At 45.7% G+C, this 1,153,433-nt stretch overlaps 2 protein-coding genes, 3 long non-coding RNA genes, 1 other non-coding gene and 1 pseudogene across 6 annotated transcripts; 3 read left to right on the forward strand and 4 right to left on the reverse strand.

Annotated features, from left to right (window-relative positions):
• Positions 1-20,946: 20,946 nt before the first annotated feature.
• On the reverse strand, positions 20,947-520,005 carry LOC144755874 (uncharacterized). The gene is made up of 3 exons (XR_013594983.1): positions 519,870-520,005; positions 284,013-284,066; positions 20,947-21,078 (listed from the first exon to the last, which is right to left on the reverse strand). It is a non-coding gene; the product is annotated as an uncharacterized LOC144755874 (long non-coding RNA).
• LOC144755875 (uncharacterized) lies at positions 259,612-260,257 on the reverse strand. The gene is made up of 2 exons (XR_013594984.1): positions 260,123-260,257; positions 259,612-259,780 (listed from the first exon to the last, which is right to left on the reverse strand). It is a non-coding gene; the product is annotated as an uncharacterized LOC144755875 (long non-coding RNA).
• Positions 294,339-330,587, forward strand: COL1A1 (collagen type I alpha 1 chain). The gene is made up of 51 exons (XM_078645239.1): positions 294,339-294,625; positions 297,835-298,032; positions 298,899-298,930; positions 299,179-299,214; positions 299,383-299,466; positions 299,586-299,654; positions 300,410-300,454; positions 300,986-301,039; positions 302,305-302,358; positions 303,145-303,198; positions 303,720-303,773; positions 304,308-304,361; positions 304,463-304,507; positions 304,954-305,007; positions 305,134-305,178; positions 307,030-307,083; positions 308,937-309,035; positions 309,132-309,176; positions 309,272-309,370; positions 311,612-311,665; positions 311,767-311,874; positions 312,105-312,158; positions 312,822-312,920; positions 313,412-313,465; positions 313,562-313,660; positions 314,615-314,668; positions 315,160-315,213; positions 315,309-315,362; positions 315,471-315,524; positions 316,149-316,193; positions 316,304-316,402; positions 317,291-317,398; positions 317,678-317,785; positions 318,517-318,570; positions 318,686-318,739; positions 319,444-319,551; positions 319,652-319,705; positions 320,330-320,383; positions 320,860-321,021; positions 321,473-321,580; positions 322,086-322,193; positions 323,901-323,954; positions 324,067-324,174; positions 324,826-324,879; positions 324,998-325,105; positions 325,835-325,888; positions 326,372-326,479; positions 326,589-326,871; positions 327,319-327,509; positions 327,626-327,868; positions 328,649-330,587. The coding sequence occupies exons 1-51, from the start codon at positions 294,544-294,546 to the stop codon at positions 328,793-328,795; spliced, it is 4,353 nt and encodes a 1,450-aa protein (XP_078501365.1). The 5' UTR covers positions 294,339-294,543; the 3' UTR covers positions 328,796-330,587.
• TRNAR-CCU (transfer RNA arginine (anticodon CCU)) lies at positions 461,076-461,148 on the forward strand. Its single transcript has one exon. It is a non-coding gene; the product is annotated as a tRNA-Arg (tRNA).
• Positions 520,006-535,800: 15,795 nt separating the features above from the next.
• Positions 535,801-746,661, reverse strand: SGCA (sarcoglycan alpha). The gene is made up of 10 exons (XM_078645240.1): positions 746,598-746,661; positions 728,761-728,883; positions 710,108-710,262; positions 703,413-703,485; positions 682,252-682,450; positions 677,294-677,459; positions 661,025-661,230; positions 646,363-646,389; positions 643,865-644,050; positions 535,801-538,260 (listed from the first exon to the last, which is right to left on the reverse strand). The coding sequence occupies exons 1-10, from the start codon at positions 746,632-746,634 to the stop codon at positions 538,257-538,259; spliced, it is 1,176 nt and encodes a 391-aa protein (XP_078501366.1). The 5' UTR covers positions 746,635-746,661; the 3' UTR covers positions 535,801-538,256.
• LOC144756518 (small ribosomal subunit protein eS6 pseudogene) lies at positions 657,267-659,106 on the forward strand (annotated as a pseudogene).
• A 101,452-nt stretch (positions 746,662-848,113) lies between the features above and the next one.
• Positions 848,114-894,577, reverse strand: LOC144755877 (uncharacterized). The gene is made up of 3 exons (XR_013594985.1): positions 894,498-894,577; positions 892,746-892,796; positions 848,114-848,240 (listed from the first exon to the last, which is right to left on the reverse strand). It is a non-coding gene; the product is annotated as an uncharacterized LOC144755877 (long non-coding RNA).
• Positions 894,578-1,153,433: the final 258,856 nt, after the last annotated feature.

The raw sequence follows: 1,153,433 nt of genomic DNA on the forward strand, positions 1-1,153,433 counted from the left end.
GAAGAGAAAGTTGTTGAAAACTTTTGTCATTGACACTAATGCAACCCTTCAGAGATTAAAAGAGAAGTGGTCTAATTTGGACTCAAGAGTGTCTGAGATGGAACAGAGGATCAGTGATGCACAAGATTTGATGCCTCAAGTAGTGGCCATGTCCAAAGAGATTGCTCTCCTCAAGACGCCAACCGAAGACTTAGAAAATTGCAATAGGCGCAATAACCTTCAAATTTACGGTATTCCTGAGGGTGAAGAAGGGCCTGACATATTGGCCTTCTTAAAAACACATTCCCAAGAATGTTGGTCCCAAGGATGTCACTAATCTCAATTGACAACGTGCCCATCGCATCGGCCCCAAGTCTGCAGATTCAGCTTCGTCATCGACTATACATCGTCCTCGAGGGATAATTGTTTTGTTTTTGGAATACACTGAGTTGTTAATGGTCCTTTCAGCAGCAAAGTTGAGGAAGCAAATGCTGTGGTCTGGTCAAAAAATGTTCCTCTCTCAAGACGTGGCCCAAGCCGCTGCTGCTCGTCGCAAAGACTTCCTTTCTTTTCACCCGGCTCTTCGATCCATGAACGCCGAATATGGACTAACTAGTTCACCCCTGTTTTTTCAAAGTTACTTATAAAGAGAGCTGTTATTCTTTTGATCGCCCTCAAGATCTGCGATAATTCATATCTCGCCATGAAGGGAATGATATGGAATTTGGAGGCTCTTGAAGTATATTGTTCTGTTATGTGTCTGTTTTTCCGGAGTTAAAATCTCCATTCAAATGTTCTGAAGATTCTTCTTCCTTATGTTGTTGTAGTTTATGATCTGAAGTTGTTGGTCTTCTTTTGTTTTTTATGGTCTGGTGACCTTTTTTCAGCTGTTATTTCATATTGCGTTTTTTCGTTGTTTTTCTTCGTAGCTGCTCCTCCTCTTGTATTGATTCTTCTCCCAGATGTCTCCCTCCTCCCTGCCCTTTCATCCTGACCCTAAGGTTCACAGATTTCTCTTATGTCTGGTAAGTGTTGAGTAGCCTACTGTTATTTCGTCCATTGTTGTCCGCTAATTGTATTCTATTCCATCTTATGTTTTTGGTCTCCCTTGATTTGTTACTCTATGTTAGATTCCTTTTTTTCTTTTAATTATCCTCTTCAATATTCTTGATGGATCTCGAAGCTGGTATCGGTTCTGCGTCTGTCTTCTCTCACAGCTCCCCGCCTCCACATGTTAATTTCTTCAATATGGATATCTATTCCGTCTCATGTGACTGAAGTCTCTCGGCTTTTAGTCAACTTTTCTTTCTCTATCACTTGTTTCTTGTACTTTCTCTTTTTTTCCTCTTCTCCTTCTTCTCCTTTTTTCCTTTCATTTTCTCTCGCTTACCTTCCATTTTTATTTCTTTATCTTCGCATATCTTTCTCCTAACCCTTTTCTCGTTTCCTCATTTTTCTTCATATTTTTCTCCCCTATCACCTTCTTCTTCTTGTTCATATATTTTCACAATATTGCATCTATCTATATTTCTATGTTTAATTGTTCATTTCTAAGTGCATTCCATGGTTTTGTTCTTAGTTTCCCTTATACTGATTATAAAATTTGGTTGAATCGTTTATTATTATTAATATTATTACTACCTTATTTGACTTGTAGTGACTGATAATGTTCGGATTATCTCATGGAATGTAAAAGGTCTGCATAATTCTGTTAAAAAGCAACAGGTACTTATCCATTTATCTAGACTCCAGTGTAAAATTGGTATGTTACAAGAAACCCATCTTAATGCGAGTGATGTTAATTCCCTTTAAAAAGTAATGGATAGGGCATGTTTATTGTTCTTCCTCTAAAGACAGGAAAAGTGGTGTTGTAATACTCTTTCACAAAACCTTATCCCTCACAATAGAAAAAGAAGAAAAAGATGAGGAGGGTTGTTGGCTCCTTCTTCATACTATTAATAATGGTTCCAGGTTTCCTTACTTAACATGTATGCCCCCACACAGGCATTGACTCACAATTCTGGCAATCCATGTCCCACACTTTACATGCATGCTCGAGCCCTAACCTCATAGTGGGTGGTGATTGTAACCAAGTCATGGATTCCTTCACAGATAGGAAATCCTCCTCTATGTATATCACCAATAAAATGCAAAAAACCTTTGCTAGGACCATTTCTGTAAGGGGTTTGGTAGATGCATGGAGAATATCCAATCCCGATAGTTTAGAATACACATTCTAATCCCCTACTCATAACTCTACTTCTAGAATTCATTACATATTTTTAAGCCCACACCTTATTTCACACCTCACAGATGCAAAGATTGGCCCTATTCTTATTTCTGACCACGCTCCCGTCCTGATTAGTTTAGATCTTCCTTCTTTGTCCCCCAAATCTCGTTGTTGGCATTTTAACAAATATCTTCTTAAAGATCCCACCTTTTCAGCCGCTTTAAAGATTTTGCCTCTGAATTCTTTTTTTTATTCTGCTCCTGATATGCCTTTCCATATTATCTGGGATTCCTTTAAAGCTACAGCTAGAGGATTCATTATAGATTACGTTGCTAGAAAAGGGAAACAGTTTCGCAAAGAATCAGATTCTTTACTTTCTTCTATTAAAAAACAAAACATGCGTATTATTCATCAAAAAAATGCTGACTCCCTTAAGTCTTTGATTCAAGCAAAACTCGACTTTAATAGGAAAGCCACAGAAGAGGCTTCGGGGACATTGTTTTAAAAATAAACTCTATCTAGATTGTATGGTGGTCGTAACCGAGCTGGTAAGCTGCTGGCAAATTATTTGAAGGTGAAATCTCAAAGATCTAGAGTTGTTAAGATTGTTTATGGCCATGAAATTCCTTGTTTCAAAGATGAAGGAAATATTATCTTGTTTTACAGATTTCTATAAGACCCTTTACACTCCCAAATCTTCCCCTTCTGACGGTAATTTGGATTCCTTTTTTGATTCATTACTTCCTCGCTCTTCCCTTCTTCCTTATTGCTCTATGTTAGAAGGGGATATTTCTTTATCTGAGATTAAATCTGCTTTGTCCATGCTACCTAAAGTTAAGGCCCCTGGTCCTGACGGTCTTACTGCTGAGTTTTATTCTTGTTTTTTGTCTGTTCTTCTGCCCCATATTTTATCTCTTTTTTTCAATATTTGGCTCTAAAAAACAAAACATGCGTATCATTCATCAAAAAATGCTGACTCCCTTAAGTCTTTGATTCAAGCAAAACTCGACTTTAATAGGAAAGCCACAGAAGAGGCTTCGGGGACATTGTTTTAAAAATAAACTCTATCTAGATTGTATGGTGTTCGTAACCGGGCTGGTAAGCTGCTGGCAAATTATTGGAAGGTGAAATCTCAAAGATCTAGAGTTGTTAAGATTGTTTATGACCATGAAATTCCTTATTTCAAAGATGAAGGAAATATTAACTTGTTTTACAGATTTCTATAAGACCCTTTACACTCCCGAATCTTCCCCTTCTGACGCTAATTTGGATTCCTTTTTTGATTCATTACTTCCTCGCTCTTCCCTTCTTCCTTATTGCTCTATGTTAGAAGGGGATATTTCTTTATCTGATATTAAATCTGCTTTGTCCATGCTACCTAAAGTTAAGGCCCCTGGTCCTGACGGTCTTACTGCTGAGTTTTATTCTTGTTTTTTGTCTGTTCTTCTGCCCCATATTTTTATCTCTTTTTTTTAATATTTTGCTCTAAACGGAGAAGCTAGAGGTTCTTTTCTTGAAGTTATGATCTGTCTCATTCCCAAAAAAGATAAAGATCCTTCCTGTTGTGCTAATTACCGTCCCATCTCTTTGATTAATCTTGATTGCAAGTTATTTGCTAAGATATTAATCAAGTCCTTCCGGACTTAATTGGTTTTGAACAAACAAGGTTTGTTAAAGGAAGAATAATTTCTGATAATTCCTGAACTTTTCTCAATATAATTAATCTTACCTCTAAGAGTTCTTCCCCTATAGCCGCCATAACCTTGGATGCGGAAAAAGCTTTTGACCGTGTTCATTGGCTATTTATGATGCGCGCTCTCTAATGCCACGGTTTTGGTCCTTCTATTCTTTTCTTAATTAAACTGTTATATTCCTCTCCGACTACCTCAGTTTGCGTTAATGGCTCTCAATCTTCTTATTTCCCTTTACAAAGAGGTACTCGCCAGGGATGCCCTCTCTCCCCATTACTCTTTATCCTTTCTCTTGAGCCCTTTCTTCACTCTTTACGACACTCACCCACTTTTCGAGGTTTTATAGACAAATCTGTCGAAATTAAATGTACTGCTTACGCAGATGATATTATGTTATATGTCTCCCATCCCTCTACTTCTATGCTGCTTTTACCGATCTTCTCTCCTCTTATGCGGCCCTGTCAGGCTTTAAATTGAATTTTTCCAAATCTGAAGTGCTCCCTTTAAATAAATATTGTCTAAGAAGTATGTTTGAGGGTATCGATTTTAAATGGAATACTAACAATATTACCTGCTTAGGGACTAAATACTCTTCTACTTTTGCAAAAATTATTCAGATCAATTTGGATGAGGTTTTATCTAAAGTTAAAAGTATGGCAGATAGATGGTCTCCCCTCTTTTTGTCATGGTGGGGTAGTTTAGACACTATCAAAATTATGTTCCTCCCAGTTATTGATTTTTATTTATCTATGTTACCCGTTAAAATACCTTTGACATTTTTTAAAACCTTTATCAACATTTTGAGTACATTTCTTTGGAATGGTCAGAAAGCTTGTATTTCTTTGGCCCTTCTCTCTGCTCCTAAGGATCGTGGCGGAGTCCACTTTCCTAACTTTTGACAATGTCACTCATCCTTCACCAAATGTTACCATATCTATCTGCTGTGGAAGGACCTCTTACCTCAGTATAGCACAGATTAGAGAAAGCTTTCATTTCTCCTTTACCCTTTTCTCTTTTAGCAGGTTTCACTCATCCTCCTAGATCTTTAACTGTCGAACGATTTCAAAATGTATTTCAACCTTTCATCCTATTAAATGTAAATCTCAAAGTCCTATACGGATATTTTTGGATTCTCCTCTTTGGCATAACAAAAGTAGTAAACTATCCAATCGTACTATTTTTTGGAAGACATGGGACGCAAAGGGATTTTTCGTGTTAAACAATTAATACGGGATTCTCGATGTCTCTCCTTAAAAGAAGTTCAATCCACTTTTGACTTATCTGCGTCCTCTTTATCAAGATATTAATCTCTACGTCTGCTCTTAACAGAACAGCTTTCCCTACGTTTTGGATCTTCTTCTTCCTCTCAAGATCCCCTGTTAGAACCTTTAACCACTTCTCATTTCATTGAAGCTTCCCAAATCTACAAGTATCTACATTTTTCTACCCCTAGCCGTCCTAAAATAAAGTCGAGCTCATATGGGAATCTGATTTACAGCGTACTTTTTCTGTTCATACTTGGAATTCCATCTGGACACGCATACATCACACCTCTTGTAATTCTAATACCACTCAGACCCTTTACTTTTTTACCATAGACTATTTTTAACTCCTTTATCAATCTCCAAATATAGCTCAAATTTTTCCCCGAATTGTTGGGTATGCCCTTCTACTCCTGGTTCTTTCATGCACTCGTTTTTCCTTTTCCCTAATATTGCTCGATTTGTGACTAAGATATGTTAGTCAATTTCCTCTGTTTGTAATATTAATTTCCCTTTTGACATGTTTCCCATATTTTTGGCAAGTAATTCCGCTGTTTGGTTTGGATCACGCAAGATGGGCATATTTTTGGATTTGTTAATAGCTATTACCTTTCAGGTAAAATTACATCTAATTGGAAAGACGCCTCCAAGATTTCCTTCTCCGCCTGGTGGAATCTTCTATGTTATCACCACAGACTGGACCGAGCTTCTTCCACAACCTCTCAGCAACTTATTCGAAAAAAAGAAGCCCTCTGGTTTCCACTTACTACTTACTTATCGGCATTGCGTAATCAAGATACTTCCTTTGTTTATCAACCACCATGAGTATTTTACTCCTTTCTTCTTCTAGTTTATTGTCTTTCATCATATTAATTATACAGTCATTATTCTGATTTTGGAAACCAATGTGTTTATTTAGATTTATAATTTACTATAATGTTGGATGAAGATATTAATATATCTCCAGTTTCTTTTCTCTTTTTCTCTTTCTTTTTTCTTTTCCTTCTTCTCTGTCTTCTCTATCTTTCTTACTTTTTCTGTTTACTTTTTCTTTTCGTTTTTAGTTAGACTTTTCCTTTCTCTGAAAATTAAAAAACCTAAAATCCTACTTGCTCTTTAGGTACATATTTTTCTTATTGCTTTCCCCTTTTGGCTTATCTTTCACTTATGATAGTTTTATTATATTAGTTATTCAGCCAAATGACATATTCAGTTTGCCAATGTAATGCTTCTTGTTTCATATGCATTGACACATATTGTACCCATGCTTTAAAATACTTTAATAAAGCTCTTAAACTTAAAAAAAAACCTGTCTGCGAAAGTTCAAAGTGAAATACATAAATACTTTTCAGGTGTTGTCTGCCTGTCAAAGCTGCCCGTAAAAGCCTTCCTTGGAAGGCAGGAAGGGCACAGGTGCTCACAATAAAACCCCATCTCCCCTGCTACGAGGACACAACTCAGCACAACATCCTATTAAGGAAGTGCTAATTGAGTCCTTTACACACGAAGAATAGGTCGTAAATGGTGGAGTACCTGAAAATTTCACAAGGACTAGATGAAAGGGCATGTCTGCTAATGGAAATTTTTGGAAATCTTCTGTCTTCCACTCTGTCCCTGGATGGTTGGAGAACACGTACAGAACCGCCATCCCTCTCTCTATCCAGTCGTGGTGGAAATGCTGAAAGTAGCCCTACAGTGGCATCACCGTGGCTAAGCACAGACGTAGGTGGGTAGCAAAGGTACCGTGGGCATTAGTGCCAGCAGGAAACATGGACCCAATGACTGCAATTTGATTAGTATGCAATAATCAGAGCTCACACCTTTGGGCCCTGGTGCCACTGCACCTGTGGTACCATTGATAGCTATGGCTCGGCACAGATGTGAGCACTAAGTACTTCCATGCCGTGACACATGGCGTTTAAACGGTGGCATGTCTTTCACAGTCAAGGCTACTTGGGTGCTCGGCAAATAGTCAAATTTATTCACTGCACCTGTCTTCATGTCTCCAAGGTGTGTGAGGGTGATGGAAGTGCTCTCGTACACCTTAGTTTACCAGGTAACAAGATCTGTGTGTGTGTTGTATTTCATGGTACATGCACCATAACGTGGCAGCTAAAAGGAGCCTGCAAAGAAAAACCTCTAACATGAAATTCAGAACATATTTTTATATAAAGAACTATCTCGCTGTACTTAAATATTAGGTCAATTTTATTAATTTTAGTGAACTGAGAGGTATGACAGATTCAAACGTTTCTGACCTGCGGGTCTTGGGTTTGCAAAGTTTTTATTACATATGAGAAATCCCAAATATATCTCGGTTATTTGCCTACACCGATTCCACAGATTTTCCACCTTCCCTACCTCTATTATCTGGCAAAGTTATTCCACACAACTTTCCAATATTTAGTTTTCCTACAAGTTATCTTTAAAATTGTAACGGCTTTGAAACTTGATAGATGGTGGCGATCTTTTTTTTTTAAGTACTGATATCTACCAGAAAACCCCACATTTGGAAAAATTTCACAACCTAGGGGATAGTACGTTGTCACAAGAATTTCCTGACTCTTTAGATGTATCCCTTTCCCGCCTTAAAAAGGGCTCAATTTTATCCCTTTTCGTCGTTTTCCTATTTATTTATCAATACCATTTTGGGATTAACTACACCCTTTGGCTTTTCTCTTATTATTTACCTTACTTCATAGGCAATTTACCTTGTCAAGTAGCAAACAGGCGCAATTCCTGACAATCATACAAGACAATCACCTGAAGTGTGAATGCTTAGTCAGGTATGCATGAATGCTAAGATATTCAGGTGAAATAAGTAGTATATGTAGTCTAAATCGACTGTACACGGAGGCTACGTCTGTCATGTCTGGAGGTTTAGTCTAAGTTGCATGGAAGCTAAATTAGTGGTGCATGAAGGAAAAGTCAATCATATGTGGAGGCCAAGTGTAACGCGTAAGGAGTTTAAGTTAAAGATGCACAGAGGTTAGATCAATCATGTGTGCAGAAAAAGTCAATCATATGTGGAGGCCAAGTGACTAATGAAAGGTGTCTAAATCGAAGATGCAAGGAAGTTAAGTCAGTTATGGATGGAGGCTAAATTAATCATATGAAGGCCAAGTAGATCTTGCATGAAACCCAAGTCAATCACCTTTGGAAGCTAAATCAATCCTGTATGTAGGCTAATTCACACATGAAAGCCCTATGGGCTGATTCAAGCACGTAATAAATTAAAATAACATAACATAGAAACATTTTAATTCGAAGATGCATGGAGGATAGGTCGATCATGTATGGAGGAAATATAAAAAACATTACTGTTAAGTCAGTCACATGTAGCAGCTAAGTTCAGTCATGTGTAGAGGCTATGTTGATCATGCATAGCTGCTATGTGAAACATGCAAGCATTCAAAGTTGAAGATGGAGGAAGGCAAGCCAATCATGCGTGAAGGTTAATTCAGTCATGTATGCAGGCTTTGCCAATGTGTTTTAGCCATGTTGTACGCCTGCATGGTTGCCGTTCAGCATGGCTAAAAGTCAGTGGTATAGAGCTGAATGATGTGGAGTGGAGTGTTCTAGAGTGGAGATCCATGGAGTGTGGTAATGACCCTGACACGATGGAAGTGTTCCCCTCAGGTGTGTGTTTGGTGGTCAAGGTACCCTGTCCTCTAAACTGTCGTGTACATGAGGCCTAAGTCAAACATGCAAGCAGGCTTAGCCAATCATGCATTTTCGGCCTAAACAGCTGATCTTACCACAGTCTACATAAACTTCTACTCTAGGATGGTCTGTTTCCTAACTTACTGCACGTCTTCCTTAAAGGCTCCGTGTGGTTGCCCTTTTGAACTACTTTTTCCTTGGGTAAACATCTATTTTAAAATACTTTCATTTGCTCCCAGGACTCGGGAGAAGACCATTTTGAATTCTTCTAGGGGAGAGAGAAAATCAGAGCACCCACCGCCACAATGCCGCTGGCCGCGCGACGCGAAGGGGAGATAACGCGAGACAGCGTCTTAGTGACACATGCCTCGCGAGCAAAACGTCATCAGCGCGACGGTCAGGGTGCCGCCCCTTTGGAGGTGGCCAATGCAGGGCGAGCATGTAAGGTGGTGGGCGGTCCTGGGGCCTTTATGTAGGCCAGCCTGGTTCTGTCCTTCCTCTTTCCGCCGCGTTTCGTCCGGACTACTCTGCGCTGTTCAGCAGCGGTTTTGACCCTCACTCCCACTTCCAGGCCGTCCCTGCATCGTGGGACGGTGTTCGGTCGTCTCGCGTCGGATGCGTCGTGTAGAGAAAGGTATGTGCTCCCAACGGGCTTCCCCCCCGGCCCCGTCCCTGGGCAGGACCAGGTTGTATGGGGCCCAGTGGCATCGGCCACGGGGGAGGTTAGTGGTGGCGGGTGAAAGGTTTAGGCGGGAGAATACAGCTTTAGGTGGCGTTCTCGATCGCGGGCGGCTTAGCACTTCTGAGTTGCTACCAGGCGGGCGGTGAGGGTTGCTCCTCGTTTAGAGCGTTAATTGCCGGCTTTACCGCCTCCTGATTGAATGCGTGTTAGTGCCTTCTGGGCGCTTCACTGACACCCCTACCCCCCCTCCTAACGCGGGGACTCGGCTCGGGCTAGGAGTGGCGCGGCTTGTGGAGCCGCTGTTGAGTGCCCGTGGCCGGGCAGGCGAGGCCAGTTAGTATATGGCCAGTTAGGATGCCCGCCGGCCATTGGCCAGAGGAATGGCCTAGTGGCAGGGCAGTCGGCGTTGTACCTCGGGTAAAGATTGGGACGGCCATTTTAGGGCAGTCGGCGTTGTACCTCGGGTAAAGATTAGGACGGCCATTTACGATGTCGGACACGGGGGGAGTGGTTTGCTTAGCGGCCGTGGCGGGCTAGGTGGTATCGCAACAGTCTTTGAGCTTCAGCGAAGGCGCTAAAACATCCCGCGATTCTGGGCAAATGCTCGGAAACACTCGGTTAAATAGGTTATTTAAATCATGAACCTCCCAGCACGCATAGCGCTCTTGTCTTCAATAGGGCCTAGGGGAAGGTATTAGACTTCTGTCCCAGCTAGCGTATAGCGGGCCGTGTACTGACTCTCCTCACTGCCTCTAGCTGTCCTCCCGGGACTCAAACTCGAGTCCGGTATGTGGCACAAGCATTGTAAAATTTAATACATAAATGCGTGCTTCTAATGCGATTGGAAAGCACCGGCGGAGTACAGGGCGATCTGGAAGCAGATGGACAGTAAGGGTACCTCTGCGGCAGAAGGAGACAGCAATACCTCTGCCTGGCACAGTAGGGGTGCCCGAGCCAAGAACCTGGAGCCGAGGGGGTTCCAGTAAACAACGTCGGCGCCCCGTTAGTCCTTCGGGCGGTCGGGGGGCCTAAACCGACCGGGGGTGTGCCTCATCGCTCCGCCCCGACAGGGGGGGCGGGAGTAAACGAGATAACTATTAAAGTATTGCACCGTCAAGAGCATCGACTTACCGTGCAAATTGGCTAATTAGGCAGGCGGGCCAGCGAGGGGCTGCCGTCTTGGATCGCCTGTAAGTTGACCCACCTATCTGCTTTGTATGCAAATAAACCTGCACCACCGTTTTCCCACAATTATGTCTCTTGAGTCTTCTTGGTTGTAATGTATTGGGTGCATGTGGAGCGAGCGATGGCGGTGTGGGCACTATGAGGAATTCCGAGAAACCCCAAGAGAGCGCCACCGGCTGTAACCGTACATTGTCCCGGCCAACAATGCGCAGACAGCACCGCACTTCATTCACAGAGACCGGGCAGCATTCTGCCGCGCGCAGGGTCAGGTCTGAGCCCGTCTGCTGGAATGCAGCCAACCTCTTGACAAGGACTCGTACAGTCAGCCTGGAGCTGGCCCGGCCTCGGCAGCACAGAGCACACACGGATCTGCACCAATCACGTGCCTGGAATGGGGGCAGCATGGGACCACAAGAGGTAGCAAGAGAGGGAGGGTCTCAGATAAAAACGAAGAGAGCACTGGGAAATTAAAGATAATGATAAGAGGAAACATTACGAGCAGAATCTGAATATGTAGCTACACTCATTAAACACCATACAAAGTACTGGAAACTACCATGCTGCGTTAATGCAGGATTTAGAACATATTTTAGAATGCTCACTTGTATACTATAAAGTATTGACAAAGGCAGTAGTTCTAGCCTTTTGGATCCATTGGCTCTGCCACTGTTTTTAGAGTTGCTGAGCAGCATCTAAAATACTGTGCAGCTTGGTTAAAGAGGAGAGCAAATTAAAATGTTGTAGGGGCGTGCTTACAAAATGATGCGGACACTTTTTTTTCTTTTTATTCACTGATCTGAGTTGGATCAATAAATTTTTAAAAAGTAGAGCAAAAAAAAAATCTTTTTTAAGTGGGTGCGGGGAAGCTTCACAGAAGGCGCATGTGGTTGGAATCAATACAGAAGGCAGAAACAACATGGAGGGAAGTGGGAGAAGCACACACCGTGGGTAGCAGAGAGAGCAATGTGGCCCACAGAGGAAAGAGAGCACACAGGCAAGAGAGCATTGTGGAACTAGGGAGAGAAACACATGGGCAAGAAAGAAATGTGGAGGAGAAGGACACAAGGATGAACGCAACATGGAAGGGGGTGCGAGAAGCAGCATTCAGGTGAGAGAGAGCAACAGAGAGCATGGGGGAAAATAAGTACACAAGGGAGACAGCTGGAAAAGACATGCTGTCATGGAGTACTTAACCAAAAAGCTAAAACTAGTGCCTGAAAATTAAGCAGGGGAAGGGCACAAGTAATGAGGCTGTGCTCCAGGGGAGGGATAAACACAAAAAGAGGAAAGAAGGATCACACAAACTAACAAATAAAAAGTAAGCAAATGAGAGTGACAATAAACTAAAGCCAACCAATGATAAGGAATAGGTGGGCCCTAAGCCCACTGGAAGCTAACAATGGGTCTCTTTGCAAAACCGACTACTTGCTCTGTTTGGTAGGTAAGACCTAAAAAGCAGTTAGTGATCAAAGACTCAATCGAAGGTTACCTGATGCAATAAATACTTGTTTATACGTTGGGAGCTTCTTCAAGAAAGCAAAACCAAAGGGGATGATGAACGGAGTGTTGAACATTGCAAGCACTCAACCCCAGTCAACTGATCTGGGTTTAATCCATCATCATTCTTTAGCTCACTCCTCCACCCCAGTTCAGACATGGCCATATGCAAATCAGTCTGACCCTGTGCCTCATGGGAACAGTCCAGCCAGAACTGCCAAGCCATGTCTTCCCTGGACCAGAAACAAACATCCTGGGACCGGTTTCTGGCTAATCAGCCGTCATCAGCCAGGCTAGTTTGAATCCAGTGGCAAAGTGAGCAAGGGACCCACGTCTGGGCATACCCTGCCAATTGGTTTTGCTTTGTTGACCTAAGTTGTTAATATACGTAGACCAAAATCACAAGTGTGAATTTAAGAAGAAAATCTTTGTATTTTCAGCACATATAAGCTGATATATTTAAAACTGCTACTTGAGTGATAAATCATGTGGTATTTGGGAGACGTATTACTAACATTACTACCCTGGTGCCAAGGGCATTGCAGATATGGCTGTTATGTATTACCCACATAGAGGTATTCCACATTGACACAGCTGGCAATCCTGCCCGATTCACTGAGGTGCTCATTGCTATGCTGCCCACTAATGTAATCTTGTCTAATGGGGCAACTATTACAATACTAATAAATTAGTAGCGCAGGATGATTTTCACTGATCATAAGTAGCTCTTAATGCTGAAAAGGTTGGAGACTCCTGGTACAGACGGGCAGCGGACGCACTGATGTATTCGTAGGGGCAGCTGATGGGTGGGATATTCAGACTGAGGGATAAAAAATGAAATATTAGCTGAGGGAGTGACCTTGCTGACTCGTGACTCCCAGATAGTCGCACATTCCCACTCCTGCTACAGATAGCCATAGAGGGGTATGGCCCTGCTGCAACAGGATATCCCTCTGTGGTACACCACACATCTCGGTTCCTTACTCACTAACAATTGCACGGGCTGCCAGGCCTGCAGACAGAAAATCGGTGGGAGAGACTGCCCCTATCCAGAAATAGATACACTGGAGACAGAGTAAAAACCAACACACTTAAATAGAACAAAAGAGGCACACATGGCAAGGTTCAAAGGAATTCGACAAGCTCTGTAATATAGTGGTGTTTGGTTAAAGCACGCCCGCACCAGGCCATGGCTCACTTAAATCACAGTGTCGTATTACACATCGGGGCACAAAAACGCAGCGGTTTTGCTCAATATTGTGCCATGGTGGGGGGAGTCAGCGACTTAGCCTAAAACTAGTACCTCAGGGTGTCTGAAAGGTCTGGGGTAGAGTCAGGCACATAGCAGTAATTGGCTTCCCAGGGTCGAGGACAAAGAGCTCCACCACCCAAAAACACTATTAAACGATCAGAAGTCGACTTTCTTTGGACGCCACTATGAGTGTGTCAGGACAGTGTTCAAAAGGATGCCGCTAGGGTCAGTGTCCAGGGAGTGCCAAGGGTCATCAATGAATGAATGAATGATTTAACACAGTATTTTATAGCGCAACAGTATATCAGGTGCAGCACTACAGAGTTGGTGATGACGTGCACGGACTGATTTTGTATACAAATCTGCAGAAATCTGCCTTTACAGCACGCCAGTATTATCCAGCTATATCTCAGAATATTAGTAACGAAAGTATCGTCTGACATGAATATCCAGGTCTGAATATTGTTTTTAAAAAAATGCATCGTTTGGATGTAGATTTTCTATTAATTCCAAAGGGGCAATATTTTTGTTAATAATTGTTCATGACACAATATTTATGTCAGACGATATTTGGGCTGGGGTGTTCTACCACACCAACACTGTTCGAGGATGCACTGGGCTCGTGTGTGAAGGCACACAAAAACTCTCTGGTCCAGTTCGGAAAGTTCAAAATAAACATGCAAACCACTTCATTACAAGCTCAAATTCAGGTTTGGTGTTCACACAACCTGAATTTGCATATGTGTCTCATTTTACCCCACGATAGAGTAATATGACAAATGTGTGAATCCTGTTTCATGGCCAGGGTCAAACCTATGGAAACCTCCTGTCAAGAGCAGGAGTAAATTTATCTCCAGGTTGGATGCAGACTATTCACAAAATTGGTGATTGTACTTAGGAATCCACAAGACTATGTCAGAAGAATGCGTGAAAACCTCAGAATTTTAGCTGTACCCTAGGTTTGCGAATTCGTGAAATTTACAAATCTGTAGCTATGCGACGTAGTAAACCTACAAGTGCAGATTTATTAATTTCTTTGTGAATCAGGCCCAGTGTGTCCCAGCATTACAGCCTGTGCAACAGGTTATGTAACGGAATGTCTCTCAGTATTGTCTGACAGGAGCACAACCATCTCCGTGTCACTGCTGCACAAAATTGCAGCATTCAGTATATGCAACCCGGCCTCAGTTCAAGGTCCTGAACACTTCAGCAGGAGATGTAAAGAGGGATGAGAGCAGCACGAGCCTGCTAACCAGTGGAAAGACTACCATGAGTGGCCATTTGTTACATGAAATGGACATAAACAAGCATTGGCAAAGCCAATAAGTGTCGCATATGTGAGGGCTATCTGACTTTGTCAATGTCTTTTAACCATGTTGTCCAGCAGCATGGCTGCTGTTGAGCATGACTTAAAGGTACTGGTGTGACGTAGAGCAGAGTGTAATGGAGTAGAGTCACATAGAGTGGAGTGGTGTAGAGGAGAGTGGCATAGAGTAGAGTGGCATAGAGTGGAGCGACGTACATTGGAGTAGCGTAGAGCAGAGTGGTGTAGAGTAGAGTGGTGCAAAGTAGAGTGCTGTAGAGTGGCGCAGAGTGGAATGGAATGGTGTAGAGTGAAGTGGCATCAGATGGAGTGGCATGGAGTGGAATAGAGTATGGTGGCTAAGAGTAAAGTGGCATAGAGTAGAGTGGCGAAGAGTAGAGTGGAGTGGTGTAGAGTAGCACAGAGTGGTATGGACTGGAGGGACATAGAATAAAGTGGTATAGAGTGGAGTGGCAAAGAGTGGTATAGAGGAGAGTGGCATACAGGGGTGGAGATGAGTGGTGTGGAGTACAGTGTAGTGGCGTAGAGTGGTGTGGTGTAAAGTAAAGTGGCATAGAGTGGAATGGTGTGGAGTGGCACACAAAAGCATTGTGTGGAATGTAGTGGCATACAGTTGCGTGGAATAGACTATTGTGGCATGGAGTAAAGTTGTGTGGTGGAGGAGAGTGAAATAGAGTGAAGTAGAGTGGAGTAAGGTAGCGTAGAGTGCAGTGGTGTGGAGTGAGATAGTAGAGCAGCATAGAAATGAGTGACGTAGACTAGAATGGCATAGAGTGGGGTGAAGTGAAGTGGAGTAAAGTAGAGTGGCATGGCATAACGTAGAGTGTCGTAGAGTGGTGTATATTGATGTAGAGAGGTGTAGAGTACAGTGGCATAGGGTGGCATGGTGTAGAATACTGTAGAGTGGTATTGTGTGGAAAGAAGTGACATAGGGTCTAGCGAGTGGCGTGGAATGGTGGAGAGTAGAGTGGTGTATAGTGGAGTGGAGTGGTTGATGTGCAGTAGAGTGTCGTAGAGTTGGATGGAGGGAAGTAGAGTGGCATGGAGTAGAGTGGATTGGCATAGAGTAGAGTGGAATGGCGAAGAGTTGAGTACAATAGAGTGGTGAAAAGTGAAGTGGAGTGGCACAGAATTGAGTGGTATTGAGTAGAGTGATGTAGAATGAAGTGGCTGTGGAGTGGCATAGAAGAAAGTGGCTTAGAGTGGAGTAGAATGGAAAGGAGTGGTATATAATAAAGTGGCATAAAGTAAAGCGGCGTGGAGTAAAATGTCATAAAGTGGGTTGGTGTATAGTGGTGTGAAGTAGAGTGGCGTGGAATGGAAAGACGTAGAGTAAAATGGCATTCAATGGCATAAAGTGGAGTGGCATAGAGTAGAGTGGAGTGGTGTAGGATAGAGTGGCATAGAGGAGAGTGGCATAGAGTGGTGTAGAGTAGAGTGGCATAAAGTAGAGTGGCATAGAGTAAAGTGTAATAAAGTGCCATAGAGTTGCAATGTGTCGAGTGTAGTGACTTTGAGTGGCATGGAGTGAAGTGGTGTGGAGTGACATAGAGTATAGTGGAGTGGCATAGAGTAGAGTGGCACAGAGTAGAGTGGTATAGGATGGAGTGTCATAGAGGAGATTGGCATAGAGTAGTGAAGAGTATAGTGGAATGGCTCAATGTAAGGGGAGTGGTGTGAAATACAGTGGAGTGGAGTAGCGTAGAGTGGCGCATAGTAGTACAGTTGTGGGTGTGAGTAACTAAAGCTTCAATAGAGACAGCAGATAGGGTGAAAGCAACAAAAACAAGAAGCTATATTGCTGTGTTAAAGTAGGAAAGCCCATTGCACTTCCAGGCATAATATTGAAAGGCTTATGTAATGAAATAAAAATGTGTCGCAAAACAAGAAAGAACAAAGATGAGGAAGAACACATGCACTTGGTCCATGCTCCAGGGAGTCGCTAACACAAAAAAGGAAGGGAAGCCTACGGGAGCTAAGCAATCGAAATATTGTGAATGAGTAAATGGTATGCTGTGGGTCGGTTGTAAGCCCACTGAATTGTAAACATTACGGTTTGCAGCACAGCACACGTGCTGAGAAGGTAAAACCTAAAAAAGCGACTATCGGTCAAGGAAGCCAAGAAGGCGGTCGTAAGTTAGGAGTACTCGGTGATCTCCTCCATTATCCACCATAATCTTGAAGCCCCAACCACATCGCATCACATACAGCCCATACCCACTGCTCCCCTAAACCAATCCTGGGAACTGACTGCAGCTCCTGTGGGTGTCTTCAAGAAACCACATTGGAGGATAGGGCTGTGGTAGGACCTTCCACGCTCAATGCGGGAAAGCCGCTGTGGGATTCCAGCGCCGCTGAATGGCTGACCCCAAGGCCCTGTGCAAGAGGACTCATCATCAGGAGCCCCACAATGCTGGCCTGCGTTGAAGACCAGAGGTGGTGCCATGGGTTGCGATGAGGTCCACCGGAGAAAACGGGCCCGTCTGCATCCATACTTGTTTCCCTCGGAGTCCCTGAAAATCTGGAGGCAGCTCTGGGAATTGGGTGTGGTCTGCGTGGCCTCCCGGTGTCACCACAGACGGGAGATTCTATAGCAGGAGTGCTGTGTCAGTGGCGCTGTCCGCTGAGCCAATCTTGAAGTGAGCCCCCCAGCACTGGCCTGTGACATAGGCTCAGAGCGGCGTGATGCAGACTGCTCTAGGGCCCCCTGCAGAGCAGAAGCCACCCAAGTATCTCGATTGTTGCCCCATCAGCCTCACTCTTAGGATGCCCAAGTCCCTGATCCTAATCCTCGGCCCTACCGCCTACCGCCCTTACTGCCCCAAACCTGCAATGGGGGGTATGGTTGGCCCGGGGGAGCTTCTAGAACATATGGGCCGGCCACAACTGTCTGGGTCTATACAAGAGGACCCCCACCAAAACCTAAGTTGTGCCCGCTTTGATCAGATTGAAGGTATACAGGCATGGACTACACCGGGCCGCTCACCGAGGGTAGCGGGGGCTGCTAGGGTCTGACTGGCAGGGGCGGAGGAGAGGGTGCACAAAAACACTGGGGGCAAGGAGGCCAGCCGCAAATACATAGAGCAGAAATATAGCCACCAAGAGAGACAACATTTTGAAAGGATCGCAGCCACACCGGTCACCAGCCTCAAGGCACCTAAGGCCACACATAGTTCCTGCCTGTGCAGCCTTCCCACACTTTATGTTACACCCACATTCAGACTGTGGCAGGAACATGCGGCTAGAACGAGGACTAAAAACACAGTCAAACATTTGATTTGATTTAAATTTATAAAGCGCAACACATGCTGAAAGGCGTCTAGGCGCTGCCTGAATTAAAGAGGACTGCAACTAGTGCATGAGAAATTTAAAAAGCAGAGGTAAACAGCCAGGTTTCAAGAAGCTTTCTAAAACCCAAATGGTTGGGAATGTTCCTTAAATGCTCAGGCATTTGGTTCCAGAGGTGAGTGATTGCATGCGAATAGGTTCTACCTCTCCAAGAAGCTTTAGAAATGGTTGGAACCCACATTTTATTAGCTGACGCTGAACGCAAACGTATGTTAGAGATGCACCATCTAAGTATGTCTCTGAGCAGGGAAGGGCCCACTAGAAAGAGTGAATAATGCACTATGAAAAGTGCTTTAAAGGCAATTCTTTTTTTGATGCGCAACCACTGTAAATCGTACCTGGCTTTTCATACGGGGTTCGAATTGTTTAAATATTTTTTAGCACATGGAATTTCTGCATTCTGCAGCCTCTGGAGTCTATTCAAAACATTTTGTTATGCTCCCACACCAAGAGCATTACAGTAGTCTAACTTTAAATGCACCAGGGAGGTGGCCACATTCTTCTGCAAGTCTGACGGTAGAAATGGAAGAATTTTCTTCACCACTTTTAAAGAGTGGAACCAGGAAGTGGCCAGAGATCTGGTTTGGTCCTTACAGGAAAGCTTGGAATCAAAAATAATTCCAAGATTCCTTCCTTTGGCCCCAGGAGTAGGAAGAGGACCAAGCGCTGGTGGCCACCGCGAGCTGTTCCAATAGTACGACTTATCCTTTCCAAAGAGAAGAACCTCCGTTTTTTCAGAATTCAGTTTTAGGCACCGGGAAGACACTTTACTGTTTACGGTTGCTGGGGTGAGGGCTGTGGACAGCGTCACATCCCTTCCCCTACCTCAGTACCAGGTGGAGCAGCAATACTGCCCTTGGGCACACACAAGCCCTTAACCACCTGATACCACCTGTACTGTTTTCCGCTCCACCCTATGGTCCTTTTCCAGACATGAAATAATGGCGCAGAGCGGGTGGAGTATGTCTGCGGTTTTCTCGCCAGAACTAGGGAAAACCAATAATGGAAAGCAGACCCGATATCTCCGGATCTGTGAGAGTATGATTTCTTTTTTATGCCTGTAGGTGTGCTCTACCGATATAAAAATAACTTTATAAACCGGCCCTTAGGAGTTGGGACAAGCGAACGAGGCCATCCCAGGCCTTCAATCTCCCTAGTCAAATAAAATGAGCCCCATTTGTGGTAGGGATAGAAGTGTTCTAGATGTATAACAATACGAAAAAATGCCATAACTACTGTTTATAAATTTACGAGATATCAATAATTGTGGCCAACAGTCTAATTTCCCCAAAGCTCTGACAATGTACATTACTCACTTGAGAACAAGGGTTCCTCGGACATCCTGGTTCTCATGAAATCATGGGATACGCTACTTTATCTCCGCTTTAGCAATCTGGTAACCAGGAAGCGAGACTCCCGAGCTACACAGCGTCATTCTTCTGACACAATGAGCAGCCTACGCTTGGCTCTCTGCTTCACAAATAACTCCAAAACAAGAATACGCATTTATGCAAAAAAGACTCAGCTTGCTTATAAAAACACGCATTGCACTGTCAAACAGTCCCGTTTAAATTCGGTCTTGGGGTCTGCTGCTGTTTTATTAGTAGGAAACGTAAGAATGTGACATACCAACTAGGAGTGTGTAAAGATATAGTCACGTTTTGTGCAGTTGTCGATTAATACCCACTTTCAGGTGGTGCGCAAAGGTTTCCACTTTCTCTTCCTGTGTTTACATTGTTCTTCTTTCGCAGGTTTTAGTTGGTGATGAAACCAGATGTGCCTTTCCTCAAAACCGTATTTTGCCGAAAACCCATAAGTGGTTTCAAGACGAGTGCAGATAGCGCGTAGCCCTGCCTCACAGGTGGCTCAACGCTTGCGAGAGAAAGATACATGCACTAAATGGCACACAGGTACACAAGATCAAGATGAGGGAGTATGTGGTATTAAAGTCACATTTTTCAAACGGAAGCCTAACTCCTGTAAAACTTTGGAACCATGGAAACATTTTTGATAATTTTATGAAACTATACAAAAATTAGGAGTAAAAACCCTCGTAAATTCCAACAATTATTTTTTTTCGGTGAAGGAGAAGGCACATTCCCGGTGGCTGCTCTCCCAGAGGTCGGGTTTCCACAATCGATATTTATTTGAGTTTATAAGGACCGCCAAGACACCACAACATTAATTCCAAGATTATGCAACAAAAAAAGATAACATTGTGACACTGGACTGAAAATTCTAGAAATTATTCGTGTTCTTTTTATGTAAAAGTGGCTTGTTAGCTAACACCATTTCACTGCTGGTGGCCTATTGGTCTTTGATTGAAAACATGTTCTATAGTGGGTTGTCTCATCTAGACCCTGAAAATGTAAGGGGGACACTTATCCTGTAGTCGTCAACTATTTCAGATGGGGGTGCGATGGGTAAAATGCTAAATTGTGTACCGTTTCTGGAAATATTTCTGCTATTCACATCACATTTTATAATTCTATATTTTCCTTTTTTAGTAACAAACTCAAAATCAAAATAATGTATGTGGGGCAAGGCAATTGCAGGGAGTACACGTAGAATGTGTCACTCTCTTCTTGTAAGGCCTCAGCCTCCACCATATTGTGCTGTGTCTAGAACTCAGCTAGTAATCTCTAAAATGTCCCCTAAGACATTTGTTCGGCCCTTTCTGATAGTAGTGCATCCATACTATCCAATACCTTATTTTATGTCTTCACTTTATTGTGTATCAGCCATTTAAAGTAAACACAAGAAACTATAATTCCCATGAGACCTTGGGAATACCACAACAATAAACACCCCAATAGAGTCCAAAGGTAGACTGTCTGTCCACTTTCACCCAATCAGGATACTCCAGCCGGTCCATAGTCTTCACTCACTGGCCATTCCTCCTCTTTCGTCGCACAAGATCAGCCTCCATCAACACTTCATGCATCCTGTTTGCTTGCGTCCCTTCCTGTAATCAAATGACATAGTTTTAGGAGACAATCATGGCTAAGGATTAGCCCTGAAAGGGAAATGGCACAGATAAGTATCCATGAGAAAACAACGTATTTACAATCAAATACAAAGCAGAGTTAACTTAAAACATTATTCACTCCCACGGAAAACCTGGGAGTGAAGCACCTTTTTAATAGAAGATCGTTCCTTGTCCAGCGAGATAAAGGTGTTCATGAACTACCCCAATTCTTTAATGAAGGGATCCCCAAAGAGGCCGCCCTGCGCAACTGGACCCGCTTACGAGTCTGCCAGATCCCCAAGTTTGGGATCTACCTTGATAAGCAAGGATCTGCTCTGCTCGGTAGACAAGGTGCAGTTGGTGTTGCCCAAGAAAACCCCGGCGTGTTGCGCCCATGACACAAGGTATCTGGGGAGATGAGGGATCAGATATAAGCTCCTCCACCATATCCAGGATCTTTATGAGTGGGCCCAGAGTGTCCAGTAGCTTGTCCTGGTAAACCCGCCAGGACCTATCTATCCCCTTTTTGGATCCTTAATGAACTTCTGCAGGAAAGTGGACATATGTGGGTCTATATCGAGTGTTAAGGCCCTCTACCTTCCGAGGATCGGCGGGGGCATTCTGCCCTGGGACAATTGTGGGCGTCCTCCAGCGGTTTCCTGAAGCGGCTCACCACTTATTGGGCAACTTTAGCTGATGGAGCCCAATCCGAAGACCTTGGGTGAAGGATCTCATCCGGATCCAACCTATCTGCACACAGACCCTGGTCAACATGAGCAGCAAGGGTGCAGGCGGGGGCTGGCGGGGGGAAGGAGACGAGGAGAGACGAGGAGAGACAGGGTAGGAAGGGGCCTGCGTCGTCATCAGTGTCCCTGTGATCTCCTTCGGGGGGTCAGAGGGGGGTACTGGAGGAGCAGTACTGGCTAAAAATGCCTGTTTAAGCCCAGCTAAAGCATCCAGGTCCACTCCCACATCGCTGGTACATTTCGCTGACAGAGGCTGTGAGTCAGGGGGGATGCATCTATATTCCTCAAGCGACCCTTGACCCTGTGACCAGGTAGGTCGCTCCCTCTGCCATCGCGCAGACCCCCGGTGTGCTGCTGCCGCCTCTCTCCAAGTTGTCCGCCGCTCACTGCCGCGGACCGGTTTGTACTCCTCTGTTGTACTGTTTTCCTTCTGTTGACCCCCTCGTGCCCCTTGTCCCCCATTGCTGTGTTTTCTTTCCTTCTGTTGACCCCCTCGTGCCCCTTGGCCCGGACTGGCCGTTGCGGGCACCGTTGCGGGCACCGGGCAATCCCCCGGTGCGCCGCAAGGGTGGAGGCCGATTTTGGGTCCTGGGGGCCGTTTTTGTTACATGGCCGTTTTTGCAGCCCTGTAACAAAAACGGCCGAAAACTGGTCCCGGCAAAGAGCTCGTCGCACCCCCAGGGGGTCGGCCGAGCACTTTGCCAGGGCTGGTTTGCGTTCTCAGTCCGGCCCTGTTCGTGCCTCTGGTCTCCGAAATTGCCGTTCTCTTTTCCTTCTATTGACCCCCTGTGCCCGCTTCCCGTCGCTGCGTCCCCTGCGGCCCCGCCCCCTGGTTTCCCATTCGCCGCCCGCTCCCGCATCCTAGCTGCTCCTCCCTCCCACATCCCCTCATATGGAGGCCGCGCGGTGGTGAGGAGAGCGACCCTTGACCCTGTGACCAGGTAGGTCGCTCCCTCTGCCATCGCGCAGACCCCGGTGTGCTGCTGCCGCCTCTCTCCAAGTTGTCCGCCGCTCACCACCCCGGACCGGTTTGTACTCCTCTGCTGTACTCTGTTTTCCTTCTGTTGACCCCCTCGTGCCCCTTGTCCCCCATTGCTGTGTTTTATTTCCTTCTGTTGACCCCCTCGTGCCCCTTGTTCCCCATTGCTGTGTTTTTCTTTCCTTCTGTTGACCACTCGTGCCTCTGGTCTCCCAAATTGCCGTTCTCTTTTCCTTCTATTGACCCCCTGTGCCCGCTTCCCGCCGCTGCGTCCCCTGCGGCCCCGCCCCCCCCGTTCCCACATCCCAGCTGCTCCACCCTCCCACATCCCCTCATATGGAGGCTGCGCAGCGAGGCAAGCCCATCTGCGCCCGTCCGCACCTGGACCGCGCCCAGCGCCAGAACCCCTGGCCCCCGCCGAAGCCAAGCGACCCGACTAAAATACGACACTGCCACACTCCACGCACTCAACACCGGCCGACCGCCTGCCTGCTACCGTGCCTCCCTGAAGCGCACCCACGGTCCCTTCACCTGCCAAGCCTGCAAATGTAGCTGCCTCCGGACCTGCACCCCACCCTCTGGACCAGGCAACAACAACAACCACCTCAAGTGTATTCTGCTTAACACCCGCTACGTCCACAAGCACGCAGTTGAACTCTGGGACCTCCTCGATACAACAGCGCCGGACGTCGCCTTCCTCACGAAAACCTGGATGAACGCCTCCACAGCCCCCGACATCTCCATAGCCATCCCGAACGACTACAAAATCACCCGGAAGGACCGCGTCAACCAAACCGGAGGAGGAATCGCCATCATCTACAGGAACACCATCAGCGTCACAACCAACTCCGAAGACACCCTCACTGCAGCTGAACACCTACATTTCCAGATCCACACCGACCCCAAAACTACCCTCAGACGAACGCTCATCTACAGACCCCCGGGTCCACGCACACAATTCAGTGAAGCCATCACCGACTTCATCAGCCCACACGCCCTCGCCTCGCCAGACTACATCCTCCTAGGGGACCTGAACTTCCACCTGGAGAACAACAACGACAGCAACACCACCACCCTGCTCGACAACCTCGCCAACCTCGGACTCAAGCAACTGGTGAACACCCCCACCCACTACGCCGGCCACATGCTCGACCCCATCTTCTCCACCAGCAGCCATGTCACCTTCAGCCACTCCACCGGACTTCACTGGACTGACCACAGCTGCATCCATTTCACCTTCAAGAAGATGACATCCCACCACCACCCGCAACAGATCCCCCACAGATTCTGGAGCAAAGTAACCACCGACCAGCTAACCACAGCACTGATCCAGAACCCACCCACCGACACTACTGACACCAACGCCGCAGCCCACAACCTCACACAGTGGATCTCCAACTGTGCTGACGCCGTTGCACCACTGAAGAACCCTCCAGGCAAGCCCGGCAACAAGAAAGCCACATGGTTCACCGACGACCTCAAAGACTCAAAGAAATCCTGCCGAACCCTCGAGAAAGCCTGGCGCCACGAACAGACGACAGAAAACCTGACACTATCATCGCACCCCAACTCCGGAACGTCATAAACAACTCCCTCACATCCGCCACCTTCCCAGAGAGCTGGAAGCATGCAGAAATCAACGCCCTACTGAAGAAACCCTGAGCGGACCCCAAAGACCTCAAGAACTTCCACCCCATCTCTCTTCTCCCCTTCCCTGCAAAAGTCATTGAGAAGACTGTCAATAAACAGCTGACTGCATTCCTCGAGGCAAACAGCTCCCTCGACCCATTCCAGTCAGGATTTCGAGCCAACCACAGCACCGAAACAGCCCTCATCGCAGCCACCGACGACATCAGGGCCCTGCTCGACAACAAGGAAACTGCCGCCCTCATCCTCCTTAACCTCTCAGCCACCATCGATACCGTTTGCCATCGCACCCTAATATCCCGCCTGCTCAACATTGGGATCCAAGGAAAGGCCCTTGACTGGATCACCTCGTTCCTCTCTGACAGAACCCAGCGAGTCCGCCTCCCTCCCTTCCGCGGCCATCGAGATCATCTGTGGCCTACCCCAAGGCTCCTTGCTCAGCCCTACCCTCTTCAATATCTACATGAGCCCCCAAGCCACCATCGCACGCAAACACAACCTCAACATCATCTCCTACGCCGACGACACCCAGCTGATACTCTCCCTCACCAAAGACCCGGCCACCGCTAGTATCAGCTTCCAGGAAGGAATGAGAGACGTCGCGGAATGGATGAAGCTCAGCCATCTGAAACTGAACTCAGACAAGACAGAGGTCCTCATCCTAGGACCATCCCTATGCGCCTGGGACGACTCCTGGTGGCCCACAGCGCTGGGCTCCGTACCGACAACCACAGACCACGCACGCAACCTGGGATTCATCCTGGACTTATCCCTCACGATGACCAAGCAAGTCAACGCCATCTCATCCACATGCTTCAACACCCTGCGCGTGCTCCGAAAGATCTTCCTGTGGATCCCCACTGGAACCAGAAAGGCGGTCACCCAGGCCCTCGTCACCAGCCGACTGGACTACGGGAACCCGCCCTCTATGCTGGAACCACGGCCAAACTGCAGAAAAGACTCCAGCGCATACAGAACGCATCCGCACGACTCATCCTCGACATCCCTCGCCACAGCCACATCTCCGCCCCCCTGAGAGACCTGCACTGGCTCCCCGTCAACAAGAGGATCACGTTCAGGCTCCTCACCCACGCACACAAAGCTCTCCACGACATGGGCCCCGAATACCGCAACAACCGCCTCACGTTCTACACGCCAACCCGTCAGCTTCGCTCCGCCAGCCTCGCCCTCGCCACCGTCCCACGGATTTGCAGAGCCACCACCGGAGGAAGATCATTCTCCTACCTGGCTGCCAAGACGTGGAACTCCCTCCTCGCCCACCTACGACTGACCCAGCACCACCTCACCTTCAGGAAACACCTCAAGACCTGGCTCGGTAAAAGCCTTTTCCTATGTAGGAGGCTATTTTACCGATTCGGTAAATAACGAATCGGTATTTACCGATTCGGTATTTACCGAATCATCATTTACCGATTCAGTATTTACCGAATCGGTAAATGACATGTAGGAAGCACTGTAAACAGTGCTTCTGGGCTTTAAGAATTCGTTATTTACCACCAACTATTAGTTGGTGGTAAAGAAGGAATTCCTATGTAAATGCATAAATGTGTTTTTACACCTGTTTGAGTTTGAGTTTAAAAATATTTATAAAGCGCACGTACACCTGGCGGTTTCATGGCGCTATCAGGTACTGAGCCCGGGAGGGCAGGAGGCAAAGGAAGGTGGAGAGAAGCAGTTTATGGGGAAAAGGCTTGAGAAAAGAGAAAAGTTTTTAGGGCTTTGCGGAAGAGTGTGTATTGGGAGCAGGATCTGAGGTGGGCAGGGAGAGAGTTCCAAAAAGCAGGGGCGAGTGTAGAAAATTTCGTGCCACCCCACTTTTTGCGTTTAAAGCGAGGAACTATGAGCAGTTGTTGGGCGGATGAGCGTAGCTCCCAGACAGTGGCGTAGGGTTTGATTTCAGAGGAGATAAAGGCAGGGGCTGCGCAGGCCCGAGCCTGAAAGGTGATGCAGCCCAACTTGAACTGGGCTCATTCTCGGATAGGGAGCCAGTGTAGGGACTTGAGGAGGGGAGTGACGTGATGGGATTTGGCCAAGTTGAAGACCAGGCGGGCCGCCTGGTTTTGGACCAGCTGGAGTCGTATGCATTTGAGGGATCTGTTCCTATGTAACACTGTTTTTGAGCGGTTGTCCGGATCGGTAGCCTGTGGTTGGTTAGTTACAGCAGGCTGCGCTATTTTATCTGGAAGTGAGTTGGCCAGGTTAGAAGTGATGATCGATGGGATGGCTGGCGCTTGAAAGCCACAGGAGGGACATGTGGGGGTAATGTCGGTGTCACTGAAGTCAGTTTTAATCGGGTGGTCGCAGCAGCGCTGGTCAAACCTACATAGATCGGATTTAGAGTATCGTAGGCCAGGAAAACGAGCAGGGTTTCTAGCACTAGGCGCGGGTCCGGCGCGGACGGGCGCAGACGGGCTTGCCTTAGGCGCGCAAACGGCGTGCCCGCTGCGCTCGTCAGCTGCGCGTCCGGCGAATGCACATGTCTTATAGAGGAGATGAGGCGTAGGTGGGGAGGCGTGGCCGACCGTAGTGGGCGTGGCCTTGGGAATCCCCGTCAATGGCATCACAAGACAGTAGTAAGCCGCGGCAGCGATAAATCCGCTACGCGGGAAACAAAGTTAGAGGTGCAGCTAAAGTTTTGGGTGCCCAGGGAGCAAAGGCAAGTTTAAAAACACAGTATTACAGCAATTGTTAAAAATGATTATCGAGCGATCTGTCTCCCGGCTTCCGCCTCCGGAGAGCTATATCTTTGCCGTCGCGCTAGCAGTCAGCGCGTTAAGTAGGCATAGGTGTGGGGGGGCGTGGCCGACCATAGTGGGCGTGGCCTTGGGAATCCCCGTCAATGGCGTCACAAGAAAGAAGTAAGCTGCGGCAGCGATAAATCCGCTACGCGGGAAACAAAGTTAGAGGTGCAGCTACAGTTTTGGGTGCCCAGGGAGCAAAGGCAAGTTTAAGAACACAGTATTACAGCAATTGTTAAAAATGATTATCGAGCGATCTGTCTCCCGGCTTCCGCCTCAGGAGAGCTATATCTATCTATCTTTAGAGTGAGGGCGATAGATAGATAGATAGATAGATAGATAGATAGATAGATAGATAGATTGAGTGAGGGCAATAGATAGACAGAGTGAGGGCGATAGATAGATAGATAGAGTGATGGCGATAGATAGAGTGAGTGCGATAGACTGATAGTGAGGGCGATAGATAGATAGAGTGATGGCGATAGATAGAGTGAGGGCGACAGATAGATAGAGAGCGATAGATAGAGTGAGGGCGATAGATAGATAGAGTAAGGGCGATATATAGATAGATAGAGTGAGGGCGATAGAGTGAGGGCGATAGATAGATAGAGTGAGGGAGATATACAGATAGATAGATAGATAGAGGGTGATAGATAGATAGATAAAGGGCGATATGTATGCCATATGTGCACACCAGCACTAATCAGGGGTGCAACAGGGTGTCAAAGTGACACCCTGCCACCCGTGAATTTTTCAGTATTTACCGATTCGGTAATTGACATTTATTCGTATGTTAAAAAACGACAGGCGCTTTATAAAAGATACTCCATTCCTGTAATGAACTCAACCACTCCACTAGCTGACATTTTATCACTAGCAGGGATAACACAATCCTCAGAATACACCTTAAAGTGGGCTGCGGAAGGATTTCGTAAGATCTCAGACTTTCTGAGGAATGGAAGATGGTTGACTGTGACCGGAATTTCGTATTTGATTGTTAATGATTTTATTCTTCTGGGGTCATATAACATCTTCCATAAATTCCTGGCTGAGCTAGATGTTTCTCAAATTAGCGAACAACATCAGCTAGCCAATGAACTTTTAGAAGATGCATCTGGCAGGAAACCTGGGGCTTGGAGGAGGTGCTTAGCCTCAGTTAGGCCGTAAGACCACACTAAAACACACCTCAATATTTAAGCAATAAACAATGACATTTCAAATGGTAATAAAGTTTTATTACCAAAAAAGCAGAACACAAATTCAATAATAATACAAAATTCAATATTGTCAAAACCCCAAGGTGGGGGAAAGAAGGGGAAGGAAAGAAGGAAATACTAGGGAGGAAGGTGGTAAAGATAATAGACACAGTAAAAATGACCTAATTATTACAAGGTTGCGTGACACAATACAAAAAATAAACAATATAAAGGCCTAGCTATGACCAATTACAACCAATTAAAAAATAGTCCAAAATATATCCGGTATGTCTGATAAATCAGATTAGTAAGGACAATGTCCGGTATATCAAAATAGAACAGTCGACGTTTCGACCCCTATTAGCAGGCTGAATGTAGTCCTTTCACGGGGTCTTCATCAGGACGTCACACAGGGAAGGAGGGGGGGGGGTGTCTTGGGGCGGGCCAACTGTGGGAAAAGACATTACGACTTTAGTACATGGTCAAGACAGGAGATAATCCACGGGTCTAAACCTATTAATTAATTATACACATATATACAAAAATTACCATGGGGTACGGCCAGGGAAGGCTCTGTACTCTGGATTTGCGCCACGCTACGGAGTCGCGGTCAAGCAATCACGGTGGGGAACCACCACTACAGAGGAGAAAGACTACAGTTAAAACTGCACAGTGACATAACATCACAGTACTATAGATTAAGACCAAGAGACTCCATTACCTTTTTAAAGTAATTGGACTGTCCACACGCGGTAAACAAGCTCCCTTGTTCCCGCTAAAATGTTGATACAAGATGGTTAATTGCCTTGGTGCTCTGGCGGTATATTACGCCAGGACAGGCGTGTTTAACACATATATTAAATTATTGCCTCTCAGACGAGCTAGAAAGGGGGATGAATGAAATAACGTTACTAAATATGTAACATTATTGACCGCAAAGATTAGGCAAGTTAAAAAAGGTGGAATGGGTGTTATTAACTTACGAAAGAAATGGTCTGAGACCGACTTATCTTGAAAGCCTCAGAAGTACGAGGTCGTGTGGAGAAACATAAAGGCGGTACACCATATCTTTTGGAGGGCGCAACTTGCTGTGGGAGAATGAGAAGAGCAAGGATCAATATTTATTTTATTTTAAGCCGTCAAGCAGACTGTGCAAAAACGTCCAGGCACTGTTTTAGTGTGGTCTTACGGCACACACTCTTTTCACGGGGACACTCCCCTCTATATGTATCATATTGCACCCAGGTCCCCGTGACTATATGGGTTAAACCCCCTTTTTGTGTAACACAATAGCCTCAGTTAGGGCCCTAGATCTTGGGCAGAAGGCTATCAAAAAATGGATGGATTGTGAAGACCATGACATTTCTGCCAACTTGTCTGTCAACCATTAATAATCTTAATTTTATCACGCTGAGAGGTGCAAATTGGCGAATTGGCGTAGGATGTTTTTTTCAGTAAATGGCAACTTTATCGAACCCCACTCTCTCTTTCAAAAATGTATGCCAATCACTCCCCGCACTGCTTTTGCTGTATTAATCATCCTTCAGCCAATTGGTCGCATATTATGTTACAATGCCCTAGGATTCAGAAGTTCTGGAAGGACATCTTTTGCTATTTGGAAATCGAATGTGGTATTCAATTAGCAGTGAGCGATTTGTTAATTGTTATTGGTTTTGATCCAGACTTCTCCCTTCCTGACTATCTGGTTACATTTTTATACATTGTGATGGCAGTAGCTAGATCACTTTTATTGCAAAGGTGGCGCACCGATTTGATTCCTTCTGTCATGGAATGGGCCCATAAAATGAAAGCAGTTAGAAGAAGTGAACGCTCTTATGCATTACCTGTGGGGGGTCTTAGGAAGTTTGGAAAAATATGGGTTACGTATTTTGACTGAGATAATGAGGGGTCATTAACCTATGTATCTGGCTAAAAATCAACTGTTTGTATGTTTTGTGTGTATTTGTCCCTGAATTCTTAGTGTTTAGTTTATTATAGATGATTTTTTGGAAAAAAATTGTATCCCTAAAGCAGCGTCAGATTGGTAACGGGGGCATTCGGGCAATGCCCGAGGGGCCGGGGTCCGAGTTCCACCTGAAGGCTGCTTTTGAGCAGCCTGGGGGCCGATTTGGGCGGTGTCTCTGTTGTTCGACTATACCGCCAGCAGCCCAGTGGGTGTCTGAGTGGTCTTTCTGGAGGGAGATGGGCACTCATTACCTCCCGTTTAGCAGCAACAGGTAGAGGTGTCACCCCTTTTCTCTCGCTGGGCCTCCCATTAATGTAGGCATACTGAGCGGGGCAGGGGGCCTGAGCAGAAGTGCTCTCACTTGTTTTCAGATGTGTTTCACTAGTGTAAACTGATGCATGCGGGGCATGGCCAACATGGCGGCGTGAACGGACGCACCTTCCCGAAGCTCCCGCCGGCAGCGATAATTAGCCCGGGCCCAAGCCCGTCTTAGCACCAGTGGGGGCCCGGACAATTTGAACAGCCTTCTTGGGAACCAGTGTGGAGTCGCTACGCTGGGGGGGGTAGTGCCGGAGTGCAGCGCGACGCCCGCAGTGACCAGCGCGGCCGGAGCGGAGGCTGCCTGGGCCGCGTCTTGGGCCCGGAGAGGAGCGCCTGGGCGGAGTGTGGCTCGGTATCGACCGGCACCTGAGGCAATTGAGGCAGCGGACGCGGTGCGGGGTCGCCAGGGAGTGCAGCGAGGTGAGGGAAGCGGCAGCCCCCGCCGGTCCGAGTGGAGATCGAGGCGCCCTGCCCGCCCGCCATTATGAGAAGCGGTTGCAGTGACGGGTGAGCCAGAGCGGTGAGCGCCCCCCGTCTGGGGCTGAAGGAGACAGCGGAGCGGAGGAGAGGTGCGCTCTCCTGCGGCGACCAGAGGGAGGAGGAACGGTGGTGGTCTACAGGGGGACGGCTGTTGGCCTGGTTTGCATCGCGGGAACCGGTGTGGAAGCCGCCATTTAGTGTGGGCCTTGAGTGGCCACAGTCTCGCATTGACTTCGTCGCAAGGAGTAGCCGGCCTGGCGGGGATGGTGAGGGGTCTAGCCAGGCCCAGGCAGAGGTGGCAGTGATACACCCCAACAACTGGCTCGGCCCCCGGGCCGCGGCGGACTAGCCTGCAGGTCGGACCCCGGAGCTTGACTCCCGACACCCGGGCAGCACAACGGGCTTCCCCCCTGGTCTCTACGTGGTGGGCCCAGCAGGATGGTGAGAGGAGCCGGGTCGGCCAGGGGGCCCACGAGGAGCAGCGACGGCGCCCTTCTGGTTGTCTGGGGCAACGGGGTCTTCCGCCCAGTGAGCAGCGGTGGCGCCCGGAGGTAGTGTGGAGCAGACGGTGCACCCTCCTGGGGACAGCTAGGAGAGGAGTCTAGGACGCCGGGGAAAGGCCGCGCTGGTTGACTCGGGTGCATCTACGGCGGAGATCGGGTGAGGCCTGCGGGGGGGGGGTCCGCGGTTCAGACGAGCGGTGGACATAGCGCGGCGGGGATTCTTAGACACACGACTGTCCCGGTGCGGAAGGAGAAGACAGTCAAAGATCTCTTCGCGTCGGCCCAGGCGGGGCAGCAGCCAAAGACATGGCGACCAAGGCCTCACAACCAGCGACGGAGCTAGCGGAAGGCAAAGACCTGATCACTAAAGCCTTCCTGGAGTCGCTCTTCACCGCCTTACGTGAAAACATCCAAGCCCTGAAGAAGGAGTTCGCGGATGAGATCAAAGGGGTCCGCAGAGACATGGACGGCATTGGGGAGAGGGTGGCGGACCTAGAAACAAAGAGTGACTCCAGGGACTTGGAGATAGAGGGTCTGCGCCAGGAGGTCGTTCGACTTCATGATCAGCATGTGGACCTGCAGGCCCATATGCAAGACCTGGAGAATCGCTCTCAGCGCCATAATGTCCGCATCCGAGGGGTGACAATGGCCGACGACACCAAGGACCTCCTGGGCTTCACTAACGGCCTCTTCAACCACATCCTGGGACACTCTCCGGAAACTGAGATACGTATAGATCGAGTTCATAGAGTGGGCCCGCCGCGTTCTCCCTCGGCTCCCCCTCCTGATATCCTGGCATGTGTGCAGGACTTCCGCACCAAGGAGGAGATTCTACAGAAAGCTCGCCAAATGCATCCTCTTTCCTATAAAGGTCAGTCCCCCGTCTTGTATCAGGACCTGTCAGCTATCACTCTGCAGAAACGCCGGCTCTTCAAACCAGTCACAACCTTCCTGCAGCATCAAAACATCCCTACAACTGGGGTCATCCCTTCCGCCTGATATTCAAAAAGGACAATAAGCTGTTTCAACTGAGATCCCTGACGGAGGCATGTCGTTTGCTGGGTATTGACCCACCCGAGGAGGCAGAGGACGCGGCTGGTCCACATCGGAACGAGATGATGGGAAGCCCCGATGGCAGCATCAGCACAGACGGCGACAGTTCCGTAAACCTCCAGTGGCAGCAATCTGAGAGGGTCAACGGGCAGCAGTGGAGGCGGTGTCCTCCAGTCCGGAGGTGGCCCACCCCAGCTGAAGGTCGAACTGAGTCTTATCCTGGCTGGGCATTTTTTGTGATGATGGCTCCCGCTGTCGGCGGGGGGTAGGGAGATCACGATTGCAGTGCGGACGAACTACCCTGAGGTGACATTTTACCACTTATCCTGGGATGTTGGACATTGACTATGGGGTTCTGGTTGGGGGGTTGTTTCCATTTTCTCTATGCATGTTTTCAGGGGTAGCATTGCTAGGGTGGGGGTGGGGTTCCAGGTCCGAGTATGGTTAGGGGTGTGTGAGTGTGTAGAGCCCCAGGTGGCTTGCCGTGGACATTGGGGGGGCTGGCATTGGTGGCTCTGTCAGTTGCAGGGGGTGGGGCAGTCCGTGGGTATGGCGGTGAGCGGTGTGGCAGAGAGTGGGGGGTGGATGGTTGATTTTGCCGGCGACTGAATTGCGCCTCCTCACATTGAATGTGAGGGGCCTTAACAATCCCGTAAAGCGCAGGGCGGTCTTGACGCTCCTGGAAAACTCGAAAGCGGATATCTGTCTTCTCCAGGAGACGCATCTGTTGCCCAAAGATTGTCACAGGCTGAAATCCCACCATTTTCCGACATAATTTTTCTCCTCTGCCCCCACGAAGACAGCAGGGGTTGCAATTCTGGTGGCCCAACATTTCAGGGGTAAGGTCCTGCAGAAGGGAGCCGAAATTAAAGGGCGGTTGCTCTCTCACAGATTCTCACTAGGAGAAGACACCTTCACAGTTATCTCAGTTTACGCACCTAATGAGGGGCAGGAGAAGTTTTTTCACCGAGCGCTCAGCGAGGCGGCCACGTCGCCTGATAGACACATTTTAGTTGGGGGGGACTTCAACTTGGTCTTTGATAATCTTCTGGATAGGTCGGGGCAGCGCTCCTCGCAATCAGGCACTCTCTCGGAGGGAGGGCATTGTAGACTGAAAGAGCTAAGGATTGGTGACCTTTGGCGGAGCTTTCATCCAGGTGTCAGGGACTACACATACTATTCTAACGCCCACAAGACTTATGCGCGACTGAACTACCTATTAGTTTCTACTTCACTCAAGGCGCTGGCGTCACAGGTAGAAATAGGGGCAGCGGCGCTCTCAGACCATGCGCCGCTCTCTTAGTGGTGTTTTTCTTCCCACCCCTCACCCACGCTGCGCGCTGTTGGAGATTGCGCCATACACTACTTCATAGGAAGGACATGGTGGACAAAATCAAGGGGGCCATTACAGACTACCTAGCACACAATCAGCCTGCGGACACCTCTCTGGCGACACATTGGGCGGCTCTCAAGGCGGTACTGCGGGTGAGTTTATAGTACTTTCGTCAGCGGAAAATGTAGAACGGGCGCGCAAGAGAGAGGACCTAACGTCCCAAACCCGCGAATTGGAACAGATACATCAGCGGACAGTGGCGCCTCGGGTTTGGAGACAGCTGCGCCTGGCGCGTCAGTAACTGGCGGCTTTAGACCAGGACTGGGCTGAATATGCGGCCCTGAGGGTGCGACACATGTACTACACGGGGGGAGACAGGTGCGGGCGCCTGCTAGGACGAGCGCTCAGAGAATTGCAACCGCCGGCACACGGTGCAGGAGATAATCACGCAAGAGGGGTGTAGAGTGACCGAGGATAGGGACATAGCGAAAGCTTTTAGCGATTTTTACACCTCCTTATATGCCGGAGCCCGGCTTGACCCCGCAGATAGTGAGGCCTTTTTAGAGTCTGTGGCTCTTCCAACCTTGTCGGCAGACCAGTCGGAGTTGCTGGACGGGGCGATCCGTCCTGAAGAAGTGATATCGGCGATCTTGTGCCTCAAATTGGCTAAGGCACCGGGCCCGGACGGTTTTACCGCCATTTTTTACAAAACCTTTTGTCCCCAGATTGCCCCGTTGTTGACCGTGCTTTTTAACGTATTTTCCGACCCCGTAGCCATCCCGAGAGATCTAATGGACGCCACTATATCGGTCATCCGTAAACCAGGGAAAGACCGCGCGCAATGCGGAGCTTACCGGCCTATATCCCTCCTTAACGTGGACCTTAAACTTTACACCAGTATCCTAGCGGCACGTCTGGCACCGCTCATGCAGGGACTGGTCGACCCAGATCAGGCAGGATTTATTCCTGAGCGACAGACTGCCGACAACACTAAAAAGGCGCTACACCTGGTTGAACTGGCCACGAGATTGCCAGGAGAGTACATGATGCTGGCGATTGACGCAGAGAAGGCGTTTGACCGGGTCCACTGGCCATATCTGGAGCAAGTGCTGATAAAAGCGGGATTGGGAGTTAAATTTTGCACGTGGGTTCTGAACTGTTACACCTTCCCCACGGCGACGGTGCGTGTTAACTACTGTTCGTCACCTTGCTTTCCCATCGAGCGTGGGACCCGGCAGAAGGGCCCGCTTTCCAATTTGCTCTTCGCGCTGTATATGGAACCACTGGCGCAGGCTCTGCGGACGGCCCCGAGAGTGCAGGGGATCAAATTCGGGGCGTACGTCTATAAAATCAGCTTATATGCTGACGACGTCCTCCTTTCCTTGGCCTCCCCTGCGGATTCCTTGCCAGCCAGCGTTGAGATCCGAGATGCGTTCACGAGGGCATCGGGCTTTAAAGTTAATATGGCGAAATCGTTGGCTCTTGATCTTTCCCTGGAGGAGCGGACTCGTGCCTCCGTGGAAGAGCACTTTCCCGTCCGCTGGTCAGCTGGGGCGGTCCCGTATCTGGGGATACAGCTGGCGGCAACTTTGCCTGATACGGAGCGTATAAACTATGCCAACCTCCGTCAAACCCTCCGTACAGAACTGGGGCGCTGGCGACATCTCCCACTTTCCTGGCTGGGGCGGGTGGCGGCGGTGAAGATGACCGTTCTTCCCCAGATCCTGTATATCTTCCGGGTCATCCCGCTTCGTCCCCCCGGGCGCTTGATCCGCCAAACACAGTCGGAACTTGCGCAATTTGTCTGGAATGGGATGCGGCCCAGGGTGAAGCTGCGGCTGGCAATGCTCCCCCGGAGAAGGGTGGGTTGTTAGATCGGTATTTCCACGTTTATAACGTGGGAAGGTCGCGATGGGAGAGAGAGCTGGGACGGGACCTGAGCAATTAGGAGTGGGAAGACTTCTGCTATCGCGCCCGACACTCTGCCTATCACATGGGGTTGACGGACACTTTCACTAAGCTGGTGACGTACTGGTATTACACGCCTGAACGGTTGCATGAGATGGATCGCACCAGGGGCGCATCCTGCTGGCGGGGCTGCGGGGAGAGGGGTACGTTGACCCATCTCCTGTGGTACTGTACACATGTTCAGGGTTACTGGAAGACTATCCTCGACGAGATAGATGCACACTTTGATACTGACATTCCGAGATTCCCGGCCTATGTACTTCTAGGGCTCCCCAATGCTATCACCTTTCCTTTGAGGGCACGCAGGGGCCGACTAATTGCAATAGCACTGGGCTCCGCCATTCAGAACATACTGGCTTTGTGGCGCACCTCACATGTCCCTACTTTTCAGGGCTGGCTGTGTCGTCACTGGTCGGTCCTGGGCATGGAGAAACTGTCCTTGGTTAAAGCAGGGGAAGGGCATAAGTATGCGGAGTTGTGGCAGCCCTTCTTGTCCCTGTTGGCCACTGAATTCAGGGAGGTAACATGCCCCCGATACTTGCGGTTGCTTCGCTTATCACACACAGATGCCTAATTTAGAATGGTATGATTGGATGTATGGATGGTATGGGACTCTGGACCTGGAACGGGGGTGGGGGGTGGGTAGGCAAGGGGGCGGTTTCAGATGGGGGGTTGCAGGTAGGGTTGTTTCATGTTTTGGCTCTTTGGGTAGTGGGCCTGGTCCAGCAGTTAAATCGAGTATATCGGGAGCTTTATGGGACGTGTGGGCTTCCTGTATGGCTGTGTCTTGTTGGTTCCGCTACAGACTTTGGCAGCATTGTTTATGCTTTGTACAATGGGAATTTTCTGCTTTGTGAAAGAGCCTATTTTTCAATTTGCGCTTTAAAATTACGCTGAAGCAGTGATTTCAGGGAAGGCATTATGCAAATGTGGGCCGTTTTGTTAGGAGTGCCCGTGCCGATTTTTAATCCCAATCCAACCCTGGCCTAAAGGTCATCGCAATGGACCGCACACCGCTAGCCCCTCCTCCGGATCGCCCCTAGGGACTCTGGTACATGGAGTTCTTGAGTGGTTCACCCCAGTGGGTGCAAGTAGGTACTTGTTGGACTGATGATCTCTAGACCCGATACATGTCCCGGGTTTTTGGATATCGCCCGAGACATGGCTCGGGTTTCGGGATAACATCCCTCATCAGTAGAGAAAATAGTTAGGGGTGGAAGAGAAGGCCGCCAAACAACCGTCAATGGCCTCGATGCCCGAACCGGCACGCAGGTGCGTCGTCCAGGAGCCCGTCGGCTCAAAGCTCAAGGGAGCCAATTTGTAGAAACCATCGCAATGGACCGCACACCGCTAGCCCCTCCTCCGGATCGCCCCTAGGGACTCTGGTACATGGAGTTCTTGAGTGGTTCACCCCAGTGGGTGCAAGTAGGTACTTGTTGGACTGATGATCTCTAGACCCGATACATGTCCCGGGTTTTTGGATATCGCCCGAGACATGGCTCGGGTTTCGGGATAACATCCCTCATCAGTAGAGAAAATAGTTAGGGGTGGAAGAGAAGGCCGCCAAACAACCGTCAATGGCCTCGATGCCCGAACCGGCACGCAGGTGCGTCGTCCAGGAGCCCGTCGGCTCAAAGCTCAAGGGAGCCAATTTGTAGAAACCATCGCAATGGACCGCACACCGCTAGCCCCTCCTCCGGATCGCCCCTAGGGACTCTGGTACATGGAGTTCTTGAGTGGTTCACCCCAGTGGGTGCAAGTAGGTACTTGTTGGACTGATGATCTCTAGACCCGATACATGTCCCGGGTTTTTGGATATCGCCCGAGACATGGCTCGGGTTTCGGGATAACATCCCTCATCAGTAGAGAAAATAGTTAGGGGTGGAAGAGAAGGCCGCCAAACAACCGTCAATGGCCTCGATGCCCGAACCGGCACGCAGGTGCGTCGTCCAGGAGCCCGTCGGCTAAAAGCTCAAGGGAGCCAATTTGTAGAAACCATCGCAATAGACCGCACACCGCCTGGCCTAAAGGTAATTCCTTTTATGGATGTATTGGTTGTAATGGATGTAATGTATTGCAATTTTTGGACTTCAATAAAATCATTTTTTTTAAAAGGCCGCGAAGGAGCGGAAAACAATCCAGCGGCTGGAATCGTGTCAACCCGAGTAGCTGGAACGCCCGAGAGAAATAAACCTGATTAGGTTATGTAACACAAAAAATATGGCATAAAAGCATCAGAAAGAACAAATGTGAGAAGTGCACCGGAATACAGCGCTTAAATCATTGCGCGCTTAAACCGAGCAATTACAGCAGTAACCGTAAATACAACAAATTTCTGCGACATGCGCAATGTGAGGTAAAATGAAAAGCACACTTATCACTGGCTGTGAGCAGTGAAGAAAGAGAAGGAGTGGCCAGTGACAAGGGACTATGGACCGGCTGGAGTCTCCTGATTGGTTGAAAGTGGACAGACAGACCTGTTGGACTCTATTGTGTTTTTTGTTGTGGCATTCCCAAGGCCTCATGGGAATTATAGTTTCTCGGGTTTACTCTAAATGGCTGCTACTCAATAAAGTGAAGAAAGACTAGCCTAATCCTCGCCTCCGGTCCTGACATAGAAATTAAACTAATTGGTAGGATTTGGCCAATAACACAGAATTTTGCATGCCATAATGTTTCTAGCATTGCGTTTCTACCTTGCGTACTGTGGTGTCGGCCTTAATTGTGTCGCACCTGGATTACGGTAACGCAGTATATTTAGGGCTACCTGACAAGCTTCTGGGGACACTTCAGGTGGTAATGAATGTCGCAGCACGACTGATTTTTAAACTCCAGAGAAGAGCACATGCTACACCCTTGTTACAACAACTGCACTGGCACCCAATAAAGCAGAGGGTCAAGTTCAAGGGGTTGTGCATTGCACACAAGGCCCTCCATGGAGCAGCACCTGGTTACATCAAAAATCATCTGAAGAAATTTGTGCCAGGATGATACCTCCGATCGGCTGATGCCAGCCTGCTGGCATGCCCACGCTTTGATAAAATACCCTGGGGGCGTGCCTTTTCGGTTGTGATTCCTCAGCTTTGGAATAAGCACCCAGATAGCCTGTGTAGGGAAACTTCCTTACTTCCATTTAGGAAGAGTCTTAAGACCTTCCTTTTTACTAAGGCACTCGGATAGGCTTATCCGGTGATGTGAAGCTTTGGGAAGCATGTTAAGTTCCAGGTTTAGGGTTTGTTTTGTGCCTAGGGACCTGTTGTGATTTGGCGCTATATAAATATAAATTAACAATAACAACAACAATAGCCAAAAATTGGCCAGTCGCAATGTTACACGCTATGACAACATTTTTATAACAAAGGCTAAAATGTATTGCCAAAATTAAATTTTGTGATGTATAAAAGAGAGCCATAAGCAAGTATTTTCCACTGTCCAAACATTTTCTCAGGAAATCAGAATTTATGAGGATACCAGGGACATTGAATACACTTTTGCAGCATGGCTATTTTAGGCCGATGGCACAGAGAAAAGCTTGTGGAAGGTGACAGTTTAGTGTAACACAATGACCAAGGAAGAATCCAAGGTATACTGCCATACTGACTACTCATTGTGCTACAAAAACCCAAGCTGTTAGAAGCATTTCTAAGCAGCACAAGCTTAACATTGATACGAAGGCTGCTCTGTGCTGTTACATGCACACATCATTAAGCTGCTTGTGAAAGTGTGGGGCACACTTCTAAATTTAAAGTGTGCCCCACTCTTTTACAATTTCCTCAACTCCCTGCTTTGACATAATTCAGGCTTGTTGACTCTGTATTTATTGTTAGATGTAGGAGTGGACAATATATTCTACTCCTCCAGCAGAACTGGCAGGATTTTGGCCACTCTGCGTTACGCTGGTAACATGGAGTTGTGGCCAAATTCCACCACCAGGTGCGTGGCCGAGTTTTTTTCACATACGGCTTGAAAATGGTAAGTTTGTGAGCGAGATTTGGCATCCACCAGCACAATTTCTGGTCTGTAGAAGGGCACCCAGCGAGATTTCTCCAAGGTGAGCAGGTGCGACCGGTCGCAGTCAGAAATCTGCTGCTCGAGTAGAAAATCTACTCAAGCGGTAGCAAAATCAACTCGAGAAGCTGCACCCTCTGGCGAGCGGCGTTGTGCAGTTTCTGCTGATCTTTCAGCACAGAACAAGCTCCTGGCACTAAATCACAGAGCGACATGCCTATTCCACCCATTTGCAGAATTCCACCGAATTTTGCAGAGTATTTTTGTAACTCGGTGAAATTCAGTGGAGTGAAACTCTGCGAGTTCTCCCAGGCCTAGTTAGATGCTGCAATGTTCAGTTGACAGGCATTTCCTTGGTGGGCTGGAGCCCCTGGATGCCGGTTTTTAGGGCAGGAGCCACCCCAGGTGCCTCGGGCACTCTAACCAGCTCAAATTTGCAACAGGCACTGGTATGCTTCAAGAGAGAGAGAAAGAAAGGAAGGGAGGGGTAGGTAGAGATAAAATGATCATAGAGGGAGAAGGGAGAAACGAGAGATGCAGAAAGAGAGAATGAATAGATGGGAATGGAGAGATTGTGCAAGGAGATGAAGTGAGCATGCTTTTTTTGCCAGGGTTGCATGCCAACATTCTCCCCTGACTCGAATGCCCTCCCCATATTGCCATCCCCCTACTCCCACACACCACAACCTCCTTCTGTGGCATGGGGGGTTTGGAAGGCAGCCCCCCTACCGGACAACAGCCTGCATTGTCAAAATTCCTTTTCCCTGCACACCAAACTGTTTGTAGCATGGGATAGGGCTCTGCATGTGGACTTTCACTCTTTAAAACCAGGTCACATTAATGCCTGCATTCCGGATTGAACATCTCCTATTTCGACAGTGCAGGCAATAAATTACTCCCACAATCATTCATTCTGGCCCTGGTGATTCCAGACCCTCTTATAGGCCAACTTGTAATCAGGCCCTAAATCCCACTAAAACTCCTAGACTGCTGTAGTGTCCGACTGGGCACATAATGAAGCATCACCCTCCCTGTGTAAGACCCACGCTACACCCATCCATCACAGACATCAACAGTCAGGTGACCCTGTTAATGAAAGGGCGCGAATGCACATGCTCGTGGCCAGTTGAGTAACCACTTAAACAGTGTATGTGCGGTCATTTATTTTAGCATGTGGGCCATGGCTCCACAACACCACAACCAACAACCTGATATGGAGGCCTTCAGATTTATTTTCACCAAGCGAGGGATCTAAGGTAGGAATAAAACAGAAGATGTGACAGGCTTCCTAGCACTGAAGGTTTGAAGAATGTCCATGTTTTCCCCCCAAGTCAACAAACTAAGTCTGCCCAATCCACAAACTAATCATAAACATTATTTAGTTGCACTTGTGTACAAAAAGAGGAATTCACCAAGGAAGCCTGTTCAAATTAGGGGCCTGATTTAGAACCTGGCCGTATTGGTTACTCCGTCAGAAAATTGACGGATATCCTATCTGCCAAAATACAAATCCCATTATATCTGAAGGAATGTATATTTCAGCAGACTGGTATCCATCACCGTTGCGAAGGAGTAACCTGTCTACCAAGATGTAAATCAGGCCCTTAGTTGGCAGTGAGTGTGCCCAGTTCATATACAAACTGGCAAACTCCCAGAACCTGATGGGAGCAACCCACATCCCGTTAGTGATTTTAGAAGCAATTCAATCTGTGGTGTTGGAACATTGGTGGTGTTGTCTGTGAACACCTGAACCAGCCTTCAGTTGATGGGAGGAAGAAATGATTTCCGTGCCAGGTTAAGAACTGGGTAGGTGCTCTAGGATGGCACATATATAGACACAGCGCATGTCACATTTGACAAGGAGGACGCCAACGACGCCACACAGAGCCAACAATGCAACCTACCATCGCGCAAGGGGATTGCAAAAAATAATTCCAGATCCTTTCTGATGCCTGGGGAATATTCTAGGGTAAGGAAACTGCGGCGAGTAGTCTCTTTCAGATGCCTTTCATTATGTCGTTTTACAATAGGCAGGTAAGAGAGGCTTCATAGGTCACAACGGGCTCCAATTCCAGCCCCTTCTCAGTTGCCCCAGACCCTTCTCAGTTGCCCCAGACCCTTCTACTGCCTTTCAGGGCTCTTTAGGTAGTGAAGAGCTGCAATCTCTGCACCCTCACGAAACTCCGCCCCTCACACATGCTCAAAACTACTCTAGGTTGGTAGATCTGCATAAATAATGTGTCCTAAATACCCTTTACAAAAATATCACCCCTTTTGGGCGCATTTTCTTATTATTAACACCAATGAAGCAATAGTTTTGTAAACAACATTTAGCAAGCAATATTTTTGTTAGACAATATTTTGGTTACAAAATTCTGGTGACTTACCAAGCAGATATGTATTGTTGGCAAAGAGAAATGATCCAACTTTTCAGGAGCTTAGTCTTAAAGCAATATAAACTGACCTTCAGAGCTAAATTCACTTTCTAGGGTTGCTGTTTCCTTCATCATATGACTTACAGCATTGATGGAGTTAATTCACTTCTTCCCCTTCCATAAAGAGAAACGTATGTAAAAATATATTATGGTGATTTGCAATTGTGATAAAGTCCTGTCTAAAACTGTGGACTAGAGAATTACAAGTTTAAGAGTGATGACAGAGATGATTGTGGTTGGTGAAGCAGCGCTCGAGGGCCAAACAAAGATAACATTTTCACTCTTTAGAGTGCTGAAACTAAAATAAGATTAAAATCTCAATTAAGCAGTGGAAAGATACAACATATCCTATCAGAAAAATGTGAGACTGAAATTCTCCTGGGTGGGACAAACATAGGAACAGGGAGGAAATATCAGGATTAGTAGAAGGGGAACAGGGAGACAGAGACACAAGTAGGATCGTAGGTATCAAGGACAATCTATGGCAGCTGAGGTGTTAAATGCATAGGCAGAACTTCCAGGATGCAGACAGACTGAGCCTCAGTGATTAGACAGGTAACAGCCAACCAAGCATATGGTTCGCACTTCTGATGCATTTTAAGTACAGGCAGAGGGAAGAGAAGATAACCTGTAACTTTCTTTAGCTGTTTGGTTCTTGCTGCAGAGAGTTTTCATTCACCGACTGGCATTTTTGCACTTTGCTATTTGCTTCCCTCCTCTTAATTCCCATTGTCCTTACATTTCCATTGTGTTTTCTCTTTCATTCCATCCTGCTTTCCTGTGAGTGTAGTCCAGTTATTAGTGGTGAGGCATGGTGTTTTGCATCCTGCTTCTTTATGAGCCGATTCCAGCCATTAGTGGTGAGATATGATGTGTTTCATCAATGCTTCCCAGGACTGAAGCAGGGTTCCTTGTATGGTACAAGAGCTATAAACTGCCAGATCTGTGGAGTATCAGTCACCATCTTGCAAATACACCATCTACTGCCCTCTCTTTCGCTAGCAAACTAATAGCGTCCAATCCATCACACCTGATGCCCTGGACATTTATTACCAAACATGCCCTTGCTCCACCTGAGGACATTCATGGGAAGTCACCAGCTACAAAGACCTTTAGGGCTCAGTTAGCTCCAGAATTGTATCTCTCTTTCCTAGGCTGAACCCCATTTTCCACTGGAGGAATTTTGAACTGCACAGAGCCGTGGTGCCCTTTCCTGGCTTGTAAGGATTCCACAGTACAGAAGACTGGCAAATTAGCATCTGGATGTATGCCTGGAAAACTACATATTCTGAGAGTCCTGACAGAAATACCATTGAATCAAGAGCAGGAAAGTGAGATAGACAACAAAGCCATCCATCATTAGCAAAAGGCTGACCCAAAAACAACCTTTGTATGTTGGAAACAATAGGTCTGGCCAACAGACAATCAAAGCTTATGTAACCAAGACCTAAAATGGGAACAGGAGGTGGTGAAGGGGCTTTTGGTTTAATAAGGCAACATTGGGTCAGTGAACAGAAGATATAGCTGGTGGTGTGACTCTGAAAAGTATCAAATAAGCAAGGCCAAGCAAATATTTGAATATGGGTGTGAGGACTTTGTAAAGTGCTGTGGTGTGCATGATGAGTCAACCTGGTTGTTGTTTGTAAGAGGATCTAAATGGCAAACTTTACTTTATAAATCTTTTTATGCGAGTAAGAAGAGAACCGAAATCAGCAACATCATATTGTGCAGCATTAAGACACAACTAATTGACATTAGTCTTCACAAGGTTCCTAGGACACCCCCCTCTCACCACCCATGCCGCAGACAAGTTACAGAATAGTAGCAGCATTCATTTGTTCCTGGCATTGAACATCAGTTCCCACAAGTCCAGGGGGAGTGCACAAACTATCCCAATGATCATTCCTTTCCCCCCAAATTATGGTCCATTTACCCAGATAGCCCCTGCTCTCATAGACCGCCCTATTTGCAAGCATACTCCTGCTCAAATCAGGCTTCCACCCACCTACTTCCGCCAGCTGTTCCGCTCCTAAATCGCAACGTTGAGCCATTTCTCTAGATGTAGAAAAAATATATAAGGATGCCTATGTAGTGCTAAGGTAGAACAGTTTGTTGAGTAACAGGATGCTGATAAGGATTTTGCCTGAGTGGTAGTCGTGCAGGTAGGGAATGGAACCTTGCTAGTAGAAGTTATGATTGATATGCTGTTATATAAATGAACATTAACAATGCATTCAGACTATAAGGCAAGTATGGTATCTGGATGGGGTGCATTAAGAGAATTGATGGTGGTAGAAGTATCAGTAAGCAGCACAAAGCCAGCAAGTGGTAGTTGTTTGTCAAAATATTGAGAACAGAAATATTGTCCTATAAAAATATCATAGCCAAAATATTGACAACCAAAGTATTGTGAAGGAAGGTATGTGTAGGTAAGTATAGATTTACTATTCTTTACTTGGAATCCAGCTATCTTGAAGTTATACATTATGTGAAGGCACGTATTTGTGGACTTAAGTATAGTAAACCTATTCTTACCAATATATACTTATCTCTATGATATATTGGAAGTCAACAATTATGTCATTTTGTCAGTCATTCGCTTTAATACAGTAGTAAGTCATTGCCCATTAGGTAATAGCCCGATAGGTTCTAGGAATGCTGGTATTTGGAAATGGGGCAAAATTTCGGGCAAAAGTTTGACCACTTACCTGGCACAGTCTCCTCCTCGTCCTACTGGAGAGTTGTCTAAGGACCTTGAGTTATATAATTGTTGGATCTGGGATGCTATATACAAACTTGCCCCCCTGACTAAGCCTGGCTGGAACACCTTAGGTGATTCAGCACCATGGTTTACAGCATCTGTGGTTTTAAAAAAAAAGCTTATTTGTAAACAGATTGAAAGAAAGCTGAGGTCTCAGTACAGTCCAGAAGACAAATTTATATACAGAGCTGCTCCGAAAAAGTATCATAATTAAAATGAGGCAAATGAAACATTTTTTTACCTTTTAGATTGAATTTGTTAATAATAATCCAAAGATGTTTCTGAAACAAACTTACAATGGATAAAGGTCAGAACACACTGTTGATTCTTTCAGATCTGTCTGCAGTGTTCAACACAATATCTCACTCAGTTCTTCTTCAACAACTCAGAGTATGATCTGTGGACTGGCACTGGTATGGTTTCAGTCGTTTCTTGAGAACAGAAGGCAGGTTATAGCTATTGGTCAGTTCTCTTCAAAAGAAAAAAATACTGAGTTATGGGGTTCCACAGCACTCCACATTAAGCCCAACCCTTTTTAATGTTTCTATATCTCCTTTAATAACTCTTAATGATTCCTTTGGTATCGTGTCCATATTATATGCTGACAATACCCAATTGATCTTGTCATTAGACAAGCGCTCTTTTGGCTGTTAGATCAATTTTAAATCTGTTTCTTAAGTAATGTCTGGTGGATGAAACTCAGTGCCCTCCAATGTAATGCTGACAAGACGGAGATACTCCTGTTTGGTGAGAATAATCAATTATCTCCTCAGTTGGAGTGGCCTGACAATCTTCCTCCTCCTCCTCCACCAGTTAAGGTGGCTCGCAATCTAGGTGTCAATTTTATTTGCTCAAGTTCCTTTCATTCTCAAGTCATATCTGTCTCTGGTACTTGATTTTTCTTGATCAAATCATTAAAGACCTTTTTTGAATACCTCCCTCTGAGAGCAAGGGAAACAGTAATCCTTGCAGTTATTTCTTCAGGGTTGGACTACTGTAAAAGCCTGTATTTAGGACTGACGAAACACTTGATTGGCAAACCTCAAGTAGTTCAAAATGCTGCAGTCAGATCAGTTCTGAAGCTTCCACACAATTGTTCACTCTCTCAGGGACTTAGGAAGCTGCATTGGCTTCTGGTCCATAAATGGATCCTTTTCAAGACTCTGGCTTTGGTTTTTAGAACCTTTCATCGCTTAGGCCCTAAATATGTCTCTGAACACTGTAAACATTACAAGACTTCAAGAACCATGAGATCCACTAACTGGAATCCGCTAGCCATTCCTGCTTTTAGATGCAAGAAAAATGGAGGGAAATCTTTCACGTTGTTAGGCTCTAAAGTTTGGAATCAGCTCACTGTACCGTTTAGATGTATAGAAAGTGAAATGAATTTTAGAAAACATCTTAAAACCTGGCTTTATTCTTTATTGGATGATCTTTGGAGACATCTGACCAATTGATTTTTATGTTCACCTTCTTACTCCTGGGCCCTTAATAATATATATTTCTTTGTAGATGTTGGTCAGTTACTTTTGTTTCTGAGTTAGCACCAGGATTCAGAGTTCTGAGTGGCAGGGCTCTGTATAAATACCTCTTATCGTATAATATCATATCATATCATGATTCTTTTAGGACAAGTTTTGTCCATATTATTCCGCTACCACAGTCTGGTGGCACCAGCCATGAGGCAGCTTCTATTTGGTGTTGGAATTGGCTGGGTCGGATGGAAAAGTCAATTCTGGCTTCATCAGATAGGCTGTACAATTTTTTTTACGTGGAATCCAAGGGATGCGAGAGGTGGACTGAATGGAGAAGAAGTGGGGCTTGGTTTCAGAGATCTGGGGGAACCACTCACTGGCAGACGAGCTTTTGTCCACAATAGGAGGAGAAGCTGAAAAGTGCAGTAGCTGTCATTTTGAGATTCCACAAGGCGTGTAGACGTGTACAGTGGTAGACTACTTTGAATAGAGTGAATAAAACAAGAGTGAGGAAGATGGAGGCAAAATTCATGGAGTGGCCAGAAACACTGAACTGTGTTATGTGAATGAGAGTGTTCTCAGTGAGGTATATTTTGCATAAACCCAAATGAAGGGGAATGCCAAGCTGATTAGTGGAAATGAAGAGAAAGCTTGTAGGACTACAGAGGTGATTAGATGACTGCAGGGGTGGTTGGTGGGAATGTAGAAGTGCTAGCTGGATTATATGAGTTGCTGTTAGGTTGAACAGGTGTTGATGGGGTTGCAGGGTGGCTAGTAGGACTGAATGGGGGTTAGAGTCATTTATAGCTGGTGTGGTTGCAAAGGTGGCTGGTAAATTGCAGAAGTGGCTGGTGGGTTTCTGAGATATGCAGCCATTTTGATTCTCTACAGCCCAGATTTAAATCTGGATGCAGTGCAGAAATAGATATCGTTCTAATTGCTGATGACACATGGAAACTCATATCTACTTGTCCTCCTAGGTCTATCAGCAAGGCTTGATTAATACTCTGCTTATCGGTAGAATGGACATAATCAACAGAGTACTAAGTTGGCTATCTTGCCAAATAGAAAACTAATGCCAACCAATAAAACTGATCATTAATCTCTCAAACCCTTCCATTTATTGCCCAGGGAGCGCCATGGGGCTTAATTATATCACCAAGTCTCGTTTTTAACTACACTTAGAAGCTCTGACCATGGATGTCAAAGACTGCAACATCGTAGATCCTCATTATGCAGGTGATAGGGAATTGCACTTTAAACTCTCACCCAGAAGACATGTCTATGTAGGTCAGGCTGTATAAAACATTCAATCTTGGCTGCCCTTTTACCACTTAAAGTTAAATCCCTGGAAGACCAAATGTCTACTCATCTTGCCCCTCAATTGTTGACTAACATCATATATTTTGAGTGCTCAAAATCTCAAGCTGCCAGATAAGTCCTGAACTTACTTAGTCGCCATAAGGTTATGGCAAAGAGCACTCAAAATAATCGAACCTCCATTCTGATGGAAATTGGCGTTCAGGACAGGGGTTAAAACAATATACATGTCTAAACTTGATCATCAGAATGCCCTTCTCACAGGGATGGCAAGTTGCACCAGGCCGCTGTGGAGGCGGCAAAGCATCCCGCAGCCATTTATGTCTCGGGTGGGAGATGCTTCAAACACATCACCCCAGTTCTCCTTACCACTCTTAGGTGGCTGCCTATTGAAGGTCGGAGTGTGCTGAAAATTATCTGTGTCACACACAGATTTAGGATGATGCATACAAATACCTGCCACACATCAACCACCACTAAGGGATGCTGCTTTTTATAAAAGGAAAGCAAATACCTAGATTGGTATCTAGGTGAACCCAGTGCACTACTACTGTGTCACTAATAAGTGTACGATCATAATTTCAAAAAGAATCAATGGTAAATGTATGTCCTAGTACAATCTGTGAAAAGTAATCAATGAACAGAATTAATGATATCAAACGTTGCAGGAAAATCTTCATGAACTCCAATAGTTGAAAAAATCTGCGTGATTTATTCCAGTGTCAAGCAGATCAACTCCACAGTAAAAGAAATGTTGTAGCTTGAATTCAGCGTACAGAGACAAATATCAAAAGTTCCCAATTCATTTCTGGCTTTAGACAATAGCCCTTCATCAGGGGAATCTGTAACAAGTACATGAGATACACAATTAATGTACAATACTAGTATAATAGTGCATAAGTTTTAGCTGACAATGGCTCAATATCAAGGACTCAAAAAATGATAGATAGAGAGTGCCAGTGCCCCAGTTTTACGACGCAAAAAAATTCTGAAAGTGGAACCAAGAGGTGAACCTTTGAGGTGCTTAATGCTTGAAACTTTTAAAAAATGAAGTGTGAAAATAGAAGTGGAAAGTAAACATAGAGACCTCATCCAGATTGTTGAACACCCTTGTTGTGAATGAGTGAAGATTTAACAAATAGTGAACTCTATGAGGGGGCAATAAATCTACCTGAAAACTGGAGGCAGAACTGTGTATACAAATTGCCACAATCTTGAAGCAGTCTCCAGGGAATGCCACAATACGAAACCAGCTTCCAACTAATAAAACAGTTGAGTAATCGTTGAAAGGTCAGCAAAATATCTCTACTGTGTGAAGTACTAATTAATTAGACAAGCGTGAAAGGTGCTTAAAAAGCTGCTATGTACCTTCAAATATCTTACCACGATTGATCTTAAAAATATCTCAAGTCTGAAGCCTTGAGTCAACTGGGCGCGCGTGCACCTAAAAACAAAGCGCTCGCAATAAAGCACTTTTTGTGCTGCTGTTTGCCGAACGTGCAATACTGCCAAAATAGTTTAACTACTGATATAGAATTGAGGCTTACCGGTGATAACAAACGAGCAAGATGAAAGCGGTACTCCCTCTAAGAAAACGCCGATCGCGGTGTGTGCGCAGTCTACGTATGCGGTATTTAGATAATCAGTCTGGTGGTCATAGAAAGAGGACTGCGCGCAAGTGAAATACTGAAACTACAGCCGCCATGTTGAAAATGACGCTAATAATGTTACCAGAAGATTGCAACATATTCTCATTGCACAGATAGCACGAGAATAGACATATTTTGGTGACGTGAGAATTGATAGTGACAAGTGCTAGGAAGTAGTGATTAACAAGAAAATGAATGAGTGAGTGAAAAAAATGAGTGAGTGAAAAAAGATGAACACAGAGAAATCACTTGAGTCATCTGGCACCCACAACAAGAAATAAATAATGATAAGTTACATAAAAGTGAGGTGGCCTGTTCTAATACACATTACAACTGTCTAGAAGAGGTGAAAAATATATACAGTGATACTTGGTAGCCATCATGTATGATTCACAGGTCAATAAAACTGTCTAGACAAGGTGAAAAATATATACAGTGATACTTAACAGTCATCGTATATGGTTCACAGGTCAAGCAGAGCAATTATATGTCAATATAGCAAGTAAAATGATATTTACAGAAAACAAGACAATTCAAATTTATCATTGAGCCCCGTAGGGGACAACATCTGCATATACCATATCCAATAGGATTCTCGTTGCGAAAGTAACTTAGACATGTCCCTATCTGGTTGTTCCTCCATTTTTTCTAACACCCCAAATCTGAGCTGGTCAATGGAATGGTGTTTATGCTGCCAGTGTTGTGCTAGGGGTGAACTCATGGTCTTAGTTTGAATTCTACTCTTGTGCTCAGTGATCCTTGTAGGAAGGATCCTCCCTGTTTTTCCAATATAAAGCAGATCGCATGGGCATTTAATAAAATAAATTACGTGGTGACTGTTGCAATTCGCATTAAAGTTCAGGGTTATCTTTTTACCCCTACCGGAATGACATACATTATTGCCAAGAATGACATCATTACAATGAGAGCAGTTAATACATCTAGTCATGCCTCTAAACGGAACTTTTTGTGTTTCGGGACGTTTGTTCAACATTTCTTTGAGATTACGTGATCTTCTGTATGCGAATATAGGAGGTTCAGAAAACATGCCCTTGAAATCTGGCTCTGATTGAAGTAAATCCCATCTTTTAAGGATACTAATTTTTTACAAGCGTAGAGTATGTATGTATGTATGTATAACCCACTTATAAAGCGCTACTGTCACCCAACGGGCATCCTGGCGCTGTGATCAAGCAGATCCCCAAACACAGGTAGAGCCTTATCAGCAAAAGGAGAAACTATACTAGTCTAGGGAACAGGTGTGTTTTTAATTCTTTTTTAAAAGACAAAAAGTTTTCTGAGCTCCTGAGCGACAGTGGCAAGTCATTCCACAGTTTGGATGCCGTGAAGCCAAAGGAGAGGCCACCCATTCGCTTTCTCCGAACTTTGGGAACAACAGCCAAATAAGCAGAAGCTGATCGAAGGGCTCTGGTGGGGGTATACCAGGAGAACAACTCCTGTAAAGGTAGAGGCCCCAATCCATGCAAAGCCCGGAAGACCAGGCATAAAGCTTTGAACTCAATCCGCTTAGGGACGGGAAGCCAGTGCAAGTCTCTGAGTGCCATGGAAGACGAGTCAGAACGTCGACGGGAAAGTGCTAACTTGGCCGCGAAGTTCTGCACTCGTTGTAGCTTGCCTATTGCTGTGGAAGGTGCCCCCAGAAGCAGTGCGTTGCAGTAGTCAAGTCTGCTCAAGATGACACTGCGCACTACTTCTGGTCTCGCATGGGCAGGAAGCAGAGGGAGAATTTTCCACAGGGTACGCAGCAAACCCATACAGGTGGAAACTGTTTTATCAATGAAACCATCTAGTTGAAGGTTCGGTTCCATTGTTACACCCAAGTTCCGAACTGATGTGGCTGCAGCTGGCGTGCCTTGAAAGGAGGGGGGCCAAAAGTCCTGAGGTAATGGTCGAGGGGCCCGGTCCACTGAGCAGTGCAGCACCTCCGTCTTGGAGCTATTAAATTGCAGCGAGTTGTTACTCAGCCAGGTAGCCGTGGTGACCACGCAATGGTGAAAGGTTTCCCGAGACACCGCATTCTCCCCCTCAAAGGAGAAGATGAGCTGGGTGTCGTCAGCGTAATTGGTGACTGAGATGCCAAAAGATTTAATTAGCTTGACCAGGGGGTGGAGGTAAAGATTGAAAAGAATGGGGCTGATGGCCGAGCCCTGGGGAACTCCCTGCCCAACCCTTTTGATGGCAGATTTAAAGGGGGGCAAGGCGACCACCTGATGTCTGTTGGTCAGGTATGATACCAACCAGTCCCGAGCCAGGCCCGACACACCAGCCTCCTCCAACCTCCTGGTCAAGATGGCATGGCTGACCGTATCGAACGCTGCTGGCATGTCGAGCAGCACTAAAAAGTCTGCTCGTCTATAGTCTGCACGCGAACGAAGGTCACTCAAAACAGTCACCAAGGCTGTTTCAGTCCCATGTGCTGGTCTGAAACCAAACTGCGCCGCATCCAGACAACCATTGGCTTCCAAAAAACTAGACAGATGTTTCGTGACCAGTTTTTCCAGGATCTTAATTGGAAAAGGAAGTAGTGAAATGGGTCTGTAGTTAGCGGGGCAAGAGGGGTCCAGAGATTCTTTTTTCAGCAATGGGGAAACGACCGCCAGCTTCCAGCTGTCTGGGACCTGCGCAGAGTCAAGAGATTGGCAGCAAACTGCGTGGAGAGGAGGGAACAACTCTTCCCTGAAAACCTTCCAAAGTTTGTGCGGGAGTACATCGAGTGGAGAGCCTGATGAAACACTATCCGCTAAAGCACCAAACTCTGCAAAGGACGGAAGAGGAAAACTATCCAGCCTAGCTTTCCCAGTCTCCAACTCAGATGTAAGTGAGTGGTCGGACTCTGTTGTCATGGGGCCCAAGTTACTCAAGATGGTCGCGATCTTATCTTCAAAGGCCGTAGCCAGTGAGTCGCAAAGTAACTGGGAGGCTGGAATAGCTGTAGTAGCACAGGCTGGTCGTGACATCTCATTGACCATTTTAAACAACGCCTGTGCCTTGTTCGAAGCTGACAATAGAGTCTCCTCCAAAAACCTCGCTTTTGCACACTTGATCTGTGACTTGTAAGCTGTCAACTCCTGTTTATAGAGAACCTTATCTGACTCCAGATAATGTCTCCTCCATCTCCGCTCCACTCTGAGTGAGTAGAGAAAGTTGAGGCAAATACTTCTCTAGACTGAGGGGGAGAAACAATACTTTTTTTCAAAAGGTTATCACGATTAAGGGCCAATGTTCTTCTCTTTGCTTGATCAATGACTTGTGTGGGGTACCCTCTGGATAGAAATGATTGTTTCCCCCATATCACACAAGACTATAGACCTATTTGAGTCACTTGTCAGACAAGATTTAGCCACATACAGAAGATCACGTAATCTCAAAGAAATGTTAAACAAACGTCCCAAAACACAAAAAGTTCAGTTTAGAGGCATCACTAGATGTATGAACTGCTCTCATTGTAATAATGTCATTCTTGGCAATAATGTATGTCATCCTTGTATGGGTAAAAAATATAACCCTGAACTTTAATGTGAATTGCAACAGTCACCACGTAATGTATGTTATTAAATGCTCATGCGATCTGCTTTATATTGGAAAAACAGAGAGGATCCTTCGTACAAGGATCACTGAGCACAAGAGTAGAATTCGAACTAAGACCATGAGTTCATCCCTAGCACGACACTGGCAGCATGAACACCATTCCATTGCACAGCTCAGATTTGGGGTGTTAGAAAAAATGGAGGAACAACCAGATAGGGACATGTCTAAGTTACTTTCGCAACAAGAATCCTATTGGATATGGTATATGCAGGCGTTGTCCCCAACGGGGCTCAATGATAGATTTGAATTGTCTTGTTTTCTGTAAATATCATTTTACTTGCTATATTGACATATAATTGCTCTGCTTGACCTGTGAACCATATATGATGACTGTTAAGTATCACTGTATATATTTTTCAACTTTTCTAGACAGTTGTATTGACTTGTGACTCATACATGATGACTGCCAAGTATCACTGTATATATTTTTCACCTCTAGACAGTTGTGATGTGTATTAGAACAGGCCACCTCACTTGCATGTAACTTATCATTATTTATTTCTTGTTGTGGATGCCAGATGACTCAAGTGATTACTTTGTGTTCATCTTTTTTCACTCACTCATTTTTTTCACTCACTCATTCATTTTCTTGTTAATCACTACTTCCTAGCACTTGTCACTATCAATTCTCACGTCACCAAAATATGTCTATTCTCGTGCTATCTGCGCAATGAGAGTATGTTGCAATCTTCTGGTAACATTATTAGCGTCATTTTCAACATGGGGGCTGTAGTTTCAGTTTTTCACTTGCGCGCAGTCCTCTTTCTATGCCCACCAGCCTGATTATCTAAATACCGCATACGTAGATGGTGCACACACCGCAACGGGAGTTTTCTTAGAAGGAGTACCGCTTTTATCTTGCTCGTTTGTTATCACCGGTAGGTCTCAATTCTGTATCAGTTGTTAAACTATTTCGGCAGTATTGCACGTTCGGCAAACAGCAGCACACAGAGTGCTTTAATGCGAGCGCTCTGTTTTTAGGTGCATGCGCGCCCAGTCGACTCGAGGCTTCATGCTTGACATATTTTCAAGATCAATCGTGGCAAGATATTTGAAGGTACATAGCAGCTTTTTAAGCACCTTTCTTGCTTGTCTAATTAATTAGTACTTCACACAGTAGAGATATTTTGCTAACCTTTCGACGATTACTCAACAGTTTAATTAGTTGGAAGCTGGTTTCATATTGGGGCATTCCCTGGAGACTGCTTCAAGATTGTGGCAATCTGTATACACAGTTCTGCCTCCTCTTTTCAGGTAGATTTAATGCCCCCTCATAGAGTTCACTATTTGTAAAATCTTCACTCATTCACAACAGGGTGTTCAACAATCTGGATGAGATCCCTATGTTTACTTTCCACTTCTATTTTCACGCTTCATTTTTTTAAAGTTTAAAGCATTACGCACCCCAAAGGTTCACATCTTGGTTCCCCTTTCAGAATTTTTTTGCGTCGTAAAACTGGGGCACTGGTACTCTATCATTTTTTGGGTCCCTGTTATTGAGCCATTGTCAGCTAAAACGTATGCACTATTATACTAGTATTGTACATTAATTGTGTAACTCATGCACTTGTTACAGATTTCCCTGATGAAGGGCTATTGTCTAAAGCCCGAAATACATTGGAAACTTTTGATATTTGTCTCTGTACGCTGAATTCAAGCTACAACATTTCTTTTACTTTGGAGTTGATCTGCTTGACACTAGAATAAATCACGCAGATTTTTTCAACTATTGGAGTTCATGAAGATTTTCTTGCAACGTTTGATATAATTGATTCTGTTCATTGATTACTTTTAATGTTAATCAAAAGGAGACTAGCTCACGATTTAATGAAAGGTTTTAATAAAAAAGACTCAAGTATGTTTCGTCACGGGATGGGAACACCTGGTGAGTGTGTTCAGAAAGCCCTCACCCACCAACCTAGTTGGTGGCATGCTTCATCATCGGGCCCACCCAGTGACACCTAGCGTGTCCCGGGTGTGCTTCGACGCCTGATTACAGCGGAGCAGGTATGTTGCTGAGTGTGCAGTGAAGGGTGTTATGGTAGTGAAATTTAAAACGGCTAGGCGGGGGTCCCAGTACCCGAGGGTAAATTAGACTTTAATACCTGGGCCACCGTCAGCGGTTAAAAATAAGGCTGTTGGACGTTAGAGGCGAGTTACGACCTCCATCATCCGGTGGGTCAACATGTTTCAGCCAGTGCCTTATGTATATGCTGGCTTTCTTCAGGACCTAAGTTAAGAAGTGAGTGCAGTTAAACTAGTGGAGTGTAGTTCAGACTTTGTGTCTACACGCCCTAAGGTGTTTATCTATGTGTGAGAGGGGGATTCCCATCTCAAGAACACACTAGTTTTAGCTAATTTGGACCTCAAGGTTGAGAGGTGGCAGGGGCTTGGCCAGTACTGCTGGGCAGAGCCTGCTCTGGACCTGTAGTGCCTCCTTCGCATACCGGTAAGGTTACTTTTCACAGATTGTACTAGTAAATACATTTACCTTTGATTCTTTTTGAAATTATGATCGTACACTTATTAGTGACACAGTAGTAGTGCACTGGGTTCACCTGGATACCAATCTAGGTATTTGCTTTCATTTTGAACCAGTTGGTTTGCGGAACCCCTTGCCTGGTGCACACGTAATTTAGTCAGTATATTTAACACTTTATTGTAATTTTGAGACTGAGAGTTTGAACTAGTTCACTGAGTGCACGCCAGCTGCGTTTACTCACTTGCTCTTTATAAAAGGCCACTTTTTTTTAACCTAGAACAACACCTCAACAAAGAACCATAACCAAGTAGTACTCCGAATATCCCCAAAAATGTGAACCTCAATTGAGAGATAATGAGGAATCCTTCTTTGAGGCATGCAAAACAATAACTGAAATACCCACAGCTTCAACCAGCCTCCAAAGCTGCCTTTGTGCTTAGAAGAAGGGAAAAAAATGGTGTATCCAACCAATCAGGCCTCGTACCATTATGCATATTTGTACGTATTCTAGGTTTGACTTTTTATGTTTGATTCTGTGCCTGTGTTGAATGTTAATTCGCTATTTACATCTGCAATCTTCAATTGTTAATACTTTTCATGTAAGGATAATTCCCGTCCAAGTATAATGATATGTGATGTTTCATCTTCATGTTCAAATAAGATGCATTTTTTTCTTATATAGCTCTGCGATATCCCTCTGTTCTAGTAGGCACTATATGAAAGTACAAATAAATGAATGGCTTGTGAGGATGAAGTAACGTCTGGCGGCAGGTAAAGAGAGATCCTTTAAAAGCAAATCTACCAATGTCGTTTGCGAAGAAAATGAGATCAGGCAGTTAAAAGGTGTGCATAGGTTCATTGTGAGGTGTTACTAGGGTGGGAGACTACCAGTTGTAGCTCTGCCCCAGCCCTCCAAAGTGGTTTAGAGGAACCAGCTTTTTGAGATCTTTCATCTTTCCCTGGAGGCCCCTACATCCAACATGGACTCTCCTGCTTGCACAGTAACAAGTGAAGGGCTGGTGTGCAGTACAGAGGTCTGTAAACCTGCCTCCTGTTTAAAATATTCTTCTCGTGAGGCATTTGATCATTTATCACTCAGCGTTGGAGGAGGCAACCAGCGAGCCTGCAGAGCTCTGTGACTGTCCCAGAAGGGGCATGCCATGTCTGTATTTTATCCGACAAGCAGATTCTTCAGAGGCGGGATGGAAAAAGTCCTGGACGGCGGCCAGATCCTAATGTTATGTGGAGCAGATTGCAGCAGCAGCATTATCCCACCGCCGAGCCAGGCCTGGCTTTCTCTGTCTGCACACACGTGGCACTCCTTCCTTCCCTCGTCTCCTCCTCCACTTCTTTGTTCCATTCCATTATTTCACCCATTCCATCTCTCTCGCTGCTGTCTTGCTTCCAGCCTCCCTTTCTGTCTCTCTCTCGCTCTGGTATTTTCCCTAGCCCCAATTTTTTTTAAACTTGCCTTTTGTTTGCTTCTGTGTATCACAAAACCTGGGAGTTGTTTACTCTTTCTACATTCTCTATCCTTATATTTCTTCAGTCCTTACCTTTCTCCAACTTCTTTTGTTTTCTCATTTGTATCATTTTCTCATTCACGATTTTGTTTGCCGGTCTCTTTCCTCATTTCCCTTACTTTCAGTAGCTCACGCACATCTTCAAATGCTAACTTTCTTTTACTTATTTTTTCATTTCCAACATTTTCTCACTCTTTCGTTTGCTTTGTCTATTTCCTTCGTTCTCTTTCTGGATATTCTAGCCTAGTTCTCTTCTTCGCTCCTTTGTCTTTTTGTCTATTTCCATTTGACTCACTCCAGGCCTTGTTCGTTTACTGTCTTGTCCCATTCACTAAAATTTCCTCTATGTCTTATAGTATGTTTTATCTCACCATCTCTTCCAATTACTCCGTGCACCCCATCACTCCATGGGTGCTTTTTTGGCTCCTCCATCAACGTTGTGCTGTAATTGGTAGTTTGAACTTGGACTGGCCCACACGAGACTAATGGGTGCCTAGAAGGGCGAGTGTGACCCCCCTCCCCACCCCCAACCCCCGGCCTTACAGAGCCGTCGGATTCTCATCAAGGCCACTGTGCACCTCTTGTACATCTCAGACAGTTCTTCGGGTACCATTTGTAGACCTGCCGTGCCCCAGCACCCCAGTCATTCCAGCTCCTTCTGTTAGATCTCCCTCCGCCCCCTCGTCTGCTCCGGGCACCGCCTCGCAGATCCATCCCGGCCCAGCTGGAGCGAATCAGCGAGCGGAGCCTGCCAAGAGCTCGCTCTGATGTGGCGGATCGCTCCCTTCCCCCTCTCCTACAGCAAGGCCGGTCCACATCATGCCTGCTACAGTGTGCTTAATGTGTTTGTGATTAAAAGAACATGCCGGGGCAGGGAGAGCCGGTGCGCGTGGAGCTCACCAGTGGAAGGCAGCGGGCAGGGAGGGCGGCACATCCCAACTCAGGGTTCCGATGGTCTGCTCTATGGACACCCAAATCCCCTCTTAAAGGGATTCTTCTTGCCCCAGTCCCCAGGGTTCCGCACACATATATGGTTTAATTCAAGCTCTCAGGATCTCAGGCTTAGTCTGATCTCTGATTGCCACCCCCCCCCTTCCCCATGGTGCCAAGTAAAATGGCGGCTCCTGTTGAGAAGTAAAATCTGCACTTGCCCTACAGACAGTGCATCCTCAGACGTCTATGCCCCGAGTCTATCAATTGAATCAGGCGCTGTGCTTCTTGGAGCGTATTACCACGGGACTGAGGCTGCTTTGAGACCTCTACCTATGATAACATGTATTCGCAGCCCTGGGCCTCCTATGGGCCCTGTTCTTATGGGGGCCATATCTTATCAGTCCCAGGGCTCAAATGGAACCTGTGACCATTAAACGTGTCTCTCTATTTCTGTGGCTGCATTTGGACATGTACTTATGGCAGGAGGCTTCATGAGTCCCAGAGCTCCTTAGGGACCTGCCTCTATGGAAGCATGTATCCCCAGTCCCTGTGCTTTGAGCCCGGTACATTTTTGAGCATGTTATTCGGTCCCTTTGGAGTATGTATCTATGGAAGCATGTCACCAGCTGGGACATATGCTCAGAGGTGAAGGGCTCTTTTGTGGCATGTGCATATCGAAGCATCTCTCCCCGGCTCCAGCCCTGCTTTGGTCTCTGCACTTACGAGGGCATGTTCTTTCAATCCCAGGACTTCATTTAAGGCATATGCTTCTGAGAACATGTCTCTCTAGACCCAAGGCTCCTTTGGGGCCTCTGCCTAGGCAAACAAGTCTCCAGTTACAAGATCATCATATGTTCAGGGAGCATGTTGCTTCAGGCCTAGGGCTCCTTTGGGGCCTCCGCATACACAACCATGTCTCCAGGTATGGGACTGTCATGGGACATATGCTTAGGAAGCATGTCCTTGCAGGGCTAGGGTTCCTTTGAGGTCTGTGCATATAGAAGCATCGCTCCCAGCCCAAGGCCTGATTTTGTCCCTGTACTTATGAGAGCATGTCTCTTCAGTCTCATGGCTCTTTGAGGCCTGTCACTTGCCTAATCCAGTCACATTTTGAGGCTGCTGAGGGGTTTGATTCTTGAGTTTTTAAGAGTGAACATTAATTTCAGTCCTGAATGTGTGAATGGCAGCACAACCAAGGTTGTTGATGCTTTGTCTCATTTTAAGAAGGAGTAGGCACCAGAAGGAGATGTGTGCATCATCCTGATGTGGGAACAGAACCTGTTTTCCCTGCATCTATGTACCGGCTTCTTTTGCGGCTCTTAGGAGTAGCCAAGAAGAATGAGACAGTAGTGATGCAGTGCAAGGACTGCTGAGTGGAAGAAGACAAGGCTTTCATGGAAGAGGTGTGGCGCTGCGGCCAGGGCGACTGACACCAGACGCTGGGGCTCACGGTTCGATCTCCGGCTCCGGTGGCAGGGGTGTGCCCAGCACCATGTGACTCTGGGCAATAGCTCGCTTAATCTTCCCAAAGGCCCCCAGCGCCGGGATGCCTCCGGGTAGCTGTGTGCTTTACAAATACTTGATTTACATTTACATTGCAGGCTAACACAAAAAGCATTATGAATGCTACACAAACCCTTATTCAAATTCCTGATTCGCTTGCAAACAAGAATTTACACCCAAATTTCCTGTTTCAAGGTAATTTCACACCTGTGGGGTTTTCCTGCACACTTTTCACTAGATACAACCTGGTAGGATTTAGCTAGGACACATGCTTATCTCAATTTTAAGCACCTCAGAATGGAGAGAACACACACTATCCCCATCTAATTCCTTGTTCTGATGTGTGAAATTTGAATTGATGTGGTAATACCATGCTTACTAAATTACTGCACGAAATTCCAAAGGAACCCATGATGAGCACTGTGAGTGGTTGATAGAAGACTTAATGTCCTTCAAGTTCAAACGTCTTCTGATGATTATTTCATTGTTTGACATAATTTCCTGCCACTTAAAACCGCATCAAGCAATTATTGCAACCATAGCCCGTTAAAGTGAAGTCAAAGCCTTATTCTAAACACCAGAAACAATTGTAGCTTTCCAGCAGTATTCACATTTGACACCATTTAACATGCATACATCTACATTATGTATATATACTCATGAGTAAATCTTTAACAAAAGTTCAGTCTGTTCCTCCAAGTCAGGACAAGGATGCACTTCTCTGACCTGGTGAACTACACTATACTTCGAGTTACTTCAGAGGAGCTGTCACCACAGTGGCTCCTCAGAGGAAATTGAAGCTTCGCAGTGCGACACAGAGATTACTTTTTCAATCAAAAATCAAACTCCAAAAGTGTGAGTTTGTTCTTGGAAAACAAAAGATTCAATGTTCTGGTAGGATTTTTCCTGAACATGGGAGCCATTATTCATACCGGTGTGCGCCCACCAAGCTTTCTCCTGCAGTTCCAACTAGGGAAGCAGGACATCTGACAAAAGAACGCAACATATGGGTGAATATCCACAAACTCACAAGTGTGTGGCACTCACCAACATTTAAGGTGCAATCTTTCTCCTGCGGTTCCAACTAGGGAAGTAGGACATCTGACAAAAGAACGCAACATATGGGTGAACATCCACAAACTCACAAGTGTGTGGCACTCACCAACATTTAAGGGTGTTCCCTCCCTGCAATGCTCGCGGCCCATCAGTCAGGGCAAATTTACTCCCACATAATATTACACCATACTGAAGTAATTTTATATATGAATACATCAATGTACAAGTGTCAATTACATTTTGTGAATCCTAAACGTGAATCTACACTTTTAAATCATGCAATTTGGGCCCCTAATTTAATCTTCAGTATGCAAATGACATTGTGTGGGAAGGAGCCTGTTAGAGTTCGGGCTAGGAGGAGCCTGTTAGAGCTCCCGGAACACTTCATGGAGATAGCGGGTGGATGCGCAGGTCTCAGTGATAACTCTGCCACTTGCGCGTCACTCGCAAACTATTACTTGACAAATCTATAATTGAAGCTGCTCTTCGTTTTTAACAAACCTGCACTTCATCTGCATTGTTTAAGACTCTGTTTTGCTAGAACCTCACTGTTGTTAACTGTGCTATTACGCTCATGCCGAGTTGCCGATGGAAACCAATCAGGGATATGCTGAGAGGAACCTGTTAGTACTCCCCGTACACTTAATGGAGGCAGCGGTGCGGACGCATGCAGCGGGCAAACCAGTGGCCAGCCTTAGGCATGTGCAAACTGTGCACCTGCACAGGGCCCCCAAACTCCAGGGGCCACCATGCCAATATATATCCTTAATATAATAATCCTCTGAGGATGGATACATATTTGCGTGGCGGCCCCTGGCAGGGATTTGGCGGCCTTCGGCTCTGTTCCACTTCCAAACACCCTGACCCCCCCCCCCCCACCCCTCTTCACTGGCCTCCGCGCCCGCGTTCCTCCTGGTTACTGATTGGCTGATAGGTGGCCCCTCTTCCGGGGCCCCCTACCTACCATCCCTGCCCAGGGCCACCATGAGCCTAGAGCCGCCCCTGGCCAAAGGTAAGCCCGTCTGCGCCAGTCCACACCTGGACGGCTCCAGGGGCCAGGCTCTGCCCCTCACGACTCCCACGGGTTAGTTTATTCCTCCTCTGAACTTTGCACACTCAGGAATCCCCTACAGCTTTCTGGCATGCATGTGTGGGCCCCAGTTGAGCTGTTGTTTATTTGCAAGACCTGTGGTTTCAGGTTCAGCTCATCTTGGCTTACCATTAGGCCATTTTTCCACACCTTTCAAACCCTAACCTGGTTCACTGAGTACAATCTTTACAGTAATAACTGCCGCTCTCTCGTTAGAAACCACGCTGATATCTTTGATTTTATCCAGGATAACGCACCAGACATTCTGTTTCTTACAGAAACTTGGCACGTCCAATCCCCTGTAGAAGAACCTGCTTTAGCGCTCCCCCCTGGCTATCACCTAAAGAATTGCATCAGAACCAGCGGCAGAGGAGGTGACATTACTATTATTTACAAAGATACGCTCATCTGTAGCATATCTCAATGTACCATCACAGATTGCGAAATCGCTCTCTTCAAAATGTCTTTGAACGGTAATTTTACTTTTTTGGGACTTTTAATTTACCATCCCCCAGGTCCTTCCAAAGCCTTTAGGGAGGCACTGACTAATTTTATTGTACCACTTTCCATCCAACTAGCCAACTGTAACATCCTTGGGGATGTTAATCTTCACCTGGATGCTAGTCACGACAGCAATATTACACATTTTATAGACAACCTTGCTGCCATGCAGTTAACTCAATTAGTCACTGGCACCACACACTGCTGGCTATATCGTAGACCTAGTCTTTTCAATCTCAGCTCTTTATGGTCTACCTATGACCTGGACCAACTATTTTATAATCTCTCTGTCCATTCGCCTACCCCACCAGGCGCATACGTTGGTTCCCGACCTGATCTTCAAATGCCCTTGGCACATGTTCTAAAAATGTGGCCAGTTTATTCAAGCCAGCCTCCCCCAGTTGGCTCCTAACGTAGAGACTGCAAACAACACCTTGCAACTCTGGCTCACCTCCTTCTTAGATGTTTTTATTCCTGTTAGACAGGTCTCTGTTAAGAGAAAACATGCTCCCCTTTGGGTCAACGAGGCACTTAAGCACTATAAGGCTTTAGAATGCTCTTGGAGGAAAGTATACGATCCTTCACTAAAAATTCAATACAGATCAGCCATCAAAACCCATCATAAACCGATTATGAAACCCAGGGCAGAACACTTTGCTAAAAAATCAGCAGCAGCAATAACCCTGCTAAATAATTTTGTTAGCTTACTGAATAGCCTCTCAAAGCCAGTGCTATCAGCAGACCCTATCGAAGCCTCCAGTGCACACTGCAAATAAACTAGTGGATTATTTCACTGTCTAGATAGAGGAAATCTACTTACACTTTCCCCCATTGCTCCAGATGTGACGTCAGATGGTTTGGCAATGCCAGTGGACAACAATCCTGTGGCCCTGCCCAATTTGCTGCCCCTCTTGTGTCTGACTGTCTTTCAAACCCTTTGCAGCCAAGCGAAATCCGGCTCACCCGAAGATCCACATAGACCTTATCTTTTCATTAAGCTACAGGACTACCTTCTTCCTCCCTGCCTAGAACTGGTCAATGTCTCTGTCTACCACCTCTGTGCCCGGCCCATGGGAGCATGCTAAAGTCAACCCCCTCCTGAAGAATCCTTCTCTGGACAGCTCAAACCCTGAACATTATTGCCCCATCTCCTTCCTACCTTTTCTTGACAAGGTAACGGAGTGATATCTCTAAGTTCTTAGAAAACAATCATATTTTGGACGTATTCCAGAAGGGTTTCAGAGCTGCGCACAGCATGGAATCTGCACTTCTTGCAGTTAATGAGCAACATCGTAGTGCCCTCGATGAAGGCAGATCCTCAGCCCTGATCCTGCTTGACTTGAGTGCTGCATTTGATACGGTGTCCCATTAAAATTCTACTTGAGCGCTTGCAGGGCATTGACATAGGAGGCCATTGGCATAGGAGGGACCACACTGTCTTGGTTCACTTCCTTCCTGAGCGCTCCTTCCACATCAATCAATCAATCAATACATCAAGCAATCAATCAGGTGTTTGTTAAGCATGACTGCTTACCCGTAAGGGTCTCAAGGTGCTGGGAGGGGGCGCAGGTTCCAGTCCATCAAGGAGGGGGTCTGCCTTAGAGCCAGGTTTTGAGGTTTCTTGTGAAGATGGGGAGCAATGTTATCTGTCTGAGGTGGAGCAGAAGTTCGTTCCAGGCTCCGGCCGCAGGGAAGGAGAAAGAGCGGCCTTCCAATCTGGTCTTTCTGGTACGGGGGACCACAGCATAGGAGAGCTGGGCTGATCGTATCATCTCTCCTCTGCATTGCACTCAACCTCACGTGCTACACCACGGCGTTCCCCTGGACTCTTCATTAAGTCCTACCTTGTTCAACATATATACTTAATCTTTGGCACAAGTCGTAAAATCCTTGGGGCTTGCGCTGGTATGGTATGCGGATGATATCCAGCTTTTGCTTTCACTCTTGGAAGATCCAACGCAAGACATGATGAACTTTCAAAAAGGAATGCTGGCTATTACAGAGTGGATAAACAACAACAACTATCTACGCCTGAACATGAATAAGACAGAAATTATCCTATTAGGTAAACAAGCCCATTCCTGGGGCGACCACGGCGGCCTCACTCCCTTGGGCTCTCCCCAAACCAAAGTCTTCCATCAAAAACCTAGTAGTCTGGATGGATAACACCTTGGCCTTTGAGGCTCAAACCAAATCGGTAATTGGCACCTGTTTCGGGCTCTTGAGAAGCCTTAAGCCTATTTTGGGCCTTTTCGACCCATGCACCCATCAAACCATCATTCAGGCTATAATCCTGTCCCGGCTGGAATATTGTAACATCTTGTACTTAGGAGCCAACAAATCTGTTACTAGAAGACTCCGGCAGCCGCCAAGCTGGTATTTTCCCTCTCTAAGTTCTGCTCTGCCTCTAGTTTTTCACAGGCTGTATTGGCTCCCTGGGGACAAGTGTATTCACTTTAAGACCCTCTGCATCACCCACAAGATTCTTCACTCCTAGGGGGCCCCAACCTGTGCAAACTCATTTTATCCTACCGGCCCACGCAACCCTTGCGCTCAGCTTACCTTAACTTGGACAATGTTCCTCGAGTCAGAAGAATAAGAGCAGGGGTCGATCTTCCCATTCCCTGGCCCCATGTCTTTGGAGCTCACTTCCTCTCTTCATTTGGAACATCCAAAACCACCGGCTTTACAGGAAATCCCTTAAGATATGGCTTTTCTCCATCTAACCCCTCTATTCCTCTTCTCCTGAGGTGCTGACAGCTGCAGTTTGATTGTCCTCTTGGTCCAGCGCTGGGAAGCTCCATTTTTGGGGCAGCTATGCGCTTTATAAACCTTATAACATAACATTGTAAACAGGCTCCATGTGCCAACTTTCTCCCCTGATGTGTCGCTACTAATACCTTGTTTCTTATATAGTGCTACATACCGCACCTCTGCTGTTTCTAAGTTCTGTAAAGAACATGTGTTATCAAGTTCAATGGCACCTACTAGAGTATTTCACTGAGTTACCACGTAAAGTATTATATCATGTGCAGAGCTTGCTGGTGGGCAGGCTTGCAGCTTCACTTGGAGCTGTCCCATCTCAAGGACTGTCGTACACTGCTCACGCCGTGTAAAACAACCCAGTCACGTGGGCAGGGATAACATTTGATATTGCATTATACCTGCTCATCATAATGGAGGCCAATGTTTTTACAGCTTAGTGAACCCTGACCCTACTCCTTTACTGCGTAGAATGTAGAAATAAACAAGGATTTCCCCTCTGTCGGACATCTGCTGGTAGTTACAAGCACATCTGGCAGGCTGGTGTCGGGCACACTTCTAAAACGGCCTCAGTCATGCGAAACTGAGCACAGGTGTGAGGGGCTTGCTTGTATATAATCACCAGGGCCCCATGTACGAATATCCGCCAGGACAGCTTTCTCTCTGTAAATTAATTATCATCCCTACTTGGGAGTCAGTATCTTCTCAGTTGTTTGTGACCACAATGAAGAGGGGATGCCATTTAACACATCCCTCCCAATTGTGTATCGAAACATATCGCAAAAGGAATTTTGTGAACCCGAAAGGCTTTTCTGACTCTTAAAACTACTTTTTATACACTGCTTCTTAGCAGTTTCAAAGCCTGTGATTTTTAGAATGGCACATTTTGCAGCCGTGAAATGCAATGATTCCTTGAGCTGAAGTTCATCGAAGTTGATCAGACCAGTGAAGATCCATCTGCCACAGAACCCGTGACATGGTTTTATGTTCCCAGTAATGAGGAAACATGAAAAGGGAGGGTAATTTGCCAGTAGACCCAGGAGGACATGCCTCAGAATATGTGGCACTTCTCCATCGCCCTTGTGCGACCAGGGCCGGACTGGCTACCGGGCAGTTGTGTGTGCTGCGGAGCAGGGGGATGATTTCTCCGTGGTGTGGGCTTATTTCGTTGATGGGGACCTGCGTGTGCTTTGAAATAAAAAAAGCAAAACGAATTTCGTTTTGCACACACAAGTCCCCATCAACAAAATCATCCCCCTGCTCGGCAGCACGCTTTGAAATAAAAAAAAGCAAAACGAATTTCGTTTTGCACACATAGGTCCCCATCAACGAAATCATCCCCCTGCTCGGCAGCACACACAACTGCCCGGTATCCAGTCCGGCCCTGTGTGCGACAGAGAACAACCGACTCTCCTCCTGGGTGAATCATCAAAGCTGCCGAGTTTATGCAGGAGACAGGTAGAACCCCCTATTTTCCTAGCCCTTTCTATAAAGTATCTTACCGTTAAAAAAACAAAACAGAGCACGATTCAGGATGGACTGTGGAACAGAAAGGGGTGTCGGTGTCCCCCAAGGTCCTGATGGATGGCCCTGACCCCTTGGCCATTTAGAGAGGACAGAAATATAACAATCTATACTACTGAGACATGACGTCTACAGATTGTTCATAACCCACAGTTGTTTTTCTTTCTTGTGTAAGGGAGGCACAAACAATGAAATATACAGCCAGCCACAACACAGCTTTAATCATCCAATGACCCCCTTTTCATGTAAAAAACAATTACTTAGGGTGTAATACCATTCAGAGCTAAACTCTGAAAAAAAAACAACAAGCAACAGCTTTTGTGGAGAGCCCACCGTGCTATATTCATTGCCGGTGAGAAGCAAACCCCTATGAGGAAACATGTCACTCATTGTGGGCAAGGGGTCTGCGTCTGTGTTATAAAAGAAACAAACACCTTGCACGCAGGTACAGCGCATAACTCAGGTTCTCAGACTCCCTGATGTTCATAATGTCGTTCATGATAGAGGACACAAAGGAATAGTGCTCCTGAGGCATAAGGATATTGCGCTTCCCCAGGTTTACACGATTTTGTAAATCTTGGGCAGCATCAAAATCCATGGGTGTTGCAAGTAAATACCCACCTCAACTCCCATGGAACGCCTCTCGGGCACAGACTAAGTCGACACAGTGATTTGCCACACAAGGTGGCTTCAGAAATTCGATTCAGAGCCCTGGGTCATGCCCTTTACGTGGTGCAAAAGGGACGCAGGAATCTCATAAATAAGCCCCTAAGGATATTGTGTCAGCATAGGTGGTTGCACACGGGGTAGGACTGAGCTAAGCAAACATTTTATGTCGATGTAAACAGTGGAACTTCTGCAAGTTCGCCCTGGGCAAAGTAAGTCCACTCTGCCTAATGGGTGGCCCGTAGATGGGACATCTGGCTTTGGGAAACCTCTGTCCCTGTGGGTATTCCCCATGCAAGCCCCATCATACAGAGGGAAGGGCAGGATTAGAAATGTGGAGGAGGGTAGATTTGGTGCAGTGGTTCAGGGCAGTCAGTAGGGAGATGTCAGGTGGAAAGGTTCCTAAGGTCTACCATAGGCAGTGCTGGGTGGGTGCATGAAAAAGGGCAAGAGGGACTGCCAATGAGCAGCACAAATCCACCCTGTAAACATTAAACTTTGCAAGCTTTCGAGTTGGCAAGTTAAAAAAAATTAAAGGTTCAAGTTGGAAGACTTCACAGACTTCAAATTCGTAGAAACAAGGTTTGCAGGAGAGCACAAACGGAATACCCTTTACTTGTCCAAGAGAAAACAGACATTGTAGTGTATGTATGTGTTTATGCATATGGGACTTCCATAGTGCAATCCTAGACAAAAGGCAGCAGAGAGCTGTACGTGGTCAAAGACAAGCATAAAGGTATCAAGTAAGCGGAGAGGAAGCTGGGTTGTAGACGGTTAATGCATGGTGATGTAGGGTTTTTAAAGAGCCAAGTCTTCAACTCTTTCCGAAATTGGACAGTAATGGGGCAGTCCTGATGGATACAATGATATTGTTCCAGATCTGCAGTGTATAGATGGAAAAGGTCTGATGTCTTGTTATTTCTTTTCTCTCTGAAACATTCCAGGTAGGAGCTGAGACAGATGAACATTTGTTTGGGAAGGTTTTGTGTAGATTCGTCATGTGACACCAAAGTGATTAGCAAACTCAAAAACGCTTTTCCTATGGAAACACAGACCTAATTATATCTACCCGGTGTGGACTGTCACTGGGATATATATATATATGTATATATATATATATATATATATATATATATATATATATATATATATATATATATATATATATATATATTGTATATGTGTGTGTATATATATATATATGTGTATGTGTGTGTATATATATATATATATATATATATATATATATATATATATATATATTCACTGAAAAAACCATAGGTTATAGACCATATATAGTTAGGGAATAGCATTTAAAAAACCTTATTTTACTCACACAAAACCATTGAAATTCCATATATAGTTAGTTGCACTAACTATATATCGCGCACCCGCAATCCACTGCTGATGATGTCACATATTACATCATTCATGACATGGTCAGTGACATCACTGATGACATCACTGATGACATCTCAAATGACATCACTGATGACATCATCCAGTGACTGTGTGTTTCTGTAAAGTTTAAATATGTTTTACATATTGAAGAATGAGTAGATGTAGAAGTGTCTGGATGAAGGATTTAGTAGGTGCGTGACTGACTGTATGAGTGAGTGATTAAATGTGTCTCACTGAGTGCATGGGTTAGTGACTAAACTGTCTTAATTTGTGCATCATTATGTCTGTTGTTCTGTAAACTGCTGCATGTGTTGGTCAGTAGCTATATGAGTAACTATATGGGTTATTGATTGATTGCCCAAGTATTTGTATGGGAGACTGAGTGTGTGTGTGGCTGGCTGGGAGGTGTGTGACTCTGTGCAGATCAATGTGTACTTGTATCAATGATTGTATAAGAGAGTAAGTATGTGTTAGTATATGTTTCAAAATGTAAGGTGCTCTATGTTTAACTGTATAGATTAGAAAATGGAAGTGTGATTGATTATTTACAGGACTGACTAGGTGTGTGAGTAACTCCATGGATGAGTGACAGAGTGTGAGAGTCTGTATAGGTGTATGAGTGCATATGATAGTAATGTAAAGATGAGTGATTGTATGTATGAATGATTGTATGGGTAAATGAGTGAATGTGTGTGTAAACATAGGAATCACTGAGTGCGTATGTAGTAACTAGTATTGGTGTGTCAATGGTTTCAAAAATTATACTCTGTATTTAACACTGGGTGTAACAGAGGTTATATTAAAGTGTGAGGAGATGCATTGTATTGTCACATGAATGATATCATCAGTGATGTGGTCATTGATGTCAAATGAGATGTCATCAGTGATGTCATCAGTGATGTCATTTGAGATGTCATCAGTGATGTCATTTGAGATGTTATCAGTGATGTCATTTGAGATGTCATCAGTGATGTCATCAGTGATGTCATTTGAGATGTCATCAGTGATGTCATCAGTGATGTCACTGACCATGTCATGAATGATGTAATATGTGACATCATCAGCAGTGGATTGCGGGTGCGCGATATATAGTTAGTGCAACTAACTATATATAGAATTTCAATGGTTTTGTGTGAGTAAAATAAGGTTTTTTAAATGCTAATCCCTAACTATATATGGTCTATAACCTATGGTTTTTTCAGTGAATTTTCAAGGTTTTTTAAATGCTAATTCCTAACCATATATGGTCTCTAACCTATGGTTTTTTCAGTGAATTTCAATGGTTTTTTAATAGCAAATATCATAAGCTGTCGAATGTCAAGTACGTGGTAAGTAAAAACATTTTCGTGTTTATGCACACTGATCTGCTTTGAATGCTGCCCCCCCCTCCCCCTCATTTCTATTAGGAGTACTCTCTCTTTGCAGATAGTGAAGGGTAGTTAACGCAGGCCTTTGCCCCCGTTGTAATCCGTCGTGCCTGCTTCTCTCTCCATTTGATTGATTGTTATCCAAGCATTTACTGTTTTAGAATTGGTTCTCTTTGGTTCATTCTCTATTTACAAACAAGCACAGAGTCGCAATACTCTGTTTAGTCTTTGCAGATAGCGAAAAATCGTGTAAAAAAACAAAAGGAATCGAGCAAAATCAGTAGGCCACTAATGGGATCTCTTTTTGACCTCGCTAAAATAGAAACATTAGGAACAACCCCTCATGACAAACACGAAACTATTGAGATGAACTGAACTCCACACCATGATGGCTGCAATACAGCTCGGCTCCGCCACCCACCCCGCCCAAAATAACGATAAACTCTATGCAAATATTACAAATATATACAACACACCAGCAAAGTAACAGGGTAAAACATTTTATTAAACAACTATTTACATAACTATTTTATACTTTTTGTTGCCCGATCCGGCTAGCTCAATCGATCGAGCATGAAACTCATGCACTCTGATGGTTCAAAGTTTTGAGGAGTGCTTGTAACACTGTCTGAAGCCTATTTGCACTTGCTTCAGCTTCACTATTCTCAAAGTAAAGTGGGGGCTGTTTGAGGACGTGACTGCATTTGTGAACAATGTAATGCGGTGCCACCCTGAACCGCTTGACGGAGGCCCCCGAGGGACGGTGTGATGGCGCGGACTCGGAGGGGGCGCTTGGCTCCGGCTCCCTCCCCAAGTCGTGTTCTCCTGGTGTAGCCTGAGATCGCCCCCGACATAGGTGGCCGGCTCCCGGGATCAAGCGGAACTTTTTGCCTTTTGGTAACTCTTCCATTCTTGACCTTGTCCCACAATCCGTTTCACCTAAAGACACGCTGTAGTGGGGCGCCCCTTTACCATTTCAGTTGCCATTCCGCCCGCTTTTGCTACACTGTGCCTCTTCCGCTATTCAGCTGTTTACCGCCCGCTCTTTCGACTACAGCGTCTCGCTCACCATGTAGTTGAGTTGCTCCCGCTCTTGCGGTGCAGCGATAGCCGGCTGCCACAGTACTCTCAAAATGGCGGCCGGCTCTTCAGATTTGGGCGTGGTCCACTAAAATTGCCCTGCGACACCTTGGAACTCGGACGCTTGTCTGCTAGAGATTGGGCTCCATTCTCGAAAGCGTCCCCTCAGCCTTGAAGATTCTACAAAAGTCTTGGGGGCCCCCGACTCCCGCAGGCTTCTGGTGGGGAGCGGCTAGCATTATTGCTCGTGGAATGGCCACGACGGAGCTACGAAATGGTGGTGCTCTCATGCTAACGCCAGCTTCAGTCTGAAACATCCAGAAACACTGTAGACTACCAATTCGATCAGTTCCGGTAGCGCCCCAACGTGACCCGGTAGAGAAGAACTAGCCCTCCCCTCTTTGACTGATGGTTCTTGTTGCCTGTCCCTTCTGTTGTCATTTAATAGAACTATTTAGCCTGCTGAAAGGGGTTGTGTTCCGACCGCTGGTTGGTGGAGACATTTTGACTATATTCTGGACCTGCGTTGTCGCGTAATGCGTCATATGACGCGCCGCGTTAGCGCATCCGGAAGTGATCCGGGGCGCGACGCGCAGCGCGTAACGTAAGCATAACAGGTCATGTGACTTGTTAATAAAACTTTTCATTGGTTCATTTTACTTTTCTTATTCTAATGATGAAAGGCTTGGTCATATGACCTAAAAATTACGCTTTTTATTACTTTCGAACATTATTTTTTCTTAAATATATGTTATAATGTTCCAGGCTAATGTACTTTCCCGGAAAATTTACAACTGTCCTGCAAGTAAAATATATTCCTTTTTCGAGAAAAAGGGCGTTTCTACGTCCCATGACGGAGCCGTTGAGCAAAAGAGGGTCGGCCTGCTGTCTTAGTCGCCGATACGCCTGAATATGAGATTCTTATCGATCACTTTATGTTGCAGGAGTAGAAAACACAACAGCCCTTGACCATTTATCTTTACTGCGTTCCTGCGTATTATACCTTTTACCCTTCATGTAATTGGTCTGCTTTATTTCACTTGCCTTTTACTGATTCTAAAACAGTGACTATTATTAAAAACTTTACCAATGTATATACTACTACCATGTTTTCTTTTAAAAACCTTTATTGTGAAAATGTCATTATACAAATACGGGCCTATAACCACGTGGGCCGGCCACGGAGCAAACTGTAATCGTATATGATGAGTAGACATTTACACTGTAGAGGAACGTAACGGGCGGGCCATTAGGTTGCAAGAACTAAAGTGTCTAACAGTTGCGGAATCGGTGGACGTACATTTTATAATTAAAATACGACAGGGCCAGTTACAATAAAATTATCTAGATATACATTTGCGGGCAAGTACCATGGGTGACGTTAATTCGAACTTTCAATAGTACAGTAATCAATAACACATCAGAACTTAATATCAATAGGGATATCGAAATATTCAATCTATTCTCGTCCCCGCCCGCCATGTGCTTCAAAACTGCATACGTATCTCGTGATATCAAGGTTGTGCAACCAGTACACAACAAGGAGTTACGAGTCCCATTTATTCCGGCGCCATTTTGGGCGAGGACGGGCAGGTCCAGGATATAGTCAAAATGTCTCTACCAACCATCGACTATGATGATGTTCATATGCTGTATTTATTAGAGTAACACTCATCTGTCCACATGAAATTAATTTGCCACAATCTAAACATGTCATTTTAATCTTTCCAAAGTTCTTCTAAATATTTGGGACCGTTTCCCTTGCCTCTGATGCTGTCAGTGCCACTTCTTTGATGAATGTACTGGCAGGTCGGGGGTTCTCCTCCAAATCTCTCTTTTATGCAGCACTATAATTAATCGGTGCCACCTCTCCATATGACGATGCATGGTATAGTTACCATAACTATATATTTTTTCGGTTCCTCTGGAGAGTACATCGTGGCAGATGAAGCGTGTAACGTACCGGGCATTTACCTTTTTTTGCATGTAGAGGAAAGGAAAAAAAATTCGAGCGTCCGAGTTCTAAGGTGTCCCAGGGCCATTTTAGTGGACCAGGCCCAAATCCAAAGAACAGGCCGCCATTTTGAGAGTCCTGTTGCAGCCGCCTGTCGCTGTAGCATCAAGAGCGGCCGAAACTCAGCTGAATGGCAACTGAAACGGTAAAGGGGCGCCCCACTACAGCAGACGAGCCTCCACCTAGGAAGGCCCGTTCACGCCGCCTCCCCCCCCCCTTCGGGCACCCCACGCCGTTATTCGGAGCAGGATTGTAGGATGGCCACACCAGTACGGCAACTTGCTAGACACCACCTCGGTGCCTACCGAATCTCAGCGCCTTGTGGTGTCTTCTATTCAGAAAACATTGTTGTGCTGCCTTCGACCTATTCGCCGCAAGTGCGTACGCAACTCAGCTGCATAGCTTGCTAGACACCACCTCGGTGCTAACCGAATCTCAGCGCCTTGTGGTGTCTTCTATTCCGAAAATATTGTTGCGCTGCCTTTGGCCCCATTCGCACATCGGTCCGCTACTGACGCCATCTCACAGGCCAACGGGGCGCCCCACGCCGACTTTCAGCATTGTAGGATGGCCACACCAGTGCGGCAACTTGCTAGACACCACCTCGGTGCCATCCGGATCTTGGCATCTCAGCGCCTTGTGGTGTCTTCTATTCAGAAAATATTGTTGCGCTGCCTTTGGCCCCATTCGCACATCGGTCCGCTACTGCCGCCATCTCACAGGCCAACGGGGCGCCCCACGCCGACTTTCAGCATTGTAGGATGGCCACACCAGTGCGACAACTTGCTAGACACCACCTCGGTGCCATCCGGATCTTGGCATCTCAGCGCCTTGTGGTATCTTCTATTCAGAAAATATTGTTGCGCTGCCTTTGGCCCCATTCGCACATCGGTCCGCTACTGCCGCCATCTCACAGGCCAACGGGGCGCCCCACGCCGACTTTCAGCATTGTAGGATGGCCACACCAGTGCGACAACTTGCTGGACACCACCTCGGTGCCATCCGGATGTTGGCGCGTTGTGCTGCCTTCGGCCTATTCGCACATCGGTCCGCTACTGACGCCGCCTCACGTGCCAACGGATTTTCTACGCTTTTTATACCCTATGCCGCATAACAGGTCATGTGACTTGTTTATAAAACTTTTCATTGGTTCATTTTACTTTTGGTTTCCTAATGATGGAAGGCTTGATCATATGACCTAAAAATAACACTTTTCATTGGATGAAAACTTTTTTTTTTTCCCAAACGATGAAAGCCCCACCTTGTTTCCGGATGTTTCAGACTGAAGCTGGCGTCAGCATGAAAGCACCACCATCTCGTGGCTCCGTCGTGGTCATTCCGCGAGCAATCATGGCAGCCGCTCCCCACCGGAAGCCTGCAGGAGTCGGGGGCCCCCAAGACTTTTGTAGAATCCTCAAGGCGGAGGGGACGCTTTCGAGAATGGGGTCCAAGACCTAGCAGACAAGCGTCCGATTTCCAAGGTGTCCCAGGGCCATTTCAGTGGACCAGGCCCAAAAAGGAAAGAGCCTGCCGCCATTTTGAGAGTCCTGTGACAGCCGCCTATCGCTGCACCGCAAGAGTGGGCGCAACTCAGCTGAATTGCGGATTTTGACACAGTGGACCAAAAGCGGACGGAATGGCAACTGAAACGGTAAAGGGGCGCCCCACTACAGCAGACGAGGCTCCACCTGGGGAGGCCCGTTCACGCCGCCTCCCCCCCCCCCCCGGGGCGCCCCACGCCGTTATTCGGAGGGCGGCAACTTACTGGACATCACCTTGGTGCCATCCACATTTCAGCGCGTTCTGCTGCCTTGGAACTATTCGCACAACAGACCGCTACTGACGACCCACCCCCCGGGACGCCCCACGCCGGATACTCAAATCAGTGCGGCACCCAGGCAACATCACCTGGGTGCCGTCCAGAAATCTGGACGTTGTGCTGCCTTGGGACTATTCGCACAACCGACCGCTACTGACCATTGTTCCTTCTTTTTCCCTAAAAATGTTTAAATGTTTTTGCTGTTTTTGTTTTGTTGTATATATTTATAAGTTATTAAAGTTTTATAATCCTACTACTTTGTTGGAGTGCTATATATTTTTAATGTGACACATAATTGTAAAAACTTTGATGTACAAAGAGTCATCCCTGGAATCTTCCGCTTCAGGCTCGGTCCCCTCCCCAATCACAATACAGGATGGTTTTCAGATAGTAGGAACGCGTGTGGTGTGACGGATCTCATCGGGTGTGGGCCTTGATCTACTATAACTCCTTTGAAGAGGGGTGATTCTTTACAGCTGGGGCCATAAACTACATCTGCAAGGCTAGCTGATAGCCTGGGACCGGCCTGGACAATCGGACACAGAGGAAGAGGAGTGTCAGAGGGTGCGGTAGTGAATAGGGCGAAAGGGAGGTGTCGGGCGGGCACAGGGTGTGATTCTCAGGGAAGAGCAGCGCAGATGGGGGGAGGTTTATTGCCCATGCATAAGACAGAGAGCGGGGGTGACCAGTGCCTGGGGGAGATGCTTGCGAGGGTGGGGAGCCATGCTAAGGATCGACAGCGTGCAGAGAGTGGGTCTGGTCAAGTCATCTAAAATGGCTGCCGTGCACGACAAAAGTGTGGCATTTGAAAAAAGGCAAGATGGCGCAGACAATGTTTTTCAACACTTCCTGATTTCCTTCGAATCGAACGTTAACAGACGTTGGGGCATATTACCAAAGTTAAGCGATATTTATCCCTAACGATGCTTAGCAACGAATTTTTTACCGCTAAGCATCGTCAGAAATTATCGCAGATAAACCTTGTTATTATCAAGGTTTATCGCAAATGCGATAAAAAACGGCCGCAATGCATTAATATCGCTGAAAAGTCAGCGATATTCATGGATTACCGAGCTAATGCTCTTAGCCATGTTATCCACCTCCCATTGCATAACATGGCTAAGAACTGCTCAGGGCAGGTGTTACTTTTTGGAGATATTCGCGCTTAGCGCGAATATCTCCAAAAGTTGGTAATAGGAGATAGCGATGTTAGCGACTGTTTCCAGTCGCTAACATCTTGGCATGCCCACTTTTCATGTCATTAGTGATAAATATCACTGACATGCAAAGTGGGGCCCAAGATGGTCGCTATCTCCTACTAGCGGTCGCTAACTGGTGTTAGCGACAGCTAGGTAATACGGAGATAATTTTATCTCCGCTTTCTTGGCTTTTAAAGCCAAAAAAGCGGAGATAAACCCCCTTGATAATATGCCCCGTTATCTCTCCCACACTACCGGTCCCCCTGGGCTTAAACGCCGAGATGGTAGGGACTGCATCCCGTGACGATAGGCCGAGACGTCACTCAGCAGAAAAAAAAGTAAAAAAAAAGTCTATAAACATACAATAAGTTAAAAGTCAATCATTCTTCATTCCTTGTAGTACGCTCCCCAGTCCGCTTCCCGTTACGCTAACCGGGCGCACCCCACCAAAAAAACGATTTTTTTTTTTTTTTTTTGCCCCGCGGAGCCCTTTTAAAGCCTCCACATCAAACCTATGGGGTCAGGGAGGATCTACTATGCCCCCTTATGGTCATTTTCCCCTTCGCTTTGGCCTCCTCTTGTCTCTCGATCCTACCGAGAGACAAGATGGCGGCCGCTACGGACTGTTTGGAATGTTTACAGACGCCGGAAAACCAATCAGCTTCGCTTCACAAAGCTCCGTAACGCGAAAAGTACGCGAAGTGGAGCGCTGCCCGGAGCGCTGTTACAGATATATATCTTTTTTTGAACGTTAATTTCTCAAAATCCACTGGAGCACATATATTGAGACCTAGCAAAGGCACATCGGGCTACCAGTCCCTACAATTTTGCCAAGTTTCGTGCAAATCCATTCAGCCGTTCGATTATTATTATTTTTTTTTTTTCTGCCCCGCGGGCCCTTTTTTTTTTTTCAGAACAAAAACCCGCGGGCCCTTTTAAAACCTCCACATCAAACCTAGGGGGTCAGGGAGGATCTACTATGCCCCCTTATAGTCATTTTCCCCTTCGCTTTGGCCTCATCTTGTCTCTCGATCCTACCGAGAGACAAGATGGCGGCCGCTACGGACTGTTTGGAATGTTTACAGACGCCGGAGAACCAATCAGCTTCGCTTCATAAAGCTCCGTAACGCGAAAAGTACGCGAACTGGAGCGCTGCCCGGTCCGCTGTTACAGATATATATCTTTTTTTGAACGTTAATTTCTCAAAATCCTCTGGAGCACATATATTGAGACCTAGCAAAGGCACATCGGGCTACCAGTCCCTACAATTTTGCCAAGTTTCGTGCAAATTCATTCAGCCGTTTGGGCTAAAAGTGAGGCCAACCGCCCTATGGAATACTCAATGTTAAAAACACGTTTTGGGACCCCCCTTTTTTCTCAGCCCCCCCTTGACGAAACTCCCCCAAATTTTCAGGGGCTGCTCAGAAACAAAATGTTCCATTTTCCTGAAAATTTTCACCAAATTCCGTCCACAAACGCCAAAGTTATTAGACATAGAATTTTCAAAAATCCCATAGAGAAAAAATCCTAACTATATATACCTACTGGCGACCGCCAGTAGGTAATATATATATGTGTATGTGTGTGTATATATATATATGTATATATATATATATATATATATATATATATTCACTGAAAAAACCATAGGTTATAGACCATATATAGTTAGGAATTAGCATTTACAAATCCTTATTTTACTCACACAAAACCATTGAAATTCCATATATAGTTAGTTGCACTAACTATATATAGCGCACCCGCAATCCACTGCTGATGATGTCACATATTACATCATTCATGACATGGTCAGTGACATCACTGATGACATCTCAAATGACATCACTGATGACATCACTGACGACATCTCAAATGACATCACTGATAACATCTCAAATGACATCACTGATGACATCACTGATGACATCTCAAATGACATCACTGATGACATCACTGATGACATCATCCAGTGACTGTGTGTTTCTGTAAAGTTAAAATGTGTCTTACATATTGAAGAATGAGTGGAAGTATAAGTGTCTGGACAAAGGATTTAGTAGGTGCATGACTGAATGTATGAGTGAGTGATTAAATGTGTCTCACTGAGTGCATGGGTTAGTGACTAAACTGTCTTAATTTGTGCATCATTATGTCTGTTGTTCTGTAAACTGCTGCATGTGTTGATCAGTAGCTATATGATTAACTATATGGGTTACTGATTGATTGTCCAAGTATTTGTATGGGAGACTGAGTGTGTGTGTGGCTGGCTGGCTGGGAGGTGTGTGACTCTGTGCAGATCAATGTGTACTTGTATCAATGATTCTATAAGAAGGTAAGTATGTGTTAGTATATGTTTGAAAATGTAAGGTGCTCTATGTTTAACTGTATAGACAAGAAAATGGAAGTGTCATTGATTCTTTAACAGGACTGACTACGTGTGTGAGTAACTCCATGGATGAGTGGCAGACTGTGAGTGTCTGTATAAGTGTATGAGTGCATATGATAGTGTTGTAAAGATGAGTGATTGTATGTATGAATGATTGTATGGGTGAATGAGTGAATGTGTGTGTAGACATAGGAATCAGTGAGTGCGTATGTAGTAACTAGTATTGGTGTGTCAATGGTTTCAAAAATTATACTCTGTATTTAACACTGGGTGAAACAGAGGTTATATTAAAATGTGAGGAGATGCATTGTATTGTCACATGAATGATATCATCAGTGATGTGGTCATTGATGTCAAATCAGATGTCATCAGTGATGTCATCAGTGATGTCATTTGAGATGTCATCAGTGATGTCATCAGTGATGTCACTGACCATGTCATGAATGATGTAATATGTGACATCATCAGCAGTGGATTGCGGGTGCGCGATATATAGTTAGTGCAACTAACTATATATGGAATTTCAATGGTTTTGTGTGAGTAAAATAAGGTTCTGTAAATGCTAATTCCTAACTATATATGGTCTATAACCTATGGTTTTTTCAGTGAATTTTCAAGGTTTTGTAAATGCTAATTCCTAACTATATATGGTCTATAACCTATGGTTTTTTCAGTGAATTTCATTGGTTTTTTAACAGCTAATATCTGTAGCTGTAAAATGTATTCTTCTTTAAATCCCAAAATATATTTTATATGTTTATGAAGAATTTTTTTTTTAAATATTTTTTTTTCTTCGTTCCCGCTTCGCGAATCGGGAAGCTTCCCGTTAGCTGACCTTGATGCCGCGAAATAGACCGCGAGCCGGTAAACGTTTCTTTACCGCAACTGCCGCGTTAGAAAACAACATCGTGACGCCTCCCGTCCGCATGACGTTTCACGTTGTCGCGTGATACGTCATATGACGTGCTACGTTAGCAAACTGGTACGCGAAGCGAGTCGCAAAGCGCAGGTTTCTGGAAGCAAACCGGGAGGCCCTGCAAAGCGCTTAACGTAAACACAGCAGGTCATGTGACTTGGTAATAACACTTTTCATTGGTTCATTTCACTTTTGGTTTCCTAATGATGTAAGACTAGGTCATATAATCTAAAATGAACACTTTTCATTGGTTGAGAACTCTTGTTTTTCCCAAATGATGAAAATCCCTCCTTCTTTCCCCACTCTGACTTTCATCATTGTGAGAGAAAGACCCTTTGTGATCACTGAGCAATGGCTTCTTTAGTAGCTTCAGCTGGTGCTTCCCCACCACCTCCACCACATCCAAGGAAGAGTGGACCACCTGCTCAAGTTATAATTCAACAAGAAGAGGAAGAAGAGGAACAGAACGACGAGCACGAAGAGAGGCAGTTTTTGCCTGAGGAGCCCAGGACGTCTCACCGGAAAGAAAACTTCATTTGGCAATTTTTTAAAATTCCCAAAGGTCAGAAAAAAGTAAATGCAAGATACGTAACTTGCCTTATATGTCAAGATAGACTGTCCAGAGGAACCGAGAATACAGTTTCGGAAACTACACAATGCATCGCCATATGACTAGGTGGCATCCTAACAACTACAGTGCTGCACAGTTTCGGAACGACCTAGATAATCTCCCTATTATGGCCAGAAGATCTGTTGTACCGGAAGTAACGGGACCAGAGGGCAGGGAGATGGTGCCAAATATACAAATGAGATTTGGTGAAGTAAAACACATCTGCGTATATTGCGATGGATTCATTTGCTACGGAGAAAGAAGCATCACTCTGATCAACAGAGCTATTGACTATCATATGCAAGTTTGTACGAAACGCCCAAAATAATAAATACTTTTTTTTTGTTTTGTTGCTCCTGTTGAGCCCTTTACAATGAATCGTTTTTATTGCCCCTCCAAGAAAAACCCCAAAAAATATAAAACTGTTCAGAAAAATTCAAAAAAAGTAAAAAAATGTTCCGAAAAATAATAAAAAAAATATAAAACAACAAAAACAATAAAAAAAAAGTTCTTTTCAGAACTACCTCCCCGTTATTAAAAAATTGGTACAATATTTGGAACTGTGCCAACCTCTATTTCTCTTAGTTCGCTTCCCAGTTCGCTCGCCGGTACGCGAACCGGAAGCGAACCAAAAACAGTAAGTATAAGGGAAGGAAACAGACACTTATGTTAAAAGAAAGACAGCTATAGGGGAGTAAACTAGAGATACTATTACCCGTAATCCACTGCTGATGATGTCACATATTACATCATTCATGACATGCTCAGTGACATCATCAGCAGAGGATTGCGGCTTTTTTGGCAACGTGCCTTATCCACGGTTTAATAACGCTGCCTTTTGCTTTATATAAGTTTTCAAATTGTATGAAATATATACCAATAGGTCGTTATGAACCTTTAGGTAGTGCTTTTCTTCATGAGGTCTGGTCGCTTCCATACACATACAGATGTTTCAAAGATGATCAAGAAGTTTATCTGAATGGAGAGGAATGCACTGAGACGCCAGATCATTCACTAATGTGTAGGCACATACAGTTACATGGTTCATGCAACAAACACCGACCAAATATGGCTTGCGTGTTGCAAGGCACGCCAGTTCCTGCTATCATCCCCACGTTCAAGTTGTTGGAAAATGGTAGTTATTTGATGCTCAATAATGAAGATTGTTCTGGGTTAATTAAAAGTATTCCTTTTATCGTAACAGTAAGTGAACGGGTTATTTGCTGCAGAAATGTTCTATTTCCTCCCACACATGAACATAGGGAGTTTTCAATCTCGCCACAAATACCAACCTTGGGAGCAGATTTCAACGGCATGGCAAGAATAAGAGCTCTTTTGTCTCAGAGAGAGGTGGCCTTGAGTTCGGCCCGTGAAACTTTCGTGCTTCACATAGCGAACACCCGTACAGAGGTGCAGACCCTTTTCAATTCAGATTTGCCTTTCCATTTCAGCAAGATGGTTCGGACTATCTTTAAGGCATCCTCCACAGAGGCCCTGGCGCACTTTTTTAAAGTTGTTACCAGTGGTCTCGTGACTTCATTTGAGAAAATCTTCGGAGTCATCCCTGCTTTCTTTCATTCTATTTTTTCCACTCTGCTTCGTGGATTGCCATTTTTACTTGCATTACCAGCGGACGCTCTTGTGCTTTTTACATTTTTAAATATGGATGTCCCTCCTATGCAACCTCCCGCCCTGCAGCTGCTGACACTGTTCCGCAATCGCATGCTAGAATATTATGGCACAATGCCGTTGGCGATATTAAGCACGGCATATGGATTATCTTTTCGAATCTCCTACTTCACCTGTGTCCAGCCTGTATTTCACTGCCTGACCTGTGATTTCGATTGGGCCATTGATTTGTGTCTCTGCGGACCGGTTTCTCCTGACGTCGACTTTAATCAGCTGATGACTCCTATCATTACTCACGAGTTGGTTTGTCCTGGCGAAAGGATTATGGCTGTGGCATTGATGCATGGACTAATTGGTCCCTGGAATTTACTGGCGGCAACACAGTCTTTCTTGGAACAGAGCTTTCTTGAAAACCCACCGAGCTGTCCTCTGATGGTGATAGAGGATCCGGTGCTGGGAGAGCACGTATGTTCTTTTCCGCTTTTAAATTGGATGGCTGAACTCTTTTCGGATGAAGACGGTGACTTCCTATTGGAGGCTGTTGCAGCTTATTTTGCATACACAGTTATGTCATAGACCTTTTTCATGTTTGATATGCTGAGTACTAGCATTTCATTGACAATTCATTGACTTATTTGTCAAGTTTTTATTATTTAGCTTGCCTATTGGCTTAAGACTCGATAAAGTACTTGGCTGTTTTATTTTTCTTTAGCATTAAATTTTCCTAGTTTTTAATATTTTACCTTGCGGACCGTCCACATATAAAGTTGCAATCTGCTCTCATGAGATGGCACTTCTATTATCTTATTCAGTTCGTTTCCGGATCATGGGGAGGTGTCATCTAGGTCCTGGATATCTTTACACCGTGTTAAGTTAGCATGGGCTCATTACCGGTTTAAACGCCATTTTTCCTTTTTTGCAACTTCTGCACACGACACTTAGTTGTTGCTTTAGCTTTCAACCTAATAGTTCATCGTGATTTACATGAGAATAATATGTTATTGCTCTACTATCTGCTTTACTTGTTAAACTATATCTGTACAGCGAGTGCTGAAGTTTCAAGAACAACACGATACAGAATTGTTATGAGGTCTGATCTCCACGACTTCATACTCATAACATAAGTGCAGCTTCTGCCAATTCTGGGCATGAGGCGGGTTTTATATTGCTTTGCCGAACACACATACACAACACTTGATGCGGTTCACATGAAGAGAGAGCTGGTGTATGCTGATGTGATTCCTTCAAATCTAAGACACTAAAGTATGGGCACGCCCTAAACCAACACAAAGAGACCTTCTTAGCAAATAATATAATATGTGTATTAGGGAGGGTGAGATATAAGCAGCCAAGGGCCGTGGAGGGAGTTACGGTGGGCAGGGAGGCGGGGAGGGGGAGGGGCAGGGTGGAGCCTCCCGCCTCCCTGCCCCACCGTAACTCCCTCCACGGCCCGTGGCTGCTTATAAGTGTTGATAACTCTTATTCATTTACAGCATGTTAACATACTGTCACCATTCGCTTTTTATGTACTAGTAACTATGCTGGTAATTTTGCTACTGATAATATGTGTACTTCTATTATCTAAGATACTACGCCTGAGAAGACGGCATTAGTAAATAAACATTTCAAATACACATGTGTTCTTCTTAACTCCATGTTCTGGTTTCTAAGAAATATATAACGACCGACTGTTCATGAGTTCCACGTATCCTGAGGTACTATAAGTTCATATTCTGGATTGTCTAAACATTGAGAGTTTGTTATATCCAATGTGACACTGTACCTAGCTTGCTAAGGGGTTTTTGAGTACTAAGGTGAGTTTTGGGGCACCCTAATTTGCCGAGGTTCCAATCCTCTGTCCACAGTTCTGTGTGAGAACAGAAACCCTGCGACAGGGGCACCCCCGACCCTTCCTGGAGCTTCATCACACTTGCGATACAACTCCAGCAATGCGCCACCTTTACGGCACAGTTACATCACGCATCTGTGCTGTTTTTGCCCCATGATGCGCCGCATTGTAAATGCAGCACACCATAGGTGACGGAACAGCGGCACAGAATGACTAACACATCCCTGGTGATGCGCCAGTCATCATAAATCTATCCCTATGCTTCTTATCTTGTTCGAGATGAACCGCCATATGTATCATCAAAGTTTTTTGCATTTCCTAAATAGCGAACTTTAAGGAATAAATAGCGATTCTTTACCATTCCTAGTTTGCGATGAGCTATTTGCTAATTACAAATTACCCATTCATTTCCTTCATTTCCATAGGGCGGTTGGACTCACTTTTAGCTCGAACGGCTGAATGGATTTCCACGAAACTTGGCAAAATTGTAGGGACTGGTAGCCCGATGTGCCTTTGCTATGTCTCAAGATATATGCTCCAGTGGTTTTTACGAAAATTAACTTTGAAAAATATATATTGGGCTACATTGGCCTATATATATGTTGGAGCCCAAATGTAGCCCAATGTAGCCCAATGAAGCCCAATGAAGCCCAATGTAGCCCAATGTAGCCCAAAGATGGCCGCCAGAGACAAAAAAAACAAATGTAGCCCAAATATCAGCCAGATGTAGCCCAACTATAGCCCAGTGACAGAATGACCAATCAGCTTCGCAAACCTCCGTTACGCGAAGCGGAGCGCTGTTACAGATATATATCTTTTTTTGAACGTTAATTTCTCAAAATCCACTGGAGCACATATATTGAGACCTAGCAAAGGCACATCGGGCTACCAGTCCCTAATATTTTACCAAGTTTCGTGCAAATCCATTCAGCCGTTCGATTATTATTATTATTTATTTTTTTTGCCCCGCGGGGCCCTTTTAAAACCTCCACATCAAACCTAGGGGGTCAGCGAGGATCTACTATTCCCCCTTATGGTCATTTGCCCCTTCGCTTTGGCCTCCTCTTGTCTCTCGATCCTACCGAGAGACAAGATGGCGGCCGCTACGGACTGTTTGGAATGTTGACAGACGCCGGAGAACCAATCAGCTTCGCTTCACAAAGCTCCGTTGCGCGAAAAGTACGCGTCCTGGAGCGCTGCCCGGTCCGCTGTTACAGATATATATCTTTTTTTAAACGTTAATTTCTCAAAATCCACTGTAGCACATATATTGAGACCTACAAAAGGCACATCGGGCTACCAGTCCCTACAATTTTGCCAAGTTTCGTGCAAATCCATTCAGCCGTTCGGGCTAAAAGTGAGGCCAACCGCCCTATGGAAAACTCAATGTTAAAAACACGTTTTGGGACCCCCCTTTTTTCTCGGCCCCCCCTTGACGAACCCCCCCCAAATTTTCAAGGGCTGCTCAGAAACAAAATGTGCCATTTTCCTGAAAATTTCAGCCAATTCCGTCCACAAACTCCAAAGTTATTAGACATAGAATTTTCAAAAATCCCATAGAGAAAAAATCCTAACTATATATACCTACTGGCGACCGCCAGTAGGTAATATATATATATGCATATATATATATATATATATATATATATATATATATATATATATATATATATATATATATATATATATATATTCACTGAAAAAACCATAGGTTATAGACCATATATAGTTAGGGATTAGCATTTAAAAAACCTTATTTTACTCACACAAAACCATTGAAATTCCATATATAGTTAGTTGCACTAACTATATATCGCGCACCCGCAATCCACTGCTGATGATGTCACATATTACATCATTCATGACATGGTCAGTGACATCACTGATGACATCACTGATGACATCTCAAATGACATCACTGATGACATCACTGATGACATCATCCAGTGACTGTGTGTTTCTGTAAAGTTTAAATATGTTTTACATATTGAAGAATGAGTAGATGTAAAAGTGTCTGGATGAAGGATTTAGTAGGTGCGTGACTGACTGTATGAGTGAGTGATTAAATGTGTCTCACTGAGTGCATGGGTTAGTGACTAAACTGTCTTAATTTTGTGCATCATTATGTCTGTTGTTCTGTAAACTGCTGCATGTGTTGGTCAGTAGCTATATGAGTAACTATATGGGTTATTGATTGATTGCCCAAGTATTTGTATGGGAGACTGAGTGTGTGTGTGGCTGGCTGGGAGGTGTGTGACTCTGTGCAGATCAATGTGTACTTGTATCAATGATTGTATAAGAGAGTAAGTATGTGTTAGTATATGTTTCAAAATGTAAGGTGCTCTATGTTTAACTGTATAGATTAGAAAATGGAAGTGTGATTGATTATTTACAGGACTGACTAGGTGTGTGAGTAACTCCATGGATGAGTGACAGAGTGTGAGAGTCTGTATAGGTGTATGATTGCATATGATAGTGTTGTAAAGATGAGTGATTGTATGTATGAATGATTGTATGGGTAAATGAGTGAATGTGTGTGTAAACATAGGAATCACTGAGTGCGTATGTAGTAACTAGTATTGGTGTGTCAATGGTTTCAAAAATTATACTCTGTATTTAACACTGGGTGTAACAGAGGTTATATTAAAGTGTGAGGAGATGCATTGTATTGTCACATGAATGATATCATCAGTGATGTGGTCATTGATGTCAAATGAGATGTCATCAGTGATGTCATCAGTGATGTCATTTGAGATGTCATCAGTGATGTCATTTGAGATGTTATCAGTGATGTCATTTGAGATGTCATCAGTGATGTCATCAGTGATGTCATTTGAGATGTCATCAGTGATGTCATCAGTGATGTCACTGACCATGTCATGAATGATGTAATATGTGACATCATCAGCAGTGGATTGCGGGTGCGCGATATATAGTTAGTGCAACTAACTATATATGGAATTTCAATGGTTTTGTGTGAGTAAAATAAGGTTTTTTAAATGCTAATCCCTAACTATATATGGTCTATAACCTATGGTTTTTTCAGTGAATTTTCAAGGTTTTTTAAATGCTAATTCCTAACTATATATGGTCTCTAACCTATGGTTTTTTCAGTGAATTTCAATGGTTTTTTAATAGCAAATATCATAAGCTGTCGAATGTCAAGTACGTGGTAAGTAAAAACATTTTCGTGTTTATGCACACTGATCTGCTTTGAATGCTGCCCCCCCTCCCCCTCATTTCTATTAGGAGTACTCTCTCTTTGCAGATAGTGAAGGGTAGTTAACGCAGGCCTTTGCCACCGTTGTAATCCGTCGTGCCTGCTTCTCTCTCCATTTGATTGATTGTTATCCAAGCATTTACTGTTTTAGAATTGGTTCTCTTTGGTTCATTCTCTATTTACAAACAAGCACAGAGTCGCAATACTCTGTTTAGTCTTTGCAGATAGCGAAAAATCGTGTAAAAAAACAAAAGGAATCGAGCAAAATCAGTAGGCCACTAATGGGATCTCTTTTTGACCTCGCTAAAATAGAAACATTAGGAACAACCCCTCATGACAAACACGAAACTATTGAGATGAACTGAACTCCACACCATGATGGCTGCAATACAGCTCGGCTCCGCCACCCACCCCGCCCAAAATAACGATAAACTCTATGCAAATATTACAAATATATACAACACACCAGCAAAGTAACAGGGTAAAACATTTTATTAAACAACTATTTACATAACTATTTTATACTTTTTGTTGCCCGATCCGGCTAGCTCAATCGATCGAGCATGAAACTCATGCACTCTGATGGTTCAAAGTTTTGAGGAGTGCTTGTAACACTGTCTGAAGCCTATTTGCACTTGCTTCAGCTTCACTATTCTCAAAGTAAAGTGGGGACTGTTTGAGGACGTGACTGCATTTGTGAACAATGTAATGCGGTGCCACCCTGAACCGCTTGACGGAGGCCCCCGAGGGACGGTGTGATGGCGCGGACTCGGAGGGGGCGCTTGGCTCCGGCTCCCTCCCCAAGTCGTGTTCTCCTGGTGTAGCCTGAGATCGCCCCCGACATAGGTGGCCGGCTCCCGGGATCAAGCGGAACTTTTTGCCTTTTGGTAACTCTTCCATTCTTGACCTTGTCCCACAATCCGTTTCACCTAAAGACACGCTGTAGTGGGGCGCCCCTTTACCATTTCAGTTGCCATTCCGCCAGCTTTTGCTACACTGTGCCTCTTCCGCTATTCAGCTGTTTACCGCCCGCTCTTTCGACTACAGCGTCTCGCTCACCATGTAGTTGAGTTGCTCCCGCTCTTGCGGTGCAGCGATAGCCGGCTGCCACAGTACTCTCAAAATGGCGGCCGGCTCTTCAGATTTGGGCGTGGTCCACTAAAATTGCCCTGCGACACCTTGGAACTCGGACGCTTGTCTGCTAGAGATTGGGCTCCATTCTCGAAAGCGTCCCCTCAGCCTTGAAGATTCTACAAAAGTCTTGGGGGCCCCCGACTCCCGCAGGCTTCTGGTGGGGAGCGGCTAGCATTATTGCTCGTGGAATGGCCACGACGGAGCTACGAAATGGTGGTGCTCTCATGCTAACGCCAGCTTCAGTCTGAAACATCCAGAAACACTGTAGACTACCAATTCGATCAGTTCCGGTAGCGCCCCAACGTGACCCGGTAGAGAAGAACTAGCCCTCCCCTCTTTGACTGATGGTTCTTGTTGCCTGTCCCTTCTGTTGTCATTTAACAGAACTATTTAGCCTGCTGAAAGGGGTTGTGTTCCGACCGCTGGTTGGTGGAGACATTTTGACTATATTCTGGACCTGCGTTGTCGCGTAATGCGTCATATGACGCGCCGCGTTAGCGCATCCGGAAGTGATCCGGGGCGCGACGCGCAGCGCGTAACGTAAGCATAACAGGTCATGTGACTTGTTAATAAAACTTTTCATTGGTTCATTTTACTTTTCTTATTCTAATGATGAAAGGCTTGGTCATATGACCTAAAAATTACGCTTTTTATTACTTTCGAACATTATTTTTTCTTAAATATATGTTATAATGTTCCAGGCTAATGTACTTTCCCGGAAAATTTACAACTGTCCTGCAAGTAAAATATATTCCTTTTTCGAGAAAAAGGGCGTTTCTACGTCCCATGACGGAGCCGTTGAGCAAAAGAGGGTCGGCCTGCTGTCTTAGTCGCCGATACGCCTGAATATGAGATTCTTATCGATCACTTTATGTTGCAGGAGTAGAAAACACAACAGCCCTTGACCATTTATCTTTACTGCGTTCCTGCGTATTATACCTTTTACCCTTCATGTAATTGGTCTGCTTTATTTCACTTGCCTTTTACTGATTCTAAAACAGTGACTATTATTAAAAACTTTACCAATGTATATACTACTACCATGTTTTCTTTTAAAAACCTTTATTGTGAAAATGTCATTATACAAATACGGGCCTATAACCACGTGGGCCGGCCACGGAGCAAACTGTAATCGTATATGATGAGTAGACATTTACACTGTAGAGGAACGTAACGGGCGGGCCATTAGGTTGCAAGAACTAAAGTGTCTAACAGTTGCGGAATCGGTGGACGTACATTTTATAATTAAAATACGACAGGGCCAGTTCCAATAAAATTATCTAGATATACATTTGCGGGCAAGTACCATGGGTGACGTTAATTCGAACTTTCAATAGTACAGTAATCAATAACACATCAGAACTTAATATCAATAGGAATATCGAAATATTCAATCTATTCTCGTCCCCGCCCGCCATGTGCTTCAAAACTGCATACGTATCTCGTGATATCAAGGTTGTGCAACCAGTACACAACAAGGAGTTACGAGTCCCATTTATTCCGGCGCCATTTTGGGCGAGGACGGGCAGGTCCAGGATATAGTCAAAATGTCTCTACCAACCATCGACTATGATGATGTTCATATGCTGTATTTATTAGAGTAACACTCATCTGTCCACATGAAATTAATTTGCCACAATCTAAACATGTCATTTTAATCTTTCCAAAGTTCTTCTAAATATTTGGGACCGTTTCCCTTGCCTCTGATGCTGTCAGTGCCACTTCTTTGATGAATGTACTGGCAGGTCGGGGGTTCTCCTCCAAATCTCTCTTTTATGCAGCACTATAATTAATCGGTGCCACCTCTCCATATGACGATGCATGGTATAGTTACCATAACTATATATTTTTTCGGTTCCTCTGGAGAGTACATCGTGGCAGATGAAGCGTGTAACGTACCGGGCATTTACCTTTTTTTGCATGTAGAGGAAAGGAAAAAAAATTCGAGCGTCCGAGTTCTAAGGTGTCCCAGGGCCATTTTAGTGGACCAGGCCCAAATCCAAAGAACAGGCCGCCATTTTGAGAGTCCTGTTGCAGCCGCCTGTCGCTGTAGCATCAAGAGCGGCCGAAACTCAGCTGAATGGCAACTGAAACGGTAAAGGGGCGCCCCACTACAGCAGACGAGCCTCCACCTAGGAAGGCCCGTTCACGCCGCCTCCCCCCCCCCCTTCGGGCACCCCACGCCGTTATTCGGAGCAGGATTGTAGGATGGCCACACCAGTACGGCAACTTGCTAGACACCACCTCGGTGCCTACCGAATCTCAGCGCCTTGTGGTGTCTTCTATTCAGAAAACATTGTTGTGCTGCCTTCGACCTATTCGCCGCAAGTGCGCACGCAACTCAGCTGCATAGCTTGCTAGACACCACCTCGGTGCTAACCGAATCTCAGCGCCTTGTGGTGTCTTCTATTCCGAAAATATTGTTGCGCTGCCTTTGGCCCCATTCGCACATCGGTCCGCTACTGACGCCATCTCACAGGCCAACGGGGCGCCCCACGCCGACTTTCAGCATTGTAGGATGGCCACACCAGTGCGGCAACTTGCTAGACACCACCTCGGTGCCATCCGGATCTTGGCATCTCAGCGCCTTGTGGTATCTTCTATTCAGAAAATATTGTTGCGCTGCCTTTGGCCCCATTCGCACATCGGTCCGCTACTGCCGCCATCTCACAGGCCAACGGGGCGCCCCACGCCGACTTTCAGCATTGTAGGATGGCCACACCAGTGCGACAACTTGCTGGACACCACCTCGGTGCCATCCGGATCTTGGCGCGTTGTGCTGCCTTCGGCCTATTCGCACATCGGTCCGCTACTGACGCCGCCTCACGTGCCAACGGATTTTCTACGCTTTTTATACCCTATGCCGCATAACAGGTCATGTGACTTGTTTATAAAACTTTTCATTGGTTCATTTTACTTTTGGTTTCCTAATGATGGAAGGCTTGATCATATGACCTAAAAATAACACTTTTCATTGGATGAAAACTTTTTTTTTTCCCAAACGATGAAAGCCCCACCTTGTTTCTGGATGTTTCAGACTGAAGCTGGCGTCAGCATGAAAGCACCACCATCTCGTGGCTCCGTCGTGGTCATTCCGCAAGCAATCATGGCAGCCGCTCCCCACCGGAAGCCTGCAGGAGTCGGGGGCCCCCAAGACTTTTGTAGAATCCTCAAGGCGGAGGGGACGCTTTCGAGAATGGGGTCCAAGACCTAGCAGACAAGCGTCCGATTTCCAAGGTGTCCCAGGGCCATTTCAGTGGACCAGGCCCAAAAAGGAAAGAGCCTGCCGCCATTTTGAGAGTCCTGTGACAGCCGCCTATCGCTGCACCGCAAGAGTGGGCGCAACTCAGCTGAATTGCGGATTTTGACACAGTGGACCAAAAGCGGACGGAATGGCAACTGAAACGGTAAAGGGGCGCCCCACTACAGCAGACGAGGCTCCACCTGGGGAGGCCCGTTCACGCCGCCTCCCCCCCACCCCCCAGGGCGCCCCACGCCGTTATTCGGAGGGCGGCAACTTACTGGACATCACCTTGGTGCCATCCACATTTCAGCGCGTTCTGCTGCCTTGGAACTATTCGCACAACAGACCGCTACTGACGACCCACCCCCCGGGACGCCCCACGCCGGATACCCAAATCAGTGCGGCACCCAGGCAACATCACCTGGGTGCCGTCCAGAAATCTGGACGTTGTGCTGCCTTGGGACTATTCGCACAACCGACCGCTACTGACCATTGTTCCTTCTTTTTCCCTAAAAATGTTTAAATGTTTTTACTGTTTTTGTTTTGTTGTATATATTTATAAGTTATTAAAGTTTTATAATCCTACTACTTTGTTGGAGTGCTATATATTTTTAATGTGACACATAATTGTAAAAACTTTGATGTACAAAGAGTCATCCCTAGAATCTTCCGCTTCAGGCTCGGTCCCCTCCCCAATCACAATACAGGATGGTTTTCAGATAGTAGGAACGCGTGTGGTGTGACGGATCTCATCGGGTGTGGGCCTTGATCTACTATAACTCCTTTGAAGAGGGGTGATTCTTTACAGCTGGGGCCATAAACTACATCTGCAAGGCTAGCTGATAGCCTGGGACCGGCCTGGACAATCGGACACAGAGGAAGAGGAGTGTCAGAGGGTGCGGTAGTGAATAGGGCGAAAGGGAGGTGTCGGGCGGGCACAGGGTGTGATTCTCAGGGAAGAGCAGCGCAGATGGGGGGAGGTTTATTGCCCATGCATAAGACAGAGAGCGGGGGTGACCAGTGCCTGGGGGAGATGCTTGCGAGGGTGGGAGCCATGCTAAGGATCGACAGCGTGCAGAGAGTGGGTCTGGTCAAGTCATCTAAAATGGCTGCCGTGCACGACAAAAGTGTGGCATTTGAAAAAAGGCAAGATGGCGCAGACAATGTTTTTCAACACTTCCTGATTTCCTTCGAATCGAACGTTAACAGACGTTGGGGCATATTACCAAAGTTAAGCGATATTTATCCCTAACGATGCTTAGCAACAAATTTTTTACCACTAAGCATCGTCAGAAATTATCGCAGATAAACCTTGCTATTATCAAGGTTTATCGCAAATGCGATAAAAAACGGCCGCAATGCATTAATATCGCTGAAAAGTCAGCGATATTCATGCATTACCGAGCTAATGCTCTTAGCCATGTTATCCACCTCCCATTGGATAACATGGCTAAGAACTGCTCAGGGCAGGTGTTACTTTTTGGAGATATTCGCGCTTAGCGCGAATATCTCCAAAAGTTGGTAATAGGAGATAGCGATGTTAGCGACTGTTTCCAGTCGCTAACATCTTGGCATGCCCACTTTGCATGTCATTAGTGATAAATATCACTGACATGCAAAGTGGGGCCCAAGATGGTCGCTATCTCCTACTTGCGGTCGCTAACTGGTGTTAGCGACAGCTAGGTAATACGGAGATAATTTTATCTCCGCTTTCTTGGCTTTTAAAGCCAAAAAAGCGGAGATAAACCCCCTTGATAATATGCCCCGTTATCTCTCCCACACTACCGGTCCCCCTGGGCTTAAACGCCGAGATGGTAGGGACTGCATCCCGTGAAGATAGGCCGAGACGTCACTCAGCAGAAAAAAAAGTTAAAAAAAAGTCTATAAACATACAATAAGTTAAAAGTCAATCATTCTTCATTCCTTGTAGTACGCTCCCCAGTCCGCTTCCCGTTACGCTTTTTTTTTTTGCCCCGCGGAGCCCTTTTAAAGCCTCCACATCAAACCTATGGGGTCAGGGAGGATCTACTATGCCCCCTTATGGTCATTTGCCCCTTCGCTTTGGCCTCCTCTTGTCTCTCGATCCTACCGAGAGACAAGATGGCGGCCGCTACGGACTGTTTGGAATGTTTACAGACGCCGGAGAACCAATCAGCTTCGCTTCACAAAGCTCCGTAACGCGAAAAGTACGCGAAGTGGAGCGCTGCCCGGAGCGCTGTTACAGATATATATCTTTTTTTGAACGTTAATTTCTCAAAATCCACTGGAGCACATATATTGAGACCTAGCAAAGGCACATCGGGCTACCAGTCCCTACAATTTTGCCAAGTTTTGTGCAAATCCATTCAGCCGTTCGATTATTATAATTTTTTTTTTTTTTGCCCCGCGGGGCCCTTTTAAAACCTCCACATCATACCTAGGGGGTCAGGGAGGATCTACTATGCCCCCTTATGGTCATTTTCCCCTTCGCTTTGGCCTCCTCTTGTCTCTCGATCCTACCGAGAGACAAGATGGCGGCCGCTACGGACTGTTTGGAATGTTTACAGACGCCGGAGAACCAATCAACTTCGCTTCACAAAGCTCCATAACGCGAAAAGTACGCGAACTGGAGCGCTGCCCGGTCCGCTGTTACAGATATATATCTTTTTTTGAACGTTAATTTCTCAAAATCCACTGGAGCACATATATTGAGACCTAGCAAAGGCACATCGGGCTACCAGTCCCTACAATTTTGCCAAGTTTCGTGCAAATTCATTCAGCCGTTCGGGCTAAAAGTGAGGCCAACCGCCCTATGGAAAACTCAATGTTAAAAACACGTTTTGGGACCCCCCTTTTTTCTCGGCCCCCCCTTGACGAAACCCCCCCAAATTTTCAGGGGCTGCTCAAAAACAAAATGTTCCATTTTCCTGAAAATTACAGCCAATTCCGTCCACAAACGCCAAAGTTATTAGACATAGAATTTTCAAAAATCCCATAGAGAAAAAATCCTAACTATATATACCTACTGGCGACCGCCAGTAGGTAATATATGTATATTCACTGAAAAAAACCATAGGTTTCAGGCATGTTATAGTTAGAATTTAGCATTTAAAAAAGCCTTAGAAATTCACTGAAAAAACCATAGGTTTCAGGGACGTTATAGTTAGTTGGACATTTCACTCGTACAAAACCATAGAAATTCCCCCGTTATAGTTAGTTCAGCTAACTATAACTCGCGCCCCCCCCCAATGCACTGCTGATGACGTCACATATTACATCATCCATGACATGGTCAGTGACATCACTGATTACATCTCAAATGACATCACTGATGACATCATCCAGTGACTGTGTGTTTCTCTAAAGTTTAACTATGTTTTATATATATGCCAAGGTGTATTGAAGAATGAGTGGGTGTATAAGTGTCTGGATGGAGGATTTAGTATGTGCGTGACTGACTGTAAGTGAGTGATTAAATGTGTCTAACTGAATGCACGGATTAGTGACTAAACTGTCTAAATGTGTGTATCAGTATGTATGTTGTGTAAGCTGCTGCATGTGTTGGTCAGTAGCTACATAAGTGTCTATATGATTATTGATTGGTTACCTGAGTATTTGTATGGGAGACAGAGTGTGTGTGTGGGTGGGTAGTGTGTGACTCTGTTCATAAATGGTTGAGTGGTTGATTCACTGGGTATATGAGTTCAAGAGTGCATGTGGAAACAACTGTATGGGCGGGTGAATGTGTATATGGGTGTGTTGGTGAGAAATTGGATGTCTCAGTGGTACATGTCCAAGTAACTACATATGTAAAAGTTAGTGTATGTGAGACTTGGAGTATATAAATGACTATACGTGAGAGTCAGTGACTGTGAGAGTGGTTGTATGGATTAGTGTGTACTTGTATCTAAGCATGGGCGGAAAATCCGTTACGCTCGCGGATTTTTCGGATTTTCGGTAAATCCGCAATCCGCGAACTCTCGCGGATGTGGCGAAAATACGCAAATCCGCGCGAAGCGGATTTTTGCTTATGTTCGCACTGCTCGCGGTCCGCGGCGCGGGCAGCAACAATCTCGCACTCGCGAAAGTACAAAAATTACAATTGGGGAGGGGTGAAGGAAGTGGCCCAGTCTCCAACTTCCTGTTCCTGTCCAGCAAGCTCCTCCCATAGGGGTGGGGTGAAGGAAGTGACCCAGTCTCCAATTTCCTGTTCCTGTCCAGCAAGCTCCTCCCATTGCTTACTCCATTTCCTGGCCACTTTGAATTCGATCTTGACTGGGAAGGATTACTTTTTGTGGATGCTGCTGGAGATTTGGCTTTGAGGCCTTTTGGATTACTTTTTGATTCGACATTTGATTTCACAAGTAAGTTGATAAGTTGATGTTGTTTGTTTGTGGTGATTTTTGTGTGTGTTTTATGTTTTTCGACTTTTTGGGGTGGGTTTGGGGGCTGGCTATGTTGGTGGGAGGCCATTTTGAGGCATGGTCCTACAGGTCCTGGCCATGTGGATGGGGTCAATCGGGCCACCCAGTCTGCTTTGATTGCTTTCATATGCCCAGGGGGCCTAGAACTCACGCGGATTACCTGAAAATCGGATTTTAAAAAAAATGTTTTGCCTGTGTTCGCATTGCGCGAGATTACACATAGCGGGCGGAAACGGAAATACGTCACGCAAACAAAATGGCGGCGCCCATACTCAACCTTGGGGTAACTCGCACGAGTTCGCGGCTTCCACGGTCGATTTCGCACGACGCCGCGCCTCGCGAATAGGGCGAAATTACCGAAAAACGAGTTTTGCAAAAGCAAAACCAACGAGCAGGTGCAAAAGTTCGAGCTCATCATTTGTAACCATTTACCTGTAGTGCTTCCTGAAGGGGCCCTCCAGAATCCGGTTGCCTACTTGCAACTATTGTGTGACCCTGCTCTGACAGTCACAGAATAGTTAAATGTATGCCATTGCATCCTGTTATTGCAACAAAAAGGAAAGGGAGCAGACAAGCAGGTGCCAGCCTTCATTAATGTCAGTTGGGGCAGGGCAGGTGTTGTTGTTTGCAAAACTTAAAGCACTTAGCAGGTGTGCTTGGCTTTGCCACAATAATGTACACTCACTGGTCAATCAGAGGGTGCTGTGATGACACTGAGGGTGGCATGGGTGTGCCAGCCAGAGGGTGGCATGGGTGAACCAGAGTGCCAGTGTTGACAGAGGATGGCAGTGCTTTGCTTTGCCCCAATAATGTACACTGGTGAACCAGAGGGTGCTGTGATGACACAGAGGGTGACATGGGTGAGCCAGAGGATGGCCTGGGTGACCAAAGAGAGTGCCAGTGGTGACAGAGGTTGGCAGTGATGAAGAAAGCCTTGCAAACAGGCTGGGCACGTAGAAACAACAAGTTCGCAAAACTGGCGACCCGACAAGTAAGTTCGCAATTTGCGAAATTGTACAAAACCCTCGCGAACTAGCAGAAACCCGTGCGAACACACACACCCAAAAAAATACGCAAATCCGCGAGAATTCGCGGAATTTGCGGATTTTCGCAATCCGCAAATCCGCAAATCCGCAAATTCACGGATTGCGAATCCGCAAAATCCGCCCATGCTTACTTGTATCAATGATTGTATACGAGAGTAAGTATGTGTTAGTATATGTTCGAATAAGTGAGGTGGTGTGAGTATAACTGTATAGGTGAGGAAATGGGAGTGTGATTGATTCTTTGCATGACTGACTAGGTGTGTGAGTAACTCCATGGATGAGTGGCGGTGTGTGAGTGTCTGTATAGGTATATGAGTGCATTTGATAGTGTTGTATTGATGAGTGACTATATTCAGTGAATTTCAATGGTTTTTTAAATGCTAATTTCTAACTAAGCCTACAAAGTTAGGACATGTGAAGAAAGAGGAAGAAAAGCGCAGCAGGAAGCAAGACAAATGCAGAAAGAGGCAACAGAAGTCCAGAAAGACGTAGAAAAACGTGCAGGAAGAAGCAAGAAATGTGCAGAAAGAACCAGCAGAGGAGCCGAAAGTCCTGCTGTGCCCCCAACTTTTTAGTGACGGGTACTGGTGGTAACTGACTCTGACTAACCAGGACCAGAGTCAGTGATATGCTAAAAGACACTTAGAATACAGTGACAACACCTACATACACTAGCGAACACTATGCGTTGGGATACCCCTGTATTAAGCATGACCTGCTCTGCATTTGCCATGAGTTAGTGCCTGGGTCATTGCATGAGTACATGGGTAGTGATTAGAGTGCTGCAAGGACAGTGCATGGTGATTTTATAAGTGCTTGGGTTTTGGTGGAGTGATTGCATAAGTACACACATGTCACATCAGGCCCGCCCCCTGCCTTCACCACTGTGCAAACGCGCCCCTGGCGGGTTTTAATTTGGGGGATTATTCCCTTTGAATGCTGAGGGTCCCTGAAGCCCAACTAGCCCACCATATACCTCCAGCAAGCGCCACAGAGCTGCGTTGCAGAGAGGTAGTCCGAAGCCACGCCCCTGGACGTACCTGGTGGGCTAGTTGGCCCCCAGGGACCCTCAGAATTCAAGGGAACTAAATTCCTCAACTTAAAATGTGCCACAGGGCGCATTTGCACACTTGTCACATCATGCCACACCCCCTCCCTGCACCATTGTGCAAACGCACACCCTGGTGCGTTATAAATTGGGGGATCAAGTTCCCGTGAGTCCTGAAGGTTCCTTAGGGGCAAACTAGCCCAACAGCTACCTCCAGTAAGCACCACATAGCTGCGTTGCAGAGTGGTGTAAAAAGTGGGCGTGGCTTTGGACCACCTCTCTGCAAGGCAGGTCCCTGGCGCTTACTAGCTTAGTAGGAGACACTAAAATTCTGTTGGGGACAGGGACAACCATGTGGACTTCCCAATGACCCTATACAAATCACATACTTTCGAAGTTAAATATTGAGAAAAGCATGCATGTTGTCACAGTTTGCATGTATGCTTTATTGTTATTTCCATTCATATAGTAATCAGACCAAATGTTAAAAAAACATGTATATGAATCTTGCATCTTCATGCACCAAGCAAACAAAGGTCGCTGACTTAGGGTGGGGGCGTCGTGTTTGCAAGTGCATTATGGTTTGAAAAGTACCTCCTGCTGCATTCCTGGTCTCCAGCAATTTTCAGGCAACAATAAAAATGTGAAGATAACTTCGGTGATTAATGTTCTTTATTGAGAGAGATCGGAGGTTTGTCTAGTGGAAGTTTTGACTCTTTGTAAGGTAGCCACAGTGGGGTAATATGCCTGCTGCAAAGAACGTGTATCACACAGATCACAAAATGCATATCATGTAAACAGGTCAGTGAGTTACTGCTTTTGGTATTTGCAGTATATAAGTTAAAATCCTAACATTGAACGGTGAGCTATTAACCGTCATCAAAGAACTGCATGAAAACTTCAAGGTATAGATTAGAACGTTATGATTTTTCCCCAGTCTTTCCTTATAATGATTGAAAATGGGTTAATTAGGATAGAAATCAATTCTGATTATTAAAGAGAACCCCCCATCCATGGTGTTAAGTTTTACATTCTGAGTTTGTGCTTCTTTAGTGTTGCAAAGCCATCCTGTGCCCTGGGCACTCCCCAACGTTTTGCTGACTGGTACTGGTGGTACCTGACTCTGACTGACCCTGGTCTCTGCCTGAACAGGCACAGGGCCAGTGCTATTCTGAAAGAGACATTTAAAGATACTGTGAAAACACCTACTTACACAAGGGTGCACTATGGGTTAGGGTACCCCTATGATTGGCATGACCTCTCCTATAAGGCCCTAGTACACAATAGGGCAGGGGGATTAGAACTACCTTTAAGTCCCTAGAATATACTAGGGCATGGCAATTTAGAGGCCAGCAGCACTTTCTGCCTTTGCATGTGTGCACTGCTGAAGCCTGATGTCAGTTTAAAAGTAGCCCTGTGTTGTAGGACTGCTTTTAAAATCCAAATTGTGCACAAACTCGACTTTTGGGTTTGGGGAACTTACAAGTTGATCAACTACAATGTATGGGCAAAATTAAGTTAAGTGGAAAAATGTTTTCCACTTAACTATGGCTGTATCATATTTGCCACATAATACATCATCTGTGGATAATCTAACGATTTGACCCAAAACAATTTTGTAGCTCAAACGGATCAAAAATGACTAAAAGAAATGTGACTTATGTTGCTGTGAAGTGTAGGGCCCTTTGAAACGGTTGACAGGTCACCTTTCCCACTACTGCATTTGTATGTTACAGAGACACTAATGAGGCAAAAGCTTTGCAGAGGCTGTTAGTATGTATAAATATGTCAAAATAATAAAGTACCATAAATTGCACCACATTGTGTTGCAGCCTTTTTATTGCTGCATAATTTAGTCAACACTGTGACATAATTTTGGGCTCCATTGCTGCATTACTCCAGTGGCCCGAAAGCAGGCTGCACATGTTAAAAGTGTTTGTGCATAAAGCAGAGACCATGAAGTTTGCAAAATTAGGGGCTGATTATGATGGCAGACGGACTTCAGTCCGTCCGCCATCGAATCAGGGAATGGGACCGCTGGCCTTGAAGGTGGTGGTCCCACGATAGGCACTACAATGCGACCACCACTATGGCGTTCGCAGTGCCTATCTTTTACCTTGCAGCAGGTGCTGCTGGCTGTATCATCAGCCGCAATGTAAAAACTGACATGTTACATATATCACTGCACTACGTGGCAGGCACAATGCGGTGCCTGCCACATGGTGCAGTGATATGGGTGCCATGTCTGGGGGCTGGGGGGAAAGGGGCCTGCATACGGGCCCCCAATGTCCCTTTCCGTCAACTTTACCTTGGGGGGTGAACCGCCATGGATAGGTTGGCGGGTAAGGGGTATCGTAATCCCTACTGTGGTGCCTGGTAGGGATTACCTGGCGGGCTCAAGGAGCCAGTTGGGTGCGTGGCGGTTGGTCTTTCCGACCGTCAGGGAACCACCCGCCATTGTAATATGGCTGGCGGTGATGCAGTCACCGATGGCGGTGGGACCGCCACTGACGGGGTGACGTGGCGGTCACAACTCCATTATAATTACCCCCTAAGTTTGGTGTGCATGCAAATCCTCCATTGCTGATCCCTGGTGAGTTGCACCACTACTGCTGAAAAAGGCCAATGAAGGTACCAATGGGTGTGGTGGACTGGCCTCAAGGATCTTGTGACCTCAGTGACAGTCACTGTCTATCTAGGGTGTGCTTCTTTGTATGTCTGCGTATGTCGCAAGACTGGAGGTGAACTGCAGTATGGATTGTGGTGGACAGGCCTTCAAGGTTAACTCACACTTGCCACCGTTAGGGTCCAGCTGCCAGTGCTAAGACACCAGGGCTTCTAAGGTCTATCGGGACTTCTAAGGTGTAGCATCGGAATGAGCCCTGTCAAGCGTGTGGTCTGGTGGACTGGTCAAGAAGGCTGAAATTGTTGCTCCAATTCCAAATTCAGCAGCTCTGGCCAGAGTGCCACATCCTCTCCTACACTGAGCACCATACTGCCCCACTGAGAGAAACTCGCACTGTCTTCAGCTACAGCTCAATTGTGCTGCAACTAAATTCAAATTATGCACTAGACAACAGTAAAATGCTGCCTGAAAAAAATGAATAATACCCTGGAAAAAGCAAACTCTCATAAGGAATGCAAGAATAAGCAAAGCATGTGAAATGTATTCAGGAACAACAAGGTTACCTTAACAGTTTTAAACTTATTATTCAGAAATTAGTAAGTGATTTTGCCTGAAAAATTCAGGACATAGCTACAGGACCAGGAAGGGACCCGTTTCAATGTCTGTTGCTTATATCTTTTCAAAATGTAAGCAGTTTGTTTAAAAAATAGACCACATCCCCAAACACAGAGACACAGTACACATATAAGCCAAAATAATTAAAACAGTTGAATACAATCATATTAAATGATTCCACTCCACCAATCAACCAGGTATTGCAGTCCCTTTAGGAATGGTGCACTTCCCCACCCTGGAAAAACAATGTTGTTCAAAGAAAAAAGAAAAAAAGAAAGTAGCGCTTTTACTGGCAAACTCTGTAAAGTGGCGCTAATGTGCGTGGGTGTAAATAACAATCTGGCCTGTCTGCTGACCACTCTGTATTGCTTTATTTAGGTATTTAATTATTTTTCTCTCCGTCCCGAGGTTTTTCTTTGGAATTATGAAACCGTCAGTAAATGAGGACATTTCTAGCCAAAGTGTTCCGCCTGTTTTGGGTCCATTTCACAGGGAAACAAATAAAGAAAAGGAGAGTGAAAAGAGAGTACGTAAGAGCTGTCTCTTGAAATCAGAACTTAAGGAGGAGCGAGACAAAGACAGAAAGAGATGGAGGAATAAAGAGAGAGAGAGAGAGAGGGTAGGAGGGCAGCTGCCAGAGGCAGGTCAGGAGAAGTTGACATTGAAGCTGCCCTTGCCGATTTCTTTACCACCAAGATCAAACTGATTCAGGATTCCTTTCCCTTGAAGGCGGTTGAAGGACCCCCTAGTTCTGAGGATGGCTCTGTTTTGGTGGCCCCGGTGGGTCCAGTCCTGGCAGATTTTCCGCCAATTTCAGTTGTATCTTCATTGGCACTTATGGCCAGTCTTAAATCTGGGTCGCCTCTTGACCCTTGTCCGGCCACATTTTTGGCTAAAATGGCTGAAGTGGTGAATCCGCTGGCAAACCCACTCTTGAACCTCTCCTTGAGTCGGGGGGTGGTACCACAGGCCTGGAAACAGGCGAATGTTATTCCCCTCCTCAAGAAACCTGGCCTAGACCCTGAGGTTCTGGCCAACTACAGGCCCATTTCTCGTCTCCCTGCGTTGGTTAAGATCCTGGAGAAGCATGTGCACACCGTGCTCTCCAATTTTCTGGAATCGTACAATCTGCTGCACCCTACTCAATCTGGCTTCCGCCCCAATTTAAGCACCGAGACGGCGCTCTTGGAGGTGTCTGAAGCCATTAAAGAGGTACTGGACTCGGGGGGCAAGGCTATGCTTGTAATGCTAGATTTGTCGGCGGCTTTTGACACCGTCCCCCATGAGGGTCTCCTTGCCAGACTCCATGAGATCGGTCTGAAGGGGACGGTGTTCAGCTGGTTTAAATCATTTTTGGCTGGCCGTCGACAAACGGTCTGGGTCCCACCTAGCTCTGCCGTGATGCCGCCTTTGAGAGTCGGAGTTCCGCAGGGCTCTGTGTTGAGCCCGACTCTTTTTAACATCTTTATGACCCCTTTGGCGGCACTGGCTGAGTCTTTTGGGGCCCAGATCGTTTCCTATGCCGACGATACCCAGCTCCTCTTTATGTGCAGGAAAGGAGAAGATTTTGATGTAGAGAGTATCCGTGAGTGCCTTGGGGCTGTTTTCAAATGGTTCCAGCTAAACAGCCTTAAGTGCAACTCAGATAAATCTGAGGTACTCTTCTTCGGCTGTCCATCCGAGCCAGATTGGCAGGAATGGTGGCCGGTTAACATGTTCCCTCCAGCGGGCTCATCCCAGCTGGCAAAGAACTTGGGGATCAAGATTGACAATGGTCTGGCGTTAAGATCTCAGATCCTTGGTCTCACGGGAACATGTTTTGGCCTCCTCAGGATGCTTCGTAAGTTCCTTCCCCTGCTTTCAGAGGAACATAGGAAGACGACGGTGCAGGCCTTAATAGGCTCAAGACTGGACTATTCCAACGTCCTATATCTCGGCCTGCCGGAATATCTTTTGCAACGGCTGCAGGTGGTCCAGAACTCGGCCGCAAGGGCCATTTTTGGTCTGTATAGGCGAGCCAGAGTTTCTGGTCTTTTGCAGTCACTCCATTGGCTGCCTATCCGTAAGCGGATAGTTTTCAAGGCTTTGACCTTGGCCCATAAGGCTCTTCACGCCTCGGGAGCCAAATATCTCCAGAAGAGGCTTGCCTTTTACCATCCGGCCAGATCTCTGAGGTCTGAATCACTGTTCCTCGCTGTGGTCCCACGAGTAAAAAGGGCTCGTATTGGAGGTAGCTCTTTTAATCTGTTGGCGCCACAGCTTTGGAACACTCTGCCCCTAGCATTACGTAGTACCTCCAATCTGCTGAACTTCAGGAAGGGCCTTAAAACTTGGCTTTTTGCCCTTTAGGCTGCTCTTTCTTCTCTCTGCCGGGTCTGTTTTATTTTACTGTGTTGTGTTTTTCTCTGTTATTGGTTCGTCAATAAAAGCGCCAGGACACTCTATGGAGTAGCCGTGCGGTATAAAAGACCATATTAACATAACATAACATAACAACATAACATTGTCCTTGCCTTCTCTGGGCATGTAGGAAAAGAGACATAGTTTTTCCTTCTCTGCCCTTCCCAGACTGCAGAGCCTTCCTGTAGCATAACAAAGGGCAGAGAGCGGGTGGCCTCTTTGACTCCAGGCAGGTCAAGTGCAGGACCATTAGGTGGTGCTTATGCGCACTAATGGCCCTGTGCTTACGCGCACTAATGGCCCTGTCTAATTGCCCTGTGAATAACAGAAGGGAGAGGTTTAATTCCCCTTGAGTCCTGTGAGGCCCTGGGGGCAACTAGCCCACCAGGTACCTCTGGTAAGCGCCACAGAGGTGCGTTGGAGAGTGGTGTAAAAAGGGCCATAGCCTCTGAACACTTCTCTGCAACGCAGCTCCCTGGCACTTACTGGAGGTATCTGGTGGGTTAGATGGCCTCAAGGGACCCTCAGTATTCAAGGGAAGTTAATTCTATGGCAGGACCGGAGGCTCAGATTATGCTTTTCTTTCTTCGCATTTATTACAAACTTGAAAACACAGCAGCCTTAGAAAAGCTCATAATGCAGAGAAATGCTTCAAAAACAACAATAAAGCATTTTTTGTCATATAACTCCAGGAAAACAATGTCTCTGGGACTACAACTCCCATTGCGATAACATAACAGTCCAAAACGGAGTCCTTCCTCTATGTCCACAATCCATAGATAGGCAGTCCTTTCTCCCTGTTCCTCCTCTTTCTTCGCTGCTTCCGCAGCCAGTTAAGTGTTTTTCTCTTTCCCTCTCTCAGTTGTGGGTTAGGGGATTTGTACAGTATTTGTGAATGTTGATTTTGGGGCAAAAAGGGTCTCTGGTGCTAATACTTTTATTTCAGAGCCCCATTCTGGTCGCGGAAGCGCCGTTTCGCTTCCTTCGCGACTGTTCCCGGTTGTGTGTTGCGGTGCGCAGTCAGCCGCTAGGGGGCGCGGCCGCGTCTCGTTGGTCTCCAGCGCGGGTTTCTCCTCACAGAGGAGCCGCGCTGAGGAGACCAACCGCCGCGGAGCCGAGCCCTCTCCTCTGCCTCATAAAACGCCCGTATACCGGGTCTGTACCATCTTGCCCCATATCTGAACGCCCCGGTGGGGGTCTGTATTGCGGTGTTCTACCGCGTTAACCCCGGATTGGCAGGTTTTGCACTCGTTTTGTTTGGTGTGGCAGTGCGCGGTGAGGCAGTTGACCTGGTCCCCCTGGGGTGGGTCTGCGCACTGGGGGTTGTGAGTGCACCCTAATTTTGCCAGTCCCTGGCAACCAAAACTGTTGCAGTCCTCCGGTCTGCCCTGAATTCTCAGTGACACCCAAGCTATTGGGTAGAGTGTAAAACCCCTAAAGCTTCCTGTGTGCAGCATGGAGGACGACTATTATGGGGGTGATTCTCAGTCCTATCTGCAAGATGAGGACTTCTACCACGCAGTAGACAGCCCCATCTACCGCTGCGTGACAGAGGTGGTAGCCCCTATGGAGGAGCGTCTTTCGGCGCGCATAATTGAGGAATGCGCCAAGTTAGCTCAGGCGCAGTCGGAAATCCCTTATGCCCTCCCAGGTTCATCAGGTGAGGGCCCCCCGGCGCCTAAGAAACCCTGCAAAGGGGGGTTGTCGGAGGGTGCTCAGGGGGTGGACAAGGGTGCCTTTGAGCGTCTGCGTGATGCATTTTTGGCTAAGGCGACCGAGTCCCCACCTGACCAGCCTGCGGCCCCCGCCTCGGTGGTGGCTACTGGGACTGCCCCTTCGTCTCCGAGGGACTCCCAGGATTCGGACGGGGACGAGGAATCGGTGCGTTCCTGGCGACCTTCGGGCTCGGCCGCTGAGTTACCGCGGGACAGCTCAGGTATGCTGGACCCGGATGAAATCATGCATCCGCGGTCCGCGGCCTGGGCCCCGGGTGACAAGGTGGCAAAGTTCGTGGCTAGTCGGTTGCGCAAGCCTCTGGAGCAGGAAGCCAGGGGATGTCTCCGTGGGGAATGTCCTAGGCCCACCTTGGAAGGGAAAGTTGCCATGACACCGGATTTAGATGCAAAGATGGCAACGTTTCTGGCAAAGTTTATGAAGGATCCGCGTAGGGGCATTGACAGATCCTGGCGGTCGTGCCAAGACAAGATGCTGGACGCAGTAGGGCCCATTACTAAGATCCTTGACATGGCGGAGGAGGCTAAAGTTACTGGCTCCGCCATCGACCCCGACGTCTTGTCAAATTGGGCGCAGAGGGTAATTGTTTTCTTGGGCAATGCCAACTGCGCCCTTTCCACCGAACGGCGGAGGTCTTTCCTAATTAAGCTAGATCCTAAGTTAGGAGACTTAGCCTCTTCGGAGGCAGGAGCGGTTGCCCAAGGTGGTCTCTTCGGAGAACCGTTCATTAAAGAGTTAGGGAAGTTCGTGTCTACCTTCACGTCCCTTGACAGAGCTCAGTCCAGTATCAAACGCGTGTTCCAGCAGCGTTTCTCTCAAGGGGCCGGTCGCGGTAGGGGCCGCGGGACCGGCCGTGGCGGGCAGAATGCCGGCAACAGAGGGCAAGGCTCCGGGCGAGGTCAGTACAACACCTCAGCCAACTTCAACTCCTTCTATCCTACAAGAGGGCAGCGTTTCGGAGGTCGAGGCTTCAGAAGGAACTCCAACGCTTCCAACGCACACGGTGAGTGTTATCCCCGCAGAGCGGGTTCAGATTGGCGGCCGACTAGCGGCCTTTTGGAGGGCGTGGGTAGAACTTACGGCGGATGCTTGGGTACTGCAAACTATCCGCGGGTTTCATATCGAATTCTACGATCAACCTTTTCAGGAATGCGCCCCGCGCCCTATAACCTTTTCAGTGGCCGATGCCCAGTTGATAGACGAAGAGGTCGCGGAGCTTCTCCGCAAAAGGGCCGTTCGCCAATCAACTCGGCACCCGTCTGGCTTCCTCAGCAATCTTTTCCTAGTGGACAAGCCAGGCGGAGGTCGTCGTCCGGTGATCAATCTCAAAGAATTCAATGGGTGGTTGGTCTATCACCATTTCAAAATGGAGGGAATTCATCTCCTTCGAGATATCCTCCTTCCACGGGATTGGTTTGTACGGTTGGATCTCAAGGATGCTTATCTTGTGGTTCCAATCTACCCTCCTCATCGTCGCTTCCTCCAGTTCCTTTGGCGGGAACAGGTGTTCGAATTCACGGCTCTTCCGTTCGGTCTATCCTCGGCCCCGTGGTGTTTCACCAAAGTGTTACATCCCGTGGTGGAGTTCTTGCGAGCGCAGGGAATTCGCCTAATCGTCTATCTAGACGACATTTTACTGATGGCACAATGTCCACGCAGTTTGCTTTCTCAGCTGGACCGGACGGTCGACCTGCTCCAAGAGCTCGGTTTCGTCATCAATGGAGACAAGTCGGTCCTCGTACCCTCTCAGAAGGTAGAATTTTTGGGGTTTGTCATAGACTCCGTCGATGCTTCCCTGAGTCTTCCGTCCCGGAAGATGTCCAAGATCAAGCACGTCTTGCGACAGACAATTACGAGGTCTCACACATCGTTGCGTCAAGTTGCCAGAGTGGTGGGCCTGCTATCGTCCTCGATTCAGGCCATCTTTCCGGGCCCTCTACACTACAGGGCTCTCCAGCGCCTCAAAGCTTATCACTTACGCAGGGGCGTGTCCTACGACCAAATGGTTCCTCTATCGGAGGAGGTCAAGGAAGAAATGTTGTGGTGGCTTACCCACATGGAAGCCTGGAATGGTCGGGCAATTTTCGGATCTTCCCCGGACCTCGTCATCGAATCCGATGCCAGCAGAGTCGGTTGGGGAGCGCGCTGTGGGGATTTTTCGACAGGCGGCACTTGGTCCTTGGAGGAACAGAAGTTGCATATCAACTGTCTAGAGCTTCTGGCGGGCTCCTTTGCAGTACGCTGCTGGACCAGGGACTCAGTGAAGTCGTGCGTACTGTTGAAAATGGACAATGTTTCAGCAGTGCGGTATGTGAACCACCTGGGGGGAGCGAGGTCCCGTGCACTGGCGAATTTGGCAAAGCAGTTCTGGGATTACTGTCTAGAACATCACGTATCGGTGACGGCGGAGTACCTGCCGGGTCAGGCCAACCAGGTGGCAGACTGGCACTCCAGGTACCTTCGAGATTCCAGTCTGTGGATGTTGGATGTCCAGGTCTTTCGCTGGCTCAACGGGTTGTGGGGCCCTTTCTCACTGGACCTGTTTGCGTCCCGCTTGGATCATCAACTCCCGAGATTCTTCAGTTGGAGGCCGGATCCGCTGGCAGAGGCCACGGATGCGTTTCTCCAGGACTGGAGCAAGGAGAAGCCCTTTGCGTTTCCACCTTTTTCGATGGTGATGCGGACAGCGGCGCAGGTTCGCCGGCAGGAAGTGGAGCTGGTGTTGGTGACGCCGCTCTGGAGGTACCAAGTCTGGTTTCCAGTTCTTCTGGAACTTTCCTGGGATTCTCCAATCCTACTCCCCCGGTTTCCTCACCTGCTCCTCAACCCGGATCGAGATCCTCATCCTCTCATCGTTCAGGGCTCTCTCCGCCTCATGGCATGGGGGCTTTCAGGAGACGTTGGTCGCTCCCGGGCCTTTCGAGATCAGCTGAAGGTCTGTTATCCAAGGCCTGGGCTGCCAGTACGTCGAAGCGCTACAAATCCGCTTGGTCTAAGTGGGTGCGTTGGTGTCTTCGACGGAGTTTGGATCCCTTGGTCGCAGGGCTCGTACCCGTGCTGAATTATTTGGCGGAATTGGCCGTGGGTGGTTTTGCCTACCGCACGATTAATGCTGTGCGTTCAGCTATATCGGCGGCGCATCACCCAGTTGACGGTGCTCCGATCGGAGTACACCCTTTTGTATGCCGACTTTTGCGGGGCGTCCGATTAGCGTTGCCACCGGAACCCCGGTACTCAGTCCTTTGGGACGTCAATTTGGTTTTGAATCTTTTTCTGTCCTGGCAACCTAACAGGTACCTATCGATCAAGGAACTCTCGGCGAAACTGGCTATGTTGCTATGCTTGGTGTCCTGCCGGAGAGTATCGGATGTGCGTGCTCTGGATGTCTCAGCACGCGTGTTTTCACCAGATGGTGTCACATTCACAATTGGTCGCCGCACAAAGTCGGCTTCTAGAACGATTTCTTATCCGGCTTTCATGGATGTCCCGAAGCTATGTGTTGTTCAGTGTCTGAAAGCTTATGAAGATATGACTTGGGACATTCGCCCTCCGGGCGAGAGACAATTGTTAATTGCCTTGCGTAAACCACACCATGCGGTCTCTTCCCCCACCATAGCCAGGTGGGTGCGTTGGGTCATGCAAGAGGCAGGTATTGATACTAAACGTTTCGGAGCTCACTCTGCCAGAGGGGCCATGGCCTCTAAGGCTTTCTCTGCAGGAGCTCGTTTAGAGGATTTGATGCGGGCCGCGGACTGGTCCTCCGATTCCACCTTTAAGAGGTTTTATTTTAAGCCGGTGGTGGATATTGCAAGTTTGGTGGTAAGTAAGCTTTGAACTAGCACAATCTGAGCCTCCGGTCCTGCCATAGAATCGAAATTTGCCTAGCATTTGTAACGGTAAGTTTCAATTCTATTAAGGACACGGAGGCGAGGATTATCCCACCCGGTATATCGTCAAGCGACACCCCCCCGTATGGCAGTAAGTAACCAGGTTTTGAAGTTTTTCATCATGGTTAAATCTGAGCTTTGCATAGTTGATTCGACTGTGAAATCCTGAATTGTCCGTTACGGCGCTGACGCAGTTCTGTTTCTTCTGTTAGGAAATGATGGTTCCAAGCCAGACCAATGAACTGATGGCGTAACTCGCGCGAAGAAAGAGGAGGAACAGGGAGAAAGGACTGCCTATCTATGGATTGTGGACATAGAGGAAGGACTCCGTTTTGGACTGTTATGTTATCGCAATGGGAGTTGTAGTCCCAGAGACATTGTTTTCCTGGAGTTATATGACAAAAAATGCTTTATTGTTGTTTTTGAAGCATTTCTCTGCATTATGAGCTTTTCTAAGGCTGCTGTGTTTTCAAGTTTGTAATAAATGCGAAGAAAGAAAAGCATAATCCTCGCCTCCGTGTCCTTAATAGAATTGAAACTTACCGTTACAAATGCTAGGCAAATTTCGATTCCCCCACCTACAACGCACAAGGGGTGCATTTGCTGAGTGCTGCAGTTAGGGTGTGTGGCCTCCGCCGTGATGCCGGCTTTTAAAAAAAAAAAATGATTAAGGGGGCTGTGTGGCCCCCCTCCTTTTAAGTTCTTTGGGGACCTGGGGACCCCATCCTCCAGGGCCTGCTTTAAAACAAATAAAAAAATCAGGAAGCCAATTTCAGGCCCGGGAACCCCATCCCCTGGGCATGGCCACATTTAAAAAAAAAATCTTTTAAAAGGAGGGGGGCTGCGTAGCCCCCTCCTTCAGCCTCAAGTGGCCCTGGGGACCCCATCCCCTGGGGCTGTGCCTCATTTAAAAACATTTTTGTTTTTTAATTCATTGATGGAGGGTGGGCGCGTGGCCCCCATCCTAGGCCACTCATGGCCCTGGGGACTCCATCCCCCGGCGCCTGGCCTCTACGTTGGGGACCAAGGGGGAAGCCCCAATCCCCCCACTTTCCCGCCGGCTCCCCGCCTCCTACGGGAGCCGGCATTGCTTTTCCATACGGGGAGCTGATAACATGCAGCTCCCCTTGTGGAAAAACAATGTGGTTTGGATTTTGTAAGCGAGAGCAGAAAACCTGCTCTCACTTTCAAAATCCAAACCACAGTTTGCCATGACAGAGCGGGAGTCGCCATAGCAGACAGCAGTGTCCTGGGGGGGACACTGCAGGAGCCGGCCCTGGAGGGTGGCAGACGCCAGGGCCATGAAGGGCTCCAGGTGGGGGGCTGCGCGGCCCCCCTCCCACCTAGTGCACAGCCCCGGGGAGGTGGTGGTCCACGAAGCGCGGGGGCCCTAACAGATCCCCACATTTGCATATTAGTTCCCCGGGGAGGGTGGCGGTCCCCGGACATGTGGGGGGGCTTGAGCTCCCCCACAGGTTTATTTCATTAAAAAGCCCCGGGGTGGTGGTTCCCAGGGCAGGGGGGGGGCATGTGCCCCCGCAATTAGTTAATAAAAGCCCCAGGGGGTAGCGGTCCCCGGGGCTTGTCGTGCCTTGGAGGCACCCCACACATTTTAAAAATTAGCCCCAGGGGGTGGTGGTCCCCAGGGCTGCGTGCCCCCTGCAACTCATAAATCAGGTCCCGAGGAGGTGGCAATCCTGGGGGCAGTGTGGGGGGATTGGGGCCCGCCCACACATTTTTTCAGTGGCCCCAGGACCTGGCCCACCAGGGGGCTTCAATGAAACAAAGCTTTCGTTTTTTTTATTTTCTCGGATGGATTCGCGACCCCAGCATGAATTCCGCCAATTTCTTTTAAAAAAATGCTTTTTTGGGCCCTGGGGGTCCTTGTGGGACTCCCTGAGCAGGCCTAAGGGGTTAGGGTGTTTCTACCCTGCCCCCTTTTCTTTTTTTTCGCGTTTGTTTCACTGTTTTCTTGTGACTTAGTTCACAAGATGGCTCCTAACACTTCCTGGTTTGGAGTGTTGACAGCCTATTAGAATAAAGCTCAAGGTCGAATTTCTCAGCAACTACTGAATGGATTGACACCATTTTGAAAAAGGCCGCTTTCTGAGGCAAGCAGTACCTTTTTACCCAATTTGGTGTAATTCCGTTCAGCAGTTCAGGATGTAGCCTTGGCTAAAGTTTCCTATGGGGAAATGATTTTTTGACTCTTATTTTTTTTACTTCTCAGCAACTACTGAACGGATTTACACCATTTAAAAAAAGTGGTCGCTTTCTGAATCAAGCGCTTCCTTTTTGCAAAATTTGGTGTAATTCCGTTCAGCAGTTCGGGCTGTATCCTTGGCTAACATTTCCTATGGAAATTAACATGGAGAAAACTCTTTTTGGGACCCCCTTTTTTCTCAGCTCCCGCTTGACGAATCAGCCCCAAACTTTCAGGATAGGAGCTGACCTGGATGAAACATTTTTTGGGAGAATTTTGCGAAGATCCGTCAAACAACGCCAAAGTTATTAGCAAATCAAAAAATGCTTTTCCTATGGAAACTAGGTTCTAACTATAACTACCTGCTGGCGATATATTTTTCCCTTTTCCCCAGTTCCACAATCCACATAGATACGGATACCAGCACAAGGTGAGCCATGCCACTTGATTTTCCCACTCTCTTTAATTACACTGTTACGCATTTTGGCATACTGCCTCGCTCACACAACTTGCGTATGACAAACAATGAATTTAAAAACCCTCGAGCAACACGGTCACATGATCCTTAGTTTCAATGCAACTGAAAACAGACTCGAATTGCGAACATTTATTCTTTTTGTTCTTTCAACTCTACTCAATAAACACATATTGCAACATATATGTTTGTCTGTTTAGTTTACAAAACATGATTATTATGTTTAAATAATTTACATAATAATAAAATATATATTTCAATCTTATTCATTTCAAAAATTTCATTTTACTTTCATGTTACTCAAACAATATTGATTGGAAACTCTCCCTGACCAAATCAAATGATACCCAATCTACCTCTGTGATATATAATATACACACACACACACACACACACACACATATACATATATGAAGACCTAATTTACACTTACACCTTTTAGATATGAGTTGGCGTGTGAAGTCCAAGTGACCACCATATGACAGGATGAACTCCAACTATTTATTTAAGTTGAAGATATATTTGAAAATAGAGTAGTGTAGGGCCCCATCCACATTTTTCCTTTCCACTCCAACTTCCAGCCCACGTTTGAATTTTAACATTCTCTCCTAAGAACCTTAGTACACAGAAGTTCTACATTCTGCACATGAATGGCACACACCGTCTCCTTTACAGACCAAAATATTTACAATACTCATTGCAATGTAATAGTCAAGAATAGACTCAGGAAAAAAATCCTGCTTCACTTTAAACATACTCTTGCAAATAAACAGGTTTCTAACGAACACATCGACTTTTCCAGTTGACGTCCATTTTATCCACAGCACAAGAGTCACCAAATTTCATTTCATTAGCCTTTCTCACATTTGTCTCATTCGACCCAGGCACAGATTTCCCTTGATTATATTTTGCCACCCTGCTAAGATTCCAAATTTTGTGATCATTCATTTTGACAGTGTTCTTGAATAACTTTAACACTTTCATAGGCCAACTGAACTTAGAAACAATTACCTCTTTACGAGGATTCCTGACCTTTACCAGGTCGCCTTCTCTTACATCCATGACCTTTATTGCTTGTCGTTTGACAAAATCCATTTGACTTTTTAATACCTTCTCCATTTCCTTCCCCTTCCAACTTTCATCGAAGAACTCCTTTTCCCACTTACCCAGCCACTTTTCATTTACCCACTTGTGATACATGATACAGTTAGGTAACCTCTTCCAAAATAACTCAAAGGGTCTTACTCCGCTTGTAGAATGAGATGCCAGCCTATACAATCTCACTTTCCTCATCAATTCCTCCATCCAATTCAAACCACACTCCAAAGAATGTTGTATAAACTTATACTAAACTTTATTGAAGCGTTCTATAATGCCAGCGATTCAGGTTGATAAAAAAAAGCTGTATTCCTATGTTTTATGCCTCTATCAACAAATATTCTTCCACAACCTTTGACGTTAGTTGCACCCCATTGATTTGAGGATAGTCATCAGTGATAAGTAATGGGTTTATTGCTGCTCTGTGGTCTGGTCTGTATCCATGAATGGTTGGCATTGGCTGATTCACTTCAAATACCTCAATCATCTGTGTTACACCCGGATCGACTATTCCACTATGGCTTGCGTGAGGACTCCTGCTATCTGCTCTGTGGTGCAGTGAGCGCTGGATTCACGCATGTGGCATGGCAGTGCCCTGGCATACAGAGAATGTGGCATGCTATGCTTCAGGCACTACGAAGGATCAGAACACAATTTGGCAGCCAGGTTACTCAATGCTACACTTCCTGTTATGGTCACTATATGTAAGGAGCAAACACTATTGCCCACCTCTTACAACCACCTATCATTAATCGCACATTAGAAGCATTTATTCAAATTTGAGAGGCAACTAAAAAACAAATCTTTAAGACAGAGTGATTATAAAGACCAATGTAAACAAGACAGAAATGTCCTCTGTTGGAGTGTGTTCTCCGTTATTGTGTGTGGGTTATTTTACACATATTCAAAGAAGTGTGCAGCCAACGCGTTTCTCCAACATATAGCTTCTTCAGGGCATCCAGGTCTATCCAAGCAAGGGTCATCAGTTGCAGCACACCCTATCAATACTCAATCGTTCAGGCATCCGCTACCGCTCTGGCAAAAGGAAACACTGGTGGTCAATTGAGCCAGTCTGTCACCAGCGTTTCACACATGGGCCCTTTCAACACCCTCTTGCGCCGTATTTGTTTTGTATTAGCACCTACTTCCACTGTATCTAGCAAGTGTGCATGCTGTGACCGGTTGTCACCATCAAAAGTAAATCCAAGACGAAAGGCCTTTTGTCTTGGGTGTACTTTTGATGGTTATTACCGGTCACAGCATGCCCTGAAGAAGCCATATGTTGGCGAAACACATAGGCCACACTATTCTTTGCATATGTGTGAAATAATTAATAATAATGGGGTGACCCAGTATCTCACAGAACCTGGAGAATTAACAATATATAGCAACAATCGGTTCTGTGAGGGAATGGACAATTTTATTATGGAAAATGTAATTTATCCTTCCTGAAAAGCCACTAAATGGCACACTATCTATATTAGAAAAATGAAATGGACACAAATATATATCATACATGATATATTAGCATTCATATATCGTGAAGGAACACATAAGTTGTGTTCACTAGATACAGGACTGTTATACAGCATATAAAATTACATATATACAAGCCATACAAAAGGTTCATTACATAAAAGCTAAATCAAACAACAGAATAAGATTGACAGGATACAATAAACAGAAACAAAAGACTCAGTTGAGCATCCGTTAAGTACTGATGGTGTATTCAATGAATTTTTATTGATTGATTAATTAAAATCATGCAATATATACTTATAAAAACAAAAACAGATACATATTAAAACATTTACATTTAAGCATAAAAACGTGTTATTCATTATTTAGATTGGGGATTCCACATTTAAAAAAATTAACAATACATCATATATCTCTGATAAAAATTCTAATTATAAACTCTAATTTCCCTTTTACCAATACCTAAAAAAGTGCAAATCTTATTGTGCGATTTCACTATTATACATGTCCCATTTGTACTCTTTAATACTAGTTATGCGAGTTTCACTGCAGTTTTGTTGACGTCTAATCACCGGAGTCCAATTTCTTTTTTGCTATTAATATATATTTTGCAAAAGCTGAGTTCAAAACTATATCAGTTGATTTAAGACATCTTATAAGTGCATGTCTACAAAACCGAATTCCATGAGTGTTAAAATGCCTCGTAAGTGTCTCTCTTCTTTCTTACTTCAAGTCTGGGCATGTACAAAGTAAATGGATATTGTTTTCATCTCCTTTTTTGCATAATCAACAGGGCATGAGCTCTTTTGGACGCAGCCATGGCATTGCATGAGATGATTCTGGGAGAAGGTCAAATCGTGCTTTAAAAAAATATTTTTTTAGTTTTGTGGACCAGGAGTTTCTATTTTTTTTTATTTTTTTTTTTTATTTCAGTAATTTTTTATTGAAAATTAAGAGCATATTTACATGGTACTGGGTGAAACACATGGGGAAAAGAAAGAGAAGAAGAAAGCACCGGGGGGGGGGGGGGGTTGTCAAGCATTGTCTACATTGGCTTAAATTAGTTTGGCTCTTGACAGTCCATTCTAAAATTGTTACATCTTCTTATCTTCGTTCTTGCACGTTCCATTTTCCCCCTCGTGTCCCCTTGCAACCAGTATGGTTATCTCTCTGCCCCCCTGGTGATGAGAGTAGATATAAGATCCAAAGAAGAAGAAGTCTGAGTAAAGAGAGTTGTAGGCGCTATATGTTGTTGAGTAGGGTGCCTGTGTAATTTGTAGTATTGTCTTGTCTGGGTGGTTAGGGTGGCTTGTGGGAGGACAAATAGTTGTCTAGTGACAGCCATATCTCGCTCTTTTTCCCTGAGTCCCTTTCGTTGTTTGTTGTTATGGCGTCGGCTCCCCTTAGGAAAATGACCCAGTTGAGCCAGGCCTTAAAGGTAGCCTTTGCTGTGTCCTTCCAGTTAATCAAAACCGTTTTGACCGCTGCTGTAAGCAGGAGGTCAATCAGGTCTTGGTCACTTGCGGATGTTGTGGAGGGGTCAGTGTACCCCAGAATTAGGTGGTGGAAGTTCATTGTTAGTGTGGCCCCAGTCACGTCATTGATTAGGGTGATTATGGAGTGCCAGAACTTCTTTATCTTGGCACAGTGGAAGAGGAGGTGTGCTAGGTCTCCCTTCTCCCTGTTACAGTTCCAGCAGGAGTCAGTCTCCCTGATGCCCATGTTGGCTAGTCGTGCTGGGGTCCAGTAGGCCCTGTGTACTAGCCAGAATTTTGTTTGGTCAAGGGTCGTTGTCACCTTCCTCCTTGATGTGGAGGACCATAAGTCTGCCCTTTCCTTCTCGCTTAGCTCTCTCCCTGCTGCTTCTTCCCATTGGCTTAAAATTCTGTTATTCAAATTGGACGTTTTGGGGGACATGGCTCTGTATATGTGCGCTACCTGGTGTCCTGTGATGTTCAGGCTATTAGCATATTGTGTTATTGATGGGGTAAGCGTGTTTATGTTGGCTTTGGCTATTGCTACTCTTATTTTAAGGAAATTATAGAGCTCTATGTTGTCGAAGTTGTATTGTTGTCTAAGTTTGTCGAACGTTGCCTGAATCCCTGCCTCCTGTAGCTGGCTCACCGTTGTTATGCCTTGCCTGTACCAAGTGTTCATATCCAGTGTTTTATTCCTGTACCTAATCCTAGGGTTGTGCCATAGCGACTCTAGTTGAGTTTGTCTGACGCTGTTGTCGTGTCGTCGTCGTGGGCCCCACACCGGACAAAGACTCACAGGACACAGGTGGGTGCAATCACGTATCTTTATTGGCTTTACAGATGCAGCTGGCCATATGCACGTCCGTCCCCTTGGTCGCCCTAGCCCGATATTTTTTTTTATAAATCTTTTTATTAGTTTAAAACAAGAAGAATAAATAGACACATCCGGCGCCATACATTCATACACAATAATGGATTGGATAGTTACTTTGACAGGATAGACTTGGAACAACAGGAGGATCCCTGATGCGCCTGCGTTGATAAGTCCAAAACAGCTATTGCGACAATACAATCAAGAAACAATTTAAGCACAAGCCATCCAATCCCGCCCACAGTATATAAACAGGATAATAGAAGAAGCGAGGCCACCGGACATTAGAATTAAAAAATTATCAGGATATGCCACCAATTATTTTAAAAAGGGAAACACCAAGAAAGACTAAGGAAAGAGAAACTAAGAAAAGGACACACAAAGATAATAATAAACCCATCCCCCGACCCCTGCATATGGCTGTCGCCTAACCCCAACTAGCAGCGTGCCTGTCGCCCCAACTAACTAGGTTCCAAAGATGGAAAAAGAGAAAAACATGGGGGAGGGCATATCCATATAGGCTCCCAGCCCCTTTCCTCCCCTACCAGAGATCGGCACCCCCTATAATGAAAATACAAGTGTATCTGAGACCACAGTAGAAGAAAATTAGGGGGAGCCATAATACACCGCCCAGCCTCACGTAAGTCCAACAGTTGCAGTTGGAACACCCAATTGAGCCAAACCAATCGCCCGGTCAATTGATCTCAGCCTTGACCCCTCCGAACCATCCCGCGAACCCCTCCCAGTGAGACTAACATGCCAACAAGAGAGTCAAAGAGGAAAAGGAATCCAACAGAAATCAGTTCGTTACTTCTCGCAGTCAATGAGTCCACGGGAACTTCAGCCACACAAAAAGGCGCCCTCTTGGATGAGGAGTCCCAATGTAGTTTTTCCCGCAATCGTACAGTCACCTAGGAAGGAAAGGATGAAGACAAAGTGGAAGAACAGTCAACAACAAAAGTCTCCGGGAGGGGAACGTCAATCGATACATCCAAAGTCAGCAATGATGGAAGGTTTAGCGATATGTTCATGTCCTCGGGAATACAGTTCTCCAAAGCACCAAACGAGGGTTTCGACTCTTGTTGCCTCACGGGGTCCTCGCACAGAATCAAAATGGCCGTCGCTTGAATCGCAGCCGGTTGTTGTTCCAGCAGTGGAGCAGGGTCCGGTTCCCCAGACACCATCTCAGACAGGCCTGTATCCATTTTGCGAATCAGGGCATCCATATACGAATGAAATGCCCCGAGCGCTGCCAGTACTGACCTCAGCGATGGCTCATGTTCCGTTCGGTCCGTTATCTCTCGCCCAGTACCAATCATAATCACCTCCCCCGGTGAATTCGATATCTCCGGGGAAACAAACAGGACCAGGAACGGGCAGCGTCGGAGGGTGACTGTTCGTTATATGCGGCAGTGATCTGCCCGTCGACACCGTAGGCAAGTCCCCGAGCCTCCGAACCCTGGCGGGAGCCAAAACCCTGGCCCGGGGGACGGGGATCACAACCCACAGTCGGTATCGTACCAAGTCACTCCTCCCTCAAAGTTGAGTGGGCAAACGATCGCCGACAAATCCGGGCAAAAAAGAAACCTCCACTTCCACGGACCGGACCCTGCTGGAATCACTCGGCCGATGTTGTTGAACTACAACCCGGCTATGCAGATACTCGAGGCCCCAGCTTCCCCACTGGACTAGGCCACAATCTTAGACTCGACGCAACTCAGTCAAACAAGCCGATCAAAAGTTCAGGATTACACCATCAGAGTGCGGAACAGTTCATCTACATGGAGGTAGGGCGTTAAAACAGGATAATGGACAGGATCATCTGGCAGGATACGGAGGTCGGCGGAGCCGGGAGCCTAAGCAGCCATCTTGTTTGCCAGCGTAGCTCCTCCCCACCAAAGAGTTTCTAAATAGGTTTTTGGCTAGGCCATTTTGCACTCGTTCATGATTATCCATGCATGCGATCTTTTGTGAAGGATTCTTTGTCTTTCTGCATCAATAGTTGTTTTATTAACTTTATTAATGTCTTTTTAAAAGATTCTGACGTTATAGGCATATCCCAAATAGCATGTGCTGAGTGCACTTCCAAGGTAGTTTGTACATTCTTCCAAGATTGAGATTTTTGATTTGTTTGTATTTCTTCCCGTAGCAGATGGCACATTTGGTTTGTTGTGTCTGTTTTATCCTTTTCCACATCTTTATGAATTGGCCCTTACTAACAATGGGTTGGTTAGGCAGCCCGAATTCTAGCCTAATTTGGGCAGGCGATGCATTATTTGGAAGCTGGAAAAGTAACTTGAACGTTTTAGTGAGAGCATTGTTTATGGTTGTAGAGTCCTTTCCGCACAGTGCTTTACTACCACATGTTATACTTGGCAATAATGTTGCTTTTATTACTTTTAAAAGTGAGAAATAGCCCGGTCCCTCAAAAAACTTCTGCAAGGATCAAAATGCAGTCACTAAGGTATTACTTCTCATTTGCAGGTCTATCTTGTGTGGTTGAAATAATCCCTTATCGAAAAGAACCAGGTACTTGTATGTTTTTACTTGCTCTAGTTGGCAATTTTGGAGATACCATTTATGCTTGTACTTTGTCAATATCTCATTGTTATCTTCCATTATTTTGTTCTTGGTGTCCTCAATTACCATGCCATTTGCCAAGGAATAATTTGAAATACTGTTTATCAGGCATTGTAACCCTACTTTGTTTGGCTTATTAGAATAACATAATCCGCATATAATAAATGTAATGTGGCTTTCTGCTAATTTGGGAGGGTAAGCATTCACCTCGTCCATGGCTTGTGTTAGGCCTGATAAAAACAAGTTACAAAGGCATGGAGCAAGAATGCACCCTTGTTTTAGGCCCAAGGAGGTTGCAATTTTTCTTGATGAGAATGAGCCATCATCTGCTTGTTAGAATACAGTAATTGAATTGCTTTTAGAAGGGTAGATAGTTTTCCTTGTTTCTTCAACTTTTCCCAGAGAATTTGCTGGTGCACACAATCAAAGGCGGATTTAAAGTCCATGAAGCAAATATTAAATGGTTGTTTCTTTGCTATGCATTTGTTTATTAATATTGAGAGTACTAGTATGTTTGTCTCTGTTCCCAGCCCTCACATAAAACCTGATTGGCTAAGCGGAATTATCTGCTTCTCAGTTGCCCTTTTAGATAGCTCTGCCAGTAGGACTCCTGCAACGAGTTTGGCATCTGTGTTTTGTAAGGTGATTAGTCGATAATTGCCTGGCTGTGCCCAGTTGCCACTTTTGTATATAGGTGATATTAATGAACCCTTCCATGATTCCGGTATTGAGGAAGATTGAACTGCTCTCCTAAATACTCTTGTGAGATATTCTGCCCAAAGAGTGGGGTTATCCTTGTATAAAGCAAATGGAATCCCGTTTGGGCCCAGGGCTCTGTCTTTTTTTAATTTCAAATTATTTTGCATACTTGATCTTCAGTTATATTTAGTTTGTTTTCAGGATTCCTTTTTTATTTTCCTAATTACTTAAGTTAGCGTTCGGTTAAACTTCTGTGTTACTGCTCAAGTGAGTTGTTAAAAATCCTAAACAGACGGCTTCTATTAAAGTAGACGTTACGGTGCTCTTGTTAATTCTGGATAGGCCGTTTATCAATTTCGAGTAATTTCTTGAGCTGTTCATTTTACTTGTGCATAGTGCTTTTGACCAGAGTGTTTGTTTTAGTTGAGTTTGTTCTTCCCAAATTAACCTTCTCAGGTCATAGGTAATATTTTTAAATTTGGAACGAAGGGCTTTAATATCCGACCATTTCTTTACTGTCTCAGTAGACTGCTGTGGTTTCCTTTTTGCTGATGACTTGAATAGGATACTTTAATTCTATGTATTGCTTCATCTTGACTGCTAATTTGTTTTTTATTATAATGTTTTGATGCATAGGTGGAAACTAATTTTGTTATAAAAATGGCCCATTTTTCAAATACAGTGAGAGAATCCCCTTTGAAACTTTCCTCAACCACTTTAAGTGCCAATTTACTGGTGGGTGCCTTGGAGCCTTCTTTCAAGTACAGTCTCCTATAGTTTACTTTTCCAGTCTTTCCAGGAAGAGTTTTGAATTTCTGGTGTCTTGTACATTGGAGCTTTATCGCCAGTATTTGTTGGCTGTGTTCACTTCCATTTGTTTTTGCAATCTGGAAGGAAGATATAATCTGGAATAAGCTCAGGGATACTATTGAGTAGTCGATTCTTGATTTAAGACCGTGTGCATGGTACGTCCAAGCCTGTGGTATGTCTTGTGAGAACCTCCCGTTTAATATTCTCAGGCCCAGGTATTCCAGGTCTTTTAAAAGGTTTTTAACAACTACTCCTCCTGGTGCTTTATTCTCCGGGAGTATGATTGTTGAGTTATTGCCCATAGGTGGTCCTGTTGTAATATTGCATCATCTCTGGTGTATGACCATAGCAGATTCATGTTAAAGTCACATGAAATAATGATTTTGGTATGTAAATCCTTATTCAATTGATCTAATACAATGTTTGTAAAGTTACTAGCCATATTCTTCCTAATTATTGTGTTAGGGTGCATATATACGTTTATAAGTAATAGAAGTTTTGTTTTATTGTTTTCCTTGAAATGTAATTTTACTATTAAGATGGTATTGTCATTTGTGACTACTTGTTCAGGCTCTAATTTTAAGTATATTGCAATGAAAGTTGCTAGGGTCCCACTAGGTTGCCCATATTTGCTTAGTTTAATTGCTTATGGCGGGCGGTCCCGATTACCACGAGGATGGTGGGCGGGCAAAGTCCGCCCGCCATCCTAATGACCCCCTTTGTGTCATTGGGGGGACAAACATAAACCACACGCAAAACATGGGTGGAACGGGCATGAAATTCTCATCTGAAACCAATGGGTTCTGCATTTAACTTGGTGCAGGTGGAGATAGATCAAAACCTCTCCAAAATTATACAAAATGAAGGGTCCTCAATGTGGACCTGGATCCAAGAAATGATCATATGTGACATTGTGCAAATCTCATGATCAAAATTAAACAAACACAAGGGATATTGTGACTAGTACTGTTCATACATTCAATAAGGCAAGTCATGTATCTGGTTAAGTCAAAAATGCCTATTCATTACATGACACCGTGTACATACAATGGAAGATAAATGTTGCCTTTTATCTGCAAGGATCCCAAAGGAGTCCCTAAAATATGAAAAAAAATGTGAAAAAATGGAAGAAATGGTATTTCCTATTTAAAAAGCCTGATGTACCATTGTTGTTAATGGCCATCCCCTGAACCTCACATTATTCCTAGGATGAGAAGGAGTGAATCCAAAATGCTCTACACCCCGTCTGGGATAGACTGTGAAGCTGCGGGCCAGCAAAACAAATTAATAAAGGGACAGCCATTATGAGAGTGTGCACACACAATGCTGCCTCTACGTTGCAAGCATCTGGCTTGTGTCATTACGACATGATGCCGCCCACCAAATTGACAGGTCAGATCACTGTAGTCATGGCGACACTCAACATGCCACTTTCCTTGCTGATGGTTGTAAGAATTACGGGGCCGGCAGAGTAAAAAAATTCGAGGATGGCCGCTGCATGAGCGTGCACGTCAAGGGCTGTAAGTACTCGGTGAGCAGCACTTCCTAAAAAGTATAACATCTCTATGATATTAGGTGATGGATAATGATCGTCAATCACGCATCTGTTGAGCTCTCTAAAGTCAATGCACAACAGCGTTTCACGCTAGCCTTACAAGCCATTACTACAGGAGTGAGCCATTCTGTGGCCTCCACTTCCTGGATAATCCCATTCTCCATCAATTTTTCTAACTCCTGTGTCATGGTCTCTCTCACATGATGGGAACATTTCTTACTTTCACCACCTTGGGTTGCGAGCCTGGTTTAATTCTTCCTCATAACTTGCACTCTTACCCTGAGAAATTTCCTTAACTAGACCCACTGCTTCTTTTCTTCAACCTGACTGAGACCTTCTCTTTAGGATCAAGCGAAAAAGACAAATCCCTTTGATGAATTCAACTTATCAAGGAATCCCCTTTTATGGATACATACATTTTCCCAGGGAGGATTCTATCTCCAAATTCAATTGTATCCCAATAGTTTAATTGGTTCACCTCCATAACCCTTTGGTTTTATTTCAGATTTAAACAGTTCTACTTTATCTCTGTGGTTTTCTTCAAAAAAGGCCCAGGGAACCAAACTTATTTTTGTTCCTGATCAAATAACATTTCTACAGATACCTAGTTGACTTGTACAACCTCCAAATGTCCCTCATTTCTGTTCTCCTTCACTTGCAAAATACCTTATTCACTTTCAACATCCACAGAAACATAATTCACCTCTCTTACATTTTCTTCTCACTTTCAGCTCCACAACAACTTGTGAAGTCTTTTCCCACAAGCTTTATAAGATGCTTTCGACCCTAGACAATCTATAAAATTTGCCATATGGCCAGAGTTGCCACTGAAACATTTACCCTGACTTTTCTTTACCACCTGGACCCTATCATGGTCCCCTCTGTCATAATGAACCTTGTCTTTTCAAATTACATCTACACAAGCTTTAGAATGTTTAAAAGTTTTGCCATAATAAGAACTTCTTGTAACAAAAGATTATCTTTATGTCACATTGTTTGTTTAGCTTTCTCTAAAACACACCCCAATATGAATTGATCCCATAAGCGTTCATCCATTGAAACCCCGAAATTACATGTGGAGGCACATTTTTTAAACTCTGTAATGTATTGTTCAACCGACTCCTGATTTTTGCATTCTTCTACCAAAGTGATACCGTTCTAGAACTGTACTCAATTTAAGAAGATAATGCAAATCTAATATTTTTAAACAAATCTCATACTCATTGAGACCATCTGCCTCATCCGGTGGAAGGTCAGGAAGATGTTCAAATAGGTCTTGGCCTTCTAGACCTAGACAATGCATTAATAAAGACATTTGTCATTCACCACTCAAAGAAATGCTACAAACTCTCACATAATGATTAATAACCTTTTTTCAGACATATGGCATTGAATTGGAGTATCTCCAGGTCACGACAGATAAATGGTGGCGCTGTAACACATTGCTTCTCACCTTAAGTCGAAATTAATTATACTGACCAAGAAACGTATTTACTGACAAAACAACAAAACAACCAAGTCACCTTTGCTGGTATCCAATATAATACCCAAAGCCCTATGTACCAGTGCATCCACCATTATCCGAATAGATACCATATCCTTGAATAGCCTGTACTAGTAATCTTACTGGAAGAAAGAAAACTAAATGTTACAACCCTGTTTGCTCTAACTTTCAATTCTGAATTATCATGTAGGTTTAAGAAAATAAAAACTTTTTCTTCACAATCCAAAATGACCACCGAGGAGGCTAGTCTCTTTATAATAGAAGATTCCATCTCTCAAATTCAAACCGGCCACCAAGATGAAATTATGCCTTCCTGTTACAAAATGGCTCTCCTAAATGAAGAAAATCACCCAATTCAGAATGGCTGCCAAGATGTAATACTTTTATCTTGCTGGAAAATGGCCACCAACGTTGAGGGCTATCCCAATTTAAAATGGCTGCCTTGGATACTATTTACAACAAGGGGTGGTGATGGACAGAGTCTCTGAATTAAGCAGAGTACTCTCACCCAGTCAAGAGATCAGGGCTAGATCCAACACCGTTTTTTAGCTCATTGCACCATCCCAGTTTCAGAACCTGGCTGTATGCAAATTAGTCTGTCCCTGGCCCAGTGCATCATGGGAACAGGGCAGACCAGACTACAAAAGCCAATTCTTACATGTTGTTTCCTTCCCAGTGTAAGAATTGGCTTTTGTAGTTTGGTTTGCCCTGTTCCCATCATGCACTGGGACAGGAACAGACTAATTTGCATACAGCCAGGTTCTGAAACTGGGATGGTGCAATGAGCTAAAAAACGGTGTTGGATCTAGCCCTGATCTTTTGACTGGGTGAGAGTATTCTGCTTAATTCAGAGACTCTGTCCCTCACCACCCCTTGTTGTAAATATTTTTGTCCACCCTAAGCGTGGAAGGGTATACTCAGACATGAGTCCCTTGCTCATTGCACCATCAGGATTCAAGCAAGCCGGGCCGAAGACGGCTGTAATGCCAGAAACCGGTCCCCGGAAGCTTGTTTCCTTCCCAGTGTAAGAATTGGCTTTTGTAGTTTGGTTTGCCCTGTTCCCATCATGCACTGGGACAGGAACAGACTAATTTGCATACAGCCAGGTTCTGAAACTGGGATGGTGCAATGAGCTAAAAAACGGTGTTGGATCTAGCCCTGATCTTTTGACTGGGTGAGAGTATTCTGCTTAATTCAGAGACTCTGTTCCTCACCACCCCTTGTTGTAAATATAGCCTTGGATACTGGCAGTCATGCAAGATAATAATGTGCATTAGACCTTGGAAATACTTCATCACAGAAACTCTAAAACAGTGTCCTCTGGGAGTACTTTATATTAAAAGGCCTCTTCAAGAAATGTTCAACAGGCATACAAACTCATCTCATGCCTTCAGCATACAAACGGAAACATCACTGTTCACACCAGAGTTTGTAACGTATTGGCACAGAAACCTACAGTTTATACATCTGTGATGATGATTTATTAAAACGAAAGTTCATATAAAGTTAAAATTGCATTTTATCAATAGTTACAAACAAGTCATAGGTACCAGCATGGGTGAGTTCGAGGCTAAACATGTCTTCAATGAAGTGGCACCCTATTTTGAGAACGTGAGTCATTTGTGCCGCTTCATTGACGACATTATCTTCATATGGGAGGACCTCGATGATTTTCTTATGTGGTTAAATCTGGGTGATCCTAATTTGAGATTTACATCTCAGTACAGTAAATTATTGTTCTGGACATCTGTATCAAGGAGAATGAAGGAGATCTGTCAGTTGAGCTTTACACTAAGCCCACTGACAAAAACACATTATTACACTATGGGAGTTTTCACTCTCGAGCCCAAAGGGATAATATTTCCTTCGAGGAATTTTTGCGATTACGCAGAAATTGTTCCTCTATGTGTGATTTTAATAGACATTCAGATGTTCTTAAACAAAAACTCAAGGACCGTGGCTACCCAAGAAAATTGATCAATCAATCATACAAGCGAGCCACATATAATGACTGGGAGTACTTGTTGGATCAAAATAGAACCAAGAGTTAGGACTCCAAGACGGACAGGATTGTATTTGTGAGTCAATTCTCTGAGAGCAGCAACCAAATTAAGAATATTTTAAAGAAACTGGAACATTTTAAACGATGGTCAAGAGTTAAAATTAGACAAGCCACTCTCTGCCTTTAGGAAAAATAGGAATATTAGAAACTCCCTGGTAAATACCTATAGAGAACGAAACACGGATGTGCAAGGTACATTGCAGGGTACCAGGGCGATTGGCAACCAAAAATGTGGCACGTGCTCCATTTGTGAGCACTGCTTGGTGACCAAAAGTCTTAACTTTAATGGCCAAGAGATGAAATGTAGCAGCCTAAGTAATTGCCGTAGTAAAAATCTGGTCTTCTTACAGATGTGCCCATGCAGTCTGGGCTACGTAGGGGAAATGAGCCGACAACTTATATTAAGAATGCTAGAACACAAATCGGCGCTCAGAATAAGGAAAGAGAATGCACCACTGCCTGAACATTTCTCCAGGTTGAACCACAGTTGTAATGACTTTAGGTGGTTTATACTGGAGAAGAATTTAGGCAATAGGAGAGGTGGTGATTTGGATAAGAAGAGGAAACTCAGAGAACAATGGTTCATATGTAAATCGAACACTGCCCAGAATGGCTTGAACTCCAGGGTGAACTGGATGTCAATAATATCATGAACTCCTGTTTCTCATGCAGCTCAGGTTCATTAATATCCATGTTAGCAATTTATAATAGGAGAGTAGATAGGAAGATGTGGCCAAGATGTTGGGTTTGTTAGGCTATCTCTCTTTTAGATATATTTGTGTATTTATTGCAATAGGTCATATTTAGATGCAAAGAGACCAAAGGGATCTTTTCGAAAACCAGGTATATAGTGAGACAAGGAGATTAAGCTGTGATGAAGGATAATTTAAAGATTGTCCTTAAGTGAAACTTTTAATAAAGTTCTAAGTGAAACTTTTAATAAAGTTTTCACTTTCAAAACTGGTTGCAAGAGCAGGGAGAGGACGCATGCGTAGATACAGGCCATGCTATCTGGTCGTGTATCGGCACCCGTAGATCACGGAATGACATGCGTAGTGTATGTCAAGAATAAAAGGAGTCCTTTAAAAATGGCATGCTTACCGGAGCTTGGTGATTGATCGGGCAAACTACCAGCTACCAGATGGACGCAGATGAGCGCCGCCGGTTTAAAAAGCGTTAAAGGTGAGTGAAGAGCTGTCAGTGTACACCCGTATATACGAACAGAGGGAGGGGTAGGAGCACGAGTATTGTTTGGTGACCGGGGGTAGGATGTGGGGATGCGGTCAGAGAAAGTAGGAGTTTGTGACAAAATGTTTTGGTCACAGATCGTCAATATCTTCTGTTTTTCCTTTGATCTGCATCTCGATGACTGGAGGATACATTGCTAGCATAACGTATGTATATATAAAAAACAAAAACAGAGGAGGGAGATGCAATACATTAGGCAAACTTTGAAAGTATGTTTTTTCAGGCTACGCTGACAAATAAAGGATAGAATTACAAAGCGAGGTTATTTCCGACCTTTTCACCCTGTAGTTGAAAGTAAATAACGATACAGGAGTGCAGAACACTAAGGACCGGGGGAGAGATGGGGTCAAATAAATAGTGAGTGACACTAAATATCTTGGTGTGAGTTAATAAAATTAGCAGTAATAAGTAGTTCGTAAAAATATTTTAGCCACGGCTTCTATTTCTTTACCCATTTAGATTTTAACCAAAGTAAAGTTGCTCCCGGTAAAGAAGGGAAGCTGGGATAAAGTCGACCGTAATTCTTTGGGACCCAAGCAAGGTGAGGTTTACAGGAATTGTGAAAGCTGTTAGAAGCACTACTACCCTGCGGGGGGTGTTTTTAGTTGGCCTCAGTTTCTGATTTTTTTTATGTTGTTTAAACTAGGTCTCAATCAATTCAATTCAATTCAATAATCTTTATTTCGTTGCAATTGCATCATAAAAGATATACAAAATACAATATATACATGACCACATTATTATCATCAAATATAAAAAAAAAGAATGTACAATCAAGGAAAGTGCTGGTAGATGACCAAAAAATTACCATTACTTTTCACAGCTAAGTCATGGGTTGGGGCTTGGATCACACATCAATAAATATAGTTAAAAAAAAAAAAATTGTTAAAATATTTACAAGGTTTAAAAAAGCATTAAATTGGGTTATAACTGCCAGTAAACAATTCTCACTATATACACTTAAAATGGCAGAGACAGTTTTTGTCTAATGAATTTTACAGCCAAGAGAAATCTACTGATGCCAAACACAATTACTTGACTAGTGTCTGTGGTTAATATTCTACCGGCTTCCTGGTGCGAAGTTAATCCGATATTACGGCACAATGGCACTATCCATTTCCTTCTTGTTTCTGCATAGCTTGAACAGAAAAATAAAATGTGAAAAATGTCTTCTCTTGCATTATTTGTGCATAAGGTGCATTTATCATTGGTAGATTTCCCCCATTTTGTCTCGGTTTCCCGGGTTCTTAAAATACCATACCTATATTTTAGATACAGGGTTTTCGCCAATGGTGGCTGAATCTCATCAAGAAATAGTTCAAACTGGGCCACATTTTTTACCATTAAAAAATTTTCAGTTGTGGGGCCATGTACTCCAACGTATATCAATCAGTTTATTGGATCCTATATCTGGTATTGGATAGACACAACCATAGATGCCCCATCAGAGAGAGCGGACAATAATAAGTAAGTTACTGATCCTAAAGAACTATAGATTTGGATCATAACAACACATTTTTCAAATAATATCTCGGCACGTCGTCAAATAGTTTATTTAGTAAGTAACTGTGCACTTTTATAGTAGTAGTAATGTATATGTGTAATTGATCAGATGAATGTCATAATGTGTGAGTAGCACTTCGGATGTTTGTGGGGTACTGAGTAACCACAAAAAGATCTGATCTAATTTGTCTTAAAGAGTGTGGATTTGTGGAAGAGGGGGTTTGGCTAATTCATCTATACTGTTGAGACCAAGCGGAGTGTTGTATTGGCATCATAAACTGCAGTGGTTTAATAAATGGTGGTGTTAGGAGTAGAGTTTTTATTGCGACAAAATTATCAGTCCATATTTTGTATTTAAAATTATTTTAGTTTTTAATCAATGTTTATGTTTATAGATGCTCTGACACAACGAGAGTACACTACGCTGTTGTCTTGAAAAAGAGGGTTTAACCTGAATAGACTTTCGAAACGTGTCGACGCCAGTTTGCCATAAATCTATCAAAACTTATGTTACCCTAGTTGTTGATAAATTACAGTGCACCAGGGTTCATTTGTATAATCAATTTTGTTAGTTATGGTGACTTATGACAAAGATTACTGTGTGTTTTAACTCTTGTGTTGTGTTTTTAATTTTGTTTCTCATAGTGATTATATTTGTTATCATTGTTTTTTGATACCATGATTTTTCTGTTTTTGTAATTATTGATAAAAAAGCGTTTTTCACTTTATATGAACTTTTATTTTAATAAATCATGATCACATATGTATAAACTGTAGGTTTCTGTGCCAATACGTTACAAACTCTGGTGTGAACAGTGATGTTTCTGTTTGTATGCTGAATGCATGAGATGAGTTTGTATGCCTGTTGAAATATTTCTTGAAGAGGCCTTTTAATATAGAGTACTCCCAGAGGACACCGTTTTAGAGCTTCCGTCTTAACCCCAGTCCTTTGGGTCTCCAAGGGTCCCTCTCTTTTTTTCAAATAACACTTACTCACACACGCTCAGGAGATGAGCTCACTCATGCTGTAAGGCCAAAAGCGAGCAGGCAGCAGTCTAGATTCATGCTCGTGCAGGGCTAAGAGGTCCGGCGAAATGCAAGGAAGCAGATCAACAGTTAGAGAACGGTAGGTTAATAAAAAATATAAAAAATCACCAAAACTAAGAACAGAGTACCTGAGAATCCAACAGAGGTGAGTTTACATAAACTTTAGATTCAGAGTTAAGCATGAGGTGTTGAGGTCCTGAGATCTCTCTATCTAGTGACACAAATGGGTTGTTTGTTCTCTGCTCTTTGCCAATATGAAGTCCAAGTGACCACCAGAAGGCAGGATAAAACCCAACTATTTATTTGTAAGATACAGTAATGCAGGACCCCATCCACACTGATCCTTTCTGTTTGAACCACCAGCCCACATTTGAATCTTAGCATTCTACCCTAAGAACCTTAGTACACAGAGGTCTGCATTCTGCCCATGAATGCCACGGGGTGCCTGTTATTACTTGCTGACTATTTGCTGTGTCTTTACCCCGTACTTTGTTAGAGTCGCTTTCACTCTACTTTGAGAGGGGTTTTGAGTCATTTTTGGGAGTAGGTGTGAAAATGAATCAGTAGGCCATGATACTCCTGTGATGAAATTTATATATTTATCTCTGTGTAATATTAGAGTTGTGACATTATGGTTCTATGATTAATGGCTGTTGGGAATTTACATTTAGAGGGCTACCATTGTTTTAGTGTGACTGCACCGAAGCCCATTTTTGGCCGTGCAGTCGGAGGTCTATTTATTGGGATTAAGACACTGGCTGGTGGCACTATTAGAGACCTATCTAGAGGGAACCCGAATATACAAATTCTTGAATTCAAGCGAAAGACCCGGATTTTTTAAATTAATTTTTATAATAATGATTTTTATTGTGTACCTAATAAGAACTTTGAGGCACTTTCCAAAACTTTACAAAATCTGGAAATCAGTCTACAGCCTGATGATGGGACAGGGATTTTAATTGGGGGCGACTTCAACGCAAAAATACCAAAGAACCATGGGATCAAGGATAGGAACTGCTTAGACCAAGCCGAACGAAGGGGTATTGAACTCGCCAATATACTAACTGAGTTCAACCTTGGTGATGCCATGAAAACTAGTCACAACACTAGCGCTTCCCACGCTCCTACGTTCAGAGGCAGGGACAGCAGTTCCACCATTGATTTTATCTTTATGTCCCCACATTTAATAGATTGTGTAATAAAGTCCACAGTGATGGAGACATCGTTTGGAGATCACAATCCACTTGCAGTAACTCTGCATTTAGCCCCTACTCCGGTTTATACCAACTTAAATTGTGCAACTTAAATCGCAAGCCATCAACCTTCAGTTGATGGCTTGCGATTAAAACGGAGGGGGGTCGACTGTGGGGCAAGCTTGGAAAGCGTAAAAATGAAACACCCGCAGCTAATTAATTCCTGCTTATCCATGGATGGGAACTACCACAGAATAATTGCGTATTTTGGTGAACTGTGTCTAACCATAAAAACTCTTTTGTCAGCACCGTTACCAAAGGAAGGGAAAGAACCAAGGTGGTTTGACTCCGCCTGCTCACTGGCAAATAGGGAACTACGTAGGGCACTAACCACCAAACCTAGGTGAACAACGGTGGTTCAGACAGCCAGGAAATTCTATAAACTTGAAATAGCTAGAAGAAAGTCCGCACTACTGACGGAACAGTGGGAGTCGCTGGTCGCCAGTGCAAATCTGGGGGGCAGCGGGCACTTCTGGTCTGCGGTCAGGAAAACGCGGGAAATGGGGAAACAGTTAACATCAATCAGTTGTAACATAACTAGCAGCGTTTGGGAGGCCCACTTCTCTAAAATCTACACCGCACCACCTAAGGAATTGGTAACTTTCACCCCAGGACAGGCGTGTGGTCTACAGATTGATCTCCATGAGGTGAAAATAGCCATAAAAGAGAGCCTTGGCAACAAGGCACCAGGCCTCGATGGATTGCCCATTGATATTATTAAGCACAACCCGGATCTATGGGCACCAATCCTTCTTAACGTCTTTAACAGCTTGCCAACAGCGCGTATGCCCATTACCTGGGCAACCAGCATTATCGTCCCAATCTTCAAAAAGGATGACAGGTCGGACCCAGTTAACTATCGTCCGATCTCCCTTTTGGATAACACTTTAAAAATTTTGGGGCGAGTCATTTATAACAGGGTGCTAGAATGGACTGAAGACACAGACCTATTGGACCCATGTCAGATGGGATTCAGGAGCAGGGTAGGGACGGTGGAGCAATGTCTGAACCTAAAATTGATAATCGACAAGTACAGCGTTGCTCGATCGTCTCCTATTTACCTTGCATTTATGGATCTTTCATCCGCCTTCGATTTAGTGAATAGATCCAAACTCTGGGCTATCCTCTTGAATTATGGACTAGACGAGCCTCTTGTTAACTTCCTGGCCTACCTCCACATGGATCTTAAAGCACAGGTCAGGATTGGGATGGGTGGAGAAGTCTCTGGAGCTATTAACATCGGCAGGGGGGTGAGACAGGGGTGCGTTTTAGCACCCTTGTTGTTCATCATTTACATTAATGGCCTCGCGAGAAGCCTGAAAGAAGTGACTAGTAATGTACCAATAATCCTTGGGCAACCACTACCAGTGTTATTATATGCAGATGATGCGGTGCTTATGGGCCGTACACCAAATGCCCTCCGCCTACTTGTTCAAAGCTTTGTCCAACATATGGAGGGATTAGATCTGCGCGTAAACTTTAAAAAATCTTTTATCATGCCATGCGGCCCTGGAAACGGAAGCTCAATACCATACATATAGGGACAGATAAACTTGAATCTGTGCCTACATTTCCATACTTAGGTCTGGTTTTCGCTGCGAACGGCTCATGGAGTGGGCATTTGGCCCACGCCATGGGCAAGTTCTCGAAAGCCACCAATTCCATTTTGAGCTTACCGTGCCCAAAGAAAATAGGCGCCACTAGAGCTATTTAAATTTTTTTAGACTACAGTGCCTACCGGTAGCCACATATGGAGCTGAGGTTTGGGGGTTGGGAAGAAACCCAGGTATTCAGCGGAAAGAAAGTAGATTTTGCAAGAAAATACTGGGCGCCCCAATCTCATCTTCTGAATTTATTTGTCATAATGAATTAAACCTCCCCTATGTATGCGATTTTATCAGATCTAGACCAGCTCTATTCTGGGTCAGGATTTGGAGGAATAACTCAGCCACTCTCACACAAAATATTATAAAGGACTGTTTAAAATGTGACCATGGCATGGCGATTCCATGGCTCTCTGGAGTGTCAAAAACATTGAGCGCCGTGGACAGAGGCAGTCTCTTCTCCGACCCTACCAGGATCGAGCCAAAGGATAAAATTGAGGTTAAATTAGCACTGTATGCACTTTATAACTCAGAACGAATGGGAAGAGAATCATCAAAATCAACTGTTGTAAAATACATGGGGAACGAACTATGTAGGCAACCACTCCCGCACTATCTTACTCTACCCATGACCAACTGGGAGAGATCACTCTTGTTTCGCCTAAGAGCGGGTTCGGTGAAATATCTGTTGGCCTTCCCTCCTGGCTATCAGCATAGCACAGAATATAACCCATGTCCGTGTGATGGTGTTAGCACACAAGATGATTTGCACTTCCTATTCTTCTGTAAATTTTATTTAAAATATATCAATTGGTTATTAACCCCATATTTTAGGAAACATAGACCCCTCTCGTTGGGGGAGTCTTATCTATTGTTGGTTTCCCTGGATTCAGATGAACTAATCTTTCGCACTAGCACTTTCTTGAGACTGATAACACGAGTGCGCAAAATGATGGAAAACCCCTGAAATTAGCCTCATTAAAACTGTATTATATTTTTAACCATGTATTTTTGTATAATGTTATGTTATGTAAATGAACGGTTTTTATGTGGTACTTTTATGAATTTTATAAAATTCGAATAAAGGTCTTTTGAACTTGAACTTGATTAATGTTGAGGAAATAGGGGATGTATGGAATGTGAGCAAGCGTTGCGAGGAGGACGAATGAGAGAAAATTGATGTAATTTTGCAAGTGAAAGATGGAAGTGTGTGTATAAGGTGAAACAAAATTCCATGCAAAAACTTGCAAGAGAACTCAATACTAATTATGTGAAGGAAGGTGTATAAAAAAGTTTCAAAATTAAGTATACTGGGGAAAAGCCATGACATAACTCAAAGGGGCCATGGAAGGAACTTATAGAGACAATAAGATATGAACACATAAATGGAATTCAGAAGAAGAGTAACAAAAAGTAGAATACACAAGAGAAGGATAAAGCGCTATTAAAGTAAGCTCCTCAGGAAGGTTTGTACATAGGGTTGAGACCAGGACGGAAAATGAAAGCCATGATATTGAAAGAGAAATTGGCCAGGGAAAACTAGTTGAACATTACCCAGACGCGTTTTCAGGCAATATAGGCATACAAAGGGGTTTCAGTGCAAGGTAATTTTAAATCAGTGAACTAAGCCCTTTGTGCAGGAAGTATTATGGACATGCTGGCATTATGAATAGGGAAAGGACTGGATCACTGGCAGTGTTAAAGAAAAAATCAGTAGCTATAGAAAATATACATGAGAAACATAATGATGACACAAATGCGATGGTGACAGGGGTTTTAAACAATTGAATAGCATATGGTAACAGTAATAAAATGCATATACTGATAAAGATAACACTAAAGGTTGAGGAGTTATTGTAAAGACCATGGTTGAAGGTGGCAGTTTATAAGTTTCCTGTATAAGAACCTGAATATTGACTAAAATATATTGACCTACCAGCATATTGAGCTAAAAATATTAGTACTTTTATATCGACAACTTATAAAAAATATCAAAAGCATTGATTCCATGATAGCATATTACAAAATTACTTAAGTACAAAAATCTAACACAAAAATATATGTTACAATAATACTGAGTTTTAAATTTACATTAAAATTTAAAAATATTAAAAACCAAAATATAGTTAAAAAAATATCAAAAAAATGAATACAAAATATTGACGGTGTTTAATTCATTTTACATTTTAAAATATTGCAATTTGATAAAAAAATATTTTATATAATTAAAATGAATGTATTTTTGAACTTATTACTAAAAAATATGTATTTTAAATAGGGCTCCCGGTTTTATGGTATTTATTTTTTCAACATTTCTGTCTGTATTTACTATTTATTTTTTGCTCATTTTTTCTGTTTTTATCCATTTTTATTTTGTGTTTTCTGTAGAAATTAAGCTGCAATGGGTATTTTTCCACATTTATTTATCTAATAAATGTATACTAACATTTGAATGTCCAAAACATTTTAGCAGTATACAGCGCAATAGCGTTATCTGAAAACACTATAGAGTAGCATAAATAACTGTAGATCTGAACTTAATTAAGCTTAATTAGGAAATCAATTGTCTTTTTTGTATCTCTCCTCCCTCTCAATCTGTACACCTACTCACCTGGCACTCATCAGTGACAGTAGAAAAAAATCATTCAAAGAAGGCCTATTTTCCATATTCTGTATTTAAAAATAAATATAGACAGGAAAATAAATAGTTTTATGTCGGTATTTATCTGTAAAAATCAGCAAAAACGGAAAACTGGGAGCCCTAATTTACAAAACATAGATCAATTAATGAAAATTAAAATGGTTGCAACAAATTTATGTCTAAAAATTTAAATAAAATTAAGTATCTTTAGAAATAAATTATTTTAAAAAGTTAAAAAGTATAAAATAATTCTTTATTAATCCACTAAAATATAAACTAATTTTAAATACATTTTAATTAGTAAAAATTAACAGGCGAAGCATCAAAGGACTATTACACCCAAGGATCCAGAGACTTTTAACCAGGAACATCCACACAACAAAACCTTGAATATTGTTTTGGGACTAGAATAAATCAAACCTTTCTCACAAGGAGGCAATCAGTAATTAAGAATGTGACAGCAGGAAATGCACTCATTACTAAATTTGACACCATTAAAAAAGGGCTTAACATGAATGCAGAAATGTACTTTTGGTTATATGATTCTTGATAGGCTAATAGATTGCCCTTACTATTTGCCATAAATGGAGTTTGATACCATCTGTGACCATCTTTACCTTTCATAGTTTTCTGTCATAAGAATATTTTCTATACATGGCTGAAGCTATTAGTATTCCATTTCGATCTTTATCATTGTAGGTGATATCAGCTGCACTATTATGTCTAGAACTGATCCCTGTCACTGATTTATCTTCCTGCTATTCTTTTACAATTCTTTACCTGGGTACCTCATATTTACATTTCAGAGTCAAAACTCAATATTGTCTTTTATCTGTAACAGTTCTGAAATGTGCGTATCCTTACTATTTCTTATGATGCTTCTAGTACCAATCAATATGTAACCTATGAATCATATAATAAGAATCACCAACATGATTGTTCAACTTCGGGATGGGAACATTAAACACACCTGGTGTCTACATAAGCCTCTGTCACATGGATTAATGAACTACTCACACTCAATAATCAGGAATTTGCAAACCTCACACCTATCAGACTAATCGTCCATACCGTCCACAACCTGCTCAACATATCTCCAGCAAAGATTACATCCCGGATACAGCCTGTTAGCTGGTCCTGTGGCCTTATCAACATACTAATATTGGGACTCTACCAATACTGGCTCGAGCAATGTTTGATAATAAACATTATGACGATCTGTAGCAAAATTATAAGATCCTGATCATGTTGAATTACCTGTAATCAATTTTGAATTTTCTATCTATATACATTGACAAGTGTGAATGAATTGCTCAGATATGCAACTAATTCTCTATCATTTCGTTTTTTTACGCATTCTCACTTTGTATTGAGTGTCTTATTTTTTCTAACACTTTTTATATTGGTGTCCCAGTTTCAATGCAATGCAAATAAACTTTATTTGGGTTAATAAAAAACATAAAAATCCTATAAATGCATCACAAAGAGAACAATTAGTACATTTCCACATAAAAGGAGAGTCAGAATATTGTCTGTGTATAGCCAAATAAACTGTATAAAACTCATACTGGTCTACAAATCCTCATAATGAGCCCGCTATGTTCATCGGGGGTGCCTAAAAAGTCGTAGTGGTTGTGCTATGAAGTTTTGTTAGGAACCAATTTAATAACTAAAGATTATTATAAATGTACTGTACACATAATCCTATAAACAATATTCTTCATGTCACACTATTTGCGATAGGACAATTCTAAATTGCTAATGCTGCACCCTACCATACAAATGGAATTTTATTCCTACTACGGTTAAAAAGGTGCCTTTGATATTTAGGACCAACATGCCCAGCTCTAATAAAACAATCTTCTGTCCACACTAATACTCTAAAAACCATTGTAAGAGCCAAGTACAAAAAGCTGCAATATTTCTTTTTAAAATAATACAATCACCTTTTGCAATGTATCGACCTGTCATGAAATGTATCCTCCCTTGTTAATGCCCCATGTCGAATCAATCACCTAATATCAGCTAAGTAATGAGTGATAAAATGTAAAAAGATATGGTGCTAACAAGTTAAAAGCTCCATAAAAATTAAACTAAGTGTTGTCTCTATGGGTTTATATGTGGGAATATGAGTGAACAGTGACTTTTCTATGACTTTTTTTTAGAGAGTGGATAAGCTTTTAAAAATGTTGGCCCCTCTTCCTCAACAAGAGTAATAGGTATCTGCTCAAGCTATAGTCTATGCTCAGGGATGTATCCGTTTTAAAACCATAATTGCTTCTAAATATATCCTAAAACCCATGCTGCGGCATAGGGGGCAGGTCTATTTCTTTCTTAGGTTTGCATATGCAGGAGAATAATCATCTTTTTTCTCTGCTGACCGAATGCAGCAGCTAAATTCATCAGTGAACCTGTACTTCGATTCAGAAATCCATTTACAGACGATAATCAATAACCCACACAAGGCATTAATATTTATGTTCATTCTTTGCCATGTAATGAGTAGAGCTGCCTTAAAATGTAAAACACGTGACATATTATATGTGACATATTACATGGCCAAGGTGATTGAGAAACACGTGCACTTCTCTATTACCAGCTTCATAGAGAATAACAACGTGCTTCACGATTCTCAATCCGGTTTTTGTGCGAATTACAGCACGGAGACAGCCTTGCTGGAGATAACTGACGCTATTCGCGAGACTCTGGATAGCGGTGGGAAGGCGATCATGGTCATGTTGGACTTGTCGGCGGCGTTCGACACCGTCCCCCATGCCGGTCTCCTTTCGAGATATGGGAGATCGGGTTACAAGGGACGGTGTTTGAATGGTTTAAATCAATTCTTGCCAACCGTCGACAAGTGGTCTGGGCACCTCCGTTCTCCGCCGAAATGCCTACACTGGAGGTAGGGGTCCCGCAAGGGTCCATTCTCAGCCCCTGCCTCTTTAACATCTATATGGCTCCTCTGGCGGAGATAGCGGAGGCTTATGGTGCCCAGATCATATCCTACGCTGACGACACCCAGCTACTTTTCACGTGTAACAGGGGTGAAGATTTCGATGGCGATCAGATCAGGGAATGTTTGGAAGCAGTATTTGAATGGTTTCAGAGACATAGCTTGAAATGCAACTCTGACAAATCGGAGTTGCTTTTCTTTGGAAGTCCACCTAATGTTGAGTGGAAGTCCTGGTGGCCACAGGACATGGCACCACCGGGGGAAACGTCGCTCAAAGCCAAAAATCTGGGCATTTTATGTGATACCGATCTCTCTTTTAGACCTCAGGTCATAGGATTGACGGGAAAGTGCTTTGGTATGTTGAAGATGATGAGGAAATTCCTCCCTTTAATATCTTTCCAACACAAAAAAATCATAGTTCAAGCCCTGATAGGCTTGCGGCTTGACTATGCTAATGCTCTTTACCTAGGCCTTCCCAAATATCTTTTAGCTCGTTTGCAGGTGGTGCAAAACTCGGCCGCTAGAGCTATCTTTGGTCTGTCGCGTAGGGCTCATGCGTCAGAGCTGCTGGAGAAATTGCATTGGCTTCCTATTGCCAAGAGAGTCACCTTTAAGATCTTGACTCTGGCATTCAAGGCACTGCACCATATCGGCCCTAAGTACCTCCGGAAACGGATGGCCTTTTACGTTCCAAAGAGAGCCTTGAGGTCTGCACAACAAGCTAAAGCCACTGTACCCATAATTAAGCGTGCCCGTACGGGAGGCCGCTCTTTTCGTTATCTGGCCCCTTGCTGCTGGAATAGGCTCTCTATTGCCCTGCGATCGACGCCCACCTTGTTTGCCTTCCGTAAACATCTGAAGACGTGGCTTTTCATCCAGTAACATCGATGCCATCTGTGTAGAGCACTGTGTTATGTACTGACTTTTTTTTCTCTTTGCCAAAGCGCCGGGACACTCTTGTGAGTAGCCGTGCACTATAAAAGAGCTTTTTAACACAACATAACATAACAATAGAATAAAACATGTGCCAGGATTTCTTTAACATACAAGTGGAACTAGCTAGTTACAGTCACCAGGGTCACCGTTTTTCTATCTCAATGTATGAGACCTGATTTGTAAGATGTCATAGCGAAACTTTATATAAAGTGCCTTGGCCAGCTGAGGTTGTAAATCATCCAGGAATGCTTCGAAGTGTGAAGTAGGTTTAGTGGCCAAAAATTGTACTAACAATCTCCCCAACCTAGAGCTTAGGTGTAAGTTAGCGCACACATATTCCCAATAAATCATTTTGAATTGCTTTCTGTAAAGTGCTGTCAAAGATTTGAGATCATTCCAAAAGGATCATAGGCCTAGCTTAGCAAGTCAAGATTCAATGCGCCTGAACCATGGGAAGGTGAAGGACTTATCTAACTCCAGTAGTTCCCTCAAAACCTCTCTATAAGGGGCAAGCTCCTGTAATAACCAAATTCTCAACCAATACAGCAGGGGTCTCAAGACTGCCACATGCTCTACTTTCTTAAGGGCCATGACGTGAGACAAAGGAATGAGAGAAGTACTTCTAGGGAGATGTGACAGGGACCGTATAATATTATTCTCACCCAAAGTAAACTTATCGACATTATCTACCTTCCCCCCTCCCCCCCCCCCCCCCATAGTTCTGTTCCATATAAGGCAGCAGCCTGGGCCTTGGACTTGTAAACTTCAATAGCCGGGGAAATATCTCTAGATGTTGTTGCTTGTTGCTTTTTAATTATTGCCATAGCTCTTTTGGATCTGGGGGACCACAAAAGCTTAGAGTCAAGCAATATTCCCAAATACTCAAATTTGGTTACTCGTTGTTATCTTTTCTGCCCCAACCCTATGTTCCCTCTGAAGGTCTGATGAAGTCTGACCATAAAAAGTTCCACTATACAACTACCTGCCTGCCTTATCTTTCTCTCTTCTAATAAATTAACATATATTTGGGAGGGATGGTCAAATTTACCATTGCTACTTCAGTCATCCTTAAAGTAGGGAAAGGGCATTTGTTGAGGGGGGCAGAGTTACCATTCTACCTCCTATTGAGCTAACATTTCAGAAAGGTATATGTTTAGTTGGGTCAAATTTAGTGTTCTAAATCCAGTCCAACAGACACTGTAAATAATGAACAAGTTACTTACCTTCAGTTACACGTTATCTGGAACAGACTATCTAGCTGCATATCCCTTACCTTAGAATAATCCCCAGACTGGATCCTGAAATCTTTGAGCAGTACCCTTGCGTACTGATAGGTGCCATAATTCAGCTCCATATTGGTGTCATCTGCCCCGAAGTGGCGTGCACGGTGCACATTTAGGCGTCACTCCAGGGCACTGAAGTCTGTTTCTTTTCGTGACTTTCCATGTCAGAAGTGCGAAGCGACAAAGAATGCTGACATACTGGTGTGTATTGCTAAGACCCTCAAAAGGGTGGCCCTATTGAATAAGTTGGCAGAGAGTGGAGGATGGGAAGGTCATTAAGGAATCTGCAGCTAGACAGAGTCTCTACCAAATAAGGTGTTACCCCAGGTAAGTAACTTGTTCATCTAATAGAGACTTCTAGACACAGATTCCTTACCTTAGAATAGATACTCAAGCAATACCTCCCTGGACGTGACGCTACAAAATGGAATAAATCCAATGGGCAAAATGCCCGTCACGTTGGACCTTACCATCCAGACAGTAAAGCTTTGTGAACATGTGTGATGACACCTATGTTGCATCCTGATAGAGTTCAAAGACTGGGACTCTACAGTGGTCATAGCCTTGGCTCTGGTAGAATGAGCACTCAAACACTCAGGGGGCTGCTTCTTGGCCAATGCATAGCAGATCTTAATGCAGAGAACTATCCTGCATGAGACGGTCTGTTTTTGCACTGCCCTCCCTTTCTTGGCACTAATATACTCTACAAAGAGTTGACCATCCACCCGGAATTCTTGTGAGCGATCAAGGTAGAATGAAAACACACTTTTTGGATCCAGATGGTGGAGTCTCTCCTCTTCTTTAGAATGGTAAGGCAGAGCAAAGAAGGTAGTCAATATGATGTTTTGGTCTGCGTGAAAGTGTGTCACAACCTTCAGAAGAAAGGAGGCACTGGTCCTCAGAACCAGCTTGTCTGGGTAAAAGGTGGTATAAAAAGTGGAATAAGGACAGTACAAAGAGAATGCCTGTAAGTTAGTTATTATATTTATATAGCATGGCTTATCACCTGTGAGGGTATTCAGGTGCTGTCCATGGACTCGGGAGATTAAGTGATTTGCCCAGAATCACAGGATACTGCGCTGATGCCGAGACTTGAACCCAGATCACCAGCTCCCGAGTCAGAAGCTGTGGCCATGGCACCAAATTTTCTCTGCAGTTCTCTGACCCTCCTGTCCCATGTTAAAGCCACTAGAAAAGCCATCTTGTAAGAAGTAAGTGAAGTGGGCAGTTGTGTAGTGGCTCAAAGGGTGTGCACATGAGAAAGGTGAGGATCAGGTTAAGATTCCACTATGGCATGATGAATAGCTTGGGGGAAACATATGCTGTAGTCCTTTCAAGAACCTAGTCTCAACAGGTGGTGGGAAGGTTGGCCCGGCAACCACAAGAATGCTGAAATGGCGGACATATAACCTTTAACCATGCCCAGAGCAGTGAAAGAAAAAAAGTAAAACTTGGGATAGGGGTGCAGAAAGAGTGTTAATGCTTCTGGATGCACACTGCACCTCAAATTTGTCCCAACGGAAAGCGTATACCATCTTGATGGAGGGATGGCTGCCAGAATTACTTCCGGGGAAAGGTTGAAAGCTGTCAATTGTTGCTACTCATTCTCCACGCATGAAGGAGGGTGCGTAGGTTTGAGTACAGAACCCTCTCCTTTTGCTGCGACAGAAGATCTTCCTGAAGTGGCAGCCGGATCAGAGGACGGAGTCTAATGCTTAGAAGCTCTGGATACCAGACTCCCGTGCCCAATCAGGAGCCACAAGAATGACTGGGGCTCAGTCGTTCCTGATTTTCTTGAGAACTCTGGGAAGAGTGGTATTGGCAGAAAGATGTACAGGAGGCCGGAGTGCCACTTGAGATGAAAAGCGTCTCTGAGGAATAGCCGTCTTCAAAACTCCAGCACGCAGAAATGCTGACATTGCGCATTCTCTGCAGTAGGGGACAGATCTAACCAAGGCTCTCCCCACTGTTGAAAGAGACATTGCACCCTCCTTGGGTGGAGATGCCATATGTGATCCTCTAGGCTTCAATGGCTGTTTGGCAGCCATGGAGTTCAGGGAGTCCTCCAGTTGTTGAACCACCACGGAAATGCCCTGATGTTACAGCCATGTCAAGAGACACAGGGCCTCTGGACAAAGGGTCCACAACCCTACCCTTCCCTGTTTGTTGCAATACCAAATGATGGTTGTGGTGTCTGTGAACACCTGCACCAGCCTTTCCCTGATCGAAGGAAGGAAGTTTTTCAATGCCAATCGGATTGCCCAAAGCTCTAACAGACTGATGTGGGGGTCCAGACTCCACCGGAGACCAGAGTTCTATGATCTCCACCTCTCCCAGGTGGCCAACGCAGTCTAGAAGTGACACATTTGTCACTCAAGTCAGCTCCGGCTAGGGAAGGAAGATAGTTCTGCTGCTGACCATATCATGCTTCATCAGCTGCCACTGCAGATCTTTTGCAGATCCTTCCGAAATCTGGACCGTATTGGTGAAATTACCCTGTTGCAGCACCCACTGGAACTTCAGGTCCCATTGCAGAGCCCACATAAGCAAATTGGCATGTTTCACTAGCAGGATGCAAAAAGCAATGAGGCCCAAAAGCCTCAGAGTAAGTCTTGCTGAAACATCGGTATCATAGCCTGAATATCCTGGAATCGCTGTTCAGGAGGATAGGTTCAAAATTGCACCATACCAGAATAGCTCAGATGAAAGGGAGCATCTGAGAGGGAGTCCGGTGTGACTTCAGCATGTTGATAGGGAACCCCAGTGAATGTAGGAGGTCGGCCATAATCTGGAGGTGGGAGACAACTGCCTGGGGCGAGCTCACCTTCAACAGTCAATCGTCGAGGCAGAGGAAGACTGGTACCCCCAACCTCCGCGGATATGCTGCACCCACTGCCATCACCTTGGTGAACCTCCGGGATGGCACTTGTAATGCCAAAAGGAAGCCCGGCAAACTGAAATTGCTCTTGGCCTATCGTGAACCACAGGTAACGCCTGTGGGTGGGCAGGACAGGAATGTGAAAATATGCATCCTGCAAGTCCAACGCTACCATTCAGTCTCCATGGTTCGGGGCAGGCAGACCTAAGCTAAGGTGATCATCTTAAATGTCTCCGTTTTCGGGAAGAAGTTGACTAAGCGCAGGTCTAGGATAGGATGAATGTCTCTGTCCTTTTTGGGCACCAGAAAGTACATCCTACTTCTGATGCAGGTGCCCTCTTGATGGACCCCTTGGACAAAAAAGCCAACCCTTCCTGACAGAGCAGGTGGAGATGGTCCTCCGTCAGATGGTTGTAAGTGGGCAGCATGGGTGGAGGGGTTTCCAGAATAGGGATGGAGTAGGCCCTACGGACTATTTGCAAAACCCACTTGTCTAATGTTATACACTTCTAGTGTGGCAGGTGATGGTGAATTCTGCCTCCCACCAGGTGCCCATGCTGGTATAAGGGCAAACTAAAGGGGACAGAAGGCTGCTGGGTGAGGGGCGGATTGGCCTCACCTCTGGCTGGTGTTCCCATTTGGTTTGTGGGAACCGCGTTCACGAAAAGTCTGGCAAGCCTAGTGGCCTTGGTGATTGTACAGAAACGGACACAGTTAGTATCGCCTTCCGTAGCCACAGGAGGGGTGAAAGATAGACTGTTGTTGGTGATGGACCATGTGTAGACTGAAGGATTTGGCTGTAGCTCTGCTGTTCTTAAAGCTCTTCAGAGCTGAGTCTGCCTTTTCACCAAAAAAGCAAGAGCCATCAAAGTGCATGTCCATTAGTGAATCTTGGACATCCCCTGAAAAGCCTGTTGTTCTCAGTCAGGTGTAGCATTGCCACTGACGTTGCAATCGCTCTGTCTAGGGAGTCAATCATGTCTAGTCTACATCTGATGGTGAAGTTTGCTGCATCTTGCCCATCAGCAATAGCTTGGGAGAGTATGGTTCGGGCCTCCTTCGAGACCATGGTCAGCAGTTGCACAGCTGAGTCACACACAGTGTGGATGAATCGCCGCAAAAGGCATGTGGTGTTCATCGATTCCTATGCTAGGATGAGAGAAGAGAACATCCTCTTACTAAAGGCATCAAGCCTTTTGATTCGCTGGAGTGGTAGGGAATGCCCCAGGGTTTATCTGGGATTTGGAGGCTTGGACCATGAAACTCTCCTGGGGGATGCTGTTGAGGGAACTTGGGTCCCCAGGAGCGGGGCAATAGAGGCGGGCAACAGTTCTGTGAACAGAAGCCCCTGAGCAGGACTTGGACCAGGCCCCAAGCAGGGCATCTGTAAGGGCTTCATTGAATCGGAGAAAAGGTTCAGAGGGAGTGACTCCCAGCTGAAGCACCTCTGTCAAGACGTTCTCCATGACTGCCACCGAAGGCAACTAAAGGTCCAAGACCTCAGCTGCCCTCTGCACTACCATTGCGAAAGAGGCACCCTCCTTCGTAGCCATGGTAGGAGGGGGAGACTAGGCCAGCGTCTAGTGAGGTGTCCATACCACTGGCATCCGCCAGCTTCTCATACCTGTTGTCCAGATTTCATCTAGGGGATGCTGGCTATTATTTTAAGGTAGGGAATCTGAGACTAGAAGTCTCTATCAGGTTTTTATGTTGTAGGGTGGTAGGAGGTTACTATTCCCACTTCAAACAAAGAAACACCATGGAAGATGTTGGCCTTTGGAGGGGGTCAGATATTTTATGCAAACTCCAAACTAAGCACATTAGGGGAAATGGTGTACTTTGGACTGGGCCAAATTTACTATTCCCACTCAAAATCAAGCAACATTGGTGAAAGTGTTGGACACTGGTGGGGGTCAAACTTACTATTCCAACTCCAACATAAAAATCACTAGGGGAAGTGTTGGACTAAGCTGGGCAGCTTTACTATTCCCGCTCCAAACTAAGCAACATTGATAAAATTGTTGGAATCAAGGGGGTTGGGGTGGGGGTAGATTAAGTATTTCCAATTCAAAACAAGATTGTAGATATGGAGGAATCAGATTTACTATTCACACCCCAAACTCATAAACATTAAAGAAAAAAGTATAAAACTTCATAAATATATAAAAAATAAAAATATCATTGATGTATTACTTATTAAAGTCAATCACATAGCAAAAAAAAATGTATTCACCAATAAAACCTTTTAGAGTGTTATGTATATTATTTAACAATGTAATAATACATGACATATAAAGGTATACCAACACAACAACTTAATTAACAATAATTAATTACAAATGTATTTTCTAAAGAAAAACAAACAGTCTGAAAATTGGTTCTTAAACAAAAAACAAACCTATTTATTTTAATAAATGTTTTTCAGAAATGTTGTAATAAAAAAAACTACATTGAAACCACAATTTAAACAAAACATTTTAAAAGTAAACCCACCAGTAATTGCTATAAAATCCAACAACCTAAATGTAAGCGTATATAAACATTTCTTTTTAAGTAGTAGTTGAAAAATTTAAAAATTACATAAAAAATGTAATTAACTTCAAAAATTAAAATGTTTCCATTTGGTTGGCCTTGGCGGCAGGGGTAGCTAAAATAAATGTTGCCAGTTGTTGGGGGGCGCCGGAGGCCCCACAATGGGACCAGTGGCAACGAGATTTGGATTGGTGCCAGAGGGCGGAGAAACGATCTATAAGGCTAGGGGTTGTGTGAAGAAATGGAGGAAGATCTGGGGTCCCTGGCGGAAGTACCGAGCCCTGGGGGAAGAGGTGGGATAAGAGTAACGCTGGCTTCTGCTTCACGATACTGTTCTGCATGCCCTCGATTGTACAATGATAATAAAAAAGATTTAAAAAAAAAAATCAAAATGTTTCCCACCTAAACCCCTAAAATTACCCAACAGCTTGGAAAACAATTTGCATTAAACTTCGAAAAAAGTTTTAAAATGTATTTGAAAGTATAAAAATAATAAATAATTTGAATAGAAAAGTAAAATTGTACATTTTAAAATACTAGCCACCAACACCACTATAAACCACAGTAGCCTAAAAACAATTACGGTAACAATTAAAAAAATAAATATACATAAAAACACCCAGACGGGGGGGGCGTGGCTTGACCGGCGATGTGAGCGGACGTGTGACAGCGGAGCTCCCGCCGCCGTTGGGCCCATCATAGGCTATTTGCGCGGAATTCAGGAGTCCGGACCCGTCACACACCTCCCTGGTACCCCTGCCCAGCTGAGCAGCGTGTCTGGACACGAGGCCTCCGTGCTCCGCCTGATCGCCGGCAGGAACGAGCAGCCGGCTTGCTGAGTGACGATCCGCCCGGTCCATCCGCCATCTTGCGACCGCGGAGGAGGCGGTCTGCGGCGGAGCCTTGAGGACCCTGGGGCTGTCGGCGACCGCTGGCCAGAGCGACCCCCGCCCTCCCCACACTGAAGCCTTGCGACGCCCTTACCTGTGGCCGCGGTGTGGCGGGGTGACTGGAAGGGGGCCCCTGAGCGGCTTCTGGGTCCAGAGCGCTCCGTTTCCCGCGCTGCAGAGTAGAGCTGAGAGGCGACGGAACCCGGTGTCTGGCCCCAGCGTGAATCGGAGACACTGCTGGCCTCCCCTCCCCAGCGGGCTGCTAAGAGAGAGCGGCCCTGCGGAGCCGCGGCTGTAAGCAGAGGGGGCGGCCGGAGCGGCGAACTGAGGCGGACGGTGCCCCTGGGGCACTTTGGAGAGCGGACGGCGCCAGACTGCGGGGAAACGCCGAGACAGCGCGGCTCCTCAGCGGCTCTTCCTTGGGGGTGAGTGCAGGCCTGGGGACAATAGTGTGTGCAGGCCTGGGACAATAGTGTGTGCCACTCTCTGGTGCTGACCCCCCCTGGAGGACTAATGACCCCCGCTGGAGGCGAGCGGACCTGCTCATATACCTGGCTGGCCGCGCATTGGGAACGGAGGCGCTGAGGCCTAGGGATCCCTGGACTGCCTGTTCTGCTACGTGGGGTGTGTGCTGGGTGCTCGCTGCTGTGGGGTGTGCCGTTGCGAGGCCAGGACCCCCTGAGTGCGCTGTGACTTTGCGCCGGTGCTCCCCGCCGCCCCCTTTGTATTGTGTGCTCTCACCCAGGCAGCCTACATCGGACGAGGGCCCTGACGCGGCCTCGGAGACGCCCTGTGGCACACGCGGAGGATGACGCGCACGAACAGGAACAGCAAGGCGGAACCAGCGCCGACCCCCAAAGGGAACCCGGTGACGGCCATGTGGGGCAAAGTGGGGGCGCCGGCGGCCTGTGGTGGCCCACCTACGGAGATAGCGGATTTACCCCCGGTCACACAAGCGTTCATGGCCGCCTTCATGACCGACCTTAAGACTGAGATCGGATCCCTGAGGTCGGAGGTCCATTCGTGTGTCACGGAGCTTCGGAAAGAAGTCACGGAACTGGGGGATCGTGTGGACAGCCTGGAGAGGACGGCGGACACGCGCACCGAGGACCAGGAACATCTATGGCAGCGCTTATCGGCCCTGGAACAACAGAACATTGAACTCCAAGTCAAGCAGCAGGATTTGGAGAAACGGGGTAGGCGGAACAACCTCCGCATCCGCGGCGTGCCGCTCGGAGAAGAAGGGGAGGACATAATGGACTTTGTGGCGCAACTCCTCCACGAGGTGCGGGGCGACGAGGATATATCGCCTCCCACACTGGACCGGGCTCATCGAGTAGCGGCGCCTGCGGGGAGATCGGGGCTTCTCCCGGACATCATCACGCGGGTGCATTTCTTTGTGGAAAAGGAGGAGATTTGGAAGCGTGCTCGGGACAAGCCGGACCTGCAATACAAGGGCCACAAGATTCAGCTCTTCCAGGATTTGGTGCCCAACACCCTAAAGCGGCGACGCGCTTTCCGCCCCGTGACGGAGAAACTGCGGTCCCTGAACATCCCGTACCAATGGGGCCATCCCTTTGCACTTATCTTTCAATGGGAGGGTAAGCGTAAATCCTTGCGATCCTACGATGAGGCGGCGCGACTCCTCAACATAGCAGGCTCTCCTCCGGGGAGCCCCTCTAGACGCCCCCCGAGCAAGAGGACACCGCTTACCCCGGACTGGACCACGGTGCCGAGGAAACAACGTGCGACGCCTGTTGACGTGCCAACGTCGAGCCAAGCCAGGCAGGAGGTCATCGCCCACATTAGAGCGCTGGAGGAGGCAGAGATCGACCGTGCAGACCGCTCCCCTACGGGACGGTCCTCCGCATCGTGAGATGGACAGCATACATGTGTCACTCTACTTGAGGTACTGTTCTCTTATACCCCTCCGGAGGGCGGGGATGGCTGTGGGGCAGGAGGGAAGCTGCTTGGGCTCCTGATCTCCCTGTGCTGGGCCTAGGAAGGTGGGGGCTCCATACCTTCAAGTGTTCCCGGCCAGTCATGTCCCACCGAGACTGTCTCCTGGGGAGTGACATCCCGATGGACATTCAAACCCGTGGGTGTAGGATGCCCTACTCTGGAGACAGTGTACTTTGGCCCAGTTGGCCACGTCTTTACGGCCTAGGCCGTCAGTCCTTCAGATTGCTGAAAGTTTGGCTTTCTCATTTGACTTTCTTTTTTCTCTTTTTCCTATCTTTCCTTCCTTTCTCTGTCTGCTATGGGGGGCTGGGGTTAGGGGATGGTGCGGGGAGCGGGGTTGGGCCCTCTGGGCGGGGCTCTGAGCTGGTGGGTGCTCTGCTGCGCGAAGCTTTGCGTACTAACCTTAGGGACCCCCACGATGGCGAGTGATATAGCCAGTCCCCTTAAGATTTTGTCACTCAATGTTAAAGGCCTTAATTCACCTAATAAGCGCCAACAGCTTTGGCATTACTTTCTGCAACATGACCCGGACATCATTTTCATGCAGGAGACCCACCTTCTCCAGGCAGATACGAAGCGCATGGCGCACCCTAGATATCCCCTCCAATTCTGGGCTACAGCAGCTACGAAAACGGCTGGGGTAGCAGTTTTGTGTAAAGCTGGCATCAGGCGGGGTTCTGACAAGCTCTTCTGGGGTGGTGACGGTCGCTTCCTCAAGGTTTCGGTCGAGGTGGGCTCCCGCCGTCTTACGTTGTGCAATGTGTATGCGCCCAACCTGGCACAGGATCGCTTCCTTCGGGATCTTCTGCGTGCTCATGTCCTTCGGGGTGGACCCTCGATTATTCTAGGGGGCGACCTTAACCTGGTATGGTGCCCTACGATGGACCGGAGTGCGGGCTCCTTTCATGGGGCGGGGGCGATGTCCTCGGCGCTGCGCAAACAGATAGGCGATTTGGGCCTCTTCGACGCATGGCGCTACTTCTCTCCCGACAAGAGGGACTACTCTTTTTATTCTAGTGCTCACCGCTCTTACTCCCGCATCGATCATTTGTTCGTATCACATGACCTGATTGGTGATGTGGTGGATGTGGAAATGTCGGACATATCCATCTCGGATCATGCGTATGTGGAGTTACACCTCAGAGATCTGCGGAGTGGTCCCCCTAGGGAACGGAAGTGGCATCTACCCCCACACCTCCTCAGAGATACAGCGTCGGTTGACGACATCCGCACGGCCATCACCTCCTACTTTGAGTTCAACGATCTGCCAGAAACGCCGTTCCAGGTGGTGTGGGACGCCTTCAAGGCTACAATTCGGGGACACATCACCTCCCTCGAGATTGCAAGAGCGCGTGAGCGGAGGGCAGTGGAGGAGGGCCTGGTGGCGGATTTGCGGGGGGCAGAGGCGCAGAATCAAGAAGAATCCACTCTGAAGACGCGGAGGCGCCTAGCGAACCTGCGGGGGCAATTGCGCATGCTACGTGCGAACCGGGCGGAGAAATCCCTCTTAGCCCTAAAGCGCATGCATTTTGACGGTGGGGACAAAGTGGGGAAGCTTTTGGCGAGACGACTGAGGGTCAAGGCGGCCAGATTCCACATAGCGAATGTGATGCTCCCGGACGAGTCTCGGGCAACGGCGATGGAAGCTAAAATGAAGGCGTTCCGAGACTATTACGCCTCCTTGTACACGGCGGCTCCGACTGGTGCTACCCCGCCAGAGGAGGTTCTGGAGCACTATGGCGGGACGCGCTTACATCCCGAAGCGGCGGAACGGTTAGAGGAGCCACTTTCGCTTGCCGAGGTGACTGAGGCCATCAAGGATCTGAACTTGGGGAAGACACCGGGCCCTGACGGCTTACCGCTTTCCTTTTACCACCTATTCCGGGAACAGCTAGGTCCTTATCTCCTCAGACTCTTTGCTTCCTTCGATGGTGGCCAGGGTCCCTCTCCGGACATGGGAATGGCGGAAATAGCTCTAGTCCCTAAGCCTGGGAAAGATCCGGCGCTTTGCTCGTCATACCGCCCGATTGCGCTGCTTAACACTGATTTTAAAATTTACACGAAGGTGCTGGCTAAGAGACTTGATCCCCACATGCCGGACCTCGTGGACCCTGACCAGGTGGGCTTCATCCGGGGCCGTCAAGGGGCAGACAATGTGCGGAGACTGGCACATTTGGTAGGGAAGGTGCATCACTGGCACATTCCGGCGTGCCTCCTGTCGTTAGACGCTGAGAAAGCGTTTGATCGCGTGGATTGGGGGTTTCTCCAAGCGGTCCTCTGTAGGATGGGGCTCGGCCCGAGGATGATTGCCAGGATCATGGAGCCTTATGTGGCACCGAGGGCGAGGGTCAGGGTGAATGGGAGGTTGACAGAACCGTTCGCCATTGGCAGAGGGACTAGGCAGGGCTGCCCTCTATCGCCATTGCTGTTCGCCCTGGCGATTGAACCACTGGCGGACCTGATCAGGCGACACCCGGACATTTGCGGCGTTCAGATGGGGGGGCAAACTCATAAAGTGGCGTTATACGCAGACGATCTCATCCTCACTCTAACGGAACCGAGGCGGTCCTTGCCGGCGCTCCATGAGGTGCTCTGCTCCTTCGAAAGCACCTCTGGCTTGAAAATTAATCACGATAAGTCGTGGGTGCTTAACCTCACGATCCCTCGGGCTGATGTTCCTCCCCTGGAGGTGCTGTGCCCCTACCGGTGGACGGACCAACATATCCGGTACCTCGGCCTCTCCCTGACTCCCTCTTTGGAAGGCTGGTCGGCGCTCAATTGGGCAGATTGTCGCAAATCCGTTCTCACTGATCTGCAACGGTGGAAACCTCTTATCCCCTCTTGGCTGGGCAGATTGAACGCGATCAAAATGTCTATATTGCCTAAAATACTCTACCTGTTCCAATGCCTTCCTACACCTATCCCTCTGCCGAAGATTAGAGCCTTGCAAAGGGACTGTACTAAATTCATCTGGGGGGGCAAGAGACCCCGCTTCTCTCAGTCACTCCTTATGGCCCCGAGAGATCGTGGAGGGCTGGGGTGCCCGAATCTGGTAGACTATTATTGGGCCGCTCACTTGCGGTTTGTGATAGAGTGGGGTATTAGGCGGAGCGAGAAGGGGTGGCTGCATCTGGACCGGGCGGTCGCGGGTCGCACGATCTGGAACCTCGCTTGGACCCATAGGGCGGGACGGTCCCCTAGTGCTTATTTGGCGGTTCCCACAAGAACGGTCCTGGACGTGTGGGACAAGGTGGCGGTGCGGAAAGGCTTGACGACTTTCCCCTCCCCGCACACCCCCATAGAGGATAATCCGTGGTTCCCACCGGCTAACCACACTCCCGCCTTTCGCAGGTGGACACGAGAAGACTGCAAAGTCCTTACGGATCTCTTTGACGGAAGCTCCATTAAGTCCTTTGCCCACTGTCGGGAGGAGTTCCAGCTTCCCCCGGAGGCTGAATTGCAGTTTTTACAGTTGCGTCACTGGGCCCTATCGGATGCGATATACCCTGGGGCCACTCGGGCCTTCACCCCGTTCGAGAGGCTGGCCCGCTCTGGTGCAGGCACGAAGGGCCTTATATCAAAAATTTATCAGATTCTGCAGCATCCTCTTACTCCCCCTGCTCACCCGTATCAGTGACACTGGCAGGAGACTCTAGGTGCTGATATTGATCATGCGCAGTGGACCCGCCTCTGGAGGGATGTTCCTAGGGTGTATCGCAGTGTGCCGCAACAAGAAAATGCGTATAAAGTAATGACGCAGTGGTATTATACGCCCCAACGCCTGCACAGGATGTTCCCCTCTGTACCGCCCGGTTGCTGGAGATGCCATCATGTGCCTGGTGACTTCATGCACATCTGGTGGACCTGCCCGGTGATCGCTATCTTTTGGAAGGAGGTGCTGAGCCACATTCGGGGGGGTGCTGAAATTTCCTCTGCCTGATGCTGCTAGCACAATACTGCTGGGACTCAAACCTATTGACTTGCTGGCCCTGACCCGCAGTGACTGGACTTTAGCGATGCAAATGTTGGGTGCCGCCAGACAACTTATCGCTCTGTATTGGAAGAAGGTGGAGGCCCCCCCTCTAGCTGTGTGGTTCGGCAGATTGTGGCAAGTCATCACTATGGAATTGCTCTCGGCTAGGCTACAGTCTCGCACGACCCGCTTTGAAAAGGTTTGGCGACCACTAGTGGCTTATCTTTGCAAGAGCGAATATGCTAGGAATATGCCCCCAGCGCTGCGAGCATTGCAGTTGGTGAAAGATGCGGTGCTCCCCTTTACCCCTCGCAACCTGTGACGCCCTCGCTGCTATGGCTGTCCCCCCTAACTTCCTCTGCCCTTCCTCTGCTCTTCCTCTCTGCTCCCTCTAACCTCTGCTTTACTCTTTGGCCTGCCTTCTACTAGGCCTCTGGTTGACTGTTGGGCCCCTAGGGCCGGTTATTTGTTTCCGTTTGATATGTTTGTACCTGCCCGCCTCGTGGGAAGATATATAAGGCGGGGTATCATTGGGGTGTGCTGGACAGCGCTTTTTGGCCCCCTTCTTGTGCGACTTAATGGGATCTTGATTGATCTTAACGTGCAGATCGGCAAGTGTGTTTGGAGACATCGACCCACACAGAGTTCGCACCATGAGTTCTTTCACGCGGCCGGCCCCATGAGGGTTGTAGGCTTATCGCTGTGTCAATGTGACCCTTTTCTTATGTGTGTCTCAAACTGAGACTTAATAAAAAGATGTTGAAACAAAAAATACCCAGACAAAATAAAAATAATATTGAAATAAAATAAACTAAACATAAAAACAATATGAAATACCACAATATTTAAGAAATAAATATGTACAACTTCAATATTACTGCTACAAAAAGGAAAAGAATGTACTTACCATAAATATTCAAAAGCTCAACATTATAGTACCCACAACTTATGACTTCAATAGCAAATACTAACAGAAGTGGCAGGGCTTTCCCTGACAACCTGTGGCTGTTAAAAACAAATTATGCCTACTTGCATGATACATGTGATCACACTAATCTCTAAAAGTGTATTCGCTTGATAAGGGTTATTTTCTCGAAAAGGGCGCACTGCTAAGAATTGGCGCAATAGAATCAGTTCATTCACTGTGGGTACGAGGTGCAAACAAAGGGCTGAGGGGAAAACCCTATACCCGTCAAGGAAGTGTCAACCTGGGTCGACACCGAGTACAAATTAACTTGAATTCCCCTGCACACTCTAGGACATATATACAGTCAATTGGTGTCGACCAGGCTGGTTTACTTGTTATGAACATTAACCCCTCCCACGCTGGTGACGGAACCGTTCCGTCACGCCCCTCGGGTGGGGTGTGCTGGTGACGGAACGGTTCCGTCATGGCCCGCTCGGCGCGCCTGCGCGGCACTGATTTTGCGCCTGCGCGGCGCATTCTATTGAGCGGGCGGGGCCATGACGGAACCGTTCCGTCACAAGCACAGCTCACCCGAGGGGCGTGACGGAGCGCCGTGCCGCGCCACCCCCCCCCCCCTACCCCTTAGTACTGCGGCGGAATAGCCACCGCAGCGAAAGGGTTAAAGACACCACCTACCAACAAAAAGACTTTAAAGATATCAATTATTATTCCATAACTGATAGGCTTTGTCCTCTCAAAAGTCGATACCAATTGACTGTATATATGTTCTAGAGTGTGCAGGGGTATTCAAGTTAATCTCTAAAAGTGTGTTTGTGGAAGTTTTAGGTACCAGGTGACAGCTTACAGAGTATGTTAGCTCATCATATTCTTTCATAAACAGGCTGGCATTAGTCACAACATAAGTGACAAAAATGCAGAGAAGATAAATGCTTCCATTCTGCTGTTTAGGAAGCTACTTGCACGAAGCAACATTGTCCTGCTGAACGTATAGGTAATGCGGAAGGAAGCTTGTTATAATAAAAGTGCCTACCTTTCGGATATACCTCCGACTGTGACATTGTTCACACAACACAATATAGATGCAAGCAGCTGCACACACAGCTTCCCCCTCTTCTCTCTATAGTGATGCATTGAGGAACAAGGTAGAATAACACCTAAGAATTAGGGATGGGCAGACATAAAGACTGGATGCTAGAGGAGAAGGCTGAAGAGCTGATATCTGACTGCAAAGCTTCTCTGAGGCATGAGGGAGAATACATGGCTTGGCATATAATAGAAACAGATGACGCTAACAATTCTATAAACCATAATTGGGTGGCTAACAATAATAAAGTTATAAAGATAGTTAGGGCTTAGACTAATTACTAAATGTGATTAGGGGGTTTTCTAATATTCTTTTTGATTATATATGACAGTTGCTGAAATAATACTAATAATTCTTATCAGTGTTATACACAAGCTTTATGTGCTGATTGCACATAATCGATAACTAATCATTATAAACATCAATTGCTGTGTGTGTCTACTACTTTCAGGGATCAGGATAAGGGTCTGTGCAACTATAAATAACACCTGCATATGAGAGTATCCCTGAAAGGGTTGTTTGACTCACAAAGCTTTAAATCTAGATGATTCTAACTAGTTGCAGTGAAGGTGAGAGCCACCTGCCTGGTATCCCCTAGTATGAAGGGGTCGTTAAGTAAATACCCCTTAGTGCTAAGGAAAATTCACATTGCTCTGCCCCACATTTAAGTAGGTTCACAAGACTACAGTCGATATTCTGCCAGGGTCGGAATGACCCATAGGGAAATCAAGCAGTGCCCGATGGGCTGGTCTGACAAATCAGTGTATAGGCCGGTTTTATAGCAGTTGTGGGCCTCTTTTTTTACTGTTGATTTACCCGAAATGACCGCATTTTAGTTTCTGCTTCACTAATAGGGCCACTGCTATTTTGGTGCCTGGGCTTATTTTTAGTCCAAGTCTGACCCTGTATTCTGCTATCGATAGTAATGATCCACATCCCTGTGGAAGGGGCAAGTAATGACACACATGATGCCATAAGTGTGCGAGATTATTTCAGCAGCTAGTTGGAGGTTTGTTTTGATGAGAGAAACATTAACAAGGAAGGACTTGTACATTTTCCATGAAGATTAAGATGGCATATTAGTCATTTTAGCATTTTTGGAGGAAGTCTTTCTTCTTTTATGATAAGTTGGCAGAGAACATGATCAGAGCTCAAATATTGACCTCATGAAGTATTTTCAAATTAAGCTCTGTAAAAGAAAATTGATTTAATTTTGCGTTTCTAAGTGCATTACACTCACTGATGCGCTAAATGATTTACGTACTGGTGTGTCCTCCTGGTTGTTGCAGTGCTTCTTTAAACGTAAAACAGCTTTAGAGTCAGCTCAGTGCTGGGCTTTGTCATTGCAAGTAGGTTTGAGGTAATTTCAATACGTTTTGTGTATCTTAGACTGTTACTCTACCATGTTAATAATAGTTGTTTTTGCTTTGCAGAAAGACCTTACCAGAGGTTCTGTGCTCTCAACATCTTTTAGAAGAACACATCCAGTTAGGAAAATTACTCTAGGAAAAGACTTTCATCCCATTGTCTTGTGAACCATCAATTCATGTGTGTCTTACAGCTGTTGCCATGGGAGTTCCCAAAAGGGGTGGGGACAGCATTGTTTTCCTTTCTTTTTGTGTTCGGTTCATTTTCGATATTACAAAAGACACGTTATAGTGGTCACCGAGCTACCCAGGTGGACCGAGAGCGTACGGTTCATCTCTGCGGGCTTGCCCTCCTGCCTGCTGTCTGGATACATAATTCTGATTACTATTGTATCATGTCTGCTCTCCAATGTGTCAATAAAAATTGGTTTAAAAAACATCAATTCATGTGTGTCTAATCGCCAACAAAGGCCATGTTCAGAAGATAAAATCGTCATGTAATAAACAAATGGAAATAGTTTGTGAGACTACTGCAAACAAACAAGATCTTATTAAGAAACGATTTAAAGCTGCAAAACAAAAGAAAATACATTAATAACAGGTTGAAATTTACCAATGTATGAAGTAATGGATTTCCAGAATCAAGCATTTGTTGGGGAAGCCTCCAGACTAGCTGAAAGCAACTATTAAATTAGGTTTAGAAATCCAGCGAGTGAAGAGGTAAACACTTAGCTGGAAATCTTTTGGGGGTGGGAGGGGGAGGAGGATGAAACGTGACAGATCACATTCTGCGACACCTTGATTTAAGCAGCATATGAATTACTGTGATAAAGAAGAAACAACTGAATCAGGCAAAGGATAAACATACTGATCAAGAGCAAATGATGTAACAATTAATTGGGTTTTATTTGATGAAGGCATATATCAATTAATCATTATGGATGGCTTCTCAATAATTAGGTGGTATATTTGGGCTGGGTGGGTTGAAGCAAATGGCGCCAAGACTTAGAAGAAGGCATTAATGTGGAATCACAAACATCCCAACATTTATACTCGCAGGTTTTTAAATGAAGCATTGGTTCCTCAGTGTAATGCAGGTTTACATCTTTGGTTGTCCACTGCTGAAGCTGACCATCATGAGATAAGTTGGAGTGTGTGAGGTGTAAATCCAGTCTTCAGATATGATGCATCTAGCATTGCTGTGCATATGCATGAGGGATTGTGGAGAACATGTAAAGCTGTGCAAACCTACCATTCTAGGAGAGGAAATTATCATAGAGTGCAATGAATGTGCATGGGGGAATCCTGCAGGAGTAGGTTACATGGAGAAAAAAGAAGTGACAGAGATCCAATAACTGGACACACTCTCATACAACCAGGGTATATACCTTGCTGGATAGACTCAGCAACTAAGCAGCAGCAGAACCCTTGAAAGCAGTTAAGCAACTAGACTATATACACCGAGAGGGTTCAATCCAGAAGCAAAAAGCCTACTCCGCTGAGGCACTCTTAAGCAACCAGGGTATGTAAAGATTATATGATTGGAATAGAGCCTGTTGCTGTACCTTTGCTCCTCATGAGTGAGCTAAGAAGTTGAAAACCAATGAAATATGGCAAACCTGAGCACAAAGTTCACAACATTTTAGAGGCACTAAAGTCACCTACTCTCAGTAGATCAGAAAAGGCCACATTTTAAGCATGGCTTCGCACCCTAAATGCTCTTGTGTTATGTTTTTCAGGGCTCCCCAAGGAGCATGCCCTAGTGGGGGAGACAGATAAGCTGCTTGAAAAACTGGTACTCTGCACACGCAAGAAAGAACATTTTGGAGTTTTTCTTCCATGCAAAAAAAATAATAATTTGTGTGGCTCATGTTACTCTCCTGTCCTTTCCTCTACACTCAAGGGCAATAGGTTCTATGAACTCCCAGAGAAGCTTGCGTTAGTTTACGTTATTAGGCATCCTGCCGCTTTTATAAAAATGTGTCTGTGGACACTTTTCACTTTCTTTATTAGTAAGGAATGGAAGTTCAAGGTAAAAGAGAATGTGGCAAAAGACGATCTACCCTGCATTCACTGGTATGACTAGCACAGCAGCATCATGGCACAGATATGGCAGGGGGCATATTTTAAATTTTAGGCCAAATTCTGGAAAGACAGAGCTTTTCTATAAGTTTCCGCAAGATAATGTTCAACCATGTGCCTCATTCTTAGCCCTTTCCACTGCCTCTTCTCTTCCCATCCCAAATTAGATTCGTTCTCACCTCTAGCAAAAGGCATTTTATCCTGACATAGCCAGTACTTTTAAATCTATAATGTTATTTTAAACACGTGTGGGACCTATTAAACATTTGTGGCTTGAACTTGATGGCAATGTGGGAATGGAGCTCTGATAGTGTTTGAAAAGAACTATCTATATTTCCCTTTCTATCCCAGCCTGGCCATCTCCAGACACGAGTTGGATGCTGCTATTGTTCACAGACTAAAAGTCTTGCTCATGGTGAAATATTGAAAGACATAGGGGCATATTCTCAAGGACTTATCGCCCAGTTATCGGCACTTCATCGCAGCCAAAGTGGTGATACATTTATCACCCCATTCACAAGCTAGTGCTAACAGCCCAAATCACCAGTTTACCTGTGATAGCAGCCGCAAAAAACATTGCCATGGATGACCCCGGCAACTAACGCTAATGATATGCAGAGAAGGCGTACCCTTGTAAAAAGCTGTGAAAATATCACTCTGCAACATTCTCAACAAACAGCCAGATCGGAGCAAAGATCCCAAAACAGGCTATAAGGCGCGTTAGCAGGAATTTAACACCTGCTCCTACCTGGTGTAAAGTCGGACGACAACCTGCATCATAAAAGGGAACCCAGCCCAGAGCCACACCAGAAGAACAAGAGATGCCATGGAGCTACTGATCATGCAGCTTGGAGCTCCAAGAGGGCCACAACACCCACCGCCAGAACCCCCAGGCCCTCCAACCCCCCTCCACCCCTCCACCCAAGAATGTGTGATAATTATCGCAAAATTAGCTTAACGCAACTTTACACATCGCAGTCTACCGCAACAAAATAACGTTGTGTTAACATTGTATTCTCAACACGGCGGTACCATGCGATATTCTCTCAATAACGTGTCAAATGACTGCCTTAAAATCAATGCAACGCTGCAAAAATGCGAAACACAAACATAAAAAAAGCTGCGAGAACAAATCTAATTTGGGAGGGGAAGAAGCAGGCGTTTCTCTAGGAGTGGCTGTCTGGTGTATTGGCACAATTGGCTGATATCCCTTGGTTGTTTGGCAGATGTGCTAGACCCTACGCTGGATAGGATGGTTCCACCTCTTCCTCAAGTCCCAACTGCATTTTACGCAAAATGCCTTTCCAGTTAGCTACAACAGTGGTCCTTGGAGAGTATTAGGCGAAGGCACAATGAAGGCCTAAGGGAATATTACGTTTACTCTTCCTCCCACATTCTACATCTACCCTTTGATAGGAGTGTGTGCACTGCTTCCATGGGCTCCCTTTTCATATGCACCCAGGGCAGACAGCTTTAGACCATAACGTTTTGATCGCAGAACTCTGCTGGGGTGCACTGCACTCCCCAATTCCAAAGTGGATACTCCAGGTCATCTTGATGAAGGACCTGGTGCTCTGCACCACCTTACATGACAACATAACTCATTATTTCCATCACAAAAGGAACAAGCCCTGGATTGGGAAGCATTAAATGTTACCATTTGTGGGCAGTGTATCATCAATAGTGTGGGCTCTGGGAGCACTAGAAGTGGGCCTGATCAATAGTAAGGAGTGCTTGTTTGGGTTGGAGTCTCAAGTGAACTGAGAGGAGTAAAACAGGGACCTCTAATGGCTACTCGTAAAACACACGCCGAACTGCTGGAATGGCTGTGGGGTGTTAACTTTGAAGCCCATACAGTGAAAACCCATTAGGAAACAGACAAGCCTGGAGCCCTACTCGCTTGGTTAAGTAATCATGAATAGCCTCATAACCCAATACCATCCATCAGAATAGCCCCACATAGTTATGTACGCACATAGGCAGAAATGTACCACACCATTGCTGAATACAACTTATACACTGCAGAGCAGCCCCTGCCTACGGAGAGGATGCTGGATTACGTAGCTGGGATTCCTTTATCCCGGGTTACACTCAAACACAGTCATGATCTGGGCCTCCCTATCACTGAAACTGAGATAAAAGAAGCAATTAAATCCATGGCCAGAACATTTTTGCCTCTTTTAGCTTAGGGTCTGGCTCAAATATATAAATTGGCACTGGACTATGGCATCCTGCCTGTGTCTATGCGTAAGGCCATGCTTATTTCTATTCTGAATTCGGTTAGGGACATCTCAGACCTCTCCTCGTACAGGCCACTGAGAATTCTAAATGCTTACTATAAGATTCTGAGCAAGGTTTTGGAGGACCTCCAGCTGCCGCTGATCCGGTAGCTTGTGCATGCTGACCAAAATGGCTTGTGACGGAAAGCAGTACATCACTTAAAATACGTACACTTTTCAAGATTATGAAGGGTATCCTGGCCATGAGCACCATGCATGGTCCTCTATCTTGAAACGGCTTTTGACTCCTTAGACTGTCAACATCTGTTTCTGCTGCTGTAGTGCTATGGTCTGGGTAAGCGCTTTATTGCTGTGGTGCGTCTGCTATATATTACCGCATTTTGCACCAACAGGCTACTGCCGGAGGCAATAGGAGTCCACAGGAGTATTAAACAGGGATGCCCACTGTCCCTGCTCCTCTTCACCTTGGCGATGGAGCAGCTGGCTATCAACATGAGATGCAATTGCGCCTGCTGGGGTATACCACTGAGGAACAGAATCCAGTCTGTCTCCTTATACACGGACGACATCTTATGTAAATATCCTCGATATATCAGGAGATTATGGCAGCACAGCTGACATCCTCAATACTTTTGCTAATTTTTCAGGCCTATGAGGCAACTTGCGTAAGTTGACTTGAGCCCCTTGAGGGCTGGTTTGGTAAAAGCCGCAGCAGACATAGGAGGAGGCACACTTAAATGGCAACCCAATACATTCCACTACCTCGGAATGCATATATATCAGAGCGACAAAGGATTACCAAACTGAAATCTGACCAGAGCTGTGGCAGGATTACACAGTCAGAAAAAATTCTGGAAAACAGTTTGCCTTGCTGTTGTGGGTAGGATAACTCTATCTAAGATGGCAGTGATTCCAAACTTACACTACTATTTTGCTAATTTATCTCTGAAACCCCCAGTCACCTTCTTCCAAGAATTAGAATCACTGTTGGGAGATTTAATTTTGAGCAATGGCACTGCAGGGTGGCACTGTCTAAGTTGTATTTGCGTGTTGGGTGTTCCTTACTCTGAGCACTACTATTTGGCCGTGCAACTAAAGTGGGTCATCCGCTGGCATGCTCAGCACCACATAGACTATAACACTTCACTGCAACTTCCTTTTGAACTTGGAGCGCCTCCTTTTGCTTTTTTACCTGGTGGGTATCGTGACCCCACCACCTCTACACCAACTTTAATTGGCCCACTACTACTTAAGCACAACCAGCGCATTACAGCCTTGACCAACCTATATGTCTCAGCTATCCCCCTCCTAGGTTCCCCACTCAATAGTGTACATCTATACCAATGCACATTGCAACACTGGCATCCCTGAATGGCCTACACCACCACTGCTGCTGGTAGACCCAGGTCTTTAAGTAGGATAAAAAACGGGGGGGTCTCAAAAGGGCGTGGTCAATGTAATTAAGGGTGTGGCTTAAAACAGGCCCACTTCAAGCCCTGAGTAGACCCATTTAACACTTGGCCCCGACCTGAGGTATCACTATTCTGCACTTTGCGTCCAGTGGCGAAGAGGACACACTTTAACCGCCTCTGTGCATCCCTCCCAGAGTTGGTAAGCCATCCTGCAGGAGTGACATGTTCTAAAATTACAAGGCATTCCCCCTCTCCTGAACCTCTATTGTCTTCTCTACTTCTTTTTCCAGCCCTTCTGCTTTGGTTTCTATGTTTATTGATTAGTGCATAAGCTGGCTTATTCTGTGAATACAAATGCCAACGTGAAATGTTCCACTTCATATCCACAGACATAGACATGTTTGTACTGTGTAGATCTCAAACTAATTTAATATGTGACCCGCTGTTAATGTAGTTAGTTTCCATGAATGTTTTTGCTTTTTTTTTTTACATGCTCCAATTTTCTATTTACCGACACAGAGATCAGCTATTCATCAAGCGGACAAAGCCTGACTGAGGAACCCTCAAGTGAAGAATATGCAAGATTAGAACATTACCATCATGGAAGTTGATTCACCAAGACACCAGGGCTAGCGGAAGTGACATCATGTGCCCTTTGAACCCTGAAGGACATAACAGTAAGTGACATCATATGGCCCTTTAAGCTGATTACATAACTGGAAGCAAGATCGTGTGACCTTTTAGCAAAACAAAATGACAGCAAGTGCCATCATATAAGTGAATGGTGGAAAATTATTGCCAGAGCATCTCAATGTAGTAGGGATATATTAGAAACCTTTATCACATAAAGAATACCACACATCCTGCTAAAAATGCTGCTTTGGGGGCAGTCAGTACTGCAGGGAAAACAGCTCTTCTTCATTTTTCAAGATTTACATGGAGTGATGAATTTGAATGTTTTCAATTTTTTTAAATCTTTCTTGAAATTGTTTTAAATATTTTATTATTATTATTATTATTTATTATTTGTATCTGGTGCACGAATCATCCCCAGAGGGCTCTCTCGGCGCCAAGGATGCAGACTGCCATATACTAAGTCAGAGTGCTCAAAACAGCCAGGTTTTTAACTTCTTTTTAAAGGCCGTATATGTGGAGCAACTCCGAACCTCTAGTGGTAATGCATTCCAGTGTCTTGGGGCAACATGGGAGAACGCACGTCCCCCCTTCCTGGACTTCTTAATTCTAGGAATTTGGAGAAGCTTATGTCCCCTCGATCGTAGGTGTCGAGTCGGGGTATACCAGAATAATTTCTTCGTTAAGTATTCCGGTCCCCTTCCAAACAAGGCTTTGAAAACTAAGCAGAGGAGCTTAAAGATCGCTCTTTTCCTTATTGGTAACCAATGTAATTCATTCAATAAGGGAAGAGAAGGTGTGCGTGGTGGTTTCTTAAGAGCAAGACGGGCCGCCGTGTTTTGCACGACTTGCAGTTTAGAGAATAGTTCTTCCCTCATTCCTACCAGCAAGGCATTCCCATAATCAAGCCTACTGACCAGAAGTGCCTGTAACAGAACTTTTCTGGAGGAAAGAGGGATCCATGGGAAGATCTTTTTTAGCATGCGAATTAGTCCAAAGCATTTTCCAGCTAGAATTTTCACATGCTCATCCATGGATAATTTGGAATCAATTAGCACACCCAGATTTCTTACCCAATTGTTTGGGTTTGGAGCTTCTCCCAATTCCTCTGGCCACCACTCATTGGTCCATATCTGTTCGGCTTTCCCGAACAGTATAATCTCAGTTTTATTTATGTGACTTCATCCACGCTGCTATCCTTATCATGCACAGCTTAAATCTGTCTCTCGTCCCCTCTTGATCCTTCTCAATTGGGACAATTATCTGCGTGTCGTCGGCGTATGAGATAGTCTGAAACCCGCAGGATTTAATCACGGAAGCCAATGACGACACATAAATATTAAATAATGTGGGCCTTAATACAGAGCCCTGCGGGACTCCCTTGACCACAATTTTTGTCCCAGACACCCGCGTGTCAAGTTGAACACATTGAGATCTCTCTGTGAGGAAACTCTGCATCCAGTCCAAGGCCTTCCCCATGACACCAATCTCCCGCAGTTTTCTCAGTCGGATCCTGTGGGAGATGGTGTCAAAGGCCGCAGATAGATATAGAAGGACCAGCATAGAGGGAGTCCCTCCATCCAGCAACAGCCTAATTGTGTCTGACACTTCCATTAGTGCGGACTCCGTGCTGAACGAAGCACGGAAGCCTGATTGTGAAGGGTCAAGAAGGTTGTGCTGTTCCAGATAATCTGAGAGTTGATGATTAACCGTGGACTCAATGATTTTTGAACACAGAGGAAGGAGAGAAATTGGCCTATAATTTTGCATGTCTCGATGATCAGCCGAGGTTTTTTTTTGCAAAGGCTTAATAAAAGCCTTCTTCCATTTCAAAGGAAAAGAGGCAGAGTATAGGGATAGATAAAAAAATTCCGTAATTGGGTTTACCACTTCTGACCCTAGAGTAGACATAATGTGGGGTGGTGCTACATCAGTTGGCGAGCCAGACTTACTTTGCTTTAGGAGTGATAGCACTTGCTCACTTTTTACAGGAGAGAAGTGCTCCAGTTTAGATGATATAGGGTTGCCTTGAGCAGGTATTTCTGCACATTCAGCAATGGAATTATGGAAAGGTTACAGTTTTATTGCTTAAAATTGTTGATTTTAGCTGAGATCTTAGTCAATACCTTTTGAATTGAATTGAATTTATGACTTTGATAAATACTCTACCTATGCCCTGCGCTCAGGCGAAGAACCTGGGGGTATGGCTGGACACAAAGCTCTCCTTTGAGTACCAAACCAGGCGGGTGGCAGGCGCTTGTTTTGCAGTCCTGAGGGGCCTTCATAAAACCCTGGACATGTTGTCTACCGCAGCCAGGAAGGGTGTACAGTCTTAATATCGAGTCATTTATTTCGACTGGACATAATATTGACTAGAGAATATCGAGATGGCATTAATATCGAGGTAAGTAATATCGAATTTTTTTTTATCGATTGTTATGTATGTAAAAAATATCGACATAAAAAATATCGAGTAAGTAATATCGTCAGTAAAAAATATCGATATGTTTATTAGTTTAAAAATATCGAAAGTTGTGTTATCGACTGTCACAATATCGACTCTCATGATATCGAATTTTAATATGTATATATATAATATGTAATAGTTCAATGTACATTGTTTTAATGTTTTATAATAGCATTTTGTGTTAAAATGTATTACTTTTATTTATTTATTTATATAGAATTAATGTTAAAAATAATTAATAAATTAAAAAAAATTTATATTACTATAATAATTTCTAGGAGCGGGTAGTGGGTTTTTAGGGGAATAGGGTGGGAAGTATTTTAAATATAATTAATTAATTATGTAAATATATTAATTGGTATTAATTAATTATGTAAATATATTAATTGGTATTAATTAATTAAATATGTAAAAATATTAATTGGTATTAATTAATTAAATATGTAAATATATTAATTGGTATTAATTAATTAAATATGCAAATATAATTATTAGTATTAATATGTAATTAATTGTTAAATTACTATTTAATTAAATATATAATATGTAATTGGTAAATATGTTATTTTAATAGCTTATTTGAGAATTATGCTTATTTAAATAATTTTTTTCATGTAGCTGTTTGTGGGATTATAGGGGATTAGGGTGGGAAGTAATTTAATAGTAAGTAATTAAATCTGTTAATTAATTAATTGGTAAGAATAAGTAAATACTTGTTATTTATCTAAAATATGTTAATTATATATAATTTAATTGTTAATTTATTTAAATAAATGGAATTATTGTTGAATATGTAAAATCAAACTTTTTTAGGATATGTAGTGGGTTGTGGGATTATAGGGGAATAGGGTGGGAAGTAATTTAATTGTAAGTAATTAATTATGTTAATTAGTTAATTGTTATGAATATTTAAATATTTGTAAAATAAATTAAATATGTTAATTATATTTTATGTAATTGTAAATTTATTAACATTAATGCTATTATAGTAAATTATGTTACATATCACATTTTTATGTTATGTAGTGGGTTGTGTGTTAATAGGGGTATAGGGTGGGAAGTTAATTAATTATAAGTAATGACATATGTTAATTAATTCATTGGTATTCATAATGAAATAATTGTTAAAGACTTAAAATATGTTAATTATATAGATATAAATAGATATAACTAATATTATAATAATTAAATATAAAATATATATATATGAAATATAATTGTCTAATTACATTTAATTACATATATATAATATATTTATAATTAGATATATAAAGATATATATAACATATATATATATAATTATAGATATTCTCATATATATATTATTTTGTATTTGGGGAAAGAGGTTGGTTTAGTCTTCTGGGTTACTTTTCTGTTTGGTTATTAAGGGGTATATGTTGTGTGCAGAGTCAGTTGTCAGTTTTTTGGTAAAGGTGTATTTGTAGGGGTCAGGGTCAGTTTTCATTTAGTGGGTAAAGGGGTATTTTTAGGGGTCAGGGTCAGTTTTCAGTTAGTGGGTAAAGGGGTATTTGTAGGGTTCAGGGACAGTTTTCAGTATTTGGGTAAAGGGTAATTTTTTTCTTTCAGAGTCAGTTTTCAGTTTGTGGATAAAGGTGTTTTTAGGGGTCAGGGTCAGTTTTCAGTTTTTGGGTAAAGGGGTATTTGTAGGGGTGAGGGTCAGTTTTCAGTTAGTGGGTAAAGGGGTATTTGTAGGGGTCAGGGTCAGTTTTCAGTTAGTGGGTAAAGGGGTATTTTTAGGGGTCAGGGTCAGTTTTCAGTTAGTGGGTAAAGGGGTATTTTTAGGGTTAAGGGTCAGTTTTCAGTATTTGGGTAAAGGGTATTTTTTTGGTTGCAGGGTCAGTTTTCAGTTTGTGGGTAAAGGGGTATGTTTAGAGGTCAGGGTCAGTTTTCAGTTTTTGGGTAAAGGGGTATTTTTAGGGGTTAGGGTCAGTTTTCAGTTAGTGGGTAAAGGGGTATTAGTAGGGGTCAGTGTCAGTTTTCAGTTAGTGGGTAAAGGGGTATTTTTAGGGGTTAGGGTCAGTTTTCAGTTAGTGGGTAAAGGGTTATTTTTAGGGTTAAGGGTCAGTTTTCAGTATTTGGGTAAAGGGTCTTTCTTTGGTTGCAGGGTTAGTTTTCAGTTTGTGGGTAAAGGGGTATTTTTAGAGGTCAGGGTCAGTTTTTAGTTAGTGGGTAAAGGGGTATTTGTAGGGGTCAGGGTCAGTTTTCAGTTAGTGGGTAAAGGGGTATTTTTAGGGGTCAGGGTCAGTTTTCAGTTAGTGGGTAAAGGGCTATTTTTAGGGTTAAGGGTCAGTTTTCAGTATTTGGGTAAAGGGTCTTTCTTTGGTTGCAGGGTTAGTTTTCAGTTTGTGGGTAAAGGGGTATTTTTAGAGGTCAGGGTCAGTTTTTAGTTAGTGGGTAAAGGGGTATTTGTAGGGGTCAGGGTCAGTTTTCAGTTAGTGGGTAAAGGGGTATTTTTAGGGGTCAGGGTCAGTTTTCAGTTAGTGGGTAAAGGGCTATTTTTAGGGTTAAGGGTCAGTTTTCAGTATTTGGGTAAAGGGTATTTTTTTGGTTGCAGGGTTAGTTTTCAGTTTGTGGGAAAAGGGGTATTTTTAGAGGTCAGGGTCAGTTTTCAGTTTTTGGGTAAAGGGGTATTTTTAGGGGTCAGGGTCAGTTTTCAGTTAGTGGGTAAAGGGGTATTTTTAGGGGTCAGGGTCAGTTTTCAGTTAGTGGGTAAAGGGTTATTGTTAGGGGTCAGGGTCAGTTTTCAGTTAGTGGGTAAAGGGGTATTTTGTGGGTTCTGGGTCAGTTTTTAGTTTGTGGGTAAAGGGGTGTTTTTAGGGCTTTGGGTCAGTTTAGGGTTTTAGGTTAGAGGGATACAGGGTAAAAATATGGTCAATTTAAATGTCTATTAAATTAGTTACTTTTTCATATATTTTATATAAAATATTTGAATTAATATACATTAAAACAATTATTGGTATTGTAGGACTTTAAATATTAATACATTTTTAAACATATTTAAATGTATAAGGTATTTTTTAATAGATTATTTAATATGCAAATAATATTTATATACAATAATAAAGAAGGAAACATAGACAGGGTTAAATGCCATAAATGAAAAATTGTTTATTCACATATAAAAATTTATTTGTAAGTAGAGATTCATTTTTTATTTATAATCAAAAATTTTCATTCAATGTTTTTATTAACATAACAAAAATATTAAGTACATGTATATGTTTTTAACACATAAATTATATTAACATAATTTTTTTATCTTTTACATATATTAACATTTAAATAGTTTCTGAAACAAATTGGTAATATGTACTTTTTATTTAATAACAAAATATTTATTCAGATACACATTGAATTTATTGTGATTGCAAATTATGTAAATTTTTTTGTAATTGTAACATTTTTGTTTATTACCAAGTCATGTTATATTTTTGGAAATAATTATTATGAATATTGAACATATTTATAATATTCATTTTTAAATACATAAACACCAAAAACATTTATTATATACATACATAATGTTTTACATAATATTTGCAAATTTAAAAAAAACATTTCTTGTAACAAACTTATATATGCAATTTATTTTTACATTAACATTATTTACTAAATGTATTTATAAATCAAAAATTAATTTTTTAACTATAACATAACAGTTGAATAATTATTTCAAACTTATGAATATTTATGAAATAATTTTATACACTTTAAAAAAATATTTACACTTAATATAATACTCTGTGTATTTTTTAAAGTGTTGGAATATAGAAATTAAATAGCATTTAGCTGTATACAGGGACTACTTTTTAACCGCGTAATGTTACTTAGGCGTATTTGGTGCTTCAACAGATGGCGGTTGGGTGCTGCTTCGCGTTAGAGAGGGTAAGTTTGTTTTAATTGTGTTTTATAAGTTTCTGAACTTATTGCTAGTGTATGTGTGCTGTGTTTATGTTTATGTAGGTAGAGTTAATTAGAGAAGATTGTGTGTTCGGTGTTAGGTAGAGTGTACGATATTTGATTTTTACCGCGTTTTTGTTGTAGGTGTGTGAGGTGAGGTAATATGTTTAAATGTTACTAAGATAATATGTTTGATGTATAAATATGTGTTTTTATATATGTATGGGTGTTTTTATGTGGGTGGGTATGTTATTTATTTTTTCTAGGTTATCGTCGCGTTTCGCTGTTTTGGAGGACTCCCTTCTTTTTTGATCACAGCTGTGTAACGAGTATTATATACTCTTATTTTTGCACACTATTTTTTGGGTTTTTACATTTTCTTGGAGCGTTTATTTTTCGCCATTACGGATTTTTGGGTTTTCTATGGTATCTGGTGTCTACTGAAGTGGAAAGGAGTCGCTATGCATTTGCTTGTATTTTTGCATTTTTTTTGGCCTTTCATGGATTGTATGGGTTTTTGGAATGGTGTCCTATGGATTGCTTGGAATTGGATTACGTTTGAAGCTGCATCAGAAATATAAGTATTTTCTGGATTTTTAATGGGTGGGAAAACTGTTTTTAATTTTGCTTTACTTACGTTGTATGTAACATTTTGTAAATACATTATCTAAATACATTTTATATATGTTAATATTATGTATTTGATAATTTAATTGCAATTTGTTACATATTATAATGAAGAATTTTAGGAAAAATATGTTTAGTTTTACGTGTATAGTTATGTAATGTTTTAAAGAATAGTTTTGGCAATCATTGATATATATTCTAGTCCTTTGCTAGTTGGATAGAGGGTAACTTGACTTTGGAGTGTGTTATACATTTTTTTAGTTTCTTTGGTGAGTTTAGGTCCAATCAAAGTTACTGATTGCTCCATTCGGAGCTCCTGGTAACTTTGTTCTTTTTGTAAGGATTGTATTAATTTGTGAAGGGTAGGCGTTCCTCGGCCTGTAGTTGCTTGGAAGGCATTGTGCCATCCTTCAACTGCATTGTTTGTTTTTGCTTCCTTATTTAGTGTGCTAAGGTAGACATTCCACCAAGCTATTTGGTATTTGGGTTGTCTTCTGTGGCCTGATCTGTGTAGCCTTCCTACCCATGTGTCTTCGAAGTAGTCAAGCATAGGGCTTAGTTTATCTTCGTTTCTTTTATAGTAGGGGCTGTCTATTAATAAGTTATAGTGCTCAGTTACATCTGTTAGTGGAACATAGGCTAGGGCGATGAGTTTTTTGATTTGATAAGCAAATGTGCTATCAGTGGCGTATTGGATACTCAAGGTTGATTTTTGTAGATGTCGCCAGATACATTGATTAAAGTGGTAATAGCAACCTTGTATTGCTGTGTGTGGGTATGTTTTAAGGATGCTGTTTATCATAGCTTTTTCAAAGTCAATGATAATTTTTTGTGGAAAATAGTTGTTAGTATGTTGCTTGACTTCAGTTAGTATTTCTTGATAGGTAGTTTGCTGTTTGTTTGGTAGAAGGGCATAAAGGAATGGAATATTTGCATTTTGGAAATGACCATGGATGGTGTATAATTGATAAAAAGGTTTGGGGCATACAGAAAAAGTACCGTCCATCATCCAAGTTTGGCATTGGGTAAGTTTTGTCATGTTGTTTGCTGTGGCAAACAGTATAATTCTTTTATCTTTAGATTTGTTGTCATAGAGTATAACATTTTCTTTATTGTGAGTTACAGAGAGTTCAGGTGGAATTTGGACTTCTTCTAAAGTTTTTGGTGTGGGAGGAGTAGTGCATGTTGCTCTTTTTTGTCTAGCTACTGTTCTTTTAAGGGATTCTATAGATGGTAATTGGCTAGAAGCATGTTGGGGAAGTACACTTAAATGGTGTTTCAGAATAGCAGTTGTTGGTTGGTCAGTGCTAGTACTAGCTTCTTTAAGGGAATCTAGCATTTGTCTAATCTCTATTTCTGTTACATTGGGTGGGTGATTATGTTCTTTAGTATAAGTAACAGTAGTTTCCTGAGTTATAGCTCTACCATAACATTTGTTGGCATAATATTTCGTACACTTCCAAAACACTTTCAAATCTTTTTGTTTCTCTTGAGTGTAGACATATCCCATGTAACAAAGAAGCATTTTCCCTTTTTGTGAATAAATGAATTTAGCTCCTTCAGTCATGATAGTATTGTAGTGCTAGGAGGTAATTAAAAGAGAATGTAAATATTTTTTAAGGAAAAAAAATGTTCTAATCACATTATACAGTTTCACACATTTGTATTTTACCTGTAAATGTTTTGATGCTTTCAAGTCGTTATTTTCAGCTGTTGATGTTCTTCAAACTGTTATTTTCTGTGTATATCTTTTTGTACCTGTGGAAGTTGAGAAAATGTGTAGATATATTTTATTACTATTTATGATAATTTGTTCGACGTTTTTTGCTAGTTTAGATTTAGTTACCTATCTATTAATTCTCGATTTTACATTTCTAATATATACTTACTTTTTTATATGTAACTTTTGATGTCCAGGTGTTGTGTAGGTCTTCTGTTTTTTTTTTTCATCTGTAGGATGAGTGCTAAAAAAAAAGATATATTTGATGTATTTTGCTTCAAAATATAGGTGTGAGCTTTGAGAGTTACATTTTCGCTGACTAATAATGTAGTAGTACTTACTTTAGATATGTGTAGGTCTCTTTCTGTTGAAGTCCATCAGTTTTCTTCCAGAAATCCAGCAGAGTTTCGTCTTCCTTTACTTAGGAGATGTATACTGCGTTTTTAGTTACTTATTATTTCATTTATATAGTATTAGGTTAATTGTTTCAGAAATAGGATTGGTTGTTTAAATGGATAGTCTGTTTTTATTTGTTGATTTGAATTTTTTTTTCTGTTATGCTAATTGTTTTCCTTATATGGGTGACGCCAATTAACGTTTATTGAATGTGTAAGGATTTATTTTGTATAGGTAATGTTCTAGGTAATGTTATTTTGATATTTGTAAAGTGGAGGAATATATATAATTAGTTGTAAAAAATGTGTAGAAGGTCGAAACATTGTTTATGTATTATAAAATGTATGTTAGTATTTATTGTGTGTTTGTAAATGTTATGAAAATAAATAATATATGTCATCTATTTATATTAACTAAATCTGGTTTTTTATGATCAGTATGACTTAATTATTAAATAATAAAGTCATTTATTTTAGGATCTATTAATGTCGATTTTTTTACAATCGATAAATTTGCTATCTATGTTTGTGTAATCGATATTTTGACTGTTGTTATATAAATATTTAATAATCGGTGTTTTAGAAATCGATAATGTTGTGAGTCGATATTGTTGTAGTCGTTGTTTTTAGTAGTCGATATTGTGTAGTCGATATTTTTGATGTTTGTTGTGTAAGTATAGTAAATCGATAATTTTGTTGTCGATAATTAGTCATCGATATTTTGTCCAGTCGATATTCGGTCTGTCGAGGTTATGTCAGTGATCCGCCAGGAAGACCATGGTTCATGCCCTGGTGACATCGCGCCTGGATTACGGCAATATTCTATACCTGGGTGCAACGATGAAATGTATGTATAGACTCCAGGGTGTACAGAACGCAGCAGATCGTCTGGTTCTCATGCGCCCGAGGAGGGCCTCCTCGAAGGCAGCACTGGCTCTCCTCCATTGACTGCCGATAAGAGAGAGAGTCTTGTTGAAGGCCCTGTGCGTTTGCCACCGTATTATTCAGGGGACGGGTCCTTCCTATCTGTCTGAGTTACTTACTCCTTATCTTCCAAAACGCCAACTGAGATCAGGGGTGGACGGGTTTGGTGTGCGTTCCTGCTACTAAGAGAGCAAGGATGGGTGGGCGCTCCTTCCGCTTTCAGACTGCCCAGCAATGGAACAGACGTCCCTTGAGTCTCCGGGTGGAGGCTCGGGAGGGCATCTTCAGGAAAAATTTGAAACCGCATCTCTTCCCCCCGGGATAGTTAAAACTGGCTAGGTTAAGCTGTGTCAATCTGGGCAGTTGCACCACAGCGCGGGGACACACTGGCCGAGTGTAACCATGCGCTTTATAAATGTGCCTATTATTATTTATTATTTTTTTATTATGAGACTCAGAGATGTCTAGTGGCATGTGATGTAAAAATCCATATAATCTTTGACAGCTCATTACATAAGAAAAATTTGGACATGGCCAGGCTTGCCTCTGGTAACCACTGCTAACTATCATCACGTGCAGCAGAGAAAGAGAACAGGTTCCATTGTTGAAAGCAACACTGAGGTGTTCTTGTTACAACTTTGATTAGGCACCTATAAATCAGACAGAGGTTAATAGTGACTCTCTGTTCAAAACTTTCTTTATTTAGCTTCACTACATATAAGTCTGCTTATTTAACTGGCAAGGACATACCCCTTCAGCATTTCACAGAAATGAAGAGGTATGATCCCACGGCTTATAAAGCTATCAAACGTTCCTTACTACTACTCCAAGGAGCTATGTTTAATTCCTGAAATGATTAGAGTGAGAACGAAATGTGCATTCATTTTTTGAAGTGAAGTGACTGCACGAAGAAACAAGGGCATTTGTTTGAGACCATGGGAGCTGTAACCATGATCTCTGGTATGCAACTCATGAAATAATTTGCTTACATTATTTCACACATTTACCTTTTTCAATCACATTATTGTGGAACCAAAATGCAGCTTTCATGCAATGGATACATAAAACATTAAATCCGTCAGCTTCACAAGTATTGTTTGAGACTCCATGTGATCACTGTCTGAAGCCCAACAATGTGCATGCATGTTCTGATATATGCACATAAAACACACATTTAACATTATGTTCTTTTTATACTTAATGTGTCAGCTCAAGTCATGGGCAGCCCAAAAAGTGCAACCCTCAAAACTGGTGTGTCTCGAGGTAACGTCTGCACATGTCGCTTGCAGTCTGTACAAACACCTTCACTTTGCAGCCCCCACCTTCCCTATCCACCCATGGTCGGTTTAACCTGCAATCCCACTCACCAATTCCAGTGACCATTACAAAGATAGATCAGAAGTTGACCGTTAACATAGCGGCCCCCAGGGGAAGTAGAGTCAGCAGACCAGTCTTCCCCCAGGGTTTTCGCACGACAGGAAGGACAAGATGGGGTGTTAGGGTCAAGGGGTGGGATTAGGAGTGGGGTCTAGGGCTAGGTTTATAGGGGGCAGGGGAGGAGGTTTCTTCCTCTTCCTACCTTCAGCACCAGTGGGAAAGGGTTGGAGAATTCTTTGGACCACCCGCCCACCCTACAATTTTGAACAGTAGGGAGCGGGCGTGGCCATTAAGAGTGTGCCAGTTTAGGACAGGTTGACTTACGGTGCTAGCAGAATTAGGGGGCATGCATATTGGAATGGGAGTTGTTTAAATAAAAAACATTGACAGGCATTTAGACACAGAAAAGCTGGTGGTCCCAATAATAAACACGCCTACCATGAAGAGAGGTACAACCATAGATTTGATACAATGTGGTTTGCACTGAAGGAGGCCACTAATAAGTACCCAAAGCTTTTCTTATCTAAATAGGCCAGGAAGCAGCGTACCTTAAATGAGGTATCGTGTTAAGATTCACACGTTTACCGATTCTTATTTTCATTTCTTCAAGACAAATCAGGGACATAACCATGTCTGCCTGCAACAGCGTGATTCTAAAGAGACAAGTTGAGAATTTACTAATAATAGGGCCCCCTTCAATGACTCTATCTCTAAATCTATAAGTTCAAAGAACTAATATAACTTTATAGATCAAACGTACTTGTCTGTATATAGGTCTAAGGCATTCAATAAAGCCGGAACAAGAATCAATCCAGTGATGTTCCACTTGTACGTTATTTGTCTGAATATAATCTTTGCCTGCAACACAAAATAACACTTATCTTAGGTAAAGGGCTCTTCATGTCAACCCTAAGTAAGCCACCACGGTGTTTTCAATGGTGCATGGCCCATAACGGAAACATCATGATTAAACGCACCTTTAAAAATAATTCACTCGCGTTCCATCGTTAGAATTCCTGCATGAAGATACGGGGAACACGTCTCCCTACGCTGCGGTACAATATCCGCCTGAAGATGGATTACGCTGTACCCGGACCCCTAAGCATACAACAATATATCATATTAGTCCAACAGGAGACAGGGGTATCCCAGGATGACATTAGTAGCGGAAAAAGTTTTATAAACTTACTTTGTCGATATCACGTATTCTTTTGGGGATATCAAGCCGCAAAAGCTGCCAAAATTAGCCAGTGAGTATACAGCAACGTGCCAAAGCCTTTAATTTCCTAGCACGTTCGTTACTAAAATGAATAAATCAGCGGGTCAGTCTAACTATTCGGACATAGAACTATGTTTCATTACCCTTACTCCTCGCTATACTAGCCTCACATACCTTAACCATCCTTAACAAACAGGCAGCCGCATGGTCCATGTATCTCGTTCGTTCGAAGAGGACGCCATGTAGTTTTGCTTCAATTCAATTCAATTCAATTGATTTATATAGCGCGCTACATACCCAGAGGGTCTCAAGGCGCTTGGAGAAGGGTGGGGAGTTACTTGTCGAATATCCAGGTTTTAAGTTGCTTTCTGAATGCTAGGTGGTTCTGAGTGAGGCGAAGGTGAATGGGAAGTGAGTTCCAGGTTTTAGCCGCCAGGTAGGAGAAGGATCTTCCTCCCATGGTGGTTTTGTTGATGCGAGGTACAGCAGCAAGGGCTTGGTTGGAGGAGCGTAGCTGGCGGGAGGGGGTGTAGAAGGAAAGTCGTGTGTTGAGGCATTCGGGTCCGAGTTCGTAAAGTGCTTTGTGTGCGTGGGTTAGGAGGCGGAATGTTATCCTCTTATTGACGGGGAGCCAGTGGAGGTTTTTCAGGTGGCCAGAAATGTGGTCTTTGCGCGGGATGTCTAGTATGAGTCTGGCTGAAGCGTTCTGAATGCGTTGGAGTTTTTTCTGAAGTTTCGCGGTGGTGCCAGCGTATAGGGTGTTTCCGTAGTCCAGGCGGCTTGTAACCAGTGCGTGGGTGACCGTTTTTCTAGTTTCGGTGGGGATCCAGCGAAATGTTTTTTTGAGCATGCGAAGAATGTTGAAGCAAGATGATGAAACGGCGTTGACTTGTCTGGTCATCGAGAGTGAGGAGTCTAGAATGACGCCCAGGTTCCGTGCGTGGTCTGTCGGGATGGGTGCTTTTCCAAGGGACTCTGGCCACCAAGAGTCGTCCCAGGCGGAGGGGGAGGTACCTAAGATAAGGACTTCTGTTTTGTCGGAATTCAGTTTCAGACGGCTGTGCTTCATCCACTCGGCTACTTCTTTCATTCCTTCATGTAGGTTGGTTTTGGCGGTGTTAGGGTCTTTGGTGAGTGAGAGGATCAGTTGAGTGTCATCAGCGTAGGAGATGATGTTGAGGTTGTGTTGGCGTGCGATGGTTGCGAGGGGGTTCATGTATACGTTGAAGAGGGTGGGGCTGAGTGAAGAACCTTGTGGTACGCCGCAAATGACTTCAGTGGCCTCTGACTTGAATGGTGGGAGGCGGACTCTCTGGGTTCTTCCGGCAAGGAACGAGGTGATCCATTCCAGTGCTTTTCCTTGGATTCCGATGTTTCTGAGGCGTTGTAACAGGGTGCTATGACAGACTGTGTCGAAGGCTGCGGAGATGTCGAGGAGAATGAGGGCGACTGTGTCTCCATTGTCCAGTAGAGTTCGAATGTCGTCTGTTGCTGCGATGAGTGCGGTCTCAGTGCTGTGTTTGGCTCGGAAGCCGGACTTTGAGGGGTCGAGGGATTTGTTGGTTTCGAGGAAGGCGGCGAGCTGGTTGTTGACAGCTTTCTCTATGACTTTGGCCGGGAATGGAAGGAGCGAGATGGGGCGGTAGTTTTTGAGTTCGGTGGGGTCAGCTGTGGGTTTTTTCAGAAGGGCGCTGAGTTCGGCGTGTTTCCAGCTTTCCGGGAAGGTGGCGGAGATGAGGGAGCAGTTGATGACGTCTCGGAGGTGTGGTGCTATGATGGAATCTGCTTTGTTGAAGATGTGGTGAGGGCATGGGTCTGTGGGGGATCCTGAGTGGATGGAGTTCATCAGGCGGATGGTGTCCTCAGTGGAGATTGGGTTCCAGTCAGTAAGGATGTTCAAGGGGGGTGAAGGTACGGCGGAATGTTGGGTGGGTTGGTCTTCGGGTTGGTTGTCGAAGCTGTTGTGGATGTCTGCGATTTTGTCGTGGAAGAACGAAGCTAGGGAGTCGCAAAGGGCTTGAGAGGGGGTGATGTCGTTGGAGTTGGCAGTGGGGTTGGTAAACTCTTTGACGATGTTGAATAATTCCTTGCTGTTGTGGGCGTTGTTGTCAAGTCGGTCTTTGAAAGCGGCTTTCTTGGCAGTCCGGATCAGTTGGTGGTGTATGCAGGTGGCGTTTTTGAAGGCGTCCCTGGTGCTGGTGTTAGGGTCTTTTTTCCAGGCCTTCTCAAGGGAGCGACAGAGTTTCTTGGATTTCTTAAGATCATCGTTGAACCAGGGGCGTTTTTTCTGCCTAGTTTGATTTGACGTTTTTTCAGGGGTGCTAGGTTGTCGGCGCTGTTGGTTAGCCATTGAGTGAGGTTAATGGCTGCTTGGTTGGGGTTCGAAGATTGGGCAGGGGGGTTTTGAAGAAGCGATGAGGAGATCTGGTCGATGGTGATTTTGTTCCAGTTTCTTCGCAGAGTAGGTTGAGGATGGTTGTGGGTTGTGGTCTTATTGTAGATAAAGTGAACGCAGCTGTGGTCCGTCCAATGGAGAACTGTGGTGTGACTGAAGGAGATATGTTTGCTGGAGGTGAAGATAGGGTCGAGTGTGTGACCTGCGTAGTGAGTGGGGGTATTAACAAGTTGTTTGAGTCCGAGGTTGGCGAGATTGTCCAGGAGGGTGGTGGTGTTGTTGTCGTTGCTTTTTTCCAGGTGAAAATTGAGGTCTCCCAGTAGAATGTAGTCCTCGGAGGGGAGGGCGTGTGGGGTGATAAAGTCAGTGATGTCTTCACTGAATTGTGCCCGGGGTCCAGGTGGCCTGTAGAGGAGGGTGCCTCTAAGTGTGGTCTTGGGGTCGGTGTGGATTTGGAAGTGAAGGTGTTCGGCGCTAGCGAGGTTGACGTCTGAGCTGGTTGAGATGCGGATGGAATTCTTATGGACGATAGCGATGCCTCCTCCTGTTTGCGTGGTGCGGTCTTTTCGGATGATCTTGTAGCCTTCCGGGATGGCGATGGTGATGTCTGGGGCTGAGGAGGCGTTCATCCATGTTTCTGTTAGGAAGGCGACGTCCGGAGAGATGGTGTCTAGGAGATTCCAAAGGTCGATGGCGTGTCTGTGGACCGATCGTGTGTTGAGCAGGATGCATTTTAGGTGGTTGGTGTTAGATCTCTGTTTGGTGTTAGTGGATGGGGAGTTGGTCTTTGTGCCGTCATACTTGCAGGAGTTGCATGTGAAGGGTCCATGGATGTGTCCAGGGGCGGCTTGGGCGCAGTTGGGTAGTCGACCGGGGTTTAGGGCTAAGAGGGTGGAGGGGTCGTATGTAATGCGGGAGGGGTGGGTGGTACGGGGGCCAGGGGGTCTGGCGCTGGTCGCGGGCTTGGCGCGGACGGGCGTAGACGGGCTTACCTTTGGCGCACCTTCGGCGCGGCCGCTGCGCGTGGACGCTGCACCAGAGTCCATCCATCTCAAATGGGTAGTGGAGGGGGCGGAGCGTGGGCGGGTCAGCTGGGAGGCGGGAGCGAGGTGGAGGAAGGGCCAGGGGTTCCAAACAAAATGGCAGCAACAACAATAAACTCAGGAGCAGTGGAAGCGTGGGCGCTTGATAATATGCAAATCACGTTACCATACACAGCTAAGAGGTGCGCGCTAGCGCTGCTAAATAGCAATATCAAGTCAAGCGCTACGATATGACTAAGGGCTGTGCAGTCAAGCGCTGGGTTATGGGTGAGTAATCTGCAGTTAAGCGCTACGATAGTAAATCCTAAAGCAGAGTCAGGCGCTACAATACCGGTCTGCAGTCAAGCGCTACGTTACTATTGCCAGAAGTGGAGACAGGCGCTGCAATACCAGATCTCAGCAGAGGAGGAGGCAAGGGGAGCGACCACTCGTGTCCAGGGCAGGACGGTCACAGCTGTACCAGAGTAAGAGGACGGTCTACAGCTTCAGTGGGTGGGCGGGTCAGCTGGGAGGCGGGAGCGAGGTGGAGGAAGGGCCAGGGGTTCCAAACAAAATGGCAGCAACAACAATAAACTCAGGAGCAGTGGAAGAATGGGCGCTTGATAATATGCAAATCACGTTACCATACACAGCTAAGAGGTGCGCGCTAGCGCTGCTAAATAGCAATATCAAGTCAAGCGCTACGATATTGCTATGTATTTATACACAACCGTACATGCGCGGAAGATTCAAACACTTGTGTGTCAAGCACTCTATCATGAACAAAGACTAGAGTGCTAAACCGCCTCATAATGGCGGAAAAAATGAAGAGAGACTACCATAGTATTGTTGTAACCAATCTTGCATGGCTCACAACGGCCAATGAAGATCTATCGTTACGATTAGCAACAAACGCTGAATTTAAGAAGTACATTTAAAAAAAATTTTTTATGATAAGCAAACAACTATACAAAATTAATAGCCCATGAAATCACGGGGGCCGAAGACAGACTTAGTTAAAATATTTCTGTCTCCACGTATATGTCACCAGATTCCAAACACTACGCTCACAATAAGCCCAATGCATAAAAATTATCCTCGTTCATGGCAGCCCTGTAAGCATATAGAAGGAGTGAACTAACTCAAAAGCAGTATTCTGGTCCTCTATATAGGCGTCACTACTATAATCACCACTGCTACAGACAGCGCTGCTCATATGCGGCATACAGCAACATTCTTCATTGCCGCATAAAAATATGGTAAATAGTCATAAACCATCAGATAGCTCCAACGATGCGCTCCCATTCCTCCCTGGAGTTGAGTCCTTTCCTAACAGTGTTGAGAACGGAAATATACCATTGTTCCCGACGTTTCCGTACAAGCTGTATATTCCCACCTCCTTTCCCAATTTTGACCTTCTCCAGAACAAACCACCTGAAATCATTCTCTCCATGTTTGTGTTCCAGAAAATGAGGCACCAGAGGGGCAGTAAGTTTCTTCGTTTTAATCGCAGAACGATGCTCCTGAAATCTAGTCTGACCTCTCTGCCCGTCTCCCCCACATAAGCTAAACCGCAGGGGCACATAAGCAACTAAATAATATCTTTACTCCTACAGTTATTGTGGGTTCTACTTTTTAAAGTAACTCCATTGTGCGTGATTTCTGAAGCCACAATGCAGTGCGGGCACATATTACAGGTTCCACATCTCGTATTTCCTACAATTTTAGTATTATCAATCGTTCTCTGATTATCACCAACTTCATCCCTATAAGTGTGGACTAAAAGATCACGTAAGTTCTTGTTCTTTTTGTATGCAAACAAAGGTTTTTCAAGTATGGTGTCCTCATCATGGTTTAAAATGTGCCAATTTCTGTTGATAACATTTTTTATTTGGTTACTCATGTTCGAGAATTTGCTCACAAAAAACACCTTTTTGAGGGGCTCCTTTGTTTCATTGGGCTTATTTATGAGGGCATCTCGGTCATAAAACCTAGCTCTCTTACATGAATGTGACAATAATTTTTTCGGGTACTCCTTATCTCTAAATTTCTTTTTCAAGTCATCAGCATGTCTGTAATAATCATGCACGTCAGAGCAGTTTCTTCTGAGCCGAAGAAACTGGCTAAACGGAATACTCTCCCTCTGAGATTTTGGATAAAAACCTGAGAAGTGAAGGAGAGTATTCTTAGAATTGGTTTGGTGAAGAGTTCACCCTCCAAAAAGCCATTAGTGTTTTTTATTGAGATGTCTAAGAAATCAACCTTATTAGTACTAAAATAAGAGGTGAATTTAAGGTTGGAGTCACCTAGGTTGAGCCACTTTAAAAACTCCTCCAGCAGTTCAATCACCCTTCCCAAATGAGTAAGATGTCATCAATGTAGCGGTACCAGCCCGCTACATTCTCATAGAAGGGGGTGATTTCATTATCAATGTGCTTGGCTTGACCAACATAGAGGCATGCCAGTCTAGGTGCACATGTGGCCCCCATGCTGGTCCCCTTGAGCTGTTTAAAATATTATTTTTTACAAAGAAAGCCATTTGTCCATCTGTGGTATGTTCGTGTAAAGAGACTCAATGTCTAGAGTAACCAGACACTGAGTCTCTTCACAGAATGGACGGCCCTCAATAAGAGAAATAATATGTGCTGAATGTCTAACATATGATTTAAGACCACAAACTATGGGCCTCAAAAAATGATCGACATATTTACTGACCGGCTCCAGCAGGGAATCAATACTGCTCACAATTGGCCTCATTGGTGGAGGCCGTCCATTCTGTGAAGAGACTCAGTGTCTGGTTACTCTAGACATTGAGTCTCTTTACACGAACATAAACAGATGGACACGGTGAATGTCATCTATAACATTCTGGACTCCTATGACCTCTGAGGCGCCAACATGGACTTTATAGTAGATTGTGTAAAACTGATCCTCACAAACAATGTCTTTCTTTTAAAAAAAGAATATTTTAAACAGCTCAAGGGGACCAGCATGGGGGCCACATGTGCCCCTAGTCTGGCATGCCTCTATGTTGGTAAATTCGAAGCCAAGCACATTGATAATGAAATCGCCCCCTTCTATGAGAATGTAGCGGGCTGGTACCGCTACATTGATGACATCTTACTCATTTGGGAAGGGTCGATTGAACTGCTGGAGGAGTTTTTAAAGTGTCTCAACCTAGGTGACCCCAACCTTAAATTCACCTCTTATTTTAGTACTAATAAGGTTGATTTCTTAGACATCTCAATAAAAAACACTAATGGCTTTTTGGAGGTTGAACTCTTCACCAAACCAATGGCTAAGAATGGGAAACATCCTTTACAACGCAACTTTTACCACGCAGTGCCTTTACAACGCAACTTTTACAAGGCAAACCATTACAACGCATTGCGCTGGGGGGCACTCTAGGATAGGGAATAAGTTTAATTTACTATCCAACACCTTCCCTTGTGTCCACGGGGACTGGAGTTGGTATAGTAAATTAAACTATTCACTATCCAGCACCCCCAAGCGCTATGCGTTGTAAAGGTTTGCGTCGTAAACACCGCGTTGTAAAGGCATGCGATGTAAAAACATGCATTGTAATGTCATACATCCGCTAAGAATACTCTCCTTCACTTCTCAAGTTTTCATCCTAAATCTCAGAGGGAGAGTATTCCGTTTAGCCAGTTTCTTCGTCTCAGAAGAAACTGCTCTGACGTGGATGATTATTACAGACATGCTGATGACTTAAATATTTGGTCACCGAGACAATGCAGATGTCGGACGAGAACCCCCGTTTACCGTAAAGCCGCACACAAGCAAAGACAATCTATTTTACTTATCACAGAAAAACGACTACCGGTTATCAGACATATATCAGAATGAGAATCACAAAAACGGGTGTTAGCGGCTTACAAGTAAAAAAAAGAATATCGATATAGACGAGCGAGTCTTCTGCATCTAAAAAAAGACACTGTTAAAGGGAAACAAACATCTTTCAAAATCAGAAGTGCTTTTGCTGAAATTTCCCGAAAAAATATTGCCCGGTGTGCAGACATCTACTAGCTGCAGTGACGTGAAAGGTATTTTTAAAGTAAAAATCAAGTGCTTTCTTGAAGAATAACAATAAAGGGGAATACTAAATAGAAGCACCGTTATATACCACACTTATTTGTGTTGCACATTGTCATGTTTATAATCTGCGAATGACGGTCGCCTGACGAAGGCTACTGGCCGAAACGCGCGTAGTTCTATTCCACCGCATTGCCTCCTTTAAATTATCCAACGACCGAATATGTCGTATAGCACCTTTCTTTCTTTGGTCTTATGTGTTATGTGATTATATGTGATATATGTAGTTGTATGTATTTTGTTAAACTAATTGCTACTAATGTTGAAAAGATATTTAAAAATGACATAAAATATTTATAACAAATGGGAAAAAAAATATAAATAAAATGGTTTCTGAATTTGGATATACATTTTTGTAGTATTTATGAACTGTATTAGGTCGCAAATAATTTGATTGTATGTATCATCAGGGCGGTACAACAATATTGGTTTGCTATATAGTCTCTTTTCCTACTTATGCTGATGACTTGAAAAAGAAATTTTGAGATAGGGGGTACCTGAAAAAATTATTGTCACATTCATGTAAGAGAGCTAGGTTTTATGACCGAGATGCCCTCATAAATAAGCCCAATGAAACAAAGGAGCCCCTCAAAAAGGTGTTTTTTGTGAGCAAATTATCGAACATGAGTAACCAAATAAAAAATGTTATCAACAGAAATTGGCACATTTTAAACCATGATCGGACACCATACTTGAAAAACCTTTGTTTGCATACAAAAAGAACAAGAACTTACGAGATCTTTTAGTCCACACTTATAGGGATGAAGTTGGTGATAATCAGAGAACGATTGATAATACTAAAATTGTTGGAAATACGAGATGTGGAACCTGTAGTATGTGCCCGCAATGCATAGTGGCTTCAGAAATCACGCACAAAGGAGTTACTTTAAAAAGTAGAACCCACAATAACTGTAGGAGTAAAAATATTATTTATTTGCTTATGTGCCCTGCGGTTTAGCTTATGTGGGGGAGACGGGCAGAGAAGCCAGAACTAGATTTCAGGAGCATCGTTCTGCGATTAAAACGAAGAAACTTACTGCCCCTCTGGTGCCTCATTTTCTGGAACACAAACATGGAGAGAATGATTTCAGGTGGTTTGTTCTGGAGAAGGTCAAAATTGGGAAAAGAGGTGGGAATATACAGCTTGTACGGAAACATCGGGAACAATGGTATATTTCCGTTCTCAACACTGTTAGGAAAGGACTCAACTCCAGGGAGGAATGGGAGCGCATCGTTGGAGCTATCTGATGGTTTATGACTATTTACCATATTTTTATGCGGCAATGAAGAATGTTTCTGTATGCCGCATAAGAGCAGCGCTGTCTGTAGCAGTGGTGATTATAGTAGTGACGCCTATATAGAGGACCAGAATACTGCTTTTGAGTTAGTTCACTCCTTGTATATGCTTACAGGGCTGCCATGAACGAGGATAATTTTTATGCATTGGGCTCATTGTGAGCGTAGTGTTTGGAATCTGGTTCAGTGCTTAATTTGTAAAATATGAAGTGCAGGTGCTCAATTTTTTCAGGAGGCCACACCCACTTCCTTCGGCTCCACCCTCTTCTACCAGTGACTCCACCCACTTACTCCAATTGCTCCCCCACATCTCCAACTGGCACTGTTGACTCTCAAGTACCAAAAAACTAGCACATGGTGGCAAAGGTTCATTTAGAGCCTTACAGCACGTGGTTCGGAGCTCTGCATGTGTTCAATGCATGAAGCTGCTGTTCACTGGTCGGAGAGCGATGCACATACCTGAGAGCATTTTGCATGTGGGTGAGAGATAATAATATGTATTTGCGACTGTAGCTCAGAGCTTTGACCAGGAACACGCACAGTGCAGGCGTGTGGTGGTTTCAAGCTCCTGCTTCATAGTGCAGACCTGCTCTTCTTCCTGCAGCTGCCAGCATGACACACACCCCCAGCAGAGCAACAAAATAAACTCATCCGGACCACATGCCTGGCAGCGCTGATGCTGTCGGTCTGGTCAACTCCTCAAGGCGGAACACCTGTCACAGACACAGCAACTCCTAGTCACAGCCTCATCCCACTCCCGGGCGTGCAAAAGTGATACATGATGCAGTTTGCCTGTATGAAGATAGCAATCGTGTTGCTTTTCTATATTGAATTCCCATCCAGCAGGCTTAGAAGGCATTTTGATGGGTCTGCATATGCAAGGCTAGGTGGTGGAGATGGTGTTTGAGAGTGAGTTGGTGAGCTGTGTTTTTGTTGTGGAGTAGTCTTGTAGTGTAACAGACATGGAGTTGTTGTTCATTTTGTTTGTGTCTGTTTAAGGTGGAAGGTGAATGAGTTAGGGGTGGTGGTGCAGCACATGGGTCATGTTGTAAGTTTGTGAATTTGTGTTAGGTGTGGAGGAAGAGAGAAATGTTGGCAGTAAAGAGGATTTAGGATGTGTATTAGTTGTGCAGTTAGGAGGGTGGTAGTGGGTGTTTATTAATAGTTTGTGATGGAAAGTGTTATGCAATAGTGTCCATGTGTGTTATTTTGTTTCTCTGGTGTTGGTGTGTTATGCATTCTTTTTGTGGAGTAGTGAGAGGAGATGATGATGTAGTGGTTTTCAGAGATGGATTTGTATGTGAAGTATTGTTGGTGAGTGGAAGTTGAATGGTAAGGGGGTTGTGATGTGTTTTGGAAAAGAGTGTATGTTACACGTGTTTGTGTTAGATGTGATAGCTGTAAGAGGTCATATATTTTGTGGAGTGGAGTGTTAGGATTATTTTAGTGTGTGATTTTGGTAAAAAGAGGAGTATGATGTTAGTGGATAAAATGATGCAGGGCTCAATATAGGTTTGGTGGTTACAGAAAAGGGTCTGTTAGGAGCAAGTAGAGGGTAGAGCTAGTGCTTTGTATGAACAAGGAGTGTGTGTCTGTATGGATTAAAGTTATGTACAATGTGGCTTTGTGTTGTGCTGGTGATGTGTGGATTTTTTAGTGGTGTAGGACAAAGTGGTGTTTTGTGGGTGAGTGAAGATGTCATTGTGTGGCAGGTGGGGTAGAAGAGTGTATATGCGTTGGGTTGTGGGGTTTTGTAGTTTTTTTTGAGACAATGAAATGTGGTTAGGGTTAGTTTGTAGTACATGAGTTGAGTGCATTTGCTGTGAGTGTGTTAATAATATGTTTGTGGATGGGTTATGGTTGGTGCTGTTGAAGGCCAATTCACAGATTAATGGTGGAATGGAAACCTTTTACTCTGCTGTTGCAAGGAAGCATTGCTTCCTGCAGCAGACCACAGCACACAGGACAAACCTGGAGCAGGAGCACAGCACATCCTGTGAGTCATCCAGGGCCGGACTTGCTACCAGGCATTTTGTTCTAAAAAACAATGAAAAAACCATGGTTTCAAAGTAGCTTTAATTGCGCTTTAAAAATCATTGTTTTTTCACTGTTTATTTAGAAACATTGCAAGTTGGAACCAGCATGTCCCCAGTAACAAACCCCTTAACCCTCACCCTCCCTCCCCCACCACCCTGCCAGTACACCAAAATGTTTGGAAGCCAGTCTGGCCAAGGAGTCATCTCTCATAACACCAGACTCTACAAACCCATTGGGTACGTACATTTTCTCCTGAGACATGGCCTGTTTACTGGAAGAATACTTAGTGCTAGGGGGAGAGGTGCTCACAGCAGTGCAACCTGATTCAACATGGCACTGGTGCACTGCATAATGACAATTTGTCTGCCATGCTTCAAATTGATAGACTGCCCTAACTGCAACCAAATTGCTCTTTTGCAGGAGGATGGAAATGGCAAGATAGCATTTGCCTAGTCACATTTGAACCTCCTGTGCCCTGGCCATAACACACCACTGCAATACAGCACCAACACCTATGGGCTGCTCCACTAGGTGTCACATATTTAGTTAGCATGAGACAGACATGCAGGTCAAATTCTGTGATAAGTACAATGACAAACCTAGGGGTTAATATATATCACTGGAGCAAGCAGGGAAATATACTTGGCTTGGCTGGCATTATCTGATGTCAAGAAATGTTTACCCATGCTAGATCTATATTTCATTAAAATATGATGGTAATGTTACAGGAAACAAACCCTGGACTGATGGAAACCTGTAGTCTTCTGTTACTCCTTGCCCTTCCATGACTCCTCGGCCACCCACATCCTCTCCAAAATCACCAAAAATCCTCACACCCTCTTCAATCAATACCATAGTGGCCGATATGTGAACCTTAATACAGTCCTCATCTTTTTTTTACCTGTAATACTACGTCCTGGACCAACAGTTCCTACAACAAATTCAATGTTACATCTTCTACTAACATTCCTCATGGCTGCAAGCTGCAAATTTCTCTCTCATCACTATTAAATGGAACAATCACTGTCTCCATCTACATCAATAGTAAGATACTGATTCATTCAACAGATGTACACCTTTCATTACTAGACCAACATCGTTGCAAACTTCTTCTGAGTCTTCCCCAACTTATTACTCGACCCCACAAGTTGAACTCAACCCCACTTCAACACCCTCTTCATCCACTAACCTGCCTCAGGGGGTTTGATCCCGACCTCCAACAAGATGCTCACACCCTCCAAGCATACCTCTTAATTTTCTACTCAACCCTCCCAACAATGCATTCTATCGCCTACTTCCTCTTTTTTCCTAACAATATTCTCTAGAGGATCACTGGAGGTGTTGCGATAGCCGTTCTGGATGTGATGCAGGAAGGAGGGAAAAACGTAGTTCCAGGAGCAAGTAGCGAGGGTGAGCACAGGCCAAAACTGCAGCTGAGAACGTGATGTTTGGTGTGAGCCCCTCCTCTTCTAGTCCGATCAACGTGGAGTGGCCTCACGTCTCCTTAGCACCCCTACAAACCTGACCCTAGTGAGAAGTATTCAGGCCTGATTGACTTCGGCCTTGAGGAGAGGAGAAGAGTGGAGCCGCATCAGCAGCTGCTGCAGGCTGCACCGGAATTATGCCATGAAAGGGAGGCTGCAGTGGCTGCCAGGGTGCTCGTGTCATGACACTTTGGCTGGACGGCCAGTCCCCCCCCCACTCCATCAAGCACTCATACCCCAGGGGAGACAGGAATCTTTCTCAAACCACTGTTGTGGTCTCAGAATCACAGCTGCAGAGGCTTCTATGCGGCCAACGCAGTCCAGGTCCCGCTACTTTGAACTTGCGGCTAGCTGGCTGGCAACGATGAATCGGACGGTGGTGGTGGTGAGCCTGAGGCAGTGCGGGTATGCTGGGGTGTGGCAAAGCTGCGAATGCAATGTGAAAAAATCTGCGCACGCTGCTTGCCCTGCACAGCCCCAACCCCCACAGATTTGCTGAGCCTGGCCCTGGCTGAACCGAAACGGAATCCATCCCAGACTAATAGTAGTAGTACTGATACTGATCCATCCAGGAAGCACTGCCGGGCCGGCCTGCAACTACGCAAAATCCACTACTACTGGCAACATCCGATCATAGTAAGGGCCGCAGCCATTCATCATCAAACCAATTAATTAATCGACATAAAAACAACTAATCACGGCGCCTGCCAGGCCCTGCCTGCCTCACCTGCGCAGCTTTATTTGTAAATCATAAATGAATCATGATTAGGCCGCCAGCCTACCCCAGGCCATGCCTTGCCCTCACCTGGTCGGTCCGCCGGCGCCGTTGAAGTTCAACCACCAGTGGATACTCGATGTTGGATGCGGTGCCGATCACGGTGGTGAGGTGCGGCCGTGCGGGTGTGCTGGGGCGTTCCGTGGCAGCATTAAAGCAGCAGATGCGCGCGCATTCAATTGCAAAATCTGTGCAGGCGTCGCTGCCTCTGCCGCGCACAGCCCAGATCCCCACAGAAGAAGACCAGCCAGGCAAACCCTGCCCAACAACTCTGTGTCCCGCCCACTGGGCCGGCAATACTGATCCGCAGCCGCTAGGCCGGCGGATTGAGCAGAACTTAGTCTTGTGAAAGAGTGAGAAGAATCGAAAACGAGTCAGTCACGTCACCGTTCAGTGAGTGAAGTTCTTCAACATGATCATCAGTCATCAACACAACCAGTACCACGACGACTGTAAAGTGACAGCAGCACTTACGGACGTATAGCAGCACACGCTCTCTGTGCCAGTGCTAATTATCAATTACTGATGTGCACTAAATGCGTGACTGTAGACCCGGCCCTGACAATTAAGTGCCGGTGCTAAGCACCGGCAAGCACCAGCACAAATTAAGCACTGAATATACGTGGAGACAGAAATATTTTAACTAAGTCTGTCTTCGGCGCCCATGATTTCATGGGCTATTAATTTTGTATAGTTGTTTGCTTATCATAAAAAATTTTTTTTTGAAATGTACTTCTTAAATTCAGTGTTTGTTGCTAATCGTAACGATAGATCTTCATTGCCCGTTGTGAGCCATGCGAGATTGGTTACAACAATACTATGGTAGTCTCTCTTCATTTTTTCCGCGATTATGAGGCGGTTTAGCACTCTAGTCTTTGTTCATGATAGAGTGCTTGACACACAAGTGTTTGAATCCTCCGCGCATGTGCGGTTGTGTATAAATACATAGCAAAACTACATGGCGTCCTCTTCGAACGAACGAGATACATGGACCATGCGGCTGCCTGTTTGTTAAGGATGTTTAAGGTACGTGAGGCTAGTATAGCGAGGAGTAAGGGTAATGAAACATAGTTCTATGTCCGAATAGTTAGACTGACCTGCTGATTTATTCATTTTAATAACGAACGTGCTAGGAAATTAAAGGCGTTGGCACGTTGCTGTATACTCACTGGCTAATTTTGGCTGCTTTTGCGGCTTGATATCCCCAAAAGAATACGTGATATCGACAAAGTAAGTTTATAAAACTTTTTCTGCTACTAATGTCATCCTGGGATACCCCTGACTCCCGTTGGACTAATATGATATATTGTTGAATGCTTAGGGGTCCGGGTACAGCGTATTCCATCTTCAGGCGGATATTGTACCGTAGCATCGGGAGATGTGTTCCCCGTATCTTCATGCAGGAATTCTAACGATGGAACGCGAGTGAATTATTTTTAAAGGTGCGTTTACTCATGATGTTTCCGTTATGGGCCATGCACCATTGAAAACACCGTGGTGGCTTACTTAGGCTTGACATGATGAGCCCTTTACCTAAGATAAGTGTTATCTTGTGTTTGCAGGCAAAGATTATATTCAGACAAATAACGTACGAGTGGAACATGACTGGATTGATTCTTGTTCCGGCTTTATTGAATGTCTTAGACCTATATACAGACAAGTAGGTTTGATCTATAAAGTTATATTAGTTCTTTGAACTTATAGATTTAGAGATAGAGTCATTGAAGGGGGCTCTATTATTAGTAAATTCTCAACATGTCTCTTTAGAATCACGCTGTTGCACGCAGACATGGTTATGTCCCTGATTTGTCTTGAAGAAATGAGAATTAGAAAGTGCTGAGGCACCAATCGGTAAACGTGTGAATCTTAACACGATACCTCTTTTGAGGTACGCTGCTTCCTGGCCTATTTTGATAAGAAAAGCTTTGGGTACTTATTAGTGGCCTCCTTCAGTGCAAACCATATGGTATCAAATCTATGGTTGTACCTCTCTTCATGGTAGGCGTGTTTATTATTGGGACCACCAGCTTGTCTGTGTCTAAATGCCTGTCAATGTTTTTTATTTAAACAACTCCCATTCCAATATGCATGACATTGGGCTATTTCTTGGGTTATAGTAAAGCTTATTTATCTAGAGGAAGGATATGTTATATGGACACCAATTATGATGATGAGATTGGGCATATTACATTTATGTATATTAATGCCTGTTAAATTGTCTTTATGTGTTTTGAGATCTAATATGTGACCTGTGTTTGCATAACAGGGTATAACATCCAGAGGCTCAATGTGTGTAATAGATGTAATATATGTGTTGTATAGGGATATGTAGTAATATTGAGGCTTTGTTGCAAGTGAATATAAGATGCATTAGTTATGTTGCGCAGATCATGAAAAACATTATGGGGCATATTACAAAGCAATAGCGATAATTATCGCTATTGCTTAGTTAGAGACAAAAATTTACCGCTGAGCTGCGGTGATTTTTATCGCAAATAAACCTTGGTATTACCAAGGTTTATCGCAAATGCGATAAAAATCGGCCGCAATGCATGAATATCGCTGAAAAGTCAGCGATATTCATGCATTACCGAGCTAATGCTCTTAGCCATGTTATCCACCTCCCATTGGATAACATGGCTAAGAACTGCTCAGGGCAGGTGTTAGCTTCTGGAGATATTCGCGCTTAGCGCGAATATCTCCATAAGTTGGTAATAAGAGATAGCGATGTTAGCGACTGTTTCCAGTTGCTAACATCTTGGCACGCCCACTTTGCATGTCATTAGTGATAAATATCACTGACATGCAAAGTGGGGCCCAAGATGGTCGCTATCTCCTACTAGCTGTCGCTAACTGGTGTTAGCGACAGCTAGGTAATAGGGAGATAATTTTATCTCCGCTTTCTTGGCTTTTAAAGCCAAAAAAGCGGAGATAAACCCCCTTGATAATATGCCCCTTTGTTTTTTTAATATTACAGATTTTAAGGGATGGTAATACATTTTCCTGAAGAAGGTGACGATATCTGTGTGGTTCACCGAAACGCCTCGATGCTTAAGGAGAAACACATTATAATTTGAGAGAAAACAGTTCTGACGCAAAGCTGAATTGTGCTCATCATTTTTTTGTGTCTCCTTTTTACCAATAGGAACACAATTTTTCCTTATATTTCTGTCCCGTTACAATGTACTATATATAATTTTTTTAACTAGATGCAATTTTAATGTATTATGACATGTTTTTTTGATATGGACCATATTGGTCTTCTTTAATGTCTGCTGTATCTAATAAATTTGTGATATGTATTCAGTATATTTAGAATTGTTGCATTGCCTTCTTTGATTACTACATATATACCTAGCATACTGTGACTTGTAATTTGATGTGAGTAGTTTTACTCAAATTTATGTACCCAAGGGGACCTCTACTTTTTGACATTTGCAATCTGGTAGTGGTGCCTGATGGGCTGGTCTGACAGATCAGGGCCTGGGACGATTTTCTAGCAGTTTGTGGGCATGGGCAAGGGGGGGCAAGTGCCCCTCCTTGCCCCCTCAGACTTTATAGCGCGTTCTGACACAAAAACAAGATTGAGGCAAAGTGTTTTCAAATAATTATTCTATTATAGTGATGGACTGCCTAGAACAGTTGCTGTTCAGTAAATTAGTAAGCAGAAAGAATAGTGACATTTGAATAAAAGAGTATATTTTAACGTAGGCACCGCTCTGACATAAAATGGTGGACATCAATTGATGATTTTTGATTTAATAAGTTGCATTTATCATGAAAGATAACACAATCAAAAAAAGAATGGAAATGAGGTGTTAGACATAAATCAGTACAGAGGGGGATATCCAGATGGGCTAGGAAGCGTGGATGCTAAGAGGAGAGGGGCTGAGTCCATGTGTAGTTACCACTGTACTCCAGAGCCGGGAGGAGGCGCAACGAGCAGGCATATCTAAGATGTAACCATGAGCAGAAATGATAATACAGCCCTTCTGAGTCTTACTCATTGAGGGTAAGAGTGACTCGTTCTGGGCACTTGCCTGCATTGCCGCAACATTACAGATTTCTCATGCAAATCAGGGATGTATTCTTTAAAAATAATTTTTTAGTCCCTTAACGTTTTCTTTAGCCCAATGGTATAGTTAGCCAAAGAGCAGAAAGTTTACATCCATGTGACTGATAGGCAGGGCCACTGGAATTATGCAATTGTGCAGCGATTTTTGCATAATTGTATATTTGCTGCATTTGTTGCATAATCCAACACTTGCCGCATAATCTGCAGAGTTTAAGAAAAAAATTGATTCTAGCGCAAACGGTTCAAAAGTTAGCAAAAACGCAGCAACACATGTTGCCGGGCAGTTGAAAGTCCTTTGCAAAGGTTGACTGATCAACTTTCTGTAGCTTGATGCTATATTTGGGTGTTTAACTAGTACTAATGAGGTGCAACTAATACCCAAACAGTGTTAACAAATTTAAAAATGACAAAATGAAGTTATACTGTCACAAAATGTGCCACATAATTTGCTTTTTCTTGACGCATAATTCACTCAACCCTGCCGCTTTATGTGACCCTCCCTGCCTCATATTTACAGAAGCCCTGCTGTTAGGGTATCCCTGCTAAGTGCCTCATATTCTACTCACATCGTAGAGTGTGATTGGTGGAGTAAGGCTGGGCCTGCCTTACCCGCGCGCTCTAGACTAAGATGCTGTGGCTGCGCTTGTGTGGTGAATGTGGCCTCAGGGAGTTCAGACCTCTGTGAGGACCGTAGACAGACAAAGTGAGGAAAGCATCTGGCTGCCGATGGCAGAGCCACTTTTCGCAGCTACCTCTCACCACTGGCGGGCCCCAAAACGAGGGCAGTGCCTCATGCACACTTAAGGGTCTCCCAACCTGTGCACTAGAGTCTGAGCCCGCGCTGTCGTCAAAATAAGGCGGTCAGAGAGAGAAAACAGTAAAACTCGGGGAGTCATGCAATGACACAGAAATGAGTATGAAAACATAACACAAACTCAGCGTAGCAGCTGCTCCTGAGTAGACTGGGGAAGATATTTCCGTAGCATCCTGCCAAAAAGATGTCTGCATTCCTCACCTGCACTAAGTTACTATCTGGTAAGGTCAGAAACAAGGGGTTAGTGGGGCAGCGATGACCAAGCATTTCGAACTTCCACTCTGACCTATTGTTAGAATTGCCATGTTATGTTATGTTATGTTACATCCACTTGTAGCGCGCACGGATACTCATGAGTGTCCCGGCGCGAAGCCAAAGGGGTATAGGAAGGAGCTTACAAAGAGATGGGTCTTAAGTTTCCGCTTAAACACACCTGGGTTCTGAATGGACCGCAAAGGAAGGGGGAGGGCATTCCAGGCTGCACTAGCCTTCACCACAAGGGAGCTACCAGCCATCCTCTGAAGCTTAAAGCGAGGAACCCGAGCAAAACGCAGGGACATAGATCGGAGCGCACGCGTCGGAAAGTAGAAGGAAAAGCACCTCTGAAGAGAGAGGGGGCCAAGGCCATGAAGAGCACGGTGGGCCAAAACTAAAGATTTGAACCTGACCCTCCAAGACTGCTTGATCTTGATAAAGGTAACCAAGTTAAGTAACACCAGTACAAGGGGTACATGTAATTTGTGAGGTATATAGTGAAAATGGTTGTAGAAACATCTGTTTCATTTTCATGTATCATCCCTTTCCCTAATTAAAAAATACAGTACAAAAGGTCGAGAATCCATAATTAGGTACTTTGTAACGCGACAAAAAAGGCCATCTATCCATCCTTTTTCAACTTTCGGCTGAATCTCTTTTTCAGTCCATCTGTTCACAGTTGTTCTTAATCACAGTAAAGCATTGTAAATGGCCATAACACATGTTTTTATTTTTGTATACATTTGACACAGGCAGCCAACTAAATAGCCAGTAGGTGATTAGAAGAATGTAAGGTCTAAATGTAGTGGTTGTGAGATTTGCATAATTGAGGACCCCTATTCCGAGATCCTTCTCATACATAGACCTTCTAGGCAGGGGGCACTACAAGTTGTAACTAACACCCAAACCTCAGGACGGGAAGATTTCCAGGATAGCACAGGTACTGGTCCAGTACCCCAAGTAAAGAGCAGCACAATGGACTACTTATTAAAACTACGTTGGTGTCCTGAGGATAGGAAATGTTGAGCCTTGATCCCTGTTAGAAACCTCTGGCAAGCTTGTCGGTTTGTAGCTCTTAATATTCAGCCTGTTCCTTCACCACTTGAAATGCCCTAGTTGGGAAATATGCGCTCCTCAGGGGCTTCCCTGCTTCCACTGGCCCCTCTTCTGCCTTCTGCTTGTCGAATCCAACATTAAGTTAACCTAGAAGGGGAGCAGGTGCTTCAAGTACCTCAGGTCTGTGAGGGAACCAATCAGATGTTCCAGGGTCAGCATCACGCACAACAACCATTTCCCAGTGTAGCTGGAAACTGAGGAACCAGCTGATCACAACATGTAAAATGGCTGTTGTACACTGGAGCGCAGGTGGTTGCCGGGTCGAGGAGGGGCTAGCTTTGCAGGAAGAGGGTGTTGGTGCACACAGTCCATATCATCCTTTTTCTCTGGGAGAAACTTACGAGGACAATAGCTGCATAACGTAAAACACAGATTAAAAAAATATATTTTTTCATTTTGTCTGACAAAACATATTAGTCTACACTAGACAGTGAGGTACATGGGGGCGGTCAGAGTAGCAATCAATAAGGAATTCTACAGCGCTGGAGTGACTGGTGACATAGTAAGTATCAATAGGGCACAATACGAGAGGACCAGCATAATGTCTGTCAATCACTGCCTTAGTTTGCTACTCATCTTTTATTCACTCTCAGGTGTGCATTGATGGGAGATTTATATATTTATAGTTTTCTGGCGTGTGGTGCTTGCATCAGGAATTGCCTTTTGTTAAAGGTGTAAGTTGTACTTCTAGGTTTCGGCGGCAGTCGTCTGTCTCTCTGTCCTTTGTTGTTTTCAAGACACTGATGGTTTCTATGGTGGCTTCTGTCTGTTCGCGATGGGTCAGGTTCTTGGCTCTAGTGAAAGGCGCCCTTCGGCTGCTTTGTAGTGCTAAGAAGTGTACGTTTCTTCCGTTTACACCAGGCTCCTCGCGGAGCGTCTGCCTCTTTCTCTGGTGTTGTTTTTGTCCTCAGCCTGCTCCCTGCCCCTTCTCACCTCTCTGAGAGCCAGTGCCCCCTTTGACCCTCTACCTGCCGCCCACCTTCTCCCTCGCTTCTTCTCCCGGCTCACACCTTGGTGCTTTCACACTTAACGTCACCTCCAGCTCGCATTTTCAGAGAGGGCCCCGGGCTCCCTATCACCGACATGAGGAGGAGGAAGAGAGAGGGGCGACAGAGGAAGACTTGGTGCGGTCGGGGAGACGGATACGGTGGGGGGTGAGAGTGAACGAAGAGGGGGGAGAGAAAGAGAGAGAGAAGCAGTGGGTAAAGAGAGACCGAGAAGTAGGGAGAAAGGAAAATGAAAGAGCAAGTGGATGGGGAGTGGGGGGTCTGGGTGAGGGAGAGCAGCTTCAGAGAAGTGAGACCTGTGTCCTAACTCCGCCAGTGAAGACAGCGGGTCCAAAGGAGAAAGAACCAGGCCAGACAGAGTAGGTCCAGGCAGTGTGCATGGAGGCAGGCTCGGTGGGTCCGGAAGAGGGATGGGGCAGGCAGAACAGCTCCAGAGAAGGGCGAGCAGAACCGGACCAGGGCGAGAAGATCCGGACCAGCTGTGGCACAACAACCCTATGGTGTATGAGATGATATGCGGCCTGCTTCCTGCCCCCCATGGCTCCTCCTGCGCCCCAGTGTTTCTTGTGCCCCACCTGGCACACATCATGTCGGAGGATGGTGATGACGTTAACATTTTGCCCCCCCCCCCCGGAAAAATGTCTGCGGACGCCCATGTTTGAGGGCCTGTTTTATGGCCAAGTGGACCAGTATTTACTGTTGATTTCCCTGATATTACCACAAACATCGTCTGCAGATAGCACAAATGCTTTGTAGTCTTTCATACCTTCCAAAATACCCATACAGCTGTCTTCACAAATTCAAATCTGGTCTGATTTGCAAACGTGGGCCTTTTTATTTAGCTATCTGGTTCGCTAATGGACCACTTTTATTTTGTTTTGTCACAGTCCAACCCTTCCTGCATCTCTGGGTGATAAAGAAAACGTGTCAGACACCACTCCTGCTCATGTGGGTAGGGTCAGTCGCAGCTCCCGCTCATAGAAGGTGGCAGACGTCAGTCACCTATCCAGATGACGGATGGGGAGTGTTGGACGCCGCTTCCCCTCCAAGAGGGCGTCAGACACAGTTCTTGCTCATAAAAGGCGTCAGACAGCTCTTTGCTGACAATGTGCGAGTGTGTGTCAGACACCACTTCTGCTAAGGTGCGTCCCGACACGCACCTGAAGATCACACCTCAGCTTTCCTATAACGTGTGGCCGGCTATTTATTTCATTTGTGTGTTGGAGTTTGACTTCAGGGCATATGCAGAGTGAACATGGACAAAGACTGACAGCCTGAGATGCTTTTTCGGAGGGAATTGTTCTGCCAGTCACTCATAAAACACCCAAAAACCTTTAGTACTACTTCAAGCCCCTCTCGCTGCCTTTCTCATGACCTCTCGCGCGCTCCTGGATAATGGTGGGAGTGGGACATTGCTGCTGCAGCAGCTCCTTTCAGCGCCGCTTTAAAAAGCTTCTGAACTTTCTGGAAAGTATAGGAGTGAGTGCCAGGCCGGCCACAACTGAGGCGCTCGGGCGGCTGGACGGACGGGAATAGGCTGGGTGGGGCCTGTGCGGCTGGTGTGTGCGCCACTCCTGCGCCACCAAAGGCCTAAGAATTCAGCTGCACATCTGCAGCGAGAAGGACATATTATGGAAAGGGAGTGAGCTAAAAAACACATCTAAATCGGCGATTTTTGTGCACCACCCTGTGTTGTTGTCTGCACCCAATTGTTTATTAAAAACCTCAGCAATCTACAAGATTTAGAAGTTTAGAATTCACGCAAGTTCCCAGGAGAACTCCTAGGAAATAGTTTTTATCTCCTACTCGTAAAGGGAGGCTTTCTTCATTACCAGTTGTACCAAACATAGCATTGTGCATGCGAAAATGTGTTTGTATGAGTGCCATTGCGATTTTTAAATCTCAATGGAGAAATATTTTACCCAGGCCATGGATAAACAACTTAAAATTCACCTTCACCAGTTATGGGAGTGTTCTCTAATCAGCCCCTCTTAATACTGCTCTTGCCAGGAATAAACGTCCACCTGTTTCCAGGAATAGGATGTGGACAAGTTTGAAATATCTAAAAACAAATGGTTTTGGGGGTGTTCACAAAACTTTCCATGGCACCCCGTCCTGAAACACCCACTCCCCACCCCGGTAGGAGATTTAAGCCTGATTTTAAGATTGTCTTGTGCTCGCCTGTCCATCAGAGTGGTAAAGGAGATTACGTCTGCCACCCTTATGGACTACTGTCCGCCATTTCTGAAGATCATTGTAGGCCCAGCGGTATTCTCTGTGTGTTCACACGGCCGCCGCACCAGCAGCTCCTATGAAGGCCATTGAAAGTTTCACGAACAGTTGCCATGTTTTAGGTGGCTGCTCAACAAACTCGTTTGCTTATCAAAAATAAACTCCTAAAGTGGTTTGTTGTTGCAAAACAAATAACTGACTCTGACACCTCGCAAGTTTTCTGTTCCCTAGCGGTCCTTGCCAGAAATATAAGTAGGGGGCGCTGTCTAATATTCTTAAGCTGACAACATTTGCTCTGTCAGACTTTTGGAGTAGATTTCTGACAGGTGAGTTGTGGGGGCTTTGCCACAGGAAAAAATAAACGTTTAATGAAAAGCGTACTCTGCTACATTTATGATGGAGTTCCCTGCCCACCAAACTCTAAATCAGTCTCGTAGTCAGGAGCAATATTATGCTACAGTGATGTAATATTTCGTCAGAATTCATCGCTTTAAAAGTGCAATTTCTACGTTTGTGAATTGCTTGGAGTTCTAAATAAAGCCATCTGCATGCGTAAGTTCAACTTACATGTACAAATGGCATTGTGAGTCAGCACCTCTGCTTCTTGTATAGTCCTTGGCTCATATCATGAAAAGCTGTGCTGGCTCAGCACAGCACAGCGCAGAGCACAGCACCTGTTTTCTTGTTTTTGAAGTGCCCAAAGTTCATACATTTATCTCAGAAGTCAGAAACAGAAAGAGGCAAACTATGGTCTCTGTTTCCGACTTATGCTGCTTTTATCTCATATATAAACTTGGAGAAATTCCAAATTATGCGTATGAACTTTAGACACTTCGGGCCTAATTCACAAAGGCCGTCCGCGCTTGTGGTGGAGGCCCTGCAGTTGTGGGGGAAGCTCTGCACTCGGGGCGGATTCTCCACAATGAGAAACATCATAGTATAGATTCGGCCCTGAGTGCGGAGACTCACCCAAGACTGCGTGACCTCCGCCACGAGTGCAGAAGCCCTTTGTGAATCAGGCCCTGCAAGTGCATAAAAAGAGGCACTCAGTTCAGGTTTGAGCCAGCTCTGCTCTTCATGATACTGGCATTGATCACAGTCACACATTGACCCACTCTATAATTCTTCTAAAATGTCTACACACACTTCCTTCAACAACTAAACAATCATGACCCAGAAAGCACCCACACAATTGTTGGATCATAGGCCACAACCTTTGTGCCATCTGAAATCTTCCACTGGCCAACTCCCTTACCAGCAGACAGTGGAGTCTGGGAGACAAATCATATCAACAGTCACACTTTCACCCCTGTGTAAATGGAGACAACTCCATCTAACCCAACATTCACTCCAGGACATGAACACACCAAACCAGTCCTTGGAACAATTCTTAACGTGGAGGAAAAGGCATGCACACTCTGGTTTTGGTCGCAGGTTGTTCTTTCTAGCCTCTAACCCATGAGGACACACCCTCCTGAATCAAATACTGTTATCATGCATTGACTATTGTAACAGGTTGTATTTCAGAGTATCAAAGAAAGCAATCTATGGGCTACAACAATTTCAGATTGTGACAAAAGGTGTTCTATGAGGGATGTCTCCTCACAGCCATTTGGCAGTATTTTTCATGGCATTATACAATATGACAATGTAGATCTGTTTCGCAGAAATGGAATCAGTCTTACTAATGTTGGTAATGCTGTCTTTATTTTCGCAATTTGCAAGTCCTGCTAGACAGTCCATTTAATAATCTACATTCCAATCTCTCAAGAAAACTCCGTGGGGATATTCTCAAGAACGTGTGATAATTATCTCAAAATTAACTTAACGCAACTTTGCACATCGCAGTCTATCACGAGAAAATAGCACAGTGTTAACGTTGTATTCTCAACACGGCGGTACCATGCGATAGTCTCACGATAACTTGTTAAATGACCGCGAAAAAATCAACGCGACGCCCAAAAAGTGTGAAACATGAATGCGGAAAAAGCGGGCGATGTCCCAAATCGCGATACAAAAATCTGGGGGAACATCCTTTGCAACACAACTTTTACAATGCACTACCATTACGATGCAACTTTTACAACGCAAGTTATTACAACGCATTGCGCTGGGGGGGCTCTCTAGGATAGGGAATAGTTTTAATTTACTATCCAACACCTTCCCTACTATCCACGGGGACTGGAGTTGGAATAGTAAATTAACCTATTCACTATCCAGCGCCCTCCAACGCAAGTCGTTGTTAAGACTTGCGTTGTAAAACCTGCGTCGTAATGGCATGCATTGTAAAAGCATGCGTTGAAACGTCATACATCCAAAAATCTGCGATAACCAGTGACAGGCCTGCAATTCCTAAGCGTCATGCGGGAAAATGCACTATAAAAGCAACAAAAAAAGTACCAAAACCAAAATAAACTGATGCACCCCGACCGAGTGCAGAGGACAACTCGAACTCCACAAGCCCCACGGAGGACCAGCCAGGAACCCCGTGGTCGGGGAAGGGCAAAGAGAAGAGGAAGATGGGGTTCAGTCTGCAGTAAAACCGGATCATCATCACAGAGGTGATAGAACACTACCAACAACTGTTCATCACCTCCACTGTGTCACTGGCAACACAAATGGAAATATGGCAGTCCATCGTGAACATTGTGAATGCAGTCGGAGTGTTGAGGAGGTCAGTGGAGGAGATCAAGAGGCGCTGGCATCATGTGAAAAGCCAAACCAAGCAGAAACTCGTTGACAACCGTAAATCAGCAACGGCGACTGGAGGTGAGAGTCCTGTGCCACAGGAGGAGCTGGCTGAGTTGGAGGAAGTGGTGGCCACAGTCATCAGTGTGGAGAGGGTGCAAGGAGTTGGGGGTCCGAACACAGCTCGATATGACCTGACCCAACAGCAATAGGGTGAGTAACGACCAGCACACTGCACATCCACAATGATTGTGGAACGTGTCCCTGATACCCTTGGCACACTGCAGCACACATAGAAACATCAAGTAGGCCCCTGTCTACTATGTGCACAAACGGGCCCTCTCTACTTATCACCAATCTCACAACCTACCCATGCACATGTGCTGAATCCAGGAAAGCAGTGGCTCAGTGAGCCACACTGATAATGCAAGTGACACTGCATGACCAATAGCTTGGCTGCTGTCAAAATACATGACATGGTGCATGACGCGACACTGAGGTGGCCCAGTGTGGATCACATCCTCAAAGGAGCAGGTCACACTCCGACACATCCACGTGCACATACAACCCCTGACATCAACAACACATCTGCAGACAAACAATGCACAAGAGTACAAAAACCGTCCAAGAGCACAAATGACCCAAGTCGCCAACATCTCAGCACCGTAAAAGCACACAAGTCAAAGGCACACCGCCTCAAAGGGATAAGGGGGCGCTAAATCAGAGCTGCAGGGCTGACTCTCCCATAATGCAGCACACGCACATAGCAATCACAGCACATCAACATTGACGACAATGTGGTACAAAGTGCAACATTTTCACTACAGAACAGAGGACACAACTGGTGCCGCTTGTAGATAGAAACTGGCCGATCACATCTGCATTGCAGGAAACTGTGAGATGATAATGAACGAGTACAACCTCACATCCGTCATGTAGTCAAAATGTCCACTGTATCCCATCAAATAGCCAGCTCCTCCAAAAACAGTCACAATGCACATTGTCATGCAGTCTGCATGTAAACATGCACTATTCATCAACATACATGGAACACACTGTTAACCTGCATCTCCCCTTTACATTGCAGAGGGACAATCAACACCTCCTGCAGAGCAGACCAGACATCTCTTCAGTGATGATGAAGAGGACCCCCTGGCCATCAGCTCAGACACCCTCCAATGGCTCCTGGACACCCTCCGTACCCAACTTCCAGGAGTAGGGCCGCCCAGCTGCATCAAGGTGACCCCATCCCCAGCACAGACCACACAGCAGGAAGCACCCACCACCACGGCTGGCTCCCAGCACATCACGGAAAAACACTTGGCCTTCCAACGCCGTGTGTTAGACTGCCAGAGGGGGCTGGCTGAACAGGTGCTGGTGGGTTTCTACCTCATGGCAGCCAAACTAAGAGCCTCATTAGGATGGCGGATGGACTTGCGTCCGTCCGCCACCCCCGAGGTGGAGGGACCGTCCGCAAGGGCAGCGGCGTTCCCTCCATGCCAATTAGGATGTGACCGCCACCCTGGCGGTCACATCCTGTATCTTTAACATTGTGGCGGGTGCACCCGCCGCAATGTTAAAAATGCATGCGTTGCATTTGCATGCACAAAGCGGCAGGCACCGCGCGGTGCCTGCCGCTTTGTGCATGCAAATGCAGGTACCCCCCATGTGCACCCCCACCCCCTTTCACCCTGGGGGCCCGCAAGGGCCCCCCAAAAGCAAAGGTCCACATGCTTTTCCACGGCGGAAAAGCCGCCGCGGAAAAGCATGTTTACACACGCTTCCTAATTTGGCTGGCGGTGTCTTGCAGACACCGCCACCAAATAGCAGGCTACACCTCGCGGATCAGCGGCGGACGGACCTGCCGTCCACCGCTGATCCCACCGCCATCCTAATCTGGCGGGTGGTGTTTACAGGGACCGCGGCGGTGAATCCGCATCCTCCGGGCCAGTGGTGGCTTCCACCGGCCTGGAGGATGCGGATTCACCGCCATCCTAATCGACCCCTAAATACCATACGTGGGTGTCTAAGTCCCATCAGGCACCACTTACAGTCCCTACCGGACACCCACAGTCCGTTCCATTCTCTACAACAATCCTTGGCTGACCTCGCTGGAGCCATTACTCGGATACAAAAACTGTCAGACAGGCTCCAGCGATGACAGCACAAATTTGGCACAGATGCGGAGGACATTGGAGACCATGGAGCGGATGCAAGCTGGAAGGATGGCTGCCACGGCTAAACACCAGCGAGATGTAGCTAGGACCTTCCATGTCCTGCAGATCCTCATCTTGCCATTGCTGCCACAGAGCCTGTCCCAGATGACTGCTGCAGGAACTTCGACACACACATCTCCGCCCCCTGATATGTCAGTGGCACACAGTGATGCAGCAATACCACCTCCGCCCCGGATGTGTCCGTGGCACACAGTGATGCAGCCATAACACCACCACACACACCTGACACACCGGACACAGAAGACATATCTGTGGACTAAGATGTGGATGGTAATGACTCTGTGTGAGAAAGGAGGTTGTAGCATTCATCCCCGCCCGCATTCCTGCTTGCTTCAGCTCTCTGCATCATGCCCTGGAACAACTACTTCCACTATCCCCCGAAACACTCTGCGACATTCACCTGGACCCCGACATGGACTGCCATATCTGCTCTGGTTACCAATGACACAGCAATCAGACTGCAGACTGAACTTTTCCTCCTCCGATTATCTTGTAATTCCCCAAATGACTCTGGTTGGCCCTCCACTGGGCAACCATGTAATGTTGGGTTTGCATGGCCATGTACTGCTCCAGCTCCGACACTCCACAGAATGTGACTAAAACATTCCAAATCACACAGATGTGTCATGTCTATGTTCAATCAAGTATAAAAGTATGGATGAATGTAGGGACATTGATTGCACAAAAACGTACACCCTGGTAAATGACATCAATGCGCATTTTTTACCCTGACCCACAAGGCCAATTAGATGACTGTGAAGGTGTGAACTAGCTGTGGCATCATTGCTTATGAACAACAATCTGGCAACCCCCCCCCAACGTAGCCCCACATCCATGTATTAAATCAGGCTGTGTGTAAAAATTTCAAATTCAGTAGCAGGCGTAAAGTAGTGTCCCCATCACGTGACAACAGAACATCTCTTTGCATACCTACTCACACTCAACTGTGTGGATACAGCCTGTTTTGATGGATCACGTTGATCCACATGGCAAGAATCGGATACCATACTCACATTGCTAAAGACACGTAAGAGCACTGGTCTACCAGCAACTATCCTAACCACAATGTCTAGCTCACAGAGGTGGAGCTGGCAGTAGGCACCCCTAAGTAAAATGCATCAGTCAGTCCATCCCTGTGTACGGACAATGCTCATTGAGGCACACGATTTGTCATTCTAATCAACACTCATCACAGTTGAACACTAGTGAAGTTGCGTAGACTTTATTAGAATGTGCGTGTCAGTATATGCAAGACAAGGGCCACAACATGCAGACCAACGCTTCAGACACTAACAGGCAGCATAGGAACATGAAGAGGTGCAAGAAATAGGGAGGCAAAAATGAACACCAGTCCTTATGGATGGCAACGGTCTCAGCCCACCTTGCCTTGCTGGACGAGTCATGTGATGTTTGTTGTATGCTCATTGCCCCGTGTCAGGGGACCTGACTCACAGCCCGTGGGATCTGCAAAGTGCTGTACCACCGAACTACGCTGACTGTCTGCTCTGCTGACAGTGAGCAGGTGAAAGGGTCCAACTTGGTCACATGTAGTACTAAATTGCCATGTGTGTCCTCTCCCTCCGGCAGTATGTCAGATTTAGGAACTTTGCCAAACGATGCTGTGCAGCGCCCCCATGGGACTGCCCCACCTTGCACAGGTGTGTGTCAACACGCGTAAGGGCACGCACATGCATTCTGAGTCCAGGCGAATGCAGACATGTCCACTGTTGTGGTGGGATATGCAACCATTTCTCCAAGACGCAACAAGGTGTTGGGACCTGTGCTCTGGGTTACAATCAGTTGTAATAAATGCGAGCGCAGCTTCCTGGGAAATCCGTTCCAAGAGTACGTAGTTGTCGACTTCAACGAACACGAGGGCGAGCCAATCCATTAACTGGTCCGGACAGATGTGCTCCGCCCACATCGTTTCACCAATCCACAACACCACCCAATAGGGGAGCGCTTCAATGTGGTCACTGCACACGAGGACTTGTGCAATCTCCCATGCCCAACTGCCAGCACATACGCCAAATATCAAGGCATCCCATGAACGGGTATCACGGTTACACTCCTGGTCATGGGCCAACAGGGTGTGCACACACAAGTCATAATTAGGGCTCCCAGTTTTCCATTTTTACTGATTTTTACAGATAAATACAGACAGAAAACTATTTTTTTCCTGTCTGTATTTATTTTTAAATACAGAAATATATGGAAAATATGTCTTCTTTAGATGTTTTTTTCTACTGTCAATCATGAGTGCTAGGTCAGTAGGTGTACAGATTGAGAGGTAGGGGAGATGAAAAAAAGGCAATACATTTCCTAATTAAGCTTCAATTAAGCTTGATTAAGTGCAGATCTACAGTTATTTATGCTATTCTGCAATGCAAGTGTTTTCAGATGACGCTATTGCACTGTTTACTGCTGAAACCTTTTGGGACATTCAAATGCGAATGTACATTTATCAGTCAAACAAATGTGGAAAATACCCATGGCAGCTTCATTTAATACAGAAAAACAAAATAGAAATGGATAAATACAGACAAAATTAGCAAAAAATAAATATGGATAAATACAGACAGAAATGTAGAAAAAATAAATACCAAAAAACCGGGAGCCCTAGTCATAATCCAGTCCAGCTACCGTTGTGTTGGATAGGCAGACATCCATGGGCCACGCGAATATGCATGATCGACAGTGGAACCAGGGCTGGAAGCAGGTGACGTACGCAAGACGGAAGCCCAGATGGTAACTGATGCGAAACACTGCCAGTGGCAGTGCCCCCAACAAATGTAGCATACGTGCACTGTACAGTTCCACGTAACAGGGGTTGTGCATGTGCCCGAGATGTTCTGCCATTGCGTTGGTGGCTCTCGTAGAACCGTCACCCATCTGACCTGCGGCAGATATGTGGATGATATGCCACAGCTCGGAGCAATGAGATGTATGCGTGTGCAACGTTTGGACGTATGGGTTGTTGTGTACGAAAGTGTCAAGGGCATTCCATGCAACAGTACCTCGAGCAAGGACATCTGTGTGTGGGGTGTGGATACGTTGATCTTTCATTAGCGCTGTGCATAGTGTGGGAGTCGTCATCATCGGCTATGATATCTCTCTCAGGGCGTGCCTGCCGCATGCAAGACCAAGGTCGGAGGTGCAGATGTTCCTCTGCCTAATGTATTGAGACAAAGGAGATTTCATCCCTAATGTTAGCCTGACTACTGCTTGCATTCTAGAAATGTGATGTGGCTTTCGTGCTGCAATTGAGGCTAGGCCTTAGGGTTGTGGTGCACCAATAGCGATACACATACAACAGTTGGCATGTATGAGCCAAGAGCCCGAGCGGCCTTGCACTCCTTGTACAATCTCTCTCTCTCAATCTCTTTCTCTCTCCCTCCCCATCTCTCTCTCTCTCTCTCTTTTTCTCTCTCTCTCTCCCTCTCTCTCTTTTTTTCTCTCTTTTTCTTTCTCTTTCTCCCTCTCTTTCTCTCTCCCCCTCTCTTTCTCTCTCTCTTTCTCTCTCGCCCCCTCACTTTTTCTCTCGTTCTCTCTCGTTCTCTCTCTCTTTCTCTTGCTTTCTCTCTCCCTCTCTTCCTTTCACTCTCTATCTCGCTTTCTTTCTCTCTTTCTCACTCTATCTCTCTCCCTCTCTCTCTTTCTCTCTCCCTCTCTTCTTTTCACTCTCTCTCCCTTTCTTTCTCTCTCTATTTCTCTCTCTTTCTATCTCTCTCTTTCTATCTCCCTCCCTCTCTTCCTTTCACTCTCTCGCTCTCCCTTTCTTTCTCTCTCTCTCTGTTCTTTGATGAGCGCATGACACACATTCTTATCTTGAATTTTGTCTTGCAGGCTGTGACTTACAGATTGCTATGCAATACATGGGGGACCCCCTCTGAAAAGGCAAGTCAAGGTCAGGGAGAAGAGGGGCAGAAATGACAACACAGACAACAGTTTTGAGAAAAGATAAGAAATGAAATAAAATAATATATTTTTGTATTTGTTGGAGTAGTTGTTGAATAATTTAGGTCTGGATGCTCACATAAATTAGCTTAGATTAAGTCGGTTGTAAAAGAAATTTGAGGTCTTGAGGGAGTTTTTTCTCTGTGTTGTGACTTACAGATTGTCCAGAGAAGACTTGCCATGGCTCGTCCAAATAGTTGTTTTGAGTTAATTTTGAATGAAAAATGTTGCTTGGAAATTCAAAGATAAATGAATGATTCTCCCTTTTCTGACCACACATGAATGTTAATTGCTGTAATTGTGCAACATCAGGCAAATTGTTTTGTTCATGATTTCATAAAGTTGATGTACAATATCTTTGTCCGGGCAGGGGGTGCCCGGGGTAGGGCACATGGCAGGGGTGGGGGTCCTGGGGGTGGTGGCAGTGGGTGTTGTGGCCCTTTTGGGTGTCCGAGCTGCATGATCAGTAGCTCCATGGCATCTGTTGTTCTTCTGGTGTGGCTGTGGGCTGGGCTCCCATTTCTGGTGCAGGTTCCCGTCCGACTTAATACCAGGGCAGAGCAGGTGTTAATTCCCTGCTGCTAACGCGCCTTATCGCATGTTTTGTGATCTTATCGCAGATCTGGCTGGTCGTTGAGAATGTTGCGAAGTGGTGTTGTTGTGGCTTTTTGCACGGGAACAACGCCTACTCTGCATCTTATTAGCGTTAGTTGCCAGTGTCACCCGTGGCCAGGTTTTTTGCGGCTGCTATCACAGGAAAACTGGCGATTTCGGCTGTTAGCACCAGCTTGTGAATAGGGCAATAAATCTATCACCACTTTGGCTGCGATAAAGTGCCTCTAACTCTGCGATAAGTCCTTGAGAATATGCCCCCATGTTTTTTATAAGAACTACCAACTGCTTTTAACATGTTTTTTAAACTTTTGTTGTTTAAACAATTTATATATTGATCAGGACCATTTATTTGCAAACATTAAGCACAATTTAAAATATTCTTTAATTTTGTTGTATCTTTTGGTGAGCCAAGAAAGGACATTACCAAAGGGAGTTGTAAAGAAAAGTTCAGAGTACATGTCAGTACATAAGAGAGTAAAACATTTAATCTGTTTATGAACAATAAGCTTCATGTTCATGAATGTTGATACACTATTTTTCTCTGCTTTGTCAACCACACCATATATAACCACAGGGATCACAGCGAAGATTACACAGGTGTCAATAGGTTTTGAGATTATTTTATACCAGCATTTTAGTTGAAGTGTCTGTCTCTGAGGATTGATCTCATATTGTTTTTTATGAAGTGGAGGCACCAAAATAAAAAACTACAGCACTCTAGTATGCATCTGCCAAGTATGCTGTTAAAATGACTTATGAGTTTCAGTTTGGTCACTATGCTGTTTTGTACAACCTGGAGTTGTTTACTTTGTGAGAAATTATGTTATAGTGGAATGTTGCCATATGCCATGTTGTGCCTTGTGTATAATGTCAATGAAATTGTTATGTTCCCTAACCTAGGCCTGAGTAGCAAAGTGACCTTTTACCTACATTTGCCCAACCTTGCTCTGCATAACAGTTCTAGAACTGACCTTTTACCCAGTTATGTTGATTGGTTTCCTTGAAACTAGCCTAATTTATTATGCATGAGGATTCTTAGTAAAAACCCTGCACGTGATGTGCAAACCTACTCTGTACACAAGTCATCGCTTTCTTCAGCCTATGGCAACAGGGCTACTTTGTATAATTACAATTATTGATTTAGGCTCATCTGCAAAATCCTATTAACAACATATCGATTGTGGTAGAACCCATAGGCTACCTTTTTGGTATAAAAGAACTGCACCTTCCCTAGGTAGCTAGAAGAGATGCTACTATGCTGACACAAGACACAAAGGTCTGTGAAGCTACAACATGCAGTAGTCTGATATCCCTTACAGGGTGTCCAACTCGTGACCAAGACGGGGTACTTCATTCTCTCACATCAGGTAATGGGGTTGGCACCATGGTAGAATTCTACCTTCTATTTACTCTATTGGTGCTTGTAATCTCTTACATTTGCTTCTGTCTATTGATTGTTGCAACAAACATGTTTTATACTAGAATGACGCTGGTTCAATAAATTCTTATTGAAATCATCCTCAACGTTTATTCTGTGTATCTGTCTGAGACTAAGTGAGCACGATTGACTGAACAAAAAGTACTGTACTGGTTCCACGGCCTCTGAAGGTCAAAGGTTGTAATTTTTTATGGTTGCCAGAAACTATTCTCTCCTTTGGAAGGTTAGGGGTCTTATAGTGGCACTGTGGGCTGGCTGGCTGTAGGCTGACATATCATGTGGGGGTGTCCGGAATCATTCTAGACACCAATCCCTTAGTTTATGTTGTCCAACAGACGCACAGATCCTATGTATGTTTAAGAACTACACGACTTGGCACCTAACATGGGACTTGGTTCTAATTTAATGGTCAAATCTCAGTAGTTCAGTTGTGCTTTCTTAGAGACCCCTACTCACATTTAACCAGATGACTGTAGTGAGAAGGGAATCTGCCTCAGCTGAGTAGGTAACACCTATGTATTGGCTTTTGGGTTATACAAGCTTGAAGGGTTTAAATTCCCCGCACTATGCAGACTCTTATCTCTTTTCCTTACTACTTCTTTTCACAATGTCTGTGTAGATGCATTGCGAATACAGGGGAAGTCAAGCAAGATGTTGCTCTTAACATTACAGAAAATTGCAGACATGCAGTTACTATGAAATTATTGCATTATGACCTCCCGGCAACGGGTGGTGGTGTTACCTTCATGATAGAGGCACCTGAAGCATTCAGGACAGGGGTATGTATTCTTGGGTCAAATTCCCGCCTGCAGATGCACGCACACTGTTGTTTCATACTTACATTGACGATGACACACTTGAAGAATGCTTTCCATACGTGGACGTAGATGTACCGTTAACATACCAAGAGCATATTATTGGTTTAAAGGCGCCCTCCCCCACACCACAAGAAATGTGAGACTCGGTCCGCTCAGCAGAGAAGGAGGGACCTGGCCGTTCCTAGCTGCTTACACACCACATCCAGAGATTGATACATTGCAAGCAGCAGAATTACGTACACTTTACCGAGATCTAGTAAAACTGTACAGAAACCTTACACAGTTCGTAATGTGAACGCTTACAATTGAACCTGCATAGATTACTCAAGCTGGTCAACTTCAAATCACTACGACAAATATCAGTCTACATATGCTGAATGCGATTATGGGAAGAATGCCCACTAAACATGAGCAAATGCCGTTCTGGATAGCAAAGAAAATAGCACAGCTTAAAACAGTATTTCCCCACAGATTAGGCTGAAAGGGTTGAACCTCTCTACGACCTAATCAGACCTGATTTTTCAGTCCAACATTAGATACAGGAACAAACAGAAATTCTCTGCTCCGTACAAGCTGACATGATAGCTTCCAAACACTTACACACATGTGTAAATACCACTAATTTGATGATCCGTGTAGTCGCGGGTCAATGCGGGTACACTTACATCACTTTCAATAAGGGCAAAATGGTACGCATAGCATACATATCATATTTGCACACACACGCTGAAATGAGTTTTGCATCCACGGAAAAGATACTGACAGCAGTTCAAACTATGGTAGTGATAGAAAGAGCTCTAGCATATTGGAAACTCATAATTGTCACGACTCCAGTACCAACCTTAGAGGCTGGTACCAAAGCAAGCGTTCCAAACGTAAAAGCATTGCATCCAGATATATACAATGGGCTAATTCTCTCACTGCAACAGATGTAGTTTACAGATATGATCTTACACTGAAAACACAGCATTTCTGCATTAAGAACAAGAATATCCTCTTCCGAATGAAATATTGCCTCTTGAACCAGTATGAATACATAATTTATACAGATGGGTCTGCCCAGCCTGCCATAGGAAGTAAACAACAAAACAGAGCAGCAGGTGAGATTGTGCAGGGACGTATGTGGGACGGCAAGTTACGTCCTAACAATACACAGACACAGTCTCTAGGAGAATGCATGGCAAAGCTGGCAGAACTAAAAGCCCTGATACTGGCACTAAAAAATACAGATCAGGAATTCCCCACACTCATTGTGTGCAATTTGTTTTATTGTGTCCGGTCATACAATGAATATCTTCACTATTGGGGCCAGAATATGTTTAGAGTCCTAAGATTGCATAATAAAGCACAAGCTGCTTTGGGAACAGGTGGCAAAGCTGAAAAAAAGCTTGCCACAAGCTCATGTAATTCACACATTGAGTTATCAGCGTATTGGCTTGCACGTTTAAGGGAATTCATTGGCTGATGAAGCCACCAAGGAGACGGTGCGAACTGCTGCCATTGCTACAATCACCACAAGGATAGACGGACAAATAATGATAGCTGTTAATGCTACATGTAACAGCTCAGCCTTGCCAAAAGGTTGCCCACGGAAGTTCTCCTATAAGTTAGATGCTCAAAACATTCTGTATGCTCATATTCCAGGAGTAGGGGGTAGAGTAATACCAAACATGGATCGCAGACTAGGATTAATTCTAGCTGCACACGAGGGCCTGGGTTCGGCACATGCAGGTATTGTTGTGACTGTATCACTACTGAAGCAGCGCTATGGGTGACCAGGTCTTGCTAAACAGACCAAGCGTTTTGTCCTTAAGTGCCACATCTGTCAGCAGATGCAGGGTTCCACTGTTGCACGTCCATCCCAAACACCACTGCTGATATCAGACAGAACCCTTACATGTGTCTATTTGGACAACTACGACCCCTTAGACTCTGATGGTGCTTACAAGTACATCTTGGTGGAAGTGGATTCATGCTCTAGATTCCTGTGGGTTTGGCCTCAGCTCTCGACTGATGGCCGAACGGTTATAAAGGATTTGCGAGTCTTCGTCGGGACATACGCAATTCGCACATTACATTACACCATGGCCCTGCATTTAGCTCACAGGCTTACAAACAAGCAATGGGAAGTTTGGGTGTAGCACTGCAATACTCTTCCCCGTATCATTCCAAGGGAAATTCGATTGTGCAGAGGAAGAACCGGGACTTAAAGCAATCCTTAAGAGCTAGGGTATTAGGCTCGGGTGAGAGATGGGCCAATTACCTATATAGGGTCCAGAGGGCACTTAACAACCTGCCAAGAAAATTCCTAGGGAGGCCTTACTCCATGTGAAGTCCTGTTTGGGATAAGAATGTGGGTACCAGACCTCGACTGTGGCAGCTCACTGGTGAATGAAAAACCATTTAAAATCAATGATCGTTTGGCTGTTTTACAGGAACTCATTGAATTCCAGGTATTAACAAAGCAACGTCCAAGTAAAACGTACTGCCACTGGAGCCCTAAAAGCTGTTCCGGCAAGACCTGCTTCAGTCCCGAAGATGGGGGACCTGGTCAGAGAAAAGATAGTGGAAAAAAAGAATTTGAGCCTGTGCCTCTCCTGGCTGTCAAAGGAACAAGAACAGTACTTTTCCGCCCCATGCCGTCTGCAAGGACAAGAGATTTGTCTCAATTGATCTGATCCAACCACACTATGTAGTCGATTCTCAACAGTAGGCCGCATGGGCTCCTGGGTAGTCACCGATTTCCTCTCGCTACCATACCGGAAGTTCAGATGGAATGATTGATAATTTTTTAAGACTCCACTCCGTGAAGTCAAGGAGTTACCAACAATGCAACTTGTATTAGTTGAAAATGAACAACATCAACCTACAAATGACACAAAGATCTAGATTCGGCCTAATACCGACAGTTTTGTGAATATGTCTAGAACAGAGGCATCTGCCAGCTCAACAAAACCTGCTAAGCTACCAAAGATAGATCGGGCTGCGTCTGACTACTTCATCGATTTTGACAATTTCCTATTGGATCCAAGTGAACCAGAGTTACAGCCACCGCCTGTTCCTCACAAAAAACCAATTTATGATTTCTACATTTGGCTGAAAAATACTTACTTTCTTTTTCCCTGGCTACAGCTCTGGATTGCATTTGGTCTACTGTTCCTAGTCCTTTGGATTAGTATAGTGACTGTCTTTTTCTTGTTCCTGAATGGACATTACCTCCCAGAGCGCTCTGCAAGACAACACGCAAACTTGGTACTGAAACCGCATGCATCATCACACTGTGAACTGAGAGACCTGTCCTTAGTAAACAGTACAGCTGTTCCAGTTCCTGAAAGAATAGTTTGGGACAGAGATGTGTATAGTCCTAATGAACTTATAAATAATTCCTCATTTATTCAAAATTTCTTTTTCGGATATCATCACCTCTAGTACTCTCTCTGATGTTTGGGACATTGAAACTGTGCATACTATGCTGTCTGACCAACTCTATGGTCACTTTTTTTTTGCACAAAGCAAGTATCCCATGTAATGTTTTCACTTACCATCAATGGGAACATTGCCCAACACCACTGAAAGGTAGTTCAACAACATTTGCACAGAAGTTTGCTTATTTTTCAGGGTTTAACACTTCAGACCCAACCTCTTATTACTATAAGCTTGCACCTACACCTGCAAAGAAAAACATGCTCATTAATGCTAAGCTGATAGACAGGATTTTGACTTTTGGAAAGATACAATAGAAACAAAATCTGTCTGGGGACTACAGATTAGCAGGTTCAGGGAACTGAGACCTTACTTAGAGCATGCCTCATACCACATTAAATGATTTTCCTGAACAGGACTGTGCAACAGACGTCCTGTCTTGGGCTAGCCAAGATCAAGTATTTGAACACACCTCAGATTCCCTCACTTACACACTTAGAGGATTGGCAAAACTATACACAACACAGTGAGGATACATCAGATGCCATGCTACACAATGGTTCTTACAATTCATCTGACCCCAATTGGAAGGGATGGTTGGTTTAGCTTATCGACTCAAATAGCTGTCAGTCAAGATTCAGGGGTACCACCGTAGGGTTTAGTATCCATAGGCCTGATCAGCAATATGTACAATCAGAACACTCGGGTAGTGACATCTTTCAGTGTTGGAAAGTTATGCATAGAGTGGCTAAAGACCGTAACAATGTCCCAAGTGAAACAACACTATTCGCTTCTCTTGGATGACATGGATCGTAGAGATTTTTTGTTACGTTCCCAGAAGCCTTGTCAAAAGCGCTTCTTGTATGCTATTCACAACGAGCTATGGAAAATCTCTCAACAGAAGGCTGCTGAGAGTCTACGCAAAATAGATAGGGTTAACCTTGAAATGGGTGTGCTTGACAATGCGATGACCACATTATCATCCAGGATTTATTCACTGGGCAACATTGTGTCTTCTGCAATAGATAATGGAACAGGATTTGTCTATTCTACAACATGGACAATCACAATTGCGGTCCATTATATTGCTAAGCTGGATGCTGCAATAGTTGCGTACGTGCCATGTCCCATGGAGTTACATCAATACGACTTTGTTTTTTGCATACAATCCAACGGAAAGATGGATGGTAATGGCACGAAGAGATGCAAAATATACCATGTTGCACATTAAAAAATTGGACTAATTACCTTCCACCATGGCTGAGTTACCTTCCACAGAATGGGTAATCCATGGCTATATTACACTGCTAGTCATGACTTCCCAAATTCAATACTGTCTCCAGTATCACTGGGTAGGCAGAGATGAAACGCTAGGAGGAGGATATATACTCGTGTACTGGGAATTACCTTACAGATTTAGATGCAGGAATGTGGACACTGAGGTTTTTCTCAGCGGTTCAAACTGTGAAAGTGCTTCAAGTGGGTACTTAGTTTGGAAGGACATTTCACTTCAAGGGGCCTGTAATGCTTCGGTTGCTAACTTGTCCTGTCACTTGAAGGGTTTCCCAGCTGCTGTGAATTATCCGGTGTTCAAACTGCTCTTGAATGGAAGCTATTTAATGCTGAATGATCAAGGCTGTTGTGGGATGGTACCAGGAATTGTATATCTGGTTACATTAAGTTCCAGGGTTACTTGTGGTATGCAAGTATTGTTTCCACGAGCCCACACAGTTAGGGAAGCAACACTATGGCCTTCAGTGAATGTTTCCTATATACGGTTTGATTCTCTGAGCAGACTGAAAGCCATGATTTTTCAGAAAGATGTGGCCCTTACCTCAGCCCGAGACATTTGATCTCCAGGTAGCAAGGTCTTCATCTGAGATACAGGCACTAGTCCATATGAACGACCTGCTTCAGGGTAATGGCTCATTGCATCTCTAACATGTCTGATACGAGGGGGATTGTGCACCTATTTAAATGGATAGGTTGTGGACTATTGAGCACCTTTTAGACAATCTTCTGAGTCATTCCAGCATTCATACACTCCATATTGGGAAGCGCTTTTGGAGGCCTTCCGCTAGTCCTACTTCTTGTAGTGGGTAACCTGGTTTTAATTTTCCTGCTTCGCAATGGATGTCTCGGTTCATCGAGAGATGGAAAAGGCACTTCTGGTGTTGTGAATGCATGGTGCTTCATCTGGGCTCTGGTCGGCTTTGGGATCTAAGCGAGCATTGGTTCCTATCATTCAGACCAGTCTGGTTTAACTGCATCATCCCATGTTCCTCTGCCTGTTTTACGGATACAAATGCTTGTTGGACTTGTGTCTAACCATTCCATCGGCTTTGCCACCGGACATAGACATACTACTGGACCCCTTAAAGGCCCACGTGTATCAAAGTCCTCAGCATATTGCCATGTTGATGGCGACATTCTTAGAGCCTCCACAGGATGCTTCAGCACCTGACAGAACAGACAACTGCTCTACAACAGGCTCACAGGTGTTGAGTGCTTCCTCTGCATCTGCTGTGGGAACAAAAGAAGATCACCCTTGCTGCATTGACCTGATACAGGAGGTGTTACAGGTACCGTCGTCTGCGAATGCGAGCAACAGTAATGTTGCGTCTCCCACACAAGACACATAAATGTGATGGGAACAATTCGGCCTTTTTCCAAAACAAAACCAACTTGGAATGAGAAACATAATTTTGTATTATTTTTCTTCTACTCTTACTGAGCACCGTGGCTTTTGATGTGCTCAGTATATATAACATGTTTTAAAATGTTTTTAGACATTGGTAATATGCTTTTTAGCAGGCATATTTTAGCATTAGTTGACCTTGTTGACCTTCAGGTGAGGAGTGTGTGTTATGTTCCCTAAAATAGGCTTAAGTAGCTAAGGGATCGTTTACATAAATTTGCCCTACCATGCTCTGCATAACGGTTCTAGCACTGACCTTTTACCCAGTTATGTGCTGAATAAATGTTGATTGGTTTCCTTGGAACTATCCTCATTTATAATGCACGAGGATTCTTAGTAAAATCCCCTGTACATGACGTACATAACACGATTAACATACTCTGTACAAAAGTCATCGCTATCTTCATCCTAGGGCGACAGGGCTACTTTGCATGATTAAAATTATTGATTTAGGCTCATCTGCATAATCGTACGAACAACATATCGATAGGGGTAGAACCCCAATGCTACCTTTTTGGTATAAAAGAACTGCACCTTCCTAGGTAGCTAGAGGAGACGCTTCTATGCTGGCACAAGACACGGATGGCCCTGCACGCTGAAGCTTCAACACGCTCTGATATCCCTTGCAGGGTGTCCAAATCGTGCCCAATCGGGGTCCTTCATTCTCTCCCATCAGGTAATGGGGTTGGCTCTTTCCTAGGGGATTCTTGGCTTTACACCCACATACATGCTAGGTACACTTAGGTAGGGTCAGCATCATAGGAGTATGCTTGATTACTGTCATGTTTATATGCCTGCTAATATTCACTGTTTTAGCACCATGGTAGAATTCTACCTTCTATTTACTGTATTATTGCTTGTAAATCTCTTACATTTGCTTCTGTCTATTGATTTTCACAACAAACATGTTTTGTACTAGAATGACACTGGGTAAATAAATGCTTATTGAAACATTTATTCTGTGTATTCCTCTGAGACTAAGCGAGCACGATTGACTTAACACAAAGTACTGTACTGTTCAACGATCCCAAAAGGGTCAAGGGTTGTCATGTTTGATGGTTGCCAGAAACTATTTGCTCCTCGTTAAGGTTAGGGGGCTTATATTGGCACTGTGAGCTAGCTGAGCTATATGCTGACATAGCCTGTGGGAGTGTCCGGAACCAGTCTAGACACCAATCCCCTACTTTATTTTGTCCAATAAACGCACAGATCCTATGTATTTTTAGGAACTACACATCAAAGTGCACCAGGTTTAAAGACATCACCACATTGTTAAAAGATTACCAACCCTACCTACCCTATAGATTTACAGAGTAGGCTACTGCTTTAGCAGCGGTTCTACCACCTAACGATTTATACTACTATTAATACTACTATTTTAAGACCCCAGGTTGAATGCAGCCACTTCTACCAAGGCACAATGAAAGAAAAATTTAAACAAGCACAGCATAGCCAGAAGAATCAATAGAAAGGGGCTCTAGCGCCTCCCACATGTTGGGAGCCAGGAGTACATGTTTTGATTGGGCAGATGTTGTGTGTTTATCCACAAAAAAGTGTTTGCCCTCCATGCAACTGTGAACATTTTGTTTATTTATTCAACTGTCTGAACTTGAACTTTCAGAGGAAAACAAATGACATTGTAATGCCATTAAAGTGTCTTAGATAACAAGCAGCATCTGGATTACAATGCTGGTCGGATAGCATTCTGCGGCCCTGTAGGATGCGGTCGGACCGCTGAAGGTTTTGTTGGAAACGATCGGTATGACCGCGATGCATCCAGGATGTACTCCGACAGTCTTCCTCCGACCGCCGAGTTTGAAGAGCAACATCAGCCATAGGGCTGTACAAGGAGATTCGACTGCCTTCCTGAATGTGATGTGGTTTTCCAACGTCCCGACCATGGCGGTCCAACCTTCTTCCTGGAGTCGTCAGAAATTAAGAAAAAGGTGTGAACACTCAGCCGATTCCCCTTCTGCCTGGTGGACTCCGGCATGGATCACTTCCTCCAGGTCCCCCTTCACCTCAGCAGCTGAATACGGCTGGTCCTGTGTTGTCAGTGTCTAGATAAGTCCTTCATGTGGCATGTATCCTTATTAACTGGACCGTGCATATATCGCCAGACTCCAGCAATGGGGTACATGGTGCACAAGGCATGTCCCCACATGTGCCATGCACGTGTGTACAACTGCACATTTCCTGTGCATTTGTACCCACTTGCAGCCAAGTTTGGGGAGCTGGGCACTGCCGATGATGAAACGTCAATGGTAGCAGCAGTTGCATTGGAATACGGCAGACAGACCGGTCGGAATCGGAGTGCGGCCATGGTGGTTGAACCAGCAACCTGACTGGCATTGTAATCAGGCCCTAGATAATTTGTGGTGTTTTCTCTGGTGGCAGCGCAGATGGGCGGAGGGCAGTCATTAACCTACACACATTTTTAGGTCTGACTTGACAGAGCTGCTTTAATACACAGGTTTGTAATAGCTAGCTTCATTTGGTGACTCTTTAGGCAAATGAACATGAGCTAGGTTCTGGTAACACTGCACCTGCTGCATTAGTGTATGAGTTCTATAGTGCATTAGCTTTACATATAACTAAATAGTGTGGCATACCATGATTTTAATAGACACTTTGAAAGGTTGGAGATTTCCCACAGCGTTTTAATAGAACTAGTGGGATGTTGCGCATTTCCAGCACATACTGGCTGCAAGTTGCGAGCAAAATCAATTCAATATATGCCAGTGGAGAAGAGTGGAGGATTTGGTGGCACAGGAGGAGGGGTTAAAGAGAGAGAGAGAAAGAGAGAGAAAGAGAGAGAGAGAGACTGCATGGCACAGCAACAGCAATGTTGATTCCAAAGTATTGCATTTTGGGGCTTGTAGTATTGATTCAGGTCAACTGGACTCATAAAGGCCGATTCCGATCTCGTCCGGAAAGCATTCAGACCGATTTTGTTCCGGAATGCTTTCCGAACAACTCGGATCAGGGGAGTTCAAACAAGTGATTTTGATGCATCCGGACAGGATTCGGTTGGGCTTCCATTGACTTCAATGGGAGCCTCTGTGACTGCCAAACTGGGCATGCATGGGTAGGGGGGACCCATGGGTACCCCCACGGGCCTGATTCGGAGGGCCCCAGGTGAAGGGGGCCTGATACAGGGCCCCAAAGTCAGATTCCAACAGCCGATTCGTTTCGGAACAACCAATTCGGAAAGGCTGTCTCAATATGACATCATAATCGCTCGGCTGGAAACGCACTCTGTAGATCGCTATTATTCGGCTCCGCACGACTCAGTTACTCCCAATGCCTTTCGGAACCGAGTCGGACAGTTCGAACACTTCCCAGCCATCATAATATTTCGTTGGGAAATGTGACCAAGTCGGTCCGAAAAGCGGGTTCCTAATCGAATTTGGACGAATCGAATACCGTTCCGGGCCTTTCCGGATGACTTTATAATCGACCCCATAGTCTCCCTTTTATGCAGGTGAAATAACCTTTTGAACTGTTACTGGCTGTTGTACTGGTCATTTTCTGCAATTTGATCTGGCTCCTGTGCCACTTGATTTTATTTTCCGTGACATAATTTTTATTTCAAAGGTCATGTGATGTCCTTATCATGCTTATTACTAATGTTTGCACCTTAAAAAAACCTACTATTTTTTGTTTTGAGAACGGAATACTGGCTAATATGTTTACTCTTTCTGAGTTGTTGCGATCTACACAATCCAAAAGTTACAAAAAGCCATACCCAAGACTGGGGTGGAGTGTACAACTAACACTACTTGCAATGGTACTTTGTTGTTCTGTAGATGGCAAAGTAGAATTTCTCCAGTAAAACCCTCTTTTACTTGTCTGTCCTGTGTCCCTTCATCATCAGTACCCATCATGTAATCTGAGACTCAGCTATAAATGAAAGCTAACTTCACAGCTTTCAGAAGAGGTTTCAGAAGAGGTTGTGACTGATAGAATGCTGCCCAGCTATGATATAAAAACAGCACGTGTTAGCAGATATAAATGATTGTACAGAAAAATGCTAAGGTAAAGGGCTGATTAGTTCCTTGCATGCCCTGTTCCCATGGTGTTCAATATCTTAGCAAATGTAACATGTTCCTGAAGTGGTAGTGCAAAATATTTAGCAAAACTGCATGTTGGGAAACAAGTTTTTAAAGAGAAAGCTATTTTACTTTGTTGTACATAAATGATTGCCCAAGCTAATATTTGTTTTCTTATACTTTTGATTTTGGGCAACTTCTGCAAGTTTTAATGCATGCCTTGTATACAGGGACGTTGCTTAGTCAGTGAAATTTAGGGGGGCGGTGAATATGAAATTTCTCAATTAAAAGCAGTGGTCTGTAGACTGGAGGAGTTTGATGACCAATGTTTGGATAGCCTGTTCCCATAAGAATCGAGGTCAGAAGTGATTTGCTTTAGTTGGGTCTTTGTCTAGAGTGGCACAGTGAGTGAAAATCGATGGGCTATAATTCTACCTTGAGCCATTGTCACTGGTTAGACTATTTGCAAGCATTTATCCCATCAACTGTGGTTGTTTGATTGCCAGTAGTATGCTTGGAAACCCGAGATCAACAAACAAAACTGGGATGCCAGTACTGATAACTCATTAATCACGATCTTTCAATGTACTTCCTTACCATGAAACCAGATTCAAGCAAGGGAATTTGCTATTTAATAGCTTTTTATTATCAAATTTCTTTTGAACATTTTCCAAAATCAATACATAGTACAATGGAACTCTTTCCAAATACAAATGAACAATAAAGTTACTAAACATACATTCAATCAGTCATTCAAGAAAACAGGCATATCACAGACGACCACAAGCAATTCATACATTTAAACAAAAAAAGAATTAAGTCAAATGCAATGTAACAACAAAAGAGTGGAAAAAGAAAAGGGGGTGGAAAAAAGCCAAAGCCTACAAGTGTTTTTCAATAGTAATGAGATCCTAATAAAAACAGTACATTCCTATATATCAGACATTTACCTTATAATTCATTATAAATCTCTATTGCCAGGTAATGTACACAAAAATATAGGTTCCAGGCTGAATTGTTTGAAAGACCCGGATACCCAAGTAGACTATGGATGGCTGGGCCTACGCGTTTCGAATCCCTCTTGAAGTTGCATGGGGGATTCTCATCAGGGCCGATGGAAAAAAATCAAGAATGCTGTTATTACGATCGCCTTAAGGTAGACCGAGTGGTTGATCCGGGAGAATCCTATCCTTTATAATGCCTTTGACGGGCATGCAAACTACTGTATTGAAGACGCTATTTTGATGAGCTCTGGGGCTCCGGTGCCAACGGAGCCCGGTGGACGAGTGGGACGATAAATCCAAATATGGAATGGTGAAGAAGCCGCATACATTGAATGGTGATAGCCACGGTTAGATTAATAACGTGACCTCCGCCATATCTTGGTTAAGAATTGGATCACCTCACAGGAAATATGACGTATAAGAAGGGACTTTGACGTGTCCGTGGGAAACTCCAGACGTCAAGGAAATGGAAGCGGGTCCGGCGAATATTTGGCGGTCGTGTTCACAGACGGCGTTCAGCAGTGCTCTGCTGAACGCCGTCTGTGAACACGACCGCCGCATCTTTCAAGATTGGCCAAATATTCGCCGGACCCGCTTCCATTTCCTTGACGTCTGGAGTTTCCCACGGACACGTCAAAGTCCCTTCTTATACGTCATATTTCCTGTGAGGTGATCCAATTCTTAACCAAGATATGGCGGAGGTCACGTTATTAATCTAACCGTGGCTATCACCATTCAATGTATGCGGCTTCTTCACCATTCCATATTTGGATTTATCGTCCCACTCGTCCACCGGGCTCCGTTGGCACCGGAGCCCCAGAGCTCATCAAAATAGCGTCTTCAATACAGTAGTTTGTATGCCCGTCAAAGGCATTATAAAGGATAGGATTCTCCCGGATCAACCACTCGGTCTACCTTAAGGCGATCGTAATAACAGCATTCTTGATTTTTTTCCATCAGCCCTGATGAGAATCCCCCATGCAACTTCAAGAGGGATTCGAAACGCGTAGGCCCAGCCATCCATAGTCTACTTGGGTATCCGGGTCTTTCAAACAATTCAGCCTGGAACCTATATTTTTGTGTACATTACCTGGCAATAGAGATTTATAATGAATTATAAGGAAAATGTCTGATATATAGGAATGTACTGTTTTTATTAGGATCTCATTACTATTGAAAAACACTTGTAGGCTTTGGCTTTTTTCCACCCCCTTTTCTTTTTCCACTCTTTTGTTGTTACATTGCATTTGACTTAATTCTTTTTTTGTTTAAATGTATGAATTGCTTGTGGTCGTCTGTGATATGTCTGTTTTCTTGAATGACTGATTGAATGTATGTTTAGTAACTTTATTGTTCATTTGTATTTGGAAAGAGTTCCATTGTACTATGTATTGATTTTGGAAAATGTTCAAAAGAAATGTGATAATAAAAAGCTATTAAATAGAAAATTCCCTTGCTTGAATCTGGTTTCATGGTAAGGAAGTACATTGAAATGAGTTATCAGTACTGGCATCCCAGTTTTGTTTGTTGATCTTTAGGCTCAGCCTTACTGATTAGAGCCAACCCCCAGTTGTTTGGTATTAGAAACCCGAGATGGCGCAGCTTTCAAAGCCTGCTACTGCTAATGCTTTTGAATTTGAAAAAGTAGTCAATTTGCATCCATTCAAGGAGTATTTCTATGAGTCTAGATTTCATATTTTTTAGGGTGAATCAGTCACTATATACATTTCAGCTTCCACTGCAAACAATAAACAAGTTAAAAGCTCTAGTGAAATTAGAACAATGAGAAAAAATGGACAAAGACATAGCAAATTCAGCTAAGTGTCCCCAGAACAACTGACAAGCCAAGAATGCATTTGGGGGGTGTCAAATCCCATCCCCCCAGACCATATGGCCTTGCCCGTGCCACCTGGGCCTGGTAGTTCTGCCTGGGAAACAGCTTGTAATGAAAGGCCACCAACATCCTGCATTAACCTGCTATGCATTATAGAATCAAGGGGTTGACCCTGATTGGACAGAGCATACAGCACAATTTGTTAGTAACAAAGGCACTGGAAAATCCACACTGTCCCAATCACCTGTCATATGAGCATCACGCAGTCCACCACAATGTATCACACCGGTGAAATGACCCACTGATGTTTGCTTATTGGTTGTATGCTTGGTATTTTGTAACTTGTCCTGTCTGATCGAGAGCACAGGATGTATTTGTTCATGGCAATGAAGAATTATTCTTGTAACTATATTTTCATTAGATATGTATTAAAACACCCATAGCGGTTTACAGAAATAAAAAGCCGCACTGGATCTCTGCAAATTGGACACTTAGTTGCCACACCGGCTCTCCCCGAATGCATGTATAGTAAAATTCTGCCCGGGTTTTTAATTCAGGTTCTACATCAGGTGGAGAATGCCTCGGACCCAGGATTGGTGATTTCAACTGCTTGCGGCCTACTGCCTTCGCCCTGGACCGGTGGACAGGCGACATCTCCTCTACCTCCAGCCTGTTAATTTCAGGTCCTCATCATCTCTCCCCGTTCCAAGGCCTGTGAGTACTTGGCGTCTCCCAGGCTAGTTCCTTGCTGTCCTGCTTGCCCCTGCCTCCTCTTGGTTCATACACAAACGGATGGCTGGGGTTATTGTTTAGTGTTTGGCATCTGCCCCAGACCGTAGGGCGCAGGGTGTGGTCTATTTCACAGATTTATGGAGTGGCTGTTTTGCTCAATATTCTGTCTCTCGTGTTCCTTTATAATTTTTTTCATTGTATTTATAGTTATGTGTCAGACACAGTGCAGGCGGTGCTCCACCTCTAGATGTAACGTGGAGTGGTGTCTAGTTACACGAGGAGAGAGACAATAGATTAATCTGACCTGGTGAGGTCAAGAGGCCCAGGGCATATCGCCTGAGAGTTGAGTATTTTACTACGTACTGAGGGAGGGTTACTCCACATATCTGTACATTCTTCTGGTTATGTTGTTAGCGTAGAATGGAAGATCGGCTAGTGTTTCTGTTACAATACACATTGCCCCTAGGCTGCATTGTGTTCCACGTATGGTTCTTGTACACATCATTGCTAGCTTGTTATAGCACTGAGCAGGTACTGGCTTTGCCAGTGACAAACCCAGGGCACACACAAAGTTTACCTTCATATGTTTGTGATGTTACATTTTTGTCCAAGTTTGCAATCTTCTAACTTTAGATTTTCCACTGTGTATGTGCAAAGTTCTGTGAATCTGAATGTGATGTTTGTGATTTTTTAGAAAAAATATACATGCTTTGACATGCACACTAGAAACTCACAATTTGCCTTATAGGTCCAAAACAGATCGAAAAGATGTTCACCAAACCTATAACAGGTACCAAATTACCAAACAACAACTATGCTATAAAGATAAATTGGTGACCAGCAGTTTCAGAGAATAATTTGGCATGAGAAATCTGATTATATTAGCAAGTGAAAACCCCCATAACTTCCATCGCTAAGACTGACCTGCATCAAATTTGGTAATGTCATGGATACCTTAATATACAATTTGGTTGCCAGGCATCCAGTTTGATCAAAAGATGCCAAAGTTATTGATGATACAAACATTTGATTTGCTGCTAAGTGAGACATTAACCTTTACTACAAAGGTGCAACTGCGCCTCTGTAATCCATCATTGGAGAAGATAGGCTTGTTCTCTTTGACTTAAACAGCAACATTAAACTAGTCAATGATGAATAACCTTAAGCGCCCGCCCACTAACTATCCAGTCAATTTTAATGATCTGGAAGCTAAAGAAAAGAAGAAATGCTGTCAAGGCTTGCTAACAAGATCAAACCATCCAATAATTAGAGAAGCTTTGTCATGAATCATGCATAAAGACATTTCACCTTACTTTGACCCACATCGCCGTAAAAGGTATGACTACATCCATCCTAAAAGGGTAAATATAGGCTCCCTTGGGCCCACTTATATCACCACTTTCTTTATAAAAACAACAGCAGAATCAGATGTCCTTGCCAATAAACAGTCAATCTTACATCCTGTGCCACAGTAAAAGCCTTAAGAGAGAGACTTGAAATGGTAGTACTACGAATATGTGGAATGACAACACCTTCACAGTCATGAGTCCTACTTCAGACTTATAAGTTGTACAGAGGCTGCAATAGCTAACATCCGAGAATACTGTTTGATCATGTTTTACGACGGAAACAATGCAGAGATCATATAGACAATGGCATATTAATGGAGAGCTGGAGAGTGCCGATGGAAATTATGGCCAGCACCCTAGAATGGATCCAATCTTTTCTAAAGAATATCAGCTAAGAAATAGAAATCAGGTCAGTCAATTTATCCAGTCCCAAGAACACATGTGGCATGTAACAGGAACCCCCCTGCACATCCACGGTTTAAGATCTTATATATCCCTAACAGCATAGTAAATAGTACACCATTTTCAGTATGTAGATCATTACCAGATCATTTCCTGATCTAGCTCTACCTCGAAAAACAAATAGTGATGTCAGAAATCCACCACACGTTGTCTCAACCTCTTCTACCTTTGATGAAAACACAATTATCTCTGACTGACTGATGCTAAAACAGAAACTCTGATTGTGATTACTGCTAATGAAAATCTATTTTTATGAGACCTTCATTTTGTGAACCAACATAGCTCCATCATAGCAAACAAAGGCCAATGAGTGTGATCCTGGTCCAGCCTTCTCATTCCAAACACAAACAAAATGTCAACCAGGGACACCAGCTTGTAATGTTCTATGTGTCTCCCCAAACACTCATTGCAAGATTAAAAGACGTGCTAAACCACACAGCCAAGTCGAGCCTCAACCTGAAAGGGCATGATCTCATATACTGAAAGCATTTCACTGACAACCAGTGGAGAGCGGAATGAGAATTTTCCTAGCTTTAGTGCTGGTAAGTTCCAATTCTATTAAGGACTCGGAGGCGAGGATTATGCCTTACTTTCTTCACTTTATTTCTCACAGCAGCAAGAAAAACATGTAAAAACTACTTTTCCCATGAACACTCGGGAAAAAACAGGAAACTGAATCATAAGTCCTTCGTTAGTCTCTACACTCATGCAACATCCATCATGCATTGCAGCTGCTTCCTCTTCCTCTTTCTTCGCGTGAAGCCCATGTTCCGGCAATCTCACGCATCCTGTTTTGGACCATCATTCCCTGCAAGAAACCTCACAATCAGACTCTGACCGTCTTGAATATAACAAGGTACGTAGCATCAAATGCATACAGAACAATAGCATTGCCAACATCATGAATTCCGTAAACAGGTTACTTACATTCCGTACGGGGAGGGTCCACTTCGAGGAAGTCCTTGGGGGGGATAATCCTCGCCTCCGAGTCCTTAATAGAATTGGAACTTACCAGCACTAAAGCTAGGCAAATTCTCATTCTATGGCAGGACCCGAGGCTTCAGATTATGCCAGTTCAAAGCTTATCGACAACTAGCCGAGCCACTTCTGTTACTGGCTTAAAGTAGAACCTCTTGAACGTGGAGTCCGTGAACCAATCCGCGGCCCTCATCAGGTCCTCCAACCGAGCCCCTAGGGCAAAAGCCTTCGAGGCCATAGCTCCCCGTGCTGAGTGAGCACCAAATTTCTTCGTATTAATCCCCGCCTCCTGTATCACCCAACGCACCCATCTGGCGATTGTTGGGGAAGAAACAGCCTTGTACGGTTTCCGTAGGGTAATAAGAAGTTGTCTCTCACCCGGAGGGCGAGTGTCATCAGTCATATCCTCATATGCACGGAGGCACTGCACCACACACAGCTTGGGGGAATCCGGGAAGGCCGGATATGAAATAACCCTCGTAAGGGTCTTAGTTCTCCTGCTCACTGTAAAGGACACCCCTTCCGGGGAAAACACCCGGGTTGTAACATCGAGCGCTCGTACGTCTGAGACTCGCCTGCAGGAAACCAAACATAATAGCATCGCTAATTTAGCAGTAAGCTCTTTGCGAGACAAAAACCTGTTCGGCTGCCAAGAAAGAAAGAAATTCAGAACCCTGTTTACGTCCCACAGGACTGAATACCGCTGTTCGGGCGGCAGCGAGAGGCGAATCCCCCTCAACAGTCTGCAAACTAAAGGGTGCTCCCCGATCGGGGAACCCTGCACCAGGTCGTGCCCCTCCGATATGGCTGAGCGGAAAGTATTGATAGACCTATAGGCTAAACCCTCTTCCACCAAGGAGGCCAGGAAGTTAAGGACATGGACTACATCCGTCCCCACGGGATTGAAACTCCGTCGCACACACCAGCAACGCCACCTATGCCACGCTGAACGGTATCTCCTGGTGGTGCTGTCCGCCCAGGCCTTAGAGAGCAGATCCTCTGCCTTTCCCGAAATGCCTGGGAGAGACCAGCGACGCCGGAGATCCTCCATGCCATCAGTCTCAACGAGCCCTCCTGAACCAACCGGTGGGGATTCCCGTCCGGATTCAGAAGAATGTGAGGAGAGTGGGGGAGTAGGATTGGAAAATCCCAGGAAAGTTCCAGAAGAACCGGAAACCAAACTTGAGACCTCCACCATGGCGTGATCATCACCACCTGCGCTGACTGACGGCGCAGCAACGCTGACACTCGCGTTATCATTGAGAATGGTGGGAACGCATAACCCTGCTCGCCCGACCAGTCTTGGAGGAACGCATCTGTCGCCTCTGCCGACGGGTCCGGGCGCCAACTGAAATACCTCGGTAACTGGTGGTCCAGCCGCGAGGGGAACAGGTCCACCGAAAACGGACCCCAACGGTCCCTCAGCTGGGAAAACACCAGCGGGTCCAGCTTCCATACCCTGGCATCTAGGAGGTGCCGGGAGTGCCAGTCGGCCACCTCGTTCTGACGGCCTGGCAAATACTCCGCCATGACCGAGACCTGATGGTCTAGGCAGAAGTGCCAAAAGTCCCGCGCGAGATCCGCCAACATCTTGGATCTGGTGCCAACCAGATGGTTCATATAGCGGACCGCAGACACGTTGTCCATCCGCAGAAGGACACACGATTGGACCCGATCCTTGGTCCAACACTGGACCGCGAAGGAACCTGCCAGCAACTCCAAACAGTTGATATGTAACGACTGATCGAGGGCAGACCAGGCACCGCCCGTGGAGAAATCTCCGCACCTGGCTCCCCAACCCGAACGACTGGCGTCCGACTATCACTATGTCTGGGGCGGAGCCAAATATCGCACGACTATTCCAGGCCTCCATGTGCGTCAGCCACCATTGCATTTCGTCCCTCACGTCTTCCGACAGCGGAATTAGCTGAGAGTACGTCAGACCTTTCCTGAGATGATACGCTTTCAACCGCTGCATGGCCCGGTAGTGAAGCGGGCCCGGGAAGATGGCCTGAATCGAAGACGACAACAGGCCCACTATCCTCGCTAGATGACGCAAGGGTCTGGCGCAACTCGTGTAGAATTTTCGACATTTTCCGGGCAGGAAGACTCAAGGAGGCTGAAATCGAGTCGATGCTGAACCCGAGAAAGGTTGCGCACTGAGTTGGGACTAGGAGAGATTTCTTCTCGTTGATAACGAACCCTAGACCCTGCAGTAGGTCCACCGCGAACTGCAGCTGGGACGCTAAGCGCCTCGGACACTGATCCATGAAGAGCATATCGTCCAAATACACTATCATTCGGACACCACGCGCCCGCAAGGTCTACACCGCTGGGCGCAGCACCTTTGTGAAACACCATGGCGCTGAGGAGAGCCCGAAGGGCAGCGTGGTGAACTCGTAGACCTGCCCGTCCCACCTGAACTGCAGGAAACGACGGTGCGGAGGGAAAATCGGGACCGCCAGATAGGCGTCTTTTAAGTCGAGCCTGGCCATCCAGTCGGACGGTCGCAGCACATCCCTCAGGAGGTGGATTCCCTCCATTTTGAAATGGCGGTAAACCAGCCACTCGTTGAACTCCTTTAGATTGATAACCAGACGGCGGCCTCCATCGACCTTGTCGACCAAAAAGATGTTGCTGAGGAAGCCGTCCGGATGCTCACACGCGCAGCAAATCGCCCCTTTGTGAAGGAGGGCGGAAACCTCGTCGCGCACCAATTCTGCATCGCGCTGAGAGAACGTAATGGGACGAGGACGCTGGGGCTGCCGCGGACGGCCATGGAACTCCAACTGGAAGCCCTGAACCGTCTGTAGTACCCCGGCGTCCTTGGTAAGGGAAAGCCATGCTGGGCAAAACTGCGCCAGGCGCGCCCCTACTCACAAACTCGCAGAGGGTAGCACACTCACCTCGTCCACCCTGTTGCTGACCTCGGTAGACCCCACGTCCTCGGAACTTCTGACCTCTCGTGGAGTAACAATTATTGAAGCGGGAGCTGTGTTCCTGACCATGCCCGCGTCCAGAGCCTTGTCCTCTGTCGGAGGGGTTGCCTCGACTGAACGAGCGGCCCCTGCCTCGTCCGGCCCCTTCAAAAACCCGAGGGGCAAAAACGTTCTTAATATTGGACAGGGCCCGGTCCAGTGACGTAAACGTAGCCACAAATTTACCGAGCTCCTTAATAAAAGGATCTCCGAACAAACCGCCCTGCGCCACCACGCCAGCCTCCGAAGAGGCGGGGTCACCCAATTTAGGGTCAATTTTAATTAGCAGTGACCTCCTCCTCTCCGTAGAGAGGGCACCGTTGGCATTGCCTAGGAAAATAATGGCGCGTTGCGCCCAATTAGTTAAGACTTCCGGAGAAATTAGGTCCCACGACACCTTGGCCTCCTCTGCCATGTCGAGGATTTTGGTCATTGGGCGTACAGCGTCAAGAAGTTTGTCCTGGCAAGTACGCCAGGACCGATCTATACCCTTCTGGGGATCTTTAACAAACTTAGCGAGGAAAGTGGCAATTTTAGGGTCAATGTCCGGGGTCATTGCCACTTTCCCTTCCAGGGAAGGGCGGGGCACTCCGCCCTAAGGCGGCTACGGGCATCCTTGTCCACCGGTTTTCGGAGACGGTTCGCCACATACAGGGCCACCTTATCCCCCGGGACCCATTCTGAGGACCGTGGGTGACAATATCGTCCGGGTCCAACATGTCCGAAGGGCGCGCGGAGGTGGACGGCTGGGAAGGGAGCCACGACCTAGAAGAGCAGGCCTCTTCCTCCGAGTCCGGAGAATCGTCATCCTGCTGTGGCTCCGGGACATAGTGCGGGGAGTAGGAGGTGGGGCACCCACAGGCGGGGTGGGAGCGGGTAGAGGATCCTCAAGCGCCTTAAAGGCGTTCCTAACCCTATCAAAGGCCACCGGATCAATCCCCTCAGTACAAGGTTTCTTGGGTGGGGGGGGTACCACTGACGGGGAAGGATCCGATGCCGGGGCAGGCGCTGGAATGAGGGCTGCAATTTTTGCGTACTCCTCCTCCAAACGCGCCGCCAGGCGTTGCTCCAGGGGCACTATCGCCTGATCCACCGCCTTGTAGATGGAGTCATCAACCGCCTGGTAGAAGTCATCATCCCAGGAGGTATAATTTAGAGGGTCTTCCTCCGTGTACTGGCCTGACTCCCCCTACATACTGAGGTAAGTTGGGCTCTACAGATAAGGGAGGTACAGCACAGCTACTTGCAAAACCCCTGAGGGCACACTGTGGGACTGGGGCAACCCAGAGGATATGGTGGCACAGAGGCACGAATTTCGGGACTAGCCCAGGGAACGCAACAGCCCTCTATGTACTAGGGCACCACCCGGTCAAGCGTCCCCTTGCGCTACACACCAGCGCTAATTACGACCCTTTCAGGGTGTTCGTCACAGAATACAACCCACTCTGGGCGTCACACAACTAGGGATAACCTAATTTACGACCCCGCAGGGTGTCAGCACCGGGTGGCCAGGGACAGAGCCAAAACTGTGTAAAACGCGGTAAATTCTAGCGCGCCTACAGGCAGAGAGAACACTGCCCCCTAGCGGCGCCTGAGGCACACCGCACTCCGCTGGGCCAACAAATCGCGTTAGGATCGCAAAAAGCGTCCCGCGATGATCAGGGGACCTGTAGGGGTCGAAAAACACCAGCGCTATAACAACAAAGCCAAACGCTACCCACAGAAATCCCCAAAACCCAGGAGAGAGTGAAAAAGGCACTTAACTTGCTGCTGAGCAGCGAAGAAAGAGGAACAGGAAGCAGCTGCAATGCATGATGGATGCTGCCGGAGTGTAGAGGCTAACGAAGGACTTATGATTCAGTTTCCTGTTTTTTCCCGAGTGTTCATGGGAAAAGTAGTTTTTACATGTTTTTCTTGCTGCTGTGAGAAATAAAGTGAAGAAAGTAAGGCATAATCTGAAGTCTCCGGTCCTGCCATAGAATCAAATGCAAGACCCTCTGAACCTTGCACAAGGATCACTGGAGCACGTGCTCTGGCTACCTACAGAAGCGGGGGACATACTCCATGATACAGAGACCTACCTTCAGTCAACTAACACACTTTCTGCTAGTTTAACGTCATGTGAAAAAAGTCTAGAACCTTATCCATCCGTGCACTGGGATCAAGATTCTTAAACGCTAACAAGCCATCATTCAGAGCGTAAGCTATGGATGTATGACATTTTCACGCATGCGTTTACAATGCATGACTTTACAACGACCGCATTGTTACCACACATTCCATTACTATGCAAGTCGTTACAGCGACTTGCATTAGGGAAGCGCTGGAGTTTGGATAGTATATTTTACTATTCCAACTCCAGTCTGTGCAACAGTAAGGAAGGTGTTGGATAATGAGTTCCCTAAAGCAATTCGTTGTAATGACTTGTGTTGTAATGGAACGCGCGGTAACGACGCATTCGTTTTACTGCCTGCGTTGTAATGGCACTGCGTTGTTCTGATAGCGTTGTAAATGCTGTATCCGCTAACCTATAGCCTATATTTTGGTAAACTCCGATAAACAAAGGTGATAAAAATTTAAGACAGAAAATAACGGAATTATGAACCTACCAGAAGGCTCAAATGACTTTCACTTAGGTCAGGAGATTTCAATCCAATAAACAGCCAGCTGCAATTGAGAAAGACTGGGCAAGGACCCTCCTTTCCAAGGACTGCACTGCAGCTGCCTAAAACTGTTACATTGATTGTGCCACAGTATTATACTAAGCACCCTCCGTTCCCTTCTCTTCTCTCTAAACCGATGCCTAAAAGGCCACAGTGAACTGATAATTCTGATCTGGTTTTGACTCATATGTATTATTATGTATTATTATACTGAGCTCTTTTCCACACTCTTATGTTAAGTACACTTTCCAAATTTTTCAAATAATTAGTCCATTACTTCTCGACTGTTCAAGTCCTCCCTGACTCTTACCCTTGCATGCGGAGAAATGGTTTTATTCCTCCAAACTGCCCCAGTTCAGAAATTCATACATTAAATGCAATTAAATTTAAATGGAATCCATATTGTTGCTCAAATTCTTAATTCATGAATTTACTAACCTCTTTTACATGTTAATAATGTCATTACAATTTATTTCAAAACAAAAATGTGTATCATAAATGCATTGTTTATCTCAATATATCTCTTTCCTTGTGATATCTCCAGTGGCGGCTCCTATTACTGCTTAGTGGTGAGGCGGGGGAATAATTACAATCAAAAATTAAACCAACAAATAAAAAATAATTAAAATCCCACTTACCTGCCGCTCCGACAGCCGCCACCTTCATTCTCTCCTCTGATCCTGGTCTCCAACTGTGCTGGCTCCTAGATGCAAAATCCCAACACTTCTCACATGCTGGGAATACTATTCCCAGCATGAAAGAAGCGCTGGGATTAGTCTGAGCGGCTTTGTTTGCCACTCAGACAGTTCATTGGAGCCTGTTTTTTTCCCCAACCTGACTGTGCAGCACAGCCGGGTTGGAGAAACTTAATTGTGCATGTGTGTTTGGCCGGCTTAGGACGGCTGGCCGAACACACTTGCGCACTTACAAGTGCCCATCACACCCCACCCCCTGTCACGGCTCTCCAACAGGTTTGCCTTGCCTGGACGAGCCCCACCCCCTTGAAGATTCCGTCGTCAGCAGTTAGGCAAAAATAAAATGGTAATAAAATGCTTTTATTATCATTTTTTCCACTCTTTTAGCAGGGGGGCTCCTCCCCCAATACGGAGGAGCCGCCCTGGATATCTGTCATCAAATGTCGGACCATATTTTTCTATAACTTAGAATGAAAAGCAAGCAATAGAAATTTTGATTAGGCTCCAGAAGCACGTATTGATACAGTCATTTAAATAATATGCCATTCTTCTATTCCGACAAAATATCAATTAACATCCTCTTTAGCCCTTAATGCATTTCTGTGAAACAATGTACAAAATAACATCTTGACACTCTATTAACTTGAACCTTGTATAAACTGCTAAATAATGTCAACAACTCTGCCTCTGATGTAAACATCGTTTACCCCATTCAAGTTAATAGCAACATGCCATGTAAACTTTAGTACCAGTAAGATTCTCTCATTGAATGCCACAAATATCACATGTTCTAGACTCTTTTTGAAATCTCTATAATTCTCCTGTCTTTCTGTTAATCACCCGGAAGCTAATGGTCAGGAATCAATATTTGTCTGGATGTTTTATATTCTTGTTTATCAGAACAACTACAAAGTTAACTTGCTTGACATGCCAAGCTTTAGTATTATTAATGTGCACGGGAAACATATCAAATGTACATTTTTAGTTTATTTCAGATAATATACATATATGTGTACAGAAATGTGGATAATGTGTACAGAAAGGTGAATAATCTATAAGATAAATTTAGAAAGCTCTCAAAGCACATAGGTCACCAGCATATTACTAGACAGTCCAAGTTACACTCAAAACAATTCCTAAAAGAAATAAGAAAGTGCAGTATGCCTAGATCTCATTCACTGCGCAATTTTTTACTTGTGTGTCACAATGTGTAATTTGGTCATGAGATCAAAGTAACAGACTACATCATGGGGTAAACAGTACAGCCTCTTGAGACACTTTTGCGCCCCGTTGCGTCACTTTTGTGACACAGCAGCGGCAAAAAAAATGCAGCCAATTTACAATGTGAGACATCTAGGGAGATGCATCACGTTGAAGCCCTGCACAACATTATACTTGTGTCAGGTATAATGTATGCAGGGTGGGTGTTCCAAAGCAGGATAGCCTTGTAAAGGTGAGGCAGCGAAATCTACAAGATTTCACTGCGTCACTTCTAGGACGCAACTGCGTCAAAACCTTACGCCTGCTTGCAACAGGGGTAAGGAGCGACGCAGTGTAGTGGGAATAGGCCTTAAAATGCATTGCTGGAGTTGCGCGTGCTTGCAACGTGACACCAGCAATGCGTGACTTTTGGGCCAACAGATGCATCAGAATTTCTGACGCATCTGTTAATCCTTGTGCCATAGTGCGCTGTTTTCTAAATACGGTGCATCCATGATAGCGCAAGGGTATCGCAGGCTAGCAGAGGGAAACTGATGCTTCTCTAAAGATGCGTCAGTTTCTTGTAAATCTGATCCTAAATGACTAAACCTAGCTGTCCATGCTATGAATTTTACTTCGCACTGCCAACAAGTCAGAAATATCTTTCCTCAACCTCACAGCAGTAGCGGCCCGTGCTGGGAGTGCTGCTGAGCACTGACGTGGGGCGGGGGAGGTGCAGGGTGGGGGGTAGTAAACTACGGATTGCGGCCAATTTGAGGTAAGTAAATATATAAATAAATAAAACTAATTTTGTTGCGCCGCCTGCATCTGCCCACCCTGGATTCTTGCGAACACCAAGCCTTTTCCAACTCGCCCTCTTATCCTGGTAATCCTTGCTCACAGTGCTTCAGTTACTGCACTCTATGCTTACCATACATGAGCATTTTTTTGAGTCCTAGTTTCTTATTATTCTCCAGAAACACTTACATGACTTTCTTCTTGAGAATTGCTGTTTGTATTTATGGGTGTGAGTATTAAGAAGATATATTATTTCAAAGAAACGTGTGAGACCCTGGCTATCCAATGGCCATGGGGAGGTTATTATTATGAAACAACAGTGATCCCTAAGTACAAAAAGGTAACACAAAATGTGAACCAATATTTGAAAATCAAGACAAACTTTTTAAATATATAATAATCCATCAATAAATTAAATTCCAAAGCTAAGTGTTGTGAACAAAGTGATGTGAATAGAGTGAGGGAAGTGCTCAAGCAAAGTTATAATATGTGTGGCAAGAAAGTACACTTTTTCTGCCTCAATTGCATTTGCAGAGATACAGCCCATAAGATATACAATAAATAAAAGCAAGCTGGGTCTGTATATATTCATAATATTATTAAGAAGATATGCACATCATTACACAACTGTATATCCATGTTTGTGTTGTCAACCTTTTTTATTTTAATGTATTTTTTTGTTGGCCATCTTTCCTTTTTATGCATTTTTTAAAACTCTTTGGGCTCCTTTTGTCCTGATGATGACCTGATAAATTGTGGTAGGCCGAACCCAGTCAACAATTTTCCGGCTGAAAAAATATATTTATTATGCAATTACACAATAATGGAATTTTGGACTTCATGCACAATATTGGATTATCATTACTTTTCACTGTTACCTTGTTTTTATGTGGTTGCATTTATATGTATCACTTTGCTCCGTCCACATGATTTTCACAAGCACTGTGTGTTCACTCTGTCTATTGAGCACTTTTTCTTCTAACTCAAATTGAATTCTTCTATTAACTGAATATAAAATTAAATATCTGTCTTTGGAATGTTGTTGGCCAAATCTTATTCCTTTTGTTGTTATCTAGTTACGTGTGCAATATATTGTCTTGTAGTATTCTGAAAGTACCATTGAGTTGGGTATCAATAAACATCTGTTATTTAGCACCAAGAGACCCGTGTGGGTGAATGTACACTTTACAAATACACATGTTATGTTATTTTATGAGAGAGGCCAAATTGTTTTTCTTCCATTGATGCCCTTTGGGACATTGTTGCATGATACCCAGGTCCTCTTGGGTGTATGGGTTGACTCCTGTTGCATATACTATACCCCAGCAGTTCCACCTCACAGTGGAAGACATCGCTTATCTCCGGAACGGCCCGCGTAATTGTAATATCTTACATGGATCGGAGATTCTCCAGTCGGAGGTGACATATTCTCAACACCTCCATCTCCTTATCAAGATTTTGATGACACCTCATCTTCTGTGAACCTATTTAGTGTTGCAATTACTCAAGCCTAATTGTATCTGACCTGTTGCTAATCCAATTATTTGGTTAGTTATCATAACGTTGTCGGCAATGTATGCAGACCCAGCTGGCATTCATTCATTGTATATCTTATGGGCTATCTCTGCAAATGTAACTGTGCCTCATATAGGTATTGATTTTAGATTATGAAAAACTGCCACAATCTATATATGTTTTGTTTCATACAGCGCAAACTCGACTCGAAGGTATCAGAGTGCTTTACATGAGCACCAGTGATGTAACAGATGGACCCATTCATTTTGTTAGGCATGGGTAGATTAAGTGACTTGCCCAGAATCACAGGATGTTGAACGTCCCAGCCGAGACTCAAACCCAATTCCCCAGGTTCGAGGTAGACCTTCTAGCCTTTAGGCCACATCCTCCCCCAATATCATTCTATATTTGAGATAAGCTGAACAAAATAATAAAAAAATAGGCTTTGGTTTCATCAGTTTGGTCACAGTAATGACTGTTTTTTAGTTAACAACAAATTCAAAGCCCACTTGTATGTATTGGTTCGTAATGGTAAAATGCCCAATCCAATATTTAAATACTAAACTTTAGCAAATAATCATTCAGTGTTGTCTGAACATATTTCAGTAGTTTTATTTGATGGAACAAAGTACACTTGAAGTGATGGATGAAGAACACGATTTAAATCTACTTTAGGTAGCTCTGCAGTGGCTACAAGGTCATTATGCGCTATGGGCCCTCGATGCATTTTGCTGCATCATACATGAAGTGACCATGAGTGGTGGGAAAAAGGAGAGTGGGATAGTTGACAGATGTAGCAAAAGCGGCACTTCTGACTTGCCTGAATGCATAGGTAAGATTACAAAGAGACACCATGATTGATAAGAAACCCATTCACAGTTCATTCAACATTCTAATGAACACAAAAGAAGTTACTGTATATAAACTGAAAATTAGGCTAACCCAGAGTATCCATGACAGGCGTGCAGCAAAACCATCAAAGGGTAGGGCAAGAGACAGCATCTTGGCGAATTGAGTAGAAAAACAAACTAGTGGTTTACAGTAAACAAAGACGTGTGCCTGGCAGTTGCACTGTGTACAATTTCAACAACTTTTGTATTCCCACAATTAAGGACCAAGTCTTGCCAAGGTTGCTCAAATGCTTTTTAATAGTCTGGATTAGCAGTCTGTACCGACAGACTGTCTGTCTCTCATTTCAGTTTTTCTGGTAACTCTGTAACTATTTTGAGCCAATTTGCATGGCAGCTCCACAGCCAACACCATGCACGATTGCATGTAGAGACACAGAGAGGTAACGAATGCAAACCCAGCAACACTGACAGCACGCGTCTCGACGGAATCCAGCAGGTATGGCAGAAGGCCTTCTGCTCCAATCATACCAAGCAAGCCTGTCTTTGATCCACCTAATGTAACCTGGGAGGCAGCAAGTGATTGGCCAGTACTTAGTTTAGAAAACCTGGTAGGATCTTGGAAGCGTCCATCACGTTAGGCTTGTCATTCAGAGATTCTTGCACGTCTGTCACTGAAGCCAAGCAAGACGCTCTCTTACAGCTCAGGACATGCATGACAAGAAGAAGTGTTTTATTACATCTAGTCCTAAACCAAATATTTGTATTGTTTTGTGGGACCTGATGAATCTCACGACAAGAGTCGATATCTAGGCAAATAATGCAAACCATATCTCTTATAGGTCGAACCACCTGAAATCTATTTATATGGTAATGAATGATATCATTACGTAATTAAAATCAATAAAGATTGGGGGGGGGCTAAATCTGCTGTCCCAGTAGTGCACTGAAATATGATGTTCTCTACATGCAAACCTTGTAAGGCAGATTTAGAGACCGAACCATTTAGAACTGGCACCACAAGAAATCTCAGTAATTGTTTGAGCCCTGGAACTCTAAAATTGATAATGCTGATGTTGAAAATGGTAATTCGAGTTCTCCCTCACCTCCAATGTGTGTGTTTTGTTTGCATCCTTAAGTTGCAATGCAAGCCCTTTATTGCATGTAACTTCCCATGGATCAGGGACAAAATGTAGGAACTGTCAGTGGTCTTTACCCCTTCCACGCTCATGACGAGCTGAGCTCGTCATGAGTTACGCCTGTCGTACGCTCATGACGAGCTGAGCTCGTCATGTAACGCGGTTTTTCGCAAACGTTAGCGCACAGCGGGAAAACCCGCAGCACGCATGGGGTTAAGTGGAGGTAAAAAACATGATGACTGCTTTTTAAAGGCTCTAAGAGCGGGTGTGACTGCATTGAACAGTTCCTCGGTGCAAGTCGTGTGGCCGCTTGCTACAGCCTCTCGTCATAGATGCTGACTGTACGAAACACATCTACTTGCAGGTGCTGGCGGAGTGGACCAGTCTCTGAGGCGCGGGTAGTGACTACATAGAGCGGTCCATCATTACCCGTGGTAACTCCGTGGAAGGGCCCCCCTGAGTCCATGTGGTGACTGTAGGGAATATGCTGGGTCCTGCATCTCACTGCACGTGGTGGCTGAATGACCCGGGATCTAGGTTCAGGTGGACACTGCCTGGTATAGCCCCCAGTACATGTGGCTAATCCATTGGGTATTCTGCTACAATATCAAGATTTTAACGTGATCCTGACAAAAGAATGTAGCCAAGATATCTACTACCAGAATCTCATAAAGGTAAATATAAACAGATATGTTTTCTCCCCAACATTCTGACATGCATCCATGCTTGGAAATGCATTTAAGTGGTAGTGGTAATTATGTGTAACAGTCCCCTGGTGCGGCTGTGACTGACAACAACAGCCTGACAGTGCATGTGATGGATGCTTGGAACATACCTTCAGGGCATGTGGTCAATGTCCAGAATGGGCCCCTAGTACATGTGGCGGGTATATAGAAAATCCTCACGAGGCTTTGCTACAGGCGGCTGCATGTTTCCATCACTCGCTTGAGGTGGGGCTGCAATACACAGCCTCGCAGTCCGGGTGGAAACTGCATGGAGCACGCTCTCAGGACAGTATTCTACCATCGTATCAAGAGGTTAATATGGTCCTGACCAAAAAACTGTACCCAAAAGATCCACTATCACAACATAATGAAGGCAAGAGCGTGTAGGCACTTTATGTATTCTTACATACAGCCATGCTTGAAAATACATGCAAGTGATGGTGGTCAATATATGGAACAGTCTTTCAGTGATGGCTGTGGATCCAAGTAAAAACCTCTCAGGTGGTCATTCATCGAACAGTTTCTGAGGTGCAAGAGGTTACTACATCGAAAACAGATGGTGACGGCAAGGAACAAGCTCTCATTGCTGGTGATGGTGACTGCATATTCAGCCCATCACTGACAGCGGAGAAGGCATAGTACATCTTTACATTGCAACCCACGTAGGACAATTACATTGTAACCCACATAGGACAACTGGAGATTACATTGAACATCTCAGTGCAGTCAGTGACTGCATAAAACAGATTCCAAACTCAGGTGGTAACTGCATAAAACAGCCTCTCTGTGCAGATGTTAAGGCTGCATTAAAGAGCCTCTAAGTGGAGGTGGTAACTTCATAGAGGAACAACCAAGTGCTAGTTGTGAGTACTTGGTACAGGGTATCTGTAGGTGAAGACTGCATGGATAATAATCGTTGTGCAGGTGGTGACTACAGAAGGAAATGGGATGACAGCCTCATCCTGTACATGGTGGTGTCTGCATGATACAGCCTTTCAGGCAAGTAGTGACTATTTGGGTCATCCACTCAGTTCGAGTGGTGACTTTGTGAAATAGCCTCACAATGCAGGTAGTGACTGCATTAAAACGCTTGTGATTACAGGTGGAGACTGCTAATTATAACATCCTCTCTGTGCACTTTGTGCATGGCTCAATGCATGTTAGGCAGTGAGTACCAGCACCCTGTGTTGCACTGCTGCATTTGGAGTCAGTGCATACCAGCAAATTCTGTAGAGCTCTCTGTGCACTTTCAAAGAGCTATTACCGGTCTTCTGTTTAGGGCTGCCTGTCCTATGCGGCAGTGCACAAAAGCACTCTTTGGTAGGGGCTGCATGCACTTCTGCACACTGCTGGGATGCACCAGCAATGCTTCTTTCTTAGTCCATCAAGACAACACTCGCACTATCCTCTCACAGGAGTGAGACAAAATGCTTTGGGACTTTCTATTTCCAGTGGAGATTTATTTTTCAGATCAAGAAGAGAATGAATCCCATATGTTGGCGTCTAAGGCAAAATAAACGGTCCCAGATGTTCTGGGTCTGACTTCGTTCTTCAGTGAAAAGAGACAGCGGTGGAAAGAATGAGGAAAGGAACCAATGTCTTAAATATCTCTTCTGCTTGTTAGCCTCAGGTGGCTGCTGTTGTTCCTTGGTCTCCATATCTCCTGCTAGAGCCCATAAAATTCAGGATCCACAATATGCTATGAGACCTAGCTCTTAGCATACTTTGCAGCTGCTTCCAAGCAGGACAACTGATTACCTACAAACATTGAATTACAATTTAATGGTCTATCATTCTTTATTGGCGTTCCTTGATGCTGCATCGTGATGGGGTAGCCCGAACCCCAATAATTTACCGAGCCCAATATTTCGATCACCTTCAAATTTACCTCTAGTAGCTCAGCTCCAGTAACATGATCTAGCGATAAGAGTAACCACCCTCCGCGACATCAGGCCCAACAAAATTACGTAAGGATGGGTGCAACTTGCGGACTTTCACTCAATTTCAGCAATTTCTCACCAACAATATTTGGCTTATATATGATACAGTCACATTTCAGGGCACGTCAAACCATTCCTGTGCATCACTTTTGGAATAAGCGGTTAAGTATATCGTAAACGGGGCCCATATATTCTTGGGCCTTGATGCTGCTGGTAATTCTTATGCATATATGTCTAACTGATTCTTGCAGTACACCACATCTACTAGTCACTGATCAAATTTTGGGGCCATTCTCCTCCCAATTTTAAGCTACTTTCCTCTTTGCCAATAACAGAGTTATCACCACTAATTTACGGTTCGAGGGTTGTATATTTGTGATGAGACGTAATAGATGTGAGGGGTGCAGCCCACTGGCTCCATTACCATGTTTGATATGGCCTGAGTACCTGTGTCCAAAAACGCTGCGCCACCTCACAACATCAGACCAGATACATTAAATCTGCATTAGGCCTGTTGTAGTGCGCACAGCAAGCAGGCGGCCATAACCGAACAGTTGGAGTGGGGTGTAATATAGCTGCTGGTGGTATTTCAAATGTATTATTTGTAGATTGCAGGTAGCCATTAGTTGGCCAGTGAGCGCGCAACAAAATTCCCAATCTTTCAGTGAGAGCAAAGGGTCCAATATGGTATTCCATTTGTCTATGTGTCCAATCTGGTTGGGAGGTGTCTCCTTTTGCGTAATGTTGTATTGTCTAATTATTAATCTTCAAAGCCCTTTTTTATTGAACTTTTTTTGGTGGGAGGGAATGTTGTGGGTGGAGAGGGTAGGATGGGAAGTTAGGGAAAGGGTGAATGGGCTATTTGGGGTTTTGCATGTGGAGGGAGTGGGTCTGTTTTGGGTGGAGAGGGTGGGAAGGAAGTTGAGACAAGTGTGAAGGGACCATTTGGGTTTTGGGTTTTGTTTGCTTGGGGAGGGGGTGTAGAGAGTGGGTTTTGAATAAATAAAATAGTAATTGGCTTTTCTTTGTCCCTATCAGTCTTTGCATTGCTAGTTAACGTAGCATAGTATTGTAGTTTTGTGGCGAGATGAGAAGCTATCCTCTGAAATTGTCACATATTCTACTGTAAATTTGTAAATTACCTTTTTTTCCTAGACTTACCCTACCTGAAGGCCCTTGCCAACTGTTTATTCTTCAGTAGGTTACTTACTTCTTCCTGCAGTCCAGTAATCATACCTGGCCACTAAAGTGGCGCTGGGAAAAGGAAAACTGGTTCATAGCATTCTGTTTCACGTTATTGCTTGATGAGGTTTTGTTTGTAGCACCCAGCAACCCAATGATACTGCATACTAGTTAGTTTAGTTACTGCCCTTGTTTTACCCTCTGTAACTATTGACCACTAATGGGGTCTGCCAACAACATACACAAAAATCACAAAATTATTTATCTCTCCTTCCCAAGAACAACTTCAGTACTAAGTTATGAACTAGTTCTTCTAATCCTAATAGACTGAACAATGTCTGCTACCTCTGTAAATCTTCCCAAACCTTACTGCAGGGTTTCCCAATGGGCCTTCTTAATGCTGGTAGTGAACTAGCACTACTGGAGAAGAAATCACAAAGCAAAGTCCCACTCCCACCTATTCCTAATGAGGTGAACTCCAACTGTAGGATTATTCAGGAGGAGTAGCCTTCACAGGCAACTTGACTCTTGACTAAACAAAAGCACACAGTTATGGTAATCAAAGACTGAGACCAGACCATTATGACATGTCATATTACAAACAACAACTTGCAGTAGTAACTTCTAAGCAATCTGGGGAGCTAGTAATAATTACATTTATTTTAAAAATTAAAACTAAACTTGCAAAAACCTTGAGTCAGGACTCAGGAGAAGGTTAGGTTATTCCATATTGCATAGATTTTGTAAGCAACACAATACAAGGCCTGATTCACAAAGGTAAAGAAGTTACACTTTTGGTGTTACTTTATCTCGCAGCGTAAGTTTACGACTAGTAACTTTTCCATCAGTAACTTTACAAGTAGTAACTTTGTAAGCAATAAGTGACCCCAATCATTTTGAATGGAATTACTATTTTTACTAGTTAGTTACTACTCTTAAAGTTACTACTCATAAAGTCACTGGTTGTAGTACTGTTACACTGCATGAGTGAACTTACACCAAAAGTATAACTTTTCAATTTGAGAATCAGGCCACCTAGTGCACACTAGTACTACATATCCCGGAACAGACATTGTTCTAAGACTGCACTGTAATGATGATGTCCCTTTCATGCCTGGGTGGGTAAGTAGGACTGATGTTGGCTAGTATTGTTTAGTTAAGAAGATCCTGTAACAGTGAGCTGGTGTTGCATTCACCACATCCACCCTGCCAAGAGTGTGATCCATTTATGGTGTAAATTCTTAACTCACACCTCAATAGGTCATAACCTCGGGAAAGAGGGTTAGGAGGTTGATGAATAGATAGGAATGGAAAAAAAGACCATTGTGTACTTTGCTTAAAAGAATTCACACGCACTCATAGCAGTCTTTGAGGTTTGAAGCAGAATGTTGCCATTTAACATGTCCTTAAGTTCTTAAGCGGGCAAATCAAGCTTATAATTACTAGTTTCTATTTTTGAGCTTCCTTTACTTGCACACAATATTTAATATAAACATTTGCACTAAAAATGAAACAACCCAGAATGCTGGACAGGTGAATAATCTCATTTTAATTCACAGTATTTCAAAACAATCATTTGAGAGTTCAGATTAATTTATAACACTTGGTACATCAAGAGGATGCTCCTACAAAAGTGCAAGGGGAGAAGTGCTCAAGAGTTGAAAAAGTGAGTGAAAAGAGTGACTTTTTTAAAAAGAAACAAGGGAATATAATGACTGATTCACTGTTTCCAGTCAGTGATATCTTGGTCGCCTTCACTGTTTACACATAGTATTTTGTACATTAATGTCATCACAGTTAGGTTTCATCTGTAGCACGCTTTCAAAGTTTATGGCTATAAGCGATCCAAGAAAGTTTATGGGGGTGTCGACGTTTCGACCCGACTTAAATGCCTAGGGGTAAGTGAGTGCCTCAGCCTGCGGGTCTTCTTCAGGACGGGTGGGCAACCTCAGTACCAGTGTAGTGTCAGACTCCTAGATATAAATGATAAGGTATTAGGGTTGTGCATTATTTAAAATCAGTTTTTTTACAAGCTTATGTAGTTAGGCCCTGTCACAAACTTACCCAAGGGGAGATCAGGGTAGTCAGGGTGATCAGCAGTGATTGCAAAACTCTATGTGGAATCCCCAGTGTTCTCAAGTCGTGGGGAACCGTAGTTAAATCTGTTTGGGAAGGCGCTAATATTAGGACCCAATTATCATATTCAGGTAGGTGGGCTCGGTTAACAATAACACAGTGCTAAGCCACTTACCCCAATTCGTACAGTCTGCTGGTAGTCACGATAAATGTGTAGGTATCTCAAGGTATTTCAATGATCAATTTCCATAGAGAAGGGCGGTGGCCTCATCTGTGGTGAGAGAAGCCACCAAACACATTAATAAAGGAGCCAACCTAACCATTGGTTAAATTACTAGATTGTGGCTCCAGAGGGGGGGAGCACTTACCCATAACAGACGGAATTCCTTCGTGTGCCGGAGAGGTCACCACTGGAATGGAAAGGATTGAGCATTAATAGGGTCTAATTATGTGTCGCATACTCGCAATGTTATCGAGTACTATCACAGGGCCTCTCACCTAGGGCAGCAGATGTCTGCTCTTGATCCTGTTCAGTCCGTCTAGTTCCGGGAACAAGCAACCGCCCGAAGGCAGCGAGGATGTTTAAGACGTCTGAACGACGTGACGGAGCGCCGGTAACCGTGCGTGTCATTGCGCCGGTCCCAGCGCGTCTAAGTGCGAGGGAAGAAAGACTGCTCCGGTCTTCCCATTTTTTGCACCTTAGTTGTCCACGGTTGCAGTTGTACAATAGCCGGTATATGTGGACCCATATAGCTAATACACAATACCCATTGTATTCCGTCTGTTATGGGTAAGTGCTCCCCCCCCTCTGGGGCCACAATCTAGTAATTTAACCAAAGGTTAAGTTGGCTCCTCTCACCACAGATGAGGCCACCGCCCTTCCCTATGGAAATTGATCATTGAAATACCTTGAGATACCTACATATTTACGGGGTAAGTGGCTTAGCACTGTGCTATTGTTAACCAAGCCCACCTACCTGAATATGAAACTGATTTTAAATTATGCACAACCCTGATACCCTATCATTAATATCTAGGAGTCTGACACTACACTGGTACTGAGGTTGCCCACCTGTCCTGAAGAAGACCCGCAGGCTGAGGCACTCACTTACCCCATGGCATTTAAGTCGGGTTGAAACGTCGACACCCCCATAAACTTTCTTGGATTGCTTATAGCCATAAACATTGAAAGCGTGCAACAGATGAAACCTAACTGTGATGACATTAATGTACAAAATACTATGTGTAAACAGTGAAGGCGACCAAGATATCACTGACTGGAAACAGTGAATCAGTCATTATATTCCCTTGTTTCTTTTTTAAAAAGTTACTAATCTCTGCTCTTTTCAATCACTTTTTCAGCTCTTGAGCACTTCTCCCCTTGCACGTTTGTAGGAGCATCCTCTTGATGTACCAAGTGTTATAAATTAATCTGAACTCTCAAATGATTGTTTTGAAATACGGTGAATTAAAATGAGATTATTCACCTGTACAGCATTCTGGGTTGTTGCATTTTTAGTGCAAATGTTTATATTAAATACTGTGAGCAAGTAAAGGAAGCTCAAAAATAGAAACTAGTAATTATAAGCTTGATTTGCTTGATTAAGAAATTAAGGTCTATGACCATTGTTTTTGTTACCGAACTGTACCCAGGTCCAGTACCACTTTGGGTCACCCCATTTTTGATAATGGCCATTTAACATGTAGTCTGCTGCATGTCAGCAGAGTGGCGTTGTGGAGTGTTCGAAATGTTAATGAGGCTGATGTCACTGCGCCCGCCTTCAGCCCCACGCTGCGGGAGGCAACAAAAGTTGTGAAAGAACGTGTCCCGCTCATGCCTGGCCAAAGGACACATACGCGAATGTCGAAACCAAGCCTAGGTACTGGGTACGGTGCTCTGCGGGCGCAATGATAAAAGTTCCAGGTGTTTGAGGAAGACGAGGAACCGAGAACAGCACGCGTGGAGTGGAACAGCGGCGAGACCATAGAGCAAGACGACAAGTCTGCTGAGGAGGTCGGAGCGAGGACGTCATCGATATCTCTCGGACTACGGAACCAGGACGCAAAGAGGAGGAAACGGGACTCTTTCCGGTACCGCCGGCATGCCAGCCGCACTCCCGGAGGAGCGTGGCTACCAAAGGTACGCAGGCGCATACAGGGCTGGTTTTTTAAAGTGGGCCCTGCTGAGAAGGAACCTGTAGCCAGGGCAGGGGAGGGATAAAAACGAGGAAATCACTTTTTTGTCTTTGTAGTGTTTTCACCCACGTTAAGCTGACTTTCACCTGGTGGTGGTACGGCATGGCGGCGTACATCCCTCACTCCCCTCCCTCTAAACAAAAGTGTCAAGATCCGAGCACCCTATGTAAAAAGAGTATTTTTGTTGTTTTGCTTTCATGCTCCATGAGTGCCTGCTGCTCGAACGGGGACGAGGTCCATTTCTACAGCCTTCCTCTGAAAGAAAGACAGGATGAAAGCCAGAGCCCTGATATTTTGTTAATGCAGAAAATAACTGTGAACAAAATCCTTTGTTTGCATCGCATAACCTTTCTGGCTCACCTTGCCAAATCACACTGACCAATCCAAGATCTTTTAAATCTTTTAAGTGTTAACACTTCTGTGGGACGCCGTGATAATGCTGCTGTGAGGAGAACGGCTATTTTTGCCCAGCCGTGAGGGGAACGGCCAACATTGGCCCTATTGTCATCAGCCTGCCGTGAGGGGAACGTCCATTATCGCCATCACTGACACCAGTCTGTGGTGAGGGGAACGGCCGGCGCCTAACAACAATTCCCAGCAGTCCCGCAGGCTACGCCTCCTCTGACGCTGTCTTCCTCGCCCGGAGGCGCGATAAGAGCTCCACCGGCCTCCCGCAGCGCGGAACGTGCAGGGGAGTGCCCGGGCCGCACCAGTCAGAGGCCAAAGGAGGCCGGGTTGTGCCACACTACTGAAATTTACTAATCCATGGTTCTGGAGCCTCCTGGTACTGGCCATTCAAGGATAAGGTACTGAAACGCTGTCATACTTGATCATTGACATTGACACTGACATCAGCTGTAGATCAAAGAGTGTTGAAAATGAGCAGGCCGAGTTGTGGAAATGGGCAAAGGGTCGTGGGGACCTTGGACGCATTTTTACTCAGGGCTGACTCCACACTCATTCATGAAATAGAGCTCACTGAGCGCAGACTGTCCCTGGAACCCCAAAACCCTAGCAATCGACTTGCTGCCACTGTCCCTGAGCCACAACTTAATGCTGAATTGAACTCATAGCATACCAGCTCGTTGCATGCAACAGTCTCAGATTTAGAAACTATTATTGCTTCAAATGTTTTTAATGTATCTAAAGCCTCTGATATTGTTGATGTAATTGACAATCCTGTAAAATCTAGTGTGTCAATTGTGCCAAATGTGGTAACGCGGGGTGAGAAAGCTAAATCCACACAGGGAAATAGCTAGGCACCTCCGGCTAAGAAAAGAAAAGGGCAGGCCTCTAATAAACAAAATTACATCTTGCCTAAACCGTTGGGGCCTAAGAGCAAACCAGCTGATAAAGAGTGCAACTCGGGGCCCACCCCAAACCCACCCCAGACATCTAAGGGGGTTCTTCAAGAGGGGGAAAACTTTTGGAAAAAACTGGAGCTATCAATGTCAGTTTTTTTAGAACCAATATTGCAAAAAGGTAATTGGAATTGAAGAGAGATTGCGTAAATTGGAAAAGACAGAGACTAATAGCACCTATCCACCCCTGCCTGTTTATTCCCAAAAGAGAGTTGATGCCATTCCCTCTACTGATGCTTCTAAGAGCACTGCCGTGAGAGGAGCTGTGTACCCCCTGATTCACAATGCCCCTGGGTAACATGCACCTTGCAAAATGGCATTGATATTGCACAATGCATGCATTGGTAGCGCTTGCACTACAAAGTCTAGTCGCACCCAGGGTGGGAGATCCCAGCTCACAAGCATAATAGAAGGCCAGTCCCCTGATCAAAGACGCCTTTGTGGTCCCCATACTAATCTACAGTCACCCCCAGAAGCAACTTCATATACCCTGGTTTATTAAGAACTGGGGTCCCTTTATTAAACAATAAAAATAAACATTGCATTATAAAGTCATATTAGCACCTAGCAATCTAAGCATAGCCTGAAAAGTAAAGGAAAGAGTTAATATATTTGTGCACTATAATAGCAGGACACACTTCACCTTATAATTACGTAGTCCGACTCTGGCTGTCGTCTGGGTCCCTCTCTCATCTGTGCCTCGGCTCATCTCAGACTCTGCTCTGCACCCACGGATACACGTCTGCACCGCTATGCTCCTTCACCTCCGTCACCCCTCCAAAGCACGGGATCCCTTCTCTGATCTTCGTCTCTGTCTCTCAGCTCTGCACCGATAAATCTGCACTGACTTCTCCTCTCCCACGAACCGTCTTCACTTCCAAGCTTCAATCTAATGATACAGGGCCCGATGTAGGTAGGACTTATTTACCGATTCTTAATTATCGAATTTTACCGATTCGGTAATTAAGAATCGGTAAATAGGAAGGGGGGACATGTAGGAGCATCCAGATGTTCCTATTACCGAATCGGTAAAAATCTGTATTTACCGATTCGGTAAATACCGACCGGTAATGCCCATTCATTCCTATGGGCTTTGAAGCCCATAGGAATGAATGGGCATTACCGATTCGGTATTTACCGAATCGGTAAATACCGAATTACACAAGGGTGCAGGGGGTGTCACTTTGACACCCTCTGGCACCCCCAAAAGAGGCTCGGGTGCCATGTGGCAGGCATACCTGCCATAAGGGTAGGTCTGCCTGTCATATGGCATAGGTGTGCATGCACACATGTGCATGCACACCGGAATCGGTATTTTAACATCAAATTGAATTTGATGCTAAAATACCGAATCGGTAAGGCTTGTGGGACTCAGAAGAGTCCCACCTACATATCAAATTTACCTAATCGGTAGAAATACCGATTCGGTATTTTACAGAATCGGTAAATTTACCGATCGGTAAATTTACCGATTCTGTAAAATATGTGGCCCTACATACCATTTCTAAAATACCGGTCGGTAACGGCCGAAAATACCAATTTTCGGCCGTTACCGACCGACCTACATCGGGCCCACAGTTTCCACTATTCTGAGAACCATCCGTTCAACTAACTTCTTCACTCTGACTATTACAATTCTGGTCACAAACTAACTCCAACTGCTCTAACAGACCGATTCATGATGTAGCTTCGGTCTCTCCAAAGGACCGTCTGCCTCCTCTCCAAAAGATCATCTGTCAGTCCAAGAATCGTCTGCGTGCTCTACCTTTCTGCATTTCGATAATATACAGAGCTCTTTGCTCGTGGAAATTTCCAGACAGTAACCTGCCTCCCACCAGACTTTTGTACCAGGCCCCGGGCTCTCGACGCTCCCACAGTGGCCACCTGTTGGTGCGTCTTAAACCCGAGCTCCGTTTACATTCCTCCGATGAGGGCCAGCTCTGACCGGTTCCTCTCCAGCGAACAACAGCTCATAACTAAACCATTACTCTTGACCTACAAGCGCCTCGGGCAGCCGAGGCAGAAAGGAAAATTGAGTCTCTCTCGTTTGGGCCTTGTAGGCCCAAAAAAGATGAAAGAGACGCACAGCTCTGTCAAAGTACATAGGCAAGCCCTACCAATAGGTGATATAAGGTAATCTACCTCCTAATATAAGCCTTCAGGCCCGAAACGATGAAAAGGGCACGGATTTATGTCAAAGTCGATAGGTAAACTCTATGAATAGGCTAGGAATAGGGATCTATCCACTATACTAAGATGGTAGTAGACCACAGTCACCACCACTCAGAAAATAGAACAAATTATCCGGTCACTAGAGTGGGTAAACCTATCAAGAACCTCCCAGGAGATTGTATAGTTTTAAGATAATACTAGACAGAACAGACAACTGGTCTGTAGACACAAGGAGAATATCCAAGAAACTTGGAGTAAGAATGATATTGATATAGATGGATACTGTTCTTTCAATGTCCAGGCAACACCTTAAATTGCAGGGAGAGCAAAGGGAGGACTGGTAACATGGATTTCTGTTAAATAGGGGTCCCTAACGGCAGAGAATATAATTGTCTCCCCCTGGTACCAGCTCATCCTGATTTCAAATTTGATTGATGCTATAATACTTTAGGTGCACTGGTACTATAATATTTTTGACCAAATAACTGTGAGGTCATTAACAACGTCAAAGCGGAAATTCATAAGGTTGCAGGGAAATATCATCCTTTATGTATAATTTGGGCAGGTGGTTTTAATTGTACATTATGTGGCTATAGTTCAACTCATGTTTGCGGGCTCACTGATACTGAGAATCAGCCCTTGCCACATTTTAAATACACCGTGCAGGGTGAAGCATTAAACTATATTATTGTGGTAAATTATTTATGTCTAGCTGATACTTTGGTTAGTACCCTGTCAATACAATATCCAACTTACAAGGGTGGTGGTAAAACTTGTACAACTGATTTTCTGTTAATTTCTAGAAAATTCTCCTGCCTCGTAGTGAGATTTGCGATTGAACCAAACCCAGCTAGTGACCACAACCCCCTCACTATTTCTGTGTATGTAACGGCACAGGAGGGAAAGGGCAATAAGTGTCCACTTAAGTATAATCGCAACCAGGGAGTAAGAGTAAAATAAATCCCTCTCAATTTGAAGAGAATACTGTTAAAACTAATTTGAGTCAAATTATGTCATGTTTTTTTTTTTTCACAACAAACTTTATTGATTGAGTTAAGCAGGATTAGAAAGTGGTTCCCCACAATCAGAAGATCACCACCAAATATCGTGTTACATTGTACATTGTAGTAACCATGACCAATCAAGAATAGGAGCAATACCAAGTAAGAAAGTCCCCGCCCCCACCCCTACCCCAACCAACTCCCAGCACCCAACTACCCTACTACCCACCCCTTATCCCTCCCTAACCCTATGCACGTGTAATAGAAAACCCTCGGTGCGTGGTCGTAGTGTGATAGGCATAACAAAACTCATAGGCCCGCGTGGTACCCATCTCTTACACGTCTTCCTCATGTTCCACAGGGGGATCTAATGGCAAGTCTCTATAATCCGCCCACCTCTTCCAGATCTTGAAGTGTTTGCGGGGGCATCCTCTCGCCTCAAACACTGGCCGTTCCAGCCCCATATAATAGTCCAGTCCAGCCTTCCATGCACATAGGGGGGGGGCTCGGTCACTCTTCCACTCTCGGGCTAGGTCCCGTTTGGCAACTACCAGCCCCAGTAACAATAAGTGGCGCTTATACAAATTCCCACCAACCCCTTCGAGAATGTGGAGCAGCCCTAACCGATGAGTGCGTGGGAGGTCCCATCCCAGAACTTCAGACAGGCAACTCCAGACACCTCTCCAGAAGCCAGTCAGCCGAGGACACGTCCACACCGTATGCAGCAGTGTGCCCACTGCAGCACCGCATCTCAAACATTCCGGCGAACCAATCAGCCCCGCCTTCCACAGCCGCTCTCGAGTATAATAGGCCCTATGGAGATATTTAAATTGAATTAATCTAAGCCGCATTGCTATTGCAGTCCCACGTGGGGATTCCAGGGCCTCCCTCCAGTCATCCTCGTCAAGGGGGCCAACATCAGCCTCCCACTTCGCCTTCAGAGGTAGCAGAGTGGAGGAGCAATGAGTGACCATCGTTTGGTAAATACGGGAGACCTTCTTATCTCCGAGATCACCCATAAACACCTTCGCTTCAACAGAGCTAAATTCAGGGAGCGACTCCAGGTCGGCTATACTGGGCATAAGAGCGTGTCGAAATTGCAAATAGCGATAGAACTGGGTCTGGGGCATGTGGAACTCAGCACTGAGTTCTTGGAACGATTTAAGGGTGACCCCCGACAGTACATGTCCCAGCGTCGAAATCCCAATCGCATCCCAGCCATCAAATCCCGACAGCGTGGACAGTTCGGGGAGTCGTCCATTGTGCCACAGCGGCGTCTCCGCTGTTAGCCTGCCCCACCAGCCCATGCGACGCAACGCCTGCCGCCACACCGCAAAGACAAGTCTCGTGACGCAGGGCAAGGATCGCCGCAGCCGGGCTGAGTAAAGAATCATGTGTAGGGTATTATTCCCCATCAGAGAGCGCTCCAAGGCATACGCTGGGTCATCTCTGTCACCATACCACCATTCGTTAAGTATTAGCAACTGGGAGGCTTGGTAATAGGACAGTAGATCTGGGGTGGCTAAACCTCCACAATATGTGGATAGAAAACATGTCCGTAACGCCACTCTGACCGCTCCTCCAGCCCACAGGAAACGACCCAAGGCCGAGTTGACCTGCCGGAACCACCTGGGAGGGATGGGGTAAGGATGGTTCTGCAGCTGGTATAGTAGACGCAGGAGCGCCACCATTTTGAAAATTGCAGATCTACCGTATATGGTTAGAGGCATCCGGGACCAAGTTTTAATATCTGCCTGAACTTTATCCCATACCGGCACTATGTTGCGGTCCCATGCAATGTGCCGAGACTCGGAGAGGAACACCCCCAGATATTTCAATCCTCCAGTCGCCAACTGTAGTCCCAAGACCCAGGGGTCCTTCACAGCTCCATCCCCCAGAACCCATAGGGTGGACTTGCCTAAGTTTAGATAAAGGCCTGAGACCTCCCCAAAGATTCGCATAATTTCTAAGACTCGGGGCCCCGAGCGACGCAGATCAGTAAGGAAGAAGAGGACATCGTCCGCGTATAAGGCAATTCTGTCCACAAGAGTCTCAGTCCACACGAAGCCTCGCATCTGCGCGTCTATGCGCACCCAAGAGGCCAGCGGCTCCATGGCTAAGGCGAATAAGTATGGGGATAAGGGGCATCCCTGACGGGTCCCCCGTCCGATGGAAAACGGTTCTGATATCGCCCCAGCGACTCGAACTGACGCCGTGATGTCCGTGTACAGCAGTGATATATACGACAGAAACACAGGGCCGAAGTTGAGGCGAGGCAGGAGCGCGAAGAGGTACGTCCAGCTGACCGAATCAAAGGCTTTATGAATGTCAGCTAGTAGCAGGGCCGCCTGTTCCCCGGTGGCCCCCATTGCATCTACCGCCGCCTGTGCACGCCGAATGTTATGCCGCGTCGCCCTATGAGGCATAAAGCCGGCCTGGTCAGAGTGGACCAGATCTGTCATATATGGGAGTAAACGGTTAGCTAGAGCCTTAGCTAGTATTTTAGCCTCTATATTGAGCAACGAGATGGGGCGATATGAGTCGTGTCTGTCAGGGGGTCTACCCGGCTTTTGGAAAACTACAATTTCAGCATGGCGCCAGTCAGGAGGCAATTTGCCCTGCGCCCGTGCCGTTTCCAGTGCACAGCGATAATGGGATCCTAGCTGAAGTTGGTATTTCTTGAAAAATTCACAGGGGTAACCGCTCGGGCCGGGTGCCTTCCCCACATTAAGTTGACCCAGTGCTTCCCCTAGTTCATCAGCCGTCAGGGGAGCATCAAGCGTTCTCTTTGTCTCATCGGAGACCGCTCTAGGTGGCAAGTCTACTATGAATTTAGTCACGTCATCTGCGGAAGGGCATATTGCTCTTCGAAATACTCAGCAAAACTCGCCGCTAGTTCGGACGGATCAGTAATCGCCACTCCATTCTCAGCAGTGAGACCCGGCAGTGTGATCGGTTGGAGACTGCGCTGGCACAACCGATGTAGCATGGTACAAGATTTATCTCCCCATTGGTAGACCCTGCTCCGCGTGGCCAACCACGCCTGTTTAGCCTCGTCCATCAGTATAGAGGCATAGGACTGTTGTGCCTGGAGAAGCAATCGTACCACGACTTCGTCTCCCCCTCCCCGGCCTCGCCGCTCCAAGTCTCCCACAAGTGCCGCCGCTGCAGTGGCCGACTCCCGACGTGCACGACGAGACGCAGCACACCAAGCGATGTCTATCCCCCGTATAGTGGGCTTCATCGCCTCCCAAACCACTGCCGCGCCCATACCATCTGTCAGGTTCTCCCGCCAGTAATGGGCGATCGCCTCTCGCAGGTGTTGGACATAGCTGGGTTGCTGAAGATGCCACGAGGACATCCTCCACCGGAATGGCTGTTGCGTCCTACGGAGTGCAACCTTGATCGAAACTGGGGAATGATCAGATAGCCCCCTCGGCAATATCGCAGCTTCCCTTACTCTGCTCAGGCAGACATCATGCACAAATATATAATCCAGTCTCGAGAAGGAGCCATGCACCGCAGAGACATACGTGTACTCGCGCGCTGCCGGGTGCATATGTCGCCATACATCAACCCATCCCAGTCCCTCAGCCATAGCATGCAACCGGGTAGGGGAGACGGGGAGAGGGCTAGCAAGTGATCCCTGTCGCCTCTGACGATCCACACACACATCCATCACCTCGATCCAATCACCCCCGACCACAGCCAACAACTCCGGGATGTCCTCCCACACCATAAACAACCTCTCGGACAGGGCCCACTGCAGAGGGGGGGGGCATAGACACTCCCCAGGACCACAGGCTCCGCTCCCACCATACCTTTGACAAAAATATAACGACCCTGAGGGTCCGCCCATTGCCTCTCATGTACATAGGCCACTCTGCGATGAATTAAGATGGCCACCCCTCTGGAGCCCCTAGCAAATCCCGCATGGAAGACCTGGTGATAGCCAAACCTTTGTAAACTAAGAACTTTAGACCCCATCATGTGCGTTTCTTGGAGCAAGAGCACATCGGCAGACTCCCTCTTCCCCCAACGCAAAACAGCTCCTCGTTTAATCTTATCCAACATTCCCCTGACATTCCAGGTGATCACCCGTAGAGACGCTCCGGGGAGGCCAGGAGACTCTTCAGCCATGATCAATTGAGAAACACCAAATAGGCCCACTGTGCCACCCCACACCCCGCACCTTTTGCAAAACATCTATAAACAGCACGTGCATTACCCCCCATCCTCCCCAAAAACCCAAAACAACAACAATAGCATCCCCTGCTTGACTCCCTCCCTCAGTCAACTTCCTCACAGCCCCACCCTCCCCATGTCTCAGTTCCCAACACCCACCACCCCCATACCTCAGAAAACGCTGAAGTACCTGTCGCGGCATGGGCAGCCCCAGGCCCAAAACAGAGGGCCTAAGACCAACCATACCAATGGATCCCAACACCCCTTAGAAACAGTAAAGCCCGCCCCTCCCCCAATCGACACCCACTGTGTGGTGGTCGGAGGCCCCTGTCCAGTCGCCCCCGAGCTTCCATCCTCAATACCACTTATAGCTAAGCCATCTCTGAGAACACGCAGTGTATATAGTGTCAATGTTATCAAAAGATGAAACCTGACCGTGGGTCCCCGGACAGTCCTAGTTCACAGCGTTTGCGAAGAAATACTCCCCTCCTTAGGGTCTCAAGAATTGTCTTCAGAGTGGTCAGATGTAACAGCCCCATTATCTTGTGTCGCGCTGGCTGATGCGGATCTCTTCCGTGACCGGGACCTCCGATGTCGTCCGCCTCGGGCCGGCTGGCCTCTCTGCTCCTGCGATGAACCACCAGGGCCACCTGGATTCAGTCCAGGTTGAGCGTGTGGCCTGATCGGCACGGATTCGTCAGTCCATCGGAAGACTTCCTCAGGGGAATCAAAAAAGTGAGTTCGGGATTGATAGACAACCCTCAGGCGGGCCGGGTACAGTAGAGAATACTGGATCTTCAGCCCCCGTAGTTTTGCCTTAGCTTCCACGAAGGACCGGCGCTGCTGCTGTACCAGCTTGGTGTAGTCGGGAAAGATCATGATCTTCCGATTTTCATACGTGATGGAGTCTCTGGTTCTCGCTTCGCGCAGGATAACGTCCCTGTCATGGTAATTCAAAAGCCTGGCGATTACAGGTCTAGGATGTTCACCTTCCGGCGGTCTCTGTGTCAAGGCCCGGTGTGCCCGTTCAATGATAAAGCAGTTGGAAAGGACCCCCGAGGGGAGCCAACTCTCCAGCCATTGGGTTAGGAACAGTTCCATATAGCCAACAAAGCGAAGGTTGTTCCTACGTGCGCGTCCTTCCGCATCCTCCACCCGGGTCGCCAGGTGCTTTTGAGCGTGTTCCATCGCCGCCATCTTGCGTTTCAGGGATCCAACATCGTCTTCGACCACCGAAATCCTCGATTCTGCCTCCGTGATCCGTGCCACAGCATTTCGCAGATCCTGGCGCAACAGAGTCACATCTGCGCCCACTGCCCCAATCTTTGCGTCCAGCATGTCCCTGGACTGGGTGATTGCCACCATGAGCGCCGCATTATCCGGCCCCGCTCCAGCTCCACCACCGGCCGTTCCGGACCCCCCACTGGGCCCCGTGAATTTATCGATGGGTCCCTGCTTGGGCGGACCGCCACCACCCCTGGTCATGGCTGCTGGTACTCGTGGGGCAGCAAACTGGGAAGGGGCTGCGCAACCAGGACAGCACGGCAGGTCCTCTACTTCCAGGCGAAAGTATCCGGGGCCCCACCGCCGCCGGACCCGAATCGATCCTCCGGTGATCTAGGGTCAATGTCGCGGAGCAAGTGCAGTCCAACACCGCTGCACCGGTGACCAGGCGTCTCTCCCAGCCTCACAGCCGACCCCACCAAACAACGGACCCGGAGGGGCCCCAGACAGTCCACAAGCAGCCCCGAGCCAGTCCAGTACACCAATCCGCCCAAGGGCCCAAGGTCTGCCCCAAGGTGCAGCTCCGCAGTGGTACTCACAGTCCGCTTCAGCTGTCCCGGCTCCCCAGGCCCCACCTCCGGTCCGGCCGGCTCCGGGAGCCCGAAAATCGAGGCCCCGGCTGCGCAATGCCCACGCAGGCCTCAGTGTCTTTCAAGGGGCCCGTCGCTCACCCAGCACCTCCACAAGGAGCAGCGAGACAGTCCAGCGCCCAGTCCACTGCAATTCGGGGCCTCCGCCGTCCGGGGTCCGGCCGCCGGCCGAGCGGTCTGCCCGGCTGTCGGGTCACCTCCGCGGCTTGCTCCAAAATCTAGGCCCCGGTCTCAGTGTCGGAGACCAGGCCGCACGTCTCTGCCGGCGGTGCTGCTTCACCAGACGGCTCAGGGAAGCCGTTCGCGGCACCGGAGGGTTCCCAGCGCCGTACTACACACTAGCCCTGAGAAGATATGGCTGGATGGGCTCAGGGGCCAGGATAAGCCGGCGGGAGCTCTACAAGGCTGCGACCGCCATCCTCGCCCGTCAAGCCACGCCCCCCAAATTATGTCATGTTTAACTCACGATTCCCACCCAGACATAGTTATAAGGGATGTTAAATTAATTTGTAAAAATGTTGCCAAAACATGACCAAACTCGTGAAAAGGAGGGACCCTCAAGAAACAAGATGGTTTAACGCTGAGAGTACCGGGGTGCATAAAGATCTTAAGAATGCCTTGCATGCAATCCCCCGTGACCGAACTTTAATCAAGAGAGCAAGGCAAACTTATAAACGAGTAATTAAACAGAGAAAAGATGTAAAGAGAAGATAAGCATGGGAAGATCTTGAAAGAGCTAGTGCTCTCAGGGATTCTAAAAGTTTCTGGGAGGATATCAATCGCCCCCTTTTCACAAACGAGGTAAAAAGCATGGAATCAACAATACTATGGGAAGCCTGGGAACTTCATTTTACAAAAATCTTTAATCCAAACTGCATCTCTCCAGATGAACAAAGAGACGGACTAGTAATTAGCTTAGATACAGCATATCACTTTAGTTCCTCCCTGACTGTTAGTGAGGTTAAAGATGCTCTAACAAAGGGTATTTCTTCGAAAGCACCAGGCCCTGACGGGTTGCCCCTGGATTTATTTAAAAGCAACCACAAACTATGGGCTCCATTGCTGGTTAGTGTTTTTAAAGCTGTAATAGTGGGACATATCCCCTCATCATGGAAAGAGGCTGTAGTGGTGCCTATCTACAAAAAAGGTAATAGAAACGATCCAGCATGCTACAGGCCCATATCCCTAATTGATTCCACGTGTAAAGTCTTGGCGAGGGTAATTCTTGCATGTTTGGAATCTTTGGCTAATGGCTCTGGTCTCCTATCCAACACTCAATATGGCTTCAGCAGGGGCATGGGAACAAACGAACAGTGCCTCAACCTGTCCCTGATCATGGGTAAGTACATGAAGGCGAGGAGGGGTAAATCCACCTTGCCTTCATGGACTTATCCAGCGCATTTGATAGAGTGAACAGGGGGAAGTTATGGAATTCAATGGAAAAAGGGAGCTGTGAGGAGCCTCTTATAACCCTGTTGCGGAGGTTTCACGCCTCTACTACTGTTTCCATCCGTTATGGCCCCGGGGCGAGAAGACTGGGTAAATTCTTTCAACGGAGGGGGTTTGTCAAGGGTGTATCTTGGCCCTTTTTTTATTCCTTTTATATACAAATGGCCTGGAGGCCTTTCTTTTCAAGCAACAATTAGACTTTCCCAGCATAGGAGGTAAATCAGTGCCCCTGTTGTCATACGCAGACAACTCTGTCCTGATGGCCTTGACGGCCAATAGCCTTCAAAAAGCCTTGAATGCCTTTACTGACTTTATGTTGGCATTAGACTTGAAAGTACATTTTAGCAAATCTTTTATTTTGGTGTGTGGTCCTAAACCAACGAAAACAAGGACATTTGTGGTGAAGGATAAGATAATAGACAAGGTGCTCAATTTCACTTATTTAGGGAATGTTTTTAATAACAAATTAAACTGGGGGCAACTTACCGTGGCCAGAGTCCAACACACTAGCAGAACAGTGGAGGGACTGTTACGCTTTGCTTGCAAGCTAGGACATAAGCCAGTAGCGGAGATGATAACCCTATACAAATGATATAGGCTACTGATATACAAGTTTATGAGTAGCCACTTTCGGGGCAGGAGTATGGGGATATCACAAGAGCAACCAGCTACAAACCCTGGAAAATAAAAAAAAATTTAAATTAATAATGATCCCTGTTAGTTCTTCCAATGCTTTGGACTTTTTAAGGGATAGAATAAATATTGCACCATTGATCCTTTGGGGGGAAAGTGTGGACATCATAGGACTTATGATTCTCAAGAAGTGTTCTTAGAGATTGCCTTTTCCTTGAAAAAGCTCTTGCCATTCCCTGGCTCCGATATGTCAAAGAAAATCTTTACAAGATCGGGTTAGGGCACTATTATGATAATCCCGACTGTATTCAAATTAATATGAAATTGACGATAAAAAAATGCCTATTATGCTGAATTATGTATGTCTAGTCGGGATTGTGAAACACACAATTTAATCTGTCTTTTACTAACCAAGTTCATTCATGTTTCCTTATGACCAGATTTAGACTCTGCACGTTGCACTTTCTTGTGGCTTTTCCTAAACCGGTGAGTTGGTGTGAGAGACTAATTCCCTGTCTGTGCAACTATTTAGCCCAACAAAGCACGATGCACGTTGTACTGTTCTGCAATCTCTACAAAGATCCAAGGGCACGTTTTATCAAACCTGTCTTGTGTGATATTAGACCCTGTTCCTATCAGGAGGGTTTTAACTTCTTATGCTCTTTATCTACTGCTGCTATTTGTAGTGCTATGCTTAACTTTACTCGAACTGCCTTATCAATTAGGAAGCGGTATGAATCGTAATATGAAACTACGTTTTTAAATGATTTTATAGTATCATTTATTTAATATTTATGTGTGGAATATAACTATGATGATTACTATGATGAATTAATTTTAGTAATTATGACATGCTTGCAGGGGGAGTTAGAATAATGTTGGAAGTGGATATATGTGTTGAATCCTACATTTTTAAAGTTTGATCATGTATTTTGTGACAGTCTTTTTTTATGATTCTTAAGAATCGAATAAAGTTATTTTGACTGATTGATAGGAATGGGGAGTTAGGAAAAGGTGAGACAAAGACAAACACAATATTCATCAAGTTGATGAGCAGCACATCATTATCACATCTGTTGCAGATAATCAAGGAATGGCACAGTTCAGTTACTAAATGTATTGCATACAGTCTTTCAGCTCCAGAGGCTCAAGTTATCTATTGTTCTGTTAACTAGGTTTGAAAAATGCAAAATAGGATAGACCCACACAGTTCTACAAAGTGTTAATGTTAAGAAAAATAATACTGTATAAATGCCAAAATGGACTGCACATCTGCATTCTTCTTCTCGAAATGTCCTTTTAAGTGCAGGGCTGAACTGCTGCGGAAAGCAGGAATGTTATGAAGATTTTGTTCCATGCAGAAGAAGAGAAGGCCTGTAGAATGCAAAAAAGTAAATGTCCATAATGTAGAGTCAAGCAGAAGGTAAACTTTATGTTAAATGAGGAACAGGAGGGCAGAGCATAGGGTGGTGCAGTCATGTGCGCTTAACTGAGAAGTGAGAACAATGTTTTACCACCAATTTCAGGCATGTTTATCTATTATATCATCTGTGTGTACCAGGCTGATCAATCTAACAGATGTCACATGTCATAACATTTAGCTGATTGCCTCCATCATATGACATATGTGTCCAGTAATAGTCCCCCTCAGACCACACCAAGAGGCGTTTGACATTACAGCCAGCACACTACTCAGCATTTCCCAAATCAACGCACCTCTCTCCCATCCACAGAACTGAGCAGGCCTTTTTCAGTCAAGTTGTTTCCCATTGAAGTAGATAGGCATTGGCTGCCTACTTCATGGTGTTGGTGTAGTCCCATCCGGGCTCCAGGTCCTGACCCAAATGAGGCTGACAGCAATAGACCTGTAGTGTTGATGAACAAGAAGAGCAAAAGAATTTGAGCATTTTATGTAGTTTGTGAACTAAACTGACATAAGTACAGGAAAAGAGCGGACCATGGAAGAAAAATTATAGTGAAGTGTTAAAGAAAGGCAATAATTCATGCAGAATCATACATCGGGGCTCAAACATTACAAATCAAGTTTACAAATTAGTTGAAAACACCTTACCAGCCACCACCCGCATCATCATTCACTCATATATCACTCATTGGTGCAATAGTACCTGTTAAAAGTGTAGTGCAGATTTGTCTATTGCATTTTCTCTTTTCCCATGGAAGTAACAAACAGTGGATGTGTTATATAATTAATGATCTTTAATAGCAGCCCAGTTAGGGACTGAAAAAAGGAGGTTAGTGTTGGGAGGCATTGTCTTAATGCCCCTCAATTTATTTAGGAGGCTTCTTCTTTGCACACTTGTCCAACTCCACTCCATACATGAGACTAAATGGTAGGACTGCATAAGTCAGACACCAAATACATACATTTTCTTTTATATACCTTTTATCTTTGATTTTTTTTGTAAAGCAGTTTGAAAATAATGTATTAAAATTCTGTTCTGGCTTACTTGGTGATTCTCACACTCGGGGTAGGAGGGTCACCCAGAGTTGCTCAAATAACACACTTGATTCTGACCAATTTCCCTCAGCCTCCTCTTGTGCTGTAACAGTGTTTCATGATAGCCAAAATCTCCACAGTGAGAGACCGGTCCTTCTGACTGTGACAATTGATCCCAGCTGCACTGAACACATGCTCAGAAGGTACAATGGCTACCGGACAAGCCAGATACTTTATTACCAGCCTGATGAGCTCTGTCCATTGTCATATCTTCCCGTACCAATAGACCAATGGGATTTGATCCAGAGAGTCTTGGAGCATCCTCTGAATAGTCATTGGTGCTGCCACCTCCTCGAACTCTGTTGCCTTTCTCTCTGCACTTGACTTAAGCCCTGCCGCTTGAAACCAAGCCATTGCAGAGGGTGGATCCATATCATCTTTTGCTGGTGTTGCTGGTAACAAAGGTGGTGGCTGTGGGACAACAGCCCTGCCCTCTCTGGAAGTTGAAAGCTACACAACACAACTTTTTCCTGGGCCTCTAACTTGTAGCAGTTTTTCTTCTCTTGCTTGATCAACAATCCAAGTTTTGTAAAGTGAATCATCCCCATTTGGAAAAAGGAATGAAAGTGGCCAGTATTTGTTTGTTCTGTGGATCGAATATTATGACACATATGTACTCATTGGAGGACACAATCTCTCTTTGTAGCCTTAGATTAACAGCCAAAGGAAGAATTATGCTTTGAGCCAACTCATATGCTGATTTGCTCACACCGGCAAACCTTTGCGACACCTTTTTCAACTGGTCCTGTAGGAGAGTCAACATCGGGATTGGTTGGCTTATCAAACTGTCATCCTTGCTGGCTTCCCGTGTGGACACCTCAGAAGGATGTGCATTTCAGTCAGCCATTTGACTTGCCCCCATTTGTTTTTTTTTCATGGTCATGCTTTTCTTAGTTGCACTGTCTCCCCTTTGAAGGACATAGTCGATGATTAGTCTGTACTGCTCAAACAGACATTGCAACATGTAGTGGGCCAAGTTCCAACGTGTTGGCATCTCCTGTATGAGGGCTTTAAGTGGCACTCTATTAGCACACTAAATGATCCTCAACTGCTTCCGGGCTTTAAAAGAATGGCTGAAATGAGTGCAGATTCTTCAGCAGGTGGCCAGTATGTTGCTATGTCTTCTTTTTTGAGAAAGTCCTGCATAATCAGGTTAATGCAATCTGCCAAACACAGTACCCTGAAATATCCACCATGTGCAATGGCTTTGACTATATTACTGCAATTTTCCATGACAACAAATCCTATTCTGACACCTCTCGGTCGAAGCCATTCAAACACCTTGCTGTTAACCTCTTCAAAGATGTTTGCAGCTGTATGGGATTTCTCCATGACAAACAGTGCTACTGTTGCATTCTGCCAAATTCCCTTAAACCTTTTCTCAGTGCTGAGCCCTGCAGATAGCTGTTGCCTAACCCCCACAAAAGAGATCCAGTGTCTAATGATACACATGTAATCAGTTGCTTGACAACTGGTCCACATGTCTGTTGTCAGGCGGCTAGTGTGAACGGCACTCTGCTGCATAGCTCCGGCAAAATAAGTCTGTCTGGGAACCTTCCATTTTGGGCAGATGGCTGCCACAAATTTTAAAAAATCTCACTTCTTCCATTAAAGAAAAAGGGAGAATGTCCAGCGCTAACAGTTTAGCCTGCTTCTCTATGTACAAACTTGCCATTAGGTCATTGCATTCATACGGCCCCTCCAGCCTAAACATTCCCATAATAGTAGCTTAGATTTTTTTTTGTGGTGCCACTGACACAGGCGACTTCTGTAGAGAACCAGGAGGTGGTAGACTCAATGTGCATCTTGGGAGAGTCCCTGTATGTGGCAGAGGTGTCTGCATTTAAGTTGAATACCATTTAAAGGTTCCTGATGCAGGTGATGCTGACACACTACAGGGGACAGGGCTGCTTTGTGTAATGCCATCATCCTCTTCTTCCTCATGACCACCTTCTTCTTCCATCACTGTGCACTCATCTGCTTCCCATCTCTCATCACCACCACCAAAAACTATATTTTTAAGATGCTCCTCCCACCAGACTCTATGAGGTTTTCTCAGAGGGGACAATACTATATTGTGAACCTGGCTTACCTCGTCACACACTTGTGTGGCAAATGGAGCATATAGCAATGTTATCCTCTTGCTTGCTGATCGCAAAGAAGTCCCAAACTGGAGAGGAGAACATTTTTAGTGTGCCTCTGCCAATGCCTGAAGAACTGTAGGAACTAAGCTGTGCCATTTGCCTCTCTGTAGGGTGTACTTCACTTTCCATAATTTTTAGGCTTTCAAGAACTTTCCTTTTCCCTTGTCTCTCAGGGCAGATTTTGTACTCACCCGCGATCCAATCGATGTCCAGATCATCAGAAAGGGGGCTTGGAGAAGGTGATGGAGTACCCTTTCTTTTTCTTGCTAGAGATTGTGAAGCCAATGATTGAAGAAATCTTGCTCAGCAGGAGGCTTAACCTCCTGTTCTGCTCCTACTTCAGGAAGAACTGTTTATTGCTGGCTGTTGCGCCTCCTGTTATGCACTTTTTCGACAACTCATTTGCTGCTGAGACTATCCTGATCCCTCTCACTGTTCGTCACCGTGACTGGAGTGGCTGCATTGCTAAGAGAAATGGGCTTGGGCTTAGCCTGAGGTTGGGGTGATGCTGCTCATGATGCCTGAGTGCTGCTCCCAGCCTTTTGCTTCCCAGAGACGGGTGCAGCAGGTACACCATGTTTCCTGAAAAAAGTGGAGGCCGGGACACCAGTAGTGGCAATATCCTTCTTCTTTTCCTTCTTATTGGCCATTTTCTTGGCAGGAACACCCTTATTTGGGGTCATCTTCAAGTTCTTTCTTACTCTGGCAGTTGCCACTTAGCTAGTAGCTACACAAGTGGAAGCAGAAGAGGACTCATCTGGTGAACATCACTGACGGCCTTCTGTCTGGCTGTATTGAGTGTAGTGATGTCTCTTGTGCACATAAAAGCAAGCAAACAAGAAAAAAATTCAGTGAAACGTGGCATTTGCAGTTTGAATCTACATACCATATAATTTAGTGAGATCACATCACAAATAATTAACAATAGTGCATCCATCCAAATCATAATAACATAATATCTCATAATCATTTAGATTGAAAAGTTTACTTTATGTGCCTCTTAGGCCTATGAGGCATGTGCGACAAGCAGGGGATGGAGGGGGGAAATGGAATAATCCTTGCAAAAAAGTATTGCTTGTGTGCGCCTATGCCCGCTGTGGGTGCAGGGGAATAATAGAAAAATCCTTAAATATTAATGCTGGTCTGCACCTATGGCCTATGGCAGGTGGTGGGTGCGGGGAAAAATGAAATAATCCTTAAAAAATAAATGTTGTAGATCTGCGCCTATGGCAGGCGACGAGTGCAGGGGTATAATAGAATAATCCTTAAAAATGATGCTTGTCTTTGGTTATGGCCTTTGGCAGGCAGCAGGTGCAGGGGAAGGGAGAACATTGTATAATCCTTAAAAAGATTATTGCTGGGCTTCGCCTATACCCTATGGTAGTTGGTGGTTGCAGAGGGAAAATGGATTGCACCATAAAAAATATTGCTGTGGTCTGCCCCTATGGCAGGCGGGGGTTGCAGGGAACAACCAAATATTTTAAAAAAACATTATTGCTGGTGTCTCCCTAGAGACTATGAGAAATCCTATGGGGGGGCAAATTTGCGCAGGGGGAAACAAAAAAATAGTCATAAACAATGTACAACATACCACTATCATCCTCAAGCACATTAAACTGACATCAGGAAAAAAAATGAACAGAAAAAAAGGCATAGGCCGCTTCTATCAATGTCCCTAGAAAATTGCTTTGAAAAGTTGAAGAAATTGAATTCACAAGCTACACAAAATGACCCCCGGCCACATGGCCACCCAGGGGGAACGCATGGACAACAAAGAACACATTCAGGCCTATTGCAAAAGCAAAACACACTGACTACAGAATGGTTGCCGGCCACCCAGGACAAAGGCATGGACAACAAAGAACACATGGAAGCCTACGACAAAAGCGAAACACAGTGACTACAATATGGCCCCCAGCCACATGGCCACCAAGGGCAAAGACATGGACAACAAAGAACACATGCAGGCCTATGGCAAAAGCAAAGCACACTAACTACACAAAACGAAGTGACTAACCTGCCACATGGCATGGAGAACGAAGACAAAATGGTGGCACATAGCAAACACACATGTACACTGGCCACAGAAAAAAAATGGCCACTTGGCCAGCAAAGAAAGGAGGCATGGTAAACAAAGAAGAGAACACTACCAATAATTCAGCAGTGCCAAAACCAAAGCCATTAAGTGCCGAAACCAAAACCATTAATTCAGCAGTGCCAAAACCAAAACCAAAAAAACTTAAACTGTGCAGAAAAACTTAAAATACAAACAACATTTTACATTTAAACCAAGTCCATCCTTATATGAATATATGTTTAAAAAACATATACCACATAAACAGTTGTTTAATACATACCCAATTCCTTGTAATAATAGCTGGCTGGTCGTGGCCCGTGGCATGAGCAGACTAGGCCCCACAGTAAAGTTAGCTAAATAATAGTGCCAAATTCACAAACAAAATAGACAAAAATGGAGAAAAAGTACTTCAAACATTTTTAAACCAGGCCCGCAGCCCTCCCGAACCTGTGCAAATGTTTTCCCTTAGAACAAAACAAAGAATAAGTTATTGCAAAAGAGGCAGCTGCTGCAAATTCCCACAATCAAATAAAAAAATGAAGAAAAAACAAAAAAGGCATCAAAATAATGGTGCATGCCCTCCATCAAACAACAAACTTATCCAAAGGTTCTTTAAATTTAATCCTTAAAAATCCAATGGTATATGCAGCAGGGTTTTCAGACAAAGAAGAGAGTCGTCATTTTCCCTCAAAACCGAAATGAAAAGTGACCAAGGGATGAACAAAGCACTAGGAGAAGTCTTCTGGACTGGAAGAGGAAGTTAGAGCCTCTGTGGCACTTCCTTCTGTTGAAAAAAAAAAGTAAAATAAACAACTGCATTTCGCTCTAAAAAACTATCTGAACAGTGTGTTTGGGTAGAATACTTATTCGTAAATCCATTTGAGTCGATTTTGCTGCTTCTAGAGTAGAAAATCTACTCGGGAAGCAGCACTCCAAATGTGACCGCCCTATTTACAGAATGGCACTGAAAGGCTTCCTAGTGACTAGAAATCGCACGATGGGACGCCAAATCTCTCTCACCACCCAGCTTGCCAGAGCCTCGCGTTGTTCCCATTGTCATTGCGTTGCTCGAATAGTAACTAAATACAGCCAAGCGGCAAGTGGTGGAATATGGTTGGAACTCCGCATCACAAGCGTAGAGCAGAGTGACCAAATTTCGCCAATGCCGCGAGTGGAATCTAATTTTAGGCCCACCCTACAAAATTAGCAGAGTAAGTCAAATAGTGACTGGGACCATTCAATAACTGAGTTCTACATTGCTAAAAAGTGATAGTGTTTGATTACTAAAATCTCAAATTGAGAAATAAAGAGAACTACAGTAAATGTTATGAAGGCTCAGATACAGAGTCCATAGTCAGAAATTATTCCAAGTACCAATATGCAACAAAAATCACAAGAGTAACAGACAGAGACCCTAGTAATAGCTTGGAAAAATCTCTTTACGCATGGACAAATTTCAGTGAGGAAAACGGAAAGCCTCTGTCTCACCCCTAAAACTAGTTTTTTTATACACAACTTATGCATAAGCAATGAGTAAAACTGCACATTCAGAATGTCATGACTAGCGCTAACATAAATCAGAAGTAAGATTATCATTTAAGGTAGAGAATATCTTCCACTAACTTTCACAACAACAAAAGGCGGAAAATGTAAGACACAATATAAAACATTCTCAAACAAAGACTCATACACTGGTGTGCTAGCAAGCCTGCATCAGAACTTCCAGCAGAAGTGCCCTTCATAATGATACTTTGGGAACACGAAAAGTTTAATTCACAATACATGCTCTCTGAGGAAAATAACCAATCGCGGAACAGTGTACTGTGCTTTGCAAAAACTGTGAGGAGAGAAGACTCATATGGGGATGTTGATCGGGAGGGGAAATAAGCCCGGGCAGAATTGACAAAATACTAGAGCTGCATCTGTCTTCCTTAAATGCTGTATCTAGGAAAATGAGGCATAACTAAACTTCATGAATAATCACCCTTCTAAACATCATAGTTAAATCATTTTCTTTTTTTCTTAAACGTTATTTCCATTTTCTCATAGGTTACAGCACAGCATGGTTATTCACTACGATCCTGAAGTAGTGATACAGAAAAGAAACCACATTTGCAAATCAATTGTGCACAAGTGTACAACAGACCAAAGTCTCAGGGTAGTGTGTACATCATATTTTGTAAAGGCCACATTTAACCTACCTGGAACAGCTAGCTTACTTCCGCAGTCAAGCACAGACCCCCGAGAGATACAACAATAAAACACTGCAAAATGAGAAAGTGGAATGCGTTTCAAATTACCGCACCCCAGTGGGGACTATCCCATTGGGTTGTTGCAAAGCAGGGGTGGCGCTGATTTCTTTTATATAAGATATAAGAGGCTCCCAGATATCTTTTGGTCCGGAGGCAAGTGGTTGAGTCCTGGCATACAGCTCACAGTTAGTATTGCAGTATGTGAGACCATGGAGCCAGTCCTTTACCGTGGGAGAGGATCTACTACCCCATTTGAGCGCTATTTCCCTCTTAGTGAGCAGAAGAGCAATGGCAGTGAATTTACACAGCTTCTTTGGAAGTCCCCCCCTCCCCCCCACGTAACCCAGCAAGGCGATTTCGGGCATAGGAGCAACCTCCAGGAGTATCATTTGTGTTATTGTCCTAAAGATGTATTCCCAAAAGTCTCCAATCGTGGCACAATTCAGGTGGGCAAAATCGGCTTGCGGGCCACCGCACTTAAGACAGTGGTGCAGACGATTCGAGTCAATGGCATGTAAACTAGCTCGGGTCATATAGACCCTCCACAAACATTTAAAGTGTATAAGGTTACATCTGCAATTTAAAGAGTCCTCCTTAGTTTGCTCACAGTAGAAGGACCAGTGCGAATCCTGATTTGGGTGCCCAAGATCCCGCTCCCATGCCCTCCCGTATTTTGGTGTCCCTGCTAGGGATTAATGCCATACAGCTTTATTTAACTTTGAAATTAGGTGTTCTCCCCCGGGACTTGTAATTAGAAGAGTAAGTGGAGGGAAGGACTCAGGCTCCAATGGGTACTCCGAAATCTTAGCTTAGGCACCCTTCATATTCGAGTAAAGACCAAATGATCCATAAATGTGGCCTCACTAAACTGCCCGCCCTCTGTGCTAGAAAAGACATGTCCCCCCGGGAACAAATCCTCGATCTTAGTCATTGAATATGCTGCAAGTGTACGCTGCACCAGTTTTTCCTCTGTAACGGGAAGCCAAGGGTTATTAGCAACAGGGACCTCCCATGAATATAAAGCACCTCCTCTCGTCACTATAGTCAGCTTACGCCAGGCCCTACTAGTGGTGGAAACTGTTTGGATGTCTCTTGGGTCTCTGGGGAATCCCAGCGGATGCACCCTACAGAGTGGAGTGTTATATTCCATATAGGTACCATTATATAGGCCTCGGTAATCTCATTACCCTTCACATATATTATCTGCCTACATTACACTGGTCACGGTTTATAGGGACGGACCTTTTACCTAGATATTACACTGCATTCAGAGCGCTGGTATTCCCTAGTCCGAAAATCTCATATATTATGCATGAGGTTTCTTGGAAGCACAACAGGACTACCATCTACTGTATAAAATATATGTATAAAGTTCATGCCCGACGTCATTCTTAGACCGGCAGAGTAATACAGCAAGCTAGGACCCCTGGGGAGACCTATGGGTATATATACATCACATCCTGCTAAGATAGACAGAGGAGACCAAGGCTTTCCGGCTGACACACTGACCAGAGACGCTGAGGTTCCTGCATGCTGATACATCCCTCGAGGGTGTCCAGCTCAAGACCAGAAAGGAGTCCCATAGTCACTCACTTCAGGTAATGGGGTTGACTAAATCCTAGAGGGATTCTTGGCTTAACACCTACACACAGGCTAAGTACACGTAGGTACATCTAGTTAGGGAGGCATCATAGGCGTATGCATTTTTTTATCATGTGTATTATATACTTGAGTGTATTCATGATTATAGTAAGATGGTCGAACTATACCATCTGTTTACCTTTATAGTACTATTAATCATTTACACCTATACTGTCAAACAGTTGTTGCAGCACATCTATTCTACACCAGAATAACAACTGTTCAATAGATGTTTATTGAAAACGCCCAGCCTGTTTATTCTGTGTATCTCTCTGAGACAGACTAAGTAAGCACGAGTGACTGAGGGAAAGGTAGTATATTGTTTCGCCTGTCCTGAGGGATCAGTGTTGTCATGTTCGATGGTTGCCAGGAACTATTCTCTCCTTGGTAAGAGGAGATTCTAGTGGCACTATGAGCTAGTTCGTACAAAAGGTAAACATACCCGGTGGGGGTGATTAGAGTTTGTCTGACACCAATCCTACAGTGTATGTTGTCTAAACGTGCAGATCCTTTATACTTTTTACAGGAACTACAAGACAGGAGCCGGGAGCACCAGATCAGCTTCAGGCCTAGAGTAGGGAATCCTAACATCCGGAAGATACCAGGAGTGAGTGAAACTACACCGAGCAACTAAATACTAGACCTGAATATTGGGGACCCCAAACCCACCCCTTTCCTATGGTAAGGACAAGGTGTCCCAGCAAACTCTGGGTCGTCCACTCCCCCAGACCAATCTGATGAGATGAGATCTCAACGTGCGAAAAAAAAGTTTTGGGGAGGTCAATGGGAATATTATGAAACAGGAACAAGAACCTTGGGAGGACAGTCTTCTTCACAAGGGCCATACTGCCCGCAAGGGATAGCGGGAGTCTTAGCCAGCACTCAACCTGCTGTTCCAGGTTATGTACCGCAGGGCCAAAGTTTAGCCTGATTATTTGCTTAGTATCTCTGTGGATCTGTACACCCAAATACCTAACCGTCTCCACACACCTGTAAGTGGGAATTCGCACTGCCAGCGAGCAGTGCACTGTGTAAGGGGGAAAATTTCAGATTTTCCCCAATTTATACCCAATTTAGAGAATACTCCAAATCTAACTGTCTCTCTGATGAGCAGTTCCAAATTCTCTTGAGGGTTGCGGACATACAGAATATCATCTGCGTATAGGAAAATTAAAAGTGGTCCCGTTTTGAGCTGGAGACCTCGGTGAAGATGACGTTCCTGGAAATGGCGGACCAGTGGGACCATCGCCAATATGAAAAGCAGCGGGGAGAGTGGGCAGCCCTGCCTGGTGCCACGAGTGAGCGCGAATGAAGGGGACAGTGTGCCATTTAGACGAAGCCTAGCAGTGGGCGGGCCGTACCTTAAAGCAGTGAGATCGATGAATCCTTTAGGGATACCCAGCTTTCTCATCACTGCTAGAAAAAAGGGCCACTCCAAAGAGTCGAAGGCCATTTCAGTATCTAGTAGAACTGCAGCCGCCGGGACTTCAGGAGCGATCCGATGTATGACCGCAAATAATGTACGCAAATTTAACGCTGCCGACCTGTGGGGGACAAAGCCCGATTGAGCCGGGGAGATAATACGGTCCAATAATAAGGCCAATCGCAGCGCGATCATTTTAGCCAAGATTTTATAATCGAGGTTTAAAAGTGATAAGGGCCTTTACGAGCTTCATATAATCTGATCCTTCCCAGCTTTTAGCAGGAGAATTATTACATCCTCACACAAAGTAGGGGGAAGTTCCTTTTGGTCAAGCACCTCGTTATAAACTTCTAATAGATAGGGCAACAGTAAGTCCTTATAGGTTTTGTAGAAGACCCCATTAAATTCATCAAGGCCCGGGGCTGTTGAACCATTTATGGCATTAATGATGCTTCCAATTTCCTCAACGGAAAACGGCTCCACCAGAAACTGCTGCATAAACTTCTTAAGCCACACCATAGCAATCTCTGCAAGATAATTGTTATGATCTGTCTCATCAAGTGACACTCGAGTGGTGTATAAGGTGGCATAGTAAGCTAAAAATTCGGATCTCTGATGTACTGTTTAGGGTCCTCCCAGTAGAGGAGGGTATGTAAGTAATGTATGATAGTCCAGTTGAGGGCCTATGGAGTTGCGTCACTGTACAGCCAGGTCTATCACCCTCCCCATAACACCTTGCGACGGAAAACTTGCCTAAAAAACGGCTTTCACGCTCAGCTGTATATCTGAATTCCATAAGGAGTGTCATGCGGCGGGCGAGCCGCATGGAATTGGGTCACACAACTTGCTATTTATCCAATTCAATTAGTTGCTTCTCAGTGCGCGCGATCGTACCACGCAAGTCTCTGAGCACTCTGGAATGCTTAGAAATACATATGCCAAGCACATATGCTTTAAACGCCTCCCAGGGTGTGGCTCATGAGCTCACCGAGCCTTTGTTCAGTTCAAAGTATTCGACTATAGCCTACCTAAGTTCAGACTGAAACGCTTTGTCCATTAAAGCATGCCCGGGTAATCTCCACATCCTCTCACATCCCTCTGGTCTGGGAATACGTATTTGCAAAACCACTAGGGCGTGATCAGAATAAGTGCTTGGGAGATGTTGGGATGCCTTATACCATGAAGCGAAGTTGGCGGAGACCAGCCAGAAATCTAATCTGGTCCAATTACCATACTGAGCGGCATAGTGGGTATATACGCGACATCTCCCGGATTGCGCTGACACCACACGTCTACAAGACCATATGATTCACACATTGCTAACAATACGTGGCGTGCGCGTGGTTTAGTATCCGGGGATTTGGACGTGCTATCCCACTCAGGATCTTACAGAAGATTAAAATCACCCCCATACATATACAGTCTGCATCTAGTTGTAAAAGCTGTGCGTGGAGACCTTGGAAGAACTCTGGGCAGTCAACATTACAAGCGTTTACACAGATTAACACAATTCGGTAGCCCATCAAGAGTCCCTCCACCGAAATGTAACGCCCCTCCCTGCCTATGTGTGCTTTTGTGAAGTGAAAAGGCACCCTCATATGAATCATTACAGCTGTGCACCGTGCATATGTGATATAGCCTGCAAAGTAGCGGTGTGGACCCCAACCCGAGGCGAAAGTTGTGGTGGGAGCTTTAGGCAAGTGTGTTTCCTGTAAAAAAGGCAATGTCGACACAGTGTCGCTGTAAATAATGCAAGACCAGCCTCCCTTTCTTAGCATTGTTAAGCCACCAAATGTTCCAGGTGATTAATGTAAGATCTGAAAATGGTGTCAACCTACCCCGTTCCGGCATCCCGGTTCTCTAGCAATGACTGGGCTTGTGCATTACAATAGAAACATACCATGCTGTAGTGAATAAACAGTATAAGAACTATTGACAGCCCCAAAAAGCTAGCGTACCCCCCTTCACCCCCCACTCATCCCTGCGCACTCTTACGCAGGGAGTGTCCCAGATGAAAATGCTTGGGCATGCATCATGTAGACACCCTCGTACCACTAGATGGAGCAATACTAGATACATTTCACAAAATTTAAACACACACAAAGTGGTTAACACTTGGGGTGTGGCAACGCTGCGCCAGTTACCCCACCTGTAAAATCATGCAAGAAACATTTAATTCGCTCAATAATAAGAAGTTGCACACAACAATTAGCAGCTGTCCGGCAGTGTAGGTTAAGATGATTACTCGTTGGAGAATAAATCTACGCTGGCCACCGAGCCACTGTTAAGGGGGGATGCTCCGGACAAGTCCTTGTCCTCGTGGCTGCTGCTGTTCCCTTTATAGCCTCTACAAAATTCTTGCACCGCAGTGGGAGTGTCAAATATGCGAGAACGACCCTCAATGTCCACTCGGAGGTGCACTGGATATAACATGCCGTATCTTAGACCCAGGTTTCGCAGTGTAGCCTTCACGCAGGTGTACTTTCTCCTGGCTTCCGGCACCATGATGATGAATTCTGGATATAATGCCAATGCCGAGCCCCGCCAGGTTATGGAGCCCCACTCTCTCACCAACCTCAGCACAGTGTCTCTGTCCCAGAATTTAAAAGACGGGCAATGATGGGCCTAGGTGGACATCCCGGGTTAGGGCGGGAGCCAAGAGAGCGATGGGCTCTTTCTACATGAAAGGTGTGAGTGAAGGCATCCTTGCCAAAAATGTCCGTGAGCAGAGTCTCGACTAATTGATCCATGTGCCCCGTGTTGGAGGACTCCGGGACGCCTAGAAGGCGGACATTGTTGTGCCTACTGCGCGCCTCCATGTCCTTCTTCTTTATGGCAACCCCCTAAAGTAATTTTTTATGCGGTCTAGCCGCTAGGTAGATTGTGCTGCGCAATCTTCCAAATCCGACACCCTGCCCTCCACCGTGTCTAGGCATTTCTCATGCATGTCCAGCTTGGTGCCCATTTCGTCCAAGCGTTTGTCTAGGGTGTGGAAGCAGTCGTCGAGGATCTTAATACCCGCCCTAGTTCGAGGAGCAATGCACTCAATCCTGTTGGGGCATCATTAAGGCTGGTTTCCTCTGTGCCCCCCTCAGCCATGTTGCCACCAGACTCAACAGATTGCTCGGCAGGCCTCCCAAATTGTAGTAGGCGTTATTTGGGGTCTTTCTGCCCCATTCTGTCCCTGCCGGGCATGTTAGTTACCAGCCTGTTCCAGGGCACAACTAGAGATCTCAGCCGCAAATAATTGTGTGACTACCAACCTACTGCGAACCAAATATCATACAGGACCTCGCGGCCAGCCGGTCGGCCAATGTGGTAGGTTAACAGTACCCAGCCTCTTCGAAATGGCCCACTCGGTGCCTCACCAGACCAATCCAGCAGCGGCCTGGTCCTAGAACTATAAGTAGCAGCTCTGCTATGCCTACAGGGCAACAGTGCATGGGATCAGTCTCCCGGTGTCATGAGGCAGATGTTGCACACCTCAGTGCGTCCGCTGGTATCTGATTGGCGTGAATCTGTAACAGGCGCCGCCCGGCAAGCCTGACTCCCCGCGGCCCCCCGAGCCGGCCCAAACAGCCGTATGGTTGGCCCCCAGGCTCACCCGCGGTCCCTCTCACGGCGGGTCCTCCGGGGATAAAATGGTCGGTCTGCGGCTGAGTATGGAGATCATGAGGACAAGTAGATCGAGCTCACCTGCTGGGCAGTGAGATCGTGTGGCCGATTCGACGGCGGGTAAGCTGCTGGAGCCGCGCTCTGCCACTGTGTTCGGCGCGGCCTAGCCTCCAGCCACACACCGCTCTCTACACCAACTCTTACCCCAGCCTCCCGCGGTCTCCGCTGCCGTAGTTAGAGCAGGGCTGGACTGGGAACTAAAACCGGCCCTGGCAATTTGCTCGGACGCGCCCCCCCGGGGGTTGGGGGTGTCGCCGAGCTCTTTGCCAGGGCCGGTTTTTGGCCGATTTTGTTACAGGGACGATTTTGCGGCTATGCTGTAAAAACGGACGCGTAACAAAAACGGCCCCCAGTGGCCCAAAACCGTCCCTCACCCGTGCGGTGCACCGGGGGATTGCCCGATGCCCGCTATGGTCAGTCCGGCCCTGAGTTAGAGCCGGTCAGACGCTACGGCCGGCTCCGATGTACATTGGCACCTTGGGGCAATCAGTAACATCGTCCCACACTGATCACGGCCAGGATGAAAAGCAGGATGAGCGAAGGTGTCGAGATCGCTGGCGGAGCCTCAGCGCTGCACGGCCATCTTGGTCAGCAGCCCGAATGTGTATGAAACGTCTTCACATACAGGTTTATATCTTTCTGGAATGACCACCCAGCAACAGACTTTCAGTGTGCAATCAGTGTTAGGCATATGGAAGATTGAAAATTCATCTAAATAATATTGTTAAAATTACAATCTTGGCAACTCCACAAACCTGTTGAGTTTGTCACCTTTGCACATTTTCACCTGATGATATTTCCCACGGTTTTTTACATATATTTTCCCTATAAAAACGTGAAATTTTCTAAAAATATATATTTTGCATGTTTTTCTGCCTCATGAAGTCTTTTCACCTTTTTTTAAACGTGTTTTACTAAATTCGCAAAGTTTTAGAAAGAAACTTCACGAAGTTGAAACAATACATCTTTGTACATTATATACACACCTCTGTTAAATGGTTTTCTGTTCTTAGAACTTGAACACTACTTGCCTGATCTCCAATTTAGCTTGTTGTTAGGGTTTGCTTAGCACGAAGCGGACCGTATTTAGTCACGGCTGTGCTCTACAATTCTGGATAACATATTAACATAAGAGCAAAAATGAAGCAGTAGAGGAAGTTGGGCATATGGATTGGGTATTAGAAAGAATCAAGAACTACTTCCACTACAGTTGGAGACACAGGTGAAGTAGTGTCCTCTGCAATCAAGAGATTTTATTTCACATGCTTTGTCTAGGATGTTAGGACTGTAGCAAACCAGTTGTGCCACACATGGCACCGACTGTCTTCAGCCAAGCCTTTCAGAAGGACATGGCAGTTCAGGAATATCTTGCTATGCCAAAGGACTTCTTTCTTTTGCAGTCCATTGCATAATTCCCACTTTTGACACCTGTGATCTCTTCATGCATTGGATACAACTAAAGAAATTACTGTTCTTTCAACAACCGAAAATTAACCCCAGGTGCTTTTAGTTAGCCAGTTCCCGTCTAAACTTGCTAAAACTCTTGATAAATTAAAGCAAATGATAACTACTCATACATACATTGAATACATATTTTAATTCATATGTTTGTCATATTAATAGAGACTTCTCTTGAAATTTGGATTCTTCTGATTTTGCGCTTAGTATATTCTCTAATAATAAATATGTGGAAGATCTAGATCCACAGCATTTTTGAAGCAATTTTCTTAGTATGTGAGACTGGCCATATTAGTTGCTATTATGATGAAAGGGAAATGACTTAAAGTAAGTTGGTGGAGCAAACAATGTAATTTCTGTTTTACAATATCGGTTCAGGCTGGTGAAAAGGCACGCTAGCCCAATGCCTGAACCTACAATTGATTATCGGAAATACACTGTGGCAAAGAAAGGCACATTATATATGGCGTTCATGAATCTAACTTCTGAGTTTTATCGGATCAATAGATCTAAATTGTGGAGTGTGTTGGCCGATCTGGGGGGTGGATTATAATATAGTGAATTTTCTGCGTGAACTCCATCAGGACATTGTTGCATCAGTAACATATAATCAAGATGGAAACCTGTCTGGTAATGTAAATCTGTATAGGGGGATTAGACAAGGCTGCATCTTGGTGCCTTTTTTATTTACCCTATAAGTTAATAATTTGGGCCCAATTTTATGTGCAGCATGCAAGGACATCCCATGGGCAGGATCCCACTGTATTCCCACACTTGTATATGTGGGCGATGCAATGGGGTAGTCTTGCAATGGGGTTGACCAAAATCTCTACCCTCAGCCCACAAGTACTCTACGGTCAAACGTGTTGGCTTGTATGTGATTAAAGAGCCAGCTTGCCCTCACTTAAAACAGATAAGAAAACAAGTTACTTACCTGTAACTTTGGTTCCCCAGTATTGGTAACTTTCATAGATTCCCATGCTTTTGTGTCATTCCCCGTCGTCAGAATGGGAGTCTCAGTAACAAAAATACCATAGCAGTAGGTACAAAAGAGAAAGAAAAAAGGCCTAGGCCTCATTTCCTTTTGCAGCATATCACCCTCTTTTTGTAAAAGAGACCAAACTTAGGCATCAGCCAATCAGAAGAGCCTCACCCCATAGAACCCTCCTGAAGGAACCTCAGAGCCTCAGATTTTCTACTGCACGTTGTGCTTAGGGAGTCTCCTTTGAGCTCTGCTTATTTCTTCTCTATTCAAAGGATTTTCTTCAAACTTTCTTCAGGATTTCTCAACAGGATTGTTTTAGGATGGCTGACAAAGATAAGAAGAAGGCCCTTTTCAAGCCCTGCTCCACCTGTGGCAAGAAAAGGTTGTATGTGGAAGATAGGCATAAGGATTGTATCTATTGCCTTTACCCGGATCATAAAGAGGAGGACTCTAAGATTTGCTGCCCTTTCTCTACCAAGACCCTCCGGGATCGTGCTGGTAGACTTTTGACCTGGCTTCAGAAACAGAAGGAGAGGAAACATGGAGTATCCAGGCTCTTCCATTTTACAAATATATGAGTTTTAAGGTTGTATAATGTAGCTGCTAAAAAATAAAATATTGAGAGCTAATATAATTCTTGGGAACAAAATACTTATTACTAACCTTATGCATATACTATAGCATGTTTTAATGAAGTAGCAAATTAAGTTGTGATAACCAGCCTAACAACATCAGGAACAATTCATGAAGAAAAGTGTAAAGCTATGGACAGAGGTCTACAACTCAGCCTGAATGTACTTTTGCAATTGTTTTCCAATCCCCCAAACAGTTGTAAGAATACTCCTGGAAAGCTATGCCTGACACCTGTTATGAGCATTTAAGGCTGCCTATCCTCCCTGTGCAGGACTGTACATAGCCACCTAAATATACAAATCACATTTTTCTCTTTTTTTCTTCCTATAGAAACATGTTTGCCTCAAGACTCAAGAAAAAGGAAAAATCAAAGGAAAAATCAAAGACAAAAACGTTGAGAAAAAACTGGAAAAGGAAAAAGCTAAACGAAAGGAGAGGGAGAAAGAGAAAGATCGAGAAAAGGAGAAAGAGGTCGGTTGCAATAAAGAGACAGGGGGTGAAACAGAGGAAGATGCCAAACTGGAACTATTGGCTAAAAAAAGCTCAGAGGCTACAGACTATAAAAAACTTAAAAGCCACTGCAAAGAACACCGCCCTACCAGCACAATCCCAGCCAAGAATCTCCAACATATTCAGCCCCCTGCCCAGGGATTCTCAGAATGAAGTGCCAATAACTGAAAATAGGTCGACTCAGAATCAGAGGCATACCAAGAACACTAATATGGGGAACGAAAGCTGCAAGGGTTCTCAAAGTATCCCCCCAACTAATATGGGAGAAAGATCTACTATAGGTCAAGGTGAAGGCATCAACAATGCTGATCTCAATATGGCCAGCACAGAGACATTGGCACCCTCTGGAGTGGATATAATATCGTCTAACCAAAGAGAGCAAGACCAACAAATTGACCAAAAAAACCTGAACCCAAAAATGGACCCCTTCTCCGAAATTCAAGTACCTGCAGCCGGGAATGAACGGCACCTCTCTCATCACTCTCTCTCCGACGAAAACTCCGACTCTGATCTATACGAAACAGGGTTGTCTATCTCAAGCGACTCTAGCAAAGCCAGCAACTCAAGAGAATCAAGCGCACAAAGGGGCACAGTATCTCTGGAGATTTCTGGTCCTAATGATTCAGGATCAGACAGTGAAATCAATTTCAGGGAAAAAGTGAAAAAAGTGAAAAAAAGAAGTGGGGGGGAAATAAAAAACAAAAAAACAAAAAAGAACGACATTTTCTGAATGAAGAAACCACAGATCCTGGTAACAACTCGGACTACATTAAAGATAGGCATAAATGTTCACGCAAAAGCCCAAGGACGAAATCAGCGGGAGAAGGATCAGGCCATAATGCCGAAATGCAAGAGAATGAAGACCTGTCTAAAAAAACGAAAGAACCCTCGCTGAGCCAGGTTCTCAACTCAATTAAAATTTTTCATGAGGATGTGAAGAAAGACAGCCAAAGAAATCATACTGCCATCGAAAGGTTACAAGGAGCAGTAAAAAAAGTAGGTAGCATCTGCTCCGAAATGTCCAAGAGAATGGTAAAGGTGGAAACTCGCACCGAAAATCTTGAAACAGACGTTGTTTTGCTGCAGAAAAAGGAAAAAGATCAAGATGAAATAATAAGGGATCTCATGTCCAAAGTGGAAGACCACGAAAATAGATCCAGACGAAATAATCTAAGGTTTCTTGGAATACCAGAAAACTTTGAGGGAGAAGACGCAAGAGGGGCAATGATCAACATTTTAAAAACATCATTTCCTGAACTGGAAGCCTGGGACTGGGAAAAGGAAATACAGCGGGCCCATCGATACCCAATGATGCTAGCAAAACGCCCTAAAAACCAAAATCAGTATCCAAGGGCAATGCTTGTCTACTTTGGCAACTTTCTTCTCCGGGAAACAATTTATGACCTTGCGAGGCCCAATACTCAACGAGAGCATAAGGGGTTCAAATTCTTTGCCAGACCGGATTTCGAACACGCAACAGTAGAGCGAAGATGGAAAATGCGCCAGCTAATTGAACCTTTTCAGAAACTTGGAGCAAAAGTATTTTTTGCAAACCCCGGCACGCCTCAAAGTTATATATAAGAGCTCCACAAGAAGCTTTACCAGTGAAATATTGGCGGAGGACTACCTGCAAGAAATCTCAGGGACAGGATCCAGTAAACAAGTGAAACAAGATGAACTTGATAAACTTGATAAAAGGACTGAAAGTAAAAATAGATAAGTGGAATTAACTATTTTTTAGGGAAATGTGGATAATCAGTAAGTTAGATGACCAGGTTAGGTAAATCTAAAAACTGATACAAAACCAGATTAACTAAGTCATGATCCAAATATAACTAGTTAAGCATATTAATTATTTTAAGAAAATGAGCCCAGATCACGGGGCCCGCTTTCGCGGACGTTACACCCCTGGCCGAAGCAGGACCAGGTAACCTTCAAAGGTGGTGGTGGGTGGGGGGAGGGATAAGGGAAGGGGGAAGGCTGGGCAGGTCAGATACATTTCGGGTAAATTAGTTAGGGAATGGAAAGGAAAAAAGCTACAAACTCAACACAAAAAAGAGAAATATAGATGGGGATGTTAAAAATACTGTCATTAAACATTTGCAGTTTAAATGATATAAAAAAAAAGACAGATGGTGGCAGTGGGTTTACAGTCAATGGGGGCCAACATAGTATGCCTACAAGAAACTCATATTGAAGGGTCACAATCACATATTTTGAGATCTCTTGGGTACAACGTGATTGGTGCAACTACACAAGGGAGCCGGGTTAGAGGAGTAGCTCTTCTAGCTAAAGGGTCAGGGATTAAATTTAACAGAACACAATCTGATAAATTTGGCAGATGGGTTATTACAGAATTTCAGATAGGGCAATCCTTAACGATGACCATCTGCTCAATTTACGGAAATAATAATGATGACCCTTCAGTAATCAATTATTTATCTAATGAGCTTACCAATTGGCCGCTACCAGTCATAATATGTGGTGACCTCAATATAAACCTTCCACATAACTGGTCAACTAAAGACGATTGGCAATATCGGGGCCGAAAACCAAGGATATTTAGAGCTATCAAGCAGTTATGTATCACTCATGGGTTGGTAGATGGGTGGCAGTTTTCGAACCATAATTCTAATGATCCTGGCTATACTTTTTATTCTAACCCTCACCAGACACATGCCCGGCTGGATTATTTTTTTATTTCTAACTCATTAAAATCATCATGTAAACTAGAAAATCTACCTCGTGTTCTCTCGGATCATAACCCCCTGGTATGTACAGTTGATACAGCCTCTTTAACCCAGAAACAACAAGGCTGGACATTTGATAGATCTCTGCTACTTGAGAACGAATATTGCAATCACATGAGAAGCTGGATTCTTGAGTTCCTAGCAATAAATAAAGGAAGCACAACGGTAAACTTTGTATGGGATGCCCTAAAAGCAGGAATTAGGGGAGAAACCATACAATATTCCTCTAGGATTAACAAACGTACTAGAGAATCTCTAAGACTGTTACAGGACGATTTAAAGAGGGTGGAAGAAGATCTTATAAGGGTGACAAGTGGTCCTTCCAATACAGAGGAAATAGATAATATCCAGCAACAGGTTGCAATAGCCAGAGCGTCAATCACAAATGAATACACTATTAAGGCAGTAAAAAAAGCTACAGCCCATCGCGAAATAATGTATGAAGTTAGCGAAACAATGGGGCAGCAGCTAGCTATACAGATGAGACAGCAGACCACACAGAATGTTATACTCGAGATCGATGACCCGACAGAAGGTAGGGTAACTGACTCAGGGAAGATCAGAGAAGCATTCTGGCGCTTTTACAGTGTACTGTATACAGAGGAGGGAGAAATAGACCAAGATATGACTACCGAATATTTAGAAGCAGATACCTGTAAGCAATTAAACGTAGAAGATCAGGAAAGTCTAGAAGAGCCCCCTACTCTTGATGAAATATTAAAAGCAGTAAAGGATCTCTCCTGTGGGAAGGCAGCGGGACTAGATGCAATCCCATTAGACTTTTATATAGCATTTCTAGACCCACTTCAAGAAATAATGTTAGATCTATGCCTACATGTATTTGGAGGAGGACAACCTCCAAATTCATGGTCCAGGGCAAAAATTTTGATATTTCCCAAAAAAAACAAGCCTCCGGACAAGATGGGCTCCTATCGCCCTATTACTCTAATAAATGCTGACTCAAAAATGTATTCCAAACTACTGGCTAATCGCATTTCAATAATTATCCATAAATTCATATCCAATATCCAACATGGCTTTATTCCTGGGAGAGAAACCACAAATCATACACAGCGGGTAATCAGCTTATTCGACAGTACTCAGTTGGCAGGAGACCCTGTGGCGTTAATATTACTCGATGCCGAGAAGGCTTTTGACAGGGTCTCCTGGCAATTCCTCTGGCAGGCCAAGTCCCGGGTGGGATTTAAACAGGTTTTTATACAGGCAATCCAAAAGTTATATAATAATCCACGTGCCATGGTAATGGTTAATGGCTGCCTCTCTAAAGAATTGATAATTACGAGAGGAACTAGGCAGGGATGTCCCTGCTCCCCGTTGTTGTTTGCCATCTATATCGATCCGTTTATTCGAAGACTGGAAGGCAGTAGGAACATAGCCCCAATATCGACACAAGGCTACCTAACAAAAACCCTCGCATACGCCGATGACATTGCAATCGCTACGTCCAATCCAAACTTGGCGATGCCTACTATTGAGTTAAAGGCCAAAATATTCGGAAAAAATCTCAGGGTATGCACTAAACCAGGGAAAAACCCAGATTATTATTAATAATAACTGTGATATGACGGACTCGCGTATAACAGAATCTGCTACCTACTTAGGGGTGACCATCACATCTGACTTAGAAAAACTTGTCGACTTAAATCTGAAACCCGCATTGAATAAAATGCAGAAAGATCTCCACCGTATTAACAATTTACACCTCTCATTGATTGGAAGGGTCAGCGCACTAAAAATGGTCTACTTTCCAAAGCTACTGTATATATTCAGAGCTATTAATCTTGGAATTTCAGACCGTTGGTTTAAGACAATGGAGCGTATCTTTACAAACTTTATCTGGTCATACAAACAACCCCGCCGTTCATACAAACTGCTGACGCTCCCCAAAGAAAGAGGGGGTTTAGCGCTCCCAAATCTTAAAACATACTATTGGGCAACAGTCTTGTTAAATAGCCAGGAACTCTTCCATCTCGATGGGACAGAGGTAGGTGAAGGTAATGAGACCCCATCAATTCACCGGATAATACTGGGGGATAACAGCACAGGCTATCTGTGGAGATATCTATTCGATAGCTATCACAAAAAAGTGAGATTAAAAACGCTTATAGGAGCGTTTAAGGTATGGAAATCTGTGAGGAAGATGGTAGGGTTAGGTCATTTATCATATTATACACCAACTTATAATAATCCTTCCCTACCGGAAATCTTTAGAGATAGCTGTATTAATAGGTGGAATGCGGCTGGGATCACTCATTTGGGATGTTTTTTCTCCTCGGAGGGGCTACACTCCTTTGGAACCATGAGAGATAAGTTTCATCTGGAATGGACTTCTTTAAGTATCTACAGATTAGAGATTTTTTGTCAAGGCATACCATGAGAGAGGATATCATGTCTAAAATAGACATAGCCGACATTTTAAGCCACTCAGAGAAAAAGTTTAAGATCGGGGAGGTATATTCTCTATTACTGGCACATCTTACGGATGATATTCAAAAAATTATCCAGAAGTGGCAAAGTAAAATTTCGATGTCCTCTGAGGAATTTGAACACTCATTTGGGTTATCTCAAACGGTCCTCATGTCTACTAAACTTCAAACCCAATTTTATAAAACATGTTTTTTATGTATTACACCCCGGACAAAATATCTAAATGGGGCAGTGGGAGAGGCACATGTTGTTTTTGTTGCAACCTACAAAATGCGGACTGTATACATATTTTTTCTTCCTGTCCCGTTTTAACTCCACTTAAAACAAATATTACACGTTTTCTGACTCTGATCCTTGGAATAACGATCAATCTATCAGATGAAACTATAGTTCTGGGTGTTACAAACCCTGCTAACCACAAAGCCGGTCGAGAACTGATTTTTATCTCGATGGCCGTAATGAGAATATGTATAGCCTTGGCTTGGTTAGATCCTATAGCCTCATCATATCAACAATGGTTTGCTAGATTGTTAGCTATTTTTAATTTAGAGATGGCGATATACAAAAACAAAGGCAGGAAGAGTCAGATAAAGGGACAAAAAATCTGGTCTCCCTTAATAGAATGGTCTAAAATGCAATGATATATACTGTAGTAACCAGTTTGTTTTGCTTAAACCGCAATTCAACTTTGCAATTTTACGAAATTGAATGTTAATGCATTAACTTAACTCATAGATTTTCCTTTTCAGTATCGTTTTGTATAGCTTTTAATGGCTTTCAAATGGCCAATTTTGTGTTTTTCTGATCTGCTCGACCGGGGAGGGAGGGATGGGCTCGGTGTTATATGTTGTTTTGTCTTCTGTCGTAAAATCAAAGAAAAAAAAAAGAAGTAAAAAAAAAAGAAACATGTTTGCCTAATGAGAAATCCCTTCTAGTCATCCACCACGTCCAGGGGTGGTATGAAGGGAGGCTCTGTTCCCCCTCCTCATTGCAGAGAAATCCTCAGTAGTAAAACCATTTATGTCTGTCCGGAATCATTTTATGAATTCCTGCCAGGTGAAAATCAAGGCATTTTGTTTTGCATAAACATACCTTTACAGCTGGAAATGACTGAGAATGGGGCCCATTATTTCATCTGAAACCTGTCTGGACAAGAAAAATGAAATGTGTTAAATTGTATGTTTTTAGTGAAAATGGGAGGCAGTTCACCTTATGGACAAATTAAACAGACACTGACATTTCATTGTAACAATGTATTCTGCTCTATGGTGAAGAAAAGCTTCTAGGAGCAGTGGTATAAGGTTCGAAAACTTAGTAAAGGTCACCACATTACCGCCTGGGACTATCCAACTTATTTGCACTGCCCTACAGGGTGCAAATTATAACTGGGTGAATATGACATGTATTAGATGCTTTTCTACTATTTGTATCAGAAGGTCAGTATTAGGTAACCCAAATCATTTTGCAGTCTGCCATAAATATTAAGATTATGTTGGACACTTTTAAGACGACCCCTCTTAAAATATTTTGGGTGGGAGAGTTAATACACTCCATTGTCTTATCTTTTAGGATGGACACATGGAATAAGAAACTCAGACAACTTAGATTTCTCAATTTTGAGGAGCCTGAACGTGTTAAAGTTCTTCATATTTTTGCTCAGTAGTGTAATCTGATTTCGCTGTGTCCAAATACAGTTCAATTTTCCAGACAGCACATCTATTCCAGCATATTCTGGGGCTTTATCCTGTCTATACAAACTAATTATATTGCAGTTAAAAAACAGTGTCTACAGTGTAAAGCTTAAAGAAATTAAAAAACACAATTTGGTGTGACATACACCAACAAATTCTATAAAAGGGGGGAGACGATAATCATTTGCAACAAATGAATGCATTCTAATATTAAATGACAAGATTCTCTCATATGGTTAGGTCCTTTGTCATCTCAGCAAACCATTTTTCAATATGCCCAGTAAACATTCCAGACCCATCTTAACTTACTGGAATTTTTAAATAGCAAAATTCTGTACTATTTATGTGGATGAAATACTCTCTTATTTCAATACAATGCAATTGATTTTTTTAATTATTTTTTTTAACATACCGTCAAAAATGTGTCCAAAGGGCCGCAGCCATTTCAGACTTTTTGGATAAACAGTGACTGTTTAAATTACTTCTATTTAAAATCATTACATATAAATTTACCTTATGTGGATAGCCTGAAATTCTGAATTGGATATGGGCATTTTCAACCTACAACGGACATCCTTGATTTAAATCCTGAGATTTTCATGAGATTTTTGGCTGCTTCGCCTTCAAATTTGCCCTATTCATGATAGTATGCATCTAGCCAGGATTCACTGGCCGTGATTATTGTGTAACCTTTATAGGATGGGTTACTTCTGTTACTGTGTAACCATAGTATTGCTTGTCACTGATGTGGCTCATGAATCTGCTGAGTTCCTGCACATTTGCTCTACCCTGACCTCACCCTCAAATCTGTGCTTTTCCTCTTCAAATACATGTATTAATACCCCCTAATCACTGAACTGCCAGCATAGTACCCATTAATAAACAAGGCAAATCCCCATTTCCTTGTTGAATACAGAAATACAAATCCTGACAAGAGTACTGGCTAATTTGCTTTACGCAAAATATAGATAATCTAATACATTTAGACCAGTCATAATTTATGCCATATAGATCAATGTGACACAACAGTAGGTGGTTATCTCGATGTTTGTTGAGGACAAAAGAGCCATAGGAACCAGCAGTGATCTGGTCATCGGATGCCAAAAAGACATCTGTGCACTGGAATGGTCCTCCATATCGGCTATACTGAAAACAAATGGGTGTTGGCCCTAAATTTGTGTTGAGGATCTTCCTCGTGTACACAAAGTAAATTGGCATGGTCAGAACTAATGGCAGCAGTTGATCTCGCCAACTGCCAGCTCATCACTCACCTACCATCCATCAGCATGATCATCGAAAAAGCAGTCTACGCTCAACTCCAAGATCATATTAATGCTAACCAAGTCACCACAACCAGCAATCTGGCTTCAGATACGCTGCAGAACAGAGATCTCTACCTCACACATTATAGAGAAAGCCCTCCTGATCACAGATGAAAATGACGCTGCAATCTGACATTGCTGGACTTCTCAGCCGCATTTGACAGAGTCGACCACCCCACCCTCATGTGAACCATGAAATCTTGAATAACTACCTTTGCCAAAGAAATTGACCATCCTTATTTAATAAAATTGCATAACCTATAATATCACTTGATTAGGCATTTATCGGACATTATTAAATCATGTAATATTGTTCTACTAGCTATGTAAATCGTTGACTTTTGTAAAGCACTTTTAACCTATATTATGGCATCATGGTGCTTTCTTAATCTGGACAGCTTTTGTGTGAACTCGATATTCCATGAGTCAATTGAAGATGTTGTATGTTGTTGTTCAGTTGGGTGAGATTAGCAGAGAGTTTGTTCAATGTTTGTTTTACAAGTGGATATGTGAGTTAACATGAAAGTGAAACTTGTCCGGTCTGGGAAAGACCAGTATCGCTACTTATGAGTGTAACAAAGGGTTTATACATTTTTTGTCTTTGGATTGGTGGTTGATTTTCCTGTGTTCGGCCATGGTAGAGTGCTTTCTATCAAAGCATCACAATCTCAATCTGTTACTTAGTGCAGGATCTTGAGCACATGATGGATTGGTATGTGTCTCAGATTATTCAGTGTTTTTAGAGTGCATGTTGATGTGGTGTCTGACAGTGCTGTTGACATATCGGAAGACTGCCAGCTTTATCACTTGAGGTACTCTGTACTGTGCATGTTGACATAGGGGTCCTATCTAGTGATTGGTGTCTGAGACTGGTCATTTGTGGGTGTGATTTGTAGTATTGGTGTGTGATGTGTTAGTATTGGGCGGACAGTGCTGTTGCATGTCTGGTGTAAGACAAATATGGACTATCGAAAGTGTGCTAAATGTGTTTAGGATTGCTTATAATGCATTGCTTGGGCGGTGGTGTGGTTAATTTTGAAACGGGTGATGTGTGGGATCAGAAATCACCGTATTCTATGAAACCCAATGTATTTTATTGCTTGCGAGCGATAGTCCTGTAGAAGTGAAGCAAAATAAGCAGGCAAGCATCACTCGCTTAGGATCGTCGAGCCCTATTTTGATGAAGCTGATAATACAATGGTTAAAAACAGAACATGGTTCATACACAAGGGGGCATATTTACAAGCCCCTATCACCACCAGAACATCAGTTTTTTGACGTTGTGGTGGTGATACGGGCTTCGCCTTATTTACAAGGCAGCATGGCTTAACGCTGCCTTGTTGCACGCGATTGTGGCGAGTTCGCTGCTATTGACGCTGATTCATTCAGCCATAGGCTTCCTTCACCTGGGTCTTCACCCGTGAATTACCCTCATTGTCAACCCCTTGATTCGTTCAACAATTAAACCGGCACGATTGACCTCCGCTGTTTAATTTTCCCTGCAGCCAGGTACCGTTTCCACAGACGCCGACTAACGCAGAACTACTGCATCTGTTCCGGCCGTCCTGGAACCTACCAGCACCGTTTCTAATGTCAACCCGGTCCTGAAGATGATCCTGACTAAAGAGGATCGAAACGTCGTCGACCGTTCAGCGCAATTGAAGGTGCATTCCATAATGTGGCTCTGCTAATCCATCTGGCAAATCCTTGAAAAACCACATTACAAACCATTGTACTGAGCCACATTGTTTATTTAATACACTGTAAATATACAAGCACCTTGTCACCTTGTGCCGTTCTTGCTGATCACAATTGTCACTTGCGTCGCCACTTCTTGTGTCACTTACACATTTAGAGCACCAAGTCCAATTCGGGTAGTTTTGTTTTAGTACAGTGCTGCAATAACTGTATATAATGTTTCCTTTAATTATATGATGCCTTGAGCACATTTCTAAAACTACTTATTGAGCCTCCTTGTCTCTCTTCACGTAATGCTTGATGCATACATGTTCAATTGCCTTTCCGAATAATACCGGTTGAGATATTGTTTGTTGATTCTCTTGCAAATAAGGCACCCTTTCACACTATACTTAGCGTGAAAGAGGTGGGCAATGGGTTTTGCGGTGGGCGTTCCACCGAAGCATCCATTGATTTTGCCGCTGACCCATATGTACAAGTGCGACATACATATGGGGCAGAACCAAAGTTAGGACCAGTGGAAACCTGGTCTTAACATGGCACAACAAGGAGAAATGCTTTATTTCTCCTCGTTTTTCCTGGTTTTATATGTGTTGCATTGTGCAGCACACATAAAAACAGCAAAATCCCATACATGATTGTTTATGTGCAGGATGATATTCCTTCCTGCACATAACCAATCATTTTAAAAATGACGAGTTGCAATTTCTATATGTGCTGCACAAAGCAGCCCTCATACACGACAGCTCTGTGTTTCAGAAGTAGCGGAGCGTAGCGTTAGGTCAAGAAGGCTAATGCCATGCTCCGCAACTTCCTTGTAAAAAAGCCCCAAAGTTCCATACTTTAGGGTGTAAGTATTTAGCATGAAAAATCTTCTTGAAATTGTGCCAGTTCTCTGACTTTCTGCTAGCAATGATGAAACGGTTCAGAATGTAGTCCTACTGAAAATAGTTCAGACTGGAAGAAGTCTATGTGAGGAACTTCAGTGGGCAGTCTGAGTATAGGCATTACAGTTATTTATTATGAATGATATAGCGCCAGAGAATCAATATAAAAAATAGCTACTAAATGATTCATACATAGAACCACTCTATGTAAATGTATATGCTGTTCTTATTCTGAAACTCTGGCATGTCTCTGGCCTACATGGGCATTTATGTTCTAGACTCATCTGGCATAGGTGTGATGAAAAAGAGTTCTTGTCACAAAACAAATAAAGTCAGTAAACAACAGAAAGAAGAGAAGTTACAAAAGGCTGTGGAGGAGTAAGAAAGCTGGGCTAGTGCAAATGGTGTGTCTTCGATAAAGGTGAAGTTGTGGAATTACGTGCAATGTAATGTTTTTTTTTAAATAAAGTAAGGATGGCATAGATTGAACGTCATATGCAAAGAAAGATTGTACCCCAAATGTTCTCCCTATTCTGTTTTTAAGTTTAACACAAGGTATGGTCGTAAACAGCTTCATCTTTCTTCTGAGATTTCTATCAGGTTGGTATTTGACAATCTTATTTTCAAAGTAATTGCATACAAGTCTGTTGTAACACTAATCATCTAAGGACATTCTATCTTGCACCGGTAGCCAATGCAGACTCCTCCTGACTCTGGCTTACATGGTCTCTACGCCCTACCTCTGACCCCACGTGGACTGCAGCTCTTTGTACCCTCTAGAGATGACGCATCTGATTGGTGTGGAAGACTAAGTAAAGCTGTTGCAATAGTCAGGAGAAGGGTTTACCGCCACCCTCATTACCATAGCCTTGTGTTTGGAAGGATGAAAAGAAGGGAAGAAGGATGGGTCTCATTTTAATGAGTTGGTGGAAGCAGCTTCCCGAGATAGCTCCTATCTGAGGGCTGATAGCCGTCTCAAATAGACAGCCTAGATGGTTCACTTTGGAAGACAGGGGAAGAGCAAGCCCCAGGTGCTTGGGGATAATAACGGCAGACAGGGAGGTCGGTCGTTGGTGCCAAAGAGTAGGAACTCTGGGGCATATTATCAAGAACAGCGTTAAAAATTATAGCCGGTTTAGCGGCAGAAAACTGCCGCTAAACCGGCGATAATGAGCTTGATAATATGCCCTTGTGAATTCCCAGAGAAGCCCATGTTCTGGTGTGAACATGGGCTTCTATGGGAATTCTCCTGGGCATATTATCAAGCCCATTATCGCCGGTCTAGTGGCAGTTTTCTGCCGCAATACTGGCGATAATTTTAACTCTGTTCTTGATAATATGCCCCTCTGTTTTAGTGTCGTATTCAGTTGCAGGAGACTATCCTGCATCCTATCTTTTCCTTCCATGAGGCATTTCTGCAAGTCGGTGACTTACTTTCTATCTTCAGACAATGGAATAAACACCTGTATTTAATAATTAAAGGATTCAATAACTACTTTAGCACGCCATTAGATATTGAATAGTGCCCATATATGCATGTTAAATAAAGCTGGGGACATTGGGGGGTTCTGTGCCACCTCACGGGTGGGGTGGGCTGCTTGCAAGAGGGGAGATGTGTTGGCTGGCAACGAGCATGGAGAAGGAACGTGAACCATTGAGCGAGTGAAGATGACCATCGGCCATGTTGGACAATGTCCTTAATCACTGCTTCAAACACAACAGACAGATCCAGCAGAACTAGCAGGCAGTCTGCACTTCATCAGAGTATCTTAAAGCATCTTCACAGGTTCAAGAAGAGAACTTTCTATTCCATGTCTGGATCTAGACCCAGAGCACAAGGGGACAAACAGTTAAAGGTATACAAATGTTTTTGGAGCGAAGCAACACATTTCTTTGAGAATTTATGAAAGCAATGGCACGTTGGTGATGGGTCTCTCCTTAGACGGGAAAGTAGGGTCCAGCTTAGGTTTGACTGTAGCAGTGCTAGTCATGATGTCACAGACCGCCATACACGCAACATGAAACCATTTTGCTGAGGCAGGAAGTTGGTAAAGGTGATCTATGGGTTAATAGACTTTTACTGCATGGCTGGTTCCTATATAGTGCTGAGAGGTTAGACACGTTCACCATATCCCACCAGATGTAATGCTCTAGAGTTCAATATACGAGCCCCTATTGCATATAACTCCCCACATGTATAATGTTTTCCACATCAAACAATGTCTTAAAATTCACCCATACAAAAGACACATATATTGTCAACAAAACACATTTACAATGTAAGAAGCACCCGTGGCAGAAACCCCCCAGGGTGGGCACTGCCAGTTACCACAACAGACTAGGCACATGCACCGCATTCTACTTTACTGTAAAGTCCCCTGGACAGACATTCGAGGCCCTTTGTCGGAGAGAGTGTGTCTCATAGAACTGATGAGTTTACCAGCCTTTCCATCTATCGGCGCTGTCTTTTCTGCTGGTCTCAACAGTCACAAACAGACAGTGCATTCCTGAAAAGTTCTCAGCGCACAGACTGTAAATGGTGAGGTGGCACTCTCCCCTCCCCTCCCACTTTACATTTCGCATATGAAAAAAATATTGCATTCTTCTCTTTTTCTGTCATGCTTAAAAAAATGAAAGACACATCTCCAGCCTGGAAGACATCCAGCTTTTTCAAGTCAGGGAGGCGGGCCCTGATTGGAGGAGCTCGGTCTTGCAACGTGTCTACAGAGCATGGATACCAATTCTGACACTAAGCCAGAAGGATTTTTTTATTGAATACATACGTATTGTATAATAAAAAAACAGACTTCTGCCTTGGTGGAGCTGCATTGCCATTTAATTACAGTCCACAGAAAAGCTAGATGTTCCTCCCACGTGACTGTTTCCCTGCGCCCTCCCCTCTTCCAACGTGTCCTCCTGCGCCCATGAGACAATGAGCAGAAAAGAAAGAGAGGAAAGCTTCTTAAATGAAGTAAAACTTGTTTACGCCCCCTTCGAGAGGAGCTTGCAAGTTATTCAGGTGTGCCCTTCTGCCAATGCACCCAGGAGGAGCACGGAGATCCTTGGAGGTGCCAACAGCGAACATTCATTCATATACTCATAAAACGTGATTTGTAGCACCTCGGAAAGGAGGTGCACAGAGGCAAGGCTATCCTGTGAGCATCACCATTTTAAAAACGGTGCATGCAACACGTCACTAGAGACACGTGTCATAAACTGCACATTTGTAACCTTTAAAAAAAATGAGCTATAAAAACAACAAGTACGATAGATCATTAAATTTCATCACATCATGCACAGAAGATGCACTCATTTGCAAAGTGTATGTGCTTCGAAATGTTCAACAAAAACATGTCAATTCAATAAATGGCACAGTTGCATTCCATACTGACCTGCATATGCAACAAAAAATAACAGTGCTATAAATGACACTGGGGCACTTTCTAAAAAAGAGTGTGTGCATTGTGTAATAATCTACAGCTTAATGCGAAACAAATGTACGTGTGAATGTAATAAATTACACTTCAACTCGCTTTGCAAATAATTAAATCATTAGAGCAAGCGGGTTCTCAGGTGAACCCTTTGAAAGGAGCACGTACAACAATAAAAGTGCATAAACTGTGGCAAATGACACAGTCAGACTTTTGATGAAAAGTGTGTGGGCAGTTGTCAGGCAGAGGGTGTGATGGTGTCTGGAGGTGAGTGTGTGTGGGTGTTAGGGGCGTGGGGGTTAATAGGACCATACGTAAATGGGAGGGGGCTTCATGTGGGCTAGGGGGGGCACATGTTTCTATGGGCAATGCAACTTCAGGTCTTGATGTTTTCGGTTTCACATGGGAATATTAATATGGACAGGTGCAAATGTGGATCTCCATATGTACAAATGGCCCTGGGGACTGTTTATATGCGTGGGTTGCGCGTGGGGGTTTTGATACGTCCATGCGCGAGAAAGTCACAATGCCAGGTGCACATAGGGGTTCGGTGATAGCCAGGGGCGCCCCAATAGCCAGATGCACGTGAGAATCTTCACATGACCAGGTGCACATGGGGTCTTCGGATGACTAGATGCACGTGGGGTCTAGACATGGCTGAGTGCGCAAGGGGCTTCTGATATGGCGAGAAGCACGTTTCTTCAAATGGCCAGAAGTACATGGGAATCTTCATATGGCAGATGCACAGGGGGGTCTCTAAATGTCCAGACGCACGTGGTCCATGCGCGCAGAGGTGCCATGTCTGCTGCCCCGTTACCAGGCCGCCCTTGTGGTAGCCCCTCCCCCGCTCCCAGGGTAATTACAGCTTCTATAAGCGGCGCGCTGGCACCCGACCTGCGTGTTATGGTTAAGATGTCTGACTTTTTTTCCACATTTCCAACGTGGCTCTTTTACATATAAACAGCTGTGGCCTGGTGCCAATTTTTTTTCTCTTTCTCACCAGAAAGAAAAAAAATGTATACAGCATCCTGATTTTCTTTATCAAGTAATCAAATAAGCAGAAATATACTGTCTTTTTTCACCTGTAAATGAAACAGGTTTTTTCTGCTTTAAACAAATACATTTCACCCAGGGTGTGTTTTAGGAGATGGCAACATTATTTTTCGGCTGATATTGTCTTTATTTCGGTTGTGTGCCTACATTCTCCTGCCTGTGACAGTTAGAAACAGTGACTTTTTGAGGCAACAAGTGTCAATGGTTCTACCTCTATACCTGACTGGGAGTGTGTAGATTCTGTGTGAAAATGGAGGGGAATAACCACAAGAAAAAGACAGACAGACAGACAGACAGACAGACAGACAGACAGACAGACAGACAGATAGATAGATAGATAGATAGATAGATAGATAGATAGATAGATAGATAGATAGATAGATAGATAGATAGATAGATAGATAGATAGATAGATAGATAGATAGATAATTAAGCCTGTAGGCAATGTCAACAGGTAATCTGGAAAACACACTTTTCAAAGAACTTTACAAACAAATGTATTTGTGGGACAGCCGTTCTACAAAGCACAACGTGAACGTGTTCCAATACACCCCAAGCCCTCAGGGTCATTTCTCCAGTAAAGGGACTATATTTTACATACTGTGTATAGTAAATTTGGAAACCGTTTCATACTATGCTAAGAAGAAAAGTTCATAAACTGAGTTTGGCTGGACTGTGGCTGCAGCGGGTTCGCGAACCCTGAGCCGAATCCGATAGCACTAGCTTTGATGCAACGGTCAAATTTCCCCCAAAGTTTAGAGGTTCTGAAGTTTGTATGCAAATAAGGCCTGGCCCCGGACACTCGGCCGCTGGCAGATTTGGGACGCAGAACTTGGTACCTACTGAAAAATTGGTGTGCTTTCTGCCTCCTTTGAATCCATTCAGCCCGATGTATTTCTATGACCTTGTCACACCTGTCTCACCTCCTCGTCCTGCTTGCTGCACCCTTCATCGTGCAAATGTCGAGCAGTTTTTTTTAATCTTGAGAGGGCTGCGGTGTTCTCCCTGTACATTAACCTGCTGTGGGTTATAGACACATTAGGGTGCAGGCTCGAGAAAACTTCTCTGATGAAAAGTCTCGGGGAAGAATTTCTCTAATGCAAAGTTTGCTGCTAAAGTTCTGAGTTGGTAGCCACGGGACACGGCGCATCCCACGTCTGCCCTGCAGCATCAGGGCTGTGGTGCCTGTGCACAGAGTCAGGAGCTGTTCCCCTGCCCTGTGCTGAGCTGGAGAGGGAGGGAGGGAGGGGCGCTCCTGGCCCGCTGCTGCGGGACCTTTTTTCCTCCTCGTCCAACTGGGCTGCCTCTGATTGGCTGAGGGGCTGGTCCAGGTTTCCCTGCACACTCCTCAGCAGGGCCGGGTGGTCCCCACCCTCTCGAGGGTGCTGCTTGGGTATAAAAGGGGAGCCAGCCAGTGCAGAGACAGTAGGAAGTTTCTGCTGGGGGCTTGGATTGAACAATACACAGCAAGACCACCCCCGTATGACCGGACTCTAAGAGAACCCAGGGCCCCAAAGAGTCTACATGTCTCAGATTTAGACATGTTCAGCTTTGTGGATAACCGGTTACTGGTCCTGCTGGCAGCCTGTGTGCTCCTGGTCAGGGCCCAGGATCAAGAGGACAGTAAGTACATCTTCTTTTATTCTTAGCATCTTAAGCCTCGTGGGAGCAGCTAACAGCAACAACTGGATTAGTTTTTACAGCTTTATTTAAGTCTGCAAAGTTATCCAGTATCGATGACAACTGTGCAGTAAACTGTGCAACTGTCCTTGCTTTAATCGGTAAAGTTATCCAACATTGTTTTAAAAAGTGTTTGAGCAGCTAACTTTGCAATAATCATTTGACGCATTTAACAGTGGGACTAACTGCGGGAATAGTCATCTATTTCCTCATGTAAGAAGTGCATGAGCAGTTAACTGAAGCAAGCATCATTTTTTAAAGTTTTCTTAACTGTAAAAATGAACATCGTGTTTTAAATGTTGTATTGGACAGTAAGGCCATTCAAGTGTTTTTTTAGCTATTTCTCATCAGTAAACTAATGCAACAACCCTTTGTATAACTTCTTTTCTGAACGGTAAATCAACATTTGGAAACTGTCTTTGATCAGCCCACCAAAGCAATATAAGTTGTATACTTTCTCTGAGTATCAGACAGTTTATTTAAAAAACGTGCAGTTTGGCTAAAGGATGTCCATACAAAATGAAGGGCATGTCTTCCATATTTTAGTGAGGAATGTACTTTTAATTGCGTCAAAAATATGAAATGTACCAAAGATGAATTATGAAACGAAGAGATAGGATGTTAGTATCTGAAGAAAACACAACCATTGTGTTGGGAGTGATGGAGTTTCATGTTTATCAGAAGCTACTAAGAAGTGACAATGCATGGTTTTCTTTGTGGAGTGTGAAAAGTGAGAGGGTGTTAAAGTTAAGATGTATACTTCATGTACGTTATTGATAAAGGTGTTACAATTAATGTAAAGTGAATTGTTTGTCAAAGGGAGTTAAATATAGTGGAAAAAGTCTGAAAAAGTTGTCACTTGCCGGTTAATTTGTAGATGTTCGCTCTGTTAGTGCGCGCAGGTCAGTACTGAGCTCACGGGACAGGCATTGCAGCATGCCCAGGGAATGTAGAACATGTTCTGCTTTGAAAAAAGAATGAAAAAACAATGAAAAGCAGAAAAAAAGAATGACAGGCTCGAGCTGTCCAGCTGCAGAGAGGGGGAAAGGGTGTGTTCTTTCTCTTAAGTGGCCCTGGGGGGCAGTCCACGAGTTTGATCCGTTTGGGCAAGTTTTTCGCTTCTGTCACTGCCAAGTTCTGAATGAGGGAGGGGTCGGAGGGTGGGCGGTACAGGCAAAAGACGCCCTCCAGGAGTTAGATTGCACGGCATGCTAGAGAAAGTATGTGTAGGAGGGAAAGGGAGGGGGTTCTCCAAGAGTTCTTCTCATAAACAATAGATGACAAGACAGATGTGAATTCTGTGGCAGTATATGATTCTGTGTGGGGTTCTGGGGGGAGGAGGGTGAAATCTGTTAAGACCATCAGGAAAGAATTACAAAAAAAAAGGCCTGTGATGATTCATAGGGAAAATGTTTTAGCAGGCTGTAAGTTAGTACAAAAGTCTAGACATCACTTCACGAGAGAAAAAAAAAAGTTTTGAGGATGCTGGAAAGTTGGTTTTTTCGCTAAGAGCAATTGAAAGGTGCTACCGCCATCTAGTGGCAAAAAGTGTAATCGTGCATTCTGTAGTGCGCCAATAGCGGCTCTTCGCCTATATAGCGCACTGTGAGCTGTGTTTACGTTTAGATTGTCTTTAAAGAGTAAGAAGGCGCTTCGCGCCGACTTTTTAAAAGGTTGTTGAATTTGACATCCAATGTGTGTTATTAGCTAGTGACTGGGTTGTGCTGGCGATTCAGTTTCTAGTTTAGGGTGCGATGAGTAACCCAGAATGCAGTAGCAGTAAAGAAGCATGCGTCATAAGCAGTAACACCAAGTGTATTTTAGACTATGCTTTCTGATATTACCTGGTTATGTTACTTACTACGGCACTATACGTTAAATAAGATGAAAAAATGTCCGTTGTGCATGGGTATTGTTCCTTTTCTTCCAACTTGTTGCTAATAGTCATGTGATATACAGTCATCTGGGATATTTGTGGTCAGCTTTTAAGTGGCTGCACGTGAGAGCCAGAATCTCCTATTTTTGTGCACGTCAAATGCCATGAACATGTTCAGGGCGCTACCAGCTCTGCCAACCTGCTGGTGTGGAGAGGGTTCTTCCAGAGCTGGCTTTAGCACGGGTGGCACCCGGTGTGACACTCTTCCCCCATGACCTCCTCCTCGGATTCCCTCACTACCACCCAGCAAAAGTTCCCCTCATCTCTCCTTCTCCCCTCTCTCACATGCATTTCATTTGTTTTAAAGAGCATGCAAAGGCTGGCTTTACCAACCCACTCAGCTATCCACATAAAATACAAATGTGTTCTTTGCAGCAGGCACATTAACCCTCAGCGCTACTTTCTGGCGAGTCAAAACTGCCACTAGGTAAAACCCCCTCTCTGTATCAGGAACTTTAATCACAGGAGTTACCTTGACAAGATTTGTATTGCTATTTGAAAGCTGGGGGTACAAGGAACTATTGCAGCAGGTGCTTTAAAATCGTAACTTGTTGCTTAACACCCCCCCTCCCTCCTCCCCCGGAGGCCACTGACCCCCCTCCAGGTCAGCGCCTAATGCGGCTCTGGGTATTCCCCTTCCAGCACCCACCAGGGCATCTTCAAAGTCCCAAGTAAACATGCTCCCATCCCATCCCTCATTTTGCCAACAGGACCACCAGCTGCCCCTTCACCAACACACGCCGCCGTCTTCCTTGGAAGAGACTGTGGTTTCTGGGTCTGCCTTGAGCTCGCTTGCCACAGCTGCTTACAGGTCTTGTTCTACTCTCAAGCCCTCCAAGAGTGCTGGTTTAGAGTTCATTCCATTGTCCCAAAGCGATGCTGATGAGAAGCAGATGCGCTTCGAGACTCCGGAAAGGACTCCTGCCAGATTGGCCACGTAGATGGAAAACATGGGCCCCTATTATCTTGGAAGGGAAGCAGCCACGGCTCTGCAAAACATGTCGGCGTAGACGCCCAGGCCCGCCTAGACACACTTACTTCTTCCCTTCCCTGGACATAGTGTCTAGGCCTCAGCGGCCAGCATGCTACTATATGTGACACCAGTTTAAACACGCCTTGCAGAGCCCAGCAGGCACGAGGGTCAGCTAGAGGGCAGTGTACCGTGGCTGAGGCACACCCCAGGTGACTGACCGCTCTCCTTTCATCTTTCGTTTAGTTGAATCTGGCCTCTGTCACCAAGAAGGAACAACATACAGTGATAAGGATGTCTGGAAACCCGAACCTTGCGTCATCTGCGTGTGCGACAACGGCAACATCATGTGCGATGACGTAACCTGCGGAGACTACCCCGTGGACTGCCCCAACGCTGAGATCCCCTTCGGAGAGTGCTGCCCAGTCTGCCCCAATGGCGACGGTAAAGCCCGACTCATGGTTCACAGGTGGTGAAAGGAGTGTGTGGGAGGAGGGGGAGGGTTGGTGCGGGGTCCGTGGGAGCCGCTTACGTCAGCAGGCGGGGAGGGGAGGGTGGGAAGACGTCATTGAGGCACCCTCGCCTCCCAAGAGGCCTCTGTAATCGCTGCCTCGTGCGGAGAAGGCAGGTGCCCGAGACCACCTGTTTTTCTTTAGCACGTGCAGCTATTTCGTCACTGTTTCCCACGGCCCAACAATACCCTGATAAACAATAGGTAGAGTGACGTTTTCACAGAACAATACTTCTGTCTCCAACCCAAAGAATGTCCTATCAGAGTGTATTCAGGGGGGTGTCGCCCACACAGTAGTCACTGGGGCATCTGCAGCCGAGTCAGGAACGAGGGGGAATAAAGTGCCAGCAGACAAACTGAGGCGGTGCGCCCCAGAGTTGACCATCTCCCCAGCTTAGCAACTTGTATTGTTATTGCAGACAAACTACATATCTGTTATTCTTCCTGTGTCCTTGTTTGGGTGCCCACATAAGTTGTCTTTGATTTCAAAGCAGTGTCTGCCGTGAGCCATACCTTGCCGCTCTGCAGAAGTATAAGACTGCTCCGCCATTTAGATTTAATCAACAAAATGGCTGCCACTTCCGCAAGGCACTGCAACTCATAGAGCGTGTAGGTAGAGAAGGCTGGGGAGCCTTGCATTTCACCTCTTAACGCCTCTAAGGTGTCTCAGGTATTAAGGCACAAAGGTCTGTTAAAGTTTGTAGCTACAGAACATGAATATTTCATAAAATAATCAAGATCCTCATTAGCGTAGATCACAATCAATATGTGATGTTTATGTCTTCCTTTCTCTTTATAGGAACTTCTTATTCAGAACAAACCGGAGTTGAGGTAATAAAAAATTCCTCCGCATTGAATTTTAGTGACGTTAAATACAACATGAATGATAATTCTCATTTGTTTAGAATGCTAATGGTCACTCAGGATGACTTATTGCTTTATTATTAATGCCCCACACAACAGCAGACATATATTGTTTATTTGGTACTTGGTATTTGACTTGTATCTATTACTTTTGGCTAAGCGTACTTGAGTCTGAGAAATGGATTTTGATTGGCCTTGTTGTTTATTTCTTGCAGGGACCCAAGGGAGAAGTAGGCCCTAAAGGTGATCGGGTAGGTATCTTGTGCACCCATAATCTCACCTCTTAGTATCACATATTGTCTGTTACACCCACCCACTCTATTTCCAAAATCTTTATTGTCCAGCCCCTCCTTCCAATATCCTCATAACCTCAATATATGAAGGTCAAGCATTTCTCATCTGCTACTTTGTACTTACAGGGACTTCCTGGCTCACCTGGCAGAGATGGCAACCCTGGCCTCCCAGGTCCCCCTGGCCCTCCTGGTCCCCCAGGCCTTGGCGGAGTAAGTTCCATATTCTATAGCTTTGCAAATAGTGGATTCTTTCTTATAAAATGTTTTTTGGTGGCCTTTACAAGGCCGTTTTGAACCCACCTTTTCATGTTCTTCTTCCTTTTCCACAGAACTTCGCTCCTCAAATGTCTTACGGTTATGATGAGAAATCTGCTGGTATCTCTGTGCCTGGCCCAATGGTGAGTGTTTTCTATTTGGTCTTAGTCCAAAGAAAGTGAGAATGTGAAGGGGAATGCAGCACATGCTTTAACTGGGGTAAATGTAGTGAGAACATATGCACGAGTTTGCTTTGAACTTAGCAATGGTACAGAGAATGTGAATGGGCAACAATCATGCCTAAAACATTGCAGGCTGACAATCTGTGTGACAGCATTAGAGAGTCCTTCTAACCCCCGTTAACAAAAGAAGCCATTTTTGAAAATTCCTAGAGAACGATGTTCTTTAGATACATATGGTGTTTCTAGCATCTGACCATATGCAAGAAATATAAAAAAAGTGATACTTTGAAAAATGCAAAAAAGAAAGGTGGCAGCAGGAAATAAGGCAACAGTTGCCTTAGACAGGAAACACAATTTCAAATACAGTTAAACAGGAAACAAGATGGCAGACAACCGACAGGAAACAAAATTGCAGATGTCAAGTTACAGGAAACAAAATGAATGATTGCAATGCATGTAACTGGCAGCTGGGTGGCAGAATACACATGACAGGAAATCAAGCATAACACAGAATTAGAAAGAAAACATTCTTTTGCTGGCTGTAACTGGCATAAATCAGGATGAAAGATAGGACTGGATGAGATATCTGACAGGCTATGTTGGGAAAAAGTAGTCTTTCTTAGCAACAGACATTTGCAAACAAAATGGCTGCTGATTGATGCTCATTTTGCTTGTCTTCACGTATTAATATGTATTCTCTCTCCCTTCTTTTCTAGGGTCCCATGGGTCCTCGTGGTCCTCCTGGCCCTGCTGGTTCACCTGTAAGTAATATCTTCTCTCCAGCCTGTCACCCCTTGGCACTCCAAAATAGTTTCTCTAATATTGGGTTTATGGATGTAGCTGATAAAATCATGGTCACTGGGGAGTGGCTTTTTTTGCTTTCATAGGTCTCCTTTCAGATTGCCACCCCCTTCACTACTACTACTAGATATTCAGATTCTCCCCCAGGCTCCTCTGACTATCCCCCATTGAACTGAACAGCATTATTTATAGACATACGTACCAATTTGAAATAAGATATACTATAATTCCATGAGACTTTCGTTGAAGTAATTTAGTTTTTTATATGTAACATATTATGGGAGTTTATTGATTATTTTCAATACCTTGGCCAAAACACAATCTCAAAATGTAATCTGAATGTCAAATGGACGGAGCCAGAGTGTAGCTATGTGCAAGAGACTTTTGAACCAGGGCAGTATTTTTTAGAATAATGTTGTAAATACAAGAACATCAGATGTTTGCATAAAGTTAATTTCTTCATTAAATTCTTTCTATTTTCATTCCTCCAGGGCCCCCAAGGATTCCAAGGCCCCCCTGGCGAACCCGGCGAGCCTGGCGCATCTGTAAGTATTACATTCTTGGGGTGCTCCTACTCTGAACTGTATGCTGGGTCATATGCTGTGAACTGAGTGACGTGTTGCCGGCTTTAGATGACCGACTCTTGTCCTTCCTCTGCTGAGACCAGGGAAAAATACGCTTGCAGCCGGTGTAGGGGTATATTATGATTGTGTCCAATTCTTTGGACGGGATTTCCTATTTTTCTCCTGTGGGAGAAGGGCTCTAGTGGTGTCGCCCTAATTTACATGTGAGTGTGCCATCTCAAGTTCCCTGAGCAAACCACTGACCACAAAACTCTCACATAACCATGGTAGGCCCTCCTGAGGTCCACGTGGATTGTTAAATGTAGCTGGTGGTGTACTACTCTGTAAGAAAGTCCCTTTTCTCAGGGATTTCTGGTTGCCATTCAAGCACCACCCTCTTCAAAGTAAAAAAAAAAAAAAGTCCTACCGCCACTCTTAACATTGGCCAGTAGATCTCAGCGCAGGTGCAGTGGGCAGCTTTGCATAATAAGAGTTGGCTGCTGCTCCAGCAGTACGTCTGAATGCCGCTAGGGGGGGGCGCAAGCACGTCATGGCCTTTGACGTTTAGCTGCTGTTCCATTTCTTGCCAGCAGGTGCCCTCATAAACGCCACCAATGATATGTGTTACATTACAAATATGGAGACAAAAAATACAAAGAAGCTGTAAAAATAACATTCTTATTTGATTTTTTCTTGTAGTAACGAACACAACTACAGGCTTTAATGGCTTTCAGTATTCACATGTAAATAGATCAGATGTGGCGTAATGGCCAGAGCTGACGTCTTTGGAAATGGAGGTTCAGGTTCAAGTGCAGGCGGCTGCTCAACATTCTGTAACTCTGGGCAAGCCACAAATAATAACCTTATCTTCCTGGTCTTTGAAACAAAAAGAGTATGACCTCGAATTGCGTAATTTGGTGCTCATGTAAACCACTCCGGTGCCCTCAGGCCGAGTTCGTGCAAAAAAACATACTACTAAACGCAACACTATGTTTCCATTCCTACCCTGCCTAAGCTACAATCTATTTATATTACATGCAGTTCCCACTGTGACCCATTGATGTCACTCTTGGCTCAATAATGACCCACACCTTATTCAGTTGTGTCTGTCTTTGCTTGAAGCACTCGTGTAAAGCAATGAGCGAATATGGCCCATGTATGGTTGTACAGTGTAATTGACGTGCACTTGGTTTCATTGTCTAGAAATATATCGATGCCTAACACAGCTGCTTATTTTATTCTTTTAGGGTGCTCTTGGTCCCCGAGGTCCTCCAGGACCACCTGGCAAGAACGGTGATGATGTAAGTAACGTAATGCCTTTGTCTTATATGTCAAGCAATAACACTAGATGTGTCTGCAGCCTCTTCACTCTACTAAAACACGTGATATTATACACCCGACATGTGCGCCCGTGAAAAGCTGCAATAGAGACTGCTATTGGGATCTAGGACATGCAACTTATAGGCTCATGCATTACCCTCCTGCGCGCTGTTACTTGCGCTTTAAATGTATCCACTTGAAGTAATGAGGTGCCTGCTGGTTCCTCTCAGTTCCCTCCTGCAGTGGGGTCTGTGGGATAAAGCAGCCGCGGAACTCCTCACCTAGGCATGAAGTTCGACCTTGAACATCTGTTAAGCGCTATTGTGAGATGGACTTTTGAGATTATTACTTCAGAATCAAATCAGTTTTCAGAAAATTGAGATTTGCATATGCAACCTGCATGGTCTGGGAGCAAGCTGGGTGCTGTTCCACATCGTAAATACATTGGATCACGAGTATGTAGATGCTGGACCTGAGTTTTAACAGACATGCACTGCGAGCCCGGGCAAATCATTATATGTCCACCGATTTGGCATGTGCTCATCTGCTGCGCTGTAAATACATTATTAGCAATTATTCCTTGATGCATGCATGTAAATACTCACAACAATGTACACCCTCCCCTTCATTTTTTGGTTGCATAATTGGCATAGTTTGGCTGTTCCCCACCCACTACAACTTGTCTAAATGTATCGCCATTGTTGACTCTTTCGGGATCCATAACACGTTTATCCTGACTTTGTCTTTCCTCTTTTCTCTTTCTACAGGGTGAATCTGGCAAACCAGGCCGCCCCGGTGAGCGTGGACCTTCAGGCCCCCAGGTAAGATCTACCTTTGGAGTAGAAGTCCCTTGGGCCCAGCTGGCTGCCCCAGGTCAGTGTGGCGCTAGACTTAGGCCCCAGCCCTTTCATACAGCTCATTCACCCAGTACCCTTAAATCTCAGTCGTGTTTGCCATGACACCGACCGATGGCCCAAGTAATGGCATTTGCAAGCAGCTTCCCTCAGAAAAAAAGTAATCCGATTCCAGGAGGAATTACCGCCACTTAACCCCACAGAAACAAGCTGCAATACATACACCGTCATGCAGAGTCTATTCTTTCGATAAACCTATCACAAGGTATATCCTCTATAAGGAGAGCAATACTAGTCTCTGCCACTCTTAACTACCCACCAAGCAGGAACTCTACTTTCCTCTGCCAGGGACAAGCATGCATTTAGTTGTATTTCTTTCACAACAGCAGCCCCCACAGCCCCTTTTCATTGCTAAATAAAGGCCCTCATTTTCCTCCAGATATCAGGTGATAACTCATCCTCAATGTTTTTCTTTTCCGTCCCTACAGGGTGCTCGTGGACTTCCCGGAACAGCTGGCCTTCCTGGCATGAAGGGACACAGAGTAAGTTCTGCATCTTTCTTCATTTTTAGGTAGGGTTTGGTAGTGCAGCTGCCCCCAAGACCTACTGTTACCAATTCTTTCAAATATACATGAATGGGCATAGGCTCCGCCCAGAGGCTTGTCCTCTCCCTCCTCATGCTATTTATTGGCTGGTTAGTGTTCCATTCCGCATTCTAAGCAGCACTTGCATTCCAGTGCACGAGGGACTAGTTTACAACTCGAAAGTGCTCTGAATCATCTCATTAAATTCTTTATATCATAGATACATTGTAAACAGAAAACAATTGTTTTTTGCTTTGTATGTTCAATGAAGCAGGCTTTTCTTTTAATGTTTTAGCCAGGGCTCAAAATGTAAGCCAGACCTATTGTTATGCCAATGCTTGCTTGGTGCTAGGAAACATCACCTCTCAACAGCCCCAGTAATCGCGGGCTGCAATGCACATTGAATCTTTTCAGGGCTGTGTAGGAGCTGGTGGGTTTGCTTCTGTTGCCTGATGTGTGACTGTCCCTTTAATTTCTGTTTCTTCTTCACAGGGTTTCAACGGACTGGATGGTGCCAAGGGAGACAACGGCCCAGCTGGCCCCAAGGTACAACATCAACCTCATTCTCCCCAATCCTCTTCATGACGCACCAAAGAAACTTCCCCATCTTGCCAGCCTTACTGATAAACTGTACCCTTCTTTTCTAGGGCGAGCCTGGCAACCCTGGTGAGAACGGCGCTCCTGGACAAGCGGTGAGTGGCCTTGGCTTAACCTGCATTGATTAGGGAGTGAGACACAACAGTGGCTGCCGAAGGACAGTAGATGCATTCATTGTATGACATGAAAGGAGGCCATTTGAGGCAGATACAGTGCAGGGATATATCACACAGGAAGAAGAGCCGAGGACAAACTGATGGATGTTTTGGGGATTTTAGTTCTGTAAGCATTACAATTTCCACCAATAGGAGGTGGATGGCAGTTCTGTGCCAGCTTCTTCTTGTGACTCTGATTGTTGGTAAGAGTAGCGGTGTGAGTTAGGGGTGGTAGTTGCCACTAAGCGAATCACAGTGTGCATGTATCTAAAGTCCCAGCATCAGTTAGAGGAAAGACAATGCCTCAAATATAAAGGGTTGTGCTCTTATATCTCTCTCTTGAACACTTGTCCAGCTGCTGATGCCTGTGTTCTCTCCTACCATAGGGACCCCGTGGCCTGCCCGGCGAGAGAGGCCGTCCCGGTGCCCCTGGACCTGCTGTGAGTATCCCATCTGTATTACTCGTCTCCAGAATCATGTCTGTCAAGGCACTACATGTCCTGTTTTGAGAATAATGCACCCACTGTAACCCAAGCGTGTTCCTCTTTCCTCCTTCTGCCTTACAGGGTGCTCGCGGAAACGATGGTGCTCCTGGTGCTGCTGGTCCTCCCGTAAGTATCATGCTGGCTGTATTTGATCAGTCTGTACCCCATCAGAGAAAATAGTCTGTCTCTTGGCTTTCTTTGAAGACCTTGATATGTATAAACAGATGAAATATAGATTTCCATCTCTCCTTAATCAAAGCATCCTATCTGCATTATATACTTTCCCACTGTCTCCAGCAATATAGCCTTTCTAACTCATATTCACCTCCCCAGCGTATTGTCCAGTGTAGCTTCCTCTCCACCCGATCCATGATCACAGTCATCTCTCTATCACCCCCTTGTAGTTTCTTCTACATCATATACGTGATCATAGCCCCTCTCCATCATAGCAGGAACACAGACACCTCATAATATCTCCAAAATAGCTCATATCCTTGTCCACTACAGTAGGATTCCAGCCCCCTCATACTATCGCCAAAACAGCTCATATCCTCATTCTGTCACATGAGGATAATACTGCTCTGTCATTTATAACAGAATACAGCCTCACCTCCATTACAAGAGGATCATATCCACCTCCTCTTCACAGCAGGATTGCAGCCCCATCTCCATCACATGAGTATCATAGACCACTCTCATTCACATCAGGACCAGAGCCCCATCTCCATTATATAAGGATCATAGCCCACTCTCGCTCCCATCAGGACCGCAGCCCCATCTCCATGACCTGAGGCCCACAGCTTCCCTCTCGCTCCCATCAGGACCAGAGCTCCATCTCCATTATATAAGGATCATAGCCCACTCTCACTCCCATCGGAACTGCAGCCCAATCTCCATGACCTGAGGCCCATAGCTTCCCTCTCGCTCCCATCAGCACTGCAGCCTTATCTCCATTATATGAGGATCATAGCCCTGTGCGCTCCCATCAGGACCGTACCCCATCTCCATCAGGACCATACTCTCCACACCATCTTATTTCTTCATTTACATTCTACTGAATTATACCACTTCTCCAAAAAAGGTCCCATCCTGATATATCTCCTATAGTAAGCTACAATTCGTTATCTAATCCAACCAGATCATAGCCCCCTCCATAATATCTCCTGCTCCATCATATCTCAAAGAGATTTCCATTCCATCTGTGTGATCACAGCCCGTGGGTCACCAGAATCTTAATCATAGCACTCTCTCCCTTACATTCCCAATCATAGTTCCATTTAAATGACATCCACCAATCTAAGGCCATTCTTCATCATATTCCCCCTCATACTTCTGGATCACATTCCATCATATCCCCAAACACAGCTCCTTCTCCATCCTATCCGTGATCAGAGCCCTTACCCAACATTATCGCAAGCATAGACCCTTTCTCCCTGATATCATTCAGTCATTCACCATCCTTCATCAAATCCCGGATTACAGCTCCTGCTCATAGTTAATGCTTCTGGATCTCATCTCCAGCTCCATCCTATCCCCAATGATCACCCCGTCCTTTCAATGATCATTACTCCGATTCATCAGAACCTCAATCATAACCCCTCCATCATATGCCGGATTTCAGCCCTCCTCCATCATACCCCTAAAGAAAACTCCCTTCTCCATCATATCCCCAAATATAGAGCCCTCCTCTGTATATTCGTGATCATAGCCCCCTCTCACCATAATCTAAAATATGGTCCCTCCAGCATACAGGAGACATTATATGGGGCACCCTTTCTGTAATTGCCCGATCATCACTGCTCTCATCATGAAATCCCTAGCCGTAGTTGCATCGCCTCCAAGGACCTCTGCCATCTCAATCTCCTATCATGGGCACTGCTACCCACAGCACTTCCTGTAAAAAACAAATGTCAGAAGAGTAGGTGTTATTCTTTGAGAGTGTACTTATGACATGTTTGTTTTTCCCTTCTCTTTTAGGGTCCCACTGGCCCAACTGGACCCCCTGGATTCCCCGGAGCTGTTGGCGCTAAGGTGAGTCAGTGTAAAGTTGTGTGTTTGTACTGCTGCCCGAAGATCATGTACTTGTCATTCTGAGCAGTAAGAGTCAAGAGTGCTCTTTTCTCACATGGTGTAATTTTAGTTTGACAGAATCTTCTCACTCTCTCTTCAGCACACAGTTCCATCAAAATATCTCTACCTTGTGCTGCCACACAGATGTGCCAGTCCAACGTTGTTGAAACACGCATCTGCCATAGCTGACCTAGCCATTTTAAGGTGGCACCTCTCATAGCACTGCCAGTGTTCCACATCCCATCACACATCTCTCAGCAGTGAGTGCCACCTCTAATAGCACTGCCAGTGCACCACATCCCATCGCACATCTTCCAGCAGTGAGTGCCACCTCTCATATCACTGCCAGTGCACCACATCCTATCACACATCTCCCAGCAGTGAGTGCCACCTCTCATATCACTGCCAGTACACCAAATCCCATCACACATTTCCTGTTACTGCTCCATCGTTGATGACACCCTACTGAGTTCTGAGGGCTAACCCTCACTCCAACATACACCTCCCATTGTCAATCCAGCAAATCCACCAAATCCCATCACACATTTCCTGTTACTGCTCCATCGTTGATGACACCCTACTGAGTTCTGAGGGCTAACCCTCACTCCAACATACACCTCCCATTGTCAATCCAGCAGTGGGTTACCCAACACTGCCACTGCATCTGTTCTATGTCCAAACACATTGGCATTTTGAACCAGAGGCACTCTAGCACAGCCATATAACTGCACTTTTAGTCCAGTGCTCTGCACTTTACTCTAGGGATCCAGAACCATTTACATGGGCCTCGGCAGCATACTGCTCGACTCCCGCAACCATGCACACAGCTCTGTCGTCATCTGCATAAAGGCATGTTCAAATTGTCATAGTACTAAACATCTCTGCCAGTACACCCCAACCCTCACCTGGTGCATACCCTGGTCCAATAAAGAGCTTTGCGTCCAATGCTGTTATGCTATTCGACTACTACAACATGCAGCTCTGCCAGTGCACCTCAATCCTCACCTGCTGCACCAGTGAACATTCCAGTACTGAGGCCCAAACACAGTCACACATGATTCCTACATTGTAATGCGCACAGGCACTGACAGGGCACCTCCATCCACAGGCACCACGTTGTCTAGCGCTGCTGCACTAGAACAGGACAACGGAACAGCTCTTCAGATGTGCCTCAATCTAGACCAGCATCGCCATCTGCAATCCCAGCAGTCAAACCAACACAAGTCCCGCTCCTGACACTGAACAGGGTGCCCTGGTCCTGTACTGAGACTCCTGCACATCCTGCCCTATCCCGCAGCACTTGCTGTTATCCCACTGACGGATTTCATCTTGCTGTGAGGCTTCAGCACTATGTACTTGCCTCCTGCAGCCTTTGTTAATTCCTTTGCTAGGTAGACCGGGACGGGCTGCAATGAGTTTCATAAAAAGGCAAGTTTCCCCCCCAAATTTTGCCGCAATCAAACGTTGCTGGCTGAGGCCTCCATGCCAGTCACAAATTAAGAGATACATCTGTCATGCACTCAGCATGACACTCCTCAGTCCCGTATGTCCCATGCTCTACAAACCTCATCAACAAGTGGGTGTCTGATCATAGCTGTTGAACATGCTCTGTTGCGTTCCTGCTAGCTTTCCGCCTTACTAATACCACTACATACATACTTATACACATGCATACATGTTCAAGTTCTCTGAGAGAATGCAGAGCCACAAGGCCTAATCCAAGGGAGCTCCTTTGCTGGGCTCGCTCTTACAGATGCATCCGGACGAGGCCTCCACCAGCAAACCACTGAACTCCCTCTTCTTCCTTTATCCAGGGTGATGCTGGTCCTCAAGGTTCTCGCGGTTCTGAAGGCCCCCAGGGAGCTCGTGGTGAGCCCGGTGCACCTGGCCCTGCTGGCGCTGCTGGACCCTCTGTAAGTACAGCCTCCATTTTCTACGAATGGATTACCATCTCAGAGTGAGCTGCAGAACACCACAGCTAAGCCATGCGTGTCTCTTCTCTCTTGCAGGGAAACCCCGGAACTGATGGTCAACCTGGTGGCAAAGGTGCTACTGTGAGTATCCGCTGAGGAATGGTTACTGATAACTGTGGTATCTTCCAATCCATGGATCGAACCCTGGAACTAAGGTTTTATTCTCTCCCTGATAGGGCTCTCCTGGTATTGCTGGCGCTCCTGGTTTCCCTGGTGCTCGCGGCGCTCCTGGACCACAAGGCCCTGCTGGAGCCCCCGGTCCCAAGGGTAACAACGTAAGTAGCTTTTATTTACTGTACCACTCACCTGTACCTGAGTCACCTTGTAATGCATGATAATCCGAGTCTTGATCTCAGTCATTCTGATGTAGTGCTTATATAGCGCACGTATCACCCCCAAAGAGGTCTCAAGGCGCTGTACACATACCGCTGTGGAACCCTTCCTGGCCTTTCCCTGTGAAGTGCCCTCTCCTGGGCACCCACAAGGTGAAGCCAGGCATCCTAGCGCTGTTGGGGCCGTTGTGGAGATTAAGCAAGCTATTGCTCAGAGTTGCAGAGTGGGACCCATGATTAGAATAGGCACCGAGGCGAGAATTTTCAGGTCCGAGGAAATTGAGCCCAAGACCCGCCGAGGCGGGAATTGAACCCTGGTCCGGGCCAGACCTCTGCATCAGGGTCTGCCGCTCTAACCATTGAGCCACACTTCTCCACCCATTGAGCCACACTTCTCTCACTTGATAGACAGAAGCTTTCGACTGAGAGTCTGGGTAATGCAATATATGCAGGTTACTGACAAATATTAATAGTAGGCTAGTTACTGACAATTATTAATAATACGATGTAGGGAACTTAAGAGACTTAAGGCCTGGAGCATTGAGTCTGGGTCTTAGAAGTGTGTGACCACCTTCAGGCCTATCTGTAACTAGTAAAAGCCCCACGTCTGCAGCTAAAAGCCAAGACCAAGTATCTTATCACATTATTTGACATTGCAGTCTATGAAACTTACCAGTAGGGCTGAGCTTACGTGTGTCCTCCTCCAGTCCTGCAACACAGAGCCCGAGTCTCATAAAATGATAGTGGAAAGCCTTGGCCAAGAACCCTATGAGAGTAATTAATGCTGTAGTTTAAGAAACTAACCAAGGGGGTGACAACTTCCAGGTCTGAATCCGAGAGCCTCAATCTCAGTAACAACTGATAGGCCTTAGACCTGTGCAAGAGAGCAGGAAATACAACAACTAGCAATATTTTACGGACGGAATCGGAGAGCCTGGGTATAAGCACATTTTGATCCTCCCAGCACCTCAACACAGATTGTGTCTCAGTAACACCTAAATAAGGTCTCTTCCTATATCTTAGGTTTAATCATTTGCTTTGGTGTCAGAACTATACAGCCTGGCACTCAGTAAAGTTATCAACTCCACTACAAGGATTTTCAGAGCCTTCTATACAATTATATTTTGCTGTTTAGATGCTCTTGTACCCTTTATAACAAAGCCATTTGAGGCAAGTTGTTGCACTCTGACACACTCTTGAGGCTAATCTTGGCGGTGCTATAAGTCAGCTGCCTGCAATGGTTTTAATATAGCACCAATCCTGCTGTAGATTGGTAAAGCCCTGTATCAGTGAACCTAAATGTTGGGGTTTGTGATTGGTCTGGACCTGAATCAGAAAGCTTGGTACTCTGTAACTTAATATAGGAAAATATCTGTGCCTGAGAACAAGATTTCAGTATTTTGATGGTGTTAGGTCTTAACCAGAGAACCTGACACCCAACAAATTGGGATTTGAAAGACTGGTATCAGGGAGTTTCGGTTTCAGAAATCAGCGATTGGCGGCCAGTAACCCGTGATAAGCTAAGGCCTATGCCAGAGAGCTCAAGTTGTAATAATGTGTCATAGTTCCAGAATCCAGTTGGAAATCAAGGACATGCTAATGAGCAGTACCCTCAAACCAGCATCTGCAAGTTTGCATCCCTTTCAGTTTCAGACTTTCTCCCTTTCTGCAAATCTTCAAAGTTAAACTAAAAGATCACGTACTAAGGCTACCGCATCATAGTTTGCTTTCTTCATGCCAATATACCTACTGTGCCAATCATATATTTTGCATTGTTGCACTACCATTTTACTGCATTTGACTTCAAATGCATTAAACTTGTCACTTGCAACACTGCAGACTGTCAAATTACTTCATACACTAACTGCACCCTCACCTCATCTTCTTTTCCACAACTGCTGCATTTTACAAATGTACGTATGCTACAAACCTCACTACTATTAAGCACTATGCCCCTCTGATGAGTGTATCACAGCTACATGTAAACATTGGAAATAAGAAATAAATAAATACATAAAAAGAATCAGGTCCATCTATGAGAATTCCAGAACACACTGCCCAATCTTAAACGTGTACTCTCTTTTCTCAATTTTCACAAATCACCCGAAATGCCAGTCTATGATTGGATGTCTAGAGAATACTAAATAGTATGGATTTTAACTTTTTCTTTCTTTGTGTCTTTAGGGTGAACCTGGTGCTCAAGGTAACAAAGGCGAGCCCGGAGCCAAAGGTGAACCTGTAAGTAAAACCAACCCATTTTCTTGCTCTCTTCTACCATGACGATGCTGCAGTGCTTGGCAGATCCTCACCTGTCCCTCTGACATTTTACCTCTTCCCAGGGCCCTGCTGGTATCCAAGGCCCACCTGGTCCATCTGGTGAAGAAGGCAAGAGAGGTTCCCGTGGTGAGCCTGGCCCCTCAGGCCCACCTGGACCTGCTGGCGAACGTGTAAGTTACCTCTTTAATATGTATTGCATACGCCCCTTAGAATTTATTTCCTTATTGGGCATTCACTGACCATAGGATCTCCTGGGGTTTTGTTAAAAGATTAAAGAGATGGACAGAGCACAAGTGGTTGGTGTTTTAATTAGTCACTTTGGGCAACTCAGTGATTATCTCACATATGCCTATTCGAGGAGGATGACTCAAGTTCCTTTGTATCTTCTCTTCACTCTTAGGGTGGCCCCGGAAGCCGTGGTTTCCCTGGATCTGACGGAGCATCTGGTCCCAAGGTAAGAACCTGCTGAGCTCACTTTCATGAATTTCTTCAGCCACTTTATATCAAAGAGGCAGAGGTGCTGGCCTCACTGCCGAGCAGGGTTATATCCTGCTTTTTGAAGAGTCCAGAGTATTCCTGAGGTGCATGGATCTCCCTGTGCAGCTTCGAACTCTTTAAAGTTGCAATAAAAAAAAAACAGACAACATTCAAGTCTGTTCCTCTGGCAGCATCTTGAACACGGCTCCGTCCCTGCCTGGCGATCACAGCCTTGTAGGGCAGTGAGTTAGCAGTGGTTCAGCTGCTAACTGTGATGCACCTCAGTGTCCAGCTTACTTTGATGTTTTGATAAAACCAAGCAAAACTTGCTCACACCAGACTGGCTGGTTCACACAGCTTGATATGCATGTAAACAGTATCAGGGCAAGCTCTGGGAATAAACTGTAGACATAAACCCAATCCTCACATTGTCACAATGAGACGACCTGAAGGGCAAATGTGCCTGTGGTACAATCTGTCAAAAAGACTAATCTTAGCTTGCTCAGAGGATGCCATCCATGTAACAGGATTTATATTCCATAACGGATGTTTCACCGTAGTGCCATGACGATAAGTTTACATGCTCTTTTGCTGTAGGATAGGCACAAATATTTAATGATTTCCTATTCTCCATTCATAGGGTGCACCTGGTGAGCGTGGTCCCGTTGGCCCTGCTGGTGCAAAAGGATCTCCTGGTGAATCTGGTCGTCCTGGTGAGCCCGGTCTTCCTGGTGCTAAGGTGAGTACTGGGCATGCGCCCTGGAAATGTTATGATTATCTGCAAACTAAAAACTGGTCTCAATGCAACATGTTAGGCGAAGGTGGCAAGAGGTTAAACATGAACAGGTTGAATTAAAGACAGGACCCAGAGGTAAAAAATAAGGGGAGCAGAAACACAAGTTGGGAAGAGCTGGCTTTTTCAGAGTTGTGGATAGGAAAACTTGAAATAGTTACTTCACCATGTTGACTCATTGGTGAAAATTGCTTAGAAATCCATACAACAGCAATGTTCAGTCTTCTGAACCCTGCTTAATTATGCATCGAATGTTTTGCCTCACAAATTGTGAATCACAAATATCTTCTCCTCACATTTTAATTTACCTATTTTTTTCTGACCTGGATTCTCTAATCTTTTACCATTCGCATCTTCAAGCTTAGCTTCTTTTACAGTTCTTGGACGCAAGAGTGTACATAACCACTAAAACCTGACCATTGCTTCTTCCCCCCTAGGGTCTGACTGGTAGCCCTGGCAGCCCCGGCCCTGATGGCAAGACTGGTCCCGCTGTAAGTATCCTTTCAGGTTTGATATACCATGTAAGACTTCACAATCTACTTCCTTTAAAGGCTGTTGTCTAAACTGTTTTGTCTTTAAACTGATAGGGTGCCCCTGGTCAAGATGGTCGCCCCGGCCCCCCTGGTCCTTCTGGAGCAAGAGGTCAATCTGGAGTGATGGGTTTCCCTGGCCCCAAGGGTCAAGCTGTAAGTATAAACATTGAAATATATGTTGACATGGGATTGGAAATGTGATGATCTTTGCTGTAGAATTGATACCTGTAGCTGCACCGTGCATGATGTTAAAACTTCCTTCTACCATTAACTACTGAGAAGAAGAATCTCACTACGTTGAGGCAAGGAGGTGGTCAAAAGCCAATACATTTAAATCATTCTGCTCATATGATGTCACTTCCTCTATCTAGTTCTTCAGCAGTATACATTTCACCTGCCCCATTTAAATACAATCTGTCCTTTCCCCATAAGTTGTGACCTCCTTTTGACAGCGGTTAGTAGTATAAACTATTTTTTATATTGTTCTTCCTTTTGGCCTTAAACAACATTGACAATGTCACACACAAATAAGGGGAACGGTGTTACCTCCAGAGGTAAAACAAGGTTATGATGTAATTTCCTAACCACTACCATACCGTAAAGACTTCCTGGTTCCTAGACCACTGATTGGAAAGCAGTTCCTTTTAATGAGAGGAGACAAAAACACCTGATCCCCTGCCACCAGTTGTGATATCCCTCACTGCTGATGTCATCCACATCACTCACTTCATGTGCCTGTCCCTGCCTGATGAGTTGAACGTTTCAGTTTCAAATGCTAGCTGGGCAATTCTGAAGACCACGTGTCTCATTAGGATTTCATTTCCTCCTAAAGATTATACTGGGGAAAAAAGGATACGTTATAATAATTTGCCCTTAAATATTCATCCTTTACAAAATATCTAACGCTAGGATTTCCTGCTATTTTATTTTTTTCAACTTCGAGGGACCCCATAGACTATTTCAAAATTTCCGCTGCCAGCAAAACTTCATGTGTCCAGAAGCCACATGCAATACATGTTCTCTCAGATTTATAACTACAGCTTTTTTTGTGTCTTAATCTATCCATCGTTAGAGTGTCTTCTGCTGACTCACTGTTTTCTCCCGTAGGGTGAGCCTGGCAAGTCTGGCGAGAGAGGTGTTGCTGGTCCCCCTGGTGCTACTGTAAGTACTGATCACATTTATTTTGCCTCTAGCTTTGTACGCGTTGTAGTTGTTGTTGTGGTTCGAACTCTCAGCACTTCAGAGCGTTTCTCAGCTGTTTGTGGGCGTGCACTACGTTCTCCTCAGTGAGATGTGGCGTGCAGAAGGTGCGTCCTTGCAAAATGAAAATCATGCTTCGCGGAATGGGACATCATAGCAGTACATAGGGTTCTGTAGCAATTCATGGTCATTCAGACAAGGGCGTGGCAATTAGCGGCTGAGTAATTATAGCAATCATGGCCAGGTAGAAAAGGATGGGACAATTAGTGATGGGCAATTCCAATTAGTTCATTGGAATATATATGTAGAAAATGGATAAGCTTCATGTCATGGTCAGCACGTGGAAATAGAACCTCTTAAGCGTTTACATGTTCTACTTCTTACTCTGTCCACCCTAAGGTATCTGAAAATTTGTTGAACCTGTCTCACTCTTTCCACTGCTTCCTCCCTAGGGTGCTCCTGGTAAAGATGGTGAGGCTGGCGCTCAGGGTCCCCCAGGCCCATCTGTAAGTATAAGCCTTCTTCTGACCTTTCTGTGTTTGCTGCTGTCCATTCTTGAGGTGGTGTAGAAAGTACTCAAATCTTCTGTGTCTCTGTTTAGGGCCCTGCTGGTGAGAGAGGTGAACAAGGTCCTGCAGGTTCCCCAGGATTCCAGGTGGGTGATGCAAAATCATAACATCGATTTTCATATCAGTGATACAATATTTTTTTAGTGGTGATGTGAGCTGACATTACATTTTCTTCTTATGTTTTCCTCTTTCAGGGTCTTCCTGGTTCTCCTGGACCTGCTGGTGAAGCTGGCAAACCCGGTGAACAGGTGAGTGCTTGCAGAGCAGATCTGTGGAAGTTACACATAATGTGGAGACTCTAGAAGAGAGAAACAAATGCAGGGTTTAAAGAGAGGCTTCAGATGCCTCCTCCTTGAAGAACTCCAATGGTTATTCGGTAGTTACCATTTCCTCACACAGCCTAGCCAGAATATGTGTACACACCTCGTCCACCCTAACTGCCTTATACAAATTGGACAGTGTTTAGCTCTTCACTGTGGCATTCATTCACAACTTCCTTTCTGGAGGTGGGGTGCCCAGTTTCTGATGAGAGTATATGAGGAATATACATTACTCTGCTGGATGATAAAATAAATGATTGACACATAGACAGAGCATTTCCTTTTCCCAAAAGAGAAACTTTATAGGTATTATTTGCAGGAGTAAGAAGTGGACCGAGTATGTGTTCATAAAGATACAGGAGCTCCATTTCTTGCCGACAAACTTGCCACCCATCCTTCAACAGTCAATTTGTTACTTCAACCGCCTAGTGCCCCCCTCTAAATGCCCCACCACCTTCCTCTTCCCTTCAGGTCAAGTCTTGTAAAAAAGCTTGAGAACCTGATAGATATTCAGTTAATGTTGTCCTAATCCTTCTCTTTCTTCTCTTGCAGGGTGCTCCTGGTGATGCAGGTGGTCCTGGACCTTCAGGCCCAAGAGTGAGTACTCCTCTTTTTCTCCCTCGTAATGACAATGCCTTCCCAACTTTACATCCTGTCACCTGTTGCCCTTGCTCTTTGTAACCTGCATCTTTTATTCTTCTCCCTAGGGCGAAAGAGGTTTCCCTGGTGAACGTGGTGGCCAAGGTCCTGCCGGCGCTCAGGGTCCCCGTGGCTCTCCTGGATCTCCTGGTAACGATGGTGCAAAGGTAAGCAATGCCTTCCTGCTTCACCCCCAAAATGTCGATAAAAGTAGCGAGAAGCAGAAAGCTCTCTGGTGATTAGGGATCAATGTGCCACTAGACGAGCGACAGTAAAGTGCCCAGAAAGTACCATACATTCCAGTATGACAGTGGATGGCAGGTGGCCTTGCATGCATTAGAATAAGACTCCTAACATGGCGAGGGAACACCTGGAGTTTAGAAATAAATGCAAAATAAATAAAAATGCATTTGTATAGAAGTCAGCTTTTGGTTCTTTTAGATTTCAAAGCAAGACCCTGAGACCTCTCTCAGTTGGGAGCCATCTTGAATTAAGTATGTGTGCCTCTTTGCTCTGTTCTAGTGATGTAGGCACACTTAATTAATTTGGCATCTGGGCGTTAGCTAAGCTGCTTTGAGGCCTTGTCTTTCTTGACACACAATTTGTCCTATTAACTGATCCACATCTGCCTAGCTACATTGCATCAATGTTGACATTTGTCTATTTAAACCCGAAAGAGCATTGGTACCGTTGTAACAACTCCATTGTGGTCCTTACAACGAATTTGAATATTATTGAAAAGCCACATGCCTCGTAGCTTCAATATAATACATTATTGCAACTATAGCTGGTGAGTGGTTTCCTCACTGTTACCACTACATGCCTGATAACATGGATGAAGCTTATTTTGAATGTACACAATTAAAAAGTGATATAGATAGACAAATAGACAGGGAGACAGACAGATAAGTGTGAATAATTGATGTTTGGCTAATTGGCCAGCGGGTTTCTGCCATATGGTAGGCAACCATTGACCCTTCAGCAGAATTTAAAGTTTGCTGTTGTCTCCAGGACAATTTTGCTCATTTGTGTTTCCTAACATTAATCTTTTTTAGGGTGAAGCTGGTGCTGCTGGTGCCCCTGGCGGTCAAGGACCTCCCGGCCTTCAGGGTATGCCCGGTGAACGCGGATCTGCTGGCATGCCTGGTGCTAAGGGCGACAGAGTGAGTATCAGAGAGATAATATTTTTACCCCACTAACTAAAAGACTGTGTATCTCATTCCAAAGTGCCTTACCTTTTCTGCCACTTTAAGAAGACAAACAAATATAGCCTTCTAACCTAAAAAACCAACATCTTCAAAACTCTACCACTTCATGTGAACTCCTGCTGCCTCTCTAGCAGCTTTATCCTCCCCCCTCTCTCTTTTATGACTTCCTTTTCTCTTCCCTTCATTTTGTGTTACCCTACGATAATAACAACCCTCTCCCTCTTCTTCCTCCAGGGTGATGCAGGTGTAAAGGGTGCTGATGGCGCTCCTGGCAAAGATGGCGCAAGAGGTTTGACTGGTCCAATTGGTCCTCCTGGCCCATCTGGTGCACCTGGTGATAAGGTGAGTTTGAAAGAAGTTGGCCGGTTCTTGGTTTTACAATAAAAAGTAACTTAGACCAGCATTGAGAAGGAAGTCAAAAGTTACAGCTGATATGCTCATGCTCTTTTCTGTGGGCAGATGGCATCATCTGATGACTGCTGAGGTCCACAGAATGCCAGGCTATGATTCTTAGTGCTGCTCTGTTGGACTTACCGAGATCACACCCACTGCCTCTAAGCACGGAGTCCCCAGTAAATAGCACAGCTTATAGTTGGCTTCAGGCATTGCCACCAGTGTAGGCGTCCATGACTACTGTATGTATTAATTCCAAGTTGAGTGCCCTTGGTCCCTAGAAGGATTCTCATCACCACTTACCAAGCCATTAGTAGTGGAGCAACTTCGCGAGCACAACATAGGACCAGAGTTGAGGTCAAAATCTCGATGCTCCTCTAGTAGCCTCAACCTTGTGCTGGTGCATATTACCCTCCTGGTATCATTTTATTTAGACCAGCCATAACTCAACAGCTGGCTTCCAGTTTGCATATGTACCAAGGCCTTGAAGAAGAGTTAGCTATTTGGGTACTGTGATAGGGAATTGTCGTAACAATGGGTAGTTCCTCTTGGTCATTGTTATCCTGTAATCCATGACAGGTTTCAAAGGGTTCAGGTTTGTCTTCATGTCGGAAATGTGTGCTGCTTTCAGAGCTAATGCCTTTATTTACTAACTTGCTTTCTTTGCCTCCTTTGAACAGGGTGAAGCTGGCCCATCCGGTCCTTCTGGTCCCACTGGTGCTCGTGGCTCTCCTGTAAGTTGTCCTTCTGAAGCTACATTGGAGTAGTCTGCTTTTTGTTGCATATTTCACACTGGAAAGTATCCACTGGCCAAGTTACTGATCTTCTCTTTGTAATTTTTTCCTCAAGGGTGAACGTGGTGAGCCTGGTTCCCCTGGCCCTGCTGGATTTGCTGGTCCCCCTGTGAGTATTGTTCTTCATTGTCTTTGATGGGAAAGGGCTGGTAGTCAGCATATCCACAATGGTTGGCTCTTTTAAGACAGGATCATGCCTGGCCCCTGGGATTGCATTTCCACACTTCGCCAATGGCCTCTAAATAGCACCTTCTGCCCTTTAGAGAGGGTGGTTTTCCTAAAAGGCACCAATGTCAAACCAATGCATACCCAGTTGCTTCTTCTAGTTGTTTGCTGTATTCAGAGGAATTGGTTTGTGATACAGAGCAGAAGGCAATGGAACTACCACTTGAAAGTGAAAGTTACCAGACAAGAACACGTGAAAGGAGTCTCTGGGTCTTGGTTTTAAATACCCTTGCCCAGTGTGTTCAAGGCTGAAGCTCATTGACTTCCGGTTTTTGCAACCATGCATCCATGACTTGATTAGCAAGAAATTGGGATGGATAATCTAGTAAGCTAAGCTTTGACATAGTCAATGTTTTAGCATGGTCTATAGAAACCTTTTCCACATGTGCCGTTCGATTTGGCTGATTAAAAATTAATGGGAGAACATGCATGCTTTTAGATATACTGTAAATGTACACTGTTACCTATCAAAAGATAGTGCTAGCCTAGCAAAGAATTCCATATGCTATTATACCTTTCAACAGTGATAAAACAAAAGTGTGTGAATTCTCTGGCTACATGCAATGATTGCATCTTTTGTCTTCACAGGGTGCTGATGGTCAACCCGGAGCTAAAGGTGAATCTGGTGATGCTGGTCCTAAAGGTGATGCTGGTGCTCCTGGCCCTGCTGGTCCAACTGGTGCCCCCGGCCCTGCTGTGAGTCCTGTCACCTCATCTAGATTGTCTGTTCTTCTTCCTTTGTATCTCTTAATGCAGGTTTCGCCTGACCCCGCCTCTTTTTCTCTAATTCTTATAGGGTAACATTGGTGCTCCCGGTCCTAAAGGTTCTCGCGGTGCTGCTGGTCCCCCTGTGAGTATTTGCAAGATTTAACACTTGGAGTTATAGTTAAACAGGAAGCTAAAGGCCAGCCAGCACAGTAGTGAAACAATGGTTGGGGGGAATCATTTACATGGGCCAAAATGGGTGCTCAATCAGTTCTCATCTCATTCCTCTGAGATCGTTGTAGAATGGCACTCAGGCATCATCTGTTTGAGACAGCTGAACTCACCTGGCGATGTAGCTATTTCATGATGAACAATACTGGCCGCTTCCACACACAGCCACTGACTGTCAGGTGTAGTTCTTCAATCGGAGGTACATTTTTCATTAGTCCAGACTAGAAACACTTCTCTATTTCAATTATCTAATCCTTTAAATAAGCACAGGAGTGAAGTTACAATCACTTGGCTGAGACTACAATCAAATCCTTTTTGGGGAGCTGTTCAAGTCAGGAGCCCTCTCTTTGCCTTCCTGACTCTCTCAACTTACTAAAGAAGCACAGACAGGTCAGATATAGCATGAGGAAATAAATTCATATAGCAGACCTTGCTTGTCTGCTTAAAACCGCTCATTAGACAAGCTGGGGGAACGACAATAAAAAATAATAGTAAATACAACAAATTGATGATTTTCCGCCCTTCCTATTTCCTCTAGGGTGCAACTGGATTCCCTGGTGCTGCTGGACGTTTGGGACCACCTGGCCCATCTGTAAGTAATCCTTCTTTTGAGCCCCCACTTAACATGTTCTCTTTCATCATTGGGCATGTTGGGTACATGTGCTTAGCCTACAGTCTGATCTCTCTGGTCACTAACCAGTTTTGTGTGAAGAATCTTCCACCAGCAGAAAAGAGTTACTGACTACCAGTACACTCTCAGCCCAGTTCCGGGGCCTCTTTTCCTTTGAGTGTAAGAGAAATACATGTTTTTTTGTACAGCTAAAGCATGTTAGCAGCAACATCTTATTCTTAGCCCATCTATCAGTGTATATAACCAGAGGGTGAAGATGCTAGACCCGGGAACCCGAATCAGGGGGTGGTGTGTCATTGCATAAGGTACCCCTTACCAAGATGACGGGCCTGTACACATGTCTAACTTCCTAATGCCAGTAGATGTGAAGTAGTTTCCTTTCATTACTGTACCTGTCAGGACTAACAGATACTTGTCCTTCTTCTCTTCTCTCACAGGGTAATGCTGGACCTCCTGGCCCACCTGGCCCTGCTGGAAAGGAAGGCGCCAAAGGCTCTCGTGGTGAGACTGGTCCTGCTGGTCGCTCTGGTGAGCCTGGCCCTGCTGGACCACCTGGCCCCTCTGGCGAAAAGGGATCTCCTGGCAGTGACGGACCTGCTGTAAGTACTGATATCACTTCCACGAAGCAGCACACAGACCCCTCTGACTCTCTATACTGTATAATAGGGGCCCCATCTTGTTGATCAGTTGGTTAATGTTTTTTCTTCATATCCCAACACTTTGCACTGTCTGTGGGCTATTGGGGGCTCAGACTAAATTGAAGGTCATCAGGGGAGCTGTGCACATTATTAGTAAAATTACCATCTTCAGAGCGTATGCTGATGTCCAGTTATTTTTACATAGATGGTAATCACCCTGTCTCTCCATGATGTTTCATACTTCCCGTGCCCATTCTGTGAAGTATCTGAGATAATATATCTATTGGTTTCTTCTCCTTTGACTACAGTAAATGTTGACATCATTATAAAGGAGGGAATGTTTAAAGTTCTGTATCCGTACTCATGTTGGTTGTGAATGCCACATTTATCTCTGTATCTTGTTACCTTCTAGGGTGCTCCTGGTATCCCCGGACCTCAAGGTATTGCTGGTCAGCGTGGTGTTGTTGGTCTTCCTGGTCAAAGAGGAGAAAGAGGTTTCTCTGGTCTTCCAGGCCCAGTTGTAAGTATCCATTTCTGCCATCATCTGAATTCTAAAGGCCTATTCTACAGCCATCGTGACAGCCACTACCACTTGAGACACCATTTCCATGCTTGCTGCTATGTCCTTGTGTTAGCTTGCATCTTGTCCTGCCAGGGACGTTAGCTCAAATTACAAAATGTATAGCTAATATTAGGAGATGCGCTAGATTGAGGGCACTGCCAGTGCATTTTAAGGAAAGAAAGTTGAGAATGAGAGCAAAGACAGTAGATGTAAAAAATGATGGGCAGAATTAGAAATAAATTAATGTTGCAAATGCACCACCTGCTAGTGAGCCGTTTGTAAATAATACATAGAAGTTTAAGAATAGACAAGAGAATCTGAGAGAAGGTGCAGTGGTCTATAATACAGGGAAGACAAGTTGGTTTGCAATATTTGTATATTGTACTTAAAGCATTGTTATAACTTGAAAAACCATCGGCAATTCACCCCAACTCTAATGGGAAATTAAATCTTCCTTCTACAGGGAGAACCTGGCAAACAAGGCCCATCTGGACCCAATGGCGAACGTGGCCCACCTGGCCCCAGCGGCCCACCTGGCTTGGGTGGACCTCCTGGCGAACCTGGACGAGAGGTGAGTGACACACTTTGAAGATTAGAAATGCATCACCAACCCAGTGAAACTCTTGACTACATAAAAGTATAATAAACACCTGATAACAATGCTTCTACACAGGCTTTAAGTTAGACATTAGCAAGGACTTAAAAAATAGATAAAATCCAATAGAGAATGGGGCCTTCAAACTGGGGGCTGGTCCCCCCCAAGGGGGGGCTCAAGTGATCCAAGCGGCCAGGGTGGTGGGAACCAGGATCTGGCCAAAAGAAGCATTATGCTGATACCAGTGCTTTGTTTTGAGTAAAAAAAAATGAGCAACAGTAAGCCGCTCTGTAATGGGTCATCACTAACACCTTTTGTCATGTATATCCTATCTGAGAGTGTGTGTCAAAAGTGAAAGGACTTTAAATATTCTTCAAAACCCCACCCCCACTTCTAATCATCACACCATGGATAATTTTACATGTTAGTAAGGCCTGCCTGGCGAGAATAGTATGTTTGCCGAGCATGAATTTGGTTGCATTTTAAAAAAAACAGTAACAGAACATAACTGCAATATTTAAATAATTTGAACATTGCCAATTTAATTGAATAATTGTCAAAAAATCTGAGGGGGGCCCGATGATTTTTTATTTTTTTAACGGGGGGCAGCATTACAAAGTTAGAAGGCCACTGCATTGGAGTCATTCTACATCCAACCATTACATTATTCAATGTAAAGAAATGAAGGAAGTGAGAACTTTTCGTAATAAATTTCAGGTGTTTATTAAAGGAAGAATATAATTCTCATCTCTCACTAAGGAACATTTTGAGCAGTAAGCATTTCGTCTTCATTTGATACAGAAATACCATGTCCCAAGAAATAATCACTTCTAGGACTGAAGCCACGCCTTGCCAGGACAATTAGTGTTCCACAAAGGAGCTTTGGGACCTTTTGATAGATGTCACCAGAAATCACAATAGATTAATTCCAGTAAATATTGGTCTTTAGAAATGAATCCAACTCTCACTAGCGTACAGCCTCCGCAGCTAAACAGTACATCTTCCAGTACAGTGCGTATTAGAAGATGTATGGCTCAGGTATGAGTAGACTGAAATCTCTTCTAATATACTGCTGTCTACATAAATCAGAAGATTGTCTTCTAATATACTGCTGTTTCCAGGATGCTATGCACTGCTGCCAAAAGGAATTAACAAACCATCTTCCAAAACACTGGTGTTTCCAGGAATCAATAGGCCGTCTTTCGAAAGATTGCTATCTCTAAGAATCAATAATTCTTCTTCCAATACACTACTGTCTGAAATAATAAATTGGCCATAGCCCAATAGACTGTTCTTTCTAAGAATCTATAAATCATATCTTAAAACTATGCTTGAACCGGTAGATCAACTTACAGTAGGCTACTGTCTCCATGTATCAATAGACAATCTTCCAATACACTTCTACCTTCAGGAATTAACAAACCATGGTTTAATGCACTGCTGTCTAAAGGAATCAACAGATCCTTTTCTAATTATACTGCTTTATTTAGGAATCTATAGTACATCTTCCACTAGCATATGTCAATAAATCCCACCCTGGAAACTACGTACAAACATTTCCCTTTGTGTTTTCCACCCAGGAAATCCCCTAAGAGTGAACAGTTGTGTTTAGAATCTGTACTCTTCTGTGGTACAAACTCTTGGCACATTTAATGCTCATATGCATCTCTCTTCTGTTTTCAGGGATCTCCTGGCTCTGAAGGCGCTCCCGGCCGTGATGGTGCTCCTGGACCCAAGGTGAGATTTACCTTCACCCCTTCCTAAATTATTAAGGCACAGCTCTTTCACCCTATGTCTACTTCCTCGTGAGTGAGAACTACCCTGAAAACCTCTTCATTCTCTCTCACAGGGTGATCGTGGAGAGAATGGTCCTTCTGGTCAACCTGGTGCTCCTGGTGCCCCTGGCGCTCCTGGCCCAGTTGGCCCAGCTGGCAAGAATGGAGATCGTGGTGAGACTGTAAGTACTATTCACTATTATTTTGAAAACTAAGTATTTGTGGAGGGCATGTTAATCTGTTGATGTAGGCATTAGGAACACATCACAGAAAGAGTCCCAATAAGATGAGAACAGGTGAGAGAATGTAGCCATCAGCACAATAAAAGAAACCGATCTCTGTTGAGAAAATATATAGAAGAAAACTTGATCAATCAGTTCACTTCTTAGAGCTACCAGCAGAACGTAATTGTGAAAATAAAGACATAGGCTCTTGGCATGTTTGTTTATAGAAATGTATCTTCACCCCAATAATCTAAAAATTGGCATTAAAAAAATTGTAAAGAGATGGCAAATAAAGGGAAAAAACTGTTAAACAACAAAACAACAATGGAATAAGTATGGGTAGAAAGAGGAGGAGAACAATATTTTTATGTCATTAAAGCCTATTGTTAGCATATTGGTCTGTGTTGAATTATGGAACACTCATATAATCAAAATGGAAAGGGGAGAGGAAGTGGCAGTGTTATGGAAAGAGACAGGCCTGGGTATTAGCTTATTGTGCACCTGAAAAGCAGTAGGCTAATCTAAAGTTAACCATAATATCTTAAAGCATGTTTGAAATACTCCTCACTAATCTTTTTGCTCTCGGTTGTCTCTCCTCTTTTCTTCCAGGGCCCCGCTGGTCCTGCTGGCCCCGCTGGTCCTTCTGGTGCCCGTGGCGCTCCTGTAAGTTGTAGTTGCAATTTCAATTAAATACACTCTGGGTATCTTGAATTGGAAGACCTTGGCTTTCAGATTCCCCTGATGTGAGTCATTGACTGTGCACGTCTTTCTTCCTTTACAGGGTCCTGCAGGCCCCCGTGGTGACAAGGGTGAAGCTGGTGAACAAGGCGAGAGAGGCATGAAGGGTCACCGAGGCTTCAACGGCATGCAGGGTCCTCCCGGTCCTCCCGTAAGTTTAAGAACATGTTTCCTCCGTGCAGGGGGCACACTTGGGGGATCTGGCATGTGGGCGGCGGACTATGAGTCTCTGTGTCTGATGAGATCAGGACTAGGATGTATGTGGGTAAAGAGGTCGTGTTTTGATTGAGTGTAGCTACCTAAGGACAGGTCCTGCTCGCGTTGTTTCCCTGGAAAGGAAATGTACCGAGGCTCTGTTTTTGACAGGTGCAGTCCTTTTATGTAGGCGGGTAACTGCAGAGGCTGGGTAACTTGAGAGGCCTCCACGTCTTGGATGTGAGGCCTGCCTGCGAGTCTCTATAAAATAGTAGAGTAGACTTAGGGTATTACACCTTACAAGAAAAGGGGATGGAGACTGCATGCGCAAGGAATGCCTTGATCCCTCTCTATGAGAAGATGTGGTGTTAGAGAGAATGGCAGCATGAGGTTTTTGTAACTGAATTATTTGTAAACGGGAAAGGCAAGTCTTGGACGACAGCGGGAAGGCAGGAATCAGGCATGTGTTTCACTTGCAGGTGAGCCTCACAGGCTCTGTATGCAAAAGAGAACATGGCCTGGCTGTGTGCGTCTGAAGAGGGCAGGCCTTTGCAAGGGGGTTGTGCATTACCAAGCAAGCTAGATAACACACAGCTTGCTCTATTGCCTAGCATACGTTCACCTCTGAGAACTATAATCTATGACAGTGACCTGATATTTTTTTTGTTTATTTCTTCCATAATAGGGTTCCAGTGGCGAACAAGGTCCCCCTGGTCCTTCTGGCCCAGCTGGCCCAAGAGTAAGTAAAACCCTTACATCAACAAGCTCCACCAGCTCGCCCAGGAAGATGCTGTAAGAATATATTTAATGATGACAAAGTAAATCTGATCAGACACCATGCTGAAGACCTTAGATCCAAATTTGCTATTGTAGAGGAGGGAACAATACATTTGGGAAAGACATATATCTTATGCATTCAACTTAGAAAAACACATTCTTTCCAAAGCAAAGCAAAGGTATTATGAAGCTTTGCATGAAACAGCCTCATCATTGGAAAGCTCTCTTACATACCTAATGCAGGCACTATGTTAGCTGACAGACATTGGAGTCATGCGCTATCAGATATTAATATTTAAACAAAGCTCCCGGTGACAAGTAGCCGTTTTACTTCAATATTTTGATTATAAAGTTTAATGAAGCTCGATTGTTGATTTCATTTCCTCAATGCAACAGCACTCTCTATTGAACTGAGACTAACCTATGGTTTGTTTACCTTCTCCAGGGTCCCCCTGGCTCTTCTGGTTCCACTGGCAAAGATGGTGTAAATGGTCTGCCCGGTCCAATTGGCCCACCAGGCCCACGTGGTCGCAATGGAGATGTTGGTCCTGCTGTAAGTAGGATGCACTTTGCTTTTCCTTTAGTCAGGTGCAAGGGTGTCTTAGCTTCTCTGGGTACAACAGTGAATATTGTTCTCATTGCTACTTCACTTTACAAAACAGGGTCCCCCAGGTCCTCCTGGCCCACCTGGTCCTCCTGGTCCACCAAGCGGCGGATTTGACTTCAGCTTCATGCCTCAACCACCAGAGCAGAAATCCCATAGCGAAGGACGCTATTACAGAGCTGATGATGCCAACGTAGTCCGTGACCGCGACTTGGAGGTTGACACTACCCTGAAGAGTCTGAGCTCACAGATTGAAAACATCCGCAGCCCAGAGGGCACCAAGAAGAACCCTGCCCGCACCTGCCGCGACCTGAAGATGTGCCACTCCGACTGGAAGAGCGGTAAGCTCACAAATGACTTGTGAAGGCTGACATGATATCTAAGGATGAGGACTTTGTTGAGGAAGTTCTGGCATCACCATGACACCATGCTGGCCTTACTGCCTTTGTGGAAGGAGATGACCTAGCTCTCTCAAAGTGTTTGTGATTGTGGCTACTGTAATTGGGAAAGGTTTTTGACAGGATAGCAAATGGAGATGAGAGGCTTTGTCTGCAATGAACTTGGTTATTTTTGTTTAATTCACCTGTGAATCACTAAAGTGAGAGGGTATGGTTTATTGTTATTTTGGGTAAGATTTTTAGTTGACTTACTAAATCTGTCCCTAATGAGTAATTTATCATTAACTGTCTACTTCTGCACAATTCAAACATGAGAACAATTTCCATTTGCTCTATTTGCTTCAACATCTAACTTTTTCTTATTCTTTTCTTGCTGCCTCTCCTTTCCAGGTGACTACTGGATTGATCCTAACCAGGGCTGCAATCTGGATGCTATCAAGGTCCACTGCAACATGGAGACTGGTGAGACCTGTGTCTACCCATCCCAGGCTAGCATCTCACAGAAGAACTGGTACACCAGCAAGAATCCCAGGGAGAAGAAGCATGTATGGTTTGGCGAGACAATGAGCGATGGCTTCCAGGTGGGTAGAGCCTTTGACATGGGGGTGCAGAGCTTCTTCTCGTGATTACACCAGCTCTGCAGTTGGTGACAAATAACTTTCTAATCCATGTCCCTTTCCTTATGTCCATTCTGCAGTTCGAATATGGTGGTGAGGGATCTGACCCAGCTGATGTTAACATCCAACTGACCTTCCTGCGTCTCATGGCCACTGAAGCCTCTCAGAACATCACCTACCACTGCAAGAACAGCGTCGCCTACATGGACCAGGAGACTGGCAACCTGAAAAAGGCTGTTCTCCTTCAAGGCTCCAATGAGATCGAAATCAGAGCTGAGGGCAACAGCCGCTTCACATATGGCGTTACCGAAGACGGTTGCACGGTATGTTCCCTTGCATGCACTGTCAATCTATCTCCACCAGCTCCCAGTGTGACTTTCAAATCTTCTGGTCTGAGAATCCTGTGGCTGATTACTCTTAGCCTTAAAAATACCAAAGTATTAATCCAGTCAATCTGAAGAAGGCTGAATAGTCACGCCATTTTAGGGCTGGGTCTCAAGATAACACCCTTGAGATGCAGAGTCTGTCGGTCAAAGAATATACAGCCCTATTTCTCGAGGTGAACCATAGAGAAGGATCCATGTTAGGTTATACATGCCCTCATGCATTGAACCTTCTATCTATTTCCACTTGCTAGAAACTCCAGGCAATTTGAGAGCAGTAGAAACCGCGCAGAGCTCCCAACTGGTATTAATGGTGGGACAAATTTCACATTAGGATCTAGAACACAGCACATTTTGATGTATTTTCTTGCACCGTTTCTACTGAGTAACCACTTTAACCGGTGTATGTCATATTGGTACAACATGGGGATTGTTATGATCCAAATGTGCCTTTGGTTACTCAATAAAATAGGCCTCCCTAAGATGTATGCTGTACCCGCATGCAGCTGTATACCAGGGGCCTTATTTATGAAGGCCTTGCGCCACCGGTGCATCACTTTTTCCCATGTTAAAAGTGACGCACCGGCGGCGCAAGGCCTTCATAAGTAAGGCCCCAGGAGTGAATGTGCGCAGCCTGCACTTGCCTGTGCACATGTGTATTTATTTCTCTATAACGTAACATCAGACTATAAACACTCTTTTTTATCCTTGTCTCTGCAGCAACACACCGGCGAATGGGGCAAAACCGTCATCGAGTACAAAACAACGAAAACTTCCCGCCTGCCCATCATTGATATTGCACCAATGGACGTTGGCACACCTGACCAAGAATTCGGCATTGACATCGGCCCTGTCTGCTTCTTGTAAATCCCTACAGAAAATAATTTCACATGGACTTGAATTCATTTTTCTATCCGTCATCTCTCAAGCGATTTTTGTTTCTGTAAAGCATTCCACAACCCAAGACAACTAAGATGGAGGGACTCCACTTGCTTGACCTTTCACCCCCGAAGACAGCTTTGGGTGGGAATTCTTTGGACCACTGACCTACACGACTGCCCTCCCACCCTGCGAAAGAAAAGGAACACTTTGAAAAATTGGATCGTTCCATGGCAACACAAAAACGGTGCTAAACTTTGTCATAAGTTGCAAAAAAAACTACAAAAACTGAATCCTGGAGATGGGGGAAAACAAATAAAGAAATCCTTAAATTAAAAGCTACAGGTGAAACCTTTCTGCGCTGGAGTCGCACATTTTTGATACCAGCAGGAGGCGGAAGTTTAATTCCACTGAATCGTTGTAATGTAACTTTTTTTTAATTTTTTTGTTCCGGTGGCAAAATAAATATAAAAAATTAAATGCAAGTTGTCGTAATTGTTGTCCGAGAGTAACACCGCATAAGGAAAGGAAGCAGAGCGAGTACAAGGGGGCTCGTTAAACAAAGGGGTTGAGTTTTGCAGTTCTGGCGGCAAAGGTGGTACTTGACTTTTCGTAAATGTTGGGTGGGCCCCAGCACCTCCGCATGTCTTACTACACAATGTCACCCAGGACCGATCTTTCAACTTTTTACTGGATGCATTCGTTGTCTGCTGTTCTGGATTTTCTCTAGGACTAAGACCACCAGAATGCCCTTGGTGTGAAGGTGCAAAGCTCGTGGGCCTAGGTTCATTGGTGAGCTGTCGTGTTGTGGGCACAATATGACATAAGTGCATTGGGGCACATAATATCTGCTGGTACTATGTCTGGAGTTTGGCAAGAAAGACTTCGACCGGTTCTGGCATTTCCTTGACTGCCACTGCAGAGCACTTTAGTTCTCGACAGCAAAGCTGATCCAAAAGGTGACCCCCAATGTCAGGCGTAAAGGTGCCCCAATAGGGCAGCCGAGAGGAAAGGTGGGCCCCAAGTCTGGCTGTCAAGAAAGGCTTGGGAGAATCTATCTGTAAGGGTTAAACGCGCAGATCTGCATGAAATGAGTCTTTCTAGAAGCTACCTCAGATACAACCCCTATCGCCCTGGCTGCCACCACTCAGACAGCACCAGCTCGCCATTTTCTTTTTTGTTTAACCCCAGGGCACCAGGAGGCCGGTCTTTTTTAATTTGTAATGTTGGACGTGGTCCTCGTAGAGATAGATACAGAAGTGACTTTGTGAAGAACGGTGGGGGGGCTGCAGGGCCTGATGGTGCTATATGTTCACTGGAGGCACACAGAGTCCCTTCTCCCTCCTGCCCCAGGGACATTGTAAATGGTGCTAATTTTAGAGTGTACAATTTTTAAAGCAAACTTTTTGAAAAGAGAATCCAAAGTCGTGTTTTAAAAGTGAAGCAGGTGGATCCTAAAATGCTGTTTTTCTTCTCCGTCCTTGTCTTTCCCTCTCTTTCCCTCCTCCAACCTTGTTTTCAATCTTCCTCGCTCTCCCTCTCCCTGTGACCACATTTCCTGGTCCTTCCTCTCGTTCCCACTTCTCTCGTTTTCATATCTAGCCTTCTTTTCTCTCCCTTCCTCTCCCCATGACTTTCCAACTGCAAGAGGGGAGGATGGGGGTGTATTGAGGGTATATCGTGACCATGGATCTGTACCTATTTTGTATGTATAATAAGTTGAGATGTTTTTAATTATTTTGGCTGCTGAAATAAAGCATGTGAAATGATCCAAAACCAACCTGTGGTGGATAAATGTCTTTTCTTGCCCACAGTCTGACGGGTACGGTGCAGGTGGGGTACGCCAGGGCAGCTTTGCATGCATGGCAGGCATTTGGGGAGTTGGGGTGAGGTCATAAACAAAGTGTATGTGATGTTAACCTGCCCTCAAACTCCTAAAACTTCCCCATGTCTTTTCTTTGGTTGCACAAGGCCTTATTTTGTCACACGATGCCCTCGCAAATTCACCTCCAATCCCTTGTCTGCTTCTCATTTCCTTTGGTCTTTTATTTTACACAAGCTGCAAAGGTTCTCGGACTCTTTTTAATCTTTCATTCGGGCTGCCTTTTCTTCCTTCTTTCCCGCCCTTCATTGAAGGATCTTGGGCATTTTAAGATCAGTTAGGTGATGGATCTGGCAGGGGTGGAGAAAGGAGATTGCACGACTCTTCATAAGATTTGGTCAGCATAGCTACAAAAAAAATAAACCCAAATAACTGAAGGTACAATAGACCTTAATTAGTAGTAAAAGATCAATATACCATACCCAATGCCCGAGTCTTCCTTCCATAGTCATGGGGAAAGGTGATATATACCAGGTGCATTCCTGATCGACAAGATACATGACTATAGGTTTAAAATACCAGTGCAACGCAGCGGCGGAGCTTTCCTGTCCCAGAGGATAGGAGCCTGGGGCACCTTGTGTGACAATCCCCTTACAATTCGAGGGCTACAATTGGAAGTGTGGTCTCTTAAGCCAACCTGGCATATGGTTTACGTACCTGTCTCCTGGTTCAAATACCCGTAGTTTGTGAACACTGCATGTCTTAGCTAATTGTGTCAAATTATCCAACAATACAGATGAAAGGCTCACTGTTCTTGCACCAGACACCTAACACTTTCGGCCAATAAAGTACGCACATTCATCCCAATTCCACTCACCTGAATCATACTGCGCCAAGAAACCTGCCGGTGTACGTGCCCTATAAAAATATCCACGTAACATAACATAACATACAACCTTGGAAGTGAAAGTCTATTTCCAATTGAACAGATCAACTGAATCTTACTTTCATTAAAGTAAATGGTTCTTTATTCCTGTACCAATCCCCTCATAATTCCATCTATTAAAGGGAATGGCTTTATATTCCTGTACCAATCATATGAAAATTCCAAATATTAAAGAAAATGGCTATATATTCTTGTGCCAGTCATACATGTTTGAAAGAGTTTTCTTTCCTGGGTCACTCCAATATATTATCCAGATCGCCAGGTGAGAACACAATGCAGTTCAGTAAACCCCGCCAATCATTTTGTTATTTCTTTTTGGTGATAAAAGTCTTGACAACAATCGTTTGCCAATTCTCTGATTGGCTCAGTCATAAAAGTGTTTGTGGATCCATAACTCTCGGTAAACGTTCCTGAAATACGATCGTTTTCTAGATGGGAAAGGTTCTACACATCACTTGCTGACTGCTGACTCATTAAACCTAGATTAGTACAAATACATACCCGGGCAGTTGCCTTTTCATTGCTACAGACTTGTCCTGAAAGATAAACGGTATGTGCTTATGGTGTTTGATTGTATGCATGCAACTAATGTCTTGGTGTTGAAACACACCACAATCTATTGCCACCTGTGTGAAAATCAAATGTGCCGCCTAAGCACAAGTTAATGGGTGTAGGTAAAAAAGAAAACCCCTATGACAACACCACAGCCAAGAATGGCGACCATGATATGAAATGTGCTCCAAACTTACGTGCAAACTATTAGAAGTATTGGTACGGCTCATCTCTGTGCAATAAATTAGAAACTCTTCTTCAGCTAAGTGCAAACTGGCAAGTTACCGTATACATTAATTGAGGAAATGCCTAATCTACCAGGATACATTTTAGTTCAGTGATGCTTCTGCAAGCTTAACAACCGACTCAATTTTATCAGGACTCAGACTAAATGGGTTTCTAGACAGAGGGCTTCATTGAGTGCCAGTCCAAGTGCATGATTTGAAAAGCCTGACATTTGATATGCTGCTGTAGCACCTTTCCCGTCAACCAGCTGCACAGGACGCAACATCACTGGTTCCCTGACAAAACCATCTTTAAAAGAAGTAGCCTGAAAAGAGGACTTAATTTCCCATCAACCATCATCTCAGGAAGTGACATCCCTGAATTTTCTATCATCCACCTGCACAGGAGGTGACATCACTTCCTACTTTCTTAAATCAAATCCTGAGGGTGTCCCACCACCTCGGTGTCCCCAGCAAAGAGCAGACATAGACAAGGACAACTATATTGCCTGATGTGACCTTTTAAACCAGGAAGGGCTTTGTGATTGGTCTGACCATCACATCATCACCTTCTTCATCAAGGAAACAGTCAAACTGAATACGGCCCAAGCCACAAAACCTAAAGTATGGAAAAGAGATTGGAAAAATCTCAACCCAAACACGTTACCCACCTCTAGCCAAAATCTTCTTCTACCCCCTGCTGGATCTTCCAACGTAATTGATCTCACCAACCACTATCTCAACTCCATGACGTCGATAATTAACGAATTTGCTCCCCTGCAACTAAAGAGAGTATCCACGAAAGACTCTAAACCATGGTTCAACCGTCTCTTTAACGATGACAGACGCTCTCTCAGAACTGCCGAACGCAACTGGAGATCAGTCCCTTCCGCCCAGCTCCTTATGACTCTAAAAAGAAAGAGAAATGCCTAGTATTGAAAGGTCAAGCGCACTAAAGCAGACTTCTTCAGCCAACAACTTGACCAGGCAAGAAATCAACCGAAAAAACGTTTTGAATTAATTAAAACTCAATCTAAGGACCAAGCTCAACGTCCACTAGATCTAACTCACCCACAACCCACATGTGAGGACTTTTCTAACTACTTTAACCTAAAGACTGAGAACTTCAAGAAAGATCTCCTCAATGACCTAATCTCTCACTCTTGCCACTTCCAAAACCTCCCCTCTACCCCTAATTGCATCACAACAAATCCCATCAAAGTTTACCATAAAAAACAATGCAGCATGGTCACACTTTCACACATACTCTGAAGACGATATAGGCAAATTTCTCAATGCCCCGAAGTCTTCTAATCACCTCTCTGACCCTCTACCTGCAAATGCGGTTAAAGATTTACCCCTTTGATCCTACCTCTCTGGACCAAGATCATCAACAATTCACTTCTACAAGGTTGCATCCCTGACTCCCTAAAGGTAGGGCAGGTGTCTCCCATTCTTAAGAAACCCACAGCTGACCCCACGGACCTTAACAACTACCGCCCAATCTCCAATATTCCCACCCTGGCCAAACTTCTGGAAAAATGTGTTCAACATCAACTGACAAAACATATCGATCGCTTCAACCTCCTAAACAAACACCAATCCGGCTTCCGTGCAAACCACAGCATGGAATCAGCCATGACACACATCACTGATGATGCACTTCAAATACTTGATCAAAACGAAGCATGCCTCCTTATCCTACTAGACCTCTCCTCAGCGTTCGATACGGTCAGACACGAGCACCTCATAGATCTGTTAAAACACAGAATGGGTCTCTCAAGACCATTGCTTCTATGGTTCACCTCTTTTCTACAAAACCGGACTCAAAAATTAAAGATCAACAACACCCTGTCCAAACCTGTTCCAGTTACGCTTGAGTCCCACAAGGTTCCTCGCTTTCCCCTACACTCTTCAACTTATTCATGGAACCACTCACCGAGCTTTTACAAAAAGCAATTTCCCATGTATGCCGACGATACCCAACTATACCTCAAGATCAACACCTTGGACGACATTAGTTTGCTTAACAACACTCTTAAGACTAACCAAATATGGCTGGCAGAAAATCACCTCAAACTGAATGCTCTGATAACTGAATTCCTCCTTAGCGCCCCACCCGCCATAATCCCCACAATGCACAATCTGATCAAACACCTTACAGCACTCAATGTCCAACCAACCATTGTGGATTCAGTGAAATCACTGGGTATAACTCTGGACTGTAACCTCAATATGCAGAAGCATATTAGTAATGCAACTAAGGGAGCAAACATTCAACACACTAAGGAAGCTGAAGCCCTTCCTACCTCACAATGACTTCAAGGTGGCGGTTCAGGCTCTAGTTCTACTGCAATTGGACTATGGAAGTGTCTTGCTATGTGGTCTCCCCAAAGCCACTACAGCTCCTCTAAGAGCCTCTACCAACGCGGCAGCGAGACTCATCACTGTCTGAAAAAGAAGGGCCCACATCTCCCCGGACCTAAAATCTTTAAACTGGCTGCCATTTGAAGCCAGAATCCACCTGAAAATAGCTTGCATGACGCACAAGGCCTTACATCATAATGCACCCAGCTATCTCACTCAAAAAGTCACAATATCTGGAGGGATAAGATCAACAAGAGGTGCGGAAAACCTCCTTCTGAAACCACAGAAATGCACATATCCTCATGTGTACATATCTTTACTGTACCATGTCCTATCACTCCGCCACAGTTATGCATCATGTTTGATTTGTCCTTTTTCTATGTTATACTTTCTGATGCTAATTGTATTGCCCTGCTTATCTAGAAGGTTTGATGTATCCTTTTGTATATTAAGCTAGTTGACGCTATTTATTATGGTCCTGCTTATCTCTAATGTTTTGTTATATTTAAACACACTGACTGTAAAGCGCTCTGATACCCGCAAGAGTCTTGTCCTCGCTCTATAAAACTTTCAAAATAAATAAATAAATAAATTCAGACCAATAAGACCATTGGCTCAACACATTGACCCAACTTAGTACAAATCCTACTATCTACCACATATCCTCCAATGACAAAACACACATTGCAACTCATCCTCATTAATGCTCACTCTACAGTACTGCATGCACGAGATATGGCAGACCTCATCACTTACCAAATGCTCGGTTGACTTGACTTGTGCTGCTTGCTCGTACCTTTAACCCGTGCCTGGGCAGAACAGCTTTCTGGGAGGAAGGAGCCTCGGGTATAGGGGGTTGTGCTAAGTACATGCACAAGTCTGCGTGAGTACCAAGAGGCCGCACTGAAGATACTGAAGTGATTGTCCGATCACAACGCTATTAGGTTTACTCTAAAACTCCACAATGGTCATTAAATATTATGTCTGGGATAAAAATAAACAAACATGACCTCACTGCTGTTTTATATGTTTCACAACCCTCTATGGTAAATGAACCAGATCTACATTCAGCAAGTTACTCCAACTGGATCAACCAAGCAGCCATGAAGCTTGCTCCCCTAAAGTTATTAAAAATCACGGAACACAACGCACCCGTTCTTGGTTCTCTCCTAATTTAAGATCCTTAAAACAAAAATGCAGAGGACAGGAAAAGAAGTGGAGGAAAAATTATAATCTTGACGAAAGAAACAAATACAAGCAGTGTATTTTAGAATACAAATGTGAGATCATTTTTGCAAAAACACACCACCACACTAAACAAGCATTAGAAATGCAATAGGTCTCGCAGCATTAGAGTTAGTGCTTTTAGAATTGTTAATGGGTTTTTTTGTAAATCTTTAGCATGAGGTTGAGGGTGAGTGAGGGTGAGGGGTTGAGGGTGAGTGAGGGTGAGGCTGAGGGGTTGAGGGTGAGGCTGAGTGAGGGTGAGTGAGGGGTTGAGGGTGAGGGGTTGAGGGTGAGTGAGGGTGAGGGGTTGAGGGTGGGTGAGGGGTTGAGGGTGAGTGAGGGTGAGGGGTTGAGGGTGAGTGAGGGTGAGGGTGAGTGAGGGTGAGTGAGGGTGAGGGAGGGTGAGTGAGGGTGAGGGTGAGTGAGGGTGAGTGAGGGTGAGGGTGAGTGAGGGTGAGTGAGGGTGGGTGAGTGTGAGTGAGGGTGAGTGGGGGTGAGTGTGGGTGAGTGTGGGTGAGGGGTTGAGGGTGAGGGGTTGAGGGTGAGTGAGGGTGAGGGGTTGAGGGTGAATGAGGGTGAGGGAGGGTGAGGGGTTGAGGGTGAGGGGTTGAGGGTGAGTGGGGTGAGTGAGGGTGAGGGGTTGAGGGTGAGTGAGGGTGAAGGTGAGTGAGGGTGAGGGTGAGTGAGGGTGAGTGAGGGTGAGTGAGGGTGAGTGAGAGTGAGGGTGAGTGAGAGTGAGGGTGAGTGAGGGTGGGTGAGGGTGAGTGAGGGTGAGGCGTTGAGGGTGAGGTGTTGAGGGTGAGTGAGGGTGAGGGCGAGTGAGGTGTTGAGGGTGAGTGAGGGTGAGGGTGAGTTAGGGTGAGGTGTTGAGGGTGAGTGAGGGTGAGGGGGAGTAGTTGAGGCTGAGTGAGGGTGAGTGAGAGTGAGGGTGAGTGAGGGTGAGTGAGGGTGAGTGAGGGTGAGTGAGGGTGAGTGAGGGTGAGTGAGGGGTTGAGGTTGAGGGTGAGGTGTTGAAGGTGAGTGAGGGTGAGGGTGGGTGAGGGTGAGTGAGGTGTTGAGGGTGAGTGAGGGTGAGGGTGAGTGAGGGTGAGTGAGGGTGAGGGGGAGTAGTTGAGGCTGAGTGAGGGTGAGTGAGAGTGAGGGTGAGTGAGGGGTTGAGGGTGAGTGAGTGAGGGTGAGGAGGTGAGGGTGAGTGAGGGTGAGGGGTTGAGGGTGAGTGAGGATGAGTGAGAGTGAGGGTGAGTGAGGGGTTGAGGGTGAGGGGTTGAGGCGAGACCTAAAAACCTGACGATCGTAGGGTTTAGCAAGATTTTGGGGGTGAATGTAAAGAGGCTTGATGTGTGCATAAGTGCCTCTCAGGCAATACTTAGCATGAGCCCCTTCCCCTCCAAGAACACACCCCCACAGAGTTATTTTAAGTTTGCACAGCTGCATTTCATGTCCAGATGAATACTGAGAATGATAATTTTTCATCACTGAATAGAACTGATGTAGCTTATGAAAATAACACACAGTTTAAACAAACTGGAGATATACCAATAAAATACATCTATATTATTATAAATAACACCACTATTGTTTCATGGCGATCATGTCCGTAAAGGAAAGTAATTTGTGTTACAGTATAAGCGTTTAAAGAGTTTGCAATTGTTTCAAGACTATTTCTATACCATAACTGTGCAACGTTTCTCTACACGGACATAACCGCTTTACTCGCCATTAGAAAGTGACACAGACTATAAGGCAATGAAATATCACACAGGAGCACACTGAAAACGTGCAAATGTCACACTTAAGACTGAAAACTTGGCAACTTTGGACAATGCGGGGGTGGGGTGCCGTGCAGACTGAATACCTGTACCAGTCAGATCCTTCAAGACTGACTCTTCGGCTGTTAGCATCAATTTGCAAATCCCCGCCTCAATACCTCAAGTGATTGTAACATTGTTTGGACACGGGAAGTCTTTTTGCAATAAAGCTTATTTGATTCTACAGCCACGATTTCTACTGAAGACGGAGGGAAGAGAGGGGAGGGGGGAGGAGAAATGCGACACGGCGGGAAGGGGAGGGGGCGGAGCTCATTGGAATTGAATTGGTTGAAGTGTGAATTTTTTTAAGTGGGTGAGGGAATGTAACACTGGTTTGGCAGGAGAGACCACTGGGACAGAAGCAACATAGCAGGGCTGGGGGGTGTTGTAAAGCAAACGGGTGACCGAGCAGTGAGGGGTGGAATAAAGCAAACTGACGAGCGAAACATGAAGCAGGCAAGGAATACTACTGGCAAGAAAGCAACCTGGAGGAGGTGAGGCACAGGAGTTCCAGCAGCGCATTACTGAGGCAGATAAGGGTGAAGCACATGTCAGGCAGCGCATTACTGAGGCAGGTGAGGAACGGGAGCAGGCAAAGCCCAGGTCAAGCAGCGCATCACTGAGGCCGGTGAGGGAGAAGCACATGGGTGAGCAACATGTCGCATGGCAGAGGGGGAAGAGAAGTACATGCGGGAGAGCAACACCGAGCATGGTGGAGGGGGACGAGAAGTACATGCGGGAGAGCAACACAGAGCATGACGGAGGGGGAAGAGCAGTACATGAGGGAGACCACTGCAAAACACTTGCCTGCATACTGGCGCTTAAATAAATGCCTGTTTCGACCCTGGCACGGGACGCTGTCTGAAAGAATATTTTAACTAAATCTGACGTAAACACTCACTCATGGAGTTTTCTTACACCGCTAACCTACATAACAGTGAAAGAGCGATAGACGAATCCCTCGGGACGAACCCCAGGAACTTTGGTGCAATGTGGAAGGGTGAGTGACCCCCTTCCTGTTGTCATGAAATAACAAGACGGACGGACGGAGGAGAGGGGAGGGGGGAGGAGAAATGCGACACGGCAGGCAGGCAGGGGAGGAGAGTAGGAGGAGGAGGGGGGAGGAGAGTAGGGGAGGCACGGCCTAGCGGCAGGCAGGCAGGGGAGGAGAGGAGGAGGGGGGAGGAGAGTAGGGGAGGCACGGCCTAGCGGCCGTGCAATCAAGTAGTGAGGGGGCGGAGCTGGGGGAGGCTGTGAGAGAGAGTAGGCAAGGCAGGCGGCTGGGGGCATGTGCACGCGCATTTAAGCTCAATGCGCATGCGCATTGAGCTTAAATTTCTCGTGCACTGCAAGGAATCGCCACGATTCCTTGCAGTGTGGATAAAGAGCGGATAAGTCCCAATACTCTCGCCTTGCTCGATGCGCATGCGCATCGACAGGCGAGACCTAAAAATCACCTCAGGAAAAAAAATCAGCTAAGGAACTTTTCAACACTGTTCAGACTTTCTACTTCCATCAGTACCAAATCTGCACCTCCCAGCCAATGTGACAACCAGCTAAACATATTTTTCTCTAAGGAAGCGGAGGTGTACTACGAACTTGATGCTAACCATATCATCCAAGTCGAGTCCTTAACCAATCTCTCAGTCAGCAATAAGAGTTAGCTTAATGAGTTCTCTTTGTTGAAAGATAACAAAGTGGTCAAAATATTAGAAATCACCCAGTCTGGAGCTCCCTCTGGCCCCAGTCCCCCCTAACTTTTAACGAAATAGCAGATATTGTAGCAGGTCCTCTTAATAATCTCCTGATCTGTATCATTATCAAGGGTCAAGGGTAAAATACATCCATCCATCCTCTGCTAAAGAAACCTTCCCCCGACGGCCATGGGACTAAAAGCTACTGCCCTATTTCCTGCCTACCCATGCCAGCATAAATACTCGAAAGACATCCTAATTCAGCTTTCTGGAGGACAACAAACTTCTAGACAAGGCACAATATGAGTTTAGGAAAAATCGCAATAGAGTCTGCCCTGATAGCTGCCTCAGACGAATCACGATCTACTGTCCACAACGGAGGAAAGGCTGCAGTCATCCTGTTGGACTTATCCACAGCCTTTGACATCATCAGTCACACAGTGCTAATTGACCGCCTAGATGCCATATGCATTGGAGGACTTGAGCTGCTACGTTCCTTTCTCCTAGACAGAGAACAATCCGTGTCCATGGGAAAGTTTACTTCGTTACCCTTTTCACTACCTTGAGGTGTCTCGCACAGGTCATCTTAGAGCCCCACCCCTTTTAATGTTAACATTGCCACCTTGGCCAAACTGATCCACTCTTTTGGATTCTCCACAATCGCATATGTGGATGACATGCAAATTGTGGTGTCAATTTCAACATATATCGATGAAGATGCTGAATGCTTCAACAACTGCCTGACCGAGCTTGCTAGCTGTTTGAGAAAAAAATGTTTCAAACTGGATTCTGAAAAAACGGATGTCCTGTTCGGGAGAGAGACCTCCTTTTCGAACTCCTCCTTGTGGCCCCATTTGAGCTTCCTACCCTAGTCTGTCCAGACAGTTAGGAACCTAGGGTCATCTTTGATGTTAACCTGACCTTCTCTGACCAGCTTGATAAGCTCACATTCTCCTGTTTCTTCCTACTAAAATTGTTAAGAAAAATTGTCCCGTTTATTCCATTCGAACTGCAGAAACTGGTAATCATTGCTCTGATATTATCCAAACTTAATTACTGTAATGCACTTTATATTAGCAAACAACAACGAATTGGAAGCAGGATGAGCAAACGGCGCTGACCTGGTGGTTCATTGTTAGCGAGGAGTCCAGTATGATGCTGAGGTTACGTGCTTGATCCTGGGGGTGGGAGGGGTTCCCAGTGCGGGGGGCCACCAAGAGTCATCCCAGGCTGAGGGGGTGGGTCCCAGGATGAGTGCTCCGGTCTTGTCTGAGTTGAGTTTGAGCCAGCTATCTTTCATCCAGGTGGCCACGGCCGTCATACCGTTGTGGAAGTTGGTTCTGGCGGACGTGGGTTCGTTGGTGAGGGAGAGGATCAGCTGGGTGTCGTTTGCGTAGGAGATGATGTTTAGTCTGTGGTTTCTGACGATGGCCGCAAAAAGTGCCAAGTAGATGTTGAAGAGAGTGGGGCTCAGGGAGGAGCCATTGTGGACTCCGCAGCTAATTTTTGAAGGTTCTGAGAGGAACGGAGGTAGTCTGATTCGCTGTGTTCGGCAGGTAAGGAAGGAGTGGATCCAGTCCAGGGCCTTGTCACAACGTCGTGGAGTCTCGTGATTAGGGTGCAGTGGGAGACGGTTTTGAAGGCGGCTGAGTGGTCCAGTAGGGTGAGGGCTGTGGTTTCGCCATGGTCAAGGAGGGATGGGATGTGTTCGGGTGACAGTGAGCAGTGCAGTCTTGATGCTGTGTTTACTTCAGAAGCCGGATTGAGAGATGCCCAGGACGTGGTTCTCTTTGATGAACTCAGAGAGCTGGACGTTGATGGCTTTCTCAATGACCTTGGCCGGGAAGGGGAGGTGGGAGATGGGTCTGAAGATACTGAGGTCTGTCGGGTCAGAGGATTTCTTCTTCAACAAGGGGTTGGTGTGTTTCCAGTCGTAGGGGAAGGTGTCAATTTTGATGGAGCAGTTGATGGTGCAGCAAAACTCTGGGTCAATGGAGGTGGCTGCTCTATCAAAGATGCAATACAGGCAATGGTCCGATGGGGCTCCGGAGTGGATGCTCTTCATGGTCTTGAGTGTGTCATCTGGGGTAAGCGGAGGCTAGTTGAGCAGGATCCGTTGTGGTGCAGCGTCATTGTGTGCAGTGATGACGGGCGTGCGACAGGGCCTTGGGTGTAGAAGCTGTCATAGATTTGCCTGATCTTGTGGTGGAAGAAGATGCCGAGTTTGTTGCAGAGGTCTTGGGAGGGTGGAACAGCTGTGGTCTCGCTGTTGGGCCATGCAAATTGCTTGACGATGGCGAAGTGTTCTTTGCTGTTGTGTGCATTGACGTTGATTCTGTCTTGGAGGGCCGTTTTCTTTGTGGTTTTGAGGAGGAGGTGGTGTGTGTTAACGGCGGTTTTGAAGGTTGCTTGGGTTCCCAGGGTTTTGTTGTACATCCATCTCTTCTCGAGTTGTCTGCAGGTGCGTCTGGACTCATGGAGGCGGGGTGAACCCGCTGGCTTTCTTGGATTGTTGCTTGCCTGGTGCCTTCTTGAGGTGTGCCAGAGTGTCGGCACAGTTGGAGATCCATTAATTAAGGTTGCGTGCTGAGGTGTTGGCGTCTGTTGATGTCGGCAGTGAGGTAGTGCTGAGGAAGGTGGTGAGGTGTTCTTCGGTGGCCTTGTTGCGGCTACGACTGGGGGGCTGAGTGCGATGGAGGGCATTGGAGTCGTGAAGGTGAAGTGCACGCAGTGGTGGTGGGGCCAGAGGAGGTCGTGGTGTGGATATAGGTGATGTTCCTGCTGGCGGTGAAGACGGGGTCAAGTGTGTGTCCGGCTGCATGGGTCAGGCCTGTGACTAGCAGATTGAGTCCGATGTTGGCGAAGTTCTCCAGAAAGGATGTAGGGTTCTGGTCACTGGGGTTGTCCAAGTGGAATTGGAAGTCGCTGAGTGGGATGTAATTGGTGGATGTGAGAGCCTGGCGTGCAATGTGGTCTACAATAGTGTAAGTGAAGGGTGGGCGCAGTCCGGGAGGTAAGTAGACAAGGATGCCACAGAGGGTGCTGTTAGGGTTGGTGTGGACCTGCAAATGGGGAAATGGAGGTGTTCCATGGTTCTCATAGGGTCGTTCCAGTGAGTGGTCGGACTGAGGGTGTTCTTGGGAATGATGACAATGCCTCTTCCTGGCCGGTTGGTGCGGTCCTTGCGGGTGCTATGGTTGACATCAGGAATGGCAATGGCAATATCCGTACCAGAGCAGGGGCTGATCCAGGTTTCCGTGAAGAAGGCGATGTCGAGAGAGGTGGCTTCAAGGAGGTCCCAGAATTCTGTGACGTGTTTGTGGAGGGAGCGCACATTGAGGAGAATGCAGTGGAGACGGTTGGGTGTACTGTTGTTCAGCGACAGGAGCTGGAGTGTTGGGGTGGGCGAGGGTTTGGCTGCAGTTCTGGCAGTGGAAGGGTCCTTGGGTGTCCTTCGGTGATGCGAGGTGGCAGGCAGCGTGTCGTCCTGTGTTGAAGGCGAGGAGGCTGCTGGCGTCGTATCGGTGAAGGTTAGAGAACCAGGGTCCCTGGTGCTGGGCACGGTCCAGGCATTGATGGGCGCTGACGGGCTTGCCTTTGGTGCCCCAGTGGCGCGACTGCACAGCTGCTGCCATTAAATAGTGTGCAGGGGTACTGAACAGCTGGGAGGCGGGAAACGTGGGAAGGGTCACTGGAGGGGGCGGGCCCTGGGGGATCGCAGCAGCAAGGGTGACAAAGAGTGCAAAAAACAGGAAAAGAGCAAAAAGGCAGGAAAAGGGCAAAAAAGCAGAATACAAGCAGAAGAGAGGCAAAAGATAAACAGAAGGGCAGTCCAGCAGCAGGGCAGATAGACTCTACTACTAGACCTCCAGGGATCGGCGCAAGCGGGAGTCTTTGGGTGGAGTAGGGCCTCGAACTCCTGACCAGAGGGTCAGCAGCAACAACGGAGGCAGCAGCAGCTACCAGGCGGAGCTGTTCAGTGAAGGGAGCCGTCACTAGAAATGTCAGTGAAGTGCACTTTCACTGTCCAGCGGCTGCCACTAAGCAGTGTGTGGAGGGCTGGACAGCTGGGAGACGGGAAACGCGAGAAGGGACACTGGTGGGGGCGGGACCGGGGGGATCGCATCAGCAAGGGCGATGAAGAGTGGAAAACAGGGAAAAAGCAGAAAAAAGGCAGACGCAGATGAAAGTTAAAAGAGGTTGAGAAAAGAAGGAGTGTACGGTGGGGACTGGACAGCTGTGAGGCTATAAACGCGGAGAGCGGTAAGGGTCACTGGAGGGGGGCGGGAAATAGGGAATCGCAGTGGCAAGGGCAGCAAAGAGTGCAAAAAGCAGGAAAAAGGCAAAAAAGCAGAAATTGGCACAAGCAGTAGAAAGGCAAAAGAGGCAGAGAAAATAAGAAAAGAGAAACAGAAGGACAGTCCAGCAGCAGAGCAGTGACGCTCTACCACCAGAGATGAGACGTAGGCAGGAGCCTAAGGGTGGAGGAGGACCTCGAGCTCATGACCAGGGGTCAGCAGCAGCAATGGGGACAGCAGCAGCTACCAGGTGGAGCTGTGCAGTGGAGGGAGCAGTCAACTAGAAAGGTCAGTTTGTTGTCAGATTGTTTTGTTTGCTGCTGCATCACATATTTCTCTATACGGGGCAGAGGGGGGTGTTATTCTTGCCATAGATTCCTGTTTAAAGACTAAAACACATTGCCAATTTTAAAGACGCATATAGTCACTGGAGACTTTACTGCATGGTGTTTCACACAGTTGTGGTGTTCAGGACACGGTGGCTGGACTCTGTTGACTGGACTATTCTGGACTCCGGGGCATACATATACCAGAATGCTCCTCTTGATGCTTGGAGGAGGAGTTAACATGCATATTACATGCTTATAGAGAACGCAACAGAGATCCATGGTGATCAGGACATGATATTGGTGGCTGGATTCTGCTGGGCTCATTGGACTGCATTTACCAGACTGTCCTTCTCCTTCATGAATACATGTTTGTGAGGCAGCAACGTGCACAAGGCTAAATAGTGAGGGGGAGGAACCTCCATGTGTAGGTCCGCAGGGAACTTGTGTAACCATGAAGGATGGACCTCAACTCTTGACTGTGAATATCCCAGTGTGTGACATGCAAAATGCATGCAGGAAGGTAGGGAGGACAGGAAACCGAACCAATGGACATGCTTACCGCCAACCTTTGCCCAAAGCGACTTCTTTTGTGATTGTCCTGAAAGTGCTACCATGCTTAAAGGTGAGACAGTACGAAGGTTGGCATTGGTTGAGTAACATAGTTAGACACTGGATGAGCTCTAGAACTGAAAGGTCTCAGTACCTGCTGGGTGGCATTAGCATGGTGAGATATGGTCCCTGGATCTGGATGCTCCCAAAATATTGCTCGTAGGACTGTGTGTTTGTTGTCTTCCGGTCTGCTTTTCATGCGGAAAGAGCTCTAACAGTATTGGCATCCCCAACGTTACCTGTTAATGGGATAGTTGTGGTCCCATTAGACTTCTTTGATTGTCCAAACACCACAAGGGAGGAGGCACAGGGTGTACGTCCTAATGATGGTTAATGGGCATGGGCAAAGGGCATTTGCAACGTAGCGGACGCTCTCTGGTCTCTTTACCAGCAGTTTGCACACATAACTATTTCACTCTCTAAACGCCTTTCCGGATTAAAACTGACAGGCAATGATAACCAGGGTGACCCAGGAAGCAGTGAATGCGATTGATAAATCCACCCAGAAAGAAAAAGGGAAGGACATTGTGGAAGGGGGTACATTACCACACAATAGTAACAATAACCTTGTTGATAAGTCGGAGAGCATTAAAATACTGTGCTGGATTGTTGCAGGGGGAAACGTGAAACTAGATAACTTATAGTAGGTTCATTGTATAAGAGATTATTCTTTAGTATGCTTGCATGACACTTGGGCAGTTAGCCCTTTTAATCTAGATGTTTATTGTACCTTCTGCTCTCCTGCTATTTGTTCAAATCAAATCATGGCAGAGCCAAGGGGACGTTTAGCAATTTTCATTTCTGGAACCATTCCAGGCAAAGTCTTTAGTGCTTTATATTGTCCATATTATTGAATGATTACGTATGATTTTAAGGGGAAGGATTCCTCTGGTACATATTACAATCTTTTTTGACTTGTTCTAGTGTTAGTGTTGTTTTGGCAGTTCCTCTCCGAACCTACAGAGATCAACTTTGGAGTATCTCAAGGATTCTCCCTCAGCCCCACGCTCTTCAACATCTACATGGCCCCCCTCACCCAGTATAGTATCTTACACTGACGACACCCTGCTCATCCTCTCCCCCACAAAGAACCCCGAATGCAGCAGACTCAACTTCCAAGAAGGAATGAAAGACGTGGCAGCCTGGATGAGTGACAGCTGCCTAAAACTGAACTTGGAGAAGGCAGAGGTCCTCATCCTCGGACCCCCCCCCGGCATGGGACAGCACCTGGTGGCCACCTGCTCACGGAAACCCACCCACCCCAATGGACCACGCCCAGAACCTCTGCATTATTCTAGACTCCTCCCTGTATGTATGTATGTATTGCGACTTATATAGCGCACGTATCACCCGAAGGCATCAAGGCGCTTGCCTTGGGAACCCGTCCTGGCTTTTACCTGTGAGATAACCCCTACTGGGTATCCCCAGGGTGAAAGCCAGGCATCCTGCAGCGGGTGGGCCGCCATATTGGAGATTAAGCAACTATTGCCCAGAGTTGCAGCGTGGGACCCCATGATTAGAATAGGCACCGAGGCGAGAATTATCGAGTCCGTGGACATTTTGGGCTCAGGACCCTGCCGCGTCGGGAATTGAACCCTGGTCCCGGGCCAGACCTCTGCATCAGGGTCTGCCGCTCTAATCAGTGAGCCACACTCCTCCACCTCCCTCATCTTGACCCGCCAGGTCAACGCATCACCTCCACCTGCTTCAACTCCCTCCGCATCCTCCGCAAGACCTTCAAGTGGATCTCCCTGATCAATTAATCAATCGGGGAATTGTAAGCGTGCTTCTACCCGTGAGGGTCTTAAGGCTTTGAGGGGGGGTGTCCGCAAATCTGTTTAGCCAAAGAGCCAGTTCTTGAGGGTCTTCCTGAAGGTGTTCAGGGAGGGGTGCATCTGATGTCTGCCGGTAGCTCGTTCCGGGTCTTGGCTGCAATGTGAGAGAAAGATCTTCCGCCTGCTCTAGCTCTGTGGCTGTGTGGGGTTTCTGCCAGTGCAAGGCTGCAAGATCGGAGGTTTCTTTTGGGTACTGTTATTGAGGTATTTGGGTCCGTTGTTGTGTAGGCATTTGTAGGCGTGAGTGAGGATTTTTAAAGCGACTCTTTTCTCCATGGGGAACCAGTGGAGACTTTGTAGGTGTTGGCTGATGTGTTTTTATTGGGGAATGCAGAGGACGAGTCTGGCGGCGGGGTTCTGTATTGTCTGGAGTTTGCAGAGTAGGGACTTCTTGATGCCGTCGTAAAGTGCGTTTTCATAGTCCAGTCTGCTGGTGATGAGTGCGTGGGTGACTGTCTTACTTGACTCAGGGGGGATACACTTGAAGGTCTTGCGGAGGGTGTTGAAGCAGTTGGAGGTGACGGCGTTGAACTGTCGGTTCATGGTGAGTGATGAGTCGAGTGCAATACCCAGGTTCTTGGCTTGGTCTGAGGAGGTAGGTGGGCTTCTGAGGGCTTCCGTGGGGGTTGGCCACCAGGTATTATCCCATGCAGAAGGGGTGGTACCGAGGACGAGGACTTCTGTCTTCTCAGCGTTGAGCTTCAGGCAGCTGTTCGTCATCCAGACTGCAACATCTTGCATTCCTTTCTTGAAGATGAGTTTGGCCGTGGTGGGGTCCTTCTTGTAAAACATTTTGCTCTACTGACATTTGTCGGGAATGGTCCTAGTAGTACCATAGATTTTATCTTGATATCTGAGAACCTTACCTAGCATATTGATAATTTTCAAATACTCCCATCATGTATGAGTGATCATGATCCATTGACTGAGACATTGAACCAGATTTTTGCAGGCATCAGGATGGCACAGCACAGCCAGGAGATAGAGGTTGGGAGGAAGAATGGCCTTGCCTTAAACTGGGAGGGATTGAAGCTGAAGCTGTTCAGTGACTTGATGAGGAGCCATGGTAATTGCTAGCTATGTGATCTTGATTAAACAGTGGAAGGGGAGTGTCACCTTTAAGGGTGCAAGAAGGAAGGAGCCAATACTGGGGCGACAGTTCAACTGTTTATTCAGCACAAAAGAAAGGACTAAATGGCACAACAACAGTACGGGTCCAGGATCCTTTGCTCTTCTGGTTCTTATTCCCTTGTCGTGAACAGCCGGATTCCAGCGTATGCAAAAGAAAAAGAAACAACGAGGCTTTAGTAGACTGTCCAGTTCCTACTTAAATAGTCGGGACAGGGAGTGAGGGAACAGGCAACCACCACCACCAAAGCTATGTCGATTTTGTAGTGCGACCCGTGATTTGTGCAGAGGGAAGAACACGGTGCCCAGACAGTACCTCGGCGGCCTACCCGGTCCCTCCCCTCTTGAAATGGAAAAGTGCACGCAAACGACCACGCACCTGGAGAAGCCACGCGTCCTCCTTCGCGTGGCTGGGCGGAACACCGAACCGTTGGCCTCCTGGCTTCTCTGCTACCGCTGCACCCTCCGTCAGGTTCTCGTCACCGGCTTCTCTCAGAAGGGGCTCCTCCGCGTTGTCCTCGGCTTCGGGCATGCACGGTCCCTCCTCGTCCCGGTTGGCCTGATGTTCCTGGCGCTGCACGTCTGTCTCCCAAGACGTGTTCCTCCGAAGCACACGAGCGCTGGCGTCTTCCGGGTCCTCCTCCATATGCCGCGAGGTCGGCTCTGATAGGCCCACAAAGTCAGGTGGTCCGGGGACATGAAAGCCTAGGCTATTCTTAAAGGGCCCGTATCCGTCGGTCTGTGGGGAAGACGAAGAGGCAGTTAACTCAGCCTGTGCCGAGCAGGGGACCCCCTGACAGGGAGGCAATTATTACAGCCTGCGGGGCATTATCGAACTATATTAAAAAAGCATTTGTCCGGCAACCCAGTAATTATCACATAAAAAATAAGGGGTGTGTTGTGTTGTTCGTTCTGTGCAGGTGCATGGAATGTCTCAGGGAATTACATCCAAGGGGGCATGGAATGTTTGGGTGATGACATGTTGCGGTTCGATGTTTTAAGGGGGAGATCGTTGGATGCAAGGGAGCCTAGCAGACTTGTTTTCTGTAATGGCAGGTTATTTAAGCAATCAGCTTTACTGGAGTCATGCGTAATATATTTCCGGCATACTTCAAGTTGGCGACGAGCTGAGGAAGGACAAATTCTATTGTCCATATGGAATCAAAGGACGTACGAAAACGCAGCTGAGTTTTATTTAAGGCGGGATTGGTACCCGACCCTTCTGGTGAAAAGAGAAACTGCGATTGCTGAGGGATTCGTGAGGAAACAAGCCGCCATGTGAGTATCGAGCAGAAAGAAATAACACTTTACAGTTCTGGAATATCAGGAAACAGGTAAAGGCTCATATATTTTTTTTCTGGCTTCCCCTTTTATGATTTGCTTTTCATTACACTGTGGGGGAATATTTTGAAAAAGTCATACTCACGAACTGTACAAGAAGGTGTGCAGGTAATTAATTACATACAAGTATGGTTCTGCAGAATTTCTCCATCAGTCCCCTGCATGCTCTCTGGGCAGAAGGAGCGTGTTGTGACGGAGATGTTGGGATCCGACAGTGTGGGCGACTGACAGTAGGGCAGTAGGACCCTGTGGGTCCTCAGGCAGAGTGACCAGGTCACCAGACACCAGATCCGGTGACGGGACAGGAAGGAGGGGGACAATGACCAGGACAGAGACGTGGACGGACGTGGGGACGAGCAACTGCATGATGTAAGAATAAAGAATTGTTAAACTAACCTGCGTCCTGTGTGTGGTGTACACCCCTGCGCACAGCATGGACACGACAACTGGCGACGAGGGAAAGTGACGAACGACGCGTGGGTCACAGTGCGGAAAACAGATGGCTGGAGACACACCAGGAGCCCACCCTGGAAGTGCAGGAGACAAAAAGAAAGAATGCCCATTGAGCAGCGACGTGGGAGCACATCCCGGTGAAGACGAGCGCGGATGCGGTAAGCGCTGAAAAAAAAAAAAGGGGAGTGTGTTGAAGAGGCGGGCGCGAGCCGTCGCGAGAGCATCCAGAGACTCGGCGGCCATATTTGAATGGGGCGATTTGAGAGAATAGCACCGAGAACAGCAGTGGGCCGGCCCCAGCGAAAGGGGTGCAGAGATGCTGACTCTCCACTAGTGGTTGGCTGGGCTGTGGGGGAGATGTCGTGAACACGGCCAAGTGATCTCGTATGTCTGTGAAGAGAAACTATATTTGAAGTGGCGGCCATCTTATGATCAGGCAATGTGATTGTGACCGCGAAACTGCGCGAAAACGGTGGCGGCCATTTTGGATGAGGAAAGAAGGACAAAAAGAATGGAGCGGCCATTTTAAGGCCAAATAACGTCGGAAAGGAAGGAAATGAAAAGAACATAAAGACAAACTAAGGAGACGAAATAAGGACGGAAAGAACAAAGATCTGGAGCTTGCTAGCTGGAGAGGAGAGCCAGAGAAGTGACAGGGCAGCTGCAGGTTACCGCAGTTTGAACTCACCCAGCAAAGGACAGTTGTGGCAAGGGGTGTAGCTGCTACAAGAAGACTTTTATGATAAAGATTTATGAATGGGACATTCAAGAAAAGAGCAGAGGGAAACAGCTGAGCAGACATTTCAAAGACAGGCAAAGGGCAAATAAGAAGAATAGCATAAGACAAGGTGAATTAGGGAGAACGCGAATAATAAAAAAAAGGAATAGAGAAGAAAAGACAGAAAGAAAAAGAAAATAAGAATGGAAAAAGTCTGAAAAGAGAAAGAAAATAAAAGTTTGAGTGAAGAATAAAGGATAAATAAAGCGCAAAAAGGGCGCACAAGTGAAAAAGGGCAACAAGAGAAAGAAAGAAGACAGTGCAATAAGAAAAAGGAAAATAATAAGTGAAAGGAAGAGAAAGGACATAAAGAGAAAGACAAATCGATAAAGAGAAAAGAAGAAAATAAAGAGGAAGAAAGAAGATAAAGAGATAAGAAGAAAATAAAGAGAAAAGAAGAAGAAAGAAGATAAGAAAATATAGAGAAAAGAGAAAGGAAGAGAGAAAAGAGGATAACGAGAAAGGACAAAAGGAAAGCAGAAAAGAAGAAGAAAAGAAGGAAGAATAAAGACGAAAGAAAAGAAAACAAAAGGAAAAGCCAGAGATAAGGCCAAATAGAAATAACAAATAAAAGAGGGGCAAAGATCACCAAAGAAACAGAAAAGAGAAAAGGAGAACATAGAAGAGAAAAAAAAAGACAAAAGGAACGACACAAAGACAAAGGAAATAAAATGGGTAAAAAGGAGCAACGTGACAAGACTTTGGCGCAGGAGAAACAGCAACAGAAGAAAGGAAATTAAGAAAAAGGCACAAACAAGCATATGCAAAGGCAAAAAGAGGCAAAATAAGAAAACAAGGGTTGAACAAGGAGCAATAGAACAAAGAACAGAAGAGAAGGTGACAGCACAACGAACAGGTGCAAATAAAGAAGATACAAGAGAACAAAGCACAGACAAAGAAGAAAATAAAGAAAGAACAAAGGGTGACAAGGACAAATAAGAGAATAGAAAAGTGCCAGGAAGAGCACAGGAAACAGAAGAGTGCCAGAAAGAGCACGGGAAACAACAAAAGAAAAAGATAATAGAAGAAATAACAACAACAAAAAGAGTGCCAGGAAGAGCACGGAGAATAGAAGAGTGCCAGGAAGAGCACGGAGAATAGAAGAGTGCCAGGAAGAGCACAGGAAACAGAAGAGTGCCAGAAAGAGCACGGGAAACAACAAAAGAAAAAGATAATAGAAGAAATAACAAAAAAAAAAAAAAAAAAGAGTGCCAGGAAGAGCACGGAGAATAGAAGAGTGCCGGAAGAGCACGGAGAATAGAAGAGTGCCAGGAAGAGCACAGGAAACAGAAGAGTGCCAGAAAGAGCACGGGAAACAACAAAAGAATACCAGGAAGCGCACACGAAAGAGTGTCAAGAAGAGCACAGAAAAGAAGAAATGACAGACCCCAAGCCAGAAAGACAAAGTGCACAATACAGAAAAATACCACCATTCAACTTGTCGGAGCCACAAGTAGGAATAAGGTGGGAGAATTGGATCAGACATCTGGAGAGATACATGGAAGAGACTGATGTGACAGAGGCAAAGAAACTGGGTCTATTACTAAATTATGCAGGCGATGACATTGGGGACCTCCTAGTGACGCTACCAACAAAGGAAACAACTACTTATAAAAAACTAAAGAAATGTTTAACAATGAAATTTGACCAGCAAAGAAATATTGATCTTGAAAGATACAATTTCGCAACTGCGTCTCAACAAATAGGCGAAACACCAGATGACTTTGCGACCAGACTGAGGAAACTTGTAACGCATTGTGAATTTGACAAATTTGACAACACACAAGCAATAAGATTGCGAATAATAGAAGGATGCCGTGACAGGAGCTTCCGTGCAAAAATACTAAAAGAGCCAACATCACTAGAAAACATCCTGGCCCTAGCAAGAGCGGAGGCTAGAGCGACAGCAGACGCAAAAGAAATGGAGCGAGGAAAGTTCACAGAAGAAACAGCGCCGTGCCTGTTGAGCAACGTCACAACGCAAATGATGGGTCTCATGGCAACTGAAAGACTGGAAGAAGATGATGCCATCACAAGCACCCCACCGAAGGGGCTAACAAACAAAGGAAAACGTGTCACATGGACCGAAGAGCACCACAAAGAATTGAAAGAGATCAGATTTGCTATGACGGCCGAGGACGACCCAGCACATGCTGACCGGGGACAGCGCAGAAAGCCAAATTCAGATGGCAACGAAATAGAACTGGTAGCAAAGGTGACACAACATCAACAAAAAAAAAAATTACCGAAGACAGGTGGTGGCAATGAGAGAATGAAGAAGAGTGAGACTATCACACACAAGAAAGGAAAAAGCGTGGAACAAGAAGACACTGCTGCAAGAGCTCAAACAGCAAACGCAACAACAAAGGCTCAGGAGAAAAAAGGAAGACATGCGACGAAACGGAAAAGAAAGAAAGGAGGCATTGCGATGGTCAAAGAAGGACAAGCGAGGAAATGGAGCAACGAGATCCCCGGAGGCAAATTGAAGATGACAAAAGCAAAAGAACGGATGGCAAAGGCGGCAGTTTGGCCAGTGTCACGTCACAGGGCACCTTTCGCATGTCAGCAAGGCAGACGCAAGAGAAGCGGAAAGGTCAAAGCAAGAACTATAGAAAGGCACACAAAAGGAAGAAGCTCAAGCGGATATCAGAAAACAGCGATCAAGAAGGAAACACATGGAACCAAAGAGACTAATTGAAGAGGTGTAAACGAAGAGGCCTCTGGGCCATCGAACAACATCTCTCTCTCTCTCTCTCTCTCTCTCTCTCTCTCTCTCTCTCTCTCTCTCTCATTCTTTCACCTTCATCAATATAACTGTGAATGAGGACTATGATAAATGTGTCACGAACATTTGTTTGCAACAAGGGGGGAGATGTCGTGACGGAGATGTTGGGATCCGACAGTGTGGGCGACTGACAGTAGGGCAGTAGGACCCTGTGGGTCCTCAGGCAGAGTGACCAGGTCACCGGACACCAGATCCGGTGACGGGACAGGAAGGAGGGGGACAATGACCAGGACAGAGACGTGGACGGACGTGGGGACGAGCAACTGCATGATGTAAGAATAAAGAAGTGTTAAACTAACCTGCGTCCTGTGTGTGGTGTACACCCCTGCGCACAGCATGGACACGACAGAGCGGAACCACCAATAAAGTGGATAGAGTAGAAGGATTACTTTACTAATTACATTCGTGCCATTGATGAGGAAAATGAAATGTCTATAGTGCAAAAAAAGAGAATTCTTTTGCATCTTTGGGACAAGTTGGTCTGAAAATTTACAATCACATGCCAGTTGGTGTGGACATCAACGTGTTTTCTATGGCGTTGAAAGATTTGGACAATTACTTTGCACCTAAAGTGTGCACAGGTTTTATTTGTTACAAGTTCTTTCACTGTAAACAGAAAAAAAATAAGTCCGCATATGAGTTTGTGACAGAATAAAGGTTATTAAAGCAATCAGCTTTACTGGAGTCACGCGTAATATATTTCCAGCATACTTCAAGTTGGCGACGAGCTGGAGAAGGTCAGAAGGACAAATTCTATTGTCCATATGGAATCCAAAAGACATACGAACACGCAGCAGAGTTTTATTTAAGGCGGGACTGGTACCCAACCCTTCTGGTGAAAAGAGAAACTGATTGCTGAGGGGATCGATGTGACGAAACAAGCCGCCGTGTGAGTATCGAGCAGAAAGAGATAACACTTTAGAGTTCTGGAATATCAGGAATCAAGTAAAGGCTCATATATTTTTTTTCTGGCTTCCCCTATTTTGAAAAAGTCATACTCACGAACTGTACAAGAAGGTGTGCAGGAAATTAATTTCAAACAAGCATAGCTCTGTAGAATTTCCCCATCAGTCCTCTGTATGCGTTCTCGGCATGGGGAGCGGAACCACCAATAAAGTGGATAGAATGGAAGGATTACTTTACTAATTACATTTGTGCCATTGATGAGGAAAATGAAATGTCTATAGTGCAAAAAAAGGAAATTCTTTTGCATCTTTGGGGCCAGTTGGTCTGAAAATTTACAATCGCAGGCCAGTTAGTGTGGACATCAACGTGTTTTCTATGGCTTTGAAAGATTTGGACAATTACTTTGCACCTAAAGTGAGCATAGGTATTATTTGTTACAAGTTCTTTCAATGTAAACAGAAAAAAAATAAGTCTGCGGATGAGTTTGTGACAGAATGAAAAAAAATTCGCTTTTGATTGAAAATTTGGTAATTTACATAATGGCTTGATACAAGACCAGTTGGTCATGCATGCCGGCAATTCAGCAATCCAGGAAAGTCTTTGAATAAATGAGGATTCACCGCAGGAGGAAGTGTTGGCGATTGCCCGTAAAGCAGAGATGTCGGGAAGGTGCGCCATGGAGTTAAAGCAGTCAGAATTTGAGAAAGTCATGGAAGATATCTACAAAGGACAGGGTGCCAGAAGTAAGGCACCTATTAAAGAACAGAAGATGAAAGCTCTGAATAAACGCATAGGGAATGACAGAAGATGCTACCGTTGTGGCAGTAGGGGCCATCTGGCTTACAGCTAAAGATGTCCAGAGGTAAAGCAAAAGTGGTGTAGCTGTGGGATTATTGGCCACTTTGCGAAAGTATACAGAAAGAAAAAGTCATAAATCAAATCTGTGAACAAGGGATCCAATAACAATAGTAGTGAGGAGGAAAACGAATATCTAGAAGCGGACAGAATTAAAGAGCGTACAGGGCACATTTGTACTTAAATTGGATGGTGGGCCGAATAGGAACAAACCTATATGTGACATGTTATTAGGAGGAGTTTGTATTCAAATATATGCAGACGTGGGGTCCCCGTTCACAATTGTGAATGAGAATATTTGGGAGAGTGATTTTCGTGGTAAGATTGGACCACAGTTGTCTCCATCTGACATAAATCCAGAGAGTTTCACTGGGGAAAAACATTGACATTTTCGGGGTTAGACAGTTGATTTTTTATTTCAAGGGCAGACACAAGAGGGGTAAACTGTAAGTGGACAAACAAGGACCATCTGTACTGGGATGGGTAGATCAAGGCAGCCTACACATTATTCGTGATCCTAACAGGGCAGAGAAGGTGTTGGTGGTAGATGATGGGAGCAGAATGAGTAAAGTAATGGCAGAGCAATTCCCCAAAGTTTTCAGTAAGAACCTAGGGTTATTTAAAGGGTTTGAGCATGAGATCGTACTCAAAAGCAATGGAAGTTATGTAAGGACCTGGACAAATTGGTTGACTGGGATGTTATTGAACAGATCGAAAGTTCAGATTGGATTTCGCCAGTGGTCGTGGCATGCAAGAGCAATGGAAAAATGTGTTTGTGTGTGGACTTGCGCCACCTAAACAACAGCATCTTCATTGACCAGTTTCCCCTTCTCAAAATCACAGAGATGGTCGCGTCTTTAAAGAAGACTACGTGTTTTTCAACTATAGACTTGTCAGTGCATTACCATCAGATTCGACTTACACTTGAATCAAGAAAGCTTACAATGTTCATCACCCCGTTCAGATGTTACAAGTTTAAACACAAGCCTTTCGGCTTAGCATCCACCGCCGTCGTTTTCCAGTAACTAATGCATAAACTGTTTGGGAAGGAGGGTGGAGTATTCTTCCAGGATGTGATGAGCGATTAAGAAGAGTTTTGGGTGTACTGCAGGATGTGGGTTTGACCAGTAGACATTAATAAGTGTAAATTCACAGAAAGGAGTGTAACTTATTCGGGTCAAGTGATAAGTGAAGAGGGAGTCAGGTCCAAACCCTGGCAAGTAAATGATATGGAGCTCTCCACTCCAACTAGCAAGGAAAAGTTAAGATCATTTCTAGGAATGGCGTAATATTAGGCCAATTCATAGCCAGTTTTGCAGAGAAAGTGTGTAATATTCAGAAACTGCTTAGGAAATTTGGGAAGTTTGAATGGAGTTCATTGTGTGATGAGGAGTTCAGGAGGATCAAAGGTGATTTGGAGATGGTACCTACCATAGGCAGCTTTGACCCCAGGTTGGATTCTTGGATTACCACTGATGCCTGGGAGCTGTACTGTCACAAGGGGATGGCAAAGGCAGGAAACGATTATTTTGTTCGCATCTAGATCCCTGTCACCAGCAGAGGAAAAATATCCCATTATAGAAGAGGCATTTTCGAGCATTTGTAGGGGGAAACCTGTCACCATTTGTAAAACTATTGACTACGGAAGGGAGTGTGTCTACCTCTGCAAGAATTGCTAAATTATCTATGCGCTTGAAGGACTTTGTGTATAATATAGAGTATATGCCAGGCAGAGAGAATGTAATTGCGGACCCTTTGTCAAGGATGCCTTGTCCTTTGGATGAATGTGTAAATGACCCATGGAATGATTACAAGGTTGTGCTAGTACATGACTCGGCGTCCCTGGCTATTAAAAAGGGGCAATGGGAGGCGGAACAGAAAAAAGGACAGTGTTTTGCAAGGAGTTCAGAAATATTTACAGAAGCGTTGGCCATGGAAGAAACTAGCATCTGAAGAGTTAAGGCCTTTTTGGGAAGTAAGGACAGAATTGTCAGTAGATAAGGATTTGGTGGTTAGGGGTGAACGCATTGTTCCTCCCAGTGGGTTACGTGATATGATTATGGAGTTGTGTCACAAAGGACATTTTGGGAAAGTCCGGTCCAAAGCTGTGGTTAAGGAGATGTTCTGGTGGCCAGGTGTGGACAAAGTGGTTGAGAGATTTATAAGATCATGCAAGGTATGTTCCTCAGCAGATAGGTATTTGCGTACATTGAGTTCCCCCATGAGTGAGTGTTTAATTCCAATGCAACCATGGAAATGTGTGGCTATAGACCTATTGAGTCCTGTGGGGGAACTACAAGAATTTGTTATTGTGTTGATGGACCTTTTCGCAAAATGACCAGTGGTGGAAATTGTAGAAAGGGCGGATACCACCTCGGCTTTGATATTTTTTGATAATGTGTTTGTGTCTGAGGGTATTCCAGCGGTATTGTTGAGCGCCAACGGAGTGCAGTTTACATCTAATGCTGCTAAGAGTTACTTTGAGAGGACTGGAGTGAAACACAGAACAACGTTGCTCTATAATCCCACTGGGTATGGCACTGTGCAGAGATTTAACTACGTAGTTACGATAGTCATTCAAGGAGCTGTCAACTACAAAAAGGTTTGGCATGTTGAAGTGAAAAAGGCCATGTTGGTGTATAGGGTCACTTTTCATGATTCCACTGGAGAATGCCTATTTGTCATAATGAGAAGTAGAAGACCCTGGTGTAAATATAATCCTGAATGGTTACGGGAGTGTGAGGTGGAACATTGGTCCTTCAATTCTTTTAGAGGGAAATCGGAAGAAACTCACCTGAGCAATGACAGTGTTCATGCCATTAAAGCAGTGCAAGTGAAAGTGGGTTACCTGGTGCAGGTGAAGAAACTGACAAAAGTTACTAAAGGAGAGAGCAAATTCTTTGAACTGAAGGAAGTGTTAGAGGTTTTGAGGAATGCAGTTCGGCTGAAAAGTGGTAAGGTATGAAATCTTAAGAGGGTGGCTTTAAGGGCGAATTAGAGTGATTTTGAAAGAGAGAGAGTGGCCGAGGAGGAGGAAGTTAATAACAATACTGAGTCGTTGGCGTATATTTTGGAAAACAGCGGGGTTCAAGCCGCAATGAGTTTGAATGGGAATGAGGACAGTTTTACAGGTATGGATGGTGTCCTTAGAGATGTGAGCACCCCAGAAAAGAGAAATAATAACATTGGGGGCCAATTGGAGAAGGACTGAGAATTTTAGGACCAAATGGTCCTTCTGGAAATTCTTTTGCAGGGAAGGCTGCAAGAGAAGAAGAATTTCGCCAGGCTGTTTAAAAGACTATGTTGTGGGGTGGATGAATAAATAATTTCCTTTGTTATATTACTCTGGTGGTGGTATAGAAATACTGTTTTATTCTAGTTTATTTATTTATTTATTCTGTTCTTTCTCTCATCTTCTTTTTTCCTCTCACTTTCCCCTAGTCTTCTTTCCCTGGTTACACTAATTTGTTTTGTATTTTGGGAGGGCAGGCTTGTGTTGTTCTTACCTAATTATTGTTGCGGTAAAGAGGGGGGATGTGTTGTGTTGCTCCTTCTATGCAGGTGCATGGAATGCCTCCGAGCACGACTAGCAGACCTGTTTCCTGTAATTGCAGTTTATTAAAGGATTCAACTTTACTGGAGTCAGGCGTAATACGTTTCCGGCATACTATAGGTTGGTTTGAAAAAGCCAGTAGAAAGGCTCGTACAGTCTCAAAAGGGCTTTAGCGAATTCTCAGAGTAACTTGAAGATGGCTAAGAAACGTAGGAGGAATTATAAAACCACTCAGCAAGGCAGAAAGCTACTATTAAGGAGAAAGCCTAGGGACGCTCTGCAAGAAGTGAACAGCTGGTCAGATAGCTTTGCCTTCTGCAAAATCACCAATGCACCTTATTTCAGTGAGAGCCCCTCCTTGGATGCAGTAATCCCGGCAGAAGAATGGGTCAAACACTTTTATTTGATTTGCACACTGGGGAAGACGAGGAGGGAGGAAAGAGTGCGGAACTCCACAGCAAGGAAGAGGGTCTATTAGTGAGCCCTATTGACTTTAGTTTACGTGAGGTGACCTGTGCCCTTAGTCAGAAAAGGAATGTCTCCCCTTAGACATATTTACTGAAAATATAGAATTTGGGTCCCTACTGGTTACTAAAGTATCAAAAGCTGTCGCGAAGTCTGGCCCTTCACCCACTTTGAGTCAGTCAGTAATTGTGCCTAGTGTTGCTCGTATAGACCCATTTCTTCGCCGGGCCGGATGCAACTCTGTAAGGGTGTGGGAAAGGGAGTCCGGGCTAGGCTGAAAGGATGGGTAGAAAAAAATAATATAATCTGCGATGCGCAGTGTGGCTTTCAGTAGGAACTAAGCACCATTGAACAGTGTTTACATTTACAGCTTCTTGTGAGTAAATACATAGCGGCATATTTACAATAAGTGGTGCATCCCTGCATATTAGCAGGGATGCGCCACTTATTGTGCGCCATACCTCCGCCACAATGGATGCACCGCAGTTCCAGCAAGACTCTAGGGTGCCCTATCCTTCAAATGCTGCGTCAATCCTTACGCCTGCTTCAAGCAGGCGCAGGGTTTTGATGCAGCATGGGCCGCAAAGTGACTGAGTGAAATCTTGTAGATGTCACTCAGCCACTTTTAGGAGACGTTCCTGCGCCGGAACGCCCCCGCCTGCGCAGGAAAGCCTCCTTCTGGCGCATGGCTTTACAACGTGACGCATCTCCCAGATGCGTCACGTTGTAAATACCCCGCACCATGGCGCCTGTGAGAAGTTGGCCTGATGTATGATGTTCACTATTCTAGTGATCACCTTGTATCAGTCCAAACAACCCTTATGGTGGTGGTTGTAAGTCAACCTTATAGACTAGCTATCCTAGGGGTAGCATAGGCCTAAGCAGTCTTAGGCTTAACTCAAGAGGGCATGTGAAGCCAGCTGTTTTACCATATGCAATCCTGTAATATCAAATGAAAGGACACCACACAAGTTATATATTATAAAAATATATGTATTTATTACTAGAATAATCCTCTGTACTCTTTATGAGTCCAGAGGCACTAGCGTTTAAACAAAAGCACAGTTAAACATACACAAGTTGCACAATTTTGGATAGGCCCGGTGGCCACTCAAACCATATACTAAAATAGTGGTATAAGTACCACCTTTCGAACAATGGTTGGGCCTAGGGCCTTGTGAATCGCTGGGGCTACTCTGGACTAACGACAGTTAGGACGGGAGAGGCCCGCGGGACTCAGGTGCAGTAACTAAAGCACACGCATGCACCAATGCAAAGTCAATTGCGCGTAAAAGTTACAAAGTTACTGTTTTGGAAGTCTTCTGACTGGAATAGAATTTAGCCATTTTAAACTAGGACACTAGAGGTGTAAACCACTACAGGAGCACCGGTGTTTGATCGTTACCTCACCCACAGGAAGCGGGTGCATAGGTGCCAAAGTGTGTCGGGTTTCGTCGTGGAGTTCTATGGAGCCTGGAGATGAAGATGCTGCAGGCGGCCAGGAGAGAATAGTCCGGTTGGATCCAAGGGTGGATCAAAGATGTAGAGTACCTGAAAGCAGAGGGGACAGAGTCTGGGTCACTAGCCAGTGACCAGGATGGAACCAGGAAGGAACCAGGCGATGTCGGGCGCAATCAGGTGGTTGTCGAGAAGCTTGTCTCCGCTGCCACGTGGACTCGGTGGCATTGACGATGACCAGGAGTGGAACACGGACTCACCCACGAAGCCTCTCGCTGTCGGCGGTGTCGGTTTCCGGATTGGAGTCAACAGGCCTTGGTAAGGCAACCCACGCAGGATTTGAAGATCGCTTCTTACTCGGACCAGCAAGGTCAGAGCGGTGGCTCCTTTTCAGGGGAGCGAGGGCCAGTCTGGAGCAACCAGAGTAGCAGAGTAGTTTCAAAGATTCGTCGTCATAGAGGCCACTAGCCAACGGGCAAGTGACCGGACAGACTTGTCGAGCAGGAAAATGCAAAAGGGCCCCACGCAGCACTCGGTGAGTGTGGAGGGGTGATCTTCGGTGCACGAGCTGCTCGGGGCTGGGGCTTCTCAAACCCCAATGCACAGCTTCAAGGGTGCCTCGGGAGCTGCACTGTCAGCACTTCGCAGTCTTTTCAAGATGGCCGGTCCCACGTCTCACGTCGCCTCCACGGGTCTCAGCTTTGCTGTGGCTGTGAATCGGGCTGTTGGATGTCTGGGAATCCAGTCCTTGTCGATCTCTGTCGCTCGAGCTCCGTGGGCAGCTGCAACAAAGCAAACCTTTGGGCGCTGGATGGTGCCTGTTTGCACAGGGTGTTCACTCCTTGACCACAAGGGAGATTCTTCAGTCTTCCACGTCGAGTGGGATGTCGAAGGGTCCAGAATTTCGTTTCAACGTTTCAGTCAGGATTATCTAAAGTCTATGGACACAGCTCCTACCTTTATTCCAAATCAAGGGGCTGGATTACCTGCTAGGTCCCTCCTATGGGTGGGACCCAGGAAGGGGGTGGTTACACCCCTTTCCCTTTGTCCAGTTTCACGCCAGAGCTGGGGCTGGAGTGCCCCAGCACCGGTTTGAACTGGGCTATGCATGGGGAGCCTTGTCCGCCCCAGGCAATGTCTAGTTTCACTCGCCCTGCCTGCCTCAATCCACTATCTCCTGTCTGGGGTGGTGTAACACCTCCCTGTGACAGGATACCATTTGTCCAGGCCTCCCCTGCCAGAGTTTCGGTCAGCAGCAGGAGGCCAGACTTCCGTCTGTGGCAGCAGTATCCATTTTGTGATGCTGAGGCTCTGGTTAGTTTTAACTGCATTTAAGTAAACTAACATGTCTTCTCCCTCTAGAAGGGTGGAATGCTACCCCCGTCGCCAGAACTGGCGAGGGGGTAGTATTCCAAAGTGTATGACACCTTACACGACATGTTTTGATAAAGCCAAACCAAAGTTAGCAATAACCGCGAGGATTATAATTCACTTAAGAGTATATGATATGGCAATACCTTGGAACAGCTATAAGGACATGGTTCCGAAAGCTGCAGACAGGCTCAGCACATGCTAGAGCACCATCTCACATAAAACCAAGCACTCTGCCTCCAGGATTGTTAAGGCCTGCCATAGGAGTGACTTATAGGTGTATATGTGTCCAGATATAGGTTTAGACATAGGTATACTATATCTAAGCAAGGGGTGATTACACCACCTTGCCCCAGCTGAGTGATCAGCCAGTTGTGTCAGTTTGGATTGCCAGCCAGGGGTGGCAAAATATATGCTGCAGCCCCTGGTAGGCCTTGGATGCACCTATGTCCTGGGTACCTATAGTACTCTGTACAGGGGCTGATAAGGTGACCCAATACCCAATTAGTTATGCACCTAGGGTACATGGAGTCCATTTTAAAGAGAGAGCAGATAGCCTGGGGCCCTGATTAGCAGGATCCTAGGCCAACTAAGTCGAAAACCAGCTAAACACAAGGCAATAAATCTGGGGTAACCATAGTCAGGTATCCACCCTCCTACATAACCCCCCCCCACCCCAAACGAAAGGAGATAAGGCTATCCTTGACCAGGTAAGCCTATATTGCCTGAGTGGCCATATAAGGAGGAACCTGCACTGGCATGGTTACCCCCTATCTCATTGTCCACTAAGCAATCCCTCACCCTAGGGGTATCAGAGGGTCTCCACCATAGGGAATTACTACCTGCGGTGTGTTTTGGCAAAGTAAAAGGCTGGTGTTGAGATGGAGTACTGAAGTGAGGCTCCACTAATGTAGGGCTCAACTTCCTCCAATCACCATCCACCATGGGTGCCTTTCTTTCCATGACTGAGTTGCACTGTGCTCTCAGGGTCAACCTCTGGCTGCCTACAGCTGGAGGCTGGGTCCCTTTTGTTGGCTTACTGGAGGGACAGGTCAGGTTTGGGGCCTTTGGGTCCCAGGTTTGGCTGTGCCTAACAGTGCCCATCTGGGGGAGGTTCCTAACTAAGTGTAAGGGGGATCCCTCAGGAGTTTTTGAATTTTTCACCTTGCTAGGGCTGCTAGCTTTGGTGCCCCTAATCTGATGATGGGGGTGTTTTATTGGACAGGGGGCCCTTTGGGGTCCACTGACCTCCTTGACCCCTGCAGCCCTGGGCTGACTGAGGAAGGGTAGAGAGGGGCAGGTTACCTGCTCCAGACTGGGTCCCACCTTGGAAGGGTCCACTGACATCAGGGGCTCTGCCAGGCTAGGTCTGACTACCTCTGGGGCAGTTTTTTCACAAGGGGTAAGATCAGTTCCCTGGGGAGGCTGATCCTTTCCTAAAGTCTGTTGGGAGGGAGATTTATCTTCCTCCTCAATGCTCTCTGTTTGTGTGGAGTGATCCATAGTCTCAGGCTTCACAACACATGAATCTGTTTGAGTTTGGGCTGTGACCATCACAGCCCCACCAACCTTTTCAGGAAGGGACTCAGTTTGGGTATGGGCTGTTACCATCACAGCCCTGCTAATCTGTCTAGGGAAGGAGTCTGCTTGAGATGGGGCTGAGACTAGCACAGCCCTACCAACCTCTTCAGGGAGGACATCTTGAGCTGGGGCTGTGGCCATCACAGCCTCACTAACCTTTCCATGGAGATTTACCATTTTAGAATGGGTTTCTTGTTCTACCTCGGCCCAGGCTGAGATTTTTAAATCATTTCCCAGTAGACAATCTACAGGCAAGTTTGTTGACACTGCCACTTTCTTGGGGCCAGTGACACCTCCACAGCTGAGATTTACTACTGCTATGAGATGATTTGTCTGCACTCCATCAATATTGGTCACCTGGTATGTGGCACCAGGTAAAAGTTGCCTTGAGGAGACTAGATGCTCAGTCACCATAGTGATACCAGCCCCTTTGTCTCTATAGGCCTCAACTTTCTGACCATTGATGAGGGGCTCCTGTCTGTACTTGCTCAAAGTGTTTGGACAAACAGTGAAGTTGGCAAACCCCATGCCATTTTCACAGACAAGAGTAGCTGTAGTAGGGACCTGGTTAGGCCAGAGTCCACATGAGTTCCAACAGTAAACCCAGCCAAATTCTTGGGGGTGCTCCCACCACCTGGGGGATTACTACTAATAGTAACAGGAGGAGTTGGAGCCTTACTTGGAGGAATATTTTCCTTATTGTTATTCTTTGGGCAACTGCTATCAGTCTTCCAATGACCAGGCTGTTTACAGGCATGGCAATAAGATTTCTTTTGGTTAGAGGAAGTGTTTTGGGACCCACCCTCACCATTGGAGTTTTGGGGCCCTGTGGGAGACTTGTCTTTTGATTTATCCCCACCTTTCTCTTGAGCCTTGGAATTATCCTTCTTTTGGTACTCCACCCTGAGTCTTAGGCCTAATCCTGGTTCTGACCCATTTGTCTGCCCTCTTACCCAATTCTTGTGGAGAGGTCAGATCTGAGTCCACCAGGTGCTTGTGCAAAAGCTGGTTTTGACAATTACTAAGGATCTGCTCCCTCATAATCAAATTATACAATCCCATATAGTCATGTACTTTGCTGCCAAGTAACCAACCTTCCAGGGCCTTAGTAGAACAATCTACAAAATCAGTCCAGTCCTGAGTCTGAGCTTTTTGGGTATCTCTGAACAACAACCTGTATTGCTCAGTGGTTAAGGCAAACCCATCAATAAGAGCACTCTTCAGGACAGTATAGTTTTTAGCATCCTCATGTCTAACAGTGAGGAGCTTATCTCTCCCTTTCTCAGAAAAGGAGTACCATAAGGTTGCTGCCCACTGATCTTGGGGAACCTGCTGTACCATGCAGGCTCTCCCCAGAGCAGTCATCAATTTGTGGAAGTCATCCCCATCTTTGTAGGGGGGCACAATCTTGCTCAGGTTTCTATGTTCATAGGACCTGTCTTTATCTCTAGGGATATTGCTGCCACCAGTGGAGTCTACTCCACTCAATTTTTGTTCCCTTGCTAAAGCAAGTTTAGCTTGGGCCAGGGCCACCTCTTCTCTCTCTATCTCGAGTTGGACAGCTCTCATCCTGGCCTTATGCTATTTTCTCTGAGGGGAAGTCATTCCCCTTTGAGCAGCCCTTGAGGCACTAGAAAGGTTAGATTCCCTGGAAAGGGATCTCTCTCTTCTATTGCCAGGGAGTAGTGTACTATTAGGTCTGGGGAGGGGGAACACCTCTCCATCCCCATGTATACTTAGGTTAGCCTGGCTAAGCCTCCTGACTTGAACCTGGCTATCTCCCTGATCATCTGAATCTTGTTCAACATCCACCGCCTCATCCTCTACTTCTGGGGTGTTGGCCTCATCATCTATGGGGGTTATTCCATCTCCTGGATTACCTGAGGGGACTGCAGTAGACTTCTCAAAGTCATCCTTCTCTAGGACTTGTATCAGGATTGGAATGGTAGGGTTGTGACCCTTTTTCAGCCCCCTTGTAGTGCACAAGGCACTCAAGTCTCTGAAGCTGAATTTGTCATAGTTGGAAGGTGCCTTGGTAAGGTCACCTGTCACAGGTAGAGCACTGGCTTGGTCACCTGTGCCAGACATGACTTAGTGAGGTGTAAGTGTGTACACTTACCTACACGATGTGTTTTCCTACTGGAACCTTGCTAGGCCCTTTGGTCTACAACTACTAAGTTCAGTAGAACTTAAGTATGTAAGCTTTGTTTATATGTACCTATGGTACTTAATGTGTTCTTTCAAATGATATAAAGATTACAATTGGTAAAACAACAGCAAGCTCAAATCCCAACCGCTGCACACCAATGTGAGAAGTTGGCCTGATGTATGATGTTCACTATTCTAGTAATCACCTTGTATCAGTCTAAACAACCCCTATGGTGGTGGTTGTAAGTCAACCTTATAGACTAGCTATCCTAGGGGTAGCATAGGCCTAAGCAGTCTTAGGCTTAACTCAAGAGGGCATGTGACGCCAGCTGTTTTACCATATGCACTCCTGTAATATCAAATGAAAGGACACCACACAAGTTATATATTATAAAAATATATGTATTTATTACTAGAATAATCCTCTGTACTCTTTATGAGTCCAGAGGCACAAGCGTTTAAACAAAAGCACAGTTAAACATACACAAGTTGCAAAATTTTGGATAGGCCCGGTGGCCACTCAAACCATGTACTAAAATAGTGGTATAAGTACCACCTTTCGAACAATGGTAGGTGCCTAGGGCCTTGTGAATCGCTGGGGCTACTCTGGACTAACGACAGTTAGGACGGGAGAGGCCCGTGGGACTCGGGTGCAGTGACTAAAGCACACGCATGCACCAACGCAAAGTCAATGGCGTGTAAAAGTTACAAAGTTACAATTTTGGAAGTCTTCCGACTGGAATAGAATTTAGCCAGTTTAAACTAGGACACTAGAGGTGTAAACCACTACAGGAGCACCGGTGTTTGATCATTACCTCACCCACAGGAAGCGGGTGCATAGGTGCCAAAGTGTGTCGGGTTTCGTCGTGGAGTTCTATGGAGCCCGGAGATGAAGATGCTGCAGGCGGCCAGGAGAGAAGAGTCCGGTTGGATCCAAGGGTGGATCGAAGATGTAGAGTACCTGAAAGCAGAGGGGACAGAGTCTGGGTCACTAGCCAGTGACCAGGATGGAACCAGGAAGGAACCAGGCGATGTCGGGCGCAATCAGTTGGTTGTTGAGAAGCTTGTCTCCGCTGCCACGTGGACTCGGGGGCATCGACGATGACCAGGAGTGGAACACGGACTCACCCACGAAGGCTCTCGCTGTCGGCTGTGTCGGCTTCCGGATTGGAGTCAACAGGCCTTGGCAAAGGCAACCCACGCAGGATTTGAAGATCGCTTCTTACTCGGACCAGCAAGGTCAGAGCGGTGGCTCCTTTTCAGGGGAGCGAGGGCCAGTCTGGAGCAACCAGACTAGCAGAGTAGTTTCAAAGATTCGTCGTCATAGAGGCCACTAGCCAACTGGCAAGTGACCGGACAGACGCGTTGAGCAGGAAAATGCAAAAGGGCCCCACGCAGTACTCGGTGAGTGTGGAGGGGTGATCTTCGGTGCACGAGCTGCTCGGGGCTGGGGCTTCTCAAACCCCAATGCACAGCTTCAAGGGTGCCTCAGGAGCTGCACTGTCAGCACTTCGCAGTCTTTTCAAGATGGCCGGTCTCACGTCGCCTCCACGGGTCTCAGCTTTGATGTGGATCGGGCTGTTGGATGTCTGGGAATCCAGTTCTTGTCGATCTCTGTCGCTCGAGCTCCGGCGGGAGCTGCAACAAAGCAAACCGTGGGCGCTGGATGGTGCCTGTTTGCACAGGGTGGTCACTCCTTCACCACAAGGGAGATTCTTCAGTCTTCCACGTCGAGTGGGATGTCGAAGGGTCCAGAGTTTCGTTTCAAAGTTTCAGTCAGGATTATCTAAAGTCTATGGACACAGCTCCTACCTTTATTCCAAATCAAGGGGCTGGATTACCTGCTAGGTCCCTCCTATGGGTGGGACCCAGGAAGGGGGTGGTTACACCCTTTCCCTTTGTCCAGTTTCGCGCCAGAGCTGGGGCTGGAGTGCCCCAGCACCGGTTTGAACTGGGCTATGCATGGGGAGCCTTGTGCGCCCCAGGCAGTGTCTAGTTTCACTCTCCCTGCCTGCCTCAATCCACTATCTCCTGTCTGGGGTGGTGTAACACCTCCCTGTGACAGGATACCATTTGTCCAGGCCTCCCCTGTCAGAGTTTCGGTCAGCAGCAGGGGGCCAGACTTCTGTCTGTGGCAGCAGCATCCATTTTGTGATGCTGAGGCTCTGGTTAGTTTTAACTGCATTTAAGTAAACTAACATGTCTTCTCCCTCTAGAAGGGTGGAATGCTACCCCCGTCGCCAGAACTGGTGAGGGGGTAGTATTCCAAAGTGTATGACACCTTACACGACATGTTTTTATAAAGCCAAACCAAAGTTAGCAATAACCGCGAGGATTATAATGCACTTAAGAGTATATGATATGGCAATACCCTGGAACAGCTATAAGGACATGGTTCCGAAAGCTGCAGACAGGCTCAGCTCATGCTAGAGCACAATCTCACATAAAACCAAGCACTCTGCCTCCAGGATTGTTAACGATTCAGAAAAGGGGGTGGTGATGAACAGAGTGTCTGAATTAAGCAGACCACTCTTACCCAGTCCAAAGATCAGGGCTTGATCCATCACCGTTATTTAGCTCACTGCCCCATTCCAGCTCAGAACCTGGCTATATGCAAATTAGTCTGTCCCTGGCCCAGTGCATCATGGGAACAGGGCAGACCAAACTACCAAGCCAATTCTTCACCAGAAAGGAGACAAGCTACCGGGGACCGGTTTCTGGCATTTCAGCCTCGTCGGCCCGGCTTGCTTGAATCCTGATGGAGCAGTGAGCAAGGGACTCATGTCTGAGAATACCCTGCCACACCTATAGTGGCCAAAAACGATTCAGAAAAGGGGGTGGTGATGAACAGAGTGTCTGAATTAAGCAGACCACTCTTACCCAGTCCAAAGATCAGGGCTTGATCCATCACCGTTATTTAGCTCACTGCCCCATCCCAACTCAGAACCTGGCTATATGCAAATGAGTCTGTCCCTGGCCCAGTGCATCATGGGAACAGGGCAGACCAAACTACCAAGCCAATTCTTCACCAGAAAGGAGACAAGCTACCGGGGACCGGTTTCTGGCATTTCAGCCTCGTCGGCCCGGCTTGCTTGAATCCTGATGGAGCAGTGAGCAAGGGACTCATGTCTGAGTATACCCTGCCACACCTATAGTGGCCAAAAACGATTCAGAAAAGGGGGTGGTGATGAACAGAGTGTCTGAATTAAGCAGAGCACTCTTACCCAGTCCAAAGATCAGGGCTTGATCCATCACCGTTATTTAGCTCACTGCCCCATCCCAGCTCAGAACCTGGCTATATGCAAATTAGTCTGTCCCTGGCCCAGTGCATCATGGGAACAGGGCAGACCAAACTACCAAGCCAATTCTTCACCAGAAAGGAGACAAGCTACCGGGGACCGGTTTCTGGCATTTCAGCCTCGTCGGCCCGGCTTGCTTGAATCCTGATGGAGCAGTGAGCAAGGGACTCATGTCTGAGTATACCCTGCCACACCTATAGTGGCCAAAAACGATTCAGAAAAGGGGGTGGTGATGAACAGAGTGTCTGAATTAAGCAGACCACTCTTACCCAGTCCAAAGATCAGGGCTTGATCCATCACCGTTATTTAGCTCACTGCCCCATCCCAGCTCAGAACCTGGCTATATGCAAATTAGTCTGTCCCTGGCCCAGTGCATCATGGGAACAGGGCAGACCAAACTACCAAGCCAATTCTTCACCAGAAAGGAGACAAGCTACCGGGGACCGGTTTCTGGCATTTCAGCCTCGTCGGCCCGGCTTGCTTGAATCCTGATGGAGCAGTGAGCAAGGGACTCATGTCTGAGTATACCCTGCCACACCTATAGTGGCCAAAAACGATTCAGAAAAGGGGGTGGTGATGAACAGAGTGTCTGAATTAAGCAGACCACTCTTACCCAGTCGAAAGATCAGGGCTTGATCCATCACCGTTATTTAGCTCACTGCCCCATCCCAGCTCAGAACCTGGCTATATGCAAATTAGTCTGTCCCTGGCCCAGTGCATCATGGGAACAGGGCAGACCAAACTACCAAGCCAATTCTTCACCAGAAAGGAGACAAGCTACCGGGGACCGGTTTCTGGCATTTCAGCCTCGTCGGCCCGGCTTGCTTGAATCCTGATGGAGCAGTGAGCAAGGGACTCATGTCTGAGTATACCCTGCCACACCTATAGTGGCCATGCACTGGGACAGGAACAGACTAATTTGCATATAGCCAGGTTCTGAACTGGGATGGTGCAGTGAGCTAAAAAACGGTGTTGGATCTAGCCCTGATCTCTTGACTGGGTGAGAGTATTCTGCTTAATTCAGAAACTCTGTCCATCACCACCCCTTGTTGTTAAATATTTTGTCCACCCTAAGCGTGGAAGGGTATACTCAGATGTGAGTCCCTTGCTCATTGCACCGTCAGGATTCAAGCAAGTCGGGCCGACGACGGCTGAAATGCCAGAAACCGGTCCCCGGAAGCTTGTTTCCTTCCCAGTGTAAGAATTGGCTTGGTAGTTTGGTTTGCCCTGTTCCCATCATGCACTGGGACAGGAACAGACTAATTTGCATATAGCCAGGTTCTGAACTGGGATGGTGCAGTGAGCTAAAAAACGGTGTTGGATCTAGCCCTGATCTCTTGACTGGGTGAGAGTATTCTGCTTAATTCAGAAACTCTGTCCATCACCACCCCTTGTTGTTAAATATCCAGGATTGTTAAGGCCTGCCATAGGTGTGACTTATAGGTGTATATGTGTCCAGATATAGGTTTACGTTGAGAGCCTTACAGAGGGTAAGGACGATCCCTGGGCACTCTTGATGCATATGAATCCATTAGTAAGCATTTAACAGTACTTCATATGTAGGATCAACTATGTAATTTATTATTTGATTCAATCCAAAAGGTAATCAAAAAACCGTTTCATGTTTTCATATTTCATCATATGTTGATTACGTTTTGATGTAAACAGATGATACAAGTGCAAATTTCAATTCAATTTATACTCCATGAATAGAACACAATCCCGATGCATTTCGTGCCAGGTTAGCACTTCTTCAGGGCAAATCAGGCATGGAGTGGATCGGTGGCGGTAAGAAAGATAAACTCAGGTCCGAACGAACGGCAACCGGGAAGACGCGGAGACTAGACAGATATAGGTTTAGACATAGGTATACTATATCTAAGCAAGGGGTGATTACACCACCTTGCCCCAGCTGAGTGATCAGCCAGTTGTGTCAGTTTGGATGGCCAGCCAGGGGTGGCAAAAGATATGCTGCAGCCCCTGGTAGGCCTAGGATGCACCTATGCCCTGGGTACTTATAGTACTCTGTACAGGGGCTGATAAGGTGACCCAATACCCAATTAGTTATGCACCTAGGGTACATGGAGTCCATTTTAAAGAGAGAGCAGATAGCCTGGGGCCCTGATTAGCAGTCTCCCAGGACAACTAAGTCGAAAACCAGCTAAACACAAGGCAATAAATCTGGGGTAACCATAGTCAGGTATCCACCCTCCTATAGCGCCTCTTTTGCGCTGCCGCTGCGTCACAAAAGTGACGCAACGGCGGCGTAAAAGAGGCGCAAGGGGCTTGTAAATCTGCCCCATAGTAGTTAAAAAGGGGTCCTTGTATATGGTCTTTATCGATTTGTAATCCACTTTTGACTATGTTAACCCTTTTACTCTTAAGGGACTTTTGACTGACTTGGGTGTTGATAAGCCATGACTCCATTTTCTGCGCCAGTTGTATGCAGATACCATGGCCAGGCTGCGATATGACAGACATGGTGAATATACAGAATTGTTCAATGTTCGAAGAGGAATGAGGCAGGATTGTATTTTAGCACCTTTCTTTTTTACCCTTTATATTAATAATATAGAAGGATTTCTGGTGGGTAGAGCACGTGACATGCCACAAGTGTGGTCTCGCCCATTCCCTACCCTGCTCTATGCGGATGATTTGGTCTTGATGACATGCTCTGGCAATGCCCTACAGGGCTAAATTGACAATCTGGGCTTGAAGGTCAATTATGCTATGATAGCTGGCCCGGGAAAGAATATTTTCTTAATCGTAATAACATTTCAACTACGGATACTTTTTCATAATTAGGCATGCATTTTAGCTCTAACCTTTGTTGGATACCAGAATGTATTATTCTGAAAAAGCTATCACCGTTTTGTTTAGTTTTATCTCTATGGTAGGCACTAAGCCATTTACAGAAATGATTATTATTTATAATAGTAAATGTATGTCTAGAGCATCTTACGGGGCAGGCATTTGGGGATATTCGAATATGGATGTGCTCCAGCAGGCAGAAAACAAGTGTCTGAAAAAGATGCTTGCCATCCCATCTAGCTGTGCTACTTTCATTGCTCGTGGAGAACTAAGCATTCCATTAATCAAGGACAGAATTCACATGGCTCCTCTATTATTGTGGAGAGCTGTTTGGACAAAAGAGGCTGCCTATTCGAGCAGGAAGAAGATACATGACTGTATGTCCTTGGATGATGCCGTGCACATACCATGGCTGAATTTTCTTAGATATCATGCGAGAACACAGGATTGCCCCTAAATACTTTGAAGAAACAGAAGCTATGGGAGGAAAAGTAAAATGGACTTTAAATCCATGATTATTAATATCAGAACAAAAGTGAGGGAGGCTAGACAATTAAATAGGGCAATGGTTGCAACACACGCCAATTTGCTAACATCCCCTGGTGTTTAACCTTATATTAGTATGGGACAGAATGTGAAGCATAGAGTTTTACTGACTAGATTTTGTTTTGAACACAGTACATTATTCATTTGCATTTAACAAGGAAAACTCAATCAACGGGCAAATATCACCTTGCCCCTGTGGTAATTTCTCAGAGCAATGAACTTTACATTTATGTTTTTTGGTCTGTAGATTTTATGTATTACAGATGAAAAAGTATATTATACCGTTGATTAAATTTCTCACAATCCAGGATGGCCTCGATGTATTTACAAGAGCTGAATTTCTGTTTTTAACTGTTTTGCTAAAGCTAATTTTTGAGTGAAGTCAGGAAAATGAGGACGTTTTTTTATAGTGCCCTAGGTTGTTTTTATGTCATTGTAACAGTTATAATTATGAACTGAATACATTTTACTCATATGTATTTATTGTTTTAATAGTGTTGTATAATGATATGAATGATGCAATGATGAGGTATGAAGTGTGATAGGTACAAGACTCCATATTTATGTATGACATGACCATGCTAGAGACAGTTTGGTAGAAATGACTAATAGTACTTCTCCTATAGGTTATGAGAGAGGAGTAGATGGTGTGGATTCATATTTTGTAATGATTTGTTTGTGCTTATTGATGTATGATATATATAATTTAGATTTTGACTTTTACGGCTAAGTTAGCCGAATAAAGTATTAGACTGATTACTCACTTACTTACTTACCAAAAGCTGTTGCATTCTTCAGAAAACTATGTGAACATGCACGCTGCAACTAAACTGTCCAAGTGCAAGTTAAAATCTTCAGCACCCTAGTACTCTATAGACCTCGCTGACAGTAAATGCTCCATCCGCAGACAGGAACAAAAATGGAAGAAAACAGAACTTCAGATGACCTCATGATACTAAGGTCCCTCTGTACAACACACAGACTGGTCATCATATCAGCTAAAGTAAAGTACTATAGCAACACCATGAATGAAACCACCAATAGAAACTGACAATTTTTAAAAACAATCAAGCACTACATCTACCCTCTGCCTGACCCATCTATCCCACAGTCCACAGACAAGTACAATGCAATCAAATTCTTCAGTGGAAAAAAAGAGGATCCGACAGCACACAGAAAACAGCAAGCCTGCTTTCCCTCTTACTCTCACCCATAGTTCTAGAATTTCAAAACTCTGTCTCTGACAGATCTCACCAAGATACTCAACTCCCTCAAGATGAATAGTTATGAAGATGATGTCTTAGCCTCCTCCTTCATCAAAGCTCTCTCCAGGAAAGAACTCTCTAACCCCCTACTCACCACTGTCAACAACTCAAGGCATCTTCTCAGAAGCTTTCAAAACAGGTCATAACCTCCTAAAGAAACCTACAGTTAATCCTGATGACCTCGCCAACTACTTGTAGATCACTCATCTACCATTCATCAGCAAAATCATTGAAAACACTATTGTCAACTCTAAGCTCACATCAGTCTCAACCATCTCCTTCAAGACAATCAATCTGGCTTCAAATCATGCTGCAGCACAGAGCCTTACACTTTGTAGATGATGCCCTCCTGACACAGATAAAAATGTCCCCTGCCTCCTGAAATTGCTGGACCTCAGAGCTGCCTTCAACACAGTCTACCATACAACCTCATCCACATGCTAGAGTCTCAAATGGGATACACAGGCAATGTCTTCCAGTGGTTTTCTTCCTTTCCTTCCAATCTACACCAGTTTGATAACCTGAGCGCCTTTAAGTCCTAATCACTCAATCAGGATTTATCAAGCATGGCTATTCACCCAATAGAGTATCTAGGCGCTTGCAAGCCCTGGACACTTATTCGAACAACCAGGTCTTGAGGGCCATTTGGAATTCCGGAAGTGAGGTGATGGTCCAGAGTTGTGTGGGGAGGCTGTTCCAGGTCTTTGCTGCGATGTGGGAGAAGGAGCACCCTCCACTTCTGCTTCGGTAGATGGAGGGAGTATGGGCAAGTGAAAGGGAGGTGAAGCATAGTCTTCTCGATGATTGGTGGAAGTTCAGACAGTGGTTAATATAGGCAGATCCTTGGTTGTGTAGAGCCTTGTGTGCGTGGGTCAGCAGCTTGAATTGGCTTCTCTTCTGTACGGGGAGCCAGTGGAGTTTCCTGAGGTGCGGTGTGATATGGGTTTGTCGGGGAAGACTGAGGATGAGTCTGGCCGTGATGTTCTGTATAGTCTGGAGTCTATGTAGAAGGTGTGCAGCAATTTCTACGTAGAAGACATTGCCGTAGTCAAGTCGTCTGGTGATGAGGACTTGTGTCATGGTGTGTCTTATGTGTAGGTTGAGCCACTTGAAGATCTTGCGTAACATGTGCAGAGTGAGGAAGCAGGCAGAGGAGATGGCGTTGATCTGTGATTTCATAATGAGCTTGTTGTCAATGATGATTGTGAGGAGGGAATGGGTGGGGGTCCTAGGTCTTATGGTCACCAGGAGTCATTGCATGTGTTGCTGCTGTTGCCAAAGATCAGTACTTCCGTCTTGTCTGTGTTTAGCTGCAGGCATTTGTTCTTCATCCAATCAGAGACATTTGTCAAACATCTGTGTAAGTTGGTTCTGCAGAGTTTGTCAGAATTCTATACTGTCTCATGTCATCTTCAATCTCTACCTGCAGCCCCTGCAACTGTACTCACAGATATCAGCATCAAGATTCACCCATACACCAATGATACACAAGTTCACCTGAAAGCCTCCTCTACTTCAGACATGTAACATTCAAACACTGCCTGCACCACATCTAGATCTTGATGCCTAGTGCCTACCTAAAGCTGAACCCAGCCAACAACAACAAGTAATTATCAGTACAAAGCTGGCTCAATTATATTAATCCTGGCAGATTCCAACTTTTACCAAAGGTGAAGTTACTTGGATTCACTTTAGACACCAACCTCGCCCTTAAGGAGCACATTGCTAAAAAACACAAAAGACAGCCTGGTACCAGCTCACTCTTCTAAAGAAAATACAACTGTTATTCCAGAATGTGACTTCAGAACTACTATTAAAGCCCTCGTAGTGCTGCATGTGGATGATAGTAACGCCCTGTTTCATGGCCTCAGCACAATGGCACAGCTTAAGTGCATTCTACATGCTGCAGCACCCCTCATCCAGAGCTGGAAGAACTATTATCACATCACCCATTGCCAACCAGCACCATCTTCAAAACTAGCAGCATCGTTTGCAAAGCCATTTAAACCAGCATGCGTTTATTTTGCAGATAAGTCCGCCATCTATGGGGGATCTCCTCACACCTGCAGCCAGGCCACCATCAAACTGGGACAAAAAATAATAGGCCTTTTCCATCTAAGCATCCAGGATCTGGAACAATATTCCTGTATCCACAGGTGCTGCAACGCTGCTCTAATTTAGGAACGAGTTGAGGACACACTTCTTTTAAGAACACTACATCACAATGCAGTAGCAATACATTAATCATCTGCCTCTACTATCGCTCGTAGTCTGTGCTCGTCTTCGACCTTGTAGAGCGCTGTGCTGCCTTTTCAGTTGGGTTCACGCTATGCGTAAGACTATCTGTCCACATCTGCTCACAAACCATGCCCCACCTTTGACCTCAGCAACCCACCCCTCAAGCATCCAATATTCACTACATGACAATGTGCACACAAGTGAGCCCTTCAAGAATCGGTTCAAGCACTTCACATTCACAAAAAATGACCTCTTTACATTCGTTCTCAGTCTCAAACCTTTCTTTAAAAACAGGTTTCCAGTAAGACTGACATTTTCCTTATTCCTTAACATGGCCGACTGTGTTTAATTGCCCATTGAACTTCACGCCAGATTTCTAACCATTTTCTAAATATGCGCTCAGCACGGAGGACAAATAGAGTTCAGACAAGCTGATGGCTCCCCCATGCGTGCACACTAGGCGAATACATCATAGATGCATATCTGATCAGTAATGTGTTACAAGGACGCCCATTTAAAGAAACGGGGCAATGAATATCGCTTTGCAGAATTTGGGGTGCGGATTGGGGGTACAACGAGTATTTTCAGATTTTAAAGCATTTATAATATTGAAAGTAATGCTGACTAATGTTACTTTATCTGCCCTTATCTGGTGGCACGCTCTTATATGGGTCCAAGCTTCTCAGATGGCACGCTCTTATCTGGGTCCAAGCTTCTCTGATGGCACGCTCTTATCTGGGTCCAAGCTTCTCTGATGGCTCGCTCTTATCTGGGTTCATACTTCTCTGGTGGCACGCTCTTATCTGGGTCCAAGCTTCTCTGATGGCACGCTCTTATCTGGGTCCAAGCTTCTTTGATGGCACGCTCTTATCTGGGTTCAAACTTCTCTGGTGGCACGCTCTTATCTGGGTACAACCTTCTCTGATGGCAAGCTCTTACAGGGTCGAAGCATCTCTGATGGCATTTCTGCTGCCCATTTGAATTTTGAATAAACAGTATCGTGTTGCTCTCGCGCGCAATACAGCTGCTCCTGCTCCAGACATTTTGGGCTGACCCTAGCAGTGGAGAAGAGCTCAACCTATCAAGTTGAAAGTTATTTGGGGTTTCTTCTATACAAGTTTACCTAGGATGGGGTCATTCCGAATAATATGCCAGTGTTTCAGAATGACCCCATCCTAGGCAAACTTGTACAGAAGAAACCCCAATTAACTTTCAGGAGGGCCTGTTCACTTAGACAAGCATTAGTCAGCAACATGTTACCAGTGAGAATGGGAACTAAGCCGGGTGGCACATGGCTCACTAGAAAGGACGGGTGTATCAAATGTGCTAAATGTAAGGCCTGTACCTTTGGTAAAAACACCACAAGTTTTCCTTTGGGTTTCGGTAAAAACAAGCAAAAAATAAAAGGGCAATTTTCATATAAAACAGAATTTGCTGTCTACGTTCTTCAGTGCCCTTGTGGCCTGAAGTACGTAGGCAGCACGATCCTTCCAGCCCATAAAAGAGTGTTGCAGCACTTGCATGCCATCAAAAATGGTGACAAGACCTACCCAGTTGAACGGCATTTTGACAAATGCCACAACAAAGATGTGGGAGGCCTTACGTATTGCGTGATTGATGCTGTACCTCTGAGCATAAGAGGAGGTGATCAACAAAAGACTTTGCGAAGGCTTGAGTCGAGTTATATTATCAAATTAAATACCAAGACCCCTGCAGGTCTTAACATGGAGGAAGATCTCCTTACACATGTGTAACTGCCTCCCTGACCCTGTATTGTTTAACTAACTGGTTTTAAAGAAAGCACTTTCACAATGAGCACGAAAATGGTGAGAACAACAAGGACTGCAATTTATTAGGCAGAGGCATATATGTGATTTGATATTTAGGGATGTCACTAGACATGAAAGGTTCACTGGGGCATGACCTGAATGTTTTAGTTATACTGAGTTATAACGAGTGTAGAATGCACCAGCTTTAGCGTGAGTTTTTCAGGATATATTTTATGTGTATATGAAATAGTTACGCTCCAAGTATTGCTATGCAATGATCTTTCTTGTCTGTGATTCAGCCCACTGGGGCAGTTAATGTTGTGCGATGACCTGAATGTATCAGTTATAATGAGCTATAACGGATATAATGCATTTACACTAGCGAGAGTTTTATTGAAATGGTGGCGCTTTAATTACTGACATGAAATGATTTATCTTGTTTGTGATTTAGCCCACTGGGGCAGTCGATATTGTGCCACGAATAGGTCAAACCTGAATGAATTTTTCTTTTTGTCTTTAATATGACGTAAGAACTAACTGCCAATTTAAATGTTTAAATACCTGTGAGTGTGATCGCAATTATAGCCAGTTCGCATTGCATTATTTGAGTATGCGTCGCGCGCTGATGCAGCCGAGTCTGATAAATGAGGCTCTGGGTGTAGGAAACTACAAGTCTGTTTTCACCGTCTATGTTTGTAATGTGCATGTGACATGGGAACACTGTCAGTTAAATTGGTCAAAAACTTTATGCAAATGTTAGTGAGCAAGCCTGCTGGGCAGGCGAAATGCGTCTGACATGCTCAACAGCTGACAAAATAAAGTAAATTGAAGCTAAACGACATGGCGTCGACTTTCCTTAGCTGGAAAATTGGTTTATATTTCGGACCGGTTTTCGGAGGTCCGCTACGCCGGCGCGCCCTTTGGTCTGGAGGTAGTGGGGCATCTGAAACAAGTGTGGAGCGTGTGTATATGTATATATATATATATATATATATATTGCTACACGTTCCTACTGACATTACGGGTTTCGGAAAGAATGGCTGGCACACTGGAATCCAAATCAAAGATTTATTGACCCCAAACCCCCCACACCCCAACAGACGCGTTTCGCCTTTGCAGGCTTCGTCAGTGACGTTAGTGCAAAATACATGTCACCATTTTAAACCATTAGCCAGTAGAACATTGTCATGAAAATAGAAAAAGGGCTACAAACATGCTAGTAGATGGAGGCCATCTTGTAATGTGCAAATTGCGTGGAAATACATGGCTAGTAATGGTGACTTGGGATAAAGTGCATAGTGCTTATTAAAAACATGTAACGTAAATCAATTATTTCATAATTATCCAACACAGTAAAGTATCAATTAAGCCAATCAATATATTCTTCCAAAAGTTTTCTTTCATACCCTCCTCATTTGGAGATTACATTCGCAGTGTCTTTTATAGACATTCGACCGGTAATGTACAAAGTTTTTTATGGAAGAATGATTTCTTATTTTGCATGATATTAGTTATTAAGCCCTGGATGGGCGATTATACTAGCTGCACAAACTTTTTTTCGTCAAGACATGCAGATCAACAGAGAACGAAATTATTATTATTATTATTTTTTTTATATATATATATATATACAAGATGATTTTAACTCATATTCATCCCATTATTGAGTATGTCAGTTTCTGTACATAGTTCATAGGTGAACCCAAAGTTCTTCATTATTATTGAGTCCCCACGGGGTCATGGTTTTGAGACTGATGATATGCTTTGACTCAAGGATACGCAGGGACTTGTCTCTGTCTCCACCCCTCTCTAATTTGGGTGCCTGATCGATACAGTAAAAACTAAGTTTCTCCCAGTTATTTTGATGATGTTCAGCAAAATGGCGTGCAACAGGGTATGTTTTATCCCTATTTGTAATTGCCCGCATATGTTCTAGGATTCTTAGTTTAGCAGGTTTTATAGTGCTGCCAATGTACCGCAGCTTGCAGGGGCAAGTGAGACAGTAAACTGTATATTCAGAGTTGCAATTGAGCAGCTGTTTAATTTTTATATTGGGTTTCTCATCTCCTGTGCGATTCGGGTACTCTGACATTTTTCTGCTAAATCTGCATGCCTTACATTTAAGACAGGGAAAGAAGCCCATTGGTCTAGGTAATTTGATGGGTTGGGTAGTTGTTTTGAAATGGCTGTGGACCAGATGATCTGCCAAGGATGGACATCTTTTGTATGTAATCAACGGTCTTTGCGGCAGATTCTTTTTAAGGATCCTATCAGCGGTTAGTATGTTCCAGTGTTTTTTGAAAATGTTCACAATTTCTCCTGATTTGGTATTGAATTCAGTTATCATTCTCACCTCATCAGGTTCCTCTGTTTTTGGTTTAGGTGTTAGGAGATCCCTCCTATTTATACCAGAAGCTTTCACACCGGCCTGTTTCGGAATGTCTCTGTTATACCCCCTTCTCTCAAACCTTTCCTGTGCTTCGTTTGTCGCCTGCATGTAATCTCGTTCTAAAGAACAATTTCTCTTTAGGCGGAGGAACTCGCCATATGGTACATTTTTTACCAAGCTTTTAGGGTGGTATGAGGTGGCATGCAGTACTGCATTCCCCGCCGTGGGTTTTCTGTACAAGCGGGTTTGCAAGATGTTATTGTGCACAAATATTTCCAGATCTAAGTAATTAATGCTTTTGGCATTAATAGTGCTAGTAAATTTCAGGTTAAGATTGTTGGTATTTAAAATGGCAATATACTTTTCCGCAGATAGACGATCACCGTGCCAAATAAGGAACAGGTCGTCTATATATCTGGTCCACATAAGGATTTTTTCAGTCCATTCATTGTTGGCATCTTTCCATGCCTCATGCTTCTCCCACCAGCCCACGAACAAGTTCGCGTAGCTGGGGGAGAAGCATGAACCCATGGAAGTACCCCTCTTTTGATTATACATAGTCCCATCAAATAGAAAATTGTTGTTATATAAGCAAAATCTGATCATAGACAAAATCATGGTACTGTGATTACAGAAATGTTCGGGTTTTTGGTCTAGAAACCACTTAATAGCGGTGAGACCCTCCTCGTGATTGATGCATGTATACAAATTCACTACATCCAATGTTATTAGTAACATTTCCGAGTCCCATGTAATATTGTCCATGATGCTTAGGAAGTCCTGGGTGTCCTTTAGATAGGACGGAAGATCTTTTACGAAGGGCGCTAGATATGAATCAATGAATCTGGAAGTGTTTTCAAGGAGGCTTCCAATGGAGGACACGATTGGGCGTCCTGGAGGTCTTTTCGCATGCTTGTGTACCTTCGGAAGATGGTAAAAGGTTGGTACAATTGGTGCTTCACATTTTAGGAAAAGGTACTCATCCATAGTTAACATGCCTTCCTTTTGCCAGTCATCTAGCATATTGTGAAATGTTACAATGCTTTTGTTGTACTCAGCTTTTCGTATAGGAGTGTAGCATTCCTTATATTTTAATTGTCTGTGTGCCTCTGAGAGGTAATGGTCTCTATCAAAGATAACAACATTTCCTCCTTTATCTGAAGGTTTGATTTCAATTGTTGTGTCTTCTTTGAGTGATCTAATTGCCTCCCACTCTCTCTTTGATATGTTCGATGTTTTTTGATTCATTTTTCTTTTCATTCCAGTTGAAATTTTGTCCAGATCTTCTAGTACCGCTTCGTTAAAAAGATCAATAGCGTCATAGTTTGTAATAGGCAACTTTTTTGATTTGTTTTTCATCATACTCGGGTCTCTTTTTTTTGTGATGATAGTCTGTTCTGCCGGCTCGGCATTTATGGTCATCGCCACTAGTTCTTGTGTGGGTCTTAGGAGTGTATCCGCCAGTTCTTCACATGTGGGTACATCATTATGATTCGTACTTGGAGCTATTGTTCTTGATTCTGTTCTTTCAATTTTTGGAGATTGTAGGAAAATCTTTTTGAACTTTAGTTTCCTGATGTATTTAAACAAATCAATCCGTACTTTTACTGGATCGAAGTCATTGGCTGGGCAGAAGCTTAAGCCTTTCTTAAGTATAGTAATTTCATCATTCGTTAATTTTCTTTTTGAAAGGTTTATGACATTGTTATCTTCTTTGTCCATTATCTTCTGCGGTTCAGTCAACTTCTGGTGACCCTCGGAGATGCCATCGCTTGTTGGGTACCTCCTCTTGCCCCTCTTTCCCCTCCGCGTCCTCCTCTTTGATTTTGTTGGGGTACCGGTGGGTGGTTTCTTTGTTGGGGGCGTAATCGGGTTTCTTTGATGACCTCGAACTCGTCTAAAAAAGGACTCTGGGTTGCCAATGTTGTATCTCTAGTTTCTTCGGTTTGTTCCCCTTCCGAGACTTCAGACTCCTCGGCGTCCACGTTTGTTAACGTTGCATTAGTCTGGGCCAACCGTTTTCTGGTGGCATCAAATTTTCTGGCAAACGTTAAGATTCTTCCTGAGAGGTAGTCCAGCTCATCTCTGAGAAATTTCGATTGCTTTCTTTACCGGATGCTTAATTCATAGTCTTTGATTCTTTTGTTCATGGCGTCTCTGAGTTCTTCGGTTTCTCTGGAGTCTTTTTCTTTAGCTATTTGTTCTTCTATGTCTGTTATTTCTTTTAGACACTTATCCCTGTCACTCCATGCATATTTGATAAGCATGCGCACCATACCTTTTGCCGACTCTGCCGTATATTCTGCCCAATCTTTGAGTAACGCAGGATCTGGGTTCTCATATGAGGGCACTGTATATATGCGTAGTCCCCTCGGTATTCTGCCACACTCGATATATCTTTCTAGTGAGGTGGCCTCCCACCATTTGCGTACCTCCCGTTCTTGTGCTTTTCCTAATTTACGGAATAACATTTTCAAAGTACTGGCGGGGGCATTTTGAGTTGTAGGTTTGCTTGCTTGCGCATTTCTAGTTGTTGAACTTCTAAACATGAAGTTGGCAGCAGACTCTCTTTCTCCCAAGATGCCATCAGTATTCAACATGTTAAGGTTGTGCTGCAATTTACTGTGTTCGTTTAGAGTGGGGTTGTGAGTCAGTCACTGTGGTTTAATGGGGTTTGGAGTCTTTTTCGGTTCCTTCGGAGATGAGGCTAAGCATATATAAGATGAATTCAAAAATCGGCGTTCACTCACCGAGTTCGCCGCCGGTTCGTGGTTCCTGTCAGCAGCCGCTGATGCGTTCCCAGTCTCCGTTTTGGCAGACCCGCCAGTTAGCGCTCTCGTGTGTTGTTTGACGTCTGAGTCACAACACCTTGTTCCGATGTCTTCCAATTATTTTTGCTTACATATATAAACACGCTAGGATGGCGTGCTTCAGCCACTTAGAACGGCGGGCTCACGACGGGGTTCGCTACCCCTCAATCTGCACACACTCCTGGTTTACAATCCTTCGTTCGCGAAAAAACCCAGAGTCGGAGCCCAAATGTAGTACGGTGCTTTCAGGTTTAATCAGCAGAAAAAACACACCCAATGCGTTTCGAGATCAGCCGATCTCTTGCTCACGGGTGGAGCTTACCAGTACCATCATTCATTTAAAGTAACATACTTTGTTTTGAATTACACCACGTGATCATGAACACAAAGAAAATATTCAGCTAATGCAGTGTCCCCTAAATTGTTTGAATAAACATTTCGTTTCAACAATCATATCGTGTCATTATCCAGGAAGGGAAGAACATACAGTGGAAGTCACGTTTCATTTGGCAGCCGTATTTTCAGGGCAACAAGTAACCTCAAGGTTAGTTAAGTGTTCAACAAAGGTTCAACTGTGATGGTGAAAAACAGAGTTATGCAGCACCTAAGGGCAATCACGAACAGGGACCCACAATACCCTGTCGCGAGACATTTTGCCCAATATCATAAATCTAATTGCAACTTATTAACATATTTTGCAATAGAACAGGTGAACCCGAACCCAAGAGGGGGAAACAGAGAGCTACAGCTGAGAAAGAAGGAATCCAAATGGATCCTTGAATTAGAAACGAGACAGCCTAATGGGCATAATGACCATGAAGAGCTAGTAGTACACCTGTATGATTCTTAAATTTGAAAACAGTAATAGTTGTTCAAAGGGAAATACTGTATCAATTGAAAAGTAGTATAAATGTTGACTCATCTGTAATTGCAATAACTGAGGGCTATCATGTGTAAGAGTTTCTCATCTAATGGTAACAAGAAATGCTTGAAACTGTACATATGTTTTTAACTATGATAGGAGCACAATTGTAATTATACGTTTGTTTTATTCTAACAGGTGGAATCAGGGAGCTCAGAGTAGATATCACGTGCACTTCACGAGCAATTGAACCTGTCACCTGGAAGAACTCATAACAAGATAGAATATGAGATCACGTCACCTAGTAATGTTATGATTTATTCACTATAGCTCGCGTTTTTTCACTTAATGTTTTTATCAGCACCCTCCAGATACATTGGACCCTTATAAAGCCACTTGGCGAAAGAATAGGGGTAATGAGACAGAATAGCATATTCAGCCACTGTGGCGAAGGAATGAGAATGATAAAAGATAAAATGTACTGAACTTAGAGAAGGATTAAGATGTTCTTGAAAAAAAGTAAGACATCATGAGAAAAGAAATCATGTGAAATAGACACACTCTAAGATGTCAGCCAAAATGAATTGTGCAGTCCTGTTTCTATAGCCAGCACGAACTGTGCATGTAACTGGTGGAGAACTGAGGTATTGTTGTGTGAACAAGGGAGCAAGGGCTGCCGAAACGCGTAACAGCAATAAAACTACACTGTGTGTAATCCTGGCTTCTGAGAGTGCGTTATAACTGTGGTTATCATTGAAACTTGAATATCTGGCGGGGCTCTGCCAGCACAACACGCCACCAGACTACGGGCGGTTCCCCCTGAAACGAGCCGCGGAGAGTAAGCATATATATATATATATATATATATATATATATATATATATATATATATATATATATATATATATATATATATATATATATATATGTGTGTGTGTGTGTGTGTTGGACGTGGACCTTTTTGCAAGGTTATCCCCAAATGTTTGCTTCTTCCTCCTATTTTTTCCTGACCTGTGTTTGTTGGCTTTAGGACTCTGGCCACTTTACCACTGCTAATCAGTGCTAAAGTGCATATGCTCTCTGTGTAAATTGTGTTTATGGATTAGTGTCCCCCTGATTGGCATATTTGATTTACTGGTAAGCCCCTAGTAAAGTGCACTGAAGTGTTTCAGGGACTGTAATTCAAATGCTACTAGTGGGCCAGCAGCCCTGATGGTGCCACACACATGAGTAGCCCTGAATATGTTATCTCAGACCTCCCACTGCAGTGTCTGTGCGCAGTTTATTAACTGCCATGTCAACTTGGCAAGTGCACCCACTTACCGCGCCCCAAACTCTTCTTTTCTTACATGTAAGGCACCCCTATGGTAGGGCCAAGGTCCCCCCCCCTGGGCAGGGTGCAGTGTATGTGAAAGGTAGGAAATGTATGAATGTGTGTGTTACATGTCCTGATAGTGAAATACTGCCAATTTAGTTTTTTACTATTGAAAGGCTATCTTGCCCCATAACAGCTTACAAGTATAACTTCCCATAGGGACAACATTGAGAAATAAAGTTTAGGCTCCCTAAACTCACAATTTATTAACACATCTTTTAGAAAAGATGTTTTTTAAATTGTGTATTTGAAAATGCTACTTTTTTTTTCAAAGATATGTTTATTGATTTTTAAACACAGATAAAAAATGCGACAATCCTGCACATCGGCCCACGCAGGGGGTAGCATTGAAACCCGCCCACCCGCGGCCAGAACTCCTTTTAACCAGACCCTCAACAGACAGAATAACGCTTCAATAGGTGCAGTCCCTGATATAGACGGGCGTTCCAAACGGCCTGTGAGGTAAGTGGTAGATCAATGAAAGTCAGTGCAGATGCCTCTATATCAGTTCGGCTGCGACCTACGTGCCCCAGGCAGAAACTAACAGCCGCCACCTTACGCTAGGTCAAACAGCGAGCTTCCACTTGCAAGTTCCCTGGTAGGCATTGTCATGGAAGAAGCGATATGAGGGATGCCCGTGAACAACATCAAAACACAACCACCCCACCTCCCCCCCTCCAGCCCTCCCCCCTCCCCAGTGGTGGTAGCTACTTCAGAGAACACAAAGCAAGGTACGTGATGATGGGAGTTCAAAGTTGAAATAGGAGAAGGGATCTAACTCTAGTAGGACACACTGTGGACGGCAGACCCTTGGAGAAAAAAGTGACCAGTGGGCCCCAACGGAATTCAAAGTTCTTAAAATCATCCAGGAAGATGTCAGCCATCCTCTCCAAACTCAATAGCTTCCAAAGGCGCGAATGCCAAAGGGAGATGGCTGGTGCCTCCCTCTGTTTCCATGCCGCAGCGAGGGTGAGCTTGGCCGCCCCGATGCTGAGCCACATAATCTTCTTGTCCGCCCTAGTCTGATGTTCGAGACTAGGATCACGGAGACCCAGTAGGGTAGTGGCCATCGAGGTAGGAATGGGGTATCCCAGCATCTCCTTAATTTGAGCAAGAATTTCCTCCCAGAATGGACAAATGATAGGGCAATCCCACCAGATATGCTGAAAGTCTCCTAGCAGCCCACACCCCCTCCAGCATCTATCGGAAGTGTTAGGGAATATCTGTCGCAGCTTGGCCGGGTGTAGGTACCAATCCATCATGGTTTTCATGTGTGCCTCCCTAAGTTCCACGGAGTGGTTAAACTTGGCTATGTCTGACCATAAGTGTGTCCACTCCGCATTAGAAACATCCCATTGAAGGACCCCCTCCCACATGGACATGTATCGAGGTCTAGGTGAAATCTCAGTGGAAAGTAGGAACCCATATATGAAGGTGATAGCACCCTTCATGGAAGAGGTATTGGTCAGAAAGGCTTCGAACTTCGTGAGGGGACGTGTAGCTGCATCTCTCACTTGAGGAGGCATTGCCCAGTGGAGTAATTGAGTGTGGTGATAGCGTTCATTCTCCTGAACCCTATAGTCCCTCTTACAGTTGTCGAAGGTGAGTGGGTCAAAGTTATGGAATAGGTGCGTTAGTGCCAGACAGCCCCCTTCCCTCCAAGCATCAAAGGGGCCCTCAGACAACGCTGGGTGAAAAGCGGGATTAAAGTGTAGGGGCGTAGAGGGGGAGGGGAATGTAGTCCACCTATCATCCTTGGAGACGGAGTCCCAAACCTTCAAAGTGGTGCAAGTGGGGGTACTGATGTAAGCATTTTTGGGCCTGTCGCTCTTGGGCTTCCATACCAGGTCCCATATTATCCTCCCAGCCACGCTCGATCCATGTGCAGCCAGTGTTTTTCTGACTCTTGTTGCGACCATTCTACTAGCACTCGAAGTTGCACCGCTTTATAGTACATGTGAATGTCAGGTAGCCCCACGCCCCCTTCTTTCTTCGGTTTGCGCAGGATGGCGAAGGAGAAGCGTGCTCGACCCCCCGCCACATAAAGCGTAACATCATGGATTTCATTCGCCGGAGAAATTCCCCGTCGAGGTCAATGGGCAGGGCCTGGAACAAGTGTAATAGTTTGGGAAGAAGGGACATTATAACCGCATGAATCCTCCCCAGCCATGATAGGAACTTTGGCTGCTAGCGGTTCAAGTCGGCCTGAATCTTGGCTAATAACAGGGGGAAGTTGGCAGAGTAGAGTTTCCCCAGCGTGGGAGTCAAGTGGATCCCCAGATATAGAATAGAGGAACTGGCCCATGGAAGGGGTGTCAGCGTCGTGAGACGGAGGACTTCAGATTGGGGGAGTGTGAGGTTAAGTACATAGGACTTATCATAGTTGACCTTGAACCCCGCCACCGCTTCAAAGCGCTCCAGTTCCGCCTGCACATGGGGGAGAGAGTGGGCCGGGTCAGAGAGGGAGAGAAGGACATCGTCCGCGAAAAGAGTGATCTTATGCATCTCCCCAGTAAAGGGTAGGCCGTAGATGTCGGGGTTAGCCCTCACCGCCAGTGCCAAGGGTTCTATGCTTAGGGCAAAGAGTAGAGGCGAAAGAGGACACCCCTGTCTAGTGCCCCGTGAGTGTTCAAAGATGGAGGACGTATGCCCATTTACCGCTACTCTAGACCTGGGGGAGATGTAATTTGCCCGAATCATTGTCAAAAATTTAGAGGAGAAGCCAAAGGCAGCCAATGTCTGAAATAAAAAAAAACAATCCACCCTGTCAAACGCCTTCTCGGCGTCAAGCCCCACCAGGACTGCCGGGATTTGGAACCTATTGGCCTTTTCAATCAGGTGTATCACCCGTCTCGTGTTGTCGTGGGTCTGTCGTCCCTTGATGAACCCTGATTGGTCCGGATGTATGAATGCCGGCATTAGGTCATTGAGCCGTTGGGCAATGATGGAGGAATAGAGTTTCGCATCTAGATTCAGGATGGCAATCGGCCTATAAGAGGCGCACTTACTGGGGTCTTTCCCGGGTTTGGGTATGATAGATATCAAGGCTTCAGCCATAGTACCCGACGTCTCGCCTTCGTCCGCCATGCTGTTAAACAATCGTACTAAGTACGGGCTGAGTTCAGAGGCAAAGGTTTTATCGAAAATGGCCCCATCCACCCCCGGGCCTTATGGGGTTTAAAGACCTTAATGGCCGTCATCACTTCTTATCTAGTGAAGGGAGGAGAGAGCATCTCATTCCACTCCGCTGACACCTGGGGTAATGGTAATGTGAGCAGATATTCTTTTTGCGCGGCGGCATCAAGGAAATCCCCCGATTAGAGAGTTTTATAGAAGGAACCCAAAAGCTCGGCTTTAGACTCGTCTCGGTGTGTCAGCACCCCCTGAGTGTCCTGAATCCCCCCAATGTATTCCCGTTCTCTCTTGTCCCGGAGCTGCCTGGCAAGATGCTTCTACACCTTGTTGCCCTGGGAGTAGGACAGACACCGTAATTTTAGCAGTGTATATTCTGCCCTGTTGTTGTAATGCGCCCGAAGCTTACCTCTAACTGCCGTGAGCTGTCGCAATGCGCGCCTGGAGGGGTTTGCCTTGTGTGCTTTCTCCAAAGTGGAGAGTTCCTCCTCTAATTGCTCCCTTTCCCGACCTCGCTGTCTATTAAGCGCAGCATTCAGGGCCAGGCACTGCCTTCGAATACAAGCTTTAAGGGCGTCCCAGGTGGTAAAGACTGAAGTGTCCCCTGTGTCATTAAGTACAAAAAACTCCTTTATAGCTCCCCTCAAAGTGTTACAGGAGGTTTTGTCCCGGACCAAGGATGCCGGGAAGTACCACCTAGGGCTAGTCTTGCTCTTCACACCTCAATGAAGGCACACTGCGAGCTATGGTCGGACACGGACAATGGGAAAATCTTGGCCTCGCGAAGGTCGCATCGGAGAGACTGATTCAGGAAGAAGTGATCAAGTCGGGAGTAAGAGCGATGAACGTGTGAGAAAAAGGTGTAGTCTCTAGATTGGGGGTACAGGGACCGCCACGCATCAAAAATGCCCATATCCAGGATCTTCTGCTGTGAATCAGGGGAGAACGAGCCCATGTCAGATCTCGCTGAATGCGTACTATCCAGGTGTTTCTGCCAAACCAAATTGAAGTCCCCCATGATACGCAATGGCCCCCCATCAAAATATATGACCTTCCCCAAGAGAGTTTGGCGGAAGTCATTCTGGCCAGTGTTGGGTGCATACAATACGACAAAGGTGCATAGTCTACCCCGCAGGAGGCCCTTCACCATGACTCAGCGCCCCTCTTTATCACTTTGCACTCCCATGTGCTGAAAGTGCAGGGCCGAGGGGAAGATAAGGGCCACTCCCCTCTGCTTCGTGGAGGCGTAAGACCTATAAATAAGTGGGAACTGTTTGTACTTAAGGCGTGAGTCCTCCGATTTAGTCAGGTGGGTCTCTTGAAGGCCCACGACATCCAGCTGGTGGTTAATGATATATTTATAAATCTTTTGGCGCTTCTGGGGAGAATTCAGCCCCTTAACATTCCACGTCCCTAGAGTTAGCGGCATCATCTAGTGTATGCGGACCCCTCAACTAGCTCTGTAACAGCAGTGATCGGACCCCTGCTATCACCACTAACCCTTACCCCCCTTCCCAACCCCCCTCCCCAAACTCCTCCCTCCCCACGACCCCCCTTCCGAAAGCCCCCCAAACAATACAAGAAAAGAGCGCACAAGACAATTTGTGAAACAGGCCTTAAAGGCAGGGGGACATGGCGCCCTCCTTCAGTCAACCAGTTCCTGATACAGGACTCACCACCGGACAGGGACAGAGAAACCCCAGCCATTTACCTCTTGTGGGTGGGCCCCTCTGGCACCAGCTATCAGCCCTCTTAGGGCCTCACAACGTGTCCGTGCCTCCAGTGCCCACTGCAGCCTCCGTTACTAGGGCCACCGAGGCCACCGCAGCCCCTCTTTCTTGCAAACTCGCAGACAGGTCAGGTTTAGCAGCTGGAACAGGCTTACCCACCCTCTGCCATTCATCAGAGCGCCGTTGTCGTCTGCTGGGAGAACCACCGTCGCCAGAGGAGGGAGCGTTCCTTTCCAACCCCAGGATGTCCAAGGCCGCTTCCAAGGAACGAACTTGGATCAGTTTATTCTTCCACCTGAAGACTAGCCTAAATGGGTACCCCCAGGAATAGGTCACGCCTTGCTCCCGCAGGTAGGTAGTCACTGGTTTAAATTCCCTCCGCTTCACCAGAGTAGAGGCTGCTAGGTCCTGAAAGAGCAGAGGACGATGGTCTATTTTCATGTTTATTACTAAATTTTGTATATGATATACATTTTTCTAAAAATGTGTATTGCATTATATTACTGTATGAATTGATTTGCTGATTTTGTCATGTTGCAAGCTGTTGCTAATAATTTTTTCACAGTGTCTAAGTCAATTTTTGTCTTTAAGTGTATGTTACTGTGAATTGTATATATGTGTAAGTTAATATGTGAATTTTATAAGTCTGTGTTTCTTTTTCAGTTCCCAAATAATTGTTTTGATAAACTTTTAAAGAAACAGGGATGGTCTAATAAAAATTCAATTCGGACAGATGAAAGAGTTGACTGCTCATTACTCCATGAGTAGTAGGAGTGTACGGTAGTTCATTGTTTTGTGTTTTGAACTTTTATAAAGTAGGCATTTTCTTGTTTAACCATTCTATGTGCCTCTGCCTGTTTGTATATTGACTGTCTGGTTTTGGAGTGACAGGTGCTGGGGTTGTGCATTCACTGTAGACAGCCACTGGGGAGGGGGTGAGGTGTGTCTAGCCTTTCCTGGATGACTCAGGGCTGAGCTGAATAGACCTTGACTGAATTTAGAGTAGTGGGAGAAGATTTCCTTGCACCTGAATAGGGTCTGTCTCTCTTGCACAATGCTGTTCCCCCCCCTGAGGCCATACTGCACCAGTGAGGACAGAACTGGTTTGTACTGGGCTCATAGACCCTTGCACAAAGAGAACAAAGACATTTTGGGGTATAAATATTAGACCTAAAACTCCAGAACTTTAGGTTACTTCTGGAATCAATAAGAACCATTGCCAAGGAGAAGTGCTGAAGAGCTGTGAGGAGGAGTACTGCCCATTTGCCGTGTGCTGTGTGTGGTTGGCCTGCAATTTCTGATTCTGCCAAGGAAAGGACAAAGGACTGGACTTTGCTATGTATCCTGCTTGTGAAGTTAATCCAAGGGCTTGTGTGTGCTTGCCTCCTGTTAATAAGTCTCAGGGTCACAAAAGACTTTCTGCAAATCTGCTGGTACTACTGGACTCTGTCACCTGGAGGTTCTACCCTTGCCTGAGGTGCCTCCTTCCAGTTACAAGGCCTCAGAGGTGGGTTTTGCAGCAAATCTCTGCAAGAACTGGTGCAAAGCATTGCAAAGCCGTGCAAAGTCTCTCGGTATTAATGGCAGACGATGCAAAGCCTTGCCGAGTCCCGCCGGCCGATGTGAAGTTTTGCTGTGTAGCCCCCAGCATCGACGGCGCAAAGCCTCGCAAAGTGACGCATCACCTGCGGTGTGTCACACATCGAACCTGTACACCAAGTTTTCCCATGCATCACCTGCAGACCAGAATTGTCTTGGATTTCGATGCCTCACTTTCCCTACAGTCCGGATTTGACGCATCACTTCTCCTTTGTGCAGCAGAACTGTCGTCTCTCCTCCCCAAGGTTCTCAGGAACTGATTCATCGCTGTGTTTTCCAACGCCTCCTTCCTCTGCGGCTGTTTAGCCTTGTGAACTTTGATGCATCTACAGCTACTGTGGTGTAAAATCAAGCATCCATAGTTTTCTATGGACCAAGTTGTTTGAATCCCTTTTAAAGTCATATTCTTATTACATGCATGTTGGATGTTTGTTGTTTTGGTCTTGTTGAAGTTTAGATACAGACACTTTATTTTACCTAAACTGGCGTGGTATCCATTTGTGGTGTTATCACTATATTACTGTGTGGTTTGAGTACAAATACTTTACCAATTGCCTTTGGGAAAAGTCTGTCTGCTCATGCCAAACTACCCAGGGGATGAAGTGTGTATCCCCCTTACCTTGACTGGAAGCAAGGGTCCCTAGTTGGACAAAGGTACCCACCTCTGCCAACTAGAGACCCCCATTTCTAACAATATATATACATATATATATATATATATATATATATATATATATATATATATATATATATATATATATATATATATATATATGTGTGTGTATACACACACACACACACACACAAATATATATACACAGGAATTGTAGAAATCCATGGGCAGAGAGCCATTTTCCCAGCTGTTGACAAGGTGTATCATGGGATATGCGTTGAGGGCTGCATGACTGTTCCTCAGAGTACTGGGTCAGCTTGTGTCCCACCAATGGAAACAAAGGGACATATGCCGACATTTCATTAAATTGGTGTACTGGAAACCTCGCTGTGTCCTCATGTTTACTCGTTAAAGGAGCAGATCGTTTTGTATATTGAGCATGTGGCCAGTGACAGGCAGGAGGACCCGTCCAAAAGTGTTCGGAGGCTAACACTGGTGTAGTGGAGTATTATATTTCTAAGGGATTAGAAGCCTCGGGACCGACGCAAGTCAAACTGAATAAAGGTACCGCTGTAAATTACAATCCGTGACTACACTTGTGCTACGTCCCCGGGTATGCTTGGCATTGATATTGTGGCTGGATGTAGGGGACCGGGAGACCACTTCTGCCATATTGAAGGCTGAGGTGATGGAAGTAACAGAAAAAACGCGCCTGGACTGAAAATAAGCCCATACTCACAACGGGAATTGTAGAAATCCATGGACAGAGACATTTTTCCAGCTCTTAACAAAGTGTATCATGGAATATGCAGTCCGCGTTGAGGGCTGCATGACTGTTTCTCAGAAAACTGGGTCAGCTGGTTTCCCACCAATGGGAACGAAGGGACATATTCAAAACAAGCATTTGCAATGCAATAGGTCTCGCATTAGGAAAGTGTGAGCTATTGGTATTGTAAATGACAATTTTTTTAAAAATGTGTTGGCTTTGAAAATATAAAAATTAATAGCATTGTTATTCACAAAGCCAATAGCTTACACTTTCCTAATGCGAGTCCTATTGACTATGGCAATGCTTATTGGTAGCAAGCAAGGACAGTGCTGTTGTGGTGCTGAGTGATGATGTGGTTGGGCTGAGTGATGTGTTGGTGTATTAGAGTGATGTGGTGGTGTCCCAGAGTGATGTGGTGGTGTGCCTGAGTGATGTGGTGGAGTCCCCGAGTGATGTGGTGGTGTCCCCGAGTGATGTGGTGGTGTCCCCGAGTGATGTGGTGGTGTCCCCGAGTGATGTGGTGGTGTTCCCGAATGATGTCGTGGTGTTCCCGAGTGATGTGGTGGTGTCCCTGAGTGATGTGGTGGTGTCCCTAAGTGATGTGGTGGTGCCCCTGAGTGATGTGGTTGTGCCCCTGAGTGGTGCCCCTGAGTGATGTGGTGGTGCCCCTGAGTGATGTGGTGGTGTCCCTGAGTGATGTGGTTGTGCCCCTGAGTGGTGCCCCTGAGTGATGTGGTGGTGCCCCTGAGTGATGTGGTGGTGTTCCTGTGTGATGTGGTGGTGTCCCTGAGTGGTGTGGTGGTGTCCCTGAGTGGTGTGGTGGTGTCCCTGAGTGGTGTGGTGGTGTCCCTGAGTGGTGTGGTGGTGCCCCTGAGTGGTGTCCCTGAGTGATGTGATGGTGCCCCTGAGTGATGTGGTGGTGCCCCTGAGTGGTGTCCCTGAGTGATGTGGCGGTGTCCCCGAGTGCTGTGGTGGTGTCCCTGAGTGATGTGGTGGTGTTCCTGAGTGATGTGGGGGTGTTCCTGAGTGATGTGGGGGTGTCCCTGAGTGATGTGGTAGTGTCCCTGAGTGATATGGTGGTGCCCCTGAGTGATGTGGTGGTGTTCCTGAGTGATGTGGGGGTGTTCCTGAGTGATGTGATGGTGTTCTTGAGTAATGTGGTGGTGTCCCTGAGTGATGTGGTGGTGTTCCTGAGTGATGTTGTGGTGTCCCTGAGTGATGTGGCGGTGTCCCCGAGTGATGTGGTGGTGCCCTGACTGATGTGGTGGTGCCCCTGGGTGATGTGGTGGTGTTCCGGAGTGATGTGGTAGTGTCCCTGAGTGATGTGGTAGTGTCCCTGAGTGATGTGGTGGTGCCCCTGAGTGATGTGGTGGTGCCCCTGAGTCATGTGGTGGTGTCCCCGAGTGATGTGGTGGTGTCCCTGAGTGATGTGATGGTGTCCCTGAGTGATGTGGTGGTGTCCCTGAGTGGTGTGGTGGTGTCCCTGAGTGGTGTGGTGGTGTCTCAGAGTGGTGTGGTGGTGTTGGTGTCCCTGAGTGATGTGGTGGTGTCCCTGAGTGATGTGGTGGTGTCCCTGAGTGATGTGGTGGTGCCCCTGAGTGGTGTCCCTGAGTGATGTGGTGGTGTTCCTGAGTGATATGGTGGTGCCCCTGAGTGGTGTACCCGAGTGATGTGGTGGTGTCCCCGAGTGCTGTGGTGGTGTCCCTGAGTGATGTGGTAGTGTTCCTGAGTGATGTGGTGGTGCCCCTGAGTGATGTGGTGGTGTTCCTGAGTGATGTGGTGGTGTTCCTGAGTAATGTGGTGGTGTCCCTGAGTGATGTGGTGGTGCCCGTGAGAGATGTAATGGTGTCCCAGAGTGATGTGGTGGTGTCCCAGAGTGATGTGGTGGTGTCCCAGAGTGATATGGTGGTGTACCTGAGTGATGTGGTGGTGCCGCTGAGTGATGTGGTGGCGTTCCTGAGTGATGTGGTGGTGTTCCCGAGTGATGTGGTGGTGTCCCTGAGTGATGTGGTGGTGCCCCTGAGTGATGTGGTGGTGCCCCTGAGTGATGTGGTGGTATTGCTGAACGCTTCCTCCTGGTCACGTGACTGCATGCAAGCCGCTTTCTGAGCAAGTTATCATGGCAACTGATGATTTCTATTACTGCAACGTGTTCTGTTTCACATTATGCCCCTGTCACTTGCTTGGAAATTTCCAGCTAAAATATGTATTTATGAGGAGAAAGCTCAAAATCTTCTGCAGGAGGGGAGGGGGACACAGAGCGGGGGAGAACGGGGGGCAGAGATAAGGAAACTTTGAGGAGGGGGCAGAACTAATGGCGACTTTAGGAGGGGGGCGGGGGGTGCACTGTTTCAAAGCCCCTATGGGCATGGGTTTAAGCGGCTCCTGGCGGTATGACCTTCAGAGCTCCAGTATGGCTGCATTTTAGTAATGCACCTCGTTTTCAGTCTTTCCTTTTAAACATCATGGTTTTCCATTTGGTGTTATCCAATTGGTACTGTTCAGCTAAACCAAGACTACGCGTCCCAGCATGCACCACTGTAGTTACGGAACGCCTAAGACTGGAAATTATGGCGTCCTGATACCAGTTGCCCCAATGAACAAATGGCACCAGGGCCCGAGGCAAGTCATCCAAACGTTTTGGTTTGCTGTAACCATATTTTTCACTCGGTTCTTTATTTCAGTGCTCTTTACATTGTCACCGGTGGTCTATGTAGTGATAGGTGAATGTGCTTCGCCTTGATTCTCATTGTTTATTCCCCTCTGTCTCTGGACCGAGCTTTCATGGTATGGGTGGGATGGTGCAGGCCGTTGGGTTGAAAAGGGGAATCGAGAGAGAAAGAAGAGATGGCGAGTCAGAGTGAAGGTGAGAGAAAGAGGTGAAGTAAGGGGGAGAGGGTGAGACAAATGGAAGACAGACTGCAGCAAAAAAGACGGCAAAGAAGAGAGAGGTGCAGCTATGGAGGCCGTGGCATCCAGGGAGGTATATAAGTTTGAGTATTTAATAAAAAGCTAGTGAGGGAAGGGGCGAGTGAAGCAAGGAAGAGAAGAACGTGAGAAGTGGTTAACAAAGGGACAGCGGAAAGAGAGGCAGAGGAAAGAGGAAAAGCAGAAAGCAAGGGGGGATATTTAGGGAAGACAGAAAGAGAGCGTTTGGAGGGGCGAGCAAGACAGAGGAGGAGCAAGTCAGCGATGCGGAGGGGCCTGGGGAGGGGCGGCTGGGGAGGGCCTAGACACGGTGTGGGAGGAGGGGGCTAGAGAAGCGAGACACGGCCAGATCAACGCGAGAGCAGGGAAAGACACTGTATAGGGAGAGAAGGGCATTCCTTTGAAGTCTGATGTGGCGGGCCGGGGAGCGGCAGCCTTTGAAGTATGATGGGGGAGCGGGGGGTGGCAGCTTTGAAGTCTGATGCGAGGCACAGACAAATGGTGGTTTGTGACGTGGCTGGTTTGTGCACGCGCCTGTCTCACATGAACTGTGGCTAATCCGCAGTTTTGGTAGAGTTTTCGGACTGCCTACTAGAATCTCAACAAACAAGCATTGCTAAAGCAATGCTTTAGGTCGAGATCTAAACAACAGTGGAAAGCGACCCCAGGTGTTGGGGCATTTGACAAAGGTTTTTCGCCGAAACGAGTTATGGAAACCCCGCTGTGTCCTCAAGTTTACTCGTTAAAGATTCAGATTGTTTTGTGTATATGCATATATATATATTATATATATATATATATATATATATATATATATATATATATATATATATATATATATATATATATATATATATATATATATATATATATATATATATATATATATATATATCACAGCTCCAAAAATCCCGAAAATACCCAGCCGGGTCACAGGAAGAAAACAAGTTACTTACCTGTAACTTTGGTTCCCCAGTATTGGTAACTTTCATAGATTCCCATGCTTTGTATCATTCCCCGTCGTCAGACTGGGAGTCTCGGTAATAAAAAATATCATAGTAGTAGGTACAAAAGAGAAAGGAAAGGCCTAGGCCTCATTCCCTTTTGTAACATATCAGCCTCTTTTTGTAAAAGAGACCAAACTCTAGGCGTCAGCCAATCAGAAGAGCCTCACCCTTAGAACCTTCCTGAAGGAACCTCAGAGCCTCAGATTTTCGTAGCCGTAGTGTGCTAGACACCATACTTGCTGAAGGCTGAGCTTTCCCCGGGGAGGTGGGTGGGCGCATGGGAATCTATGAAAGTTACCAATACTGGGGAACCAAAGTTACAGGTAAGTAACTTGTTTTCTTACCCCAGTATTGGAACTTTCATAGATTCTCATGCTTTGTATCAGAATAGCAAGCAGTAAACACCATAAACACATTTTGTAAAGCAGTATACCATAACATTAGCCAGAAAAGTACAAAATGTGTCACCCATGGAAGGTGGGATAGAAAGGAAAGCTCACCCATCACTTGAAGAGGTTTCTCAGGACAGCCTGGCCCACAGCCGCGTCATCCTGCTGCAATGACTCTAAGCAATAATGCTTAGTGAACGTGTGCACGCTGCTCCAGGTAGCAGCTCTGCAGATGTCCTTGATATGTACCCCCGCAAAGAGCGCCGTAGAAGAAGCCACTGATCTCGTCGAGTGAGCACGGATCTTGCCCACTAGAGGTTTTCCTGCTAACTTGTGGCAATGCAGAATGGCACTTGAAATCCATCTCGAGATCCCCTGTTTAGACAGAGGGAGACCTTTGTTTGGACCGCCGAAAGCAATGAACAATTGTGAAGATTTTCTAAAGTCTTTGGTTCGGTCCATGTAGAACTTTAGACAGCGTTGCAAATCCAGAGTGTGCAATGTCTTTTCTGCTGGAGTGACTGGGTTCGGAAAAAATGTCTTTAGTATGACCGGCTCATTTAGGTGAAAGTCAGTGGGGACCTTGGGAATGAACCTTGGGTTCATCCTTAAGATGGTAGTGTTCTTTTTGAACTGCAAAAACGGTTCTTGGATAGTTAGGGCTTGCATCTCCCCCACTCGCCTCGCTGATGTGAGGGCCAAGAGTAAAGCTAACTTCCATGATAAGAATTTTAGGTCTGAGCGGTGAATCGGCTCAAAAGGTCCCTTCATTAGTTGAGCCAGGACTAAGTTTAGATGCCATGTTGGAGGAGGAGATCGCACTGGCGGATAGACCCTGAACAGGCCTTTGAGGAATTGTTTGACAATTCTTGCAGACTACAACGAAGGACCAGAATCAGATCTTCTGAATCTCGAAATTGCCGCTAAATGAACCTTGATAGTAGAATGGGACAGATTAGACTTAGCTAGCGAGAGTAGGTAAGGTAGGAGCTGATGAGGTTTTGACGTGAAAGGATCAATCTTTTCTTTTTTGCACCAGATACAGAATCTTTTCCACTTCAGTCTCTATGTTTTGTTTGTGGACGGAGCCCTTGCCTGAGAGAGGATGTCTTTGACCTCATTGGAAAGAGGAACATTCATGTATTCTCGCTGGTCAGGAGCCATGCAGTCAGGTGCAACGATCTTGGGTCTGGATGCCAAACTTGTCCTTCGGACATTGCCAGGAGATCCGGAACATCTTCCAGCCTTATCGGAGGTACTAGCGATAGCAGATGGAGCTCGGTGTACCAGAATTGTCTTGGCCATGCCGGGGCTATAAGGATGAGCTTGCATGGTTCCGTCCTCATTTTCCTGAGGAGACGAGGAAGCAGGGGAATCGGTGGAAATGCATAGAGAAACCTCCCCGTCCAGGCTATCGATAGGGCATTGCCCAATGAGCCTTGGTGATGGAACCTGCTGGCGTAGGCTAGGCACTTTTTGTTGGTTGGCGTTGCAAAAAAGGTCCACCTCTGGTGTGCCCCATTTTTGAAAGAGTAGATCTATTACTTGTTGTTTCAGCTCCCACTCGTGACTGACTGAGGCGAGCCTGCTCAGCCTGTCGGCTCCCTCGTTGAGCACTCCTGGTAAGTGCTCCGCCTTTAGAGACATTCCGTGAAGAATGGTCCATTCCAGAATCTGTTGAGCCTCTCGCGACAAGGGGAGTGACCTCGTCCCTCCTTCCTTGTTCACATAATGCATAGCCGTGGTGTTGTCTGTCCTGACTAGCACCTGTGAACCCTGGAGACGCGGAAGAAAGGCTTGAAGGGCTAGCCTGATCGCTCTCAGCTCCAACAGGTTGATGTGTAGCTTTTGGTCGCTTGGAGACCAATGGCCGCTGACCTGCAGGTCCTGCATCACTGCTCCCCATCCCTCCAATGACGCATCCGTCGTCAGTATGTGAGGTGATGGAACGCTTGCGAAGGATAGACCTTGGCATAAGTTCTGTGGATTCGACCACCAAAGCACCGCCTCCTTCATCTCTCGAGTGACCATGACTTTGTCGTCGAACGATCCGTGCACTTGCTGCCACTGGAGGTCCAGTTGCTCCTGCAGGGGGGCGCATCCGGAGCCTGCAGTGCGGGATCAGGGGTATACAAGATGACATCACCCCCAACAGCGACTTGTAGCTGCGTACAGAAAGACACTTTTTTCTTTGAAGGCTTCCTGCTAATCTTTGCAGTTTCTGTACCCTTTCTCGAGTAGGAAATGCTTTTGAGAGCCGCGAATCCAACATCGCTCCCAGGAACCGCGCTGTCCGTGACGGCAGCAGCGTGGATTTCTCCATGTTCAAGGTGAGACCCAGATTTTGGAACAGAGTGGTGCAAGCCTGCACCGCGTCCTGCGCTAATGCTCTGGTCGGGGCCTTTAGTAACCAATCGTCCAGGTAAGGGAAGACCTGGAAGTGGTTTTTCCACAGAAATGCTGCTACAGGTGCCAGCACCTTCGTAAAAATCCTTGGAGCAGAGCGAAGGCCGAACGGCAAGACTCTGAACTGAAAATGGCTCTTGGCTACTGTGAAGCGTAGGAACCTTCTGTGCGCTGGGTGAATCGGGATATGGAAGTCCGCATCCTCCAGATCGAGTGTGGCCATATAATCCCCCGGGTTGACCATTTTCAAAACGTCCTGTAGGGATACCATCCTGAAGGATAAGGAGATGAGATAGGCATTTAGCTCCCTGAGGTCCAGGATGGGACGCCATTTCTCCTGCGTTTTTCTCACCAGGAAGAACCTGGAATAGAAACCGTGGCCCTGTTGATTGGAGGGGACTGGCTCTATCGCTCCTTTGCGGAGCATTTGTTGTACCTCTAGCCGCAGGAGATGCAGATGTTTTGAAGGGATGGCTGATGGGGGTCTGGGTGGAGGGACTTCCGTAAACTCCAAAGTATGTCCCCGTCTGATGATGTTGAGCACCCAACGGTCCGATGTAATTTGGGACCAGTTCAGAAGGAATTTTGACACCCTGCCTCCAACTGATGATCTCTCGGAGGAGGGAGCAGTAGGCAGAGCCAGAAGGCCGCTATTGGCATTTGGACGAGTCTCGTCCACGGGCCGCTTGCTTGCCTTTGTTGTAAGGCCGTGAATAACCAGAGGACTGGCCCTGCCTTTGTTGGTATGACTGACGATTCGGCTGGTACCCAGAGCTGTTCGAAGAATAGCGCTGTTGTTGGTATGCGCCTCTGTAGGTGCCACCTCTGCCTCTTGTGCCCCTAAAAGGAGTTTTGCAGTACTGGAGTGTTCCCAGCGATCTAGCTGTCTCCGTGTCCTTTTTGATGTCTTGCAGCGTGTCGTCGATCAATTTGCCGAAGAGTGCCTCGCCATCAAAAGGTAGATCAAGGACCTTGTTTTGGATTTCTGGCCGAAACCAAGTCGCTTTTAGCCACCCTTGGCGTCTTAATACTGCCGCTCCTGCCAAAGCTCTAAAGGACGTTGTGGCAATGTCCATGGCACAGTCTATTATCTCCATGGAGACCGCTTCACCTTCTTGCAAGGTTTTCTTGGCTTCCAGCCCGTTTTCTGGTGTAAGCTGATCCAAATAGGGAGCTATATCGCACCATAACTGGCGATCATATCGTCCCAATATTGCCAAAGCATTGGCGGCGCGAACCAGAAGGCTAGCAATGGATGAAAATCTCTTGCCTGTGTTATCCAGCCGCCGTCCATCCTTGTCAGGAGGGGCTGTCAAGGGAGCAGAAGGGTTCCGTGACTTCCTTTGCGCCGCTTGCGAGATAACAGAGTCCGGCTTGGGATGACCTGTCAGGGCAGCCGGTCCATCCTCCGGCGCTTTATACTTTTTGTCAAGGCGCGGTAGCACAGGGACCACCGTCGCTGGGTTTTTCATGGTCTTCAAACCCTCCTTCCATAGATGTTCCACAATCGGAATGGACCTCGTAGTCTTGCGGTGAGTGTCTTTAAAATCGTACAAGAAACAGTCTGTGGTTTCCGCAGGCAATACCAACTTAAATCGGCCGGCTGCACGTTCCATCAGTTGGTGAAAACTGCCAATGTCAGCAGGAGGAGAATCACCTAGGTCCTGGTGGGGCGAAGCTGGATCCGGGATGATGTAGTCATTGTATTCATCCCCTTCCTGATCCGAGTCCTGATTATCACCGGATGACGCATCCGTATCATTATCATGATCCCCATCCGGATCATCCGCTGTTCCAGACGCAGCCTGGGGCACTGGCCGCTGTGGTTGAGGAGGAGTCTGCACTGGGTGTACAGGAGGGACAATTGAAGAGTGGTCCTTTACTGGTGTTGACGGAGTAGACCTCCTCGGCGCTGGTCGCTCGGCCTTGGACTTGTAGTCTTGCAACATCTTGTGCAGGTCATGCAGGAAGGACGTCGGGACTGAAACCATGTCTTGTGATTCACAGTCCATTAAGTGGTCTGTTTGTGGGTAGTCACCTCCACCTTGTTCATATGCCTCCTCTGAGTCCGTCTCTTGACTTTTAATGAGAAGCTGAGATGGGCTATTCGCATAATCAAAGCCATCCTGACCGTCTCCCTCAGAGTACTCCGGGTCTAGCAACATCGTTGGGGGTAATGAGGTCACCCTCCTTGGGGATGTCATTTCAGGCGTGATCCTTGTAAGAGATATTGTTACCCTTCTCTCTGCAGCCAGTATCGTTGGTTGGTCCGTCGACGCCGGTGAAATCCTCGTCGACGAGATAGGAATAGTAGATGTCGTCGTCGACGCCACCGACGACGAGCCCGCCGTCGATGTAGAAATTGTTGTCGTCGTCGAAGCACTCGTCGACGACATGACCGTCGTCGACACCGTCGTCGACGTCGTCGTCGGTACTGCCATCGTCGACGATGATGGTTTCTTCGTCGACGATGTCTTCGCCTTCGTCGACGATGTCGTCGGCATACTTCCCGTCGACGCTGCAGTCGTCGAGCTCTTCTTACACGACGACGAAGCTTTCGTCGTCGACGCTCCCGCCGACGAGCCCGTCGACGGGACCAATTGGAGCTTGGGCTTCATTTTCGTCGTCGACGGAGCCACCGTCGACGAAGTCTTCGTCGTAGAGGACTTGGAACTCCTCTCTGAAGAGTGTGAAGAGGGTCTCTTGAAGGCTGGGTCAGTCTTCTCACCCTTAGGAGGCGAAACCAGTTCTGCCTTGCCCGACCCACTGTGGTGGGGGGAACCTCCTGAACCCCGGCCATCAGATTCCTTGGGGGTCTTCTTTGAAGCCTTAGAGGGGCGCCCAATAGAGGAAGATGGGGAACCTCTACCCCTTTTCACTGACCTGCTAGAGGAAGCACAGGATGCCGATTCCTCCTCATCACTGGAAACTCCATGTTTCCTTTCCTTCTGCCTCTGCAACCATGTAAGAAGCCTTCCAGCACGATCTCTCAAGGTCTTGGTGGAGAGAGTGCGGCAAATCTTACAGTCCTCCGCCTTGTGATCTGGATACAGGCAGTAGATGCAATCCTTGTGTTTGTCTTCCACAAACAGCCTTTTCTTCCCACAGGTGGAACAGGGCTTGAAAAGGGCTTTCTTCTTCTCAACCTCCGACATTTTGAAGAAGAAAGAGTTTCCTGAAGAAACCTGAAGAAAATTCTGAAGAAATATCTGTAGAAATGAGTTTTAAAGAGTAGAAATAGAGCAGAGCTCAATGGAGACTCCCTAGCACAACGTGCGGTAGAAAATCTGAGGCTCTGAGGTTCCTTCAGGAAGGTTCTAAGGGTGAGGCTCTTCTGATTGGCTGACGCCTAGAGTTTGGTCTCTTTTACAAAAAGAGGCTGATATGTTACAAAAGGGAATGAGGCCTAGGCCTTTCCTTTCTCTTTTGTACCTACTACTATGATATTTTTTATTACCGAGACTCCCAGTCCGACGACGGGGAATGATACAAAGCATGGGAATCTATGAAAGTTCCAATACTGGGGTAATAATAAGCACTCTCGAGCACGGCAGTATTCTTTAGCAGGGCGGTTTATTTAACAAACAGCTGGGGGTCGCGTAACTATATATATATCCAAGAAGTACCCTTCCAAAGAAAAGAAAGGCGGAGGCCTCGGTGGGGAACAATCGGAGCACACTTTATTTCAAACCATCACTTCAGGCGGATGCATTTCGGCAATGTGTGCCTTCGTCAGCGCTAAGTGGAAGCAAGGAAAGGGGTAAGTGTCCACACCTGTAGATTGTCCTGCTGCTGGTCGAATGGCTACTCCTCCCATAGTCGGCCCGCCTCTTGTAGAGCGCACTGTAGGTACACAAACTACGAGACCCAGAATGCAGTAGTCCAGCTCTGGGTCTCGAGGCGACGCTGTAATGTAGAATGCCGGTGAGCAGGACGGTGTGCACTGTTCTCTCTTGTCCCCACACGTTGAAAACAAGAGTCTCCTTCCGCCCCCATTACCGCATCAACCTCTTAGTCCAAGTGTCATTTCCGTGGGGGCAGGCAGCAGTGCAGCTAGCCCTATGCGAGGAGCCATGTCCTCGTCACCACTTCTCTCCGACTTGGGCTTCGTGGTGGGCATAGATTGTGTCAATACCTTGACTGGAGCAGAATGCCGGAGCAGATGCCAGAAGCAGACTAGCCTCTTTTGAATGCGGGGGCCTCCCAGTGCGGCATTGGCAAGCGCGATAAATGACCAAGAAGTACCCTTCCAAAGAAAAGAAAGGCGGAGGCCTCGGTGGGGAACAATCGGAGCACACTTTATTTCAAACCATCACTTCAGGCGGATGCATTTCGGCAATGTGTGCCTTCGTCAGTGCTAAGTGGAAGCAAGGAAAGGGGTAAGTGTCCACACCTGTAGATTGTCCTGCTGCTTGTCGAATGGCTACTCCTCCCATAGTCGGCCCCGCCTCTTGTAGAGCGCACTGTAGGTACACAAACTACGAGACCCAGAACGCAGTAGTCCAGCTCTGGGTCTCGAGGCGACGCTGTAATGTAGAATGCCGGTGAGCAGGACGGTGTGCGCTGTTCTTTCTTGTCCCCACACGTTGAAAACAAGAGTCTCCTTCCGACCCCATTACCGCATCAACCTCTTAGTCCAAGTGTCATTTCCGTGGGGGCAGGCAGCAGTGCAGCTAGCCCTATGCGAGGAGCCATGTCCTCGTCACCACTTCTCTCCGACTTGGTCTTCGTGGTGGGCATAGATTGTGTCAATACCTTGACTGGAGCAGAATGCCGGAGCAGATGCCAGAAGCAGTCTAGCCTCTTGTGAATGCGGGGGGCCTCCGAGCGCGCCACTGGCAAGCGCGATAAATGTCCAAGAAGTACCCTTCCAAAGATATATATACACACACACACACAGACACGCTCACAAGCACTTGTATGTCTTAAGGCATATGCATGTATATTTACACAGACTTATATATATATATTTATATTACCTACTGGCGGTCGCCAGTAGGTAGTTACAGTTAGGACCTATTATGCATAGGAGAACTGCAACATTCTATTGCCAATAACTTTGGCGTCGATTGATGAATCTTCTTGAAATTTTCCAAACTCTTGGCCCGCTCCTTCCCTGAAAGTTTGGGGGTGATTGGTGAAGCGGGGGCCGAGAAAAAAGGGGGGGTCCCAAAAGGTGTTTTCCCCATTCAAATTCCCATAGGACCTTTAGCCACGGCTACAGCCTGAACGGCTGAACGGATTTACACCAAGTTTGGCAGAGAGGTAGTCCTCAGTTCCAACTTGTGCCTTTCGTTTATCTGGTGTCAATCTGTTCAGTAGTTTCAGAGAAAATTACGGTTAAAGTAATTTATATATCTATGGGCGCAGTGGATCCGCGGATGGTGTGAGGATTGGCCTCGTAGGATAAGCGCACCGTCCCGATGATGCGTTGAATTCTAATTGGCTGTCAAGCGGTTGTAAACATTCAAAATCAGGAACTGTTGGCAGCCATTTTGTGCCTCGCTAGAAGTGAGGTTGAGGAAGTCAGTGAAATATGTGTGCAAAATGTGAAAAGGGGGCAGGGTAGACACTCCCTGACCCCCTGGGTGTGCTCAGGGGGTCACATAAGGACCTGTAGGGCCAAAAAAGTAAGATAGTATTTTTGTTTTTATAAAAAAGCCACGGGATGCAGGTAGGATCTGCGCATTTCGCCGCCGAAAAAAAAACATATTTTTGAGATATACATCAAGCTTATGTGTTTAGATTAAGTATGGGCGAAATTTGTGAATTCGCGGTCCGCGAATTTGTGCGAAATTGCAAAAAAAAGTCTGCGAGTTCGCGGATTTTCCCGCGAACTCGTGGATTTTTTTGCCATTTGCACAAATATGTGACCACGTGTGCCTGTAACTTTGCCAGCGCGCCAAAAGGCGCCGAGGTCCCTTGAGTGAGGTGGCCATTATAGTGGGGACGGCTGGGAAGACGTTTCATACCGCTAGTGTGTGGTGGATGGGGCAAAACGGGCGGGGCTTCTATGCGAGCATATTGTTTATAAAGGGTCAGAGACCGAGCAGAGCAGCAGATGAGGAGAAAGCCGCCCCCTGGAGCTACACGGGGATGGCGTTCGGGAAACTCATAGATGCAAAAATACGTTTGCCACAAGACCCCAGAACCCTTCACATGTCCAAGATAGCTCTGCTGCGCGTGTTGGTACAAAGCCATTCTGATCCTGCTCAGTGGGTTCCGGCGCATGCAGCTGCTGCTGCTGGACAATGTCCCATCTCATACTAAACTGCCCTGTACAGGCGTATGCTGGCGCTGGGCAGTAGGGTGCAGTGGCATGCGGGTGCTCCACGCCTGGTACATGCGCATACCGGTGCCAGGGGGCACACGTGTTTATTGGTGCTGTGTAGCAAGTTATGACTTTACATTTTGACTGCACCTACACGGATCAGGAGCATCCAGGCACCAGACTTCATGGTGCAAGAGCATAATGGTGCTGTGCGGTACGGGTATATGTACTGGGGGCAGGGGGACACTTAGCACAATGTGTGCTCACACCCAGAGGGCTCCCAGGCAATTGAGCACGAATGATTTTCACACTGAGAGGGCTCCGGGGCAGTTCAGCAGCACAGGGGCTCACACCCACTGGGCCCCGGGGCAGTTCAGTAGCGCGTGGGCTCACAACCCCTGGGCAGCTCAGCAGCGTAGGAGCTCACACCCACAGGGCTCCTGGGCAGTTAAGAAGCGCTACCCTCTGGTTCATCACTGCCACCCTCTGGTTCATCACTGCCACCCTCTGGTTCACTACTGCCACCCTCTGGTTCATCACTGCCACCCTCTAGTTCACCACTGCCACCCTCTGGTTCACCACTGTCACCCTCTAATTCATCACTGTCACCCTCTGGTTCATCACTGCCACCTTCTGGTTCATTACAGCACCCTCTGGTTCACCACTGCCACACTCTGGTTCATCACTGTCATCCTCTGGTTCATCACTGCCACCCTCTGGTTCATCACAGCACCCTCTGGTTCACCACTGGTACCCTCTGGCTCATCACTGCCACCCTCTGGTTCATCACTGTCAACCTCTGGTTCATCACTGCCACCCTCTGGTTCACCACTGCCACCCTCTGGTTCATCACTACCACCCTCTGGTTCACCACCGCCACCCTCTGGTTCATCACTGTCACCCTCTGGTTCATCACTGCCACCCTCTGGTTCACCACTGCCACCCTCTGGTTCATCACAGCGCCCTTTGGTTCACCACTGCCACCCTCTGGTTCATCACTGTCACCCTCTGGTTCATCACTGCCACCCTCTGGTTCATCACAGCACCCTCTGGTTCACCATTGGCGCCCTCTGGTTCATCACTGTCACCCTCTGGTTCATCACTGCCACCCTCTGGTTCATCACTGCCACCCTCTGGTTCATCACAGCACCGTCTGGTTCACCACTGCAACCCTCTGGTTCACCAATGCCACCCTCTGGTTCATCACAGCACCCTCTGGTTCACAACTGCACCTTCTGGTTCATCACTGCCATTCTCTGGTTCATCACTGCCACCCTCTGGTTCACCGCTGCCACCCTAAGGTTCATCACTGTCACCCTCTGGTTCATCACTTCCACCCTCTGGTTCATCACTGCCACCCTCTGGTTCACCACAGCACCCTCTGGTTCACCACTGCCACCCTCTGGTTCATCACTGCCACCTTCTGGTTCATCACTGCCACCCTCTGGTTCACCACTGACACCCTCTGGTTCACCACTGCCACCCTCTGGTTCACCCCTGCCACCATCTGGTTCATCACTGCCACCCTCTGGTTCACCACTGACACCCTCTGGTTCATCACTGCCACCCTCTGGTTCACCACTGCCACCCTCTGGTTCATCACTGTCACCCTCTGGTTCACCACTGCCACCCTCTGGTTCACCATTGCCACCCTCTGGTTCACCACTGCCACCCTCTGGTTCACCCCTGCCACCCTCTGGTTCATCACTGCCACCCTCTGATTCATCACTGCCACCCTCTGGTTCACCACTGACACCCTCTGGTTCACCACTGCCACCCTCTGGTTCACCCCTGCCACCATCTGGTTCATCACTGCCACCCTCTGGTTCATCACTGCCACCCTCTGGTTCACCACTGACACCCTCTGGTTCATCACTGCCACCCTCTGGTTTGCCACTGCCACCCTCTGGATCATCACTGTCACCCTCCGGTTCATCACTGCCACCCTCTGGTTCATCACAGCACCCTCTGGTTCATCACTGCCACCCTCTGGTTCATCACTGCCACCCTCTGGGTCACGACTGCCACCCTCTGGTTGATCACTGCCATCCTCTGGTTCATCACAGAACCCTCTGGTTCACCACTGCCACCCTCTGGTTCTTCACTGCCACCCTCTGGTTCATCACAGCTCCTTCTGGTTCACTACTGCCACCTTCTGGTTCATCACTGCCACCCTCTGGTTCTCCACTGTCACCCTCTGGTTCATCACTGACACCCTCTAGTTCATCACTGCCACCCTCTGGTTTACCACTGCCACCCTCTGGATCATCACTGTCACCCTCTGGTTCATCACTGCCACCCTCTGGTTCACCACTGCCACCCTCTGGTTCATCACTGCCACCCTCTGGTTCATCACAGCACCCTCTGGTTCTTTCCTGCAACCATCTGGTTCATTACTGCCACCCTCTGGTTCACCACTGCCACCCTCTGGTTCACAACTGCCACCCTCTGGTTCACCCCTGCCACCCTCTGGTTCATCACAGCACCCTCTGGTTCTTTCCTGCAACCATCTGGTTCATTACTGCCACCCTCTGGTTCACCACTGCCACCCTGTGGTTCACCACTGCCACCCTCTGGTTCACCCCTGCCACCATCTGGTTCATCACAGCACCCTCTGGTTCACCACTGGCAACCTCTGGTTTACCACTGCCACCCTCTGGTTCATCACTGCCACCCTCTGGTTCACCCCTGCCACCCTCTGGTTCACCCCTGTCACCCTCTGGTTCATCACTGCCACCCTCTGGTTCATCACTGCCATCCTCTGGTTCACCACTGCCACCCTCTGGTTCACCCCTGCCACCATCTGGTTCATCACTGCCACCCTCTGGTTCATCACTGCCACCCTCTGGTTCACCACTGACACCCTCTGGTTCATCACTGCCACCCTCTGGTTCACCACTGCCACCCTCTGGTTCATCACTGTCACCCTCTGGTTCACCACTGCCACCCTCTGGTCCATCACTGCCACCCTCTGGTTCACCATTGTCACCCTCTGGTTCATCACTGTCACCCTCTGGTTCATCACAGCACCTTCTGGTTCACCACTGACACCCTCTGGTTCACCACTGCCACCCTCTGGTTCACCACTGCCACTCTCTGGTTCATCACTGCCACCCTCTGGATCACCACTGCCACCCTCTGGTTCATCACTGTCACCCTCTGGTTCATCACAGCACCCTCTGGTTCATCACTGCCACCCTCTGGTTCATCACTGCCACCCTCTGGTTCACCACTGCCACCCTCTGGTTCATCACTGTCACTCTCTGGTTCATCACTGCCACCCTCTGGTTCATCACTGCCACCCTCTGGTTCATCACAGCACCCTCTGGTTCACCACTGCCACCCTCTGGTTCACCACTGCCACCCTCTGGTTCATCACAGCATCCTCTGGATCACAACTGCACCTTCTGGTTCATCACAGCACCCTCTGGTTCACCACTGTAGATTATGGGGGGAAAGCACACCTGCCCAGCCTCAACCGGGGACTGGTTAATGTGTTACTGAATTTGAGCTTCAAGTCCGGCACCTGCTTCCTTATCTGTAAGTGCTTCCTGTTGTGGTTTAATTTTTGTGACAGCCTGGAGCATTGTGCCATACTTGTAACTATTCTCTGACCCTGCTTCGAGGGTCAGAGCAGGGCCAGAGAATAGTTGCAAGTAGGCAACGAGGCGCCTCAGGAAGCACTTACAGGGTTACAGCAGGTGCCCAAGTTGAAGTTAATTTCTTTGTAACCATTTTGTAAATGGTTACAAAGAAATTAGCTTCAACTTGGGCACCTGCTGTAACCCTGTAAATGCTTCATGTACTTCTGTTTTGAAAATCCGTCCTGAACGCGATTTCGCGGATTTTTCTGCAATTTCACGAGATTCGCGGACCCGCGAAATTGAAGAAAATCCGCAAATTCCGCGAACGGAACGGATTTTACGCCGGTGCTTAGTTTAGATCTTGGGTGGCTGTTAAAAGAGCCCTTGTGTTTATTGAGGAGATTTTAGTACCTACAAGTAAGTACCGATGCAGAGTCTAAGGTTTATGAGAAAGACTCTGTTTCCCTCATCTGTAAAATGAATACCATCTCTTCTATAGATGCCATGCATATTGAAACGCAGATTGTTGTGGTATATGGACCCCATTCGATAGTCTCGGAGAAAAGCAGATACAGATTTATTCACGTTTCCTAGCTTTCTCAATTTTTGGACAAAATTGATTGGACCAGTTCCATTTCTGCCTTTGGCATATGTTAGAATAGACAAAGGCAGTTTGGGGAAAAATTGACATCAGTTCTCCAAGGTGTCCTTCATAAGCATTTCCAGACCTACCCCAGTAAAAGTGCCTAGGTCATTGCCACCACACTGCACAATTATGAGGTCAGAGTGTTGGAGATGTAAAAAGGATTTCTCCAATGGCATCAATTGGTGCCACTTTAACCCTCTCTGTCCAATCCATTTAATGTCTACAGTTGGTAAACCTAGGTCTTTGTGAATTCCTTTCTGTTCTGCGTACCTTTGGTTCCAGAAAATATAGCTGTGTCCCACAATCCACACTCTAAGCATGTTGAAGGGAGGTCTGGATGCACTCAGATGGTCTCTGTAAATGAAGTACCAGTTTGAAAAGTAATGTTTTTCTAAAATGGTGGATAAGATGCAGTTTAGAAAAAAAGAAGAGAAATGATTGGTTGTTTGACAATATTCTATATTGAAAACTAGGGTGAGTGTTTCTGTTTTTTGAAAGGCTGATTCTTATTGGTTCACAAAAATTGATAGAAAGGAACATTACATAAGATAAGCTGGTATATTGAGAAGCCAAGCACACTTGCTGTTTTGATTAGTAACATTGTGTGATGAACTTTTGACCTGTGTGCTCAGTTAATTGTTTCATGAAGTCTTTCTATGGTAACAGGCAGAAGGCAGAATGGGAGTAGGGTTCAAATGTATGTCGTTTGGAAAGAATTGAAATGTCTAACCAATAGAAATCTGTGTTTGGTTTTGTATTAATGTGGTAAGGAATGTGATTTGATGTTCAGGTGTATATGTGTTGAAAATGAGAGGGAAACTCTACCATTCTATGGTTCTGGTGAGAGGTGTTTAAAACAGAGATTTTGAATAAGAAAATCTGCTGTGTGACTGACATACTTTTTATTCTCCAAAACAATTGGAAAGGTGAGTTAATAATTTGTGAGGGAATGTATGTGGTGCATTTTGGGTTTAATCAGAGTAATGTGTTTGTTCTGCTAAAGTGAAGGGAATATTTTGTTTTCTCTAGAATTTTATTGTGAGTATGTGTGCATTTAGAAAGCATTCTGAGATAAGCATTTGTTTATTTTAGGTGTTTGCACCCAGATAACAATGCTGTTCTCTTGTTTTGGTAGAATTAGAAACCAGTTATTTTTTATTTATTTGCAAAAATGAGTGAAGTTTGTACATTAAAATGTAGTACTCATTCTAAACTACGAAATGTGTTTTGGTAAAATAGAAGGGATAGTGTTGTTTGTCTATAATCACACAGGGGTATATTATCAAGAACGGCAATAAAATTATTGTTGCTTTAGTGGCAGGAATCTGCCGCTAAAGCGGCGATAAAGGGATTGATAATATGCTCTTGTGAATTCCTATAGCAGACCAGGTTCTGGTGTTAACCTGGGCTACTATGGGAATTCACAAGGGCATATTATCAAGCCCATTATCACCGCTTTATCAACAGTTTCCTGTCGCTAAAGCGGCGATAATGTTATCGCCGTTCTTGATAATATGCCCCACAGTCTGAGAGAAGCATTTTGGTACTTTGGGGCATATTATCAAGCAGGACGTTAAAAATTGTCGTTTTAGCGGCAGAAAACTGCCGCTAAATTGGCGATAATGGGTTTGATAGTTTGACTTGTGAATTCCAATAGAAACTTATGTTCTAGTGTGAACATGGGCTTCTATTGGAATTCTTGACGGCATATTATCAAGCCCATTATTGCCAATTTTGCGGCAATTTTTTGCTGCTAAAACTGAGATAATTTTAACGCCCTGCTTGATAATATGCCCTTCATGTGTTTTCCGATATGTTATTAGTTAAAAACATATCGTGTTCTCACATTTTGGTAGAATTAGAAAATAGTCATTGGTTATGTGTTTCCAAAATGAGTTTAGTATTTATAGTAAAATGCAGTTCTGAAATATGTATAATGTATGGTTGATGTTTTTGCCAACAGATAAGTACATGTAGTCTTGCACTGACACCTCCACCAGTATGATTTCCTACACTACCCAAACACCACGACACTATTGTAAACCTTAATCTATCTCCAGCATGACCACCTACACTACTTATTCACCACTTTATTACCCTAAACTTTAAATCTACACCAGCAGAACCTCCTACACTAGCCAAACGCCAGTTTATTTCCTAGAACATTCCCCTACCATGACCTCCTATATTATACAAACACCACAGCATTATCTTAAAGCCTGAAACACTATCCCTAGCATGGTCTCTTATGGTACATAAACACCACTGCACTATGCTAGAACACTACCCCAGTATGAGTCCTTATACTCCCTAATCACCATTTCAGTACTCTAAAGCTTAAATCTATCACAACAGGATCCCTTACACTACCCAAACACTACTATAGTATCCTACTACTGTATTTATAATAAATATTTTTATTTGTGTAGAATCACACAGTGAGTCTGTGCATTTAGGAATTACTCTGAGAGAAGCATTTTCATAGTTCATGTGTTTCCTGACATGTAATGTTTTTAAAATGTATAGTGTTATCACATTTTGGTAGATTTAGAAAATAGTCATTGGTTATGTGTTTCCAAAATGAATTTAGTATTACTATTAAAATGCAGTTTCGAAATATTTGGAATGCATGCTTGTTTTTGCAGCGAAATAAGTACATGTAGTCTTGCAGTGACACTTCCACCAGTATGATTTCCTACACTACCCAAACACCACTGTACTACTGTAAACCCTTAAACTACCTTTAGCATGAGTACCTACACTACCTATTCACCACTTTATTACCCTAAATCTTAAATATAGTTCAGCAGAACATTCAACACTACCCAAACACCAGTTTATTTTCTAGAACACTATCACAACACTACCCTCTATACTACAGAAAGACCAGTGCAGTGCTCTAACCTCTAAATCTACCCATAGTATGACCCCCTACACTGTATAAACACCGCTGTACTACCCTGAATAATAAAACACTACGCAGCACGACCCTGGACACTACTCAAATACCATTGCATTACCCTAAACATTAAATCTATCTCACCGCCACCTCCTACACTACCCAATCACGACTGTACTATCGTAGAACACTACTCCAGTATAACCCCGTACACTACCGAAACACTACTGTACTAACTAACACTACTGCAGTACGACTCCATACACTACACAAACACCACTACAGTACCTTAAACTCTAAAACACTATCCCGATCATGACCCCATAAACTACATAAACACCACTGCACTACCCTAGAACAGTACCTCAGCACGATCTTCTACACTAGTCAAACATCATTGCAGTACTCAGCATGACCACCTACAGTATACAAACACCACTGCACTATCTTAAATCCTAAAACACTATCCCTAGCATGACCCTGTACACTATATAAACACCACTGCACTATCCTAGAACACTGTCCCAGCAGGACCGTCTACCGTACACAAAGTCCACTGAACTACCGTAAACCCTAAATCTACCCCCAGTACAACCCCCTACACTACCCAAACACCATTGCACTACCCTAAACATTAAATCAATCTCAGCGTGACCTCCTACACTACCCAATCACGACTGCACTATCCTAGAACACTACTCAAGCAGGACCCCCCTACAGTACACAAAGACCACTGCACTAACCTAAACCCTAAATCTACCACCTATGCTACACAATCACCAGTGCAGTACCGTAAATTTTAAAACATTACCCCAGACCGACCTCCTACACTACCTAAATACCACTGTGCTACCCTAGAACACTACCCTAGCACGAGTCCTTACACTAGACAAACAACACTGCTCTACTCTAAATTCTAAATCTATAGTGTTGCAAAACCATAGTGACTGTTTATGTACCATGTAGTAATCTATTTACTAAAGTAAAAGTGAACCAATTATGAATTAACTCAGTGTCTTTCCTTATAGTATTGTGATCATTTAGAAAATATGTATGTACTCATAGAGTGGGTCAGGTTTTAGTGTTATGGAGTGCTTCAAACTTGTATGCACTATGTATGTAGTGCTCTTACAACAGTTGTGCTTCAGGCCTACTATTTTTTTGTTAGAATTTATATGAAATGTGTTTGTATAGTAATAAAAATGTATAATTTTTTAACGTTTTTAATAAATACTTACATATGTTTATGTTTTACAGATACTGTTTATCATCGTAAAAATAAAGAAAGAAAGACGAATAAAAAGTCAGAAAAAGGATACTTATTTGAAAAAACTCAACCACAATTCTTTGTAGACCAACATAATGTGGCGAATAAGAGAACAATTTCTTCAAAAGACTTTATAAAGCAGTGAAAATGTTCCAAGCACAAGAAAAAGTGCAAAGAATAGGAAAGGAAAAAAAGGCAATGTAAAAACAAAGTAGACAACTTATAGTAAAAGAGGAGAAAATCAATATAAAGAAATCCGCCAAAAATTATTTTACAACAGAGTTGTGAATAACTTACTGAAAGACACAAAAAATAAAGAAAGAGAACACAATTTTATAAAAAGAAGACGCATATTGAATCCATTGTTGAAAAGGCTTTTGAAGTAAAGAGAAAACTCTTCATTTTGGTATTGAATAGAATTGGATCATTAGATAAACCAATACATTTAATGAAGGCCAAAAGTAAGAAGATAAGAGTAATTAACAAAACTAACTTTTTTGATTTTGTTTAGGACAATGGAAACACAGTTCAAGTTCTGAGCCTTTTTTTAATGAAGAGAGTTATTTACAGAGCAATAATTTGTTGCATGCAGTTGACACCAGTGGTCGAGCTTATGAGGTTAGAGATGGTTGTCCAATTGAGAAAGAGCAAATGGTTCCTAGAAATGCAGAAGAAGTGATAGCTGATGAAGTTCTAGGCAGACGTCCTAAAGCCCCAGTGTGCTCTTGGGATTGTAGTAGTATTTGTAGTGAACGACAAGAATCTATTGATAAATTACGCAATTTCTTACAAGCATATTGTAAAAAAAAGTGTTAAACAAAAGATTAAGCTGTTGCAAGGACTAGACCCTTGAGAGTGAGAAAACATACTGGTTTACAAGGTCATTCTCTGGCTTGTCTTTCAAGGAAAGTATGTCAAAGTGTTTTTCACCATTTCAGGATGTTGGCAGTACATCATACTCAAATGCGGAAGCTAGTGAGAAGATTGTATTATGCAAAAAGTCCAGCGCTAAAGTTAAATGAGTTGAACAGTGCCCTTTTGCGAGGGTCAGTATCAGATGTGAAAAAGGTTTCTGATGATATGGAGTTTTGTTACTTTGGGCCTGAAGAAGAGAGTGAAGAAACTCAAACATTAATAGAAGAAAATGGAGAGAATGTTGAACATAGTTGTACCAAAGATTTTGAAAATAAAATTACAAAGTTTAAGGTGATTTCAGGTGAAAGGCCAAATCGTTCTTGTATTTGTTGTTGGCGAACTCACTACAAAAATCAGACTAGTAGTGTTGATCTGTATTTAAAAAGTGAAAAAGAAAATAATGATAAGTGGAAAGAATTTGCAACTTATTTGTTGGTAGAGAATTGTTTTGATTTGGGTTCTGATCAGCGTATTTGTAAATATTGTTATAACAAGTTAGATGAGAATAGAATGCCTGCTAGAGCTGTGCATAATAATTTAGAGTTAATTGCTATTCCTCCACAACTGACAAATCTCAATACCTACGAGTCTATTCTCATTCAGTGTGTGCACCCGTTTCAGGCTATTGTTCCTATGGAGCCTAAAACAGGTAAATTACCTCCTTCAGATTTACAAAGGGGATTAAAAGGAAGAGTGGTGTATTTACCGTTAGATTTAAAGAAAAATGTTGAAACTATTGGTGTAGACAGTGTAGAAAGTGAACCTCTAGTTATTCTTGTTAACCCCCTGGCAGCGGCCAGAATTCTGCGCATGTGCGGCACATTCCGATCGCGGGCGTGGTCATGACGGCTCCCGGCCGTCATCAGCACACGCCCACCATAACTCATTTAAAAAAATAAATATTTTTTATTAACATTTTCATAGTACTCACATTACATCAAGAGGCAATTGGTGGCGTTCCAGTGGGATGAATACACATGAGGGCTCGACATACAAAATAGACCAAGTCAGTATGCCTGGAACGATTAGGAATCTAGTACAATTGGCATTGTCAAGGTGTGAGTCCAAGGAAAATAACAAAGGGGGAAAAGAAAAAACTAGGGGGAACAAACTGCGGTCTTGGTGCGGGTGGGGGGATAGGGAGGGGAGGGAGAAGTAGAAGAAGAAGAGTGGAGACAAGATCTGGGATGCAGGATCTTGGATAATGTATAATGTCAGGACAGCAGCCTTTACAAGCCAGGGAGGGGCGGGGGGGGTGTAGAGAGCGTGTAGGGAGGGAGAAGAAGAAGAAGAAGAGTGGAGACAAGATCTGGGATGCAGGATCTTGGATAATGTATAATGACAGGACAGCAGCCTTTACAAGCCAGGGAGGGGCGGGGGGGGGGTGTAGAGAGCGTGTAGCGGTCAGCGGTTAGAGTGTTCTCCCCGTCAAGGTACAGGGGTGGGAGATCGGGGCGACGTCCCGGACGGTAATCCCCACCAAGGGATCTATTGTGGTGTAGGTGCTGTGTGGATCATGGGAGGTGACTGGGGGGTATCGGGGGTTGGGCGCACATGCGCTTGTTTAAACTGGTGTAATAGCATAGTCCACTCCATGGAGATAGGGTATTTGCGATGGCCCTTGGCTTCCTCCTCTCGTAGGAGTTCCTCCTCCGCAAGCGCCCATTTCTGTACCGCACCAACCCATGCTTCCAGAGGGGGTCCCGGGGTTGCTCGCCAGTGCATGGTGTTGTTTCTTTTAGCTAGAAGCAAGGACAATGCCGCGAAGCGGACCTGTACTTTGTGTGTTTTCGGTCTACGGAATATCCCCAGGGCCACTGCTTCCCAGGAGTCTAAGTCCGTGAGTCCCGTGAGTGTGCTGATAGAGGCGAGTATGGTGAACCAGTACGACTGTAAAGTCGGGCAGTTCCAAAACATGTGTAGGAAGTGTGCGTCGGGTGAATGACATCTAGGACAGAGGAATTGCGTATCGGGGTAGAAACGCTGGAGTCGTGCCGGTGTCTGATATGCTCTGTGTAAGATGTAGAACTGAATGTTCTTGAATCGCGCATTTCTAGATACCTTTTTAGGGAATTCCAGCGCCCTGGACCACTCCCCGTCATGTAGTTGTCGTCCAAATTCGTCCTCCCAGGTGGCTCTCAGAGTGAGCAAGGGCTTGTGCGCAAGTTCGCCGAAGGACTTATACAGCCAGGTAACTAGATGTCGACCTATGCCCATGCACAGAATAGTGTGAATGACTGGGTGTGTCGCGGGCCGAGGTGTAAATCACAATATGGGCGAAAGGCGGTGATAAGTTGTCGGTGGGTTAGAAACTGTCCAGGGGGGAGGTCATAGTCCTCCATGAGCTGTTCGTATGGGCGGAGCTGCCCTTCCGCGAACAGCCCCTCCACCTCTGTGATCTCGGCCGCCGTCCATGCTCGGAGCTTTGCGGGCGTGAAGTAAGTCTCTCTGGTTGGCCGTGGTGAGTAGCATGGGGTCCCTGCCGCGATGCGGTGGATCCTTAGCATACAGCGGCGGGCCACCGATACCTGCAAAGGGTAGTACCGGCGGGGTTTGGTGCCTGGGAGTAATAGCCGTCGGAGTTCAGGAACTGGAATGGGGCCCTGTACAGTGTGGGTCTCTCCAGTGTGCCCACCCGCCGTCCAGTACGATAGCCACTGAAGCTGTGTGGCCAGGAAATACGATTCAAAGGCGGGGGCGCCTGGGCCCCCCTAGGTGGTGGGTAGCTGTAGTTTGGTAAGTGCGATACGGTGTCGGCCTGACCCCCATATGAGCGCACGGAGGAGGGTATCTAACTCACGGAAGAAGCTGCCTGGTGGGATGACTGGTAGAACTATGATCATCTTGGCCAGGGCCACCCTACCGATCGGTGCCATCGGAAGGCGTCTCCAGAAATCCACTGATGACCGAATGCCTGCTAACACCTGTCGGTGGTTGCCTTCGTAGATGTCAGTGGGAGAGTGGTACAGGTGGACTCCGAGATAACGGGGAGCGCCCGTGCTCCAGCGCAGCGTTTGCGGACCGATGTGTATCTCTTGAGGGGTTAGGGAGTGATGAGGGGATAGATTGTGGATTTGTCCCAGTTTACCTGAAGGCCAAACGCCTCTGTAAACTCCGCCAGGGCCATCCAAATGGGTGTCAGATCCGCTGCGATATCTCTAATATATAGAAGGAGGTCGTCCGCGTACATGGAAACGCAGTGGACCGTGTCCGCTATGGGTGTACCCCGGGCAGCTCCCTCACGGGTAGGCGGATCGCCAGGGCGAAGATTAAAGGGGATAAGGGACAACCTTGCCTCATGCCCCTCCCAACCGGTAGCGGGGAGGAAATGTGTCGACCCAGTCGAACCCGGGTTGTGAGGTTCGTGTATAACAGGTTGGTATATCGCAGAAGGGTGGGACCTATCCCCGCTGGACGGAGGACCGCGAGTAAGTATGGCCAGGTTAGGGTGTCAAAGGCCTTTTCAAGATCAAGGATGATACAGGACGCGCGCGGGAGGGTGTCCCCTACCTGATCCTGAACGTGGAATAATCGTCTGATGTTCTGGGACGTGTTCCTGCCGGGAACGAATCCGCATTGGTCCGGATGGATCAAGGGACGTAGTATTTGCTCGTACCGGGTAGCCAGAATACTACCCAGGATCTTGCAATCGGCAGAGAGGAGTGTGATGGGGCGGTAGGAGGACAATTGTTGGGAATCGCGATGCGGTTTAAGGATCGTTACTATGACGGACTCTCGAAGAGATCCCGGCAGTTCTCCCCTCTCAAATGCGTCCTGAAACATAGCGGTTAGCCGGGGGACCAGAAGGGTAGAGAAAGTGCTGTAGTACTCGAGGGGTAGGCCATCGAGACCTGGCGCTTTGTTCCGTGCTAGTGCATGGATCGCGCCCGAGACATCCGCCGCTGATACTTTGGCATCAAGGGTGTCCTCTGTGATGTGTGGATCGGAAGGGGGTCCAAAAAGTGGCTGATCGTTCCCTGTCGAAGGTTCTTTGGGGCGTCATATACCATAGCATAATATTGTTGAAACGCGTTTAAAATGTCTAGCTGGGAGCGCACTAGGACTCCCGCTGGCGTCAGGATCTCCGTAATGGGTTTGGCGTCAGTATCTTGTTTCGCCAACCATGCCAATAGTGTACCTGTTTTGTCCCGTTCTTTATGTACCCGGGTGGCGTATGCCCGAAAGTTAAATTTGCGCAGATCCGCTAGAGCTGTGGAGTACTGTGTTTTGGCTTCCGCCTCCTGAACCGCTGTTGCACCGTCCGCATCCTCCTGTTTCGTGAGTGTTGCTAGCCTGCGTTCAGTGTCGACAAGTGTGCTTTCCAACGTGCGGCGGACCCCTGTAACTTGCTGGATGCATGTCCCTCGGGCCACCACTTTATATGCGTCCCATTCCACGAGTCTGGAGGAGGCGGACCCTGTGTTACGAGCGAAGTAGCCCTGAATACTTTGTGCATGGTCGTGTCGGAATGTCTGGTCGGTGAGGCAGTCCCGTGGGAGACGCCATGTGGGCACCGGCGGGTGTGGTGGTTTCCATTGAATGCGTAATATGTGTGCGTCGTGGTCGGAGACTATCCGGCCCAGGTAGTCAGAGTGTTGGACCTGAGGTATCAGGGAGGAAGTGCATAAAAATCTGTCTAACCTGACTCGTAGATTATGGGGGATGGAATGAAACGAGTATAGCTTTGTGTGAGGGTGATGGGCTCTCCACGCATCCGCCAGCATCCAGTGATTAACCCAGCGGCGGAAGCGCTCTGACCGTGCATGAGCCGGGGAGTGTGGGGGGGGGTGGGTGCGATCTGTCGAGTGCAACATCGAGTTCACAGTTGTAGTCGCCCCTAAGAACCAGGGGAGGGATGCAAATGGAGCCAGCACACCCGAGAGGGAGTCCCAGAACTTATCCTGCTCAGTATTTGGGGCATATATACTGCCTAGCAGGATGGGTTGCCCGTCCAGTAGCCCCTCCAACAGGGCGCACCGTCCCTCTCTGTCCACTACCCTGCGGGTTTCCTGAAAGGGGGTGCCCGGGCGGACCCAAATTAGTGCACCGCGCGCATTCGCCGAGTAAGATGTGGCACAGATAGTGCCGCGCCAGCGAGACCGGAGCTTGTCGATTTCTGGTGCCGCGAGGTGCGTTTCTTGGATGAATGCAAATCACGCCCGTTGGCATTTGATATAAGCGTATGTGGCATATCTCTTGCACGGTGTATGAAGGCCCCGGGCATTCAGGGTGAGAAGGAGGAGTGTGGTTGGTTGGCCCCGTGCCGGGGGCGTGACCTTGATGGTGAAGGGCCTGGACTCTAAGTATGGCTGAGCCGCATTGTGTCTACTGGAGGGTCCCGCCCATTCCCACCCGGGTGTGCTGGCCGTCCTACTGTACATGCTTCCTATGTCTTCTGAGGGGTGTAAGGGATGAAAGAACAGGGTAAACAGAACAACAAACTGAGTGGGAGAGTTATCACAATACCTGGGACGCATCGGCAAGCTCGATACGTCCAAACTTGCGCTCCTAGAACCAGGGAGCGGACAGTCAAATCGTAGGGGTGGCAGGCCGAGCCTGCGAGGCAGTTTCCGATCGGGGCATTTGTAGGAGAAATGGTTGTCAGTTCGGGTTGTGGTGTGTCCAACGTGTTCTGACGTGGATGGCCCCCAGCATGGGGGACCCACCGGTAGAAGTCCTCCAGCGGAGCATGTTGTCGGGTTGCAATCGGTAATACTCCTACTGGGCAGAGTCAGCGATCAATGGCGTGATCGCGGCCATCGTAACGGAGTTAGCTGTGTGACAGGTCAGTGCATTATCCTCTTCACTGCTAGATGAGAAAAGGTGGGGGATCCCCTCGACATCTTCCTCTGATTGGGGAGCCCCGAGGTCTGCCACAGCCTGAAGGGCTTGTCGACGCTCCTGCATGAGCTGTTCCAGGTCTGGGGAGTCTATTTCCTGACGGTTGGCCGGGTCCCTCCAGTTCTGTCGTCTTTGCTGCTGTGTTTGGGGCAGAACTCGCCTCCTGTTGCGGGGTGCCTTTTGACTACGTTTCTGACTGGGCCGCAGCCGGTCCTAGCTTGCAGTGGCGATCCGCCCAGTTGCAGGCCTCCTCCGCCGTGGAGAAGAAGTGCGTGGAACCTGCATGGATTACTTTCAGGCAAGCAGGAAATAACAAGGAGTACTGAATGTCATTCTCCCGTAGGTGCCGTTTCACCTCCAGGAAGTATGCCCTGAATTTTTGCACTGCCTTGGCGTAGTCCGGGAAGATCATGACATGTTGGTTTTCGACCTGCAGGGGGCCTGCGCGTCTGGCCGCCCGCAGTACCACATCGCGGTCTTGAAAATGGAGGAATTTCGCAAGCAGGGGGCGAGGGGCATTGCCAGGTATCTGTTTCCCGGTCGGGACCCTGTGAGCACGTTCCAAGGAGAAGAAGGCTGTGCGGTCTTTGGTTGGAGTGAAGGATTTCACCCAGGCCTCCACATAGTCGATGGGGTGTGCTCCCTCGACCCCCTCTGGCAGTCCTATCACGCGTCAGTTGCAGCGCCGAGAGCGCCCCTCCAAATTGTCCACCCGTTCCTCTCTCGATGTCAAGCGGTCCATGGCCGTCCGAAGCGTTTGTCGCTGGGTCTTCAAAGTGGGTTGCATATCCGCTAAGATCTTCTCCCTCTCGGACCCTATCTGCCAGTTTCCGTTGGTCGTCGCGGATTAGGGTGATGTCCGTGGTGAGAGTGCCCAAGCGTTCCTCCATGGAGGCCCTGGAGAGTTCTATGGCAGCCAGGACCTGGTCTAGCTTGTCGGAAATGGTAGCGTCCGGTTGTGGCGCCGGCGTCTTGATAAGAGCGTTCGTGCGGGGTTGGTTTTCCGGCGCCGTTTCTGGGACCGCCGTCTGTTGCGTGGATCTCGGTTTCCCCATGGCGATGTCCCGGGGTGCGCTGCCCACGTTTGTTTTCTGTGGGCACCGGAGTGGGGTCGGGATGTCACCCCACTGTGCAGGGACTGTGTGACTCGCCGCTTTCTTCTGGTACGGGGCGTAGTGTGCCCTGAGGTCTCCAGCGCCCCAACGGGGGCCGCCTCGACGTGTCGCCAGTCGTGCCTTTCGAGTGGGGCCCCCACTTCGCGCAGCCCGCCCTGTGCTTGTCCTCTCAGCGTGCTCTCGCACCTACCAAGAGGGTGGGGGGATTGCTCCTCAAGGACTGACTAGTTTTAGCCCAGTAGTGTGTATTCGGGGAAGTCTGCCCTCTGTGGTGGTCGGGGATGAGGCCAGGTATAGTTCAAATTAATGGGCTATGGCCGCCATCTTAAAGTCAGGCATTGTCCATGTGACTGCCGGCTTGTCAGCAAGGTGTCTAGGCTGACGAGGGAATCCCCGCAAGGGGGGGCCGCAGGGAAGGTAGCGGCGTGCAGCACTCACCCCCAAAGGTCATCTCTCTGGACCGTCAAGGGTGTCGACTGCTCTGATGTCGTCCCTGTGCGGGTGCCATTTTGTGGTCAGGCAGGCCGCGGTGCGGGAGCTCACACCGAATATCCGATGCCCCCAGGGAAAGATGAGCTGTCGTCGCTCCCCAGAGCTGCCTTGAGTGTTCAGGGAGGGGGGGACGACTTGAGGGCCGCACCCGTCTCCCGAGGTGATCCTCGCCGCCTGGCCGTCCTCGTCGCTTCCGAGGGGGGATACCGGCAGTCTACCGGTACCAGGGGGGGTTGCTTGTCGCAGCAGTCGAAGGCAGAGAGGATTGCCATGTGACCGGATCCGGTCTCGCGCGCCCTCCGGGTATAGGCGCGGTGGGTGTGGGTCCGGGCGGGTTGCTGCTGTTACTCCCGTCCCAGTCCAGAGTGGGCCGCCGCCATCTTGGGTGCAAATCTGTGGAAATGAAGTGGTGCAAGTAGCAGTTCTTGTAGCGCGCGACTCCCCTGTATCATAAGTGCTCCGGGTGCCGCAGGTGTTCCGCTGTCCGGGAGGATGGTTTTGGCCCGGAAAGACGAGGATTAGTGGGCTGTTAGGCCGCCCGACTACGGAGCCTCAGCAGTCTACAGCCGCCATCATGGTTTGCTAAGCCGCACCCCTCCGCCCACCGTAACTCATGACGGCCCGGAGCCGTCATCAGCACCGAACGGGTTAATGGTGTGCCAACTAAGAATAAGAAAATCTGGCAGGAGTTAGTGGATGTTAGGAAAGTGCAAAAGGCAACATTGCATTTGATAAAAAACAATACATACTATAAGAATGTTTATATAGTAAGTAGAAGAAGAAATACTTTTAGAAGAAGATACTGAAACGTCAAGTGGACAAATTGAAAAAGTGGACATGTTAAGATGTGAAGAAATCTATGAACATTATAGTGTGCATCCACTTCATTCAAAAGAAGTGATGGGAAACACAATTGATTTGTTCCAAATGAAAAAGGCAAAAGGAAGTCCCATGAGTGTATGGGAAGAGAGCTTGGAGGCTCAGTGTTTTCCACAGTTGTTCCCAACGGGAAAAGAAGGACGATATGATGAACGTCGTGTGCAGATTCCTGCATCTGAATATCGAACAACAAGATTATATGCAGAAGATCCAAGATTTCGTCAATGTATCCTTTATATATTTAATCTTTTGTTTGAAAGTGACTTGTCTGGACTTTCATATACAGTCAACCATATTCTAAAATCTGGAATACATCTGCAAAATGTATCTGCAAAAGATTTTATGGATAAAGTGCACCAGAGAGATGATCATCTAGAATCTCAGCTCATTAATGAATATTGGTAGCGTCCTCATGGAGAACTAAAATGTATGCTACGGAACTTAGGAACTCCAACATGGTTCCTTACCCTGAGCTGTGCTGAGTACGCTTGGGATGATTTACTAGAAGTTCTTCGAGAGGCAAATTCGAATATAAGAACATTGAATACAAAACACCTGGAGAATTGTGTTCTTTGGATCCTGTTAATGTATGCAGGATTTTTAATCATAGATTTGAGGCTATGATGTCTTTTATCTGCAATAAAAAAAATCCTCCTCTTGGAGAAGTTGTGGATTTCTTTTGGAGAAAGGAGTATCAAGCAAGAGGTGCTCCTCATATACATATGCTGTTATGGATTAAGGAGGCTCCCAAATTTGGAAAGTTTTGAGTTTTATTGAACAATATGCAATATGTGCTGTACCCAAAAGCACAGAAGAAAACAATGTAAGAGCACAAGTCTTACGATTCCAAAGCCACCGATGTAGAAAATACTGTCGACGAAAGTACAAACCTAAGGACAAGTTCTACACCAAATGTCATTTTGGATATCCACGTCCTGTAATATCGAAAGGAAGAGTTAATAGTTTTATGTCATCTTTGCGACATACTATCACAAGAAAGTCTCCAAAAAATATGTACAACTTAAGAAGAAATGAAGAGTCAAAATACATAAATGACTACTACCCAGTCATTTTGTCCATGTGGAATGCTAACATGGATATTCAGTACGTTGCGGACAATTCCATTTTGTTGCTCGATATGTAACATCTTATATTACAAAATCAGAAAAGACAGAATTGAAAGAAATGTGGGAAGAGATTTCTCATGAGAAGACTCTAAGTAAGAAATTATACAGTTTCAGTTTGAAGATGTTATCGCATCGAGAAATTGGAGCATATGAAAGCTCAGATCGGTTATCATCGGCAAGTCTATACTCCAAATCTAGAAGAATCATGTGGGTGAGTCTAGGTCTTGCAGCAATGCGAAATAGGGTACTGCAATCTGTTCAAGAAATTGAGTATTTAGCAGAAAAAGATCCAGGAAGTACAGATATTTTGAAAACAAATATGTTGGACACATATTACCCAAGCAGAAGTCACCATCTTGAGAACATGTGTCTCTATCAGTCTAGCAGTCCCGTTAAGGGAGGCAGGAATAGTAGTTTGGGGAGACTTGTTTGTGGAAGGGTGCTTGCTCCCTTGGGATTATCTAATAAGCAAAGTTGGGCCCAATCTTTCTAGATTTATCTAGATTTAAGTACATGCAGATAGCTAGTTGGGCTCAAGCATTTGCCTCCCAACCTGCTCGGTGGAGCAGTCTTCTCTTAGGGGGGAGCTGTCAACTTGAATCACTCCTGTTAGATAAACCCCCGGCCAAGAAGGAGATCTCCCTATGGTATAACCTAATTCAGGAAGAAATAGACGGTGAATTCCATCTACCCGAGTCACTGTGGGATTCTTCGATGCCTGGCCAAAATGTGCAAAATCCGTGTTCAATGTCCTGCAAAGTTTTGCGGGACATTGTTAAACTGGCCTGGCTCCGCAGGAATCACCTTTTTACCATGCATAGGGCCTACTATTCCCCACAGAGACTATCAAAATTTTCCTCGGGAGGTCCAGTAACATGTGCACGGTGTGGCTTAGAGGCGGCCCCGGATGTACATATGTTTTTGAATGTCCCCACTTGGCTCTATTCTGGGACTCAATAAGTAACAAACTTACGGCCTCAGTGGGCTTTCCTGTAACAGTAGACCTCCCCCTCGTAATTTTTGGAGTTCTGGACTATGCTCGGAGCCCAGCCAAGAACCTTCTGCTCTATTCCATCTTACTGGCACGAAGGGAAATCTGCATTCTCTTAATGATTGGTCTGCTTCAGTCCTGCAAGTCTCGAAACTAGATCTTGCTAGGGCTGGAATCAAGATAAGAGAGCTTTTTGGCATCAACTGGACTGGGCCCATTGACCGAACCGGGTTTTTTTTTCTTCCCCTAGTCCGATGATTACGCAACTATGGCTTAAATCTCCCTGCTATGCCGTCTCTCTTCCGTTGGAATTTCGGCAAGCAATGGTTGTAATTGGTACTGTGGTTTTATTTGCCGCCTAGATTTCTGGGCGTCTGACTTCTGTAGAATAGGGATGTATGACATTACAACGCATGCTTTTACCACGCATGCCTTTACAACACGTTTTTTTCAATGCAAACCTTTACAACGCATAGCGCTTTGGGGTGCTGGATAGTGAATAGTTTAATTTACTATTCCAACTCCAGTCCCCGTGGACACTAGGGAAGGTGTTGGATAGTAAATTAAACTTATTCCCTATCCTAGAGCGCCCCCAGCACAACGGTTGTAATGGTTTGCGTTGTAAAAGTTGCGTCGTAAAGGCACTGCGTGGTAAAAGTTGCGTTGTAAAGGATATTTCCCGTAGAATATGTCATTGCTGTTGGGAGTCGGAACCACTCGCAACTTTTTATCCCTGCCAGTCTTGAAACTGAGGCAGCATGACATCACTTTTTATACTTTTTCACTTTGTTGTCAGCATTTGAAACCATGGTGGTCAATGAGGACCAAAAAAAAAAAGAGAGAACATGTGTCTCTATGAAGTGCTGCAAAACTACACTTTTAAACGGAATACTACAGAGAACATCAATGATGGAAAATATGGAGTCATTGGTTCTGAAGGATGTTTGGTGAAACAAACGAAAGGAAATTTGACTAATCACAGGAAGTTGAGTTGTGACACTGCTGATAAAAGGGAATTTTACTATTTAGCTCTTTTACAACTGTTTAAACCGTGGCGTTCAGAATTGGAATTACTTGGAGATTTCCAGAGCTATGAAGATTCCTGTAATGCTTGTAAAGATTGCATACAATGTAGTACTTTTGCAAACTATGTGAAAATGTTGAACAATGAAATTGATCAAGAAGCTACAATTGCAGCTGAGATTGCTAGAGACAGTTCTCAAGACAGTCAAAAATCTGCTGCGCTGAGTCAAGATCCACTAGGACAACCAATTGTTGAAAACGAAGCAGCAATCGCCATGAATGAAGTGGAAACAGCAATGTATCAAGCTCAAGAAGATGTAACAAACTTAGGAAATTTGGAAGAACAACTAAATGCTGAGAAAAAACAAATATATGAGCAAGTGACACAACAGATTGGCCATGGATTACTTCATGAAAAGAAAGAGTGCTCATGTACGTCATTTCAACCAATCTGAATGTACGTGAGTGGACAAGCTGGAACAGGAAAAAGTTTTTTAATTAAAGTAATTACAAGTTATCTACAAAAAATAACTGAGTCGCATTTGTCTTGTGTTGCCACTGCTCCAACTGGGTTGGCAGCACACAACATTAAACGAATGACTTTACATCGTTTACTAATGCTACCAGTAGATCATGAAAACAAATTGGAGTACCACAAGCTATCAGGAGAAGCTTGCTGTGAAGTTTCAAGAGTCTTGAAGAAAATGAAACTTCTCGTTATTGATGAGGTAAGCATGGTCTCAAACTTAATGCTTGCCTTTGTGCATTTAAGAATGCAGCAAATTCTTAAAACAGAGTATGACGTATTATTTGGAGGAAAACACGTAATAGTTTTTGGAGATCTACTGCAACTGACTCCTGTAAAAGGACAACCAGTTTTTAAAACACTTTCGCATGAAGACACCAGAAAGTCTCTGGGTAGTGTTGGAAATGTGAACATTTGGTCATATTTTGAATACAAAGAACTCATTACAAATATGCGACAGGCAAATGATGTTGATTATGGAACTATTCTCCAAGATATAAGAAGTGGACTACTGACAGAACATGGCAAACAAGCTTTAGAGACTCAATTACTTTCCAATTGGTTTCCAAATGAAAGTATAGTTCCTGAGAAAATATATATGGAAATTGCAGATACGAAATCTGTAATCTGCTTAATGCCAACACTGTGTGAGTGTTCTATATTCAATTAACAACATTTGAAACTGGAAAATGAAGAAATAATAAAAATGGAAGCCATCGATAAAATAGAACATAAAGGAATGACTATTATTTTGACCGAAAAATTGAAGACAAAATTGGATTCATTAGAAAAATCAATATCTATAATTGCTGGTTTAGAAAAAAATATTTATGCATGTAGGAACTGTCAGATAATTTTAAGGCGTAATTTGGATGTAGCAAAAGGTTTAGTTAATGGAGCAATGGGCAAAGTTGTGGATATTTTTAATTATCAAAATAAAGATGGTATTGAATTCTTAAAGATTAAGGTGCCGATTATGATGGCGGACGGACCTGAGTCCGTCCGCCACCATAGAGTAGGGGGGAACGTCCGCATGGGCAGCGGCGTTCCCTCCATGAAGATTAGGATGTGACCGCCAGGGTGGCGGTCACATCCTCTATCTTTAACATTGCGGCGGGTGCAGCTTCAAGCTGCACCCGCCGCAATGTTAAAAATGCATACATTGCATTTGTATGCAGAAAGCGGCAGGCACCGCGCGGTGCCTGCCGATTTCTGCATACAAATGCAGGGGGGTACCATAGGTACCCCCCCATGTGCACCCCCCACGCCCCCTTCACCTAGGGGGCCCGCAACGGGCCCCCACAGTGAAGTTCCACATGCTTTTCCACGGCGGACAACCCGCCGCGGAAAAGCATCTTTTAATGCCCTTCCTAATATGGTGGACGGTGTCTGAGAGACACCGCCACCATATTAGAGCTTTTCCGGCGTGGTTGTAAGCCAACCGCGGCGGAAAAGCTGCGGACGGAAACCAGGACCCACCAGCCATCCTAATGTGGCGGTGGGTCTTAGGTGGGTCCACTGCGGTTTTTCCGCATCCTCTGGGCCGGGGGTGGCTTCCGCCGGCCCGGAGGATGCGGAAAAACCGCAATCATAATCGGCCCCTAAATTTGATCAGATTTAAGAAGTGAAACACATTGGTTGTTGTTCTGTTCGTTTTTTGCTTGTTAAAGATTTATATGTCCGTAGAAAACAGTTTCCATTTTCTCTGGCATATGCAGTGACTATTCATAAATCTCAAGGTTTAAGTGTTGACAATGCTTTTGTGAACATTGGAAATTCTGTGTTTAAAGAAGGTATGGAATATGTTGCTTTGGCCACAGTCAGAACATTATCTGGTTTGTTTTTGATTGATTTTGATGATACCAAGATTATGCAGATGCCAACTGTGTCAAAGAATACAATAGGTTAAGAAGAATATATGCTCCTAATTTAGGTCAATATCCTGTATTTGAAAAACGTGTGGTTGCTCGAAAAAGAAGGTATGAGAATATCTGTACTGAAGGTGTAGAGAAGGGAGAAAAACAAGAAAATGTGATTGCAAGCAAAAAGAAAAAACACTGTTGAAGAGATTGTTGGTTTTCAGTTTCAAAACAGTTCTGGTGTCAACTGCTAAGCTAATGTAGTGGTCAATGTTGGTTTTTTTCTTGAAGGTTCGCAACAGCAAATTATGGAGAATCTGGAAAAAAGATTTTGTTCCTTGTTACATTCTCATTATGAAAAATTGAGAACAGATAAACGTAAATTACAAAGCGTTTCTGATGTTCGTAATCTTTTGGCTGTATGTTCGGGTTCTACACAATTTACACAAAATATCCAACAAGATGGATGTAGAAAAAGGTTTAGTTAGGAGTTTCTAATGTATTTGCTTACAGAATTGGAAAATGAAGGTGTAGACATAGAGAATATTTTTGGCCTTTGTTATAAATGGGAACATCAATGTGAAAATTGTATGTATACATGTAGCACTAATTTAGAAACGGAAAGATTTTTATATTTGACATTACCGTACTGTAAATCAGTGTCTTTCAGTAAATTACTTAAAGCTGCACACCAAAACATGGAGTGTAGGCAATGCAAATCAGAAATGTTATCAACATTATTTATCCAAAGATATGGAAAATATATAATTTTAATGATGCAACGTTGTACAGCTGATGAAAGAAAATTGGACACTTTAATAAAACATTTTGTTGCTACACAACTATCAATATCTGGAAGGACTTTTTTAGCAGTAGCAATAATTTTCCACAATGGTCCTTCAATAACATCAGGACATTACACTGCATATCTCAAAAGTGAGAAAGGCTGGAGTCTTTGTAATGATGCTGAGTTGGTTTTCAAACAACGTTTGCCTTTCGAATTGCCAAATTCCTGTCTAATATTTTTAAAGCCAACATTTTGAGAAGATAATTCAGCCTCTGAGGAATTTATTGTTATCATTTTATAGGATTATCATTGGACAATTTACATAAAAATTACTGCAAAAATACAATTTGGCCTCAAGGAAATGTATTTCTTTGAATTTTGGACTTTTTGTTGCACATTGTCTCGGTGTATAATTTTAAGTGGCATTATCTATAGCGTTTATAAATTTAAGTTTTCACATTTTCTTAGGAGTAATAATTTTATATAAGTTTGAGTTGTATTATCTAGCATTTTACTATAGATGTATTATTGTTTTTTTTAAACAATCTAATTGATTGGGTTTTTTTATTGCCCGGTGTTATGTGATGAGTACAATTGAAATCCCTGTTTCTAGTGAAATTCAATATATTCTGAGAACAGCAAAAAAGGCAAAGAAATTACTTTATAAAATGTTAAAATTATGCTGTGCCGTTAAAAAATGTATTATTATATGGTATAACTATTTTTTCTTTTTTTTTACAGATCTTAATTTTAAAATATCAAATTTACCACCATTTAGATTATAAAAAACAAGTGAATACAATGTATACTGTTTTTTACATGTATTACTGTTGAGGTAAGTTTTAGTAAGTCTTAAAATGCAGAATGAACTGTGTTTCCACACAGTGGAAGTAAAGGAACATGGATGGACTAGATTTCTGTCAGAAAATTACAATGCAAAAAGGTATAAAATAGGGGACAGCTTCAGAAAACATGTCTGTAAGATATATGGTATAGTATAGAATAGACTAATATGGTTCTTTTGCAGGTCTTGATAATTTCAGAATTAAAAGAAATTAAACTGTTTAATTTAAACCACATCAGTCAGTGTTTTTGCAAATTTCATATTAGGTCGCATCCCTTCCCTTCAGTAATATATAAACATGTCCTATCAGTTTCCTAAAACGTAAGTAGTTGTAAATGTATCTTGTTCTCTGTTATCAGTATCGAAATTTACTCCTATAATAACAATTGGTCTAGCCATTAACTCTCTTTCTTATTCATAAGGTGAGGAAAAGGCATTCTGTTAAACCGTCTGTTTGGGGGTGATAGCTTGATGATAAACGTAAATCCATATTCAAGAGGGAACCTAAATTTCACCAAACACGAGATAAGAATTGGGACCCCCTGTCTGAAATTACTACAGACGGGATGCCGTGCAATCGTATAATATTTTCCATTACAAGATGAGTCAATTCCATGGCTGTAGGCAGACCTTTTAAAGGAATGAAATGGGCCATAGATGAAAACTAGTCCACTATAGTCAAGATGGTTGTATATCCTTTCTGAGTTTTGGGAAGCTCCACTATAAAATCTAAAGAGATTGTATGCCATGGATGAGGTGGGATGGGAAGAGGCGTTAATAAACCACTAGGAGCCTGATGTGAGAACTTGTTCTGAATACATACGCTACAAGTTTCTACAAAATGTTGAACATCTTTTAAAATGGATGGCCACCAGAAGGTTCGTTTTATTAATTCGTAGGTTTTTATAATGCTAGGATGAGCCGTTAAAGGAGTGTCATGGTGCAAGTGGATTATGGCCTCTTGAAGTAATTTGGTAGGAACCATAATGAGATCATGTACCAGGATTAGTTTATCTTTTTCCTGAAGGTAAGGAAACTCCCTCTTCCATTCGTCTAACCCCTTCTTTTGCACCTCTTTCTTTATATCAACAATGATGTCACAAACTGATAAACTGGCTTGAAAACATGATGTGGGAATCACAGGGTGAACTTCGGTAAGTTGTTCGACATTGTTTTCGCCTAATCTAGACAAAGCATCAGCTTTGAGATTTTCTTTTCCAGGACGATATGTTATGACAAAATTATAGTCGTTAAAAAACATTGACCATCTTAATTGTCTAGCTGACAGAGCTTTCACAGATCGTAAAGCTTGGAGATTTCTGTGGTCGGTATAAATTGTTACAGGGTGACAAGCTCCTAGCAAATAGTGGCGCCATTCTTCAAAGACCGCTTTTATAGCCAAAAGTTCTTTGACAGCGATTGCATAATTTAGTTCTGCTTGGAAAACTTTCTTGAATAAAAAGCAATTGGGTGCATCTGCCCAGTGTTTATATTTCTTTGAGACAAGATGCCACCTAAGGCAAATTGTGAAGCATCCGCTTCCACAATAAAAGGTTGACTAGGATCGGGATGACTTAAAATTGGAGCAGTTGTAAATCTCCTCTTAAGTTCTTGAAAAGCTTTTTCTTCTGAATCCGACCACACAAACTTTTCACCTTTTCGCAACAATCTTGTGATGGGAGTAATTGTTTGAGAAAAGTCTTGTATAAAGCGACGGTAGAAGTTTGCGAAGCCCAAGACGCTTTGAACATGTTTTACAGAAGTTGGTCTTGGCCAAGAGGTAACTGCGTCGACTTTTTTTGGGTCCATCTCAATTCCCTTGGGACTGATAACATAACCAAGGAAATCCACCCTGGACACATGAAAAAGACTTTTTTCCAGTTTTACGTATAAAGAATTTGAAAGCAATTTTTGAAGAATGGCACGAACTTGTTGTACATGTTCCTTTTCAGAGTTGGAAAAAATAAGGATATCATCAATATATACCACACAGCATACAACAATGAATTCGTGCAACACTTCATTTATAAAAAAGTGGAAAGCAGCAGGTGCATTGCAAAGTCCGAAAGGCATAACTTGGTATTCAAAGAGGCCAAATTTTGTACGAAACGCAGTCTTCCATTCATCGCCTTTTCGGACTCTTACCAGATGGTATGCACCGCGCAAATCCAATTTAGTATAAATGGTTGCCTTCTTAATTTGGTCTAATAGAGTAGGAATAAGTGGCAAAGGATACCTGTTCTTAATGGTTACGTTATTCAAGGCTCTGTAATCGATACACGTGCGCAACTCTCCTCCCTTTTTCGGAATGAAAAAAAGAGAAGATGAAACAGGGGATTTGGAATGTCGGATGAAGCCATTTGCCAGGTATTCGTCAAGATATTCTCTAAGATGTACATTTTCATTTTCACTAAGGGCGTAAATCCTACTACCGGGCAGGGTGGCTCCAGGTACTAAATCTATTCTACAGTCGAAGTCCCTGTGAGGAGAAAGAGTGTTAGCCTTTTTTTTATCAAAAACGTCCAAAAGATCTGAGTAAACGGAAGGGACACCATCTAGGACTAGAACACTGGTAGATTCGGTTGTAAAGTCAAATCCTTGTATTACATCCACTTCTTTCTTTAAAAGGAAACAATGATTTGAACAGTGAGTAGAATTAAAAGTTAATTCTTTAGAGACCCAATCTATGTTCGGGTTGTGTTGAATTAACCAAGGAATCCCCAAGATTAATTTAAATTGAGGGGCATCTATGATGTCAAATCGGATTCTCTCTCTGTGGATTGGTGAACAGTCCATTTCAAGCAGTTCAGTTTGTCTGTCAATTGGACCCGAAGTCAATTCTTTTCCATCTACAGCCCTTACAGTTTCTGGATAACTCTTAAGGACCAAGGTGAAACCTAATTGAGTGAAAAGGTGCGAGTCAATAAAATTTCCTGTTGCTCCTGAGTCTATTATTGCTTCAACTTTCCTTGAATGTGATGTCGGAAGTAAACTTCTTAAAATCACTACAATACAAAAATGTTTAAAACCAACAGGTGGAACAGTGGAGGCCAAACTTGAAATCTTACTCGATAAACTGACCTCTTCCTTCATCGAGTTTTTTAGTTTTCCGACACTTCCTATGTGATGGCTATTTCTGAGTGTTTTGTCTTAGTCTTGTTAGGTCGAGTAGGACATTCCTTTACGAAATGACCTGTCTTACCGCAATACAGGCATTGATTTAGTTTTCGTCTCTTTTCTTTTTCGTCTTTAGATAAGGGACCTCTAATGGAGCCAATTTGCATAGGTTCTACAGGATCTACTTTGGGGTTAATCTCTCGAGAGGAAGAAGAGGTTTTTTCTTTAAAGAAAACTAGTTTGTGGTCAGATCTCCCTTTCTCTCCTCTTCTTTCCAGAAGCCTATGGTTTAACTTAACCACCAAATCAATTTATCACTGATGTCTTCCGGGGGCTCTAGGATCTGGGTTACCATGTCCTTTAAATCATCCCTTAACCCCCTGTAAAAAATTGAGACTCTTTTCTCATAAGGCCAATTAGCTTCAAGAACCAGACGATTAAACAGAGAGATATAATGAAGCAGATCCGAAGATCCTTGTTTCAAACCTAGAAGTTCATTGTCTGCGGACTGTACGAAAACGTGTTTAGCAAAAATCTTTTTTAGCGCTCGCTCAAAATTTCTAAAGTTATATAAAAGAGGGTCATCTTTCTCCACTAACGGAACCGACCAAAGAGCTGCATCACCTCCTAAATAGGATAACATAAAAGCCACCTTAGAAGAATCATCTGGAAAGGCGGTTGCGTGTGCCTTATATTGTATTACTTTGTTCCTCATGTTTCTTCCTTATATTGTATGACTTAATTCACGATCTTATCACATACAGGGCCGCGGGTTATTTAATGTTGCATGTTGCCAGCACATCACTGTTTATTATCATCCTATACTCGGGTGCGCGTTTCATTTCCTTAGAAAGAGGTTGGAGCACTCCCGTCACATGATGGGGGCTAGTTTGTAGTTCCATGACGTGATTGACTATGGTCGCGATCACATGATGTCAGTTCTGCCTATGATAGGTATTGTTTTAGAATGGTGGTTATTCGATTGAATTTCCTGAGACGCGGCGGCGTCCATATGCTCGTAAGTTTGTGAGATATGATATGCTCGTGTATTTGATTCTATCACGTCCATTTTGCAGTCAGGTTGTCACTGTTAGGGTTTAAGTGGTCTCTATTGCGCACGAATATTTCAGTCCGGACGATTAAGTATGCACTGTTGGGTTTATTTTACTTGGTGGCGTGTAACTGTTTGCATTATTTTTCCGTTTCACTTTCATCTTACGTTGATAATCACCCGGCATTTTTAGATTGCACGTCCTGTTGTTTAACGTCGTTAATCACTTGGTACTTTGAGATTGCACGTTCGAGCACGTTGAGTATGATTTACTTTTACATTTATATATTTAATGGAGTGACTAATCCGGTCCTGTCTGTTCTTGTTTCAGACCCCTGACGAAGGGTCAAATTTATATGACCCGAAATGCATTGGGTGAAATGTAATTGACATGTGCATCAACTACTCAGCTACATAAGAATGTAATTATGTATGCAACCGAAATGCTTCACATTATGTCGTGTTAAATTCAACACTGAAAGTATTCTCAAGAAGACAAATAAATACTAAAGAACTTGGATAAGAAACCTGGTGTTTCATAGTTTATTTTGCGCTCAGCCTGGAGGATAGACGATTCTACCCTCAACACTCGCTATTATATTGAAAGGCACGTCCTGACCACGTGCGACGACTAGAGCGCTGCTCACAAAATTTGTATATTCTACATACAACAAAGTTGAAATTTGGAGTGCACCGGGATAACACTTTGTCTCATTGTTATTTGCAGTACAAAAGGGGGTGGTGATGGACGGAGCATCTGAACCAATCAAACACTCACACCCAGTCAAAAGATCTGGATTTAATCCATCACCGTTCTTTAGCCCACTCTGCCACCCCAGTTCAGACATGTCTATATGCAAATCAGTCTGACCCTGTGCCTCATGGGAACAGTCCAGCCCGAACTGCCAAGCCATGCCTTCCCTGGACCGGAAACATGCTTCCGAGGACCGGTTTCTGGCATTACAGCCGTCTTCAGCCTGGCTTGCTTGAATCCAGTGGCAAAGTGAGCAAGGGACTCACGTCTGAGCATACCCTGCCACACTTATGGCGGCCAAAAGCGGTACAGAAGGGGGTGGTGATGGACGGAGCATCTGAACCAATCAAACACTCACACCCAGTCAAAAGATCTGGATTTAATCCATCACCGTTCTTTAGCCCACTCTGCCACCCCAGTTCAGACATGTCTATATGCAAATCAGTCTGACCCTGTGCCTCATGGGAACAGTCCAGCCCGAACTGCCAAGCCATGCCTTCCCTGGACCGGAAACAAGCTTCCGAGGACCGGTTTCTGGCATTACAGCCGTCTTCAGCCTGGCTTGCTTGAATCCAGTGGCAAAGTGAGCAAGGGACTCACGTCTGAGCATACCCTGCCACACTTAAGGCACGTTCGAGCACGTTGAGTATGATTTACTTTTACATTTATATATTTAATGGAGTGACTAATCCGGTCCTGTCTGTTCTTGTTTCAGACCCGTGACGAAGGGTCAAATTTATATGACCCGAAATGCATTGGGTGAAATGTAATTCACATGTGCATCAACTACTCAGCTACATAAGAATGTAATTATGTATGCAACCGAAATGCTTCACATTATGTCGTGTTAAATTCAACACTGAAAGTATTCTCAAGAAGACAAATAAATACTAAAGAACTTGGATAAGAAACCTGGTGTTTCATAGTTTATTTTGCGCTCAGCCTGGAGGATAGACGATTCTACCCTCAACACTCGCTATTATATTGAAAGGCACGTCCTGACCACGTGCGACGACTAGAGCGCTGCTCACAAAATTTGTATATTCTACATACAACAAAGTTGAAATTTGGAGTGCACCGGGATAACACTTTGTCTCATTGTTATTTGCAGTCAACCCAATCCCTGGAGCACCAAACTCCCAAAATGCAGTTGGATGATATTACACTTTCAACCACCAACAAAGCTGAAACTTTAGGTTACACGGCAGAGGCTGCTCAAGAAATCTACGGGCTCATACAGGAGACCAGACGAATCACTCCACAGAAAACGACCACAGCGCAATTACTCAGACAATTTGAATATATGAGCAAAAAGGAAATAAATCAAAGGTTGCACGCAACCACACTCATCCATTATCACAAAAACCAAAGAATTCCCCGGGGACTCAGAATAGCTCTGAAGCCAATGCTTTGTACAAACAGTAAGAAATTCCTTGAAAAATGGTATCAAATATTAAATAAATGTTCCCTGGATTTGATCTTATTGATTGTTGAGGAACTATCAAAGGCTCTTTTGGAGATTGAAGAAGAAATTACAAATTTAAAGAAAAGAATTGAACAAAATTCCTGATCTTGACAAAACATTGGAAGACATTAACGAAAAGCTAGACCGATATGCCAAAGAGGTGAATGAAAGAAAAATACGCAAGTACCGACGAGATACTTTGGATTATAAGCTCGAAGAAGTGTACACTTGGGCAGAAATTTATAATCAGAAGAATGGCAACCACAGCAACAAACCAAAAAACCTGGTACAGCATCTTCGCAAGAAAGTGTCGTTTCGGATTCTGATATCGCACAATTTAGACCTCCGGTCAGCACGATTACTAAACAAATCGTTAAATCATCCACCAGTCAAATTTCTTCACAGCAACCGTCTTTTTTGGACTTAAGTCCGGCGGCAAATGCTCCTCCGACAACAAACAGAGAACAAGAAGGGCAAAAAGAAACAGAAGAGGAGGTAGCCAAAAGGACAAGGAGCCAAATGCAGAAAACAACTTAGTCATTAACATCTCATCTAAACGACTAACTAAGGCACACATTCAACTCCTCAATAAAGGAACTACATTCGTACCCACATACAGATCTAATGCTGGCAAAACAGAAATTGCACTTTTCAAATTTTTCAGAAATCTGAAACTGAGGTATTTCTTTAAGGACATTGACCAAACCCAGAAACTAGAATCATGGGATCAAGACTTCAAACCACCAAGTACATTTTGCGCACCGACGTCGCACAAAACCATTGAAGCATTCGAAAGAACGGTAATGTCAGAAGTGCAGAAAATTTCTTTCACCAAACCTAAAAAAAGCAATTTATCCATCAAGGAATGGAACACGCTACAAAATTTGAGTCAAGACAAAAGTCTGACTTTCCAAAAAGCAGACAAGGGTGGCGCCCTCATAGTGATGGTCACGGATTATTATATCAGGAGTGTCAACAATCATGTGCATAATCAGGACATTTATCTACCATTGTCAGGAGACCCAACACGAGAGTACCAACACATCTTGCAACAAATATTGGATCATGCATTGACGATGAAGTGGATCAGTCAAAAAACACATGCATTTTTTCATTTGAAGTATCCCAGAAGACCGCAACTCTACATGTTGCCCAAGATTCACAAGGACCCCACCAACCCCCCATTCAGACCCATCGTCTCGGCGTGCGGGTCCATCTCGGAACCTATTGGTAAATTTATTGACAAATTTTTGCAACCCCTTGTGTGCAAACCAGTGAAACATACATCAAGGACACTACGGCTTTTTTGAATACGTTACGAACAGTAAAATTTCAACAAGAAGACCCATACTGGTTATGTACCATCGACGTAATTGCGTTGTATACTTCAATTCCGCATAAAGAGGGCATTGAAGCCCTAGAATGGCGTTTATTGAACAGCAATCTTGAAGAGTAGCAAAAAATCCTGATCTTGGAATTAATGCAATTCGCATTATATCATAGTTATTTTGAATGGAAAGGCCAGTTCTTCAATCAAGCGAATGGAACCTCAATGGGTTTAGGGGGGGCTCCCTCATACGCGAATATTTTCATGCAAAAGTTCGAGACAGATTACATCTTAGCCAATCACATATGGATGGAAGGATTGATCATGTTCAAACGTTACATTGATGACATCTTTTTAGTTTGGCGAGGAACAAAAGAACAACTTGAAACGAACATCGAGACACTGAACTCGTACAATGATAGAATCAAGTTCACACATACCATCTCAAATGAATCGATAGCATTTTTGGATGTACAAATATTGTTAGTTAATGATGACATGAGCACCAAAGTTTTCCATAAACCCACGGACAGAAATGCGAGCCTTCTATTCCAAAGTTTTCATCCCGATTCCTTAAAAAAGCACCTTCCTACCTCACAATACATCAGACTCAAAAGGATCACATCAAATGAAAACGATTTACAGGCTTCACTTAAACAACAAACAATGAAGTACGAACAGAGAGGCTATCCTTCAGATATTTTGCAAACTGCTCTGGGCAAGGTTGAAAAAATGAAGAGAGTCACCTTATTGGCATCCAAAGCTAGAGAAACAGAGCAAAAAACTGTCTGTGTCATGAAATATTCCACTGACTCATGCAAAATCAAGCGTATTGTCAACAAACACTGGCATTTGATCCAAACTGAACCTGATCTGAACAACTTATTTAGTGAGAAAATCACTTTCGCCTTCCAGAGATCAAAAAATCTTAAAGAGTTAATCAACACGCCAAAAAAGGAGAAACAGATATGGAAAGGGATGTCAAAATGTTTAAACTGCATCCATTGCAATAACGTGATGACCGGAACAACTTTCATGCATCCCACGAAAGGTTACGCCATCGAATTGCACCATTCTAGTACTTGTGACACCTCCAATTGTATTTATGCCATCAAATGCCCATGTGGCAAAATATATGTTGGACAAACGGAACGTAAAATCAAAGTTCGCATTACGGAACATAAGAGCAACATCAGACTTAAGAACATGAAATCTTCCTTAGCTTGTCATTGGAAAGATGCAGGTCACCAAATTTCACAACTTAAATTCATGGTTCTCGAGACGATCTCGCAACGCCCAGACCTGGATCCGGTTAAACAAAGACTAAGATCTGAATTTCATTGGATCAAAAAACTGAATTCTAACCAGACCTTCGGGCTGAATGATCGGGTTGAACACTCGTGTTTCTTATGATGCAGTAATCCCACAGCATTTGACTTCTGAAAAACTCTGGTCCCCTTGATACTGTATAATTTATCATCTCAATTTTTCCCGTTACAGTCATCCATACGTCTTATTCAATTTTTGCATGTAATGTTTTCTTTTAAATTGTGTGTGCCTTATATTGTATTACTTTGTTCCTCATGTTTCTTCCTTATATTGTATGACTTAATTCACGATCTTATCACATACAGGGCCGCGGGTTATTTAATGTTGCATGTTGCCAGCACATCACTGTTTATTATCATCCTATACTCGGGTGCGCGTTTCATTTCCTTAGAAAGAGGTTGGAGCACTCCCGTCACATGATGGGGGCTAGTTTGTAGTTCCATGACGTGATTGGCTATGGTCGCGATCACATGATGTCAGTTCTGCCTATGATAGGTATTGTTTTAGCATGGTGGTTATTCGATTGAATTTCCTGAGACGCGGCGGCGTCCATATGCTCGTAAGTTTGTGAGATATGATATGCTCGTGTATTTGATTCTATCACGTCCATTTTGCAGTCAGGTTGTCACTGTTAGGGTTTAAGTGGTCTCTATTGCGCACGAATATTTCAGTCCGGACGATTAAGTATGCACTGTTGGGTTTATTTTACTTGGTGGCATGTAACTGTTTGCATTATTTTTCCGTTTCACTTTCATCTTACGTTGATAATCACCCGGCATTTTTAGATTGCACGTCCTGTTGTTTAACGTCGATAATCACTTGGTACTTTGAGATTGCACGTTCGAGCACGTTGAGTATGATTTACTTTTACATTTATATATTTAATGGAGTGACTAATCCGGTCCTGTCTGTTCTTGTTTCAGACCCCTGACGAAGGGTCAATTTTATATGACCCGAAATGCATTGGGTGAAATGTAATTGACATGTGCATCAACTACTCAGCTACATAAGAATGTAATTATGTATGCAACCGAAATGCTTCACATTATGTCGTGTTAAATTCAACACTGGAAGTATTCTCAAGAAGACAAATAAATACTAAAGAACTTGGATAAGAAACCTGGTGTTTCATAGTTTATTTTGCGCTCAGCCAGGAGGATAGACGATTCTACCCTCAACACTCGCTATTAGAAAGAAGAAGCTATAGCAGAAAAAGAACAGAGTAAATCAATATATCAAAAAGCATTGGAATTAAAAAATAAAGAGATGAAGTAAATAAAAGAAAAAGAGGAAAGGAAGCGTCGTTTAGAGGTAATGGCCAGTACGCTATTAGGCGCCCTGTTTATCCCATACATAATAAACCTTAGGATGAGTACATCTTGTTAGATCGACCTCCGCCTCCATATAAGTTTCCCTCTGCCCCTGAGGATGATCTTTCCGATGAAGAGCATTTATCTTCAGACGATAAAGACATAGATAAGCAAGATGGGCGGCAGACTCGCTCCACTTTCACTGTTGACTAAAAAGCCAAGATCCACTGCTCGCAAAGAAGCTCGTGGGGCTACTTTTGTCCAGACCTTGTAGCGATGGTTCAGCAGTGGAAAGATTTAGAGCAGTTATATTTTGTAGAGAAGTTCACATGGGAAGTAATACTTGCTTTTAGAACCCTTTCCAAAAGCCTAGAGCCCATTGATATATATTCCTATTATAAACGATTAAGTGATGGAACTTTCCTTCTTTCAAATATACCTGATCTAATTAGGCGAGTGGTTAAATTATGAGATGATACACTACGTTTAAAAGCGGAGTAAAAATCAGTTGGTAAAGTTAAACTTGCACAAACAGTTCAGACCCCAGCGTAAAAAGAAGTTATGGGGAAAGACAATGACCCTAGTGATACTGTAGTTGCTGTGAGACCGATGCGTGAAGCTGTGCCTTTTATGGTCCTCTGAAGGGTGCGGGAACAAGTGCTGATAAAGATTCAGATGATGCAAAGGGATATTTTGTCTATAATTGGGTCTATACCCCTTGGAGTAGAGCAGATGTTATGGCTCTTAAAGCTGCTTTGCCCGATCCATGGAAAACTCCTGCCGCTTTCTATGAAGAAGTGAAAGGAGCCATTAGCTCCTGCACTATGACTCTGCCAGATATTGATATGTTTTTTGGACTTCTTTTGCCCCCTGATATTTGGAGAACAATTCAGAAAATAGATGATAATCTAGCATATGGTGATACTTGGGTGCAATTAGAAGAAATAGATGCAGCTAGGGAGCCTGCGCAGAAACCACAACAGGTGATAATTGATCTTCCCAAAGCTATTGAGACTAAGTTAAAAACTCTCATACCCCCTAAGAAAATAGATTGGACAACGTTAGAGTCTTGTAAACAGAAAGCGGATGAGTCCGTTTCTGATTTCTTTACATGATTCGAAGACATTCCATGATTTTAGTGGGCATTGACAGATGACACAGTTAAGCATTTGTTCGTCGATAAATTTGTCGTTAACATTTAGCCAGAAATAGCTAGTCGCCCTAAGGCCTGCGAAAGTTTGTGGACTATGTCTTCCCCAGTCTCTATTTTGACTATGGCCCAGTACTATGAGCATCAGGAATTGGAAGCAAAAGGCAAAGAGGATAAAAAGGTTAAGGATTTAAAGACGAAAGTTATGTTGGCTCAAGTATATGTCCACCGTTCAGAGGTATTGGTAGAGGGGGGTGTGCAGTATATACCCCTGGTGTACCCCCTTTCTCTCTAGCAACGTTGTCTTCTGATCAGTGTGCTTATTGTAAAGAGATTGGAAATTGGAGTTCTGAGTGCCCCCTTTTGCGAGGTCAGCAGTATCAATGGGGTAGAGGAAGCATGAGAGGACGCACAGGGAATTCAGGACAAAGGGAAGGAATAGGAAATCGTCCCAGGTTTGAGGCAGTTGAACATGGACACAATTATTCTAATACCTTTGATAGACGAAATCAATATCAAATGTCTGATTATTCGACTGCTGGTCTTGCAGATTCTGATTATGCATAGGAATGCCTAGGATGGGGTAAGGAACCGGTAGATCAGAAAGGTCCTTATCTTCATGCAAACATCTTGGGCTCTACTGATTGGTTTCTGGTTGATACAGGAGCTATTTGTAGTGCTCTGTCTAAAAAATTGGTTCCCCTGTCTGGCGCAATGATAACATCTATAGGATTCGATGGGACACCTACATCTAGCCCACTGTCACAGCCACTTGCATTTAGTCTTGATAAATTCACTGCAGAATGTCCATTCTTGCTTTCCCCTAACACGCCGGATAATATTGTGGGTATCGATATGCTCAAATATTTTTGTGCTACAATACGTTGTTCCCCAGAAAGTGTGAGTGTTACCTTAAATGATAACTATCCAATGGTTGAGAAGTCTTGTCTCATTAAATATATTGCTCTAGCATCTTTACCTAGTACTTTATGAGCTACATCAGATACTGATGTGGGAAAAATGGTTATCCCACCAGTACATATTCAAGCAAAGGAAGGTGCTTCATTGCCTCGACTGCCCCAATATAAAATATCTCGGGAAGGCGAAGAAGTATTGACGCACATTGTTCAGGATTTGATCAAGGTGGGAGTTGTGGAAGAAGTCCCTTATAATACCTGTAATAGCCCTATCCTTCCTATTTTGAAAAAAGACACTGATACTAAAATTCACAGATTCATTATTGATTTACGAGAGGTCAACAAAATTGTGGTGCCCCAATACCCAGTCTCTGACATCATGACACTTCTTACTATGGTTCCTCCTACTGCCACTACAATTAGTGTCATTGATTTGAAAAATACTTTTTTTTCAATACCTATTCATCCTGACAGCCGTTATTTGTTCGGCTTCACTTTGAATGATAGATCATACAGATTCTATAAAGCTCCATAAGGGTATACAGAGAGTCCTAGCATTTATAGCCAGGCATTGAACAGGCAGCTTGATTCTTTTTCTGTACTCTTATTCAATATGTCGACGACATCTTGTTGGCTGCTGATACACCTGAACAGTGTGAAGAAGGAACACTGTCCTTGTTATCATTCCTTGCCTCTCATCATCACAAAGTGTCTCGGAAGAAGTTGCAATTTTGTAGACAGCATGTTACCTATTTAGGTCACCTCCTGTCTAAGGAGGGACGTGCACTCACACCAGATCGCATTCAGACCATTTTAGATACTCCTGTGCCCCGTACTCAAAAGGAAGTACGTGCATTGATTGGCCTTACTTCCTTTTGTAGGCAGTGGATCCCTAGCATTTCGTATATTATTAAATCCATGTTGGCCCTTTTGACTAAAGACACTCCGATGCCTCTGCCATGGACTACTGAATGCCAGAATGCCTTTCGACAGCTACGTCAAGCTCTTTTTTCTGCACCAGTATTAGGAACTCCAGACTACACTAAAACTTTCACACTCAATGTACACGAGAAGGAAGGTTATGCTCTTTCGGTTTTAACACAGACACACTGTGATAAAAAACGTCCTTATGCATATTTCCCAGCTGTCCTTGATCCAGTTGCCCTCGCACTGCCTGGTTGTTTTCAAGCGGTGGTGGCAGCACCTGTGTCTATACGTCAGAGTGAGGGAATAGTCTTGTCACATAGATTGTCTGTGTTACTACCTCATTTAGTCAATGCCTTGCTAAATCAAACGAAAACACAGCATCTGACTAGTGCCCGTTTGACAGGACATGAATTGACACTTTTGGCCCCTCATATCATGTTGAAAAGAAGCTTGAATCTGAATCCTGGTACATTATTGCCACTTCCAGCTACTCAGTCTCAGTCACAAGAGTTACATGACTGTATATTCCTTACTGAAGAACAAACAAAGGGATACACCTCTTTCTAACGTTGATGGGGAATTGTGGGTTGATGGGTCCTGCCTGAAGTTGCCTGATGGTACTACATCTGCTGCTTATGCAATTACAACACTTCAGACAGTAGTTGAGACAGCTCGTATCCCACAGAAGTCTGCTCAAGCAGCCGAGTTGATAGCACTGACAAGAGCATGTGAGCTTAGTACAGATTTGCTTGTTAACATTTAAACTAAGAGCCAAAGCACCTTTGTCGTGGTACATAGCTTTGGCCAGCTTTGGAAAGAAAGAGGCTTTCTCACTTCACATGGGACACAAATAGGGCATGGGGAATTAGTACATAATATCCTTGCTGCCTTGACCTATCCTAAGAAAGTGGCAATTGATAAATGTAGCGCACACAAGAAAGTGACCGATAAAATAGGAGGAGGCAATGCCTGTGCGGATTACACAGTTCGGGAGACCGCAATGCAGCGAAGTACCACATCTATGTATGTAGTTAAATCACAGGCTGAATGTTGGCATGATGCCAGGCAAAAAGTGCTAGACATGCAACAATCTGCCTCTGTCGATGAATTAGACCAAAGAGGGAGTACTGGATGATGAGGACTGTTGGAGGAATTAAGAAATGACGAAATGGAAATTACCTGCAGCCTATTTACACCCTATGATTCACATGGCACATGGGCTGGCACATGTTGGAGCATCCTCAATAGCAAAGCAACTTATGCAAGTTTGGGATCGTCCAGATATTGTCGTTACGGCTAAGAAAATAGTCCAGTCCTGTCTCATCTGTCCCCAGTATAATCCTGGAAAGGGAACACAAACTCCAACAGGAGGGTTTGCAGTACCTACTGCACCTTTTGAGGTTCTGCAAATGGATTATATCCAGCTTGAACGCTGTAATAATCTGAAGTATGTTCTGGTAGTGGTTTGTTCCTTTAGTAAATGGGTGGAGGCATACGCTACGAAAGATAATACAGCTCTTGCTACAGCAAAGGTGCTCCTAAAGGAGTTCTTTCCCCAACTTGGCATTTGTCGAGGTTTGTGGAGTGACGACCGACCCCATTTTATTGGGCAAGTTGTTGAGTATCTCATGAAAGGGTTGGGAATTAAGCAGAAATGTCCTGCTGCTTTTCACCCACAATCAGCAGGACTAGTGGAACGTTACAAGTCTACCCTCAAATTGAAATTGGCTAAGGTACAGGCTCCCACATCTTTGAAATGGCCTGATGCACTGCCTATAGCATTGTTATCCATTAGATCGACACCACATACACGATCTGGCCTCACACCATATGAGGTGGTTTTTGGAAGGCCAATGAATATTTGGGGGATTCCTAAGCCACACCCTATACATGATGTACCCTATGTATTGATGAATGACTATTTGTCTCAGTTGACTGACAGTTTGTCTTCTAGCTATCAACAGGTTTGGGAGACTCTTCCAGACAGGTCACAAGGTGAGGGCCACTGTTGACTTTGTGGTTATAAAGTCCTTCCAGAGAGCCAGCTCCCTAGCACCGAGATGGCGAGGCCCTGAGCAAGTGCTGCTGGCTACCAGGACTGCAGTTCGAGTGACGAACTGGAAAAACTAGGTCCATGCGACACATTGCCATAAGGAGTTTCAAGACCTAGTAAGCCCAGCTGCGTTGGCAGATCACCGCAACATCTTGGTCACCGAGAAGGGACAAGCTGTGTCACCTGAAGGATCTGAGGAAGTCTTCCCGGACCATACAATTCCTGCTACATCCAGATATCAGCTGCGACCCAGGAAGAAAGTCACTTCATCATTGAAAAAGACTGTTTGAGCCACTGTCCTGGGTGAGTAAAGCCTGACTACAAAGGGGGGTAGCCTTTTAGCGACGGCTCGTCTCAACCTCAGTGAAGAAATCAATGTCTGCCTAAGGACCTGAGGGCAACATCTGTTTTGTTGTTTGTCAACGAAATGAATATGCCTAAGGAGAAGAAACTAGCTGCTGAAAGAGTTTGTAGCAAAAGAACAATGATTGTTACTGGACTCACTTTGACTGTTGTTATTGTTGCTGCAATAACATGGACTGTAGAGGATGTAGCCCCTGTCCGAAATCGACTTACTGCTACTACTCCTGTCCCCAATGAACACCATTACTTCACTCTTCCTTATCATGAGCAGAAGCACAGAATGCCCTACCTCAATAACACTTTCATTCAGATGTTGCACCATACACACAATGCTACAAATGTTACCAACTGCTGGGTATGTGGAATGATGCCAACTCATCAGAACAAGCATTTGCAATGCAATAGGTCTCGCAACTGCGAGTTATGGAGGTATTGGCATTGTAAATGACAATGCCTTTAATAAAATTAAAAAGTATTGTTATTTACAATACCAAAAACAACACCTATTGCATTGCACAAGGGGCCATTTTGTATGCAGAAGTACACTGAATCGTCACATAAGTGATTAGTTATCTCAAAGATTATTTGTATATAGAGAGCAGTATGTTTTGTTTTTACTGCAACAGGCCTATAGAATATTATAGGCAGCACTCAAAATACAAGGCAGATGTGCTTTGCCAATGGTAGTTTCCATTTTTTTAACCTGAGTGTCATTGGTGAACACAGTAAAATAGTGCAGTTAATAACATACCAGCGTGACCTTTGTTCTATTGAGAAATGCAGTTCTCTGAATTTACTTCTGTGGCTTGTTTGGGTGCACCACCGGAATGTGCCCAGGGCTAGTGCAGGGCAGGCCTAATGGTTAAAGCACCGAGGGCTGAGAGGTTCTCTGTGTCCGGGGGTGGCGGCAGCGTCAGGGGGTGCTGGGGGTCTGTGGTGAGGCGTGAAGGTCGGAAGCAGACACTGCAGCACTGAACCATGTGTCACAGCTGTGTGCACACATAGATGATATTACTCACTCTGACTTAGAAGCGCCTCAAACAAATACCAAGCCAACCTCTCAAAGCCGTCTTCTGACGAACAATGAAAGGATTCGGGGACACATGCCAACATTTGGGCTCAGATAAGAGAAAGATTGAGAACAAACACAGCGTGCATTGAATTTACAGATTAACTTGCATTGAAGTAGAAGAAATGTTAAGTAGGGGGAAGACAAAGCAATGCTCGGTTCACAGAAATCTGGATCAGTGGCACACACATCAATGCAGGCTGCACCACTTTCAGAGAGGTCGAGCTATCACCACATGGCTACGAGGCCATAAACTAGCGTTTTATGGGCAAGCAATGGGAAATGAGGCAGGGAGCAGGACGCGGTGGGTCACGCGGGGGACATGGGGAGGGGGGGGGGGGTGCTGTCAAAAGCATTGGTTAGTTCAAAACAGCAACTACAGAAAGGGTGGGGGTTGCAACCAGTGCACCTGCAGCTGTCTTTACTATGTGTCCCTGTGTAATGGAAGTGGTGCTCATGCAAAGCACGTCAGGCCCTTTGGGACGCGTTTTTTTTTTGCAGATTAATATAGGTTTTTGGTTTTTTTTGCAGATTAATATAGCGCAAACTCGATCCGAACGTATTGGAGCGCTTTATATGAGCACCAGTTATGTTACACAAGGACACATTTATTAGTTGTTAAGTACGGGGATCTATTGACTCTCTGTGCTCCGGCTGCAGAGTGAGTCCTTGCGCTGTGTGACCTTCGGCGCACAACACCAGCCACTAAAGTCCCCGCCCTCCCTCCTTGTCACCCCCGGTACATATCACCAGGAGCCCGTGATGCAGCCAGACGGGCAGGAACACCAGCCCTGGTTTGAACACTCCATGTTAAGAACGGCCCAGCGGCCCTAGTGCGCCCAACCACCATCTGCCCCATCAGGTAGTAAGAAGTTCTGATATGTCATGAGCTTGACCTGTTCTTGACCGAGACTGCAATTGCCAGAATGCATTGGGGTAGCCAGTGTGACAGTTGGCATGAGGGGGATATAGAAGAGATCAACAACAGATCTTGACACGTGCTAACAGCGTCTTTTCTGGCGGCCTATGATGCCACCATCAGTGGTGTGGTTAGTGGTGTGACGTCCTTAGTGGTGCAGGTAATTTAATGAAGCAGAAAGTGGTGCTGAAATGTCTGTGGGGCGAGGGAGAGGAATCGTGAATGCAATATTTATGCATTTTTATATAGCGCGAAAATTACCCAAAGGTATTAGACTGCTTTAAAAAAAGAACAGGTTTTATTATAAGACATACAGTTTTACAAGATGCAACATGACGGGATAGAGGTTAGTGTCGATTGTTACAAAGGGCCGGACTCACAATTGGTAGTGAATATACATGGTATGGGGGTAGAAGCAAAATAAGAAGGAGTTGGGCAGGGGTGGTGCTGTAGAGCTCACCCAAATATATCTGTCCGAATCAGCAATCAGGGGGCCTTAGTGTTTACTGCATTCACTAACAGTGCTTCAATGCCTCGTCACTGGTATGAAGCGCTATACAAACACAATTATAGTACAGCACACCCCACAGCCAGACTTCCACGCTCACCTGATGAGCCCTTGCACGCAGGGGGGACTGTACCAGAGCCCGCCCTCGGCCTGCTTAGGCTGGATGAACAGGAACCCGCAGGAAGAGCACAGCAGCCCAGAGCTGGGGGGCCAGGTGCAGGGGCCGCAGGGGGGACACTAATGCTACCATCCCAGGCCCTGGTCACACACCTGCTCCTCGCTCCTTCTAATCAGTGGGGACAATCACACCGAAGGAGACAAACGGGCCTACCACCAGGATATCGCTGTTTGACGATGTTCCTGTTCAATGTAAAAGCGTCGATAGGTGACCATCTCAAATGTACTCACTTGTTTGTTTCCAAAAAAGATATAAATACAAAAAATAATCTGTGAAGAAACTGGCAGACGAAAAGAATATGTACAAATATGCGTGTTCCTTTTCAGTGTGAAACTGTTTGTGCCTGGCGGCTGTAGTGAAGTGGTGGTGAGCCCCCACCATGCCTTAAATACAGCGTGAAGCATTTCGTAAGTGGGGAAGTTTAAAACAGGTCACCGCGCCGCGTGCGAACATGCAAGCCTTTGTTTACAGGACAACGAAAGTGCCCAGGGAAAAGCAGTAGAGAGAAAAGAAAGTAAAGTAGGAATGGGAGCAAGGTGGGGGGGAGGAATAAAAAAATAAACCAGGAAGGAAGGAAATAGTAGTGGAGAGGCGAAAGGAGCAGCAGACGGAGAGGGTCTAAGAGCGAGGGAGCTGTGCCTAGCACACTCACATGCAAGATACTCGAGACCTGGGGCGGGCATGAGTTGGTTGCTGGTACTGCAGCCTGTCGTCCCTGCCCCGCCCGCTCAGCACCGACCTTCAGAACCCTTCAGGGGTGCTGCTACTCCCACCACTTCCTACAAGGTAAAGTGAAAGAGCGCCATGCGTGCGTTGTAGGCACGGCGTGAGCGTGCCCATCAGCGTGGACTGCGGCTCGCGCCCAGCGGCTGATGCGGCCCGGGAGGGGCCCGCCAAATCCCAAAGCAAAAAGCAAAGCCAAAGCAGGGGCTGTTTGTGCGTCTGCGCAAGCGCGTCTCAGAAGCGCGCTCACACAGACAAATCTGACACTGAAAAAGCGCGCGTCCGACTCGTGTCCACATTCAAGTAAGCACAAGACGTATACTAAAGTATACAAGAGGGTCTCGATGCTCGACCTAAAAAGGGAGGAACGGCTTTTATTCTCTTGCCGGTTTCAAATAATGGCTCCTGCAGAGCTTGGTTTGCATTGTTGTGGGCTTCTGAAGTTGCTAACATTACTTATGCTGATGCTGGAAGACTAAACGCTCAGTTGACTAAAGTTTGTTACCCTGATGAGGAAGGAGATCCACAGGCTAATGGAACTGTATGGGGCTGGAAATTACTGTCAGCTCTATGTATATTTGTTGCTATTCTTTTCACTTGATGCCTATGTATCCAATGCGGCCCGATGCTTTGTTCCCTTTGGGCTTCTACTTGCACCTTGTATATACCGACTAAACAAACTGCTAAGAATGTAAATGCTTGATTAGCAAGTGATCAAGAAATCAATGAAATGATGTAGATTGACATAGCCATCTTGTTTGTGGCATCCATTTCGTTAGCTATGTCATTTTTCTGTCTTCACTGTTGCTTGCCTTTCTATTCGGCTTGTGTCATCAACTTTAGTTAACTCCTTCTGTACTGAGCCAAAGCAATGTACGTACTGAAAAAAGGCCTGTAGCACCTGGAATGCGCCTAGTGCAAGATGTAACTGTTGACTATTTGTGGCTGCTGTAAGCAGTTCTAGTCCCCCTCCCACTTTGCTGACTACGTAATCTCCCATCTGGCCATGTTTGTCGGTAGTTATTCTTGTGTATGCTTGTACCTTCTATTTGTAACTACATGCTTACTCTGCAACAAACTCTGTATATAAGCACCATGATCTGTGTATTCAATGTACTACCACCTGCAAACCTTGAGGGTGTTGTATTGACGTAGTCCCACTCATGAGTGATTAATAAACCTGTTCTTTGAATTCCAGCTTCAGGGCCAATCTCTATTTTGTTGGTCTATGGACTCGTGGACAATATAAAGGTGAACCCTGCACCGGTGTGCTCATTAAAAGGCACATTTCCACACTGTGTGTTAAGGCATTAGAAGTAAATGTGTTTGTGAATAATAAGAGTTGGTGAAAGGTTGATTCACAATCCAACACTATTAACTAGAAGCATTGAATCTGAAAACGAAAGAGAGTCTTGCCCCATGGAAGGACTGTAAATGAATCAATACCAAGCCATCATCATCTTTCCCTAGATTCAACCAATTTAGAATCAAACCAAAGACTTAACATGACCCTTCTTTAGGAAGGCCCAAGGACTCCATTGAATCAAGAGACCTCTGCTAAAGCAAGACAGACATAACTCTTGTTCCCTTCTGAAAAAAAGCATTGTGCCAGAGCCCCAGAATCTCAAACCTCTAGTAATCTCTCACCATTTCCCCGGCACTATACCCACATCCATACAAACAAAAACATTCCACTTGAACACACACTCAACCAAACACAAGGGTCTTATTCACCTGACCCATACCATCTCTCATTAAACACAGATCACACACTGCTGCTTATACTCAACACACTCTGCACCGTGACAAGCAAGGGAGAGGTGTGGCGCCGCAGCCAGGGCGACTGACGCTGGAATCTGGGGACCACGGTTCGATCCCCGGCTCCGGCGGCAGGTTAGCCCAGCACCATGTGACTCTGGGCAATAGCTTGCTTAATCTTCCCGACGGCCCCCAGCGCCTAGAGACCCTTACGGGTGATTGTGCGCTTTACAAATGTGGACTTTACTTTACTTTACAACACAAGCATCATACCTACGTACAAAATGGACTTTCTCTTTATCACAGAAACCTTGCTCAATACCACTCCCACACAGATCTTTGACATTCTAGTTCCATCTGTGTTCACTCACACAAGACAGGAAGTGTTTTTGCAGCCATCCACAAGTCCACAATACCATATATTCTCTACCAGCTATCCTCAATCCAGTCTTTTGAACTCCTTGTATTCTACTCCCTACTATCTGCAGAAAACACAGTCACATTTCACCTTATCTATAGACCCCCAGAACCCAGCACAGCCTTCAATACTGGCCCTTACTCAACTAATCCAAAACATTTTCCTTCACCCTCGAGGATGCAACTAGTCTCGGCTTACTGAACACAATGAACAATAGGCACATCATTTCACTCCTGACCCAAATCAATGGCAACATGCTTCGCCTCACCTTCTCCATGCACATCCTTACCCATCACGTAATCCTAGCTCTGGACACACCACACATGCCACCCACTCACTCATTTCAGAAAACTACAGAGTGGTTAACCACATCCATCTTTAAGGCAGTAAAGTTCATTCAGAGACTACCTCACTGACAATCTGAAACAAGGTCTGCTTCGTAGGACTGCCTTTTCCACTTTGCCCTCCTGGAAACACACGCAGAGCGCAATAGTAGATCCCCACTCTCCCAAATACCCTTCAGTGCCCACTATATCCACAGAGAAATGGGAGGCAAATCTCCCAGCTGCTATATGTCAGTCAGCAAGTGCAGAAATCAGAAGGACAATGGATGCAGTAATGTTCATCAAATGGGAGTACAGGTAACAGGGTAGTGCTTCTGCAGGGTTAGATTATGAAAATGAAGATCTTTTGGTAGCACAAGGGAAACACAGAAAGGTGTAACTGCCCAGGCAGGTTTGGGAAGATCCAAGCTAAGATTAGGTCATGAGTAGGCTGCCCGTTTGCCCCCTTTTAAATGGTTGGCACAAAAGCTTTAAGTGAATACGGTGATCTATGAAAGCTGTTTTTCACATATATCCCCCTGCTGCTCTCATCTTCCCTGCAACACTGAGTTCTATGCATCCATCAAGCAATCAGCTAGGACCCTACTGAGACTGTCATCTGAATAAAATTTGGGACCTTGGAAAATCCTCCCTCGCATAACAGGTGAAGCTCTAAAATAGTTCAAGGGAAGACAATGGTTTGAGATACCGGTGGATCGACTTCAACCACTGGTGGGAAATATAGCCAGGATGTACCAGTTCATTAACAGACCTGCATATACAATATAGCTAACTGGAAGAACGCACCCAGACAAAGAAAGAAACACAAACTGCATTGCACCTGAGGAGACCTGGAGGTTGAACTGAGCGTACACCTTGTGTAGATAGCTCCAGACAGTAACACAGTTTGTGAGAACCTAAAACTGGTTCACTATGTTAAAACCAAAACATTGCAGACATGCCTACAGTGACTACTGGAGGACTATAGAATGATGTCAAACAACGTTGGGATTCTGCTGCGCTTATTGTTTAGGAAAAAACATGTTGGGAAGCTCTAATACATGAAATTAAGAGCAGTTTATATTTGTTTTGTTTGCAGAACTATCATGAGATAGAAACTAGTAACTTTCAGCAAAAATTTATTAATTGATCAGGTGGCAGAATCTTCTGCTGGAGGAAGAGCGAGCCGTCCTTGAGGATATAGTTGATGACTACAACACTAAGTCCATTCCTCTTTTGAAATCCTGCTTCTAGTTGCCAACACTAAAAACAGGGTTATGCCTTGTAAAAATGTGCAAATGTACTACCCTAAATAAAATGGTTTCTGGGCCTACCAGAGCCGCACAGCTCAGCATCATAAGGGAGGCATTTGTCACTTCAGGGAAATAAGAAACAACATGCATACTTGAATATTTGATTATAAAGTATATTGGCACACACAGTGATATGTGGCTATATAGTATTTATTCACTGAAAGAAACAAAGGTTAAAGGGACATTATAGTACGGTGCAAATGTCTATTAAAATGTACCATTTTAAACTAACAAAACCACTGAAATTACCTACTTATAGTTACCTCAAGTAACTATAACTCGCACCCCCACCCCCACCATGCACAGTGTTGTCATCAATGATGTAATTTCGAATGTTATTTTATCTATGATGACGCAGAACATTTCATGAGTGATATTATATGTGGGATCATAAGCAGTGCATGACATCTCGTTAATCGTAGTTTTTTTTCATGAATTTTTATGGGTTTTTTAATGCAAAGTAACATAATATTAATATACCTAACTATAACGTCACTTTAACCTTTGTTTTTTTCAGTGAATTTCTATGGGGTTTTTTAAACATAAAGGAAGATGTCCATTGCAACTCCGGAAAATGTTTATAATTTGACTTGTGACCTGATCAATTCACAATCGGTGATCAAACAAAAGTACACATTTTTTGATTACATAGAATCACATTACCTGGACATAGTTTTTCTTACTGAGACATGGACAGGTGAGACCTCAACCCAGATCTACCAACTGCAATTTCAACAGGTTATGTCACTTTTAGAGTAGACGGGGTATCTAAACGCAGCGGTGGATTAGCAGTGGTGAATTGCAGACACCTGGAGATTCTATGTGAACCCATCAAACAATTGAACTGCAAAGCATTCACATTAAAATGTAAACTGGCCAATAATAATACCTTTAATGGATTATTGCTTTATAGACCGCCCTGCCCTAGGACCAATTTTCTATCATCCATAAATAATTTCTTGGGATCTTGCATTCAACACTCAAATTACGCCATCTCCGGCGACTTTAACTTTCACTTAGAGGATTCTACTAATAATGAAACTGTCCAACTCATGGATAATATGAGCTGTTGTAATCTAAACCAATTGGTAAATACTGCTACTCATATGGCTGGTCATACCTTAGATGGTATTTTCACAAGTAATCCTCACTTGCAGTTGGAAGCTGTGCAGCCGTTAATTTGGTCAGACCATAAAACTATTAACTTTAGTTTAAATTTCCCAGTTGCTAACCAGTCGGCCAAGAAAAGTACACAGGCCATACAATACCGAGCCGGAATAAGATTAACAAAAATGAATTTATTGATCTTCTATCCGCTACTAAGCCTCTTCTCCCCAATGCCTCCAGGCCTCAAAAAATCATAAGAATGTTACTAGACCTGCAGATCTAGTAACTTAAATAATGTACTCAACCTATTTGTAATGCTCTTGACCTATTAACTAGTTTCAAATGATGTAATCGTAGGCAAATAATTTAATTCATTGAGCCACCATTTTCTTCATTATCATATATGATGGCACCTTAAAACGTGCGAGTTCAGCATATATGCTGTACAAAAACTCTTTTATTTGATTTAATAGCCTAAACTTTCTTTCCATATAATACAAATCTAGCTACATATAGGATACACGTGACCCATGAACCTCTTAGTTCATTAACAGCATTTTCATCAGAGTGGGCAGGAATGTTTCTGAAATCATTTTTAAAAACTACCACTTTTAATAAATACATAACTAAAGCATAAAGTGGTAGCACACTGTCATTTGCAATCAGCAGATTTTACATTGAAATGGCCACAAACCTTCCCACTGACATGCAGCTTTACTGATAAAACGATATAGTGTACAAAGAATAATGTTTGGAAATAGAGTTTCTGCAAATATGTATCAGTTGCACAGCACCAAGTAAAGTGTTCTGGTTTGTTTTGCTCCTATCTAACTCTGTTTGCATCACACTTCTTAATTACCAAAAAAATCACTATTCGAATATCTATTATAATTTGAAATATTCGTAATATTAATTTACAGGCTATTTAAATGTTATGTGTTAGAGAAAAATAACTGAAATCCTCAGACAGCTCACCTCACAAAAAGACCTCTAACTCTAGCAAGAGAGAAAAATAAACCTCATTCTCCAAGCAGCAATTAGTTAAAAGTCAAACTGACCTTTGACCTCTTACCTTGAACAGACAGCAAACATAACAAGATTTAATGGCATCTTTATTGCTCATTCACTTTCTGCATGAACAGAACACCTGTTCCTTTCCAGCCTCAGTGGGACTATTAGGTGCTAAAAATAGCTTGACCTGATACATTATAAGAGTGGGTGAGTAGATTTGTCGAGGTCTGGCTTCTAATATAGATTCAGTTAATTACTGGGACTGGATTAATTCGGCAGTTAGAAAATTGGCTCCTGTTAAAACTACTAAAAATCATCGAAATAAGCCCACAGCTTCATGTTCTTGTCCAAACTTAAAGCCTTCAAACAAAAGTGTAGTAGACAGGAGAAAAAGAGGAGGGAACATTTTAGCCTAGCTGAAAGAGGTAAATATAAACATATCATTCAAGAGTATAAGGACTTGATTATTCTTGAGACTAAGTATTTCTTCACCGAGTAAATTGATTCAGCTACGAAAATTGGCAAAATAACTTTTTAAGACTGCAAAAATCCTCTCTGGTTTTAATTCAACTAAGGCTCTGACGACTAGTCAGTCCTTTTGTGATAAACCAGCCTACTTCTTTCAAATTAAAGTAGAGGCAGTCTATGAGGAATTTTACATTAATCGAATTGCTAATGTGCCTGGTTCTAGCTCTCGAATTTCCCCCTGCTAACTGAAGAGGGAGTGATAGAAAAGGGGGGGCCAATCGGCCCCCACGCACACATGGCTGGGCCCGGCCCCCCCCATTGGCCGATCCTGGTTTGTTCGCGCGTCCAGCCCTTGCCCCGGAAGCAGTTTTGCGCGTCCGGGTCAAGGGGTGGGACCGCGGCATAGGAGGGGTTAAGAGCCTGGGGAGCGCGGGAAGCTGCCTCTTTGTGCCCGCGCTTCCCAGGCTCGCTCCTCGCCCCGCCGTGGGGCCGTTTCATTTTCTTTTCCTTTTTAGGTTTTGCTTGGCAATGCGTACGAAGTACGCATGCGCTAGCAAAATCTAATGATATCTTTATGTGGGGTCGGGTATCCGCCCCCTCCTCCCATTGGCTAGCTCCATAAATGGAGGCTAGCCATTGGGAGAAGGCTCTGTCCGTCAATCTCGGACCAGATTCGGGGGCGTTCCCGAGAATTTTTCCACTTTGGCTACGTCACGCTACGTGAGCCAAAAGCCGGGAACGCCCCCGAATCTGGTCCGCCATTGAAGGCACCCGGAAGAAGTCCAGGTGAGTGCTTGCTTTTTTTTGTTGCTTTTTACCGCTGCCTCGGCTCCCGTTCCCGCCCCCCTACCACTGCCTCGCCCCCCTACCGCTGCCTCGGCTCCCGTTCCCGCCCCCCTACCGCTGCCTCGGCTCCCGTTCCCGCCCCCCTACCGCTGCCTCGGCTCCCGTTCCCGCCCCCCTACCGCTGCCTCGCTCTCTGTGTCTCCCCGGCCCCGTTCCCGCCCCCCTACCGCTGCCTCGGCTCCCGTTCCCGCCCCCGTACCGCTGCCTCGCTCTAAGGGGTGATGAACAGATATTTTACCAGGGCAAAGGGGGGCTGTACACAAACACGAACAGAACCATAGATCTATCTGTGCAGAAGTGAAAGGGTTACTCACACAGGCTCGAGTTGGCGGATTCAGCGTTCCGTGTGGTGGGAAACAGATTATGGGGTGTGAAGGCGCAGTGTTCTGGGGTGTTTCTGAGACTAACCAGGTGAGATAACGCAGGCGTGAGGGAGGGGCTGGCACTGGAGTGGGGGGATGATGGAGTAGCATAGCAATGACTATTCCTTCCAGAAAGGGGAACGTGGTTTTAATTGGGTTCTTTTGCTGCTTCGTCCAACCTGCGCTGCGTGAGCTCAACCTGAAAGCAGTACAAAGGCGCAGCAGCTATTTCTGGCTCTCGTTCTCCCACGAGCGCACCCCCACCTCCCGGCGGATGCTGCCTCCCTCCATCGGAGCGTGGGGCCCAGCGGCATGGGTGACGAAGTGCGTGGTCTGCAGGCCGGGCTACTGGGCCCGACAGGTGGGTGACGATGCGCGTGGACTGCGGGCCGTGGCACTAGGCCCTGCAGGTGGGTGAAGATGCGCGTGGACTGCAGGCCGTTGCACCGGGTCGACTGCAGGCCGTGGTGCTGGGCCCTGCAGGTGGTGCGTGTGAACTTCAGGCCGTGTTGCTGGGCCCTGCAGGTGGTGCGTGTGGACTGCAGGCCGTGGTGCTTTACCCTGCAGGTGATGCGCGTGGGCCCTGCAGGAGGGTGACGACGCGCGTGGACTACAGGCCGTGGTGCTTTGCCATGCAGGTGGGTGATGAAGCACATGGACTGCAGGCTGCAGCACTGCTCCCTGCAGGAGGGTGTCGATGCGCTCGGACTGCAGGCCGTGGTGCTTTACCCTGCAGGAGGGTGACTATGCGCATGGACTGCAGGCTGTTGTGCTGGGCCCTGCAGGTGATGCGCGTGGACTGCAGGCCATTGGGCTGGGCCCTGCAGGTGGGTGATGATGCGCGTTGACTACAGGCCGTGGTGCTGGGCCTTTTTTTATTAAAAGCTTTAATGTGTACTGCCTAGCAGTGGCATCGGGAGCGGGGGGGGGGAGGCCCTCCGGCGGACGGGTGGCAGCACAGCCTGCGAAACTCAGGCACTGACAGTGGAGGCTGGGAAACCGGGTTCGAGTCTCGGCAGGATGCTTAATCTCCCCGTGCCTAACAACATGAGGAGCGGGAGCTCTCCTTCTTTTTGCTGAACAGAGGGAAAAACAGGTATGAAGAGGACGAGAGAGCAAACCCAAGAGGAAGAGGACGAGAGAGTAAAAAACCACAGGCAGAGGACGAGAGAGCAAGCCCAGCAGAACAGAATCAGAGAATAAACAGGTATGAAGAGGGTGAAAGGCAACACAGGCATGGAGAGACAGAGGGCAGAGCAATCAGGAAGATTCGGGGGTGGGGGCGGACATGAAAAGGATGAGACAACAAAACAATCAGGAAAAGAGTGAGAGGGCAAAATAAGCACGTGAAAGATGACAGGGCAAAACAAGCACAAAGAAAAATGACGAGACTAAAGACAAGCATTAAGAGAATGAGAGCGCAAAACAAACAGAAAGAGTGAGGGCAAAACAAACATGAAAAAGATGAGAGCAAAACAGTCAGTAAAAGAGTGAGGGCAAAACAAGAAGAGGATGAGAGGGCACTGTGCAAAAGCAGCATGAAAAGAGCGAAGGGAAAGAACATCGGCAGGGTGAGAGGGCAAAAGAAGCACTCAGTGGGTAAGAGGGCAAAACAAGCCCTCAGCGGCTGAAAAGACAAAACCATCTGGAAAAGGGCACAGCATGAAATAGTGTGCGTGTGTGAATGAATGCCCGCGCACGCGCTGTCTCGCGCACTGTGAGGCTAGCGGCAGGGCTTAAGCAGCAGCAAGTTGAACCCACTATTTCAAAAGAAGGAGTTTGTGCAGGTTTTTTTTTTTTTTAAACGGGTGGTGGACACTGTCCCTAATTTTTAAGGACCAAGGCTTGTTTTTCGTCCTCGGACTTCCTCTAGAGTAGGAGAGACCGGAAGGAGAGGAAGAAAGGAGGAAGAGAAAAAATAGGGAAATTGTGATAAATGAGAAAGCATGGATGGAAAAGAAACTGCGAAGTGAGATGAAGAGACAGGCAGTGTGGCTTGCTGGAAGAAAGGTGTGAGGTGGAATCCAGTTTAGACAGCCTTGGTATTTTTCTAACATGGCATTTGTAAGTGCCAGTGGCGGGCTCTTAAAAAATCTTTAGGCCCCTGCACTTATTTATAAATTCAACCCGAAATAGAGTACATTACTGTGTGCCACTTTTACTGTGTGTACATGTGTTGTGTTTGCATAGCGCAAACATTCCCAAAAGACAGCTGCGCAGTGTACAGGCTCTAAGGAAGAGAGCAGCAGTGAAAGGTGGGTGTGAATGCCCTCATTCTGTTTCGAACAGTAGTCACACAACTACCAAGAGGCCCTGTGTGTTGTGACCCCACACGCTTTCTGTTGGCTAGGTGAGTGTCTTTGACAGGCGTACCTATTGTGTTTTTTTGTTTTTTTTTTTGGTCGAAGCCTACATCTTTTGGACCTTCGGAAAGCGTCCATGAGAATGCATTTCACCCATTGCTTGCCAGTGGCTTTGTACCTCACATTTTCTTGCTTTTATTTGGACTGTTCAGCTTGAGTTTGTCCCTTCCATTGCCCAGTTAAGTCAAGTATTACACCGTCTCCTCCCTCGGGACTCGCTCCTCTCTCCGAACTTTGCCTCGCAATGCAGGAACATCGCTGCCAGCAGCAGCAGTGCCGACCGGTGGGGCCGCATCCCAGGCTGAGCTTTGCGGGGAACCCGAGGAGTGGCAAGGGGTCAGTGGTGCCACCGGCAGGTCCTGGCTCTGCAGTCATGCAGCTCCCAGGATGCAGGACTTCTGCTCATACTCTCATCCCGTCACTCACTCTTCCCTTTCACCACTCTCCTTCTCTCACCAACTCTCTCTCCTCTGCTCATACTCTCATCCCGTCACTCACTCTTCCCTTTCACCACACTCTCCTTCTCTCACCGACTCTCTCTCCTCTGCTCATACTCTCATCCCGTCACTCACTCTTCCCTTTCACCACACTCTCCTTCTCTCACTGCCTCTCTCTTCTGCTCATACTCTCATCCCGTCACTCACTCTTCCCTTTCACCACACTCTCCTTCTCTCACTGCCTCTCTCTCTTCTGCTCATACTCTCATCCGTCACTCACTCTTCCCTTTCACCACACTCTCCTTCTCTCACTGCTTCTCTCTCTTCTGCTCATACTCTCACCCCGTCACTCACTCTTCCCTTTCACCACACTCTCCTTCTCTCACTGCCTCTCTCTCTTCTGCTCATACTCTCATCCCGTCACTCACTCTTCCCTTTCACCACACTCTCCTTCGCTCACTGCCTCTCTTTCTTCTGCTCATTCTCTCATCCCGTCACTCACTCTCCCTTTAACTCTCTCCAATGCACCACTCTCTCTCACCCTAATTTGTTTTTCCTTCTTGGCTCTATCTCTATTCATTATCCCTCCCCAACTCCTCCTGATTCTATAGAGCACTTTTCAAAATTTTTTGTAACCATCGTCCATTTGCGTGAGATTATGCTATTGGCATTGTAAATGACAATGGCATTAATTTATCTGTTTTCAAACCAACACATAAATAAAAAATTTGTCATTGACAATGCCAATCGCTCTAACTTTGTCAAAGGCAAAACCATTGCATTGTAAATGCTTGTTTCTTCTTTGCAGGTACAAGTGGGCGGTTATAAGTGCGGCGTTAGAACATTTGGACGTCCGGGGGATCGTGGATCTCCTTAAAGTACTTTGCCGCTGCATCGATGGACGAGCGTGGAGGTTGCCCCACATTTTGCGGTGACCCGACCCGCGGGATGAGGAGAGCAGCTGGGCCTGGCGTGCGACCAATGCGGTGAAGGGCCTGTCGGCGGAGAAGGCAACTCGCCTCGGAGGAACAGCTGCGTCGGTCAACTGCGGTGCGAGCGGCTGCCTCCACCCACCTCTTCCTTTTATTGATGGTGAGCGTGCGCCTGGTTGGCAGCGTAATTTAGGTCGCATTGTTTGGATATTTCGAGTGTGCTTCATGTTGCCTGGCCGGTTAGCTCAGTTGTTAGAGCAAGGTGCTCCTACCGCCAAGGTCGTGGGTTCGATCCCCGTACGGGCCAGTAACTTTCGAAACAGTCAAAAAAACGATATATGTATTTTAAAATACAATCATAAACGAGATGGTGTTTAAAATAACACCTATTTGGCGTCTTTGTTTTAGAAATATTTAATACTTCTGCCCGGAATCACGTTTGTTAACAACTACTCACAAATGACTGGAGCAGCCAAAATAGCTCAGTTGGGAGAGCGTTGGGCTGAAGTGCTAAGCTTCCTTGGTTCGATCCTGGTTTGCGATGGATGCTTTTAACATCTGCCTACTGTTTAACTAGATATTGTATGTCTGAGTTATTTGCAGTGTTCGGTGCTCTAACAGTGACCTCTGCGGGGATTGAGTGCAGATTAATACGTGTTGCACTTTCTTTCAAAGAATTAATATGCTTTTTATTAGCCTAAATATAATTCACACTTGAATGCATGTCCGCTTAATGATGGCATTTTTCTGGAAGACATTCTGTGAACTCTTTTGATACAGTCCGGCAAGCGAGGGAAAGGCAGTTACAATTAGCATAAAATTCACAGCGGCAGTGCCCACCTTTACCCTGACTTTCGAGTGATGAACATGCAATATACGAGCAGTCACCCCACCAAGCTCATTATTTATAGCGCTGTGAGGGATATGTTACATGTTGTTGCGAGGGAGTGACCATACGGAGCCTAAAGTTTTGTTGTATGATCTCCTGTGCAGGCTGGGGCGTACGAATTGTATGCGACTAGGGAGGCATTACAGCTCTGCTGTTACATTAGGCAGGAAGTGTATCCAGCATGACTATAAACTTTACTTTTGGATGTGGGGGCAATTCACTTAATCTCCCAAAAACGAAGGTGTCTTTATGTAATGTAACTGGTGCTATGAAGGCGCTCTGATTCATGTTCACGCTATACGAACTGGGGATGTGGGTTCGAACCTCGGTATCGGCGCTAAACATCCTGTGAGTCATTAAAAAATCATTTAATCTCCCAAAATGAAGGTCTTTATGTAATGTAACTGGTGCTTTGTAAGGCCCTCTGATTCATGATTCATGTTCACGCTATATAAAACCATAGCTGCCAAGGTTTCAGATTGCTATGTGTGACGTTTTAAACACTGATTTCATGTGTGAGGCAGGTTGTGGCCATGTAAGAATTTTCGAAATATTACAATTGCAAGCCTGTCAGAGATGCTACTTAAGTTGCATAGTTAATCTGGTCAGTGGTGCTCAGAATCTCTCTAGTGATTGAAGCTGATACGAAGGGAGCAGCGACCAGTATGTTCTGCGCGCATAATTTAAGACGGACTGCACTTGGAGGTATTTTAACGCGTGCGAGTCAGCTGTGATCTATGTGAGCGCTTTGGCATGAATGAATCATGTGGTAATATGCTCCGCACACCTGATTTAAGAATACTGGGAAGTCCTTCAGTTCCCACTGTGGTGCTACACTGGCAGGGGAGGGACTCGGCGGTATAGGGACTGACGCTGCCTTGGTGCAGTAATCTAAGCTGCAGGAGCACACATGACCTCCCTTTTACATCATATATAATTAATCAACTCATCTCAAAATTCGAGGGATGGCGCCATGCGTGCCAGTATTTACAATGGGGGCAAATGCGGGGTCAAAGTGCATACAGCAGTCATGGTAAGAATGAGACACGGCTATTAAGGGGCGAGACAAAGCCAAAAGTCCTGACTTCTAGGTGGGATACTGTTAACATATATCTGAGGGTATTGACAAGTGCCAGGCATGGGTCGTGTGGGTCACTATGAGGGTCACGCACGCGCTTATGTTTTGTAACAAAAGAAAACAAGTGTATGTGTGCAGTAATTGATACTTACGTCAATATTAGTGGGAAGGCATTGTCTGGGATGGCTTGGGTTTCTGCGCTAATGGTTGTATTGTCATTACTCTAAGCGGTTGGTTTGATAAAGGCCATTTATAAAAAGCTTCCACTTAAAGCCCTGGTGACACCACGACGACGATTTCAAAAGAGAAGGGTCAGGTGTTTGTTTTCTTTCTTCATCTAATAGATGGGAGGGACCCAGAGCTCAGGATGGCTCTTGTATAGATATTTGAATGATTGCGCACCCCTATGTTGGGTGCGTCACATGGTTATATCATGAACATCCAACTGTCTCTTCTCATCTGAACTTTATGCATTGCGGAATGCAACGAATTTTAGGTGGCAAGAACTTTCAGCCCTCGGCCACTTGGACCAAGAAAGTCAATCCTCCAGTGGTTTAATTATTAAAATGATTTGAGAATCCGAGGTGCTACCCCTGAGCGGGGAGCCCTCTTTTGTCGGCATTGCTTACATTAGGTGTGTAGTGGTACTCCTTTTCCTCGTGATGCTCTGTTGACGGTGCAGAATGCCTTAAACATTGATCATCTAGCCAGATGATGCAGCCTTGAAGGACTAAGGGAAATGGTGTCATATCTGGGGGGAAATTATGTGAGCATAGTGTGAGAAGGTTGCCTGGCGTATGCTGCCCATTATTCTAGTGGGCACATTGCACCAGTCCAACGACCCATATCGATGGTAGGTTAAAGACAACATTATGAGAAAGCTATCCTAGTGGTAGCTGTGGAGAGCAGCCATCAGGCTAAGGCTTGGAGGAAGGTAAAGCAGGTTGTTTTACCAGTCTATAATCTCATGAGCGAGGAAATGAAAGTAGAACCACGCCAGGTGTATATAAATATAGCTATTTGTTCTAAACACATCCCTCAAGTCCCTTTAGGAGCCTAGAGACAAAAATTACAGTCAGTAAACCTAGTTAAAACACAGTACCTTAACACAATATACGTTGAGCCCTAGGGGCGTACCGAACCATATATCAAGAAAATGGTGTAATAACCACGACTGGCATACAGACAAGGCCTAGAGCCTTTAGAACTGCGGGGGGCCAACAGGAAGCACCCAAGGTGGTGACACATGGGGACCCACGCGAAGGAAAAGCTTTTATCTCACAGGTCATCTCATGTTAGTGCTACAATCAATGACCTCAACCGATCTGATAGTTCCAACAAGCGTGGAACTCCCCACGTTAATGACCGATTTCTTGGGGTCCTGATAATCCTACACACCCTGGTCCCAAAAGGTGTCCAAGAGCCTAGTTACGGCATCACATAAGCAATGGGGAGGGCCGGTGTCTATAGCCCTAAGCGCCAGGTGCTGGTAGTTTGCTTGGTATTCACAGTAGGTAATCATGGGGGGGCTATGGCATTCACTGTAGCCTACAGGCTTAGTCTTAGGCAAGGTTATACTAATAGGCAACACACGGTAGCATTGAGTTAACTGCTGGGGTTCATCTCAGCTAAAGCCTAGCATCTGAGGACATTGAAGGCAGACACGTGTGGGGCAGCTACTTTGGCGGACGTTGACATACCGCAACGTGGTCTTATTGCGGTGCGCAATCATTTGCAGACTTATAACGTCCCTGTTGATGGCATGGCAGTTATCTTGGCAGCGAGTCGTGGGTGACCTTCCCTGTAGTGAATGCTAATACTGGTGTGTTCGACCCTTATACTGCTGCTACCGTGCCTCAAGAACATGGTCCAGAAGTAACAATGGATGGGCTATTGCATTCAATGTGGTCTACAGGTCTAAGCTTTCAGGAAGGTCATACTACCAGGCACCCTTAGGGAGCCCTAATGTGAATGTCCGCAAGTTGCATAAGGCCTAGCATATGAGGACGTTGAATGCAGACGCGTGTGGAGCAGCTTTCGTTAGGAAGCCAGAAACATTACCTAAATATACAGTACTATTGCACGGGATTTCACACTGTGTATTGTCCCGAAGTAATAATGGAGGGACTATTGCATTTACTATGGACCACAGGTCTAAGCTTTCATGTAGGGCATACTACCAGGCACCATGAGGTAGCCCTAATGTACATGTCCGCAAGTTGCACAAGACTGATGCTATGCGACACACTGGCGGTTGCAGGTTGGATGGAAATGCATCCGGGGTTGGACCTTAGCTAAGGCTTAGCGTGTGACAACAACATTGTGCGGGCATGTGTACTGTATCTCTCGTCCGGAAGTCAGAAGCACTAATCATCTGTATTTGGTTTTCATTTTATGTCTGATCGGACCCATGGTGGATACGGTGGATACCTGGGAAGGGCTCCACACCACAAATGCAGGAGGTGGCCAGCCAAGAGGATCGTTACACCTGGATCGGGAGTGTCAAAGAAAAGCATCAAGTGTGAGGAGCGGCCATTTCAACGGTTGAAGCGGTGCCGGCTGTTAAAGGTGCTACCCATGTATCATAATTGTAGTGCGTTGTGGTCACGCATTTGGGCTGCCAGGGGCAGGGCAATGCATGTTGGTATGCCGTTGCAGTTTGACCAGGAATACAAATCACAGAGGGGGGGGGGGGGGGTAATATTACCCTCGTTGGGAAATGGATACGGCTAGGGGGACGCCTGGGTTCGCAGGCGCCTTTCTTCATAAATAACACTGCGGGGGGTTAGGAGGCTCCATGGTAAGAAGGGTAGGCTGGCGCAGGGCTGAGCCTAACAAGGACAGTGTGGCATCCCATGATGCGGAAGCCGGAGGCCAGGTAGCGGCACAGACAACGGGTGTTCAGTACCTAGGAGTAGGCCAGCCTCAGCTTTGGACCCTGCAACTTGAACAGGATACTGAGGTAGGTCGGGTGTACACGTCTAGGGCCAGGATACCCCCGGTCACAGCAACTACAGGGATCCCAAAGATGGGGTCTGTCCGCCCAGAGTGGGGAATGAGAGTTACTCGATAGGCACACCCCACCGCACTCAGTCATTACCTGACATGAGGGTAGCAACGATTGGGGTTTTATAGGGCAAGGGGGTCCTGGTGCAAGCAGGCTAGAAAAATATAAAACCCAGACTGCACCATAGGGGGTCTCAGTTGTTTCACAGACTGCAAGAATCACTCGGTAAAGAGGATCGACACTGGATTGGGAAGGTATTTCAAACACCTCATTGCAGTGTATTCCACAGGGGCGCATTAGAGAGTGACGATTTAGATTAACACAGGAAATGGTTAGCAATAGTTGGAGGGGTTGTCCCTACTTGCAGGTTAGGGGTACATTTGACGGAGTCAGGGAATGCTGATGTGTTCATATTTGTGTTCTTTGACATTTTTGATTTATTAAATTGAATGTCTGGCTGGACACTTGCAATATAGTACTGATTCAAGTCTATATTTATCCTATTGACTAACTGTTCTGTTTAAGGATAACAAAATTCCCAAAGCAGAAGCTATTAAAAGGGCATAGGTTTCCCTTTGCCAACTTTACTATCACAGAACATTTGTTTAGTATGTCTCATAAAATAGCAATACTGAATGCCTTGACCTCACCTCGCTTAGACTTCTTCGACTCAGTATATCTAGGGTTGCCAGAAAAAGATTTGAATCGATTCCAGCATCTTCAAAACAGTGCCGTCTGTGTTACTTTTGGCTGAAGAACTTTGAATCTGCTTCCCTGTCAATGCGCCAGCCAATGAAGAACAGGGTTTTGTTTGAATCCCTTCACATTGTTCGCCAAAGTTTCTACCTGTCGAGTCACAAGTTTTGCAATAGAATGTTTCATTGATACAACCCATGTTGTTCACTACGCTTGTTGCAGGTTAATCCATTTGTAATTCTTTAAATCGATTTAAATCTACCCTCAAACATTTAAAACTCAAAAAAGATCTTAAAGCTTAGCTATTTTATGTAGAGATGCAACTTTACTTGCATTGTTCTAGTTGATTCAATGCCCATTAGATTCCCAATGTTATACTAATGTTCTGATTTTGTTAACTTTGCCTCAAAAATTGTAAAGCGCTCTGATATCCTTCGGGATCAAGTTCGCGCTATATAAAACTTTAAAAATAAAATAAAAATAAATAAAATAAATGCCCTATTGATAGGGAACAAACTGGCAGGGGTAGAGGGTTTTAATTAGGAGGTATGACCTTTCAGTGTAGGCGGTTGGGGGGGGGCCAGATAGTCGGTCAACTATGCTGGCCTGTGGCGGTAAGGTCATAATCGGTGAGCAGCAATTTAAGGTCCTTAGGTGGGGGCGGCCCCATTCACGAAAAGGGTCGCCCAGCGGGAGGGGCCACTGGTCTCTCCCAGAACTTCATGGGCAGGATATCCGCTTGCTTGGTTGCGGGGGAGGGGAGTCAACGCTTTCCTCAGGCTGGCAGCCACCCCACACATACACTATGACGCTAAGGCGCGAGTGTAAGGGCCCTCCTGTTATGGTTAAATGGAGTTCACGGAGCACACGAGGGTAAACGGGCCCTCATCGCGCATGCGCATCTCGGACGTGAGAGCGTAGCTGGGTAAAAGGATCTGACACCGGTTAGCGACCTTGCCGTAGGACCAGAAATTATTAAAATGCAAATTCATATCAGGATGTTAGATTCGGTTAGGAACCACGCTGTATTAGACATTTGTTAAGGTTAGCCCACCATACCTGTCTAAACTGGATGTAAATCTAATGTCTGAATTTTGCATTTAATAATTATGTAAACAATGTTATTTTATTAAATTTTTACTTTTGTTTCATATTTTTAATAAATACGGACGGGGGGTCTCGGGCTCGAGACCCCCTGCCTTCCAAAGAATTCTGTTGTTGGTCTGTTAAATGTTTAACTGTAGTCTGCGTGTTAAGGCGGGGGTGGCCGGTAGTCACAGACCATGTAAACTCATACTTGACATCAAGTCACGGGCCCCTTCTGACCACTGTCCCCCTAAACTCATCAACAAAATTGCTGGGACAGTGGCGGGCCCCTTCATCTCCCTGTTGAACTACATTATCCAATCCAGACACATTCCCACTCTCTGGAAAAAGGCCTCGATACTCCCTTTATTTTAATAAGCTAATCTTTATCCTAAATCGGAAAACTTTGTTAGCCAAATCTCACGCTTGCCGATGCCAGCGAAAATTCTCGAAAAGCATCTTAATACAGTTCTTTGTGATTACTTAGAACAAAATGCAATTAGATGGCACCAATATGGTTTTAGGAAAAATCGTAGCACAGAATCAGCTCTGGCGGCAGTCTCTCAGGAGATCAGATCCTTTCTGAACAAGGGAGCGAAAGCTGCGGTGATCCTTTTGGACCTATCTGCAGCCTTCAACACAGTGAGTTATTTGTCCTCTTTGATCGTTTAAAGGAGTTTAGAATTTATGGAAAAGCGTTGGACCTCTCTCACAACTAACAGGGAAGCAGTCTGTCGCCCTAAGAGAGTTTTGTTTTGTTTTAGAGTTTTTTATGGCGCAAACTTAAACCGAAGGTATTGGGTATCACAGCGCTTTACATGAGCATCACTTTTGTTACAATAAAAAGACACCTTCATTTTTGTTAGGCACAGGGAGATTTTCCCAGAATCACAGGATGTTGAGCGGCCATGCCGAGACTTGAACCCAGCTACGCGGTCAACCGCTCTAGCAGTAAGACTACATCCTTTCCCCTAGAGTTCGCGTCTAGACCATTTTCACTACGCTGAAGTGTTTGCATTGAGCCCCACATTGTTTAATGTGTGTGTGGTACCCGTGGCTTGATTGATTTGTTCTTTTGGCTTTTTAACTGTGTCCTACGCTGAAAACACATAATTTATGGGGTCGATTTCCATTGATGCAATGCTTCAATATTTGTATGAGTGAAGTGGTCGGCTGTATGAGACATAATTCCTTTAAACTGAACTCTGAACAAACAAAGGTTCTCCTTTTTAGTAAGGATATTTCCTTTTGGGATTCTGCTTGGTGGCTGCAACACTAGGGTCCCATTCCTCTTCCTGATCTAAACGTTAATAATTTGGGAGTGATTTTGATCTCACCTTCTCTGATCGGATCAATAAGTTTTCTTCCACTTGTTTTTGTCTTTTAAGAATGTTGAGGTCGATTTTTCCTTTCATCTCTTCCGATCTACAGAAAACAGTGGTCATGGCACTGATATTCTTCAGATTGGGTTATTGTAATGCCCGTTATCTGGGCATTCAGCAGCGCTTTTTGAAAAGATTAAAAATCATACAGAATGCTGCTGCTCGTTTTCTTCTCAGAGTATCTAGGTTCAAATCAGTGTCTTACAAGCTAGTGGAGCTCTACTAGCTGCCGAGCAGAAAGTAACTTACTTTTATGGCACTCTGTTTTGCCTATAAATTTCTGCATAATACAGGCCCAGAATACGTGAGGGAGTCCTTCTCCTGGTAGTTGTTAAGGAGAGCCCTTCGTTCCACTGCATTCAAAATGGTGATTATCCCCAAATGCAAAAAAAGTTTCTTGTGAGGGCAGATATTTTGTCTTTTTAGCATGTAAACTCTGGAATAAACCGCCCATCCTCTTAAAAAAAATCAGCCTAACTTGAGATGCTTTGGGAAACACCTGAAAACTTGGCTTTATGCGATACAATCCAGACTTTACTTAAATGAATAGCTCTTGTCTTTTATATCCTTTCTTTGTCGCTACACTTGCATATGCTAGCGCCAAGATACCCTCTAGCATTTGCTGCGCTTGATATGAGGTTAGATACAGAGCCTGGCACAGCCTTGCTCCCAACCCTTGCTGGCAGCCAATCCTTTTAGGCTCCTAAACCCAATCCCCTCTAGCAGCCAATACTACGCTGTTCACGGTACAGCAGGAGTTGGGTGAAGGGCTCTGCACCCAGCCCTACCTGCACACAGCTGTCCATGTGTAGCAATATAAAGGGTGTCATTTCAAGTAAGACAAACATAGTGTTTTTGTTTCAAAAGTCACCAATGACTATATTTAAATGTATATTTAATAAACTCACACATTGTAATAATTAATAAAGGTGATTGCCATACAATATGTTCAATAAAGACTTTATCAATAAACATTAACATGTCTTTGGGACTTTTACTTATAAAAAAATTTCAATGCACAAAGTACAACCATAGAACCAACTGCTAGAGCTCCCGGCACTCCAGCTGAAGAACATATAACTCTAGCTTGGAGTGATTTTAGAAAATATGGTAAACTCTCCTGGGGTCATGGATTTATTGCCACAGGTGTCTCCCAGCAGCCCGTCACAACATTAATAAAAATGTTTGGTGGTGCCTCCGCCTCTTCAAGGGGCACCACCAGCAAGAAAATATGTTGTGTGATAAAGCCCTAGGGCATTATGGGGTCCTCTTTGCTGGGTTTATTGAATTGTAAATGAGAGACTCATGCCGCTCATTGATCATTCATGTTTAGCTTTTTATAACATTGGAGGGGTTGGGGGGTGAGGCCCTCCTTCTCGAGCCTTTGATGGCCTCATCCCGTGGAGCAAATTTTTTTTTTTAGGGGGGACGTGGGCAATCTGCCTCTTCTCTGAGCCTCGAAAGGCCCTGGGGACCTAATCCTCCAGGGTTAACATTCACTAAAAGGGCCATGAGCAATACTTGTCCCGGGTACCCTATCTCCTGGGGCTGACATACATTTAAATGGGATGGGCATATGACCCCTTCCTTGAGCCAATACTGGCCATGGGGACACCATCTCATGGGGCCCACATACAAAGAAAGGAAAGAGGACATGTGGCCCACCTCCCTGAGCAAATTTATACTGGCCCCGGGGATCCCATCCCATGGGGCCTATGGTGGATGTCCTGGACACAACCGGACCCCTACAAGACATAACACATTGGGGGCTGCAGGGGAAGGCCAATGGCCCCCACACCTCCTCCGGCTCCCCTGCAGGAACCCAGCCCGCTTTGCTCCAACCTGGGTTGGGAGGGTCAGGGGGAGGAATTTTTTTTTCCTGCTCCCGCCGGGAAGCAGCACTCTCTGTTTGGGGCAGGGATAAAAGTCTGCTCCCATCCTGCAGTATCTATGGGCCCGAGAGATGAGGTCCCCGGGGGCCTCAGCAAAGCTAGGGGGGGGGGCGCAACCCCCTTCCCCATTCATTAAATATCTGCCAAAGCAATAGGGTCATCGAGCCCTTATATAGGCTCAGGGGAGGAGGGGGCACACGCACCCCTCCCTACAAAAGACATTGCACCGCCACACACACACACACACACACATTCATAAGAATATATGATTATGATTTCACAGGACCGGACACAAATTATAATAAATAAACAGGCTTTGCAACAACCTGTTGTCTTAGCAAACACGACCATATAGGATATTAGACTACGGAGACTCCAGTGCATATTAGACCATTTGGAAAGTCTGTCAGTTTCATGTAGTATGTTTGGATGAAGCTATAGAGGTTCACTTTTTTGGGCTCCTTAATTTTGTTCATGGGATTGGCTGGCCAGTACTCCTGAGAATACGGATCCACAGTTGATAGAAAGGTGGAATTCTGTGGGAGTTGGGTATATTTTGAGGACAATCTGGCTAATAACCGTCTACTATACCATTGACCAGGTCCAAGTTTGGGTTTATTTATGCCCTTGCGTGCTTCTGTCGGCCAACGGCCGTTGCGCGCACTATCTTCGCAGTGCTGCGCACGTCCGTTGGGCGACGCGGCCCGCCCACTCCGCTAAACCGCTGAACCGCTGCACTGCGGCGGAATTGCCTCCGCGGTTATATTTGATCCTATCTGTTATTTTCAAGCTACAACTTCAACTGAAATAGGCCACGCCGACCCATGGAGGTGCGACACATCCACTTACAATAACTGTGTTGAAATAGTGAAACTTACCCCCTTTGAAATGTAGGGCATTTTTCCCCCTCTAAGGTCAACAGTGCCTGTCAAGTCATTCATCTCTCATGACAACACCGCTTGTCCTCCTCTCAGTCATCAACTTGATGTGTTCATGGATGAAGCGTTAGCACATTAGAACAAGATACTCAATAGGGAACCAGCAAGAGTTGACAGAGAGGGCTATAGTTACTATTCAGTGCAGCACATAAGTGGTGGTGGAAGAGCACACCCAAACAGCCAAAAGCAATAGGTGAGAGATGAATACTCCAGTGGGCTGAGCCAAAACATAACTGACAAGTCTCCAGTCAATGTCTGAAAGAGGCTGGTCAAAGAGAGGATGAAAGTGGCATGACCCAAAGCGTATTCTATGTATATTGTTAGCAACAAGGTTGACTGGTAGTTGCGCTGTCAAAACTGAGACCTAAAAGGGAGCAAAGATTTGGAATATTACTTATTCACTGTTCTGTGAGTTTATATGTGGTGCGCCTCTTGCTATTTCATAACCCTGGTATAAACACTTGTGAATCCCCTACCTACCCGGTATGTGAAAGGTTAACATCTTAGATATCATAGCATGCAGATGGGACTTATTCAAAGTACCTTAACATGACGAGCTGGGGTTTCCAAGGTAGAACATGGTGGAGAATGATGATTCATGGGTATAAGAGCAGTGGCAGTGTTGACGGTCCTTGGAATATCGACTGACCCTCCATGGGTATACCTGCCTGTGCGCATGCCATGACCCAGATACCTGGCATGCAGAGGGAGCAGTTTGAAGTATGGAGCATGACCCATACCCCAGGAATCTCCAGCATGTTTATTAGCAAGTGCCTCGCTAATAGTGGGGGTCATCCACTAATAACAGGATAGTAGAAGTGCATGTCGCAGTACTCTAACCCCTTACAGTACTCAGCGTACACCACAAATTAACTACTATGTTCAAGGTCCCAGGATTTAATTTGCTTCTTGATTCAAGTGTGAGCGCCCCATGACGCAGGTCAACAGAGCACTAGCGCAGTACTGGGGAACCAAACACAACCCTAGCAAAAATGTTCAAGCCAGTCCTCCTTCTGCCCTTCCTCACTCTCTCTCTCCGTACCATTCTCTCCTCTCCCTCTTCTCCCGGGGATCTCTTTCATTCCACCTCCCTTTCTTTCTCTCTCTCTTGAAGCTCCCTATGCCTGCTTCAGTTCGTGTCAGGGAGCTGGGGAACGTGAGAGTCACCTGCAACAGACCTGGACTTTTAAAACCAACCTCCAATGGCTCTAGCCAACTAGGGAAATGCCTGATGGAATGAAAGGCCAGTGCGACCCTGGAGACCACAGAAACAGCCTCCGATTGAATAAATATGCAGTAAATCATAAGTGTGTGCACTCTGGTTTCTATTTTAGTACTGCTTGTCCATTAATGATTATGGGGCTGATTTTGCATAGGATTGAGGTGGCGGAGGCACTGCCTCTACTACCCTAGTTGTGGCCATATTTCCAGATTTAGAGAATGCTACCAGGCAGACGGCCTAAAGCGGAAGCTGTATTGGGTGAAAAAGCACTGTGTACACCGGTCCACCATGCTACAGAGGCATGGCCACACTATCAGCACTTTTTTTAAGTCAAGCCTGAGCCAGCACTCATGTGCTGCTCTGTGAGGCTTCATGTAATCACTCAAAACATTTCTGTGTGGGTCCCCCCAACGCATTTGGTTGGCTGTTGCCTGTGTCCATTTGAAATAGGAGGCTACAATTTGCTAAAGGTGGGTGCATGTCCCACCTCTTTTGCAAATGTACACTCCCACGGTGTTTTGCTCTCAGGAGCGACCAGCGGCACGCAGGGTGGCAGCTGCATTGCTCCTGGGCCACGTGCTGATACTTGTTTTAATTTACTACAGGCCCTTCTGTGGGTGCCTGTGCGGCTGCGCGGCATCTATGAGCACGGTGCCAGCTTAACGGCCCCCACGCTTTATGTTTCATGAAGCTCAGCAGGCGCAGTGTTGGTAAAAGAATGCAGGCTGCTGCTGCTGCTACAATGACCATCTAAATATTTCCTTTAATCTAAACATGTCTGCCGTGATGCGATTCTTCTGTTTGCAGGTACGTATGAGCTGTGAAGAAAGCGCCTCAGGCTACAAGCCGTTTCTTAGCTCTTCCGTGTGAGCAGCCACAGAGCACAGCCTATGATCAAGAGGCTCTGCGATCTGCCCGTTACTGCCTGTTGGAGTGCTTCTGCGCCCATCGTGTTCACTTCATTTAATTTAAACATGTCCGTCATGCGGCATTTTTTCTGTTTACAGGTATGAATCAATGTGGGCTGTGGCAGGGAGTAGCCAGACTGACTCCAAACTTGCTGAAGTCATGGCACCCCATACCACAGATTCTTTAACCCCTTGCATGCTGGTGACGAACCCCAGCCGTCACGCTCCACGGTGCTCGTGTGCTGATGATGGCTGGGGTTCGTCACGGCCCCGGCCTGTTCTTTTGTTTACCGGACAGCGGCGGAAACGGGCCAGCAGCAAAGGGGTTAAACAAGCGCCAGTCCGGCTGTGAAGGAAGCTCCTACCGCTCCAAGCCATTTCTTAGCACTTCCATGTAAGCAGGCACAGAGCACAGCTTATGATCAGGGGACACTGCCTCCCCCCTTCACTGCTTTTATTTATAGTGATCTGGTGCCTTTCACCATTATTTAATATCTCGTGCCATGCCGTCCCTTCTCTATCCCGCTTGTCTCTGAAAACGTTTCCTTTTTTTTCTACTCTTCCCCGTCCCCTTTCTTTACCAAATTACTTCCTTCCTTTCTTTCCTCTTCCTCTCACCTTGCCACCCCTTAAACTTCACCCCATATTTCCAACCCTGCCCCTTTTGCTCCTTTTCTCCCTCCCTCACGCCTTCCCCTGGGCACATGGATATAACCAATGTCAGGGATGATCTCCATCCCCTTGAGCTACAGGAAGAGGAGGCTGAGGGCCCGAGCAGCCTCTGTTCCCCCCCTCAGTAGTGTTAGCAACATCACCACCCCCATCTTCAATGTCAAGCGCATCCCTTTCTTTAAGGAGATAATGCCAGGGCATTTGCACTCGTTAACTGCTACAATTAGATGCTTGCTTCCCATTTAGAAGAAACATTTCAAAATATTACTTATAGAAGCATCAAATTCTACAAAACTATTAACACATCCCAAAGGCGAGACTTATTGCCTATGCCAATGCTTGTTTTTCTTTGACATACCCAAAAAAGAAGTATTGGAAATGCCAATGAGTTTGGCTGTAAAGGAATGTTGTATGGCAATGTGCAGCATTTAAAGTAAATATCATAGGAATAGATATGTACTTGTGTGGAAGCAAAGAACTATAGAATGTTATTGGTATATGATAAAAGGTCAGGTGACGATAGCACTGTCAAGTCAAGGCTAAAAATCAGTTTAAAAAAAAAAAACTATTTCTATTTATTTTCAAATAAGTCTTCATGACTTGGCCATAAAGGCAATGAATGGCCACCAAGTGGAAGACAATCATGAGTAACATACATACTTCTGTCAAAAGGGCCATCAAGTGTCACAGTGATGCAGCATTATATGAAAAATAAGGAGCAAATAATCAGATGCCATTAACACAGAGAAACTAAGTGCTGGAAATAGTTACATTGTAATCAACACATGCTACTTGGTCAACAACACGTGACCAAACTTGAACAAGGAAAAATATCCCACAAATCCAGTTATTTTCTCTGTAATAGGGTCGCTTATGCCATGCTACTGAAAGCAGATGTTGAGATGAAGAGTCAACGTTTGCACTCTGGAGAAAGAGGGTCCTGGAAGACGGGGAAGAGGTAAAGGAGTAGGGAAGTTGGTGTGGGGGGAAGGTGAGGGGGTACTTAGTGGGGTCTCTCTGAACTGTCCTGGCCATGGTGTTTGTGAGAGATTACAAAGGGGTCACAGGTTAGGTGTTGACTAGAAGGTTAATCATTTATTAGGGTATGGAGGTTCTGCAGTGACAGAGTGGGCTTCTTGGGACTGATCAGCAATCAATAATAAATAATCGCATATAGGTTGCCAAATGTCCTTCGGTCTAGATGTCGGGCTGTAGCAAGGCATACAGTTCACTGGTGTTGTCACAGTGCATCAACTGGTGAGCCAGTTGGTGGCGTTGGTTGGCTGGCGCTTACCCCTGTGTATTGCAATTTTGCGTTTGGCCTGGGGTAGTGCCATTGCGGTAAACTGTCGAGTGCTTTTGGGAAGGTCTTGTGCATGGCCCTGCAGGGGGGTTAGGTTATCATCATCTAGGTCAATCTCATGCATCAGGAACAAACGGGAGAAAAATCCTTCCGGTAATGTGCTACGTACCAGCAGTTCTACATCATGTGGAGAAAGTATGCCCCTGGGGTGTTTCACTTGAGACTTTCCAAGAAGCGAGACTGGTCATATTTGTGTTGATGGGAAAAGTTTCGTAGGCGTGACACATACATTTTAAAGATGGTTAGGTGAAACCATCTGGGTTTGGGCACAGCAGGCAGCCCATTTCTTATCCGTTATGGACCTACCCAGGTCCCCCTCCCAACTGGACCTGAGCACTCCATCGTGAACTGGGGAAGTGCAATACTAGCATGATATAGTTTTAAAACCAGTGTCCCATAATCATGGTCATTAATCACTAATGTTAAGGGAGGGAACTCGTCCGGTGCTATTGGATAAGTCAGTACAGTAGCGCTCAGTGCATGTACGCAATGTATGATGAAGCGGTCCATGAAGGGAGCCTTGTGAAAAGGCAGATGCATGGAGGGAGTGAACACGTGTCCCTCCGGAAAGAGGTCACCGAAAGTGTGGAGGCTGTATCTCGACAGGGTGCACTTCCATGCTAATGACAAGGTCAGCTCGTCATGGAGTGCCCATTCATTTAAATGGAAATGAAGGTAAATATCCAGAAGTGCCTTAGCATCCAAGTGGTTAAGTTGAAAATCATCCAGTACTGCTGTGCGCAGGTTAGAACAAAACAGTTTGTCTTGCAATGCCAGGGTAGGGAAGCACCATTGTCTCTCCCGATTGCCACCAAATGGAGCGCTCAGAAGGAGCAACACTGGAGAGTGATCAGATAGTGTGTAGAGAGATGTTGTGTAGCGAGCAACCAAGCACTCAAATGGCGGATAGAAGACAATAATCGATGCAGGACCAAGTGCTATGAAGAGCTAAGTAATGGGTAAACCTCAGATTGGAGATGCTTTTCAGGTGGCAGGCATTACGCAATGTGTATGTATCACAAGATCCTTACGTATGTGGAGTGATCTCAGTTTGATGGTCGGTGATGGTGCTGTAGTATCAGCGAGTGGGTCCATTAGTAGGTTAAAGTCTGCACCCACAATAAGGTGGTCGAAATCCATATGGTCAATCTGAGTGGATAGTGACAGAAAAAACTTCAGGGAATCTACATTAGGGGCGTAGATGTAGGCCGGGAACACGGTGACCTTTTACAACCCCAGCGACCAGAACATATCAGCCACCGTCATCTAAGACAGTTTTAATATGACGAAAGGGAAAACATTTATGAATAAGAGTACAAACCCCCCTAGAGTAGGCAATGTGATTGGAAAAGAATCGGTGCGTGTCCCTAGTGGATGCGTATGTGTGTAGTCTCCCATGACAAAGGTGCATTTCCTGAAGAAAAGCAATGAGTGAACCAGGCAGTGTAAGATGTTGCAAAACTTGCTTGCCTTTGCGGCGGTTATTAAGACCCGTGATGTTCCAGGACAGGAGTGTTACAGGGAAATGCTTTGACTCACTCAGGAGGACGCAGATGAGCCACGAGATATGTGGGTTAGGACTGAAGAGTGAGAACGGACAGCGATCAATGTGTACAAAATATTAACGAGGAAAATCACAAGTGGCTAATCCAAATTTCGCAGTAGCCCCCCACCAACCCTCTCCCACACCAGCCATATGAAGGCCGGGTACAATCCCATAGAAATAACCCCAGATATATAAAACAGTAGAACAGTGAACATATTTGTGTTTACCATTGGGGGTGGCAACGCTACGGCAGATACCCATGTAAAAGAGGAGCAGTATGCAGGATGGTGGGTGAGATTTTGTGAGTTTGATTAACAAAGTCTGAAAATGCAAACTGACATGACATCAGTTAAGTCTGAGATTAGATCTACAGACCACCTTGAAGCATTGAAGGCATGCGAAGACACTGCATGGCTGACACCCCATGGGAGAGGTCAGAGCTGACCAGGACCGGCTTTAGGACAGTGTGATTGGTGTGGCCGCACTTGGTGCTGACCTCAATCAATCAATCAATCAAAATATTTATAGAGGGCGCTACTCACCCGTGAGGGTCCCAAGGAGCTAGGAGGGGGGGGGGGATGAAGCAGCTACTGATCGAACAGGCAGGTCTTAAGAAGTCTCCTGAAGGTCAGCAGGTCCTGGGTCTGTCGCAGGTGGATGGGGAGGGTGTTCCATGTCTTGGCCGCGAGTTGGGAGAAAGATATGCCGCCGGTGGTCGTTCGGCGGATGCATGGGATGGTGGCGAGTGCGAGGTCAGCGGAGCGAAGCTGGCGGTTCGGGGTGTAGAAGGTGAGTCGTTCGTTGAGGTATGCTGGTCCGGTGCTGTGGAGTGCTTTGTGGGCATGGTTGAGGAGCTTGAAGGTGATCCTCTTACTGACCGGGAACCAGTGCAGGTCACTCAGGTGGGCGGTGGCTGTGGCGTGCGGAGGCGTTTTGTATGCGTTGGAGTCTTTTATGTAGTTTGGCCGTGGTTCCCGCATAGAGGGTGTTGCCATAGTCCAGCCTGCTGCTGGCAAAGGCTTGGGCGACTGTCCTGGTTTCGGTGGGGATCCATCTGTAGCTCTTGACGAGCATACCGGAGGGTGTTGAAGCAGGAGGAGGAGACAGCGTTAACCTGCTGGGTCATGGAGAGCGTTGAGTCCAGGATGAAACCCAGGTTGCTTGCGTGGTTGGTGGGTGTCGGGGCAGCTCCCAACGTAGCCGGCCACTAGGAGCCGTCCCATGTGGAGGGGGTGGAGCCGAGGATGAGGACCTCCGTCTTGTCAGAGTTCAGTTTCAGACGGCTGGTCTTCATCCACTCTGCAACGGCCTTCATTCCCTCGTGGAGGTTGGATTTGGCGGTGGCCGTGTCCTTGGTGAGGGGGAGGATCAGCTGGGTGTCATTGGCGTACGAGATGATGTTGAGGTGGTGCGATCAGACGATGTTGGCGAGTGGTGCCATGTAGATGTTGAAAAGGGTCGGGCTGAGGGATGATCCTTGGGGTACGCCACAGGTGATCGTGGTGGCTTCAAATCTGAATAGGGGGAGACGGACTCTCTGGGTTCTGCCGGTGAGGAAGGAGGTTTATCCAGTTCAGGGTTTTGTCGTGGAACCCTGCGTCATGGAGGCGTGTGCGTAGGGTGTAGTGGCAGACGGTGTCAAAGGCAGCCAAGAGGTCGAGGAGGATGAGGGACGCGGTTTCGCCCTTGTCCAGCAGGGTCCTGATGTCATCGGTGGCAGCGAGGAGGGCTGTGATTGCTGCGGAATCCGGATTGGGAGGGGTCCAGGATGTTGTTCCACTCCAGGATATGGGATAGTTGTCTGTTGGCGGTCTTGTCAATGACTTTCGCTGAGAACAGGAGCAGGGAGATGGGTCGAAAGTTCTTGAGTTCCTTTGGGTCCGCCTTAGGTTTCTTGAGAAGGGCTTTGATCTTGCTATGTTTCCAGCTCTCCGGAAAGGTGGCTGTCTCGAAGGAGCTGTTGATGATCTTTCAGAGTTGGGGTGCGATGATGGAGCATGCTTTGTTGAAGATTTGGTGTGGGCAGGGGTCGGAAGAAGAGCCGGAGTGGATGGTGTTCATGATTTTGATGGTGTCTTCGTTGTTCACGTGGTTCCAGGAGAGCAGGAAGTCGGTGTGTTTGGTGAGAGTTGAGTCGGGGGTGTCGGCGTCTGTCGTCGGTGTCGAAGCTGCCGTGGATGTCTGCGATCTTGTGGTGGAAGAAGGTGGCCAGGGAGTCGCAAAGTTCTTGCGACGGCTGGATGTCATTCGTGCTGGAGCTGGAGGAGGCGAGTTCTTTCACAATGCTGAAGAGCTCTTTGCTGTTGTGTGCATTGTTCTCGATGTGTTTCTTGAAGGAGGTCCTTTTGGTGGATCAGGTGAGTTGGTGGTGCTTGCGTCTGGTGTTCTTGAGGGCTGTGTGGTGTCTGGTCTTGGTGCCACTGTTTCTCGCTTCTTTGGCAGGTTAGTATGGAAGTCTGGAGGTCGGCGTTGAACCAGATGGCTCTCGTGTCGGTGCGCCTGTTAGAAGGTTTCCTGATCGGGGAGAGGGTGTTGGCGCAGTTGTCGATCCATTGTCTGAAGTTGTGGGCTGCTGCATTGGTATCAGAGGCCTCGGATGGAGGGTCTCAGTGAGTGTGGTGAGGAGCTGGTCTTCGGTGACTTTGTTCCAGCTAAGGTGTGGGATTTGTTGCGGTTGGATGTGTGCGGTGAGTTTCTCGAAGGAGAAGTGGATGCAGTGGTCGTCAGTCCAGTGCAATTCGGTGGTGTGGCTGATGGTGATGTGGTTGCTGGCGGAGAAGATGTGGTCGAGCGTGTGTCCGGCGGAGTGGGTGGGTGTTGAGACGAGCTGTTTGAGTCCGAGGTTGGCTTGGTTATCGATCAGGGTTGTGGAGTTCCTGTCGTTGGCATTCTCGAGGTGGAAGTTCAAGTCTCCGAGGAGGATGTCGTCTGTGGAGATGAGGGCGTGCGTGCTGATGAGGTCTGCGATGGAGTCACTGAACTGTGGTCGGGGTCCCGGGGGTCTGTAGACAAGGGTTCCTCTAAGGGTGGTGTTGTATGTATGTATGTATGTATGTATTGGTGCTCTTATATAGCGCAATGGCTGTCACCCAACGGGTATCCTGGCGCTTGGACTTGAGATGACATATCACAGTGTGCAGACAGTTGCGGAACTAACAAGGGATTTCAACAGTTTCTAGGGAACAAAAAAGTTTTCAAAGCCTTCTTGAAGGAAATGAGGTCATCTATGCGGCGCAAGTCAAGAGGTATCGAGTTCCACAATTTTGCAGCAGTAAATCTGAAGGAGCGGCCTCCTAGGCGAATCCTAAGAATCTTGGGAACTATCACCGTACATGCTGAAGCCGAACGAAGGGGTCTGGTAGGTACATACCAGGCAAACAGCTTCTGCAAAGAGGAGGGGCCTTGACGATGAAGGGCTTTGTGTACCAGACAGAGGGCCTTAAACTCAATCCTCTGAGGGATTGGAGGCCAGTGGAGCTCCCTAAGTGCTTTTGAAGAAGAGGCGAGCCGACTCCGTGAAAGAGCCAGCTTGGCAGCAAGGTTTTGTACTCGTTGCAGTTTTGCCACCAGGGTCTTTGGAGCCCCCAGAAGTAGTGAGTTGCAGTAGTCCCACCTACTTAGTATGATACTTCTCACTACTTCTGGCCTGGACTGTGCCGGGAGCATCGGTAATATTTTCCGCAGCATTCGCAAAAGGCCCATGCAGGTGGCTACTGTTTTGTTTACCGACCCGTCCAACTGCATAGTGGAGTCGAACATCACCCCCAAATTTCTGACTGCTTGTGCCGACGTGTCAGCTTCCTGAAAGGTAGAAGGCCAGAAATTCGACGGCAGAGGCCTAGGGGACAAGTCCAGAGAACAATGCAGCACCTCGGTTTTGGAACCGTTAAATTGCAAAGAATTACGGCTCAACCAAGCCATGCACTGGTGGAAAGTTTCTTGCGACACTGCCTCCTTGCCCTCAAACGCAAAGACCAGTTGAGTGTCGTCCGCATAGTTGGTGACTGCTATGCCATAAGATTTTATCAACTGAATCAGGGGGCGGAGGTAGAGGTTAAATAGGATCGGGCTGATGGCCGATCCCTGAGGCACGCCCTGCCCCACCTTTCTGATGTTAGATTTAAAGGGCGGCAGGGCAACCATTTGATGACGGTTATCGAGATAGGAGACCAGCCAATCCAGCGCTAATCCCGATACCCCTATTTCCTCCAATCTCCTAATCAGGATCGTGTGGCTGACCGTGTCGAACGCGGCCGACATGTCGAGTAGTACTAAGAATGCCGCTCGACCTTGGTCGGCCCGCATCCGAAGGTCATCTAGCACTGTCACCAATGCGGACTCCGTCCCGTGGGCAGGTCTAAAGCCAAACTGGGCCACGTCCAGACATGCGTTGCTCTCAATAAAACTGGAGAGATGTTTAGTCACCAGTTTCTCCAAGATTTTAATTGGGAATGGGAGCAGCGAAATAGGTCTATAGTTTGCTGGACAGGTGGGATCCAGAGAGTCTTTTTTTAAGAGAGGGGATACCACTGCCATCTTCCAGCAATCCGGGACCTGTGCCAACTCGAGGGACTGACAACAGATGGAGAAGAGCGGCGGAAAGAGTTCTTCCCGAAAGAGTTTCCAAATTTTAGGTGGAAGAGGATCTAGCGGTGATCCCGAAGATACGCCCTCTGCCAGAGCACAGAAATCTTCGAAGGACGGAAGAGGGAAGATGTTTAATTGCGCTGAACTGGCATTAATCCCAGGAACAGCCAAAGGGGCGGAGTGGTCCAGAGTGTGGGCCATAGGGTCTTGCGATGAGGCAAGGTTGTTCAGGATCGTTGTGATCTTATCCTCAAAGGCCAAAGACAATGCATCACATAAGGTTTGGGTGGCGGGAATGTCTTTGACAGTACTAGCGGGAGAGGCCAGAGCTTTCACGATTTTAAATAAGGTCTGAGACTTGTTCTCCGCCGCTAGAAGTGATTCCTCTAGGAAGCTAGCCTTGGCCTGCTTAATCTGGGCTTTATAGGTTGCCAGGGCTTGTTTAAAAAGAGCTCTGTCAGACTCAAGGTATTGCCTTCTCCACTTCCGCTCAGCCTGTTTACAGTGGTGCTTGAGCTGGTGGAGTTTGTCTGTAAACCATGGCATTGCCTGTTTAGTTCTGCTTCTGGTTTTTCGGACGGGAACCAGCGAATTCAAAGACATTAGAATTCGTTGGCTAAGAATATCATAGCTGGCCGCCACGTTATCACCCAGCCTGGTGCCTTCTGGAAGCAAGATAGGGCATGGAGAAAGTTTCAGTAGCTTCGACCATTGTCTGCCCTCCTTGGTGGCTCCTGATTTACAATTCTTCATAACTAAATTGGGGGAGGAAAGATGGAAGTGTACAAGTGCGTGGTCCGTCCAGCACTGAGGAAGGATGCTTTGAAAGGCCACTTGGTCAGCATCCGCAAAGATGAGATCAAGAGCATGGCCCTTTACATGTGTCTGCGAGAGTACCAACTGCTGTAGCTGGATGTTGCCGTTGGCCTGGACCAGCTCTTTAAAGGCAGAGTCGGTAGGGCCATCTGGCCATAGATTAAAATCGCCTAACACTATCATCCTCGTATGCGAGTTGGCAAACTCATAGATGACATCAATGAGTTCCGTAACAGCTGATAAGGCCCTGGCTGGAGGCCTGTAGCACAATAGGCCTGAGTGGAGTGTGCCCCCCTGGTCATTAATAGCGAAGCCCATGAGTTCGCAACCTGGAATGGTCTTAGTGTCAAGCAAGGAGAGATCTAAAGTCTCTCTGAAGATCACCCCCACTCCTCCTCCTCTAGACCCAACCCGAGGATTGTGATCGACGTGGATCTGGAGGTGTAGGTGTTCGGCCATGCTGAGGGGGTCTTCGGTGTTGGATGAAATTCTGATGGTGTTCCTGTGGATAATGGCAATTCCTCCTCCTGGTTGGTTGTTTCGTTCCCTGCGGGTGATCTTGTAGCCGTCCGGGATGGCTATGGCTATGTCGGACGCCGAGGAGGCGTTCATCCAGTCTCCGTCCGGAAGGCGACGTCCGGGGAGGATGAATCTAGAAGGTCCCAGAGTTCGACGGCATGCTTTATGACTGAACAGATTTAGAGTAGTATGCATCTGAGACTGTTGTGGCCCGCTTTGGTGGGATGGGCAGGACGTGCCGGCGTGCGCTGGCTGGTGTAGCTGCAGTTTTGGCAGGTGAAGGGTCTGTGTGTGAGCTTCGGGGTGGCCTGCAAGCAGGTGGAGGGTCGGCTGGCATTGAGTGCGTGGAGGGTGTTACAGTCCTAGCGGCGTCAGGTGTCGTGGCGCACGTGAGGGCCAGGGGGTCTGGCGCTGGGCGCGGACGGGTGCAGACGGGCTTGCCTTAGGCACCCCAGTGGCGCAACCGCGCATCGGTCGCCATAAGTAGGGGAGGGAGCGGGAGCAGAGGCCCAGAGGCAGGAGCGAGGCTGAGTAGGGGACGGGCCACAGGGTCAGCAGTGGCGGGAAAACACGGGCAGTAACGAGGGAAAAAAATAAACAGTAGCGAGGGGAAGAAATAAACAGTAGCGAGAGGAAGAACAGAAATAAATTAAATTATAAAGAAGGCAAAACATAGTTCAGCAGGGGCAGCAGAGGGATTGGACAGAGAGCGCGGGAGATGACGGATGGCACACAGGCGACCTGAGGCACTGGGACGGGCTGCTGGCTCGAACCCTGCCCGGCCGAAGATCTCTGTGCTGTGCTGTGCTGGTGCGGTGATCCGTAAGGCAGAGCTGCTAGGGAGGGTGCTGGCCTTGGCCCAGAGGTCAAGGTTTCTCGCTCCCCCGCATCGGACGCCATAAGTATGGGAGGGGGGAGAGAGCAGAGGTCGGGAGGCGGGAGTGGGGCTGAGTAGGGGGCAGGCTGCAGGGAATCAGATAGCTAAAAAAGTGTCCCACATTTGCAAATCGTAAAGACAATGTGTATAGGTGGTTTGCAAGGTGTAGAGATTCCATTCATTTGTGTTTGCTGGGAGCAATGTTTGTAGTAATCTCATAGAAATCAATAGTAAAAACCGGTCCACCAGTTCATAAAACAAGCCTAGAAACAGCCACAAAACAACTCACACAATATCTTTCAGCCCAGCCCTTCTGGCACTGCCACATTGCCCTATAGGCCAGTCCCACCCTGGTTAAAAATTGCTATCTCTGCGGTGGGCACTGCTCATATCCAAAATAATTAAAACACAGAACATGACAGCAGATTGGGAACATTGGCTCACAAAGCCTTCTAATTTCTGTAAATTCTTTTGACACACATACCCACCATGGTCTCCTACTTTACAATGTATAGCTGACATGAGACAATCAATGCAACACGCAAATCTCAGTATCTGAAGCCACTGATTCAGGGAGCAAATGCGCCCAAGTCATTCCTTGTGAAATCTGACTCCCTGGAGAGGAGGGCATATGCCTGTCCTTATGAATATGCAGACAAAAAATGCACGTTTTACACGAATACCGACTGCATGTGAGGCATTTAAATATGTAAATAGGCCTGGTAAGGTGTGTACTTTGGAATGACCAGTCCAGGAGAATGTATTGGAGAATGCTGGAGGCAGATGGATGAGATCTCCTTTACCTGGCATAAACGTCTTGAACTCCACTACTGCTGCTGGCCGAGGCATCCACAAGGGGCCCCTAGAGAGGTCAGCACTCTAGTGTCACCTGGGCACCCAACACCCCCCGCTCCCTTCAGGGGCAGGGACTCCGGTTGGAGTCCCCTCCCCCTCTCCAGCCTGGTTGCGGGCACAAGGGGCGTCACTTCCTGGGCGTCCAGGATCTGGGGAGGGTATATATCCCTCCCCCACCATTTTTGAGACCTCTTTGGATCGCCGCACACGCCATCTGTTGGACGTGTCCATGAGACGTGTGCCGCCGAGATCGCCAGGAGCAGTGTGCGTGGTGAGTTGACCCCTCTCCCATCCCTATTATTGGGCAGGCTGAGGGCCTTACTCTGCCATTGCCCAGGTTGTTGTCCGCCTGAGAGTGAGGTGGGGTTTGGGCTGCCCCCGGCTCGTACAGACCATTAGTTTGGCCTGAGGCAACTCGGACTTGTCGGGCAGCCCAGGGCATGACCCAGCTTCATGCCGGTCCGGGTTGCGCTGTGGTGAACGAAGGCTAGTCTCCTAATTTTGAGGGGTGGGGGATACAGGCACGGGGGCTAGAGTGCAACGGGTGCTGTGCCTCCCCCGCCTTTGGTAGCTTGCCAGCAGGGCTCCCTTTCATTTTGCTCCCACTGTGGTTGGTCCACAAGCAGCGAGTAGTGCTAGATAGCGGCCCGGGGCGATCAGAAAGGCCTGTGCAGCGCATGGGGGGTGCATCCGCATGGGGTCAGCGGCAGCCCTAATGCAGTCTGGGGGAGCCACATGGCAGCAGCATGCAGGCCAATATGTTGGGGTTCCAGGCCGGCAGGACCCCAGTATCGTTAGACGCCTTGCGGGCTTAGGGGGTGCAAGCGAGAGCCGCGTGGTCGCTAGGGGCCCACTACCCCCCTCCTGGGATTATGTTGATTGCGCACGACAGCAGGCCCAGTCGATGCTGGTGGGACTTGGTATGTGCAATGCGGGCTGCTGTGGTGCGAGCCGGGGGCGGCGCGTCATGGCTAGACAGGTACCGATAATTGACGTGGCCGTACTTGTGTAGCGAGGGATGGGGGCCTCAGCACTGCTTGTGACATCCCTCTGGCCCCCTCTAGCATCGATCTGGTTGGGCCTCCAGGGCGATTTAGGCGGCAGTTGGCAGGCCCCACGGCAGCCGCGGGTCGTGGAGGGAGTTACGGTAGGGCAGGGAGGCGGGGAGGGGGAGGGGCGGGGTGGAGGGTGCTAAAAACAGGTATATGGATCATTGCAGGTAAGTACACAATTTAATTAATAAAACGAAATTCGTAGCGCGCACTGCATGGCAAAAAGCAATGCTGTGCGCCCTACGAATTTCGTTTTATTAATTAAATTGTGTACTTACCTGCAATGATCCATATGCCTGTTTATAGCACCGCCCCTTCGCGTACGGTACAGTAGGCTTCCTCATGTTGCCATGAGGTGCACCCCCTGCATGGGGGTGGGATGCTGCGCTGGGATGCCGCGGGCCCGCCTCCTGTCTGGGCCTATGGGGCTCTTGCTGGCCTGCCCTCACCAGTATTTCGTCTTTTCGCGCAGCTGTTTTGCCTCTCACAGGCAGCAGAGCAGCTGGACCTTATGGCTGCGAGGCGCTGATACTGTTACTTGCTGCTAAGCGAGTGGAGGCAGTTGGATGTGACCCTCCCACAATGAAACGCATCAGAGGGTGCGCGCACTTTGATATAGGAAACAGGAGTGCAGGTACTCTGTGTCAGAGGAGGCACATCAGGGATGCACAGTGAAAGACAAGAGTTTTGCTAGAGAATAGTATGCAATCTCATCAAAATAATTATCAAGTCATGGTGAGAACAGCTGGTTGCTACTGGCACAAGGCTGGAAAGTTCTGATACAATATGTTTAGGGCTGGCCGCCGGTCCCTGTGAGACGCTGTGTATGGGTAGAACTCCAGTTGGCGAATCGAATATATAAATACATCCTTGTGTGTAGTTGCCCTTCTGTCAAGCTGCCCCCCATCGGGTTACATGCTCCCTTGGCATTGTCAAACAGAAAACTCTGTAAGGAAGTGGGTGAGATAGCTCAGCTGGTCATTGGCCCTGCTGCAGATGGGTGAGAATAAACAGCAGATCATAGAAGTATGTTCAACCAGTAATGTGCTTGTACTCGGTTTCCCAATGAGATGTCAGGAAATTCACAGGGGCTTTACTGTTCCTTTTGTGAAGCGCTCCAACCCCTTCGGGAAAGTCTGTGCTATATAAAATGCATAAATAAATAAATGAATTAATAAATGCGCCCTGGGTGCGTCGCACGGGACTGGAACAGTGGTGCCGCAGTATTTGCGGTATGGCTTGCAGCAGCCCTCACACATTTTCGTCAGGTCTGCACTTCTTGTTCCCACCACAGTGTTTGGAATCCACAAGCCCCCACTGAGTGAGTGGCTCTTGTCTGGTTGTCTAGAGCAGCCTCTGTAATGGACATCGATTAACAGTGTGAGCCTGAGCCCGCCCCTATCCAACCCACATCTCCAGCTCATGCAACTGGTGCTCTTGGGCAGCGTGGCCTGCCCACCGGCTCTATAGCAGACATACATTTATTTATTTTATTTATTTTGAAAGTTGTATATAGCGCGAACAAGATCTTTGCAGATATCAGAGCGCTTTACAAAAACAGGGGGTATGGAAACAAGGGAGTGATTAACAAACTTTTGAGCAAAGAATAGTTGTAGGTAAAAATTGAATAGCAAAATAGGGTAGGTACATGGGGGAGCATAATAATCGACTAAAACCAATGATACAAATCGACAATCAGAAAAACAATAGTGCAGATAGGTGCAGAGTCTCAAATAGATCCAAAGTACAAGTTCAGGTGAATTTAGTCATGAGGATAGCTTTTACTTCTTTTTTAAAGAATGTAGTGGAGGAGATAAGTCTGGTTTCTGGAGGGAGTGAGTTCCAGATCCTGGGTGCCATTCCTGAAAAAGAGCGTTTATATGTTTTTTCCTTCCAGAATCTACGAGGTTTCAGGAGAAGATTGTAATGTTGTGGGAAGTCCACACGTAGAGTAGTATTTAGTGATGCTTTATTCCAAGTTGTAAAGGGAGACCCCACCAGGAGCACCCAACATGGTGCTCAGCCCAGCCAACTGTAATCTGTCAGGCAGATCACCAACATTCTCAAAGGTGCATCACATGAACATTCCAATTGAGGTAGAGAAGGCTAGCATAGGGAATATCAAGATACTACATTATCCTCTCTCCTTAAACAGAAAACAAAAAGCTAAAAACAGCAACGGAGAACAGAAGGCATGAAGAAAGTGAAAAGAGCAAAAGTTGAAAAAAGAAGAACAGAAAAAAGGAAACACCTTAAAAAGAGAACAAGATAGAAGAATGGAAAAAACCGTATAAACCCATCCACCCTTCGTACGCCATATAGACCATCCTCTTTTCTTACAGAACTAAAAGAAAAAGACTAAAGGAAGTCAATAGAAGAGAAAAGAACAAAAGGAATAGTAGAGGTGAAACCGCACGAAAACACTATTACCACTAAGCAAAATACTATATTGTAATGAAAGAGATAATAGTGTAATAAAAGTTGCAATTAAATACTTAGGATCTTAATACATGTAAATCTGAACATATTTAGCATAAAAAACATAAATGTACATAAATAGTAGGCATAAGCTAATTATGTTAAACTTTTAAAATTTAAATGTGAATAAAAACAAGATAGTGCTATAGGACTATAACCCTAGCATAACTCCTCTGAAGGAGACTAAAATAACGCACACCCAAAAGGGTACAAAACAAATATAGACGAGATGGGACAAAAGCCCACAACCTCAAAATGGGACATGAACCCCACAGCAAAAATATGTCATTAAGTAGATGGGACTAAAACCCACTACAACAAACGGGACTGTAAACCCATTGTAAATACAAATGATCAGCGCAAGTGGGACTAAAACCCATTTCAAGAAAAATGGGCTAAAACCCATATAAGAAAACTTTGCAATGTAAGCAAATGGGACAAAACCCAATGCAAAAATATATGTGGGACTGAAACCCACAGTCAGCGAATGGGACTTTTTACCCAATGCCAACACTTTAATAGTACAGATGGGACTAAAAACCCACTGTAAGTAATTGGGACTCGGACCCATTACAAACATTTATATCACACAGATGGGGCTCAAACCCACTGTGTTGAAATGGGACTAGGAAACCCATCAATAAAACACTGTAAATAAAACAGATGGGACTAAAACCCACTGTAAATATAGCGAACATATTATGCCAACAGGCATACTGGGGTGATGGGACTTGAAACCCTCCCCCAATTCTAAGAAAGATAAATATATTTAACAGGATCATACTATGCCAACAGGCATACTGGGGTGATGGGACTTAAAACCCTCCCCCAACTCTAAGAAAGATAAATATATTTAACAGGAAGTGTGACTTAAATTCACTCCTACGCTACCAACACAGCATAAAGTACACATTAAGAAAAAATATTGCTATGGTGCAACAATACACCGTAAGTATAAATATTACAATAACAATTATTTATCTAGGAATGTTTATAAGTCGGTTGCAGACAAACATTAGTATTTACTAATACTCCGGAGCTCGATTCATGCCCCCGAGACATATCCATTTTGAAAAACTTACAGTTCCTTCGATTTCCTACAGCGTTCTGTCAGCAGTGTTGGAAAAACAGAAACTCGCTACATGCTCGTAGCTAAACTCATGCTGATTCAATAAAGTTTTACTTGTTCTTCACAAATAACGTGGTTGGCAAAACAATGAACACTGAATCTCATAATGTGAGCATACAATAGTGCCGTGGTTGGCAGAACACTACAAAATGGAGGCACGTTTTCTCACGTCCTCCCGAGTGGGTCACGGCGCGACTTTGCACCATAACAACGGAGGATCCGGAGAAGAAGAAGACACGTCATTGGAGCTCTCGAGAAGGATGCAGGTAGGAGCGTGAACAAACACGCGCTGCATTTTTAAATGTTGAAAAATGACAGTTGACTTGACAAACAGTGCAGTTGAAATAACGATGGTTTCAATAGCTCCATTTTGCCGATTTTCACTCAATTGAAGGCAAAATAATGTACATTAAAGCAGAATTCCACAACTAAAATTAAGCTTTGGCATGTCTCGTTGATGAACCGGTGAAAATGTCAAAACGACATCAAACCACCTCCTTAATTCACTTGCACAACATGGGGCCAGTTCTGCAGCGAAAAGACTCCAAAGGGCAAAAACTTTATAAAGAGATCAGTCACTGCTGTATCTATATTAGAACAGACACACTTCATTTTCAAATATCGTAGGAAGGCTTGCCCTCATGTGAAAGTACAGCACGAATTTGGTTTAACAATTACAACTCCAACACAGTAAAAGGTAGTCTCTCCATGTGAATAGAACAAAAATTAGGGTTGCTCAATAAAATCTTTTACTTCAAGTGAAAGTACAGCACAGGATGAGCCAGGAGTAAAAACGATTTTGGCTTGGCACAGTTTCAATACAGTTTAAATTAGGCTCTCCTTGTAAATAGGACAAAAGGTAGAGTTGGCCAATCTTATGTTTAACTTCAGATGAGGGTATATCGTCAGTCTCAAAGTTAAAACAATTTGGCTTATCCAGCGTCAGAGTATAGTGCCAAGTTAAAAGTTGTAAACTCACTGTTACACAGGACGACTGCCAGACTGCTGTGGGCGACCGGTTGTAGGTCACTGGTGGGGTCATGCTGGCAGTTAGGGTAACTTTTCTTGTTGCTTGAGGACCTTCCCTGGTTTCTAGTTCCTTTTCTTGATTTGACACAGCTTGAAGTTCTTCCAGACTTGACAGGTGTAGGTTCTTTGTTTAGATCGTCGCCATGAATGTAATGTTGTGGGAAGTCCACACGTAGAGTAGTATTTAGTGATGCTTTATTCCAAGTTGTAAAGGGAGACCCCACCAGGAGCACCCAACATGGTGCTCAGCCCAGCCAACTGTAATCTGTCAGGCAGATCACCAACATTCTCAAAGGTGCATCACATGAACATTCCAATTGAGGTAGAGAAGGCTAGCATAGGGAATATCAAGATACTACAAAGATTCTTTGTGCTTCTAGTGGTTCTTGAGCCACCAGATATTGTCAGCTTCTGAGTGAGGTAGCCGGGTGAGTTGTGGTGTACAGCTCTGTGCGTCATGCAGGCAATTTTCAGATGTATTCTGACTTCAAAAGGTAGCCAGTTCAAGGATTTTAGGTCAGGGGAAATATGTGAGTGTTTTTTTGATCCAGTGATGAGTCTTGCTGCAGCGTTCAAAGAGGCTCTTAGGGGTGCAGTTGCAGATAGAGGGAGTCCGCAAAGGGCGACGCTACCGTAGTCTAAGCGAGGAATGACTAGGGCTTGTACTGCAGTTTGGAAGTCCTTGGCTGGGAGGAAGGGTTTAAGTTTCCTCAGGGTATTGATTTGGAAATTAGCTCCCTTAGTAGCCTTGCTGATATGCTGCTGCATGTTGAGATTGGTGTCAAGTGTAATGCCTAAGGATTTCGCTGAGTCCACGATGGTAGGTTGGACATTGAGTGCAGTTAGGTGCTTAAGCCAAGTTTGAGTGGTGGAGATTTTCGCGGGAGGTGAGATCAGAAGGAACTCAGTTTTCAGAGCATTGAGTTTGAGGTGGTTATCGGCAAGGCATGATTGGGTGTTTCTGAGAGTTGAGTTTAGAAGTTTGATGTCTTTGGGGGATTGTAATTTGAGATATAGTTGGGTGTCGTCGGCGTACATGTGAAAGTGTACATTAGATGCTTGTAACAAGGTGGTGAGAGGTTCCATGACCAGATTGAACAATGTTTTTTTTTTTTTTAAACCTTTATTGTGCATATATAGCTGACAAATACGGGCCTACAACCCAGCGGGCCGGCCACCACACAATAATAGCACATAGGCCAGGAGAGAAACCCAGCAGGTCTCCGATATTACAGACGCAACAAAGCGAGGCATAAAGCCACAAGGAAACCACAGTGAATAGGAAAAGTGAAGGTTAATTTTATAATATAATAGGGTGAGTAGCAGGAATATTGCAGTTATTAAGGTCCAAAAGTCCGTGGCGGGGCGTCAGCAGGCAGTGAAACAAACACAGCGAGTTTCAAAAAAAAAACAGCTACAGTACAGCAAGGGCAAGACGTGAGTCCCACATCAGCAAACAATACCATCCACTGCCCAACGCCCACCCGTTACTACAAAGACACGCATCAATACATAAAAGGAAGTCAGGATTGCAATACGAAGCCATCCGCTACATCGACCCAGGGAATGGAAGAAGAAAGGGGAGAAAGGGAAAAGAACATCAGGAAAAAGGGGATGAAAAAACAGGGAGAGGAGGACGCTGCCCCACAGCATGTGCCCCATGGCAAGTAAAGCATACGAGAAAGGGGCAGCCCATGGAACCAAAGGAAACAGGAGTAATGGACGCGCAATGAACATCAGTAACAGGGAGGTCACAGGCCCGCGCTGGCAAAAACACCCCATGAGGCCTACATGCAGACGCAGCGTCCAGAAAAAAGAATACACAAGAGCCATAGAACCAAGAACAAAAGGAAAACAAAAATACAGACCCCCCCCACCCACCCCACCCTGCACCCCTGCAGAAGGCTATGGCCTACCCCCCCAGCAGCGTGCCTGTCGCCCTAACCGGAAACCCGAAATATAGAAGAGGCAAAAAGTAAGGAAGAAACCATGTAGGCGAAAAGAGAGGAAGGGGGAGGAAAGAAAAAACTATCGGGAGAGGAGACACAGAAGCAAAACTATCAGCTCCCAACCCTCCCGTCCAAGCACATTCAGAGCCCACTAGAAGACGAGGTCATTTCAAAAGATAAACAGGCACCAGGAATATGAAGAGGAATCAATCATACAGATATAGCCGCTGGGCAGTCATCTGGCCACTCCACAAAGTAATAGTCCGGCGGTGCAAGTAGGTCTCAACCTTGTCCTCGTCTGTCCAGTGCCATAGGCACAGAGTGTACAAAGAACCAGAACATGAGGGGCCAGAGGTAAAAAGCAAGGATTCCAAATGTCGAGCCACTACACAAATTATAACGGCTTCGGACCAGATGAGCAAAAAAGGGCGGCAACAGCAGCAGGCGACTCAAACGCGGCTCCGCAGGCCAAGGGGAAAAAATCGCCCTAGTGAAAAAGTCACAGGATCTCCACTCGGCAGGCCGAAGCAAAAAATCACCGGGAGACCCGGCGAGACAGATCTGGACGGTTCTCGGCTGGGGGCCCTCCAATGCATCCACCACAGGGAGGAACTCCTGACAATACAAGGCAGCAGACATCCGGACGTCCAAACAACCGGTGGCCCTAGGATGTTCAATGTCCAGGAAAGGCACCGCGGCACCCTGAAACGGCAAAGCCATACACGCAGGGGACGGCACAACGAGCCCCGAACAAAGGCTACCAGCCAGCTCAGCGACAGGCACAGCCATGGAAGCACGCCAGGAACACAAGGCGGCGAAGACATCGCCAACTGTAAGCTCACCTTAACGGTATTCAGCAAACGTGCCGTGCGGCGAGCCAATGTCGCCGTCCCCATCGAGGCATAGATGCAGGGTGCGGGCCGCCATCTTTGCAGCCCGGCGCGGCCGCGGCAATCTCCGGCCCCAATCCGGCCGCCAACGGAGCTCGATGGGATCAAGCCTGCGACAAGCAATGGACCCCCCAGGGCAGAAAGGCGGGCCACCAGAATATTGAGGCAGCCGGCGCCACCAACCCACGGGCGCCGCCCGCCGAGACCGGGCGGAGGGTTTCAAGATGGCCGAACAGGAGAACAAAGGGGAGACGAGTCGTCCATGCAGTCAACCCCCGTCCGTGGAAGGCAGCGCTCCACCACCAGGTCCCCAGACAGCCAGACCAGGCCCGGTCAGTCGCCACCGGTCAAACCGCACAGTGGCCGCTCCGGCCGACCCCGCTCCTCCACCAAGGGGTCGGCCCCGGCGATCCGCCCCGCCCGGGCGCCACAGACGAGTCCAGGCCCGCCCGCTGCGGAGGCTGCAAAGCGAACAGGGGCGCAGCTCAGGATCCGCGGCACCTAGGATCATCCGGAGCAGACGGTAAGTGCCAGCAAAACGTCATAAGTCCATATTCCATCAAGTAAGACTTCTCGGGGCAGGATAAGGTGCAGGATAGACAGTTCAGGCAGGAAGGTTGACGGAGCCGAGCTACAACGCGGCCATCACGGTCGCGAGCTTGGCTCCTCCCCCAGATTGAACAATGTTGGGGATAAAGAAGATCCTTGTGGGACGCCTAATGTTACAGGCACTGGTGAGAAATCAAGTTGTTGCTCTTGAATTTCTGAGACCTGTTATGCAGAAAGGAGGTGAACCATTTGAGAACAGTCCCAGATAGACCCATTCTGGTGTTTAACAGCTCGAGTAAGTTCTCGTGTTTGACAGTGTCAAATGCTGAGGAGAGATCAAGAAGGATGAGGAGGCAGGTATCGTTTTGATCTAGGATTTGGAGTGCGTCATCAATTATGTGTGTCATAGCAGTTTCAGTACTGTGCCCTGCTCGGAAGCCTGATTGATGAGGGTTGAGGAGGTCAAACTGATCAATGTGTTTTGTCAATTGGAGCTGTACGCATTTTTCCAACAGTTTTGCAAGGGTGGGAATATTGGTAATAGGACAGTAATTGTTTAGGTCAGTAGGGTCAGCTGTTGGTTTCTTGAGTATAGGTGTAACTTGTCCAATTTTGAGTGAGTCGGGGATGAGTCCTTGTTGAAGTGAACTGTTAATAATTTTGGTCCAGAGTGGGAGGAGTAATGGGATGAAGTCATTACAGCGTTGGCAGGAAGAGAGTGTCCGTGAGGTGATTAGAGGGTTTCAATGTGCTGAGCAGTTTGACAATTGTTTCTTCTGAGTAGGTGTCAAAGGATGACCATGCAGCATTTTTTTGGGTTCAGTGGGTGTTATGCTTTGGGGGTTGGAGTAAAGGCTTACGTCATTGCGTAGAGCGCTCCTTATGTTATCAGTCTTTAGATTAAAGAAAGCAGAGAAGTCTTCACAGGATGGTATATCGCCTATTGTGCTATGTGAATGTTGGGGCTGTTCCTTGGATTGTGTTTTGATTAGTTCAAACAGTTTTCTTGGCCGGTTTTTTGCTTGGTCGAGCTGAAGGCTGAAGAAATCTGATTTTGTGCGCTTGATTTTCCTGAAGTAGTCATTTCTCTTTTTCTTCAGTTTTAAGGTGCAGTGCTGAAGGGGCTGATCTCCAGGTGCGCTCTGCCATTCGCATGGCTCGTCTATCTTCGTTGAGTCTACCATCGTACCAAGGGTTGGAGTTCTTAGTGGAGACTCTTTTCAATTGCAAGGGGGCGGCCTCATTGATTATTGAGGTCAGAGAGTTGAGGTAGTGGTCGGTCAAAGATTGAACGTCAAGAGCGCCGGTAGGGGGAAGGAGGAGATTGCAGCTGTGGGAAGGTAAAGAATTTGGGTTGAGTTTCTTCAGGTCCCTTTTCCAGACCTTGGATTTGGTGGCTTGTACCGGGTTAAGTTTAACTTTTTCATTGATGAAGAATGTGATAATGTGGTGGTCTGACCAGTCACAGGGTTGGATTGACCCAAGCTGGGTAGAGTTCTCTTTGGAGATAATAAGGTCGAAGATAGAGCCTTTATCGTGGGTCGGGCTGTTGCAGATTTGGGTGAGGTCAAGAGCATTGAGGTAGTTTTTGAGACTATTTACCACTGCGTCATTGTGATCATTCCAATGGAGATTGAAGTCACCAAGGAAAATTTGAGTGTTTTGCCGTCCGGAATAGGTTGATATTGTATCCATGAGTTGTTGGGTGAAGATGAGGTTGTCCCCAGGTGGGTGGTAGATGACGTGTAGAGAGCATACAGGTTTGCTCTCGCTGATGACATCGAGGCAGATGTATTCGCAGGAGGTAAGTGGGGGGGAGGTGATCCTAGTAACTGAGAGGTTGCTCCTATAAATACATGCGATTCCACCGCCTGTCTTGCTGGACCTGTCAAGTCTAATGATGAGGTAGTTGGGTGGAACTAGAATATCCATGATAGGTGTAGAAGATTCAGTTAACCAAGTTTCAGTCAGAATGGTTAGATCAAGGTCCAGTGTTTTGATGAGATCAGCGATGTCGGAGGAGTGTCTAGGGGCCGATCTGCAGTTGAGAAGTATGCATTTGAGCCTGGGGGTGTAGAGGGTGGTAGAGGGTTCTAGAGTGAGGGGGACTTTTTTAAGGTTATTTGGGACGGAGCCTCTGTTGTTGTTTTGTGTGGAGTGCCTAAGGGGGTTAGAGTGAATCGTGGGGATGGAAAGGTGTGTGGTGGCTAAGTGGTTTTGGGGAACTGGGTCATATGAGTGGAGGAGGGTGCGTATGTCGTGGTCCGAGAGTGGATTGATGGTGCGTCGGGAGCGGTTGGTGGGATTGCGAGCGGGGATTGAGGTCTAGTGTGGGGAGTTTTGTGTGAGAGGGTGAGTAGGATGGGTGGGGGATTTGTTAGGAGGGGGAATGGTGATGGGTAAGGGGTGTCTGGATTGTGTGAGGAGTAACTCTTTGAGGGTGTGTAGATCTTCTTTGACTTGGAGGAGGGTGGACATAATCATGTCCAGCGTGGGATTGGGAAAGGGGTTGGGGATGGGCACTAAAGGTGAGGAAGAGTCTAGGTTACTGTAGTGGAGGGGGAGGGGAGTGGTGTTATTGCAGGGGTTGTTGATATTAGTGGGTGGGTTGTTGTTCGGAAGGATAGGGAGGTTGGGGGGGAAGGGTGTCGTTGAGTTAGGGTTAGGGAGGAGGTTAGTGGTATAGGTGAGGGTGTTGGTGATAGAAGGGGTAGGAAAGTTGAAGGAGAGTGGTGTGAGAGGATTAGTATGGGGGTTGGTGTTATTGGGCCGGGAATAAGTGGTAGGAGGGGGAGGGACGTTGAGGGATGATTGTAGGCTGGGGGTTGCGGGGGTGCAGGTGAGGAAGTGAGGACTGAGAGTGGGGGGATAGGTTGAGGGATGAGTGAGTGCTAGGGGTGTCCAGGATGCAGGTGGAGTAGTGGGGACTGAGAATAGGGGGGAGAAGTTGATGGATGAATGAGGGCTAGGGGTGGCGGGGGTGCAGGTGAGGTAGTGGGGACTGGGAATGGGGGGGGAGATGGGATGAGAGAAGGACCTGTTGTGGGGAGGGGGAGTGCAGTTAAGGGAGGTGGGGTGTTCTGAGCGTCTAGTTGGAAGTGGGAGGGGAGGGTTATGTTGGGGTGTAGAGGGGGTGGGGGTGGGGAAGATGTAAGAGGAGGAGTGATCTACGCCTGTGATTGAGGGATGTGAGGTGACAGTAGCGGATGGGTGATGGAGTAGAGTACTGGGGGGAGGGGGGAGGTGTGTGTTAGTGGTAAGAGGCGGTGTGGAGTCAAGGTTGTTAGGATCGGAGGCCAGATGGATTTGAGTCTAAGGGTTGGAAATATAGTCTTTGAAAGTGGGGAACAGGTTGTCGAATAGGTCAAGATTCCTGTCTGTGGATTGAATTAAGATAATGCCATTGTTGTAGATGGTGATGGTTGCTCTAGCTGGGAAGAGTTAGGATGGAGTGGTGGACAGTGTTAAGCCATGGGCGGATTTCCTGGTGGCGGAGATAGTGAGTAAGGTGAGGAGCGCTTTTCTCCATTGTGCTCTACGTGTAGTGTAAAAGATGATATCGGTGCTCTTGGCTCCATTGTTTAGTGAGAGGTAGGTGTCTACAAAGGGGGTTTCAGGTTGGGACTTCAGGAAGTTGTGTTTAAAACGTTTGGCGTTTTTTTTAGAGAGCTCGGGGGGGTAATTAATTTTATATGTGTGCTTGCACGTGGGTTCCATGTTGGGAGTAGAGGTGTAGGTAGAGGTTGTGTGGGTAGGTGTAGAAAAGAGCTATGGTAAGTGCGAGTAAGGTGGTTAGTCTAAAAAGTGGGCATGCAGGAGTAGAGGATGTGACTAGTTTAAAATGGCCGCTTCCTTAGGCATGGTAAAGTAAAGAGGATTGACTAGTCCAAGATGGCCGCCAAGTAGGGGAGATAGAGACAAGTCTTGTAGTCCTTTTTTGATATTGTTCTTTGAGACCAGTTTCACTTTCTAATCCATGACAGACCGAGGAAGTCCAGTTTCTAGCTTGCTGAGTGGGGAGAGGGGAGTCCTATGTCTATTTTGAGGATCACAGTGCCAGGCAAAGTTATAAGCTTTGTGAGGGTCTGGTAGAAATGGAGGCTGTTTGTTGTTGCAGATTTATGACCCTAGCCATTTTGGGCAACATGTCTCAGAGGGGTAAATTGTTGAAAAACTGAAATTAAAAGCGGAGCAGAAACAATACCTTGCCATAGTCCTGTGCAACAGATGTGCTGGTGTTCTCGGCAGTTTATTACAATCGTCGTGGGAAACAACGTTGTGTGCAGTGTCTTCTGGGACGATCTGCGAGTCTGCTCACAACGATCTCGGGAGCAGCAGGGGGGCTTTGTGAGCGCCGCGATGAGAAGAAGAGGACGATCAGGAGCGGAAGCATGAGTCGAGGGCAAATCTGTGTCACACGTATCAAGATCATCGGTGTAGGCGGCGTGCAGCCGAGGTCCAAGACATCATTGTCGACGCTGGGAGCAGGGGCTGCCGTGTAACAACCGGTGGGATCAGGGGCTGCCGTGTGATAGTCAGGGGGGGCATGTCGGGTCAAGAGCCCAGCCCGCCTCGATGGCTGCCATCGTGTGTTGCTCAGGGAAGCTCCGTGAGGCAATGCGGAGTGCCGTGCAACAACCCGGGTAACAGGTCGGGAGCCCAACATATGCCGCAAGTAATCCCAGATCGCTCCGTGAACTGCCCAGTCTGCCCCAGGGCTCCAGATCATCCGCTCAGCTCAGGCAATGGCGCGATCAATCCAGGCGTATGCACTGTTATTAGCAGACCGGTGGGGGTGACCTCAAATGAGCCGGACAACTCCGATGGCCAGATCAGCTCCCCAGCATGCACAAGCTCATCGATGTCCCGCAGCATTTAGAAGAGGGTGGGGAGGATTCCAGGCCATGGTCTCCCAGGTCTCAGCAGGCTCCAGCCATCCGTCGCGGTCTCCACTGGTGGGGATGCGGATTCCTCCGTTGATCTCAGCTTCCTGGGTGACCGCGGGACTCTCAGCAGGCTCCAGACATCATTCAGTCAGGTAAGAGTACGATCCAGTTACTTGTGGTTGTACAATTCTCCAAAAGAGTCGGTGCTGACAGGGATAAATCCACAGTGGGGTCCCAACCACTAGGAGCTCTTATCAAGAGCTCCTACCAGGCGGCCATCTTGCGTACATTATACTCCTGGGCAGCTGCTAGAATAGGGAGCATTGTGGGCTGCTTGTGGTCATGCGACACGCTGAAGCCCACACAAATGGGCTCCTGGTCATCTTCTCAGAACACTTTCAGTGTTCTTTGTGTTTTCTGCACAGGTGCTGCAACAGGGAATTCTTGAAAAAAGTGCTCTTTCAAGAGCACCTTTAATATATCTCCCAGCAGGCACGATGGCTGAGGTATCCTTGGAATTCCCAGGTTCATGCCGCGCGGTTACAAGGGAGAATGCAGTTGTCTGCCAGGACTGGGCACCGCCCGCACGCGTGGTCCTGGGGGGCTCGTGCTGCTTCACAGTACTGGAAGTGCCTTAGCGAGGTTGCACTGCCCAATAATATACAATGTATGGAATCGGTGCATGAAAACATCAGATCATTGTTCGATGGTACGGATAAATAGTGGTTTTAGTAGAGCCTCATACCACACTGCCATAATTTCTTCGTGTGGCTCTCACTCAATTAAAGCAACTCTATTCAGTAAACTTGGCAAATTAGAAAAGCACCCCCTCCAACCCCCCACCTCTCCCTGTTCAGAAATCTTGAGTCGACTGAATGATAAGCGTAAGGTTACTTTCCGAGCGCTACTGCTTTTGGATGCAGACGCCTCGACTGTAATTTGACAGCACTTAAGTTTGATCTGAGGGTTTCTAATGCCTGGCAGGTCACCAGCGATTATTACTGTTAGCACGTGGTGGCGCTGTTTGTGCGATTTGGGTTTGATGTGAAGATGTAACACGACGGTTGCTGTTAATCAGTGTACATTGAAATTAACTTATGCCTATCCAGAGCTATTATTAGAACTGTGGGGGCCTTATCGGTCTGAATTGTCGCACTTATATGAGTGCCAGTTGATAGTTGTGCGGGTATCGTTTACTGAGTTACATCAGAAAGGGGGCGCCCTGCATCGGCTGAGGGGTATTAACTTGTGACTTAATTGTCTCACGGGCGCTTGTGACAGTCTGCCACGAGTTGGCACGGTCTGTCTATTTTAGAGATGACCCAAAAGGCATGGTTTCATTCAATTAGCATTAGAATCAATAATGCCTGCTGCCCAAGCCTTTCTTATAGTTTTGAGGGCTTGGATTAGGCGGCAGTATCATACTTGCACAAGTGTCAGGGTTAGTGTAGTATCTTTGTTTTCATTTAGAAGAGAAGAGGATATGTAATATCTTAGTTGAAATGTTTTACATGCTTTTCACCCTCCACTGTAGAACTCTGTAATGTTGATGTCATCTAGAATGTTGGGGCATGCAGGAGACAGTTGGAGAAGGGCTGACAGCCTTGCTGGCTGCTCCTGGTGGGGCTGATTTCATATATACTTCAATGTTGTAATTTATCTTAATAAATCCTCTTGAAACATCTCAACCAGCGTGGACCAAGTTACTACATATTTTATGGCGACGATTTTAACCTAAGAACCTGCACCTGCTACCTCTGAGAAACGCTGTGAGCATCCTGAGTTTCTACTCACAAGCAACTTTTCCAAGTTTTGAAATTTCAACTACTTCAACTCTTCTCTGGCACATCAGCCCCACCAGTGACCGCCCACCGGTCGCCCTCAACACTCAAGTGCCAGTTCGAGTTCCTGTTTCTTCAGTGAGGGTAAGCCTGCCAGTATGCGTCCTGCGTGATCTGTTTGCCTGTTACATACCTACACACCTTATCTGCTGTTTCTAAAGTGGGAATAAAAGACTTTCTTAGTGACGCAGGCAGCGCCTCTTGATTCAGTTTGTGTGTCCTCACAGCATTCCCTATTTTTTTACAAGAAACAAGGAGTTGCACTCCCTTTTTACAGTTCAAGCCTCTACCTGCTATGATTGTTCCTACAACATCTAATTCTTATGCTACACAAACCGGTTCCAATCTTAAATGACTTTCTTAGCGAATATTTTAAAGCCTCAAGGAAGCTTAGATTTTTTTAATGACATTGCCCACCGAAGAAGGGTTAAAGTGACTCATAGTGAGAGATGATTTCAAGTGTTCATTTACGCTTATTACCAATTTTAAAAGAAATAACTCATGGTGAAGTGTAACCTCTCTGTGACTGTTTGAAGAGAGTTTGTGGACGGCACGCTCGAGATTGTCTTCAACTACCCTTCAAACCCTGTTTAAGTATTGAATTACTCTGAGAGGCGTAATGGCTCAGTAGCATAATGGGAAGAAAATTAATCATCAAACACCATAAAAGTGCCAGAGTCCTTTATCAGCGAAATGCCTCAGACACCAGATAGAGGCAAAAGTACTTTTATCAGCGTTAGATTAAAGTACTCTTTTCAACGAAAGGTGAATTTAAAAAGAAAGTGTCATCATACTGTGTTTTTAACCAATTTTAGCTTTCTATTTTTCCACATTTTCGACGAGGTAGAGTTTACTTCAAATGGCAACTGGTTTTTGGAGTGCAAAAGTGTTTAGTACTAACGCCATCACATAGTTTGAATTTAAACAGTCACCTTCTACTCACTGTTCCTTCGCTCGCGCTGAGGAAAATTTTCCTTTCAGTGACGTCTTCTTTGTTTGGTTCGATGATTTAGCTGCATGGTGACGCCCGAAAGCAGCAACGCGCCGAGAGCCATCCGGTTCTCTGTAAAGAGGTGTGACGCCATGTCCTGGTCAGAAGCCGTCTGTCGTCTTGGGAAAATGTGTTCTTCGACATTTTGTTTGCTTTTGCCTTCACCTGCGATGGAAGATGCGGCGCGTGAGTACATCGTGAACTGCTGGGGAACTTCAACTCGGTTATTTACATTTTTGAAACAGTCATGTCCTACAAGCGCATTGTCATTGCCTGCACTACGGTGACAGGCACACCAATGTCATCATAGTAAAAGCGTTTTGTGGTGGATTAAACATGCCTGTCAACCTTGTTCCGGTGACAGGCACACCAATTACATGTTTTAACATAGGAATGGAGGTTAAGAGTTTGTTTACGCTTCATGGTCATATTGAGTTCTTCATGGTATGCTTTATTTAACAGGTACATGAATATTTCAAATTTTTTTTGTGTAATTTCTATAGAATGCTAATTTTCTTTATTAGTAATTTCAAGCTGTGATTAGCATAGGAGTGGGTCAAAAGTCTCATTTTTCCTTAGAAACATATTTTTGTGTGGGAGTTTGGTTGAATCCAATCACCCCAGTGGGTATCAGTCCCATATACCTCATTTTTATGGGTACAAGTCCCATTGTTCAGTAGTGGGTGTCAGTCCCATCTACCTCGTTGTTATGGGTACAAGTCCCATTGTTCAGTAGTGGGTGTCAGTCCCATCTACCTCGTTGTTATGGGTACAAGTCCCATGTTTCAGTAGTGGGTGTCAGTCCCATCTACCTTGTTGTTATGGGTACAAGTCCCATGTTTCAGTAGTAGGTGGCAATCCCACCTACCTTGTTGTTATGGGTACAAGTCCCATATATCAGTAGTGGGTGTCAGTCCCAACTACCCCATGTTATGGGTTTTAGTCTCATGTTTCCGTAGTGAGTGTCAGTCCCATCTTTATAGTCCTCATGTTTTTGTTTTAAGTACGTCCTTACACGAACATGATATGTTTTATTTTGACTGCACACATCAGTTTTTTTTTCTCCTTGTGTTATTACCTCTGCAAAATCATATTGTGACTTATTTTTCTTGCAGTGGTCCGTTTAAGACTGGGTGTTTCTCTAATTCCCAACTTTCAGTACCCAGTACTTTTCATCTTTATTAATTACTCTAATGTTTGAAAATGTATGAAGAAGGAGTTTTACAATGTATTTCTCTTTCTCTGTCACCTTCTTTTCTCCTGACGTGGTTTGCTTTCTCGCATGCTTTCCTGGCCAGTTTGTGTGCAGTGGGTAATTCATTGATGGTTTCTTTCTTTCTTCCTTGTTCTTCACGTTGTTTCTTTCACATAATTATCAGAAGAGAGGATATGTCTTTCTGTTTCTTTCTTTTAACATTTGTTGCTTTCTTTGTCTCTTCTTTTGCTTTGTTCCTTTATTGCACTCTTTTCTCTTCTAGCTAATACACCTGAATGCATTTGATCTTCTCTATTATTTTCATTTGGAAGAGAAGAGGATATGTAGTATCTTTGTTTTCATTTAGAAGAGAAGAGGATATGTAATATCTTAGTTGAAATGTTTTACATGCTTTTCACCCTCCACTGTAGAACTCTGTAATGTTGATGTCATCTAGAATGTTGGGGCATGCAGGAGACAGTTGGAGAAGGGCTGACAGCCTTGCTGGCTGCTCCTGGTGGGGCTGATTTCATATATACTTCAATGTTGTAATTTATCTTAATAAATCCTCTTGAAACATCTCAACCAGCGTGGACCAAGTTACTACAGTTAGTAGTTGTGGTGTTACTATGTTTGGCAGCACGGCAGGAGCAAGGTGTGGTGCAATAGGAAGTGACCGCCTGACGTGAGTCCTGGCATATAGTGGCACAATTGTCAGGTGTTCCGCAGAACTGCCTTGCTGTATGTAGCTCGGGCGTATGCTGATTCTAGTTTCACGCAATACTGGGCGTCTCTATGTATTTGTCACCTTGAACAGTTCTAGGTCAGAAATTGTTTTACTCTGCCTTCAGTTGGCATTGCAGTGCGTCTGCCTAGGTGGTAACCGGACAGGGTGCCCTGGTTGGGGCAAAACAGTATATCCGCTTGGGGTTCATTATTGGTGCATTAAACCAATTGGTACTGCAAGGGTGCCAAAAAGTTGGAGGATCACTTGGGGGCAGTGTCTCTCAAATTTAGCTGAACATGTATGACTAATGTCTTCACTCACTAATAGCGACAATGGGCATTGCTCCATCCTTCTCAGCAAGGTAGACCAAAGTGGGTCGATGGGTCCTTTGACTTGGATGAGTGATCCATTCAATGCTTTTCTTTCATAGAACTATTCTCACCAGTTTTAATTCAGTAGTTTGGATGGTGGATTTGTCTCAAATCCATCAATATTTCATTGACTATCTGGTGACTCGCAGGCCACCAGTCCTTGTTCAAGACCGTCTCATGACGCCAGAGTTAAATCGTGGACCATGTAGGTTTCAATTGTCTCAATATCAGTTCTGTCTGGGCAATCAAACAAATCAGTGTCGCGAGTGACCACACAGTTGGTCATTGTTTCCCTGCCTCCTCACCCACAAGCACTAGTGCATGTCAGGGGGGCCAAGGTTGGGCGCTCCAGAGAGGTTCACCTTCTCTGTAGTTTTGTAGGTTTCGAAGTAGGCATGAACTGTACTTCTCCACTCAGGGGGTTTTAAACCGTAGTGGGTTTTTCTTTTTGCGGCACGACTGTGCCCGGCTGTTCGTTTGTCTGCATTATATCGATGTGGGGTTTTAATTTAGGATGATGCCCTGGTCACCTGTTTGCCCCCCGGGTGTATGTCTGGATTGCGATATCATGGGGTTTACTGGTTTGTGGCCGATTTTCAGGGAAGTGGCACTTTTGGTGAGTTCATGCATGATGCAGAGGTGTGCTGGTGGTTTTTTCATTGGCACTAATGCTTTAGACCTCTACTCCGTCCCACGAGTCCTCGTAGTGCCCTCACTAGTGGACGATATTGATAGAGTTGTATACATGGCATCTAGTTTGGGACGATCGGCGAACCTCACATGGTAAACATCGTTTACCACGATGTTTTCACAACGCAGTACCTTTAGCACGCATACCTTACAACGCAAGTCGTTACCACGACTTGCGCTGGAGGGCGCTAAAGGATTAAAAATAGTTAATTTACTATCCCAACAACTTTCCTAGGGTCCACGGGGACTGGTGTTAGAATAGTAAATTAAACTATTCGAAATCTGCACCCCCAACGCAAGTTGTGGTAACGACTTGCGTTGTAAGGGATGCGTGGTAAAGGGATGCGTTGTGACGGTACGCGTTGTACCGTCATACATCCACCTCACATGCACCTTACAAATCCAGGTTCGGCATCATAGGATTGGAGGAGAAATCCCGGAAGATAGTATTTTGTTGACCACAAAGGCAGAACAGGGTGATATGTCGCCTATGTCATTGAATTGGAAGACACCTGTATAGCAACAGGTGGATAGCCCATTGGGTGCTTGAGGCACACTTGGTAATGGTGCAGGATAATTACTGTTTCACTCTAGGGAACCAGGATCTTATGCCAAGTTCTGGATTTCTTTGCCTTCGGTTACCAGCCCAATGGTGAGAACGTACAATTTTACACTTACTCTGGGCGATTACAATGCAAAGAGAGGGAGTGCGAAGGCAAAGCCTCGGCCCAGATGGACTATGTTTAATTGTAGTTATGGGGGGGGGGGGCTCGCAAGCTCGTCATCTTGCTAGGTCTGGTCGATGCTGCCAAAAGGTACCCTCTGCAAATAAGGGCAGGGTATAAGTCACTTCAGTTAAGACATACTCACCCGTGCTTTAGCCTTCAATCCAAGTAAGGGCAGTTAGCGATAGATAAGTCTCAGTGAGTGGGTAACATACATTGGCTATTCAGCGACCGCATGCCCCGGGGGCATGCGTGCTTCACAAATACACTGAGCTGCAACCAGAAGGGTGCAAGGTGGAAAAAACGATTTGGAGGTTTAAGATATGTGTGGCTCTGGCATCACAGCTAGGTAGAGCCAGTCGCATTTAGAGGTACGCCCAGGGGACAATGGTATGCCCCTTCAGGTTCCCATGACCTATGCGGTGTGTGGATCTCCCACAACAAATGTAAGGCACCATATTACAGACAGGGCGCCCTGTAGCGAATCAGACGGATTCTCTAAGCGGGTATGCCTATGGGGCTTCACCAGAGGGAGTCGAGTGGGTGAAATTCCCATAAGGAATAAGTGGTAGGGGCAAGTGCTGGAGGGCCGCCTTGCTCATTGTCTCATACGCCTAGTTATGGACATTCCTGTGCGCCATGATTTAGCAAGTAAATGGACGGTGCCAAGGTTAAGTATAATCCTTCTCGCACTTTTAGCCCAAGCAGGCAAGAGGGGGTAGGAGCGGTCTTCTAACAAGTGAGCTGCTGTCTCAGACATGGGAGACGCTTGTGCCCAGACACACACGCTGCTAGAAGGGTGGTAGCTACTGTGTTCAGCAAATAGGTGGGGCATTGTGAGCCAGGGTGTCTGAAACCGTCCCGCCCAGAGTTGGCACGGGGCTGATTCATGTGACGCAGTGGAACTTTCCTGCTCGGAGTGAATAGTTCTTGCCACAATTTCACAGGCCAAGAGGGCCTCGTGTTTCATCAGACACTAGCTGATCCAAGCTAACGTCAAGGGCGCACTGCTTAAATCAGACAGATTCTCTAAGCTGGTATGCCTAGGGGGTTCCACCACAGAGGGAACTGGACGGGCTAAAGTCCCATAAGGATTAAGTGATACATGGCAAGGGCAGGAGGGCCCCTTGCCCATTGTCACTCACTTCTAGTTTGAACACTCCTGTGCGTCATGATTTAGCAAGCAAAGGGACTGTTTAAAGGTTAAGTATAATCCTTCTCGCCATAAAAGCCGAAGTAGGCAGGCGGGTGGGGGAGTGATCACCTAGCAAGTGGGCTGCTGTCCCATAGATGAGGCACACAGGTGTTCAGGCACACACAGTGCTAGAAGGACGGCAGCTAGGTGAGATCAGCAAATAGATGGGGCAATGTGAGCCATGGTGTCTGCATTCGTCCCGCCCTGAGTTGGCACGAGGCTGAGACATGTGATGCAGTGGGACTTTCCCGCATGAGGGTGAATAGTTCTTGGTACAACTTCACAGGCCAAAAGGGCCTTTTTGTTTCATCAGACACTAGCTGACCCTGGCTAACGCAAGGGCTATTGGGATATAGATGGGGCCATCAATAACCAGTAGGGATGGTTCTCTTTCATCTAGATTTGCAGGAGGCTCTAGACAGGAGAGGTTGCGGGTAAGACCATAGTTGTTTTGGTGGGGGGCTCTGGCGGCTCCGCCTCCCAGCTGCTCCTCCCTCCCACTGGACCATATAGGGCGTAGTGTGCACGGCGGAGAGCAGTGACCTCTGACCCATCGGGCCGGTCACCCCCTCGCACCGTGCACTCTCCTCGGGAGTGAGCTCAGGCTGCCCCCCCTTGCCGCCAGTGCCGCCGCTGCCAGCAGCTGTGTTCCTGTGCACCGCTGATCGGTACTCTTGCCCCGCCAGCGCCGCGTTTGTAGTACGAGTCCGATTGTCTGTTGTGTAATTTTGCTCCTTGTTTCTTTCCTGTGCCCCGTATAGTTTATTTGTTGTTCTTCTGTATTTTTTGTTCCCCTCCTGTCTCTCCCGGCCCCTGCCGCGCTTCCCGCCACCTCCCCGCTCCCCGCCGCTGCCCCCTGCGGCCCCGCCCCCTTCCCTCTTCAGCCCTTCCCATTCGCCGCCCCGCTCCCGCCTCCCAGCTGCTCCTCCCTCCCACTGGACCATATAGGGCGTAGTGTGCACGGCGGAGAGCAGTGACCTCTGACCCATCGGGCCGGTCACCCCCTCGCACCGTGCACTCTCCTCGGGAGTGAGCTCAGGCTGCCCCCCCTTGCCGCCATTGCCGCCGCTGCCAGCAGCTGTGTTCCTGTGCACCGCTGATCGGTGCTCTTGCCCCGCCAGCGCCGCGTTTGTAGTACGAGTCCGATTGTCTGTTGTGTAATTTTGCTCCTTGTTTCTTTCCTGTGCCCCGTATAGTTTATTTGTTGTTCTTCTGTATTTTTTGTTCCCCTCCTGTCTCTCCCGGCCCCTGCCGCGCTTCCTGCCACCTTCCCGCTCCCCGCCGCTGCCCCGCCCCCTTCCCTCTTCAGCCCTTCCCATTCGCCGCCCCGCTCCCGCCTCCCAGCTGCTCCTCCCTCCCACTGGACCATATAGGGCGTAGTGTGCACGGCGGAGAGCAGTGACCTCTGACCCATCGGGCCGGTCACCCCCTCGCACCGTGCACTCTCCTCGGGAGTGTGCTCAGGCTGCCCCCCCTTGCCGCCAGTGCCGCCGCTGCCAGCAGCTGTGTTCCTGTGCACGGCTGATCGGTGCTCTTGCCCCGCCAGCGCCGCGTTTGTAGTACGAGTCCGATTGTCTGTTGTGTAATTTTGCTCCTTGTTTCTTTCCTGTGCCCCGTATAGTTTATTTGTTGTTCTTCTGTATTTTTTGTTCCCCTCCTGTCTCTCCCGGCCCCTGCCGTGCTTCCCGCCACCTCCCCGCTCCCCGCCGCTGCCCCCTGAGGCCCCGCCCCCATCCCTCTTCAGCCCTTCCCATTCGCCGCCCCGCTCCCGCCTCCCAGCTGCTCCTCCCTCCCACTGGACCATATAGGGCGTAATGTGCACGGCGGAGAGCAGTGACCTCTGACCCATCGGGCCGGTCACCCCCTCGCACCGTGCACTCTCCTCGGGAGTGAGCTCAGGCTGCCCCCCCTTGCCGCCAGTGCCGCCGCTGCCAGCAGCTGTGTTCCTGTGCACCGCTGATCGGTGCTCTTGCCCCGCCAGCGCCGCGTTTGTAGTACGAGTCCGATTGTCTGTTGTGTAATTTTGCTCCTTGTTTCTTTCCTGTGCCCCGTATAGTTTATTTGTTGTTCTTCTGTATTTTTTGTTCCCCTCCTGTCTCTCCCGGCCCCTGCCACGCTTCCCGCCACCTCCCCGCTCCCCGCCGCTGCCCCCTGCGGCCCCGCCCCCTTCCCTCTTCAGCCCTTCCCATTCGCCGCCCCGCTCCCGCCTCCCAGCTGCTCCTCCCTCCCACTGGACCATATAGGGCGTAGTGTGCACGGCGGAGAGCAGTGACCTCTGACCCATCGGGCCGGTCACCCCCTCGCACCGTGCACTCTCCTCGGGAGTGAGCTCAGGCTGCCCCCCTTTGCCGCCAGTGCCGCCTCTGCCAGCAGCTGTGTTCCTGTGCACCGCTGATCGGTGCTCTTGCCCCGCCAGCGCCGCGTTTGTAGTACGAGTCCGATTGTCTGTTGTGTAATTTTGCTCCTTGTTTCTTTCCTGTGCCCCGTATAGTTTATTTGTTGTTCTTCTGTATTTTTTGTTCCCCTCCTGTCTCTCCCGGCCCCTGCCGCGCTTCCCGACAACTCCCCGCTCCCCGCCGCTGCCCCCTGCGGCCCCGCCCCCTTCCCTCTTCAGCCCTTCCCATTCGCCGCCCCGCTCCCGCCTCCCAGCTGCTCCTCCCCCCCACTGGACCATATAGGGCGTAGTGTGCACGGCGGAGAGCAGTGACCTCTGACCCATCGGGCCGGTCACCCCCTCGCACCGTGCACTCTCCTCGGGAGTGAGCTCAGGCTGCCCCCCCTTGCCGCCAGTGCCGCCGCTGCCAGCAGCTGTGTTCCTGTGCACCGCTGATCGGTGCTCTTGCCCCGCCAGCGCCGCGTTTGTAGTACGAGTCCGATTGTCTGTTGTGTAATTTTGCTCCTTGTTTCTTTCCTGTGCCCCGTATAGTTTATTTGTTGTTCTTCTGTATTTTGTGTTCCCCTCCTGTCTCTCCCGGCCCCTGCCGCGCTTCCCGCCACCTCCCCGCTCCCCGCCGCTGCCCCCTGCGGCCCCGCCCCCTTCCCTCTTCAGCCCTTCCCATTCGCCGCCCCGCTCCCGCCTCCCAGCTGCTCCTCCCTCGCTCCGCCCCCCCACTCTCCACTTATGGCAGAGTGGCAAATGCGCAGCGTTGACGGGCAGCGGGCGCGCCCTAAGCGCGCCGAAGGCGCGCCAAAGGTAAGCCCGTCTGCGCCCGTCCGCGCCTGGACCGCGCCCAGTGCCAGGACCCCTGGCCCCCACCGACGGAAGCCGACCCGACGAATCTACGACGCTACCGAACTCAACGCACTCAACACCGGCAGGACCCCGGGTTGCTACCGAGCCACACCGAGACGCACCCACGGACCCTTCTGCTGCCACTCCTGCAAGTTCACCTGCAACCGGACCCAAGCCACACCAGCACCCACCAAGCCGAACACCAACAGCACCCACCTGAAGGGCATCCTGCTCAACACCCGCTCCGTCCACAGACACGCCGTCGAGCTCTGGAACCTGCTCGACACCACAGCCCCAGACGTCGCCTTCCTCACAGAAACCTGGATGAACGCCTCCTCAGCGCCCGACATCGCCATCGCCATTCCGGACGGCTACAAGATCATCCGGAGGGACCGCGTCAACCAGACAGGAGGAGGCATCGCCATCATCCACAGGAACACCATCCGCATCACGACCAACGCCGACGACACCCTCGCACCCGCCGAACACCTGCACTTCCAGATCCACATCAACCCCAAGACAACCCTCAGAGGCACCCTCATCTACAGACCCCCGGGACCACGCACACAATTCAGCGAAGACATCGCCGACTTCATCAGCCCGCACGCCCTCCTCTCCGCTGACTACATCCTCCTCGGGGACCTCAACTTCCACCTGGAGAACAACAACGACCGCAACTCCACCACCCTGCTGGACAACCTCGCCAACCTCGGACTCAAGCAACTGGTGAACACCCCCACCCACTACGCCGGACACACACTCGACCCGATCTTCTCTTCCAGCAAGGACATCGCCTTCAGCCACGCCAAGGGACTACACTGGACGGACCACAGCTGCGTCCACTTCAGCTTCAGAAGGACCACGCTCCACCATCACCAGCAACAGGTTCCCCGCAGAAGCTGGAACAAGATTACAGCCGACCAGCTCGCGACTTCCCTGAGCAAGAAGCCTCCCACCAGCACAACGAACCCCAGCCAAGCGGCCACCAACCTCACGAAATGGATCAGCGACTGCGCAGACGACCTCGCCCCTCTGAAGACCCCACCGAGCAGACCCGGCAGCAAGAAAGCCCCATGGTTTAACGACGAACTCAAGAGCTCCAAGAAGAACTGCAGAGCACTCGAGAAAACCTGGCGCAGAGACCCAACACCGGACAACATGACTGCCCTCAAGCTCGCCACCCGAAAGCACCACCAACTGATCCACGCCACCAAGAAAACCGCATTCAAGGAACGACTGGACAACAACGCACACAACAGCAAGGAACTCTTCAACATCGTGAAAGAGCTCTCCAACCCCAACGCCGGAAACAACGACATCACCCCTTCGCAAGACCTTTGCAACTCCCTCGCCTCCTACTTCCACAACAAGATCGCGGACATCCACAACAGCTTCAGCACTCAACCGACGCACGCAACGACAGAACCACCGCCCCCCACCAACACCCTCCGCGCCTGGACCCCGATCAGCATCGAAGACACCACTCGCACGATGAACTCCATCCACTCCGGATCTCCGACAGACCCCTGCCCTCACCACGTCTTCAACAAGGCCGACACTGTCATCGCACCCGACCTGCGGGACATCATCAACACCTCCTTCGACACCGCCACCTTCCCGGAGAGCTGGAAGCACGCCGAACTCAGCGCTCTACTCAAGAAACCATCAGCCGACCCCACCGACCTCAAGAACTACCGCCCCATCTCGCTGCTCCCGTTTCTGGCTAAAGTCATCGAGAAGACCGTCAACAAGCAACTGGCCGCCTTCCTCGAGACGAACGGTTCCCTCAACCTCTCGCAGTCTGGCTTCCGAGCCAACCACAGCACCGAGACCGCCCTGATCGCAGCTACCGATGACATCCGAGCCCTGCTCCACAACGGAGAAACGGCGGCCCTCATCCTCCTGGACCTCTCCGCGGCCTTCGACACCTTCTGCCACCGTACCCTAGTACAGCGCCTCAGCAACGTCGGAATCCAGGAGAAGGCACTGGAGAGGATCATCTCCTTCCTCGCCGGAAGGACACAGAGAGTCCGCCTCCCCCCGTTCAGATCGGAGGCCACCGAAGTCATCTGCGGCGTTCCTCAAGGCTCCTCGCTCAGACCAACACTCTTCAACGTCTACATGAGCCCCCTCGCAGCCATCGCACGCCAGCACAACCTCAACATCATCTCCTACGCCGACGACACCCAGCTGATCCTCTCCCTCACCAACGACCCCACCACCGCCAGAGCCAACCTGCACGAAGGGATGACAGACGTGGCCAAATGGATGTCGAACAGCCGCCTGAAACTGAACTCGGACAAGACGGAAGTCCTCATCCTAGGATCCTCACCCTCCGCCTGGGACGACTCCTGATGGCCCCCCGCCCTGGGCAGCGCACCCAAACCAACAGACCACGCACGCAACCTGGGCTTCATCCTGGACTCCTCCCTCTCCATGACCAGACAAGTCAACGCCGTCTCCTCGTCGTGCTTCAACATCCTGCGTATGCTACGCAAGATCTTCCGATGGATCCCTTCCGAGACCAGGAAGACGGTCACCCAGGCCCTCGTCACCAGCCGTCTGGACTACGGCAACTCCCTCTACGCCGGAACCACCGCCAAACTCCAGAAGAGACTCCAGCGGATCCAGAACACCTCAGCACGACTCATCCTGGACATCCCCCGCCGCAGCCACATCTCCGGACACCTGAGAGACCTGCACTGGCTCCCGGTCAACAAGAGAATCCCCTTCCGGCTCCTCACCCACGCACACAAAGCCCTACACAACCAAGGCCCAGGATACCTCAACAGCCGCCTCAACTTCTACGCTCCCAAACGCCAGCTTCGATCGACCAGCCACGCCCTCGCCGCCGTCCCCCGCATCCGAAGAGCCACCACAGGAGGAAGGTCCTTCTCCTACCTGGCCGCCAAGACTTGGAACTCCCTTCCGACCCGCCTCCGCCTGACCCAAGACCACCTCGCCTTCAGGAAGCAGCTCAAGACCTGGCTGTTCGAGCAGTAGCGGACCCCCCCCCCCCAGCGCCTTGAGACCCTCCGGGTGAGTAGCGCGCTATATAAATGCTCTGATTGATTGATTGATTGGCGGAGACGGTGGCCGCCTCCAGAGCTGTGGCGGAGTTACAGGGCGATCTGGAAGCAAATGGGTACAGAAGGGTACCTCTGCGCGGCACAATGGTGGGTGCCAGAGCCAAATCCTAGGAGCCTCATGGGAGGTTCCTGGAAAACCGTGTCGTGCCCCGCTAGTCCTTTGGGCGGTTGTGGGCCTGAACAACCGGGGGGTATGCTATGCGACACTCTGCCCTGAAAGGGGCGTGAGTAAGAAGGTACCAATGGTCACGTGATCCGGGAAGAGGATCACTAGTAAGGGCAGCACAGCCAGGGTTCGCCCCAGTGCTGCCTGGCTCATGAGGCGGGCAGGAGGCCCAGCTGGCTGCCTGCCCTTGGATCGCCCGTAAGGTAACCCACCTATTACATAACGGTGTATTTAATAAACCTGCAGCAACTTTACCCAAACAAAAAAAATTGTGTTGTGTGTTTATTTATTGGGAAATGTATATTATGTTGGAGGGGTGGAAAAGGATGCCAATGACGATACTTTGCTGCTGGCCGTGACACCCACAGGGGGCCACTAGAGAGGTCAGCACTCTAGTGTCGCCTGGGCACCCCACACCCCCCGCCCACTTCAGGGGCAGGGACTCTGGTTGGAGTCCCCCCTCCTCTCCAGCCTGGTTGCGAGCACAACACAAGGGGCGTCACTTTCTGGGCACCCAGGATCTGGGGAGGGTATATATCCCTCCCCCACCATTTTGGCGACCTCTTTGGATCGTCGCACACGCTGTCTCCCTCCCTACCGCTTACCCTGCGTGGTGGTGGCAGGAGGGGGGGCAGAGAATATTGTAATGTGTTCCTTTTTTCGTTGCAGGCGGAGTTACAGGGCGATCTGGAAGCAAATGGGTACAGAAGGGTACCTCTGCGCGGCACCATGGTGGGTGCCACAGCCAAATCCTAGGAGCCTCATGGGAGGTTCCTGGAAAACCGTGTCGGCACCCTGCCAGTCCTTTGGGCGGTTGTAGGCCTGAACAACCGGGGGATTTGCTATGCGACGCTCCGCCCTGAAAGGGGCGTTTGTTAGAAGGTACCAACGGTCACGTGATCCGGGAAGAGGATCACTAGTAAGGGCAGCACCGCCGGGGTTCCCCCCAGTGCTGCCTGCCTCATCAGGTGGGTAGGCGACCCAGTTGGTTGCCTGCCCTTGGATCGCCCGTAAGATAACCCACCAATGACCTAACGGTGTATGTAATAAACCTGCAGCAACTTTACCCAAACAAAAAAATTTGTGTTGTGTGATTATTTATTGGGAACTGTATATTATGTTGGAGGGGTGGAAAAGGATGCCTCTGACGATACTATACTGTTCGCCTTATTATGGAGGATTCCCCTTTCGCACCAGCACTCTGACATGCACGAAATGGCTTGTGCGCAGGCTGACAGGCTCAGACAGTACATTCCGAAGATACCTGCGGTTGCACAACTGCTGTCTGTCTTCAGATCACAGCGGTCACTCCTGCTCTTCTTGCAGAGGCCGCCGCACCCTCCAGGCAGTGGGTCAGGCCATTCAAAAGGACCTCTCCAAAGCGGCGGCATGGCTGGGTCCCACGACAGTGGTCTGGTCAGAGATGATCAGCAGGAGGCACTGGAAGGGTGCTGACTCCAACAAAGCGGTAGATAATGTGAGGCGCAAGTTAAATATCGCCATGCACAAATTTTGCTCTGCCAGTGGCCTGGAATCAATCCGGCATGGCCTCATCCACCCAGGCCGCCCAGAACTCTATGGACAAGATGGAGTGCATCTGTCCGACAAGGGAATGGAGGTGTTCTGGGATAACTTGTGGGGTGCAATGGCGCTCGCAGGTTGTCTTTAAAAAAAAAAAAAAAAAGAGAGAGGTGGGTAGCCACGAACCAAGGGCAAATGGGGGGAGCCGCAGAAAGACGTGAGCCTCCCTGCGGCGTGGCGGAAATCCTACAATGGTTGGCTAACCAAACACACCGGTGGGCGGTGTGGAGGAGGAGGGCCACTCACTTTTGAATGCCGCACGGCAGGGTGACGTGGCCGCACAAAGGAGGGGAGGAACAGATGGAGACGGCACTCGCGGCCCAGACCCGGCCGGACGGCAGGGCGCAAATGGTAGCGAGCTGGGGACCTAACTCCAGGCAGATAAGCTCCCCTCCATGACACCCAAAAGGGTGTGGCCAACCAACCACTGGAACACCAATAAACTGACTAAGAACTGGTTGTGCACAAGTGCCATTTACGAACTGAGGAGTGCACAAAAGACAGACACCTGTACCAGATGAAGGTGTCATAATCTGTAATGTGATGTGCATGATTGATGACTAGAGTTCGCAAATGAACATTGCACAACCAGTATGTTATTAATATTGTTATTAATAATGTTATTGATATTAATAAATCTGCGGCCAACAATGACCACCATCAAGAACTGCTATTGTTGGCTGACATTATTTCCTAGTAGCGACAGAAAATGTATGCAGAATGCAGACCGGCAAGTAAGTATGTGTTGGTGTCCCACGGAACAGGCACATGCGAGGGTTATTGCAGAGGCCGCCGCACCCTCCCGTAGGGGGGGGGAGGCTCAAGGGCCGGCGCCATAACCCACGCGGTGCCAACAGTGGGGTGAACTGGTTCTGGGCGCCCCGAAGCGGCCAGGAACCAGCGGAAGCGGGGTGCGCACCAGCCACCCCGACAGGAAGTGACCTCGCGACCCGGGCGCCCCAGAGGGCGACCAATGGTCAAACTTGCTACCTTTGAACCCACCAATCACGGGAGTTCACCTGAGCCCCCCTAGGGGGCTCGGGAGGATTTAAGCACCGCCGCTCCCCAGCAGAAGCACAACGTCTTCAAGGAGCTGGGAGAGCGGCGCGACAACGACATCGGTTGAAGACCACCCACCCACACCTAAGGAACAGCAGAGTCGCAGTGCTGGACATTGGGGGAAGGCGTTTGGCGGAAATCCTACAATGGTTGGCTAACCAAACACACCGGTGGGCGGTGTGGAGGAGGAGGGCCACTCACTTTTGAATGCCGCACGGCAGGGTGACGTGGCCGCACAAAGGAGGGGAGGAACAGATGGAGACGGCACTCGCGGCCCAGACCCGGCCGGACGGCAGGGCGCAAATGGTAGCGAGCTGGGGACCTAACTCCAGGCAGATAAGCTCCCCTCCATGACACCCAAAAGGGTGTGGCCAACCAACCACTGGAACACCAATAAACTGACTAAGAACTGGTTGTGCACAAGTGCCATTTACGAACTGAGGAGTGCACAAAAGACAGACACCTGTACCAGATGAAGGTGTCATAATCTGTAATGTGATGTGCATGATTGATGACTAGAGTTCGCAAATGAAGATTGCACAACCAGTATGTTATTAATATTGTTATTAATAATGTTATTGATATTAATAAATCTGCGGCCAACAATGACCACCATCAAGAACTGCTATTGTTGGCTGACATTATTTCCTAGTAGCGCCAGAAAATGTATGCAGAATGCAGACCGGCAAGTAAGTATGTGTTGGTGTCCCACGGAACAGGCACATGCGAGGGTTATAGGCCTGTCACGGATCCTCCGTGCTCCAGTTTCCCTTCCCTCTCCAAGGGGTTCCTTAACCCTCTCCCACCCCGCAATGTCGCCCGTTCCTTCTCGGTCTCGCCTGTCACTCTCTGTCCTGCTGTCCCGCCTCCCCCTGCGCACATGTTCTCCCTGCCGGGCCCTTGCACTGAGCTGGTGCTGTTCACAAAGCGGGCATTGTACCCTGCAGCCCCACCTCCATCCCAGGCACAAGCAGAGCCTTTAAAACTGTAACCCCAGGAAGTACCGAGTAAACTCCTTCCAGACGGGAGCCTGAAAGGAGCGCGGCGTGTTTCTCACTCCTTCTACGAGGCCGGGGGTGCAGCGGCTTTGCTTAGAGGTCTGAGCCCTGGCAGGGGCAGGCTGCAGCAGCCATTCATTTACAACAGAGCCTGCAAGAACCAGCCTGTCAGCTGCCAGTGTGCAGGGACCAGACTGTATCTGCCCAGAATTCATCAGGCTTGTATCGAATCAAGGAATGGCAGCTCCCCTTCACACGGAGGCCCTCAAGGACCAGGTTGACCGCATTCCAACTCCCCGGACCAGGCACACAGGAGGCTGCAGGGACTAGGCTGAGGCTGCATCGACCCCCTACCTTGACAAGGCCTAGCTTTTATGTTCTCCCTCGGGGAGCATGCAAGGCTCAGATTGTCAGCTCTCGTCTGAAGCAGGGGCCTTTCAGGGCCAGGCTCGGCTTTGTTTGCAAACAGAAGTCTGAAGGGACCAGCATGTCATCTCTCGTCTGAAGCAGGGGCCTTTCAGGGCCAGGCTCGGCTTTGTTTGCAAACAGAAGGCTGAAGGGACCAGCATGTCATCTCTCGTCTGAAGCAGGGGCCTGTAAGGACTGGGCTCAGCTGTCGCTGCGCTAGGACCAGGCTGTAGCAGGTCTTCTTGCCGACAAAGTTCTATATTTACTTGAGGCTGTGTGACCTAGTCTTTCAGACATAACTCGGCAACAACTGGCCTTTAACGGGTCCTTTTTGACGCAGGACCAGGGCTCGCAGTCTTGAGCTGTCCTGTCCCAGGCTGGCATGTATCACTTCACCGTGTTTGCCTTTACACGGGACCCTGCAAGGACCAGCCTGCTTGGATGCAGACACAGGACGAGAATTAACCTGGCTGGATATAGGCAAAGGACGTAGCTGTCACTCAGAGGGCGAGGCTGTAGATCAGCCTACAAGAACTGGACTGCTTCCGCATTCCTCTTCTCCCTTTAAGAAAGACCGTGTAAAGGCTGGGCTGTGTCGGCTTCGTCTTTACCCGACGCCTGGCCGACACGGCGTCCTTTCAGGCAGGACCCTGCAAGGACCCATCAACAGGACCGCAGAGCACCGGTTTATTGGCCTCCTAAATTCAGACAGGAGCCTCAGAGGACCAGTCCACCGGCCCCCATAACGCCAGCCTTTTGCAGCTCCCACTTCAGACAGCCCTCTACAAGGACCGGCCTAGGGCACCCGTAAGGCCCTGCCTGCGGCTGCTCCCGCTTCAGAGAGAACATAGAAGGATCGTTGTTTAGTAGCTCCCACTTTAGAAAGGAACTTTCAAGGGTGCTACCGGGGCCACTCTGCAGGAGCTCCAACCTCAGCCAGTTCGTTGCATCATCTCTCCCTGCCTTCACACCACCAGTTCTCCCTTGCACTCCTGCTTCCAGGAATCTCCCTCTTCTGGCCTGCTTTTTCTTCTATCCTGATCTCGCTAGTCCAGCCTCTCGTCCTTCGTCGTCTATTCCTCCTTCCTTCTTTCTATCTTAGCCTTCCTCTTCCTCCATATCATTTTCCTCCTCTTACCCCTTCTGAGCCTTTGTATCTTCCTAGTGTTCCCTGCCCTCTCTCTCTCTCCTGAGTGCGCTTCTTTCCCAATCACTCTATCCGATTCTTAAGGGGATCAGTTCTGTACCGCAGGCATGCACCATCCATAGTGTCAGCGGTGCAGGGTTGGAACCCGAGTCCCTTTACCCATAGCCGCTGGTGCACGTTCTCCATCTGTATGGAGCCCACCTGTGGCCGCAGTTAACCCCCTCTCTTCCTAGCTCCCGCATGTACTAAACCTCCCCAGCCTCCCTCGGGTGCAAGGTGCCTGGTGAACCTCGGAGTCCTCGGCACTGCTTCCCTCTCTTCATATGCACCTGCATGAAGGCCTACCCGGATCCCTGGTGTGGATTCCATGTGCAGAAGGGCTCTCATTCCTGGATTTCATATACTATGGCTTGAATCCAGCAGCTCTAACTGCGTGGAGGATTTCTGTGTCTAGTAAGTCCCTGGAGCTGAAACACGGGGTCCTGGAGGAGGCTCGTGGCCTGGCCAGTGCTTCTTTATTTTCCTCAAATTGTTTGACCCATTTTGTGCGTTTTTTGTTTCTGGATACAACCCAGGTCTCAGTTACCGCAGGTGGATCCAAAGTTAAAGGACATAAATATAGGAAACTTTGGACACGGAATTTGAGATTCAGTTTGGCTCCTGTGAACTCAATTCATGGGAGTTAGGGTGCAGTACCTTCCCACTGTTGAAGGGGACTGCTGCACTCATGTGCCTGCCTACTCTCACCCCGACCTTCTTACCATGGTCCCGAGAAAACAGGAAACAAGCCCAGCTAAGTTTCAGGGGTGTATGCTTTTATTTCAGACTCAACACTCCCTTTTTTCGGCTTGTCACAAATGACCATGTTTTCACTTCCTCTCTCTTTTCACTCTCCATTCTGACTCTCTAGCCCTTTCTCTATTTCTCTGACTTACTAATTCTGCTTTCCGCCTCTTTTTAATTCCTTTCTTTCCCCACCACACCCTGTATTTCTATTTCTTCATCTCTTTTCGTTTCCTGCTCTTGTTCCACATTTGCTATATTTAGCACGAACTGTGGTCTTAGTTTTAGGCGACCTGCTGTTGAACCAGAGGCTACGATTTCTAATCCCAGGTCCACATTCTGACCAATACATGTGATTCTGTGCACATCACTTAATATCCTTGAGTTGGACATGTATTACCTTCAGACACTGAAAGCACTTACAAAGAAATTGAACACCAACTTTATGTTTTCATTTTAAACAGTTGACATGTCCTTGCCCTCTTGCCTATCCCTTCCTTTGCCCATTTTTCGTCTTCCCATTACAATCACTCACCTTTCACTCCATCCAGAGCCAGGATCCAGTGCTGCAGGTAAGTGCCAGTGTCTAGCTCTGTATTGAACCATTCTGGCGTCCTACACTTTTTTGACCATGTAGAGACGTCCTCTTGTACATTTCTGATTGAAACATGTTCTACTGCAAACAAATAAATAAATACATTGAAAATAATTTAAAAAACATGCAGGTGTCTGTGCAGTGGGGAAGGAGGAGACCGTGTTTGGACTACAAATTTACCCTAATTTCACATAAATATGACCAGTTTTCTTTTGTTGTCATGTGATTGTGTCCTTCTATTTGCTCCCAGAAAGAAACATCAAATCTTCAATTAAAAAGAACATTGACACTATTCACTTCTCAGTGAGATGCTATATAAGTCTTATCATGTCCTCGCTCATTCATTCACCAAGACATTCTTCCAGCCTACGGCACTCAAGTTAACTCAGACTGTGGAGAGCTAAAGCTGGGCCAGTATTTGTCCTTCTGCTCTCGGCACAACCTTCATAAGTGCAGTGCACGGTTGTGCTTGGGTGCAGTGATCCTTAGTGTGCCACTCCTGTGGGCTCGGAGGGTGTAAGAATGAATTACACCAATATGGGCTGTTGAATGCCCTCAGAAGGAAGGTTAGTGTTTGAACAGAGTTGTAGTTCTGTAAAATATGCTGTTGTGATGCAGGACACATACAGTTGTGCCATGCACATTCAGTATGTTCCATCAAAGGAGATGCACAGGCTCTTTTGTCCTTATCCAGAGCAACTTAGGGCCTGATGTCTCACCCCATGTATAATCTACTTCTTTTATGTCCAAGTGATGTCCTGACTTGTAACGGTTAGAAGTCATAAATGAGGACAGCTGGATCATCATCCACTGCCACACCCATTAGCTTATCAGAGGAAACAAAGACACACCCTGTGGAGCGTCACTTTGCAAGTTTAGAGCTAAACAAAGATGTTAAAGTGGTTTTGACTTTCTCAGGTCAACGTAAGGTATCTCACTCATTATGTACTTTATAGAAATGCTAGACATGCCTGTTTACGTGTGTAAGTGCACTAATAATACACTTTTATATAGCACACAATACAAAATGTATTTTTGGCTCTTAATAGTAATTGCAGGGGCGTAGCTTGGGCAGTAAGATTGGGGTGAGTCGGGTAAGCTTCAGATTTCCCAACAATCATGCAGGTTAAAATACATCATACGAAAAGCAAAGCATGAGGGGCCTTAAGGAGCAGTAAAAAGGGAGAGCACAGAGGATTGTGAGGGATACTTATAACTCAATATTTTGTAAATAACCATTAGTACCCACCAGAAGGTTTCAATCACATGTATTTCAGCATACCTTGAGTTGCTTGATGCAGGCACATAGTTCAAAAAGCTGTTTTTAGTGCATTGTACTTACGGTAATATGATTATCTCTGTAGCAAAACAAGTGAGCCTCTGACATATCTTTAAAATATAGAGACTGATCTAAACGTACACAGTACGCTCTGCAGCAGAAACATTAACCCACTGAGCTATCTATGATCATTCAAACCTGCGACCAAAGAGTGCACAAATCTATTGGCAAATGCATTAAATACCCAAGGTAACCTAGCCAGAGTTCACCCTGAACCTTGCTCTGTACACATAGGGCATGATTACAAATGGGCCAGTGTTTTGCGACCTTTGCATAAAACCCTGTTTGTGCAGGGGATAGAATTCCGAGTTGGGTGGTATTTACTGCATCTGGTAAAGGTCTGGTGCATTAAATATCTCACTTTTTGGTAAATTTCGGCTTGTCAAACCTACCAGAATTTATCAGGGGAAAAGTGTACGGTTTTTACTGTACCATCAGGATTTTGGTGTGGAAAGCACAAAAATATGTATGCTGTTCCACAGAAACACGTAATAGGTACTATTTATTGCACTCAATAAATAACGTGCCCTCAGATATCATTATTTTTCCAGTTCAATAAAAAGCCCCTGGATTCTGACAAATTCAAAATCAGGGCACTATATTTTTGCAACAGGTGCCTTAACCCCCTAAGCGAGTTTAAAATATAATCTGTTAGTCACCAAATTATTTAACCAAAATACCTTTACTTTCTCATTTTTCTCTATAGCCAGTTTCTTGGGGGAGCGGGGGCGAGAGTTTCTAGAAATAATGCATAAGATGTCATGGACTACACCCCTTTCTGCCACCAACTCATCACCCCCAATTTATACATTTCAAAGTGCATTTTTTCCATTTCCTGTACTCCCTGGTGCATGCTGCCTTCATGTCAACACTCCTACTGAAGGTGGGAGACAATTGTTTTTAGCAAAAAGTTGCAATTTTGCTTTCTCCTGTTTAAAACTCCCTCCACTCTAATGAAAGTTAACAGGGAAATTAAATTCTGTCGATTTTTCTCTGGATTGTACACCCAGGTAGGACTGGACTGGCCGTAGCAGGCAGCGGGCATTTTCCCAGTGGGCCGCCAGGGTGGGGGCTGGGTTTGGACCCCTGGGGTACTGTTTTTGTTACTGGGGGGCGGTTTTGCAGCATATCGGCCCCTGTAACAATAGCAGCTGCAGTCTTTTCCACAAGCACCAGCCAACCTCAACCCCCTCCCCCACCCCTCCACCGCAGCCTGTCCGACTCAATTGCCAGGGCCGGTTAGCATTCCCCGTCCAGCCCTGCACCCTGGTGTTTCCAAAAAGTTGGCACATCTGATTTGCAAGTGGTGCCACCCAGTGCTTTAAATGGAAATATAGAAGTACAAGTACTCACTCTTACAGTACCTATTTGCCCCTAAGATGTGCTGGTACTCTCCAGTACATGAATTGCAGCAATGTAGGTACTCTCCCTTTCAAACAAAAAGAGTGAAGGTACACAGTACGTGCCCATTTAAAGCACTGATGCCAGCATTTCAATATAAATAGAGCCTCATTCCGTCTTTTCAAGGATGAGTATAGTTATGGTTACCAGGTGCCTCAATGCAGGGGCGGCTCTAGGCTCATGGCGGACCTGGGCAGGGAGCGTAGGAAGGGGGCCCCGGAAGAGGGGGTCCGGGCGGGGCAGAGCGCGGAGGCCAGTGAAGAGGGGGGGGGGTCATGGTGTTTGGAAGTGAAACAGAGCCGGAGGCGGCCAAATCCCTGCCAGGGGCCGCCACGCAAATATGTATACATCCTCAGAGGATTATTATATTAAGGATATATATTGGCGTGGTGGCCTCTGGGGGTTGGTGGCCCTGTGCAGGTGCACAGCTTGTACATGCCTAAGGCCGCCCCTGCTCAATGGCATGAAGAATGTGATGCTCCAGTTCTTGGCTTATCTTTCACAACAAAACAGTATTTTCTGTACTAGTCCAGCTGGATTAACTATAGTGCTACATGCCGTTATTGAAAAAAAACAGAAGCACTTAAATTCACCAGATTACAGTGACTTTAAAAGTCGGATTTCCCTACCTAAAAGGAGCTATGCTGCAGTGTTTGGAAACGCAACTAGACTACGACTCTTAGTCAGGGCTTTAAGTGGGCCGGGTCTCAAGGGGTCTGAGCACCGGCAGTTTTTTAAATGGGTCCTCAAAACGGGTCTCTATCGGGCTCTGTTTTGAGCCCTGGCCAGGCGGTCTGTTTTTTTTCCAGGTTGCAGTGACAGTAGTTTGCTGTCACTGCAGTCTGGAAAAAAGTGCCAGGGCGCACAGAGCTTGATAGGGACCCGTTTCGAGACAGCAGGCACGTCGATGTGCGCTGCTCACAGTGCTCACTTCTCACTAGTGGATAAGTTATGGCATGACGTCATGCCAGGTGAGCGTTGTGGGGGAAGGGAAATCCTTTAAAGAGTAATTTTCTTTCTGGATTTCCCTTCTCTTTCTGAAATGCAAGAGCAGCAACATTGTGGTGGGGTCACCAGGGCTTTAATTGGAATCTTTTTCAATATTATATGTAACAAGCCATAGGTGCAGTTTATTTATCTTATGCAACTAATAACCATTGACAAAGTCAAAAGTCCTTACTTGTTGTAGGTATGATGTTACTTGTATCACATATCTGGATGCAATGACAGAAACAGCAAAATACAAGTGGGGTGGCACACTGTGCTAAACACAGATTTTTAGCATCAGTGTTTTAAAGCCACACCCCTAATTACACTGGCCACGCCCCTTTGAGAGCCCCCCTAGTTTTTTCATCCCACTTAAAGCCCTGCTCTTAGTATTCATTAGTTTGGAGTCATCTGGTAATCTCACAGACTACTGTTTAGGTAACGCCCCGGTAGGCATCGTTAAAAGATAAATTATGAGAGGGTGGTGGTGGTGGTGGGCACACTGAAGTGGGAAGATAAATCATTTTGGAGGCAATGAGAATTTGCATTAACTTAAAAACAGAAAAAAATAGTATCGCGTATGCGCAGTGCAAATCTGACAACTAACCTTCACGCTCGACGTCCATTTTGTATCGTGGTAAACGACCAGCCAATCAGAACGGCGTTGGTTTTCCGCTTCTACGCAGTCTCGATTGAGGCAAACTATTTTCTACCTAGAGGGGGTGCTTGAATTGTGTGTGGGTTGTACGGAGAGATTAAACAGCGTAATATACCTGAAGCGCATCCGGAACCTCTATTTTTGAAAGAAACTCGAGGTGATATTTCCGAATGAAAATGTTTTTAGGACTCGAAGTATAGTATCTCCCGTCCTGGCATCTTACCGTTGCAGGGGCAACAGCAGACCCCTCTCTTTAGACCAGTGACAGTACTGGAATTAGAAGAAAAAAAATACTCCGGGAACCCCTAACTTGAGGGTGACGGGGTGGCAGAGGAAAGCGTTTGGAGTCACGAGGGTCGAAATTTGAAAAGCAGTCAGGCGTGTTGTACATAAAATCTGTTGCCAAGAAATTGGCAGTAAGAACATATGTGACAGTAAATCTATTCTAGTTACTTAATTGGTCTTAAGGTTACTGAGTTTCAGGGGCATTATGGTAAGCTCTTCCGGTTAACAGGTTCCTGGAGAGTTAAGTGAGTCCTAAAGTAGCATAGAGGGTTAATGTGCCTGCTGCTGATTATATCCGGTAACATGTCGCAATACTCTATTATAGCACAGGGATCTATTTACGGACATCAAGGAGCTGCATGCAAACTGTACATCATGGGTTGAAATCCTTATTATTTTATTTCTCAATATGTTGTTATTCTAAGATTGCAAAGGAAGGATCCTTTGGGAAGTTATAAAGTCTTTTCAGTACAGACAACCATAATCACTGCTTTAAGTTTTATATCTTGACTTTGTGTTTTTCCCAACTATTCACTCCTAACATATGTCTACAACTGTGAACGATATGTGACTCTTACACCCAGGGGCGTAGTGAACCGCCCTCCCCCCTCCCACACACACTTTACCAACTGCCACAACTACAGCAGGGGTGAGGTTCTTTATGGGTCTCTTCTATCTGCAATGTGGCAGATAATGGCTTATAATTAACTCTACAAGGAAGAATTTAAAGATGGGCTGATAGAAAAGGCAAAGAAGGATGGACGAGTGGGTGGATTTCATTTATGGGTGAAGGGATGGATGGATGAGTGGGTGAAGGAATAGTTAGATAAAAGGATGGATGGGTAAGTGGGTGAAAGGATGGATGAATGAGTGGGTAAAAGGATGGATAGGTAGGTCGGCAAAATGACGTGTGGGTAAAAGGATGGGTGGGTAGAAGGGTGGGTGGTTGAAAGGATGGCTTGATGGGTGCAAGGATGGATGGGTGAAAGGATTGATGAATGAATGGGTTAAACACAATGTGAATAGATGGGCAAAATTATTGATAAATGAATGGGACAAAAGATGGGTGAATGAGTGGGCGAGAGAATGGGTAGATAGGTGGTTGAAAAGAGGGCAGAGTAAATGGAAATATGAGAAAACAATGGATGAACAGTTGGATGGATGAAAAGATGACAAAGGAAATCAGAGAGAATGGATGGGTGGGTGGGTTGATATGTGTTGAAGAATTGCAGAGACAATGGAAATCTGAGGATAAATGGATGGTTTAAAAAAAAAAAGATTTTTATTGCAGAAACACAGAAAATACCAGCCTACAAGGAGCACTTCAGCTGAACCACATTAGGAAGAGTCGTAATAATTTGTATAGTGTCACACGGCCATTCAGCCCACATCCCGGAGGTCGGGCGGCAAGTGTAAATCGTCCACTGAAGGCATACTTTCAATAGCTAGTGTAGGCTTTCAAAATCTTGTCGAACTTCTGCTTTTTTTCCTTTTTCTGTTAACCCCAACTCCCCCCTCCCTCCCAAACTTTTCATTTCAACTGAAACCAGTGTTACAGTCCTGTAGTGAGCCACGTCTTGCACTTCAGGCTGCATGCATGATAGTTTCTCCGGACACACGTACAGACTAGTGTGAAGCTTCTCTTTCCCCGCTCCCACACCCCCCAGCACAACACCTTAATCTTCAGGTTTTTGTTTTCTCGCTTCGCATTCCGGCCCTCCAATGGTCTCACATAATGCTGTATAATCCTTTCAGTTCCGTTCTAGGGTATACCTGCGGTCTCGCCTCCCTTCTCTCCTCCGGCATACTCCCTCACTGCCCCCCTTCCAATCCATGATACCGTCTCCACTTAACCCAGACTCTGCGGAACTTTTTGGGGCAGCCCCTCGCCCTATATGTCACCCTTTCCGCTGCCATATAAAGGTCTAGCCCCCGTCTCCATTCCTCAACGTCTGGTGTCCCTGTGGCTCCCCAGTACTTTGCTATGTCTCTTTTGGCTACTACGAGTGCTAGCACCAGGAAAATGAGCAATGGGCGTGGCAGGTCCACCTCGTTCGTCATGCCCAGTAGGGCCAGCTTAGGCTCCAGCGATAGTTCCAACCCTAGGACCTCCCCTAGTTCATTGAAAATGTGTGACCAGTAGGTTTGTATGTTTGCGCATGCCCATATGGTGTGGTAGAAGTCCCCTTGTTGTTGACGGCACCGAAGGCACGCCGGGTCACTAATTTTCCCCATTTTCAGGAGTCGTAGCCTATCAAAGTACGTTCTGTGGAGCACATTTAACTGAATGAGGCGTAGCCTTGATTTGATTGCAACTTCCCGGGGATGCATGAGGACGATCTCCCAATCCAGATCTTCCATTACCCCCACATCTGCCTCCCATATGCCCCTAAGTTTTGTCAGGTCACCTAGCATGTTATTAGTCAGAGTTTTGTATGTGAGGGAGACCGCCTGACCCATTATCTGTTCCTGGAGGAGTCTGCCCTCCAGTGGCGCGTATTCCGGCATGTCTGCGAGCGTGATATTTTGGGCCCTCCAAGCATGTCTCAACTGTGCGTATTTGAACATTTGTGATTGGTGCAGCCCAAACTCGGTCTGAAGTGCGCGGAATGCCTTCAGTTCTCCTCTGGCGATCACGTCCCCTATGTTCGATATGCCGATGTCGTCCCACCTTTGGAAGCCTCGCAGCTTTCGGAGTTCTTGTAGCCATTGGCAGTGCCACAACGGCGTCTGTCTGGTGGGTTTCCCTTCCCATCCCATACGTTTCATAGCATTGAGCCATGCTCTCAGTGTGATTACTGTCGCCGGCAGGAGCGAATTCCTCGCTTTCCCACCATATAGATAGTATAGTATGTTTTTGGGTGCCATTTTGTACCTTTCGAGTGTGTATGTCGGGTGGTCCGCCGGAGCATGGATCCAATCGTTGATCGGAGCCAAGTGTTCCGCCCAATAGTAGGCCTCTAGGTTGGGTAGGGAGATTCCCCCACTGTATTGGTGTCGTTGAAGCGTCTGCAGGGCTATCCGCGGTTGCTTTCCTAACCATAGAAAAGTACGGAGATCCGCATGTATCTTTTGTATCGTCGTGGTCGGGAGTGGGTAGTATTCATTTTGAAGCACGTAGAGGAACTTAGGTAAGGTAATCATTTTGTACATTGCTGCCCGGCCCAGAAGGGTGAGCGGCAGCTGTTTCCACCTATTCATGTCCCGCACTGCGTCCCCCATAATCCGTTCTATGTTTTTAGTGAATGAGAGTTTCCTATCTAGGGTAATATATATGCCCAGGTACTGGATGCCTGCGGCGGTGGTGACCAGTCGCTTAGGCAGGTTCCCCCACTCCTCCTTACCCTGTGGATCATATATAACTGACTTATGCCAATTTATGGTGTGGCCTGCTCTCGCTCCGAAACTGTCCAGTTCCCTAAACAACTCCGGCACCGTCACGTCAGGTTTAGTGATGTACAGTAGTACGTCGTCTGCATAGAGTGATATTTTTTCTTGCACGGCGACCGGGGCCTCTCGCGAAAAGCCATGGATATCTGGGTTCCGTCTTATCTTCAGTGCCAGGATTTCTATGAGGATAAATGGATGGTTGGTGGTTGAAAGCATGCTAGTGTAAATCAAAATTCTAGAAAATGGATGGATGGATCAGTTGGTGAAAGGATAGCAGAGTAAATGGAAATCTGAAAGAATGGATAGATGAGTAAGTGAAAGGATGGCAGAGTAAATAGAATTCTGAGAGGATGAATGGATGGGTTGGTGAGAGGTTGGAAGAGTAAATGGAAATCTTAGAGGAAGGATGAATGAATAGATAGGCAAAAGATCAACAGATGGACGAAAGGCTTTATTGCCGGATGGGTAAGTATATGGATGGATTGATGGAATGGTTAAACACTGAATGATGGATGTTAGAATAAAGGGATGACAGAATATAAAGGTGAAATGGTGAATATCAGTGTGTAAATAGTAGGGTTAAAGCATTAATAAATAGATGCTTGGATCGAAGAGACAAGTGTACTTTTCTAGGGAGGTTTGGGCTTTGCTTGCTTAGTGTCATCAGAGCTTTGGTTCAAAGTGGGGGGTATTTTAATGTCCTGGCTACTCCATTGTCTTATGTTACATTTCCTGGACATTGATTTACAATCTTATACAATTTATGGTGCCGATATGTGTAATGTAAACATGGCTGGACTGGCCATAGCGGGCACCTGGCGTTTCCCCAGTGGCCCGCCAGGGTGGGGACTGGTTATGTACCTCTTGCGGTCCGTTGTTGTTACCGGGGCCGGTTTTTCAGCATTGCTGCAACATCCACCCCTTGTAACAAAAGGAGCTGCAGTCTTTTCCATGAGCACAAGGGTGGTGGCGGTGGGCACAGTGAGGTGGGAAGATAAATCATTTTGGAGGCAATGAGAATTTGCATTAACTTCAAAACAGACAAATAGTAGCGCATCCGCGCAGTACATATCTCCCAACTAACCTTCACGTTCAATGTCCATTTTGTATCACGGTAAGCGACCAGCATATCAGAACTGCGTTGGTTTTCTACCGCTACGCAATCATCCCTTCCGTCGAGACAAACTATTTTCTAGCGAAAGGGGGTGTTGAATTGTGTGTGGTTTGTTTGGAGAGATTAAACAATGAAATATACCTGAAACGTGCATTAGGAACCTTTATTTTTGAAAGAAACTCGAGGTGATGTTGTTTCCGAATGAAAATGTTTTTATGACTCGAAGTATAGTATCTCCCGTCCTTGCACATTACCATTCCAGGGGCAACAGCAGACTGCTTTCTTCAGGCCAGTGCTGGAATGAGAAAAAAATAGCCCTCTTGGAACGCCTACATTGAGGGTTAAGGGGTGGCAGGGAAAGGGGTTGTTCCCAAATAAAGTTAGCTTGGGTAATGGTGTCACAAATATCAAGAAGCTTGTTTTCTGTGAAATAAAAAGAGTTATTATTTCAGCTAAATTGCACACATTTCATTGCCCCTCCACACTTCTGGAGAATTGGGAAGACGAAGATTAGTGTTGAGGCATGATATGCAATATAATATTTTTTGCATGACCATCTTTCTGCTTCTGCAGATATGTGGTCTGTTGAGATGGCAGTCCTTCTGATTCCTACGAAAGCTGTCAAAAACCTGGGTGTAAAAACAGACTATAATTTGTACTTGGTACACCAAGTCTCTTCCTTATCATGTCCCTGCTTGTTCTGCTTAAAGAAGTTGAGAAAAATAATGCCTTTTCTGAATTAAAGCAGGAAAAGATGAGCAGTATCGACCATGATAGCATCCAGTTGGACTTTGCCAGTTCTTTGTATCTATTTGTACCTTCTTAATAACTTAAGAGACTCAATCTCGTCCAGAATGCAGCACCAAATCAGGTTATTGGAGTTCCCAGATTCTCCTGTGCCTGCAACAATTCTGACACAATTTCAGTGACTTTCCATTAGAGAACATAACCAGTGTAAGGTTCTGGGCATTGTTCAGACAACATTTTATGGACAAGATCCACATTTCATAATGAACTCGATACAAATGTAATGCTTCACAATCTTTGTACATTCTACCAACACCCCCCCCCAATACCTTAAAAATTCCATAAAAATAGGCTGGGTAGTTGTAGCTTCTTGGAATGTTCGGCCACATTGTGTAATCCCTTACCAGAGAACCTGTGTACTGTAGCTAAAATTGGTACTTTCAGATGTTCCCTAAAACCTAGCTCTTTTACAATGCAGTGTAGTGTCTCTCATCTGTATCTCTTGTTGTTGCTATTTCGATGCCAAAAATCTATTGGGAACGAGCATTTTACAAAACATTTTAACATAACATAATTGAGACTTCACTTTTCAGGTCACATGTTGTGTGTGTTCATCCAGCTGTGCATCTCAAAACGGTTCTGTGGATCTGCCTATAATGTTCTTTAGGGATACTGCTTCTTATGCTGACATTTGGTTAACTCTTCTTTACAAATTACATTTGTATGTTCTCTAGGTATGCTCAGCCACTTCTCTGGGTTTATCAAATGGTAGGTTCTCCAGATTTCTATAATAAGGCCCCATATTTATGCCGCAATCTTGCAGGTTTCAATGGCAGCTTTCCATGTTGATTCAGTTTCTAGTCCATATTTCTCTGGTATGTTTTTCTGTCTCTGAAGCAAATCCCCCTCTGCAGGTTTCTATAGTATGTTCCTGTGTTTAGGCAGCAGATTTTCCAGGTTCCTATGGTAGTTTTTTCATGTTCATACAGCAGGTTCCAAAGAACCTTTGGTAGGTCCTCCATGTCAGTGAAGCAGACTTTTCTGTTTTCTACACTAGGATCCCAAATTTATTGATCAGCGCCCCCTGCACTGTCGGTACGGTGTCCTGACTGATGGGTGCTACATGCTCTTGCTTTGACTCCTGGTACTAAATGAGAAGCTGCATCTATATGTGTCTACCCACACTACCCACTGTGACACATGGTTTGCTGTTCTATTGGATGCCTGAGATTCCGTGTAACCCTTTTCTAAAAGGCTGTTTTATTAGGTGTCTGAGTCTCCCTTCAGCTCTTTTCTGTTAGACTGTTATATTGGTTGTCTGAACCTCATTTTTCATTTTTTTAATTATACTCAATTTGATTGTGGGTTCATAGGGCTTGTTGTTGTTATTCTGGTTGTCTGTGCTCTTCCATAGCCCTTATGTATTCGGCTTGTCCTATTGGATGTCTGAGCCTCCCTGTAGCCCTTTCCTATTTGACTGTTATCGTGGTTGTCTGAAACTCCATGTAACCCTTTTAACCCATTAGGCTGCATTTATTAGTGGTTATACAGAGTTTGTTGTTGTTTTATTGTATGTCAGAGCTTCCCTGTTACCCTATTCTATCAGATTTTCTATAGAGGTTGTCCACGCCTCCCTGTAACATCTATTAGGCTATAATATTGGTGGTCTGAGTCACCCTCTAAGCCTTTTCTATTAGGCTTCATTTAATATCCCAAAGGCAATTTTGTTGTTGTAATATTAGTTGCCTAATCCTCTAAGTAACCCTTTTCTTTTTGGCTCCAGTTAATAGTGGATATACAAGAATTGTTGTTTTGTTATATTGTTTGTCCAAGCCTCTCTGCACCCTTTTATTTTATTTTATGGTCCCCATTTCTAGTTCCTTGAAACACTGAAGACCAAGCCTCTGAAGCCTAAGCCTCCATGACCTCTGTCATGACGAATATGAGATGCCAGAACAATATGCAACACAACAATCTACATAGCAGATATGCTGCACATCTCACTGACCAAACCATATTTGTGCTACAAACCTACCAGTTGTATGTAACTCCACCCCCCACCTAGAGTCCATCATTACTCCCAAAAACACACCTGCTAGGATCCAGCTGCGCAATATGAGAAAACCATAAAAACATCTCCTTCTCGACAGCTGTACTAACGATTATCACACCAATGAAGACAACCACAATTTTCCAACTCTGACAAAGCCTTCTTTCAAAGGCTGAGATCGTTACAGCTTTTTTTGCCTTCTGTAACACCTTCCCTAACCAACTTGATATCTTGAGAGTCTTAAAATCTAACTTCTTACCCTGACCAACCTTGACTGGTAAGTCTACGTGATATGTGATAATTATTTCTCATATACTCTATGTGTAGCTATTTTAGCATTCAGTCTTTATCATCAACACAAATCTATATAGCCACCCCATCTATAATGCCATTCTCATATACCCACTTTTAAAGGCATGTCTGTTAGAAGGCAGTGAATGTTTACAGTAAACATATTAAATTTTTCTCTAGGTTCTTGGGTTCTTTATTCTTTATTTGATTTGAAATGCGCAACACGATCAATTCACACCACGTGTTATGAGAATGGTGAAATACATTTAACACATCAGTCTCAAAGATGGAACAGGATCTTGGATCGAGAAATTAGCGCTCGATAGAGACATGTTGGGATATTGAAATGAGTAATACAAGGTGAGGGTTTCTGTGCCAAGAGAATGGGGGTTGTCTCAGTAGAGTATGCATCTGTATTATAGGTTTCTTTCAATATATTTAGTGCTTTTTTGAAGGTTCACTGGCTGAGAGCCATTGACCATGATGGGAACAAGGTGTTCTTAAGGAGCATTGTACATTTCTCACTCTTTCCCCATGCTTTATTCTTCTGTTTTTGTGAATGTTGGTTAGGTTGGTGTTGAAACCGCAATTGTCTCATTCTAATTAGATCAGATTGTTCTCCAGTATTCTCAAGTAAATTTCCATTTCTCCATAGTAGGCTCAGTCGAGTGCAAGTAGTTTTTCTTCTTTCTTCAGCAGGCTCTATATGTTTATATGTCTCATCCCCAGGCTTATGCCACAGTTTTACATTTTCTATGGCAGATTTCCACTTTTAGACAGCATGTTCTTCATATTTTAAAACCTTTTCTCCCAGCTTTTATGGGTCCATTGTTTATGCTGCGTTTTTTAAGATGTCACGCCTGGTTTCTGCAGACATTTGCCATGTCCATCTTCAGGTTCTCCATGTTTTACATGCGTGTGCTATGCTCCTATCTATGTGAAGCTGGTTCTCTACTTTGGTAGTAAAGTATGGCTCCCAAATTTTCCCAGGCAGAATATTGTGTCTCTGGAGCAGTGTCCCCAGGTTTCTGTGAAAAGGTATGTTGGTATGCCCATTGCCTAGTTTCTATAGCAGGTTCTGCTGGCTTGTGCATACAGGTGCCCTCCCTTTGTTTGTGCCGCAGATCCTCCTGTCATACACACCAGATTATTCATGTACATCATGTTTTCTTCTTTTATATAATTGATTCACCGGGCCTGCATTTCTAAAATAATGATGGGCGGAATGCTTGAATTAATCTTAGGCACTGGTAGTTACTCTGGGTGGAGACTCAGTCTGATGGCACACCTAGTATCGGGGTCCACTTTGAATGTACTGCAGCCCACTGGTCATTATTTATAAAAAAAGATTGCAAAAGGGGTTGGACTGGAACAAAAACGAGGCCCTGGCACCAAATAAATAGTGGCCCTAGTTGCGAATCCGATAGCTTAAAAAGTGTCTCACTTTTGTAAATGAGGCCAGGTTTGAACTTGTAAAGACACACCATCTAGGTATTTTTCAATGTATGGGATACTGCTAGTATTTGTGTTTGCTGTAGGCAGTGCTTGTGGTAATACCAGGGAAATCAACCGTAAAACCTACTGGCCCACCTAGCCATAAAACAAGCCCACAAACTGATAAGAAACTGGCCCATACACTATTCTGTCAGAATAGCCTGTCGAGCATTACCTGCTTGCCCCATAGGCCAATCCACCCCTAATTGCAGGTCTTCTGAGAAGTGATGGTGAGATAACAGACCTGTTGAGAAGTGTTTGAAAGTATTGTACCGACTCTGAAATCCTCCGAAAAGCATTGTATTCAGTCAGAAATCCGAAGACAGCCCTCCTGGTAGAGTAATGCAACTTTTGTAAAGTGAGGCTTTCTTTACTTCAGCTGAGGGAGATCCTGATACCAGGAAAGCTTTGAGCGGTGGTTGCCACATGGTCTCTAGAGGTGTCGTAGGATTGTCTGGGTGTTACAGTCAGGGCTTATGGGTTCTGGAGGGACACAGTAGATTTCTCTGGCCGAGTCTCTCCATTATTCTTGTTTTGACTCACTTTCTGTTGCTGTTGGTTTTGGTTCTGACCTAGCTTGCTTTGCTGCAATACAAATGGTTGGGTTGAATGTTGGTTTTTGTGTTTGCACAAGGGTTGGCTTCTTTACCACCTAGGAATAGTGGTTAATTGTGTGACTTAAAGCAGTGGTGGGTGCTCTGCACCAGCGTGCATGAGTGAAGAGCAGTTCTGCTTATTGCCTCCTATGTAATTGCAGGCTGTGTCACTGTTGGTGTGCTGGATGCACCTGCATGGATGTTAGTCTGTGATCATGGCCTACAAAAGTTGCTGAAGCACTTGGTGGCTTTGATGCTCCGAATGGATGGCATAGGATGCCACAGTGAGGTGAGAGAGGTGCTCTCCAGATGCTTCTCAGTGTGTCTCTGGTTGCAGTTCCCATGTATAATGGGAACAGCCTTATGCTGGGGAGAGGTGAGAGTGGGCCATATCTATGCTGGGCTAAATTGTGAGCACCGTCTTATCCGCAATACGGGCCATATTCTGTTCTAGCTAATATTTCTGGCGCTGGACGTCTGCAACCCCTTACAAGAATGGGCTTCCTGTCATTGTTGTGGAATCTGGAGCAGGTAGCTGTGCCTGCAAGCATGGGGCAGGAGCTGGAACCCTAATCTTTTGCAACCCATGCCTTTTTTCCTGTTGACTCTCTTTTAAGAAAAGGTGCTAAATGGGTGGTTATATAGGGGAGCGAGGGCAGATTCCATGTCCCATACTTGGCAGTATTCTGTGACCAAAAAGAGGTAGGATGTTTCATGTTTTAATACCATGTATCAGCAAAATGATACCATCACTGGAAATGACATCACTCAATGCCTGGTCTGATGATCAGGCGTTACATACCTTAGAATCTGAGTAAGGATAAATGTCCATTTGGCTTATTTGCCAGCATGTATAATGAGATGTAGATGTTATGACACTGCAGGAGTGAAACTTGTCCTCACAGAGGAGGACTTTAGAACTGCTGTTTAAGCTCTTCTACTCTTGCATCCGGATGCTGGAAACTGAATATACACACCAGAGCCTGTAAAATACGATTACATCATCACCATCCTGATGGAACTCCACTGGCTCCCCATGCCGTCCCACACCATCTGCAGGACCAACCTCATCATTTTTTAAGACTTCACAAGCTCCATCCCATCTGTTTAGCTGATAAGCTCACTGTCTCTGGTGGCTCTTGGTACACCCGCAGCCAGGACAAAATCAGACTGGAGATAAAGAAGTATAAAAAGGAAAACAAGAAAGAAGAATGCCTTTTACATCTATGCATCCATGATCTGATACACCATCCCCATATCCTTTAGGATGGCCTAACCCTGCTCCATTTCAGAAAAGAGTTGAGGACAAACCTTTTTAAAGAACACTGCATCATGATGCAGCAACCATCCACAAACTAGCTACCTCTCCAATAACTTGTTGACGTTATCACTACCATTGAATCGGTACACTGTACAAATACCACATACATACATTATATTCATGGGTGATCTCTGTGCACTCTTTCTCATGAAAAATACCTGTGTGCACCAGCAACTGAAGCAGCAGGAAAGGCACGCATTTCAGAACAAAACATGTTTATTAGCGACTTGGTAATTCTCTTTATGCTCCATGGATCTGAACATTTTCTTTTAACAGGTTTAATCCACAAAGAAGTGAGGTAACTCAGTGAAATCGGTAGACTAGTAGCATCCTCCTAAATCAATATTATTTGTACTCATGTTGTCAGTGAGTGCATAATAGCATGGGCGCAACATCGTCCTATACAAATATTATTATGGCTACCAACAAATCATAAACATAAGCATGTGCAGTATCTACTGTACTAAAGTCCACAAATATGTACCTTGACAATACCATATTTTCAAAGTATACAGATGTGAAATTAAGAATAGCAAATCTATATCCATACATATATGTGAGTGTGTATATATATATATATATATATATATATATATATATATATGTGCAGCATAAACTCCTTCCTTGAAAAGAGATAACAGAGACCCAGGGGAAACTTTTGGAAGCTTTATCTGCAGATAATGGCGGATGCATTTCTGGCTGTTGTTGTGCCGTCTTCAGCGCCCGAAGCTTCCACAGGATAATGTCACTCAGCTGTAGGTTCCGCCTCTCTTTAAGACCCGAGGTATCGAGTCTGCACCTCCCCCAATTGCGTTGGTATCAGCACACCTGTGCAGCATCCCGCGTGGTGGGAAAGACTACATGTCCCAGAGTCCCTTGTAGGTGGACTTAGGAAATTGGTGCGGTGGGGGTGGAAAAACCGTGGGTTCCCTTGTGCGTGAGTGCGGGATTGAAGCAGAGTGAGTCCGTGAAACAAAACAAAATGTGATGCTCTGTTTGGCAGCTTACATGTCCACAATAGAGCCTCCTCAGCTCCCCTATGACGCCTCAGCCTCCAATTGCAGAAGTCCATTGAACAGGGGCGACGAGGACAATGCCTGCAGCCCAAAACGAGGTTGGAATAACCTCGCAACTGCCGGTTTTCTTCCTGCGCTCAGGGGCGGGTGAAGGACCAACCAAATCGCTTTGGTACGACGAGAAGCTGAGAACAGCACAAGCCTGTGATGTCCTAACCCAAGGTGAGGCGGGGTACTCTGCGGTGGCGTCTCAGGCTGACGCGTGAATATGTGCAGCATAAACTCCTTCCTTGAAAAGAGATAACAGAGACCCAGGGGAAACTTTTGGAAGCTTTATTTGCAGATAATGGCGGATGCATTTCTGGCTGTTGTTGTGCCGTCTTCAGCGCCCGAAGCTTCCACAGGATAATGTCACTCAGCTGTAGGTTCCGCCTCTCTTTAAGACCCGAGGTATCGAGTCTGCACCTCCCCCAATTGCGTTGGTATCAGCACACCTGTGCAGCATCCCGCGTGGTGGGAAAGACTACATGTCCCAGAGTCCCTTGTAGGTGGACTTAGGAAATTGGTGCGGTGGGGGTGGAAAAACCGTGGGTTCCCTTGTGCGTGAGTGCGGGATTGAAGCAGAGTGAGTCCGTGAAACAAAACAAAATGTGATGCTCTGTTTGGCAGCTTACATGTCCACAATAGAGCCTCCTCAGCTCCCCATATACTATTTACTTATTTAGTTAGGTTGACAATATTTTGGCTAGCAGTATGTGGCTAGAGTATTTTTGTAGGACTATATTTCTATATTTATGTCCAAAATATTGTGGCCTATAACCTGCAGTAAACTCAGAGTGTCACAAGGGGGATCTCTTTTGGACTTTTTCTTCTCTTTTTTGTTGTTTATACTGGCACCAAACCTTACTTTTGATTAGATTATAAGGGGCTGCAGGGGTCTGGACTGGAGACTTTATCTTTAAAGACCTTATGAATATCTGAGGCTGTCTCTATTCTGACGCCTGGTTTAGCTCTGAGTTGTGGTTTAAAACCTGTTGGGATCTGTGGGTTGTTGATAAAGAGAACCCCCCCCCCCACACACACACACACCCTCTGCTGAAAGTATAAGCCTAGTTGGTTTAGAGCCACCTGAAGGTGAAGATAGGGACTCAGGTTCTCAGTATAAGAGCGGGTATAGTGTCTTAGTGGCCATGGGAGGTTAACAGAGAATGTGATTGACAGGTTACCACTGGTCCCCTGCAGCAGATGTATATCAAGTTTTGTCTGTAGAAAGAAGAATACATAGAAGAGATAGTACTCTGTCTACACATGCTGGCACACGTTTTTATTTGACCTCAAAAACACCCCTACATGTTATTTCCATTTATTGCCCTCAAAGACCCCACCTGGAAATATTCTCTCCCACATCCCTTTTTTGAGTGCTGAAGCACCACACTCCCTCCCTCCCTTCTACTCTTGAAGCACCAGAGTCCCTCCCTTCAGCAGCCTCATTAAAAGCCTTCCCTACTCTTCACTCTATGCCCAACCATTTCCCCATTCTTTCAGTAGATGCTCCACTCCGGCAGTGGATGGTGAATTTTGCATGTTCTCCTTCTGGATACTCTGTGAAAGGAGCTTCTCCATTATTTTGATCTAGCCTCACCTGGAAACAAGAGACAGATATTAAAAGTGAGAACACAAATACTACAAACATGGTATCAGTGGAAGTCACATGCTATTGTTGTAGGCCACACATATGTTCTTGGTAGGAACACACCATACAAGAGCCCCTAGGGATCATTCAATGTAACAGAATCGCCCAGGGGAAGCAGGACAACACTGGATCTTTGGAATCCTCATTCTCTAGGTGTGGGTCAATGATTCCATCACTAACAAACACAAGCAAAGTTGGGATGTCATGGAAGTCTTATGTGAGGCTTTTACTCCAAACCCTGTTTGTTGCATTCAGCATTTAGCAGTTCTAAATGTGACGCTGCATTTTCAACCGCCTGGCCAAGAACTGTAGATATTGGGTTAGTCGTGATTAGACAGGCCACTCATTTAATTGATTCTCCAGTAGCAGCCATCAAAAAACAGTCAAGGTCAAACTCCTATGGTGGGATAAAAGTTTACACCAGATACAAAATACCACAAAGCCCCCACTGTCTATAAAATTCAACATGTAGCTGGAGATATTGTTTATAAAAATGTCTTTAATACATCCCTTGATTGACTGAACAATTAAAATGATGCTGTGTTAAGTCCAGAAGTCCTCTTGGTCATACAGTTCAAAAGTTATGATCGCCAAACAAATTATTCACAAAGGCAGGAACTTCGTCCTATTACACGAAGTTGCACAATAGTAAACTATGACCAGACTATTTGCAACGGCCTGGCTTTGCGTCTTTATAGAATTAAGAAACCATATTTTCTAAGCTGGATCTAAGATTGCTACAAGTTACAACTTCTTGAAAGATCTCAATAAATCACTGCTTTCAATACATGTGGGGTTATTCTAATGAAAGAGGTAAAGCACAGCTAGATGGAGTATTCTATGAGGCCACCAGGAATGTCATCTGCCGAATGTCAATGATTTTATTTTCAGCGATGACAGTCTGTTCAAGTTCTCACAGAAGGAGTACAACCAGACCCTCAAAACATGTGCTTCAAGCTGTGCAAGATTACAAGCTCATCTTGAATGTCAAGATTTGTGGCTTCTAAAGGTATGCTTTCTCTGACAAAGATTCAGCTCCTCTTCAGGAAAAACTGCAGCACTGAGGAAAACCCTTACATCAAGAGATGCTAGTAAAGTGTGTTTATTTTGGTGGATGGCCAGGTATTGCAAGTGGTACAATAGAGTGAATCCTATTCTTAGCCTAAGCTACATGGCAAGTGTTGCGTTTGTTAAAGGGCAACAGTTGTCATCAACAAGCAAAGCCAATGTGATGCATGACCCGAATTAGATATTTGCAGTTTGAGGGCATAACAGACACGGCCCTCCTTTCAATTGTCAGGTATTGAGAGACCTTCCATTGCCACATAAACTTCCAACACCACAGGATCACTCCACTGTGCTACGGAGAGTGGAAATGGTTGCAAGATCCACATGAACTTTAAAGAAGACCATCTAACAAGCAAAATTAGATAACATGCCTATTCAACCGGCAATAAATCAAGTCCTACCTACAGCACAACTGGAAGATGCATTGCATTACTTACCCCATTGTAAGAAACATACACATGTTTAGCTAGCTGAAAAGGATATGTCAGAGTGGGTATGGGCAGAGGGTTCAATGAAGAATGAAGGCAAGGGAGAAATAACAAAAGGGGAAGAAGAAGCAGTGGCAAGTAGATATGAAGGCAAATGGGTGCTTGTCTCAAGTTCATATGATGAAGTGAGACTCCGGCCACGAGACTTGTTCAGCTCAATGTAACCACCAGAAAAGGGTTCATGTTGATAATTTAGAATAAAGCAAACACAAGGAGATGATGGATGGAGTGCTGAAACCTTACAGACGCTCACCCCCAGTTACAGATCTGGGTTGAATCCATCAGCGTTCTTTTAGCTCACTTTGCCACCCCAGTTCAGACCCAGCTATATGCAAATCAGTCTTGACCCTGTGCCTCATGGGAACAGTCTAGCCCGATCTGCCAAGCCAGGTCTTCCCTGAACTGGAAACAAGCATCCTGGGACATGGTTCAGGGTAACACCCCTCATCAGCCAGGCTAGCTTGAATCCAGTGGCAAAGAGAGCAAGAGACCCACGTTCGGGCATACCCTGCCAACTTAGGGTGAACAAAGCAAACACAAGGAGATAATGGATGGAGCGCTGAAACTTTTCAGACACTCACCCTCAGTCACAGATCTGGGTAGAGTCCATCTTTGTTCTTTAGCTCACTTCACCACCTCAGTTAAGACCCGTGACTGGGGGCGGTTGTCTGAAAAGTTTCAGCGCTCCGTCCATCATCTCCTTGTGTTTGCAATGATCTAGAATAACCACAAATAATCTAATTGCAAACGATATACACAATTGCAATGCCCCATGGAATTTGAGCAAGAGTACAGTTGCACATTAAGTGAAAAGTCAAAAACTATATATACTGCTGCTCGTGAGAGTCTGCTTCTATACAGTTGCATGCACAGAAAGTCATAATGACTGTTTAGGCAAATGTAGAATGCTGGGAGACAGGACAAACATTGGAGTATCCTAAGGTGCCTTGGCTTCAGATGTACTTTTTTCGTAAGAAAATTAGAGATGGTGTGTTGGGCATCTAAACAAAAGAGCAGCATGGCCCTGCAGTTAGCCAGCAGTTAAGGAGGGTACTAGACATCACTTCCTGTGATTAGGAGGCAACAAGAAGAAGAGTGTGGAGGGTGTATAGATCACAACAGCATGATGGGCGCAGAGTCTCTGTTGATCATGATAAAGCACTCTTTGAGGGCCACAACTAGATGGCATCGAAATAAAGAAAAACGTACGAAAAATGCATTTTTTTTACTAATAGAAAAGGAGCAGTCAAGCAGCACCAAAACTTAGTTTTTCCTGGAGTGCTGAACATCTTTGAACACTCCCTAGGTGAGAGGTCAGCTCTACCATGTACCAAGAAACCTTGAGGTGCTGCAGCACTTTATAAAACCCAATTTGAATATAAAGTTAAAAAAAGGTCCCGAGTTACAGAGGGCATTCTTAATCAAGTTTCAGATAAGATTTATTCGACCTAATTTGTAGTTTCACAGTAGTTAGGGAAGGTATTCACTAGAAGCATTCTGGAGTACCTCACAGAATGGGTAGAGGAGGAGAAAATTCTCCCTATCGAACAAGCGGGTTTCAGGAAAAAAGACTGCACATTGAATAACATACTATGCTGAAACTCATAGTGGAAATGTACATCTTAATTTGAGTGGTTAATGTCTTTGTGGCATTCATAGATTAGTCAACGCCTTTTGATAGGGTAGACCGGCCAACACATTGGAAAAAACAAAAGAAGCTAGATATGAATGGCACTCTCTTCTCACTAATAACAGTCCTTTACTCCTCTACATGGTGCCAGCTGTTATTAGGGGATGATCAAGGACTATTGTTCCTCTAAGGCTTGCTTGCATGCAAATGGGCTATGTGCCTTTTATAAGGCAATAGGCCATAGACATTTTATACAGTTGCTCTCTGTTTTCAACGTGAAAGTCCCCCCAACTCTATTATACACTTTAGAATCTATTAATTTGACAAAATGGGACTGTCTAGAGAAAACGGGAGTACAAAACTTACGTAAAATGTGTCATTTTAATTGGTTTGTTTCGACCCCAGCAATGAGGTTGGAATTTGGTTTCACAAACTTCTATCTGCAAGGATTAGCCAGCATGATTTGGTGGAGCTGTCAGCTTAAAATAGTGAAAGAAATTCCATGCATGAGGGGTTTAATGAATTGTGAAGAATTTGGCTTAGGCTCGAGTAAATATTCTTTTCCCTGAGATTATACCTTGTCACTAAGCTATTTTGATCCTCAGAAAGATGTCTAGACCTCCATCTCTTCCTCACAATTCAAAAATCATTTATAGAGTACTGTTAGCACTATTGGTTATCTAAGAGATCTCGTGTATTGTACATTGAAGAAAAGGTTGGCGGTGTGAACTTTATCTTGCTGCCCCACGATAGCCCAGAAGAACTTGGCCTGGAATTTGGATCATGGTCTTTGTCGTTTTTTGACACTGTTTTGAATGAATTAACTTCTGTTCAATGAGCTAATGGCAAACTGATCCTCTCCTGGGAAAACAGGAAAAGATTGTAACATGTAACTTAGGGATCCAGGATCCTAATCATGTTTTGTTTGTTGTGCATTGTTATTTCAGCACCACCACCTTTTATAGCCAATGTTTTTAAAGAACAATATTAAATCTGTAGAGGGGGCACAAGAGTTTCTCCGTCATCCAAAAAATAAAGTAATTTGTACAAAAGTTAAAAAAAATGTTTTCTGCTTTATGAATCTTCATTAATCTGGATTTAGGATTGCTGTTGTGGTGGGGTGAGAACCATAATGTAGTAATTTTCGAGAAAAACAGGGAAAGATTGTAACGTGTTACTCGTGAATCAGGATCTTCATCATGTATTTTTGTTTGTCCTGCATTGTTACTTCAGCGCGACCACCCATTACAGCCAATGTTTTTAAATAACCATATTAAATTTGTAGAGGCGGCACAGGAGTTTCTCATTAATCTAATAAATTAATTAATTTTTACAATTTTTTTTAATGTTCAAAGGCTTTATGAATTTTAATTAATCTGGATTTCAGATTGCGGTTGTGGTGGAGAGAGAACTTTTTTAGCTGCTCATAAAGGAGTCATTTGCACATATGTTTAATATTTTAGGCCTTTATGTCGTTATCCAATTCGTATTCAAGTCGCTGCTACAGAAATCAGATCATGTGTACAAATATTTTATAATTCTTATGTTTATTCTTCTTTTTCTTGTAGCATGTCATTTTATTGCATGCTGTTTATTGTATTGCCATGATTTTCTGTGGACTTCTTTTGAGCTCCAAATTATAAATAAAGAATTGAATTGAATTGAATTCACAGTAATTGTTGAAAATGCTCAAGAACAGAATAGTACATTTCTTTTTCCCAATAATTTGTGTCTTTGCAGGTGAATTCCTTTTTAACCTTTCAATGGTGTCCATTGCAAAGTTGCCATTTTCTAGAGCTCCCTTTTTCTATGAATCTTCTCATTTCGAAAGTACCAAAGGACCATACTTCCTTTGAAACCACTTGAAAAGTTTCTACATCAAAGGGAGCATCAGATTTTATTTTATGCATCTAACATGTGAGACCTGTGTCTCCTCTCTTGAAGACAATGTTTTTCGCATGCCATCATCAGTCAGCATATGTCTTCATCTTTTGTTTCTGAACCAAGTCTCTCGTATGAGATGCAGTCTCATCGCTTTTTCTCTGATTGGTCCACTGAGGTATCTCAGGAACATCAGTGTCACCAGACTTTCACCGGTGGTCGAGTGAGGTGTTGAATGCTAATCTTCCAATGTAGAGTTTAACATAGTTCTTCTTTAGCGTGCTCATAAATCTTTCAACCAGTCTGTTGGCCTGCAGCAAATGAGAAGTGTACTTTTGATGCTTTATATTCAGATTCTCTAAGAAATATTTGAACTCCGGACTATTAAAAGGCAAGCCATGTCAGAATTTAGTATGGCTGGAACACTCCATGTCATAAATATGCCACACAGTCTCTCTATGACACAGTCTTGAGTGGTGGATGAGAGATCCTCAATTAATGGAAATAGCGAGTATTCATCCACAATCACCATCAGGTGATATCCATTGTTGAGTTGACCAAAAAAGTCAATGGCTATTCTCTCCCAGGCATGCTTCGTGAGTTCTGACATATTTAGGGTGTGTTGAGTAACTTTTGTAGATAGGCAGTTGCATAGAGGGCAGGCCTTTAATTCCTTCTCAACCCGCTTGTCCAGATACTGAAACCAGACTCGGTCAGAGAGCTCATTTTGTGGGAACGGTTACCCTATGTCCATTGTGGGCCACTTCAATGATTTTGCCTGCAGACTCTCCAGAATCAAGAACCTCGACCCTGGCAAAATACTCTCCCTTGAAATATGGACAGTTCATCTTTCACATGTCTATATTTTTTTATATTCACCCTCACAGGTTAGAGGTCGAGGGTGCTGGTTCCATGTGTAATTATATCTTTCATGTTTAGCATGTCACTATTGTGGCTTATGGCAGTAACAATCTAGGCTAATGAAAAGGCGGCTGATTTGTTTGATTTTACGATAAAGTTGAAATGGAGTGCTATGACCTTGAATGGGCACTCTGTAAAAGTAGTCAGCAGGGTTCTGATCCTTTCCTGGATGATGCACAATGTTACAGTTCTACTCTTGTAGCCATATTCCCCAACGTTCAATGCGAGGAGGCCTTTTGGCCATTGGATTGACAAATATTGTTAGTAAAGCTTGATTATTAGTTACCAGCATAAAAGGCTTTCCATACACGAATACATGGAAGTGTTACCACGCCCATACCACAGCTAAACTTTCTTTTTCAGGTTGTGAGTAAGCATATTCTGGTTGGGACAAACGTCTACTTGTATACCCCATTATATGTCTTCGAGCATTCAGGTGTCCGTTGTGCAAGGATAGCACCTAACCCAACTGGGTTAGCATCAACAACCTCTTTATGAAGTTTTAGATTGCAATAAGCCATTTCAGAAGCATTCTCAATGGCATGTTTGATTTTCTTAACACTTTTCTCACATTCACGTGACCACTGAAATGAAATATTATTTATCGTCAACTCTCTCAATGGAGCACTTACAGTGGCAAAGTCTTGTATATGTATCTAGAACAGTAGCAGGCCACGCCAAAATATTAACGCACCATTGAAACATCTTGTGGGGGATCAGCATTTGACAGCGCTTGTACTTTAGCAGAATCAGGTGTCATACCCCATCAGAAAAAATAGGTCCAAATAATTTGTACTTATTCATATGGAACTCACATTTTTCTGCATTCAAAGACAAGCCTGCATCAGCCAGGAAATGAAATACCTGTGTGAGAACCTTATAATACTCTTTTTGGGTAGGTCCCAATACCAATGTGGCATCATTCTAATTGAATGCATTAATGACAGGCTGTATGATACATCGAATGATGTCTTGAAAAAGGTCTGCGGCTAATGACACACCAAAGCATAGCCTTTGGTATCGAAACAGACTAACGTGTAGAAAAGGTTGTAATATACCTGCAGTTTTCTTTAAGTTCCAAATGATTTGCATCTGTGAGTTGTGTCATCATTTCAGCAATGTGTGGACCTGGGTCTCGTTCTCGTTCAATTGCCTTGTTTGGTTAACACATGTAACGCATGTCAACGCATATGTGTACCACTCCTTCACTGTTCTTTTTGGGCACTACCATGATCTGAGAAATCCATGGCGTTGGACCAGTAGAACTCTCCATGATATTATGCTTAAATAACGATTCAAGTTCTTTTTCAACAGCATCTTGTAAATGAAAAGTAATTTGTCTATGTTTCTGAGCAACAGGACGGACATCCTCATTAATATGCAACTTTACTTTCAAAATCTTAAGCTTTCTCAAATCATGATACAACAAAGGGAATTGACTTACTATTTCATGGTGAGCATTCATGTTGTGGTTCACGGAAATCAATCACATATCAGAAGCTGAGTAGACAGGCACTTGACACTTTCCTTTCAAGCACATGTATATGTGCTTGCACCTTCGTTTTCTTGTCCTTCATCATCACTACAAATGAACCTTAACTTTTTTTTTTTTTTTAAATGTCTTTATTCAAATTTCCCCCCCCCCCCTTTTTCTGTTACAACCAGTACATTTTAATCGTTACAAAGAGTTTTTTAAACCGGGTACAGATTTGTGTTTTAGAAAGTTATACGATTACAAATACTCACATTACAAATGAATAGAATATATCATGGATCATTCATTACCATCTTATAGGCTATACATATTTCGCCAATAATACCAAAGAAGCAAAGGAAACATACTTTTAACTCTTTCCACTCTTCCATTGATCAATGGGGAACCATATCCTGTCCCCCAAGGCTCTTGCCTTTCTGCCTTTTCTATCATATATTGCCCTCTCTAGATTATATGCAGATAGTAATCTTGCCATCCAGATCTGAAACGACGGTGCTGATTTCTCTTTCCAAGCTTTTGCGACAATTATCCTGAAAACTGCTGTGACCATAAATAAAAATTCTGGATGTATGATATTTTCTCCTAAACTTATGCCCAATATTATCAATTCGTCGGTTAGTTTAGTTTATATTCCCAGCGACTTTTCCAAAAACTCCTCTATTGCCAATTTTAAGGTGTAAAGTTGCGGACATTGTGCAAACATGTGTGTGATATTAGCACCTGTTGAATTGCATCGTGGGCATGTTATTCCGGTGAGTCCCCCCCATTGGGTATTCTGGCAGGCGTGTGATATAATGAATACACTGTTTTATAGTGTTGGGTTTGAAGTGTGGCTGAGCACAAAATGGTTCGACCAAGGTCTAAGGAGGTTTGTAAATCTTCTGGGCGGGCTCTTACTTGTTCACTCCATTTATTACTGAATTTCTCTCTATCATCTGTTTTGTAGACCTGTAGCTCTGCGTACAACTGCCTAATTGAACACGAAAAGCTGCTTCCCAGATAGTCCATTATCCTGCAGTTTGTCATTCCCCCTATTCCCCCAACTTTTGTGTGAAAATAGCTCCTCACTTGTAAAAATTTAAAGAAGCTATTCCCAACTATTTTATACCTGTGCTGTACGTCTTGGAACATTAAGAATCCTCCTCCTGAGTCCATTAAATCCCCCAATTTCTTGATCCCTTTTTCATCCCACTCTTTCATAGCTGTGTCTTTAAAAATTTCTGGTGGAAGGTCGTTATTTACATAGAGCCTCAAATATCTGTTGTACCTTCCCAATCCCAATTTTTTCTTTATTGCCCTCCAAACTTTATATATTGCACTCAGAGTCTTAAATCTTGTGTGTTTGAAGTATGCATAGTCCACAGTTGTAACTAAGGCGTTCTCTGCCGCCTTTCCCAAAAGTGCTTCATAAACATTCGCTGGACCCCTTCTATCCTCCTGTTGAACACTTCCACCTAATAACTCTTTAGAATATTGTAGAGCTGTTGCCCAATAGTAAAACTTAAAATCAGGTGCCCCCCAACCTCCCCTCTCTCGTGGTAATGTCAAAAAACGGTATGCTCTACGTGTCTTCCCCTGTGCCCAAATTAGTTTATTTACTGTTGATTCTATTCTGTTGAACCATATGCCTTCAATGAATAATGGGATCGCTCTGAATAGGTATAGAAACTTCGGAAAAGTAACCATTTTAATAAAATTAATACGCCCCATAAGAGTCAGGTGTAGGTTATTAACCCTCTCCATATTGCTTTTAACCTTTCCTATCAGGGGTTCCAAGTTTATCTCCACTAGCTTTTCTAAGTCTGCAGTCACCCTAACCCCCAAATATTTTGTGTCTGAAACTACTCTTGCATCTGCAAATGTAGTGTATCTGTTCTGTACTACTTGTGTTTTTCCCCTGTTTATTAGGTACCCAGACACCTCACCAAATTTCCTTGCCTCTTGTTCTATTTCAATCAATGATTCCTCTGGTGTCGGCGTTATAACAGCCACATCATCTGCATAGGCAAATAATTTATACTCTTTCTCATGCAGTGTAACTGGGGTAATCCTCCTATTTTGTGTGAGCCTTCTTAAGTAGGGATCTAGATATATCGCAAATAATAAGGGTGAAGCTGGGCATCCCTGCCTAGTCCCCCTTCTGATCTGTACCGCATTAGAATAGGATCTATTGATACGTATCCTAGCACTAGGGTGTTTGTAGAGTGCCTGTATTGCGGTTATATATCCTCTACCTAAACCAGCCCACTCCATAGCTTTCCATAAGTATGCCCAAGAGACCCTGTCAAAGGCCTTCTCGGCATCCAGAAAAATAGCCGCGACAGGGTCTCCTGCGACCTCTACTGCGTCCAGAATAGTGATCAACTGTCTAGTGTGTTCCGTAGTTCCTTTGCCAGGTATGAAGCCATGTTGTGTAGGGGAGACCACTCTTTCTATTACCTTGCTCAGTCTATTGGCCAATGCTTTGGAGAATATTTTTGCATCAGCGTTGAGCAGTGTGATCGGCCTGTAAGAGCCTGGTTCGGTGGGGGGCTTATCTTTTTTCAGGATCACTATTATATCCGCGCCCGCCCAAGACTGAGGGACTATTCTACCCCCTTGCGCCAAGCAGCAGATTGCCCATATATCCTTAGCTAGCACATCCCAAAAAGTTTTATAAAATTCTACCGGGATCTGATCTTGGCCAGTTGCTTTACCGGATGGTAAGCTGAATATCGCATCTCTTATCTCCTGGACTGTTAGTTGTGTGTCTAACTTGTCCCTTTCTTCCGTATTCAACCCATCCTGTGTACTTTGCATGAGGTATTCCAAACTTTCCGCCTCTATCCTTTCGTTATTTATATCTTGTCCATATAGCGCCTCATAAAACTTTCTGAATACCTCCTGTATCTCCTCCACTTTCTTGACAATTATGCCAGTACAGTCCTTAATTTCTTTAATCTCACCCGCTGCTAGCGTTTGCCTGGTTCTAACTGCGAGCAAGTGTCCAGCCCTCTCATTAAATTCATAACATTTCTCCTTATTTGCTAGGTACTTCCTTGCTGTTTTCTGTGCCAGAGTAACCCCCGTTTCTGATTTCTGCACTTCTATCGTCACTAGGATCTGATCAATGGGGTCTTGCCTGCCTATTGCATCTAATAGCATTTTTTCCAAGCCCATCAGAGTTCTGATATCCTCTTCCACCTTCTCCTTTTCCTTTTTACTTCTTGCTAGAGTGTAGCTTAGTGTCTCTCCCCTCACTCCTGCTTTAAAGCTGTCCCACACCATGTCTGCTGAAGCTGAATACCTATTCATATCCCAAAATTGGGTTATCCACTCTTGCATTCTTATGATGTACTCCTCCTCCTTCAACAGACCTCTCTCAAACGTCCATGTCGAATTTATTCTTTCTGTCTTTTGGGACACTGCTAACCTTAAAACCAGCTGGTTGTGATCTGCCATTATTCTGGGGAGACATTCTATTTTAGCACTGCTAACTAGTGAGCTAGAGATAAAGAAATAGTCCAGTCTGGCTACTGTTTGATGTGGCGCTGAATAAAAAGTGATGCCTGAACCTAGAGGGTTAAATTCCAGCCACATGTCCACCAGTGCATTATGATGAGCAAGGTTTTGTACTGCCTTGTACACCTTCTTTTTCCTCCCTTGATATCCCCCCCCCTACCTATTAAACCGTTCAATCCATTAATATTAAAATCCCCGCAACAGATCACAGGCTCTGGCCACAATGCTAATTCGCTATCAATGAATTCAAATAATTCAGGTTCATCTTCATTTGAACCATACAACGAGGACAGTGTACATCTTCCTGCGGCAGTTTCTATGTCTAGCATTACCCATCTCCCTTCATGATCCTCTTTTTTCTTTTTAATTTTAACAACACCTTTTCTGGCCAGAACTGCTACTCCCTTGTTTCTCCCCTCCTGTCCTGTACTAGCAAGAACCTCAAGGCCCATCTGATCAAACAAAAATTTATCTTCAGCTGCTACATGTGTTTCCTGTAGGCAAGTTATATCAATTCTCCAATATCGCAGCAGCGCAGAAAGCTTCTGTCTTTTCTCCTTATTGTTTAAACCACAGATATTAATCGTCATTATCCTAACTGCCATGATTTTAGTTTTGCTTTTACCAACACTTCCGCTACTATTTTATCTTCATCTGTACATTTTCTTTCTACTTCCTTGCAAACTTTACAAATCTGTACCATTTTACACCTCCACCTTTCACCAGTGTTTTCTTCCCTACCCCCTCCCCCCCCTTTAAGCCCCCCCGCCCCAACTGCGGCCCCACCCCCCCTGTGACAGGCAAATAGGTCACTCCTGACCTATGCGTGTCCACTTAGCGTCGCAGTGTCGCTCCCCCTCTCCTCCCCTCTTATCTAATACTATTCTTATCCATCAGCCTCGGTAGTTGATCCAACATTTCTGCTTTCATAAATTTGGGCACATTCTGCCCCCTTTCTTGCCTATTTCCTTCTGGCTCCCCCTTGTTCTTTTAACTCTGTCAGAAATTCCCCCGCTTTTATCTCAGAGAAAAACATTCTTATGCGTCCCGCTGAAATAACCTTTAACTTTGCTGGGAACATTAGATAGGCCTCTGCTCCTTGTGTCTGAAATGCAGTGATCAACTGTCTGAGCTTCCAACGCCTTTCCACAGTTACGTGACAAAAGTCAGGTCTAGCAAAGAAAGTTATTCCCTCAACCGTCTTTTTAGAATCAGGCCTGGCTTTTTCCATTAGTTCTTGCCTTGCCAGGAAGTTACCAAAAAATACTAGTATGGCCCTTGGAAGAGCCCCTGAGCCCTCTTTATGAGTTTTCCTTACAAAAAGCGGGAATCTATGGGCTCTCTGCACTTCTTGTTCCCAGTTCCATGGCACCTCCGGGAAGGCTCCCTTTAGTAACTTGATGACAAAGCCTCTGGGGTCTTGCCCCTCCCTCCCTTCTTCTATTCCAAGAAGCCTGGCATTATTGCGTCTCTGGCGATTCTCCAAATCCTCCACCTTCCACTGTAAGTCCTCCATGACCTTAGTCTGTTCCTCTCTGGATGTTTGCCAATCCGTTACCTCATCCTCTAATCTGCCAGTTCTCTCTTCAACTCCGATGACTCTCTCCTCCACCTCCTCAAACTTGTTATTTATTTTCCTGATTGACGCTTGGATTTTTTTAGTATCATGCCTGGCCCTCCGGCTTTCAGCTCTAGCCTCCATTTGCATCTGTTTTAGTGTGGCAAACATTATATCTAGTTTCCCTCCATCATTTTGAGGCTCTTGCCCCTCTTCTTTATACAAACTAGAGGTAGCGGAGTAATCCCACGCAAGTTTCTTTTGTGTGCCCTTATATGAGCACAGGGGGGAGCCTGTCTTTCTGGATGTCGTTTTACGCCTTTTTTGCGTGCCTCTCCCCCTGGAGCTATCGCTATCACCAGAGCTCGAACATGAGTCCGAAGAGTCCCTTTCTTCATCACTGCTTGCCAGCGTTGATTCAGATTCTTCAGGGACAGAGAAAAATCTATCTCCCTCAGCACCTTCTGCAAGATCCACCTCTGATATGTTGTTATACAGATTGTCATTTGCGGTGTCCTCCCCCAGCACAGCGTTATCTTTCTTCTGAGCTTGGTTCTGTTCCTTTTGTATTTCCGCCTCCACCTCTATAAGGGCTTCTAACATTTGCCCAGTATTTGACATCCCTACCCCTCCATCAGCCTCTCTCACCTCTTTTGCACTGTCCCAGCCTTTGTCTTGACTTCCCTGCACCAAGTCGCGTTCGACGCTGTCTGCCTGAGCCTCTGTGCGAAGTTCCGCGGGAAGCGTGAGCTCCGTTGGCCCTGGTTGCTTGGCAACACCAACGCTTGCGTCCGCGAGGACGCTCTGGTCTGCTCCGATGGGCGGCCCGATTGCCGTGTTGGACAAGGTTGCCGTAGCGGTTCCTGAAGCCTCTGGAGAGGGGGTTGGAGGGGGTTTGGCGCTGAATACCTCTGATACCGACGGCTGCCGGTAAATGGTATCGGTCTTCTTCTTTACTGCTGCGTCCCGCGCCGCTGGGGTGATATTGACACCTCGTGTATCATGGGCGATCCCTTTCTCTTTCTCGCTGGCTTTCTCCAGCTTACGCATTTGTGCTTTAGTGATGGTGGAGACTGTAGAGGTTGTTCTTTGCTGATGGAAATCGCTTTTGTTTTTGGGATAGTGCCCGTTCTTCCCGCTTCCTTCTGAAACGTTTCTTTGTTTGCTCCACCCAATGCAGGTTGTTGTTACTGCTGCTGCTTATCTTTGCCACGGGTCGACATGTCCGCCATAAATGCTTTAAAGGTCTTGATATAAAATGTCTTCGCTTTCACGAAAATGCTTGCGAGGCCAGCAACTCTGTTGTGAAGTGTTCTCATATAAATATTTCCTGCTTGTTGATTCCAGAGTACGGGTAGCATACTGCTCTCACATCTCCATTGAGGCCTGAGTTCATGCGTAGGTTGGAGAGGGGTCTGAGAGCGACTTACTCCTGCAGCGCTTCAGCGGCCATCTTGCCCTCTCTGAGAGCGACTTACTCCTGCAGCGCCTGAACCTTAGCTTTTTAAGGGTGTTGATGCAGCCCATGTATACACCTTGATTTTCATCAGCATAAGTTGTAGTAAGGGATGTAATTCTTTATATTTCTCCTCAGGCATGACAATTGAGTTCGTTCAGTGTCGATTTGTCATACCTGACCACTCTGAAGGTCCTTGTAGGTGCACGTCGAACATTGCTTCTGGAATGTTCCAGCAGCCATTTTGTCTTCACGCAGTGACGCGCTTGTTTTTCCCTTTGCTTTGCACACTGTTACAAAATGGTTCTCCTTCCCACAGCCCTTAAATATCTGTCCAATAGTGGCAAATATGTTGTTGTGTGGAAACAGAAATCCACATCTCAAACATAACTTCTTTGTACTTGTAGATGTCACCTTTTTTCGCTTTTTGGCAGTTATGATGATGGCGGTTACAAGAAAGCAACAGCGTTGTAGGCCAGTGTGGAACTTAATGAGGTGGGGCGTGGCGGTCTTTCAGCTACTGTTTCTAGCTCATTCTTTCTCAAACCTTGTGACATACTGGCCTTTGGATCATTCTTGATGGTAACTTGAAACGTGATTTGCTTCTTGGTCTCCATCGGAACAACAACCTGCCACTCTTCGTAGAACTGTGGAGTTGTTCTGAGCCCCACTCAGTGGCTTTGGTGGCTCGCTTCTTCAGATATGGATGGCTCCGTAAGCACAACCCCAGGCACTTCTCCTTAAGCTGCTTTGCCCAGTGCTGAGGTATAAAGACTCTCTTTAATTATTTCTGGTAAGCAGACAACCGCTTCTGTGCACTTGCATACACACGGTTGATCTTTGCCTCGCAGCACTTATAATTGCAGCGTTATTATTCGCTTGGCTGTCACTTTGTACTTTTTGACACCAGGTTAATCTCTGCTTGGCAGCATTGGTAATCGCAGCATTATCACACTGTACAAGATATGGCTTGTTGCATAATGGCGTAGTACCTTTATGTATGGCCATACCAACAGGTTCTCTACCCATGACATGTAGATTATATGTGCATGCATTTGCTTTCAACTGCTTCACAGCAGCTGCAACTGCGCTTTGACTCCACATGCATTCAGCGTCTATTATGTACTTTGACGATAGCACACGTGGCTAGCACGAGCAGTTAGCCTAGTCCACAGAAAACTCTCTGAAAGAGTACTGTCAATCTTCGGGTTAATCATCCCCTATCTCGTTTTCCATTTGGAGCGTCTTTCCAGCTGGGGTACCCGTACATGACTACGCGACATACGGAGCGTGGTCTCACACGTTTTTATTTGTCTGTGCGTAACTGTGAACTCAACGTTTGAAAGCAACCTTCAGTGCAATACACTATCTATTATGTCGTAGCTCTACAGAGTTCATCTAGAGCTAAAAGGGCTCAGTCATTGCCAACTTGCAAGACACTGCACACTGCATCTATAGCCACAATAGGGCATACAAAGAGACTTTGGTTTTCACAAGTTTCCTGAAACAAAGTTAATTTGCTCCATGGCTCAGTTTTCAAGGAGTCTGGGACACTGAACACTGAGTGATCTACCTCCATGTTTCAGTCATTTAATCATCCATATTTGGATGAGATCAAAGTTGGCTGAACTTTAGTTCTCTGGCAGTGGTATAGCTGGGAACCAGATTCTGCAGTTATCTGATGCCTTTATCCAAAAGGCCTATTGTATGGCGAAAAGGATCTCGAATTTTACCCTTGACTCCAGCTTTACCATTGACTCCATATGGATGTAGTAGAGTGCTTTTAAGATAACATTAGGAATAATATAGCCTCCTACACAGTAGGAGTAGTTCCTGTTGGTTGGTTTGCAGCAGTGGGAGTATTTTCCTGAGCACCATTGTTTGTTCATGCCTTAGAATACAGTGTTCATTTGCAGTGCACACAGCAGATTTGTGTTGCTTATTACCCCGGTTTTTAGGTCTCGCTCGAGACCTATTGCTGCTAAGATGCCTGTCAAGGGAGGACAGACAGGTGCACGAGCTGCTCAGGGTCCGTGCACGAGCTTACGCAGGTCGGCCGAAGGCACGCACACACAGCATACACACAGACAGACGCACACATGCACGCGCGCACACACACACACACACACACAGACACACACGCCGCCCCCCCCGCCCCATACCTGCCGCCGCCGCTGCATGGAATGACCCACATCTTCTTCTCCTGCCTCGATCTTTGTTGTTTCTCCTGGATCATTTACTGCTTCCTCCTCTATATCTTGCCCTACTTTCTTTGTCTGCGGCGGTCCCAGGGCCGGTCCTAGGCATGGTCTGTATGGGCAGCTGCCCAGGGGGCCCCGCAGAATAGACCGCAGATCAGTGGGCCCGGCCCGACATGAAATGGGGAAAGTGCACTCCCGTAGGCAGGAAGTGGAACTAGTGCACGTCACAGTGCGCGCGCGCACCCCTAGTGGTGGTGGTGCCGTGGCGGTGCATACGATGTGGATGACTTTTTCTCGACTTGGGCTGAATGCAATTAGTAGTAAGACTGTAACTATAATTTGTAGGTATCGGAGGAGGGCAGACGTCTGCGTGTTCAGTGTGCGCAGTTTTAGTCTAATCTTTTAGTCCTCTGTTTATTATTCCTCTTTATGGCAAGCTTCAACTCTGGGTATACGCCCCATACCTTTGAGTGCTTTATCAGTCCTTTGTCGATCTTCATGTATTAGCGGACACGATGTTGCTCACATATTTTGTATTTAAGAGACATTAGCTACCAGTTCTCGGCTGAGAACTACAAGCTGATTCTTACTGTCAATCAGTTGTGATTCAGCACGTACATTATCCGTGTTGCGGGCCCAGGCTTCATAGTCCCCTTTTGATTACTTCTCCTAGTTTCAATCCGCTGTTTATCTCTGTGATTTTTTCACCGCAGCAATATTTAAATTTGGCTATAGATACGCTGCATCTCTCGTGCATTTTCAACTATGGTGGCCATTTGATCTACTGCCTTGTGGCCCCCTATCGCGTTTTTGATATCCAGAGAAGACAAACTATCGCTGTCTTCCAGGTACGTCCTTAGTCCATTTACGCACCCTTTCAGGAATGTATCTTCGCATTTTTTAAATAAAGAATTGTGCTTCTACTTCTCTATCTGGTTTAGAAATTGTTCCGCTTTATATCTAGGGAAGTCAGCGCTGTGGCGTTTGAGCTATCATTTAGCACGCCTGACGAGCCGCTTGCCAGTTCATGCGACATCCGTGCATCGAACACACTACCTCATAGAGTATTTCTGGTATGCTACTATTTTATATATCTCTTCTTCTTTCTTGTAAAAGCACGCAATAATAACATGAGATATATACTTTAATGATATCTATACTGTCTGTACTTTTTCTAGACGGTCTATTATGTCCATAAGATTATCTGCGGCGTTATGAATATCTACAAACCCTGCTAGGCGTTGTATCTCGAAAACCTACAACACTTACCTTGTGACTCTCATTTCACCTGCACACAGGTATGCTATTTTTAGAATTGAGCATTACCGTTCGTACCCTAGTAAATGTATGTTTAGCACACCTGTACCGTTTACTATCTCGGTACACAGTCAAGTCGAGAAAATGGAATTAGTGCATATAGGCAAGATGGCTGACAGAGCCACGGTACAGAGATATTTATGGAACATCTATCATGGACTTGTTTTGTTTTTCTATTCCTCTATTTCTTTCTTTTTAAAATTTTTATATATTGGTAGACAGTTATGTTGTCATAATGGTGGGCTAATTGGACGATATGACCGTGATCTTTCCGTACTCTCCCCTCGTGATCCTGCCTCATCTTATCACCTTTTAGTTCTCCTCCCTCCATCTTCCACTTTTTCCATCGATGTTCACTCATCTCCCCGCACCCTTCTCTCATCTTTAGATCCCTTGCCATCTCCCACTCTCCTTCCCCCTATCTAGTCTTGTGTTTCCTAGAACTCGCAGGTATTCAGAGAGTAGGAGGCTTCTGAGTTTCTAAAAGCACTTTGCACTCCAGGAGGTCTAGCCCACACAAGAACAGTCATCCCCCTTGAAAATCATCCTTCGTGTGCTGAATCGCGACTCTCCAGTTCAGGCGTGTGTGCTCTCTAGGGCCCAAGCATGATTAATTGTTGGCAAACTGGGCTGACCCCTACCTAGGCTAGTGACCTCTCTGTGACAAAGAGCCATGCCTTGTGGACTACCAGATCCTGTACACCTGTGCTTGCATACATTCAGTTCATAGTGGGCACTTCACACACACACACTGCACCCTCACACACACTGTACACACTGCACCCTCACACACACTGCACCCTCACACACACTGCACCCTCACACACACTGCACCCTCACACACACTGCATCCTCGCACACACTGCCCACTCTGCACCCTCACACATTGCCCACACTGCACCCTCACACACACTGCACACACTGCACCCTCACACACACTGCACCCTCACACACTGCACCCTCACACACTGCACCCTCACACACACTGCACCCTCACACACACTGCACTCACACACACTGCACCCTCACACACTGCACCCTCACACACTCTGCAACCTCACACACACTGCACACACTGCACCCTCACACACTCTGCACACACTGCACCCTCACACACTCTGCACACACTGCACCCTCACACACTGCACACACTGCACCCTCACACATTGCACACACTGCACCCACACACACTGCACCCTCACACACACTGCCCACACTGCACCCTCACACACACTGCACCCTCACACACACTGCACACGGCACCCTCACACACACTGCACCCTCACACACACTGCACCCTCACACACACTGCACCCTCACACACACTGCACACACCGCACCCTCACACACACTGCACCCTCACACACACTGCACACACTGCACCCTCCCACACACTGCACACACTGCACCCTTACACACACTGCACACACTGCACCCTCACATACTGCGAACCCTCACACTCTGCGCACCCTCACACTCTGCGCACCCTCACACTCTGCGCACCCTCACACTCTGCGCACCCTCACACTCTGCACACCCTCACACTCTGCACCCTCACATACACATGTTTCCTAGAACTCGCAGGTATTCAGAGGGTAGGAAGCTTCTGAGTTTCTAAAAGCACTTTGAACTTCAAGAGGTCTAGCCCACACAAGAACAGTCATCCCCCTTGAAAATCATCCTCCATGTGCTGAATCGCGACTCTCCAGTTCAGGCGTGTGTGCTCTCTAGGGCCCAGGCATGATTAATTGTTGGCAAACTGGCCTGACCCCTACCTAGGCTAGTGACCTCTCTGTGACAAAGAGCCATGCCTTGTGGACTACCAGATCCTGTACACCTGTGCTTGCATACATTCAGTTCTTAGTGGGCACTTCACACACATACACACTGCACCCTCACACACACTGTACACACTGCACCCTCACACACACTGCACACACTGCACCCTCACACACACTGCACACATTGCACCCTCACACAGACTGCACCCTCTCACACACTGCACCCTCACACACTGCACCCTCACACACACTGCACTCACACACTGCACCCTCACACACTCTGCACCATCACACACTGCACACACTGCACCCTCACACACACACTGCACACACTACACCCTCACACACACTGCACACACTGCACCCACACACACTGCACCCACACACACTGCACCCTCACACACACTGCACCCTCACACACACTGCCCACACTGCACCCTCACACACACTGCACCCTCACACACACTGCACCCTCACACACACTGCACACACCGCATCCTCACACACTCTGCACCCTTACACACACTGCACACACTCCACCCTCACACACACTGCACACACTGCACCCTCACACACACACTGCACCCTCACACACTGTGCACCCTCACACTCTGCTCACCCTCAAACTCTGCGCAACCTCACACTCTGCGCACCCTCACACACTGCGCACCCTCACACACTGCACACCCTCACACTCTGCACACCCTCACACTCTGCACTGGATCATACACTCCAAATACCACTCAGTGCCACATATTTACACTGCACTCAATGCAACATACACTCCAAATACCACTCAGTGCCACATAATTGCACTCCACATAATTACACTGCAATCAATGCAACATGCACTCCAAATACCACTCAGTGACACATAATTACACGCCACATAATTACACTGCACTCAATGCAACATACACTGCAAATACCACTCAGTGCCACATGATTACACTCCACATAATTACACTGCACTCAATGCAACATACACTCCAAATACCACTCGGTGCCACATAATTACACGCCACATAATTACACTGCACTCAATGCAACATACACTCCAAATACCACTCAGTGCCACATAATTTCACGCCACATAATTACACTGCACTCAATGCAACATACACTCCAAATACCACTCAGTGCCACATTACACGCCACATAATTACACTGCACTCAATGCAACATACACTCCAAGTACCACTCAGTGCCACATAATTACACGCCACATAATTACACTGCACTCAATGCAACATACACTCCAAATCCCACTCAGTGCCACATAATTATATGCAAAAAACTTATTTGATGGACAGAATGTAGAACAATGTCATACATTCACCCAGGTACAAGGATCTGGGCCTAAATCCATCGTTTTTGTGCACTCCACACCACCCTGGGTTAGACACTGGCTATATGCAAATCAGCTCTGACCCTGTGCCTCATGGGAACAGTCCAGTCCGAACTACCAAGCCATGTCTTTCCCAGACCGGAATCAAGCATCCAAGGACCGGTTTCTGGCTATCAGCCTTCATTCAGCCTGGATAGCTTGACTCCAGTGATGTGGAGAGCCTGGGACTCACGTCTGAGCATACCCAGCCCACTCGGGGTTAAAATTGCAAAAAACACAGTTGATGGACAGAATGTAGAACATTGTCATACATTCACCTCAGTACAAGGATCTGGGCCTAAATCCATCGTTTTTTTGCACTCCACACCACCCTGGGTTACACACTGGCTATATGCAAATCAGCTCTGACCCTGTGCCTCATGGGAACAGTCCAGTCCGAACTACCAAGCCATGTCTTTCCCAAACCGGAATCAAGCATCCAAGGACCGGTTTCTGGCTATCAGCCTTCATTCAGCCTGGAGAGCTTGACTCCAGTGGTGTGGAGAGCCTGGGACTCACGTCTCAGCATACCTAGCCCACTCAGGGTGAAAATTGCAAAAAACACAGTTGATGGACAGAATGTAGAACAATGTCATACATTCACCCCAGTACAAGGATCTGGGCCTAAATCCATCGTTTTTTTGCACTCCACACCACCCTGGGTTAGACACTGGCTATATGCAAATCAGCTCTGACCCTGTGCCTCATGGGAACAGTCCAGGCCGAACTACCAAGCCATGTCTTTCCCAGACCGGAATCAAGCATCCAAGGACCGGTTTCTGGCTATCAGCCTTCATTCAGCCTGGATAGCTTGACTCCAGTGGTGTGGAGAGCCTGGTACTCACGTCTCAGCATACTCAGCCCACTCGGGGTGAAAATTGCGAAAAACACAGTTGATGGACAGAATGTAGAACAATGTCATACATTCACCCCAGTACATGGATCTGGGCCTAAATCCATCGTTTCTTTGCACTCCACACCACCCTGGGTTAGACACTGGCTATATGCAAATCAGCTCTGACCCTGTGCCTCATGGGAACAGTCCAGTCCGAACTACCAAGCCATGTCTTTCCAAGACCGGAATCAAGCATGCAAGGACCGGTTTCTGGCTACCAGCCTTCATTCAGCCTGGATAGCTTGACTCCAGTGGTGTGGAGAGCCTGGGACTCACGTCTGAGCATACCGGTCTGGGAAAGACATGGCTTGGTAGTTCGGACTGGACTGTTCCCATGAGGCACAGGGTCAGAGCTGATTTGCATATAGCCAGTGTCTAACCCAGGGTGGTGTGGAGTGCAAAAGCACGATGGATTTAGGCCCAGATCCTTGTACTGGGGTGAATGTATGACATTGTTCTACATTCTGTCCATCAACTGTGTTTTTTGCAATTTTCACCCCGAGTGTGCTGGGTATGCTCAGACGTGAGTCCCAGGCTCTCCACACCACTGGAGTCAAGCTATCCAGGCTGATGAAGGCTGATAGCCAAAAACCGGTCCTTGGATGCTTGATTCCGGTCTGGGAAAGACATGGCTTGGTAGTTCGGACTGGACTGTTCCCATGAGGCACAGGGTCAGAGCTGATTTGCATATAGCAATTGTCTAACCCAGGGTGGTGTGGAGTGCAAAAAAACCATGGATTTAGGCCCAGATCCTTGTACTGGGGTGAATGTATGACATTGTTCTACATTCTGTCCATCAACTGTGTTTTTTGCAGTTTTATTTTCACATAATTATATGCTACATAATTACACTGGACTCAATGCAGCATACACTCCAAATACCACTCAGTACCACATAATTACATGCCACAAAATTACACTCTACTGAATACAACATACACTTCTCATATTACCACTCAGTGCCATATAATTACACACCTCATACTTACACTCTACTCAATGCAACATAGATACACTTTATCTATCTGTCTATCTATCTATGGCCCTCACTCTATTTGTCTACCTATCGCACTCACTCTATCTATCGCCATCACTCTATCTATCTATCGATCGCCCTCACTCTATCTATCTATCTATCGCCCTCACTCTATCTATCTATCTATCGCACTCACTCTATCGCATCACCATAGCGTCACTCAGCACCACCACAGCATCACTTAGGGGCACCACAACATCACTATGCGCTACCACAGCATCACTGTACGCAACTGCATCACTCGTCGCCACCACAACATCACTCAGCGCTACCACAGCATCAATCTGTGCAACCACAACTGGTTCAAATATGCTCTCTCAATGAATCAAAGCTTTATTACAAATGTCACAAAAAGATGTAACTATTTCACTTCTGTTCTTGGTTTTTCGTCAAAATAAAATAAAATGAACATAATCTTCACAAAAGTTATTTACAAAAGCTATTGCCATTATAAATTACAGTAACTTTTATTTAAGTATTAATTATTAAAAAAAATAAAAGCCATTTTTATTTGGAATATCAATACATCTAAGTCACATAAATACAACACATATTGCATTACAAATGCTATAGGTGTCATATTTGCGAAAGTTAAAACTATTGGCATTGTAAATGACAAAGCTATTAATTTCGCTATTTTCAAAACCAATACATAAATACAAAATTTGTCATTTACAATACCAATAGATCAAACTTTCCTAATGCGAGACCTATTGCATTGCAAATGCTTGTTGTGTGACATGTCTCAGAGTCAGTTTAAAAGGTGGACTATTCAAAGAGCAGCTTGTGTCAATATGGAATGCATTTATTGTTTCTCTAGTAGCAGGAATAGAATAATCCAGTAATTATTTTTTCTTAAGTAAACTACATTCATACTGTTTGTCCCACAACAAGTCAACACGTTTGCCTCAGCAGTGTTCTAACAAGTAACACATAGGATTTCACGCAACTTGTGAACCTTTTCTCCGATGTCTTATCATGGACATTTCACACTTGCTGTTATTTTCATGATAAGTATCATTTGAAACTGAAAATCAAAAATAAGAAATTTTTAAATATCGGAGAAAGCTCCCAGGGTGTCATTAGTGTTTTGGGAGTTTGTTTCAGAAAACCAAAAACTTTGAAAAGTTCAGTGAACATCCGGCAAAACCAGTGAGAGCTGTCCTCCAAACCTTGTTCCACATTGAAGATCACTGCTGTGATGGGGGTTCGTTTCAGTGTAAAGAGATGACTGCAGGGCCACCAGTCATCTCTAAATTTGATGGACAGTAGTCCATCAAGATGGCAGAAGTAATGTCCTCCGCCACCCAGACAGACAGAATACAACTCTCAAATGCTAAATCAGCCCATAGCCTTGAAAAAGCAGAAATGTACGACTCCACGAAACACGGTTGCTGAAAGATAGCATAAGTGGAACACAGTTGCCAGTGTATCAATTACTTGTTAGGGTAGCCAGCCAGTATTAGTTTAGGCTGCTATATATTGGTAATGTTTCACTATCACAAATACAGTCACAGCAAGATAGGCACATTGCCCTGTGGGGGGCATGGATGGCTGTGACTCAATTGAGGCATCTATCACCCTTCTGCCCAAAGCGTGTTATGTTTAGGTTTCAGGTAGTGCTGAAAAGAGGTCCTTCGAAAATTCATAGTCCTCCCCCAGAAATTCCATAGTGTAGCACTGCACTTAGAATTTCAAGTCCTTTGTTGGTAGACCCACTTCTGCCAGCTGCCGGCAGGAGCTGCTGGTGATATATGGTTCCGCATGGTCCACCAGGAGCAGTTGGATTGACTCTGCCCTGGCATAGACCAGGCAGATATTACCTCGTGCCTTACATTTAATGCGCAAGCATGCACTCTGGCTGAAGAGGCTGGATTGCGCACATCCCTGAGAGAGGAAGGCCATGCTCCACCAATGTCAATCTATGGGCGTAGGAAGGTAGGATCCTTCTAGCATGGTTACCCCCACTTGTTGCCTCGTATCTGTATCTTTTTATTAGTCTGCTGGGATCCTGCTAATCAGGACCCCAGCAACTGTGCTTTCTCCCCTAAATTGACATGGTAAGTACTTTGGTACTGTAACAATTGGCTACTGGTCTACCCTTATAAGTCCGTAGTATATGGTACTAAGTTATCCAGGGCATAGGTGCACAAGGAGCACTGATGCTGGACGTCTCCTGGCCGGGGACTCTCGAGGGGTTGATAACTGAGGGAGAAGCGACCGGTCGGCCCAGAGCAACGCCCACGGAAGGCCGTGAGTCGAATCACGCGGCACAGTGCATCTGGAGCCCTGGGACATCTGTGAAGCGGCCATTGACGGCGTGCCCAAGTGCCCGGATCTCTGAAGGGCGCGGGCCGCCCCCATTGATGAAATCCAGCGCCCAGCACCAGGGTCCTGCCGCAAGGAGAGGCAGCACTTTCCCCCAGACCAGCAACGCAGGGTTAAGCGAGCGGCTGACAGGGGGTAGACTGTGGGGGCCCACGGCGGTGACTAATTGGGACTAAATGTTGCTAGTCGGGTGCCCAATGAGCCGGCCCGTCCCCCCCAAGACTCTCCTAATTGCATATACTGCGTCAGGAAGCCCCACCCACACCAACCCTGCCCGAAGCATGAGGCACTGTTGCACGGTGGCCGAAACGATCCTGGGGCCGGCAAATGTAGGGGCACGGGGGCTCGGGATTGAGATACGCCAACTAGCTCCATGATGATACGCGTGCCAGAGGTGCCGCCACTGACACTGAGGAGGTGCCCACCCGGCTGTATCCCACTGCCCACTGGTGGGTGACAGCCACGGCCCGTGGAGGGAGATCCGGTCGGGCAGTAAGGCGGGGCGGGGGAAGGGCAGGGTGGGGGGTGCTAAAAACCGGAATATGGATAGTTGGAGGTGAGTAAACAATTTAATGAATAAAACGAATTTCGTAGCGCGCCCTGCATCGCAAAATGCGTTTTATTAATTAAATTGTTTACGGGCCGCGGCTGGTGGGTGACAGGCCCAATAACTACCAACAGAAATCCCTGGATGGAAGCACTATAGCCTTGATCCTGCGAGACAGCCCAACAGCTCCTCAACTCGATCTTCCTCACATAGTAGAGGCCTTCGCAGAAGACCTGACGACACCCCGTGCTGCTGCTCCCCGGCACAAGCCGCGGCTGTCGCAGGGCCTGGCCTGAACGGGAGATATGACAAAGTGCCACAGCGGAGAACCTCCTCTCAACGCGCATGGTCCTTGAGCCAAAACAGCGACGCTCTGTAGGGGCCTACCCCCATCCTTTGTCACCTGCCAGACTGCCTATCACCAGCTTCACCTTGCACCCCCTCAGGAACCAGCTGTGCCCCGGGCTATGTTTACCACGAGGGCTAAAAGAGAAAAATCGCTAAAAGACCTGTTTGCCCGCCCGCAGACCACATTCATCATGGCGCACTCCGTGCCCGGATGCTCGACGCCTGTGAGCGCTGGGGGCACGGGAGAGGAGCCCATCACCCGGGCCTTCTTGAAGTCCCTCTTTTCAGCCCTTAGAGAGGACCTGCAGACAGTGAAAAAAGACCCCACCTCCGAAATAAAAGACATTCGCAATGATGTGAATGCATCGGGGAAAGGGTCGCTACTCTGGGGGACAAAGGTGACAACAGAGACATCGAACTGTTTACCCTTCAACAGGAGGTTCTCCGACTCCAGGATCAACATCTGGATCTGCAACTTCACCTGGAGGACCTGGAGAATTGCTCCTGGAGACATAATATTCGTATCCGGGGGGTAAAAGTCACATCATATACTGAGGATCTGTTTGCATTCTCCAGGGGGCTCTTCAATCACATTCTTGGTGCCTCGCCCTATGCCCCCATCAAACTGGACCAAGCCAATAGGGTTGCCCCCCCTCCCCCTGGGGCAGACAACGCTCTACATGCCCGTGTCTGTTTGCATGATTTCAGGACAAAGGAAGAGATCATCAGTAAAGCCAGAGCCATGCACCCAATCTCATTCCAGGGACAGACCCCGATGATATTCCAAGAACTGGCTCTCCTAACTCTCCACCGGAGACGCCAGTTCAGACCTGTCACGGACCACCTCCGGCAGCAGGGTGTCTCCTACTCATGGAGCCACCCCTTAAGGCTCATCTTCAGGCACAACAGAAAGCTGACATAGCTACGCTCTCTCACTGAAGCCTGCCAGTTGCTGGGACTCCCTCTCCCTACAGAGGAGGAGGAACGCTGCATCACAGCCGCTGACCCGGAGGTCTCCACATCCGGCTGGCGACGAGAAGGCAGCCGAAAATTAAACCGACGGCCTGATCAGTCTGAGATGATTAAAGGCCAACAGGTAGTCCTTGAATTCATGTCGGAAACTTCCACACAGCACACAGCGGAGGAAATATGAGGAGGTAGGATGACCTCGCTCTCTATCGCTTCTTCTGGGGTGGGCGGCGGGCTGGATGGGAGCTCAGACACTTGGTCACAACATGGACCCCACACTGACCCTCTACTGGTCATCTAGAGATTACAGACTTTTTCTCTTGACTCTATTTCATCGTTGCAGTTTTGTAGTTGATTTTACGTTTTGGGTTTTTACATATTGGTTCTGGGTTCCCCCATCCATCCATCTGGTCGCTTACAACCTTGCCTTGGTCTCCCCTCGACTTCAATGGCTAACTCAATACACCGCTGGTGGTTTTCTGTGACCCTGGTTACCATGGCCTCTGCCCTCACACCCACGTAAATGCCACCCACCACGCATAAAATTCTCACCCTGAATGTGCGGGGTCTCAATAATCCAGTCACATGCAGGGCAGTCCTTTCCTACCTCAACACCTCCAAAGCTGACATTTGCCTCCTACAGCAAACGCATCTCTTGTCTAAATACTGCCACCGCCTCACGTCCCACATGTTCCCGACCCAAATGTTCTCCTCCAGCCCAACTAAATCAGCCGGGGTAGCTATCCAGGTCTCCTGCGCATTCCGGGGAAAAGTTCTCCAGAAGGAGGCCGAGATCAAGGGGAGGCTGCTCACCTACCTCTTTACGTTGGGTGGCATGACTTTCATTATTGGATCAATATACGCTCCCAATGACGTACAACAGAAATTTATACATGCTGCACTTGCCGAGGCCACAGCTACAGCTGAGCGCCGGATACTACTGGGCGGGTACCTGAATCTTGTCTTCGACAACATAGTGTACAGATCGTGCCAGCACATTGGCCAGACAGGCGCACTCTCTGGGGCAGGGTTAGCTTGACTGCAAGAGCTAGACTTAAAGGATCTATGGCGCTGCTCCCACCCACACAGCCGAGAATACTCCTTTTATTCCAGTGCACACAAGTCATACGCTAGGCTTGACTATTTCATGGGCACCTTACCCATGCATGACCACTGCCAAAATAGGGGTAGCTTCACTGTCGGACCACGCACCAGTAACAGCTACCGTCACTCTCCCTCCCCTTCAATATCTTGCACATCACTGGCGCCTTCGCGATGCTCTCCTACACCGTGCCAATGTGGTAGAGCAGATACAGCGAGCTATCAAAGATTACCTCTCACATAACTCCAACCAGGACACTTCCCTCTCGACTCAATGGGCAGCACCAAAAGCAGTCATAGGGGGAGAAATTATAGCTATCTCCACAGCAGACAACGTAGATCACAGGTGAAAGAGGGATGAGCTCACACAAAAAACAAAAGAACTAGGGCAGATGCACCAGAAACAGGGGCCCCTAGGATATGGAGACAGCTAAAGGCCATGCAACAAATACTTGCTGCGCTAGATCAAGACAGGGCGGAATTTGCAGCCCTCAGGTTGCGCCATTCTTACTACTCCGGGGGCGACAGATGTGCGTGCCAACGTGCCCACAAATTACGGGATGCCAGACTGAAACAAGGAGTTCAGGAACTTCAACGGGGGATGGCGGGAGGGTTACAGAGGATCCCGAGATTGCTGAGACCTTCCGGGATTTCTATGCCGAACTTTATACAGGAATGTCGCTAGACACCACCTACGGCGATGCATACCTTGCAGATGTCGATCTACCCACCCTAACTCAAACACAGGCTGCCCACCTAGAAAGGGACATTAAAATAGAAGAGGTTATAGCGACCATCTCACGTCATAAAATAGGGAAATCACCGGGGCCTGACGGTTACTCAGTTGCTTTTTATAAGACATTTTGTGACCAGTTGGCCCCGCTTCTGACCAAGCTCTTTAACTCTTTTTCCCAACCAGGGGCGATTCCCCGGGACATGCTCGAAGCCTCCTTAGTGGTCATACCGAAACCAGGGCGAGACAAGACCATCTGTGGAGCGTATCGTCCCATATCCCTCCTTAACATAGCCATTAAATTCTACACCGGAATCTTAGAGACTCGTCTGGTGCCTTACATGCCCGGGTTAATTTAAGCCCTACTAAGCGGGTTTTATCCCTCAACGCCAGATGAGTGATAACACCAAACACGCTCTACACTTCATAGAGAAGGCCTCCTGGACACAGGAGGAATATATGTTGCTCGCCATCGATGCCGAAAAAACCTTTGGTAGAGTACACCGGCCATACAAGTAGTAATGGGGGATAAACTGACAACGTGCATTTTTAACTTCTCGATTTCCCAAAGCCACGATTCGCGTGAACGGCCACACATCATCCCAGTTCCCTCTAGGTGCCCCCTCTCACCCCTTCTCTTTGCACTCTATATGGAGCCTCTAGCTCATCGAATTCGACGCAATCCTTCAATAACGGGGATTAAATTCAGGAGAAACACCCACACCATCAACTTAAATGCGAACAATGGCCTGCTTTCCCTCTCAAACCCAGTCTCAGCACTGGGAGCCTGTTTTTTAGAGCTGGCACGCTTTGCACAGGCCACTGGGTTCAAAGTTAACTTAGACAAATCCGTGGCACTAGACCTCTCCTTGTCATCCTTCACCAGGTATGTCTCCAGGAGCAACATCCCGTACAATGGTCTGAAGACTCGATCCCCTTTCTTGGGATCCAACTGGCCCCCTCTATCCCAGCAACAGCCGCCATCAACTATGCCCAACTACGGGCTCGAATACGCTCGTAACTGAGCCAGTGGAAACACTACCCACTCTCCTGGCTGGGCAGAGTGGGGGCCACCAAAATTACCATCTTGCCTCAGATCCTATACATATTCCAAACTCTGCCACTCCGCCCGCCCACTGCCTGAATCCAACAGACCCATTCGGAGCTGGCACAATTTATTTGGCAGGGCCGTAAGCCCCGGTTTGAAACACACTATAGCAGTTCTCCCCCCGAGGAGGGTGGCCTCGGTGTTCCCGATCTCCAGCTTTATTTCCAAGCAACACAAATGCGCTATCTGATCGAATGGAACCGCCTGGAATCAGAAAAAAACTGTCTCTTTCAAGATCGGGCGGTTGCTGCCACGTCCCTCCAGAAGGTCCCCTTCCTTCGAAAGACACACAGACCTCCTAACCTCCACGAGTCATACATCACAAGGGTGTCATTGGAGTCCTGAGATAACACTAGTATTAAACATAATTTAACTACATTTCCCTCCCCGTTCACCCCCATCTTCGACAACCCGGACTTCCAGCCTGGCATGGGCGAGACGGCAGGTGCATCTGGGCCATCTGTTTGACCTAGACAGAGTCATCTAATTTCAACAGGTTACGTCAGAATATGGGATCCCTGAAACCAAGCGACTACAATATCTCCAGATCCGACATTGGGCACTACACCCATACATTAAACCACAAGCTCACCGACCTCTTTCCACATACGAAAAATGGCTCCTTACATGCACGTATGACTAGAAACTAATTTCTGACTTATATAAAATGCACCTAGCCAGAAACACACATACGTTTAGAGGAAGTCGAGCTCGCTGGGAACGAGATCTGGGTAGGTCACTCAGTCACAAAGAATGCGAGGGGGTGTATTATAGAGCCTGCCACTCAGCCTATCACACGGGACTGACCGAGACAATGACAAAAATAGCCACTTACTGGTATTACACCCCTGAACGCCTCCATGTTGTGGACCCACGCCAGAGCGCAGACTGCTGGCAGGGCTGTTGGAAAACCGGCACCCTGGTGCATGTACTCTGGGACTGTGAACACCTACCGCCTTACTGGACTTAAGTTCTCGATGAGGTGGATAAACACCTGGACACACAAATACCAAGGTTTCCTGCCTACGTTTTACTAGGTCTCCCGAATCACCTGACATACCCTCTTAAATCCCGAAGAGGCCGCCTAATAACAATCGCGCTAGGCTCTGCAGTACAGAACATCTTGACTCACTTACACACACCTAAGATCCCTTCATTCACAGGTTGGCGATAGCGATAATGGCAAGTTCTAGGGATGGAGCAAATGACTCTCACACTAACAGGGAAAGGCACTGCATTCACAGACCTCTGGCAACCATTTCTGTCCCTCCTTGCCTCAGAATTGCAGGAAGTAACCTGCCCCAGGTACCTGAGATTACTACGACTCTCAGATCAACAACAGGCAGCGACTTAACTTGACACTCACTTACCGCTCTCGAGATAGTCCCCAGAATCTTCGGCATCAGGATGGACGGGGGATGGGAGTGGGGGTGGGGATTGCGTAATTTTCATTTTTATGTTTTTCTGTATTGTGGATTTACTTGGAATACCCAGCATGTGTATTCTACTCACTTGGGGCCTACCTGCCCATACTGCTCTAAATGTCCTGGGAGACCAGTAATGTCAATGTTTGATAAAATCTCAATAAAAGATTTAAACCATAAGTGTGAGGTTGCCCTTGCATGAGCAGGACACCCCTACAAACCCCGGAATAGATTCTCCAGGCTTTGTAGTTGCGGTCAGCCATTTTTAGAAATATTGTATTGTATTGGGGGATTTGTATAGCGCTCGGCTGCCCCAGCAAAGGGGCGTCCCGGCGCTGCGAGCAGAACTAAAAACGGAAGGGAATATCAGAAGAGAAGAGGACAGTTACTGGAAGAGAAGGGTTTTGATGGCTTTTCTAAAAGCCAGAAGATCCTGCATGCCACGAATAGTTTCCGGGAGGCTGTTCCAGAGCTTGGCAGCGAGCGAGCTGAAGGAACGACCGCCCACTCTGGCTAGATTGATACGGGGTATGACCACCAGATGTTGTCCTGCTGAACGCAGTAGCCTCCCAGGAATATACTTCGTCAGGAGGGGGCACAACATCGGGGGGGAGGCGGTTTTAAGGATTTTGAAGGCAAGACAAAGTGCCTTAAACTGAATCCTTTTTCCCACCGGGAGCCAGTGCAGTTTTTTCCGAGCTCCCGCCGCTGAGGAGTGGCGGGGGAGGCCTACCAACGCTCTGGTGGCAGCATTCTGCACTCTCTGAAGTCTAACAACTTCCGCCTGATTAGCGCCCAATAGGAGGGAGCTGGCATAATCCAGCCTAGAGAGAATGGTAGCTTGGACAATAACCTGGCGGGTGTGACAGTTGAAGAACTTCAGCGTAGGTCTTAGATTGCGCAGGATGCCAAAGCAGGTGGCTGCGACTTTTTTAGTGTGATGAGTAAATTTCAATGCCGAGTCAACCCAGACTCCTAGATTTTTTACACAATCCTTGGGCTTAGGCGGTTGGCCTAAAATGTCCGGCCACCAGTTGCTGCCCCAGGCTGCGGTGTTTTTCCCCAAGAGCAGTATTTCCGTTTTTCCAGCATTGAGCTGGAGGAAATTCGCCGTCATCCAGTTGGTGATGTCGGTAAGGGTCTGCTTGAAGTGATGAGCCTCCAGACCGTTATTGCCATTGAGAGCCACCACCAACTGGGTGTCGTCTGCATAAGATACTAACGTCAGACCACTCTGTTTAGCCACTTCAGCTAGTGGTCGGACGTAAACATTGAACAGGGTGGGGCTCAGTGATGACCCCTGAGGCACCCCCTGTCCAATGTTGTGATCTTTTGAGATGTAAGGGGGGGTGGACACTTTAAAGGATCTATTGGCAAGGAAGTCTTTAAACCATCCCAGGGCCGTACCTATAATTCCAGCTTCCTCCAATCTCATCAGGAGGACCTCGTGTGACACCGTATCGAAGGCAGCACTGAGATCCAACAGGATCAGTGCTGCCGTTCCGCCGGTGTCAAGAATGGTACGGAGGTCCTCTGTAACACTAAGCAAGGCTGTCTCGGTGCTGTGACCCGCTCTAAACCCGTGTTGGGAGTCATCCAGAATGTTATTGGTTAGGAGGAAGTTGGTAAGGATGGTATTAACATGTGCTTCCATGATTTTAGCTGGCCAAGGAAGAAGAGAGATGGGCCGAAAATTTTCAGGAAGGGTAGGATCCAGAGTGGGCTTTTTCAAAATGGGAGATACCCATGCCTGCTTCCATTTAAAAGGGATTTTGGCCATAGAAAGAGACCGGTTAATAATATTTCGTATTGGTTCTGTGATACGCTCATTAGCTGCACAGAAGGTCTCGGGTTTTAGGGGATCGGCCGGGGAGCCAGATTTTATTTTTTTACAAATTTTATCGAAGCTCTCACGCTCTAGTGTGGGAAGGGAGAACAGACAAGGTCTGCTAGGGTCTAACATAACAGAAGGCTGAGGGGAGTGGGGAAAGGTCTCGTAAATGTTCTTTATTTTGTCAGTAAAAAAGTTGGCCATGTTATTACATAGGTCTGAAGAGGTGACAGCAGAGATGGTGGTTTTCTTTGCAGTGAGATCTTTTACAATTTTAAAAACAGTTTTAGAGACATTAGTGCTATTATTTATTTCAGTGGCGTAATAAGCCGCCCTTGTTCTACAGACCTGGCGGTGATAGGTTTTCTGTAGTTGAACATAATCATGCTTAAGGTTGGCATCATAGGTTTTCCTCCATCCTCTTTCCGCCTTTTTGCATTCCTTTTTCAGCGTGGCTAAATCTGAGTTATACCAGGGGCTAGCCCCGTGGACGCGGGCTTTAACCCACTTAGCTGGGACCAGGGAGTCCAAAGCTTGGATTATCCATTGGCAAAACTGATCATATCCTAGGTCAATGTCGTCACTCAGAGGAGGAGGATTAACCCGTAGGAGATTATGAAGCTCCTCCAAACGGAGTTTTCTCCACGGACGCTTCTGGACTTGAGGGGTATATGCCAATGCAGGGGCGGATTTGCAAGGGGCTGTCATGATCACCAAATGGTGGTCAGTCCACACCATAGGGATAGGTGCATCAACGATCCCATTCTCAATGTTGGAGAAGATGGGATCAAGGAGGTGTCCCGCTCTATGGGTGGAGCCACTCACAAGTTGATTGAGCTGGAGGGAGGAGAGATCCGCCAGAAAGTTGGAAATTTTAGGTTCAGTGTCCTGGTCAAAGTGTAGGTTAAGGTCGCCTATGATCGTAAAGTTGGAGGATTTAGTGATGTTAATGCCCAGGTGTTGTAGGAGCGAGTTAATAAAAGGAGTGTCCGTGCCAGGGGGTCTATAGATCAAGAGGCCAGTAGCGCAAAATATAGTGGACATCAGTCATTACGAGATGTCTAACTATATACTAGCTGCACCGAACCCGGCAGTGTTTGGTATCAAACATGTTGGAATCATACCCCAACATCAATTCCACTGTTGGAAGTAGGATCCCATGTACTGGTGGTTTCCTTATGAAAAGCCTTTCAGGGTCTGCAAGCAAGCTAGTGCTGCTGCTGACTACAGGCACAATTCTGACCTCCTGCTGCTGCGCCAAGCTTGAGCAGGGGAAGGTAGAAAAAAAGGTTTCCTGTCACAGAGAGGTGTGACCACCTCCCAAACAGGACTTAATATACTGGGCTGGGGTGGGGGCACTACCCAGTGCCACCTGACTGCTTTGAAGGGTACATTTGGTGCCCTCCTTGCATATCCAGTTAGAACCAGTTCAGGGAGCCCTTGGCTCCTGCTCTTCCGTGAAACTGGACAAAGGACCTGGGAGTATCCTCCCTCTGCCAAGACCTCCTCTGGGAGGGACCCCCAAGTCATCCTAACCCTTTCCTTACGGTATTTAAGGGATCCCCTGTGGGTGGGACCACAGATTAATCATGTGACAAGACTCAACCCTGAAGCCATGTCGCTCATCAATCGTCTGGACACTTGGACTTTGTTGGACTTCGACTAGAACCAAGACTTCACCAAGGAAGACTCCTGGTGTCGCTGTTCTTCAAGTCCTCTTCATCGTCTGTGTCAGTGCTTCATCCAGGTTCTTCAACAGACCCGTGGGCATCAAGGACACCCAAAGAAATCTCCTTGGGAGTTAAGGAGTCACTCCCCTGCATCTACAGGCACTGCAAAGAAGCTGACTGGTGTGCTGCTTCTGTCACCCTGCGGACTTTCCCGAGGCTCAGCAACATAGGTGGTGTTCCTCAACTCAACCGAGGCCTGATCTGTTCTCTCTGCAATTTGGAGGCCAGTATCTCTCATTGGAACCGCTGGGACCAAACCACTGTGCACCCTGTCGACTTGCCATTGCCGAGGCTTTTTGGCTCTGCACTCCAGAGATGTTCGGGCTACAAAAAGCTCTGCCCCTCAGCACCTCACCGTCCACTCTTCAGAACCTCCCTGCATTGGTGAGCATTGTGTCTCTGTGCCTCCTGGTCACCTCTCAGTGGCGTAGACTCTGTCTCCTCTGCTTGCAGGTTCTCCATTTACAGAATCCATTCTTGCATTCCACTGAACTCCTTCACATTCTTCTCCAGAGGCATCTTCTTCGAAGTCTCCAATTGCTGTCTACAGCAGATTCAGACATCACTTCACCACAATGCCCCCAGCTTCCCTGGTGCAGGTAACCTGGTTCCTGGGATATCCATGGGTGGGGTGGCTCTCCAACCTTCTGTCTTCCAAAGGGTTTCTTCAGGGTCTTCTGGGAAGGGTCACTCATTTAAACTGCAACCTCAAAATCTCCATTGACTTCTATTGGGCACACAGTTGTGTTCTCACTCTGCACACAGCCTCTGTGGGGTTCCTGGGTACTTTACTACTTACCTTGGGTGGTTCCTTGTGTCCCCGACTCTTCTGTGTCTTCTGGTCCAAGTCCTATTCTCCTTTGCATCTCGCATTCCACTTTCTTAGTATATGGTTTGGTCTCCCCCTGGAGACCACTGCATTTTGTGCTACTTACCTGTCTGCACATGACGTATTATTGTATATTGTGTTGATATCTCCGTGTATGAGCTAAACCAATGTGATAGTGATATTGTGTTGTAATAAATAGACTTATTTTTGCTAATCACTGTGTGGTTTCTTTTCATCTAACTTACACTATAGATTAAACTGGTAAAATAAGCTACTTAACACTCCCTCAAGATAAGCCTGAAGTCTTCTCTCTACAGCTACAACTAGGAGAGCTTTCTATGGTTACCCAAGACCACTAAAATCGCCATAAGGGTTTGCTGGATTAGTGCAAGCTGCATCACTTAAATAAGTGTGCACCATATACTAATGCAACCTCCTACAATGGGTCTTGGCAGATGGTTCTCCATTGGTCCCAAATAAAAACCGATCATCCAACAACATGAAGAGCCCACCCTGAGTCGTTACTGTGATTCAATGAAAGCTGGTGAAAACCAGTGTTTCTGGGATGTGATCACTATGCACTTTGGCTTCTGTTGATGTGACGAAGTACAGTCTTGGTTCCTCAAGCTCCATTCAATTACATGTGTTTTGTCTCATTACAGTGAGATGGTAGTGTGTGGTAGGCATCTCCATGAGAACGAAGTCATCACAGGTGCTTCAGCTTCTGTGTACGCTGCTCACCACATTGCCCAATATTGCAAATTCTTCAATGGGTTGCAGTGGCCTTGTATGCTCCTCCCAACTCAGATCCTCACATTCCTCCTCTTCTAGCAAGCATCTTCTTTATGCAAGGGCATCACCAGCACCCTTCCTCCGCAGGCAGTAACTTACTTTCCTCAAAGGAGGCGGAACGCAACTCATCCTGATAGGTTGCTGAACTTCCTGTTCCCCAACCTGGCGATCACAACCCTGGCGCAATGAAAAGTTTCTTAGTCAACACATTTTTCGGGCACTGAACGCTGGCAGAGAAATATTGACAGACTAGCCAGTAGTTTCTACCCCATATGTATACACAAAGTTTTGGGACCTAAGGATTCACAAGTAAATGTAAATGTGTTGGACTTGTAAAGCGCACAGCTGCCCGTGAGCGTCCTGGCGCTTGCTTAGGGAACCCGTCCTGGTATTCCCCTGTGAGAAACCCCAGCAGGGTGTCCACAAGGTGAAACCCAGGCATCCCGCCACGAGGGGCCATAGTGGAGATTAAGCAAGCTATTGCCCAGAGTCGCAGAGTGTGACCCCGTGAGTTGAGTAGGCACCAGTGCGAGAATTGTCGAGTCTGTGGAATTTTGAGCCCGAGACCCGCCGAGGCAGGGAATCGAACCCTGGTCCGCGGTCGATCTCAGCTTCCGGGTCTGCCGCCTCTAACCACTGAGCCACGCTTCTCCACTCCTGGGACCAGTGTCAGACTTTGGCATATTCTTCTAGAGTTTCCCAGCCATAGTCTTTGTCTCACACTGTCAGTGAGAAAGTGGATTGGAGTTTGGCTTCTTCTCTCAGGGGAGACTAAAGACACAAAAGAGGTAAAGCAGGAAACTACAGAAGTCTTTTCTACACTTCAAAAGTACCCTAATGTAGCATGCCACACCGCATTATTCAGTGATGTAGACACATGTATTAGGACTGAGAAAACGGTATATGCAACCACATCTGCTGCGTCACAAAAAAAGAAAAATTAATGTGACCTGAACACCATTTAATTCCATGGGACAATCTTTGTAAAGCCTTCTGACCCTCCAAACATCTTAGGATGAGTTCCACTGCTCTTGTAGCTCATGACCAGATGACTGAGGCCAATAGCTCACCCAGAAGGTGGTACTGTGATCACAATCTTCCAATGCAGAAAGCTCCAAAGTGAGAGATTGTCCACATGAGGGAAAACAAAAATAAAGAAGAAGAAGATCAAAAGGCCTCAAGACGGTGCATGTCATTGCCACCTACTTCACTCTAAATAACATAAAAGTCGCTGATGCTTTTAAAGTAGCAGGAGGCCCTGTGATGAAGCACATTGGACAGTGAACAAGAGGGCTACTACATACCAAGGGGCATATTCTCAAGGAACTATTGCCGCATTATCGGCACTTTATCGCAGCCAAAGTTGTGATAAAACTAATGCCTCATTCACAAGCTGGTGATAACAACCCATATTACCAGTTTACCTGCGATAGCAGCCACAAAAAACATCGCCATAGATGATCCTGGCAACTATCGCTAATGAGATGCAGAGTAGGCGTTCCCGTGCAAAAAGCTGGTACAACACCACTCCGCAACATTCTCAACGACCAGACAGATCGGCGATAAGAAACAAAACTTGCGATAAGGCATGTTAGCAGCAGGAAACTAACACCTGCTCCGACCTGGTGTAAAGTCGGACGACAGCCTGCACCAGAAAAGGGAGCCCAGGCCAGAGCCACACCTGAAGAACAACAGATGCCATGGAGCCACTGATCATGCAGCCCGGACACCCAAGAGGGCCACAACACCCACCGCCGCACCCCCAAGACCTCCCCCCCAGACCCCAAATTACCCCCCCACTCCCCTACCAGACAAACACTGAGGCAGCGCAGGCAAAGACAGCAACCCCCTGAAAACGCACCAACCTCACAGACCCAACAGCAGAGAATGACATTGCCCACTAAAGGCCCAAAAGGACAACCATTCTCCGCATCCTGAACATCATTGCCCACAGACTGACAGTACCAACACAGCGGACAACCAAAAACCCTCCGCAGACAAAGTTGCTGGCCGTGCTGCAAATGTTGGCCTCTGGGACCTTACAACCAACAACCGCCAGATTCGGAGGAGTCTCACAGCCAGCCCAAACCAAGTTCCTCACAACGGTCGTAAATGACATCATCAGCTTGGTACCCCAGTACCTATACTTTCCCCACACTGAGCAGGAACAGCTGGAGACCAAGCAAGGCTTCTATGCCATAGCTGGCTTCCTGCACATTTTGGGGGCAATTGATTACACACGTGTCCTACTGGTGCCCCCTGGCAACACTGCACACAATAACTGCAACGTAAAGCACACGTGCAGCCAATAGCGGTCCCCCGGAAAATCTCCTCCATCAACGACAACTACCCAGGCAGTGTGCATGATTCCTACATCTCCAGACAGTCCATCATCCCCCAGTGCTACCAGAATGGCACCTAAGGAAATGCACTGGGGGGGTTGGCAAGTAGCAAATGAACACAACACACACCTCAACTCCACAATCATGCAACACACAACACTGAGAATGCACACATTACAAACTCACATACAACATGCCAAACAACATGCCCACCCACCAGACACGACAGCCAAACTTACTATGGGAACCTGGGCAAGCCATGTACATAAGCCATCAACGGCGTGGCACCTCACCCACACAATAGCTGAATGTGGCGAGAGGTGGGACCCATTCATAACTCCATCGGAGACGGTCGCTCCCCTCCCGCCCTACCGACTGGTATCGTAGGGATTTGCTGAGCGTGCCTTGCATTAATTAGACATAGCTCTTTGTTTCCAAGCAGCGTTTTGGTGCCTGAATTAATTTGACACTACATTAACATAGCGCTTTGTTTCCAAGCAGCGTTTTGGTGCCTGAATTAATTTGACACTACATCAACATAGCGCTTTGTTGCCAAGCAGCGTTTTGGTGCCTGAAGTAATTTGTCATATCAATAATTGCAGTAATTGTTATAGCGCTCTGCTGCCAGCATTGTTTGCCATAGCGCTTTGTGGCTAGTTACTCAGTGCGTCCTGTTTACCTTTTGGCTCGCTGCCATTTTGTTGTTGTGTATCCCAGCCCGTCCCCCCTACCACACTCCCGCCTCCCAGCTGACCCCCCCTCGCCCCTCCCCTTCCACCATCCATTTATGACAGATGCATTTGCGCGCAGCGTTCACGCGCAGCGGACGCGCCCCATGCGCGCAGAAGGTGCGCCAAAGGTAAGCCCGTCCGCGCCCATCCGCGCCTGGACTGCGCCCAGCGCCAAACCCCCTGGTCCACGCAAACCCCACTCCACGCGCATAACGTATGACGCCGCCACCCTTCTAGCCCTTAACCCCGGAAGCACACCGCAATGCTATGAAGCTGCCCCAGGACGTACCCACGGTCCCTTCACCTGCCACTCCTGCAATTTTACCAGCATCAAGACCCATACCACATCCACCAACCCCAAAAACAGTTCCGACTCTAACCACCTGAAGTGCATCCTGCTAAACACCCGCTCGGTCCACAGACACACCTCTGAACTCTGGGACCTACCGGACACTACATCACCGGACATCGCCTTCCTTACTGAAACATGGATGAACGCATCATCAACACCCGACATCGCCATAGCTATCCCGGACAACTACAAGATCATCCGAAAAGACCGCACCGTCCAAACAGGAGGTGGCATCGCCATCGTCCACAAGGACACCATCAAAATCACGTCCAGCTTCGACGATATCCTCACAACCGCTGAACACCTCCACTTCCAGATCCACACCGACCCTAGGACCACACTCAGAGGCACCCTCATCTACAGGCCTCCAGGAACCCGTAAACAATTCAGCGAAGACATCACTGAATTCATCAGTCCACATGCCCTCGCCTCCGAGAACTACATTCTACTAGGAGACCTCAACTTCCACCTGGAAAAGAAAAACGATAGCAACACAAAACACCCTTCTTGACAACCTGGCCAATCTCGGCCTCAAACAACTTGTTGACACCCCCACCCACTATGCCGGACATACGCTCGACCCAATCTTCACCTCCAGCAAACCCATCTCCTTTGATCACACCACAGCTCTCCATTGGACGGACCACAGTTGTGTTCACTTCAGCTACAAAACCACCTTGACCCACAACCCCCCACAACCTATTCCCCGAAGAAAATGGAACAAAATCACCACCGACCAACTCCTCACATCGCTCAACCAAAACTCACCCGCCCTCTCATCGGACCCAAACCAAGCGGCCATAAAATTCAAACAATGGATCACTCACAGCGCTGACGAATTAGCACCCTTGAAAAACCATCACACCAAACAAGACAGCAAAAAAGCCCCCTGGTTCAACGATGAGCTTAAGAAATCCAAGAAGATATGCCGTACTCTCGAGAATACTTGGAGAAAAAACCCAACCACCGACAACATGACAACCTTCAAGGCAGCCACCCGCAAACACCACCAACTGATACGATCCACCAAGAAATCAGCATTCAAGAATCGACTCGACAACAACGCCCATAACAGCAAGGAACTATTCAACATCGTCAAAGAATTCACCAACCCTACCGCAGCCTCAAACGACATCACTCCCTCCCAAGACCTCTGTGATTCGTTATCCTCTTTCTTCTACAACAAAATTGCCGACATACATAACAGCTTCGAAAACAGTTCCAACGAACAATCCTCCCCACGCCCCTCAGAACCTAAACCGCCCTCTAACAACCTCAGCGCCTGGAACCCAATCACCACTGAAGACACCATCCACCTAATGAATTCCATCCACTCTGGCTCGCCAACCGACCCATGTCCCCACCACATCTTCAACAAAGCAGACTCCATCATCGCACCCCATCTCCGTGATGTCATCAACTGCTCCTTCAACTCCGCTACCTTCCCAGAGAGCTAGAAACATGCCGAAGTCAGCGCCCTCCTGAAGAAACCCACAGCAGACCCCTCTGAACTTAAAAACTACCGCCCCATATCCCTCCTCCCATTCCCGGCCAAAGTCATTGAAAATGCCGTCAATAGCCAACTCGCCGCCTTCCTCGAATCCAACAACTCCCTCGATCCCTCACAGTCCGGCTTTCGAGCCAAACACAGCACCGAAACCGCCCTCATCGCAGCAACAGACGACATCCGAACACTACTGGACAACGGAGAAACAGTGGCCCTCATTCTACTCGACCTCTCCGCCGCCTTCGACACTGTCTGTCACAGCACCCTCATACAACGCCTCAGCAACATCGGCATAAAAGGAAAAGCCTTGGACTGGAACATCTCGTTCCTAGCTGGGAGAACTCAGAGAGTCCGACTTCCCCCATTCAAATCAGAGGCCACCGAAGTCATCTGCGGTGTACCACAAGGATCATCACTCAGTCCCACCCTCTTCAACGTTTACATGAGTCCACTCGCTTGCATCGCGCGTCAACACAACCTTAACATCATCTCCTACGCTGACGACACCCAGCTGATCCTTCCCCTCACCAAAGACCCCAACACCGCCAAAACCAATCTTCACGAAGGCATGAAAGAAGTAGCCGTATGGATGAAAAACAGCCGCCTAAAACTTAACTCAGACAAAACGGAAGTGCTCATCCTAGGATCATCCCCCTCTGCCTGGGACGACTCATGGTGGCCTTCGGATCTGGGCTCAGCACCCATACCCACAGACCACGCACGTAACCTTGGCTTCATCCTAGCCTCCTCCCTCTCGATGTCCAAATAAGTCAACGCCGTCTCATCCTCCTGCTTCAACGTACTTCGTATGCTCAAAAAAATCTTCCATTGGATCCCCGCCGAGACAAGAAAGACTGTCACCCACGCACTGGTTACGAGTCGACTAGACTACGGAAACACCCTCTACGCTGGAATTACAGCCAAATTACAGAAAAAACTCCAGCGCATCCAAAACGCATCAGCGAGACTCATTCTGGACATCCCTCGCCAAGATCACATTACCGGCCACCTGAAAGACCTTCACTGGCTTCCCGTCAACAAGAGAATAACATTCCGTCTCCTCACCCACGCACACAAGGCCCTCTACAAACTAGGGCCCGAATGCCTCAACACTCGACTATCCTTCTACATACCCAACCGCCAACTAAGATCCTCCAATCAAGGCCTCGCCGCAGTTCCGCGTATCCAAAGATCCACCATGGGAGGCAGATCCTTCTCCTACTTGGCGGCCAAGACCTGGAACTCACTCCCCACTCACCTCCGCCTTACACAGAACCACATCTCCTTCAGAAAGGAACTCAAAACCTAGCTATTCGATAAATAATGAACCCCCTCCCCAAGCGCCTTGAGACCCTCTGGGTGAGTAGTGCGCTATATAAATTCTTGAACTTGAAATTCTTGAACTTGAACCAGGCATGGGCGAAGGAGGCAAGTGACCCATGAAGGAGAATGTACACAATGCCAAGTGTTGGCGTGGATGTGATGCCCAGACTGCAGTATGCAGACCACACCCATATCCATGTCAATATGCACCACTGGTGTATGGAGTGTAGTGGACAGTGGAAGCAACCATGTCACCCCTGCCAGTGGGGAAGACCACGGAAATGTAGGTTGTTATGTCCCCCCGTAAGCGTGAGTGGAGTGGGCTGGCCTGGTGTACGCCAGGCCAACGTAGGGGTGTTAATAAAAAGCACGTAGCTCTGGGCATGGTCCTCTTCCGGAATGCCCACCGTCTCTGCCAGGGCGGCGCCCCTCAGCCCGCCACATGGCCAACGCCATCTCTGTGAGCTGTGTTGCCTGCGATCCTGTCCGCCTGCAGCACCCCAGGCCGCTGGTTTTCGAACCCGACTTGCCCGCCCCTGGGCGCCCAGGCCTTACTGCTCACCTGCCAACAGCGGCGTGTGTCTAAGAGGGCCAACCACGTGCCGGTGCAAGCTCCAAGCCTGAGGCCTGCGACCCTGGCAGTCTGCCCCGACCATCATGGCCTCCGAGACACAGGTCCACAGTACTCTTTTCTCGTTTACGTACTCTACCGGCATACACAGCGTACTAGTAGGTCGCACATTTGGAACTGAGTCTTGATTACACTATCACAGAGGACCATGTTTATGGTTGATATGAAGTCACTATACTCCCATCAATGTGGTGGCACCAAGTCTGTGCATAGCATCACAACCACACGTTTCAATGGGCCCTTGGTGGAAACGCCTATCGCCTACACTGTGGTCGAGTTGGTCGCACATTGGAACTGAGCATCAATTTTTCAATGGCAGAGTACATATCATTGCACTCAAGGAGAGGTGTAAGTGGAGGAAAAAAGGTTCACTGTTACGGAGGTGATCAAACACTACCAACAACTGCCGGGTGTCACTAACTCTGTGCATCGCGAGCCAACGACATGTGGCTGTGGACCACTGCTGACCGCTGCCTCCGGCCTACACTGCGGTTGAGTAGGTCACACATTTGGGGCTGAGTCTTGATTTAGCAATGGCGGAGTTCATATCAGTGTACCGGCATCATCGCAGACTACATCCCCTCTCAGCCCTGGTGCCACTAAGTCTGTTCCCTGGCATTCATAGACACTCTCTGGTTCAACTTTGGTGGCGTCTGAGTCTATGGACTAAGGGGTTGTCTTCATCCTCATGTAGCTGATACCGAATTGGTGGTGGAAACGAAGCTCTAGCATTCCACTCCTTCATTTGCTGCTTCCGAACGGCTAATGCCCTCTGCATCATGGCCTGGAGGACACCTTCCACTGTCCCCCGCAATCCTCCGCCTATTCCCCTTGGACATCGTCGAGGACCCGCCTAGTCCGTGTAGCCCTACCTCAGTGGGCTGAAACTCACCGTCCTGTGGTGGTGTGCCTGTGCCAGCCGCAGTGCATCGGTGCTAACTCTGTGCAGCTCAAATCTGGGACCCTGTCTGAATGAATATTGGATGGCCTCTGAGACGATGGCCTTGGGGTCGTCAACGCCATGTGTCTGTGGCCCTGCGCTGTCCGCTGCCTCCCGGCCTCAACTGCGGTCTACCAGGGCTCAGACATCACATCGGGTCCTGACCGGCCCGGACGTCTCATCACCGCAGGAGGCATACGCCACCATCGCCAGGACCAAATCCATCCGCCATCTGCCAGAGTCGAAACAGTGGTACTGGTAGACTAATGGAGTTGCTCACACCTGTTGTGGATGCCATCATCTGCCTGATACCCTGTTCAGCACTACAGGTGCCACTAACTCAGTGCACCACAAATCATCGTCCATTATTGTTTTGGTTATGTGCTGTGGAGTGCTCACACAGCAATATCACCTCAGGCAGTGTGGGAGACCTAGAACGATGATGAAGAAGATGATGCAGGTGTGACACCCACCACTACAGCTGCATCAGGAATGTCCTGAAGGGACACAATCCTAGACATTTTATTCACATGAGTGCACTCAGCTCTAGCGCCCCATCCTCAGTGCATTGCAACTCACAGGCACCTCTGTTTGCTCATTGTGTGACCTTTGTACTTGCTCCAGCTACCTCCACGATGCTCCGCAGTTGTCTCTGTAATGCTGGTGTTTTCTGTTTCTGTATTCATAGTGTTCACTTTTATATTTGTTGCCAGCACCAACAACTCCCTGGGGCTAGCTTACACTCACCCCACACACATCTAGCACAGGCGTCACTGTACATGCGACCCTGCCAATAAAGGGTCCTGCGCACGTGCCCATAGCCAGTTCCACAAACTATCTGCGTTTGTCCATGTGGTCGTGATGTGTGCATGAGGTCCCTGGACCCTACAACATTACATTGTGCTGCGTACACCGGACGCAAACCATGTCATCGTAGGCAGTGGGTTAGAGCTTGGAGATGTGGCTTTGTCGTCAGCCACTCAATACGTAAGAGGGGTGTACTGGGCCGTCGTACGGACGACCAGCGTGGGTGAGTGGATGGTAATTCTGGGGCCCTGGGCGTAGTTCAGTACAGGAAATGTGCAAATGCATGCGTCTCTGTCGCAGTGTGGGTCTCCTTTGTGGGGTGTAGGTGGTCTCTGATGGGACTTCGACACCCCGTATGTAATGCAGTACGGCTTCCATGAGCTCTGAGCCCACCCGCACCTGTTTGGACACCTCCTTTTGGCATTCTGACACCTGGCATTGGTGTGCCTTGGTGAACTGTTGGGAGCCAGCCGTGGTAGCGGGTGCTTCCTGCTGTGTCATCTGTGCAGGGGCTGGGGTCTCCTCTATGTAGCTTGGCTGCCCTGCTCCTGTGGGTGGGTTGCCTGTGATGTCCATGAGCTGTTGTAGGATGTCGGTGTCGAAGGTGTGGTGGTCGTCTCCAGCATCACTGATGGGTTGTCTGGTCTGCCCTGCTAGAGGCGTTGTTTGACCCTCTACAATGTGAATGGGAGATGCATGTTGACAATGTATTGACATTTATGTTGGCGCATTGTTATTGTTGACATGCAGACTGTGTGACAATGTACATTGTGACTGTTTGGGCGGTGCTGGCAATTTGAGGGAGGACAGTGGACATTTGGAATACGTGACGGATGTGAGGTTGTACACGTACATTAGCATCTCACAGTTTCCTGCTCTGTTCAATGTGATTGGCCTGTTTCTGCGCATGAGCGGACCCAGTTGGCTCCCCTGTTCTGCAGTGTCGGTATTGCACTTTGTGCCACATTGTCGTGGGATGTGCTGTGATTGGTATGGTTGTGTGCTGCAGTGTGCCACAGGCATCAGGGGCATGATCCTGGGTCATTGTGGGTGTGCAGTGTGCTACACATCGTTGTGCATCTGTGTCATGGTGGCCATCTCCCCCATCCCACCAGTCCCTGGTCGTTACTCGCCCTGTTGATGTTGTGTCAGGTCCTCTCGAGCTGTGTCCGTACTCCCACCTCCTGGGATCGTCTCCACACTGATGACTGTGGCCTTCATTTCTCCCAGCTCCTACTGTGGCGCAGAAATCCCACCTCCATGCCGTTGCTGCCTTCCTGTTGTCAGCAGGTTTGTGCTTGGTTTGGCTTTTCACATCATGCCAGCGCCTCTTGGCCACCTCCGTTGACCTCCTCGACACTCCGACTGCATTCACGGTAATCCAATTGTGGGTCAGTCAATGGTAGTGTTCTGTGCCCTCCGTGACGCTAATCTATTTTTCCTACGGACTGCACCCCATCTTCCTCTTCTCCTTGGCCTTCCCCGAGCCCGTTGTTCCTTGCTGGTGGTCTGTGGGGCTTGTGGGGTTTGCATTCACCTCTGTACTCATTCAGGGAGCATCCATGTTGCTACGTACTTTGGAATGTTTTTGGTGTGTATTTTTGGTTGCTTTTATAGTGCATTTTCCCGCCAGATGTGTGGGATTTTCAGGCCTGATGTTGGTTTTCACTGCTATTTTTATAGCGATTGGCCTCATCGCAAGTTTTTTTGCGTTTGTGTCTCGCATGTTTGTGGCTTCGTGTTGACTTTATCGCGGACATATGTCGCGTTGTCAGGGGCCTATCGCATGGTGCCTCCATATTGTGAATACTTAGTTAAGACAGTGTTATTTTCCCGCCATAGACTGCGATGTTGGGAGTTGCGTTAAGTTAATTTTGCGATGGTTAGCACACGTTCTTGAGAATATCCCCCCAAGTACGGAGAGCAGCTTGGAACCCACAACCCCCATTGAGCGAACTAGTCAATACAGCAATGACAATTCCAAGGTGGCACGTTTTGCTAGCCAGGTTGATCAACTATTGCAAAGCCACCCACTGATGTTAACATTCACTGCTATTACATTATGAAGTGAAGACATATTCAAGCTGTTTGAAAATGGGACCAACCTGAGGGCTGAAGTTGACTATGTCTTGGTGATGGAAGCACTAAAAGCTCACTTCAGCCTCCAACTTAACCCTGACTATGAACGCTGCTCAGTGAGGCAGGTCAAACAACAAGTACATGAGACATCTGATGGGCTCTAAAATTGAATTGGTCAGCACATGCACATAGGATAATACTATGAAAGTAGTAACAGCGCAACTTATCCAGGAATGCTGATCATGAGTGCTTAGAGAACTGATCCTTTTAAAACCGGGGATATCACTAAATGACCTCATGACATCCTCACACTAAGGAGATCACACAACCTGTCCAGCCTGTGTGCTGAACACATGGAATTGGTCCTAGCAAAGCTGAACATTAAAAAAGAACCTGATCTCACCCAACAATCAAAATAGAGACATTTGTAGCCATAAAATGAGAGGGGTGCGGCAGAAGTGACATGTAACCATGAAACAATGCTGCACATGAAGACACACACACATGCAGATACTGTGGGTCTCAGCAACAGAGTGCCCAACAAAAGGCAACACCTGCTCAGCCTGTGGTTATCACAATCACTTTGCATATGAATGCAAAGAAGGACGCAGAGGGCATGGCACATAAAGCAGAGTTGTCAGACCTAGAAAATGCTTAGTTGGCAACCCTGAAGCAGAGCATCCACCCAAAAGAGGGAATGTGGTGACCCCAATCACCAGCTACAACAACAAAATGAAATAGGAGGACAATATATTTTTCATCTTGTTCACCATCTCCACAAAAGATGCCATAATCCGAATACCTACCTGTCAACTGGAAAAACTAATACACCACATAAAAACACCCATCAACACTGGAACATCAATAAACATTATGAGCACACACCAATTCCAAAGAATAGGCCTAAAACAGCAGCTTAATGAGACAGAACTGTACATATGTGCATATTGTAGCAGTCAATCAATCCTACTTTCACAGCCAATATCACACATGGGCCACAAACAATGGAGGCCAAGTTTTTTGTCAAAAAAGCTGGCTCATATATGATGAGCCAAACGGCTAAGTTCTAAAAATAATTTCATATGAACACCATGGGTGCAAGGCAAGCATTGATGAAATAACCAGTGAATTCCAGAAGGTGTTCCAGTTTTGAGGATGTTTTAAAGTAAAACTGGTACACCTGCACATTCAACTGTCAGTACAACCCACTGCCCTCCAATACAAAAAAATACCTTTTCAACTCAGATCAGTGGTGGAGCAATAATGAAAGATACTTGAAGACATTGATAGTGGCTGGCTCAATACTTTCAGCCATGATAGTAACAACGAAGCCGTAACAAACAGGAGTGGTACAAATCTGTATAGATATGAGTCTACCAAACAAAACAGGAGAGCCACATCAATCCCTCAATAGATTATATTCTTCACAAATTAAATAGGGTACAATGCTTCTTCAAGCAGGATCTTAATATGTTTTATCAAGAACTCCAGGTAGATGATGCAAGCTGATATACAACCGCATTCTTAACCCCCATAGGGCTCAGAAGACACAAACTTAGTATCTACTCTGGTGCAGAGATATTCAAAAACACATGTGATGCTCCTTCTGAGCATTCTAAATGTTAATGGCGACATTAAAATCCATTCCCAAAAGATCCATGAAAACCACCACTAAAGAGAAAAATTTCAAAGAATATAAGACTCTGGGCCTAACACTACAAAAACTGAGATTTGTCTTCCTCACAGATAAAAATGATTTCTGTGAGAGCATTTTCTCTTCAAATGATGTCAGTTTAGAACTGTAAAAGTTGCAGATGTCAAACAAGCCCAAGCCCCAGAGAATTTATCAAACATTAGAACATTTCTAGGCATGGTGACCTATTACAGGAGATGGATTCCTAATTTAGTGACTCTCACAGAAATCTTCCAACAACTCACAGAACCAAGACTCCAAGGCAGTGGAATGCAGAACATCAAGAGGAGGAAAAGTGTTCTTCTGATCGGCATCATTTGTACTGAGACTCCATTGCTTTTTCATTGCCATCTCGTGTCAAACACTTCCACACGACCCACCTGGTCGTTTCTGCTGATGCCTGAGGAAAATCTAACTAACACGACAACAGCCATCTTGCAGCCTGCATTTCTGCCCAGGAACTGTCGCCCACCCAACCCCCCCTGTTCTTGCAGTTCAACAGAAAGCCATGAGACACTCACACCCTGTGTAAATGATTTGTTTTCCATCTCCTGCTCCTAGCCTGGTGAACATCCTTTACACTGTGATCAGGTTATGTGGACAATGGTCTGACTGCTGGGCTTTGATCAAGGTGATTAAACAATGACCTGAAAGAATGAGCCTTGATCAAGCCGAGTGAACAATGATTTGTGTACCAAGCCTTGACCAGGTCACCATCTACAAACGGTGTCTGGATCTGGTTATCAACTGCAAACACTGCCCTGATTGAACAATGAACTAACAGCCAAAAGACTGAGATGAAAAAGTATAAAAGGCTTATAAGCTGCGGAGTAAAGCAGCAGCCTCCTCTGTCTTGTTTCTGACGAGCTTGGGACTCTGTTCCATAGCCCGGGCTATTTGAATAAATCTGGGTTCCTCCTGCAGACGAAGGCTCTTGTGCCTCCTTTTACTATGTATGAAGGGTATGGAAGGCTTGGCCGGTTCCCCCGCCGCCGAGACCCATTAAGTTGGTTAGTCCGCTTCTTCAAATGGCGCCTGAACAGGGACTCCACGAGCACGAAGGTCAGGTGGATGTGAGTAGGTGCACAAGTGACTCAGACGGAGATACCCTACCCCGAGGGATTCTTGCAATCCAGTAAGCCGAACGACTCGACCGCTGTTCTTCCCAACCCGGTCTGGACCACATGACCGCGTTCTCGCTGGAGTGCCCTAGCAAATAATTTCTGGAGCAGGACACAGCCCTACGTCTGCAGAAGAGAACTACCCCTGTAAGGTAAGGGTGGACTGATCACCCACCAAGTAGTTATAAAGCCAAGCTGTTATTGACTTTTGCCAAAGCCAAGCAAGCCAGGTGAGTTTTTAAAACCCACTGGTGTCTGTTCTGTATGATTCTGCTGTTATTGACTTTTGCAAAAGCCAAGCAAGCGAGGTGAGTTTTAAAACCCGCTGGTGTCTGTTTTCTGTTTTCAAGCATGCCAGTCAGTAGTAAGTTCAAGAGATTATGTTGTTGTATGTGTACGCAGGACTCCCCGCTGGAGGCGGCTTGTCCGCTTCCTCCAGAAGGGAACCCTGGCCATACGATGTATGTTAAACATGGTACTTCTGCCATAATGTTTTCCTCATTCTGGGTAAAATATACGAAACAAAGTAACGCGGAATTACAGTGACCACTTTATGGCTCCTTTAATTCCCAAGTTCTCGCCAACCTAGAGGAACAATTAATGACAAATTAGTAGAAATAGCCGACAGGGAGCATGGGGCCCGGGTACAAAAATGTTATCCAGCTCGTGAGGAGAAAGGAAAGGGCCATATGGAAGGGGAGAAGAAGGTGATTCCTTGCTTGATACCATGCTAGAAAGCCCTCCTGCATATGCCCCAATGTACTCTGCCCTGACGCCTCACACCCCTCATGTCCCTCGCCACAGCCCACTCCTGCCCCCACTGCCCCTCTTCCTGTTCTCCCTGTCACACCATCCCTCCCGATTTTTCCTAAGACACCGACCACGCCCGCTAAAACTGTCCTCGCTGCGGGAATGACAACCAGTCTCCATCCGCCCAACACCAGCGGCTTTACCCCTACACGCCCTTTTCCTGCTTCCCCGTGGTCTACAGTTAAGCAGGATTTATATAAATTGTTGAATTCCCCCCGACTGGCCACCTTGCGCTCTGCAGTCAGCTTTTCGTCCCTTCGAGAAAATGACCTACAGAGGCAACAGTGTGAATGTTGTATAAATAACGAGAATATTTATGCCTTTAAAAAAATAAGGTCCACCTTTTCCCAGTGGACAAATATGGAACAGACCACCTGGGCTGAATAAATGTGTACCCTGGTCATGCAAAGATTTGAGAATGCGCTTATGCAGATACCCACCGGATTAATGGACCTTAGGTCGCAAATAAAAAGAGGCGATGTTCAGGGAGAGGGGATGTTTGGCACTATGTCTGCTTTAATGGCTTACCGTGATATGACCACTTTTCCCAACACCCCTCTAGAAACAGCTATGCCAATGATAGAAGCGGCCCCTGTCTATGTTAACGCACTTACCGATGCCCAAAATAATGGCCGAGGGGCTGTTGAGGCACACTGGCGCAGGCTTTGGGTTCATGTTCCTTGGAAAAGGTCAGAAGTAATGCAGTTAAAAGGACAATTACCAGATCCCCGGAAGAATCCGGCTGCCTTTTACAGAGAATTATGTCAGATTATATCTGCAGGTACTCTCGTTCTTGAGGATATAGAATTACTTTTTGGTACAGTTGTCCCCACTGAAATTTGGGACAAAATTCGACATACTGACCATGAAGTAGCGTTGGGAGGTAAATGGGCTGACCTAGAGATTATGGAAGAAGCAAGGGTAGGAGGGACTAAACCAGAAGCTGACTTTGCCCAGTAAAATAATAACATTTATGAAAACACTGTTGCCGGAAACTGTCATTAACTGGGATAAAATAAACGCCTGTAGGCAGCGAAAAGATGAGAATGTGGCTGACTTCTTTACCCATTTTGAGACAGAATACAAGGGACATAGTGGTTTGGATCCCCGGACCCCAAGTTCTGGCCCAGTATTTGTCGATAAGTTTGTCAGCACAACTTGCTTCCTGAGATCTCCGCCAGGCTTAAGAAAGTTGAAAGTACGTGGTCTGCCCAAACTATGACTGGTATCTTGGCTATAGCACAATATCACGAGAATAGGGAGAATGAAGATAGAGACAAGGAAAGTAAGAAGGTTAGGGATCTAAGGCACTTCTGCAGCAGGCTTACTCTCCCCGAGATCCCGATGCCCGTGGGAATTTCAGACCTCAACCCCAACCCCCTCCGAGGGCTCGCCAGTCTACCCCCTCCAGTCCTCAGCATATGGGAGCCCTCCAAACAGATCAGTGTGCTTATTGTAAGGGGTACGGCCATTGGTTAGATGAGTGTCCTGTGTTAGCTGAAAACATCCGATCAGGGAAGACTTGGCCTCGTGCTCCCAGGGAGGGGAGGCCGACTAGGGACCATGGCCCGCCCCATCCACACCATAAAGAACACAGGCCTAGGGATGACGCTCCCATCCGGCAGCGCCCGGCCAATAGGTTTGATGGGTACGAAGCAACACGCACTTATTACAATGATGATTATGATGAAGTTGATGAGACAGGGTCCTACCAAGCATAGGAAAGCCAAGAAAGGGGTATTACCAAAGTTCAAATTCCGGTGGATCAAAGGGGCCCGTATTTACAAATGTCAGTTGTGGGGAACGATCAGAATTTTCTTTTGGATACTGGGGCCCCAAGGTCTTCTATTGCACGTCTGTCAGTCCCAGAGGCACCCCTTTCTGGCAATATGAATGTCTCCGTGGGTTTTGCAGGAACACCTGTGACCAGCACTGTCTCTGAATCCCTTCCTCTCGATATTGGCCCTGCACATGTTGACGCTCCGTTGGTCCTTACTACACGTTCCAGTGAAAACTTGTTGATTTACTGAAAGCTCTGTATGTCCCCAAGGTGTATCCCTAACAATTTCCCCCACCGCAGCTTCCTATATGTATCTATCAGGTCCTCTCCCACCAGAGTTGCAGTCTTTACCTTCCTCCCTCTGGGCATCATCAGACACTGATATAGGGTGTCTCAACATACCCCCTCATGTGGTGCGCATCCAGCCAGGTGCACTTCTCCCCATCCTCCGGTAGTATCGACTGCCCGCGGAAGGAGAAATGGCCCTTTTCACAATAATATCTGAATTAATGGATAAGGGCGTAGTGGAGGAGACACGTGGCAATATCTGTAACAGTCCCATTATTCCGGTTCTTAAAAAGACCAATGGAGATACTCTCTCCCCTAAAATATACAGATTTGTGATTGACCTGAGAGCCCTTAAGAAAATAACAATCTCCCAATATCCTGTTGTCCCCAACATTACAGCCCTCTTAACGATGGTCCCTTCTGACGCCACGCACTTTTCTGTCATAGACCTGAAGAATGCTTTTTTCAGCATTCCTATACATCCTGACAGCAGACATTTTTTTGGTTTCTCCCTTGGTTGGCGGAGCTTTAGATTCTGCCGCGCCCCTCAAAGTTTCACAGAGAGCCCCAGTATCTATAGTCAAGCACTAAAAAGTCAACTAGATTGTTGTGATTCTATCTAGGACCCTAATTCGATATTCCCGATTTATGCCCTTATGTGGTTATAACAAATAATATCCATATAAAGGCATAAGAATCATATCCATATTTAGTAATAGCCAATGCGGTCCAAATACGGCAAGGCTACTCCCATAGACTCCTAGAAAGTACAACGCTTTCTTTAAACAAACCAAGCCTCCAGCAGCCCGGGAAATCCCCCTGCTTTTGTTTTGATTTGCACAAGAACTCCTGGAGTCCAGAAAGAACTGTTAGTTCTTAGTGACGTCTTATGTCCAACCTTACGTCAAACCCGGCACCTTTCAGGTATAAATATACCAACGTTGCCTTAAGCAAACACACGGTGGTTTGGAGCAGAGCAGCTATCTACTTGCCCGACGCCCAGCTGATGCGAGAGCCGAAGGATGCCGACCCTCCCCTTTGACGCACTGAGAGAGACGCTGTCTTTTTCTCCAGCCGAGAAAAGCCAGCTCCGGTGTTTCCAGTCAACCTTGCGGGTTGCTGGGAGATCGAGTCCTGAGAGAGAGATACAAGACCTCCTTCATTCTAGAACCAAGGTACGGAGCTGACTAAACCGTTAAGAGAATTCTTGATTCAGATTCCTTGGCAAAAATTCAACTTAACTAAAACTGCAACTTACTTACTCCTTCCCAAGTATTAGGCTTAGGTCAGGTACACCGGGGTAGGCGTATCTTAGAAGCACCAGTTGAGTACGTTAGTCAATGTTTTTATGTATGTATATATTTTATCCGTTTTAAAGTATCATATGGCTAAGAAACCATATCAATGCTTTTACAGTATTATTTCATAATACTACTTTTACTGTACGCACTTTACTTCATGATAAGTATTGCAATTGTGGCAATTCATTTCTCTTGCATGAGAAAGAAGACTGCTCAATAAATAACAACTTTTATTGAAAACGCCAGTCTCTCTATTTCTCTGCACTCTGGTGAAACTAAGTATGCACGATTGACTGAGTGAAATAATTGTTTATTGTTTTCACACGACTCTAGAGATATACTCTTTATTCTGAGGGAGCAAAGTTGTCATGTTTATGCGGTTGTCAGAAACTAATCCCTTCTTGTCTCAGGAGAGTTAACTCCTTCCTGAACATTCAAGAACGTTTCTAGTGACCTCTGAGCTAGCTGGCAAAACTAATTAAGTCTAATATAGTCAGTAGAGACCTAGATGACCTCAGTCCTACGTCTACACTGCTGTTTATATTATTCCAATGCGCAGAGCCTATTGGGAATATATGAACTACACTACATGGTGCACAACGTTTGGTAAGGCGATAATCTAACGCAAGACATTAGAGTAACTCAGTAGTGCTTTTCACACAGACCCCTTTTCCCGTAAAAACTCCAAAAAAGACGTCTGGAGTGGGTAAAAGGTTAAAATCCGCCGGAACTTAGTAGGAAGAGATTCCTGTGTATAGTTTTTGGTTTAGTCAACGTTGAAGGATACAGTGTTCCAAAATAATGTGCACCCAATCTTTGTTTCCTTGAAACTTGATCTGCAACAAAAAGCTTTCTGTTAGTAAAAATGACGGAAAGTGAAGACGAAAGGGAGGAAGCTAAATTAGCAGCTCAACTCCTAGCGGTTGACACAAGTCTCCAAGAAAATGACCCGAATGCTATAATCATTCCGGTAAATGTAAGAAAAAATATAACTAAAAAACCTATAGAAAATGGAGTATCATCACGAGGTGGTACAGTCATATTCGTGGTAGAGGCTCATGAATATCGTCAGACAAAGGTATTCTATTCATGGATACAATTTCCAGCAGCACACGCTGTGACACACAAATTCCACTATTAAAAAATAGAGGAACCTCCGGATGAATACGCTCCTTTCGAGGACGTTGAAATCCCACTAACTTATCAAGAGCACATGCTCTGGTTTAAAGGCGCCCTAAAACATCAAAATCACATCACCAGGCTAGGTCCACTAGGTAGACCAGGAGCCACGTGGCCGGTTCTAGCCAGCTACACACCACATCCAGACATTGAAAAACTGTCAGACCGGGAACTTTTAGCTCAGCTAAAACTACTAATTAAAATACATAGACAATTGGTCCAATATGTCATGCGAACTTCAACAGTCCAACCAGCAATAATAATTCCACACACCACCCCTCACCAGGGGAACACAAATAAAATCACACCACAGAATATACAATCAGCCATTGGCAAAATACCCGCAAAACGGGAACAAATTCTATTCTGGTTAGCACAAAAAATCACTCAAATAGAGGCAGTATTTCCTGATACTACACCTCATGAAACACACAGAATTCTGACTATCTGTCTTCCAATGGGGGTCGCACCACATGTGGAGGACTGTGACACTTGGGGCACAGTCTTTGCTTCGATATACACAAAAACACATGGTGTTCCTTCTATGGCGATAATACCAGATGTGCTACAACAGATTCAAAATGAATACGGTCCTGAACCTGCTTTAATTCTGGGTATGAAATTACTGAAAGACTTCAAGCAGGTCTCGGCTATATTATTAGCCAACATAAAAGGAGAAGCAGCATCTGTGGCGATCCGCCAGAAATTGAAAGAAACAGATATAGCAGAACAACCTTTTGAACTTGCCAGAATCATAGAAAAATCCTATGAAGAACTAGGAAGAGATAGTTTGGGTGGGAAACCAAAAAAACCCCAACTAACTGAAAATCCTGAAAAAACCTTTATTAAAAATAATCTAAACACGCCAAAAAAGAGTTGGGATGGTAATAAACAATCCACTCCCAGAGGAAAACAGTTCCAGTCCAGAGGAAGGTCTCCTCAACGGAGAGATAGATCTCCAGACCGAGGAGGCAAGTCTCCCCAGAGGGAGCCCTCTGAGAAAAGATACAACCTTAGAGATAGGGATAAATTAAGACAACCTGATAGATATCAAGATATTGATACACGTCCCTCTTGATCTTTTCAGACTTCCTCATAGAAATCGGAAAGAAGAGGATGGTCAGAACACAAAGAAGAGCACGTCAAGTCCAACGACAAGGAACCTGCTCATCAAAGTAAAAAATTACAATTTCCAAAAAAGAAGGTAGCAAGTATTGGAATAAAACATGCCGAGGATATTGAGGACACAACTGAAACATGGAGAGTGGGCCCAGACAATGCTAGACAACACAGCAGAAGTAACCATAGCTCGCAAGATCCTGATGAATCTTCTGGAGACAGTGGACACGAATGAATACATTCAAGTGGAAACTGTGGACACCAGAGTTAGCAAACCCCATAAATTATACGAAATAACATTGCGTATAGAGGGGGACAAAACTAGGAAAGTAAAGGGTCTCTTTTGGGATAACCTTTCGAAAGGCTATGACATCCTGTTACCTGAGAAAGACTGGCCACCAGAGTTTGTCAGGGAGTGCCCTCATGGCGAAGAAATGATTATGCCTGCCTTCTCAAATCATATTCCAATTCATAAAAAATATACATTTGCAAGAAAATGGGCAGTGGCCCAAGCTCCTGCATAATATAAAAATCATGTAGGATGGGATGAGGATTCTCCTCCTCACAAAATCCAGTTAAAAAATCAACCCACTGCACAAAGGCAGTACCCAGTTAAACAAGAAGCTAAAAAACAAGTCAGGGAGATCTTAGATCAACTTGAATATCAGGGGGTGATTGAAACATGCACCTCACAAATGAACAATCCTTTGTTTCCTGTCTCCAAGCCAGACGATTCACATCGTCTAGTTTTGGACTACAGACACATAAACTCCTGCTGCAAAACATTTGCAGTACAAAACTCACACAGTGCAGCACTAATGAATAACATCGTGCGCAAAAAATATAAAACGACATTAGATATCTCTAATGGATTCTTTTGTCAAAACATTGCACCTAAAAGCAGGTATTTGACCGCTTTCTCAACAATGGGGTCACAAAAACAATTCTGTCTACTCCCACAGGGATTCAAGAACAGCCCAGGATTATTCTCAGTAAGGGTAACAGAGTTACTACAAATATATGATGATGAGGCATTATCTTATGTCGATGACATCTATCTCACAGAAGATGACCTGGAGACTCACTTAAAAAGAGTGAACACCATAATACTTGGGTTCGCAGCTGAAGGGTACAAATTCAACTTTAAAAAGTCACGAATTGCTCACCTAACTGTCCTGTTTTTAGGATATGAATTATCAAGTGAAGGCAAAAGCCTAGCAGACAACTTCTTAGAGAAGTGTGCTGTACTCCAAGCACCAAAAACGCTGAAGAACTTACAATCAATACTAGGTTTCCTGAATTTCGGAAGAACATACATTCTAAATTATGCTGAGAGTGTTAAACCTCTCTATGAATTAATAAAACCTGATTTCAAACGAATCGATTGGACTCAGAAACACACAGAAATTTTAAGATCATTACAAACAGACATGTTAGCAAAAACAAATTTGCAAACACGCGAAAACGTACGCAACGTTGTAATCCGAGTCATCCCAGGAAGATGCGGATTCACGTACCTGACCTCTAATGAGGGAGAAACGGTACGAATAGCTTACAAATCACACTTGTACACACAAGCTGAAATGAAATTCAGTTCTACTGAAAAGATTCTAATAGCGGTTCAAACTGCTGTAGCAAAAGAAAGAGCCCAAGCCCAAGGCAGGAGGATATCTGTTTTAACAGCAGAATCAGCCCTTGAGGCATTAACAAGCTCACGCAATCTAAATGCAGTGGCATTAGATCCAAAATGGATACAATGGGAACATTATCTTGCTGCAGAAGACGTGAAGCACTATTTTGACCCGAAAATGAAAAAACTAGAAGATCTAGAATATGAAGAAGAATATCCTCTGCCAATCAAAATTCTGCCTCTCGAACAGTACACATGTGTAATCTACATGGACAGATTTGCACAACACTACGATGTAGAGAAAAAATCCTACAATGCAGCGTGCACGATTGTTAAAGGTCGCTGGCGCTTTGGTAAATTCAGACCAAAAATCACAAAAACTGAATCACTCAGAAACTGTACATCTCAGCGAGCTGAAATAATATCTTTAAAGATGCCGCTTGAAAATGCCGATCGTGAATTCCCGACACTAATAGTGTGCGATTCGCATTTCTGCGTCAAGTCTTACAATAATGACATGCAGACATGGATCAAAAATGATTACAAAGATGACACAGGTGCCACAATAAAGCATAAAAAGCTCTGGGAACAAGTAGTTCTGTTGCAGAAAGAACTACGAAAGACTCACGTGATACATACACTGAGTCATCGACGTGATGGCGTTCACGTTGCAGGGAATTCATTGGCTAACAGAGCCACAGCGGAAGCGGTTCAACCGGCTTCCGTAGCCACAAAAAAGCGTTCTAAAAAACACATAGACGGAGAAACCATGCCTCGTTCAAAGGCGACTATGCAGCATTACCTCTCGAATATCCACTCAATAATACATACATAATTGATGCAAACTCCGTTCCTTTTGCTCAAATCCCTGGAGTGGGGGACAGAGTAATTCCAAACACGAACAGGAGGGCTTACTTGATTCAAGAAGCACACATGGGAGAGGGTCTAAGGCACCAAGAGATCGTGAAATCTCTAAAAGAATTACAATCAGAATACTGGTGGCCGGGGATGAGCCTGCAAAATTACAAATTTGCAAAGGATTGTCCAGACTGCAACAGAGATCGCAGTTGTGAACCGAACCAGACTACTGCCAGGACTCCTTTATTAGAAAGCATCAGGCTATCTATACGCAGAAATCCAGCCGGAGAAATGCGTTCCCATAATTATTAAGACTAGATTCACTTAAGATGTAGACACCAGCGCTCGGCTGACGCCAGAACTGTTATAAAAGATTTGCGAGTCTTAATCGGCACATACGCAATTGGCATGCTACATTCTGACCAGGGTCCTGCGTTTAGCTCTCGGGCTTACAAGGTGGCCATGGCCAACATGGGCATTGCATTGCGGTACTCTTCTCCCTTCCATCCTGAGGGAAATGCGGTAGTGGAAAGAAAAAACCGTGACATAAAGCAATCTATAACGGCGAGGGTATTAGGTTCGGGTGATGGGTGGGTCAAAAATCTAACAAGTGTCCAACGTAGTCTTAACAATCTGCCAAGAAATTCTTTAAAATGTATCACTCCTTACGAACTATTGTTTGGCACTAGAATGCAAATCCAGGACTTAGATTGTCACACTTCAGTGGTGAAAGAAAAAGCCTTTGATATCAAAGACCGTTTGGCTGTTTTACAGGACTTAAATGAAACAAGAAGAAGTCTAAGTAACATAAAGTTAAAGCCAACGACCACTGAAGAAAAACCACCTGTCCCAGCAAGACCTGTCTGGATTCCAAAGATTGGGGATCTGGTCAGAGAGAAGATCGGGGTGAAGAAGGAATTTGGGCCTTCTTACAGAAAAGCAGTACTTGTCTTAGCTGTCAGCGGAACAAGATCAGTAGCACTACCGCCCCTTGCTGGTAAAAAGGAGAACAGAGTTGTACCCATCGACCTGGTAAAACCACAATCATGTGGCCAATAATAAGTAGTAGGCCCAGTGGACTCCCAAGAAATAGCAGAAGACCAAATCTTGCTACAATCCAAGAGTTTCAAACTGAGAGACTAATCACTTTTGATAAATCTGCAGTGAATAAAAAAGGACTATGAAACAAAGCCATGGAACTTGTGCCTCTTGAAACCCAAATTGCAACAGTTCGTCAAGAAACACCTGTCTACAACGATGTAGCCTCAGACTATGCTAATGAAACAAAGAAAAATGCAAAGACTAATGAGAATCCGGAAGCAATTCCAATAATTGACAGAACTGCATCTGGCTACTTCATCAATTTCGATGACTTTTCTGAAGATCCAAGCGAGCATGAAGAAACGCCAGCAACAAAAACTTTCAAAGACAAAGTAACCAAACTTTTTTACCAACTAAAAGAAACATATCTGATTTCACCATTGATTGAATTTTGGATTGTGTTAGATGTACTTTTCCTCCTGCTTTGGCTCATAATGGTTTTATGTTTGGGTAGATTTATTGATGGAAAATATAGTACAATGGACACAGCAAGTCAGAACATCAACTTGGTCCTAAAGCCTCACAGATCCTCTCACATCGAGAAAAGAGAACTGTCATCAGTGAACATCACAGCCAATCCAATACCTGGTGGGGTAGCATGGGACAAAACAGATTATGAAATCTATGGCCCGATTGAGCTCTTGAAATATCCACACCAGTTTAAGGTTTCCTTAAGTGACTTTGTGACACCAAGTACTTTCTCTGATGATTGGGACTTTGAAAATATTAATAATATGATGTCAGATTTAGTAATGTCAGCTAAATTAACAGAACATGATTATTTACAGGGTTCATCAAATTATGAAGAGTTGTATTGTTATAATCATTTTGGTCACCACTATTTGCATAAATCTGCTCAACCTAGAAATGTTTTTAATTATAACCAATGGGAACATTGTCCAACTCCGCCAAAAGGCAGTTCGAAAACATTTTATGAGAAATTCCAATACTTCTCAGGGTTTAACAACAGTGATCCAGAAACGTTTTATATTAAAATGTTTAAATAAGACAGGAATGAAAACAATGTTGACAAATACTAAATTGATTTATTCTGAAAATTTTTATGACAAAATGTCTACATTTGGTTTTGAATTCTGGAAAAACAACATTGAAACAAAAACCATCTGGGGTTCAAAAGACTGGCAGGTGCAAGGTCTAGAAGCATTATTTAGAGCCTGCATGATCCCAGAACAGATAATATTCCTGAATGATACAATTCAGCAAACAACCTGTCTTGGTTTAGCCAAGATAAAAGACTTAAATAAACCGTGTATTCCAAAGCCCATACCTGATAGTAATAGCACTACAGATGTGGAGATAGACGTATCCCATATTTTACACCAAAACAGAACAAATCCTGATTGGAAAAAATGGTTGATCTGGCCCACAGACACTAATAACTGTCAAGATAGATTCCTGAACAAAACACAGGGGTTCAAACAGAACAGGCCAGACCCAAGATACTCCCAGAGACAACATCCAGGGATAGTTACAACATACAGTGTAGGGAAACTATGCCTCGAATGAAAACATAAATCCACACTGGCTGAAATTAAGCAACACTTGACTTTACTTAAAGACGGTGCTGACTTGCGTGATTTCATACTGGGACCACGCAAACAGCGTCAAAAACGTTTCATATACGCCGGTATATACGCTGCTTACAACGAAGCTTGGAAAGTGACACAAATTGAAACAGCTGAAAAAATACGAGAAATTGATTGTATAAATTTGGAAAAATCATTTTCTGTAGTGGACAATGGGTTAACGACTCTGTCCTCCAGAATATATTCACTGGACAGCATTGTATCATCTGCCATCGATATAATAGTGCTGGACTTGCTAATTTTACAACATGGTCAGTCCCAATTGCGTTCTATTGTACAACTTGGCTGGACGTTGCAAAACCTGCGTTCAGGCTACGTGCCATGGCGTCTAATCAACATAACGTCATTATTCTCTATCTTTAACCTTACTGATAAACAAATCAGTTTGGCACAAAAAGGAGCAGACTATACAATTCTGAGCATAGAGAAACTTGAGAGATTACCATTGACCATGTCAGAGAGACCTGTCATTGAATGGATAATACACGGAACAATTACAATTCCGATAACAACTTTCCAGTTTAAGTATTGCCAAAAGTATATACCAGCAGGCCTGTATGAAAGGTTGGGTAAAGGATACATCAAGTCAACATGGAATTTACCTTATACACACAAATGTTATAGTGAAGGGAAAAAAAAGGCATTTCTTAGTGGTAATAATTGTAAAAAATCACTAAGGGGTACACTTCTGTGTCAAGGTATTAACTTGCATGGAGCCTGCGAAGGTTCATCAAATAACCTTTCATGTCACCTGCATGGCACTCCTGCATCACAGATAGAGCCATTTTTCAGACAACTTTCCAACAGCAGTTATGTTCTAATAAATGACCCCAGCTGTTGTGGCATGGTGCCAGGAAAAGCCTATCTCGTGAGCGTTAATTCCATGGTCACTTGCTGTATGCAAGTATTGTATCCAAACAGCAATCCAGACATGGAGGCGGCATGATGGCCTTCTTTGAATATCTCTTCTATTCAAATTGATACTTTAAGCAGAATGAAGTCTATTCTTTTACAGACAACTGTGCCTTTAACCTCGTCCAAAGAGACGTATGATCTGCAAGTTGCAAGGACAGCTGGAGAGATACATTCCCTATTATCAACAAATTGCCCCGTGCATTTCTTAGAAATGTTAGGTCAAATCTTAAACATGTCTGATACCAGTGGCATCGCACATGTATTTAAGACAATTTTTTCGGGACTGTTAGCACCCTTTGAAACAGTTCTGGGCATTTTTCCGAAGTTTGTGCATTCCTTTTTCGGCGGCCTGCCTCTTCTTTTGGGACTCGTAGCAGGAATTTTATTTTTGATCCTTCTGCTCCGATATGGCAAGCCAAGCCACAGACAAAACTCCAGCTACAATGGGAGAAACTATCTTAGCAATACGCTACCGAGACCGAATAACTAAAGTCCTCGGATTAGCCCGGCTAAGAGATCTGAGTGCAACTTGGTTTCTTTCATTCAGACCAATCTGGCAAGATTGCATCTTACCTGTGCTTCGATGTCTGCTATGCGGAGAAGAATGCGTGTTGGACGTCTGTCTTACACTACCATCAGCAGTACCAATGGATATCGATACTTTGTAGGTCCGGTAACGACTCATGCAAAGTGTTGTCCCCAGCGGCTACCTATTCTGATGACGGCATTGGTTGAGACTTCACCATTACGAGTAGGTGGCGGTGAAGTATGAGAGGAAAGCAGCACCAAACAGGTACAACCTTATGTGAGCATTGCTGATCCAAACATCGATGATAGGAATCATTCTTACATATGCACAATTACAGCATTTTCGAACTTGGTCGAACTTTCACCTGATGTTGTAGACCAATTTTTCGCAAGCCTGTCTGATATGATGTTATGTTATGTTATGTTATGTTATCCGTTTTGTAAAGCGCACAGCTGCCCCAGCAAAGGGGCGTCCCGCCGCTGCCACAGGAGTACACAACAACTATGAAGACCAACCTAACAGAAAAATTAACACAACACAGTGCAGGCACCCAAAATCGTACCCCCTGTGAATTCCTATCCCATAAATTTCTTAAGCAATGCAGCGCGGTACATAGATCGTACCTCAAGTGTGTGGACTCCCCTGAACAACGAGAATAACTTTTGAAAGAACGAGCACACAGCGTTCCCTGAACCCTGAATTCGGCCGTCAGTTTTGATAAACAATACTACTGAAAACATTTGGAACTATTTTTTCCCTGAAAGCGAAATTATTTTTTCCATTTCCAAAATATTTACTTTTTCCTGGCACATGGTACTCTGCTTAACACCTTGAATGCTACAGCAATTCATCCCGGATGCTGACCTCCCTTGAATCCCATTGCTAATGACGAGCTCAGTTCGTCATGAGCACACGAGCAATGTACTGCATGACGAGCTGAGCTTGTCATGAGCATGGAAGGGGTTAAAGTAGAACTATTCTTAGAGAACAGAGCTTCTATTTTTCGGAACTCTAGAGACAATATTTTACCTCAGCCTCTAGCACATGTACAGTATTGTATAAATATGTGATGAAATTGTCTCGACCTTCTTTTCTGTTTACAGAGCCATTTCATGTGTAATTTTCGCAATTCATTCAGCTAATATATATATGCATTTAACTGAATGATACCACTGCTTGAAAAACGTAAAGTACCAATACTCATTTTTCATGTATATGCCATACACCATTTCAAATGCAATTTATGTGTTTTGGGGTGGGTTGGAAAACACACATGCATCGTTATATGTTTAGTATTGCTTAGTATTTAGTAATGATGGACATTAATACGTGGAGTGAGTGTTCTGATTCTATCTAGGACCCTAATTCAATATTGCCGATTTATGCCCTTATGTGGTTATAACAAATAATATGCTTATAAAGGCATAAGAATCATATCCATATTTAGTAATAGCCAATGCGGTCCAAATACGGCAAGGCTACTCCCATAGACTCCTAGAAAGTACAACGTGTTCTTTAAACAAACCAAGCCTCCAGCAGCCTGGGTAATCCCCCTGCTTTTGTTTTGATTTGCACAAGAACTCGTGGAGTCCAGAAAGAACTGTTAGTTCTTAGTGACGTCTTATGTCCAACCTTACGTCAAACCCGGCACCTTTCAGGTATAAATATACCAACGTTGCCTTAAGCAAACACACGGTGGTTTGGAGCAGAGTGGCTATCTACTTGCCCGATGCCCAGCTGATGCGAGAGCTGAAGGAAGCCGACCCTCCCCTTTGATGCACTGAGAGAGACGCTGTCTTTTACTCCAGCCGAGAAAATCCAGCTCTGGTGTTTCCAGTTACCCTTGCAGGTTGCTGGGAGATCGAGTCCTGAGAGAGAGAGATACAAGACCTCCTTCATTCTAGAACCAAGGTACGGAGCTGACTAAACCCTTAAGAGAATTCTTGATTCAGATTCCTTGGCAAAAAACCAACTTAACTTAAACTGCAACTTACTTACTCCTTCCCAAGTATTAGGCTTAGGTCAGGTACACCGGGGTAGGCGTATCTTAGAAGCACCAGTTGAGTACGTTAGTCAATGTTTTTATGTATGTATATATTTTATCCGTTTTAAAGTATCATATGGCTAAGAAACCATATCAATGCTTTTACAGTATTATTTCATAATACTACTTTTACTGTATGCACTTTACTTCATGATAAGTATTGCAATTGTGGCAATTCATTTCTCTTGCATGAGAAAGAAGACAACTTTTATTGAAAACGCCCGTCCCTCTATTTCTCTGCACTCTGGTGAAACTAAGTGTTGGACCTGCGATGGGCAAGCCCAGCACAAAGGGGGTAGCTTGGCTCAAGTGTCAAGGCAGTGAAGGCTGTAGTGCCAAGCCGGCTCTGACCCAATAATAACCCCCTGCACAGTCACACCAAAAAGAAGGACACCACACCACTGCTGTAGAAAAATACGATTCCTTTATATAAAAGTTCTCTGCTGTAAATAGGGATCAATTGGGGAAGCACATTCACATTTCATTTGTTACAGCACTCTGGGATTCAGGTTGAGAATAAATACAGTAAATAGGACTTCAGGAACACTGGTGTTGCATAAATATTAGGAATAGCTCTATCAATAAATAAAATAAATATCAGGTTTATATATCACCAATACATGAAATAATAAAGCCTGGTTCATTTAAATGCATAACCACATTTTCATTCTGGTATCGCTGCCACCAATTAAATAAATCAGGAAGTTTACATTTGCAAGATAAACCCACTTTGAAAAGGATAACAGTACTTGTGGAATCATGGGGAATGCATGCGGGCTTCTCTGGATTCACGGTGCACTGGGGACTCTTTTATGTTCACGAGGGGCCCATGCGCGTGTACCTAAAGACAAGCAAACACGGTAAATATGACATTTGGCCCTCCGCTGCCACCAGGCAAGGATGTCCGCTTGCCGGTGTGGTTTACTTGAGCCTACGGCAATATCGCGGGCACCAGGGTAGCACAGTTCGAAGTCAGTAGACGAACGAACGGCTGCCAGCGGGGTCACTCAGTCTCAGCGCTCGCTCAAATCAACGTTGATGCACAGTTCCATGATAACGCGGCACCCCTCCAGGGGAAACGACCCACCTCACTACGGCTGCAATCGAATAGCGATTCAGTCGGGTCACAGCACTTCCTACGCCAGCATCAGGGTTCTCAGGGGCTTCACGGGGCTTCAGGGTTCTCAGGGGCTAATCCCGCCCAATGAAGGCCGGCCTCTCCCCGCCCCGGCGCACCACCTCACCTTCGATCACTGCACAACCAGGAAGCGCACAACGCCGGTGGGGCTCGGAGACGTCCGAGTCCCCCGCGATAGGCGCTACTCACGAAGGGGGCACTGTGGAAGGTCGCGACTCGCCTTTTCTTCACGATTTCGCCACGGGGGGGGGTGAGGGGGAGGCACATAAACTTGGCCACAGTCTTTTGGGGTAATGAGGCACTAGCTGGGCAGGCACTGTAGGCGCAAGGTTACTGGAACACGCCTGACTGGAACGCCAGTCAGGAATCAGGCTATTAACCCTTGCCATTCTACTGCCTGTGCTCTCAGCCACCTCAGGGGTCAGCAGGGCAGGTGTCACTCTGGTGTCAAGTCTGGAATCTGAATTACATCTAAAATGGCCGCCAGGGACTGGGCTTTATATAGCCAGTGTCCTGAGGTACTGGCACGAGCCAGAAGGTTCTAGAACCTTCCCTGGCTGTGTCAATGGCATGGCACTTTTGAGGTGTCATTTGGTCACTCAGAGCCACCGTACTGGGGCTCTGGAGCAGCCATTTTGTGTACCTGAGGAAAGTTATGAAATTCCTGTCAGGAAAGCGCGCCAACCAGAAAGGGCGCCAAAACCTCAAAAGGTCAGGGTTCAAGGAGGCTCCAATGGGAGTCACTCACATGAGGGAAATATGTGTCCACCATTTTAAGGTTAAACACACACAGGTTGCCAACCTCAGTTTTCATGTCCACAGGTTTCGCCAGGCGCCTTGTACATAGGTGCCAGAAACCTTGTGAGCAACTGGGTGTCAAGGAACACCTAGCCCCATGAAACAACACACAAAAAGGTCCTGGTAGACAAATAAAAAGAGACAAATTTTGGGAGGCTCAGGGGAACAAAAGAAATCATATTGGTGAGGGGACTCTCAGAAGCAGACGGGTCCAACACGCGTCCCCCCAGCCGAAAGTGGGGAGAACTACCCAACCCCTTGGGAGTCCTCAACACTAAGGTGGAAATACCTGGAGAGACCGTCTGCATTGGCGTGGTCAACTCCGGGCCGATGTTCCACCCGAAAGTCCATTCCCTGTAGGGAGATAGACCACCTCAACAGTTTGGGGTTTTCCCCCTTCATCTGCATGAGCCAGCGAAGGGGTCGGTGGTCTGTCTGAACAAGGAAGTGTGAACCAAACAAGTATGGTCCAGCTTCTTCAGTGCCCAGACCACCGCAAAGGCTTCCCGCTCAATGGTACTCCACCTCTGTTCCCGGGGAAGCAGTCTCCGTGACAAAAAGACCACGGGTTGATCCAGACCCTCTACATTGAGTTGCGATAACACCGCCCCAATGGCAATATCGGATGCATCTGTCTGGACAATGAACTCTTTTGAAAAATCTGGAGCCTTCAGGACTGGAGCTTTACACAATGCTTGTTTCAGAGTGCCGAAGGCTCGCTGGAAAGCCTCCGTCCAGATGACTCTCCTGGGTTGCTTGGCCGTGAGTTCTGTAAGGGGTGCCACGATAGTGCCATACCCCTTCACGAACCGTCTGTAGTAACCTGTGAGGCCCAGGAAGGCTCGGACCTCAGTCTGGGTCTTGGGGGTTTCCAGGCCATGATTGCCTCAATCTTCGCCTGAAGGGGCTGCACCGTTCCCCGGCCCACCAAGTGACCTAAGTACACTACCGACCCCTGTCCAATCTGACATTTGCTGGCCTTGATCGTCAAGCCAGCCCGTTCCAGGGCCTGGAGAACGGCTTGCAAGTGCTGCAAGTGATCCTCCCAACTGCTACTGAAGACAGCTATGTCATCCAAGTGAGCAGCAGAGAATGACTCCATCCCAGTGAGGATCGTGTTCACCAGCCGCTGGAAAGTGGCAAGAGCGTTCTTGAGCCCGAAATGCATAACGCAGAACTGGTAGTGTCCATCAGGTGTGGAGAAGGCTGACCTTTCTTTGGCTCCATCAGTCATGGGAATCTACCAGTACCCTGCAGTGAGGTCAATGGTACTGAGATATTGGGCAGCTCCCAACCGGTCAATCAAATCATCCGCCCGAGGGATCGGATGAGTATCGGTTTTCGTTACCGAATTGAGTCCTCAGTAATCCACACAGAATCGTAATTCTGGTGTGGTGCCAGGTGGGGCAGCTTTGGGTACCAAAACCACCGGGCTGGACCAAGGGCTGTTCGAAGGTTTGATGACTCCTAGCTCGAGCATCTTGGCTACCTCGCTTCGGATGCTGGCCTTCACCTTGTCAGACAGCCGGTAAGACTTTGACTTCACAGGTGGGCTGTCTCCTGTGTCCACGTCGCGGGTACACAGATGGGTCTTACCCGGGACAAGGGAGAACAGCGGAGCGAATGTCCCCAGGACCTGGCGACATTCCTCCTGCTGCTCAGGAGTCAGGGATGGTGAGAGTTTTACTCCCTCCTCTGACCCATCCTTTTCTTGAGACGCAAGGAGGTCGGGGAGAGGCTCTGTGTCCTCTTCCTCCGATCCGTCAGTCACCATTACCAACATGACTTCGGGCCTCTCGAAGTGGGGCTTGAGGCGATTGGCATGTAACACCCGATGCGGATGCCAAGGGGTCCTTACGTCCACCAGATAGGTAGACTTTCCCATCTTCTCCAATACCTCATAGGGGCTTGTCCAACGGTCCTGGAGAGCACTCAGCTCCCCCGGCTCCATCACCCACACCTTCTGTCCAGGCTCCAACTCCACTGGGTGAGCATTGTGGTCATACCATGCTTTCATAACTGCTTGACTGGCTTCCAAGTTGTCAGAAGCTTGCTTCCACAACTTAGCCATTTGGCTTCGGAAGGCCAGCATGTAGCTCACCACATCCTGGGGAACTTTCCGGGGAGACTTTTCCCAGGAGTCCCTCACCAGGCTGAGAGGTCCACGTACAGGGTGCCCGTACAAAAGCTCGAAGGGGCTGAAGCCCACTCCCTTCTGTGGCACTTCAATGTAGGAAAAGAGCAAACAGGGTAGGAGGACGTCTCATTTCCTCCGCAGGCTTTCGGGTAGACTTCTGATCATACCCTTTAAGGTTTGGTTGAACCTCTCCACGAGGCCATTGGCCTGTGGGTGATAAGGAGTGGTGAACCGGTAGGTCACTCCACACTCCTTCCACATTGCCCGCATATACGCTGACATGAAGTTGGTCCCCCTGTCAGACACAACTTCTTTGGGGAATCCCACTCGGGTAAAGATCCCCATCAGGGCCTTCGCCACTACCGGTGCAGTAATGGTTCTCAGAGGAACTGCCTCTGGATACCTCGTGGCGTGATCCACCAGTACCAGGATAAACCTGTGACCGGATGATGTCGGTGGATCTAGGGGCCCGGCAATGTCGATGCCCACCCTTTCAAAGGGGGTGCCAACGACGGGAAGTGGTTCCAGGGGAGCCTTCAGCTTCATCCCTGTTTTCCCACTGGCTTGGCATGACACGCACGACCGACAGTATGTGTCGGACGCCACCCTTATTCGAGGCCAATAAAAGTGGGGGACAAGCCGGGCAAAGGTCTTGTCCTGACCCAAGTGTCCTGCCAAGGGAATCTCATGAGCCAACTCTAATAGGAAGGCTCGGTAACACTGTGGGACTACCAGGGCCAGTGACAGTCTGTGCACTGGCGCCCTAGGTTCACTGTAGAGGAGACCTTCCTCCCAGTAAACACGATGGTTCCCAGACTCGTTACCTGCTGCCTGGGCTTCAGCCTGTTGCCTCAGACCCTCGAGGGTGGGACATTCCCTCTGTCCCTTGCTTAGTTCCTCCCTGGACGGTCCTCCCTCCACTCGCCACTCAGCGGGGATAGGTAGGTCCTCCATCAAAACCATGTCCTCCTCCGCGGACTCCGGGTCCACCTCCACAGGTGGCCTATCCGTCTCACGGGGCACGGACATCGAGGCAGGCTCCTCCTGTCCTCGAGATGCTCCCTCATCAGCAGCTGGGTGGGCCATTGTTCCAGGCTCCAACCCATGCGACTTCTCCTCCCAAGCAGCCGCAGACCTGGTACTCACACAGGCCCAATCAGGTGTACCCAGCATCTCAGAATTAGTCCGGTATTCCACCTCCTTCCAAGCATTGTGCTCCATATCATTGCCCAGTAGACAGTCGACTGGCACGGCAGGGCTTACGGCAACTCGAAGTGAACCTGCAACCCCTCCCCACTCAAAGGGAACCTCGGCCACGGGATAGTGGCACATTCTGCCGTCAGCCATCGCGGCTGGATGAAGTACGCCTGGAATCACCTGCTCTGAAGACACCAGATGACTCCTTATCATAGTCATACTGGCTCCTGTATCTCTCAGAGCTTCCTCTCTATGGCCGTTGATGGTGACCCACTGCCCATACTTGGTAGTATTTGAGGGCACCTGGATCTTTGGAACCATCTCCCGATCACCCAGGGACACTAAGGTGACACCCGCCCACTCCCCCCCCTTAACTAAGGGCATCTCCTCCCCGAGCACTACACTAGCGACTCCCGGGGCTTTTCCTCCAGTGGGAGGGGGTGGTCTCTTTGGGCATTTCACGTCTCCTTTATAATGTCCGACACCACCGCACTCAAAGCAATGGACAACCCTTGGCTGCTGACGCTGGCCAGGATTAGGGTTCTTTAGCGGGTTAGCCTTAGAGTTGGGAAAGGAACTTTTCCCCTTAAAATTATTTTGGGGGCCTTTGGAGAACTCCTTTTTCTTGTTATCTCCCCCCTCTTTCTTCTGGGGAGCGCCCTGTCCGGACTTCTGAGAATCTCCTCCCGTCCCCCTCGTGGACACTCGGGTACTTGTCCAAATGTCCGCCTCCTCAGCAAGCTTAAGGGGGCAAGTAAGTTTGCTGTCTACCAGGTGTTGCCTCAGCTCGGGAAGACATTTCTCGAGTAGATGTTCCTTGAGTATTAGGTCGTACAACCCTCGATAGTCTTCCACCTCACTACCTTGGACCCATCCATCTAGGGCTTTCTTGGCATAATCCAGGAAGTCAACCCAATTTTGTGAGCTCAGTTTGTGGCTGCCCCTAAACCTCTGCCGGTATTTCTCTGGGGTCAATCCAAACTTTCTGATGGGCGCCACCTTCATGGCGGGGTAATCTACCTGCTCCTCCCAGTCTAGGGCCAATAGGGCATCCCTACCTGTCGGAGGCATGTACCGGTATAATCCACCACCCCAATGCTTCTCATGGATCCCATGGGCTCTTAAGGAGACCTCATAGGCGGTCAGCCACTTGGCTATGTTGTCTCCAGCGGTATAACTGGCGACCGCGTCCTTGGGTAAATGAGGCCTGGGCTCCCTGACAAATTCCTTTGACTCGACTCCCCCCGGAGTGATGTTACGGGCCTGGAGGTCGAGCTCTCGTAGCTTGAGCTCATGTTCCATCCTCCTCCCTTCTCTCTCTCTCCTATCTTCCATCTCCAGCTTGGCCAACTCCCATCTGAACTGTCTCTCCTCTCTCCTGTCGGCTAACTCGGTCTCTGACAACCCTCTTGAGGATACACTGCTGCCCTCCCGTGAGGCTACCTTGGGGCTGATTGACATCTCACCCACCCCCAGGGGACATTCCGCAGTTCCCTCAATGACAGTACCTCTGTCTGACTCCTCCTCCTCTACCGTTCCCTCCGGGTGTGCTTCCACCCAGGCTCGCAGACTAGTAGGGAGCTCCTCTCTTTTGGCCCCTCGCCCAACGAACACTCCCCTTTCCTGACAGAAATCCTTGAGCTGTGCCACAGTATAGGTCTCCAGCTCTGACATTTCGAATTCCATCTTGTCAGTGAAAAGTGTGGACAACCACCACGAAGTAGGTTATAAGGATATGAGACTCTGAGGGTCACCTCCACCCACCTCCAGAAGAGAATTTGGAAAAAACAAAATGTTAAATCAGAGGGCCACTGGGAGAAAACTCCGGGTGTGTACCTGTGACGCACACTAAATTATTATGGGGTACAGAACAAGCACGGCTCGCAATCCCAACCGCTGAGCACCAATTTTATGTTGGACCTGCGATGGGCAAGCCCAGCACAAAGGGGGTAGCTTGGCTCAAGTGTCAAGGCAGTGAAGGCTGTAGTGCTAAGCCGGCTCTGACCCAATAATAACCCCCTGCACAGTCACACCAAAAAGAAGGACACCACACCACTGCTGTAGAAAAATAAGATTCCTTAATATAAAAGTTCTCTGCTGTAAATAGGGATCAATTGGGGAAGCACATTCACATTTCATTTGTTACAGCACTCTGGGATTCAGGTTGAGAATAAATACAGTAAATAGGACTTCAGGAACACTGGTGTTGCATAAATATTAGGAATAGCTCTATCAATAAATAAAATAAATATCAGGTTTATATATCACCAATACATGAAATAATAAAGCCTGGTTCATTTAAATGCATAACCACATTTTCATTCTGGTATCGCTGCCACCAATTAAATAAATCAGGAAGTTTACATTTGCAAGATAAACCCACTTTGAAAAGGATAACAGTACTTGTGGAATCATGGGGAATGCATGCGGGCTTCTCTGGATTCACGGTGCACTGGGGACTCTTTTATGTTCACGCGGGGCCCATGCGCGTGTACCTAAAGACAAGGAAACACGGTAAATATGACATTTGGCCCTCCGCTGCCACCGGAGAAGGATGTCCGCTTGCCGGTGTGGTTTACTTGAGCCTACGGCAATATCGCAGGCACCAGGGTAGCACAGTTCGAAGTCAGTAGACGAACGAACGGCTGCCAGCGGGGTCACTCAGTCTCAGCGCTCACTCAAATCAACGTCGGTGCGCAGTTCCTTGATAACGCGGCACCCCTCCAGGGGAAACGACCCACCTCACTACGGCTGCAATCGAATAGCGATTAAGTCGGGGCACAGCACTTCCTACGCCAGCATCAGGGTTCTCAGGGGCTTCACGGACCTCCCTCCGACTTCCTCATACGGGGGCTGGTCCCGCCCACGGCAACAGTTTCCCGGGTCTCTGGGGAAGGGCAGGGACGCTAATCCCGCCCAATGAAGGCCGGCCTCTCCCCGCCCCGGAGCACCACCTCACCTTCGATCACTGCACAACCAGGAAGCGCACAACGCCGGTGGGGCTAGGAGACGTCCGATTCCCCCGCGATAGGCGCTACTCACGAAGGGGGCACTATGGAAGGTCGCGACCTGCCTTTTCTTCACGATTTCGCCACCGGGAGGGGGGGGAGGCACATAAACTTGGCCACAGTCTTTTGGGGCAATGAGGCACTAGCTGGGCAGACGCTGTAGGCGCAAGGTTGCTGGAACACGCCTGACTGGAACGCCAGTCAGGAATCAGGCTATTAACCCTTGCCACTCTACTGCCTGTGCTCTCAGCCACCTCAGGGGTCAGCAGGGCAGGTGTCACTCTGGTGTCAAGTCTGGAATCTGAATTACATCTAAAATGGCCACCAGGGACTGGGCTTTATATAGCCAGTGCCCTGAGGTACTGGCACGAGCCAGAAGGTTCTAGAACCTTCCCTGGCTGTGTCAATGGCATGGCACTTTTGAGGTGTCTTTTGGTCACTCAGAGCCACTGTACTGGGGCTCTGGAGCAGCCATTTTGTGTACCTGAGGAAAGTTATGAAATTCCTGTCAGGAAAGTGCGCCAACCAGAAAGGGCGCCAAAACCTCAAAAGGTCAGGGTTCAAGGAGGCTCCAATGGGAGTCACTCACATGAGGGAAATATGTGTCCACCATTTTAAGGTTAAACACACACAGGTTGCCAACCTCAGTTTTCATGTCCACAGGTTTCGCCAGGCGCCTTGTACATAGGTGCCAGAAACCTTGTGAGCAACTGGGTGTCAAGGAACACCTAGCCCCATGAAACAACACACAAAAAGGTCCTGGTAGAAAAATAAAAAGCGACAAATTTTGGGAGGTTCAGGGGAACAAAAGAAATCATATTGGTGAGGGGACTCTCAGAAGCAGACGGGTCCAACACTAAGTATGCACGATTGACTGAGTGAAATAACTGTCTATCGTTTTCACACGACTCTAGAGATATAGGGGCACATGCATCATTGAGACATTTTGCACTTCTTAATTTGCGAAAAATACAGAATTGCAAATTAAGAATTGCAAAATGCTATGCATCATTTTTTTCGGTATTTATTTGTGATTCTGTAAAAATCGCAATTTTTACCGAATCCCAAATAAATACCGAATTCTTAAGTGCATTTTCGCAATTCCCATTGATTCCTATGGGCCAAAAGGCCCATAGGAGTCAATGGGAAGGCATTTACAAATTTGCAATTTGTTGATGCATTCCAAGGGTGCAGGGGGGGTCCAAAGAAATGCGATTCCTTAAATGCATTCGCATTTTTAAGAAATGCAAAAAAATGCGAATTCTGGAAAAGTGTTTGATGCATCCCTAAAACGTATTTAGGAAGTGCAAACGGCCGAATTTACCGATTCGCACCGTTTTGAAGGACTGGGCTGATTTAAGGCCCAGCGGTGCCAGGGGACAACACCTGAAACCTTCGTGGGGATACCTGCTCCGGCGTACAAATTACAGAGACACGGGACACTTCCTTCGGCGTCAAAGATCAGCGTTTATTACTGCAGGGACACAGAAATCGCTAGAAGTACAACATAGTGTATGTTCAGAGAGTCTGCTTCAAATTGCAAAAGTGGATCGCTCCTTTTATACACATTTTAGCCATAGCACAACGTAGCGAACAAAAGGTTACAACTCAGTTCCCACAGTAAACTTCAAAAGGATCGCATTCATGTTTTCAGAAGCCCGGAACATAATTACAGAAACATGTCGGTTCCCAACTGTAAAAGCACACTATCCCACCATTAGGCACATTTCATTCTAGTCGTAAACGATCTAAGAGAAGGGACAGAAACAGGTGCAGGGAAACAAGGACAGACAACAGATTGAAAGAAGTGTGGGGGCAATATCGGAAGCGTGATCACAGGATCAAAGGATTCGGGCAAGGCTGAAACAATAGACCAGCAAGGCAAGATGAGCCTCGAGCGGAGCCATCTGCTTTTGACGTGTCACTTCCCTAGTCATAAAGACACATTCAAAGGAGTATGCATCTTCCGCAAGAGCTTGGGAATCCCAGGGTCATCAAGCGGACATTGTCCGTTCGCTGGCTACGTGAGGGCAAGAAACAAAATGGATGCTATATCTAAAATGGAACCCAAAGGTTTCAAATAAAACCCGTAAATAAAGACGAACCCTTCCACGTAGTGTATCGAAAACACGTACATGTACTAATCTTGTCATTTACGGTTCGTAGATACCAGACTCATCCATATGCGAACAGACCCAAAAACGTCGATCCGATTCTTACCGAACCTCAGACGCTCCTTTTGCCCTCATGTAGGCAAGCACTAGTCAATATCAGAATCAATATTGATATTCATCAGGTCGTTTAGATGTTGCTGGAGCATTATTCTATCCATCAATGCCTCTCTGGTAACAGATGGTCTTCTTATACACGTTGTAGCACAAAGGCTACATAAGGCTGGACCACACTGTACACAAAGACAACACGTGAACAGAAATGTCACAACAACCCCAACAATCATCAGAATCTTCCAACCCCAAGTCGACATCAGACCCCAAAACCATCCTAGAAGCGTCCAATCACCTTCGTCCACGTGTATGGACTCGGAGATTTTATGCAACTTCGAGATGGCTTGATAAACAGTTGGAGCGTTGTCAGGTATGAAAATACAGCAGCTCGAATGGATCACCTTGCACACACCACCTCTATCTGCGAGCACAACATCTAGAACCATACGGTTCTGTAACGTCATCAGTCTATCCGCTTGTAGTTCTGCTGTCAGGTTTCCAAGAGCACTTGCAGTTATGTTAGCAGTTGATTCCACCACACGAGTCAATTGTCTCAGGTTCCTGCTATTAATCACAGGTCCCCAAAACGGTAGGAAACCCTTGAAGAAGTCTCCTGCTTCTTGACCGGCAGTATCCTCTTTACTAATAACGCCTCTCACAATTCTAGTTTTGTGATAGTCTGAGGCAACTGTAAAAGTCGGTGGCAAAAGATTCGCGATATAACATGTACCCGAGAAGTCACGGGGCAACCACGTATAAGCACGATCATAGCACACAAAATAGGTACCCTAGGCAGTCAGAAATACAGGGGAAGAGAGCATCGGTAAAACGTACGTCTCAGTACAAGCACTCTTCCCAAGCTGAGCTCTCGGATTTCGACCAAGACCTTGCAGACAAAAATGACCAAGGTGGGGTACGATCCAGATTGGAGACGAGCTCTTAAGCTGTCTATCACCTACTGAAATACCATACTCGGCCTCACTCAGATCCTTGTAGGCTCGCACCTCCTCCTCTGGAATAAGCGATGTATCAAAAATATCTCTATCCAGATCAGCAATCGCTATCGTCAAAGACTTGTGGTACGGGCCAAAGTCAAGGTCTGTGGAACGTGGCTCTCGACGGGGGTAGGAATCTAGTGCACTACGGAACATGATTTGGAATGCCCGAGCTGACCCCTGGGAACTGTAGGGAAGAACTAAATACGGAACACCCTTATCCATGGTATGTGGCATTAACCCACACACCCAACAGTTGGTAGTGTTCATCACTAACTGATGCTGATGCAAAAGTTAGACAAAGGAATTGTTCATAAATTCCGCACGTCTGACCTGTTCATGTTGGGGCAGAAGGTGAAAAGAATGTGAAGAGATAGTGGGAACGAGAACAGAATTTAGATCATGAGAGGGGGAAGTAGGTGAAGTGGAAGGCAACCGTAGCTGAATCCCAAAATACACTCCACCCACCAATAACATAGACACAGTTAGGAACAACATGAAAATCTGAAACAAAAAACACTTTGTTTGTAAAATCTTACGCAACTTAGATCTTTGCGCCAACATCATTTCCATTTCTGACAGCTTAGAAAACTCCATCCTCTAAGGACCGTCCGTAAACGCTCTTGACGCACCTAGTTCTGAGTAGCGATTGTCAATTCCCAGGAGTTCCCAGAAACCGACAAAAGAAACCGACCTAGTGTCAGAGACCTGCCAAACAGAAGTAGGTACACGCTACGGCCCTACAGCCAACCCAGATGGTAGGTTTAATCAATTAAGAATCCAATTTCATATAAGTCTCCCAGCTACGCAGAAAAGGAATACACGTGATATGCAAAACAAAATTAAAGAACTCAAAATCAGGAATAATGCAAATGTCCACAATGTCCATAGCAACAGGAAGGGGATAAAAAGGGGAAAAAAAGGAATTTTTTATTTGTCCTTAATCACGCGATCGAAGGAAATATCGACATTTTCCAGGTCGAGTTTGTTCTTCAAACAATGGTTCAGGTGGCAAGGCAAAGTTCGATTGTTCAGGTAACAGTTCAGAGCTTGAATTCTCCAATGCTGAAGACAAAGGTACAGCTCCAGATGATTCTACAAATGTATCTGGCTGAGCTGGATCCATCTCTACGGGTTGAGCATCACTAAACGGCACAAACTTCGGGATTGTATCAGTTTCAGTCGGGGCAAACCCTTTTCTTATCCAATCATTTGCTGGCAATGGAAACGGCACTCTCTTCGTGTGGGTGGCGTGCACCCAATGTTTCCTGCCGTCCAACCGAACTGCAGTCCTTGTTGCCAGCAAGACTTGGTAGGGTCCCACGAACCTGGGCTCGAGATTTAGTTTTCTCCCAAAATTACGAATCAGCACCCAGTCGCCGGGCTGGAGTTGATGTCCAGGTCCTTCTGTTTGTGCCGGTAGAGCTTCAAAAACCTGTTGATGAATCAACCTCAATTTAGCAGTCAGATCGTAAAGATAATCAATCAACATTGGATATTCAATTCTGCTAAATTCCTTAGGCCTCTGGACTCCCCAAACGTTCGCAGGACGGCCGAACACAATCTCATATGGGCTAAGCCCTACTCGAGAGTGCACAGTCGCCCTGGTCGACAGGAGAGCTAGAGGCAATGCATCAGGCCATGATAACCCACTCGTTGCTTGGATTTTGGCAAGCTTCAGCTTCAGAATACCATTGTACCCTTCCACCAAACCCGCCGATTGAGGATGGTTAGCACTATGAAATTTTTGGCGAATACCCAAACCCGCACACACACTCTTCATCACCTTCCCCACAAACTCACTACCATTATCCGACTATACAATCCGTGGCATTACATATCTGGGGAAATATTCTTTAAGTAGAACTTTTGCTGTGGACAGGGCAGTATTATCCTTAAGAGGGTATGCCTCAATCCATCTGGAGAACGCACAAACCACAACTAGTGCGTATTTTAAATTATTGTATCTCTCCATATGGATGAAGTCCAACTGGATAACTTCAAAGGGGCATGTATGAGGAGCAAAATGACCAGGTGGAGTGGGGGTGCCCTTGCCAGGATTATGCATCAGACATACCATACAATTCCTGACCACTCTCTCAGCACACTTAGTAATCCCATCATTCTTCCATACGGGAGACAACAACTTACATATACCTTTCGTGCTAATGTGTGACATGCCATGTGCCATAGTAACAACAGCAAGCACATACGCATCCGGTAACATCCATCTCTGATACTCCGACAAATCAATCCAACATCCATTCATGTCCAACTTCCCCGTGCTTTCTTTCCATTTAGCCTTTTCAGTTTCGGTGGCCTCATTCTGAATCGCTTTCACACTTTCAACTGTATCCTCACACATACCAGTCTCCGCCGGCCATCTCACTGAACTCGTAACATACATTCGATTTGTCAGATTCTTGGCCGTTTCCTTAGCAATTTCATCTGCAAACGCGTTACCACGACCAATATCATCTGTAACCTTTTGATGCGCGCTACATTTAATGATTGCCACTTGCTTAGGCAATGTAAGTGCATCTAAAAGATCGTTCACAAGCTGTCCGTGTTGAATCTTCGTGCCATAAGACGTCATGAATCCTCTCTCTCTCCACAATCGACCAAAACTATGCGCTACGCCAAACGCATACTGACTATCAGTAAACACATTCACTCGCTTTCCCTTAGACAAAACACACGCTCTCGTTAAAGCAATCAACTCTGCAGCTTGTGCCGAATTCTGACTCAATCTCGCAGTTTCCACAACCGTACTCAATGTCACTACAGCATACGCAGTCGTCACCTCACCATTCGGCAACTTGAAGCATGAACCATCTACATACAAAGTACCATCAGGATCTACCAATGGAGTGTTTTTCAGGTCGATACGACCCTTCGTCTCTTCTTCAGTTCTTAAGTAACAGTCATGTGGTGTTACATCACCTAATTCCATATGAAGCAGCAACAAAGTCGCTGGATTCAACACACTACAACGTTTTATCTGTATGTGACTTGCCAAAAGTGTCAACTCATAGCCGGATAACCTCGCACTCGTCAAGTGCTGAGTTTTCGTTTGATTCAAGAGAGTGTCAACTGCATGCGGAACCATCACTGTGAGCATATTATCCATGACCAGACCTGCGGACTGTCGAATGGACACCGCAGCTGCCGCTGTCGCCCTTAGACAACTCGGCAACGCTCTGGCTACTGGGTCTAAAGTCGAAGAAAAATATGCACATGGACGCTGTTTGCCGCCAAATTGTTGCGTCAAAACACTTAACGCACAACCTTCTCTCTCGTGAACATATAGTGTAAACGGCTTACTGTAATCAGGAGTATCTAACACAGGAGCCGAACACAACGCATCACGCAATTCAGAAAAACTTTTCTGACAATCTTCAGTCCATGGCAAAGGAGTCGGAACATCCTTGCACGTGAGAGCTAACAATGGCTTCGCTAACAATGAGAAGTTTGGAATCCATTGTCTGCAATATGACGTGATACCTAAAAAGGCACGTACTTCTCTCTGAGTTGTTGGCACAGTCATTCGAGCAATCGCTGCAATTCTTTCTGGGGTCAACCTTCTTCCCTCCTTTGACAATAAGTGACCTAAATAGGTTACTTCTTGACAACAATACTGTAACTTAGAAGGTGACACCTTGTGATGTAAGTCACATAAATGCCGTAATAATGATACTGTAGCAGTTTTACAAATTTGCTCGGTGTCGGCAGCCACTAACAGATCATCGACATACTGAATCAATGCCGCACCAGCAGGTAACACAAATGCATCAAGTTGACTCTTAAGGGCCTGACTGTAGATCAATGGACTCTCACAGTAGCCCTGTGGTGCACATTTAAACCTAAAACTGCGACCACCTAATGAGAAGCCGAAAAGATCTCTGCTTTCCTCAGCGATCGGAATACTAAAGAAAGCATTCTTTAGGTCTATCACCGAAAACCAGGAGGCAGAGGCTGGAATCAGGGTCAGCAGAGCTGTAATGTCAGGAACCACTGGAAACTGTGGAACCACGACTTTATTCACTTCTCTCAAATCAATTACAAAACGGTACACAGGAGGCTTGGATGGGTCAGTTCGTTTCAAAATAGGTAATACAGGACTATTACACACATTTCCCCGAGTTTCTTCAATAACACCCTTTTCGATCAAGTCATAAATGATCGCTAATAGCGCTCGCTCGCCATCAAGAGAGATACGATACTGGGGGATACGTGGTAATCTCACATTTGATTTTAACTGGACTACATAAGGTGGTATTTCCAATAAGCCCACATCATTGGGACCTGTTGTCCATAAAGACTCAGGAAGGGAACTCAATTCCGGTGGGAGCTTATCAGTTGACAAATACATAGGAGAGATCACTCTCTGACCTAATGTAAGCTCCACTCCCGTAGGAGAGCAATATAGAGTCGCATATAACCGCTTTAACAAATCCAGACCCAAGAGATTCTCACCACAACCAGTAGTCAAAATCAAAGGAGCCTCCAGCTCACGTGTCCCGATCATAAGGGACAAAGGGCTAGAAACTGGATTGCTAACCGGGGCGCCAGAGAATCCAACAGAAACATTCGTTAAGCCAGACAAAGGTGCGCCAGGGAGTTTTGAATGCATGATGGAACTTTTCGCTGCACCAGTGTCCAACAGAAAAGGCTCAACTACGCACGATGTGGTAACTGCGACGTAAGGTCCTCTCTGATCAACCGGAACTGATACTACTCCCTCTCTTTGTCTATGGCTGTCCTAGCAATCGTTGTCTGCACCAATCTCATGCTCAACATAATAGTTATCCACATGATACTGCGCAGATCTACCAGGCAACGCATTCCGCTGGTCAAAACAATTTTTCTTGTTCGATGGAGGAGCAGAACGCTCATTTTGATTTTGTGAGATGCCACGACCTCTACCTCGAGAGACTTGCTGATAACTACCACGACCTCCTCGAACCGAGACACCATTCGTTCGGTCACGTAAAACAGGACAAGTAAACTTATAATGGCCCTCACCCTTACAATATGCACACTGATTATTCCCAACCATAGGTCTGGATGTTGAGTATTCAGTGCGCGGCTGCATCCTAGAATACTGCACCTGTGGTTGATACTGCACATGCTGCTGTTGCGAGTCACTCTGATTTGAGCGCGGAGGATACGCTTGCTGCAATAAGACCTTAGTTTTTAGCTCCTTCGTTTTCTTTTCTGTACGATCATTCTCCTCTTTTTCCCTATTCTCATAATATTGAGCCGTTGCTAATATCTGAGCTGTGGTGAAAACAGCCCAAGCACTTTCAGAATTTTTGAATTTGTTGCATAGCTCAGGCAACAGATTGAACACGAACTTATCGACGAATAATTGCTGACCTCCCTCAGTGCTCATATCCTGACCACTATGATCAAGAAATGCCTCCTCAAACCTAGTAAAGAAATCGGAGACACTCTTGTCTTTCTTTTGTTTGCAAGCAGACAATTTGTCCCAATTCACCCTCATTGCTGGCATGAGTGTTTTCATGAGCGTAATGATTCTCTTCGGTAAATCCATAATTAACTGATCAGGCTTGGACCCACCATTTTGCTGTCCATCGGCCGCTACAATTGCAGCCCAATCTCCACCTAGCTCAACTATATGATTCTCAGTACGAATCTTCGCCCAAATCGGTTGCGGTACTACATTACCAAACAACATGTCGATATCAGCAAGGTTCATAATGGAAGCATCTACGAATTGGGATAACTCCTTGTAATAACCCGCCGGATTCTTCCGTGGGTCAGGCAAAGACTGTTTCACCTGCAAGACTTCTGATCGCTTCCATGGGAGGTGTATCCAAACTCTCTGGAAGTGTGGCAAAACTGGAGGAACGGCAGTAGCATCACCTGGCCTCCACACTGGGGGGACCTCTCGCATAGGATACTGACCAGATTTCAATTTCAGGTCACCGGAGTCGTCGTCAAACGATACTTTCGAAGACACTGTGGATCTAAAAGCTAACAAACGCTCAAATGCACGCCGTACATCACTACCTACAATCATACCATTTGAAAACTGACTCTGAAGCTCATTCATATCAGGCGGTACGATATCTAGCTCATCATCATCCCACTCTTCTCTTAATGACTTGCACATCTCTTCGAACACGAATCTCTGTGTGGGCTCATTAAACTGAGAGAACGTATCGAAAACTATGTGTGAAGTGTACTTAGCAGGATGTCTAATGCACCTACGCGCCATAGATTCTAACACCTCACCTTCCCTTACACCAGGCATTTGACTACGTCTCTGAGAGATGTCAGAGGCATCGGATTCAAAGAACGATCCGAAAATTGGAGAATAGAAATTAGCAATAGAATGAGGTATACGTTTACGAACAGAAGGAGAAGAGGAAAGAAGAACAGGAGCAACAATATTAGGACTAAACGTAGGAGCAGTGGAAGTAGCCAAGATAACAGGAGTAGTAGTAGCAGTAGACTGAGAGACTACAGGCAGAGGAGCCGTAGGAAGAACAGGAGCAAGAGGTGGTAAAGGAGGAGAGCCCACTTGAAGAACAAGGGGATTTGGAGGAACAGGGCCAACTACAAGCGGACCAATAGCCGCTGGAACAACAGGCGGAAAAACAGGAGGAACTATAGGGGCTATAGCACCCTGTGCATAAGGAGGTGGTGACTTTAGTAAATAGGATAACAAGGGATCCTCTTTCGATTCTTCTTCCTTCTTATCAGAACTCGACGGCAAAACCGGATAACATCTATCCACCGCCATGCTATGCAGTCTGATAGAAACTTCCCTTTCCTTCTCTGCCGTGTCTCGCTGATGCTGTTCTGCACCTTGCATTATCGAAAGAACACTTTCTGTCTTATTTTTCTTAGCCAGCTTAATTTCTTTCTGTCTGGCCTCTTTGCGCCATAACCTAAAGGAATCAAACATTGCTGGCCTAGCTTTCTTTTTAAACAATTTTGCTTCAAGATTATCTAAAATCTCAGTTTCAAAGCTACCATGGGGTGGCCAACTAAGGACACCATCTTTCCTTGTATAACGAATCCAAAATGCATTATATATAATGGGGCCCACTCCATGTTTACTATAGAGCTCATAAATCGGAGTTCCGACTGGAGGTATCGGACACGAGTCCTCCAACCGGGAATCCGTGTTGCAACATCTAAGAAAACCAAACAAGATACTACGGCCAGGCATCATGCACACTAACCGAATTTACCAAAAATGCAATGGAACCATGCAATCAACCAAGTTTCAACAACAACAACCAAGTTTCAAAGTACTAAGCAAATATCAAACAAATGCCAAGTTTTCAAGTTTGAAACAAATGTTCCAAAAAGGAACCAAAGAGCTGACCTAAGAACTGGGAGCGACCCACAAATACTTAACTGAAAGACCGATGGCGTCACCAGGAAGGCCCGTCTATCGTCTCGCCGTACAAAGGACTACGCCGGGCGCCAAAACAGGTCGACAGTCAGGGCATCAGTCCGTCGCAGCCGTCGGGAAGCGGGAATCTTTGCGGGAAAAATCTTCGGACCACTTATTTCGACAACAGGATCGATGAAGCGGGGTGCACCTTCCCTCGGAGATTTCACACGAAGTTCCTCACGATCGTCAGGCTTTGGACCGGTACCACATGATGTCGCCCCACGTTGGGCGCCAACTGAAGGACTGGGCTGATTTAAGGCCCAGCGGTGCCAGGGGACAACACCTGAAACCTTCGTGGGGATACCTGCTCCGGCGTACAAATTACAGAGACACGGGACACTTCCTTCGGCGTCAAAGATCAGCGTTTATTACTGCAGGGACACAGAAATCGCTAGAAGTACAACATAGTGTATGTTCAGAGAGTCTGCTTCAAATTGCAAAAGTGGATCGCTCCTTTTATACACATTTTAGCCATAGCACAACGTAGCGAACAAAAGGTTACAACTCAGTTCCCACAGTAAACTTCAAAAGGATCGCATTCATGTTTTCAGAAGCCCGGAACATAATTACAGAAACATGTCGGTTCCCAACTGTAAAAGCACACTATCCCACCATTAGGCACATTTCATTCTAGTCGTAAACGATCTAAGAGAAGGGACAGAAACAGGTGCAGGGAAACAAGGACAGACAACAGATTGAAAGAAGTGTGGGGGCAATATCGGAAGCGTGATCACAGGATCAAAGGATTCGGGCAAGGCTGAAACAATAGACCGGCAAGGCAAGATGAGCCTCGAGCGGAGCCATCTGCTTTTGACGTGTCACTTCCCTAGTCATAAAGACACATTCAAAGGAGTATGCATCTTCCGCAAGAGCTTGGGAATCCCAGGGTCATCAAGCGGACATTGTCCGTTCGCTGGCTACGTGAGGGCAAGAAACAAAATGGATGCTATATCTAAAATGGAACCCGAAGGTTTCAAATAAAACCCATAAATAAAGACGAACCCTTCCACGTAGTGTATCGAAAACACGTACATGTACTAATCTCGTCATTTACGGTTCGTAGATACCAGACTCATCCATATGCGAACAGACCCAAAAACGTTGTTCCGATTCTTACCGAACCTCAGTTTGCACTTTCTAAATAGGTTGATGCATGTGCCCCATACTCTTTATTCTGAGGGAGCAAAGTTGTCATGTTTATGCGGTTGTCAGAAACGAATCCCTTCTTGTCTAAATCAGGAGAGTTAACTCCTTCCTGAACATTCGAGTAAGTTTCTAGTGACCTCTGAGCTAGCTGGCAAAACTAATTAAGTCTAATATAGTCAGTAGAGACCTAGATGACCTCAGTCCTACGTCTACACTGCTGTTTATATTATTCCAATGCGCAGAGCCTATTGGGAATATAGGAAATACACTACAAGATTTCTTGGAACTCCCTGATAATTCCACACTATTACAATATGTAGATGACCTCCTCATTGCTGCAAATTCTGCCCCAGCATGTAAAGAAGCTACTCTCTGTTTGTTACGCCACCTTGCCCTCCATAATCACAGTCTCTTTGAAAATACTTCAGTTTTGTCAAGAGAAGGTGACCTATTTAGGTCATCTCCTCGCGAAGGAAGCTCACCGCTGATCGTGTTGCCATTATCAATGCTATGACGGCCCCACGAACACAAAAGCAGGTGCGAGCCTTAATAGGCCTAACCTCATACTGTATACAGTGGATTTCCAATATTTCGGCCATGGTGAAACCTCTTCTTGGTTAGACCAACATTGAGTAGCAAAAAAGTCAAGAAAAAAGTCAAGAAAAAATCTTACTATATATAAGTCAAAGAGGGGACAGAATATATTTTACTAAACTTTTGGGCTGATACTGTCACATTTAGGGTATCCATTCGATGTAAACAGATTTACATCGAATGGATACCCTAAATGTGACAGTATCAGCACAACATTTTAGTAAAATATATTCTGTCCCCTCTTTGACTTATACATAGTAAGATTTTTTCTTGACTTTTTTCTTGACTTTTTGCTACTCAATGTTGGTCTAACTGTTGATGTAGGGATTGTAGCATTATTAGGTCATTAAACTATCCCAAGGACCCTACTCCCCCTGTTGTTGTTTATGAAACCTCTTCTTGCCCAATCCACTAAATACATATCAGACAGCTCCTTTCCATGGACTAGAGAGCATGCACATGCCTTCCAAGATTTAAAAAAGGCTCTGTGTACTGCTCCAGTCCTCGGTACTCCTGATTATAACAAACAATGTTTTCTTTTTGTACATCAGACAGACGGCTGTGCATGGGCTGTCTTGACCCAGATGTTCGGAGGTCACCATCGGCCATGTGCCTATTTTTCAGCCACCTTAGATCCTGTTGCAAGGGCTCTCCCAGGATGCCTATGGGCGACGGCTGCGGCCGCCCTCATGGTTCGTCAGAGTGCGGGGATCGTCGTGAACTCCCCCTGACTCTGGTGGACCCCCATTCTGTAGATACCCTCCTTAATAACACCAAGACACAGTACCTCACTAGCGCACGACTCACAGGATATGAACTGACACTCTTTGCCAGCCACATTAACATCAAAAAATGCACTGTACGAAACCCCGCCACTGGATACTCAGGATGCCCGCTTAGGCCCACATGACTGCATATTAAGGACAGAGGAGGAGACGAAGGGACGGGTTGACTTACAGGACACCCCGATAGCAGAACCAGAAGGTACACTGTATGTGGACGGGTCATGTCTCAGAGGGCCAGATGGTAACACCTCAGCCGCCTACACCCTCACGACATTAGGGCGAGTAGTAGAAACAGCTCAGATTCCGCAGTGCTCTGCTCAAGCAGCAGAATTAGTGGCACTCACTAGAGCTTGTGAGGTAAGCAAAGGGATGACGGTAAATATTTATACTGACAGCCAATATTCCTTCGGGGTGGCCCACAACTTCGGGAGGTTACTTCCTTACTTCCCATGGGACCAAGATTCAACACGGCCCCCTAATTCACCGATTGTTAGACTCCCTGACACTCCCCAGAAAGGTGGCCATTATAAAATGTAAGGCTCATAAGAAAGTGACAGATGATGTTGGGAAAGGCAATGCCCTGGCTGACCAGAAGGCCAGACAAACAGCACTTAGGAAAAGGGAAGGAATGTATGTAGGAGGTCCGGTTAGGTGGGTGGCAGACGAGGGCATGGTTGAAAACACAGTACAGAGTGTGATTGATATTCAGTCCCATACTACTCCTGAGGAACTAAGGGTGTGGAAGGAGCAATTAGCAAAGGAGAGAATTGATGGTTGTTGGGTCCGTACGACTATGGAAAGACAATGGATGTTACCAGACAGTCACGTGCTACCAATAGTTACGATGGCCCATGGTCCTGCTCACATTAATGCAAAAGGGATATGTAAACTGTTGGAACCTACATGGTACAACTCTAAGATACCTGCATATGCTGACAAGCTAGTTAAAACATGCATGATTTGCCTAATGTATAACCCAGGAAAAGGCACAGTTACTCCTAAGGGAGGATTCTCTCCTCCTACCTTCCCTTTTGAAGTCCTCCAAATGGATTACATGCGGATGGACCGATGTAACAATTTGAAATATGTCCTAGTGGTGGTCTGTACCTTCAGCCGATGGGTGGAGGCCTACCCCGTCAAATACTGCAGTGCTATCACTACCACCAAAGTGCTATTAAAGGAGTACCTCCCACTATTTGGTTTGCACCGCTTGGTCTGGAGTGACAACGGGTCCCACTTTACGGCTCAAATTATAGAATATGTCTGTACAGCATTGGGTATAAAACAAAAATTTCATACAGCTAACCACCCCCAGTCAGCAGGTCTAGTGGAGGTGTACAATGGCATCCTAAAAACGAAAATGGCCAAAATAGTAGCCGAGACAGGTGTCACTTGGGTTGATGCTCTGCCTTAGCCCTACTGTCCACAAGAACAACGGCCCACACCAGAATAGGGCTATCCCCCTATGAAATTGTGTTCGGGAGGCCTGCCAATGTATGGGGTGTCGCGCGGCCTAAGAAACTGTCTGACGTTGAATACCCTGTATTAACTGATTATCTGTAGAGTCTGACTAATACCTTTCGTACTCTTTATCACCAGGTGCATGAGGCCATACCTGACAAAAGTGAGGGCCCAGGACACTTCATCCAACCTAGGGATTGGGTCTTGGTGAAAAATTTTCAACGGCCTAAGAGCCTCGAGCCCCGCTGGACACAGCCCCGCCAGTTGTTACTGGCCACCGCACCGCAGTGAAAGTAGAAAGTCGGAAGAATTGGGTGCATTCGTCGCACTGCAGGTGTGTGCCTCTGCCCCTCCCCTATGATCAGTGGGTGAGGGAAGGACAAGGAGACTCAGAACCAGAAACAGTCCCAAGGTTTGTCCCATTCAGCGATGCCAGACTGCATTCTACATCCACGGAAGCCGAGAGTGACAGCATAATGAAAGGAAGGGTGGAACCCTCCTTCAACACCAAGAACAATTGTTTCCCGACCATACTGTCCCTACTTCCGACCGATTCAACATGCGCCCCCAAGGGAAGGCTTGCCCTTGACCTCGCCAAGTACCTATGGGCTGTAGGGCTGTGATCTTCCCCGGCTGAGAGTAGTGCTGGTGTGTCAGACTAAGGTACGCCATAGGGCCAATGGCTCCTGCGCCCAGTGAAGCGACCACCAATCACAGACAGCCACTAGAGGTCCCTGGCTTAGCACAATGGCAGCCGTCCAAAACACCAGAATCCAGAAACAAGATGTCAGTCTCCGACAGAGTAAATTCTTCATGGCCACCGAGGTGACGTTATTTGTCTCCCTCATCCTGTCTATCCTTGGTTAGCCGTTGCTAATCTACCATCCTGTTACCTCACCAACTCCTACCCCTACTCCTGCAGAACACTAGTATTTCACGCTACCAGCCCACGAATTACCCCGCCGTGCAGAATTCTCCTACAACACCTTCATCCAAATGTTGCATCATCACCAGCTGATCATTGAACACTTCCAACTGCTGGGTTTGTGGACTGATGCCGCATTCCATGATACACCCTGTCCCATTCTTTCCCTACCCCTTCTACATCTCTGGGTCTTGTCTTGCATGATGGATGTTGATACAGGAGGCCTACACTGTCAATGGTACTGCCAATTCTGCCCTTGGAACATTTTGGGATGACTTCTGGCGGAACAGGTCTGGCCAAGTCAATGCTCCTTTTTGCCCGACCAGCTCATCCACAACGCTACTATCACCAGATGAACTCGGCGAGATGGCAGTATTCAACTCAACTAATCGACGAACATTTTCCAGGTACCGCACAAGAAAGATACTGCCTGATGAATGAGACACTTTGAATGTCATAAATGTGCAGGGCTGTGTCTGCATTCATGCCCTAAGGACTAATAAAGTTGGTACCAGTACGTGTGATATCACAAAAGCTTTAACCTCCACATTTCCTCCGAAGCTGGTGGCATCCCCCAACACCTATTTCATCTGTGGCACTGCCGCCTACACTTGGCAGCCCCGTAGCTGGTCTGGTACCTGCTATCTGGCCATCCTCCTTCCACCAACGTATTCTACCCATGGAGGTTATCACCTGTCAATGAAGGGCGCTCGGCGCCGCTCACATAGGGGCGTCATATCAGCCGAGGATGCAGCAAGCCAGGAAACCGGGGACTTCTTTAAAGGTTTCCTTTCATCCTGCGGCCCCATGGCCAACAGTCGAGCTGTACGAGGACTGACCAGGGTCCTTGAAGCCACCATCAGAGTAACAGCTGGTGCCCTCTCCAACATCACTGCAGAGCTGCAGGCGAACCGTCTCATAACGCTCCAGAACAGAATGGTCCTAGATGTCATTCTTGCTGATCGTGGTGGTGTGTGTAAATTGATCGTCTCCAGCTGCTGCGTGTACATCCCAGACAACGCACCTACAGTGTACGATGCCATCCAACGTCTGCATTGCCTTTCTTACGAAATTCATCTGGATAAAGGCAACTGGTCCCTCACAGGCTGGATCTGGGGCCTCCTTTCCCAGTGGGGGTGGAGGATCCTCATCTTCCTTGCCTTGGGAGTAACTGTCCTGGTCTCCTGCTGTTTGTGCTTTTAGTGTCTGCCATTGCTCTGTACAACGTGTGTCCAGACCATCAAGCCTCCACCCTCTAACATTCACAACACCAATATGATGATGATGCTCCAACAAGAAACCGATGGCCTTATGAACATTGACATTTCTTAAAGTATTTGCCATTCAATGGCAAAAGGAGGTTCTGAGAAAAAGTGTTCTTCTGATCGGCATCATGTGTACCAAGACTCCATTGCTTTTACATTGCCATCTTGTGCCAAGCACTTCCACACAACCCACCTGGCCGTTTCTGCTGATGCCTGAGGAAAATCTAACTAACGACAACAGCCATCTTGCAGCCTGCATTTCTGCCCAGGAACTGTCGCACACCCAACCCCCCCTGTTCTTGCAGTTCAACAGAAAGCCATGAGACACTCACACCCTGTGTAAATGATTTGTTTTCCATCTCCTGCTCCCAGCCTGGTAAACATCCTTGACACCGTGATCAGGTTATCTGGACAATGGTCTGACTGCTGGGCTTTGAACAAGGTGATTAAACAATGACCTGAAAGACTGAGCCTTGATCAAGCTGAGTGAACAATGATTTGTGTACCAAGCCTTGACCAGGTCACCATCTACAAACGTCGTCTGGATCTGGTTATCAACTGCAAACACTGCCCTGATTGAACAATGAACTAACAGCCAAAAGACTGAGATGAAAAAGTATAAAAGGCTTGTAAGCTGCGGAGTAAAGCAGCAGCCTCCTCTGTCTTGTTTCTGACGAGCTTGGGACTCTGTTCCACAGCCCGGGCTCTTTGAATAAATCTGGGTTCCTCCTGCAGATGAAGGCTCCTGTGTCTTCTTTTACTACGTATGAAGGGTATGGAAGGTTTGGGTGCTTCCCCCGCCGCCGAGACCCAGTAAGTGGGTTAATCCGGTTCTTCAAAGATACCATCTCAAAAAACCCAATTGTCTATCACGTCAGTCTGGAAATTATCCTCTCCCACCTAAAGATGACTCTGAAGAGCATATTAACCTAATTGCTTAAGGAGCTTGCCCCAAAGCTCTTTCCCTCCATGAAATATGGGATGCCACAGCAAAAGACACACCTTAAGTTAACAGCACATACATCTCAGTCGAATTTATTTCAAAAGTCATACACCTAGAACCAAAAAACAGCAAAACAATTGTTGTAATCTAAACAGGGCTGAACTGGCCATAGTGGTGGAGGCTTTTTTTTGTTACTGGGGGGCAGTTTATAGCAGTGCTGCAATGGCAGCCCCCTGTAACAAAAGCGACAGGAGTGGGGCTATAGCAGCTGGTAGCTGTGCTAAAGCAACAACACTGCTTCTCACTAGCAAACCCGAAACCCCCTCCCACCCACCCCCCACACGCCTCCCAGGGGCCGGTCCAGCTGCATTGCCAGGGCTGGGTTGTGTTCCTAGAACGGGCCTGAATCTAGAGAATGAAAAAATAAGCACCACTCCTGAATGGTTACTATCATGAAGACATTAAATAAAAGTGGCAGTGATGCTGAGAAATTGGGTTGTGCAACTAGAACATCAAGGTCACTAAGGAGTAGTTATGACCAAATCCTACCTGTGGGAGAAACTGTGGTACTGTGCAAAGTCCATATTGTGCCAGGCGACAGGCAGCCTGGAACCCTTCGTATCAGTCATCATAGAAAAGGCCTGCAGGGGACTGGTTCTAACTTAGAGCACACGTATGTGTGATCCCCAATATGCAGCATTTAATGACGGCGCAAGATGGTTGTGCAAGTTGGAGAAAACATTTGCCTCATATGGTATATCTGAAACACTGAAGACAGACAATGGACCTCCATTTCAAGGAAAGGAATTCAATGCATGACAGAACTTAGAACAATGCACAGGAAGGTCAAACCAAGATGGTCTCAGGGTAAGGAGAAATGGAGTGCCTCATGCACACCCTCAGCAAACCCTTGAGGATAGCACATGAGCATTATGGCAATATAGCGTAGGCAGGCCATCCACCAATTCCTGAGAGCATACAGAATAACACCACACTGCACAACTAACTGTGTGAGATGAATGATTGAATGATTAACTTTTATATAGCGGACGACTACTCAATGAGTGTCCCGGCGCTTGGTATAAAAGAACAAGTAGGAGGTTGGACGAACAGTTGAGTGCAAGCAGTCTGATTAAAGTTTAAATAGGTAGGTTTTCAAGGATCTTTTAAAGGTTACTTCTTCTGTAATGGATCTCAGATGCAGAGGTATCTGGTTTCAGATCTTTGCAGCAAGGAGGTGCCCCCTATCTTTTCTTCTAAAATGGGGGCCTGATAACAGGTGCGCAACACCGTACCAGGTCTGTATTCGAGAATTCACTCCTTCAAGTAACTTGGTCCGTTTTTGTGAAGCACTTTGAACATGATTCACTTATGGACTGGTAACCAGTGTAGCTGCTCTTGAAATTGAGAAACAGGGGAGAATTTTGGCAACTTATAGAGAAGGCGGACAGCCATGTTCTGTGTAACCTGTAGATAGTCCGGAATTTCCAGGTTTCAGAACATCGCCATAATCCAGACTCAACAGAATCAAAACTCTGACCACTGTAACCTGCACTTCACATGGAAGGAAGCTCCAGAATCTCTTGAGCATTACAGTTATTATGCTCATCTGTCCAATGCACAGGCTATTAAAGTGTCTTAGATAACTAAGTATTTTTCTCTGGCAGCAGCACAGATAGGAGGAAGGCACTCATTTACGTTATCTCTCTATGCTCCATTGCATAGCCCATTCCTACTCGTGCACTCAGGTTATATTGAGCTGTTATGTTTGTACTAGTTGATTCAATGCCCATTACATTCCTCTTGTTAGACTAATATTCTGATTTTTTACTTTTGCCTCAAATTGTAAAGCGCTCTGATATCCTTCGGGATCAAGTTCGCGATATATAAAACTTTATAAATAAATAAATAAATTAGGATCCAGACTCAAGATTTCACTACCCCTGCAATCTGGGCTTTTAAAGAGTGATGTGTGTCAATTAGATTGCCCAGATTTCTTGCCACCTCTGTTGGAGGGTGGGATGTTGCTACTGGGCCAAACTCCTGTCCACCCAGGCAGGGCGTCGGACCAAACAGCACAATCTCTGTTTTGTCTGAGTTGAATTGTAGCTGATTTGTTCTGAGCCAGCCCAGTACAGCATTCATGCAGATTGAAATTATTTGTTTAGCTATCACTGAATCCCCTTTGTATGTCAGCAATTTCTTTGTATCATCAGCATAAGATATGACCTTCATGGTGAAGTGCTCGCCCAGAAATGATAGTGGGATCATATAAACATTAAAAATAGTGGGGATCAGAGAGAAGGCCTCAGAAACTCCACTGAGATCCATAAAACCTCCTCTCTTTGTTCCCAACTGCATCCTCTAGTCTCTTGAAGCTCCTCCTACTGAGAAATGCATTTTTTAAACAGTTGGATCTATGCTAGTTGGTTACTACAAAACATTACAAATTGTGGTCTTGTTATCCTTGGGGGGAACAGTGTCCGGTGATAAATAACTATCAGTGCATTCCCTGTCTAGTAGAAACTAACAACACAGAGGCACACTATGTTCAAAAGACAGGGGCACCTTGCATTAACAAGCAGGTCAGCATGCATGTGCAGCACAATGTCAACAAGCCAACCCCTTTAATCGATGTGCTGTCACCACACTTACCATCTAAGGGCTAATCAGGCAGCGGGAATGCCCCGGTCCAGCACCATCTTGTGTTCACAATGACCCGAGTCTGTAGTACATGAACTTCAAAATTCAACATTGTTGTTGACACCTATCAGATGCATGATATAGGTGAGTCTTATTTAGTGATTCTTCATGGACCTATTGGCAGCTTTTGATGCAGTTGGCTAGGAAATATAGCATAAACCCTTGCCAAACAGATTCAGAATTGGCGGTGTAGTCCTTAAATGGTTTAAAGTGTATTAATTTGAAAGATAGCCAAAATGAACTGCAACAATTAAATCTCTCAGTCTACCTCCACCCAACTTGATGTCCTACAAGATTCGATGCTTACTCCTGCCCTCTGCATTTTAAGATTGGAACCACCAAAGGAATTTACAAAGAAGCTCTGAGTACTGTACCACAACTATGCAGGAAATGCCCAGCTATACATTAAAATATAACAGACACATCCATTAACCTTATCAAGAACTGCTGCAATGCCCAAATACAGGATTGAATGACACAAGGAAAATTTAACCTGGACCTCAACAAAACCAAGTTATCTTTTTTGTGAACTCTGACTCAAACAGTAGTATGTTTGCTGGTATAAAACTCATTCATCTTAAACAGCTTTAGACAACTGACTTTATTTTCAGCAGTGTAAGAATACCATGGCCAAAAGCGCACACTAAGAATGCTAAAAATGATCAAACCTCTCAATGAGTAGCCAGGCAACAGCTTGATTTGCCACAGCAATCAGAGAGATCCTGCACACTCAGAGGCCTGTTACCGCAGACTCACTGTCTAACCACTGTGCCAGCCGGCCCACCACATGCTGCTACCACTCTATAACTCTGCTGAAGATTTACAGTCATGGAGCACATCTCAGTTCTTCAAGATGCTAGTTGGGGTGGGCGATAAATTCTGCTCCACCAGCAGAGGTGACAGAGTTTTGGCCACTCTGCTTTGAGAATGTAACGCGGAGTTCTGTAGTAGGGGATCTCTGTGTATAGTCATAATCTAGTGAATAGTCCCGCCCATGTGCGTGGACCCCGGAGCAATCAAAAATAATCTCTTACAGTGTCAAAAAATGCAGAAAATGCATAGACACTTAAGAGAGAATTTAAAGACAGATAATGCAGCCAAAAGGCTACACTGTCCAGTACTTCAACTAGAAATTCCACCATAAAATCCACAAAACAGCAAAGCCTGTACAGATTTCCCTTGCTTAACAGCAAAATCCCTCAGGAATGATAGAGAGAAGAACCTGGACAGACAAGCCCCATAGGCTGCCATTATGTGGCTTAATCAGGATACTGCGCCTTTAAGGAACCTTCCAGAACCTTCTCTCAGTATCCCAGAATGCATAGCAGGTCCAACTTAGCCTCAGTTCTTTTTTCCGGCTCCTGCAAGCAGGACCCTGGAGCATTGAGCTCTCCCTTTTCAAGGGTTTTGTTGGTGTTTTTACACTGAATTCGATTTTTGGTACTTTTAAAGTACTTTGGTGACTTTCTTTCTGTGTTTCTGCACTCTTTGTTTGTCCATAATGCCTGCATTATTCGATAAATGCCCTGAGTGCTCAAGAAAGAAGGCCAGGTCAGACTCCCATGAGGTCTGTATTCTCTGCCTTCCCTCTTCCCACATCCCTGAGGAGTGTGTGATCTGCAGAAGCTTCTCTGGAAGAACCCTGAAGGAGAGGAAGAAAATCAGGCTTCAGGGACTTGAGGAGAGAAAGCTGAAGGCACGAGGTGGGTCAGGAGGGGCTCCTTCTACCCATGCTGAGGCCTCTGGGGGGCTCCCCAGGGGCAGGAAGACCAGCCCTCGCCCAAGGTCTCCGTCTGGGTCAGTTGCGCTGACCACGACGTCGAGGGGACGGTCAACGGCCAGTTCCAGGTCTCCCCAGGGCTCTGGGTCGAGAAAACGTCGCCCGTCGACGTCGAGGAACGTGTTCCGGCCGCCGTCGAAGCCGGTGTCGATATCCTCGTCGTCGAAGTCGGCGTCGAGTGGTCGACATCGAAGGGCCCGGCGTCGGCGCTCGCCGTCGAGGCGACACCGCCGGTCGCCGTCGAGGACATCGTCGTCGAGGGGATCCTCGTCGTCGAGGTCGCCGTCGAGACGGAAGGCGTCTCCGGCGCCGAAGAGGTCGACGTCGAAGCATTCCAAAAGACCGACGTCGAGACGGTCAAGGAGATCGACGTCGAGAAGGTCAGAGAGGTCGACGTCGAGGAGGTCGACGTCGAAGCGATCCAAGAAGTCGACGTCGAGGCCGGCGAAGAGGTCGAGGTCGCCGTCGAGGCACCATCGCCCGTCGTCGAGGTTTCGTGGCTCGTCGATCTGGTCGGGGTCGACGTCGAGACGGAGACACGGTTCGACGTCGAGAAGTGTGATTCGGTCGACGCCGAAGGACCGTTCGACGTCGAGGGGACATCGGTCGTCGTCTGGACACCGGTCTTCAGCGTCTGGAGGTCCTAAGGACAGGCCCAGGACTGTGGGGGGCTCCCCACGCTCGGGAAGAGATGGTGGCTCGCCGGGACCGGCGCATTCCGGGGTGGATACTCCGATGAAGCCGTCTACACCTCCTCCGCGGCCTGCTATACCGAAGGGTCCTCCTCCGAAGGCCCCTACCCCGCCTCCGAAGCCGGCTCCGCGGGACCCGCGTCCGGTTGCTCCTCCACCCCCGATCCCACCGAGGGCGGTGTCGATGCCTAAGTTCCCGACGCCTCCGAAGAAGACTCCTAAGAAGCCTAGAGCTCCTGACCCTGGGAGGCCGAAGGAGCGTCCGAGGCCCAAGAGGTCGAGGTCTCGCTCGGGGAGACGGGACAGATCAAGGAGTGGCCGTGGATCTTCCTCACGATCCAGGCGTCATCACAAGAGACGTCGGTCCAGGTCGCGTTCTCCATCTGGGACCCGTTCCTACTCGCCCACGCTGTCCGATTCGCCGGAGACTAGGGTGTCTCCGATAGACGATATTAGCACATTTCAGGAGGTTCTCCTGCGTGGTGCGGCGAAGTTGGGCATTGAGGTTGAAGCACCTACGGCTTCTACCTCGGTGATATTTGAGACTTTACACAAAAGGCACTTGTCTCGCCCACTGTTACCTCTGGTGCCGGGGCTCCTTGAGCCCGCCGAACAGCTATTCCTGACGCCGGCAACGGTGAAATCTGTGCCTTCCAGGATCCTCAAAAAGTACAGGGCTCCAGACTCAGACCCAGCCTTCTTGAGGAAGGACCCGGTACCGGATTCAGTCATCGTGACTGCTGCTCGGAAGCTTCATGCCACCTCCCCTGCGTCCACGGTGCCTCCGGACAAGGAGAGCCGGTGGATCGATTCTGCTGGTCGCAAGGCGTGTGGGACATCCGCCTCGTCCATGAAGGCCGCCAGTGACTCGGCTTTGCTGGGACGTTACGACCGGTCCCTGTGGGACTCGATGGAGCAGTTCGCAGACCTCGTCCCTCGAGACCGCAAGGAGGACTTTGTGGAGATCGTCAAGGAGGGGATGCTGGTCTCTAATCAGGCCATCGGCGCCGCGGCGGACATATCATTGCTGTCCGCGCACGGATATTGCCACGGGATTCACCAGAGACGCCATGCTTGGCTCAGGTTGACGTCATTGAAACCGGAAGCACAGCAACGCGTGGCGAATCTCCCGTTTTCCGGAGGTACCCTCTTCGGGAAACACGCGGATGATGAGATGGCCAGGATGAAGGCCGAAGCGGAGACCCTGACGGCAATGGGCTTGGAGAAGCCCAAGGAAAAGAAACCCTTCCGACAGTACCAACGTCGGTTTGGGTCGCAGGGTCGTGGAAGGGGGCAGTCTGCTGGACAACATCAACAGCAGCAGCAGCAGCAGCAGTACAGGCGGCCCTTCCAGAAGCGACAGGGTGGTAGAGGTCGTCAACAGTCCTCTACCGCGACCAAGGGCCCGGCCGGGTCCCGTCCCTGAGCTGTTACTTCCCCCTCGTCCGTTACCCGCTCCGGTGGGGGGAAGCGTTCAATTTTTTCTGGCAGAGTGGAGAAAAATTACTCAGGACAAGTGGGTGCTGAATATTGTTTGCAATGGATACAGTCTACGTTTCACCAGCCCTCCTCCATCGATTCCTCCCGTCAGCTCGCAGTATCAACTGCACGAGCTTCAGGCGGAGGCGGACGTTCTGCTAAGGAAAAGGGCGATCGAAGACGTACCTCTGTCTCAAAGAGGAAGAGGTCTGTACTCTCGGTTCTTTCTTGTCCGCAAGAAGGACAAAAACGAGTTCAGGCCCATTCTGGATTTGCGGCAGGCAAACAAGTGGATTCGCAGAGAAAAGTTTCGCATGCTGTCGTTGCATCAGATCTACCCTCAGCTGCAACGAGGAGACTGGATGTGTGCCATAGATCTACAGGACGCATATTTCCACGTGCCCATTGCATGCAAACACAGAAAGTTTCTGCGCTTTCAAGTCGGCACCAATCACTATCAGTACACGGTGCTACCCTTCGGACTGAAGTCTGCACCCAGGACTTTCTCAAAATGTATGGCAGTGGTAGCGGCGCACCTGAGGAAGAACAAGGTGTTTGTCTACCCGTACCTGGACGATTGGTTGATCAAAGCCTCCTCCTTCTCGGAAGCTCAAGCACACTTCCAGAAGACGTGCGTTCTCTTGAACAAGCTGGGGTTGCACATCAACATGTCCAAGTCGGTCCCGATTCCGGTGCAGTGCATCCAGTACTTGGGGGCCTCCATCAATACGCTGTCAGCAAGCGTGTCTCCTTCGGAAGAGCGACGTTTATCACTCGTTCGGAAGGCTCAGGCTCTCATGAACACTCCGTCTACGACTGTGAGGACGGTGTCTTCTCTACTGGGATCGATGGCCTCTTGCATCTTTCTCACTCCTCACGCACGGCTACAGATGAGACCTCTGCAGGAGTGCTTGGAGGATCAGTGGGACCAGAGGAGAGGTTCTTGGGACGACAGGATACGACTGTCTCTACATGCTCTTCAGTCTCTGAAGTGGTGGTGCTCAAAGGAGAATCTCCTCAGAGGCGTTCCCTTCCACAAGGACATTCCCACGCAGACCATCGTGACGGATGCGTCTCTCCAAGGTTGGGGGGCGCATTCCGGAGACCTGCAAATTCAAGGGACGTGGTCCCCGACGGAGTCCACGTACCACATCAATTTCCTGGAACTGAGAGCTGTTCACTTGGCACTGAAGGCCTTTCATCCGTCCTTTCAGACCAACTCTCTGCTTGTTCAGACGGACAACACGACGACGATGTATTACCTCAACAAGCAGGGGGGCTCGAGATCGCGCACTCTGTCGCAGGAGGCGCAGGCGATCTGGCACTGGCTTCTGGCTCGAGGACTGTCGATTACGGCTACCCATCTGCCAGGTGTGCAGAATGTTCAGGCAGACAAACTGAGCAGAATCGTGCAGGAAAACCACGAATGGGTCATAAACGACGAAGTACTGGGAGAAGTCTTCGCAAGGTGGGGAACTCCAGACGTAGATCTGTTCGCCACCGCCGAAAACAGCAAATGCCGAGGCTTCGCCTCCAGGTACTACCAGCCAGGGACGCTGGGGAACTCGTTATGGATCAACTGGTCGAACAGCTTTCTGTACGCTTTTCCACCAATTCCCCTGATTCCGGCGGTTCTCATCAAGTTGTCTCACTCCAGGGCGAGGATGATTCTGATTGCCCCGGAATGGCCCAGACAGTGGTGGTTCACGGACCTACTTCACCGATCTCTCCTTCCTCACATGAAGCTGCCGTGCAGGCCGGACCTTCTCACGAAGTTCGGGGGGCGGATGGTGCACCCCAACCTCTCGTCGTTGAGTTTGGCGGCATGGCTCCTGAAATAGTACAATATGGCCATCTGAATCTTCCAGAGGATTGTATGGGCATACTGAAGGAGGCTAAGCGACCTTCCACTAGGACTTCCTATGCTTACAAGTGGAAGAGGTTTTGCATCTGGTGCAAGTCTAAGAACTATGACCCTACGTCATGCAAGGAGGATGTCATCCTTCCATATCCATTCCATTAAGGTTCATCTGGCTGCTTTGACTGCCTACAGGAAAGGACCTTCACAGACTTCCTTTTTCCAGATCCCTGTGATCAAAGATTTTTTGGAAGGCTTGAAGAAAGTGTTCCCTCCTGTCAGGCTTCCTTCGCCTTCATGGGACTTGAATGTGGTGCTGTCCAGGTTGATGAAGGAGCCTTTTGAACCCATCCATAAGGCTTCGTTGCAGCACCTGTCCTGGAAGGCGGCGTTCCTCGTGGCCATTACATCGGCCCGCAGGGTGAGTGAGATTCAGGCATTGTGTTGCCAAGAACCTTATACTGTATTTCATAATGCTAAAGTTGTTATGCGTACTCACCCTAAGTTTCTTCCCAAGGTTGTTTCTGATTTTCATATCAATCAGACTATCACTTTGCCTACGTTCTTTCAGAACCCTTCTTCTCCAGCGGAAAGGTCTTTACATTCCCTGGATGTGCGGAGGGTGCTGAAGTTTTATCTTGATAAGACTAAAGATATTCGTAGGTCAGACCAATTGTTCATCAATTATGGCTCAGTCAGGACAGGTCTTGCTACCTCTAAACAGTCCATCTCGAGGTGGATTGTGTCCTGCATTCAGTTGTGTTACTGCAAAGCTAATAAGTCCTTAGGGGGCAAACCTAAGGCTCATTCCACCAGGGGCAAGGCTGCTACGACAGCTATGCTCCGTAATGTTCCCATTGCAGAGATCTGCAAGGCGGCCACTTGGAAGTCGGTCCATACCTTTGCTAAGCATTACTGCCTGGACTCTGATGCCAGGGCAGACGCTCAGGTTGGGCAGGCTTCGCTGCGGAATCTGTTCGCACAGTAGTGGCGTTATTTTACTCTCCACCGCCGCTTGGTGTGGGGATGGGCTTGCCATTCTATTCACTAGATTATGACTATACACAGAGATCCCCTACTACAGAAGGAGTAGTTTCTGTCCTGTAACTCCAGTTCTGTAGTAGGGGTATCTCTGTTATAGTCATAAGCGCCCTCCCGCCTCCCCGGTGGAGTGTTGTTCATGATCATAATGCTACAGGTCTGGCGTTTTCTACGCCTTCGAAAAGAACTGAGGCTAAGTTGGACCTGCTATGCATTCTGGGATACTGAGAGAAGGTTCTGGAAGGTTCCTTAAAGGCGCAGTATCCTGATTAAGCCACATAATGGCAGCCTATGGGGCTTGTCTGTCCAGGTTCTTCTCTCTATCATTCCTGAGGGATTTTGCTGTTAAGCAAGGGAAATCTGTACAGGCTTTGCTGTTTTGTGGATTTTATGGTGGAATTTCTAGTTGAAGTACTGGACAGTGTAGCCTTTTGGCTGCATTATCTGTCTTTAAATTCTCTCTTAAGTGTCTATGCATTTTCTGCATTTTTTGACACTGTAAGAGATTATTTTTGATTGCTCCGGGGTCCACGCACATGGGCGGGACTATTCACTAGATTATGACTATAACAGAGATACCCCTACTACAGAACTGGAGTTACAGGACAGAAACTACTCCTTCTGGCCAAATTTCATCAAAAGCAGCATGGCTGAGTTTTTTCTTGTGCTCGGCTCCCCAAATGTTAGTTGGCGAGCGTGTGCGAGAATTGGCGTCCCTGGATAGTCACTAGATAGTCATTCTCACCACAGCAACCACTTAGGCAGTGCACAGCGCCAGGACACCCTAGGGTAACTGTTGCGCTTTAGAAATTGTATTAACATAACATAGCATGATTTTCAGATGCTAGGAGGGCACCCAGCAAGATGTTTCCAACTCAGGCAGTCGCAACCGTTCACGGTGAGAAACTAACGCTCCAGTAGAAAATCTACCCAAGTGGCAGCAATACCAACTCGAATAGCAGCACTCTCTGGCGTGTCATGGGGTGCTAATTGCACTGATTTTTCAGCCCGGAACAAGCTCTTGGCACTAAAAATCAGCACAAACAGCGCAATGTCCCAATTTTCGAACGTTTGCAGAACTTCACGAAATCTTGCAGAGTTTTCATTTACATAAGCGCAGTGCCGAGTTCCACCCACCCCTAGATGTGAGTTGACTCTTGGAGCTCAGCTGGTGTGCTAGCATTCTATCTGCTGTCCCTCCATCCTATTTAAGGCTGTACATTAGGATTCCTAACTACCTGAAAAATAAGCCCAAATCCGGTGGTGGCATAAGGATACTGAGTTCCTGCCTTCTCTACCTGCAACCCCTGTAAAAGTAAATCCTGTTGTGATCAATTTCACAATCTGCACCAAGAGTATGGAATAGTGGCACCAGGCAGGACCCTTCAATTTCATTGTTTAAAAACAGTCTGGGGAGCCATCTGATTCTGAAACACCTAAATTGGAAATTATGGGCCATATGTATGAACACATTTTCCCATGGACACAGAATGGGGAAAACTCTTTGATACATCTGGCCCTATATCTTTGTGCAGTTCTTGGTACCATTCAGTACGCGCCAGGACTGTCCTCAGCTTTGCTTACAATTTCCCAGTCACTCTTTCACCCTGCTTGGTCACTCCTGCCTCATCTTTTTCTACATCTTAATATCCTTTTTTTTCCACACACCCTACCTGCTCACCTCCCATCTCCCATTCGCATCTCTCCACCCTATCCCACCTCTTCCTCCTATGCACCTTGCTTTGCGTTCCATCTACTATCTGCTTAACATTCCATACAGCACCTCAAAATCCTGAATGAAAACATAAATGCCATTTATGTTAGTTAATGTATCCATATTTATTTTTTCTAATTATTATTTGTGTTTATTCTTATTTACTTGAGGTTTTCTTAAAAAATGTATTTGCAATGAGTATATTTTCGTATTTATTTAACCAATAAATGTGCACTTATACTTGAATGCCTGACAGGTTTCAATGCTACGAATGCCTATTGAGGATAAGTCAAAAGACTTAAATGAAAACATGCACATTCTAGATCATACCTTGGGAACAATTACAGCTGTTTATGCTTTATTAGAAAACTTCCACTTTTTTTGTATTCCCTTTTAATTCCCTTTACTGTCGAAGGCAAAGCTATTGGCTTGTCACTCGTGAATGGCTGTTATTTCGAATCACTCAAGATGCAACCTAATATCCGTTTTAATCCATATCCAAAATAGATATAGACAGGAAAATAAATGGTCTTATGCCTGTGTTTATTTGCAATGACATTAATAACAAAGGAAAACTGGGAGACATAATTCTCATTAGTCCAATTGTAAAGATGGCTTCTCTCTTGAACCATTCTAACTCCTACTGGACCTCTCTGCTGCATTCAACACCGTCTCCCAATATACCCTAGTCACCTGACTCCACGACGCCGGCATCTGTGGCAAGGCCCTCGACTGGATACGCTCCTTCCTCACACTCAGAACTCAGCGGGTCAGACTCCCTCCCTACCTCTCGAAACCGACAGAGTCCATCTGTGGAGTGCTCCAGGGTTCCTCCATCAGCCCTACCCTCTTCAACGTCTACATGGCCACCCTCGCAGTGGCTACGAGGGGGGCCAATGCTTTTAAGCGTCGCCCCAATAATTTTAAGCAGTGCAACGTTTACATAAAAGTTAACGTAAAGGAAACATAAAATGATAATAACTTTAATTTATTATCATTTTATGTTTCTGTGCTGCTTAATTTGCGGGCGGGCGGGTGTGCAGAGCTACTCTGCTCTCGGGGAGGGCAGGGGAGGATGGGTGTCCCTACTCCTAAGTGCGCAATGACTGTTTGGTTGGCCCTCATGGGGCGCCCAAACATATTCACTATCCCCAGTCTCCATGCCAGCTGCATCACAGCCTGCGTGGAGAACATGCACAGGCCCCCATTCCCTGGTTGAGCGTCGAACCAGGATGCTCAAAACCAATCACAACGCTACAGTGCAGCCTTGTGATTGACGAGGGGAGCCTGGCTGTGCTTCCTGTTCCTCGAGTCAAGACGAGGAGAGCAGGAGCAGAGATGCGGGACCCGAAGGCAAGGTAAGTGTTTTTTTTTTTTACATTAACCACAGCCCCCTCGCACCCGCATACCATGCCAGTCGCCACTGCCCCCTCGCAACCATAATCAGGACCCACGGGCTCAACATTGTCTCTTAAGCCGACAACACCCAACTGATCCTCTCCCTCACTAAGTAACCCAACATCACCAAACACAACTTCCTAGAAGGGATGAAAGTCGTTGCCTCCTGGATGAAGAACAGCTGCCTGAAACTCAACTCTGAAAAGACAGAAGTCCTCATCATTGGCTCCAAACCCTCCTCATGGCATGGGATGACTCCCCGTGGCCCTCTGCCCTTGGAAATCCCCCCTCCCCCCCCACTTACCACGCACAAAACCTCGGCATCGCACTAGACTCATCGCTCACAATGAACTGCCAGATCAACGCCGTATCCTCGATATGCTTCAACACCTTCTGCATGCTTCGAAAACTTTCAGATGGATCCCAACTAAATCCAGAAAAACTGTCACGCACGAACTCATCAGCAGCAGACTGGACTACAGTAACACAGAGTCACATCACCCAACACCTCCGCGGTCTCCACTAGCTCCCATTCGAAAGAAGAATGACCTTCAGACTCCTCACCCATGCATACATGGCCCTTCACAACACCAGACCGGAATACCCGAACAGCCATGTCTCCTTCCACGCACCCAAAAGACATCTCCGATTAGCCTAGCGCTCTCTGGCCACCATTCCATGTATCATCAAGACCAGAACGGGGGGAAAGTCCTTCTCCTACCTCACAGCCAAAGCCTGAAACACCCTCCCTCTCAACCTCCGGCAATCTCCCACATTGCCCAAATTTGGGAAGGACCTCAAGACCTGGCTCTTCGGAGCCAGCCCCTTCCTCCCAGTGCCCTGAGACCGTCAGAGGCGAGTAGCTGCGATTTACCAACCCTAATTGATTGATTGATTGAACTCCCTCCCTCCAGTTGGCCTCCCAAACCCTATCCGCGGATTAAGGTTTCACAATGCTTACCTTTGCATCTCAGTATGTCTACTATGTTTATGATCTCTCAAGGCGCTGTTGTAATGAATCATCTACTCTGAATCGAGTTGTTAAAGTTTTAGTTTTTTTGCTCATTTTAGTAAAGCCCTCTGACATCCATTCAGACAACTCTGCATACCAACTAGCTTGTCGGAAGGCTCAGTGATCTGAGCGCTTACCACTCGCAATGAGTGGAGGTCATGAGTTACAATCCTGGCAAAGCAGACTCAGCCTTCCAGCATTCCAAGGTGGATAAAGTGAGTACCATAACATCGGTAACGGTATCATCTGCTATTCAGATTGCTTAGAAATGGCAGTAGTGTTGCATTCAAGTTTTTATTAATAATACTGGGACCCCAAGTAGGCCTGATGCACCGGTTACCAGACAGTCGCAGGCACATGCTAGAGTTTTTAGGGGTGTACTACGAACAGTGCAGCAGGTGTAGTGGCACCTCGAACCAGAAATCTTAGAGTGCCACTTCACTCCAAGGCCAGGGCAGGGCAGAGGAGATAGGGCACTACTTTGCTTGCACTAGGGCCCATGGCGCCTTTGCTACAGTACTTTAACTACATGCGCGCTGCGGGTTTTCCCGCTGTGCGCTGAGTTTTTTAAAAACCCGCGTATCATGACGAGCTCAGCTCGTCATGAGTGTACGACAGGCGTAACTCATGACGAGCTGAGCTCGTCATGAGCGCCGAAGGGGTTAAAGTTTATGCTCCTGTTTTCAGTCCCCACACCAATGTGGGCACAATTAGTTGGCCACATGAACCTAGTATCGCCACCCCCGCCCTCTGTCACCAGAACAGTCGGGATAGACACTTACTTCTGGGCCATGATGAGAGGCACGCAGGCGCTGTCTCTGTGTTGCGTCATAGGAGAGCGCCTCTCGCCCGTGCGCACGTTAAACATGGGCAGCGTGGAGAGCGGTCTGGGCACGTCCCTGCCACTGGCCATCTCCCTCAGCTCCTCTACGTTGACATGGATGGTGTAGTGATGCAGCATCTGTATACTGATAGGGTACAGATAGAGGTAAATGAACTGAGACAGGACACCGACAAGGGGAAAGGGGGAGAGGCAAGAGAGTATATGGAGTGTGGAGAGAGAAGGAGAAACAAAAGACAAAATGGAGCACACGGATAGGGGAAAAAGAATCAGAAAAAACTTTGAGCAGGGAGTACAAACTGACTGGAAAAGAGAAAACATAACTGAGCACTGAAGCAAAAGCATAGTGCACTACAGTGCATATTCACGCTATGTATTCACACACGCATGAGCACAAAACATAAATGTGTAAAAGCACAACGTGCAGACTTGGAAGAGAATATAGTCATGGCGCTGAAAAGCACTAAGCATATCATTTCACAGACCCTTACAATGTAAGTGAATATGCATATAGCACAGAAGTGCAGTCCATGGATGTGCACAGACACATCATAGGGAAGTGAACGCACAAATGGAAGCGTATAATCAGTGTATGGAAATGCACGTGGCCGGATATCTCCAGAGTGGTCAAGTCCATACTCAGAGAGCAGATGGACAGCAGGTGAAGCGTGAAAGGCCACAAAGAAAAAACACACTATAAGAGGCTACATGGAACATTATAATATTAGAATGATGATAGCTCCATTGAAGACAATGTTGCAGAAGCAGGCTACAAACAATGTATAGGCCAGTGGCTGTCAACTTCCCAATGTCCTAATCTTCCCTCTCCCCTGACTCTCCATAGGTTTGTAGATTGTGCGGGGGACTAAAAGAGCCAGAGGCCAGCAGACTTTGCTTTAGGCATCACAGGAGGCTCAGAAAGAGGGAGGGGGCATTCTGCTCAGCTCCTGTCTCTCCTGCAATGCTAAGTGAAGTAAAGCAGCCTAGCAGAGCCAAAGGAGAAAAATGGGCTCACTGCTGCCCACTGTCACACCTAATGCATGTGAATGTTAGCAATGGTCAGCACACACAGCGAAAACTGGGAAAAGCACTCAAGCTTTCTGAAAAGGCTGCTTTGTAAGTCTCACCTAAGATAGTACAAGTGCCGTGTCTTGTGAGATCATTTGTAATCTTATACTTGTAATTGCTTACCATTGGTTGGCTTCATTGTCACTCACGTTTACTATCTTCTTATTGGTCATCCTCTGTAAGCTTCCTTCTTCTCCATGTGTTTATCCCTCCTCCATGCATGGGTATATTACTTGTGTCCTTCTACTTCACATTTTTTCAGGTGTTACATTTTTATTTTTGTTTCAGCATTCTGCAAGTCTTTGAGCTTTCTCCCACGTGTACTTTTCCCCCTCCATGTTTCTCCCCGGCTCCCTGGCCCTCTGACCCTCTGTTTTCCGTCTGCTTGCCACTAGCCCCTCCCTGATTGACTGACTGACTGAAATTTTTGTAGAGCACTCTATTGCCGAGGCGTCTTGGCGCTATAGAACAGAAACAGGCACCATCTGCTGTCCATCTGCGTGCTCCAGACCCTCCTAATCACCCTGCATTGTCCATGTACTTGCCCCATCCCTTCCTGATCACCTTCTGTTGCCTGCCTGCTTGTCCCGAGCCCCCCTTCTGACCTCTGTTGTCCATGTGCTTCCCACAGCCTCTCTATCCCACAGTCTGTTGTCTGTTGTCCATCTGCTGCCCCAGCACCTCCTACACTAACTCCATTGTCCATGTGCTCACTCACCTGCATCCTTGCATCCCGCTCTCAATGTTGCCTCCCTCACTCCAAGTTGCCACCTCCCTCCCTCTGTTTTACCTCCCAACTTTCATCCCTCTCAGTGTTGCCTCTCGCCCTCCCGCCATGTTGCCTCACAGAAGTAATAAAAAAAGCACTAAGACGTGGCCATTGCTGGCTGCATCTTAGTTTTTTTTTCAATGTATTACTCTTAGCATGCTGTACAGCAGATGCGCTGAAGTACAGCATGGCTAGAAAACATAGACAACTTCAATAGCTCTGGTGGGCCAGACCCACTGATTTTGCCAATGCTTGTTTCTAATTAGGGTGTTCCACCCTCATGGGGCTTATTGTTCTAATAGCCTTATAGCCCATCGCAGTGAGCTCTACTGGCCATCAAAAGGCCTGCTTCCTTGTTATATGCTGGTCATTATTGGCCAGTGTGGCTCTCTATGGCAGGCAATAAGGCTATAATCACTTACAGCACCAAAGGCCACAGAGAGCCTACACTGACAGCGGGAGAAGACATAGAGAACAACCCATTGTATTATGAAAGGCCCCAGAGAGCAACCACGTACAACATGAGTAGCAAGAGAGAACAAAACGATCAGTGTGGCATAGGTACTTAACCTATATGGCAAAGAAAAACATTGTTAACTTACTCAGATGTCTTGGCGTCTCTTTTATCCCTGTGAATAAAAGGAGAGAGATTGAAGAGCATCAACATTAGCCTGAAGTGCAGCATGGATCCTTATTACAAATAGCCTAAGTTAGGTACAGATTCCAGGAACGTGTCAGGGCAGAGGGCAGTCATAACTCTCATTGTTATTATGCATGGTTCTCTTTCTCATTTCACCGTTCCTGTGCAACACAAAAACATGTAATTCTGCCCTACATGCCTTTTTCATTCACTTTGTTGAAAATCCCATCATTGTGCAGGGGGTGACTTAACTGTGTGGAAGTGTCTCCAATTTTGAAGAACTTCGTTTTCATTTAATATTTACTCTAATTGTTTAGAACTTTCTAGTGGTTAAAAGTTTATTAAATTTTCTAACCATCCCACCCCCGTATTTACAGCAGTTTCTTTTGTTTTGTGTGAGTATTCCTACATTTAGCACAGGATTTAGAGCAGTCTAGCTACTTTTGCATGAATAGTCTCAGTTTTTATGGAAGTCTACCTAGTTCTGCTGAAATATTCCTAGTTTTTTGACAGTCTACCTCGTTTTCTTGGATTATTTCTAATTTTATTTGAGCCTAGTGCATTTTTTGAGAGTATCCCTTGCTTAGTAGGGGTTTACCTAGATTAGTAAATGGGTTTCAAGAGTGTTAGTATTCGACCTAGGTTCTTGTGAGTATTTCTAATTTTATGACAGTCTTGTGTGAATATTTCTAGTTTTATCACAGTGAACTTGCAGCCTGATTCATCATTCTCCCGTTTTGCGAGCCCCTAATAGCGATTCATAACGAATCGCTATTAAGGACTTGCAAAACGGGATTCATGTAGGAATTGCAATAAATATTGCGATTCCTACATGTTCCTTATTTGCGAGTAGCAAATTGCTAATCGCAAATAAGGAATAACTCCCCATTCATTCCTATGGGCCAAAAGGGCCATAGGAATGAATGGGGAGTATTCCTTATTTGCGATTAGCAATTTGCTACTCGCAAATAAGATAGCGATTTAAAGGGTGCCAGGGGTGTCCAAAGGACACCCTGTAGCACCCCTTAAATGCAAATTGAAACAGGTGTTGCACACACACATGTCCAAAGGACATGTGTGTGTGCAACATGCAACTTAGAAAAATGCTTTTAAAAGCATTTTGCTAAGTTTTCGCTATTTACCACGAGGTTTGACCTCGAGGTAAATAGCGGGCCAAAATTGCGAATTCGCAATTTTTAAATGGATGATGAATTGCATTTAAGGAATCTCAAATAGAGATTCCTTAAATGTAATTCCTCGCAAAATAGCGAAATCGCTATTACCGTTTTTTGCATTTGGGATGATGAATCCCAAATGCAAAAATAGCGCTTGCAAAGGGCTAGATTCTCAGAATCTGGCCCTTTGCGAGCCGATTTCGGCTTGATGAATAAGGCTGTTAGTCTTGTAGGCTTATTCCTAATATTCTGGGAGCCTCGCTTATACCCTAACTTAATAGGTGTTTACATACATTTGTGGCTTTCTTTCAGGTTTTATAGCGTTCTAACTAGTTTTTCTGGTTTATTTCAAAATTATGGGGAGCCTACCTAGTTTGTGGTTTATTCCTACTTTTATGGCAATGTACATACTTTTGTAGTTGTATTGATAGTTGTATCAAAAACCCATCTACTTTTGTGGGAGTATTCTTAGTTTATGGAAGCCTGCCGCAGCTTGTCAGAGTATGCCTAGTCGTATGAGGGTCTTCCTACTTTTGTAACTGTATTCCTGGGTTTAGGGCACCCCATCAGGTTATGTGGGAGGATTTCTAGTTTATAAGAGTCTACCTAATTTTGGGTTTATGGGAATGTTCTTAATTTTGTAGGTATATTCCTAGTTTTACAATAGTCTCTCTTGAATTCTGGCATGATTCCAAGCTTTTCCGAATAAACAGAGTATAAAGAAGGATTCTGGACACTCCCTCTGCAGTGAATTTCTCAAGAAATTGTAAATAAGTTCTGTGATACAGATCTGATTAGAGCAGCGGTGCGCTTGGCCAAGGTCTACCCTAGTCTCTAACTAACTAACCTCTAGTGAATTTGTCATCATCTATCCATATTTTTCTATTTAATAGCATCAATTTAATACCATTCTATGGGACTCCTAAACCGCAGGCAGGAGGGAACGGAGAGTACTGTGGCCTAGCAGCTTACTTTGTCCATAGTCTAGTGAAATTGACCACACACCCAGTTCCTTCCCAGTGCATCCCTGGTAATTTATTTATTTATTTATTAGCAGTTTTCTATAGCGTGGACATGACCCATGGGTATCAGAGCGCTTAACATCATGTGGTATAGATTACAAATACAGCGTACAATAGAGCAGTAAGACGTGCAGACTTAGTAATGGCGTTTTAGACCTAGTAACTATAGGCTAATATCGTGAAAAGCAACGTGTCGGTATTGATTAAGACCTGAGTTAACAATGTTCTGAGGTAGTATTTCTTTGAGGTTCAATCAAATCCTATATTGGTTATAAGGTCATAAAATCCATGACAAGTCTTCGGTTTCGTTTATCTTGTTTATGGGAGGAACTTGCTCATAAGAAAGTTCTTGATTTCTTTCTTGAATGTTGTCGTGTTTCTAACTTTTCTGATGTTTGCAGGAAGGGAGTTTCAAATCCTGGGAGCTACGCCTGAGAATGTCCTTTCATATGTTTTTTTCTTCTTAAAGATAGGTGGTTTCAGGAGCGGATAATTGGCACTCCTGACAAGTCTGTTTCTTCCTGTGATTTCTATTTTGTGGGCGAGATAGTTAGGTGTGTTGTGATGAATCGCTTTATGGGTGATACATGCCATTTCCATCTGTACTCTGGCTTCGTACGGTAACCAGTTTAAGGCCTTCAAGTGAGGTTTGATGTGGTCAAATTTCCTCGATCCTGTAATAAGCCTTGCTGCTGCACTGAGGCAGGCTTTTAGGGGCGCAGTTGAAATTTTTGGTAGACCTGCAAGTGTAGTACAACCATATTCGATCCTAGAGATAACCAGCGATTGCACCGCTAGTTTCAGATCTGTCTCCGTTAAAAAAGATTTCATCTTTCTCAGATAGTTGAAGTGGAAACGGGACTTTTTTTGCCATAGAGTTAATGTGGGTTTTCATATCAAGGTTCTCATCGAGTGTGATTCCGAGAGATTTTGCCGAGTCAACTAGAGTTGGGATGCAATTTAATGCTGTAATCATTTTGGACCATTCTTTCTCTAAGGATTGATTTTTTTGTGGTGAGATGAGTAAGAATTCTGTTTTGTTAGCGTTAAGCTTGAGATGATTGTTAGTTAACCATTTCAGCGATATTTTGAGGGCATCGTTCATTGTGGTTATGTCTTGCAGGCTAGCAATCTTGATGTAAAGTTGCGTGTCATCTGCATACATGTGGTAGGATATTTTTGATTTCCGTAGAATTTCTGTAAGAGGTTCGATGTATAAATCAAACAGAGAAGGAGATAAGGTGGATTCTTGCGGCCCTCCGAGTGTGTTTGGGCATGATGGCGATAGTGCTTGGTTTACTAGGAATCTCTGAGTTCTGTTCTTTAAAAATGATTTGAACCATTTCAGTACCGTGCCAGACATTCCCATCCTTTCGTGGAGTCTGTTCAGTAATTTTTCGTGGTTGACTGTGTCAAATGCTGCTGACAAGTCTAGGAGGATGAGTAGACAAGATTGATTTCGATCTAGAGATTGAAGTGCATCATCGACAATGTGAAGGATTGCTGTTTCCGTGCTATGATTAGCTCTGAATCCCGATTGGCAGTCATCTAGTAAAGAGTAGTTGTCGATATGTTTATTCAGCTGATTCTGTACACATTTCTCTATGAGTTTGGCGAGAAAAGGGATGTTGGTCACTGGGGGATAGTTGTTTGGATCTGTTGGGTCCACTGCGGGTTTTTTGATGATCGGGACTACTTGTCCCGTCTTCAGGCTTTCTGGCAGGCACCCCTGTGTGAATGAGGCGTTTATGATATCTATCCATATTGGAATCATATTATGGCTGATTTCTTTCAGGCATTTCGATGGTAGTGGGTCGTTATAATGGTTGTTGGGTTTCGTGGTTGCAAGTGTTTTAGCAATTTCATTCTGGTCTAATATTTTGAAGGTGTTCCAGTGTGCATTGTTTTCATTCGTCATGTTCTCATAATTCGGATCCGAAGGTGATGTAGGCGTGTTGTCTTTGATGTTATCTGCGGCGGTCTTAAGCTCTTCTTCCAACTTATTGGCTTTGTTAATGAAGAAGGTGGAAAATTCATCGCAACTTAGTTGTGTCTTAGTGACCTCTTGGACAGATTTTGCCAGTTTGTTAGATTGTTGTTTTATGATTTCGAATAATTTACGTGGTCTGTTTTTGGCGTTATCCAATTCAGTCTCGATAAATTCCTTTTTTCTGTTATATTCATTTCTGATTTTTCTGAGTGATTTCAGTGTAGGGGAGCATGTGTGTTGTCTCCATTTTCTTTCTGCTCGTCTCAAATTTCGTCTTTCTTCATTCAATATTCCATTGAACCATGGATTTTTATTCTTTTCTGTAACTCTTTTTAATTTGAGTGGTATGGTGTCATTGACTATTTTCGTTACTGTGGTATTGTAATGGTTCGTTAGATCGTTCACATTTTTCAAATTGTCAGGTGGGTACAAGTCTCTCTTGCAGCTTTCAGATAGCAAATCCACATTAGAGTCTCTGGGATCTCGGATCCATTTTTTCATTTTGGTAGTTTGAGTCGTTTTTATTTTCTCCTGTGATGGTATTCGGAAGGTTATGGCGAGGTGATCGGACCAGTCGCACTTTTCAATGGAGAGAATTGAGATGTCCTTGTTCTTCGAGATAATAAAGTCCAGTGTAGCTCCTTTTGAGTGCGTTGGTTGAAGACATGCTTGGGATAGTTTTAGATCATTTAAAAATTCTTTAAAGGCGCTGACCTGTTTGTCGTTGTTGTCGTTCCAACGAAGATTGAAATCACCTAAAAATATATTATTAATGTCTGAGTTGGCGTTAGCAGTGATGATCTCCATCATTTGGTCAATTAAATTCATATTGTTTCCTGGTGGGTGATATAGGGCATGTAGGTTGCAGATCTGTTTGTTTGCCAATATTACGTTGAGCCCTAGGTATTCGCATGATTCGAGGGGGTCGGATTGTAATTGGCCCACTTCTAAAGTCGATTTATGGATACAGGCAATACCTCCCCCTGTCCTTATCTGCCTGTCTAGTCTTAATATGTTGTATTGCTGTGGTACCAGAAGGTCCATGACTGGCGATGAGGATTCAGATAACCAGGTTTCAGTCAGGATTGTTATGTCTATTTCTTAATTGATGATGATGTTGGCTATGTCCGAAGCATGTTTCGCCGCAGATCGACAGTTGAGCAGCAGACATTTTAGAGAATTCTCCGTTCTGGTTGTGGTCATGTTTAACGGATCCGTAGATATTTGGATTTGTTGTAAGTTGTTGAAGTTTAATTTCCTTTCCTTCCTTGTGGATGTTCTGTTTATGTCTATCGCTACTCTTTTGATTTCCTGTGCTATCATGGGGTTTGATGATTCATATTCCTGGAGTAGTGATGTTATGTCTTCTTCGGTTAGATGATTTTGGTTCCTATCTGGTCTGTTTTGTCTGTCTGTCAGTGGTAGAGATCTCTTATTGTTTATCGCTATGGAAGTATTTACTAGCTCTCTGATGAGTTCTACTTGATTCTGAGTATTCTTTGTGATATCACATAGTTTTTCAATCCCTTTCATGGAGTTTTGTATATCCTGTGCTAGGTTGCTGATTTGTGTTTGGATCTCGCGGATTTTTCTCATGACCTTAGATGCCGTAGTGTGAACAATCCTCTGTAAGTTCCCATTTTCATTATTTCTGTTCCTGAGTTTCCGGTTAGAGCCATGTATCGTTGATTTCTTGCTCTTTCCCTTCGGTCGATTATTATCTCTCTCATTGTTTTCCGGGTTAGCTGTTCTGTCATGTTTTGTTGTACCACTGCTATATTTGTTGTTATATGTATTTTGTGTTCTCTCTGATTCATTCTCGATTAATGAATTTTCTATTTCGTCTATGGCTCCAGGTTGAGGGCCTTGTTCCCGTGGGTTATTCGATGGGGTATTTGTTTGTACAGGTTCCTGTTGTTCTCTGGTTGGAGTAATATTTATAGTGTCGGTTTCGGCTGTGCTTAGGTTGTCTGTTGGCGTATTCTGGGGTTGTATCGGCCAGGTGCCTTTTATTTGCATAGCTTGTTCCGGTTCCAGTCGGGCTTTGATTGGGCTAATATTTATAGGGTTATTATCAGATGAGACTGGGTTGTCCGTTGACAACTTCTGGCGTTGTGGAGGCCTAGCGTCTTTTATTTGTGTGGCTTGTTCCGGTTCCTGGTGGTCTCTAGTTGTTGAGCTACTTGTAGGACGGGGTTGTCTTCTGAGCTACTCTGGTGAAGGAGTGGGTTCGAGTTCTCCACAATTCTTTTTAGCTCCTCTGTCTCGCAGCATGTATTGAAATCATAATCATGAATACATTTTAAAAAAAGCACCCCTATATGCCACAGTCTAGCAGAGAAATTAGTACCCTCTTCAATCCACGCCATCCTAGGAACCCGTCCATGGCCATTCTGAAGATGAAAAAAATACAAATCCCAGGAAGCAGCCCTTCTTCATCTGCACACCTGTCATCTGTAACACAATCCTCACCAATGTCAGGAGACCTCCTACCCTCCTGCAATTGTAAAAGGAACTGAAACCCCATCTTCTAAAGGAGCATTAGCTACACAAGCACCTCCTTGTAAAAAAGGATCTTAAATTGATCCCTACAATTCATTCCTTTGATCAGCGATCCTTTGATACGTAGCTAAATTTACCCCATTCAAATACAACTACATACATTCATGCATACATATATGGTGAGTTATAGTGAAGGCTGTGGGTGTGATCCTGAAGAGGAGGCTCTAGCTGAAAGAGTCAACGTTGAGGCAGATTACCAAGCAGAGATCCCTGGCTGGAAATGGCAGCCTAGGCTAGGCCTCATTAAACCTACTGAATGTAATCAAGATCGCTACGCAAGGGAGATGCAGGGCATGCTATGCCATTAGGCGATGTCAGGTAAATGCTACAGAAGCGTTGCTGCAGAAGGCAAGATGGCAAAGGAGCGAGCAGAGTGTGTTTATGTCGGCTGTCTCACGACGCTATGTGCTAGTGTGAGGGATGCCTCAACCAATAAAAGTAATCACATGTAATGTAATGGGTTTTTGAATGCACGGAAAATAGGGGCACTGTTGAATTGGATAGCCTTGTTTGCTACACATGTGATCTTTCTCCCCAAAAAACATTTGAAAACGAATTTCCCTAATTTTACACTCCCCAAGAAATATACTCATTCATATTTTGCCTCATCTTACTCTGCGGTTCGGGGGTGGCTATCTTACTCTCTTCTGACCTTGATTGGGAATTCGGAATAGTGATCCGAGACGTAGGGGCAAGGTGGATCTGGATCGAGGTTACAGTTAATGCGGTAGCCTTGGTGTTACCGAATTACTATGGACTGATTTTCGATGATAATGGGCCCCTGAATAAGATATATGATTTGTTGATAAATGCCCAGGGTATTATATTAATGGGAGAAGATTTTAACTTCATCCAAGACCAGGGGTTGGAATCATTGAATAAGGGCAAAAAGCAACTAAAACCAAAGACAGCTACACTGTTAAGTACTTTTAAATAAGACTTCACCTTAGTCGAGCCATGGTGCCTCGATCACCTAGGACTTGCTCAATTCACTTGCTTTTCACCTAGATATGAAACAGCCTCCCGTTTAGACTTTTTTTGATAAGTAAACAATTGGAGAGAGGCGAGTCTATTATCTTTTCTAATTCATTTTTAGATTATTCATTAGTTTCGCTGGGTATATATTTACCCTCCCCGAAAAAACATGATACTAGATGGTATTTTGATAAAGCACTTATCTCTGATGAAAACTGTATTACTGAAACTCATCAATTTATACATTGGTTTTATGAAGGAAATATTAACACAGCACCATGTTTTATGGTATGGGAAGCTTTTAAGGCCACATTTATGGGTAGGGTGATTACATATAGGGCAAATCTTTATAAAATGAGACAGCAAGGATCCAAGGAAATCAGAATGCTGTGGATCAAGCAAGGTCAGGCTTTATGGCTAAGCCCGCTGGATACTCTGGGGAAGAAACTTTACGCCAGAATCTAACAAATGGCAAAGGAGCATTTAAATTTTTTTTTATTCTTGAAGACATCTCGGGAAGTAATGCATTCAATCAGAAAGTGTACGAAGAAAGTCAACATATAGGCAAATTTCTAGCCTGGTCAACAAAAATGCAACAAAGTTTGCAGTTAATTTCTCAAATAAGGGATCCCAGTACTATCGATCTTGTTACCAACAACGACAGAATTTCCGAGATCTTCGTATCTCATTTTGTAAAAATAACTGCTGAGACCCAGCTAGTAAGCACTCAGGCTCTTGAGGACTATTTTAGCTCTGTCCAGCTACCTACGGTTTATGAGGAGGAGTGTAAGGTGCTGGCTGAATCGAGGTTTGGCTTTCCATCCTGCCTCATAGAGATGTTAAGGAGAATTTATACAGGAGCAAATGCAAAAATAATAATTAACGCAGAGCAGGCGGGGGACCAGGCAGGACTGTCCCCTTTCACCCCTTTTATCTAGCCATTGGCAATAAAGATCTGAGCGAACATGTCAATTCTGGCCCCTCTACCAGGGATGACAAAAATGAAGGTCTTTGCAGATGACTTGATTTTATATTTGAACCCAGATAAGGCAAATATCCAGTTGGCGCTTGGGGAAATTCAAGCATTCACAGAATTAGGGGGATATAAGGTCAACCAGTCTAAAACAGAGCTCCTCCTTTTTAATTCACCAGAGGTCGATCTTCCTGAAGGGTTAAAAGTTCGGCCATTGAGATAGATTAGAAATCTGAGCCTATTTGTCACAGCAGATTTCTCCCAACTGTTTTATTTAAATTACATAAAAACGCTCAATATAATTAAAAATCTTTTAGAAAAATGGTCGCTTCTACCTTTCACAATAGTAGGCCGAGTCTCTTTAGTGAAAATGTCAATCCTTCTTCTGCTGATATTCCTGTTTTTAAATCTCCGCTTAAAAATAACGATTTCTTATTTTAACTAAGTAGACAAAATTCTATGGCAGTTTGTATGGGCGAAAAAAAGCCCCGGACAAAGCTTTCTATTCTCCAACTAGATGTGGAGCAGGGAAGACTTGCATTGCCTCATTTATCTATCTATTATCAAGCTGCGTTGATGAGTTTATTAACGCAGCCGATGGCTCCTACCTCGAAATGTGACTTTTTTTTAAATCTGATGCTAGTAGAAAGTGCAATTAAGTTACCAGCATTTCTGTGTACTGTGAAGCTACCCAAAAGAACAAGGTATCAGGTTGTGAACACAATAGCTACACGCATACAACGGTTCCATAAAGCTTATGATATTCCACTGTGCCATGCATTTACTCCCCTTAAAGACTGTGAGTTGTGGGGTCTTGAGGTTTCGCAAAATGTATTGCATTCCTATAATAGGCTAGGATTTCGTAGACTTAGAGATTTCTACAATATTACCATTCCTATATCATGGGAGGTACTTGCATCACTTGCTGCATTTCAGAGGGATGATCTCTGGTTAAGTGTTAGATAAATAATTTGTTTCCTCACGAATACATATAAAATAATCAATGAGAGGGAAAGAATAATTTTGAAAGCGACACAAGAGTTAATCTTAAGTGGAATTGGTAATTGGTATAGTTTATTACGACAAGGTTCAAATCAGAAGCTCATTGACGCAACGCTTTCAAAAATTGCCCAGGAAACCAACTGCCGGTTTAATATAAAGGAATGGCATTGAGGGTGTGAACATGGGAATAGGGTACTGAGGGCGGCGAATTTTAAGAGGATGTCCTTTCTTTCAAGGTGGTTGGTATATCATACTCCCCTCAGATTACACACATGGTTTCCAGCACTTCCGGATTAATGTTTTAGATGTAATCTCGCGGGGCAGGGGACTGGGTGCATATATTCTTTACAGGTCCCAAACGACAACACTTTTGGGTAGAAGTGTTCTGGTTCATTCGTGATTGTATGACCATGGCTATTTTACCTTCATCATGGCTGGTCCATTTTGGCTTTTTGCACATAACTAGCCAGCTGTCAAAGTACAGGTAATTTTTTGCCTTTGCTGCCATAGCGATGGCCAGATCGCTGGTGTTTCAAAACTGGAGATCTCAGAAGGTGCCTACAATGGGACACTGGCTCTCCAAGTTAGCCCGGACCTACCAATTTGAAGAGGCATATGCAAAAAGGGTAGGGGCGTTTTGGAGATGTCCTGTGAGCAAGGAGGCGGGCGTTTTGAGCCCCTGCGTCGTGCGGATACCATCAGTCAGACTGATCGGCTTCTAAAGATCCTGCTATTGAACCCTTGAAGTATTTGTCTGAGCTGATATTACAGCGCTTTGCCATCCCTGAAAGAAATACAATCCCTAGGAACGCTTTTTTCAGAGAAACCATCTTGATTTTATCCGAGCGGAGCGAAGACACCTTATTTATTGGGGCTCCCCATCTATTGCCTTCATTGCTGTACCTAGCTGTGGCGTCTTTGTGCTCTTCCCTTTATGGGTGTCTTGTCCCACCCCTTATTATTCATTTCCGCCCTGATGAAGGTGTAACCCCGGCTGGAGCAACACACCGAAACACGCGTTGGCATTGTTTGTGAGGGGGCAGCTGGATTGTAGCTACCCCTACCCCCACCACCATGTGTATTTGTTCCATTCTGTCACCTGACCATCTTGTGGCGTTCTTGTACAGTTTTTAATATTGAGTGTGTTGCGTACTGTGTGATTGAGGTATGGGTCTGCTTGATGAATTTTGGGAATATCTGAAGGTATGAATGTGATGTATGAAACAGGAGTGTGGGACTTGATGTATTGGAGTTTTGTGCTATTGAATTGTGATATGTTATTTAATACAATTTTGAGTTTTTTTTTATTGCTGAAATGTTTGTTAAAAAATTAATAAGATCATTATATATTTTGTAAAACCCGATGTGATTGACTATCTCTGCACTTGATCTGCTCCGGTGACAAAACGGGGTACTATCCAAGGACCCCGATTTGGGGCCTAGTTTGAAGATTTGGGGCAGGTAGCCATTTTGCCTTTGGCATTTTGTCTTTTTGCACATAACTAATCAGCTGTCAAAGTACAAGCAATATTTTGCCTTTGCTGCCAGATCGCTGGTGTTTCAAAACTGGAGATCTCAGAAGGTGCCTACAATGGGACACTGGCTCTCCAAGTTAGCCCGGACCTACCAATTTGAAGAGGCATGTGCAAAAAGGGTAGGGGCGTTTCAGAGATTCAAGATAACTTGTGAGCGCTATGCCCGGATTTTATGTTTAGAAGGAAATATGTAAGACAGGTCATCTATCTGGGTAAAAAGAAAAAGAGAAAGGAGATTAAAAAATATTTATTGTCTACTGAAATATGAATTTGAGTGCTATGAAAGTTTGTTCTGTTTGCTATATAATATGTTTAACATGCCTATTTTGTCTGCTATCTATGCTCAATAAAAAAGGAGAAAAAAAATAGAACTACTGTCCAGCTGTTGAAAAGAGGGACCAACGTCAACCAGGACTGAGACCCTCATTCTGAGTGACCTGAGAATACCGATGCACATTGAATCACTGCTACTGTGTCGCTTTACATCTGCATATTTCATTATTTTTTTGCTGGTGAAATGTCCATGAGGGGGAAACATTGGGAGTATAACTTATTATCTCAATTAAACTCTTTGCTTGTGTTAGAGGGCGACTCAGAATGATGGACTCTTCTATGCTGAGGCCTTTAGGAGCCTTTTATCAGGCTAACTGATCACACAAGGCCATCTGATGAAAGTGAGACACTCAGGTGAGCTGCGAGATAAAGCCCAACATCTCCTTTCCGGCCACTGGCTGCCAGAAGCTCATCGAAGTTGACCATGAGCGCAAACTCCGAACTTTCTATGAGAAGAGCCCACCGAATTTCCTGCTGATCCCTTAGGTGATGAGTGGAAGGGGTATGTTGTCCGCATCAGCGGTGGCAATGACAAGCAGGGGTTTCCCATGAAGCAAAGAGTCCTGACCCATACTTGTGTCCTTCTGCTCCTTAGCAAGTGGCATTCCTGCTATCGCCCAAGAAGAACTGGAGAACGCAAGCATAAATCTGTCCGTGGTTGCATTGTTGATGCCAAATTGAGCGTGCTCAACTTGGTGATGGTGAGGAAAGGCGAGAAGGATATTCCTGGCCTGACTGACAACACTGTCCCCCGTTGTATTGGTCCAAAGAGAGCGAGTAGAATCCGCAAGCTCTTCAACCTTTCCAAAGAAGATGATGTCCGCCAGTATGTTGTGCGGAAGCCCCTAAGCAAAGAAGGCAAGAAACCTAGAACAAAGGCACCTACAATTCAACGTCTGGTGACTCCTAGAGTGCTGCAGCACAAGCGCAGGCGTACAGCTCTGAAGAAGCAGCGTACTAAGAAGAACAAGGAGGAGGCATCCGAGTATGCTAAACTTCTGGCCAAGAGAATGAAGGAAGCCAAGGAGAAACGCCTGGAACAGATTGCCAAGAGACGCCGGCTGTCTTCACTAAGAGCCTCCAACTCAAAGAGTCCAGTCAGAAATAAAACAAGCAAAAGAAATTATTTTTTGTGGTAAAAAAAAAAGTGAGACTCACTACAAACTATTAGCCCAAAATATCAAACCAGCTGTTCTCCAAGAAGTGAGAAAAAGGCAGTGGAAGTGAGTGTCTTACGGGACTCCGTTCTAGGGCCTGGAAAAAAACGTAATACCTGAATTAAAATTCACTGGGAGCCCAAACCTCACCTGTTACAATTAAAATGTTGGTTAGTGTCACACCAAGAGCCCTTTGGAAGAAATGGTTGTACGCTGTACATTTACTGCACACTTTTAAAAAGAGATGGGCTAATCGGAACTGGGCCTGCAGATAATTCTGAAAGGAAAAGCGAGATGTTCTAGTCGTCCAGGGCATGCCACAATACACAGGGCCTATATTTTTCAGTTGCCAGAACTATGGATGTGCATTTAGCTCCCGATGCAATAGACTCGAGGCACACAAGCCAATAGTTTGTGACCCACGGGAATAGGTGCCTATCTCACGCAGTGTGATCCATGAAACACCAGTTTTCAATACTGTGCCGGGTAATAATGCCCATAGGAACACGGGAATGTTGAGAGGTCCATTGAAGACAATGGAAATGATGGAGTGGCTCAGGGCTCATAAATGCGTCCCCGAAATGCAAATGTTTACCTTTCTGTTTCTCCCTATTTTATTTAGAACATTCTATTCTCAGTGAGTGGGATGTTCTAATAGTCTTACATCCCTTCTGCCTTCAGCTATATTAGTTGTTAAAGGCCCTCAGCCTCGTTATAGGCCCGTTGAGGTGGAGGAGCCCTTGGCAGTGGGCTATAAGGCGATAATTTAGGTAAACGCCCATCAGAAAGTAGACGCCCGCCCAGAAATAGCATTGCACCATTGCATAAAGCACAATAGACCATGTTTCACAGTAACCTGTATGTAATGGGCAGGTCCCTGGTCATCATCCACATTGCCTCAGTATAATATACAGCCGTATATCAATGTTATTTATCACAATACCCATTATTTAAAGTATTATTTTCAGATCAGTATCCACGTTGCTCCACTATACCTACAGCAGTATAACTAGACCACAGTGTAAAGCGGCATAGCCAGGGAAGTATCAACATTGCCTCAGTATATCCGCAGCAGTATAACTAGAGTACTGAGTAACTTGGCATAGCCAGGGCAGTATCAATAGTGCCCCAGTATATCTGCAGCAGTATAACTACACCACTGTGTAAAGTGGCATAGCCAGGGCAGTATGAATAGTGCCTCAATATATCTGCAGCAGTATAACCAGGCTTCTATATTTGCTGCAGTATAATGAGGCCAGTTCCCATAATGCCAGAGTATGTAAATAAGCATTGTCATTCCAGTTTTCACAAAATCGCAGTATATGAAGCACTGCAGTCATGTCTGTAGTCATATTTCTCTAGTGTGTAAAACAAGCAGAGCAGGAGGTACTGGAATGAAAAGTAATGTATTACATCGCTCTCCCATATAATTAAGTTGATTTTAGGACTGTCTTGACATGATGCTCAGGTATCTGCAGTAAAAAAAACAAAATGCCATTTGCTCTGGGAGAGAAGAATTTTTGCTGAGTGCAACTCCCTACTTTACCAGTCCTCTCTCTGATAGTTAGGGGACAGTGTCCTGGGCTTATTGATTTGTGAGACAGACGCGGGTGTACTCTCTACAAACTACTTGCAACACAACAAGTGGGCCTAATTACACAAAAAGTCCTAAATAATTTTTAAAGCTTAATTTGAAGTTGGATATTTATAGGCATTTCACTTCCCATTTCACGCTTCTTTGTTTTTCTGAAGTGTGAGGCGCAGTCCCAATTTTGAATCGGTATTCTTCCCAAAAAATACAAGCTGGCAGAAATAGACAATACCACCCACCACAAAGGCTTTGTGTTCTCACCAGAGGGAGGTGTGCTCTCTCTCTTGCATTAATGGACTTCGTACTTACACGCCCTCTCTGCGGCAGCACATAATGTAGGACAGGATGAGGGTGAGGAGCAGAGCCAGCAGCAGTGGTACTAGGAGGGTTATCAAGTAATCTGTGAGGAAATCTCTCTCTTCTGGAGAATCTATAGGTGGGTTGAACTCGCTGCCAGCCTCCATCACTCCATCTCCTGGAGTAAGCTCTGTCGTTGCAACGCTGGTCGAACGAATCTGAAAAAAATCACCACAAGAAGTTAATGGCTTTAAAAAGAAGCATGGCCCTTCAATAGATAGCTCACATCTCAAGAGGGAAAGAACCTGAAAATAAACGAGCTTTTCATCTCATAGAGAAGTATTATGTTGTTACTTCTTGAACCAATAAGTTTCATATTGGTGTATCTATACAACTAAGCAAGCTTTTACCTCAAGAAGTGAGATTCATGTTACTATGTCAACCATGACCTCAAGATCCCTGGAACTGAGCCTAACCCACCTCAAGGAAACAGATTCATGAAATTCAACCAAGTATCACTTTAAGGAGGGAGTTCTTGTGAACTTAAACTGCTCCGGGTCAATATACCGCTCACCTTAAAGAAGGAGAGCCTTACAAGCAGAGAGTTTTCTGTAACTCATCCACTGCTCATCCCTAGACTGGAGAGCCTAAACCACAATTACATCTCATCCGAAGGAAAAGGGCCCCTAGAACTAGACCCCACTCACCGCAAGAATAGAAAACCTTGGGACACAGCCAGCTCTAAACCCAAGTATGAATACTCTTGGAATTCCTTTTTTTTTTTTATAAAATTTTTTGGTAATCCTCATATACCATTATTGGAAGTCTTGATGGGAAACTGGTAACCTTTGCGCAATTTGGTCGTCCTGATCCGGCCCTTGTTGTTATGCATGACCAAAAGCGGGATAGGTGAACCTACTCCCTCAAGTAGCCACTGCTTTCCCATCCATACTCCATTTCACAGTTTCACTGGTGCCCCGTGCTTCTTTGGAGTCAAGGGAACCGGCAAGGCTCCAGATAAATCATTGGAAAACCAATCAACTGTGTTGCCATGCCTCGAGGGCCGCCCAGATTTTAACCAAACTTGTGGAATCGCATGCCAGGTCGGACTTACTGGTAAGGATGATTTGTCGTAGGCAGCATGGGAAGGTGGGGGGGGCTATGTCCTTCCAGGCTCTACATATTTCTCGCCTTGCAAGGAGGATGACATAAAAGACAAGTTTTGTAGAGGGATCATTGATGTTATAGCCCATACTTAGCCCCGTCAGGATGGTAGTTGTAGTTATTACCAAGGGGACCCCTAGATCCTCTCCCAGGAAATCGGTGATTTTCTCCCAGTAACCTTTCAATTTGGGACAGTCCGCAAACATATGAACATCGTCAGCTTCCGGATGGCTACATCTCGGACAACAGTGCTCTAGCTTGGTGATCTTCACTAATTTCTTAGGAGTTATATAAACCCGATACATAGTATATAGATGATTTCTTTTTAACGTTGCGGGTTTAACTACTGAATGTAGGATAGCAAAGCAGTCAAGCCACCAGTCCCTAATGTTAATAATATCTGTGCTTAACTTATTCATCCAGAGTTTTTTCAGTTCAGGTTCAGTTACATCCTCCTCCTCAAGCATCGATGTATACCAGTATGCAATTTGACCCTTCCACCTTCCTCTTCTAGTTACAGCGTCGAATCTTAGGTTTGGGATTTTGTTGCCCTCCCTTCTGGTTGACCACCAACCAGACAGCTGGTAGTACTTGAACCTGGTGAGTGATCCCTCTGTCAAATTGGAGAGGGCGTCCCATGTCAGGAGCTGGGTTCCTTCCTGTAGGTCCTGTAGGTCCCCCCAGTGTTCCAGTCCCGCTGCCTTCAATGGTCGAGACAGTTGGTCATCAAGACAGGCTGGTGTCCCAGGGGAATCCCATATCGGGGCCTGCGCTGCATAGTAGGGGATGTTAAGCCTCTTCCTGACAAATACCCAGTTTCTAACCGCGTCTTGGAATTCCACCAGCTCACCTCAAGAAAGTATATCCCGTTCTAAAAACTCAACCGGGTAATATTTAAAGAAGGAAGACCCTTGGAACTCTAAACATTCTTCCAGAAGTATGGATGACCTGTGGAACACAGATTCTCACCTCAGGTATGGAAACTCCCAAGAGTCAACTAATTGTGTTGCCAACAAGAATATTTCAGGAACTGATACAACATTCACAGCAAGAATGGAGACCCCGATGGCATGGTGTCTATATTGTGGTATCATCCTCCAGAGAGCTGAAAATCCCTGCGGTTCCATGGATGAAGACATTAGGAAATACATAACCAAGGCCTGAGACGGGGCCATGGGGGAGTGGGAGCCAAAGGACGTCAGGTGGGTGCTGGTCGGACTTGGAGAGGGAGAGGGTATTTGTTCAGTACTGACATGTTGGAAGGTTTATACTGATGGCTCAGTTGACCAAGCAATTGCTGTGCTGCATCTTCAGATGTGTATTTGTCTGGTGATTATAATTATTTTAAAACCAATTAATAAAAATAAAAAAAAGAATTGAGACCCCTAAAGCTCAATCAATTCTCACCCAAAGGGAAAACAACCCTGGGACTCAACCAAATCTCACGCGAGGAAGGGTGAACACTGTAACTCAGCCAACCCTAACCCTGAGAAGGAAGATACATAGAACTCATGCAGACCTCAAGTCAAATCAAGAGACCACTGAAAACTTGACCATCTCAGCAAGAGGAGTGAGACCCCTGAAACTCACTAATTAAACTAAAGTGGAGACAACTGAAAGTCAGTCAGCTCTTACCCCAGGAAAGGAATCACCAGAAACGTAACCAGTTCTCACCTAAAGTAGGGAAATTACCAAAACTCAACGAGACGGACAGCTATAACACCACCATCTCAACTAAATGTGAAAGATCCTTGGAACTCAATAAACAACCTCAAGGATGGCGGTCCACAGAACGCAACCAGTTCTCATCCCTATGAGTGATACTACTAGAACTGAACCATCTCTCACCTCAAGGATGGAGGTCCATGGAACGCAACCAGTTTTCATCCCTATGAGTGATACCACTAGAACTGAACTATCCCTCACCTCAAGAAGGGAGGTCCCCGGAAATCAATCAGCTCCCAAGTCAAGGAGGATGGTCCTTGGAACTTAAACTACTCTATCCTCAAGGATGGGTCTTCTTGAATTGAAAACATTGTTCAGCTCATGAATGGGTACCACTGGAGCTCTGCCAGCACTCACTCCAAAGAGGGAAGCTTCTGATGCTCAGTTTCCTGTCACCTCATGTCTAGAGCCCCCTGAAGCACAACTCACCCAACTCTCTATTTTAAGAAAGGAAATCCCTGGTAACCAATTAGTTCTCAGCTCAAGGAAGAAGACACTCACAGCTCAACCAACGCTCATCTCAAAGATGGTGAGCGCTGGTCCTCATTTGGGCTTCCCTCATGGGTGGGTTCCTGGGATACTGCCAATGTTTGTCAAGAAGTGAAAACTTTGTAAAGGAGCCAACCCTGACCTGACCCCAAGAAAGGAAAGCTCTGGAACCTAAACTCACATTATTGTGTGTGAACACTAGCCTGAAGCTAGCTCTTGCTTTAAAGAAGAACACCCTTCATCTAGGCTCCTGCTGAGGCTTCTATGGCTACAAATAATAGAATGATTTATTCTTCTTCCTTGGCATGTGATTTTTTTCTCAGGGCACTTGGCTGTTTGTGTTAGTACGTCAAGGTTGTACGCATTTCAGCAGTTATTTAGGAAGATGCTTTGAGTACAAAAGTAGTGAGGAAAATGGCTTTTGAAAACTTGCTTAACCAATATGCAGTCTCTCCGGGGTTGAAGATGTACATTATGTACTCGTGTATGTGACTAACTGTGTTTTAATTTGTATACAGAGAGCCAACACAGGTGTTTATATCCCTTTATACACATTTGGTCTTGCACAGTCAACTTTTACCCATTACTTTGCACATCTCATGACTCTTGAAGTGTGCCGTATGTATGTACGTGGCTGGTAATGTTACAGCACAAACCTAACTGAATGTAGCAGAGCCCTGTACAACATCAATGGCAAGGATACATGTCTTGTGCGCCAATGATAGACATTTTCAGGAACTTTCCTGTATATCAGGATCAACCCTGCGATGGTGAGTAAATCGGCATACCAGTCGACCATTTCCACTTCCCTTCCATGACAGCACCCATGTCATAGGGGTACGAAGTATCCAGTCCTGCACTTTTCTTTCCCAAATTTTGCTTTTGGGTATTTTGATCTATCCAAGATTCCAATATGTTGTCAATTGAAAGCAAAGGCTTGGAAATAGAAGATTACTAAGATTTTATGCTGTGTTAGCGTCACAAAAGTGAAATCTTTCTTTTCTAAATTACTTTCCAGCACTAAACTTGTTTAGCACTGGAAAAGTAATGCATTGCACTGCTTTGCATTACTTAGCACCAAGTGGGCATACCATTGGTGGAGCATGGGTGTTCCCGTGCACCCACCCAAGGCTTCCGACGCTAAACCCAGTTTACTAAATAAAGTAGACAGCGTCAGAAAACTGTGCTCCTTTGAAGCGGGTGCAAGGAAGGAGAAATGCTTTCATTTCTTCTTCCTTTTTCGACTTTGTACGTGTGCTGCACTGTACAGCACACATACAAAGAGGGAAAATGGTTTAAGTCAGTCTATGCATAGTATTTTGTACTATGGCGCTAAGGTGACTCCGTGGTGCACTGCAGCTGATTTCAGCAGCAGCTCTAGGGAAAGGGGAGGAGACAGCCATATTTCAGTACATTTGGCTCTCTCCTCCTCGTAAAAAAGTGGTAAATCTGCCTGAGTGTGCTGAAGATGTGGATTTAAGTGGTAAACATACCAGGAATAGAAAGAGACTTTTAGGAGCACAACAGCATTGTTACACTGGGTAGGCGCAACTTGATATACCATTGTTTTTCTCTGCTGCCTGAAGCCTGATTCATTAGGTGACTGTAGACCTATATTATTCACTGCTTGCCATAAAGCAGGTCCTGGCCACTTTAATTAAATCCAAGTAAAACAAAGAAATCATAGGGTCCGATTCACAGAACTAACGTAAGACAAAATTCTAAACGTACTACCATTTACTCATTTTGCTATTCACAGATGGCACTTACTCATTTTGATAATCACATAAGGCACATACTTATCAATGATAAGTGCCTTCTGTGAATACCAAAATGAGTAAGTGCCTTCTGTGAATACCAAAGTGGTAGTAAGTTTAGGATTTTGCCTTAAGTTAGTTCTGTGAATCGGGCCCATAGTTTTTTTCCAGCACCAGCATAGCACGTTTGCCATGAGTACAAAAGCAAGTAGAAAGAAGCACTTACCAAGCCAATAGGTATGGCTTTAATGAGCCAGCGTATTAACGTATGCAAACACAGACATTCACAAATGCTGTTTATCGCATTAAAGTCCCCTATATTGGTGTTCCCAGAAGTGGGTGAAAATTGTAACAAAATACATCTGCATAGAAAGCGTACAAAAGAAAATTAATTTAATGTGACTAATAGAGTAACAATTAAGTGTAATTTTCAGATGTAAAATAGTTCCTCATGCATTCCAAAGAAAGCACTTTCTGGAAGGCGGAGTGAGAGACCAAACATGAGGTGAGAGAGTCGTGCATTTCTGGGTCGAACCAAAGTGTAAGGACTCAGAGTCAGTCAGCATTCCAGTGCTGAGCCTGTAATTACACTGAACACCCACCCACCACTGATGTCACTGGTCAGGTGACACAGGCTAAATAAAAGAGGCCGAGCCCACGTGCTAGGGGCCAGTTGCACCATGCATCCAGTGTGTCCGTGTCGCAGTCTTTATTAGCATGAGGGCCTAGGGCCCACAAGACTTTACATTGGCGACGAGGAGGGTGGACGCTAGCCACGCGTGCTGCAGATAAAAGAAAAACCCCGGGAAAAAGAGGGAACTTCCCATGCGAAGGGCACCCCTCCGGGGAAGCGGCGCCGGCCGCCAAGAGGCCTGCGGGGCGTGTGCCGAGCCCCGGGCCTGCTTCATGACACGAGGTGACCGGGAGCCCACCCCGAACCTCTCGATCCCACTCTGAGCTGCTCCGGCTGCGGAAGTGCCCCGGGGAGAAGGAAGGGCCGAGTGGAGTCCACCCGCGACAGCCGCGATGCCAGCCTAACAGTGAGTGACCAGCGGGAGCCCAACCCGCTCCGTTTGCCCGGCAGAGCGCAGTGCTGCCAACAAGAAGCATTATATATGTTAAAGCAAGACCAGCGGAGCCCACCCGCGGCCTGCCGCAGTGTCCCCTGTCCCCGCCGCGCAGCATGTGAGCATGAAGCGATTCAGAAAAGGGGGTGGTGATGAACAGAGTGTCTGAATTAAGCAGACCACTCTTACCCAGTCCAAAGATCAGGGCTTGATCCATCACCGTTATTTAGCTCACTGCCCCATCCCAGCTCAGAACCTGGCTATATGCAAATTAGTCTGTCCCTGGCCCAGAGCATCATGGGAACAGGGCAGACCAAACTACCAAGCAAATTCTTCACCAGAAAGGAGACAAGCTACCGGGGACCGGTTTCTGGCATTTCAGCCTCGTCGCCCCGGCTTGCTTGAATCCTGATGGAGCAGTGAGCAAGGGACTCATGTCTGAGTATACCCTGCCACACCTATAGTGGCCAAAAACGATTCAGAAAAGGGGGTGGTGATGAACAGAGTGTCTGAATTAAGCAGACTACTCTTACCCAGTCCAAAGATCAGGGCTTGATCCATCACCGTTATTTAGCTCACTGCCCCATCCCAGCTCAGAACCTGGCTATATGCAAATTAGTCTGTCCCTGGCCCAGTGCATCATGGGAACAGGGCAGACCAAACTACCAAGCAAATTCTTCACCAGAAAGGAGACAAGCTACCGGGGACCGGTTTCTGGCATTTCAGCCTCGTCGGCCCGGCTTGCTTGAATCCTGATGGAGCAGTGAGCAAGGGACTCATGTCTGAGTATACCCTGCCACACCTATAGTGGCCAAAAACGATTCAGAAAAGGGGGTGGTGATGAACAGAGTGTCTGAATTAAGCAGACCACTCTTACCCAGTCCAAAGATCAGGGCTTGATCCATCACCGTTATTTAGCTCACTGCCCCGTCCCAGCTCAGAACCTGGCTATATGCAAATTAGTCTGTCCCTGGCCCAGTGCATCATGGGAACAGGGCAGACCAAACTACCAAGCCAATTCTTCACCAGAAAGGAGACAAGCTACCGGGGACCGGTTTCTGGCATTTCAGCCTCGTCGGCCCGGCTTGCTTGAATCCTGATGGAGCAGTGAGCAAGGGACTCATGTCTGAGTATACCCTGCCACACCTATAGTGGCCAAAAACGATTCAGAAAAGGGGGTGGTGATGAACAGAGTGTCTGAATTAAGCAGACCACTCTTACCCAGTCCAAAGATCAGGGCTTGATCCATCACCATTATTTAGCTCACTGCCCCATCCCAGCTCAGAACCTGGCTATATGCAAATTAGTCTGTCCCTGGCCCAGTGCATCATGGGAACAGGGCAGACCAAACTACCAAGCCAATTCTTCACCAGAAAGGAGACAAGCTACCGGGGACCGGTTTCTGGCATTTCAGCCTCGTCGGCCCGGCTTGCTTGAATCCTGATGGAGCAGTGAGCAAGGGACTCATGTCTGAGTATACCCTGCCACACCTATAGTGGCCAAAAACGATTCAGAAAAGGGGGTGGTGATGAACAGAGTGTCTGAATTAAGCAGACCACTCTTACCCAGTCCAAAGATCAGGGCTTGATCCATCACCGTTATTTAGCTCACTGCCCCATCCCAGCTCAGAACCTGGCTATATGCAAATTAGTCTGTCCCTGGCCCAGTGCATCATGGGAACAGGGCAGACCAAACTACCAAGCCAATTCTTCACCAGAAAGGAGACAAGCTACCGGGGACCGGTTTCTGGCATTTCAGCCTCGTCGGCCCGGCTTGCTTGAATCCTGATGGAGCAGTGAGCAAGGGACTCATGTCTGAGTATACCCTGCCACACCTATAGTGACCAAAAACGATTCAGAAAAGGGGGTGGTGATGAACAGAGTGTCTGAATTAAGCAGACCACTCTTACCCAGTCCAAAGATCAGGGCTTGATCCATCACCATTATTTAGCTCACTGCCCCATCCCAGCTCAGAACCTGGCTATATGCAAATTAGTCTGTCCCTGGCCCAGTGCATCATGGGAACAGGGCAGACCAAACTACCAAGCCAATTCTTCACCAGAAAGGAGACAAGCTACCGGGGACCGGTTTCTGGCATTTCAGCCTCGTCGGCCCGGCTTGCTTGAATCCTGATGGAGCAGTGAGCAAGGGACTCATGTCTGAGTATACCCTGCCACACCTATAGTGGCCAAAAACGATTCAGAAAAGGGGGTGGTGATGAACAGAGTGTCTGAATTAAGCAGACCACTCTTACCCAGTCCAAAGATCAGGGCTTGATCCATCACCGTTATTTAGCTCACTGCCCCATCCCAGCTCAGAACCTGGCTATATGCAAATTAGTCTGTCCCTGGCCCAGTGCATCATGGGAACAGGGCAGACCAAACTACCAAGCCAATTCTTCACCAGAAAGGAGACAAGCTACCGGGGACCGGTTTCTGGCATTTTAGCCTCGTCGGCCCGGCTTGCTTGAATCCTGATGGAGCAGTGATCTTTGGACTGGGTAAGAGTGGTCTGCTTAATTCAGGCACTCTGTTCATCACTACCCCCTTTTATGAATCATTTTGTCCACCATAAGCGTGGAAGGGTATACTCAGATGTGAGTCCCTTGCTCATTGCACCATCAGGATTCAAGCAAGCCGGTCCGACGACGCCTGAAATGGCAGAAACCGGTCCCCGGAAGCTTGTTTCCTTCCCAGTATAAGAATTGGCTTGGTAGTTTGGTTTGCCCTGTTCCCATCATGCACTGGGACAGGAACAGACTAATTTGCATATAGCCAAGTTCTGAGCTGGGATGGTGCAGTGAGCTAAAAAACGGTGATGGATCAAGCCCTGATCTTTGGACTGAGTAAGAGTGGTCTGCTTAATTCAGGCACTCTGTTCATCACTACCCCTTTTTATGAATCATTTTGTCCACCATAAGCGTGGAAGGGTATACTCAGATGTGAGTCCCTTGCTCATTGCACCATCAGGATTCAAGCAAGCCGGGCCGACGACGCCTGAAATGGCAGAAACCGGTCCCCGGAAGCTTGTTTCCTTCCCAGTATAAGAATTGGCTTGGTAGTTTGGTTTGCCCTGTTCCCATCATGCACTGGGACAGGAACAGACTAATTTGCATATAGCCAAGTTCTGAGCTGGGATGGTGCAGTGAGCTAAAAAACGGTGATGGATCAAGCCCTGATCTTTGGACTGGGTAAGAGTGGTCTGCTTAATTCAGGCACTCTGTTCATCACTACCCCCTTTTATGAATCATTTTGTACACCATAAGCGTGGAAGGGTATACTCAGATGTGAGTCCCTTGCTCATTGCACCATCAGGATTCAAGCAAGCCGGGCCGACAACGCCTGAAATGGCAGAAACCGGTCCCCGGAAGCTTGTTTCCTTCCCAGTATAAGAATTGGCTTGGTAGTTTGGTTTGCCCTGTTCCCATCATGCACTGGGACAGGAACAGACTAATTTGCATATAGCCAAGTTCTGAGCTGGGATGGTGCAGTGAGCTAAAAAACGGTGATGGATCAAGCCCTGATCTTTGGACTGGGTAAGAGTGATCTGCTTATTCAGGCACTCTGTTCATCACTACCCCCTTTTGTGAGCATGAAGCAGTGGTGGCGGGGTGAATGATCCCGCAGCAAAGCTACGCCGACGCCCGTATGCCTAGAACGGTGCCGGGAGTCTACGTCGGCAGCGAGCGTCCCCAAGAGTGCCAGCAGCCTGCCACAATGATGAGGAGACCTCCCCCACCCACACGGTGTGAGGGCTGAGCCAGCGGCGGTGGGGTCGGCGAGGTGAGGCGAGGCCTGGAGAAGAAGGCGCGCCCCCGTACGGCCACTCGAGATGGCTAGCGGGAGTCCCCCGGTGCTGCCCGCAAGCTGGTGCGTGCCCCAGGGCACAGGACAAGGAGTCGAGGAGGCGCAGAGCGGCTGTGAGCAAGCAGGAGTCCAGCCCGACACAGAGTATCCGAGAGCGGCCGGCAGCGTGGGGAGAGCTGACGGGCACCTATACAAAACAGCTGAGCCCACCCGCCGTAAGTGAAGAGTGATAGTGGCCGGACCGACTCCCCTGCAAGGAAGGGGTCAGCCATGAAGCGGAGGACGCCCGCGGCCAAGGTGTCAGCGAGCATGATGGAGGAAGGGGTGTAACTCACCGGAGCAGTGAACCCCCCTTCCTCCCAAAGCCCCGTACGGCCACTCGAGATGGCTAGCGGGTCGTCCGCTAACCCCAGCACACCAGTGAAGCCAGAGTGGCTACACCACCACCTGTGCCCACGCAGCCCAGCACCGGCAGCTCAGCTCCATCTGAGCAAACCGAGGAAAGCTCCAGAAAAAGCACACAAAGACGTGGACTGCTAACCAAACTATCCAACGCTAACATCTAGTGGCCGTTGGTAAGTACTGCCATAGAGGTAGCAGACAAGCATTGTACTAACCAAGGAAAGGCTCCAGAATCTAGACAAGCCAAGGAAAGATTACAGGAGGACAAGCAAGCCTGCAGCAACCGGACACACAGAGACTGCATGGCCCACACAAGCAATGCCTAGAAGACTGAGAGAGAACCACCTGCTGGCAGGTGGCTATCCCAAAGGACAAGAGAACTGGAGAAGCTCACAAGGAACACAGTCAGTGTTTCTGAAGCGAAGGCAGGCACGCAAGTCAAGAAAAGGCAACGGCACAGGAGCGCGCCAGAAGCACAAGAACGCGACAGAGCCCCAGAAACGCGCCTGAAGCCCCAGAAGCGCATCAGGAGTGAAGCAACTCCACGCAGGACATTCCGAAGGATCACAACCAACAACGCAAAGAAGAAGCAAGACCAGAAGAACGTCAACGGAGTGGTGATGCAACCCTCCAAAAGCAACACCCAAGAAGCACCTGCGCCACGCCGGAAAAGAACACAGCGATGCCTAGTGGCCACAGGCCATCGCTGCAACAGTACGGTGAAAGTAGGAGAACCCCCTCACGAACCGACAATGGTTCTGGAACCCAGCATCAAGAAAGGAAAAGCCGCATGACACAAATGCGCAGCTGTGCAGACAGCACTAGCCCAAAGCAGCAAGTCACAAGGGAACACCCGAAGAGCGCACCCAGTTGCGCACCAAAGCAATCAAACTGCGAAGAAAGAAAATGGTTGCGCAGACAACCCCCAGCATGCAAGCCTCAACACAAGAGCAACCTGACCACTAAGCCTGGTCACAAAGCACGAATCCGACCAGCCAGATGGTCGCACCAAGAAGTCGACCAGCCAGATGGTCGCACCACGAAGCCTATCTGCCTGACCTCGGCAGAAGGGACCAGCACGAGGTCCAAGAAGCTCAGCACCACGAAGCTTACCTGCCAGACATCGGCAGAAGGGACCAGCACGAGGTCCAAGGAGCTCAGCACCACGAAGCTTACCTGCCGGACATCGGCAGAAGGGACCAGCACGAGGTCCAAGAAGTTCAGCCAAGGCACGGTCCGTGAACATGGACCAACAAACTTTAACACCACAAATTAACGGAAGCGACGGAAAGAAGATGTGAAGGTCGCGACGCTAACCCTGGGAGTTGAGTAACAAGAAGATAGGACTAGGACAAGACCAGGAGGACACGTGCAGAGTGTGCGCGCTGCATGGGGAATCTTGGCCAGAGAAGATGAAAGAAGAACGGGCCAGGTTACGTCACGAGAAGAAGGAGAGTGGCCACCGCCACTAAGAAAAGAAGGAAGAAGAAATCAGAATGGCACGCTGCCATTTCAAGAAGAAGGAAGAAAGATCAGAGTGGCCACCGCCACTAAGAAAAGAAGAAGGAAGGAGAAGTCAGAGTGGCACACTGCCACTGCAAGAACAAGGAGCAAAGCAAAAGGCAGGGCTGAGAACAACATCCAGATGGCACAGACAAAGAATGAACTCGCCGAACAACTGCGAACTGTGCCACAGAGAACTGTTGGTCCTGAATGCAAGAACTATACTGCCTGCGGCTTGCAAGCAGCCAAAGAGACCCGTTTGAAAACACAAGTCCAATGTTATATTTCTGTGTTTTCTTTCCCCTACAGATTTTTGGATTTTTCCGTTTGGTTAAATTTTTAACCAATATTGGGAGGGATGTAAGGACTCAGAGTCGGTCAGCATTCTAGTGCTGAGCCTGTAATTACACTGAACACCCACCCACCACTGATGTCACTGGTCAGGTGACATAGGCTAAATAAAAGAGGCCGAGCCCACGTGCTAGGGGCCAGTTGCACCATGCATCCAGTGTGTCCGTGTCGCAGTCTTTATTAGCAGGAGGGCCTAGGGCCCACAAAACTTTACACAAAGAACACTCTATCTATATGTTAAGGAATTTTAAAGAATTAGTATCAGTAAGCAATGCAAACAGCATGGAGACAAGGCCGATCTAAAAATAGCCCCCAATCCCTCGGTTTGGTCGTTAAAAAACACTATGATTGGCGTACAGTGGTCTTTAACACTCATGGACTCCGATGTCACTGCACCTGCTGAACGTTTGAAAGCTGCACCCCTGCTTCATGGTCTCTGGTCCAAAACCCTGATTCCTGCGGGATAAATGTTTGTTTTTTCCCCCACATTGTAGCGTCTTGACTTCCGTCCTTCCATTGCTTACAGCTACCTGCTGAATAATACTCTGCTGCCCTCTGCTGGAAAATGTTGGATATGCATCACATGTACACGAACCTCAATAAACGAGACTATAGAAATCTGGATTGACTTTAAAACTTTGACAAACGACAGGGACTCCATAATAGAGCGTCATGCGCTTCCCTTACATGTTTGCTACCTCAAGTATACTTAGATCATACCAGATTTGTCCCACCACGTTATTCTATTGTATTATTTACATGAGAGCCATGGTCTCAAAATAATGGTGAGTCTCAAATTACATGACCCAATTTTAAATATTTAATTTGGGAAGAACTGCAGATGGCTACTAGAGTGCAGTTAGAGTATCCATTTGTGAAATGTATGAAATTGGACCATTTTAAGATTCAAGAAAGCTGTACATTTTATTTCCCACGTAAATGTTATTTCCATATCTCTGCTCTTGCTCTCTTTGCCCAATAAGCTACCCTCATCCGTGCCCTCTTCCCCCTATGAGCAAACAATGCCCTCATGGGTGTACCCTGGCCAATAATATTAGGAGGTGTGTGGCTTCGGATTCTCAAAAAGCAATGCAGTGGACCCATCTATAAAGGTAGAGGGGGGCCAGGGACAAATGGGAGGGAAGGGACTGAACTGCACAGTGACTAAACAATCTGCTCTCACAGAGGTATATAGGGGGCCAAAATAAAGCACACGAACGGCCATAGTGGATGGGGGTGGAACAGATGCGCAACTAGAGTCAAATTTCGGGGGGGGGGCTCATTCTTCAGGCAAAAGGCAGAGTGTAGCTGCAGGGGCTATAAGAAGTGGTGGGGGATGCATCAAAGCCTCATTAATAAGCAAAAGGTCTTCTAAAGACCTGTGAAGTACTCGGGTGCGGCTGTGTGTGTGCCTGGGAAGCTGTCTCATTCCGGGCTGCCACACACGACGGGGGTGGAGGGGGGGGATGGACCGTGCTGAAGCCCTTTGAGAGTGTTGCACGCCTGGGATGGATCACCATCAGCTATAGCATGATACACGCATCAAGTATACCTTGAAATACAGCATTACGTACATGTAAAGTACATTGACAAGCTAGTGCCATTCGGGGACAAAGTTTACTCATCACTTCAGAGAATGATACAAGGGCAATGGAAGACCCTCGTTGAGCACATATTCCAGTGCACCCTTCATGCCTTCCCCAATCATTCGAGGCAAGGATAGGTTAGACACACCACTTCTCTGACACCCTGCTCACATTAGTTCCTCCTACAATTTGCCCTGACTGTAGATCCTGCATGACTGATGTGCAGGGAGCACTGCATACTATGGGTCAGATTTACAAGCCCTTTGCGCCGCCGGTGCATCCCGTTGCGTGACCCAGCCTGCTGAGTGATATATACAAGCACAGGTAAAGTCACCCTGCGTGACTTAACCTGTCCTTGTAAATATCGCCCCTGTTCATGCAACACTCTGCGTGTTAGGGGCGTGACATGGGTGTTGCTGTGGGAGTTCCCACGCAACACCCATGTCCACCGATGCATTTCCATATTTACGAGAAATCATAAATCTGGAAATGTGTCAGAATGCTATGCCACCCTAGGGGTAGCATAGCGAGGTGCAACAAGGAGAAATATTTTAATTTCTCCTCGTTTTTTTCCTCTTTCAATGCGTGCTGCAATCTACAGCACACATTGGAAGAGGAAATCACCTCAATTGATTGTTTTTGTGCAGGAAGGTGTCCTTTTCTGCACAAAAACAATCTCCCCATGACGTAGGCATCCTTGCACCATGGTGCAAGGGTGCCTGCGCCGGTGCATGGCTGCAGTTTGTGCGCAAGTGCAGGGGGAAGCACAAAGATTCAACATATTTTTGTAAATATGTTGCATCCCTGTGCTTCGAAACTAACGTATCATGGCGCAGCAAAATGACTTGCTGCAAAGCGCTGCATTCGTTTCTTGGAGATCTGCCCCTATGAATCTAACTCCAACCAGTCTGCTTCTGGAAAGATCCAGTCTCAGTATGTAATTTGTAAAAAAAGAAGTGCAGAGCCTTCATCAAGAGGTGACTGCAGCTTGCACAACCATTGCTCCTACACGCGCTGCCTGTACTAACACAACTACTGCCATCACACACCTACAAGTGTGACAAATTAGACTATTCCAGGTCCCCAAGGCTATAAGAATGGAATGGGCAGCAGGTACCAGTAATTTTTAATGCACATTGAATTAATAAAAAACCGTTGTGCTAATCTCTGAATCAGACAAACAGCACCACCATGTGGCAGATGATCATAAGTGCGAGTTGTCAATAAGTGCCGGTGCCACTGGCTCAAATTAAGCACTGTTTTTCTCTCTCCCCCCCCGTCACTCTCTTTGTCCATGTGCTTCTCTCCCACCACCCACACTTCAGTTGCTCTCTCACCCTTGTGCTTCTGTCTCTCGCACTCCTCATTCCTCTCTTTCACCGTGTGCTTTTGCCCCTCAAGCTCCTTGATGCTCTCTTTCACATTGTGCTTCTCCACCTACACTCCACGTTGCCTCCTTTGCCCATGTTCTTCCCCAATTATTTCTTCTCCCCACCCACCGTGTTGCTTCACCCTCGCTGACTCCTGCAACCAGCTTATCCATTATTTATTTTTTATTTTACATGCGCCTTGAGCACCATTTTTATAACAGCGCTTTCAAACTACCTTAAAAAATGTACCGCTCCACCTCAGACCTTTAAATAAAAAGACAAAACAGTGCCCTATGTAAGTGCCTGCATGTGTGTTAAACGCATGCACATGCCTACAAAATGATGCAACAGTCGAGTCATTAGGTCTTTTTTTCACCCTGATGCACAGCAAATGCTGTTCAATATGGCAAACACCATTAACAAAGCCCAGAGGTGGGACATATTGACTTTAGCAATGCTTGTTTGCATTGCACACTGTGCGCACAAATTATGACTTAACGTAACAACATTGCTTCCATTACCCCAAAGAACATAACAGCCAAGTGAGAAGACACTTGATGGCAATGCAAACTTTAATTAAACATTTCTTCATGCATAGCATTTACTTGTTTGATGAAGTGGAGTAGTGTGGCTCACTGGTTAGAGGCAGCAGGCCTGAGAGCAGAAGTCAGCCCGGGACCAGGGTTCAATTCCCGACGCGGTAGGGTCGTGGACCTTGGTCAGCGGACTTGATAATTCTCGCTTCGGTGCTTACTCTAATCAGGGGTTCCACTCGGCAACTCTGGGCATTAGCTTGCCTAATCTCCACAACGGCCTCACCAATTCCGGGGATGCCTGGCTCCACCTTGGGGACTCCCAGCAAGGGACCATCCCACAGGGAAAGCCAGGACGGGTTCCCCAGAGTTATACAGCGCCGGGACGCCCCGTTGCTGGGGCAGCTGTGCGCTTTACAAGTATACTACATTTACATTTACATGAACTGTACATGCATTTATATTTACATGCGTCTAGGCACTAATGCTTCCTTACAAATGGCACATAGGTTAGTGACGTCATCCTTACCATTGTAATGTTGCACCAGTCGATTCGGAACTTCTCCAGGGCGAAGGTATCATAGCAGGGCAGGGCTGGCTGTGCCCCCAGACTGCACCACTCCAGGTTTTTCTGTGAGTGTGCCGCTTCGAGGCACTCTGGGAACGGGACGTCAGAGCCTATTTTAACATAAACCCTGGAGAAAAAGGAGTGAAAGTTATTGTGAGAGAACTGCCCCAGCAGTGGGTTACCTGAGCAGGTGGTGGCTGCAGCTGGGGAGGGGGCGAGAATTCATTTTTGGCAAGTGAGGCTTATTTTTAATTTTTAATCGGCAGATTTAACCCAAAGCAGGAAAGAAAAAGGCACAAACCATGGGGAGAAAGGATGATAAATATCGAAGCACAGTGACAAGAGAGGAAAGTCAGGAGGAAAAGGGCCCCGTGAGAGTGAGAGGAATAGGCAGGAAGTGTGGGGAGGTGAAAGAAAGAGAGATGAGGTGAAATCAAGACGAGGTAGCCCTGATATTTGGCAACCCTGGCATCAGGCCCGGACTGGCTGTTGCGGGCACCGGTACAAAAGGGGGTGGTGATGGACGGAGCATCAGAACCAATCAAACACTCACACCCAGTCAAAAGATCTGTGCCTGATCCATCACCGTTCTTTAGCCCACTCTGCCACCCCAGTTCAGACATGGCTATATGCAAATCAGTCTGACCCTGTGCCTCATGGGAACAGTCCAGCCTGAAATGCCAAGCCATGCCTTCCCTGGACCGGAAACAAGCTTCCGGGGACCGGTTTCTGACATTCCAGCCTTCTTCAGCCCGGCTTGCTTGAATGGACGGAGCATCAAACCCAGATCTTTTGACTGGGTATGAGTGTTTGATTGGTTCAGATGCTCCGTCCATCACCACCCACTTTTGTACCGCTTTGGCCGCCATAAGTGTGGCAGGGTATGCTCAGACGTGAGTCCCTTGCTCACTTTGCAACTGGATTCATGCAAGCCGGGCGGAAGACGGCTGTAATGCCAGAAACCGGTCCTCGGAAGCTGGTTTCCGGTCCAGGGAAGGCATGGCTTGGCAGTTCGGGCTGGACTGTTCCCATGAGGCACATGGTAAGACTGATTTGCATATAGCCATGTCTGAACTGGGTGGCAGAGTGGGCTAAAGAACGGTGATGGATCAAACCCAGATCTTTTGACTGGGTGTGAGTGTTTGATTGGTTCAGATGCTCCGTTCATCACCACCCCCTTTTGTACCGTTGCGGGCACCGGGCAATCCCCCGGTGCGCCGCAAGGGTGGGGGCCGGTTTTGGGTCCTGGGGCCGTTTTTGTTACAGGGCCGTTTCGGCCCTGTAATAAAAACGGCCGAAAACCGGCCCCGGCAAAGAGCTCGGTCGCAACCCCAGGGGGCCGGCCGAGCACTTTGCTAGGGCCGGTTTTCGTTCTCAGTCGGCCCTGCCTGGCATTCGGCAGCACCAGTGGCAGACCCCTAAGAAACTCTTTGGGCCCCTGCACCTATTGTATTACAAGACAAACAGCCTGCACTGGGGAAGCAGAACGTTGTGGAAAGATTGGGATGCATGCACATATTTATTCCAAGCAGGGGGTACAGTGCTGAAAGGTGAGAGGGGACATTTACAGTGCACCTATCTGTGTCTCCCAGCAGATGGCACTGTGCTTGGCGCTGAGACTCACATGAGTGTTAATTCCAGCTTCTCTGGAGGAGGCGTTCCCTTGAGCAGGACGTGTGCACGAAGGGAAGTAGGTAATATTCGATAGCTTCAATGCAAGGTTCTGCCAGAAAACGTTTCTGTCTGGTTTTACCTTCACATCCAATAGCTCCAGTCCCAGTCTCTACCAGAACAGTGGTGATGTCACAGCCCTAGTGGTGGAGAATTTGATATTTTGATATTTATGGATATTTATAGAGCGCAGACGTTCGCTCCAAAGGAGCATCTTGGCGCTAAGCTGACGTGCAGGGGGTGATTGCGTGGAAGATGAAACATGATGAAGAAAAACTGAGACTAGATGGCTGCCAGTACAGAGGTGTCTGGTTGTTGGTACACCCATGTCTTTAGGAGTTTTCTAAAAAGGCTCTCCTTGTCAGTTAGTCTAAGATTAATTGGAAGGTTGTTCCATGCCCTTGCTGCTAGTACGGTGAAAGTTTTCCCACCCCGGGTTTTGTACTTAAATCTTGGAATAATAATAAGATTTGTACCGGAGGATCTCAAGCATCGCGAGGGGTTGTAACGTATAAAACGCTTTGCAAAATAATAAGGTCCTGTATTTTTCAGAGTTTTAAAAACAGTGAGGAGAAGTTTAAAAAGAATCCTTTTGTGTAGGGGTAGCCAGTGGAGGGTATTCAGCGCAGCTGAAGCTGATGGCCTTCTAGGAAGTCCCAGCACCAGTCTGGCAGCTGCATGTTGTATGCTTTGTAGTTTTTTTAGGGTGGACTTTTTCACTCCTGCCATTAATCCGTTGCAGTAGTCAAGGCGGGAGAGTATTACAGCTACCGTGACTGATTTTCGAGCTGCAATGGGGAGGAGAGCAAAGAATTTTTTTTAGGGATTTTATGAGTGCGAAACAACGTCCAGCAGTGATCCTGACGTGGTCATCGAAAGAAAGAGATGAATCGAATTGCACGCCCAGGTTCCGTGCTGAAGGTACCGTGCTGGGGGGGGCCTCAGATCCTACGGGCCACCATTCTTTCGGGCAGAAAGATAGATCTCTGCTCAGTGGAATGATTTCGGTCTTGGCACTGTTACATTTTAAGTGTTTTTTGTTAAGCCACTGAAAAACATTCGAGAGACAATTTTGGAAACGCAACTCTGCGCCCGCACACTTTTTGTCAATCGTGACGACAAGTTGTGTGTCGTCAGCATATGACGTGACAAGGATCCCATGAGATTCTATCACAGCGAGAAGGGGAGCCATATAGATGTTGAAGAAGAGAGGACTTAATATGGACCCCTGGGGAACACCTGATGTTATTGGTTTCTCGCTGGATAGAAAGGGACCCAAGGACACAGTTTGGAACCTGTTAGATAGGAAAGATTTAACCCATGCCAAAACTGTGTCTGTCACGCCAATCTCTCGCAATCTATTGATCAAGATGGCATGTGAGATAGTGTCGAATGCTGCTGTTAGGTCGAGCAGGATGAGGACGGCCAGATTGCCCCCATCCTGCAGGAACTTGATGGAGTCAGCTAGTTCAACCAAAGCTGTTTCGGTCGAATGACCGGAACGAAATCCCGACTGTTGAGGATGCAGAATGTTACGTGCCTCTACAAAAGTTTTTAACTCTCCGTGTACTAACTGTTCCGTGATCTTACCCAGGACAGGTAGTAGCGAGATGGGGCGCATGTTGGTGAGATCAGTAGGGGATTTGTTTTGCTTCTTCATCAGAGGTTTCACAATGGCCTTCTTCAAGTCATTAGGCACTATTCCAGATTCAAGAGATTCATTAATGATGGTGTTGATAAGGGGATTAACAGTATCAATCAAGTGGTGGAGGATACTGGGAGGGCAAGAGTCGGTGGGGGCTCCTGATTTGCATGCCAAAATTGCCTTACGTGTTTGTTGGAGGGAAACGGGTTTGAAACTAGAGAGCAGAAGATAGTTATCTGTTACCTCATTAGGGGTGGTAGGAGGAGAAGGGAAGTCTTTCTGGATACTAGCAATCTTATCTACAAAAAAGTCTGCAATTTGATTGCACAGGCTTACAGATGGTGGGATTTCCGGTGCAAGAGATTTGGGATGGGTGAAAGACTTAACTATAGTAAAAATAGTTTTTTGTTTTTGCTGGGCATCATTTATAGCTTTAGTGAAAAATTCCCTTTTTGCCACTTTTATGTTGGAAAGATATGTTTTCCTTTGTTGAACATAAAGTGCTCTTGCAGCCTCATCATATGTTTTTCTCCATTTTCTTTCTAACCTTCGACAGAGAAGATGACTATCAGATAGGGCCTGGGAGAACCAGGGTGCATTAAGTTTACTTTTGTGTTGTTTTGTACGTTGGCTTTTAGGTTCGGTGTTAGCCAAAACAACTTGATCCATCCAAGCATGAAAATTATAGGAGTCAATTATCACATCTCCGGTTGGTTTTGGGGATTTAGGTAAGGGTTGAGGGTCCTGCGTGATGCGTTGTGCGAGAATGGGGCAAGGCGAGCTGGATGAGGGTCCTTGTGCAACTGACTGCAAATTATGCGGTATCAGGCTGATGCTCAATGGGGATAGAGGTCTGAAGTGTGCACAATGAGCAAGGGTGCTGTGAGAATGCTGAAACGTGAACTCTATGCGTGATGAGAAAGGACAGTAAGTGCAAAGATGTGTGCACAACACGCAATGATGATGTAAGAACTAAAATATTTGTGCGGTGAGCAATGATGGTGTAAGAGCTGAGCTGTGTGCGTGGTGGACAAGGATGATATAAAAGCTGATATGTGTGCACAGTGAACAAGGATGGTGTGAGACCTGAAGTGTTTGCACTATGAGCAAGGATGGTATAAGAACAATGGAGTATGCACAGTGAGCAAGGAAGATGTAAGGGCTGCAATGTGTGTATGATGAGGAAAGATAGTCTAAAAGCAAAGTGTGCATTATGAGCAAGGATGCTGTAGGAGCTGGGGTGTGTGCATGATCAGCAAGAATGCATAAGAACTTGGACGATGAGCAAGGATGGTATTACAGCAGTGAGGAGTGGTCAATGTACAATTTATGATATACGAGGTAAGTTATGTGTATGATTAGCGGAGATAGTTTAAGAGCAATGAGGTAAGCACATTAGCAAGTGTGAAGGTGAAGCAGAAGCACTATGGTATGGACAATGTGCACGGATGGCATAAGAGGGCCAGTGACTGGACTTTGTGCAAGATGACTGTGCTACTAAGATGGAGTAGGCGCACAAAGGGGGTACGGTTGCTCAGTGTCTTAGCAGGGCTACTGAGATGATGATGCGACTTGCTGGCCAGGTAATACCAGTAGACCATACCCTTCCTTCCTGTCTCCTATGGGCAAGGGCACACGGCCGCCCCGGTCAAGGGCGGAAGTAATGTTGATGATGTTGTGTTGTGCCAGGATCCACATGCTGTCCAGAGAGAGGCGGAACCGCTGCTGCGTGTCAGCTGGCAGGATCTCCTCCACGTTGTGGTTCTTCACAAAAAACTCGACCATGTAAGGCATCTGGAGATCTGACAGAAAGGAAACGTCACCATCAGTAGAGCCGGGTGGGATTTAAACTATGCCGGAGTATTTGGAGTAATTTCAGTAATTACGTGTTGCTCTTTTATGCTGAATTAGCACACAATAACTCCTGCTTCTGTAATTAAGAGTAATTTTGGGGGGGAAACTCCTACCGCAAGAGCACGCTTGTACTTGCTATTCATGTCCTTCTACATTTAGCGCTATTTTATAATGCAAAATTTAGACGCGAGTGTGCACTTTGCTCTAAGGAAATAGGGCTAATTGCTGTGAGTACGTTGGCGGAAATTCATATCCCAAGAGCACATTTAGCAAGTGCGAGTGGCTGCTTGCACGTGCTATTCATGTTGTGTTCCAGTTAGGACTATTTCTTAGCACAAAATGCATTCTTGGGCCCAGTTTGGATGCCCATTTGTGCAAAGAAATAGCGCTAAGTGCAGAATTACTCTTCTTGCAGAATTATGCGCATGATTAGGCTCCATTGAATTACACAAGTTATGCCCACTGATAATCACCGGCAGCCATAACGAAGAAGAGCACGCCAAAGAGGCTTTTGACAGACCTTGTAAGAACAATGTACTGACTACAGAGACCACCAATGACGGTATCTACAGAACATTTGGGAGAATATTTATTATTAGTTGCATCACCCGTACACCACGAAAGAGGGCGTAAGGGTGACGCAACTACTAAGTCCGATTATATCAAGCAAGCAAGGCCACCTGGCGGGCCCTGAGTGGCTTGATAGATCTAGAGTAACACAATGCAGAGCAAATCGCTGTGTTGCATTACTCTGCTCTAGAGGGAGGTGTTTCATGGGTGGAACATGGGTTTTCCCACACATCCACCTATGGATTTTGGCGTATTTCCAGATGTACCATTTCTGGTAGACCTGGGAATGCATCAAAATGCTATGCCTCCTCAGGCGAGGCATAATGAGTTGAAATGTCTTTATTTTCCCTCGTTTTTCCCTCATTCTATGTGTGCTGCATTCTGTAGCACACATAGGAAGAGGAGAAAAGTCTCAGAGGATTATTTAGGTGCAGGAAGGTGTTCTTCCTAAACAAAAACAATCCTGCTTACAATGCAGGCGCCCTTGCACCATGGAGCAAGAGAGCTTGCCATGGCGCTAGGCAGCATATTGTGTGCCAGCACAAGGAAAGGACAAGAATGCACTGCATAATATTAAATATGGTGCATTCCTGCACTTTCAAGCAGCGCAGCAACGTTGCACGCTGTGTTGTGCTGCGTGAAAGTTTGATAAATGTGCCCCCAAGTCTTCTTCATCAGATTTATATAGGTTAAACATGTTGCTTCACTGCAATGGCATAAGAAAATTATAAATCAATAATGACAGAAAGAGAATAAACTATTGATTAATGAAGAGAAACAAAAACCAGGACATTTTTATGAGTTCTGCAATTTCACCCAGAGCAATAACTCCGGATAAAATGATGCTACTCGAAATTACAAGTCTCCCGGGGCCAGGAATTAGCGGGTCCACAAACTCTGGACCTGATAATTACTGGCTTGGAGACACTAGAACTCACTTTGCTGCTACCCAGGCTGCGGACAGCAGCAATGCTTGGCCCCTGCGAGGGGTACAGATGATGCTTCTCATGGACAGAAGCATTCCTGAACCCTGCAGCCCTGCCCTGTGGACCTTTCACTGTAACTCTCTTGCTCTTTGCTCAAAGCAGGCCGAAAATATAAATGTTTTTTCTCTAGAATGGAGAAAAATGCATCATGCATTTATCTCTCATTCCAGGGACGGACATTGGAATAGCTGTCATTCTATCCAGGATCACTTGCTGAAATTGAATATTCCAAAGCCTTTCCTCCTAATTACGCCCTCAAGGGAGTTTTCAGGAAACGTGAGTCCAATGTCCCCAGTAAAGTCCAATTGAGACATATAGCGGTCACTTTATGTCTCTGCTTCAGACACCTTAGCCTTTTCGACGCTACAGCGCTCCGTGCTCATGACAAGCTCAGCTCGTCATGGCCCGTGGAACGCTCAGGTGCGGGGAGAATTCCCCCGCTGTGCTGAGCGTTCCACGGGAGCCAATGCACCTGTGACGAGCTGAGCTCGTCATGAGCACCGGAGCGCCGTAGCTCATGATGAGCTGAGCTCGTCATGAGCATGGGGGCGCTGTGCGCGCCCCCTTCCCCCCCAGCACAGCGGGGGACTAACCCCCGCAGCGAAGGGGATAAAGCTCTCTCAGTGTTGGTCACAAACATTGAAGGGCAAGCTCACTCCTTGAACATGATAAAGGCCTTTTTTATTTAACTATTTATTTTTGTGATTCTATTTAGCATGAGTACAATTATCAGCGCTCATTGTGAAAATACATTTGAGATACAGCACAGTAAAAGTAAAAAACAGACATTTGAGAATATGTCGGAGGTTATAACTCAAGTGTCTTTCAAAGAGAAGAGGCTTAAATTCCTATTTAAAGGTAGCATGGCATGGAGTCATACAGAGGCTCAGAGGATGGAAGTTACAGATTCTTGCAACATTTCTTAAGAAGGAATAATTCATTTATTGTTCTTGCTTGAAGGTGGGAGGATCTAGGAGAAGCGATTGTGCGTTTCTTGAACCCTGTTGTGCACCTGAGATTTTCAATTTTCCATTTCCGTAGACCATGGAAGAGCAATGTAGGGCCTTGTGTCTGTTTTAAATTGAGCACCTACATCGAAAGGAAGTCACTGGAGGAATAACATCAACTTGAAAAGAATGGCGCACCAGCAAGGAGCCCTCAGACTGAGCCACATTCAAGGCATCCCTCAACAAATACCACCAATCCTGAAAGTGACAAAAAGGAGCTCCCATGCAACCACATAAAAGCTAGTTCTAACCACAGCAAAGAACTCATCAACATCATCAGAGAGATATCCAACCCCTCAGCCACCGAAAACATCATCACCCCTTACCAGGAACTCTGTAACACCCTGGCAGACTTCTTCCACAACAAGATCTCCACCATCAACAAAAACTTCGAACCTCAACCCACTGCTGCCGACATCCTAAGCCTCCTCACTCCCACAGATGAAACCACCTGTTCACCACCTGGGACCAGCTCACCACACAAAACACTACAACCATCATGAACTCTGTCTACTTAGGAGCACCCACTGACCCATATCCCCACCACATCTTGAACCTCTTGAGCAAGGTTGTCAGCAACAAGCTCATCACCATCTTCAACGCATCCATCATCACGGCCACATTCCCCAAAGAATGGAAACGTGCAGAACTCAAACCTCTTTGCAAGAAACTGTCCGCTAACCCCAGTGGACTCAAGAACTACCATCCCATCTCTCTGCTCCCCTTTCCCACCAAAGTCCTTGAAAAGGCCATCAACCACCAACTCATGGAACACCTGGAGAACAACAGCCTTCTGGACACCTCCCAATCCAGATTCCACACCAAGCACAGCACCGAAACTGCCCTGATTGCTGCTGCCACCAAAAAATCAGAACCCTCCATGACCTGGGAGAAACGGTGGCCCTGGTCCTCCTCAGTCTTTCAGGAGCCTTGGACTCCGTATTCCACTATTCCTTATCAAGAGGCTTCACCACATTGGAATCCAAGGAGACACCCTCAAATTGATCACCTCCTTCCTCACCAGAAGAACCCAGAGAATCCACCTACCACCTTTCACCTCAGAACCTAAGAACATCTTCTGTCGTGTCCCTCCAGGCTCGTCCCTCAGCCCTACATTGTTCAACAACTACATGATCCCCTTTGCCAACATCGTCATACCCTACACTGGTGACATCCTGGACTGCAAGCTTACCTGGACAGCATCTCACCATGAAAAGCAAGATCAACGCAATCTCCTACGCCTGCTTCCTCACTTGTCGCATGCTCTGTTAGATCTTAAGAACCAACTTGTTGCAGGCTGACCTGATATGCGAACAAGCTCTTAATTCTCACAACCTGTGAACGGTTCGTCATACAGAAGGTAATCCTGTCAAGAATTACCCCTGCGATGCCCATTTGAGTCCTCAAGAGGCTGATCAAAGAATGGTGGTTGACGGTATCAAAGGCAGCTGGTAGATCAAAAAAGCAAGAAGACATAAGTTTCCAATGGTAAAGATGTGGAGTGAGTCATCAATGATATGCAGTCTTAATGCTGAAACACTGTCGAAAGCCAGACTGGAAAGTGTCTAGGAAAGTATTTGTATGGTTTTGAGATTACTAGTGGGAGGCTATGCAGCTTTCCTTCACCTTACCTAAGAACGGAAGGGTAGAGGCTGGACAGTAATTGTTTAAGTCATCAGGATCCAGTGAATGTCTTTTTAAAAGAGAATAGATTTGTTCATTGTTTAGGGAAAGTGTCTTGTTCAAGGAAAAAGTTGGCCAGGGAGGACTAAAAGGGGAGGAGCTGTTTGATGACATGTTTACTAATAGAACCAAAAATAGCATTAAAAAGTAGATTTGGATTGATGGTTTCACCTTAGTTATGATCTCCAGTAATTCTGACTCTGAAACCGAATATTTTTGTTAGAATGTATATTTTCTTCATCAGATAGGATAAAGTGGACAGTTGTTCCACGATGTGGGGCACTTGAGACTGAAGAGAAGGCAGTGGCTTGTGCTGAACTTTCGAGTACAGTTTCAAGTTAGGCTTGTCATTCAGATGTACAGTGGTAGGGATGATGAGGAAGGAAAAGGGGTTGAGTCCAGTAAGGGACAGGGAGCAGGGGTAGGGGTCTTACATCGGTAATGGGAAGTTGCAGATAGGAGGAGGGTAGATAAGGTAGAGGGAGTGCTGGGTATGGAGGCTGGCTAGTTAATATTGGGTAGAAAGAGAAGAAATGTCAGAATACAGACGAAGAGTGGGGGATAGGTTGCCTGGTTAATAGGTCTGGGTTGAATTTTGATTACGCTGGAGTAATTGGAGTAATTTTGGTAATTTGTGTTACTATTAAACGCAGAATTACCGATAATAAAGCAATTACTCCTGCTTGCGTAATTTAAAGTAATTTGAGGTAAAACATTCTACAGTGAGAGCACACTTAGCAAAGAAGTTTTTTTTTTAATGCGGAAGCAACGCGGCGGCTGTGTATTCAGTAATAAAGTTTCCGACCGGAGGGTTGTGGTGGCTACGTACGGAGAGGTTTTCCCTTACCTGTTGAAAGATTCGTCATTAAGGATTATATAAAACGGATGACTGGGACCGCCAGGATGGGTAATGTGGCGGCTTTCACTATAAGTCCAAATTAAAGAACCAGCTGGAAGAGATTGGAACATGACTCGCATATCATACATGAATTTGGTTGTATGCATTTGATTTGCCCACTAAGTCCTGATGAGGCCTGGATTTACAAGAGGCTGAAACGCGTCGACACTGTTGTTTGAAGACACCAATTCAAACAAAAAATTCGTTTGACGAAGTCGATAAAATAAAGCTTGAATTAAGAGTGCTAGAGAGAGATAGGTTAAAAAACTTCTAACCTGGCGACACTCTTTTGGAGTTCGGTTTGTTTTGGTTATCTAGAAATAAGGAATGTTTTTGAATGTACCTGAGATAAACATCCTTGGTTAAAAATAAATAGAGCAAAAGAACCTGAAAAATAGGGTTCGAAATAATGTGTATGTGTATATAAATGTAAATGTATTTGTATGTGTATATATGTATAAAATGTGTATAGTAATGTTAAATGTGAGGTAACAGAAATTTAAGAAAAAATATGGTTTAATAAAAAGAAATACTTAAACCATAGAGATGTAGATTGAATTTGTTGAAATCGCGGATTAAAATTGCAGAGTCTCCTTATACATAAGGCTTTGGATTAAATCCGACGAAAAACGATCTTTCATGGAATGGATAATTTATGGTACCCATTCTGAGAAAACTAGATGAACAGATAACCATTCCGTAGGCTATATTCCTTTTGTTTGTATTCTTTACCCGGAGGCCTATGGGTTAAACGGGTTGCCCCTGCAATATTTTCACTTAGCAAAGAAGAGCAGCTGCTTGCTATTCGTGTTCTGCTTCATTTAGTGCTGATTCTTAGTAGGCCTGGGCGTAGTTTGCGGAGTTTTGCTATTTAAAACTCCACAAAGTTACAAAAAAACTCTGTGAAGTTCCGCGAGGGCGGAGTGCAGTTTGTGCTGGTATTCTTGCCACTCGGGTAGAAATTCTACCAGAGCGGCAGCTTGTGCTCTCAAACTTACCGTTCATGTTATGTTATGTTATGTTATGTTATGTTACTATGTTTTTGTATAGCGCAAATCACCACTCGTCTCTAAGCGCTTTCACAGAAAAAAGTACACACCACACTGCCATCCTGAATGCTCTCCGCCATCAAACAGACAATTAGGGTGTTGATGTTATCTTTTTAAACAGGTAGGTCTTTAACTTCTTTCTGAAAGAAAGTAGCGCTGAGTCCCCTTGCAAAGTTGCAGGTAGCTCGTTTCAGATTTGCGGAAGGAGTACCGACAAAGCTCTGCCACTCTTAGATTTAAGATTAAATCTGGGTTGAGTTAATTTACAGGCTTTGCCAGAGCGCAGAGCTCTACCCGGGGTGTACTTCCTCAAACGATCTTTAATGTACTTAGGGGCCTCTCCATTAATGACTTTATGGGCTATACAAAGACATTTGAACTGCACTCTATATTCGATAGGCAGCCAGTGCAGCTTCAGGAGAAGGGGGGTCGCGCGAGTTCTCCTCGGTAGGGAAAAAATCAACCTGGCCACATCATTCTGCACCACCTGCAGTTTCTTCAATAGTTTCTGCGGGAGACCTAAATACAAAGCATTGCCGTAGTCCAGCCAAGAGATAACTGTGGTGGACACTATAGATTGCAATGTCGGGACAGAGAGGGTGGGCACCAATTTCCAGAGTTGCCTGAGCAGGCCTATGCAGAAACCTACCACCGCCGAGACTTGAGGGGCCATAGATAGGTCTGCGTCAATTTTTAATCCTAAACTTTTGACCACTCTTCCTGGGTTTGGCACCTCCCCTAATTCTGGGGGCCAGAAAAGCTCGCACCAGGGACTTTCTTGTTTAGTGATGACCAGCACCTCTGTTTTCTCTGCGTTAACTTTCAAAAGATTGTTTGTCATCCAGTTAACGGTAAATCTAAGCAGATTCTTTACAGAGTCTTGTGCCTGGCTGGTTTTCTCAAGCTGGACTAGCAGTTGAGTGTCGTCCGCGTAGTTAAAAATTTGGCAGTTCCTTTGCGTAAGTTCCTCCACTAAAGGTTGGAGATAGATATTAAATAACAGTGGGGACAGTGCAGACCCTTGGGGGACACCACTGGTCACCGCACTAGCACAGGGTAGATGGTCACCCATTTACGGCCAGTGAGGAAGGATTTAAGCCATTTGAGTCGCACACTCACCGGGGGCAAGGAAGGACATCCAGACTTGCTTTGTTTCGCTCTCCCCCGCCGCGCTTCACATATAGCGGCCGCTGAGAGGGGGGAGCGCCCACAGCCACCACCACTACCACCAGCGGGACTACAACTCCCAGCGTCCCCTCCTGACATCCGGGGACGCTCACAGCCGCGCAGGAATACCGCGGCCGGAGGCGCATAAAGGGGGCTGTACCTGCAGTCGAGCGGGGGTCGCACGCTCACCGGGGGCAAGGAAGGACATCCAGACTTGCTTTGTTTCGCTCTCCCCCGCCGCCGCTTCACATATAGCGGCCGCCGAGAGGGCGGAGCGCCCACAGCCACCACCACAACCACCAGCGGGACTACAACTCCCAGCGTCCCCTCCTGACATCCGGGGACGCTCACAGCCGCGCAGGAATACCGCGGCCGGAGGCGCATAAGAGGGGGCTGTACCTGCAGTCGAGCGGGGGTCGCACGCTCACCGGGGGCAAGGAAGGACATCCAGACTTGCTTTGTTTCGCTCTCCCCGCCGCGGCTTCACATATAGCGGCCGCCGAGAGGGGGGAGCGCCCACACCTACCACCACTACCACCAGCGGGACTACAACTCCCAGCGTCCCCTCCTGACATCCGGGGACGCTCACAGCCGCGCAGGAAAACCGCGACCGGAGGCGCATAAGAGGGGGCTGTATCTCCCGCCTCGCGGGACGCGCGCGGGCGGTCGCCGGGCTGAGCCCGGGCAGAGGGCGGTTCGTCTGTGGCCGTCCGAGGCAGGAAGAGGCCGGGCCGGGCCACCCCCCCTGAGCGGATTAATGGGTAAGCGGAAGCATCTGGGACCTGAGAGTCAGGGGGCCAAAAACGCTAAAGTTCCCCGTAAGGCAGATTCAATTATTTCATCTCTCACATCAGCGGTAGGAGCCATTAATCAGAAACTAGCCAACGCTGAAAAGGAATTGGAACTGGGTAAAGTGAATAACTCCACTGTTACTGAACCCTCACAACCTACGGTTGCAATCTCTAATTGTCCTTTAGATGAGGCACTATCTGTCAGTAACTTAGAGACTAAAGTTTCCCCAGAGCAGCATATAGAGCATCAGGGACTGGGTGAAAGAATGTCCCCCAACAAATCTAAAAAGAAACCTAAGAAAAATGGGGGGAAAGGTATTTCTGCTCCCCCTCATCAGGACTTTGTAAAAGACATTTGCCTAGCCATGGGGGATAAATTGGAAGAATTGATTAATGCTCACCTTGAACCAATTCTGGAAGAAATTGGTAAAGACATTGTTGACTGTTTGAATACATGTCTGGCCGGGCTGCTAAAGAGGTGCGAGAAAATTGACTCATTCATCAATGATTTTCGTGCTAAAGAGCAAATACTTATTAATGTTAATAAGTCTAATGAAACCCACAGTTTGGAACTAATGGAATGCACAACTACCAAAGCTAGCCCATTAAACGTGCACCTTCCACAAACAGACTTTCCTCCAACCAAACTACCGACCCTACCCCTAAATGTGTCCAAACACGGTATTAGTAACCCACTGCCACAACAACATATTCCCATTCCAGTCATACAAGAAAACATCTTAGCAGGCTCTGACATCACCCATAACTCATTTAATTGTAGTTCTGCTAGCACCGTTAGGCTGCATTTACCACCTCAGGCAGCACCCTATGTGGCAGTAATAACTGGGGTTCCATCTTTGCCCCAAAATGAGAAAGAATCCACCAGGAATCTGCTAGATAAATCTAGAGAATGGTGTAAACAATATTCCAGTGGTGAACTTGACATAACCCGGTATATTATCATGGCCAGAAGGGTAGGGTGGGTAGGACATGGGGATAAGAACATTGTGGGAGATTGTATAGTCATTAACTTCTCTGAGAAAGGAGTGGCTGAAAGATTATTTTGGGATGGGTCGATGATTACAAACAATACAATAAGACCACTCCCTCTGGGGCATTTTTACCCCCCGCGGGGGAGTATAAACGTTCTCTCATCCACACAAAAGATAGTCGGGACCAAAATTACACCTACTTTAGGGCCATGTCATTTTGCCATGCCTCATAAGGATGGGGCCTTAGCTCTTGCACCTCATCGTGTTCCACTAATCACGACATTGACTCCGCATCTGAACAGTATACAGAAAGAGGGTGTCCCTTTATCTAATCGTTTTTCACCACTTTCACTCTCAGATAATATGAATTGACTACAGAAGACAAAAGACACTAATCAGATCCCTTCATTGACATACAGGAAGACCTGTAGGATCCTTAGTTGGAACATTGCAGGCATAAGATCTAAGGCTGAAGATGAGAATTGGCTGAGTTTTATCTCATCTTTTGATATTATAACCCTCCAGGAAACCTGGGACACAGCCAACATCTTTGAGCTGGATGGATTTGCTCATTTTAACCTTTCTGCTATTCCAAGTGTATCGGGCAGAGCTAAGGGCGGTCTATCTATACTACTTTCACATAACCTGAAAGGGAAAGCCAAACAGTTACAGACTGGCTCCCCCCATTTTCTGGTAGTAGAATTGTCAATGTCAAATTCAATCACTATTTTATTGATTAATGTTTATAATTCCCCTGAATTAGTCAGTACTAATCAACTTTTGGCACTACTTGAGGAATTTTTGGAAAGCTATAAATTATTTAAAAGTGGATTTGAGATTATCGTAATGGGTGATTTCAACACTCATCCTTGTCGTACAAACTGTACTTTAGAAGAGAAGGGTGGCCCACCTCTCTCGCTCCTTACACATTTTGAGCATACAAAACATGGGGAGGCTCTGGGGAATTTTCTGGCCACTTTTAATCTTTACGAATCTAGCTGCTGCCCATTAGGTCCTAGACAAATAACGTATAAAGGGAATGATACAGGCTCAGTTATAGATTATATTTTCATCTCATCTTTTATTTTGACTTTTATCCTAAGTTATAGAGTAGTTGACTCTATTTTTAGCGACCATAACCCTGTGGTGTTAGAGGTCACACAGGATGGACTATTAGATTTTAAAGATTCTAAAGAATCGGGCACGCATTCAGCGACTGATCTGATAATTAAAGACCAGGGTAGAAGGTTAAAAAGGTCCAATGTGACACCGATTACCTTCCTAAAAGAGGTCCTAGCAAAGGTAGAAGTGGAGGTAGGCATCTGCTTAGACCCCCTCTCCCCCAATGTTACCATTGTACAGGCCTTTAATCGAGTATGCCAGAAAGTAAATAATGACTTAACCTTGAAAACTAAAATCATGGGACAGAAAGGCAAAAGGTGGTTTGATACCAATTGTTCTAGGGCCCATTCTACCCTCTTAAAGGGTCTAAAAAAGTCACCAAGAAATAAATCAAAAATAATACAACTTAGAAAGGCGTACAAACAGACCGTTTATATTAGGAAGAAGAACATCAAAGAACAGGCATGGAATGATCTTCAATCACCAGAGGTCCTCCGGGACAGTTCTAAATTTTGGGAAGTGATTAATCACCCCTATTTTTCAGGGGCAGAGAATCATGCCGGGGAGTGTGTTATACCTGACGACCAGTGGTTATCCCATTTTGGTAACATTTACAGTCAGCCCACATTTGACCAAATACAGAATCTCCCTACTCAACCTAGTACTGAGTTAATTGAATCGTTTAACCCTGAGGAAGTCGAAAAAGCCATAAACGATACATCCAAGAACAAGGCGCCGGGCCCTGATGGTGTTCCTGCGGATTTATACAAGGCAGCTCCCAAATTCTGGGCCAAGATTTTGACAAATTTGTTTAACTCTTCCAGGGGTGGTACGCTTCCAAAATCTTGGGCAAGATCCATTATTATACCGATCTTTAAAAAAGGTCTAAAGAGTGACCCTGCCTGCTATAGACCTATCTCCCTTATCGACCCTGCCGTTAAGATCTTGGGCAGAGTCATTCTGGGGAGGTTAACATCTTGGTTAGAGGGCAGGGGAATCTTATCAAATGCCCAATATGGTTTTAGGCCCAAAAGAAGCACACTGGATCAGTGCCTTAATTTACATCTGATCATTAGCAAATATACTATAGTGAAAAAAGGGGCCCTGTACATGGCATTCATGGATCTCTCCTCAGCCTTTGACCTGGTCAACAGGTCAAGGCTGTGGGGAGTCCTTCTGGAAATGGGCATAGAAAGATCACTGGTGGGCTTCTTAGCCGATCTCCACCAAGGATTGGAGGCTTCGGTTAGAGTAACTAAAGACGGTAGATGCACTGAACCCTTTAACTCTCAGAGAGGAGTGAGTCAAGGTTGCATCCTTGCCCCTCTCCTTTTCACTTTGTACATAAACGCACTTGAGCCGGCGCTTACCACCCTGGGGTCTGACGTTCCGCGTGCAGGAGAGAATAACATCCCGGTCCTCCTGTACGCGGACGACGCAGTCCTCTTGGCACGAACAGGTGTGGCCCTTAATAAACCATTGGCTTCCTTTGGGGACTTTATGACCTCGCTAGATTTAAAAATAAATACACAAAAATCACACGTTATGATTATGGGACTTAAAGGCAGGAAAAACAAAACCATAACTTTCATCTGCACAGGAAAGGAAGTTCAAAGGGTTCCTTCCTTTACTTACCTGGGTGTGCTATTCGATGATAAAGGCAATTGGGGCGCCCAATATAAGTCCAAATCAAACGCAGTTACTAGATCTGCTGGAGCCATCTTGAATTTTGCTAAAAAAATGGGGTCACGTCCAATGAATGCTATTCTTAAGGTTTACAATGCTAAATGTTTGGCAATTGCCATCTATGGGGCCTCAATATGGGGATACACAAACCCAGCCCCCATCCAAAGGGCGGAAAATAGGTTCTTTAGATCATTACTTTCCGTCCCCCAGTCTACCCCTACTTTCACAACTCATTCAGAGCTGGGTACTGGGTATGTTACAGACATCATAAAATCTGCCCCTATCATTTCTTGGCTAAAAACTTGGCTTAATGAGGAAATTTCATTAAATCACATAATCCTCAAAGACTGCCTGAGCATGGATGGAGCCTTAAAGATCCCATGGTTGATGTATGTAAAAACAATGTTAACCCAGGTGGGACGTATCGATCTTTTTAACTCCCCAGATGGCATTCAAAAGGAGGATGTCAAGATGATAAAGACATCACTGATAAACCTCTTTACAGCAGAGCGGTAGGAAATAGAGCTTAAAAAAACAACGGTTAGAAGAAATTTTACGCTTAAGACTGTTCCAGGCCCAGAACCCTACCTGGTATTTGTTAATAAACCATTTCATCGCTTTCTTTTAATTAGATTTCGTTTAAACCTGATTCACTTTTTGTTGGGCACCTACTATAGATGGGATACACCTGATAACACTAAGCCATGTGATTGTGATCAGTTTTCATCTCAGGACACTTTACATTTTATTATGTTCTGTGACCATTATGCTGAAATCAGGAGGAAATATCTTGTTCCAATCCTCCGAGAGGCTGGCTTCTTACAGGTGAGGCCAGCGCTCTTATTTCTGCAACTTTTGCACAATGCACGAATCACTTTTCATGTTGCAAACTTTCTAGTTGCAGGAGTCCGTATTAACAAAATGCTCAGTAAAGGAAACAAAGGATTAATTATAAACGAAATATCTTAATGTATTTTTAATTGATATTCTGATCTTTTAAATCTCTTATATGAAATTTTTTCTACATTGTACTGTGATATAGAACTTGTATATACTATTTTAAAATTCTTATGTAAACTGATGATTTGATGTATGATACATTGTGTAGATACATTATGTAGTTATTTTTTGTCTTGTGTATTTCTTGAACTGTATCCTGTGTCTTTTTATGATTGTCAAAAATCGAATAAAAGTGATTGACTGACTGACTGACTGAGTGCTTGCCCTGTAATTCCTAATTTCGAGATACGATTCAGCAGAATGGCATGGCTGATCGTATCGAACGCTGCTGACAGATCTAAAAGAATCAGGGCGCACAGCTGTTTATTATCCGCCCTGATTCTCAGATCATCAACAACCGTGGCCATCACCAGCTCCGTGCTATGCTGTGGCCTGAAGCCTGCCTCTCTTGGGTGGAGTAGGCTATGTTCCTCCAAATAGCTGGCCAGAGTGTTCAAGATCTGCTTTTCCAGGATCTTTCCCATGAACAGAAGTTGGGAAATAGGCCTATAATCTTTTTAAGGCCTTGAAATCCACTCCTGCTTTTTTCAGGAGGGGGATGACCCTGGCTTCTTTCAGATTCGCTGGCAGGTAGCCTGAGTCCAGTGACTCATCCAATAGGATCAACTGCTGCCTTTCTAGACCAGGCAAGGCCATTTGGAATATTCTCGGGGGCAGGGGTCCATGCTGGATCCTGATTTAATTTGATACGCAATTGTTGCCAAACTCCCTTCATCCAAACGTGGGATGCTGTTCAGATTCCACGCCAACTCCTGGGGATTGGGAGGGTCTAGGGGAATAGGGTCAATCGGAGTTGTTGCAATATCCCCAATGATATCCTGCACTTTCTAGAGAAAGAACTTCTGGAAGGTGTCACCGTCCGGACGGTCATTTATTGGGACTTTACCCTCCAGCTGCGTTAATTCTCTCAGGATGGAGAAGATCTCCCTTTGCTTATTCACCGCACGGCCAATTCTGTCCTCATAAAAGGCTGCCTTCCTCAACAATATATCAGCTTTATATTTCAACAGAAGTTCCTTATAAGTTTCAGACTCTGCCTGCCTATAATTGAGTCTCCACTTTCTCTCAGCTTGACGCAGAGCTTGTTTTTTCTCTCTTAACGAGACATCAAACCAAGGGGCTCCCTTTCCTTTTGCTCTGGTCCTCTCTGTTCGTTCAGGGGCAAGCATATTAAGAGCGGTCCGAAACCAGGACGTAAATGCTGTAATTTGAGAGTCAGGGTTTCCTTCCCTTCTCTCTAGGGGTGGAATGGTGAGAAGCGTGGACAGCAGAGATTCCGCTTCCACCTTCTTCCAAGCTCGAACCTTTCTCCAGAGAGGATCAGATGATACAGGAAAGGAGTCGCACGGAACCCAGCATTTAATCATGAAGTGTTCTGACCATACACACGGGCTGACATCGGTTATCTCTGCCCGGGGCATAGAGGACCAAATCAGATACAACGTGTGTCCCTTAACATGTGTAGGGCATGTGACCAATTGTGACAGGTTGAGCGAGGACAGGTTAGATTCAAACCCTGCCTCTGTAGAGTCTCTGGGTACTTTATCCCAGTGATAGTTGAAGTCCCCTACCACCAGGAGGGACTTATATCTTGATCCTAGGTCAGTTAGAAACTCCAGAAAAGCTTTGTTAAAGTCTGGGGAGCTTTTAGGAGGGCGGTATACTACTAACAGCATAATGCAGGAGGATTTCAATTAAATTTTTACACCCAATAACTCTGCACTATCACAATTTTCGGCGACAATCTGTGTCACCCTAAGAGTTTTTTTAAATAGTATTGCAACTCCCCCCACGGTAATGCGGTAAAACGGAACTTACTGTTCTCAATCGCGAGCGGGGAAAAAACTGTGCTGCACATTGTGAAGCAGAGTTTTCTGCACTCCGCAAGCTCCATGGAGTGCAGAAAAACCCATGAATGGAGCGAAGTTTACCGCCCAGGCCTAATTCTTAGTGCAAAATGCACCCTTGCATCCATTTTGGATGTGATGGTGTATTTTGTTTAATAAGAAAATAGTGGTAAATGTCTGTTGTAAATCGAAGAAAAATCCTACCACTAGAGCACATTTAGCAAGTGCTAACAGCTGCTCACACTTCCTATTCATGTTCTGTTGCCATCAGTTGTATTTCTTAGTGCAAAATTCATCCTTGCATCTATTTGTGACATGAGGGGGCATTTTTGCACTAACAGAGCTAAAGGCAGAGTAGTCTTGTCACGTAATTCATGTGTAATCTCGTGGAATTCTTAGATAATTAAGCATGATTACACTGCAAGGAATTAAGCAAGTTAAGGCCACCCCTGCTGGTTAATAACGGGTTGTTAGGGGAGAGAAGTCAGAATGTGAAGAACAAGGATGGGAGAGAGGCGTTAAAGGGTGGGAGGAGGGAGATTGGTAGAGATTTGGAGAGATGAGTCCAGAAGCCGGATGAGGATAACCCAGCAAGTGGGATGTGGAGTGAGAGAAAGGCGCAGGGGGTAGGAAGACGAAAGGTGGAGAGCAGTATGAGATAAGGGGTGTGTGTGGGGACCAGTTGTAGGTTTACGATAAGATGTTGAGGGTCCTTTGATGGAGCAGTGGGGGTGAGAGGATTTGGGTAAATGAGCGCAGAAGGAAGTGGCTGTTGTTAGTGATCGAGAGGTCGGGAAGTGAAGGAGTCAGGGAGAAGTGATGTGGCTAGTAGACTGACTGGAGCAGGGACTGATAGGGGAGTGAGTAGATTTTGTGAGGTATTGTAGAGAGAGGGATGGTCGTGAGTCAGAGTAGGAAAAGCAGGAAAGAGAGGGTTGACCATGGACAATGTTGTGTCATTTGCTTGGAACATGATTTTTTCATTATTAAAAATGAACATCATAAGATTACCATTAAAGCAGTAGGGTGATACACAATAAAGTTTACGACCCACAGCAATGTTTGTCAATGAGCAGATATGCAGATTCATTTGCAAACAGATAGACCATTGGTTGGAGCTGTGCGTGAAAAAGAGGAGATTCGCGACTGAGGTAAGATCTTAGTGGTTCATTGGTTTAGTTAAGGGAAAGGAGTGTTTTTTCAGCCGGACTAGGTCAGCTGGAACAGAAAGACCTGAAATCCTTAGGTATTTCAGTCACCTGGTGGGCAGAAGAAATATGTGTGCAGGGATATTAGCAAGGGCTAGAGGTTGTAGCTTCTGTTTCACTTGGATTGTGATTGGTTACATATGTGAGCCCAGGGATGGACATAGGTAAAGACAAAAATACGATGTAAGGGAATACAGAATGTTTATTTACGGTGCTGTTGCGGCATGAAGGTCTATACACGGTGAGATTGCTGGAGGAGGGTGAAGGCCTAATTCAGAGTGGGTTCTACTTACATTACAATTTCTGAAGGTGGGAAAGGGACATAGGGAAAGTAGACTTTGTTTTCCAGAGACAATCAGCCTACTGCTGCTGTGAGGAGACTAGAAGCTGGTGGACGCAGATGTTTGAAATCATCTAGGGTAGCCACTGAGGAACACAGTGAGAAGAGGGGGGACCCCGGGCTGGTGCCCTATATGTCTCCCTTTTGTCTCCCAGCTGACACTCCTTTTTCACATCGCCAAATTACCCATTTTTATCCTCACCCCTGCCCTCCTAACCCCTTGCGGCACACTGTTGTTGTAGCATTTTGGGGGAGAGGAAGCTACTATATAATACTACATTGTTATATGGTATAACAGAGCCTTATGCTGGGAAATCACAATTCTTCTGTTACTGTATTCATTTGTAATCTGCTTCTCCAAAATCATGTACCTATGCATATATGTAAGTATGGGTATGGTATTTCTACAGCAGGAACCTAGCCAAAAGGCAGCGGAATGCACAACATGTTCAAAGGCAAGCATAAAGTCAACAAATGATTGGAGTGGTAGCTGGGTTGTGGATGGTTAATGCATTTTGATGTGGTGTTCTCTAAATATGTGCATCTCCAAGTCTTTCTTAAATTGGAGCAACTCTGGGGTGGTCCTGATGGATATGAGAATATGAGTGTCTGCGTGGGTGGGTAAAGGTTTGCATGACTGCCTGCATGGATGAGTGAGTAGGTGAGTCAGTGGCTGTATGGATTAGTGAGTGTGTCTGTGGCGGGCTGTATGGGTGACTTAGTGTGTGTATGGATGTGTCGGTGAGTGAATGGATGTTCAGTGGTATATGGGTGTGTAACTGGGTTAGTGAAAGGCAGTATAGGTGAGTGTTGGAGTATATGAGTGACTGTATGTCTGAGTGAGGGATTGTGATATTGGCTGTATGGGTCAATGAGTGAGTGTGTGAGGGGCTGTATGGGTGAGTATGTGTTAGTATCTGTATGAATAAGGGAGTGGCTGTGTGTATAACTATATAGGTAAGTAAAAGGCTGTGTGATTGACTCTATAGGTGAGTGAGTAGGTGTGTGGGTAGCTCTATGAGTGACTGACAGTGTGTGAGTGGCTGTATGGTTAACTGAGTGGATGTGTGTGTAGACATGTGAATCAGTGAACGAGTGTGCAAGTACTGGTATGTCTGTGTCAATGGTTTTGAGAATGATAGTGTGGAAGTTGGAGTGGGTGTATGAATTGTTATAATGGGGAGTGAGTGTGTGTCAGTGATTCTGTGGATGATGTCATCAGTGATGTAATTTGAGATGTCATCAGTGATTTCATCAGTGATGTCACTGATCATGTCATGATTGATGTAATATGTGAGGGTACAAGCAGTGCATTGTTGGGAGTAAGTTATAGTTAGCTCAGGTAACTATAACTGCAGAATTTTACTGGTTTTGTACGAGTGAAATCAGACCCTAACTATAATGTCCCTGTCGCTTTTGGTTTTTTCAGTGAATATATACATATAGATATATATGTGCAGTACTTATATGCAGATGTGCAGAGCGTAATATCCTATTTATTGCTATTATTAAGTGTTGGGAAGTACCATTACTAACATTAAGTGAAGCTTCAAGTGGGTAAAAATCCCACTTACCTCCCTCCGCAATGGCAATAAATTACGCTTGGTGTGCCAGCTTTTATGGTTTATGCCATGGTATTTGTGTGAATAAAAGTGACAAACAATCACAGTGAAGAAACGTTGTGCCTATCAGGATAGTTGTTTCTATGCATACAGTAATAAATACAACATGAAATCTGTGACTCAGTAAACACAGATTCTTCATGTCAATTTGGGTCTACTGTGATAATGAACTGGAATTTGACCTTTGCACTGTAGTAGTACATATGTGAATGTGTGTTTATTGGTACATTTGCTCGGATGAAAATGTGTTACTGAGCAACATGCATATATTTTCACTACCATACACACACACACATGCACACACACACACGAAATATTTACCTTATTTAATTTAAGATTGAGACAATAATGGGAAAAGAGGGAGTGTATCTCATTGCAGTGAAAGAGTCCCAATTCAGTGGACACAAAATCTAGTAACCCTAGATTAATGCACAATATCAAGTAATAACAGTTCACATGCAATTAATATCAAGAACCTTAGAATCGTTGTCGAGAATGTGCTGGTCAAAGGTGCTCATTGTAAAACCAGCTTGGGATGAGACCATTAGGGAGGGCTAAGGCACAGCTGTAAATTGCTACGGTTAAACAGGGCACTGTTACTTAAAACTGGTTGACCAGTAAAGAAGCGAGATCAAAATTATGTATCGTATTACCTCTCTGCTCTGCTTGCACCCCTGATGCACGATTTACTTTCAGTTGGCTAGGGATCTATTTTCCACTGCAGTTATTGTTTTTGCATTTTTATGGTTATAGGGTTTAACGTTCTCTGTTATGTCTGATCTCAGTAGAACTATGACTTTTTTTAACTGATTTACTAACCAAATAAGATTTCTAGCCAGAAATTACTCAGCCTGACCAAGGTAATTATTGATAGGTATTTTGGTTGGCTTATTTAGCACCATGGAGCAATGCAGATTAGGAGGCCAGTCTATCTCTGTCAGGGCTGCTAGGGCCTGGAACGCTCTTCCTTTGTCTCTTAGAGCAGCCCAGTCCATCACCGCCTTTAAGAAAGGATTGAAAACTCATCTGTTTAATAAGATCATGTAATTGTCTTCTCCATCTTGATATCCTGCTATCTATGCCACTTCTTTCTCCGCGCCAGGATACTTGTTAGTAATAGAGCGCGTTATGAAAGTCTTTATAACATAACATAACATAACAGTGGACCAGTCAATAGGTGTGCCTCACGTCTGTGGGAAGAAATCTGAAACAATAATCTTTTGTATAGAACAAGATGCCTAATGCTAGAACTGGATAGGCATATGATGGAAAAAAGGTTCCTGTTTCCCACTAAACCCATCCAATGGACATATCACCCCTAATGGAATCCCTCATAATGTACTTTTGTCCAACAAAATCTTCTTTTCTATGCCCAGTTATAATACAACAGAATTCTACATATGTATCCATTTTCTCAGATCCTCAAAGTCACTTGGATTACTTATTTCACCTCATGACTTGCAGGGAGGTAGTAGCACATTCAGAAACTATTGACGACCCCATATTGTATCACGTATCACAACCACATTTCACATTAGTAAGGAGCAGGAATTGCTACCTTCCTATTAGAGGCACAATAATGTACAGAACTCTTACCGTGCTCTGGTTTGTGATGAAGAGTAGCACCATGGTCTGGGCAGGAAAATTAGAGAAGGTAGCTAAGCCAAAGGACACATGTACATCATTGCTCCAGCTTTCGATTCCATTTTTGGTCAAAGTTCTGCTAGTTTATACAATGTGTTAACTTGTCTCCTATCTGTGATGTTCTCATTCTTTTAGAAATTGTTGATAGGAAGGTTGATTCTAAAAATGCTGCAGTTTGGGCTGTGGCTGTCTTTCCTAGAAGCACCCCTGAAAAGAGGTAATAGGTTTGCACACATTCCATTCATTATCTACTCATAGGGCTTCAGCCAATGGAAAATACTATGATGTGTTGCACCATCTCCTAAAAAGAAATGTGAGGGCTTCATCTTGCACAGCCATGACATTGGTAGGACAGCCTGGCCGGTGTAGTACTGATAACGCTAAATCTGACAGCAGTGCAACAACAGCATATTTAAGGCTAATAAACATGCCTGGGTACTGAGAGGACATTCACGCATCATGATAATAGGCTGAAAATCTTCACATATAACGAGAGAAGCCTGATCTTCAGCAGAGTGCTGGTCTATTTACTACTAATCAAGGCAATAATGAGTATGTTGTACATTACTCCTTTCCAGTTCAAGTCTATTGACATGTTACTCTAAGTAATAAAAACGTATTGATCAACTTAGGTGCCCCTTTGTCGTTCAAAAAAGTCCTCAATCCTTAACAGATGGCTGAAAACTGTTCAGCAGGCTTTAATCCAGTTTGAAATACTTTGACCATGTGATCAGGGCAGAATAAATACAAAACATGATTTAATTTAAGGTTCTATGTTTAATCTTAAAGCATGCCTTGCCTTAAAGCCTAAGTACTCGACCCACAATGAAATCATGGAATAGTGCAAAGGATCAGTCTACATCAGAGGTCGATGTTTGTGGGAAGATGCCTGAACCAACATCCTCCTCCCTAGAACATGAAGCCTATTGTTGGGTCTAAGCCAGATCAGATCTTAATGATCAGCCCAGCAGCGACTTCTAAAATGGTTCAAATCAAAGATCACAGGTGTGGAGGCAAACCATTACATGTTTAATGCCCTGAGAAGCTCTGCTCAAAGCTGATCTGCCTTAATGATGTTTTTAGCATATGATGTAAAGCTTAATTATGATGGTACCCAACTTCTGTTTTTCAGTGCTTTCTGTCGGATCTTATTTATTTTTTATGATTTATCTGTGGGTGTGGAAGACTTGGTGGCAAATAACGGGTACATCCACAAGGTTTATAAATTAATACCAGGATTTATAAATTATTACCAAGAAACAGCAAATGAGTATTTACCTAAAGCTGAGTCAATATTGAAGATGATCGTCTCGTTGACAGTCTCATAGGTGTATCTGTTATAGGCTGACACCTGAGGGAAAGGAAAAACAGAGTAAACGGTTGCGTAAAGGTAACTGACTTGGGAGAGAATAGAAGGAAAACTAGCTAAAACAAGACTGTGATGTTGTCATTGTTTTTTAGGTCTCGGGCTATAACGCGCTTGAAAAGCGCGTTCTCGACAGAGAACTATAGTCAGCGTCTCAGCAGTCTGAGAACGCCGAAGGGAGACAAGACCTGGCCGCGCGCAGTGTTTTCCCATAGGATAATGTTGTGCGCGCGGCCCGGTCTTGTCTCCACGGCATTGCAGGGCAGAAAGGATCGCATCGCGCGCCTCTCTGGAGTGCAGGGGGAGTCTGCAGAGAGGCGCGCGGCGCTGATAAACAGCCATGTTTTTTTTTTGTTTTTCCGTCCCGTGTGAGAGCTTGGAATGCGGCTACATTCAAATTACAAAGCATGCTGGCAAGACTCGTATCAAAAATGCAGAGACATAAAGCTGTTCTGGAGGATAAATAAGACCTGGCTCCTCAAACAATTTTATAAGTAAGATAAAGCGATTCATTGTAAGTTATACGGACGGCAGATTGCCCGGAAAGCTTAGCCTTCTAACTGCGACCTGCCAATCCCCCGTAGAAGAAAATGACTTAGGAGGGCGACTGTAGGAATCGGACTATAGAAATAAATCAATTTAATGAAATATCGAGGACGCATGGTGACAATCACGTGCAGTAATAACCACGATAAAAGCCGTTGCCAAGTGCAGTTCGTTACACATTATGTGAACCTTGTGACGGTGACGAGCCGAGTCAGCATAACGGTCCCGGCCTGCAGGTTACACACAGATCTTTGAAACCTGTTTGTTGATTGGCATCTCATCTTGATTAAAACTTGTTACCTGTGGAATAAACGTGCTCTTTCTCGTCCCCCACACACATGCCATCTCACACATCTTCTACTTCATGAACCCCTGCTAACTGCCTAAGTGCTAAAGGGATTCCAAAGTGGGATCAAGTCACCCCGTCGCTGACGCTACTGACCTCTGCCCTCCTTTTACAGCGCTTACCTCACTTCAAGATGTGCTGCAGCCTCCTCCACTTAGCATTACATGGTGCTATATATGCTCTGGTCAGAGAGGTACACAATCGAGAATGTTCCCCATAGCGCTGCTTTGTTTCCCAGCCTCTCTGCAAGCTAACCACGGCTCGCGCCGCTGGTGCATGGACCCGCTGTGCGCTGCATTAGCAACTGCTTCCTTCCCACCAGCACAATCTGAGTATTAATACTTTGCCCCCAGCTCCCTCACTCCTCGAGTTTGCACCGACCTCTGTTGGGTTCACTCACCGTTTTAAGCAACGCAGCTTTGAATGTAACATAACCACTGTTACACTGATGCGTGTAGATACCACATTCACAGGGTCTAGTCCTGATCGAATCCTGCCTGATAGGTCACCTGTATGAGGCAAGGACAGATGGGGGCGGGGATTCAACGGTTAGAATACTGCCACCTGGTGCGCGAGCCCTTACATAGTGGCGGGACAAATTAAAATAGAAGTGCTCGGACCACCGCCTAGAGTGTAGCCACGGCAAGCGATTTCACAGCCTTAGTTGGCAGTTCTATAGCACATGTACTGCCATTAACATGGTGTCGGGTACATTTGATAGTCGGGGGCGGGGCGGCGCAATCATACCTCCCGCCTTAACAATGTGCTTAAGACCGCAGAAACATGCAAGCACCTACACAATAACACATTTCTATATTGCCATGCAAGTACACAAGCAAACACAAATATAAGCCCACAGATGCATACACACATATATAGGCACTCACGCAGGCGACACAATTGCAAATGGTTACATTCGGCTACATAAAAACGCACACTCAATGCCACACAGAAACACGTAAAAGTTTGTTTAGATATGCCACGTGGATCCATGCACACACGAGGCATACACGGTCTCAAGCCAACACACACATCCAAACGCGCAGACATGGATCCGTGCACAATGTGTCACACACACACATGCACGGGCAAACACGACCACCCGTTCACACATTCATCACTGCTCTTGTGCTGCATGGAATATTACAGTTGGTGTTGCAATATTTAGCAATGCCAATAGCTCAAACTTAATTAACCCGAGACCTATTGCATTGCAAATGCTTGTTTTTTTATTTATCGCTAGCACACGTTTTATATTTTGTTCTCTTCACTCCTTTCAGGTTTTTTTTCAGCTTGGCCATACTTGATTAGATTAATTGACAGGATTTTGTAGAATGTGCATTGCATGGCCTCTAAATGTCACTTGCAACAGGTTTTTGAAAGCTTTCTCTTCCTCATTTACTAGTTTGTGTCATTGTCTACCTTCCTCACGAGTGCTCTAGTAGAGTTTGTTCACAGAGGGGCTCAGTGGTTGTGATGCTCTCACTGGGTGCACAGCATTGATGCTGGTACAGTAACAATGCTGTGAATCTGGGTGTCAAACTGGATTCTGATTCACAAATGGCTTAGAGTCATCACTGGAAGCACATCATTGATCCTGGTACAGTAAAGACAGAGGGGGCTCAACAGATAATCTTCATGAATGGAGCACCTCCCCTATAGCCTCTTTTATGGCCACACAAACTGCACTTAAGAGTTGGTATGGTCCCATTTCCCACCATCCCTTCAACTCACTGTCACACCGTCAACACTTCCAAGGCTGTGCCAAAGTCCATCGCCTTTTAGATGTCTTCAGTACCCCAGTACGGTATATCCTGGCACACCCACTGAGAACAATTAGTTATCTCCTTGCCTGGAGTCCATTTGATTTTCTTTGATTTTTAAAAGAATCTGTTTTTTTATTCTTTCCATTACTTTGGCTTATTTTTTCTATTTGTCTTTTGTTGTCACTTTTTTTGCTTTCTAGGTTTCCCCCTCCTGCTCTCTTACATGTCACAGGTATTTGTCCCTAGAATCCATCAAGAATGGTGTCTCTTATCTCTCTCTTTCTCATGGCAATGCTATCATCTTCTACCAGGTCTTTACTCCTCAGCTGTCCACAGAACCCAGTGGATGCAGAAGCCACAACACAGTGAAAACAAAAACGTATTCAGTGTGAATCTGCTCCCTGACTTTCCCTATTTATGGGCAGACCTCAAATCTGAGGTGTCAAGATCAGAAAGAGCTACTTACTGTCTTTATGTAATGATGGGCTTTGTGCCAAACTGGAGCTCAAAGTCAAGATAGACCCCCAATGACTAGTCTCTGACCACATCAATATTTGTTCAAAATGCAAAGAGGCGCTTCTGATTATATTCTTCAAAACAAATTGATATCACCCTTTCAAAGAAAGTGTGGGTTCACTTGTGCAACCATTTTGAGAAGTCGAAATCCCAGGGTCAAAAACCAAATCTTGGCTTTGCATCTTCCTCATCCCACAGATGTTAACCCCATGATAACTTCTACAGAGTTCTTTACTCCCTTGGATGAGCCTTCGCAGTGAACACACATTAGTCAACTTGAAATCTGCTGCTCCAAAGTACCCTTGCCTTGCATTTGTTTTCAGATCCCATGCTGCCTTCTCATTCTAGCTATTAATTCTATTTTCAGCCTCTCGTTGGTACTGACTTTGGCACTCTGCTTCTGGAAGGCCTAATACTTGACATTTTAAACCCTATTCATTTCCTCCTCATGTCGCCCCTTCATGTCACAACTAAAACCATACAAGTCTGTATCTCTGCAAATGAATTCCTTCAGTCCTGGATGCTTTCCTACCTCAATCCCAACGGTGTCATTGAATAAATCATTGTGTCTGTCCTGGATAACCTCAGGATAGTCTCCTGATGTGGGCAGTGGAATTAGGCAGATTATTTTAGATCTAGCATCAGCATTTGACTTAATTGATCTTATTATTCTCTGTGACCAGGAAGCTACTGGATTCAGGTCATTTGTAGCAGATATTTCTTCTCCTCCATACTGATCAGAACCCATGAAACGGTGTGTGATGTTTCCTCACTGGCATTCAGAATTTTCAATGTTTAGTTTAGTCACTTGTCCACCTCATTGCGTCCTATGGCTTGCACTTTTACAGGAATGCCAATAACATGCAGGACCTCCTCCATCTAAATGGATATGGGGGGCCACAGTGCATGGTTCTCAGCTCTGCACAGCAGAGATATGGGATCGAAAATGTGTAGGCTACAAATAGTTAAACCTAAACACAAGGAGAATCTATAGTTCCTACCTTCTGGACAATGGACTTAGGATCCAGAGATGGTGGTAAGGAATCTGGGAGTCAAGCTGGATTCTAATAAGCAAATGGCTCAGAGCCATCAGCAGCGTCATATGGCAGATTGTTCCGGCTACCTCTCTTAAAGCAGGTACTCTTGTTTTAAGCCTTCAGGGCACCTCAGATGTAACAGTTCTCATGGGATCCGGGCTGGGCTATTGCAGTGCACTATACTTGGGACTCTAAAAGTAACATTTACAAATGCTTCAAGTGGGCCGTAATGCAGCAGCAGATCAGGCCCTTTTCCAGGGCCCTTCGGTATTGCCTTACCTCTGCTTCACACGCTTCTTGGGTTCCTCTCAAAGCTAGAATCTTGCTCAAAATGAGACACATTTTACATGATATTCATTTTGGTTTCCAGTACCTCATCAATGCTAAGCTGCAATGCTACCTTTCTAGACGGAATCAGAGTCTGCCATCTTTGAGCTGATTATTCCGCTTCTCGAAAGCAGAGACTGGACCGGCCTACTCAGTATTTGCCTCCACCTTTTAGAACAACTTGCCTCTCTCCATGAGACCAACTCCTAACCACCTAGGTTTTAACAAACTTTTCAGGCCTGGTGTTCCTTGTATTATGCCAGGAATTCATTTACTTAATGCTTAATTTACTCTACGCTTTAGACTACTTCCACCGCTGTACTGAAGCTCACGCCAAGAAACTTAAATGGGTGTAGGTACTCACTACTAAAGAAACTACAAAATGTTTGACTTTTACAGAAAACAGGTCATTTTACTACATAACCTCAATAAGTGTGTGAATCGTATACCCCACAGTTTTGCACGTCCCTACCCATAGCAATTGGCTACAGAGTTGCATAGAGTAAGAAGGGCAAGAAAGGAGAGGTCTACCCAAGTGTGCAAACAAACGGACAATGCCCATCTCTGTAAAGCACGCATTAGACTATAATCACGTGTATTATTATGCAGTATTGGCCACCACTTGGACCATCGAAAGCTCCCGTCAAAACGATCATTGCTTTGTTCCATATCCACTCCTTGCAGTTAAGGTTTGCAATTCTCCCACTTGAAGTTATCATATAACTTTACTGCATTACTACATGTCAGTGCATTGTTGGCTAGCACTGTCTCCAGACTGTAGTAGCCCTCACATACCTACCAGGGCCCTAAGCTATGAGCTAGGCTTGGGAGAAATATTGGTTATGTCTGCTTAATAATAAATACTAGAAATGGGATGGGCAGCTGGGAAAACGGGGAAAGAAATGGTCAGGAAGAGATTTGGAGATAGCAGAATGGTGAATGATAGAGTAGAGAACATCAAGTTTAGGGGAAGAAGGTTGCTTAAGTGAATAAAGTAGGTATGAAGTAATTTGGAGAGAAGGTGATTGAGGGAATTTGAGTAAGTGAGATATAGAGCAAGTGAGTAAGCAAGAGTGTGGAAAGGATGAAGACATTTATAGCAAGCGCTGTAGAACGGAGGAGAGAGAGACTCTGAAGGAGGAAAATGCAAAGAGTGACGAAATGCAGGTGATGGATCCATGGAAGGGCAGACAGAAAATGAACATAGAGCAGGAAGATGGGGGCATTCAGGGTCTATTGTAATAAGCCACAAGTTCATTGTGTATTGAAATCTTATAGAACTGTACATATGAAACCATCTCTTCCACTCGTTAGTGAACTTCCAGCCCACCAAGCTGGGAAAGAGGGGGCATATTAACAAGCTGAAGTATCGCCGCTTTCTCGGCACAATTCGCCGAGAAAGCGGCGATACTTCCAGCGCCCTATTTACAAGGGCATTGCAACGCCTGCCTCAAGCCCACTTTGCATTTCAGCAAGAAACATCGCTAATGACATGCAAAGTGGGCGTTCCCACGTCCAACCACATGTAAAATGTGGTTGGAGGTGGGAACACCCTATCACCAAGGCAGGCGTTGGGAGGAAAAGACCTGCGATAAACTCGTTTATCGCAGGTCTCTCAACGCCTGCTCTGACCAGGCGTTAGGCATTGATACCATGGGGGTGTGGATCATAAAGCTGAGTCCACCCCCCGATATTATCAAGGCACACATTCGCGCGTGAAAACAACGCTTGTTTTCACGCGCTAATGTTCACTATCGCTGGCTATCGCAGGATTTACTATCACCTACGTGTTGCGCGTTGAGAATAACGCGCTAACACAGTGAAAAAATCCGGCGATAGCCTAGTGAAATGTGCGATGTGCGTTTTTTAACACACATCTTGTTAATATGCCCCGAGGTTTTTAGTGAGTTTCTGTAATGGGCAGCAGTCACTTGGGTTGAGTTTATTTCTTTTGGGTACAATTATGTTCTCAAGTAGGTTGTCTTTCTTGCTTGAGTTGCTCTCTTTTCATTAGTATTCTTTCTATGTGAATATCACTAACTTAGAGTCTCTCTCCCACCATGATTTACCTCAATTACTTGCATTCCAATATCAGTTGTCAGAGGAGAACCATACAGGTAGCCGTTCTTGTAAGGACTCCTCTGGGTGTAGCGCAGCCATCTGGGTAGATCAGGGAAATCTTGTAGCTTGGCGTGGAAGGTGACTGGGTCATCCCTGGCATCCCCTGAAATAATAGAAAGAATTTCAGTCACCACGAATTCCGTCACGCAAAACGGCTTATTCTGCATTGTGTACAACATGCAAAACAAATCTTTGTGCATGGAAGCTTCATGTACAAGGTAGGTTTGTATAGGAGGTCAGTTGTGTATACATGGTGTAAGACAGGAGTACTTAAACTGTGGTCCGGGGACCCCTGGGGGTCGGTGACAGCTACTCAGGGGGTCCGCAACTGTTTAGGAAATAAAATATTATTAACAAATCGATAAAGTGCATATGAATAAAGAAGCAACATGTAAAATTGAAAATTAGAAAGAAGTTCCATAAATGTGAAGAAATTTGATATTGGAGGTTAAACATTACGTTATTGTCCTCAGATTGGTCTGTGGGAGCAGTGCAAAAACATCAAACAGAATATAGTATGGATAAGGGGTGGCCTCAGTTGAAATTAGAAAAAAGCCTAAACTTTCCATGAAAATTAAGTTTTTGATTTTTTATATTTGTTTGTGAATCAAATGAAATATTTTATCATTTGTTTATGTGTGTATTTTATGAATGCATGTTTCTGTATTTTTGTGTATTGTTTTAAGGTTCAAATAATCAAAATTGCTTAAGCCCAGGTCTTGGCATCTATTATTGACTCTGTGGGGCTCCCAGGATTCCTGTAATAATTCAGTGGGGGTCCACAGAAGTAAAAAGCTTAAGAACCATTCATGTAACATATTGCAAGGTGCTTCCTTTCATAGTTAGTAACTATTTGGAGGACACTAGCCACGCAAGTTCATGTGCTCTATGAGTACCCTTTCAAAGATCATCTGAATGCAACATTGCTTTCCAAATGAATCTGTGCAAGGTAGGTATTGTAGTAAAGAAAGACGCATGGAGGTAAATCTTTATTAAGTTGCTCAGAATAACGCCTCCTCAAGTCAGTGTACAAGAGCCTCACTGAGGGAACAGTTCCAACATTCTAAATTGCCTCCCACTCAAGAGTCTAAGGGTGAGACCAAGAGGAAGAGTGGGAGGGGGGAGCCAGAGGGAGAAACCAAGACAGAGATGATAACACATCTCCCTCCCAAAGGGAAGAAGTAGAAGAGAAAGAAGATAAAGAAGAAAAAGAGAGGAAAGAGTGAGAAATGGAGAGGAGAGTGAAAGATGACCAGAGTGGTATACAGAAGATACAATTCCCAAAACTGGAAAACATAATGCAGCAGTGACACAGAAAACGACGACAATACAAAATCTTTTTGCCATGTAGGTGGGCGAACAGGTCTGCTCATTCTATCTTCTTGTTCTGTGCAGCCCTGAGGTACTTTGTGTTCCTCCACCTCTACCTCAGAGGGAATCAAATTTGAGGAACACCTGGTAATTCTATCCATGCTCCACATTTTACCATTTTCTAGCACCACCACATTGTTTTTGACTTGCTTTCTTTTTTCTGGATCATAGAATTTGTCACCTTGGTTGCTCGCCTCCTGGGGCTTCTTTACAAGGACCCATTGTCCAATTTTCAGGTCCTTGCTTTTTATGCCCCACTTCCTGTCATATCTGTCTTGGTACATCTTTTGTTGTCTAACCATTCTGCTTCCTACCTCCTCTGAGTTAATAGTGACATCCTTGTTCTTGAACAGCCAACTGGGAGAAAGTTTAGATCTCGCTTTTCTCCCTCTCAACATCTCGAACGGGGACAGTCCTGTAATGGAATTAGGAGTTGTGTGGTAAGACCATAACATGTCCTTCACCATACTCTCTATAGGTTTCCATGAAGCCACAGCTAACTGAATGGACTCTTTCAACATTCTGTTTGCTCTTTCTACTTTGCCATTGGCCTTGGGGCAATATAGAGGTGTGCGAACATGAGAGATAGACAGATCCTTAAGAAATTCTTTCATTTCGTCAGACACGAATTGCACCCCATTGTCCGTAATGAGGGTTTCAGGAATACCCTCCCTGGAGAATACCTCCCGTTAAGATACACTTGAGGGACTTTGTGTTGACCGCGCTGATAAACGTATGGGAGATCCAATGTGAGAAATAGTCAATGAGAACTATTAAGTACCTACCCTGTGGACACATGGCCTGTATAGGTCCTGCTATGTCAAGGCCCAATTTGTTTCAAGGAATAGTGGGTACCTCAACAGGAATAAGGGGGGGAACGTCTAAGGCTTTTAGTTTTGTCACTCAGGCTACAAGCCTGACAGTCCCTGACCTTCTCTTCCTTAAGGTGATCCATATAGAGAAACCAGTAATCGGACCTTAGCTTGTCCTTACTCAGACTCCTCCCCAAATGCCCTCCATAAGCTAAATTTAATATTTGCTCTTGTAAGCCTTCAGGTGGAACAATCTTTCCTGATTTTAATATGATATCTCCCTACAAGGATAGTTCCTCCCTTACATTCCAGAAGCACTGTAGTTCCTCTGATAGGTCCCTACATGTTGGGCCACCCCTTGATTATAAAGTCCCTGACTGCCTTGAGCTCTTGATCTTGCTCTGTACTGGACTTCCACTGATCTTGTAAAACTGCAGGTACACTGATCTCCAAAATGGCATCCTCAATGAGACAAGCTCTAGACAAGTAATCTGCAGCACTGTTCTTAGCACCAGGCACATATGTAATTCTGTAATTGAAAGTTTGGAGTCCCAAAACCCACATAGCTATGCGGGGAGTTGTGTTCTCCATTTCCTTTTTTGTAAAAAGTGAAAGTAGGGGCTTGTGATCAGTTTGCAGCTCAAATGGTAGGTCCCACAAGTAAAGTTTAAAGTGGGTGATGGCCCAGCAACAAGCAAGGGCCTCCTTCTCTACTGTGGAGTAATTTCTACCTCAGCCCCAGTAAGGGTCCTGGAGGCAAATGCAACAATTTTTTCTTGGTTGTTTATGATCTGAGAGAGCGTAGCTCCTATGCCCTTACTGCTGGCATTGGTGGTAAGGATGGTTTCCCTCTCCATATTGAAATTTCCAATGTGGGGTGCACACGCAATAGGTATTTTTATTTCCTCAAATGCAACATCATGTTCACCATCCCAACTGAATGTTACGTCCTTCTTTAGCAAGTTCCTGAGGGGTTGGGTAAGAACTGTGAAGTTTGTTTTACATATTTGGCCATGTACTCTGCCAAACCCAGAAATGACTTTATTTCTTGTTTGGATGTGGGTCTGGGGGCTTTGACTAATGATTCTACTAAGTCTGTTTTGGGTTTAATTCCTTCCTCTGAAATGGTGCGCCCCAAATAGTCCACTGAAGTGACACCCAGCTTGCACTTGCTTCTCTTGGTGGTAAACCCTGCTTCCTTTAACTTGCATAGAACAATTCTAAGATTGAGATTGTGTTCACTTTCACTGGACCCATAAATAAGTATGTTGACTTTAAAGCACAAAGTCTTAACACATTCTCTAAGTATGTGCTGCATAATTCTCTGGAATGCTGCAGCTGCAGATGCAAGTCCGATATGGCATTCTCAGAAATGTATAATTGCCAAACAGCGTGGTGAAAGAAGTCAACATTTGTGAGGCTGGATGTAAGGTGACTTGATGATATGCTGAAGATAAGTCTAGAATACTGAAGTACTTGGCGTCGAGAACTGTGCTCAGCATCTCATGTATCCTGGGTAGAGGGTGCCTGTCCACCCAGATGTTGGCATTGAGGTCCCTCAAGTCCACACCTAACCAAATGTTCTTCCCATTGTCCTTGGTGGTAAGAACAATGGGTGCCAACCACAATGAGCTTTCAATTTCTTCTATTACACCTTGCCTTACCAGCTTTTGCAACTCCTCCTTTAACATTTCCCTCATAAGGAGTGGTATCGACATGGTCTTGTGCACTACAGGGATGGTACCTTATTTGAGTATGATCTTGTGCATGTATTTTTTTAATCTGCCCAACTGATCCGAAAACACCTCTGACATCCCAGCTTGCCTCTGTAGGTTCTACTAGCAACACTTGATCTATGTTGTTTGGATCTAGTGTGATGCCCAGTTCTTTTTGGTGTTTCTAACCTAACAAGCTGGAGCCTTTCTTAGTTATGTACACTTTTCCTACTGTGTGTCTTCCCTTGAAGGATATACGCATTCTTACCATGCCTACTAACGAGATGGGTTCCTTGTTGTACCCTCCAGGTTGGATGTCAGCAGTTTTTGCAACTAGATTATGAGTACTAAACTTCTTCTCATACAATTTCTTCTCTATTAATGTGTACGGCGAGCATGAATCAGTGAACACAGAAATACTGACACCATCAAGAGTTATGTTGCATGTTGGATATTATACAGATTCCTCTACTTCATTTTGTTTAATCTGAAAAATGTAATCTTTGCTCTCATCACATTTATGCTCAGACTCATGTATACGGTGTACTTTACACACTTTGACAAAATGGCCCCTTTTGTTACATTTTCTGCAAACCACATTTCTCGCAGGGCATTTCAAATTTTTCGCTAAATGGTGTGGTTTTCCAACTTATTTCGGGGAGCATCTTTATTTTTATCACTAATCTTACAAACTGCATCCTCGCTTACTAGAGGTTTAACTTCTTCTCGCTCCTTGATAACCCCTGACACCATTTTCATTTCCCTGATGTATAATGCAGTGTGTTCTATTCCCTTGGCAATACTGATAGCTTCATTCAAATCAGGGTTTCTAGTGAGGACCTTCTCCTGTATTTTCTGATCATTAGTGCACCTGACAATTTGGTCCCTAATAAGGAAATCCGTAATTGTGCCAAATTCGCAAGTAGCTGACATTCTTCTTAAAACAGACACATATGCAGAAACTCTCTCATCCTTCCTTTGTTCCCTTTTAAAGAATGTGTGCCTCTCCAAAACGACATTAATTTTCTCTTTAAAGTGTGCCTCTAGTTTTCTTGAAGTGTAATCATACACATCTACACCTGCTTCTTCCCCCTCAAACTCTTCATCCACATCTCTTCCAGTAATGACTATATATACCTTCCTCCATTGAATACCCAAGTTGTGAAGAAGAATATGATGCTTCCGAATCGAGGGAAAATTCACACCCCCTGTAGCTATCTGATATGATTTAAAAATCCCAAGCCACCTACGCCATGGTATGTCTGGCTCCCCTAAGTCGTTCAGAAAAGGTGGTGGTTGACTCATGCTTGCTGCAGCCATAGTGAGGGAGCAAAAGCCTAATGAGGATATAACCAAAGGTTCCCAAAGTTACTGCAAACAGACCAAGGGCAACGAAAAACAATACAACAAGCACTGTATCTGAAAGAAAAAAAACAGATTAGTTTGAAAATTGCACTCTGTCTCTGTCTGTTTTCATTTGCATCGGCTTCATTTTCATCGGCGTCTTTTCCCTCGGCGCATCAACGGCCACGTCATCGCCTCAGCGCATCAAGCAGGCATATTGAGGATTCCCTTCTGGATTTAGTTCTTCTCTTCACTGCTTGAGTGTCACTTTTCCTCCAGTGCACATTCACATAACTTCCCTTGCTCGATTCCTCTGGATCCCTGTTACAGGAAACTCTCTTTGGGGGAGTGACTGACTTCCCATTACAGTGTTCTAGAAAGAGGAATTCACATATCTGTTCATATTGGTTAATGTTACAGGTTTTCTGTGATTGCCTTCTAATTGCAGTGTCACAGAGAAAGGACTTTGAGTTTAGTTAATTTTGGCTTACAACTTTAAGCTTTCTCTCCAAGCGTTGTATCTCCTGTATTAATGTTACAGTGACAGAGTGCAATTTTCAATCTAATCCGTTTTTTTTCTTCCAGGCTTTGCAATATACATACAGAAGAGATCCCAATGCTATAAATTTAGGACCAAGGTAGGGTCTGGAAAATAAAATTCTATTCAATGAGATCTAATGCCTTCTCCACATCTAGAGAAATAGCTCCAAAAGAATGTTTATAAGTATTCGATTTATTAAGGATGTTAAAAAAGAGCCTAGTGTTAGCAGAAGTGTGCTTCCTTTGATGAATCTCGATTGTTCTTCCCCTATAAGTGTATGTAGTATGGGGTCAAGTCTAAGAGCTAGAATCATTGTAAGTATTTTATAACCAGAATTGACAATTGAAATGGGCCTACCATTTTTACACTATGTAGGATCGCGTCCATCTTTAGGAATAAGACAAATTAATGCATCTTGGTGTGTACGCCTATGATTTGGGATGTATAAAGTAGGAAAACAATAGATTTGATGTGGGGATTTATAACTTAGAAAAATTAAGGTAAAATACTATAGGAACACCATCAGGACCCAATTTACCCAATTTAAATAGTTGACTCATTTCTGAAATTATACAATTTGATTGTTTGACCTCCATCATTTTATATCTGGCTAGTGGATGTCTGAGGTTATTGAAAGTAAAGTGTTAATAATTGCTGTCAGCTTTTCTCATGCAGCTAATTTGATGAACATGCTTCACGTCTCAACCTCAGATATGACACAGAAACATTTTGAGATGGGCTGCTTAAGTGGTGCTGTTTTGGTAATGCCTTCTCAGAGTGTGATGTAGGTGTTATGATGATACGAGAGCCTGTTTCTGAGGTGGAAAAGCATTCTGAGAGGCTAATGCCTTCTGCCGAACTCCACCCTTTCCACATTTCTCAGCATGTTGAGTCCCAAGGATGGTGAAAATATGTGGCTGTGGAGGGTGAAACCATTGAAATCGGTGGTGATAAAATTGTAATTAGGATAAAGGGAAAGCTTTTATAAGCAGAGGATGACACTGGTCAGTGGTAGGCATTTTGCATTTTTCGAAGGGGGACAATGAACACATAGAGTGCCAACGCCCTACAAATAAGAGAGAGATGTTGGAGGTATTGTGTGCTAGCTGCAGGAGGTCAAGTGCCCACAGAAGGAACACTGACGCCAAGCAAGACATGAGCAGAAGCGTTGTGCAACAGCATTCGCCAACAATACTAGGTTAATGTTCGTCCAGCAAGCCGCATCAAAGTCTTTGTGGCCAGCGCACTGTTGGCTTACACCTTCTTTAATGCTGATCTCCTTTACTGCCGATCTTAGCATCACATCTTATTAGTATCACTAAGCATAAATATAAGCTGGCAATGCAAGATCCAGTGTGTGCTGCAGTCCTTCCCTTCCAGGCTCCTTCTAAACAAACACTAGTCACCAAAGACACTTCAGCATAGCTCCTGCTCTCGTTTTGCATGGTCACAAGAGTCATCGTCCCAGGACCGCTCAAGGTAGCCTTATCTAATGCTAGACACAAACAACAACTGTACCTATTTGTGCACACAATTAGCTGAGGTGGACTTTGGCTTAAGTTGGATGGTGTCTGCAAGACTGTGTGAGAGGGAAAGGTGACAATTGGTAGGTATGTGAGTGTGGCACAGAAGGATAATGCAGAGACGCTGTGTCTCTCACACACATACAAACACTCACACACACTATGAAATATGTGTGATATGACACTAAGGGCCTGATTACGACTTTGGCAGTATGGCGCTGGGTCCGCCCCGCCACAGCACCGCTAAAACTTTGGATGGGTCACCAGTCAGATTAGGAGTTTCCTCCTGTCTGGGGGGCTTTTTTGGCATTCTCGCGGCGGTGCCTCAAAAAATGGGCACTGCAATGGGAATGCCAAAAATAGTTCCTGCACAGAATGAACTGAAATGCCCATACTGTGCATGAACTGGGGTGCATGCACACAGGGGGGGCACAATTTGTCCCTCCCCCACATGTAGCTCAGGGCACAGAGGCATCAATTTAAGAGATGGAGGTACTCCAATTGTTCATCTGGAGAACGCTTTGCAATCCCAAATTCTAGAAAAGTTGATAAACCTCAGCGCTCTTTTTTACCTCTCAGTGCAGCAGGGACCCTTCTCTTTGGTCTGCTTCTTAGTTAATACTAGCACCAGATCTATAAACGTACTGTTACTTGCTTTGCCTTGGGCCTGGTATAGAGTCCCAATAAAAACACTTCAGGGGAGCGGGGTATATTCCAGGCTGTCATTGCCTGTATCGCTCTGCCACTATGTGCCAGTACCCCTCCAATTCTGGGCAATTACAGTTCATGTGGTAAAATGCTGCATCATGTGACAGCATTTAGGGCATTTGGTTTGTGTCAGGGTAAATTCAATTAATTGTCTTGGGTGTTGTATAAGCCCTGTGTACAAGAATAACTGGATCATTTGGAATCTTGCACCCCTAGAAGTTCTGGGATGCTTTGTAATACTCTTTTCCACTCTTCCTCTGTAATATCTCTCTGTATGTCTGTTGCCCACATGACCCTCAGGTCATCTGTTGAGCTTTTGCTCTGGTGGACTAGTGTTTGGTATGTTAACGTTATTGCTTCAATTTTGCCTCTTGTGGTGCATACTAGTGGCAGCCCCATATGCCCAGGTGGTTCCATAGTTTCCATCATTTACTGTTTTTAATTGTCCCTCTGATTGCCCTGTGTAATAGAAAGTTTCCCCCTCGGATACGATATTGTCCTTGTAGGTCCTCAAATGGTTTCAGAGTTCCACCATCATATAGGTTGCCCTCAATCTCTACACTTTGTTCTACCCATCTCAGTAGTTCCCCCCATTTACCCTAACATTGCTGACTGAGCATGCTTACATGGGGGAAGTCCGCGGCGCAGGGCTTTTGGTATGTATTCTCCAATTTCTTCCAACAGTTTTTGTATGCATTCTCTATTTTCTTCCAACAATGGCGGAATACCTGTATTGATCAATCCTACCCTCTGGCTTCCTCCTGAGGCTCAAGCAGTACCTCTAGAGTCTCTGTGAGGCTCGGTTTGTCAGCCTTTATTTTCCCTGTTGAGTAGACTTCTATAAACCCACTTGGTGACCCACTGCCACTGCACTGTAATGTAACTCGAAATTTGGTGCTGCCAGACCCCCTCCTGTGTCTTGGGCCACAACTTTGTCAGTGCAAGTTGTCTCCGTCCCTCTCCTATATCAGTTCCACTAATATGGAATCCATTTCCTTGAACATTGGCTTCTTTTTCTGGGCTGGTAATGTAAAAAAACAGTCCAACAAGCACAGTAGGAACACCATCTTTGCTATGTCTATCCCTCCTGCCACAGAAAGCAGTAGCCTCATGCTACATTTTAGCTGAATGGCTGGTCTAATATTCCCTTCTACTGAATCGGTTTCAGTTTTATAGATTTGGAGTCCTGCGTACCTAGTGGAGTACTTTTCCATGTCAGACTTTCTGACAGGGCCAGAACCCGGCATCTATTCCTCCCTGATGTATCTGGAATAGCCTAGTATTTCTCCAATTTACTTTTTAGACCTGACACTGCTTCAAATTCATGTAATGCTTGTACGACGCCCTCCAATCCTGTCTGACCATCCCGTATATACAGTACGATGTCATCCAGGTATAGTGATATCTAATGTGTCGTCCCAGGGTCATGTCCCTGTTTTGGAATAGGACACATTACAACGCAAACATTTACAACGCATGCCTTTACAACGCGGTTTTTACATTGCAACATCCATTGCAACACATGATTTTACCAATCATGCCATCACAACGCATTTTTAGAAACTACACTTACAAAGCATTCAATTACAATGCATACCATTACAATGCATACAATTACAATGCATAGCATTACAACGCATAATACTTTTAGGGCAACAGTAGGGTAAGTGTTGGATAGTATATGGGTACAAATGACTATTCCCACTCCAGTGAGTGCAACAGTAGGGAAGGCGTTGGATAGTGCAGGGGTAAAATGTACTATTCCCACTCCCGTGAGTGCAACAGCAGGGTAAGTGTTGGATAGAGTAGGGGTAAAAATTACTATTCCCCATTACTTACGTTGTAACGGCTTGCGTTGTAGTGACATGCATTGTAATGGCATGAGTTGTAATGTCATTTGATGAAAAGGCAGTTGTGTTGTAATGACTGCGTTGTATATGTAGTGCGTTATAATGACTGCGTTGTAGTAGTTGTTTCCCTGTATTTGTCACCCCTTCTGACTGTGTCTGCCAATGGTTTCACTGCTATTGATAACAGCGAGGGCGATAATGAAGCACCTTTGTCACGTGTCCCTTACTACTATGTACTCCATAGATAGGCTCTTACCAGTTCTCATCCGGGTTTGTACACATTAACTGGGTTCAGCCTCTGAAGCCTGCTACCAGGCCCATTTTCTCCAATATCGCATATGGGAAGACCCAATGGATTGAGTCAAATGTAGTGAGTCAAAAGCCTTCTCTGTGTCAATGGAAAGCACTACAGCTTTTGGGTACCTATGATCTGAATGTTGAGGGCTGTGTTTCTCCCCGGGATGAATCCATTCTGACCCTTGTTTATTAAATGTGACTTACGTGGCAGGAGCGGGATAACCAATATTTTATTTAGGACTTTATAGTCTGCATTTAGCAATGATACGGTCCCATATGCACCATGACATCTACAGGCCTGACTATAGGTGTAGGCAGGGATTGACCTTCCTACAAGGGGAAGACAATGCCACTGCAGAATAGGTTTGCATTGTTTAATGCTGTTTATAGAGAAGAGACATAATCTGGCTGGTAATTAATTTGTGTTTGGGCAAACTGCTCCTAAGTGAAGGTATAGGGTGATAAGTGAAATGAAATGAAATGAAAAGATAATTTATAAAGCGCGATGGCTACCCTGGGGCGTCCCAGCACTGCAGAGGTTGGGCTAGTTGGAGTACGCTAGACTTTAAAGAATTATTAAGATGAATTATTAAAAAGATGATTTGTTAAAAAGCCAGGTTTTAAGAAGCTTTCGGAAGGTAAGTAGTTTAGGTTCTGATCTAATTGAGAGGGGGAGAGTGTTCCAGATCTTGGCTAGGTTGTAGGAGAACGAGCGGCCTCCACACCTGGCTCTCTTAATTCGGGGCACTGTAGTGAGATAGGATGTCCCGGATCTGAGGAGACGGTTGGGATGATAGGCATTTACCAGGGGGCGGTTGATAGCAGGGCCTGTTCCCCAGTAGGAGCGGTGGGCAATACACATAGCCTTGAATTCAATCCTTGATTTCACCGGGAGCCAATGGATATCTTTCAGTCGGGCTTTGACTGAGACTCGTCGCGGGATATCGAGGAGGGTCCTGGCGGCACAGTTTTGGATAATTTGAAGTCTATTGAGCGTGGACTGTGGGGCCCCAAGGTATAGGGCATTTCCGCAGTTGAGGCGAGATAGAATCAGCCCTTGGACCATGATCCGTCTAGAGTGGAACGGGAGAAGGGGGAGGATTTTGCGAAGTAGCCTCAAGAGCCCGAAGCATGTGGCAGCGAGCTTAGTTGCTTGGTAGTTAAAATTGAGTGTTCTATCCAGCCAAATGCCGAGACTTTTGATTTGTTCTTTAGGTTCGGGGGGACAGCCTAGGCAGAGGGGCCAGATGGAGTCGATAGATTTGGTGATGGTATTTCCCAAGAGCATAATCTCTGTTTTCTCCCCGTTTAGCTTTAAGCAAGAGGCCGACATCCAGGCGGCGACTGCTTCCAAACATTTGTATAGGCTGTGATGGGAGTTGAGAGGGGGGTCCAGCGCCACCACCAGCTGTGTGCAACTCGCTATTAGCCAGGATTTTATTAATCAGCAATGAAGGCGTTGGCTTACTTTAGAGTGTGGAAGACAGTGCAATTTCCCTCAAATGGGATGGAGTACACTGTCTAACAAATATCGTCCACCCGGTGTTTTAGAATCAGGCGCACAGTTATGCTTCTGACAGCAGAGTCTTTGCTGGCTCCACCAAACTACCGACTAACTGCCCGTTGCATATTGAGCTAACAATGAGTGGACACCAAATTGCCCATCCAATTGAAGACAGATGTCCCAACTGATTTTTTTTCTCTGTTTAAGATCATCTGGAAAAGCCTGGCAGTACTAAACAAGAAACAAAATTCACCTATGCACGTTGCAAAAAAGATTCCTAGTATGTCTGGGATATTAGTTTTTTGTTTTTCAAAAACAAAAGGCCTTGCAGGGTGGCCCCTTTAAACATGACAGCTGCTTAACAAGGCCATATTTAAAGAACTCCCCCTGCTTTGGCGGTGGGTGCGCTAAAGGCACACAGATCCCTGTCAGGCAAGCGGAGTTCTGTAAATATGGTGGGCAGCCATCCACCAGGGTCATCCACCAACCAAACCCTAAATAACCCGTGGCTGTTTAGTACAATCCGATTATTAGCCTATTATATTGACATGCATGCAGGTTATTTCATGCACTCCAAACAGATTTGTTGGCTTTTCACCTTGTAGCTGTTCTTAGGGTTATGGCTTTAACTCACCCAATGGAAGTGTAAGAAGGAGAGAATACACACACACACACACACACACACACAGACACACACACACACACCCACAAATCACACACACACCACACAGACACACACCCCTCCGTCACCTCCCATATAACAACCTTCTGCACACACAGTCTCACACATCAACCACCGCCCTCCACTCACTCGAAAGTAGCTAAACACAATGTAGGAACTGGTCGCCATAGTGCCATGTTGTCCTCACAGAGATGGTGTTTGTCTGGCTTTGTTAGGGTTTACCAACACTGTGATGTGTGTTAAGCATGCCCACGCACACTCACAAGCTCACCTGTGCAGCTGATGCATTTATCAACCAAGCTATCTTGCTGCAATTGGGACCTGTGACCTGTAGATTACACACAGACCACTGTGGCAGGCGCGTAACTTCCTTAGGTATCTCAGTGAGAGTGGATTCTGTAACTTGCGGCTGACACCATTTCTATGGCATATACTCAACACAATAAGGTACTTATTGACAGCTTTTCTAGGGTTGATTTTATACAGCACACTGATACTTCAGTGCTTTGATAGATCTGAGGTTTTCCGAATGTTGTCCTTTCAGAGTAATATCCTCCCTCCTTGTGACATCTCTATACTCTCCCCTAGGACTTCCATCTTCTAGAAAACTCTCTTCAATTATACATTCATAATTAGGATCCATCCTCTGTTCTTGCCCTATCATCCAGTCCTATTGGTCCTACATAGGTCAGGTTTTACAGCTTACTCTACGTTTGGATTTACCGTTAACATCAGCCATCATTCTTCTGCATGATTTACGAGCTCTACCACACCTTCTCAAACCACAATGTCGTCTTTTATGTATCGCTCTAACCACAGCTAAAATGTGCATACTACGGCAATGGAAATCCCCGACTCCACCCTTTCTGGAATCTTGGCTGGTGGCTATGATCCAAACTGCCTCTTATGAAAGAATTATTTACAATTTGCATGATCAGACACAATCATTTAATCAAATATGGGCTCCCTTTTTGCAATTGAATAATCCTTCTATGATAGACAATTCAGGTCGCTCCATAGTGGATTCCACTGTATCATAACTTGTTCTCTCTTCTTATTTTACTCTCGCTTCTGCTTTTCTTCTCTTTTTCCCTTTTCTCACCTTTACTCTCAAAGACTTGCATACCAACAATGAGAACATGGATTAAATCTCCATACATCTAATTTCCTCCACTTTCTTCCTTTTTATCTTTGGTTAATTTCCCTATATAATTTTCTATACTATACGTTCTATTCTTTTATATTTTATTACATTACCACTTTTTCTTTATTATTCTTCCTTTCTTTCTACTCACATTTTCTGTTTTTCTCCCACTTACTCGATTGCAAATGTATGCTTCACCTTGTAAAACGTTCTTGATCTTTTTTGCTTTAAATTTACTCTCTATTTCACCCTAAGTTACTAGAGTTTTTCTATCAAAAAGCTTATTGTTTTATTCACAACAGAATTGCTTTATCCTGCTCACATTTTATTATAGTATTATTTGTATTTTAAAAAGATATGGTCTTCATTCTTATGAATTCATATATTTAATTTGTTATGCCTTAATTCCAATGTAATTTATGTTACCATATTGAACATTTCTGTATTTTATTGATTTTATTGTATTATATTTAATAAATGCCAATAAAAAATTTCAACACATAATTAGATCCACGCATCGATCCCAATGCTCAATGTACCATCTTTTTTAGTTCATTAAGCTGTAGTGTAGGTTGGGAAATGTTCTTCTCACAACCTCTGAATCTCACCGACTAAGCTGTACCCCTGCCTGTAGCATACACAAGTCATTTACCTTTGTGAAACCTGCCATCTTGATGGGGATTAGCAATGAGCTTTATCTCTCAGTGACCCCTGGACAGGCCAGATCTGGAGGTATCACACATTCATGGATGTGCAAAGTTATTGTGGGCAACTATGTGCAGAGCCTTGCATGGTGAGAGTCCCATGTGCGTCGCAGACTCTGCTGTAGAAAGAGTTGTGTCCACGGCAGCATGTGTATCATCCTGCTTTGCACAATTAATACATGAGTGCACACTTTCTACATGCTAGTATGTGTACGTAATATATTGGTTTACTTTTGTAATGTACTGGTGTGTGTGTGTTATATATTGGTTTGAGTGTACAATATATTGGTTTGAAACCATTACATGCTGATTTGCCTCCATAAAGTTTTGGCTTCCTTTCATTACTTGCTGGCTTGCATGACTACCATTGTAAGTTGCATGCATAATGTACTGATAGAATCCACAATTCGGTGGTTCTCATGCATAACAAAATGGTTTGTAAACAAAATACACGTGTTTGTTGAAGCAAAATACTATTTTCTAAGCATCTCTAATAATATGTGCAGGTATGTGTAGTTTTGTATGCACTTTGCATACCATTTGTTGCCCTTGCGAATTGGGCTAGTGAAGTAACAATAAACGCCTTGGAGTTTACAATTCAAAGTCTGTGCATGATACATTGGTTTGCTTGCACTGCAATATGTTTTGACTCAGTATGGATTGGAGAAAATGTCAGGAAGGCGGAAAGTCTCTGAAATCTGGAGGCTTAATTTTATCATACTCTGAGGAAAGTTACTTCCTGTGAAACAATGTTGGCCTCGAGAAGTACATTCCTTGGATCGTTTACTTGTATTATTTGTTGACAACTGAAAGATTATGTTTTTAAAAATAATGTTTTACGTTTTAAACTAATTTGGGGTACTTATTGTGTGTTTTAGAACATTGGGAAATAGCTTTTAAACTTATTTTATGCTTTATATTCCATCTTTTAGTGGTATTGAAACCAGATCGATAGAAAAAGCTGAAACAGCACCTTCAGATAGCTCACATCAAATGTTTACATAAAAACACATTTCATGGCTTACACCTATTCTTCCTCGGTTTAGCCAGTTCTTCTACTTTTACAGTCTCAAAAGTTGTTTAGGTATTTTTTTTTAGTTTTTAAAAATGTTCAGAACTATAAAGAGCACACACTAGACTAGTGAAACAGTAAAACAATAAAGCAGCTGTTGTTCAAGATACAATCAATAATTCATTAAGTTTCTATCAAAGAATGGGTAACTTAGAGTCTTCAGGGTAATTGGCTATGACAAGAGGGTAGGAGATCTGCATGTCTAGTAAAAGATTTCTTTAGTCTGGGCTACATGTGTCAGCCTGCGTCCATTTTTTCAAACTTTGCTCCCATCCCTCTAGATACTCTCAGTTTAGGATCGGTTTAACCCTTTGTTATTGTCACCTCCTCGGACAATAGCCATTCATTTACCCCTTCACATGGTTGGTTATCTGGGTGTAAAGCCACACATCTCTGTCCTGCTAGCAATGCATTGTCTGGCATTTAAGACGGTCACACATGGCTAGCCTCTAAGATGGAGGGTCAACAGGTTCAGGGACTACAGCAACTTGGCTTGTTACTTCTGTGGCTCCCATGTCTTCTTCTTAGACTCAGTGTAAATCACGGTCCATCTAAAAGCTGACCCCAGTATTTATAATAGTGCTGAAGAATAGGACAATAGGATCATGTGGTGACTGATATATGATATAGAATAAAATATGTGCAACCCTCCATAAAATGATATTGTAATCATCTTGAACTGTAGGTCACGAAAATGATTAAAACTGTATAATTTTCCACCCAGCTGTTCTTTGGTTGGTTTGTTTTGATTGCTGATGGAACTAGCTAAAAAAAAGTAACCCTTTCTGATGGTTTCTGACGTCACAATGTCTTTAACAGGGTTGCAGCTTTACTTCAAAAACAGGGTATTTGTTACATGCAGGTGTTTTGTATGAAAAGGACTTAGTGTGAGTGTGTGCGTATGTCTGGCACACGAAGTACTGGTTTGTGTGTAGGGAAGGCTGACAGTTGTCAGCCACTTCAATAAGTTGGCTAATGTGTTTATAAAGGGTAGTTGACGTGTTACGGGCATACAAGCCACAGATTTCTAATACTCTATTAGGAAAAAATATATCTTCAACACTTGACCATCTGATAAGACAACAACTCAGTAACAAGGAATTCATCATCTTTGTGCTGGACATTTACATTCTGTAAGTTACCAGCATATCACTAATACAATTTTAATTCTGTTATAAAGAAATGGAAATTTGCACTGAAACGTGCTCCATTTCCAAACGTATGCAAAGAGTATATTGTAAGACTTTCTGAATTTTCGTGAATGAAAAAACTCAATGTGTGTTCTTTGATCTCTCGATCATCAAAGAGCTCCTCGATACCTTGCAATATCCTGTTGAGGTTTCGTAGTAAAATTCAGTCTTTTAGTAGGACAGTGTATAACAATGTCCTTTCTGATTTCATGAGTTCCCTAACATAGAGTTCCTTTCCGGCTATCCCACAAGTGCCATAGTACAGAAATAATTAGAAGGAAACAAATCTGTGCATTCATCAGTGTTCTCCAATTTATAAATATTTAATCGAAATTCCACTGATTAGTGTGCCTGTGGGTATCACACTCTGCTCATGGGTGATGCAAGGCACCAGAGATATCTATTGTGATTTTGATTACACAATTCATTCCATTGGTGTATAGTGTGTACCTGTGCGTTTACACTGAAGACAGGTGAGAGGGCTTTCAGATACAAAGTCACATCCCTTACTGTGCTAATTAGAGCTCTGTCAGTCCATAAAGACCCAAGTGTGCCTACATGTCTATGAAATGAAATCATAACAGGTGTATATTGAGCCTAGCGATCGCAAGAGGTCTCACTGGAGGACTTTCAACACTAAGGACCCATCACAAGTTATGCGGGGATACCACATCGGTGTTCCTGCATACAGATGGCTGAATACAGAGCGTGGTCGTTCTCCAAGAAAGTGTGCCTGCTTTCAGCAGGACACAAGTCCATGTAATAGCTCACGAGTATTCCAACGAAATTCCCACCCACTCCCATCCTGATGCGTCTTGTAACTCCCCTTTACTTCTCATTGTTTCAATTTATTTTGTGTTTCATTCTTTTTTATAACTTCAAATGTATGCTTCGTCTATACTCTCCATTTTCCTTTGGTTTGTCTTCTTTTAATGTCCTTCTCTTTTTCTTATCAAGGGGTAAACCACTGTACCCTCATTTTTTAAGCCTCGGTGCAGACAGCTTTTAGTTGTGTACTATACCAGTCCTTAAAGCGGGCTTTGGGTCAGTCCATTGCTTATGGTTGGCTTTCTTGCCACTATAATTTGATTGCTTCATATTTAATGTCCTAGCTCCCATTCTTGTGTTTGTCCCTCCACCGGAGCATCGTTCTTTTCCCATAATTTCAAAGAGATTACTTGTATCTTTCGACTGTTTACATTCATGGAACTACATTTTTTCATTTGCTTTCAGCACTCCATGGGGGTGAATTTATTTTCTTGCTCTCGTTGTCTCACCCCTGTGTGCTGCTTCTTTCATCCTTCACGCTCTCTGCGGGTTGTTCCTTCACCTCACCTGGTGTCGCAGCAACGGTGCCATACGCCCTAATGCAAGAAAGGACCTTCAGTTCGAGGACTGGTATACAACCTTAAAATGGTACATAAGGCCAACCACTTCATGGGCCCCAGTGACACTGCACCTGCTGCTATATTAATAGCTTTGCCCTGCTTCCCCTCTCCTATGTTGCTTACTCCACCCACCACCCCTTTGTTTATTACCCTGGCTTCCTCTCCCCGACCCCCAAGGTGCTTATCCATTGGCCACCCACTCTCCCTGCTCACAGTCATTTGATGCTTTCACATCATTTTCCCACCAACCATTTCTCTGTTGTTCCCCCACTCCCATCTCTCCTCCATTTTTTTTAAATTTTAGGAGGCATCTATGTATCATCATGCTGTTTTTTTTTTTTTTTTTTTGCCGATGCTGTTCTACATTCAAATAACCATTTCTTTTCATTTTCGTGTTGCTGAGCGGCATTGTCAAAAAGAATTGTAAAGCCACAAGGAGAGATCTGTTGGCTGTGCCTATGCTTGTTTCATCTGCTACTGCTTCTTTTTGTTATTTTTCTTTCCTTTCGCTCTATATTTTTTCTCACAGAGGAATCCCCACCTACCTTCTTTTTTCCTCTTGCTAATCCTGTTTTCCATATTTTATTGTTGTTGCATGTCTTTAAAAAGTTCAATATTTTTCAATTTTATTTGAAATGTCACTTTTGAAGTATTTCATTTCTATGCGATAATTTTGTAGTTTTGAGCAATACCTTGCCATTGAACCCGTCCTGCTCCACCCACCATGTTTATGGACAGGGATGACACCAGACTCACCGTTGTTGGAAGGGAACGCCTTCAGGTAGTAGGTCCTGTCCAGTTCATGGACAAAGAGAATCCCAGCAGAAGGGAAGACATGCCGGTCAGCAGAGGCTAAGAACAGGATGCTGCCAAGGAGGACTGTAAGTAGGAAAAGAGACACTCAATAAGCCTGCTGTATGAGCTATGGACACCAGTGTACAAAGAGGAAATAGAGGCTAAGCACGGCCCATCATTAAGCTAGAAGAAACACTAAGAATCCCTGCACATGGGTTTCAGATAACTTGATTCATCATGCGGGGAAGGTTGTTCTAGAATATTAGAGTCTATTCAGGTGTATTATTTTGATACGTTCCACCCCGCCCCCTAAACCCTCCACCATTTGTTCCCTTGTGGTACCCATCTCATCTTTGTTTGTTGCTTTAGGTGCTGAAGTAGAGGTGTCGGAGGTGGAAGGGGGGATGGGGACGGTGCTGCTTCACCCCCAAAATAACCATGCTAGACTAAACCAGCAATTTAGATGCCTTTATATTTTGTTTGTATCTTGTCACAGAGCCCAAATGTCAGACTGTCTCCTGACACATTGTTGTTTCTTGTTTTTCACATGGAGATTGGGGTTTACTTTTCTTTCTCTGACTGCAAAGTGAGAGGATTTTCTAAAGTGAACTATGTGACAATGTTGCTGAATGTGAGAGGAAAGGCTGTAGGATGTTCATTGTCTTCTAACTCAACAAAACATGAACTGTATAAATATTTCAAAATATATCAGCAGCATGGAAATCACAGATCAGGGTATTTCTTTTGTAATTCTGAAGTGTGATGGAAACAAACATCTTAGTAGGATCAAACCAAATCTAGACACTTTAGTTGGTGTTGTGCAAATGATAACTATTCACTAAAACCCAATTTCCACACATCAACATTTGTGCGCTGTAAAGTTTGATCAGTAAAAGTATGTCTGTGCAAATTTAGTGGTCATTTCAATGGGAAATGTGCTGTCTGTTAATGTATTTGCAACAGTGTGCTTCAACGTGCACCACCTACTGCATTCCATACCTTGACACTCTCCTGCTAAATGGGCGTGGCAACACTGACGGGAGCACCACCACTTTTGTGCTAGTGGCACTATCTAGGAGGCTTTTTTTACCTTCTAAACACCCAGCACAGTCTTGAAGCTGAGGCTAAATAACTAGCTGTGATACTGGTCTAGGGTTTGAACACCAGTGACTAGCTCTCGCTGTGGTTCACGATATTGTCATACTATTGACTAGCTCTGATGGTGATATATGATTTGAACACACCATTCAGTAGTGCTGATATCGGTGCATAATATAGTCTCACCATGATGTTGGTGCAGGAAATGGCAAACCTCTGATATTAATAACTGACGTGTGCATACTATTAAGTAGTGTGACACATCCTCTGGGCATTCTCTTAACTAGCTGTAATACTGAGGCACAAAACGAGGATCCCATGAGCTGGCTTTGCCACTGATGCACGACTTGGGCACAATATTATTCAGCTCTTATATTGGTTCGGGACTTGGTTGTACCATCAGCCAGTATTAATCAATGTGCATTGAGTGAATTCACCAGTTGTTAATTCTTGATGCACGATGGAAGCATTGATATTTGTTCTGCATTGAACTAGAGCATTAATTAGCTCTGATATTCGTGCAAAATATGTGTACACCAGTAATCAGCCCTGATATTGGTGCACAATATGGGTAAACCGTAACTAGCTCTGAAGTGAATACACAACATAGTGATATCATTCACTAGCGACAATGTTGATACGCGCAAACAATAAACTAACTCTGATATTTCTGCAAGATATGGGCACACCATGAACTAGCACTTATTGTGCAAAGTACAGACACATCACTTAACAACTTTGATATTAGTGCAGAATATAGGGTAGGCCACCAAGTATTCTGACATTGGTGCACAATATCACTGCATTATTAAGTAGCTTTGATATTGGTGCACCATACATGCTCATTATTAATTACCACAAAATTCTTCATTCACCGATGCCTCACTATCTGGAACAGAAACTATAGGCCGTCTGTACAATGCTTTTTAGGAGATCGATACAGCCCGTGGCACACACAATGTGCACTCTGTCGACTAGCTGTGGTATTGTTTCAGGATAGCCATACCAATAAGTAGCCATGTTTTGGGTAATGATATGTGCACACTATTAAATAGCTCATATGTCGATGAACAGTGTGGTCACACAACTAACGAGCTCTGACTGGTGCAGGATGAGTGCACGCTATTAACTTGCTCGGATATTTGGGCAAGCTATTAAAACCATTCACTAGCTCTGAGGTTGATGCGCAATACAGGCACAGCATTTACTAGGTACGCCATTCACTGGCTCTGAAACTGATGCTTGCTACAGGCACACCGCTCATTGACTCTGATATTGACTCATGATAGAGGTGCGCCATTTACTAATCTGATGTGGATTCTTGAGGCAGGCACTCTCGTCACGGGATCTGATTATGACGCATTATACAGGCATACCATTAACTAGCTTTGATGACGACTCATGATAGAGGTGCGCCATTTACTAGCTCTGCTGTTGATGCTTGAAACAGGCACTCTCTTCTCCATATCTGAATGATACAGGCACAATGTACTCTGGCTCTAATGTTGACTCATGCTAGAGGGGCACCATTTACTAACTGATGTTGATGCTTGATAAAGGCTCTAACTTCACTGTCTCTGATGATGACACATAATACAGGCACACCATTCAGTGGCTCTAATGTTGACTCATGATTGAGGTGCACATTTATAGCTCTGCTGTTGATGCTGTAGGCAGGCACTCTCTTCACGGGATCTGCATGATACAGGCACACCATTCACTGGCTCTAATGTTGACTCATGATTGAGGTGCTCATTTACTAGCTCCGCTGTTGATGCTGGAGGCAGGCATTCTCTTCACGGGATCTGCATAATACAGGCACACCATTCACTGGCTCTAATGTTGACTCATGATTGAGGTGCTCATTTACTAGCTCCGCTGTTGATGCTGGAGGCAGGCATTCTCTTCACGGGATCTGCATAATACAGGCACACCATTCACTGGCTCTAATGTTGACTCATGATTGAGGTGCTCATTTACTAGCTCCGCTGTTGATGCTGGAGGCAGGCATTCTCTTCACGGGATCTGCATAATACAGGCACACCATTCACTGGCTCTAATGTTGACTCATGATTGAGGTGCTCATTTACTAGCTCCGCTGTTGATGCTGGAGGCAGGCATTCTCTTCACGGGATCTGCATAATACAGGCACACCATTCACTGGCTCTAATGTTGACTCATGATTGAGGTGCTCATTTACTAGCTCCGCTGTTGATGCTGGAGGCAGGCATTCTCTTCACGGGATCTGCATAATACAGGCACACCATTCACTGGCTCTAATGTTGACTCATGATTGAGGTGCACATTTACTAGCTCTGCTGTTGATGCTGGAGGCAGACACTCTCTTCACGGGATCTGCATGATACAGGCACACCATTCACTGGCTCTGATGTTGACTCATGATAGAGGTGCACCATTTACTAGCTCTGATGTTGATGCTTGATAAAGGAGCTCTCCTCACTGGCTCTGATGATGATGCATGCTACAGGTTCACCGTTAACAAGCTCTGATGATGACTTATGACAGAGATACGCATTTACTGGCTCTGATGTTTATGCTTTAATACAGGCACTTTCTTCACGGTCTCTGAATATGACGCAAGATATGGCTGTTGGAAATGGCCCTATCTGCAGGGTCACCCCCAAACTTTTTGCCTTCCTCTTCCCCTTTTTTTGCTGAATTCGTTGTTTTTTACTTTAGGACTCTGGGCATTTTACAACTGCTAACGAGTGCTAAAGTGCTTATATTCACTCCCTAAAACAAGGTTTGATTGACTTATCTACAGCTGGCATATTTAATTTACTTGCAAGTCCCTAGTAAAGTGCACTACAATCTACCAGAGCCTGTAAATTAAATGCTACTAGTGGACCTGCAGCACTGATTGTGCCACCCACTTAAGTAGCCCTTTTAACCATGTCTCAGGCCTGCCACTGCAGAGCCTGTATGTACAGTTTATACTGCCATCTCGACTTGGCATCTAAATCCCCTTGACAACCCTTAAACTCCCCTTTATGTACATATAAGTCACCCCTTAGGTAAGTCCAAGGTAGCCCATAGGGCAGGAAGTTGTGTAAAGAAAAGGTAGGACATGTACTTTTAAGTTTTCCATTTCCTGGTAGTGAAAAACTCTCAAATTCTATTTTCACTATTGTGACGCCCACCTCTCCCATACGTTAACATTGGGGATTCCTCGTACATTTAATAAACTGTGATTCCCAATTGGAAGGAGGAAGTTCTGTCATGCTTAATATTACTGGAATTGTAATGAGTTACTGGAATGAAAAATCTTCTTTAATGGTAAAGTCAAATTTATCATTACAATTTTAAAAACACCACTTTTAGAAATGTAGCATTTTTCTTCTCTTCACCCTATGCGCCTGCAGCCTGTCTCTGATACATGTCTGGGGTGGGTGACAGCTGGACTTTGTGCATTCCCTGTAGACAGCCAAACGTAAAGGGAACTTAGATGTGACTGACGGGCAGGATGGGATGGAAGAGCTGGCCACAGCCACACACAACACCTGAATAGACGGTGTCCTGTCAACACCGGACTGCTTACCCCTTGTAGTGAGTCTGGAGCCAGTGCAAGAAGAGAGGACCTCTGTGTACCTCAAAGCCTCTCTTTGAAGTCTCCCCCTCTTCAAAAGCATCACTGGGTGTAAGAATTCTGACCATACCAACTGAGTACACTACTGGACCTGTGAACGCCTCCGCCAGGAAGAAGGACAGCTGTGCTGCTAAAAGGACTGCCACTCTGCGGGACTGCTGCTCCAGAAGAACTGCTTTCTATTTTACTTCCCTGTTGCCTGCTACCCTCTGTTGAGGAAGGAATGGACCCATCTCACTTGAACCCAGAGTGACTCCAAGGGCATGCTGGCTTGCCCCCTGTTGTAAGTCTCAGGGATATCAGACACTTCTCATCATCCTACAACAGCCAAGTGGTTTCAAACCAGCCCTGGGCCCTTGGAAGTGGGTATAAAGTGCTGTAACTGCCAGAATCCACACATCGACGATATTGCGCCGATCGGAACCGAGGCATCTCCCTTGATGAAACACATCTGCAAGGATTCAATACATCGCTCGCTGACTGCACAGTGAATCGCCTTCATTTCTGACGCATCTACGCATTGCTTGCCAACTGTGCGACACAACACCTTCAGCCTGCAGCTCGACGACAACGCATCACATCTCTGCTGCTCACATCTCTGTTCCGTCAACGACGCAACCAGGTACTTTACAGTGGACAACGGGTGGTCCATCACGTCGGTCCGAACTTTCAGATTTGTCCTGGTCTAACATGACCCGATATCCCTGGTTGGCACTTTAAGCTTTTAAGCACTATAATTTCAGTTAATCTTTAAAAATTCATCTCTCCGGTTATACTTATTGGATTTTTTTAATTTTGGTCTTGTTTTGTTCATAAAATAAAGTGGTGTGGAGTCTTTTTGTGGAGCTTTCACTGATTTGTTTGAAGTGTTGCACAAATACTTTACACATTGCGTCTTAAATTAAGCCTGACTGCTCAGCGTCAAGCTACAATAAGGTGAGCACAGTTCAATTTAGGATGAGTATCTGACTTTACTGTACTAGGATTGTGGTTCCTACTTGGGCAGGGTGCATACCTCTGCCAACCAGAAACCTAATTTCTAACACTAGCTCTGATGTTGACGTATGATTCATCAGGTAAAGCGCCTACAAGGGATTTGTTATATATAGCATTGGAATTAATTAATTGACTTAGTCTTGACTTGCCTTTAACAACAATGATTGTATCACAGAAACACGTAGCAATTATTTCCACATGTATTGATCTTATACAGACATAGAATACCATAAAAACACGGTGTATGTATTCTAAAGAGTTTTATATTATCACAAAATAGATTTCTTGTTGGAGGGTACAAAATCATTACATTGCACAATGAGACCGGAAGTTTAAACCATGTACAAATCAATATTCTTCCTGGTTACAATTGTGAACACCCTTTCTGAACGATAAAAAGAAAGGAGGTGCGATTGTAAACTTTTCGGTCCAATTTGGGCATTTTTCCACTGGGCCATCTTCAGGATTGTTAAAAAAATGGTTGACCCTTCAAAGTATATGGAGATAGAATTTTTAATCCAAGCAATTTAGATGAGTATTGACCATATATGTCGTATATGGTGATTTGTTTTTCCAGGTCAGTAAGAGAAATACACGGGCAACTTGAAGTCAGGATAGTGTATGGAGAAGCCTCGTGGTACTAATATTTTAAGCCACAGAGGAAACCTTTGAGGAATAGAATGTGCATTTTTTTTTAAAACAGCATCCGCTATGCGTCAAGTAGGTCAAAGATGTCTGGCTGAGTTTCACCAAAGAGCAGATCACTTGAAAGACTACTATAATATTCACTGTCCACTGCTAATCTCGTCCCATAATGCTTTGCAGTGCCTTTGGTTGGGATTGTATTTTTGGCCATAACTGTGCTTAGGGTGGTCCTAAGAGGACCACCACCGAATCATTCAGCAAGACGTGCTCTTTGTTTTCAAGGCATCTGCTTGGTTCTCTCCCTAGGTTAGGGAGGATCCCAAAATCATCACCCCTCTCACTGCCTGCTAAATTTTCATTTTCACTTTTGTGAAATGACTGTATTCATTTTAGCATGTAAAGACAGAGATACTTGTTATTTTACCAAAAGTATATGAAGTCTCTGTTTTATTAATTGGGACACCAACAGAGCTTGTTCAACTTCATGGAATTCTGCGTAGTAGTACTCTGCCAACTACGCCCACCCTTACTAAGAGCAAGCTCTGTACGAAAGTAATGCATCCATGGTTTAGGTTTTGATCAATGCATGGGCATCCAACAAATAAAGATAATTAGGATATACCCCTAACCCAGTGTTTAATTTGTGCCGGGGCTTTCCGGTGCTTAGCACCGGCACTTAATTAGCAGGGCCGGGTCTACACGCATTTAGTGCACGTAATTGATTTTAAAGTAATTTACCTCACTACAGCACTTGGCAGTGGCACAATGCAGTGGCATTGTCTGGCGGTGGTGGCCCAGCGGCCGCGGCTCAGTGTTGCCGGCCGCCCAGTGGGTGTGGGACACTGGGCAGGGCTGGATTTGGGCTTCTTCAGGGTTTGGGGCTGTGCGCGGCAGCAGGCGCACATTTTTTCAGAATGCGCGCGCATTTGCTGCATTGCTAAGCCCCACATACCTGCATGGCCGCACCTCACCCACCACCGAGTGCCGAGTCATCGTAGTTCAACGGCCACTAGCAGCAAGTGCGGACGGACGACGTTGTTGAGGCCTGAAGTAGCCACTGCCACCAGTGGATTCTGAGGAGATGGGAGGGCAGTTGGCCCATATACCGAATTGCAGTGCCAATTCTCACAAGTAAGTGTAGTGACAGTGTCACTGTGAGACTCAGCAAAAAACACAGTTGATGGACAGAATGTAGAACAATGTCATACATTCACCCCAGTACAAGGATCTGGGCCTAAATCCATCGTTTTTTTGCACTCCACATCACCCTGGGTTAGACACTGGCTATATGCAAATCAGCTCTGACCCTGTGCCCCATGGGAACAGTCCAGTCCGAACTACCAAGCCATGTCTTTCCCAGACCGGAATCAAGCATCCAAGGACCGGTTTCTGGCTATCAGCCTTCATTCAGCCTGGATAGCTTGACTCCAGTGATGTGGAGAGCCTGGGACTCACGTCTGAGCATCCCCAGCCCACTCGGGGTGAAAATTGCAAAAAACACAGTTGATGGACAGAATGTAGAACAATGTCATACATTCACCCCAGTACATGGATCTGGGCCTAAATCCATCGTTTTTTTGCACTCCACATCACCCTGGGTTAGACACTGGCTATATGCAAATCAGCTCTGACCCTGTGCCCCATGGGAACAGTCCAGTCCGAACTACCAAGCCATGTCTTTCCCAGACCGGAATCAAGCATCCAAGGACCGGTTTCTGGCTATCAGCCTTCATTCAGTCTGGATAGCTTGACTCCAGTGATGTGGAGAGCCTGGGACTCACGTCTGAGCATCCCCAGCCCACTCGGGGTGAAAATTGCAAAAAACACAGTTGATGGACAGAATGTAGAACAATGTCATACATTCACCCCAGTACAAGGATCTGGGCCTAAATCCATCGTTTTTTTGCACTCCACATCACCCTGGGTTAGACACTGGCTATATGCAAATCAGCTCTGACCCTGTGCCCCATGGGAACAGTCCAGTCCGAACTACCAAGCCATGTCTTTCCCAGACCGGAATCAAGCATCCAAGGACCGGTTTCTGGCTATCAGCCTTCATTCAGCCTGGATAGCTTGACTCCAGTGATGTGGAGAGCCTGGGACTCACGTCTGAGCATCCCCAGCCCACTCGGGGTGAAAATTGCAAAAAACACAGTTGATGGACAGAATGTAGAACAATGTCATACATTCACCCCAGTACAAGGATCTGGGCCTAAATCCATCGTTTTTTTGCACTCCACATCACCCTGGGTTAGACACTGGCTATATGCAAATCAGCTCTGACCCTGTGCCCCATGGGAACAGTCCAGTCCGAACTACCAAGCCATGTCTTTCCCAGACCGGAATCAAGCATCCAAGGACCGGTTTCTGGCTATCAGCCTTCATTCAGCCTGGATAGCTTGACTCCAGTGATGTGGAGAGCCTGGGACTCACGTCTGAGCATCCCCAGCCCACTCGGGGTGAAAATTGCAAAAAACACAGTTGATGGACAGAATGTAGAACAATGTCATACATTCACCCCAGTACAAGAATCTGGGCCTAAATCCATCGTTTTTTTGCACTCCACATCACCCTGGGTTAGACACTGGCTATATGCAAATCAGCTCTGACCCTGTGCCCCATGGGAACAGTCCAGTCCGAACTACCAAGCCATGTCTTTCCCAGACCGGAATCAAGCATCCAAGGACCGGTTTCTGGCTATCAGCCTTCATTCAGCCTGGATAGCTTGACTCCAGTGATGTGGAGAGCCTGGGCCTCACGTCTGAGCATCCCCAGCCCACTCGGGGTGAAAATTGCAAAAAACACAGTTGATGGACAGAATGTAGAACAATGTCATACATTCACCCCAGTACAAGGATCTGGGCCTAAATCCATCGTTTTTTTGCACTCCACATCACCCTGGGTTAGACACTGGCTATATGCAAATCAGCTCTGACCCTGTGCCCCATGGGAACAGTCCAGTCCGAACTACCAAGCCATGTCTTTCCCAGACCGGAATCAAGCATCCAAGGACCGGTTTCTGGCTATCAGCCTTCATTCAGCCTGGATAGCTTGACTCCAGTGATGTGGAGAGCCTGGGACTCACGTCTGAGCATCCCCAGCCCACTCGGGGTGAAAATTGCAAAAAACACAGTTGATGGACAGAATGTAGAACAATGTCATACATTCACCCCAGTACAAGGATCTGGGCCTAAATCCATCGTTTTTTTGCACTCCACATCACCCTGGGTTAGACACTGGCTATATGCAAATCAGCTCTGACCCTGTGCCCCATGGGAACAGTCCAGTCCGAACTACCAAGCCATGTCTTTCCCAGACCGGAATCAAGCATCCAAGGACCGGTTTCTGGCTATCAGCCTTCATTCAGCCTGGATAGCTTGACTCCAGTGATGTGGAGAGCCTGGGACTCACGTCTGAGCATCCCCAGCCCACTCGGGGTGAAAATTGCAAAAAACACAGTTGATGGACAGAATGTAGAACAATGTCATACATTCACCCCAGTACAAGGATCTGGGCCTAAATCCATCGTTTTTTTGCACTCCACATCACCCTGGGTTAGACACTGGCTATATGCAAATCAGCTCTGACCCTGTGCCCCATGGGAACAGTCCAGTCCGAACTACCAAGCCATGTCTTTCCCAGACCGGAATCAAGCATCCAAGGACCGGTTTCTGGCTATCAGCCTTCATTCAGCCTGGATAGCTTGACTCCAGTGATGTGGAGAGCCTGGGACTCACGTCTGAGCATCCCCAGCCCACTCGGGGTGAAAATTGCAAAAAACACAGTTGATGGACAGAATGTAGAACAATGTCATACATTCACCCCAGTAAAAGGATCTGGGCCTAAATCCATCGTTTTTTTGCACTCCACATCACCCTGGGTTAGACACTGGCTATATGCAAATCAGCTCTGACCCTGTGCCCCATGGGAACAGTCCAGTCCGAACTACCAAGCCATGTCTTTCCCAGACCGGAATCAAGCATCCAAGGACCGGTTTCTGGCTATCAGCCTTCATTCAGCCTGGATAGCTTGACTCCAGTGATGTGGAGAGCCTGGGACTCACGTCTGAGCATCCCCAGCCCACTCGGGGTGAAAATTGCAAAAAACACAGTTGATGGACAGAATGTAGAACAATGTCATACATTCACCCCAGTACAAGGATCTGGGCCTAAATCCATCGTTTTTTTGCACTCCACATCACCCTGGGTTAGACACTGGCTATATGCAAATCAGCTCTGACCCTGTGCCCCATGGGAACAGTCCAGTCCGAACTACCAAGCCATGTCTTTCCCAGACCGGAATCAAGCATCCAAGGACCGGTTTCTGGCTATCAGCCTTCATTCAGCCTGGATAGCTTGACTCCAGTGATGTGGAGAGCCTGGGACTCACGTCTGAGCATCCCCAGCCCACTCGGGGTGAAAATTGCAAAAAACACAGTTGATGGACAGAATGTAGAACAATGTCATACATTCACCCCAGTACAAGGATCTGGGCCTAAATCCATCGTTTTTTTGCACTCCACATCACCCTGGGTTAGACACTGGCTATATGCAAATCAGCTCTGACCCTGTGCCCCATGGGAACAGTCCAGTCCGAACTACCAAGCCATGTGATGGACAGAATGTAGAACAATGTCATACATTCACCCCAGTACAAGGATCTGGGCCTAAATCCATCGTTTTTTTGCACTCCACATCACCCTGGGTTAGACACTGGCTATATGCAAATCAGCTCTGACCCTGTGCCCCATGGGAACAGTCCAGTCCGAACTACCAAGCCATGTCTTTCCCAGACCGGAATCAAGCATCCAAGGACCGGTTTCTGGCTATCAGCCTTCATTCAGCCTGGATAGCTTGACTCCAGTGATGTGGAGAGCCTGGGACTCACGTCTGAGCATCCCCAGCCCACTCAGGGTGAAAATTGCAAAAAACACAGTTGATGGACAGAATGTAGAACAATGTCATACATTCACCCCAGTACAAGGATCTGGGCCTAAATCCATCGTTTTTTTGCACTCCACATCACCCTGGGTTAGACACTGGCTATATGCAAATCAGCTCTGACCCTGTGCCCCATGGGAACAGTCCAGTCCGAACTACCAAGTCATGTCTTTCCCAGACCGGAATCAAGCATCCAAGGACCGGTTTCTGGCTATCAGCCTTCATTCAGCCTGGATAGCTTGACTCCAGTGATGTGGAGAGCCTGGGACTCACGTCTGAGCATCCCCAGCCCACTCGGGGTGAAAATTGCAAAAAACACAGTTGATGGACAGAATGTAGAACAATGTCATACATTCACCCCAGTACAAGGATCTGGGCCTAAATCCATCGTTTTTTTGCACTCCACATCACCCTGGGTTAGACACTGGCTATATGCAAATCAGCTCTGACCCTGTGCCCCATGGGAACAGTCCAGTCCGATGCTTGATTCCGGTCTGGGAAAGATATGGCTTGGTAGTTCGGACTGGACTGTTCCCATGAGGCACAGGGTCAGAGCTGATTTGCATATAGCCAGTGTCTAACCCAGGGTGGTGTGGAGTGCAAAAAACGATGGATTTAGGCCCAGATCCTTGTACTGGGGTGAATGTATGACATTGTTCTACATTCTGTCCATCAACTGTGTTTTTTGCAATTTCACCCTGAGTGTGCTGGGGATGCTCAGACGTGAGTCCCAGGCTCTCCACACCACTGGAGTCAAGCTATCCAGGCTGATGAAGGCTGATAGCCAGAAACCGGTCCTTGGATGCTTGATTCCGGTCTGGGAAAGATATGGCTTGGTAGTTCGGACTGGACTGTTCCCATGAGGCACAGGGTCAGAGCTGATTTGCATATAGCCAGTGTCTAACCCAGGGTGGTGTGGAGTGCAAAAAACGATGGATTTAGGCCCAGATCCTTGTACTGGGGTGAATGTATGACATTGTTCTACATTCTGTCCATCAACTGTGTTTTTTGCAATTTCACCCTGAGTGTGCTGGGGATGCTCAGACGTGAGTCCCAGGCTCTCCACACCACTGGAGTCAAGCTATCCAGGCTGATGAAGGCTGATAGCCAGAAACCGGTCCTTGGATGCTTGATTCGGGTCTGGGAAAGATATGGCTTGGTAGTTCGGACTGGACTGTTCCCATGAGGCACAGGGTCAGAGCTGATTTGCATATAGCCAGTGTCTAACCCAGGGTGGTGTGGAGTGCAAAAAACGATGGATTTAGGCCCAGATCCTTGTACTGGGGTGAATGTATGACATTGTTCTACATTCTGTCCATCAACTGTGTTTTTTGCAATTTCACTGTGAGACTCAGCAGCAGAGTGGTAATCCACTTATTAGTTTCTTAGCGGCAGCGCGATCAGCTGCCTGCGGGTCGGTGCCTGAACTGGAGTCTCATATCTTGCTTGCATGGTTCATGTAAGAGAAAATGAGACTCCAGTCCAGACACCAACCCGCAGGTAGCTGATCACACTCAGCCGCTAAGAAGCTAACTGAAACTCTCTGTAGGTCAGATGAACCCCCCTCAGTGCCATCGGCCTCTTGGTAGTGCCAGTGCGGGGTCGGGGGGACTCAGGAAGCCCGATCAGTTGCCGGGAGGACGTGACATCCTAGTCCCCAGGTCTCTCTCTTTTCATGCCTTGGTGTGGCAACCAGCTGAGCCCCCCCTCATAAGCCCTCTTGACATCTGAGCTCAGGGGGCTAGTGGGCCACTTCAGCAATACACGTTGTTGGGTGCGGCCACTGGCCACATAGTGAGGGCACGAGGTCCTCATTTAGGGAGCGCACTGGATTCTTAGATAGCGGCTAAGTGCCAATTATCAGGTCATGTAGATTCAATCTGCGCTCCCAGTCTCAGCCCCACCGAATTGCATGAACAATGTAAAACAGGAAATGAGACCCCAGTCCAGACACTGACCCACAGGCAGCTGATCCCGCCGCCACTAAAATGCTAATTTGTGAATTAACACTTGGCTGCCATGAGTCTCACAGTTTATTTAAAACAGTCAGAAAACCAGACTTCAGTCCAGACAGGTTCTGAGACCTTCCATATATCGTCTTTTTAGAATGTTTTCCCGTTCATGCTTTGCAGCTACACACAAGCATTCATGCATATCCAATTAAAAAGCCAACTCGTTATTTCACCTTCTCTGTTCTCAACTTGTCTGTAAACATAAAAAAAACGATTAAAGTTTATAATTGATTCAGAATACAAAGAAAATGGCACGTTTCCAGGATGAAAAGCAGGGTAAATACAACTGACCACACGCCAATACATATTTAGAGTTATCATTGTTTTTAACTAATTGTTTCAAAAATGCGAGATGTTTGGTAAAAATAAATATTTAAAAGCATTATTTCAATGAAATATCTTTTGGTCTTAATGCTTTTGATTTGTAATTTTCAATAGTTGTATTTTATTTTGGCTCCTTGCGAATGCACTCTGTTTCCCCTGAAGGGGTTGCCTTGCAGAGGCACAGGAAAGGCCAGGCTGTCTCTGCTGTAATGACAAATGCACAGTAAACAAACCCTCCTAATGAGGTGACATTTGTGCCGAAGGTGGCTTTGAGTGTTGCATGGTATGGGAGGGGGATACACTGCTTGTGATGGTCCGTGCAGGGGCTTCTCAGCAGAGTTTGATCATTTCATATAGAGGGTGAGGTTCGTGGTTCTGCTTATGTCCACCCATGGGAGATCTACCCTGTTTTTGTGGGGTGTGGGGGTGAGGGGGTTATGGATGATGAGGCTCATTTGCAGGCAGTATGGTCTCTCGCATCCTGTTTGGTACAGTCAGGTCCCACAGTGCCCTTGCATTTCTGGTGCTTTGCTGCAGTTTTAAGATATTCTTAAAGTTTCTCGTGCCTCAAATGGGTGTAATTTGTGATATTCATATGTTTCCCTCATTTTCATTGCTTGACTTTGCTTGTGAGAAAGTGTCACTGCTAGTCATTGAAATGTCACTCATCCACCAGAAAGAGTGTCAATAATAAGTTGTTCTTTCGGTGCACCACTGATGCTTCTTTTTCCTAGGTTGTAATTTGTTTGTTTGATTTGTCTCAAAAGCATACATTGCTTGCCATTCAAAGATGTTTTTGATGGCTAATGGGGTGCTTTTGTTTGAGTGTGGTTAGATTTTCTGATATATTCTTTTACATGGGAGTTGACGTCAGTGATGTGTTCAATGTTTTCCAGTGCCTGGCTGAGGTGGGCCCCTAGAACTTTTTGGCTTATTTGTTAGGAGTTTTTTTCAGGATCTTCTTTGGACATTTTTGGATAGTGTGATATGGGTTCACGTGTTTTATATTAAAAGGGAGAGGCAATAATAGGGCCGTTGAGATTGATGTTCTGTGCAAAAGTTAGATGAAAGGGACAAAGATGACTGTAGTGTTTTTCTGGCTTTGTGGGAGGTGGGTGTTAGTGGGTCAATGAAAGTTGAATTTCTTCACATGAAAATTGATGTTGCAGGAACACTTCTTGTTTTTCTTTCCCCTCTTAGTGCTGAAGTCACCATGGATGTTATTTTCTGTGGAGAACATTTGGCTGTCCATGAAATATTAAATGAAGTGCTTTGAGAAATCAACTCTGTTTTCTAGGAGAATGTTAGATGATTTTAAGGTATGTTCTTTTGGGTGGCAAGGTTCTGAGGTTGATTTTGAGTCCTTTGAAGAAAAATTCAAGGTTGCGGACTTTTTGATGATGTGTTGTGAGTAAGTGGGTGGAGCCAGTGGAGGAAGTGGGTGGAGCCAGCAAAAAGTAGGTGTGGCCTCCGACAAACATTTCAGCACCTGCACTTCATATTTTACAAATCAAACACTGCCCTAACCATTTGTATACTTTATCTGGACCCCTGAAATTGTCCAGGAAATCTAATATTTAGGAGCTTCCGTAAAGAGTGGAACCTGCCCTGGTGACATTGGCCTACCAAGGTGAGAAAACCACAAAAGATGAAGCATGCCACCATTTGGTGGGTGAGTTTTTTTTCTAAATATTATTAATATTCCTGTGGGAGTAGGTACCATAGACAATTGAGAATGAAGGTCTGGTCCTTCACATTCTTTGGTGTAGTAGTTTGCGTTACATGGGAGTACATGTGAAAGCCTTATGTAACCTCTTATACTCTCTGTTTCGTGTTAGTGGATCTCTTTAGGACCTCTGCCTGTGACCAGCACTGGGGGCCAAGGCCTGCTAATCTCCCTGCTGTGTGAGAGGGCATCACCCAGGGAAACCAAGACTACCTGTTTTGGAGCCTGGTGCACCAGCACCTACCTGCTTGCCAAGACCAGTGTGCCCTGTGAGGAAGAGTAGAGCATTAGAGGGAGAAAGGCCCAATGGGGAGCTGTGCTGCTATGAGGAGATGGCTGTGCGTTGAACGAGACAACAATCAGCTAATTGCCCATGTGCAGGATCAGTTTGGCGACCCTTGTATGCCAGGAGACGACTGCTGAGAACTTAGCCATGAATCAAGTGCTGTGCCAGAGTGTTACACCTGTACTGCCTTGTTGCGGTGACCCCCATATGCCAGGAGGGGCCACTGTGGAAGTAATTGTTGCAGACAAAGTACCAAGACCTGTGCAGGTCTTTGTGATGACCAAATATACCAGGTGGAATAATGGCTGTGCAGTGAAGACGGACACCTTGCAAGCGGGTACAGTGGCAACCCTTTATGCCAGAAGGGGCTGCCGGTACCAGGTACTGCTAAGTTCATGACATCGCCTGGAAAACTGAAGCTGCGACCAGCGGGTCGAAAAAAAGCACCAAGACATGCTCCTGACTTGTGCCCTGGTCTCTGGAGTATGTTGAGGGGACATCACTCTGTCACCTGGAACTAGTCCGGAGCATGGGGTCAACACACCCAAGCGAAGAAGCGCTGAACTTACTGCACCAACAGAAACCAGGTGCACCTCTGGTCGCTGTTGGAGCTGCTGTGCAGCTGAGGAAGAGCCTGTGTCTGCCAGGTGCTGCTATATGACCCACAAGCAAACAGACTAGATCAAACAGGACTGCAGCATTGCAAGTACCCACGGTTGGGGCACCCGCTGAACTGTTAAACACTTTGTTGCTGCTGGAGATGGTAAGACTTGATCCGGGCCTGCCCACTGCCTCACTGCTAAAGGAGGCGGGTCCCAAGACATCAGGAGTAGAAGGCTTCAACCACCAGAGCTGGGCACAGTAGACCCCGCGTGCCCCGTGGCCCTTTGAAAGGGGTTCTGACAAAGTGGGGAAAAGCATACCTATGGGATGTGAAAATAAAACAGAGAGGGGCAACAGTAGGCTGTGAGTGGTCAAATGAGGAAAGAACAGAGGTCAAAGTGGGCAAGATCTATTTGGAACAACCTTCTCAAGCTTCATTCATTTTAACAAAACAGTTCTCACTTATTTTGATGCAAAATACCTGTTCCCAAACGGTTACCACCAACCTTGAGTGGCCTAAGTCTGAAAGGGAGGGAGAGTGTCTCCTTTACCCTGAAATGAGAAAAGGCACAGACAGCTGAAGAAGAAACACACCTACTCGCCAGGGTGTCTGACCGGGAAGAAATGTAAATGTGTGCTACAAACCTAGGAGCCTGTGTATGGCTTTAATTGATGGCATCCTCTGATACTTCCTTGTTACAATGAGTTATTCTTTTTCGATGTCCTGTAAGGTTCTTACCAGTTCTGAAATAGATCCTTTTAATGAAAACCTATTAATCACAAGTGTGTACTAAGCATGGTCTGAGTACATATACCTAATATTATTTTTTTTTAAAGCACTGTAGTACTGAATTTTTTTGCGAAAGAGTGGTATATGGCAACCTATCTTATACAATGTGCTTTTTTTTTTTAATGACTCACGTATTCTCAGTGCTTTGCGTCACAGGTTGACACCTCATAGCAATATGAAGACGTGTCACTATTCCATAGTACACCAACCAGGATTCAAACCAGTAAACCTCCTGTTACACCCACAGACATCTGAAGTGATCGCTTTAACCAACTGATCCATCCAACTGCATTCCACAAAGATTAGTTTAATTCGAATTAATGTTTTGTTTATAGTGTTCACTTTATATTTTACATCCAGTTACATGCAGGAGGCAAATAAAACAATGTCAGATTATAATTTTTGTTATTTTTAGCCATGTCTCTGACCCCACCCCCACACACAGTGACCCCGCCCCATAGACCTACGGGTGACGATTCTCATACTTTTCAGTGCATTTCAACAGCTGGGAAAGAAGGACAGTCGGGGAGAAAGAGCTCGAGCCATGACGTAGATTGAGCGTCCTCAGTGTGGCTGAGGAGCCGCGTCTCGCGCCATGCTGTGACACAAGGGGCTTTATTTAGATTTTGGCATCTGCTCACATATAAAAGTTTCATGTTTTTCGCCGTACGCCGCTGAGTTCCGCGGGTGGGGCGCAGAGAGCAGGGGTGTGGGGTTAATGTAAAGGCAAGCAAGGGGCACACAATCTGCATTAAACCCGGGGGTACTTGCCTGTCAGGAGGGGCGTCCACAGCCTCAGAGCTGACATCTTTCCTGGAGCGGTGAGAGCGGCTATGTATGGGACAGGGTCTGAGTGACAGGGACAGCCGGGGCGGGCGGTGTGGGGGGAGCGCGGGCCGTGGTCCAGGAAGCCTCCACCTGACTGACTCCCAGAGCGATTTGGTCTGCGGATGTGTGTCCTGACTGACCCTCTGGGCCTTTCATTGTAGTAGCGGCCGTCTCGTTTATTCGCGTCTCTTCTGTGTCACCACCTCCTCCTGGAAACGGAAACCTGTACCTGCGGCAATCGTAAACTTCGTGAATATTTACTGTTTTGGGACGAGGAGGGGGCACGTGGGGCATAGTGGGGAGGTTGCCCAACTTACCCTGCACCAGAGCATCTGCTGGGAACCGTGTTACACCCGTCAGGGTAGGAGACCCCTCCCTGTTTGTACTGGATATACTTTATTCGATAAAAAGTTTCATCATAAAAGTATGCAATTTATACAATACAATTACAATTAAAAGAATAAGAAACAAGAACCCAGCAATCCTAGAATACATACATCTTTACATACTACCCAAATCTAAAATCCTTGAAATATACATTAAAAACAAGTGCAAAAAGGCCATGAAAACTTCCTGCCGGGGGGGGGGGGGGAGGGGGGGGGGGCATCTGGCAATTAAGTTGTGTGGGGGGTGGGCTTAACTCTCCTCATACGTATCTGCAATGTGCTACCCAAGTATTTAGCTATCCCACACACCATGGCAGTAGAAGATGTGTCGGTGCAGAGGGCCCGTAGGGCCATTTTGTGACATCTGAGGCCCAGTCCCTCGCATAATGGTTTTAGCCATATCTTCCTGGCAACCCTATATGCCGGGCAGGCGAAGAAAAAGTGCGCCACAGACTCGTTAGGGGCTGCACAGCCAGGGCAGGCTTTCGATAGACCACCAAGGTTATTCCACCCGGAGGTGAAATCGTTCACCGGGAGGGTCCCGTGCCTTAGTTTCAAATAAAGTGATCTATCCAAAGGTTTCCCTATGAAATCTAGAAAGGGTTCAAGTTTCCTTGTCCATTTGAACTCGAGAAACGCTCAGAGAGGGGACCCCCTACACCTCTGCGTATTGCCTCCTCCTGAACCCTCCCTGTTTGATTCCCTTGGTTCCTTCATTGCATTTATTTGCCACTTACTACTCCTGGCGCCTCGAGGCGCCGGCCTTTCTCTCTGAACACTTGACTGATTCTCGCTGTTTGACTTTCGCTGATGTTTAAGTGTTGCCTAATATGTGTCTCGCTCAGTTTCTGCTGGAGGGAATCCCAACTTCTCGCTCTCAGATTCTAGGTTTTCTTCAACCCGGGATTCTCTCACTGTCGCTGGGTCTCAACCACATGTTGCCACCCGCCTTGGTTCACAAAGCCTCCAATTTGAATACTTATGTGTGCGCTTACCTCGTTCTAATCTTCCGAAAAATATTTCGGGGGGCTAATTCTTCCAGCCATAGACAGAGTGGCTGTAAGAAGGGGTGAACACACAACAAAAGCCTCCTTTTCAAGTAATTGGTCTTTTAACCCCTTCCGTGCTTGTGACGGAACCACTCCGTCACGAGCCACGGACGCGCTGTGCTGGTGACGGAGTGGTTCCGTCACGGCGCGGCTGCCCCATCCACGCTGCAGGAATTCTGCGCCAGTGTGGCCATTCTAATGAGCAGGCGGGGCCGTGACAGAACGACTCCATCACAAGCACAGCGCGCCCGTGGCTCGTGACGGAGTGGTTCCATCACGAGCATGGCGGCGACGCGCGCCCCCCTCCCCCTGCGCCGCAGCGGAATTACCGCTGCAGCCAAGGGGTTAAAGACCTGTTAAGTACTCGGGTGCGGCTGCAATCAGATGCTCGCCAGCCCTCGAAGCTGTCTCCGCCCGGGCTGACACATATGACGGGGGGGGGGGCTGAAGCCCCGTGAGCCCAATGGGTGTTGCGCGCCTGGTGTGGGCCTAATATTTGCCAATTCTGGAGGTAGCCTACAAGCCCAAGATGTACATCATATCTTCTTCCAAACAGGCATACAGTGCATCTAGAGAGTTATATGAGAGTAAGAGCTGATGTCTAGAAACAACAGCCTCAACCAGGAGAGGCCAGTCTAGTTAAGAGCGCTGGGGCAGGGTGGGGAGGGAGTCGGCAGAGGACGAGGGAAAATGAAATAAAAAAGCAAAAAAAACACTAACTTTGCGCTCTCCACCTTACTGAGTCTGTGATGCAGTGAGCGCAAAGTAAGTGTTTTTCTTTTTTATTAATTTAATTTTTCCTCGTTGTCGTCTGTTGACTCCCTCCCTAATGCGCCCCAACGCTCTTACCTGTACAGGCCACTCCTGGCCCCAACCCTTATAATTTCCAGCAGGCCAGGCTTCAACAGAAACACCTGGATTCCAAGCAGATTGTAATAGTAGATCAAGGTTAAGGAAGTCCCCTGTTACCACACCTAAACCTTGACTTTTCACACTAGGAAGACTGTCTACTTACTCCTTGCAATTTTCCCAATACCTATCTCTTTGCATACTGTGAACTTCGTAACTGTGTATTTTCTTCTTTTTTTAAATATTTTTTTTTGTTTGTTTCTTCAGCGTTTCATAAAACAATTCAGCAGACAGTGCATTAGGGCGCAGAACCTGCACCAAACAAATACTGAACAATAAAGGAGGCACACACACACAAACACCCACACCCACCCGTTCAAGTGCAAGGGGCAATTGCATGACATATCTATATACAGGAAAAATAAAAATCACAATGACGAATACAATGAAGCGCCCACACAAAACACGACAGTACGATAATATCAAGGGATCATCAGCTCCTGGTGAAAAATAGATATCATAGTGTTTCAGCCACCATCCCCATACCTTGTGAAATTTGCGCAGGCACCCCCTACTTTTGTACATGACCCTTTTAGCCGCCACATAAGGTCAATTCCTCTCTTCCATTCCAGCAATGACGGGGACTGAGGTGCCCCCAAATGCCATGTCACATCCCGCTTGGTGACTACCAATCCCAAATTACAAAAAATAAATTATGCCCTGGAGATGTTCACATCTCCGGATATTCCCAGCAGAATATACTTGGGGTCAGGAGGGATAGCTTCACCCACTACCCTGCCCAGTTCTCCTGTCACCCGTGTCCAACCTGTGTGAATAGCCTGACAGATTTAAGAGCATATGCATGTAGAAACCCCTCTCATCCCCACACCGGAGACAGTCCAGGGAGGCCGCCCTTTCCATTTGGTGAAGTCGATCTCTGTCTAAGTAAACCTGATGAAGGATTTTTAGTTGTATCAGGCATGTACGAGATTTTATTGCCACTTCCCTCAGGTGCATCAGAGCAACCTCCCAGTCCACAACCTCAAGTTCCCCCACATCTAGGCACCCCTGTTCCCTCTATCTGATTAGCATATTCAGCATATTATTGTTAATTGTTTTATACATGAGGGATATAGCCTTTGAAGACAATTCTTCCTGCAGCAGAAGACCCTGCAGTGAGGAGAATTCAGGTATGTTCAGCGTTTCTATGCCTTCTGCCCGCCAGGCATGCCACTGCTGAGCATATTTCAAAACCTGTTTACTGTGCATAGTGTATTCTCGCCAGAGCACTGCAAATGAAACAAACTCACCACCCCCAAGGAGACTCCCTAACGCGAGATCCCAAGTAGGTCCCAGGCTCCAAGCACTCTTAGCTTCCTGATTTCCTTCAACCATGCCCCCTCCTGAGTGGTGCCTCGCATGTCACTTTACCTGCCCAACCTATACGACCCGTGGCCCTCCACTAGTCATCTACTGCCACCCAAGTGGCCTGTAGCAGTCTTTGAAGGCCCGCTCCTCCGTAAAGAAAATGGAGGTAGGAACGGCTGATGAATTGGTTGTGTTTCATCTTATAAGTGGAATGTTCCTTAGGGGCAAATGTCCAGTCGTTCACTGCCACCAGGTGGACTGGCCAGTAATAAGCCCAGAGATCCTGTAGTGTGATACCCTCCTTGTATAGGTTGCACTGGAGCGTGGTGAGGGCTTTTCTAGTGTGATTACCACATCAAAGCAGGGAGCGTAGATCGCTCTCCAGTTGAACAAAAACCGCCTCAGGGAGTGAGTAGTATGTATTTTGCTTGGCATATAATAGCTACGGGAAGGTAATCAAATTAAAATGGCAGCTCTTCTCAACAACGTGAGGGGGAGGGCGTGCCGCTGCTCAGTGTCCTCCTGGAAAGTGCAAATTATGCTTCAGAGGTTCTGGGCGTAACATTGTAATGTAATGTAACCAGTTTTATATAGCGCATGGTTACCCGAAGGCATCCCAGCGCTGCACTACCAGTTTTATATAGCGCGTGGTTACCCGAAGGCATCCCAGTGCTGCACTATAATCAGACTCAAGAGGGGGACAAGAGAACAAGGGGTCATTTAGGAAAAAGGAAAGTTTTCCCGGTGCTGCATCACTGATATGCCCAGGTATTGAAAACCTTCAGTCGCTACCTTTAACACCTAAAAAAGACCGGTGAGGACCAAAGGGGTGTAGGGATGGCAGATCACAGACTTGTTCCAATTCATATGGTAGCCTGAATGAGCACCATAGGACTCGAAGGTGTTAAGTATTGTAGGTATGGTAGTCTCATGTTATGTTATGTTATGTTATGTTAATGTGGCTTTTATAGCGCGCAGCTCCCCAGCGAAGGGGCGTCCCGGCGGCGCTTGCAGCTAAGAAGTGTGAAACGCACAGTGATCAGACATCATAGAGGCTGTCAGAGGTACCTAAGTTAGGTTGAAGGAAAAAGGAAAGTTTTAACAGCTTTCCTGAAAGCAAGTACACAGATCATACCACGGATCTGTTCCGGCAGAGAATTCCACAGCCTTGCTGCCAGATAGCGAAAGGAACGACCTCCTGCACGGCTGCGCTTAACCCACGGAACAGTGACCAACTGCTGCCCTGCCGACAGCGGCCTGCGCGTCGGAGCATACAGAGTGAGCAAATTGCTCAACAGGCTGGGACTAGCAAATTTCAGAATCTTGAAAGATAGGCACAATGCCTTGAATTGAATCCGTTTCTCCATGGGAAGCCAATGCAGCCTCTGGATGGTGTCAGCGGCTGAACAGACTCGCGGAAGGCCTACCAAGGCGTGGGCAGCGGCATTTTGGACACGTTGCATCTGACGTATCTGGGCCTTATTTGCCCCAATTAAGAGAGAGCTGGCATAGTCGAGGCGAGAAAGGATGGTAGCCTGTATAACCAGCTGACGTGTAGTAGGGTCAAAAAAATTCAGGAGGGGCTTAAGACCCCGCAGCAGGCCAAAACAAGTACCTTCGACTTTTCTAGTATGCTCTCGAAAACTAAGGGATGAGTCCATCCACACCCCAAGATTTTTGACCATCGTCTTTGATGTTGGGATTGCACCCAAAACAGTTTGCCACTGCTGCTGGCTCCAACGACTAGTATTCTTCCCAACCAACAAATCCTCGGTTTTGTTGTCATTAAGTTGCAGACAATTGGAAGCCATCCATCATGCCACAGCCGCCATCCCATCTCTAAACCTGGAGGTAATAGGGGAGAATTCTTCGGCCAAGGTGACAACCAGCTGGGTGTCGTCGGCAGATGAAACCATCACAAGATCCCATTGCCTGGCGACCGCTGCCAAAGGTTGGACATATGTTCGGTGACATACAGTAGAATGTCTTCGGCTTAAAGAGAGATTTTTTCCTTCTCCCTGGCCAACACGAGATCTTGAACCCCTGGATATCCGGGTAGGAACGAATCCTCCACCACTAGCAGCTCAATGGTGAGAGCAAACAACAAGGGGGAAGGGGCATCCCTGTCAGGTGCCACGTTCTATCAAAAAGACTGAGGAGAGGCCCCCATTCACTCAGACCACTGCCATTGGGGCCTGATAAAGCATAGAGATTCACAGTTAAAAGTGGGGGCCAAAACCGAACTTAGAGAGTGTCTGGTAGGGAAAAGGCCAATGTATGACATCAAACACCTTTACCGCATCCAGTGCTTAGTCCACATGAGGGTTGTCCTTCAGAGCCACCTCCGACATTCAGTCATGGAGGTGTAGAAGGTTTAGTATTGTGGACTTACCTGTCATAAAGCCAGAATGATCTCTGTGGATGAGCGGGAGAATGACTGTCAGGATTCGTGTGCCTGGAATGGTTGCCAGCACCTTCACCTCAACATTCAGCAGTGAGATGGGCCGGTAGGAGGCTTACCCTGTTTGTGGATCACGACAGTGGTAGCACATTGTCGATCCGGCGGTAGTGCTCTGCAGTCTAGTGCCTTCCTAAACAGGTTGTAGGAAAACAAACTAAGGGTTGGCTCTAATCAGCAAGGCTGAGCCTATATATCAAATAACAAGAAGGGGTGCCAGTGCTGATAACATTTCTTCATATTTATAATTCATCTTCCATATCCAGAAAATTAATTCAAGAAAGGGTATTGCTATTTATTCGCAATTTTATTTTTTCAAAGATTTAACAGTTCATTACAAAAAATTTTAAATTTTTTCATAAAATAGAGAAACATTAAGGAAAAAAACAATTATGGACACATTGCATTAAACTCAATCATGTCACAGTCAAACAACATTCACCACATTCATACCCGAAGCAAACATACCATGTAAAACAAAAGAAACTAACTGGATCTGCACAGATTTAAACAAAAGTTAAACATAGTTATTTGAAAACGTACATTCCTTTGGAATTTTGATATTTCCACCATTCAAATGAAAAAAATATATCATAGGTAATGTACAGGACAATTCTGTGGAGTATAAGAATAGTCAAGACTCCTCTGCAGACCAGTGGAAGAATGGCCTACGCGTTTCGAATACCCTTCTAGTCATCAGGGATTCTCATCAGGGCCTCTATACACTGCATTAGTGGAGAGAAAACACATAAAAGGGGTGATTACAAACAACGAGGGATTGATAATTACACCAAAATTACGGACACACATCAGGGGTCTACACAATGCACCAGTCAGAAACACTACATTTCAACTATGAAGCAATTTGTTCGGAATATGGTTGGAAAACGACCGACTCAGCTAGCTTTAACAATTCCTTACTAGGCAAGGAGTACCTCTTATGCATTGAATTATCCACAGGTACTTACCACCCAACGGACTAAGGATTGGTCCTAACGGGGTGGGAACAGAATGGACTTCTATAGAATGGGCACAGCCTGAAAGTAAGTGAAGAGGATAGGCACAGTTTCAGGGTTCGGACCAATTATGAAAGATTTTTTTAAAAAGAAGATATACCAAACATGGACTTCTTACCTATGTAACAGGGGTAAGCACAAGTCAGCAAGGATTTTAATTGGTATGCGCGGCAATACAACGACCTGTGTAAAAAGTAAAAAAGAAAAAAGAAGAAGAAAAGAATTATAACTCAGGAGGAGGTTCAAAAACGTTGTGGAAAAAAGTACTAAGAGCCTTTACCGATTGTCCACTATCATGGGACGAATAATACCTTTTAATGGAATGATTCCACCGCCGAATACACAGAGGAAGTGGGCATTGGCGCGTGGTGCAGGGCTTATCGCTGTAATTATGCACGAAGTAAAACTGGGCAATCAAGTACGCTCACTAGCAGTTTGGAAATCCTAAAGGATGAAAGAATTGCGGGAGGTAAGAACATTAAACTCAAAACGTTCGGGTTTAGACAAAGATAAGAACCAGTGTCAGCGGAGTAGTCGCACCTTTCAAACCGCTATTAATTATTTGGTCATAATGCTTCACGGCGGTCAGCGTCAGCACATACGAGTTGGATCTGGCGTGCTGGAAGAAATGAAAAAGAAACGGTACATCAAAGGTACCGAGAATATAATTAGCGTTGCCGATATTTAAAAAAACCAACATGGATATGACGGGATCGAGCGCAGGGGCTTACCGGTCTGTTTTAGGTCCAGTGGGGTAACGCGGCAGGGAGAAGTCGGTCGGCGTCTCGCAGCTCACTGATTTTTCGCGCATGCGCGTAACTGGGCCGGATGTGAGGCTCCTCTATAACGGAGACGCTACTGCAGAACCTTGCCCAAAAAGGCGTGGTTCTACGGGAATCTAAAAGTAGGAAGTAGATTGAACTCTAAGCATCGAATTAATAATAAAGAAGAGGGATAGTGCACAAAGATTATAAAAAGAAAGATCCTCGTTTTAACAAACAGGCTGGCTAGATGTCAAATGGGAAGTAATAAAGGAATCCATAATGAGGGCACCTAAGGGAAAATCATTAGCAAGATGATGTCATACTCCTACATGATGTTAGTGAAAAAGTGGCATTAACATCAATCATAGTTTAAATATTTCGGACAGTTCATTCAAGCCTGACACAGCAGTGTCAAATTTGACAATTAGCATTGCCTCCCTCTTGGATAGTTTGAGGCTCAGATCGCCTCCTCGTGGGTCCTTTTCTATCCTAGAGATAACTGTCCACTTGAATTCATTTAGCCCATGTTGCATCCTAGTCCAGTGATTTACCAACGGCGCATTCTCAACTTTTCTTTTCAACCTGGACTTATGTTGCGATATGCGTTGGCGTACTTCCTGCTCAGTCTTGCCAATGTACAGGCGGTCACACGGGCATTTGATGCCATAAACTACAAATTTAGATTTGCAGTTACTGAATACCTCGTGTTTCCATGAGATACCTTTATACTGGAAAACTTCACCCTGTATCGTACTTTCGCAACAAAGGCATGTGCCACATTTATGGTGACCAAGAATTGGGGCCAATCCCATCATTTGACGAAGGGATGGTTGGGCTTGTGTGGGCATTGTAGCTCTCACCACAAAATTTGCGATACTGTTTTCCTTTTTAAAGGCAAATAATGGTGGATCTTTTAGGCTGTCGTCTAGGTTTTTCACCAGATGCCAGTTGTTCCCAATAATACGTTTCAACTGGTTGGCATTGGGGCAAAACGTGGTGACACACACCTGACGTTTTTGATCAGGTCTCTTTTTTCGCTCCAACAAAGTTTCGCGGGGGGTCCACCTAGCTCTTTTCATACAGTCCTTAACCAGTTTTTTGGGGTACCCTCTGTCGCAAAGTTTAGAGACAAGATTTTCAGCATGGTGATAAAAATCGCCCTCGTCTGTACAGTTTCTGCGTATTCGCAGAAACTGGCCATACGGCAAATTTTCTCTTAAACTTCTCGGATGGTTACTTTGGAACAATAACGCCTTATTACGATCTGTTGATTTTACAAACAGAGTCGTTGCCAATTTGCCACTTCTTGAAAATACCTCCACATCTAAAAATGAAATTCTATTTTCAGAGTGGGAAAGACTGAATTGTATATCAGGAGTTCTGGCATTAAGCCATTGGTGAAACAGAGTCAAATTATCAATACCTCCAGTCCATACCATGAAAACATCGTCTATGAAACGATACCATTTTCCGATGTACTCTCCAAAGGGATTATTGTTGTGTATGTACTTGTCTTCGTACATCGACATAAACAGGACTGCCAGCTCAGGGGCAAACGGGCAACCCATCGCCACCCCCTTAACCTGGTAATAGAATTCTTTATTGAAGCAGAAATAGTTTTTCTTTAATGCAAATGACGCTAGGTCTAACAGGAACTTAGTGGGAACTCGTACTGGTCTAGGTCGTGAATCTAAAAAGAAGGATAGCACTGCCACTGCCTCTTCTTGGGGGATCTGTGTGTATAGAGATGCCACATCAAGAGTGACCAATAGATCAGTCCCTTCACAGAACGTTATCGTTTCCAACTTGTTTATAAAGTCGGTTGTGTCTTGTAGGTATGAAACAACTTGGTTCATAAATTTTTAAGGAAACAGTCCACATACTTAGCGGTGGGCTCCAAGAGAGAACCACATCCTGCCAAGATGGGTCTCCCCGGGGGTTTATTTTGATCCTTATGCACCTTAGGTAGTGCATAAAACAGGGGGATCTTAGGGTGTTTTATCTGCAAGTACTCACGCTCTTTTTTACCAACGAAGCCTTGTTCGAAACCATCATCAATGATAGCAAACAATTGACTTTGTAATTCATTAGTGGGATCTTTGTCAATTCTCCGATAACATCTGGGGTCATCCAATTGCTTTCTTATTTCATTAGTATAGTCTATGGAGTCCCATAGCACTATAGACCCACCTTTATCGGCTTGCTTGATCACCACATTGTGATCATTTTTTAGGGTGGCTAAAGCTGACATCTCTTCTCTCGTGGTATTAAATTTGACAAATTTCTTCTCTTTTTCCATTTGTGAAATTGCAGACAACACGCTCTTTTCAAAGATTACCAATTCTTTGGGAATCTTATTGCCAGGTGGGCAGAATGTAGATTTAATTCGTAAACCTGTTACCTCGGTGGTTGGAGGTGCAGGATTTTCCTGAAAAAACATGGTTAGCCTTAATTTTCTACAGAATTCTATGAATTCTGTCTTCATACGGACAAAACCAGTTCTTTTAGAAGGAACAAATGATAAGCCCTTCGACCATATACCCTCTTCTGCCTTGGTTAATACTCTCTGTGAGAGATTAAAAATAGGGGATGGTTTTAATTTTTGTACTGTTGTCGGCGGGTCTTCATTTCCCATGGGATCGTATATCTGACTCGGCCTCTTGGTCTCGTTTGGCCTCTCCCTAAAAAAGAATTTTGGGGGTGTCCCCTCTGTTGTTGATTGGAATTCCAATTTCTATTCCTATTGGACTGATTGGTATTCCCACTGGTATCACTATCGTTACCTGAAGATGAGGAGGTCTCGCCAAAGGAAATTAATTGTTTTCTTGACCTACCTTGATTGTCTGGTAGGTATCTTCTGGATTCTGATTTTGTATAAAAATCAGGCTGTAGATATGGGTATACGTTCTCCAAAGAAAAGTTTTTCCTGTCTTTCTCAAACTGGTTAGTTTTTTGTGTACCTGCATAGTCCTTAAACTCTTGGATTTCTTTTTCCACTTTCTCCAATAATGACTTGGCGTCTGATATTGTGGAGTTAGTACTAATCTCAGCTTCTAATTTAGCTATTTCATCTAATTCTATTTTTGAAAGTCTTACTGCAGTCTCAACTGTCAGGACCATCAGGTCCCTACTACATTTAGTTTCGATGAAGGAGAAGCCTTTTTTAAAAATAGGATCTTCGGTAAAAATTACCGGAATATTTTTAATCTGGAGGCCGCCTGGTATGGTACCTTCTCGCAGATGTTGTAATAAGAAGTGACCATGCAGGTCTGTTCTAATTTGTTTCTTTTCGAGACGCAACAGTCTCTTTGATTCGTTTTGAGATGTGGCTGATACACTTAGGGAGACAGAACTGAAGACTGGTGGATCACTGAGTAGACTCCTGATGTGCTCTTCACTATAGGCAAACATGTCCTTGTCTGCCATTACTAAAAGACAAAAATGGGGAAAAAGAAAAGGGGGATTCACAAAGTTTAAACAACTCTAAAATACAAAACAACAACAACAACACGATGGAAAGAAAATGAAACCAACGGATAGTCAACACGATCAACCCAGGATTCTGCGTTGTTACAAGAAGGGTATTCAATACTTGCAGTCTCCAATTGAAATGGAGTAACACTATAACCTCGCGGGCAGCCGCCCGCTACAATAGTAGGAAAACAAACTAAGGGTTGGCTCTAATCAGCAAGGCTGAGCCTATATATCAAATAACAAGAAGGGGTGCCAGTGCTGATAACATTTCTTCATATTTATAATTCATCTTCCATATCCAGAAAATTAATTCAAGAAAGGGTATTGCTATTTATTCGCAATTTTATTTTTTCAAAGATTTAACAGTTCATTACAAAAAAATTTAAATTTTTTCATAAAATAGAGAAACATTAAGGAAAAAAACAATTATGGACACATTGCATTAAACTCAATCATGTCACAGTCAAACAACATTCACCACATTCATACCCGAAGCAAACATACCATGTAAAACAAAAGAAACTAACTGGATCTGCACAGATTTAAACAAAAGTTAAACATAGTTATTTGAAAACGTACATTCCTTTGGAATTTTGATATTTCCACCATTCAAATGAAAAAAATATATCATAGGTAATGTACAGGACAATTCTGTGGAGTATAAGAATAGTCAAGACTCCTCTGCAGACCAGTGGAAGAATGGCCTACGCGTTTCGAATACCCTTCTAGTCGTCAGGGATTCTCATCAGGGCCTCTATACACTGCATTAGTGGAGAGAAAACACATAAAAGGGGTGATTACAAACAACGAGGGATTGATAATTACACCAAAATTACGGACACACATCAGGGGTCTACACAATGCACCAGTCAGAAACACTACATTTCAACTATGAAGCAATTTGTTCGGAATATGGTTGGAAAACAACCGACTCAGCTAGCTTTAACAATTCCTTACTAGGCAAGGAGTACCTCTTATGCATTGAATTATCCACAGGTACTTACCACCCAACGGACTAAGGATTGGTCCTAACGGGGTGGGAACAGAATGGACTTCTATAGAATGGGCACAGCCTGAAAGTAAGTGAAGAGGATAGGCGCAGTTTCAGGGTTCGGACCAATTATGAAAGATTTTTTTAAAAAGAAGATATACCAAACATGGACTTCTTACCTATGTAACAGGGGTAAGCACAAGTCAGCAAGGATTTTAATTGGTATGCGCGGCAATACAACGACCTGTGTAAAAAGTAAAAAAGAAAAAAGAAGAAGAAAAGAATTATAACTCAGGAGGAGGTTCAAAAACGTTGTGGAAAAAAGTACTAAGAGCCTTTACCGATTGTCCACTATCATGGGACGAATAATACCTTTTAATGGAATGATTCCACCGCCGAATACACAGAGGAAGTGGGCATTGGCGCGTGGTGCAGGGCTTATCGCTGTAATTATGCACGAAGTAAAACTGGGCAATCAAGTACGCTCACTAGCAGTTTGGAAATCCTAAAGGATGAAAGAATTGCGGGAGGTAAGAACATTAAACTCAAAACGTTCGGGTTTAGACAAAGATAAGAACCAGTGTCAGCGGAGTAGTCGCACCTTTCAAACCGCTATTAATTATTTGGTCATAATGCTTCACGGCGGTCAGCGTCAGCACATACGAGTTGGATCTGGCGTGCTGGAAGAAATGAAAAAGAAACGGTACATCAAAGGTACCGAGAATATAATTAGCGTTGCCGATATTTAAAAAAACCAACATGGATATGACGGGATCGAGCGCAGGGGCTTACCGGTCTGTTTTAGGTCCAGTGGGGTAACGCGGCAGGGAGAAGTCGGTCGGCGTCTCGCAGCTCACTGATTTTTCGCGCATGCGCGTAACTGGGCCGGATGTGAGGCTCCTCTATAACGGAGACGCTACTGCAGAACCTCGCCCAAAAAGGCGTGGTTCTACGGGAATCTAAAAGTAGGAAGTAGATTGAACTCTAAGCATCGAATTAATAATAAAGAAGAGGGATAGTGCACAAAGATTATAAAAAGAAAGATCCTCGTTTTAACAAACAGGCTGGCTAGATGTCAAATGGGAAGTAATAAAGGAATCCATAATGAGGGCACCTAAGGGAAAATCATTAGCAAGATGATGTCATACTCCTACATGATGTTAGTGAAAAAGTGGCATTAACATCAATCATAGTTTAAATATTTCGGACAGTTCATTCAAGCCTGACACAGCAGTGTCAAATTTGACAATTAGCATTGCCTCCCTCTTGGATAGTTTGAGGCTCAGATCGCCTCCTCGTGGGTCCTTTTCTATCCTAGAGATAACTGTCCACTTGAATTCATTTAGCCCATGTTGCATCCTAGTCCAGTGATTTACCAACGGCGCATTCTCAACTTTTCTTTTCAACCTGGACTTATGTTGCGATATGCGTTGGCGTACTTCCTGCTCAGTCTTGCCAATGTACAGGCGGTCACACGGGCATTTGATGCCATAAACTACAAATTTAGATTTGCAGTTACTGAATACCTCGTGTTTCCATGAGATACCTTTATACTGGAAAACTTCACCCTGTATCGTACTTTCGCAACAAAGGCATGTGCCACATTTATGGTGACCAAGAATTGGGGCCAATCCCATCATTTGACGAAGGGATGGTTGGGCTTGTGTGGGCATTGTAGCTCTCACCACAAAATTTGCGATACTGTTTTCCTTTTTAAAGGCAAATAATGGTGGATCTTTTAGGCTGTCGTCTAGGTTTTTCACCAGATGCCAGTTGTTCCCAATAATACGTTTCAACTGGTTGGCATTGGGGCAAAACGTGGTGACACACACCTGACGTTTTTGATCAGGTCTCTTTTTTCGCTCCAACAAAGTTTCGCGGGGGGTCCACCTAGCTCTTTTCATACAGTCCTTAACCAGTTTTTTTGGGTACCCTCTGTCGCAAAGTTTAGAGACAAGATTTTCAGCATGGTGATAAAAATCGCCCTCGTCTGTACAGTTTCTGCGTATTCGCAGAAACTGCCCATACGGCAAATTTTCTCTTAAACTTCTCGGATGGTTACTTTGGAACAATAACGCCTTATTACGATCTGTTGATTTTACAAACAGAGTCGTTGCCAATTTGCCACTTCTTGAAAATACCTCCACATCTAAAAATGAAATTCTATTTTCAGAGTGGGAAAGACTGAATTGTATATCAGGAGTTCTGGCATTAAGCCATTGGTGAAACAGAGTCAAATTATCAATACCTCCAGTCCATACCATGAAAACATCGTCTATGAAACGATACCATTTTCCGATGTACTCTCCAAAGGGATTATTGTTGTGTATGTACTTGTCTTCGTACATCGACATAAACAGGACTGCCAGCTCAGGGGCAAACGGGCAACCCATCGCCACCCCCTTAACCTGGTAATAGAATTCTTTATTGAAGCAGAAATAGTTTTTCTTTAATGCAAATGACGCTAGGTCTAACAGGAACTTAGTGGGAACTCGTACTGGTCTAGGTCGTGAATCTAAAAAGAAGGATAGCACTGCCACTGCCTCTTCTTGGGGGATCTGTGTGTATAGAGATGCCACATCAAGAGTGACCAATAGATCAGTCCCTTCACAGAACGTTATCGTTTCCAACTTGTTTATAAAGTCGGTTGTGTCTTGTAGGTATGAAACAACTTGGTTCATAAATTTTTAAGGAAACAGTCCACATACTTAGCGGTGGGCTCCAAGAGAGAACCACATCCTGCCAAGATGGGTCTCCCCGGGGGTTTATTTTGATCCTTATGCACCTTAGGTAGTGCATAAAACAGGGGGATCTTAGGGTGTTTTATCTGCAAGTACTCACGCTCTTTTTTACCAACGAAGCCTTGTTCGAAACCATCATCAATGATAGCAAACAATTGACTTTGTAATTCATTAGTGGGATCTTTGTCAATTCTCCGATAACATCTGGGGTCATCCAATTGCTTTCTTATTTCATTAGTATAGTCTATGGAGTCCCATAGCACTATAGACCCACCTTTATCGGCTTGCTTGATCACCACATTGTGATCATTTTTTAGGGTGGCTAAAGCTGACATCTCTTCTCTCGTGGTATTAAATTTGACAAATTTCTTCTCTTTTTCCATTTGTGAAATTGCAGACAACACGCTCTTTTCAAAGATTACCAATTCTTTGGGAATCTTATTGCCAGGTGGGCAGAATGTAGATTTAATTCGTAAACCTGTTACCTCGGTGGTTGGAGGTGCAGGATTTTTCTGAAAAAACATGGTTAGCCTTAATTTTCTACAGAATTCTATGAATTCTGTCTTCATACGGACAAAACCAGTTCTTTTAGAAGGAACAAATGATAAGCCCTTCGACCATATACCCTCTTCTGCCTTGGTTAATACTCTCTGTGAGAGATTAAAAATAGGGGATGGTTTTAATTTTTGTACTGTTGTCGGCGGGTCTTCATTTCCCATGGGATCGTATATCTGACTCGGCCTCTTGGTCTCGTTTGGCCTCTCCCTAAAAAAGAATTTTGGGGGTGTCCCCTCTGTTGTTGATTGGAATTCCAATTTCTATTCCTATTGGACTGATTGGTATTCCCACTGGTATCACTATCGTTACCTGAAGATGAGGAGGTCTCGCCAAAGGAAATTAATTGTTTTCTTGACCTACCTTGATTGTCTGGTAGGTATCTTCTGGATTCTGATTTTGTATAAAAATCAGGCTGTAGATATGGGTATACGTTCTCCAAAGAAAAGTTTTTCCTGTCTTTCTCAAACTGGTTAGTTTTTTGTGTAACTGCATAGTCCTTAAACTCTTGGATTTCTTTTTCCACTTTCTCCAATAATGACTTGGCGTCTGATATTGTGGAGTTAGTACTAATCTCAGCTTCTAATTTAGCTATTTCATCTAATTCTATTTTTGAAAGTCTTACTGCAGTCTCAACTGTCAGGACCATCAGGTCCCTACTACATTTAGTTTCGATGAAGGAGAAGCCTTTTTTAAAAATAGGATCTTCGGTAAAAATTACCGGAATATTTTTAATCTGGAGGCCGCCTGGTATGGTACCTTCTCGCAGATGTTGTAATAAGAAGTGACCATGCAGGTCTGTTCTAATTTGTTTCTTTTTGAGACGCAACAGTCTCTCTGATTCGTTTTGAGATGTGGCTGATACACTTAGGGAGACAGAACTGAAGACTGGTGGATCACTGAGTAGACTCCTGATGTGCTCTTCACTATAGGCAAACATGTCCTTGTCTGCCATTACTAAAAGACAAAAATGGGGAAAAAGAAAAGGGGGATTCACAAAGTTTAAACAACTCTAAAATACAAAACAACAACAACAACACGATGGAAAGAAAATGAAACCAACGGATAGTCAACACGATCAACCCAGGATTCTGCGTTGTTACAAGAAGGGTATTCAATACTTGCAGTCTCCAATTGAAATGGAGTAACACTATAACCTCGCGGGCAGCCGCCCGCTACAATAGTAGGAAAACAAACTAAGGGTTGGCTCTAATCAGCAAGGCTGAGCCTATATATCAAATAACAAGAAGGGGTGCCAGTGCTGATAACATTTCTTCATATTTATAATTCATCTTCCATATCCAGAAAATTAATTCAAGAAAGGGTATTGCTATTTATTCGCAATTTTATTTTTTCAAAGATTTAACAGTTCATTACAAAAAAATTTAAATTTTTTCATAAAATAGAGAAACATTAAGGAAAAAAACAATTATGGACACATTGCATTAAACTCAATCATGTCACAGTCAAACAACATTCACCACATTCATACCCGAAGCAAACATACCATGTAAAACAAAAGAAACTAACTGGATCTGCACAGATTTAAACAAAAGTTAAACATAGTTATTTGAAAACGTACATTCCTTTGGAATTTTGATATTTCCACCATTCAAATAAAAAAAATATATCATAGGTAATGTACAGGACAATTCTGTGGAGTATAAGAATAGTCAAGACTCCTCTGCAGACCAGTGGAAGAATGGCCTACGCGTTTCGAATACCCTTCTAGTCGTCAGGGATTCTCATCAGGGCCTCTATACACTGCATTAGTGGAGAGAAAACACATAAAAGGGGTGATTACAAACAACGAGGGATTGATAATTACACCAAAATTACGGACACACATCAGGGGTCTACACAATGCACCAGTCAGAAACACTACATTTCAACTATGAAGCAATTTGTTCGGAATATGGTTGGAAAACAACCGACTCAGCTAGCTTTAACAATTCCTTACTAGGCAAGGAGTACCTCTTATGCATTGAATTATCCACAGGTACTTACCACCCAACGGACTAAGGATTGGTCCTAACGGGGTGGGAACAGAATGGACTTCTATAGAATGGGCACAGCCTGAAAGTAAGTGAAGAGGATAGGCGCAGTTTCAGGGTTCGGACCAATTATGAAAGATTTTTTTAAAAAGAAGATATACCAAACATGGACTTCTTACCTATGTAACAGGGGTAAGCACAAGTCAGCAAGGATTTTAATTAGTATGCGCGGCAATACAACGACCTGTGTAAAAAGTAAAAAAGAAAAAAGAAGAAGAAAAGAATTATAACTCAGGAGGAGGTTCAAAAACGTTGTGGAAAAAAGTAATAAGAGCCTTTACCGATTGTCCACTATCAGGGGACGAATAATACCTTTTAATGGAATGATTCCACCGCCGAATACACAGAGGAAGTGGGCATTGGCGCGTGGGGCAGGGCTTATCGCTGTAATTGTGCACGAAGTAAAACTGGGCAATCAAGTACGCTCACTAGCAGTTTGGAAATCCTAAAGGATGAAAGAATTGCGGGAGGTAAGAACATTAAACTCAAAACGTTCGGGTTTAGACAAAGATAAGAACCAGTGTCAGCGGAGTAGTCGCACCTTTCAAACCGCTATTAATTATTTGGTCATAATGCTTCACGGCGGTCAGCGTCAGCACATACGAGTTGGATCTGGCGTGCTGGAAGAAATGAAAAAGAAACGGTACATCAAAGGTACCGAGAATATAATTAGCGTTGCCGATATTTAAAAAAACCAACATGGATATGACGGGATCAAGCGCAGGGGCTTACCGGTCTGTTTTAGGTCCAGCGGGGTAACGCGGCAGGGAGAAGTCGGTCGGCGTCTCGCAGCTCACTGATTTTTCGCGCATGCGCGTAACCGGGCCGGATGTGAGGCTCCTCTATAACGGAGACGCTACTGCAGAGCCTCGCCCAAAAAGGCGTGGTTCTACGGGAATCTAAAAGTAGGAAGTGGATTGAACTCTAAGCATCGAATTAATAATAAAGAAGAGGGATAGTGCAGAAAGATTATAAAAAGAAAGATCCTCGTTTTAACAAACAGGCTGGCTAGATGTCAAATGGGAAGTAATAAAGGAATCCATAATGAGGGCACCTAAGGGAAAATCATTAGCAAGATGATGTCATATTCCTACATGATGTTAGTGAAAAAGTGGCATTAACATCAATCATAGTTTAAATATTTCGGACAGTTCATTCAAGCCTGACACAGCAGTGTCAAATTTGACAATTAGCATTGCCTCCCTCTTGGATAGTTTGAGGCTCAGATCGCCTCCTCGTGGGTCCTTTTCTATCCTAGAGATAACTGTCCACTTGAATTCATTTAGCCCATGTTATATCCTAGTCCAGTGATTTACCAACGGCGCATTCTCAACTTTTCTTTTCAACCTGGACTTATGTTGCGATATGCGTTGGCGTACTTCCTGCTCAGTCTTGCCAATGTACAGGCGGTCACACGGGCATTTGATGCCATAAACTACAAATTTAGATTTGCAGTTACTGAATACCTCGTGTTTCCATGAGATACCTTTATACTGGAAAACTTCACCCTGTATCGTACTTTCGCAACAAAGGCATGTGGCACATTTATGGTGACCAAGAATTGGGGCCAATCCCATCATTTGACGAAGGGATGGTTGGGCTTGTGTGGGCATGGTAGCTCTCACCACAAAATTTGCGATACTGTTTTCCTTTTTAAAGGCAAATAATGGTGGATCTTTTAGGCTGTCGTCTAGGTTTTTCACCAGATGCCAGTTGTTCCCAATAATACGTTTCAACTGGTTGGCATTGGGGCAAAACGTGGTGACACACACCTGACGTTTTTGATCAGGTCTCTTTTTTCGCTCCAACAAAGTTTCGCGGGGGGTCCACCTAGCTCTTTTCATACAGTCCTTAACCAGTTTTTTTGGGTACCCTCTGTCGCGAAGTTTAGAGACAAGATTTTCAGCATGGTGATAAAAATCGCCCTCGCCTGTACAGTTTCTGCGTATTCGCAGAAACTGCCCATACGGCAAATTTTATCTTAAACTTCTCGGATGGTTACTTTGGAACAATAACGCCTCCGTTATAGAGGAGCCTCACATCCGGCCCAGTTACGCGCATGCGCGAAAATCCAGTGAGCTGCGAGACGCCGACCGACTTCTCCCTGCCGCGTTACCCCACTGGACCTAAAACAGACCGTCATATCCATGTTGGTTTTTTTAAATATCGGCAACGCTAATTATATTCTCGGTACCTTTGATGTACCGTTTCTTTTTCATTTCTCCCAGCACGCCAGATCCAACTCGTATGTGCTGACGCTGACCGCCGTGAAGCATTATGACCAAATAATTAATAGCGGTTTGAAAGGTGCGACTACTCCGCTGACACTGGTTCTTATCTTTGTCTAAACCCGAACGTTTTGAGTTTAATGTTCTTACCTCCCGCAATTCTTTCATCCTTTAGGATTTCCAAACTGCTAGTGAGCGTACTTGATTGCCCAGTTTTACTTCGTGCACAATTACAGTGATAAGCCCTGCCCCACGCGCCAATGCCCACTTCCTCTGTGTATTCGGCGGTGGAATCATTCCATTAAAAGGTATTATTCGTCCCATGATAGTGGACAATCGGTAAAGGCTCTTAGTACTTTTTTCCACAACGTTTTTGAACCTCCTCCTGAGTTATAATTCTTTTCTTCTTCTTTTTTACTTTTTTACTTTTTACACAGGTCGTTGTATTGCTGCGCATACCAATTAAAATCCTTGCTGACTTGTGCTTACCCCTGTTACATAGGTAAGAAGTCCATGTTTGGTATATCTTCTTTTTAAAAAAATCTTTCATAATTGGTCCGAACCCTGAAACTGCGCCTATCCTCTTCACTTACTTTCAGGCTGTGCCCATTCTATAGAAGTCCATTCTGTTCCCACCCCGTTAGGACCAATCCTTAGTCCGTTGGGTGGTAAGTACCTGTGGATAATTCAATGCATAAGAGGTACTCCTTGCCTAGTAAGGAATTGTTAAAGCTAGCTGAGTCGGTCGTTTTCCAACCATATTCCGAACAAATTGCTTCATAGTTGAAATGTAGTGTTTCTGACTGGTGCATTGTGTAGACCCCTGATGTGTGTCCGTAATTTTGGTGTAATTATCAATCCCTCGTTGTTTGTAATCACCCCTTTTATGTGTTTTCTCTCCACTAATGCAGTGTATAGAGGCCCTGATGAGAATCCCTGACGACTAGAAGGGTATTCGAAACGTGTAGGCCATTCTTCCACTGGTCTGCAGAGGAGTCTTGACTATTCTTATACTCCACAGAATTGTCCTGTACATTACCTATGATATATTTTTTTCATTTGAATGGTGGAAATATCAAAATTCCAAAGGAATGTACGTTTTCAAATAACTATGTTTAACTTTTGTTTAAATCTGTGCAGATCCAGTTAGTTTCTTTTGTTTTACATGGTATGTTTGCTTCGGGTATGAATGTGGTGAATGTTGTTTGACTGTGACATGATTGAGTTTAATGCAATGTGTCCATAATTGTTTTTTTCCTTAATGTTTCTCTATTTTATGAAAAAATTTAATTTTTTTTGTAATGAACTGTTAAATCTTTGAAAAAATAAAATTGCGAATAAATAGCAATACCCTTTCTTGAATTAATTTTCTGGATATGGAAGATGAATTATAAATATGAAGAAATGTTATCAGCACTGGCACCCCTTCTTGTTATTTGATATATAGGCTCAGCCTTGCTGATTAGAGCCAACCCTTAGTTTGTTTTCCTACTATTGTAGCGGGCGGCTGCCCGCGAGGTTATAGTGTTACTCCATTTCAATTGGAGACTGCGAGTATTGAATACCCTTCTTGTAACAACGCAGAATCCTGGGTTGATCGTGTTGACTATCCGTTGGTTTCATTTTCTTTACATCGTGTTGTTGTTGTTGTTTTGTATTTTAGAGTTGTTTAAACTTTGTGAATCCCCCTTTTCTTTTTCCCCATTTTTGTCTTTTAGTAATGGCAGACAAGGACACGTTTGCCTATAGTGAAGAGCACATCAGGAGTCTACTCAGTGATCCACCAGTCTTCAGTTCTGTCTCCCTAAGTGTATCAGCCACATCTCAAAACAAATCAGAGAGACTGTTGCGTCTCAAAAAGAAACAAATTAGAACAGACCTGCATGGTCACTTCTTATTACAACATCTGCGAGAAGGTACCATAGCAGGCGGCCTCCAGATTAAAAATATTCCGGTAATTATTACCGAAGATCCTATTTTAAAAAAAGGCTTCTCCTTCATCGAAACTAAATGTAGTAGGGACCTGATGGTCCTGACAGTTGAGACTGCAGTAAGACTTTCAAAAATAGAATTAGATGAAATAGCTAAATTAGAAGCTGAGATTAGTACTAACTCCACAATATCAGACGCCAAGTCATTATTGGAGAAAGTGGAAAAAGAAATCCAAGAGTTTAAGGACTATACAGTTACACAAAAAACTAACCAGTTTGAGAAAGACAGGAAAAACTTTTCTTTGGAGAACGTATACCCATATCTACAGCCTGATTTTTATACAAAATCAGAATCCAGAAGATACCTACCAGACAATCAAGGTAGGTCAAGAAAACAATTCATTTCCTTTGGCGAGACCTCCTCATCTTCAGGTAACGATAGTGATACCAGTTGGAATACCAATCAGTCCCATAGGAATAGAAATTGGAATTCCAATCAACAACAGAGGGGACACCCCCAAAATTCTTTTTTAGGGAGAGGCCAAACGAGACCAAGAGGCCGAGTCAGATATACGATCCCATGGGAAATGAAGACCCGCCGACAACAGTACAAAAATTAAAACCATCCCCTATTTTTAATCTCTCACAGAGAGTATTAACCAAGGCAGAAGAGGGTATATTATCGAAGGGCTTATCATTTGTTCCTTCTAAAAGAACTGATTTTGTCCGTATGAAGACAGAATTCATAGAATTCTGTAGAAAATTAAGGCTAACCATGTTTTTTCAGGAAAATCCTGCACCTCCAACCACCGAGGTAACAGGTTTACGAATTAAATCTACATTCTGCCCACCTGGCAATAAGATTCCCAAAGAATTGGTAATCTTTGAAAAGAGCGTGTTGTCTGCAATTTCAGAAATGGAAAAAGAGAAGAAATTTGTCAAATTTAATACCACGAGAGAAGAGATGTCAGCTTTAGCCACCCTAAAAAATGATCACAATGTGGTGATCAAGCAAGCCGATAAAGGTGGGTCTATAGTGCTATGGGACTCCATAGACTATACTAATGAAATAAGAAAGCAATTGGATGACCCCAGATGTTATCGGAGAATTGACAAAGATCCCACTAATGAATTACAAAGTCAATTGTTTGCTATCATTGATGATGGTTTCGAACAAGGCTTCGTTGGTAAAAAAGAGCGTGAGTACTTGCAGATAAAACACCCTAAGATCCCCCTGTTTTATGCACTACCTAAAGTGCATAAGGATCAAAATAAACCCCCCGGGGAGACCCATCGTGGCAGGATGTGGTTCTCTCTTGAAGCCTACCGCTAAGTATGTGGACTGTTTCCTTAAACAATTTATGAACCAAGTTGTTTCATACCTACAAGACACAACCGACTTCATAAACAAGTTGGAAACGATAACGTTCTGTGAAGGGACTGATCTATTGGTCACTCTTGATGTGGCATCTCTATACACACAGATCCCCCAAGAAGAGGCAGTGGCAGTGCTATCCTTCTTTTTAGATTCACGACCTAGACCAGTACGAGTTCCCACTATGTTCCTGTTAGACCTAGCGTCATTTGCATTAAAGAAAAACTATTTCTGCTTCAATAAAGAATTCTATTACCAGGTTAAGGGGGTGGCGATGGGTTGCCCGTTTGCCCCTGAGCTGGCAGTCCTGTTTATGTCGATGTACGAAGACAAGTACATACACAACAATAATCCCTTTGGAGAGTACATCGGAAAATGGTATCGTTTCATAGACGATGTTTTCATGGTATGGACTGGAGGTATTGATAATTTGACTCTGTTTCACCAATGGCTTAATGCCAGAACTCCTGATATACAATTCAGTCTTTCCCACTCTGAAAATAGAATTTCATTTTTAGATGTGGAGGTATTTTCAAGAAGTGGCAAATTGGCAACGACTCTGTTTGTAAAATCGACAGATCGTAATAAGGCGTTATTGTTCCAAAGTAACCATCCGAGAAGTTTAAGATAAAATTTGCCGTATGGGCAGTTTCTGCGAATACGCAGAAACTCTACAGACGAGGGCGATTTTTATCACCATGCAGAAAATCTTGTCTCTAAACTTTGCGACAGAGGGTACCCAAAAAAACTGGTTAAGGACTGTATGAAAAGAGCTAGGTGGACCCCCCGCGAAACTTTGTTGGAGCGAAAAAAGAGACCTGATCAAAAACGTCAGGTGTGTGTCACCACGTTTTGCCCCAATGCCAACCAGTTGAAACGTATTATTGGGAACAACTGGCATCTGGTGAAAAACCTAGACGACAGCCTAAAAGATCCACCAGTATTTGCCTTTAAAAAGGAAAACAGTATCGCAAATTTTGTGGTGAGAGCTACAATGCCCACACAAGCCCAACCATCCCTTCGTCAAATGATGGGATTGGCCCCAATTCTTGGTCACCATAAATGTGGCACATGCCTTTGTTGCGAAAGTACGATACAGGGTGAAGTTTTCCAGTATAAAGGTATCTCATGGAAACACAAGGTATTCAGTAACTGCAAATCTAAATTTGTAGTTTATGGCATCAAATGCCCGTGTGACCGCCTGTACATTGGCAAGACTGAGCAGGAAGTACGCCAACGCATATCGCAACATAAGTCCAGGTTGAAAAGAAAAGTTGAGAATGCGCCGTTGGTAAATCACTGGACTAGGATGCAACATGGGCTAAATGAATTCAAGTGGACAGTTATCTCTAGGATAGAAAAGGACCCACGAGGAGGCGATCTGAGCCTCAAACTATCCTAGAGGGAGGCAATGCTAATTGTCAAATTTGACACTGCTGTGTCAGGCTTGAATGAACTGTCCGAAATATTTAAACTATGATTGATGTTAATGCCACTTTTTCACTAACATCATGTAGGAATATGACATCATCTTGCTAATGATTTTCCCTTAGGTGCCCTCATTATGGATTCCTTTATTACTTCCCATTTGACATCTAGCCAGCCTGTTTGTTAAAACGAGGATCTTTCTTTTTATAATCTTTCTGCACTATCCCTCTTCTTTATTATTAATTCGATGCTTAGAGTTCAATCCACTTCCTACTTTTAGATTCCCGTAGAACCACGCCTTTTTGGGCGAGGCTCTGCAGTAGCGTCTCCGTTATAGAGGAGCCTCACATCCGGCCCAGTTACGCGCATGCGCGAAAAATCAGTGAGCTGCGAGACGCCGACCGACTTCTCCCTGCCGCGTTACCCCGCTGGACCTAAAACAGACCGGTAAGCCCCTGCGCTCGATCCCGTCATATCCATGTTGGTTTTTTTAAATATCGGCAACGCTAATTATATTCTCGGTACCTTTGATGTACCGTTTCTTTTTCATTTCTTCCAGCACGCCAGATCCAACTCGTATGTGCTGACGCTGACCGCCGTGAAGCATTATGACCAAATAATTAATAGCGGTTTGAAAGGTGCGACTACTCCTCTGACACTGGTTCTTATCTTTGTCTAAACCCGAACGTTTTGAGTTTAATGTTCTTACCTCCCGCAATTCTTTCATCCTTTAGGATTTCCAAACTGCTAGTGAGCGTACTTGATTGCCCAGTTTTACTTCGTGCACAATTACAGCGATAAGCCCTGCCCCACGCGCCAATGCCCACTTCCTCTGTGTATTTGGCGGTGGAATCATTCCATTAAAAGGTATTATTCGTCCCACGATAGTGGACAATCGGTAAAGGCTCTTAGTACTTTTTTCCACAACGTTTTTGAACCTCCTCCTGAGTTATAATTCTTTTCTTCTTCTTTTTTCTTTTTTACTTTTTACACAGGTCGTTGTATTGCCGCGCATACCAATTAAAATCCTTGCTGACTTGTGCTTACCCCTGTTACATAGGTAAGAAGTCCATGTTTGGTATATCTTCTTTTTTTAAAAATCTTTCATAATTGGTCCGAACCCTGAAACTGCGCCTATCCTCTTCACTTACTTTCAGGCTGTGCCCATTCTATAGAAGTCCATTCTGTTCCCACCCCGTTAGGACCAATCCTTAGTCCGTTGGGTGGTAAGTACCTGTGGATAATTCAATGCATAAGAGGTACTCCTTGCCTAGTAAGGAATTGCTAAAGCTAGCTGAGTCGGTCGTTTTCCAACCATATTCCGAACAAATTGCTTCATAGTTGAAATGTAGTGTTTCTGACTGGTGCATTGTGTAGACCCCTGATGTGTGTCCGTAATTTTGGTGTAATTATCAATCCCTCGTTGTTTGTAATCACCCCTTTTATGTGTTTTCTCTCCACTAATGCAGTGTATAGAGGCCCTGATGAGAATCCCTGACGACTAGAAGGGTATTCGAAACGCGTAGGCCATTCTTCCACTGGTCTGCAGAGGAGTCTTGACTATTCTTATACTCCACAGAATTGTCCTGTACATTACCTATGATATATTTTTTTCATTTGAATGGTGGAAATATCAAAATTCCAAAGGAATGTACGTTTTCAAATAACTATGTTTAACTTTTGTTTAAATCTGTGCAGATCCAGTTAGTTTCTTTTGTTTTACATGGTATGTTTGCTTCGGGTATGAATGTGGTGAATGTTGTTTGACTGTGACATGATTGAGTTTAATGCAATGTGTCCATAATTGTTTTTTTCCTTAATGTTTCTCTATTTTATGAAAAAATTAAAAAAATTTTGTAATGAACTGTTAAATCTTTGAAAAAATAAAATTGCGAATAAATAGCAATACCCTTTCTTGAATTAATTTTCTGGATATGGAAGATGAATTATAAATATGAAGAAATGTTATCAGCACTGGCACCCTTTCCTAAACAGGTTGAGCATACGGGAGGCCAATGAATTTGAGTACCTTTTAAAAGGGACTCAGCCGGTAAGCCCTTTGTGCACTGCGTTTTCCTCTTTTTCAGTTTCTCACTGGCGGCTGTGACTTCTTCCAAGGTGATGTCGTCCTCAAGTGCCATCCGATCCTCGGAGGGCACCACTGGCAGGTCAATCCCGAGCAAATTCTAAGCTACACTAGGGTCATCTGCCAATGGGTGGGCATTATAGAATGATGAGTAGTAGCCCGAAAAGGCCTCAGTGATGGCAACGTCAGTCAAGTGGGGGACACCCTGTTAATTTATGATGCTGTGAATCCACCAAGCTGCTGCCTCTCGCCTACTGAGCCAGGCCAGCAACTTGCCTGCCTTCTCCCCAGCATCATAGAGACAATGCTGTGTAGCCAATTATTGACTGCAGACCTCATCAGCGGCCAGTTCCCGGTATTCTCACCAGAGTATCGCAAGGGAACGCAAAGCTTGGGAATCAATGTGAGCACCGCTGGAGCCATCAAGTGCCATGATCAGCCTTTCCAGGCTCTCTATCTCCGCATCTATTCCAAAAAGGAGCCAAGAGGGAAAAAGGCAGTAACAGGGTTGCCCTCCACTCAAAAACCATCCAATTAAAAAAAAACTGTCCCTTAGACATTAGTAATTGGTATATTTTTTTCTTCGCAATAGATAGGCCAAATGTCAGTTTCTACTATTGCACCACCAAACTTCACTAATTTTAATCTTAAGGTGTGATCACATATATCGTCCAAAATTGTTAAAAAAGACTAGAGAGGTTCCTTGTGAAATTTCAAAGAGACAGTCAGGATGAACACACAACTGATGTCAGCACCCACAATTTGCGCAGTACATCAGCAGTTAACCGTGCAAAAAATGTGTGGAGAGCAAAATGACCCCTCACGGGCGCACCACCCTCAGGGTTACTGGCAGGTACTCACCAGATAAAGCCCCTTTAATCATCATTGGTAGTCATTTTGTTAAAAAATAAATGTGTCCAAAGCAAAAGCAAAACAAATAAAAAGTGCGAGGAGTAACCAACATTCACTCCTTTCGTGACAAAAAGTGATTAAAATCAACAAACATAACTTACACAAAACCTTATTCTGAATTTTTAGGCGTGATTCGTTGAAATAAAAAGGCTGGTAGCTAGCTCTGCATACCATTACCTATTGCCAACATGTTTCTCTGCCTATCACAATTTTGGCAGATTGGACACCTTGTTCTCTGTGACTGTCAAGTTGAAACAAGCATTTTCAATGCAATAGGTCTCGCATTTGTAAGAGTTTAATCTATTGGTATTGTAAATGACAATGCCTATTATTTATCTGTTTTGCTAATTAAAATATAAATAAAAGACATTGTGATTTACAATGCCAATAGCTCAAAAACGTGTAAATGCGAGAACTATTCAAAGAAGCGGCACTGCCCGGGGCAGCTTGGAAAGTTAAAGCGCACATGGCGGCCTGAATGTTGCAGGAAAGCATGGTGATACGGAAGTGTTCGTCATCAGGGATGCCATGTACCAGTCCTGAACGTTCACTTAAACACACAATGCATTCTGGGAGCTGTAACTCTGGCTCACCAATGTACATGTTGGGCAATTGAATTCTTCACTACTTGGCACGCTTATGTAACCTCTATTACACAGCTAAAAACAATTTTTGAACCAAAATATATAAGGAGGGAGGGACGGGGACACAACAACACAGAGGAATCGAAGGATGCAGGAAGAAGCGTGGAGATGGGGTGGGTGGGGGCAAGCGACAACACTGTCAAGAGTGGGAGGGAACAAGACGGAGGGGTTTGGGACGAGGGAAGCAACAACAAAGTGAAGGGTGGGGGGCATGCAACAATACAGGGGGCATCAATATAGATGGGGCAGAAGGGTGGGAGGAGGCAAGCAACACAACACGGAAAGGGATGGCAGGGGGCAAGCAACAACACGGAGTGGGACAAGAGGGTGGAGGGGCACGCTGTATTTTTTTCTACAAACAGCAAGTAGCTTACTAAGTCGTGTAGTTTCACTCTTTCTTACAAAATGGGCATGCAAGTCACAGAATGCCTGCTGAAAAACAAAAGCGACCTCACGACAGCTTTGCCTCTGACCCTGGAGCCCGAGCAAGTGGTCAGTTACCAACGCTGTGGTGTTCCAGTCTAGAGTTTTCTGTTTTCAAACTAATGCATTCTGGGAGTTGTAGTCCTGGGTCACTTTAGTCGCTCCAGATGTACTAACAACGTTGAGAACAATGTTTGTAAAGGGAAAGCCCAGAACAGAAGCACCGAGTCGTGAAATCTTCCGCAGCCTCTGTATCCACACCACTTCCACAGTGACTATAATTGGAACCTGCTATGAATGAATGATTGCTTCACTAGAGCGCCCTGGGGAATCAGCCTCGAAGCGCTGGGTGGCGTGAACGCGCACCGCGTCGTACACAGTGGAGATCTGGTCCTCAGGGACCCAAGGCGTGAGGAATCCGAGGGCAGGGCGTCGGGGGGGCTGCAGATGGCCCTAATTATATGATTAAAAGACAGGAATTCTCAAGGCGACGAAATCAGTGCTGGGAAAATCAGGACGCCAGGCAGCTCTGGAGAGGAGCGCCTGAGAGATACTGGAACAAGCAGCCTGAGGCTGGGCAAATGCGAAATTATGCTAATGAGGCGCTTGCAACCCCCAAATTATGCTAATGAGGCGCTTGCAAACCCCAGAACCGCGAGTGAGGCCCATGTAAGAGGTGACCACGTCACGAGGGACACCCTTTCCCTGACTTTCTATTTAAAAACGATTGCATTCTGGGAGTTGTAGTCTTGGTTTGCTTCTACTGCATCAAATGGGCTAATTAATACACCTGAACACGATGACGTGACAGAGGACATGGAGTAATCTGCTAGTCCTACTTCTATGTCACTGGAATGTACCTGGTTTGAGATATCTTTCAGACACCAAGGTTTCCTTGCTAAGCGGAAGTGCGGCCATGTTTTCGAGGAGCACCGGTTGCCTCGGAAAAGCCGTAGGAAAGTGGACCAAGAGAGCCTTAGCTCCTGCCAGACTGTCTAAGAGTTGCCATGTTTGTTACTTAGTGCCTAGAGGACTGGAGAAGCTTCAAGCAGAGCTGTGACGTCTCACAGGTCCAGGCTCCGTGGGCAGGGAATCACTTCTTGTTTATACGACTCCTTTCATCTGCGGGTCTGCCGACAAAATGCTAATAAATCACACTGTTATGAAATAACAGAAAAGGGGGTGTGAGGCTGTGAATGGCATGCAATATGAAGGAGGTGGCGAGAGAGGAATAAGTAAAATAGTGGAAACAGAGAGAAATAAATCGAAAAAACAATGAGAGGGAGAGAAGGGAAAGAAAGAAAAAATATGGATGAGAGAAAAAAAGATGGCTGTATAGAAAATGAAATGTGGAAATGTGAAAAAAAGAACAGGAAGAAAGTGGAAGGGTGACCGGATGGAAAGGTGAAGGAAACAAGCATTACCCCTTCCTCAAGCGCTTCTGTGCCTCCGTTGCTGCTCGTCGTTGTTCCTCCGTGGGCGCCGACACTCGTCACCAACTCCCCGCTGCCCTGCTCCTCTTCACAACGAAACCGAAACTTAGGCAGCTCACGCGACGCGCGCGACCAAATCTAAAGCGCGCATCGTAATCCGACTCTGCCATGCTGTTTTAATGCTGCGCTTGGTGCGCCTGGTCAGCTCCTGTCTCCTCGTTGTCGGCTGAGCCGACTCGCATTGAGGAGGTGGTGGTGAGCGACGAGTGCCCTCCTGCCATGATGCTGCCCTTCCCTCCTGCCATGAAGCCGCCGCTCCCTCCTGCCATGCTGTCGCCGCTCCCTCCTGCCATGATGCCGGACGACACGCTGCTCTTCGACCCCCGGCTGCTGAGCCTGAACACGGTGTCCTTTAGGCGCATCGAGAAGGTGGTGGTGAGCGACGAGTGCTGCGGCCGCCAGCTGGGCAAGGGGGTGTGTATGCGCGGTGGCGGCGGGAAGGGGTGTTCTCTATGTGTGTGTGTGCGGGGGCGGCGGGGGAGTGGGGGGGTTCTCTATGTGTGTGTATGTGTGCGTGTGCACGGCGGCGGGGGGGTCTGTCTGTCTGTCTGTGTGCCTGCACTTGTTTCTAAATCAGCGCGTTAACTGAAAGCGAAAGCGCGCCCACACAGCAAGCAGCCAGCAGCAAAAGTGCGCTCACAAGGACAAATCTGAGACACAAAAAGCGCGTGGCCGACTCGTGTCTCACATTCCCAGAAGTCGGCAACATAAGTTGTCGAGCTTGGACGCATGCTTCACATGCTTTACCAGCTCGACCTAAAAACACTAGTTAAAAAACACCCTCAGAGACCCCTTTCCTGAATATACCTTGTCAGAAAATTGTGTTTGAAATAGTTACCCTCTGCCAGCACTTCTTTCTCGTACCAGCTGAAGAGGTAGATCTGTTCGCTCCCAATGTGAGTCTGTACTTGAAAAGCTAAGCCCATGCGATTGTCTCATCAATCTATTAAAAGGAATACAGCATATATCATGACTCCTAATTTACACTCACAGTTGTCATACCCAGCCTCTTAACAACATAACAACCGTTCTCCAGCATCCACATGGCTTATGGGAACCTGCAAGTGTTATAACGCTATACATGCCAGACAGGCGAAACCTCATAGTATGTTAAAACCACCTTGTAATTTGGTATTAAACCAGGACACCCTCTTATTACTTTCCAAACTTCACATTACGTTTATGCGTGCACGCTGATCCCAATACTCGGCTCTGTTCATGAAAGCACATGGGACGCCGCATTTGGTTAAGTATCTCGTGGCCAGCATTATTAAAATCCTAGGTTGGTCAGATCCAAGCCAATTGTTTGCTAAAACCGGCTCCCCCACTCCTCACCGTATCGAGCTGCACGGAGCTCCACGTCTCCTCCTGCGGCCTCTGTGTTGATCGGCCCTGGATTAAAACCCTCAGTTGGTGTATGACGTTTTTCCTACTGGTCACGTGACCAGCGTCCTTAACGTGATCCGCCATTACTGAACGGTCTCGGAAAGTGAAAGACCCTATCTACGATGTTACAAACACCAGCGCTTTCGCACCAAATCTCGGTGGGGTGACTTTGGGCGCCATTACTGAGTGGGCACCGGGGGCCAAAACAGCTTATGTAGTGAAACTAGAATGAAGGGCGAAGGCTACAATTGCCTGAATTTTTATATAGTGTAATTTCTTTAGTTCTATTCAGATAGCCCACGCTGTATCACCAGGTTTCTATAACAAAAACAGGACCCTCATTTTTAAGAACAAGGCTCATCAGATTACACACATCAGAAATTCCGCATTTATAAATGGGCACCAGGGACAAGGCAGCTTATCTAGTTCCCTGAAATGCCGAGCAGATGCTGGAATAGCAAATAATTCTCATATAGTATAGTTTTTAATATCTTCAAAGTTTTTTGCTCGATTTATCACCCAGTGACCGTAAGGAAGACTGAGCTTCTATTTTTAGGATAAGGCTCTTCTTATAATGCACGTTAGTAATTCCATATTTGTGCATATGAGTCTATCTCTACAGTGTATGGTTTAAAAGCAGGGAGCCACATCACAACGGCCCACATACAACAGGAAAGGCGGTTGCCACCTCCATGCTTGGATCTTAATATTCACTTATCGTATTTCCAAGCAATGTAACGTGTAGCAAGAGCCCCGATGGACACCAAAGAGCGACAGGGTGTTCTATGGAATAGGACCTCAAATTTTTTACTTGACCCTGTTCCACTCTATAATATCATTCAAACCCTGCTGATCACTTTTTTCTCTGTAAATCCAACGGGCCTCTTTAGACAAAAGCACATTCTCAATATTATTCAGAGTGCCCTTCACTCTTTCAAGTACCGTCCAGGTGAAATTATGTTTTTCTTTTGAACAGTGCTGAACCAATTTGGTTGTGAGTTTGCCTGCCCTTCTAGTACTCAGATGTTCTTGTACTCTAACCTTAATTTTGCGTGTTGTTAATCCAATATACTGCAGACCGCATTCACACAGCAATCGGTATGTCACGTTGATGGTATTGCAATTACTGAAATGGTTAAGAAACCACTCCTTGCCTGAGGCCAAAATGACACTGTTACATTTTTTTGTTAGCGGGTACAGAGAGCAAGAACCACACAGATAGTGCACCTTAGGAACGGTGGTGGTGCTCTTATTGCCCCCAGTGGGTTCGCGTGTGTGGACAAGCCTGTCCTTGAGATTATCTCCGCAACCTCCTGTTGTTTTTTGCGGTACAGGATATTCTGCGCCCTGTCCCTCAGCACCATTTTAAAGGGTACCCACAGGACCATTGTTCGACTCAACTGTTGCCTGGTTTTCTAAAAAATAAAGCTCTGAGTCTATTCTAAGTCCAGTTGAATCTTCTACGTCCCTCAAGTCCCATGTGTTTAACCGTTAACCCGCTCCCTGGGGACGGTCCCTACCCTCCATAATGATCCAGAGGGGGCAATGATCTGATGGGCCTAAAGCTAAATATTCCACTCAGTTGACTGCCGTCTCCTCCTCCGCAGGGATGAGTGGATAGTCTAAACAGGAAAAGACCTTCTGCACCCAGAAGAAGTAGGAGTAATCCCTGTTCTTGGGATGATGCCGTCACCATAGTCGCTAAGCCTAGTAAGAGCACACATTTTCCCAAAGGTGTAACTCCCACCACGGCACCCGCCGTGCCAAAGCGAATAATTGTCGGAAGCATGACATCGTTGAAATCCCCTCCCATAACACTGACAGCCGAGACAGTCACCAGGAGCAGAGCTGCCACCTGATCGAGCACCAGCTGTTGGATGTTAGGAGGTGCGTAGACACTGACCATTGAGAAAGTAACCCTGCTCCACTGTCCCTGGACTCCCACTTATTTACCTCCTTGATCTGTCTATGTTGTGAATACCAGGAACGGGGCGAGGTTGGTGTTTTAACAAGTATCGCTATACCCTTGGAACCTGTGGTATACACTGTGTGTGCCAGGCTTGTGTAGGCCCATCTACCCAGAAAATGACACTGAGTTCCCTTCAGGTTGGTCTCTTAGAGCAGGACAATGTCTGGTTGCAGATGTTTTATATACCACAATACCAGGCCTCGCTTCACCTTACTGCCCCAACTTGTTGACATTCCAGGACATTATAGTAAGGAGTGGGGCATCTGGCATCTCTACCTGAGTCACAGTGTGATATTTGTGTGGTATCAGCAGCCCATTCTAGTCTCCTGGCAGGTGTTGTGTGTCTACACATGTCACCCCCTTTTAATGAATCAGTACTAATAGAACCCCCCCCCCAAATATACTCCAGGTAAGTACCCTGTCTCACCCCCACCCCAGCTGCCCCAACAAGCAAACAAATACACGTCAACTGGACAACTACTCGTATGTGAGGCAAGAGAGGTCTGTAGCCCACCTACAAACACTCAAACACCCACTTTGTGTCTTAACTGCTACAAACTGAAATAGTCCAGAAAAAAATACCTACCCCCTCCCGAAGCAGAATATGAGTGAAATGGGAAAGAACAGAAACGATGAGTCAGTTCCACTGAAGAGCTAACAGACAGAATAGGAAGAAACAAGCATTTGCAATGCAATAGGTCTCGCAGTTGTGAGAGTTTGAGCTATTGGCATTTTAAATGCCAGTGCCTTTTATTTATGTATTGGTTTTTGAAACATAATTAAAATGCATTGTCATTTACAATGCCAATATCTTAAACTCTCGCAAATGCGAGACCTATTGCATTGCAAATGCTTGATGGTACTGGTGGCACTGGTAATACCGGTAGTGGTAGTATTGGTGGTGGTGGTACTGGCAGTGTTGGTGGTGTTGGTGGTACTGCTGGCTGTAGTACTGGTAGTGGTAGTATTGGTGGTGGTGGTACTGGCAGTGGTAGTATATGTGGTGGAGGTACTGGTAGTGTTAGAATTGGTGGTGGTGGTACTGCTAGTGTTAGAATTGATGGGGTGGTACTGCTGGCTGTAGTACTGGGAGTGGTAGTACTGGTGGGGGTGGTACTGGTAGTGGTAGTACTGGGAGTGGTAGTACTGGGAGTGGTAGTACTGGTGGTGGTGGTACTGGTGGTGGTGGTACTGCTGGCTGTAGCACTGGTCGTGGTAGTACTGGTGGTGGTAGTACTGGTAGTGGTAGTACGGGTGGTGGTGGTACTGGGAGTGGTGGTACTGGGAGTGGTGGTACTGGTGGTGGTAGTACTGGTGGTGGTAGTACTGGTGGTGGTAGTACTGGGAGTGGTGGTACTGGGAGTGGTGGTATTGGGAGTGGTGGTACTGGTGGTGGTGGTGGTACTGGTGGTGGTAGTACTGGTAGTGGTGGTACTGGTGGTGGTGGTACTGGTGGTGGTTGTACTGGTAGTGGTGGTACTGGTGGTGGTAGTACTGGTAGTGGTAGTACTGGTAGTGGTAGTACTGGTGGTGGTGGTACTGGTAGTACTGATGGTGGTAGTACTGGTAGTGGTAGTAGTGGTAGTGGTAGTACTGGTGGTGGTAGTACTGGTAGTGGTAGTACTGGTGGTGGTGGTAGTACTGGTGGTGGTGGTAGTGGTAGTACTGGTGGCTGTAGTAGTGGTAGTACTGGTGGCTGTAGTACTGGTAGTACTGATGGTGGTAGTACTGGTAGTACTGGTGGTGGTGGTAGTGGTAGTACTGGTGGTGGTGGTGGTACTGGTAGTACTGGTGGTGGTAGTACTGGTAGTGGTAGTAGTGGTAGTACTGGAGGTGGTGGTGGTAGTACTGGTGGTGGTGGTACTGTGGTGGTAGTACTGGTGGTGATGGTACTGGTTGTAGTAGTACTGGTGGTGTGGTGGTAGTACTGGTAGTGGTGGTATTGGTGGTAGTACTGGTAGTGGTGGTGGTGGTACTGGTGGTAGTACTGATAGTGGTGGTACTGGTGGTAGTAGTAGTGGTAGTGGTGGTATTGGTGGTGGTAGTAGTGGTGGTATTGGGGGTGGTGGTGGTAGTACTGGTGGTGGTGATGGTAGTACTGGTAGTGGTGGTATTGGTGGTGGTGGTACTGGTGGTGGTAGTACTGGTGGTGGTAGTACTGGTGGTGGTGGTTGTGTTACTGGTGGTGGTAGTACTGGTAGTGGTGGTATTGGTGGTGGTGGAAGTGGTGGTATTGGTGGAGGTGGTACTGGTGGTGGTAGTACTGGTGGTGGTGGTAGTATTGGTAGTACTGGTGGTGGTGGTACTGGTAGTGGTAGTACTGGTAGTGGTAGTACTGGTGGTGGTAGTACTGGTGGTGGTAGTACTGGTAGTGGTAGTACTGGTGGTGGTGGTAGTACTGGTGGCTGTAGTAGTGGTAGTACTGATGGTGGTAGTACTGGTAGTACTGGTGGTGGTGGTACTGGTGGTGGTGGTACTGGTAGTACTGGTGGTGGTAGTACTGGTAGTGGTAGTAGTGGTAGTGGTAGTACTGGTGGTGGTGGTACTGGTGGTGGTAGTACTGGTAGTGGTAGTACTGGAAGTGGTAGTACTGGTGGTGGTAGTACTGGTGGTGGTAGTACTGGTGGCTGTAGTACTGGTGGTGGTACTGGTAGTGGTAGTACTGGTGGTGGTGGTACTGGTTGTACTGGTGATGGTGGTACTGGTAGTGGTAGTACTGGTGGTGGTGGTACTGGTAGTACTGGTGGTGGTAGTACTGGTAGTGGTAGTAGTGGTAGTGGTAGTACTGGTGGTGGTAGTACTGGTGGTGGTGGTACTGGTGGTGGTGGTACTGGTGGTGGTAGTACTGGTGGTGGTAGCACTGGTGGTGGTGGTACTGGTGGTGGTGGTACTGGTGGTGGTGGTACTGGTAGTGGTAGTACTGGTGGTGGTGGTACTGGTGGTGGTAGTACTGGTGGTGGTAGTACTGGTGGTGGTAGTACTGGTGGTGGTGATACTGGTGGTGGTACTGGTGGTGGTAGTACTGGTGGTGGTAGTACTGGTGGTGGTAGTACTGGTGGTGGTGGTACTGGTGGTGGTGGTAGTGGTAGTACTGGTAGTGGTAGTACTGGTGGTGGTAGTACTGGTGGTGGTGGTACTGGTGGTGGTGGTAGTGGTGGTACTGGTAGTGGTAGTACTGGTGGTGGTGGTGGTACTGGTAGTACTGGTGGTGGTAGTACTGGTGGTGGTGGTACTGGTGGTGGTGGTTGTGGTAGTACTGGTAGTGGTAGTACTGGTGGTGGTGCTAGTGGTACTGGTAGTACTGGTAGTGGTAGTACTGGTAGTGGTAGTACTGGTGGTGGTGGTAGTACTGGTGGTGGTGGTAGTGGTAGTATTGGTGGCTGTAGTAGTGGTAGTACTGGTGGCTGTAGTAGTGGTAGTACTGATGGTGGTAGTACTGGTAGTACTGGTGGTGGTGGTACTGGTAGTACTGGTGGTGGTGGTACTGGTAGTGGTAGTACTGGTGGTGGTGGTAGTACTGGTAGTGGTAGTACTGGTGGTGGTGGTAGTACTGGTGGTGGTGGTAGTACTGGTGGTGGTGGTAGTACTGGTGGTGGTGGTAGTGGTAGTACTGGTGGCTGTAGTAGTGTTAGTACTGGTGGCTGTAGTAGTGGTAGTACTGATGGTGGTAGTACTGGTAGTACTGGTGGTGGTGGTACTGATAGTGGTAGTACTGGTGGTGGTGGTACTGGTAGTACTGGTGGTGGTAGTACTGGTAGTGGTAGTAGTGGTAGTACTGGAGGTGGTGGTGTTAGTACTGGTGGTGGTGGTACTGTGGTGGTAGTACTGGGGGTGGTGGTGGTGGTACTGGTTGTAGTAGTACTGGTGGTGTGGTGGTAGTACTGGTAGTGGTGGTATTGGTGGTAGTACTGGTGGTGGTGGTACTGGTGGTAGTACTGATAGTGGTGGTACTGGTGGTAGTAGTACTGGTAGTGGTGGTATTGGTGGTGGTAGTAGTGGTGGTATTGGTGGAGGTGGTACTGGTGGTGGTAGTACTGGTGCTGGTGGTAGTACTGGTGGTGGTAGTACTGGTGGTGGTAGTACTGGTGGTGGTAGTACTGGTGGTGGTGGTACTGGTGGTGGATGCGGTGGTGGATGCGGTGGTGGATGTGGTGGTAGTACTGGTGGTGGTGGTAGTACTGGTGGTGGTGGTAGTGGTAGTACTGGTGGCTGTAGTAGTGTTAGTACTGGTGGCTGTAGTAGTAGTAGTACTGATGGTGGTAGTACTGGTAGTACTGGTGGTGGTGGTATTGATAGTGGTAGTACTGGTGGTGGTGGTACTGGTAGTACTGGTGGTGGTAGTACTGGTAGTGGTAGTAGTGGTAGTACTGGAGGTGGTGGTGTTAGTACTGGTGGTGGTGGTACTGTGGTGGTAGTACTGGGGGTGGTGGTGGTGGTACTGGTTGTAGTAGTACTGGTGGTGTGGTGGTAGTACTGGTAGTGGTGGTATTGGTGGTAGTACTGGTGGTGGTGGTACTGGTGGTAGTACTGATAGTGGTGGTACTGGTGGTAGTAGTACTGGTAGTGGTGGTATTGGTGGTGGTAGTAGTGGTGGTATTGGTGGAGGTGGTACTGGTGGTGGTAGTACTGGTGCTGGTGGTAGTACTGGTGGTGGTAGTACTGGTGGTGGTAGTACTGGTGGTGGTAGTACTGGTGGTGGTGGTACTGGTGGTGGATGCGGTGGTGGATGCGGTGGTGGATGTGGTGGATGTGGTGGTGGTGGTGGATGTGGCGGTGGATGTCATGGTGGATGTGGAGGTGGATGTGATGGAGATGGTGGATGTGGTGGTGGATGCGGTGGATGTGGCGGTGGATGTGGCGGTGGATGTGGCAGATGTGGCGGTGGATGTGGCAGATGTGGCGGTGGATGTGGCTGATGTGGCGGTGGATGTGGTGTTGGATGCGGTGGATGCGGTGGTAGTGGATGCGGTGGATGTGGTGGTGGTGGATGTGGTGGTGGAGGTGGTGATGTGGTGGTGGTGGATGTGGTGGTGGAAGTGGTGATGTGGTGGTGGTGGATGTGGTGGTGGGTGTGGTGGATGTGGATGTGGTGGAGGATGTGGTGGTGGATGTGGTGGTGGATGTGGCGGTGGATGTGGCGGTGGCGGTGGATGTGGCGGTGGATGTGGCGGTGGATGTGGTGGTGGATGCGGTGGATGTGGTGGTGGTGGATGCGGTGGATGTGGTGGATGCGGTGGTGGATGTGGTGGTGGATGTGGTGGTGGATGTGGTGGTGGTGGATGCAGTGGATGTGGTGGTGGGTGTGGTGGAGGTGGGTGTGGTGGATATGGTGGTGGATGTGGTGGTGGATGCGGTGGTGGATGTGGATGTGGCGGTGGATGTGGCGGTGATGGTGGATGTGGAGGTGATGGTGGATGTGGTGGTGGATGTGGTGGTATTGGTGGTGGTAGTACTGGTGGTGGTAGTACTGGTGGTGGTGGTACTGGTGGTGGTGGTACTGGTGGTGGTGGTACTGGTAGTGGTAGTACTGGTGGTGGTGGTACTGGTGGTGGTAGTACTGGTGGTGGTAGTACTGGTGGTGGTAGTACTGGTGGTGGTGGTACTGGTGGTGGTACTGGTGGTGGTAGTACTGGTGGTGGTAGTACTGGTGGTGGTAGTACTGGTGGTGGTGGTACTGGTGGTGGTGGTAGTGGTAGTACTGGTAGTGGTAGTACTGGTGGTGGTAGTACTGGTGGTGGTGGTACTGGTGGTGGTGGTAGAGGTGGTACTGGTAGTGGTAGTACTGGTGGGGGTGGTGGTACTGGTAGTACTGGTGGTGGTAGTACTGGTGGTGGTGGTACTGGTGGTGGTGGTTGTGGTAGTACTGGTGGTGGTGCTAGTGGTACTGGTAGTACTGGTAGTGGTAGTACTGGTAGTGGTAGTACTGGTGGTAGTACTGGTGGTGGTGGTAGTGGTAGTATTGGTGGCTGTAGTAGTGGTAGTACTGGTGGCTGTAGTAGTGGTAGTACTGATGGTGGTAGTGCTGGTAGTACTGGTGGTGGTGGTACTGGTAGTACTGGTGGTGGTGGTACTGGTAGTACTGGTGGTGGTGGTAGTACTGGTAGTGGTAGTACTGGTGGTGGTGGTAGTACTGGTGGTGGTGGTAGTACTGGTGGTGGTGGTAGTGGTAGTACTGGCGGCTGTAGTAGTGTTAGTACTGGTGGCTGTAGTAGTGGTAGTACTGATGGTGGTAGTACTGGTAGTACTGGTGGTGGTGGTACTGATAGTGGTAGTACTGGTGGTGGTGGTACTGGTAGTACTGGTGGTGGTAGTACTGGTAGTGGTAGTAGTGGTAGTACTGGAGGTGGTGGTGTTAGTACTGGTGGTGGTGGTACTGTGGTGGTAGTACTGGGGGTGGTGGTGGTGGTACTGGTTGTAGTAGTACTGGTGGTGTGGTGGTAGTACTGGTAGTGGTGGTATTGGTGGTAGTACTGGTGGTGGTGGTACTGGTGGTAGTACTGATAGTGGTGGTACTGGTGGTAGTAGTACTGGTAGTGGTGGTATTGGTGGTGGTAGTAGTGGTGGTATTGGTGGAGGTGGTACTGGTGGTGGTAGTACTGGTGCTGGTGGTAGTACTGGTGGTGGTAGTACTGGTGGTGGTGGTACTGGTAGTGGTAGTACTGGTAGTGGTAGTACTGGTGGTGGTAGTACTGGTGGTGGTAGTACTGGTGGTGGTAGTACTGGTGGTGGTGGTACTGGTGGTGGATGCGGTGGTGGATGCGGTGGTGCATGTGGTGGATGTGGTGGTGGATGTGGCGGTGGATGTCATGGTGGATGTGGAGGTGGATGTGATGGAGATGGTGGATGTGGTGGTGGATGCGGTGGATGTGGCGGTGGATGTGGCGGTGGATGTGGCGGTGGATGTGGCAGATGTGGCGGTGGATGTGGCAGATGTGGCGGTGGATGTGGCTGATGTGGCGGTGGATGTGGTGTTGGATGCGGTGGATGCGGTGGTAGTGGATGCGGTGGATGTGGTGGTGGTGGATGTGGTGGTGGAAGTGGTGATGTGGTGGTGGTGGAAGTGGTGATGTGGTGGTGGTGGATGTGGTGGTGGATGTGGTGGTGGGTGTGGTGGATGTGGATGTGGTGGAGGATGTGGTGGTGGATGTGGTGGTGGATGTGGCGGTGGATGTGGCGGTTGATGTGGTGGTGGATGTGGCGGTGGATGTGGCGGTGGATGTGGTGGTGGATGCGGTGGATGTGGTGGTGGTGGATGCGGTGGATGTGCTGGATGCGGTGGTGGATGTGGTGGTGGATGTGGTGGTGGATATGGTGGTGGATGTGGTGGTGGTGGATGCAGTGGATGTGGTGGTGGGTGTGGTGGAGGTGGGTGTGGTGGATGTGGTGGTGGATGTGGTGGTGGATGCGGTGGTGGATGCGGTGGTGGATGTGGATGTGGCGGTGGATGTGGCGGTGATGGTGGATGTGGAGGTGATGGTGGATGTGGTGGTGGATGTGGTGGTGGATGCGGTGGTGGATACGGTGGTGGATGCGGTGGTGGATGGGGTGGTGGTGGTGGATGGGGTGGTGGTGGATGGGGTGGTGGTGGTGGATGTAGTGGTAGTGGATATGGCGGTGGATGTGGCGGTGGATGTGGCAGATGTGGCGGTGGATGTGGCAGATGTGGCGGTGGATGTGGCAGATGTGGCGGTGGATGTGGTGGTGGATGCGGTGGTAGTGGATGCGGTGGATGTGGTGGTGGTGGATGTGGTGGTGGAAGTGGTGATGTGGTGGTGGTGGTGGATGTGGTGGTGGAAGTGGTGATGTGGTGGTGGTGGATGTGGTGGTGGAAGTGGTGATGTGGTGGTGGTGGATGTGGTGGTGGATGTGGTGGTGGGTGTGGTGGATGTGGATGTGGTGGTGGATGTGGTGGTGGATGTGGCGGTGGATGTGGCGGTGGATGTGGCAGTGGATGTGGCGGTGGATGTGGTGGTGGATGCGGTGGATGTGGTGGATGCGGTGGTGGATGTGGATGTGGCGGTGGATGTGGCGGTGATGGTGGATGTGGTGGTGGATGTGGTGGTGGATGCGGTGGTGGATGCGGTGGTGGATGCGGTGGTGGTGGTGGATGCGGTGGTGGTGGTGGATGGGGTGGTGGTGGATGGGGTGGTGGTGGTGGATGTAGTGGTGGTGGGTGTGGTGGTGGATGTGGTGGTGGAGTAAGGGAGGAGCATGCATCAGCCGAGGGGGAGAAAGCTCTAGGTGGGAGATCTAGTGAACGGCTGAGGGAGTGAAATGGAAAAGAAGCCAACAGTGAAGACGTAAAGAGACTCGGAGAGAACGAAGGAGGAGGAAGATGTCAGAATGTAAAAGATGCGGTGTGGAGGAGGGAGGAGGAGATGTAGGAAGGAGAGAGTAATTGAGTAAAGAATCTGCTAAACCGGAGCTATAGCAACAGTGGAAACCTGGCTAAAATGATGAGCAAAAGGACACAGCAAAAGGAAAAGGGAAATCAAAATAGGGACAAAAGTAAGATTGCGCTGCGGAAACAAAGCACAGAGCAGCAGGGTGTCAAAAAGAGAAGGTAGAGAAAGTAAGGATGGGACTTGATGGAATGATCAAAAAAAGGTGACAGCACAAGACCTGGGAGAAGTGGAGGAAAATGGAGAGGTATATGGGCATATAACGAGAAAGCAAGAGTGAAAGAACAGGTGATGTGGAGGATACAGAGGTAATCAGAACGGAGCAGCGGGGAAGGAGGTGCGGGCAGAAGAAGGGAGAGTAAGGGAGGAGCATGCATCAGCCGAGGAGGTGAAAGCTCTAGGTGGGAGATCTAGTGAACAGCTGAGGGAGTGAAATGGAAAAGAAGCCAACAGTGAAGACATAAAGAGACTCAACGGAGAGAACAGGAAGGAGGAGGGAGATGTCAGAATGTAAAAGATTTGGTATGGAGGAGGGTGGAGGAGGGAGGAGGAGATGTAGGAAGGAGAGAGTAATTGAGGAAAGAATAGGCTAAACCGGAGATGTAGCAACAGTGGAAACCTGGCTAAAATGAAGAGCAAAAGGACACAGCAAAAGGAAAAGAAGGAAATCAAAACAGGGACAAAAGTGACATTACGCTGTGGAAACAAAGCACAGAGCAGCAGGGTGTCAAAAAGAGAAGGTAGAGAAAGTAAGGATGGGACTTGATGGAATGATCAAAAAAAGGTGACAGCACAAGACCTGGGAGAAGTGGAGGAAAATGAAGGGAGATGTATATGGGCATATAACGAGAAAGCGAGAGTGAAAGAACAGGTGATGTGGAGGACTCAGAGGTAATCAGAACGGAGCCGAACGCAGAGGAGATGGCTTCGAGCTCCAGTACAGGTAGAGAGAGGAATGACAAGGACACGAGGGCAGCTTGGGAAGGACTTCTGCTGATTACCTTCAAGTACCGTCTTCCACTGCCAAGTAAACTGCCCTCAGGACAGAAAGGGCAGAGGGGGAGCATGAAACAGAAGACAGGTATAGTGACTAAGCAAATGGCAGGGCGACAAACAAGAAAGGAAACAAGACGGAGGGCATTGCTGTGGGGAGGGGGGAGGAGAAGTGCGACACGCGGGCAGGGGAGGGGGCGGAGTGGGGAGAGCGGCATGAGGGTGTGAAGCAGCCGGGGCCTTTGAAGTGAAGCTAAGCTTCACTTCAAAGGTGTGGGAGGAGTGCGGCTGAGGGAACAGATGGCGATTTGATGATGTGCATGCGCATTTTAGGTCAATGCGCTTGCGCATTGACCTAAAAGCGCACGGGCACAGCACCAAATCGCCACAGTTAGTTAAACTCTGTTTAAAGCCCTATAGTCTCGCTCCTCTCAATGCGCATGCGCATTGATAGGTCACGAGACCTAAAAAGGGGTGGGGAAGGTCACTGGGCCCATACTTCAGCCCACAAAACCCCCTTCCTGCCCCCGAGCACTCAACATTTAGTGTAAACAGTTGGCATCTCTGCAATGAGACAAATACATTTACCTGAGCAAAATTTCAGGCTGTCTAAGCGGTGTCCATCTCTGCTAACCCCACTCACCCACTCAAAACACAGTTGAATAGCAGGGGGTCTCTCTGGGGCATAACCTAGCAGTAAAGGTAGTGCCAAGCACTACAGGAAATACATCCCTGACCAATCATGAGTGAAACAAATAAGGAAGGTCATTTAATGTCCACGTTCAGTGTGTCTTCCACCACTTCCGAACCACTGCTGGCTGACGTTTATGAGGTAACTGCCTCCACAAGCGCCCTGTTCTCTTCCCACCCCAGCCTTTGAGATTTTACATTCAAAGTTCTAGATTGTCGCACTGCCACCAAGGCTTTGCTGGTGCCTTGGCCGTGAACTTCGCGCCTTCCCCATCAGGTGTCTTCTTTATGTCCCCTCTGCCAACTCCTTGTGACCCCCAGCCAGCGGGATGGTCCTCGCCACAGACCTCCAGCCAGTCCCACACCTCCTCTGGGTTGGTAAAGAAGTGTGAGCATCCATCATAAAGTGCCTTCAGTTTCAAGGGGTAGAGCAGTATGTACGTGAGGCCAATTGCTTTCAACTTTTGTTTGACCCCAGCGAAAATCTGCCTCTTTTGCTGGACTAGCTGGGTATTGTCAGGAAAGATGCAGACAATTTGATTTTCAAACCTCGACTCTCCCCGTCTCCTGACTTCATTGAGGATGGCATCCCCATCCCTGTAGTTAACGAGTTTTACTATAATTGTTAGGGGTGGGCCACCTGTGGGGCACCAGGGAATAGTGAGCCAGCTCCACTACAAACACTGAGGACAGGGACACCTCAGAGATTTTCTCCCTGAGTCATCTTTCCTGGACAACTTTAGTGCGGTGCCTTCCGCCCCCTCAGTGAACCCCACAAAGCGCAAATTACACCCGCGGAATCGATCCTCGGCATGCCCCTCCAGTCTCTCCGTCTGTACTCTGATTGTCACTGTGACCTTAAGGGACAACAATTCCTCCTGCATCTGGACAACTTGCTATTCTGTCCCCTTGATTCTATCTGCAACATTAAAGAGATCAATTCTAAGGAGGTTCATGTCCAGAGCAACACAATCTATCTTAGCCTGGACGTTTGCACTGGAGGCTTCGATTGCACCACTATCTGTGCACCAGTGGATCCCTGGGGTACCTGGATATCACTCCACACTGTGTTCGACTGCCCCCCAGGAGGGCTGGTGGCATTATATTGGTCCAACCTGGTTTGTTGGCACTCTGTCTCTGCCCATGATGGGGTCCTGCCAGAAAGGGGGATCAAGTTCCCACTGAGCAACTCCTTTGCGAAGCACTGCAGACTCAGAGCAGTCCAGTTTGCTCCCACTTCATGTGCCATGTTCTCTCCGAAACAGAAGTTTGCACGCCCCCTCAGTGCAAGGGCCACTGCAGCTCAGACAATCTCAGTGCCAGACAACCTCACCGCTGCCCCCTTAAACTGGACACAGGCTGAGTCACCTTTGCAGTCTCCTGCTTAGAGGAGCTGTCCAAAATGGCGCAATCCTGTCTGCTAGACTGACACCATTGCCATCCACTAAGCATCATGAGTGTCATTAAGGCAGTAGGGACCGGGAGAGGGTGGCTTGGACCCTAAACATCTCCCAATACCCACATCTAAAGGGCCCTCCCCACAGCAACAGTCTTCCTGGTGGGGGAGGAAAAGGAAGGAGGAAGGTCTCCCACCGTCCTCCTCAAGGGCCCAGAAGTATCCACTATTGCCCATCGAATGAGGTCACCGCCTGATCCCAAGCAATCAGCACGTCCCCCTCCTTGTCCCTGTAAGTTCAAGGCCCCAGGAGTGCCAGGATCAGTTGGGGTGGGGGTGCAGAGTCAGTGTTTCTCCAGGGGCCTTTCCAGTAATCCCCTGCACCGGAGCAGTCAGGCCACAGTTTTTTTCAATTGCGGTGGGGGGTAATGGAGGGCAGCATGCCTTTGTTGCAAAGGGAGTGTCAGATGCCTGACCCTCTCAGGGGAATTACAGAAAAGTCAGCATGTTTTCTTCACACAGGCCTCCTACGGCCCACAAGGGGATGTCTCTGGCTGCGCAGTCTCAGCCGCTGCAGCGCACCATGCCCAAAGAAAAGGTGGTCACTGTCGGCAGCGGGGTCAAACACCCCTCGTGGGAAAGGGAAGAAGGGGGATGCCGCTCGACACCACTGACGGGAGTTGGTCAGTCACAGCCAGTGCCAGGCTGCCAGTGCAGTCACGCAGGCCAGGCTGCACCACAGAGAATGCCGGCAGAAGGAGGCAGTACACATTGCTGCTACGTGGTCCTAGCTCTCTGCAGCCTAGTGGCCTAGTGGCCGAAGTCCAGCACTGGTTCAATGGCTCTGCTGCACCGGCTGCAGATAAGGGCTCTCCGCTGCAGTAGTTTGGCCTCCCCGTGGCTGATCGGGACCCCCAACCTGTCCTCGTCACATAACACCGCAGCAGCTCTCTGTCAAACTTCCTTGCCTCAGTCACTGTCACTGCAGCCTCATCCCCTGCCCACCAGATTCTGCCACTGGTGTAGAGGCATTTCAGGGTCACAGGCAGGGCGAGAGCTTTAGTTCAGTGCAGCCGGTCGACCATTTTGCAAGCCATGCCCCCCATAACTGTTTATATTCATGTCATTTTTTTGAGGTGTATTTTCATTGATAAAAAAGTATAAACAAACATCAACACATTTGGAAAAAAAGAAAGCAGTATTGTTGATGACGAAGAGGAGTTTTCATGCCTGACAAGTGTAAAACCCTTAACTGCAGTCAAACAGATAACCTTCTGGGACCATATTAGACAGAGGGTCACGGTTACAGAAGTGGCCACAGATGCTTATGCAGCCCCTTCTATAAAACTGAAAGCGCTGGCTCACATGTATAGCCAGCGCTATATTAAGAGGACTTTCCCTCATTTGCTTGGGAGGTGACCCCATGCAAATGATGGAATTGTTTTTCCTTTTAGCCTGCCCATATTATGGATGTGGGTACAGAGGCAAACAGGCACATAGCATGGAAAGCAAAAGCAATCATCCAGTTTTGTACCAGGTTGAACTGAATGCTCCTTAAAGTGCATTTGCTTCTCTCGGGTCATGTGATGTCATGTTGTTTTATAAAACGCGCTCTCACCCAGGAGTGTACCCTGGCACTGAGAAGGTGTGAGATTAGCCAAACCTAGGGCCTAAAGTGGTTACGCGAGAAGCCAGGTCTTCAGGTTCTTGTCGAATTCAAGAACGAAGAGGAGGCCTGGATGTGTAAACAACACGTAATTTCATGGTTTAGGAGCGATGTTGGTGAAGGCTCAACTGTCGGGGCTAGTTTTCCATATGTGTGGGTTGTGAGAAAATAGGTGGCTTGCCGAGCTGTGGTGTCTGGGAAGTTTGTAAAATTAGATGGTATTGTTGAGGAATGCTGGGCCAGAGTGCCTTAAACGTTTGGGTGAGGAGTTTGAAATGTGCTCCTTTGGGCATGGGTAGCCAGTATAGCTCCTTGACCTAAGATGTGTGAGTGTCGTGGAAGGTTGGGAGTGATTCTTGCTGCAGAGTTCTGGATGTTCTATAGCCTCCCAATGAGATTCTTGTAATGTCATTTGCTGGTGGCAAGAGTGTAGGTGATGATTTTCCTCATGTTTACTGGGATCCATTTGAATATCTTCCTTAGCATTTTCAGTATGTGGAAGCATAAGGCACAGATTTGGGCTATCATACTGAATTTGCAGTCAAGGATGATCCAGTCTTGGCAAGGGTTATTTAGTTCTGAGGTAAGTCTAGATAATTAACATTAAAGCCAACAAGTGTATATCATATTTATTGAAATTAATTATGATCAGTCCCAGTGCAAGTAGATGTACTTAGACAAATAGTATCACCAGGGTCTCTGAATTTATGTGGTAGGGGAGGACCAAATTACGCAGCAGAGTTTACTAAATTACACAGCAAGAAAAGGTAAATTATGTGGTGCAATGTGGCAACATTTTGTGATAGTCTTACTTAATTATTTGGTTATTTTTTACACTTAACACTATCTGAGACTGGGTTACACCTCATTAGTACAAGTTTAACACGCACATATTGTAATAGGCAACTGAAAAGGGAACAGTCAACCTTTGCAAAGAGTCTTCAACTGAGCTACAACATGTATTGCAGCATTTTTTGTAACTTTTGATCCCTTTGAGCTAGAAACATTGTTTAATCAGCAGATTATGCAGCAAATGATAGATTATGTGGCAAATGCGGCATTTAAAAAAAAACTTTATTTATCATTTCCAAAAACATTCCACTCCATACATGGTACTCACTTTAATTTTGCAATGTGTAAAGTTATAGCAGTGGCATATCAAAATAATTTTCAGACAGAAAAAGAAAAAGAACAATCCTGTCTGTTATCAAACCAACCCATCTATTTGACAGCATATCTCCCAGACGTTGTTAATTGGTAGACATCGTAAACTACCCTGGTAAATCTTACATCCATGTTGAACCCCAAGACCTTCCAATGCAGTAATATGAGTTTGACAACATGTACGTTAAATTCATATTACACTGCTGTATCTTTATTCCACATTTGAGGGGACAATGCCATCTAGTTTTTGTGAGGTGGGGGGGAGGTGAGGAGGGGGGGGCGTTCAGCTCCAGTAGGTAATCCTTGAGGGGACCCCAAATGTCCCTTGGGTAGGATGTTGCAGGTTGAGTAGCAGCATAAAGTTCTTAGGGCTATCTCTCCTTTTGCAAGCAAAAAAGCTATCTCAGTAAATTTGCATATACCCTTGAGGAAACCCATTACATAGCCATTGATGTCTCAGGGGTGGGCGACACCACCAACTCTATCATTTCAGTTATTTATTTGCAAACCAAATGCCAATAGGACCCAACTTAACGCAGTTCCATACAAGGAGCGCGAAGTCAGCATGTGGGGCTCCACATTTATGGCAGAAATGTGGTCTACCTGGATCAATGTTATGTAATATTTCCGGGGGCATATAAACTCTCCACAGAAATTTAAAATGCAATAATTCATACTGACTATTTAGTTTGTGCACAACAGAAAGCCCAGTGCGAGTCCTGAATTTCATGTTCTAAACACAATCTCAAGCTTCCCGGATCCTGCTGTCTCTGCTGGAAATTAATGTCAAGCATGCACGATACATGTTTGAAATTAGGGGTTCGACCCCTGGAGTCGTGATTACTGTGGTTAGCTGGCTAAAGGGTGCGGGCTCCAGGGGGAACTCAACAATCTCCGCCCGGAGTGCACAGCGGACTCGGTTGAGAATAAAGTGGTCCAAGAATGTAGCCTCACTGAATCTGCCCCTGTCTGTGCTGGAAAAGACATGTCCTTCGGTCAATAAGTCTCCGACTCTGCTTATGGAATATTTAAGTAACGTGCGTTGTACCAGCTTCTCTTCTGTGATGGGGATCCATGGGTTATTTAATATCGGAATCTCGGGGGAATATAATGCAGGTGAACGATTAACTTGCACCAATGTCTGCCATGCCCAGCTGGTGGTTGATCAAATGTGGCAAATTCATAATTTTACGGAAGACACCTCAGCTATAAAACTGCATAATTACAGTGGTGCTGACTGTAACCTGAGAGTGTACAATATACTGTAACAAGATTTCAGAATATGAAATGCTCACATTTTTAACTCTGGTATACCAGTGAGAACAAATTCAGCCCAACAAAATATCTTACTTGAGATGACACAGCTATTTACTTCACCCCAGCATCTGGCAGAAAACAGACTGACATGCTTAGCTCCTGATTCAAAAGGTAAAATTAAACGTTTGTGTAAGTTTACTATTGTTTTGGTATTCATAAACTTCAAGTTAAGTTTTATGAAAAGTAATTTTACAACTGTGGAAACTCTGCTCTCGTGGCACAGACTCCACGCATAAAAAGTTAGGTCTTTCCTATCTTTATATGTGTGGCGCTCTCCACCCTGACTGTGGCATCTCCGGAGCCAGCAAATTATTGTTAGTAAAAATATATGTGTTGTGAATATAAAAAAAGAGTAAACATATACAAAAGTGTATGGTTACCTTTGTGTATCAGGCCCTTACTCTGTTAACCACTGTAATTCCACATTAATTCTTGGGTGACAGTTATGATTCCCTGGCCTTGGTGGCTGTTCATCCAATAAGGCATTCCCTGCTATTATCTAAATATTATAATGCCTGCCCCATCCTACATTATATTACTGTGTTCATCTTGCACAAGCTAAAATACACACAGATCAAAATTGAGGTGCAGAAGACCGTTCACAGGTCTTGGCTCTGGTGTCACTGTACCGGCTGCATCATTGGCAGGTAAAAACTCTGTCCCCACTCTCCCAACTAGAGATGGGGATCCACTGAAAGCTTGATCTGAGCTTGAGCTTGAAGCCTGGCTATGGACCTGCTAAAGGTGCTCTTGGAACTTCGAGCCAATAATGAGCCGAACATTCATGTACCTTCTGCCTGCCACTCTCAGTCTACCCAGGATGTGCCATTACTGAGAGAGCTTCCAACTTTGGAACTGAACAAGCTAGGTTCGAGTCTCATCATTGGCTCAATATCCTGTGATTCTAGGGTGGCTGATTCAGCTGGGCAGTCTTCATTAGAAGAACTGGGTCTTGAGATCCTTCCTGTATTGGGTTAGGGACGGGAATTACCTGAGGTGGAGAGGCAGTGTTTTCCAGGTTTTAGCGGTGATATGGGAGAAGGATCTTCCTCTGGCTCTGGTCTTGTGGATCCGTGGGACGGTGGACAGGGCAAGGTGGGCAGAGCGACAGTGTTTGGCTGGTACGTGGAATGAGAGGGGGTGGTTCAGATATGCTGCTCCTGCAAATTGGAAAGCTTTGTAGGCATGTGTGAGGAGCTTGAAGGTCATTCTTTTGTTGACTGGGAGCCAGTGGAGTTCTCAAAGTTGTTCAGTGATGTGGCTGCGGTGGGGGATGTTGATTACCACTCTGGCTGGGGCATTTTGAATGTTTTGTAGTTTCCTGAGGAGTTTCTGGGTGCGTGATCGTTGTCGAGTCTGCTGGTGAAGAGTGCATGGGTGGGCGACCGTATTTCTGGATTCTGTGGGGATCCATCTGACTGTCTTTCAAAGCAGTTGGAGCATGTGGAAAGCAAGATGAGGGTCCGGCATTGATCTGGCGGTTCATTATAAGCGAGGAGTCCACTATGATGCCGAGTTTACATCCGTGGAGGAAATCTTTAATCCAGGTGGAACGGCCTTTAGCCCGCTGGGAAATTTGATTCTGGTGGTTGTGGGTTTATTGGTGAGGGTGAGGATCAGCTGGGTGTTGTTCACGTAGGAGACAATGTAGATTCTGAGGTTCCTGACAATGAGAGTGAGGGGGGGCCATGTAGACACTGAAGAGGGTAGGCCTCATGGGGAGCCCTGGGGCACTACACAGCTTATGTCTGTAGGTTCTGAGAGGAATGGAGGTAGTCTGACTCACTGTGTTCGGTTGGTAAGGAAAGAGTGGATCCAGTCCAGGGCCTTGTTGTGAATGATTGGCATTGTGAATAGGGAGTGGTGGGAGATGGTATCGAAGTTGGACAAGAGGCCAGCAGGATGAGGGCTGCGATTTGCCTTGATCGAGGAGGGAGCGGAAGTTGTCGGTGGCGGCAAGGAGTGTGCTCTCGCTGCTGTGGTTGCTTCGGAAGCCGGATTGGGAGATGTCCAGGACATGGTTCACTTTGCTGAACTTGGAGGGTTGGGTGTTGATGGCCTTCTTGATGACCTTGGCTGGGAAAGGGAGCAGGGAGATCGGTCTGAAGTTCTTGAGGTCTGTCGGGTTGGCGGATGGCTGCTTTTTAGGTCGAGCCTGGAATTCGCATCCAAAGGATGCGTCCAGATGGAGACTTATAGCTAGCTGACTCGGGGGAATGAAGGACAAGAAACTGCCACGCGCTTCTCTTCAGCTGGATTACACTGCGTGCACGCGCACCCACACTCACGCATGCGCACATCACAGCCACACGCATACATAGGCACCCCCCTGTCGCCGCCGCACCTACACACACACACACTAGCACACCTACACGCACACACAGAGACCCCCCACACACACACCAGCGCACCTACACACACGCACGCACACATACAAAGACCCCCCTCCCCCCGCCGCCGCCGCCGCCATCGCACACATACACACACACAAACACACCAGCACCGGACCCCACTCACCGGCTACGCAGGATTTCTCTTCTCTGGGGCGGCCCCGGGGCTCTCCCTAGCTCACGGGAGCCCTGGGCCGCGGGAGGACTCGGCTTCTTTGCTCCATCCCGGCGGGCAGCCAATCATAGCCCAGCAGCAGGCGGGACTTCCTTCTTTCTTCTGGGCCGGCCCACGTCTTCTCTCCCGTTGCCTGGCTTCCTGCCTCAGGGGTCCGCCAATGGCAGCGCGGTACCGAGCAGGGAGGCGGGCACAGCGTTTCCTCGGGAATCCCGGGCCTGTCGGCGGTGATAATTTATTTGGGGACAAAACCTGTTTTATCCAAATGTTATATACGCTATACTAGACACTTCTTAATTCCAATCCTAAAGTAGTATTGTTACAACCTCAGCCACTGCAGTCCTGCTTTTAGATTTGTATTGCTTTTAAATAACGAGGTAGTGATTTTTAATATTGGTTAATTTTTAAAAGCTGCTAGGCGTAAATTTGCTGCTATTATTTGGTACAGTCCTGTTCTTTTATATGCATTGTACTTGATGTAATTCCGAATGTTATTTGTTTAAACTTATTGCGACTTACTTTTATGGTTGCTACAAAGCTACCGAATAAGGTTTTTTAATTGAATTGAACAACACAACGAAAACGTGCTAGTGAGTCATGTATGCAAGATGCTAATATGATTTAGTCCGGAATGAATGCTCTGATTAACAAAACCTTGCATTCTGGTACTCGTGGTTTTCTTTCTGGAAAATAAACAGAGTACTACACACACCCCCTCTTCACTTAGGTAAATACTACATCTCCCTCGAGTTAACCACTTTTGTTGCAATCTGCATTACACAGCCGGGTTGGGCTGGGCTGGTAAGGCGACCCGTCCTCCCACCACCGGCGCGCGGCCGCAGAGCCTTTCACATGGATGCTGGGCAGCGGCTCACCTTTTGTTTATGGGACAACAAAGGGGACAAAGACAGGAGGCTTTACTCAGGGGGTGGAGTGTGATGTCTCCTGCAATCTGAACCCGGCCGGGCTCCCAAAAATAAATAAACCTTGTACTCTCCTTTTGTTCCCGCTCCGGTGCTATTGTCTGCGGCTCCCGTAATCACCCAGAGAATCCCAAAGCAAAACAAACTGGACGTAAATGGAGCTGGAGAGGCCAGACCAGACTGCCTGCAGATTAATGGACCGTGAAGGGGAGGGCTGACCACGGAGGACGCGAGGAAAGAGTAACTCTAGGGGGAAACTCGAACCTGGAAATTCTGACCACGAGGCCACAAGCAAGGTTTCCAAGTGAAGTCGCTGGCTCCGAAAGCATGGCCACTCAGCCAAAATCCCTTGGTACGTGGTGACTAGCAATCTGATACAGAGCAACCGGCTAAACTACAGATCCCAGAATGCACGGTTTTAAAAAGTCAGACTGAGTGAATGTGCAGCACAGGCCAAAGGGGTCACAGAACAGCTAGGTACCGCTTGTTTTTTTCACCATACTTCTCGCTGATATCAGCTGTGGGTCGTATCCTGTTGTACGATCCAAATACCCTGGGCGTATTTGGAGCTCTCAGGGTTCCCAGTTCCACGCAGTAAATAGTTCTTGGTGTTTTGCTTTGCGTTATGGAGCTAGTAGTCTAGTTTACGCAATTATAACATCAGGCCTACAAGTCCCAGAATGCAAAGCAAAATCAAGGTGAGGATGAACTAGGCACGTGTTGACCTGATAACCTTGAGCGCAGTGGTTTTTGCATCCCTTGCATGGAGCACCCTGGTGAAATGTGTTACTTTAGAGTAGGATTGTAAACCTCTGTCTGTCCAGAGGTAAGTTACTTACAGTGCAACCCGAGTCAGTCATGGCTCTCGTTTTTGTGTGACTAGCTCACTCAGGATTTCCTTTTAATTCGTTATTTGCAGGCCTCTGTTCAAAGAGGCATAAGCAGGAATACGAGTCCCAGAATGTAACGGAAAATATGGACTGGGTGACCAAGGTACTCATGCGGGAACCAGGTCATCTGCACTTAACAAATGACCAACATAAAAAACCCATAAAAAACACATTTCGGGTTTTGTGTGTTTCGAATGCGAGTAAGTAACCCGTCTCATTGCATTCTAGGACTTGTTGTCCGGGATTTGTAAAAGAAAATGCAGGCTATGCGACCAAAAAGCCAAGGTCACCATGCACTAGTCTATTTTTTTACCTTCCTCAAATTGACTTGGCTATGTCCCTTTATAGACATGGCAAGAGGTAGTTTACATTGCAGTTTCACTGGTTTAATTGGTCTGAGTCAAACACGATTAAAAATCACCACTTAGCCACTCTGCAAAACGGGTTTAGAGTGATTTTATTCACGGGTTTATTTTTGCTTCATCTCGAGTACACAGAGGACAGCCACCAGCAACAGCATGCTGCTAAACGCTTCAGACAGACATAACCTTGTTTACCTCGAAGGACTTTCAGAAGACCTCGTTTTATGCAAATAAACGTTTTATTTTCCCCTTCACCCTGCAACTCACACATATAAGCATCCATACATAGCCTTAACAAATTCTTCTTAATATTATTAAATTTAAAAAAATCTGCGGGAGGAAAAAGCTATAGCTAATTCTCAAGGAAGAAGGAGCTCTTGATAGGTTTCTTGGGTTAATAATCTTCCCTGAGCTACTTCCGACACCCCCGGGCTCATTAGCAGAGAGTCGCAGTTGCAGAGTTTGGGCAGCTAATGTGTTCGTTTGGTCTGCTGAGGTGTTGGTTTCGGGGATTGTGAGCTCACATCCGAGTGGCAAGTTCCAGGAGTGACGCCAACCCTCGCCCCCTCGGGGAGTGACACGGGGAGGGCCGGACAATGCCGCCAGTCGCCTGGTTTGACAATGGCCGATGGGCTGTCCGCATTTACATGTTAATCCAGACAAGTATCAGGCGGGCCGCTTTGAAATGCTCAATTTGTCTAGGACTGCCTGTGAAGTACGCCCCACACAGGTCGCCAGCACACGGTACCCGCAGGCCACCACCCTTTCTTTGCATTATTACCATGTAAGGTTGCCACACGCCACTAGTGCAGGTAGGCTCCTTTCTCCCCTGCGCCATTGTTTCACTTTTCAATAGCTGACGACATGGTGCCAATGTCAATCCAGGTTTACCGCCTTAGCTGCCATGTTTGCCCACTAGCTCTCTGCACGCATCGCAGAGAGGTGCTTACGTTAGGCTTCCATCTTTCACGTCAAGCTTGTATTTACGGGCTCTCATTTTCTTCAAGTCTCCCTTCACCAGCACTTTTCAAGATGGCCTATTCACCCTTGCCAGCCTTTGGCCCAGGCTGGGCCTACTGCACTCATGTCCTCAATGCACGATCCATCTTACATCTGCATTGGTATGTACCCCTCTGTTTTATTTACCCCACCAGGGCCATGCGTGGTCTGTCATTATGCCTGTTCCGCCTCAGAAGCACCACGGAGTCCTGTATCGAATTGTATATGACAAGCGCATATGGGGTCCCGTAGGCAATCAGCTGTACATATCCTCTGTAGCCCTTTGTATGTCATTACATCACTCAGTGCCACCACAGCATTAATCTGTGCACCCATTCAACAACAACTGGTTCAAATATGTTCTCTCAATGTTTGAAGCTTCATTACAAATGTCACAAAAAGATGTTAATATTTCACTTCTGTTCTTGGATTTTCGTCACAAAAAAATACACTGAACATAATCTTCACAAAAGTTATTTACAAAAGTTTAAGCTAAAGCCATTATAAATTACAATAACTTTTATTTAAGTATTAATTATTAAAAAAATGTTTAAGCCATTGTTATTTGTAATATCAATACATCTAAGTCTCGTAAATACAACACATATTGCATTACAAATGCTATAGGTGTCACATTTGCGAAAGTTAAAACTATTGGCATTGTAAATGACAAAGCTATTAATTTCGCAATTTTCAAAACCAACACATAAATAAAAACTTTGTCATTTACAATACCAATAGCTCAAACTTTCCTAATGCGAGACCTATTGCATTGCAAATGCTTGTTTAGCAGGGGGTTGATCTCTGCATGTTTCTAGTTGTTGGGAAGGAGGCGGTCTCAATGGAGCAGTTGATGGTGTGGCGAAACTCAGTGGTGATGGAGGTGGCTGCTCTATGGAATATAGTCCAGGTAGGGCGCTTTATTCAACTTTGCAGCGCTTTGGGAGATCGCGTTTCAGGCCTCATATTGCAGTGGGCAATAGCGAGTTTTAAACTACCCGTTTTTTATTTGATTTGCATTTCGTTATATTTCCCTTGTTTTTAAACTTGGCCAATCCCAGCTTACTTGCACTATAATACTGTAACGCTCCGCGTTTTGGCGGGTCCCTTTCATCCCTCTTTTCACCGGCGGCCATCTTGGGGGAAACACGGGACGCCCGGCGGCGCCATCTTTGTTGGCACGCTAGTGTCCATAGGCAGCTATTTAGGGCGGGCAAATCAGGGTCCAAGCCTTGACTAGGTAGGGCGCTTTATTCAACTTTGCAGCGCTTTGGGAGATCGCGTTTCAGGCCTCATATTGCGGTGGGCAATAGCGAGTTTTAAACTACCCGTTTTTTATTTGATTTGCATTTCGTTATATTTCCCTTGTTTTTAAACTTGGCCAATCCCAGCTTACTTGCACTATAATACTGTAACGCACCCCGTTTTGGCGGGTCCCTTTCATCCCTCTTTTTACCGGCTGCCATCTTGGGGGAAACACGGGACGCCCGGCAGCGCCATCTTTGTTGGCGCGCTAGTGTCCATAGGCAGCTATTTAGGGCGGGCAAATCAGGGTCCAAGCCTTGACCAGGTAGGGCACTTTATTCAACTTTGCAGCGCTTTGGGAGATCGCATTTCAGGCCTCATATTGCGGTGGGCAATAGCGAGTTTTAAACTACCCGTTTTTTATTTGATTTGCATTTCGTTATATTTCCCTTGTTTTTAAACTTGGCCAATCCCAGCTTACTTGCACTATAATACTGTAACGCACCGCGTTTTGGCGGGTCCCTTTCATCCCTCTTTTCACCGGCGGCCATCTTGGGGGAAACACGGGACGCCCGCCGGCGCCATCTTTGTTGGCGCGCTAGTGTCCATAGGCAGCTATTTAGGGCGGGCAAATCAGGGTCCAAGCCTTGACCAGGTAGGGCGCTTTATTCCACTTTGCAGCGCTTTGGGAGATCGCGTTTCAGGCCTCATATTGCAGTGGGCAATAGCGAGTTTTAAACTACCCGTTTTTTATTTGATTTGCATTTCGTTATATTTCCCTTGTTTTTAAACTTGGCCAATCCCAGCTTACTTGCACTATAATACTGTAACGCACCGCGTTTTGGCGGGTCCCTTTCATCCCTCTTTTCACCGGCGGCCATCTTGGGGGAAACACGGGACGCCCGGCAGCGCCATCTTTGTTGGCGCGCTTGTGTCCATAGGCAGCTATTTAGGGCGGGCAAATCAGGGTCCAAGCCTTGACCAGGTAGGGCGCTTTATTCAACTGTGCAGCGCTTTGGGAGATCGCGTTTCAGGCCTCATATTGCGGTGGGCAATAGTAAGTTTTAAACTACCCGTTTTTTTATTTGATTTGCATTTCGTTATATTTCCCTTGTTTTTAAACTTGGCCAATCCCAGCTTACTTGCACTATAATACTGTAACGCACTGCGTTTTGGCGGGTCCCTTTCATCCCTCTTTTCACCGGCGGCCATCTTGGGGGAAACACGGGATGGCCGGCGGCGCCATCTTTGTTGGCGCGCTAGTGTCCATAGGCAGCTATTTAGGACGGCCATGCTAACGCGCAGTGTTCGCACGCAGCGTGAGCACGCCGGAGTCCAGCCCGTCTGCGCCCGTCCGCGCACGGACGGGTGCGGGGGCCTGGACTCTTGGTCGGCGGCGTGTCTATACCTCGGGAGAGCTACACCAGCTTGATAGGGAGGGACAGTCCCTAGATTTAGCCACGATGACTAAATTGGACGAGATGTCCATTGTAAGATCATCTATTGGTTTGACTGGACCCCATCCATGCTCCCTGAAATTGACCTGTTTAAATACAAGGTCACTGCACAAACACAATTTAGAAATATTCTCCCTGCTTCAGGATGAAGATATTGATGTCCTAACTCTTACCGAGACTTGGCTCGGGGACAATTCACTGCCAGACATCATAGCCGCTCTTCCGAATGAGTATGATGTAGTATGGCACAATCGTGCAGATAATGCTCGAGGGGGGGAGTAGCAATTCTGTTTTAAAAAATCTTAACAGTAGTTAAAATAGCGGCAGAAACAGTGGATTTAGCCGACGTTCTTGGAGTTAAAATCATGTTTGATAATTTGTGTCTTGTGATTCTCACAGTTTATCGTCCACCCAATTCTACCTCAGCCTTCAATGACCTATTTATGTCCACTATATCTGACATTTGTTCAAGATATGAAAAAGTAGTGGTAACCGGGGATTTTAATTTACATTGGGACAAGGCTCATAAGGAGCCGGCAGCTCGATTCTTGGAGACGACCATGTCCTCACTGGGCTTTAGGCAGCTGGTAGAAGCTCCTACACACATAAAGGGACACATCCTTGATCTTATTTGGACTTTAGATCCTAAGGTGGCTCTTTTGGACATTCTACCTTGAATTTGGTCGGACCACCACCTGGTCTATTGTGATATCCCTATTGATGCTAAGCTGACACAACCACCCTCTAAAATGAAGAAAGTCCGTCAATGGAGGAAAGTTGACTTACAAACTTTAACGGATACCCTCCCGGAATTTGTTCAACCAATGGCCCTTAATGGCAATTTAGATCAGGATTATAGGGACATAGGGGCATATTACCAAGCAATAGCGATAATTATCGCTATTGCTTGGTTAGAGACAAAAATTTACCGCTAGGCTGCGGCGATTTTTATCGCAGATAAACCTTGGTATTACCAAGGTTTATCGCAAATGCGATAAAAAACGTCCGCAATGCATGAATATCGCTGAAAAGTCAGCGATATTCATGCATTACCGAGCTAATGCTCTTAGCCATGTTATCCACATCCCATTGGATAACATGGCTAAGAACTGCTCAGGGCAGGTGTTAGCTTTTGGAGATATTCGCGATTAGCGCGAATATCTCCAAAAGTTGGTAATAGGAGATAGCGATGTTAGCGACTGTTTCCAGTCGCTAACATCTTGGCACGCCCACTTTGCATGTCATTAGTGATAAATATCACTGAAATGCAAAGTGGGGCCCAATATGGTCGCTATCTCCTACTAGCAGTCGCTAACTGGTGTTAGCGACAGCTAGGTAATAGGGAGATAATTTTATCTCCGCTTTCTTGGCTTTTAAAGCCAAAAAAGCGGAGATAAACCCCCTTGATAATATGCCCCCCAGTGTGTAGTCTGAGTAAAGCGATTGATCAGATCGCACCGGAGAGGCTACAAAGAGCTAAAGGAGCAGGAAGGGGGGCACCATGGTTTACACCGCCTTTGAGGGAACATAAAAAGAAGCTCCGTCATGTAGAAAGAAGCTGGAGGAGAACAAAAGATGAAGGGGATCGAGAGCAGTATAAAAACTCGCTCAACTCATACAAAAAACTCATTCTGGCTACTAAAGCAAAATATTACGAAACCCGTATAAACCAGGCTGAGAATGTTCAGAAAGAAACATTCAAAATATTAACAGAGCTGAGCAAAAAACCTGAAAACACTGAAACAACAATTAGTTCTAATATGTTTCAAGACTACTTTCTGGAGAAGGTGGAAATCATTCTCTGTGATATTAGGAATGGCACTGTGACTGGATCTATCATGTCACAGGATGTCCAGACGCCTTCGGAAGTCCTTATTTCAAAGTTCCCATTGATAGATCCGGTGAGTCTTGAGCAACTTATGAGCAAAGCTAAATCAGGCTCTCCGGCAGATCCATGCCCCCCTAGTGTCTTCCGTTTGGCACGCCCTATTCTAGAAGATCACATCATCTCCCTTCTGAACAACTCATTGGAAACAGGGCTGTTACCAGCCAGTTTCAAGGAAGCACGAGTGAAGCCTCTGATAAAGAAGCCAGGAGCCGACCCCACTATTTTGAAAAACTATAGGCCCATTTCCCAACTCCCGTTCTTGTCCAAAATCTTAGAACAACATGTGCTGAAGTCCCTGGCCTCGTTTCTGGAGTCACACCATCTCCTCCAGGAACGTCAGGCAGGGTTTCATGCACACCACAGCACCGAGTTGGTGATGCTCTCGGTACTGGATGAGATTAGAGGGATGGCTGACAGCAAGAAACCGAGTGCCCTGATACTTTTAGATCTATCAGCGGCGTTCGATACTGTCAGCCAGGCCCTGCTCTAGGATAGACTGGCCAATTTCGGGATTCGGGATACGGCCTTTCAGTGGCTTCAATCCTTCCTGTCGGGAAGGACACAGCGGATTCAGCTGGGGGATGGCATATCGGAGGTGGGTAACTTGACGTGCGGAGTCCCACAGGGTTCCGCACTATCCCCATTATTGTTTAATCTTTATCTACAACCATTGATTAACTCCCTGGCCAATATGGGTTGCCGTGTGTTTAATTACGCTGACGACACCCAGCTGCTACTTAGCATAGACAATACGGTCTCCGCGCAGAAATATGCGCAGGATATTCTCAGATATGCAGTCAGTTGGATGACTGCAAATCTGTTGAAAATTAATCCTGAAAAAACTGAGGTTCTAGTGGTCTCGACTATAAGTTCCCCCTGGAGTGATCTATATTGGCCCCAGGAATTAGGTCCCACCCCAATACCATGTGACAAGGTAAAAAGTCTTGGTATTAAGATTGACTGCGAACTGTCAATGGCCAGCCAGATTTCCTCCGTTGTGTGGACTTGTACTGGTCTAATTAGGCAGTTGCGTAAGTTAGTTCCTCTTCCCTCCCCGTCCATGCTTCGCACGGTAGTCTCTGCTACAATCATCTCGAGGCTGGACTATGGGAATGCTCTCTATTTAGGTCTGCCGAAAATCTTGACCAATAGATTGCAGGTTGTCCTGAATGACGCCGCACAACTCATCTTCAGGCTCCCGAGAAGATCCCACGCCTCTCCTTTGTTACAGAGCCTTCATTGGCTGCCCATTAGGCAAAGGGCAGAGTTCAAAAGCTAATGCACGGCCCATAAGGCAATCTATGGGCAAGCACCTGCCTATATTAAAGAACGGTTGGAGGTGTATAAACCTGAACGAAGGCTGAGGTCTTCTGATGCTCAGCTGTTAGTTTGCCCACGGTTTAAACTAGCAACAAAGGGTGGGAGATCCTTTTCTGTTCTAACTCCTCAAATCTGGAACAGATTACCCGAGTCCCTTTGTAAAGAAGGCAATCTTCTGCGTTTTAGGAAATCGTTAAAAACACTTCTATTCAGGGAGGCTTTGGGTTCAACTTAGTCCGCATTATGTTACTGGTCTTTCCGATCTGCTAATAGTTGTTCTGTCCTTCGGTCATGAGCGCCTTGAGACCTGCTGGTGAGTTGGCGCTATATAAACCGAAGCTAACAATAACAATAACAATGTGATATGGGCAAGGGTCTGAGGGGACTCCAGAGTGGATGCTCTTCATGGTCTTGAGTGTGTTGTCTGTGGTGAGTGGAGTCCAGTTGAGTGGGATCTGTTGGGGTGCGGCGTGGTTGCGTGCAGTGGTGTCGGGCATGGTGGGAGGGTCTATGGGTGTTGAAGCTGTCGTAGATCCGCCTGATCCTGTGGTGGAAGAAGGTGCTGAGTCTGTTGCATAGGTCTTGGGAGGGTTGGACGTCTGTGGTTTTGCTGTTAGGCATGGCGAACTCCTTGAAGATGGTAAATACTTTTTGCTGTTGTGTGCGTTGACATTGATTCTGTCTTGGAAGGCCGTTTTCTGTGTGGTTTTGAGGAGGAGGTGGTGTGTGTTGACAGTGGTTTTGAAGTTTGTATGGGTTTCCGGGGTTTTGTTGTTTCTCCGTCTCTTCTTGAGTTGTCTACAGCTGCATCTTAGCGCCGGGAAACCTCCGGGTAGCTGCGCGCTTTATAAACTTAAATATAAAAATAAATACATCTGGACTCGTGGAGGGCGGGAGTGAAGCAACTGGCTTTCATAGAGTGTTGCTTGCCAGGTGCCTTTTTAAGGGGTGCTAGAGTGTCGATGCAGTTGGATATCCATTGGTGGAGGTTGCGTGATGAGGTGTTAGTGTGTGCTGATGTCGGTGGTGTGGTATTGCTGAGGAAGGCAGTGAGATGTTCTTCTGTGTCCTTGTTCCAGCTACAACTGGGGTGCGATGATGGTGGTGGTGTACAGTGGGTGTGATGAAGGCAACGTGCACGCATTGGTGGTCGGTCCATCGGAGTTCAGTGATGTGACTGTAGGGGATCTTTCTGCTGGCGGAGAAGATGGGGTTGACCATGTGTCCCACTGTGTGGGTCAGAAGGGTGACTAGCTGCTTGAGTCCAATGTTGGCGGGGTTCTCAAGAAGGGAGCGGGTGTTCTGGTCAGTGGGGTTGTCCAGGTGAAATTTGAAGTCGCCGAGTAGGATGTTATCGGTGGATGTGAGAGGCTGGGTTGCGATGAGGTTGACGATGGCATCGGTGAAGGGTGGGAGGGGGCCAGGAGGCCTCTAAACGAGGGTGTCGCAGAGGGTGGTGTTGGGGTTTGTCTGTATCTGGAAGTGGAGGTGTTCCATGGTTGTCGTTGGGTTGTCCGAGTGAGTGGCCAGGTAGAGTGTGTTCTTGTGGATGATGGCAATACCTTCTCCTGGTCGGTCGGCGCGATCCATGTGGGTAATTTTGTAGTCGTCGGGGATGGCAGTGGCGATGTCCGGGCCAGAGCTGAGGTCACTCCAGGTTTCTGTGAGGAAGGCGATGTCGGTAGAGGCAGCGTCAAGGAGGTCCCAGATTTCTGCGCCATGTTTGTGGAGGGAGCGCTTGTTGAGAAGGATGCAGCTGAGCCAGTTGGGAGTGCTGTTGGTCAGCTGGGTGGCAAGAGGAGCTGGAGTGTGGAGGTAGACAATGGTGTAGCTGCTGTTTTAGCAGGAAAAGGGTCTTTGAGTGTTTTTCAGTGACGCAAGGTGGCAGGCGGCGTGGTGTGTCTAAAATAAATGAATGTAACCTTGTGTAATATAACCGGTGTTCATGTAAAGTGCTTCAATATCTTGAGGTCGAGGTTGCACTATATAAAAATCGCAGCAAACTACACAAAGAAGGAAAAACAAAGCATTAATATAAAAAGGAGGGACAAGTAAATAACTATTTCGTGGCTGATTTGTACAAAGGGAAAACATAAAACATGGATAATTTGCAGCTTCCCCACTTAAATTGTGTTATCTTGGGCAAATATTTCACTTCACCAAACCTTGTTTTTCTTCATATTTGTGCATGAAAGCATGTTCAAATACATGAATCAGAAAACCAACTATACAAAAACCTATTTTGTTTGATGTAATAGACTAATGTTGCTCTATAATATTCTGTGCCACATAAAGGGTCCACGAGACAATCGCTTTGCCTGATCATTCACTAATGGCACTGTCACCAGTGTGAGGTCGGGGCAGGAATTACACAAAGTTTATGTTTAAAAACTATCACTTTTAGAAAGTACTTCTCAATGCAGAGCTACATTGTGACATATTGTCAAAGCTTCCATGTGTTAAAAAAATAAACTTTTTTGAATTTTGAAGAGACTGTATCATATTTTACTTGATGTTTGTTGTATGTTTTACATAGCAAACATTTTCAGGGCTCGGCTTGTGCATGGGCTTTAAGAGCCAAGCCAGAGCCATAGCACTGCGTTGGCTCGGCATTTCCTGTTAGTGTGATGGCTCACCCAACTCCACACTCAAAACTAACTGCCTAATTTTTAGTTTTAAAGACAGTACAATAACAATTACAACATTCCAAGGTTGAGATGGAGGAATCAATTAACAGGTGCCATCTCCATGGACTCTTCTGCTGTGACTGGGTGGGTCAAAGTTCATGATTGGTTGGGCCTGGCTCACCTGGCGCCCCTGCCAGAACCGGGCCTGCATGCACACTTTGTCACTGCTGAAACCCTTGGGTCCAGCTAGCGCTACACAAAACTTCAATAAATATAAAAAAATTAACTCAGGCCATCCAGCCCCAAACCATTCAAGGGTGGATCGCATTCAGCCAAAGGCCAGTAAATATCTGTGAGATAAGGGCAGGGCCACTGCAATTATGTGCCAGGGAAAGGCCAAATTATGTGGTGATGTTGAGTAAGTTATGCAGCAGGAAAAGGCAAACTGTGCGGCTTAATGCGACACATTTTATGATTGTAATACTTCATTATATTGTCATTTTTACACTTGTTAACACTGCCTGGGCATCAGTTGCACCTCGTTAGTACCAGTTGAACACCTACATAAAGCAGTAAGCAACAAAAAGGTGACCAGACAAGCTTTGCAAAGAGCTTTAAACTGCGCGGCAACATGTTTTTAGTAACTTTTTAACCTTTTGAGCTAGAAACAAAAATGTTGTTAAAATCTGCAGAATATGCCGCATATGGTGGATTAGGAGGCAAATGCGGCAAATCTATAATTAAGCGAAAATCACCGCGGCCGCACAATTGCATAATTTCAGTGGCCCTGGATGTGGGACACTCGGGCCCCTCATCGAAGTGAGAGAGCACAAGTTTGAAAAAAATGTATAAGTACGACATATTTACAAGCACGTAGTTAGTTTAAACATGTTTTGCACACGAGTGTTTTATATCTAGGAGTGAAAATATACAGAGTGTTTTATATTTAGTAGCGAAAGGTATAGAATGTTAAGTAGAGTAACTATAATTATAACGGTGTGAGATTAATGTAGAAATGTTGGAATATATGTGAAAACCTCATGTTCTCATGTTAAAAGGATCATGCCCGAATTAAATGTAACTTTGAAATCCAGTAATGTGTAGGCCTTAGGGCAATTCACAGCAAACCTGAACGTGCTGCTAAATTAATGTGAGATAAGGTTGACATGGTTCTTCCAAATGTACTATTGAACTTAGGGTTAAAAGTATATGCTTTATAGATGTGTTATTTTAGAAACGTATGCTAGTTAAGAATGTTTGCTGTTTAAATCAAGTTAACGTTTTAAGAGTGCAGGGACCTGCTGCATGTAAATCAAGTAGGCCAGAGGAGATAATGTCATGTCGTTTAAATCGTCATGTGCTCGTTAGAGAAGAGGTCGCGAGGTGTCCAGCACAGAGCTCTGAGAGTGTTTTACGACTAAAGATATGGTGGAGTCTGGAATTTGAGGCCCACTGCAGGACGAGCTGTATGCAGGTGCGAGGGTCCTAATCAGCTCGAATGAAAGGGACTTTGTTCAGTGGCGCCTTGCGCAGGCCTGTAGGAGTTTCCAGGAATTTCAGGGGGTATCAGCGCACTGGAGAAGAAGCCTGGGAACCAAGGTCAACTATAACGAGGGTCTTCAAGAGTACCATCATGGAGTTTGCCGCGCAAAGATGTACCACGTGAGGGGCGTCCCAAGGGGCGTTTCTATTGAAAATGTGATTTGGTATTAGGGAAAGAGACCCGGGAGGAGAGCAGAGCAGATGATTTTGGGAGCCTAAGGAAGCGGATGGGTAGGCAGATAGGCTGATCAGGAGAGACCCATTATCAGAGAAGAGACAAAGAGAAGTGCGTGATCTTCTTAGGAAGTCACCACGGCTGACACCTAGAGGGTTAAGATCTTGCTAAGTAGGGATGTCACTTAGTATAGTGTAGGGACAGACTAACTTTAATTTTCTTTTCTGTAATGACTTTGAGATTGCAACTTATATCTATTTTGACAACCCTTATGGTTTTTGAGCTTGTACTTATTATTTTGTTCTTCAGACTTAGATTATTCAAGAAGTTCATGTTTATAGTGATACCAATTTACCTTTTGAATCTCATTTTGAGAAGTTTGTATCTTCAGTTATCTTTGACTTTATATTAAATCTTTAAAACTTAAATTTGGTCAGTGGTCATTTAGAGTGGTGTAAGTTCTTAAATTGATTGACTTATTGCGAGATTACCTTTTACTCAACGACAGGTACCAACGATTCAGTCGACATAGTTTGGGATTTGGTAAGATAATTAGTAACCAGTAATCCCGCGTTAGCAGTTGGTAGCAGAGTGAGGATGGTTATCTTCTTGAGGAAGGTAATCTAGGGAGGTTAGTTTACCCCAAGGCCCGAGACGTCGAGAGACGAGCAGCGGAAGAATCGTGTGCCGAAAGGTGCAGACAGTGCGAGAAAAGCAGCAGTATCGGAGAGTGAGTATAAAAAGGGTCATGCGTGAACAGATTGCGGTGTTTTGTGTTGTATTTGTATTGTAATGTCTTGCGGAGTTGAATGCCTGTAGTGTGAATGAGAGAAGGTTGTGAGCGCGCGCAACCTGGTAAGCTGGTTACCTGGTAAACGGGTGAACTGGTGAAATCTTAAGTTCAGGCCAGAGCTTAAGTGGTTTTGGGTGTATCGAACATCCAGGGTAGTTGTCGACCATAGTACGGAGGTCACGAGGTACCATTGACCGCCGTGGATCCAAGATAGGGGGAGTGTAAGAGTGAGTGTATGAGTAACGGACGCTGGTCGAAAGTTACTGCGTGTGAGTAACCTATCGGAGAAGGCGATTGTCTGGAAGTAAACGGAAAGACATTTCGCCAAGTTAAGGTGACAACTACAGAAAGACTGTGGGCGTACAGTCAAAGAAAGGTGATCGCTTGGACGGAAGTAATCATTTTTCGGAGTATGAATGGGACGCGTGCATGACCGAGGAGACGAGCTGAGAAAGGAGGGGAACTGCTGCGAAGGGGGACGGGTGACGTCGGCTAGAGCCGCGCTGTGATTGAGCGGTTGGTGTGACGTTAGCTAGAGCCGCGCTCTGGTTGGGCGACTAGAGTGACGTCGGAGGAAAGTCGCGTACGGATAGGCCAGTTAGTGAGAACGGCGCTGAGATTGGTGGATTGTCATCAGGAAGTAAATAAACGCGGAGAAAAGAGAAATCATGAAGTGTTTTAAGTGTTTGAGAGGGATTTTTAAACGTAAACGAAGTGAACATTATTACGGGGAGGAGGCTCCGCCGGAGGGTACGCCAGCTCATTATATGGCAACGAATGTGGGGCTGCATACCATATTGTGGATTGGGGCTTGGAATAAGCTTACGGAAGGGAATGAGGAAATGCAGTTCCCGAGGTACGGGACGTTTAAATTAGAGGTGTTACATCGGCTAAAAGCAACCATGTCCTCATTGAAACCCTCGCCCAGACCAACACAGTTTGAGGCTCTTAATGCATGGATTAAGGCTGCACACGACCGAAATTTGAACAGGCGTCAACAAAGACTGACGCGATCGGTAAGGGCAGTGCGAGATTCCAAATGGGATGAGGAGGAAAAGCGTTGGAGGGTACAGACTATTGAGGTGGAGAAAATGTATCCGATGAGGGAGGTGTCAGGAGGAGGAAACCTCATGGAAGAAGACGAGGAAAGCGAGTCGGAGGACAATCTGATAAACAGATTGTTAATGGATAGACCACCTCCGAGAGTTGAGGAAATTGAAGATAGAGGGCTTGCAAGGGAAGATGGGAATGACATAGAGGGATATACACCACTCCCTATATCGGAATGGACACCTATCAAAAGTGGAGAAACACCTCAAAACAACACTGTACAGAGTGTAGTGGGAAGGTTTGTGGTGCAGAAAACGCCAACCACCGAAAGGGCTGAGTCTGTGGGATTACCAGACGCTCTTCAAGTGCCTGTGACCATAGGACCCATAGTTTCGATCTATAACCCTGAGAGAGATAGGGGGGAACAACAAAGGCAATTGGATAGAGAAAGGATCGAGATGGAAAGGAGGAATAATGTGACAAATGCATGGAAACAATTGCCAGGATCAGTAACATGGAATACCCCATTAGACATAACTGTCGGTCCCAATTCAGAACAGGGAGGTCCGAGAGGACCAATGGATCTAAGGGGACCACGGCCAAGATCCTATTCAGAGTTAAGAGCTGATTTGAGGGAATGGGACGGGTCCATAGTATCTCCAAGTAACAGGACAAGAACAGAACCAGAGTGGGAAAGCAGGGGTAACGGGACTGTATCTCATTGTGGGGCCAGCGAAAGCAGTCAGGGCCGGGAAGGCCAAAGTCAAGAGAATAGAGGGGATGCATGTCCTACAAATCAGAGAGAACAGCCGGAACAAAATACTAGGATTGTAGAATGTGAGGAAATGTCCCGTCTCTGGGGGAAAGGAGGAGATGAGGCGGTACGGGCTTTTCAGAATAGGTTTAGGTGCCTTCATCATACACTCGGGGAAGACGTTCAACATTGGAGAAAGGAGAACAGCGATAGGTCCCGCCACGCCTCGAATAATCAGGAATCACAGGGAAGTAGGGAGGAAAGAGGGAGTAATGGAACATCTTACCCTGCATCCCGTGAAACTAGCCAGGATGGGGAGAGAGAGGCTAGGAGGCATGAAGGAGTGTTTCACCACCCACCCCGAGAAGATGGAAAGGCATGGGACCTAGAGAGATGGGAACAGGGGAGGACTCCCTATAATTCACCAATACCTAAACGTAGATCTCGGAGCTGGGATGGGAGAGATGCGGATGGAGGAGCTAAATTGAGTGTCTTAAAAGCTGAAATTAAGGCAAAAAGGCTTGATGTTACTAGTTTAAAATCAGATGTTGATGAGATAATAGATGGAACATTGCCTTTGGAAAGGATAGAATTGTATGAACAGGATGAGTTATTGTTCATGGCAAAGGATATTACTAGGAAAGCTAGAGCGTTTCATGAGAAACTGACTGATTTGGCAGATAGATATGCCGTGGATTTGTCTAGGACAAGGGCATTACAGAGTAACCACAGATTACAGTACGCAGACCAGGATCTAGATGAGAAGAGAACTACTGGATTAAAAACACACATAAGAGAGCTGGTATCAGGGATAAGAGTGTGGAGGGAACTGGATAAATGGGAAGAAAGGTGGTCGAAAAAGGGCACGGTTAGACGAAGTACAAATGTGATGACCCCAGAGGGAAGGGTAATGCATATGGAGGCATTCCCTTTGCGAGAAATATCAAATGGAAATTATGTACATGTGCCCTGGAGTAGAGGAGACTTAGCTGCATTCACCAACTCATTTCCGAAGTTGCGGGACAATCCAGTAGAGTGGTATAAGCAGGTAGAAAGGTTTGTTAAAATTTCGAAGGTATTGTGGATTGATTTGAACACGTTGTTTGACATCGTGGTCCCATCTGATCTGTGGACCCCTTGTAAGACTAGTGTTGAATGGCCAAATACTGTGAGGGATCTTCGGACTAATGGACCGTCCGAGATTGTCATGCAAAAGTATGAAAGGGTAATAGCATGGCTGAAAGATAAGGTACCACCACAGGACATAGATTGGGTAAAAATAGACCGAACAAGGCAGGAACCCAAGGAGACAGTTCACGAGTTTTATGAAAGGTTATTGAAAACATTCAAGCAATACAGTGGACTAGATGTAATGGATCCCAAAGATATAGGGCAGTTTGTGTCAAAGTTTGTCTTGGGGTTGAGACCTGATATTTGTTTGATGATACAGCAACATTTAATCTGTTGGCAGAACAAACCACTAGATGAGATTTTACGTTATGCGAGGTACTGTAGTGACGAGATAGATTCTAAAGCCAAGAATCTAAAGGAGAAATTGATGGTGGTGCAAATGCAGTCCGCTGGGAAGGGTGGCCAACAGAAGCAGGGGATGGGATGAAAACCAAACGGTCAGAACAAAGATAATGAAGAAGGGCAGAGACCTAGGATAGACTTTGCCACTTTAAAGAAAACGACAAAGTGCCATCAGTGTCACCAGGTGGGGCATTGGCGACGCGAGTGTCCCTTTAACCCTGAAAATGGAGAGCTAGAAGTAGAAGAGCAGGTCCAAGAAGTCCCAGTGCAAAAGGTGACAGTCCCAAGTAGTAAGGTGGCCAAAGGGGAGACTTCGGCTCCACGGGCCCAATTCCCACAGCCACCGAAGATAGCAGCTGGGGGAAAGGTCTTTAAACAAATGCCTCTGTTTATCGAGGAAGAAAAGTGTTATTACATTGATCCATTGACAGGACAACGGGTGAGCAGTGAAGAGGACTGTACCCTTGGGGCAGTCCTAGAAGTGGATCAAAGAGGGCCATTTGTTGAGGCAGAAGTGGCAGGGTGACCCACTACGTTCTTAGTGGACACTGGGGCTACTCGTTCGACTCTGAGATCAGCGGTGGTTCCAGACTTGCCAATGTCAGGGGAAACTATTCAGGTGGTAGGAGTCGCAAATAAAAGAATGACTAGTCCTTTGACAGAACCAGTGTCTGTGAAAATTGGAAACCACATGAACGAACATCAGTTTGTGGTTTGTGACTCGAGTCCGGTATGTCTGTTAGGAAGGGATTTGTTGTGCAAATTGAACTGCACCATATACTGCACCCCGCAAGGAGTGGAGGTACAGACTACCGACGAAGATGCTACTTTTAAGGTGGCCAATTCGAAATCTTGTGTAGAACTATATCCTACTCTGACAATAGAAGATCTTCCCCAAGACCTACGAGATGCAGTGGCGTCAGAGGTATGGGATTTCACAGGAGAAGAAATAGGATTGATTAAGGGGGTAGAGCCGGTAAAAATATTGGTAAAACCAAATGTTGAGTTTCCAAGAACGCCTCAATACAAATTGTCCCAGGAAACGATTGCGGGAATAAAACCTGTGATCGAGTCAATGATACAACAGGGAATACTGAAAGAAATCGTGGGTAGTCCTTGTAACTCCCCGATTATGGGTTTGCAGAAACCTAGCGGGAAGTTTAGGATAGTTCAGGATTTACGAAAGATTAACAACATAGTCGTTTCATGTTGTCCCGTGGTACCGAATCCATCAGTGATATTGTTTCAAATACCATGTCAAGCAGAATGGTTCACAGTGATAGATCTTTGTCAGGCTTTCTTTTCAATCCCATTGGATGAAGAGAGCAGGTATCTTTTTGCTTTTAAAATGGAAGATCGCGTTTTAACATGGTGTCGAATCCCACAAGGATTCACAGACAGCCCATCCATCTTTAATCAGTTGTTGAAGAAGAATCTTGAGAATCTAGTACTGCCACAGAACTCGGTTCTGGTACAGTACATAGATGACCTACTTGTTGCGTCAGAGACAGAGGAAGCTTGTAAAGCAGATTCAATTGCCTTACTGAATCATTTAGCTGAAAATGGACATAAGGTATCTCCGAGCAAGTTGCAGTATTGTCTGACAGAGGTACAGTATCTAGGGCATAGGTTAGAAAAAGGGAAACGTAAGGTGTCCCCAGAGAGGATTGAGGCGATAATGAAAATGAATGCGCCTACAACACAGAGAGAAGTTAGAATGTTCCTAGGAATGGTGGGTTACTGCCGACAGTGGATAGTTAACTTCTCACTGAAAGCAAAGCCCTTACAGAAACTGACGCACAAGGAGGTGAGTGATCCGGTACCATGGGATGAAGAATGTCTGGTGGCGTTTTTACAGCTGAGAGACGATTTATGTCGTGCTCCGGCTCTGGGAATGCCAGATTACGAAAAGTCATTTTCACTCTATTGCTGTGAGAGAGAGGGATGTGCTTTGTCAGTCTTGGCACAGACCCACGGAAATGCCCGTAGACCAGTTGCATATTTTTCGGCTACATTAGATCCAGTAGCCGCAGCGTTGCCCGGATGTCTCAAATCCGTTGCTGCAACGGGTGTCAGCATTGAAAGGAGCGAGAGTATTGTGATGGGACATCCAGTAGTGGTGTATGTACCACATTCAGTTGAATTGCTAATGACCAGGACGAAGACGCAGCATCTGACCAATAGTAGGCTCACGCGCTACGAGCAAGTTATACTTGCCGCAGAGAACGTGACTCTCAGGAGATGCTCTGTCTTGAATCCTGCTACTTTGATGCCATTACCTACTGTGATAGAAGGCGAAGGATGTGAAGACCACGATTGCCTTGATGTGACTGAACTATGCACGAAACCCAGACCAGATATTGTGGATGAGCCATTGTCTGACCCCGATGAAATTTACTTTGTTGATGGCTCATGTTTAAGAGACGATACTGGTCGGTTGAGAGCAGCTTATGCTGTTTGTACCATTACTGGAGTTGTGGAAGCCGCTTGCCTGGAAGGAGTACATTCCGCACAGGTAGCAGAAATTATTGCCCTAACTCGTGCCTGCATTGCAGGAAACGGAAAGAGAGTCACCATATACACTGACAGCCAATATGGTTTCGGTGTGGTTCATGATTTCGGGCAGTTGTGGTCTCAGAGGGGTTACATGACCTCCTCTGGTTCGCCCATTCGAAATGGAGAATTTGTGCGGCTGTTGTTAGAAGCATTGCAAGGTCCAGTTGATATCGCAATAGTAAAATGTGTAGCTCATACTAAGAATACAGATTTTGTGTCACAAGGTAACAGATACGCTGATGAAGTCGCACGCTATTGTGCGGAACAAAATTATTCTTTCTCAAAGGTGGAAATAGAAGGTGCAGAAGAAAAGACTGAATTAAGTATGATGTTAGAAACTGTAGACACTTGGGAGGATTTAAGAATAATGCAGGAGAACGCACCTGAAACAGAGAAAAAGGCATGGGAAATAGCAGGTTGCGTGAGAAGCGAAATGGATTTTTGGGTTTCAGCAGATGGGAGGGCTGTGTTACCTGAAGAATTAGCTAATCCCATGGCGAGAGAAATACATGGTCCAGTACATCTAGGAAGGGATGCTATGATGAGAGTGTTTAGGCAAACTTGGTATTGCCCTAAATTTAGAATAGCAGCAGAATCAGTATGTAAGCGATGTGTTACCTGCCAACAACTGAACGTAGGCAAACGAACACCAGTCACACTGAGTCACATTGGGAGGTCGGGGGGGCCTTTCAATAGAATGCAATTAGATTTCATCGAAATGCCAAGAGTCAATCGCCTTAGGTATGTGTTGGTGATTGTATGCGTATTTTCCAGATGGGTTGAAGCGTACCCTACACGTAGGTGCGATACACTCACAGTGGCTAAATTGTTGCTCAGGGAGTTGATACCGCGCTTCGGGGTGCCTGCCTCTTTGGAATCTGACAGAGGAAAACATTTTAACAGCGAAATAGTGAAGATGTTGTGCTCCACACTGAATATCGATCAAAAGCTGCATTGTAGTTATCGACCAGAAGCTTCAGGAATTGTGGAACAAGTGAATGGCACTTTGAAGAATAGATTGGCTAAAGTAGTGGCATCCACATCTTTGAGTTGGCCAGATGCTCTTCCTTTAGTGCTCATGATCATGCGCAGCACCCCTGACAGGAGGACAGGTCTTTCTCCCCACGAGATCCTGATGGGGAGGGCCATGAGACTTCCTACAGTTCCAACTACTGCCCTACTGAATATTACAGATGATCTGATCTTAGATTATTGTAAAGGACTGTCTGACGCCATCCATTCTGTGTCCCTTCAGGTGCATGCGGTTGAAGTTCCAGCATCGAGGAACCTGTGTCATGACCTGAACCCAGGGGACTGGGTCTTGGTTAAAAAACACGTCCGGAAGAACTGCCTAGATGTTCGCTGGCGTGGGCCCTTTCAGGTAATCCTGATAACGAACACCGCGGTGAAGTGCGGGGGGCTGCCAAATTGGATCCATGCATCCCATACTCGAAGAGTTCCAGCACCTCTAGAAGGAACAGCTCCTATCCCAGACGAAAGCCCGGAAGTGGAAGAAGAGTCGCAAGAAGGGATTGCAGCAGCTGAAGAGGTGTCGGAAGAAGTTGGGAACGCAACGGATTCAGAAGAAGAGCGAAGGCAGGACGGCAGTGAGACGGAAGACGCAACTGAAGGAGAGAGCAGAAGTGAATACGACTCAGACTCAGATCCGTATCAGAGCGACCAAGAACCAAGTGAGAGGACAAGGAATAGGAGAATAAGGCTTGGAGCTGCCACTTGGCCAACAAGGAGAAGAAGGCTAAGTTTGAGGTCGGCCCAGGAAGAAACGCTTACTCCTATATCCGAAGACTCAGATCCAGAAGAAGATATCCAGGATCAAGCCGAGGAGGGTCTTAGAAGATCAAGGAGGGTGCGAGTGCCTAGTAGAAGATACTCTACTCCCGACTGGACCTACCTTGTTGCAGATGTCTGGGAGACACAGAACAGGGAGGATCAGGGAAGTGGAACTGATCAGAACTGACCCGATCATCACAGTGCAAATAAGGTTTCTACTGCCAGGAGCGGAGACCGAAAGGTTGCTGACACTCAACATCGTTCATCCTGCTCTCCTGAGTGGAATAAGAAAATTGATTTTAGAGACAGTTGAGTTTCCAGTTTGCTGTTCACGATATCCAATATTGGAGGGAACTCTTCTTCGTTTGGAAATGCTTGAGCGAGTAGTAGAAATGCTAGGAGCGCTTATTGTTGTGGATTAATACCATATTGTGAATGTCTTCAAAGGGGCGCAGAACTGGAAAGGTGAAGAAAGTGATCTTGATTAGAACGGACCCCTTTGTAATAGTGGATGTAGAACTGATAGTACCAGGAGTGGAAATTGAAAAAACGTTAACTCTCAATTTCGTCCGTCCACTTGTCCTGAGCGAAATAAGGAGAATAATCCTAGAAAAAGTTGACTTTCCATGTTGTGGTACGAACTGCCCAGAACCTGAGGGAATGATACTTCGGATGGACATTTATGAAGACGTAGTGTCACTCCTTGAGTCATACATAACTTCAGACGAAAATAAGACTTTTGAAAGGAAATTGTAAACTTGTTGCAAGATAACCTAGCGCCGAGTGGAAGAAGAAAAGTGATAGGGGTTTCCTTTTAGCGGATGGAGAAGGGCTAGGGTTGTCTAATTTTCTACTGGACTTTGAACTGTTTTGCGGAAATAAATTGTCAAGCTTCCAAGTGTTCAAAGAAAGACATTGCAAGAGAGAAAGACTTTGTGAAGAAGAAGTGAATGCTGGAAGAAAGTCAAGAACTATACTGTTTGAGAACATGGAGGCTGGCAACCCGAACCGCAGGGCAAAATGTATAGCTGTTACACTTTTAGGAGTAGTGGTTTCTCTTATAATTTTAGTGGTAACTGTTTCATTCCTAGTGGGACACGAAGGGGATGAAACCGCAGTCAAGGACGATAAGGGAGTATCAACACCGAAAACTACCATTATTAAAGAGAAGGGAAACATCAATGAGAAAGACAAAGCGTTGTTAGATGCAGAAATAAAAAGGCTTCACACAGATGAGTCACAGGGAAATTACAAGTCAAATGCTTATGCTAAATTGCTTTATGAATATGTTGATGCCATGGAAGTGAAGGATTGTTACGTTTGTATGCAATTACCAGCTTCAGTGGAGGAGGGTATCAGATACCATCATCTTCCGTTGACGTATGGAATAACGTGTAGTTTATTGTTGAGCATGTTTTATGGACGGGAAGGATTCGAGTATTATTTCTCGAATTTCGACTCGACATTGCCAGAGGTTCCGAATTTCAAGCATTTGAACAAATGGGACTACTACAAAAGCGAAGACAGATTACACAAATGGTTTATTCCATGGAAAACGTTAGATACTTCACATGCTCGAAGAAACAATCTGACTTGTCAAATATCAGAGGTTGAGAAAAAGTTTATAGCACAGGTAGATACTAGATACAGGAGGCAGAAGATTTTGAAAGCATCAGGACAATGGGAAACAGATTGGACCAAGGAGGAAAGGGCACATCAAAGAAAGGGTAGTATTGGTCCAATTGCTTTGGATAAGGATAAACGGGGAAAACTGTGCATACACAGGAGTTACTCTTATTATGAAAACTTTTATGTAGGTCAAGTCCATTGTGAACATGCCTTTCAATTGGAGTATTACTCTAAGAACTTTTTGAAAGGGATGCAAGCAATACCAAATGTATATTTTGTATGTGGAAGAAATGCCTATGTGAAGTTACCAGATAATTGGTACGGATCATGTTATTTGGCTGTTGTCTTCCCTAAAATATATCATGTTGAGAATTTAGACACGCCTAAGAAAGAAATATCAACTAGATGGAAGCGAGGGCTGGGTGCAGCAGAAGTAGTTGGAGATGTACTCGGTGCTGCATTCCCTTTCTTAGGATTGATAATGAATGACATCAAAATTAGGAGGTTAGCTACAGTCGTAGATAGGCTATCTGCCAGTACTGCAAGATCATTGATGCTGATAGAAGGTGAGATGCAATCGATTAGGGCAATGGTTCTTCAGAACCGACTTGCTCTAGACGTTCTGTTAGCAAAAGAGGGAGGAGTCTGTAAGGCTTTGAAGGTCCAGGAATGCTGTACTTACATTCCAGACAATTCAAAACCTTTAGAGAAGTATATACAAAACATCACTGCCATACACTACGAAATTGAGGACCTAGCAAAGGTAAATGTGTGGGAAAAAGTAGGTCATGGAATGGGTAAAGTTGGAAGTTGGTTTGCCAACTTAGGAAAGGGTATCGTTTGGTACATACTGAAACCCATCATCATAATAGTGATTTGTGTAATCACTTTGTGGGGATTGGTGCGTTTGTATCAATGTTATAGAGCAAATAGGTTGCAGAGAACTATGAGGAAACAGGAGGAAGAGTTGACAGCGATGCAGGACACTCAATATAAGAGTCTGAAAGCATTAGAGAGTATGAAAAGAAGTGGCACAGCCATGTCTTCTCTTTGAAGGGTTCTACATTTTTTGGTGTCTTGGTGATGATGACCCCTGAAGGTCATCAAAGGGGGGACTGAGAGAGCACAAGTTTGAAAAAAATTTATAGGTACGACATATTTACAAGCACGTAGTTAGTTTAAACATGTTTTGCACACGAGTGTTTTATATCTAGGAGTGAAAATATACAGAGTGTTTTATATTTAGTAGCGAAAGGTATAGAATGTTAAGTAGAGTAACTATAATTATAACGGTGTGAGATTAATGTAGAAATGTTGGAATATATGTGAAAACCTCATGTTCTCATGTTAAAAGGATCATGCCCGAATTAAATGTAACTTTGAAATCCAGTAATGTGTAGGCCTTAGGGCAATTCACAGCAAACCTGAACGTGCTGCTAAATTAATGTGAGATAAGGTTGACATGGTTCTTCCAAATGTACTATTGAACTTAGGGTTAAAAGTATATGCTTTATAGATGTGTTATTTTAGAAACGTATGCTAGTTAAGAATGTTTGCTGTTTAAATCAAGTTAACGTTTTAAGAGTGCAGGGACCTGCTGCATGTAAATCAAGTAGGCCAGAGGAGATAATGTCATGTCGTTTAAATCGTCATGTGCTCGTTAGAGAAGAGGTCGCGAGGTGTCCAGCACAGAGCTCTGAGAGTGTTTTACGACTAAAGATATGGTGGAGTCTGGAATTTGAGGCCCACTGCAGGACGAGCTGTATGCAGGTGCGAGGGTCCTAATCAGCTCGAATGAAAGGGACTTTGTTCAGTGGCGCCTTGCGCAGGCCTGTAGGAGTTTCCAGGAATTTCAGGGGGTATCAGCGCACTGGAGAAGAAGCCTGGGAACCAAGGTCAACTATAACGAGGGTCTTCAAGAGTACCATCATGGAGTTTGCCGCGCAAAGATGTACCACGTGAGGGGCGTCCCAAGGGGCGTTTCTATTGAAAATGTGATTTGGTATTAGGGAAAGAGACCCGGGAGGAGAGCAGAGCAGATGATTTTGGGAGCCTAAGGAAGCGGATGGGTAGGCAGATAGGCTGATCAGGAGAGACCCATTATCAGAGAAGAGACAAAGAGAAGTGCGTGATCTTCTTAGGAAGTCACCACGGCTGACACCTAGAGGGTTAAGATCTTGCTAAGTAGGGATGTCACTTAGTATAGTGTAGGGACAGACTAACTTTAATTTTCTTTTCTGTAATGACTTTGAGATTGCAACTTATATCTATTTTGACAACCCTTATGGTTTTTGAGCTTGTACTTATTATTTTGTTCTTCAGACTTAGATTATTCAAGAAGTTCATGTTTATAGTGATACCAATTTACCTTTTGAATCTCATTTTGAGAAGTTTGTATCTTCAGTTATCTTTGACTTTATATTAAATCTTTAAAACTTAAATTTGGTCAGTGGTCATTTAGAGTGGTGTAAGTTCTTAAATTGATTGACTTATTGCGAGATTACCTTTTACTCAACGACAGGTACCAACGATTCAGTCGACATAGTTTGGGATTTGGTAAGATAATTAGTAACCAGTAATCCCGCGTTAGCAGTAGTCTGCAGGGTTTCATCATTTTATGTGGTTGTCTTACTAGGGCGATCACAAGAGGGACACAACTGACATTGCCCCAGGCCTCACTCTTAGCATGTCCCGGCCTGCAGCTGCTAAATTTATTTATATCACGAAATCAGGCGCAGCCTGCTTTTATGATATATTTATGATGTGGCAGGTAACGCCAACAGCCACCAGATGGCGCTGTGTCCTGGCACTGCTTCGAAATATGTTCAAAGAGAGTGCTTTCCTTTTGACCGTGGTCCTCGTGCACTATTTCTTTTTTTATTTAATGCGATTTTCTATGACGCGAACATTACCCGAAGGTGTCAGAGCGCTTTACAAAAGAACCAGTTGCGATACATAAGGATTTAGGATTACATGAGTTACATAAAAGATACAAACAGGAAAAAAAATTGCAAATGTACAAGTTGTAAAGTCACACAGGGAAGAGATACAAATAGAAAAAAATTTGCAAATGTACAAGTTGTAAAGTCACTCAAGGAACAGATACAAATGGATAAACTCTAAGAATCACATAGGAATGGTAGTGAGCACAAAGGTCTACTACATATACTAGTGCTTAGAGTTATCTCAATATACATATATATACAAATAGTAGATTTTCTCAGGATTCCATTTTATCAGGGTTAAGGGGGTACAAGGCGCAGTCCTGGATCACGCATGGTCCAGTAACCTATGAACATTTTCCCCACTGATGAAAGATGAATCTAGAAACACGTGTCTGGGGATACACTTGAAAAGAATACTGGTACTGGTACTGGCACTGGCCAACAAACTGTGAGAACTGTGTGTGAAGCGAGCAACATTGAACCACATCGACCATCATGCATGAGGTAATTCAGCTGTGACGTGTCAGCAGGGTGCTCCAAATCCCTTTGACTGTTTAAGATGGCTCCCGTGGGCCGTGAGCTGACGAGCTCTGTGAGCACCTGCGCGCTGAGAGTGGCACTAACCCTGAGGAAACTGCGGCAGTACGTCCAGCGACCTATGAACATTTCCCCCCACTGATGAAAGAGGAATCTAGAAACACGTGTCTGGGGATACACTTGAAAAGAATACTGGTACTGGCACTGGCCAACAAACTGTGAGAACTGTGTGTTAAGCGAGCAACATTGAACCACATCGACCATGATGCATGAGGTAATTCAGCTGTGACGTGTCAGCAGGGTGCTCCAAATCCCTTTGACTGTTTAAGATGGCTCCCGTGGGCCGTGAGCTGACGAGCTCTGTGAGCACCTGCGCACTGAGAGTGGCACTAACCCTGAGGAAACTGCGGCAGCACGTCCAGCGACCTAGGAACATTTTCCCCACTGATGAAAGAGGAATCTAGAAACACGTGTCTGGGGATACACTTGAAAAGAATACTGGTACTGGCACTGGCCAACAAACTGTGAGAACTGTGTGTGAAGCGAGCAACATTGAACCACATTGACCATGATGCATGAGGTAATTCAGCTGTGACGTGTCAGCAGGGTGCTCCAAATCCCTTTGACTGTTTAAGATGGCTCCCGTGGGCCGTGAGCTGACGAGCTCTGTGAGCACCTGCGCGCTGAGAGTGGCACTAACCCGGAGGAAACTGCGGCAGCACGTCCAGCGACCTATGAACATTTTCCCCACTGATGAAAGAGGAATCTAGAAACACGTGTCTGGAGATACACTTGAAAAGAATACTGGTACTGGCACTGGCCAACAAACTGTGAGAACTGTGTGTGAAGCGAGCAACATTGAACCACATCGACCATGATGCATGAGGTAATTCAGCTGTGACGTGTCAGCAGAGTGCTCCAAATCCCTTTGACTGTTTAAGATGGCTCCCGTGGGCCGTGAGCGGACGAGCTCTGTGAGCACCTGCGCGCTGAGAGTGGCACTAACCCTGAGGAAACTGCGGCAGCACGTCCAGCGACCTATGAACATTTTCCCCACTGGTGAAAGAGGAATCTAGAAACACGTGTCTGGGGATACACTTGAAAAGAATACTGGTACTGGCACTGGCCAACAAACTGTGAGAAGTGTGTGTGAAGCGAGCAACATTGAACCACATTGACCATGATGCATGAGGTAATTCAGCTGTGACGTGTCAGCAGGGTGCTCCAAATTCCTTTGACTGTTTAAGATGGCTCCCGTGGGCCGTGCGCTGACGAGCTCTGTGAGCACCTGCGCGCTGAGAGTGGCACTAACCCTGAGGAAACTGCGGCAGCACGTCCAGCGACCTATGAACATTTTCCCCACTGATGAAAGAGGAATCTAGAAACACGTGTCTGTGGATACACTTGAAAAGAATACTGGTACTGGCACTGGCCAACAAACTGTGAGAACTGTGTGTGAAGCGAGCAACATTGAACCACATCGAGCATGATGCATGAGGTAATTCAGCTGTGACGTGTCAGCAGGGTGCTCCAAATCCCTTTGACTGTTTAAGATGGCTCCCGTGGGCCGTGAGCTGACGAGCTCTGTGAGCACCTGTGCGCTGAGAGTGGCACTAACCCAGAGGAAACTGCGGCAGCACGTCCAGCAACCTATGAACATTTTCCCCACTGATGAAAGAGGAATCTAGAAACACGTGTCTGGGGATACACTTGAAAAGAATACTGGTCTGGCACTGGCCAACAAACTGTGAGAACTGTGTGTGAAGCGAGCAACATTGAACCACATCGACCATGATGCATGAGGTAGTTCAGCTGTGACGTGTCAGTGGGGTGCTCCAAATCCCTTTGACTGTTTAAGATGGCTCCTGTGGGCCGTGAGCTGACGAGCTCTGTGAGCACCTGCGCGCTGAGAGTGGCACTAACCCTGAGGAAACTGCGGCAGCATGTTGTATATTACCTTCTTTTATTTCTATGCTGTACCACCATTCTTACCTGTGTTCTAAATTCCAGAATGTAGTTGGCTCTGTTCCCTCCTAGCGTTCTAGGTAGTGACAGTTTGTGCCTGGCCAGCTTGTGTCGTGGTTGCTTCTTGCTGTTCTTCTACAATAAACCAACTGAACATCTACGTGGTTTCCAGCCTCATTTACCACAATTTTTGGCGACGTCTTGAGCGCTGGCCAGCAAGCTTCAACAGAGATTTCCATTTTCCAGTTGGTACTTAAAATATTGAAGACATCGTTCCTGTTGACACAGCGGAACACAGCGGAACATCCACGACGAGAAACGAACCTGCTGCGTGTGGACTCCGTCTATCTCCAGGAGGTGCCCCTCAAATCCGGCTAAAGATACTCCTGTGGTGTACCTGTAAGTACTTTTAAGCTCGAGCGCAAAGCTAACCCCAGTAACGGCAGTGGATCTGACGTCACCGTCTCCCTGCTATTGGAGCTTGTCGCCTAGGAGACACCACATCGGCAAGCTCCGTCAAGGCTAAAGCTTGCGTTTGCGTTTCAGGACTTGATAGGCGGATTCCAAGCCTCGTTTTCGCTAGCGGCAGCCATCTTAGCTTCGGAAAAACCAAAGCTTACAATTCAAGAATTGATAAGCGGACTCCAAGCCTCGTTTTCGCTAGCGGCGGCCATCTTAACTCCTTTTGTTTGCCTGCCAAGCCTCAATATCGATAAATAAGGGTGACGGACATCTTAACTAATTTGAACGCGATAATTCATTGCAGAAACCCTTTCTTTATCATTTCTGTCACAACTCAGCGCAAAGACATCGACTTGCAGAGTTTTACCAGTCTCCATGCAACAGAGGTATGCTTAAAACGTAATCACATATATAACCTGATTGTGCTAAATTAATCGTTTATCTTATTTTTGACTTTAATACACCATCTAAATGGCACAACAGTTCGTAGTTACATTACCTCCTCAGTTTTTACCCGAACCTGGTGTTCCTGAGATACCATGGGAAGACTGGTATATAATGTTCGATAATTATCTTGAAGCGCTAGACGGACAGGAATTTTCACCAAAAAGGAAAAAGGCTATCCTTTTAAGCACTCTTGGCAAGGAAGGGCAGAGAATCTTCAGATTTTTACCCATCACACTAGGAGCTAATCCACAAGATATTGATGAATTTAAGGAAGCGGTTGATCGTCTCGAAATCAGATTTGCAAAAGAAGAGAACCTGATAATGAACCGCTACAAATTCTACACACAACGCCAAAAAGACTCAGAGACAATAGATGACTTTGTAGCTAGACTTAGAGAGTTGTCTATTAAGTGCAAGTTCGGCGCTATGAACGATGAACTTATTAGAGATCAACTGGTAGTACAGTGCTCAAGCAGAAAGATACAGGAGAGGTTATGGGCTGCTAAGAACCCGACCTTGAAAGATGCAATTGACTTGGCTAAAGTAATTGAAGAATCCAGCAAATGCATGAAAGTACTAGACTCACATAAGTCTTCTCCTCATCAAGAGGTCTCTGTTGTTTCTGACAAAGGTAATATGGCGGAGTGTGAACATTGCTGCGGAGACAATGTTGCTGTAGTAAAAAACAGACCCAAACCTCCTGCGAAGAAACAACCAACAAGTAGATTTTGCAATAGGTGTGGCAGTAATAGCCATTCTTCTGAAGCTAGGTTTTGTTTTGCCGCAAATAAAGAATGTTTGAAGTGCGGAAAGGTTGGACATTTCTCCAAAATGTGCAGGACAAAAGCTAGGCAGAGGGTTGCCATCGTTGATGACTACGCCGATGACTCTGTAACTGAACCTGATAGACTCCTGATTATTGATGATGTTGATGTAATCTGTGATGATCCAAGACAAAACAGACCCAAAGCCATTTTTAAGATCGATTCCCATGAAGTGTTGTTGATGGTTGACACTGGTTCTCGCCATACCATCATACCAAAGTCCACCTTTGACACTTTTTGGGAAAGGGTAGAATTGCATGACAGTGACATCTCACCTAAAGGGTTCAATGGTCAGAAGATTGAAATTCTTGGGTTCTTCGAGACTGAGATAGTTTTTGAGAAAAGGTCTATATTTGGGAAAGTTTATGTTTCAGTTGACGGGCCCCCCATCCTGGGTTGGGTACATCAATATGACCTATATATAGTAATCAACCCAAGAGCAAAGAATCAAATTATGGTTGTTGATGATGACTCCGTCGAATTTATCCTCTCTGAATTTGGGTCTGTGTTCAAGGAGGAATTAGGTGAGCTTCGGGGATATGCCCATCTTATTAAACTAAAGAAGGGTAGTTTGCCTGTGCAGCATCGTGTACGGAGGATTCCCATTTCTATCCGTGAAGAGGTCAGACTCCTGATTGAGGAGATGCTTCAATCCGGTGTGATTGAGCCTACAGAAGCATCAGAATGGGTTTCGCCCGTCGTGATTTCCAAGAAATCAGACGGAAAATTGAGATTTTGTGTGGACCTCAGGTCCCTGAACAAGTGTGTCGTTGCAGACACATTCCCATTGCCCAACATTGCAGAGATGGTGTCCACTCTTCAGGGAGCCAGATACTTTTCCAAGCTCGACCTGAAGAGTGCCTACCATCAGGTTAAACTCCATGAGTCTTCGAAACACCTCACTGCCTTCATCACCCCTGATGGGATCTTCCAATTTACTCGTCTTCCCTTTGGGTTGATATCAGCAGCGAGTGTGTTCCAGAGACTGGTCAGTGAAGTATTCAAGGGGCTAAACAACGTGGTATTCTTTCAAGATGATATCTTGGTTTTTGGAAACACTGTAGCGGACCACAACCTTGTGCTAAGAAATGTTTTGCACAGAATCTGGGACACTGGCCTTACTTTACGTAAGGAGAAGTGCTCGTTTCTCGTCCAGAACATTGAGTACTTGGGACATGAGATCTCAGTCAACGGAGTAAAACCTAAAAAGAATCTTCTTGATGCAATACGCCTAGCCCCTTGCCCATCTGACAAGGACCAGTTACGGTCATTCATGGGTTTAATCGAATACTACTCCAAATTTGTGGAGAGATTCTCAGAGAAGACCTTACCTCTGAGGGCTTTAATGAAGAAAGGTTGCAAATTTGCTTGGGGCCCAGAATTAGAAAAGTGTTTCAAACAGATCAAAGAAGCTATATGCAGTGCGAAGGTGCTGGCACCCTTCGATACCTCAAAGGCTTCAACTCTCTTGGTGGATGCCAGTGCTCACGGCCTAGGCGCTGTTTTGTTGCAGTCTCATAAAGATGGTGACAAGCCTGTTGCGTTTGCTTCACGCACTCTTTCCAAATGTGAACAGAATTATTCTGTCATAGAGAAAGAGGCTCTCGCTGCTGCCTGGGGTGTTCACCATTTTCGACCCTATTTATGGGGCATTCGGTTCAACCTCAAAACGGATCACAAACCCCTTATCCGCATCCTTTCCCCTGGCGGGGGAGCTTTTGGTTCTCCAAGGTTGGCGAGGTTGGCTTCTAGACTCCAGGAGTACCACTTTGACATTTCCCACATCTCTGGTTGGAGGAACTTCCAGGCTGATTGTCTGTCTAGGTTGGCTGTTCCTTCTGGTACCGATGTTGGCTTTAGTCTGGAGAGTCTTGATGAGAATGTTGCATGGATTGATGATATTCTTCTACTAACTGAAAGCTCTTTCTCTCGTTCTGAGTGGGTGGATGCCATGTCTCAGGATAATGTCTTACAGGAAGTCATCCAACTGATAAAACTTGGTTCCCGCAGGGAGAGCTGTGTCCATGTTTCAGTTCGGCCCTTCCTAAAAGTTATTGATGACTTGTCTGTATGCAGTGACAATGTTGTGATGCGAGGTGATAAGTTCGTGCCTCCTGTTGATTTGAGACCCAAACTCATTTCTTTAGCACATGAGGGTCACCTTGGCCAAACCCTGACACAACAACGTCTCAAATTAAATTTCTGGTGGCCCGGTATGGACTCTATGGTGTCTTCTTGGGTTGAGGACTGTCATATCTGTAAGGATGGTGAAAAGAGACTAAAAGTCGCTGTAGGGTCCCAGATGGGTGCGTTGCAGTTTCCTGAAATCCCGTGGCATACCATCTGTTTGGATTTCATAGGTCCTATGGCCGAGTTACCTCTTTCACAGAGGTTTGCCGCAGTCATTGTGGATTGCCATTCAAAATGGTTATCCGTAGAGTTCATGAAGGATATTACCACGGAAAATACCATCAAACACCTGAAGTCCCTATTCTTTGTAGAGGGTTTTCCAAGTGTCATTATAACTGACAATGGTACTCAGTTGGTCTCACATACCATGCAAGCTTTTTTAGCCGATTGCGGTATATCTCACCATAGGACTTCCCTCTACAATCCCCAAGCCAATGGCCTTTGTGAGCGCCTTAATAGATTGGTGAAGGGCACCATTCAGATGGCTCTCTCCAGCAGTTCTTCTGTCTCTTCCCTTGTTCGTGAGATGGTGTATGCGTATTGTACCACTCTTCATACCTCTCAGTCCAAGTCCCCTTTTGAAATGATGAGGGGTAGAGTCCCCAATACCAAGCTAATTCCTTCTTGGCTCAAGGACATGATTTGTCAATCAGCCTTAGATAAGCTGCCAAGTGTACCAAGACATCCTGGTCTGCCTACTAAGTATTCTCCTGGTGGGAGTTCTGTGAACCTATCTACTATTAAAGGAGTTTCTGTTGGTCGTGATATACGGGCCCAAAGTGTTCCTAAGTCCTCTGGTGGGAATTCAATGTGTTTGCCTTCTGGTAAGGATTCTGGCAAGCTTGCTAAAGGTGATCTAGTCAAGATAAAGTCCGGTCGTCTTTCGGGTGGTTTGTCTAAATTCCGTGGTCCCTTTCTTGTCAAGATGGTCTATCCTCAATATGTAGTCCTCTCTAATGGTGAAAAATGGAATTTAAGGAGAGTTAGTTCAGCTAGCTCTTTAGTTTTGGCTAAGTTTCCTTTTCATGACTGTTTCCTAAATGCGTTAAGTTTCCTTTTATTGTGACATATTGTCTTTTATATTCTACGGAAGGAGATGTGTTGTATATTACCTTCTTTTATTTCTATGCTGTACCACCATTCTTACCTGTGTTCTAAATTCCAGAATGTAGTTGGCTCTGTTCCCTCCTAGCGTTCTAGGTAGTGACAGTTTGTGCCTGGCCAGCTTGTGTCGTGGTTGCTTCTTGCTGTTCTTCTACAATAAACCAACTGAACATCTACGTGGTTTCCAGCCTCATTTACCACACAGCACGTCCAGCGACCTATGAACATTTTCCCCACTGATGAGAGAGGAATCTAGAAACACGTGTCTGGGGATACACTTGAAAAGAATACTGGTACTGGCACTGGCCAACAAACTGTGAGAACTGTGTGTGAAGCGAGCAACATTGAACCACATCGACCATGATGCATGAGGTAATTCAGCTGTGACGTGTCAGCAGGGTGCTCCAAATCCCTTTGACTGTTTAAGATGGCTCCCGTGGGCCGTGAGCTGATGAGCTCTGTGAGCACCTGCGAGCTGAGAGCGGCACTAACCCTGAGGAAACTGCGGCAGCACGACCAGCGACCTATGAACATTTTCCCCACTGATGATGAGGAATCTAGAAACATGTGTCTGGGGATACACTTGAAAAGAATACTGGTACTGGCACTGGCCAACAAACTGTGAGAACTGTGTGTGAAGCGAGCAACATTGAACCACATCGACCATGATGCATGAGGTAATTCAGCTGTGACGTGTCAGCAGGGTGCTCCAAATCCCTTTGACTGTTTAAGATGGCTCCCGTGGGCCGTGAGCTGACGAGCTCTGTGAGCACCTGCGCGCTGAGAGTGGCACTAACCCTGAGGAAACTGCGGCAGCACGTCCAGCGACCTATGAACATTTTCCCCACTGATGAAAGAGGAATCTAGAAACACGTGTCTGGGGATACACTTGAAAAGAATACTGGTACTGGCACTGGCAAACAAACTGTGAGAACTGTGTGTAAAGCGAGCAACATTGAACCACATCGACCATGATGCATGAGGTAATTCAGATGTGACGTGTCAGCAGGGTGCTCCAAATCCCTTTGACTTGTCCAGTAAGTCCATTTGCGCCAGAAAGACCGTCGAGATGGAGGATCTAGGTTAAAGGCCACTACGACAACACTACAAAATGGCGGTGTTGCTGTTTGGTGAGAAACCAATCGGAAAAGCTGTATGAGTCCACGGGGATATGAGGGGAAGGCAGAAGTGCGGCCCCCTTCTCTCTTTCCAGGACCCCCTTACTGATTCCAGGTGTCCCTCTCACCTCAGTCTGTCGTCTCCCGGTGTCTGTGCTGTCTGCAGGCCTCTGTGCCCCCGCAACGCCCTCGGAAGCGGCTCCAGCCTTTACTCGGGAGGGGGGCCAAGCCACCACTCCCAGACCCCGACGGTGGCACTCTGATCTCCGTGCCTGCTGCCAGGCATCAACGCAGCCAGGCTCTCACCAGCGGCCGCCGGTCCCAGCGCCGGAGGCACCGCCTGCCCCTCGGGCAGCAGAGCCCCGCTTCTCGGCACCCCGAGTCGCTCGCAGGCCTCAGCACCCACCTTCCTCAGGTTCTTCACCGCTCCCATGGTTTCAGTGGTGGCGCTCTGATTAGGGGGGCCGAACCACAGTCCGTGGTGCTCGCTTGTCTCTGTTTCAGCTCCTCCGGCCACTGGGGTCGCCGTCGGGCACCGCTGCAGTCCGGTCTCGGCGCCCCGTCTGTAGCCACTAGGCCCAGCGCAGGGCGCTCTGGGTCGCTTCTCGGCCGACAGTGCTCCGTCGTCTTGCACTGCGGCCCGGTCCCTCCACCACCGTCAGTCGGTCGTCCGGGATCACCCTGCCTGCTACAGCTCCGCTAACGTCGTTAGGGATCATTAGTCGTAATGGGTCGTTAGGACCCATAAACATTTATGGCAGGCTTGTGTCTTCCTTCTCAGTTATTAAACGTCTCACTCTTTGCTACTAGTTAATGTGCTCGACTATAAGTATCTTACTGCCTCTGAGGCTTTTGTGAATGCCTTCCCTGTGTTGCTGATAAATGTTTCACCCTTTAGCTACTGCGATTTGTTTGACCAAATCTCTCAAATGAAAGGCCTTGCTCCCTATATCAGTGACTTGAATTTTTTTTCTATCTCAGCTATTTAATTTCCTTCTCTTTTGACTGCTTTTATGTCCTACACTGTCTCTGATAATAAACATTTTGCTCTGTCCTGATGAGAATGCCTGATCCTGCCTGTCTCAGTCACTACATGTCTCAGTTTCTTAACTAATGGTGTCTTTGTGACTCTGTCTTCCATTATCTATTTCACAATCTTCACGTCATAGATGTGAATGGCTTACCCTGTCTTAGTTATGGAGTGTCTCACTCTCTGGTATTGCTGTCTTTTTCTTTCACTGGTAGTTAATGACTTATTTTTTCGTTGGTACGTATGTCTGATTGTGTCTCTGATATTGAATGTCTCATTATCCCTCTCGCTCATGTAAATGTCCTGATCCCTGAATGAAAACACCAAGTCCAAGCAGGTGAACTAACTAGGTTTATTCAAGGTATACGGCGCCCATTCCACTCACTGCAGCAGTCTCCAGAGGTACTCGTCCACCCAGGATTCTTCTTATGCCAACCCTTTATGTTACACATTTCACACTGGAGAGACCATAAACCAGAGCTTCAAACCACAAGCCCACTCCAGTCAACAACAAAAACAAGTACTTACTAACTTAAAGTAATTATAATGTAAACAAGCATTTGCAATGCAATAGGTCTCGCATTAGGAAAGTTTGAGCTATTGGTATTGTAAATGACAATTTTTTTTATTTATGTGTTGGTTTTGAAAATAGCGAAATTAATAGCTTTGTCATTTACAATGCCAATAGTTATAACTTCCGCAAATATGACACCTTTAGCATTTGTAATGCAATATGTGTTGTATTTACGTGACTTAGATGTATTGATATTACAAATAACAATGGCTTTTAAATTTTTTTAAACAATTAATACTTAAATAAAAGTTATTGTACTTTATAATGGCAATAGCTGAAACTTTTGTAAATAACGTTTGTGAAGATTATGTTCAGTGTATTTTATTGTGACGAAAAACCAAGAACAGAAGGGAAAAATTAACATCTTTTTGTGACATTTGTAATAAAGCTTGAAACATTAAGAGAACATATTTGAACCAGTTGTTGTTGAATGGTTGCACAGATTGATGCTGTGGTGGCGCTGAGTGATGTTGTGGTGGCAACGAGTGATGCTGTGGTGTTCAGTGATGCTGTGGTAGCGCATAGTGATAGCGCATAGTGATGTTGTGGTGCCCCTGAGTGATGCTGTGGTGGTCCTGAGTGATGCTGTGGTGATGCGATAGATAGAGTGAGTGCGATAGATAGACAGAGTGAGGGCAATAGATAGATAGAGGGAGGGCGATAGAGGGTGGGCGATCTATAGAGTGAGGTCGATAGATAGATAGAGTGAGGGCGATAGATAGATAGATAGATAGAGTGAGGGCGATTGATAGATAGATAGATAGATAGATAGATAGATAGATAGATAGATAGATAGATAGATAGATAGATAGATCGATAGATAGATAGATAGATCGATAGATAGATAGCTAGATAGAGTGAGGGCAATAGATAGACAGATAGATAGAGTGAGGGCAATCGATAGATAGAGTGATGGCGATAGATAGAGTGAGTGCGATAGACAGGCAGAGTGAGGGTGATAGATAGATAGACAGATAGAGTGAGTGCGATAGACAGACAGAGTGAGGGCGAAAGATAGATAGACAGATAGATAGAGTGAGGGCGAAAGATAGATAGACAGATAGATACGTCACCCTACGTCCAAAGCCATTCGGGAGCTTCATTGGCTCCCGGTCAGGCGCCGTATCCAATTTAAGGCTCTTTGTTTGGTACATAGGTCATTACTTGGAAAGGGGCCTGACGACCTTATCAAACTACTGCCTCACTACGTACCCTCTCGAACTCTGAGGTCAGCCAACCAGGACCTAGTGTGTCAACCCAGAATAAGCAGAGCCCGATGGGGAGGAAAATCATTTTCCCACCAAGCGGCAAAATTATGGAACTCGCTGCCCCCCATGTTACGCGCCCAAAAATCTAAACTGAGCTTTAGGAAGGCCTTAAAAACCTGGCTCTTCACCCAGATCTAACTGCTCCATTGCATTCTATGTATTACAGCGCCAAGACGCCGCAGCATTCGTGCGCTTTATAAGCACTTCAGTCAGTCATTCAGATATAGTGAGGGCGATAGATAGAGTGAGGGCGAGAGATAGATAGATAGATAGATAGATAGATAGATAGATAGATAGATAGATAGATAGATAGATAGATAGATAGAGTGAGGGTGATAGATAGATAGATAGATAGATAGATAGATAGATAGATAGATAGATAGATAGATAGATAGATAGATAGATAGATAGATAGATAGATAGATAGATAGATAGATAGATAGATAGATAGATAGATAGATAGATAGATAGATAGATAGATAGATAGATAGATAGAGTGAGTGAGGGCAATACATAGATAGATAGATAGATAGATAGATAGATAGATAGATAGATAGTTAGATAGATAGATAGATAGATAGATAGATAGATAGATAGATAGATAGATAGATAGATAGATAGATAGATAGATAGATAGATAGATAGATAGATAGATAGAGTGAGGGCAATAGATAGATAGATAGATAGATAGATAGATAGATAGATAGATAGATAGATAGATAGATAGATAGATAGATAGATAGATAGACAGATAGAGTGAGGGCGATAGATAGAGTGAGGGAGATAGATAGATAGATAGATAGAGTGAGGCCGGTAGATAGATAGATAGATAGATAGATAGATAGATAGATAGATAGATAGATAGATAGATAGATAGATATATATAATGAGTGCGATAGATAGCTAGAGTGAGGGCGATAGATAGAGTGAGGGCGATAGATAGATAGATAGTTAGATAGATAGATAGATAGTCAGCGAGACCTAAAAAACGGGATAATGCGGATTGAAAGCATGAAAGAGAGAGGGTTATGGGTGGATGCATGCATGGATGAGTTGATAGATGGATGTGTGGGTGGGTTATTGTGCAGCTGTTTAATAAAATGGAATGGTTAGGTAAGTGGATGGGTAGTAAAATGAAAAGTTAAAAAAACTGCGCGAAAGAAAGAAAAGAAAGAGTATGAGGATTGTTGCAACATTTGTTTTGTGAAGTACAATTTTGTTTGTAATCCAGCTGTCAACCGGAATGAAAATCAAAAACCGCACAACACACCCGCAATAGAGGCACGGACCACTAAAAGGCACGATTTGCGGAAACCAAATCAAAAGTAAAACCGCACAAGGCACCTGCAAAAGAGGCAAGCAGCAGTACTATGGCACGAGATGCAGGCCGTAATAAATCAGACTGATAAATGTGAACAGCGTAATAATGCGGGTTGGAAAATGGCGTATGGAAAAGTGATGCCAAAACATGCCAAAAGCAGATTATTTTGTACATAGTAAAAAAAAAAAAACACAAGACACAATAGAGGCACGGAGCACTAAAAGGCACAAGTTGCGGGATGATCAATGTAAAAACCGTGTTATCCGGGTTTAAAAATGGCGTCACGAAAACTAACTGCAACCCGAAAACAAATGCAAGTATCCATGTGAAAGGTAATAATAATAGTAAGATAATAAAAAGTGAGCGAAAAAAATAAAAGAGAGAGTATAAGGATCGTTGCAAATGTAGTTGTCTACCGTACAATTTTTTGGGGGTTACATTGTAACTAAAAGCACAAATAATGCGGGCTCGTACATGCAATAGTAGAAACAGACTGAAAATTCCAAACCGCACAAGACACCCGCAATAGAGGCACGGAGCACTAAAAGGCACTAGTTGCGGGCTGATAAATGTAGCAAGCTCTCGGCATTGCGTGGTGGGGCGGGGGAGCGGCATTGCGGGCTGGGGGTGGGGGCGCGGCTTCCTTTGAAGTCTGATGCCAAGGCTCACAGGCTGCCAAATGGTGTGAAGCATCAGACCTGTACAAGAGCAGAAGAAACAAGCTCTGAGCATTATGTGGTGGGGGCGGGGGAGGGGCATTGCGTGGCGGGGGATCGGCTTCCTTTGAAGTCTGATGCCAATGGTGTGCCATGTGCGCGCGCCCGGCTCACATGCACTGTTCCCGATCCGCATTTTGGGTGCACTTTTCAAAGCCCTTACTTTAATCTCGCCAACAAGCATTGCTAAAGCAATGCCTTAGACTCGACCTAAAAACGATCATAATGGACGGTATGTTAAACACATAAAAAAAATCAAGGAAGACTTCATGTCAGAGTATTAAGTTGTACAAATTCATATTTATGAGTGTATAAAGAAATCCTCAGAAACTTTGACATCTGTCCTTGAATGCTAAACTTGGAATATAAGGGATTACAATACTAGTTATAATGCAAAATAATCATGAAGTAGAATCTGGCTGAATAACTACGGGTGACTGAGATTTATTACTCCCTTGCTTATAATGCCAGTGTAACAAGAGCCAGCTATACCGCACTATCAAGGCCTAAATAGGCCAAAACCCCTTTGGGGTTGCTTGGGTTTTTTCAGTGCGGACCTGGACTGACAGTACAATCTGGACTGTTCCAATTGGAGCAGGACCAAGGTTAATTTGCATATGGCTGGTCCCTGCCTGAGGTTGCATGGTGAGCAAAAAAACAATGTAGTCGAATGCTGGGCCTAATTTCCTTTTTTTTATTATATATTTATTCATACCTAGAGAAAACCATTTACAGAAATATATATCAACAAATAGACTCCTAAAAACCATCAATCAGAAAAAAAATAGATATCAGTTAATCTATACATACAATAACTAAATACAGTAGACCAGGGCAAATATCATTTACAAGATACATATAAAAAATCGTCTCTTAAAAACTGTAGATTTGAAAATAATAGATATCAATTAATCAATACATATGCTAATTAAATTCAGTAGACAAGGACAAATAGCAGAATATCGGATCATCAACCATCAAAATACGATACGCTCAGTAATATCGCCTAAGCAGTTCTCAAACACAATTGATACAATCAACAGGCATTAAAAAAATAAAAAACCCCACTGAATCATCATATATTACATAATCCAAATTTCATTATACAGTTAAAACTAAATTGCCACCGGACTAAATAGAAATGTATTTCGAACATACATCCTATTCCTATCCCGTCGTTTCTCTACTCCATTCAGCAATGAGTGCCCATATCTTTAGCCCCGGAATTCTAGCTTGCCTGCCCCTACAAGCATACAAAGCCATCTCTTGTTTCCATTCCCCAGGAAGCCTGGTTAGCCACATCTGAAATGTCGGAGGCTCTATATCTTTCCATGTGGCGGCTAGCATTATCCTAAAAATTGCTGTGCCCAGAAATAGGCAGTACTCCTGTTCTTTATTAAGGCCCAACAAATTATTGCATCCTAGGATCAGTAAAGTCGGGGTCAGCTCACAACTAAGACCAAACAGTTCCTTCCAAAAACCAAGCAGCCCTATTTTTAAAGGGGTCAGTTTATCACATTGATAGAATATATGGAACAATGTAGCCGGACCTCCTCCACATCTAGGACATTTATCATCAATCTTTTTTCCCCATATAAATAATTTGGAAGGTGTAAAATATAAGTTAAATATAGTTTTATACAGTTGTGCCTTAAGATTTGTGGATAAAAATATTTTAGCAGATAAAGATTGACTGAGATTAATTCAGCCATTGCACCCATAACTTTTTTTTATTTTCTACAGAATCAGTCTACTTACTAAGTCCATGATTACAAGATTTGACATAACTTTGTACCAGAGTTGTTGATGTATTGTTACAGCATCTGTTAATCAGAACAGACAGATCAAACATTTAGGTGCAAAGTTACCCTACATCAAAGTCTAAATAACAATGTTATTGAAGGAGAGTATATTTATCATCCTGACAGTGGTCAGAGAATCGAAATGAACAATTATAAAATATTTGATACACATAATGACATATCTATGAAACTGCTGATGTAGTAAGATCTATGTTGGACAAACATCTAGAATTTCAAGAGTCCAATTGAATGAACATAAATCTAATATCTGGACAAAAAATATAAAGTCAGGTGTGGCAACTTTCAAGTATGAGAGGTAGTCATCACATATAGAAGAGGCAGATGTATAAAGAAAAGACTTTTTGCAGCTGCGGTGGATACAATTTTTATAAATCGAAAAACGAATAAATGAGTTGCTTTCACTTAGCTGTTTAAAAAAACTACTTTGCAATAAGGTAGTACCTATTTGTTTGAACGGTGAATAACATTAACTGAAAAACTAATAGGTCACTGTATATGCTCATCAATATGAAATATCAACTATATGGATGAGCATAAAACCACAACGAAAAGTGAAGAAAGCAAAACAAGTTAAACTTTAAGGCTAGTTGGTTAACTTTGGCAATGTACGGTGTTGTCATGTGACAGTGTTACATGAGCTGTTTCTAAATTCTAATCACTATAGGTTTTTGCAGTTGAAACCTTGAATGTGTTTCAACTACAAATGATAGTGAAAAAAAGACATATGCTGAATTCCAGTTATACTCTGCAATGAATGGTCATAGAGAAGTGGTACAAAAGGGGGTGGTGATGGACGGAGCATCCGAACCAATCAAACACTCACACCCAGTCAAAAGATCTGGGTTTAACCCATCACCGTTCTTTAGCCCACTCTGCCACCCCAGTTCAGACATGGCTATATGCAAATCAGTCTGACCCTGTGCCTCATGGGAACAGTCCAGCCTGAACTGCCAAGCCATGCCTTCCCTGGACCGGAAACAAGCTTCCAAGGACCGGTTTCTGGCATTACAGCCTTCTTCAGCCCGGCTTGCTTGAATCCAGTGGCAAAGTGAGCAAGGGACTCACGTCTGAGCATACCCTGCCACACTTATGGCGGCCAAAGCGGTACAAAAGGGGGTGGTGATGGACGGAGCATCCGAACCAATCAAACACTCACACCCAGTCAAAAGATCTGGGTTTAACCCATCACCGTTCTTTAGCCCACTCTGCCACCCCAGGTCAGACATGGCTATATGCAAATCAGTCTGACCCTGTGCCTCATGGGAACAGTCCAGCCTGAACTGCCAAGCCATGCCTTACCTGGACCGGAAACAAGCTTCCGAGGACCGGTTTCTGGTCATAGAGAAGTATCAGTTAGAACTACAATAGACAGCAGAGAAAGCACAGTCAATCAAGCAATATGACTGTCGGAGGCTGGTTTAGTATATGGTGCATACTTATGGAAGTGATGCACCATGCACTAATCCAGACAACCCTTATGGTGATTTTGGTGGTCTTTGATAACATATGAAATCTCTCTAAGTGGTAGCTGTAGAGAGCAGCCTTCAGGCCTATCTTGAAGGAGTGTAAAGCAGCTTGTTTTACCGACTTTAATAAATAGTGTAAGTTAAATGAAAAAGAACCACACTGTGGGCCAGATTCACAGAACTAACTTAAGACAAAATCCTAAACTTACTACCGTTTTGGTATTCACAGAAGGCACTTACTCATTTTGGTATTCACAGTAGGCACTTACTCATTTTGGTATTCACAGAAGTTAGGAGTCCTAACTTTAGGACTCCTAAATGCCTTCTGTGAATACCGAAAGTCTCAAAATTAGGATTTTTCTCAGTTTACTATTAAGCCGTTGGAATTGTAAATGACAATACCTTTTATTTATGTTTTAAAACCAAAACATAAATAAAAGGCATTGTCATTTACAATGCCAATAGCTTAAACTCGCGTAAATGCGAGACCTATTGCATTGCAAATGCTTGTTAAAGGATTGATGTGGTCTTTGGCTGCTAAACCCTTTCCAGAACGTTCAGTCATAAACCATCACTCTGTCGACTAAATCGGCCCCACTCCCTCAAAAAAGATGTTTGCAACCTGTTCCCATCATTTAATAATATGGTAGGACCTTAGACACATCACAAGGATGGCACTCGGCGCTACATAAACTTGCATTCACCAACAATAGAGCTCCTTTCCTCTCGACCCGCTGCAGGGAGACAAAAAGGTCAGAGGTCTGTGTGTACAAAGGCCACAGAAGACAGTAATGGAGAAATAGAAGCAGCAAACTAGCTGTTACGAAATCCAATTGAAATGACGTCATACTGGGCTGGGGTGTGGGAGACGTCAAGATACGTCATTGCTATGGTGAGCAGCGGCATGGGCCCCAGCCATGTTGTTGTTCACTTCACAATTAATTTGTAAACTTTTAAAGTGAAGGTGTGGTCTCCACGACTGCTATGCTTCCCCACTTCATTTGGTATCACATAAAAATAAAAAAAGGAAACAAACTCCGGGCCCAATCCTCATCTTCCGGCGCCTCCTGCTCATTTTTTCCAGCCCCAGAACAGTTCAATACCGGTCCGGCCAGTAACACAGTTTAAGTACTGCACCAGACTCAAGATTGTATTGGAGCGCCCCCTCCCATCAAGCACAGATAAAGGCAACATCTCTGATGAGAGCAACACTGAGTTAAGCAGCACTTAGAGCCAAACTAATAAAGAGCAGAATACAAGGCAGTCCTGGAAGGCCTCAGCTTGTATCAACAGTCAAAGCAGACGGAGTCAGCTGCAGATATTGAGTCTGTGACTCGGGCACCTCCTACTAACCTCGGCTGTGCATCTTGCCACAGGCATACCTGCTTACGGAGGTTAGTCTCTTTTACACCTAATAATCAAGTATAAATAATTGCTTTCTTAATTGGTCAAAGGTCACTTGTGCACTTTAAATCTTTTTGTCATCATTGATCTTGAACGCTTCTTCTGTTTCTAAGTGTATCACCTGAAAGGATAGACAGGGCTTTTGCAATATACGGTAACAAAAAGAAGGGAAAGACAAATGGGACATAATGGGATGAGTGAGCCAAAAGGAGAGGATTAGACAGACAAAAACAGAACAGGACAAGCTGTATGCCTACTCATACATAGCCACTACCAATGGTCTGTGCAGCTCCATGCGCCTCATTTTCAAGCTTACGTTGACTTTTTACCTTAAGCGTCGCAGATACTTCCATTTGTAAAGCATGTCTGTTGTACAAACACTTTTAATACCGCGCCCCTACTAAGCCGCCAGATCCCTAGTTGCATGTTCCATTTGGTGTCTATAAGTAAGAACATTTATTGGTCAGCACTTCCGGGTTTCTCAAACTCAGCGCCAGGGAAAGTGAAGCGTTATCCTGAAAATCACGGTCGGAGGGAAAGTGAAAGCACGTCATGCGTGCACTGTCCTAAAAATGCTGAGAGCCGGAAATGTGCACACGCCGAAAATCACGGGGAGGGAGGGATAGTGAAAGCGTGCCATGCGCGAGTTGTCCTGAAAGTGCCGTGAGCCGGAGATGTGAACACCACCTGTCTCGGCACGTGCACATCTCCTGTCTCCCTTCGGACAATAGATCTCGCCAAGGCAAGCAGCGAATGCGCTGCGTCGCTAGGCGAGACTTAAAAAGAAGGACCCTTCCTGGAGGACACCGAAGAAACCCTTTGGAAGACAGAAGGTTGGATAGCCACCCCACCCCACCTGTGGGGGAAACATCCTTTACCACGCGGATTTTACTCCGCGTGGCTTTTAGAACGCGTCCGTTACAACGCAAGTCGTAACCACGACTTGCGCTGGAGGGCGCTACAGGATTAAGATTAGTATATTTACTATTCCAACACCTTCCCTAGTGTCCACGGGGACTGGTGTTAGAATAGTAAATTATACTATTCTAAATCTGTGCCCCCAACGCAAGTCGTTGTAACGACTTGCGTTGTAAGGGACGCGTTGTAAAGGAACGCGTTGTGACGGTACGCGTCGTACCGTCATACATCCCACCTGTGGATGCCCCAGGAACAGGTTACCTGCACCTGGGAAGCTGGGTGCATGGAGGGAAGTGACAGCAGAACTCGCCATAGACGACAATGGGAGACTTCCAATAAGATGCCTCTGGAGAAGACTGTGAAGGAGTCCGGTGGAATCCAAGGGTGGATTCGGGAAGAGAAGTACCTCAAGCAGAGGGGACAGAGTCTATACCACTCAGAGGTGACCGGGACACACGCAAGCACATTGGCCATCGATGTTGAGAGGATTTGAAGAGACAACGGTGAAATTGTTGCTGCAGCTATGAGGACAAGGCGATGCTGAGGAAGTCCAGAAGCCATGCATGAGCTGTTGGATGTTGATGTGTAGGTGGTCGGTGCCCGGTGGAGCACCAACAAGCCTTGTTAGCCGCAACTGGTGTGAAGAACGAAAAGGAGCAAACTTAGAGACCAGCAAGGTCCAAAGGAGTAACTAAAAGCAGGAGAGTCCGTGCAGGCCCTGAGCAAGCAGGGTAGCCCACTGGAGCAGAAGAAGACCTTCAGGAGGACCCACAGGCCGAAGGCACAGGAGTCGCAAGAGGACTGCAAGCAGCTCACCAAAATCAGAGGACCATGTTTCAGGAGATGCAGGGAGGACTCCACCACCACCGCACCCAACAGTTGCCACGCGGCCGCTGGGGAAAGGTCACCAAAGACCAGCTGACCACCACCCTCGCCCTTAGTCCACCCGACGACCCCACCGAACCCGGCAGCCATCAACCTCAACAAGTGGATCAATGACTGTGCCAACACCCTCGCCCCACTCAAGACCTCTACAACCAATCACACCAACAAGAAAGCCGCTTGGTTCACCGAAGACCTCCGGACCTCCAAACACACCTGTCGGAAGTTGGAGAAGAGATGGCTTCGCGACAGAACTCCAGACAACCACACAGCCCATAAAAACACCACCCGAAGACACCACCAACTCATCAGGACCGCCAAGAGGACCACCTTCAAGAACCGCCTAGACAACAACGCACACAACTCCAAAGAGCTCTTCAGCATCGTGAAAGAACTCTCCACTACAGCTTCAACTCCGACACCCCCACATCCACTGCCGACACCACCCCCGTGACCTCCACCCGCACCAGTCGCTTAACCACCTGGTCCAATGTCAGTGATGAAGACACCATCAAGACCATGAACTCCATCCACTCCGGATCCCTATCGGACCCATGCCCCCATCACGTCTTCAACAAAGCCGGCACAGTCATCGCACCCCATCTACGGAAAACCATCAACACCTCCTTCGAGACAGCTACCTTCCCCGACAGCTGAAACACGGCAAGATCAACGCCCTACTGAAGAAACCCAAGGCAGACCCCAAGGATCTCAAGAACCTGCGGCCCATCTCCCTACTCCCCTTCCCGGCGAAAGTCACAGAGAAGATTGTCAACAGACAGCTGACCCGCTACCTCGAAGACAACAGCATCTTGGACCCATCCCAGTCCAGCTTCCGCAGCAACCACATCACAGAGACCGCCCTCATCGCCGCCACCGACGACATCAGGATCCTGATGGACAAAGGAGAAACAGCCGCCCTCATCCTTCTGGACCTATCAGCAGCCTTCGACACGCATCCTAACAGCACGCCTCCACGTCGCCGGAATCCAAGGGAAGGCCCTGGCATGGACCACATCCTTCCTCTCCGGCAGAACCCAGAGCATCTGCCTCCCACCCTTCCGCTCCAACACAACCGAGATAATCTGCGGCGTCCCACAGGGATCCTCCCTCAGCCCGACGCTGTTCAACATCTACATGGCACCGCTCGCCCACGTCGCAAGACGACATAACCTCACCATCATCTCTTATGCCGACGACACCCAGCTGATCATATCCCTCACCGAAGACCCCCACACCGCCAAAGACAATCTCCACAGAAGAATGAAGGCCGTCGCCGAATGGATAAAGGAGAGCAAACTGAAGCTGAACTCAGACAAGATGGAGGTTCTCATCCTCGGCTCCACCCCATCAGCCTGGGATGACTCCTGGTGGCCCACTTTGCTAGGAACACCCCCAGAACCCACCAAACACGCACGCAACCTGGGGATCATCCTCGACTCCGCCGTCTCCATGACCAAGCAAGTCAACGCCGTCTCCGCGTCCTGCTTCAACACCCTCCGAATGCTCTGCAGAGTCTTCAAATGGATCCCCTCTGACATGAGAAAGACCGTCACCCATGGACTCACCAGCAGACTGGACTACGGGAACGCCCTCTACGCAGGAACAACAACCAAGCTCCGGAGATGGCTACAACGCATCCAGAACGCCGCGGCACGACTGATCCTCGACATCCCACGACGCAGCCACATCACACCCCTCCTGAGAGACCTGCACTGGCTCCCCATCGACAAGAGGATCACCATCAAGCTCCTCATCCACGCACACAAGGCCCTCCATAACACCGGACCGGTATACCTCGACGACCGACTCAGCTTCTACACCCCCAACCGCAGCCTCCACTCCGCCAACCTCGCCCTCTCCACAGTTCCTCGCATCCAGAAAACCTCCGCCGGCGGCCGATCCTTCTCTCACCTCGCCGCCATGACCTGGAACACTCTCCCCACCAACCTACGACAGACCCAGGACCTGCCGACCTTTAGAAGACTTCTCAAGACCTGGCTCTTCGATCAGTAGCAGCCCCCCCCCCCCCCCAGCGCCTTGAGACCCTGACGGGTATGTAGCGCGCATTACAAATGTTTTGTTATGTTATGTTATGTTATGTTCTCCAGGAAGTGAGGTGCTGGAGGCTGGAGCTTCTTGTAGCTCTGTAGATCTCTGGAGTGCAGAGCCAACAAGCCTTGGCGATGGCAAGTTGATGCAGTGCTCACAGGCTCTGTCCCAGCAGCCCGATGAGGAATACTGTCCTCCAAATTGCAGTGAAAACAGGTCAAGACTCTAGGGAGCCACAGAACCACCATCTGTGTTGAAGAGCCTCGGGATGTCTATGGGACGTCAGGAGCAGTAGACCGGTCAGCTTTGTTGCGGTGCCTGCACATGAAGAGGAGTGACTCTTTCACTTCAAGGGAGGTTTGTTTGGGTGTCCTTTATGCCCACAGGCCTGTTGAAGAAACAGGATGAAGCACAGACACAGACAATGCAGAATACTTGAAGAACAGCGAGACCAGGGGCAGCAGAAGTCTTCCTTGGTGCAGTCTCGGTTGCAGTCGAAATCCAACGAAGTCCAAGTGTCTTGGTTTCAGAGATGAGTCTTGTTCCATGAAGAATCTGAGGACCTACCCACGGGGGAGCCCTTAAGTACGCTAAGGGCAGGGTTGGGACGACTCGGGTCCCCCCCAGAGGAGTGGCTGGAAAGATGGGAGGATACTCCCCTATCCTCTGTCCAGTTTTACGCCAGAGCGGGAAACAAGGTTTCCTGAACTAACTCAAATGGAGTATTCAAGGAGGGCACCAAATGTGCCCTTCACAGCACTCTGGTGGCACTGGCAAGCGCCCCCATTCCAGTCCAATACACTTAATCCTGTCTGGTAGGTGGCCACATCTCCCTGTGACATGAAACGTATTGTTCTACCTTCCCCTGCTCTGGCTCAGCTCAGGAGCAGGAGGGCTGGTTACATTGCTTTTCTTATCTGCCTAATATTCGCAGCTCATTCTTTCAATGCAAGATTACCGCTATTTTAATAAATAGATTGAAAACTTCCTTTGTATCTTTCCTATGTTTACCAAAGGCATGCATGAGTAAACAACGAAAGGGGTAAGATCTATTTCCAGGATTCCCTTTGGAGACCAGTGTCATGTTTGAGGATGCCAAAACTCACCTGCTACCCCAGGAAGGTTATGGGTTTTGGTGAGGCACTGTGAGCTAGCTAGGAGCTTGGCCAGCAGTCTCTAAAGGTGTAGTTGGACTCAATCCCTGGATTCTGATGTAGTATTCTCCTACCTTTTCTGGGAGGAACCATATAACAAGATTAGGCTTTAGATATACACTCACTTGTCTAAAACATTCATTGCTTTGTGTTCATAGACAAGACGTATGTGCATATTCAATACATAATTTTTAGTTAAATTGTTATCTATAGCAAAGGCTGTATTTCAAGTCTAATTATGGAGTATGCCTGTTTATAGAGGTGTTACATCACTGCATGTGATGTCATTGCATGTGACATCATTGCATTTGCTACTGACTCTCCACTCTATTTTGTGGGCTTGTGCGTTACACGTAGCAATAAAAATTAGAGTTAATTGAAAACAAGCCCTGGTGGCATGTGCTGCCATTCTGAAAACATCTCAAGATGCTAAACACCACCAAATCTACAAGGCAACCTGTAGCCTCACTTATGCACTCCCTTGTGCTACACTGACTCTGTAAATTCTCGCAAAGTTCTTTCATGATCAGCAAATAAGGTATTTTTAAAAAAGCCAGTCAGTCTAGCCTTTATGACCTGTTGGCTTTGTCAATGTTTTTTAGTGATGCTCTATGGCAATCTGATGTTGTGCAGCAACGAAACAAGAGGAAAGCAAAAGAAAACAAGCATTTGCAATGCGATAGGTCTCACATTTATGCGAGTTTAACCTATTAGCATTGTAAATGACAATGCGTTTTATTTATGTTTCAAAAACAAAAACATAAAAGGCAATGTCATTTGCAATGCCAATAGCTCAAACTCGGGTAAATGCAAGACCTGTTGCAATGCAATAGGTCTCGCATTTATGAGAGTTTACGCTATTGGAATTGTAAATAGCATTGCTGTTAGACCTGGCATCATTGGCGTGAGTCTCCCTTCCATTTTTGACGGATTGCCTCCTCTGTTTTGAAATGTTTTTGCTGGATTTATGCTTTGGGCACTGTGCCACTGCTTTTCAGTGCCACAGTGCAAATGCTCCCCATGTTAAATTGATATACTGATTGGATTCCATGATTGTGTTATTTGATTTATCTGTCAGCCCCTGGTACAGTGCACCATGTGTGCCCAGGGCTTATAAGTCAAATGCTGCTGGTGGGCTTGCAGCACTGGTTGTGCCACCCACAGAAGCAGCTTGTAAAATGTGTCTCAGGCCTGCCATTGCAAGGCCTGTGTGCAGTCTACCACTGCCATGTCGACTTGGCCAAGTGCACCCACTTGCCAGTCCATAAACCTTCCCTTTGCTTCATATTAGACACCCCTATGATAGGCCCATGAGCAGGGTGCATTGTAAGTATAAAGTAGGACGTGCTCTGATGTGTGTAGAATGTTCTAATAGTGAATTACAGCCATTTTCATTTTTCACTATTGAAGGCTACCTGTTCTGATAGGCCAGAACGGGCAGTTAAGATAATTACATTCTTATAATCCTAAATGACTCAGGGAACAAGGTAGAAATTCTAATTTAGTATGCCTGAACTCAGAATAATAAAATACATCTTTTAGTAAAGTTTATTTTAATATTCTGTGTTTGCAAATACCACTTTTAGTAAGCAGGTATTTGCTTGCCTAACCATTTGAGCCTGCCTCTGCTGGGTTGTGTATTCCTTGTCTGGGTTTGTGTGTGACAGGGCTGGGGAATTCCAGGAGACAGTCTGGGACAGACCAGTGGTGAATAGAGAGATTTACATCCAGATGGGAGGGAGGAGTGCACCTGGGACCTGAATAAGGATGGGCCTTCCCTCTACAATGCTGGCTCCACCCCCTGTGGCTTGTCTGATGTCTCTGCCCTGCACTGTGAAAGGAGAAGAGGAATCCTGTTAACAGAGTGCTCCAGAGCGGGATCTTCCCTCCCCTGTGCTGGCTCCAGCTCCTGTGGGGCGGCTGATGTCTCTGCCCTGCACAGTGAAAGGAAGAGAAGAGTCATGTCAACAAAGTGCTCAGGAACTGGTTTGAACTAGGCAGAGGCCTCTCTGCCTTCAGAGAACAAAGGATTATGGGGTATAAATATTGGGACCCTGCTCCCAAGAAATTAGATCACTTCTGGAACGAGAGACCTTTCTGTCAAGGAGAAGAACCAAGGAAGCTGCAGGAGTTTGGACTGCCGCTCTGCCAGTGTGCTGTTTGCTGGGTTGGCCTGCAGTGGTTGCTTCATTGCCAAGGGAAAGGAGAAGGAACTTTGTAAGGACTTTCATCTACAGAATATTCTCCAAGGGCTTGAACGGTGCTTGCCTTCTGCTGAAGTCTCAGGGACAAAAGACTTCACCTCCAGCTCCCTCCTGAATTTCCTTGCTGGGAATTCTGACTCCAGTCACTTGCGTGCCGCTGGGAGCTGGAAGCGCGACGCATCGAGAAGAAGCGTGTCGCCACCGCAGCTGAAATCATCGCAACGCCCGAGAAGCGGGCCTTTGTCGCATTTCCCTGGATGCATGTGTTCATCGAAGCTGTCTGCTGTCGCATCACCGGAGAAGCGTGTCGCAGGGCATGTCGCGGCTCCAAAATACCGAGTCGTCGCAAGGCTGCCAGGGCGTCATCGCATCGTCATCACATCGCCGCATCAGGGGCGCCATCTTCTCGCATCGCAACTGGATCATCGCATCGCATCAAGGCGCCATCTTGCGCACCGCAACGGGCCCGCACGCCGAGAATCTACGCATCACCTCCGCACCGGTAAGGCTCACGACGAGTCCCCTACTCTGCACAAGCATTGAGGAAGGACGCAACCGTTCCCCCAGGTCACGGAACAGACGCATCTCCCCTTTTGCGAGCCTTTTGTTCACTTTGCGTTACGCATCCAGGTACTTTGTTGAGAACTTTGTCGCATTTAACAGCAACTAGATCTAAGAGACTTTAATCATCTTCTAAGTAATCTTAAGTGTAGTATTGTGGATTTTTGTCGTTTGTGGTCTTGTGTTAAGTCTACATAAAGAATACTTATTTTTATAAAACCTGTTTTGTGTCCATCTGTAGTGTTTTCATTGTATTACTGTGTATATTCATTAATGCTTAACATACTGCCTCTGAGATGAACCTGTCTGCTTGTGCCAAGCTACCAAGGGGGTGAGCAGGGGTTATCAATGTAGGAAGGTGGATACCTGACTATGGTTACCCCAGATTTTTTGCCTTGTGTTTAGCTGGTTTTCGACTTAGTTGGCCTGGGATCCTGCTAATCAGGACCCCAGGCTATCTGCTCTCACTGTAAAATGGACTCCATGTACTCTAGGTACATCTCCAATTGGATATTGGGTCACCTTATCAGCCCCTGTATAGTGTACCATAGGTACCCAGGGCATAGGTGCACCCAAGGCCTACCAGGGGCTGCAGCATGTATTATGCCACCCCTGGCTGGCCATCCAAAATTGAAACAACTGGCTGATCACTCAGCTGGGGCAAGGTTGTGTAATCACCCCTTGCTTAGGTATAGTATTCCTATGTCTACCTTTAAAAATAGACACACAGTAACGTATGTCACTCCTATGGCAGGCCTTAACAATCCTGAAGGCAGAGTGCTTGGTTATGTGTGAGGTGGTGCTCTAGCATGAGCTGAGCCTGTCTGCAGCTTTCGGAACCATGTCCTTTTAGCTGTTCTAGGATATTGCCATACCATATACTCTTAAGAGCATTATAATCCTCGCGGTTGAATGCTAACTTTGGTTTGGCTTTATCTAAACATGTCGTGTAAGGTGTCATACGCTTTGGAATACTAACCCCTCACCAATTCTGGCGACGGGGGTAGCATTCCACCCTTCTAGAGGGAGAAGACATGTTGTTGCTGACTATCCCGGTTAAAGTTAACCAGAGCCCCAGCATCACAAAATGGATGCTGCTGCCACAGACACAAGTCTGACCTCCTGCTGCTGGGAGCCCTTCCAGGCACGGAGGTTTGGACAATAGGTTTCCTGTCACAGGGAGGTGCTAGCACCACCCCAGACAGGAGATAGTGGATTGGGGCAGGGAGGGCTGAATGAAACGAGACATGCCTGGGGCACACTAGGTGCTCCATGCATACCCCAGTTCAAACCGATTGCTGGGGCACTCCAGCCCCAGCTCTGGCGCGAAACTGCACAAAGGAAAGGGGGTGTAACCACCCCCCTTCCTGGTCCCACCCATAGGAGGGACCTAGTGAGTAACCCAGCCCCCTTTAGTAGTATAAAGATAGGAGCTAACCCAGGAGATTTTAGATTTGATCCTGAACTGAAACTTGAAACGAAACTCTGGACCCTTCGACATTTAACCGACTTGAAGACTGAAGAGTCTCCCTTGTGGCCAAGGAGTGACCACCCTGGGAAACCAGGCACCATCCAGCAACTTGACGGCTTGTTTTGTCCTTGTTCCCACCGGAACTCGAGCGCAGAGCCTGACAAGACCTCAACTCCAGGACTCCTCTGACCCCACTGCACGACTCCAGCACAGCTGAGTTCCGTGGAAGGCGTCGGAATCCGTGGAACCAGGCAACTTGGAAAGTCTTCAACTTGCTAACAGCGCAGCTCCTGAGGCATCCTCGAAGCTGTGCACTGGAGACTGAGACACCCCGACACCGAGCTCCACCTGCACCGAAGACCAGCACTCCACACTCCCCGAGATCTGCTTGTGTTCTGCTCGACGCGTTGCCCGGTTGCTGGCCCGTTGGCTAGTAGCCCTCTGACGACGATCCTGTTGAAAATCCATCGCTGTTCTGGTTGCTCCAGACTGGCACTTGCTTCCCAGAAAAGGTGAAGTACCTGAGACCCTCCTGGTCTGCACTATAAGCTCCTTGTGTATCCTGCGTGTGTTGCCTTTGCTTAGGCTTGTTGGCTCCAATCTTGAAGGCGACCCATCCATCTGCGAGAACCTTTGTGGGACAGCTCCTCTCCAGCACCTGGTCGTCCTCGACGCCTCCTGGTCCGCGTGGCTGCAGCGACAAGCTTCCCATCCGCGCCTGATTGCTCGTCGACGACGTCTGGTTCCTCCCTGGTTCCACCCGGTCACTGGCTAGTGACCTAGACTCTGTCCCCTCTGCTTTCAGGTCCTCTTCATCCTAGTTTAGAAAAACGCTTCAGGGGAATGGGGTTATAGACTATTGCACCTATCTTACGTCCTATATTTCGTAGTTTTAAGGTGCCACGGACCGGAGATTCAAAGTCCCCTAAATCTCCCAGGGCAGAAAACTGTCCTTACATATAAGCTTAGAACAAAAATTGGCCCAGCACACTTATACAGAGAAATATTAAATTTCATATACAAATTTCAATCATTTAGAGGCAGAATCAGTAATCTTGTTGAAGTTCTTTCTTTATTAAATCTTCATTAAAAAGTCTGTAGCCAAAGCCAACGCGTTTCGTCCTTCACGGACTTCTTCAGGGCGTATTAGCTCTGTATCGTGGAGTGCCATGCACCGGTTTCAATGTATCCTCTATCAAGGACAAGTGTAGTTCACAGAATTTCACATTCGGTTATCGACCGGCTCCATGGTGTGGCGTCGTCCGTAATTACATACCTCTTCATCCTAGATCCACCCGGACACCTTCCTCCTGATCACCTGCAGCATCTTTCTTCAAGGCTCCATTTAGAACAACGACGAAACCCGACACACTTTGTCACCTTTGCACCCGCAGCCCGTGGGTGAGGTAACGCGAGTACTTCGGTGCTCCAGTAGGGATTCACTATCCTAGTGTCCAGATTTACTAGTTGTTTCCTCCTGGCTAGACCGGAAGTGTCCTAAATCTTCATATACTTACCTTCTAAGTTCCCATTGACTTAACATTGACTCCCGCGTGTGTGTAAAGACACTGCACGCACCGCCTGTGGGCCTCCTACTCCTAACCTAAGGGTCAGATAGTGTAGCCCCAGCGATTCTCTAGGCCCTAGGCCTTCTCCTTTCCCAAGTCGTGGTTCGTATACCACTTACTTAGTATATAGTTTTACGCGCCCCTAGGGCCTAACTGTAAATTGTGCTATTTAAAGTATTTCTAAGTGTAACTTGTTATGTGCTTTTGCCTCTGACCTCATAAAGAGTTCAGAGGAGTGTGTTAGTAAATAAAGACATATATATTTTATATATATCCTGTGTGGTGTCCTTTCATTTGATATTCAAGGGGTTACATATGTAAAACAGCTGGTTTTACACGCCCTCAAGAGTCTTTTAGCCTAAGACTGTTCTGTCCACGCTACCTTTAGGATAGCTGGTCTATAAGGTTGACTTACAACCATCACCATAAGGGTTGTTTGGACTGGTGCAAGGTGTTCACTAGAATAGTGAACACATATACCAGGACAACTTCTCACAATCAAGGAGTGTAATCCCCTTATCCTGACTTAGAAGTAAGGGTCCCTATTTGGACAAAGGTGATAACCATTGCCAACTAGAGACCCCCAGATCTAACAATTGCCTTTTATTTATGTTTTTAAAAAGCAAAACAAAACAAAAAAGGCATTGTCGTTTAGAATGCCAATAGCTCAAACTTGCGTAATTGCGAGACCTATTGCATTGCAAATGCTTGTTTTATTTGTAATGTTGGCAGTTTTGGGGCCTATACATTTGAGTGGCGTTAAAAGGATGCTGCTGGCAACACTCCAGAGTTGGATGAGTTATCATCATGAAACCAAATTATGAGTTTGCATATAACAGTAGTAACATTGACCTGTTGTGACCTGTACACCGTTGCTCAAGTGTGTCTTGGTACTTCCTGATGTTATTGTTTCCCGAGTCCACCATATGAGATTTAGAGATTTCAGAAGGTGGAAGGCCATGAATCTGCTTTAACATTTCTCAAGAATTCTCTGTCCAGTATTATCACCGAGTCATTGCCCCAGTATTTTAAACCTGTCCAAAGAATTTGAGCAATATTCGGCAGAAACAATTACCCGCTCTTGAAAAAAAAAGTCCAGCTAAAGACGTGATTGTCATTTCTTTCAAGTCACCGTGATTCGTGCAGTATTACAGTCACAGTGCCTGTTGATTTTCAAAAAGATTTGTAATGCGCTGAACGGTTAAACGTCACCTGTAAATGTTTTGCCATTACCCCCACTCCCCTCCCAACCCCCCTCTTGAGCATTACTGGGAGTCCTAAAATAAACTCCAGATTGGCCTGTTGGGAGACAAACCTGTAACCAGCGAATTACATAAGGTCGCTGGCACAGTGGGTTCCTTACACGCTGAGCTATCACTGGCAGGCGCACCACAGCAATTGGAATAATTTTAGGATTGATTTTTGTCTAACAACATGACATTCAGTTTTTTTTAGCACGTAATGCGTTTGCAGCTCAAATTTAAAAACACCCTAAATTCTGTATTTACTCTAGTACTAGCATCTGAGAATTTTAACTTCTACGACTTTTAGACTGGAAATATGTAAACATGTATGTAAATGCTTGTCGCAAAATGGATTCAGTCGTGCACGGTGCCCAAAGAACACATGACAAGTTGTATGATGGAAATCCATAAAGGCAGTCGATGCAAGAGAATAGACAAAGTTCTGCGAGTTTTAAAGGCACTTTGAACAACTTTATTATGCGATAATGTTCGTTACCCGCTGTTATGTTGATACAAAAAAAGTGTGTACTTAGGCTCAGTGATCTCTGAAACAAGCAGCCATTGCTTTATGTAATAAAACAAGCAACGTCTTTCCCTGTAACACATTTTCCCCCCCAGCTTGGCAGACGCCAACAATAATAAGCTCAGCTGGACTAATATCATTTTCTTTAGAAGATGCGGATGCCGAGAACAAAAAACACTAAAGTCAGCCACATCACCTAACTAAAAAAAAAGCAATAATCTCCCACGCATACAAAAGAAATAAAACCTTGTGTAAACATGTAATGTAACTGGTGTTTATGTAAAGCGCTCAGATAACTACTTTGCAAGTTACCAATGCGCTTTAAAAAACCGTAGGGAGAAAAAGAAAGAGGAATGCAGAGGGAGGGGACAAAAACGGGAAGAAAAAAAGGAATACAAATACGAACAAGCGAAAGCGCTGCTAGTGTGAAAAATATTGTGTCCATCTCACGCCGCGAGTAAAGCATCCAGTCCCTGCGTGCACATCTTCTGTCCGTCCGCGTACACATCTGGAATCCATATTGATTCCAAAAGGCCCTCGCACAGCGAGTGCAGCGCATGTGCGCTGCTAATGCCAGGCGAGACCTAAAAAGGTACTGTGACACAGCCACCGCACCATATTTTGGGCAAGCACACTACACATGTGTTCACCTACAAAATGTCAAAGGTCCATTTTTTCCTTTTTATTAACAGATCTGAGTTAGATTCGTAAAAACAAAAGCACAGAAGAGGAGAGGGAAGCAACAAGGAGGATGTGGATGCAACACAGAGCCTGTGGGGTAAGCAATACAGAGGGCCGGGCAGCGAAAGCAGCAGGGAGGTGGCAGAAGCAACATGGATTGCGGAGGAAGCAACAAAGAGGACAAGGTGGAACGTACACAACAGGAGCAAACGTAAGCATGGCGCTCAGAGGGGAAAAGGAGCACAGTGCGACAAAGGGGAACGTGGAGCTGGGGGACAGGGAAAAAACATGAGTGCAAGAAGCACCCGAGGGTCTGTTCCACATACATGGGGTATGGGGGAGAAGGAAATGGGCAAGAGATAGCCACACGGAGGGAAGCAGAGGATATAGAGAAGTACACAGGGAGTCAACTGGAAAGCACATGCACTCTCATAGAGTATTTAGCCAAAAAGAAATAAGTAGTACCAAAGAAGGACACGAGTAATGAGGCCATGCCCCAGGTGATGGATAAGCACAAGAAGAGAGAGAAAAGCCCACATAAGTTAGCAAATAAAAAGCAAGCAAAAAAGAGTAACAGTAAAGATAACAAATGGTAAGCAATGGATCACTGACAGAATGTCGACACTCAAAATATCGACAGTCAAAATATCTAGGTAAAAATATCGAATGCCAGAATATCGACTTCCTATCTGCAAACAGGTAAGTACAAAAATATCGACTTCAAAATATCGATAGGAAAAAATATAGACAGTCAAAATATCGATTTTTTAAAATATCTTAAAAGTAATTTTAAAGTACTATAATAATAAATATAACTAATTTAAACATACTTAAAATACTTACATTACCTTAAAATTAATAAATAATTATTGTAACTTAAACAAATATAATTTTAAAACATATATATATATATATATATATATATATATATATATATATATATATATATATATATATGACGATGCACAAACGGTCCTGTCGCAGAGGGAACAGCTTGGCGAGTCGGTGCTGGGCTCGGGGCCAGGGCCGGGTCCCGTGTATTCGATTATCACACAAAATGAATCCCGCACTCCGCTCGTTGATTGCAATTAAGGTTTATTCACACACTGTTGTAGCCTACGCGTTTCGAACCAAATGGTTCCTTCTCACGGCAGTGTTACACAGTTGTCCACCTTTGCTTTCAGTTATTTAAGTGTTAGTGCATGTTGCGGTGCATTATGGGACATGCAGTTCTGTGACATGTAAGTCAAAATTATCAACATAACATTTTCGTTTGTGCATTTATAAAGTGTTCATGGCTGAGTGCCAAAACGCAGTCCAGTTAGCACTCTAGATTGGTGTCCAGGCAGTGTTAATAACTGTGCACGTTTTTGGAGTTGGTTCCTCCCATATAGTGTACAGTACATTGATTAGTGTTCTGCTGTGCATTCAGTGTCTGTTCCTAGGGCTGAGTGCCCTTGTCACTGCCTTACTGAAGACACCAATTGCTGTGTGTGCACTGTATCGGAAAGAGCGAAAGATTTGTGCATTTTCCTTCTTCATGACTCAATCTTACCAGAGCATCATGTGGGTTAGAGATGAAAATAAAGTTCTTCATCCCCATTCAATCCTGTCGGTTGTTTGGTTCTGAAGCGCATGATCAGTCTCGATTCCAGTCTCCTTAGATTAAGTTTTCTGTCACAAAACATTAAACAAACCTCCGGGAAGACCTATTATTTCCAGTTGTGGCAGTCTATATGAACATCTGTCAAAATATGTTGATCATTTCCTTTCCCCCATTGTACCTACTTTGAGCTCGTACATCAAAGATACCGGAGACTTTCTACGTATCTTAATGGACACCCAGTGGCAACCACCATACATGCTAATAACCATTGATGTCATCTCACTATATACATCCATAGAACATGAGATAGGCATCAAGGCAGTACAATACTTTCTCATGCAGCAGCCAATCAAACAACGTGATCATTCGAAAATGCTGATAGAGATGATTAAACTCTGCTTATATAATAATGTATTCTTTTTTAACAAAAAAGTCTACATGCAGAAATGTGGTACGGCAATGGGAGTTTCCTTCTCTCCAAGCTATGCCAACCTCATGATGGGTTGGTGGGAGAGGAGCATAGCTTGGAGAGAGGAAAATGACAGACATATGGCCAATGTGGCATTGTGGTTGCGTTACATCGATGACCTCTTCCTGCTGTGGAGAGGAACGGAATCGGAGTTTCTAACTTTCTTTGATGAACTGAACAACAATACAGTTGGTCTTAAATTCACTTATAACATCAGCAACAAAGAAGTGGAATTCCTGGACACAAAAATTTACGTACATAATAACAAAATACAAACAACGACATTCAGGAAGAAAACAGCTACCAACAGTATTTTGCACGGGCAAAGTTTCCACCCAGAAATACTGAAGAAAAACATTCCATATGGGGAATTATTGAGAATGCGAAGAAACTGTTCCGAAGACACAGAAATGGAGAGGCACTTTGAGGAGACCAAAGAAAGATTCTCAGTACGTGGATATAAACACCAAGATATCATCCAAGGTGAAAGAAAAGCCAGAAACAAAACAAGAGCCGACACATTGCTACCAAAGCCACCGAAGTCAAACACTAATGAAGCACTAACAAAAACAGAACCCCCTAGGATGATCATCACTTACAACAAAGAATGTCACAAAATACGTAAGATACTTAATAAGTACTGGCATCTGATCGAAAAAGATCCGGATATAGGCAAGAATGTGGGAGAGAGACCACTGATGACTTACAGGAGAGCTCCTAACCTCTCGGACCACTTAGTACATAGCCATTATGAAGAAAAAAGAACGAATAATTGGCTAACAGAAAAGAAAAAAGGATTTGTCAAATGTAGTGTTTGCAAAGCTTGTAAGATAGGAAAAAATACCAAGACGATAATCGACCCAAAGGGGAAAACCTACAGCATCAGAGAGTACATAACATGTGAAACCAGTTTCGTAGTTTATATGCTTCAATGTCACTGTGGGAAGCAATACATTGGAAGCACTACCTGTGCTCTAAAGAAAAGAATTTTGGAGCACATACGTGCCATACAAAACAAGGACTTAACCTATGCCATGGCCAAACACATGACAACTCATACCAACAAAACATGGAAGGATATACATTTCTTTGGTCTGGCTATGGTACAACAACACGAGAGAGGTGGCAACAGAAAACTTAATCTAAGGAGACTGGAATCGAGACTGATCATGCGCTTCAGAACCAAACAACCGACAGGATTGAATGGGGATGAACAACTTTATTTTCATCTCTAACCCACATGATGCTCCGGTAAGATTGAGTCATGAAGAAGGAAAATGCACAAATCTTTCGCTCTTTCCGATACAGTGCACACACAGCAATTGGTGTCTTCAGTAAGGCAGTGACAAGGGCACTCAGCCCTAGGAACAGACACTGAATGCACAGCAGAACACTAATCAATGTACTGTACACTATATGGGAGGAACCAACTCCAAAAACGTGCACAGTTATTAACACTGCCTGGACACCAATCTAGAGTGCTAACTGGACTGCGTTTTGGCACTCAGCCATGAACACTTTATAAATGCACAAACGAAAATGTTATGTTGATAATTTTGACTTACATGTCACAGAACTGCATGTCCCATAATGCACCACAACATGCACTAACACTTAAATAACTGAAAGCAAAGGTGGACAACTGTGTAACACTGCCGTGAGAAGGAACCATTTGGTTCGAAACGCGTAGGCTACAACAGTGTGTGAATAAACCTTAATTGCAATCAACGAGCGGAGTGCGGGTTTCATTTTGTGTGATAATTATATATATATATATATATATATATATATATATATGTGTATATACTGGATCTCACCCGTTTGGAGAGTGAAGGAGCCGCACATATTATTAACAAAACATATACAATATGTTTTCCGTAGGATAGCGAGAGGTTTAAATGTACTATTCCAACTCCAGTGAGTGCAACAGTAGGGAAAGCGTTGGATAACGTAGGGGTAAAAATTACTATTCCCACTCCAAAGAGTGCAACAGTAGAGAAAGCGTTGGATAGCGTAGGAGTGAAAATTACTATTCCAACTCCAGCGAGTGCAACAGTAGGGAAAGCGTTGGATAGCGCAGGGGTAAAAATTACTATTCCCACTCCAGTGAGTGCAACAGTAGGGAAAGCGTTGGATAGCGTAGGGGTAAAAATTACTATTCCCACTCCAAAAAGTGCAACAGTAGGGAAAGCGTTGGATAGCGTAGGGGTAAAAATTACTATTCCAACTCCAGCGAGTGCAACAGTAGAGAAAGCGTTGGATAGCGTAGGGGTAAAAATTACTATTCCCAATCCAGCGAGTGCAACAGTAGGGAAAGCGTTGGATAGTGTAGGGGTAAAAATTACTATTCCCACTCCAGAGAGTGCAACAGTAGGGAAAGCAATGGATGGCGTAGGGGTAAAAATAACTATTCCAACTCCAGCAAGTGCAACAGTAGGGAAAGCGTTGGATAGCGTAGGGGTAAAAATTACTATTCCCACTCCAGAGAGTGCAACAGTAGGTAAAGCGTTGGATAGCGTAGGGGTAAAAATGACTATTCCCACTCCAGAGAGTGCAACAGTAGGGAAGACTTTGGATAGCGTAGGGGTAAAAATTACTATTCGACCTCCAGCGAGTGCAACAGTAGGGAAAGCGTTGGATAGCGTAGGGGTAAAAATTACTATTCCCACTCCAGCGTGTGCAACAGTAGGGAAAGCGTTGGATAGCGTAGGGGTAAAAATTACTATTCCCACTCCAGAGAGTGCAACAGTAGAGAAAGCTTTGGATGGCGTAGGGGTAAAAATAACTATTCCAACTCCAGCGAGTGCAACAGTAGGGAAGACGTTGGATAGCGTAGGGGTAAAAATTACTATTCCCACTCCAGTAAGTGCAACAGTAGGGAAAGCGTTGGATAGCGTAGGGGTAAAAATTACTATTCCCACTCCAGAGAGTGCAACAGTAGGGAAAGCGTTGGATAGCGTAGGGATAAAAATTACTATTCCCACTCAAGAGAGTGCAACAGTAGGGAAGACGTTGGATAGTGTAGGGGTAAAAATTACTATTCCAACTCCAGCGAGTGCAACAGTAGGGAAAGCGTTGGATAGCGTAGGGGTAACAATTACTATTCTCACTCCAGCATGTGCAACAGTAGGGAAAGCGTTGGATAGCGTAGGGGTAAAAATTACTATTCCCACTCCAGCGAGTGCAACAGTAGGGAAAGCGTTGGATAGTGTAGGGGTAAAAATTACTATTCCCACTCCAGAGAGGCAACAGTAGGGAAAGCGTTGGATAGCGTAGGGATAAAAATTACTATTCCCACTCAAGAGAGTGCAACAGTAGGGAAGACGTTGGATAGCGTAGGGGTAAAAATTACTATTCCCACTCCAGTAAGTGCAACAGTAGGGAAAGCGTTGGATAGCGTAGGGGTAAAAATTACTATTCCCACTCCAGAGAGTGCAACAGTAGGGAAAGCGTTGGATAGCGTAGGGGTAAAAATTACTATTCCCACTCCAGAGAGTGCAACAGTAGGGAAGACGTTGGATAGCGTAGGGATAAAAATTACTATTCCCACTCAAGAGAGTGCAACAGTAGGGAAGACGTTGGATAGCGTAGGGGTAAAAATTACTATTCCCACTCCAGTAAGTGCAACAGTAGGGAAAGCGTTGGATAGCGTAGGGGTAAAAATTACTATTCCCACTCCAGAGAGTGCAACAGTAGGGAAAGCGTTGGATAGCGTAGGGGTAAAAATTACTATTCCCACTCCAGAGAGTGCAACAGTAGGGAAGACGTTGGATAGCGTAGGGGTAAAAATTACTATTCCAACTCCAGCGAGTGCAACAGTAGGGAAAGCGTTGGATAGCGTAGGGGTAAAAATTACTATTCTCACTCCAGCATGTGCAACAGTAGGGAAAGCGTTGGATAGCGTAGGGGTAAAAATTACAATTCCCACTCCAGAGAGTGCAACAGTAGAGAAAGCGTTGGATGGCGTAGGGGTAAAAATAACTATTCCAACTCCAGCGAGTGCACCAGTAGGGAAAGCGTTGGATAGCGTAGGGGTAAAAATTACTATTCCCACTCCAGAGAGTGCAACAGTAGGGAAAGAGTTGGATAGCGTAGGGGTAAAAATTACTATTCCCACTCCAGAGAGTGCAACAGTAGAGAAAGCGTTGGATGGCGTAGGGGTAAAAATAACTATTCCAACTCCAGCGAGTGCACCAGTAGGGAAAGCGTTGGATAGCGTAGGGGTAAAAATTACTATTCCCACTCCAGAGAGTGCAACAGTAGGGAAATAGTTGGATAGCGTAGGGGTAAAAATTACTATTCCCACTCCAGAGAGTGCAACAGTAAGGAAAGCGTTGGATAGCATTGGGGTAAATTTCAATATCCCCACTCTAGTGAAAATAAATTAATCTAAGTCACATAATTATAAATTAATCAATTAATACATTTTAATTACCAATTAAGAATTAATTAATTACCAATTAAAAATTAATTAACAATTTATTTAAAATAAATACCAATTAATTAATTAGCATGTTTAATTAATTATATTAAATTACTTCCCACCCTATTCCCCTATAAACCCACAACCCGCTACTACAAATAAAATAATATTATTCACATAATTATTAATTAATCAATCAGATTCAGATTCAAAGAACTTTATTCGGTTAAAAACAAATAACCATAAAAGTAACAAACATAAAAACAAATTACAATAATTACAGCTCATAATTGTTAGTTCCGAGAGGGAGCTCAAATAAACAATTATCCAATAGAGTAAAATTTAAACCATTTCAGTTATCATTTGTTTCCGTGATTTGAAGACACTCTTTAGAAAATTTAAAACCACAGTTACAGTTAAAACCGTATCCATTCTCTGGACTTCTAAAAAAGCTGGGCGGCATCTGGTTAAATTCATTTCTTTTAAAAAAGGGACGATAATTTTTCTACGAGAGGCACCATAAAATCTACAAAAAAAAGGATATGGATATCTGATTGATTTGACATACCATCACACAAACAAGTGGGCAACATACGCTTCCATGAGTTCATGCTAGGAAAAGACACCAATCTAAAAAATATACAAAATCTAAAACGAGTTAAAAGAAAGCGATCATAGTTTGACATGGGCAGGGATAAATATGGCTGTACATAGTTAGTCTCGCAAAGAGTAGAGAGGTGGGAATGTACTGAATGTTTCAGGGTTTCAGCTCTCTTCCTCTTGTCCTCAAGATGGTCCAGACAGAGGGTTTTTAGTGTATTCCTAGGAATGCTACCCATTGAAGATGGATCCGAATAGTAAGAGTAGCATCCAATCTCAGTCAGGAAACACTTTACATATCCCAACCATTCTGCTCTGTCCACGTGATCCAAACTGAGGGTGTCCTGTAACAGGGCCCGGTTCATAACGCATTCATTTGTGGTCCATACCCTGTGCCACAGTAGGATAGGTTGAATTTTGATGATGTCTGTTATGTAAGGTTGGCCAAGTTCTGCGTGACAGTTAAATGTGGCAGCACACTGTGGGACTGCTAGGACTTCCCTCAAAAATTTGTTTTCCACCACCTGGATTGGATCAACATTTGCGTACCCCCACAAGCCTGAGCCATACATAGCCACAGATATACATGTTGCTCTATATATAGTTAGCATTTCTTTTATCGGCTTCCTGCCCAGTTTTCTAACAAAATTCTTTAAAGCCATGATCGTTTTCATAAATAAAAGGGTTCTAGCCTTAATTGCGCTTGTCCAAGAACCTGACTCGTGGAATAAAATACCCAGATAAGAAAAGGTTGGGGTATTATCTAGTGGCACATTGTTTAAAACATCCGTTTCATAGGTTTACCTGATTTTGGACCACAGTTCATTGTGAAAGTTTTGCTACAGTTTACTAATATATCTATTAATTAATCAATCAATAAAAATGAATTATCAATTAACAATTAATTAATTACCAATTAAAAATTCATTGACAATTTATTCAAAATAAATACCAATCAATTAATTAATTAACATATTTAATTAATTATAATTAAATTACTTCCCACCATATTCCCCTATAAACCCACAACCCGCTACAGAAAATAAATTACTAAAATTAAAATATTTATCAATGAATCAATTAAAATTAATTACCAATTATATTTTAATTAATTAGCAGTTAATATTTAATTTACAATTAATTCTAAATAAATAACAAAAAATAAAATAACATATTTAATTAATTATAATTAAATTACTTCCCACCCTATTCCCCTATAAATCCACAACCCGCTACAGAATTATATTACACCATTTTTTTTAAAATATTAACTTACCTAAAATTCGATATTTTTGTTGTCTATATTATGTATAGTCGATATTATGTCCATTCTATATTTTTGATTTGATATTATGTCCATTTTATTCGATATTATAATTTTCTAGTCGATATTTTGGTAGTCTATATTATGTCTAGTCGATATTATGTCCATTCTACATTTTTTACTCGATATTATGTCTAGTCGATTTTAAAAACTTGATATTTTGACTCTATACCGTAAGCAATGGTCGAGCTCTAAATTCACTGTGCGCCCACAACAGGTCATTTCACAACCAGCTGAGTTGTCTGGTATGTGAGACTTAAAAATAACAGTTATGCACCCTGGGGAGTGCAATGAAGCAGAGGAAGTCTGCAAAGCTGTAATGTCAACGGTTCTTATCTGGTCATAGTAGTATAATAGTAGTCCAAGTACAGGCACACCAATGATTAAGGAAAGACAAGGAATGCTTGATATTTCAGGGATGATCCAAGAGGGGACCAAGCTCATTTAGTGGGACTTTAATAAGGCACAGATACAGACGTTGGAAACTAGATCAAACGTGACTATTACAAAATGTGTCACTGATGAAATCATTTATAACGTTTCCAAATGTAATTATTCCTCTCCGTATTGAGATTTATTTATACTAAACATGAGAGACCACCAGCAGCAACTTTTTAAAAATGTAAGTTCAAATGATGCTACATCCTAAACAGGCAAGTAGCTACATCATGTTTTTCTGTGTACATTGGCACACAGTTTTTCGGCCATTACATCAGGTCTGATGCTAATCTAAACCATTGCCAGTGAGTTTCCAGTGTCAGAGACAACCATAAATCATTATTTAACATTTGTTTAAGGTACAATATTTTTTCAAAGAATGTAAGAAAAAGTTCATTTTTACTGGCATTACCTCACTTTCTGACCTGCAGTGACAAATGGCATCAAGCAGTCTAAGGATGGCAGTAATTATTGTACATTACAGAGTGTGCTATTTCTGTGCCCCTAGCTCAAGCTCACGCTTTAGACATTGACAGAGGATAGACAGGTCCATTGTGCACCTGGATTCAGTAGACGTTTACTGCACACTCAGGGCTGACAAGTCATTACAAGTACTTTCCATACACCTTATGAGGTCTGGAGAACTTTTTTCGATTATTGAGTAAGTAGTTACTTCGTATGTATCATTCATGCAGTGCTTTATAGCAGTGGCGGAACTAATCTTGCGGGGGGGCCCCCTGCAAAGTGCATGGAAGGGGCCCACCCACGCTCCGGAACCAGTCCGGAGCTCTCAGGACCGACCGTGCACCAGCGACAAAATGAAACGTAAGAGGCCCCCCCTGCAAGGTACATGGAAGATCCCACCTCCGGGCTCAACCAGAAGCTCTCAGGCAAGGGTACTGTGGTGAGGGGGCCCCCTGGAGCTTGGGGCGGGGCTTATGTTACGCGCACAGTGCTAGAGAGGGGGCCTCCTGGAGCTTGGCCCCCCCGCACCGCAGGGGCTGCAGGGGCTATTGTTACCCCACTGCTTTGCAGTCTTGAAGAAGTAATGCAGGATTCTGAGTTTCATCTAATTCTATCCTAGACGCTGTTTGGGTGCTTAGCATTATCCCCCTGAAGTTTTCCAAAATAGAAACACTTTTTTGTTTGTTTAATCTATAGCAGCATTGCTTCCTTTAAGGAATACAAGCTGCTTACAAAAATAGTATTCCGTTTTGGAATGCAGTCGTAGGGATAGGGTTCTCCTGTCCCCTGCAGACCATAATCCCTTTGATTGCAGCCAGTCACAGGGTGTCCCAAATTGCTACCTGCCCAATGAATATCAATAGGCAGATTGTTCTGCGACCCCCTGTGATTTGGTATTTAGTTAACTTACCTATGAGTACATAGGTAAGTTTGCAAAGCACTATTCAATTTTCAAAAAGTTGGTGCACAATTTGAGACAACTTTATGTGGATTTGATAATAGTACTCGAGGTCCTAAAGGATTTGTAATCCTCATAAAGAGCCTGTCAGCCCAATTTAGATGTGACAGCAATAGGGCTGTTGATGTCAGTACCCTATGGGATGGGAGAAATGCATTTTAATACTCTCATATTGTTAAATGGGCTTTTTTGTGACCAAGTTGCTTACTTCTGTCGATGTTCTGGGGGGCAGGGATCTAACCTCTTCTGCCAAGCTCCAGTTGGGCATAGGTTTCCAGAGTGCCACAAGTTACAAGGCCTGTTTTTGTGGGACTTCACGTCATGTGGTTTTTTAACATCAAGTTGTCTACTACCTGCAGGCATTCCGGATATTCAGAAGTTTATCAGATTTTCACAGATTTTCTAGAATCATCTGTGTAGTAGTAACAAGTAAATAAAAAAAAAAGTAAATAAGCTTAAAGAGTGTGCAATGTACAGCCGCGGTCCGTGCAGGTAACAGCGGTGTGGCTACATGGGGGGGGGGGGGAGTTTTTTTTTCCGAGGGACGATGCAGAGGGAAAATTAATAATTTATTTAATTTTCCCTCTGCATCGTCCCTTGAAATTACCACCCCCCCAATACCCCCCACCCCCCATACCCGGCCCCACCGCCCTGCTGCCCCGCTGCTGTTACCTGCTACGCAGCTGGCTATGTAGACTTGAAAAGGGTAATTGTTGGGTCTTGGTGAACACCTTACATTTGTGAGAATGGTGCTGACAGGAATGAATGCAGTGGCATGATTAGTGTTCTATGAGGTAGGACTGAATCTGTTGTTGGGCTGTGCCCTGCATTCATCTGCCAAGCCATTTAATCTTTCAGGTAGAAGCTGGTGCTTTACGTCATTATTGGCTGCTGAGAAGTCAAATATGGGTAGTATACCATTTTTGTTGGAGTCTACTGGGTTCTTCAAGTTCTCCCCAGTTGCAGTTAATGCTGATTCAGTGCTTTTTCCAGGTCAGAAACTGTCTGTTGATGAGAAAAGAGGTTGATTTTCCTGAGGAAATCTGAGATCCAAATGAATGCAGCTTTTTCAATCAGTTACGTAGAAATATTCCACTCAATATAGATCTGTAGCTTTTTAGACCTTACAGTCCAGTCCATGCTCCTTTAAGATTGGCTTGATGTAGCTGTCTATGATACAACGTGCTGGGGAATTTTCTGCATGACAGTCATTCAAAAATGATCATTCATGGCGCGTTGGTAGGCTCAACAATGTATTTTCATATACTTGGTGTGCACGGTCAGCAGGTGATCCAGCAATAGTGCTAGTCATAGTTAATTTGATTATTTTATGGATAATAAGTTAACGGAGCATAGTTATTGATGAGTGTGTCTGTGGTCATCATTCAGTCTGATTGTTAGAGAATCCTGGTGTTAGTGACTCTAATGGTTAGGAAGTTGGCCTCAATCTTCAGCTGTTTTTCCCAGTCAGCCAGCGCTGGGGCATTCTTGGGAGTGATTAGCGCGGTCCAATGTGCCTGGGTGAATAGTTTCTTGCTTGAGTTGTTAATATCTTCAACACATTAAGAGTAGTGGGGCTTCTTCACCTTTTTAATGGTTGGCTTGTAGATCCTGTATAGTTTATGGACTACATTTTTTCTTTCGTGTCATGGGCTCATCTCCCTGTCTTTCTAGGTTCCTGATTTTACTTTTTTGTAAACTTATTTTTGAATTGAGCTAGCCCACCTTCTCTTGTGTTCATCTGTGTGATGAGGCTACGAGATGAGGCACATTGTTAAATGTCCTTGGGACTAGGGTGCGCGCAGTGGAAATGTTTGACCAATATTTTTAGTGGTTGCATGTTGTAAATTCTGTCTGGACTCTTACCAATGCTGTTTGTTAATGGAGTTGGGTTTAAGTGTTGTTGGTAATGGTATGGTGGTATCGTAAGTAGATTTACATTGAAGTGAAGGATGTAATGGTCACTCTAGGTGACTGAATTTGTTCCTTTGGCTGAAATGAGATTATTTAAGGGGAATGTGATATCAATGCTATGGACTACATCATGGCTGGCTCCAGTGACAAGCTGACGCAGTTGAGTGTTTCAGGCTGTTGAGTTGGCCTGCAGTCTCATGAAGAGGAGATCAGGTTTGTTGAACAAGGTGATGAGGTTTCCTGGGATACATAGATTAGGCTGGTTATTTGTGATATGCAATCTGGAACTCAGGAGCAGTTCCACAAAAATCAGTTTTGAGGGGGTTGTTTGTAGATTAGAAAAAATGATACAGTAAAAGTCAAGAGTGGAGAACAACAAAATAAGTAACGATTGATCATGGTGGTCATCATGGAGATTTTGTACTCGATGGCTTTCTGTCTTTCCTGTAATTTAACTTGTGGCACCAAAGGAATACTATACATACAAAGTTTAAAGCTTAATCCTCACAACTCTACATCCTTTGTTGTTTGGTTTTGAGACAGACCCTCACACACCCTGTTGGTGTCATGCTTCATCATCAGATCTCATACTGGTCCCTAAAAACCAAGATGGTCACGACCAGATTCCAGAAAGCACTTTGGATACACTCCTGCTGGGATCTTAACAATAAAAATACCTCAGAACACACATTATTGGGGTTCCTGGCATTATTAAAAATGTAAGGAAATGGGTGTCTATAGAACTAATGGTCCTACTCCCTACATAGGTGTCCACGTTTCAGCCCTAAAGATTAGCTACCATGGGGTCCAGGGATTTCAACAGGATTAGATATACTAAATGCCCAAGTACAATGTTGTTTAGAAATGTCAATCAATCAATCAATACATTTGTAGAGCGCGCTACTCACCCGTAGGGGTCTCAAGGCGCTGGAGGAGTGGGGGGTGCCGCTACTGCTCGAATGCCAGGTCTTGAGGTGTTTCCTGAATGGGAGGTGGTCCTGGGTCAGTTGTAGGTGGGCGGGGAGGGATTTCTACGTATTTGCCGCCAGGTAGGAGAATGATCTTCCTCCGGCTGTGGTTCTGCGGATCGCGGGGCGGTGGCGAGGGCGAGGCTGGCGGTGCGGAGTTTGCGTGTTGGAGTTTAGAACGTGAGGCAGTTGTTGAGGTATTTGGGACCTATGTCGTGGAGCGCTTTGTGTGCATGGGTGAGGAGCCTGAACATGATCCTTTTGTTGACGGGGAGCCAGTGCAGGTCTCTCTGGTGGGCTGATATGTGGCTGTGGCGGGGGATGTCGAGGATGAGTCATGCGGATGTGTTCTGTATGCGTTGGAGTCTTTTCTGAAGTTTGACTGTGGTTCCTGCGTATAGGGCGTTCCCGTAGTCTAGTCGGCTGGTGACGAGGGCCTGTGTGACCGTCTTTCTAGTTCCAGTAGGGATCCACCGGAAGATCTTACGGAGCATGCGCAGGGTGTTGAAGCATGAGGATGAGATGGTGTTGACTTGCTTGGTCATCGTGAGAGAGGAGTCCAATATGAATCCCAGGTTGCGTGCGTGGTCAGTGGGTGTCGGTGCGGTGCCCAGTGCTGTGGGCCACCAGGAGTCGTCCCAGGCAGATGGGGATGTTCCGAGGATGAGGACCTCCGGCTTGTCTGAGTTCAGTTTCAGACGGCTGAGTTTCATCCATTCCGCGACGTTTTTCATTCCTTCCTGGAGGTTGAGTTTGGCGGTGGCTGGGTCTTTGGTGAGGGAGAGTATCAGCTGGGTGTCGTCGGCGTATGAGATGATGTTGAGGTTGTGTTTGCGTGCGATGGTGGCGAGGGGGCTCATGTAGATATTGAAGAGGGTTGGGCTGAGCGATGAGCCTTGGGGTATGCCGCAGATGATCTCGGTGGCCGCGGAAGGGAGGGAGGCGGACTCTCTGGGTTCTGCCGGAGAGGAATGAGGTGATCCAGTCCAGGGCTTTACCTTGGATCCCGGCATTGTGAAGGCGGGTTATTAGGGTACGATGGCAGACTGTATCAAAGGCGGCTGAGAGGTCTAGGAGGATGAGGGCGGTTGTTTCCCCGTTGTCAAGCAGGGTCCTGATGTCGTTGGTGGCTGCGATGAGGGCGGTCTCGGTGCTGTGGTTGGCTCGAATTCCGGACTGGGATGGGTCGAGGGATCCATTGGCCTGGAGGCCTCAGCTTTTTATTGACAATCTTCTCGATAACTTTTGCAGGGAAGGGAAGAAGAGAGATACGTCGGAGGTTTTTGAGGTCTTTAGGGTCTGCTGTGGGTTTCTTCAGTAGGGCGTTGATCTCTGTGTGATTCCAGCTCTCTGGGAAGGTGGCGGACGTGAGGGAGTTGTTTATGACGTTCCGTAGGTGGGGAGCGATGATGGTGTCGGCTGTGTTGAAGATGTGGTGAGGGCATGGGTCGGAAGGAGAGCCGGAGTGGATGGTGTTCATAGCGTGGAGGGTGTCTTCGGTGCTGATGGGAGTCCAAGCGCTGAGGGTGGTTGTTGGTTCAGTGGCTGGGGGCGCAGTCTGGGCGCCAAAGCTGTCGTGGATATGAGCGATCTTGCGGTGAAAGAACGTGGCGAGAGACTGACAGAGGTCTTGCGACAGTGTGATGTCGTTGCTGCTGACGCTGGGATTGGAGAGCTCTTTTACGATGCTGAAGAGTTCCTTGCTGTTGTGTGTGTTGTTGTCCAGCCATTCTTTGAACAATTTCTTTTTGGTGGTGCGGATCAGCTGGTGGTGTTTGTGGGTGGCGTACTTGAGAAATGTCATGTTTTCTGACGTCTGTTCGCGGCGCCAGGTTTTCTCGAGGATTCGGCAGGATTTCTTCGATTCTTTGAGGTCGTCGGTGAACCATGTTGTTTTCCTGGGTGAACAACACTTGCAACGCAACTTTTACATCGCAGAGCCTTTACGACGCAACTATTACAACGCAAACTATTACAACGCATTGCTCTGGGGGGCGCTCTAGGATAGGGAATAGGTTAATTTACTATCCAATAACCTTCCCTAGTGTCCACGGGGACTGGAGTTGGAATAGTAAATTAAACTATTCACTATCCAGCGCCCAAAAGCACTATGCGTTGTAATGGACTGCGTTGTAATACTTACGTTGTAAAGGCATGCGATGTAAATGCATGTGTTGTAACGTCATACATCCGTTTTCCTGTTGCCGGGCTTGCCTGGAGGGTTCTTCAGCGGTGCAAGGGCGTCGGCGCAGTTGACGATCCACTGTGTGAGGTTGCGGGCTGCGTCGTTGGTGTCAGTAGTGTTGATTGGTGGGTTCTGGCTCAGTGATGTGGTTAGCTGGTCTGCGGTGACTTTGCTCCAGCATCTACAGTCGATCTGTTGCGGGCGGTGTTGGGATGTGGTCTTCCTAAAGGTGAAGTGGATGAAGCTGTGGTCGGTCCAGTGTAGTCTGGTGGAGTGGCTGAAGGCAACGTGGCTGCTGGCAGAGAAGACGGGCTTGAGCGAGTTGCCTGAGTAGTGGGTGGGGGTGTTCACCAGTTGCTTGAGTCCGAGGTTGGCGAGGTGTGCGAGCAGGGTGGTGGTGTTGTTGTCATTGTTGTTCTCCAGGTGGAAGTTCAGGTCTCCTAGGAAGATGTAGTCTGATGAGGCGAGGGCATGTGGGCTGATGAAGTTGGCGATGGCTTTACTGAATTGTGTGCGTGGGCCCGCGGGTCTGTAGATGAGGGTTCATCTGAGAGTGGTCTTGGGGTCGGTGTGGATCTGGAAGTGTAGGTGTTGAGCGGTGGTGAGGGCATCTTTGGAGTTGGTCATGACGCCGTTGGTGTTCCTGTAGATGATGGTGATTCCTCCTCCGGTTTGGTTGACGCGGTCTTTTAGGGTGATCTTGTAGCCGTCCGGGATGGCTATGGCGATGTCGGGGGCTGAGGAGGCATTCATCCAGGTTTCTGTGAGGAAGGCGACGTCTGGTACTGTTGTGTCGAGGAGGTCCCAGAGCTTGACGGCGTGCTTGTGGATGGAGCGGGTGTTGAGCAGGATGCACTTGAGGTGGTTGTTGTTGTTGCCTAGTCCGGGTGGAGGGGTGCAAGTTCGGACGCAGGTGAATTTGCAGATTTGTCAGGAGAAGGGACCGTGGGTGCACTTCGGAGTGGCTTGGTAGCAGGCAGATGGCCAGCCGGTGTCGAGTGCATGGAGGGTGGTGGGGTCGTATCTCCGTCGGGTTTCTTGGTTTCGGCGGAGGCCAGGGGTTCTGGCGCTAGGCGAGGTCCAGGCGCGGACGGGTGCAGACGGGCTTGCCATTGGCGCGTCTTCGGTGCGCCAGCGGCACGCCCGCTGCGCGCGGCCTTCATATCAGGGGCTGTGGGAGGGAGGAGCAGCTGGGAGGCGGGAGCGGGGTGGCGAATGGGGCACCAGGGGGGCGGGGCCGCAGGGAAGGCAGCGGCGGGAAACGCGACGGAGGGGAGCGGGAGGAGGGGTGGTACAGAAGGAAAAACAGGGGCAGGGGGTGATACAGAAGGAAAAACAGGGGGCAGGGGGGGGAGGGCACAAAGGGCACTAGAGGGTAAAAAAGAAAACAACAGTAACAAAACAGTCAATCAAACCGTGGAAATACAGTACAGGTCGGACTCAGGCAGCAAGCAGATCCCGGTCACAGCGGGTAGCGGCAGCGGGACAGCGGCACAGGAGGACCGTGTGGCGGCTGAGGGGGGCAACCTACCTGGTGACAGGGTCAAGGGTCGCTCCCCTCACCACCGCGCGGCCTCCATATGAGGGGCTGTGGGAGGGAGGAGCAGCTGGGAGGCGGGAGCGGGAGCAGGGCGGTTAATGGGGCACCAGGGGTGTGGGGCTGCAGGGGAGGCAGCGGCGGGAAGCACGAGCGAGAGGAGCGGGAGGGGGGGTGGTACAGAAGGAACAACAGGGGGCAGTGGGTGATACAGAAGGAAAAACAGGGGGAAGGGGGGAGGGGGCACAAAGAGCACTAGAGGGTGAAAAATAAAACAACAGTAACAAAACAGTCAATCAAACCGTGGAAATACAGTACAGGTCGGACTCAGGTAGCAAGCAGATCCTGGTCACAGCGGGTAGCGGCAGCGGGACAGCAGCACAGGAGGACCGTGTGGCGGCTGAAGGGGGCAACCTACCTGGTGACAGGGTTAAGGGTCGCTCCCTTCACCACTGCGCGGCCTCCATATGAGGGGCTGTGGGAGGGAGGAGCAGCTGGGAGGCCGGAGCGGGGCGGCGAATGGGGCACCAGGGGGGCGGGCCGCAGGGGAGGCAGCAGCGGGAAGCGCGAGGGAGGGGAGCGGGAGGGGGGTGTTACAGAAGGAAAAACAGGGGGCAGGGGGTGATACAGAAGGAAAAACAGGGGGTGGGGGGGAGAGGGCACAAAGGGCACTAAAGGGTGAAAAAGAAAACCACAGTAACAAAACAGTCAATCAAACCATGGAAATAAAGTACTGGTCAGACTCAGGTAGCAAGCAGATCCTGGTCACAGTGGGTAGCGGCAGCCGGACAGCGGCACAGGAGGACCGTCTGGCGGCTGAGGGGGCGACCTACCTGGTGACAGGGTCAAGGGTCAGTCTACCTTACACTAATTCAGTCAGGGCAATACATAACATACAACATATATAGTATACAATGGGAAACATCCTTTACAACGCAACTTTTACCACGCAGTGCCTTTACGACGCAGCTTTTACAACGCAAACCATTACAACGCATTGCGCTGGGGGGCGCTCTAGGATAGGGAATACGTTTAATTTACTGTCCAACACCTTCCCTAGTGTCCACGGGGACTGGAGTTGGAATAGTAAATTAAACTATTCACTATCCAGCACCCCAAAGCGCTATGCGTTGTAAAGATATGCGATGTAAAAACCGCGTTGTAAAGGCATGCGATGTAAAAGTATGCGTTGTAACGTCATACATCTCTATACAATGGGCTGACTCATCCTTTCCCACAACGTCCTCGCCCTGGGTTCTGTTAAGAGAAAAACTAATGGACTTGAATCGGGTTCAAGTTTCACATGCATTCCACTGCATAGTCACACCAATCAGTGAGCAAAACAGCACTTTAATGAAAAGCTATTTGTAGTAGGAACCAAACAATATAAAGTCATTTACAGGCAGGACATACAGAAAGATGCAAGCACTGTTCTCTGTAACCCCTAATCTGGGAAAACATAACCAATCCAGTGTAGGAATCGATATACCTTCATAAACATGACACACAATCAAATGTGAATACATGTCAATCAATCAGGGGATTTGTAACGCGCCCTACTTACCCGTGAGGGTCTCAAGGCACTGGGGGGGGGGGGGGGTAGCTGCTACGACTCGAAGAGCCAGGTCTTGAGGAGCCTTCTGAAGGTGAGCAGGTCTTAGGTCTGCCGTAGATGGGTGGGGAGGGTGTTTCAGGTCTTGGCGGCGAGGTAGGAGAAAGATCTGCCGCCTGAGTTAGTTAGTTGGATGCGCGGGACGGCGGCGAGGGCGAGGCTGGCGCGAGCGGAGCTGGCGGGTGGGGGTGTAAAAGTTGAGTCTGTTGTTCAGGTAGGCTGGTCCGGCGTTGTGGAGTGCTTTGTGTGCGTGGGTGAGGAGTTTGAAGGTGATCCTCTTGTTGACGGGGAGCCAGTGCAGGTCTCTTAGGTGGGAGAAGATGTGGCTGTGGCGGGGGACGTTGAGGATCAGTCGGGCTGAGGCGTTGCACTGTTGTTTGAATCCAGTGGCACAGTGAGCACAGGAGCGGGGTCAAGACTGATTTGCATATGACTGGGTCCAAATTGGGGTGGCGTGGTGAGCAAAAAAAGATGGATTTACCTAGATCTTTGACTGGGTGTGAATGTTTGAAAATGTTCAGCATTCCATCCATCATCTTTTTGTGTTGCTATAGTCACTCTAGGTGGAAAGGGTATGCCCAGCCATGTGTCCTGTGGTCACTCTGCCACTGGATTCAAACAAGCCTGGCTAATGAGGGGTGATACTTAAAAAACGGTCCCAGGATGCTTGTTTCTGGTCTAGCGGGGACCTGGCATGGCAGCTCGGGCTGGACTGTTCCCATGGGAAGGAGGGTCAAGACTGATTTGCATATGGCTGGGTCCAAACAGGGGTGGCAAGGTGAGCATGATTGATCATCCTTTCAGATGAAGAGTCCAAGATCTAAGCGGCATCTCTGGAAATCTTTCAGAAGCAAACTATTGAGAGCCTGGCAACTTCTCCCAATAGGAGGTCTGTGAGATGCCACTAGGAGAGAATAGGAGAGAATAGGAGAGAATAGGAAACAAACCTAAGTAATGACCACAGAACCTACTGTAAAGAGTCTATTGGGCCCCCCCAGAAATGAAAGGTGAAACTACTCTACCTTCAGGTATAAGATGTTGTCCATGGCATTGAGCATGAGTAGGCCTGAACAAAAACAGTACAAATTCAGGCAAAAACATTTCTGAGAAACAACGATGCAGAAAAATATCTCATGAGTATCCTGCCTAAGAACACAAGGGCTACTGTTATATTGATCCTGTCATTTATTTTCATATTACAAGCGAGTTCTGATTTCACAAATCATTGGTCGCCGGTAATTTTTACAGGTCACTAGTGACATCTAGTGACACTAGTGACATCTAGTGACACTAGTGACATCACTTTAATCCCCAGTGAAATGGCGGCCCAAAGCACTGTTCTGCCTTTCACGGAAAGAAAGACCACAAATTGGCAGTGCCTCTTAACAAACGCTAGGCCAACCTTCATTTTGGCAGAATGAAATACTCAATAAAAACTGTAGTCAATTATAGAAGTATCGAAGCTCCCAGTCCCACTGGTCAGTCGGGGCACTCGCGGATGGGTGCAGTCTGCGGTAGTGGGTTCCCGCAAAATTATGCAGCTCCAATTTCCAAGAGTTTAGGTAGGAAAACAGCACTCGTAAACCAACTGGTGCTCGCACTCGTATTTATTGAAACAGAGTAAACAGACGCGTTTCGGCTTCAAGCCTTCCTCGGAGACCGAGGAAGGCTTGAAGCCGAAACGCGTCTGTTTACTCTGTTTCAATAAATACGAGTGCGAGCACCAGTTGGTTTACGAGTGCTGTTTTCCTACCTAAACTCTAGGAAATTATAGAAGTATATGTAACTGTAAATAATGGGGATGTTTTCACTAAAGGATTATGAGTGGCATCAAATAGACAAATATGTGACTCGGGAAGCAGGGATGAAAAGCATTCCCTTTAATTTCAGTTACCTATCCTCAATTTTATGTCACATGTGGCCTCCTCTTCCTATATTCCAATAAGCAGCATGTTTCAAATTCTTATGATTTAAAAAAAATAAAGGGTCAATTTTCTGACCTTGCAGGCCTGCAGAGATTTGAGGTTGACAGGGGAGACAGCAAATGCTGGTGCAGGAGTGCCACCTCAATTTCCACGCCTCTCTTGAGCCTGTAGGGATTTGGAGAAGGCAATGGATTCTAGCAGAGAGAAAACTGGCTTTGGGACTGGTGCTTTCCTGCCCTGATGTTAGGGCAGTGAAAATGCAAAACGATTTTTTTCTCTGACATCAAAGCAGCAAATAACTGGATTTCAAAACATGTGTTCATGCTAATGGCTTTTTAGATAGACTACACATAACGTATAGAATTATAGATGGGTAGCGGTGAGTTATGAGATGGTTTTCATCAAGTGGTTGTCAGATAGACAACAAGAGCTAAGTACGAGTTGTTTATGATGTCAATCAGAACCCAGAGGTGAAAACATCCCAGTAATTCGCTTATTTGCCCATCTATAACTTTATGTCATGTATTGTGATGTATTCCTATAGGTTCTGAATCGATCCCCCTATTCCTGACCCTATTCTGGTTAAACAAACCAACAAGTTAACTAACAGTCAGCCCATGAGGCAGAAAACCCCCATGATGCAGATACCGTTATCTGACGCAGTCACACTACGGCACAGGAACGTGTTATCTGATTAGGTCATAACGCTTGCGATCTAATTAGACAAGCGATATTCCTCCAGCCCCTGATAAGGCATACGGAGTTCTCATAACAAATCAAACCTATGACAACCTGGGCAAAACCCTGCGGCCATTGTTTTGATTTCACCGAGAACTTCAGCAAAAGAATGTGCTAACGAGCAAGTCGTATGACATCCTTATTGACGTATCTATGTCCATCCTTACGTCAATCTCGGCACCTTAAAGGTATAAATATTACCGATATTGCCCTATGCAAACACACGCGGTGGTGACGAGACGGAGCAGCAATACTTGCCGAAGCCCAGAGCAGAGCAGACCCCGCTGGCGCAGCCCCGCCTTCCTGACGCGCTGAGAGAAGCTGCTTTCTCCTGCCGAGAAATCCAGCACCGGTGTTTCTGGGCAGCCCTCGCAGGCAGCCTGGAATATCGAGACCAGAGACGAGAGATACCATCCCTCATTCAACCTAGATTCCAGGTACAGAACTGAATACCCCCTCACAGAGAATTCTTTAGTTATTCACTTGGCAAAAACAAACTTAACTTAAACTGTAACTTTCTATTCCCGCCCACGTATTAGACTTAGGTCAGGTACACGGGGTAGGCGTATTTAGAAACACCAGTTGAGTACGTTTAGTCAAATGTATATGTGTATGTAATATATTTTATTCATTTTAAAACATCTTATGGCTTAGAAACCATATCAATGTTTTTACAGTATTATTTTATATAATTGCTTTTAATGTATGCACTTTACTTAGCTATAAGTATTGCAATAATATCGATCCATTTCTCTTGTATGAGAAAAGAGACTGATCAATAAATAACACCTTTTTATTGAACACGCCCGTCTCTTCCTTTTCTCTACAATCTGATGAGACTAAGAATGCACGTACTGACTGAGTAAAATAAATTGCCTTTTGTTCACACGACTCTCGAGATATACTCTTGATTAGGGGAGAGCAAAGTTGTCATGTTCTATGGTTGTCAGAAACTAAATCCCTTCTTGTCTAATCAGGGAAGTTAAGTCCTTCCTGAACATTCGAGAAAGTTTCTAGTGAACTCTGAGCTAGCTGGCAAACCCAAAACTTTAAGTCTAGTATCGACAGTAGTAGACCTAGTTAACGTCTGGTCTAGGCCTTTACTGCTGTAGGTATTATTCCAATGCGCAGAGCCTATTGGGATGATAGGAACTACACTACATGGCGCCCAACGCGTTTGGAAAGGGCGATAAAACTAACGTAAGACATTTAGAGTAACTCAGTCGTGCTTTCTCACTCAGACCCCTTTTCCCATAATACTCCAAAGACGTCTGGAGTGGGTGAAAGGTTATATCCGCCAGACCTCGCAGGAGGGAACTCCTATGTATGGTTCTTGGTATAAGTCAACGTTGAAGGATACACTGTTCCAAAATATTGTGCATCTAATCTTTGTTTCCATAAGAAACCTGATCTGCAAACAAACAAAATAACCATCCTGTCGGTAAAATGGTAGACAGTGATGAAGAAAGAGAGGCAGTTAGATTAGCAACTGAACTCGCAGCAGCTGATGCTACCATACAGGAAGCAGACCCGGATATAATACTCATCCCGGTCATTAAAAGGAAATCTATAACCATAAAACTTATAGAAAATGGACTGACACCTAGAGGTGGTACAGTCATATTCGTAATTGAGGCACACGAATATCGGCAGACAGAGGTATACTATTCATGGATAAATTTTCCAGCAGCAAATCCTGTAACAAAGTACTTCCACTATTACAAAATAGAGGAACCTCCTGAAACGTACACTCCTTTCGAGGAGGTGGAAGTACCACTCAAATTTCAAGAGCATTTGCTCTTATTTGATGGCGCCCTAAAACATAATAATCACATCACCAGGCTCGGTCCTTTAGGTAGACCAGGAGCAACGTGGCCGGTCCTAGCCGGATACACACCACATCCAGACATCGACGGGATGTCTGCAGCTAACCTGTTAACACAGCTAAAACAATTAATAAAAATACATAGACAATTAGTCCAGTATGTGATGCGGACTTCAACAATTCAGCCAGCGATTAAACTCCCACAGCTGACCCCTCACCAGGGGAACACAAATAAAATTACACCACAGAACATCCAGTCCTGCCTAGGTAAAGTACCGGCTAAACGGGAACAAATATCATTCTGGCTAGCGCAGAAAATCACCCAATTAGAGGCGGTGTTTCCAGACACTACCCCGCTAGAAAAGCACAGGATTCTGACTATCTGTCTTCCAATGGGAATCGCACCACACATTGAGGACTGTGACACTTGGGGTACAGTCTTTGCTTCCATCTACACAAAAACGCACGGTGTTCCATCCATTTCGGTAATACCAGATGTGCTAAAACAAATTCAAGATGAATATGGTCCAGAACCCGCTTTAACTCTTGGTATGAAATTACTGAAAGACTTCAAGCAGGTCTCGGCTATATTATTAGCCAACATAAAAGGTGAAGCAGCAAACGTGGCGATCCGCCAGAGGTTAAAAGAGACAGATATAGCAGACCAACCAGCTGAAATTGCCAGAATCATAGAAAAATCCTATGAGGAACTAGGTAGAGATAGTTTAGGTGGAATACCAGTAAAACCGCAACTAATGGAAAGTCCTGAAAAAATATTTTTTAATAATAATTCTACATCACCAAAAAAGAACTGGGATGGAAACAAACAATCCAATCCTAAAGAAAAGAAATTCCAGTCCCGAGGAAGGTCTCCTAGGCGAAGAGAAAAATCTCCGAACCAAAGACACAGGTCACCTCAGAGTGACCCCTCTGGGAAAAGATATAACCTTAGAAATAGGGATAATATTAAAAAACCTGATAGATATCAAGACATTGATACACGTCCCTCTCAATCTTTTCAGACTTCCTCGCAGAAATCGGAAAGAAGAGGACGATCAGAACAAAGAGAAGAGCACGCCAAGTCCAAAGACAAGGAACCTGCTCAGCTAAAAAAGAAATTACAATTTCCAAAAAAGAAGGTAGCCAGTATCAAGGTAGTTAACAATGCCGAGAATACTGAGGACACAACTGAAAAACGGAGAATGGGCTCAGACAATGCTAGACAGCGCAGCAGAAGTGAGCATAGCTCGCAAAGTCCTTATGAATCATCTGGAGACAGTGGACACGAATGAATATCTTCAAGTGGAAACTGCAGACACCAGAGTTAGCAAACCCCACAAGATATACGAGATAACATTACGTATAGAGGGAGATAAGACTAGGAAAATAAGGGGACTATTTTGGGATAATCTCTCCAAGGGCTATGATATCCTTCTAGCTGAAAAAGACTGGCCACCAGAATTTGTCAGGGAGTGCCCTCATGGCGAAGAAGTAATTATGCCTGCCTTCTCGAATCAAATCCCGATTCATAAAAAATACACACTTGCTAGAAAGTGGGCAGTGGCCTTAGCACCTGCTTTATATAAAAATCATGTAGGATGGGATGAGGATTCTCCTCCTCACAAAATCCAGTTAAAATCACAACCTACTGCACAAAGGCAGTTCCCAATTAAGCAAGAAGCTAAAAAACAGGTAAATGAAATACTAGATCAGCTAGAATACCAGGGGGTGATTGAAACTTGCACCTCACAAATGAACAATCCTTTGTTTCCGGTCTCCAAACCAGACAATTCATACCGTCTAGTTTTGGATTACCGACACCTTAACACATGTTGCAAAACTTTTGCAGTGCAAAACTCACATAGTGCTGCACTAATGAATAACATAGTGCGCAAAAAATACAAAACAACATTAGACATCTCTAATGGATTCTTTTGTCAAAACATAGCACCAGAGAGCAGATATTTAACTGCATTCTCAATAAATGGCACTCAAAAACAATTCTGTCGGTTAGCCCAGGGGTACAAGAACAGCCCGGGGGTATTCTCAGCGAGAGTAACAGAATTACTACAACTATATGATGATGAAGCATTATCTTATGTCGATGACATATACTTAACAGATGATGACTTGGAGACTCACTTGAAAAGAGTGAACACCATAATACTTGGGTTCGCAGCAGAGGGTTACAAATTCAACTTTAAAAAATCCAGAATTGCCCATCTGACAGTCCTGTTCTTAGGATATGAATTATCAAGTATAGCCTGGCTGACAATTTTCTAGAATATTGTGCCATACTCCAGAACTAGAAGAATTAAAAAATTTAGAATATGAAAAAACATATCCTCTGCCAATCGACATTCTGCCTTTACGACATTACGCCTGTGTAATTTATACAGACGGACATGCTCAACCCCCCGTTTGGGGAGAACAGGCATACAACCCCACATGTGGGATTACAAAAGAAGTGTGGCGCGGAGGTAAACTAAAACCTCTATTAACAAAAACACACTCAGTAGAAACTAATTCAGAACAACAGACTGAAATAATGGCATTGAAAATGGCGCTAGATAATGCGGATCGCGAATTCCCGACACTTATAGTGTCAGATTCCTATTACTGCGTCAAATCATATAACAAGGATTTGCAGACATGGATTCAAAACGGTTACAAAGATGACACAGATGCAACAATAAAGCAGAAAATGCTTTGGGAACAAATAGCTCTTTTACAAAAAGAGCTACCAAAGACTCACGTGACACACTCACTGAGTCATCAGCGTGATGGCGTTCACGTTGCAGGGAATTCATTGGCTGAGACAGCCACAGCGACAGCCACTAAATCGGCTCCCGTAGTTCGAAAAAAGCGTACATTAAAATACATTGACGGTGAAACAGTACTGGCGGTAAAAACGTCATCAAAAGGCGACTGCTCAGCGTTACCGATCAACTATCCACTCAATTATACATACATAATCGATGCAAACTCCGTCCCTTTTGCTCGAATCCCTGGAGTGGGGGATAGAGTGATTCCAAACATGGACAGGAGAAACTTGTTAATCGCAGACGCACATATGGGCGAGGGTCTCAGACACCTAAAACTAAAAGATTCTCTGGAAGAATTACAATCACGGTACTGGTGGCCAGGCATGAGCCTGCGTCACACCATGTTTGTAAAAAACTGCCCAAACTGCAACAGAGATCGCAGTGGGGAGAGAAACAGTTTAATACCTCGTCGTTTTACTCAAGAAAAAATCAAGAGTATAAAGGAAGGCTTGCGATTAACATATACAGGCTAGTTTACACTTATAATGTAGATCACCAGCACTCGGCTGACGTCTGGACTGTTATACAAAGATTTGCGAGTCTAAATGGCATATACGCTAAGAGCATGCTACGTTTGACCATTGTTTTCACTCTAGCCCTCCAGCCTGAGGGGAAACATGACCAAATGAGCATAGCCCAGCGGGAATCTTCTCACTTCCTTCCTGAGGGTACGGGATGGTGTAAAGAAAAAACCAAGGCATAAAGCAATCTATAACGGAAAAGATATTAGGTTCGGGAACTGGGTGGGTCAAACATCTAATAAGTGTCCAACGTAGTCTAAATAACTTGCCAAGAAATTCTCTGAAGGGATTCAGTGCGTACGAATTATTATTTGGAACTAGGATGTTGATCTCTGACATTGATAGTCAGACTTCAGTGGTGAAAGAAAAAAGCTTTGATATCAAAGACCGTTTGGCTATTTTGCAGGACTTAAACAAAACAAGAAAAGACCTGAGCAACATAAAATTGAAACAACAGCCAACAACCACTGAAGAACCACCACCTGTCCCAGCAAGACCTGTCTGGATTCCAAAAGTCGGGGATCTAGTCAGGGAAAAGATCGCGGTAAAGAAGGAATTTGGGCCTTCTTACAGAAAAGCAGTTCCTGTCTTGTCTGTCAACGGGACAAGATCAGTTGTACTACCGCCACTTGCTGGAAAAAAGGAGAACCGAGTTGTATCCATCGACCTGGTAAAACCACAACATGTGGCCGATAACAAACAGTAGGCCAAGTGGACTCCCAATAAGTAGCAGAACACCAAGGTTTGCTACCAGTACAGAGGTCCTAACGAAGAGGCTCATCACATTCGAAACGCCTACAGAAGAACAACAAGGACTATGCAACAATGCAATAGAACTCAGACCTCTGAAAACCCAAATAAAAACATTTAGCAGAGACACACCAATCTATAATGAAGTACCAAGTGAAAATGCAAGAAACAGAAATCCTGAACCAATTGGAACAATTGACAGAACTGCATCCGGCTACTTCATAAACTTCGATGATTCCTCTGAAGGCTTCAGTGAATCAAAGACACAGCCATCATCAAAAACCTTTAAAGATAAAGCTAAAGAACTTTTGAAACAACTGAAAGAAACATATCTGATTTCTCCATGGATTGAATTTTGGGTGGGTTTTGGTGCATTTATCCTCATACTTTGGCTCATCATGATACTAACTTTGGGACGCTTCATTGAGGGAAAATATGCAAAAATGGACACAGCAAGTCAGAAAATCAACTTGATCCTCAAACCACACACATCTTCACACATCGAGAAAAGAGAACTTTCTTCAGTCAACTTCACAGCCAATCTGATACCTGGTGGGGTAGCCTGGGACAACACTGACTATGAAATTTATGGTCCGGTCGAAATCCTGAAATATCCACACCAAATTAAGATCTCATTGAGTGACTTTGCAAAACCAAGCTCATTTGCTGATGATTGGGACTTCGAAAGCATTAATAATATGATGTCTGACTTAGTAATGTCTGCTAAATTTACCAAACATGATTATTTGCAGGGTTCTACAAATTATGATAGTATGTACTGTTATAACCACTATGTTAACCATTTTTTACATAGATCTGCACAACCTAGAAATGTTTTAAATTATAATCAATGGGAACATTGTGCAACCCCTCCAAAAGGAAGCTCAAGGACCTTCTATGACAAATATTCATACTTTTCAGGTTTTAACACAAGTAATCCTGAAACATTCTATTTTAAATTGTCAAACAAGACAGGGACAAAGACCATGATAACCAACACAAAATTGATATATTCAGACTCATTCTTTGAAAAAATGAATACTTTTGGTTTTGATTATTGGGACAAGAATGTTGAATTGAAAAGTGTTTGGGGTACAAAAGAATGGCAAGTACAGGGTATAGAATCTATGTTTAGAGCCTGCATGATCCCAGAACAAATGATATTTTTAAATGACACTGTTCAACAAACCACCTGTTTTGGTCTAGCCAAAATCAAAGACTTAAATAAACCGTCTATTCCAAAGCCAACAATGTTCAGCAATAGCTCTACAGATGAAGAGATAGACGTAAATTATGTATTAAACCAAAACAGAACACATCCTGATTGGAAACAGTGGTTGATCTGGCCCACAGATACAAATAACTGTCAAGATAGATTCCTGAACAAAACACAGGGGTTCAAAATGACCAGGCCAGACCCTAGATATCCCCAAAGACATCACCCAGGGATAATAACCACCTACAGTGTGGGCAAATTATGCCTTCAATGGCTACAAACTTCCACACTGGCAGAAATTAAACAACACCTAACTTTACTTACTGATGGTGCTGACTTGCGTGATTTCATTATGGGACCGCGCAAACAGCGTCAAAAACGTTTCATAGCAGCCTCTGTATATGCAGCATACAATGAGGCCTGGAAGGTTATTCAAATTGAAACAGCAGAGAGAATACGGGAAATTGACCGTATTAATTTGGAAAAATCACTTTCTGTAGTGGACAATGGGTTAATGACTCTGTCCTCCAGAATTTTTTCTTTGGACAGCATTGTGTCTTCAGCAATCGACATATTGACGCAAGACTTACTGTTATTACAACACGGTCAGTCCCAATTGCGCTCTATTGTACAGCTTGGCTGGACGTTACAAAATCTGCGTTCAGGCTATGTGCCTTGGCGTTTAATCAACACAACGTCACTATTCCAAATCTTTAACCTTACTGATAGACAAATCAGTATGGCACAAAAGGGTGCTGATTATACAATCTTGAGCATTGAAAAACTCGAAAGATTACCAGTGACAATGTCAGAACGACCTGTCAGTGAATGGATAATACATGGGATAATAAATATTCCAATCTCAACCTTCAGGTTTCAATACTGCCAAAAATATATACAGGCTGGCATGTACGAGAAATTGGGAAAAGGGTACATTAAAACATCATGGAACCTGCCCTATTCACATGCATGTGTCAGTAATAAAGGACAGAAAGTGTTTCTTAGTGGCAATAATTGTGCGATGTCACTAAGCGGCACGCTTCTGTGTAACGGAATTAGTTTGCATGGAGCCTGTGAAGGGAATTCATACAACCTTTCATGTCACCAGCAAGGCGCACCTGCAACAGAAATAGAACCATTCTTTCAAAGACTCTATAATGGGAGTTACATTCTAATTGTAGACCGCAGATGTTGTAGTCTTATGCCCGGGACTCCTTATCTAGTCACTACGACTGCGAAGGTCAAGTGCTGTGGACGCTCATTGTTCCCCAGCTCCTTTCCAGACAGGGAGGCAAGGGCATGGCCCAATTTGAAAATTACTTCTATTCGAATAGATACTTTAAGCAGAATGAAAACAGTGCTTCTTCAGACGCCTGCAAGGCTCACGTCATCAAAAGAAACGTATGATCTACAAGTCGCAAGGACGACTGCAGAGATACATTCATTGTTATCAACTAATTCCTCCATACATTTCGCAGAAATACTAAACGAAATATTAAATATTTCTGATACCAATGGGGTCTCAAAGGTATTTAAGACAGTATTTTCGATGGCATTAACACCATTCAAAGCCATACTGGGTATTTTTCCAGATTTCGTCCATATGATTTTTGGCGGACTTCCCCTGATCTTGGGACTAATTGCAGGAATCCTATTCTTGGTCCTTATTTTTCGGTATGGCAACCCATGTCACAGACAAAACTCTTGCGACAAGGGAAGAAACAATCCTAGCCATTGGATACCGGGACCGGATATCAAAAATCCTGGGACTCTCCCGGCTTAGAGACCTGAACATTACTTGGTTTCTATCATTTCGACCAATGTGGCAAAGATGTGTTTTACCTGTATTAAGGTGTCTGCTATGCGGAGAAGAATGCGTGTTAGACACCTGTCTGACGCTACAATCGGATGCGCCAATGGATGCAGAAACATTGTTGAGCCCGATCAAGGTTCATGCTTTGTGCTGCCCTCAAAGGCTACCAATCCTGATGACGGCATTCGTGGAAGCTTCACCACTACGATTGATGGGTAGTGAAGTTCAAGATGAAAGCAGCATCGATCAGGTACGACCTTCTGTCAGCAATGCAAATCAGAATGTCAATGGAAACAATCATGCGCACGAATGCATGATTACACCTATTTCCGAGTTAGTGGAACTTTCCCAGGAAGCTGTTGACAGTTTTTTCGAAAGCCTAAATGATATGATGTTCTCACCAGAGCAGAAATAGAGACTTTTGAACAAGCTCGCACACGGCGTTCCCTGAATTCGGCCTTCAACTTTAAAAATAAAGTCACATGAACAATTTTTCCTCCAGTTCACGGACAGCAATTTTTCAGCAGCCCCAAAATATTTTTTTTTCATATTTTTCGGGACACTATCTTCTGCTTAGAGTAAGAACTATTCTTAAAGAACTAAGGTTTCTAAATTTTAGATAGCTTATAGACATTAGCTGCCCGCTGGTATGTTCATAAATATTTTATTCTGTGATGGAATGGTCTCGAACTTTTTTCTGTATTAAGAGCCATTTCATGTGTAAATTCTCATATACCAATAGCAATAATGTATACAAATGCGTGATTACCTTAGCATTATTATACAGCTTGAGTGCATACAATACATATGATTGCAACTTTTCCGTATATTTGAAAATTTCAAGATGCATTTATGTATTTTGGGGTGGTAAGGTATACACAATACTCTATAGTATGTTGTACTATGTTTAACTATGCATAGATTAGTAAATATGACCATAGTTAGCGTGGAGTGGGTGTGATGTATTCCTATAGGTTCTGAATCGATCCCCCTATTCCTGACCCTATTCTGGTTAAACAAACCAACAAGTTAACTAACAGTCAGCCCATGAGGCAGAAAACCCCCATGATGCAGATACCGTTATCTGACGCAGTCACACTACGGCACAGGAACGTGTTATCTGATTAGGTCATAACGCTTGCGATCTAATTAGACAAGCGATATTCCTCCAGCCCCTGATAAGGCATACGGAGTTCTCATAACAAATCAAACCTATGACAACCTGGGCAAAACCCTGCGGCCATTGTTTTGATTTCACCGAGAACTTCAGCAAAAGAATGTGCTAACGAGCAAGTCGTATGACATCCTTATTGACGTATCTATGTCCATCCTTACGTCAATCTCGGCACCTTAAAGGTATAAATATTACCGATATTGCCCTATGCAAACACACGCGGTGGTGACGAGACGGAGCAGCCATACTTGCCGAAGCCCAGAGCAGAGCAGACCCCGCTGGCGCAGCCCCGCCTTCCTGACGCACTGAGAGAAGCTGCTTTCTCCTGCCGAGAAATCCAGCACCGGCGTTTCTGGGCAGCCCTCGCAGGCAGCCTGGAATATCGAGACCAGAGACGAGAGATACCATCCCTCATTCAACCTAGATTCCAGGTACAGAACTGAATACCCCCTCACAGAGAATTCTTTAGTTATTCACTTGGCAAAAACAAACTTAACTTAAACTGTAACTTTCTATTCCCGCCCACGTATTAGGCTTAGGTCAGGTACACGGGGTAGGCGTATTTAGAAACACCAGTTGAGTACGTTTAGTCAAATGTATATGTGTATGTAATATATTTTATTCATTTTAAAACATCTTATGGCTTAGAAACCATATCAATGTTTTTACAGTATTATTTTATACTATTGCTTTTAATGTATGCACTTTACTTAGCTATAAGTATTGCAATAATATCGATCCGTTTCTCTTGTATGAGAAAAGAGACTGATCAATAAATAACACCTTTTTATTGAACACGCCCGTCTCTTCCTTTTCTCTACAATCTGATGAGACTAAGAATGCACGTACTGACTGAGTAAAATAAATTGCCTTTTGTTCACACGACTCTCGAGATATAATCTTGATTAGGGGAGAGCAAAGTTGTCATGTTCTATAGTTGTCAGAAACTAAATCCCTTCTTGTCTAATCAGGGAAGTTAAGTCCTTCCTGAACATTCGAGAAAGTTTCTAGTGAACTCTGAGCTAGCTGGCAAACCCAAAACTTTAAGTCTAGTATCGACAGTAGTAGACCTAGTTAACGTCTGGTCTAGGCCTTTACTGCTGTAGGTATTATTCCAATGCGCAGAGCCTATTGGGATGATAGGAACTACACTACAGTATGACCCCCAAAATCACCTGCCTCTGCTTTAAACTTATACGCAGGTGCTAATGAGTAATGGGGGAGCCATGTATAACATGGCCTCTCCTTCCTGACCAAAATAATACCTCACATGCCATCCCCAACCAATCCCACCACCTTCCTTGCCCCTCTGGTTGCTGTGCTTTCTGCTTTCAGTCACAAGCAGAGCTGACTGACAGGCTCTCAGTGAGTCCTCTCAGCCTGAGCTGAAGGCCTTTATGGCTTAGCAGCAGTGGGCATCGAGTTTTCAAATCCACTGCTGCTGCGTCATAGCAGTGACAATTACCAGATTTGGAATCTGTTTTAAATGGCAGACGGTTCCTGTGGAAACCATGCATAAGAAAGAAATGTGTGGAAACATTGAGGCAATGCTATAAAATGACACTCTTGCCTGTACAGAAGGTTCCACTGTGAAACTGCTGAATATAATCTGAACTGCAGTTATTTTTTCTTTCTCAAAACGATTTGTTTGCTTTTGAAACCTTCCAATTCCAATGCCCAGTTTAGCATTTTGATGAAAAATACATCGTTTTCAAACTTTAATTTGCAATATTATAATCTTATTAAGTCAGCATGCTGAAGATCATTTTTCCTTCCCATTACATTCTTCTTTGTATATAAATGAATAAGGAGGAGGCATATTTAATGATTTGCATAAAAGCCACTGCTTCTAACAGGCATACACAGAGAGAGGGGCAGATTTACATGGTATTGGTGTAGGGCTGGATCGCAAATAATGTTGCTGCGCTGCCCTACAACAATTCGAAAGGACAGGAATGCACTGCATTTACAAGATACGGCCAGGCCCGGACTGGCCGTTGCGGGCACCGGGCAATCCCCCGGTGCGCCTCAAGGGTGGGGGCCGGTTTTGGGCCCTGGGGCCGTTTTTGTTACAGGGCCGTTTTTGCAGCATAGCTGCAAATTCGACCCTGTAACAAAAACTGCCGAAAACCGGCCCCGCCAAAGAACTCGTTCGCACCCCCAGGGGGCCGGCCGAGCACTTTGCCAGGGCCGGTTTTCGTTCTCAGTCCGGCCCTGGATACGGCGCATTCCTGTCCCTTCAGCTAGCGCACATTTTGCAGCCTGGCACCAATGCGGGCACCTTTCTGCACAAAAACATTCAAAAGATGCATCTTCCTCTTTCTAGAACCAACAAACGTGGAAAGAGGAAAAAACGAGGAGAAATGTAAACATTTCTGCTTATTATGCCTGCTCTAGGGAGGCGGAAGATTTTGGAGCTCCCCAGGTTCACCTGTTTTTCTAAATCTGGGGCAGCTTCAAATTCCGTGGGTGCTGAGTGAGAACACCAATAGCAACACTCATGGAATGCCTATTTCACAAAGAGTATGGCAAGGCAACAACTTGTGTTGCCTCACCTTACTTCATATCTACAAGGCCATGAAAAGTTATGCAAGGCGGCTTTAAGTGGCCCTGTAGATATGGCTAAGCGCTGTGCATCAACGGAACATCACTAAAAGTGACGTTCAGGTGGTGCACAGGACTTGTAAATATGCCCCAGCGTTTGTAGGCTTCATTTTTTATATAGCTGTTTATCACAAAATTCAGTATTTGAGAGACTAGCAATTTAGTCCTGTCCTGAAGAGGCCTCTTAAAATGTAGTCTTTGTATTCCATTGTCCTTACAGCTCCCTCAGGTAGAAGGGTAATCCATTGAGGGTTATTTTATGGGTTATGCATGTGATCTTGTAGAATGTATGACATTACAACGCATGCATTTACAATGCATGCCTTTACAACGCAGTTTTTACATCGCAACATCCTTTACAGCGCATTCTTTTACGTAGCATATTACATCGCATTTTCAGAAACTACCTTTACAACGCGTTCCCTGACATTGCATTAAACCTTTACAACGCATACCTTTACAATGCATACCATTACATTGCATTTAAGGTACGTGTTGGATAGTATAGGGGTAATAATTACTATTCTAACTCCAGTGAGTGCAACAGTAGGGTAAGTGTTGGATAGTGTAAGGGTAAAAACTACTATTATAACTCCAGTGAGTGCAACAGTAGGGTAAGTATTGGATAGTGTAAGGGTACTATGCGTTGTAATGGTATGCGCTGTAATGACTTGCGATATAATTCCTGCGTTGTAGTGACATGCATTGTAATGACACGCATTGTAGTGACATGCAATGCAATGGCTGCGTTGTAATGACATGCGATGTAAAGGATGTTGCGATGTAATGACTGCTATGTAAAGGTAGTGCAATGTAATGACTGCATTGTAAAGGTTGTCTCCCGATCTTTTAGTCAGTCCTTGACTTGAGGGGAAACCAATGGAGGTGTTTTAGAATGGGTTTGATATGGTCTAATTTCTTTTGTCTGGAACAAGCCTGGTAGAAGAATATAATATTACCCTGAGCGCAGCAGTAGAGGATTTGGGGTGGCTTGACAGAATTTAATTTCCCCAGTCTATGTGAGAACAATTTAATCTGACGTCAGAGTGAGGGATTGGTGGATTTGAGTGCATGATAGAAGTGTTTGAGCAAAGGTTTTTAGATTTCTTAGCTTTCTTTTGACAGGCTAATAGAGATTGTACAGTATCAATTTCCATAAATTTCAGGGGCACAGAGGCTTAGAAATCCACAAGCAGGATGGGTCTTCTATACATTCCATCTCAACAAACTGAAAGATGCAAAGCAGAAGCTTCCAAATACTTACTAAACCTACTAGAAGCATTGTTATCTGTCTATGTAACAGATATAAGATATAAGAAATTTGAGATCTGAAAGTGAGGGGCCCTCCCTTGCTCTATAAGCCTTTGTGTATAAAAAAGGTTAAAAAAACCTTGGCATTTGGGGTGGGCAAGCAGACTGACCGGCTGTTGGGAAGCGAGGCTAGCAATGAGGACTTAAATTAGAGGATACTTGCCATGCTGGTAACTGGGGGCGTTACATGACTCACAAACTATTGAGCTAAACAAAGCACATCAACCTGTAGGCCAGCTCAATATAATATAAAGAGGTGTGGAAGGAAATTATGCTAGATTTAGAAAGAACATAAAGACCTGGGTCTTCCAGAAATAAAATAGAATACCCCTTCTTCCTCTACTTCTGTGCATCGAAAGTCATCGGCGCCGGGAAACCCTTTTTGGGTAGCTGTGCGCCATACAAATGGAATAAATAAATAAATAAATAAATTATACAAATTGGGTTAAAATATGTGATGAACATAGTTTGGGGCATGTGAAACTTTAACCCTTGTTTAATTTTTGTAGGCTGAGAAATCTATAATTGTGGCATTAATTCTGGTTCAAGTTGTTTGCACAAGAACAGCACATGATCCATTCTAATACATAAAAAACACTATTGTGTGTTGACGAATTCTATGTTTCAGGGTGGGTTTTGCAATATCACTGCAGATGTAAGTGATTATCTTACAGGCTTGTCTCACTCCTAAAACCCTTGCTTCACATGCCCATAATGCAATGCGAGGGATGACAGACACCGGTTAGTTTTCCAATCTCAGAAATTGTCCTAATTTCCATTTTGGCTTCAGGATATCTACCAGGTTTGACAAGACAATGTGGCAGAAAAGGTATTTCTCTTTTTAGTTTTATACAGCGCAAACTTGGCCTGAAGGTATCAGAGCTCTTTACATGAGCACCAGTTGCGTTACAGACGGACACATTCATTTTGTTAGGCATGGGAGATTAAGTGATTTTCCCAGAATCACAGGATGCTGAGACTTGAACCCAGTTCCCCAACTTCGAGGTTGCCTTCTCTAGCCTTTATGCCACATCCTTAAATATATAATGGCACTGTACCTTTGCAATTAGAACTTGGCCATTATTTTAATTCATTAGTCATTATTTTCATAAAAAACAAATAACTCCTTACCTTAGGCTCGAATTTCTATTCTGCCAGGTGCTTCATGTTTAGCGGCTACTCCTGCAAGTAAGTGAGAATCAATACTAGCAATGACTGCAGCAGTAATTGAACATTCATCAGAGTAATCATGGCCTTCTGGGCATGTCCTGATCATGAGCCATTTCTATAAGGTTTTACTCCCTTTGCAAGTGGAACTACACCATCTGTGGTCTATCTTTGGTAATTAATGTCATCATCCACTATGGTGATATAGTTTAAGAAATTGGAGGACCCATTGGTTTAGTGTGGAACCAGTGATAAGTTTATATTAAAGGTTGCTTAAGGCAGCATCTATCAGTCAGTCCTTGGGTAAACATAATTTAATTTGCCCAATAAGCAACGGTGCCAGGGCCGGGTTTAGCGCTGGTGGCTCCTGGTGTAGAATACAAAACACAGTGATGCCTAGGAATTAATATTCTAAACAAATAGGGAAAAAGAAACCATTAATTATCTCTTTCTAATGTGTTATTACACTAATGAGGTGACCAATGGCAGCCAGAATTTTTTTTTCATATTAGTTGATTATTTGTTCTATTTATTTTACCTTCTTTTTTCAGCAATATATAGTTTTTTGTCACTATTTTGAAAGCACATATATACATATACACAACATTATTACAAATATACATATATATACAATATAGACATGAAAAACATCATGTACATACATATAATATATTCAAACTAAACACAAAATAACAAACATATATTTTTTAACCTTAAGACTCTTCGCCCTTAATAGATTTCACCAAAGGATGCTTCCAACCATATTATAAACAAAGGCATTCCTTATACATAAAGGTCACCATTCATAAAGGAGAGTATAAGAGATATATCCATAAATCTTATTATTTTTTATACTCCCTATAGTTTCCTTTAAATGTTCCAAAATGTATTACTGGTGCCTTCAGAACAAAAAAGTGTAGACGTGTTTCAGCCTATTCAATTTTCAGGCCTCATCAGGACTAGGGCGTTCGAGGTTCGGTCTAAAGAATCAAAAAAAATCATATTGCCAAGTTACCATATATACAAACTATATACAACAGGGACTATTAGCTAATCTATGTACACATTTATCTTATGCATTGTATTGCCAATCTTCTCGGAGTGACACGGCATCCAATTATATTTACACACCCATGTGCCAGAAACAGGAAACTAAATAAAGAAAAAAGCTTAAAAGGAAGGATATCCAGTATATTGAGTAAACTAATACGGTCATTATCTGTGAATTAGTAATCGATCAAAAACCTATATATACTATAATTGTTAGAAGGCGTAGCGTGGTTCTAGTATTGTGCAATGGTACGAAAGATAACAAAACTATCAATACCAATCTAAGTTCTTGAGAATCGGCTATGACGATGGACTGTCTATCAGTTGATTCACTCTCCAACGTTCAATACTAATAAGGGGACAAGACACAATATAAATACTCTCAATATAACCAATGCATCATGTCATAAACGAAAAACAAACAAACTAGGGCCTGAAGTCTGTGATGCTTCCCTAGTAAATGCGAGCCCTCTTGGAGTATATATATCCACTCGCTTTCATAGCCAATGCGAGCCCTCTCTGTATATTAATATCCTCTCGTATTCATTGTATGGCCAAGGTGCTAATTGCCGTAGGTCTAAGTAAAATAAGAAAGACTGTCAACAACGTGTCCAATACCAACTAGGAGTTCACATCTAGTCCTAGAAATGCACAGGAAACACTTACTATAAATTCTACAATCTCCGCGTAGTCAATCCGCGTTCGAACGAGCCGCCATAGCGATCCCAATAGAATCACGTGTCACGTGCGCGGAAGTTACGGAGATATCCTATCGTGGCAGTGAGGTAAAGAAAGGACAATGTCCAATCTACATAGTATTTGAAGTCGTAACTGACCGCCATAAAAAGGCCAGGCGATTCTCATTTTAGTTATAGAGGGTACACATAAGAACAAACTTAACCCTGGGGGGTAAATACAGAAACAGGACCGGATGACTAAATAACACATGAATGAAAGACAAATTGATAAAATGGGGGCCACAAGCTGCACAATTGCCAATATAGAACGAGGAACAAGGAACATCGCTACCATAAGTAAAGTCCTCTAAATATACTGAATAGCCGATCACATCATTTCCATATAGGAAGAAAATATTATTATCAACAAGTACCCACAAATATACTGATTGGGGAAGGCAAACAAACAAATATATATAAGATAGATAAATACAAATAATAAAATCAGACAAATGTTGCCCAAAGATCAGCTCCACCAATCTTATAAAATGATTATAAAGAAAACCTTATTGCCCAGTGTTATGCCGCCACTCCTCACAATCTGTACAGTTTCAGAAAATACACATCAGATAAATTGACTTATTGTAAAAGCCCCCAAATTTCATCTTTGTCATTAAGACCTGTCCTAGCAGTTTGATATTTTTCAATTAATCTAGCTTCCAGTCAATTCAGTTTTGTCTCTACTTCCTCTCTATTTAACATGCCCACCGTACATAGAACTGACCATTCTATATCTTTTTCAGTGTGGTTTGCTGATAGAAAGTGGTTCACCAATGGAGCCCCTTGCACTTGATATTTAACCTGCGATTTATGTTGTAAAATTCGTTTTTTGATGACTTGGGTTGTTTGACCTATATAAAACTTATTGCAGGGACACTTGATGAAATACACTATGTTTCTGGAATTGCAATTAGAAAAAGTTCTTTGATGATGTATCTGACCGTTTATATGTACCTCTTTGGAATCTTTAGTCAGATTATATGCCAAGCACTTCTGACACCGATAGTGGCCAATTATCGGGGGTATTCTTAGTAATTCTCTCAAGTCTTTTTGGGGGGAGTTTGATTTTCCTACTGCTTTCACCAGTCGTTGGCGCACATTTTTGCCTTTTTTAAAAGCAAACAGTGGTTTTGGAATCCCCAAATGTTCGATTATGTTCCAATTTTTTTGAATCAACTTTTTAACTTTATTAGCTCTGGGGTCATATGTGATGACACATGTAAGCGGTGTATCTTTGTTTTGAGATTTGGGGACTTGTAGAGTTTCTCTCGGGGTATCCCACGCTCTTTTAAGAGCCACTTTTATCAGTCTTTTAGGATATTCCCGTGCTAGTAGTTTCTCCTTCAATTTTTCAGCATTAGAAAAGTAATCATCTTTATTACTACGATTTCTCCTAATCCCGGAGGAATTGCCCATATGGCAGGTTTTCTTTTAATGTCCTCAGATGGCTACCGGTGAAGTGTAGTAACGTATTTCGGTCTGTTGGTTTGGTATACAGACTAACTTGTAATTGTCCATTTTCATGTTGGACATAGACATCCAAAAAGTTTATTTTATTTCGATCACTTGACAGTGTGAAATTAAATTCTTGAGTCCTACAGTTTAACCAATTATAAAAATGTGTTAAAAGTTCTTCATATCCGTTCCAAATCATAAAAATGTTGTCTTTATAGTGACACCAAAACTCCACCTGGGTCTTAAAGGGGTTGGTGTCGCTATATATCCATTTTTGCCCAAATTCAGACATAACTAAATTAGCTATTTCGGGAGAAAAACTACAGCCCATGGCCACTCCTGATATATGTAAATAAAGATTTTCTTTAAAAGTGAAGAAATTATTCTTTAAGCAAAGTGAAGCCAGTGAGGTTATAAATTCCGTCGGAACCTGATGTGGGCGTTCCCGTGAGTCTAAAACATGGCCCATCACTACCAAAGCTTCGTTTTGAGGTATATTTGTATAAAGGGATTCGATATCGAAGGTAGCCAGTAGTTGTTTCTCTGGATTATACAATAAACCTTCTACCTTCAATATCAAATCCATCATATCTCTCACAAATGCTCTAGTATTTTTCACCAAAGGAATTAAAAATGTATCAACATATTTGGCAAGTGGCTCAAGGATCGAACCACGTGCAGCTACAATAGGCCTGCCTGGCAGATTAGTCAAAGATTGATGTACTTTTGGAAGAACATAAATGTGGGGAATTTTATTCTGTTCACTGTTCAGGAAATCGAATTCATTTTTGCATAGCCAACCTTCATCCAGGCCATTTTTAGGGCTCGGGCCTAAGCCCCCACAAAGTGGAGGCGGAGCTTCCGATCTCTTATGCGTTCAAAAAAAGAAAGAATTCAGAAAGGGCTCTGGCTGGCACATTCCTTAGTTTTTTATGGCATCTGCCTAGTGATTCGTCTTCGCTGTGCTGTCTATTTAGTAGCGTTGACGTGATAGGCTGTATGTAATGTACGCGTGCCCGATTTGGCATATTCTGTGCGCGAACGAGCACGGCAGAGTGATTAATCTTAATTAGGAGCTGTCAGAGTGCCCGTGTAATGCAATCCAGATGGTGTGAGCGCGTTCACCATTGCATTGCATACAAAAGTCATCTGATCTCTTCAGTGAGTGTCCGCATGCGCTGTACGGGGCATCTTTTTCCAGGCGCGAGGGGTCTTTGTAAAATCGTAGACTGTGTCGAATGGCTGTCCTGTTCCTTGCAGTGGGCTCTTGTTGAAGGTATGGATCTCCCGAGGAGAGCAGGCAAATGCGGGAGGGGTCAGGGATAACAGTTAATCACTTGTAGTATAAAAGTCTTTGTAACGGATAGTTAAATAAATTAAATGTGCACCGCAATCTATTTTTTTTGTTGTTTCTATTCTGTTTTTGGATATGGGATTCTTTGACAAGTAAATGACCATTAGCGAAGAGTCGAACTCTACGAAAGATTGTGTGGGCACCTATTGGGAACGCATGAGTTGCAACTACGCTTTTCCAGAACATGCGGTATTAAGAAATGTGGAACAGAGCAGTGTCAAGTCAAGTCAAGTCAGAGAATTTATATAGCGCACTACATACCCAGAGGGTCTCAAGGCGCTTAAGGAGGGGTGGGGGATTACTTGTCAAATATCCACGTTTTAAGTTGCTTTCTGAATGCTAGGTGGTTCTGGGTAAGGCGAAGGTGAGTGGGAAGTGAGTTCCAGGTTTTAGCTGCCAGGTAGGAGAAGGATCTACCTCCCATGGTGGTTTTGTTGATGCGAGGTACAATGGCAAGGGCTTGGTTGGAAGATCGTAGCTGGCGGGAGGGGGTGTAGAAGGACAGTCGTGTGTTGAGGCATTCTGGTCCGATTTCGTAGAGTGCTTTGTGTGCGTGGGTTAGGAGCCGGAAAGTGATCCTCTTATTGACGGGGAGCCAGTGGAGGTTTTTCAGGTGACCAGAGATGTGTTCTTTACGCGGGATGTCCAATATGAGCCTGGCTGAGGCGTTTTGGATTCGTTGGAGTTTTTTCTGGAGTTTAGCGGTAGTACCGGCGTAGAGGGTGTTTCCATAGTCCAGTCGGCTCGTGACCAGAGCGTGGGTGACCGTTTTCCTAGTTTCGGTAGGGATCCAATTAAATGTTTTTTTGAGCATGCGAAGAATGTTGAAGCAGGATGAGGAGACGGCGTTGACTTGTCTGTTCATTGAAAGTGAGGAATCCAGGATGACGCCTAGGTTCCGTGCGTGGTCTGTCGGGATGGGTGCTTTTCCAAGGGCTTCTGGCCACCAAGAGTCGTCCCATGCGGAGGGGGAGGTACCTAAGATGAGGACTTCTGTTTTATCTGAGTTCAATTTCAGACGACTGTGTTTCATCCATTCGGCTACTTCTTTCATTCCTTCGTGTAGGTTAGTTTTGGCGGTGCTAGGCTCATTGGTGAGTGATAGGATCAGTTGAGTGTCATCCGCGTAGGAGATGATGTTGAGGTTGTGTTGGCGGGCGATGGTCGCGAGGGGGCTCATGTATACGTTGAAAAGGGTGGGGCTGAGTGAAGATCCTTGTGGTACGCCGCAGATGACTTCAGTGGCCTCTGACTTGAATGGTGGAAGGCGGACTCTCTGGGTTCTTCCGGTGAGGAACGAGGTGATCCATTCTAGTGCTTTTCCTTGGATTCCGATGTTTCGTAGGCGCTGTAGAAGGGTGCTATGGCAGACTGTGTCGAAGGCTGCGGAGAGGTCGAGGAGGATGAGTGCGACTGTTTCTCCATTGTCCAGTAGAGTTCGAATGTCGTCTGTTGCTGCGATGAGGGCGGTCTCAGTGCTGTGTTTTGCTCGGAAACCGGACTGTGAGGAGTCGAGGGATTTGTTGGCTTCGAGGAAGGCGGCGAGCTGGTTGTTGACAGCTTTCTCTATGACTTTGGCCGGGAATGGAAGGAGCGAGATGGGGCGGTAATTTTTGAGTTCGGTGGGGTCCGCTGTGGGTTTTTTCAGAAGGGCGCTGAGTTCAGCGTGTTTCCAGCTTTCCGGGAAGGTGGCGGAGTTGAAGGAGCAGTTGATGACGTCTCGGAGGTGCGGTGCTATGATGGAGTCTGCTTTGTTGAAGATGTGGTGAGGGCATGGGTCTGTGGGGGATCCTGAGTGGATGGAGTTCATCAGGCGGATGGTGTCCTCAGTGGAGATTGGGTTCCAGTCGTTGAGGATGTTCAAGGGGGGTGAAGGTTCAGCAGATGGTTGGGTGGGTTGGACTCCGGGTTGGTTGTCGAATTGTGGATGTCTGCAATTTTGTTGTGGAAGAATGAAGCTAGGGAGTCGCAGAGGGCTTGAGAGGGGGTGATGTCGTTGGAGTTGGCCGAGGGATTGGTAAATTCCTTGACGATGTTGAAAAGTTCCTTGCTGTTGTGGGCGTTGTTGTCAAGTCGATCGTTGAATGCTGTTTTCTTGGCCTTTCGGATTAGTTGGTGGTGTGTGCGAGTGGCGTTTTTGAAGGCGTCCTTGGTGCTAGTGGTTGGGTCTTTTTTCCAGGCCTTTTCAAGGGAGAGGCAGAGTTTCTTGGACTTCTTAAGATCATCGTTGAACCATGAGGTTTTCTTGCTGCCAGGTTTGCTTTGATGTTTTTTCAGTGGTGCTAAGGTGTCGGCGGTGTTGGATAACCATAGGGTGAAGTTGGCGGCGCCTTGGTTTGGGTTAGAAGAGTGGGCTGGGGTGTTTAGAAGGAGCGATGAGGAGATCTGGTCGATGGTGATTTTGTTCCAGTTTCTTTGCAGAGTTGGTTGGAGGTGGTTGATGGGTTTTGGCTTGTTGTAGGTGAAGTGAACGCAGCTGTGGTCAGTCCAGAGGAGATCCGTAGTGTGGCTGAAGGAGACATGATTGCTGGAGGTGAAGATGGGGTCGAGTGTGTGACCTGCGATGTGGGTGGGGGAAGTGACCAGTTGTTTAAGTCCGAGGTTGGCGAGGTTGTCCAAGAGGGTGGTGGTGTTGCGGTCGTTGATCTTTTCAAGGTGAAAGTTGAGGTCTCCCAGAAGGATGTAGTCTTTGGAGGGGAGCGCGTGTGGAGTGATGAAGTCCGTGATGTCTTCACTGAATTTTGCGCGAGGTCCTGGTGGCCTGTAAAGGAGGGTGCCTCTGAGAGTGGTCTTGGGGTCGATGTGGATCTGGAAGTGAAGGTGTTCGGAGTTGGCGAGGTTGGCGTCGGAGCTGGTTGAGATGCGGATAGATTTTTTATGGACGATAGCGATTCCTCCTCCTGTGTGGCCGGTACGGTCCTTGCGTATGATCTTATAATCTTCTGGGATGGCAATGGTGATGTCTGGGGCGGAGGAGGCGTTCATCCATGTTTCCGTTAGGAAGGCGACGTCCGGAGAGATGGTGTCTAGTAGATTCCATAGGTCAAAAGCGTGCCTGTGGACCGATCGGGTGTTGAGCAAGATGCATTGTAGGTGGTTGGGGTCGGGAATCTGAGGTGTGATCGTATGGGAGTTGGTGACGGTGCCGATGAATTTGCAGGAGTGGCATGAGAAAGGTCCATGGGTGTGTCCAGGAGCGGCTTCGACGCAGTTGGGGGATCGGCCGGGGTTAAGGGCTAGGAGGGTGGTGGCATCGTAAGTAATGCGGGAGGGCTGGGCAATGCGAGGGCCAGGGGGTCTGGCGCTGGGCGCGGGCTCGGCGCGGACGGGCGTAGACGGGCTTACCTTTGGCGCACCTTCGGCGCGGCCGTAGCGCGTGGACGCTGCGCGTGGAACCATCTGACTAACATAGGTGGTGGAGGGGGCGGAGCGTGGGAGGGTCAGCTGGGAGGCGGGGATGTGGAGGCGGGCCAGGGGAAAAGCACAACAACAAGATGGTGGGGTGGCTAGAAAGTGAAACCGGGAGGGCGCATTGCGAAGCCTGGTAATGTCGAATGCACAGAAGTACCAGCGTGCTCACACAGAGAATCCCGGTGAGAGCGCTTACAATTTAAAAACAAGCTATCTAAAATGAATGCACTTACAGGTTAAAAAGCGCTGCCAAAACTAAATGCACATACAAGTTAAAAAAGCGCTGCCTCAAAATAATGCACAGATCGAATTGATCAGGTCAGAGCAACGATACCAGACTCTGCAGGCGAGTCACAGGCAAAACGAGATTCAGCTGTGTGCTGTGGGCGCTGCACTGGGCTGGGAGCAGGAAGCGAGGGGAGCGGCCGTTCAGGACGATGTCCAGGCGTGGTGCAGAGTGGTAGTGCGTAGTGCAGAGGCGTAGTGCAGAGTGGTAGTCAGTGTAAAATGACACTAGTATTCTCGTGTGTTTACAGTAATGCTGTGGCGTCTTTTTTCCTCTTGCAAGGGTGTAGTGCAGAGGCGTAGTGCAGAGGCGTAGTGCGTAGTGCAGAGGCGTAGTGCAGAGGCGTAGTGCGTAGTGCAGAGGCGTAGTGCAGAGTGGTAGTGCGTAGTGCAGAGGCGTAGTGCAGAGTGGTAGTGCGTAGTGCAGAGGCGTAGTGCAGAGTGGTAGTGCGTAGTGCAGAGGCGTAGTGCGTAGTGCAGAGTGGTAGTGCGTAGTGCAGAGGCGTAGTGCAGAGTGCAGAGGCGTAGTGCAGAGGCGTAGTGCAGAGGCGTAGTGCAGAGTGCAGAGGCATAGTGCAGAGGCGTAGTGCGTAGTGCAGAGGCGTAGTGCAGAGGCGTAGTGCGTAGTGCAGAGGCGTAGTGTAGAGGCGTAGTGCAGAGTGGTAGTGCGTAGTGCAGAGGCGTAGTGCAGAGTGGTAGTGCGTAGTGCAGAGGCGTAGTGCAGAGTGGTAGTGCGTAGTGCAGAGGCGTAGTGCAGAGGCGTAGTGCAGAGTGGTAGTGCGTAGTGCAGAGGCGTAGTGCAGAGTGGTAGTGCGTAGTGCAGAGGCGTAGTGCAGAGTGGTAGTGCGTAGTGCAGAGGCGTAGTGCGTAGTGCAGAGTGGTAGTGCGTAGTGCAGAGGCGTAGTGCAGAGTGCAGAGGCGTAGTGCAGAGGCGTAGTGCAGAGGCGTAGTGCAGAGTGCAGAGGCATAGTGCAGAGGCGTAGTGTGTAGTGCAGAGGCGTACTGCGTAGTGCAGAGGTGTAGTGCAGAGTGCAGAAGCGTAGTGCAGAGGCGTAGTGCAGAGTGCAGAGGCATAGTGCGTAGTGCAGAGGCGTAGTGCAGAAGCGTAGTGCAGAGTGCAGAGGCGTAGTGCGTAGTGCAGAGGCGTAGTGCAGAGGCGTAGTGCAGAGTGGTAGTGCGTAGTGCAGAGTGGTAGTGCGTAGTGCAGAGGCGTAGTGCGTAGTGCAGAGGCGTAGTGCAGAGTGCAGAGGCGTAGTGCGTAGTGCAGAGGCGTAGTGCAGAGTGCAGAGGCGTAGTGCAGAGTGCAGAGGCGTAGTGCAGAGTGGTAGTGCGTAGTGCAGAGTGGCAGTGCAGAGTGGTAGTGCGTAGTGCAGAGTGGCAGTGCAGAGTGCAGAGGCGTAGTGCAGAGGCGTAGTGCAGAGTGCAGAGGCGTAGTGCAGAGGCGTAGTGCGTAGTGCAGAGGTGTAGTGCAGAGGCGTAGTGCAGAGTGCAGAGGCGTAGTGCGTAGTGCAGAGGCGTAGTGCAGAGGCGTAGTTTAGAGGCGTAGTGCGTAGTGCAGAGTGGTAGTGCGTAGTGCAGAGGCGTAGTGCAGAGGCGTAGTGCACAGTGCAGAGGCGTAGTGCGTAGTGCAGAGGCATAGTGCAGAGTGCAGAGGCGTAGTGCGTAGTGCAGAGGCGTAGTGCAGAGGCGTAGTGCAGAGTGGTAGTGCGTAGTGCAGAGGCGTAGTGCGTAGTGCAGAGGCATAGTGCGTAGTGCAGAGGCGTAGTGCAGAGGCGTAGTGCAGAGGCGTAGTGCGTAGTGCAGAGGCGTAGTGCGTAGTGCAGAGGCGTAGTGCGTAGTGCAGAGGCGTAGTGCGTAATGCAGAGGCGTAGTGCAGAGGCATAGTGCAGAGGCATAGTGCGTAGTGGTAGTGCGTAGTGCAGAGTGGTAGTGCGTAGTGCAGAGGCGTAGTGCAGAGTGGTAGTGCGTAGTGCAGAGTGGTAGTGCGTAGTGCAGAGTGGTAGTGCATAGTGCAGAGGCGTAGTGCATAGTGCAGAGGCGCAGTGCAGAGTGCAGAGGCGTAGTGCAGAGGCGTAGTGCGTAGTGCAGAGGCGTAGTGCAGAGTGGTAGTGCGTAGCGCAGAGGCGTAGTGCAGAGTGGTAGTGCGTAGTGCAGAGGCGTAGTGCAGAGTGGTAGTGCGTAGTGCAGAGGCGTAGTGCAGAGGCGTAGTGCATAGTGCAGAGTGGTAGTGCGTAGTGCAGAGGCGTAGTGCAGAGGCATAGTGCGTAGTGCAGAGGCGTAGTGCAGAGTGGTAGTGCGTAGTGCAGAGGCGTAGTGCAGAGTGGTAGTGCGTAGTGCAGAGGCGTGGTGCAGAGTGGTAGTGCGTAGTGCAGAGGCGTAGTGCAGAGTGGTAGTGCGTAGTGCAGAGGCGTAGTGCAGAGTGGTAGTGCGTAGTGCAGAGGCGTAGTGCAGAGGCGTAGTGCGTAGTGCAGAGGCGTAGTGCAGAGGCGTAGTGCAGAGGCGTAGTGCAGAGTGCAGAGGCGTAGTGCAGAGGCGTAGTGCGTAGTGCAGAGGCGTAGTGCAGAGGCGTAGTGCGTAGTGCAGAGGCATAGTGCAGAGGCGTAGTGCAGAGTGGTAGTGCATAGTGCAGAGGCGTAGTGCAGAGTGGTGGTGCGTAGTGAAGAGGCATAGTGCAGAGTGGTAGTGCGTAGTGCAGAGGCGTAGTGCAGAGTGGTAGTGCATAGTGCAGAGGCGTAGTGCAGAGGCGTAGTGCAGAGTGGTAGGGCGTAGTGCAGAGTGGTAGTGCGTAGTGGTAGTGCGTAGTGCAGAGTGGTAGTGCGTAGTGCAGAGGCGTAGTGCAGAGTGGTAGTGCGTAGTGCAGAGTGGTAGTGCGTAGTGCAGAGGCGTAGTGCGTAGTGCAGAGGCGTAGTGCAGAGTGCAGAGGCGTAGTGCAGAGGCGTAGTGCGTAGTGCAGAGGCGTAGTGTGTAGTGCAGAGGCGTAGTGCAGAGTGCAGAGGCGTAGTGCGTAGTGCAGAGGCGTAGTGCAGAGTGGTAGTGCGTAGTGCAGAGTGGTAGTGCGTAGTGCAGAGGCGTAGTGCAGAGTGCAGAGGCGTAGTGCAGAGGCGTAGTGCAGAGGCGTAGTGCAGAGTGCAGAGGCGTAGTGCAGAGGCATAGTGCAGAGTGGTAGTGCGTAGTGCAGAGTGGCAGTGCAGAGTGGTAGTGCGTAGTGCAGAGTGGCAGTGCAGAGTGCAGAGGCGTAGTGCAGAGGCGTAGTGCAGAGTGCAGAGGCGTAGTGCAGAGGCATAGTGTGTAGTGCAGAGGTGTAGTGCAGAGGCGTAGTGCAGAGTGCAGAGGCGTAGTGCAGAGGCGTAGTGCAGAGGCGTAGTGCAGAGTGGTAGTGCATAGTGCAGAGTGGTAGTGCGTAGTGCAGAGGCGTAGTGCAGAGGCGTAGTGCAGAGTGCAGAGGCGTAGTGCGTAGTGCAGAGTGCAGAGGCGTAGTGCGTAGTGCAGAGGCGTAGTGCAGAGTGCAGAGGCTTAGTGCAGAGTGCAGAGGCGTAGTGCGTAGTGCAGAGGCGTAGTGCAGAGTGCAGAGGCTTAGTGTGTAGTGCAGAGGCGTAGTGCAGAGTGGTAGTGCGTAGTGCAGAGGCGTAGTGCGTAGTGCAGAGGCGTAGTGCGTAGTGCAGAGGCGTAGTGCAGAGGCGTAGTGCAGAGGCGTAGTGCAGAGGCGTAGTGCGTAGTGCAGAGGTGTAGTGCAGAGGCGTAGTGCAGAGGCATAGTGCGTAGTGCAGAGGCGTAGTGCAAAGGCGTAGTGCAGAGGCGTAGTGGTAGTGCGTAGTGCAGAGGCGTAGTGCAGAGTGGTAGTGCATAGTGCAGAGTGGTAGTGCATAGTGCAGAGGCGTAGTGCATAGTGCAGAGGCATAGTGCAGAGTGCAGAGGCGTAGTGCAGAGGTGTAGTGCGTAGTGCAGAGGCGTAGTGCAGAGGCGTAGTGCAGAGATATAGTGCGTAGTGCAGAAGCGTAGTGCAGAGTGGTAGTGCGTAGTGCAGAGGCGTAGTGCAGAGGCGTAGTGCATAGTGCAGAGTGGTAGTGCGTAGTGCAGAGGCGTAGTGCGTAGTGCAGAGGCGTAGTGCAGAGGCATAGTGCAGAGTGGTAGTGCGTAGTGCAGAGGTGTAGTGCAGAGTGGTAGTGCGTAGTGCAGAGGCGTAGTGCAGAGTGGTAGTGCGTAGTGCAGAGGCGTAGTGCAGAGGCGTAGTGCAGAGGCGTAGTGCAGAGGCGTAGTGCAGAGGCATAGTGCGTAGTGCAGAGGCGTAGTGCAGAGGCGTAGTGCGTAGTGCAGAGGCGTAGTGCAGAGGCATAGTGCAGAGTGGTAGTGCGTAGTGCAGAGGCGTAGTGCAGAGTGGTAGTGCGTAGTGCAGAGGCGTAGTGCAGAGTGGTAGTGCGTAGTGCAGAGGCGTAGTGCAGAGGCGTAGTGCAGAGGCGTAGTGCAGAGTGGTAGTGCGTAGTGCAGAGTGGTAGTGCATAGTGGTAGTGCGTAGTGCAGAGTGGTAGTACGTAGTGCAGAGGCGTAGTGCAGAGTTATGTTATGTTATGTTATGCGTTTTTTATTTGGCGCACAGATGCTCCAGCTAAGGAGCGTCCTGGCGCCCGACAAGGCAGCTGCACAACACAACTTAAACAAAAAAGACAAAATAAACAGCTAAGGGAATAAAAAGGTTTTCACCGCACGGCGAAAGGAAATCAGATCCCTCATAGCACGAATCGCCGGGGGCAGGGAGTTCCACAGGACCGCCACTCGCACTCGAAAGGAGCGTCCTCCAGCTCTACTCCGCTTGAAACGCGGCACCACAGCTAGTTCTAGGTCCGCAGATCTTAAGGGTCGAGCTGGGGTGTAGTGGGCGAGGAGGGCCATGAGAATCGTTGCTGGGGACCCTTTCAGAATTTTATAGGCGACACAGAGGACCTTAAACTGGATCCGCTGAGCCACCGGGAGCCAATGCAGTGACCGCAGGGTACCAGAAGTGGGACAGAATCTGGGGAGGCCTACCACCGCTCTAGCTGCGGCGTTCTGTATCCTTTGTAAGCGCCCGATCTCTGCCTGATTCAGACCAACCAGTAAGGAACTCGCATAATCCAGCCTGGAGGTGACAGTGGCTTGGATCATGAGTTGTCTGGTGGAGGCATCGAAGAACTTGAGCACTGGACGGAGCCCGCGCAGGATGCCAAAACAGCATGCTGCCGTGCGTTTGGTATGGCACACAAACGTAAGGGAAGGGTCCAGCCAGACCCCGAGGTTCTTGAGCTCGGCGACTGGGATGGGAGCAGGACCCAGATCCCCAGGCCACCATCTCTCTCCCCATAGCTCCGGCTGTCTGCCAAAAACCATGACCTCGGTCTTACTAGCATTCAGCTGGAGACAGTTGGACATCATCCAGCTGGCGACCGCCTGCAGTCCTTGTTGAAACCTGGGAGCATCGACTTCGGCATCCCCGCTGATCGTAACCGCTAGCTGGGTGTCATCGGCGTATGACACCATCGTCATACCCCATTGCCTGACAACCTCAGCTAGCGGCCTTAGGTACAGATTAAATAACGTAGGGCTCAGCGAGGAGCCTTGGGGGACCCCCAGGTTCAACGGATGGAATTTGGACTGATACGGTGGGACGGTCACGCTAAAGGCCCGGTTGGCTAAAAACGACCGGAACCACTGGAGAGCGATACCGGTGACCCCAGCCTCCTCTAGGCGCCGCAGAAGGATAGGGTGCGAGACGGTGTCAAAGGCAGCGCTCAGATCTAATAGCACAAGCGCTGCCGTTTGTCCCGCGTCAAGCACGGAGCGAAGATGCTCCACCATGTAAAGCAGAGCCGTCTCCGTGCTATGACCAGCCCTAAACCCATTCTGCGTAGCGTCGAGAGTGGTAGTGCGTAGTGCAGAGTGGTAGTGCGTAGTGCAGAGGCGTAGTGCGTAGTGCAGAGGCATAGTGCAGAGTGCAGAGGCGTAGTGCAGAGGTGTAGTGCAGAGTGCAGAGGCGTAGTGCGTAGTGCAGAGGCGTAGTGCAGAGGCGTAGTGCAGAGTGCAGAGGCGTAGTGCATAGTGCAGAGGCGTAGTGAAGAGGCGTAGTGCAGAGTGGTAGTGCGTAGTGCAGAGTGGTAGTGCGTAGTGCAGAGTGGCAGTGCAGAGTGGTAGTGCGTAGTGCAGAGTGGCAGTGCAGAGTGCAGAGGCGTAGTGCAGAGGCGTAGTGCAGAGTGCAGAGGCGTAGTGCAGAGGCGTAGTGCGTAGTGCAGAGGTGTAGTGCAGAGGCGTAGTGCAGAGTGCAGAGGTGTAGTGCGTAGTGCAGAGGCATAGTGCAGAGGCGTAGTGCAGAGTGGTAGTGCGTAGTGCAGAGTGGTAGTGCGTAGTGCAGAGGCGTAGTGCAGAGGCGTAGTGCAGAGTGCAGAGGCGTAGTGCATAATGCAGAGGCGTAGTGCAGAGTGCAGAGGCGTAGTGCGTAGTGCAGAGGCGTAGTGCAGAGGCGTAGTGCAGAGTGGTAGTGCGTAGTGCAGAGGTGTAGTGCGTAGTGCAGAGGCGTAGTGCAGAGGCGTAGTGCAGAGGCGTAGTGCAGAGTGCAGAGGCGTAGTGCGTAGTGCAGAGGCGTAGTGCAGAGGCGTAGTGCAGAGTGCAGAGGCGTAGTGCAGAGTGCGAGGCGTATTGCAGAGGCGTAGTGCAGAGTGGTAGTGCGTAGTGCAGAGTGGCAGTGCAGAGTGGTGGTGCGTAGTGCAGAGTGGCAGTGCAGAGTGCAGAGGCGTAGTGCAGAGGCGTAGAGCAGAGTGCAGAGGCGTAGTGCAGAGGCGGAGTGCAGAGTGCAGAGGCGTAGTGCAGAGGCGTAGTGCAGAGTGCAGAGGCGTAGTGCAGAGTGCAGAGGCGTAGTGCAGAGGCGTAGTGCAGAGTGCAGAGGCGTAGTGCAGAGGCGTAGTGCAGAGGCGTAGTGCAGAGTGGCAGTGCAGAGTGGTAGTGCGTAGTGCAGAGTGGCAGTGCAGAGTGGCAGTGCAGAGTGGCAGTGCGTAGTGCAGAGTGGTAGTGCAGAGTGGTAGTGCGTAGTGCAGAGTGGTAGTGCGTAGTGGTAGTGTGTAGTGCAGAGTGGTAGTGCGTAGTGCAGAGTGGTAGTGCGTAGTGCAGAGTGGCAGTGCAGAGTGCAGAGTGGCAGTGCAGAGTGCAGAGTGGCAGTGCAGAGAGCAGAGTGGCAGTGCGTAGTGCAGAGTGGCAGTGCGTAGTGCAGAGTGGCAGTGCGTAGTGCAGAGTGGCAGTGCGTAGTGCAGAGTGGCAGTGTGTAGTGCAGAGTGGCAGTGCAGAGTGGTAGTGCGTAGTGCAGAGTGCAGAGTGGTAGTGCGTAGTGCAGAGTGCAGAGTGTTAGTGCGTAGTGTAGAGTGGCAGTGCAGAGTGTTAGTGCATAGTGCAGAGTGGCAGTGCAGAGTGGTAGTGCGTAGTGCAGAGTGGCAGTGCAGAGTGGTAGTGCGTAGTGCAGAGTGGCAGTGCAGAGTGGCAGTGCGTAGTGCAGAGTGGTAGTGCAGAGTGGTAGTGCGTAGTGCAGAGTGGTAGTGTGTAGTGGTAGTGTGTAGTGCAGAGTGGTAGTGCATAGTGCAGAGTGGTAGTGCGTAGTGCAGAGTGGTAGTGCGTAGTGCAGAGTGCAGAGTGGTAGTGCGTAGTGCAGAGTGGCAGTGCAGAGTGGTAGTGCGTAGTGCAGAGTGGCAGTGCAGAGTGGTAGTCCAGAGTGGTAGTGCGTAGTGCAGAGTGGCAGTGCAGAGTGGCAGTGCGTAGTGCAGAGTGGTAGTGCAGAGTGGTAGTGCGTAGTGCAGAGTGGTAGTGCGTAGTGGTAGTGTGTAGTGCAGAGTGGTAGTGCATAGTGCAGAGTGGTAGTGCATAGTGCAGAGTGGTAGTGCGTAGTGCAGAGTGCAGAGTGCAGAGTGGTAGTGCGTAGTGCAGAGTGGCAGTGCAGAGTGGTAGTGCGTAGTGCAGAGTGGCAGTGCAGAGTGGTAGTGCGTAGTGCAGAGTGGCAGTGCAGAGTGGTAGTGCGTAGTGCAGAGTGGTAGTGCAGAGTGGTAGTGCGTAGTGCAGAGTGGTAGTGCGTAGTGGTAGTGCGTAGTGCAGAGTGGTAGTGCGTAGTGCAGAGTGGTAGTGCAGAGTGCAGAGTGGTAGTGCGTAGTGCAGAGTGGCAGTGCAGAGTGGTAGTGCGTAGTGCAGAGTGGCAGTGCAGAGTGGTAGTGCGTAGTGCAGAGTGGCAGTGCAGAGTGGTAGTGCGTAGTGCAGAGTGGTAGTGCGTAGTGCAGAGTGGTAGTGCGTAGTGCAGAGTGGTAGTGCGTAGTGCAGAGTGGCAGTGCGTAGTGCAGAGTGGCAGTGCATAGTGAAGAGTGGCAGTGCAGAGTGGCAGTGCAGAGTGGCAGTGCAGAGTGGCAGTGCAGAGTGGCAGTGCAGAGTGGTAGTGCAGAGTGGCAGTGCGTAGTGCAGAGTGGCAGTGCGTAGTGCAGAGTGGCAGTGCAGAGTGGTAGTGCAGAGTGCAGAGTGGCAGTGCAGAGTGGCAGTGCAGAGGGCAGAGTGGTAGTGCAGAGGGCAGAGTGGTAGTGCAGAGTGGCAGTGCAGAGTGGTAGTGCAGAGGGCAGAGTGGTAGTGCAGAAGGGCAGTGCAGAGTGGTAGTGCAGAGGGCAGAGTGGTAGTGCAGAGTGGCAGTGCAGAGTGGTAGTGCAGAGGGCAGAGTGGTAGTGCATAGTGGCAGTGCAGAGTGGTAGTGCAGAGGGCAGAGTGGCAGTGCAGAGTGGCAGTGCAGAGTGGCAGTGCAGAGTGGTAGTGCAGAGGGCAGAGTGGCAGTGCAGAGTGGCAGTGCAGAGTGGCAGTGCAGAGTGGTAGTGCAGAGGGTAGAGTGGCAGTGCAGAGTGGCAGTTCAGAGTGGTAGTGCAGAGGGCAGAGTGGCAGTGCAGAGTGGCAGTGCAGAGTGGTAGTGCAGAGGGCAGAGTGGCAGTGCAGAGTGGCAGTGCAGAGTGGTAGTGCAGAGTGCAGAGTGGCAGTGCAGAGTGGCAGTGCAGAGTGGCAGTGCAGAGTGGCAGTGCAGAGTGGCAGTGCAGAGTGGCAGTGCAGAGTGGCAGTGTGGTAGTGCAGAGTGGCAGTGCAGAGTGGTAGTGCAGAGTGCAGAGTGGTAGTGCAGAGTGGTAGTGCAGAGTGCAGAGTGGTAGTGCAGAGTGGTAGTGCAGAGTGCAGAGTGGTAGTGCAGAGTGGTAGTGCAGAGTGGTAGTGCAGAGTGCAGAGTGGCAGTGCAGAGTGGTAGTGCAGAGTGCAGAGTGGTAGTGCAGAGTGGTGGTGCAGAGTGGTAGTGCAGAGTGCCTAAAACACATTGCCATTTACAATGCCATTATCTCTAACTTAAAACAAACCCGAGCCCTAATGCATTCCTAATGCTTGTTTGTTATAGCAAAGCTTTCCCCTTTTAGCCTTGATGTTGAGTTGTCTTCCAAAGGTCTGTAATGTAATCAATTAGATAATTGGCCCATTACTTCCAGATCATATTTAGAAGTGTCCCACAGGACAATTCAACCCCCTTTGTCCGCCGGTTTGGCCGGGTGGCTCCCGGTGCGACAATCTCTTTTGGCACCCTCATGACCACCTCCTCGGATTCTCTCACTACCACCTGCAAAAGTGCCCCTCATCTCTCCTATTTAAAGATATTGCTAAATACTGTGCCCTCTGAGGTCACAGCGCCCAATACGGCCGCACCAGTCGCACTGCCCTAAAGCGGGCCCTGAATGGTGCTCCAAGTAATGAAACATGAAAGTAGATATAATCAGTTTTGAAGTCCAAGACTGGTATTATTAAGCCTTTTGCAAACGTAAGTATTGCAAATGTTAGGGCCAGATGTACGCCACGAACGAACCCCGGACAACCACGCTGCCCTAAAGAATGCCCTCCGCAAGCACCACCAACTCATTCGTGCAACCAAAAGGACCTCCTTCAAGGAGCGCATTGACAACAACACAGACAACAGCAAAGAGCTCTTCAACATCGTGAAGGAACTCTCCAACCCCAGCTCCAGCTCCCGCCCTCACAAGACCTATGCGACTCCTTACCCACCTTCTTTCACCCCAAGAGTGCTGACATCCATGACAGCTTCAACGCCAAGCCCCTCCCTACAGCCGCCTGCTTTCCTGGACCCACATCAATGATGACAACACCATAAAGACCATGAACACCATCCACTCCCGCTCACCTTCTGACCCCTGCCCTCACCACATCTTCAACAAAGCGAACCGCATCATCGCACTCCTGAAGATCATCAACGGATCCTTCGAGACCGCCACTTTCCCGGAAAGCTGGAAACACAACGAGATCAATGCCCTACTCAAAAAATCCACAGTGGACCCGAAGGACCACAAGAATTTCCGACCCATCTCCCTGCTTCTGTTCCCGGCAAAAGTCATCAACAAATCATCAACAAGCAACTGACTCACTTCCTCGAGGAGAACAACATCCTTGGCACTTCCCAATCTAGATTTTGCAGCAATCACAGCACCAAAACTGCCCTCAGACGACATTAGGACCGTACTGGACAACGGCGAAACCGCGGCCCTTATTCTCCTGGACTTCTCAGCAGCCTTCGACACTGTCTGCCACCACACCCTACGCACACGCCTACACGATGTGGGAATACGCTACAAAGCTCTGCAATGGACCACCTCCTTCCTCACCGACAACCTCCCCCATTCTGAAGGACTGGACTTTTTAACAGTACCAGCGGTGCCAGGGAACAACACCTATAACCTTCATGGGATACCTGTTTCGGCGCACAAACTACAGAGACACGGGACACTTCCTTCGGCGTCAAAGATTCAAGGTTTATTTACTGCAGGGAACACAGAAGTCACAACAAGTACAACACGTGCAACTTGGGGAGACTGCTTCAAATTGGTTCTGTGGATCGCTCCTTTTATACAAAATTAACTCATAGGACAACATGGTACACAAAAGTTTACAACCTGGTTCCCATAATTATCCCCCAGAGGGGTCGCTTTGGTCACTTTGGTACACATAAGGTCCGGAACATAAGTGCGGAAACATTTGGCGGTTCCCAACTGTAAAAACCCATCTTCCCAACATTAGTGAATTCCAATCGGCAGTAAAACAGATCGAAATAGGGACAAGGACAGGTGCAGAGGAAGATGGAGACAGTGGGGGATTGAAAAGAGTGTGAAAGGGGAGGTATCGGGAAACACGAGATACAGGCATCAAAGGGACGTGCCTAATGAGATGCACGGCTGAGACAATAAACCGGACGGCAAGATGAGCCTCGAGCGGGGCCATCTGCCTTACAGTATCATCCCCCTCATCGTAAAAGATATTTACAAAGTACATGTGTCTTCCACAAATATCCTGAGAGTCCCAGGGTGACGAAGCGGACAGTGTCCGTTCGCTGGCTACTTGAGGGCAAGAGACAAAATGGATGCCGTATCTAAGATGGAACCCGTGGGTACAGATGAAAAACCCGCATATCAAACGAACGGTTTAAGTTAGCACAGCGAAACTGCGCACACTTACTAAACTCGTCATTTGCGGTTCTTAGATACCAGACTCGACCATATTCGTGCGAGTCGAAAACATCTCTTAAAATTGTCACGGAACCTCAGACGCTCCTTTTGCCCTCATGTAGGCAAGCACTAGTCGGAATCATATTCGATATTCATCAGACCCTCGAGATGTTGCTGTAGCATAGCTCTGTCCAACCGAGACCCTTTGGTAACAGGTGGCTGTCTCATACACGTTGTAGCACAGAGGCCACATAAGGCAGGACCGCACTGTACGCAAAGGCAACACGTGAACAGGAACACTACAACGACTCCAATGATCGTCAGAATCTTCCAACCCCAAGTCGACATCAGGCCCCAAAACCATCCAAGTAGCGTCCAATCCCCTACATCCACGTGTATGGATTCGGAGATCTTATGCAACTTCGAGATGGCTTGATAGACAGTCGGAGCGTTATCAGGAATGAAAATACAGCAGCTCGAATGGATCACCTTACATACCCCACCTCGATCTGCTAAGATCACATCTAAAACCATACGGTTTTGTAACGTCATAAGTCTATCCGCCTGAAGTTCTGTGGTGATATTACCAAGGGCACTGGCAGTAATATTAGCTGTCGATTCTACCACTCGAGTCAACTGTCTCAGGTTCCTACTATTAACCATAGGTCCCCAAAATGGGAGGAAACCCTTGAAAAAGTCTCCTGCCTCTTGACCGGCAGTATCCTCTTTGCTAATTACGCCTCTCACAACTCTAGTTTTGTGATAATCTGCATCTACAGTAAATGTCGGAGGCAACAAGTTTGCAATAAAACATGAGCCCATGAAGTCAGAGGGCAACCATGCATATGCACGATCATGACAAATAAAGTATGTACCCTTGGCAGCCAAAAACACAGGGGACGAGACCATTGGCAAAATATAATTTTCAGTGCAAGCACTCTCTCCAAGTCGGGCTTTCGATCTACGGCCGCGACCTATTAAACAAAAATTGCCAGTGTGGGGTACGACCCATATCGGAGGCGAGCTTTTAAGCTGTTTTTCACCAGTGAACACACTATATTCGCCTCTACTTAGGACCCTATAGGCTTGTACCTCTTCTTCAGGGATAAGCGAGGGATCATAGATATCGCTATCTAAATCCTCTATTGCTATAGACAAAGATTTTTGGTACGAGGTAGGACCAGAGTAGGGGGAACGTGGTTCTCGAATGGGGTGGAAACCCAGTGCGCTTCGAAACATTGTTTGAAATGCTCGAGCAGACCCTTGGGAGCTATACGGTAACACCAGATATGGAATTCCCTTATCCGTAGTATGTGGCATCAACCCACACACCCAACAATTAGTAGTGTTAACCACTAACTGATGCTGATGAAGGAGCTGAATAAAGGAATTGTTGCGGAATTCTGCACGTCTAGCCTGCTCGTGTTCAGGTAAAATGTGAAAAGAATGAGGAGAAACAGTGGAGGTGAGTTTAAAGTCAGGGGTAGGAGTAGGTATGATAGAGGGCAAGAAGTAAGACATCGTGTAATATACTCCACCCGCCAATAACGCAGAAACAGTCACAAACAATACGAATATTTGGAACACAAAACATTTGGTACGACTGAGTTGCTGCAGCTTGAATCTTTGTGCTTGAGCTCTTTCCAAGTCCATCAGCTTCGAAAATGCCATTCCCTATGACCGTCCGCAACGTTTCTTGACGCACTTCGTTCTGTGTAGCAATAGTCAATTCCTAGGAGTTCCCAGAAATCGACGGTCTTTAACCTAGCGTCAAGACCTACTAACCAGGAGGGAGTACACGCGCGGCCCTACGGTCTTTATTTCACAAATATATATATATATGAAACAATGTCTCTCAGCTGTGGAAACAAAAATGTAAGGAACAAAGCTCAATGAATATGTACAAAATAATTACAATAGAATGAGTGTTCAAACTGATCATGGAAAACGGGATAATGTATTTGTCAAGGGACAGAACGGGGTTTTTTATTAGTCTTTAGTGCTGGATCTCAAAAAATATCGGGTTTTCCCAGGACGTGTCTGTTCGTTAAACAAAAGAACCGTTGAAGGGACAACGCCCTGTTGATCAGCTGAATGTTCTGGTCTTGAGTCTTCTGATGACAAGTGTTCAATAATGCCTTTTTGCTGCACTGAGGATTCTCCGACAGGTTGTGCGTCGCTGAAAGGTACAAACGCCGACAATCTTTCGGTTTCAGTTGATGCAATGCCTTTCCTCACCCACGAGTCTGCTGGCAACGGAATGGGGACTTTCTTGGTATGGGTGGCATGCACCCAATTTTTCCGCCCCTCAAGACGAACTGCAGTTCTCGTGGCAAGGAGGACCTGATAGGGTCCAGTGAACCTGGGATCCAAATTGTTCTTGCGCGAAAAATTTCGCGTTACCACCCAATCTCCGGGCTGGAGCTGGTGGCCTGGACCCTCCGTCTGCGTCGGCAATGCTTCGTGAACCTGTTGGTGAATTAACCTCAGTTTAGCAGTCAAGTCATAAAGATAATCGATCAACATTGGATACTCAAGTTCACAAAAAGCACCCGGTCTAGGGACCCCCCAAACATTGGCAGGGCGACCGAACACTATTTCATAGGGACTGAGCCCTACTCGGGAGTGTACAGTTGCCCTTGTTGACAGCAATGCTAAAGGTAAAGCGTCAGGCCACGAAAGACCTGTCGTAGCCTGAATCTTTGCTAGTTTTAGTTTAAGGGTGCCATTGTACCCTTCAACCAAACCGGCTGACTGAGGATGATTGGCACTATGAAATTTCTGTACAATCCCTAACCCGCGACACACACTCTTCATCACGCTCCCAACAAACTCACTTCCGTTGTCTGACCACACAACCCGAGGCATTCCGTAGCGGGAAAAATACTCTTTGTGTAAAATTTTTGCCGTGGATAAAGCCGTATTATCCTTAAGGGGGTAGGCCTCAATCCACCTAGAAAATGCACACACCACAACCAGCACATACTTCAAATTATTACATCTCTCCATGTGGATAAAGTCCAACTGGATAACTTCGAAAGGGTACGCAGGAGGGGCAAAATGGCCAGGTGGAGTGGGAGTGCCCTTACCAGGATTGTGCATCAAACACACCATACAATTCTTAACCAAGCGTTCAGCACATTTCGTAATACCATCATTCTTCCACACAGGAAACAGCAATTTACAGATACCTTTCGCGCTAATATGTGCTAACCCATGTGTCATAGTCACAACAGCCAGCACATATGCATCAGGCAACATCCATCTTTTCTGTTCCGATAAGTCAGTCCAACAACCATTCGCATCCAACTTTCCCGTACTTTCTTTCCACTTCGCCTTTTCAGTCTCGGTGGCCTCATTCTGAATTGCTTTCACACTCTCGATAGTGTTCTCACACATACTTGATTCTGCAGGCCACCTAACCGAACTCGTCACATACATTCGGGTGCTAAGGTTCCGGGCAGTCTCCTTAGCAGTCTCATCCGCAAACGCATTACCACGACCAACATCATCCGTCACCTTACGATGCGCACTACATTTAACAATTGCCACTTGCTTAGGCAACCTAAGTGCATCCAAAAGATCATTTACAAGCTGGCCATGTTGAATCTTCGTACCATGTGACGTAAGGAATCCTCTCTCTCTCCACAGTCGTCCAAAACTATGTGCCACACCAAACGCATACTGGCTATCTGTAAACACATTCACCCGTTTATCTTTAGACAACACACACGCTCTCGTCAAAGCAATTAACTCAGCAGCCTGAGCCGAATTTTGATTTAATCTTGCACTTTCCACAATCGTTCTCAATGTAACTACAGCATACGCAGTCGTCACATCACCGTTCGGCAACTTGAAACAAGAACCATCCACATACAAAGTACCATCGGGATCTGTCAATGGAGTATCTTTTAGGTCAATGCGACCCTTAGTTTCCTCTTCAGTTTTGAGATAGCAGTCATGTACTGCTTCATCACTTGATTCTGTGTCGATCGGCAGCAATGTTGCTGGATTCAACACATTACACCGTTTTATCCGTATATGACTGGCCAGCAATGTCAACTCATATCCAGACAATCTTGCACTTGTCAGATGTTGAGTTTTCGTTCGGTTCAATAGAGTGTCGACTGCATGCGGAACCATTACCGTGAGCATATTATCCATGACTAGACCTGCGGACTGTCGAATGGACGCCGCAGCTGCCGCTGTTGCCCTTAAGCAACTTGGCAAAGCTCTTGCTACTGGGTCTAAAGTCGAAGAAAAGTAGGCACATGGGCGTTGCTTACCACCAAAAGATTGTGTCAAAACACTCAACGCGCAACCATCCCTCTCGTGAACGTATAGTGTAAACGGCTTACTGTAGTCAGGGGTACCCAACACAGGAGCCGAACACAACGCATCACGCAATTCCGAAAAACTTTTCTGACATTCTTCAGACCAAGGTACTGGGGATGAAACATCTTTGCACGTAAGGGCTATCAATGGTTTCGCTAACAATGAAAAATTTGGAATCCATTGTCTGCAGTAGGACGTAATACCTAAGAAGGCGCGAACATCTCTCTGGGTTTTTGGCACAGTCATTCGGGAAATCGCTGCAATTCTCTCTGGGGTCAACCTTCTCCCTTCTTTTGACAATAAGTGACCTAGATAGGTAACTTCTTGACAACAATACTGTAGCTTTGAAGGCGACACCTTGTGGTGCAAGTCATGTAGATAGTGCAATAATGATACTGTAGCCGTTTTGCAAATGGCCTCCGTATTAGCTGCCACTAAAAGATCGTCAACGTATTGAATCAAAGCTGCACCTTTAGGCAATACAAAGGCATCAAGCTGACCTTTAAGTGCTTGGCTGTAGATTGACGGACTCTCACAGTAGCCCTGTGGAGCGCGTTTTAGCCTAAAACTGCGACCTCCTAATGAAAATCCGAATAGGTCTCTGCTTTCCTCTGCAATCGGGATGCTAAAGAAAGCATTTTTTAAATCGATCACTGTGAACCAGGAGGCAGATGCCGGAATCATTGTTAATAAAGCCGTAATGTCAGGGACCACAGGAAATTGCGGAACCACTATTTTGTTTACCTCTCTCAAGTCTATAACAAAACGATACACAGGAGGTTTAGTTGGGTCAGTTCGTTTCAGAATTGGTAATACAGGGCTATTGCACACGTTTCCACGAGTTTCTTCAACAACACCTTTTCCAATGAGATCATGAACGATTGCTAACAGCGCTCGTTCGCCCTCAAGAGAAATACGATATTGAGGTAAACGCGGTAATCGCGCATTTGGTTTCAATTGAATCACATAGGGTGGAATGTCTAACAGGCCCACGTCATTGGGACCTGTGGCCCATAGAGACGCAGGGAGGGAACTCAATTCCGGTGGGAATTTATCAACCGATAAATACATGGGAGAGATCACTCTCCTTCCCAATGTAAGCTCCACTCCTTCGGGGGAACAATACAATGTTGCATATAATCGTTTCAACAAATCCAGACCCAAAAGATTTTCACCACAACCTGTAGATAGAATCAGTGGAGCGGTTAGCTCACAAGGTCCAATCATAAGAGGCAAAGGATTAGAGACCGGGTTACTAACAGGGGCGCCAGAGAATCCAACGGAAACATTCGTTAAGCCAGACAAAGGTGCGCCAGGGAGTTTTGAATGCATGATGGAACTTTTCGTCGCACCAGTGTCTAACAGAAAAGGCTCAACTACACCCGATGTAGCCACTGCAACGTAAGGCCCACTCTGATCGACCGGAACTGACACTACTCCCTCTCTTTGTCGTTGGCTGTCCTAGTAATGGTCATTTACAACAGTCTCGTGCTCTACGTAATAATCATCCACATTATACTGTGCAGATCGAACTGACCCCGCATTTCGCTGGTCAAAGTAATTATTTGCATCTGATTGATTTTGAAAACGATCACTCTGATTGTGGAATGAACCACGACCTCTACCACGTGGTGCCTGTTGAGGACCACCACCACGGTTTCCTCGTGTCGACACACCATTCAGGCGGTCCCGTAAGGCAAGACAATCATATTTTAGGTGTCCCTCTTTCCTACAATATGCGCACTGATTATACCCAAGTGAAGATCTGGAATCAAAGTTGTCAGAGCGCGGCTGTGTCCTATCGGGCTGTGCTCGTGGTCGATACTGCTGTTGTGCATCATTTTGGTTTGATCGTGGAGGGTATGCTTGCTGCAACAAAACCTTCGTTTTGAGCTCCTTAGTTTTCTTTTCTACACGATCACTTTCTTCCTTTTCCCTATTCTCATAATACTGGGCCGTTGCTAGTATTTGCGCAGGGGTTGAAACTGCCCACGCACTTTCTGAATTCTTCAATTTGTTGCTTAGTTCAGGCAGCAAATTTGACACGAATTTGTCAACGAATAACCGCTGGCCTCCCTCAGCGCCCATGTCCTGGCCGCTGTGGTCGACAAACGCTTCCTCAAACCTTGTAAAGAAATCTGAGACACTCTCGTCTTTCTTTTGCTTACAAGCTGATAACTTATCCCAGTTCACCTTCATCGCTGGCATGAGAGTTTTCATGAGCGTAATGATTCTCTGAGGCAAATCCAAGATCAACTGTTCAGGTTTAGCCCCACCGACTTGTAATGCATCAGCTGCTAGCAGTGCAACCCAATCACCCCCTAATTCAACTGCGTGATCGGCTTGACGAATTTTAGCCCAAACTGGTTGCGGTACAACATTGCCAAACAACATGTCGATGTCGGCAATATTCATAATAGAAGCTTCTATTAGTTGTGATAACTCCTTATAATAACCAGCCGGATTTTTACGCGGATCGGGTAAGGATTGCTTCACTTGCAAAACTTCCGATCGTTTCCATGGAAGATGTATCCATACCCTTCGAAAATGTGGTAAAACCGCAGGGTTAGCTTGCGGATCTCCAGGCACCCACAGTGGCGGGACTTCTCTCATGGGATACTGACCAGGAACCGCTTTCCAGTTCTCAGTGGTATCATCTAATGTCACCCGAGAATGTGTTGTGGATCTGAATGCTAATAAGCGTTCCACTGCACGTCGTACATCGTCTCCTATAATCATACCGTTCGAAAAGTGACTTTGAAGTTCAATTATGTCGGACGGTACATCATCTACATCATTATTGTACCATTCTTCCCTCAAAAAGTTACACATTTCCTCAAATACGAATCTCTGCGTAGGCTCATTAAACTGAGAAAACGTATCAAAGACTACACGTGGAGTGTAATTAGCAGGATGTCTTATCCACCTATGTGCCATTGTTACTAACGTCTCTTTCTCCCTACCACTAGGGATCTGACTCCGTCTCTGAGGAGTTTCAGATGAATCAGACGAAAATAACGGACCAGAAAGAGGTGAATAAAGAGTAGCAACAGAGTTAGGAACACGCTTACGAACAGAAGGAGAAAGAAAAACAGGGGCAACAACACTAGAGGTGAAGGAAGGCATAGTAGGAACGGACAAGGTAGTTGGAGTAGCAGAAACAACAGTCTGCGAAGGTACAGGTACAGGAGCAGTAGGAACAAGAATAGGTGGTGGAACAAACGTAGGGTTAACAGCGGGCTGGCCCGCAGCCGCTGGAGCAACAAGAGGAACAACAGGAGGAGCTATAGGAGGAGCTACAGGGGCAGTAGCACCCTGTACATAAGGAGGTGGTGATTTCATCAAGTATGATAACAAGGAATCCTCCTTCAAATCTTCTTCTTTCTTTTCTAGATTATTCGGTAAAACTGGGTAACATTTATCTATTTTTATGTGATGCAATCTAGTAGCGATTTCCATGTCTTTTTCTTCTTTGTCTTGTCTACATACTTTTATAGCTTGCATTACAGGAACGAACTCTTGTTTTTGATTCTTTTTAAGTTGTTTGATTTCTTTCTGCTTGGCCTCTTTACGCCATATCCGAAAGGAATCAAACATAGCTGGCCTAGCCTTCTTTAAAAATAATTTAGCCTCAAGATTATCTAAAATCGAAAGTTCAAAAGTTCCGTGTGGTGGCCATCTAAGGTCACCGTCTTTCTTTGTATAGCGGATCCAGTAATCATTATATATTATAGGACCCACCCCATGTCGACTATAAAGATCATGTATCGGAGTTCCAACTGGAGGTATCGGACATGAGTCCTCCAACCGGGAATCCATTGCGCAACATTTGAAAATACGAAACAAATCACTATGGCTAGGCATCGTGCACACTAACCTAGTATCAAACTTCAAGGATTACCGAAGCAATAAAACTTCGTGTAAGTCAAAACCCTCGGTTTTTGGCAATTGCAACTGTCAAATAATACTAAGGACCAATACTAAGAACCACAAATGCAATGGAACCATGCAATACAACAAAGCCTTAAGGCTATTACAAAGCTCGGAGAGCTAACCACAAAGCCTGAGGAGGCTATTACAAAGCTCAGTGAGCTATTACCACAAAGCCTTAAAGGCTAACCACAAAGCTTTCAAAAAGCTAGAACAACCACTAAGGACTGGGAGCGACCCACAAATACTTAACTCAGAACTTCAATGGCGTCACCAGGAAGGCCCGTCTATCGTCTCGCTTGTACATAAGGTCTACGCCGGGCGTCGAAGACAGGTCGACAGTCAGGGCATCGGTCCATTGCAGCCATCAGGAGGCGGGAATCTTCGCAGGGAAAAACTTCGGGCCACTTATTTCGATAACAGGATCGATGAAGCGGGGTGCACCTTCCCTCGGAGATTTCACACGAAGTTCCTCACGATCATCAGGCTTTGGACCGGACCGGTACCGCTGAAGTCGCCCCACGTTGGGCGCCAACTGAAGGACTGGACTTTTTAACAGTACCAGCGGTGCCAGGGAACAACACCTATAACCTTCATGGGATACCTGTTTCGGCGCACAAACTACAGAGACACGGGACACTTCCTTCGGCGTCAAAGATTCAAGGTTTATTTACTGCAGGGAACACAGAAGTCACAACAAGTACAACACGTGCAACTTGGGGAGACTGCTTCAAATTGGTTCTGTGGATCGCTCCTTTTATACAAAATTAACTCATAGGACAACATGGTACACAAAAGTTTACAACCTGGTTCCCATAATTATCCCCCAGAGGGGTCGCTTTGGTCACTTTGGTACACATAAGGTCCGGAACATAAGTGCGGAAACATTTGGCGGTTCCCAACTGTAAAAACCCATCTTCCCAACATTAGTGAATTCCAATCGGCAGTAAAACAGATCGAAATAGGGACAAGGACAGGTGCAGAGGAAGATGGAGACAGTGGGGGATTGAAAAGAGTGTGAAAGGGGAGGTATCGGGAAACACGAGATACAGGCATCAAAGGGACGTGCCTAATGAGATGCACGGCTGAGACAATAAACCGGACGGCAAGATGAGCCTCGAGCGGGGCCATCTGCCTTACAGTATCATCCCCCTCATCGTAAAAGATATTTACAAAGTACATGTGTCTTCCACAAATATCCTGAGAGTCCCAGGGTGACGAAGCGGACAGTGTCCGTTCGCTGGCTACTTGAGGGCAAGAGACAAAATGGATGCCGTATCTAAGATGGAACCCGTGGGTACAGATGAAAAACCCGCATATCAAACGAACGGTTTAAGTTAGCACAGCGAAACTGCGCACACTTACTAAACTCGTCATTTGCGGTTCTTAGATACCAGACTCGACCATATTCGTGCGAGTCGAAAACATCTCTTAAAATTGTCACGGAACCTCAATTCTGTGCCGAAGCCACCAAGATCATCTGCGGCTTACCCCAAGGATCATCCCTCAGTCCGACCCTCTTCAACGTCTTCATGGTACCACTCACCAACATCGTCCGATTTCACAACCTCAACATCGTCTCCTACGCTGATGACACCCAGCTCATCCTCCCCCTCATCATGAACCCCGCCACCGCCAAAACCAACCTCTACGAAGGAATGATGGCCGTCGCCCACTGGATGGAGAACAGCTTCTGCATCTGAGTTAAGTTCTGAAACTTAACTCAGACAAGAGAGAGGTCCTCATCCTGGGCTCCACCCCCTCTGCCTGGGATGACTCCTGGTGGCCAGCTGCCATGGGAGCTGCTCCCTCACCCACCAACCATACACACAACCTGGGGTTCATCCTGGACTCATCGCTCTCAATGACCCAGCAAGTCAACACCGTCTCCTCCTCCTGCTTCAACACCCTCCGCATGCTCCGCAAGATCTACAGGTAAATCCTCACTGGAACCAGAAGGATGGTCACCCAGGCCCTTGTTAGCAGCAGACTGGACTACGGCAACGCCCTCTACGCAGGAACCACAGCCAAACTCCAGAAAAGACTCCAGCGCATACAGAACGCCTCTGCACGACTCATCCTCGACATCCCCCGCCACACCCACATCACCGCCCACCTGAAGGACCTGCACTGGCACCCATTCAATAAAAGGATCACCTTCAAACTCCTCACCCACACATACAAAGCTATCCGCAACGCCGGACCAGCATTCCCCAACAGACGACTCACCTTCTACATCCCAAACTGCCAGATTTGTTCTGAGGACCTCGCCCTCGCTGCCATCCCACACATCCACAGGACCTCCACCGGCGGCGGTTGTATGACGTTACAACGCATACTTTTACAACGCCTACCTTTACAACGCAATTTTTACACCGCAACATCCACTACAACGCACACCATTACAACGCATGCCATTTATTTATTTATTTCATTTATATAGCGCAACAGCTACCCAACAAAGGGTTTCCCGGCGCTAGTGATCCAGTGTTTTGATTGATTCAGGTCTTTAGATGTTGAACAGCCAGGTTTTTAAGGCCTTCCTGAATTTCATATAGTTGATTTCCTGCCGAAGTGTCACCGGGAGAGTGTTCCAAATTGAGGGTCCAAGATATAAAAAGGATTTCCCGCCCATTCGTGCCAGTCTGATTTTTGGAATCACAAAGTGATTGGCCGTGGCTGAACGAAGGGTTTGAGATGGGCGGTAGGGATGTATTAGATTTTGTAGGTACTTGGGTGCACTGTTGGTAGAGATCTTATGCATAAAGCATAAAGATTTAAACTTCACCCGATTCTCGATTTTCAGCCAGTGCAGTTTGCGGATATACTTGGTGGTAGGTGTGGAGATGGGAATTTTCCACAGTAATCTCGCGGCTGCATTTTGCACTGTCTGTAATCGGCGGGTTGTAGCCTTATTGGCCCCCAAGTATAGCACATTAGCATAATCGAGTCTGGAGGTTATTAAAGCATTGATGACAGTTTTTTGAGTATTTTTGGGCAGCATCCAACAACTTTTTTTCAACCACTTTAATATCGCAAAACAGGTAGCTGACGTCTTCGTAGCTTGTTGATTAAGATTAAGCGATTCATCAATGATGACCCCAAGGTTGCGGGCTGATTTGACTGGGATCGGGGGGGTACCCATCTCGTCTGGCCAGTATTGGGGTCCCCAGAGCTCTTTGTTCTTACCTAAGACAAGTAGCTCAGTCTTCTCACCATTGAGTTTGAGAAAAAAAATTCTCATCCACTCCGCGATCTTGGTTAAGCCGAGTTTAAGTGAAGAGGTGTTATTAGACTCTGTAGATGATAGAGAGAAGATAAGCTGAGAATCGTCAGCATAGGAGAACATAAGTAATCCAGTCTCTTCTATCATTTTGGCCAGCGGGCTCATATAAATGTTAAAAAGTAACGGGCTTAATATGGAGCCCTGAGGTACCCCATGTTTAAGAGTCATAGTGTCAGAGCAGGCGGACTGAGAGAAGACTTGGAAAGTGCGCTGTTCCAGTAAGGATTTAATCCAGTTACAAGCTGCGCCCCTGATACCTATGGAATGGAGTGTTTGTTCAAGAACAGAATGTGACACAGTATCAAATGCTGCACTGAGGTCGAGTAACAGCAAGGCTACCGTTTCTCCACAGTCCAGCATTAGACGGATGTTTTCAGTGACGCCTAACAAGGTCGTCTCTGTGGAGAAGCCTGTGCGGAATCCAGATTGATGGAGGGGTAGCAAATCATGAGTGGTAATAAAATCAGTGAGAACCCTATGAACATGTTTTTCTAATATTTTTGCAAAGGTGGGTAACAGAGAGATAGGTCTAAAGTTGGATGGCAAATTGGGGTCTGCTCCCATTTTTTTCAGCAACGGATGAATCATCGCATGCTTCCACTCATTCGGTACAGTTTCTTCCTGTAAGGATTTATTAAGAAGATTGGTGATTATATCCAAGGCCCCGTTACTGAGTTTTTTTAGGACCAAGCAGGGTAGTGGATCATTGGGTGAGCCTGATTTGATAGTATTTAATAATTTACGAACCAGGTCAAGGTCGAGCTTTGGCCAGTTGTTAAGAATGGCGGGAGGTGTCACGTCAGAAAAGGGTGGACAGGAAGACAGAACTGCTTCAGCAGGGTGATGGAATCTGAAGTATCAGTTTCGACACTAGTATCAATAGGTGGGGTAGGAGGCAGAGTCAAATGAGTCTTGACCAGGTCGATTGTGTCGTGTTCTATACCCTGATATATTTTGTCCACTTTATCGACAAAAAAAACCGCAAGGGAGTCGCATTGTAGTTTATTAAGGTCTGGCGGCAATTGTATAGTGAGGGAACCAGCTAGTTCTCTCACGGTTTTAAAAAGTGTTTTAGACTGGCCAAGAGCTTCTGTTATTTTTGTGCAGGCATGTTCAGCTTTAGCTTTAGCACATAGCCTCTGGTAATTTGAAAGTTTATTTTTATAAGCTAATTTGGCATCTGGACAGTAGGTTTTTCTCCATTGCCGTTCTGCATTTTTGCAGCTGCTTTTTTCTTGCTTTAGGGTCTCAGTGAACCAAGGGGTGGGAGGGCGGTGGGAATTTTGTTTTAATTTTGTTTTGGGTAGGGAGGAATCGATTGCTTTTGTAAGCCAATTTTGGACAGATGTTGAAAACTCTTGTACTGTTGATTTTGTACAGGGGAGATGGCCTTCAAGAAAGGAGTTGAGGTTTTCCATGTCAAGCTTTTTCCATTTCCTGACTAGTTGCGTAGGACCATTACAACGAATACTTTAAAACTACCTTTACAACGCATTCCATTACAACGCATACCACATTTACAACGCATACCTTTACAACGCATTACATTACATTGCATGTAAGGTAAGTATTGGATAGTGTAGGGGTAAAAATTACTATTCTAACTCCAGGGGGTGCAACAGTAGGGTAGGTTTTGGATAGTGTAGGGGTAAAAATTACTATTCTAACTCCAGGGGGTGCAACAGTAGGGTAAGTGTTGGATGGTAATTTTATGCGTTGTAATGGTATGCGTTGTAATAACTGAGTTGTAATGACATGCGTTGTAGTGGTGTGCGATGTAGTGTCATGCGTTGTAATGACTGCGTTGTAAAAACATGCGTTGTAATGGATTTTACGTTGTAAAAGTTGCGTTGTAATGGTAGTGCGTTGTAAAAGTTGCGTTGTAAAGGTTGTTTCCCCCGGCGGCAGATCCTTCTCCTACCTTGCCGCCAAGACATGAAACACCCTACCCACACAGCTGCGTCCGACCAGGACCTGCTGACCTTCAGGAGACTCCTCAAATCCTGTCTTTTCGAGCAGTAGCTGCACCCCTACACCCCCCTCAGCGCCTTGAGACCCGCACGGGTGATTAATGCGCTCTACAAATGACTGATTGATTGATTGATTGATGTACAAAAAATTTTAAGGTCGCAAACACTATCAAATTTTGACAGCAAAAAATGTACATATGGACCAATCCCATTTTAGGAGTTAGTAAAGTTTTACTGACTCCACAAATGGGATGGTGACTGGATATCAATTTGCTATTTATAAGGGTTGTGCTGTGGGCATCCTTTACAAATATAGTATACGTTTAATTTTAATTTAATTTGATTTAAAAAGTTATATATAGCGCAGGCTAGACCCGGAGGTATCAGAGCGCTTTACATAAGGTTCCACAGAAATTATTAAATTACTTCAGTTACACATTACATCAGTTACTAGAAAAACATTTCAATAGTGTAGATGACTAAATAAATGGAGTTTAGAAGGGTAAGGGGGTGGGGTAAAGGGGTAGGAGTTAGATAGAATGGAGAGACGAAGGAGGGTCTGCCAAAAGTCCGGCTGGGTAGGTGATGACCGAGGGGGAAGTCCACAGTCCATCTCCTCTTTAGCTGTCAGGTAGCTCCATCGGGTATCAGCCAAACAGCTAGGTCTCAACGGGAAAACAATTAAAGAGCAAAAGAAGCAGCAGGGAAGAAACAGGACAAATGTCAGAGGTCCGGCTGGGTAGGTGACGGCCATGGGGGTGTGCCGGAGACAATCTCCACCATAGCTGTCGGTTAGTGATTGGGTGGTAACCGATTTGCAAAGAGAAAGGAGTGCCATTTGGACCTCTTCCCTGAATGGAATTCTGTAAATGTTTCAGGCAGAGTATGCAGTGGTCCATGAGGCTATTATCATCTCTCAGTGAAACATTTAAAAAGAAAAATGTATTTATTCAGCCCTGATTTTTCTAAGTAAAATTGTCTGCTTTTACAAAAGAAAATTCTTTACTTTAAAGTCATTCACAGATTTGGTATATTTACCCTTGCGGGATACCATTCCTGTGATTTTGTCCAATCACAGCGTGTCGCAGTTTGGGACTCTTGATTATTAATGAGGTAGGTCGGACTGTGACAAAGTTGAGAACGTGTGAGTGCCTCCTTCTCCTTGTTGAATATTAACAAATAAAGAAAGCTTCAACATTTCTGGTGGTGATTTTTGATTTTGCTTTTATTCCTTGTTACGGACTGCGACCCCCTGCAATTCAGAATTTTTTGAACTGATCTATAACTACATAGGTTAGTTTGCAAACGTCACCACTGGTTGCAAAAAGACTACTTGCAAATTGCTCTTTGTGACCAGTAGGATTGTATTTCTGGCCCTTAGCCTCATCCTATCTATCAGACAAAGAGGAAGACTAAAGGTTTGCCTGATTCGTGTTGCTGCTCTCATACTTTTGAAATGTCATGATCATCTCACGGCACACTTGTGTAAACACCAGTAGAACTGAATATTGATGGTGAAGAGATTTCTGAAGACCAACTGGGCACAGATACGTGGTGAAAGAGCAATAGTGAAACAGCTCTGAAAGAATGCTACATATCTTGCCTACTTGGGAAGCTAATAAGTCAGTGATGAAAAGTACGGTCACACATAAAAGCTATCCGCAGAGGAAGAGAGCTTATTGACTTTAAATCGCTCTGATGTATTTGTTCTTTTGTAACTTTAAATGAGTTATGCTCAATAAAATATAGAGTTATAGCTGGAATCTTCAGTTTGAGAGCAAATGGAGATGGGGAACGTCCTGCAACTAAAATAAAGATTAATCATAAGAGACATACCCCCAGATGCATCAAGAACCCATTTTGCTATTCCTTAATAGCGAAAAATCACGATTCGCTATTAAGGAATAGCAAAATGCAATGCATGAAGAAATCACTAAAAAATAGCGATTTCTTAAAATTCCTTAATGGTGACTCGCAAATTGCGATTCGCAATTAAGGAATACCTCCCCATTCATTCCTATGGGCCAGAGGCCCATAGGAATGAAAGGGAAGACATTCTCAATTTGCGAATCGCAATAAGCGAATCGCAAATTGAGAATGCGATTTCAAGGGTGCAGGGGTGTCCAAATGACACCCTGTTGCACCCCTGAAATTGATCTGTGCACATATGTTGCGCATACACATGCCCTTAGGGCATGTGTGGGCGCAACATGAAACTTTGAAAAACGCACTTTAGTGCATTTTTCAAAATTTTTGCAAAAAACCATGAAGTTCAACTTCATGGTAATTTGCGATCCCTATTAGCGAAATCGCTATTTTTTAAACTTTAATGCATTGCATTTAAGGAATCTCAATTTGAGATTCCTTAAATGCAAGTAATCGCAATTTTGCGATTTCTTAATTTGCGATTTTTCCATTTGGAATGATGCATCCCAAATGCAAAAATACCGGTCGCAAAGGGGCAGATTCAGAGAATCTGCCCCTTTGCGAACGGATTTTACCGTGATGCATCTATGCCTATATCTGGCAAATGTCACCTCTTTCCACTATAGATTATAAGATATTAGGAAGGTCTGTGTGATGAACTGTTGGGCAATATAAAAACAAATTTAATGACAGATTACAAAAGCAAATGAAAGCTGCCTACAATTGGCTTGTGATGACATTCAACTGGTACATCTGAACAAAGTTGATTGGGTCGTGTGGGTAAGGTTTCCACCATGATGTCACCTTGGTGGAAAGATGACTCATGTTCCTAATGACAGCATTTTGTGCCTCTGGTGTAATAATTCAGTATTAAACAAACAGAATTTCCCAGAAATGGAAACAGAATTTCCAAATTCTATTTGTTTTCATAATGCCCTTTTCTCCAGAAACTTGGAGAGTGGGTTCTTTGGTATTAAGGGATTTCATATATTTTGAAGGGAAAGCTATTCAGGGAGCCAGGTGGAGCTTCAGTTGATGACTGTATTATTAATAGTATACTTGGGGTGAAGTATAGTGGTCCTCATTTCTAATGGTAATCATTCTATTAATCCCTGCATATAACTGACCACACTTTCATAAACTGTTTTCTGCACCCATTGGTGATCCCCTTTCTACCACTGGCCTTCATGTCCTTGTGTATGTAGTCACTGATGGAGGTGAGAGAAGTACATCCCTCTCATTCTGACAGAGAATGTAATGAGTGTGGGCCTTCCGGGAATTGCTGTCAGAAGACATGAACTCACACAAAAAAGAGACTGTCACTCTTACTTGCTGCCAGCAATGACTATTGGAAACAAACACGCTCCCTGATGGAGAGTCTGAAGTTTGACTTATCATCATTGTTCGGAGGGGGGCTGCCATTCACACAAGCAGACATGTCTGAGCATGTATTCTGGCAGACCCTTCTATCTCTTCTCACTGCCATGCCTCACAGCCTTTGAGGAATCCTTGTTGCTGTTCCATAGGAACCCCAATTGGGCTGTCCTGCCACATGTAGTAGAGCCCTATTCACGCCTACGCTGCCTCATAAAAAAGAGCACTCTTTTGTAATGGGGATAGGGCATGCTCTAAACGATCCAAACTTTGCAGTGGTCCCCGATCAATGGAAACCAGCCAGGGTAGACCACCATTCCTACAACCCGATGTTCAGCAGCATTAGGCCTCTACATGTTGCAGTTGCAGAAAGGGAACTATACTGAAGCCCTGAAGAACAGGACATATCTTGGGGCTTGACAGGGCCTCCGCCACCTTAAAGATGCTTTAGATGATATTTAGCTGAAGCCTATTGAAGCAAGACTACTGCACTCTAACCCTGATGCATCAGAGTCTGGTGCCACTTTGAAGACTCTTTAGATGCCAGCTAACCAGAGCTTATTGAAGCAAGATGACTGTGCTCTAAGCCTGAGCCATCAGAGTCTGGTGCCACCTTGAAGACTCTTTAGATGCCGGCTAGTCGGAGTTTATTGAAGCAATACGACTGTGATCTAACCCTGAGACATCAGAGTCTGGTGCCACCTTGAAGACTCTTTAGATGATGGCTAGCTGCAGCTTATTGAAGCAAGACTACTGCACTCTAACCATGAGGCATCAGAGTCTGGTGACACGAATAGGCATCTACACCTGGTGCCATCTTGAAGACGCTGGCTAGCTAGAGCTTATTGAAGCAAGACTACTGCACTCTAACCATGAGGCATCAATGTATTGAGCCACCTTGAAGACTCTTTAGATGCTGGCTAACTGAAGCTTATTGAAACAAGACTACTGTACTCTAACCATGAGGCATCAATGTATTGAGCCACCTTGAAGACTCTTTAGATGCTGGCTAGCTGAAGCTTATTGAAGCAAGACTACTGCACTCTAACCATGAGGCATCAGAGTCTGGTGCCATGATTAGGCATCTATGCCTGGTGCCATCTTGAAGACTCTTTAGATGCTGGCTAGCCAGAGCTTATTTAAACAAGACTATTGCGCTCTAGCCCAGAAGAATCAGAGTCTGGTGCCACCTTATTGAAGCAAGACTACTGCACTCTAACCATGAGGCATCAGAGTCTGGTGCCATGATTAGGCATCTATGCCTGGTGCCATCTTGAAGACTCTTTAGATGCTGGCTAGCCAGAGATTATTTAAACAAGACTACTGCACTCTAACCATGAGGCATCAGAGTCTGGTGCCACGAATAGGCATCTACACCTGGTGCCATCTTGAAGACGCTGGCTAGCTAGAGCTTATTGAAACAAGACTACTGTACTCTAACCATGAGGCATCAATGTATTGAGCCACCTTGAAGACTCTTTAGATGATGGCTACCTGAAGCTTATTGAAGCAAGACTACTGTACTCTAACCATGAGCCATCAATGTATTGAGCCACCTTGAAGACTCTTTAGATGCTGGCTAGCTGAAGCTTATTGAAGCAAGACTACTGCACTCTAACCATGAGGCATCAGAGTCTGGTGCCATGATTAGGCATCTATGCCTGGTGCCATCTTGAAGACTCTTTAGATGCTGGCTAGCCAGAGCTTATTTAAACAAGACTATTGCGCTCTAGCCCAGAAGAATCAGAGTCTGGTGCCACCTTATTGAAGCAAGACTACTGCACTCTAACCATGAGGCATCAGAGTCTGGTGCCATGATTAGGCATCTATGCCTGGTGTGCCATCTTGAAGACTCTTTAGATGCTGGCTAGCCAGAGCTTATTTAAACAAGACTACTGCACTCTAACCATGAGGCATCAGAGTCTGGTGCCACGAATAGGCATCTACACCTGGTGCCATCTTGAAGACGCTGGCTAGCTAGAGCTTATTGAAACAAGACTACTGTACTCTAACCATGAGGCATCAATGTATTGAGCCACCTTGAAGACTCTTTAGATGATGGCTACCTGAAGCTTATTGAAGCAAGACTACTGCACTCTAACCATGAGGCATCAATGTATTGAGCCACCTTGAAGACTCTTTAGATGATGGCTACCTGAAGCTTATTGAAGCAAGACTACTGCACTCTAACCATGAGGCATCAATGTATTGAGCCACCTTGAAGACTCTTTAGATGCTGGCTAGCTGAAGCTTATTGAAGCAAGACTACTGCACTCTAACCATGAGGCATCAGAGTCTGGTGCCATGATTAGGCATCTATGCCTGGTGCCATCTTGAAGACTCTTTAGATGCTGGCTAGCCAGAGCTTATTTAAACAAGACTATTGCGCTCTAGCCCAGAAGAATCAGAGTCTGGTGCCACCTTATTGAAGCAAGACTACTGCACTCTAACCATGAGGCATCAGAGTCTGGTGCCATGATTAGGCATCTATGCCTGGTGCCATCTTGAAGACTCTTTAGATGCTGGCTAGCCAGAGCTTATTTAAACAAGACTACTGCACTCTAACCATGAGGCATCAGAGTCTGGTGCCACGAATAGGCATCTACACCTGGTGCCATCTTGAAGACGCTGGCTAGCTAGAGCTTATTGAAACAAGACTTCTGTACTCTAACCATGAGGCATCAATGTATTGAGCCACCTTGAAGACTCTTTAGATGATGGCTACCTGAAGCTTATTGAAGCAAGACTACTGTACTCTAACCATGAGGCATCAATGTATTGAGCCACCTTGAAGACTCTTTAGATGCTGGCTAGCTGAAGCTTATTGAAGCAAGACTACTGCACTCTAACCATGAGGCATCAGAGTCTGGTGCCATGATTAGGCATCTATGCCTGGTGCCATCTTGAAGACTCTTTAGATGCTGGCTAGCCAGAGCTTATTTAAACAAGACTATTGCGCTCTAGCCCAGAAGAATCAGAGTCTGGTGCCACCTTATTGAAGCAAGACTACTGCACTCTAACCATGAGGCATCAGAGTCTGGTGCCATGATTAGGCATCTATGCCTGGTGCCATCTTGAAGACTCTTTAGATGCTGGCTAGCCAGAGCTTATTTAAACAAGACTACTGCACTCTAACCATGAGGCATCAGAGTCTGGTGCCACGAATAGGCATCTACACCTGGTGCCATCTTGAAGACGCTGGCTAGCTAGAGCTTATTGAAACAAGACTACTGTACTCTAACCATGAGGCATCAATGTATTGAGCCACCTTGAAGACTCTTTAGATTATGGCTACCTGAAGCTTATTGAAGCAAGACTACTGCACTCTAACCATGATGCATCAATGTATTGAGCCACCTTGAAGACTCTTTAGATGATGGCTACATGAAGCTTATTGAAGCAAGACTACTGCACTCTAACCATGAGGCATCAATTTATTGAGCCACCTTGAAGACTCTTTAGATGCTGGCTAGCTGAAGCTTATTGAAGCAAGACTACTGCACTCTAACCATGAGGCATCAGAGTCTGGTGCCATGATTAGGCATCTATGCCTGGTGCCATCTTGAAGACTCTTTAGATGCTGGCTAGCTAGAGCTTATTTAAACAAACCTATTGCGCTCTAGCCCAGAAGAATCAGAGTCTGGTGCCACCTTATTGAAGCAAGACTACTGCACTCTAACCATGAGGCATCAGAGTCTGGTGCCAGTTTGATTACAATAATAATAATAATCGTTTTTTGGTTAAAAATAATTTCTATTTTGATTTCTGCACTTAGAAATTTTGAATTGCTTGGACTTTATTTGAAGCACTTTCAGAAGAGTGGGGTAGAAGGCCCAATTTTGGTTGTGCTTGGGCCATTGGATAGCAGTATAGTTTTCTGCGCAATGTGCCAGTCTATTGGAGCTAACTCAAGAAAGAATGTCCTTGCACAACAGAGTGACGTCTGGCTGCACAGTCGCTCTAAAGCGACTGGCTATGCCGGTCTGATTTCAGAATACCCCAATGTCCCACCAAACCTGTATATACGTGTAGCCAATTCAATATTCACAATTGTTCTATGATGTGCACGTGCCTCACATTTGAAATGAAGTGAACCCTGTTCATGAGAGTATTAAAACATACTCAACCAAACGATTCCTACCTATCCCTCTATCGGTATCGATGGGGTGAGCCACTCTGGGAGTCCTTCATCCTTATGCAGAACAAGAAGTGTGGGACTGTATTAAAATAATATAAAGTGTCACTCGCCCTGGGACCCATGTCCTGCACATGTCTTTCATTAGCATCTCGCTTGTACTACAAACAGGTTTGTCTCTTAAAGAAGGGCAGTCTGGACCCCAGTGACGGCAACATCAACCACCTAACACTGTACTTCCTGCTCCAGGCCAGGTTCAGCGCAACCTGGGTGCAAGGAGCACAGCATCCTTAGCAGCCAGAAGCGACTAGATAGGCAGACAGCGCAGAACCGATCAGGTCCATGTGGACTAGGGGTGGGACAGTGAGAGTGACTCTCCTGGATCTTTGTGTCACTTTCAAAACAGTGGAAAATGAGGCTTTAAACCATCTCCTCCAGGAGATTGGCATTGTCTGCGCTGTTTAGAAATGGTGCATATATTTACCTGGACATCTTAAGACATTTTCTTTAACAACCTTGTTACCATCAGAAGCTGAGGGGGTTCGCGATGTGCTGCTGTTATCTTTTTCATGTATCATCTTCATTTGCACTCTATCCCATCTCACCAGGGCCTTCGGCTGCAGGGCCCGAGCAAGCACCACCAATAATCAGCCTGTTATTAGATTGGGAAAGTAGTCTCCCATCTCCGTGGTGGCGGTGAAGAACTGCCTGCAGGGGATCCGTCTATGGATTGGCCACAACGTCTTGAAACATAACACAAGGAAAACAGAAGGGCTGGCCCTGTGCAATTACGACAATTGTGGAGACAAGGTTCTCTGTCCACACAGCATGTTTCTATCCACACAGCAACTGCTAAAGCAAGTCTCTGTGGATAGATCTTAAAGCCTCATCAAAGCCACAGGTTTTATCAGTGGCCAACAGCTGTTTCTGTCTGCTTAGCCCTTGCAGAACCATGCATAACTAATTGGTGTTGGCCTCTATGATGGCCAGGACTGAGCTTTGTAATAGTCTTTATTTGTGCATGCCAGAATACCTGCTCTCACTCTTTGACTGGACCATGTAACCAGGGGTATGGCGCCAGAATATGATCTGACAAAGCTGTAGTACATGCTTGTTTATAAAAAATATTGTCCCATTGGAGAAATAGAAAAATCATTCTAATTCAGGTAATAGAAAGTCTACGCCCAGTGGAGCAACATGTTTGTAAATGATATTCAGACCACACCCAAGGTTGAGGGTTAACTCGGTGGTTATTGATTGTTGTTGGTTATTGGGATTAGTCTTGTGCTCGTAATGAAACCGTTCGATACATGCATTCTAAATTCTTTGTGGTATATTCAATTAGTATGAGCTAGTTGTGTGATTACCAACGGGGAGATATGAGTTCATTCAAGTGGTTGAAGGGATGAACAGATAGGTAGAGGAGGCCAAATATGGCTGGGTTGTAGAGATATGGTTTCAAAGAAGGAGAGGTCATAACCTAAGAAATGTGAGGAGTGTGCTGTTTGCAGAGATTCAAAAATAGTGAATATGGCAGACAGTCATGCAACTTAGTGTAGACTATACTCGGAGTTATGGAGCGGTGGGAAATTAGGGAGAGAGTCATTTGACAGAATGAAAAGAGAGGAAAACAATAGTTTTAAGTCAGTGTCAATTTTTCATTCAGGATTTGAGGAATATGGCGGGAGTAAGCTTTTTGACAAAGCACGTGATTTGACGGTGTATAAGAGTAGAGAAACAACATTGTATACGAGATAATGTATTGTAGTGTAGCATTTGTATAGTGCTTACTAACCCTTTGTGGGGTGCTGAAGTGTTTATCCATATGGATAACATGCTACACCACTTGTGTGTGGTCTCTGATTAGAGCCTATGTGAAAAGTGTTTTCATGTTGTCTGTGATGATCAACAAGGTGCATTTATCATGTTATGGGATGTGCTGGGTGGCAGTGTGATGGATAATGAAGCATGAGAGATAGATGCACATTTTTTTAATAGTTTGTGATATGCTGGCAGCGCTGAGTAGCTCTGCAGGATCCCTTGTTGTGTTGAAATTGTTTTTTTATGGTCTCAATCCCATTTATTATGCTCTCTGTGACAGAAGGTTTCCCACTCTGTGTTTTTATGGAGCTGGTGGAGGTGACAGATGTGGAGAATGTATTAGTGGAAATCTGAGTTGTGACCTGATAGACAGTGGCATAATGCAAAATGATGGGGAACCCACAGCAGACTGTTAGAAGGGGCCCCAAAGTCTTCAATATCTAACAAATATTCATATGTTTTGGGCTGAATGGCCCTTCTGAAGAGTTGGGGTCCTGACGGGTTGTGGGCCCTCCACACCGAAGTGGTGCAGGGACCTGTGAACCACCCCTGTGGAAAAACTGCATTACAATCCTCCTTGATATGATTCACATTATGAGATGTTGAAAAAAAGCGATGTGCAAAGATTCACCATATTATAAACATCATTTTGTGACAAAAGGATGTTGGTGCTCAGGGTATGTGACTATGTGGCATCTGCAGGGTGGACTATGCTGGAGTTCTCTGGTGAACAGCAACCTGTGACATTGATTGTCAGATAGCAGCAATCCTCGCCCTGCAAGGCAGCTCCTCCGCTGAGGCGGAGGTGTGTCGCCACACTACTCTCTTCGCTACAGGGCTGGGTTAGAGCGGGCAGGGCTGGTGTTGAAACCTGGGATGAGTGGTTAAAGCACACTCTAAGTGCATGTGATGGTTTGGCCAGCCGTCTTGGCCTGGCCAAACAGTCATGCTAACTTTGCACACCTAAACTGAGAAAAATCCTAACTTTAAGACTTTCGGTATTCACAAATGGTATTTAGGAGTCCTAAAGTTAGGACTCCTAACGTTACTACTCCTAAACTGAGAAAAATCCTAACTTTAAGACTTTTGGTATTCACAGAAGGCATTTAGGAGTCCTAAAGTTAGGAGTCCTAACTTTACTACTCCTAAACTGAGAGAAATCCTATCTTTAAGACTTTCGGTATTCACAGAAGGCATTTAGGAGCCCTAAAGTCAGGAGTCCTAACTTCTGTGAATACCGAAATGAGTAAGTGCCTTCTGTGAATATCAAAATGAGTATGTGCCTTCTGTGAATACCAAAATAGTAGTGAGTTTAGGATTTTGTCTTGTTAGTTCTGTGAATCGGACGCAGCATGTTTAAGTTGGTCGTTTTCCCTTGCAGCTGTCTTTGACAATAATGGCACTGGTAATTTGAAAAATAACTTCTCCCAAGAAGATACTGTTTGGAATATCTCTGTGATTCGAGCTGTGGCCCCCATCTGGTAGCCTTTGCAAATGTGTGGTGTATTGGGCTTGTGCTATTTAGATGGACTCCCAATTTTCTGGTGTGGGATAAGAAACCACTATGCCACACCGCCAGAGGGCTGTCTGCTGGATTTTGAGTCCCCTGCTTCAGAGGCTCAGCATTTGTTTCCCTATGCCTGCATAGTAGGAGCTGCATCTTGGGACAATCTGGTGACGGCCCCTCACATCATGGAGGCAGGCCCCTCTATTATAGTGGCATGGTGGAAATGTATACAGAAACTGGAGGTAAAATTGCATGCTGTCCACATTTCAAATGTCCATGACAGAAGCAGATTGATCCAACCGTAACTTGAACATTTTGACATATTTACTCAATGCTCTTGGAACAGAACTGACTCCTTCTGAAAAAGTGGCGACCTATCCGCCTTAATTTTGGCTGCCAATCAGCATCATTTCCAGTGTTGTCACATCAACCTTCCATGTGCCCTGACATCATGCATGGTTGCCAGAGGGCACATTTGTGGCTCTTTGCTTTGGCTTGTTTCCTCTGTGAGCTAGCTTTCGACCCCTGTGAATTTAGCCAACACCTCTGACCTGTCATTCTGGAAACCGAGGGATTTGCTGAAGGTTGCTTTCCAAGCTGAGTGGGCTGTAAATCGTAGCCTGAAAGTAGCTTAGAGCCATGCAGCCCAGCCGACTCCCACCCTGCGGATGAAATAATTACATTCTTTCCGTGCTCTATACCTCTTTTCTAAGCAGACAGCATGTCATAAATGGCCACCTGCCAGCACCGGAAAAATTGCAAAGTGTGTTCTGGTGTCACCGCTGAAAGCTAGTCGGGCTGCGGGTGCAATCCATTGAGACGAGCTGCTCTTCTTGAGCAGGCACCCATGGTCGACACTGATACAGCTTCAGAAGAGAGTAAATCAAGTGGCTTCCCTTCATTGAGTACATTGGTTGAAAAGACCTGCTACATATGCGTGGGACGCTCTGGGACTGTATATTTTTAGGGGTTTATGGGGCCAGCTGTGGCAGAAAGAAGTAAACGTGCTCAGTTAAAGTAAAGTAAAGTGCACATTTGTAAAGCGCACAATCACCCGTAAGGGTCTCTAGGCGCTGGGGGGCCGTCGGGGAGATTAAGCGAGCTATTGCCCAGAGTCACATGGTGCTGGGCTAACCTGCCGCCGGAGCCGGGGATCGAACCGTGCTCCCCAGATTCCAGCGTCAGTCGCCCTGGCCGCGGCGCCACACCTCTCCCTCTGTTACAAAAGCATTTTGATATATTTTACACAAGAATGATAAAGACATGGCTGAATTCTTTACCTTTGACTGGGTGTGGGGCTGCACAGCCCAGCCTGAAGCAGAAGGTGTGTTCATGGTCCCTGCTCTGCCCATGACTAAAAAACATGCTAGCTATCGCGTCAAGAATTTTCTATTCTATTAAGGACACGGAGGCAAGGATAATGCTTCTCTTTCATTACCATAGAAAATACAGAAGTCAATCAAAATCTTATCAACGAAAAACTACATTTCCCATGAGCCCTAGTAGTCCAGTCTCCACCAATCACTGGGGTCATACATAGTATATAACCAATGTAATGATAAATCCTACTCTTTCTTTGGCAACAAATCTCAAAAGTAATTTCCAAAAGTCCTTGTCAAGGTGAAATCCACAACTCGACTGCTCAAGGAACCCGGATCCGTAGCCAAACTTGGCAACCATATGAACTGCAAAGGGAAAACTTCTTCCCCAAAAAACACTTGAACTAGACAGCAAGGCACCTATCCCCTCAGGTTTAGCCTCTGCCTCTGAAACGAAAAAGAAAAGCAGTAGCACAGCTTTCACCAATTCAGTAAACCACAACTCCGAGGGTGGGAAAACCACATTCCAATTAGAACTAAATGAACACTAGACATAACATAATCAAGTAAGCAATTATGAATAAATCAATCATGAATAAATCACCATCTCTGGGCAGGATAATCCTCACCTCCGTGTCCTTAATAGAATTGAAACTTCTTGACGCAATAGGTAGAATTTTTTTTATTCTGTCAGGAATGGCGGCTTTGGATTATGCTAGTTTAAAGTTGTGCTGCAATGTTAGAAGCAACATCCATAACTGGTTTGTGATAAAACACTTTAACACCTTAACCGCGGCGGCAATTCCGCCGCAGTGCGGGCATTCTAATAAGTGGGCGGAGCTGCGTCGGCCATTGGCCATTCGCAGCACTGGGGAGGGAGTGCTCCCATCGGCCGTCGGGAGCACGGAAGGGGTTAAAAGTTGAGTCCGAAAACAAGGCCGCCGTGGCCAAAATGTCCATGGCTCGAATCACCGAGTGTGCTCCAAAACGAGACACATCAATTCCTGCTTCTGCGTGAATCTATCCGACCTACCGGGCCAAGGTTGCTGAAGTGACTGGGTGGAAAGGTTTCTGCAAGAAATAAGTAGTTGGCCTGCTTGATCAGATCGCAATTCACTAATATGTTCTTCATAATATTTCAAACATTTAACTACACATAACTTATGATGATGAGGAAAAGCAGGATAAACAATACATCTCAAATGAGTCTTGGTACGGTTGGATATGTAAAGAGACACCCCCAGAGGAGTAAACACTCTACCTTCTCTATGCAAGGCACAAACATGCAACACCATTCTGCAGGAAATGAGGCACAACAATAAAGTAAGCTTTGCTAATAACTGATTACGTGTAAGATATTCATTAGCCTGCCAGGCCCTGAGAAAACACAGAACCCCATCTACGTCCCATAAAGCAGAATACTTTGGTTGTGGGGGATGCACATTCCTTATACCTCTCAATACTTTTCAAATAAGAGGGTGCTCTCCACGGGTCTACCATCCAGATGAGAATGACTCACAGAAATAGCAGAATGGAAATTATTTACCGTTCTGTAGGCCAGGCCTTGTGTGGTAAAATCGGACAAAAATTTCACAACGATATAGACATCGGGTCCCACCACACCGCACCAAGAAACCCAGGGACGCCAGGCGGATTCGTATTGATTGTGCATGGAGGGAGCCCAAGATCATGTATCTGGCAAAACTCCTGCCATTTGCCAACATCTCTGGAAAATCACCACTCCATGAAGCACAAGCGTCCCTGAGTCACTAAGGGATGAAGATGGCTTACCGGATCCAGCAGAAGGTCCGGTTGAGACTGTATTGGAATCAGAAGGGAGCAGAATAATTCCATCGCCACCGGAATCCACGACTGTGCTTTCCAAAGAGGGGTAACCAAGTCCAACTCCACCATATGTCTGCTCACCTGCGCCAAGACCCTCTGGATCATTGAAAAGGGAGGGAAGGCATACAATAGGCCCACCGACCGACCCTGGAGAAATGCATCCAAGCTCATTGCTCAAGGATCCGGTCTCCAACTGTAAAACCGTGAAAGCTCAGTGTTGAGTCAGGAGCCAAAAAGATCCATTGTGCATGGACCTATGCTCAAATTCAAGGATTGGAACAACAAGGGGGTGCAACCTCCAATCGCTGGAATCATGGAGAAAGCGGGAATTCCAATCCGCTTGTACATTGGATGAGCCCAGAATGTATTGCACTATCACTGAAATTTGATTCTGAAGGCAATAATGCCAAAAGTCTTTGGCAATCTCCGCCAAACGTCACAACCTCGTCTCAGCTAAGTGGTTAATGTAACGTACCACAGACACATTGTCCATCCACAATAGGATACAACAACTCGTCTTGTGTGGTGACAAGGTACGAATCACAAAGGACCCTGCCAGTAATTCCAGTCAATTGATATGGAGCAAGAGTTCCTCCAAGGACCACCTGCACCAGGTTTCCACCGAGCAGCAACGCGATCCCCAGCCCAGCCGCTGGCATCCCATTCTATCACCACCTCTAGAATCGAAGTGAAGATGGCTTTGCCATTCCAGGTGTCCATGTGCTCCAGCCACCAGGACATCTCCATCCTGACCTCTTCCATCAATGAACTCTGTTTGGAGTAAGACAGACCCATTCAAAGATGGAGGATTTCAGTTGCTGGAGGGCCCGATAATGCAATGGACCCATAAAGATGGCTTGTATGGAAGAAGCCAGTAGTCCCACTAGACAAGCAAGGGTCCTCAAGGATATAGTCAGAGAGACATGGGCTCTCCTCAACTCCTTCTTGATGGACAACCGTTTCCAGAATTGTAGTAAAAGCCCAGAAAGTCAAAGACCTGTGATGACACGACTGACTTTTCCATGTTGAGGACAAACTCCAGATCCTGAAAGAATATCCCGTCCAAGATAAATGAAAGAGGACAGTCTCCCTATCCTGTGCTATGATGAGAATTTCATATAGATAAAGGATCACTAGTACCCCTCGCTCGCGAAGGTACTGTACTACCAATCGAAAGAGCTTGGTGAATCTCCAAGGGGCTGCAGAGACACCGAATGGCATGGCAGTGAATTTGTACCACTGATGTCACAACAGTAAAAATCTCCAATGAGGGGCAAAGATGGGCACCATCAGATATGCATCTTTTAGATCTAGGCGTACTAAACAGTTGTCTTCTTGTCAAAGATCTCGCAATAAGTGTATGCCCTCCACCTTGAAGTGGTGATGCACAATCCAAGAACTGGATTTCTTCAGGTTGAGAACCAGTTAAAAGCCCTGCTCCAAAAATATCGAACTGACAAAACCCCTGTGGTGTAAGGTCATCTCAGTCACCGCTTCTTTGGTTAAGAGGGCCTGAACCTCTTCATCAATGAAAGACTTCTTTGTATGGGAAAAATGGAGAGGGAACGGCGGACTCCCCTGAAGAGAGGTGGAGTAAAACTCTAGTTGAAACCCCCATACCGTCTGTAATACCCATGGGTCCTGTGAAATCGCCAACCAATTGTGATTAAAAAAACTGAATTTGTCCACTCACCATAATTTCTAATTCAGTAAGGAAGCTCACCTGTGTAAGAGGTATCTGTGGTGTTGTCTCTGCCACGGTAACTCCTGCGGTGGGCACAACCTCGTTGTTGTGTGGGCAGAAGTTGGAGTAGCGTTGAGGGGCACCTCCTCCTCTGGGGGGGTATCCAAGTGCTGCCTGCTGAAAGCCATGGCCTGGTGCTCGGCCACAATAGCATCCGACCCTGACAAGAAGTTCCCTGTTAAAGACCTTCGTCAACAATGTGTGCGCCTTGTCTAAAGCTGAAAAAGTCAACACATACTTTCCTAAATCTTTGAAAAACTTGTTGCTGAATAACAACCTGTTTGCCAAAGCCAGCCTCGCTGGAGGCCAAATCGGCTAGCTGAGGACCTATACGCATAAGAATTGATTGGCGCCTTTTGGTGGACAATGTGCAAAAAGTGTTACCCAGAAGACACAGGGCCCTCCGTCCCCACTCCAGGACCTTGCCAGGATCCAATTGAGACTAATTGTCCTTAGCCTAAACCGCTAGATCAAGTATTTTAGAGATGTGGCCAGAGATGTCGAGTAGTTTGTCTTGGCAGCCCCTCCAGTCTCAGTCCAGACTCTTCTTGGGGTCTTAGGAGAACTTCTTCAGGAACGTGGCTATGTTGGGGTCGAGCGCCGGTGTAATTGCCACCTTCTCCAGTAGAGATGGGCGTGTCCACTCTGAATGCATCGTATTGTGTACTTCCCTCTAAAAGCCCTGACGCATATTAGCCTGCACATAGTGTGCCACCTTCATCCAGGGGACCCATTCTGTAGAACGAGGATGGACAATCTCCCTAGGGTCAAACAATAGACTCTTGTTGGGCAGTATATCAGATCCCACATGCTGCACCTTTTCTTACGTTTGGCTGCCGGTTCAGAATCCTCCTGAAGTGTCTCCTTGTCTGCATGGGAATCTGAGGAGGAAGTGGTGGGATCCGCCATGACGGCGGAGCTCTTAGTGAAACCAGATGGTTCAAAATCATCAGTACTTCCGTATTCATTGTCTTGCAGGACCGATGCCCCAACTGTAAAAGGACCTCCGCAGAGGGTCCTCTTGAAGTAGTAGTACGAGCAAAGCCCACCTCCTGCCAAGCCAAATCAAGTTTCACAGTGCCCCCTGCTGTACCCATCAGTGCACAACGGCCATAACGTGCCACAGGTTGGGCAAACGGTTGCACAACTTTTTATAAAGGCTCGGTTCGCCAAGCTCTGCACTTGAGTATCAAGTGCCTCTATCAGACGCTCCTCCATGTTTTGTTCATAAGAGACTGCTGCATACTCAAGGAGGAGGTTCCAGGGGGAGAGCAATAGCCCGAAGCAGGTGCAAACCCAAGTTCAGGGAACCAGGTATCAGGGCCAGCCGGTCCTATGATGTTGCCAAAAATGTGTATGTGGAGAGAGGCACCCAGCCCTACTGAGACAAAGACTTTGTTTTCGATTTTCCACCCCGTTTGGCATGCCTTTTAACCTTACTTGATATTCCCTAAGAATAAGAAGAAGATTAAAACAAAAGAAAATAAATTAGTTCCTCACTGCGTATCGAACTTGAATAAATCAATACATAGAGAGCACCATTCTTTTTTTTTTTTTTTTAAGTTTTATTGAAATCAAACAACAACAAGAAAACAAGACACACAAGGCAATGAGGAATCAACGGTACAGTCTTGGGTCCATGCGGAGGCAGCTGCATCAATACTGTATACAATACATTTACATAGTCTGACTCAGGGGGGGGGGCAGCGAGGAAACCAAAGGCAAACATTATGACAAATATGGGGAATGTCAATCAGGGGGACACAACGTCGTCAAGCGACAAGTCTTGAGGGGGAGTGCATACGTCCCCACGATATGCGTTCCATTGCGACCAGATTCTGCCCCACTTCTTGGGCCTGCCACGAGACACATACACCGTCTTTTCACGAAACATACACCAATCAACATTCTCTGCCCATGCTGTAACAGTCGGAGGCTTACTGGCACCCCAGAGCTGTGCGATGTCTCTTTTGGCGATCATATTTCCGAGGGAGGCCCAGGTGGTCTGGGCCACGGTGTAATCGGTTGGCTCCCAGACGTTTAATAAGCAGCGTCTGGCTTCGGGTAATAGGACCACCCCAGTGACCTTCCCCATGACGTCATGTACACGGGACCAAAACTCGACCACCTCCGGGCATTCCCACAAAATGTGAAGAAAGGTACCAGGCATACCGCAGCCACGCTTACACAAGTCATCGGAAGCATATCCCATGCGCACCAAACTCGGGCCAGTAACATACACCCGGTGGAGGATCTTGAGCTGAACAAACCTAAGGCGTGCGGGTATGGCAACCTCTTTTGGAGAGAACACAGCGGACTGCCAGTCCTCATCGTCGAGTTCCAGACCATCTGCGATCCATAACGCCCTGAGGTGCACCAACTGGTCCGCCCTATTGTAAATCAGTTTTTTGTAGATTAATGAGATAGTACTATCAGGGACATGTCCGTCCAGGATACGATCCTCTAGGGGTGAAGACTCAGGAATGTCCGTGCCAACCGGAAAAAGCGACAGGAGGGCATGTCGGACCTGAGCGTACCGGAAGAACTCTCTATCACTTAGTTCGAACTCCACCTTAAGCGTCTCAAAAGACTTAACGTTACCCTTAGCCCAAAGATCCCCCACCTTAGCAATTCCAATCATATCCCATTTATCAAAACCTTTCGTACGCCAAAGATTACCCAAACACGCAGAATCATACAGAGGAGTTGCACACGAGAACCTATCCTTCCAACCCAAGGCCGCGTTCGCATCCTGCCACACCCGCACAGCGACTTTAGTCGGTCCGGTAAGCACTCTACAGAGCCCCCTGGAGTACAACGCCCTGTTGAAGTTCCCCCCTGGAAGAAGATGTCGATCCATGGCGAAGGCAGGAGCGGGACCTGTAACATAAGTAGCATGGTTGACCGCACTCAATTGGGAGGCCCAGTAGTAGTGCCTGATATCGGGAAGGGCGACGCCACCGTCATACCACGGGAGCGTGAGTTTCAACAAAGCAATACGCGACCTGCCATCCCATATCAATTGCCTTTGTAAGGTCTCCACCTCGCGAAAATAACGGGAAGGAACAAGGTCAAAGGAGTTTTGAAGCGCATACAAAAATCGGGGCAGCGACATCATTTTGAAAAGAGCCGCACGACCAAGCGGTGAAAGCGGCAGGCGACGCCAACATATAACATCGAGCCGCAGTCGCTGGAGAGGGGGCAGCAGATTACGTTCATAACGAACGATGGGGTCCAGCGAAACATAAATCCCCAAATATTTGAAACCAGTCTCCGTTACTTGAATAGGGAATCTACGAGGCAGCGGGGGGAAACCCCCGGCCAGAACGTAGACACAGGATTTAGTCCAGTTAATAACGAGACCTGAGTTCTTTCCGAAGGAGGTAAGAACATCGAATAGTACGTTCAATGATTTCTGAGGGGAAGTCAGGTATAGGAGGATGTCGTCTGCGTAAAGCGAGACACGATCTTCAAAACCGGAAGCCCACCGGATCCCTTTCATAGAAGGCTCCCAACGGAGCCATTCCGCCAAAGGTTCCAGCGCGAGAGCGAAAAGCAACGGGGACAGCGGGCAGCCCTGCCGAGTGCCTCGACCAAGTGCAAAAACGCCGGACGCCCGCCCATTGACCACCACCTGAGCGAGAGGCTGTTCATAGAGAAGTTTAACCCAGTTGATAAACACGGGACCGAATCCAAACTTCGAGAGGGCCGCCCACAAGTAGGGCCATTCGATGGTGTCGAAGGCCATCGTGGCATCAAGAGAGGCCAAAATGGCCGGCTCAGTGAGAGTCGCAGCCCTCGCGAGAACACCGTTGAGTCTTCGAAGATTGAGGGCGGTGTTACGATGGGGAATGAACCCGGACTGATCTGGGTGAATCAAGTCTCCAATCACCGTGATCAAACGATTTGCCAACAATTTAGCCAGAATTTTGGGTTCCGCATTAAGCAAGGAGATAGGCCTGTAAGAGGCACAGCGATCCCGAGGCTTACCCTCCTTAGGAATCACCACGATGGTGGCGAGACGCTGATCAATGGGAAGAGAGCCCGAGTCAAGGGCCTCAAGGAACATATCCTTCAAGTGGGGCGCCATTTTGTCGGGTCGTAATTTGTAAAGTTCAATGGGCAAGCCGTTGGGGCCCAGCGCCTTGCCAGAATGGAGAGAGCGTATAGCGTCCGCTATCTCCTCTGCAGTAAGGGGCGCGTCCAGGAGATCTCTGTCCTCGTCAGAGAGACAGGGCAACCAATGTCCCGAAGCAACAGCCGGGAATCCTCCTCGTCCCTGTCGCAAACAGAGGCATACACCGTTGCAAAATGATCGACAAAGCACTCCACAATCCCAGCAGGGTCAGTAACACACACACCATCCGACCTCTCAATCACAGGAACAACACGATTCACTCTTTCCTTCCTATCCAGCCACGCAATCAATCTACCAGCCTTGTCACCAACATCATACAATCTCCCCAGTTGTTCCCTGTGCATCACCTTCGCAGCATCAGTGACAATCGACTTGTAATCCGCCTGTTTTAGGCTTAGAGAATGCAGTTTCAAACGTGTTGCACCAGTACCAAGATCACTCTCCAGTGCAGTTATCTCAGCTTCCAGGCGCACCAGTTCCTCACTTTTGGTCTTTTTGGCTGCCGCAATCAATGAGAGAGAGTGCCCACGAATCACCGTCTTAAATGCTTCCCACACAGACACAGAGGAAGGTACAGATCCCACATTATCAGCAAAATAATAATCCACTGCTTTAACAAGGTCAGAGCGAATCTCCGGGTCCTGAAGATACCAGGGGTTAATGGGAGGTACTCTGCCCACACCACCTCCTCCCACCGAAAGACGAAGCCACAAGGGGGAGTGATCGGAAATGCCCCGGGAAGATGGCGAATCTCACCACTTGAGGCGGAGTGCGCCGAAGGCATCAAAAAATAGTCAAGTCTGGAGAGGCTACCATGTGCTCCAGAGTGAAAGGTATACTGAAGCAGTGCGGGATGTAATAAGCGCCAACTATCCACTAGCCCAAAGGTGTCAAGGAAGTCGCTCAACCACATATGAGATCTAGCGAGGTCCCTGGGGGGAAAGCGATCCGCGGTGCCAGAGACAACAGAGTTAAAATCCCCTCCGAGTAGAAGGAGACCCTCAGGCAAACCCAGCAAGACCCTATCCAAGTCAGCATAAGTAACAGCCTGTAAACCCGGGGGGATATAGACAGAAAGTACGGACACTGTCTTCCCCTCCCATCGTCCCGTAAGCACTGCATAGCGTCCTCTATCATCGAGAGTGATCTCGTCAATCTCCAAAGGAAGAGAAGACCGAATAAGAATACCAACCCCCCTGGAGCCCGAGGAGAAGCCAGAGTGAGCAACAAGGCGGTATCCCCGTCTATTCATAGCTCGACAAGTATTACCTATGAGATGCGTCTCCTGCAGGAGAACTACATCGGGCGAATGGCGCTTGAGGTACTGCAGCACCACCCCTCGCTTTATTCTGTCCCCCAACCCGTTAACATTCCACGACAGCAGTCTCAACTCACCGCCCCCCATCCCCCAGAAGAGGCAGAGCGCCCCACATACGACACCAATAGACCGAAAGGATTAAAGAAAAACATTTGAAAGCCTTGTGAATAAAAACATTCCCACACAGTACCCCCCACCCCCCGGAACTTGAAACCCGTTACAACTCCCCCCACCCTGCACCCCTGCATTAGACTTGAAATCCACCCCAACTTGCAGTGTGCCTGTCGCCCCAAGAAGAAACTAATCTACACAAAGACCCCCAGAGGAGGAAAAGACCCCTTCGCCCCGCCACCCAAAACAATAATAAGAATCATTGTCCGAACTCAGCTGGAGGGGTCGGAAAGTTCAGACATCAGGATCCACCGGTCATTCCTGTTGATGCATGTCACCCTCGGCGCCGCCGGGGTGCTCCATGAAATCGTCCCTTTTAGGCAATGAGTCCAGCCAGTCACTGACACAATCTGGGCGATCAAAAAAGAACGTTCGTTCACCATACTCGATACGAAGTCTGGTGGGAAACAGCATTGCGTATTTGAGGCCCAGGTCCCGGAGCCGCCTCTTGACCCCCTGGAATCCCATCCTTTGCCTCTGGACTTGAGGAGAAAAATCCGGGTAAAAGTTCACGGTGGCATTTTCGAAAGTCACCGGGCCCTTGTCTCGAGATGCCTGCAGAATAACATCCCTGTCCCTGAAATGGAACAGGCAAGCAATTATGGGTCTCGGGGGGGCGCCCGGCTGGATCTTACCGCCAGGTATTCGATGTGCACGCTCAACCGCAAAGAATTTCGTAAGTCCAGAGGGAGCAAGATAGTTGGAGACCAGATCTTCAACCAGGAGGTCGGTCGACAAGGCCTCAGGGTTTTCAGGGACCCCAATAATGCGGACGTTGTTGCGGCGGGACCTATTTTCATAGTCTTCCAGGCGTCGGGCCAACGCGTCTCGAGAAGAGCGCAGGTTCCCAATCTCAGTCTGAACGTCCGTGACATCAGTGATCAGTCTGGAGGTCTTAATGTCCAATTCCCTAACCCTTTCGTTGGTCTTGGCCAGATCAGCCCTTATCAGAGTAACATCCAGTGCCACCGTGTCAATCTTGGAGGCAAGAGCCTCATACTGCTTCCCCATGGCGGCCTCCATGTTAGTGATAGCACTCATCACGTCCTGCAGCGACAGTCCGGGCACCGTACCAGCGGTAGCCTTAGAGTCATCGGGTTTGCGGCCAACTCCACCGGGGGATCCCTTCACATTGGAGTAGTGATCCATGATGTTGGTCTGGGTCTGCCCCCCCCGGTGGGGAGGTTTACCTTTTCGTCGCTCCGTCTCCGAATTGGCGGCCATACTGGAGAACGGGCCCCGGAGGGGTCCGCGCGACCTGGTAAAAATGGCCGACCGAGACGTAGTCGAAAACAGTGAAACTAACCAAAATCAACAGGAACCTCAGTGATGCTTGAGGACAAATGAGAGGCCGAGGGTATACACACGGTGCTGACTGATGGGCAGGACCAGGGAAAGTCCAGACGATGTTACGGCCGATCCACGCCGGGAGTAGGAAACCGAAACCGAAAGTTAAGAGGGGAAGTCCCCAGAGGGAGGCTTCTGCGGCCGATGTTGTTCAACTACTCCACGGCTGGCGAAGTTAACCAAGACCCCAGTCCGGACTCGGGGAAGGCCGCAAAATTCAGGACGACACAAAAGTGGACCCCAATGTCCGATCAAAATGCTGAAAAGTTCGTCAAGATCAGCAAGAGTTCGTCTTCAAAAGCCCGTCGTCGGAATCAGGATATAGAAAGGATATGTGCGGAGGGTGGCGCGGGTCTCGGGAGCCCTCTGCTCACACGACCATCTTGGATGCCCGCGAAGCTCCTCCTCGAGAGCACCATTCTTATCTGCAGAGCTGTCCTTATCTGTGGAGTGGTCCTCTTCTGTGAAGACCAGCCTCCTTTTGTTGCCTTCTATTTTTACCCCTGCAAATAAAAAGGGGAAATGGTAATACTTTTGGTTCTAATTTCCTGGCCCAATCAGTTAGCATGAATATTATAAGGACTGTTTTACCTCTTACTTGAAGACTCCCAAATACTATTCTCAAGAGTGAAGGAGTTGTGTTTTAATCATTACATAGCTTACTTTTCCTTTATTCTTGTTGTTTAGCCCTCAGCCTCTAAAACACTATCACACTATTTACCCCTCTGAATAGAGGTTGTTGTATACTTCCACCAACCAGTTGAGCAAGGACCAGATGGAAGAAGGGAAATTATGAGGTAGTTAAGTAAAATGTAACCTGTTATTAATACACTCTTCTACCCAGTTAGTGAAATACTTATGTTATTTATTCCTTTACTTTTAGAGTATCTCCAAAATCCTTGAGTCCTGTGCTTGAACTGAGAACTCTGGTCAACACTTCCCTCTTTATTTTCTTCTCTTCATCCCCCAATCTACCGCTGGTGCTTTGACGTAGTTGGATTCTGCGAGCGACTGGTGGGGTGTAGCGACCTATCATCTGTCATATCGCTTCTGTGGAACTGAAAGTAACTGTGACATGTATGACCCCAGTGATTGGTGCAGACTGGACTACTGGGGCTCATGGGAAATGTAGTTTTTCGTTTATAAGGTTTTGATTGGCTGCTGTATTTTCTATAGTAAAGAAAGAAGCATAAACTGAAGCCTCTGTTCCTAACATAGAATCTAGATTCACAGACTGGAGTGGGGTTACCATGTGTGACAAGGTGGGATAAGGTGGAGTCTGATGAGTCTGTAGATTCATCCTTCATATTCCAGGAAAGATGGCCAACAGACCACCTGAGGCTGGCGGATTTGTAACCAGAAAACACAGCACTCAGGATAGCCTATAATGTCTAACATAAGTCTAATGCAAAATAGCTAATAAGCAAGCAATTGCCATTTCTACAGACCAGAGCTTCGCCTTAATCAGTTGAAGCATGTAATGCTAAAATCTGTAAAATTTTCTGTTAGATCTGTACAATTTCACAATAAAAGCTAATGGAAGCAGGAATGGGTGACAAAAAATGAAACTAAATCATAAGTACTAATGAGCAGGTACCAGGATTTTTTTGTGGGAAAGAAATCTACTGTGAGAAGAGCTTGACAACCTGATACAAGAAGCAAAACAGGAACTAGCTCCAATATTTTCTAAAATCCTCGCTCTGTCGTTCCAACCACAGAACGAGGCAACACTTTACTACAGAGTACAGTAATTTTTAATGTTACAACATGAAATTAGTTGGCTTCATCCATTAAAAATGAGTTAAACTGAGCATGAATACTAAGATTTTAGTAGTCTTTAAGCTGATATTAAAAATCATATCAATTTAATAATAAAATGTAACAGTACATGTAAAGACACAGATGAGCATTGGTATTCACGTAGAACACTGATTCTATGTATGTGATCCCCTTTTTCAGATCACATACACCACTGAAGTCCAAGCAGGCTTAAGACCCGGTTTCTGCCCTGGCCTGTAACCAGCCTCAAACAAAGAGAAGTAAACAGAGAGGGGAAGAGGATAAGAGGCATATAAATGAACATGACGCAAGCTTGAGACCGAGAGAGAGGAAGGCAGGATATTGAGGTATGGAAATATGGTGATACACCATATGTGAGACATGGTAGCATAGTACTACAGCATATGTGAGACTTAGTAGTTCAGTGCCACAGGCGTATGTGAGACATGGTAGTGTAGTGCTACAGTGTATGTAAGAGAAAGTAGTATAGTGCTACAGCATATGTGAGACATAGTAGTATAGTGCTCCCGCGTATGTGAGACAAAGTAGTACAGTGCTACAGTGCACGCGAGATGTAGTAGCTGCTGCTGCTATGTATGTGAGACATGGTAGTATAGTGCTACAGCATATGTGAGACATAGTAGTATAGTGCTAAAGGTGTATGTGAGATGTAGTAGTACAGTGCTACAGGCGTATGTGAGACATGGTAGTATAGTGCTACAGCATATGTAAGACAAAATAGTACGGTGCTAGAGCGTATGTGAGATGTAGTCTTACAGTGCTACTGTGTATGTGAGACATGGTAGTACAGTGCCACAGCGTATGTGAGACATGGTAGAATAGTGCTACAGTGTATGTGAGACGTAGTAGTACAGTGCCACAGGCATATGTGAGACACAGTAGTATAGTGCCACAAGCATTTGTGAGACATGATATTATAATGCTTCAGTGTATTTGAGACATAGTACTGCAATGTGACAGGCGTATGTGAGACATAGCAGGACAGTTCCACAGGCGTATATGAGACATGGCAATACAGTGCCACAGGCGTATGTGATATGTAAGTGGTCAATTTCCATATGGCAACTTGGACTCATACATTAACCCATAACGCTGTGCACATATGAGTCCAAGTTGCCATATGGAACCTGGCCACTTACATATTCTATACCTATGTCAGGCGGCCATCAGTCATACGTAGCACGCAAATTAGCTTGAATTTTGAAAATTCTGTTACAGATATATACCAAAACAGAAGTGCAAATCTACTACAATTGTCCTACAGGCATATGTGTGACATGGCAGTACAGTGTCACAGGCGTATATGAGACATGGTAGTATAGTGCTACAGTGTATGTGAGACATAGTGGTACAGTGCTACAGCGTATGTGAGACATAGTTACACAGTGCTACAGCGTGTGTGAGACATAGTAGTACAGTGCCACAGGCATATGTGAGACAATGTAGTGTAGTGCTACAGTGTATGTGAGACATAGTAGTACAGTGCTATAGCATGTGTAAAACATGGTAGTAAAGTGCTCCAGCGAACATGAGACATAGTTGTACAGCGCCACAGGCTTATGTGAGATATAGTATAGTGCTACTGCGTATTAGAGAGACACTGAAAGGAGGAAGCTGGAGAAGTAAACAGAGAGCCACAGTGAGAGGGATAGGGAGAGACAACAAGCACAAAACAGGTTTTTAGAGGGTGAGACAAGGAGGGGAAGAGGCAGGAAGTGAGTAAATAGTAGAGAACACAAGAAGTAGAGGAGAGATGGGAGAAGAAAGATGTGGTTATAAGAGTATGGTGGGGGTTGCCAGAGCAGGGGGAGGAGTGGTTTGCAACCCTTAAGTGGCCATTAATTCTTGCCCGGCCCTCTTGGGCCGACCAAACAGTCATGCGCACTTTGCATGTTCCCCACCAGGCTGCATTACACAACCAGGTGAGGAACATGCAAAGCCTCCCAGTCCCCGTCTGAGTGCCGAACTACTGCACTCAGACCAATCACAACGCTGCATTGTATGGTTGTGATTGGCTTAGGGTAGCCTGCGAGTCTGGGTGCTTCTTGCTGATGCCGGAGACAGGATGAAGGAAGAGGACTAAGGAGAGACGGCAGCCGGCACATGTAAGTGTTTTTTTTTTATTTCCTTGCCACTCCCATCCGGTAGCAGCCACTACTGGTCCTTTCCACCTCAAAGAAAGGTGCAGTCCTCTGAACTGAACACTTTTCTGTTCTAATCTAGTAAGCACACTGACCAGGGTGCTTTACTGAGCAATTTATTTATTTTATACTCTTATAGAGCGCCAGAATAGACCCCCGAAGGGGTATCTCCGCGCTGTTGCTGCAAGGAGGGTGTTCTGAGAAAAGTGTGCTGCAGTGGTGATATACAGGCAAGACATACATTAGTTACTGGGATACAGGTAGGTTTTTAGGGTTTTCCGAAAAATCAGGTGACTGTTAAGAGATCTTAGTTCGAGGGGCAGAGAGTTCCAGAGTACTGGTCCGGCATGGGCCAGCGCACGGCCACCCTGTCTGGTCTTCTTTACTCTAGGTATCTGCAGCAGTTGCCGGTTACTGGAGCGTAGGGAACGCTCGGGATGTAAGGCTGAAAAATTTCAGCCAGGTATTTTGGGCCTTCCCCTATCATACACTTGTGGATGGTACATAAGGTTTTAAACTGGACTCGTTTCCTCACTGGAAGCCAGTGGAGTCTAATCAGCAGGGGGCAGGAGGGAGTCCTCGGTGGAACATTCAGGACAATCCTCGCTGCTGTATTTTGGATCACCTGTAATTTATTAAGTTGTTCCTCGTTAGCTCCAAGGAGCAAACCATTGCAGTAATCCACCCTGCTGATGACAAGAGCCTGCACAAGCGTTTTCCTGTGATGATCCGGTAAGTAGGGGAAGACTCGTCTAAGCATCCCAATAGCCCGAAAACAGGTGCCGGCAACTTGATTTACATGATCTTTGAATGTAAGTTGCTGATCAAGTAGCACGCCCAGGTTCCTGACCGTACTCTTGGGGATAGGGACAGGGCCTAACTCCAAGGGCCACCAGTCCGATGACCAGTGTGTTGCTGCTTGCCCGAACAGCATGACCTCAGTTTTCCCAACGTTACACTGCAGATAGTTTGATGACATCCATTCTGCAATGGCTCTCATGCCATCTGCAAAAGATCTTTTTATTGCAGGTGTAAGTTTTTTAAAGGGAAAAAGGAGTTGGGTGTCGTCAGCGTACGACACTGGGGTGAACCCGAAGGATCTTGCTAAGTTGGCCAGGGGGGCCACATACACGTTGAAAAGTGTAGGGCTCAGACAAGACCCTTGTGGCACTCCCCTGTTGAGCTCCCTGTGGGTGGATTTGTGGGAGCCCAGCCTCACTTCTTGGAATCGACCAGATAGAAAGCTCTCCATCCACGCCAGAGCCCCTCCCTCCACGCCTACCTCCCTTAGGCGGTTGAGAAGCACCACGTGAGACACCGTATCAAAAGCGGCGGAAAGATCCAACAGCACCAGAATCATAGAGCTGCCATCATCCAGTGCCATTTTGATGTTATTGGTCACTGTTTGAAGAGCAGATTCTGTGCTGTGGTTTGGCCTGAACCCAGATTGTGAATAGTCCAGGCCTTCCGTCGCTTCAAGATGTTGAGAAAGATGGGTGTTCACATGCTTTTCCGCAACCTTTCCCAGCTAGGGTAGAAGGGAGATAGGTCGTAGGTTAGATAGGTCAGTCCAAGGGGATGCTGCTTTCTTCCTTATCGGGTTCACCACCGCCTTTTTCCAATCTGCTGGGACCTGGCCTTTCATAAAGGAGGTGTTAATCACCTCCAGTATGGGAGGACCCAGGAGAGAGATCAGAGGGCCAATCATTTTGGCAGGAATGAGGTCACTGGGAGATCCTGATTTAATGTGACTACAGAGGGAGAGAAGCTCTGTATTATCAATTGGAGGGAAGGATAACAGAGAAGGTTTGTTGCATATTAGGGGGGTCTGAAAAGGAAGTTTATTGGTCGTGTCTGTGGTATTTTTAGCTGCTACTATTCTTTCATAAATGGTATTTATTTTATCCTCAAAGAATAGTGAGAATTCATCGCATAAAACCTGCGAGAAGTCATCAGAGCTCTCACATGCAGTTGGTTTAATAAAATTTTGCAGGATTTTAAAGAGTTCCTTAGAACAGTTACCCGCTTCTGCTATCTGTTGCGTTAGGTGTTGTTTCCTAGCTAACTTAATATTTTTGTAATACTCTGATTGAGCATCTAGGAAAACTACACGACTGTCTTTGGTTTTCCTTTTCCTCCATGCCTTCTCAGCTCGTCTGCATTTTTGTTTGCCTGCTCTCAGTTCATGTGTATACCAGTTTTCTTGTTTGGACGCAGGGTACTGCTTATGCCTTTTTAGAGGAGCTATGGTATCAATGGCTTGCTTAATAGAGACATTAAGTTTAGCCAGTGCCATGTCTGCTGTGTCTGTTGCCAGAATGTCAGGACTTGCCCAAACTTCCTGCAAGGATGACCTTTATTGAGGGTGGTCTACTATTATCGACTCCCTATTTCCTGGTCACTGGGACCCTATGCGGTCTTCAGTGTTGCACGTGGAAGGCCATATATTAGGTGCCCTTTGACACTACATCTGAGGAGCGAAACATCAAATCTGAATAACAGTTGTTTATTTTCACATGAATCCTTCTCACAACACATTGTGCAATGCATGCCCTGCCTCTCTCTTAACCTCAATGTAGAGTCTATATCGAGACATAGCGATACAAATAATTGCCAGTTGACTCCATTCCATATACAAAACCTTTACCCAATTAAGGCTTTTAATCAACCAGTGTTTGCATTATTGTAGTTCTAATAAATTCATATAATGGTAAAATATTACAACTATCATGCAAAAACAACAGTTGATGGACAGTATGCAGAACAATGTCATACATTCACCCCAGTACAGAGATCAGGGCCTAAATCCATCGTTTTTTTGCACTCCACACCACCCCAGTTCAGACATGGCCATATGCAAATCAGTCTTGACCCTGTGCCTCATGGGAACAGTCAAGCCCAAACTGCCAAGTCATGTCTTTCCTGGACCGGAATCAAGCATCCTAGGACCGGTTTCTGGCTACGAGCATGTAGCAGTGTACAGGTGATGTGTCACTGAATGTAGCGGGTGACATGGGATGTGAGTAACCGTGAAGCTGGGAAGAGGCGGGTGTGACAAGGGCTTTAAGTGTGCCGGGTCTCACCGGGTCTGAGCACCAGCAGTTTTTTAAAGGGGCCTCGAAAAGGGTCTCTATCGGGCTCTGTTTTTTTCCGGACTGCAGTGACAGCAGGCACATCGATGTGCGGGTGCTCAAACTGCTAACGGCATGACGTCATGCCAGGTCAGCATTGTAGGGGAAGGGAAATCCTTTAAAGAGAGTCATTTTCTCTATGGTTTCCCCTTCTCTTTTTGAAACTCAGGAGCAGCAACATTGTCGTGGTGTCACCAAAGCTCTAAGTGGAAGCTTTTTCAATATTACATACAAGCCATAGTTGCTGCCTATTTACCTTGTGCAACTAACAACCATTGAGAAAGCCAATAGTCCTGATTTGTAGGTATTTACTTGTTGTATCATATATCTGGATGCAATGACAGAAACAGCAAAATACAAGTCGGGCGGCACACTATGCTAAGCAAAGATTTTTAGCGTATGTGTTTTTAAGCCACACCCATAATTACATTGGCCACGCCCCTTTGATAGACCCCCCAGTTTTTTCATCCCATTTAAAGCCCTTGGTGTGACATAAATAAAGGGACAGTATACAGACAATATAACCGTGAAAGCGCTAGGGAAGGGCGCAATGTGAGGGTAGATGGGGTGATGAGATGGTGCGACAGTGCACGCGGGTGACAGAGGTTGCATCAGTGAATGCAACAGGGACAGTAGATAGAGGGGACAGATTGTGTGACGGTAGATGGAAGGCACAGACATTGTTACAGTGAATAAGCAGCGAGGTAAAGGGTCTGATAGAAGGTGTATGGCGGCAAAGGGGGTGGCGGTAGACTCAAAGAACAAACTTTGTGAGCAGACTCCATTAGGGGGTTCGACGGTGTGGCAGTGGGTGCTAGGGTGACCAACCATCCGTAAATTTCACCGACCTAAGTAATTGGGACCTCACAAACGTTGTCCGTAATGACCCCTTTTACGGATGCTTTTTGTCCGTAATTTCGGCCTTTAGGGAACAGCACTGTTCCCCTGTGAGAATCCTCAAAGCCCTGATGGGGCCGCCGTGCACTCTGACTGCAAGAGCAGCCCCACCCGCCCATTGTCATTCTGTATGCAGACTGATTGTCACATACAGAATGACAATGGGCAAGTCTAGCTGTTAAAGCATGTGGTGGGCCTCCTCTAGCCTCGGGCATCCTGTCAGAAGGAAGAAATGTACTATAACACCCTTGCTGCTCCGTGAGAATCCAGTTAATCAAAATAAGGAAGTGAAGGAAGTAAAAAAACAAGGGTCATAGTTCATTCACAGTCTCATTATTTAAGAACTGATGCATTCTCAATATTATATGCAAGGAAGCCATGGTTTCTGCTTTTTTAGGTCTCGGCCTACGTAGGCTGTGTAGGCTGCGCTTGCGCAGTCTCGCCGGCGAGATCTTATGTTTTTCAGTGGGGGCTTGAACCCGCCCCTCTTCTCCATTGGCTGGCTTCCTAAAACGGAGGCCAGCCATTGGAGGAGAGGGGCGTCTGTCCATTTAAGCCCCGTGTTTTGGGGATTGAGGGGCGTGTTTATTTAGATTCTTTCTCTCCTCTTCCCATTGGCTGGAATTTTACATTCATTATGAATAGATCACTGAATAGTTTTTTTCAGCGTCCCTCTATGTCCTAGATGCATAAGCCACTATCCATTCATTTTGATTGTCCCTCTGCAAAAGTACACCACTAAAGTCCTAAATTGCTCGCATCAACCATCACAATGCACTTTTTTCCTGGTATGAAGGGTTTCAAACAAGGAGCATTAACAATGAACTCCTTCAACACCTTAAACGCTTCAGACATCTCACCAGACCATTTAAAAACAGCATTTTTCTTAAGTAAACATCTAAAAAGATCAACCTTGGCTGAATAGTTAGGAATAAATTTAGCGTAAAACTCAGTAAGACCCAAAAACGCAACCAGTTGTTCCTTAGAAGATGGCAAAGGCGCATTTAGAATACTTTTAACATGCTTACCTTTAGGCCTAATCCCATCCCCACTAAGAGTGTGTCCTAGATATTCAACTTCTTTTGCCTTTATGTTGCATTTATCTAACCTGAGAGTAAGACCTTTCTTGGCTAATGCAGCAATAACACAGTGTAAATTACGATCATGATCTTCATCACATTTCCCATATACCAAAATGTCATCCTGGAAGGCGACAGCTCCGTCCAAACCTGCCAAGGTATCCTTCATCAATCTCTGAAAGACCGAAGCTGCGCTCGCCAGGCCGAAAGGCATACGGCAATACCTGTACAGACCCTCAGGAGTGATGAAAGCAGACATATTTTTAGAGTCTTCCGACAATACCACCTGGTGGTACGCACTAGCCAAATCGATGCAAGAAAAAACTTTCCATCCACCAAGGTAGAAACCATTTCGTGCAAATTAGGTAAGGGATGAGCATCCACCCAAATGGAGCGATTCAAACTGCGCAAATCAACACACAACCTAAGCTCACCAGAGGGTTTCACCGAAATCACAATGGGAGAAACCCCCGGTGAAAACTCAATAGGTTCTATTATGCCATCATTACACACATTTTCCAACATATCCTTTAATTTACCTCGATAGGAAATAGGAACATTCCTCAGCCTATGTCGTATAGGAACAGAGTTCTCATGTAGCCTGATAGTGTGCTCAAACCCAAGATATTTACTCAATTTCCCACTGAAAACTTCCGGAAATTCCCTTCTTAGTTTCCCAATTAAAACAATACTGTTTTGCGTTTTACATTCCAGCCAATGGGAAGAGGAGAGAAAGACACGCCCCCAAATCCGAAAATGACTGGGCTTTTTGAAGAGTCATTTCAGCTTGACCGCCGCCGGAGAAGCAAGGGAGAACGTCCGAGTCCTCCGCCCAGCCAGTGAGTGCTCACTTTTCTTGCCTCTGCCCCCTGTTTATGCTCCTTTGTGATTGTTTTTCTGCCCTCTGTTCCCTCGTTGTGAATGTTTTTCTGCCCTCTGTTCCCTCGTTTTTCTGCCCTCTGCTCCCTCGTTTTTTCTGCCCTCTGTTCCCTCGTTTGCCTGCCCTCCAAACACCACTGTACCGCACTGGTTTAATTTCGTTTCTTGCTGCCTCGGGGAGTCGGACTCTGGACTCAGACTACAGATCACTCAGCCAATAGGAGGGTGTGTCTCAGACACCTGCGCAACCCGTAGCATCTGAGACGCCAATGGTCCGTGCACTCGGTCCCGCCCCCTCCCTCAGCCGGGTGCGTTGTGACACTGGAGCGCTTGCACACTGTAAATGCAGACCGGGGGAGGGTGCGCTGCGCACACAGGAGAAGACATATCGCTTCTTTGCTGAGGGGTGAGTACCTTCGCGGCTGTCATGATTACCCAGGAACGTTTTTTCGTGGGGCGTGCAGCCTCAGGTACGTGTCGGTGACTATTTACACAGAACGCTTGTTGATGGCCCATGTCTGCTTGGCCAGTGCGCACTGCCGCAGATCGACTTTCTGTTTGGTGTAAGTGTGTGTTTCCCACCAGGGTTCCTTTTACATCACTTTTTTTGTCCGGGACCACGGCCAGCACGTTCTCAGATCCCGCAATGCTGCTACCCAATGAAACTTATCCGCCGCTTTTTAGTCCCCTTGTATGCACAGGCGTGCCATTTATTATGTCTGCATCTAAGAACAGGATGCTTGTCTCAGACTGCAACTTATGCCTTCTCCATTGCGATACGTGCATTTAAAGCACACCATATATGGGTCCTGTGTACTTCTCGTTTGAGAAAGCGATAATCTGACGACATTTGACATATGGGTGCAGCCGCATGGGTCTGTTTCTTTTCTGGATACCGTTAGGCAGTTGAAAGGGGAGGACTCATGGAGAGTGCATACTTTCAGGCATATTCTGGATATTTTTTTTATGCAGTCGCAGAGCAAGCACACTATCGTCTGTCACGAACGAAACATGACATGTCATTTCGTCTTTTTTTATTTATTATTAACTATTTGATTCTAATAACTATCCATTCGTCCTCTGGAGGAAGTGACCCAACCTGCGTCTTCTATTATTCTTGTCGTTTAGCTGTGTTCTTAAGTCAACGGTCCTGACTGAGCATGCCCCCGACTCTTTCCTTCTTAGTAGGACAGACCTTTGCGCCACACGCGTGATTTATGTAACCACTATGTAAATGTCACTCGACACCGCAAGAATGTAAAGGGAGCTCTTATCAACTCGCATGCGACTTTTGTTTTGGTTATATTGTTTGTACCTGTCGTGTGTGCTGCTTTCCTGGCTGAAGTGCCTTGGGCTCAGTTGTATATCGAGGTTCTTGCAAGGTAAACTTGTTTTTGGGGCATTTTTTCTTTGGTAAATACAGTTAGAGCTTTTAATGACCGTAAATGATTACAACATCGCCCGAGCCCCAAAACATAATGTTACATTCAACCAGGGTTATACTCATTTTACCCAATAGTACTTTGGATACTATGATTTGTAGTCTTGCTTTCATGTTGCATCTTTGAGCCAACTTAACTTTAATGGTTTCATTTGGTATTGGTTTTACTTGATCAATATAAATGTGTTGTTTTTCTGCCCTTTGTTCCCTTGTTTTTCTGCCCTCTGTTCCCTCGTTTTTCTGCCCTCTGCTCCATCGTTTTTCTGCCCTCTGCTCCCTCGTTTTTCTGCCGTCTGCTCCCTTGTTTTTCTGCCCTCTGTTCCCTCGTTGTGATCTGTTTTTCTGGCCTCTGTTCCCTCGTTGTGATCTGTTTTTCTGGCCTCTGTTCCCTCATTGTGATCTGTTTTTGTGGCTCTGTGTGTGTGTATGGCTCTCTGTGTGTGTGGCTCTGTGTGTGTGTGTGTGTGTGTGTGGCTCTCTGTGTGTGTGTGGCTCTGTGTGTGTGTGGCTCTGTGTGTGTGTGTGTGTGTGTGTGTGTGTGTGGCTCTCTGTGTGTGTGTGGCTCTCTGTGTGTGTGGCTCTGTGTGTGTGTGTGTGTGTGTGTGGCTCTCTGTGTGTGTTTGTGGCTCTCTGTGTGCGTGTGTGCGGGGCTCTGTGTGTGTGTCGGGGGCTCTGTGTGTGTGTGTGGGGGGGGCTCTGTGTGTGTGGGGGGCTCTGTGAGTGTGTGGGGGGGCTCTGTGTGTGTGTGGGGCTCTGTGTGTGTGTGTGTGTGTGTGGCTCTCTGTGTGTGTGTGTGGCTCTGTGTGTGTGGGTGGGCTCTGTGTGTGTGTGGGGGGGGGGCTCTCTGTGTGTGTGGGGGCTCTGTGTGTGTGTGTAGGTGGCTCTGTGTGGGTGGCTCTGTGTGGGTGGCTCTGTATGTGTGTGACTTTTTGTGTGTGGCTCTGTGTGTGGGTGCAAATGCAATAGGTCTCGCATTTGAGAGAGATTAAGCTATTGGCATTGTAAATGGCAATGCCATTTATTTATATGTTTTAAAAACAAAAACATAAATAAAAATAATGTCATGAGCAATGCCAATAGCTCTAACTTTAACAATGCCGAGACCATTGCATTGTAAATGCTTGTTATTTTATGCAACTAACAACCATTGACAAAGTCAAGTTCTGGCTTGTTGTAGTTGTAACATTACTTGCTTTATTATATATCTGGATGCAATGACAGAAGCAGCAAAATATCAGTCGGGCTGCAAACTATGCTAAGCACAGATTTATAGCTTAGGTGTTTTAAGCTATGCCCTTAATTACATCCCCTTTGGAGAGACCCCTCAGTTTTGCCATCCCACTTAAGGCCCTGGAAACAACACCATGCCACAGTCACCTCATGTCATGGCACTGTGCATCATGCATGACTCATAACTTCCAAGGTTTCAGATTGACTATGTACAGGGGCATCTTGAACCCCTCCCTTTGCTTTAGGAATTACAGCGAGGGGTGAGTTCCTGATGGGTCTCTTCTGTCTGCAACTCTGCAGACGGAGGCTCAGCTCACAATTAATGTGAAAGGGTGGATGAGAGAGTAAGTGAAGGGATGGCTGGGTGGCTGGATGGATTAGTGAAAGGGTGAATGGATGAATGAAAGGGTGAATGCATGGATAATGGATGATGAGGAGAATGAATGGATTGATGAGTGAAATGATGGATGGATGGATGGATTGATAAATTGATAAGTGAAAGGGTGATTGGTTGGACAGATGTGTGAAAGGGTGGATGAGTGAATGAAATTATTTTTTTTTGCAGTTTTATATAGCGCGAACTAGACCCGAACTGAATCAGGTATCAGAGCGCTTTACATGTTTTCCAGTTACGTTACATGAGGACACACTTTCATTTTAGGCACGGGGAGATTAAGTGATTTTCCCTGAATCACAGGAGGTTTTGGCGTCGCTACCGAGACTCAATCCCAGATCCCCAGGTCCGAGGTCGAGCGCCCTAGCCATTAGGCCAACTCCTCTCCCCAAATGGAGGGTACATGGGCAAAAGGTTGGATAGATGAGTGAAGGAGTGAAAGGGTGAATGGGTGAGAGAAAAGATGGCTGGATGATGGAAAGGATGGATGAGCAGATAGGGTCAATGGATGGATTCATGAGTGGATGAGTAGATGGATGGTTGGGTGGATGGATGGATGGAAGGAAGGATGGATGGCTAAGTGAAAGGGTTGATGGAGAAAGAAAGGGAGGATGGATGTGTGATGACTGAAAGGGTGAATGTGTGGAAGGATGAGTGACAGTGGATGAATGAGTAAGTGAAAGGGTGGCTGGATGGGTGAAAGGGTAAATGGCTGGATGGATGAATGAATGGATGGATGGGTGGAAGAGTGGATGGATGAGTGTGTGGATGGATAGTGTGAAAGGGTGGATGGATGGATGATGGATTAGTAAAAGGGTGGATGGAGGGATGGATGAGTGAGTGAAATGATGGATGGAAGGATACATGATGGATAGGTTTGCAAATGGTTGAATATGTTTGGATCTGGATTAGCTGCATCTTATGCTTGCCACTTTACGTCTCACAATGTCTATCCAAGCAGATCTTCCCAACCATTTCTCTCACCAAACATGCTTGCTCAGGACCATGAATTGTAAACAAAATATCAGGCTGGACAACCCAGTGCTGTAACCATATGTATAGATTATTATCATATGAAATTCCCCAAAATGACCTGCACAGTTGATAAAAGCTGCGTGCATACTGAAAAACAGTGAAGTACACGATTAATTCAACCTAATATAAACTTATTTTGACCAGTGCTTAAATGGTTGTCTATTTACTTACTTGCATACTATTGTGCAACCTCCTCTGATGGGTCTGTAAAACTTACCTTTTGTCCAGAAGTTTTGTCCTGAACTTTGACCTCCTGTCCTGAATTTTTGTCCTGAATTTTGACCCTTTGACCTGAATTTTTACACTCACCGTCCTGAATTTGCACCCATGCAAGTTGGTCACCCTAGTGGGTGCAGGCGACATGGTGTGACGGTAGACGCAGGGGACAGAGATTGTGCGTGTGAGTGAACGCAGGGGGGGCGGGTGGAGCAGAGCACGTGCCAGGGACAGTGAAACAGCTGGGGCTGAGAGTGGGGGTCAGCGGCGATGACGTCGGCAGGCAGCAGATGTTCCAATCACGGCGCCGCGGCCGCTCCCTGAAGAGCAGCTGGGATTAACGAGCCGGCCGGAGCCGCGGATAATGAGGGCCTGCAGGACTGAAAGAGAGCTGATGAGGGCCGGGGTGGTCGACGAGGGGGGGAGTCGGTGCATGGAGGCGGGAGCCGAGAAGCCAGCGCAGGACAAGAACCCCCAGAGAGCGAGGGTCTGATCAGATGTGGAAAACAAACACTCTACATTGACTCGCCTCGTGCTGTGCTCAAAGCCCATCTGCCCCGTTTCTCTCCTTTATCTTTCCTCTGTCATCTTTCATCTCCTTTTCGCCCCACCAGTTCCCTCCCCTTCTTAATCTCCTTCCATCTTGTTTACTGTTATTCCACCCCTGTCCGGTCCTCCACACTCCTCTACTTCCCTCTATTAAAGACAGCGGCCCCATTTTCGGGAACATTATTTTGTGGAACCGTAATAGAGAATTCTTTCATTGGGGCATTAGACAATAATTCCCAGGAAGGAAACTGTATTTTTCTGCTGAGCAACGAAAACAGGGATTTGCGCTTGCCCGAGGCCACGCAGTGGCCATCAGGAGGGCGGGCTCCTAGTCACGGAGGGCTGCCCCCGCCCACCTTGTGGCCAGCCACTCCTCGCCTGGGCAGGTATCGCCCAGTAGGAGGTAGGCGGGTCGCTGACGCACGTCCGGGGCGGCTAGGAGGAGCCTCAGGGGGTATATGACTCCCTTGCACCATTGTGGAGGTCTCTTTACCGCTCCGGACGTCGCGCGACAGCGTCGGGACACTCTTTTCGCGGTGAGTGTGGCCTACGGGCTGAGGCCTACAGGCTTACCCCCCCCCTCCGTCTACTCTCTCCCTGTGGAGGTCGAGCTATGGCTAGGCGGCCCGCTTTTCGACGGGCCGCTGTGGAGGCGGGGGCTAGGGGTTCGATTCAGGAGTGTTCACTGCTGCGGGCCGAGGCCCACAGGCGGTACTTCCACTGTCCCTTCCGCCTACTCCCTTTCCTTGGGGTGCGGGCAAGGCTAGACGGCCCACTCATCCTGGGCTGCTTTGGAGGTGGGTGCTATCGGCCCCCGGACCTCCCCCCTCCCATTCGCGGTTCCTAACACCGTTTGCGAGCGGTTTAGAGCGGCACCTTGCTTCGGGTTGTCTCGCGCCTGGGCCCTGGGTGATACGTGGCATGCGCCCTCCGTCTACTCGGGCCAGGTGGGGACTGACTGTAGGTGGCGCATGGTTCCTCGCCCCCCCCCGTGGGTGCATAGCGGGGACGGGTGGGTGCTTGGTGGTTGTTCGGGCCGTATGTCACCATGCCCTGTGTCTCAATCGCGGGATAGTAGTTTTCTTCCCTATTCTGGTAACGGCGGCCCTGCGCAAGGCCTTGCTATTAGTCACGATATCCGCTACGCTGCGGGGTTTCACCGAGCACAAGGTTGTAGGGGCTAGAGTTTTTTTCATCGATATGATCGGTGCTCCGCTGTCGCCATGCCTTTGTGTTTGCTTCCAGTATAATGTGTGGGGCTGCCATGTACTTGAATAGGTTGAGGTTGACCAGCGGCGCATGAAGTTTATTCTTGTACAATGTTGTGAGGCTGCCATGTACTAGAATAGGTTCAAGCTGTCCAGCGGTGCATATCGTCGATTACTTCTACAATGTTGTGAGGCTGCCATGTACTAGAATAGGTTCAGGCTGTCCAGCGGTGCATATCGTCGATTACTGATACAATGTTGTGAGGCTGCCATGTACTAGAATAGGTTCAGGCTGTCCAGCGGTGCATATCGTCGATTACTTCTACAATGTTGTGAGGCTGCCATGTACTAGAATATGTTCAGGCTGTCCAGCGGTGCATATCGTCGATTACTTCTACAATGTTGTGAGGCTGCCATGTACTAGAATAGGTTCAGGCTGTCCAGCGGTGCATATCGTCGATTACTTCTACAATGTTGTGAGGCTGCCATGTACTAGAATAGGTTCAGGCTGTCCAGCGGTGCATATTGTCGATTACTTCTACAATGTTGTGAGGCTGCCATGTACTAGAATTGGTTCAGGCTGACCAGCGGCGCATGTTTTCGATTACTTCTACAATGTTGTGGGGCTGCCATATACTAGTATAGATTCTGGCTGACCAGCGGTGCATATTTGCGATTACTGGTACAATGTTATATGTTGCGAGGATGCAATGCACTGGTCTAAGGTCCAGTCTGCCAGCGGCATTCACGGGAGTTTGGATGCGCAAACAATGGTCGTGAGTTGCCGGAAGTGGGTAAAAGATACTTGCCGAGGCACGTGGCACTGTGACCGCATGGGGGCCTCGAGGGGCTCCCCGGGTCTCGGTGCGGCCCGGTTAAGGTTTGCAATTGTGCGGATTTCCTTCCCCCCCCTCCCACCCCCCTCGTCCCTGGGCCGGAAGCGGCAGACAAATCAGGTTTCCCTTTCCCCGCCACGAGACCAGCTTTCGGTGTGTGTTCTATGGGAGCGTCTGTAGGCGGGGGACATGTGTTTAAATCTCACCATGGTGTGGCCTGGTCTTTCTTCAGCTTCTTTTATCGAGCAAGCGGCTGGGCTATCTTTAGGTCTGATTCCTAATTTTGCCGTTTGAATCTGTGATATTATGTAATTGTCGCTGCTCAAAGGTGTATGACGTTAGCAGACTTAGCTGGGGGGCCTTTATCCAAATAGTTATTTCCTTCCGCGTTGCAGGCCCCCCCCCCTTTTTTGCGCCCTTCCTCCGGTGTCACGCAATATTCTCGCAGCACCAGCAAGTTACTGTGCGGTATGTATATGCACTAAGCGTGAGGGGCAGGTTTAGTGTGGACACTTGCTACTGGGTCCCGGGTTCGGGACTAGGCCTCACTTACGCGGGGGCAAGGTCTTAACATGTGTAACGTTATTGTTCGCATGGGCTCTGTCAGTGTTCACATCTTCGATGTTATTGAATGCTGACGGGGGCTTGTGCGTACGGTATGCCCTAAGGTATGACTTTGCCTTCGGTTTGGATATTCTCTCATCTGCTGTCACGGTACACGTACCTGGGGGACTCCTTTTAGAGAGAAACCTACAACAAAACCCTCTGTTTAATTGCACAGTATGAAGTATATTTATCCAAGTGTGGTATTGCGCTCTTGCTGCGCTCATTTGCCCATTATGAACATTATATGGTTATTTATAATCTCCCACCTGCAGCCATGTGTCTGTCTCGCCAGCCATGGTCCGGCAGTAGCCAACCTGCAGGAGCTACAAGGCGAGCCTTGCGGGGGAGGGGGCTGGGGGGGGACGCCACTCGTGGGTGACACAACCCGGGGTTGTTTCTACCTGGGGCCCTTGAGGGGAGAATCTCCTGCCGGTCTCGGGTACTATGAGTGCGAGGGTGACCATCTTGCCTTCCTGACGAGTGGTCGCTCCCCTCGCATCCTCCTCCTGATTATTGTGGTATCGTTAAGCTCATCTGCTCGCATTTTTGATCCGCTGGCGCGCTCCTCTTAACTTAATCCCTGTGCATTATTGTATAGTTGCATTGTCTTAGCGCCTTGACTACGTGCACCTCTAGACACTATTTATTGCACTGTAGTGGTTCCATCTCCATAGACTGTGATTATATTCTGATAGCGCTTCGTCTGAGTGCACCTCTGGGCATTTACTCATAACTTGACAGTGACTGTGTTTAAAGCGCTTCAGACTGTACTTAAATTGCATAGCGCTTTGCCTGCGTGCATTTGATTTTTCCTTGAGCTGATATTACTTTCTGCATAGCGCTTCCACTCCGCGCTCGAATACGCTCCCACTGCGGCAGTACCCATACTATATCTGGCCCCTCAAAGCGCCCCTTTGCCCCCACTGCCAGTGCCCCTTCTCGCCCTGCACTGCAGCGTTTGTTGTTGTTGTTGCTGCCATTTTGTCTGTTGACCCGAGCCCTCCCTCGACCTCGCTCCCGCCTCCCTGCTGCCCCTCCCACCCACGAGAACTACAGGCTGTCCCTAGCCTCTCGAAGAGCTGTGACCATCTTGCCTTCCTGACGAGTGGTCGCTCCCCTCGCATCCTCCTCCTGATTATTGTGGTATCGTTAAGCTCATCTGCTCGCATTTTTGATCCGCTGGCGCGCTCCTCTTAACTTAATCCCTGTGCATTATTGTATAGTTGCATTGTCTTAGCGCCTTGACTACGTGCACCTCTAGACACTATTTATTGCACTGTAGTGGTTCCATCTCCATAGACTGTGATTATATTCTGATAGCGCTTCGTCTGAGTGCACCTCTGGGCATTTACTCATAACTTGACAGTGACTGTGTTTAAAGCGCTTTAGACTGTACTTAAATTGCATAGCGCTTTGCCTGCGTGCATTTGATTTTTCCTTGAGCTGATATTACTTTCTGCATAGCGCTTCCACTCCGCGCTCGAATACGCTCCCACTGCGGCAGTACCCATACTATATCTGGCCCCTCAAAGCGCCCCTTTGCCCCCAGTGCCCCTTCTCGCCCTGCACTGCAGCGTTTGTTGTTGTTGTTGCTGCCATTTTGTCTGTTGACCCGAGCCCTCCCTCGACCTCGCTCCCGCCTCCCTGCTGCCCCTCCCACGCTCCGCCCCCTCGACTATCCATATTAATGACTAATGCTCCGACGCGCAGCGTCCACGCGCTGCGGCCGCGCCGAAGGTGCGCCAAAGGTAAGCCCGTCTGCGCCCGTCCGCGCCTGGACCGCGCCCAGCGCCAGACCCCCTGGTCCCTGCCGCTCCCAACCCTCTAGAGTCACATATGATGCCGCTACTCTCCTCGCCCTCAACCCCGGACGCACCCCACTATGCTGCGAAGCTTCCCCAGGACGTACCCACGGTCCATTCACCTGCCTCTCCTGCAAGTTCAACTGCTTCAGGACCCTCACCAAACCCACTTCCTCCACACACAGCTCCGAACTCAACAGCCTGAAATGCATCCTACTGAACACCCGCTCGGTCCACAGACATGCAACAGAACTCTGGGACCTAATCGACACTGCGTCACCTGACATCGCCTTCCTTACTGAAACATGGATGAACGCATCTTCTGCCCCCGACATCGCCATAGCCATACCGTACACTTACAAGATCATTCGAAAAGACCGCACCAATAAAACAACTGGAGGAGGCATCGCCATCGTCCACAGAAACACCATCAAAATCACAACCAGCTCCGACGACAATCTTGCAACCGCCGAACACCTCCACTTTCAGATCCACACCGACCCCAGGACCACCCTTAGAGGCACCCTCATTTACAGGCCTCCAGGCACCCGATCACAATTCAGCGACGACATCACAGACTTCATCAGCCCGCACGCCCTCGCCTCCGAGACCTACATTCTTCTAGGAGACCTCAACTACCACCTTGAAAACATACTCGACAACAACACCACCACCCTTCTGGACAACCTGTCCAATCTCGGACTCAAACAACTTGTTGACTCCCCCACTCACACAGCCGGACACACGCTCGACCCTATCTTCACCTCCAGCAAGCACATCTCCTTCGATCGCACCACAGCTCTCCACTGGACGGACCACAGCTGTGTTCACTTCAACTACAAAACCACCCTTTCCCACAACCGTCCACAACCCATTCCCCGGAGAAAATGGAACAAAATTACCACCGACCAACTCCTCACATCACTCAACCAAAACCCTCCCACCCTAGCAATGGACCCAGACCAAGCGGCCTCCAACCTCAGGCAATGGATTACCCACAGTGCGGACGAACTAGCACCCCTGAAAAAACACCAGTTGAAATCATCCAGCAAAAAGGCTCCCTGGTTCAATGATGACCTTAAAAAATCCAAGAAGACATGCCGCACCCTGGAGAAGAATTGGAGAAAAGAACCAACCCCTGACAATATGGCCTCCCTCAAGGCAGCCACCCGCAAACACCACCAACTGATTCGATCCGCCAAGAAATCAGCCTTCAAGGACCGTCTCGACAACAACTCTCATAACAGCAAGGAACTCTTCAATATCGTCAAAGAATTCACCAACCCTTCCGCAGCATCCAACGACATCACTAACTCCCAAGACCTCTGCGATGCGCTATCCACCTTCTTCTACAACAAAATTGCCGACATCCACAACAGCTTCAAGAATACTCCCAGTGACCAACCCGCCCCACCCCCTTCAGATCCCACCCCTCCAACTAACAACCTCAGCTCCTGGAACCCAATCACCATTGAAGACACCATTCGCCTCATGAACTCAATCCACTCTGGCTCGCCCTCTGACCCCTGTCCCCACTACATCTTCAACAAAGCTGACTCCATCATTGCTCCCCAACTCCGCGATGTCATCAACTGCTCTTTCAACTCTGCCACCTTTCCAGAAATCTGGAAACACGCCGAACTCAGCGCCCTTCTGAAAAAACCCACAGCAGACCCCTCAGAACTGAAAAACTACCGACCCATATCCCTCCTCCCTTTCCCGGCCAAAGTCATCGAGAAAGCCGTCAACAGCCAACTCGCCGCCTTCCTTGAATCCAACAACTCCCTGGATCCCTCACAGAACGGCTTTCGAGCCAAACACAGCACCGAAACCGCCCTCATTGCGGCGACCGACGACATCCGAGCACTCCTAGACAACGGAGAAACAGTTGCCCTCATCCTACTCGACCTCTCCGCCGCCTTCGACACTGTCTGTCACAGCACCCTCATACAACGCCTCAATAACATCGGCATACAAGGAAAAGCCTTGGACTGGATCATCTCTTTCCTAGCCGGGAGAACCCAGAGAGTCCGACTCCCCCCATTCTACTCAGAGCCCACCGAAGTCATCTGCGGCGTACCTCAAGGTTCCTCACTCAGTCCCACCCTCTTCAACGTCTACATGAGTCCTCTCGCCTCCATCGCACGTCAACACAACCTCAACATCATCTCCTATGCCGACGACACCCAGCTAATCCTTTCCCTCACCAAAGACCCCAACACCGCCAAAACCAATCTTCACGAAGTTATGAAAGAAGTAGCCGAATGGATGAAACAGAGCCGCCTAAAACTCAACTCAGACAAAACGGAGGTGCTCATCCTAGGATCCTCCCCCTCAGCTTGGGACGACTCTTGGTGGCCTTCCGCTTTGGGATCAGCACCCACACCCACAGACCATGCACGTAACCTTGGCTTCATTCTAGACTCCTCTCTCTCAATGTCCAGACAAGTCAACGCCGTATCGTCCTCTTGCTTCAACGTCCTTCGCATTCTCAAAAAGATCTTCCGCTGGATCCCCCTCGAGACAAGAAAGACGGTCACCCATGCACTGGTCACGAGCCGACTAGACTATGGCAACACACTTTACGCCGGAATTACAACAAAATTGCAGAAAAAGCTCCAGCGTATCCAAAACGCGCCAGCGAGACTCATATTAGACATCCCGCGCCAAGAGCACATCACTGGACACCTAAAAAACCTCCACTGGCTTCCCGTCAACAAGAGAATTACTTTCCGCCTTCTTACCCACGCACACAAGGCCCTTTATAATCAGGGACCCGAATGCCTCAACACCCGACTGTCCTTCTACATTCCCACCCGCCAACTAAGATCATCCAATCAAGCCCTCGCCGCAGTCCCGCGCATCCGTAAAACCACCATGGGTGGCAGATCTTTCTCCTTCCTGGCTGCCAAGACCTGGAACTCACTCCCCACCCACCTTCGCCTTACTCAGAACCACATTTCCTTCAGGAAAGAACTGAAAACCTGGCTATTCGACAAATAGTGACCCCCTCCCTCTAGCGCCTTGAGACCCTCTGGGTGAGTAGTGCGCTATACAAATGCCCGAACTTGAACTTGAACTTGAACTTGGTGTTTATTATGAGAGGAGGTGGCCCAACGGCTAGGACGGGCGACCTCGATATCCAGCTAAGACACAGCACATCCTGTGATTAAGGACATTTCACTGCATCCCCACGTGCCAACAAAATGTATGTGACCACATGTATGCAACGGGTGCTATGCCAAGCGCGCTGATTCCTAAGTCGCGTCGAGCTCGTGCTATATTAAACTGTAAATACAATTTGTTTTAGCTCGCTGGGACCTCGCTCTTCAGCTCGGGCATAATCTATTTGGTACCTAGGCCATGGTCCGAGAGCTGCTCGTTCCTTGGGAGAGCGTTAGTTGCAGAGCTTCGCCCTGAACTTTTTCGGGCATTGCTGATGACCTTTGATTCTTGTTCGGGCTCCCTTGTGCCTGGGCCCCCAACGCCGGGGGCCACAAGCGAATTACCCCTGGCACATCGTGTACCGGGCCGCGCACGTTCTTCCTGGGATCACAACTTTCCTATTGCCAGACTTGGGCACCCGGCTTGCAGTGATGGCCGGGTCGCGAGGTACGCTTCATCCGGTATTTACCTCTCCTGGGTTCTACCCTGCACCCTTCTGCTGCTGGGGCGTGCTCTTGATCACCAGGTCCCCAGGTTCGCGGTCGTGAGCCCCCCGCGTTAGTTTTCCCCGGGTGCCCCCACCCCTTCTTCGAGGGAAGTGTTTCAGCGATTCCAGGCGGGTTCGTATTGTCACGTAACTCCAAGGTTGCGAGGTCTTGCCCCGGTGGCAATTGCAGTTTACTTACGAACTCAGGGTCCGCAACCCGGCTGGGCTATGGGCCCTGCTTGCGGTGTTTGCCCGTCCAAACATGAAGTTAGGGGCCGGGCCGTACCTATGTGAAGTCGCATTAGTGTATTGACACGTTCCCGATCGGTGGTAGTAGGTAATTATGACCACAATGCTGCTTTCACTTAGGGTGCACCGGGGTCATTTGTTATGCGGGGCAGAGCATTTCAAAGAATCAAACGGCTTAGGCGGGCCTCTCTGACGCCTCCCCGTGTTACTAGTGGCCCGCTATTTTCTCGAATCACCCGGCATGCCAGAGATGTAGCTCAAAGGCAAGAATTCGGCCGTGAGGGCCACAGGCCTCTGTGAGGCTTAATTTCGAGCACCAGCACGTGGGGCATCCTGGGATCTGAGCGTCTGCATCTCGCACGGTTCCCGGGAAGTAACGATCCGGGGAAGTCTCATCTGATCCGTCCTGGGGATTGCCTGCACTCAGGTATACTTGTCTTCCCTGGTGCCCGTTTATGATGGTATTCTACGTGGCTCCAAGTTCAGGGAGGTATCTGCTAAGGCGGCGCGGGAGACTAGGGTTCCCGTCCCGGGGCCTTTTTCTACGTTGCACCTTGTTTTGTGAGCGCTGTAAACTTCTTATTAGTTACTTTCGAGGTTATAGGACGCATTCTCCCCAGTGCCTGGCAGGATGAAGGTGTGTCCTGGGTTAACGGATCTGGTGCGGGTAGCGCTTGGACCCGGCTTACCTCTGCGCCCCCTGGGCCAGTGCAGATATTCAAGTGTTTAGCTTCCAAGCATATCATATGGTGATCTCATTGTGCTTCAGGATATGTCAATCTTTGTTGGGATTCCTCTATGATTCCTTCACTTTCTAATCAACAGAGCAGTGCCTCTCACCTTTCCATGGCCCTTCTCTCAAATGTATCTCATCTGTTTGAAAGTTCCTCATACCAGTGTAGGGTGTGGGTGCACTTTACACCACAGGTGGGGGTAGGCACTGCCTACGGTGCGTTCTGTACAGTCACATTTGGTTTCGATACCCTGCACCCACTGTTCTAAGTCCACCATATGGGGCCGCTGTGTCGAGCGATTTTCAGACCTGTTCCCCTGAGCATACAGTCAGGCTGCATGAGTGTACTTGGTGCATGTAGTGGGGTGTCTTATGAGAGATGTGGTGGGCACAGTTTCAGTAGCGGTCCAAGCTCAGAGAGAGGGTAGCATGTTGTCAACATGTTGTTGTGGCAGACTTCCATACCAACTGAACTCCCCGAGAGGACTTTCCTGGGCCAGGGGAATATATATTCTAGATTAGGTGGCTCCTTACAAACAATAGCGAGGGCATGTTAATTCTGGAGCAAAGTAACAGTACAGCAGTCATCTTACTTACTTTTAGAATAAGCAATCCTGTCCCTCTCATTTGTGAATGTAGGTGGTTGACCTGCTTCTAGTCGCTGTCAATCAGACTTGCCCTTGGTTATGTGCGGCATTGAGGGCCTTGCCCATGTAAATGTAAATGTAAATGTACAGGAATTTATATAGCGCAAATCACCGAGCGGTTTCTAAGCGCTTGCTTAGGGAACCCGTCCTGGTATTCCCCTGTGAGATAACCCCGCAAGGTGAAAGCCAGGCATCCCACCGCGAGGGGCCGTTGTGGAGATTAAGCAAGCTATTGCCCAGAGTCGCAGAGTGTGAACCCGTGAATCGAGTAGGCACCGGAGCGAGAATTGTCGAGTCCATGGACATTTTAGGACTCAAGACCCCGCCGAGCCGGGAATTGAACCCTGGTCCCGGGCTGACCTCTGCTTCCAGGTCTGCCTCCTCTAACCAGTGAGCCACACTTCTCCACTTGTGTACAGTGTACGCATATTGTTAGGTGAAGGGGGGACAGCCAGCTTTTCAGGAGCTTCTGTTTCCTATGCGGAACCACGTTGGAGAACCTCCCTACCCGTGCGGGGGGGCTATCTGAAGTGCTGGATGGCGCCATAGCTATCTGTCCAGAGTGTGGGGCACTGGGCACAGCAGGGCGGCGCGATGTTATCCTGTAGAGGTGTCGCATGTCCTCCCCAAGCTGATAAGTAACAAAGTGCGGCAGTTATTTTGACTCGCCTTCAGAATAAGTAATACAGTTTCTACCTGTCCCTCTCCTTTGTGAATGTAGGTAATTGACCTGCTTCTGGTTGCTGTCATTCGGACTTGTCCTTGGTTGGGTGCGGCTCTGAGGGCCTTGTCCCATTACAGAGAACGCATATAGTTATGCGAGGGCGGACAGACCTTTGTCTGGTAGTCTGTTTCATATGCAAGAACCATTTTGGGGAACCACCCAAACCACGTGGGGGGCTATCTGAGGTGCCGGCTAGGCACCATAGCTAACTATCAATCTATCATGTCTGGCGGTGGGCGCGGCTGGGCAGCGCGAAGTTAACCAGTAGGGGTGTCGCATGTCCTCCCCAAGTTGCATTCAAGGGACAGTTTCATGGGCAGGCTCCTGCTTATTCAGGGCGCAGATATTACGCATGCGTAGTTCAGGGCTCGGTCTATCACTAGAACGGAATATTACATACGTCAACCGGTACTTGCAGGATGCATTCATGCCCCTTTTTCCCAGACGTCATTGGAGGGTTAGCATTTGATTTTCCACGGCAGGGGAGGGCTAACACCCCTGGGGGCTACCATGCGAAGTGGGATAGATGTCTTTCCTTACCGAGGGCCCCCCTTGGACAACGGATAGGGCTACCCGGGAGAGGACTCCAGCACTTTGTGTGCAGGGATTTTCTTGGGTCATCCAACAGGGGATGCAGCGCCTGCCTCTGTTCACTGTACTGTGGTACATTGCCTGTACGGGACGACTATTCCTGTCAGGTAGCATCTCATTGGTCCATGTTTGCTTGGGAAGTTGTTGTGGGCAGGTGTGAGGCCCAGTCGTACGCTCCTCCGGCCCTTCAAGTCCCAGTATCACCCATGTTGGGTCGTGAAACATGCATGTACTTCCTGCCTCCGGGATAGTGTAATGTTCCATTGCTCGGGGCCGGTTGGCCAGGGAGCCGCTCAGCGTGGTGGGTGCAGAGCTGCTCGCTCTACAGTATTTTGGGGCATCCCACGCCTGACAGGCACTAGGAGGAGTTCGTATACAAGCGGTCTATTTCCCCAAGCACATGTTACAGCAGGCGACGCTTCTGACTCATGATAGGGCTAGTGGGAGGCAGTTCAGCATCTAGTGCAGCGGGTAGTTTGGTAAATAAGCTATTGGACTTGCTCATATCAGCTAATTTTGAATCCCGTTCCTTGCTGTGCGAATATTTACCTGGGCAACTTAATTTATGCAAGTCACAGATTTCAGTCAGGGCTTACTCCTGTGGCGCCCAATTCGGTGGGGCCCGCACAATTTTCCACGCAAGTGCGGGGGGGCACACTGATCAGTCTTGTAACCTCCAACGTCCCTGTTGCTCGTCTTCTCCCATAGGAGTAGTAGCCTTGCAAGGTGGGCTCCTAGCAGGATTGGACACATGGCTTCACGAACATGTCTAGGGGTGGCTGTGCTCCCCTGGCTTGTATCGCACAGCCCCGTGGGCAAACTGGAGTTACCCATGGATTCTCTTAGCCCCTCCCAATGTGAGAGGTTGGCCTGACGTTTGATGTCTCCAATTCTGGGGGCATCGTGTATTTGTCTAAGTATTCCCCTATGGGGGTGGTTGTAAGTCAACCTTTAGACAAGCTATCCTGGAGGTAGCATGGACTAAGCAGCCTTGGGCTAAAATCAGTTGGGCATGTATAGCCAGCTGTTTCACCATGGCCCCTGTAATAACATTTGTTAGGACACCACACAAGTTATTTTATTAGTTATATGCTCTAATCCCTACTTGTCCATGTTCATGTCTATTCGTCTGCTATGTTCCAATTTAAGCGTTTATGCCCCTTTTGCGTTGTGCACACTCGTGTGATTTACACTGCGTGTTTATCTTGCGTCTTTCCTTGGACAGGGTCATGAGTGTGGGTCTTGGGGCATTCCACAGTCGCCAGATTGGGCCGGTGGGCAGCAGTCAGGTTGTGGACTCAGGGCTTCAGGAACATCGACTGTGTTTGGCTGGGTTTTTCTGGCATGCGCTGGATCAGCTTGTTGCACAGGTTACTGGAGGCCCTTGCTACGGCGGGGCCTCCTCATCATTTTGGTAATTTTCCTGGGTGGCACGCCCTGACTAATCTGGGTAGATCTACCTTGCTGCAGGAAATAAAAGTGGTCTTAGGGTCATCTGCGGGCTCATACGTGTGGGTGAGATTGGGTGGTCCGAAATTATGCCATGGAGAATTTGGGGTGGCACCAAGTCTTGCGAGGCAATTGAGAGGTCTAGGACGCAATTCGACAGCGTCATGAAAGATTTCACCCATCGTGGGGGCCTGAGTTTCATCAAACATGTATTGATTCAGGACAGATCAGGTGTTGTTTTGAGGTAGATGGCGTTGAGCTCTCGCCTTTGGCTTAGACCTGTTCCTCCTAGACCTTAAAGAAGCACTCTTGAGCAAAGGTTGCAGGTAATGAGTAGTAGCAGTGGTGGGGGGCCCGTGCGGCAGCGGGTACCACCACACGGGCTGTGGCGGAGTTACTGGGCGATCCGGAAGAAGAGGGGTGCAAACACTGTACTTCAGCGGGCACATAGGGGTGCCAGAGCCTAACCTGTAACCTCATGGGAGGTGCAGGAACTCGTGTCGGCGCCCCAGTAGTCCTTCGGGTGGTTGTGGGCCTGTGCAGCCGGGGGTTTGCCTAGTCACGCCCTGCAAGGGGCGTGTGTAGTATAATTATAATAATTGTGCAGCAGTTGGGTGGTTCGCCACTATGCTGATTGGCTCAACAGGCGGGCAGGTGGCGAGAATGCGGCCTGCCCGTGGATCGCCCATAAGATAACCCACCATCATTACATATGTTGTATGTAATAAACCTGCAGCAAATTTTTCCAAAACTTAACACTTGTGTCTGTGTGTTATTTGCGGGTTTGGGCATCACGGGGGCGGGGGGTTCTGTGGCCCTGATGTGACTATGCCCTTGCCCGAGGCCACGCAGTGGCCATCAGGAGGGCGGGCTCCTAGTCACGGAGGGCTGCCCCCGCCCACCTTGTGGCCAGCCACTCCTCGTCTGGGCAGGTATCGCCCAGTAGGAGGTAGGCGGGTCGCTGACGCACGTCCGGGGCGGCTAGGAGGAGCCTCAGGGGATATATGACTCCCTTGCACCATTGTGGAGGCCTCTTTGCTGCTCCGGACGTCGCGCGACAGCGTCGGGACACTCTTTTCCCGCCCTTCCTCGAACCCAGAGTGTCTGCTTGAGGGGGGCTCTGGGGGGAGCTTTAATGTGTTCCTTTTTCGTTGCAGGCGGAGTTACTGGGCGATCCGGAAGAAGAGAGGTGCAAACACTGTACTTCAGCGGGCACATAGGGGTGCCAGAGCCTAACCTGTAACCTCATGGGAGGTGCAGGAACTCGTGTCGGCGCCCCAGTAGTCCTTCGGGCGGTTGTGGGCCTGTGCAGCCGGGGGTTTGCCTAGTCACGCCCTGCAAGGGGCGTGTGTAGTATAATTATAATAATTGTGCAGCAGTTGGGTGGTTCGCCACTATGCTTATTGGCTCAACAGGCGGGCAGGTGGCGAGAATGCGGCCTGCCCTTGGATCGCCCGTAAGATAATCCACCATCATTACATATGTTGTATGTAATAAAACTGCAGCAAATTTTTCCCAAACTTAACACTTGTGTCTGTCTGTTATTTGCGGGTTTGGGCATCACGGGGGCGGGGGGTTCTGTGACCCTGATGTGACTATGTTTATAGCTGTACTGACCTGTAGTAGGACAGTCAGGCAGGTCTGGGGTTTATGTTAAAGGGAGTTAGCCCTCACCATAGCGTGGACAGGATGGCATCCTGATGCAGGGCGAAGGACCCTGTCTGAGGTGCAAATTATTTCACCTTGGAAACTTTTAAGGAAAATATTTGTAACCAGCCATGACAGCTGTGTTGGCAACCCTATAGGGGAGGCTCCAGTTCCTCTGAGTAGCTCTACAGAGGTCTTGGACACCTCCATCCAGATCTTCAAAGCGGACCTCAAATCTCTTCTATTCCAAAGACACTTTCAGAACTAATTCCTTCCTTCTCAGACCCCGCCAGCAAGTTCTTTAGTCATTGTAAATTTGTCATATATATTTATATTTTTGTTTGTACATTCTATGCTTGCTGTGTTTGATATTGTGTTCCTTTTGCCTGCGTTGATTTGATTCTATGACCTGCTATTTTTGTTTGTTCCATTTTTGTAACATTTCTCTCATGTAACGTAACTGGTTCTATTGTACAGTGATCTGACACCTTCGGGTAAAGTCTGCGCTTTATAAAAATGCATTAAATAAATAAATAAAATAAAATTGGACATGCCTGGCCTTCCAGATAGCATGGTTCATTGAGCATCACACCACACCACCAGACCACTGTCCCTATCACAGGCCACGGGTCAGGAACCCTATCATGATGGGCTTTTATGCACAGTGCAGAGCAAGCGCCTGTTTTATGTAGAGGTGGGAGTGCCCAGAAATGAACAGGGAGAGCCGAGCCAGAGCTGAGCCAAGGCTCGGTTCTGGCTTTGAGAGCCAATGCATGAGCCGAGCCCTGAAAGATTTGGCATGCAAGTCATGCAAAAACATGGTAGAGTATGATAATGTGTCTCCAAAGTTCATGTATTAATTTAATACGTGGACGCATTTCTCCTTAGTACATCACATTATTTGAAACATATTTTTTAAAGGTGATAACCCTTCCTGTTCCACCGTAATGACAATAATTTTAGTGAAATAAGAAGCACGTTATGTGCCATGTGTATCTTAGATGTGGCTTTGATTCTAACAAAAAGGAGGCTCGGTGAAATAAAAGTATTTGATAGGATCACTTTACTGTGTCAAATAGGGAAGCCGGGACTGATCTCAGATTTTCCACTTTCTCACTGTGCGGTTCAGCCACTATATGGTTATCTCTTTCTGACACCAAAGGTTAATGTTTTCTACCCAATTCTTGAATGATAAGATTAGAGTGTGGGGTGACAGGCAGAATCCATGTTTTATTTTTGACAGTTTTACATAGCGCAAACCTCGCCCAAGAACATAAATGTGCTTTGCAACAGAGATAGAGTGCATTACAAGTATTTAAAATAATAATATTGGAACAGAAGATTTGCAGGTATTCACAGGATACTGGGTCTCTGCCGGGATCAAACTTGGCCCGGTTCCTGCTGATACACGTTCAGCATTTGTAGCCACTAGGCCACCTCCCCTACTGAAAGCTCATCTCAACTTGAGAATGCACTGTAGCTCGGAGTTCCAAGAGACCCTTGAACTGAGACAGAGTCAGGCATCTGGCTGAAGCCTATCTCGAGCTTTGAAGTGCGTGCTCACCTGTAGTTTTATGCACCTGCATGGCATCCTAGATGGAGGAGGAACAGCCGCGCTGCTCTTACTGGATCTGTCAGCGACCTTTGATACCATAGATCATCCAACCCTGCTCTCCCGCTTAGAGGACCTAGGCATAAAAGACATAGCCTTAGAATTACTTAAATAATTCCTAAGGAACAGGGAGAACATCATGAAACTGGACAATTTGAGCTCCAGTACCTTCTTTCTACCTTGCGGGTGCCACAGGGATCATCGCTTGGTCCCACTCTGTTTAATCTCTACGTAAGAGAGTTCGACCCCTTGGTCCTATCTTTTGGCTTCTCTCTTACTTCACACGCAGATTGTTCTATCTGCTACCAATGACACCACTTACACCAGTCATCCTACAAAGTTACCACCTTTAGATTTTCGAAAACCAAATGGTGTGGAAGCAGCTTTCTAGCGGGAGCAACCAAGGAATGGAATCTTCTGCCAGTACACATAAGATCGATACCCTCTCTACAGGTTTTCAGAAAGCATCTGAAAAACTGGCTTTTCACTCTTTAGCCCTCTGTCTGTCCCCCTCTGCTCTCTGCTGGTCGAGCGCCAAGACACCCTAGGGTATACATAGCGCTTCACAAGTATTTTATCATAACATAACATAAAGTGAATTCATTTAACCTGATATTTCTTTGAGTTAGCTCTTAATTTTCAGACAGACCAGAAAGAGGTAAACTATGTTCACTGTTTCTGAGTTGTAATATCTGAAAATAAAGCAGTTTCAAACAAAAGTCCATCATGATATGGCCCAAGGTGCGTGGCTCAGTGCAGAGCCCAGTGCATGCCTTTTTTCAATCTTAGACATCTAAAGTTCATGCATATAATTTGGAATTTCTCAGAGTTAATGCATGAACTTTAAACAGAACAAGTTGGAAATTGTGAGCAGAGACTGTATCTCTCAGTTTCTGACTTGTTCTATCGAAAGTTGATAAATGAACTCAGAGAAAATCTGAGTTATATGTTTGAACTTTAGACACACCTCACACACAAAAATGTAGCTCCTGGCTCTATGCTGAGGGGGCGCAGCCCATCATGATACCGCACAGTTCTTTAATTTCATTGCAGGTAATCCTACCACTTTCTCTTCTGTCTTCCACTTTCTCCTGCCTCTTTGTTCTCCACTTCCTAATTCTTTTGCTAGCTCTAGAATTGTCTGTCCTCGTATTACCAGCTCCATCATCGCCTCTCCTTTCACCCCTTTATTTAAAAAACAATCTATTTATTAAAGGCAACCATAAGCCCGGGTGTTGATGAATAGGAGCATTACAGATATTCGTACAAAGTCCACAATTATGGAATTTCATAGTTCCTTACAAGCAGGATGTCTATCCCACCCTTACCCCTATGATGCTACCCTCTGCAAGCCTCCCACTTCCCCTAAACGGCCAGAGGACTTCGATTCAGGACATTTGGATTATTTGGACCAGATCTCGGGACCTGGCTACCTCATCTCACCCATCATCATGAGTCTCCCATTGACCCCAAATCTTAGCAAACTTGGGGGGCATCCCCCCAGCTAGTAGCTCAGTTTCTTTGCCTGCCTACACTTTGCCATATGATATTAGCTACCCAGTCCCTCACTGATGGGGCCTCCATCCTCCCCAAGTAGTGGATTATATCTCTTCTGGCCGCAGTCCTGGCCTTGTTCCAGAGGAGGAATGTGTACCTGTCGAGGGTCACATCACCCCAAATACCCAGTAAAACCAACATGGGCAGGTGCCCCATAAACTGCTGAGAGCCTGTGTTGTATACTGGCCCAGCATCCCCTTGCTCTTGGACACTTCCAGGCCGCGTGGAGCAGCGTGCCCCATTAGCCACATCCGCTCTGGCACTGATCAGTGTCTATCTTGCCCATTGCGTGTAACTGTGTCTGGGTGAAGTACTCCCTGTGTAACAGCTTCAGCTGAACCAGTCTGATCACAGCCAGGAGAGCAAGCTCCTGGGATACTTACATGCTGCTTCCAATTCATCAACCTCAATTTTACCAAGTTTCTCTCCCATTTCACCCTCAGTGTCCACAGTGGGACTGACTATTAATTAGGAGTGTGTAATGAATCTGGGATACAGCATGTCTGTGCGGAGGAGCCCCCAGTACCCTCCATTCCGCTATTTCTGTGGATAGGTTGATTCTGTAGGTAGCGCAGGAATTGTCCCCATAGTCAGGTCGTATTGCTTCTGCAAGATCTCGAAGGACAGCCACCCCAATTCATCCTGGAGGTCCCCCAGTTTCAAGATGCCCAGTGTGTCCCACTGTAATTTTCCACCCAGCGCAGCTCCACCAGAGCCCTTGAATCCACAATGAAGTTTCCAGTGTCAGCTTGTCCGCCCACCCCAGTTTTCGTATCTCACAACTCCAGGGCTGGACCATGACAGCAGTCAGCATTGGGAGGACCCTAGACCTCTACGTGCCATATAACGTTCTAGCATACCCAAGGGGTTCCATTGCTCAGTGGTCTGAGATCAGAGAAGGCTCTCCTTGGTCTACGAAGGACCAATCATGGCCCGCCAGCAGTTGGGCCGCCCAGTAATATAGGTGCAGGTCAGGTACTGCTATACCCACATCCATTGGCCTTTCAGTCAAAGTGCTATCCATAGTGTTCCCGATTCCAGAGCAGGGATCTGACTTCGGCCTCCACCATGCTAAAGAATTGATCGGGCACCTCAAACTGCAAGTTCTGCAAGGCATAAAGAAATGTTGGTAGATAGACCATTTTGTAAAGGGTGGCCCTCCCCAGCAGTAATCAATCAATCAAAGCATTTATATAGCGCACTACTCACCCAGAGGGCTCAAGACGCTCGGGGAGGGGGGTCCGCTACTGCTCGAACAGCCAGGTCTTGAGCTGCTTCCTGAAGGCGAGGTGGTCCTGGGTCAGGCGGAGGTGGGTCGGGAGGGAGTTCCATGTCTTGGCGGCGAGGTAGGAGAAGGACTGTCCCCCTGTGGTGGCTCTTCGGATGCGGGGGACGGCGGCGAGGGCGTGGCCGAACGATCAAAGCTGGCGTTTGGGAGCATAGAAGTTGAGGCGGCTGTTGAGGTATCCTGGTCCTTGGTTGTGTAGGGCTTTGTGAGCGTGGGTGAGGAGACGGAAGGTGATTCTCTTGTTGACCGGGAGCCAGTGTAGGTCTCTCAGGTGTTCGGAGATGTGGCTGCAGTGGGGGATGTCCAGGATGAGTCGTGCTGAGGCGTTCTGGATCCGCTGAAGTCTCTTCTGGAGTTTGGCGGTGGTTCCTGCGTAGAGGGAGTTGCCGTAGTCCAGACGGCTGGTGACGAGGGCCTGGGTGACCGTCTTCCTGGTCTCGGTGGGGATCCACCGGAAGATCTTACGTAGCATGCGCAGGATGTTGAAGCACGACGAGGAGACGGCGTTGACTTGTCTGGTCATGGAGAGGGAGGAGTCCAGGATGAAGCCTGGGTTGCATGCGTGGTCTGTTGGTTTGGGTGCGCTGCCTAGTGCGGGGGGCCACCAGGAGTCGTCCCAGGCGGAGGGTGAGGATCCCAGAATGAGGACTTCCGTCTTGTCCGAGTTCAGTTTCAGGCGACTGTTCTTCATCCATTCGGCTACCTCTTTCATCCCTTCATGAAGGTTGGCTCTGGCGGTGGCGGGGTCGTTGGTGAGGGAGAGGATCAGCTGGGTGTCGTCGGCGTAGGAGATGATGTTGAGGTTGTGCTGGCGTGCGATGTCTGCGAGGGGGCTCATGTAGACGTTGAAGAGGGTTGGACTGAGCGAGGAGCCTTGAGGAACGCCGCAGATGACTTCGGTGGCTTCAGATCTGAACGGGGGGAGGCAAACTCTCTGTGTCCTTCCGGCGAGGAAGGAGGTGATCCACTCCAGTGCCTTCTCCTGGATTCCGACGTTGCTGAGTCGCTGCACTAGTGTACGGTGGCAGACAGTGTCGAAGGCCGCGGAGAGGTCTAGGAGGATGAGGGCTGCTGTTTCTCCGTTGTCAAGCAGTGCTCGGATGTCATCTGTGGCTGCGATCAGGGCGGTCTCGGTGCTGTGGTTGGCTCGGAAGCCAGACTGCGAGAGGTCGAGGGATCCGTTCGTCTCGAGGAAGGCGGCCAGCTGCTTGTTGACGGTCTTCTCGATGACTTTTGCAGGAAACGGGAGCAGCGAGATGGGGCGGTAGTTCTTGAGGTCGGTGGGGTCGCAAAGGGCGATTTGCTGCCAATAGCCTCCATCTTGCTGCCGGAAGAGCGATAGAATAAGCCCCAAATTCCCATCATAGAATAATTTGCTGTCATGGGTCACAAATATACCCAGGTAGGAAAACCCAGATTCCAGGCACAGGGCTGCCCACCCCCCTTTCGGTTTCCAGCATGTAAATTGATACTAGGCAAACTTCCTCCAGTGAATATTAATGCCCACATACCGTCCTTATTCCTGGTGGATCTCAATGACCCTTGGGAAGGAATAGTCTGGATCTGCAAGGTACAACATAACATAATCCGCATATAGGGATAGTACATCCTCCCAAATGGCATCCTGTCGCAAGCCCTATCCCCCAGCCCCTTGACAATGCGTCTCCTCGAATCCAGTTCACCAATGGTTCCATCGCTACTGCAAACAGCAGCTGTGAAAGGGGATAGTCATGATGAGTGCCCCTGCCCAATTTAAACCCCTTTGAAAGTGTTCTGTTCACTCGCACCCTCCCCATCAATTTATAGTATAGGAGCCAAACCCGAGCCAGAAAGGATGGGACAAAGCCCATCCTCTCAAGCAACGCCAAGAGGTAGGGCCATTCTAATAAATCAAAAGCTTTCCCGGGATCCAGGGCCAAGAATGCCATTCATTCCCTCACCCGGTGTACTCGCACGAGCTACCCAACCAACCACCAATGGTTTTGTCTCATGGAACTGAACAGCATAAAGCTGGACTGGTCTGGTGCAACAATGCCATCCACGATTTTTGTCAGGCGATTCGCCGAAATCTTGGCCAGTAGTTTCACTTCAATATTAAGGAGGCACATTCCACTGGTGCCTTGCCCGATTTGTGTATTAGCGCAATAGTTGCCTGTTACAGGTGCCTAGGGAGTTTCCCCTTCTCCCTTGATTCATAAAAACGTGTCTCAGAGTGAGTGTATCAACTTGAAAGAAAATAAAGCAAGGTTAACAGGGGGAAAAAAGGAAGTTTAAAAGGAGAAAATAGTTAAGGAGTCTGGAAAAAAGTAAACACGAGTTAGAAGGAGAAAATAGTTAAAGGAGCCTGCAAATAAAGATTACAATTAGGGGGAAGAAAACAGGTTAAGAAAGAGTTAGCGGAGCCTGTAAGTGAAGAATACAGATTAAGGGGGAAGAGACACGGGTTAAGCAGAAAGCAAGAGTTAGGGAGCCTGCAAAGGAAGATTAAAGAGGGGAGAACATGGGATAAATTTAAACAAATCAGAGGGTTCTGCAAAGGAAGAATGCGTTTTTATGGTGGGGGGCACGATTATGATTAGGAGTATGGAGGACCTGGCTGGCAGAGCGAGTAGAAGGAGAGAGCTGGCCCGTGGACAAAAATGCATAGCCTATTATTCAGGGGTGTCTCAATTCTGGGTGTTATTGATTGAACTCTACATCATTTCTTGCAGGACTTCCTGGGGAAAGGGAGAAGTAAAGCCCCCCCCTACATCTGAAAAGGGAGGGGGCAACTGGCTCTTCTTCAATGCACACTCGATATGATTGGTCTTCAATGGGTCTGGCCTTGGATAAGAGTTGTACGGAGAGGAGGTTGGACATTGGAAATAACTTTGTGGTTTGGCATTTTATACATCCTTCCACTTGCTTATACTCTCCTTATGCATTCTCCTACAGAAAGCCTGGCTCACTGCAGCAGGGAGAGGAGAAGCAGAACCGGGCATAGAATTAATATGGGTAGAGAGAAATACAAGACTCTAGTTTGGTGTAGGGCCAGAAAACATGCACCTCAATTGTGATAGACCAGCAGTGAAAACCTAAACTTATAACAATGTCACTTTGCTTGGGTGGTGGGTAGCAAGCCTCACTACCATACAGATCCATCGGTGGGGGAAGCCCTACATTCATATCACACCAGTCTTACACAGTGGGCCTGGGAATGGCCATGTGCTTTCCATCAGGCAGCCTCTACCCTGTGGACAAACCTACAAGCGTAGACAAGCTCCAAACCCGCAGCACTAGAAGGCTAAGTAATAGGTAGATGCGAATTATACAAAAACTATGCAATGTAACATAACAATGAGGGAGTTGAAATAGTCTAGCCGGACAATGATCATGACTCCGACTGTCAAAAGGGATAGATAGGCAACATTATTTATTCTATCATTTCAATGCCCCCTCCTTTTCCCCTCTTATCCCTGTTTATCTTGTCTCATTTCCTTCCTCTGTATTCCTCTACTCTCGCTCTCCATCCTTTCTACATCTTCCTTGTCTGGGAAATAAAATGACACATGGTTGTAGATTCCTTCAGACCGTCTAATGAGGGGAGCTGTTCCGTTGAAATGCCTCTTGTGGACAGCCAGAACAGAGTTAGCCAGATGGTTTATGATGCTGTGCCAGCAGGAGGCTGGACCACAAGATGTGAATTAAGATGTGCAGTCAGTTGTGAATGATCCATAATTTCACCCAAGTCCAGTTCATTTCAGCCAAAGGTCAATGTTGAAGATTTGGCAATTTATGAGTCATTGTGAGTAAGGCACACACACTGTGCTACTTCAAAGCAGGAGGCTAGCGTGTCCTCAGGGTAAATGAATGCATTTTGAAAGCGTTCTTTGCAAAGTGGACCGAGTAACAGAGACTAAAAATGATTTTGCCAGGATCAGACATAGTTACCAAGTTGGGAAGCCGGGATTCTAACCGATAGCTTTAAGTTTTAAACCCTGCAATTTAGACGCTTGTCCCCATCTTCTTCCAAAGGATTTAATAATGATAACTGTGGGTAGGATTAAATACTCTTAAACCTACTGAAGTCTGCACAGATTTATTCGGCAAAACAAGCAAAGTGCAATATGGCAATGCATAGTGACCTCATATCCCCTTTGCATCAGTGAGCATCTAATGTACAGCCAACCCCTTCTGATTTATATTACTTTTTTTAAAGATTTTCTTCATATATTGTTACAAGTGAGAGTACATGTGAAAGAAACTGAAAGTCATATTAACAGGTGCACGGATTTCTCATGATAAAAGTGCTAAAATACTTGGAAAAAGACAGAAGAAATGTAAAATTCCAGACCTGTTGTTATTAATTTGTAAATCCTCGCTTAACAGTGCCAAACACGAGAGTGAGACTGAATGCATCAGAAGTGGCAGAGCAATGCAAGCTGTGTATAGGCGTCACAGAGCAGTGGCGTAGCGTGGGGAGTGGGGGCACAGGGGCGGTTGCCCCGGGTGCAAAATTCTTAGGGGCCACAACATTTTAAAAGAAAAAATATATATTTTAAAATGTTGCACCAGGAGTGCTAACAGTCCACTCGTTAGCGGGTGCAATACATGCCCCCGGTGCTGGCAACCCATGCTACACCGCTGCGACGGGAACAGAAAGTGGCAGTAAAAGAATCCATATCGTGTGAACTATTATGGTGATTTCAAAGCACTCTCCATGCAATTTTACATCAGCCTCCAATTTTCAATGCGCTTGCTGTGGACTCTGCAAATTCACAGAATTAAACCTGCAAAGGATGAGTCTGCTGCTTATTATTCTGCAAGTGCACGTTCCTCCGCTACCAAGTTTTGTCATTGTAAAATAACAGCTTATAAATATTTCCCTTAAGAAGTCTCCACTTGTATTAAATGATTTACTTTTACATAATAGTTCCTGTTGCGTTTTCCAGCTATGTAAAGCATTTGAGCTGCAAATGTTTACCTATTAGGAATACTTTTTTTTAACTAGTAAGCACATTCTCGTAAGGTGAATGCATTCTGGTCCTTGGCATCTTTTATATATAAATAACTAGTCACAGTTGTTCTTTGACTTCTGAATGTCATGTCCCTTCTCTAGCTTGTGTTCTCTAGCATTCACAGGAAATAACTCATTCAAAGTAACTGATATTATTAAGAGGAGCGGAATTCATGAACGGAATATGATGCACCATTCAAATTAATTGCTGAAGGATTTGTGTATTATTGTAGTAATAAAACATAAATGGTATAGTCACTTCATTTTTACTTGGGAAGAAATCTGAATTTGCCCTCACTGGTGTTTCAGGCAAGTCTGGTATGGATTAAAGGAGTTAGAGACCCCTGCAGCTAAATTAACCCTTGCACGTCCCATGATCCCATAAACATGAACCCCTTCCTGGAGAGTATTGTGATGATGTTATTCAGTATGTTACAGTGGAATGGCGGTGAGACCACTTGGAAGGTGCAGCATCCGGGAAGGCAGTGTACATTCTTTTACTTTATACATCTCTGTCTCTGGATTATCAAATAGGCAGAGTAGGCACCGGGCCACGGGCCCCACTCCTGTAGGGGCCCGCGACAACGGATCAAAATAATATTGATTTGATCTTGAAAGAAAATTATCATCAAGCTTTCCTCAATTGTTTCCAAAAGATAAACAAAATGAATCAACTCAAAGAAACGAAAACTTTACATTAAAGACTCTACAGAGAAAATACTGCATGAATGTAATGTACCCACTGAATATTTAAAGTTGTGTTGGTTTATTAAAATGAAAACAAAATTGTTTAATAACATTAATAATAATAGTTAATGTTAAGTTTTTTGTAGTAAAATTGGTTTATTAAAATTTTTGGTTAGAAAAATTAAAAACATATTAGGAGATAATTTGTGAGGGGGGCTTCGAAAGTTCGACTGCCTAGGGGCCTCCACAGGGTTTAATCTGGCACTGACTTTATATGTCCATAAAGTAGCATCCCTACGTCCTATAAAATTCCTTTCACCTGAGAGGCCCCCTGGGATTCCATCTTGCTCCTCCTCAGTTTCATCCTCTGTATGGAACTTCTTCAGACCATACTCACCAATAACAGCATCAAAATTCACCAATACATTGATGACACAACTCTGCTTGATAGCCTCCTCCGCTGAATATGGGCGGATTCTAACCCCATATCTCATCAAATTCCAAGTCACTGAGATTCCCTCCCGACACTAATCTCACCTTCAAGAATTACATTGGCAAACCAAGACACTTTGGCACCAGCCCTCTCTAAAACAGTGAAACTGTTCCTCCTAGAAATTAACATAAAAACTGGGCTTGTTAATGCCGCAGCTGAAGTGTTAGTGGGCCCAGTACTGTGTTCGGACCATACAACACCAACATACAACACCAACTAAGGCCACGTTTAATGCCCAACCCCTTGAAATCAGGAGCCCATTACCCAGTGCTTAATGTGTGCCAGTGTTTTCCGATGCTCAGCACCAGCACTTATTTGTAAATATCTGCACATATTTATGTGAAACCACCACTTGTTTAAGCAACATTCATTAGTAGAGCATTACATTACTTAATATACCTTTAAACAAATATTAAATCTTGAAATTAAATCTGAGTTTAAAGAGAGATGGGTTATGCCACCTGCAGTGGACCAGTAATACCTCGGGCCCTGGCACTTAACTGTTTACAAATTAATCACTGCCATTATCCTTATTTGTATTATGTGTCCATTGCTGACATCACTTGATGCGTGGTTGGTTCAGGCTGAATAAGTCACATAATGACTTACAGTGGGAGAACAAGTGGCAGAGAAGAAGAGAAGTGAAAGAATGAAACGATAAAGATATGGCAGACAAATAAAATGGGTAAGAAAAGGGATGGCAATTAAGTGCAGGAAAAGGACTAGAAAGCAGAATTAGATAAGAAGGTAAAGGGAAAATAGAACTAAGAAAAACAAAAGCAGAATCTTCAAAAAATTGAGAGAATGATATAAGGAGAAGTGGACAGAGTTTGTGAAAAAGAGAGATGAAGAGAGAGAAAATCAGAAAAAAACAATGATAAAACAGCAAAAAAGAAAAACATGGTTTCTATATGTTACATGTTAAGACATGAGTTAGATAACAATTGCCGAACTCTATATGTAATTTGCAAGTCACTGTTACATTCCTAGTGGGACAGATTGATTGGTTAATATAGTTTTGCAGAGATGTGCTTGTAGTTTGCGTGTCAAGGTCTTCAGTCCTAGTGAGATAAATCGACAAGTAAATTCACCTAATGAAGACAGCTGTTATATATATAGTCCACAAGTTCCTATCCTAGTCGGATAGCTCCCTCTTAGGCAGTGGCAGATCTCCAGGGTTAAAATATAAAACTTAAAAAGAAACATATTTAGACATTTACCTCTAAAATAAAATTATTTCCAAACCGGAATAGAAAAGGAAAGTCCTGATATTATTAAACACATGAACTTGAATATTATGCCTTTCAAGTGTGCTATTCTTTAATAAAAGCCACAGTGGACCACACACTATGCTTCCCTTAAGTCTTTAGGTTGTATCTACCAAGACTAGGGAAGTGAATAAATCAGTCAGACCAAATTACATTCTACATAGGAGTACACCCTATTTTCTTGACACCAAACAACAGGCCAGAAGCCGTGGAGAAAACTGAAGAATATCATCAATAGGAATAATCTTCAGTGGACCAGCGGAAGTTCAGCTCTAATCTCAAATCCCAAAATCAAATAAGATTAGGGCTGAAAATCAAATAAGACTAGTGCTGAAAATAGAAATAGATACTCTTATTGTAACCTTTGTCAGAATAAGGCGAGTACTTCTTTTTTAATGAAATTCGGACCTTCTTTTACTAATCTGGTTAGCAAAACCTCCTCAGGTACTTGTTTAGTGTCTTTGGAGGACTACCAAAGATTTGTGAGCCACTGATTTGCAAATCAATGCTTTGAAGTTCAAAGTCTTGACCAAAAAAAAACCTATTTGCCAGAAACCAGTCACCACGGAAGTTCACTTTTTAGGCTGTAAGAAACTGGAATATGGAAGACGCTAGATTCCAATTATGAAGAATATGGGCTGCCAATAGACCCAGATGTCGTCGGGCCCATAGAATCACAAATAAACATGCTGCCTGGAAAGAAATTTTAAAAGTAATATCAATGTCCAATAAGGTGGAAAAAGAAAGTTACAGCCTCCTGAACCTATAATGCAGAAACACCTATTATGCCCCCTGGACTCATAGGAACTCCTTTGCAGAAGCTTGGTTTGTATGTAGAAGATTCAATAATCTATGATGAAGCTTAAATCTTCTTACCAGAGTAAGATAAAGGTGACGTACATCAGCACCAAGCTCCAATGTAGATGAGGCTTTGAGTTGGAACCAAGGCTGATTTATTGATGTTGAGAAGAAACCCACATTTCTGTAGAGTTATTTCCCTGCACAGACTCTCCAGTGACTGAGAGGTAATTAGATAGTCCAAGTGAGGATGGACTTGAATACTTTCTTCGAAAGGATGGCCACAGCTGGGGAAAAAACGTATTAAACACCCTACAAATAACCTTAAGTCAGAAAAGAAGTATTTGAAACTGCCAGTAGGAATCCCTTACCGCAAACCTCAGAAACCTTTGATGATCTGCCTTCATGGGAACATGCATTTAGGCATCTTTAGATTTAAGGATGCCAGAAAGTCTCCCCTTTGGACAACCAGAATCACATTTAGATCCTTAAAGTCTATGATCAATCGACATTCCCCCGAAGCCTCTTCACCAAGAGGATGGAAGAAAAACAATCCTGACCTTTATCCAGAGTTTGAACAAGATCAGTTGGATCAGGAACAACCACATTCTTTTGCACCAGCATGCCAATGCTCTCTTGAAGAGTTTGTCTCTTCTCTAATTTCTTTGGAGGAAGAGTTAACAGGAAGCAATTCCTCAGAAGAAGATCCTGAAAGTCAAAGGAATAGCCCAGGGACACAGTTTAAGCCACCCAATTGTCTTTGATATTATCTTGCCAGGTTTTGTTAAAGACGTTCAAGCTTCCTCCAGCTACTTGCACAAACCTCCCCTCTGGAAAAAGTTAGGTGTGCAGATTACCTTTTAAACTATCGGACTTCTTGAAATCACCTTCTGAAGACTTAGGGTGGAAATAGGACTTCTGAGACGGAGGCTCATTTTTCCTATTCCTTGAAAAATCATATTTCCTATTCCTAATATAACCCTTGGAATCAAACTTGAAGGAATGTGTACGGTTTTTGCTATTGAAAGATGTACGAATAACAGTCTCAATCTCCTCCACAAATAGCTTGTGTCCTGAAAATGGCATTTTTATTGGCCAAGCTTTTTGCGAAAATCTGCTTTCCAGCTCCTACAAGATACAGGGGCCTCCTCGCTGCCACTGATACATTTGATTGTCCCTTTAGATGCCTTTAAATTGTCAATGGTAATATCAGACTTATTTGCTTGGGACTCCATTGCCACCTGCAGCTGAGAGACATATTCCCCTCTTGGATAACCACAGATAAAGACTAAAAATCCTTGATTAAAGAATGGGGGGGGGGGGGTAGTATGAACAGAATAAACACCTGCTCTCATGGTAAGGTTTAACCCAGAATATGCTCTCTTGAAGGAAGCTTCCACCCTCTCGTCAATAGGATCTATCATTACCACCTCATCATACAGTCATTTGGCTTCCGGTCCTGTAAGGTTTGTTCATAAAGGATCAGCAGGTAACCTTTGAGGAATATCCAATTGTCCCTTCAGCAACACATACAGTCTTCCCATGAACCTAGGGGTGGAGGTATTTTCTGCCCCCCTCCTCTCGCTCTTCAAAAGACCCTGGGCTGCTGGATTAATAAGGAACTTTGTGAAACTGGCTTATTGAATTATCTAAAACAACATCCAGCGGTAGAGGGCTGATCATCATACAGAGGCAGCTGTAGATTAGAAGAAATAGAGGATATCAAGCTCTTCAATTCTTCCTTCTGAAAAAATGTTCCTATAGGAACTCCCACTTCACATCCATCTGTAACATAACTTCGAGACGACCAGGATGAAGAAACTGAAGAAGTAGATGTACAAGACATCTGAAAAGAGTCAAGCATGGGAGGAGATTAGTGAAATCCCTGATCTTTCTGCTGCTTCTGAAATGTATTAGAAATTGATTTAGTCCTCATTTACAACTTCTTCTCTGACAAATTATGAACAAAATCACAAGATCTTCTTTTTGAATTGTCAAATCCATCAAACCCTTTCCCCTGGAAGGAGAAGCAGGCATGTGTTATTGATTTTTGCTATGCTTCCCCATAATGAAATTTGACATCCACAGCAGGATCAACAGGCTCATTAAATATCAACAGCAAGGACAACATATAGTACACACCTGTTTTAATTCTTCATTGATATAAAATATATCAAAAACATCATGGAATACTTAATCCACAAAGAAGTATCTTATTCTATCTATAATGGATAGAAATTAACCACAAAACTAACCATATATATATATATATATATATATATATATATATAAAACACCAGAACAAGCAAAACAAAGGAAAGCCTTCCTCTTTCCCCTTTTCTACAATTTCTGAATCAAGGGTTTTTGTTTCTTAAAAAACACTGTCTGCCCCCACATGACTGGTTTGATCTGAAAAAGCAACTTCATATTTAGAGGCAGAATCTAGCACCTCATCCTCAAACAAGCCGTGCTGCTTACCTGTAACTCCTGACCAGCCTTTGCACCATGTATTTGAAACATGGACAGAAAGACAACTGCGCCTTCCCAATATAAAGCGCAAGCCTGCTGCGCCTTGCCACTTCCATATTAAAGGATCGCATGTCTTGCACCACTCATGATTTCACACAAAAGATTAAAAAAACAGGCTCCGTACCACATTTTTCTTGGCGAAAGGCATGCTGTCATTTGTAAAGTCAAAGGCCATAGACCTACTGAATCCTTGAATCACGCGCCAAAACACTGCTGTCCCAAAAAGTCATACATTTCAACCATAGGTTCTCAGCACAGTGCAAACAGAAAAAGATACATTTTCTAAAAAAAATTAGAAAAATTACACGGAAAATGGTCTAACGCACCAAAAGAAACTAACAGTGGCCCAGCATTGTATAGGAACAAGGACTTGTTTTGGAAGCGCATAAAAAGGATACAGGATGATGTGTAAGACCATGACCCTTTAATACTTAAAGGGGGTGGTGCTTATTTTAAGAGAAAAGAGGATGGCATATTTGCAATTAGTGGAAGGGGGTGAGGAGGTAAGACCTGTGAATGGAGAGATTGTGTTAAGCCGGTCGGGACTTCTCACAGAATATATGACTTTACAATGCGAAGCATTACAACACATGCTTTTACAACGTGGTTTTTACATCGCAACTAACATTACAGCGCATGATTTTACAACGCATGCCATTACAACACATTTTTTTAAACTACCATTATAACACATTTCATTACAACGCATACATTACAACGCATAATACTTTTAGTGCAACAGTAGGGTAAGTGTTGGATAGTGTAGGGGAAAATATTACTATTCCCACTCCAGTGAGTGCAACAGTCGCAAAAGTGTTGGATGGTGTAGGGGTAAAAATTACTATTCCCATCTACCCCAAAACCCATACCCACCCTAAACCTAAAAAATCTCTATTACTTACCTTATGATGCGTTTTAAAGGCATACGTTGTAATGGTATGTGTTGTGATGGAATGAGTTGTAGTAATATGCATTGTAACAGCTGTGTTGTAAAAGCAGTGCAATGTAATGACTGCATTGTAATGGATGTTTCCCTTCTCACATGGTGGACAATAGCTCTTTGAAGGGTGCTGGTTAAAATCCTTCCATTCTGGTAGTGTGACCGCAGAAACTTGTTGTCCAAGTTTGACAAGGATACAAAGTCAACACGTAAAGTACACACACACAGGGAAGGAGCACGTTGATGAGTGCGAATGTGCGGGTTGCATGTCCCTCACAAGTTCCTTGGATTTGTAGTTCAAATAGGGGGAAGCTTTGTCTGCCACATTTTCAATATAATCTGGAATAAATGAACTATGTGGTTTGAGCGGGACATCCATTTCTGTGTACACATCAAATTTCAGTATCTCATACAGTCATCTATGTAAACCATCACCTCATCAGGGCTGCCAAGAAGACCTCCTTCAAAGACTGCCCCGAAAACAACGGACGCAATAGCAAGGAGCTCTTCAACATCGTGAAGGAACTCTCCAACCCCAGCTCCAACTCCAATGACATCCCGCCGTCGCAAGCCCTCTGCGACTCCCTCACCACTTTCTTCCACCGCAAGATAGCAGACATCCACGACAGCTTCAATACCCAGACAGCCCCAACATACAGCAACACAACAGACCCTCTGCATACCATCGACCACGACTCCCTGCTAGCCTGGGCCAGCGTGAGCACCGATGATACCATCAAGACCATGAGCACAATCCACTCCGGCTCCCTGTCAGATCCCTTCCCGCACCACGTCTACAACAAAGCAAGCAGCTCCATCGCACCCCACCTGCGCAACATCATCAATCTCTCCCTCGAGACCGCAACCTTGCCAGAGAGCTGGAAACACGCATAGATCAATGCCCTACTGAAAAAACCCAAGGCCGAAGCAAGAGATCCCACAAACTTCTGGCCCATCTCTCTGCTCTCCTCCCCAGCCAAGGTCATCGAGAAAATCGTCAACAGACAGCTAACCCGATACCTCGAAGAAAACAGAATCCTGGACCCTTCCCAGTCAGGGTTCCACAGCAACCACAGCACTGAAACCGCCCTCATCGCCGCCACTGATGACATCAGGACCCTGCTGGACAACGGCGAGACCGCAGCACTCATCCTCCTAGACCTCTCCGCCGCCTTCGACACCGTCTGCCACCGCACACTAGGCACACGCCTCCATGCCGCAGGGATCCAAGACAAGTCTCTGGAACGGACCACCTCCTTCTTCTCCGGCAGAACCCAGAGCGTCCGCCTCCCCCATTCCGGTCCAAAGTCTCAGTGATCATCTGCCGCGTACCCCAAGGATCCTCCCTCAGCCTGACACTGTTCAACATTTACATGGCCCCACTCGCACACGTCGCCCAACAGCACGACCTCAACATAATCTCCTGTACCGACGACACTCAACTGATCCTCTCCCTCACCAAGGACCCCATCACCACCAAAGCAAACCTCCACAAAGGAATAAAGGCCGCCACCGACTGGATGAAGACCAGCCATCTGAAGCTCAAGTTGGACAAGACGGAGGTCCTCATCCTCTGTTCCAACCCATCAGCCTGGGACGACTCCTGGTGGCCGAAGGCACTGGGATCAGCCCCGACACCCACCGACCACGCACGCAACCTGGGAATCATCCTCGACTCAACGCTCTCAATGACCAAGCAGGTCAACGCCATCTCCTCCTCCTACTTCAACACCCTCCGCATGCTCCGCAAGATCTACAGATGGATCCCGACAGATACAAGAAAGACAGTCACCCGGAACCTCGTCAGCAGCAGACTCGACTACGGAAACGCCCTCTACGCGGGAGCCCCGACCAAACTCATCAAATTACTACAATGCATCCAAAACGCCTCCGCATGATTGATCCTCGACGTACCATGCCTCTGCCACATCACCCCCCATCTGAGGGACCTGCACTGGCTCCCCGTCAGCAAGAGGATATCCTTCAAGCTCCTCATCCACGCACACAAGGCACTCCACAAGACCGGCCAAGCCTACCTCAACAGACGGCTCTCCTTCTACATCCTCAACCGCCAGTTACATTCCGCCAACCTCTCATTCACCACAGTCCCGCGCATCCGAAGAACAACCACCGACGGGAGATCCTTATCCCACCTCGCCACCAAGACATGGAACACCCTCCCACTGAGCCTATGACAGACCCAAGACCTGCTGACCTTCAGGAGGATGCTCAAGACCTGGCTGTTCGATTGGTAGCGCCCCCCCCCCCAGCGCCTTGAGACCCTCATGGGTATGTAGTGTGCTTTACAAATGACTGATTGATTGATTGATGTGGTGGTGGTGGACTTGGTGGTGGATGTGCTGGTGGTGGACGTTGTGGTGATGTGGTCGTGGTGATGGATGTGGTGGTGGATGTGGTGGTGGACGTGGTGGTGGACGTGGTGGGCCTGGATATGGTGGTAGATGTGGTGGTGGATGTGGTGGTGGTGGACATAGTGGTGGATGTGGTGGTGGTGGTGGACGTGGTGGTGGTGGACATGGTGCTGGTGGATGTGGTAGTGGTGGACATAGTGGAGGTGGACGTGGTGGATGTGGTGGTGGTGCTGGTGGACATGGTGGACGTGGTGGTGGTGGATGTGGTGGACCTGGTGGTGGTGGTGGATGTGGTGGTGGTGGATGTGATGTGGTGGTGGTGGTGGTGGACGTGGTGGTGGTGGATGTGGTGGTGGACATGGTGGTGGTGGTGGATGTGGTGGACGTGGTGGTGGTGGATGTGGCGGTGGAAGTGGTGGTGGCCATGGTGGTGAATGTGGTGTGGACGTGGTGCGGGTGGACATGCTGTTGGTGGACGTGGTGGTGGACATGGTGGTGGTGGATGTGGTGGTGGTGGACGTGGTGGACGTGGTGGACGTGGTGGTGGTGGACATGGTGGTGGTGGACGTGGTGGTGGATATGGTGGTGTTGGTGGTGGACGTGGTGGTGGTGTTGGTGGTGGTGGTGGTGGATGTGGTGTTGGTTGACGTGGTGGTGGATGTGGTGGTGGATATGGATTTGGTGGTGGACGTGGATGTGGTGGTGGTGGTGGATGTGGTGGTGGATGAGGTGGTGGTGGTGGACATGCTGGGGGTGGACATCATGGTGGTGGACGTGGTGGTGGATGTGGTGGTGGTGGACATGGTGGTGGTAGACGTGGTGGTGGTGGACATGGTGGTGGTGGATGTGGTGATGGGCATGGTGGTGGTGGGTGTAGTGGTGGTGGACGTGGTGGTGGACGTGGTGGTCATTCACGTGGTGGTGGTGGATGTGATGGATGTGATGGTGGAGGATGTGGTGGTGGTGGTGGACGTGGTGGTGGTGGATGTGGTGGTGGTGGATGTGGCGGTGGACATGATGGTGGTGGACATGGTGGTGGATGTGGTGGTGGTGGTGAATGTGGTGGTGGACATGGTTGTGGTCGTAGTGGTGGTGGACGTGGTGGTGGGGGACGTGGTGGTGGTGGTGGACGTGGTGGTGATGGACGTGGTGGTGGTAGTGGACGTGGTGGTGCAGAGTGCAGAGTAAACATTCAAATAACCACAGAGCTTGCTCTATGCAGAGTAAACATAGAAATAAGCACAGCGCTAGGTCTGTGCAGAGTAAACATTCAAGTAAGCACAGCGCTTGCTCTCTGCAGAGTAAACTTTCAAATAAACATAGTGCTTGCTCTGTGCAGAGTAAACATTCAAATAAGCACAGCGCTTGCTCTGTGCAGAGTAAACATCCAAATAAGGACAGTGCTTGCTCTGTGCAGAGTAACCATTCAAATAAGCACAGTGCTTTCTTTGTGCATGGCAAATAGGCACAGCACATGCCCTGTGCAGTTTAAATATAAATACAATTCCCCCAAATACGGCCTGCAGCAAGAGTTTATATGCCGGCAGTGTCGCGTTGTAAAGTCACTCTCAATGGTACTGCAGCGGCTCCTCAGAGTAAACATTAAAGCACACACAGCACAAGCGCTGTGCAGAGTAAACATTATTATACGCTCAGTGCAAGTTCTGTGCATGGAAAATGGCAAAACCAAAGGGGATGATGGGCGGAGTGTTGAACATTGCAAGCACTCACCCCCAGTCAACTGATCTGGGTTTAATTCATCATCACTCTTTAGCTCATTCAGCCACCCCAGTTCAGACATGGCCATATGCAAATCAGTCTGGCCCTGTGCCTCATGAGAACAGTCCAGTCCGAACTGCCAAGCCATGTCTTCCCCAGACCGGAAACAAGCATACTGTGACCGGTTTCTGGCTAATCAGCCGTCATCAGCCAGGCTAGCTTGAATCCAGTGGCAAAGTGAGCAAGTGAGCCACGTCTGGGCATACCCTGCTAACTTGGGGCGAACAAAGCAAAACCATAGGGGATGATGGACGGAGTGTTGAACATTGCAAGCACTCACCCCCAGTCAACTGATCTGGGTTTAATCCATCATCATTCTTTAGCTCATTCGCCACCCCAGTACAGACATGGCCATATGCAAATCAGCCTGACCCTGTGTCTCATGAGAACAGTCCAGCCCAAACTGCCAAGCTATGTCTTCCAGGACCGGAAACAAGCATCCTGTGACCGGTTTCTGGCTAATCAGCCGTCATCAGCCAAGCTAGCTTGAATCCAGTGGCAAAGTGAGTAAGGCACCCAAGTCTGGGCATACACTGCCAACTTAGAGCAAACAAAGCAAAACCAAAGGGAATGATGGACGGAGTGTTGAACATTGCAAGCACTCACTCCCAGTCAACTGATCCGGGTTTAATCCATCTTCATTCTTTAGCTCACTCTCCCACCCCAGTTCAGACATGGCCATATGCACACCTTTAGACACGGGCAGTGGATCGTTCCCTTATAAGCTGCTATAGCTGCAGTGACTCAAATTCTGTGAATGTGTGTTTTGGCCGTCCTTCTCAGGAACAAAGAACAACCTGCTACTGCCAGAGCCAGGGTTGCGGGAAGAAGTGAGGGGGGAGGAATAGTAGTGGGAGGGAAACACCACTACATTGGTCGGGGATAGAGAGAATGAACAAGTGATGCCACACGCAAGCAGCATCGGGATCGGTGGTCTTCACTTTTGAAGCACTGCACTCGTGCTTGTGGCGGCATCCACCTTGCGGTAGCAAGCAGCGGCCATATATTTGTAATTAACGTGGCCGCGCTGCTGCTTGCTCCCGCAAGATGGAATCCACCACAAGCACGAGTGCAGTGCTTCAAAAGTGAAGACCGATGGCTAAAGGTCCTCCTCGAGCAGCGCATGGGTGCTGCCTAGGCGAGACCTAAAAATATATATGGAGACATGCTTAGAATACCAAAGCCTCCCAGAAGGGGGAGTGGCCTAAACATGACCCCTTAAACATAAAAGACTAATGCGGGGTTTTGCTCTATTGCTAATCTCCTATGTTATGTACTAAAAGGGAACTAAAATCCTGTCTGCTTGTTTACATTTTGTTACGGACAACAAATGCTGATATTGTTTAAAAACACACACGGTGGAGCTACTGAAATCACCAGAACTCCAATACATTATTCACTGTCCAGAGATCTGTGTCTGGGCGCGTGCATGCCTGTTAGGTAGAGCACAAGTGATCAGGCCACCACTTTTCCTCCCACAATGTTTGCAAACACTTTTTACAAAATATCTTGTTTTTGAAAATGATATTATTTATAGCCGGATCAATATCTCTAAAAAGTACTTAAATGAATACTGTGGTTTTGTGAGTTACCCCTGTAGAACTTCATAAATCCTCTATTTTTGTATGTGTTAATTATCATTTGAAATCATTTGACCCCTCAAAACGCAGATGAGTTACATTTATAGCTTCATCACTCCTGTATCACATTTTGCAGGTGTGAATATGAAACGCTTCACATGAAACATGCTTGATGAGGACTAGAAAGAAGTGCTGACAGTCCCAATCTTCACTATCTTCTTGACAAATGCTGAGCTATATTTTGAACACACGATGTGTACCTTCGCTCCTTCATGAGAAGTACTGCAAAAAATAATTTCTGGAAAAGTGGTTTTCTTTTAAATAACTTGATTATTAACAGGAACACATAAACAAATTAACAGCATCACAATTTACGTTTTTGTACTGTGAATTTCCTAGCTGCTCCTAACTCATTAACGATGAAGATTGTGAGGTGCTTGTTCCACTTAATACGTTTGTGTGGTGTGATACTGGGCCCATAAGCTTTCCATTGTGCGCAATCCCCGTACATAACAAAAATGTTAAAGTGCATTGATGTTCAGTGTTCACTAACGAAATCTATCAGTTGTTTATTCTTATTATATATATGTGAAGCTCTTGTTTTTCCGTTTACAAATCTGTCCATTTCCACATTCACTACCTTATCTCCCAAATTGTTCAATCTGCAACATGATGCAACATGAGCCTTCCAGTGAAATGGAGGTGCCCTGGGAGGGGGTTCAATGAGGATTTAGTCACACCTGTGCACATGCCTCAATTAACATCATGTTTTCCACCCTCATACTTGTCAAGCCTCAATCCTGCAAATAAGTCCCTTTTTTGGGCAGAGGCACATTATAAACAATGGGGCTCCAAAAAATCCTCAGTTTCAATGACAGTGAATTCATGGAGTATTGCTATTGTAAATCGAAACAAAAAGTACCAGAGGCCCTGCAGCTTGACATGTGAGGATTGTACCTAGCGCCCTAGCTTCAGGAAATCACATAGTAAGTTGTATTCCTGCTAGTGCCCCTCAGGCTGCTGGGGCTACTTCCAACTAAAAGGGCAGAGAGAGAACCACTTGCCTGGATTGCTGATAGGTCTGGACAAAAATAGTCTATGCTGGCTGGAGATCCCCGAGCAACTGGCATGTTAGCAGGTCTATTTCACTTCCAGTATGTTAGGGAAAGGAGCTGTTGACGATTCTGTACTTGGAGATGTGATGCGCTACTCAGTCTTATGATGGCAGTCACACTTTGGCTGGGGTTCTGGTTGATCTGAGTATAATTCCTGCATGTGTTCATTGAGTGGCTACTATGAGGAATACTACAATGTTTAAATCATTTGTCTGTAACTTCCAATCTTGTGTCTGCTGCCAGGTGCATTTTCGACATACACTGTGTAGAACTTATTATGGGGTCTGCCTTTGGGACTTTGTGAAGTCATCTTGCTGTATGCTGTAGTGGTATGACTTTCATAAAATGTGTTGAACATTTAATCTAAAATGAAGTTTTGTTCCATGTTTTAAAAGTGTATTGACTTGGGTAACATCTTCTCAGGCACCCAAAGCAGTGGCCTTTCTCTCTTGCTGTGCCTGCTTTCTCAGTACATGTAGCACAGAGGCTTGTGTGGCAAAATCTGCCATGGTTGCTTTTGCTTCCTGTAGGAAAGTATGATCTGATTTCATGGTCACCCTCACTTTTTGATGGTGTCATTATGTTTTCCTGACTAGGCTGACTGGGATCATGTTAATCAGGACCCCAGTATCTGCGCTTCTTCCCTAAATTGGACATGGTGAGTACCTAGATTCCCTCCAGACTGGCTGCTGGTGTACCCCTGTAAGTCTCTAGCATATGGTACTAAGGTACCCAGGGCATAGGTACACCAGGCATCTCCCATGGGCTGCAGCATGTATTATGCCACCCATGAGAGACCACTCAAATTGTGACTACAGACCTCCCATTTCAGCCTGTGTAAGCAAGTGCTAACACCACTTACAACAGATATAGGTATCCCTATATCTGAGGTCACTACACTTAAAACCTATAAGTCACCCCTAAGGCAGGTCTTTCAATCCTGAAGGCAGGGATCGGAGTCTGGGCCCTAGGTGTGAAGGTGCCCCTGCATGAGCAGGACACCCCTACAACCTTCATAGTCCATTCTTCCGGGTTGTAAGTGCAACAGCCCTAACAATATGTAGAGTGGCCATGCGTCATAACAAGGTGACCATCTCTAAACTAACTGTAACAAACCCTGTCATGTTTGTTATTAAACATTTAAGCAAAAAGCTCTCAACGGCTGACCACAGGTTCAGCACCTCAATCCCAGTCGCAATATATTATATAGTCCTGTGCATCCACTTCCGGCCCTAGCCGTTGTTTAGCGCCACAGGAATTTAGAGAAGATAAAATGCTTTGTATGGAAGGTGCACCAGAAATGGAGTCGAAATTGCAAGTTCAGTCCATATATTGTTCTTTATTTGTAAATATATTAAAATCAGCCAACGCATTCCGTTCTTTCCACATTAAGAACTTCATCAGGGTTTGTATTACGGGGTTCCCAGCCCAGGCATGGTAGCCAACAAAAAGTAATCCCAGATCTGGATTACTTTTTGTTGGTTACCATGCCTGTGCTGGGAACCCCGTAAAACGAGCCCTTATGAAGTCCTTAATGTGATAAGAACGAAACGTGTTGGCTGATGGCTGATTTTAATCTATTTACAAATGAAGGGCAATATATGGACTGAACTTGCGATTTCAACTCCATCTCTGGTGCACCTTCCATACAAAGCATTTTGTTATTAAACATGTTGGAATCATACTCATACCCCTACACCATCAACGGTGAGGAAGGTATGATTCCATGCACTGTAAAGCTCCTCCGGGAAGCCCTCAGAGCTCCCGGTACCAGTCTTCCGGAACTGGACAGCAAGGTAGGGCTTCTGCTGGCCAGAGGCACGTTTCTGCCTTTCTGCTGCTGAGCCAAGCCCGAGCAGGGGAAGGTGGAACAATAGGTATCCTGTCACAGGGAGGTGCAACCACCAACCCAACAGGGTTTAGTGTATTGGGACAGGGTGGGGACGCTTGCCAGCGCCACTGAGACTGCTTGAAGGGCACATTTGGTGCCCCCCTTGCATACTCCAGTTCGAACCAGTTCAGGGAGCAATTGGCTCCCGCTATGGTGCAAAACTGGACAAAGGACATGGGAGTATCCTACGCAATGTCCAGCCCCTCCTCTTTGAGGAGCCCCTGAATCATCCCAGCCCTTTCCCAAGGGTACTTAAGGGCTCACCTGTGGGTGCGTCCCTAGATTTGTCATGGGTCAAGATTCAGATCACATACCACTTCAATTTCACATGTCTGGACACTCTGGACTTCGATTTGGATACTGATACTGCACCGGGGAAGATTCCCTCTGCTCCTGGTCTCATCATCCTGCTGGTCTTCTGCAACGTTGGTACCCGTGCTCCATACAGGTTCTTCACCAGGCCTATGGACATCCATGACACCTGAAAGGATCTCCCTTGGAGTGAAGGAGTCATTCCCCTGTGTCTGCAGGCACCGCAACGTAGCTGACCGGTCTGCTGATACTGGGCTCCCACAGACTCCAAAAGGCTCAGCAGCACAGGTGGTGGTTCTGCAACCCCCTCAAGGCCTGCTGAGTTTAAGGCCAGTATCCCTCACCAGAACTGCTGAAACAGACCCCCTGGGCACCACGTCGACTTGTCCTTGCCAAGGCTTGTTGACTCTCTCCTCCAGAGATCTTTGGGCTCCAAGAAGCTCCAACCTCAAGCCACTTCTACAGCCAAGATCTTCGCTTTCACCGCTCCTTTGCACCGTGGACCTTCTTCATTGGTTAGCTGCTCGAGGTCTCCTTATGACTCCTGTGCCTTCGGCCCGTGGGTCCTTTTGAGGATATTCTTTGGCTTTAGTAGGCTCCCCTGCTTGCTCTGGACCTGCTCTGACTTACCTGCTCGTGGTGAGTCACTTGGGCCTTGTTGGTTCTGACACTGCACCTTTTTCACTCGACTACATTGTTTGACCCTGCCAAGGCTTCTTGGAGCCCCCTCCAGACACTGATCCTTTGGACCTTGACATCCGACGTGAGACAGCTCGTAAACAGTTCCTGGTATTCTACAGCATTGCCTGGTCCGCACAGCTCCAACTTCAAGGACACCGTCAATCTTACCTGCATTTCCGACATCGGCGGTCATTCGTCTTCAGTGCCTCCTGGTCACTTCTAAGTGGCATAGACTCTGCCCTCTCTGCTTACAGGTACCTCTCATCTTGAATCCACCTTATATGATCCACCGGACTCCTTCATCTTGTTCTCTAGCGGCATATTTTCTGAAGTCCTCCATTGTGGTCTACGGTGGTTTCCAATGTCACTTGACACCTATGCACCTAGCTTCCCTGGTGTAGGTATTCTGGTTCCTGGGATATCCAGGGGTAGGGGGACTCTCCAACCATCCATCTTCAATGGGGCTTCTTGAGGGTTCGCTGGGAAGGTTCCTTCTCTTTTTAAATGGCAACTGTTGCCAATTACTTACCTATTGACTAACATTGAGCATGCGGTTGTGTTCCCACTCTGCACCCTGGGGTTCCTAGATATTCACCGTGGGTGGTTCCTTGGGTCCCCAGCTCTTCTACATCTTCTGATTCCATTCTTGACTTGAGTCGTGGTTCGCATTCCACTATTTTAGTATATGGTTTGGTCTCCCCCTGGGGACCACTGTGTATTTGTGCTACTTACGTGCTCTATTTCCTAAGTATTGGTTGTATGGTGTTTCTATCTCTGGGTAGGTGATACTACAAATGTGTTAGTGAGTGTTGGTAATAAAATACATATTTTTGTAACTACACTGGGTGTTTTTATTTCACTTAACCTATACCATAAGATTAAGTACTGGTTAAACAAACTGCATTACACTCCTTCTGGATCACGTCTGAAAGCTGCTCTCCAAGCTACCACTTAGAGAGATTTCAAAGGTTGTCTAAAACCACTAAAATCACCATAAAGGTTGCCTGGATTAGTGTGGGGTGCTACATACATACGTGAGCTCCATATACTAAGCCAGCCTCTCACATTTCAGCCCTGCTGTGAACTAGATGTAATTGGAGGGTTCACCTTGAAAATGGTTAGCTTGCCCTAGGGTTCTGTTGGTGCTGATACAGCTATCCCTTTGTAGAGGGAAAAGGGAACACAAGGGGCATTGAGACTAATGGTAGAAGGACCTTGCTTTTAATTTTGTAGCCTCGTGAATTTAAAGTGAAAATACTTTAAGAATTGTTAATTGCATACAGTAGTTTACTCATAGGTAAAACCATAACGTATGTGTAGGTGAGCAGCAAGGTAAGAGGACATCATTACATACATAGATCTTTACTTCCTTAGTCTTTGTAGATCCAACCAAGAGGCTTCTGTTAAACATAGTTTGTGTTGCACTCTGTGTATTGTTAAAGAGTAGCAAGATTGATAGCACATTTGTACATTGGAATGTTGGGAGCTCCACTGAAAACATGGAATTCTCTGAGCTTCTAATGGCCGGTAGAAGCCCGAAGCATCAACATTCCAATGTTTAACAAAGGCCTCACTGAGCCCGAGGGGATTTCAACCACTTTGGACTCAGTGAGGCCTTTATTTTACAAACTAGAACATTATGCCCTCTAGGGCGGAATGTTCTAATAGCCTTAGAGCCCTCTGTAGCGGACTCTACTGGCCATTAAAAACCCTCTCCCTTGTTATAGGTCCTCGCCTTCGGCTCGGGCCTTTAAATACTAGAGCGGGCTTTTAATGGCCAGTAGAGCCTGCACCGGCGGCTCTAAGGCTATATTATGAATTTGTTCTCTTGACATACAATCACCCAAAACCTTTACCTTACTTTGAGTTGCTTATGTACACTTTTGCCTCAAGTATGCCACTAAAAAAGCAGCTATAAAGTGGTACAGCATATTGAAAAATCTGCCCAAACCTTGGCTTGCAAAGCTCTAGTGGGAAGATTATCTTTGTTGTTCATGGTCCCCAATCGCATAAAAAATATGGCAAACAGGCAGGCACCACAGACCCAAATAAACAATCGTACTAAATATTTGAATAATCCTATTTCACAATACTGGCATCACATAGGAAGAGCACCAGCCACCATCACACTGTGGAAAACCACATACAAGAAGATACTCTCATAAACACATAACAAGGTTTCCAATGGCATTGTAGTGCAAGCTAGAAAACTAGCCACACTTGCCTAGCATTATAACCCATTGAACTACCAATGAGAAGGTGCATAAGGTATAAACAAAGCCATTTAATGATTTGGTGTGCCCGTCATTGGTGATAGGCGCTTGCACCAAACTTTTAAAAGTTTGTACTTTTCAAAAAACAAACTCCCAAAGGCGGAGTTTGTTTTTGGAAAAGCAAACATTAATTTCCCCAACACCAAGGAAGTTTTCTCCCATGGTTTGGGGTTCATTTTTTTTTTTTTTATTGCCCCTCACTGCCAGGATATGGCAGTGACGGATAGTAAAAAAAAGCCATCCGGCAGCCCACTTTAAATAAGACAGATGGTTGAATGGCTTACCTTTGATGTCCCACACTACTTTGGGATGTGATGGAGCAGGGGAGAGACAACAATTTTTGTGTACCCCTTAAAAAGTTAATCTCTCATAACTCTAACAGTACTAACAGAGCGAAGCATGTAAACTAATCAACAAAATATATGTAAAACTTTGACACTACACGTGGGGAAACTAATTGCTGTTTGCAAAAATAATGTACTAATGAAAATAAAATGAGTCATACTAACCCCTTCGGTGCTCATGACGGAACGGTTCCGTCATGAGCGTCGGTTGGCCTGTGCTCATGACGGAACCGTTCCGTCATGAGTCCATAAGTCCAATAGAATGTTCAGCACAGCGCAGGAATTTGCGCCGCGCTGAAGAGGCTAACATAGAGCTGTGATAATATATATTGGATTAACGCCTTAACCGCGGTGGTTTTTCCACCGCGGTGTGGACGTTCTAAAGAGTGGGTGGGGCAGCACCCGCAAGGTAGTGCTCCCGTCGGCCAACGGCCAACGGGAGCACGGTAGGGGTTAAATAAGTGTGTATTTGTGCTTATGTTAAAAGTCCTTTCATGGCAAAAGAGAAAGCAAATAGTGAGTAAAATGACGCTTACTTGCACGCTTTTGCTAGGTAACATTTTTTTATTTTTTTTTTATAAACTTTTATTGAAAAGTAACAAACAACAAACAATACTTCACAAGGCAGAGAATATGTACAGAGCAATATCATGGATCCATGTGGGCAGAGCTCAAGAGAAATCGCCACATGACAGTCAGTTAAAATAGGGGTAGAGGCAAGCGAGGAGACAAGCAACAAATGCATCAGTGATAACAAATGAACGCCAATTAGGGGGATAAGGACACATCGGTAGACAAATCGTGGGGGGAGTGCATATATTACCCCGATATGCGTTCCATTGGGACCAGACATGACCCCATTTCTTGGGACGTCCCCGGGAAAGGTACACAGTCTTCTCTCGGAACATGCACCAATCCATGTTGCCTTTCCAGGCGGACAGGGTAGGTGGCCTATGCGAACCCCAAAGCTGGGCAATGTCCCTTTTAGCAACCATGTTACCAAGGGTCGCCCAGATAATTTGTGCGGAGGTGTAATCATTAGGCTCCCAAACATTAAGCAGGCAACGCCTGGCTTCGGGCAGCAGAGACACACCCGTAACAATCCTCATAACATCGTGCACTCGGGCCCAGAATCGTACCATCTCCGGGCACTCCCACAATATGTGAAGAAAGGTACCAGACATACCACAACCACGCTTGCATAACCCATCCATGGAAAACCCCATCCGAACCAAGCAAGGCCCAGTGACATACACCCTGTGTAGTATTTTCAATTGGACAAACCGCAAACGGGCAGGAATAGCGACCTCCTTAGGCGAGGACAAAGCCGATTGCCAATCCTCATCGTCTAACTCCAGGCCGTCAGAGCACCATGCTTCTCTAAGGCGAATCAGTAAATCCGCTCTGTTGTTAATGAGCTTTTTGTAAATTAAGGAGATCGTACTATCAGGCACATATCCATCCAGAATGCGGTCCTCCAAAGGGGATGACTCGGGGATATCAGTACCCACAGGGAACACAGACAACAAAGCGTGACGGACCTGAGCGTATCGAAAGAATTCAGTGCCGCCCAGGTCATACTCCAGACGCAATGCATCAAAGGACTTGACCGTCCCCTTCGACCACAAGTCACCCACTCTACAGATGCCAATCATGTCCCATTTGTCAAAGCCTTTCGTCCGCCACAAAGAACCCAAACATTCCGAGTCATACAGGGGGGTGGCCCGAGTGAACCTACCACTCCAGCCCAGGGCCGCAGTCGCATCACGCCACACTCTCACAGCAATCTTGGTGGGACCGGTCAGCGCTCCCCGGCGACCACCGGAGTACAGCGTTCTACTAAAAGACCCACCCGGAAGGATAAGCCTATCCATTGAAAAAGCCGGAGATGGGCCCGGAGCGTAAGTTGCGTGGTTAATCGCGCTGAGTTGGGACGCCCAGTAATAACGTCTAATGTCCGGGAGGGCTATACCGCCATCGTACCACGGAAGTGTGAGCTTGGATAGGGCGATACGGGCACGTCCGTCCCAGATAAGTTGCCTCTGCAGATTTTCCACTTCACGAAAGTAGCTGGAGGCAATCGGGTCAAAGGAGTTCTGTAGCGGGTATAAGAAATGGGGCAAAGACATCATTTTAAAGAGCGCCGCTCTGCCGAGGGGCGACAATGGCAACTTACGCCAGCGAGCTACATCAAGTTTAAGCCGCTGAAGGGGGGCAAAAGATTAAGGTCATAGCGCAGAACGGGATCTAGGGAAATATAGATCCCCAAGTACTTAAAACCGGTCTTCGCCACCGGAATCGGAAATCTACGGGGCAAAGGAGGGAGATCTCCTGCCAAAACGTAGACGCAGGATTTAGCCCAATTGATAACGAGACCGGAATTCTTGCCAAAGGAAGCAAGCACATCGAAAAGTACATTAAGGGATTTCCGCGGCGAGGTAAGATATAGGAGAATATCGTCTGCATATAGAGAGACTCGATCCTCGAAATCAGGGGACCATCGAATGCCCCGCATGGACGGTTCCCAACGGAGCCATTCCGCCAGCGGTTCAAGAGCGAGAGCAAAGAGCAGTGGAGACAACGGACAGCCCTGCCGGGTACCCCGTCCAAGCTCAAAGACGCCAGAAACTCGTCCGTTAACAACCACCTGGGCCAGGGGATGTTCGTAAAGAAGTTTCACCCAGGCTATAAAGCCTGGCCCAAACCCGAATTTCAGGAGGACCACCCATAGGTAGGGCCATTCGATTGTGTCGAAGGCCATGGAATCTTTGAGAGAGACCAAAATGGCCTGTTCCGTAAGCGTCCCAGCTCTCGCGAGAACCCCGTGGAGTCTGCGCAGGTTCAAGGCAGTGTTGCGGTGCGGGATAAAACCGGACTGATCCGGATGGATCAGGTCCCCGATCACAGTGACCAATCGATTAGCCAGAGTTTTCGCCAATATCTTGGGTTCGGCGTTGAGCAAAGAGATAGGCCTGTAGGAGGTACAACGGTCTCGAGGCTTACCCTCTTTAGGAATAACGACAATAGTGGCAAGTCGCTGGTCCACGGGGAGGGAGCCCGACTCCAGGGCCTCGAGAAACATGTCTCGTAAATGGGGCGCCATTTTGTCGGGCCGCAGTTTATAAAGCTCAATAGGTAAACCATTGGGGCCCAACGCCTTACCCGAGCGGAGCGATCGGATCGCCACCGCAATTTCATCCACCGTTAGCGGAGCATCCAAGAGATCCCTATCTGAGTCAGAAAGGCAAGGCAGAGCTATGTCCCGCAGCAGTAAACGAGAGTCCTCCTCGTCTCGAGCACAGATGAGGTGTACACAGTCTCAAAGTGATCCGCGAAGCACTGAACGATCCCAACGGGGTCTGTGACACACTCACCGTCAAGCTTCTCAACCACTGGGACCACACGATTCACTCGCTCCTTCTTATCCAACCACGCCAACAACTTGCCCGCTTTATCACCCACGTCATACAATCGTCCCTGCTGCTCCCTATACATCACTTTCGCTGCATCCGTAACCAGGGCCTTATAGTCCGCCTGTTTCAAAGCAAGAGTGTGAAGCTTCACGCTAGATACATCAAGGCTAAGATCCTCCTCCAAAGCAGCAATCTCAGATTCCATCCGAACAACCTCAACAGTGGCGGCCTTTTTCGCTGCGGTAATCATGGACAAGGACTGACCACGTATCACAGTTTTAAACGCTTCCCACAACGAAACAGACGAAGAGACCGACCCCACATTTTCATCAAAATAGTGCTCGATGGCTTTAACAAGGCCGGAACGGGTCCGGGGATCATGAAAGTACCACGGGTTAATCGGAGCCACTCTACCCTCGACTCCCACACCAACCTCGTAACGGAGCCATAATGGGGAATGGTCCGAGATACCCCTGGGGAGCTGACGAATTTCCCTGATAGAAGTAGACTGAACTGCGGGCAATAAAAAGTAGTCCAGTCTGGACAAACTGCCATGGGCCCCAGAGTGGAACGTGTACTGCAACTGTGTAGGGTGTAGCAGCCTCCAAGCATCGACAAGCCCAAAAGTCTCCAGCAAGTTGTTAAGCCACCTGTGCGCCCTAGGCAGGTCTCTGGGTGGATGTCGGTCAGAAGCGCCAGATACAACAGAGTTAAAGTCCCCACCCAGGATCAGAAGCCCTTCCGGTAAACCCAAAATGACACCACATAAGTCAGCGAAGGTTAAGGTCTGCAAGCCCGGGGGAACATAAACCGAAAGAATGGACAAGGTCTTCCCCTCCCATCTACCAGTGAGCACAGCATAGCGCCCCCTATCATCAAGTGTGACGTCATCAACTGCAAAGGGAAGGGAGGACCGAAGAAGGATGCCAGCTCCCCTAGACCCAGAGGTAAACCCCACGTGGGCCACTAGGCGGTAACCACGTCAATTAAGAGCCTGACAAGCGTTCCCTATCAAATGGGTCTCTTGCAAGAGGACAATATCGGGGGAATGCCGCTTAAGGTATCTCAAGACAATACCCCGCTTAATCCTGTCTCCCAAACCATTGACGTTCCAGGATAAGAGTCTCAACTCACCGCCCCCCATCCCCAATGCATGAGAGGAGCAGAACCCACATATAACACCACAGTCAATACGATGCCTCGTGAAGAAACAAAAACACACAAACTTACCCACGGTACTCCCCCCACCCTGCTCCCCTGCGTAAGACTAAAAAGCCACCCCCAACTTGCAGTGTGCCTGTCGCCCCATATCTAAACTAACTACGCTAAGAACCCAGGAGGAGGAAGAGTCCCCGTTTACCCCCCGCCACCCCCGGGCTGAACAGGGTTTAAAAGGTCCCAAGGACAAACTCAGCTGACAAAAAGTCCAGATGTCGGGATCCACCGGCAAAGTCCTCACTCGGCCACACCCCCGTCGGCGCCACCAGGGTGTCCGGAACGATCCTGTCCCTCAGGGAGTGCATCAAGCCAGTCACTGACATTATCAGGGCGGTCAAAAAAGAATGTACGTTCCGGATACTCAATCCTCAGTCGGGTGGGGAACAATAAGGAGTATTTCAAACCCAAGTCTCGCAGGCGCCTCTTGACCCCCTGAAATCCAAGTCTCTGCTTCTGACCAAGCGGCGAATAGTCAGGATAAAAGGAAATGGAGGCATTGTCAAATTTCACCGGTCCTTTGTCTCGCGAAGCCTGCAGCACAGCGTCCCGATCTCGAAAATGGAACAGCCTGGCGATGATGGGTCTCGGAGGAGCACCCAGCTTAGCCTTCCCGCCGGGAACACGATGAGCCCGTTCCACCGCAAAAAATTTACTAAGTCCCGCAGGAGCCAAATGGTTGGAAATCAAGTCTTCAACCAGGAGATCAGCCCCCTCGGTCTCAGAATCCTCCGGAACGCCAATAAGACGTACGTTGTTGCGGCGGGCCCTATTTTCGTAATCCTCAAGACGGCGGGCCAGTTGGTCATGGGAGGATCGGAGATTACCAAGTTCCGCTTGGGCGTCCGAGACATCAGTGACCAAACTGGAGGTCTTCAAGCCCAACGATTCCACTCTCTCGTTGGTTTTAGAAAGATCCGCTCTAATCAGCGTGATATCGATGGCCACCGTGTCGATCTTAGTCGCCAAGGTCTCATATTGTTGCCCCATAGAGGCCTGCAAGGCGACAATGGCTCCCATAACGTCCTTCAAGGACGGGTCAGAAGTCTCCAGAAAGAGGGTCTTAGAGGTGTCCGAAACACGGCTCACAGCGCCGGGCGAACCCTTGGCATGTGCATAGTGGTCCATGGTGTTGGTCTGATGTTGGCCGCCACGCAGAGGCGCCTTGGTCTTCAGCTTCTCGAGAGGCTGTCCGGTAGCCATCTTGGAAAACGGACCCCAGAGGGGTCCCTGCGACCTGGTGAAAATGGCCGGGAGCAAGCGTCCAAACAATCAATAAGACCAAGTTCAGACTTTGCGGACCAAAGTAAATTGAGCCGTGGGCAGGTAGCCAGGGGGCCCCACACAGGAGAGAGGGCAACGGGACGATCGTAGCCAGTGAAAGGCTGCACCCCTACCAGTGGAGTCCGGGAATCGAAACTGAAAGTCAGGAGGGGTCGACCCAGCGGGGACCCTTGCAGCCGTTGTTGATCAACTGCTCCTCGGCTCGCTCCAAAACCGAACCCCCGGTCCGCCTCGGGGTGGGCCTCAAAATGTAGAAATAGCGTAAAAGTGGACCCCGACGTCCAATTTCGATGCTTCAAAGTGTCTGATGATCAGCGAGGATATGCGAACAAAAGCCCGTCGATGAAATCAGGATGTTGCCAGGATAATTGTAGGAGGTGGCACGGGTCCGGGGAGCTCTGTGCTCACGCGACCATCTTGGATGCCCGCGTAGCTCCTCCTCCGCTAGGTAACATTTAACGGGAAAATTAGAATAGTGGGAGGTAAACAGAGGGCTAAAATTCCAAATCTAATGTCTGTTATGTTTATTTTTCGCATTAGTTCCCATTGAGGTCTGCGCGACCTAGTATGAAAGATGACTGTTTACTGAATTAATGGCAAAACTCCAGAGAAGATGGCCCCCACACATGCGTGGTGCGCAAGAGATGTGAGCGGACGGCCTGTGCTCGGAGTGAGAGATGTCAAGGTCAGCTTGACCAATGAGCAGGAAATGTGCCAAAGGATGCCTGCATCCAAAAGTCTGAGAAAGGAAGCTTAACAAATACAATGATGAAAAACTGATACAAGGAATGAATGAAAAACAAAAATGTCCGATGATGTCGTGAGAAAGTATTGGAGAATGACTTGGGAAAATTTAAACTGGTTTGAACAAGGAGTACATGAGGTGATCATCACCACCCCTCTAATGGACCAATCAGAAATGACTGTGGACCCTAAAAGTTAAAATTTTAAGTTAGATAGTTAGAGAAAAAGGGTATAAAAGAGCTTGCGAAAAAGAGAGAAAAAAGGTTGGCTCCATGAATTTTATTTTGCACCACGACATGCTGTTGGTTTGAACAATTTTATGGTGCTAGAGACTTTGAAATATTTTTGTCCTTTAACTTTGATGGAGCAGAAAAGATGATCGATTGCAGAAATGTTATGTCAGAAGGGAGACATTGAGGGGAATAGAGAGACAGACAGCTTGGGAACCTGTTTCAATGCAACTCAGTCATTTTCCTATGACTGATGTGTAATACGTTTTTCATAATTTTATCCTTCCATTATCATGTACTAAATAAGGGCCTCATTAGGATTCCGGTTTTTCCGCATCCTCCGGGCCGGGGAAAGTGTCCGCCGGTCCGGAGGATGCGGAAAAACCGCTGCGGAGCCTTCAATGACCCCCCGCCAGATTAGGATGACTGGGGGGTCAGGAAGTCCGTCCGCCGCTTTTCCGCCGCGGTTGCCTTACGACCGCGGCGGAAAAGCTCTAATATGGAGGCGGTGTCTAACAGACACCGCCAGCCATATTAGGATGGGGGTTAACAGATGCCTTTCCGCGGAGGATTCTCCGCCGTGGAAAGGCATATGGTGTTTTCTTTGGGGGCCCGTTGCGGGTCCCCAGGGTGAGTGGGGGGTAGGGGGGTGCACATGGGGGGTACCTATGGTACCCCCCTGCATTTGCGTACACGAAGCGGCAGGCACTGCGTGGTGCCTGCCGCTTTGTGCATGCAAATGCTAAGCATGCATATTTAACCTTGCGGCGGGTGCTGCTTCAAGCAGCACCCGCCGCAATGTTAAATATTGAGGATGTGACCGCCAGGCTGGCGGTCACATCCTAATTGCACTGGAGGGACCGCCGCTGCCCCTGCGGACGGTACCTCCTCCTCTGGGGTGGCGGACGTACGCAGGTCCGTCCGCCATCCTAATGAGCACCTTAATGTTTAAAGATTTTCTAGTCTAAAGAATATGTTAAATTAATTTCCTAAAAGAAATAAACTATTGAAAATTTAAACTTGAGTTTTGTTTTTATTAATTTAATAAAGTCATGACAGAATTAAAATGTCAACTGTTATAAGGAATTCTTTCATTGAGCTGGTCTTAATCGCCATCAACGGACTTCTACTAGTTGGTCCATCGACCAAATAGCGGAGTACCTTGATGTATTGTTTTCCTCTTATTCAGTTTAAATGATAACTTTGAAATGTATTTAATCTATAAAGTATAGGTTTTAGGTACCCCACTAACAAGCCGCTCGCCTTCTTTTCACTTATTCAGGAGCGACGTGGTGTGTGACTGTGTGACTCGCGGTGTTATGGGCCCCACCGATGAGTAAAAGTCAAGTTGCTCCTGGGTTGAGTGGGATGAGTATTGAGGGTTGATGGAGAGCTTAGCTGGATCAACTGTCAGAAGGTTTACATCGATGGAGTACATTTGAGTCCATCTGTGTAAACCTGGCAGTCCACCTGAGTCAAAATTGGGCAGACAGACAAGAGTTTGGCAGACAAGGTGGTCCGTCCCCTTTGCAATGAAGTACCCTGTCCGCCAAACTCTAAGACAGCCCTGTGTTATCACAGACTGTAAATAAACACTGGCTAGTACTATCTGGCACAGAACAGACTGGAAAGCAAGAGAAGCTAGATTCTGTTGCAGTGAGCTAGCAGACAAAGACACACACAGTCACTTACGTCTACACAACTTAGGATACAAATGTAGTTGCCACCGCTCTCTAAGAAAAATACCAGCCATGTAGGTAAAAAACTGGCCAGGTAGCAACGCTACTTACAAATACATTCAGGGCACTCCTTTTGCCGACATTCCACACATGTTATGTTATGTTATTTTGTGGCTTTTATAGCGCACGGCTACTCAAAAGAGTGTCCCGGCGCTTTATTAACATCCTGGAAAGCAAGCACAACACAGAAAAAGGAGAGAAGAGTAAAATAAAATCTAAGAGGCAAACAGCCAGGTTTTTAGGCCCTTCCTAAAAGATAGCAAGTTGGAATTGCTGCGTAACGCGAGGGGTAAAGAGTTCCAGAGCTGAGGGGCCCGGAGCATAAACGAGCGGCCTCCCAATCGGGCTCTCCTCACACGGGGAACAATGGCCAGAAGCTTCGCTTCTGATCTCAGGGATCGTGAAGGACAGTATTGCTTAAACCTCCTCTGCAGGTATTTAGCCCCGGTGGAATAGAAGGCCTTATGCGCGAGGGTCAAGGTTTTGAAGGCTATCCGCTGTCGGATAGGCAGCCAGTGAAGCGACTGTAATAGGCCAGAAACATGAGCTCGCCTATGCAGACCAAAGATGGCGCGGGCAGCCGCATTCTGGACCACCTGCATCCGTTGCAAGAGGTATTCGGGCAGGCCAAGATATAAGATGTTAGCATAGTCCAATCTTGAACCAATCAGGGCCTGCACCGTAATCCTCCTGTGATCCTCGGACAGCAACGGAAAAAACTTCCGAAGCATGCGGAGAAGTCCAAAGCATGTGCCTGTGAGGGCAAGGATCTGAGATCTTAAGGTCAGACCGTTGTCAATTTTGACCCCCAAATTCTTCGCTAACTGCGACGACTGCCTTGGAGGAGACATATCCGCCGGCCACCACACCTGCCAGTCCGGGTCGGATTGACAGCCGAAGAAGAGTACCTCCGATTTATCTGAGTTGCACTTGAGGCTGTTTAGTTGGAGCCATTTGAAAACAGCCCCAAGGCACTCACGGATACTCTCTCCGTCAAAATCCTCCCCTTTCCGGCAGGTGAAGAGCAGCTGGGTGTCATCCGCATAGGATACGATCTGGGCTCCAAAGGACTCAGCCAGAGCCGCCAGAGGGGTCATAAAGATGTTAAACAGAGTCGGGCTCAATACAGAGCCCTGCGGGACTCCGACTCCCAGTGGCGGCATCTCGGCTGAGGCTGTGGAAACCCAGACCGACTGCCGGCGACCAGCTAGGAAAGATGTAAACCAGCGACATAAGAATGAAGATTTCAGATAAAACTCATCTGAAAAGATCTGTGACCACCTCATTACACCTCAAAGGGCTGATGCAGTGCAAGGACTGATGCTAGCCCTGCTGATGCACAAAGAATGGCATAATAAGAGCACAGAGGTGCATTTTGTTTCAGGAGCCTGTCAGTCACTGCTCGCATGGGTGGCTGCCATTTTGGAATGTGGCCATCTCCTTTCAGGGCTGCAGGAGCACCTGCCAGTAGTCCCTAATTGCTGAATTAAAGCAATATAAAACAAACAGTGTGCAAGGATATTATCTCTCACGGTCCATTACCGAGTCTGGCAATGGACACTAAGGCATCTCATTGAGTTATGTGCTTGCTATTGATGTTTATGTGTGTGACTTGCAGATCGCAGACCAGATACTCTCGGTATCATTAAGTGATTTAGTTATGCAATTAAGGGTTATTTATAGTTCAAAATAAAATATGAAACATTGTATTATTGATTTGATTTCACTATTCCCTCTTTGTATTATTGTATTATTGATTTGATTTCACTATTCCCTGTTTGCACATCCTTGCTTCATGGTCGCTACAGGTTTGGAGGTAGACCACCTTAATTTGCTTACAACAAAGGGATGTCCTACTGATAAGATGTGTAATCACAGGCTCAAAATCCACTAGCGCTGGCGCTGCTTTTCATGTTTCTGGGAGCTTAAAATCAACACCTTAAAGTTTCAGGTCAGATGTGACACTTGAAGCCAGGCATAAGATTGTTAGGTAGCTTTACTTGCTGATACTTGAAAAGCCAAATAACAAGCTCGGTAAATATAGTTGTCACTGTTATCATATTAATGTGTACTCAATGTATTGATCTCAGAAGAATAAAGGGCTGAGTTGACCTTCCCCGGATTCGGGAAGGTAAAGCTGCATTTCGCAGACTTCGGTGTGCAGATGGCCAAAAGGGTGCAATGACTGAGGGCCTGAGAGGCCACTTGGCATTTGACGTTCATTCACAGATTTGTTCATCATTCATAACATTCAAACTCAACCTAAGTATACATTCAATCAGTGGCGGCCGCTCCATTAGAGAGGAGGAGCGCCGACTCCCCCGTCACCACCAGCAAATAAAACAATAATAAAACAAATTTTAAACCCGTTTTATTATCGTTTATTTTAATCCCCTGGACCCGCCCCCAGGACTCTGACGAGTCTTGGGGGCGGGTCCAGGGAATGACACTGCTGGTGGGGGAGTGGTGAGCACTCCCATCAATGCACATGAGTTGTTTGGCCGGCCAACTCAGGCCGGCCAAACACCTCATGGGCAGTAAAGCTCTCTCCAGCCCCAGCTGCAATGCTGCATTGCTGGGGCTGGAGAGAGCTGGCACAGGCTCCCAGTCTGCCTGGGAGCGTAAGTTGCAGGCGCTCAGGCCAATCCTGACGCTGCTTTCCTGCAGCATCAGGATTGGCCGCAATGCATTCTGGGAGCCTGTGCCCAGAACCAGGAAGAGCGCGATGCGGCACAGACAGCAGCATGGAGGTAGTTTTTTTATTCTTTAGTTTTGTCCCCCGACTGTCCCCCTACCCCACCTCCCTCCTTTGGCCTGCCCTGCCACTTTGGCACAGGACAAGACGCTACTGCATTCAATTACTGAATAATTAAGCTTAATGAACCCTAATTATATTCCAACCCCTAAAACAAATGAAATCACACTGAATTGCTGTCCTTCACCTAACCCTAATACTTGTCTTAAGTTATTTTTATTTGAGTTAAATATACTTAAAACTCAGCTCAACCATATGTCAACCCTAACACTGATCTTAAATTATTTATTAACAGAAAAGGTAACAGTTCCATTTAGTGACTCCTGTACCACCAACAATTGCCAATAAAATAATTACAGAATGTAACTTTGATGATGCTTGCTTGGGTTTTGAGGCGGACTATGAAACTGTTCACTTGATGGATCTTTAAACCTAGCCCTAATGCCAAAAGTAACCACTGCCGTTGAATTAAATTCAATTTAATTAAATTAAATAGGTAAACTAACCTAACCTTAATGCAAATCGTAATGGTGTTATTTTTATTTAAATTAAATTGAAAAAATACCAATCCATAGTGCATACCCTAGTCTTATGCCCTAATTCATTTAAATTAATTGAAACTAAATAAAGTATCACAATCTACGGCATAAATTATTTATATTACATTTCATTAGGCTACTTACGTAACCCTAAGTTAATGGCAATGCTCACACTATCACTATTCCTAAATTATTTTTATTTTCAATGAAATATACTGTAACTTTACGCTAATCTTAATGATAATCTTTAATTAAATTAAAAGAAATTCAGTTCAATTCAAATAGCGGCCAAAACCCAATACTGATACCAATGCTAACCCCCAACACTGTATTATCCTAATTCAGTTATATTAAAACAATGTGTCTTAATGCCCTGTATAAAATGACATAAAGTAGAAATTAAATTAAATGCTACAAAACTTAACTTTTCTGGTATAGTGGCATCCACTATAGTGGAAATTCTGATTTAGCGTCTCTAATATAGTGACTCCTCTGTCTAGTGGATCAGAGACAGCATAGCGGGGGCGCACCAAGAGACATAAGAGTGGATAAACAATATGCCAAGTTGGCAGGGGTAGCAATAGGATTTATGAAGTGTACTGGGTGATTCATGCTGCTAAGAATAGTTGTTTCAATTGAACTGACTAACATTGAACAGAACACATCAGACAGAGCACACTTCATACATCAAATACAAGACAGGCATGCCCTACAGCAAGCAGGATCCAGTAGAATTTGCCTCCAAGACACATCACAGACAAATTGCAAAAAAACAAATAACACAGAACTCCTGGCATACATGTAACACTGTAGAGGGTTAAATAGTCAGCTGCCACTGAACTCCCATGAGCATTTGTCACAGTGACACACCACACATAGACATGCAACACAAAACATTAAACAGAGCACCTCACATGCATCAATCATGGGTGTAATATGATATAAAGTATACTTTCCTTTACAGCTAGGTGGGGGAGTAAACTGAGGCCCCCTCCATGAATGTGCTTCATGCCCCTAAGCTAGTTAATCACACAAGCATGTTGTATTCTTTTGCCCGGCGTACCAAGGCCCTAAGAATTTGTGCATACGCCCATTGTGCCATAACCTAACGCTCAGGATGTGCAGACTAGTGCTGAGAATTCTGAAATGTGACACTGTGGGTAGTATTCACAGTCTCACTGTATTTGTTGGCCTCTTGGAAGATCCGGCAATTTAACATAAAACAGAACCCCATTGGTTAGTACCACTCGTGGTGTAGCTAACTAGACCTGTGGAATTAATTGTATGATTACCACTAGTGTTTTCTATTATTTTTAAATGGTTTTTATAATACATATATTTATGCAATTTGTATTTTTCTATTTTATTGTGATTTTAACTGCTTGTTATTCTTTGTAGAAACCTGTCGCTTCAACAGTGGCAATAACAAGCAGTCAAAGCTTACTCCCTGAGGTAATAAAGGTATTGGAAGTTAAATACAGTATGTCACTTTAATCATACCCGATAAGCATCTTATCCAGCCAGTCTTGCTATGTCTTTTAAAAGAGACCTATTTAGATCAGGTGGTAATGGAATGAAAAAACGTAAAATGTGTTCTGTGAGTAATAGTCCACCAACACCCAAAAAACGTCTTACAATATCTCTGTGTGTGCAAAGTGTTCTGCAAAGTGATAATGGACAATAGTCCACCCTGCAGAAGTTAAGTGCTTTGAGGTCTAAGAAAGGGTCTGGATTCAAGTAGGAAAGGCAGAGATCCACAGCTGACTGACACGCCTATAGTTGGTGACATTTTTTGTTGTTGTTATGACTGTGGATAAACTGAGCCTCTTTCTTGGGTTGGCTTGGCCACTGGTGCACAACCCAAAAGGATGCTACAACCCTAGGGTTGGTGTACATAGAGTCAATCTGGCTGTGCTCACGTAGCGAGCCTTCTCATTTTCATATGCAGAATGACAATGAGCCAGCCTGGGCAAGCACAGAATAATAATGTGAGCCCCCTCACACAACAAATAATCCCAAACCTCAGGGAGTGACAGCAGGGCCTGGGGAAATGGCAGCTTTTCTGGAGCACAGTTAGCATTGGCCTCCTGTGGGAAGTGAGGAGAAGGAGGAGTGTATAGGGGATGGGGCTGCGGGGGAGAAGGGCAGTTGAGAAGCAAGGGGGCATTCCATAGGGTGCACATGGAGTGATCTGCCAAACTCTGAGCCTGTGCGAATAGGTAGCCAGTAGGTTCAGGGAGGCAGATCTTGCATTGGACGTTACACGATCCAAAGCTTTAGGTCAGATACCAGGGGAGTGACTGGAGTGAATTGTGGATGATGGAAATGGTCTTGCATTCAATTATCTCTTCACAAAGATCCAAATGATTTACCTGAGGGCAGGCACAATTTTGTCATTTATTCTTAGGCTAAATGAGTTGAGATACAAGGTTCTGGTTCTCTGCAATTTGGCAAGTGTCTTCTTAGATATTAAGGAACTGTGACTTCTTTTTTTTTTCACACTGTAAGTCTCAAGTAAGGCAACACCTTTCCCCAACCTACCTAGTCGACATTGTTAGATTTCCTTTCCAGATAGCTGTAAACTACACAGATTCTACTATAGTAAGCCCTTTTCATTTTGAGCTTTAATGTTTCTCTTTAGTGACTTGCTCTCAGTATAGCTTTAACAGTCATTTTCCCTGGCCACAAACTGTTTTCCCTTTTTGCAATCTCTTCTGTATATCTTTGTTAGTTCAGCTCTTTGCATCTCCTGCAAATTGAGTTTTAGGCTAATTGCTATGTTTAGGCACTCAGTGTGTAGGTGTGGGCCAGCCTTTGGTGCTTCTGACTGACAATATATTAGCCACCCAACCTGTGTATGACATTTGTGCTGTCTCCTCTTCATATTTTTTTTAAACCTGTTCTTTCTGTTGTTTGTTGTAGCTCTTGCATGTCACTCACCCGATCTAGCATGTATCTGTGTTGATCCCCATGCCTGCAGAAAACCAAATGCCTTATCTTGAACTTTGCTAGCATAAAGGGAGGGCTTGAGAGTCACTTGAAGTCCCACTGATTAGTTCTGGGACAATCTAACTTAGAATTTTAATCATGTCCTAATCTGGAAACAATTAGTGAACATTGTAGCAATCATATCAGTTTTGAAGAGACCTAGGCTAACTTTCCAAGCCTTTTCGATTAATGTAATGTATTTCCACATAATACAGCTTTCTAATATATATAATTATTTTATTTGGAGTATTATTTATATGTTTAGCCATTTTAGTGATATCCACACCTGGTAATAAGTTTCTTGAAAATCTGCTTCAACAATTCCAGAACATTAATGTTCAATTGAAGCCCCTTCCTGTGATGTCACTTCCTTTGATGTCACATCCTAGAGGGGCCTTGCCCTTTCCTATTCTGCCCAGAGCCCCACAAACCCCAGGACCGGCCCTCCATAAGGAATCAATAAACAAGCTCTTTTGCACTATTCATGCTAAAATTGTGCAGGGCTGTGAGAGGTGCATGGAGGACCATATGGATCAGGTGCAGGAGGAGGACAAGCAAGACTTAGAGGAGAATGACTGAGAGGAGGCAGAGGACAGGACCACTCAGGGTGCCAGGACAAGGAGCAGGAGGACGAAAATCAAGAGTACCAAGGGCAGGAAAATTGGCATCAGGAGGGCCAGGTGTATTAGCAGGAGTTGGAAGACCAGGAAAACGAAGGGTAGAAGAAAGACCAGAAGAAGGCGGAAGGGCCTCCGAAGCTGGACAGCTAGAAGGTGGATCCCGGAGGTGGATCAGGGCCAGGAGTAGGGGAACTAAGAACAAAAGGCCAGAATAGTCGATGATACAGAAACAAGGATAAGAATAGCCAAAAGCAGGATCATCAGTTGGACGACGACGAGAGGACTGGGCCTAGGAAGTCACAGGGAACCAGGAACATGAGGACCAAGACCAGAATGAGTAGGACCAGGAGGAGCATCAGAACTAGGTGGAAGTGGAGGAATACTAGAAGGAAATCCTGGAAGAGAGGAAGGAGAACCAGAACCCATCAGGACTGGGACCACCAGGAAGATCAGAACTGGACCACTAGGAGCTCAGAAGCAGTTGAACCTGGGAGCAGATGGGGAGGGAAGCCAGAGCGATGAAAAGGAGAAACATGAGAAGAAGGGCCACCAGGAGCACAATGCCCAACACAACCATCTGGAGGGCCAGGACTAGGAGGGTCAAGAAGCTCTAGGCAACTTGAACCATGATGAACAGGAAGATCAAGGCTAAGTGACCAGGAGTAGGAGGGGAATGATCGGGAAAAGTAGGAAGAAGGGGTGAGGAACAGCAGGAGAAGGACCAGGATATGGAGGAGGACCAGGACCATGTGCATCAGGAGGACAATGACTACCGGGAGTAGCAGGACCAGCATAAACAGGAGGCTGAGAACCAGGCTAGGATCACCAGGACCAGAAAGCCACATGAATTAGGACATGCCCTAAGTTTAGAGGATACATCTCTTATACACAGTTCATAGCTATTATTCTACAGGATACACCCATTTAGAAAGCTGGGCAGAACAGAAAGACAATGTTGGTACCCCTGGAGATGTGGAAGAGTCCTTTTCACAATGGAATTTGCCATCCAGAACAACCCACTTTGGATTACCATTTTAAATATGGTTTGGTGTTTGCTAGTTCTAGTTTTCTGATTAGCTGTTTTCGGGTCTCATTTACAATCTGGCAGATGCCATGCCAGCACTCCTGGTAATCAGGTGGAGGACTGTCCACCAGACATAGAGATTCTAGCCTCTCTGGCGGGAAACTCTGTGCCCTCAGGGAAGCCACTGTTGTGGGTGCTACATTGAATGCACTGATCTTTTGCCAGCTGGGCACCATATTTCATGTGTCCACTCTGCAAGATCAAACTCCCAACGCAAGAGTTTGCTTTTGTAGAGCAAAATAAGAACAGTCTGAAATGTAGTGCGCCTTCTTCATGCTTATTGAGGCCCTTGTTTGGTTTCCCTAGCCAGGACTGGTATGTCTTACCTGCTGTCCCACCTAGGATAAACCAGTGATGTTCGTCCCACCCTGACAAACGCTGTGTGCAGCGGCGGCCAGCACGGATAGGTGGTAAGGAGGTGGGGGCAGGGGTTGGAGGGGCTCGGACACAGGGGAAGCAGGCAGCATAAAATAACAAGCATTTGCAATGCAATAGGTCTCGCATTTATGAGAGTTTGAGCTATTGGCATTGTAAATGACAATGCATGTGCTGTGTTTAAAACAGATAAATAAGAGGTATTGTCATTTACAATGCCAATAGCTTAAACTCTCGCAAATGCGAGACCTATTGCATTGCAAATGCATGCTATAAAAATTTTAAAGTGTTAGGAGAGAGCGTGTCCTTCCTACAACAACAGGCAGGACAAAGCTACTTGAGAAAATAGTACTCGGAGGCTGTAATTAAAGCCTACCGAGCAACCACACATGCAACAGGGGGTGTCACTACGAGAGGTTGCAAAATGAGACAAGGCAGTACTAAGGTGGGAATACTAAGCCTTTTGACCAATGAACAGCCACAGTTTAAAGTGGGCAATGACACAAGCCAATGACAAATGTGGGCAGAGCTTCTAGTCCCTACCTCAATACAGAATGCCTCACAGAGCAGCGCATGAGCTGCCCAGGCTCGACCTAAAAAGGAACAACTGATTCAGGCCCTGAAGCCAAGAAAGCCAGGGGGGATACCAGACACTAAAAAATAGGTAAAGTCGGTCAGAGGTATCACGGGGTGCTACATCTGGTGTGAACAGTCCTAGATTCTGGTAATCGTATTCAGCATTCATAGTGTGGGTAAGAAATGTTCTAACTATAAAAATACAAAATAACATCTAGGTGGACAGTGCTCTAGTTAAGGGTATAGTAGACATGATTAAGGAAGACATTTCCTACGAGACTATCCCGAGAGATGAGACATTAGTATACATAGGATGGAACGTAACCGGATATGGAGCTACTCTGAGTGAGAAACAGCAAGCTAAGAGATCTTCCCCGATTTGGATTGTACCCCATCAGGGTCACCTGTGTCTGCAAGGTACTGGCAAGAATCCCAGAGCTCAGTTAGGGAAGAGTATCTGCACTGAAACATATGTTTTTGCGTCCCAGACTTCCCCTTCGTTCTTAGCAGCTAAGGGTACCTATTTCATCTGCCATGATAGAGCCTATACATGGTTGCCCCCTGACTTTTCGGGCACATGTTTTGTTTCGTTCCTGTTGCCTCCCACCTACACAGCGGCGGCAGATTACCACAAGACAAGGATAGTTAGAGGTGTCATCAGTAAAGAAGACACTGAAGGACAAGAGTTTGGAGACTTCGTAAAGGGTTTTCTGCCGTTCTGGGGACCCATGGTTAACAGCAGGCACATAAGGCAATTGACAAGGGTGGTTGAATCCACCGTAGTTGAAACTGCTGGTGCCCTTAGTAACTTGACTGCTGAGCTCCAGTCGGATCGTCTCATGACCCTTCAGAACAGGGTTGCGTTAGACGTCATACTTCACAGTTCCAGTGATTACTGCTGCTTCCTTGGAAGCCTCCCTATCTGCAGCCCGATGTTTCCAACCTCCAACTGTGTATGGATGGATATCTACTGCTCATATAATACACCAAGCTAAACCTCCCACCACTAGATAACTGAAGATTTATATAAAGCAAGTGATCTGGTTATGCTAGAAGATACTCTCAAATTGTGTCAAGACACCAGTTTAGGGCATAAAATGGGCAGCATGAACTAGCCACCTCATTCTACAAGTCTTTCAACAGGACAGGTGGTGGCTATCCATTTGCATGAAAGAAACTGGGCATAAGCAAAGACCCATACCTTGTTTGTCTGATTGTAGAATGGCCAGACGGAATATCCTATTTTGAGTTCAGGGTTGAACAGGAAGTATGGTCCTATCTGTTGGATAGCTTAATTTGTTAATGGAACTGTTGGAAACTCTGTGTGTGACCTGTTGACCAAAGGTCAGAATCTCATTAGACCTGACTCAACATTTCATCCTTCTGAGGTTGATAAAATGAGAACTGGTAGTGAATAATAATTCGGTTATAAACTTTGTATATAAATCAAACATCTTGGAAGGGATTGTTTATTATAAGATTTACCACTATTATTAGTATTTAAACAGTCACTCTGGTGGGATCTCTGATCTAAATAAGTGTTTCTTCACCAGAGACTGACCCTCTCTGCGGTGTTACTGTGGCATCACAGATGTACTTCCCCACGATGTTCCATAATGCAGTTCCGAGTAACAAACTGCTCTCACTTTTGATGCTAGCTTATATGGAAGATAACCAATGAGGTGTTGTTTTGTGAACCGAATTTGCCACAATGTCGGCCATTTCGCCATACTGCTCAGCATGCCACACCACAGGCCACTTCAGGTGATCAAATCCACCAGAATGGATCATGGGGCTTGAAATTAGAACATCAGTTAACAGAATGGACGGGAAGGTGGATTTTAAGAACCAGTAGTGGGCTTAGATGGTGAACACACTACATTCAGCACTGCAGCTGGGGCGTAACCTGTTTTGGAGTTCCGAACAAAGCACATCATACAGCAGGTTGCCGGTTCAGTTTCTACATTTACCAATGAACTCCGACTGCAAACCTGAGCAAGGGTGTTCCAACCAAAAGTGAAAAGATAGAAAGAGTTAAAACAGGGAGGCATAGTGTTGATGGGCCGCCATCTGAGACGAGAAAAGCGGCCCAGCACAGCTGTTTTTACAAATACATCTAAACAAACAAGCAATCGTAAGGGCTAGTAAATCAGAGGACTAACGCGCAATAGCGCTGTGTAAACTTAAGGGGCGGGGGAGGATGCTGAGAGGTGGCCCATAAGCGTGAACGGGAAAAAGGCTAATGATTAGCCGGTAACGTGCATTCCCCATGAGTGTAGTAAAGGAGTGTAGTAAAGGAAAAGGGGAATAAATGCCCGCAGTGATGCACAACTGATCGCAAGAGAGGAATGCGCACAGGTGACAGCTTACTGAATAACGTGGCGTGGAAACTGAGGCATATGTCCACCGGACAGGAAGGAGCAATGAGCAATGAGGGGATAGCTTTTAAAACAAGCATTGGCCGCGCGGCCGGGCCGCAAAATGAAATAATAATTTATTTATTTTAAATGTCAGTTGCGCGCGCGCCGCGAAAAAAAGTGCTGTGCACGTCGCACGCGTGCTTGTGCTGGGGAGGGTGAGCGGATCGCCGCTTTTGGAAGCACTTCCAAAAGCGGCTTCTAAATATATCGGCCGAGATCAGCGCATGCGCTGGATCAGGCCGAGACCTAAAAAACATATGTGACATGGTCATGTGAGAACTTGCAACATGAACAAGTGAGCACCAGAAATATCATTACAATCCAGAATCTAAGGGCCGGATTTAGATCTTGGTGTACGGGTTTCTCCGTCACACCAGTGACATATATCCCGTCTGCCACAATATAAATCCCATTATATCCTATGGGATTTATAGGTTGGCGGATGAGATATCCGACACAGTTGTGATGGAGTAACCATCCACCATGATATAAATGAGGCCTAAGTTCGGGGAGCTGTGGTTAATATTGTACTTTCCTAATGCATAACTTGCAATACTTTCACTCTACAGTGTCGGTTTCTATTGATTAAAAATTAAAATGAACATATATTTCTTTCTGAGATTTTAGGTCATGTGGACTAGACAATAAAGAGAAATCCAGTGACAAATCGATGATGGATACTTCACCTACCAGAGCAGACCTCTTCAGGCATCACACCAATTACAACAGAGACTTGGACCGAGGAACCGCAGTGTAACACAAGCAAGCAGAGATATAGCCTTATCAGCCACAGTTGCAAAGAGTAGCAATAATTTATGAGCCTAAACACATGAAACACAAACTATACTGTTTGGAAACTAAACCAATGTACAACAAATTTCTGTTGCATGATAAAGGCCAACATTTCAAACATTTATTGAAAATAGGCTAAGACAATGATGTGATTTTTCGACCTGCAGATTTCTGCTGTTCTGATACTTTCTAGAAGATCTCTGCAACACTTCTCCATGTATGAGAAAACACATCAAGAAAGTAAGTTAGTATAAAAGGAATCCAGATCTGCGCAGGCCCAGAATAAGGGACATGTTATATTATGGGGCAGCCTGAGGATGGAGGTACAGTTGATAAATTGGTTAAAAAAAACAATGAGAGGGACAAAGAATAAACATATATGTAAATAATTATAACATGCATAATCTCAGCCAGACGCAGAATTTGAAGCTAGATATAAAAAAAACCTGGTCTACGGGAAAATCCACAAGTAAAAGACAACCGCACATTTTTGTCCAGAGGATAAAATAAATCAGAATTGGCAGTTTGAGCCCCCGGGGGTGGTTCCCTTCTGTAATCATGTTGTTATCTGACTTGGTAAACATGTTGTTAACTAACATGGCTGCTTTATTGGCCAAATCAAATAGAGTTGTCACTTAAGAAAGGTGGCAGATAAGCAATGGGGGTGCCCACTAGGCCGCAAGGGTTTGGACCTAGGCAGGGGGGATATTGGCAGGTGGAATGCAGGGATATGACGTTTGGGTCAGGAGTGAAATGACTGTTAATGAAGTGAAAAGGGGTTGATGCTGAATGGGTGTTTTCTTGGGGGTGTATGCAGTTTGTGGGGGGTGGGACGGGATAGGTTGATTAATTGTATTAGCAAGATGAGATTCTTTACTGTGTATTGTTAAATGTAAAAGATTCAGTTGCCTACCTGTCCTAATAAAGCTGTCCTTTGCTCTTAGACTGGACTGTTCATTTTTGCTCCCTTTCACCGGGAAACAATGCCTCGCAGGTGTGACGCACATGGAAACGAATATGCCTGGGAATAAGTCTGCAATGACCCCCACTGACAACAAGATCTGCACAAAACCTCAATGCCAATGAAATTGTGTATTGAGCGTGAGGGATCAATCCTATGCCTCCGATCAATGTCATGCGAACTTCACCCAAAAAATAAAATACTGACAACTCAGCCAGAGAGAAAAAGAACCCGGTAGCTGATCATGACCTTTCAATTCAATATCTGCATTATAATGGTATTTTAAACCGGCGGTATGTCCAAAACGTGCCGCGTTTAAAACATTTGACATACCGACTTTCAAAGATGTGTTGGTTAAAAGTACCTCGCCTAGAAGAAACATTTTACAAGCGGGAGGCGGCTCGGGCGCAGCACGTCTTCCGGAGACGTGCGCGTTCACAGAGCTGAATCGGCTCGTGCACAGGCCAGTAGCGGCTCGTGCACAGCTCCAGCTCCCTTGCCAGTTAACACGGTGACTATAGAACTCGCTGGCGGGAGCGCTTCGCGCTCCAATGCCAGCTCGCCCTAAAAAGTAAAACATACCTTTTCGCCGCTTCCTCGCAGCGCCTCTCCATTTTAGTCCTCCCTCGCTGACCTGAACAACAGGAAGCACACCCAGGCTCCCAGTCAGCCAATCACAACGCTGCAGCGTTGTGATTGGTCTGAGCACCGTGTTTCGGCGCTCAGACGCTGACTGGGGGCCTGGGCATGTTATCCATGCAGGCCGTAATGCAGCCTGCAAGGAGAAAATGCGAAATGCGCAAGACTGTTTGGGCAGCCTAAGAGAGCCGGCCAAGCCCTCATTGCACACGTAGGAGGGTGCTACTACTCCTCCCCGACTCCCGCCCCGTCACGCAAGAATGCGGAAGTTGAAGAAAATAAAATGATAATTACGTAAGTTATTTTCATTTTATTTTCTCTTTACTTTGCTGCTAAATAGTAGTGAGGCAACACTCCTCCTCCTCAGCGGAGGAGCCGCCACTGGCCGTGTGCCTCACTGTAACCTGACGGCTCGTTATGGACAATCCGTCAGGTCAAACGTTTCCAATAGCGACACCAATTGAGTTTCTGCTGTCTGGAAACCCTGCAGTTCCTTCTCTCCCCACCCTCAACTCTAAGTGGGGTGGGGTAACGGCTAGTTTGGTGGAATAGTGCAGTGTTCACTAAACCCTAAATGACCCCCTTCAGACTTTTTTTGTCATTTATATTTGTCTTTGGGTTTTTTTGTATTTTTGCGGGGGGCAAACTCTTGTTTTAGCTAACCACCTATATAGAACCTGGGCCTGGGGCATGAAGTAGAGAGATCACTTGACATGTTCGTGTCCTACCTTTTATTATCCTGATAATAACTTGTTAGGAGCCAGCAGTGTAGCCCTTCACTACTCATCTTCACATGAGAAGTGAAGAGCTATACTGCCTCACTCGCGGACAAGTGGAAATCCATAATTTTGTGAGTTGGGTCTCGAGCTACAGTCACAGCTCACATGCCTCATGTTATCTGTTATCTCATCCTGCAGTTCCCATTTCAGCCGTGTGGTGGCTGCCTCGAGCTGCAGCTGTCAGTGCATGCTTGAAAACGCTCCATGGAGTTCCAAAACGGAAGGAATGTAGGTAATTTAATTTGTCTCTTTATTTTGTTTGTTTTGTGGTCATTAGGGGTGTATGTTTATATTAAACGTGGCTAGATCGTATACCGGTGCTGCTGTTTATTTGAGTAAGTTGTCTTTTTTTGTATCGGTGTGTCAATGTAGAAGGTGTAGTTATCAGAAGTTTTTGATTTGAGGACGTTTGCTTGCAAGCCGCAAGAAGTCCACTCTGTGCCCAGCACAGATCTAGTGTTTGGACAAGTGGTGCATGTGTATATTTCACCCTGTGGTGTCTAAACACACACCAGAGTTACTAACGCTGCACATCTGTGAGGCATGTGCACGTCATGGAGGAGATGTGGTCTAGTGACCTGGGTTTCAATAACAACTTCATCACTAAGAAAGCCATGTGATTCTGGCAAATGATTTCATTTCCATATGCCTCTACTACAAACACGAGTAAAGGAATCTAAATATGCACAACTGTAAAAAAAACTGTGATGAAAATATAACGAGTTGTCTACAACTGTCACAGTTACATGTCTCAACACATCTCTCCTTCAGATCTTAGTTTCTACAGTCTGATTTAAACCAGGCCGTACACACCCAGAGCTTCTCAATGTAAAACTTCAGGGATTTGAGATGCTTCTGTAAAAATGTTTTCTGTAAAGCCTTGGCTGCAACTTGGAGCTGGGTTCATGTTAGACCAAATACCTAAAATAAATACAGCCAAGACAGAACACTGGTCCTTGGGACTCATGTGTGACATTAACATAGGTCGCGTATCACAGGTACCGGAGCCTGCTAAGAAATGACTAAGGGCCTGATTACGAATCTGGTGGCACAGGAGTGGCGGTCCACTGTTTTGCCGATTATGACTTACAAAGTCGTATCAGGGGTGGACTACCTGCTTCACCCGGGAACAGACATCCCTGGTGGTGGCGCAGGAGCGCCACAACAAATTATGCTGAGCAGGTACTGGCGCAGTCCCGCTCGGCATATTTTTAATTCTTACACTGTCAGCCTTTTCATAGCAGAGCCCTGCCATGAAAAAGCTGGCGGTGCAAGAACAAAGGGGGCCGTACAGGGCCCCATGTCCCCCACGCCATGGGGATTCATTCAGGGAGGCACAACAGGTGCTTCCCTGCCTGTGTTCCTCCAGTTCAAGCATGGCATGGACATCACCGTCCATGCCAGGCTGGAACTTTTTGGCCATTCACATTGCAATGCCTGTTTTCAAGGAACAACCATGGGAAAAACCGGAGGACTGCCGACCTATTGATTGATTGATTGATTGATTGATAGGCTTTATTTCGATATAAAATTATCATAAAAGCTGGTACAGCAAGTATAAAACACAACATTTATAACAATTGTTTCCTAATTATACAAAAAGGGAAAAAAGGAAAAGAGTGTTAAGAACAATTAAAACAAGAATTAAATTGATAAGGAAAGCCTTCTTACACGAATCAACCATGCCCATTTTAAAAATGTTGACATAGCACAAACAATCAAGGTGGATGTGTCGGACATTAAAATACGTAACGCCTCTTTGTGCTGGCGGGTACCTAAAAGTCTGCACAAAGGTTTAAGCCAGCGCCTCCTGGGTGCACAGTAATCTGGACATTCAAAGAGAATGTGGGCTACCGACTCTACACGATTGGGGCAACGCACACAGAAAGGGGAAAGCCGATAAGTGGATTTCCAACGGGCAACTAATTCACCTAGTGGTAGAGTCCCCACTCTAAACTTAAAATATAAAGCACGGTCGAAAGGAATTGAAATCATAACTAGGTAAGGTTCATAAGCCACCACATCTTTAATCCTTACAAAGGCTACAGTGGAATTACAATGACATGGGTCTGAATGTAGTTTGGAAGAGACCCAGTCCCAATACAATTTCTTAATCATGGCTTTAGGTGGGGCAGTTCTCATTACCCACGCATCACCTAGTCCTAATTCCACTAGTAGCCATTTTACATCCTTCAACCATTTAATCCTGGCCCAACCTTCCATGGTCATAACCTCCGATAGGGCTTCTGCATAGGAGGCTAATTCGGGCGTCCGCCACAGCCGAGCCCAAAGAAGCAAGGGGCGAAGTTGCGCTTGGTCCTTGATCGATCTGCAACCTAGATCCAATAACACGGGTACTGTAGGAGTACTCATCGGGAGAGCCATCAGATCTTTCAAAAATTTGCTCTCCGATTTTGTTAGTGCGTCCAGGTTGCAAGTACCCCACAACTCCGCCCCATAGAGGGCAGCACTAACCCCTCTGGCTTTTTATATCTCCATGACCGGGGCTATAGGTTTGCTTGTAGAGGAGCGTTGTTCCTTGAGTAATACTCCACCCACTCTTTTATGACTGAGGAGCATTTTTTGGATATGAGAGTTCCAGCTAAATGAATCGTTAAGGCGGATGCCCAGATAGTCAAATTCAGACACCCTCTCCAATGGAACAGAATTCAGAGCCGGAGGTCGCCCAGGTTTTTTAGGCGGATTCATAATCAAATACTTAGTTTTGTCCATATTGATTACCAATCCTCTCAATGAACAAAACTCCTGAAAACTGCTCAGGAGGCTCTGGAGACCCATAGAGGACTTTGAAATAAGGAGGGTGTCGTCTGCAAAAAGCAGTGTTGGGATCCGTTTGCCCGCCAGGGAAGGAGCATCCAAGGGATTTCTTGACAAATGCTCAACCACTCCGTTCACATAAAGAGAGAACAGAGTGGGAGCTAGCACACATCCCTGACGGACGCCCCTTCCCACGGGAATCCTATTCGCCATTCGTGCCCCATCGCACCTGCGTAAAATTTCCTGCGTGGAGTCTCACGAGGAGGGATAGGATATACGGGGGCAACCCCAGTTCTGCCAAAACCTTCCACAACTCCTCCCTTGGTACCAGGTCAAAGGCAGTCTTAAGGTCTATAAAGGCCAAATACAGACTGACTTTGCCCAGCACCACCACCTTCCAGTACAGGAGGGCCAATCTAAAGGCCTGTTCAATAGTCCCGGTTCCAGAACGGAATCCAGCTTGGAGATCCGACAGGATGTCGTTGTCGTCCCCCACTGGAGCACCCTTCCCAGAATCACCTTCCCTGCCACTTTTAGGGAAGAGTCGATGAGACTTATTGGCCTGTAGTTGGCTGGGTTGTCCCGACACCCCTTTTTGAATATCGGGACAACCTCAGCCCCCTTCCAGGATTCGGGAACGGCGCACCACTATTAATAGCATTGAGCAATGATGAAACTAGCTTCCCCCACTCCTTTGGGCTTGCCCGTAGCAAGTCGCCCGGTATCCCGTCTGGCCCTGCTGCTTTTAGGGGCACCAGTGATGTAATTACACCTTCCACCTCTCTAGCAGTAAAGGGAACGCCCTCTGCATTTCCTGTACTGTCAACCAGAGAGAAGGGGGTATTGGAAGCCACCTCGCTAGGGGTATAGAGGGACGAGAAGTGGTTGAACCAGTTCTGGGCAGGAATGTTGCAGGTCATCAGAGTGCTATCTGGCCTGTCCCTAGATCTTATAAGGTTCCAGAAGCCTCTGGCATCCCTACCCGTACTTGCCTCCTTAAGATCTGCCCAGAACCTGTCCTCCCACTCTCTCTTTGCTGCAGTAATAGTCTGGGAATACTCTTTCCTAGCCAATTTAATTGCAGCCTGGGATTTGCTTTTGACTGCACCTATCAAGGCATTTTTCTTCCCCCTACATTTTTTGGTATACCAACCCGGCGGTTTGGGCAACTTCTTGCTCTTGCCAGTTCGGGAGGTCTTAATTGGGAGAATGAAAAGGTCACTCAAGGCCTTGGTGGTGTCACAAAAGAGTGCTGTGACTTCCCCAGACAACGGAGTCAACGAGTCTAATTTAGACTGAGCTATATCTAAGAGTGCCCCAATCGCTAACACTTTCTCTTCATCTATGATGAGCTTACTCCATTTCAATCGCCTGCCGCAATTGGAAGGACGTACCTCCTGAAGGATAGGTGCTAAATAAGACTTGTGCACCCTCTGGGTCCCAATCCACAATGGGCGGAGAGCAAGAGAGAGGAGGTTGTGATCACTCTCAACTGAAGGGAGTACCTCCATACCCTGCAAGAAACTCCAAAGTTTTATGTCAAGGAGGATATAATCTATCCTGGACGTATGATTGGCCCTGTTGTAAGTATGGGCTCCAGAAGGGTCTGACATCGTCCTTCCATTAACAGCCCTAAGGCCAAATTCCATATTTAGGGAGTTAATTTGTATCACCACTTGAGACCACCTGTTAATGGGAGGTATAGTTAAAGCTGGTATCCCTCTCCTAAGGTCATCGTCAGCGGTTCCCGAGGTGTCCTCCAACCCAAGGGGCTCAAACGTGCAATTTGGGTCCCCCGCGACCAGGACATGAGAGCTGTTGGGACGCTGTCTAAGCAGAGATTCCAACGCTGATACTATGGGTGAGTGCGAGCCTCCTTTCGTGCCCCTAGCGTAAATATTAAAATGTCCAAAATCAACCCTCTCCGCGGACCCTTAATTGATATACTCAATAGATCAGGTGAGTTCGAGACATGCTGGGTAACTTTACAGCCAAGTGAAATAGCAACCCATATAAGGAGGCCACCCGAGGGGCGGCCCTTCCCCGTAGGGGGGGACACTGCTGGTACAGAAAAGGAAGAGTAGCCCACCTTGTAACATGGCTCCCTGCTCCGAGTCTCTTGGAAGATACAAATAGAGTAACCTTCCACAAGGGTAATCCAGTCGGGTAGAGCCAGCTTCCTCGAAATACCCGCAACATTCCAGCTGAGGATCCTCAAGACTGGATCCGCCGCAGCAGGCACCATGCGGGTTTCGGGCTGGATACCCCCTCCCTCTCAGGGAATGACCAAGGTGCACTTTCTCCTTGTTGGGTCCCAACAACCAGATTAAGATCCTGATCTAAGGGACTGCGTACCACTGGTGAAGATGGGCCACTGGCATTACTCAGGCCTAAAACACGAGGCTCTAGCACCGGGGTCGGGAGGAAAGGAGCCACCCCTGGGGAAATATCATTTCAGTAACCTGGCATCCTCCCATATTGCCCTGACCATACAACTGGCTGATGTGGCAGAGGGGAAAAGCGATTCTCAGGAGGAGTAAAATTGTACATCCATTCCCCACCCCAATTAATACCGGATCTGTGGCCTACAGTTCTCGGGTAGAACTAGGTCAGGTCTACTACCCCGATACCTGCGCCACCGGACCCCAGATTCTGGTTACAAATTGTTTGGGCAACCCTAACATCCTTGAAATTAACCACCACACAATCACCCTCAAAATGCTTGTGCCCATAGCCAACCCACCCTACTCTTCTAACACCAAGAATCAGACCGTCTATATCCCTTGAGAGAGGTCTATTTGTCCTTAATCAGTGCATAGTTTTGTTTTTTAGCATTTGGTAGGATTCTTGCTGATCTGCCTTCAAAGATGGAACATTAGTAAGAATAGCAACACATGGCAGGCAGTCAGGGGGTAAGTACACAGGTGGTATTCTAGGGTCCTCTTTAGGAGGGGAAACATCGCCGTAGCCACCCCTTTAGCCGTTCCAGACACGATGGGTGGGCCCTGAGGGGATATGGTGGCCGCCCGGACAACAGATTCCCTACCTGAACCATCCTCCCTAATTCTAGAATGTAACTTGATGAGAGATTTTATGGAGAAAAAGTTGTCCAGGGTCACTTGTTCAAACCTACCCAACCGCTCTCCCAGCCCTTTAACTCTCTCTAAGACCGGGATCAGCAGAGATTTCAACAGTTTCTCTATTTCGTCAATCGAGGGGATCTCGTGCGATGGAGGTTCAGCAGAGTCTATAGTCAAGTCAACACATGCTTCGCTGCTATAGCACCAGAGAGCTCACCCTCTGTGTCTCCCTGGAGGCAACTTACACCCACCCCTGCGCCCTAATTAATCACTCCCACCCTAGTGCCAAGTCTCCTAATTTTCTTATAGGGTTTGGGATGAAAACCTTTGCGCGGGATAGCGGTTCTTTTCCTTTTGGTGTGGACAGGTCTTTTTGCTACCAGTGATACCAACTCGGGTGGGGGGGTGGATCCCCGTGGCTAGAAGTAATATTAGGGGGGGGCATAGGGACGGTGGCATCGCTAGTCCATAAGTCAGAAGCATCATTATCAGTAGGTGGGGGCATGACTACCATGCTCTCCAGCCTATCCGGACTAACCCTCAAAGCAGCAACTCGTGGATGATCTAAAGCAAGAGAAGCACTCGCCACGGGATCCGATGCACTCGCTGGCGAAGGAGCTGGCGCAAGGGAGCCCGATGACGACCGCTTCTCCGGGAGATGTTTGAGGAGTTGGATAGATAACCGACGCTCAGCGCGTCTCTCTGCCAGAGCGATTTCTCGGTCTATCTCTTGGGTTGCCCTAACAAAATATTTATCCAGGGGTCCTAATATTGAAACACCTACAGAAAACGGTAAGGGATTTGGTGTACACTCCGTCATACTATGGCCAAGGCTCAATAGTCAAAATACAAATTTGTCACAATATGCGACTAAGCAAAGAGTCCCGAAAGTCAAAAAATCCTTAAACAGTTGGAGTCAATGGTATCAAACAGGGGGCCACTCACTGTTCCAACGACGGTGAGTCGAGATAAGGTCCTGGCCCAAGTATAAGAGAGTAGGCCCAGCCCAGCCTCCTGCAGCCCCTGACGGCCACAGACGGCCCACCCTTTGCCCGGGCTTAGCCCGGGCTGAGTCCCGCGCGCGTCCCGCGATGCACGATGGGAACTCGATTAAGTACAGAAGAGGAGGCGGGGCGCGCCCGGGAAGAGGCACCAGCTGCGGATGGTAGGGGGAATGCTGGTCCTCGCAGTCCCGGGCTCCCGCTGTTAATCCTCGTTGTCAGGGCACTCCATGGCCTCACAGGCTCCCAGCGACCACAGCAAGGGAAACAGCAGATGATTTAGAACAGCGCTGGGAAGGGAAAGAAACGCCAAAGTCCAAAGTTCTGCTGCGAGCGGCTCCCGCGGAGTGGGGGCTGCGAGCAGTGATGAGGCGGTGAGAGAAGGCGGGGCACGCCCGGGAAGAGGCACCAGCTGTGGATGGTAGGGGGAGTGCTGGTCTTCGCAGTCCCGGGCTCCCGCTGTTAATCCTCGTTGTCAGGGCACTCTACGGCCTCACAGGCTCCCAGCGACCACAGCAAGGGAAACAGCAGATGATTTAGAACAGCGCTGGGAAGGGAAAGAAACGCCAAAGTCCAAAGTTCTGCTGCGAGCGGCTCCCGCGGAGTGGGGGCTGCGAGCAGTGATGAGGCGTTGAGAGAAGGCGGGGCACGCCCGGGAAGGGGCACCAGCTGTGGATGGTAGGGGGAGTGTGGTAAATAAATAAATAAATACCGGTACTATTTTTCTATGCATTAACTGAAAAGGATAGCTCAATAAATAAGAGGCAGAATCCGTGGTATCTGAGTCATACGGGCTTTAATCAGATGGCTCGAGCCAATGGACCATCGGGTTCCATCACCTGCTAAGGTTCAGGAAGGGACAGACACAGGACAAAGGGAAGTCGCGCAGCCCATCATATTAACATCATACAGTATATATAGGAAAACAGTACAATTGCATTGAATACAGTAGGCGTAACAAGTGACAAAGGGAAGATAAGAACATATGGGCGTAAAAAGAAGGCGTGCACAGGGCGTGCACGGAGACATGTGATGTAAACGTCACAGAAGCGTCATAAATGGGTGGACACATGGAGGGGGCTACCTGGGCAGCTGGAACCTTTAACCTACTGGTGCGCGCAAAACGAGTCATGACGTGTAACTGGGGAGAGCTGGGGGCTCTGACTTCTAGCACTAGAAGAGGAGACTAAAGTCTGGGATGTCAGAACGACCTGTACCTATAGCATATCTGATATCTTGTGTTTGGAGTACATGTTGCTAGAATATAAAAGTCATCAGGGCAAAGGCTACTTGTCACTAAGGCTAGTGCATGCATATATTTCTTTGGATATTGCGTGTGCTATGAATCTTCTATGGATACTAATTCAGTAATTCTCTTGCATGGAGACAGGAAGACTAGACTATAGATGAAGATGTTTATGCGGTTCGTTAGCTAGGAATGTGAAGCCGGGGAGCTGAACTGATAACTGTAAGCATAACATATTCTTGGCAGACAGGCAGGCAGGCCAGGCCGGGCACCGCGCTGCTTGGCAGGATGTAAGTGAAGGGTCAGGGGTGCGGGCGGGGCTGCATCTCTCCTCGGAGTGGTTCAGGAGACTTGAGGCTCGAATCTGGTGTCCGGGCCCTATGAGGCCTAGAAACGGGTGCAACGCGATGATTTAACGTGCACAATGTAAAGACGTTAGCAACATAGGCCTAGAAGCCTAATTCACGTTGCTTTCACGGGGGACTGGATAACTGACATATTAACGTTGGACACAACTGTAATTGCGTCTTTATTCGGTCAAGGGGGTAAATATGCATGTCGATCATGCACATATAACATATGATGGGGAACACGTAGGGACACATGACAGGGCAAAATTCAATTTTCCTCATTCCCTCCTTGTTCCCTACGTTTCCTTCAGGAAACATCAATATTCATGAGACCATCTATCTGTTCATACAGCATCATTTGCTCGTCTCTTATCTTTTGGGAATAGGACTTTGGACGTGCAATACAAGAGGTAGCGCACAAGCCGCAAATCGCAGGGCCACATTGTAAACAGAAACAACAACTGAATATGATCATTACTACTATTCCTAGGAATGACAGTACTTTCCATCCCCAGGCAGATATTATACTCCAGAGCCAACCGGACCATGTCCAGGTGCCTGGATTCTGGTGTAGCTGATGGGCTATTTTATGAAGTCTTGTTATTGCTGAATATACAGACGGTGCGTAATTAGGAATAAAAACGCAACAACTAGATCCGATGACTCTACAAGCTCCGCCCCTATCGGCCAGTATGACGTCAAGAACAAGGCGGTTCTGAAGAACAACAAATCTCATAGCAGATTGCTCTTCTGTTAAGTTACCTAGGGCGGAAGTAGTCTCATTCACTACTGCTTCAAGGGTTCTGGTTAACCTACGTATTAATTTACTATTCTGGATAGGTCCTATGAAGAAAAAGAAACCTTTATTGAAATCTGTATACTGTTCTAATGCAGTTTCAGTTTGATCGACAATTGGGGACTCGATCTCCCTTCTATGTCTGACGTGTACTAGATGTGTATCTCGGTGATAATCGGATGGGGCTAGAAAAACTGGTGGCAGTAGGAAGGCAATGTAACATGTTCCATCCCAATCTAGGGGCAGACGTACATATGCGGTCTGACCACATACAAAATATGAATGACGTGAGGCTTTGAAAGTAGATTTCCCACTGTCACTATACTCGACCACAGTATTACAATCACTGTGTCCTAGATGTACTGAACCATTCTTTCTAACACATAATTCGCCTTTCACTGGTAGAACTGTTATAGCAGGCAAGTCTGGAGTAGTCTCGGACTGAACATTCAAAACCATGAAGTTGGAGGAAAAATTACCTAGATCATATACTTCATTTTCTAGATTTAACCCTGTCCTATGGGAAAGACCTTCCTTGTCTGGGAAACATGTTCTATTAAGAAGGGACTTATCGTCTAAGGATGATGTTATCGTAAACCATGCTCCACACGAACCATTGTGTGAAAACGGATAGGGAAAGAGTGGCAGAACTCCCTTCGGTGTCTGGTAAGGGGGGAGTCGACCACACACCCAACAATTAGTGGCATTGCTGGTCTGGTGTGAATAGTGTAACATACGTATAAAAGTATTGTTGCGCATTGCAAGTCGGTAGGATAACTCGTGAGGGGGTAGTTCACTGAAAGTGTGTTCTAATGTATCATTAGAGGAAAGATGTACATGCGAACCAAGAGGAGGAAAAAATACATGTAAAACGTAACTTATACATGTGATCGTAAGACTCAGAAATAACATAAACAATAATGTAACAACACATCTGCTGCGCAGACTCTTACAGTAACGTATTTTCTTAGAGTTTCGTCTATCTCTCTCACTATGTGGGTCTATCTCATACATGTCAGGAACCTGTCTAACCGCTTCACCCGAGAGGGACTTAAACAATTAAACTGTCTGACTTGCTAGACCTTAACTTGAGTTTATACTCCTGCTGTGGAGTTTTCTCTAACAGAGGAAGTTTAGAGTCAGTATCGGGGCAGTCCTTGAGAAAAGTCTTTGGACGCAGTCCATGGAAACGCTTGATGTGGCTGGAGTGTAGCCAGCCCTTCCTGCCTTCCAGCTTCACGGCAGTCCTTGTAGTCATCAGAACAAGTTTCGGCTCCTTCCAGCGGGGCTCCAGAGGGCTTGAACGATCAAAATTCCTGACGAGGACTAGGTCGCCTGGAACGACCTCGTGCGGTTTCACCTGGGTGTTGTCTGGAAAGGCAGCCGCGACCTGTGAACGACAAGAGAGTAGTGCAGACATCAAGGAAGCTAGGTAATCTGTCAGCATATTACTGTCAACATCGGTGATTTTACGTGGCATAGGTGTACCCCACATGTTTGGGGGACGACCAAACACAACTTCAAAAGGTGACAGACCAGAACGGGAGTGAGCGACCATTCTCATATAGAAAAGGGCAACCGGCAGGGCTACCATCCAATCTACACCCTTCTCGGCACATACCTTCGCTATACGTATTTTCAGAGTTTGATTGTGTCTCTCGACGAGGCCAGCTGCCTCGGGGTGTCGTACACAGTGGAACTTCCACTGGTACCCTAACAGAAGTGATACTTGTTTCATGAGTTCGGATGAGAATGGCTGTCCGTTGTCTGAATACACGACTCTGGGCAAACCATAGCGCGGGAAAAACTCACGAACCAACTGCCTGGCAGTGGTCGCGGCAGTGTAATCTGGGACTGGATATGCTTCTGTCCATCTGGACAAAGCGCATACAACTACGAGGACATACTTAAAACCTCGGCATCGATCCATCTGAATGTAATCCATCTGGAGGACTTCAAAAGGGTGGTCAGGAGGATGGAATCCACCTTGTTCCACCGGAACACCTTTTCCTGGATTGAACTGACAACAGATCATGCAGATACGCACTTTCTGCTTTGCTGCTGCTCGTAAATGCTTGTTAAACCAAATGTTCTGGATACTATCTAACATGGCTTTTTCTCCTAAATGTGCTGGACTATGTGCTGTATTAATAATGACTTGAACCATGGAGTCGGGGAGAAACCATGTGGCTTTTCCCTTTGTCAACCATCCCTGATCTGTCTGGACCCCTCCTTGTTCAGACCATTTCTTGATTTCGTCTGGGGTAGCATGTGTCTGTATGTCTAGTACATCTTGTGTAGGGTCCTTAACTGTCATACAAGTCGTCTGATCTGGAACATCTGTCTTTGTCGTGTTAACTGGAATGTCTGGAGTCTGAGCTGTAAGCTTGGCTGTTCGATCTGCTAGATCGTTACCTTGGGAAATGGTATCAGTGGCTTTCGTATGTGCTTTGCACTTCATAATGGCAATGGCTGTCGGTAAATGAATGGCTTCTAAAAGAGCTTGAATGAGGGGGCCATGCTGAATCTTGGCTCCATGAGAGGTCATGAAACCTCTTTCTTGCCAGAGGACTCCAAAGTCGTGAACGACTCCGAATGCATAACGTGAATCTGTATATATGTTTACTTTCAGGTTCTTGGCTCGTATACAGGCTTGGGTCAGAGCGATTAGCTCTGCCGCTTGAGCAGACAAGGTGTCAATACGATGTGTTTCTATAACTTTAGTTTCAGTAGTCACTGCATATGCGGCTACTAACTCTCCTGTACTTGTTCTCATACATGAACCATCTACGTAAAGTGTCAGGTCTGGATCAGGTAATGCAATATCCGTCAAGTCTTGTCTTGGCTTTGTCATGGTGTTAATAACTTCCACACAGTCATGTGTGGCAGGGTTTGATGTAATCGAGGGTAACAGTGTAGCAGGATTCAAAATGTTGCAGCGTCTGATTTCTATGTGTGGCTGAAACAGTGTCAGTTCATATCCTGTTAATCGTGCAATTGTCAAATGCTGAGTCTGTGTTCGGTTTAAAAGAACTTCCACGGAGTGTGGAACTTGTACTGTCAGGGAGTGTCCTAACACTATGGAATCACTTTGTCTGATAGCTAGAGCTGTGGCTGCAACTGACTTGAGGCACGCAGGCAAAGCCTGGGCTACTGGATCTAATGTGCTAGAAAAATAAGCACAAGGCTTGTGTTGTCCTGCTTGATCTTGTGTGAGAACAGATAATGCTGTACCATCACGTTCAGTGACAAAAAGTGTAAAAGGCTTACTGTAGTTTGGTGTCGCTAACACAGGTGCGTTACATAAAGCTTTCTTTAACTCATTGAAAACAAGTGTATGTTCCTGGGTCCAAGGGAGGACAGTCGATGTGGCTGCCTCCTGTGTTGTCAACTGTATCAGTGGTTTGGCTAGATATGCATACTGAGGGATCCATTGTCTGCAGTAAGAAGTGAGGCCGATAAAAGCTCGTACCTCCTTCTGTGTCTTGGGCTGTGGAAGATGTGCAATTAACTGGATACGGTCAGGTGTCAACTGTCTACCCCTCTTGGACAGCAAGTGTCCAAGGTATACCACTTGCTGGACACAGAATTGCAGTTTCGAAGGGGACACCTTGTGTCCCATTTCTGCCAGAAAATACAAGACGGTCAGTGACGCACGTTCGCAGTCACGTTCTGTACGGGCTGTGATCAATAGATCATCGACATACTGGAGCAGGGCAGTGTCAGTTGGCATGTGAATACTATCTAGTTGTCTTTTAAGTGCTTGACTGTAAATACTAGGACTTTCCGTGAAACCTTGAGGAGCACGTGTGAATTTATAGCTTCTTCCATTTAAACAGAATCCGAAAAGGAACTGGCTGTCTGGATGAATGGGGACACTAAAGAATGCGTTCTTGAGATCAATAACAGTAAAGAACATAGCTTCGGAATCAATGGCAGTCAACAGGGAAGAGATATCTGGAACCACTGGGTACTGGGGTATGATACATTTATTAAGTTCTCGAAGGTCAATCACTAATCGATAAACTGGAGGTGCATTTGGGTCAGTACGTTTAAGAATCGGAATGACTGGAGAATTACATACATTGGAGTCAGTTTCTACAACTACTCCTTGAGCAATGAGCTCGTCAATGATTTTCGATAAGGCTGCTACAGCCTCGGGTGGCAATTTGTACTGTCGGATTCGTGGTAACACAACTCCTTGTTTCAGAGTGACACGATATGGTGTAATATGCATACAACCTACATCAGTTGGACCTTGCGCCCATAAATGCTGTGGTACATTCAGTAATCTCGGATCAAAATCTCGTAACACATAATGTCCTTTAAAATCACGTAAAAACAATCTCACTCCTTCCGGAGAACAGCATATTACAGCCCCTAATTCTTTCAATGTTTTAATAGCAAGTAAATTTTCAGGACATGATTTCGTAAGTAACAAGTCTGTAGTTCGGGACAATGGACCAACTTCTAGGGAAACTGGTTTCGATATTTCATTAACAATTGGCTTTCCTGAAAATCCCAGGGAAACATTTCTTGAGCCTGAGAGTGGAGCCCCTGGAACCTCGTCATGACTGATGGTAGTCCTACTTGCCCCTGTATCAATCAGAAACTTTCTGTCTTTCCCTAATACTTGACTGTGTACATAGGGACCCTCTTGATCTACAGGAACCTCGATGAGAGGCAAGCCAACCTCCCTCTCTAGGCTGTTTCATGAATACTGCTGATATTCTGGATAATCTGACTGTGCATACTGGTACATCTGTTGTGTAACGTGTTGTGTGGCAGCTATAGGCTGCGGTACTGTAACTGTCTGTTGTGCGTTCTGCGGTGGTTGCGAATTTTGCAGAACATTATCCTGTCTAGGAGGACGCGGTCTCTCTTTCGTCTTACCTGTAGCTATGTTGTGTTTCAGAACTGCACATTCGTTTATATAGTGACCTGGCTGTTTACAGTAATTGCATGTCCCTTTAACGGGAGCTGCAGAATGAGTAGTTTGATTCGTACCCCTCTTCTGACTATCTGCTGGAACAGACTGTGCCACTAGTACTTTCATTTTCGTATCTTTCATACGTCTCCTTTCGTGTTCTTGCTCTTCCCTGATTCGATTCTGGTGATACTGTAACATCTGTAGCATTTGGGACGGGGTATTAGCTTGCCAGGTACTCTCGACCTTTAATACTCGATTTTTAACTTGTGGTAAAGAATTCTCAACTAGCTTGGTGACAAAGAGATGTGGATACGACTCACTACTTGTTTTCAAACCGCTATTAATAATGAAACATTTCTCAAATCTGGAATAAAAATCACTAGTGTCTTCGTCTTGTTTCTGTTTACAGGCTGAGATAGCATCCCAGTCTTCCTTTTTCGTGGCTAGTAATCTTGGCAAGACTTGTATTAACAGTTCGGGCAACTCTTTGGCTTTATCCCCGAGACCAGTACCTGGAACTCGTGTGTTATCTTCGTTCTCTAACGCGGTCCAGTCAATCTTTTTCTCTCCCACCTCCCATTCTTTCTCTTTGAGTTTTTCATATATGCCCGCAGGCAGCAGGACCTTTAACATTTTGATAATATCAGGATACGTGTATTCGCCCATACGGAGCATATCTTTTAATTCACGGTGGAACCCTGCTGGATCTTTATCGTGACAGGGCACTAACTTTTTCATTTCTAGTAGTTCTATTTTCGTTATAGGGGTGTAAACAAATACTCATTCGAGCTCACCCCCCGTTCCTTTAACAGGATGCACTTCTCGCAAGGGATTCTGTCTATCTATGTAGAATGGGGGTGGAACAGGAACAAAATGTGGAGTCAGGAACGTTCTGTATTTGTGGCGTTGTTCTAAAATGACGCTGATCAAATCGGTACCTAGACCTTTCCATCGGTTTAGTAGTAACTCGTTCAATACATTATATAAAGGACCTGGATCAGAATGCTGATCCTCGTACAGTGTAATGAGATGCTGGATCATGTACATACCCACCAGTCGCTGTTCGCCTGGGGGCAGTTTTAGAAACATTTGAGCCACTACTTCGTCTGAATACGTGGTAGAATCACTAGTCCATCGAACTGCTGATCGGGCTAGTTCTTGTTCATGCATGGTACTAAGCTCACTGTAACCTATTCGTAGTTTCAAAACTTTATCGGTAGCCTGGAACAATTGTTCAAGAGAACACTGTTCTGGTACGGGAGGAGGAAAAGCTTTCTTGTAGTCTAGGCGTGTGTGTCTATCGGAAGGTCTCGTCCTACCTACATACGCTATTCTGGTGGGATTCTCGTTATCTACATCTTCGTCTGAAGAGTCATTCTCTTTCTCTGCTATTATTCTTGCTTTCTCCCTCTCGTGTATGCCTATAATTTCTTTACGAATCTTTCTGTACATGGTTTCTATACTATTCTGTGTCTTGTGTTTTCCGTCTGCTATATTGTCGCTCCATCTTATCAGGACTTTCATCTCTTCTTTGTCTTTATCAGGATGATCCTGTTCTCTTATTATACAATTTATTAGAAATTGCAAAATCATGCCTTGAATCTCGACTTTCCTGTGTGCCATAGCTTCGTGAATACTTTCTGGTTTCTCCCCTGTTCGGATGAAATGATATATTCTGTCTAAATGTTCTTTCATATCTGATATGGTAATCAAAAAGTTTGCAACTCGTCGTAAACGTACGGAATGCAATATCATGTGATCTTCACCTGGCACTGGGTCATATCTACAATCATTAAGGAACCTTTTGAGGGCTTCGTACGTAGCCACTTTTGGCATACGCTGTAATGCTGCGTCTCTCAGCGTCAGGCGTTTTGTTTGAGGCGGGGTGATAGGAATACCTCCCCCTGCTCCTCCTGAACTAGAATCGTCAATTAATACTGAATGTGCGGCTGCTGGTAATGTGACTGGTAAAGTAGGAGTACGTAATGTGGGTTGGTCCTGGGGTACTGGCACATTAACAGGATTCCCGGGACCAACGGCTGGAGGCACAGTAATTACGTTATTAACAGGGTGTTGAAGTTGAACTGGCGGAGTAGGATTCGTATTAGCATATTCTGGGACAGTGTCGTCTAAATAGGAAGAAAGAAAGATTTCAGCTGCAGTCGGTTTATGACGTAGCTTAGTCGGGACCAATGGTGGCGGCAAATTACGGGGTGTTTCCGGGGTCGCCTTAGGCAAACCCTCGGCGAGAAGGGGATACATACCTTTAATAAGGGCATTTCTTTGTCTGTCTGACTGTTCTGCTCTAACTCGTTCACCTTCTTCTAGCAATTCCCTTTCTTGGGCTTTTTCTGAGGATTCCCTACTTAGTTCTGCTTTTCTGAATTCCTTTTCTGTTCTTTTATGCGATTCTTTACGCCACAATTCTATGGCATCTTTCTGGGATTGTCTGGCTTTCTTTTTCCATAATGCTTCTTCTACTCTCATGATGCACTCGGCATCCCATGTTCCTGAAACAGGCCATCTATATTTCTCTTCGAGATCTTTGGTGTAGTCCACCCATAAATCTAGATACAGTATGGCATCTAAGCCATGCTTATGATACATGAAATGTCCAGGACTGTCCCTAGGAGGGACAGGAACTGATTCTTCGAGTAATGCTTTTCTCGTTCCTATCTGACGTAACTTTGAAAACAGAGGCATATTTGGACGTACCTGAACTTGAACACAATACACAATGAACACAGTAATGAATAGCAAACAAATCACTCATACCACGACATCAAAAACACATTAATAACAGTTCAAACAGAATACATTGAAAACACAATACTTCGAAAACAGAATACTGGAACTTCTCGAGAAGCTATACCAGAGAACAGACTTACTAGAATTACTGGATGCACTGCTAAAACAGTACAGAACATACCGGTCTCCTAAAGAGACACGTCATACCGTATCCACCTAGGTGAACACGTCGGACCGGATCTGTGTACCCAAACCCGTCGGACCGGGCACAAATTAATGAACCCGTCTAGATACGTTCCCAGCAACGGTACTCACCGGGAAGCAAAACTGAAGGCCTCGGACTGGACTGGACTGCTACGACGTCTGGTTACTGCTACGCACTACGCATGCGCCTCGGGCTTCGGAAACAGGTGGGCCTCCGGATACCTCGGACCTTGCTCTCTCGGCTTGGGCTCTGGTCGGGACGATCCGCCTTCCTCACCGCCTCGTCTGGATGCCGGACCGCAGTCTCCGTCTCCTCCGTGGGCCTGAGGGAGACTTGAAGCAGAAATATCTGCACGTGCACAGTGGGGGTCCGTCACGGCTGTAGAAGGGTCAGGGGGCCTGCGTTACATCGCCGGCGCGTGGGGAAGGGGCTCCTCCCTGTTCGGGCGCCATTTATGTGGTAAATAAATAAATAATTACCGGTACTATTTTTCTATGCATTAACTGAAAAGGATAGCTCAATAAATAAGAGGCAGAATCCGTGGTATCTGAGTCATACGGGCTTTAATCAGATGGCTCGAGCCAATGGACCATCGGGTTCCATCACCTGCTAAGGTTCAGGAAGGGACAGACACAGGACAAAGGGAAGTCGCGCAGCCCATCATATTAACATCATACAGTATATATAGGAAAACAGTACAATTGCATTGAATACAGTAGGCGTAACAAGTGACAAACGGAAGATAAGAACATATGGGCGTAAAAAGAAGGCGTGCACAGGGCGTGCACGGAGACATGTGATGTAAACGTCACAGAAGCGTCATAAATGGGTGGACACATGGAGGGGGCTACCTGGGCAGCTGGAACCTTTAACCTACTGGTGCGCGCAAAACGAGTCATGACGTGTAACTGGGGAGAGCTGGGGGCTCTGACTTCTAGCACTAGAAGAGGAGACTAAAGTCTGGGATGTCAGAACGACCTGTACCTATAGCATATCTGATATCTTGTGTTTGGAGTACATGTTGCTAGAATCTAAAAGTCATCAGGGCAAAGGCTACTTGTCACTAAGGCTAGTGCATGCATATATTTCTTTGGATATTGCGTGTGCTATGAATCTTCTATGGATACTAATTCAGTAATTCTCTTGCATGGAGACAGGAAGACTAGACTATAGATGAAGATGTTTATGCGGTTCGTTAGCTAGGAATGTGAAGCCGGGGAGCTGAACTGATAACTGTAAGCATAACATATTCTTGGCAGACAGGCAGGCAGGCCAGGCCGGGCACCGCGCTGCTTGGCAGGATGTAAGTGAAGGGTCAGGGGTGCGGGCGGGGCTGCATCTCTCCTCGGAGTGGTTCAGGAGACTTGAGGCTCGAATCTGGTGTCCGGGCCCTATGAGGCCTAGAAACGGGTGCAACTCGATGATTTAACGTGCACAATGTAAAGACGTTAGCAACATAGGCCTAGAAGCCTAATTCACGTTGCTTTCACGGGGGACTGGATAACTGACATATTAACGTTGGACACAACTGTAATTGCGTCTTTATTCGGTCAAGGGGGTAAATATGCATATCGATCATGCACATATAACATATGATGGGGAACACGTAGGGACACATGACAGGGCAAAATTCAATTTTCCTCAGGAGTGCTGGTCCTCGCAGTCCCGGGCTCCCGCTGTTAATCCTCGTTGTCAGGGCACTCCACGGCCTCACAGGCTCCCAGCGACCACAGCAAGGGAAACAGCAGATGATTTAGAACAGCACCGGGAAGGGAAAGAAACGCCGAAGTCCAAAGTTCTGCTGCGAGCGACTGCCGACCTATTACGAGTTGCACATTTTCAACTTGTATTACGGGTGGTGATCCTTGCGAGGCTTTGGTGCAGTGGAGGCAGCATTGTATTGGCGCAGCTGCGCCAAAGTCGTAATCAGGCCCTCTGTGCAAATGCAAGGACAATCACATGACGATTGGTAAAATTTGATAGTCAAAGGCTCTTTTTCCTGTTGTATATGAGATAGTTATTCATATATCAAACGTACAGGTGCACTATGAAGTGGAATTATTAAGACAACACAGTGCTCAGGAAAGTGCAAATCATATATACAAATATGCACGCAAACACCCGAGGTTGATGCCATATTTCTAAGTAATGTGAATCCTGTTATCTGTCTCACAGGTAATTCCAGTATAGAGGGTATCCTAAGGTAACTGGACGGATTATCGGCGTTTTCATCCGATAGAATATTTGACGGGTTCTCATCAGGACACCTGGAGCAAGGGTAATTCACAAAGGTGTATTGAATACATCGATAAGGCGGTTCTGTTGATTCAAGGTGGGAACCACTGCCGCATAAGGACTGTGGGGTGGAAAATATTCTGTCTAACAAAGGATATCTGAATTCTTGCTCGAAAAAATCAAAACCCTGAACACCAATGCAAAATTGTAAGGGGGCATTGCCTTCGCAGTTCATGAAATTGGCGATGTGCTGAAAGTCATGCTACCCACCCACAACCCTACTGGGTCTCAAGCAAGGAGATGCACAACAGGGCCGTTTACCTTCACTATCCACTATAGAGCGGTTGGCTACTAAAAGACTCAAGCAGCTCCATGCTGCAAAGTGCACTAAAACGAGGAAGACAACCTTGAATTGGAATGAACAGGGACCACATGCATGACTGTTATTTGTGTGTGCCAGTGATGGAATGTTAGACTCATGTTTAATTTTTATTTATTATTTGCTATGTTATGACTACTACTTATTGATTTGTGGCATAATTTGGTACAACAAATGCTGCACAGTGACTTATGCAGGAGGTCACTCTCTTCATTCAGCTTACAAAAAAAGATGTCTGTTTCCTTATGCGTCCGTCGTGTGATTCTGTGTCAGTGTTGAGGCCTGTGTTGGTGTCATAATCATAAGATTACACATTTCTCTGAGTATTTTTAGGGAAGCATTCCATCTCCTGCTCTATATATACACACAGTTGTGTAAAGTGCAACACACAACAAAACTATCACAGACAGTCTTGCAGTGGTAAAGAAGCCTACCCCCAGACAGGTATGAACCTAGGAATCTGGATATGAGTTTATCACAACACTGTTTAACAATGACACATGTCCCCGCCTGCTGTATTGTAGTCTTCTGCTACTGTGGTATTTAGATTTGTGACCTGTAGTATAAGCCCCAGTCACAAGGCATAACCCTGGCCACCTGTGGTGGGATATTGAGTACACATTTGCACTGTCATCTTGTCTGTGTCCATTTATCTGCCAATAGGCCACCTGTGTCATACATACCAACCTGGAAGCCTTTAAGTGCACACACCACTTTCAAAGAGTTGATCCATGCGACAGCACATGAATGAGTGCAAATCATGTGCACTGGATACAACATTTGTGAAGCAGCATTGTATGTGTGTGTTCCATATCATCAATTGGAACCAGTGTGACATGCATCCAACGAAAGGTACCCAGGATATGTGGGAGGTTACCAGCAGCATGGAATCATTGCTTGCTGATTGGGCCCTCTTTGAGAGGATTTAAGGTGCTGATGTTTAATAGACAGGGTTGGCTCAAAGACACACTACTGACAGTGCACCCTTTGATTTCCTGCTACTTCAGCATGTTCTCTAGAAAGTGCCATGTGCCATTAAGTACAGTCCCACAAGCATTTTACTATGAGCAGGTGTTGCATATGAACGACCTGTACTGTACTCAAAGGTATGTGCAATTTGCTCAAATAACATTACTATTGTATCACTGCTTAGCTTATCATTTTGCTTGATTTTCTTCTCAAGTTTCCCAGTGTCATCCTTTGTAGATGTGCTCCATGTGAAGACTTTTTCCTGTGGCCATTTCTAGCAAATTACAGTAGATCCAATATCCAGTCTCTGTCAGTATATTACAGCCTTCTCTGTGACTTTTCTAGGTATAGGATGGAATTATGTTTTTGTGTTTTTTTTAGAAAAATGCGCAAAATATTTGCACCTGGCTTTGCTCCATGCAAATTTTTGACACAATTTGCAGAGATATCCATTCACGTTACATTGCAACATTTCTTTAGAAAAGGGTTAGAATTGATGGCTAATAGTTTTTGTGCTGTTTACTTCATTGTAAAACCCACTCTGTATTTTTTATCTGGCATTTTCACGCAACCCAGCCTAATGCATTTAGAAACTGTGCTGGCAACAACTTTCGTAGCAAAATGTCTTTTGTGTCTAAAGGTTGATTAATGCTATACTTTGCGTCACTTTTCACTGCACAAGTTCACATGCCACACTTTGGTAAATCTAGGCCGCATTCTCTGCCCACAACCAAATTTTAGTTGAATCTCAACACAAATTTCACTTCAAAATCAAATGGCAACAATTTTTCATGCAGAGAGTTCAAGAAAATAAGTTCACCTTTAATAAGAATGCAAGAATGTGAAATCAACATTTCAAACTTAACAATAGTGCTGAAAATCCAAATGCATTTAAAATACAACCTGGTACATTTGGTTCGATTTTTGTTAAGAATTATATATATATAATAAAACACGTTTGTAATCAGTCACACAGAGATCAATGTATAGTTAAATTGGCCACCAAAAACAGGTAGAACTGGTTAACTCGGCTTTATGAGCGAAGCTGAATGCCACAGTGTGAACTTATTTCACGCTGAACTTGACCTATTTAAAGACAATAATCGCAGTTTCCTTTTACTGAATCGAGTATATTCCACAGAAAACGTTAACACTTTTTAGAATAGTTTTATGAAAGAGAATTGGGAACCTTATGTGTATAATTGGGAACAGTATGTGGGTGCAATAAATTAGCAGCAAAATATCTTTCAGGGCTTTGAAGTTTACGAAAAGAAAGGTCTGATCCTATGTTTCTTGCTCTGAACCTAAGGCAGTCTGTGCTCATTTAATCCCAAATGGCCTCAACAGAGGGTAATAGAAGGACATGATGTAATCACTGCCAGAACGAGAATCAACGCTTTTGTACATTACTGATTGAATTGAACTTCTAACTTATTGTGGGATGCTTTTGGGTTAGTTTATTAGGTACAATTCTTTCGTATAAGTCAGCAGACTTTTCTCAGCATTATTAATGGCCCATATCTATACTTATGGGATCCTATAAAGATCATAAGCAAGCAGGCTTTCCGGCAGCCCTTCTGACCTCTGTCCGCCACAAACTTTCAAGACAATTCTTTTAACAACCTCTGCTGCCATTCCAGTAAGAAGAATCATCAATGATTCCTTAACCACTGGAAGAACTCAAAAAGTCATACAAACGCCCTTTACTGAAGAAAACAAACTTGGACCCGCTGAACCCCGACAACTACAGACCCATTACAAATGGACCTTTCCTGGGCAAACTGATAGAAAGAGCAGCGTTCGCCCAGATGTCACAATTCATTGAAGAGAATGACATACTTTCAGATTTCCAAACAGGAGTCCGTCCAGGAAGAGGCACTGAATCTACCCTCCTTGCCATCTGGGATGACCTAAAGAATACAGTTGACTGCAACGGGGTTGCTGTGCTACTCCTCTTGGACCTCTGAGCTGCCTTTGACACGGTTGACCATGACACTCTGAAACAAAGACTTTATGAAGCCGGCATAGAGGGAATTGCTCCAGACTGGATCGCGTCCTACCTTCGAAACAGAACTAATGTCATCCACACCCCACCTTTCTCGTCCAAACCGTATTCCACAAAAGCAGGGGCCCCTCAAGGTTCTATCATCTCGCCCATGCTTTTCAACATCTACATGAAGTCTTTACCAGTACTGATCAATACATTTCACCTCACGTGCTACAACTATGCAGATGACACGCAAATACTCCTTCAACTGGAATGCCCCAAAGACATTGGAAAATCACCAATTTTTAGCTGTCTCAGAGCCGTGGATCAGTGGATGACTTGGAGCCATCTCAAATTGAATGCTTCAAAACTGAAATACACACGCGTGGTGATTGGAAAAATTACAACCCGCTTGCCGCATGGCCTGATGAACTGGGATCACTGCCTAAAGTATCGAAGGAAGTAAGAAACCTCGGAATGACCATGGACTCCAAGCTGTCGATGAATGCCCAAGTGAAGAAACTAGCAAGATCAAGCTTTGCTACTATAAAAACGCTGCGACGAATTTACCCTCATTTGGGATTTCCACACAAGGTCCAAGCTACCATCTCCCTTGTTCTATCCAAACTCGATTACGCCAATAGCCTCTACCACGGATCACCTTTAACGACCATGAAAAGACTACAACGGATTCAGAACTCGGCTGCCAGACTACTCTTGCATATCAAACCACGAGACCACATCTCCCCTGCCTTGAAAGCCCTGCATTGGTTACCGGTTGCTAGAAGATCCACGTTCAAGCTGCTTTGTATTACCCACAAAGCAATACATGGAATAGGACCACTCTTCATCAGGAATAAAATCACCAAACGCATTCAACAAAGGAACCTACGCTCTAAAGGAGCATCTCGCCTCAAAATCCCACCATACAAGAAAAAAAACATGGGTGGCACATCCTTCTCTGTTCAAGCAGCCAAACTATGGAAAACTTTACCCCCAACATAAGATCCACCGACAACCACCTTATCTTCAGAAAACTACTCAAGATCTGGCTCTTCCCCACATAAGCACCATACGGAAATAGAAATTTACAGCATATCCCTCTGTATATAAGCATTTGTTTTCACTATAGATATGTACCTATCTTTGTGTATTACTTTATAAAACATGTAAAACAATTATGTTGTTAAGAGAAGAAAAAAATAAAATAATAATAATAGTCATCAATAAATAAAAAACCTCTTTGATCTACATGTACATACGTCAATTGTACATCTATGTACCTTCCATGTACTTGGATCTGTGTGTCTGTTACTTTTCTCCTGAAAAAGCATATCCAATGCACTACCCTATTTCTCATCCTGTGTCTCTATCAATATATTTAATCTAAATATACTTACTTCCTTTATGTATCTATATACTTTCAATGTACTTATGGATCTATATATTTATCACTTTCTTCTAATTTAGCATTTCAATGCACTAGACTATTTATCAGCCTTTACTTCGCTCAATATATCTTCTAGCCCAACCTTCTGACTCATCTCAAACTTCTTTCAGCTACTCCTTCTAATGCACTACCCTATCTCTCATCCTATAGATCTATCAATATATCCTCTACATCCACGCTCTCATTTATCCCAAACCCCATACCACTACTATGATCGCCAAAATAACCTTTTCTAGACTCTCTCCTGCTCTACCCCTCCTCCCATCATCTGACACACCTTTTTACTACACCGATCCCCTAAAACAAACATTTCTAAACTCTCCCCTCTGACTCCTTCCCTCCAAAACTCCTTTTTACTCATCCAAAAGCCTCTCTTCCTACTGCTAAGACTTTAAAAAAAAACCTTCACTCTTTTATCCCTCCACTATCCTTTTTCAATCAAAATTAACAGACTAACATGTTCACTTCTCAAATTCAATATTCCATATTCAACTATACTAATATACTGCCCAAATAACTGAATAACATATCTACTACTCAAATTACTTCATATTTATACTATACTAATTTTCAACACTAATCCTTTATGGGTTCTGGAGTGGCGTGCTACTCGCCAGAAAAGCGCTTCAACACCCATCAGGGGTAACAAGTGATATATGAATGCAAATCTTTCTTCCCCTTTTATCCATCCGCTATCCTTCTCACTCCAAGTAACAGACTAATATCCACCACTGAAATTACCTCATATTTCACCATATTAATTTACCACTAATTCTTTATAGGCTCCCTGAATAGCATGCGTCAACAAGCGAGCGATAAATAAATACAAACCTTTGTCCTACTCTATCCTTCTGCTATCATTCCAAATCCAAATAACTGACTAACCTATCCACCACTTAAAATGTACTTGCATGTTTCACTATACTAATTCAACACTAATCCTCTATGGGTCCCGGAGTAGCGTGCTACCCGCCGAAAAAGCGCTTCGACACCTCGTCAGGGGTAGTAAGCGCTATATAAATGCAATTACAATACAATACAATACAATACAAGCATGACTCCTGCAACTACTGGCTACAGGACTGGCATCGCCATCATCCTCAAATGTGTCTCCTCAGAATAAAGGATGTCTGTCAGTCACTGTTCTAAAGTTCTCCTCCACAGCAGGAGCGCACCTCACCGGGGCAGGTAGTCACCTTTATGCCAAAATCAAAATCTCTGCTATTTTCACTTTTCCGTAATACTTTGACCTTTTCATACACTATCTCAGTTTTCAGCGAATAAAAAATTCAATGTCTTTATTCGGTTAGACAGAAGGTGACCATAAAAGTTACAAGCAGATAAAAATTGATCCATACCATAAAATAACACGTAAGATCAGTCACATCAAGAACCCCTCACTTTAACAGCAGCACTTAAAACACTGGCAAAATTATGAGTAATAAATTCACCATGCAATAATTGTAAAAACATTAGAGGAGAACTCACTTGACAACATTTTTTACCCTTTACCAGAGGAATAATATAATCTTTCCTGGGTTTTCCGTAAAACCTACAGAAAATTGTAGGTATCTTGAGGAAACACATGGGCACAGCCGCAAGGATTTAGCTCATTTAGATCCTTCCCTCCTTTTGGTGTCGTTAGGATTAGGTGAAACTTATTTAACTTAAATCTGGTAAGTAAAAAGCAATGGTTACTGTTAGTCACAAAAGTAACTTACAGTTCCATAAACTGGATGGTTTCCAACAACACAAATCCCCAAACTGAAATTTTTGGCAATTCCTGATTTTCCCTATCTATTTGCCGCCGCATTGAAAAACATGTTTCGATCCAGATTAGGTCAAACTTGACTGCTCCACCTGGGTTGACAAATAAGTCACCCCATCCTAGAATATTAAAAGAGTCCTTAACATACTTTAACCACAGGATGGAGTTCGCTTTATATAGGGAAAGACAGGGCTGCAATATTTCCCTTTTCAGCTCTGTTTCGGTTCTAGTCCAAACTGTTACCCAACACAGGTGAGGATGAAGAGCCACTATATCAGAAAAGTAACTTGAACCCAGCTTCTCATGAGCTATGAATGAAGAGATACTTTGCAGGACACATAGCAGATATCTAAAAAAATGTTTTGTATTATCTGCAAATGCTTAACATCGGTATACCCCTAGATGTAACTATTATAAGATATTTTGGGAAAATATTTGGCCTGGTAAATCTTCAATAATGCACTTAGTGGTTTTCGTCCTATTCCAGAAGCAAAACCAGATACTCCGGCTCAGGGGTTTCCAGTTCATTGGGTCCAGTTCATTCCGTAGTCAAGCAAAATTCCCAAATAGGAAATCGCCCATCCCTTTGTTAGGTTATGGTCACCCACCCGAAGGGTTTTTTAGTTTAGTGGCTCGAGGGCCTACTACCATGACAAAGGATTTATTAAAATGTGTAGCAAGTTTGTAGCATTAAAGCAACAAATGCAACCAATAGGATTTTCAGACCCTTCGCCGTTTGGCTAACAAAATGGCATCATCTGCATATAGTAATACTGGTAAAGGACATCACCCGTCACCACCAGCACCTTCTCTAATCGATTAATATAGAATGTAAATAAAAATGGAGCAATGATACAACCTTATCGAACCCCTCTATTAGTAGTAACAGGCCGGCTGTACAAAAATTAATGGAAGTAAAAAAAACATTCACGAGTCCTTACTCGCATAGCTTGTATAAGGTGATTGGTCCCCCTACTGCAGGAACGCAGTGAACTCCTGCATCAATTGCTCTTCAAGCCAGCACCATGGGTGCGGCTACAATTGGATTTATATTGGGTTTTGAATACCCCTTCAAGCATCGCAGCAGGTTAGATGCTTTGCCAAGCGTTCCATTACCGCACTACTATGCGGGTAAGGACTCTTGAATGGGTTTTTTCACTTCCATTAATTGATCACACTTTAATTGGTATTCTGGCATACACCTCCATTTGTTTACAGCCTACCCCTTCCCAGGAGTTGTGACTGGGTCCACCATTGTAAGGCTCGTCAAATAGGTTAGTAGCCCATGCACCCACAGGACTAAATATTTGGATTTGCTTTACAATACATCATTCAATGTTACGCTTATCCACCTAGGTTGCCTCCTACATTCCCTTGTCCTGAGGAAGACCCGCACCCGGAGGTTTTTAACTACCCCTACGCAATAAGTTGGGTTGAAATGTCGACAATTAATCTCAGAATCTGGGCCTGTCACATATTCTACTATTACCCCATGATGGGAGTGGCCGACGGAAGTGGCAATGATTTACTTTTAAATGTGGCGCTTATGCTGTGGCCCAGGCGTTTTCAGCAGAGCGCCATTGAACTAAATGGTAAGGGGCAGGGCTGGCCTACAGGGACGAAGTGAAGTGGGTGGTAACAACTGAAGCACTCCCTTCATGTTTACGCCTCCTTATCGGGCAATGGAAGCTGGGGGAGTGGGCTTTGGAAGAGTTTGTCTACCCAGCTCCTGCAGCGCCGCCCGGCACACCAAGGGTTAACGTTGTGAAGCTTCAGACAGAAAATACAACGGAGCCCCTGGAGGGAGACTTCTCAGCTGTGCCCAAAGCATGTGCGGGCCTTTGGGGGATGAGGATGAGGATACAGTGGACAAGATGGAGAACGAGGAACTATCAGGTAGGAGATGTGCCCACAGTCCGGGGAGGTGGGGGATGCCCAGCTCTGATTGAGTGGGAAGAAAAGTGCAAACCGGTCGGCTCTCAAGCATGGCTACATCTGTGCAATTAGGCTCATTTACGTAAATTATACTCACATTTGGGGCCTGCCCTCTGGCCTGGGGTTCCTGCCCTTTGGCATGAGCGGAATGCGCGATGTTAAAGCATGCATTGTAAAGGTTGTCGCGATGTAAAATGTGCGTTGTAATGCACCCGCGATGTTCTCTCATCGTTGTTATGGGTGTTCGCCGCATGATCCTGTCCCGGGCAAATCAATATGATAAAGAAAAATGGCTGTGATGCTGTCACTGCTAATTTAATGTACAATCGCATTGCATGTCAGATGGGCTATGTGTCTTTTGCCTTGGAATTGGTTTTCCAGTGTTTTTCGCTTGTCCCACATCTTTCATGCTATTTTGATGGTGTTATGTTAATACGTGTTTGAGTGACGTGCAGAGCTGCGCTGCTGCATTACTCATACTAATTGATCTGTGTATTACCGACACCGGGAATCTGGAGCACGGCCTGGTAATGGGTCAGCCAGGAGCAGAGGATGAAGAAGGGTCGACAAGTACATATTTAATGTGTTTTTATTATTTCAGGGCGGGCACTTTAACTAGAAATGTAATACATAAACTCTCCTTAATCAGCTGGATCGACCTGGCAGGTGTTCCCTTCACCTCATGTTTTATGGTTTTTCATACCGATGAGCCAGTGTGCATGATGTCCGCCTAAATGTATTACACATACCTACTAACAGTGACCGATGATGCACCAGTAATTGGGCAAGTCAAGGTCACCAGACTGCTAAAGCCAACCTTTATAAATGGTTAATATAGGTGATAGAGTTCCATCAATTTCAATGGTCCCTGAACTCGTCCACCCCCATCAAAAGTTATAATTTATTGGAAATCATTACAACATGTACCGGGGTAAGGGGATGCACTTAGTAGGCCACCAGATCTATAAGTGAATTCATTTTGCAATTTATGTCTGCTTCCAGTTTTCTGTTCGAAATTTGTATGCCTTTCTGTCAGGACTGTTAGGGAGGTTATAAACACAGCCCGATTTAAAATGTGCCATGAATTTGGTTTTGCTTGAGGCAGTCTTTGGTTGTGACTCCATGCTGTTTTACAGTGCCTTATAGGAATATTTAACAAGTACCACTTAAGAACTGCATCATAAAGAATATAACTTCTGGGCCAATTGTTTGTGTATAATGTGGCAAAAAATGCACCAATTTGCTCCTTCCCCCAAAACCCATCTAGAAATAGTCAGGCTCACTCACTTCAGTTGGGGTATTTACGCCCCACCATTTTAAAAATTCACCAGGTGCCCCTGCCCACTCCCTAATTTTTTCTCCAAGCAACCTTCTAATTGGTATCTATTCAGTATTATATTTTTTTCTCGTAATAAAAAATACACATTTTCCTATGGAAAAAGTGGATGCCTCTCTTTTTCTCATGGTGCATGTTTGAAAATGATACTTATAGTAATTAGCGTGTGCTGATTCCTTCAAGCAACAAATTGTATTTGTATTGTGAACTTTTCTGACTTGATGCGCGCTAAGCAAGTCTAGGACCATTTGTTATTTATACTATATGATACCCAGGTCTGTAGACAGTGATTGGGTTACCCCATTCGTTTATAATGGTTAACTTTACTTGGGGGCAAAAGCATAAAATCACAATCTTCTGATAATTCTTTACAGAAACCCCCATAATCTCACTATGTGAGAATTCGTGATTCAGACCAACCTCAAACTCTAGGGCGCAACAGGACAACAGATCCCTTTTAAAGGTCTCAGAGGAACTTGTCACCATCTTAGTCTTCTACCTTGACTTGTGACAACCCACTCACGAATATTACCTTGAGTATTCCTCATAGCAAACTGTGTCCATCCCAAAGAAAGCCAAATTGAAATGTGGTTGCTGAAGTGGCTTGACAGAATCTTAATATCATGTATCTGGGTCACAAGGGGGCAGAGACGAGTCAATTACAGAAGCACAACCCCACCCTGTGAAAGTTGGTGGCAGTGAGTGACAGAATGAGGGTACAAGTATTGCAAGGGAATAAACTAATTCAAACTCGCTTATGATAGAATTAAGCAAGTTCCCTCACCTAGTGTGTTCCAAATGAAGAACCACCACGGTTCTGCAGCTCAGAGTGCGACCAGAACTTATTTGCAAACCCTCGCACAGCTGAAAATTAAAATCACCTACTAATAACACATTGGCAGGGTCAGTAAATCCTAGCCCTAAACTCTTCATAAAGGAGCGCATTACAGGTAAGCTTACCAGGCTGAGTGGTGACGGGTTGGCATTATAAAAATTTAACAATAATAATTTATATGTACTTGGAAGGGTACTTCTTAGAGCCAGGAGATTAAATGTACCAGTGGCTATCTCAACTAGCTTGCCCTTAAGTAAAGAGACCTGGATAACCAATGCTCCACTGAACTGCAGGGACAAAAAAGGACTTGTACCCATCCAGACAAACAATTTGGTGTGTCCCATACTTCCGGCCAACAGATCACACCAAATCTTTTAATACAATTAATCATATCACATCAGTAAGGTTGCTAGTGAGGTCTGCAGTATCCCAACTTATGAGTTCAAATCCATTCATACAAGTAGTAGTAGGTATAACAGGACTATGGGCCTGATTAAAAGTCCACTTGCCACCCTATCGCAGAAGGGACCGCCTGACACGCTGGCGGCGGTCTCGTAGTAAGCATTACGATGCGACCACCATCACAGCGGTCGCAATGCCTATATTTTGCATTGGGGCGGGTGCAAAAAAGGGACACTGTACATATCCTTGCACTACGCACATGATGCAGGGATATGTAGCCAGTGCCCACATCTTAGGCCCAGGAAGGAAGGTGGGCCCGCTACGGGCCGCTAAAGTCCCTTTCCGACTGCCTGTTCATGGCGGGTTATCTGTGGAAAGCGACATTGTAATCCTTACGTGGTGCCTGGTAGGCACCGCCACCATTGTAGGGAATACGATGCCCTCCGCCGGACCGGCGGGCTCAAGAGCCCTCCGGATGAGTGGCGGTCAGTCTTTCTGACCGCCACACATCCGCCCGCCATTGTAATATGCCACCAAAAAGAGGGTAACTGGAAGGCGTCTTCTGGGGAAACAGAAAATAACTCTCCTGGATGGTCATCGTATTTAAGGTGGCCTCCATAGGAGCCTGCATCTGCATTTCCACTCGCTGAGATATTAGTGTCATAGGTTTCCCACTTTTATGCCTACAGATATCTCTCAGCACCATTTCAGATAACTGCGGGGTAGCCCTATTATGTATCTAGCCTTGTACAGTCCCTCACTCCATTTCCATAATTCTTTGACCATTATTGATGCTCAGGGTTGGAGTAAGCGAGTTAACCTTAACCATACGATCATAGAGGGCTTGTTCGAGATGACCAAGACGGGAAACATCACATACAACGCAACTTTTACCACGCAATGCTTTTACATCGCAGCTTTTACAACGCAAACCATTACAACGCATTGCGCTGGGAGGCGCTCTAGGATAGCGAATATATTTAATTTACTATCCAACACCTTCCTTACTACCCACGGGGACTGGAGTTGGAATAGTAAATTAAATAATTCACTAACCAGCGCCCCAAAGCACTATGCGTTGTAATGGCATGCGTTGTAAAACTCGCGTTGTAAAAGCATGCGATGTAAAAGCATGCGTTGTAATGTCGTACATCCGACCAAGACGCTTACCATAGGCCTCAAATAATCCTTTTATGAGCAGTTCAATTTTAAAGTACAACTCGTCTGATAAAAACTTCATAGCTCTGCTCTCTGCTTCAGCAGTTAACCCCTCAGAGCTTTCCTCCTGGTTGGATGTAACTCGCAGAGCATACTAAAACTGAAAACCTTTAAAATGAGTTGTTGGAATATACTTTTATTAAGAATCTTAGTATAGCATTAAAACTTTCACACAGCACGATAGCACTTTTAAAATCTTGGACCCCTGCACATCTGAGGTTAGTCTTAAAAAATCTGACACCAAGAATAAGCTACAACCTCAATGTCAAATATTGTTTTCAATTTAAACAGTATGGACAATACGTAGATACTGTAGAATACAAATCTCAGCAAGGATATTTACATTTGTCCACAGGATCCGGCACTGTATCATCTTAATGTGACTAGGAATTTACCATTAAACGTTTTTACGATGAATTGGAACAACTTTGACACTACTACGGGTTTATGCGATTTGTGTGATAGAGGAATGCAAGATTTATTACATGTATCATTTGTATGTCCAAATTCGACTCTGGTTGAGGCCAGACATCGTTATTTAAAACCTATCTATTTTAGATGCAATATATCCAAGTATAAGGTTTAATATTGCTTTGTAAATCGCCGCCTAATTAATACGTCTGTCATTATCTGTTTACATTTTTAAAGAGTTTCTTAAAAATGTGTTAAAATAAATACATTATAACTGGTTTTATAAAGAAAATTAAATTGTATTTTTCTCTATTTGATGACCTCAGTGGAGGTGTAAAGCAAATTAAATACAAATCTTGAAACCTTGATGTAACTCTTGGGACCTTAACCCTTGGGCCTGCCATCTCTCTTTTTTCCCTCTTACATGCTGGTAGTAGCGGGTCCAAAGGTGTCTCCTCCGTCAAAGGGCATTGGTTAGCACTGTTGTGATGACCATCAGCCAGGACCAGCTTAAGCTTTCCTCCTTTGGAGGAATCTTCTTTCCCCACAAACTCTGTCACTCCTACAACGGAGGATACAGGCTTGGTAGAGCAATGTTCGACAGGCCTGAGGAGAGCAGGGTTAGGAATGCTAGAGTCGGACGAAACATGTAGGGCCAACTCCTCCTCTACATTAATAATGTATTGATTAGGAGCCCGAATACAGTAGATAAATAAGATAATATGCTGGTCTTACCATTTTTACCTTTCTACCTGTTCATTTGATTTCATTGTGGCTGTCCCGTTTAATGCGGTCAACTTGTTTTTCCCTATTGCCCCAGAGATTGCACAGCAGATATTGGGGTTGGGAGGGCGGTCTATTCTTGTTCAGGCGCAGATGGGCCTGCTCTTGGCCATGGGCTTCCCAGGGTATTTAAATAGTCCTTTACAGGTTCTATCCCCTCCAGCCGTTCGGAACTATGATCATTAAAGTCCAGCTCAACACAGCCCAGCCATAAGGATTACCATGCATCCAACGGGCATACCAGGATGTTTAAATCCTCCTTCACAGGACCCGCCTCTTTCAGCCGAGCAGGAGTCCAGCACAACACAGCCCAACCAAAAGGATTACTGTGCATCCCACATAAATCTTCTGAGTAGGTATTCATATAAATCATTTCAAAATAAAATTCATATTTATCCTTTCACATCAAATCAGACAGTGATCTTTTGAACTTCAAAAAATTACTGTTTAGCAGTGATAAACAAAGTAATTGAAAACATTTCCCATATGAGACACATTGGTATCAAATTCAGATATTGCATTTATGTGCATCCAAAAGGGGCTTCCGAGGTGACTGTCAAAAGGATATAATTTGCTCAGTTCACATTCTCTTATCATTGAATCTTTATTTCTACATACATTTCAGTGTCACAGCATCGCAATAATAAAATGTATGGTTCATTCACTACAGGCCCCCAATTTTTGAGCATCCATAAACCTTGACTTTTCCGCCGGTGCACATCCAACGCTGATACGATTTGCTACTCGGCAGAACTTTCTCATTATGAGAACATTTAACATTTTGTGTTTTTGTTTCAAACTTACAATCTCCATCAATGTTCTACCATAATATTCTGAACCTCAAAACATATTGACTCTGTGGTCATGTTATAAATGACTCTCAGACGAATGGGTAATTTCCCAGACTTTATTTCAAGGTTTTAATGCCATTACCAACAGACTGCGTCCTTCCCTGTCCATCGCTTACTTCACACTACACATTCTTCTTAGAACATTCCCATTCTGGAACAGAGTTTTTCAGTGGACACTCTGGCACTGCCAAACAAACCTACCACAACACTCTACAGTATTTAGTGCTGCAATATCATAACAGTAAGTAGATGTGGAGTTTAGAATGTCAAATCTCTACTTCCCTTTAGTTTATTTAATGGTGTTGATATTTTTGGGAAGTGGTATTTAAAACACAATATGATGGTGTGACAATAACCACACCATCATGTGAATGAATAAGACCACCATACTTTACAGTCATTAGGCTTCACAGTGCATACATTTCCACTAATTGTCCTTAAAAGTATTTGGGGTGTAAGAGTTGGCAGTGGTGAAATATCCAAACACTGCTGTAGATGGCCTTTAAATACTATCAAAATACTATCAAATGTAAAGAAGACTGGCCTGAAGTGTGTTTATATATGTGCCATTCCGTTTGTTGATACATTTTCTAAGGAACTCCTTGGAGAGAAATGCTAAATATTGTGAACATTAAATGGAGGCTATATCAGATAGTAATAACCTTTGTTCAAATAATAATTTTAATATAGCCCTAAATCCCACAAAGAATCTTAGGTACTGAAATAATCCATATTATTGCCACCTTCGGCAATAATGTAGCAGTTTTGGAAGGTGTCTACCCTGCATCCTTAAAATCTGTTTTCTGGAAAGTACATCAGGATTTGTACATTGTGCACAATATCCCACCGTGATATTTACCCCAGCTTACCTCTACATTCATGGTACAAAAGTGATACTTCTGTATCCTGATTTGGGAGTTTTTACGAATTGCTTTCCTTGTGGTGCATTAAAGAAGCTATTTGCTGATTTTGTTTTTGTTGCTGCATCTTTGGTTCTACATTTGCTAAATCATTATAGTGAAACAACGATCACCTTTTTTTCCTCGAGAAAACTATTTTCGTATTTTGGGGTTTTAAAAATGACATCTTACATTTCTCTGTAGAAGCTGGTTCCTGTTGAATAGGACTGATGATCTTCAATTTTGATATTATTTTTTTGCAGTAATGGAACAAGGGCGTTAATGTTGGCGCTCGATGAAAGGATCTGTTGTAGAATTTCGGAATACATACACTAGATACATTTATATCCAAAAAATCTAAATGGGTCTAATTTACATAGTAATGTTGGTCCTGAAAACATGGTACGCTCGCAGACTTCAAGAATACATTTTGGACATTCTTGGTTTGCTCTACCTGTGCTTGGTATATACTTATTACTTACGAAAGACATGTTAGCAAACCCTTTACATTTGATACACACACTCTCCCACCCTTGTCATTATATTCCGCTCTCTTTTGCTAATAATTTTATGCTACATTAGCTGTTTCGATCGTCTTGTAAACAGTGTTTCTTTATTCTTTCTGATTCTTTTGGTTATATATTTTTTTCTTTGTTGGTTTCTTTCAGTGATTGCCATTGCATTATTTAGTAATATCGCCGTTATTTACGCTACTTCGCAACAGCAGAAGTGGAGTGTAAAGGGATATACATGTTTTGTTTCTTTTCCTTTTTCCACTGCCATTTCTTTCTTACATTGGTTTTTATCCGTCCCTCCCACCTTTCGTCACGTTCCTATTTTTTTGTTTACCTATACTTCATTACATTTTCGTCCTTCTGGTCTTCCTTTGCCTTGCTCTAATAATCTTTCCATTTCCTTTCTCCTAACCGTTTTCCCAGTGGCTCCTCTAGTACTTCATCCTGTTCTCTTTTCTATGTTCCTTCCTTCTTTCTCCTTCCTCCCCCCACACTTCATTCCTTCCTCCTATTTTTTAAACGTTCACTCTCGCTTTCTTTATTCCTTTCTGTTTTTTTTTTATATATTCCTCATTTTCTTTACCTATACCGGCGTATCATAATTAGAACTGACATTCCTTCCTACAGATCCAGTAATGGAATTTTGTCGGAAGGGAGAGGAACAGAAGGGCAAAACGAAAGCGAAAAATGAGACTGGCGGGGCTGGTGAGGGGGAAAGAACAGAGAACGTGGATGGCAGTTAAGAATAAAGAGATGAGGACGAGAAGGCGGGAAGATAAGGCGGAAACGGGAGAGTAATCAGATAACCAGGGAGGAAGAGGTTCTAAGAGAGAGCAGGCGTTGGATGAAAGAGTGGGGACGAGTAGTAGCGGAAGAGGTGGAGGAATTTCCGAGGAGTGACAGAGTAAGAAATGGAAAGAAAGATGGATGAGTGGGAAATAGCGGAAGTAGGGGTGGAATAGAGAATATGACAAAAAAGATGAGAGAGAATAAAGGAATTTGGTAAGAATTTAAGAAGAGGAGAAAGAAAGACGTATGCCAGAGGAAGGGAGACAGCAGTTAAGAGAGCGAAGTCGCAGGACGTGAAGCAAGAGAGAGGAAGAAAAGGTGCCCAGCGTTCATGCTTCGCAGAGGGGGCGCGCAGAAGGAGAGTTGACAGACCCAGTGGTGGGAGGCAGCAGATGCAGGAAGCTGCGCGAGAGCCAGGAACCAGCCTTTGTCCCGATGCTTCCGCCGGGTCCTAGCGCTCTCGGATTATGCTGTCAATTTACATTGAATTAATGATGGTGTGGGGGCTGTTGTGGTGTGTAGCTAGAAAGATGGGAGGAGTTGGGAGAAGCTGGTGATGCATTGCATACACGCCTTACGCGGAGCGCCTATTTAGGAAATTTCACGATTAGAAAGTTTGGCTGGATAAGACTGGTCGCGTGTCATAGTGGAAGGGCGAGATTTTGATCGATACCTCATCACTATTGATCCAAACCTCGATCTGGTCGACTGAACCTTTGTTGCCTGTCTTGGAGGAAGAAAGTGCCCCTGTTACCAAACCAGTTCACCCAATAAAGGACTCTGCTCCCAAAGATCACAAACAACTTCTAGCTTTCAAAAGTTTATTGTAAAGATATGATAAGCTGCAAATACAGGCATCTCAGAATGAGATTCACGAGATACACAGGTCCAATTACATACATGTGCTCTCTGAAAGCCCTCAGACGAGCAACGGAAATTACTAACACAAGTTCTAAGAATAACAAAGCTATCAGCATTGACGCATATCTCTCCTTCATTTAAGTTGGAGGAAAACGCACAGGTTAGGCTGTCCCTACCCTGCTCTAGATGGTATCCCTACTTAACCAAATCCCAACCTAACAAAGGTGTCAGCAGTGAATGACCCCCAAGGGAAGTCACTCACTCTAAGTCTCTTGGTGAAAACCTATAGTTCTCCAGTCATGACCCCTCTCTGCCTACCCATCCGCTCTCTAAAGGGTCCTCAGGCATCTGCTCTAACTCCACCCAGGGGTGCTGTCCCTAATACAAAACAGTCAACAACATTTGAGACGCCCCTCGCAAGACGCCTCTCACGTGGTGTAGCTTCTGGCTTTTTCCATGCTGCTTTGTGTTGGGCCTCATACGTTGGAGTTGACCTTGCTTCTCAGACTCCTCTCCGGCCCGCTGATACCCCTTAAACATTCCGGAACCCTCCTCCATGTCTGGGCCGTCTACTGAACAGACCTCTATTCATTCATTTATAATTGGATCCCCCCTTTCCTTGCAGACAGACATCTGCAGCCAAGAACCCAACTCTCATAGACTTCCAAAAAGGCTTGCAACATTTCTTGGCCCAGACATGTACGTGTAAATCAATGTTAAAACATTTCAGGCCTACAGCATTTCTCATAATAATTATAGCATTCAACTTCTTCATTAATTAAAGCATGTTAATACTCTTATTCTATTATTTAGTAAACACATCTATAAATCATGGCCCATTAATGCAATGACCAAAACATTAATACAATCTATGTCGTGAAAAGAAACACCTTCCCCTTCTAGCTCTGGCCCTGAGGCCTACCGCATTCTGCGTTTAACCACATACCATCTTACATTTTAACAGCTACACGACATGGATTCAGAAATAATCACATCTAATAAAATCATATAGTGTCACACATTTCTGTATTAGTTCCACTTCTACTTAAATCTCTACGTTAGCTATAAATTCAGAATATAATTTCAGATACTATTAGCACTCATGGCATTTCTCCTCATGATTTGTGCTTACTACAGGTAAGTGTGATGCACTCATACATTTAGGTCAGTTTGCGCTCTCTCAGTTCCCCCCTTTGATGACCTCTCGGGGTCATCACTAACATTTAAACTGTAGTTATTGCTAGCATAACTTGTCTCTGCGCTTCCAGAGCCCTCAGACTCCTGTACTGATTATCTTGTATGGCAGCCAATCTCTGCAGCTGCTCTCTTTGGGCCCTTTCTGACCTTCTTGCTCTGTACCATTTGAATACCCTCACCAATCCCCACAATATGATCCCACAGATCAATATTATGATGACAGGTTTTAGTATATACCACACAAAGCTTTTGCCTAGGGTGGAAATCCACCCTCCAACTTTACTCATTCCGTGGCCCACCTTTTCCCAGACATTTTCTCTACTCAAGTCTTCGATCTCTTTGTGAATATCCGTTATGTTCCTAATAACTTTTTCAAGGGGCTTTGAATTGTCTGGAATGTAAGTACAACATTCCTGGACCTTCAAAGCCTTACAGACTCCGCCCTCTTTTGCCAGTAGGACATCTAACGCAAGACGGTTCTGAAGAACCATAGCCCTTATCGATTGCATCTCTCCTTCTACCAGCATTAAGGACTGAGCAGTGCTGGCAGACAACCTGTCGACGACTGTTGCCAGTCGTCTAATTTTAACATCATTAAGGATTAGACCCAAAAGAGGGAACATAGCTCCAAAGACATCTCCAACCATTTCTGCATCTCCTACATCTCTCCTTCCCCTCGATGATGCCTTGCCCTCAATGATCACTAAGTCTTGTGCATGATATATTTTGGGGAAAACAATTGCTAGGTAACATGATCCATACCAGTTGTCAGGTAGTCTCACATAGGCATTTCTTCCACATACAAAATACACATTTGGAATCACTTGCATTCCTTTCAGGAAATCCTTAGTATAGTACTCTATATTGAAAGCATGTTCACAGTCAACTTCTCCCACGTATACATTTTCATAATACGTTTTGGCTCGGTGAAGACATAGCTTTCCTCTCTGCGTCTTATCTAAAGCTATTGGACCACTACTACCCTTTCTCTTGTGTGCCTTCTCTTCCTCGGTCCAATCTGTTTTCCATTGTCCTGATTTTTTCAAAATCTTTTGTCTCCTGTAACGATCATCCACCTGCCCTATGAACTTCTTCTCGACTTCTGACACCTTGCATGTCAGGTTATTTCTACGGGCATGTGAAGTATCTAAGGTAATCCAAGGAATGAAGAACTTGGCCAATCTGTCTTCACTCTTCCAGTAGTCCCATTTGTTCATCTGCTTATAATTTGGGACTTCTGGCAACACTGAATCATAATTGGAGAAATAGTATTCGAAACTATCTCTCTCATAAAATATACTAAGCAATAAGCTACATGTAATGCCATATGTCAGCGGGAGGTGATGGTATCTAATGCCTTCATCTACAGACGCCGGCAACTGCATGCAGATGTAACAATCCTTAACCTCCATGGCATCCACGTATTCATATAAAAGTTTAGCATAAGCATTTGACCTAAAGTCTCCTTGGGACTCATCTACGTGTAACCTGCGGGCTTCTGCAGCTAATAACGCTTTCTCTTGAGTGTTTTCCCTTTTCTCACCAGCAACAGTAGGTGTAAGCGTTTCTACAGAATTCACATCAGTTACCTTTGCCTCTTCCTCATGTCCCTTTACATAAGAAATTGTTACCACTAAAGCTATTAATATTATCACTCCTACTATTAGTGTACCTATTATACATTTAGCTCTGCGGTTCTGGGTGCCGGCCTCCATTTCGTCAGACAATATGGCTCTCTCTTATCTTAGCAAAAAGTTCTTTTCCTCTCGTTCCTTTACAGTCTCTTTTTAATCCTTTTGTCTTTAGAATCCACACAACTGGAAGCTGACAACCTTCTTCGCAAAAGTCCTTTAACAGTTCAATAAAGACAACCCTAGCCCTTCTCCATCAACTCAAGGGAAGTTCCCTAAAATTCTCTGCTTCCTGGGCGCTAGGTAATCTTCTTTTTTCTGTTCACTTTATTTACAAAGTCCTTTAACAGTCTACTATCAAGCCTGTGCCTGCAGCTTCGATAGCAAAGTTCAGTATTTCCAAACGAAGATTGTGCTCTTCATGTGCTGTTATCGTTGTACCAAAGTCGGGGAATTGCAATTCTGAGAGAAACATGTGTTTTAACTTGCTGAGGCGGGGAGGTCTGGGGAGCATGAATGTTAGTGACCCTTCTTGTTCGACTCCGGGTACCAACAGTCGTATTTCCACGGTGACAATGGGCTCAGAACTGGACACCACCACCGCTCGGATCCTCCCTGTCTCCGGTTTCACAGACATTTGTCGCCAGATATGTCCACTCAGGTGTGGAGTATCTTCTGTTAGGCACACGCACTCTTCTTGACCTTCTTCGGTCGGGTGCTTCAGCGCCCTGAGCACCTTCTTCCGGGTCTGAGTCTTCTGATATCGGAGGAAGGGTTACCTCTGGAGTTGACCTCAGGCTAGAGCTCCTTCTTTGCGGCCAATTAGCTTCTCCACGTGCCCTTCTACTCCTTCTCCTTCTTGTCTGTTCTCGCTCTCTGTCAGACCTGTCAGTGTCTGACTCGTACTCCCAGCTACTTTCTCCTTCTGTAGCGTCTTCCGTTTCGCTGTTGTACTGACCGTCCTCAACTTGGTCAGACTCGTTCCCTGCTTCCGCTGGCACCTCTACAGCTTGGCTAGCCCCCTCTATGGCTTCTCGGTCCTCTTCTGGACGTCTATCCGAGAGAGGAGCTGTTTCTTCCCGAGGTGCTGGAACCCTTCGCGTATGTGACGCGTGGATCCAATTGGGCAGGCCTCCCACCTTCACAGCTGTGTTCGTGATCAGGATGATCTGGAAGGGCCCACGCCAACGAATATCCAAGCAGCTTCTTCTCACATGTTTTTTCACCAGGACCCAGTCCCCAGGGTACAGGTCATGGCACGGGCCCTGGCACGATGGAACCTCGGCAGCCTGCACCTGAAGGGACACAGAACGAATGGCGTCAGACAGCCCCTTACAATAGTCCAGGATCATATCATCTGTGATATTTAACAGTGCAGTAGTTGGGACAGATGGCAGCCTCATTGCTCTCCCCATTAACACCTCATGTGGTGACAACCCCGTTCTTCTGTCTGGGGTACTACGAAGGCTCATGAGGACCAATGGCAGGGCGTCAGGCCAACTCAGGGTCGTTGAGGAACAAACTTTAGCTATTCTGGCCTTGATCGTGCCATTGATCTGCTCCACAATTCCTGAGGCTTCTGGTCGGTAACTGCAATGCAACTTCTGATCGATATTCAGAGCTGCACAAATCATTTTCACAAGCTCGCTGTTAAAATGTGTTCCCCTATCTGATTCCAAAAAGGCCGGCACCCCGAAGCGCGGAATGAGTTCCCTAAGCAGTAACTTGGCCACTGTGAGGGTGTCGCACCTACGTGTAGGGTATGCCTCAACCCATCTGGAGAACACACAAACAACCACCAGGACATAGCGGAGGCGGTTGCACCTTGGCATTTCAATGAAATCTATCTGCATTCGATTGAATGGACCTCCAGACCTTCCTATGTGACTCAGTGCAACTGGTGTTCTTTTTCCTACGTTCAGCTGCTGGCAGGTCACACAACGCTGGCACACTGCTTCTGCTGCTATTCTAAACTTAGGATTGTACCAAGTCTGTCTAAACACTCTCAGCATAGCATCTCTCCCTAAGTGTACGGGACCATGTATGAGTCTAGCCATTGGACTCACCATCTCATTGGGCAACACTGCTCTGCCGTCTGCTGAGACCCAAAAATGGGACTCACCCATTACACATCCTGCCTTTTCCCATGTTTCTTTTTCAGAATCAGGAGCATTTTCTTGCATGTTTGACAGTTCATCCCAAGTATCAACAGTTTCCAGTATCATGGCTAATTCAGTCCTTACATTTATTCCACCCACTTCCACCTCTGTGAAAGAGTACCCTTGTTCCGCGCAATACCGCGCAACTTCATCAGCATATCTATTGCCTTTCGAAACGAAGTCCTCATTTCTGGTATGTGCGGTGCACTTTACAACTGCGATACCTGCTGGGCATTGCAACGCCTCTAACAACAGGCGCACAAACTCTCCATTGCGAATGGGAGAGCCTGAAGAGGTCATGAACCCTCTTTGAGACCATAACTGCCCGTAATCATGAACCACCCCATAACCATATTGGCTGTCGGTGTATATGGTGACTCGAATTTGATTGCTTGCCAAGCAAGCACGTGTCAAGGCAATAATCTCGGCTACCTGAGCGGAGTGTACTCCTTCCAGGCACCCAGCTTCCACAACTCCAGTAATTGTACAAACAGCATAAGCTGCTCTCAACTGCCCAACTTCGTCTCTTACACATGAGCCATCGACAAAGAAAATTTCGTCTGGGTCGGTCAGTGGCTCATCTACGATGTCGGGTCTGGGTTTGGTGCATAGTTCAGTCACATCAAGGCAGTCATGGTCTGTACATTCATCATCATCCTCGATATCATTTGGGAGTGGCATCAAGGTGGCAGGGTTCAAAACAGAGCATCTCTTGAGGGTCACATTCTCTGCAGCAAGAATAACTTGCTCATAGCGCGTGAGCCTGCTGTTGGTCAGATGCTGTGTTTTGGTCCTGGTCATCAACAGTTCAACAGAATGGGGCACGCACACCTCTAACGGGTGCCCCATGACGATATTTTCACATCTTTCAATGCTGACACCCGTTGCAGCAACGGATTTGAGACATCCGGGCAACGCTGCGGCTACTGGGTCTAAAGTAGCCGAGAAATAAGCAACTGGTCTACGGGCATTCCCATGGATTTGGACTAACACAGACAACGCGCAACCTTCTCTCTCACAACAGTAAAGAAAAAATGGTTTATTGTAATCAGGCATTCCCAATGCCGGAGCACGACACAGGTCCTCTCGCAGCTGTAGGAATGCCATCAAACAGTCTTTGTCCCATGGTACCGGGTCGCTCACCTCCTTGTGCGTCAGTTTTTGCAAGGGCTTTGCTTTCAGTGAAAAGTTCACGATCCACTGTCGGCAATAACCCACCATCCCTAGGAACATCCTGACCTCTCTCTGTGTCTTAGGCGCATTCATTTTCATGATCGCCTCTATCCTGTCTGGTTACACCTTTCGTTTGCCTTTCTCTATTCTGTGTCCCAAGTACTGCACTTCTGTCAGGCAGTACTGCAACTTCCCCGGGGACACCTTGTGCCCATTGGCAGCTAGGTGATTTAACAAAGCAATGGAGTCCTCCCTGCAAGCTTCTTCTGTTTCTGACGCCACGAGGAGGTCGTCTATGTACTGGACCAGAACTGACTTCTGGGGCAGCACTAGACTTTCAAGATTTTTCTTCAAAAGCTGGTTAAAGATCGATGGGCTCTCTGTATACCCCTGAGGGATACGACACCATGTTAGGACGCGATTTTCCAGCTTAAATGCGAAAAGAAAATGGCTTTCTTCGTCCAGAGGGATCGAAAAGAAAGCCTGACAAAGATCGATCACAGTGAACCACTCAGCTTGGAATGGAATCTGAAACAGTATCACTGATGGATTCGGTACCACTGGACAACACGAAACGACTATGTTATTAATCTTTCGAAGGTCCTGCACTATCCGAAATTTCCCATTTGGTTTCTGCAGACCCATAATCGGGGAGTTGCATGGACTACCCACGATTTCTTTCAGTATTCCCTGTTTAATCATGGACTCGATCACGGGTTTTATGCCTGCAATCGTTTCTGGAGTCAATTTATATTGGGGTGTTCTTGGGAACTCAGCATGCGGTTTCACTACAATTTTCACTGGGTCCACCCCTTTGACCAATCCAATCTCTTCCCCAGTGAAATCCCATACTTCTGGTGCCACTGTCTCTCTCAAGTCCCAGGGGAGCTCATCTACTGTCAAAGTAGGGTACAGCTCCACGCATATTCTTGAGTTTGCAACTTTGAAATCTGCGTCATCATCATTGGTCAATACCTCCACTCCCTGAGGTGTACAGTATATAGTACAATTCAATTTACACAACAGGTCTCTCCCTAGCAGACACACAGGACTTGAATCGCAAACCACAAACTGGTGCTCATCGCTGTACTTCCCTATTTTCACCTGTACCGGTTCTGTCAATTGGCTGGTTATTCTCCTGTTTGCGACCCCTACCACTTGTATGGTCTCTCCAGACATGGGCAGGTCTGGAACTGCAGCTGATCTGATCGTGGATCTAGTGGCTCCTGTGTCCACCAGAAATGTCGTAGGGCACCCTGCTACTTCTGCTTCAACATAGGGTCCCCTCTGGTCCACCTCCAAGGCTGCCCCGAGGGTGCAGTCTTCTCTTTCCACTCTCTGTCCGGTTAATGGGTCCACATAATAGCACTCTTCTCCCTCTACAAACAGGGGCATTTGTCTATAGGTCTTACCCATAGTCCCTACTCGAGGAGGTTGCGGGAACTGGGCTCGGGGAGGAGCCCCCCCTTTTAGCACCTTTCCCTGGTATGGCGTCACCCCTCTTGTAGGCGCGCTCTGGACCTCTTCCTCCTCTATCTCTTGCTCTCCTATCTCTACATTGTAGGGGCACTCGCGTTTCCAATGCCCCACCTCGTTACACTGGTGGCACCTAGTCGTTTTCTTCAAGGCAGCTATGTCTGTTCTGGGTCTAAAGGTGGAACTCTCCTCATTACCCTTGTTCTGACTGTACTGCTTCTTTCCTCCTGTACCTGTCCCTTGCTGCTGTTGCTGCTGTCCCCCCTTTCCTGCTGCCTGCATCTGTACCACCATCAACTTTTCTTTTAGTTTCTTAGCCTTGGAGTCTATCTCATCACAGCAGTACCTGGCATACCTCAGTATTTCGTCTAGGGGTTTACTTTGCCAACAAATCGAGTGTTGCTGAATCATTAAACTAATATCCGGTCTCAGTCCCAGGACGAACTTGGACACGAATTGCCCTATGTCCTTTGGATCCATTACATCCAGGCCGCTATACTGTTTAAACGCCTTCAGCAATCTCTCGTAATATTCGTGGACGGTCTCTTTGGGTTCCTGTCTGGTTCGGTCTATTCTGACCCAATCTATGTCTTGCATTGGCACTTTCTCTTTCAGCCAAGTCATCACTCTCTCGAATTTTGCCATCACAATCTCGGACGGCCCATTAGTCTTAGCATCTCTCTCTGGCTCCGTTGTGGGCCACTCAGCGCTAACCTTGCATGCTGTCCACAGATCTCCTGGTACTACAATGTCAAACAGCGTGTTCAGATCTATCCATAGGACCTTTGAGATTTTTACAAATCTCTCGACTTGCTTGTACCACTCCACTGGGTTTTCCCGCAATTTGGGGAAGGAGGTGGTAAAAGCAGCTAAATCTCCCCTACTCCAAGGGACATGCACATAGTTCCCATTTGCGACTTCACGCAAAGGGTAAGCTTCTATTCCCTGCAGTCCTCCTGGTGTCATACCAAGCGTGCTTCTCCTGCCGGTCCCTTTCTTGGACCACCTCTCTTCCCACTTATCTAGTGCCCTCCATGTCCTTATTCCAGTAATCAGTTCCCTTATGTGCGTTTTCAGCCCAATCGTTCTCCTCTCATCTAGGTCTCGATCTGTATAATGTAGCCTGTGGTTACCCTGTAATGCTTTGGTTCTTGACAGGTCCACCATATATTTGCCTGCTAGTTCGACTAACTTCTCATGGATTGCTCTCGCTTTTCGAGTAATGTCCTTTGCCATATACAGTATTTCATCTTGCTCATACATTTCCATTCTTTCCAAAGGCAGGGTACCATCTATCATGTCATCCAGGTCTGACCTTAAGCTGGCGACATCAAGTCTCTTGGCTTTTATCTCAGCTCGCAATATGTCTTTCGAAGGGGGCTCACTGGTCTCCCTACCATCCCAACTTCGAGCTCTACGTTTGGGCTCAGGAGAGTTAATGAGTGGTCTCCCTTGCTCCCATCTCTCCAGGTCCCATGCTCGGCCATCCGATCTTGGAAGGTGATGGAACACGGGCCTGTTACCCCCACTCTTTCTCTGCCCACTCTCTTCTTCTTCTCTCCTTTCACCGTGCGCCTCTCTGTTATTTTCCCTCTGGTCGCTACTCTCCCTTTGCCTAGTATCGCTCAGTATCCGATACGCTCCTTCCTGGTTCCCCATATTCCCTGGGCTGCGCTCATTTCCGTCATCACAGGGACTATGGTGCGACCTCTCACAACTCCCATTCTGTTCTCTGGTGCCGGGCACACAGTGTGGACACTTAAAGCTGTTTCTGTACTCTTGCGCTCTCCTCTCCCCTTCACTGAGTATTGGGCACGCCACCCCTCCACTCCCGGGGCCCCCGTTTTCCAGATCTGTTCTATTCCCACTCCGGGCCCAATGGGTGACTCCCCTACTATCTCTCTCTCTACAGTCCCACTCCGGGCTGCTCTCCCCAGCCCCGCAGTGAGTCCGAGGTCTGCTGTCCTGACTTTCCCTTTCAGCTTCTGCAGCTATGATGCTCTTGTGAGCCTCCACTGCCTCATCCCACTTCTTCATGTACTCATTTAGCTCTTGAAAGGATTTTCGTCCAGATCCCCTCAGATCCACTGGCCATCTAGGGCCCCCGGGATCCCCTCCTGGGTCCCCTGCTGTGTGCATCGGGGTGCTCCACTCTCTTGGTATCGGCATCTGACTTGGGGAATTAATCGTATCGTTCCTCCTTGCCGTCCCTGCTCTTTCTCTGTCCTTCCGTACCCGTTCTTCCCCTCTTGCTCTCTCTTGGTCATATATCGATATTATAGGACCTATGGTAACAGGTACCTGTAGTGCATCTGGTAATCCGTAGGATGTGGCGCACTCCGTTTCCGGCGCTCTTTGTACCACAAACCTCCCGACTACCTGTTGCACCTGACTAGGCTGGGACAGCTCTTTCTTTGCCTCAGGATCCCACTCTGAACTGGGAAGCGGTCTATGCTCTCCTGCATTGCCCCCCTTTTCTCCTTCACTATTCTCGACCTCTCCCCCTGCTCTATTATACGGGGGTGGCCTGTCTGTCAGTAATCTGTTTATCAGGCTGTCCTCTGTTTCGCTCTCATCATCTTCTTCTAGGGGGCTTTTATTTACGGGCACCTCTAACACTGGGTACAGTTTATTTACTTCCATGTTATGCACTCTCCATCTTTTAGCATCCGCATCCCACCTGGCATCCTGCACTGCCCTTACCGATCGTTTCACCCTTTCTTGTCGTCTGTTCATATTCTTTTCATGCGCTGCCCTAATCCATGCTTCAAGAGCTTCAAACTGGGTCGGTCTAGGCAAGGGTCTCATTGAGGTCATGACTGATTTTAATCGATGTAACACCTCTAATCTGAACGTCCCGTACTTCGGGAACGTCAGTTCCTCATTTCCTTCAGTAATCTTACTCCACTCTGATATCCAAAGGATCGTATGCAACCCAACATTCACTGCCATGTAACGAGCTGGCGTACCCTCCGGCGGGGCTTCTTCCCCTTCATACGATCCCCGCTTCTCTTTTTTAAACACCGCTCTCAGCCATTTAAAACACTTCATAATTATGCGCACAATATCCAGCCTCGCTACTCTGTTTACTTCCTGATGACAATCCACCAATCCTGTCGCGGCTTTGCTAACTTGGCCTATCGCAGCGCGGTCTTTCTCCGGTCGGCCAATCACGTCGCGACACTTTCTGACGTCTTTGCTAGCTGGCCTATCACGGCGCGGTCTTTCTCCGGTCAGCCAATCACTGCGCGACACTTCCTGACGTCACTTTTCTCCGCTTCGCAGCAGCACCCCTCCTTTCTCAACTCGTCTCCCGGTCATGCATGCGTCCCATTCATACACCGAAAAATGACTACTTCCGACCAAGCGGTCACTTCCCTCGACTGTACGTCCACAGTCGATATGTAATTGTCAACACAACTGACGAAATGTCTATCGTCTCTCTGATAGGTTGCTTACACACACAGTAACCTCCGACCAGCGTCCGTTACTCACGCACTCACTCTTACATTCCCCCTATCTCGGTCTTTCGGGTGATCAATGGTACCTCATGACCCCCTTCACACTAGTTAACAATTACTCTGGGTGTCCGATACACCCGAACCACTTAAGCTCTCACTTAAGATTTCCACCGGTTGCGCGCGCTCACAACCTGTTCCACAGTCACTCTACAGACATTCAACTCCGCCAGACATTACAACATAGATACAATACAAAAACACCGCAATCTAACACGCATGACCCTTTATACTCACTCTCGACCGATACTGCTGCTTTTTCTGTCTCACGTCATCCGGATCTTCTTCGGCGGGCGGTTCTTCCGATCATCGATCTCTAGGGGCCTTGGGGTAAGCTAACCTGGCCTAGGTCACCGTCCTCAAGAAGGCAACCATCCTCTATAGCTACCAACTGGAAGGGCGAGATTTTGATCGATACCTCATCACTATTGATCCAAACCTCGATCTGGTCGACTGAACCTTTGTTGCCTGTCTTGGAGGAAGAAAGTGCCCCTGTTACCAAACCAGTTCACCCAATAAAGGACTCTGCTCCCAAAGATCACAAACAACTTCTAGCTTTCAAAAGTTTATTGTAAAGATATGATAAGCTGCAAATACAGGCATCTCAGAATGAGATTCACGAGATACACAGGTCCAATTACATACATGTGCTCTCTGAAAGCCCTCAGACGAGCAACGGAAATTACTAACACAAGTTCTAAGAATAACAAAGCTATCAGCATTGACGCATATCTCTCCTTCATTTAAGTTGGAGGAAAACGCACAGGTTAGGCTGTCCCTACCCTGCTCTAGATGGTATCCCTACTTAACCAAATCCCAACCTAACAAAGGTGTCAGCAGTGAATGACCCCCAAGGGAAGTCACTCACTCTAAGTCTCTTGGTGAAAACCTATAGTTCTCCAGTCATGACCCCTCTCTGCCTACCCATCCGCTCTCTAAAGGGTCCTCAGGCATCTGCTCTAACTCCACCCAGGGGTGCTGTCCCTAATACAAAACAGTCAACAACATTTGAGACGCCCCTCGCAAGACGCCTCTCACGTGGTGTAGCTTCTGGCTTTTTCCATGCTGCTTTGTGTTGGGCCTCATACGTTGGAGTTGACCTTGCTTCTCAGACTCCTCTCCGGCCCGCTGATACCCCTTAAACATTCCGGAACCCTCCTCCATGTCTGGGCCTTCTACTGAACAGACCTCTATTCATTCATTTATAATTGGATCCCCCCTTTCCTTGCAGACAGACATCTGCAGCCAAGAACCCAACTCTCATAGACTTCCAAAAAGGCTTGCAACATTTCTTGGCCCAGACATGTACGTGTAAATCAATGTTAAAACATTTCAGGCCTACAGCATTTCTCATAATAATTATAGCATTCAACTTCTTCATTAATTAAAGCATGTTAATACTCTTATTCTATTATTTAGTAAACACATCTATAAATCATGGCCCATTAATGCAATGACCAAAACATTAATACAATCTATGTCGTGAAAAGAAACACCTTCCCCTTCTAGCTCTGGCCCTGAGGCCTACCGCATTCTGCGTTTAACCACATACCATCTTACATTTTAACAGCTACACGACATGGATTCAGAAATAATCACATCTAATAAAATCATATAGTGTCACACATTTCTGTATTAGTTCCACTTCTACTTAAATCTCTACGTTAGCTATACATTCAGAATATAATTTCAGATACTATTAGCACTCATGGCATTTCTCCTCATGATTTGTGCTTACTACAGGTAAGTGTGATGCACTCATACATTTAGGTCAGTTTGCGCTCTCTCAATAGTGTACTGCTGCATTACGAAACCTGAGCACAGATGGGTTAATTTAGTGGTGAAAGTTAAAGCCTGAGCACGACCGTGTCGGGTTAAAAAGCAGAAGTGAGTAATACATTCACACTTGTATGTTGAGCAAAATAGATTGTGAGTGCAAATAAAGTGTTGGAATTCCCATAAATTGGGGGTAAGGCGGAGCTTAAAAAGCTAAGTGTGAAAATCAACAAATACATTTATTTAAAAAAAAATCAGCTACAAAGACGTTGCCAACAAGGACAAATGTGAGAGCAAGTCTATTCTGGCTAACTTAATTGTCCACAAAAAAAAAGCATTTTAAAATTTCTTACAGGGTTAAGACACCTGCTGCAGAGATCTTTTTGTACCCAGCATTTATTGAGGGCTTATGGCTGTGGTAAGCTAACTCAAGTGATTATCACAGTTCTTGGAGAGTTCACAGTTTTGACTCATAAAGTAGCATAGAGAGTTAATGTGCTTGCTGCAAAGCACAGTGCGTAACATGCAGAACACAGATTTGTATTTTACATAGATAGGTAATTGAGCTACTCATTTTGACACAGAGATAATTTTAGTGGTAATCCTTCTGATATAGCACAGTGATCTATTTACCGTCATCAAGGAGCTGTATGCAAACTGGGAGCTATGGGTTTGGATCCTTATGTTTTTTTTCTCAATTTGTTGTTATTCTAAGATTGCAATAAGGGCTCCTCTGAGAATTGATAAAGTCTTGTCTAAATCCCAAAGTAAAGTCTAAACCCCAATCATTGTGTTACATTTTATAGCCTGACTTTTTCTGTGTTTCTCCCGACTGTTAACTTTTGACATGTAATGGACGATATGTCATTCCTACTACACCTTACACCTTATACCCTGATTGCCTTAAGTAACACTTTGATGTATAAACTTGTATGATTTGTGTGTGATATAAAGCGTTCGGACACCCTACACTAGGATGAGTAGAGCTATAAACAAACAAATTAAAAAATAAATTAGAATGTGCCATTTAATCATTATTAGTGTAATTACTCATACATACAGAAACATCTTGAATTTTTACAGTTCATGTACATTTCTTACATGGGGGGGTTAAAAAAAAGTCACAAACCTGCCTCCAAATCATAGTTTTGTTAAAGTACTTGTGAATTGATAAGCCATGTGCCTTTGGGCCTGATTACAGTGGCGGTGGGACTGCCACAGTCAGGCCTTTGGTGGCGGTCCCACCAACATCGGACCATGGTAGTCCACCCGCCACATTACAATGGCAGGCAGATGGTGGGCCATCGGAGAGACCGACCGCCACAGTACAGACGGGACGGTCTGAAATCCATACAATGGCCAGGCACCACCCACCGTAGGGATTAAAGGCGCATGGTGCCTGCCACATAGTGCAGGGATATTCAAAATGTGTTTTTTTTGCTTTGCGTCACACAACATAATACAAAATCTACACAGTGCAACCGCCTTGAAGGCGGGCGCATCGTAATTCCTGTAGGGGGACCGCCAACAGTTAGTAGGATGGTCCCATTCCTGACAGGATGGCGGTCGGATGAAAGTCGACCGCCAAAATAATCAGGCCCTTTGTTTCCTTCTATTGCATTGGCAACTAGATGCTAGGCTCCAGATAGTTCACAGCCGGGATGATTCTTGAGTGAAAGATGGGTTGAGGGCCCTTTAATTCAGGCCTTTGTTTGTGCCTGGCTTTAAGTAAAAATAAGACAGCTGCCTGCAACATGCACAGAATGGATGCAGACAACGTATGGGTGCTGCTCAATGACACCAGGACAAATGCAGCATATTTTCGTAGGTCAGCCAGATCTCAGATCCGGCCCAGAAGTAGCTCCTGGAACTGGTATCCAGTGCGATCCCTCTGCTTTCCAGCACTGGTGGTATATGACATTTTCGAAAGGTTCTAAAACGCACAAAGTCACTGACAGCCCTCAGCATTTTGAACAGGATTGAACAGCACCCGGTACACGCTCTTTCAAAACCTTTTTAAAGTGGTTGGGACCTGTGTGTCTGTCTAGAGCATAGTTTCTTAGGCATTGGCTGGACTGCTCCAAATAACAATGCCTCACTACCTAATGGCTACTTTTCAACATGTGGAGTATCAAAGAATCAACAAAAACAACAGCTTTCCGACACACAGCAGCAGAACTTTCAGAATGGCAACATGGATTATTACCTAAGTGAAAATGGTGTCAGCATATTCACTCAATCATCCCCCTTTACATTCCTCTCAGTTCTCTAGCGATCTGTTTGTAACCTACATGTCACCAATACTTTAAGTGTACATGTTCTGTGAGTGAAGAAAGCTTATACTAGTCGGCTTGCTGGATCTGTTCTGTGAGGAGAGGCAGATTGCACTTGCTGCCTTCTGTGAGAGTGGCAAGCTTTTTTTGCTAGTGTCACGCTGTATCTCTTTTGTGAGGAAGCAAAGCTTGCACTGCTGATGCACAATTTGTGCCTGTCTTGTGATGGGTAAAGCTTAGACTTATGCTACTTTGGCTCTGTCTGTCCTCTGAATGAGGCAAGTTTGCACTGTTTCTGTCCAAGGCGTACATGCTCTATGAAAAAGGGGTTTTCCACTGTTATTGCCGAATCATATGAAAAAACAAAGGATATATATATACATCCTTCCACACCACCAGCCCGGGACACCATGATGTGGCATGCTGGGAATTGGAGTTCGCTGTCGACACACGCGGGCTCTGATTGGTGCGCAGACTGTGAAGGAAGGAGGGATACAAGTGCTGGCAATTATTTAAATCAGATCGAGAACATTAGAGCGGACCTTAACAGCTGACGGCGCTGAAGAAGGCACAACCGCCGAAATGCATCCGCCAGAGCTGGGACTCTTGAAATAAAACGGTGTCTAACCTGCATCTTCCTTGTGGCCTCTGTTCTTTTTCGACGAAAAGGAATCTCTCTACATTTTCTGAGCTTGCCAGCAGCTCAGTCCAGATGGCCCTGCAGCGCAAGTGAACCCGAGGCCAAACTGGCACACCGCTGCTTGCAGCACATTCATCAACCAGGGGACTGGTATCTTCGGGCTCCGCCTTGATCGTCAGGGGATAGTGAGTTGAACTAGGTATTTTACCTTAACAGGGTGATCTGTCTCGCATTTGACAGCCCTTTCTCATGTTTTCCCCAAACGCATCGGGCTGCTGCAGCATGCAAGGAGATGCGGCAAGGTCACTGCTTGTTTCGATGGCTCCGTGATCCACTCGACTTGCCTGAAGCCTGCACTACAGAAATCGAGCCCATCCTTCCACACCACCAGCCCGGGACACCATGATGTGGCATGCTGGGAATTGGAGTTCGCTGTCGACACACGCGGGCTCTGATTGGTGCGCAGACTGTGAAGGAAGGAGGGATACAAGTGCTGGCAATTATTTAAATCAGATCGAGAACATTAGAGCGGACCTTAACAGCTGACGGCGCTGAAGAAGGCACAACCGCCGAAATGCATCCGCCAGAGCTGGGACTCTTGAAATAAAACGGTGTCTAACCTGCATCTTCCTTGTGGCCTCTGTTCTTTTTCGACGAAAAGGAATCTCTCTACATTTTCTGAGCTTGCCAGCAGCTCAGTCCAGATGGCCCTGCAGCGCAAGTGAACCCGAGGCCAAACTGGCACACCGCTGCTTGCAGCACATTCATCAACCAGGGGACTGGTATCTTCGGGCTCCGCCTTGATCGTCAGGGGATAGTGAGTTGAACTAGGTATTTTACCTTCACAGGATGATCTGTCTCGCATTTGACAGCCCTTTCTCATGTTTTCCCCAAACGCATCGGGCTGCTGCAGCATGCAAGGAGATGCGGCAAGGTCACTGCTTGTTTCGATGGCTCCGTGATCCACTCGACTTGCCTGAAGCCTGCACTACAGAAATCGAGTCCATCCTTCCACACCACCAGCCCGGGACACCATGATGTGGCATGCTGGGAATTGGAGTTCGCTGTCGACACACGCGGGCTCTGATTGGTGCGCAGACTGTGAAGGAAGGAGGGATACAAGTGCTGGCAATTATTTAAATCAGATCGAGAACATTAGAGCGGACCTTAACAGCTGACGGCGCTGAAGAAGGCACAACCGCCGAAATGCATCCGCCAGAGCTGGGACTCTTGAAATAAAACGGTGTCTAACCTGCATCTTCCTTGTGGCCTCTGTTCTTTTTCGACGAAAAGGAATCTCTCTACATTTTCTGAGCTTGCCAGCAGCTCAGTCCAGATGGCCCTGCAGCGCAAGTGAACCCGAGGCCAAACTGGCACACCGCTGCTTGCAGCACATTCATCAACCAGGGGACTGGTATCTTCGGGCTCCGCCTTGATCGTCAGGGGATAGTGAGTTGAACTAGGTATTTTACCTTAACAGGGTGATCTGTCTCGCATTTGACAGCCCTTTCTCATGTTTTCCCCAAACGCATCGGGCTGCTGCAGCATGCAAGGAGATGCGGCAAGGTCACTGCTTGTTTCGATGGCTCCGTGATCCACTCGACTTGCCTGAAGCCTGCACTACAGAAATCGAGCCCATCCTTCCACACCACCAGCCCGGGACACCATGATGTGGCATGCTGGGAATTGGAGTTCGCTGTCGACACACGCGGGCTCTGATTGGTGCGCAGACTGTGAAGGAAGGAGGGATACAAGTGCTGGCAATTATTTAAATCAGATCGAGAACATTAGAGCGGACCTTAACAGCTGACGGCGCTGAAGAAGGCACAACCGCCGAAATGCATCCGCCAGAGCTGGGACTCTTGAAATAAAACGGTGTCTAACCTGCATCTTCCTTGTGGCCTCTGTTCTTTTTCGACGAAAAGGAATCTCTCTACATTTTCTGAGCTTGCCAGCAGCTCAGTCCAGATGGCCCTGCAGCGCAAGTGAACCCGAGGCCAAACTGGCACACCGCTGCTTGCAGCACATTCATCAACCAGGGGACTGGTATCTTCGGGCTCCGCCTTGATCGTCAGGGGATAGTGAGTTGAACTAGGTATTTTACCTTAACAGGGTGATCTGTCTCGCATTTGACAGCCCTTTCTCATGTTTTCCCCAAACGCATCGGGCTGCTGCAGCATGCAAGGAGATGCGGCAAGGTCACTGCTTGTTTCGATGGCTCCGTGATCCACTCGACTTGCCTGAAGCCTGCACTACAGAAATCGAGCCCATCCTTCCACACCACCAGCCCGGGACACCATGATGTGGCATGCTGGGAATTGGAGTTCGCTGTCGACACACGCGGGCTCTGATTGGTGCGCAGACTGTGAAGGAAGGAGGGATACAAGTGCTGGCAATTATTTAAATCAGATCGAGAACATTAGAGCGGACCTTAACAGCTGACGGCGCTGAAGAAAGCACAACCGCCGAAATGCATCCGCCAGAGCTGGGACTCTTGAAATAAAACGGTGTCTAACCTGCATCTTCCTTGTGGCCTCTGTTCTTTTTCGACGAAAAGGAATCTCTCTCTCTATATATATATATATATATATATATATATATATATATATATATATATATATATATATATTCCACAAGTCTCGAAACCCAGCTTAGCAACCGCTTCTGCTGATTGACGAGAATTCGAAAAAAGCCACAAACTCGGTGATTCTCGTTCCAGTGAGTTTTATTGTGCATTCAAACGCCCACCAGTCGCCATGACGCGTTTCGCCTCAGCCGAGGCTTGATCATATATGTAACTCCAACTGGTCACTGTGCAAACAACGCCTCATGCACGTTCTCCAGTACGCAAACAACGATAAAAACGTCCAAGGCCAGTCTTCAGGTTATGGTTCTTGCTTTTATTTTTCAAACATAAAGTGCAGGGGTGCAAAAAACGTCGAACAGACGCGTTTCGGGCGTGAACGCCCTTGCTCACTGTCAGCGGGGGAATGGACTCGTTCACATATAAATAGCACACAGTTAATTTGAAAAGGCGCGCCCAATACAAATTAAGTACATCAACATAAACGAAGGACTTAGGCCAAAATTCAACATAGTCCAAACAACATCTGTGGGGGCCATTTTGGAATGGTTGGAGTTTACCCAAATGTAACGTTGCAAACATGGGTTGTATTGAGTTATGGATACTAGTCACTATACACTTAATACAATTTTTGTCTTATTCATAATACATATGATCCATAAATTGTTTTAAACCACATTATAAAGTGCAAATACTAGTAGTAAACATATATGATCAATGTAAATTTCGCCTTTATAAATAAAGTGCAAAAATACTACGTAATCCATTTTGTGCAAATACGTCATATACAATTGTTGGAATAATATCTGTGCAAATACGCAATGATAATGAGCATGATCAAAATGGATCATGAGACAAACATGCAATCTTCACTATAAAAGAAATGCCCATAACAAATTGTTCGTGATCACATGTATCCAAATTAAAGTTCTAGAACTACAGCCCCAATGTTCATGGCCTTCCAAACAGGGCTTATGCGCATAATATGCAGATCAAGACTCACCAAATAAGTATGTTGTGCTATTATAGTTGTGGATATATAAGTCCATTATGTATGATAATCATACCCAAAATTAATAGTGAAGGAGTGAATTTAGTGAAAATGACCAAAAGTGAAATGAATACTTCCTTTGAATAATAATAATAACATTAAAATCTTAGTCTTAAGATGTTGCTTCACATCTTAATTTGCTGCAGTATGTGACAAAGTGGATTAGACATTTAATCAACTTGACGAAGACTTGCCGCTGCCACCGGCCTATGTACAGTTATGTTTTTAGATTACCTGCGGGATATGGTAAGAGCTGGGAATATGGGGAAGGGTCTTGGGATCCTGCAAAGAATAATGACTATTTAGCTCTCATAAAGTGAATTTAACTAATGACCTTTAGTTCAAAGGAATAGGGAGACATATTACAGAAAATTACTCAAATCCTCCCCCATGTTCAAACCTCCCGGGGTTTTACTGTTCAAACGAACAATATACAATGACTCTAATTGCCTTAACTGCTTTTCATAATCGCCACCCTTCTTGGTCGTTCTCACGGCATCAATCACAAAGTAATTAAGATGGGCCAAATTCCTATTGTGATGTTGGTCAAAGTGTCGAGCTACTGGGTAACTCTGATCGCAGTTCACTATGGCCCTAAGGTGCTGAAGGATGCGTTGGTGCACCGGAAGTTTAGTGCTTCCAACGTAGCGCATATTGCAGGTGCAGGTGAGTACATATACTGCTAGCTCCGTTTTGCACGTATAGTGGGCCTTGATGGTATATCGCCGCATCCCTAAACCAGCACCCTCCCGCCAGCTCAGCGAACCCCAGCCAAGCCGCCGACAACCTCACGAAATGGATCTGCGCCTGCGCGGACGAACTCGCCCCTCTGAGGACCCCGCCCAGCAGACCCGGAAGCAAGAAGGCCCCGTGGTTCACCGACGAACTCAAAAGCTCCAAGAAGAACTGCCGTGCCCTCGAGAAAGCCTGGAGAAAAGACCCTACACCGGACAACATGACTACCCTCAAGCTCGCCACCCGAAAGCACCACCAACTGATCCACGCCACCAAGAAAACAGCATTCAAGGACCGGCTGGACAACAACGCACACAACAGCAAGGAACTCTTCAACATCGTGAGAGAGCTCTCCAACCCCAACGCCGGAACCAACAACATCACCCCATCGCAAGACCTCTGCAACTCCCTCGCCTCCTACTTCCACAACAAGATCGCTGACATACACAACAGCTTCAGCACAGAAACAACGCTCCCCACGACCACACCAACGCCCCCCACCACCACCCTCAACGCCTGGACACCGATCAACCTCGAAGACACCATCAGCACGATGAACTCCATCCACTCCGGATCTCCAACCGACCCCTGCCCTCACCACGTCTTCAACAAGGCCGACGCTGTCATCGCACCCCACCTGCGGGACATCATCAACACCTCCTTCGACACCGCCACCTTCCCTGAGAGCTGGAAGCACGCCGAACTCAGCGCTCTACTAAAGAAACCAACGGCGGACCCCACCGAACTCAAGAACTACCGCCCCATCTTGCTCCTCCCGTTTCCAGCCAAAGTCATCGAGAAGACCGTCAACAAGCAACTGGCAGCCTTCCTCGAGACGACTGGATCCCTCGACCCATCTCAGTCAGGCTTCCGGGCCAACCACAGCACCGAGACCGCCCTCATCGCTGCCACTGACGACATCCGAACCCTGCTGGACAACGGAGAAACAGCGGCCCTCATCCTTCTGGACCTCTCCGCGGCATTCGACACTGTCTGCCACCGCACCCTTGTGCAGCGCCTCAGCAACGTCGGAATCAAGGAGAAGGCACTGGAATGGATCATCTCCTTCCTCGCCGGAAGGACACAGAGAGTCCGCCTCCCCCCGTTCAGATCAGAAGCCACGGAAGTCATCTGCGGCGTCCCTCAGGGCTCCTCGCTCAGCCCCACCCTCTTCAATGTCTACATGAGCCCCCTTGCGGCCATCGCACGCCAACACAACCTGAACATCATCTCCTACGCCGATGACACCCAGCTGATCCTCTCCCTGACCAACGACCCCGCCACCGCCAGAGCCAACCTACACGAAGGGATGAAAGACGTGGCCGAGTGAATGACGACCAGCCGCCTGAAACTGAACACAGACAAGACGGAAGTCCTCATCCTGGGCTCCTCACCCTCCGCCTGGGACGACTCCTGGTGGCCCCCCGCCCTGGGCAACGCACCCAAACCGACAGACCACGCACGCAACCTGGGCTTCATCCTGGACTCCTCCCTCTCCATGACCAGACAAGTCAACGCCGTCTCCTCGTCCTGTTTCAACATCCTGCGCATGCTACGTAAGATCTTCCGGTAGATCCCCACCGAGACCAGGAAGACGGTCACCCAGGCCCTCGTCACCAGCCGTCTGGACTACGGCAACGCCCTCTACGCCGGAACCACCGCCAAGCTCCAGAAGAGACTCCAGCGTATCCAGAACGCCTCGGCGAGACTCATCCTCGACGTCCCCAGACGAAGCCACATCTCCAGACACCTGAGAGACCTGCACTGGCTCCCGATCAACAAAAGAATCACCTTCCGGCTCCTCACCCACGCACACAAAGCCCTACACAACCAAGGCCCGACTTACCTCAACAGCCGCCTCAACTTCTACGCTCCCAAACGCCATCTCCGCTCGACCAGTCACGCCCTCGCCGTCGTCCCCCGCATCCGAAGAGCGACAACAGGAGGAAGGTCCTTCTCCCACCTGGCCGTCAAGACCTGGAACTCCCTCCCGACCGACCTACGCTTGACCCAAGACCACCTCTCCTTCAGGAAGAAGCTCAAGACCTGGCTGTTCGAGCAGTAGCGGACCCCCCCCCACCCTAGCGCCGTTGAGACCCTCCGGGTGAGTAGTGCGCGGTATAAATGCCTATGATTGATTGTATAAATGCCTATGATTATATGTATATATATAATATTGAATGCACTTGCATAAATTGTCCTAAAAAATAGGGTCTTTGACACAATTTGATATGTTATGAGATATCATTATTCCTGAGAAAGGCTCCAGATTAGTTCGAGGCAATATGTGAGTGCCAAAATATATTGACAAACAAGGAAAAGCAGGGGTCGTTGCTTGATCATCTTGTTGTGGTAAGGAACCACAAGTAAAAAATATTTTTAGCTAACCCACATAATTGTAATACAAGTCTACTAATTTAACAAAGGTGAAGCATAAATGTCAGCAAAATAAGGGACATAACTACAGCCAAACTAGGGACCCATAACTGAGATTGTACAACCTTTGAACAGTAGTACTCTCTGATGCTTCTCAGTGCCTGATGTGGAACCCACTGATAAAGCAAACTATGCTAGGTACATGAAGGTTTAGTGTCGCGAATGAGTGCATGGATGTATGGTAATTCAATAAAAGGTTCGGCTGTTAATAGTATCGCCCCACGTTTGCGAGCTATGTTTTTGGAGAGCAGGGCAAAAGGCCAGCTCCCTTATGATCAACGATTGGCAAATATAATAGTCTTACATAAAGCAGGTAAGCCCAGAATGCAATGCGCCTCTTATAGGCCTATATCGCTCCTTAATGCGGAGCCCAAAATCTTAGCGAAACTTCTTGCTACCCGGCTGGTAAAAGTGATCACGAATTTGATACACCCTGATCGGTCGAGTTTTATGCCGCGCAAGAACACGGCACTGAATCTGCGGAGGCTGCACGGTGTCCTGGGGGGCTCCTCGAAAATACATGAGCCAATGGTTTTGGTGTCCTTGGACACCTCGATGGCCTTTGACAGAGTCGAATGGAATTATCTGTTCGCTGTATTAGCATAATTGGGCTCCGGTGGCGAGTTTATCGGCTGGGTGCGATTATTGTATGCAAACCCCCTGGCTAGAGTGGTTGTCAATAATTGTGGGTCAAATAACTTTGCGTTTGAGAGGAGCACGAGACAGGGTTGTCCGCTGTCCTCGTTGCTCTTTGCCCTTGCTATGGAGCCACTGGCGGCCTGGGTCAGATGGGACAGGACGATACGAGGCCTGCTATGGACACCAGAATGGGAAGACAAGATCTCGCTATATGCCGATGACGTTTTGCTCTATCTTAGCAAACCTAGGGAATCCTTCGGGAACTTCTTAGACGTGCTTGCCATTTATGGTAGGTATTCAGGATTAGCGATCAATTGGCCAAAATCGGTGCTCTTTGTGTTGGTGGGAGAGCCGCCGAGGATCCCGCAAAACTGCCCAATCCAGATCGAGACTGTGGGTTTCAAATATCTAGGGATATACATAACGCTTGATCTGCAATTAAGATATGTTAAAAACTTAGCCTCCTCGCTAGATAGGTGTAAGAAAGATGTGGAGCGCTGGAGGGCTCTTCCACTCTCCATATTCGGGAGAGCCGCCCTTTTCAAAATGATGGCTCTGCCCCGGTTCCTCTACGCCCTACCAAACTCAATGGACTTAGTGCCAGCCTCCTATTTCAAGCAGATTGAGTCGCTTTAGAGGCAGCTTTTGTGGGAGGGTAGGCCCCGTATAGCATTCGTTAAATTGACGCTACCATGGTACGATAGTGGTATCGGACTTCCAAATATAAGAAAGTACTACTGGGCCTCACATCTAGCCGCGGTGAACCACATTATATACGGGCCCCTGGGTGATCCTGGGTTCGCCATGGACCGTGCAATGGCCCCGGGTGGAATGTTGGACAGAGCGCTATACGCAAAGCCAGGGAAATTCGCTTTATGTGGCCCAATGGCAAATGCGGTACGGGTGTGGCATGCAGCCAATAGGTGCCTGGGTTGGGAGGGCCAGCTGACGTTGACCACACCCCTGTTGAACTCGGAGAAGTTAGTAAATCTGTGGAGATCCAGGGGGTTCGATAAATGGGACCTCATTGGTATTACGCAGATAAGAGATGTTTGGAAAGGGGACATGATACACACATTCGAGTCACTTCAGTTGCAATATGGACTGCATGTCAATGAACATTTTCGTTATAGGCAGGTGAGACATGCTCTTCTCGCCCATATACCCAGGGGCACGGTGCTCCCGGAGGCTTCGCCTCTGGAGGACCGTGTGCTGGATGGACACATCCCAGAGAAAACTATCTCACTAGTTTATAAGAAGTTGGTAAATAATATAGAGAGCCAATTGGGGCGACTCAAAACACATTGGTGTGCCGATGGCCTAGAACGAGATGATGAAGACTGGGTGGAGGCGGTCTCTTCCCCGAAAGTAGTGGCGATTCAGATGCGGCTCCGGCTGGTGCAATTGAAGATATTGCGTAGGACTTACATAACAGGACCCGGGTTGGTGCAAATGGGGCGGGGTGAGAGTGGGGCTTGTAGAAGAGAGTGTGGGGAATCATGCACCTTTATGCACATGGTTGAGCTCAGTGGCTCAATGGTTAGAGCGGGAGACCCTGATGCAGAGGTCTGGACCGGGACCAGGGTTCAATTCCCGCCTCGGCGGGTCTTGAGCTCAATTTCCTCGGACCTGATAATTCTCGCCTCGGGGCCTATTCTAATCATGGGTCCCACTATGCAACTCTGGGCAATAGCTTGCTTAATCTCCACAACGGCCCCAACAGTGCTGGAAGGCCTGGCTTCACCTTGGGGGTGCCCAGGAGTGGACATTTCACAGGGAAAAGCCAGGAAGGGTTCCACAGCGGTATGCGTTACAGCACCAGGACACCCTTGGGTATTAGTGCGCTTTACAAGTACAAATTACATTACATTACACATACTTTGGCATTGTGTGGTGATACAGAGGTTCTGGATAAAGATTCATGATGAATTGAAAGAGGTGCTGGGTGTGGAGATTCAACCAGAGGCCCATAGATGCCTATTGAATGTGTGGGAGCCTACAGATTTGAATGAGTATCGGAAGCAATGGGTGACATTGGCGTATATGGTGGCAAAACTAAACATTGCTCAGCTTTGGGGGGCATGTCAACCGCCCGAGTGTCTCAGTGGACTGAAGACCTGGACTGGTGTATGTTTAGGGAGAAAGCTGTGTATGTGGCATGGGGTTGCCCGGCGAAGTGGAGTAAGGTCTGAGGGGCGTGGAATGAACACCGAGGAGAGATCTGTGAACCTCCGGTTCAAAGTTTGCCACAGGAAGCGCAGGAATCCCTATGATCCAAGTGCTTAATATTGATCTTATTATTCTGCCTTGTAAGACCGATTGTAGAGAATTGTAATGTATCACCTGCTGCTTGTTTATGATTTATTTGAGTTTATTTGTTATTTGTTAATAAAAAGAGCTTAAAAAAAAAAGGTTTGGCTGTTTCTTCCAGTTTTGTACTTCATGTATGTATAGGTCTATTTACAGAGATTGGGCAACAGTCCTTTAAATCTTGTCACTTAATTTTAAGTGTGTTAGCTAGTTATACTGCACTTGTTCTGTATGTGTGAGAACATTGTGTGATGGTCCTCCTGCTACTGCCACCGATCCTTTATATATTATTTTATAGGGAAGGTTGTGTTATTGTACCTTTGTTGTGAAGCTCGGTATAAAACTTTACACTACACAAAAGACAAAATGGTTTGCATTGTTGCTTCTTGCTTTAATGCGTGATGTAAATAAAATCGTGAACCCTCGCAAAATATGTGACCAGAGTTTACTTTTGGTTTTACATGTGAAGCAAGCAGTTTGTGAAATGGACTAGAAGTCTTTGTAAATTTTTAAAACTATAGCTGACACATGGCTGAGTATCAGCTGTAGGCTAATGTGCTGGGACAGGTGTAGAACGATGCTGGTATAAGAGGTCGTAGGGATATTCTTAGAGTGTACAATGTGGTGCTAGTGTAAGATGGTTCTGGTTACAGAAAGTTGGTGATTATAGTGTGGATGTGTTGTGTATAGGATGATACTGGTGAAAAAGGTACTGCATATCATTTTTTAATGGCTTGGAATTGTTCTAGAGCAGTAGTGCTTAACCTTCAGACTTCTGTGTACCCAACTAAATCACAACTGGAAGCCAGGGGTCCCAAGCCACTTCTAGGATTTCTACCACAACAATAATACACAAACAATACATCAACAAGTATACATAATATGAACTCAGCACATGTACTTTTCTTTACAATTCCGTGTTCAAATATGAGAATGACTGCATACCGGTATAAGACCCAGGTCATATTCACAATTCAATAAATAATTACGCAAAATCAAAGCTTTCAGCATAAGTGTTGGGAATGTTGACCAAACTTTCTTCGCTATTGATAAGTTAACTATCTTCTGCTGTGTGAATACACACCCTCTGGAGATGATAGAGTTAGTTTTAACTGTTCTGTATGTGCATCCAAAACTCATCAATAGTGAGTGGCTCATACCATCAGCAACATATATATGTACTATACAATAAACACCTAGTGTACCTTCCACATAATCATATAAATATAGTACGAAAACTTCTTCCGTTTACTCCATTGGAAGAACCCCACAGTTAATGTGAAACAAAATCTCTCAAAACGAATAATCAAATGTTCAAAATAGTTCAAAGCACATATTTATCATATCATGCCATGATTTTTGAATACTTCTCTGAATATTATAATATATATAATATAATAATAATATATTTTATATATATATATATATATATTATATATTATATTATATTATAAATTATATTATTATAATATGTTCTCTGGTAGTCTCTTGAAAATAGATTGCCAAATAGAAACAGACATATCCAATGTCAAGGTCCGGACTGCAGCAACTTTGTAGCATGATTACCTAGAAATGATACTGTGGATGGAACAGCTAATAAGCAAAGAGAGGGACAAGAAGGGCTATTTTAATGGGGTCCAGTGCACAGGCCCAGATACAGTATAAACAACGAAGGGTACGCTGTTCCCCAATGTGAAAAGATACATGGGAAGTGAACCAAGCAATGGGTGAAGGCCCCAACAAAGGAGGAAAGGGAGGGGAATCCTCCCTTTTGGAACTAAAATCCTCACACACCCAGCAAGCTAGGTGTCATGCTTCATCATCTGGGTCTGCTCCTCATCAGGCCGGCGGTGCAATGCCTGATGGGCACCCATAAAGGGGCTCTTTACCGGAGAGCTTTTGTTCCTGCCGTTGGTGCTGTGTGTGTGAGGGCCCTAAGAAGAGGGTAGACGTAGGGGGTTAGTGAAATTAAAAAAGGTTAGATAATCCTCTGGATGAGTTTAATGTTGTGGTCATCTACCTTATTAAAATACGTGAGGAGAGAGTGCTCACTGGTGCAATGATCCAGGAGAGCACGCTCTACTTAGTTAATTCGGTCTTTGGTCAAAAGCTCTGACCTGTCATGCAAACGTTTTGACAACGTACACAAGCAGACACACCTATTCCAATAGGGAAAAAAATCTAAGATCAAGTTTTCATGCTAATACATTGTAGATTTCAGCTTCATGATCGCAAGTCATTCTCAAAATTGTACCTTATTATTTAAAGTAATCAATGTGTAATCATTGTGACCAGCCTACTCACATTAAAGGGGAAACTCTAGACCTCATCATCTCCAAAGGTCATACCATCTCATTGGATTCCATCATACCATGTGATTGGTCAGACCATCACATAATTTCCTTCCATATCAACTCGGAGGTTCATCAGAGTAAGGCACAAAAAACCAAACCAAAGATATAGAAAAGGGACCTCAGAGATATCAATACAGCTGACCTAGCAACCTGCTGTAATCAGGCCCTCTCTCCCCAATTGGGCATACTTGAAGTCCATGCTCTCACAGACTTCTACAACTCTTCTATTTCCAGCATCATGGATTCAATAGCCCAACTCCAACAAAAAAATGCACCTGCAAAAATATCTAAACCTTGGTTCAATGGCAACCTAAACTCGGAACGTCGCAATCTAAGGGCCATAATATGTTCCTGGAGAACCACTTCATCTGCGGACCATCTAAAAAACCTTAGAGCAGCAAGAAGTTCGTATAACAAAGAAATCAAGACAGCTAAGGCGGAATAGTTCAGATCCCAACTTAACCAAGCGGCTAATCGACCCAAGAAACAGTTTGAACTGGATAAACAACAATCGGTGGTAACCCCTAACCAATCAGCCTCGGAAGTCAGACCTCCCTGATGTGATGATCTGTCTGCCTTTTTTACTGAGAACACTAGACATATTAACATTGATCTGGAAACCAGGAGGGCTCTTTTGCTACCCAATGAATCTGCACCCCCCTGGCCTTACTATACAAGGCAGCACCATGTAGCTGGGGTATCAAGAACAACGCTTCCTGGGACACCTTTACCCCCCTCAATGAAAATGATATCAAAAAGGTTCTTTGGAGTATCAACCCCTCTAATCACTTCAGTGACCTGTTACCACCTACCATCTTCAAAGTAATTAAGGATGAAATCTCCCCCTTCTGGACAAAGATCGTCAATGCATCTCTGTCACAAGACACGATCCCAGAATGCTTAAAAGAGGCTCAGGTAATACCTATATTTTAAAAAACCCACAACTGACAGTATAGATCTTAACAACTTCCGACCTATCTCCAGCATCCCCACTCTAGCCAAACTCCTTGAAAAATGCGTCCAGTCACAACTATGTGCGCACACCAAAAACTTCCATCTCCTGGACCAACACCAATCTGGCTTTCATAGTGGGCACAGCACTGAATCGGTTCTCACTCACGCGATGGATGACATCTTAATAGTGCTTGATCAAAATGAATCCTGCCTCCTTATCCTACTTGACCTTTCCTCCACATTGGACACTGTCAATCATGACAACCTCCTATTCATTCTGGAGCATAGGATGGGCTTTTCTGGTCAGGTGCTGCATTGGTTCTCGTCCTTCCTGCAGCACAGGACACAAATAGTTAAAACAAACCATTCACTCTCCCAGCCATCCCGAGTCAGCATGGGGGTTCCCCAAGGGCCCTCCTAATCTCCCATTCTCTTCAATTTGTTCCTGGAACCATTAGCTAATGTTCTAAAATCATTGGACATTCGCTTTCAAAAGTATGCAGACGACACCCAACTCTATCTGAAAATCTCCTCCCCGGATGACATCATTTCACTCAACTCCACCCTACTGACTATCCAAACCAAAACTGGTTAACTGAGAACCACCTCCTGCTAAACACCTCCAAAACAGAATTCCTCCTAATTTCTCCCCCGAAACATACTCCTAAATCGACCTCTGGGTGAACCAACTCACTGCCTTCAACTGCTCCCCCCGCATTATCTACTCAGCTAAATCTCTCGGAATCACCCTGGACAAGCATCTGAATATGAAGACTCACATTAGCAATGTGTGCAAGGGAGCTAACCACCTTCTGAGAACACTCATGAATCTCAAACCTTTTCTACCTAAAGCAGATTTCAAGCAAGTGGTCCAAGCGCTTGTTTTGCTGAGGCTTGACTATGGCAGTGCTACGCTATGTGGCCTCCCCAAATACACTTTGGACTCCCTAAAGGCTTCACTGACCACGGAGACCAGATTGATTATGGGCACCAAGCGAAACGCACACATCTCCCTGGTTTTAAAATCTCTAAACTGGTTGCCCTACGAAGCTAGAATTCAACTGAAGATTGCCTACCTATCGCACAAAGCCCTCCACTTCAAAACCCCCATCTACCTTGCACAAAAGCTAGAACTATCCGGAGGGGGTAGACCGTCAAGGAGTGCTAATTCCCTCCTCTTGAAACCACAGATCTTCCGCAAAAAGAGAACATGCCAACGAGCCTTCTCTGGCTCTGCTCCAAAAATGTGGAACTCTCTTCCACCGGAAATTCTGAGGATCTCTTCCAAGGCTGCTTTCAAACTGAAAGCAAAAAGATTCCTCATGAACAAGTACTTACCTTAACATGAGGAGCAATTGTTAGCTCTAATCACATCGGACATACTATAGGATCAGTTATTATTCCTGTATATGATTATTGTTTTTGTTTTGGTTATTATTCCTGTACATGATTATTGTATTTACTCCCCTTATGTCATTATGCTCCATCATCTAGCCCATCCTTCATCCACCCAGGTGCCTAAATGATCTGTTAGGTGTGCTCTATTTGATTAATTTCCTATTAGATTCCCCATTTGACTCATGTTTTGATTATTGTTTTGGTATTGGGTATTATTCCTATAAATGATTATTTGTATTTACTCCCCTTATGTCGTTATGCTCCATCGTCTAGCCCATTCCTCGTTCTCCCAGGTTTATAAATGATCTGTTATGTGTGCATTATTTGATTCAATGCCTATTAGATTCCCCATTTGACTCATGTTTTGATCTGTTACCTTCCTTGCCCTCAAATTGTAAAGCGCTCTGATATCCTTCGGGATCAAGTTTGCACTATATAAAACTTTATAAATAAATAAAAATAATCTTCCTAACTAACAGTAGATAGCAGAAAGATTCCCGGAGGGTGTAAACATGCAATGCATGCTTCATCATAGACTGTGGGTTGAAATAAAAAGAGGAATTACATCAACATACAAAACTTTCAGCTCCCGGGCACCTCCCTTAAGGCAATAGTAGCACGTACAACTGAGCAATGATACAATAGATCTTAATGGTGTTTAACATGAAGAAATTAGGAAAGCAGGTTTACATTCCCTGTTATCAAGTCTCCACTCACTGTAGAGCTGGAATCTTCAGGTGCACAGATAGTTCTCCCAATACCACCAAAGAACAATCCCCAACTCCCAAAAGAATTGAATAGGTGTTGTTATGTGGGAATCTAGGACCCTAGTGTAATTTTCCCGATTCATGCCCATATATAGGTATAATTCACCCAGCCCTTATATAGGCATAGGAATCATTGCCTTATTTAGTCTTAGCCTGTGCAGCCCAAATACGGCATGGCTACTTCCACTAAACTCCGAGAATCCACAACGATTTTTTGGAAAAACCAGCCTTCAGCAGTCAGGGACTTACCCCTGCTTGAATACTAATTTATCCAAGAACTCCTGGAGTTTTCAAGGAATTGAGGCACTAGTGACGATATTATGTCCAATCTTATGTCAGACTCGGCACCTTCAGGGGTATAATTATGCCTACATTTGCTCAATCAAACACACGGTGGTTCAGGAGCAGATCGACTAACTACTTGCCCGACGCCCTGCTGCTGCAAGTGCTGAAGGAAGCCGACCCTCCAACTGACGCACTGAGAGACTCTGTCATTTCTCCTGCCGAGAAATCCAGCTCCTTTGTTTCCAAGCTGCCCACGCGGGTTGCTGGGAGATCGAGTCCCGAGAGAGAGATCCAAGCCCTCTATCATCCTAAAACCAAGGTACGGAGCTGATTAGATCCCTAGAGAATTCTTGAACAGATTCCTGGCAGAGAAATACTAAAACTTAAACTACTCCTCACTTACTTCTTCCCTTGTATTAGGCTTAGGTTAGGTACACCGGGGTAGGCGTATGTTAGAAGCACCATTTGAGTACTTTTAGCCACTCTTTTATTATTGTATGTATTTTATGCATTTTATGTATTCTATGTTTATGGCTTAGAAACCATATCATGCTTTTACAGTACTATTTTATAATACTATTCGTATTATATGCATTGTACGCACTTCTTAACTAGCATTTCAATTGTAGCAGTGCATTTCTTATGCTTAGGAAATAAGACTGTTCAATAAATACTTTTATTGAAAACGCCCGTCTCTCTATTTCTAAGCAACTCTGGGGAAACGAAGCATGCACATCTGACTGCATGAAATATCCGTCTATTGTTTCCGCGAATCTAGAGCTACGTTTCATTCTGGTGAAACAAAGTTGTCATGTTATATGGTTGTCAGAAACGAATCCATTCTTGTTTATTCAAGAAAGTTTCTAGTGACCTCTGAGCTAGCTGGCACTCACAATTAAGTCTAATATATTCGGCAGAGACCTAGTCAACATAAGTCCTACGTCTAAGCTGCAGGGTATATTATTCCAATGTGCAGAGCCTATTGGGAATATAGGAACTACACTACATGGCGCCCAACGTTTAGGTACTAGAGTAACTCAGTCGTGCTTTTCACACAGACCCCTTTTTCGCCCGTAAAAACTCCAAAAGACTTTTGGAGTGGGTGAAAGGATAATATCCGCCAAAACTGAGTAGGACGAAAAATCCTATGTATTACTTTTTGGTTTATACAACGTTGAAGGATACAGTGTTCCAAAATATTGTGCACCTAATCTTTGTTTCCTTGAAACTTGTTCTGCAAACTCTTCAATAAGTAAAAATAATGGTTACTGACGAAGAATTAGCTGCAGCAGCAGCTCAAGCGATCTTAGATGACGCTGAAATCCTAGAAAATGGTACAAAAGGGGGTGGTGATGGACGGAGCATCTGAATCAATCAAACACTCACACCCAGTCAAAAGATCTGGGTTTAATCCATCACCGTTCTTTAGCTCACTCTGCCACCCCAGTTCAGACATGGCTATATGCAAATCAGTCTGACCCTGTGCCTCATGGGAACAGTCCAGCCCGAACTGCCAAGCCATGCCTTCCCTGGACCGGAAACAAGCTTCCGAGGACCGGTTTCTGGCATTCCAGCCGTCTTCAGCCCGGCTTGCTTGAATCCAGTGGCAAAGTCAGCAAGGGACTCACGTCTGAGCATACCCTGCCACACTTATGGCGGCCAAAAGCGGTACAAAAGGGGGTGGTGATGGACGGAGCATCTGAATCAATCCAACACTCACACCCAGTCAAAAGATCTGGGTTTAATCCATCACCGTTCTTTAGCTCACTCTGCCACCCCAGTTCAGACATGGCGATATGCAAATCAGTCTGACCCTGTGCCTCATGGGAACAGTCCAGCCCGAACTGCCAAGCTATGCCTTCCCTGGACCGGAAACAAGCTTCCGAGGACCGGTTTCTGGCATTCCAGCCGTCTTCAGCCCGGCTTGCTTGAATCCAGTGGCAAAGTGAGCAAGGGACTCACGTCTGAGCATACCCTGCCACACTTATGGCGGCCAAAAGCGGTACAAAAGGGGGTGGTGATGGACGGAGCATCTGAATCAATCAAACACTCACACCCAGTCAAAAGATCTGGGTTTAATCCATCACCGTTCTTTAGCTCACTCTGCCACCCAAGTTCAGACATGGCTATATGCAAATCAGTCTGACCCTGTGCCTCATGGGAACAGTCCAGCCCGAACTGCCAAGCCATGCCTTCCCTGGACCGGAAACAAGCTTCCGAGGACCGGTTTCTGGCATTCCAGCCGTCTTCAGCCCGGCTTGCTTGAATCCAGTGGCAAAGTGAGCAAGGGACTCACGTCTGAGCATACCCTGCCACACTTATGGCGGCCAAAAGCGGTACAAAAGGGGCTAAAGAATGGTGATGGATTAAACCCAGATCAGTTGACTGGGGGTGAGTGTTTGATTTGTTCAAACGCTCCGTCCATCATCCCCTTTTGTATCGCTTTGTTCGCCCTAAGTGTGGCAGGGTATGCTCAGACGTGAGTCCCTTGTTCACTTGGCCACTGGATTCAAGATAGCCTGGCTGATGAGGATTATGAATCCGAAACCGGTCCCAGGATGCTTGTTTCCGGTCCATGGAAGACATGGCTTGGCAGTTCGGGCTGGACTGTTCCCACGAGGCACAGGGTCAGACTGGTTTGCATTTAGCCATGTCTGAATTGGGGTGGCTGAGTGAGCTAAAGAATGGTGATGGATTAAACCCAGATCAGTTGACTGGGGGTGAGTGTTTGATTTGTTCAAACGCTCCGTCCATCATCCCCTTTTGTATCGCTTTGTTCGCCCTAAGTGTTGCAGGGTATGCTCAGACGTGAGTCCCTTGTTCACTTGGCCACTGGATTCAAGATAGCCTGGCTGATGAGGATTATGAATCCGAAACCGGTCCCAGGATGCTTGTTTCCGGTCCATGGAAGACATGGCTTGGCAGTTTGGGCTGGACTGTTCCCACGAGGCACAAGGTCAGACTGATTTGCATTTAGCCATGTCTGAATTGGGGTGGCTGAGTGAGCTAAAGAATGGTGATGGATTAAACCCAGATCAGTTGACTGGGGGTGAGTGTTTGATTTGTTCAAACGCTCCATCCATCATCCCCTTTTGTATCGCTTTGTTCGCCCTAAGTGTGGCAGGGTACGCTCAGACGTGAGTCCCTTGTTCACTTGGCCACTGGATTCAAGATAGCCTGGCTGATGAGGATTATGAATCCGAAACCGGTCCCAGGATGCTTCTTTCCGGTCCATGGAAGACATGGCTTGGCAGTTCGGGCTGGACTGTTCCCACGAGGCACAGGGTCAGACTGATTTGCATTTAGCCATGTCTGAATTGGGGTGGCTGAGTGAGCTAAAGAATGGTGATGGATTAAACCCAGATCAGTTGACTGGGGGTGAGTGTTTGATTTGTTCAAACGCTCCGTCCATCATCCCCTTTTGTATCGCTTTGTTCGCCCTAAGTGTGGCAGGGTATGCTCAGACGTGAGTCCCTTGTTCACTTGGCCACTGGATTCAAGATAGCCTGGCTGATGAGGATTATGAATCCGAAACTGGTCCCAGGATGCTTGTTTCCGGTCCATGGAAGACATGGCTTGGCAGTTCGGGCTGGACTGTTCCCACGAGGCACAGGGTCAGACTGATTTGCATTTAGCCATGTCTGAATTGGGGTGGCTGAGTGAGCTAAAGAATGGTGATGGATTAAACCCAGATCAGTTGACTGGGGGTGAGTGTTTGATTTGTTCAAACGCTCCGTCCATCATCCCCTTTTGTATCGCTTTGTTCGCCCTAAGTGTGGCAGGGTATGCTCAGACGTGAGTCCCTTGTTCACTTGGCCACTGGATTCAAGATAGCCTGGCTGATGAGGATTATGAATCTGAAACCGGTCCTAGGATGCTTGTTTCCGGTCCATGGAAGACATGGCTTGGCAGTTCGGGGTGGACTGTTCCCAAGAGGCACAGGGTCAGACTGATTTGCATTTAGCCATGTCTGAATTGGGGTGGCTGAGTGAGCTAAAGAATGGTGATGGATTAAACCCAGATCAGTTGACTGGGGGTGAGTGTTTGATTTGTTCAAACGCTCCGTCCATCATCCCCTTTTGTATCGCGAAATCCTAGAAATTACACAGATGCTATACTGCTACCGGTAAATGTAAGAAAAAGTATAACTTACAAACTGATAAATAATGGAGTATCAGCAAGAGGTGGCAGAGTAATCTTTGTCATAGAGGCACATGAATATCGGCAGACAGAGGTATTCTATTCATGGATTCAGTTTCCAGCAGGAAATGCGGGAACACGAGAGTTCCACTACTACAAAGCAGAAATTCCATTAACTTACCAAGAGCATCAGCTCTGGTTTAAAGGCGCCCTACAACATCAAAATCACATTACCAGGCTCGGTCCACTAGGTAGACCAGGAGCTACATGGCCGGTACTAGCCAGCTATAAACCACATCCAGACATCGAAAGGATGTCAGATGCAGAATTATTAGCTCAGCTAAAACAATTAATTAAAATACATAGACAATTGGTTCAATATGTCATGCGGACATTAACAGTCCAACCAGCTGTAAGAATTCCACAGCACACCCCTTACCAGGGGAACACAAACAAAATCACACCACAGACTATACAGTCAGACACTGGTAAACTACCAGCAAAACGAGAACAAATCCCGTTCTGGTTAGCACAAAAAATTACTCAAATAGAGGCAGTATTTCCTGATAGTACGCCTCATGAGAAACACAGGATTCTGACAATCTGTTTACCTATGGGGATTGCACCACACATAGAGGATTGTGACACTTGGAGTACAGTCTTTGCTTCAATCTACACTAAAACACATGGTGGTCCGTCCATGGCGGTAATACCAGACAGATTCAAAATGAATACGGTCCAGAACCAGCTTTAAATCTAGGTATGAAATTACTGAAAGATTTTAAACAGGTCTCTGCTATACTATTAGCCAACATTAAAGGTGAAGCAGCATCAGTGGCAATCCGCCAGAAATGAAAAGAAACAGACTTTACTGAGCAACCTTATGAGCTTGCCAGAATTATTGAAAAATCCTATGAAGAACTAGGTAGAGATAGTTTGGGTGGGAAACCACTAAAACCACAACTAACAGAGATTCCTGAAAAAACTTTTATTACAAATAATCTCACTACTCCTAAAAAGAAGTGGGAGAACACTAAAGAGACACCTCCTGAAGAGAAACACTCTCAGTCCAGAGCAAGATCCCCCCAACGAGGAGGTAGGTCTCCCCAACGGGAGCCCTCTGAAAAGAGGTACAACGTCAGAAATAGGGATATTTAAAGAAAACCTGATAGATATCAAGATAATGATATACGTTCCTCTTGTTCCTTTCAGACTTCACCGCAGAAATCAGAAAGAAGAGGACGGTCAGAACACAAAGAAGAACGCGTCAAGTCCAAAGACAAAGAACCCGTTCACCAAAGTAAAAAAGCTAAATTTTCCAAAAAGAAGGTAGCAAGCATAAAGATCAGACATGCCGAAGATTCTGAGGACACAACTCAAGAACGGGGAATGGGCTCAGACAATGCTAGACAGCGCAGCAGAAGTAACCATAGTTTGCAAGATCCTGAAGGATCATCTGGAGTCAGTGGACTTGAATTAAAACATTCAGGTTAAAACTGCCGACACCAGAGTTAGTGCACCCCACAAGTTATATGAAGTGACACTTCGGATGGAGGGGGACATAACTAGAAAAATAAAAGCTCTCTTCTGGGACAAGCTTTCCAAGGGTTATGACATACTTCTAGCTGAAAAAGTCTGGCCACCTGCAGTTGTTAGGGAGTGCCCATACGGCGAAGAGACAATTATGCCAGCCTTCACGTATCACATTCCAGTTCATTAAAAATATACATATGCCAGGAAATGGGCAGTGGCCCAAGCCCCAGCATTATATAAAACCATGTAGGATGGGATGAGGACTCTCCTTCACAAAATCCAGTTAAAACATCAACCTACTGCTCAGAGGCAGTATCCAGTCAAGCAAGAAGCTAAAAAGCAAGACAGGGAGATCTTACATCAACTTGAATATCAAGGGGTGATTGAAACATGCACCTCATCTATGAACAATCCTTTGTTTCCTGTCTTCAAGCCAGACAATACATATCGTCTAGTTTTGGATTACAGACACCTGAACTCTTGTTGCAAAACTTTTGCAGTACAAAATTCACATAGTGCAGCACTGATGAATAACATTGTGCGCAAAAAATATAAAACCACATTAGACATTTCAAATGGGTTTTTCTGTCAAAACATTGCATCAGAAAGCAGGCATTTGACCGCTTTCTCAATCTTGGGTCACAGCGGCAATTTTGCCATCTCCCCCTGGGATTTAAGAATAGTCCGGAGTTATTTTCAGCCAGAGTAGCAGAAATACTACAAACGTACGATGATGAGGCATTATCTTATGTCGATGACATTTATCTTGCAGACGATGATTTGGACGTGCACTTGAATAGAATGAACACCATAATACTTGGGTTCGCTTCTGAAGGGTACAAATTCAATTTTAAGAAATCACGAATTGCCCACCTCAACGTCCTATTCTTAGGATACGAGTTGTCAAGTGAAGGCAAAAGCCTGGCAGCAAACTTTCTTGAGAAATGTGCACTGCTCCAACCTCCAAAGACGCTGAAAAACGTACAGTCAATTCTAGTTTTCCTGAATTTTGGAAGAACTTATGTTCTAAATTACGCAGAAAGGGTTAAACCTCTCTACGACTAATTAAACCTGATTTTAAGCAAATAAATTGGACTCAGATACATACAGAAATTTTACATTCAGTACAAACAGACATGTTAGCTAAAACGAAATTAGATACACGCAATAATGCGCGCAATCTCGTGATCCGTGTCATCTCAGGGAAATGCGGATTCACATACCTGACCTTTAATGAAGGAGAAAAGGTATCAATTGCATTCAAATCACACTTGTACACACAAGCAGAAATGAAATTTACTTCAACAGAAAAAATTCTGACAGCAGTTCAAACTGCAGTAGCAAAAGAAAGAACTCTGGCGCAGGGTAAACACATATTGATCATTAGACCTGTACCTGCCTTAGAGGCAGTAACAAAGGCAAGCATTCCTAATGCTAAGGCTTTACATCCAAGATGGATACAATGGGTTAATTCTTTTGCTGAAACAGACGTTGAATACTGTTTGACCCTTTTTTAAAAACACAAGAATTCCTGCAATACGAGTACATATGTCCAATGCCGACCAAAATTCTGGCTCTAGAACATTACGGATGTATAATCTATACAGACAGATCAGCACAGCCCGCAATTGGGGGTAAACAAGCTTATAGTGCTGCGTGCGCGATCGTTAAAGGTCGTTGGCACGAAGGTAAATTCAGACCTATGATCACTAAAACTCAATCACTCGGGGACTGTACAGCTCAGCGAGCTGAACTACAAGCATTCAAGATGGCGCTTGAAAATACAGATCGCGAATTCCCCACACTAATAGTGTGCGATTCGTATTACTGCGTACAATCTTCCAACGAGTATCTGCAGAACTGGGTTCAAAACGGTTTCAAAGATGCAAAAGGGGGCACAATTAAGCATAAAACGCTTTGGGAACAAGTAGTTCTTTTGCAGAAAGAACTACAAAAGACTCACGTGATTCATACACTGAGTCATCAATGTGATGGCGTTCACGTTGCAGGGAATTCATTGGCTGATGAAGCCGCGAAGACAGCTGTGCAAACGGCTTCCGTAGCTACAATCACTCTTTCGAAAAGAGTAATAGATGGTGAAACGTTACTAGCAGTAAAAACCTCAATGGAAGGCAGCTATGCAGTGTTACCTCTAAACTATTCACTCACAAATATATACATAATTGATGCAAACTCCGTTCCTTTTGCTCAAAACCCTGGAGTGGGGGACAGAGTAATTCCAAACAGGAATCGGAGAGCTGCTTTGGTACACAAAGCACATATGGGAGAGGGTCTGAGACATCAAGGGATCTTTAAATCTCTAATAGAATTAGAAAATATATATTGGTGGCTGGGACTGGGAGTTGATGTGTATAAATTCGCAACTTCTTGCCCTAACTACAACAGAAATCGCAGCAGTAAAAACCACCAGATACCTGACTACAGAGTAGCCAGCCCAGGTCAGATACCGTTGTTAGACAGCATTAGGTTATCTACATACAGAAGTCACCAAAGACAACTGTGTTCCCACAACTACTAGGACAAGATTTATTTGGATGTGGCCACAGCGCTCGGCTGACGCCAGAACTGTTATAAAGGATTTGCAAGTCTTTATCTGCACATACGCAATTGGCACGCTACATTCTGACCAGGGTCCTGCGTTTAGCTCTCGAGATTACAAGGAGGCCATGGCCAGCTTGGGCATTGCATTGTGGTACTCTAGTCCCTTCCATCCTGAGGGAAATGCGGTAGTGGAAAGAAAAAACCGTGACATAAAGCAATCCATAACAGCTAAGGTATTAGGTTTGGGTGATGGGTGGGTCAAACATCTAACAAGTGTCCAACGTAGTCTTAACAATCTGCCAAGAAATTCTCTGGGTGGAGTCACTCCGTATGAATTAATGTTTGGTACTAGAATGATGATCGAAGACCTCGATAGTCAGACTTCAGTGGTAGAACAAAAACCTTTTGTTGTCAAAGATCGTTTGACCATTTTACAGGACTTAAACGAAAGAAGAAGAAGTCTGAGTAATACCACACCGAAGCAAACAACCACTGAAGAAAAACCACCTGTCCCAGCAAGCCCTGTCTGGATTCCAAAGATTGGGGATCTGGTCAGGGAGAAAATTGCGGTGAAGAAGGAATTTGGGCCTTCTTACAGAAAAGCAGTACCTGTCTTGGCTATCCAAGGAACAAGATCGGTAGTACTACCGCCTCTTGCTGGTAAAAGGGAGTATCTATCGACCTGGTCAAACCACAATCATGTGGCCAATAATAAGTAGTAGGCCCAGTGGACTCCCAAGAGTAGCAGAAGACCAAACCTAGCTACTATTCAAGAGGTTCAAACTGAAAGACTTATCACCTTTGATAAACCAACAGTAAGAAAAGAAGGACTATGTAATAAAACAATGGAACTCATGCCTCTTGAGACCCAAATAACAGTTCGTCAAGAAACACCTGTCTACAATGATGTACCGTCTGAGTATACAAATATGACAAGGGAAGAGACAGCGCCAGTGATTTCAAGTAATCCTGATTCAATACCAACAATTGACAGAACTGCCTCTGGCTACTTTATCAACTTCGATAACTTTTCTGAGGATCCCAGTGAACCTGAAGATGAGCCAGCAAACAAAACTCTCAAAGTAAAAGTAACAAAACTCCTTCATCTTTTGAAAGAAACATATCTGGTTTCACCATGTGTGGAATTTTGGATTAGATTGAGTGTACTTTTCTTCCTGCTCTGGCTCATGCTAGTATTGAGCTTGGGAAGGATGATTGATGGAAAATACAGTACTATGGACACAGCAAGTAAGAAAATCAACTTGGTCCTGAAAACTTACAAATCATCTCATCGTGAAAAAAGAGGACTGTCAGCAGTGAACATCACAGCCGTTCCTATACCTGGTGGTATAGCATGGGACAGAACTGATTATGACATCTATGGTCCGGTTGAGCTCCTGAAGCTTCCACACCAATTTAAGGTTTCTTTGAGTGACTTTGTCGCACCCAGTACATTTTCTGATGATTGGGACTTTGAGACTATTAACAATATGATGAAAGATTTAGAAATGTCAGCTAAATTTACACAACATGACTACTTAGAAGGGTCATCAGATCATGAACAAATGTATTGTTTTAATCATTATGGTCATCATTATTTGCATAAATCTGCAAGCCCTAGAAATGTGTTTTATTACAATCAATGAGAACATTGTCCAACACCGCCAAAAGGCAGTTCGAGAAAATTCTTTGAAAAATGTCCATACGTTACAGGGTTTAATGTTACAAATCCAGAAATGTTTTTTTTTTAAAAATATAAATAACACAGGAATGAAAACAATGTTAACCAATACTAAACAAATTTATTCTGCAAACGTTTATGCTCAACTGTCTACTTTAGGTTTTGACTACTGGAAAGACAACATCGAGACAAAAACTGTCTGGGGCACGAGGGATTGGCAGGTACAAGGTTTAGAAGCACTATTCAGAGCCTGCATTATACCAGAACAAATTTTGTTTTTAAATGACACTGTTCAACAGACTTCTTGTCTTGGCTTAGCTAAAATAAAAGATTTAAATAAACCGTCCATACCAAAACCTGCACCGGACAGTAATAATGCTTCGGATGAGGAGGTTGACGTAACCTATATATTAAAACAGAACAGAACTGATCCTAACTGGAAAAAATGGTTAATCTGGCAAACAGACACTAACAACTGTCATGAAAGATTCCTGAACAAATCACAAGGATTCAGATGGAATAGGCCAGCTCCAAGATATTCCCAGAGACAACATCCAGGGATGGTAACTACTTACAGTGTGGGGAAGCTTTGCCTTGAATGGCTTCAGAAACCTACACTTCCAGAAATAAAACAACACTTATCTTTACTTAAAGAAAGCAATGATTTGCGAGATTTCTTAATGGGACCTCGCAAGCCACGGCAAAAACGTTTCATATACGCCGGTATATATGCGGCATACAACGAAGATTGGAAAGTGACGCAAATAGAAACGGCAGAAAAAATACGAGAAATTGATCGTATTCATTTGGAGAAAGCACTCTCTGTAGTGGACAATGGGTTAACGACTCTGTCCTCCAGAATATATTCTATGGACAGCATCGTGTCATCTGCTATAGACATCATAGAACAAGACTTACTAAAGTTACAACATGGTCAGTCTCAATTGCGTTCTATCATGCTGTTAGGCTGGACGTTGGAAAATCTGCGTTCTGGCTATGTGCCATGGCATCTAATCAATACAGCGTCATTGTTTGCTGTATTTAACCTTACAGATAAACAAATCTCTCTGGCACAAAGAGGAGCAGACTATACGGTGCTGAGCATTGAAAAACTAGATAGATTAAAATTGACAGTTTCCGAGAAGCCTGTGATTGAGTGGATAATTCATGGCTCCATTTCAATTCCAGTCACGACATTCCGGTTTCATTATTGTCTAGAGCATATACCAGCGGGCCTGTATGAAAGGTTGGGTAAAGAATACATTAAGTCGACCTGGGTTTTACCATATACACACAAGTGTTGGAATGGGACATGAAGTTTTCCTTAGTGGCAATAACTGCAAAAAGTCACTAAGTGGTACACTTCTGTGCAATGAAGTTAATTTACACGGGGCCTGTGACGGTTCTGCAAATAACCTTTCATGCCACCTGCATGCTTCACCCTCTCCTACAATAATACCGGTTTTCAGGCAGCTATCCAATGGCAGTTACGTTATGTTGAATGATCACAGCTGTTGTGGCATGTTGCCAGGAAAAAGTTATCTCATAACTGTGTCGTCCACGGTCACTTGTTGTATGCAAGTATTGTATCCAAAAACAGACAGAAAGGGAGACGGGTATATGGCCTTCACTGAATATCTTTTCTATACGAATTGATACTTTAAGCAGAATGAAAAACATTCTTTTACAGAAAAAAGTGCCACTGACCTCGTCTAGAGAAACGTATGATCTGCAAGTAGCAAGGTCTTCTGCAGAGATACATGCATTATTATCAACAATCTGCCCAGTGCATTTCGCAGAAATGTTAAGCCAAATCTTAAACATGTCTGATACCAGCGGCATCGCACATGTATTTAAGAAGATTTTTTCGGGACTGTTAGCACCATTTAAAGCATTCCTCTGCATTTTTCCAAATTTCGTGCACTCTGTGTTCGGCGGCGTTCCTCTCATCTTAGGACTGGTAGTGGGAATTCTATTTTTATTCCTTCTGCTCCGTTATGGCAAGTCAAGCAACCGACAACAATCAGACAACCATGGAACATTTCCTCCTTGCCATTAGATATCGTGAGAGAATTTCCCAGATTCTTGGCATGGCTCGCTTAAGAGATCTGAACACCACCTGGTTTCTATCGTTCAGACCAATCTGGCAAGATTGCATCTTACCTGTTCTTCGATGCCTGCTTTGCGGAGAAGAATGCGTGTTGGACATATGTCTTACACTTCCATCAGTCCTGCCTGCGGATGTTGGCGCTTTGCTAGGTCCTGTAACGGCTCATGCATCGTGTTGTCCCCAACGGCTGCCAATTCTGATGACGGCATTCATTGAGATCTCACCGGCAAGTTTGGCTGAGGGTGAGATACGAGGAACTACAAGCATACAAGTAACATCTACATCGGACATTGCTAATGCATTAAACACTGACGGCAATGCTCCCCACTTCTGCACATTTGACCTACTAGATGAAGTGGTTCAACTTTCACCTACCACGGTAGACGACTTCTTTTCGAGCCTAGATAACCTGATGTTTTCTCCCGACTCTGCTGACACTCCTGAGAATAACTTTTGATTATTTCACACAGCGTTCCCTGAACTCTGCAATTCGGCCTTCATCTTCCAAAACAGTGCACTAATTTGATTTTTTTTCAAAATAGAACTTTTGGCACAGAGTAATCTGCTTAAAGTAGAACTATTCTTAGAGAACAAGATTTCGTGTATGAACTTCCTAAATGACAATATTTGGCTTCAACCTCGAAAACAAACGCAGTTAAAAACTTATGCCATGGGACAGATTTCAGGTATCATTTGATGAATGTACTTTCGTTTTATTTAATGAGAGGATATATGCTCATGATTTAATCTTGATTTCAGATGACGCCTATAACTTTTGCATACAGTATATACTCATTTCATGTGAACCAGCCTATTCAAATGCATTTTTGTATTTTGGGGTGCGATTGTGAACACTTTGCTTTAGATATGTTCAGTGCTTAGGTGTTATTGAACGTAATAATCGTGGAGTGGGTGTTATGTGGGAATCTAGGACCCTAGTGTAATTTTCCCGATTCATGCCCATATATAGGTATAATTCACCCAGTCCTTATATAGGCATAGAAATCATTGCCTTATTTAGTCTTAGCCTGTGCAGCCCAAATACGGCATGGCAACTTCCACTAAACTCCGAGAATCCAAAACGATTTCTTGGAAAAACCAGCCTTCAGCAGTCAGGGACTTCCCCCTGCTTGAATACTAATTTATCCAAGAACTCCTGGAGTTTTCAAGGAAGTGAGGCACTAGTGACGATATTATGTCCAATCTTACATCAGACGCGGCACCTTCAGGGGTATAAATGTGCCTACATTTGCTCAATCAAACACACGGTGGTTCAGGAGCAGATCGACTAACTACTTGCCCGACGCCCTGCTGCTGCAAGTGCTGAAGGAAGCCGACCCTCCAACTGACGCACTGAGAGACTCTGTCATTTCTCCTGCAGAGAAATCCAGCTCCCGTGTTTCCAAGCTGCCCTTGCGGGTTGCTGGGAGATCGAGTCCCGAGAGAGAGATACCAGCCCTCTATCATCCTAAAACCAAGGTACGGAGCTGATTAGATCCCTAGAGAATTCTTGAACAGATTCCTGGCAGAGAAATACTAAAACTTAAACTACTCCTTACTTACTTCTTCCCTTGTACTAGGCTTAGGTTAGGTACACCGGGGTAGGCGTATGTTAGAAGCACCAGTTGAATACTTTTAGCCACTCTTTTATTATTGTAGGTATTTTATGCATTTTATGTATACTATGTTTATGACTTAGAAACCATATCATGCTTTTACAGCACTATTTTATAATGCTATTCGTATTACATGCACTGTACTTCTTAACTAGCATTTCAATTGTAGCAGTGCATTTCTTATGCTTAAGAAATAAGACTGTTCAATAAATACTTTTATTGAAAACGCCCGTCTCTCTATTTCTAAGCAACTCTGGTGAAACGAAGCATGCACATCTGACTGAGTGAAATAGCCGTCTATTGTTTCCTCGACTCTAGAGATACGTTTCATACTGGGGCAACAAAGTTGTCATGTTATATGGTTGTCAGAAACTAATCCCTTCTTGTTTATTCGAGAAAGTTTCTAGTGACCTCTGAGCTAGCTGGCACTCACAATTAAGTCTAATATATTCGGCAGAGACCTAGTCGACATAAGCCCTACGTCTAAGCTGCAGGGTATATTATTCCAATGCGCAGAGCCTATTGGGAATATAGGACCTACACTACAGTGTCTGTGGAGTATGCCTGAAGGCAACAGGGGGATAGGAAATGGAAGGGGATAGGAAGAGAAGACAAAACTCCTGGACGTGGCACATCAGTGGACATTTATCTCAGATGGAAGCCCCTAAAATCCCTGTGTCTGTGATTCCTATGTAAATACGGAAACACCATCATAAGTATGATTGGAATGCATGCATTCAACATATATTTACTTGAGTTCCCCCGTTAGCAATCAATTACCCTTTAATTGAAAGGAGTATGACCAATAGGACTTCCTTTACCCTTTCAATGGGGAACACTAGTCGTAACGGTTATGATAATCCAATGAGTCACAGTCCTCGCATAACATCAGTAAAGAGTTATATGGAAATAAAGGATGGAATCATCTACTTGTTGAGTCCATTATTTATAGTCTCTGTAGTGCTTAGCAATTCATGCTATATAGTTTGTTGGATCACAAGCTCAGTGCACTGACCTGGTTTATGAGTATTATTGTTGTTTACTTTGTCAGATGTTGTCCAGTCACAAGGAAGGATGCTGGTGATGGAGTTCTGGACTTTTTGGTTCCGTCCAGAGGTGTCAGGGAAAACACCCGAAGACCCCGGAGTTCAACCTGTCTTGGTGCACAAACAAACAGAAACACGGGCTTCTCGATGGTGGCGTCAAAGACCAAAGGTTTATTACTGCAGGGACACAGAAGTCACAGAAACTGCACACGGGCAGTGTCTAGGAGCCTGTTCAATTTGTACAAAGAGGGTTGTTCCTTATATACTAAATATTCTGCTCGGGGCAAATTCTTTACATGTTACCACAGTTCTAAACATTCGTGTCTTAAACAATAAATATTTGGCGTTGCACAGGAATCGTCAACAGTATCTGATGTCAAAACATTACAAATGAGGGGTTCCCACTAGTCCATCATAATCCCATGTCAATTCTTCATTCAAGACCCGGACCGCCTCATCGTAAATTTCGTTACCTCCCCCTAATAAAGGCCCAGAAGGAAAGGAGCAGAGCCAGGTGTGGAAGATAGAAAGACAGGATAAGAGATGTTTGTGGGTCGTAAATGGGCACGGTTACCAGCTTCGGCCGCCTAATCATGATCAGGCCAATGGAAACAAGAACCAGTATAGCAGGACTGGCCTCAGGCTGGGGAGGCAGCTCTTGCCGAGTCATGCTGCCACAGCGTTGCTGGCCTAATGTGCACGTGTCACTCGCAAGGTGAATCGCCGGCTAAAGCCTACGTGTCCTTAAATGAAAAAGAGGTCATTGTGTGTCCATTGACTATGTGAGGGCGAGGAATACAAAATGGCTTCCGTGTTCTAAGATGGATGCCATGGGTAGAACAGAAATGTGTTTGTAACAGGAGTGCTCTTGCTCGTAGCATAGCGAAAACACCAGGATATACTAAATGGATCATTTGCGGTCCACTGATACCAAAATTATGTATTTACGACAATGTTACAAACACGAGTAAAATCGTCACGGAACCTCAGACCCTCCTTTTGCCCTTACATAGGCAATTACTCAGTCTATATCAGAGTCAGAGTCTAATTCTATGCTCATTAGGTCAGTGACATGTTGTTGTATCATCATCCTGTCTCGTGCCTTTTCTCCTAATGCAGGTGTTTTTCTGAGACAGGTTGCAGCACAGAGACTACACAGAGCGGGACCACATTGGATAATAAGACAGCACGAAAACAGAAATACTAGGATGACACCAATGACCATCAGAACCTTCCATCCCCACGCTGATACCAGAGTCCAAAACCACTCCATGAAGGACCAGTTTCCCTTATCTACGTGTATAGAGTCGGAAATCTTGTGTAGCTTAGAGATTGCTTCATAGACTGTTGGAGCATTATTTGGAATAAAGACACAGCAGCTCGATTGGATCATTCTGCATACCCCACCTCGATCTGCAAGTATTACGTCTAGAACCATACGGTTCTGCAACGTCATGAGACGATCCGCCTGAAGCTCAGCTGTTAAGTTACTAAGGGCACCAGCAGTTTCTGTAATAGTAGATTCAACTACCCGTGTTAGTTGACGTAGATTTCTACTATTGGCCATAGGCCCCCAAAACGGAAGGAAACCTTTGAAAAAGTCTCCAGCTTCTTGACCAGCGGTATCTTCCTTGCTGAAGACACCTCTTGCTACTCTGGTCTTGTGATAATCTGAAGAAGCAGTGTATGTCGGAGGTAACAATCGAGCAATATAACATGAACCTGAAAAGTCAGCAGGCAGCCATGTATATGCTCTGTCCTGACAGATGAAGTAGGTACCCCTAGCAGTCAGGAAGGCAGGGGAGGAGTTAGACGGAAATACGTAAGTCTCAACGCACTCACTCCTCCCTAGCTGAGCTCTCAGATTTCTCCCATTTCCTTGCAAACAGACCTGACCTCGGTGAGGCACGACCCAAACTGAAGTGGAGCTTTTACGCTTGCTTTCTCCCAAACTAAGGCGATACTCTGTAGAGTTCCAACTCAAATACACCCGTAATTCATCTCTAGGGTAAGATGGAGTATTATTGACGTCTTTAATCATGTCAATGATTCCCTGGACTAAAGCTTTGTTGGCTGAGTTGTATTTAGTGGACCGTGGTGGACGCGGAGGATAGGTCTCAAGGGCATATGAAAAAATGGTCTGAAAGGCCTGAAATGATCCATTGTAGCTAAAAGGCAAGACTAGATAGGGAATGCCTTTATCCATAGTGTGAGGTATCAAGCCACACACCCAGCAGTCTGTAGTATTAACTACCAGTTGGTGTTGATACAAGAGCTGTACAAATGTATTGTTAATAAATTCTGAGCGTCGAGCTTGTTCGTGTTCAGGAAATGAGTGAAAAGAATGCATAGAAGAAACCGTAGAAGTAGTAGGATCAAGGGGAGGTACTGTAGTTACTGGCATAAAAATCAAATGTACACCAAAGACGATTCCACCCACCAACGTTATCAAAACAATTAAAAATGTAACTGCACATTGCATTAGAAAGCATTTGCTGTGAAGTATTCTGTACAGTCTATTTCTACGAACATAAATTACATTTTCTCGTTGCAGCTCAGGAAGCTCCATCTTCTACGACCGTTCGCGACCACTGATGATGTGTACGTAGATGAAAATGCCTCTATCAGCCCTGGGAGTTCCCAGAACTAACAGAAAGATCGACCTTGTGTCTGACCCCCGCAGATTCAACTAGGCACACAGCCACGACCCTACGGCTACCCAGACGGCAAGGCAATTTTTTTAAAACAAAAAGAAACAATACAAAGTTTTAGCAAACTTCCTGGCTGGAGGCAATGTATACGAAATTCAAATCTGAAAATAGGCAGTTTCCTGCTTTATTTGTCCATATTGCGAGAACGTAAGTTGTATCTCAGTTTTGCAGGAGCTGTCTGGTCTGGAAACAATGTATTTTCAGCCGACGTTGCAATGTTCACGTTTTCAGATGACAAATGTTCTTTTGGTGCAGATGGCAAATGTTCGTTGGGTGTGGATGACAAATGTTTAGGGTTCAAAAGAGTAGTTTCAAGAGGAGAGTCAGAATTTGGTGAATCAGTGATCAGTTCTGCATCGCTGAAAGGTATGAACCTGGGGACTTGTTCCGTTTCAGAGGCACCGATTCCTTTCTTTACCCAGTTGTCGTAAGGAAGTGGCAAAGGCACACGTTTGACATGTGTCGTATGGATCCAGTTCTTCCTTCCGGCCACACGAATAGCAGTTCTCGTTGCTAGTAGGACTTGGAAAGGGCCAATGAATCTGGGCTGAAGATTTTTCGTTCTTGCAAAATTTCTAATGACCACCTGATCACCTGGTTTCAGCTGATGGCCTGGACTCTCCGGTGGCTTTGGCAATGCATCGAAAACCTGTTGGTGAATAAGACTCAATTTAGCAGTCAAGTCGAAAAGGTAATCAATTAACATTGGGTATTCCAGCTGCTTGAATTCTTTTGGTCTAGGTACCCCCAAACATTTGCAGGACGACCAAAAACTATTTCATAAGGACTAAGCCCTACTCTAGAATGTACAGTTGCTCTTGTTGATAGCAAAGCCAAAGGCAATGCGTCTGGCCAGGACAAACCCGTGGATGCTTGTATCTTAGCAAGTTTCAGTTTAAGGGTGCCATTGTAACCTTCGACTAAACCCGCGGACTGGGGATGATTCGCACTATGAAACTTCTGTCTAATCCCTAGACCGGCACACACACTCTGCATAACTTTCCCTACGAACTCACTTCCGTTATCTGACCATACAATCCGTGGCATTCCGTATCTGGGGAAGTATTCTTTAAGAAGAATTTTGGCAGTGGATAAGGCAGTATTGTCCTTTAGCGGGTATGCTTCGATCCATCTGGAGAAAGCACAAACTACCACTAGGACGTATTTCAGATTATTACAACGATCCATGTGAATGAAGTCTAGCTGGATCACTTCAAAGGGGCAGGAAGGAGGAGCGAAGTGACCTGCAGGTGTGGGGATTCCCTTGCCAGGATTATGCATCAAGCATACCATACAATTTCTCACCACTCTCTCTGCACACTTACTAATCCCATCATTCTTCCAGACCGGAGCCAACATCTTACAAATCCCTTTTGAACTGATGTGCGCTGTTCCATGTGCCATCGTTACTACTGCAAGCACATACGCATCAGGCAACATCCAACGCTGTTGTTCCGACAAGTCAATCCAACACCCACTCGAGTCCAATTTACCCGTGCTCTCTCTCCATGCGAGTTTTTCCTCCTCAGTCGCCTCTTTCTGAATTTCCTTCACGCTTTCCACTGTGTCTTCACACATTCCAGACTCAGAAATCCATCTTGCAGACGTTGAAACATACATTCTACTCATCATGTTTCTAGCTGTCTGTTTTGCAGTCTCATCGGCAAAAGCATTCCCACGACCAACATCATCCGTGATTGCTTTATGAGCACTGCATTTCACAATCGCAACTTCAGTCGGCAAGGTTAGAGATTCCAACAAGTCATTAACTAGCTGACCATGTTGAATCTTAGTCCCATGGGACGTAATGAAACCTCTCTCTTTCCACAAACGGCCAAAACTATGGGCCACGCCGAACGCGTACTGACTATCTGTGAACACATTCACTCTTTTTCCCTTAGATAAAACGCACGCTCTTGTTAGCGCGATCAATTCTGCAGCCTGGGCAGAATTCTGACTCACTCTCGCAGTCTCCACAATCGTACTCAAAGTCGTTACTGCATAAGCAGCAGTCACATCACCATTCTCCAATTTGAAGCAAGACCCATCAACATACAGCGTGCCATCTGGATCTGATAACGGAGTGTTTTTTAGATCAATTCGTCCTTTGGTTTCTTCCTCAGTTTTGAAACAACAGTCGTGTGGTTCGGAATCACTCGACTCTTGGCTAGTCGGCAACAATGTTGCTGGATTCAATACATTGCATCTTTTGATCTGAATATGACTAGCTAACAGTGTCAGTTCATAACCTGATAATCTAGCACTGGTAAGGTGTTGCGTCTTGGTTCGGTTCATGAGTGTATCCACCGCATGAGGAACCATAACCACTAGCATGTTGTTCATTACTAAACCAGCAGATTGTCGAATGGAAGCTGCAGCTGCGGCTGTAGCTCTCAAGCAACTAGGCAATGCTCTGGCTACCGGATCTAACGTTGATGAAAAATACGCACAAGGGCGTTGTTTATCACCAAATTTCTGCGTCAACACACTCAATGCACAACCTTCTCTCTCGTGGACATAGAGCGTGAATGGCTTACTGTAGTCGGGTGTACCCAATACAGGTGCTGAACACAGTGCATTTCGCAATTCAGAAAAACTCTGCTGACATTCTGCAGACCATGGTACCGGACTCGGAACACCTTTCCCAGTCAAGGCTACCAATGGTTTTGCTAAAAGAGAAAAATTTGGGATCCATTGCCTACAATATGAGGTAATACCTAAAAAGGCACGTACTTCTCTCTGCGTGCTAGGAACATTCATCTGTGTAATTGCTTTTATTCTCTCTGGGGTCAACTTCCTTCCCTCCTTTGACAAGAGATGACCTAGGTAGGTCACTTCTTGGCAGCAGTATTGCATTTTTGAAGGTGACACCTTGTGATTCAAATCTGACAAGTGATGCAATAAAGAAATCGTAGCTGTTTTGCAAGTTTCCTTGTCATCAGCAGCCACTAGAAGATCATCAACATATTGTATTAAAGCAGAACCAGGAGGAAGTACGAAGGAATCTAACTGGCTTTTTAATGCTTGACTGTAAATGGATGGGCTTTCACAATAGCCTTGTGGAGCGCGTTTAAACCTAAAGCTTCGTCCTCCTAGAGAGAAACCGAAGATATCTCTGCTTTCTTCGGCTATCGGAATGCTGAAAAAGGCATTTTTCAAGTCGACAACCGAAAACCATGCTGCTGTAGCAGGAATCAACGTTAACAACGCAGTAATGTCTGGAACCACAGGAAACTGTGGAATCACAATTTTATTAACCTCTCTGAGATCAATTACAAACCTATATACTGGAGGTTTTGTAGGGTCAGTTCGTTTCAAAATAGGCAGTACAGGACTATTACAGACATTACCTCTAGTTTCTTCTATAACGTCTTTCTCAATCAGATCATGCACTATCAGTAGGAGCGCACGCTCACCTTCACTAGAGATTCTGTATTGTGGAATTCGTGGAAGTTTGACATTTGCTTTCAAAGTTACTACATAGGGTGGAATTTCCAATAGACCTACATCATTAGGACCAGTCGCCCAAAGAGTATCAGGGAGTGAACGCAGCTCTGGTGGGAGCGCATCCATCGACAAGTACATCGGAGAGATTATTCTTTTACCTAACGTAAGCTGTACTCCTGCTGGAGAACAGTACAATGTCGCGTACAGGCGTTTTAACAAGTCTAAACCAAGCAGATTTTCATTACAACCTGTCGTCAAAATCAGGGGTGCTTTCACGTGACAGGGTCCAACAGAAATAGATAAAGGACCAGAAACAGGGTTATGAACAGGGGCGCCCGAAAAACCTACTGAAACGTTTGTTGAGCCAGACAAAGGTGCGCCAGGGAGTTTCGCATGTATGATAGAACTTTTTGCTGCACCAGTATCCAACAGAAACGGTTCGACTATACCTGATGTTGCTACTGCGACATAAGGCCCACTTTGATCTACTGGAACTGATACTACTCCCTCTCTTTGTCCATGGCTGTCCTAGTACTCACTTTGCTGAACTTCCTCACTAGCTTCATAATAGTCTTCAACATGATACTGTGGAGACCTATTCTGTTGGGCAGATTGTCCATTTCGCTGGTCGAAATAATTAGAAGGGCGATCACTCGTCTGCGGAGGCATAGCACCTCGTCCTCGACCTCTAGAGTTTTGCATGGAACTACCACGACCTCTTTGAGCTGCCGCAGCATTATTTTGTGCCCGAACTGGACACTCATTTTTGTAATGACCTTCCACTTTGCAATAAGCACATTGATTCCATTGGTATTGTGGCCTTTGAAAATTATAATCCGTTCTTTGATATGACCCTTGCTGCATATTAGTCTGATTTGTGCGAGGCGGATAAGCTTGCTGTAAAAGTACTTTAGTTTTTAAATCTTTCGTCTTTTTATCTGATTTTTCCTTCTCTTCTTTATCCCTATTTTCATAGTACTGGGCAGTCGCAAGTATTTGCGCAGTCGTAGAGACAGCCCACGCACTTTCAGAATTCTTTAATTTACCACTAAGTTCTGGCAACAGATTGTGCACAAATTTATCAACAAATAATCTCTGGCCTCCTTCTGTGCTCATATCCTGACCACTATGATCCACGAAAGTCTCCTCGAATCTTGTGAAAAAGTCTGAGACGCTTTCGTCTTTCTTCTGTTTGCACGCGGACAATTTGTCCCAGTTAACGCGCAATGCTGGCATCAAGGTTTTCATTAAATCGATTATTCTACCAGGCAAATTAGCAATTAGGGGTTCTGGTTTGGAACCACCTATTTGTTGACCATCCGCTGCAATTATAGCTGCCCAGTCACCACCTAGGGCCACTGGATGATTCTCTTTACGAATTTTAGCCCAAATTGGTTGTGGTACTACATTACCAAATAGCAGATCTATGTCAGCAAGATTCAATACACAAGCGTCAACCGTTTGAGCCAACTCTTTGTAGTACCCTGCAGGATTTTTACGCGGATCTGGCAAGGCCTGTTTCACTGCTAATACTTCAGCTCGCTTCCATGGAATATGTATCCATACTCTCTGGAATTGGGCCGGAGCGGCTGCAATACCAAGGTTTACATTAGCTTGCACAGCTTCACGCCAAATTGGTGGAACCTCTCTCATTGGGTATTGACGATTTTGTTTCGTACTGCGTTTCTCTAACTCTCTCGGTGAACGAAGGGATGAGTCGGTCCTATAACTTAGAACCAGTTCCATCGCTTCTTTTATATTTTGACCGACTATCATACCTGCAGCAAACTCTTTCTGAACATTAATTAATTCTCCTAGATTTGATTCAGGGTCATCCTCTTCCAATTCCTCACGTAGAAGGAAACACATTTCATCGAACACATATCGTTGTGTCGGTTCATTCCATTGCATAAATGTATCTAATACATCTTGTACATTATATCTTCCAACTTTCGAAACCCATCTAAGAGCAGTGGAATCTAATATTCCTCTTTCTTCAGTACTGGGAAGCTGACTACGCCTCTGTACAGAGTCAGAGGTAGGAGTCTTAATCAGAGTTTTATAGAAGGGAGATAGAATATTAGAGACAGAATCAGTGATTCTCCGACGAACAGAAAGTGGAGTCATAATATTAGCAGAGGCAGTAAATAGAGTAGCAGTTGGAACAGATAGATTAGGAACAGTAGGAGTAGCAGGAAAAATAGCTTGTGAAGTAGCAGGTGTGAGCGACACAGACATAGGTAAAGAAGCCGGCAACCCTGGAAGAGGGGTTGTCGAAGGAACATTAATATTGACCACAGGAGGTACAGGAACTTGATTCAGGGGAGCGGGAACACCAGGTTGTCCAGCAACCGGTAATTGAACATTCGGTATAGGTGGAGCCGTAGCACCCTGTGCATACGGTGGGGGTGATCGTAACAAGTAAGACAACAGGGGATCCTTTTCAGGGTCCTCTACTATCTTAGTCGTACTCGATGGTAAAGCAGGATAGCACTTGTCTATCGCTAAATTACGCTCTCTATTGGCCACCTCCATCGCTTTCTCAGACTCGTTGAGTTGCAGCTGCCTAGCAGACTGTTCTAAAGTCAACTCTTGCTCTTTCTGTTCTTTCTTCAACTTTTTAATTTCTCTCTGTTTAGATTCTTTTCGCCAATAACGGAAAGAATCAAACATTGCCGGCCGGGCTTTCTTCTTAAACAACCTTCTTTCTAGATTATCGAGAACTTCAGGTTCAAAACTACCATGTAGTGGCCAACTAAGGACACCATCTTTCTCTGTGAAGCGGATCCATACCTCGTTATAAGAGATAGGGCCCACACCAAATTTGCAATATAGATCATAAAGGGGAGTTCCAATCGGAGGAACCAAACACGAGTCCTCCAACTGGGAATCACTGTTGCAACTAAAACAAGACAACATACAATTTTTCCGACTTACCATTTTATAATCCGGAACACAAAACAAACAAGACACAAACAGAAAAGATGCGCACTCGAGAACTTAGGCCTACCAGAACTGATAAACGTATCGATACCTGAACTGAACAGAATGATTATCGTAACCAGAATAACCAGTGATAATCTTACAGAACTGAACTGAACTGAGAACTAAAAGGATTATCCAAACAGGAGCAACCCTCACAAAATACTTAACTGAGGTACTGAAGACGTCACCAAGGAGAAACCCGTCACGTCTCGCCGTACTAAGGACTGCACCTCGGGTCCAAGACAGGGCGACGGTCAAGGCAACGGACCACTGCAGCCGTCTGAACGGGAACCCTCGTGGAAGAGAACGTCGGGGCCACTTTTGCGATATGCCGGGATCGATGAAGTGGGGCGCCTCCCTCTGAAATCTTCACACGAAGCTCCTCGAACTCTTCAGGCTTTTGGACCGGTACCGAATGACGTCGGGCCCCACGTTGGGCGCCAATTGGAGTTCTGGACTTTTTGGTTCCGTCCAGAGGTGTCAGGGAAAACACCCGAAGACCCCGGAGTTCAACCTGTCTTGGTGCACAAACAAACAGAAACACGGGCTTCTCGATGGTGGCGTCAAAGACCAAAGGTTTATTACTGCAGGGACACAGAAGTCACAGAAACTGCACACGGGCAGTGTCTAGGAGCCTGTTCAATTTGTACAAAGAGGGTTGTTCCTTATATACTAAATATTCTGCTCGGGGCAAATTCTTTACATGTTACCACAGTTCTAAACATTCGTGTCTTAAACAATAAATATTTGGCGTTGCACAGGAATCGTCAACAGTATCTGATGTCAAAACATTACAAATGAGGGGTTCCCACTAGTCCATCATAATCCCATGTCAATTCTTCATTCAAGACCCGGACCGCCTCATCGTAAATTTCGTTACCTCCCCCTAATAAAGGCCCAGAAGGAAAGGAGCAGAGCCAGGTGTGGAAGATAGAAAGACAGGATAAGAGATGTTTGTGGGTCGTAAATGGGCACGGTTACCAGCTTCGGCCGCCTAATCATGATCAGGCCAATGGAAACAAGAACCAGTATAGCAGGACTGGCCTCAGGCTGGGGAGGCAGCTCTTGCCGAGTCATGCTGCCACAGCGTTGCTGGCCTAATGTGCACGTGTCACTCGCAAGGTGAATCGCCGGCTAAAGCCTACGTGTCCTTAAATGAAAAAGAGGTCATTGTGTGTCCATTGACTATGTGAGGGCGAGGAATACAAAATGGCTTCCGTGTTCTAAGATGGATGCCATGGGTAGAACAGAAATGTGTTTGTAACAGGAGTGCTCTTGCTCGTAGCATAGCGAAAACACCAGGATATACTAAATGGATCATTTGCGGTCCACTGATACCAAAATTATGTATTTACGACAATGTTACAAACACGAGTAAAATCGTCACGGAACCTCAGTGACAGGAGGAACCCACAACCAATGCAGAGTGCGGACTGGAGCCAGCCAGGAACTGAAAGCAGGTAAGGGACTCCAGGTGATTGCTGGCTTATGAGGGAGCACTAGAGGCGCAATGCAGAGCCAGTCAGGAGTACGAAGCAGGTAAGGGAATCCAGGTGGGTGCTGGTTTATGAGTGAGCGCTGGACGTGCAATGCGGAGCCAGCCAGGAGTACGAAGCAGGTAAGGGATTCCAGGTGAGAGCTGGCTTATGAATGAGCGATGGACGTGCAATGCGGAACCAGCCAGGAGTTCGAAGCTGGTGAGGGACTCCAGGTGAGTGCTGGCTTTTGAGTAAGCGCTGGAAGGGCAATGCGGAGCCAGCCAGGAGTACGAATCAGGTAAGGGATTCCAGGTGAGTGCTGTCTTATGAGTGAGTGCTGGACGCGCAATGCGGAGCCAGCTAGGAGCATAAAGCAGGCAAGGGGCTACAGGTGAGTGCTGGGTTGTGAGTGAGCGCTTGAGGTGCAATGCGAAGCCAGACAGGAGCACGAAGCAGGTAAGGGGTTCCAGGTGAGTGCTGATTTGTGAGGGAGCACAGGAGGTGCAATGTGGAGCCAGCCAGGACCATGAAGCATCCAGGTAAGTATAGCAAGGCCAATTAAATATAGATGCGAGGTGCGGGGCTAACGAGGAAGGGTGGGAACTCCAGGAAGGTGAAGGAAGGCAGGGAGGACTGTATGCAGGGAGCGGGTTGAATGGGAATTAAAAGCCTCATTAGGATGGCACCTCGGGCAGCTGTATGACTGACTATATGTCTAGAAAAGGGCCGCAGCACAAGCCACAGTGGAAAAGGGCAGTTCTCAATTATCCATGCACTGTGTGCTAGGCATAATGTGGTGCCTTGCCTGGCAGATGGTGCATAAATGTTTGGGCTAGGGTCCCCAAATTCCCATTCCGTCTACTTTCACATGGCGGTCAGACTGCCATGTAAAGGCAGAGGGAAGAGGGTCATCGTAATCCCTATGGCAGGCACCGCTCTCATTGTAGGGATTATGCACCGACCGACGACTGCACAGGCTTATTGAGCCTGTCAGAGACGTCGGTCGGTCTCTCCGCCTGCTGCCCTCCAACCGACCGCATCATTATGTGACGGTCGGACCGCAGCCTGAGATGTGGACGGACAGCCACCGACGGCCTATCGGTGGCGATCTGCCCGGAAACATAATTGGGCCCTTAATTAGGTAAGATTGGGCGTTGAGAAAAACCTACGGTGGCCAGACAAGAAGCCAAGCGTGGCTTCTGAGGTACAAAAGGGGGTGGTGATGGACGGAGCATCTGAACCAATCAAACACTCACACCCAGTCAACAGATCTGGGTTTAATCCATCACCGTTCTTTAGCCCACTCTGCCACCCCAGTTCAGACATTGCCATATGCAAATCAGTCTGACCCTGTGCCTCATGGGAACAGTCCAGCCCGAACTGCCAAGCCATGCCTTCCCTGGACCGGATTCAAGCTTCCTAGGACCGGTTTCTGGCATTACAGCCGTCTTCAGCCAGGCTTGCTTGAATCCAGTGGCAAAGTGAGCAAGGGACTCACGTCTGAGCATACCCTGCCAACTTATGGTGGCCAAAGCGGTACAAAAGGGGGTGGTGATGGGCGGAGCATCTGAACCAATCAAACACTCACACCCAGTCAACAGATCTGGGTTTAATCCATCACCGTTCTTTAACCCACTCTGCCACCCCAGTTCAGACATGGCCATATGCAAATCAGTCTGACCCTGTGCCTCATGGGAACAGTCCAGCCCGAACTGCCAAGCCATGCCTTTTCTGGACCGGATTCAAGCTTCCTAGGACCGGTTTCTGGCATTACAGCCGTCTTCAGCCAGGCTTGCTTGAATCCAGTGGCAAAGTGAGCAAGGGACTCACGTCTGAGCATACCCTGCCAACTTATAGTGGCTAAAGCGGTACAAAAGGGGGTGGTGATGGACGGAGCATCTGAACCAATCAAACACTCACACCCAGTCAACAGATCTGGGTTTAATCCATCACCGTTCTTTAGCCCGCTCTGCCACCCCAGTTCAGACATGGCCATATGCAAATCAGTCTGACCCTGTGCCTCATGGAAACAGTCCAGCCCGAACTGCCAAGCCATGCCTTCCCAGGACCGGATTCAAGCTTCCTAGGACCGGTTTCTGGCATTACAGCCGTCTTCAGCCAGGCTTGCTTGATTCCAGTGGCAAAGTGAGCAAGGGACTCACGTCTGAGCGGCTTCTGAATCAGGTGCAGCTTTTGTATACGCCTTGTCCAAGATGGTTGCCAGCTCACACATGAGTAAGTGATCTCGCGATAACTCGCACGTGATCGCGGCACCACCCGGAATTACTACACGCATGGTCCTTCATTGAGGATTACACTAGGCCGACAGTGCAAGCGCAAGGCGAATCCTGACACCTGTAACATGGTGAAATTACCACTTGTTCATACAATATATATCTAGGTACAACAAAAAATTACGGAGAAAGTGGCAACACATTGGGATAGAAGGAAGCATATTTTTGTAGAGGCCAGATTGTAGAAAACGTAAGTTATCATTCAAAAGGACAACCATTAGAAAGGTCATAAGGTCCTGGTCATATGATGTAAAAGTCCTATGCAGGTATAATTCAACCCTTAATCAGTATTTAAGCAGGAGAAATGCTTTAGCAGAAAGCTTTAATAACTAGAAAGACGCTCAGTTCAATTTTACCTTAAAGGGAAACAGAACATAAGTTGTATTGATCTGTTTTCGTAGTATTTTGTGAATAGGGCTCCGTACATCCTTTTGACCCCCTCTACCGTGGGTATGAACCGAATTTTCCATCGAGAGGGAAATGAAAAAACAGGTTGCGAACGAAGAATCCCTCTCAAACCTACCTGGATTTACCTTACTGTGGCTTATAAGAATGTTTTAAAAGAGTCAGGCATTTTAATTTGGTGTGATGTATTCTGGTAACTTTTCTCCCCAAGTGTGTCCACAGAAGAAATACACAATGATTTTTAAGGCTTTATTTTAAACAAGTTTTCTGTGAGATTAAATGCAAGAGTATAATTTAAGAAATCCTTAGAAATTTAGCAAATGCGAATGCACAGAATATAACTGGGAGAGGAGTTAGACTAACGGCTAGGGCGGTCGACCTCGAATCTGGGAAACCGGGTTTGAGTCTCGGCAATGACGCTGAACATCCTGTGATTCTGGGCAAATCACTTAGGGCCATATGTATGAAAATCTGTTTTTGCGATTCTCAAATAGCAATTTTTTGAGAATCGCTATTTGAGAATTGCAAAACGGGATGCATGTAAAAATTCACAATTTTTTTGCGAATTCTTAGTATTCTTTAATTGCGATTAGCAAATTGTGAAATCGCAATTAAGGAATACCTTCCCATTCATTCCTATGGTCAGGAGGCCCATAGTAATGAATGGGAAGTCATTCTCAATTTGTGATTCGCAAATTGAGAATAATTTCAAGGGTGCAAGGGTGTCGTCATAAGGACACCCTGATGCACCCCTGAAATGAACATGTGTACCCGTATGGTGCACATACATGGCCTAAGGGCATGTATGTGCGCCACATGGCACCTTGAAAATGCCAAAAAGTGCATTTTTGAAAGAAATCGCAAATTACCACCAACTTAAAGTTGGTGGTAATTTGCGATTTCTTAAGGAGAAATCACACAACTTGGGTGCTTGTTGCATAGCATTGAAGGAATCGCAATTTGAGGTTCCTTAAATGCTTACGCAAATATAAGGAATCGCAAATTTTGCGATTCCTTAATATTGCGATGCGATTTTCCTCATACATCGCGTTTTGCACATTTTTTGTCGCAAACGCAGTTTTTTTGCGGTTCGCAGCGTTTGCGACTAAAAATTAGTTTCATATATATTCCCCCAAATCTCCCTGTGCCTAACAACAACAACAAAATGTTTCCTCATGTAACGCAACTGGTGCTCGTGTAAAGCGCTCTGATACCCGATACCTTCGGGTCAAGTTCGAGCTATATAAAACTCAGTAAAGAAAAAAATGTATTATGGAAATAGACGGTATTTTACATGGTGCATTTTGTAAGGATCCATGCATGCTTAATCTTTAGCATTAAAGTTTGCCATCAAGAGAGTTCTGTATTTCAGTGTTGTCAACAAAAATGCATAATTGAATTTCGTCTGTTTGCCCAGGCCACAGCCACCCTGTCTTTAAGGTGAGTCTGAAATATGTGTCTGAAGGAACATTGTTATGAGAGGCCGGCCATGATGATTCTGTGCGGAGCCTCATCGCTGTCTGTTGTGGTGCTGGAAGCTTCTAAGTCCCAGTCTTCCTCATTGAGAGGACTGAGAACAAGTATTTTATACCATTCAAATCATTTATTTTGAGAAAAATATACCTTGCGACCCATAATTCATATGCACATTCATAATAATGCTTCAAATTCTTATGCTATTCCCTAAGCACTAGCTATTCAATTGAATACATGAATATATAAAGCAGACGCATGCTGTCAGTCAGAACGTATGATAAATGTAACACACATTCCTGCACAATAATTAACATAAACACATCAGCTATTGCAAATGAATTACCACTTATACATGAGCAGCCAAACTCATATACAATAAAGGGGGGTGGGGGTTCGTAGAAGATGTATGTAGCAAAATATATAAAAAAAAATCATGCTGCAATTCCAGGTAGCATATCAATGAATATCTTTCAGCTAAGCCCATTCACAGTAACACAGTAGCATATATATATGTATATATATATATATATATATATATATATATTTGTGTGTTACTGTGAATGGGCTTAGCTGAAAGATAATCATTGATATACTACCTGGAATTGCAGACTGAGAAAATGGTATATATTTTGCTACATACATCTTCTACGATATATATATATATATCATATGCTCATGTGATCAAGGTCCCATGAGGATCGAAACGCGTAATGGCGGCGGTGCTGGGCAGATAATAAACGCAGATTAAGCACTGGAATACTGGGTCCGCTTCGTCTTTTTTCCGAAAACTGTGGAGTGCAGAGACGAGCACTTGAAATATATATATATATATATATATATATATATATATATATATATATATATATATATATATATATATATATATATATATATATATATATATTCATCCACAAGGTGCCTGCTGAGAGAAGGTCCACACAGGTGAGTAGAGTTCAGCCACATATTTGTTGGAGAAATAGCGGTGTCAAACAGCGGCTGCCTCGCTCGAATTCATTGCCTGCTATTTCTCCAATAAATATGTGGCTGAACTCTACTCACCTGTGTGGACCTTCTCTCAGCAGGCACCTTGTGGATGAATGTGAATGCGGCCCAGCCTGAGCCGCGAGAAGTGTCCCGCTGCAGTGATGCTGCCCTGCTGTGACGCCACGCGACGCTGCAGCTTAAAGGACAGGAGAGGCCAGTTGGAGAATACTATGTGCAGGACAGATGGCACGACTGTGCACCGCAACCCACTGGGGATTTTAATCCATTTTTCATTTGAGCACGCAAAGGCCGGCAACTCACAAGAGGAGGATTAAAGCACTACAAAGACCATCAGGCCGTGCGAGTACGGCCACGCCCACATGGGCGGGGACATTGTGTTCATTAGTGCGTTCAAAGACTGCTGTGCCTTTTGACGATGCTGAAGATGCCCGCAGCCCTTGACAAAGTGCTTTAGTGCATGAAACCCGTTGGGCAGGCAATGAATTTGAGCGAGGCAGCACGCTGTTTGACACCGCTATTTCTCCAATAAATATGTGGCTGAACTCTACTCACCTGTGTGGACCTTCTCCCAGCAGGCACCTTGTGGATGAATGTGAATGCGGCCCAGCCTGAGCCGCGAGAAGTGTCCCGCTGCAGTGATGCGGCCCTGCTGTGCCGCCACGCGACGCTGCAGCTTAAAGGACAGGAGAGGCCAGTTGGAGAATACTATGTGCAGGACAGATGGCGCGACTGTGCACCGCAACCCACTGGGGATTTTAATCCATTTTTGATTTGAGCACGCAAAGGCCGGCAACTCACAAGAGGAGGATTAAAGCACTACACAGACCATCAGGCCGTGCGAGTACGGCCACGCCCACATGGGCGGGGACATTGTGTTCATCAGTGCGTTCAAAGACTGCTGTGCCTTTTGACGATGCTGAAGATGCCCGCAGCCCTTGACAAAGTGCTTTAGTGAATGAAACGCGTTGGGCAGGCAATGAATTTGAGCGAGGCAGCACGCTGTTTGACACCGCTATTTCTCCAATAAATATGTGGCTGAACTCTACTCACCTGTGTGGACCTTCTCTCAGCAGGAGGCACCTTGTGGATGAATATATATATATATATATATATATATATATATATATATATATATATATATACATACATATATATATATATATATATATATATATATATATATATATATATATATATATATATATATATCCTACTGGCAATTGCCAGTAGGTAGTTGTAGTTAGGACCTAGTTACCATAGGAAAATGGCAACATTCTATTCCCAATAACTTTGGCGCCGATTGACAAATCTTCGGGAAATTCCCAAAACAAATTCGTTGTTGAGATAAGCTCCAATGTTGAAAGTTTGGAGGTAATTCGTCAAGGGGGGGCCGAGAAAAAGGGGGGGTCCTAAAACGTGTTTTCTCCATGTTAATTTCCATAGGAAACTTTAGACAAGGCTACAGGTCGAACGGTTGGATGGAATTACCCCAAGTTTGGCAGGGAGAAGTTTCTTGGTCTTGGTCTAGAAAGCACGCTTTTGTTTATTTGGTGTAAATTTGTTCAGTAGTTTTGAGAAATATCGAAATTTACAGATATCGATATTTGGGAATTCTGTCATCTAATTGGCTGAGGCGTTACGAGCACGAGCTTGTTGCTGATAGGCTGCGAGCGGTGCTAGCGGTGGCAACTAGGAAGTGTTCGCCACCATTTTGTGATTCAGTTGAAGCGAGTAAGGTGAAAAAAAGGGGGAAAAGGGGGAAATAGGAGGGTAGGAGCACTGTAACCTCTGTGGGGTGTTTAGGGTGTGCTATAGAGGGGATGCGAAGCGAAGTATTTACCCCTACCGGTGTGTAAGTGATGGGCTACAGAAATGAAGTGAGGTATTGCGTAGAGTCTGATGCGGGTAAGGTGAGCTGGTGCGGGACTCGGGGATTAAAGCATGAGCCCAAATTGTGTGTCTTATGCTGTGAAGTGATGTGCCGTGGCCGCTGCACTACAGTTGTGGAAGTAGTGCCCGGATGTGTTTATAACTACTAGGATGAACTACTGACCCGTACTGGTCTGAAAGTCCTGGGGTACAGAAAATATGTGAGGTAGTGTCTAGAGTGTCATGCTGCTAAGCTGAGCTGCTGCCGGAGTCGGGGATTAAAGCGTGAGCCTAAACTATGTGTCATATGCTGTGAAGTCATGTGCTCTGGCCGCTGTGCCATATCTGTGCAAGTAGTGTAGTTTAAGCTACTTGGATGAACTTTTGTTTAGAACACTGTAGCTTGTGTATGGTGCGTAGGTGGTGTTGTATAGGTAGTGCGAAGGTAAATCAATATGGTATTTGTAAAGCGCAAACTACTCACCCCTATGGGTGAGTACGCTGGGGATCAAAGCGAGAGGTCTGTGCTGCAAAGTGAGATGGTCTGGCCGCTGCACCACTGCTGTGTGGAGAATACATTTTGGCGAGGGTGCAGGAGTTGGCGTTATACGGCCCTAAAATAGCGGGCTTAATTTGTAAGTTATAGGGTGGCTCTAAAAAGAGCCCTTGTGTTCATTAGTTGGAGCTACATATAAGTGCCGATGCACAGCTTCAAGTTATTCAGGAAAACTCGGTTTCCCTGATCTGTGAAGTGTACTTCATCACTTCTGTATTTATCCGCCATATCAAAACATATGTTGTTGTATATGGACCCCATTTTGTGGTGTCTGAGGTATACAGAGACAGCTTTGTTTACTTTTTTCCGAGATTTTTCAATCTGAGGACAAAATTGTTTGGACCATTTCCACTTCTGTCTTTGGCATATATTGGAATATACAAAGACAGTTTGAGGCAAAAGTAACATCAATTGTCCAAAGGTGTCCTTCATAAGCATTTCCAAATCTACCCCAGTCAATGTGCCCAGGTCGTTTCCACCACAGTGCACAATCATGAGGTCAGGGTGTTGGAGATGCAAACAGGTTTTAACCAAAGGCAACAATTGGTGCCACTTCAATCCTCTCTGTCCAATCCATTTAATGACCACATTTTGTAAACCTAGGTCTAAGTCAATACGTCTCTGTTCTGCATACCTCTTGCACCAGAAAACATAGTTATGTCCTACAATCCACACTAGCATTTTGAAGGTATGGCTTGCAGGTATGAAAAGATGTCTGTAGCTCATGCAGTTCCTTCGTAGAATAAGAGATATGTTTAAAGATGTGGAACTAGTTTCTTTTCGCATACAAAACGGTTCCTGATTGGGAGATGAAAAGCATTGTTTTTTAAAAGTAGGGTGCACATTCGTTTTGTGGAAAAGTATGTTTGTGATTGGTTAAGAAAAAGCAGTTTGCACGTGGAGTACATATTATAGGATAAAATGTGCTCAACTCAACCACACCTTTTACTTGCATTTGGAAGGCACTGTTCGAACCTAAAACAATTCTGAACTTTTAACCTGCACGTGCCGTTAAATGTTCGAGAAAATGTTGCAAAAAAATATCATTAGGTTTAAAAACAATTATGAACTTTTAATCTCCACCTGTTGTAGAATGTTCTAGAAAGTGTGTTGATAGAATACGTTGCATTTCTGACTTCGATGTGTACTCGAATATTTAAAAAACTATTTATATGGAAAATTAGAAAGACAGTAATAGAGAGAATTTTTGAAAGCTAAAAGAATCAAGGAACTATTGTAATTTGCCCTTGATTACCTACTGGCGGTCGCCAGTAGGTAGTTATCACTGTTAACGGTCTGAAAGTGCAGTGTTGCTCAGAGTGGCATGGTAGTGATATGATATGGTCCTACACTCGGGTATGAAACCGAGAGTCTAAACCGTGAGGTCATTGCTGTAAAGTGATGTGGTCTGGTGTTTGTAGCATATGTGTGCAAGTAGTGTTAGTAGGCGTTTATTCCATACAGGGAATGGGAAGCGAACTACTGACCGGTACCATGCATTTATAATATACCGGAGTTGGGAAGCGAAGTACTCACGTCTACCGGTGTGAAGACTTGGGGATGAAACCGACCTGATTGCTGTAAAGTGATGGGCTCTGGGCGCTAGATGATACTAGCCGCTGTAGTATACGTGTGTAAGTAGTGTTAGTATGCGTTTATAGTATATAGGGAGTGGGAAGCGAACTACTCATCCCTACTGGCGTGAAGATTCGGGGATTAAACCGTGAGCCTACATTGTGAGCTCATTTCTGTAAAGTGATGTGCACTGGGCGCTGTAGCATACTTGTGGAAGAAGTGTTAGTTTACGTTTATACAATATAGGGAGTGGGAAGCGAAAGTCTTACCCCTACCGGTCTCAGGACTCGTGGATGAAACCACAAGCTCATTGCTGTAAAGTCATGTGCTCTGTGTAGTATTCCATTGTAAGTCATAGTAGAATGTTAGTATGTAATTCTAGTAGAATCTAAGGGGCATATTATCAAGTAACGGCGTTAACATTATCGCCGCTTTGATAATGGGCTTGATAATATGCCGTAGAGAATTCCAATAGAAGCCCATGTTAACATCAGAACATGGGCTTCTATTGGAATTCTCTACGGCATATTATCAAGCCCATTATCCCTGTTTTAGCAGCAGTTTCTTGCCGCTAAAGCGGCGATAATTTTAACGCCGTTCCTTGATAATATGGCCCTCAGTATGTAATGTTAGAATGTAGGGCTGTCATGAGGGGAACCTTGCGGAGTTTGTACACGGTGCTAGATATGACGGTTGCTTTGCTGTCTACTCCTGTTGGTGGTTGTTTCAGGTCAGCCGCGGGCCGTGGAGGGAGTTACGGTGGGGCAGGGAGGCGGGGAGGGGGCGGGGCAGGGTGGAGAGGGCTAAAAACCGGCACCTGGATAATTACAGGTAAGTAAACAATTTAAATAATAAAACGAATTTCGTAGCGCGCACTGCATCGCAAAATGCGATGCAGTGCGCACTACGAAATTCGTTTTATTAATCAAATTGTTTACTTACCTGTAATTATCCAGGTGCCGGTTTTTAGCCCTCTCCACCCTGCCCCGCCCCCTCCCCGCCTCCCTGCCCCACCGTAACTCCCTCCACGGCCCGCGGCTGTTTCAGGTGTCTTGTTTTCTTGTAATAAATCTACTTATTGGATCCACTGCTGTCTGCCTCTTCACTACATAAATTTGGTGGCGAGTGGGAAAAGGCAAAAAGAAGGCACCACTCACCTATATTTCAAAATTGCTTGTGTTGTGCTGAAGACCCGTTTTCTTCGTGTAGCTGTTTCTACTCATGCCAGTGTTGTCGGCGTGTAGTGTAGTTCCTATATTCCCAATAGGCTCTGCGCATTGGAATAATATAGCCTATAGATTAGACGTAGGACTGAGGTCTACTAGGTCTCTATCGAATATATTAAACTTAATAGTGAATGCCAGCTAGCTCAGAGGTCACTAGAAACTTTCTCAAATTCACAAGAAGGGATTCGTTTCTGACAACCGCATAAACATGACAACTTTGTTTCCCAAGAATAAGAAATATATCTCTAGAGTCGCGGAAACAATAGATAAGTATTTCACTCAGTCAATCGTGCATGCTTTGTTTCAACAGAGGTGCAGAGAAATAGAGAGACGGGCGTTTTCAATAAAAAAGGTTTAATGAACAGTCTTCTTTCTCATGCAAGTAAAGTGAACTGCTATAATCGTAATGCAGACTGCAAAGTATAATGCGTACTGCGAGAACAATATTGTAAAATAATACTGTAAGAGCATTGTATGGTTTCTAAACCATATATAAATACATACATAAATAATAATGGCTAAAAATACTCAACTGGTGCTTCTAAAATACACCTACCCCAATGTACCTAACCTAGTCTAGTACGAGGGAAGAAGTAAGTGTGGTGTAGAATATGTTTTAGTTTTCTTTGCCACGAATATATCCAAGATTTCTATTAGGTTCTAATCAGCTCCATACCTTTAGTTTAGAATGAAGGAGGTCTGGTATCTCTGTCTCGGGACTTGATTTCCCAACACCCCGCAAGGGGAGCTTGGAAACACTGGAGCTAAATTCTCGTCAAGAGAAGGGCAGCCTCTTGATCAGTGCGTCAGCTGGAGGTTCGGCTTCCTTCAGCACTTGCTGTAGCGAGCTGCGTCGGGCAAGTGGATAGTCGAACTGCTCCGAACCACCGTGTCTTGCTAGAGCAAGTGAGGGCATATTTATACCTTGAAGGTGCCTAGTTTGAAATAAAGTCGGGCATAATAACGTCAGTAAAGAACCCCAAGGGAATAGTAGTTCTTTGTAAAGTACATGAGTTCTTGGACAAATCAATATTCAAGCAAGGAGAGGTCCCTGACTGTTTAAGCTGATTTTCCAAGAAATTGTTGTGACGTTTTGATACTGGTGGAAGTAGCCATGCCTGTATTTGGACTGCATGGGCTATGCCTAAATAAGGGAATGATTTCTATGCCTATATTAGGGAAATGTGAATTGTACCTATATAAGGGCATGAATCGGGAAAATTTACTTCGATCCTAAAACGCCATACAACAGGCTCATTGAACTTGTCATCCGACTTCTGGTAGGATTTATATTTTTAGATTTTGCGCTTCCTCTGCTTCTTCACTACATTCCAGTCATTGTACTACATGTGTGTAAGTAGTGTTAGTATGCGTTTATACTAACAAATGCATCATGGTAATAGGGAGGGCGACCTCTCAGGCGCAGCTCATACAATGTCCCGCGGTGTGCATTCGCTGGACATTTGTGTTTGCCATTAGAGGGTGGTGCATGGCTTCCACCATTTGATAGCAAATACTTGTTCAACTACTTGAAGCGAGAGGAGGAAAACCTCATATCGCTGTAATAGATGGGATGCGGATGGTAAAAATGGAGAGAAAATAAATAAAAAGCGGGGTCTGACCCATTCTTTTAAATGAGGCCCCTGGTGGGTGGGTAATGTCCCGTGGCCAATCCAATTATTATATTGCGGGGTCTCTGAAGGACTGGGGATCTTAATGTCACATGTAAATTAGGCGCGGAAGGGCACAGAGAGGTTTTGCAGCCTAGGGGAGCGCCACCTTCCCGGGTATTGTTTACTAATTGTTCGGGGGGTTCGAGGCCAACTGAAGTCCGGGGATCGCCACACTCCCGGTCTTTATTTAAATATGCAGGGTGGGCCTCGGCAGTCCCTGAAGCCTCCGTGGTCCTAGGCAGTGCCTTATTTGTTCTGTACTCACACGGGCAGTACTTATAGTGTTGTACAATTACCCAGGCTTCATTTGTCTAATAGTCAGTTAGATTATGTTTGGCTAGGTGCACTCTAATATTAAATAATGTTGTCCTTAAAATCTCCTATAAACAGATGATTTTCACAATAAATAATAGACAAGTGTTGTCAGAAAAAGAAGACCGTTACACTCAGTTATTTATTTGAAAAAAAAGTAACCTTTATTAAAACGGAAATAAATAGAAACTTAACTTTAATAGAATAGTATAATAAAAAACCGTGGGTTGGACTCCAGTGGAAGCAGCGTAGGAAAACTGAAAGACAAAAATGAAACATAAGTATGTGTGCTATGTGGAAGAGGTAAAGAAAGGTAGTCCGAATGAAAGGACCATAGTGAGAATGGAAGGGAGGGGAGTGGATGGAAGGGAGAAGGGGAGGTAGAGTCAAAAGAAGAGAGGGAGGAGGAGACAGAGGGTGCCTATTGCACCCTGCCCTTAATGTTTACCCTCAGTCACCCATTTGTCTAGGATGCTGGGGTCTGCGAGAAAGAGTGTGGTTCAGCAAGTCCTTATGATTAAATGCATGAGGCCAGAGATTATGGGCCATATTATGAAGGAAGGGCGATAACATTATTGTCGCTTTAGCGGCAGGAAACTGCAGCTAAAGCAGTGATAAGGGGTTGATAAACGCACATGTGAATTCCCTTAGAAGCCCAGGTTCTGGTGTGAACCTGGGCTTCTATGGGAATTCACAAGGGCATATTATCAACCCCTTATCGTCGCTTTAGCGTCAGCTTGCTGTTGCTAAAGTGGTGATAATGTTATCGCCGTTCTATGATAATATAGTCCTACATTATTAGCTACGAGAAATCGCTTGCATGCACCTGTGCACCCAGGGTGCTGCACCCCAACCCCTTCTGCCGCACTGTGCTCAATTGTAGGTCTTGCACACAGAGGCTTCACTGCTCACCTGCTACCACTGGTGTGTCCCACGACGTGTTGGTGCAAGCTCCTAGTCCGGGGTTCGTTTGTACAATAGACAAGGTCTCCGGTCGGGGACGGTGTCTTGATACCACGATGGAAGGTGTCAGAATGCAAGGGCATCATTGCGGGGTCAGCTCCCGCACCGCCCTTCTTGTGGCAATCAATGGAATGTCTGAAAAGGGAGAAATAATTTAGTGGTGGAAACGTCTGGAGGTAAATGAAGGTTTATTTCAAGCTTGATAGAAAATAGGAGTTGAGTGCATCCTTCGTTTTTGAAGTACGATCTACCAACTGTTAGTGGTAATCGTGGTTCAAAGAGGAGTTGGAGTGCACGAGAATACACAAGGTTAAATAATATGTTATACCAAGGTTGACATAAATGAGAAACAGAGCGCATGCTAGAAGCATGATGTGCGCGTGTAATGCAGTGGCGGAAGCCAGTGTGCATGTACACATAGTAACGAGCTCACTACAGTGCCCTAAAAGCCAACGCCACGTGTCTGTAGGGCAGCGCTGCCCGCCGGCCCAGGCCTACAGTACTGTCCAGCAGGTCCTTAAAATTAGACCGATGTGACGGAATGAGGTCAGAGATCACATTATTACGCACAGCAACATCGCTTTTTTGCACGTGCGCACTCAGGGTGATGCGCCCCACCCCTGCCGCAGAACTGTCCTCAACAGGTGTCTGTAGGGCAGTGCTGCCCGTAGGCTCAATCGTACCTTATGGTACAGCAGGTCTTTAAAATCAGACAGAGATGTGACTGAATGAGGTCAAAGATGACATCATAACACCTGGCAATATCGCTTATTCGTACGTGCGCAGTCTAGCTGATGCATCCCACCCCTCCCGCAGCACCGCGCTGAAGAGGTGCCTGTAGGGCAGCGCTGCCCGCTGGCTCAGGCCTACATTACGGTCCAGCAGGTCTTTAAAATGAGACAGAGATGAGACTGAATGAGGTCAGAGATCACATCATTACGCACAGCAATAATGTTTGTTCGCACCTGCGCAGCCAGGCTGAAGCACCCCAACCCTCCCGCCGCACCACGCTCAATTGGGGGCCCTGTGCACCCAGGCCGCTCTGCTTACCTGCTCTCATTGTTATGTGAGCAAACACTACGGGCAGCAGTGCTCACAATTCAGATGGCGTGTTGATTGCAGGAGAGGGTACACCTCATGGATCCCTTTCGTAGACAACAGGCAGTAGGGCTCACAATTTAGAGCCTGTGTTGATTGCTAAGATGGTGTACACCTCATGGATACATTACTTTTTTTTAATTGCGCATTGTGATATGCGCGGTGGATGCGGCATATAATTTGAGGCAGTGTGGAAGAAGAGGGATGTGTGCCGTTGTGGTTATCCTATTTATAGGTACGCAAAGTGGGCTGGGCTTGCGTATGCCAGGCCAACGTAGGGGTGTGAATAATTATTCCGGGAACTTGGGCGTTGTTCAGTTCCTGCCTGGCCAGCAAGTGTACTTATGTGTGTTTCTTTTGTAGTTTTGACCTCGCAGAGTGTGCAATTTAGATTAATGTAGCCTGTGTCGGGAGGGCGGAAACTATCGTTAATGAAATGGCATGTGATCTAGGATGTGCAGTCTGCCTGTGGCTGATGATGCTCCTTAGAGCCACCAATACCCAGGCCAAAAGGCAGCACAATGATGTGCACACACACACACCTTGGGCATCGTGTAACACATATTTATTTTTTGATGGAACGTTTGAGATGCATGGCAATCACAAGTGGAATGCTAATGTACAGAGCATGAATATTGATCAAGATGATTGTTGCATGTTGTGTGTAGTATAAGATATGTGTATACAGGAAAACACTTTTCAAAAAAGCTTTCTAAGCCGATAGAGATGTCTCTCATCAAAAGCTGTAGAGATAATGAGTAAAATGGGTGGTGTCGTACAACTGTTACAATGTGAAATGTTATGAACCTATCAAATGCTTTATTTAAAGGTCACATGGAGGCCGCACCCGACGCGATTTTGACAAAATATATTTATCATAATATAAGTTTATTAGAGTTATAAATATATAATGTTTGAAATAATTTAGATTTTCGCGTGCTCTCATATACTGTTTAAAGTTATTTAGATATACTTTTGAGCCAAAAAAAGGGAATGGCGTACCTGGCGCAATACGACACGTCTGTTATGTAATACAGGGCCTGGCTGCGTGTACTCGTCGAATATGCAACTCGCAGCAAGCACGACCCCATACGTACATGACGTAACGTGTGGCTTGGTACTGTGTACCTGTCGGATACCAAAGTAGTACCTGGGGTGACTTCATGCGTATATGATGTTACGCGGGACGTGGTGCCACAAACTCGATGGATACGAAATGCGCATCATTTACGTGTTTAGCAATGTGGCGGATAGGATTTGTGTGGTGATGGAGCTTGGTACGCTACTGGTATGGGAGTGCAATTTTCTCCCCCCCCAGAAAAAGATATAAAACATTACATGATTTTTAACCACTTGGATGCTAAGGCCCTGGAAAGATTTACTACCAATTTCCATTGAAATCAATGGAAACTCCATGACGAGCTGAGCTCGTCATGAGCGTCGAAGGGGTTAAAGTTAAAAAAAAAATATATATATAATAGAGTTCCAAAATATTTAAAAATATAATAGAAAAAATATAGGTTTTATAAAAATTTAAATATGAAATTAACATAAAAAACATTCGAAATTCACTGAAAAAAACATAGGTTTTTACAGACGTTATAGTAAGTAATTAGCATTTAAAAAAACCTTAGAAATTCACTAAAAAAAACATAGGTTTCAGGGACGTTATAGTTAGTTGAACATTTGAATCATATAAAACCAGAGAACTTCGCCTGTTATAGTTAGGTGAGCTAACTATAACTTGCGCACCCGCAATGCACTGCTGATGATGTCACATATTACATCACTTATGACATGGTCAGTGACATCACTCATGACATCACTGATGACATCTAAAATGTCATTACTCATGACATCATCCACGTGACAATCTGATGCACATACTCATGCTCTAATATAAACTTTGATTCACCCATTCTAAAATGCTGACTACTATTTTTCAAACCATACACAGAAGAATGCCATATACTACATAGTACTCACTATTTCCTAGGTCTACACACACATCCAGTCATGTATACATGTAGTTACTTATCAATAGAGGATATAATATGCACTCATACATCTATACATGCAGTCACACGCTGCCACTCATCCATAGAGTTACTCACACGCCTAGACAGTAATGCAAAGAATAAATCACATACCCATTTAATCATGTATAGTTATACACACCAACTTCGTTATTTTTAAACATACCACATCACTTATTTATACAGATACTAACACATATTTACTGTCTTATACAATCACTGATAAAAGCAGACACTTATTTATACACCCACTTTTGAAATAACTTAGTCTCACGTATACTCATTTATATACTCCAACACTCACATATAGTGGCTGAAAACATATGTAGTTAGTCACAGATATACCACTGAGGGTCTGGTGGCTCAGTGGACTAATGCGTCTACCGCAGGGGCGGGTGTTCGACCTCATGGTCACAGGTTCAAATCCCGGTGGGTTCACTCAGCCTTCCATCCATCTGAGGTCGATAAAATGAGTACCATTGAGTTGGGTAACAACAAAGATCTGTTATTCAGCGCCAAGATACCCGTAGTGGTGAACGTGGGCTTTACAAATACTCATGTTATGTTATGTTATTTATTCACTCACCAACACACCCATAGACACACTAACTCACCCATACAGCCCTTTCCAGATGCACTTTTTAATCCATACAACCACTGAATCACCCACTGAGGCATCTATGCACAGATTCATACACCCACCCACCCACACAGACAGTCAGGGACCCATACAGATACTCAGACAACAAATCAATAACCTATATAGACACTCATGTAGCTATTCAGCAACCCATGCAGTTGCTTACACAACAATGTAGAGACTAATTCAGACTTTTACACAGTTTAGTCACTTACCCAAGCATTCAGTAAGACACGTTCAATCACTCACTTATACAGTCAGTCAAGCACATACGAAATAATTCCTTGAGGCACTTGTAAATGCATGCATTCTTCAATACACCTTACACAATACACGACGGTTCAAGTTTCCCCGGCCGTTGAGCGCTCGTTGTGGGTGCGGTTACCTACGGCAGAACCACGCCGTTTCTTATCATTACACTTCTTCTCCTGGGTTGGAAAAGATTTGGGCGCACTCCCTTTGGTTTCCACAATTTAATTTATTTCGATCTCACAAGCATGAAAAGCAGATGATCTACGCGTTTCGATGCTACAAGCATCTTGCTCACGATCAGTTTCCTGTATTTTTTCAACACATTTAAAGCATTCAAATTGATCTTACATCATTTCCTGTACAACAGATGCTAGGCATTGTGGTTATTGTAGTTTTATATTAAAAAAGTCTCTGGGTAGGGTTTTCCAGTCAAAACCTTGGAAAATAATAACTCCCTATTTTCACTACCTTTTCCTTTTCGACAGTTCTGTGTGTTTTTTGTGTATATGTTTTTTTCGACCTTTTGGTTTCTTAAAGGTCATGAATTTAATTTAGCGTCTCTCGCTTTTCAGTTCTTATTCAGATCCCTCCAGTGTATATATATATATATAAAACATATTTATATTTTATAGAAACACACATTCACTGGATGATGTCATGAGTGATGTCATTTGAGATGTCATCAGTGATGTCACTGACCATGTCATGAGTGAGTTAATATGTGACATCAACAGCAGTGCATTGCGGGCGCGCGAGTTATAGTTAGCTCAACTAACTATAACAGGTGAATTTCTCTGGTTTTATATGAGTTAAATGTTCGACTAACTATAACGTCCCTGAACCCTAGTTTTTTTTAGAGAATAAATATATATATATATATATATATATATATATATTATATATATATATATATATATATATATATATATATATATATATGTATATATATATATATATATATATAGTCAGAAATGTAAAACGTATCAAGAATGCATCAAAGTCCTTCCATTTTCCAAAAATCTGTCAACATGAATTGCAACGTGGTTAATCCAAACTGAGAACCACATGAGCCACAGGGCCTCATTTAGTCCTGTCTTTTACTTATTTGTGCATTTGTTTATTTATTTTCATTTTACTAAGCTGTGCTGACAGGGCAGGGATTCTGCGCAGAACAGGGCAGTACAAAACATGGAATACTCAGTCACAGTGGCGTAGGGAACCCCTCGCTTTGGCAGCTTAAGTGGTGGTAGCCACTGAACTCTATGGCCTTGTAATCAGGGTACCAATAAATATTCATTCTTTTTATATTTTGCCTCTTATGTCTGCAGGCTGCAAGACCCAGGCTCATAAAACGACGTGGGGAAGAGCAAAATGGGGTGAGAGGTGGAGGTCAAAAGCTGCTAATAGAGCCACGTTCAGGAATGCAGAGAAAAAGAAATTATGAAAATCTAATTCTAACAAGAAATAAATGACCAAGAAACTAAAGTGAGTGGGGGGACGTGGGGAAGGGGGGTGAAATAAGATTGAAAAAATTGTTTGCGAAAAGAAAAAGTTATGGTAGCTAGAAACTGGTAACGAGGAAAGCATGAAGGGTGAAAAGAATAGTGGAAACAAGGAAGGCAATATGACAAGAAGGAAGGAAAGGTGAATGGAGAAGTGCAAGGAAGGAAAGGTGAAATCAACAAAGAAGGGTGCAAGGATAAATGGTTGGAAGGATGAAAGTTTGAATAGATGGGTGAAAGGATCAATTAACAAAAGCTTAGAAGGAAGGGTGAAAGGATGAATGGGTGGATGGAAGGTTGGATGAAAAGTTGTTAGCATAAACAGATTGAAGAGTGAAGGGATGGATGATCGATGTGTGAAGAGAATGGTCATTGAATGGATGGAATGATGAAAGGATGGATGGATAGCACCTTTGATAATTATCAAATTCCTGGAGAAATCTTGGGCGCAGAAACACCATTTCCCAGCATCATGCTGCTTGTCTGTGCTGTGTGTCACCTGGCAGAGCCAAGCATTATTCTTGGACCAAAATGCTGCTTGTCAATTGGGAGTTCAAATTCCCATCTTTAGTATGGGGTTATGGATAAAAGGACCTTAGAGATGTGACAATGTTTCAGATATAAAGAATTATCACTGGTGGCTCACTGGTTAGAGCAGGCAGACCCTGAAGCAGAGGTCAGACCCGGGACCAGGGTTCAATTCCCGACGCGGCAGGGTCTTGAGCCCAATTATCCACGGACTCGATAATTCTCGTTTCGGTGCCTACTCGAATCACGGGTTCACACTCTGCAGCTCTGGGCATTAGCCTGCTTAATCTCCACTACGGCCCCCCGCGGCGGGATGCCTGGCTTTCAACTTGGGGATGCCCAGTACGGGTATCTCACAGGGAAAAGCCAGGACGGGTTCCCAAGGCAAGCGCCGAGATGCCTACGGGTAATCGAGCGCTATATAAGAATGCATAATAATAATAATAATAATAATAATAACTGGCTCAGTTTTACCAGCAGAGAGACACCTGCACCAAAGCTGAACAGTGACAAAAAGACACAAGCATCTCCATCCTTGGACCAGGAGGAGGTCCGGCACCCTTGCTGCACTGACTCAGAACCATTACCATCTGAAAATTCTAAAGGGCGTCTAGGGTGCTGAGCTGAGCTGCCTACTGCAGAATCCAGTGCTGTGTATGGTGCTGTTCGCAGCGAACACCAGCCGATCACAAGAGTTTTGAACTGGGAAGCTCGAAAGATTTACCGTCTAGCAGAAGGAGTCCAGATATGGGGGTAGCCAACCATCTGGCCCTCAGTGCAAACCCCAAAGACAATAGGAATTGGGAGTGACATCAATGTATCTCATACTGGAGAAGCAAAGTGCATCTGATTCTTGGCAGTAGTGTGGGATGCGGTATACTGGTAATATCATCATGAATCTTACTTTAAAGAGTGACTCTGCATTAATGACTACCTAGTAGGCCTAGGCCTGAAGGGATCGCTATTGCTGAACAGTCTAATTAGTCTTGGCGCATCACTGTGGGAGCCCAAACCCCAATGATTCACTAAACCCCAATATGTTGATCACAACATTTACCTGTGGCATTTCTGCTCCAGCACCCTTGGTCCTGCGATAAGAGACATGACCCGCTATGACATCAAGCCTAATAAACTTAGCAGAGTAAATCAAAGAGTGACTAGGACCACTCAATAACTGAATTTTAGTCCGATAAAAATGTCAGGAGTTTTATTACAAAAATCTCAGAATAAGCCATACAGAAATAAAACAGTAGACTTGGGGAGGGGGGGGGGGCTCACGGGGAGCCTTCATGGCATATTAAGGCTCCCTGTGAGTACTATGAGGAAAATGGAAGTCTTTTGCCTCATCCCCAAAACTAGGGTTTTTTATCCACATTATATGCATAAACAATGAGCAGAACTGCAGAGATAGCACATGTTTGACAAATTTGAAGCAAAATCATCATAAAAAAATTTATAGCACAAAAACATTTCTAAGGGAGTCAGGAATCTTCTATTAGCTCCTGCAGCAATAGCATTCCGGAGATGTAGAGTACAATATGAAACATTCTCAAAGAAACACTACTCCCCTAGTGTGCTAGCAAGCCTGTATTAGAACTTCCAGCGGTAATGTCCTTTATAAAGATACATCAGGACCACAATGGTAAATGTTATCAATCACAATCAATCAATCAATCAATCAAGTGTTTGTTAATAGCAGTTACTCACCCGGAAGGATCTCAAGGCACTCGGGGGAGAGGGCGCGCCTCTCCTAGGCACTCATGGAGGATCGACAGAGGCCAAGTGGGTCAGAGGTCTTCCCTGGCCTTTCAGGGTAAGTGCGGTACCGGATGCTCAAGGTGATTCGTCGAAGAGCCAGGTCTTGAGGTCCTTCAGGAACTTGGGGAGAGTTGGTGTCTCGCGAAGGTGGAGCGGGAGGGTGTTCCAGGTCTTTGCTGTGAGGAAAGAGAATGAACAATCTCATGTTCTGATCTTCTTGATGCAAGGTACCGTGGCAAGGGAAAGCTGGGCTGAGTGGAGGGATCTTTGGGGTGCGTGGAACGAGAGGTGGTGGTTCATGTAGGCAGGGCCGGTGTTGTGGAGGGCTTTGTGGGCGTGGGTGAGAAGCTTGAAGGTGATTCTCTACTCGACGGGGAACCAGTGTAGTGCCCGCAGGTGTTGGGTGATGTGGAAATGGCGCGGTAGGTTAAGGACTAGTCTGGTGGTGGGGTTCTGGATGTTCTGGAGTTTGCGGTTCAGGTTCTTGTTGATCCCGGAGTAGAGTGTGTTGCCGTAGTCCGATCTGCTGCTGATGCGGGCATGAGTGACGTTTTTCCTGTGTTCAGGGGGGATCCAGTTTTATGTTAGAGACGGAGGGCGTGAAAACAGGAAGCGGTGACGGCGTTGATCTGGCGGTCCATTTTGAGTTCGAAGTCCAGGATGATTCTGAGGTTGCGTTTGTGGTCCGTGGGTGGGGGTAGATTCTCAAGGGCTGGGTGCCACCAGGTGTCGTTCCAGGCATCAGGATGTGGGCCTATGATGAGTACTTTGGTTTTGTCTGTGTTCAGTTGTAGGCAGCTGTTTTTTATCCACCTTCTTGAAAGTTATGTTTCGATATATTGGGTTCGTTCGATAGTGAGAGGATGAGTTGCGTGTCGTCTGCGTATGATACGATGTTGAGTTGTGTGATCTGACGATGGAAGCAAGAGGGGCCATGTAGAAGTTAAGCAGAGTAGGGCTGATGGAGGATTCTTGTGGGACTCCGCAGGTGGTTGGCGTGGGCTCCGAGATGAAGGGAGTAGTCTGACCAGCTGTGTTCTGCCAGAGAGGAATGAGCGAATCCAGTAGAGGGCTTTTTTCCGGATTCCTGCATTGAGGAGTCTGCGGGCTAGGGTGCGGTGTGAGACTGTGTCGCAGGCCGCGCATTGACAAGTAAGTCTGTACTAAGCTCACATGTTCTTGTTAGTGAGTGTAGTCTGGAGTTCCTAATACTAGTGCAGAACAAAGAGCTTGGCGTGACTGTTGGAAGACATTCTGACATTCAGTAGTCCATGGGAAAGGCATCGGAGTGTCTTTAGTCAAAAGGGGCAACAAAGGTTTAATAAGGTGCGAAAAACTGGGGATCAACTGTCTACAAAAAAAGGTAAGGCCAATCAGTCCACGGACATCCTTTTGAGTGTGGGGTACAGGTGTGTCTAGATTGGTCTGAATGCGGTTTGGTGTGAGTGCACGTCCCCCTTTAGACAGGTGACCTAAATAGGTAACCTGCTATCTACAACAATGCAATTTTTTTCGCGAAACTTTGTGATGATGGGAGGCAAGAAAGGATAAGAATAATAGTGTTCCTTTTACACTAGGTAAGGACCCCAGAGTGGCATCCTCATTGATAAGACAGGATCTCTCAACCATTGGATAATTGTTATTTAAAATAACACGCACACCTTCTGGAGAACAACTTATTGTGGCACGAAAATATTTAAGCGCATCGATACCCACACTGTTGTCCGGCGTGTTAGGGGAAAGCAAAAATGGACATGCTGCAGTGAATTTGTCAAGTCCGAATTCAAGTTGCTGTGAAAGTGTGATAGGTGTAGGTGTCCCATCGAATCCTATGGATGTTATCATTGTGCCGGACAGGAAAGCCCTAGGAAACAATTTTAGACAGTTTACTACAGGTAGCCCCTATGCCAAGCAGAAACCGATCAGTAGATCCCAAGACGCTTGCATCAACATAGGGACCCATTTGATCTACTGGCACCTCAACCGGTCCCTTACCTCATCCTAGGCATCCCTATGCATAATCGGAATCTGCAAGAGCATCAGCAGAATAATCAGACATTTGATATTGATTTCATCTATCAAAATTATCAGAGTAATTTGGGCCCTGTTCAACTGATTCAAATCTGGGGCGAGCTCTTGTACCTCCCCTGTTTCCTGAATTCCCTGGGTGTCCTCTCATACTTCCCCTTCCCCGCTGATACTGCTGACCTCGCAAAAAGGGGCACTCAGAACGCCAATGCCCAGTAAAAGGGGAAAAATGTGCTTGAGGAAGAGGGGGCACTCCAGGAATATACATTGCACGTCCGCCTCTTCCACCTCCCCTAAATGGTGGACCATATACTTGAGCCAACATAACGTTTGACTTTAATGCCTTAATCTTCTTATCCTCGCTGCCTTTTGCTTCCTATTCCTGTTGCTCATAATATTGGGCCATAGTCAAAAGGGAAACTGGGGAAGACGTGGTCCAGGAACTCTCGCTGGCCTTTAATCGACTAGCTATTTCTGGAAATATATTAGTGACACATTTATCAACAAACAAATGCCTACCCCTATCATCGGCCAATGGCTGACCACTAAAATCATGGAATGTTTCCTCAAACCTTGAAAAGAAGTCAGAAACAAACTCATTGTTTTTCTGTTTGCAGGACGCTAACGTGGTCCAATCTATTTTCTTAGGGTGTATGAGAGTCTTTAACTAAGTCACAATAGCTTTAGGAATATCTAATATCTCCTTCTGAGGTTTCTGCGCAGGCCCCCTTTCCGTATCTATTCTTTCTAATTCCACCCAAGTGTCACCAACTGCCGCATTTGTCATCTATTTTACATATTGTTCTCCACATATCAGGGGGAAAAATAAGCCCAAAGAACATATCAATATCTGGCAAGGTCATAGTGCAGGAGCTAATGGCCCCTTCCACCTCCTCATAGAAGGCGGCAGGATTTTTTCCCGGGGGTCGGGCAAAGCAGCTTTAAGAGCCATCACAGCAGCTCTACTCCAAGGAGTGTAAACCCAATTATATATAAAATATCCCTTTGAATCATCCAAAGTTGTATCATTATTGGTTCCCGCACCCTGCGGAGGAACATACAGGGGTGCAGCTTCACACATAGGTTTAATAGCAGACTCATTACTACTAGGTTTATTCGCATCCACCAAAGCATCTACTTTCTTTGCCTGAGATTGAGCTGTTTCTTATTTTTCCTAGCTAATTCTTGCTCCTTTTGCAAACGCAATGTGTCATCTCTTAATTGGACGACCAGTCTAATCATATCAGGTAGGTTCAAAAAAAGGAAAGTCCCATCTCCTAACTGTTTATAATCAGTACTTATATCTTCTGGTGCTGTTGCATTAGAAATATGCCACCAACCATATATTACCTCCCAAGTGAATTTTTCTAAAATAAAAGCTGTTTGGCGTCTTCCCAAGTCTGAACTGTAACTGTGAGGGCCGTTGCTGTAGTAATCTGACGTGCTTCCTCCCTAGCAATATAAGTAAAGCGAGTCTGCCGCACAATTTGATTATCTTTATCTTTTTCTTCTGAAGACAAATGCTACTTCTGAAAAACCTCATCCTCAGGGGCACTTGGAGTGGGGAATTTATATGGGGTGGGGGTTTATCTAATAGGATGCAGTCATCCTGAGGTTTATTAATTATGGAATAAATAGGGCGCCTAATAGGATACTAGCCATTTACCTCTAATCGACGTTCCCTAACTTTTTTTTCTATTTTTTCATTCTTTTCGTTATTTTTTTAATTTTAGCTCTTTTTGATATATTGTTTTTCGTTGTTCTTTTTCTGCTATAACGTTTGCTCTTTACCCTCTCTCTCGTACTTCTTTTTCCTACATTCGTATACAATCAAACATATCCTGTCTATTTTTTCTTTCAAATAAACGCTACTCTACATATTGAACCTTTTTAAAATCAAATGACCCATACACAGGCCATTGTAGATTAGAATCTTTCTTTGTGTATTTGTTCCACATTGTACTGTACATTATGGAAGAAATACCATTTTTGACACATATGTAAGTTGTACCAAAGCATGCAGTTTTGGTACCTCCAAAACAGCAACACAACCTACGGAGTGTGCTGGAAACAGGCATGCTACCAAATTTTTTTTAAATATTACTTTTCCAAAATATTCAAAAGTAGAGAAAAATCTCCACATTACCTGCCTTTATCTTTTGCAAAAAATAAATCAAACAAACAAAAACAGAATCTTGGCCAAGCAAATCAAGTGTGCCGCTTCAGCGACCTTACCAAACAAGAGTCTCCAACTTCCACCTGCCTATCTCTTAATCAACCTTATGGTCATTGCAAAAGTCCGCCACGGTAAACCCCAGTCAAGAAGACCGGCATCACCTGGAGGGTAAAATCAGGAAAACCGGAAAAGTCACGTTGGCCTGCAAAGAAAAAGGTCTCCTCGTGCAGTGCGCTTCCTCAGTGAAATTCCAATCCTCCGTCAAGACCACTCCATCGGGCAGCCGCATCTCCGATGGGGTCCCACGACGGGCGCCAACTGTGGAAATATGCCTTTTAATGATCACACCGGTGCAGGCGTCACCCTTCTCTGTTCACGGGTCCGTAGACCCATAAAATAGAGATTGGCACTGAACTTGGAATTCAAATAACAAGTTTATTAATCACTCATGAGTGGGACCACTTCCACACAGCACTCTCAAGTGCTGCCTGAGGTAGTACATTGAAGTCACAGAACTACACAGTCTTTTATACAGGTTTTGTGCATTGTAAGCACGTGAACAGAAATAGGGAGAACAAGTTTTAGGAATAGTTACCAACAAACACGGGCAGATAAAAACTACATGGTCAGCAAAGTGGGAGGGGAAGCAGGAGTGTTTATGGCAGAATAAATGATTGACAGATAGCAGGTGTACTGGCAGCTCAAACTCTCAGCACGTACATTGCTTTTAGCTGAGTCAGGAAGTCAACTAAAATAGATAGCACAGGCAGAGTGAAAGGACGAAAGAATTATGAAGGAAACTAAAATGGATACCACAGCCAAAATGGCTGCAGCTTATGCCAAGTAAAATATTACATGTTTTCCACAGTCGGACCGCAGCTTGTGATGTCAGACGGACAGCCACCAACGGCCTGTCAGTGGCGATCCGCCCAACATCATAATCGGCCCCTTTGTGACTTTCATAAAGGTTTAGGTATTTCTATGTCTTGGTATCTTCTAAGGGCAGGAGGAGTATCACTGGTAGTTTTTTTAGTTCATGCAATTAAAAGTTTTAAAGTGGGCATAGGTGGTAATTGGCCTGTGATGTGTTAGACGACTTTAGGCCGTATGGGTCTAATTCCCAAACAGCCTTCGCAGTTGCAGCGGAGGCCTCGCAGTCACCTCGGGGGTCACCCACTCATGACGGTACCACTGGAGAGCAATTTTCCATCGCGGAGGTCCCGCCATAAGTGCAAGGCCTCCGCCACAATTGCTGAGACCGTTCGTGAATTAGGCCCACTATCTTGTAGGATTTCCGTTGTAGGGTCCTGAGGGCTAGTGTTTGCCTCTCTATTATTGTGTAATGCCTCCCTTACTTGTATCACATTTAGGGAGCGGTTGTGTTCTCCTACATGAATTAAAACATCATCTTTCGTAGTGGCCCTCCAATAGCATGCATTAGAATATTATATGGTACATTTCCAATTCACATTTTCTGTTGATGCACTTTCTTGGTTGAAGCTGTAACTCGTGAGACTTAATCATCTTATATAAGAACAATTGTCCTCTAGGTGGTTCTATAACAGGTAAGATGTTGAAATTTTCTTGACCAGTATCCCCCCAACATAATGAATAGAAGAGTTTTTTTCTTTCTGGTGAAAATTCTTTGCCATCTATGGCAATAATATAATTTTCAAACACACATAGCCTTTGTTATTTAATATTAAGTTTGCCTGGATTCTGGAGGAATATATTGAGCTAACTGAACATCTGATAAGAAGCCATAATAGCATAGGTATTGTCAAAAGGATATACCAAGAAAATATAAGTAGTCAACTCTTACCATAAACCCAACCAGGAAATGTTTCATCCAGTCATGATATGCTTTTGTATGTTTGAAGAACAGAGACACATAAAAGGAACATAATTAGGTCTCTGTTGACCTAGCAACAGATGTGAAGTAAAATGTGTGCATATGAGAGGATGACACAACTTTCTTAAGGCTATTTTTATTTTACCAGCGCATGCGTAAAGAGTAAGCTAGTGTACCATAGTGTACCATATGTGCACTATGCTGCTGATTTCGTGACATAACACTTCCCATTAAGTGTACTCCATCTCAGTCCTGGCATCAGTTGCACAGCCTCCGTGCTTGTGTGCACTCCTCACACAGCTTAATCCGTCTTCATTCTTGCTGCCAGTCACAAGGCCTAAGTGCGCATGTGCAGTTCCGGAGGCATGGGCCAGGCGCATGTGAGGAGTTGCAGGTACCACTTCAACAACAAGCATGGCAAAGGCACTGAGGATTACTGTTAATTAATAACGTACATTTTTCAACACCAGACGTGTCGATTAATTCGCAGTACAACACAAACACTTTTCAACATACCTTTCTGACAATAGGCAGTAACACATTTTTTTGAATTTGAAATTCTGATCTTAGTGGGATACTCAGGGAACAGACACATAAAAAAGACCATCAGCAATCTTGTCGCCAAAATTGTTGTCTTGTCATGAAATCATGAATTAATGTAGACAAAGGTATCTGGTGGCAAGCAGTTTGTAATAACAGAATTCTGATTTTAGTGAAGACTAGGGGCCTGATTTACAAAGGTATTTACGTGTAGTAAAGTTACAAGTGCAAAGTCACCGCACTCTGGCAGAATTTCTGCACTGAGAACTGCAGTGGGGAGATTCCATCCCGAGTTAGACTCCACACTCGTAACTTTACTACACATAAATACCTTTGTGAATTAGGCTAGCATTATGCGTAAACCTTTAATTTGTTCCATGCTGCAGCACTTTTCAGTTACAATAACATGACCATATAATGTGAAACAGACCTTTCGTAGCGAGTAACAGTGCCTTTTGTTATGTTATGGGTGGTTTTATAAAGTGCTCAGCTACTCGGGCAGAGTGTCCCGGCGCTATACAGACCTGCAGAGGATGGGCCAAAAAGCAGAAAAAATACTGTCCAAACAACCAGGTCTTAAGCTCCTTCCTAAAGAGAGCAGGTTGTCTAGTTTCCTGAGGGAAAGAGGCAGTGTGTTCCAGCGTTGAGGCGCCAACAGTCTGTATGAGCGTCCTCCAATGCGCGCTCGTTTGGTTGCAGGAACAATAGCCAGCGCTTGAGAGGCGGATCGTTGAGATCTAGAAGGAAAATAGAAAAGCAATCTTCTCCTTAAATAGAAAGCGCCGGTGCCATGAAGAGATTTAAAAGCTGTGATGAGAGTCTTAAAATGAATGCGTTTACGCACCGGCAACCAATGGAGCGAATGAAAAAGAGCAGAGGTATTAGACCTTCGGCTGAGGCCAAAAATGGGCCTTGCTGCCAAATTTTGAACAGATTGTAAACGGGTGAGGAGATATTCCGGGAGGTCCAGATAAAGTATATTGGCAGAGTCCAGCCGTGAGCCGATCAGAGTCTGTACCGTAATCCTCCTGTGGGCATGTGACAAAAAGGGAAGAAATTTCCTAAGAGTTTTTAGAAGGCCGAAACATTGGCCAACTACACTGAGAATCTGGGGTTTAAGGGTCAGGCCATTGTCAATTTTAACGCCCACATTTTTCGCCATAGAAGTAGCAGACGAAGGAGGATACATATCGTCGGGCCACCAAGATTTCCAATTGACATCAGGGGAACAGCCGAAAAAAAGGACCTCTGATTTATCAGAATTGCATCTAAGTTGATTCAGTTGGAACCACGAGAAAACAGCCTCGAGGCAGCTCATGATGTTATCGACGGCGAAGTCTGTGTTCTTATCGCAAGTGAATATAAGCTGCGTATTATCGGCGTAGGAAACAATCCGGGCTCCATGAGATTCAGCCAAATCAGCCAAGGGGGACATGTAAATATAAAAAAGAGTGGGACTCAAAATCGATCCCTGTGGGACCCCCACCTCCAGCGGAGGAACTGAAGCTGAGAATGGAGGGGCCCAAATCGATTGTTGGCAACCAGATAGAAAAGATTCGAACCAACTAAATACTTTTCCACATCTCTCTTCCTCTTTTTTAGAAGTCGTGTCTATATTTAGTTTATTTTCTGCTCAACATATCTCCATACCTTACACACTTCTCCGCTTTAACTTGATAATTCTCTACACAGAAAAACAATAATTAATGTAACATGAATGCTACAAAACTGAACTTAAACATATTTTAATACACAATTTTCTCAAAAATCAATAACTCAAAATGTAAACTACAGCTTAAAATACCTGCCACTCTCCATTACTTTTCATGAAGCTAAAATCTGTATTGCTTTCCACAGGAGTGGATGGGTAAGATAATGCTAGCCTCCCAGTCTTTAATAAAATCATGATTCACCTACTAGCAACTGCTTGGAGAATCGCCATTTTATGTCAAGCAGGAGGCTGGTATTTAAACGCCAGACCCGCAATGTTCTCCCTTCGTTTGACATAACATTTGTTGAAAACTTCTGCATTGAACAAGTCTGCTGCCTTTAAAATCTCTTCTAATCTTCCACTGGAAAGAAAAACTTTACTTGCCATTACCCCATTTACAGAATGAGGTTAAAATATTTTCACATTAACTCCTGCCTCAGACATAACCACCTTCACCCATCTTGTAATTGTTGCTGTTATAACTGCCCTATAGGGTTTAACATAAGAATTAGCAAATGGTTCTCTCCTTCACCTCTGAACTCTCTTCCTACTTTCATACTCTCAAGCAGCGAACTACATATAAGCTTGGATTTGCTTCAAAACTGGGATAAAGAATAGACTGCTTCACTGTCTTTCTCCTTTTCCAAATCTCCAAATATACTTGAATAGGTTGAAAGAACCTGTCGTTACAAATGAGGTATTCATGTCCAATACTCTCTTAAACTAAATTAAACACAACCAACATGCTAATTTCAACATTAAGCTCTTAAGTGTTAAAAACGTATTTGAAGGCCATGACACAAGAAGTGAAAAAAATCAAGTTCATATCCCACATGCAGCTATACCTTGCTCTAGGCAGCCTTTTCAGACGAATTCCTTTCTTCACGCTACAAACGTACTTGCTTTTCCCTATTAAAATATCATCCAGTGGCAAAAGCCCTGATGCTTTTGCCGATGAGTAGCAATTAATTGTCCTATAACACAAACCTGTTTTAAACAAGTCTGATGAAACATTTGCCAACATTATCTCATTATTTACAACAAGGGGTGGTGATGGACAGAGTCTCTGAATTAAGCAGAGTACTCATTAGCCATATTTGCTATGCTCCTTTCTACCTCTGTATTTTTTTCTGTAGCCCAGGTGTCAATGAGCAGACTTGACACCGCTCAGTAA

This window comes from Lissotriton helveticus, chromosome 5_1 (genome assembly GCF_964261635.1).
Source record: "Lissotriton helveticus chromosome 5_1, aLisHel1.1, whole genome shotgun sequence".
Lineage (NCBI taxonomy): Eukaryota > Metazoa > Chordata > Amphibia > Caudata > Salamandridae > Lissotriton > Lissotriton helveticus.

Bases quoted from the DNA above. Each gene is read 5' to 3' on its own strand.
- COL1A1 (XM_078645239.1), top strand. From the start codon at position 294,544: ATGTTCAGCTTTGTGGATAACCGGTTACTGGTCCTGCTGGCAGCCTGT. The intron at 321,022-321,472 runs GTAAGTACTGAT...GTTACCTTCTAG, and splicing joins CTGGCAGTGACGGACCTGCT to GGTGCTCCTGGTATCCCCGG. The intron at 322,194-323,900 runs GTGAGTGACACA...TTCTGTTTTCAG, and splicing joins CTGGCGAACCTGGACGAGAG to GGATCTCCTGGCTCTGAAGG.
- SGCA (XM_078645240.1), bottom strand. From the start codon at position 746,634: ATGTCAGCTCTGAGGCTGTGGACGCCCCTCCTGACAG. The intron at 710,263-728,760 runs GTGAGTCTGGTG...CTATTATTTCAG, and splicing joins GGCGTTCCCTTCCAACAACG to GGGATGCCAGGGATGACCCA. The intron at 682,451-703,412 runs GTAAATACTCAT...CCTTTCTGTCAG, and splicing joins CAATATTGACTCAGCTTTAG to ATCTCCAGATGCCTTACATG.